Source organism: Penicillium griseofulvum, assembly GCF_001561935.1.
Source record: "Penicillium griseofulvum strain PG3 chromosome Unknown contig_79, whole genome shotgun sequence".
Taxonomy (NCBI): Eukaryota; Fungi; Ascomycota; class Eurotiomycetes; order Eurotiales; family Aspergillaceae; genus Penicillium; species Penicillium griseofulvum.
In genome coordinates, this window is record NW_024467420.1 from 2,173,124 (window position 1) to 3,214,209 (window position 1,041,086).

Genomic DNA, 1,041,086 nt, shown 5'->3' on the forward strand with positions numbered 1-1,041,086 from the left:
CTAACGCTATATGCGTTGGCGTCCCCAACCCAAGACCATAGGGGGTAGGTTGGCTGCTATGAATATAACGTGGCGTTCAGAAAATGATTGAGGCATACGCGGCCTCTCCTATAGCATCACTTGGCTGACCGCTGCCCAGCTGATAGATATAAGGTTGAGTATGGTTCAATCTCAACTAAGAACTCACCTTCGCTAGATACTTTAGCCGAGCTCTAGCTTCAGTTTAAAGCATGATCCCTTAAGCATACCGGTTCTGCAAAGTCGTCTTCGGGTAAGTAGATCCGGACGAAACCCCACTCGTCCTCAACAATGAACCCACATGTTTGTGTTATGCGTTGCAGCAACGCAAAACATGCATCATCTGCATATTAGAGGATGGAGGGTAGATCCTCCCCAGACTCGATTGATCAACGGTAGCAATTTGTGGCTCATTTCGGAACTAAATATATGCACGGCTTGTAGTTGACCAATCATGCAAGAGTGTGAAAGAAGTAAGCCTTTTTTGTTGTGCACTGGTCGCTTGAAGAAGTGCCGGACCCGAGCTTCAACTCCGGTCGGCGGGTCTTCCCGCTTGCAACCATAGCAGGGAGGCATTGAAACTCAAGTTTGCCTTGGAAAAACGGTTTCGATTTCTTCAAGTTCTAGTCTTGACTCCTGGCGTCGACTATAAGTGGATCGAGTTTCTTTTTCAGCCGTAGCCACTGTGCGATCATGAAGAGTGGAGCCGTTCTCCCCACGATGTCGGATAGCATCATGACTGGTAGTAATGGACGCACGGCTGGCCGCTCCAATTGTCAGTTGGATCAACCTGAAAGTGTTCGGCGATCAGTGGTGCCTCGGGCCGTAACAGTCGCAAGGTACATATGTAATAGTTCAGGAGTTTCGTCCTCTTTTCCAATCCAACTATATCCCTTTCTTCTGGTCACTATTATGTAGCATGGAAGAGAGGTATCTTAAGAGGTCGTGACAATGCCGTTTCCCGGGTTATAAGGGTAAGCCCACATTTCCCTTCACAACGTCTAGGAAAATGTTATACCCGAAGATAACTTTAAAAGAAAAAAGGCGAGCTGGTTACAAAAGCAATGTCCAATAATGTCGATATGTCTGTCTATTCCATAACGGACATCGCCGTGAGGAATATGCGCTAAAAACGCTTGTCAAGTCACAGAGGTGGATACGAGGGATCAAACTACTTTACAACTTATTAACCGCGAGGAACCGCATAAGTTTCCTTAATAAACTAGCATTGATATACTGATTGGACTTGGAAATCACATCCCACAGCTTCAAATCCACATCTAACACTAGCACATGATAAACAACTTCTCTCCCTCTACTCGAAGGTTCCAAAGGCCCACTTGTCCGGCATACCGAGAAAATCAGCTTGCCTCAAGGGAGACTAGTCGAGTCCACTGTCACATGCTTATACGTATACGAGTTGGCTCATCCACTTGGTGTCAATTGTTTACAGGGCTAATAATGCCGAACAATGGATATTTGCAAATATGGGATATACGAGGACCTTCAATGGCTATGTTATACTATTAATATTCATTGTCGAGGACAATATTTAACTATCCTGTTGGATAGAGTACACGGTGTTATGTTGACGGACCGGGGTATTCGGAGAATTGTCCGGTGACAGTTTCATTCCACTTTTTGATGAACACCGTGATATACCTAAAAAAATCAGGACCTTAACTCTATTTGTGCCCCAAAGGTGTGAACTCATATTTATTTCCCTCAAACCTCCCACAAATAGGAAGTTATAGCGAGAATAAACAGCGCATGAACCGATTGGGTAATCGGTTGTGGCCGTCGGACACTTTCGATGAGCCAATGGACTGAGAAATGCACTGGGAAATGCACTGCCAACAACCAAGTCAGAATCAAGGCTTTTCAGTGGGGATGAGATGACATAATGATTCGCCATGTTTAGCTTTATGCTTTTAATCTTCATATTTTCATTTATATGTAATTTAGTATCTCCGTGGAATACGTTGATGCCTGTTTAAGCCACTGTACAGCCCTAAAGGTGAGATATTAATATGGGTAGATCACTTGAATACTAGTATGTAACAATACCGGATATTATATTTTCCTTAGGGTGCCGCTTTAGTTTCAATATTTGGAATTATTTTCAGCCCTGAGAGCATTGGAGTTTGTGGTGGCTTTGGGGGTTCCACCTGGATAACCATGGACCCAACAGTTCGGTCCCTAGAACGAAAAAAAAAAAAAATTATATAGGAAAGGCACCTGGGCAGTGCAATCCTGATCCTTCTACGGAGTAACTCTCTTGTATAAAGGAGCCTCGACCAATTTAGGTTCCACTTGCAGCTGAATACAGCTAAGAAAAACCAAGCCCCTCTAATCTAAATGAAGTTCTCTCGTAAATATATGCTCATCCTAAAAGCATCTCAATATGTCTCCATACCAACCTTGGAAGTCTGTAATATCTGGATCGGCGGGGCGACCTTATTAATAACTGTTCATATCATTGGTAACAATGATAATTGGCTACATATGAACTCCGTTTGTTTTTGTCTGTCTCAGCCCTGGAGCCTTGATGGGTTGAATTACCAAGATAGGAAACCACATATCTCAGAGATCAGTGGATTTCTCGGGCCGGGAAAAGCAGCAAGGGGGTAAGCGCTAAAATAGGAAAAGCCCATCTCGGCCTACCATATACGGGTAAGATTACTCTAATGTACTGATATGTATTTTATTCGATCTGTTTAGCGTGGAGAGAGGATTCTTACACTCTCCACTTCTCCAGGGCTTCTAGCCTTCCCTGAGCGCTTTAGCATCTTTTTGCTTTAAGCTTCGAATAATTTTTCTAGTTTTCACATGATAATCCCTGAATTCCTTATTCAAAATCCTTGTGGGGTCTGGCATTGAAATCTATCGGAGACTTTTTGTCGATTCAACTTCCATGTCAGTCCCCCCATTGCACGGTTTTCACCTCGATACAATGACTCGAAATACACTGTAACAATCGTTACTCGTACCATTGGAGGCCACCTCATAATTTATGGGAAACTTCTCCATACCCCATTTCTGGCCTGAGTGTATGTGAACATGTCAGGGACCTCTACAACCCAAGGCGAATCAAGCACCTCAGGATCAGCCCAGCAGTTAAACAGATCCTGCGAGTCATGTCGAAGTCTCAAAGTCCGCTGTCTCCCCAGCCCATCTACGCCTAATCAATGCCAACGATGTGCTAAAGGCAAGCGATCTTGTGTCTTCGTGGCACCGCAGAGACGGCGGCCCCGGAAGCGGACGGATTCCCGCGTCGCCCAGCTCGAGAAGGAGATGCGGATGATGCGTTCGCTGTTAAAAAATCGTATCCCTGAAGAAGAAGAAGATCCGGATTCCGATGATGACAGCGACGCGGATGATCAGGATCATGAATCAGCAGATATGGAAAGCAGTCTCGCCTTGCGGGACCATCCGACTCATTCGTCCGAGGATGTACGTTATACGGACTATTCCCCTGAATTACTGAATACCCCGCACCCCGGTACGCATGATAGTAGTGCGTTTTCGGGGCCGCCGACTTTCTCAGGTATGCCAGCTGGCTTTGAGTCAGAGCATGAGAGGCTTCCTCCGACGCACGATGTGATCGATCGGGGGATTATCTCTCTTGAAGATGCGGAGCAATTAGTGGCGTATTTCATTCACGAACTTGCATTTTTCTTTCCGTTGATCGTATTACCTTCGAATACCACGGCAGCTCAACTGCGTCAAACAAAGCCAATACTCTTTCTCTCCGTGATTGCTGCGACATCCATCACCGTCGATGCAGGCCTGGCAGCCGTGCTGAACCGCGAGATGGTCCGTCTCTATGCAGAGCGGTTCTTTATCGAAGGCGAAAAGTCACTAGAGTTAGTGCAAGCGCTGTTGCTGATGATCATATTTTATCTCCCGCCCGCATCGCCATTGAAACTGCAGCTTTATCAGTACACGCACATCGCTTCGACAATGGCGCTGGAAATCGGGTTAGCTAATAAACGTCGTGTCTCGAAAAAGTCCACTCGCAAGGGCAGCCGGCAGGAGCCGCACGACGAGCTTTTGGCTGAGCAGGCGAGAGCAGTCCTCGGCTGCTACCATCTCGGTTCAAGTGTTGCGATGAAAACCCGTCGGCCAAATCTACTCCAGTTCAATGACTGGATGAGCGAGTGTCTCAAACACCTAGAAAACTCGCCACATCGAACGGATCAACATGTGGCAATATGGTTCGAGCTCCAACGAATAACCGACGAAGCAATGTCTTCATTCGGTCTGGATGACACCAGCACCACATCACCCCTCACCGAGTCGCGGGTCCAAGCCGTGCTGCGCTGGTTTGACAAGCGGATCGAAACGTGGAAGAAGAACGTCCCATCAGAAATGCTCACCAGTAAGAAACGCCAGTCCTCTCGCTTGACTCATCCAATACTAACAAAATCCATCAAACCAGTTCCCATGATCCTTGAATACCGCTCCACAGCACTAGCAATGTACGAACTCGGCGTAGGAGAAGGCTACCGCGACCCAGACTCACTAAAGCGACGATATTTCACGCTTCCAACCCTCGACGAAGAAAACAACGACAGGGAACCACCAGACGCCACACTCAGCGCAATCCGCATCGACATCAACATGAAATGGATGAACGCCGCACAGGAGCTACTAGACGCCGTGCTGACCTGCAGCACAGACACGCTGCGTAAAATCCCCAATCTCATGTACACCCGGTTCGTCATGGCCGTGACATCGCTTCTGAAGATTCACTTCTCCGTGCGAACCGGTGTTCTCGGCGAAGTCATCACGCCACAGACCGTGAACGTAGCCTTCTACCTCGACGCCCTAGCCAGCAAGCTAGGCGAGGCCAGCGGCGGGGGCAAATACAATATCCCCAGTCGATGGTACCACGTCGTGGGCGTCAAGGGTCGGGATTGGTACGAGCGGCTGGAGAGACGGTATAGTGGAACGGAAGCTGGTTCTCGGGTTGTATCGGCGAGTCCATCGACCGGCACTGCGGAATCGATATCAGGTCCGGCATCACACTCTAGCCAAGGTCAAGGCCAAAACCAGGATGCGCATTTGGGTCAGGTTTCGAAGATGGAATCGTTTCCTGTCCCCGTTCCTATGCCCCCAATGCAGCCGGTAGACGGCATGCGCGATGGGTATGTAGCAATGGGTGGCACCGGTATGTGGGCTATGGATAGTGGACATAACCCGCATTTCTATCCCATGGGCGCGGTGGGATATCAGCCTCCTGTCTCGCTGGCGCAGACGTTACCGCCGCAATTTTCGTATGAGCCGCAGAGGATGCCGGCTGCTGCTGGGCAGCATATGGCTAGGGCGGGGATGGAATTGGATGGGTGGCTTCCTGATGGGAGTATTTTTGGGACGCAGCCATTGCCTGAGTTTTGAGATTGAGATCAAAAGCGGACCTCGGGATGCACACGGGAGTCTATGTAATGTCATAGATCAGAGGTCTGAACTGTATATACATATCAGGTTGTTAATATTTCAAAGGGTATCGCGTAGTCCTATCATGTAACAGGGATTATGTTATACTTACCAGTATTTGAGAAGAAGATGCAGAATATCTGAAAAAGTATAGCTCAATCCAATACTTCTGTACTCAACGCTGATAAATGGGATATCGGAGTATATAACCTGAAAGGCAACATGCTCATAATCGCGATGGCCAACAAAACTACACAATCAAGATGAAAAGAAAAGAAAAGAAAAGAAAAAGAAGCCCCCAACAAAGAGGTAGTATTCTAAGAAACAACGGATATTAAACCAAACCCATTTAAGCGGAAACAACTTCCTTTGCAAAGTGTTGTCGGAGCCTCGGGAGAATCGGAACTTCCGCGATGGAACCGTCGGCGATCCTTGATGGAGGATATAGCGAACATGGGTCTGCTGTGGGTTATTACGGGGCCTTGGCCGTTCCTTTCTTCGCTACGGAGTATACTCTCTGCCGTATGGGTATAGGGATGAGTTTTTGATTCGGCTTGGTGTTGTACTTGTATCCAAGAGTTGATGCCGAGCCAACAACCGGGGACCGAGTTTGATGTGAAAAGAAGATAGGTCTTGATATTTCTTGGTTTAACTGGTTGATGCATCATTTATTCCAATATGATATATTGTTTTATTGCTATTCGCAGGGGTGTTGTATGAGACACTCATGGGAGCTCGAGCCCACGGGATCTATACAGAATCCGAATAAGCAGGCAGTAGCAAAGTAGTAAATATGTGCTAATGAAAAGGAAAATCATTAATCATATTATGTGCAAATAGTCTCATTCAACACAGGTTCGTAAATTCATTGCATAGATAGAACATGGATATCAAAAAAGCAAACCGAAACCAGGACGAACCACTTGGTCTATTCAACCCCAGGGGAAAAAATCAATGAACCCAGTACACCGAAACCTAAGAAAAGGGGTAAAAGTAAAGTAATGTTATCACAGAATTGAAAATGCCTCCAACGCATCCATAAAGCCAGCAATAGCCCCGATGCCAACCAATCCCCTCGTAGCATTACGAGTCAACGCCTTATGTCGATCTCTTGCGTCTTCACGAGAGGAACGGCGTGGATGCGACGACGGGGACCGTTGACCCGAGCGAGGCGGCGAGGCTCGGAAGCTAGACTCGGGAGATGAGGACGAAAGCGGGTATGCGGATGAATAATGGCGGGGCTGGAGTTTGTTGCTGTTGGGGACATTGTATGCCTGGTTTCGAGGCTCGAAATGGACTTGATTTGGCGATGGGCCTCTGGGAGAGGGGTTGGTATTGGGAATAGTGGTTGGGTTGGGTTGGTTCATGTTCATTGGGATGGATCGGGGGGCTGTGGCGTAGTCTTGGTTTGGGTAGTATTTGTATGGCTGGGGAACACCTCGCTGCGCATGTGAAGGTAGTGGAGGACGGGGTAAAGTATGATTCGGTGGTGGGAAGCTGCCGCTTGGGTAGTTGGGCCTGCTGTCGGGATTGTTGTGACTCGGAGCATATCCAGATGAGAAGCTGTTGGAATGGAACCGACGGCCTTGCGTGGGGTTCGTGCTGTGTGATGGCCGAAGAGTGTCGAGTCTGGGATCGCTCTCGTCACTTGAGTCGATCACTCTTGAGTCGCTACGAGGGGTATCTCGATGCTTGGGATATTCATCCGGCTCTGGTTCGCTTTCAACACGAGCCTGGTAGCTAGAGTACTTCCGGCGTAGCTCTGCTGCATGCTGTCGGGCCTCCTGTGAATGAGGGTCTCTCCAGTCCAGTGTTGATCCTTCGAGATAGTAACCTCCGTTGTCGTTACTATGCAAGTCTATCTCTTCGGCATCTTCTTCTTCGGTGTCCGAAGAAACATAGACTCGAGGTTGGACTAGCTTGTTTGATGTGTTGAAGCCTTTACCAGTGTGACGTAGTTTCGATGGGTCAATGAAAGGCACCCAGAGTGAAAGCAGCCGGTTCAATGTGCTCTCAGATAGTTGCACCATATCCTTCGGGGATTTCTCCATGTCACTCAGTCCCACGTTACTGTCTCCAATAGTAATGATGGGCAGTCTTATCGGAATCGAGCGTGCCGTGTTGGACGAGTAATTGGAACTAATCCTCTGATTTGTCGAATCATTGGCGGCATCTTGAGTCTCTTGTTCCACAAGATCCCACAAGCGCTCGAGGCGCTTGACAGACCAATATCGGACGATGATCATGTTCTGAGTTTCCGCTTTCTCCTGAGCAATGGTATCGTCGGCGGTGGATGCGAGAGAATCAGTATCAATTCCATCGTCGACATTGGATTTAATAATGCTTCCAAGCTGTAGAGTTTGTTGCATGACAATCAAACTGAGCTTAAGAGATTCCAACTGGGCGAGCAGATAAGTGACATGCTGCTTCCGGAAGCACCATTTGAGTCTTTCTTGTAGTGAGATCCTCATCAGATCATTGTCTTTATCGGTTGCCTTCAGCTTGTCTAGCATGTGTTCGATTTCGATGAATATCATCTGGCCTTGTCCGGCAATCTCCCAGGCCTTCTCTGTTGCCTCTGGAGACTGATCCACATCGGTGCCTTCAATAGTCTGCCCAACATGTTTGAGCGTCAAAGCGAAAAGCGAGATTCCCTTGGCGATACTATGAATTTCTAGCCTGGACTGAGCGAGTTGACAAGCGGCAGCATTCAGAAGCAGTGAGAGCCGAAACCCTGCACCAGCGATCTTGACAATAGAAGCCTGTGAGCCTTTAGACATAGAGGTCCTAATTAGTAGCATTCAACTTCCCAAAAGAAGAAGTCATACCTTGTGCCATAATGAAGTTGGTGGTTTCAAATCATGCAGGACAAAGACGTGGATTTTCCCAGATCATAAACTCCAAGCTACTCTTCTGCCAAGGACCTAGAGAGCCGCAACCTTCTGCACGTCAAGTGACTCACGTCTGACATTTGCATTTGGACGGGGGTTCTCTGTTTGTACCCCCGCGATTTATAGCGTCATAATCTCTACTTTACAGCCTTCTCGTTGGTTTACGAGGACGGGCGGAGTCGATCTTATGCTTTTTCCTTGTTACCTTTCACACAGTTCCCGGGCAAAAGTACCCCGGCACTGCCTCAACAGGTTTTCTCTCCGCTCTTCGCCTTGAATTTACTTATGAAGACATCGCCTCGCCCGTATCGAAAGGGCGGACTTTCTACCAGAGGTGTTCGGATGTCGATGAAAGACCCCTTGGTCGTTACCCGGGTTTTCTTCCAGAGCCAAGCACAGTGGCAATGACCTCGTATTATAACTCTTTGTATTGGAAGGTAAACCTTTGTCATCAAAGAGATCGGATATCTCCAATTCAGGGGCTTTTTCATACTTTGTCTAATACAATAAGCCACAAACATGCGTATGGGGTAGACAACTATTCCGAGGTGGATACAAGCATTGGCTTTAAATGTGAAACCTTCATAGTAGAATATATAGAATTAAGAGAGAATATTCAAAATATCCAAAAGAATGCAAATATCTACTGTTTTCATTCAGAGTTGTTTATTTAGCGACCCGATGGGCGCATTTTCCGCTTTCGGTCCCTCAACTGTTCCTTTTGCTAGTTGCCTAATTCCCCCGAAACTCCTAATCTTTCTATAACTCTTTAATTACAAAATTTGATTCTGATCCTTTGTGGTGTTGTGGCTCTGTGCTAATTGAACTCTCCGCTCCGCCCCTCCTTTTTCACCGCGTGGCACACCGTCATCTGCGGAGATTGCCTTGTCCGATGACCACTGGCCCACCATTGAACGTGGGAACTCGTGATAAGGCAGACACACCCAGATAAGAGCTCAAAAGCTTCAACAATTGTGAGGCCGAATGGGTGAGCTCCCGAAAGTATCGCGAAGGAACGTGAGGACGCAAGGGACTGGGATCCGATACACCACCTTGGGGCCGTTAGGAGCCTCCAATCCATGAGATCATGACTGCAGCCTCGGGTGTCACCGTAGACACCTCCGACCCTCCTATACCTTCCCCGAACGCCCCCCATTCGTCGCAACCCCAACCGACAAGGGACGTTTCCCCCACAGAGCAGAATGAAAAGGAGACAAAAGGCACAGCGCCTCAATCGGTAGCATCCGAACCTGCTGCAGGGCCTGCCAAACAAGACCCTCCCGCATCAGATGAAGTAGATGATTTTGGCCTTCCCATTCGACCACGCCGACCCAACCCCACACCTAGCGAGTCCCCCGAAGGGGAGAATGCCAGCCAAGATATTCAGAATGTGACTGTGAGTGCAACGGGCTATAGTGACGCCGTGAAAAAGGTGAAAGAGCCAGAGTTGTCACAGGAAAAGCTAGAATCAGGGGCACCCGAGCCATCGAATCCGAATAATACGGAAGAGCGAAGCAAAGTCGCAGGGGCCCAGGACACTTCGCCTGCACCCCAGGAAAATGCAAAGGCATCTGATGCTCCTGTTCAGCCTCGGATCTCAACTTCTAAGCAAAGACCCGCCCAGGTGTCGGAATGGTCCCACCAGCGCCTCGCCCAACCTGATGCACATCAGCCCGAGAGTGAAGAGTCGGAGGCAGAGCCCGATGAATGGCAAACGATGCCTGCGCTTGGAGAATTCGACTACTATGACGATTATGGGCGACTCATTGCTCGCGGCTCCAAAGAAGAAGGCGACGAGGCTGTATACCAAGGATTAGGAGGAGCAGGGAGGGGCTATACTCGGGTGCAACTCGACGATGATGCCCAGTCTGCCACAAGTCTAGATGATGATACAAGCTACCTATTCCGAGAGGCAGGTAGCAACTCTGCTGGTCTAGTTGGCGAGGAACTACGAGATACCATCAGCCAGCTCCAGGCCACCAAAGACCTTCTCAACGAGACTCAAAAGATTGCGTATGTGGGGGTTGTCAGGTTGGCAATCCATAATATGAATCATGATTTAGCGTCAATTGCCACAACCAAGTCCACACGCAAAACCATGCAGAAAGCCTCGGATGCTATGCGAAAATGGGGCCAGGCAATCATGGGGCGAGTCTATGCTCATATGGATATCAATTCTGCTGAGCAGATTATGATTGAGCAGCTCGCGGAGCATGGGGTGCAACCAGAAGATCTGGTGCGACCGCTCATGCAGAATGCGCGTGTTAAAAACCCCATGGCAGAGAGTGAGCCGAAAACTTCTATGTCGAGTGGAAAATTGGACTCTCCATCTAGGATCTCCGCAGAGACGGATGCGTCTGAACTAGATCCCCCTCCGCCATACGAGGCCCACGAGACCGAGGAGCCTCCGGAGGTCAAGATGCCTTCTGAGATGCCAACCTCTGATCGCATAGATATCGATCTCCGCTGGACTGTCCTCTGTGACCTGTTCCTTGTGCTTATCGCAAATTCGGCATACGATGCTCGGTCGCGAACTCTTTTAGAAAAGGTGGGCGCAGCTTTGGATGTAACGTGGCTACAGATCTCACGGTTCGAAAAGCGAGTCACAGACTCCCTCGAAATGCAAGAGCAAGCCGAGAAAGAGAACTGGGATGAGTCAGACCACATGGAAAAGCGCCGCAAGATGGCCTTGAAACGCAAATATATGATTATGGGTTTAGCGACGGTCGGTGGCGGACTGGTCATCGGCCTTTCCGCCGGACTGTTGGCACCTGTCATCGGAGCTGGTCTTGCTGCTGGGTTTACTACAGTAGGTATCTCTGGAACCAGTGCATTCCTCGGAGGAGCTGGCGGCACGGCTTTGATCGCTTCTAGTGCTACTCTAGGTGGAAGTACCATTGGAATGAGAGCTTCTAAACGACGTATGGGTGCAGTTCAAACGTTTGAATATCGACCTCTTCATAATAATAAGAAGGTCAACCTGATTGTGACGGTCTCTGGCTGGATGACTGGCAAAGTTGATGATGTCCGTCTACCTTTCAGTACTGTCGATCCGATTATGGGCGATATCTATTCCGTGCTATGGGAGCCTGAAATGCTTCGAAGCATGGGTGACACTATCAACATCCTGGCAACAGAGGTAAGTTGTTCAAGTTGTGTAATCATTGTTAATAGACTAACTGGTTCTTTAGGCATTAACACAAGGTCTACAACAAGTACTAGGTAGCACCGTTCTGATGGCGCTGGTGGCATCCTTGCAGCTACCACTTGTCCTCACCAAACTCGCATACTTGATCGACAACCCCTGGATCGTCTCGTTGGCACGCGCCAACTCAGCCGGTCTCATTATGGCTGATTCCTTACGAGAACGGAACCTTGGCAATCGGCCTATCACATTGCTCGGTTTCTCTCTCGGCGCGCGCGTCATCTTTTCCTGTTTGAAAGAGCTGGCCGAAAAGGGCGCCCACGGGCTAATCCAGAACGTATACCTATTTGGCTCACCCATTGTGGCGAACAAAGATGAATACCTCAAGGCTCGGAGTGTTGTGTCTGGGCGATTTGTGAATGGTTACGCCACGAATGATTGGATCCTGGGCTACCTTTTCCGGGCAACAAGTGGTGGCATCATGAGAGTCGCCGGCCTTGCAGCCGTCGAAGGTATACCAGGAATTGAAAACTTTGATATCACCTCGCTTGTGAATGGCCATATGGCTTACCGTACGGCTATGCCGCGAATTCTGAGGGAAGTTGGCTGGGAGGTCCTTGACGATGAGTTTGCAGAAATCGAGGATCCGGACCCAGATAACCACGCTGAAAGACAGCGCGAGTTGATTCGCGAGATCGATGAAGCTCGCCGAGAAGCAGAGGCGAAGCCAGAGAAGAAGCGCTTCGGCCTGTTCAAGCGAGGCAAGATGGCCGAAAAGAAGAAGTGGGAAATGTATGATGTCGACAAAAACGCCGCCCCTCGCGATTCAAGTGAGACGACTGAAAGCACCCCCGGCTCTGTCCTCTTCGACATCGAGGCCATTCGAGCCGAGTTGCACTCCGAGGCGATCGAGGTCAAAGAATTGGAGTCAACTATGCCTCTGATGAAGCTAGACCTGAACGCTCCGTCAGAACCACCACCGCCCTCTCCCCCTACTGCCAAGAGGCCCAAGACGCCCGAACTTCCAGCTGTTTCTCGAACTTCTTCGCTACCCCCGCAGGCGTCGGGGCAGTATTCTCCTCGCGGGCACAATGAATTATCTCCCGCAGCGAGACACGAAGATATGGAAATGACCTTTGACACATCCTTCCATGATTCCCCACGATCCAGAAACGACGACCTTCACACTCGTCCAGAGTTGAGAACTGCTGCTACAATGCCGACGGTTGGTACCAGTGCCCTCGGGGCTATGGCCATGGAGCCCAATGCCTGGGCGGACCTTGACCAGGGACATCGGGACGGTGAGATCTCAATGACATTCGAATAATGTCGAGTCTTTCTCCTCTTGTTTTCCTTCCCTCTTTCTATAATTTTCTTCCATTGATTCAGTTTCAGACACTTAATGAGGTGCATACCTTGCACAGCTGTGCCTGGCTTGGCTATGATCTGATTTGTATATATGTCCATTGATAGGTTTTCCAACCATCCATACATTGAATCTTCCCATCGCTTAGAGCTTTGTAGGCCGGATTGTGTTAATTTTCGAGCTACCTATGCACTCTCTTGACACCGCAAGGAATAATACAAACATAGCTATATCCGTGAGAGCCAACATAAGGCCACACATCACAGTAGAGGGGAGTCAAACAAACGGGTCTCAAAGATCCCAGCATATCGAAATTGAAAGCGAAACTGGTAAAGAGTTTCTGGAGCTCCACAATTCCCTTTCCCCTCTTGTTCCTATCAGATCCAGAATATCCAAGAAAAACCGAATAAAAGGGGACGTGTCAAAGAACAGGAGTTGGTGTGGGAGGTACAAAGTGAAGTTGATTTTCAGGTGTCACGCGTTTCCCCTCAACGGGTATCCGCATTGTCTCTTCTCGAAACTCGAGCGTTCTTTGTTCCAACCGAAAAATTCCAAACACCGACTCGAGATTTCACTCTCAACCAGACCGCAGACACCTTCGCGCGTGGAGAGTTGAAACACGAATAACGCGTCACCCCGTTCCGAGCCCGAACTTCTCCCAGCCTCAACGCGCCTCACATGAACCCAAACTAGAGTCCTTTTTGGCTAGCTTTCAAACCCGCAATTGGTGTCAACAATTGACGATTGGTAATTGAAATTCTCCACTGTCCACCATGGCAGCTCAGGCCAAACCCGATTCCAGCTATGGGACCATTCGCCTGACGAGGAGGAATGCTCCCCGCGGACATCTTTTGTCTAATTTCAATAAACCTGAGCCTAAAGATGCGATAATCAACACCGCGACAATTGATAAGGAGGCTGTTCAAGCTAGTGTCGAGACAAAGCTGGAAATTGGTGCTGACACCAAGCCTTTGAGCTCCGATAAAGAGGAAGCAGAAGGCTCCAAAACGGACGATGCGCGGCATAACATTGAGGGAATATTGGATATTGATACAGATGCTGAACCTCTGAGCTCAGACGAAGAGGTAGTCGAAGACCCCATGCCAGACATAGCTCAACCTAGTATCGAGAACAAGGTAGACATTGATACAGACACCGAATCTCTCAGCTCCGCACCTCTCAGCTCCCCACCTATCAGCATCAATGAAGAGGAAGAGGAAGACCCGAAATCAAGCGCCGCTCAACCTAGCAAGAAAATGCCAGATGTCGACACCGATGCCGATCCTCTGAGCTCTGACGAAGAGCAAGCTAGCGATAGCGAGGCTTCCCCGCCTCGTAAAGAGATGAACTATACTAGTATGACTTTGGAAGAGAAGCTTGCGCAAGGAAAAAATAGTGAATACAGCAGTCCACATACTCATAGTGGATACTCTCGCAAAGGGGATTTTGCGCGGACTCTCAGCGCAATGACAGGCTCTGATGATGAGGACCCGCTGTTCTTCTCTGGCTCTTCGCAGAGCCACAAACGGATTAGAGCAACCAAATACTCGTCCAAGAAGAACACTTACTTCAACAGGCCATCATTCCCCCCACGCCCACGGTCGGCCGCGAAAGTGGAAGAGCCATCGCCAGTCGAGGAAGCCCCCAAAGAACCAGAAGAGACCTTTATAATGCCAAAGGACATCGAAAATTCGAGTTTCAGAGAACCTCGTGGCGGGGAAGACTCAAATTCCAGTTTCTCGCACGGCCCCTACACGATCGAAGAATACGAAGCAATGTTGCTTGACGATGATTCACCTCTCTCGTCCCCAACTTCTTCAACTTGTGAGCAAATGCAAATGTCGCAGACCGATGAATCTGCAGCGAAAGAGAATGGCCAAGCATTAGGCCTAGCCCTGTGTCCGATGTGCCACAAGGAAGTAGACTGGGATGCGTTAAAACTGTTCAAATCACAACCGAAGCAACGTATTCGCGAACAGATGATGTTCTGTGAATCACACAAACTCCGCACTGCGATGGATTCGTGGCGTGAGCGAGGGTACCCTCAAATTGACTGGAATGGGTTTGAAGAGCGTGTTCAGAGCTATTTCCCTGAACTCGAAAAACTACTTGTCCCTGGTGCTTCCTCTTATTACCGCAACATTCTCAGTACCTCAAACTCTTTCGCGCCAGGGAAAGCAAGAAACTTCCGTGTGAGAGCGGGCGAAGAAGAGAGGATGGAGACGATGACCTGCGGTTATTATGGTACCATGGGTGCAACCAAAATGTATGTGGTATTTACCCCTTGCTTGGTTCGACTATGCTAATATTTGGGTTCAATCTAGACTAGAAGCAATCATCCGTCGGTTTTCTGTGGTTGTACGTCGCTTGGCGACAACAGATGAACTTATCAAGACGGCAGGCGTGGCTGGCTACACACAATCTGTCCTTGTGCCTGAGTTGGCTGTTCTCATGGTCAAGGATGATATGAAAGTCAATGACGAAGATGCCCGTCGGATTATGAGGGAGAGTATGGAGATTGGTGACAGAGTCAATCCAGACCTCAATGTTGTCCCGATACCAGATGATGTCGAATTATGATTGTGGGATTTCCCCGTTACCTTTTATACCTTGGGCGCTATGTTCTTTTATCTCGTTTCTCTCTGTGGCATGTCTTTTATATCTTTTTGCTCCCCATTTCGAGGGTCATGCAGGTTTATCATCTTGAGCGATTGTATATAAATAGCTATTATGATACCACTCATGTTTTGTTTTACATTTACTGGAATACCACTCATGTCTATTCCCAACTGATACAATTGGCGCATGATTATTATCATTGGTGAAAAAAACCGAGCAAGTTGCATAGATAGTCGGTCAATATTGTCCCAAAAGGCAACTTGATGGCGGGCTGATCCGGCCCCGGGGGCCGTGAGGGGTAGCTTTGTCAGCCGATAAGGTGATCGCTTGGCCGATGATACAATGCGGAGAAGCATTCCACTTGAGGTCATTTTCATTCTCCCACACACAAAAGATGAGGGAGAAAGACATGCGGTTTTCAGAGACCACACCGCTTCTGGAGGTCAATGTCGCTCCTCCGCGGCATAGATATCCACACCATGCTGTTCGCCGAGCGTGTACTATATCCCTAGCAGGCCTGCTCTCGGTGGCGACCATTCTGTTCCTACTTCCCACCGCCATCCTACCTCGAGAGCATGGCTCTATTTGGTCCTATCTTCCTGGAGCCCATCCAATCCCCCATGATGCATGGCCGGAAAGCTACGGTCTCCCTTACGACCAGCTCCAGCAGATCCTCCTCAATGTGCCTTCTGCAGAAAAAGCCCGAGAGTGGAGTAAATACTATACCGCAGGACCTCACTTGGGAGGAAAGAACCTGTCTCAGGCCCTCTGGACTATGGAAAAATGGAAGGAATTCGGCGTGGAGGATACCTCGCTCGCGGCGTATGACATTTACATCAATTACCCGCTTGATCACCGCCTGGCCCTCTTGAACACGTCCGGTGATAAAACCGAAGTAACTTTCGAAACTACACTGGAGGAGGATGTCCTCGAAGAGGATCCTACTTCCGGCCTGCCAGACCGTGTCCCAGTTTTCCATGGTTATTCTGCTAGCGGCAATGTAACTGCACAGTACGTGTATGTCAACTTTGGTACATACAGAGACTTTGAGGACCTCGTCAATGCCAACGTCACCTTGGAGGGTAAGATTGCCATTGCCAAGTACGGCAAGATATTCCGTGGTTTGAAGGTGAAGCGTGCACAGGAGCTTGGAATGATCGGCGTAGTTATCTACAGTGATCCGCAGGAAGATGGGGAAATTACTGAGGAAAATGGCTATGAAGCCTATCCTAATGGCCCGGCACGGAATCCCAGTGCTATTCAGAGAGGTAGCACTCAATTCCTCAGTAAGGCTTTTTTTCCTCCAAGGTAATGGCATTGCAAAGCTAACTTGAACAAGGTATCCTTCCTGGTGACCCCACAACCCCAGGATACGCATCTAAGCCTGGATGCGAACGACAAGATCCTCAGAACTCCATCCCTTCAATCCCATCTCTCCCCGTCTCATACAAGGAGGCTCTCCCATTCTTGAAGGCGCTTAACGGTCACGGCCCCAAAGCGTCGGACTTCAACGAGTTTTGGCAGGGAGGTGGCCTTGGCTACAAGGGTGTGGAGTACAACATCGGACCGTCCCCCGAGGGTGTGGTGATTAACCTCCACAACCTCCAGGAGTATGTGACGACGCCACTATGGAATGTCATCGGTACTATCAAGGGGTACATCCCCGATGAGGTCGTTATCCTCGGTAATCACCGTGACGCATGGATCGCCGGTGGCGCAGGAGATCCTAACAGCGGATCTGCTGCGTTGAACGAAGTCGTCCGCAGTTTCGGCGAGGCCCTTAAGGCAGGATGGAAGCCGTTGCGCACTGTTGTCTTTGCCAGCTGGGACGGCGAAGAGTACGGTCTTCTTGGTTCGACCGAGTGGGTAGAAGAATACCTCCCGTGGCTCTCCAAGGCCAATATCGCATATCTGAATGTCGATGTGGCTGCTGCGGGCACTAATTTCGAACCTCGGGCCAGTCCCCTTCTGAATAAGGTCATCAACGATGTCACCGCTCTAGTTCAGTCCCCCAACCAGACTGTACGGGGCCAAACAGTCCGCGATGTCTGGAATGGCAAGATCGCGACGATGGGCAGCGGCAGCGACTTCACTGCTTTCCAAGATTTCGCCGGTGTCGCCAGTCTCGACTTTGGCTTTGGTCGTAGTAAGAGCGACCCTGTCTACCACTACCACTCGAACTACGACAGCTTCGCATGGATGGAGAAGTACGGTGACAAGGACTTCCTCTACCACCAAGCTTGCACAAAGCTCTGGGCTCTGGCAGCGGCACAATTGGTGGAGTCTCCCCTTCTTGCGCTCAACGCCACCGACTATTCTCTTGGTCTTGGATCCTATTTAGACCACATCAAGCCTGCGGCGGACAATCTCCCGGAGAAGACCCATTTCGACTTCGCACCTCTAGATAGGGCCATTCATGAGTTCCAACAAGCTGCGAAGGCTTTCGATGCTCATGCTGCTGACCTGGGGTCTCAGCTTGGCGATGACGTGCCTTGGTACCACTGGTGGAAGAAGGTGAGACTGTGGTTCCAGATTCGCGCCACCAATGCGAAGTACAAGGGCATCGAGCGGGCTTTCTTGTACCAACCCGGTCTGGATGGCCGTGAATGGTTCAAGCATGTCGTCTTTGCCCCTGGAATTTGGACTGGTTACTCGGGAGCCACCTACCCTGGACTAGTGGAGAGTCTTGAGGCCGGAGACGTGGAGAATGCCGAGGTATGTGTTTATCCACAACCCCTTTTGCCTTGGCTACAATTGCTAACTTGTTTCTAGAAATGGAGCTCCATCATTCAGGAACGAATTGGTGCTGCAACCAAGTTGCTGCTGTAAATGGTTGGTGAGTATACTATTTACCTCGGTATGATCAAGTGTTGGATGTTGGACATAAAGCACAGTTGGCTTTGGCGATGCACAGATACATCAATCTGAACAACTTTATGAGTACTCGAAATGGGACGTGAATAGTTCCCAACACAAAACCTTAGAATTATATAGTTCCCAGCATTAAATTATGCACATTTACCCCAGACTTTTCGTCATCTGACTAATCAATTGCATGACCGAGCTTCATCTGCGTAACATCTGATCTCACCCTCCTACTCTTAACCCATAGTCCTCGATCCCAGAAAAAAAGAGACCAGTCTTAAACCTACAAGATGGTATGTCTACAGATCTACATCCCCAATCCAATCCAATCCAATCCACCCCAGTCCGAAAGCTCCGAAATCCAAACAGCCCACCACCAACATACCACCTCAACTCTTATATCTCCCTCCTCCCAGCCAACCCAAAACTAACAGCCCCAGGCCCCAACAAACTCCGCTCTAGCTCTCTCCCTCCTAACAAGTCTGGGCGGGATAATCGGCTACACACGGACCGGATCGATCCCCTCAATCGCCGCAGGCGTCTCCGTCGGCCTCGTCTACCTCCTCTCATTCCTGCGTCTGCGCGCCGGCCAATCCTACGGCGAGGAATTGGGTTTACTAGCATCTATCGTACTGGGTGGAAGCTCTGTGCCGCGCGTGATCAAGACAGGCGGGAAGCCTGTTCCGGTTGTTCTGTCTTTGCTGGCTACTTACGGGCTTTATGTTTTCGGGGCTGCGTATAAACAGAAGACGGCATGATTGAAAGAAGGGAGAAATAATGAATGGAGTTGGACTGTTCGTTTGATACTCGTACGTTCTCGGTTTACGTAGACTCGGTTTAGATGCATACGTTGGTGCTATCGGAAGGTACAGACAGATAGGAGCACCGAATACGAAACATACAGTAGATAATGAAGAGCCCGTGAGATTTTTGAAAACGCCCGATTTGAATTCCTACCTCCAGACAAACGCTAAATCTTACATGGCCGTAGACGACATCATTTTTGCCATCTAGGCATTCACATCACACCGTTTCCTCCAGGCCAGGGTTAAACCTCCAAAGGAGGGTCAGCAGGGAGGAAGGGCAAGGCACGTACTGTACGTAGGCTCGATGTGACATTCACGAGCCAAAACTTGAACCTGTGCCTCCTTTCCCCGAACGAGCGACTCAAGGGAGCCTTTCATCCGTTGTTTCTTTTGGAGTTTTGAACTTTTTTTTGGTGTTTTTCGATTTTCTCCTTGGGTGACCTCGAACTCAAACAGCACCGACGTTTCCTGGGTTGTCGGAAGAGAAATAGTCCACGGGAAGGGGGGGGGTTTGACTCGCCAGACTAGGACAAAGATCCGACCAGAAGAATGCTCATATGTAACTAAATTTTTTGATGTGTCGACTTAGCTGGATTCCGTACACTCCATCACTTGTAAATGCAGCAGGAAAAAAAACGAAGCAGAACTTAATGGGTCGTATCGAACACGGTATCAGACTCTTGAATGGCGCCCACGATTGCATTGCCGGGGAGCTCGCCGAGGGTGGTTTGTGTGCTTTGATCAGGGACGTATGCATATCGAGGTAGCTGTGCCATTTTCTCCTCGGGACTGAACTTATCGTCATTGAAAATCAGGCGAATCGCGGGCTTCGTCTTTTCTTTCTTTGGCTTGGTGGTACCCTCTGCCTGGGAGACGACGTCGTTGGCTGGGCCTGCAATCTGATTGTCAACAGGTGTGGAGACATTATCGGCTGGGTGGGCGCTGTCTCCATTAAAATGACCCGAAGCTGCGGGGGTGGGGGGCACGTGTCCCATGTGCATCTTTTGCATCTCGTGCGCGTTGACCGAAGGTACACCAAAGGCAGGACGTTGGGGAAGGTTCGAGGCGGCCGGCAGGCCCATGTATCTGTTATCGGATGGTGGGGGTTGCTGCTGGGGGTAAGGAGGAGCCCCATAGGAGACTGGGGGCTGCGCAGGGAGTCCGGCAGGGAGTCCGGCGGGGAGTCCGGCAGGAGGTCCGGCGGGGAGTCCGGCAGGAGGTCCGGCGGGGAATGGAGACGGATATCCGGATGGCGTGTAAGGCGAGACACCAGGGACTTGTTGTCCGCCCACTGGCGAGTAGCTTGAATAGACAGGGCTGCCAGTTTGTGGGAAATGAGGGGTCACAGCGGCGGCGGGGGCACCATATGGTTGAGGGTAAGAGTATGGCTGAGCGGGCGCAATCTGAGGCGATTGAGCCTGGAATAAATGTTAGTTCGTGAATTACTGTATTGAATAGTAGGGTAGAATCACATAAGCACTAGCTGTTGGCGGCGTCGACTGAACAGCGCTAGAGGGTGTCACATCACCGCTGCTACCACCGGCGAGCGCCTCCGCACGCTTGGCCTTGTGTTCAGCCAGTCGTTTCTTAATATCTGAGATAGGTTCAAGCTTAGGCTTCTTGCTCGGTTGGCCACTAGAGAAGGCGCCAGTAGGAGGGTTGCCAGTCGCATGCTGGCGATCCAGTTGGGCCTGCTGAAATTGTGATGCGACACGCTGCTGGTGGGCCTTGAGGACATCCTCGGGGATACCCTCCATGCCGAAGATCTCAATATCAACACCCATGCGGTTTGGCAACGCATTTTGGACCTCGGTCAATTGCTCTTTATGAACCTGGCTCATGTGCACGGATAGACCTATCGGCGCAAGTCATCAGTTTCTGCGCCCGGGTTATCTAATCGAAGTGGACTTACCTCCGGCGGTATTCAGTCTGCGAGGGCAGGTAGTGCATCTAAAATGCTTGGCTTTCTGATGAGAGATGAGGATCTTGAGATCATCAAAGTCACGTTCGCAGTAGTAGCACCATGGGCGTTCGAGGAGCTCCTCGAGGGAGTGGCCACGTCTTTTGACCATTGTAGCGTCAGTAGAATCAGAGTAATTGGAAATAGAATCGGAGCAATTGGAAAACTGGAGAGGTGTTGTGGGGTTGTCAAGCAAGGTAGGTTGGCGGTGTCGTAGATCTCCGGAATTCGCGATGGATCCTTATCCAAGCCCCGATCACGTGGTTACACCACGTGACTCTGTGTGAAGTATGAATTTGGGAAGTGAAAGAAGCTACTTTTTTTTGGCAGAGTCCTGATGGAGTTTTTCTTATTGTTGATGTGTTTTGTTTCGTTTCTCGTAATGCTACCACATTATATTCCCATTTTCTCATCACTTCAATGTTCGCCCAGCTACCTTTTCTAGGAGAGGTATTCTGTAGAATACCCATTCACAATACTTCACGATGAGGCTAAGTTTGTGTGTTCCTCTACTTTATCTTTAGTGTGGTCTGGTGTTCATTCAGATTGCACTTCCTGATCTTGAATAAAATATCGAGTCCCAGATCTGAATTACAACATTCGAATCTACCATCTACAACCTCGGAAACTACATAGTAGTATTGTACAAGCTAATAATTACAAGTAGAGAACAAAAACTTTTTACAGCGTGAATTTGAGCTTTAAAATACATGTCCTGGTGCCCCGGCAGTGTCCAGACACTGCCAGGGCACCAGCACTTTCATAATAATGTATCTGATCATTGCATTCCCAGCCCACACCCCAGGGAGGTCTGGGACCACAGGGAACCACGTCCACCCTGGTCTATCGACCGTGGAATCAGCCCAGTCACGTAGAGGGCCGTGCACCAAGCGGGACAGACCAGGGGGATGATGATCCCCTGCGATCCCATTCCAACCCCTGGGGTGGGCCAGGAACTGCGAATGATCAGTTGGTGTCGAGGCAATCCCCAGTTCCCTCTCTCTCACTCGTAAGAAGAAAAAGTGAAATGAACATGAAGTAAGATAATAGCTAAGTAAGAGAGAGGGAAACCGAGGATTGCCTCGACGAGGCGACCTGCCCTCAATGGCGTGGGTCCCGCGGGTTATGACCCGGGAGGGGACCCATCCCGTGGTACTGGACGTACGGGAATGGGGCATACTGGGACGGCATGGGTTGCCCCAGTTGCGCAATAGGCGCAGCAGCAGCAGCGGCGTAAGGGTTCACTGGGCCGGGGCCATAGTGAGGCACCACCCCCATAGGGGGGAGGGTGGGGGGCATGGGCTGCTGCTGCTGCGCCTGGACGGTTGCCATTGAGGGCAGGCCGGGGGGCCCCTTGGGGGCAAGATTACCAGCAAGTGGTGCCAGCGAAGGCGACCGCTTGCGGCGGCCAGGGCCAGTGGGCTTGGGGACCTCGTCGGCGGCGCCGTCGACGGTCCGGTCCTGCTCGATTTGGGCCTTGGATCGCTTTGGGTTGCGGATCCGTCCTTCTCGGTTGAATCGGTCCCAGTGATCGAGCATCGCCTTGGTTCTCTTCGGGTTCTTCGAATTGGCGATCTTCTGCCGCCTGGCCTCCTCAATCGCCTCAGCAGAGAGAGCCTCCTTCTTGGCCGATGTCGGAGCGGAGTCGGCAGGGCTTTGGGTGGCCGTCGGTTCGACGGCCGGGAAGGAGGTCTCTGCTGGAGGGAGGGATGAGGAGGCCAGGCTGCTAGCGCCACGTCGACCCCGGCCCCGAGATGAGGGTTGAGTTGGGGCAGGGGTGACTTCGAAGGTAGCCCGAGAGGAACCAAGGCGACCAAGCCCACGGCCGCGTCCGCGGCCGCGGCCACGGGCAGCGCCTTTGCGAGAGTTAGTATCGGAGTGAGCTGATTCAGTGACGACAGTTTTGCCACCGCGGCCTCGGGTGCGCCGCTTTGCGGGGTGGTTATCTTCATCGGTCTCATCGCCATCCGCACTCTCATTTTGAGTCTCTTCTGTATCAGTCGTTTTGGTGGGTACTTCGACCTCTGCGGCCTTGCGTTTCCGAGTGACTTTTGGCACAAGTGGCTCGCGCCGCGGTTCGTACATTTGAGCGTGATATTCAAGGCCATGTTTCTTCATGGTTGCCCATCCATCAGGGTTCAGATCACCACTCTCCTTGTTCTTGGCGATCATCTTTCTAGCTTGCGCAGGAGTGGGGACAAAGCCTCCCTGCACGAATGGATCCTGTTGTGTGCGGATGGGTATAAGTGGTGTGTTGCCCGGGAAATAATTGTGTTTGTAACCATAGAGCATTGCCTCTTTCTTTTCCTCGAAGTCAAGTTTGTCCTCATTCACATGAGCCAGAGGGGCTCCACCCTTTTTCTTGTGGCCCTGCATTTGATGTCGCTTTGTTTGATACGAGGGTTCATCCCGCTTGTGGCGGTGCGCATTGAGGTAAAGGTTGTCGAGGGCCAGGTATTCATCTTGAAATGCTTTCAGAGCAAATGCGGCAGTCTGTGTAAGTGCATAGAGTTCTTCTGGTGTGTATTTTTCGGGATTGCGGAGCATGTTGACAAGTTCATCGAGTTCTTGAGCCTGTACTTCGAGGAATTGACCTTTGCCGACTTTGGCCTTCTTGTATGGAAGAGGGTGAGAAGCCGGTTCAGGAGCGTCACGCTTCCTGGTCTTAAAAGGGTCGTGAAAAGCATTGTCCCAGGTAGATTCACACTTGGAGACTTCCTGGTCGTAGTTTGGAGAGAATTTATTGGCATCATGGACTGTCCAGAAACGTTCAAGGCGCGTTTTCACATCTTGTCGTCGCCACTGGGCTTCACGGAGGCGATACTCTTCGGGATATCCAGTACGCGGGTTAGAAAGCCAGTCCAAGAGGTCACGCTTTGTTTCAGGCATATGGCTGACATTGACTGGGATTGTGGTTGGCAGGGTGCCATTGTTATCGTCAGTTGTCACTTCCACTGCGATCTCTTCGCCTTCTTCATCCTGAGCCTCACCATCTTCAGGATTGGCAGTTTGAGCTATGGGTTCTTCTTGTTCAATGGCGTCGTCATCTTGGAGATCGCCATTCTCATCGTAAGTGTCATCAGCGCCATCTTCGGCGAGATCTTCAGCTGCATCGTCGGCACCGTCATACCCAGAAAAGCTAGTAGATTTCGGGTGAGCTTCATTGATATGATCATTCAGAACATCTTCTTCAGAGATGTCTGCGTCATTTGGGAGCATCAAAAGCTTCCCACACCAGTCACACTTAAGTCGTCGAGGCATGGGCTCCGGTGACTGAGAAATTTGAGTGGACGTAGATTGGGGACGAAAGGGTTCAGAAAATTGACGGCGCTGCCCGGAGTCCTGACTGTCACCAATATCCGAAGAAGGATTGTCCCCATCCAAATCAGCCCTTGGGATTGGGGCCATTTTGGCGGAAATGGAGAGAAGAAAAAAAAGAACAAGAGGGGTATTTGTGTTTCAATAAACAAAAAAAAGAAAAGAAGGGGGAAAAAACGAGTCTCAAATGGAGAATGAAGGATGTCAAAGAAGAATCTGTATAGATTGTCAGCGTTGGTTCGCTTGCGGGTGCCAAGACGTTGGTAAATCGCAGCGCCAATTCCGCGGTTTCGAAGGCCAAGGCACAAGACATGGACCAGGGTTAACACAAGAATTGCAATACATTGTAAACCCAGTGAATGCGACATATAACATGCAATATGAAAAACATGAAACATAAGACACGGTCGGGCAAAAATACATGGATCAAGATTTGACCGGGAAGTACGGCAAAACTGTGGCATACAAGAAAAAAGTGGAAAAGACGCGCCACTTACCATGAGATGTTTGAAGTTTGAGAAGTTGAGTTGAATCCTTGTGGATAGAAGACACAAATCACAACCAATGACTGCTGGCTGTTAGTTTCTGCAAAGAAGGGTGCAGGGTGGGCATGAGTGGCTGCCAGGGATGTGTACTTACTATGCGACTGGGAAGGCTGGGTGACAGTCCACTTATGACACAACGGGAAGTGGGATGAGAAGGTTGAAGAAAGGATGAGATTTAGGAGACAGGTGAAATAGAAAAGATGTCAAAGGAAAAACGCAGCAAATTTGTAGCGCGCAGAGATCTTGTCTTCCCGGGTAGTATGAAGAAAAAAATGATCTTCGCCGACGCGACACTGCGCAAAGAAGAAGACGCGAAAACAAAGACAGTAAATGGAGTGATATTACAGAACGGAATGAGCACAGAAGAAGAAAATAAATCGGAAGGGGAAATGGGATAAGGATGATGAAGTTGAGAAGAGATTGAGGTTGAGAGAGAGATAGTTTTGTACTTTCATAGGCAGTGGAAACCCCGTCGTGGCCCGACCAATCAGAAGCCTCCTATCTACTAGCCACATTGGACGACATTGAGGAAAGGGGGTTTTGATTTCGATTGATCACTATTGATCAATGATTTTATTTATTCATTATATCGTATTGATCTTTAATTGTCTATTATCTATATTCTTGTATTGCTACCTATTGTCCCTTGTAACGATTATCTTGCCATTATAGACGTCACATGATGCGTACTTTAAAGTCGAATAGCGTGTCTCATCAATAGCTGGCTATAGAAGCAGGTAGCTAAAAGTTAGAGTAAGTCTCTGGGAGGACCTGAGGGATGAAGGGGGACGGCGTTCCATAAGCTTACTTCCTGTTCATAGAAGTCACTAGTTGACATAAGCTCGACATCCATCCATGGATCTATCCATACTCAACAAGCAAGCCGCGGGTAAGTGACAGAAGCCAGCTACCTGGAGGATCTAGATATAGTACCCGGAATAAAATATGTCACTGATGGCTGCCCTCCGTTCCCCCGGGGCATAGCCCCCGTGACACAAGCCACGGGGAATGGAGAGGTGACACCCCATCACAGCTAGGATATAAAGACTAATACACTTGCCACCTCTTACTATTTAAATAGACGTTCTAATTAATAAGGAGCATGCAATACAAGTTCTATATATGAACAATTCTCGACAATTGTTTGGTATCCCCACATCAAGCCAGAAGTAGGGGCAACAGACATGCCAGACTCAAACCAGCTATGGATGCCAAAGCAAACTGTACAGCTGCAGCCTACCATAACCTGTGTCGTCAAATATGATAAAATTCTAGTTGAGAACAGCCAATGTACCAACTGCCTTACCATCAGCAAGAGTAGCCGGTCACTTCTCCTTTGCCTCGACAACATATATTAATTTTCCGGGGATTCTTGGATATAAATCCCACGCGGAGTGTCGTAAGTTTTATCAGTCATTGCAATTGCTCTCTAGATGGTAATTGGAATGATAGGTTGCCTCACTCATCTTAGCGCCATCCTATACTTCCCGAGTGCAGAATCTGCAGATTTACTCCATTTGTTAGATGCTTTTCTTTTCCATGTTTAAGCTAACGATAATTGACTAGGTGCAATCCAGCTATCAACACTCAATTTCGACTAATTAAAGAGCAATGAAGTTAGAAAGGCAGATATAAAAAGGACCAACGATTTAGTCCCGCTTCACCTGTTGCCATCCATGTCTTGGCATTCCCTTTCCAGATTTGGCTCACTACCCGCCGCTTCGCTAGGGTATCTGAGCACAGCTTAACGGGAAGGAGCGAGTCATTAAAGCGGCAGCTGAAAATCCTCGGTAGGAAGGAAATATAAAGTCCGCGAGTGGGTCCCGAGCCCCATTTTTCTTTGGACCCGTGAAATGCCGAGGTCACTCTATAGGTCTTCTTCAGCAGAGTAGTAGTATAAGATAGCCCTTGTAATGTGGAATATGATATAACTTGGAAGAGAAGATGCCAATTGCGACTAGTTTATTTTGATTTTTTTTTTCTGAGGTCCATGTTGGTAGAGCCAACGTGAAATCCCAAAGCAGCTCCGAGGAAAAGCACTATTAGTTAGGTACCATTAGGTAGGAAGTGCTGGGAAGTACTCATGGTCGAGTGAAAAGAGCAGGAATTATCAAAAATAGGAAGTACAATGGCAGTTATATCCAAGGTAACACAAACTGCCTAGAAATATACGACATACTGCAGGGACTATGCCCATTCTATACGTGAATTGAAGCAGTGTCGCACAAAAACAGTGTTTATCGACAACTAAAACTCCAAAATCGATTCAATCTTATACTACCCAACTGTTTAATAAAATAAATTTCCTAAGTCAATTGTGTTTGATGTGCATGATGCTAAGCGCCTGTATCCATCACCAACATCTATATTTAGAAAGATTCGGTTGTTTCAAAACTTCCGCATTTAGCGTACTATGTCATTTGTTTATACATCCAACTAATCAAATAAACATAGTGGGCTTGAAATTAAGTCTGAAGTGAGGATATTTAGTTAAGGCTGTCAATTTGCCAGGTTCCATGCCACTCACGCTGAGCTTTGTCCTCGCCCACGCAACATAATATTCAATATGTAGCTAAGCGCCGTCCCTAGGGCCCGAGTCCATACATACTCTTGGCACAGCAGCTGTGGCTTGCTCTTGGGTCTCTCCAGAGAATTTGGAGCTCCTCGTCTGGAACAGATTTATCATGCCGCCACCTCAAACCAGCAACTTCTTTTTTTAGAACTCAAGCATTTATCTAAAATGGATTTCGGTCCCATATCAATCAACGTGCATTGTATCATTAGGCACTTATTGCTCTAAGAAATTTGGAATATGACTACATATGTGTGTGATATATATTGTGGTGTTTTATGTCAATGCATATCTACTTCTGCTTTCCGGTAGGAATGTTGAAGAAAACACCTGGAACACCAGGAGCAGGAACACGGTCCACACGGTAGAAACCCTTGCGATCGAACTGTAAGATGTCGCCAACATTGAACTCCGAGATATTGCAGTCGGCCAACCCACTCACCCGGAACTCAGTATTGAAGTTGAGAACATCCTCGAGGGTATCATCCTCACTCAGCGAGTCCTTAGTGAGCAGGTAGTCAAAGTCGAATAGTTCGATAGGGACCAGAGATTGGCCCTCGGTAGACAGCCAGGTCACCTTCTTCTCAGTTTTCTTCACGTCACCAGTCATATGGAGCTGTAGTTCCAAATGTGTCACTTTGCCGGTTGAGTTATCGGTGGAGATTTTGCGCACAATTGCATTACCCCAGTTCATCAGTGTGATCTCCTCGTTCTCGTTGAAAGATTTGGCATCAGACTGCTCTAGAACAATAGAAGAGGAGAAAGCAACCACTTTATCACCAAGAGCGGTATTTTTGACATGCTTCTGGCGCTTTTCTATGTAGGGGGCAGCGGGACCACCGGTGACAGTCGCCTTAACAATGTCCTTAATTTCAATGGCTGTATAGCGAGGGGCAACTGGGTCGATGTACTTCTTGTTGGTGGCCCAAATCAAGCCCCAGTCAAATAGGGTCACATTCTTAGACGGGCCCTGCTTGAGGATGAATTCGCGAAGCGCTGGGATAGTCATACCGCGACGGCGAATACCACGAATAGTGGGGAAACGAGGATCTAGGATGGTAGTTAGTATTGTATTAGCATATAAAGCCGGAGAAAACGGAACACTTACCATCCCACCCCCATACGACGCCGCTTTCCACGAGTTTGGTCAGTTTACGCTTAGACAACAGGGTACGAATGAAGTTCATGCGAGCAAAGTCCCAGACCTGTACAGTACGGAGGTTCAGAGTATCGAGCATCCACTGGTACTGCGGGTTGCGGTCTCTGTATTCGATGGTTCTCAGGGCATGGGTAACGCCCTCCATCGAGTCGACAATGGGACAAGCAAAGTCATACGTAGGATAGGTAACCCAGGTATTACCTGTGCGGTGATGAGTAGCAGGATTGCATCGGTAGATCACAGGGTCGCGCAGAGCCTTATTCTTGTCATCGAAGGAAATCTTAGCTCTGATACACCACCGTAGGCCCTCGGGAGTGCCCTTCTTCATCTCCTCTAAGTGGGCCAAGGACTCCTCAGGAGAGAGGTCACGACGCTGGCTAGGGAGGCCATCCCACCGCTGTTTCTTCATAGTCTCCTTGTCAGTGTCATCGGCATAAGCCTTTCCAGCTTTGATAATCTGAAGGCAATGCTCGTAAAGTTCATCAAAGTAGTCACTGGTATAGCTGACTTTATCGGGCCGAATGCCTGTGGATAACTGTTAGTACTTCCAATTTTAAGACACAAAGAGGACGGACCCATCAATGCAAGATCCTCCACGATGGCATCTTGAAACTCCTGCTTCTCATTCGACGGGTTGGTATCATCAAACCTAAAGCTCGAGTAAGCCTCTACCATTATCAGTTTATACATATCATAGACGAACCGAAGTATGAGAGTTCCGTTATACTTCTCGTCTATTGAAAAGTGGTCATTAGTAAGGTATACTTTCCGCAAGATAGACATAAAACGTACGGGCGAAGTAATCGTTCTGGACAAATTTAATGTTAACGCGGGAGTCACGAAGAAAGAGGTGTAAAACAAACCAACAGAGCCGCTTTAGCATGTCCAATATGAAGGTATCCTCTATATAATAAGTTAGCAAAGAAATGTGCCAATGTCAAGAGAACATACGAAGGCTCTGGTGGGAATCTAGTAACGACGCCATTCTCGGTATTCTTGAAAGTTTGACACGATTAGCCATGGGTATCACGAATTGGCCTCGTTCAAATGCCTACCTTCAGCACAATATCGTAGCTGGCACCCTCTTTGGATTTAGCAAGCTTCTTCTCGCGAGAAGCAGCATTTAAAGATTGAACGGCCGATGTGGCCCAGGGGCACAACTCCTCGAGGAACTTGTACCAGCGGGTCAGATTGACGAAAGTACCCCTCTTGAGAGTGGCGATAGCGACACGGTTTCCGCGAAGGGCACCCCATAATGCAATGTCCGGTGTCGAAAGAAAATAACCCGATATGAAAGATCGGGGGAGCAGGTGGGTATCGAGATGCTTTATGGATATGTTAGATTAATTTGGTCTGCATATACATTCTTCTAACCTGGAGGATCGGTTCGAGGGTTTTGAAGTCCAAGGTGTGAAAAGAATTCAATCGAGAGATCCATTCATTCTCCTAGGTGCAGCAATTGCATTAGAAATTGGTTGAGTATAAAGATGCGAGGATGCGATAACTCACAACCTTAGCATCCTTGCCCACAAGAAAAGGGAACTGCGCACATAGCTCCTGGATGATAGGAATAGTACCAGTCACAGTCTTGTCGCCTGCCTGAAATTTGATGATTGACTTTTCGTCCTCGGTGAGTAGGGAAGTGTCCTTCAAGTGGATATTGATAATTGGAGATCTGAGGGATGGTCAGTCTGTATATATATGTAGGCTCAAGATCTTATCTATGGATGGAAAATGGGATTTCCCAAGGAGATACTAACGGGCGGGCCTCATTAATGGAGGACGTAATCAAGACCGCTGGCAGCAGCGCAGTCTGGCTGGCACAAGTTGCCACAGAAAGATCGAGTTGGATCATCACTATTTCACGTTGTGTAAAACCGGAAATGTGGGTGATCGAGAAGTTGGAGGGGTAGTTAGTTATACACAGTAGGCCTGCCTAGGTGAGTCAGTCACTGGGAAGCCGTTCTAAGCTTGCTTGCACTGCCCACCCTACGCGCTCACCCCCTGTAACAGAATACGGAATCACATTTGATTAGCTCTGTTCATGAAAAGTAGCACTTGGAGACTGCATTGGACTAAGGCTCAACTACACTGTACTAGAATATCCATAGCACCCGCACCCTAAACCAGAATCCTATCCTATGCATAGTTTATTTCTGCGATGCTTCAAATTAGACTCGAGTTTTACTTACTGCCTTGTAGGGCCATAATCATACGAGTTCTCTTATCTAATTACTCTTTCTTACCATGCATTTGGATAGCCCTACTGGAAACATACATCTCGGAAAGTAGATTTGACCCTGCATATGATGGCTGTCGTTCATAAAATGCTCCCCGATCCGATTTTGGAAGATGATATCCTTTTGATAAGGAGCCCAAGCTAAATTTTGCTTGCTTATTATAGGTAACAAATACAATTTGTGTATGAAAATACACACACATCCTCCGGTGAACGGGAAGACAATTAGTATCAATGCAACAACACCGTTACCGAGTTAATTCAATCGCATCAGGCTTTAAAATGTAATTCTAGTTATAGCTGGTAGCTTTAATGAATTTAAAAAGAAAAAAAAGATGTCGTCAGCACTAGGACTCGAACCTAGGTTCACGAATGAACAGCATATCAGGAATGTAATTATTCGCTGCGGGGATTATTAGTTATGGAGTCAAGTAGAGGCTGTGTTAAGGGTTACTCACAGTGCTGCGCCTTAACCACTCGGCCATACTGACAAGGCAGGTATGAAATGAGGCGCCACGTTGCCACCAAAAGGTACAATATTAAATGGACCTGTTCAATCACTAAAGGTGAATGCTGAGATCTCGCAAATTGATAGTGCTAGAAAAGGAAAAAAGGTCCTAAGAAAAAAAAAAAAGTGTGCTTGGGGTTTATAATTAAAGGCTTGCACGATTTTTCATGTTTGGCCCAAATGATAGATCACTATGTACAAATATGTACCAGGCCGGAGGACCTCTTATTGCGCCCAAGCACTGAACTAGAAACTAGAGGGCCTTAATAACGCTACATCTGCTTATATCTTAACAAAAATGTAAATAGCTCTCTAAACCTAGTATATTTTCTATTTTCTAGTATATTTTGCCAAAAGGCTTGTAACATCTACAGTTCAGTGCAGATGATTCTTCTCGCCAACATCCAAAGCCACCAAGAAGCGACTAACACAATTATAAGCGGCAATCGTAGCGGTAATTTCGACAACTTCCCGCTCATCAAAGCATCCCTTCAGCTCCGCAAAGACCTCATCAGGCACAGTGACCGTCTTGGTCATAGCATCGGTATACTTCAGCACAGCCTTCTGATCTGCACTCAAGACCGACGACGCAGCCTCGCTCGAGAAGTCTGCCTGAGCATCCCCAATAAACTTTAACGCCTCTGCGCTCAATCCACCTTCCTCAAGCAGAGGCGCATGTTGCTCCCACTCGAACAGAGCACCGTTGACCACTGCGACGCGGCAGATGGCTAGTTCGCGGACGACGGTTGAGAGAGTGGTTCGGGTGCGGATTGCGCCGATAAATGAGTTCCAGCCTTCTGTGACCGGGTACGAGTGCAGGAGGGCTAGGTCGAGGGGGAGAAGCGGGCCTGGGGCTCGGCGGGCTTGGACGCTGGCTAGGATTCTAGCTTGGTCTGGTGTGCTGGTTGCTGGAGGATCTGCAACGTATGGGAGACGCATGTTGAGTGGTATGCGAGGGTCGTAGGCGGGCTTAATTGGAAGTTGGTTTGTTCAATGGCTGGATTTGAGTAGAATCCGGGGTCTGGGGTTTGAGGTTAGTTGAGATGTGACTCAATCAGCTGGGCTTTGGAGCAAACAGCTATTTTCAATAAGGCGAATACTATGTACCTGAGGCAAGCTACACGCTTCGAAGATACTGCTCTTTTTTAGCGAAATCGGAACTGGGCTGGCTTTATATGGGAAATGAGTAACTATTTATCGGCAACCCCGCGCGGGTCCATTCCATAGCGGATACGGCTCAAAGCCGCGGGAGTCGGGTTTGCGCTTCCGGGTTGCTTCCGCGGGATTGTGTTTGGTTTGGCCTGAAAATCCAGTTATGGACATATTGAAGACGCGAAGATGCGAAGATGTGAAGCCAATTGACATTGTATACATACTAGGGTGCTGTGTACTATGCGGGGTGACACACCTAAATCCAAGACTGTCCAGGTAGTCCAACATCCAATAGGTGAAAGGCTTGGATTTTACCTGGGAATTGAATGAAATATTAAAATGAAAAGCTTTCTCTGTTGGGATCTTGAGATTTAACTAAATTTGACTTTCATCTGCAGTCAGCTGTTGGTCTTGGCACATGATCTCCACAAGTTTAGAAGCTCCAAAGGTGTCGTCACCTCTCCTGAACATTGTTCCCTCAAACAAACATGCCTCCAAAGGCCACTAAACCCACCAGTGACGAGCTTTTAGCTCAGTTTGATGACCTCGGTCTTGACAAATCCGGCAACAAAACAGCTAAAGCCATTGTTACATCCGAAAATGTTAAGGGCGGGCAGGAAGACATCCTGGCTGAGCTGGACCACCTAGCCACACAGCGTCCAGCCAGTGGACCAGGTACACCGCGCCTGTCTGCCGATAAGCCTAGATCTTCTACACGATCTCCCCGCCCGAGCGCGACTATCGACCGACCGACCGAGGACAAGGCGCCGGTCCGCCAGTCTGAGGACACGGGTCGGTCTTCGCGCGCAGAAGCAAAGCCAGAACAGCCCAAGGTTGAGCCCGAGAATGTCCCCACACAGCAATCATCCGAGGAGGGTGCCGGCTGGTGGGGTGGATGGTCGGGAGGGCTATTCGCAACGGCTACCGCGGCTATGAAACAGGCCGAGGCGGCTGTCAAGGAAATCCAGAATAACGAGGAGGCTCAGAAGTGGGCTCAGCAGGTCAAGGGCAATGTTGGAGCTCTCCGTGATCTCGGTATAGATCCTCTTACTCAAGATCTGTTCACATGCAGACAAAGCTAACGCACACGCAGGCGGCGAGCTTCGAAACAGGGCAATCCCGACATTCACCAACCTCATCCACACCCTCGCACCTCCTATTTCCTCGCATGAGCGTCTACAGATCCATGTGACTCACGATATGTCCGGCTACCCTGGAATCGACCCTCTAGTCTATGCGGTATTCTCCCGAGTGATGTCCCAAGTCGAGGGCGGGGAGCTGTTGGTGATCCAGCGAGGCCAGGAGTCATCCCCGAAGCGCGGGATCGATGTTACCGGCTATATGACCAGTGCCGGCTGGAATGATGGGCCCTGGTGGCGGACGGTTACACCTGGGCAACCGCGAAGCATCTCGTCCGTGCGAGGTGTCGTGGAAGGCTCCAAACTCGCTCGAGCCAGCGCCGAGTCCTACGCTACCGAGTACTTCTCGTCCCGTGGCGGAGTCGAAGAGGCCGCGAAGCACGCTTCGGAAGTCCTGAGTGAATTGAACCCGGTCCGCAGCAGCGATATCTTCTTGGCTATCCAGGCTATTAGCCAGACTACTTCTAAGGACCTCTTCCAAGCGGGCGCGACAGGCGAGCCGGCTACCGAAGGAGCTGTGGAAGCTGAGATGCAAGAAGAGGAGATCTCATTCGCGCTGTACCTCCACGACCCTATCCATGGCATTGCCTTCCACGCTATCTCCCAGAGTATCCCGCAAACATGGATTGAATGGCTCGATGCTTCGGTGCCAGCTCCCGAGAACCCCAGTGCCGAGGATGCGAATGCCCAGCGTGTTGTGGTTCCGGACGCCATCGCTGAGGTTATCGAGAGTGGAGGTGTTGACCCCCGCGAGTGGGTTTCGGAGTGGATTGAAGAAACTCTCTCGCTGACCGCCGGTATTATCGCACAGCGATACGTGGCTCGACGAATGGGTGTCGGTGAGGGAGGTGTCAGCAAGGGCAAGATGCGGGCTGAGCAGATGTCAACTGTGGATAGCGGCGCAGGCGAAGCTGCGCGCGCGCTCTAGAACTGTGATCTTTTATACCGAGCTCAAGAGCTGACGCTCTTATTTCAGCATCTCCTGTTATGTGATACACCTGCACTAGCTTTTCTATCTTATGTTATTTCTGTTGTTACTGGTATTCTCGCTGCCAGACAGCCTGGTGTAAATGCCTCTTATCGAAATCACTTGCGAAAAAAGAAAATCATGTATGCAATTCCCGTATATGTACAAAACGGACCTCCCTAATTCACCATATTATGCATTTTCGAAAACCATTGCGGGTATCGTAGGATCATCCAAGCATTCAGAGTCTGTTCAAGAACTTCAACAACCAAGGTCCAGCGGCCCTTCAAGGCCGGGGACATGCCAGAAATTGGCTCGCAGGGCAGTCACACTAGATAGCGGATTAGCATCTTCGGTTCCAGAGCAAAAAGATTCCATCTCTTACCTAGTCGACCCATTGAGCACAGTATGAGCATCCGTGCCCTCCTCACTCTCCTGCAACGTCTTCTTCATATCCGACAAATCAGCAGACCACTTAAACTGGCGCTGTCTGGAAGGCGCGGGGGCATGTCCATTAACAGTTATGCCATTGCCATTCGTCTCGCCATTGACATGAACACCATTCACGCCGTTCATGCCGTTCACACCATTAACCTTCTTCCCCGTCCCTTCCTCAGCATACAAACACCCCCTAGACCAATAATACGGCAAAGTGCGCGTATACAAAACCGGCCTCTCCTCAACATCAAGACACATAGGAACATTGATATTATAAAGCTCGACCCGGTCATCCCAGTTCTCATAAAGATGCCGCACAACCCTAACAGCCAGTCTCGCCGCAGCGGCAATAACATCATCAGTCTGTGGATCCTTGCTACCAAACGAGATAGCAATACCGCGCTTCCCGCAGAACACAGCCTCCAGCGCACCGCCTACCGTCCCTGAAGACAGGTTATAGATGGTCGAGGCATTTCGGCCGTGATTCGGGCCCGAAATGACAAGGTCAATGGGCGCCCGCTCGCTGAACAGGTTGTATAGACCTAGTTGCGCGCAGCTGGCCGGTGTTCCATTGCGAATCACCACCCAGTCATTTTCAGGGTCTGGAGATTCGAAGCTCGTGTCCCAGCTGCCGTCGGCATTGAAGGCATCCGGGTGTACATAGCTTGCTGTTAGGGATGCTTCAATTAGGTGGGCTTTGCCGATCCAGGAACGTGATGCTGCGGGAATTGCTACGGAGACTTGGTGGCCGTTTGCTTCGAGGGTGTTGACTAGTGGTCGGAGATATGGGGAGAGTTTTGTGCTTGGCGGACCATCATCGTTGACTACCTATTTTGGATTGTTAGTTTATTTGCTTTTTTTTTTGCTTTCTGCTGTTTTTATCTATCTACGTTGTGCAACGTATATGAATAGGTAATAGATAAAGAATGTGCATGTCATGTGGGTTCCGAGGAAGTATGGCAGATCTATAACGTAGATCCTTGCAGGAAATGGCGTTCTATACATTTTTCCATAACGGGGGAAAAGTAAAAATTCCTTGATGATCTTACTTACCAGGATGTGCATATCGGGCGGGATTAAGCAGCGCCAAGGGCGTTATGTGTGATATTCGAGTTTCGACCTGGATCTTGATTTTCGGTGAAGGTTCCCCTAGGAGTGGTTTGAACGGGGATTTTTTTGTTCTTTCTTTTTTTTTTATAAGAGAACCAGAAACATTTAAAGAAAGAAATATTCTGCACCCCGGAAATATTCGGGGTGCAGGACACTTATACTGGGGGAAATCAGGATAAGGAATGAGCCATTGGCCACACCGAATTACACACTGGGGCATGGGGTGAAGTCCATCAGGCTGCGGGGACGGCAATGGTAGGCCGGATGTAGCTTGCGGTGAACCGATTCGGTTTTCTCTCGGGCATACTGGCATGTGCTATTTGATATGAAGAGACCAGGTGATCATGTTGTGAACTATATAAGCTGTGATAAACCCACCTGTATGTTGTATCTTAATAGTTTCTAGTCTATAGTCTAACTATAGTTATAGTTAATTAGTTTAAAGTCTGTAGTCAGCTTGGAATATTTGCCAAGGTGATAGTCCTCCAGATATATATATATAGAGAGATCTATAATAGATATAACAGTTCTGAAGATAATCCATTATAATCTACAACATATAGATATATCTATAGTACTCCATCTATATGCATATAGTTTTTTTATAAAAAGGTTAACCTTGGATAACGTAATCAGTGCTACAACTTACACAGTACAACAAGGTCTGGAGGTGGAAAATTTTAGTCCTTGGCAAATTCGGTTTTTTTACATTTTAAGACTCCGTGGTCGGAGTTACTTTGGAGTTACTTTGGGACTTACTTAGAGGGATGTTCTATGCATGAAACTGTTCCTGGATCATTCGGTGCTTACATGGTCCGACTCTCCAGTCACTTCTCTTGTAAGACACCCGTGGGCAATATATTTAGTAAATACTTCATATAACCCTGTAATTCTGTAATTCTATAATTCATTATCTATGATTCAAAAGATTTACAAATCATCTCAATTCTCATATTGTAAACAAAACGGATATGTGGTCTGTGCCAACAACACGCTAGAGACGATCGCAGAAAATCTTGAGGTGGGGAATCCCGTCAGCCCTTCAACAATCTTCTGGCCCCTCAACCCTCTCCTCTTCAACATATCTCAGATAATTCGACACATCTTCGCCCCCTTACCTTACATCACTTCATTCTGCCACCCCACCAGTACCTGCAAAGTCTCAAAAAGCAAGTCTTTTTGGGATCTTTGCTTAACTAGGTCGTCGCCGGAACCTTACCCTCTCATCCTGTATGGACTGTGGAAGTACTGGGAATGCTGCGGGGATCGACCCCAAAATTTTAGACAATTGGCAAACGGAAGGCGCTTTTTCCGTCGCCTCATGGGAACATCTAGGTTACGACCAACCCCCCGAGTGGGACACCAGCCAGGAATCCAGCCAGTGTGATGCGGATATCGCGGATTTAGGTACTTTCCATGGTCCATTGACCGGTGAATACCGTCGTCTGGAGAACAGGTCCGAAAACCCTCCCTGACGCGAGATCGTGAAATGTGAGGTTGATGTGGGCTGACATGGGTCTTGTTGCAGAAAGCACGATGTAGCACCCGAAAACATGAACTATCCCGATGGCTTCATTGAGGGCACTGGCAGTGGCACGCTCAGCCCCAAGACCATCCCATCTTCCGCCGATGAGAATTTCCATTCCGACGAGGCTTGGCCACATTTTCAACTGTACAACTCCGTGAACATGCCAATGGACGCCTCTCTTCTCTACCCATACGCGAAAGGACCGAACCACTCGAATGGCGCCGTCATTGTCGATGATCTGGGAGAAATGCCTCACAGTCGTTTCTCGGATGTCCCGGTAGAGGGCATCATGTCGTTCCAGCAGATTCCCCAGCCCTTTCCCATGATCCCCGAGCAGTGGACTGAAATGCAACATGGCATTCCCGTCGACAATATGCCTCCGCCGCAAGAGTCCATGTCGCTCTCATTGGATGCACAGGATAGCCCCAAGGATCACTCCTTGGGGTTCCAGACTTCTATTAGATCGCTGGAATCGCGATGGCTGAATAGTCTGGAATCCCAACTGCCCACCCAACAGATCACACCGGTCTCTCAAGCGGCGAGCCCGCGAAATGCACAAATAGGACAGGAGTTCCAATTCAAATCGGAAAACTCCTCGGTATCAGGCGATCTGTCCGGAATTTACGAGTGCTCCTACTCCGCCACTAGCGACGAAGCCCCGGCATTTGCGGACCGCCAGTTGGAAGACGATGATGTCCAGTGGAAGACCTCACCGCATGAATCCACTTCACCGGAGGCATCGCAGCCTGCATTCAAAACCACTGCCTTCATGGTGAGTGAGGGCCCCGCAGAATCTCTAGTCACTGTTCCTTCGAGGTCGAGGGCTTCGTCGACTGCTGGCCAACGCGCCGGTCGGCCAGCACCACTTGCCATGCAGTCCTCGGCTACAGTCAAGAAGCGCAAGGCTAGAAACGCCGCGTCAATGGACCAAAGCGTCGCAAGGCCCTTGCAAATTGTCCAGGAGGATGGCCAAGGTGGCTCCATTGCGTCTGCGGACTTTGTCTCGCCCCCACGTGGCGCTCGCCGCAAGGGCCCATTGAGTATGGTCGGACGGGCCAATGCGGGTTTGCGCAGGAAAAACAAGGATACTTGCGTTCAGTGTCGACTGAATAAGCGCAAGGTAAGGATTCCTATCTAAATTCTACATTTTCATAACGCTAACGTGTTGCAGTGTGATGGCAGCGCCCCCTGCGATGCTTGTCGCCCCACACTTCATGAGCAACCATGCGCTCGTGCATGCTTCTCTAGTATTGTCGAGTTTGGAACCTGCAACTACATCTGTAAGAATCGATCAAACCTTCCCATGGATTGTTCAAATTGACTAATCCTATCTAGCTCAACGAGCTGTTAACCACCCCACGATGGATGGTTCCAACCGAGTCCGGATGGAGATCCCATCTGAATTTGACCTTAGTCAACTCTTGTCTTTGCTCGCCGAGCGCCAGGGGCGGTTCAACATCCGCGCTAGCCAGTCCTGGGGCTCTCTCTATGTCCTCGACCTGGGAGAGACCTACAAGTTCCTGAAGAACCTGAGCGAGTACAACGGCAACGCGAAGTCCACATTCATAGAGTTCATCGACCGACGAATTGTCGACTCGAAGGACAAGTCCAAGAACTGGCTGTCCTGCGTTTCCGACTGCGACCCAATGAACCAGGCCTACGTAAGTGTCCACTTATCATATATCAAACAGCATAAAACCTAACCATTCTCAGACCCTCCTCTCCCAGTGGAACAACATGCCCAGTCGCGCCAAATACAGCTTCGTGTCCCTCGATCCAGCAGTCGAAGAACGAACAATGGACATTAACAGTCCAGAAGACCAACGCGAGATCCTCCTCGCAGCACAACTATCCCGAATCTTCTGCCGCATGCTTGAGGTCGAGGGCTTCCGCAAGCTCGAGCGCGACTTCTACAACATAAAGTGGAAGCAAATCTCACACGAGACACACGTTCGCTTCCTCGGCGAACTCGGCCACATCCTTCTAACGCTGCGATGGCGCGTGAGCTGGTGGAAGCGACTCGGTGATGGCGGCCAGAGCCCCGATCCCACACAGCAGCACTACATCGACCGCGTCGAGCTGCTCTGTCGCATCCTTTACGTCTACTACACATGCGTACTGGCGAAGCTGCCCTCGTGGTCGGCGTCCGATGTCCCCAAGGGCATCTGGTCGACGTATGCAGACTCGGAGAATGCCATCTGGGATGATTTCCCTTCGGACTCCAGTGATGGCGGCTTCAATAGCTGGATGGAACGCGGCCAGGACCTGATCGAGCAGGCTGGTGTTCTGAGCCGCATCTCGAAGTTCTGAGATCGGGATAGCAGACTTTGTCTGCAATATGGATTGGTTGGTAATGGCATTGGAGTTGGAATTATAGATACCCTTTTTTCGTTTCGTTTATTTCTTTTTCAAGATTCCTTTGTTTCTATTGGATGCATCATGACTTATACATACAAGCTCTGTCTTATGATTTGATGATTTCGCGCATGTTATATGCATCTCGTTGATTTTCCCAAGATTTGTACATGGAATTACTATCAACATATATATACAACGCTTCTCTTCTCTACTTCATCTTGCATCCATCTTATACTACCTACCTTATACATAGAGACTACTAAAACTAAACCAGAAAAGACAATAGAAACTGGGTATCGATTTCATGCACTCATATAACGAGCTCTAGATAGACGAACTGCAAACAATATCGAATCAAACAAAACATCTCCATTCCCCGCACTTAAGTCGCCTTCTTAGGTCCAGACTCCTTGCGAGCCAAAGTACCATCCTTACGAGCAGCATTACGCTCCTTCTGCAGACGGTCCTTCTTTCCACCAGCCAACAGCTCGAGATGGCCTGCCTTTGTCGCCAGACTGCGTTCTGTCATTGAGACGAGGCCGGATGTGAGTTGCTAAAGAGTTGTTAGTGGCTGTTCTTGTTCTTTTTTGTTCTTCTTTGATCTTGATTTGATCTTGTCTTATCTCGACATAGATTGTGGTCTGCATCGAGAAGGAGCGAGTGCGTACCTTGGTCAGTTTCTTCTGCTTGATCAGGCCGGCTTTCTTGGGCGCGACGGAGCGGACACCCGGTCTTGTTGTCTTGGATGGCCTGGTGAGATTGTTAGTTTAATTGCTCAATTGCTGAATCAATGGGACAGTGAGGGTTTGTGTCTGGGTGGCACTTACTTTCTGCCTGGGCCGGTGGGACCGGCTTTTTTCAATGATCCTTGCACCATGGTTGTGTTGGGAGTTGAGATGGAGAGGTCGGTATGTGTATGGGAATAAGAGAAAGAGGTAGGAATTTGTAAAGCACCGCCAGCAGCACGAAGTAATTCTGGGCTTCTGTTTCTTTTTTCGGAGTGGGTTGCCGGAGGGAAAATTGCTTATCGGCTTATCTGGATCACGTGTATGTGGGACTGGGGCATTGATTTTCCGCTCCGAAGTATGTGGGATATAAGTTGGAGATGATGAAAGTCGATAATAATAATAAATTGTAATGAGGATGAAGGAAGGAAAAAAAGAGAGGGTGTAAATGCGGCTTCGACGGATCGAACTGGAACAGTCAGGTAGTGGAAGATCTTGGGCACTTCCCTTGTGGTACACATGAGCCATATTACTACTAGGCCACCTGCTGTTGTTCATAACATATTAGGCTTAACTTCCTTTTATCCTATGTTCAGAAACCTTTGGTTGACCTTTTCCTGTGCAACAAAGGGGCATGGTGGGCATGATTTGTACCTTAGACCTGTGCTTACACGGAGGAATATGATAGGATTATCTTTGAATCCTTTAAGTCATCTCCAGAGGAGTGTTAAATGCGTGATCGTTATATACGGTGATATTACTACATAGTATGGTTTGCGGTGGTGGCCTCAGGCCAGGACTACATGTAAGTAATGTTGTTTCTATAAGTTTTTCATCGTCCATATATATTTAGGAGACACCCAATTTGAAAGCTTCCTAGTCCATCCACTTGTCGATCAATATACCTACTTATATAGCCCTGGAGGCTATATTGCATTTACCAAAAGAATGACTACCAGTTAACACCATTCTCTTGCCTGGTCAGCAGGTCGGATAAATTACACTTTTGTTAGCTATACCCACTACTTGCTGCTACCCAGCCACCAGTCATTCACCGATATATTCCACACTTGATATTTAACAATAATGGCCTCAGAGAAGCAGTCCAGAAAGCGTCTGAGCAATATTTTCGCTGATGAAGCCTCTATCAGCAATGCAATCAAGTTGCACCTACATCGAAAGCCATTAGAAGAAAGATACCATCCGCAGCCTCTTTAAAAGTATATTACAGCCTGGGGCAAATCCTCTAAGCTGTTCGTCAAACGAGACCTCTGTGGATGTCTTATGGAGCCGCAATGTCTAGAGTGACATCTATTCCCCTTCACTCATGTCTGCCCTTCCTAGGGCCTGTGTACAGTCTTCCTCTGGAATGATGGGTTCTAGTAGTCCTTGTCCTATACTGCGTGCTAGTTTGATGGTATTGCTGCAAAGTACAGCTTCCGTAAGTACCCTTTTTTTACCAACATATGTCTTTTAGCTTGCTGACCATTCGAACAGAGACCACGGAACCTAAGGCGAAGCCTCCTCGGCGATATACGACCTTGTATCCCAGTTCTAGCGGAGCAGTACCTTCTTACGTGACGAGTACATGGTCGCGTACACCCCGGGTACCACCGTCAAAGGGACAAGAATAAGAAGCGAACGCACGAACAGCCCCCCGAATGGAAGACATTGAGACCGATGCACAAAGTCATTGGTGTCTCTAAATGAGCACAGAAATGGTGACTAGTGGATTGACGTTGTCACTTCCACTGGGAGAATGATACCATGTGTGTCAAGCCCTCGAACAAGAGCCAATAACCTTCTAGTCCATTAGGCACTGGGTGCATTCGGGCGCACCTAAGAGCCCAGACAATGAGTGGCCGGCTCTTCATATTGTCATTGGAACATCTCATTCACTCTCAAGTTATTGAAGGAGCCTTCCAATGCTCCAGTTTCCTTACTTCTACTGTTTCTATGAATGTCTGGATTATGATGGCAGCTGATGACCGGTCTTGCACATTCATTGTCACATCAAGTCTCATAATATCCTATCCCAAACCACCACTGAATGCACCCCGTCTCTCCCTGGATCAGAAAATCAAGAAGTACAAAAACCCACACAGCGTGGATTTGGTAGACCTGGATGTGTGCCGTCTGTTTGGATACGTGTTGTTCCTTTCTCACACTCCTGAGGAAACTTGATGACGCTGTTGGCGCGAAGAAGAAGGCTGGCTTTGATACTTCTCTCACTGGTATCTGGTATGTTATGCCTGTTTATGGGCATGCATGTACGTGTTTGTTAGATTGGTACAGGGGCCGCGTACTCTGATATCGAATGTTCAATGCTACCAATGGTGGAGTCAACTATACCTGGTCTTGCATTGCCGACACCCCTGCGTTTCAGGGCAGATTGAACTCTATGCCGTTTGTTGTTGCAGATGGTCACGTACCTTGAGCTCTGTCCTCTAAGACAAGAATCCAGACACTTCACCGCCGGAAGCGATGATACCGTGGACGACACCGTACCTGCCACCGAGTACCATCAGGGGTCCCTTGCTGTCACACTGAGAGCTTAGGGGAAGATAATGATGATGTATTTAGTCTATCTACGCGGGCCCTATAGGCCGGTCGGGAGTCACCAGACGGTGACACTTGCGGACGACATCGCCAATGACACGATCATCTATGGGTTCAATCCGAGGGAGTTCGGCACCTTTGACACCTCATCTTCGACTCTATTCTTCTCGAGTATCTGGGCTCTAAGTTCAAGAGTTGCTTGCTTCCCAAAAATGAGAGCTGCATCAGCGATTCGATAAGCTAAACTAGCAACCCAGCGATACAGCAACGAGAATAAACCTCAGAAAGCAGTAGACACAAATCTATAATGCGCAGCTATCCATAAATATGTATAATCGAACCCAGTCTGTCCCTCAATTGAGTTTCCACCGGTATCAACCCGCTTGGTATGAAGAATACTAGCGAGGTGATGCTGTAGCCATTATTGGATTGGTTGCGTGGTGAGACTACTTCTTCCTTGACATAAATCACGCCTTTCAGTGCCTTCACCCTTAGAAACCTACTCACATTGACATTAAACGTGGTGGGAACTTGACTCGAGAAAATGAAAGGACCTCAAAGGATCTCTTGATTTGAGCTTTGAAATGTGAATGTGATAGCTTGATAGATATTGTACATGATGCCAAAAAAATAGATTACTCCCGCATCTTACCTCCAGTAAGAGCCTCTCCAAGTTTCTTAACACGGTCCTGAGCGACATCCCAGCGAGCAGCCTCATTGTGACGGGTCTTGTTGGCAAGATTGTACACAGTTGGGGGGTTACCCAGGTTCCAGATGTTCTCGCCGGGCTGGTGGTCGTTGCGCCATGCCGGGTTCTCGCCCTCGGGGAAGACGCGGTCGATCTCAGCAGCGAGCTGCTCCTCGGTTGTAATGAACGTGCGAGCATTGACATACAACGACTGGAGGTGCTCCCTCCGCTCAGCCTCTTTTTGTGCCTGCTTGGCTTCCAGGCGTGCCCGAGAGAGCGCAAGGCGTTCCTCCCGGTTGGGGTCAGGGTAAACTGGCTGTTTTTGGGGCATCATCGCCTCGATGGTCGATGGCCGAGTGAGGCGCTCGTCCTCACGCTCGGGCTGCTGAAGAATGCGGTCCCGCCGTTTCTGACTCTCAAGACTGCGGCTGATTATCTTGGAATCTGCGGACCTTTTGCGCGAGTACAGATCTCGCAGACCATCCCGCAGGTTCTGTCTCCGCAGATCGGCCATTTTGTGCTTCCATTCCTGCTTCTCGGGGTTGCTGCTATTGATGCTCACTACACGTTCCGACTTGGGGAGAGGTGTGGCTGCATTGAGATATGGTGTCCGGGGCTTGTCCGCTCGGCGGGCCGGGAAGAGCTCACGAGGCACGGGTAGTGTACCCCTGACGTGAGGTTTGCGGGGGTTGGTGGGCTGGATAATCTTTGGCACATCGATGAAGTGAGGTGATTCGGGCCCGACTCGAAGATTGGCGGAGGAAGCAAATCCACGGACCTGCACAGAGGCAGTCCGGCTGTTGCGGAGGACAGACATGCGGCGCAATTCAACCCTGTCACTCCGTGGAGTGATCAAACAGGCAGGGGATTCTCGCAAAGTAAATTATCAAATCAAAGGTCAATGGCACGACCTTCAATCTAACCAGTATGTAGCCTGAGGTTGATTACCGTATAATAGGGAGGATACGCGGTCGAGCAAGTCGGAAGAAACAAGAAGCGATTTTCCCTTGGTCCGTGCACGATAATGTCTTGGCGCCAAAAAAAAATAATTCCCTCGCCGCCTTTTATTTTTCTTCTTCTTCTCTTTGCAGTCTGCCACTCTTCGTGTTTGGTCTTGCCTTCGATTTTTTTTCGGGCACTTTCTTTTCTTTTCATATTTTAACCCACAACCGTTATCATGGGTACAGGAAAGAAGGAGGCCAACCGTAAGGTGCGGCAGGGGAAGCCCAACGATGGCATGGCCAATGTCAAGACCAAAGGTGAAAATTTTTACCGGTATGTGAAGCCTCAGCCAAAATCTCTATTATGCTGGAATAAAAAATACTGACCCGCCTCTTAGTGATGCCAAGAAGCTTAAGACCTTGAACATGTTCAAGGATGGCACCCCTCGCCGCAACGCACAGGGTGATATCACAGTCGCTGCGAGTTATCAATCCAAGGAGTTGCCGACAGCCCGCATCGAGCCAAACCGTAAATGGTTTGCTAACTCCCGCGTTATCTCACAAGAGGCTCTCACCTCGTTCCGTGAGGCTGTTGCTGAGCGTGCTGCCGACCCGTACCAAGTTCTTCTTAAGACCAACAAGCTCCCCATGAGCTTGATCCGGGACAATGATAAGGTCAATGGTCTGAAGCAGCACCAGGCTAAGATGGCCATTGAGACGTCTCCTTTCAATGATACCTTCGGCCCCAAGGCTCAACGCAAGCGTGTCAAGCTTGGTGTGTCGTCACTCGAAGATCTTGCCGGCCAGACAGCCAAGATGCAGGACAGCTACATTGAGAAGAACGATGAGGGAACTCACGCCGATGGAAGTGCGATTGTTCGCGGTGATGACACTGCCGCAAAAGAAGACCTGGGTCTGCTCACTACCTCTCGTGAATCTGTCTTCTCCAAGGGACAGAGTAAGCGTATCTGGAACGAACTTTATAAGGTCATTGATTCTTCCGATGTCATCATTCATGTCCTGGATTCCCGTGATCCCGAGGGTACTCGTTGCAGAAGCGTTGAGAAATACGTTCGGGAGGAGGCACCACACAAGCACTTGATCTTCGTTCTCAACAAGTGCGATCTCGTCCCCACTGGCGTTGCTGTAAGTTTCACCGTTTCCCCTTTGCTACCCCTTTACTTCGCTCTGTTATTGCTTTCATTGCCGTCCTGCGTTTTTCTTTTATCCCCCTGTTCCATCGCTAAGTCAAGGCCTCTTCCTGCGACTTCGGTCGTGCACGACTTTGGTTGTGCTTGTTTCAATGGAATTCCGTCTGTTACAGCTTTGGTATATTAACACTGGCCCGCACCGAATTTCGTTATGAACCTAGGTTGACTTGCTTTCGTCTTGAAAGCCTGTCGCAAGGGCCAGCTGTGTTTTGTTTTTGAGTAGAAGTCTGCTTCTGCCTTTTTGGTGGCATTGTAGCAGAATTTCTTAGTAACATCCCACACATTCCTGCCTTTACACAATGTTTCATTCATTGCTGGTGACTGATTGCTAACTTTGCATCTTTGACTAGGCCGCTTGGGTTCGTCATCTTTCTAAGGACTACCCTTGTCTTGCTTTCCATGCCAACATCAACAACTCTTTCGGCAAGGGTTCTTTGATCTCGCTGCTTCGCCAGTTCTCTTCCCTTCACTCTGACCGCAAGCAAGTGTCGGTTGGCTTGATCGGCTACCCCAACACGGGCAAGTCTTCCATCATCAACACTCTCCGAGCCAAGAAGGTGTGCACAGTGGCTCCCATTCCGGGTGAAACCAAGGTCTGGCAGTACATCACCCTGATGAAGAGAATCTATCTCATCGATTGTCCTGGTGTGGTCCCTCCCAACGTCAATGACACCGAGGAGGACATCCTTCTCCGTGGTGTCTGCAGAGTGGAGAACGTCCACAACCCAGAGCAATACATCCCGGCCGTTCTTCGCCGTGTCTTGCCCCGTCACCTTGAACGTACCTACGGTATCAAGCACCAGGAGAACTACCTCGACTGGCTCGCACTTCTTGCTCGCCAGGGTGGTCGTCTCCTCAAGGGAGGTGAAGCTGATCTGGATGGTGTCGCCAAGATGGTGATCAACGACTTCCTTCGCGGAAAGATCCCCTGGTACACACCCCCTCCCAAGGGTACCGGTAAGGGTGAGAACGGCGAGAAGGACGAAGCGGGTGTCAAGGGCCGTGAGGGTGCACTCGGCGAGATGCCTCGCAAGCGCAAGTTGGATGAAAACAACGAGCCTGCTGCCAAGGACGCTGAGGCCGAGGCCGAGTCTGAGTCTGCCCAAGATGAGGCCGTCGATGACGAGGACAGCGATAATGATTCTATCGCTAACTTGGAGGTCAGTGACGTGGAGAGTGGCGAGGAGTGATTGATCCATCGGTCTTTTCAAAGGCACTAGTGTCATCCCTATTCCTATGTCCGCCCTACGAAAGACGGTCAGTCTATCGCCATGAGATCGGCTTGCTAGCTCTTGAAACAGAGCTTCTAGCCGGGTCATTCCTCCCCATTTCCGCATTGCGCGGACCTGGCTCTCCACAAGACATCGTCGTGTGTTTTATCGCACAGAAGTCTGAAGGTTGCCTTGCGACATGTCGCCCAGGCCTGAAGAGTGCCTGTCATCCAAAAGCCGCGTCAATCGTGAGCATCCCGGTACATAATTGTACAACTTTAGGCGTTTAGGTGTTTTTCCGTCACCAGCCCCAAATCAGATACCCGATTCGATGAGGAATCAAAATGAATGAAATTATTTCTACTTGAACCATCTTCCGATTAGTTGTAGCATCTTCGTACGGAGTACATGTCTATCCAATCCTGCACAGCCACAGAATAGTAGGAGGTTCAGATTTGATTGTGGTTCCGCTCTGCAACCATGGATAGAAATGTGGGGAGAGAAGCGTGGCAGAAAATAGTGACATTCTTGGTCAAATATGTCTCAACTGGGCAATTCGTAGCAAAACTGCTTTCATTTCCACATCGTTGGTTCAATTCATCTTTCTATCGCACTCACTGGCCTTGTTGGCCAGGTCTCTCCTAGCCAACCTTAGGTAACTCGCTTGCTGTTTGTTTGAGATAATCAATCCTCTTTTTCCTCTCACTGCGCTCTATCTCCTTCCACGGTGCTGGACGAGCTAAAATGGGTCGAAGAGCCTGGTAATCTCGATGACGGGTTGGCACCATCCTCAGAAGATCAAGTACGTTAAGTCCACTACCTGGATCCCGAATGGATGGATCAGCTCCAGCACGCAGGAGAATATCCACGACTTCGAACTTAAAGCGAAGACTGGCAATCCACACTGCCGTAGCCCGAACACGACCACCAGGAGCATTGATATCGATATCTGGCTCGGAGGCGAGAATATACTCGACGACTGGAACCATCCCGAAGGAGGCAGCGTAGTATAGGGGATGCGTTCCGTCAATGGCCACAGCATCATTCGTGCTTGAAGCAGCAGTTGTCCGTAACAACACCTGTAACCAAGTGCCATAATTCCCCCGGCCAGGAAGAGACCTTGTGGCAAAGAATTTGTGCACCATGTCTTGCTCAGCACCCCCAAAGCCGCAGGCAGCACCATGTTGGGGCCATAGGTTTGCGGCGTAAGCTATGAACGGATGATCGTCTCGTAGCTTGGCTGGGTTTTCGGGACATGTTAGGTATCCCTTTGCAAAATTGTCAAGACAGAGGTATGTGAGACAACTGTGCATGGCTTTCAGATCTGCCGTTGTAGGATCCAGGCTGAAATATTGGACTCGAGATGAGCGGATCCAATCAGAGGTTAGGAAATCCTTGACAGACGCATGCGCGAGATTGAGATAGCCATCTTGGTCTTCAGAGATGAGTCCTTGACAAATTTCAAGAAGAATATGCGGAGGGACAAGCATCATATCCTCGTCGAGTGTTATGCTTGTCTCGTCCATGACCACGATTTCATTGAGAGACTTCAAAGTAAGAGGCTGTTTGGCAAAACTCAGCCAAAAGAGGGCCTCGTGAGCAATTTTCCAATCGTCAGGGGCGATTCTTTCCAACATATTTGCATATGTCTCGCGTAATGTACTTGGGAGGTTCTTCAAGGCTTGTCGCATCGCCCTGACAGATCGCTGCGTGCTCAGGTTGTCCAGTGAGAGCTGGACCCAGCGAAATCTGCGAAGAGATATAATTAGACCACCGAAACCACAGTAAATGGATACTATACTAACGATCCATCGGCACCCCGACAAAGAGTGTATTCAATCTCCTCCTTGAATTCCGGTGTCAAAGCTCTCAATGTATCGTCAGTCTGAAGTCGATATTTGATGAAGCTATCGATGTCCCCTCGTGACTTTCCGCTTATATTCAAGACAGATGCATTGTGATGTCCAATGGAACTCGTGGTGTTTGTAGTTGTTATAAGCACGCGGATGTTCGTGGATAAGCTAGCCAGCTTGAGAAGAGACGCCTCAAGAAGCTGCATATCATGGCTTTCGTTGATTGCATCAACCAAAAGGACAACCTTTGTCTTTTCGGTAGCAGACTGGACGATGGCAGCTTCGAGAACAGAGAGTTCGATAGGGAACCTATGTTGATTCTTTGAACCTTTATTGTATATAGACCGAATCTCGTCCAATATTGAGGGAACCGTGCCTGAGAGCTGTGCCACAAGTGATCCCAGAACATTGCTCGCATTCTGAGATGAAAAATCACTAATTGTGCAGTAAAAATAAGCAAGGCACATGGATTGGCCTTGAGAAGCCATGTAAGTAAGTTTGTCGGCAACTTGTGCACTAGCGAAGGTCAGATGTAAGAGCAGTCCGATTGCCAGATGAAACTTACAACAGTGTAGTTTTACCAGTTCCGGCTTCAAGATTATATCAGTGAAAATGTCTTTGAAATCGCGTAGGGTACATACATTTTCCGACGAGGAAGAAAACCCGCTTTTCGTCTTGATCGAGAAATGTCTTCAAATGACCGTCGACAAACCATCTACCAGTCCCATCTCTATGTCTTTTTGACGCCCGTAGATGAGAGCTCTCGGGGCTCACAGGAGCTATCCATTTTAGTAGCTCTCTGTTGGCCAATTTGTTTCTCTCTTGAAATCGAATCTGCAAGTCTTCCTTCAATGTGCTTGTCAGATCACGAATCTCCTGCTGCATCTCCCGATCTACCGAGTTATGGTCTGCAATGAGAACCAGTATCAACCACGATTTGACTCTCTCCAGACGTATCAGATGCTCGCTGACTTCTGTCTGAGTAAAAGGCCATTTCAGAGTTTGCTTGAGACGCTTAAATTTGGTCTCGGCCACTTCCAAGTCCATGAGCAAGGATTGGAGAAACTCATTTGTTGTACGCAACACTCTCACCATAACATCGTGATCAAATGAGCTTGTTTCTGATTCCTGCCATTTGGGAATATCATCTATCTGTGCTGCCAAATGCTCCAATATCCCTTTTAGAGCAAAGAGCTCTTCGGTAAGTTTCCGCACTTCGGACTTTGCAGTCTGCACCGTTTTGGCATATCTGATCAGACTTGATAACACATGGCTGACCTCTATTACGAGACCGGTGATAGAAATTGGATCCATGATTTAAAATCAGGCTGAACTTGGAGAGTGTATTATTTGAGATGATCAACTTGTGTGGGTTGTAAGCTGTACCCCACTATTAACTAGATCGGTCTTTGCTTAGTTTCGCTGTTTTAGTTCGGAAGATAGCCGAATTGGGCCTTTGAATATTCGAGTCATCCTGGGATAAAGTATAATCAAACATTTCCATTTCATCTATAAAAAGAGTACAAAAAGGAATATAAAGGAAGGATTGTTCCATCTGCAGGCGCTATCCACAACCGTACTTCTCACCGCCCACCCCCAGGTCTACATCGTCATCGATAACAGCTCCCCCCCATTGTCTTCCTTCACATTCATACCAGAATGCCCGCCGACATGTCTATGGTCCCTTACAATGCGGGAAACCTTGATGTTGTTTTGTAAGTCATCTTTACATCTGTGCTATCAGTTATCTAATTGTGAATAGGCGGCACAATGACTCTGTGGTCGTCTTCGACCATGATTCCCAACAGCTCGTTCTCCGCAATACGTCAGATACGGACATTGAAAATTTGGAGCTAGCCAACTGCCCATTCTGCCATCGCTCAATGCGTGATAATAGTAGAGAACATCATGGCGGGGATACTGAACCGGAAGGGGAGTTCATTAACCCAAACTACTTCCACATGCTCAACAATAGTCTCCCTGGCTCCGCGACATCCTCATCTCCTCCATCTCCACGCCATCGCCTTGTTCAACCCTCACTCCCTCGTGGCCCTGCCAGTAACACACCAGTCCGACCTGCCTCATCCTCACAACCGTCCCCCCAAGGAATTTCCTCCGCAGCATTCAGTCCAGATTACTTCAAGAGGTTCTTCGTGGAGGAACGAGTGCTGGGCAAAGGTGGAAAAGGTGTGGTGCTCCTAGTGAAGCATGTCCTAGATAGTGTGTCTCTTGGTCATTATGCCTGCAAGCGTGTTCCCGTTGGCGACGATCATGAGTGGCTCGAAAAGGTCCTGGGCGAAGTACAGCTATTGCAGCATCTCTCGCACCAGAATCTTGTCTCATACCGTCATGTCTGGCTGGAAAATGCGAAAATAAGCACCTTCGGCCCGAGTGTGCCTTGCGCATTTATTCTACAGCAATACTGCAATGCTGGTGACTTGCATGATTACATCTGTGGCTCTATGCAAACCTCGACCACTGCGCAGCAATTGAAGGACCGTCTTCGCCGCAAATCTAAAGGCGAGCCGGAGCCTCGAATCAACCTGGGAGGAGCTCGCACACTGCAGCTAGATGAGATTTATTCTTTCTTCCGCGATATTACCTCTGGACTCCGTTATCTTCACGCCAATGGGTACATCCATAGAGACCTGAAACCAAACAACTGCCTGCTCCACGAGACCAGTGACGGCATCAGAGTTTTGGTCAGCGATTTCGGTGAGGTACAGTCTCAAAATGCAATGCGCAAGTCAACCGGTGCTACCGGTACTCTTTCATACTGTGCACCCGAAGTTCTTCGCCAAGAATATCCTGATGGACCATTCGGCAATTTTACGTTCAAGTCTGATATTTTCTCACTCGGAATGATCCTTTACTTTTTATGTTTCGCAGCTCTTCCATACGCGAATGCCGACCTCATAAACGAAGAAAAAGAGGACTTGGATCAACTCCGTGCAGAGATCACTAGCTGGGCTGGATTTGACCATGCACGAGCTATCCGCTCTGATCTCCCTGAAAAGCTGTATAGGTTTCTAGAGCGTTTGCTCTCGGTTGATCCCGGCCGAAGACCCTCAGCCGACGAGGTGTTAAATGGCATCCAAGTCGGTGCCAATTCAAATGAAAACTTTCGCTTCAGGAAGGCAAGCACGGGAAGCTCCGACCTGCCCGGGGCTCGGATCCGCCCATTGGACAGCCAGCAGCCATCAGTCGAGCGAACACTCTCCCCCACCAAAAAGATGCGCCGAAGCCCAACATCTTTCCGGCGTGACTCGGTACCCGATTCCAGTAATTCTCGAAGCAACAAGGCGCCTGTGTCTGACCTCAATCCAGAGGAGGGCCCTTCTTTTGGCCCAGATCGAGAAATGATCGTCCGGCATCGCTACTCTACTTCACCCCCATCATCATCTCCAGCCCATCCTCCTCACGAATCATCATCACCCCTCGAACCCCAGGCTCAACAAGTCCCTCGAAATCATCTTCTCCCACCTCCACCGAGCCGCTTTCCCGTTATGAATTTCCTGGCATCTTGGAACTTATTACTACCCTCGCCTGTCTTGCAACTAACTCTCTTCCTCGTCAAAATCACCTCCCTTCTTCATCCATGCTCGCCGCTGGCCGTCAACCCCTGGATCCTTTACCCTCTTCTTCTCTCTGCAGCATTTACGTTAACAACGCGCAGCATTCGGGCCCAGACCCTTGCCATCTTTGTACACCTACTGGTCGTCGGGCTAGGTTTCCGTCTAGGTGCCCTTTGTACTTGGCACAGAAACCCGGAGATGGACTTGTAAATGAGTAGTATGCCCTGCGTCTCTTTTTCGGGCCTTTAAGTACATCTGCATGACTCTGCCACGATGATCCCCATGTTATTTTTCAACGAATTGATGAAATATTCCTTTGCATGCATGGAGGCAAGGAGCAAACCTCAATGTATTCAACAAAATTGTTAATTGAATTCTACACAACATACCCTGGTGCTAAATATGTCGTGCGTGTAATATTCGAGTAAAGTATAAGTGGTTAGATAGCCTTGTTTCTCCGATACTGTACTCATACTATAGCTAATGATATACACAAGGGTCAAATGTTCCAGGATCCTCCGTAAATAACCCACTCATCTCATTGCTCTGATCTAACCGAGACGTCTCGAGACCTGAGTTTTGGAAATATTGGTCCAACAAAAGCTAGAGGAAGATGGTCAGATATCATTCATGATCGATTCAATTTCCATCAAAGGGCTTACCCAGTCCAGCGTCTCAGACCCATCAATCATTTCCGACATCGGCTCCATATAAGGCAACTCCAGACTCACTTGAGGAATATCCATATAGACATCCCCCCCGCAAGAGAAGCTAGCCTGCCGCTCAGCCACTTTACGAGCCATCAAGTCCAGCGCCAGCGACGCAATGCGCGATTCCGACGAAAGATGACTATTAGCAGCCCAAATCCGCTGGGATGTTTTTAGTGCAACAATCTCCCTCGAAACAAAGCCATGGTCTGCACGCTCGTCTACAAACGCCGTCGTATGAGATTCCAGACGCACAGATAAATCCAGACAGATGACCATTGCAGCTAAGAGGAAATCATAGATTGTGTGCGAGGAAATCATCCACTGGTCTTCTTGTAAACGGCCTCCAGGCTGGAATGCTGAATGCATGTCTGCTTGGCGGGCGAGAATTTCAAGTGCTGCTTCCACGCAGAAGCGTCGTGATGACTCGGATTTAGCGTCTTGGTGCTCATATCGGATATACCGGCGGTGAAGAACAACAAGGCCTTTCAGGTATAGGAGTTCTATTGTGCATCGGTTTAGGATTACCTCGGATGAGTCCATGAGAGACTGACTGATGTCTCTCCATTTTAAAAAGTCGGGAACTAGAGTGTATGCACCGCGCATCTCCGCGTCCAAAGTAATGGTTTTGCTGTGAGACGGTGGTGCGAGTGAAATCGTGTGGGCAACGATCTTTTTGAAGATACTCATTACACCGGCCTTGGAGATACCATAGAGGATGGGTGTGTATTCAGAAGAGGGTCGAGATGGAGGTAATACTGACATCCCAACGTGCAGATCGGCGTCGTATAGATTCTTGGGAAAATGGGTGTCACAGCACTCAGCTGGTATCATGCTTGGAAGGCCGATCTGGAAACTTAATAGCGCATCCACCTGGAAGATATGCAGCCACACCCGACGTCGCATTTCACTATCGAATGGTGATATGGCACCTGGTAAAGTGCTGGGATCGCGATGGTAGCCCATACGGAATGCTAACCTGAGTATGATCCCCATGTCGAACCATTGTCGAGAGGTGGTTTTCATGTCACTCATAAACCCACTCTGAGTGTATAGAAGCAGTCCCTCTAACGCATGGGCATTGGCTGTTTTATATCCCCCTAACGCAAGGCACTGCGCTGCCTTTTGTCGGAGGATATCGGGCGATGGCATTGAACCATTTAAAGTCCCGTCTGCGTTCACTTTCAGGCGAAGATGAGCTGATACACTGAGGATACCGAAGAGAAGCGCAATCCAAAGCACGGGGGCCTTTTGTGGCGATTTCCAAAATTCTCCATACTGTCCCAAGTCAGTCAGGGTAAGAGATGCTTTATTGAGTATCTCCGAAAAGGATGTACAACACAAAGATGTGACTCACTTCATCCTGAAATTTCCCCGAGTGCACAATACCTACATTGTCCTAGAATCAGCCAGATATACAAACGAGGGTAGTTGAAGGATAGCCGACCTAGCACCATGTACCGAGCATTGAAATATCGAGATACCAACATATCGCAGATAGGGCGCGTGGGCAGCGAGACAAGAATATCTTTAATTTTCAATCCATGTTCTGATCCAAGAGCAAGGCTCAAGTCTGGATTTTCACTTGTACGGTCGTCGCTCGTCGGCTCGAGGAGCGAGAAGGGATCAACAGTAGACAAACTTTCTCGAACTTCCTTGATATCCTCTAAAATAGAAACCCAGTGACTGGAGTCAACGTGGCTAGTTTTACCGTGAGTATGGAGAGTATCTGGCATCGCTTTTTCTTGGAGATGTTGGTCTCCGATGCGAGGTTCATTGCTGGCAGCCAGCCCAGTCGCGGCGACAGAGACTCCCTGAGAGCTGGGGAGAATTGCACCTTCAACGGTATGTGTCTCTTCTGAATGCGTCTGAAGGTTCGTCTGGGGCATGTTCCCTCCTGCAACGAGTGATTGGATTGAATCCTCAAGACGCTTCAATCTATCGCTCAAGGCACGTTGCCTTGAAGTATGGGGTTTGCCGCGTACAGCATTAGCAGCGTACTGACATGTGGACTCTACATTGCGTTTAATGCAGGTATCACAAGGTACAAGTCTGTTGCACTTCAATCTAGGAAAGATGAGTCTCTAGTACCTAGCCAGGGATGTAGTACGTGATGTATGCTTACTTCCGTGTACGACATGGTTCGCAGGAGAGAGGTGGTCGATTTCGTTTTTCAAATTTCACAGACATCTCTAGATATGAGACCAGATAGTCAAGCAAAAGTCCAAAGTTATTTTTTTGTATTCAACAGATCATCTCGGAGTATAGAAAAGAAGGGGGCAAAGCGGAGATATTATCTCCATCCCGACCCTGTTATTTGACGGTATTTGATACATCAGATCGATAATTACACGCCCTTTTCCACAGACTGGCCTATGTAATATATACGCAGTAGACGGAGATAATAAAGCCCTACAAGTGCCTTTCAACGTCCTAGTTGGAATTGATTTAACCAGAACGGCGATAATAAGCCCGACTGCTAGAGGGTCTCTTATTTAAAGCGTTAAGAAAAGCATTCTTTTAACATTAATCCAGAGTTTTGAACATTGATACTCATTGTCTATTACTTTTCTTCAATTTCAATCCAGTAAGACATAGCCATGTCTATCTTTTCGACTCTAGAGGGCGTCTCGTCGACGGTATTCTCTAACATATTCATCCAACTCCCTTACCCCGAAGGCGATCTGAGCGGACAGACGGTCATCGTAACCGGTTCAAACCAAGGACTTGGTTTCGAGGCCAGCCGCCACCTGTTGCGCCTAGGTGTGGAGAAGCTTATCATGGCCGTACGCAATCTGAAGAAGGGCGAAGCTGCAAGACAAGAACTCTTGCAATCCACCAGCCGCGAAGAAAGCTCAGTCGAGGTGTGGCCACTGGATATGGATAGCTATGTCTCAGTCAAAAGCTTTGCCAGCCGCGCTGCTGCTCTACCACGTCTTGACGTTCTGTTGGCGAATGCTGGGCTGATTGCCAACACATTCACTGTATCGGAAGAGGATGAAAGAACCATCACAGTCAACGTGGTGAGCACGTTCTTGCTCGTTGCCTTATTGGTTCCCAAATTGCAAGAGTCGGCTTCCAAGTTCAATATCACGCCTCGCATCACCATCCCAAACTCGGCTCTGCACTATATTGCTTCTCTTGAGCAGCTGGATCCTCAAAATGAGGGTGGTATCTTCGAATCTCTCAACAATAAGGAAGCCACTAATATGGCGGGTCGATACCCATTGTCGAAGCTCTTGGTATTGTTTGGTGTGCGTGCATTTGCGGATCAATTCGCACAGAGTAAAGCGCCGCTGGTTATCATCAACACGCCGAACCCCAGTTTTTGCAAGTCTCAATTGGCGCGGGAAACAGATAATGTCGGTCTCCGCGTTGGCGAAAAGCTGCTGGCTCGCAGCACGGAGATGGGAAGTCGGGCCTTAGTCCACGCGGTTATGGCTGATGAGAAAAGCAATGGGCAGTACCTGACAAACTGTCACATTCACAGGTCAGTCAATCGTTGTGTCTGATTCGAAAAATCAAGTCAGCTAACTCTGTTCTCTAGTCCATCTTGTATCGTGACTAATGGAAAGGGAGTTCTGATCCAGGAAGCGTTTTTCAAAGAGTTGGTCACCAAGTTGGAGAAGATTGCACCAGGCGTGACCTCTGCCCAGTCATCCAGTTTAGGGCTATCAAGAAAGAATCAGGATGTCTAGAAATAGAAAAAGAGATCGGTAAAAGTCAGAGACTTATGGAAACAGGAAACGGCCTACATGACAAGACATTGAAGCAAGCGGCAAGTGGGAAGACAAAGTCGAAACATAAATGCATTCACTTCAGGTTAAGCTACGTGAGATGTCGAGAGAGATAAATAAACCACACCTCCATCTATCAATCCCCCAGGCAGTCAATACTCCCGTAGTTGCTCTGAACCTCCCCAGAGGAGAAGCACGAGTAGCATACGCTTTCTCTCCTGTTCTGGTAGAATTGAGGAATGCAGCCAGAGAAGCCCTCTTTTGATCTTGGACTTCAGTTGGTGGTGATACCAGAGTTTCCCATCTCACGAGTAGATAGGGGTATGCACCTTGTATTTTCCTGAGGGTAAACCCACCAGAAATTGGAAGCCCGTTGGTCAGAGGAAGGAAGAAAGGAGAAGGAGAAGAGATAGCAAGAGGGTGGGTTTTGATGGGGGACTACTCAGGGAGACAAACAAAACAAACAGTTCCTTCCTAATGAATACATTGGATTTAAGGAGACATAGCCAACTCTTGTAAACTATCCCATTCGTGAAGCTTTGAACTTGCTCACCCGTTTAGGCTGAGCTTCCTCGGGAGGCAAAGTATCCTGTTCCTCGTCTTCTTTAGTGCCATTCATGCGCTTCTGCATATTGAAGAACTCGGACGCAATCTGCTTCTGGTGAAGCTCTTCGTCGTAGACGTCTAGTTCAGGGGGAGCTGCGGCCCCTGCTTTGACCTGTCGCTCAAAGACCTTTTCGGCTAGAGTTCGGTCGTGTGGGAATTGAGGCGGAGCAGGTTTCTCGGTGACATCGGGGTTATCAGTGATCGGTGCAGAGAAGGGTTTGGGCTCTTTCGGCGTCGCGGGGAAGAGGACAGGCGGCAACATAGATGGAGTTGTATTAGCTTGTTTGCGAAGGCGAGATTCGGTGACTTCTGACGGATTTGCGATTGTAGCCCCAGTAGTAACAGAATCGATAGCGGTACTATCTGGAGCACCGGCCCGAGCACTTTTGAACCGGGACACTTTCTTGGGAACGTCGGGAGTGGCTGGAGATGGCTCTGGAACACGGCTGGTCCGTTCAACAATGGAATCAGCAAGCACCTGGGGCTCGGTCCGTGGAGCAGGAGCCTTCTCCGCGATAACTGAGGGCGCAGGAGCTGGTGCGATATCAAGTTCATCGGCGAACGCAACACGTTTCTTAGGTTTCTTCTCTTTGGTGGAAGTTTCAACCGGAGCAGCTGTCGCAATCTCTTGCTGCACTTCCTCGGGGAATGTCTCGGTATCCTTGCCCATGTTCATCAAGCCTCGGGCATTGAGCTTGGCTTCCAATTCCATCATCTGCTGGTGGTATTCCGGCGGAAGGCGAGTGTGAGAGCGGCCGTGTTCGTCTTCATTATCTTCCGCGTCGTAGTCGTAATCGTACTCCTCGTCAAAGGAAATCTCGCTTCCGGACTCGTCCATCTCCAACTCTGCTACGATAGCCCCCACCTCGTGGATCCCATAATCGAGCATTTCACGGCGAAGTCTTGCTTCTTCTGCAGATTCATTCACATCCGTGACAGGCGGCTGCATGCGATCTTCGGCAGTGACCACAGACTGGGGTTGAGAGAATCTCAGAGATGGGCCATTTGGCTGTGAGATCACATTGTCGCCGGTCGAGGAACCGTTCTGCTGATCGGTAGCATTTGAGCTTATAGACTCATCTAGTGCACCCTCGGTTGTAGCATCGGCGGGAGCTGCAGCAGTCTTCTCTGGAGCAGCAGTCTCTGGAATATCCTTGACGCCAGCTTTCTTTAGCACTTCTAGCAATTCCGAAGCATCATTTCCGGGCGTGTTGATCTTGCTCGAGACAACGTTTCCATCTTCATCAAGCTCCTCCATAATCTCCTGCATCGGGAACTCCGCACCGTCCTGCAGCGGTGGCTGATCATTCAAGACCAAAGCGTCCAGCTCATTTTGGGCCCTCGCAAGCCTCTTCTCCATAGTGGCAACATTCTGCTGCACGTAGTCGATACGTCTTCCAAGAAGATCAATCACTTGCCCGCGAGATCGCGTCACACCTTGCGAACCGAGTATTGTCTGCATTTCCTTCTGATCCACCAGCGTGCCGCCAAATTCCAGAGCCACGAGAAGGAATTCGTCTCTGTTGGCGTCATCTTCTAGGTTGCTGATCTCCTCGCGGATTCCGTCGTATTCCGCTTCCCAGGTTCGCCAGTGGTAAAGCGATTTCTGAAGTTGGAGGATGTTTTCTTCGAGCGCGAGGCGCTGCTCCTCGAGAGCGTCGAGATTGGGGTTCGGCACTCCCATGGTTGTTAAACGTGGCAGCTTCGTACTGACAATGTCAATTGAATGTAACGGAGCAAAAAGAGGGGTTGCCGGAGGCAAAAATAAAAGTCGCAAAAAAAAAGGTGATGAATATGTGGTCCGTGCGCATTGGTTGCTTATCAGCCTCAACCCAGTGGTCCATCTCTCCCACGTCACTTTACTCTCACCATGGCCTCCGATGCGGCTTCTCGCCGTGATGAAGACGGTAAGCTTTTGTTCAGCTTGTTTGTTATGTATAATGCTAACCACATGATTTCACAGAGGTTTGCCCTGTCTGCAAATCATCACGATACCTCAACCCAGATATGCGCTTTCTCATCAACCCCGAATGTTACCACAAGATGTGCGAGTCGTGCGTGGACCGCATTTTCTCATCCGGTCCCGCCAACTGTCCGGTAGCCGGGTGTCGCAAGACGCTGCGTAAAAATCGGTTCCGCAAGCAGACATTCGAAGATATCGGGGTGGAGAGAGAAGTAGATATCCGGCGGCGTGTGATGCACATGTACGTCTATTGTCAAACATCCAGAAGGCCCTTATGATGAGGGAGGACTAACAATTTATTTCGATCAGTCTGAACCGCCGCGAAGAAGAGTTCGACTCAAAACGCGCATATGACGACTTCCTCGAACAAAGAGAGGACATAATCGCGAACCTAGTAAGCCGCATCGACGTGGCGAAAACCGAAGCCCAACTCCAAAAATACGCAGCAGACAACATGCAGTCAATCCGCACAAACCAAGCTATAGAAGCTGAGGAAGCCTCCTCGTTCCAAGCCCGCATGACCCTCGAACAAGAAGAAGCCCGACTACGCCGTCAAGCAGTACGCCAAGAATACGAGACCGAGCGACGGGAAATCCAAGCTGGACGCGAGGATTTCCTTTCAAGACTCGCCTCCGGCTCGTCGACAGATGCCGCAGCCATCGCGCGCGAAGGACACAAGGTGTTGCTCAAGAAGTCGTCGGCGCGCCGCAGCGAGGAAGAACGCATTCGACAGAAACAGGCTGCATTGCGTTTGGAGACCAAGCGCGGGACGACTCTTTCCGCGATGGAGCATGCTGGTGCGGCGGATACAGGGCTTGTCAAGGGTCTGCGCAAGATCATCACGCCCGAGCCGGAAAAGCCGTACGATCCGTTTATGGGCTATGTGCCCGAAAAGCGCGATTACTATTCTCTCCAGTCATATTATCCGTCGCAGTATCTTGATCCTATTCGCAATGATGCGCGGATGCTGGCTGGTGGCTATGATTTGCGTGAATACTATTCGCGTACCTTGCTTGAGGCTTTTGCCGGGTTGAGCTGTTTTGTTGGGGAGGAGATCTCACAGCGAGATGCTGCTAATATTTCCAAGTCGACGGCATCAGAGGGTGCTGCTATGGCTGCGAATAGTGGAGAGAACACTGCTTGAATGCAACTTGGACATGGTTTGCAATGGCTTTGAGGCTTGCATGACACTTGGATTTTTTATAAGCTGCTGAGCATAGCGATGGCGTTTTTTTCTGTTCGCTTGGGGGTATCCCACTGCATATGTATTACCATATTACCATCATCTAAAGAAATTGACAAAGATAATGAGATTGACATAGACAGCATAAAACAAGTAGACGCCCTGAAAGAGGAGAGGTACGCTATGTACGTTGAACAAGACATGGAGGTTATTTCCAAGGCTGCGGTATGGCCGCAATGATATTTGAGTATCAACTTTGAAGGACTACCTAACCAATAATCGATTATCCAAATCAATGAACTAAACATACCAATGGAACCCGACTCCATAAAACAGCGCCAAAGTAACAGCAAAAAAACCAGAATAATATTAACACATGCAATGCGATGCAATAAACATCAGCTCAGTGACCGCTTATTGAAAGGTGGCCAGTCATCTCAGCAGTGCTCTCAATTCCCTCCCAGGGCAAATCCTCCTCGTCATCCAAATCAATCTGCCCGTGGCGAGAAGACTTATCGGTAGTACCAGTGACATCGGGTGCATGGGATGCGCCGACATCAATTCCAATTGACTCAAGAGTCGCTTCCATTTCATGCTCAGTCATCTCACGACCATCTTGCTTTTGGCCTTCCAGAACATCGTATAGAGCGTAGATTTGGTCGGACTTCATATCGATGTCCTTGAAGATTTTGTCAATCTTTTCTTGTAGAGCCTTGCGCGGGCGCTTGCCGAGCGATGCGTCAAGCTTGTTATAGGCGCTTTGGTATGTGGCTAATTGCATCTTCAGGTGAGAAAGTTCGTCCTCCAGACCCTTGAGAACAGTAGCAAGAGCAACGGCAGGAGGCTGCGAGGGGCGCATAGTGGGTTCTTCATTCCAAACAGATGGCTCAGGCATACGTTCTGAAACAGGAATTGGTTTGGCGACCTTCACGGACTCGTGATTGCAGGTGCCGTCAGTGGAGTGAGCATTGCAAACTGTGCAGTTCTGTCCATTGTGTCGAGCAATGCTATCCAATGCTTTTTGGGTGGCTTGTGGCAGCTTGGATGGATCAGCTGCCGCCAAGTCGACGTGGTGGAGGGTGATATCAGGAAGGATGAAAGCAGAGGTCATGTCAGCGACATTTCGCTGCTTCTTGCGCTGGGATACTGCGGGCAAGGAATTCTCCGAATGGCGCCGGGAACGCTCTGCAATGGGTACTGTAAGACTGCGGTCTCCATCGGTATTTGCCTTGGAGGCGGTGGTAATATCCCCAGTAGCCGAGGCTGGGCGAGGGATTTCTGCTTTTGAATCGCGAAGAGAGGACTTGCGAGGGGCAGGGGCTTTCAAAATGCTCTGTCTGGTCGAGTTGACGGTCTCTGTAGGATTAGATTCCTTGGGGGCACTCGAACGTCGTTGCTTGCGCATAATTCTTTCTTCTTCCAATGTCTTGCGCAGACGAGAGATTTCATGTTCATCAATAACACTCAACAAGGTAACGTCAGCTTCAGATGAAGCCTTGGTCTGCTCGGACACCTCCGGCCCAGTCACCTCTTCAACTACCACTCGCTTCACGCGTTGCTTGTTCGTGCTGGGTTGTTTCCGGGAGGTCTTTGATTCGGAAGAACGAGACACCGACTTTGATGGCTTAGATGTTGATGCACGCATCTCAATAGAGAAGAGGGCCTCATCGGCACGTTCCTTTTCAAGGCGAGAAATTTCCTTGTCCACTTGAGTAGACACCTTAGAGCGGGAGTCATCCTGGCGTCTAATCCTCGTGGTAGAGCGGTTGCTTTTCGATGTTATGTCTCTAGTGCTCCGACTATAGTCTCCACTGCGCTCAGTGTAGAGTTGGCTGTCATCAACATCCTCAGACCCAGCTGAACTAGCTTCGGACTCGACAGTGTCTTGTTCGCGAGCCTTGCGGCCCGACAATCGGTTGATCTGGGACTTGAGATCCGCATTTTCCTGTCGCAATTCCTCGTTCTCGGCCTTGAGCTCTCGAGTCTCGAGATAAGCGGCTCCAAGTTGCGAGATAGCCGACTCTCTATCATGGTTCAAGCGCTTGATGGCAGACTCTTGGACCTGGGCCTTTCGATCGGCAATATCCAACTGGTTTTGTAAAGCAAGATTGGCCGCGTCTAACTTCTGGATCTCATTTTCCAGGCGCTTGGATCCCTTTTTGTGCGCATTATCCTCTGATTCATACTTCGCGGATGACTGGCGAGGTCTGCTCGCCTTCAAAGATGAATTTTCCTGACGGTAACTGTCCAGTCTTCTCTCTGCCTCGGACTTGAACATCTCCAGTTCTGCCACCTTATCCTGGAGTAGTCTCAGATGAACAAACAATGCTTTCTCATCTTCGGGGACGGGCACTGCATCCAGCGGCATGTGCTCGTGGGGGTGAGACATTTCTGTATGATCATGAAGCGGGGAAACAAACCGGGTGGATCGCATCTTGCCCTGTCGGGAGTACACGGGTGTACCATCTTCGTACACACCGGAAACGAGTTCAGAGATGTTAGGGAGGTCGGGAAGAAGGAATGATTGATGGGTCATGGTGTCGCCAATAGTGTTGTTGTTGGCTGCATTAGCACTGCTTTTGCGGGGAGTTCCTGCGTTGGAAGCCGATTTTCGGAATTCCTTTGCGTAGGCGTCCCGTGAAGCTCGCTCAATTGCGTCTGCAATCTCCTGAGATGTGTTTGCGTTTCCAAAACGCGTCGAACGCGTCTTCGTGGCGATAGGTGCAGGTCGCTCGTCTCCCAAAAATGAACCCTCGTAGCTGTCACGCACTTTGGCGTGCATATCGGAGAATGTCCGACGCTGGTCGCGCTGGGCCTTCGAGACTTGTGGGCTCATCGTTTCTTTCTGAGCCTGGGTGGCTCGTCGTACCTGAGCGTTCTTTCGTAGGTTTTCACTGACTGCACGACGCGACGGGCGTGTGGCAGCAGCTGGCTTTTGTGGTGTGGGGTATTCAACGCGGATGGCGGGCGAGGATGATCGTACACTGTTCTCGAAGCTCATTATAGAGCTGCGCGAATCGTCGCGTTCTGGCTTGCCAGCACCGCGTCCCACCTCAACAGACATGTCGAGGTCACTATGTGAAAGGTCGTCCAATTCTTGTTCCTCCTCTTCGGAGGTTTGTATTTGCGAAAATTCGGGGAAAGCACGGTCAAGTGTTGATGTGTTGATATCGTAGTCAAGCTCCTGATCGACACGTCGTGTCGAAGTGCCCATAATTTCGTCGTCCAAATTGGTGAGCGAAAATGAATCGTCGTTTAACCCAGAATTTCTGTTAATTGGAGGCATTCTGAGAGTAAAAGGGTGAAGTTGAATATTGGAGTTGGTTTGTTTTGGAGCAAAGTCAGAATGTTTGGGTCGGGCGCGTCTCGGCAACCCCGGGAATTCTGATTGGTTGACGTTCCCCCACAGTCGAACTACAGAATTGAATTGTTCAACTTCATTGTTTTTTTCTTATTTCTATACTACTTAGATTGATATTTGACTATATTTACTATATCCATTTACAATACTGGTTTATCTTTGTTTAAAATAATCTTGCTGATCCACCTACACTAATGTCTGCGCTGATCCTTCAAGTTGAAACCGACGATCATGTCTTAACTCGCTGCCTGCACCAACGGGGTCTGTATGATTAGACTTTGAGTAGACAGACTTTTGCTATATTCATGTAAATCTATTGAGAGATAAGCTCAAAATAGGCAGGTGGACCAAAAGTAACAGTTTGAATAGACCCCAAAGTGGGCGTATATGTTGTACATATACGGCATGCCCGCCCTCGTATTATCCCTCTTATTCCTTCTAAGATTCTTCAACCCATTGCCACAATTTACCAAAAAAAAGCCTCGATCTACTACCTTAACTAGGTAGTTTCTTGCAGTTAGTGGAGTATACTTTCATCGGTGTAACATACCGTCGGGGCCCCGAGGTAGGTAGCACTTGTGTGTTTCGACACTCGCATCTCACATGGGCATATTATAGAGACGGAAATATCAGAAGGGCCGGCGACTTATTCCAGCCCTGCTCAGTCTATTTTGAGTGAAAACAATTGCCGAATTGTCATAGTTCCTGAATCCTGAATCCTGAATACATAGTCGGCTGCTGAAGCGGCGTCGGTCCTTGTCGAAATAGGACTCTTGATATCCGATTCGGCCCCAGATGACATTACGGACGTTATATGCAAGAACACGCCGATATGCTTTTGGTTGCTCTTTTTAGATATCCTCATAGATATCTTTCTGCATGTCTTTCTAGATGTATATAAACCATACAGACGACTTTTTCTATGCCAACATATGTAACCAGGAACATTGGATATATATATTGTCACCCGAGTTTCGGTATAGATCTCTTCTAGTCTTCCACATCGGAAATAAAATCCCGTATTATCGCGGTTCCCAAAGAGTAAATGAGAGCATAGATCTATTCCAAGCATAGCTAAGCCGTTGCTTCCTCGTGCAAGACGGCCACAAAAACTCTATTCATAACCCGGGAACGAGCTAAGACATAGGGAGATGGGGATTTGGACTAAAGAGGAAAATAGGCTCCATTTATTAAGATGAATTGGAGGAGTAGTACATGAGATTGTCCCTGTAAGGCGAGTGGGGAAACCACTATATGTCAAACTCCGTGTTGGGCTAGCATACTGGGTACCTTGAGTGACATCTATTTACATACTAAAACATAACTAGATCCAGGTACTGTTAAGTATCCAGTCAAGTCACGAGTAGGGCACCTCCCACGTGCTTTGGATTCAAGCAACACCCGACGGGCCAATCAGACCAATCACCGCAACCAGCACACCCACGAGCACGTCCGCAAGGGTTAACAAAGCTTTAGAGTCAGGTCGACATTTAAAAATGGACTGATTTCCCTCCATATTTATGTTCTCTATCCTTGCGGGTTTCGCATTCAAACTGTGATACCATCTTCTCTCACCCGGTGCAATGGCAGTGTTCTCCAAACAACAACACGGGGAGGAAGAGGGTCTGCTTGGAGAGGAGCAATATCAACGGAGGCAAGGACAGCAATCCCGAAAATGGATTGCATTGACAGCTATGTCCGTGCTGGGCCTTTTCGCCTTGGCTATGTATACCGTACCTGGAATCAAGTGCAACACTCCTTCGCATGCCGTCCAGCCTGAGCTACCTGCCGCTTCCACCCTTGACGGCAAGTCAAAGAGATCGGCTTGTAATACTGTCGAGGACGGTTATCAATGCAACTCTGAAGTGTCGCACAAGTGGGGCCAGTATTCGCCTTATTTCTCCCTTGCGGACGAGTCGCCCGTCGAAGATGAGGCGGTACCTGACGGTTGTAAGATCACCTTCGCCCAAGTGATCTCCCGTCATGGTGCTCGATTCCCTTCGGAGAACAAGAGCAAGGTATATCCCGCGCTCATTGATAGTATCCAGGCAAACGCCACTGCGTACAATGGCAAAACGAAGTTCCTCAGCTCATACAAATACACCTTGGGCAGTGATGATTTGGTACCCTTTGGAGAGAACCAGTTGGTGAACTCGGGAATCAAGTTCTACCAGCGTTACAAGGCATTAGCTAGGAAAGCTGTGCCCTTCATTCGCTCAGCTGAGTCGGATCGCGTTATCGCTTCGGGAGAGAAGTTTATCGAAGGTTTCAAGCAGGCGAAGCTGCAAGATAAAAAAGCCGATCACAAGCAACCAGCCCCCAAGATCAGTGTTCTTATATCAGAAGAAGCCGGCGCCAACAACACTCTGAACCACAGCGCCTGTCCTAAGTTCGAAGAAGACGAACTGAAAGACCAGATCGAAGAAAAATACATGGCAGTCTTTGTGCCGTCCATCCAAGCCCGTCTCGAGGCTGATCTACCTGGTGTTACACTCTCACAGAGCGATGTGCTCCGTTTGATGGATCTTTGCCCCTTCGAGACAGTCGCCAAGACTGAAGATGCATCTGAGCTATCACCATTCTGCGACCTTTTCACCTCAGCTGAATGGGACCAGTACGACTATTTCCAGTCAGTGAGCAAGTACTACGGTTATGGAACAGGAAATCCGCTTGGCCCAACCCAGGGTGTCGGTTTCGTGAATGAGCTGATCGCCAGACTCACCCGAACCCCAGTGAATGACCACACAAGCACAAACACCACGCTCGATGCCCCCGGCGCTCCCACATTCCCTCTTGACTACAACATGTACGCAGACTTCTCGCACGACAATGGAATGCTTCCAATCTACTTTGCTATGGGATTGTACAACGGCACCGCTCCACTCCCGCTCGACCGCCTCCAGACTCCCAAGGAAGCGGACGGATACTCATCCACCTGGGCCGTTAGTTTCGGCGCTCGTGCTTATATCGAGATGATGAAATGTGACGGGAAATCCGAGCCACTCGTGCGAGTTCTCGTTAATGACCGCGTTGCTCCGCTGCATGGTTGCCCAGTTGATAAACTTGGCCGTTGCAGCCGCAGTGATTTCGTGAAGGGACTTTCTTTTGCACGCGCCGGAGGTGACTGGGACCAGTGCTACAAATAAATAGGAGATCTTGGAAATAATTGGTGCGGAATTGGTTCTTCTTTAACGCACTTGAGTTCAACGATACCCTACGAGTATCCTTACATATCCTTATTCTTTGGCCGATATCAATACAGCATATTTTTACCACAAACTCCTTGTCTCGGAAACAATATAATTGCAGCCAAGTATATAATCAGACGGCTCTAACGCATGCAAGTCATCAAAAAGGGTAATTCAAACAGCCCCCAACTCCAAAAAGCAGATAGTAACCAGTACGTTTTAGACACCTCGCTACCTCTTCTCTCCCGAGGTCTACCTCCTCTTTTACATACTCCAATGTGACCGCCCATTCCTTTTAACATGATGCGGGGCAGAAAGAACCCACTCCTCCCAAAGAGGCATGTGTTCATGCAGGACATGCACGCCGTCATCCCCCAAGTCCCCACTAGACAAAGTACGTAGTTTCTCAAGCGAAGTTCGCCTTACCGGCAAGCATCTCCCCCTTATAAAACCAGGGAGACCATCAGGTGAGGGCGGGGCGGTAGTTGGTGACTGAACACCAGAGGAGGTACCAGCTGCAACAGTAAGAGAGGATGAGGACGGCACAGGGCCGGTAGGATAATCATCAAACACCTCGACGCCATTTGAAACAGCAAGGGAATCAAAGTGTGCAGCGTAGTCGATGTCTTTCAGAACTAGCCGTTCCAGCTGCTCCATTTCCTCACGCAAGACAGCGAGGACTTCGCACCACGAGCCTCCGGGCCGAAGATAGACGCTGAGCAGGCGGAAATCGCGTAGATGGGGACTATGACGGCGCGCTAGTGCGATGATTTCGTCTGCACTCAGACGCCATCCCTGGATGCTGAGTTTGCGGAGCGTTTTCCAACGGATGTGGTGGAAGAGTAGCTCGAGGTCGAGGTCCAGGGGTGTTTTGCTTAGGAAGCCGATGTGGATGGCGATGAGGTTTTTAGCTGCGACGAAGAAGCGATGGAAGACATCTGAGAGGTCGGCCATGGTTGTGGTGATGTCGGTCGTCGAGTGGAAGTTTATGTCGAGGCTTGTGAGGCGCCCGCCCATAGCGGCGAGGGTTGTTGATGGGGCGCGTAGGAGCTGGAGGGTTGCTTCGGGGCTGATCTGGGGCCCTGTGAAGCGAATGGAGCTACATTTTGAGTTGAGCAGAGCGATGCTGAGGTTTGTTACAGCGCGCGAGCAGGCGGTCTCCCAGTCGAAGTGGATGCCTGTTGCGGTGCCAGTTCCCGTTCCCAATGAGTGGTCGCGTATAAAGTCGATGAGGTGCTCGTCTGCTTCGTCTTGGAGTCTTAGGAGCTTTATTTCCTGTAGAGACGAAAACGATGTAATTGCACGGCGTAGGCGGCTTCGGTCATTATTCGTTTCAGTTAGACTGGTTTGTTCACGCAGTCGGCGGCTATGTAGTTGGGATAGTTCGGGGTTCTCTGACCCCAAAGTTCGCAGTGTCCGGGTCCATCCTGTAATTTGGTATTAGTTAATTTGCTCGTGTATGAAAGGTTGAAGAGGTAGTACCGCTTCCTTGATAAAATGGTCGCACCATGTATGTGATGGTTTTCACATAGTAAGCCAGCTGCATATCTACCAGTTCATCTAATCGTCGGAAGCCGTGATCAGAAAACCGCAGAGTAAATCGATTGAACTTGTAAGGGGTGCCGATTCGCATGAAACGCTTGCAAACGAGTCGAAAGTGATCAAGATCGGACACTTCGCCATGTTTGTGGTCGCCAGGCCTAGAAGTATGTCCATTTCCATTGAATCCGCCATTTAGGGTTCGGGGTGCGGGTTCAAGAAGGAAGGACAAGATCTCACTCAGTAGCTCGTCAGCAAGATCGTGAATGTGACGTGGCTGAGCCATGATCGGCGCACGCAGCCGAAGCATCGGCTGCTGGATGAAGTAGCAGCAACATGGAAATATGGAGCAATTGAGGGAAAGCTGACGTTCTTAAGCTGCTCCCAAGACCGGAGAGACAAGTCACGGAGGGAATTGGGAAGAGGGGAAATGAGAAATAAAAATAAAATAAAAGATATCATATACTCGGACTCGTCGTCTGCAGACTAGTAGGACAGTTGACTTGTCTCACCATGAACATGGCGAGAGCTCTCGCCCTAACGATTGATTTCGCGACCGGGGACGATCACCAAGTGCCTGATTAGCGCCCTTTGCACTGACGAGTCGGGATTTCTGACCCGATCCGCTTGGTTTCATTGGTGACGCTGCCACACGGGAATCACATGATTCATTGACTCTGCGGCCAGCCAGCGCGAACCTGCAGGAAAGGCCATTGAAGGAGAGCGAGTCGTGTTGGAGGGGGGGCCAATGCAGACCCCGCCGGGAGTCGTCACATCATGCAGGGTGATGGACCATGCGTGTGGATTATGTGTCTGCCCAAGATGACTGGGGGATAATGGCCGAAATCAACACGAACTAATGTATGTACAACTGTTTGAGATATTATCTACTAGGCTAACGGATCTTCCATATCATTACGTGTGTACCTATCAGACCTTCGCGAGATGGGCTCGGCGCCGTCTGATATCCGTGCTGCTGATTTTGGAATCGAAGCTCTCGACATCAGTGGTCGTGGACGCTTCTCCAGATTGGAGTACATCCACTTCAAATACGTCAAGACCTTTCCATCCCTTCTTCACCCGCTCTTCGTTGACAGCTGCCCCCCCTGAATGTGTCTCCTTCGAGACAACAATTGCTCCAAGGTTTTCCTCGGTAATCGTGGGCCCAAATGGATCAGAGATCTCCACAAATTCAAACGCCAGGTTAGGTTGGATCCTTACGAGAACAGTCTTGCCGTTGGGACCTGGTGCAAAAGCACGTTCAATCTGCGGTGACTTCTTTTCGGGCGAGAAATCCGTAATGGCCGCCAGGAAAGCTGCAGTACTCTGCCAACGCGCTTCCCAACTCTCGAGAAATTCGGCATATTTTTTATTGACCAACAGCGCATCCCCGGTCACTCCGATGGTCAGGCGGCCCTCGTGCTCCCGGTCCAGCGGTTCCAGGACCAATGCAACTGCTGTAAGCAGAAGTTTGTGACCAACATGAAGGTGATCAAATGTGCCACCAACAACCACGGAATAGTGTGGAATGGATGAACGTTGGTCGTCAGGAATTAACAGGCGGTCAGGGGTCGCCCAGTCAGGCTTGCTTGTGACGGCTTGCATGCTTGCCGCCGTGCCATCCCGCGCCTGACTCCCAACACTGTTGGTGAAGGAATTAGCCAAAGTCTGGCCGGTTGTGTTGGACAAATAGAAAACATAATCCCAACGGCGCCTTGAATTTGCTAGTGATTGGATGCCCAAAATGGGCCCAAAGCGAGAACTATCAGAAGGCTGGCTGGCTGAGGTGTTCTCACTTGCATCGATAAATACCACCCGGGTATCAATGCCACCTGGAGAGTCCAATTCAATGTTTTGTGTTGCACAGACAGCAACAACCAGGGTATAGACGCTAGTCAGGTAATGTTGGAGTTGTGCAAACACTTTGGCCCGAGGTTGGTAGCTCGGGGAAAGAAGATTTGGGATGGCCAGAGCAATATCGAGAAAAGCTGTACGTTTGGATCCAACCAAGTCATTTGAGAGCTTAGTGAGAACATCCACTAAGGATGGCTCAAATGCATCTTTGACTTTGGTAAAAGAAAAGGCTGGAGGTGGGGGAAGAAGTAGTAAAGCCGAGGGTGAATTGGTATCGGAAGCCATGGTGAGAATATATAACTACAGTAATGCGAACTGGGGTTAACACTCGAATGAAGAGATAGAAGGTCAACAGAAACCACAGAAACCAATAAATCACAGAAAATCACAACCACATCGCTGAAGAAGTGATCGGATCCATCATCGTAGGCTGGGGTACCCGGCTGAGTCAGCTATTCTCGTGGGATGACACCGCCCTCTGTCCTCCACTCCTCTCCAATAGATGAGGATGCCATTGCGAGCCAAGTGACCTGATAAGCTGGAATGATATCTGGCTGACACGGTCCCCTGGTTGGAGCTTCCTCGGAGCCCGCTATATCCCCAATTTGGTGCATACCCCCAGCCCCCTCCACTAATCTCGATCGAGAAACAGTGGAGCTCACCCTCCCACTCCCTGCATAGACGGCGTTCTTGCTCTTTAGCCTAGACCGCACCATGTCGAATCCCGCCTCCTACGACGCTCACCGGCGGTCAGCCGTGTTCAGTCGTCAGCCGGAGGAGCTTCACATTCCATCAACCGGGCCAATCAATCCAAACATGTCCCGCCAATCCTCCTCGCACGACTATTCCACTACACCAGACGCAGGTGCCAGGCTTCCCTCTATCAACGTACAACAGAGCTCTCAGTACACCGGCGACGGAAAAAGCAGCAGTAGCAGTGCCCTCCCCGGAGCCCTGCAGCCAGGCAATCAGAACCGCCCAGCTGCGGTATCAGTAAATACCGCCCCATCAGTCGTCCCTACCATGTCGCAATCATCCTCGCAAACCAACCACCGAGCTAGCATGATTAATTCACATGGACATTCACGATCTAGCCCGGCCGGGTTCGACCAATCCATGTACAAGCAACATGCTGCGCCCGATGGCTCCAAATATCCCTCTTCTCCGGGAGGATTTCCGCCTCACACCCCGCAAGGCTCCAAGTACTCTCCCCTTGGTCTGGCCGATATTAGGCCCTCGGGTGAACACATGTTGAGCGAGGCACTTATGAACCCCGGAACGTCATCGGTGTCTTACAATAATGGAGATAACCAGGTGCCGACCAACAGCAACTACGTCGCACCGTGGCCTATATACGCAGTGGATTGGTGCAAATGGCCCATTACAGGCAACTCGGGCTTTGGTGGAAAAATAGCCATGGGAAGTTATTTAGAAGACAGTCACAACTATGTATGTGCATCCATCTTCTGAACGAATATGTTTATGCTAACCAGTTATCAGATTCAAATCCTTGATGCACACTGGACCCAACCTGACCCCGACACTCCAGATGCGGCTGCGGGAGAGATCAAACTAGACTATGTGAAAACGGCTGAAGCGACACATTCTTACCCGGTTACCCGTATCCTCTGGGAGCCTCCCTCGTCTCAGAAACAGTCGACTGATTTGCTGGCCACATCAGGAGACCACCTTCGCTTATGGTCACTGCCGAATTCTCAGCCACTCCAAAGCTCGAACTCGATCACTCGTCCCATGAACCAGCGAGAGCAAGCCACCTCCAAGCTTTCTCCGTTGGCTTTGTTGTCTAACTCAAAATCCCCTGAGCATACTGCTCCCATCACCTCGCTTGACTGGAACACTATTTCTCCAAGTCTGATCATTACTTCGAGCATTGACACAACTTGCACTATTTGGGACATTCCTACCTTGACAGCGAAGACGCAACTTATTGCCCACGACAAGGAGGTGTACGACGTTCGGTTCTGTGCCAACAGCGTCGATGTTTTCGTAAGCTGTGGCGCTGATGGTAGTGTGCGAATGTTTGATCTGCGAAGCCTTGAGCACAGCACCATCATTTACGAGCCGACAGATAAGAACGAGAAGCGTAAGTGCCTGCCAGAATATGATTATTTACTCTAAATACTAACAATATCTTCAGCAGTGATGACCCCCGGGAGCTCCAGCCCCCCTGGCCCACCGCAGACCGGCCTCTATCCTCCTCCTTTGCTGAGAATCGCAGGTATGGTTGAAATAACTACAACATAGAGTATAATTACAAGCTAACACAATCTCCCAGCATCCCCCCATGACGCTCATCTCCTGGCAACATTCTCACAGGACTCTAGTGTTGTCCGCGTTCTCGATGTTCGACAACCGGGCCAAGCCCTACTGGAATTGAAGGGCCATTCAGCTGCCTTGAACTGCGTAGAGTGGTCTCCAAGTCGTCGCGGTATCCTCGCATCCGGCGGTGACGATAGCATGGTCCTCCTCTGGGACCTCATCAACCAGCACAATGCTGCGCCAGTGGCTTCCCCTCCCTCCGCCACCCCAGGCGCACCGCCTTCTACAACCTCAGAGCGCGGCCCAGCCGGCGTCTGGCAGAGCGAGTACGAAGTCTCCAACATCAGCTGGTCCCCACAAGGCGGGCCTAACCACACCGGCCAGCCACGGGAATGGCTGGGAGTGTGCGGGGGACGAGGACTAACGGGAGTCGCATTATGAACCAAGCAAAAAAGAAGTCTTTCTTTCCATACGTCGTCTCTTCTCTTCCCAAAGAGTCATCGATTATAGCTCCTGCATTAGATGGTCCAATCTCTCTGATATTTGTTTCTGTTTGCCGCGATCTCTTGCTTCGCGTGCGCACAGCATCTGTTTTATTTTGCTTTGCTGTTTGTGTGCTTCGCCAGTACCGGTCGGATTATCTGTGTATGACCCGGTACGCTCTTGCATAGGTCGAGTAAGGACCCGGTGATCTCCATGGGCTACTCTTGTGTCTATTGATTGGGAATGATGGACCATACTTCTGACTTGTTTGGTACGAGTGAATGAATGAATGAACTATACATTGGATATGTATCATTTAATATAGTGTAGAACGGCCTTGGGTCATGTACTTTACCTAAATAATTGTGATCTCGTTACCATGATCTCACAGGTCCCTTGAACAACTAGAATTGATCACAGGGGCCGACTCCGCCGTTGGGGGTCGACTACAATGGAAACCACACAAAAACAGGCGTTCTAGTGGATTATAGGGTTCACTGGTTGTATGAGATATTCATCTTTCATTGTCTAATAGAGAATGGTATGACATGATAACTTGGCTCAATCACGAGTCTAAGTAATGTATGTGAACATGGAGGGACCAATGGTCTAATACAGTAAAAATAACCAAAATAGCTCGACCAGCGAGAAGGTATCATATGGAGTATAAGTGTAGCGAGACAGAGAAAGCAAGCGCTGATCAATCGCAGTCTAATATAAAGTGTATGCCAAGTAAACGAACAGTTTCACTCTGCGTGGGTGGCCAGGGATGAGCGACCGGATGCCGGACCCTTGGAGATAAGACGATCTTCGAGGGAGCGCGCAAAATTGACGCTGGGAATGTCCACGGCGCGCCAGAATACATCCGCTAGCCAGATGGCGACAGGGAAGCAGATCAGCCAGCCAATAAGGAAGCCGAGGCAGTATTGGAAGTTTGTCTCTTTTCCGGTGAGATTCCAGATGTTGGGCATGATGGAATAGCCTAGGCAATGGAGGATGGGGCCATGGACGACGTAGAATGCAAAGGAGATCTTGCCTAGGTATTGGGAGAAGGGGTTTGTGAAGAGCTTCTGGATGTCAGGGGAGTGGTTTATAGAGAAGACGATGAGAACGGCTCCGATAGTCTGTGCGAATCGATGCGGCTCTGGGTAGGTCTTGGGCGTGATGTGCCACAGCCAGCCGTAGAAAGGTGTCCATTTGAAACCGATGTTGGGACAGGAACCAAAGTATAGACCGACTACGAAGAGTGAGATCCATAGCCCGCGGCGAGAGATTTTGATGGTAGATTTGCTGCCGGGACTGAGGCCAATTATTATTTTGTCGTCTTTTACCACTGGTCGTGCGGATGGCTCCCAGGTTCCGTTGATGAGATCCACTTCGGCCATCAACATGCCAAAGAGGAATAAGACGATCTCCCAGCGACCATAGCGCATGCAGAACCAAACCAAGCCAGAAACTACTGTCATGCGCACAGGTGCCACCAAACGCGATGTCCCCATGATGACGATGAATAGGATAAGCGAGGAGCGGAATTCGAGAGGAATGGTCCAAAGGTGCGGGTTGTAATAGTTGTAGTAGAGCGCATAATCAAATGGGTTCATCAAGGTCGCCAATGTGGCCCATAAGTCATCGCTTTGTTTTGAGAAGGATTTATACACATGTGGATGTTGCTCGTTAGTCCCGAGGATTGTGTGTCCCTCTTTGATAACGCCAAGGGAGTAATTATATAGCCCGAGGCGAACGGCCACAAAGACGCACAAAATCCCAACAATTGCGGGAATATAAAGACGAAATGCCCGGCGGAAAGTCCCTGATGCGAGCACGGTGAAAGTTTGATCGAATGACCTGCTCCGAATCGTTTTCAGCGGTTTATATGAGAGAACATAGCCGGAGAGGACGAAGAAAATGGCCACCATTATGTGACCAGAGATCAGCATATGGAAGAAGGGCAGCTGGTGAATTCCAAAGTTTTCCCCGCCAAATCCCCAACCTATGGCAACTTTCCAAGTGTACGTGAAGAGGAAATGAAAATTGAAGACCAGTAGACAAGCCCAGCCACGCAATCCGTCTAGGGCCGCGATGGCGTGGAGCTTCGTAGGCTGGGGCGGCGAGCTGCCAACCAGGTGTTGTAAAAAACTTGGCGTAAGTGCAAGTGTCAATCTGTGCCATGTGTCTTCAGAGTATGCCAGCCAGTCTTCTTGCGACATCTTTGGTGCTAGTCCTTCGGGATGCGCGAGCATGTTGGAGGGGTGGAATTGAGAGAAGTTATTCCAGCGGGAATTGATAGTCGAGTCCGATTCTAAGGAGGCAGATTCGAGATCTTTCAAAGGGATATCGGAGGCCGAAGTGGCGGCCCGATCTTCGAGGTGGGATGTCATCTTGTTATATTCTGCAGGTTCGACCGCAAGTGGACATGTCCGGTGGGGCGAAAGCCTTAATTTACATGCGCTGACAGGCAAAGAGAATCATTTAGGCCGGTATAGGATCTTAAGATAGTAAAATGGAGGACAGTTCGCTCGTCCAGCGAGGTGCGATCGGTGCGGGTTTGAGGTCGGCGATTTCGGGAAAACAGAAGGAAGGGGCCTGATTCACTGGAAATGGCGAAATATTAAGTGAAAACGGGGGAACTGAAGGATAGTTAAAGAGGGTTGGAGAGTTGTAGAGTTGGAGTGGTAGAGTCAGGAGAGGCGAGTCGAGATTAGAAAGAGGCCGATCGATTGCAGTTCTCGTTACAACATACGCCGCATTCAGAAAGTCCACGCATCAAAGCATATAAATGCGGGCTAACTAGTTATATAGACTAATTTATATTAATTTGCCTTTGATTTTATATATCTACATTTCGAGATGGGTCATTTCTGCTTCTACTTTGATTTTATACTCGAATTCCAAGGTTAGTCGTAGAACTTGTATCATTTCCTAGTTCGGGTAGAAAAACATCAGAGCCAACATCGTCACCACTAACGTCATCGTCAACATCATCTGAATTTAGATCGACAGCGCCAACACCGAGAGAATCAACATCCCCTTGTTCATCTCCCGATTCATCCTTCTCTGATCTGGCATGTGCTGAACCAATATCCTCACCACACTCAGATTGAGAATCGTAAAATGGGTTGGGCTCATAATCTTCAAGAGTCTTCTCCTCCTTCTCCTTATCCTCCTCCTCCGATCCACCGTCTCCAGCAAACATAGACAGCTTCTTGATATCATATGCGACACGAGCACGAATTCCGCGTAGCTCCTCACGAACAGCAATCATGCCATTGGCGTCTTTTGCTAGCGACCTGTCATCCAAAGGGGGTTTGTACCATTTAGCAGAGTACATAGGTCCATGCTGGCTGGGTCGAGCTGAAGTAGAAGTTGCTGGTCCGTCATAGATCGAAACAGGAGTGCTAGTATGAGCAGGCATAGAGACAGGTCCAGCTTGAGCAACACCACCAGACAGGTCGTGTTTCTGCATGGCCCATTCTTGAATTCGAGGCTGAAAGCTGCACATTGACGCTTTATTCATAAATGCGCAGCACATACATGCGCCTTGAAACAATTGTTGTCCGTTATTAAGATGTGCGCTGTAAACAACACAGGAGTTGAAAGGACCTAGGTTTCTCCAGCATCGAGCACACTCTTGTCCAGGCAAAGCAGGCGTCCCTAAGCGCTGAGAATGCGCAGCTTGACGTCTAACTGCAGAGTTAACAGTCTTTATAATGCCACCCCTCCAGTCGATATCGCGGATTGGAGGCGAGGAACGAATAATTGCATACTCTAGTGGAGTTTTGTAACAGTTAAGCATTGGGTTCCCTGCAGTGTCAACTGTAGAGTCGTCTATCGAAAACATTAGAATAAAATACCGGAGGATATGTAAGCCATATCAAACAAAATACATAATAGTTAGCTTTTGAAGCAATTTGGACAGCAGCAGCAGCTTCTGGATCCCAAAGAGGAGGGGAGTTGACCTCTGCAGATGAGCTTGAGAACTCGCTGTTAGTCTCATTGCTCAGCCTAGGGCGCTTTTTGGCTAAATATGAAGCTGTTAGATGGTATTAACTTAGAAATTTTGTAGGACTACTACCTGGAGGTTTATTTGATGGTTTGGATGCCATAGTTGTAGTGATGGGGGGGATTTCTAGGACACCTACAAGGATGCCCCAGAGAGAAGGGGAGCGAAAGGAAGATGGATTGACTTTCTAAATAGAGGAAATTTACAAGCTATATATATGTTATCCATTGTCCATTGGCCTGGGAAAAGAGGCATTTGACAAACAAAGGTATAGGCAAATAAGCAGGCATTTGGAAAGCTGGGACGCCAATAATCGAAGTATCTAGGAATTGGAATCGATAAAGCTATAATATGTAGCCTTGTGGTACGGTTTTAGTGGCCTTTTTTTTAGGATATTCCGTTTATATATTCTCAATATCTTCTCCCCGTTGTCTGGTTTTTATAAGCAAACGGCAAAGAATGGCGAAAAAAAGGCTCAATTCTTGGAAATAGCTTTTCAGTGTAAACTTGGAGTTTTAAAATTGCTGATCTAGGCATGATACTACAATTGTATTTGTATTATACAGCGACCTTCATTTTCTACACTGAGGTTAAGTTGATAGAAGAACAGTTTATAGTTCCAAAAACAGTTTAGTGTAAATACCTCAGGTGTCAATGCCAAGACATCTTAAGATCACAACCGTGGCCTTTTTACCATCACCAGAAGATTCAAGAGGTTAAAACACATATATCACGTCAAATACCGTTAGACAATTATATGAATTGGGTGATTTTCAAAAGAGAATAGACATTTTTCATAGCTAGCTCTACTAAGCTCTCCGAATGCATCATACTTCATGAGCTCCGTTTTCTACGGGAGCTTCGCAGGACATTTTTTTTGAGCTCCAAAGCTCCCAACGTAATACTTAGACATCTCTATGACCGATCCAAATTGACACACAATATCCATTGGACTTTGATGTCGCAAGTTCCCTAAAGCGGCGACGATCCTCTCAGCTCCCTGATTCGCGCAATTCCGCACTTCGAGAACTTCTCCCTTCCTCTTTGTCCATCCCTCATTGTCCCGCCGCCTTCTTTCTGCTCCCCGACATCTTGCGATTCGATCTGAATGTCGTGATCGACTATCGCGTGCATTTTTCGATAAAAGTGTTCGCGTGGTCGAAGTGGTCCCGAAGTGGGTGCTGTCACGATGGATTTGCGCACGATCATGAACACCGACGGCGGCGCCTCCAATCCTCCACCTAACAACTCGGCCAGTTCTCCCATATCTGATCAAACCCCTCAAAAGCGCTCGAAGAAGTCCGCTTCTTACTCAGAATACCCTACACGTCCACCTCAGCCCTTGCAACATCCACAGCACGCTTCCCCAGAGCGAAGCTCACCTTACGCATCTGTTCAATCGCCATACCAACAATTCAACTCGGGTCCACCGATTAATACAGCGGTCAGGTCTCAGCGGAGTCAGACACCTCCACACGTTTCAACATCGTATGGTCCCGGTACGCGTGATCCATTTGGCGCGCAAGCATACGGGTCGCATCCCCAACAACCCGGTCCTCTAGTTTCGCCATACACACCACAGCCGATAAGTGCAGGGCCGCAGCACCCAGAACAACAGTCTTATTTCGCCCAACAGCGTTCTCAACAGCGTTCTCAATCACTTCAATCTGTGATGACAACACCCCGAGCTCCGGTCGAATCTTTTCGCAGCCCTCCTGTTGCATCGCAACCTCTTCCATCGCAACCTCTTCCATCCCAACACTTCTCTCCTACTGCACACCGATCTGTTCCCGGAACCCCCCTAGGTCCTCCTCCTGCCTTTGCCACCCGCCAGTCGCCATCAACTGCCCGCCCGCCGTCCTCCGGACACGATTCCCCCGGCAATCCTCTTTCCAGCCCGCGGCCCACACAGGAGGCCCCTATTCGAGATCAGGTTCCAACGAAGTCACCCGTCACTCAGCGACAGTTCTCTCCGCATAGTTCTCATCCCTCCGAGTCGACTCAACTCCCGTCGAGCGGCTTAAAGCAAGAGACAACCGAGAGCGCCAGTCCCCAATCTATCTCTCGTCACAATAACATCGTCACGGTCTCTGAGTCGGCGACTGCTGGTCAAATTCGATCTTCCGAAGACCGAATGCTGGCTGAGAGCCCCACTGCACAAAAGCCCACTGCGGATTCTCTAGCTTCCCCATTGGCATCAGGCCGTCAAATGAACAGTTCACCTTCCGGCGCTCGTGGAGGCGCTCATGCTATGGGTATGGAAGTCGACCACGAACCACACGTCGACGCACAGCAGCCCAAGCAAAAAAGAAGGAGATACAACGAGCCCCCGATTTATGCTCGGCTGACGCCCCGCAATACAAGCAGACGCCCGATTATTCCTAATCCCCGTGCCCCAATTCCAAAACATGCGCGACAGAGCCAGCAGGATCTCTCCTGGGCTGCTCGCAGGCGCTCTACCTCGACAATGGCAGTCACATCCGCGGCCACGCGGGTCACACGAGCACCTGCTGTTGCTTCGCCAAGCACAAGTATGCCTCGTGTGCAAGCTCCTCCAGTTCCGCCTGCTCCCTTACTTCGTCCGCCGAGTACTTCGCAGGCGGTAGGCTCACTGGGCCCTTGGGAGCCGTCCATTACTGGGTTTATTCCACACGAGGAGATTACAAAAACCATTTGTGATTTCTTGTTTCAGCATGTGGTTATGAGAAACGATGTGAATGCCGGATCAACAGGCTCGGCTGCCGGCCAAGGGACCATCGTCGAGATTGAGGCGAAATTGGGCCATATCATCGACATGGACAGTAGAGACCGGATCAACCTTCCAATTTTGACAGAGAGCGTCCTCAACCGGGAAAATTCACGGTTTCGAACATCATTCGAGAGCAATATGACTGTGGTAAGTTGATTCCCCAATGTCCTAGCGAGTGTGCCTTGACCCCGATGAAATTTACTCACCACGATGCGCAGGAACAACACCGAGCCATGAACAATTTCCTGAATGAGGCTGTGAAAGCGTCAATGCCGCAGCCCAACTCGTCCCGAATCCCACTTGCATACGTGCACAAGAAAGAACGCGACACCTTCTATGAGATTCAAGCATCTGAGTTGCCCCCGGTGATTCGTCAAAACTTGAACCCAAGACACAAACCCAAAGTCCGGGTGACAACCGACGAACGAACCGGTGAAATTCTCGCGAAAATTGTCAAATGTCGAGTTGCTGACGTAGACGTCTGCAGTCCACGGACGACTGTGGACTGGCGCGTCAGTGTCAATCTGGAAATGGAATACACAGGCGACGTCAGCAGTCTCCCAGTGATAGATACGGCAGTTATCAAAGGCGGCCGAGGCGATCGCATCAAAGATCGCATGAGCTACCGCCACTTGGCCTACCAGGTTGACTTGACCCAAGTAGCGAAGTCCGATGTAAGTTTATTTAAATGTCCTATGTCACCCTGAAACCAGTCTTCTGACCATATCGCAGCAACAACCGGGCAAGCATGAGTTCGATCACGAGCTTGAAGTTGAAGTCTCGGCTGAGGAAATCCGTCGCCAGGGACAGCTTGCTATGTCGGGCGATCCTAAGAATCAGTACGAGGACCTCGTCAAGGGCTTTGTGGATAATATCCGTCTGCTCGCTCGAGCGGTCCCGCCATGAAGGTCTTCGCTTTGTATTATGTATTTTTCTGATATAGGCTTTACATGGGTTTAGTTTGTGGTTTACTGCAGATATGGTTTTCATTTGGGTAAAAAAAAGTACGCACTGCAATAGACAGCGTGCATGGTTTATATGTTGTTTCTCTATAGGGCCACATCGTTACCTAGACAAGTGAATCCCCGAACTCATCATTTTTGGTCGTTTGGCTGAATATCTCCTGTGTAGATGTTCGGTTGTTAAAAGTAGCCTAAGCAATCCATCTCTTCCACGCCACATCCCAGACCGGGGAGGTACTAACTCTGGAGACAGGATATTGCAAAGATGTTTGAACTGAAACACGAGATTCGGATACTTAAGGGCAACTATCTAGGGAAGGTCTCCCGAGGTCGTATATCTGAATTACATAAAGTGAGACATTCCAAATAGGCAGCCAGACACGCTATCAGGAACCCACATGACCCCTGCATTATGACGGCCAGCCATTTACATTTCCGCCCAACACCTCCAAGTACAACTCTCCGAATCCGGCATGTCGACCCGCTCACACCAGGGCTGTTGGACATGTAAGCGACGGCACCGTCGCTGCGATAATGCGCGGCCATCGTGCCAAAATTGCGTCGAGCGTGGGACACCATGCGAGGGGTATGAGATTCGGCTAAAATGGGGTACGGGGGTTGCGTCGCGCGGTCACTTTACTGGTGCTGATAAACCGGTTAAGAATTCTGTGCCGCCGAGGCTAAGGGGGAGACAGAGGGATATTAGCAGGGAGAGAAGAAAGCGGGTGGAACTGGAAGAGGATTCTGGTCAGTGTGGTTTTATGAAATGATGCGGTTCGGTATTGACTAGTGCATAGCTGTGGATAAGAGTCGGGAGTTGGATCTGGCTTCGCAGAAGGTAGTTGAGGATGAGGCTCTGTTCAATGAATGTGAGTTTGTAGGAAACCAGAAACTAGTTGAAAATGATGCTGACATCGAGCAGTTATGAATAGCGGCATTAATGCGCTTCATTCGACAACAGCAAGAGAAACCATGCTTTATCCACGTCTCCCGCAGCTTCGTCGAGAATCTAGCGCTTTGTATCCTATCAGCATTGCATTTCAACTCGCGCTATCGAGTACAGTCTCCTCTCGGTTCTGCGAGTATTTCGACACTGCATTAAGGACGTTTCGATCAGAACTGGCGTGCAGCACAACCCTATCCGATGGGACGTTGGCTTCAGGACTGCTGCTGTGTACCATTGGTGTGCGTAACCTCACTTCTTTCGACTATTCCCTGGCTTAAGGTTCTGACGCTGATTTGATCCAGTTGATGCATGGTCTTCCCTGGACCATGCATTTAGAAGGTATGCACAATATCTTGAAGAGCAACGGGCTTGATGATTTACAACACCGATCTACGCAAACTCACTTTCGTATCCATCTCCTCGAAGTGATGGGGGTGATGGACCTGACCTGCTTTTCTGTCGGTCGTCAAACTTCAGAGATTGGTATCTGGCGTCGGTATTGTCAGACGGCGGCACCCAGATCTGGTATTGAGCCTGTCAGCGGTCTTCCTCGTACACTACTTGATATATTTGCCGGGATAGGCGCAGAGACTACAGAGCGAACTTTCTGGGATTGGCCTGGCGAGTCAGGGAGCTTTTTACAGTGTTATCTATGGGAGGCGCATCGGCTGGCCGGTATCCTGATCCTCAGAAAACAACCTAACACTTCTTCTACATCTATTCCCGATAACAATATCCCGGCATGGAGACAGCCTGCCAAGTGTCCGGCAGAGACATCTGTTCTTGTTGCGCGGATACTGGCTAGCCTTGATGCTCTCCGTCTTGCATTAGCCGAGCGCCCGACGGAAGATGTCTTCATTAAGAATGCAATCCTATTTCCTACGTTTGTCGCGGGATTGGAAGTCGGTGTCCTATGCCACAAGCCGGAATGGCAGCAAACCATTAGGGAGGGTTTGCTAGGCTCGAATCAGTCTGAAATTCTTCTTAGTCTGCTGGAAGAGTTATGGCAGAAGAAAGATCCAAATCTGAGTGTACATGAGTTGGCTCGACAGAAAGGGTTGGAGATGGGCTTGTTATGATCTATGGATGGTTTGGCATGCATATTTCCAGGCTTCATGGCTTCTGTCGCTTTTGTGCTGGGCGATACCCAGGTGAAAAGAATTGATAATGATGTATCAGTTCATTCATCTTTCATCTCCAACAGTTACATGCAGTTACATGCAGTTACATGTAGGGTGGGGTCTTGTAGCTTCTGCCGCACCTTGTGACAGTTCTGTAACAAGATATGTTCTATTTTTACATGCCTTTGATATATAATCATTTAATGACAGGTTCTAGCTTTTTCTTTCTGCGAGGATTAATGCCAGCGTCCTTTTGATATTGTGCACATATGTATATATATATAAGGCATGAAACCAGTCCTTTTTTCTAAGGAAAACTCATTTATCATCAATAAAACAACCGTGCCTAATATATTCCATATAACATTGGGTGAAGATATCCTTTTTATATCATTTTATGTCCATGTATAAACGCAGGCTATTCCGAATTAGGAAGACTGACGCAATGAACCTTCTAAGATTGGAAGGGAACAAAAGATAAGCCGACCTCCATCAACTCTTTGACCTGAATTGATCCCACCTTGGCCCTTCTTCATGTCTAATGGAGGGGAGGTTCTGTATACTATCCGGGTCACAAAATGCATGGCTTATCTTGCTGCCTGCATCCTCGTGCGGAATCGGTGGCACTGGGGTAAAAGGATCAACGTCTATCCTGTGCAGGCATGAGAGGAATTCCAAGTAAACTAAAGCATCGCTATATATCGATGTTTGACGATGCGTCTATAACGAGTCCCCGAGTCAATATCAATCTTCTTCCTGATCAACTTCTCCTACTTCTTCTAGACTTGCCTCGGCCATTTGATCCTTTTACCTCAATCACTTCTCTTGAGACTTAAAATATTTGAGATTTAAATATCAGCAGGCGGACACCGTCACCTTGAAGTGCAACTTCATTCCTATACACCCATTAACCCACCAGATGGCGGAACTCCACGTTATGCCATCTTTTGAAGATGAAATTGACCAGCCTCCGGGAACTTTCAAACTGATCCGAGGTCAGAGTTCTCTTATCCTCTGAGCTGGGCTGTTACTGAATAGCCATCTTCTTCCAGAGGACGAGACAGATGTGCATGGGCAACACATTGTCATCCTCGACCCGATTCCCTCCTTCGACCCAAATGAACCTCTAGTGAGTTACCCGTCGCATTCTACTTAAGTCACGGGCTAACGAAAACCTATATAGAACTGGAGCGCGATGCGCAAATCAGTCAATTTTACGATTGTTTTGGCCATGACTATTGTCATCTTCACAGCGTGAGTGAGAAGCAGTCATGTTATATATGACAGATTGATAACATTACTTACATATCAGAATTTCTATCCAACCCATCTTTTGGCAGCAGATGGCTATTGATATGGGGGTCAAATATGAGGAATTGAAGAAAGCGATGTCGGTAAATTACGTCGGTCTCGCAATCGGCTGCATCTTCTTCATTCCCTTTGCGAAAAAGTACGGTCGACGCCCTGTCTATATTGTGTCGACAGCACTTATGTTGGCGACATTATTTTGGGCATCCAAAATGAACAATTTGACAGAACTGTATGTGACCAACTTGCTGCAGGGTCTGGCTGGTGCAACCAACGAGTCGATAGCTGCGATAACCGTGAGCTATATCTTTGGATAGATAGTAAGGTGCCCTGCTAACGTTGTACAGATTGCCGATTTGTTTTTCGTGCATCATCGGGGAAGTATGAATGGGGTCTACCTGACATGTGTCATGGTTGGTGTATGTCTCCCAACCCAATCATTTGAAGATTTATGCAGCGTAGCTGATTGGAACAACCAAGGAACTTCTTGACCCCCATGGCTGCAGGTGCCCAGGCCTCACAGTATGGCTGGCGCTCGTCTTATCTGACAATGGGAATCTTCAACGGTATCCTTTTTGTCCTCTTCCTCTTAATTTACGAGGAAACGAAATACGTCCCTGCGCTCACTGGGCGAGCAGACGCAACCCTTGAAGAAGACGACCTAGCTATCTCAATTAGAGAAGACGGCTTGGACAAATTTGACTCGGCATCTTGCGCCAAAGGCCCTTCTATCACTGAACAGGCTCATTCCCACCATGTGCTGGACATCACCATACCGCAGAACTCATGGCACAAGCGACTTGCCCTGACAACGCCAACACCAGAGCGAATCTGGCAGTACTTCTATAGCCCATTCTGCGCGCTCATCTTTCCGGCCGTGGCATTTGCCGCGTTTCAATACGCAGCCGGAGTAGCCTGGCTGACAGTAACCTCTAGCGTCTTATCGCTCGTATTCCCAAAGCCGCCTTATCTCTTCTCGCCTGCTCAAATCGGATACACAAGTGCTGGTCCTCTAATCGGGAACATCTTTGGTGCAGTATACGGCGGGTTCATCGGTGATCGGTCGATTTTGTACTACGCAAAACAGAACAAAGGCTATTACGAGCCGGAGATGCGGTTGTACATCTTACATCTTCCGGCTATCTTTATGGCAGGTGGGCTTATCATGTTCGGTGCAAAAATTTCTAGGGTAAGGCAACAACATTCACAGTCGAAATCTGTATTCTGGCCAAGGCTCTGTTGATGAGTGAGTGCTTACAAGCTGATTTCTGAATTGCAATGAATGCACTGGATCTGGCCGAACATTGCAGGTGCCTTCTTTGGGTTTGGCCTGGGCAGTATTAGTGATGCCGCATTGGTATTCGTCATGGACAGTTACAGAGAGGTATGATTGGTGATTCTCCAACCTATCTCGTTTTGAGATACACTATAGATACACTATACATGATACATAGTTTGTTCCAAGTGAGACCTTCTTACTAACTCCCATTTCTAGATCACTGGTGATGCTTTCACCGCGGTGGCATTCGTGCGAAATGCAGTCAGTATTGGTATTCCATTCGCGATCTCACCCTGGATCCAGCGCAACGGCATACAGAATATGTTTATAGCGTGCGGAATGATGAGTCTAGTAATTACTGGCACGATCATCCCAATGATCGTCTGGGGCAAGACTGCTCGGTGCGCATTGACAGGCCGATATCGCGACATGGTGAAGCACTGCCACGCTGGTTGATATCATGCTGCGTTGTATGTTTAAGTCATGTCGTGGATAATGACTGCGTCCTTGTTATCCGGTAGTGGGAACTTTGCACAGGAAGTTGGTGGAAACTGGTTGCCTAGGTTCCAATATCAGAGTTATATAGGTTAGGGACTCAGGGCTCGGGAGTCGGGTGATATTGGGCTATACACCCCACGGGATTTCGTTCAAATCTAATGTATTGATTATTAGAAATCTCATTGGGTAATCTCAATTATGACGTGAATTTCTTGCCATTTATGACGTTGCAAGAATTGTACGTCTTGAAGGGATTGCCAAGGTTGTACGAGATGATACAGTAGCTTTTAGGTGCCTTGATATATGCAATGTGGTACAGGATATAATCACCAACGGTCATTTCTGATAGGTTTTACATTCCTCATTTAGCTTTGAGCCAACATAGAAGCCTGATTTGAAGGGGTAGCTGGCATCCTATGTTTCTTTTTCAGTATTTGCTAGTTTTGCCCGCCGCAACGGCGCAGCTATCTACGACTGGCTTAGAGAGAGATCCTTGACTTACGAGCAGATTCGACCAACCAGCTAGTCGGTCGCTTATAACTATGACGCGGCGCTCGCCGAGATAGTATTGATCACTAGCTCTTATTGTACCTATACAGCCTTTGGCATTCGCTGCTCTTACGCCCCGTATATCTAGCCTATAGTAAAGAATGTCTTACTACCCGATTCATTTTCGTGAAAGTTTCGACTCTCGGTAGCCTTAACTAGGCTAGTACTATTGAACGAATACTTCTGTTTTATCTTACTAGACGCTTATACCGACGCTAGACTAGAGGAAACGGTCTCCCCTGCGGTTGGTCTGCAGTTGACGGCCAAGGACAGTCTCCCTATATTCCTGGAGGATTCGATCCAACAGATTCCATTGGAGGACATACTGTATGTTCCTATTACTCATCCCTAGGCAGAAGAATTGCTAATGCATATCACATAGGTACCCGGCAGCTCATCCTCGGGAGTTCCCATCACCATCAGTGCTGGTCTTGCTGCCATTGGAGTTGGAGCAGATACCGATGCCTCAATTACCGCCCCAGCAATCAGAACGTCTCTGTATTCAATTCGACCAACTACTGGAATTGTTTCAGTAAATGGTATAGTCCCGTGCTCAAAGTCTTTTGACACCATTGGCCCTATGGGTAGGAGTGTCCGAGATGTAGCAGACCTCTTGACGACTCTTTACAGAATAATGAAATCAACATCATAGTCGCCCCAGGAGATTGCTGTTTGACTCAATATGCCTCAGCCAAAGGTAGGATGTTCTTTATTCCTGTCTCCAATGCTCTGTTGAATGAATGACTACTTAATGATCATAGGTTACCCAATTGCTGCGGTGCCCATTTCGTCTATCGACTACAAGAGTCGACCGGTTGGGCTGCAGGTGATTAGTTCTGCTCATCGTGAGGACCTTCTTATTGCTTTCATGAGTGCCTTTGAAGATTCTATCTCGAAAAGGCTGCTCCCTCCCCCCTCCCTGCGTTTCTTGAGGTCTCAAAAGTATATAACAAGCAAGCTATGCTTAAGTAGGACATATGTACAAGTATCGAGCGAGGAGAGTACACTATTTTCGCTGTTTTGAAATTAGAGAGCATTGAAAGGATGTTACGTGACGTGTTGAGACACTAATCCTAAGGCAAAACTGACTCGATATGGTAATTCACAGTTTACACAAAGAAAATAATTTCTTTTGTTTAACTCTCAAAGATGATAGGCTAATAAAAGTACCGCGTAGTCAGATGAGCGGAAATATTGAAAGAAGCAAATCTACGCAAAATCTCTAAAGATTCGACCTGTGCGCGTCATCAGCAGCCTCTTTCGGCAAGACTGCATCAGCAAACCTCCCCTCTGACACAAGCAGCTGCTCAGGAAGCCATGAAATATCCCCACTGACAGTCTCACTCAGCGCAGCATCCTGCATAAGCAACATAGTTGCCATCGCCTTGCCACTAAGCCAAGCCTGAACCATTCCCTCTCCACCAAATGCAGCACAAACCCACTCCGCCCCCTCAGACCCATGCTCCGAGCGACCAGTTGCAGCCCCTGGTAACCGTCCAACCCAAGGGAAGCCATCGGAGCTGAACGCCATGTTACCCGTCCACATCGCCTGCACTGCGTCACCTTGCACACGGCCCCAGTCTTTGCCTCCGAAAAGAGCACGAAGCGCCCCAGATAAGTGAATATCAATGTAGAGACTAAGATCGCAGTCCGTCGAGATTCCTAGATCCGCGAGACCGCCGGCCTCGCCCTGTGCGAAGCCCCCGCCGAGCATCATCTGCCCCCCCGGTAGCTGGGTCAGGTAGTCGAATCCACGGTCGTAGTTGAAGAGCCATGAGTGATGTGATGCTTGGTTGGGGAATTTGTCGCCGGGGGTTTGTGCGGACATCTGCCCGCGCACGGGGAAGATTCGGCCACGGAGTCCGGGTACCAGGTGGCTGACATGGGCATTGGTGCAGTGGATAACGTGTCGGGTGATGATAGTGCCTCTGCTTGTCTCTACCTTGTATCTCGGGCCGGTGGAGGAAGTTTCATCGTGGATAGCGGTCACGGGGGTATTTTCCTCGACACGGAAGTCATCTGGGAAGTCTGTAAGGAGACGTTTAAGAACACCGACGACGAATTTGTAGGGCCAAAGGGCTCCTGCAGGGCCAGCGACAACGCCTCGCGCACGAGTTAAACACCACTCCTAGAAAGAACATTACTATCGGTGTTTTGGGTGGTAATGATAGCATACCAACATACCCTCGGAATAGCATCGCCCTCATAAGACGTCCATTCAGCAGCGTCTTCTGGCATCTCCTCTTTGAAACGGTGCATACGCTCCAACGCCGCCTGCCATGACTCCTCGCTAAAGTAGACGCTCAGGAACTGAACCTTGCGTGCTTGTGTCTCTGTAGTAATCCCAAGCTCCTCTGCGACACCAAGCATCTCCTTCAGATGCGCCAATCGGAAACGAAGAAGTTTACGCGCAGCGTCCGCACCAAATATATCGGCGAACTCGCAGTATTCGTCAGCTGACTCCAAAATATGACCACCATTGCGGCCGGTTGCGCCGCTGCAGACTGTGCGGGCTTCGAGCATGACAACGGATGGATGAGAGGTGGTCGAGGAATTTGAAGCGCGGCTCTGGAGCAAAGTCCGCGCAATAGATGCCCCGGTAATACCAGATCCGATGATAACAATATCAGCTTCCTTGCGAAGACTCTTTGCTGCTCCCTGGCTAAAGTCGTGTTTCTCCTGGGTCCAGAACGACGAGGTCGTCGAGTTCTGGGGCACGCCTGGGTCGGAAAATATGCGATTGAGAGCTTGCTGTCGCACAGAGGCTGAGATCGAAGGATCCTTCAGAATATCTGTAGCAAAAGGCATGGTTGCTGAAAGGTCAGAGCTACTGTACAACGTAGAAAGTTGCTTTGATTGGAAGATGTGTGTAGAGAAGAAGTGAAAGAGAGGTGGCAACGAAGTAGCAGACAAGATCTTATGGGAGATTCAGAAGATACTTGAGTAAATAAAAAAAGAAACGAGCAAAAAGCGAGGCTAAAGTAGTCAGGCCTAATATCAGATCACAAATAAGAAGTGGCCTGTTGGACTTACCTACCCGGGATGTATAGCACTTCCAAGATCAATTACAATCACTTATACACTCAGATAATGAGCTAATCTCGTTTCATGCCCTGTCACTGGATACAACCTGGACACCTGCCATGGATCCATCATATGCCCCATATGATAGAGTTTAAGATAACGTGCCGGTGGGTCGACATTCTCGTTTGAGATTTGGAGATTGCGGGGATCTTGAAACACACATCCGAAGGCCTTGAAAAGGTCATAACATTGATATCATTAAGATACACTGGTTGGTTCATACAATTGAATAGTTTGATATGTCTCGGTGTGATATGCTGCGAGCAATATATGGACCGATGTGTTATCTGAGAAATGTTCCACCGACGTCAAGTCAATGTGAACATGTGATAACCAAGTAAATACATGTAACCGACAAAGTAACTTTGAAGAGAGGGGTTTGAATTACCGACGGCAGATAAAAGGCTCGCTTTACCGGTTAAAGAGTTGGAGGTTCTAGGGTCTCCTAACTATAGCGGGTATTCCCAATGTCATTCTATGCTATCTTTCGAATATGCGATAAGAGTACTGTGGGGAAAGCAATGTAACTTTCGATATTCAACTATATTTACTCCATCCAACTTGAGCACTATTATCTCCTACCTTCGGCTCCAAGCTATACCCCAAAGCGGCAAGCGGACACACCCCAGCATCACCATCCCCACCAAGTGGGGACTCGAAACAAACAAAGAGGGGGTCTCCGCATCTTCTGGTAGACAAATGACAGCAATGCCGAGGATGAAAAGTGCATAAAAGGGAAGGTGACCACAATAGTGAAACGATAACTACCCTATCTCCAAAATGTCATCCGAAACAACAACCAGCAACTGGCAAGACCTCGTCGCCGCCAAACGCCATGAATGCGAGCAGAAGATCCCCCGGGACTGGCTTCTAAGCGCAGACCAGCTGGCGCTGGTGCAGGAAACCCCGTGTCTACTGGACATTGATATCCCGCGTCGCAGTGGTCTGCTCTCCGAGGTCGAATTGGATCTGACGGAAAACTATACCGCAAGTCAGCTATTGGTCAAACTGGCGTCTGGACAGGCAAGCTCGTTGGCTGTTACAACGGCGTTTTGTAAGAGGGCTGCTATTGCGCAGCAGATTGTGAGTACAAGGTATTCCTGACAGGATAAAGGAACAGTCATCTAACAAATGTTGTTTAGCTCTCATGTCTCACGGAGACATTCTTCCCCCAGGCACTGGAGCGTGCTAAATATCTAGATGATTATCTCCAGAAGGAGGGAAAGCCTATTGGCCCCCTACATGGGCTACCGATCAGCATAAAAGACAGTTTCTGTGTCGAGGGCTTCCAGTCAACAATTGGATATGTCGAATTCCTTAAGAACGAACCCCAGAAGACAAACTCAGCGCTAGTGAATATGCTGCTGCAGCTTGGCGCGGTTTTATATGTCAAGACCAACATCCCACAGACGATGATGGTAAAAGATACCAAAAGGCCCAGGGATATGCTCAGAATGTGAAGCTAACAATCACCCAGACAGCAGACTCGGAGAACAACATCTTCGGCCGCACCCTCAATCCACACAAGACAACCCTAACAGCCGGCGGATCCAGCGGCGGCGAGGGCGCACTAGTAGCATTCCGGGGATCGGTTTTAGGCGTGGGGACCGACGTCGCTGGCTCAATTCGCATCCCTGCGCTATGCTGCGGCGTATACGGCTTCAAGCCAACAAACGACCGCATCCCCTTCGGCGGACAGGTCTCCGGCGCGGTAAAGGGTATTCCCGGGCTTGTTCCAGCTGCTGGTCCGCTGGCACATAGTATCGCCGATCTCAAGCTACTGATGAGTTCCGTTGTCGCCGACGGTCAGGCGTGGAAGTATGATTCTGCTGCCGTCGGGGTCCCATGGCAAACCATCCCGCCTGGTCTCAACGCCAGTGGAAGCTTGACTATCGGCGTGCTTGCTGAGGATGAACATTTCCCGCTGCACCCGCCTGTAAAGCGGGCTCTAGACCGGGCGGTTGAGGCGTTGACACGTGCAGGACATCGTATCGTTCGACTTGCTGGTGATGATGAAGCACGGAATTTGGCATATGCATCGCGTCTTGCGTTTCAGTATTTTACCTATAGCCCACGCAGGGATCTTATTGCGCCCAGTGGCGAGCCTGTTGTGACTTCGGTTGCTAAGGCTTCGGCACCGTTGTTCTCTGGCCCTCTCCCTGTTCAGCAAGGTCTAGATACGTTTGAGACTATCAAGACATTGTATGATGCTCGCCAGAGGGTTCATGATGCTTGGAGGCAGACATGGGTTGATCAGAAGCTTGATGTGATTCTGGCTCCTGGAGCTCAGAATACAGCTGTGGCCCATGATACATATGGGTGGCCTCCTTATACGGTCATATGGAACGTATTGGATGTTAGTCTTTCCTTTTGTCTCGTTCTGCTGTTTTCGTCGTCACTCTCAGGGGCATATACTAACTTCTGACAATCTAGTATCCCGCTTGCATCATTCCATTTGGAAAAGCGTCCAAGGAACTTGATCCCGAGGTTATGACAACAGCCGATACTACGCAGCCGGACTGTTAGTGAACCCGTCTCATTTTACCCGTCTCATAAATTGCTGACAGATACCAGACCACCCCGATGAGGTAGATGGCGCCCCATGTGCTATCCAAGTCATCACGCCACGCTTCCAAGATGAGAAGTGCCTGTGGGCGGCGGATATCATTGACCAGGCATTAGCTCTTTATGGCAAGGAATAATGGAATGGCAATTTGCCTACTAGCGTAGATCTTCCCAGGCATGAGTTTGATCGGATCGCTGCGGTCGATATATTCAAGGGTATCAGCTCCGGCGTGCTTGAAGTTGCGCTAGTTCTAGTTTTTCGCTTTGTTCTAGAGAAACAGTGATCAAGCCAAACCAGTTCCGTAAGTATGAATTATCATTTAACGCCGACTGCTGTTCTGCAAAAAAATAAATTCAGAAGATAGAATACATATGTGAAACCGGTCCTATCCCGTTTGATATCTTAAAGGTGTTTGGAAAGGACAAGCTTTTGGTGCTTGTAAGAAAAATAAACTACGGACTGGGGCTGTCGTCGTACCGTGGACCACCGTCATTGCCACCATACCCAGCTCCAGGAGTAGCAGCCATTCCACCCATCGCCGGTGTGGGCGCATCGAATGCCGCAGGGGTTGGAGCATCGTAGTCTCGCTTTGAGGGGCCACCAGGAGTGGGCGCACTGAAAGCTCCACCGGGGGTGGGAGCACTTTCGGGCCATCCGCCAGGGGTTGGTGCGCCAGGGGTCGGGGCAGCATATGCGCCAGGGGTGGGGGCGGAGTAGTTTCCACCAGGAGTCGGGGCATCGTCGAAATCACGCTGATCTCTGCCGCTGGACATAGCGTTCCAGCCGGGAGTGCGGCTTCCTGTGTTTGCACCGGCATTCCATCCAGGAGTGCGAGATCCAGAGGCGAAAGCATCGAAGCCGGAGCTGGAGTCGTATGGTGTCTTGGATCCCGAGGTCCAGGACGGGGTGCGGCTGCCAACTCCTCCATATGCCGTACGGTTACCTTCGTAGGGGTTCGCCGTGCGAGAGCCGTCGTTCTTCCAGGCCGGAGTACGGGCACCACTCACGCCACCCCAGGCAGGAGCTATACGATGATTAGCATCTTCGTCAACTTTTCTAATATGAGTGTACTTACTTCTCGCAGAAGCGCTATTCCAAGCGGGGGTTCTAGAGGAATCAGCGGCGGCCATCGGTGTTCGACCACCGGCCCAACCATCTCTCCCAGGACCACCCGAAGAAGTGTACGGTGTTCGCCCTGTAGCGCCACCTCCTCTTCCACGGCCCATAGAAAGGGGCTGTTTGGAAATAGGACTAAGAAAAGTTAGAACTGTGGATCAAATGCAATAGAGGAATTACGTACTCTTTAGGTGTCAGAATATCACGCGGGATGTGTACGGGCTTGTTGGATGTGTAAAGCTCGACCTGAGCAGAGCTGTCGTCTGCGTCGCGCACAATACCGACGAGACCCTTATAACGACCTTTACGGATAGTCACGGTCTTGCCAATTAGCTGGTCGCGGCCACGACGAGGTGGTGGCATTCCAGCACCGCCGCCACCAGGAGTTTGCATCGCCAGGGCAGGGTTCATCTTGGTAAGATCGGGTCCAGTGGACCGGCCGCCTCTAGCTGATACAGTAACGACATTCGTTGTCCGCACCACAGAGATACCGGCGTTTTCGGCTTGCGCCTTATTATGCAAGAAAAGGAACGAACGGTGGATATGGCGGATTACTCCACTGCGCTGCTCCCCGTAAACTTCACGGACGGTATCACCAGTTCGAATCTCTGCGCCATTGCGATCAGTGGCCACTGCATCGCGACGGGGGGCAATCTTGCTTGCGATTTGCGTAGGAAGAATGTTGCGGATAGAACCATTCTGGTCCACCACGCGGAGGGACTCTCGGTCCACCTTGATGACACAAGCAACAGTGGCGGCATCAAGCTGGACAAGATCATGAACATCGTAGATGCCAAGTTGTCCATCGGCAGCCATCTCAGCAGAAAGTCGAAGATCCTTGCTGAAAATGGTGATCTCCTGCATACTCATATCGCTGAGTAGAGTAACGGTGTCGTCCTTGACCTGCACGACCATGCCCAGTTCGTTTTGGTACCGACTGCCGCCGATAACCTTAACGTGATCACCTTCCCTAAATCGTTTACGGAGAGTTCGAACAGGCGCATCAATTGTCTGACCGGCCAACTCGCCTTCGGTGACTTGCAGTGAAATAATGTCACCTCGAGTTGACACTGTGCGACCAATAAGACCCTGCTGTTCACCCCGGTAAACCTCCACAGGATCACCCGGTTGGTATGATTCTTCAGCGGTGGAGTTCTTCAGAGTCTCGGCCAGCGACGCCAGATCCAAGTTGGCAGTTCCGTCTTCTCCTCCACGCGCAAACATTGTAACCTCCTCTAGCCGGGGGTTAACATTCTTGGCATTCAAGTGCTGGACGCGCATATCTTTGATTAAGAACCCATCCACATAGTTGTCGTTCAAGTAATTCCATGATTTTCCGCCTAGACCAGAGGTAGACGAGAGATATTTTGCGTGCTTCTTTTTCGCTTCTGTCTCACTGAACAGACGCTGGGGAGGTCGGACGGTGTTTACAGCACCGCGTTTGCGCTTAGCATCGGTAGGGGCACCAAAAGTATCGTCATTCATGCCATAGTCCAGTCGAGGAACAAGTCGCACAGTAACATTCAATCCATTAGTTTCGACCTCTTCGATCTGGGCCAAGTCGCCCATGTATTTTCCACGCTTGATGCGAATCCAGCCACCAGGCAAAAGCTCTTCGGATTTCTGGACGCGAAGAAGATCTGGCATCTCCTTCACTGGAACCAGAGTCAGTTTCTGGGACGGGTAGTAGAAATTGATGGCCTCCAAGCCTTCGGTAACATCGGCCTGCCTGCGCGCTTCACAGTAGAACCAGCCCTGCATAATATTTCCGCGCTCGAAAGCTGAGATGATTCGAATAGGATTGCGGGAGCCTGCTGGACGTTCTTCGATTCGCTTCTGGATTGAATATACGACCTCCTTCTCCTTGCCAGGCTTGCAGCGGCCACCCCAAATGCTGGGGTCTTCAACACTGGGAAGCAAAAGTCGTTTAGGGACCACAAGGGAATCTGTTGCGGCAGCACGGTTGCGTCCATATCGTTCCTTGAGCATCTGGGCCTGCTTCTCTGCGTCCATGCTGGCGTCAATCTCGCGTTGGCGATCCAGTTGTCGATGGCGGCGGTCGTCTGTCTCAGTGCCTTGGGGTAGCGCATCAAGGTCATCCGGATGTGTTTCCATGCCATATTCGGCGAGCTCATCTTCCTCGTCATCGCCCTCGTCCTCCTCATCATCGACACCAGCCTCGTCTTCGATGAAGGGATTGGCAACGCGCTTCGCTCGCTTTTGAGGACGACTCGCCTAAATTAGAAAGTATGTTAGCAAAGGTGTCGTGCATTCCAGTCTCCATAGGGAACATACCACATCCTCTTCCTCATCTTCTTCCTCCTCCTCCTCATCGTCATCGTCCAGCTCATTCTCCTCGTCATCGTCTTCGACATCCTTGGCATCTTCCTCTTCATGTGCATGTACATCGCGTGGGTACTTCACATCCTCCTCCTCATCAGCAACATCGCCACTTGACTGTTCTTTTTTGGCTGGCTGTTTCGCACTCATTCGTTAGTACTTTGTCCATCAAAGCTTGAGAGTTGTCTGTAGACCTACCTTTGATCTCGACTCCTCGACATCAGACTCTTCTTGGGGAGCAGGGTTGAAATCATCCTCCTCGTCATCAGACCCGAAGTCATGGTTGAGAAAGTTTGACATTTTGGCAGGTAGTGTCTCGGGCTATTGCAGATGATCTGGTCGCGTCACTTTCGGCAAGTCGTAATTTGCAGTTGAGATGCAGTAAGATTTCTATCACAGGAAGAATCAGCAACTGAAGAGACAAAAGGACGTGTGAGAAGCAACACAAACCCTATCCAAGGAAACCGCGCTACAACTTGCTGGTTGAAAGACAAAGCGTCGATACGAGGATGTGAACTGTCCGGTATTCTCCGATAGGCAGCCAATTCCACGTAGTGTCAAGTCAACTGAGGTTGATCGAGGCGAAAGAAAAACGACTGGAAAGTTAAGAGGGAGCACAGCAGACAGTCGAGCTGTGCGGGCAATCACCGAGTTCCGCGACCGCCTACAAAGAAGACGGATCGGAATAGAGATCTCGGGGTTCGTTGAAAGGAGAATAAACACCACAACGCAGGCTGCAATTTATAGCACTGCTCGTAAGGGGTTGATAAAGGGCAAAATGAGGAATTGAAGTGCCGGAGGAGGTCCAGTTGTCCAGAGACATAATCCTTGCGTAAGTGGTCGTTGTGGCGTGCCGTACTTGGCCGCCTTTTGAGGTCCTTTACGGCTTAGAGCTATTGAGCAGATGATGAATGTTCTAATTCCACTAGGATATACAGATAAGGCACCGTACTTCGGTGTCAAAATCAGATATGGTGGACTAAGATGAACTACAATTTCCTCACAATTACACCAATGGAAGCGAATATCCTGGTCAATCTACAGGCTGATCGAAGCAGAGAATCAAGCGATTTGTCAACAACCCTAGAGAAAGAATGAACGCCACGAAAAAAACAATCATATATACATCCAAGGAGTGACCGAATGGTCCTTATTGGATTGCTTGGTTTCAAATATATTTCCGCCATGACATCTGCTACTTTGACACTCTCGAACCACCTAATCAGCATTATCCCAATCATCTGAACTTAAATCTTTCACAAGGAAATTTAGCCTTAGAATCGTACAGTACTGAATGAGCCAGTTTCGCTGTTCAGATGGGCCCCAAGTATCCCAGAAAGGCTCTAGTCTGTTATTCAGCGCTCTGGTTTTAGCCGAAGTGAGTGAGCGCAGTGAAGCCATTTGCTGGGCTCTCTCGCGACCTGGCTCCTTGTGATCTTCCAACCTTTGGTACATATCGCGATAATTCTTGATAATCAGCCAATACAAACCCTTGATCATAGAAACGTCCCAGTAAAACTGCTGGTTCACATGGCGCAACAGTTTTTTGAAAATGATATCGCAATGCGGCCGGAGGTTATGAGCTGCTACTTGTAACACATAAGCGCTTGCGCTTTCATCCGCCTGAGTGTCCTGGGAATTTCGGATCCGCCCTTCCATGGGATCACAGTGTTGACAGAACCAATCAATTCCAGCTGGCTCGGATCCTCTTGCCCCAGCTGCCAGAGCAGTCTCGCCAGAGTCTCGGTCGAAGTCGCTTCGACACCCGGGTTGGGTAAATGAGTGATCCAGCAGCCAGTCAAGGATTCGTGGGCCTTCGGGATTCTCGATTGCCCGGTGCCAGATGGTTCGAGAGGTGGGATGGAGTTCGATGGGATTGATTCCAACTCCATCATATTGAATCGATTCTGGGTCGAGCGTGTCATTGTCCATGTCGAAATCTTCGTCCCGGATGATCGGATCACCGTAATCTGCATCGCGGTTCCACTCGTCGGATGCTAACTCCTCATACTCGGGGTCATCCTCTTTAGGCAGATACATTGGAAGTGTGTTTCTAGGGAGCTTGGTGATATTGAATCCTTTTGACAGGAGCCGTTCGGCCAGTTCAGCCGTGATGAAACTACACAGCTCGAGTTTGAGGCCATCATCGTTCCACACAGATAGAGGGTAGCCGGCATCCTCTAGGAACTCAACGACTCCCCTAAAGACATCATTGTCGTGCATCAAAGCCACATGGTGTGGAATAGACATCCCGTCGACAGACGTGGGAAAGTGCCGAGGATCCACGCCTCCTTTCAGCAAGATAGCGACAATGAACATTACACTTTCGACATCACCGCCCTCGATAGCTGCGTGAAGGAAGCTTCTCCCATTTTGGTCGTAGTTTCTGAAATCGACCAACCCAAGTTGGCCGAGAAGCGAGAGGCAGCTTGTACATTGACATTCTTTCACGAATTCATACGCATAATTAAATCCAGAGCCACCTCGGCTAGCTTTGTAAGCCGCGATCTCCTCTCTGCATTGGTACGCGGGTTTGAAGCTGTAATAGTTCATCCATGGCTTAAAAACCTGTTCAAGTGTGCTTTGAGCCGGTTCAGATCTCAACCATGCTTCCACATGCTCTCGATGAGCTGGAGATGCTTCAGCAAATTCATGTATAGCGTGAAGGTCCTCGGGGGTCGGAAGTTTTGTGTCAACATGCAGTAACATGGGGAGAACGAGAAGCAACAAGTTCTCAGGCATGGTTTTAAGATCCATGGAATAGGCTATATCCCGCAGGAATTCGTGGCTGACTTCGTCGGTATCATTTGAGCTAAGACTCTCCAAGAGATCTGGTGGAGCAGTTCCAGGGCCGGTGAAATCGTCTTCGTTTTCTTGGAATTCGCGCATTCGTCGAGCCACCAAGTTAGCAAGTATGAGCGATGTGGCGGAATGCTCATCTGATACAGCTTGAATCATTCCATGGATATCGCTCGCAAGATCATATTCATCATCATTGATTTCAATCGATCGCAATGACATGGTGAATGGGTTGGCAGACAATCTTCAAGGAAAGGTATAGACACAAATGACTTGCCTCGAGGTTCCTAAACAGGCAGACTAGCAGCTCGCAAAGTTATATTCTTACATCGAATCCCCAGCATTTGACTCGAAAGGAAGTCGATTCATCCTTTGGGCTAATAATAGATTCGTATCAAAGAGCTTCGGACGCAATAGTAACGGTTCTCGGAGTTTCCTTGATCACGGCTTGGGATCCTTGAAAGGAGATAAAAACAAAGATGGAAAGAAGGTCGGTCGCCTGAAGGGGGAATTTGGGCCCTCTGACATACTCGAGTTGCCCGGACAAAGAAACAATTAGCTTGGGAGTTGTATCAGTTGGGTATTCGTTTGGCAACACTTCGGCGAGAGGACAAAGGGAATTTCGGGAGATGGAAACCTTTGAGATCATCCAGCCTCTTCTTTGTCTTTGCGCATTTGGCTGTCAGTCATGGTCATCTAATATCGCAAAATATGGAGACACCGAGACTGTAGTATGAATCAAAATCATTTATATGCAGTGAATATCCAAAAGTCGGCAACATCCACCATAAATCGTGAAATATACATAATATAAGCCAATGTAATGTTATTGTACAAGGCAGATCATAGCAGAAAAAGAAAAACAAATGCCGTCATAGACGAGAGGATATCTAGCCAAAAGTAGCAAAAGAAATGAATCAAAATGGGCTTGCTCTACCACCGCAGTTGTAAACATCCAAAGAAATGCTCTATAGCTTCATGCCAAACATGCTGTGGACACGCAAGCTCTGGCGCATACTCAAATCGAGCATAATCTCCTCACTACCGCCGGGGATAGCGTAGGCACGCACATCACGGTACAGTCTCTCAATCTTACCACCCTGGCCGCCGCGGCTGTAACTCAGACCACCAAAGATCTGACTAGCCTCGCGAGCGCAGAACTCGAAGCATTGGGTAGACTGTGCCTTCAATGAAGCAATGGCACCACCGAGCTTAAGCATAGCCTCGGTATCCTCCATGGACTGGCACTGGTAGATGATGTTCTCGAGCCAGTTGTAGGTGGCCTCGATCTGACGGGCCATATGGGCGAGCTTCATGCGAATAACCGGGTGGTCGATGAGACGCTTGCCGAAGGTCTTGCGCTTGTGTGCGTATTTCACTGACTCCTCATAGCAGACACGAGAGAAGCGCACGCACTGAATTACAATGCCGATGCGCTCGTGGTTGAAGTTGGTCATGATAACCTTGAAGCCCTGGTTCTCCTTGCCAATCAGGTTCTCCACAGGCACCTTGACGTCCTCGAAGGTGACGTAAGTAGTGCCACTGGACCACACACCCTGGCAGTCCATGCGGCGGGTGCTAACGCCACCAGCTTCACGCTCGATGAGCAGCACGCTGAGGCCGTTCATGCCGTCCTTGCCGGTGCGCACGGCGGTTGTGAAGTAATCGGAGTAGATACCGTTGGTAATCCACTTCTTCTCGCCGTTGACGATGTAGTGCTTGCCGTCCTCGGTGAGCTTAGCCTCGCAACCCAAGTTTGCGACGTCACTGCCCGCATCGGGCTCGGTGATGGCAAGGCAAATGCGCTTGTCACCAGCCAGGATACCTGGCAGGATTCGGTCAACCAGTGCCTTCTTGCCAAATTTGACCAATGGGGGGCAGCCAATTCCGTAGCCACCGATCAGGTTCCACACCAGACCACCGCTACCAGCACGCGACAGCTCGTCGGTCAGCAGCATCTCGTGGAACAAATCCCATCGCTCAGGTGCCACAGACTTCACGCGGTGCGGGGTGTGCTTCTCGGGGAAGTGGACACCCAATAGTCCGGCCAGGTAGCCACGCTCACCCATCTGCTTGTAGATGCTTGCGGGAACTTCCTTGGCCTCGTCCCATTCGGTCACATGCGGCTCGATCTCGGACTCGACCCACTGGCGGACCTCGTCTCGCAGTGCAGCGTGGGATTCATTAAAGTAGGGGGATGCATACTATGAGCGACAAATAAATTAGATCTGTGCAACCTTTAACCCCAATCTGGAAATGTCGAAACTTACACCCTGGTACCATGAGGGATCGGCGAAGGGGATCAACTCTCCGTAAGGATCTAGGGGCGTGCCGGTGGCAGGCGGTGTCACTGACGAAGAAGCGGCAGGCTTCGGCTCGGCAGCCTTCTTCGGGGCTGCTGGGGCGGGGGCCGGTGCCGGTGCGGCCTTCTTGGTATCCAATGAACCGATCTGCAGGCGCTTGTACTTCTTCAAAATGCCCTCATTGTGGTACTTCCAGAATTGTTTTGAGGCATCCTTTCCGGCTACTCGCTGGAGAACTAGACACACACTGTCAATATGGATTTATCGGATATAGCGGCTCTCGGACGTACTTTTCTTTCCACCTATTCAAAAAAAAAGTGTTAGCATGTGATTCTCATGCATCTGCCCGCATGACTTTAACTTACCAGGGTGCTCATCTTGGAACTTGGAAACATCATAGACGTCTTCATCGATAATGATCCAAGGGCTGTCGCCCTTGCTATGAGAGGCGACATCCTCTTTGCTAAATGTCTTTGCCATGATGTGGAGAAGAGTAAAGTTTAAAGGAAAAGATATTAAGTTCAAAGAATAGTGAGAAAGAAAAATTCAAGTCCGGGGAAGCTGGGGAATATATGAGTTATGGGGCAAGAAACAATTTCCGATAAGTTCGGGCGATATTCCCAGTCTGGACATGAAGCACTAAAAATGGGCCTCGGAGCATGATCCATAGTAACAGTTCACATGCTCCCACATAAAGGAGACCATGGGATCTTACGTTGTTGCAAAGCCGATGTTTTATTCAACGTTTTATTGGCTGTTGATTAGTTCGGTCATTATTGACAGACAGGTTATTGGCTAGTGCTGCATCATAATGGAGATGCCGAGGCAAAACAGCCCCTAGTGGATTGCTGAGTCAGAAACGGTCTCCCGGGGCATGTGAACATGTGAGGATCGGCCGGTTTGCAATTGGACTATTTTCATACAATTTCACGCTACAGCTCCAAATGTAACTCTATAAGGATAGTCACTTTGTACAATTAAGTCTGATTTGTGCTTCGACATGTACCTCGGGCATGTGCACTACTTCCATGTCTAGCGTACTCAAAAGGCCGTGACCGAGTAGAATACGACAGGGCAATTTAAAAGTAACATAGGAACTTTCATATCACAGTGAACGGAAAGCTATACTAGCCCCCAAATAGATCACGTCGGCGTAGACAGCCTGATTAGTCTAGTAATACATCCAGCATCAAGATTCTATGCCGCAAAACTCTACTGCTCTTCACCATCTGACTCGTACGTGAAGTCGTGAGGGACAGGTGCATCCTCCACACCTTCTTCGTCCTCATCCACTGCCGTAAGAACACCGGCACCAGCGGCAGCACCCGAGGTGGCAGCGGATAAAGCAGCCCGGGCATCGGCCCGTTGAGGGGTCTGCAGAGCAGCGGTTCCGATGGCGGCCTGCAGGCGGTCCTGGAGAGTTTCGGTCGGGGGAGGCGGTTGGCGAGCCTCTTTGCTGGCCTTCAATTCAACAACCTCACGGGGCTCATCGGGCTGCTTGTCCAGAACAACGACAACACCGCCAGTGGGCTGCAATTTTGTTAGCATTGGATTCATTTAGGACGGATAGGAATAAACATACCCTCTTGACCGGCTCGTACCGCGGGTCGGGGAAAGTGAGATACTTGAGCTGAGCTGGAAGTACCCTTGATAGGTTGTCCAGCTCGTACCCGACCTTCTCCCGCTCTGCCTTCTTCTTCTGTACCTCTGCGGCGGCCTTCTCTGTCTCCTTAGCTTCCTCCTCCTCCTTAGCAACCTCGTCTGTGTCCATTGCGTCCAGCTGATCAATAGCCTTGGGTGTTGTGGGGGCTTGGTCAATATCCATGCTCTCACGGCGTGCTTGCTTCTCCCGACGCTGCGCGCGACGCTTGGCCTGGGCAGTAGTAGAAAGAACAGCAGTCTTCACCTTCTCGGGAGCCTCCTCGGTCTTCACTTGTTGCTCAGGGGGGTAGTCGAACAGACTGGGGCGGGTGTTGCTGTGGAACTTGAAGTGTGGGACTTCCAGCTTCTGGTCAACACCAATCACGGATGTTGGGGTGAAGCTGAGCGACAAGAAGTGTGTGAGAGGGAACCAGTACCAGTACTGCACGAAGACTGCAACACCAACAATACCGGGCATGTTGAGGTTACCCGTCTGTGTTTGCAAGCTGATAGTGCAGTTTCGGCCACCAGCATCAATGATACCGAGAGCGATGGCACAACCGAACTTGGCCATAGCATCCTCATGACGGTCACCAAGCATCTTCATCATAGCCTTGCGGAGGCTGGTAACACGGGGGTTCATGGCCTCGTTCTGCTGGACGAGAACCATGGCAAGGGAGATCAAAGCACCTTGACGAACAAAGTCGGTCGAGTCCTTAAGCATAGGCTCTAGGAGATCGATGGCTTCATCCAAGCCAGTGCCGGCGCAGGAGATACCGAGTGCCATGGCGGCACCGTATCGGACGTGAGGGTTGTATGACTCGGAAAGAAGCTCGACCATGCGAGGAACGCTCTGGTGCTTGCGGAACAAGATGAATCCCAAGCTGAGCACAGCAACTCGGCGTACGTCATCGTTAACATCACTGACGGCGACGTGCAGAAGCTTGCGAACTGCCTTGTTACTGCCAGTGCCACAGTAAGCCAGGGCAATGGTCATAATACCACCGTAGCGCAGAGTTGGGTCAGGGTCACCGAGGAGACCGTTGATGAGCTCGTCGGCAGCCTCCTGGCGTCCGAACATGATCAAAGCCATACCCATAGCCAGACCACGAACGATCTTCTCGTGTTGTGTGTCGTGTGCGTACTGGATCATGTCCTCAAGAGCCTTCATGTTTCCGGTGCCAAGCATGATGAGGCCCATGGCAAGGCCAACAGCCTCACCATTGAGAGCAGAATCAGTGTAAAGAACGCTCCGCAGGTCTTCGTAAATGCCTTCGTCGCCTGTCGCCATGCCCGCAACACCGAGACCAAGAGCACCACCATGCTGAACCACCTCTTCGGTGGCCTTCTTGAAGTGGTCGCGAATGATGTCAACTGCCATGCCACCGTGGTTGGCGTAGATGAGACCGAAGGCGTAAAGGGAACCACCCTGGCTGTAGACAGATCCCGAGCTTCCAACTCCAGCGATGTGTTCGCGGGGCAGATAAGGCTGTAGGAGCTTTTGACCCTGGCTGAGGTTACCGCGGTGGATACAGCCTAACGCAGCAGTGGCTGTGAATTTGGACCAATTCACGGCCTTGCCTAGCCACTCTAGGTTGTCACGGAAGAACTTATCGTGAGTGGTTCCGGCATGCATGAACGCATTTGAAAGTGTCACAGCAGTGTGGAAGATTGAATTGCGAGCCTCAAGGCTGTCACGAATCTTATTAAGAATCGCGATGTCAGCCTTGTTATTCCGGTATAAGAATTCCAGATTCAGCTGGATGGTCTTGATTCCATCGAGAATTGAGAGAATGTTCTTGAATGCAGTCACCGCATCCTCGGACAGATCTGAATGTTTATCCGACCGCCGGGAAGAGCTTCCCTGGTCTTCGAGTAATGCGTCGGACTCTCTTGGCTCCTTGTTCTCGTCGTTGTTCTCCTTCTCGGTCTCGTCTTCGGGAACAAGCTCAGCAATCTCTTGTCGGACCTTTTGGAGGAACTCTTGGGTGCTGTTGTCATAAAGGTCGAAGGAAATTTGGTAGGCAACGGCGAGGGATCGCGCGTCACCCTTCTCAACCAGCTGGCGAAGAATGGCGGAGGCCATCGAGTGCTCATTAAGATAGACAACGCACTTAGCGATAGAGAAGAAGTCGGGTGCTGGAATTTCATTAAGAAGTTCCAAAATTAGTTTGAGGATCTAGGGAATCAACATTAGATTAGTCGACTCGGGCAAACGGTGTAGAAATATTTTGGGGAACACGAACCTCGCTACGGAAGGCACGTTCTTGGACAATGCCCATGCAGATGTCCAGAACATATTCCATGAGCTCCTCGCTGCCACGGGAGTCGCCCTCCTCCTGCTTCTCGTCGCTGCTGGCGCGAAGGATAGCCATGCGAAGCACATCCAGACTTTTTGCCTCGATGGCGATTCCAATGACTTGACGGTATCGCTTTTGTCGGAAGCATGCCTCAAACAATCGTTCAATAACGGCCTGCAACTGACCCTGGACACCGCGCTTCAACACAAGGGAGTTCTCCTCATGTTGGACGCTAGTGTCATCGCCACCAGGGTGTGCGGCGTCCACGCCCGGGACCTCCGCGCGGGAAAGCAACGACTTCGAGGGCAGTGCGGATTTGGAGAAAGGTGTGATAGGAGAAGTGAGGCTCGCGGATGTGCTGGTGGCACCGTCACCCGATGCTGGGAATGCAGTGTTTAGATTGGCTGGTTGGTCACCCGTAGTAGGCCGTTGGGCGGCAGATAGAGAGACGAAGGTATCAACGCATTTCGCTACGTGAATAAGCATATTAGTATCAAAGAGGATAGTCAGTGCTTCAACATACCGATAATAGTCTCCTCGTATTCGCCGCCATTTTCCAACTTGAACAGCTTTCCAGCGCCTAGAGCAAGAACCATGCTCTCGTTATATTCCTGCAGATGATAATATACCTTTGATGCGACTAGTGCCGCAAGGCCGCGTTCCGGAAATGATTCATCTTCGTAGAGAGCCTCACTAGATTGATAGTCAGCAGAGGCCCAGTAGCCGGTCGGACTCGGGAGGAATGACGCAACAATGGATGAAGCTCATTCTCACACAAGTCTGTCAAAGAAAGGACGTACATTTCAGGAACAGAGTTGACAACCTCTGTCCAGAGATGATCGATCTGGGAATCTAATGTCTTCAAAGCAAAGACCTTGAGCTCTGGGTCAGGCTCGGAGAGGAAGCCAACCAAACCGGCGGCCGATACGAGTCCGACCATCTTTATTGAGAAACGATTCGTGTGACGACTGGCTGGACGGAATTTGAGGACTAATAGGTGTCTTGTTGCTGTTGTGATGAAGCAACGTCAATCGGAGAGAGCTTGAAATAGCGAATCAGCCTCAGCGCAGAACAAGGTTTCAAGGGGGAATCAGTCGCCCCAAATAATGAAAATATGACAAGAAAGACAGAAGGTGATTAAATGAAAGAGACAAAATGGATGAAGTACACGTACGAATGGAAGCTGGGAGCAGTTGTCAGAAGCTTTGCTGGCGCGAGAGCAACGTCAACGCCTGAGCGGAGCTGACTGTACATGAAGGGTCACGTGGATGGCGCCTGGTCAGCTGCGAGCGGTCCCTGTCCGCGGTGAACAGCTCACCATCAGCTAGCGAATGGATTCTTTCTTTTTGGTACGGTGATGATTTTAAGAGCTGGTCAGACGTTGTACTGAAACTACTAAATATTCTTCCTACCCAGTACTGCCGCGACAAAGCTTCAACTCTTCCTTTCATTGAAGCTTAGCCACCCACGCTCCTTTCTCTGTCATGTCGACGCTTCTTCACCGATCCTTTCGTGATAAAAGGCTGCCATCAGTACCGCCTGCAGCTTCTATATACCACCATGACCCTCTTCTGCATGTTGATCGCCAGACAAAACACATAGAGCGCAATCTCCAAGTGCTGATTGATGCTCAAAGTGAAGGCCTCCTTTCTGTTCTTGGTGGGCCTCAACGAGATCAGGTCGCAGCTAGAAATTTGACTCCAACATTATCGTCAAATGGCAGTCGGCCACAATCCCCTTCCACGGTGCCTGCTAGGCAGCCCGCGCCCAAGAGAATCGGCCTTAGGGCTGCCCGGGAGGGCATATTTCAATCAATATATGACCTACTGAAGTTACGAGAAGAAGAACGAGAGATTCTCACATCTCAGACCAATGAAAGAGACAATGCGCTGCACGATATCCAAAGCTTCCTGTCGAGAAGAAATGGTCTAGAAGATGCCATTACCACTATTCATGGTGACGAGGAGAGCCGACGTTCAAAACAACTAGAAGAACAGGCTCGGAACCTCGAGGCTGACATTCATGAATTGGAGACCAGGCTGTACGAGATGAAAGCTAAACATCGACATCTTGTGAATGAGATATCACAGATCAGCAACTCGGTCGAAGCCAAGCTTTCTTCCTACACTGAATCTTTGTCTTTACTCGACTCTGATATCCGAAACTACCTCCGTGATCCTCCTATCCAACCACTGTCCCAAAACTCAGGTGAATCCACCTTTCACTCTTTGAACCCCAAACGTCGCACACTTGACATGGCCCAGGAGCATTGGAATACCGAACAGGTCATTTTGCACAGTAGGCAGCAGAAGGTGGATGCGGAAATACTGGCACTAGAAGAAGGAGGCGGTGTATGGAAACAAGCGGTATCCGATGTCACTGGCTTTGAGAAGCGCTTGCAAGCCAACATGCGCCATTATGTTGAGATGACCACGCCGATTAATCAGTCAGAAGGATCCACACCGACGGGTTACAAAGAAGGGCTTGTGCAGAGTATTCTGGATGACTTGGAGAGAACCACTCACCGGATCGAATCACATTTAGAGCTTGCCGAGGATAAGGACTGGAAACTATTAGTCTGCTGCATCGCAGCTGAGCTAGAGGCCCTGCGAGAAGCAAGGGGTTTGCTTCTTCCCGCCTTTGGCCTCCCTGTGCATGAAGAGGATGCACCCCTGAACCCTACTTCTCTCAAGGACCACAGTTTAGAGGAAGACCATGAAGACTCGCGGGCCGGCCCGCTAGGAAATGACGACCCAGAACCTCCAGCCGATCTGCTCAAGGATGCAGATCCCCATCATTCTGATACCAGATCGGAAGATGATGATGAGCCCGATCCGTCCTGGCTGGCCTGATTAGTGTCTTTGGTACATATTTAAATGAATAATAGCCTATAACTTCATGTAGCCCTTTATATAGTTATGGGCACAATCTTTCCCAAGTGATAATCTCCTCTATCTGCCAAGTAAATGTATTTCTAGTGCTATAATTACATTTCTCGATAAATTGGATCGCCAGTCTCTCGCTATATACCCGTATCTCGCATACTTGGCCCTAAAGGCGACGTTCAGATTGTGTCTGGCAGGAGTGGGCGGACCACCGAAACCTCGCCGCACCTTCGTCTTTTTCCTATTAACAGCAAACTATAAGCTTTGCACTTCAAAACAAAAAGGAATGAGATAAACTAGACTCAGCCATGGGTCTTCCATCACCAAGCTTCTCCTTTTACCTTCCATCTGTTTATGATGGCAATAAGCTCGAATGTCGCGTTTATCTCCCGCCCGCGCTTCAAAATATACAATCAAAAATAACCTGGCCCAACCGCGGTGCCATTGTCGCGCATCCATACGCAACTCTAGGAGGATGCTACGATGACCCAGTTGTTAGTTTTATCGGTAGTGAGCTTCTACAAGCCGGCTGCATCGTGGGGACCTTCAACTTTCGGTATAATCACCCACTGCTCAACATTCCACCATGACGAAGTGGCTAACAAATGACATATAGTGGAGCTGGTGACTCTGAAGGACGAACAAGCTGGACTGCAAAGCCCGAGCTTGGTGATTATGTGTCATTCTACGGGTTCATGTTGCAATATCTGCACTCCCTCGAGCTTGCATTAGGCCCGAGAGACCAAGTAGACCCTCGCAGAGTTACAGGCGCAAACCAAAATAGCCCAGATGTCCGTCTGATTCTTGGTGGTTATTCATATGGGTCTTTAATTGCCTCACATGTACCGACCCTGGATTCTATGCTCGACCTTTTCCAACCCGTGCCCACAACAGCCTCTACAAACAAAACAACGCCGTTACACGAGATTAGGAGTACAGCAAAACGGATAGCTGCGCTGTCCCTGGAACAACTTCAAAAGAGTCACAGTCTGACCGATGTCCCAGACCTCTGTGCATTGACGACATCCATCTCCTATCTCCTCGTGTCTCCGCTATTGCCCCCGATTAGTCAATTCATAACTCTATTCTCGAACTTATCGCTAAATTTGAAAACGGAGGCCTCCGGAGGCCCCCACATCCCCTGCCCGCGTCCAGCAGACCAGCAGAGCACGCACCACACCCTGGCGCTGTTTGGTGACCAGGATACCTTTACATCTGCTGGGAAACTGCAGAGGTGGTCAGACGAGATGGTGCACATACCACGCAGTCAGTTCCAGTTTAGGATGATTGATGGCGCTGGCCACTTCTGGCGCGAGAATGGGGCTGAGGCGAGAGCAAGACATGCGCTGAAGGAATGGCTCTGTCAGATATAATAATCTTCTGGTTTTGGTTATATTGCTGTCCAATTATATTCAATACTGCGCATATACGTATGCATGCATTTACACACGACAAATATCGAAGGATGACCTGAAGGCGAAAATCAGCTGTGTAGAGCTCACATGCCACTCTTGCATGTGAAGAAGCCCCTGTCCGGGGCTCCACGGGGTTAGCGCGTAAAAGATTTAGGCACAAAGAAACTAGCACTTGGTTATGAGGAGACCATATTCCAATAATTGTAGAAAGAAAACTGGACATCATTATTGAAGAGAAATCGAGATAATAAATCTCTATATATTGTAGGCATTATATAATTCCGGGGTGTCTAGGGATGAGATCACATAAAACAAAAGTCTTCTGAAAGTATCCGCCACTTCAAGACAAATAAGCCGAAATATCCACTGATCCACCTGGGGTAATCGAACAGTGAAATCGTCATGAAAAGGAAAAGTGGTCAGCCTAAGCCTGAGGAAACTGGCTACCATCGGCCCTCGTGACGTTTGTTGGGCCCGGGGCCACCGCCAAACTTGACTTGAGTTCTCGAGGATATCTACTTTTACCAACATTGAACTCATTTACTTGATACTCCTTTTTTTAAATTATACTAGTTTCCTTAAAGTTCAAAGTTAACATAACCCTGCATTTCAGACCCCGGATGGCTTGCTCCCCTCCATGCACAGCCTTGCTATGTCGGTGTTGGGCGACCCCACAATAGTTCAGTGCCATCATGGGCACAAACACCCCCAAGAACACCCCATATCCCAACTCCCACCTCCGCGGCTCCGCAAAGCGATCTCTATACCAGCTGTTTCGTCTCTCGTGAAGGATTCGTGGAATTGGGCCGGTGATACTCTGCACACCTACCGTGATGGTCTCTCCAAGGAACAACGGAAACAAAGGGCGGACATCGAGGACCGCAAACAAGTCCTATATCTGAGATTAAAGAATGTAAGTAAATGCAGTGTAACTGGAACGGGCGATCGCATCTGCAAAGTGGCCCTTTCTAACCCTTAGGCTGCAGGCTGTGTCGTACGAGGAATGGCGAAGTTGTGCCATTGAACTGGATGAGCTAGAGAACAACAACGCCTGGAAGCAGACGCTCGAGTCCACCGAGTATGATCCTCACTTAGTACAGGATCGTTTGCGACAGTTGGAAGAGGCTCGTATCAGCTGTGATGTAAGCCGGATGCTGTTTCTGGTGCGCACTGCGCTGAGTCGGGACCTGGCGCACATGAGCAATGCCTCTCTCTATCGCCATTCACATATCGGCACCAAGGACTTGATAGATAGGTATATTACCACGGCCGTGGAGACTATCGCCACACTGGTAGATCTGTCGGTGCATGATCGCTGTGATGGGCTGGAGCTAAAGTATATCCTGGACCAGCTGCTGGCAGCTCGGCAGGCATTTGGTCGCAGTGCGCTCCTTTTTTCCGGTGGTGCTACTTTTGGAATGACCCATATTGGGGTTCTCAAGGCCCTCTATGAGGCAAACATGATCCCACGAATTATCTCAGGTGCCTCTGCTGGTAGCATTGTGTGTGCGGTCTTTTGCACGCGCACGGATGAAGAGCTGCCGGCCCTTTTGGATACCTACGTACATGGCGATTTTGACGTCTTCAATGAGAAAGGCCAAGAGGAAAATATCCTGCAGAAGATGACTCGTTTTTTGAAGTTTGGATCATTTCTTGACATATCCCACTTGGCGAAGACCATCAGGAACTGGCTGGGAGATATGACCTTTCAGGAAGCCTATAACCGCACTCGTAGAATCCTGAACATCTGTGTGTCGAGTGCCGGCATGTATGAGCTTCCACGGCTGTTGAACTATATCTCTGCCCCCAACGTCTTAATCTGGTCTGCTGTGTAAGTTACCCCTTTTCATCCTCTCAATCCATTTCTAACGTCAACTCAAGGGCGGTCTCTTGCTCTGTTCCGTTTGTATTCAGACCATTCACATTGATGGCCAAAGATCCGCTGACAGGGGAACCGGTCCCATGGAATGATCTTCACAAACAGTATATTGACGGCTCTGTTGATGGAGATCTGCCCATGACTCGGTTATCAGAGATGTTTAACGTGAACCATTTCATTGTCTCACAGGTGAACCCCCATGTGGTGCCATTTCTTCCAAAAGAAACCGGTCCACACAATGAGACAACTGATGGCCCTTCATTCATCCCTCGATGGATGAACACAGTGACACACCTTGCCAAAGACGAGGTTTTGCATCGAATGAACGTCCTTTCGGAACTTGGAGTCTTCCCAACATCAATGAGCAAGTTTGCCTCAATTGTGAACCAGAAATATCATGGAGACATCAACATATACCCGGAACTCATTTCCTCCAACTTCCCACGGCTCCTGGAGAATCCGACAACGGAGTTCATGCTTTCGGCATGCTTAAGTGGCGAGCGGGCGACATGGCCAAGACTAAGCCGGATCCGAAACCACTGCGCCATTGAGCTGGCACTCGATAATGCGATTCAAAATATGCGGGCCCGGGTAGCGTTCAGCCCCAGCCAGGTTGATTTACGTATGCCAAACTTCGGCCGCCCCGCGATTGACCTAGCAGACAACAGTGGACGAGGACGTTATCGCAACAGGCGAACAGGATCCCACAGCCACGAGGTGGGAAAGAGGCATTCGGGCGGAAAAGCACGGCACCAGTCAGCTCGGGAACTGAGAAAGGCACGAAGCACTGTTTCACTAGAGAACCCGCCTCTCTCGCAGTCGACCGAGTCAGTCCTTATGTCAACCCAAGCAAGAACCTACCGCCGTACATCCTCAGTATCCTTCAACGAAGCGATATTCGATATCGGCTCAAGCAGTGATGACGACCTCGAACAATCATACACACTTCGTCCCAAACTTGCAGGTCACCGAGCGTCCTCGGAGTCATCTTCATTTGGTGGAGCATCTGCGAGCCACGGACCCCGTAGCCCCGTCCGATCGCGACGATCCTCATTCTCTTCTGGACCGGCCTACAATTCTTCCCCTAAAGCTCGTCGCAGTTCCCCAAAGCAGGCTTATGCACCGTCGGCTCGGGAATCCATGACCGTACCACCTTCGTCCCGTCATCTACTCAGCATGACTCCAACGCCAACAATCCATCCGAGCTCACCTGACCACCTAACGCGCAAACAGCGGCATTAAAGAATACACGATTAATCTTACATTGTACTCCGTCTCTCGCTTCTTTAGGAGTCGTGGGTCGCAGACCCTTGTTCCTTCGACACATAAGCTCGACCATCAAATCAAACTAATTTTGTGGCCCCCGTGCGATGTAGGACACTCGAACAGGAAAGACCATTGATTCTTGTTCACCCTATGACTCTGTAAATCCGCGTCCAAAGCATCTAGAACACCTCTCTGGCCTGCGTGCTTTCCTCTCTTTGTCCATGCGTCCTCATACTAGACCAACTTTGGGTATCCATCTTTGGGGTTCGGTTTTTGGTTTTTGGCATATCAACTCCGCTGGATTCGCGGGGTTTGCTTCATTTTGGTTTTGGTTTCGCAATCTATAGCATATGTGCATACAGCGGTTTTGGTTTATAGCAGAAAATGTTCCGCGCACATACCGTGGGGCATTAATTCCTAGATGAAATGGAGTTCCTGAGCTACCATATTTAAAGTTATGTATATATTATTGTATAACGTACATTTCAAGGTTGATACAATGCTCCGCCATCAGTGCTAGCGGCCCTGGAACTGAGCTGTTTCCTATACAACATATGTTGTACTCCATACTCCATACGAAGTATTTAGCCTGGAGAACATTCGTAAATGCTTGGCACTATTGGCATATAACCAATCAGAAAGAGGATAGTGGAGACCAGAGGCAAATCAATATCAGGAAACAATCGGCAACCTTCGAACATTTCAACGTTTCGCATATGATGATGCGCCATGGATACTTGGGGTTTACGTATTCATACAATCCATGGATGTACAATAAGCGTCGATATCTCAATACATTGAAACTGACCACGAAACCTGTCCAGATTTTACCGTGTTCAAAGGAAAAATGGAAATGTCCACCAACGTCGATCCTATGTCACGGGGTCCACTGTGGGCCAATTGACCCCGATTCACTCCAAGGCTGACGACGACTTGGCCATCAACTGATATTCTAGGCCTCCAAGGTGTACGGAGTATCTTCATCGTCTCGAATTTTGCAGACATGGGCGATGATTTATGCCAGTGAAACATATTATAGTTAAACATTGAGAAGACCACTATTTGAGTCGTTTCGAGAGTGTCTCCATCGCGGAAAAATTAGCCTATCGTTCCACTGAATTGGAGCGAAAGTGTTCCACCTCGCCGATCAGTTGGTGACCATTGGGCCTCACTTATCAATCAGTGGCTCTGGCAGACTTTTCCAGCCACCCTGAGTCCACCCTCCGTGGGTACTCTAGACACAATCCGCACATTCTGGCACAGGCTGTGTATCGGTCTTCTTGGATGGTACAGCGTGGCAAAATCAATACACATGAAACAAGTGACCAGCCATTCCGTTACTAGGGATGATGACGCTGGAAAACGAGAATTGATGTGCCCATCGCTGCCATGATCTGTTACGGCCTCAAAAAGGGGTAACTTTCGCTAGGGCCCTGAAGAGTGAGAACTAGGTTCATTTTGGGTCAGACCCCGTCGCGATCCTGGAAGGTACGAACCATCCGAAGAGAAGCATTTGATACGGTCAGACATCTCGGCTCATTTGCTTTTATGCTATTCTGCACGGGGAAGATGATCGTCGCTCTAATGTTTGGTACCTGGCTGTGGCGTCTGTAGCCCAACCGTACCGTCGATACTTGCCTCGTGCAATACACCAGAACCACTTTTTACCTTTTTTGCGCGTTGGCTGGCCAGCGAAAGGTTCAAGAAAAATACCTCAGCCCCAGGCCATGTGCTTTCTACCCGTGCCTTGGGCCTGGTCCCTGACGACCCTGAGGTCCCTCAAGTTAAGATCGACGAACCCACATCTACCGTTCTAAGTATCGTCGTCCGGCCAGCCCACCTTGCAGCCTGCCCAGCCTCGGAGGCAACAACCCTGAAGTCATGGCCCGATCACGGAATCCACTTCGGCCTGGGACTTAGCTCGATAACCCTGATAAATCGGCACTCTTATAAACCCGTTCTCGGCCCTCCGAGATTTTTCTCTAAGCCACCCGATCTGTCTTTGATATACCACCCATATATCTAAGTCTGTCTTTCAATCCAAATTTATTCACTATCTACTTTTTGATATATCTTCCAATTAATCTATACCAATCACAATGAGATACACCGGATTCGCTGCTATGGGAATGATGGGCTGTGCCCTCGCCCTGCCCCAGGGTCCCCCTGCTTTCCTCAGTGACCTGCCCACTCCATGCAGCGGCACTCCCAGCGTCACTCCCTCCGGTACTCCCTCCGGCACCCCCAGCGGCACCCCCAGTTGCAGTGGCTTCCCCACCGACTTCCCCGGTCTCCCCTTCGAGAAGCGCCAGTTCCACCACGGAGCCGGTCGCCAGGGAGCTGGTCACCAGGGCCCTCCTCCTTTCGTCTCGACTCTCACTGCCACCGGCTCTCCTTCCTCGAGCTTCGCTACCCCCACTGGCACTCCTAGCGCCACTCCCAGCGCCACTCCCAGTGGTGTCGCCAGTGGTTTTGAGAAGTTCTTTGAGAAGCGCACTGCCACTCCTAGCCACACTCCCAGTGGAACCCCCAGCGGCACCCCCGGTACTCCTAACGCCACTCCCAGCGCTACTCCCAGCGGTGTCGCCAGTGGATTTGAGAAGTTCTTTGAGAAGCGCGAGTTCCCTACCGACCTCCCCTTCCCCATCCCCAGTGGCATTCTGAGCGCCTTCCCTACCGGTTTCCCCACCGACCTGCCCTTCTCCCAGGCCTTCGCGAAGTTCCAGGAGTCTGGCTTCCCCACCTCCACCCCCACTCCTACTCCCTCCCCTATCGCTCAGTAAATACTGAGCAAATGAGCGGCTGAGCGGCTCGCCATCTACTGCTGCACTGAGTTTAGCCTTGCGCCTGTGGCATGAATTGTCCCACGCAAGACAGCTTTCACGCTTTGTACATATTGCACAGTGGAGGCGATGGGCTGATGTATTGGGATTGATCGACTCAAGTGCCCGGTACTGTGTATTATACAGAATATATGGGTTACGGGTCACGGTATAGATTGGTAGGACTGTCTTTCTTTAGATTTGGGTCTGCGACACGATTTGTTATTTGTTATGAATTATGCGCAGGCTCTTTTTTCGGTTTCTAGATTTAAATATACTTTTTCCACCTTGGAATACACACTCGTTTGAACTATTGATATCAGTGTGCATCACGACTATTGTATTTATCTGTAGATGGTTCGCCGGTTGGTGTGAAAACTTGGAAGTATCCATGGATGAGAACGGTGGTTACTAAGAGGCTAGAGAATGAATAACAGAGCAGGTCCATACCAGAGGACAGTATGTACATATATAGTAGGGTTGAGGTATTGTATATTGTTTGTTATATGCGGGACTTGTTCATACTATTGGCTATGGTAAAGTTGCCAACAATATCGCTGGAGACACATTGTCCATCGAAAGGCAATCTCCTCCTTGACAGCGATTATGATGTTCTGCCAAGTAAGACAATACCACTTACTGATGTATTTCAACTAAAGGCAGCGTTAGTTGGGAGCAAGGACACGAGTAACACAACAGTGATTGGAGGCATGACCATTTTCTTGGCTCTCTTGGACATACTAATCTATTGCACGTATGTATTCTTTGATATTCTTCCCTTAAATTCAATATCACATCCTAACATTCCATACCCTTCGGCGTTAGCTACCTTGGTTAGGTGGCTAACGCCCGAGGGTATTTTATTTTCCCTTTTTGACGGCGTAGTTACTTTATGTTTGGCCTACCGTTCGTTCTCGGTCTCAACCATCTTTATTTACATGTTTTACATACTATTTTGCGTCAACCTCGCCTATTTTTCCCTTCGTCTTTCCCGTACCCTTTACCCTGTTTTGTGCATAATTCCATTCTTTTGGGCTCAAGAGAGCAGAAAACAAGCTTGATTCAGCCATAGCTGATAGCGGGGATTAAGGTTTAAAGTGGAGCACAAGTGGGGACCTCTCGGGATCCTGCAGACAAAATACAAGAGCCTCAAGTGAACCACCAGCGATGGTACATCGCTCATGTAGATATGTATTCAGGTCACAATGATATCTTGTTAAGTATATAGTTATTAATGACCTAGAACAATAGCACTTCTACTGCCATTAGGTCCGTCTTAGACTTGACATGTCAGTATAGAGTATGTTGACACTACCCAGGCCCACCAGAGGAATTGGACGTATGAACGTCAGATGTTTGAGGAGATGAAATCTCCAGAATTGTCCGTTGACGTTTCGTCAACGTCTCGCCAACGAGCTATAGCTTCCCGACGCACTACAGTCACTACGAAGGAATTTGACACTGATCCCGAAAACGCTGAGACTAACTTAGAACTGAGGATGAGCATGGTATTGTGGGAGAACCCAAGGCCCCGCTCTTAGTGAGAAATTAGCATTAGCACGAAGATAGTGTCTCCAGCATGTATTGCCTGCAGGTGTCAAGAGTCCGCTGAGTAGAGTTTGACACTCATGCAAGAGACTGTGACCCTTTTCCAATGTCCCCATGGGCGTCTTCATGGGCTCAAATAAAGAATCCCTGGGGCAATATGTGCTAGGTCTCTTTCCTTCCTAGCTGCCGATGTCATCCCATATTCACGACGTCAAATTCGACAAGGCAAGGACTATAGAGTAGGACGAGCGGGAGTACCTGCAATGTATATATATATATATATAAGGTTAGCCTGCTCACTCAATTGGCAGGGAAAGGTCTGTCGCCTGCAATTTCCCGCCGACGGGATCAACGGGGAGGTGAAGGTCGGCGCTAGTTATGTCCTTGAACGAGCTCAGTGTCTCGAGCGGCTACACTGGCTCGCCCCGGTTGATGCTACCTGCACTCTTAAAAGGGTTCAAACCTGAGTGCTCTTGGTTGCATAGTTGAGATATAGATAGTAGCTATGTATGGAGAGGATGGTTGTCCAGGGCTCTAACTCGGACCTGCCGAACTAGGTAGTTACCATATTCGTACTGGGATTAACAACTGAGTGCTCCTGCCTCATTTGGTCAAAAACCACAGGTATAAAATGTCTTCTTCTGTTTATTTCTGTTCTTTTCTTCTCTTCTTCACATATGCTTCTTAGCTTTTTATCTAACCATACCACGGACTTTGATCCGTACCCAACACCTTCATTTAATAATTTACTTTCATCATATCTTAACACAAATACTACTCTATCTAACGGATAGACTCACCGCATGATGGAGGACACCACCTCCCCCTCCCCAGCCCTAGCCTTAGCCAATGTCAAGGTTAAAGTCTCTAAGGAGACCACTAAGGCCAGCGATGAGGTCTTCCTTCTCACTCTTCTAGAGGGGGTGAAGGTCGTTATTCCTCACTTGATACCCAACAGTTGGGCTATAGATTATACTAACTCAAGTTCATTATAGGTTGATTATGAGGGTGCCGCAGCGACCCTCGGGATCACTAAGGCAGCCTGCCGCATGCGATATACCCGCCTACGGGAGAAGCACGGCTTCAAGAAGGTGCGCGCCAAGCGGATCCCACGTGGCAAGAAGGAAGCTGCCAATACCACCAAGTCGATTGCCTCCAAAGAAGCGGACGTTACGAAGGATGACGCCAATGACAATACCGAGGAAGCCACTGTGGAAAAGACTACCGAGAAATGAGTCAGCTGAGGCATTCATGTTGGAAGGGGTTTCAGATATGGACAAGATGTAGAGAAGAAATTCCTGTCTACATTGACAATGCGAGAATAGCCCATGCCATACCCTCTTGAATAATACAACCAAAGTTAAAGCTGGAATACTCAGTCTCGAGCGCCATTTTATAGCACGCTTTGTTTGAATAGTTATGTGGCCCACTTTGCCTTCTTGACCCTGGCAGCCTTACCAGGAGTGTCCTCGCTGTGCTTGTTCTCGAGCTGTCACACTGGGATGATAAATCATCTAATACGAGCCTACAACAATGTTCTTTTGACAACATTTGGGTTTTTGGTATCCTCCCTATGCCAAGCTGGGCAAACAGTCACACCTGAGCATCTAAATCAGACTAGTGATAATACTCCACGCTTCTTTCTACCTCTGCGCCTTACTACAGCATCCCCATTCTTTTCTCATTCGATGCTAGATCGCTGACCCTTTGTCTTGAGCCACTAGTGTATCTATACAGAGATGGCCTCATATATTTATGTGCTGTTAAAGTCACCTATACCTCGCACGAGCAAGCCTATATGACACGAGAACTTCACCATCAGGCTAGAGAATGCTGCAAATGCCGTTGCAAAACGCCCAAGTCCTTTTTCTACTTCTTCCTGTCACAATCCTATATCTCTTGCCGCATGACTTGATTTGACGCACAACTACTTCATCCAACGAACAAACTCCACACGTCATGGACGCGGCCTGTGACAAGCTAGAGGCGAAGAACTCCCCTTTCCCATCCCCAGCCTTGGCCGATGTCAAGGCCAAAGTTTCCGAGGTTACCAAGGCTAGTGATAAGGCCTTTCTCCTAACTCTGCTGGACAATGTCAAGGTCAGTTATCTCTCACTTGATACCCAAAGGCTGGCTATAGATTATACTAACTAAAGTTCACTACAGGTTGATTATGAGGGTGCACCAAAGACCTTCGGTATAACCAAGGCAGCCTGCCGCATGCGATCCACCCGCCTACAACAGAAGCATGGCTTTAGGAAAGTGGGTGCCAGGCAAACCCTACGTGGCAAGCCAGTGCCACCAAGAAGCCTACCTCTATAAGTCAGATACCTCAATCTCCCTTTTTGTGGCCATCAACCATAGTGCTGCCAATGTTGGTGTTTTTCACTTACTTGGCGCTCACTTTTCGATATCAATTTATACTAACCGCGGGCTTGTATAGTTCAACTAGAAGACCGTCGGGAATTCCCCGGAAAAACAGTGTTAATGCTGCTCACATGTGGGCCGACTGATGATGAGGACAGAAGACACGGACGATAATCTCACAGATGCTATACCCCAGATGTTCAGAAAGACGGACGGAGATTTGCGAGACCGCGGGGCTCAGTCTTTGGCAGATTGCTATGTGTCAATCAATGGAGGGAATCACCGATCTAGGCCACCAGTTCTCATTCCGAGGATGTGTTATAAATGCCCAGGAAGCATTATGGGAAGTGGTCAAGTAAAGCAGATCACGAGACACAAAAGTAATACTGATTCTTCTGTGGAAGAGACTGCTTACGGAAGTTCATGACCTCCGAACTTCCCATGCCAGCAACTTGCCTGATGTCGCCAACGACTCAAGCGCCGAGGAGACACATGCGGAGGCTATAGAGAAATAAGAGGCCAACTCCGGTTGGTCACGGCCGTGGCATTTCCTTACAACTGAAGAAGTTCTTAATATGTTTTCAAACTCCTTGTGGTATGCTAAATGGCAGTAGACTTTCCATCCGACCATCCCAGCTGTTTGAAGCAAGCGTTATAGACTATAACAGATTTGATGAACGGAATATGGTAACAAGTCATGAAGACCCGGGGCACTCGAGCCCACAAAGCCACCGATGAAGAAGTTTTCTTCTACAAGTCTATCAGATACGGTGGTGCCAAGGTCGGTCTTATCTCGCTAGTGACCGTGTCTCCTCTATTTCAACTGGAAGACCGTTGGAAACGGCGTGGGAAAAAGCGAGGACGCTGCTCGAATGCAGATGAGCTGACTTTTAAAGCGAAATGGAGAGTCCATTGGCGGAAATGAGAAGGCGTCCGACGATGACAAGCCAGAGGATAAGACCCCGGCCACCCGAGAGAGCGATGAGACTCTTGCTGAGGCTAGCAACGTGTAGGAATTGTGAATGAGTGATGGTAACGATCTATTTCAATAACTTCAGCATTGTCTGTTTCGTGTATGTAGTAGATTGTTTTAGTCCCACTGTGGTGCCAGGTTCAATATAAAGGAAATGACGGTCGTAGCTCACGCGCTTTATTATGCGTTTGTTTTGTATTGTGCGAGTTATGTCGAGACATCGACGCGTTTGCCTAACATCTCTAGCCCACAATTGTTTGTTTCTGTCTCCTCTCTCTTCATTCATCACGAACCCCCCACCTCTTTCATCTGAAAGTCTCACAAACAACATCCATCACTTTTCTTTACAAACAAACAAAAGAATTTCTCATCATGTCCCCTACCAAAAAGGACAAGGCGCGTGTTACCGCTGGGTCTCCTTCGAAGGTCCAGAAGACAAGCACCCCGAGGGGGGATCGGAAGCGGTTTACTGCGAATGAAGTTTTCCTTTACCAAGTGATCAAAACCAGTAAAACCAAGGTCTATCATTCCTTGTTTGCTTGATGCATGCTCCTACATCGTGATTTATATTTACCGTGATTTGGTATCCTCTAGATTGACTACGATGCACTCAGCAAAGTCCTGGGCAAGACTAAAGGGGCTGCTTCCCAGCAGATGGGTCGGTTTACGAAAGGAATGGAAGAATTCCTAAAGAAGCAGGATATGATCGAAAAGAACGATGATACCTACCAGGACGAAGTCGATGGCAACGAGGCTGACAATTAATGCCTTCTTTCCACGTGTACGAGGGTGTTCAAGGCTATGACTTTACTCTTAACACCCTCTTGAAGTGGATTGTCGCTTCTGGAATAATATTGAGATTGATATGTGCAACGGACACCATGGATATGGTCGAGCAAATGGAAATTGTTGAGGTTATCGCGCTGGCAAGTCCTGGTGAGAGGGCTTGGAATCATGATGTGTTCTTCTAATAGTTTTCCTTAATGTCACGCGAGCATTTTCACCTCTGGAAATGAGCTTGGGCTGCCTGTATCATCGTAATAACATAATAGTCGTATCACCTGTACGGAGTAGACGCATGTTGTCTCTAAGCCTAAACACCTTATCCGGTCGAGCTTGGTCACTATCTTTCCATTCATATGCACGTATCTAATCTATCCTGACTGGGATTTTCTCTAATTTTATTGGAAGGCCCCCCCAGTAATGACGTACGAGAAGACGACGGCAGATCAGCTAACCCTGATGGACATTGAAGAGCCCCCAGCTAAATAGGAGAAATCGCCGATGGGTCCTCAACCGGAGCAAAAAACCCCTGTCAACCAAAGAGCACCAAGATCACCAACGATATCCATAACGCATCCCAAGGAAATAAATTTGTCTCAGCTCATAGCAAACAAGGTAGGAAAGGCGTTTCCGTAGGCGTATCTGTTATTTTTGTCTTCCTTGCCTTGAGAATGCACAAAAGAACCAAACTAGGGGTTTTTAGTTTCAGCTGCGCGCTTGTACTTAATGCTTATATACAACCTCGGAATGTTCAAATTCTAGGCCTAGATTAGGGTAGGTATCCCGACCTCTGGACCTCGGAGATAACTTGGATTAGTAATTCCAGTTTTATATTAGTGGGAATTTCTATAAATATCGTTAATTAGCTAGGTTTGTTCATGGTGTGTTACATTCATCCTGCATATGTATAGCATCTCGAAAGTAATCGACGTAAAACGCAATGCAAAAGACACCCAGCAGATATTTACAATCAACTAATAGAGTTATTAAGTATATATTTCAAATGAGGAGTGATAGACATAATATATATTTTGCAAAGTAGCCAAGATATGCAGAGATGACAAGAGATATTGGAAACATAACGGAAACATAGTGGACGAATACTTTCGTAGATCACTTTATGCAAGCTACAAATGTAAATTGCAGCTAAGATCTATTTTAAGACTAAAAGTCGAAATGCAAACTAATTAAGGAACAATCCCCCCCTGTTAAGGCCTGCAAGTCTCCGCCTCTGTGCATCAACACTCGGCGGTAATGCACAAGCCCTATTGGTCGTTAACATACACAGCTACAACGAAGATGATCCCCCAGCTGGAACAAAGCGCTTTCGACATCTCAAAAAGTGGCCCCCTTTCGAAACCAAGCTTTATATCCGGACGCCTTCCGCCAAAATGTTTTTCTGTCTTTCAGACTGGCTTGAAGTCCCTGGTGGACTCGCAATTCCTTTGCTTTTGTTTTGCTTTTGTTTTGCTTTTGTTTTGTTAATTTCTGCTTGTTATTTGCAAGGATTCGATTTACTCGCCCCTCAATTGCCCCTCAAGACCCTTGTTCGTCGTCATCCTGGCTACTACCCAATCCGCGGCTTTCCCACTGTTTGTTTCTGGATCATTGCAGCAAACAGGAGATTTGCATTGAAAGTCACCAAAATCCCCTCTGCCGACTTGCAGATTTGTTGGCTGGTCCTCGTCACCGGTTGTTTGGTTATCAGAACACATTAATACCAACCCTGTCCATATACTCCCCCGCTCGATTATTACTCTTCCCCCGTTAAACGAATGTCACCTTTTGTTTCAGCTGGGGTGGGATATAAGAGAAGTACGAGTGGACATCACAACCCTTTTTCACACACATCATGGCTGGAATCGTCAACGGACCTCTTTCTCTCTTTCGCAAGCAGGAGTCTGCAAAACCTCTCCATGCTCGATGGGGGGATGTGTCCATCTCTGTACCCACAGATGGGTCATGGAATCAATACAACAACCCCCATCGACCTGTCAAAGAGAGATCATCGTACGGGCCAGGCTACGTGCCAGACTGCTCTCCTCAAGACCGGGATCCTCCCCAACTGAACGAGGACGACCAAGACGATGACACCAGAAGCGTCTGCAGCGAAGCTTCAACCAGCTCGCGGCGCAGCTCACTATCTTTCGCAGGCCTGCGACCGGGTCGGCTCTCTGTGCGTCTCGCCTCGCGTCCCAAACATCTGCGAGGCGAATCACAGATGGAAAGAGACGCCCATCGCTCCGAGCAGAAGCGAAATGAGTTTGCATATCGGCCAATTCACCAAGACTACACCTCGGAAGTCGAAAATACCAGTCAATCTAGCAATCGTTTCAAGTACATTCCGACCAACGGACGGTACCTTGAAAGCTCAGGTGCTGAGACTCCACGCAGCCAATCTGTCAGCTCGCCCCGCATCCCCCACTCACGCCGCGGCTCGGTGCCCGAGCCCAGTGATCGGCGATACAGCGGTCGCGATCGCGATTACTCCCCCTCCGTCCGAGGGAGCACCTACCACGAAGATAGCCGTCGCAGTAGTCTGTATTCTACTAGCGTTGGTGATACCTCGGACAGCTTTAGCTCGCGACGAAATTATGGACTGCCGCCTAGACGAAGGACATCACCTTTTGTTGCTGCCGATCGCAGGGGTTCTGCAATCTCCAAGCCTATGACATTGGCGATGGTTCCTGACCCTGATGATCTCTATGAGTAGAGTTTTTGTATTTCGGTTTGAGATGCGTTTTCATTTGAGCATCATTGCACGGTGTTAACTTGGTGTGGTTATTCTTCTACTAGCTCAGAATGAAACCCATTTTCTTTTTTTGGTTGTGATAGTAACTTTGGTAACTCTGTAAAGATTTAAGTATAGATTATCTTGGTGATGTGACCTTAGAATTGACCCTGGTTCAATGCCCCTGGTATACAAAGAAAGCACTTAACATTTTCAATTGGTGGACCTTTTTGCCATCGAATTTCTGCCTTGTTGGCTGCCAAGTATTTTATCGTTGGCGACAAAGTCAGGATTTATATCACAATGACGGCATATTAACGTCGTTTGCCCCAAATACCAGGAACGGCAATTTGAAGTGAAATATAAGTGTCGAATTGAAACATTCTACACAATACAAAAATTATCTCAATATTATTTTAACCATGGCTGACGCAGTAGTTCAACTTCGGTGTGGTGTCAAGGTAAGTATATTCCCGAGGTCTGCCAAGATAAATTACACAATACTGATTTTACCTTGGATATAGAACGACGACTGGGGAAAGAAAGGAAAAGATTCGATTGTAGCTCATCTATGGTCTAAAACTCCAGGAAATGAAGGAATTGAGGATTCTAAACATTATTCAGAAGTAAGCCTCTCAGAATTATTGACTATAAGCACAGCCATGTTAACTTTTGACCAGATGTGGATGGGCACGTACCCTTCAAATCCATCCTATTTACTTTCCACGGGCGAACACCTCGGGGAGTACCTGAAGAAGCACCCGGAGCTGGTGGGCAAGTCCGTCCATGATCGATGGGGTCCAGAGATTCCATTTCTGCCAAAGGCAAGCAAAAGAAAGCCAATACTAACAGCACATATATAACTAACATTGAATTAGATCCTATCTTTTAGCAAAGCGCTACCCCTACAAATCCATCCAGACCTGAAGCTCGCCGCCCAACTGCACAAAGAACATCCTGAAAAGTTCGGCGACACAATGCACAAGCCAGAGATTGCAATTGCACTCTCAAAATTCGAGCTCTTCGCCGGCTGGAGACCCCTAAAAGAGATCCAAGCGCTATTCGAGTTGAACCACCTGTCAAAATATGTCCCTAAATCAGGACAATTCAACGACGAGACCCTACGCCAAGTATGCAAGACTCTACTAAGCGCGCCGGCCAAGGAAGTCGCGCAGACAATGCAAGACCTGCAATCTATCCCCGAATCCCAATTCGGCGAACACACCTACATCCCTAGCCTACTGGCCCGTCTAGCAAAGCAATACGGCGAAGGCGACAATGGAAATCTAGTCGCCGCCCTTCTGATGAACTACATGACACTAGGCCCGGGAGACTCCGTCTTTGTTCCCGCAGACAGCATCCATGCATATCTGGAAGGCGATATTGTGGAGTGCATGGCGCGGTCGGACAACGTCATCAACACGGGATTCTGTCCGGCTGCAGACCGCGACAGTGTTGAGTTGTTCGCGCAGGCTCTGACGTTTGAACCTCATAATTCAAAGGATGCGCTGCTGCCGCATAGAAAGAGTGACAAGGGATTGAATGGTAAGACAGATGTCTATGCGCCGCCTATCAGCGAATTTTCGGTACTGCGTACTACTCTTGGGGCTGGGGAGAATGAGACGCACAAGGCTATTCTCGGGCCGAGTTTGTTGATCGTTACGAAGGGTTGTGGGCAGATGAAATTCCCGGGTAATCAGACTGCTGAATTAAAGGAGGGTTATGTTTTCTTTGTGGGGCAGGGCGTTGCGCTGGACTTCGTGACTGACAAGGGCATGGCTGTTTATCGGGCATATGCGGAGTAAGAGAGGATGGGTTGAGTCATATTTGTGACGGGGAAATAGATACGGAGTACTCGGTACAAATTGTGTGATTAAAAAAAAAAAAAAAGAAAAGAGAATTGTTTGAATATTGGGGATTGGAAGATTGAAGTAGGGCTTGCGTTATCTCATATTGTATGCGGGGTGAAGCACCAACATTGAGATTTCCATATTTGGCAAGAGACTAGTCAAACCAAAGGCGTAGAGGACGAGCATGGATGTTGACAACTCATCACCAATCACATCCTGCAGACCTTACAAGCCTTCATAATCCCAAACAAGCGGTGATACCCTTTTTTCATTCATACTTCCTGAAGTATGGTTGTATCAAACGGGGGATATCATTCGCTGATTGCGAGGCGCTTTGGACGAACCAGTTGATGTATAACATTGGCGGCAAATACATTGTGATCACAGATGCAGCAGGTTTAATTTAGAAATTAAGGCGCATTTACGAGCATCTAACCAACCGGATTAGGTGGCTTATGCAGGTTAATGCGGGTTAATTGAACTAATGCTGGCTAATTTTGTAACCTTTTGAATCTATCTATAGCTAATTTGATACTATCTTTAATCTTCCCCGCGCTATCTTGAAACAGGGACCGTGTGTCAGGATGAGACTAAGCTTCGTTGATCCGTTTCAGGGTCTTATATATCTATATCCTCGCAGTTTCAAAGCATGGGTTCTTATTCACATTGAGGCTCAAGCCTAGAGTCTTACTGGTCTTAATATAAGATTGAGGTCAAAGGTGTCTTGACTTCAGTTCTTTGTTGACTTTGGGATATCTATACCTTACATGTCCTCGGCCCGGCAAACACACGGTTAAATTATCTTTCGAATACTGGGATATGTCAATTAATTATTCTGTTGGAACCCGCTCTGATAACTCCACCTCCCCTCGCACCCCTGTCATTATCATTGGCGCAATAGCTGGTAGCCTCATCTTCCTAGCAAGTATGTAACCCAAGCTGCAACCCCCCCGGGAACCAAACTAACCTAAACCAGTGGCTGGAGGCTTACTATATCTTTTTTCGCGCAAAGAACGGGCCAGAAGAAGAAACGCCCAACAATCCGAAGACTTTTCTCCTCTTGAACCACCACCAGCCTATAAAACGGACGAACTAGGCACCTCCAGAGGTCCCCACTCCCAACCCCGACCCTTGTCCTCCTTCGCGCCGGACTACAGTCGCCAGGTCCAGCATGCCCAGCAATACCAACAGCAGTTATCTCGCCCTTCATATGAACCCCCGCCATACCCCACACTTCCGACGTATGATCCATCACGGTACCAACCTATTCGGCCAAGTTCCATGGTGGGCGATATTAACGCCCACACCTATACATATAACCCGGCCAATCATGCCAATCCACATCCCGGTCCCTCTTCCCGCTTGAGTGCAGTTCACTACGGTGACGCCAGACTAGCCAACTCCCGGCCAGTGTCAATGGCCGATTATGGTCCTCCAATGGGTCCAGCTGTTCCAACTAGACCAAGGCGCCAGGCAGCTATCCCACCTCAGGAACAGAGACAGGAAGGCAGGGAGAGGAGGGAGAGGAGTGCATCAGAACCAATGCTTTCGGCCCAGGCCGCCCCAAAAAAGCCTAAACCTGTTTTGTCGCGGCTGATCACCAATTTCCGTTGAAGTTGTGACTGTGACAGTGGCTTGGGCTTGTTTCTTGTTTTTACGACTATCACGACATGGCGTTTTCTTTTTGGAAAATTCGACTGGGGGGTATTTGTCATTTTTATTTTCAGCTTTTTTAAAAAAAATTAAAACTTAGTGAACGGGTTTAGGTTTCCGTAGATACTTCATAGTAACTAGTACGTACGGAGTAGTAGTACTGTAGTAGTCGGTAGTAGTACATCGGAATACTCCGTATGTTGTAGATCGTTGACAGACACCTGGTCTGTGCTATGATCTCCATTATCATCCCGAGATTTCCCCTTTTCGCACTCTCAGCGTCTACATATATCCCTAGTGAAATGATCCCTGACTTTTAATTCTTTAAACTGCCTTTGTACTTTGTGTACACCCATTTTCGTGGACTCAACTGTGAACATTGATCCTTCAACTCCACTTCGTTGCAGGGATTCAGATGCGTCACAGTGAAACAGTGCTTTTTTGCGCGTTTTCGTCTTGAGAGGGGGGCCTACCCCCTCTTTTGATCCCTGTCGGGTATTTTCCTTGTTACCAATGACTAGCTAGGCAGAAGGTTAGCTGTGTCTATCACGCATGTTATGGAACCACCCCTGGAATCGAGATAAACCCACGAGACAAATTTGCCTCAAACACGATCATCTTATGGTCTTTGTTCTTACGTAGATCTTTAGACAAGCGCCATGCCAAGACAACGAACGACGAGGATGCGTTGATACAGACACATTTTATGCAATCTATGGCCGACCCGCGTTAAATCCGTCAAACGCAAGTTGACTGCGCCGCAGCTCATAACTGACTATCTACTTAGCTGATAATGACCAGGGGCGGGCCAGGGATTGGAAATTCACTACCCCTCCCACATGCATTTACTACGCACACTGCAGCTATGGGAGCCTCTCATTTATGGCGACCCGGCTAGATCATTCAGTGGGCCAACTGTTGGCCCTGCAGTTCGCACTTTTTTTTTCCTTTTTTTTCCGAAGCGCTGTTTGTGCGAAGAGGCAACACCGTCTCGATTCTGAGTCCGCCCCAGGGGCCACCATCAGAGGGGGTACCAGACCACCGGGTTCCCTGCCAGGTCTCTAATCATTCGCTGGGTCACTTGCTTTCCAGCACCATCCCCGTCAAGCACTTCATTCAGAAGATCTTCGCTCTTTTTGGTCAACCAACGGATATGCAGTGGTTGGCTAGTGCGCCTCCATGGATGTCTCGTTTTGATATAACTTCAACACACGACGATCTGTCTGCCTTGAGTCACCTTCTCTTCGTCTCTCTTTGTTCCTTCGTCGGCTGTACTTGACTTGTTTTCCTGGGGAAAAAACCCATGCTTCTCTGTGGGGAGGTTGATAAATTCTGAGATGAGCACCGCACTCGGGAGTGATTTGTCCTCCCTTCGGTACATTTAAGCCCTGAACGCGTCACTGCAGCTCCCATGGTCGATTGTTTTAAGGCTATGGCGACTTTCATGAAAAAATTCAAACGGAAGCGCAGAGTGTCTACAGAGCTCCACTCTCGCTGGGGTGATGTTTCTATCACCTATCCCACACAAGGGTCCTGGAATCAGTGGAATCAATCTTCTGGTTTCACCAATAAACCAGCAAGCGCATCTGAAGAAAATCAACAATACATCCCGGCTGGCCCATTACGCCAGCCGAGTTCTGGTGACTCAAGCAGACGCTCTCGAAGCGTCGGCACCCGCGAACATCAAGTGGGAGACCCTCCACCTTTTCCCACAGGTTATTTTGACCAAAACATTCGGCGTCGCGTGGGAGATACCCACACACCGCCAGCTCATACACCACCGGGTCAAGGACTTGGCCTTGGTGATCTGAGTGGTGGGCCAAGTCGCCGACCTTCAAGCTCTATCATCAATGACGAATGCACTACCGACGAGTCTTGCGACGATGAAGAAGAAGAGGAAGAAGAACGCGATACTCTAGGCCCACGAATTCAATTAAGCCCTCGGGAATACGGCATGGGAGATGTGTCACAGATCCCACGCGACAATCCCGAAGATTTCGATATCCCAGCCAAGTCTCCTCCACTCGCTGTTACTTCGCGCATGCGCCGTTGCAGTCTCCAAAGCTGTCTCACAGAACCTACAGCATCTATATCTGGTGGTACCAACTCGAGACGAACAAGCTTTACCGCTGCTTCTTCTATCTCTGCACCCTCTATGCCGCCATCTACACCTCGTGTTGCGTACAATCCACCAAAGCAACCTCCCTTTCCAGAGAAAAGATACCCTCCCCGTACTAAACAGCGGGAACCCGAGCCTGCGCCTCAGGAGATGGTGCCTTCCTATGACGAGCTCTATGGTTGATATGAAACGAATGTTCAACTAGAAGTCCATGGTGGTTTTTTTATTTTTTATTTTTGCTTTTTTGGATCAGTCTTGGGAAGCTATGTGGTCGCCCGTTGGACTGGATTCGAATTTTATTTAATTTTGCATGGTGGTTTTTGTGTTCAATTCCAGTTATTTCAGTTATTTCAAAATCATTTGAGCGAAATTTCAAAGAAATTCACATCTCTCCAATTATACGGTGTACTTTGTAAAAGTACAATGTCTTGGATCTTTTTACTTCAAATCCGGAGCCCTGTCTTCTCCCGGCCCTAACAAGAGGGGGTTCTCTTGGCAGATCAAACCCTCGAAAAACCTCGAGATTCTCTTTTCTTTTTTTTTTTTGTTTTAACAAGAGATGCCGATACCCGTCGCCGAACAGCTCCTGACTGGATTTTGCGATTTTTCTCAGATGAGGGGGTGAATATGCGCCCGTGCATTATGCGGGATGTATCACAGTCACAATCCACCTCTCACCAATCAAGCATCAGATTTCGTCACACTTTGGACGCCTGCATGTCCAAAGGACGGGGCGATCACTCCATCTCCACCAACCGTTCTTCGATTTCTCAGCCAAGGTGCAATCACAAACCGACCTGTAAGCGTCGTTCTCTAAGCGCCGAGAACCAACACTGGGAGCAAGAAAATGTGCTTGATTCGACCCGCGCATCCTTCCCGTTGCTTCAACTAAGGATTAGCAGCCCTGCAGGTGCTGGGATTGTGCGGCACTTCCCTGCCTGCGACCTCAGTCGAGTGAATTACTCCACCTGGCCATCACATCCGTACAGAACGGAGGGAGAGCAGCTGGCAGTGAAAAAAAGAAGCTTTCCCGCCCCAAGAAAATCCTCATTGCAATTTATCGCTTCCATGCAAATCTGAGATCGATCGATCCGGCACTCTGCCCACTATACTCCCACCTCCTTGGCGGTCGCTGTAAGAACAGAAGCTGTCGCTCTGTTCTCTCCGCATCATGTTCGGGCTAGACAGTAGTTCAAGGTCCTCCAGGATGCTGGCATTTGTCGCCGTTGTGATCTTGTTGAATAGCCCAGCTCCAGTGGTTTTCGGGTTGAAAACCACACTGGGTTCGCCGTGCACAGATGTGTGTGGTAAAACGACCAACACTACATCTTCCGAGATTGCGTGTTTGGACCAATCATACAATAAAACATCTGTCGGGAAAGACTTCGAAAAATGCATTTCCTGCCAGTTGGACAGCGAGTTCCATGATATGAGCACCGGGGAATCAGACGTGAACTGGGGTCTCTGTATGTCGTGCCACCTTCCAGATATCGCAATTTGTGCTTTGTCGCTCAGATCTAATAAACTGATCCAGATAACCTGCGCTACGCTTTTTCAACCTGTGTGTTTGGATATCCAGACTCGATCTCAAATGTCTCGTCTCCGTGCCCAGTTGCATGCGATGGCGTGCGTTCAGCAGTTGAAACCCACATTGAAGATCCAGACACGTCGAATTTGAACTCATGGTGCGAAGACAAGTCGTTCGCAGATAATGTGGTCAACACCTGCGAGTTCTGCTATAACTTGACATCCACTCAAGTTTACATGGCAAACTGTACGTATGCCTTGCAACCTGTTCCTGCATATCAACAAACCCCAAGCCAAAGATAATAAGAAACCCCAACTAACCATAATCCAAATCCAGTCCTCGAGTCCATCCGCTACAACTGCCATTTCAAGACAGCAACGGGCAAACCCTTCAACATCGCTCCAACAAGAATCTTCAGCCAATCCCTACTCCCCTCAAGTCTGTCGCTCACAACCCCCGGCGCAGACCACTCAAACCTGAACCTGGGATTGGTGATCGCCGTGCCAATCGTAGGATTCCTAATCATCGTCGCTGGGCTGACGGTATGCTGCTTCTTCTTCATCCGACACCGACGCAGAAAGGTCCGCCGGAACCGCCAGTCCCCTCACATGTACAACCGATGGAACGAGGCATCCGGCTCGCCAACCAGCGCACAGCTACAACAGCAAGCCTGGGCCGAGCAACATATGTATAACTCTGGCGGGTATGGGCACGGGGCAGGCTTTGGGTTCGTTGATAACGATGGCCGCGGACAGGAGCTTCCATATGGCCATGTCCAGGCCCAGAATTACCAAAGCCAACAGTACCAGCAGCAATACCAGCAGCAATATCAGCAGCAGTATCAGGGTCAGGATACGTCAGGCATCTCAAAGGATATTATTGAACAGCCTGGTCAACAGTACCAGCAGCAGTTTGCCCAACCTGCTCAGGTTCATGATCACACTTTGGTCTTTGACCCGGATCAGAAACAGCAGTTGCCCCAAGAGCAGCATGCTCAGATTCATGATCACACTCAGGCCTTTGACCCTGATCAAAAGCAAAAGGATCCCCAGTGGTAGTGACTTGCATCTGGTGTTTACCTTGCGTTGGTGAAATGTCTGTGGATAGAGTCAGTTGAAGACTTGGAAATAATGAGAACAGGATAGCTCACCTCATTTTTGACGGCGTTTGGGTTTGTTTTTACGGAGTTCTGCTCCATGCCGATATATCCCCGACATCTTGCAATGTCTGCATGTCTTAGTATAGTCAATAGTCAATGGAGGAAATGTGTCCACTGAAAGATATCAATAAAGTATAAGGATGTATCCAAAAATAAAGAATGAAAAAGAGACACAAAAGAGCACCAAATATCACTGAGGGGCAGGACGATTTATGTATTTCCTAACCGCTCTACCACCTACATACACACACATAACATCCCAAAATAGCATTCACAAGCAGCCCAGCAAAGCCAGCAGCGGGATGTGCTGAACCTTCGCAAGCCTGTCAGATAATACGAGATGATCGGCTACAGAACCTCTGGGCAACATCTTTTTGTGTTCCAGCATCGCTGCAGATTGGCTGGATGGTCTGCAGGCGTTTCAGCACGCACCGCCAAGGGTCCAAAGGTCCAATGGGGGATGAGTTGATCTCGAGGTTATTTTTGGATCCTTGGACTTTCGGCCGTGGGGGTTTGAAGGCTGGCTTGTTGCTTGATGCTCGGAGCCGAGGGTTGCTTACTCCGTACCTTCAGCGTTCTCACTTTGAGTACAGTCTCATTACTTGATATAGTATCAACTAAAATAATTCAAATGTTTCAATTTCGATTTCACTAAAAAGACCATATAGACATTGAAGTGAAAATGTAAGAAAAATCGGGATAAGAGAAGTCAACTGTAAAGGCGGACCAGGACTATTCATAATCTTTTCCCCTCACGGAGCTCTTTGACCTTCCAAAGCTTTCACGCCATGTCCAACCTCACCCAAGAACAAATAAAAGTCCTCGAGCAATCACGACAGCGTCTAGTGCAGCTTACTCGCTCACTAGGCTCGCTGATCGCAAGTCTAAACCAAAGCGATCCTCTTCCGCCATGGTAAGAACTACCATCCTATTCGATAATCCCTTAACCCGAATGCAACGAGTATTCAAACTAACCTAAAACCAGGACCTCCCTCCAATCCCAAGCAAGCATCATCTCCAATAACCTCATCAGCGTCTCCGACCAACTCTCCGACCAACGCGACCTCCTCTCAAACCTAGTCGCCTACCCAGGTCCAGAGTACCCGGGCCGAACACAAGCAAACACCCTCGAACAACTCCTCCGCACAAAACTCGATCCCCGCGTCGAAGACTGGGTTGCGCGCGGCCGCGCAGCAGGCACAGAGCCGTCCAATTTCTCCGATGATGCGCACAAACCGCTGAGCGAAGCACAGCTCGCAGAATTATGGGAATGGGCGCCGCTGGAAGCAAACCAGGAAGCGCGGCGGAGGAACTGGGGTGGGAATTATACGCTTGAGGAGCGCGAGGCTGGGATAGAGAATGTCGTTACGGGGTTGAGGAGGAAGTTGGAGGATGATGAGTCGGAGGAGGAGAGCGAGGAGGAAGGAGATGGGGATGAGATGGATGTTGTTGGGGTGGCGCGGAAACCTGGTGCTGCTGAGTTGGAGTTTAAGATTGCTCCTCATCATACGCATCCTGTGCAGCCGTTTGTGCCGTTGGATCTTATCTTGAGACATATGACTACCGGGCGCATGCCGTAGTCTTGGGATCTTTGGGCTTGATGGTCTTGATTCGGGACGTGGGCTGTGTTTACGCTTCTACTTGGTTCTCGGTTTCCCACGAGTATAGCTTCTCATAGCTCGTTCCAATTGCATGATTCCAAAAACGGGAGGCATTATTAGTATTTTTGACCAAACCGAAAAAAGCCAAGTGAACAGCTAAGCTATCTAACCGCGTCGGCGGGTGGTGGGTGTCTTCACGCTAGGCCTGGGAGACGCTCCCGTGCTCTGGGCGGATGGTGCCTTCTCAACTGCCTTGGGGCGAGGAGCAGACTTCTGCTTGGGCGCAGGGGCGTTCCAGTACCAGAGCATCTGGATAGCGAGGATCACATTGAGAGTGAAGCCGCCGATGAATCCGTAGAGGATAAACTTGTCGTCGACTTCCTGGAGGGTGGTGAAGATTCGGGACATAGATCCGAGGAGGTAGTTGAACACCTGATAGAAGAAACAATTAGTGTCTGAACTGAGATTTAATAGGTAGATAAAATCGTACCGTGAATGCGCTAAGCTGTCCGGTTCCTCCGTTGCGCCAGATGGTATAGATTTGAGGCGCCTTGCTAGCAACACCCAAAGCACCTGCACCAGCCTGTAGGTAGGACATAGTCTGCGCATCTACAAGAGTCTGATCGAATAACAGCGCGTAAACGCTGGCAGCTACCACGGCAATGAAAGCCGCCGCGGCGGCGGAGCGTCCGGCATAGTTCAGGACCAGAACGCCGATAGCGATATCCTGGACGGCGATGAGGGCGGTTTCGCCATAGGTGCTGAATGGGAACTGGTTGCGCACACCGTACGAGAGAGTGATGAGCAAGCTGGCGGTTTCGAGGGCATAAGAAACAAATGAGACACCGGCCGATGAGCGGGAGTTGATCAGCTTCAGAATCTGCGGGATCTTGACGACTGCACTAGCGCCGACGATGGCAATTCCGAGGGCCTTGGAGATGGCGAGTGATGTGCAGGCAGGATCCTTAGTGACATCGAGGTCAACCAACAGTGCGCCGTGGCAAGATTTCCCAATCAAGGACAAAACAGCATCGTGTACTGGCTCGGGGATGGCCGAGACAATAGGCGCCAAATAAGGCTGAAGGGGGGTGATCACTGAGTTCTGAATAGTATCCATTTTGAGTAGGGAATAATCACCAAAAATAGAGAACTGGAAGATCAGGCAATGCCGAGAAGAACAATTTGTTGACATTCACAAGGCGAACGGATGTGGTCCGTGCACCACCGGGGAAATTCAACTTCTCTCGTTCACTTTTCTTCCTTCTGCATGACCGACCCGCCATGATCCCTCTGCGGCCATCCCTTCTACGGAGGCCTCGAGAGGCACTTGTATGCACACAATGTCTCTTCGGCCCTCGATCTGTGCGTCCCGAGGCCATTCGGGGGTTCCTATCATCCTCGAAACGGCGGACCGGGACTGCGGATGACCAGTCCCCTTCGGTATTCCACAAATCATATTTCTCGGCCAATCGATTCAATGACGGGTCAAATACCAAAGGCGGCTTTCTGTCTTCGCTTGCGCCCTCCAATTCCAAAAGCAAACCAACAGCTTCATCTTCCAGCGATGCGTACACCAATCAAGTCAATTCGTCTGCAACAGCATCGTCCGCTGCGATTGCGACAGAAGCAACAGCAGAAGAACTACCACATCGGCGGCGGAAGCGCTTGAAGGAGGAAAAAGACGCAATTGCACAACCAGAACAGAGCCTCCCGCTGGATGCCTCAGCGCAATTGTCGAACTTCTCGTCCACACTCCCCACTACCTCCCTCCGCCGCAGGTTGGCTGCATATCTCGCCCTGACGAAACCGCGACTATCCTTCTTGATTGTCCTAACCACCACCTCTGCATATGGGATGTACCCAATCTCGTCCTTGCTCACCCTCGACCCGGCCATGACCCCACTTCCTACACTTTCGACCTCGACCCTGACCTTTATATACCTCACGGCGGGAACTTTCCTCTCTTGCTGTAGCGCCAATACACTGAACATGATGTTCGAACCGAAGTTCGACGCACTCATGTCCCGGACGCGTAATCGTCCTATAGTTCGCGGACTTGTCTCGCGCCGGGGAGCTCTGCTCTTCGCGATTGGCACCGCCGTTGCGGGCCTCTCGCTCCTTTATGTCGGGACTAACCCAACAACTACCGCTCTCTCCGCCGCCAATATCTTCTTATATGCCTTTGTATATACGCCATTGAAGCGAATGCACGTAATCAATACCTGGGTTGGCGCGGTGGTCGGTGGTATCCCACCACTCATGGGATGGATCGCCGCAGCAGGCCAGACGGCGACAATGGGACATGACACATGGCGCGATATGCTCTTCAGCGAACAAAGCATTGGAGGATGGTTGCTAGGTGGAATCTTGTTCGCCTGGCAATTCCCCCACTTCAACGCCCTGTCCCATCTGATCCGCGATGAGTATAAAGCTGCCGGCTACAGGATGCTCTGCTGGGTGAACCCAGCCCGCAGTGCTCGAGTTGCTCTACGATACTCTATTCTGATGTTCCCCATCTCCATTGGTCTCTGGTGGGTCAATGTCGTCGGCAGTGGTTTCCTTGTCGGTAGCACTGTCGCAAACGGTTGGCTGGTCCACAAGGCATACTACTTCTGGCAACACCAGGGTGCGAACGGTACTGCACGTGGCCTCTTCTGGGCCAGTATCTGGCAACTGCCTATTCTCCTGGTCGGCGGCCTAGTTACCAAGAAGGGTCTCTGGGATGGCGTTTGGAGGAATATATTCGGACAAGCCGATGAAGAGGATGACGAGTATTTGTACTACGAGGATGAAGAAGAGTTTGAAGACAAGAAGGCTAAGGTCCAAGACGCTGCATCATCCCGTGCGCAATCTATCCGGACAAGTACTTTGTCTACTGCATGAGTCTTCCAATTTCATTCATCCGGCGCATCGAGTTGTCTCGCCTTTTCTATTCAAACCACATTTTGGATCTGGGATTTTGTCTTATACAGCGGTTTGGAGTGGCGTTTTCATTTTTTTGACTTTGTATAACACCTGTCCTATATGGAATTCATACAGATATTTTCCCTCTCTCCTTTTCACTACACTTGGATGGCATACCATAATCTACAAGCTACTTCCCTTGTATGCTAATCTGCCAGTCTACACATTTTCATCTGTACTCATTGAACCAGAAGCGTCAATATGTGGATTCACTAATCCTAATTCTCCCAACTATACGACAAAGACTATTAACATAATTCGAAGCACCCCTCGGAGTCATACCATCACCAAACCCTAGAATCGAGCATAGGGAGGTACCATCAACCTACGGAGAAGCAGAAGCTCAAGCAGCAGCTTGAAGCAAGAACTGCGCAGCAGCATCGGCATCCTTTCCATAAGAAAGATGCGCCATGAAATTTCCACCGTTCAGGCAGACTGGGTCACCAGTGGCGCAGAATCCCTTAACCTTATCGGCAGGGACTTTACCGACAGGCTGAGCCTTCAATGGGTCACCGAAAAGAACCGCACCAGCAATCTGCCCAGCAGCGAGTCTGCCAGCAGCATTGTGGACAGCCATGGCACCCTGAGAGTATCCACCCAGCAAGATCTTAGTCTCAGGGCACTGCTTGAGAGCCTGTCCGACGAGCTGAGCCATCTCAGGACCGCCGCTTCCGCCCATCTGAGCGTTGCCCTATTGGAGTGTTAGTCAATATGTCATTTGCAGTGTCGAAGAAAGGGAAAGGTTTCTCATACCCCAACAGAGGCCGGGTAAGTCACACCCTGCACGGTGACCTTGTCACCAGTCAGAGACCGCAACTTCGTGGCGAGTGGGGGTCCAATAACCACGCCCATGTTACCGGGCTCGGTGGTTCCACGCGCGAAGATGTACGTGAACTCCTTGCAGCCGGCGTTCTGGACAACGCCGTTCTCGGTTGAACCGCCCGCGGCTAGAACATGTTAGCATTGGGGTTTCAGATACTGGGTGTGAAAGTTACCCAAACCGGGGATGCCAATTGCATTGGCTGACGGGGTGTCCGTGGGGCTAGAGCTGTCGGCGCTGTCAGACCCAGAGAGTCCTGGGATGAGAGCCTTCCAGGCATCTTCGATGCCAGAACCGCTGCCGTCGAAACCGGGCAGGTCGCGATTCTCGACAGTGCCGGTGGGAGCGGCAATGGCGAGAGTAGCCAAGGCGAGGATGAGAGTTGACTTCATATTGAACGAGGGGATTTATACAAAGAGTGAATCTGAGAGGCCGGCTCTGCAGTGTAGAGAGTGATGGAATGAATGGATGACTGGAATGACTGACTGAATGCTGAAGAGACATGACTCTTATATCTCACTTCGGTAGTTATTGTTCGGTAATTGAGTGTATTCGGGCAAACCTCGGGAGGATGGGATCCTTGGGGTATGTCTTACTACTGAAGCTTAGTGAAACGACCGCGGGGGAACCTGTTTCATCCTAAGATCCTTCCGTATAGGTGGAGAATATAGCCCTACAAATTGTCTTCAGTGCGTTAATCCCCCGCCTGTATGCACTTTAATTTCAACGTGCGAATCATGAAAGAGAATGCCAAATTACCCCGCAAATATAATAATTTAAACTATCACCCGAAGAATTCTTCAGCCGAGGTGCTTATATGTATTGAGATGTGTGAGGAGATCTGTCAGATCACAAAAGTCCCGATCCATAGTTAGGGTTTGAGACAAGTGAGGGTCTCAAAATTGAATTAGCCCCAAACCGGGGACTCTGCCCCTGAATACGAGTGGGACTACAATATGGACTACATTATGTATAGGTCAGAATATATTAAGAACATTCTCAGGAATCTTCTAAGGGGTTCCTGAACTCTCAATGGGGCGCTAGTCGAGTCTCAGGGGTGTCTCAGGCATCCCACCTAATTGAGAAGAGTCAGGTGTAACCCCCTCATATGCACTCTATAATGCCGGTAGTTGACTAAGTTGCAATTATGTTATAGAATCTCCTAGACAAATGCCGATAAAACCTCGGGTATAGTATAGTATAGTACAAAATGAGTTGTCCTAAGGACCATGTGATATACAGTCGCCATTGGCGTTGGGCATCTACTTCCTCAACTTGAGGTGATACGTCTTCAATGCCTCCTCGGTCATTGGGCTCGGGGATCCAACCATGGCATCGTCACCCCCCTTGCCAGTCTTCGGGAATGCAATCACATCACGCACGGATTCCTTGCCAAGCATAACAGCGACAAGTCTGTCGAAGCCGAGGGCAAGTCCGGCATGCGGCGGACAGCCAGAGCGGAGGGCATCGAGAAGATGCGAGAAGTCGGTTAACCGCTCAGCTGGCATTTTCAGAATATCACGGAAGATGAATTCCTGCACTGCTGCGTCGTGGATACGACGACTACCACCACCCAGCTCGACGCCGTTCACGACAAGGTCGTAGTGGTCAGCCACCGCCAGGGTGGGGTCTGTGAGGAGGAGATCGACGTCGGCGGGGGTCTTGGGTGCGGTGAAGGGGTGGTGTGTGGAGGAGAAGCCTGCTGCGCCGCCTTGACCAGGCTCCGAGTCTGATGAGGGGGAGAAGAGGGGGAAGTCAACGACCCAGAGGAAGTCGAATCCAGTTGGAGCAGGCTTGAAGCCGGCTGAGACAGAGGCAGCGTGCAGTGCCCGGCGGAGATCGCCAACCGGGGTTGAACCCCCAGAGAAAGGACCACGGGGGCGGGCCTGCAGAATGATCAGGTCACCGTGGTCAGGGTCTAGTAGCTCCTCGACTTGCTCGGCCGCTTCGAAGCCGAAGGGCTGGAGTCCGCAGAGAGGCTGCTTGCCATTGTAGATGAAGACACCTGGGCCACCGTCCGGGTTATTGTTGAACGGCGCACCGGCGGGGGAGTCGAGGAACTGGCTAATGAACTTGTGCGTTTCGGCGGGATCGTTGTTATTCCCCTCGAGCTTGAAAGCCTCCACAATGGGATTGGTCAGGTCTGAAATCTTGCTGACTAGATCCACGGGGAGAACATGGTCAAGTCGAATGATTTCCATCCCGTATCGCGTGTCCGGCTTGTCCGAGCCATATTTGGCCATAATTTCCTGGTAGGGGACTTTGCGGAATGGCCCCTCCGGGGCAGGATCTTTCATCAAGGACGACCAAAGTCGGCGAATGATTCCTTCCACGGTGCGCATGACATCGTCGCCTGTCGCAAAAGACATTTCCATATCAAGCTATAGATGTCCAATTAGCATTTATCGTCCATCGCCTGATCAAACAACATAATTTCATACCTGAGTAAATTCAGGCTGACGATCCGCGCGCAAATCCTCATCTCGGAAGCAGCGCGCAAACTGATAATACCTGGGTAAGCCACTAGCCATGAGAATCTGCTTATACTGCTGCGGGCTCTGCGGCAAAGCATAAGCCAGCCCTTCCCTCCGTGTAGGTACAATGAATTCCCGAGCGCCTTCCGGCGTAGACTTGAACAATAGCGGAGTCTCGATCTCCACAAACGGCGGCCGACACTGCTCTAGCTCTGCTTTGCAAAGATTGTGCGCGCGGGCGCGGAAGCGCAGTGCCTCGCGCAGCTCTGCATCCGAGCGAAGTTGAAGGTACCGTTGCTCGGGTGGGAACACAGTGTCAGGCGTCATGATTAGATCCTTGGGGAAGTCGTTGAGAGGGTGAATTTCTTCCAATGCGAGCTCCCATAGATCTTGGGCTGGTGTGTTATCTGCCTCTGATGGTTTCGTCTTTTTCTTTTGAACTATTCCACGCACAGCCACGGGGCTGTTCGCGTTCACGGTCTTGAGCTTCTCGAAAGCATCGTTCTTGGCGAAAGCTATGATTTGTAGGCTGTGTTGCAGGGTGGGATCGGATAGGCGTACGAAGGATAGTTTCTTGGAGAGATCTGCGCGGTTTCCGAGATACCCATGTAGTACTACTTCCGTGTGTGGCTCGGCCTGTGCAAAGAATGTTTCGAAGTCGTGAGTGGCAGGAGGGAAGTCCACTGGTGGGCATCATGTTAGTCAATACCCTCTATAACCATTGAAGACAAGCATTTTAGCATAAGGCAGCCACATACCTGCCCGTTTATAAGCCTCCAGAAAAGCAGGAAGCTGTTTAGGAGGCTCCTCCTGTCGCAGACAAGCGCGAGCATGGAACTGCCGCGGCGTCTGAATGGGGCTATAGCATTGTCTGGCCCAAGCGACTGATCGACCCCGCAGGAGGTTGGAGATCTCGATGTAGCTAGATCTCAGCCGCAAAGAGCGGAGCTGCACGGCAGCGATTGGCATATTTCAATTGTCGCGAATGCTATTGTAGCCAAACCGGAAGAAAGCGAGTCATCGGACAACCTGATCATTAGAACCGGCAGAATGCCACTCCGCCCTAGAAGCGGACTAGCGCCCGCAGAAATAAAAAGCGCGGGATTTTCGCTCGTCCGTTTTTCTTTTCTTCTTCATCCTTCCAAGTTTTATACTTGTGAGTATTCCTGTTACCAGCCCTTTCAATGGGATTACATTTTTGATCGCTGTACTGACTGTTTCCCAGAATGATGAAAGCCTAGTGTGTTATATATGAGACAGTCTCTGCCCTCTGAGACGTGCGGCTCTCTCTCTTCGGAGAGCCTAAGGGCTGTACGAATCGAGGGTAGGGTATGTGATATATGCGTTCGGCATACCAACCTTGTTTACTTGACGGACGCGATGAAGGCATCTCTGATCCAATTTACAAGACTTGAAGGTGTAACCATTGGCTTTGAGCTATGGTTTGAGGACTTCCCTTGAAGCTGGAAGAGATGGATGTTGGACAGGTGTTGCTACCAACTCCTCTTGTGTCTGAGGTCCTCTCTTTCGGCTCTGAGATTCGGATATAGCTGGCTATAGTTGGTCTCTCGGGGACTTGTTCCTATGTCTAGATTATTCTCGGCAGCAGGGTTATAGCAGAGCCAATTGTGACAGGCATATTCGCCTTTTGTCATTGTTGACTCTATAAACCTACTAGTGAGAAGCCAGGCATTTTTAGCAAATATAATGAACTTGACCAAACTCTTCATTCCAATATTCAGGACCCTTCACTTGACTAGTAGTATAATAGGGCTATGTACTGGTACTGTGTTGAAATCATATCTTGAAATCCATTAGCTCTTCTGGTGCAATTTATATTTCGAATCACATCAATGCAGTATTTTGATATGCTGCCCAGGTGGCTTTTCCCAACATTCTGTACAAAAAAAACAAACTCAAATATGTATGGTCCTCTAATCCCCTATATCAGTCTCTTTGAACACCTTTTCATGCATTTTCATGCAAAAATCATTTTCTCCAACACCTCCTTCTCTCCACTGTTTTCAACAAGATTCTTGAACACACCCCCCTCAATCCCCATAAGATCCTTAGGCGAGCCAAACTCAGCTGCCTTTCCAGCATCCATAACAAGAATGCGATCAAAGTCAGCAATTGTACTAAGACGGTGCGCAATGACCAGTAGGGTGGTAGCATTACGTCCGAATTCCGCACGGATAGACTGCTGAATCAACGCGTCGGTCTCCATATCGACAGCCGAGGTCGCCTCGTCTAGAACCATAATCTTGGGCCGCGCGACGATAGCACGGGCAAGACAGAGGAGCTGGCGCTGACCTTGGGACAGGTTGAGGCCGCCTTCAGAGATGGTCGCAGAGAGAGATGTGAAAACATTTGCATTAGTCTTCTGGGCCGTTGGTGTGGAGGCGCCTGTTTCGCTAGGCTGGCGGGGCGTGGCAGTCCGCGATGTGAGGGTGAGCTCATCATCGTCGGCCTGGGAGATGAGGTGCACGCGTGCTAGCGCATCGTACAGCTCTGTATCGCTGTATTCTTCGAACGGGTCGAGATTCGATCGCACCGTGCCAGAGAATAGAACTGGGTCTTGCGGAATGATCGCAAGTCGGCTGCGGAGATCGTGCAGTTTGATCTTGGAGACATCGATTCCGTCGATGAATATTTGACCCGAGCGTGCTTCTAGGAACCGGAATAGTGCAAGCGTTAACGAGGACTTTCCTGCCCCGGTGCGTCCAACGACGCCGACGCGCTGGTTCTTCTCCGCCGAGAAGCTGAGCCCCTTCAATACTGGTGGGAGATCTGGTGCGTAGCCCACCACAAGATCGTGGACTTCGAGATGGCCCTCTGTAGGCCATGCAGCGGGTGCATCTGCTCCTCCTTGGTTCTCGATCTCGATGTTGGAATACTCGATGACACGCTCTACGGCGTTCATGTTCAGTTCAATGTTAGCGTATTGCCGCAGCGCCATCGTAATCGCAGTGTTATACTGCAACGCAAAGCTGAGAGCGAAACCAGCAAGTGAAGCGCTGATACCTGGAAGGTAGACCACCAGTCCAGCAGTGACAGTTGAAAAGATCGCGCCGACGACGCTCATGCGGAACGCGAGCCAGCGATTGAATAGCCATAAGGTCCAAAATGCTTGTGCATGGCGGTTGATCTTGTTATACATGATTTCAACGTAGGTGTCTGGCTTGCTGAAGGCACGGATGGTAATTAGGCCAGCAAGACTAGACCCAAACTGCTCAAACACAGGGCTTTTCGCAGTGCTCTCGAGACGTTTGATCTGACGGGCCCCTTCCAAATAGGATACAGCCAGCTTTAGACATACGAGTAACAGGACGATGCCGAATAAGATCACCGTCCAATTGACAAGCATTCCCGCAATCATGATGGCGAGAACATCTAGCACTTTGCCTCCGAAAAATCCGATGTCGTATCCGATTCGAGAATCGAGGGAGTGGAAATCCGCTGTAAAGCGGTTGAGAATTCGCCCCAATGGAACAGTGTCCAGCCACCGGAGTGGCGCGCGGAGGATAGCATAAATCAAGCCATTGAACAAGTTCCTTGAGGCCCGGACTGATGCGGACAGAATGCAGTAGTAACGAACTGTCCCGATTATACAGGCAATGATCGAGATGGCAACATAGACTCCGAGGTACATAGAGAGATCGTCGTGCTGTGGCACCGGTGCAGTCGGTTGCATGGTATGCTGCAATAGGATACTGTATTGCTCAGGATGGGCCTTAGTATTAGAGGATGAACTTGTCCAAACATTGATCCACCAAGACTTTTGTAATATGGTTAGTCAAATCAACACGAATATAGACAATAATGTCTTGGGATTCCATGCAACTCACCCGTCCAATCAAGAGGGTCGAGTAAAATAGATAGACCGCGAGCGTCATCAACCAATAGAACACGGAGCCACCTTTATTCAAGAAAGCAAAGTACACCTCCAGACGCACAGAACCAGTTTCTCGTTTTTCATCTTCAACGAACTTCTTCGGTGCAGGCGTCTGTGCAGTAGGAGCTCCACTTCCGGTGGAGGTTTGCCCAGTTGTAGCTGTGCTCGTGTTTTGATAGGATGTATTCGAGATAACCTTTTGCAGAGTTGTCTCCTCGTCGTTGAGTAACTCACCATCGTCTCTCTCTGATACAAGATCTGCTTGTTCGGCGGCTTGTTCTTCGCGAAGGATATCCTCTAGATGATGTGATTTCCTCAGGTCATCAATAGTACCTGCATACTTGACCCGACCATTCTCCAACAGAACAGAGTAGTCTGTTCGAGGAAGACACAGCGCAACATGGTGAGTGACCAAGATCCGAGTCCGGTTCTGGCCGAGTTCACCGGTGAGAGCTTTCTCAAAAAGATGACGACCAGTGTGGGCATCGAGAGCGCTGAAGATGTCATCCATGATAAGTATGCCAGCTCTGGAGTACAATGCGCGGGCAAACGAAACACGCCAGCGTTGGCCACCGCTCAGATTAACACCATTAGCACCAATATCGGTCATATCGCCATCCGGCAGCATCTCGAAATCTTTTTCCAGAGCGCAAGCAAAGATGACCTTTCGATAGCGCTCTGCGTCATCTGGGAGTCCGAAGAGAACGTTCGCTTTGATGGTAGCATTTTCAATCCATGGCATCTGTGCAACGTAGGCAATCGCCGAATCGATAATCCAATTTGCCTTTGTCGCGACGTGATCAAATCGGTCTGTGACAGGAGGTGGAACGGGTGCCATGATCGTCCCATCAAGGACATCACATTCACCCAAGATGGATGAGAGAAGCAGGCTCTTTCCAGAGCCAGTTCTACCCGATACGACGCTTAGACCTTTCGTCGGGAATTTCAAGGTCATGTCGCGCAGAACGAAACGATCCTCAGAATCTTTGATATCTTCTTCATCCGCAGGCCAGGCAACGGAGGCGTTGTCGAAAGCGATGTATTCAGCAGCGACAGTATTGACAGCATTTTCGGGGGAAGCCAAGAACTCGTCGATACGGTCAGCGCTAACTTTCGCCTCCAGACCCATTGACATGAGCTCTGGTATAATAGCGAGCGCCACCTCGAGAGCATTGAAGATTGCCATAGCCGTAAAAGCAACGGAAGGTGTCAAAGTTCCATTAAGAATGGCGTATGTAGTCAACGAAACGGCGGACAAGCCGACAGGACCGAGAACCCAGATCGCGAGTAGACCGATATCCGCAAGGAAGGAAGCCCACAGTGCGCCAAGTTCTGTTTCTCGCGTATCCCGAACACGCTTCTGCCATTGCTCCTCCAAGGCCGAGAATTTGATCTGTCTGATTCCCTGTAGTACTTCGGTAACGATCGCCAGCTTCTGATCACGCGATTTCATCAATCGGTCCTGGGCATTCGAATATTTTCTAGCTGCGTATGCATTCAGTGGAGTCACAAGAAGAGAGACTGAAAGACCGGCAAAGGCACTGCGCCAGCCGAGAATTTGGACCAGAAATGCAGCACCGAGAATGATTCTGAAGATCGCCTGTGGGATAATATAGTTTAAAGAGGTAAAGTCGCAAACACGTCGAGCATCCACCGCCACATGGTTTATGATACTCTGGCGGGTTTTCTTCAATGCATCTTCGTCATCCTCGTCGTCCTCCGTGGATCCTTTGGTGGAATTATCGGATTCATCTGGCGTGTTGGACTTCTTTGTCTGCTTAACGTCCTTCCGACGCATGGCTTTGGCAAAAATGACCGCTGACAGCTGTGCAAAGGTTGGAACTCCAAGTTTTGAGTATACCACCCAGAACAGCCATGCCTCCACACTCGAGCTAAGAAACAAGAACCCACCCAGGGCCAGAACCCAGATATATGATGCCCCGACATTCCAGTACGGGGTATCACGCAGTTCAAGTGTTTTCAAGATCTGAAACAGGGCCACCTGCGGCCCAAAGCTCAGGAAGCAAATCAGGAGACTAAGCATCCCCTGAATGACCAGCGACTTCCAATGCGCCAAGATAATCGCTTTCCACAATTTCCGATTCTTTCTAACCATTTCGAATTTCTCACGGAGAGCATCAGCACGATTCGCTGCTATAAGCTTGGGGAGATCCTCGAGCTCCATGGTCTTGTGCTTCACTGCGTGGTTTAGCAATCGATTGGCCCAGCTGAAAGTGAAGCGGCTGAATAGAGAGACTGAAAGCTCCTGCTCAACCAGCTTATCATCATGGTAAACATCTGGACGACGCGGTAGCAGAGTACAGAATATAGCGCGAAGGGCAGCGCTAGCAATTTGAGCCAATTGCAGCGCGACCCAAACCCGACCATGTGGAATGCCGAGTTGTGAGAATACCAAGATGCCCAGTTCAATTCCCGGAACTGCAATGGCAATGAGACTCCCCCAGAAAGCGAAATGGCCTAGAACATATCGGCTTGTCGGCCGAGGCTCAGTGAAGAAAGCAACAGCTTGAATAGTGAGAAGAATCTACAAAATAAGGTTGACTGTTAGTTTTTTCAATCAGATGGTTTATTTTACTTCGTCAAGAATTTCCTCATACCCAGACCCCGAACTGCAGCCATACCAATGGCGTGGAATTGGTGATGGAGAGCTTCAATGTCGCACGAACAGCCAATGCAAGAGTTACCAGAAACCCGGTGGCAGAGAAAATGGCGATAGCGATTCGTTGCCATTTATCAGAGAAAGCTCGGAGGGATTCCTCGGTCGCTTCACCGTCTTCGTCGCAGTAGACATCTTTGGCTAGTTGTATAGGGTCATAGTTACGCGCTTTGCCAGCAATGCGGTTGACGACACTCTGGATGGCAGGTATACTATCTAGAACAACTAGCGACAATGCTAGATAGGTAGATGTCGCTAAATAGGACATGTTCTTCGCACAGGGGGAAAAAAAAGAACAAGGACAAAAAAGAAATACAATAGATTAGCGCGTTATCATTATAACTAATACGAATACCCCTGCTAGCGTCAACTAACTATGTCACATCGAGTGGAGATTATGGGAATAAGACCGACCTTAGACCATAAGTGACTCAGAGACCTCGCATTCATATCAAATTAATGTCAGATCAATTTCCCACCAGGGCTGTGTATTTGAGTCACATGCATTAGAATTATACCCTTACAGGTCCCGTGTTCAAGCAAATATTTGAATATACACTTATCGGTTTCCACTTTTATGTTCACCCCTTGCCGCTTTTAAATCGCCGAGTATAACTGAGAACGCCACTATCGAACTTAACCCTCATACATCACTGCATTAGACTTGTCTAATACATGGAGGTCACTACACAATGGTCAGAATCTGGTCTTATGGAATATAATAAATCGATAAATGCAGGGAGGCTCCACAGCTAAATACCCGATGCGATACATATATAAAAAGAAAAGAGGCTTATATCAACCCCCTGTTCTTTGAAACTCCCCGATCATCAATGCGAACTTCTGATTTCCCTCTCCACCACTCTCCGTATAATCCAGCTAGATCTCTTAAAAAATCTTCCAACCATGTTTCAAATATGCTGGCACTCCTTCCATTGTAGCTTTCAGATATATCCGGGCGTTACTGGCATCTGCTGTCTCAATACCCCATTGAGAAACGCACTTCCTATTCCAATTCTTTGGTACTCTGGTAATACGCATAGTAGTTCAAGAATTACTATTAGCAGTAAGCATTATCTTAAAACTTTCATATAGATTGGCAAAATTTAACGAACCAATATCATTTTCCTAGAGATATATATTCCTACTACGCTTTATCATTTCTTCATAGAACGTGTAAGTACCCTTGTTCAACTTCGTGGCAGAAGCCCACATATTCTGCATTTTGATTTGCGCAAAGTTGCTCAGACTTATGTCCACGGCTCTTTCGAACCCATAAATAGCTGGTAGGTTCCAGCGGCTGCATACGATAATATCACCGGCTTCAGAGTCGACACCCGCTAGAATATAACACGCGGGTTTGGCGAAACACTCGAGCAAAGAGACTGTTTTTAATGTATGAACTGCCAATAGATCGCATCCCTTATATGTGCTGCGCATATACTTGGATGAGGGAAAAGAGCGGATTTCAATGCCCACAAGTGTACTCAGGTCAGATGCATTGGCGTATTCTATTTTAAAGGGCACATATGGACCTGGCGCCATTTCCGATTGCAAATGCTGTGAGTATGAAGGTTTAATCCCAGCGCAACAATATCTGTATACTTGAGTCATTCATCCATTCCTTGGCGCATCACGGAGTACTCAATGAGTATAATCTGAGCATTATCTTAATAATACAAAGCATTTCCTGACTCACTGAGCATCTACAACATATTTCTATCTATGGATAGATCATCTGTACATTAAGTGGTGAGTAGTCCTGTGCTGTGAGATACTCAGGACCTCCAGGGCTGAGCCTCATAAAGCGGCGACACCCCGATCGTTTGCATCCGCTACTACATATTACGCATGTCGGCTTGAACCGACACTGGTCGTTAACTCCGAGCTCGGTAATTAGTTATATTGCGTCTTCAATGGAACATCAGGTGTAAGCACTAAGCATTTACTAACTTTTTCTTAGGAATGTCTATCACTTATATACGGAGTAGCTTATGTCCCATTCAATGTCCACCTAATGCAGGACCGGCCTCCACCCGCGTCTCGGCACAAACTCCTTCACGCCCTCGTCATCCAAGACATCGACCCCCAAACGTGCCGTGATAAGGCTCCGCTCAGCTTCCGGCCCGTGCACGTAAAACGGCTCAAATCCTTCTCCAACATGCTTAGGGATCCACGTTCTTTTCCTACTTGCTTTCGCCCCCTCACTTTGATTTCCTCTCACAATGGTCGGCTTAAATCCAGATGATTCTCGGTCTAAACTAAGGTACCACCGCCGTTGATGGATCGAGCCGATCGTGTTGCTGGACCCGGGGTAGGCGTTGTTTCTTTGAATTTCAAGGTCAGCGGTGTGGGTATCGTCAGCATGTGCATTCTTAGCCGGCCCAGTTTGAGATTCAGATTCAGATTGTTGCGGTGTTGATTCACCCCTTGATTCTTGTTTATCGGGGGGCGGCGAAGGCGATTCGGAATCCGAGGTCGACGGGGCCTGTGGGACCCTTCGCCTAGATGGGTGTCGACGACGCCGTTTAGGGCCTTCGCGGATCGGACGTGCGAAATCGGTTGACTTGTCCATCCGTAAAATAATAGTGTAGTCTTTTGGTAAACGGGTTCCATGTAGTCGGAGTCGGATTTTGCGCTTAGTGTCTTACGCGTTAGAGAACCAAGCTGATATTCCATGTTTTATGGGGATATACATACACTTTGAAAAGCTTCTCGCAACTTCGCACTATCTGAAATCTGCTCTTCTGGTGGACCATGGCTATCTTCGGAGATCTCTGATCGAGAATCATCGGTTTCGGGGCCAGATGGGTCCATATGATAAGGTAGAATTTCATATTCTCCAGTATCCCAGATAATCAGACTCCCCGTTTTTTGGGAAGCTGTTTCAATGAGATGGTTCTGTGAAAATGTAAGCCAATTGCTACCATACGATCTCATTCTAGGTTACAAACCCATAAACAATGAATCCGAGTTTCGGTTGCATTCCGGTTTAATCGCTGGCTATTCGGATCCCCGGGCATCCCATACATAACCGACCAACTCACCGAGCTGGTCTCTGAGAACTGAAGGCGAAGATCATAATGGGGCCCTGCGATGGGATGGTCATGTTGATGGATGACGAAATGACGTCCCTCTGGATGCTCGTTGCGTTTGTACAGTTCGACCCAATCCTTGATGGGTAGCCGCGGTATTGTTTGTTTTGGAAGTGGGCGAATGTATTCTTTGAGCTTTGTGGAAATTGTGGTTACATGATCGGTCACTTCAACCTGGCCTGCTTCGATGGCAGCAAGACTGGGTAAAGTGTTTGGTTGTGATACGTTCGATAGGATAGCGTCTCCTTCATCTCCATCCTGGATACATTTGATGGATGATCCTTTTCGTGGTGGAGAGACAGGCGCATTTAGGCTTAAGAGAATTGGGCGCTGTTCATCTAGTAGGATTTCCTTTCGCAGCTCATGCTCTGGGCTGGTTTCTGGGCTGTAGGCGCGTTTCATGATTGGACTTGGCTAGGGTGTGTTGCAGCGACTATCAAATGAGATCTTCAGCCATCACATTCAATGGTTTCATTGAATTCAGGTGTTATATGTATGGCTTTTATAATGGAAAGTGAGTTCCTGTCGGCCAGGGTCCTGGAATCCGCTTAGTAACAAACGGCTCAACCCCGGGGCCGGGCGTGGACTTCCACCGCCCCCCCTCCCCCCCGGGACAAGGGCCAACGACGTCAAAAACATTAGATATGGAATATTCCATCAGTAGCTGGAATATAGTGTGAGATTACCTTTTATTTTGTATAGGAAGCATACATCATTAATTTCAATTACAATAGCCTCCTGGGATAGTTGTACTTCTCTGGAAGTGACCCTGGAAAATAAAAATGGCAAGAGCAAAGGACCCATCCATTTTAGGAAGGTACGTGAGAGTATAAAAGGACTCCCCCCACCTTTCTTCCTCTTCTCTTCTTCCTCTCCCCAACCCTCTCGACTGTACTCTCCGTAGCCCACCTGAGACAGCGTTGAGGACCGTGCCTTTCCTATGAAAACCGGAAAGATGTCAACATTACCAACCTTGGAATTGTTGATGTCTTCTCAGGTCCGCACCCACATCAAACGGGGAGTTCTCGTGCGAGTTTTGACAAGTCGTGACTGAGCCTTCAGGTTCGATAGTCACTGACGGAACCCACGGAATACATGGGGGGTGTTCACACCCTATTTCATTTCATTGTATGCTAGTTATCTACTTGTTTGTTGCTGTCACGACCTGATCTGTTGTCGCATCTTATTACGTGTATGTTTGCGTGTTTGTGTGTTTGCATGTTTGCTTCTTTGTTTGGTCTTTCTTTCAATGTTGTTTCTTCAATGTTTGCTGACCAGTGCTACGAGTCATAATCGGGAAGGGGGTTTGCTTTCTCATGTCGTTAGCTGCTATGCAATTGCAAGTGGTGGGAAGAAAAGGAAGAAATCCTGGCAAATTGTATAAGGTATTATGTATCGCAGCTACCTTCTTGAAATAATCTATGACTATTTCACACACTTCCCATGAGAAATGTTTAAACCTTGAACTTGTTTCAATTTGAAGCTACATTCCGTGAAATATAATAGAAACCATACGCAAAAAATATATCACAGTGCCTGTTTTTGCGTCAGTATAACATCTGAGTATGCCACCCTATTTCTTCCCAAGCATCCCTAACTGCGAGGATCTCCCACAACCGTCCAATAATGTCAGATACTTAGCTATGGGAATCGGCAATGGGATTAACAGCTACACTCTGTGGGTTGTGAAAGACATCCTTCGGATCAACAAGAGTCTTGATATGTTGAAGTCGTCCAAGATTGGATCCCCAGTATGCCATTTGACCATTTTTGATATAAGGATCAACATATCCCGGATACGAACGAAGAGGACCGGGTGGTCGATTCTCCATCACAACTTGATGCAAGCGATCAAGAAACCTCCTGGACAGGTATGCCGGAGGCTCAAAGCCAAGAACTGCATAGGATTGCATCCACATGACAGCATCACGGTGAACATAGGCCGTGGCATTCATAGGAACATCGTTGGTTGCGCCTCCTTCCAGGTCGAAAATAACCCACCAGTTCTGAGTACCCTTCGGTGCAATGTCGAGGTATGTGAACAAGGCGACTAGGGCGTGCTCGGAGAACAGTTCGTCGACTGTGAAAGATACTGACTTAGAGTAGAACGAAGTGAGTAAGGCTCCGCCGATCGAGACTATGTAATTCTCAGCTGCATGGGCTAGTAAAGCCAGCCAGTTTGTGATGTATGCGACATTTCCCTTGCTCTGGATAGGGAGATTGTTCTCGTGCTCAAATTCTTGGAACTCTGCTGTGGTTCCAAAGAAGCTGCCTGTGATCACAATACCCCCCGGGAAGACTGTGAGCTCCGTGGAATAATTACGGGTAATATTAGGCTTTGCCACGACAGACTGCCAAGCTTGGAAGATTTTGACTTTGTCCAGTACATCTCCCTGGCTGAAAGTATAGGTGTATTGCACAGCGCCTTTTGGAATCTCCTGAGTGCGAACTTTGAACTCAGTCACGATGCCAAAGCTGGCGCCCGCACCCTTAATAGCCCAGAAAATGTCTTGGTTCTGGGTATCCGATGCTATCACAATGCTAGAATTGGCCAAGACTACTTCAGCCTCTAGCACATGGTCCAGCGCAGTTCCCCATAGTCGCGACATGAGACCGAAACCACCAATGGTGAAATGACCGCCAACGCCGACTTGTGGACAAGCTCCATGTGTCATCGCTCTACCGCCTGCATGCATAAGACGGTCTTTGAGATCACCCAAATTTGTACCGGCCCCAACCGTGGCAATATGGGTGTCTGGATCCATGGAGAATTGTTGGAAGTTTCTTAGGTCGACGACGACATGACCATCGGCTCCTCCCAGACCTACCATAGTATAGCTGGTTCAGCAAGGGTAGGATTTAGACCAAGAATGCTTCATACCATAGTTACCATAGCTGTGGCCTCCACTGTAGGCTTGCACCTGGTAGTCTCTCTCAACGGCACAACGGACGATTTCAGCGACTTGAGTCGTAGTAGTCGGATATGTGATCACATCAGGATGGACAGGGATGGCCAGGTTATAAGATGGCAAGGCCCGGAATTCATACGAAAAGTCCCCGCGAAATGTGGCCATGTTAGGGTTTCCTCCCACGGCGGCCATGAAGCATTCACGGCCGGCGACGCTAGATGTATTCCCCATTTTGTATGAGAATGAGAATTGAGGATTACTTCTAGAAGGTCAAGTAGAAGGTAGTAAGGGGAAAGATCCTTACCTTAAGGACCGGTTGAACATATAGAGGGAGCTGGACAGCGACTGCTTCACGAGACGGAGAGTCCTGGTCAAGTTTGCTGTTCACTCCGATGTCTCATTTTCTCGGTGTCACAGTTGTTACATATGTCGCGATTGTTACATTTGTTGCTTATAGGGGGTCTCCTGATTTAAAGATGTTCGTTAAGCATGTCATGCTACTGCATGCATGTACTAGTGTGACACGGATAATTTGTATATGAAAGTGCATAAAATGATGGAATTGAGAGTAAATGTTTCAAATAGTCAACCAATAAACTCATAACAGCCTATAGTGAATACCGAGAGATGCCGAAAGAGACTGCTCGGGGACCACCATAACGGCGACGTCAATGGTCCCCGATCCGGAAACTTTTTTGACAGGAAAGAATATGGAGATCCTATCTCGACTCCTTTATTTCATTACTCTCTTTTCAATCATCGAATTCAGGAAAATTCCCGGTTATAGATATTATTTTCTCTATCCTCCTAGGGTGTTCTATACTTCAGCTATCAGAAAGACCTCCAATCAACGCCCCAACACTTCCCGCAATGACATCAGGAGGAAAACTTTAAGAAAACGACGAATCGACAGAGAATTAACATCATGTTCACACCAATTCATACCACACTAGGCGCGCTGTTACTATTCCACGGCTCAAGCGGCCTGCTTATACATAACGGTGCCGTCTTCGGTATATCCTCTCTCCTATCCGGATGCGCCTTCAATCCCAGTCGCGATAATGTGCCCATAATCGCGGGTTTGGTATCCAGCATTGTGCCGGTGTACTTGCTGTCACCATCGTTGATCCCGAACTATCCCGCACAGCCGAATTCCTGGGCTTCAGCTGCAGCAACGTTGGGAGTGGGCTTCCTATTGGGATGGGGGACAAAGGTGAGGAGTATCGGACATGATTGAAAAAGGAACAAGTTGACTAATAGTATGTAGAACGGTCGAGGCTGTACCTCAGGCCACATGCTGTGTGGCCTCTCGCGCCTCTCGCCCCGCTCGTTGATTGCAACCGCCATCTTCTTCACAACTGCATTGCTCACGGCGAACTTTGTTGAGGGCGGATCCAATATCCCGTCTTGTGGTACGGTCCCGTGCTATACACCAGTGTATCCGGCTGGATCCGAGTTGGGCTTCATGGCTGGTGCAGCACTGCTGGCGGCCATCACGAACTTCATCATTGTCCCGCGGATGCGTCGGTCGGAGGAATCTAAAGTCGCCTATTCCTATGTGGCAGGGTTGGAGTTCGGTCTGGGTCTTTGGATATCTGGAATGGCAGACCCAGCCAAGGTGCTGAGGTTCTTCGCCATCTTGACTGACCCATCCCGATTTGATCCGTCGCTGGCGCTGATCATTCTGTTTGGAATTGGACCATCCCTGTTCACTTTCCTGACTAAGAAGCCAGGCCAAGCGGTCGAAAAGGGAAAGCCTGTTGCAAAGCCTACCCTTGCTGAGAAATGGCGACTCCCAACAGCCACCGTGAGTGATATAGATTGGCGGTTCGTTGCAGGTGCTGCATCGTTTGGGCTAGCCTGGGGACTGAGAGGGGTCTGCCCAGGCCCTGCAATTTTGCGAACAGTCCTACAACCGACTTGGGGACTCATCACGATGGGTGGATATATGCTGGGCAACCTCTTTTAAAGGGAACAGGGAATAGAATGTATAGAAATTTAATTCGTCATTAGCTTTGCCATCGTCGGTGAATATAGTTGAAATCGGTGCATGATGGCGCAAGGGAAGCCCAAAGAGATTGAGGTTCGGATATCTCAGGAGCTGTGTCCGAGGTTTGATTAGCAAAGGAAACAATGCCATAGAATATGTACATAGTCGGTTCAAGAGAATATATGCCATTGGTCCATGAATAAATGCATTGGGTATATAACAGAGGGGGAAAAGGCCAGACAGGGGACTAAAAGTATAAAAGTGACCTTGGAAGTAAACGGAAGGATGGCTTACAACTCAGTCTTCCTGTTCATGAGTGCTTCTAACTCAGCAGACTCGTCGTCACTGCGTCGACTGGGGCTAGATGGATGGTCAAAATATCCTTCCAATTCCATCCACTCAGCAGCGAAGGCCGTAACTAGCATGCTCCAGTCCTCGACGGTATCCAAATCTAAATGTTCACCATCGTCGTCGATCGTATGCCAAACAGGAGGGAATCCCTTGAAGGGAGCAAAGTCAATGAGATGGAGGATCTCAACTCCCTTTGCGAGGAAAGGGATATGATCATCCTGGATGCCACCCATAGGCGCGAGCTTGTGCCCATCATTTTCGGTATCGACGAACCATGGATCAGCCGAGGTAGACTTGAACTGCTTCAATAACCTGAACTGCTTCTCAAGGGCGCCCAAGCGTTGATAAGCCCAATGGGTGGTCTCATAGTAAGAGTGAATTGTCGGGGATTTCGAGCCTAGCAGATCCAAAAGGACAAAAAGAGAGATTGATGACAAGGGAGTCTTGAATTCCGACATCGCGGGATAGACTTGGTCATCCCAATGTGTAGCCAGGGCACGAGCTCCATAGAGAGAATCGGTCTCAGTCCAGTGGTCAAAGGCTTCCTCGCCATCCAAGAATATAACCTGAAGACCCCGCTCCTCTTCGACGTAGTCATTTAGACCCTGCGCCTCCAACACCGACCATTTCTTCTCCAGCGCGGCGTCGATGCTACGCATGGCGTGCATAATTATTGCACATGGTGCAGCACTGTCGATCCCCCCAATGAAGCCTTTTGGTTCTATCTTGCTGTCATAATGGGCGACAAGGGTGAGCCGACCAACGTCGCCAACTGAGGCCCAAGGAGGATCGCGAGTAGCGATGAAGTTCCGGAAGGGTACATCCTTTCCCTTTGATAGTGGTGTTTTGGCTGTAGAGTTGTGAACCTCAACAGTCCATTTGGGCAATGTAGTTCGAAAAAAGTCGGCGAAGTGATTCAGTACCGCGGTGGAGCCGGGGGTGCCAGGGACGCGGGTCCTTAGTATAGGTGATAGCAGAGCGCCATTGTGAATGTCGAAGTCGTTATTGGGCCGCGGAAGTTCGGTTAGCGTCTTATCTGATAATTCCTCGTACGCTTGTACATATGCTAGAAGCGGTACAAGAAGGCACAGCCAAAGTGACACAATGCCAGGTGTTATGCGATAAGCCGGAAACATGGCGTTGAAGGAAAGCTCACGCTAAGTGCTCATGACCCGCATCAAAGCAACAATCGGATGGAGTAAAAGCCTAGTCCAGCCAGGTACTCAACGGTGCTATATAGGGTATGAGAACAAAGGAGAACGGGTCAAATACTGACAAGGATCAGCTCACGGAGTAATCCTAATGGAGCGGAGGCTAAGGCGGTCACATTTTTGCCAAGCAATCGGCATCGCGGCGATTTATTGGGGGTGTTGACCCACGTCCAAAATGTAAGCCAACTACATTACACAGACACAATGCGACTACGGGTTCTACTTCACCCTCAATTACGAACAAGCCTACCAGAATGTGCCCAGCGCAGTCTGCGTAGGAACGTCTGGGTCCGATTCAAGTCGCAAATACCTCGGCCGTCGCAGAAGCATCTTTCGCCATTACCCAAATCGAAGGAAACCGTCCCAGCTACACGTTCTCCAGCCACAAGAAACCTCACACCCCCAAAGACAACCACTAGGGCAGGTAGTGTGAACCGTCCCCGCCAGTAATTGAGTGTGCATGCTGACCTGGGTTCTAGGTCCACCTGAACGAATCTTAGTCTACTATGGAGGGACAGGCAGGGCCATCTTCCTAGGGACGCTGCGAATAACCACAGTGCTTCTTTTTGGTGCAGCATGTCTAATCGTTGCGCCAGCATGCTCCGTGGCTGATTACCCCTGGTACAGCACACCCGCCGGTAAGCTACATAACTTCGATATTACACCACTTGAGCGTTTATGCTGATTTTACTTTAGTGGTTGTTGCTGGCGCTCTCCCAATGATATTTGTCTCCTATACTGCTGCGCCGTATGTGAACTTTATCCATTTGGCGCTGCCCGCTTTTGCCAGGAAATCCCGGGAAGCTGCCGTCCAGTATGCAAAAGACCTGCCTCCGACAGCCGTGCTCTATCTCACCAACATGCGGTTCAATACAATTCCCCGGCAAACAGCTGTCCGTGTTGGAGATCTGGTTCCATTCAAAGACGCCTTGCGGCCCGTCACATTCAAGAATCTGAATCCGTCACCGCGACGCTGGTGGCAGGGCAGAGCTCCAACCCAATTCTATACTGGAACTCACAGTAAACCTGGGAGACAGACGTCAGCTTTCTTCCCAGAACTGTGGAATGGCATTTACCAGCAAATTCAAAGAGCGAAGTCGCAATCTCATTGATCGAATATAAATTTGGGACTAGATTGCTGGTTACCTCGACGGCCTGACGTCAACTCCTCTTAGTTGATCGATCAAAACCGCCGGGTTCAACCCCGTTGATTGACGCGTTAGTAACGACCAACTGATAGTTGGTCGCAATCCGAACATTGTGATACCCTCTGACTCGAGGTCTTGAGTTTGCCATGTAGTCCTAGTCACAATGAACGCGTGTTAACGCGAAGGACATACTTATGTTATAAGGGGGGAACACCCATCTCTTAGTCTCAATCGAGTTGCAGTTAACGTGTATCATTTCTGTTAGCGAATGAACAGTTGTTAATGAGGGTCAATGACAAAATCTTCACCAAGTATCAGTTAGCTCTCGTTGCAGGTAATCGCGATATGAAACCCTCGAAGGAAGCTCATTAGACCGTTACATATCTTCGAGGTAGAACGCAACGCCTACTATGTAAGTCGCGTTAAATAGCCGTCAATGGCTCAAATATTTTCTCCTTCTACATCTACCACATCCACAGTACATTACACTATTGAATCGACAGTCTCGCAGTTTATTCTCAACCTAAGCTCTTACAAGGTAGGTTATCTCATCAGAATCCCGTTTACCTTTCCAGGTTCACGGTGTTAGCTCTCCTCGTTTCAAATTTCACACCCAGCGTGAACTTCTCTAACATACTCGTTACTTCAAGTTCCAACCCGCGTCGCTACTCGAACTTAATCACCTCATTTACACGCAACCTTATTGGGCTATCCCAAAATGTCTTCCCCGTCGTCTTCTAAGGAAAAGCTGTTCCCCGGTATCTCGGCGACGGAGACGAAGCTCTTAGTGCTCGCCAATGTCTGCCTCAAGAACGACAAGGTATGCCATTCAATCCCAAGGTTTCTCATTACAAGATGGCTACTAACCTAGTTGACTACAAAGATTGACTATGACAAGCTTGCTCAGAGCGCTGGTATCAAGGCTTCCTCGGCTCAGACCCTGTTCCGAAATGCCAAGCGAAAGATAGACAAGATGTACGGCGATGGCAAAGCCGGTGCCGATGAAACTGCTGTCCAGGATGATCTTTCTCCCGAGGAGACTCCTACTAAGCGTGGGAAGTCGAATGCGAAGGCCAAGACTCGCACCCCAAAGACTCCTAAGTCTCCCAAGACACCTAAGACTCCCAAGGCGCCCAAGACTCCCAAGACTCCCAAGGGTGCCAAAGCAGCTATCAAGTCGGAGTCCAGCCCATCTGTCAAGTCCGAGGTCAAACATGCTGAAGGTATTAGCCGCGAGACTGCTGTGGCTGATTCTTCTGCCGAACTTTCCACCGATGTTGCCGTTGAGTCTACCGCCACCGCTGAATCTGCAGAGATCAAGACTAAGGAGCAGGCAGATGAAGACGCCAGTGCTGTCAAAACCGAGAACGATGAAGCTGCGCTTGATTCTGCGGTGAACCAGAAACTTCCCGAGTCTCCCTTGTCTTCTGTGCCAGATGAAGAGGATGATGCCTCCTACGAGGAGGATTTGCAGGAAGATGACGAGGAGGACTAATTCTGCATTCAAAACTTCAACCGCATGAGATGGAGGAACGAATTGATATGGAACACGTTTGAGATGGTCTGGCTTTTATGGAATTGTTTTTACTGAATTGCTTTCATGGAATGGCCCGAATGGCTTGGAGGAGGATTTGAGAAGGCACGGAGGGGAATTGTGAATGCTTTTGAAGGAAAAAAAGGAAAACCCAAAAAAAGGTATCTACTGATTACCTACCTAATGATGTGCACTCCAATGAAAAACGGTGGATATTGAACTTGCGTGCTCTATGAGATATACCGGATACCCTATACGGATAGACGTCATTTGGTGACTATTTGGTGCTGCAGTAGTTTTATATGCCTTGGCAGTCTTTCTAGTAATCTTTTTGGTTGTGTTTATATTGAGTTTATATTGATCTTTTAGATATTATAGCTACTGGTAAAGCAATTCTAGACTAACATTTATCGCAGCAAAGACAACTAAGTCCATGGCATAGGTAGATCCTAGAAGGTTATGACATATAGCTCTTCAATGTATATATCCAAATACTACAATAAAATGAGCCATTAGGGAGACTATTTCATTCAATTCATCTAAATTATCACTTGATGAAACACCAGAAATTTGGATGGTGAATTATTCGAGTCCCTTGTGACTTGCGATTCTTCTCTGGATTCATTCCCAGAACATCTCAGGTTCCCTCTTCGACATTTTCTCTTTCTCAACAAACACTTTTCTTTTGAACATCAACATCTACAAGAGACACTTATTCGATTTCTATTACTGCCTACCATCAACGGCAATCATGTCTTCCCCTCAGAAGCAGAAGAAGAAACCCGACTTCGCGAAGACCCTGGGACTCACCCCGAGTCAGACGGAGCACCTACTGATGGGATACCTGTGCATGCCAAAGCCCAAGGTAAGTGGGAAATGGTGTTATTGAGTTTCATATTTGACCTCAACATGAACATTCTGGACAGGTTGACTGGAAGAAGCTTGGGGAGCTTAACCATGTTACGCCCTCTTCAGCTAGAACGGTCTTTACGAATGCTCGACGCAGCCTCGAGAGATGGGAGGAGAAGAGAACAGCTGGAGCGACTCCCAAGAAAAACGAGCAAACTGAGCAAGCTGAGCAAGCTGAGGAAGACAAACAAGATGCTGAACACGTGGATGAACATGATGAGGACACTGAGAATTAGGATGAAAGAACATCCAGAACGAAACCAATGATCAACTTTGCCATATTCACCTAGCTTCGAGGTTCAAGGAAATCTGCACTTTACAAGGTCAGTCCGAGGGTCAATCTTCCTTCATTGTAAATTATGTAGAATTTGAAGATCCGTAATTGAAATGGTAGTGAAATACCAGTCGGTTGATTCAAGGGAGATAATGTCGCCAGTTGACTTCAAGTCCAATATCACACGGTTCTTATTTCTGTAGACAAAGTGAAATCAACGCTGCTTCCTCTTCATCCCACAACATATCGCATTCTTTCTCTTCCACACTTCACCACAACAACCCATCTTCGAGCCTTCGCGCAACAAGACACTTTTTCATTAAACGGACAAAAAACACATCCATCGGTAGACATACCGCAAAATATGCTACAAACTCACACAATGTCGACCCCATCTCCCAAGAAGAAACCCGAACACTTCGGTGATTTCACAGCTGGCGAAATGAAGCTGCTCATGGCCAGTGTCCTCTGCACCGCGGGAAAGGTATCCCCATTTTTCTAACATTTGATCCATGACTCGAATTCACAGTACTTATAATGTAGATGGACACCGACAAGCTCGGAAAGCTGACCAACATGAAAAGAAACTCGGCAGCAAGCCGATTCCCATCTGTCAAACGCAAGCTGGAAAAGATGTTCGAGGATCAGCTGGACACCCTAGGCGAGCAGACTGAAGCCGCTGGAAAGGACAAGGCTACACCCAAGAGTCGCGCGAAGAAGCGTCGTGAGAAAGTCGTGGAATCACAGCCCGAGCCCGAGCCTGAGGTCAAGACCGAGGCCAAATCTGAGAACAGTCGGGAGACTCCCGAGAAGATCGAGATCGATGCTGAATCCGATGATGAAGATGTAGTGAAGCTCAAGCAGGATCTTGTCAACACCAAGAACGATCTTGACGACATCAAGCCTGAGTCTATCAAGCCTGAGCCTATCGACTAAATGTCCAACTACGCATGTCTTCGACGGGGAATGAGAGGTTGAAATAGTGGTCTTTGTTACATTTCTTTTTCCCAAGGATATTGACTGGGCACTTCTCACAGAACCTTTTATGGTATCTGTGTATTTGAGAAGTTGATTTGACTGTACATTACAGGGTATGAGGTGTATCTAGTTTGCCTTCTTGAATGAGAATGGCCGCACCGTATGTTTGCCCAATGAAAAGCTACATTGCATAATTAGCAAATATGTGCATGACTTTCTATAAATTATCCATTATTTCCCTTTGTCCTTCCTATTCCTTCAACACACTCCGTCTGTTGATTCTCACATCCACAAGATGCTTTTCCGAAATATGTCAAACATCCCTGGATGGCTAACACTTAGCGGAACCGATATGAAGTACCTACTTATTGCCAACCTTTCCATTAACTTCCAAGTTCGTTAGTATGCTCTGAATATTAGCCTGTACTAAACGACTTTCAGAAAATCGACTACGAGAATCTGGCGAATCTGACGAATGTGAGCCCCAAGTATGCTTCAAAGGCACATCGAGTGGCCATGAGAAACCTGCTCAACCTATATTCGACTGATTTGAGTCTTTTGTCGACTTTAACCAAACAAAAAAATGGCTTCTTTACAGAGGATACATCCGAGAGAAAGCATTCAAAGCATCCAAAGCACAAGACATCAATGTTGTTACCAGATGGCTCCGATGAAGGAAGCACAGTAGAGTCTTCTGAATCAGAGATCGACTCTCCAGAGATCCATCAAGCAATCAAGAACAAAGGCCAGGCTAAGTACAAGGACAAAGGCACAAAAACGACTGAAAGCGAAAGCGATAACGAGAACAGCGAGGTCGACGAGTCCCTACCGCACTTCAAACTTCCCAGGATCCAACACCGGAATACCAAGCATGCTAGAAGGCACAGTTATACCAGGCCCTCCGCAATTGGAAGGAGTAGCAAGGGAGACAGTGCTCTCAACGCAGCCATCAAGTCCTTGTCCACCCGGACAGATCGTGCGAGCAGACAACACGAGCGTGGCGTGAAGCGTGACAGAAATCCCGAGTTCCAAGATAGATCCACAGAAGAAAGTGCCGAGTCATCGGCAGAGATGAACTCCTCCCGTGCTAGTGACAGCGTCAAGCGCAAGAGACTTGAGAAAGCTAGTGGTTTAGCTAATACCTCGAACAACGGGAGTGACATTGATGAAGAAGTCAGACACCGTTCTACTCGAGCATCTGCTAAGGCTCCTTCGTCCAAGGCTAGGTCCCAGAATGGGAATCGCAAGAGGCTTGATAAAACCAATGAGCACGCCAGGTCCCCGATCAAAGACGTCGTTGGAGAAGCTATGGATGGTCTTACTCTGGGGGGAGATGGACCGAAGACAGATGGGCGTACTGCGAGGAACACACAGTATGATAGCGGTGGTGATTCTATGGATGAGGATAATGAGGAATACGAGGAGTCTGAGGAGCGTGAAACTCGTTAGATATGATATTGAGTGGTTGGTGCTATGCTTGCCAGATGGAAGCCGGCGCCTACATGTAGGTGTGGACTATGTTCAAACTGCTGGATTGTTCGACTGCGTATTTGTGGTGATATCAGTTTATGTGTTGTGTGTTGCTCGGCTGGCAGGTTATCTTCTGGCGCCAAAGAACAAGAAACAAGAAAAGAGCAAGAAAAGAAGGAATTGAGGAGCGATGACATTGATGACCTAGTTTGGTAGACTTGATGGATTTGAGGCTGATTGGAATAAAAACATGTTTTGCTATGAAGTAATGCATATTCATAGGAATAGGAAAGTAGATTCGCAAAGAATGACGAGGTAACCGAACAGATCCCGAGGCGCCTTTAAAACAACATATGAAAAACAGAAGCTAGCACGATAGCTAGTCGAAGTGAAAGACAAATATCATGAACCCACATTACATATGAAGATGGAGGAACCAAGCAACAAGTATCTCAATCACTAAAGTGCCTCAATCGCCTTCATCAAGACATCCAAGCCGCGATCAGAGACATCGCCAGCATTCGAGTCTTCGTCTGTGACAGACTCACGCAAGGCCCAGGCCACATCACTCCACCAGCCCAGACCGACGAGACCACCGCCCTTACGGCGCTCCAGGCTCTCCTTGAGCCGACTAGTGTGCTCCCACTGTTTGGCAGCATTCTCGGCACATTCGATGACCTTGCTTGGAATACCACACATAGACGCACAGTGCATACCGAAACTGCCTTCTGCAACACCCTTCTCAAGCTTGTACAGGAATGCCACGCGGCGCTCGACATCATCAACATGGATGGCCATACGCTTGGGTGCGATCTCGGGATGATTTTCAAACTCGGCAGCTAGCGAGTGGTAGTGAGTGGCGAAGAAGCCCAGGGCTCCGATATGCGTGGCGATGTGATGGAGTACAGCCTGGGCCACGGCGACACCGTCATAAGAGCTAGTTCCGCGACCGAGTTCATCAAGGATAACAAGTGAGCGGGGAGTAGCTTCAGAAAGAATCTTCTTTGTTTCGGACAATTCGACAAAGAATGTTGACTGGGCAGCGAAAATGTTGTCATTTGCACCTAGTCGAGACATGATCCGGTCGACTGGGGTCAGTCGGGCTGACTGACAAGGAAGGTAGCAACCGATTTGGGCCATGATGACAGCAACACAGGTCTATAATTGTTAGCAAAATCATTAAAACAAAAGGGGGAATTGGATGAACGCACCATTCGGAGCACTGTAGACTTTCCGGCCGCATTGGCACCAGTCAACAGGTCAATGCTGGGGTGCTTGCCACCCAGCTGGATATCGTTTGGAATAAAGTCCTCAACAGAGGAAAGAAGACAAGGGTGACGGAGCTCTTCAAACTCGAGGACACTTCGTTCATCGTCCACAAACACTGGTCGGCAACTAGGATGACCGATGGCGTTGGATGCCTTGGCCAAACTAATGAGGCAGTCGAGCTGCGATACAATTCTAACAGCAGCCAGCCATGTGCTGTAGTGCTCATCGAACCGGGCATGGAACCGTCCAGCAACCTCTTTAACGATTTGACTGTGGGTTTCTTGAGCCTCTTGCAACTTGCGAATGAGGCTGCGGAGCTCAGGGAAGTAGTATCGCTTGACCTGCTTGGTCGCAGACATCTGGTTCCAATCCTTAGGAATGTTCTTCACCTTGATTGGGACCTCCAATTGATAGATCTCCTTGCCGTTATCCCGGTAGCAGATGGCAGACGACCCCAAATCACGACGAGCTTTCTTCAGGATGGCGTCAAGGTCCCGGTGTAGTTGCTCAATTATCTCCTGGGAGTTATCAAAGTCTTCTTCGACGCCGGACTCTGGAACAAGAATCCCGTTCTCCTTTGCCTTTGGACGATCAAATGCGGTCTTCCAGTATCCAAGCAGGGAAGCAAGATCGGGCATCGCAGTTGTCAATTGACCAATAATGCTTTCGCCCGAGCCAGTCTCACTGTCCTTAAGGAGACCCATAATATAATCGATCTGCTCGAATCCTTCCAGGACACGCACAAAGTCTTGAGCCTTGCAGTTGCCAGCGTGGATACGAGAGATAAGTCGTTCGAGATCCGGCATCTTTGTCAACTGGGAAGAGAACTGGTCTCGAGCAGTGGGATCCGCATTGAGTGAATCAACTGCATCCAATCTCGCGTTGATTTTCTTTGAATCAATTAAAGGGTGGCATACCCACTGCTTGAACATCCGCTTGCCAAAGGGCGTGATGCATCGGTTGAGCAACTGGAACAGAGTGCCCTCGGACCCGCCATCGAACGAATTGGCGAAGATCTCCATGTTGATCAGGGTCTGGCCATCTAGTACAAGACTTGTAGCCTTCTTGATAGGATCATACCACGTGAAGTTACCAATGGTGATCAAGTCCCGCTCAATCTTCAGCACTCGCAGATATTGAACCAAGGCACCGAATGCACACATCAGTAACTCCTTCTCACGGGCATGACGCAGAGTCTCAGGCCAGGCTGTGACATTATCGTCGTCGACGGAGACGAAGTATTCGCTTGCCTCAAGCTCACGAATTGTGACATCAGATTCCCAGAACTCCCTTCCAGGTTTCATGAAATTCCAAATAGTGGTGGGTCCTGTGTTATTCTTCAGAATGCGCATAGCCTTTTGTGAAACACAAGATTTCTCCAGTAGCAATTCCCGAGGACGGGTCTGCGCGACAAGAGTCTCAAATTTGGTCATGTCAACGTCGTCCACAAACTCAGACAGGAAGAATTGACCCGTAGCAGTATCGACAAATGCGATACCGAACGCGGGATGCTCGTCCACAATCGCTTCCTTAATCGCAACACAGTAAGTGGACATATCATCTGTAAGCATGGAACCCTCGACCAGTGTACCAGCCGTAAGGACACACGCAAGCTCTCGCTTGATGATCTTGTCTTCTTTGGTAGGCTTCTTGCCCTCTCGCTCGCGCATTTCCTTACCAAGCGCGGACTCAGATTGGTCTACACGGGCAATCTTGAAGCCCTTGGCCACAAATTGGTTCGCCCAGTGATCTAAACTCATCTCGGGAACACCAACCATGCGCATGTTCACTCTGTCCGTGAGCTTGAGATCAAAAAGTTGGTGGCCGATGGTAGCATCGTTCTCATAAAGCTCATAGAACTTGCCCTTCTTGAAGAAAACGACAGTATCCCAGAATTTCTGCTTGATCTCCCAGTATTGTTTCTCGAAAGGCGAGAATCCGGACCATGCGTGCGGAGGGATGTAAACGGTTCGCGGATCGTAGTCAGGGTGACCTTTAGGGTTGCCGTCGATGTCCTTGAGATTAGCAAGCCATGGATAGCGCTGCTCAGGCTCCTTAGTGTGGGCCTTTGGTTTCTTCGCGCTGGATGCTGTCTTGGTAGATGCCACAGCGGCTCTTTCTTTCCGGGGTTCTGTGTTCTCCGGGTCAAACGCCCATTTCTTCGCGGTTCCAGCTGAACCTTCTCCCTCTGGGATATCGAGATCCATGTCATCGTCGGGTGGGGGAGGAGCAGGAACGGATGAGGATTTAGAGGTAGGCTTGCGTGCTGTTTGTGTGGCAGGTCTTTTCCGCCTGCTGGAAGACGTGGCTATCTCTTCATCAGAGTCGTCTGGAACGATGAAATCGTCCATTTCTGTATCTTCGTAAGTCATGTACGCAAAACCAACCACCAACAGAACACCATACCATCGTCCGAGTATCCTCCATTCTCTTCGGGCTCTTTGAACTCATCTTCGCTTTCCGGCTCAGTTCGTTGTCTCTTGGTCGCACGGCTGGAGACACGGTCCTTGCGGTTCGGACGGAAGATAACCTCATCGTCATCCTCGCCCTCAGAGTCAGACTCCTTGTAGCTCACCTTCTTTTTTCCCTAATCAGATAAGTCAGCAGGGTAAATCAATTGGGACATTAGATGGTACACGTACCCTACGCGAAGGCGACATGGTGGAATCCTGTTCTGCCTCCTTGGTGGTCTGAGGAGTGAAGAGTTCGGTCAGAGTCAAGGAATAAAACAAACGGCAGAACTTCAGATCAATATACCTTTAAAGTACTACCATTTTCCTCTTCCTCCTCTGGTACTGGAAGATCACTACTTGGTGCAGGGCTCAGATCCTGTGCAAAGCTTGAGAAGCTTCGCTTTTGTTCCTTTGGTGTGGGCTTGACAGCGCTTTCAGCACGCTTCTCGGAGGCTCTCTGGGCGGGTGATGATGCTGGTTCTCGCGTTCGATTATTCGAGGGAGTCGCTGGTGAGGACTTTTGGAAGAAACCAAGAATTGACTTCTGGCTTCGCATGTTCTGGGTGCTGGGGGTGGCGCGCTTGAGCGCGGGCGATGACGCAGCGGACGGAGATGAGGCCGATGGTTTGGCCATATTTTTATAACATTAAAGCAATTGAGACTAAATGAAGATACACATTCAACTCAACAATGGTAGGGGAGTTGTGAGGGAACTGGGAACGGGGTGGAGATAAGGCGCGGATCGCGTCGACGCGTAAAGCACTTTCTCTGGAACTCGACCTGTCCAATGATCGGCACTATTGAACACCCGCAATATTCCAAGGTTGTCTTCCACCACTATTACTCGGATTTTGTCTCAAGGGATGACTTTATAATATTTATACTATTGTACAGATTGGATATTGTAGAATTACAGATCTAGTGGAGATTCACCTTATTCCGACTTGGTCGGTTCAGTCGGCTCAGCCGGCTCAATCGACTCAGTCTCCCATCCAGGAGCTGTGAGGCCTTGCGCGCGGAATTCGTCATCGGTCACAATGTGAACGGCCTTGAGCTTCCACTTGCCCAACTTGAGCATTAAGAGATTGCCATTCAGGACAAACTCCTTTGTTTTATCTGCCTCCCACGGCCGGATGGGGGTGAAAGACAATTGGTCCGACATGGGACCACTGTCACCAGGACGGCTTCCAACTTTGGCGCCGTTGTTGATGATGACTCGGTGACCCTCGCTCTTAGATGAAACCAGGCCAGCTGACCACAGAATCTTGTTGAACGGCTGGTTGAAAACAAGGGACTCGGGAAGGGTGACCTTGATATCACCCATGTTGGCCCAGTTTGTTTGAGGTGCATATGGGTTGCCGGATTGAGGAGTCTGGAAGCCAGCGGTGGGAGATTGTGGGTGGCCAGAGGAAGGAGCGGATGACTTAGGAAGAGGAGTGGGCTCTGCAGTTGAGGATCGGGGACGGAAAAGCTGGCGATGTTGCATAGCCACGGCATCGGCTTCAACCTTGCCATGAACAAGCTCGACAAACTCATGCGCAAGCTTGTGCTGCGCAACGCGCTTGGAAGGGTCCTTGTTCTGCTCCTCCATGATGGTGGCGATTTCAGGCAAGGGGATGAAAGTGAACAGCTTGAGGTAACGCTCGACAACATCGTCAGGTGTGCGCACAAAGAACTGGTAAAGTTCGAATGTGGATGTCAGGTCCTTATCAAGCCAGACAGCGTTTCCAGCAGACTTTCCAAACTTCTCGCCGGATGGAGCTACCAGTAGCGGCGTAGTGAAACCGATCGGCCGATCGATTTCTGATTCTAATGGGTTGCGCAGTTGCTCATCGGCGGTGTTTCGGCTAATTGACTTGACAGCCTCCATGCCAAATAGGATATTTCCATATTGGTCGGCACCTCCGACTTGGATTTGAGTGCCCTTTTGGAACAACGTCCACCAATCCCAGGCCTGGAGAAGAGGGTATGAAAATTCAGCAAACGACATGCCATCTCCTTGGCTCAATCGCGTCTTGACACTGGTAGGAAAAGTCAGTAAACCCTCGACAACAACGCCATCAGACCTGCCAAACTTACGTATCTCTGCCGAGCATGGGACCAAGTCGCATGAAAGCGCCAAGGTCTCTCAACACCTCAAGGAAGGGCATCGAGTTCCACCAAGTGTTGTTGTTTGTCAATGCCCGCTTCCACATAGGCTTTCTCTCGTGTCCATGTCTCCTGCCGTACTGCTCAATGCTCGAGCCCAACTTCTTCAATTGCATGTGCATGCTAGCCATGTTGGCTTTGCGGATTGAAGAATGGACTGCGTCTCGGCCCTTGAGGCGCCCACTGGGATCACCGACTCTAGAAGTAGCACCTCCGAGCTATAGAGTGTTAGTTGAGACATTCGATTGGGCTTCAATTTGCAGGCAACTTACTAGGAAAGTCACAGGCAATCCCCAGACGTATCCCCAGGCCAGAACCATAAAAGGAAGCATGTGTCCAACGTGCATTGAAGGGGCAGTTGGGTCGATTCCAACATATATTCCAGCCCGTTTCTCCGTGAAGACCTTATGTAACAAGTCCCGTTCACTGTAATCCAGAGAAGACAATTAGCAAGCTATTCAAAAGATTTCTGCAGCAGTTTCATAAACTTCAGTATATAGCAATGTAACATACCCGACAACATCATGAATCAAGCCTCGCTCCTCTAGGTGTTGCGCGAAGTTCTTCCTGTTCCCGGCCTTGATTTCCTTTGCGAACCCAGCCCACTCCTTCTCCCCGTCTTTCATACGCTGAATATGCTTTAATGTAATCCATCTCTGCTGTTGAAAGCATGTCACTGGCTGTGAAACAGACAATACTGGCCGATTGCTGTGACCGCGCAGCGGAATGGATGTTGTTGCGGCAAAGCTGCGCGCTCCGCATGGGGCTCGACGGGGGGTGAGAAGGGTTCGGTATGGCGCTTGGCCAAGCGATGCCGACTGTGGCCGCATTGGACCGGTTTGTGAATGCGAAGATTATTGAAACGGCTCGCAATGAACTCAAGCCGAGACACGATCAATAGCTCCAGATGTCCGAGATTCTTTCGATAAGTCCGGAACATCAATAATGCGGCCCTTATCTCTGACATGTTGATCAGCTTCCGGATCGAGCATGTATTTAGGGCTTAGGGCCAGAGCAGTATATAAAAGTATGTAGGTCCAGTGTAGAGAAAAGATGCTGTATTGGAATGATACTATCTCTAATGGTAAAAGCACGATGGTAGAGTCCAAAGTCGATCGGCTTCGAGGTGTTCGCTCAACCCACAAAAACCTGTACAAACGCCTCGTTACTCCATCCACTGTCCAACTTCATGGATTCCCATGCCGCCAATACATCAATTGCCAGCACATTACCATTCTCTCCATCCTGCTTCCAGACTGTATTTCGTGGGATTGGACGTCCCAGAATCATAACCATGAAATTCTGTTCAATACTTTTGTCTTGAAGATCCGAGAAATAAATCCCCAAAGTCCCCAGCGCCTTCAAGCTAATATCGAGTCGTAAACGGCCGTTCTCAACAACAGATACATCCGAAGTCACTACAGCCGCTGCGCCAGTCATCTTTCCTAAAAGTCCCAGCACAGCCACATGTGTCAAACAGCCACCGGTGGAGTGGCTGCAATGCTTTCCCGTCAACGAGAACGACCGAGTGGGGTACGCAGTGAGAATCTCCCAGCCCTTTTGCTCCAGAACAACTGATACCAGGGAGTGCTTGGTTAATGGCCGCATGCGAGGTGAAATCTTACCGCTACTGTGTGCACGCACGATATAATGGCCTTCGGAGTCCTCGTGAATTCCTGGGAAGTCCATCAATGAGACTATGATCGAGGCCTCGGCAGATTGAATATTGAAAAGGCCCATGATTCCGCTTCCGGTCTTGGCCCAGCCGGTGTAGCTTCCAACACGCAGGACACGGCCTTCGTTATAGTCATGGTATATGTCTATCGTGCGTCCGATGACACTCGGACGCAAGATTACTGTGGTTCCTTTAACGGTAGGTGCAGTCATCTGATCGAGCAAGGTCAAGTCATGTTTGCCCGGCTCATCGGTGATATATATTGGTCCTCCTGAAACACATCGTGCTGCGGCGTGGAATGATGCGTATGCGTGACTTGTCTGGAACATATCCCAATCTGGTAATACGTTCAAATAGCGAGTAAATAGTGCGTTATGAGCATTGCAGAATACATGCCACGGGTGAGAGGCAACAATATCAGGAAAGAAGTCGTCAGAGTTTCGCAGTGGAAGTGCCGGTTTATTGGTGGGCATTTGTGAATGGAAGATTATTTGGGGTGTCATTGATCCGCAAGAAATTGATCTAGTGTTGAAGTGCTTCAGTGATGCGATAGACCATGCATCTTGATAAGAAGTCATGAATAGCTGGCGGTCCTCTGCGTCTTCAAGAAGATCGAGGAAGAATTGTGCATCTGTCTTGACTGAGTCTATACCGACAGATGTAAGGTAGCTATAGAACTCATCGTAGAATCGCTTGATATCATCGGGATGTATGGCAAGAATTGTTCCATCTGGCAAGTTCTCTGCAATGGGCCCATTGGCGGCAGGATCTTTGATCTTCACTTGCTTTGTTTTGAATCTTTCAGCAATATCCCCGTTCGGTGATATACCTCCCCAGTAACCCAGCAAAGCATGCCAGACCGCAATATGTTCAACATTGGGGTGTGCTCGGCGAATGGCTCCCACGGTATGTTTTAGTCCTTTAGGAAACCCTTTTGAGTGTGCCTCGAAATGCTTCCAGCCTTGCTTGAACTGGGACTCCCCTTCATTGTCATTTGCCTGCCAACCATCATCAATAATAAGATTGGTGATGTTGATCCCATTTGCCTTTAATGAATCCAATGCATGCAAGATCCTCTCTTCGGTGAGGTCCTGTCCCAGTCCATTCCATGTACAATATGTGAGACCGTCAAACCACTCAGACATCCACTGTGCACTTGGGTCGTGCTCGACAAGGATCATATCATCACCAGGGGGAGATAATGGGACCGAATCTTCCAAATCCGGATCACTCGTATTGGAAAATGGTCTGACCACTTTCCGTGCCTCATAAACTACTGCAGACACGGCAACTTCAAAATTCTCTGCGGCGCTGACAAGCACATGGAACTTTGAAGCTTCCGAATTGTCACTCTTTGCGGAGATTACAACCTCATTGTTCTCGCCTGACTGAAACACAGTCAAAACATCGTTGACTCCTGAAACAGCCAGGAGAACAAGATTCACGCCGTCTTCACGCAGAAAAGAGCAAAGTATAGCATCTTCAGTAAGTCTAAAGGTGTCTTTTCCATGTCTAGGACCCAGCCATGGGCTCCAAACACGTACCAGTGATAAATACCTCACCACCGTTGAAGGGGTGCCAAGTGTGAGTCGTTTGACGGTTGAAGATCCATTTTGAACTGCATCTATATCACCAGAAAGGGCCCACAGGACCGACCCAGGAGCTTCACTAAGCCGTGACTCGATTTGCAAGTCATCATGAAGATTGGCGATGTACTTCTCCAGTTGTTCTTTGGGATCTCGTGTAGGGACTTGCATAGACACAGCCCTGTTGAGATCAGAATGGCGTGCACTATATACAATTTCACCGTCTCCCACATGGTGTCTTTCATTAGCCCACTGCCATTCCGTGTCTGACCCGGTTCGAAATCGGACGGTGAACCGTGCATGACCTCCTGCGGGTGGCAGGGATATTTCTTCTGAGAATACATAGCGATGGTAATGGTACTCGCTCTCATTTCTGGTCAAAAGAACTGCATGATCTGGGTTGCATCTCTGCAATGGCAGAGATTCCCATTCGAGGCCAGTGATGTTGTGCCAGATCTGCGCTTCCCATGATTGTGCGGGAAACGAGCTGCTGGACTCAATAGTAACTGTGAAACGCACCTGTTGAGCATGTCAGTATAACTTTGTATCGTTGGCTCAATACTTGCAGTTGGCGATATCAAAGATCATCATATCTGGAAAACTCACCGCATCTTCTTCAGACCGTAATGCCTTCTGGGCCGGCTGGAGGCAAGTAATTTGTCCTAGCGGAGGATATGATGTAATCCGTGCAAACATGGCCATTTGAGCTGGGCGAATAAATGGTGCCAGTTGCTGCCGATTATTTTTGCTGGGGCCCTGGATTGGGAGGGTCGAGGGGATATCTCTATTGTTGACCTGCATTGAAGGTAGGGTGTTGGACTAGGAGTCCAGCGGAACCAAATAAGTAACAAAAATGGTTTATTTATGAGTGATCTTCAAAGAGACTATAGAAAACGCGTTTAAGTGTAACAGGGAGAATCTGTGCAAGCAGGTGGTTGGTTTTACCTCCTGCAGGGGGGAAGTAGCGGGGAAGCTATCAGCTGTTGCCCTGTCTACCAACCAGAATGCTCATATCAACTTTAATTCTCAAAAATCGACATGTTATCTCAAATTACAAGTTCAAATATCGAGTTCATTCTCAAAACTTCATAAGATACCATAGAAAGATAGCGGAGACACTGGGATAGTCTATATTGTAGGTCTCCACTATCCATTGAATTCTCGGAAACAATTTATCCTATTGATATTCTCTGGAAGACAGCCATTCTTCCCACTCCGCCATCTCCATTTATTCCGGTCGAAAACCTTCAATTCCTTTCTTCAAATTAATTGATCTCCTTAAGATCAGCAATCAAGAGAAATTGACTGCAGTGATGAAACGGAAGTCTTGTGCATCAAGCACAACATCTTGCATGTTAGGTGGTCGGACAGGAACGTCAAATAGAGCACAATATGGTATTGTCATTGGGGCACCATCGACCGTGGTATTAGTCACATCCACTTCAGCACATGAATATGCCTGCTGCATATTGAACGGCTGTTGGAGGAGGGGTGGCACCTTACTGGGATTCCGGCGGAGGCTGTCAATGTAGGCTCTGGTCAAGGGTCGAGGGGCATTGGGTGGAGCAAGCTGCCATTGTTCAAAATGTACAGCGGTCTTCTTGATAGATATGATAATCACTATGCGAACTTCTCCATCAGAGGCTCCGAACCACCATCTAGCATCTTGAAGTAGTCTTGATAGGCTCTCAGATACACCCGTTTCAACAACCACGGTGGGCCATTGCAAGCTGGTGCTAGACGGCCAACGTGCAAAGGGGCTGAACACTTGGTCTCCCTCTTTCTCCCGCAATGGGGATTTATATCGCGTCGCTCCGCCCCAACGATATTGCTCATTTAGTCCCATGCTAGCCAGTTGCAGAGTGACTTTCTGCTGGAGTCCCGTAGTGGTGTATTCATGGCGATAACCTGGTATCACGCGCAAAAGACCTGTATCACCTTCAAACTCAAACCGGTAGTTCACGCCCTTCAGGCAATCATGGTCCTCGAAGAGTCGCTCGGAGATGCGGGGGCTTATTTTAAGGAGAACAAGGAACTGGTTGCCGTTTTCTTCCTCATCCTTTTCAAGTGTCTCTGCGATCTTCTCAGCTTCGAGCTGAACATATTTTAGGCGGCTGAATATGCGAGTTACGACACCAGATGGGAGCGCTTTCATGACGTCAGACATGCGGGGGACGAGTGAAAGCGCTTCGGGGGACATGGCATCAGGGGAAGAAATGGATTCAGGGGAGAAAAATCCAGAGTCAGCGTGAGGAAGTAGTAAGGCATCGACAGCGGTCCCTAAATCGTGCCCGTCACGATGATATGTTCAGCTAGCTTCCGAGTCCTTTTTCAGACACTTGCAGTCGTCAGGATGATCACACGGTCGATCCCTAGCAACCATCAAAGAAACTCGAGACAAATTAAGTGTATATGAAGACCCTGGTTCCGCCTCTAGGGCGCTTTTCCTTTACACAATACAATGAAACAGATGGAGTTCGCCGCTCCTTCCTACGCCCCTTCGTTATGACGTATTTGCTTGACAAGATGTAGTGCTCCGAAAATTGAGGGTTTTAATGCTGTGAACGAACTATGTAACTATCATAGGATAAACGACCCTGTGGGGGCTAATCCCTTCTAGGTATAATTTGCGGTGGTCTCAGTGCATCAGTGTTGCGCACTGATTGGACACTGAGTGAGCAACTCACTGAGCACTCACTGAGCATGATCACTGACCTGAGTCGGTGCTAACATTTACTCAGTGAGCCTGAGCCTGAGCACCCTCATAAAAGCGGCGGCAGATCAAATAGAAAAGCCCCACCCGCCAAGGAAAATCCGGTACGTTTAGTTACATATAGAGATCTAGGTCACGTGTAATATGGTACCGGGACATTAATCTTCCGATCTGAACTATATTCACCTTATGGAATTTTTTAAGAGATGAGGATAAAAGGTGATGATAATAATAATAAAAATGAAAGGACGAAGAAAAAAAAAAAAAAGAAGGAATAAACACGGCTTCGACGGATCGAACCGGAACAGCTAGATAGTGGAAGATCTTGGGCACTTCCCTCATGGTACACACTGTTGCGTTACCACTAGGCCACCTGCTGTTGGTCATAAATATTTAGGCTTAATTTCCTTTTCTCTCGCACTTTCCTAGATTCCTTTGTACAAATCCTCACATATACTCACATGTTTTAACACCTTCCTCGCCTATTTACATCCTTAGTTGATCTTGATGGTCAACTTTCCAAAGTGCTTCTGGGCCCACTGAATTCCAATGCATTAGCATCCGACCACTCCTCGCCGAACAAATTAACTTACCATGTAGTCATATGCCTCCCGGGTCTGGTCAAGGCTAAACACCTTGTCATCCACCACAGGGTGGATGTCATTGGCCTCGATGGCTCGGACCATATCCTTCATGAGAGCCTTGCTACCAACATAAACACCACGCACGGTGCAGATGTGACTCAATGTCTCCAGAACAGTAGGCTGTGTCTTTGGGTCCACACCGGAAAGGAACCCAATAACGCTGATGATACCCTCGAACTTGATGCACTTGAAACTCTCCTTGAGAGTTCCGCTACCACCCACTTCGATGATGTGATCCACACCAGATCCACCAGGGGTCAGCTTGCGTGCAGCATCACCCCAGTTGGGCTCGGTCTTGTAATTGATGACGTGGTCAGCACCGAGCGCCTTGAGCTTCTTGGCCTTCTCGGCAGAAGAGGTTGTTGCGATAACTGTCGCACCAGCAGCTTTGGCGAACTATAAAATAAGCAGTGTTGGTTGAGTCAATGCTGACAGCTTATAGATGAGTCATGTACTAACCTGGAGTCCAAACATACTGACACCACCGGTTCCTTGCACGAGAACTACCTGGCCGGGCTTCAGAGGCTTCAGACCATATAGTGCATTCCAGCTGGTGAGGGCTGCGCAAGGAAGAGTGCTGGCTTCGCGGGCATCGAGATTGATCGGCGCCTTCACAAGACCCTGTTCATTGAACACACCATACTCGCGCAGGGTACCGTCGATCACACCACCCAGGCCAGTACCGGCTGCGTATGTATCAATCTCGGCGTATTGATGGCCCTGATTGAAGAGAGTTGCAACTTGATCGCCCTTCTTGAATTCAACGACCTTTGGTCCCACTTCAATGACCTCACCCGCGCCATCAGAACCGGGCACTACGGGGAGACTGAGAGCAAATGGATACATGCCCTGTGAGAGAAGTTAGAACTCGGTTATGCCATAGTAGCCTTGCGCAGACAACTCAATTGAGGTCGAAAATATCATTTTTCTCAAGGCCGTACCTTTGGAATAGTGAGGTCACGGTAATTCAGCGACGCAGCATGGAGCTTCACCAAGACTTCATTTTCTCCGACTTTCGGAACAGGAGCTTCCTTGTACACAAGACCGTCGAAGTCGTGTTCCTTATCTTGAACAACCCATTGCTTCATGGTGGAAGGAGACATCTTGCTGTAGAAAATGGATATAAAACAGTGCACAAAATAATTACGGGGTTGAGGAGAGTTCAAGTTTATATTGGAGTCCCTGACGTATGTATGCCTGTTTTGAGCGACAGATCCACCCAGTGGATGACGGAAGGATTATTAACAAAATTCAACAAAACTAAGTACCTAGATAGGTAAATCTTCGGTGGATTTTCTTGTCTGGTCTAGTTATGGAGTACATCGTTATCTTTTCAGAGCGTAATGCCATTGGGGACGCTAGGGCTGCCAGGACACCCATTCAGGTCATTGGACTTGGCAGGCATAGTGGGGTTGTGTTACCGAGGAAGGAGAAGGAGGCAGATAGAAGAATCTGACATTTAATGACAAGAATATGAAGACGGGACCTATTGTTGTTGGCTGCAAAAGGAATTGAAATATATAAGAGAGGAAGAAGAACAAAATTAGGAATACATAAAGCACCTTATACATTATTCACACTATATGTGATGGTTTTACACATTTAGCTATGAGAATTAGGAATTTTATTAGGAAACCTTTTGGAAGTAAATCTACCAGGACAATAATTTGAAGTTCTCGAGAGAAACCAAAAGTTGTGCTATACTTCCCGTCAACGGTCAAAGTCCGGGGTCGCCGGCCCACAACATTCTTCAGCTATCCCAAAATTCATACATCCAAGCCAGCACATAATCTGGAACTTACCAAATATCCTTCAACATATCCATCAAACATGCAGTCCGTGAAAGAAGGCCGAATCACGAAATCAAAAGCTAAACCTCGAACCAAAACCCGACGCGTCTCGAGCAAAAGTGAGTAAATACCTGGCAAGGGTAGTTCAGCCTCAAAGCTTGTTTTTATCGATTTGCTTGATTCGACTGTATGTAATTAGCGACGCGTGCTAATGACCATTAAGTGCCACTGGTCGAACGGACCAACGCACTATCCATTGACGATTTCATCGCTCAATACGTGACTCCACCTACGCAAGCAGAAGAAGCTAAAAATGATGCGATTGATCAACCCCATCTATCCCAAAATCAGGCCCAGCAGGATATGACCCTCCCGCCAAACGTGGACGTCTACTCCGCGGCAACGATTCCCACCGCTGATCTGGAAGCTTGTTTGAATCTAATCGAGCAAACATCAAGCGAAGCCTACATCGCGTCGAGTGCAGGCTGGTCGCGTACCAAGAAGTTAAAAGAGATGAAGTTGCCCGATATGAAGTATTTGATTCTGCGGCCGAATGATTCTGGTGATTCTAGCGGACATCCGGAGAAGCAGAGCGATATCGTCGACAACAATGCTGCGTCTCCACTGAAGAAAAGCGATGACCCTGTTTCATCATCTGGTACTGCTTCGCGCATTGTGCTAGGCTTCTTATCGTTTATGGTTACCTACGAGGATGGAAAGGAGGTTGTTTATTGCTACGAGATCCATTTATCGCCAGCAGCACGGGGACGGGGCGTCGGGAAGTTGCTTATGGGTCAGATGGAGCGAATCGGTCGTGCTGTCGGTCTGGAGAAGGCTATGCTGACGGTTTTCAAGTCGAATGAGGTTGCTCGACGGTTCTATGACAGGCTTGGATATGAGATCGATGGGTATTCCCCCCGACCGCGCAAGTTGCGCAATGGGACTATCAAGGATGTGGACTATTTGATCTTGTCGAAGAGATTGAAATTGTAATAGCTGGATATGTCTTTGTTAAGGGCTAAGGCTATGAAATGCTAATAATTGATATGAGAATAATGATGTGCAGAAGTCAATATACATTACACCTGTCGCACTTCTTTGCCCACCCGTTCTGGCTGTTCTTGCTCCCACTCGTCTCTGAGAGCGGCGAAGACAGTGTCGGCCAGGAGGATGGAGAGACCCAGACTCCAGACTAGGGTGATGGCGTAGAAGAAATTGGCATTTCCTGATCCTGCGTAAATCCAAAGGTAGTAAAACGCCGGGCCGAGGAGGCTAGAGTACAAGATTGCCGCGCCCGCGAAGAAGGTATAGCGCATCACTGTGGCCGGTTAGTCAAGGTGATTCTGAGACATACTAAATTTTGGAGATACTCACATGGGAAAAGGTGGCGATACAATGGCAGCAATGCGAAGAATAGCGACGCATCCGAGATGCTAGGGTATGGCTTGAAGATCGCAAAGACACCCAAGAGCGAGGTAATGACGAATAGGGGTTGGCTGCGGAAGCGAGCCGTGAGACCCCCCACGTAGCTAGCCAAGTGAAGCCAGAAAACGCCGAGGAAGAACTCTCTAAATGAGTCGAACATCTCAATGAAAAAGTACCACCACAGCCCCACGTTGGGGGTCAAGTCTGGAACCAAAAGATGGAAACCATAAGTTGCCGAGATAAACTCCCAGAAGTTGCCGGTAATGAGACATGAAAGGCCAAGCAGGCCTGCCACGCTGGCTAGCAGTAGGACGCCGTGTTGGACAATGAAAGATCCAACATTGGGTGGGCTTGGTCTCTCCAAGCGTCGGTCATAGCATAACAAGACCAACGGGATAAATAACAGCGCCGGGTATAGAGACAGGTATGAAGCAAATCCCAGGGCTAGCATCGCATTGATACTATTTCCACCGACTGCATTGGAAACGGCGAAGAGGATCCCTGATGTTGTAAACACGCTGGTTGACCGCGCTAAACATGTCGCAATAGTGAAAGGATTGAACAAAAACCTATCCCGTGGTAAGTATATAGATATAAATATAGTTAAGTAGGCCAGAAGAAGCATACCATGCTGCAACAGATACTCCATCCCATCGGACATGCTTTCGGATCGCGGAGTGTAGTCTTGATTTGACCGATTGGCCCGACGCAGAGATATTGACCAATGCGTACGCGTTCAAGAGGTCGACAAGGAAGTAGAAGATTGATGTTGGTAAGGGCGAGCTTGTCGCATCTGGGAGTAGAGCAAACAGAGGTAACAGAAGCGGTGCCTATCATTCGGATTTGTCAATTCAAGGAACGGAATCGGAGTGATGTAGATCCACAAACCTGGTGGAAGACGCCACCATCATAAGGCGACACATTTCTTGTGTACAAGAATAGTCCCTCTTGCACTATACACAATTAGTTTATAAAATGCGGAGTCAGGTCGGAGACACGTACGGCGTTTGAAACTATTGACGGGTGTTGAAATTTCAGCTCTCCCCGTTAACAAATCAGGCAATGAAGGAAAAAAACATGTAAGAAGTAGACGCAGCACGAAAGCTGCGCCAAACACAGCAATCTTCCGTCGGTCTACAGCCATGACGGGGGGTTGAGAGTTTAGTTGTTTAATTCCAGCTGGTCCCTATGGATCCAACGCTCTCCGCCTTCGAGCACGGACCACCTTTGTTGCGGTAAGAAAAAAAAGATATCGAGAAATTTTCTTCTTCTTATCAGCAGTCCGTTTAGATCTTTTGACAACCAATTTTCATCATGGGCAAAGTTAAGAAGAAGGGTATGTTGGAATCAACCGGGAATTTCAATTGAATTTACTGACACTCCTTTCAGGTACCTCTGGCGCAGCCAAGAACTACATTACCAGAACTCAGGCCGTGCGCAAACTTCAGATCTCTTTGCCTGACTTCCGCCGACTATGCATCTTCAAGGGTAATTGCCTCTTGTACGGCTATGTCATCTGAATCGCAATGCTAACATGATCTCCGATATCAGGTATCTACCCTCGCGAGCCCCGTAGTAAGAAGAAGGCTTCTAAGACGTCTACGCCCAACACGACCTTCTATTACACCAAGGACATCCAGTACCTGCTACACGAGCCCTTGCTCAACAAGTTCCGTGATCAGAAGTCACTCGCAAAGAAGATCGCCCGCTCCCTCGGCCGTGGAGAAGTCAGCGATGCCTCCCGTTTAGAAAAGAATCACGCCCCGAGACTCACTTTGGACCATGTCATTAAAGAGCGCTACCCGACCTTTATCGACGCCCTCCGTGATCTTGACGACGCTCTTTCTCTTCTCTTCCTCTTCGCTACACTTCCCTCCACCGACCATGTTCCCTCCAAGACCGTTGCGCTCTGCCAGCGTCTCTGTCACGAGTTCCAGCACTACCTGATCATGACCAACTCTCTGCGCAGATCTTTCCTTTCCATTAAGGGTATCTACTATCAGGCCACTATTCAGGGCCAAGATATCATGTGGCTCGTGCCATACCGTTTCGTTCAGCGTGTCAATGGCGACGTCGATTACCGTATCATGGCTACCTTTGTCGAGTTTTACACCACCCTGCTGGGCTTTGTCAACTTCCGCCTGTACTCCTCGATTGGATTGAGATACCCTCCTAAGTTCGATACCCGCAGCGACGAGAACGGTGCCGAGTTGGCAGCTTTCACTCTTGAGGGCCGCGCAGTGGGTGAGGTGCCTAAGGCTCTTGAGGCTAGCAAGGCCCAGACCAACGGCAACTCCAATAAGGAAGTTTCCAAGGAACTTCAAGCCAAGGTTGACAAGGTGATCAAGAAGGCTGGTTTGGACCAGAGCGCGGATGAGGAGATGGTCGACAGCACCCCCGATGAGGAAACCGATACCTTCGACCGCTTTGAGCCCGCCGCCCCTGAAGCCGATACCCTCCCCCAGCCCGGAATGAGCGGCAACGAGGCCGGTGCACTCTTCGCCCCCTTCGTGTTCTATATTTCCCGTGAGGCGCCCAAGGCTCCCCTCGAGTTCATTCTGCGCTCATTCGGCTGCAAGCGCGTTGGATGGGCCTCCGTTCTGGGCGATGGAGCCTTCACCCACGACGAGACCGACCCCCGCATCACTCACCAAATTGTCGATCGTCCCCAACTTCCTCAGGAATCTCTCCCCGCCATTCCTGCTGCCGATGAGAACGCCATCCAGAAGGTCCAGCCCGGAAGCCGCATCCCTGGCCGTACTTACATCCAGCCCCAGTGGGTCTGGGACTGCATTAACGAGGGCAAGCTTCTCCGAGCTGATCTCTACGCTCCCGGTGCCACCCTGCCACCCCACTTGAGCCCTTGGGTTAAGGCTACTCGCGGCGCTTACGATCCCCGCGCCTCCCTCGCCGATCAGGAGGAGGAAGATGAAGCTGAGATTGCCGCCGAGGCCTCTGACAGCGACGAGGAGATGGAGGACGAGCCCGAGGCCGAGGCCAAGCCTGCTGAGGAGTCTGAGGCTGAGTCCGTTGACGGAGGCATGGATGTCGCCGGAACCGACGACGACAGCGATGAGGAGTCCGAGGAAGAAGTCGAAGACTTCGGTGGCTTTGAGGAGGAAGCCGCATCCGAGTCCGAAGATGACGACGAGGCTGCTCGCACTCAGCACCAGAAGGAGCTCGAGGCCGAAGCCGCTGGTCTGCCTTTCACATCTAACCCCGCCGCCGAGGAAGCTGCCAAGAAGAGGTCATCCAAGTCCAAGAAGTTGGCTGCCAAGAAGCGCTCCGAGGATGAGGAGCTCGAGAGACAGAAGATGATGATGAGCCGGAAGAAGCGCAAGCTGCTTGAAAAGATGATGTACTCGAACAAGAAGACTGCTGATGAGTCCGCCAAGCTCCGCTCCAAGAGACGCAAGCTTGAGAAGGGCGAGAAGGGTGCTAAGGGCGAGAAGAACTAAAGCTCGGGTCATTTGTGCATGTTAAATAGTGCTTTTTCCGGGCGTTGTGGTTTGGATATGTCCCATGTATAGGCACCTCAAAATTTGTGAAGTTTTAATGCTATTTATGGGCTAACATCCCAGTTATATGTATAACTTTTGTCCATTGCCAATTGAGACCCTGTGTAGTTCACCTAATCGACGTATCACCAAGTGTAATAACTCATTTCAACACATATTAATCCTAGAGTGTGTATAGCTCTCTGATCTTTGACACTGGCGTGCGCCTTCCCATGTCAACGCGTTATGTACATCCACGTGAACACGCACAAGTCGAATTTGGAAGTTACATACACACTCTCTCGCTCTCTTATCTGTCGGCTCGTGGAATCGCGATGCTGCTCAGAGGTACTGACCTAGCTCTCCAGAAGCTGGGCATAGTCCTCATCGCATCTTTGGTATTTGTGACGATCCTGCTTCGTCCACAGATCAACGAGCACATACCCCGGTTGCGTCTTGGGAAAGATAGCCAGAAATCCGCGTCACGACCTGTCCCATATAATCCATATCCCGACTACAACAGCGCCGCATGGAAGAAAAAGTGGACAGGGTCCTACAAATCGTGTGTTGGCCCTGATGGCGCGCTTTTGGATCCTAAGAACGAAGACACGGCGATGAAAGGATACCGTTGGAATCAGTCAGGTTTGTGACTTGAGCAATATTATCGCAGGACACTAATCCAATTCACAATATCCAGAATTCCCTAGCCCCATATTCGGTTCGTATGAGGCGTGGAACCTCGATAGGGATCTTTGTGTCGATCCATCTTCCCGATATGGCGCATATGGCTATGAAGCGAAAACACAAGAGGATGTCGCATCTCGAATGCCGAAGAATTGGGAAGTTGTCAACTGGGATGCCTTGCAACGGGCGTGCTTAGAGCGCAACCACGGAAGATACAACATGTTGAATCTCGAGCCGAAGAAATTCACACTACACAAACAGCAAACCCAACAAGTGAAACACGAGCTGAAGAATAAACGTCATCGGAAGACTCGTCTACCACGCTTCCATCCCAGAACAGCTGTTATTCTACGCTCAACGATTGAGATGAAGTACACAACCAATGACATCCACAACATCCGCGCTATGGTTATGGAACTATCTCTTCTTTCGGGTGCAGAGTACGAGGTCATCCTCCTAATTGATGCGAAGGACGAAACATTACCCGACTCAATGGACAATGTTGCTATGGATAGTCTCAGAGAGCAGTACCTTCCAGAAGAGCTTCGCGGGCTTGCAGTATTTTTCAACACGAAGCTCCTGGAGGACTGGTATCCGACCATCGATGTCCATCAGTAGGTTTCATTCTGTTATCGTATGGACAGCCATGCTCACCATTAAATAGGGCAATGTACCAATACTTCCAGCCAATGCAGATCTTCTCACAGCTGCATCAACAATACGACTTTATCTGGCAATTTGAGATGGATGCCCGGTACACTGGACATCTGTATCATTTGCTAGAGCAAGCAACTGCATTCGCGAAACATCAACCCCGGCAACACCTCTGGGAGCGTAACTCTTACTTCTACATCCCTGTTGTCCATGGTACCTGGGATGAATTCAACAACATGGTAGATCAATCTATGGTGGATCATCCAGCCATCTGGGGTCCAGTGCCAGTGGAGGGTCTAAATGTCTCAAAGAAGACGCACTTTCCACCACCCATGCCGACAGTGGAGATAGACACATCGAATTGGGGTGTCGGGGAGGAAGCAGACGTTATCACCTGGCTTCCACAGATCAACCCGGCGAATACAGGCTGGCCAATGCGTGATATGATCTACAAGTTCACTCAAGGACCAGACACCCCACGTAGAGCCTCCCCGGTTGCCATGTCTCGACTTTCAGCACGCGTACTCCGAATGATGCACACTGATCTTGCTGAAAGGGGCCTGGGTCTAGGTTCAGAAATGTCTCCAACCTCCTGGGCTCTGTACTATGGGCTGAAGTCGGTTCAGATTCCCCAGCCAGTGTATCATGCACAAGAATGGAATCCTCAGGAATTGAACCGCCGTGCAAACTCAGGCGAGCCCGGTGCTATCAGTGCTGGGAGTGACAGTATCTGGACCTGGGATATGCATCATGATATTCTGAAAAATATGACCTACATGTTCGATTCGGAATATTCCGGGAGGCTCTACCAAGCCTGGTTGGGGAATGGCGACGCAGATGAGGTAAGATTGCTTTCTTTTCACGGAAATTAGTGCTGACACCTGGCAGTGGAGGAGAGATAATCGATCGATCTGCTTACCACCTATGCTGTTGCATCCTGTGAAGAATACGATGATGTAGAAGTTTGGCAATAAAACGGACAGCGGTTGTTACTTTCTGTGGGATGTCTTTTAATCATCGAGAGAATTTATTTTACATATGTCTTAGAGTGATATGTTGCATACCCATCCTTATACACAACTCGCGTTGTACATAGACCCTCTCGTCTACTAGGCCCTATATAGGGATGCTTTGGCCCCCGAGACCTACCCCAGAGTCCTCGGCACCCTCACCCGGGGGCGTATTATTGGTGAGTCATCACTCGGGTCACATCCGAGATCTCACAACACGTTAAATAACAAATTGCACGTCTCAAGCAGTATCAGGAAACAGCTACAAACGAAAAAATCATTAACAATGGCATCAAACAATCAAGTCGTTGGGTGGATAGGTAGGACAATGCAGCAAAATTCAATCGGGCTTTTCTAATTCCTCCTAGGGCTCGGGAGTATGGGACTTGCAATGGCGCAAAATGTCCAAAGATATCTCCAAACCACAGAATCTCAATTAAGATTCTGGAATCGGACAGCATCTCGCGGTGCGCCACTCGAATCACTAGGGGCTATTGGATGCGAGTCTATCGCACAGCTTGTCGCCGAATGTGACCTGATATTCATATCTGTGAGTATGAATTGGAATCTCATTTGGCAGATTTTCCAGATCTCGAATGAAAATTTGTCACTGACATTGAATACTAGACCAGTGATGATGCGGCTTTGAATTCTGTCCTCGATCAAATATTGGCTGTCAAAGATATTGATGGCAAGTTGTTTGTGGATACTACCACCGTCCATCCTAATATGACGAAGGAGACAAGTGAAAAACTAAAGAAAAGGGATGCGTCCCTAGTTGCTGGTAAGTGAACCCAGATCAAAATTATAATTTGCAGTTTCTGATATACTACAATAGCACCTGTCTTCGGAGCCACCCCAGCTGCGGAAAGTGGTACGGTGTTAATGGCGATGGGCGGCCCAAGCCAAGCCATTGATAAAATCACCCCGTTCGTAAAAGATGTCATTGCTCGGGACGTCATGATTGTGTCGGATCAGCCCGAGAAGGCTACTCTTCTCAAGACTCTGGGGTGAGATTGCGGTAGATATACGATAATAGTCTCTTACTAACATTATCTAGTAATTTCATCGTCGCAGGAGCAATGGAGATTGTGGGAGAAGCCCATGTACTAGCGGAGAAAAGCGATCTTGGAACAGACATGCTTGAAAAGTTGCTTGAGCTGAATTTTGGAATGATGTATTCTAGCTCAAAACGCATGACACAGGGTGTTTACATTCCAAAGGAAGGTATGAATATGGCATTAATTGAGAATCCCCGAGTTTTGTTCCTCTTGCTAAGAACATCGTCTAGGTCAAGCCCCTCAGTCCAGCTTGAATCTCGGTATCAAGGACGTTCAGCATGGCATCAGTTATGCCAACGATGTCGGTGCTAGATTAAAGGTCGCCGAGGTGGCACTGGAAAATATGGTACGGGCGAAGGAGTTTTCGGATGCGCATGGCGGCAGGCCTTTGGATTCATCTTCTGGGTACGGTATCATTCGTCAAGATGCTGGCCTTGACTTTGAGAACACCTTTGTGAAGGAACGAGACTCCGGAAAGGAAGACGGTTCTTCACAGTAGTAAATTTCCACGACTTACGAGAGCTTCTGGGATTACTTCCAGGGTGGAAACAATTTAGATTTTCCGTATCTTAGCATTCCTCTGTACGTTCTTGTTTCTTTGAATGCTAGTATATCCACAAAGAAACTGACCCGTAGCGTATCTTATTATTGGTCAGAATTCACCATTTGCAAAAGTTCCAGTTTCAAGTCCCCCTGGTAAACGATATATCCCAGATTGGAAATGAAGTCCGATTAAGCTCCTTAGGGCCGGATATAAGCTTTGGGGCCCCATTCGTACCAATCATTCGATTCCAGGGAATGAAAATACTCATGAGAGTCATAATCCTTCTAGCTATTCACGGTCTGCCGTTGGAAGTAAAGGGGATTAGACAATGTCTGGAACTCTGTCGAGACTTTTCGTTTAAGGAGACTGTTCGCCTAGTAATCCATAATGATATCTCCGCTTCGACGCACTCTTCAAACATACTATTTAGACTTCCAACAAAACATCGATGAGAAGTATTACGCTCAAGGCCCTAGCGTAAGGATTCAAAATGGCGCACGCTTTTTGTTGCAGCCAGATGTGCAGGCAGACTCCGCTCGACCGTATCATAACTGGTTCAGATATCGTTATTTTAATCTTCCCTGGAAATTTGGATCCTGAATTTCCAGCAAAGTGGGGTCTTTATGCCACTATTCAAAGAGCCCGAATCTCCGCGGAGCAGAAACTCAATGAATTAAGAGACGAAGGGACGGTGGAAGGCCAGACATTGTGGTTTGTTGCACATGGCGAACTTTTGACCGCCATCATCTGTGAAGAGAGAAGAGAAGTCAGACAGGCATCGTGCAAGACTTTTATGGTGACATTCAACAAGGACTAGATGATTGTTGTGGAATCAGCATTGGGAGAATGCCCGACACTTTGATTCGCCAGTTGAGTGTTAGCGCTACATAAAATAGAGCGAACCTATACTTAGAATTTTGTTCCCGCTTTTTCCCCTATGCCTTCGGCTATTATGTTTTGCATTCTCTAGCATCAGATAGAAACCACCAATCCAAACAACAGAAATTGCCAAATAATTGGGTTACGTCCGCACCAGCCGCATGGCCGAGTCTCGAGGGCCATCTGCAACCCCAAAATTATACCCGAGAGGTTTTAAGGTTGGCTCTATAGTAATATTCCAAAGGTACTTTATAGTTGTAAAAATTCAATTTCGAAAACCTATACATTGCGCGAGTTATGTCTTGGTAACAGCAGTGCCTAGAGTGCTAGAGAGATCTACCGGGGCTTCAGCCGCCTCGGGCACCTGGCGCTGTTCGTGTTCAATGTTAGCTTTTCGGGCATCTGAGTAACATGTGAAACGTCTAGTGGCACTGTCTATCTGTTGAATGCGGAAAACCCTAGATTGTGCTGGGTTCGTGCGAATATATATTCGTTTCAAAATCAATCTCGGGGAACTATATACGGTTACATATCTTTTGGCTGTACTACCTGTGATAAAATACTAGCTGGGTTAATCAGGTGACACACTGCTGACTCCGATTGGGCATGTTTCAGGGTTTCCAAGGTGCCTAGTTGTGGCTGTGGCCTTTGTAGTCACGGTTATGGTTACCTGGGGAAGTATGCAGCGTCTACCCTTGTTTTACACACTATTCGGACTAATCCCGCTCTTCGGACGGTCAAGGTAGTAAGGTAATTTAGCTATGATTCGTTGGGAAATGCTTAGTCGGTGAGCATACAGTGTCCAAAGGTCAACTATGCGGTAACAATGGTTCAGCTGCCAGGTTGTACCGTTGATAATATACCCCGTGGTGACTGTCGTATAGATGTCTGCCAACCTTCCGTTCGAGGAAATAAAGTACTACTGAGCAATGCTAGAACTATATAGGCCTCATTGAATACACAGGCTGTCAGTTGATGTAAGATAATAGTTGCTAGTCCCGATGACGCATTCCACTGGAGAATTGTCTATCGAAATATGTATTTTGAATATATCATCTGTGGGCAAAGAATTTGATAGGGCGAGTAAACCTCGTCAGATTCATGGAACCATGGCTATAATACTGTATGGAGGTGGCACCTTCCAGGTTATATAACCTATGTAGGTAGTACTATTAATGACAACTTCTTTTTCGTAAAATTGTATCCCTGGAGACTTCTCCGTTACCCGGGGCTCTTGTCTTCCAAATACTGTCACGTCATTTGAAATGCGTTTGAGCATTGCTACTGTAGTGGGCCTTGTCATTGCCCCTGCGTTAGCTAACTGCCCTTATGCCCGAGATGCGAGTACGGGGGTTGGCAGCAGTGCTGAAATTTATATTCGGTTGCCTCACGAGACCGCTTCGAGCAAGCCAACTACAGGTGTTGCGTCTCCTACCCCCTCCGCAGCAGCCGAAAAAAAGGGTGTGCTATTGATGAACCGCATTGCACCCGGCACCTCAGAATTATATATCGCCAACGCGGACGGCACCGACGAGCGTCCTCTATTGAAGAACCCCGGTTATGAATACCACGCCGACTTTTCGCCTGATGGTGAATGGATTAGCTTTACAAGTGAGCGTAACGGTGACGGAAACTCCGACATTTGGCGCGTACGCCCAGATGGCTCCGATCTACAGCCGATTGTGACATCCCCAGCAGCAGAAGACAGCGTTGTGATCTCCCCCAATGGGACATTGGCAGCATATGTTTCAACAGCCAACAACTACAACGCTAACATCTGGGTCAAGAACTTGGAGACTGGTGCCGAGTGGAACATTACCGATATTCCAGATAACCGGCCAGACGAGGACATGATGCACGGTCACTTCCGTCCAGCTTGGTCACCAGACGGGAATTGGCTTGCATTTTCCTCAGACCGCAACACAATATGGGATGGCCACGGAAATCAAACCTTTCTCGGCCTCTATGGCTGGGAGCATACCCAAGAACTTAGCATCTATATTATCCGCCCTGACGGCTCAGATCTTCGCCGTGTCGCCAACCGTACTTCCTACTGCCTTGGGTCTCCTAAGTGGTCACCAGATGGCAAGCGTCTTATATTCTATGAAATGACTCGCGATGAGACGTGGGATGCGCATCGACCTGAGACTGTGGCAGATGCCAACTCTACAATTGTGTCTATTGGGATTGATGGAAGTAACCGTCGCACGGAGGTTAGCGGTCCTGGTGTGAAGATATTTCCTCAATACGTCACGAACTCCACTATCGGGTACTATCTGAAGGGCGGTGATAAGGAGGGCTTGTACCTCACAAACGGCACCTACTACAATACCACTATCCGTTCTCCGTCATGGTCGCGAGATGGAAAGTATGTGATTTATGAGAAGGCTGGTTGGTCTATCCGCCCTCTTTTTAAGGAGCTTTATAGCTGGGACAGCGATTGGGAGTATCGTTTCACAGATGTATTCCCCCAACTCTCGTCAAATGGTCGCGTGGCTATGACCGAGAAGCAACTCGGGAACTCCTCCGTTGCCACTTTTGATCTGGAGAGTGATCAGGTCTCCTTGGTCTATAGGCCCAATGATACAAGTCTTCTTGACACTACGCTAATTGCTGAAGATATGGCTGGGGCCTATAATCCCAGCTGGTCCCCAGATGGCGAATGGATTGTCTTTGGGGTGGGTGCCTGGTTTGACGCGCGCGATTGGCGAGGGGGATGGATTGTACGTTCCACGGCAAACAGCAGCTATCGCGAGGTTCTAACCACCAGCAACCTCTATCTCAATCAAACCAAGTACCTAAATACTGGCTTTCCTAGCTTCTCTCATGATGGCAGAAAGGTCGTGTACCGCGTCTGGGGTGCTGACACTGCCCAGTATGGCGACGAGACAGATATTGGTTTACGCATCATCGACATTGAGACCAGAGAGATTACCCAACTTACTAGAGCCTGGGACAACCTCCCCTCTTTCTCGCCCAATGGAGAATTTATAGTCTTCACCCGCAAGGTTTCTCCGACTAACTACGACATCTGCACCATCCGCCCCAACGGTACTGACTTCCGCATTCTGACTTCTAGCGGCGCCAACGATGCCCACGCCGTTTGGCGCCAGGATGGAAGAATTATGTGGTCCTCCGGCATGTATGGGTTTCAGAACGAGTGTCCTTTGTACGACAAAACTTTCCAGCCGTACGGTCAGATCATGATCATGGACTCTGATGGATCCAATAAACGTCCTTTGACTAACTCCATTTGGGAAGATTCTATGCCGCTATTTCTTCCTAATGATGGGTTCTAAGATGTGGCTTTCAAATATAAAAAGAGGGAGGTTTCTTTGCATTCTGACAACTGACCTTGTCATTTTCATTCATTTTGGATCATTAGATAGAGCGCTCTGTCTATATCAGTATGAAGATTCTGTCATTACTTTCTTTATGGCAATGCACGTCTCTCCAATGTGGATGTTCTGATTTCAATTCAACTACATATTCAAGTTCCATCGAGCAAAATATAGATCAAAATTAGAAGAATAACATAGATTGATTGGTCTGTTGTGGACTCTTAAAGCAGAGCACCCTGGAGGCATCAGTTACAGTGATTTATTTGGCTATGCCCTCTAGTCTGGCTCTTGTCTCCTAATTAGGTTAAAGACGTATATACTTCCCTTTTGGGACTAGCGCACATATTCTGGGTGGATCGTGAATATCGAACACGTGACTATTGGCGATCCACCCGCTTGGAATTTTTGGACATCTTCAACACTCAGTAAGAAGCTAAGTCGGACAAGAATATCAAAACTCGCCATTTAAAGTACCAGTCACGGCGAGTCCTTCCACTGGATGTTATTTTGCCCTTCAAGTCGGATGTTGCACAATCAAAATTCGCATCCATGTGACATCTAGGCACTGCAGGTCCGAACCTTTTGCACATAGAACGGCAAGAGACCTAAGTACCTACCCGACATGTCATCTTTATATGGAAGCCAGGTACCCTGGCCAGAACTTCCACCACCGCAATCTGCGCAGCCACGCCAATCATTATTTGGGGGCCCAAGCAGCGATATCAGTTTGCAACCTTCTTCTCAGCCAGAACCGCCAAGAAGGTCTCTTTTTGGAGGCCCCATTAAACAAGATGATCATTTAGAGCCTGAGTCTGAAGCAGACCCCATGGATGAGGCCCTAGATCAAGGCGAAAGTGAATTTGACACGATAATGCGAGAACAGCCCTTGGCGTTCGAGGATGACTCTGATGACGAAAGCTACGAGGAAGATAATCGTGGCCGAAGTCGCATACGCTCAAAAAGGTCACAGGAGTCTCAGCGTGACCCGACTTTTTACGTAGTTGACCGAGGTCTTGACCTGCGACCTGGGGTTGAGCGTCCCAATTTGTATGATGGACACGCCACTTCTTGGAGGAACTACAACGCTGATGATATTGGAGCCTATAATGCAATAGCTATTCATCGAGCCAGAGATTTGGCGGCTCACCTTTACAATGCCCACGCGATTCGCAGGCGAGCGCGAAAGATTGCCCGGAAGAACCCTGGGGTCGTCAATAAAGCGCCCCTCCGTGTGAGCAAGCGATGGGCTGCATGGCCTGTTCATGCAACAACAGTTCCCCGTGCCAATGAGGTAATCGAGAGGGAAATGGACCTCCCTAATACGTTCCAAATGGAACCCGATCCACGACCCAGTGCGGAATTGGAAGATTGCCTCAAATCGCTCATATTGAAGGCCTCTAAGGAGGCCTTCCAAGCCCGAGAGGTGAATTTTGAAGAAATTGAAGACAACCCCGAATTTAAGATGAATGATGCGGACGAACTCATGGAAGATGAAATGAGGAAAAAGGAGGAGGAGGAGGAGCTGGTGGGAGGGGAGGAAGAAGAGCCCGTCGATATCAAAATCCTTGAACCGACAGTCCTCCTCGACGAAGAAGATTCCCTTCGCCAATTACGTCCGGTGGTCCGCAATGTGATTTCACATGTAGACCGGCTGCTCTACGGGCTCCATTGCGCCATGAAGGGTCGCAAATATGACGATGACTCTGGTGACGAGCAATGGACTGATTCGGACGAAGAAGATTACCAGACTCGAGAGACCCGCAAGCGCAGAAGCAGAAGTCGATCCCGTGGTCGGACTAGTGCTCGACAGGAGTCCCAGGAACGGGAAACCTCACGCCGTTCTAACAGTGCACGTGCATACTACACTGAACCGGAGACGGGGGATGAAAGTTTGCGAGACGTTTCCCAAACCCGAGGACAATCCCCCAACTCTCCTACTGCTGATGGCAATCACCCCACCAAGCGCCGACTCAAACTGCGAGACTGGAGTGAAGTTATAGGACTGGCATCGATGATGGGTCTCCCCACGCCCGCGGTAATGCGCGCGTCAAAGCGCTGCGCTGACCTATTCGGCGAAGACATGGAATTCAGAATACTGCCCGAAGGCAGGGTGAAAAGGAAGCGGAAGGCAAATGATGAAGAAGAATATGCCTACACCGAAAGCGAAAGCGAGAGTGACTCGGCGCCACCAAGCCCTCAGCTACCTCCCCGCCCAGCTAGCAAGCGCAAAACCAAAGCAAAACCCGATGTTGAACCCAAGCCAAAGCCGAAGTCAAAGCCTAAGCCCAAGCCCAAGGCCACAGCGAAGGTACCAGGCCAGCGAGGCTCGAAGTCATACCTTTCTCCTGCAACCATTCCTCCCTCCTCATCCCCACCCCCATCACCACCCCCGCCTCCGCCCCCGGAGGTGCCGCCTGAACCAACGGAACCTATCACAGAGAGCACAGAACAAGTCGCCGATCAAGAGCCAAAGACGACTAAAAAGGTCGTTGGAAAGGGTCCTCATCGGAAAGCGGATATTATCTGCCCTATCAAGACTTGCAGTCGACATACTAAAGGGTTTTCACGAAAATGGAACCTTAATCAACATTTGAAAAATACTCATGCTATACATTTTGCTCCTGGGATTGAAAGCTCGATTGAACGGGATGACGAAAATATCATGCTTGAATAGGTCGTGTACTTAACCTTTATTTAATTTAGTCATGAGACAATCAGCTTTTTCAAGACAAGAACGTTGAATAGTCGGCCGCTTGTGTGGCCTTGCAATTTCTTTCGGAATGGTATAGAACTTAAAATTCTAGTAGAAGGTATTCCATTCCTATCCTGTCCGTTGCTACAGGATCATTCTAGGGGAACGCCTCCTCGACCTCCCAATGGGCGTTCCTTGAGTGCCACAGCGCTATGAAGGCGCATGATATACTGGTCAAGTGGTCGCCCAGCCACATGGGCATCGAAGGCAACGATGTGGCCGACAGGCTCACCGATGAGGCAGCGAAACAGGGGGCGCCGCCTAGGCAGTCCCCAGTCCGCTCCTACAATCAGCGGTGTTAAATCCATCTACCGGGAACTTCGCCTGGAGGCATGGTCTGATTAGTGGTATAACGCCTCTGAAAAGCTCTCCTCTTGGTATAGGCGGTAGGACAATACCTATAGGGTAAAAACCATCGCCTAGACTCGATATACAGCGGCCCCTCCTTTATAGGTGGCTTACACTCCGGTCCTCCCACGGGGACTTCGATTAGTACCATCGGCGTTTTAACCACGCCGACGTTAAGCTCACCTACTCCTGCAGTAGGGCTAAAACCCCCAAATACCTCGCCCTCTATTGTATTACAAAGAGGCGTTTTAGCCGATAGCTATCCGCGCCGCCGACGCCACCTATAAATAGGCAGGAGGCTACATATTACCTGGCTCTGCTCTCTAGGCCCAAACGAGTTCGCCCAACTCCTAGAGCTTACCGGTTTCTATACTAAGATCTATTCCCGGTAGGGGGTAGTGCCCGAACCCCCCCACCCCCCCCCTCCCGCTAGGCTTAGACCTCCCCTCTCTTTTTCTTCTCTTTTCTTTATCTCTCACTTTTCTCTCACCTCTCGCTCACTTTTACCTCACTCCCTCTACCACTCTCTTTTGCCTCTCTCTTTTCCTCTATTAGATTAGCCTATCGGGCCTCGAACCTACTAAACATTCTGGCCGATTGAAATCTTGTACATGTTATCCTAGTTGATGTGAGGTACAGTGAGTGTTAAGCCAACGTTACTACTAGGACAGCAAGTGCCTATCACCGAAGGCTACATTCTAGTAGTTCCGAGGGAGATATGTACATTGTAAGTTCACAGATAGATCCATGTTTTTACTCATTTGCTTGCCTTGCATAAATCGAACAATTGAAATTGGAATGCCCCTCAAAATTCCGATAGCGTCAAAATCTGTCTCGCTTCCCTGTAGAAGCACAAAATTCTCTGGTTAGACATATTTACATGGACAGAAAAGGACGAGTCCATTAGGCCCGGTGGCCTGGCTGTGGAGGACTGATTGGCTTGGGACGTCTCACCGATTTCTCTCCCTTATCCTTGAGCTTTTCTTCGTCCTTCGGCTCCAACAGAGATGTCCATCTAAACGCAAGATCTTTGCGGTCGTTATGGCTCCTGATCCGCGGTAGCATGAGCCCCAGCGAAATCATCCTGTGGTTATGCCAGAAACTCACCCCGAACTTCCTAAATTCGCCCCGTAGGCCGGCCTCTTCAACGCCAGATTGCGGCGCGTCCGTGCAGGATTGCGCCCAAAAGCACCCTTCAATGGAGCGTTGATGAAAAGGATCTTTGGATCTAAGCTCCTTACGCGTTGGTTCAAAAGTGATAACCTCCGGGCAACAGGTAATAAACTCATCAGGCCCCTTGAGTGGCATGCCATGCAATGGCTTGTCGGCATCAAACCAAGCCACCACTGTGCGCAGCTGCTCCATGTCTAATGACTCCGCCCAGCCATGGGCAAAAGGGCCCCAGAAATCTATCAAGTTACCTTCTTGCAGATGGTTGAATGTATGCGGGCACCAACCGTTTCCGACAGCGAGAGGAGGATCGGATTTTACGATCCCTTTTTCGCAGATAACCCGCCGCAGTGTCGAGAACATGTAGGGCTTCAGCAAGGCTAGCGTCAACCGCTGCTCTTCTATCCAGGAGAGAACATAGGTTTCATCCGTGTAAGCGCTGATCGGGGTGCCGTGAGGTCGAGTCCCATCTCTTGGCCACGGTCTCTTGCGATGTGTGAGGTGAGACGCTTGATATATGACGACTGGCAAAGGTGTACGCAGCTGTGAAAGAAGCCATGCGCATCCCTGCGAACTTGAGTTGAAAGGCTCAGCAAACGGCGGAGAATCTGCGGGGGAGTTGATGGTGGGAGGGGAATATCTCCGACATATTTTCCGGCAAACCAGGGTTTCGTGGAAGTGAACGTTGAGAGGTTGATAATGTAGAAGGTGTCACCTGAAAACACCTGGTAATGGATTTCCATCCGAAGGGACGAGTTCTCCCCTAGCCGCGGACTCTTCTTTCCACCAAAGAAACACCAATGTTCGGAGAAATACCTGAATGTCACGGACATAACCCCGCTCAAGACCATGCCGATCCTGCCAGCGTTCCATGAGTTTTTCAACAACCTTAGGAAAGAACCCAGGCGTGTGATTCAGGTAGTCTGTCACGGCTGGGGAGGCTCGACACAAATGATGTAGCGTGGGCAGATCATGTAACTGTAGAAGAAGATCTTCGATGGCGAACCATGGAAGAAGTCTAAATGGTTCCCTGTCATTTTCCACAAGGGGTGTTGGTAGCCTTTGAACTAAGGCAAGAGAGGGTGAATCGCTATCACATTGATTTTCCAGCATGGTGTATATCGAGGTACGTTCTATCGTATCAGGGAGCGCAGCGAGGCCATCTTGGAAAGGTGACGACATGATGGTCCGGTGAGTGACGAAGGATGTCAATGGGTAGATACTGAAACTCTGAAACGCCCGTTGGGGTATGTACTGTGAAAGAACAAATACCTTGAGTGAAGTAGTAAAACAGAATATCGACGGAAGAGAAAACCGGTCAAGGAGAGGAATGATAGTGACGAAGGAGGGAAAAGTGTGTCGCTGTCAATTGCTCTTGAGTAAGAGGTGGTGATGGCTGGGAAACTAGTGATGATTCAGTAATGGAAAAAGAATGAAGAAGGATGGAGTCCTCGAGTAAGCTTATACCCTGCGAATGGGTGGATGATGAAACTCGAAAGAGGCCCGCTAGGGTATGAACTGTAAAAGAACAGGTAGTTTAGTAAATTGGTAAAGGAGAAGGCTGGTGAAAAAAAGACTGGTGAAGGAAAGAAGTGGTAAAGGGGGGAAAGTGCGTGGTTATCGATTGCTCTTGAATAAGAATCATTGATGATTGATGGTGATATTTACGAGAACAGCAGATGGCTACTCGGAGGAATACATCAATTGCCTTGATCTTTTTGGCATTCTAGCAAGTATCGGACTATCAATTTTTGAATTCTCGCGTTCAAACTATCCTACGCAGCAGTATAGATGCCAGGAGTCAAACCCCCGTTTCTAGAGAACCTCGATGCCTTGATGTTTTTTTGGCCTGGTGCTTAATCGCTCCTTGCACCGCTTTATCGGAAGTTGAAAGGTCGTTTGCACAAACTAAGCCCTTTCCCGCCTTTCTTTTGCCGTCGACATATAAAACTGGCATATCGAAACGAAATGATATCTGGGACCACTGGAAAGCCTCTGAAAGGACATCACAAGGCCGACTACTCTCGTAATAGTAATTCAAGTATCTTAATTACATAGTATTCTGCTGGTCCTATTTCAGAAAATGAGGTATCAAGGCATCTATCTATATTACCCAGAAATAGGGTTTTGACCCCTGGCATCTATACCACTACGTAGAGAAGGGTATTCATATCCCACCATTCAGCGAACTAGTCAGCCTTCCAGCAAACATTAAGATCATCCAACAAAAAGGGCGGGTTTGTCTAAATGAACCCACAGTAAAGAGTCCTCTTGGTGTAGCCCTGCCACCTACATTGTACATAGTCTCGGTCCCCGGTAGGCATACGATATGAGTGTGGATGTCTGTCATATGATTATACTGTGAGTAGACAGGTGGCCCTTTGCCCTCAGAGTCCACCCTGTTGTCTGTCTAGATACTAAACTAAGAAAGGGACTAAGCAATAGACTAAAACTAATATCTGAACAGACAAGGCCAAAGAAGCCGCCTATAATGGTAGGGACTATAACTCAATCAGAATTAAGTCCGGAGTAGCATAGTTTGCTGTATATGTCCTTCTTATAACATGTCCAATTCGTTCTTAGTAAAAGAAAAGAAAAACATATGTTGTAGTCTCGGAGTTGCTCCCGAGGTCGGTGATTTGTGGGGAAAAGGTACGATGAGGTTGGGGTATTACAAATACACTATCTCAAGGCCGGAGGTTCAACTTGGGTGTTTATTGGTTGCAACACCCGAATCCTCAAAAGTAACGCACTTTCATTGGATAAGATAGCCGGGCACTGTAAGATTTATTTCAACGTTACAAAATTTACCAGATCTATGAAATGAATATTCATTTTCTATAGCAAGAGGATTCTCTATTGTTTTATATTTCGGTTGATTTTTCTTCGATATTAATTAAAAAAAGGACGCAATTTAGATTCAGTAGAATAAACAAGAATACAATACAAGAGAAGCAAGAGGAAAAGAAACAAACACTCCAGAGCTAAGGATGACATCAACTCCGCAGATCCCCGCTTTAAGCATAGAGCTTCCCGACTGAGAGCTCAGTTTACCATTTACATTACTCGGTGCTTCTCGGTCAAAAAGAGCAAATCACCAACCATTCCACACATCCCCACTATTAATCTGCTTTAAAGGCATCTCTCTTCCCCGCGCTCTTTCTGTATTATCTCCATCTCGCCTTGATTTCTCACAATGGATCGCATCATCCGCCCTGTCGCCCGCCAATTATTAAGACCTCGAACAAGATACCCCTTCTCAATTCCTCCGACACCTCACGCACAGAGACTATACAGTTTGAAACACAGCGCACCGCAGGTAAGATCCGCAGTCGGTGATTTTCTGGTTTAGACTGACCAGTTACAGTTGAAAGACCAGTCGTTGTTCATTGAGAAGGCATACATTAATGGCGAGTGGGTCGATGCGAAGTCCGGCAAGACTTTCGAAGTCCACGGTAAATACCAAATTGAATTTTATGGTCCAGAGGGGTCGCTGATTTCTTTTCTCATTCAGACCCGGCTACTGGCAAATTGATCGGAACTTGCCCCGAGCTCGATACATCCGATGTTGAGAAGGCGATCGAGGCCGCCTCAGCAGCCTTCCCCACATTCCGCACAACACTAGGCCGCGAGCGCGCGCGTATGCTGCGCCGGTGGTACGATTTAATGATAGAGAATGCAGATGATCTAGCTAAGCTTATTACATGGGAGAATGGAAAGCCCATTGCGGACGCGAAGGGCGAGGTCAATTATGCTGCCAGCTTCTTCGAGTGGTTCAGTGAGGAGGCACCCCGCACATACGGCGACACAATCCCCGCCAGCGTTCCCGGAAACCGGGTTATGACTCTTAAGGAGCCCGTTGGTGTATGCGGTTTGATTACGCCATGGAACTTCCCCGCGGCTATGATTACACGGAAGATCGGCCCTGCCCTGGCGGCGGGCTGCACAGTCGTGGCCAAGTCTCCCCAGGAGACACCCTTCACCGCGAATGCAATTGCTGAGCTTGCGCACCGGGCTGGTATCCCCAAGGGCGTCGTCAACATTGTTACCTCCTCGCAGAACACCCCTGCAGTCGGCGAACTGATTACGACCCACCCCGAGGTGCGCAAGGTGTCCTTCACTGGCTCGACCAACGTCGGCCGCATCCTTATGAAGCAGTCAGCATCGACACTTAAGAAGGTCTCCTGGGAGCTCGGCGGTAATGCGCCATTCATCGTGTTCGATGATGTCGAGGACCTCGACGCCGCCGTGGCCGGGGCCATCAACTCTAAATTCCGCAGCTCTGGCCAGACCTGCGTGTGCGCCAACCGGATCTATGTCCAAGAGGGCGTGTACGATGAGTTTGCCAAGCGCTTTGTCCAGAAGGTCAAGGAGTTCAAGCTCGGTGGTGGTTTCGAGGCCGGCATCACGCACGGACCTGTCATTCACGAGCGTGCTGCCAACAAGGCCCACCAGCATGTGCAGGATGCTACTTCCAAGGGTGCCGAGGTTGTCATTGGTGGGCAGCGGGCTACTGCGCTCGGACCCAACTTTTACCACCCTACTGTTCTTACCGGCATGAGCAAGGATATGCTTCTCGCTTCCGAGGAGACTTTCGGTCCCGTGGCTGGTCTTTTCCCCTTCAAGACCGAGAAGGAGGTTGTTGAGCTGGCTAACCATGCTGAGGTTGGTCTTGCTGGTTACTTTTTCAGTGGTAATGTTCGCCGCATCTTCCGTGTTGCTGAATCTCTGGAGGTCGGCATGGTTGGTGTCAACACTGGTTTGATTAGTGACGTTGCATCTCCGTAAGTTTACCTTTCCCTATATTGGTATATCAAGCTCTAACCTCTCTATAGATTCGGTGGTGTCAAGCAGAGTGGCTTCGGTCGTGAGGGCAGCAAGTATGGTATTGATGAGTTCATGACTATCAAGACTGTAACTTTCGGGGGCATGGGTGCACCTCTACAGGAGTAAAAAATGAACAATGATCTACTTGCAAACTATATATATCTCTCTTCTTAGAATAAAAACCTACCATACATTTATGAGCCCCACCTGTACACCCCTTATGCCTACCGTTGAATATCATGCACAGTGATACCTTTATACACTCTTCTAATATCGATAATTCCCAAAAAAAAAACCAATAATTTTCTGCTACTTGGTTCCTCACATATAGTAGGACGTCACCTGACCGCGTTAGATACCACGGCAGAAATATCCACTATCTCACCGCCCTCTATATCCCTTCTCCTACAGCTAATCGACATCTCGATCATCAGAAAGATAAACTTCATATCCCGTGCAATTTCTCGTTTCATACATAAGGCCGTTATTTGATTCAATTCAATGCGTCCCTCACAAAGTCTCCTCGCCGCGGTGGCGCGCAGCCAACCCTCCAAGCTGAAGAAGCCTTCCATCAGTCTAGACCATGTAAGTAACTCAAGCTCGGATTGAAGTATATGTACTAATTAAAGCAGTTCATTCAAAGGCAGCGAGTATTGTCATTATGGCGGGAAATCGTGCGAGCATTAATAAGTGCGCTCATCCTACATAATTTCCGATGTATGACAACTAACAACCATGCTCAGAGATTCCGCCTTCGTCGACACGGACGGAGCTGCACAGGTATGCACGTGATGAGTTTGAGCGCCATCGTGAGGTTTCGGATGTGGTAGGTTGACGTTCTGGGTTTTATGGTTGGATCTACGAGAATATTTGGCTAATTTCTTTTTTTTTGCTCTGCAGCAACATATAAGATACTTGCTTTCGGTATGATGATTTGCGTATCTTATTATGATTTTGAATGGATTGCTAACGAGCTTAAAGACAGGCAAATCAGAATTCGAGACGATGAGACGCTATATCGATGAACAGATCGCTGGTTGATTTGTGTTGATAGGCTTGTAAATATATTTTCTTGTAAATTTTAATGTTTCAAGGAAAAATAACCATGGATCATGCAATGTTGAACTAAGAGTGCTATTGAAAAAGTTGTTGGAGGGTTGGCTTCAAGTTCCATATCACTGCAATACGAGGGTGACTTCCACTGTTTCTATTGGAGGGTCAGAGAACTTGGGGTTGCAGATCACCTGGACAGCCAACTCGGTACATTTCTCGTCCAATGAGGAAGCGACTAAACCAAGATTTCTAGACCTCAACCATCCTGTTCCGTTACAGGAATTAAGAGGGGGGGGGATGCCAAGTTTTAGTGAGGGGAAATGGTCTTTCCACATTTAGACATACTACCTACAGAATACGAGTCTCCAAATCCGCAGTCAAATGAGTTTTTCAACTCCTTGCATACCTAAGTATATTTTGGTTTTTGTTATTGTATAAATGATCTACAAACGTAAATATATGATGTCAGACTCAAGATCTTTAATTTTAGTGCAATCTTTAATCTATATATTGAATTGCCACTTCTCCACATTCTCATCAAACCTGAGGCAGATTAAAACCGGAAACGGAAGGTTGCAGCTGTTTGGAGAAGCTTGATTTTATTCCCCAGCGGTCCTGTCCGGATCCTTGAAGTGATACGTCATTGATTTTGGTCCAGACTCTTTTATATTCGATGGGTTCATAGATCAGTACTTTTTTTTTTCTTTACGAAAAAGTACATAATTTCTATAATCCAAATTACTCCTTCATCGCGAATGCCATAATCGAAAAAAGACCAAAATGAAATCCGTATCATCCTCCTCTTCCTCCGTTAGCCCCGGACGAGCCAAGCACCTCGAACGCAACCGCGTCGCTGCCAACAAATGCCGCGAAAGAAAGAAGCGAGAACACAAACAAATCGAACGTCGCCTCAGCGATGAAACCGAAAAGAAAGACCTCCTCCTAGCACAATTGAACAGTCTACGAGAAGAAGTCTGGGATTTGAAGAACCTCATTTTCCAACACGCCGACTGCCAAGACCACCAAATCAACCGCCAGCTTGCCAAGATGACCGAGACTGTTCTGCAAAGTAATCCCACCGTGGATGCCAACACTGGCTTACCTACGAGCTCATCTCCAGCCTTTTCGACTGGGACATGGTCCGATGAGTCGATCGCAGGTGATACCAAACCCGGATCGGGCGCATATGATCCCAACACATACGATCGGAACGATTGGACTGTGTTGCCTGCGATCGCGAACGATTTTCCGCCTTACGAATCGAATGGATTTACGGATTTGTTTGAGAACTTCATCGATGCGGAGAATGTGTATACCTAACTGACCTGAAGGTTGGTTTTAGCGGGCGTTTGTATATTAATGTCAAAATTCAGAATTACGAATCAACGAATATACGAGCAATATAAACATTCTAATATCCCTTGAATCCTTTCCCCTATGTCACACGAGTAAAGAAAATAGAAAGTGCAAGAGTGTTCTCCAAGATTGGAATTATGTGGGGAGATCCACAAAGCCTCTGATGTCATCATCGTGAACTTAGTATATATTTCTTCTTCTATATTCAATTTCGGTTTTCGTCTCACTAATGTACATTTTATAGCATGTTTACTTTCTACGATGATGCCCTATTTACCTACACCACCCTTCGGGGAACAAATGGCAACCTTCTCCCAAAAATCAGTTATGGGTACAATATTTGAGACAACTGAACGGTTAGAAGACTAATGCCAATAATACCTTGTTTTATATGCTAAAACTTTAACAGCTATACAGAGTGGAAACCTCTTGGCCTTGGAGTATCCGGACTTGTCTGGTATCATTTCATGTGGAGCAGACCCTCAGTCGAAACTAACAGTTATCTCTAACAGCTCAGCACGGGATCAGCTTGCTCATCGCACTGTCGCCGTGAAGAAACTCGCAGAACCTTTCAAGACACCAGCTATTGCAAGACACATGTTTCGAGAAATAAAATTACTAAGACAGTTGCGACATGAAAATGTGAGCATCCCAGTCACTAGTATGAACTATCTAATCGACAAACAGATCATCAACCTGACCGATATTTTCATTTCTCCGTCTGAAGACATGTACGAAGAGATTCCACTCTCCTTATATGAAAAACACTAATAACACCAGATATATTGTGACCGAACTTATGGCAACCGACCTTAGTACAATTCTCAAGGCGAAAAAGGTCGAAGACCAATTCGCCCAATACTTCATGTACCAAATAATGGTTGGTACCATCTATAACCCTTCAAGCAAGATTTTCTAACCACTTCCAGCGTGGCTTGAAATATCTCCACTCAGCCGGTGTCATCCACCGAGATCTAAAACCAAGCAACATCCTCGTCAACGAGAACTGCGACCTGAAAATATGTGACTTCGGCCTAGCCCGCATCCAAGAATCCCACATGACCGGCTACGTCTCGACAAGGTACTACCGTGCCCCAGAGATCATGCTCACATGGCGAAAGTATACCGAAAAAGTCGATATGTGGAGTGCCGGGTGCATCTTCGCGGAATTATTTCTCGGCGAGCCTCTATTCCCCGGAACAAACCATATCAACCAGTTCTGCGTCATCACCGATCTACTCGGTAATCCGCCCAAAGAAGTGGTCAACAATATCACGAGTGAGAATGTGAGTATTCGAAACCGTATTGTAGGGAAAATGGTTATTAATAGCTTTTCTCTAGACATTGAACTTTATCAACTCACTCCCAAAACGAGAACGCAAACCAATATCACAGGTCATTCCCAAAGCCAATGCAGATGGTATGTTTCCAGACTAATGCTTAAAATCAAAATATTAACTAAATCAGCGGCTGCATTGATCGACAAGATGCTTGAATTCGACCCCCAAGTACGAATCTCGGCAACAGAAGCACTCTCATCTCCATATCTCGCTCCATACCACGATCCAAACGATGAACCAGTCGCTGCACAACCATTCGACTGGGCTTTCCTAGAAGCAAATCTTCCAGCTGATATCTGGAAAACTATCATGTTAGTCCTGAAGTAGTACATCACATCTCCGGATATTCTTCTGACTATTGTAATAGGTACAATGAGGTGCTAGCATTTCACTCAGAAATGAACCAAACAGGCCAGAGCGGGCCGATGAAATCAATACAACAGGTGGACGGTATGGACATCGGTTAAGCGATAATGTATATATATCTTTCGGGTTTTCGGGTTATTTATGTTTGGAGCTTTTTGATGATTAGACGGCTGATGCCATTTTAATGTTAGAACTAATTTAAGATTTCAATTTTAATTTCATATTGCTTTCGGCGCTATAATTGGGTTGAACGTCGGAAAGAAGAAAGAGAGTAAGAAATAGATTATCATATTAACATTAGGTCGATACATGACCAGACCATTTCTGGCATTATCAAGAAATCCTTGTATATAAACAGCGGTGTTCGTCAAATCAACCAGGGTATCGCTTTCATCTAGGAAACTGAACCACGTGCGTATCATAGCTTGCAAGTTGTGCAAGTTTTGGTATAAAACATATCCTCGGGGTATGTATGACACATCCCATCTAGACAGCGTCGGTAGTGGCGGTAGTAGTATTGTTGGCGCCAGCATCAGCCATCTCCGGGGAAGCCTCGTCACGGTGGTTCTTCGCGTTGCGACGAGAGTTCTTCACGTCTATGATGGCAAAGGCGTTTGTGACGACGAAAGTAGCCCTGTTCAGAACGTACGTTAGACAATGTATGTACTTATTAATCCTTGGGCGTCTATTTACCATTGGACAGCCCCGACGACAATCAAAGCCTGGAGGGCATGGCAGCTGGAATAGTGGCATGCACCAGGCGAGGGGATCATGGCGGCCAAGGCGATCCAACCGCTGAGCCAGAGGCCGCCGGTGATCAGCTCAATAAGAGGAATGGCAACTTCATGTGAGAAGCGAGGATAGGCTACAGGTGCGAGGCCCAGGTAGGGGACTGCAATGGCTGTTGTCCAGCAGCCGTTGAAGAGCATGTAGTAGATGACATTTGAGTAGGACCATTCGTCGTATAGAGAGGCGATTTCTAGATGGTGTTAATGTGGGTCTGATAAAGTTCATAGTGAAACGAACCATATGCAGTAAGACCAATTGTAGCCAGGGACAGGATGGCCTGCACGATTCGCAATGGGTAGATCCAGGAAAGCATCTTGGGTATGAATACAGTTCTTTTGATGGGCGGGACGTATACAGGATATAGCGTCTTTTGGGTAGATGGTTGGGGGAAAGGATTGGAAAATAAGATCTACAGTCATATGGGAATGCCATGGGCCTTTATACTCTTGTGGGAGACGGCCCACAAAGCTAGCTTCACGTCATGGCGTTGTGATTCGGGAAAGAATGTGCATTGGGGTAGATTTGCAGTCAGGCTGAGGGGTGGAGACTCGGAGTAGGGATTGAAAAGTTTGACGCAGGATTCTGATAGACCCTGAGGCTTTCCGAATTAGGGTTTTGGGGTCTGATAGTTCAACTTCCCCGCCTTAGGATCATCCCCTTTGGCCATGCATCTGACCATATTGAGTCTTCAAGATGAAAAGCACCATTTATCCTGAATTCTCAAGGATTCAACAATGCCATTTCAAAACCACACTTACTTGACGGCACTCTGGTTCCGAATAAGAATATCATATGTTAGGTCGTTCGCATGGCGCTAGCCTTGTCGATCTCACATGAAAGCCTCGGCCAAGCAAACGAATTCGGCCATGATGATCCAAAATCAACATGCTGCTTTTTCGGAAATGTTTCCATGATTTTGCCAAGGGTGTGGTTTACCTTATTGTGCTAGTGGCGCCATTCAAGCTTGTTTGGCGCGGATCAATTTGGGACATTTCAACCTCGGCACGTCGATCTTCGGACATCCCGTCCACAACACAACGCAGACACGAACAACCCGATGAGCTCATCGTACTTCTGTCACTTATGAATATGCATTCTAGAACGACAGCACAATCCATCAGTTGAAGGTCCACATGGAAAATTTCGATGCATATACAAAAAAACAGCCAAAATAATCTCTCCTATCTTACACAGCGCACGTTATCAGTTCCGTGAAATAAGAGCCCTGACGGCATCCATAACCCCAATAGACTTTTCATCGGCGGGCTCAATCGACGACCGTGCCGCTTCGCTCTCCTTGCGCGGCGCTGGCTTATTTCCGACCTCCTTAGCCGCAGCTTCAATGGCAGCGTGTCGCTCCCTCCATTCGCGATCCTCCTTATCACGAATCTCAAGTTCGCGCAACCACGCGTCGCGCTTTTCTTGCTTCTTCCGAAGTTCCACGGCTTGGTCGAATTCCCGGCGCTGCTGGCGCTCCGTCTTGAAGTACATTCCACCGGCGACTAGGGCGACTAGTGTGAAGGCTTGTGCGTAGATACGGGCTCGGAACATTCGGTTCATTTCAACTGAGTCGCCGGATTTCATCGACCGGTAGGCGCGGTAGAGGGCATAACATGTTGCAGCGCATCCTAGTAGTATGTATTAGTATTGATGTCGGGAAGGAAATGCCGAGGGGGAGGCGAGGCGTTGTGCTAGGGGAGCCCGTACCAAGTGGCACGAGCGGCTCTTCCTTGAGGCGTCGTGTGAATTTCTCAGTGCCGGTCTCTTCTGTAAATTGACTATCCGAAGTTGAGTGTTAGCAGACGGACCCTCCCTTGGCTTTCTCTGCGATATTGTTGCGTGCCGCTTGCGGGGGGCGCGGATAATATGGACACATACGGGTTGCCTTCAAAAGACGAAGGTACGGGTTCCTTGCTCATCGTGAAGTTGATGGGGTCGGGTATCTTTAAGTCGTGCGGAGTTGAATTGCGTCCACGGAGTGCGGAGTTTTCGGTTCAAGGATATTCGGTCGGCCTTTATAAATGAGGGGTTCAGTTGTAACGATTGTATCGAGAGGCGCGAGAAGTTGGAAGTTTTGAGGTTGGAATAGACTACTCGAGATGTGGTAGGGTCTGTGGTATGACGCCAACCTTGGGAAGTTTTTCAAACATATCGGGTTATGTAACTATTTGGCCGGGACCTCCATACTGCAGCATCTATATCTTTAAATGAGGGCATTGGTCTTTGTATTTTGCTTAAATGGCTCTGTTGATAAATGATACTCTCATCTTATTACTGGTTTAAAATACAAACAGCAAAGATATATAATTTATTGTCCAATTAGCCCTGAGCACCTCATCGTTGACCGCTATCTACTTGTACACCATGCCTGTACCTGTCCAGGGCTGCCCCTCCAACATTCAATAATCCAGTATAAGAGACAGACAATTTCTTTTTTTGCCTGGTAAATTAACGATTAATCGCTTTAGTCTCTACTTTCATTCCCTCAGCACACCCAAATCAACCTGTATCAACCTTTATTTAGGGCTCGTAGAGTTGATGACATAAGGACCTCCGATCACGGTCCCGCCTTCGCAAGAAAAAAGAGTCAGAGAGTTTAGAATTTGCCAGCTTCCAAATACTTTCTCATTGAGATTGATTGTCTCCATCTGGCAGAAATCATCTCAAAGTCATTATGTCTGACGAAAGCACTAATGGCATCGCCACGCCCGTCACTCCCACTCCCAAGATGAGCGGGCTTGCGTTGACAGAGTATACCGCCGCTCCGACGCCGCCCTCTGAACGCGAGCGCAGGACCCCCGGCTTGCCTCCCAATTGGGGCATCCCTGAAGCTTTCCTGCTTCCCAATGGCTACCCAGATGTAATTGAAGCTCTGCAATTCATACTGGATCTTCAAATTCTAACGTTTGCCCCGCAATTCTAGTATCTCCGGTTGATTTTGACGTCACGAGTTTACGATGTTATTGAAGAAAGCCCTCTTACCCATGCTGTCAACCTGAGCAACCGGCTGGAGTGCCGAGTGCTTCTCAAGCGCGAGGATCTGCTTCCGGTGTTCAGCTTCAAGCTCCGTGGCGCATACAACAAGATGGCTCATCTGAACGATGAACAGCGCTGGAAGGGTGTTATTGCCTGCTCTGCTGGTGAGTCTATAGTTGGTGGATAAGACAAACTCGAAGTGCTTCTTACTCACTCTGTATAGGAAACCATGCTCAAGGTGTGGCTTATTCTGCGCGCAAGCTAAGAATCCCCGCTACCATCGTCATGCCTTCTGGCACCCCCGCCATTAAACACTTGAATGTTGCTCGCTTGGGAGGAAGTGTCGTTCTTCACGGCATGGACTTTGATGCTGCCAAAGATGAGGCTCACCGATTGGAGAAGCAGCATGATCTGACAAACATCCCGCCGTTCGACGACCCTTATGTCATTGCTGGCCAAGGTACCATCGGTATGGAGCTTCTGCGCCAGGCAAACTTGGACAAGCTCGAGGCAGTCTTCTGTGCTGTTGGCGGAGGTGGTCTCATTGCCGGCATTGGAGTTTACCTCAAGCGCATCGCACCCCAGGTGAAGGTCATCGGTGTCGAGGCTTACGATGCCAACGCCATGACTCAGTCCCTCGATGCGGGTAACCGAGTCTTCCTCAAGGAGGTTGGCCTCTTTGCGGACGGTGCTGCAGTTAAGTCTGTCGGAGAGGAAACTTGGCGTCTTAGCCGCGAGGTCATCGACGATGTCATCCAGGTATCCACCGACGAGACCTGCGCGGCCATCAAGGACGCCTTCGAGGATACCCGGTCCATCGTCGAGCCCGCCGGCGCTCTCGCTCTTGCCGGTCTTAAGAAGTACATTGCCAAGAACCCCAGCCCTGACCCCAACCGCGAGCTTATTGCCATTACCTCCGGCGCCAATATGGACTTCGACCGTCTGCGGTTTGTTGCTGAGCGCGCTGCTCTTGGCGAGAAGAAGGAAGCACTCCTCAGCGTGAAAATCCCCGAGAAGCCTGGTGCGTTTGCCAAGCTTGTTGAGATTGTCCTGCCCCACGCCGTCACTGCATTCAACTACCGCTATGCCCGCGAAGAGTCGGCCGACGTGCTGATGGGTATCTCACTGTCCACCTCTACTGGCCGCGAAGACCTAGCCAAGATCATGGAACAGCTGGAGAAGGGCGGCATGAGCTGCCGGGACTTGAGTGATGACGAACTTGCCAAGCGTCATCTACGTTTCCTCGTCGGAGGCCGTTGCGAGGTCGCCGATGAACGCATCTTCATGTTCGAGTTCCCCGAGCGTCCAGGTGCTCTCGCCAAGTTCCTCACCACCCTCCGCCCTGAACAGAATATCTCTCTGTTCCACTACCGTAACTACGGCGGCGATGTAGGCAAGGTGTTGGCTGGAATCCAGTGCCCGTCGCCCGAGAAGGAGGACTTGGAGGCCTTCCTTCAGGATCTAGGCTATCCGTTCAGTGAGCACACTGACTCTCCCACTTACAAGACCTTCTTGCGTTCTGAATAAAAATTCTGTTAAGATCGCATATGAAGAGAAGATGGGTAACGAGAAGATGCATTGTTCATAGCTTGTTATGATTTAAGCGGTTTAAGGTCCAGGCCTGTTTTGTCTCTTGTTTGGCGTTCGGTTCATTTCGATAGACCCTCTGTATCATAGGTCACATAGTTTACTGTTAGGATTTCCTATACATACTTGCATAAGTACAAATATCCTCAAATGTCCTTCTCACTGTTGAGAATTCCTGGGACATAATGGCACCAGTGCCAGGGAAAGGATATCTAGTTACAATTCATAGGATCCAATTCAAGAGTTGATGGTCACATGGAATCTTTCTTAAATATAAACTCTCTTTGAAGTTATCATGTGACATAGAGCAATTAAGGCGCAGGGGGAAGTCCATTTTCGGAAGGTACGTGAGACGATAAAAGGAATCCTCTCACCTTTCTCTCTCTTCCCTTATTCCTCTCCCCAATCCTCCCTGTCTCACCGTAGCCCACCGAGGCAGCGCAGAGGGTGGTCCTCGAAAGACATCAACACCAAGTTGTTGAGGCCTTCGAAGGTCCGAATACAAATCAAACTGCCAGTTCTAGTGCGAGTCCTGATAAGTTAGTGACTGAACTCTTGGAGTTCAGTGGTCACTGACAGATTCCACGGAATACATGAATAGGGGGTGTTTTCACCCCTATCACTCTTATACACTACACAGTCACCTAGATAGTTACCAGTAGTAGCATGGCTCGTTTGCCATCCTGTAGACTATCCCAATCTGTATCCTAGACAATGTATTTTTTGTAGTGTTCAGTATGCTCTAGGGTGCTGAACGTGTAGTTAAACTGCATACTCTCAGCTACGACTCGTAGTCTCGTAACTTCAGAGGGCAATTCTATTTCGTAAATCGGGTCTTCACATCAGATCAGCAGATAGATTCCAGCTAGCTATCCTAAATAGCATCAGTAAAGGAATAAAACAGACTGTTCTACCCAGTCACTAAATAAACGCACATTTCGTATCTTTCTGTTTTCCCTCTTGCTCTTATACTTGTAGTGTAAAACTGACCAATCACAGCGGCCAAACCCCTCGGCCGACCGGCGATACAGAAGCTCCGGCCAACATTTGCGATCGCATCACGAGAGAACCTTTGGAGCCAAATATCAACCTCGCACCGCACCCCGATACCTCTTGTTATTCATAAGGTGATACTTGAGGCGCAGCCTCCAATTGATCACCTTCCGTGGAGATAGACCGAAATCGAAACCCGCCGCCATGTTCTCCCTCCGCACCGTATTCGGTGCCTCCTCTGGAGCCCTCCGCCAATTCCTCCCCTCCGTGACCACTCGGACTGCCTCATTACGGCCTTTCTCACACATGATCAGCAACAGCCTGACGAGGCTGCGTGGACAAGCTAAGTCCGGCAATTCTGTTGCCGTGGCGAATGCATCTGCTAGACAGGTGGAGCAGGTTCGGGGAATGAAGACTCGGTCTTCTGTCAAGAGACTGTGTGATGGCTGCAAGGTATGATTTAATATATTGAATCCGTTCATATCTGAACGATTGGGGAATTATGCCGGGACTTGTGCTGACTCTGCTGAACAGCCCGTTCACCGGAAAGGTCGTGTCTACATCATCTGGTGAGTTGTGGTTACCCTGCGCCATTGAAGGCTATACTTGAAGTCGTTCGGTTCTAATATTTGTTTTCTTGATATTTTAGTTCGAAGAACCCCAAGCACAAGCAACGGCAGGGGAAATAGAGTTGTCGCTTTCCATCATTTTCTCCGGTAGCGTCTATCGCTTTGTCCTTCCACGGAAGCCTTTACTCGAACAATCTGAGATATTGGCAGTATTTCTAGGCATACAAATATGCTGTCGATAACCAGGTCGTCTTGAAATACCTCGGATATACGGCTTATCGTCGTGGAACTCGGATCGGCGGCATACTTTTGCATTCTTGTTTCAAAACCAGACAGTGGTTGGATACCACGGCGCTTGTGTCTTTTTCCTGTATATTAGTGCAATGAAGTTTATTGGGTCTTCATGTTTCAATTCAACTCATGATCTCCAGTCTTGTCTTTCTTGAATGGCCAACGTCTATGGATATATGCGCAGTTACCCCAACAAGCGGCTTGTCGCCGAACTCAAGCATACACAGAACCAACATATCACCGTTTTCAATCTTGATATCTCATTTTATGGCTATACCTCCACCGAATGGTAATCTACCGGATGTGATGGGCCGATGTAAATAATCACGTGATGCGTTCCTGGCTTCCCCGAACTTTTTTTTCGGGGAGCCAACTAAACATTCAATTCGCGTTGATCATATCAATTCTGGTGTGGTTGGATCATCACGATGCGGTCTCCTACTCTTATGCGGTTACAATCCCGCGCGGTGTCTGGTTTGACCAGATCAGCTCGTTTCCAGCCCCAGACTCTTCTGCGCCAGCGATGCGCTTCCACAGCCGCTTTCCGGTCCGCCGCTGTTGCGCCAGCTTATCAGTCGAAGTTGGGACAATGGGACCAGCGCCGAAATGCCTCTGAGGTTGCCTCCGCAGTGTAAGTATACTCGTCGAACTCTGTCTTTTACTCTTTTTAATTTTTGTTGTCAGTCTCGAGGCTGCTAAGGCCAACCCGGACGGTCTATCTCAAGCCGCCATTATCGACAGTCTGGATCCGGTCGAAGCCGCTCGTCTTGACAAGTGTCGTAACATTGGTATTGCGGTACATAATATCCCAATTGCCTCGTGACTTCGTTTGGTTCTTGTCTAATGAAGTTCTCCCTGCATAGGCCCACATCGACAGCGGTAAAACCACCTGTACCGAGCGAGTTCTTTTCTACACTGGTCGTATCAAGGCTATCCACGAGGTCCGCGGGCGTGACAGCGTCGGCGCCAAGATGGACTCCATGGACTTGGAACGTGAGAAGGGTATTACCATTCAGTCCGCTGCCACTTTCTGTGACTGGGTTAAGAAGGATAAGGAGGGTGTTGACCAAAAGTACCACCTCAACTTGATTGATACACCCGGTCACATTGATTTCACCATTGAGGTCGAGAGAGCGCTGCGCGTTCTTGACGGCGCTGTCATGATTCTGTGTGCTGTCTCGGGTGTCCAGTCCCAAACTATTACCGTCGATCGCCAAATGCGCCGCTACAACGTTCCTCGTATCTCGTTTGTGAACAAGATGGACCGCATGGGTGCCAACCCTTTCAAGGCGGTTGACCAGATCAACACCAAGTTGAAGATCCCTGCCGCTGCTGTTCAAGTCCCCATCGGCGCCGAGGACGAGTTCGAGGGTGTCGTTGATTTGATCCGCATGAAGGCTATATACAACGTTGGCGCGAGCGGCGAGGAGATCATGGAGAAGGATGAAATCCCCGAGAAGGTCAAGGCCCTTGCCGAGGAGCGCCGCACCATGCTCATCGAGACTCTTGCTGATGTCGACGACGAGATCGCAGAGATGTTTTTGGAGGAGATCACACCCAGCGAGGATCAGATCCGAGCTGCTATCCGCCGGGCTACTATCTCCTTGAAATTCACCCCTGTCTTCATGGGATCTGCTCTGGCTAACAAGTCAGTCCAGCCCATGCTGGACGGTGTTATTGACTACCTTCCCAACCCTTCTGAGGTTGAGAACCTCGCCCTTGACCAGAAGCGCGAAGAAGCGCCTGTCAAACTTGTTCCCTATAACTCTCTTCCATTTGTCGGTCTGGCTTTCAAGCTGGAAGAGAGCAACTTCGGTCAATTGACCTATATCCGTGTCTACCAGGGTACTCTCCGCAAGGGCTCCAACGTCTTCAACGCTCGCAACAACAAGAAGGTCAAGGTTCCCCGTATTGTCCGCATGCACTCCAACGACATGGAGGAAGTCACCGAGATTGGCTCTGGTGAGATTTGTGCCGTGTTCGGTATTGAGTGTGCATCTGGCGATACCTTCACCGATGGAACTCTCGGCTACAGTATGTCATCCATGTTCGTTCCTGAGCCCGTTATCTCGCTCTCTATCAAGCCCAAGCAGAGCAAAGACGGTGCCAACTTCTCCAAGGCCATGGCCCGCTTCCAGAGAGAGGACCCGACCTTCCGAGTGAGCTACGATAGCGAGAGTGACCAGACCATTATCTCCGGAATGGGTGAACTCCACCTTGACATCTACGTTGAGCGTATGCGCCGTGAGTACCGGGTCGACTGCGAGACCGGTCAGCCCCAGGTCGCCTACCGTGAGACTATCGGAAACCGTGTTGAGTTCGACCACCTGCTCAAGAAGCAGTCCGGTGGACCTGGAGAATTCGCCCGTGTTATGGGATTCATGGAGCCCACCGGCGCCCTCGAGGAGAACAAGTTCGAGCAGCAGGTTATTGGAGGCAGTATTTCGGAGAAGTTCCTGTATGCTTGCGAGAAGGGTTTCAACCTCTCTTGTGAGAAGGGTCCTCTGATCGGCCACAAGGTTCTCGGCACTCGCATGGTCATCAACGACGGTGCCACCCACATGACTGATTCTTCCGAAATGTCCTTCAAGAACGCCACCCAACAGGCGTTCCGCAAGGCTTTCGCCGAAAGTCAGCCTTCCGTTCTGGAGCCTCTCATGAAGACGGTTGTGACCGCTCCCACCGAATTCCAGGGTGATGTTATCGGCCTGCTGAACAAGCGCGGCGCCACCATCAACGACACCGAGACCGGTGTTGACGAGTTCACTGTCTACGCTGACTGCAGTCTGAACGGCATGTTCGGTTTCAGCAGTAACCTGCGTGCCGCTACTCAGGGCAAGGGTGAATACACCATGGAGTTCAGCCACTACGAGAAGGCTCCTCCTCACATGCAGTATGTTTCAACCAGTACTTCCCTAAATACGTCCATTACTAACTATCTTCTCCTACAGGAAGGAACTCATTGCCAAGTACCTGAAGGCCCAGGCTGACAGACACAAGAAATAAACGATAAAATATGTAATAACACCCACCCACTCCGACTCTGGCAATCCACGCCGGGCAGTGCCTGGCATTGGCTCTTGTTGGAACTAAGAAGCAGCATATTTTGGTTTCAATGCCTGCTGCCTCTTCCATCAAAACCCCCCTGTACTATTTACGCATGGCACTATATCACACTGTGACTTTCTGGGACCTGTATTTGAAGATTAAGATACTACTTTCTACTCTCCTATCTGAACAAATAGATTATTGTTTTATTATATTCATCTTTCTTTGGATTAATGACTCGTGGAATATAAAGTTAGAATTCTAAGCATAACCCTAACGTATCAACTCAACATCTCTATTCAACCACCACGCTCTCCACCCTTTCGCAAGTCTTCAACTCCCGCCTTCTTCTTAAGCTTAGGAGGGGGCGGGGGAGCACTATAATATAGACGACAGGGAATATAAGCAACACCTGAGGGATCAATAGGAAGCAGGTTGACGTAAACGGGAGGCGATGGCTTCAAGCGAGACGCTGCAGATGAACAATCAGTCGTACCCTTCGTCTGTTCAATATTAGCATGTTTGCTTGGTATATGATCTACCCATCTAATCTTAAGCTTCTTTTCTGATTTGAATATCGACACACGCACAGATGAGTTCGAGCTTGATAGTCCTGAAAGAGCCGGGAGGGGAAGGAGGGAGTCATGGGCAATAATATTATCAATGGGTAGGACTGGGAGAGGCTTCACGGGAATGGGAGGGAGGGGTTTATCCTGTAGTCTATTAGTCTTATTCGTATATTTATTTTGATCGGTCCCAGACTCAGACACAGGAATGTCCTCTAGGAAATCATTCTTATGAAGATTGAATCTCCGAAACGCCTGGATGATAGGAATATCTTCCTCACGCACACCGGTGAACAAGGGAGGCAAATCCTCTGCATGTTGATCGTCTTCTAACTTTTCCATGAGGTCTTCAACCTCCGGGTCGCTGAGGGCACCGATGAAGAGGGGCCATCGCGCATCAGCAGGCGGTGGTGTAGGTGGACGAGATGGAAGCTCCTTCATAGCATTGGAAAGTCCAGAAACACCCTTACCCTGGTCTTGTGGTTTCGGGTGAGCGTCTTCGGCATAGACGGTAACATTATCCCAGATTGGAGCGCCTGTTTCGTCTCGGATTTGATAGAATGCTAATATACGACGAGCGATGTGCAGCTGGCTTTGTCCGTCCCTCACCATCATGGTCAGTCGGTAATCCAGATGAAAGTCTTGTTCGTACAAGACAATCACGAGGAAAGCACCGATTGCGTCGCCTGGGACCCGATCCTGAATCCATGTCCTCAAACATCTCCGCAGGTAATGGATGGCTTTGAGGTCCCAGGAAACGAGTAGGCGTCGTTGTTGGACGGCATGCATGGTATCGGCCGGTCTGGCCTCCAGGAATGACTGAAACAGGGGCTGTAGTTGCCACCGGCTGGTGCTGGCTTTCTTGTAGTAGTGGCTTGGATGTGGTTTTCCTGGGGTGGAGGAGTTAGTGGGAATCTTGTTACCTGTTGGAGACATTTTTGGAGTCTAAGATGAGTGATAGATATATTGTGAAGAATATACCCGAGGGAGGATTGTTTCTGCTGAAAAGAGATATACTTCAAAAAGTGTGACTGAATCCAATGGACATCTTCAGGTCTTTATATTTGGTCCTTCTTATAGGGTGAACACTTCCATTGTTAAGTATAGGAAGAGGACAGAACAAAGAGGTATATTGGAATACTTATATTCATCAAAGAAGATATTGTTCAGAAATATCCTGCAAGAGTGGCAAAGAGCGAAGAGCTTTGTTCCAAAAATTTCGAGTCCTTCATTGTCCGGTTGCTTGCAGAGGAATATCATTTGACAGCTGAAGGACAAGCAGTGGACAAGTTCCATGAAAAGAAGGAGAGGATTGTTCAAATGCATATTAGAAGAGAGACATGACAAAATTATGTACAAAAGAAGACAAGATATTATGGGAATCATTTGAAATGCAACGCTCCATTAAAATCATATATTAGGAAAGACGGTCATAAACAGGCTCACTGGAAGGGTATATTCATGCCAACATGGACGAGGGAGTTAAAACCCAGTAATGTAAAAAGTAAAGTCCGCAAAAGGGTATTGGGCACGGAGAAAGAGAGAAGAATTGTCCAAATGCAGCCATCAAAGCCACAAGACCCATCGGACACCAGTGAAGGCACCTCGGAAGACACCACGCACAAGCTTGAAAGCCATGACAATCAGCCACACCCACCAAAGCATCGCAACAAGGGCCCATTCCAAAACCATGAATCCGGTGCGGCGAATCCACCGTAATCGACGGCGACGCTTGCGAAGGCCCCTGTCAAGTGCATCACTCAGTTGTTTAACAGCAAGTGTGCTAGTGGTGTTGAGGTGGACACATAGGTCCTCGGCGTCATTTGCCGTGGTTCGGACACGGGGGGCCAGAGAATTGTTGACCAGATTTTCCAGGTTTGTCAGCTGGGAACGGAGAGGTGTTGATGTGGAGGTGGAGAAATGATGCATGGATTGTTGGAACGAGTGTTGGGTGTGTTCAAAACGCCGGAGAAGGTTTTGAGCAGCGAGGTCGAATTCGCCGATCCGCGTCACTCGTGGAACAGATGCACCAGGTCCCATAGAGAGTTGAAGCCAGTGGGGAACTGGCTCACGGGGGGTGTGGGCTCGGCGAGTGATCTCCCGGGCCTTAATCCCCGATGACAAGAGAAGAGCTCGTGTGCGCTCGACTTCTGGTTTTCCAGGTACACCCGTGTCAATCAATGTATGAATACTACGCCCAGATATACTCCAGGCGCGACTAGAGTCTGAAAGCCCTGTGCGTCTTCCATCGGGGGAAAGCCCTGGTGATGCTCGAGCGTTGGCAAGCCCAGTGACAGGAGGCCTTGTTAAGCTGAAAGGGATCGAAGGGTCTTTCATCTCGTTGCGCTTTGTCCGTCCCGCGCGCACAGAAGGGCTGAAATCAAGCGTCTTACTGCGTGGCAGCGAGAACTTTTTAGGAGAATCACGGGAGCCATTTTGTGGAGAGGAAGTTTGTTCGCCAGGACTGCCGAAATCAGTCACTTCTGCTGCATCACTTCGCTCATCTTGTCGCAGGGGTGATGTGAAGGTAGGCAGAGAGGGAATAAAGCTCCGGGATGAGTTCTTTTCGGAATTCCTACGAGTCAATCGCCCAGGCTCATCTGTAAATGTTGGCAGGCGCCGTAAAAGGCCTTTAGAGCCAGACTTCCTATCGCTTCTAGATTCTTCATCAGAATCGCTATCCTCTGATGCAAAAGTAGTGGCAGACGATGATTTCCGAGATTCAGGATCTGCGTCCTTCTTCAGGATGAGGTCTCCGACCTTGGAGACCTCATTCCCCACGATCTCTGCTATCCGGCCTGGTCCCTTGAATATTCCCCGCAGCTTTGATTCGGGAAGATGGGGCCCTTTACGGGACCGATATCCATCTGCTCGGGTTCCTTCAGGTGTGCCTTGATCATCAGGATAGGCTGACGACACAACATCAGGAAGAGGACTTGGCTCGAGCCTGGAGGTACCCTCCGTCCGCTCGGGCGCCGTCATATTTCGTTGACGTAAAGCCTCGGGTGCCGGTAATTCATCTTCCCGCTCTCGCTCTCGGTCTGCTTGTTTGCTCTTGCTGCGCTCATGCCGTGAAACAATCTTATGACGGAGACCCTTCTTTGCCGGAGAAGGAGATCGACTTGAAGGAGGGGATAGATTTACTGCTATGCTTGGGAAGTAACCAACATGGGCGGGAGAATTAGGCGCAGTACTATCCATGCCTTCCAAAGACATCCGAGGATCATGTCGGTCATCAACACTGCCCTCTGATGAGAAAGAGCCTTTTCGGTGCTTGCGGGCATGCTTCGTGTTGACCGACAGCGGCTCGGCTGGCTGTGGTGTCCTTCCCCGGTCAATATCAGCGTTACGAATAGACGGAGATTTGGCGCGGCGAGATCCTGAGTGTGCATGGTCGACGAATCTTTGGACATGGTCTCGGATATTCTCACGAGACATGCGGGGCTTTTCCTCGCCGGGAGGGCGGGTATCTGAGCCCGAAGAACTCGAGACGCTGGCAGAACGCATTTTGACATTATCCCACCGTGATGGCTTTCGTTTGCTGGAAGCACTGCGGCTCCGTAAGCTGTGTGAATGACTTCGAAATCTGTGCTTTTGCCGCCCTCGACCCACGCTCTTGAATTCGTGCGCCAATGCAGGGTGGGGACCGGAGAAAGAGGTGCGCGGCGATGAATGTGTCTCTCTAGTATCTCCCACTTCGACCGAAAGGCGCTGCTGTTTACGCGGCATCTTGAGGTCATCGCTTGCGTCCATGGTAACTAATTCTTTAGGGTCAGGGTAGATTTTATAGCCATCCTTGTCAACCACCTTCGTCTTGTTTGTACCATATTCCAGCCAGGCGGCATCGGCCAGAAGCTCTGCCGGCGAGATCTTCCAATCAATACGTGGCCGACGGGCCTTTATACTGCTGGTTCGGCTGGCTCGCCGCAAGCTCGAACCCGGAGAGGTAGGAATCATATCCATATCATCGTGTTCCCCGATGGAAATATGGCGGCGACCTTGTTGGAAAGGTGGGAGCTTCAAGCAATCTAGTTGGCCGTATTCTCTTTGGCTGTACTTTTGCTCGACGTTATCGATCCATTCATGGACTCTTTCAACGTCGTGCCATCCTTCTGCATCTGCATCTATGGAGCATTTCTCGCGATACCTGACCTTTCGGTTGCGGATCATTTGAAGCGGGTTATAGCAACGGTGGGATTTCCGCGGTTTAGACTCAGAACCATCCTTGACGGCATCTCGTAGAGGCGGTAATGAGGGCAGGAGCCGCATGTATTCATGAAATAAATCAAAATGATTGCGTGCTCTCTCAACACGAGCCAAAGTGCTTTCGGAGAATTCGTATGCCCGTTGATCCTCAATCGCGGATGCAGGCAACAGATTCACAACAGACGATTGCTCTAAGCTCGGCAGTGTCCCCTGTGACAACCGATTACCAGAGACCTGGGTGAAGTTGCGATACGTCGAATCGCGCTGGAAATTTCTCGCTCGTGGGGAATATGCATAGCTGTCTACTGACGGAACAGCAGGTTGAGAGACAGATATTGGTCTTCGGCTCTCAGAACCCGGGGGTATCCCAGATGCTGTCCTCCTCCGAGATTCGTTGAGATTCAAGGCTAGATTCACAATCTGGATCGAGTCCCTATCCAGGCCAGGAGTAGCATGTCCCACATTGTCGTCCTGTACCTCTGGATGCGAGGAGCTTTCGGAGGGCTGTCTACCAGGAGACGTAGAAGCTTGCCTGGTATTTACCGGGTTTGAAGTCGCATCCTTTGACATTGGTTCAGATGCACGATTCTTATGCCGGCTCCATGGAAATCGCGAGCGTTTCTTGGGAACCACGATCTCCGGCTCGGGAACGCTGCGCTTCTCTTGGGGAGGTTCTAGGGGACGAGGGCGGTTCAGGCTAACTCTTGTGCTTCGCGGGCGAGGCAATGAGTCAAGCAAAAAGCTACCTGAGCTCTGGACCCTCCGCTGGCCCGATGTCCTTTGATCTCCATCACGGGAACCGCTGCCTAGTGTACTACCTTCCAACTCCCCGCTCGGTCGGCCGTCGTTCGTTCGAGGCGGGGTCTGTCGGAACGAGCTTCCATCGGATCGGAGTAGAGTCGAAGCAGCACCAGGGGATCGGTCTTGGTGTCGTATATTCGCCGGAGAGATTGAAGATCGTGCAGGGGGCTCATTTGGTCGCTGCGACATTGCTGCAGGAAAGGCAACAATGCTAGATGGCAACGCTCGAACAAGAGACGGACATAATTCGGCCAGACGTAAGCATAAGTGCAGTCTATCAAGGTGGCAAGGGGTCAACTAGTGGAATTAGAGCCAATGTTGCATGACCTAGTACAAGACGTACATCTCCAATGTAGATCAGAATGCGCGTCAGCCAAAGATTACGTAATCACTTTATTCGCACCTTATCCATGGACCTAGGCATCCTCCGGCCTAGGCAAATCTAGGCAACCCCGGAATACTCAAGCATCAAGAGTATTGTGAATTTTATTAGGATAAAAGGATGCATTTAGATCTAGAGTATAGTGGCTACATACTGCACACCTTAGATGCGTCAAGAGACATGGGAAAGTTCTAGCATTTGGGTCTAAAGCACAAGTACAACTAGAGGTACAGTTCCTGTAAAAGACGAGAATATACAGGGTAAAATGAATTTAGCTTCGCTCAAATGATGCGCTTACTCAACCCGCAAGCACTGGAGGCGGGCCTCGGCCTCGATGACCTGTGAAAAGAAAAGTTGTTAGTAAATATGTTGTAAATTGCCACGAGATGTGGAAAACTTACCTCGAGAGCCTGTCTGACTTCAAGAACCTTGCGAACATCGCCAAGCCAGTCCTTGCTGAGAATCTTAGCCCAGCCCTGGAGAGTGTTCATTTCCCGAGCGGCGGCGTCAACATCGCCCTGCTGCAACAAGTTCTCAGCGCGTACAAGAACGCTCTCCACGTCATCACCCTCAGACAAAGCATCCTTCTTGAACATGACCTTGCTCAGGACAAGGCTGGCAGCGTGGCTGGCCACACCTGCATCCTCGGGGAGCAGGCTAGCCTTGCGGACTTCACTTGCAACTCGGCGGAAACGCTCGAAAATCTGAGTAGTGGATGGGATACCACGCTGGTAAGCGGTGGGGTTAATGGATGCGATAGCAGCCTCAACGACGGCATCACCGGCAGCAAGCTCCTTCACGGCAACAAGCTCACGGACGAACGGTCGGGGGGTCTCAGCACGCTCGACCACGGTGCGAACGGCGTCCAGGGCAACCTGCAGCTGCTGGGTCTTGAGGTTGGTGTCGATAACGTCGCTCCATCCAGCAGTCAGCTTCTCAAGCTCGTTGATATCAGCTGTGAGCTCAGTCAACTTGCTCAGACGGCCCTCACGCTCGCGTTCCACGAGGCTCTGGACCTGGTGGACATACTTGCGGTTCAACTCAATGGCCTGCTCAACAAGCTCATTCTGAAGACGCTGCTCCGCAAGCTCCTGAGCGTGGCGAAGCTCGGTGTGGACTTTCTGCTGGTATGCCATGGCGAGCTTCTCGCGCTCGGCCTCGAACTCTTCACGGAACGAAGCAAGGTCAGTGGAGCGGACTTCCTCAAACTGGCGCATCAATTCACGTGCAGAGTCATCAAAGGTGGCATGTAGCTTGTTGAGCTCCTCCTGGGCGGCGTTGCGGGCATCGCCGCGAATAGCAGCAATCTTCTCAGCAATCTTCTCCAGCTCGCCCTTAGCCTTAGCAACAGGCGCAGAGTATTTGCTAGAGTTTTCATCGGCGCTGATGACGGTAACGATGTCATTGAAGGTCTTGACCAGATCCTGGACAACAGCGTCATCGGCATCCCGCAACTGGAGCAATTCAATGGCGCTCGCAGAAACAGCAGGTTGTCTGGGCTCATCCAGAGAGACGGGGCTCTTCGCCTCGGGCTCAGGCTTCGTTTCCTTTTGCTTCGAGGCCCTGTCCTCCTTGGCCTTCAAGACTGCGGCGTTCCGATCCTCGGGCTTGGCGGCCGCGGACTTGGTTTGGGCCTCGTGAGCACTAGCGTTCATATGAGCTGCCTTCTTAGAATCGGCCTCGGCCTTCTCTTCTTCAGCAAGCTTCCAAGACAGTCCGCTCTTGCTGGGGATTGTGACGGGCTTTCCATCCTCTCGAGGTGCAGTCGGGAGACGGTTTTGGTTTCTCAAGGCATTGGGGAAGCGGCGGTAGAAGTCGCGCTCCTCGAAGTAGAGAACGCATTCTTCGCCGTAGGGAATGTACTCGGTAAAGAAATCGTGGAAGTTGTCGGACTTAAGGGCCAGGAAGATACTGCCACCATAGGCAAAGCCAGATGTGAGGATCAGATAAATCAAGAACCGACGGAAACGACCGGATTTGCGAGGAGCAGGTGCCGGAGGCGTGGGAGGAAGCTTAGGTTCTGGAAGAAAATCGGGTTAGGATGTGAAGGGTAGGCCTCAATGGTAATTGATGAATGAGGGGGGCCGTCATACCTTGTTCAGCGGCCTTCAAGATGGTCTCCGGAGGGATACTGGATTCGGAGGAAGGGGAGACTGGTGTCGGGCCACCGGTGGTAGGGGGCTTAGCATCGGCAAAGAATCGCTGCGCAGATAATTGTGAGTATAAAGAGATAGCAAGCTTACGGTTATGGTTGTCTTTACCTGACCTGCCAACCGGTTACTTGCACCGGCTCTGGACAGCCATTGCGACGGGATCCGTTGGCGGATAGGGTTCGACAGCAATTGCCGACCCGGAGCAATCGAGGAGCGCAGCATGACGAGCTGCACAATCGCCAAAATGAGTGGCTAAAGGTGATCAGAAAGATGGATGAGTACCGGAAAACGGGAATTGGTTGCTCAGTTGCGATCCGCTCCGATAATCCTGCGGGCGGTCAGGATGGCTTTGCGCGCCATTTCGTGCCCACTTCCATATACTACTGTGACATCAACGAGGTATAGCTTTGGATTCGATGCAATCAAAAAGATGAAATAGATATTGACCTATGTATATGGGAATATCTGTTTGAGGATATTGGCCTCTGATTATGTCTTCCGGGGTTCAATTGTTCAACACTAACTGAGAAATATATCGACACAAGCAACACTCATAATTACATATTATACATATTTTACATATTTTACATATTTGATGGCTATACCCAGCCTCTGAGGTAGACAAAGCTTATACATCTATTTGATCTACCTAACCACTAATGTATTGTAGGTCTTCATCGTACATACAGGCGAGGAAAATGTATTATTTGAGCATAACATACTAAGGATTCTGAGAACAAGGGTAACGGGAATAGCACGAATTCAGCCCAAGACATAGGACGAAAGAAAGCAGATGCAGACGCCAGGTGAGAAGAAACAAGGAGTACAGAAGGAACAGCACCGTCAAACCACCGACAGATCCAGCTGCAGCATATCTAAAGCCAAGTTCCATATGCGTCCATGGAAGTTAAATCCTTCTGCCAACGGGGAACTTGTGAAGCCTCAGTTGAGCAGGCTGAGCAAGGACAAAAGAAGCAAAGAAAAATCCGAGAGAGTTAGATTGATCATGAACCGAGAGTCTATCCCTCGGTTCCGTAGCGGGTAGGGAGTGTGCTAGAGTCTGATCGAATGAGATTGGCGAAATCATAGAAAGTCACAGGGTTATACCACCGTTGAACGATGCTGGGATATGTAGCCTTCGCCTTCTTTCATACGGTGAGCGAGGCGAGGGCGCAACGGCTAAGGGAAAATATGGTCGGGTAATTGTTTAGCAATTGCACGCACCGGCGCCCTGAGTTCCAGGGGCCTCTGGCCGCAAGTCAACACCAGGCCGAGGGGTCGCCCGCAAGTTCCGAGGGCCGGCCTGATCCAGAGGCAGTTTCTTGGCAATGGCGGTGAATAGTTCCTTGACGTTTGTCGAGGACTTGGCGGAGGTTTCAAAGAAAAGTAGGCCTGCTTCACGTGCGTAGGCCTCGGCGTCAGCCTCCTGGATTGCTCGCTTATCAGGGCTCTCTGTAACAAGATCAAGCTTGTTGCCTGCCAGGGCGATCACAATGTTCTCATTCGCTTGGCGCTGGAGTTCCTTCACCCAAGACTTGGCTTTGTCTAGCGATGACTATATGGTTTCATGCATGTTAGCTTCTATACTCGTAATGTAGTGAAAGGCACAATGTAGGGTTGGACCATACAGCTTGAGTGATGTCATAGACAACCACAGCGCAGTTGGCATTGCGATAGTACATCGGAGCCAACGACTTATAACGCTCCTGGCCAGCTGTATCCCAGATTTCGAACTTGACTGTGGTGGTATCATCGAGGGAGATGGTCTGTGTTAGGAAGGCGGCTCCGATTGTCGACTCGCGATAATCATCGAATTGGTCCTGGATCGGTTAGCATTTTGTTACTCCGTGTACATTCGGCTTGCCGCGGGAAGTAATATGGTGATCGTTGAAGACTCACTTTAACGAATCGGAGGACTAGCGAACTCTGGAAGATAGCGGTCGAGTCAGCGGCTGATAAAGAAGATCGCAAGTGTTATCCCAAACCTTTCCGACTGCGGACTCTCCTATAAGCACAGCATGTCAGCCATGGATCCAAATTCAAAAAAAGAAGTAAATCAACACTAGAACATACCAAGAAGGACGAGCTTGAACTGAGCAAATCTTGCGCCCGGGCGGGCTCCTGCTGCTTGCCTGGAAGCCATGATCAGGAGAGGATGGTCAGGAGGGGAGGGTCGAAAAAGGGTCGAAGGAGAAAGGAGAATGTAAAAGGTCGAGTAACTGTAATATTTCAAGGTCTTAAGACCTGGGGTAGAGTAAAATGGAAGTTCCAAACGGTACAAAAGATTTAGAGATTCAAAGACCTCGTAGTTTAAGGCAGACAGGAATAGATGACGGAAGGCCCAGCCACAAGAGCAGCGGGGCGGTGTGGCTGCGTACTGACCACAGTGGCCCGCTGTACCTTGTACCTTCCCCATTGTTTTTTTGGGAGTCGAAACTTGAAAGTTGAAATTTAACTTATGCTTGCTCTTTACGTTCTCTTGTAATCCTCATTCTTGGAGGTTCGGTTTCAAATATGTCTCCTATTCTCCCTTTTCGGGATATCAACCTACATGCGTCACCTTCCCACTATGCCTTTACTTCGCCATCATCACGCCAGGCACCTACTCTGGTAGTCGATCGACCAACTGGTGATTTGCGCTTGAATGATGGCCCCCTTCCAGGTGCTAAACGCATATCCAGTATCGCTGGAATCCTCGGAATTCTCAAATTGAAGCTTGGTAATTGCCCTCACAAATCGAAACTCAGGAGGTTGTGCTGACGTTCACAGATAAATACATCATTGTTATCACCAAAGCCCAGCCTATGGGACGGTTGCGTGGTCATATGGTGTACAAAGTTGCCGGAACGGAATTCCTCCCCATGCGAGAACGGCCGCTTCACGATACCGACGAAGATGCCTATCTTACATTGGTGAAAGACCTGCTTCGAAGGGGTCCGATGTACTTCTCCTACTCGCTAGATATTACCAATAGTTTCCAGCGTCAATCGCAAACCCCTCCTAATATTCCAATGTGGAAAGGCGCAGACGACCGCTTCTTTTGGAATCGCTTTATTCAATCCGATCTGATCAACTTCAGCGTCGGAGCAAACGACACAAGTGGAATCCGCTACGGGCCTCAACCCGGGGTTGACCCCTATATCTTGCCAGTGATGTTCGGCATGATGCGCATTACTCCTGCCCGGGTCAAGTCAACGTCGTTCACATTCGCGCTTATCACCCGGCGATCTAGACACCGAGCCGGAACGAGATACTTCACTCGCGGAATTGACGAGCAGGGAAATGTTTCCAACTACAATGAGACAGAGCAAATTGTGATATTGAATGATTCGACGGGTGGACTCTCTGGGTTTGGCGGAGGTCAATCAATGACAAGTGGCAAAGCTGGGCAGGACCTTCAAGTCTACTCTTTTGTGCAAACTCGAGGCAGTGTCCCCGTGTTTTGGGCCGAAATTAATGATCTCAAATACACACCGAAGCTTCAGGTTCGTGGAGTCGAGACTTCCGTCGAAGCTGCACGGAAACATTTCGCCGAACAGATCAGCATCTATGGAGAAAATTACTTGGTCAATCTCGTCAACCAAAAGGGCAGAGAGAACAATGTCAAACGAGCATACGAGGAGCTGGTTCGGTCACTAGTCACTTCCACATCTGAAAGCACCGAGGCTGATGAACGCACTCCTGAAAAGATGCATGTTTTGGAACCAGGATCCAAGCAGAAAGAGATGGACCGCCTCCATTATGTGTACTTTGATTTCCACAACGAGACCAAGGGTCTCAAGTGGCACCGTGCAGAGTTGCTCATGGGTCGTCTGAACGACGGGCTGACCCAGGGCGGTTATTTCCGTGGAGTGGAGAGTCCTGGTGCCCCTGGTGGGCAGTTGGATACTCGTTCTACGCAAACGAGTGTTGTCCGAACAAACTGTATGGATTGTCTAGATCGCACTAATGTAGTGCAGAGCATGCTCGGCCGCTGGGCGGTTACACGGCAGCTTATGGATGCAGGCGTTCTCCGCGCCGGGGAGACTGCCAACGATGACCAGGAGTTCGAGAACCTGTTCCGTAATATCTGGGCGGACAACGCAGATGTGGTCTCCAAGTCTTATTCCGGTACTGGTGCCCTGAAGACTGATTTCACTCGGACCGGCAAACGTACACGGGCCGGCATGCTGCAAGATTTGAACAATTCCATCTCGCGATATGTACGCAACAACTTTATGGACGGCCCTCGACAAGATGGGTTCGACGTATTTTTGGGCACCTATCTCCCATCGGACTCAACATTTGCCAACATCCAGCTATTCCTTGACCAGCGACCACTGGTCATTCAGTCGGTTCCATATGTTCTCGCTGCAAGTGTGTTTATGGTTTTGGTAGCGCTCTTCACAAGACGAATGCCTGATGCTACTGTCTGGCCGCTCCGCCTGTTTATGATCTTCTGGTTGCTAGTGGCGGTCTACTGTTTCCGTTTTGTGCATGGACATGGCATGCTCTATGTAAGTTCATTCCCATTCTAAATAAATTGAAGTATCCACTAACCCTTGTCAAACAGGTCAATTGGCCCAAGCTAAACACGCCGGTGGCTGGTGCTGAGGGATATCAGGATGCTCTCATCAACGCACGCTCTGATCCCATTGTTGGTAGATGGCTTCCGGCCAGGCGACACCAGCGCGGTATCAGTAACGCTCGTCTCGTCTTTTTAGAAGAGGGCAAGACTAGGATTGAGTAGATCATTCCGGGCTTCTTTCTACCTTTCTTTCGCATACTTCATGGCTGTATTTTTTATTATTCTTTTCATCACAGGCCTGTCGGCATTTTCCTTTTCCTTTTCAATTTTAATCATCTTCCATCGTCGATACACTGTTTCTTGTTAGGAGTCACCAGAGTTTCCTGTATGCCCCTTTTGTGATCTTTAGATAGTCCTTTTCCTGCTCAGATTCTCCCCCAAAGAGCTTCCAATACACGAACACTTTCCACCTACATTCATCTTTTTATAACACATCTTGCGACTTAGATATGATGTGCCTGATGTGCCCATTGCCGTCTAAACCTCGTCATGATAATTCTTTATAAAAGTTGATGAGATGATCTTCTGATTTTGACGTAGAGAGAGTCTGATGTCGTACACAGCGCACGGGCCACCTTTTAGGAAGACTCCCGAGGTCGCTTCATGGGATCCAGAGAATAAACTGTGAGAGCTACCGGGGTTTCTTTAATCACCCCCTAATTGAAAAGACTTCACGGGATTGAATTGTTCATGCCAGGGATCTGGAGCTCTATCCGCTTGCAGTTTTGCGCACGGCGATTTTCGACTCGTTCCACCATGACTCGGACATATGAGGTATGCCACTCGGCGCTTTGCGGGGCACCACTTCCGACATAAGATAGCATATGCTGACTTTGCAATAGGCTGCGATTACATCGCTCAACTCATTGCAAACAAACTATGCTATTGTGGAAGCGTTCAAGAAGTCCAAAACGAGGCAGCAGATCAACGATTCAAGTCTCCCGGAGACAGTAGAGTGGTTGAAGCGCATTGGATATAAGGTAATCAGGGATTTTGATTTCCTTACGAGTGAAGCTGATGTGAGATCTTTGTGTTTTCTAGCCTTCTGACCTAAATCGTCTGAACGCAATTCATGTGGCTGGCACGAAGGGCAAAGGCTCGACCTCCGCATTCATTTCAACGATCCTCTCCCAATACACCCGAAAAGATGCGGATCAGCCTGGATCCAACCTCAAAATCGGTCTCTACACCTCTCCACACCTTCGGTTCGCACGTGAACGCATAAAGATCAACAATGCCCCATTGTCCGAAGAGCAGTTTGCACGCTATTTCTTCGAAGTATGGGATCGCCTTGAGGACTCTGCTAAACTGGCGGGCGAGGATCCTGCGATGAAACCACAATATTTCCGATACTTGACTGTGATGGCATTCCATACCTACCTGAGCGAGGGCGTGGATGCCGCGGTGATCGAATGTGGAATCGGCGGTCAATATGACTGTACCAACGTGATCCCACAGCCCAAAGTGACAGCGATCAGTAGTCTCGGAATCGATCATGTTGATTTGCTTGGACATACGCTCGAGGAAATCGCGTGGCACAAGGGTGGCATTCTCAAGCGTGGCGTAAATGGGTTCGCGGCACCACAACCGCTAGGGGCGGAACAAGTCTTGGCCAAACGCGCCGAGGAGGCTGGTGCTAAGCTGGAGATCGTGGCTGGCCATTCTGAGCTTCGTCCTGAGAGCAGCAAGATCACACCTGGTTTGGCTGGAGACTTCCAGTACACCAACGCCTCGGTCGCAGTGGCAGTTGCCGCGGACTTTTTGCGCCAGGTTGGGATCGATGTTCCAGACGATATCATGAAAGCACCGCTACCGGCGAAGTTCAAGACCGGACTCGAGGAAACTCGCCTGGGTGGCAGGTGTGAAACCCGATTTGAGAAGAATGTCTCTTGGTATATCGATGGCGGACATACATTGGAGAGCATCCGGCTGGCTGGTCAGTGGTTTGCGTCACGAATCAAGGCCGACTCATCCTCCGACGATGTAGCCGCCAAGAAGACACGAATTTTGATTTTCAACCAACAGACTCGTAACAGCACGGCTCTTGCTCATGCTCTCCATGAGACCCTCGCGTCTGCCCTTGGAAACGGTACCCCATTCACTCACGCGCTATTCTGCACAAATATCACCTACAAACAGTCAGGGTTCCGACCCGACTTGGTCAGTATGAATACCAATGCTGACGACCTCGAACTTCTTCGAGTTCAAAAATCTCTTGCCGTGGAGTGGAATGCCATTGACCCTCAAGCCAAAACACATGTTTTTGGTACAATCGAGGAGGCCGTGGATTTTGCGCGTGAAATTGCAGGCCAGGAACGCAAGGTCTTGCAGAAGGACGAAGCTCCGGTCATGACTTTTGTTACCGGCAGCATCCATCTGGTTGGAGGATTCCTCGATGTGGTCGAGACAAAGCCACCTACTGATGAGTGATTCCCCGATGATTTGTAGCCCGGAGCTCCAATGACTCTCGCATTCTTGTATCAACTTGAGATATGCTTTTGGCTTAGCATACAACGGACATATTAAGGTGTTTTTGCTTGGATTTCAACAATTCTTCTGATTATATGGTTTTTCAATTTACAACTTGAATAATACTTTGTTCGAAGTCCTGTCGCTGTTTTATATTTATATGAGCATTGCATATGTGAATGCCGAGGTTGATGTAGGCCATTTAGAGTTCATGAGCAGGAGTTTTTCACTCTTCACAGTGGATTGTGAAAGTACTTTGTACAAAATGAAACGTGTCCATAAATAATAATTAATATCTATAGATGTAATTTCTATTTCTAGAGATAGTGCGCATAGTGAATTGTGTAGTTAGTTAGTTAGTTAGATGCTTCTGTATTAATAAGTCAAATTGCCCGCACCCTCCACCAGAGAGATCCGCATGTGTTGAAACGTGGGGCCTCCAATTCCTTCTTCCTCAACATCCCCAACACCATGTCTGATCCCAGTGATAAGAAGGGCAAAGCTCCCAAGCGCAACGAAGATGAGTCTGAGACTCCATCTGATTCGGGTAATGATAAGCCCGGCCATATCTTCATGGCCATCATCCATCCACAGGCATCTGCTGACACTCGAATTCCAAAAAAAGCTGAAAAGAAGCTTCCCCCGAAGTTCGCTTCTTTGCTCCTCGACCAAAACCCCGCCCTGAAGAATGAGCTAGCTACGATGGACAAGGACAAGGCCGCCGCCCTACTACACAACATGGACCTCTCGCAGATGTTGACCGGATTGGCAGTGGGAGGCAAGAACCAAAAGGATATGGCTTCGTACAAGTTTTGGCAGACACAGCCAGTGCCTGCTTTTGAAGAATCCGGAAAGAAGGAGATTACTCAGGGACCTATCAAGGTCATTGATCCAGAGAAGGTTTCTAAGACCCCCGATGCGCTCATTGAGGGGTTCGAGTGGTGCACTCTTGATCTAACAAACGAGGAAGAGTTGAAAGAGCTATACGAGCTTCTTAACGGGCATTATGTCGAGGATCATAACGCCATGTTCCGTTTCGACTACTCGGAATCTTTCCTTCATTGGTACGGTTGAGTCTTGGACCTTTGTACCTATTTCAGAACGCTAATGCTACATATATAGGGCCCTGATGTCTCCTGGATGGAGGAAGGAATGGCATGTTGGCGTGCGCGCTACAAAGTCGCGCAAGTTGGTTGCGTCCATCTGTGGTGTCCCCACTGAGCTACGAGTTCGCGGCGAGCGCATCAAGGTAACGGAGATCAACTTCTTGTGTATCCACAAGAAGCTCCGCTCGAAGCGCTTGGCTCCCGTCCTGATCAAGGAGATTACCCGTCGCTGTTATCTCAGGGGTATCTACCAGGCCATTTACACTGGTGGTATAATCCTGCCCACCCCAGTCAGCACTTGCCGATACTACCACCGCTCTCTCGATTGGTTGAAGCTCTACGACGTCGGTTTCTCGCCTCTCCCCCATGGCTCGACTAAGGCCCGCATGATCACTAAGAACCATCTCCCTAGCGAGACAGCGACCCCCGGTCTGCGACCTATGGAATCTAAAGACATTGATGCCGTCTATGATCTGCTAGAGCGATACATGCGCCGCTTCGATTTGAACCAGGCCTTTACACGGGAAGAAATTGACCACTGGCTGGTATACAAAGAGCAGCCCGGCAAGCAGCAGGTCGTCTGGTCATACGTTGTCGAGGATCCGAAAACCCACAAGATCACTGACTTTGTCTCGTTCTACAATCTGGAGTCTACTGTGATTGACAACCCGAAGCACAGTACCGTCCGTGCTGCATACTTGTACTACTACGCGACTGAGACCGCCTTCTCTGACAACAAGAAGGCCCTCAAGGATCGTTTGCAGCTTTTGATGAATGATGCACTGATTTGCGCGAAGCAGGTATGTTGTAATATGCTGTATTTAAATCCATATGCTAATCCTCTAATCAGGCCCGTTTCGACGTCTTCAATGCTCTCACCTCGCACGACAACCCCCTCTTCCTCGAGGATCTCAAGTTCGGTGCCGGCGATGGCCAGCTCCACTTCTACCTTTACAACTACCGCGCTGCACCTATTGGCGGTGGAATTAACGAGAAAAACTTGCCCGACGAGTCGAAGATGGGAGGCGTCGGCATTGTCATGCTGTAAACTTGACACTCTGGCTGGTAAATCTAACGTCGGATACCCCGAAAACGAATTTTTTTGCCTTGTATCGTGTTAGCGATCAGAATATGAAATGAAAACCCCTATTTTATGTACGAAGATCTTTTGGCTAGACTTTTGGCTGTAGTACCGAGTTTCGTGTTGGCCCTAACATTGAACGCCCTGAGTACCCTAGCTCCAAGTGTTACGGTTTTGAACCGAGACTGGCATCGGGTATGGCTGGTTTGCCTTCGCTGCCGTGATATAGACATCCTAGATAGTTTGAAGCTAGGCGACTTGGGGTTCTGGCTGTTTCAATGGGTTTGTTTTGTCGACTATCAACAACACAGGAATGATCGATGGAAGTCCAGCGCGCAGAACTGACCTCTGGCGCCTTCGCCTACCACGAAACAAGCTGCCATGCAGACACGGTATTCCACCAAGCTATATATGCGATGACCAGAACCTAGTATGGCTATTCATAGGGTTGTGAAATCCCAGGTCGTCCTGTTCCTCCACGGACCGCCAGCGCGTCCACCTCTTCATCTCGGCCATCTCGTAGCTGAATAGATGGACTCCGCGGTTGGGGATCGTCTCCATTACTGTGTATTGCAGTATCATTCGTAAGAGGTCGCTATAGACTAATATCCGTAGTGATTCGAGTGCGAGGGCCGCAGAGCGGTGATTGTAAACCGCAGTGATGGCATTGCTAGGGTAGCTGAGAGGATAGAGGGTAGTGGTTTCAGTGGCTGCCAATTTATTAACTCCGAATGAGATTAGATACGCTCGAATTACTCACTAGCTTGGTGGACTTTCTCGCCAAATGGACTTCAAAGCACGATGGTCACCAAATACAACCCAGGGAGTCAGTCTAACTCATGAGGCGGTTCCAATTTCGTAGTTTGTCGGACTCAGTTGAATTTTTGACCTTTTGCTTCCCTCCATCTGTGATATATCTTTGATAGAAGCTCACGGCGGGTTTACGTCCATACTCACTATTATCCATACCATAAATACTAGAACCGAGCACTGTTAGGGCGTATGTAAATACCGTACCAATAGACCATACAACTTGAATACATTTAGTACCGAACATTTCCCGATACCATCGGACGCTATGTAATATTACACTGTGCCCTAAATCTTCTTCATATATCAAATTTTGTCATTGGACACGAAGTGGCTGGTCTTGGCGAGCTACTTCGTCTAGGTAGAAACTCACAAAAGCGTGATGCAAGCCCATCGATTCTGGGATGGTATAGTGATTTGTAAAAGACAGGTTTAAGTATTGATTTTGGTATATTGATTTCCTTGTCACGATCTGTTTATTTGTTATTTGTCAAGTATGGAATATATGAACGTAAATGATCTTTAAGTCAATGAGGTATATGCAAGACATCTAGCACAGTCCGAGAGCCGTTTTCGTTGAACACCTGGTCTATATGATTTGTTTTCACATGAGTGTGTAATCGAGAGAAGAAATGAAGAGCGCAAAGGAGAATGCAAACAGAAGAAAAGGAGGCGAAGATGAAAGGAAATATGAATATAGGCCGTGGTTCGTTCAAATGTACATTCACATGAAAAACAGCCCAATTAAAAAAAAGAAAAACACCAACTCAGCGATGGGTAGTGTATGTATCGCGGTAGGGGGATGGTTCCCGGCTGTGGAGTGGTATATTGTCGTCATAGACGTCTTGATCGGGTAGTCGCTGCATATTCTTCTCGCCATTGCCCTTGCGGCAGCTTCCGCAGCAACAGGCGCAGCCGTTACAGCAGAGCCATTTGCCGATGCCACTGGGGGGCATTTTTGCATCCGGACCCTGTAACACGGCACCTGGCGGCGCAAAGTTCCAGACGCCAATAGCCAACACCATGGGAATAGCATCAAACACATACATATACCATTCATGGTATGGGATGGGATTTGACTCCTCGGTGCCGGCGGAAAATTCAACCAGGCGGTAGATGATGCGCACGGTGATGGCGACTAGACTGCCATATAGGGCATAGAGCAGTCCACGCCAGTTTTGCTTCTCGCTAGGAAGTCGGCCAGATCGCTCAAGCTGCAGCATCAATCGGTGGAACTGCACGGCTAGCACCAAAAAGCCCAAGATGAAGAGCTCCTGGATTCCGATGCCGCCCATGTAGATATGGATACCGTCCATTTGCTGTTTGCCTTTATTATTGGCCATGAAGCCACCGATCATTTGGACAATGAAAGAGAAGATGTCGAGCACGACAAATATCTTGGCTAGCAAGGAGGGCTTAAACATGCTGATGCGACGATCAGGAACGAAGAAATGAATCATACGAGCCAGAACCATGTAATCAAATGCATTAACCCCTGTATTGAAAGTCAGTATTATAAAGCTGGGGGGTTGTAAAGAAGAAGTAGGGGGCCGTACATAACGGTGCCAGAAGAATAAACATCAGGGAACTTGTCGTAACGGGCTCATTCTGCTGATTGCGAGTGCTGAAGGCGCGGGTTGTGTAGGCTACGAGCTCCCACACGACTCCCATGAGGACGACCCAGACAAAGCCCGCCTTGTACATAATCGCCTGAACGAGGTGTGCAATCGTGAGGATCCCGAAAATTACAGAGGCAGCTATCGCGGCCCCAAAAGATGGGTAATATAGGTATAAGGCGTCACATTCCGAGGGTGGTACCCAACCATACTTGTCGGGTGCTATGGTGGGCGTACACGTGCTGGTGGGCAAATGCAAGTTCAAAGTCTCCAAAGTGAAGCCAAATCTAAAGTCATCTTTCGTGGTGGTCGCTGTGGTGGTCTCCGGGTTTGTCGCCGTAGTGGGGGTGGCATCCCGCGGAAACACCTCCGGCTGGGGGGCAGCAGTTTGGACAGGGGATGCCCGGGCCATCATGGCCGACACCAACACGAAGAACAACCCCGATGTAGAAAATCTCATAACTACAAGACAATATGGCACAAATAACCAGAGAAAGGGATGTATCAGGTCACAATGCCTAATAGAAAGAGATGCGAAAGTGCAGAGAAAGACACAGTCAAATTCATTTCAAAGAAGGCCGATAGCGACCAAGTACTTAGTTTTATATCAATGTCTGATACCTGGGAAAAACTAACACATACCTTTGCTATCATGGTTGCCTTGCAATAGACGAGATGATACTGGGGGCCAGAATGCAGTTAAAAATAGCATTGGAGATGTTGAGGTTGAGGCTGACGGTTAGAGTGTTGAAAGCTTATTCCGAAACCGGTAAGGTTAAATACATATACTTCTGTACTATACAGAGATTACACGTACTTGCAATTCGCCTCTAAATATACCCAAATGTGCAGGTACAAGACGATTGAGAAGCTATTCAATCACCGTATGTATAATTGCTGGTTAAAGTGATAAAATGATTTTGAGATGACCTCGAGGCCAACCGAATCCCAAGTAGTGATGGCCGTGTCAATGATCCAGAAGACGGAGACCCATTTGGCGGATAGTACAGTGCCGCCCAAGTCTTCCTCCACTTCAACGATGATTTTGAAGGTTGGCTATCGATAGGCCATTACATAGGTTTTAACTCCGCCACCATGAGTATCTACTCAGGTCTGGCCATTACCACCGCTAGTAGCTAACACGAAGCATTCTGTTTGATCACCATGATACGTGGTAGCCTCGTTCCATTAGTCTATAGACATACAATGCCGTTCGATGTCAGCATCACGCTGGACTCAGCCCCATTAACCTTGATGTAGACGTCAAGCTAATGCGCTCAACGTCCACTAATGTCCTCTAAGCACCCTAGAAATTCTTCTGAACACGTGGGCAGGACTCTCAATCGCTTGGCTCAGGATCCACAATCGGCGAACGCAGAACTGCCATTAGCACTCTTTAGCACTACAGTGGAATTATTGCTGTGCACAGCCTGCCTGGCTATCACTGCCATAACCTCCAAATGAATTGGTATTGCTATACCGGTGATTGTGGCAGCCTTCTACTCGATTCAGAAATTTTACGTACAGACTGCTAAGCAGCTTCGGTTGCTCAATATTGATGCCAAAGTGGTCTTGTTTTCCACCTTCCTGGAGCTAATCCTGGCCCCGGTGATAGCGTCAGTACCAAAGCCTTCCTGGCTCGATTCCTGCTCTCCGTACATATTGGTTACATGATAGTGTCATGCGTATTGCAACGATTAATACTTCGTAGAAAATATTCAAATAATCAAAAGCGCCACTAGATTAATTAAGGATCGAATTAGATAATATATTGCAGCCTTGAAAAGCCTGGAAAGCTAATTGATTCCATGTCAGCACTTTTTCGGGGTTTCAAAGGTTAATGTATGTCAGCGCTAAGCTTCCAAGTGAAATTAGCCCTAACTAGCGGGAGACCCTGTAATTTTTATTTCGTATTTATAAGTGTATGTATTTCACATTGCTGTTTTGAAAAGTATACATTTCAAGTATTGTGTACATTCAGCGTTTTGATGCAATTATTAATTTCAATTGTATTAAATATGGTAATTATTAGTGTATCATGACCGATTAGTTCGTATTTGAAGCTCTCCTTTTCTAGAAACACTAACGCCACACTAATTCCCCACCAACAGAATGCTCCGATCCTTTGTACCCGTCAACACGAGGCTGCTAACCAAGAAGTACACCTCGGTAAGGGCCGAGAAAGCCATCGTACACCGCTCCCACTAGCTTCAACGTCGCCTGGATGCCCTGTTCTGCTCTAAATGCAGTCCGGAGAATCGCCGAGTGCGACTGCGTAATAGGTCTTCGCGCTGTTTTAGACTCATCGCTCTCTGTTCAGCACCAATTGGAATCATGCATTGAGCTAGGTGTGCATAATTCTTTCGCAACAGGTGCACAGTCAGCATGAGGTAGTCCACATTGTGAAACACTAGCGCCTGCTCGTCCGAGTAGCGTTCTTGATCTCGAAGAAGCGCCACTGGATGCTCCCTCCAGTGGCGCCGGGGATGCAGATGATGCGATGTGTGGTAGCCATCGTTGAAGCAGAATCGGTTACTCTGGAGAAGAATGTCAGTTTAGGAAGTCCGGCTGAATATTGACTAGGTACATCAGGTGAAAACTTACGGAAACATCGATCAAGGTGATACTAGACCTGAAATCTGACGAAGGATCATGGGGATCCACAAAGGCGTGTTGGCCCCAGTTCCCTGCCATCAATCCAGCACGAAGTGTCCAAAGGGGCAAAAGGAAGACACAGAGCGTGGCCTGTGCATGACAGTAGCGGAACAGCAGAGCTATGACCAGGAAGTTACTGAACTCCCAGAAAGCTGTCTTGAACGAAGTGGAATACTGGCCCTTGCGAAGAAAGTACAGCGGCAGTTCCAGCGAGATGAGAAAAAAGAAGCGGCCGACATAACGGGCAAAATCGACGATCGAGTCTCGGTCGTACCACATGGTTGAGTTGAGGTCTCGTGGCCCATTGCCTTCCACATGGTGCATCTTTACGTGGTGGTAGTAATACGAATTCCACGTGTAACCCATGAAGGGATCGATGATATATGGGAAGAGAATGTCGATCAGGCGATATTGAGATGCCAACACGCCATTCATGTGTACGTACTGGTGCTTCATGAGCGTGTAGCTTCCTGCATACCACACGTGCACGATCCAATGGATAAGACCGTGGATCCAGCTGAAGTGATAGTAGAGCCAGAGTGCGCTGGGGATGGAGGTGGTGAGGTAGAGCAGGAGGTGTGTTATCATCACTACGTCGGTTGGGAAACGCACGATGTCCTGTGCCCAGCGGATATACGGCTCCAGTAGGTCCTGTCGGATGGGACGGGGCAGCTTTTCCCGTAATAGATGTGTTTCCCAGAACTGGAACACCGTAGGGTCGAAGTCAGGATCGGAGGCCTCATTGAGCGACTTCAGCTTCTTCAGATTCTCAATCTTGTCTTTGTTGCTGTGCTCATGTTCTCGCTCATTCTGACTTAGAAGCTCCTCTATCACCACTAGATCCGGAAGTGTCAATTGGGGGTCCACGGGGAGATGCATGTTGTTGCAACATAGGAAGGAGAGAGATCGAGGGTTGGGATGTTATACTCTTAACACTTCATTCCCAACCTATATATAGGCATATCAAATCCCAGCTAAAATAGAACACTAGAGACAAATATATAGAACTTATTAGGCAGACGGATTTGAGACATACTGTACGCTATTTTGATCTAGATGAGACCTAGGTAGCCGCGTGCCGAGTCTTTTTTAGCTCTTGGCAGGTACATGATTTTCTATTGCTAGTGCCCAAAAAGGAAATTGTGGGGATTATTGTGGAGGTCAACTCGGCAGCTTTCTCCCAATGTAAATCTCTACATGTATCTATGGAAATCAAGCGGGAGGGGAAGATGTTAAGGTAGTAATGGAGGATACCTGGCATCACTTGTAGGTAGCTGGAACAAGTCTACCATACCCCAATACTGTAATTCAAGCTTCGTGATCTCATAACGTGAACCTCTGTCCACGGGAAAGTCGGATCTATACACCACATGCAAAATATATACATAACCGGGACCCACTATCCAAATTCACCTCTCGCGAAGCCCTGGAATTTCCTATTCAAGAGGTGCGAATACCCTCAGTAATGTGAATTGCTGTATTAACAGCCGGTACCTTCTAGACTTGAATACCTAATACCAGTGGAATAATTGAGACTTTACCAACCGCGACAAACTCCCTACCACTAGTAATAGCCCTTTATACCGTGGAAGATCAATGTAAAACACCTTCAGATTATTCCACATAAAACTATTCACTGGAAAAAGTCATTCAGGCCCGAAAACAGATATCAGATGGGAAAGGAGGCTCATTAGTCTATAGTATAACGTTTTAGATATTAACACTCTAAGGCACAAATTATGACTGCTAACAGGATTCGCAGCACTTGCTAGATCGCAGACGTAAAACATGCATTGCTTCATTGACACTCGGGGGAGGATATGGCAGTTTCTAAGCGCTAGTGCGCCATAACAGATTTTCCCTACAGTATACCTTGTAATATGGGCATTCTATACGTCTAGACTCAATAACGTCACAACAACTCTCTAGATCCCGCTTGATTCCGGCCGCCTACCTATCTGTAACACTATGAAAAGGGATAAAACATCTTGAAAAGACCACTGAAAAGACCAAAAGAAAAACTACACAGGGTTGTATAAGCAGGCGGCGATTCTTCATATACCTGAGTCCTAGGCTTTTCAGTAATCATCCCCAAGGATTGTTCCTCCGGGCGTGCAATTGCACAATTGTCACCAGATACCGTGACACTCAAGGGACTTTGGTATAAGTTATATCCATTCTTGAAGTGGTGACTGTGTCTGATGTAGCATACTACCAAGAAGCCCTCTACCATTCCTCTTTAGGGCACTGATAAAGTGGCCACTATGATATGACACCGTAACTGCCTTTTCAAATAGGATTGTCTTTGCAGAATAAGTAGCTACCAGTTTACAACGAGAATTTCACGAAATGATTTCTTCAAGTTCGGCTAGAGTGTCCACAACGTTAGCTATCGTCAACGGATATAAAATTTTCGGCTCGTCAGTTCGTGAGCTTTCGGGATGCTCGCCGAGTTCGGTTACGAGGTCCGTTGAAAATCCGGTTGCAGCCAGATGTTGAAACGTGCGAGCAATTGACGGTACGTATACAGGACAGACATTAACCAACTCACGTCCTATTCATGGATATTGGTCACTTTAACTGCTGAAGAGAAATGCCACTCGAGCGGAGCTCTCATTTTCCTCACCGACTCATGTGTTATTTCTCCAGTATTTGAAGCTGTCATACTAGGTCGTTCAAACCATACGCCAGAAACGCAAGCCGATATTCATATACCAGGCTGTGGCTTAATTTCCATGACAGATGGTCAAGCAGAACATCAAAATCGACCGATTCGGCTTGCCCCGTGGGATATCATGTAGTACTCACGATCTGGATGCGGTAGTACACTTAACTTTCAGCGCTCAGCAGAATGAGTCTAGGTCTCAATCCTCTATCCTCTCGAGCAGGTGGTATTGCATGAAATTATACGAAGAATACATACACATTTACGATACATGCACTAGTTCGGTAATACCGACATACACAAATACAAATACTGGCATACGCTCATACAGTTAGACGGTGGATACTCCATACAGGGATTTGAATTAGAGTGCGCCAAGGACTAAATCTTTATTTGGCTACCTAAAGTAGCGGCCCATACGAATCTTAGCACGGCGTGCAAGGAAAATTTCCCAATTCAGTATACGGTGCAATCCATGAAGGATTCGGTGCTCCATTGTTGAGCGATAGTTGAAGTTTCTTCGACCCGCAATTCAGCGCAATGGTGCCACTCAGAATCAGCAAGTTGACTCGTTTGGTTATCAGAATAACAGGCGTTTCAGCCTCGTGTATGAATGCCTTCTCCTAATAGGAGAAGGAAGTGATTGCCAGTGATTCCATATCGTTAGCTGCATTGTCAGGGAGTTCTCCACATAAATCACGCGCCGACTATAGAAAGTCATAATTCAGCTGGATGCCAGGCAGACTCCATCCATAATAGTTGAAGACAATGCGTGGACTCTCCCTTCTCTTGGAGATGACACGAATAGCCTTCTGGTCATGATGGGAACACTTTTATTGGAAACACGCACAGACAGAAGGCCATCCAATCAACATGATGTCCAATCTCTGATCTCTGATACGCTGGTTCATATCATAGTTGTGCTTAGTATACGAAGTAGTTGAGGTGAGATTTCTAAGGACATGTTCTAGTGCTGTCTCTCTCAGAAGCATCTTGGGCTTGGCAGGTCTCTTGGATTGGTTCGAAAGCCTGAAAGCTAGTCAACTGGCGCATCTGCCAAATTATCAAGGGCGAATGCATCATGCCGGATACAGTACCTGGTATATAGCGTGGAATGGTGGTGGTACAGAAAGAAGAAAGAACTCCGAATGTACGTGCAACAAATGACGGTGCCCAGGTAAATTTTCAGAGCTACTCATCTTGGCAGGTGGTGAACTGGAGATACAGAGGCCTAGCCCAGGGTCGAATCACCACGTGACAAGTATTGTTGTGGTCATGTGCTGACGAGATAAACTGCCAAGGTGGGCACATGATCTACCATTACGTAATTTTACCTAACGATTTGAGGCCTCAGGCATCACGGGAAGAGCCTAGAGCGTTATGCCTCAGGCAACTTCTGACGTCGTCTCATTGATTCCGCTCTTTATGTTTACTACATATGGACTGTTGATGCCGCTTTTGTTGGAGGTGATTTGACAATTTCAAACCACTTAATTTCCCAAGTCTTTCTCTTCTGCCAGTTTCTCGCTTCATTTGACCTCTTGAGGACTGTGACAAAACGCAGCCGTAACCTACCTAGCAGTGGGGTCGTTCCCGCATCAACCATAACGATGGGTGCAGGGCAGTCTAATGAGAATGGTGCATCATCCCCAGGTGAGTTATATCTGTCACATTGATAGTTGGGTTTATGAAACACATGGATGTCCTCCTCTCTTCGTCACTCGCAATTGTCAATTATGTGGCTTCGACTTTGACATGGACTGCTCTCCGTCTGGTCAATAACATCTTCTCAACACCAGTTGTATCTAACCACATGCATAAACAGAGGAATTGAGCTCCATCCTTGCCGAGCGCTTTGCCACAAAATGCTTCACGCCATTAGAGCTCACGCATTTCAAAGACAACTTCTTCTCTCGGGCCTTAGAGCAAGGAGGCCTGCGGTACTGGAATGAGAAAGTCCTCTCAGACTTCTTGGGTATCCCGGATGGTATCTATACCTCTTCGCAGAAACAACCTTTAGATGCAGGGCCGGTGGTATTCCGCATGGTCTCTTATCTGGGAGCCTTTCCATTCCAAAACACGCTCGCACCCAGTGTGCTGACCTTTGAGGCCATGGTTAAAGTGGTTGTTCTTTTGACTGAGCGCTATGGGAAAGCACTGAAACGGGGACACAAAGATCGAATTAAATTACTCTTTGGCAGCTTGGCTGATGTGGGGAGAAAGACTCCTGCCGAGTCTAATGGAAAATCTACAACCGAGGAATCCGAAGCTTTAGCTGGGAATTCCCATGCACAAGGTTTCTCCGTAGACGAACCGGCCAACGATGAGTACGATGATGATGAGGACGATGATCTTGCGCTTGCAGCACTGGAATCTCTTGATGCGATTGAAGTATTCAAACATGACCACCGTGTTGACAAGACCGTTTACGAGGCACGGATTTCCATCGATACGTTCCGTCGTTTGCTTATGCTACTGCTTGTCATTGCACCACTGAAGCCATTGGAGTCTTTGAAGGTATATACGTCTGGAGTGGAAGGTCAGCGTATGGAGTTGGTTAAGAAGGAAGCAGACAGTATCATTGCAGCCTTTTCTCCGGAAGAGCGTGATGGTGGGATATCTTACAAGGCTTTTGCCCGAACGATATCGCTGTCTCTGCCATATCTGTTCGATCCACTGACTGCTCTTTTCGAGCACATGCTTTTCAGCGAAAACTTGAATCTATCTCAACGCCGCCAAAGGGATCTAGCCACGGAGAGCAAACAGGAGAGCGCGGAGAACGAAGAAGCACCCTCACCACCGGCTGCACTTACACTTCCGGGAAGCTTCGAGTCGGCGATCTTAAACCCAACACTTAACTCGCATCTTTCATTCTTCCTCCCCTCCACATCACCCGACATCAATATCCTCCGAAGTGACGTCAAACTACATCCTGTCTTCTCCACAAGCGCCCACGGGTCTTCCTTAACATATTTCTCCCATCACGTCCTTACCTGGCAATCTGCCACTCTCCTCCTCCTACAAGGATCTTTAGCAGACTCATCTAGCGATGAATTAATAACAATAGGCGCCTACATTCCCCAACCGTGGAAAACCTCCATATCAACCTCAAGCCCATCTTCAAAAACATCCGACCTCCTCCCCTGCCTCTTCCAACTATCCCCAAAGCACATGCTCCTCCCGGGTAATCCCTCCTCATCCGCAACAAAGCCCAACACCCCAACCGCCTATTTCTCACCCAATACCGGCATCGCAATTGGCTGCAAAATTCCCGCCCCGTCCCGCACGCAGCAAACCTATCCGTCCCCGCACGGAGCAGGCAGTCTCATCATCGATTCCAACATAGAAACAGCAGAGTTCCACGCTGCACCGTTTGGACACAATGGCGTCTTCTTACCTGCTGCCAATACGTCCCCCGAAGACCAGCCGACAAAGATCAAGCTTGATCTTTATACCCTAGAAATTTGGGGCATGGTCCGAGATCCGGAGGCGTCTTTCTCTGCAGACCCGAGCTTGAGTCCCGTGGAGATACAGCGTGCGAAGTGGGAATTTGAGGCGCGGGAGGCTGAGCGCCGTCGTAATATAAATATCAAAGCTGGGGCTGGGGATCCAACGACCGAGAGTGCGAGGTGGCTTTTGGAGGCGGCTGGTATTATTGGAGATCAGGCGCGATATTCTGGTGGGAGGGGCTAGGTCTCGTCTGTTACATGTGTACCGAGCAATCATCTTTTTGAATGTCTTACGTGACGGAGCTGTGGGATACCCTTTGCTACTTAATGTCTTCTCTATTGAGATAGGAACGAGGCTATTGCAACCCTATCAATCACCTACCCTATAGGCCTGAATTTTCTGGCCACCTAAAGCTGGCGACATGCTTAGCGACATCTTTGCATACAATTTAGCTACCGTCAATCTAAACCTACTTGAAGAGCCTAATGCTACTTCCGCCGAACGTGGGAGTTAAAGAGAATAGCCAGTGCATATATAGTTAGAAGATTGTAGCAATTCATAATCGTACATTCAACAACTGACACAGATAGAACATTATATATTGTACAAACATCAACCCAGAGGTTGCAACGGGTTCAGAGCCCCATATAGATCCGATCTGTTTCGGAGGGCCAGCCATTGCCACTGGACACTTGCCATTTTGAACCCCAGATATGCCAGTGATTGACAGATCGATGCTATAGTTACTCGATCTTTCTGGCAAGCTGCACATGTGGTGTTAAATAACCACTAAACGCTCGAACGCCTCTAACGACAAACATATCATGCCCTCAACGGCGGTAGTCCGCTCGGCGCATCATAAAAATCTTTGAGATCTTCTTCGTCCTCCTCGAACTCGAAACCAGAATTCTCCGCCTCGGATTCGTCGCCAGCGAGCTGAACACGGGAAAGACGACTGCGGGTTCCGACATTGCCCGAAGAAGCAGGTGTCCCATCCTTTTCGAACGATTCTGACGCCGACTCGCGAGGCAGACGCATCGCCAGGTAGCCATCTGGCGCACGTTCGGCGCGGTCCATGATATCGTTCATATATTTGCGCACCTCGTCAGCTGGTTTGACGACGCGGGCTAGAGGCTCGAGGATTTTGGCATTGGGGGCGTGGATGCGGAAAGTTACTGGTTGCCAGTATTCCTTAAGATTCGCCTCATTGACAGGAGTCCCTGGGACGCTGGGGGTAAGGGCACCTGTTTGGTCGGCGGGCTCCTGTTTTTGTGGCGTCCCGGGTGTGGGCGTGCCTGGTTGGCTGGGGACTGGGGTATCGGTTGGTAGTTTCCCTTTCTCGGCTTTGACTTTTGGTTCGCCCTTCTTAGCTTTCGACGCCCCCTTGGCTTTGCTTTTGGAGTTGGCATCTCCGGCAGGTTCAAGAGGGAATGGTGTGTTTGGAGCCACCTTCCGGGTCACTAAAAACGAGGCGATGACTGTGTTCTCGGCTGGGAGCCATTCCAGAATGGTGTACTCAGGGAAGAGATAGCGGTCACCTGAGCCGGCATGGCCTGATGTACTGCTTCCATATGGAGTTAAGGGAGATGTGAATTCAAACACCACAGACTTGTAATTCACCGGTGGAGCCCCAAGAGGGGATACGTAAGGAATCGGATGCGGACGGGGGAACGGAACAGGAGTACCATATTGGGGTGGTCGAGACTGAAGTGGAGGCTGTGACCCATAAGGTTGTTGGTGGTTGGGATATGGTGGACCGGGTCGAGCTCCTGGCTGTTGAGCATTGCCTGATGGTGTCGGGTTAACCACAGGGGTCTGTTGCTGAGAAGCAGACGCAGGGGCTGGGGTGCTTGCAGCACTAGGAGTCGCTGGTTGCTCTCCCTTGATGGTGCTGGACCCAGTGGTGCTCTGAGGAGGTTTAGGAGCCTGGCTTGCCGAGGCTTGAGCAGGTGTCTGAGGCTGCCCCTCCGTCTTCGCAGGTGGCTGCTTGGAACCTTTGGATGGGGTCTGCGACTTTTGTGGCGATTGTTCTACCGGTGCTGCTTTCGTCCCACTATCTTGTTGTTTCTGAGTCTGAGCTTGTGGTGTAGGAGTTGAGTGTTGTGGAGTTGGTGGTGCTGTTGAAGATTGCTGCCGTTGTTCTTGCTGCTCTCTTGATTTGATGATTGCGTTGAGTTCGTCAATGTGTGCTTGGAAAGCCCGGAGCTGCTCCTGGGATGCTTGGCTTGAGGCAACAACACGCATCAAGGCCTTTAGTTCAGGATCTGCGGCTGCCCTTGTAGCCAACATTTGAATCACAGGATCTGGACTTGGCTTGGCAGGTTGGCCCTTTTGCCCTTGTGGTGGCTTTTGTCCTCCTTGGGGGGAGGGTTGGTTCGGGCCACGAGCTGGCTGTGGCGAGGGATGGCTGCCTGTATACCCAGGGCGACCCGGAGGAGCGGGAGAATATTGCGCAGGTCGTTGTTGATTGGATGGAGTGGGATACGGTCGGTATTGTTGGAAGTTATTAGGATGGCCATAGTGAACCATCGGTCGTTGCGGGGGTGCGTATTGGAGTGCCGTTGGCGCATTAGGATCTTTGACAATGTAAATCATAGCATCAAAGAAATGGGGACCAATGGTGACATCGCATGGCCCGATTTTTGTCATAGTATCCTTTGATGGGTTGTTCTTCTCGGTCTGTTCACGCTTCGTTTTCTTCGGCTTCGTGTAGTATCGAACAAGGATGCCATCGCTCAGCCACTTTTTCTTCGATCGTTCGAGTGAAGCGAGGAGGACTGCACTGTTAAGATAAGACAGAGAATGTCAGTCATGCAACACTATTGGGGGCCGGGATTCCAAACCTTTCGGCGATCGACTGGTACTCATTGTCCGGCAAAGAAAGTGGCTGTCGCGTGCGGAGAATAGGCAGGCTATCTCCATCCTTGACTTTTGTTGGTAAAGGTGCGTCAACTAGTTCGGGCGTTGCAGCGCGAGGAGTTGGCGCCTTTTTCTTGTGAGACTGCGGCGTGGCTTCGGAGATACGCCTTTTTGCTGCAGACTCACGCCGCGACGGAAGCTTGCGTTTTTCGGCCATTTTGGACTCAATGATATAATCACTTTACCCAAGATGGAACTATTAGAGACATCCTATAGCAAAAGGTTGGAGGGGGATGGAGAGAGGGTGGAACCTTAGAAGGGAGAAATGGAAGAGACGCGATAACGCGCCGCTTATCAGCGCCGTTGTCCGCTCACCTCCGTCTCCCAGGATTGTGTGGCTGTCAACAGACATATCTCAACCCCTGAACACATAATGGTTGAGCTTAAACCTATTTTAAGGAAGGCCTACTGGTCTCTTGCAGCTGGTGGACTAGTCTATGTGCTGTGTCTTATCTCCTTAACTTTCCCAGATATTCAACGTTTGTATGTATCTACTCCCCAGGTCTAGGCCGAGAGTGACCTAACATAGATAACACAGTGTTCTTTATGCCAACAAGATTAACCCCAGTCTATGGCAGGATGTCAATCAAGTTGAGCAATTTGGATTTTTGAGTACGACCTCTCTGCCTAGGTGAACCCTAAGTATGTTTGCTAACTGATCCCCATAGGAACCCAAGTGCAACCGTTTCATCTGGTGACACCTGACAATGAAACTATTTACGGTTGGCATTTGATGCCCTTGCATCTTTGCCTCGAACATGAAAAGGAATTAATGGAGAATCCCTCGACGGGCCCAGCCGAAGATTATACGAAGACAGTTGCCCACAAGCTTCTCGCCAATGACCCCAATGCCCGAGTCGTTGTAAGCTGTAGGTGATAGGCAACCTGAATTATACTGTAGCAAACTGACATTTGAGCAATCAAGTCCACGGAAATGCGGCACACTTGGGTTCTGCTCAACGCCCGGCCACTTACAACACGATGCTGAGCCTGTCTACCCCGTCAAACCCAGTCCACGTTTTCGCAATTGACTATCGCGGCTTTGGTGTTAGCACTGGATCTCCCACGGAGGAAGGTCTGATCACGGATGGCGTGTCCCTCATTAACTTCCTCACCGCAGGGCCATTAAAGATTCCCACTTCTCGCATTGCCATCGTGGGCCAGAGTCTTGGAACTGCAGTCACAGCCGCAGTGGCAGACCGCTTCGCATTTGGATCATCTGACCCGGCAGCTATCCAACCAGCTATCAAAAACGCAGAGCCATTCGCCGGTGTGATCCTACTGGCGTCCTTCAGCAATCTACCAAATCTCCTTGAATCATACAGCTTCAAGGGCATCACGCCACCTATGCTGTCCCCCATTGTGGGATATCCGCGGGCTCAGAAGTGGCTGATGAGCCACATTGTGGATCACTGGGACACCGCTGGGAGACTAGAGCGTCTTACCGGCGTCAATACTACTTCCTTGAGCGGTGTAAATATGGAATACACTGATAAAAGCCTTGATCTGACCATAGTTCACGCTTTTGACGACGCTGAAATCCCCTGGTACGAAGGACGCCGTGTTTGGGTGGCTGCCACGGGCGGACACATCAAGGATGCTCCTGGAGCTATAACATACCATAAATCTGAGGACGGCAACCCCAGCGAAGTCAAGATTTGGAAGAATCAGATCAGCAATGAAGATGGCACTGAGATTGTGAAGACAGTCAGATGGGAACGGATTCTATACGGCGGTATGTTGGAACAACGTCACTATAGATTCAGCGAGCTAACTAGTAATCCTTTAGGTCATAATCGCGTTGCATCAGGCTCAGTGGCTGGAATCGCTGTTATGAGGGCTTTTGAGAACTAATGTGTCCGACATATTGATTCTACATACATACACAGAAAGGATCTGGCAAAGACTGTTACTTTTTGCCACAGTTTAGATACCCTATGAACTAAATGAAACTATATCTTTGTACCATGCACGATCTATTACTATTCCTCTTCCTGGTATACTTCCTCGCCTGCATTTGTTATTTCACGCATAAAGTGTACGGCAAGAGAATTCTATTCTAATAGAGTACACACAGCTTGCAAGACTCGTACCAGCGGGGTTCTATTTCTTAGATGGATTAGGCATTCCCGAAGTATGAGGCCATTTACGGAAGAGGTCCGCGAGATGGTCAATGGGCGCCGTTAGAAGCCCGATAGCTGTCTCGTATGGTGGCTTGTCTGGTGCACTAGGGTGAGAACGCGAAGGGACGAACATCTTCGTTCGGTCAAAGGTCTTGGCGTAGTTCTCACTATCCTCTTGAGACAAGACCCCTTCCAGCTTAGGCAAATCTTCATTCTCCTCCTCTTTGATGTGCTTGGAAAGATTGTCCATCAGCTCCCTGATAGCCGGAATAAATCGCGTATCCGCCGGTGACATGTTTTGGAATGCCTTCAGTTGCTTTTTGACCTATACCCATGATGTCAGTACCATAATGTATGACATGTATAGACTAACTCACTTCCATATGCTCCTGGCGGTCCTTATTCGCCATCTGCACGCCATCGGATAGCATCTTCTCAAACAGAGGATAGATAACCAGCTCTTCCCCAATCGAGTGTCGAGCTAGTTCCCACGTGAATAGGTTCTGGAAACGTGTCTGCTCATCCTGGTTCGAGGAGCTGATTATTGTGCCAAAATATGATTCAATCTCCCTGTGGTCCTTCTTGATTGTGTCGCTGATGAGTGGTGGCATTGCGATTGGTGAAGTTGCAATTCCACGTCTATGAATAACTCGTGACACGAGTGGGCCAAATGGGATGCTTCTTGCCGAGCGAAGGACAAAACTCATTATAGCCTTGCAAGAGGAGATTCACCATAGATACTTCAGCGTATCGAATTGCAAGGCCTATTTATATCAAACGTAATTGTTCCAGGTGAAAGCTGCCCCTAGTCCTCATTGGTCCTTCTTACTACTAGATCATACTGACGTGACATGAATGCATGTATTGAAGTAATGCTAGAAATTGAAGCCACTCGAGCCTAGTCCTTTGCCTGAAATAGATGTTCCAATCAGAAGGAATTCAATGGTCATCATGATGACGGGTGTAAGCCCTCTACAGGATCTCCCATCCGAATTTCCGGGAACAACAAGCCTGGTATTTGACAAGAGATCTGGAGCTTCAACCTAAAATTGGTTCTGGGGCTTGGTCTACATAGTGAAAAGACCTGCAATTGTATCGGGAAAGATCATACATTTCTGCTTAATTGCTGCCTTCATACACCTACATAACCATTGATTTAGCATCAAATTACTCCCTGGGTCCAATTGCATGCGACGGCCAAATATAGCATTTGTAGCCAACATTGGAACCTTGGAAGTCAGGTCATTGATACCATTATCGATCAGCATGACGATTAGGTAGTTGCCTGCCATTTCATCCTTGTACTTCCGGGAACATGAATGAGTTTTATCGCACGGTGAGCGTGCTCGTAAAACGGATGACGTGATAGTGGGTGACAGCCTACAATCGAGTACAAGTAGCGTCTTATCCTTGTAAGTCCTGGCGAGGCGTCAACAAGTCTTACCTTACACCTTAACCCTTGCCACGGTCCTAGCATCTCATCGTCCTATTCTTCCTGTGCTCAAAGTAAATCCAGAGATCCAACAGGACCGCTCATTTTTGTTCCAGTGCATCGTACAACAACTGCAGGTAGCGAGGGGAGAATATGTACTGGTTCATCGAGTCTAAAGCCAGACGACAATCAAGGATCCGCTGTGCTTCTTGCACAATTAGTGCACTGGCGTGAGGCTGCTGAGACCTTAACTAGTAGGAGGGTAAACTCTTCGAGTCCTTGGTTCATATCTTCCTTGTGAGCTTGGTATTTGATGTGGATTTAGGTAAGGAGGATCCGAGGGGTTTTATCTCACTTCGATTATGTTCCTAACGTTGGATGGGAGGTGTCAGACTACAGACAATCAGTGCTAGTCAGCCTTTCGTCCTTGTAAATACTACTGATAGGTCAAGAGATTTTAACTCGAAGATCCAAAGGATATGGTTGCTAGTGAGGTTATTGAGAGGTGAAGAGGAAGGATAAGAAGACTCTGATCTTAAATAGCAATCCTATGACTACATTCATCCTTCATGATAAGTAGTGATTTCTCCTATGTGGCTTTTAGGAAGGTCTAATTTTTTCCTTTGAAACAAAAAGCACAACATCGATTAGTCAAAATCTGACTGATACTTGACTGATATTGAGAGCCACACTTCGATTATTTGGCCATGACGGAGTCGGGATTTTGTTATAGTGGTCAAATATGTATATAGGAAGCCATGATTTGATAGTGAAGTGAGATATAACAGAACACTGAAGGAATGATGGAATGAGTTCAATGAAAATTAAAAGAAAACTGAGAGTTGGCGATATCTATATACCCTTCTTTGATAAAGGGAATATAATTCAAGCCTAAACTTCTACGATACAAAAGAAACTGATTTCTTAATACGCATACGTTCGATAGGAACCACCTGGGCAAAGCCAATAACAAAAAAGGGTGTTGTCATAAGGACTTTTCTTTCGTGAAACCGTGTTAGATACTGGGATTTTCATTGTTTTTATATAGAGAAGTCAAGACCATCTGTTGGAATATTATGTCCATCTCTCTAGGGCCGTGTATTCTAGTGGAGAGAAAGACCTCTCCCTCTCTTGGTCAGTTCGTGACTGGTGTAAAGGCGCATTCCTGCTCCTTCCACCTAGTAATAAGCATCGCAATCATATCTGTTTTTCGTTTCTCGTCCTTTTTTGTTTCTTCATAGCCTACCATACTGACGTATCTCCGCTTTTTGAGGTGTTTAAATGTATACTATATGTAGTGCCAAAGCTTCATTTGCAATTTGATAAACCACCCAAAAAGATTGGGAAAATGGTCTTGATCAAAGTGGTGAGCCAGAGTTGCCCCCTTCCTAGCAAGAGTCACTCCGGTAAAAGCAATGTAAATTCAAGTGAAATACCAATATGATATAGGATCTCTATTAAATAAAAAATACCAGTATATCTGCAGATCTTGAGTGTCGAACATTAAAAGTGGAACCAACTGACGTCATTGCTAGGAACCACCTTGGACGTGGAAGAAGTCCAGTGAAACAAGACCAATTACCCAGAATTTCCTGCCTAGAATCCTCGATCTCCTTCCTTTCTAGTGTCATACCCTACGCAATTTGAGGAGATCACCCGAAATCAGCCCTACGTTAGCCTCAGCCCTACACCCACCACTTTGCTACTTACAATACCTATCACTCTTCCCACACCATGTCGTTTCCAGAATCCGAAAAATACTCCCACTCGAAGCAAGCAAAACGTTTCACCATGATCCCAGACACCTCCAGCGACTCATTGTACTTAGACTCCCATGTTGCACGCGAACAACGCAGACAGGCCAAAGAAGAGATGGGGGCAAGATTGCCTGAATCCGAAGAGATCTCCGACTCAAAACAAGTGAAAAGCTTCACCACGGTTCCCGACACCTCCAGCGATGCATTGTACTTGGATTCCAATGTTGCAATCGGACAACAGAAACAGTCCGAGGTTGAGATGAAGGCGAATGACGCTGTATTCCAACAAGCCGAGGGACAAGAAGGGGAAGATGTATTGGCAGGCATGAAACACCAGTTAGACTCAATGGCTCCTGGTGGCTCGATTTCAGAGTTTGGGAATTCCATTGGCTCCGTCGCCCAAGAGAAGATCGTCGCCGCGAAGGATACGCTAATGGAGGGTGCGTTGCCTGCTGCACAAGGAGCGTTACGTACCGTTCAGGGTCACATTCGCTCTATTTCAGGTGGGTCCAATCAAGTCGAGGAGACGGTACCTCAAGGTATGTTCATCTTTCCATGAGTTTCCTGGCAACTTCTATGACTGGGTTGTTGACGAAGATATTAATGTTTAGAACTTTCTCAGGAGGAGCGCGAATGCATTGATAATATGAGCAACGAACAGATTTGTGACTTCCTACGAGAGAAGCATATGAGTAATAAGCACTCACTGCCGACGAAGTAGAGAATTGGCATATTCTTGGCGTTTGAGAGTCTAGTCTCCATTGACTGGAGGTTTGAAATGGTTTGATGTCTTTTGCGGCTTGTTGGACATTGCGGATGTCGGTGATCGCAATCATTCTCTAGGGACAGGATCCCTCGCTCATTATTTAACATGTATAATTAAATGCGGCAGCGGTTGAACTTCTTTGAATCGCGAATTTCACAGCACACTTTACAATTCACGGTATTCGATCCAAATTGCCACTACTCGTATACTAGAGAGTTGCTCTAAATCCTTTCTCGAGGGCGCGATCCAAACCCAGGAAATCAGCCACTTGTCCTAAATGGTCGACACCCCAGAAGCCCTCGGTCTCGCCTTTGGAGTTCGTGCACTCGAACCACGGCAGCCCAAAAGCTCCCGAGTTAAAAGACCGAGCAGTACCCGCAGCCAGAAGGGCTTTGGTGTCGGGGTTGTTCATCTAAGCGCCAAGTTAACTTAGTGCTCAGGTGGCATTTACGAAGAACTACTGTAGTTGCAATCTTGGGCAGTATTGAAATGGACTTACAGCAGACATTATTTCAAGCGTCTCTTGCTTCCCAAATATGGACTCGATCACAGGGCCGAAGTGATCAGGTTCACCGATTGCTGTGTTACCTTCAACCCAAGCCGCATGAAATAGGGCCCCAATCACTGGAGCTAGCTTTCCTGGTGCTTTCTGAGAGATCACGCACAGCGCACGTTGTACGGACAACGTGCCGAAGGGGAAGTCTTTAGGGAACTTCTCGATAATCGGGACTGAGAAGTATTTCGCCCATCGCAGTCGCTGTTGGACTATGTAGGGTTTCTTATCTGAATGGGAACGATATTCATAAGTTTCTGTTATGCGAATCTTGGAACTTCACACTTGAGATTAGGATATCGACTCACTTTTGATTTGAAGTGGAGGTTTATTGCCACATGTAATCATCAAACCTCCAAGTAGAATCGGAACATATGTGATTTCACAACCTGCAAAGGTGGGTGAGTTCTAAAACCGTGTCAGATAAAAGCATCGTCCAGGTTCTCTCATTCTCAATACCTGCAGCACATAAAACCCAATATATGCGAAGGGACTGACAATGTCGACATAACATGTAATCTTAGGAGCAGACATAGTGAAGCGTAGTAGATATAGCAGTCAGAATACAATTCAGGTCAGATCTGGACTCAACCTTGGAATTCTCTTCCCACCAAATTATCCTTGTGTTACCATCTATATAGCCAACACGTGATAGGACCCATCCTTGTTACAGAGCAGCTACCACATTGCTTCTTTTAGTCTGAGATTCACATCTCATTAGCATTTGACTCTCGATACGAAGAAACCATTCCTATGGGATAATGAGACCCGAGCTCAAAATATGAGTGTTCATTACCGATTTTATCGGCGCCAACCCATATATTGGTTCCTGGTCATACTACTAGACATCTCCATTGGCATTCAACAGCCTATCAACCAATCTTAGCAAAATAGAATAATATCTCAAGTTGCCGCTTTGTTTATTTCATCAAGATGTGTTCACAATGAAGTAAACCAATATTTGGGCGAAGTGTGCCACCGCCGCCACTCCGTATAAGAAAGGACCAAAGTATCTCTTCACCCATTACCGCTCAACTGAACAATAATTTGAATCCACCCGTCCTTAAACTCTATACAAAATGAGCTCTCCATCCCGAAGAATGAGTCGTTCCAGCGATGAAGAATCTGATCAAGATCGCAATCAGAATGTCAATTACACAGACCACTCGGTAGTTACCAGCCGTGGTGCACCGGCACATCACTCCCGTCGCCAGCGATCCGAGTATCGATCATGGGTTAGGGCGAGCGATAAACCGAATAAGGGAACAACGGGGGCGAAGTATCGGTCTACCTCGAGACATTGATTGTGCCATATCTGGTTTAAAGGACTGGATTTGGGTAACTGTTATTTCTTGGGGGATCTTGTGAGCAGGCTGAACGTTTCAAAGTTATCCAGATCTAAATTCATGTCCGGCTTGCATACCTCGAGGTGTATATAAAGCATTTTCACAGTTTCTTCATCAACTGGTCAATCTCAACTCACACATTCAACGTGCATTCTGAGGTATACGAAAAGTATTGAATATAGATTATGCATTATGCTCTACGTTTATGGCGGTTTCACTAATTTCCAGTATAAATTTCGCTATTCAGGTGTCTGATATGTATAGTTCTTAAGGGATACAATTTGTACCAACATACAGCATGAGGTTAAGCACTTAGACGGTAACCATGTCTAGCACCGTCATGATTGTCTCCCAGCATAAAGGCTATCCTGACTTGTGACTCAAGTAGGGGAAGGAAAGAGAGCGAGCAACTCTCAATGCTGGGTTCAATGCTGGGTGAGCTGAAATTCCTCAGGTACCAAATATGACCTGAGGCTCTCTCTAACATTTCTATGAAAGAAAAGATGGGGGTTTTGACACCCAGAAGTATTTAATTAAACGCGATCACGACCGCAGTCGAACTGAACAGTCACATAGTGGAAGATCTTAGGCACCTGGTACACATTGTCATGTTGCCACTAGGCCGCCTGCTGCTGAGTACTAGATATTAGCTTATTCTTCCGTTTCTTTTACACTTTGAAAACTTCATTTGTACAAGACGACATCGATAGTGCCAGTGTCAAAATATAGTCTGCTACATTAGTTATTTGAAGCAGCTGTCTGAACTCGTTCATTTTGGATGGTTTGTTCCCATGTACGGGCCTGCATCCTCTATGCACTGCACTTGTTTGCCATCCAACTTTATATTCCAGTATCACTACCTCACAGTCCAAGACAATGGGCAATATTATCGTCCTATCGAAGAAACAGCTCCCTAAAATTTGAGGTCGAAAACCAATATATAACAACCCAAAACGGCAATTAGGGCTCCTAATCTAGGGCTAGCCCCTCCATCAGCGATCCCCGATAGCCTCAACATCAAAGCAACAACAGCCCAACAACCCTCCAAACACCGCAAAAATGGCCCCGATTCCCATAACAATAGTGACGGGGTTCCTCGGATCAGGAAAAACAACCCTGCTCCTGAACCTAATCCCCCAACTCCCAAAGACCTACAAGCTCGCCCTCCTCAAGAACGAATTCGGCGACTTAGCCGTGGACTCCCAACTAGCCTCAACACAATCCATCAGCGGCGTGCGCGAACTCCTCAACGGCTGTATCTGCTGCAACCTCGTCGGCCAACTCAGCGATGCGCTGGACCAACTCCGCGCCGAAGTGCAACCGGACCGGATTGTGATCGAGACCAGCGGCAGCGCATTCCCTGCCACTCTCGCGATGGAGGTGAACCGACTCGCGCGTGAGAGCGGACATTACGTCCTCGATGGTGTCATTAGTGTTATCGATGTGGAGAACTGGGAGGGGTATGAGGATACTTCGTACACGGCGAAGATCCAGGCGAAGTATACCGATTTGATTGTTTTTAATAAGTGGGAGGATTCGCCGGGACGGTTTGATGTTTGTTTGGATCGGGTGGGTGATTTGGAGGTTGAGACGCCTTGGGTTAAGTCGAATAAGGGGAAGGTTGATATGGATGTGTTGCTTGGTATTGATGGGGCTTTGTTTAAGGAGTCGGAGGATGGGGTTACGGCTGGCCATGGACATGATCATCACCATCAGCATGATCATCAGTCTGAGGTGGAGGTTCTTTCTGTTCTTTTGAAGTCGGATGTTGAGGGCAAGACGGTTGATGTTGCTGCTCTGGAGCGGTTCCTGTCTTCTGCGTCTCGTGAGGAGGTGTATCGCATCAAGGGCATTGTTCGTTGCTCGAACAAGGATCTTCCGGTGGAGTCATCGGATAATTCCATTGCGAGGCAGACCCTCGAGACGGATGGGGTGCAGTATTATATTCTCAACTGGGCGTTTGGACGCTGGACTTGCACTCCCTCCGCTGTTGTTGCGGAATCCGCAGACCCGGCTGTCATTGCGCGCATTACATTGATTTTGGCTCGATACGAGTCGGCCAAGTGGAAGAAGAAGCTCGAAGCGGGTGGGCTGGTTCAGGCGGGTGAGGGAGAGGGTGTGGAGCTAAGTGTGGAGCGCTTGGTCTAGATTTTGACGGGGCGCCTGTTTATAGATGCGTGATGGTTAATTTCTCATGATACCTTGTAAATGTGATAGAGTAGATACACCTGCAATCAGACGTCAGGAATTTCATATTTTACACCCGAAAGCACAACCGATAATCACACATAAAGCAACACATCAACCACAACTGATACCAAAACATATCTACATAGTCGGGCATGTCTATACAGAGACGAGCTCTATTCTAGTTTAGAATCTAGGGGTCGGGAAACACAATGGGATATGCAGCAAGAACGCACAATAGATACTATATTAGATGGCCCCAAGGGTAGAGGTCATCGAACAAAAAGTGACTCCAAAAAAGACACAATTGCAAACGAGTGGAAAGACAAACAAGTGTGACGACAAATATCAAACTAGTAATTGAGCAGAGCGGAGGCACCAGGCTCGCTAGAAATATAGATCACCTCGTGGTTGTCCGAGAAGCCGTTGAAACGGGTAGCGCTGCACTTGGTGTAGGCTCCCATCTCCTCAAAGTAAAGCCAGTCGCCGGTGTTCAAAAGGGCAGGCAAGACAATACGTTGAGTTATAACATCAATGCCATCACAGGTAGGTCCCCAGATAGAGTAGGTAACGTCCTCCGAAGTCGCAGAGTTCGGAGAAGCAGGCTGGGAGCCGTCCGAGGCACAGGTGAGAACCTGAGCGACGGGGTGCTGATGATCAAAGATGATGTTCGAAAAGTTTCCATAGACGCCGTCGTTCAGGTACAGCATGAAAGCATCACGAGAGGGATCTTCTGGATCCGGAATGTCACGCCGCGCAATGACGTTGGCAGCCAGTGTGTAGGCAGTTGCTACATAGTAGCGACCGGGCTCGGCAATCACACGAATGTTGGGCGGGAAGTAAGTGTCCACGGCTTCGCCAAGAATGCCCGCGAACTTCTCAAATGTGTCCTGGCAGAAGCCGCCGCCAACATCCAGAGTGTGGAGTTCGTGGCCGATCTCTCCCGCCTGGTCGAAGACCATGCGGGCATCTTGCACGGCCTTGAGGAAAGCCCGGGGATCCTCGGCGCCAGATCCGACGTGGAAGCTGACACCGACGACCTTAAGGTCCAATTTATAAGCCAATTCAAGCAAAGGACGAGCCTGGTCCATGGAAGCACCAAACTTCATGCTCAGCCGGCACAAGCTGGTCGAGTCATCGGTCAAGATGCGGAGGTAGAGTTCCGCCTCCGGGAAGGTGGACTTGATCTTGTACAGCTCATCAGCATTGTCGAAGGTCATCTGCTTAACGCCGACCTCGGCGGCGTAGCGCAAGTAAGACTTGGTCTTGCAGGGTTGCGCATAAATAATGCGGCTAGGATCAATGCCCGTCTGAAGGGCCATATCAATCTCAGACTTGGAGGCACAGTCGAAACCGTTTCCAAGCTGGGCCATGAGCCGGAGTACTTCCGGGTCCGGGTTACACTTGACAGCTGTTGGTTTTTCGTTAGCGGGGGTCCTTGGTCGGGGATGCAGTGGCAGAGAAAGGCCTACCATAAAAGGGCTTCACACGGCCCAAGTTCATCTTCCAGCGCATATGCTGGCGGTAGACTTCACCCATATCCGCCACATAAAAAGCATCCTCATCACCAGGACCACAGTGGTCCACATCCACTTCCGCCGCACGCTTCTTCAACACATCCAAAACAAGCTCCTTGGCAGTCAACGATGATTGCAACAATTTGTTGTCCCCATGACTGCTGACAAGACAAAGATGGTCCAGACTATTGGTATAGTCTTTTCTGAAGGTGCATACTTCAGCAGTCGATACACACGCAGTCGGTGCCATAACCATGCCGCTGCGACTCAGCACAATAATAGAAGAAAAGAGAAATAATAAGAGGTTTTTAAACCGGCAGGCGACTGCGCGTTAGGGAGGACGAAAAGTGTCACAACCGTAGTTGACTGGACCAAGCCTCCTAGACCCTTCCCCCTGAAGAGGAAGAACCTTGAAAGAAGTCCTATGCGGCAGCTCAGAGAACGAGGGAATAATCTCCGGGGACGTCAACGGGACGAAAAAAGGCGCACCGGACGAAAATTCAGAGAAGACCAGGAGGTGGAATGTTGTTAAGAGTGTCGCGGAGACGTTGAGTGGAGACAATTTGGCTAAGAACCAGAATGGAGGCTACTGGAGCCGTGGTGACCGAATCGCCTTTGGGGATTCCAAAGGCAGGGTCGAATAAGTGGGCCTAAATGACCGGAAGAGATCTAAGAGTAGGATTGTTAGCAAGCCTGGTATATTTTCCAGGTGCTATGATAGCTATGAGAGAAAAAAAAGGACGGATGAGAAGAAGGGGTCGAGAGTTTTGTGAGAAATTTTTCTTTTGGGGGGGCAGTGAGCGAGCTTAGGGCACACGACCATTGGGGGAAATAAAACGCCGCACGGGGTCACACACACACCCCAAAACAAGTTCACTTGGAAATTAAAAGACTCACCTTGTAAATAAGCTGTGCAAGGACCCAAAAAAAAGTAGGGGAGTTATTGAGGGATACCTGGAGAGAAGATGACGGAGGCTGTACTTCGTGGGGAAGAAAAAAAAAAGTGATGCTTACTCAGCGAAAAAAGGGCTTGTACTTCCCAAGGGCTTCTGTGGTACACAACAAGACATCTATGTTTTTTTCGTTCTAATACTATTTTGGATAAAGATGCGCGATTATATTTCGGGCTCTTGTTTAGGCATCCATTAATACCTCACGATAGGTCTTATATTTGTGACTGCATCATGCAGGAGTCGAATCCCATGCAGATATCGGAATTACTGGATTCAATGGCAGCGGTGTGTGTACTGTCTATGATTTGTCCTCGGTAGTATATCCCTGATGATCAAACTTATACTTGAGTCTAGGTACTCCGTACTCCGTACATCCAGGTACATACGTGGCATTGTTGGTCCGTATTCTGTACGGAGTACGAGGTTTATATTTTTAGTGCATAGAGCTATGTGATATAGACGTGCAGGTGATAGCATGCACAATGCCGAGGAATATGCCGTAAAATTGGAAGGATCAAGCTCTCTAGGCGAGAATATATGACGCACGTCTGATACTTGATTCTTCTGCGCACGGACCAGGTAAATCAACCAACCTTTCTTTTCCCATTTCCAAAATCTAGAGCGGAGCCCAGTCCGAGATATTTAGTGATCAACATAGCTCCAATGTTCCTCAAGATGCCAATACAGGGTGATCATTTCGTAAATGTATACTCTCCTTACACAATGTAGCAATTTGCAATCATTCTCTGAAATGATACGATACTGAATTGTATTCTGTATGAAAAAAAAAGAACATCGATACTAATTTTTGCAAACCTTATCGGAACCCGGAATTTTACACCGGGAGAGTTCCAAGGTTCGGACTTCTACTTCACATTATGTATATCTATAGCCCATATACCTAGACCTCAAGTACCCCGTAACCAATTGAGGCTCTAAATTACGCATTTCTTCAGTAAATTCTTACTCTATGTAACGTGCTAACATACATTAAATTCTTGCGTAACTCCAGTTTTTGGACCCACCATGACAAAGTATGGTTCTGGTCCACCCTAATTACGGAGTATTTTTCATATGTTGTATTCCAGAACACTGAAAATATACAATTAGGTAAGCACTGAGAATTCCAAGGTTATGATAGATCAGACTTGTCAACCTTGTACAGGGCTCGTGCAGGTGCTTGCTTTATATCAGCTACGCCATCATCCAGAAATTAAAATAGTACCCTTCAGAGCAAAAAACCCGCATTGCCTTTATTTGGAGTATCTACAAGGTTTTTGTTATTGCGCCGTCTCACTGCTTGGTTCCTATGCTTCAATGTGGTTCTTTTATTGTTAGCTCTAGGGCGTTATATTTTCTTTCCAGGGGGATGATCCTTTGCAATGGTTGTTTCGGGGTAAATTTTCTATATGCTATTTCCCCCGGTTGATCGACTGTAGCAGTAAAACTCAATCTCATCCACATCATCGTGTTGCGAGGGGATCTCGACGCTGTCCTGCACCGCCGTAAATCCCGCCGACCGCATCAAGTCGAAAAACACCGTTTCGCTGTCATGTCGTCTTTTCAAAGCCACCAAAATGATTGCCTCCGAAGATGTCCGAACCAATCGATCGAGCGTAGACACTAGCGCTGGCAGGCTGTCTGCATTGTAGGTGCAATCAGAGACAAGAATGAGCTCAATGGGCCGGGGACAGAGCTCATCTGGTGGGTCGTCCCAGTCGAGGTTTTGATAGCGAAGACTGGACGTGGCTGCGAGTTGGGCAGCATTAATATTGCGTGTTACTATGTCCTCGACCTCAGGGAGGTCCGTGAGTATGACCGAACAGTTGGGAAGCATTGTTGCCAATGCAATTCCCACTATCCCACATCCGGCACCTAGTTCAACGACCTGAAGAGGCTGGCTGCGGTCGATGGATAGGACGTGTTTCAAAGCTGGTATTTTAGGTTCAGTTCCTTGGCTGCCATTACGGGCCGTCTTTATATTATCACAGATCATGTGAAGATATGTAACTGTTGCGAGGCCCGCATCCCTAGAAACATTGCTGTTTAGCACCTCGGGGGGGAAAACAAAAGGTAAGTAGAAGGGTGGATTACCATATGTGTCGAGCAATGCTATTTCCTGTCTCTTCCCATATTTGTATGGGAACTGCTTTGCCGCTGTATTGAATCTGTCGTTGAACCAGCTTCTCCGCTGGCACAGATCGAGACCCAAATGGAGCACTTGTTGCACCAACCACTAATGGTATGAGAGGATACTGGGATACAGAATATCCTGGTAGGTTCGGCACTTGAACCGTCAACACCATGGACTGCTGGGCCAGATTGGATGGGAGAGGACCCAATGTAATAGCAAGTTCGCGATTACTGGCATTCCATTTTATCGTTTTCTCAAACAGGGCCCGAGAGGAATGGTCACGGGCTATCACCATCAAATCAACATCTTCAGCGAAAAAACAGTCTCCCAAATCAGTGGTGATGCAGATAAGAGCGGAGAGGTAGATGGACCCTTTCTGCTGCTGGATCCTTGGGGTTTTCAAGAACCGAACATAGTAGACCATCCTGAATATATCGAACAATGCTCTCTCCAAATTCCCTCAATGACCCTCTTTCCCTCCTAAACGCATCCTCATCAATCCAAATTTCCCCCAGGAAATTACCCGCGCTGACTCAGCAAGGAATGACATCGCCAGGTAGGATTCGTCTCGACTTCACTTGCCTCTGCTCAACCCCTGTAACTTTTCCAATGTCGCCGGCGACAGCTGGTGGAGCGAATCACACGAGATTCATCGTTAGCAGTATCTATTGTCGACACGGTTGCTCAATATGATGCGACCGCGCGACCCCCGCATCCGACAACGGATCAATCAGATCTCCCATAACATTGAGACCGCCAACGAAACTGCGCAAGAAGGACTTTATACTTTCTCCCACAACTACATATCCCCGTGTTTTGAGTCCATTGGAAACTGCGTGGCTGCATGTACAGCACCTTGCCTCCCGAGCCGAGATGACCACCTAAGACGGCGACGACGCGGTCAAACCGAAGCCAACTTTGATTTCTACGATGATTGGGCCAACGAAGAAGAAGATGACGGCCTGATTGGATGGAGTACCGGCGAACTCGACCGCCTCCTTGCTGGCAGCGGGCTGGCGCGCGGACCTGCTGACCAGCCGCGTCGGCAGAGGAGGATGAGCTACGGAACACGCAACACGAGGCGAAGGAGCACCGTGCACATTCCAGACAATCGCGACGACCCGACTGTAATTCCAAGCTCCTCTCTCCTTGGTTTTCTCGAGCGCTTTCCGTGGAGATTCGGTGCAAGGGGAGTCAAGTATCGGCCTTCGGCTGCTGATCTCCAAGAACACCCCGGCGCCCGGCGCTATGCGCATGAAGACGAGCCACTAATGGAAGCTGTGGATGATGATGGAGTTATATTGTCGCCTAGCCCTACTAGGAGGAATCGCAGTGCCACGCAATCATCCCGCGGAACGGACAACTCGCTTAGCTCGCGCGGGGATCTCTTCCCTAGTGATGAGGAGGAAGATGCAGTGCCACTTGATGATGAGTTTGCGCTTGCTTTCGGGCGCCGTGGAACGGGCTTGGAGTCTGATGATCAGTCCGGGGCGAAGTCTGAACTTATACAGTCTACATCCGCGTCCAGTCTCGGTGGTGCATCCTCGAAAAAGACAAAGAAGAAGAAGAAACGATCTCCAAAACGATCGGCTAGTGCTCAAAGTGACACACCGTCGATGGCAGACTTGAAGACAGAAGAGCAGCGTGCGGCATTGGAAGAAGAAGCGGATATTGAGAGACGACGGCTTGCTGCACACGAGCTGGCTTTGAGTCGAGGCCTTGATACGGGAGGCGGTGATAAGGTATGGAATCCTGCATCTTCTGGTCTCAGCGAGAAAACCTTGGAATACACCTAACCGGATTACTTGATTAGCCCGCCGCAACACCCACTAATTCAAGTCTCCGATCACAAGAGCAATTTAATACCCCGAGCAAGACCTTCAGCGAGTCGTCAAGTCGCCGGATGTCCAGCAACCAAACTGAGCCCTTCCCACCGCTATCCATGTCACCTTCATCTATGGCCATGGATTCTCCGGGCTTATCGAAAGACTCGTCAAGAGCTATGTCCCCTCATGAGCTTGACGATTAATACTTCACTCGATTGGTCTTGATGGCTCTTCACACGCATTGATGTAATTTGCTTTGGGTGATTATCGAGGACCTCTGCCATTGATCACCTATTTTTGTATGATATTAGCGACTTTTGTTACACTATACCCCCATGAATTCATGAGTCTCAGGAGTGGCAGAACTTCTCGAGCGTTGCAAATTGAAAAAAAAAATAATTTTGAAATTATGATAAACGCAAATTGATTTTGAGGGTCGGAAAGCCATGAATCGATGACTCTTCGTCGAATCTTGCTATGGGCATCGCACCCATTTTCTGCTACACAGTCCTCAACATTCATCAACACAGCATCATCATGCTGCCCCTACCACCCCATTCCCAAAATCTCAAGTCGCTTTTAACTTCTTTACATTAAACGGCGCAAGTCCCCTTCAAACATTCTTCGTTCCCTCATTTCCCTGTCCACCAGCCTCAATCTTGACATTTTTTACTTCACCCACCACACCACCAGTGTGATTCCTGCTGATTCTCCTAAGCATATTCCACACCTGCTCATCATGCCGCTCCAAATCCCAAGGCGGAACAAATCTTTCAATACTCCGAGAGGGATTATCATACTGGAAGATCTTCAACTTAGCACCAATAGCAAGAATGCCATAGATAGGCGCTGCATCTTCCGCGAAATTGCGATACCGAAACGCAAGATACAGCTGTAGCTCTTTCTGTCCATTTTCCCACTGATTATCATCCGCTCTATCGGCACGTTGATAGTACAACACAAGAACTGGATTCTGGAGACCATCTTTCAAATGTGAAAGTTGGAGTTCGGTCCAGTCTCGACATCCTCGTGCACCACTGTGGGTGTATGGGCGAATGAAGAAGCCTTGTGTTGATGGGAATCGTAGGTTTAAGATTGCGTTCCAGGTGGCTAGTCCGTCTGCTTCGACGTTGTCGTTACGGAGGGTTCGGACTAGCCATTTGATGACGGGGACGCAGGTGTACTGGGATATAGGAACTGTTAGATGGGGAGGGTCCAGACAGGTAATTATATCTCACTAACGTTGTTAGACATGGCTCTGGATTCCGGGGTTTACTTCTAGTAGTGCACTGCATATAGGTAGTATTCAAAGTGGTTGGAGGTCAAACAGGAGGGGATGTCCTACTCCTAGGTAGAATGAGGCTCTCTAAGACTTTTGCTTGTTTTGTATACTTTGCACGGTTGTTTCTTACCGGCTTTGTTCATTAAATACCTACATAATATAATAATATCGACCATCACTGGCTACATAGACAGAGAGGAAAGTATGCAATAACAATTTTAAGTACAATAGAACACATGATGTAATAAAACGCAACTTCAACATGCTTGTATTAAGGAACTTAGTAAAAGCAATAAGACTAAGAGCCCTGTAGCATTATTTAAGCTATAATCACTGCCAGGACGGTAGGTTGGTGACATCTTCATGGATTTGATCTCTGTCCCCGGCCACCAGTGGGACGCACGTATCTCATCGTGGGGAACTGTGAACGTAGAAGACAAGCTGCGAACGCAGCATAACACTATGTTATGTCGCCGTTGTTCGTAGGTGAGAGGTGAGAGGTGAGAGAAAGAAAGAGATGAGACGGGGTTAATATATATATATCATCACATTTGACTAACCTCCCTATGAGGCTATCTATATGTATAGACTTTTGAGCAGTAAACTCTCTATCATTATTTACCTTTTGGTCACTTCTTTACTTCTTCTTGCTCCTCATAGATACTCTATATATTGTTCTGTCTACTGTTGGCCTCAGAAATTATCCGAGCAGAAGTGACGGAGTCACTTCTTTGATAAATTCCGAGCTTCGATTGGGATCAGGTTCCTTCTCTACTGTGATATGCCTCACTTTCAAATCAGATGAACTTGACCGTCGAGGAAATTCAAGAGAGACGGGAGGGAAATTGCGGGACATCCCACGCCCCACGCGGGGCATCCCCAGCACGGCACACGAATTGCCATTCTAATCTGCTTGAGATGCGAGACTGAAGTGCATATTAAAGCTCTACATCAAAATCCTACAGCTTTGCACCGCACAACCTTGACTATCCCAAAATGGCCAAAGCCGAATCCGACCTCAGATCCATCCTCAATGGCGGTTTCAATCCTCAGAAGTTCCCCTGGTACGAGCCAGAATTGACCGAGGTACCTGAGCCAGCAAAGACTCTACTCGAAAAGTACAGCAAGATACCCCCTGGGCAGGAGGTGGATCATGTGAAGAAAGTGGTGAGTCTTTCCCATCTCAGGGTAGAAGTGTCTGTGTTAATGACAATGGAATGATCCAGAGAGATCGAGCATTCGCTGTGGTAAGTAGATGTTTCTTAACCGAGAACTTGTCATAAAAGCGCTGTGGCTTGCAATGCTCACATGTGTGATGCTCATCAGACGCATTATGGCTACGGAGTCTTCACCTCCCTCTAGGGGATTATAATTGACCAAAGATGCTAATAAATGTCCTCAGTTCCCATACCCTTGTATTGGGTCATTCCGATTTTTAGATTTGAGTATCCCACAGTCACCGCTGTACCCTGAAATCCTAGATCGACTCAAGTCCGGCCAAAAGCTACTCGATGTCGGATGTGCAGTGGGGCAAGAACTGCGTCAACTGGTGAGACCCCAGACATGCCCTTCAGAGTCCAGAATAATGAATAGAAAGTTAACATACCACAGGTCTTTGACGGTGTTCCTTCTGAAAACCTCTATGCCTCAGATTTGCGCCAAGATTTCTATGACATTGGGTACGACCTTTTCAACGACCTTGATCATCTCAAAGCCCAATTCATTGTAGCGGATATATTCGATGACAACTCCGATCTGGTGAAGAATCTAAGTGATAAGATTGATATTGTTAATGCGGCTTCTTTCTTCCACCTTTTCAACTGGAGCCAGCAGCTCCTTGTTGCGAAGCGGCTCGTCGGTTTACTTCGGGATAAACCCGGTTCTCTCCTAATCGGGCGACAAATTGGTTTAGTAAACCCGCCTCCCCCAGAAGATGAGGAGGCTGCCGGTAAGCACTATCGTCATGATCCTGCTACGTGGAAGAAGTTCTGGGAGCAGGTTGGTGCTGAAACGGGGACGAAATGGGAGGTGGAAACTAGGATAGAGGAGTGGGCTGGGGCAGATAAGATGATGAAGGATTACCATGAGGGGATGGACACTTTCAAGCTGAGGTTTAGCGTTCGAAGGCTGTGAGGTAGTTCCTGTAATACTGTGATTTGAAGTGTAAATGGCTTGTTTCTAGATTACATCAAGCAGCGGTTCTTCGTGCACCACTAAATCCTTTTCCGGGTTGATGATAGTTCACCGAGGATTTGCTTTGACACTCGCGAATTGCCTATGTGCAGCCTTACTGTGTATTTGGCTCAAAGTGTTGGGATGTAGTTGCTAGAATGGTAGAGTCGTACTGGAAAGGTGGGAGTCCAGGCTGTAACTGACGCATCGCAGTCTTCTGCATCTGTGGTAACTGCGTTGATTCATCGAATAACCACGGTGGGTTTGCAAGAGACATTATCTCCTGGTCAAATATAGTCCATGAATCGTCTGCGCTTGGGCCTGGGAATGCCAATGCCACACTTGTTTCAGGGGGAGTATGCATGGCTTGCATACTGGACTCGAGCCTGTGAAATAGAATGGTATGAATGCTTGCAGCGGACTGGTTTCTTCGCTCTAGGCTTTGGAGGTGTGCTTGGATGAGATGCAAATCTGGATTAGAGAATTAGAAGAGGTTGATGGATCCGTTTTTCCGGACTTAGATATGCCATACCATCTTGGTGAGTCATGCCGTCTTCAACACCTTGAAGAAGTAATACGGCTGCCCATGTAATCATCTATTTTGTTAGAAAGGAGAATTACTGACTCTGGGGCTGAACTTACAACCAAGTCCCAATTGGACCATATGCTCGCATCATCTTGTCTCAGCCTCAACACTGCTCGAGCCGAAACGAGTAGCTCATGTCGCTCAAAAGAACTAATGTTCGCGGGGCTGAGATCAAATCCACGAGCAGGGTGATAGATAGAAAGCACATATAATTTGTGTAGGTGATATTGGAGTAGAATGAGAATACCTTGTCGATCAGACGGAGTGGGCTCTAAACGTAGTTAGTTCCAAAAATTGGGCCATTACTCGTGGACACTCACGGGATAAGCCATTATATCGCACCAGCCAGTCATCAAGTTTCCGTGCCCAATGCCGGATAACCTGCAAGTCATTTTCGGTAAATGGGGACCGCGCTGTAGGCACGCTGTCCGCATCATCTGCATTCATAGAGGACCATATGCTCGGTAGCCCACGGCTGACAAAATGGCTCAGTCCAAAGTGCATCATTTCGGCAAGGCCCTGGAAGGCATTTCCCTGCTGGCTGTCCAGCCGCTGCATGTTTGGAGTTGCAGCATGTCGTGGGAGGAGTGGATAGGACATATGCATTGAGGCGTGTTCGATGTCAATGACCTGAAGCAAACAAATATAAACAAATTATCCAAATTTTCGGATTTGTAGTCGTTCCTACCTGAAGACCGGAGAACAAGCCCCGCCATTCTTGCGTAGTGGAAGTCATATCTACTGGACAATGATCAAGCCAGAGACGATATGCCATTGCAATCCAAGAGCCTGTGGCATCAACGTATGCCTCGCAGCTCAGACTAGCCATGATCAATCCAAGGATATCGTGGAATGCTTTCTCTCTTTTGGATTGTGGATGCTCTTCGTTCTTCTGCTCTTGCAGGGAACTTGGGTGCATAGACGGGGTCACAAGCTCAGCGATAGCACTATAAATAGCGGCAAGATATCCGGAGTCCAATGATGCCAGCCCAGAAGACGGATGGTGCAGAGCAGATATGTAGAGCACAGAAGCGAGCAATACGGGGGTCGGAGAACCGAACGCGCCGTGGTCTGTTAGAAAGTGAAGAAGTGGGAGATCTTTCAAGAAGCTGTGATATTATCAGATATGGAACTTCACATGGTGATTTAAACAGTACATACGAGCTCCATAGTTGCTGAACAACTGATCGCGACCAGACACTGTCATCTGGAGCCGGACGAGTAATGACTCGTAAATGTGCAAGCGCAGTCCATACGCCATGTAGTGCCACGCCGTCAATCTCTTCTTCGAGACTTACCTCACGAGACATGCTACATTCATCTTCGGGGCCCTGGGGGTCTTGGGGTTCATCAGTGATACCCAGCGCAGCCTCAATCCTGGCCAGCCGGTTCAGGATTGACTGGTGATCCGGAATCATTGGTAGAGAAGCAAAAGCCTGGTCTTGTTGCATCTCCATTAATTCATACATCGCAGATGCCTAGATTAGATGTTAGATTGGTGTCCGGTTGATACCGAGGTGTCTTTACTCACATTGGCCCGGGGCTTGAAGACACAGGCTGTTCGAGTGTGACGACAACGGCGACATGGAGGAGGTCCAGATACTTCACATTTCATCTAAATGATATAAGTTATCTTACTAGAATATTGACAGTTGCGTCCATACCTTCAATCGTCGGCAATTTACTAGGGCCGGTTAGCTTCTCTCCACAATAGGCCGTGTTCGGACTCACCACAAGCCTTGGTCGGCTTAGGGCCGACCATGGCGCCGGATCTCTTCATAACTACTTCAGCAGTAAATCTCCATAACTGGTGGTCAAAACAATTGGAGAGGGTAAGCAGACGCTGTCCGAAGTACGGACTTCAGGGGGGAATTATCGTTTCTCCGCTTTACGTGGCGCTTCCAAAATTATTCTAATCCTTGTAAAACTCCCGAGGTCTTGGAATAGGTGGCATATGATTCATATTTCTTCATTTTCTGCATTTTCTACAATTTCTACGTCTATAACCTCAATATTTTTATGTTCCCTTGTTTTTAGTCCGTCCTGTGTAGACTTATAGGTCCAGGACGGGTCTGAAAACAGGAAAGAGAAGTGTACCAGGTGGTTCACATTCCCTTTATTCTTGCGCGAGCATCCTGATGGAAATGAATGCGACATCTTTCAACCAAAGGTGGTGACTGGTTGAAGATGTGATTAGCTCGGTGCCGAAGCACGTGAATATCTTCAGCGCGGGAGAGGGTCAAAGGCAGAGGAGACATGAAAACACAGAGAATGATGTATACAAATGTATACAGATGGGATATACACGGATATATGTACAAGATGGGATGTGATATGATGTCATGCAGGGAGGTGGGAGTAGATAGAAATACACGGGAAGGTGAAGTGGTGATACAATTCCCCAAATGAGGATTGTGCCTAGTTCGGGGGAAGGTGTGCAAAAAGAGACGAAGGGACTTCTGGGCGATAGTTACTAATATCGCTTAGGCGGCAGCATCCATGGAAAGCTTGCGCAGCTCCCATTCCGAATCAGCCCAGTCCTTCTTCTCGCCTAGAACACAAGTTGTTTGCCGCGAGCCATTCACCAGGAACTTTTCAGCGGCCGCGTTGACATCCTTGGCTGTAACATCCAAGACCTGTTCTCTCCAGCGTTGGTCCATTTCATGGGTAACACCGCTCATGAAGTAACGCGCGCCTTCGTCGTCGACGCTCACAGGGGCATCAAGACCTTGGAAGATGCCAAGCTTAGCTTCTTCAATCTCACGCTCAGACCAAGCACGATCTCTAGCAAAGATACCACTGTTTTTGAAGACCTTGAGCGAGTTCAGAGGATTCGGGTCCCGGTAACTCATAAATGTGAAGATGCCCTTGATGGGCCCGTTGCTAGCACCCGCTCCGTAGGCACCGCCCTTCTCCCGGATCTCGGGGTGGAGGTAGTTGTGAGTGAGAAGTTGAGACAATATGCTGAGAGAAGCGCTGGATGGATCAACGAATGGCACAGTCTGAGTAGCCTGGCCAGAGTAATAGACCTTGTATGGCATATCGTAGAAGGCTTTGTCGGCTGACTTAAAGGAAGAGGTAGTGAGATCGGCACGTGGGGACTGTGTTTGAGGCAGTCCGGAAATCCACTTTTGCAAAATCGATTCGTTGTTACCAGCACTCTCCTTCTCACACACCATGCGCACGCGAAGGTTGGATGAAGAAATAGCGAAGGATTGGATCAAGCGAAGCTTCTCGATGAGCTCCTGCAGGCGCTCGGGAGAGGCCTCTGCGTCCCGAAGCAGGTTAGCCGTAGCTTGTAGTTGCTCAAGACCAGACTGCTGCTCTTGGACCCAGAAGCTCCGGGAAAGACTGGCAGCCGCAGCATTGACGGCGAAACGGTGACCAGTTCCCGCAATGGCATCCAAAGCTCCATTGGTCGTCGTGCGTAGAAGTTCTTGGATCATCGCGGGCGCAGTAGGGCTCTTGAAGTCTGTCTCTGTAACCAAAACCGAGAGCATTTCCAGCATCTCGGGAATGTTCTTATCAATAGCAAATCCGGAGAACTGCATGCCCTCCTTGAACCGATCCAAGTGTGTTGGGGACGACACAAGGAACGACGAGGTCGAGATCCCGCCAGTCTTCAATTTGATCAAATCTTCCCACTGTTCCATCGAGCGGTTGGCAGTTCCCAAACGCATAACACAGTCGTTGAACAAGGGCATGAGCAATCGGAGTTCATCGGGTAGATCGACGAAGTCATTCAGGGCCTGGAAGTAGGTCAATCCATTGGTGGGAGCTTCACGCCAGACGACGTCAGCGCCCTCGACTTCAGATTCCCGGACAGGCTTGCGTTCCTTCTCTCGCGAGATGTCCTTGACTCTCAAAGTCGGGAGGCAGCTCAGGTCAGCATTATGGGCGTCCTCTTGGATCTTGAGAAGTTCCAGTTCCTCCTCTCCAAGCTTGGTAACAGCCTTCTCAACTGAACCATGCTCTTCGATAAGCTGGGCAAGTTTCTTGTCCTTGCGCACGACCTCCTTCTCGTCCAACTCTTTGTTGAAAGTGGGAGTGCCTACCATGGTAAAGGTCATACATTGGTCGTTAATAAGATATTTCTCCACCAAAGACTCGAGGTAACCAGGCTTCGCATATCTTCTCTTAAACTCGTCGATGACATCATTCCAAGCCAGCTCTTTCATGGGGTTTGACCCGTTAAGCCAACTCGAGATGGTCTTCTCCATTACACCAATTCCAAAGTTTGCAGTCTTGTGACGCAGCGAAAGCTCCAGCTGGTGGAGGAATCCACGAACTTTCTCTTCGCTGAACCCGGCAGAAACTGATTCCCGGAAGACGTTTTGAATCACGTTTTTGATTTTTGGGGCATCTGCTTCAGTCACGCCATTAAGTCCAACCGAGAAGATTGGAATTCGGCCAGATGGGTCAAGACCCGTGTTTGGTGTGAAAGAAGACCCAAGACCACTCTCAACAAGGGCTCGGTACATGGGCGAACCGTAGCCATCGAGAAGAAGCGAGGACACGATTCCTACAGAAAAAGTTTCCACAGTATTGGTTGTGTCGCCCATGTACCATGATGTGGATGTCTTGTGCTGCTTATCTTCGCTGGCAAATGTATCAACGGGGCCAGGAACAGTGACGTTTACAGGTCCCTTGGTGAGGTCCAAAGGTAGCTTGATATCAGTATCCGCTTGTCCTTTCTGGAAGCCATCTAGGACAGCACCGATCTGCTGCAGATGATCAGCCAGAGGCATATCGCCATATGTGAGAATCTTGGAGTTGCTGGGGTGGTAGTTGCGTTTAGAAAACTCCGACAGCTGCTTATGAGTGAGATCGGTGATGTACTCCGGGTCTCCACCTGAGTTGTTCAACGAAGGAAAGATGCTCTCTTTGAAGCGGATATAGTAGAGATAGTTTGCATCAGAGATCTGGCCCTTCATCTCGTTGTAGACAACACCCTTGAACACGATGTCCTCCAATGACAGTTGTTTTTTGTTTTCTCCGGGAACCGACTCTCCAGCACGCGGATCCTCGGGACCCAAGCGCCATCCTTCTTGTCGGAAATCTGATTCCTTAAGAAGAGGGTGCAGAGTAGCATCGAGATAAACCGAGAGAAGATTTTGGAAATCCTGTTGATTGGTCGTGGCAAATGGGTATGTAGTATGGTCAGAAGCTGTAAAAGCATTCATGAAATTTGAAAGGGAGCGCGGAAGCATCTTAAAGAACGGGTCTCGGATTGGAAACCTTGGGGAAACACAAGATCAGCAAAAATATAGACGCTTGTAATATGGCGTTACTCACTTTTCACTGCCACATAGTGTAGTATGCTCGAGAATATGAGGCACACCTGTAGCATCCGGCGGGTTTGTCTTGAATCCGATTCCAAATACATTATTCTTATCATCTCTGGCGACATGCATGTAGTCTGCATTGGTCTGGTCGTGTTTCAGCCATACTGCAGTCAGATGAAGCTCAGGGACATGCTTCTTCTCTTGTAGGGTAAATCCGTGGAGCTTCTCGCCAACATTGGGGAATTTATCCAAGTTGGTCACGGTCGATGCAGCTCTCCAAGTATTGCGCGGGAGGATGGTTTGTGTTGATTTTAATGAGCGACTGATGAGCGGATTAGGATTCGGCACTCGCGCCTTACTGAGGCGCATCGATGAGCGCAACATGATTATGGGTTAATTGACGATAGTAGGGTGCAAGCAACCCCGGAGTTGAAAATGTCCAGCCCGGCTGCCCGACCGCCCAGGCTTACATCATCTATGCTAGCGTAAGCCTCACTGGCCGCCCGCTCTTCGAAGTTCTGCTCCGAAGACCAACATTTGCTCTTTCCCGGACGGTACGGCAAACGAACGATTCCTACATCCCAGAGCCAGTGATCTCGCTCGTGAGCCTTGTCTCTGGGATCTCTCCTCCCTGTGATTGATCCGTCTACATCCTGCCCTGTATCCCGTCTATCTGGCGCAAATTTTCGGCTTCCGGCCTTTGTACCAACCTCCCGTGAATCAAATCGCCAAATTCGTTGTCTCTGTAATAATCCACGCAAACGCCTCGAGATGTCGTCCACCTCCATGGCGAAGAAGAATAAGGGGAAGAAAGCGGCCGACCCAAACGAGACGTCTAAGCTTTTGGCTGCCAAGATCTCCCAGCTGGAGCAAGATGCCGCCGGCGAGAAAGATCAAGAGGCGGAAATTGGTGCGTGATTCCCTATTTATTTTGCGGCGGCATTTTTTCTCTTTGCTTGGTGCCGTTGGGTCGCGGTTTTAGTCTGGAACTTAGGGTCACTAACTTTGGATTTGATATACAGAGCGCGAGGTCAAGAAGGCAACTCGTGATCTCAACCAGCTTTTGAGCAACATTGAGTCTCCTATGACCAAACTTGAAACCGTCCATAAGAAATACACCGAGCTATTGGCAGATATGAAGAAGTTGGATCGTGATTATTCCAAAAGCAAGAAGCGCGCCGATCAGCTGCAAAAGGACCAGGACAAGGGCAAGTCTGATCTCAACAAGACCATTACAATGAAGGACAAACTTGAGAAACTGTGCAGAGAGCTTACGAAAGAGAACAAAAAAGTCAAGGTAGGTCTATCAGGATGCCCCTCGAGACGGTTGCGCCAAAGACCGCGGAGGACTTGCCAGCTAAACAATTTGGTAGGATGAGAATAAGAAGCTGGAGGACACAGAGAAGAAAGCGCGCCTGCTTGTCAACGAACGTCTCGACTCGCTTCTCTATGATATCCAAGACGTTATGGCTGCCAAGGGGAACCCTCGTAGCGAAAAGGTGGATGTTGATTTGGACGAAGCGTACGATTTCGATTTCCTTTTCTTCTCTCTTTGAGCTTGCTAACGATGTAGCTTAGACTCCGCGCCAAACTTAAGACCATCAGCGAGCAGTTCGACACACGCGACCTACATTACAGGGGCCTCCTACGCGGCAAGGATTCCGAGATCCAAAGCCTCGCCTCCAAGTTCGAGGAGCAGCGCCGCGCTGGTGAAGTTGAAGCCAACCGAAGCCGAGCTTTGACCTCCCAGGTTTCCACTTTTTCGCATACCGAAGCCGAATTGCGAAGCCAACTCAACATCTACGTGGAAAAGTTCAAACAGGTACAGAAGGGTTCCCATGACCCCTCTCATTCCCAGGTCGCTGACGAAGACCATCAGGTCGAGGACACCTTGAACAACAGCAACGATCTCTTCCTTACCTTCCGCAAGGAGATGGAAGAAATGTCCAAGAAAACCAAGCGCCTGGAGAAGGAGAATCATACTCTCAACCGGAAGCACGAGCAAACTAACCGGAATATCCTGGAAATGGCAGAGGAACGGACCCGAAACCATGAAGAACTTGAAAGATGGCGACGGAAGTGCCACCACCTAGAAGCCCTATGCCGGCGTATGCAGGCCCAGGGCCGAGGTGAAGGACTTGCTCTAGCAGAAGGCGACGATCATTTAGAGGGTGATGATGAAGGCACCGAAAGCGAGTACGATGATGACTACGAAGACGACGAGGAGGATCTCAGTGATGAGGAAGATCTCGAGCCACCCCCAACCCGGGTCGACCAACCCTCAGAGAAACCTGTCTTTGGTCCAACTCCGCCCCCCAATCTTTTGGAGGCTCGAGCGAATGGCAACGCTGCAGGAGTTAATGGCTTGGTTTTCTAAGATTATTCCAATTTATTTGATGTCGATTCTGGTTGAAATAACTTGGTTACCTTCGATAAAGACGCTGTTCTTCGGCTTCATACTTTAACCCAAGGCAAATACTTTGTCTTACCTTGTGGTTGACGGAGATCCGAAGATCCGTGTTCAATTCGAAAATGTAGAAGTTCTGCCATCTATTTTTGTTTGTCTCACGATATTCCTCGGTGATTGCCAAGGCGTGATCCATCTTCCTCATTGGGTTCATTGGGTTCATTGAGTCTTATGGTTCTTCATATGTTTTTGTACAAGTACATGTCATTGTGTTATCGAGAAATAAAAAGAAACATGCCAAACATTACTGCACTAGCGTCAGAACCAGGTGAATACCTCCCTTTCATCGAGCCTTGCATCTATAATTTACTCGCCGACCCTGTGGAAGTGATATATGAGCCTCCGACTTTGAGAACTTCGACAGCCTGCTGAACCATTTCCTCCACAATAACCCCAGCTGGTTTAATCTCCTTAACGCTGGCCGAGACATCACCCATGAGGAATGGCACATCGATTTCCTTCTCGTTCTCCAAATCATGCATCAAGGGGACAATGCCCTTGGAAGTCAGCGCAGCAATTTCAGCAGGCCGCGCTTCCCACTCCTTAATATAATCATTGGGCAGAATGCGCAAAGGCCGACCAGAGATAACGAGCGTGCGCTTGGTCTCACCATACTGCGCCCCAACAACAGCCTCTTTATGCAAGCGACTAGCACTGCTCTCATCCGAGGCCACAAATCGCGTGCCCACCCAAACACCCGCAGCACCATACATCAATGAGGCCGCCAGACTGCGGCCGTCATTGATACCACCGGCTGCAACGACAAGTGCCGGTTGCCCAGTCAACGGGCTCTTATAGTTCCGCGCAACATCCACAATAGCAGGTACGAGAACGGAGAATGGCACGTCGCCGGTATGACCGCCGCCCTCGCCACCCTGCGCACAGACAATATCTACGCCCGCTTTGAATGCCTTCTCGGCGTGCTTCGGCGCGCCAACCATATTCATAATCAGGATACCGGCCTCGTGGAGACGCTTGATAGTCTTCGCTGGTGGAATGCCGACGGCGGAGACGAAGAGCTTGGCGCCGTGTGAGATGGTTACCTCGATTAACTCGTCTAGGTGGCCGTGTGTGTAGTCATGGTTTGTTGCGCGCGCTGAGCCTCCAACTTGCGGAAGGGCGAGATCCACGCCGAAGGGGAGCGAGGGATCCCGAAGAAGTGACTTGAGCTCTGTGAGCATCTCTGATAGTTGCGCTGGTGTATAGCCTAGACCGCCGATTGTACCCAGGCCTCCGGCGTTAGACACTGCTGCTGCTAGTGGAGCTCCAGATGCGCGGGCCATGCCAGCTAGCAGGACCGGGTGTTGGATTTTGAGCAGAGAGCATAATGGTGTTTGGAGAGACATGGCTGTTGGATTGTGGAGATAGCGATGGTAGGTTGTCAGAGGTAGAATTAGGGTGATAGATGGCGTATCTCAATCCTCTGCTTGTTAGATTTATAGACGATCTATGGAAATCACAAATATTTGATGTTTGAGCATGAAGAATGCGGGGAAGCCCTAGGCCATGGACCGAGGCAGCTGATAGCCGATCTACATTACACAGATGCTGAGATGCATAGTGCAATTTATGATGCTTTATGAATATCACATCTAAAGTATACAGCCTTTTCCAACATTACCGAACATACTATGTACATACACTCCTGAAGTCGGCTTAATGTGATCTATATTGAGAACTCAACTACTTGGATGTCATTGTCATGATATGTTTGTTTTAAGCCTAATTTAGCCTTGATATAGGGTAATTGATAATGTTACTGAAATAAGTAGCAAATTCAGGAGTTAATTCAATTGTTCCCATATAAAAATCACTTTGACCAGTTGCCACGAGATCCCGAAGCGGGAATGTAATTGAACGCGCTAACTGACGCGTGGGCGCGTCGAACATCTCTTTGCATCACCACCCCAACCATCCCCCGAAACACAAGATCTCAGCATTATTCCGGACAACATGGCACCGGATGCTGAGGATTACACTTTCTTGTGTCCTCCCAGGTAATACATGCCCATTCTACCTCCCTCCAGACTTATACCGGGGAGCTTCGCTGACCATTGAATACACTTTCAATAGCAAGGAGGAACAGGAACCGGAACCAGTTTACCGCGTGCCCTCCTATTACAATCCTCGTCGCACATTCCATCTGCCAGCCGGTGCAGGACGGCACTACCAGCAGCAATATGATGACCTGTACTTTTTGCGACTCGCAAAGTTGAAGCCCACCGTCGAACAAGTTGCGAAAGATGCGTGGGATGGACTGATTGTAAGGCCACTTGGTCCTACAAACATTTTCCACTCTCAGCTATGATTTTCTGACACCTGCTTGCAAATTTAGATTGCCGGAGAGAAGGTACGACGTGTCGATCGAGTTCTCGATGTTCGACAAGGCGAGCTGTGCTGGGTGGCCGGCACCGTATACATGGATTTGCCTATGAAGCCGAATATTTTGGAGGATCTCAGCAGAGAGGTCAGTTTATTGGTCTTGCTACTGCTTCTTCTTTCACTGACAATCCATAGAACTTCACCTCTGCGCCCCCTCCCCGCCGTACCTACACCGATCCTTCCAATCCCTCTCTGACCCAAATTATGATGGAAGATGAGTCTGGCCGCTTACGGCTCACTGGAAACTTCTTGCGGTCTACGCAGCTGGCGACAGGTGCCATTATCGCAGCTTTGGGGACTGAAAATGCGAATGGAGATTTCGAGGTTATTGATATCAAGCTGCCAGATTTGGCCCCACAACCTCAACGATGGGAGGGCAACGCCTCAGAAAATGGAGTTGAAATTTCCGGAAAGGAACACGGCAAAATCGCCTTCGTCAGTGGCCTGGGAATCACAGGAACATCAAGCGACACGCTTGCTTTGGAGCTACTGACAGATTATCTTCTGGGTTACACGGGATTCTCAGGAAACGACGACAACAGCCCTTCGATGGGTTCCTCTAAAATCACCCGCTTGGTCATCGCAGGTAACTCACTTGGAGCCAGTGTAGTTGGCGATGTGGCATCAGCAAACTCTGGCAACGATGAGGCAACAAAATCACAACCGAAAAAGTATGGCTACGATGCCTCTGCATACAATGCCGCACCTATCACAGAACTCGATAATTTCCTAGCGGAGATCTTGCCCAGCATTCCTGTCACGCTCATGCCGGGTGAAAAGGATCCCGCAAACTTCTCTCTCCCTCAGCAGGGGATCCATCGTACTATGTTCCCCCAATCAAGGGCATACTCCGCACCTCCAATCAGAGGAGATGACAAACCCGAAGCGGGCTGGTTCGACAGTGTCACGAACCCCTGGGACGGTGACGTGGAAGGCTGGAGACTATGGGGATGCAGCGGTCAGAACGTTGACGATGTTCTGCGCTATATTACTATTGAGGGCGGCGATAGCACCCCAGACAAAGAGACAGATTCCGATGCTCGGATACGAATCATGGAAGCCATGCTTCGTTGGCGCTGCGGCGTTCCCACTGCGCCGGACACAATTTGTATGCTCGGACACCTGACTCGCTCAACGAATGTTTGCTAACAATACTCCAGGGTCATATCCATTCCAATCCGATGATCCATACATTATCGAGTCCTGCCCACATATCTTTTTCGCTGGCAATCAGCCACAGTTCAAGACTGCCACGATTGAGGGTGACGTCCCTCTCCGCCTAGATGGCGACACTGAAATGGTGGGTGCTGCTGACGGCTCCGATGCACCCCGTGTTCGGCTGCTGGCAATTCCCAAATTCAACGAAACTGGGGAGTTGATTCTGGTTGATACCGAGACTCTAGAGGTCGAGGTAGTCCGGTTTGGAGTTTTCAAGGGTCAGGAAGAACAAAAGTGAACTGATAGAGATACCTATCCATCAATGGTGCTAATGAAATAAACACCTTGCCAAATCATATGTATATTGATACATCTATATAATCCCATGGCCGCTCAGACAAATCGTATACAACCCGAGTGGCTCCACGCGCCAAGACCCACAATTGGAAGAATCCATCCCACTAACTTCTTCTGCTTTATATCCATCCAGACCCTAATAGACGTCGAATGAGCATTTCCCCACAAGAGTACATACCAATTGAATAATTCCGAGTCAACTACACTGAAAACGATCATTTTCTGGTCATCCACCCACAATGTTACTCAATGCCAACATCGGTACGCTGCCCTAAGCCACATATATACTTTCCCCCAGAAATCGAGACGGAAGCTGATTTCAATTTCCCGGGGAATAGCCCTCTGCTCCTCAAAAGCTCTTTTAGTTCCATACTCATCATGGCACGTACCCCGATACCACGAATGGATGAAAGACCCGGTAAGACAAGATCAATAAGATTCTAGTTATAATGACCCACCTTCCTTACATTCCTCTAGGAAATCCAAGAAGCAACAGCCTCAGAACCTTTAAGTCTAGAAGAAGAATACTCGATGCAACGCAGCTGGCGCCAAGACGCAGACAAACTAACCTTTATCATCTGTCGACCGATCACAACAGGCGCTGAAGATGACGTCCCTAGCCAAACACAGCTCCAATCAGAAAGTGACTCACCGGCTAATATGGTTGGTGACATCAACCTCTTTCTGCGCATCGATGATGGCGAAGAGGGCGATAGCCCGCCGCAGATAGTCGGCGAGGTCGAGCTCATGATTGCTGAGAAGATTAACCAGCGATGTGGGTTTGGGCGCGCTGCGCTGCTCATGTTCATGCGGTATATTGTTCAGAACCAGGGGGCTATTCTGGATGAATTTGTAGGTGGCGGTGGTGTTGATGTTGAGACTGTGCGGAAACTGCGGACTGGTGTTGAGACCGCGGCGTCATCGGAGGGGTTAACATTTGAGTGTCTCAGTGTCAAGATTGGACAGACAAATTTGAGGAGTTTGGCTTTGTTTGAGGGGCTTGGGTTTGATAGGGTTTCTGCTGAGCCAAATTTCTTTGGGGAGTTTGAGCTGCGCAAGACGGATTTGAGTCTAGGTGGTGTTGATGGGGCGCTTGAGGGGGCAAAGGTGCTAGGGTTTATTGCTTTGCCTTATGAGAGGACAGAATAGAGCTTGTCATGATTTTATGGGATATCTGGTTTTTTAGGGTCACAGTTGTCAAATGAACAGGGCACATAGCATTCCATACTAGAATAATACTAGACTGAAGTATCAAAGTCACGTTCCTCCAAGATACCCTCCATCTGATATTTCCCTTGCGACACTGAATCACGCGTACAAAGGAGGTCCGGGGATAATGTACTCCTTAAGGGTAGAGTAAAGATCGAACAAGATGCCGGGATCAGTGTTGGTGTACAACTCCACACCAAGCTTGCCCTTGGGCTTATCACTTCCACCACCAGTGACGGCCAAGTTGAAGCACTGCGGGTAGTTCTGAGCACCATTCTTGTTGCCAGCAGAGTGCAGACCGATAATCTCATGGCGCATGACGTAGTTACCGGCAGCGATAGTAGCAGGGATCCTCACAGTCCACTTGCCGCCAGCAGCAATAAGGTCATCAGTGGCCCAGTGTCCTGGAGGAGAGGCACCATCGATGAGACCATCTTCTTCAATCTTGAAGAATTCCAGCGCAGCCTTGTCGACTGTGCTGCAGTCACCGTTGCACGCGGCGAGGTAAGTGATGACAGGACCGTGGTGCGACTCTGGCCAGGTAGTCCATTGGATCTCAACATCGGAGCCAGCCTTGACAGTGGCACTCAAAGCTGCGTTGGTTCCGTCTCGGTGACAGATGATGTTCGGGTCTTGGTATTCGGTGCCATCTTCGAACCCAAGATCGGTTGCTGTTGTTGTCCAGCCGACGCTCTCGGGGGCAGGATCCATGTGGGAGTACTTGTCAACGAGGTAGCCAGTGTAGCTGATAACGTGGTTAGTTGATTGTCGGTATGGACTTTCGCTCTTAAATTGACTTACTTTTTGCCATCGGCTACGATGCTAGAGACATAGCCGTGACCGGCAACAAGAGTGGCCGAGGCCAGGAGCGTAGATAGCTTTGCAAGAGTCATTTTGCTCCGGTTTTGCTAGGAAAGAAATCAATGGATGCTTAAGTCTTGCAAAAGATATCTTCGGCCTCAGCAGCTACGCTTTATATAGACAGCCCTCCCAGACCTTATCTTAGGCTAGTCCTATATGGGACTATTGATTTAGCCTGAAGAAGGTTTTGTTCCTAAAGGATGTCCGTTCTGATCCTGGAATAGTGTCAAACACAATTGCTTCAATTCGTTCAAGTTAAACACAGGGATGTAACATGGATCGAGACATAAAAGGCCAATTGCAGGAACTTGTTGGTGGAGAATCATAGACTGAAACTGGGGCTTTATCTTGTTCGTCTGAATAGGAAAGGCTCTCCGTTTCAGGTACTAAAGTGGGACATTACCAAGGATCATACGACCAGCCTTCCTATTTCAATAAAGAGAGATAGTCAATTAAAATTCTTGGAAGTAGAATTCACATAAATATATTTGCGGGGTGCAGAAGCCAAGGGCATGGGTGTTAGCCGTCGTGGCTAATTTCTGCAGCCAACAACGGCAATTAACGGCAGTGATCCGGGGTAACGGGCCGACGGAAATATAGAACCAAGTATATATTCCAATAGAATGCTTAATCTACCGTACAACATATAAAATGCTTGTTGCCAAGAGAAGCTGTGACGTGCCAAGCAATGTGGATGGCTATATGTATAGGAAACAAGCGCCGTGGCCTGAAGAGTAATGATCTACGCTAGGGACGCATCTTGTGATACACCTATTGTAAGGAGTGCTGCAGGTGAAGAAACTTATCTCTTTTGATTATAAATCGATAGGTACCTACTTACTTACCTACCTAGCTCTGGATGTATAGAGCATTTGAAGACGGAAGGATGAAGTGATATGATATCAAAACAAACAAATATTCTGCAAAACTCAGTAATATTATCCTAAGCGTAAGCACGAGCCTTGGAAGATATCTACATACAATCACAAGGATCAAGAAGAATCATCCATCTCGGTACACATACCAGAACAATATCGACTATGACGAACCGGATGTAGACATATTAGACCGGCTTCAAACAACATATCCAGGAGTTCCGGAGGAGCAACACATCGGATTGCCGCTAGTTCCTGGTGCGTGAGTGCATATTTAAGAGTCTCGTTGAAGCCACGCCCATTCAAGCCTTCCTCCAATTGTTTAAAGAGCTTGGTGAAAGACTGATGATCCATGGATGAGGCAGAAATCCCAATGACTGATGGCCCTGCCCCCAAAGCATGAGCACTGTCGATGATAAAACTACACAGTTTGCGAGGGAAGCCCGAGAGGAAGAAACGATGAAGTAGTTTCTCAGCTTTAGCGTGTAGTGCTAGAGAAAGGAACGACCAACCACCCTGGTTGAAACAGCTCATATGAATAGGAGGCAGCATCTCGGAGAACCACTCAGAACAATCGGTGCAGTCGGCAAAAATGATACTGGTGATGAGATCGTGGCCTAGCCGAGGGCAACCTTCGATGGGAATGACGTAGCCGAAATCAAGGCCCAGGAGGGTTAGAGCTGCATTCGCAGTATCGTAGTCTGGGTACCACTGGACTCCATCGACCTTCTGCTTAAAACCGTTCGGTACATCGCTACTCATCCATCCGAGTTTAATGTATCGTTCTAGTGACTCGCTGCTTCTCATCAGCTGCATAATGGAATGAAAGTTCTCGTGCCTCAATCTGGGAGAGCTTCCCAAGAGCTCGTCTAGGATCTGGAAGATAATCTCTGGTGGGAGCTTACTAAAGTCGCCCATAGCAGGGACCAATGGCTTTGGGTGACACATAATCCCGATTCAACAGGTTGGTTTGTCTGAACGGGACAGTGTTGCAAATCGAATGAGATTCTGGGAACGACACTATACCTTTGTTTGGTCAAGATAAACAGGGAACAATGCGATGCTACTATGATCAATGTTGTTGATGGCTTCACTTTTGGCGTCCCAAGTTCATTTATATAGGTTCGAGGGGATATGTTATGGACATACTTGCTTTGACTTTTGACGCAAATAAAGATCAATAAAGGTCTTTCAATACAGCTGTTCTTGATGATAATCATGCTCAGCAATGGTATTGTGCGGGCAAAGGTAAGGAATTGACTTAAACAAAGACTTGAGCAAGGATCTGGGGAGGCGATCCAGGCAAAAACTCTGACGTCAAAGAACCCAATGCCGGGCAAATATAGACATTGTCATTGCTTTCAGTCGAGCGATCAAGGGAAAGAAAGAAATGAAGTTAATACTGTATCAGTCTGAGATTATTTGACTAGAGAGCATGACGGGGCACTCTCGTCTGAAATTGATTCAACTGGGGGCGATTGGCGCTGGCTAATAGGATGATTAAAGGAGCATTGATATACTCAAGTCAGTATTTACCCGGTCTACTTGTTGCCTGGGGAGACAAGGTCAAAGTAGGGAGAACATCCATGATGTGAATAATGGATTAGGAAATCTCGACTGAGAACGAGAAACCTATGTAGTAATGATATTTCAACTGTTTTTTTCATTGGGTTGTAGGGACTGGAAACTCCGGCAAAAGTGTTCCTCGAGTGCATCCAGAAAATGCGAGTCGCCTAACCGGTGAATGATAGCAGCCGGTTTTAAAAGGCGCAAAGAAACTCCCGGGCGTAAAATTCATGCTCCACGCCACTGAGGTTTCCTTTTGTCGGCTCGCAGAGGGACCAAGCCCGCGTCATGTATCCCTCCAACAGTTGGTCTTGCATGCATCAACAACCAATCACGCCGCACTCCGATCCGTCATGTTACCGAATTTAGTTGGTCTTCTTGGTGCCCTTGGAGACATCGACGACCTTGAGGGCTATTCAGAAAGAAATCGTCAGCATAGGTTCAAAGTTGTATTCAAAGTCCATCTTCCAAGTTGTGTATCCTTCAATCTTCTGAACTCATGCGACAGAACAATGCGATCGTAACGTACCAGGGGGCAGGCTCTGCTTGAGCTTGTCGGCCTTGTCGGAGTCCTTCAGGACGAGAGTGTAAAGGTTGCGGTGGCAGCGGACCTTGAACTTGGTCTGCTGGGTCTTGCCGTTCTTCTTGATGCGGGCGGCTAAAGGCGTAAACAGTCAGCATCAATGATCATCTCCAAATTTCATGGCGGAAGTCCATCAATGCGGCGCAACGTACAGGAGGCATCCTTCCGGCGGCAGATCTCAATGAACTGCTTGATATCGGAGACTTCGGCAGGCATAATGACGGTTGCGGGTGTTTTGAAGCAAGGTGCAAAAGAGAAAGCTCACTGTCGACACTAGCCTCTAAGGTGAATGTGTGCGGATCATGTTAGGGCTTGAAGCTGCAAAAGCCCTTGCTTAGTCATATACAATTTATTGTCGGGTTGGTGCCTCAGGCGGGGAAGCTGCGTTGGCTTGTGGCGTTGTGGCTCGTACAACTGGGGCCAGAAATGTGGCTGGGATATTTGGGATCACCGAATGCGAATGCGGGAAATGATGGACAGTCCCCATATCTGCTTCCTCGGGGATGCGATATGCCGCAAAATGGGACTCCACATTTGCTCGTGATGGTTGACGCCCTTGCTCAGGATATCCTGGCCACCTCGAATTCCTGCTCCCCAATCGTGAATGGCGATGGAGTTTTGGCGGGGGCTGAATGGGTCCTCCCTCAGGATCGTATCCCTCCAGGTCCAGGCTCTCTGGAGGAGTGTTGCCTTTTGAGGTGACCTGCAATTTGACTCGGTATCGTTTATAGAATGCTAGGCTGTAAACAAAGTTAATCTCTGGCTCGATACATACTGCAATGAAGATCAACCGTACCCTTGTACGATGGCAACTCCCACCGCAATAATGAATGTAATCGAACACAGGAAGGTGACCATGTCGTCTGTTTAAAAGGCTGCTCAAAGTGATTTGAAATGAGTGAGTGCAATAATGATGGACTAGTGGGTGTGTATAGATATGCGATGCAGTGCCTGCTAGAATAGTGCGAGGGAGACAGTTACAGTGGGCATTGCATTTTCTAACAGTATCTAACAATGACTCAATATTTACGTATAGAATCACTCGAAGGAAAGTGCTATTACCTAGTATTGGGAGTTATTAAAGTATGTAGTTGAAGTAACTAGTTGCAAGTTGCAACTGTATAGTTCGAAGGCAGCAACGAGTGGTGGCGTGGTGTGGCGGTGCAACCCGCGTCCTGACGAACTGCTCACATCTATGTTTGAATACTTGTCTTTTGCACGTGTCCTTTGAGAGACTTTTTTTCTACTTATTCCCTCTTAAACCTCCAGAAAGAGTTCTGTATTAACATCAAATTTTAAGGATCACTACATCATTTTTGAAAATGCCGACCCCTCTAGATCGAGCATTGAATTCCAAGGTATTACCAACACATCTGTCTATACTCTCATGAGATATATCTAATGCTAAACCCAATAGAATCTATTCCTTGGTAAATGATACCAAGTTAAGGCACTCGCCAACATTTCTAACCATAATCTTCCTATGTAGGGTTTGCAGGGATGGTCACTGCAGTGGCAGCCTATTCCATCTTGGGCAGCGATGTTCTTCCCGCACAAGCAGATCCCACAGGTGGTAAGAATATCGATTACTAGGTATCAAACACAGGCTAATGAAAACAAGACCCTGAAAATTGGACAATGGATGAGATAAAAAGATGGCTTCAAGCGGTATGTTCAATCAATTCATTTAGACATGACTGACGCCCAGATAATGATCTATTTTCTTGAGAATGGTACACTGACCAAATGTTTCAGAGAGGGCTTTTACCAAATGAGCGTGCGACGCGTGAGGAGCTACTTGAAAGAGTCAAAGCAAACCTCCGCATACCACGCAAGACATCGGCTGGGCCATGATCCCCATAATGGGGAAGATATCAACATTTTCCTTCTCTTCCTGGCGTCTGGCGCTCTAGTTTTGAAGCAATTTCAAGCAATGGACCGTTGTTTGCATCGTATCTCCCAGCAGTTCATTAACAGCAGTTCATTCTTGGTGGCCCCGGGGGTGGGCATAGCTTAGTTATCTTTCACTTCCGTATCACATGGTAGGTAGCCTTCTGACTTGTGACTGATTCATAATTCATTGGATCGAATGTTGTGTGGCTGCTCAAACCACAAGGCGGAAGTTCTGGCTTTCGATAAGCCAATCCTTGCGGCCCCTCGCCCTCTCTGCAGATGGATTGGGAACCAGCACAAAGGTCTCGCTGAACCCGCGTTGCGGCTGTTCGCGACCCTCACCATAGCGCACAAATCCACTGACTACAATGAGAAACGACATGTCTTTGACTCCCATCTCTGACTGTGGCTTCAGTCCGCCACCTGGCAAAACGGTAGGGTATGCTTTATTGATTATCTGGCAGTCGTATGATTGGACTTCGTAGTGTGTTGGCGACATTTGATTGGTAAAGATTTCTTGCACCGCAGCACCGTCTGTGACACGATTTCCATTGAATAGGATGGTTGTGGGCTCGAGGGAGTAGTAGGAGCTGAGAGATTGGCGGTTCGATCCCAAGGCCGGATAGAAGGTCTTGACGAATTCGGTCGCAGCTGAACATGGGGGGAACAAGGTCAGTTGCTTCCAAGGGATGACATAGCTTATATTTCGAGACTTACCTTCGGTTGACACTTTGGTCAGTGTATCCTCACTTGCTGCAGCCATCGCGATCGGTATTTCAAGTTGGCAAAGAAAGGGGGGGATAGCTATATGCGATATAAGAAAAAGATGAAATTTGTTTCAAATGAGATAATATATATATCTACACTGCTGAAGACGAGGTCCTGGGTGTACTTGATGACGATGTAATCGCTGCGACGGAGGCGCAGAAAATTGGCCGAGTCTTGCGGAGAAGCTCGGACCACCCGAGATGTGCGGAATAACATTCAACGCTCTTCTTACCATATCACCATCCCAATGGCTGCAGCAAGGACGCCACTTCGCTCTTTATTTAGAGCGTCTCAGCTTCTGAGATCAAGACATTCGTGGAACTGTACACCCAATAAGCATGGATGGGCAACGATTTCCCGGCGCGGAGTCACAACTACGCCGCATAGGTCCAACAAGCCTTACTATGTGACAACACCGATTTTCTACGTCAATGCTGGTGAGAATTATGCTGAAGTTCATGTTCAAACTAGTTTACTAACCACACATTTTCCTTAGCCCCCCATGTCGGCCATTTATACACAATGGTGATCGCCGATATCATGAAACGGTGGCAGGTCTTGCTCGGGAACACAGATGCTCAACTACTGACCGGAACCGATGAGCATGGTATGAAGGTACTACATATGGATGCGATTTTGGGTCAATAATGGGTGTTAACATCGATCACAGATCCAACAAGCTGCCATTCAAGCGGGCATGGATACCCAGGCATTTTGTGATATGAATTGCCGAACCTTTGAGGTACGAGTCCCATTTTTCCATATACAAGGTTATCTCTAACTCAAATCATTTGATATAGGCCCTCTCGAAGGCTGCAAATCTCGACAACGATCATTTCATCAGGACAACCGACCCGGCGCATCGAGATGCCGTCCAATATTTCTGGGTAGGCGACTACCTTCCGTTCATAGTAGAGCATGGCTGATTATGAGTAGGAAATGCTGCAACACCGTGGCTATATCTATACCTCAAAGCATGAAGGTTGGTACTCAGTCAGCGACGAGACATTCTACCCACAGACGCAAGTGCAGAACTCTCTAGACCCATCAACAGGAAGGAAACGCATGGTATGTAATATATCAGTTCTCCAACGAATACGAATGCTTACCGCACACAGGTCTCAATAGAGACGGGTAAAGAGGTAGAGTGGTCCTCAGAAACCAACTACCACTTCCGTCTGTCAGCCTTCAAGGATCGTCTACTTGAATTGTACAAAAGAGAAGACCCGTTCATCACCCCTACCTCGTACACACCAGCTGTGATCCAAGCAGTTGAGTCTGGACTGCAGGATCTCTCGATCTCTCGGCCTGTGGAACGTCTGACTTGGGGCATCCCTGTTCCCGGCGATGACACACAGACTATCTACGTGTGGTTAGATGCGTTGGTCAACTACTTGACCAGAGCGGGATATCCTTTCCCACCTGGACAAGAAAACAAATCTATATGGCCTGCAGACTTGCATATAGTTGGCAAAGATATCGTTCGGTAAGTTCAGGAGCTTCGCAAAGGGCCGTGTGCAAAGTTAATTGTTTGGCAGGTTCCATTGCGTCTATTGGCCTGCTTTCCTCATGGCACTTGATATCCCCTTGCCTCGGAACGTCCTAGTGCACGGACACTGGACGATGAATCGTGAGAAAATGTCCAAATCCACAGGCAATGTTGTGAACCCGTTTTTCGCCATTGACCGGTTCGGAGTCGATGGCATGCGATTTTTCCTAGCGTACAGGGGTGGCCTTGCAGACGATGCGGACTTTGATAATTCCTTTATCATCCGAGATTACAAGAAAATGCTTCAGGGGGGCCTCGGAAACCTTGCTCTGCGTGCAATTGGATGTGCGCGTGGCAATTTGCGCTCGTACATTATGGACGCCGGATTGGATAAGCTTCCCGCTGCTACCCCTGAGGACTTGGAACATCAGAAAATGTTGGAGCAGACGCCTCCCAAGGTTGCCGAGCTTATGCAGAATCCGAATCCCCGTGCCGCCCTGCACGAAACTATGAGCATTATCGAAAAGGTAAGAGATGATCGTCCCCGCACGGGTTCAGCGAGTATTGACCTGTTTTTTTTAGACTAACAAGTACTTCCATGCGGCGGAGCCGTGGAAAACTCCCGACTCTCAACGAGTAATCTACAATGTGGCGGAATCGTTGCGGATCGCTGGCATTTTATTGCAACCGTTCATGCCCGGCAAGTCTCATGACCTTCTAGAATTGCTCCGTGTAAACACCTCGGACCCCTCCAAGCGGGCATTCGCGGCCACGGCGTACGGTTCGGATACAGATTACGGTGAGGGCGTCAAGAAAGGTGTTCTTTTCCCTCCTTTGCTCACTGAGGAGTAATGCGCCTGTTTTGAGCTTTCGATTTGATAAGAAGAATCGATCCGCGACCAATCATAGGCGGAGAAGAGGTCCGTCTGAATAAAGATTTGCATCTTCTCCGCTTAGATGCGCCAGAGTCGATGAGGTTTTTTTTTCCCGGATCCTCCACATCCCGAAAGCTGAGACGCCAGGTTTCCCACGCTCGGCCACTCTAATCCAAACAGCATGTAACGGTATGTCATTCCTGCCATGCTTGACCCACTGTGATTGGGGTTTTCCCTCAAGGTTGTTGACGGGAAAGACTGGGCCAGAACCGTGGACGCTGCGGTCAGTCCTATCAGGCGGGAAACTGGGGTTTCCCGTCGGGAAACATTTACCCTAGCCCTGGAGGCTCACTTTGTATATCAAAACATGTCTTAATATCTGCATACTGGAGTTTGGATGTTTGGTATTTATCGTTTTTCTTTTTCTTCCCGAGATATCCCTATCTCCCTATTTTTGACGAATATATACACCTCACTGTTGTGTAACCACTCGACACAACAATTTACTATTTTGGGATCATTTCTATACTTCTAGTCTTAGAACTCCTCCGGTGAACAACAGAAGCGCTTGTTTTTCCTCTCCCATTTGTTCAACACATCACAATGGGGAGCATCAGCATGTCCGCCTGCGATCAACCGCAGTTCAAAACGCCATGGATCGAGACACCACTGGTCGAGTCTGCATGTCTTTCCCGGGCAGCTGGATGTAGGATCTTCTTGAAGTTGGAGAACGTGCAGCCAAGTGGCTCCTTCAAGTCCCGTGCTATGGGCAACCAGATACTCTCTCATCTTCGCAATCCAGCAAGCATGGGCCGCAGAGTCCACTTCTATGCTTCGTCTGGAGGAAACGCCGGACTGGCAGCCGTCTGTGCAGCCCGGAGCCTGGGCTACCCATGCACCGTCGTGGTGCCCATGGCCACTAAGCCCTTGATGCTTGACAAAATCCGGGCGGCAGGCGCCGCAGATGTCGTCCGTCATGGCGAGACATTCGCAGAAGCAGGAGAATACATGCGGGAAACCATCATGAAGACAAGCAATGGAGATGACCAGGATGTGATCAAGATTGCCCTCCATCCATTCGATAACCAGCCCATTTGGGAAGGAAACGGCACCATCATTGACGAGCTCGAGACCCAGCTTCCTCCCGCCAACACCCCCGAAGACAAAGATGCATACAATGACCGGGCCCTTCCCCTAGACGCCATCCTTTGCAGCGTCGGCGGCGGTGGCCTCCTCAACGGCCTCGTCATGGGCATCGAAAAACGACGCCAGAAAAAGCAAATTACCTCCCCTTCCTCCAAGCCAAACCCCATTCACCTCCTCGCCATTGAAACGGCCGGTACCGATTCTCTGGCAGCAGCAATGGCCAATAAATCCCTCGTCTCCCTCCCAAAGATCACATCCCAAGCCACTTCTCTCGGCGCTGTCCGCGTCTCGGAAACAACTTTCCAGTACGCCATGTCCCCGCCCCCAGGCATCAAGGTGCACAGCACCGTCCTCTCGGATGCCGACGCTGCCCGTGGCGTGCTCCGCCTCGCCAATGACGAACGACTCCTTGTCGAACTTGCATGCGGTGTCTGCATTGAGGCAGCCATCGGTGACGCTGCTACTGCTGTTCCTGCGTCGGTAACTGCCGGTGCAGGCGCTCAGAGCATTAAAAAGCGCAAGAGGGGCTTGGATGAGGCCGAAGTTACTTACCGCGATGAGGGCTATGGTGATGATCGGTCGACCTCGACGGATAATGAGACGGACCAGGAGCTTGAGCCGGAGGTTGAGAAGTTTAACTCGAAGCTTAAGCAACTTGTTCCTGATCTCAACCCACAGAGTCGAGTTGTCATCATTGTCTGCGGTGGTAGCTATGTCACCATTGATATGGCCAGTGAATGGCGCAAGATGTTGGATGAGGGATGGGCATGAATATTGACGATAATGAATATTTTTGGTTTCCGATACCTTTTTTGGCTTGACTTTTGGCGTTTCATTTGCGACACTACACTTGTTGGCTTCAGACTTTCTAATTACTATCATCTAGATAGAAGGCTTGGACTTTCGCATCGTTTATACAATCTTACAATGTACACAGCGGTCTCTTCTTTCGAAAAAGAATCTCATTTGAACGCAATACTTTTCAATGAAACTTCCGAGACCCTAGAACAACGATAGATTAATCTGACAGAATTTGTTCAGAGCGCATTTCCCATCCTTCATACGGCAGCCAGAGTCTCAACCCCCTTCCCAAAATCAACCACATCCTGATCCAGCTTCCGAATACGATAATCCCAATAATTCTTCCGAATAGGATCAAACTCCTGCTTCAGCATCGTGAACATCCGAACAGCCTCCTCTTCCTTTTCAGCCTCAGCGAAAACATCCGCCAACCACTCAACAGCATGCGAACTCTTAACACCACCCTCAGAAACAAACCCACTAGCAAACTCCTCCCATTCTCCCAAGCCACGTCCAGCAGCCCTCAGCACACCGCGCGCATACCACCACGGGCTCCGGTTCTCCGGCGCGCGCAGAATAGCCTCCTGCGCAAACTTCAACTCGCCGTCAACCATGTCCTCGTCAACAATTGAAAGTCTGCCCTTCTCAGCCGGCGCGGTCGAAGGATCACCCGCGTTCACCATCCCCGCGTCTGGGGCTGATGTATCCCGCGGTCCGAAACGGAGCATGTACCGGTGGTTCCAGGCGGAGTTGTTGCGCACGTCAGCTTTCAGGAGGAATTCCACGTCTTCGAGTTCGCGCGGTTGGTCCCATAGTTTGAAGTGTCGCACGAGCCAGTGGCGGTAGGTCCATACATGGTAGTTTTTGGAGTCTTGGGCGAACATCTCCATTAGGAAGTCTGCTTCTTTGGGTGGGATGGTTGGGAAGTGCTCTTTTGATGATAGCAGGACTTGGCGATGGTGCCTTTTGGGTTATTAGTTTTGTTTTTGTTTTTGTTTTTGTTTTGTTGTCTCTTTTTCTTTCATGACTTTCTGGCATTGGTGGTCGGGTGATAGTCATACCAAATTTGATAGTTTTTCAGGTATTTCAATGAAACATCGTTCAGCCAGCTCAATTCTTCATTCAGGTCCTTCTTCAGAGCAAATAGAATCTTTGCTCGGTAGATCCTATATAGAATGTCAGATATGCAATATGGCATGTTACGAGGAAGCTACTAGTCGACTTACCATACGGTGTAATGCGCTGGATTCATCGAGATCACATCTTGCGTCAATTTCAATGCTCGCTCAGACATCTCGTTTGCGGCCATGACGGCACGCAAATACGAGGTTGCCTCGAGGTACTCGTCTGGGTAGGCGATGGTCGCCAGTGGCATCGCGCCCGAGTTCGAGCCATCATCCAGATCAATTGGGGTAACAGATGCCCATTCGGGATCGGTGGAATATGTTCCGTCCATGATTCGTTGCAGGTTGCAGGTGAGAAGCTTGAGAGGATGCAATCAAATGGTGGGGGGTACAGTGTCGGATGCACAGGATGAGTCCGGGTCGGGTCTCACGGCGAAGGCACTGCACTGTCAATGTGAGATTACGCGATCTCGATCAATGAACTTCCCTTTGAAAAGAGAATTGTAAATAAAAGATCGAACTCAACGCGAAATGCAACGAATATAAAACATGAAGTGGAGGTGGGGCGGGTGTGTTTGCCTCAGGCGCAGACAAAGAAATCGAACAATACCAAGGCAACTCGCTTCTTTTCCTATTCTTCTTTTTTTTTTCTTTCTACGTGTAGTTAATATTTTGAAATTTATTTACATTTCTATTGGTAATTCCATAATATTTTCTGTTCCTCAATCCACCATTTTCCCACTTTCTCCGCATCGGCCAGCCACTTCCCGGCTTTGTCTCCATGCTTCCTTTGTACACGACCGATTAACTCCTTGAGGGACCACCCATGCAATGGATTCAACTCATCCGGGTCAGTGTCTAGATTAGAGAAAGTGTACTCAAATTTCCCATTGAGAGGTAAGATGAGTCGATATGGGACAGCCGCAGATCCAACGCTGAGCATTGTACCACCGGGGTTGATAATGCCGAAGTTCCATGCCTGACGTCCATTGTGGGTGGCCTGGTATGGGCGCACCAGTGACTGTCCTTCATATTCGTTCATCAAGTCTAGGGCTACACCGGAGTCTGTCTCGTCCAAGGAGCCTGAATTCACGAGCAGATCCAAAATGGTCGGGACGACGGACATCGAAGTTGCATTTGCTGTGATTTGCAGTGAGGGCAATAGCGGGTGTCGGAAAACGAGGGGAATACGGAAGTTGCTGATATGTCCGTTCTCGTATGTGCCTGAGATTGGCGCGTCTTCGGAGAATGCCTGGCCACTATTTACAATTAGTACTTGGCTACTTGTTTGTGCGGTTACTAAAGTAGGTGTGACATACTGATCTCCCACAAAGACGACTAATGTCTCGTTTGCAATCCCAGCTTCGTCGAGGACCTTCATAATGTCGCCGAGCCATGTGTCCACGTATCGGACAGTATTCAGATATTTGTTCATATCCTTGTGTGTCGTCATGAGATCGTCTTTGGCAAAGTATTGCTCTTGTTTGTATGTCGGGGGCATGCCCCATGGGTGATGGGTTGTGCTCGTTAAATGTGACAGGAAAAGCCGTTCGTTTTTCTCGATTGTATTGTTCACCACATCTCGCAGGTATGGGTATATCTCATACTCCGAGTATCTAGGTAACGTAGCAATGTGAGTGGGGATCATATAGGATAGTCCTCGGGAGAGTGATATGCTTACCCAAAGTAGTTGATCTCCATCATGCCCTGGTGATAATGTTTGGCGCCATGCTTGTTAATGTCTTCACGGTAGATTGATTCTTGAAATCCCATATTCTTGTTGAGCTTAAATTGGTCGTCAAACCGTCCGGTGATGGACTGCAAGAACACGGAGCTCCAGTTTCGGCCATGAATATGTTCAAGCCCATTACCAGGCTTACTATTCACTGAACCCTTTTTCGACTTCTCCTTGAGTTGGTTAAACAATTCCAAAATTTGCATGATACACGGCTGATAATTCTGAAGTTTGGCCTCATCCATGGAGTTCACCGGCAATGGGCCCGCACCACAATAGTTCATAATCTCGCTTTTGAGTGATAAACTGCTACCAGTGAGGATACCATTGAAACTGATACCTCCCATCCCTGGTTCTGTCGTACTATCCCATCCGCCACTAGAATGGCTGGATATGTGACTATTTGTCGAGAATCCACTCGCCTCCCCAGTCAACTTCTCTGCGTTTGGTGTCAAATTTGATAATTTATCGTCGATCTCTTGGAGTACTTCGGGACTTTGGGTATCGTAGGACGATAGGATCTTCTTGTGTAAATGTGAGCCTGCCTTGAAGGGGAATATGTCCTTCCGGGCGCTTTCCATCAGCACAATCACGACATGTGTAATGGGAACTTTATTGTCCTTGAGAGCCCGAGCTACGGGCTCAAACATTTCGCGGTCGAGGTTGGTGATTCGAAGAGGGTCATCCACGGGGTTATAGCTGTTGTTCCGCGAAGTCCCATCCAGAGTAACACTGTCTCCTTTATCGCTGCCAGACGCTCCCTCTCTCCACCGCTCAAATCCTGGAGGTAAATTCTCAGACACCCATTGGGGTCGATTATATTTGGCGTTGGCATCTGCCTTTCCCGGGGCCCAGCCCTTGAAGTGATCGTGTGGGCCTTCCCAATATGGCTCAGCAGTCAGGCCTGCGAGTGGAAATGATTGATCGCCATTCCGATGTGGTTCATCGGGTCTCGAACTTAAGGCCTGGAAAAAGCTAAATGGGATAGTTTGAGACATATGGTTATAAGGCACCTTGGGGCGAGTCAAGCGCAGGACTCCAATGATTATCGCGGCGCATACTGTCAAAATTTGAGTGAGTCGTGCTGCCCGTGACTTTCTTTGGGGACTGGTAATGATGTCTTCTTTGTCTGCATCTGAGGTTTGTGTGCTAAATAGAGCAGACATCCAATGGCTTATGATAGTGCATATCCAATATTTGAGTACCCATGAGATGACAAGAAGGGCGCTGGCAGCTCCCAGAAACGATGTCAGGCCACTGAGCATCAGTTTTCTCCCTTCCGGTTCACTTCCCACAGTTGTAACTGCATTCCATGGGATCTCACTGCCAGTGACGATGTAGAAGCAAATTTGAGATGAGGATAAGATGAAACTCAGAGATCTGTAACAGTTATCGCCTCAGCTTTGGTTCATTGACTCTAGTAATAGCATATTGAAGTACTTACGTGATAGCCACGATTACCGCAGTGCCCACAAGGCACTTCACGCCTGTAAGTTTGAATAGCAGTCCCCATCCAGTTACGAATAGAAGAGTCTCAACGATGAAGAATGTCGGAAAGTAGAGCGCAAATTGACTACCGGGAAGAGAAGAGACATGTTGGAACAAATGAAGGACTTTTGATGATGTCACTGACACAACTAGTAGCGAAAAAATGAAGGGTCTAGTAAAGGACTGTCGTTGTATCATAATGAAAGAGAGTTGGAAAGAACAAAATGCATATTGATGTCTCCGAGTCACCCCTATGGGCGATCGAACTATGCGATCGAACTATGACAATAGGGGTAATTGCTCATGTGCAAAAATAAGTACGTAGGATTAAACCGACAATTACTAGTTTTGGTGTGCTGATCATCCCATAATGTATGTAACCCATCCCTGCCCCCGGGCCGTAGACGGAGTTGATGTCTCAAATGTTCGAGGGTCATTCCTGATCGGGTATCGCTCCCTATTAAGTAGAGGCCAAGTAAAGCTATAGAAACTAGGGTAATCAACCTATAAAAATTAGATTCGATGACGAACTAATTTATTCTCCTTATTAAAATGCAGGGTCTCTTCCAGGTTTTCCTACAAAAAAGAAAATGACGTGGCAGAATATGCGACATAACTTATAGTCTGTCCTAATTGCAGGGTACAAATGTGAATGCTCCATAATTTACATTGCCGCCTAATAATATTTTTTTCTTGTTTCATTTGGTGAGACACCTCCATTGGATCAACATTGTATACCATGATCATTGGTATACTCATGAATATATACTTTCACGGTTTCACTTCACCCAAATGTTTCGCCACCATTGTTCAGGTATTCGATCTCCTCCGGTGTAGGCACCCTCCCCAGTGCCTGATTCCGATGCGGGTATCGTCCAAATTGCTCAATGATCACTTTATGCCTCTTCTCATAGTCAAAAGTATTGCTCAAGAATGCTTGGAGTGCCTCCGCCTTCGCGGATAAAATGCCATGGCATTTTCTTTCCTCTTCTGTAAGAGTCGATTCGTCCCTAGCCAGAAGCTCATTCATATCTCCGGCTATCTCCACGTGCACCTTGACGGCTAGTTCATGCACAGCCAAGTTTTCCGAATGCATAAGGGGCATATGGAACCAAGTACGATAAGCCATGCGATACTTGAAATACGGCGACTGAGTCGGTATCTCTTCTTCAATTGCTCGCAGGGCGATCTCCTCAGATAGTGGGTCAAAGCGCCCAAACACTAGCTTCGATTCGGCGCCCCGGTAGCAATTGCGGGGAATTTGGTCAAGTAGAATAATGATGCTGAGCCAATCCATCGGCGAGGATGGGCTAAATGCAGAGAGAATATCTGAAGCGGATGCTCCCGAGGCAGCGATTATTTCCAGGGCAGGGCGGAATTGGGTACTGTTTGAGCTCGTCAGTCTTCTATTTTGGCAAATAAGGAAACGAATGATCCCTTACACACAGGCGTTGTCAAAAGCCTCATCACGAGTGAACCACTTTCCCATCTCGTTCCATCCAGGTAGGATAAGTGCCTCTTCGGAGCTCAGATGATCAAACCACAACTTGTGCACGTCATCAAGGAGGGCTGGTGTTAAAGTCTGCTTGAGCTCGGAACTTGCCATTGTGATAGGAGTTGAGTGGAAATTCCGAGCAATAGTACTTCTGCCAAAACTTTTTTGCAATTGAGACCTTCCAATTGGATTTGTACAAAGACTTGAGGCTGATATCAGGCGGATAGCTGGGACCACCACCGGCTTCCAAGTCGCAAGTCTCGTCTGAACAAGACCCTTTGAGATTGCCTGTCTTAATGTTAGACTTATATAATTCCTCATTTGAAGACATTTACTTACCTTGCTGCGCACTAAATATGTCATGATCGAGCGCTGCCCAGGTGTAGGTATCAATTACCAAGCATAAGCCGGCCCAGGCCATAGCTGAGTCATCATGAATGTTTCCCCGAAGTCCTCCCGGAGGGTCAGAACAACCTTCGAATTCCCAGAGATTAGTTGTATTGTCTATTTTGTTAGATGTATACGTAACTTTCTAGATACTTGACATGGTCGTATAATATATAGTTATCAACCCAGAGACTGCCATTTCTCTCATTTTACCTGCCCAAAGAGGCAAGAGAATCCCGTTTATCTCGATAAGGCTGATTCCTCACTCCCCGCACGGTTTTCCCCTCAGCCTATACTCCGCATCTTAAATGTTGTCGGATCTTTCCAGATTGCTCTTCTCTGTTTATAATGCGCCGTGTGAAGAAATCTAGAAATGGCTGTGCAAGATGCAAGAGTAAACGGGTCTGTGTTTTCCGTTTCCCGCCCGGAAAGATATCAACTAACATGAGCAGATCAAATGCGGCGAAGAGAAACCTCACTGCACTCGTTGTACCCGCTTAGGCGTTCGGTGCCCTGGCTATGCACAATCCCTGCGCTGGGTTACCAAGTATGAGCAATCTAATCCCGTACCGGCATCAATCTCGGAGGTGAGAACCCCAAGTCCCGCGGCTTCTGCCTCGACTGCTCCTAGCCAGCCGGCAAACCAAGTCGCCGATGCTTTGCCCGATGATTCGACTTTCGAGTCGACGCATGAATCAGCTCCTTCGAATTTTGTCTTAGATGGACAAACTCCTCTATGTGACAATCTATGGGATCATCCGGGCCATGGGACTTTACCCGAACTGACGGATCTATGCTCGCCGTCCCCGATGGCAGCGGCATCACCGTCTTTCACACAGCAAAGAGACACTTTCAATGATTTTGAACAGTCAGAAGATGCCGGTGTAGATCTGTCATTCTTTCTGTCACTTATCGGACCAACACCAAGCGAGGAACAAGTTGACAATGTTTACCGAAACTTCTCACCTTCGGCCATTGTGCGCAGTTATCCTCCTGCGTCACATCGTCCTACACCACATAACTTCATGTCGATGTCTCGTCCACTGAATAATCCATCATGGACCTTGATTGAGTATTATTTCAAAGAAGTGGCAGCACTGTTCTCTAGCTACGACAGCCAGATGAACCCATTTCGAACCACGGTATCCCGTCTTTGGGGATCTTCACTTGCAATGTGTCGAACAATGCAAAGCATGGCTGCTGCAACGCTAGTCACCGAATTTCCCCAGTTCGGTCCCATGGGCCGAAGGATGCGTGATGAAGCTATTGATATAATCACGCGCGAACCAGTAATAGACGATAAGTCTTTGCTGGCGCTGCTAATGCTCGGACAGACGGCTAGCTGGCATGACCCAAGTGACTTGGGTATATCATTTTTCAATCTGCTCCGCAAGCAGCTCAATACCATCGCTTCATCGTCACATGGCCCTGGCTTCGGCCTCCATAAGAACGACAGCAATAACTATCGGTTCTTCGAAGAAGCTCTTATTTACTGGGAGATGCTGCTTTCTTTTGTCACAGATAATGACACCATGCTCCTATCTGACAATTCACGAACCGCCTCGTCTACATATGACCCCTTCGTTCTACAACGAGTCCCACACCCGTGGACCGGCATCGCGCGCGACACCCAGTTCACGGTGCACGAGGTCGGACAGCTCATTCGCCGTGAGCGAAAACGCATTCACTCAAGGCGATTCACCTCCCAAGATGACATCACCCGTGCACAGTTAGCAATCGAAAAAGCCCGCGAACTAGAAGAGCGCCTCTTGGGACTTGCCCACCCCGCCGAGGCCGAGATCGTCAGTCCTGGTGACGACGATACCCCAGTATGGCATCTCCTCACAATGGCCGAAGCATATCGATGCGTCGGCCTCATGCAACTATACCGCGTCTTCCCAGACCTACTACACAATCGCTTACGCGCTCCAACATCCACACAATCCCAATATCCTGGCAACGCCGATCCACAATCCCGCGACCCATTCTTCCCAATCGACCTCGACAGCATGAACCTGTCAGTTGAATTCGGCGACCCCAGTCCGGTAACAGGTCAAAACACCAATTCTCAACACAACGCCCCTTCACCCTCCAGATCTTCCTCTCACAATCTCTACCGCAATCCCCCTCACCATATACCATCCCCGCCATCACCAGACACCCAAACCTCCACCCCAGAAAACCTATACAGCAACTGGCTCACCGAGTTCGCCGTGACAACCCTCTCCCGCTTGAAAACCATACCCCAGGAATCACGCACCCGCTGTCTCCAGCCATTCCTCCTAGTAGCATCCTGCTCCGAGCTCCGTCTCCCGCGTCTGGTCACCAACGCAGGCACTAAACCTCGGAATGGCGAGGACTATTCAGAGGGTGACAATGATAACCCGAACCAAACACCTACCATCTCAATGGAGGCAATTGAAGTCTCGCGCACGCGCAAGTTCATCCTCGGCCGTCTAACGTCCTTTTTGCATGTTCTGCCGCCAAAGCCGATTCATGTATGCCTGAAATTGGTCAATGAGGTCTGGAGGAGGTTGGATGCTGGGGATGAAGATGCCTATTGGGTTGATGTTATGATTGAAAAGGGTTGGGAAACGACTATGGGGTGAGATAGTGCCAATTCGATACCATGGTATTCTTTTCACATTTACAATCAGTAAAATTGTCGGTTCCAGTTACAATGACGATACCAGACTTTGCTGAATGATGTTAGACTTGTAAATTTATCATGTCCCGAATCGGCAGGAGTCGGATGCCAAGTTAATGGCCTATGAAGGGTTGTAGGTACAGGGGAAGACCGAGACCATATTTGGACGAAGTAACATTAGAATAAAGGCCTATCTTGTAGAGAGAGACACAAGGCAGCCCTTAAAAAGATAAAAATGATCATAAAATTCATCAAAAGCCCATAGAAGCACCAAACTAAAATCAGATATTCCTTTTTTTTTGATATTTCCCAATTTCCATCAAACCCCGAAGTCAGGTATACAAATCCACAAACACACAGATCAAACTACTTATTGGCACTACCCCGGGTGTATCCATCCCACCACTTCGAGAACATACCCCCCTTAGCAGCCTGTTCATTCCAGCTTGCGCGGCGGGTAGCCATATCCGGGCTTGAGGATTCACGCTTCTGCGTTTGCAGGTTCGAGAAGAGGCCGTTGTTAGAGCCTGCGGAGCTGCGGCGACGCTCTCCTGAGGTTCCTTCGGTTTGTTTTCCGTTTGAGGAGGTTGAGGTGTTGGAGTCCTTCATTTTGGAGGTTAGGTTTTGTTTGGGAGATATGGTATGGATAATGGATGGATGATAGAAGGGTAATGATGTAGTGATCCAGTGGTGTGGTGATGTAGTGATGTAGTGCCAAGGGGATAATGATAATATATGGGAATGGTACAAGAATGGAAAGAGGCGAATAACTTACCCTTCTGGTATCTGGCATCGCCCACGCAGCACGACCGCTAGGACTCTTGGCACCGCCGTTCATCCAGACATTGAGGTGCTGGTAACGGTCGCCTGGGCTTCCGTGCCAGTGGCGGCGGGTATTGTCGTCAGACATGTTGGATATTTCTAGACAGTTGGAGTAATCCGTGTTGGAAGTGATCTAGGTTCTTTTTTGGGATTTAGTAGGAGAATAAGAATATGTTTAAGAGAAGATATAATGATTATACGATATGGGTTCAAAGTTGGGAGTCAACGACGTCATTGTTCGGGTTCGCCTTTATAGATATAGAAAGTGGAAAATGGGAATGAACATACCACGATAATTTCCAGTATTTCATGGATTGTAGAAATGAATAATGAAGTGTAAGTTAAAGAGGGGGAAGAAGCCTTATAAAGAACTATTATGTACTAATATTAACAGGTTACTACGTTACAACTGGTGAATCACCAAAGGTCTAGTTCCATCAAAGTCAGAGTACTTCCCTGGTACTTATATATGTACTTGGTGAACTTATTTAAGGCAAGTACTACCTTGTACCCAGCCTTGACGTAATTAGAAATTAGAATGCGGGGAAAGCTTGGCATATAAAAAGAGATCAACTAGAAAAATACCAGAAAAATAGAGGAACTAGAAAGATATACCTACTTCCCAGCTTCCCTAACCACCTTCCAAACCCTAACACCCTCATCCCAACCCTCATCCTCCACAATATCAACACTCCCATCCCTCCTCAACGTCCTCACCAATCTACCACCAGAAGCCCCCCATCCAAACTCCCCTTCTCCACGAACAAATCTCCCTAACGGATCAATAAACCCTTCCTTCACAACCCCCTTCTCCCCCTCCCCCAACAACCCCCCATTCCCAAAGAACCAAACCGGATAATCCGAAGAATGCGTAACCCCCCACTCAACCGGCAAAGTATCCTCCACACACTTCGCCCGCCACTCAATCCGATATCGAAATAGTAACGACGAAGCATCAACCCCATCCTCGTTCTCCGTCAATGCATACACAAGTCCGCGCTGCATCTGATGAACCTGCATATCGGCGTAGATCTTTCCCCATGCATCCTGGTCCCAGTTCTTGCAGTGCGCTGGTAGACGGCCGTCCGGGTAATACAGCGGTATGACGGCGTCGACGATGTGTTCTGGGTAATCTGCGATGAGACGGGTGCGGAGGGCTGAGAGGGTATTGTCCGTTGGTGGGAACCATGAGCTGTAGAGGAAGCTCTCGTCGCAACATTCGCCTATTATAATGCGGATATTACGGGCTAAGAGGCTGCGGGCGAAGGTGCCGGTGTCGAGGGTTGTGAAGAGGGATGGAGAGATGAAGAATTTGTCCGTTGTTGGGCGGAATTGGTGAAGGGGGATAGTTTTTGCTTTGTCGAGAAGAGTTTTTGCGGGAATTGAGCGTAGAAGGGTGAGTTTCTCATTATAGGGCAAGGTAAGTGGGATGTCCAGGGCTGTTAGTAGTTGGTTGAATTGCGTTTGCGTTTCAGTTGGCTGCTTGGGCTGGACGGCTGGGCTGTTTGACCAGATGCAGGCTTGGCGGATGAGGGACTTCTCGTCTGGTTGGCGGAGGTCGTACGCTAGTTGGTGGAAGACAGAGTTGGCACCTGCGGAATATCCTGAGATCGTGATGGTCTCGGGATTGCCGCCGAATAGCTGGATATTCTCCTTTGTCCACTCCAGTGCTAGTCTCTGGTCCCAGAACCCGTGGTTTCCAACTGTCTCTCCGACAGTGGCTGCGTCCTCTTCCAGCTCTGCTGAGTAGAGGAATCCGAATAGGTTGACCCGATATGCAGGCATCACAACCACGCAGTTGAAATCAGCCTCGCCGATCAATGCAGCCGCATTGAATGAATTCGGCGTGCCGAATTGAAGCCACCCACCATCTACCCCGGACAATGCCTGTCAGCACGGTTCATATGGAACTATCTCGCTCCAAGCCAGGTCCACCAGATATCCCAGGTTCAATTAGACAACACTCACGAATAAAAACAAAAACAGGCCATCCCCCCTCAGGAGCCTCCCCAACAGGCGTCCAAACATTACACTGAAAGCAATCCTCGTTCCACACATCCGGGGTCTCGGCTATATGTCTAAAGCCTGGCTGAGGACAAAGCCCCGCACCCTCATCACAGCGGCCGGGTGCTTCTTCACTGCCGTAGGTGAAGGATACAGGTAGAGGCTGGGCACGGCGCCAGCGCTCGGCGGGGGCAAGGCCGTAGCGGACTCCGCCGAAGTAGTGGCAGAGGTCCTTTGCTTGACTGGTGGGAGAAGACGATGTTGAAATTGTCATGCCTTGAATCGTGCCGCGGTGGGCGAGGGACTTAATGTGAGTTCGGCGGATTGTTTCCATCTTTGTTTGCTTTCTGTTCTGTTTATAGTTGATTGGGGTAAGTGAACTATAGATCCCAGATGACACGGACGTAAATACACTCTAGTTTGAAGTGATATGTAGTCAAGGGGAGCAGTCCAGTCCGGGACACGCCCTTTAAGATGGTATCGGCCTTCATTCCGCAGTTTCCAGACGCTTAGCCGAGATAACGAGGCGATTGGGTTTCATTGGCGAGAGACAAGGACATCGGCAATTCGTCATTCACCATTGGCTATTGGCAGTTGGAGAAGGACACCTAGGTAGGAAGTGCTTTGTGGAGTAACGGCAGAAGTCCGCTCGGAGCTAGATCTGGCCCCGAATTACTAGCTTGTGCACTATGTTGTATAGAGATGAGGGAAGACTGAAATGCTTTGAATTCAAAAATCATTGTAACAGAATACTGTTTGATTCCAAATAAGCTAGAACAACAAATTGCCTAAATCCAGAGACGAAACTCGACACATAAAACTAAAAACGCTGAGAAATCATTCAAATCACATCACGCATCACAAATCATGCATGGTTCAGTAGTACAAAGTAGCTATGCTTTTACGCCTTGCTGATCCTGCAGATCAGGTCCTGGCCATCGACGGAGTCACCCTCCTTGACCAGGAGGCCGGACACCTTTCCGCTGTGCGGGGCGGAGATCACCATTTCCTAGATGAGAGTTAGCAACACATTCATGTATGTAATAGGAAAGCAAGAGATAATAACATACCATCTTCATGGCGCTCAGCACCGCAATAGGATCACCCTTCAAGACCTCGTGGCCATCATGGATGCGGATCTCAACCACGACACCACTCATAGGAGCGCCGACCTGGCTGCTGTCGGTGGGCTCGGCCTTGGGGCGGGCGCGGTTCTCGATCGAGGCCTTGTTGTCATCGACACTAACCTGGCGGACTTCACCGTTGACCTCGTAGAAGACCTCGCGCTGGCCGGTCTGCTCGGAGAGAGGACCGATGGCGAGCAGCTTCAGGATCAGGACCTTACCCTTCTCCAGCTCGACGTGGAACTCCTCGCCGATCTCGGGCCGGGCAAGGAAGTAGCGTGTCGGCAGAACGGACAGATCACCGAACTTCGCCACGAACTTGCGGTAGTCCTCGAACACCTTGGGGTACATGGCGTAACTGGCGACGTCACACTCGGTAGCAGCGCCGAACTTCTCGCGGATATCGTTCTTGATCTTGATGAGATCCATGGGTTCCAGGTACAGACCGGGGCGCTTGTCGAGCTTGCGACGGCCGCGCAGGGCCTTGGTGCGCAGAGGCTCGGGGAAGCCGCCGTAGGGCTGGCCCATCAGACCCTCGAAGAACTCCAAGACGGATCCAGGGAAGTCGAGTTGATCAGCACGGTCCAGCACGTCCTGGGCGGAAAGCTTGTTGCTGACGATCCAGGAGGCGAAGTCACCACAGACCTTGGAGGAGGGGGTGACCTTGACGATATCGCCCAGCAACTCGTTGGCCACCTCATAGGCCTTCTTGGTCTCGGCCCACTGCTGTCCGAGACCCAACTGGCTGGCCTGGAAGATCAGGTTGGTCAGCTGGCCACCGGGGATCTCGTGCTCATAGACCTCAGGATCAGGGCCGGTCAGACCAGCCTCGAAGGGAGAGTAGAGCAGACGAAGCTGAGCCCAGTAGCTGTCGATAGCGCGGATGTGGGACAGGTCCAGCTTGGGGTCGTGCTCGGTGCCCTGCAGCGAAGCAAGGAGAGCACCAATGCTGGGCTGCGAAGTCATACCAGACAGACTGTCGGTGGCGGCATCCACGGCATCAGCACCGGCCTCGGCACAGGCAATCATGGAGGCGACACCGGTTCCGGCGGAATCGTGAGTGTGGACGTGGATGGGGAGATCGGGGTAGCGCTTGCGGATGGAACCGACCAGCAAACGGGCAGCCTGGGGCTTGAGCACACCGGCCATATCCTTGATTCCAAGAACGTGGGGACGCATCTGGACGATCTTGTCCACGAGGCCCAGGTAGTAATCCAAGCTGTACTTCTTCTTAGGGTTCAACATGTCACCACTGTAGCACATGGTGGCCTCAACGACACCACCGGCTTCGTGGACGGCCTTACAACCGACCTCGAGCTGGTCAAGATCGTTCAGGGCATCGAAGACACGGAAGATATCGACACCGTACTTCTTGGCCTGCTTACAGAAGTGGTAGATGGCGTTATCAGGAAGGGAAGAGTAGGCGACACCGTTGGCTCCACGCAGCAGCATCTGGAAGGGAATGTTGGGCACGGCCTTGCGCATCTTGCGGAGTCTGTCCCAGGGATCCTCATAGAGGAAACGCATAGCCACATCGAAGGTGGCTCCACCCCAACACTCGAGGGAGTAAGCGTTGCTCAATGCGTGGCTAGTCTCAGCGGCAATGTTCAGCATATCAATTGTTCGCACACGGGTGGCAAGCAATGACTGGTGGGCATCACGCCAGGTGGTGTCCATGATCAAGCAGCCCTTGTTGGCGCGCACAGCGCGAGCGAAGCCCTCCGGGCCTTCGCTGTCCAGGATCTGCTTCCAGCCCTTGGTGCAAGGCACGGAGACATCAATGGGCTTACCAGCAGCATCATTGAGAACGGGGCGGATGATATCGCCCTTGAACTTGGGCTCGCCGATCTGGCCCTTGATACTGCTGCCGTTGACAGCAACGTCACCCAGGTAAGCGAGCAGCTTCTGAGCACGGTTCTGGCTGCCAACAAGGGTGAACAGCTCGGGGGTGTCATCAATGAATGTAGTCCAGCAAGTACCATCGATGAATGTGGGGTGGCTCAGGAGTGAAGCCAGGAAAGGAATGTTGGTCTTGACACCACGGATACGGAACTCAACCAGAGCACGCAGCATCTTGCGGCGGACGATCTCGTAGGTTGAGCCACGGCAAGTGCACTTGACCAACATAGAGTCGTAGTGAGGAGAGATAATGGCACCAGCGAAGCCGTTACCACCGTCCAGACGGACTCCATTGCCACCAGCAGAGCGGTAGACCTCGATCTTACCAGTGTCGGGGGAGAAGCCCTTGGCAGGATCCTCGGTAGTGATACGGCACTGAATAGCGAAACCGCGAGTAGAGATGCGGTCCTGGGTAAGGCCAAGTTGTTCAAGAGTTGCACCAGCAGCAATCTGGATCTGAGCAGCCACAATATCGATACCGGTGATTTCCTCGGTAATAGTATGCTCGACTTGAATTCTGGGGTTGATCTCGATGAAGTAGTGCTCATTGCCACAGACCAGGAACTCAGCGGTACCAGCGTTGCGGTACCGGACTGACTTGGCCAGCTTCACGGCATCAGACAAGATCTTATCACGAACATCGGTGGGAAGGTCCTTGGCAGGAGCAATCTCAACGACCTTCTGGTGGCGACGCTGGACGGAGCAATCACGTTCGAAGAGGTGAACAACATTGCCCTGGTTATCACCAAGAAGCTGAACCTCGATGTGCTTAGGCTGGTCAAGGAAACGCTCGACGAAGACGGTACCGTTACCGAAGGCGGTACGGGCCTCGGAGGTAGCACGCTCGAAAGAGTCACGCAGCTCGGACTGGGAACGGACAACACGCATACCACGGCCACCACCACCATAGGCAGCCTTAATGATGATAGGGAAACCAAATTCATCAGTGAAGGACTTGACCTCTTCAAAGCGCTCGACGGGGCCTGGGGTTCCAGGGACAACGGGAACATTGCACTTGATAGCAGCGCGGCGGGCGGAAACCTTGTCACCAAGGGCATCGATAGTTTCAGGAGTAGGGCCTACGAACACGATACCAGCTTTCTCGACATTGCGGGCGAACTCGGCGTTCTCCGAAAGGAAACCGTAGCCAGGGTGGATCAGGTGGACGCCGTGCTCCTGGGCGATCTTGATGATCTCATCACCGGCCAGATAAGCACCCACAGGGGTATATTGGCCCCGGTGACCGATCATGTAAGCCTCATCAGCCTTTTGGCGATGCATTGAGAGACGATCTTCGTGTGAGAAGACTGCGACTGTCTGGAGGGACAGTTCGTGTGCGGTACGGAAGATACGGATGGGGATTTCACCACGGTTGGCGACTAGAATCTTTTGGAAGTGCATGATGGTGGAATTGGCCCGCAGACGGCGGTGGACTGAGTCCTGGTGGTGCTCATTGTGATCCTCGATGAAGTCGGACTCATCAATGGCCTGCTCCGGCTGTCGGTGCGGGGCAGCCATGGTGTAGATATGTGAGAGGGAGGTAGTAGGATTTGGTTTACTGGGAGAGAATTGGGGATTAGTTTGGAAGTTCTAAGTTGTCCCGAGGTCCTGTGGAAAGCAGAGGCGGTGACTCACTATAGATAACCTTGGAAGCTGGGAAGCTATCCGGATCCAAGTTCAGGCCGGTTTCGGCGGATCACTTGCGCAATTGCTCACACTGGTTTTCAATATAAGCAATAGGAGCTGTATAATAGAGATTGAGTAGAATTGAATAGAATTGGACTGTAGTTAAGAGATGAAATAGAAAAAAAAAAAAGAAAGTAAAAGGTTTTTGGGGGGGAGGAGGGGGGTAGATAAAGAGGGGAATCACAAGCGCGATCTACATGTCACAGATACTTTCCGGGGCGAGGAAGTTGACTTCAGGAATGAGGTAACAGGTACATACAGGTTCACCGGTACACCGGAGCCAATGCCTAGAAATTGGGAATGATCAAATCGAATAGAATAATGATAGAATAATTAGAATATTATTTTATTCGATTTATTCAATTTATTATATTGATTTTATCCAATTGCTATTTACCCAGTTCATGCGGGGCTTGACCCTTCGGTATTGCTTCCCCCATACTAACCCTATACTTCCCTATTATTTCCACATCCCCCCTACCCCGGACGAGAACAATGGCATCTCGCACGATAACTTTTCCACGATAACATTCGGGTAGTTTAGGTAAATTTCGCTGATCTACCTCGGGCCATCGGGACAATTGTGAACATCCAACGACATCATTGATTATACGGATATTCACGGAAAACCATCAAGGGAATAGGCCGGGGGAGACTCGGAGAACTCTCGACATGTGCAGAGAGAAGGCTAAAATAGTTCGGGGAATATACATAATTACCTTACTAAGGTCCGATCTGACTCACATAATTATCTAAATAATTTTCATCTTCCAAAATATTCCAAAAAAAAGGGAAATGAAAATCTAGGACCGGTCATGAGATCTAAAAAAGCCGATAATCGCAATGACGCTATTTGATTTGTGTAAAACCCCCACTATTCAACTCTCCCAATCTCACATATCCCTCCCTTGGCACTCTGGGGGGATCTCCCGCTTGTATGACAGGTACTACATAAGGACCTTACCCATGCACTCCCGCCAACATTCCGAACCCATTAGGATTCCCAAGATGCCAAGGTACTTTATACAACCCGAGCTATTCCACTCTTAGCATCCATCAGTCCGAGAATGCAACCTGATATAAGGAGGACCATTGCCTACTCCTCTCAGAGAAACTTGGCTGATAAGCCTACATGTACGGAGTCCATGTGCAATCACCGCTCGATACGCTTATCTACCAACCTTGGAAGTTTCCCCGAGCGATTGACATCGTCAGGATCAACCCCGGGGGTCCTTTGGTTACACTCCTGCACATCCCCGACGGAAAATTACATCCCTTCTTTCCGCCAACCCTTACTTGGCTGCATGATTCTAGCACGGGGTTCAAATCTTCAAGAATTGACCGTTATTCTCTAGGAGAGTAAATCTATCTCGGAACTGTGAAACCGCTTGTATACATATGCTGTACCTCAGTTCCGTAGCACTAAAACTAAAAAAAGAAACAGGAATTATGCTTCGAGCCGAGATGGAGAGTGGGGAAATATAAGAGATCGAATATCAACCTGCCATCGCACCTCATGGGCAAAGCTGTAAGCTGATAAGGTGATCTGCAGGACTCATATTCAATCCCATACCAATACATTGCAGATGATTTACCTTGGCGTCTTGGCAAGACTTCTTTCTTCACCGAGAACCTTTGTGCTCAAATGGATCCTGGGAACCTTGGCAGCCTCGGACTTATGGGGGAAAAAAAAAAAACAGGGAATTACTGATACTGCGGTGAGAATAAAAAGAAAAATCGCGTTACTGGAATATCGGACCATGGCCCAGACTGTTAAAGCATAAAAACGCAAGCTTATCAAATACATGCGGGCAAGAAAAAAAAATTATCAGAAAGATTAATGGGGTCATGAGTTCCTCCTATGGCACGATCTTGGCGTAACCATCCCATATGAAAATCGTTCCTTTTGCAACCTCAAAAGCATCACTTCCGCTGTATGTTACAAATGCAAGAGAAACGGAGAAAAAAAAGATCAACGTCTAGAATCCACGATACCCAGTGGCCTGGGGTGTGAGACCGGCGCCGTTGGATTGAGGGCCCTGGGTCAGCATAAGCCGCGAGCCCTGCAAGATGGGAGTGTTGTCCTCCTCTGTGCGGGTTGACTTCTCGCGGTTCTTGCGCTCCTCGTTATCCTTCTTGAGCATCTCGATTGATCGGGTTTGCTCGCAGAGGAAGTTGATCATGAAGGGCATAGTGAAATCGTGAAGACCCTTGCGCCATGAGATCTCCATGATGACGTCGGGACGGATGAGGTCGTAGCAGGCATAAAGCATGCCAACGTAGCACTCGCGGCTACCAATATCGACGAACTAGTTGAAATTAGTAAGGTCTCGAGAAATAGCAGAGAAAGGAAACTTACGTAGCGGAGAAGATCCTCCACAACCTCGGGCTTGGCGGAGATAGCGGCGGTCTCAATAGCATCCTTGTAGAGCTTGTCTTGCTTGGAGAGAGCGATCGACTTTTCCCAGCGCTTGTTGTTACGGTAAATGTTGGCCGCAATCTGGCGGAAGAAAATGAGGTCGTGCTTCTCAAGACGCTGGGCAAGAGCCACAGCATCAAAGTTGTCATTCTGATCAACAGAATCCTTGAGCAGCTTGTGGTCCTCCTCCTCGATCAGAATCTCGTTAATAGCGTCGTTGACAGCCCGCTTATTCTGAGATTGCACATTGAGCAGGAAAGGCTTGATCAGGGGAATGTTGTCAGAGCTCTGGAAGATGCGAACGACACGGTTGACGTCGATACGAGCGGTCAGGGCCTGAAGCAGGTCAGTGAGCAGAAGGGGCTGCTCCTGAAGGTAGAAGTTCAGCGCTCGGTAGTAAATCTCCAAGTTGGCAACCTTGACAATAATGTCCTTGAACGAGTGGTGCTCCCAGGCATCGGCTGCGCGCTCCATCATAGCGAGAGCGGCGTTATCCCACTCATCGTAGTGGCAGTACAGGAAAACCAGCTCCGGCCAGAGGTTGGCTTCCTCACAAGCCCGGATCATCTTGGGGATGTTGATGCGGGACCAGAAGAGCTTCAGGTGCTCCATGACACGGTCTGGGTGGTACTTAGACAGAGCAATGCCAAGCTCAGTGAACATGCCCATATGAGCCCGCTCGAGACCAAGGCCTGCCTCCAAGACAGCGATCAATTCATCGAAGTAACCATTGCGCTCGTACTGGCGAACAAGGCTCTGCAGCTCCTCGGCGTGGACAATCAGGTTGAGACCGCAAATCTGGGCAAGACGGAATTCCTTCTTCTCAACACAGGCCTCATTGACCTGCTTCCAAACCTTGACGCTATTAGCCTTGCGGGCACACTCCACTGCAGCCTGGTAGTCTTCCAAGTGAACCAGGGTAGTCGCCAACTTAGCCCAGTTAGAGATGTTGGTGAAGAAGATCTTAGCGGCATGGTGGAAGCCTTCAGCATAAGCCTTGTCACCGGATGCTTCAATATCCGCAACATTGGTGGTGCGAAGGAAGTCCTCGAGCTCAGCAAGCTGGTCCAGGCGGGCAAAGCAGAAAGCAAGGGCTGTATCAATAGCCGGCTCACGCAGCGTCTTGCGGGCCATCCGAAGGAACTTGACGAGATCCTCGTCCTTGCCTGCGTGAGTTGCGGTCTCAATCACCTCGTGGTAGTTCGACGGGTCCTCTGCACGGATATATGACTCAATTGAGTCAGTCACACGAAGACCATCGAGTTGGGCCTTGGCGACCTTGCTCCAAACTTCGGACAGCTCGACACGCTCAGCAAACTCTTGGGCTCGGTCGATGCTGACAATATTCTCCACAAGCACGTTGACGGCGGCCAGGTTGTTGTTAACCTTCTTGTAGATTTCAAAGGCCTCCTCGTACAGACCGACGCTAGTACACATCTCAGCAATTTCGTCAGCGGAGAATTCGTTAAGCTGGTGAATGTAGTCCATTAGGCGACTCTTGTCAGCCTTGGCAGCAGTCAACATCAAAAGGTTCTGCAAGCTGGTGTTATCACTGAAAGGAGAGGGCTCGAGAATGATCTTCTCCAGCAGCTCAATCAGTTCGCCGGGCAGATCGGCCTCAAGGAACGATTTGACGGCGACAGACACCTTCTCGGGCTCGGTGGATTCGGGAACTGCGGTGGCGATGACCTGGTCCACGAGGGAACGCCGGCCCTCATTGTTCTCGCTGAGAACAAAGCTCCAGATCTCGGGATCGGCACGCTCAACGAGGTAACGAGCTTGGGCACGGAACATGGAGTTCTCATTGGTGATGCTAATGAGCTCCAGGTCGTTCTGACCCTTGCTGTAGGCAATGTACGCCAGGTTGGGGTCACGTTTCTCGCAGTACTTTCCAACAGTGAGAGTGTCGTACTGGTCGTTCTCCTTGAGGAACTTCTCGGGGTCGTTGTTGCTGTCAATGTAAATCTTTGCAAGAGCGTTGTAGACAGCCTGTTGCTGGTTGCCAGTGGCAAGAGTGGCCTCGAGGAAAGGCAGGAGCAGCTTGAGACGGTTTCGGCTCTCGACCTCAGAAACGAGCTCGTCGATGGGGATCACGGATGGGTCGACAGTCGAGAGCAGATTCTTGATGATGCTCTCCTCGCAGTCGACATCGAGCAAGCCGCCAACAACAGCAGGGGCACGACCAGGGTTGACACGCTGGACATAGACCTCAATCGATTTGAACTGTTGGTTCTGGTAGAGGTACAGGACCAGATCATGGATAAAGTTGAAACGATCACAAACGATGATCAAGGGGAGTTGCTCTGTAAGGCGGGCTTCCTTCAGGAAATTCTTCACCTTCTCAGGGTTGTAGTAGTTGCTTTCACGGCAAATTCGCTCAACCTCAGTGACCTGGTTCATGGCGGTGGCAGCCTCGATGTACTTGAAGTGCACTTCGGGGTCCTCGCTGAGGTTGACAATGCTTCCCAAGTAGTAGTAAAGGCCCTCAGCAGTGCGGTATTTCTCCAGAAGATCGATCAGACGGTTAGCACCGAGAAGGTCGGAGAACTTAGTAGCAATCTGGACCACAGCCTGCAGGTTCTGTCGAATGTTCGACTCCAGCATAGTGTCCATGCAATCGAGAGTCTGCTCCACAGACAGGCGGCCGAAGTAGTTGATCAGCCACTCAGGGCTCAGCTTGTCGGTGCGGACAATGTTGCGCTTGATTACAGCAGGATCATCCGAGTTTTCCAAAGCACGCTGGATAAGACCGGCGTTCTCGCAAAGCTGGGCGATACGAGGACGGTCAAAGTGTGTGAAGATTTCGTTGCCGAGGATGGCATCTGCGACCTGGGGGGCGTTGACGAGGTTCATCTCCAGTAGACGAGTTTGCAGGTGGCCGTGCTCAGGCTTGTTGTCCTTGAGGGCGTCCAGAAGGAAGGAAGTGGCCTGCTGGATCATGTTCTGTGACACAAACACATCAACGACGCGGTCAAGGTCAACCAATGCACCACTTTCTTCATTGGCGAGCTGAGTAGCGAACTCGGCACCCTTCTCGGGGTTCACGCGAACAATGTGCCCAAGCAGCTGGGTGTAGTCCGGCTGGTATCCAGCTTGCTTGGAGTATGCAAGAATCTTGTCGAATTGACCAGTCTCCGCGAATCCAGCAACAACCTTTTGAGGAACATTAGCTTGGAGATAAACGGTCAGGGCAAGGGACATGTCGTATGGCCGGATAATGTCACCAAGCTCCTCCGAGCTCTCCAGCTTCTTCTCCTGCATCCACTTCTCAAGCAAGTGCTTGCGGTTCTGCTGCAAGACGGGTCGGACAAGCTCAACACTTTCGTACTTGTTGAGCGAACCCTTGTCCAGGAGCATACCGAAGTACTGCAAGATCACCGACATCTGACCGGTTTGAGGAGCGCTCTTGAAACGGTTGATGGTGTCCAGAGTGCGGAGGAAACCCCGGGGAGAGTTGGCAGCAATCTTGGCGGCTTCGGCGTAATTCTGCGAAGCCATGAGAGAGTCAAACTGTTGTTGGTACAGATGGTCCGCGCCTGGAAGGCCGGCCTTCGAGGCAAGTTTGATAGCAAGACCAGACATGGCGGGGTTCTCCATAAGGTACTGGATAATAGTTGTTTCATCGACACTGACGGCTAGGACCTGGCCCTTGCGGTTCACACCGACGAGACCGGCTCCCTCGGAATCTGGGGTCGTAGTGAAGATCGTCTCGCTAGAGATGCGGTTCATGAAGATACAAGTGCCAGTCTCGAGATCATAAAGGTGGATGAAGCCATATTTCGTAACGAGGTAGACCACGTCATATTTGCTAGACACCTGCATTGCGACGGGGAAATCATTGACCGCCTCTTGTGGGAAGTACACCTCGACGGCCTTCTTCTGGAACCGAGGGTTGGGCTCTTGATGGTCAATTTCGGCGATTTGCAGCTTGGCGCCAGTTTGGGTGCGAACGGCGAAAGTGAAGAGGCTGTGGGGTAAGGGGGAGCCCTCGACGGTAATGTTAGCGAAAGAGGCAGCATGACCTTCGATAAACTGAGAGATCCCGCGCTCCTTTGAGTAAAGCTGCATCGATCCAACGACCCGACCCTGCTGTTGGCTAATACCGACCACAACCATCCACTTCTCCTCGGCATTGACGCGGTAGTTGATAATTTGGCATCCCTAACAACAGATTAGTATACGTTTTGATCATTGTATCCACATCGCAAACCACATACTGCAAGGTTGGGAAGTCGGTCGAACACCTTAACGGGGTTCTGCTGCGTGGCGTCATAGACATCCCAGTGATAGACCGCTGAGTCGGTGACCAGACCCAGGGACCTTTCGCTGAACCACTTCCAGTAGACAATATCTTCATTCATAACCGCCGATTTCAGCTTTTGCCGCGCGCTGAGGTCGAAAATCTGAATGGTGCGGCCCTGAGCCTTCAAGGCGATGATGTTCTTGTTCCAATGCATAATCGCACTGTCAGCGTTGATTGGGCGTCGTAGAACTTCATTGTTGTTCTTGAGGTCGATAATGATGACCTCTGGTTTACCATCATCGTCCGGCTTTTGACGAACACAAACGTAGTGGTCGGATTCTAGTGTCTAAAATGGAACATTGTCAAGTTAGCCAGATCCATGTTTTGAGGAGCAGTCGCAAGGTGACAGTAAATAACTTACACATGAAGTAAAGCCAATTGATGCCGGCTGTAAATATGAATGTCAGTCAAAGTCCAAATATACCCAGAAATATTGCGCTGGGCGGCCGGTGCATCCGTCTCGAAGCTAGAGCTAGTCACGGAGCATGTAACCATGGTTGTACATACCGCAATACCGACAGAGGTCAACTATAGAAATCATTCGCAGGTTAGTTTCAAGGCTTCAATGGTCGTGAGATAAAGATGAGGAGCCACATACATTGACCAGCTCTGTGAACTTGATAGGTAGAGGAGCCATATTTACGTAGGCCGCAGTACGACCTAGTTCGCCGAATGAAACGCCACGCAAAGAAGGCAGAAGAATTGAATTATGATGAAAAGGGGTGATGAAGTGCAAATGTCACGAGCAAGAAAAAAGAAAAGAAGAAGAAGTATGAATAGAAGAAGGGGGGGTAGAGATCTGGTAGATGCGGAAGTGACCTCAGGAGGCCGCTGCTGTCGTTGCTGAGGTGTCGCTTACTGGATGATCACGTGACACGGGGCTTGCCAGATCATCTCTTTCAGTGTTTGCAGGAAAGATAAAGAGAGAGTAAAGTGAAATGTAGATAGCAAACTTGTTTATATGTTTGTCAGATTGACTTGAGAGAGTCATACAGAATTGCTGTCAACTCAAGTTTCTACCTCTTTTACCTATGCTCGAGGTATAACTGACCGCCCTCAGAATGCTTCCATGATTACAAGGTACACCCGTAGACGTATGTAGCTCTTGCTACTCACTCCGGCCATGTTCTCTGGTATTTTCTTTGTTTCTGTGCCTTTTTGAGTTGGATATCACTGAGCCGAAGATATATATCACATTACTCTTCAAAATAGATCCAATTTCTCCAAATATAAGCTATGGATACCTGCATGAGAATATAAGCCCTCAAAACCGTTGAACCCTAAAAGAAGGGAATGTGCATGTTCAGCTTCTTTTACCAGACGCAATGAGCCTCTGGCTAAAGCCAAGAGTTCTAAACTCAAGAGACTTCAGGTTGGGGATTGGGAATTGGCCCCTTAACCAGATCCACTCTAGCGGACCTTGGCCATCCAACCATCACAACTGTGGTGCGCCCCAGCTCTTCAGACGTCATTAGGTGAGTCCCTCCGGCATTTTCTCGGTATGAAGTTATTTAAATGACCAGCTAACCCCAATCTACGGGGTAGGAAACATCCAGACAATCTAGCCGAGTACTAACAGCCAACAGGAGCCCCCAAGGAAGTTCTTCCGGCGGTCTAAGCCGTAATCTCACACATTAAATACCGAACTGGAGCCACAGGAATGCATATCGGCCCATTTTTAACTTGAAATTCTCGGCGTAAAGGATCAATGAGCACGCGCACAGCGCCATCCAGCCTGTGGATGTCTTATTTATCTCGGTCAGCCAAGCCCGGAAGGGTCTCTTAGCTAGGTTCTCCCCACGCCAAGCCAGCCTTAAAGTGCGCGATGCGGGATGTTGCTTATATGCTGTCCTCGCATTGGCGGCATAGGGCTTCCCACTCCTTGGCATTGGACCATAAGCGGAATGATATTCTACATACCTTGTCCGAAACTCGGGGGATCCTGGGGTGCAGCGGGATTTGTTGTTCGCATGACGAGAAAAATGCGGGATAGAGATGCGGGGGTACATCATGGTATGTGACTATAAAATGGTAAGCGCCGACGTAAAAATTCAAAGAAATATGCCAAACATTCCCAGGAAGAGTCCCACAAACTATTCTGTCGAATTTTCTGGGTCACTTTGTTCAAAGTGATCTGATTGTTTTATTAGTTGGGCTCGTATCTTCCTGGCTTTTTTTCTTTTCTTTTTTTTCTCAAGTTACTCTACTCCCTCTATTGATAGACAGCCATAATGGCGTCTCCCAATGAAAGGGCAGATCCGATTCCGAGCGGTATGTTCGCCACGGCACGTCAGTCCATTGGAGATATCTTCATCTGGAAGCAGCGTGTCGAGGTGACCAATGAACAAGGAGAGACATACGCAGAATGGCAGACCCCAGAGCGTATCCAGAACCCCTTCAGTCTGATGGCACAGCTTTCAGCTCGAGACTGGGTGTTCTTCCTGGTGGGACTCATTGCCTGGACTGCCGATGCATTCGACTTCCATGCGCTCTCCATCCAGACAAAGAAGCTGGCGGATTACTACGGCAGATCCAAAACAGATATTTCAACTGCCATTACTCTGACTCTGCTTCTGAGAAGTGTAGGAGCTGCGTTCTTTGGTCTCGCTGGTGATAAATATGGTCGTAAATGGCCTATGGTACTCAATATGATCATTCTGGGAATCTTGCAAATTGCCACGATTTATAGTAAGACCTTCCAGCAGTTCTTGGCTGTGCGAAGCCTCTTCGGTCTTTTCATGGGTGGTGTTTATGGAAATGCTATTTCCATGGCTTTGGAACATTGCCCGTGAGTATTATCTTCCAGGGTTGAGTGACTTTCGTTAATCATCTTGCAAACCAGTGTCAATGCGAGAGGTCTTATGTCTGGAATCCTTCAACAAGGATATTCGCTTGGATATGTGTTTGCGGCATGTGCCAACCTTGGTGTTGGTGGTGAAACAGATAGTTGGAAGACCGTATTCTGGATTGCAGGTGAGTCTACTGTCCCAATCGAATGATGTTTTCTTACCACTAACAATCTGTCTTGTGCAGCCGGTATCTCAATTGCAGTTGGTTTCGTTCGCATTTGTTTCCCTGAGTCACAGTCCTTCATCGAAGCCAAGAAAGCCGGCAAGCGAACAATGACCGCAGGCGAGTTTTGGCGTGAAACAATAAGCATGTTGGGCAAGGAGTGGCGTATGTGCATCTACTGTATCATTCTCATGACCTGGGTATGTTATGAACGATATTCTGGCTCCTACCAATCTTTATCTAATTTATCCCGCGATAGTTTAATTTCTATTCCCACACATCCCAAGACTCGTACACCACATTCATGCTCACTGCAAAGGAGCTCAAAAATGACGGTGCTTCGCGAGCTTCTATTCTGATGAAGACTGGGGCCTGTGTGGGCGGAACCATCATCGGCTACCTGTCCCAGTTCTTCGGTCGTCGCCGAGCAATCATCTTCGCCGCCTTGATGTCTGGAGTCCTCATCCCGGCATGGATCCTCCCGGAAAGCGAGAGGTCTCTGAGCGCGACAGGATTCTTCATGCAGTTCTTCGTTCAGGGAGCATGGGGCGTGATCCCCGTTCATCTAAACGAACTGTCACCCCCGGCATTCCGCTCTTCGTTCACAGGTCTAACATACCAAATTGGAAATATGATTTCCTCGCCATCGGCACAGATTGTGAACGCAATCTCTGAATCCACTTTTATCACTAGTGCATCTGGTCATCGTGTTGAGGCCTATGGGCCTGTGATGGGAGTTGCCACTGCCATTATTGCTTTTGGTATCATGGTCACTACCGCTGTTGGTCCTGAGAAACGTGGCCGCCGGTTCGAAACCGTTGTGGCCGGAGTGGACGAAACTGCCACCAAAACCATGGATTTGGAAACAGGTGCAGGTGATCATAAGCCAAGTGATCAGACCATTGAGATGGCGGATCAGAAAAAGTAAAATTGGTCCTGGTGGTAATTGATTTCGGAACGGGGTTTATTTTGGGTCTTTCGTCACTCTACGGAGTGCAATATGGAGGATACTCTCTATGTACTTAATTCTCTTATTTCATCTAGGTACTTCACATTATGAGTTACGTCAAGGACAACAGAACGAGAATATGAAATGACATTTTATATATATTTGGGAATTCTTCGACCAATCTTGATGAAACTTTGAACACATTCTATTCCTCGTATCAATGAAGTTTTATATAACCTTGGAAAGGGTTCTATATCTCTATAAAAATAACCAAATAGTCGGCTATATAAGTGGCTTTGTTAAATACTTTTAGTAGTATTTTTAGATGTCTTCTCGGACATTTCTTAGACGTTATTTTTTAAGATATTTCTTCCTTTAAGAGTGCCATGGCTCCCAACAATTAGAATATAGAGTTAATATGGCTTAACTATGCCAAACGATGGGATTTTCCATGTATAACCTTATCAGAGTAGTTCAGACGTCTCAAAGGTCTTGTCACTTCAACCGTTAAGTACATACTCACCAATAACCCGCCATGATGAATAGAGCACGGCCCGTTAGAGCGCTTTCCGGAGTAGAAGCGCAAGTCTTCTTTGGTTGCATGTAACGGAAGTTGCACCTTCGTGGCGCAAATTCCACTGAAGCATAGGCCATTCCACACTGCGAAGCTGCTGTTTAAGTTGTCACGCGGTATGAGAGGAAAGTGTGAAGCGTGGACAATTCCCATGCAGGGATTGTTGTCAGATCGAAGGAGCATATCGTCACTCTACAAGCTACGGCCGGTCTACTTCTAATGCCAGGCAAATGGCATTTACAAGGATAGGATAAGGACAGACAAGATAGGCCAGAACAAGGTACCCAATCCACCACGAGAAGATTCTCGCTGGAAAGGGACCGACTCTTTGATGAAGCCCATAAGGCATTCTCAAGTGAGTCTTGGCTAGACAACTAGGTCGAAACCTAGTGCCCGCCATCCTTTTCAACAATGGTTATGCGGAAAACATCACCACTCGTGAAGCCTCATTGTGAAAAGGGAAAAGCAGCAGTAAAAGGGTAATAATCAATTCATGTCTCTCCCACGCCTATCCTGGTTGCCGGAGTACAAAATCAAGACCGTGTTGGAGATCAAAGGGGCCCGCTGACTGGCAGTGGGGTGCCCGTCCACAAATTTTGTTTCCTCGAGTACTCGGGATAATTTTTTGGTTCTTGTCGAGTACCTCGTACTTCACAGGCCATACCCAGCCATTATGTCTTTTTTAGACTTAACGGATAATTCCATCGTACTTGGTCTTGTACCACTTCATGGTCTCGGAGGTGGTGATGCGGTGGTTGACACCGATCTTGGACTGGCAGCGGCGGCGCTTGGCGACACGGGCACCGGGGCGGTCCCTAGATTGTTTGTTAATATCCGGGGTGAATTGCCATAAAACAATATCCAGCGAAAACTCACATGCAGACGAAGAAGTCCATGCCGTAGATACCAATACCGGGATCGTACTTGATACCGAGATCGATGTGCTCGCTGATACCGAATCCGAAGTTACCGGTCTCGGAGAAGTTGCGCTTGCGGAGCTCGTACTCCTTGACCTTGAGGCCACGCTCGAGGATCTCCTCAGCCTTGGCGCCACGGATGGTGACGTGGACGGAGATCTTTTCGTTACGACGGATACCGAAGGTACGGACGGTGTAACGGGCCTTGCTGTAGACGGGGGTCTGACCGGACAGCTGCTCGAGAACCTTGGCGGCACGAGTGAGTCTATCACCGGACTCTCCGACGGAGATGTTCAGGACCAACTTCGACAAGCGAAGGGATCGGCAGGGGTTCTCGGCCTTAGCAACTTGGGCAGACTACATGCATCATGTTAGTCTCATATTGTGGATGGTGTATTTAGTTGAAGAATAGATATTTGAGGGAAATCCAAGACTGGGTGCGCGCGAGATGGAGATCTCCAGGTTGCGGCCCAGATTAAGTGGGATAAAATAAAACAGTGCAGTCGATCGGGAATGTGTAATTTGGATTGTAGGAAGCTGAACATACCATGACGGCGGTTGGGCGTGAAGTGGTTGTCGACTGGGGAGACAAGTGTGATCGCGGAAAAAGAGAAAGTGTGGACTGTGGGTTTCAACACGTGATTTGGAAGCCCTGATCGTTGCTTAGGTAATGAGTTTAATTTGAGCGCTTAGTCATGAGCTCTTCTGTCCCACTTTATGTCTGAGGCATAAAACTTACGAATCGGTGGCTGACTCATACCTTAGGTAATCCAGTATCAAGAACTGGCAGCACCTGACAAGCTTGAGCTTCCATCTTCGGTAGGATCTCGCACCTTTCCTTCATCCCTCGCAGTAGAGAGACTTTTTCTATCTACTGATCTCTATTCTCTGATCTCACAAGTCGCATCCGTGCGCACTCTCTAGCCAATATGGCTTCCCACAAGATGGTGAGTTTCTCGTCCCCATTTGCACCCCCGAAACCCGTGCGGTCAATGGCTGTCGCTAACTTCTTTCATTTAGCAAAACCTTGTGAGTCTGGCTCGAATTACTTCCAGTCATTGATTGGGTATCTAACTTATCCTGCAGATCAACTACCGGATGCGCGTGACACTGAACGATGGACGTCAAATGACTGGTTCCATGCTTGCATTCGATAAGGCATGTCTCACTACTTCAGAGACTGAGCGCCCAACTGACCTTTCTACTCTCTAGCACATGAACCTAGTTCTTGCAGATACAGAAGAATTCCGTCGTATCAAGCGCAAATCCAAGCCCAGCGCCGGCCCCGCAAACGCCCCGATGGTCGAAGCGGAAGAGAAACGAAGCCTCGGCCTGACTATCGTGCGCGGTACTCAAGTCGTGTCTTGCTCTGTTGAAGGTCCCCCTGCTGCTGACCCGTCTGCCCGACTTGGCACCGCCGGACCCGGTGCAGCTGCCACTCTTGCCGCGGGCCCTGGTATCAGCAAGCCCGCTGGCCGCGGCCTGCCTATTGGACTCGGAGGTCCTGCAGCCGGTGTTGGTGGACCCCCACCCCCAGGCGGATTCGGATTCCCCCCTGGCGGTTTCCCCGGCGCCCCTCTTCCAGGCTTCGCTGGGCGTGGAGGACCCCCTGGTGGACCCCGTAAATATTCCCATTTGCCCCGATCGACTGGAACTCAAACTGACTAGTTCTTTTCTAGCTGGTTTCGCACCTCCTCCTGGATTTGCTCCTCAGGGTGGCCCCCGTAAGTTTGCGCCCAATCATTCTCCAATCCTAGCTCCCATACTGATATTCCATTCCCATAGCTGCCGGTTTCCAACCTCCTCCTGGCTTCCAGCCCCCCGGTCAAGGACGTGGATACCCTCCTCCTGGATTTGGTGGCAGGTAATTAGGAATATGCACAAAGGATTATTCTACGCTTTAAATTATCGGCGATATGATTTGACCCCGGAAAGGAACATGGGCGGTTCAGCGCAGAATAAGAACCATTGTCAACGCTTCCAGTGAGAGATAACGATACGCGGACAGGCTAGATTACCCCCAAATTCTACTGGGCAAGGCGTTGCGGCGCATGGATGGAGGTCGTGTCGAGGAAAGGGACAAAAAAAGACCAATATCCTTTTGAATTACGCATTAAGTCAAAAAAAAAATATGCTAGCTTTTACACGCGGCCTTTTCATTCAATATCATTCAATATCCCAACTAATTAGGTCTGTTGCCTGTTAAATTATGTGTTGTTTTCTCTGTGCCTCTATACCTGCACCTCTACCCCATATACTCCAACCGGACCCTCCTTCCACTCTACCGGTGCCATGTACATCAATAGATTGGCCCATTTGTAACATCATTACGCTCGTATCTTATAACATCTAGTCGTTTCCTTCCTCTGGTGTCATTTGCACATTAAGTCACGGTATAGCGGTGAATCTGGGATCGCAAGTATGGAGGTCAATCTACGCAATATATATTTCTATCGTGCGCCTTAGATTGCGGTCAAAAATCACAACATATGAATACAACCAGAGAACCACCATATTATACGTAGCCACTAGTAATTACTGACTGTTGCAAACCAATACGAGAAACTGATAATTACTTTATAAGACATCGATTTCAACGAAGGTGATAACTATGTATTGTAGTAAGGTACTTCACGTGACACGGCCGACGCCGGTGAGTCGTGTGCTTCCGCATCCTCCAGATATCGACCTCACATCCCCCGAACTCAATCCCGTGTGATATCTCCCTGAAAATTCACAATGGCTGCTGCTATCAAGGCAATTAACGCCAAGATCCGCTCCAACTCGGTGCTGGACTATGTTTGCTCAACCCGTACGTATCGACACCAGTTTCCCGAGTGCTTCCCGTCCCGAGATCGGCCAACGGTGAATGAGACCGAAGGAGAATAAGCATTGGAAGTGACATCAAGGATGAGAGGAACACGAATTTTTCCTCGAACTTGCACTCCCACAAAGCAATAAGCCGCAGATGGACTCGAGAGATTGCTGACTGTCGATGGCACTTCTTAGACTTCTGGGGACCCGTCTCCAACTTCGGTATCCCCATTGCCGCTGTGATGGACACACAGAAGGATGCTGAGATGTAAGTTCTCATCGGATGAATGACGGAAGCTTCGGCTTTCATCTTTGGAGTTTCCCTTGGCTGCAATGGTATCAGAGCAACTGTACTGATAGCTCCATCTCAACAGCATCTCCGGCCCTATGACCGGTGCCCTCATCGTCTACGCTGCCACCTTCATGCGTTACTCCCTCGCTATCACACCCAAGAACTACCTCCTTTTCGCATGCCACTTGACCAACTTCGGCGCCCAGACTACTCAGGGATTCCGCTACATGAACTACTGGAAGTACGTTTCGTCCTATGAGGCCTTGTTTGGTCTTTGCATTTTGCCACAAACATTATATAATCTGATGACTGACCTGGTTTTACTTTGCAGGTGGGGAGGCCGGGAAAAGCAGCTTGCTGAGCAGGCTGCTAAGGGCAGCGCGGCCGCTGAGGCCGGTGCTTAAGAATCGCCTCTGAGAAGGAGTGATTCTGTTTTTGTTTAGGTCTTCATTGGGGCTAATAGGCATCTATCTCGTTTCGCAGAATTGCACCTCGATACACATATGGTCTGCTGGTTTTCGCCTTGAGGCTAGACGAGCCCTGGACAATGACAAAAGAGGAGGCATATAGAGGTAGACGTGCGAGTTTGAGGAAGACGCTTCGCCATCGGTGCGGGCTGCGATCTATTGCCGCTTTGTTGATGGTAACTGTACATAGGCTTTATATTATTGCGCTTGAATAATATTCCTTTTGATGGGATGACCTAGTTTTCGATTATAACGACTTCGATATTCGGCTATAGTCTGTGCCTTTTATTCTTGAGTTATTCCTGATCCGATTAACTTCTAGAGAAAGCCACACAAATATGATCGAGTATATCGTCTCCCAATCCCAAGAAAATATGTATACAGAAAGGGTGCTCTACCCCCCAAATTCGCCCACTATACTGACAATTTGACTGAGAATGTGAATGAATATCACAAGTATGCCTTCCGTTCCTGTGTGGAAGTAGCATATGAAAACCCAACGATATATATCCCAGTCTAGGGTTGGAAGAAATGCAACAAGACCTAGCTCGTCACGATCTACAGTAACCAAAAAAAAAATAGAAATTCTTCAATGAGAGTCACAGTATCCCGGGCTTTGAGGAATTTCAGGGCCCATCCAGCTCATGAGGGTCAGGTACGTTGTATAGACGCAGCATACGGCACCGAAGACAGCAAGAGTTACGTCGGCAATCGCCTGGCGTTTGGAGCGAGCACAAGCGCGCAGGTGTAGGAGGGGCTACAACGATAGAATGAGTCAGCCATACCGCTGTGTAATGGTTAGGAGGATACATGTTAAATGACATACCGGGTATACGTAGATCAATGGAACACAAGCAAAGCTTCCGACTAGGGAAACGAACTTGTCTAGATCATTTGCGCCACACCAGGCGATAAGGGCACAGACCATGACTAGGAAGAAACGGAACCCGTTCTTCTTCCACTTGATATATGGGTTGTACTTGCCACTGCGAGTGAACAGCTCGTTCTCCATAATGCGGATAGCGGGGAAGAGCTGCAACGGAGTGCTTAGCAGGATGGCAAGTGAGTAGAGGAACTGGACCACATTGACAAATTTGTCATCTTGAGGAAGGTTAAGAAGAATGACAGTCTTGGTTGCCGATCCGTAAGCCGCGTAACTCAAGGCACCGGCAGACAGGAAGATAAACGTGATCAAGACCATGACACCGGCTAGAACACCAGGGAATCTGTTTGGCTGCTTCATTGATTCTTGAATCGGGATGATGAGACCGATACCTTCGTAGGTGAAGATGGCGGTACCGATGAACATTGACCAGGTGGCTGGATTGAAAGAGACGACGTCTGAAATGCCACCCTGGTCAACCAGAGTGCTGATATCGTAGTAGTAGATATAAAGTAGACCCAAAAGAATGAAAACATCAGCAATCAAGGCGGTAAATCCAAGTTTACTGATGTCGCGAATCAAAGATAGAGGGAGGAAGATGACCAGCTGCAACAAAACCATGTACTTGACGTCAATGAATGTCACGCACTTGCTCACAGCTAGTACAAATGCCTGCAAATTTTGCGAGACAAAGACAATGTATGCTGCCACAAAGCCTATTTGACTTAACACAATTGATCCGAGAATGATGCGCCGCATGTGCTTGCCGTATAGAATGCCGCCGATGTCACCGAAGGATCCTTCGATCTTCATGCGAGTATTGACCAAAAGAATGAAGGCATAATAGCTCAGAATGGAGACTCCCAGAAGCACCATGCTACTGAAGAGCATACCACCGTTGAGGAAGGCTCGAGGCAGGAACAAAATACCAGTACCCACAAAGGATTTGAGCAGCAAGAGTACTGCACCTGTTGTAGTAGTTGTCCCTGGCGGGGAGCGCTGTTTGTGCTTTCTCTTCTTCCGACCCGGTGTTTCAGGTTGCAATAGCGCTGCGTCCTCTCCAGATTCTCTGCCCTCCTCTGGATCGTCCCAGGTATCCGACGAGAAGTACTCATCCGGCCCTAGCACCTCGTCATCTTCCTCCAATTCTTCTCCAGCAAAGTGTCCGTAAAGAGTCAAGAACTCTAAGAAGCTACTAGTCGGCAGTTGAGGTGCACCATGTCCATGGGGGGCACCTGTATTTGACCCGTGGACACTTCCGCGGTGTGGACTTCCAGCTGCTCTTCGTAGATAATCTCTGCGGAACCCTCCTGGAACCCGAATTGTGTCAATGTCTTCCGTATCAGCCTCTGGTCTCGGTCGGCTGACGCTGAAACTCTTGCTGCGCAAGAACCGCCCTGCGGCTTCCGCCTCAGCATCCTCCGCCCATCGATAAACCTGTCGTGTGATATCACCGCCCTGAAGCTGTAGACTCGAGAAGTTATCTTCACCACCAAGGCTGGTCGCAATTTCCGACTGATTATCTGTGTGTTCCGTGACTAGATGCCGCTTGATAACTTCGGGGTCTTCGTATGGAGCCATGCCCGGAGAATCGGATCCATTTTTGGTATCGAAAGAGCCATACTGAGAGGCCAACGGTCGGTTATCTAGGGTTGACTGCACCGCAGGGGATCCGTTGTGTCTAGACGGAGTTCCAAATCTCGGCGGCGAGCGACCAAGGCTTTCTTGGAGTTGAGATGCAATGATAGAGTGTCCAGGACCGGGTATCGAGGAAGGGTTGGCAATCGACCTGGAAAACTCCTGTCCGGTGGTATTTGTGACAGGTCGGCTGGCCGGAATACCCTGTCGAGAGGACAAGGATGTTCCCAATGAAGGGGAGGGCACCGGGGATGCGAGGCGTGCCATGGAAGCCTGCCTACTACCGAACTCAGGTGCGGGGGACCTCGAGCGCACCGAGGATGAGGCTATCGGCATAGACCGAGCTGGATTTAGGGATGAACCCTCTCCATTATCCGCCATTTTGAAGGTGGCCTCAGGGTGTCAAGTTAGCTCCTGACAAGATGCCGTATTTAGACTCGAGGAATGGGCATAAGAAGGCCGGACGCTTGAAATAGTGTAGGTCAGTTTCTCGGAGGGAGGGTTCGGGTGAAAAGCCCAAGATGTAACTGAGGAGGGTTTAAGACACTAATAGCGCCAAGCGGCAATGGCCAGCTCCGGTAGACTGGGGGTGCAAACTGTTTGCATCCCCCAATCAACGTCATCTAGATACACAGCTTGTTTTCCTTTTCCTGTCCATTAGCGCCGTCTTTTTTGCAGACTCAATGGTCTTGCTGGGACTATTGGCTTCTGTTATCTAATTTTTTTTTCGTTTGTGCACTCATGTTCATACCATAAATTTTGGAACTGATATGGCGACCGAACGAGTCGGAGAATCTTCCGACTCCATATCTCGGCGACGCCCAAATTTCGCGACTCGAACTGCTCAAGAAGATGTCTCACGTCTCGACCCGGGGGAATCGGCCCATGCTACCTCCGACGAACGTACTCGCTTGCTACCTTGGCCACCGGCTCGATCGGCCCGTTCGTATGAGCCCGTGAATTCGCTAGAAAGCGAGGGCCAACGCCATTCCTCACCCATACATTACCTCTGGGGCATTTCTCGGTGGTGGAATAACGGAGTGGACCACGATCAAGGACAGGAGGCCAGTGGAGACATCGCTTCACAAAATGTGTACCTGTCTGCGGGTCCTCTCCACGACTCCCGCAAGGACAAGAGTGGATATCGATCCCGATCCGTGGATGAGCCGAAGAAGCTTGGTACATTTTCCGGTGTTTTTGTTCCAACGACATTGAATGTCCTGAGCATTCTTATGTTCCTTCGGTTCGGATTCATCCTGGGACAAGCTGGTGTATTGGGCATACTAGGTGAGCATACCTCCTCACAAAGTCAGGATGCCACGTCTGATGCATCAAAGGGCTGCTACTTGTATCATACACAATTAACCTCGTGACAACTATGTCTCTGTCTGCAATTGCAACAAACGGGACGGTCCGAGGCGGTGGTGCCTATTACCTTATTTCTAGATCTCTGGGCCCCGAATTTGGTGGCTCTATCGGCATTGTATTTTATCTTGGCTATGTGTTCAACACCGGTATGAATGCTGTTGGCTTAGTGGATTGTTTTACTCAGAACTTTGGGACGCAGTCTGGGGACTGGGCCAACTTCCTTGAGGAAGGCTTTTGGTGGCAATACCTGTGGGGAACAGTTATATTGGTATTTTGCACGTCAATCTGTTTGGCAGGGAGCTCCATATTTGCAAGGGCAAGTAAAGGGCTTTTGGTTATACTACTCGTGGCGACCTTCAGCATACCCCTTTCTGCGCTTTTCATGAAGCCTTTCCCAATCCCTCGCCAGGGCGTGGAGTTCACGGGACTTCGATTGAAGACTTTGATGGGGAATCTCAAACCTCATCTAACCAAGGGAGCTGCAGGGAGCCAAATAAAAGGACGAGAGAACTTTCAAGACCTCTTTGGCATTCTATTTCCTGCCACAGGAGGTATTTTTGCGTAAGTTGGGCGACAACAGACTTTCATTCCCATTTTACTAATTGTCTATCAGAGGTGCAAGTATGTCTGGTGACTTGAAGAACCCGAGTAAGGCTATCCCTAAGGGTACCCTTTCGGGGTTGGCTTTTACCTTTGTCACTTATGGGCTTGTCATCCTTGCGATGGCGGCCTCGGTGACTCGGGAGTCCTTTTATAACAACGTGAATGTTATACAAGTCGTAAGTTATTGTTTGAGAGGAAAACTAGAATTACACTCTAATTGAGTATAGGTAAATGCCTCTGATAGTGTGATCCTTCTCGGAGAATTCGCAACCAGTTTCTTTTCCGCCCTGATGGGTGTAATTGGATCAGCTAAACTTCTTCAAGCTATTGCGCGCGATAGCCTCTTGCCCGGCATAGGAATCTTTGCCCAAGGCGCGCAGAAAACTGACGATCCCATATATGCCATCATTGTGACCTTCGTGTTCGCCCAGGTTACAATGCTGTTCGACATTAATCGCATCGCATCTTTTGTTACCATGACCTACTTGATGACTTTCCTTGTGACGAATCTCGCGTGTTTTCTCCTGAAAATTGGCTCTGCACCCAACTTTCGCCCGTCATTCCACTACTTCAACTGGCAGACTGCAGCGGCTGGAACGCTCGTTAGTGGGATCAGCATGTTTTTCGTGGACGGTATTTATGCAACGGGATGTGTAGGCATCCTAGTGATTCTCTTCCTGTTGATCCATTACACCTCGCCACCCAAGCCTTGGGGCGATGTCAGTCAGAGTTTGATCTATCATCAAGTGCGAAAATACTTGCTTCGCCTGCGCCAGGAGCACGTCAAGTTTTGGCGTCCTCAGATCCTGCTTTTTGTCAGCGATCTCGACAAGCAATACAAAATGGTCTCCTTCTGCAACTCATTGAAGAAAGGATCACTGTTTGTCCTAGCTCATGTTCTTGTGACCGATGATTTTTCAGCAGCTGTCCCCGAAGCACGTCGCCAACAGACAGCATGGACGAAATTCGTCGAATATTCCAAAATAAAAGCCTTCGTCAACGTTGCTATTTCACCCGCTGCAGAATGGGGTATGCGAAACATTGTCTTGAATTCCGGACTGGGAGGCATGAGGCCTAACATCGTGGTGATTGACCAATTCCGGTCGGACCAATCGCTTGTTGAAACTGTATCTATAAACAGCAGCCGAAAAGACTCCAGGACTAGACGCTATTCGACGCACTCGAGCATGCGAACCGAGGAGGCCAGGGAGCATGGACCGACAACCCCGCCCATGAGCGGGCAGAGTTATGTCACAATCCTCGAAGATCTATTGTTCAAGCTTCGGATCAATGTTGCTGTCGCGAAGGGATTCGAGGATCTGGAACTCCCAGACTCTAGCGGCCGCCATAGTAAGAAGTATATTGATCTGTGGCCGATCCAAATGTCCGCCGAGCTTGGGGCTGATAGTGAAAGCAAGCAAAATGTGCTGACCACTAATTTTGACACGTACACTTTGATCCTTCAGCTGGGTTGTATTCTCAACACTGTTCCTTCGTGGAAGAAGACATACAAAATCCGAGTGGCGGTGTTTGTGGAGTACGAGACCGATGTGGAAGATGAAAGAGGGCGGGTTGAGGCTCTCCTTGAAAAATTACGGATTGAAGCAGAAGTCTTGGTCTTCTTCCTGGCCTGCGGTGATCTGCAAGCTTACCAAACCATCGTGAACGGCGACACTTCGGTCACAGTTGATGCCCGAGAGAGGGTTAATTCCGCTCTACAGGGGGAAGAATGGTGGCAGGGAATCCTACGAGCTCGTACCCTAGATCAAGACCAGCAGGATTCGGATAGAACCAGTGACAGTCTTCACCTTGATAGGTCATATACCTGGCAAGGACCGTCGAGCCAAGACAGCGGAGCTAAACCCTTGCACCCTCGCGTGACTGGCTTGAGGAAACTGATTGAGTCGACTCGTCGCAGACGATCTGTTTCTAGCTTCAGGGCGCTAGGAGGAGTAAACCTCGGGATGCAAACGCATCGCTTGCTAGATGCGTTCGTCGACTACGACAGCCCCGATAGCTTGAGTGAGAGCGAAGAAAGTGACCTGGAGGCGTATGTCAGTGATCCAGAACCAGAGGACGGCGGAGAGGACATAGCCATCGCTCGAAATGAGCCTGTGCCCGTGTCCGGCTCTTCGAGACTCCTTGGCCGGTCCAAGGCTGATGATTGCAGCCCAGAAGAAGCCCCACCCAACCCGCTCATCCCAACCATAATTGAGACTGGCGATAATGCCTCCCCGAAAAGCAAATCTCCAGGTCGACCAGCGCCAATCAGCCGTACTGCTTCCACCAATCGGTTCAGCTCCTCACCCATCCCTGAAGCCCAAGTGAACACCGAAGCCGAGGAGGGCAATGGGCCGTCTATCATGTTTGCGGCGCAAAATTCACCTCCACGATTTGCAAACAAGCTAGATTCTATCTATGCTCGCCGCCCATCTGCCGTGTCGACCTCCCCCGGTACTCATAGTACTCCGCATGCAACGGGATACCCTGGTGCGGCATCGGTTCCATTGTCTTTCAACGATCTCCCTAGTCGAGCACAGCATTTGATTCTGAACGAGTTGATGGTCCAGCAGAGTGGTGATACCGCCGTTATCTTCACGACTCTGCCGTCTCCTGTGGAGGGTACTTCGCTTAGTGCGGATGATAGTGCATCTTACTTGAGCGATCTGGAAGTCCTGTGGAATGACTTGCCTCCGTGCTTGCTGGTGCACAGTAATAGCATGACCGTGACAATGAATTTGTGATGAATTGACGAATTATACAGAACTGTACATAGCACACGCTAGATTTTTATTTATTTATTTATTTTTTTTCGGTTTTAGATTGACAGCAATGTTACTTATTTTTTAGTGAAATTCAACAGCTCAAGAAGTGCAAAACTCAAGACATACAGATGATCCCGGCGCTACTGCACGCCACGAAAATCTCTGCACTTAGGGATAAGATATACATATAAGAAAAAAATAAATAGAGATGAGAAATAGTAAAAGAATATACTGTAAATAGTAATGTAGTTATATGTATAACCCTAGTCAACGTATGACCAATTGATGATTATGATTGGGTCAGCCTCGTTCCCTGGTATACTCAGTAGTCTCGAGCACTTCCCCCATCTTTTTGCCCAGGTGATCTTTGGATGTTTACAAAGTTGTCTGGACCCATTCGACTTCCCATTCTCTACTTTTCTCTTTTGTTACACTTTTAATACCTAATTCTACCCCTTACCTCCCGGTATGAGTGTCGCTAATCCTGTTTCACGTCGTACGGTCGACTTTCACCCTGAAACAGTCAAAATCCTCCCTATTCACTCTAAGGGTGTGAACGACCCCGAAACACACGAAGCTGAGGAGCGAAAGCGCCCGATAATGGCTCGCAAGGCCTCTTCGCCTATGGCGCCCACATTCATGGTCTCTGCGCCGGGCAAAGTTATCGTCTTTGGCGAGCATGCCGTGGTCCACGGCAAGGCTGCCATGGCTGCAGCCATCTCTCTTCGCTCCTACCTCCTTGTCACTACTCTCTCCAAATCACAGCGCACGATAACATTGAACTTCCGAGACTTAGGTCTTAGTCATACTTGGAATATTGACGCTCTACCTTGGGACAAGTTCCGCGATCCATCAAAAAAGAAGTTCTACTACAGCCTTGTCACCGAACTCGACCCAGAACTTGTTACTGCAATCGAACCGCACCTTCAGGATATCTCCAAGGGCCTCCCAGAGCAGCAGCGCAATATCCACCGCCGCTCCGCCTCCTCATTCCTATATCTTTTCCTCTCCCTAGGCTCCCCGGAAAGCCCAGGCGCAATCTACACTCTTCGATCCACTATTCCCACCGGAGCGGGCCTAGGAAGTAGTGCCAGTGTCTGTGTTTGTATCAGTGCTGCGCTACTTCTTCAAATACGTACTCTCGCCGGCCCTCACCCAGACCAGCCACCGGAGGAGGCGGAGACACAAATCGAGCGCATTAACCGCTGGGCATTCGTTGGAGAGCTTTGTATCCATGGCAATCCTAGCGGGGTGGATAACACGGTCTCCGCAGGCGGCAAGGCTGTGATTTTCCGGCGCCACGACTATTTGAAACCTCCGACAGTTATCTCGCTACCTAATTTCCCTGAACTTCCTCTCCTGCTTGTTGACACCCGACAAGCGCGTTCTACACAGACAGAAGTCGACAAAGTCGCGGCTCTAAGAAATGCTCATCCTATTGTGACTGAATCAATTCTTAATGGCATCGACCAAGTGACATGCTCTGCGCAACGTTTACTCGAGGACCCTAGTTTCAACATCTCCGATACTACCCTCGCCCACATCGGAACCCTGATTCGCATAAACCATGGATTCCTTGTCTCCCTAGGCGTTTCTCACCCCCGTCTCGAACGCATTCGTGAACTTGTCGATTACGCCGACATCGGCTGGACAAAGCTGACTGGTGCAGGTGGTGGCGGATGTGCGATTACCCTCCTCCGGCCTAATGCAAAGGCGGAAGTTAAGCAGGACCTCGAACAAAAGTTTGACGAGGAGGGTTTCGCTACATACGAAGTCACCCTCGGAGGTGACGGTGTTGGCGTTCTCTATCCGGCTGTCCTACGCACTGGCGATGGTGATGGTGGTGAGGAGATCGATCAACAGAAGTTCGAAAATGCCGAGGGCCCTGAAGGTATTGAGCGTCTTGTTGGTGTTGGAATGGAAGACTTGAGAGGTGGCTGGAAGTTCTGGAAGCGAGCTACGGATTAAGGAAGTTTTGGATTCCTTATTTGAATTCTGGTTCTGATTCTGGTTTCTTTTTCTTGTCGGTTTTTCATTCCGGGCTTTTGCATTGCATGACATAAATTGACGCATGAACAGGTTCGGGTTCTCAGATACACATAATACTATTGTTGGAGTGCAGAGAGAGAGAAACCCTGTAAAATGTATGGAATAGGGTGTTTGAGTACCCTGTAGATGTACCTACTAGGTAAGTTAGTTGTTAGTTAACTACCATCTCAATATTGTCCAACGATACAGACTCCCATTGAAATTCGATATTAGTGTTCCCTGCAAATTGGGAATATCCAGGGGGTTCAACTAAGATGCGGTTAATTACTGGGAGATCCCGATCTGGGTGAAAATACGACGGAAGTGTCCGACGTCATGACTCCTCTTCAACCTCAATGCACACTAATACAACACGCACATAGAAATAAGGCGAGAATCAGCTGCGCAAGAGAATTGAGAGAATGCATAATGACAAAAGTGCCTAAAAGATGCTCGTGATTAGAAGCTCACCTCGCTATACGATGTCAGTAGGTCCAAGCTTCAACGACCTACCTGTCTTAGACACGATGATTTGCATGCGGTCTCCATTCAGGTCCATGATGCCTCTGTGGAGAACACCTGTCAGGTCAGGTCCAACACGAACGAATCATACATACCCTATAGCTGTGGAAATTACTTCGTTCAAGGGGCAGTGCTTTTTCGAAACTTTTCAAAAAGTGCAGCTTTCCCCAACATAGCTTCTTGCCAGCTCTCTTCGTTCATTTGGAACCTATTGCTAGGCATATACTTGTGCCTGATTTTGACTGGTCATGAAGCCTGTGACATGCGCGGGCCTCGCGAGCTCCATTGCTTTGGCTACATGTCTAGGAGGCGCGTTGGCTGAAACGAATAGTTCATCTGTTCCACTCCACCTGACAGTCGAACCGGAGGGTGGTAATAAGTCGAGTCCGATTCTCTATGGTGTTATGTTCGAGGTGAGTAACACGATAACCACATGTGTAAGCAGCTGCGCTAACATTCTATGTTAGGAAATGGACCATTCAGGTAGGAAAGTCGATTTGATTACGAGACGTCTACTGACTATCTGAAGGGGACGGTGGAATCCATGGACAATTGCTACAGAACAATGGATTTCAAGGAACTAGTCTTGGCTTAACTGCCTACGCCCCGGTGGGAGACGTGATAATGTCCCAGGATACCTCAAAGCCTGTCAGCAAAGCAATTACGTCTTCGCTCAATGTCGCAGTACCGGATGGTGCAACAGGCTATGTTGGTTTCGCCAATACCGGTTATAATGGAATTCCAATTACGGGCGCCACATACAACACTTCATTCTGGATGATGGGCAACTACTCGGGAAACATCAACCTGCAGCTTGTTGGCTCTCACAGTGGTTCGATATATGCTGATCACAACTTAACCGTCAAGAGCACGGATTCGAAATTCACGGAATTCAAAACCAGGCTCAACACTACTTATACACCAAAAGGGGATAATGAGTGGCATTTGACATTCGATGGATCGAAAGTTGCTGGCAGCTCGTTGAACTTTGGCTTAATCCAGCTGTTTGGTCCTACTTTTAAAGGAAGAGAAAACGGGTTACGAGATAACATTGCATCGTTTCTGGACGAGGTCAATCCAGCGTTTCTCCGATTCCCGGGTGGAAACAACATCGAAGGCTTGCAAGTTGAGAGTCGCTGGAAGTGGAATACCACGATCGGACCTGTGGTCGACCGCCCAGGAAGAGAAAGCGACTGGTTTTATCCCAATACAGATGCTCTCGGCCTGGATGAGTATCTATGGTGGTGTGAAGACATGAACATGGCGCCACTCCTAACTGTATGGTCAGGTAAGTCCTATGGAGACATTCTCTCCGGGCCTGACCTCGAACCTTTTGTCGACGATATTATGAATGAGATGGAATATCTCTTTGGCAACTCCTCGACGCATTATGGCAAACTGCGAGCTCAGAACGGTCGGAAAGAGCCATGGAAGGTTGAGCTTATTGAAATCGGCAACGAGGACGACCTCACCGGTGGTTGTGACACCTATCCGGATCGTTTCAATCAGATCTACAAGGCGATCCATGACAAGTACCCGAATATCACGATTGTTGCTTCCCATGGGGACTACTCGTGTCTGCCATCTCCGCTTCCAAAAGATGTCATTATTGACCTCCATCTGTACCGAGCACCAGACGATTTTGTCAAATTGTTCGACCAGTTCGATAACCAGCCGCGGAGCCAACCAGTGATGATTGGCGAGTTCGGATGTCGCAATACCTCAGCAGAGAGAGGAGTATACTGGCCATACATGCAGGGTAGCTGCAGCGAAGCCGTGTACATGATCGGAATGGAGCGCAATAGCGATATTGTCAAGATGGTAGCGTATGCACCTTTGATGATGCACTTTGATTTCGTCTCTTGGTCGGTAAGGACTACCCATATATCGAAAAAAGCACCGAGAATATAGCTAACCACATCTAGCCCACTTTATATGGCTTCAATTCGGCTCCCGACTCGGTCACACCCACGGTGTCATATTATGTTCAAAAGATGTTCGCATCTAACAAGGGTGATACCATTCTTCCAGTCCACTCATCAGCAGGATTTGGACCTGTTTACTGGGTGGCTTCGAAGACAGGATCACAATACTACTTGAAACTGGCAAACTATGGACCCGAACACCAGAATGTCAAAGTGAGTATACCAGGAACCAAAACTGGTAAATTGGAGATGCTTGCTGGTCCCAAGTACCACGGTGACACACCTGGCAATGTGCAAATCCAAACTGTCACTACTAGTGTTTTCAATGGGCAAGGGAATTATTCAATAAGCATGGATCCTTGGGCCGTCGCTGTGTTGGCAGTCTCATGAAGATGATTGTACATGTTCCAATTGTTGGATGATCTCATCTTTTAGTGTTTGTTAGACTCTAGGGTATAAATACCCTGCTTTCTCCTAATTGAGTAAGGTATTCCTACATTTCTCGGTTTTATAGGTCGACGGCAAAAAATGGTGGAAAGGTAAGAAAATGGCCTAATTTATGAAAACAAATTTTATATAACTTTTGATGAATTGATGATTCTTTCTCTTTCTCCTCTTATCCAACCATAAGACCAATATTTAATGCATTATCCATTGGCCTAGAATCCAGGCGCCGAGGTATGCATGTGCTGAGAACATGGGATGTGCTTGGCGCTGTTGGATGCATAAGTGCAAGGACAAGGATTGTTTCTCAGGTGTTGGGAGTTGGGAACTGCGGCTTAGGGCCGGAGTTGGTATAAAAGTCATTCCCCGATAGGTGGCCTACTTGCAGATCTCGGCCTCTTTAGTGGATCTGTTACGATTTAGTGCAGATTCAAATGAACGCCTTACCAGTTGGTGCACTTTTAAGGCCCTCCATTTGGTGCGGATTTGATACCCTTTGGGGCCACGTTGATGGTCTGCTGCATATCCCCCCAAGGCTGTTTGTGTCAGATATGTTCGCCAGGTTGGAAGGCCTGATATATCTCATGTTGACATGGTGTTTTAGTGCGCTAGTGCATATGGCCAAGCAGCATTACCCGCCAGGTAATCAAGCCCCTGTGATAAAGCCGACACTAGAGTCGCTTGGCGGTACATTTCGTACACATCAACTTCACTAGTACTTGGGTTAATCTAATTCTCTTACTATGAACAATTAGCGACTTTGACGGGTCGGCTATTTTCACTTGGACTGGACATTAGTATATCTTCTATTTTTCAATATTGATTATTCACATTGAACTATATATATGTAGTATAACTGGTATTGAATTCTTTATATTATCATAACATCAGAGTTGAAGAGTTCAATGTTCCAAGCTGAACTGAAAAGAGAGTCAGATACAAAAGCCACGGAGATCCCGGTAATAAGCCCTAGCCAATTAAACGAAAGTGACAAATTTGATCTAAGCTAATCTGAGTCTTGATTGAGGCTGACTTGAAAGATCGGCTTCGCTTTTATTCTGGCGTTTTCCAAAGCGCCTGCGGGGGGGATCACATCACATCACTCCATGCCAGATTAGGAAAATCCGCGATTTATTTGGCCAGTAGTATGAATTGTTGGATGTTGGTAAGATTGAAGTAATGTTCATAAAAAAAATACATGTGTTGGCACCCGTTGAGGCTTAGAACTTTTTACAAGTATAAAGGGTGGTAGTATCGGTGTATTTCGAGGTATTCACCTAATAATCGCAATTGTGACTTCTTTTGTTTAGATCTCATTGTCCTTTCAACCACATTGTCCCTTTCTTTAGCTATGCATGAGACAATCCCTGCAAACGAGGTCTATGGACCCGGAACCTATATCGACAAGTCCGTTCTCCCAGTACCGGAAGATGCCCGTCGAATCTTCAAACTACTGGCATCACGAACACCCGGTTTCACAAAAGACACTGCACTATGGGATACCGTCAAATTCGAGGGCCGACCAGATCCTATGATCCCCGGTCCAATGAAGTCCCCTGTCGTAGCAGCAGCCCTGCATGCCATGTGCGGGCTGGTTGGAAACGAACTTCTCGAGCTACGGGATTGCAAACCAGCCAACGAAGGCAGTGTGACTGTAAACACAGACCATGCTGGCATCTGGCTTGCATCTACGTTTACGGCATTCGTGAACGGCAAAGATATTTCGACTCTTGCACGGGCCCGCGAACTTCCCAATATCTTCGATAGAGACTTTGAGAAGGGGTTCGGGATTGGTCCGTTGGCTGGTAGAGCCACTGCACTATATCCAACTAAGGACTCCGGGGTGTGGTATCAACTCCATGGGTCGCTGGATGCAAGCAAGACACTATGCTCGATGGGGATTGACATGGATGTGCCGTTGAAATCGTTCAAGGAGGGATATGAATATATCCGGGAACATGTGCAGAAATGGAGTCCGGATGAACTTGAAATGCACAATGTGAGACATGGATTGTGCGGGAGTATCTGCTACTCGCCTGAAGGATGGAGAAATACGGAGATGGGGAAGCGGCTTGCCGAATATCCTCTCGTGAATTATACGCGTGAATCATATGCGCAGTCGACACCGCCAGTTCCCTTAAGTGAACTTCCTGATCGTCGGCCTTTGGCTGGGATCAAGGTTGTCGAGATGGTGCGAATCATCGCTGGTCCCACTGTTGGGGTGATTCTCGCATCTTTTGGTGCGGATGTTATCCGTGTCAATTGTAGTCGACTGGCAGATTTGAATGTGAGTGAAACGGACTTTCCCATTTGTCTTGAAACCAAATACTAATAGTGCCCGACAGGTCCTACAATTAACTCTCAACGCCGGAAAACGCACGATAGATCTCGATATCAGAAAGGAAGAGGAAATGGCCCGGCTCAAGGAGCTTGTGGGCGATGCAGACGTGTTTGTCCAGGGCTTCCGATATGGGTCATTAGACCGGAAGGGACTCGGTCTGCAAAGCATGCTGGATATGGCAGCCAGAAGAAACAAGGGCATTGTCTATGTAGATGAAAACTGCTACGGTCCATCTGGACCATTCGCCGAAAGACCCGGCTGGCAGCAGATCGGGGATGCTGCATCGGGTGCTTCATACGTGATGGGTCGGTCACTTGGATTCGATGAAGGAACAAGTGTTCTTCCACCGCTGCCGATCTCTGATATGACTACTGGCGTTGTCGGTGCTCTGGCGACAATGCTGGCTATTCGGGATAGGGCTCAAAAGGGAGGCTCATATCACGTTGTAAGCTCGCTTGTGGCGGGTGACGCAATTCTGGTGGACCCCGAAGTTGGCCTGTATCCGGTTGAAATGGTACAAAAAACACTCGATACGTTCGAGTTTGCACGCTCGTCTCCGGACCAGTTTGTCTCGGAGATTATGATCCAGGTAATTGATGGGTGGAAACGGGTTTTCCCGGAATATCTTGCGCAAGACTCTCCATTTATGATGAGCTTTGAGGATAGCCCATGGGGACGGATGGATATGTTAAGGCCCGTGGCCAGACTAGATGACAAGGACGCAAGTCCAATTTGGAAGAATGCTCCTGTTCCAAATTGCCATCATGATCAAAGCATCACTTGGCATGATCATGTTGCAGGGGAACTTTCTGGGTTGGCATATTAGTATATAAGATATATCTCCATGACAATAATGTTCATATTCACAATGAGCTTTCAGCTAAATCATATGCACCGAAATCATACACCGCGAGGGCCATATGCGAGCAAGTCTTGCTAGTTCCAAGAAGGAGCGGACAACAGTCCTGTATTATAGATAATTTGACCTGTAGACATTATTCTTGAGTATTGAATGTTGCTGCCATACATTTCAGCCGGTTGGGGACGATTGGTAAAAGCTGGGAAAGAGTTCGTGAGCACATAGTCGTTCCGTATCAAAACATGTCCTTGGGGACATATTGCATCTGGCTGGGTATCACTTATGGAGTCTGGTTCAGGATTTCTGACCAGATGCAACTCTTTCCTGACCGCACGTTTGAAGTTGGAGCACAATGCCAGTACATAGTCTAGGTATGTAGCTTGTTCTTGGGATGCGACCATTGATATAAAGTTGACAACCCAATGAATCATGGAAATATCGGATTCGGTGTGAGGATGTGGAGGGTCAATGAGAATTTCGGAGCATAATGCAACCAAAGCTGCCCCGGGGAAGCTCCGGGGAAGTAAAAATGCTCTTGTTTGATATATTAGGGATTAGTAAAAGTCGGACACATCAGGGGAGCTTACCATTCCAAGGGTTGGCAATAGTGACCTCGGAATTGACTGATCAGTTCAATTGCCGCTCATGCTGCTTCAATTGATTGTTGCACCGATCTCTCGGCCATTAGACCGGGGAACTGAGCCCCCCATTCCGTATACTGGCCGGCCAGCGCCGAGGAAATAGAGAGAATCGGCGGATATTGAGGTAGCAACAATAATATGCAAAGTGAAGTTTGAGAATATGCGGTAGGAAGGCATGTTGGCCGATCGAAAAGACTCTTCGGAGCCGAAGGATCGGTAGGATACCTCGTTTCTATGCCTCAAGATTGGCAAAGCAACCCTTCACATCTGCCATACAGTTCATCCAAACCTTGTATTAAAGCAAATCAGGGCAGTGCCGAGAAGAAATTGATTTTGGCGTTTCCGCTCCCCTTACACCTTAGTTATTTGGTGGGTTGTCGGGAGGCAGTGAAGTATTGTATTCATGGGTATTCTGGGAAATAAGGCGGCCGCTACGCTGACATACGCTGGCGTGCAAAATAAAACCATCCAGAAAGCTCTTCTCCGCTCTTCCATCTGGGATAATGGGAGACCAAAGGAGCTGGACTTGTGCAACCCAATAGATTGTGACAGATGTACAGCTGCAGCGGCAAGCAGAATAGAGGTTGGGGGTTTGGCGTGCCTTGAAAGAATATGAATAGCGAGGAAATTGTAGGCTTGCATGAATAGCTTCCAAGGTTGTTTTTGACGTGACCAAGACATTTCTCCCAGTTGTCGCTGCTAGCACCGGATCTTCCCGCCCTTTGCATGTATGAAAAAGCAAGGACAATATTGAATGCAGCCTACCGTGAGGAACTTTCGTCAGGATCCCATGAGAAGTGTCTGCTGACAATCCCGATGGAACTTTCGGGCCTGAAAAGCGGTACGGGCTTGAAAGTGTAAAAATATCCAACAAGATCTAGGATGACCGCCTTGAAGGGTAAGGGTTGCGAGCATCTGCTTTGAAAACCATTTTGAAGAGCCCGAGGGATACGGTCGTCTAGTCTATCGTACATTATTACCCGTCTTTCAAGCCAACCAACACCATCAGGGGAGACGATGGAAAAATGAGAGGATGCACCATGGCATAGTCGGTAGAATCAGCTCAGCCATTCGTGTGACCATTGAGGAACGACAACGGGTGAGCTAATCCTCACCAAAACATTGCGCCTTTCGGAGTTTTAAGGGTATATGACCCTCCATCGCCATTGTCTCGATCGGCCTCGGCCTCGAAAGGTGCTTGAGCTGTGTCATCTCTCGGAGATGGTAACTCTGAATCGGATACTTCTGAGGGTTGGACATGCTCTGGACCTGTGTCCATGTCCTTCATTCAATTCGATTTGTAGAGGCTGAATGCTCTGTTCCAGCTCAGGAAATGTTCCTTGCTGTGCTTGAGTGAGTAAATATGCGTCAATTAAAAGACCCAACAAGCCAAGTAGAACATACCGATTGTGCTTTTTCTTGCGTCGCACGGTGCCCTCGTACTGGCAGGGAAAGTCGAATGTTCTGCAGGGGACACAGACTAGCCGAGTCCCATCACATTTGACCTTCTTCTGTCTGATTATACGGCATGCCTTTGTAGCGTAGTTTGGCATCCAATTATAGCCATTCCCTCAATGCACGAAGGCCATGGGGGCCTTGGTTAGTTAACTATGAGGGGGGCAGTTGGTTAGCTTTGCAATGCGTACAACACTGTGAGTGTGGTGGTCGATGACACGAAATGAGTGTATAGTAACATCAAAACTGTTCTTTGAGAATTGCAATTCTTACGCGGCTCCAATCATCATGATTGAAAATTGTAGGCTGAGATAACATGAGGTTTCCTGGGGAGAATCAGGCGCTCAGGTGTTCAGGTGTTCAGGCGTCAAGGCGTCAAGGCATTAAGGCATATATGCCAAGTCAGCTTTCCTGCCTCAGGCCAACACGCTGAATTGTTATTAAGATTAAATACTTTCCCCGAGGTAGTCAGCCTCGAATCACAGCCTGTGACTTTCGTATATTGCGTGATCGACTCTAACTTCGTATACTCATCGTGAGATACCCATCGGGGAGGATCAACGGCCTGCCGACGGAGTGGCCTAGAACATCCATCTTGGCATTCTGGAAGATTTACACCTTCGAACTTTCTCAATCGGTCTGGCGAAATAAGATCTTTGATGAGTTGTGAATCTAGCTCTCATTCTTCTGGTCATGGATTTTGCGACTCTATTTGTACTATAGATTTTGAACAACATTTCTGAATAAAACCCAGTGCTATATAGTACGCAAACGAGACAATTAGAGCAGAAGCCATGATATCACTGTGAAATCAGAGCAGAGTGGCAATAACCTCATATAACTCATTAGACCAATAACATGATATGAATCACTTGATTTAATTTGGGTGATGCTTATCCTCCCTTGACATGTGTTGCGTGAATATACTATGATCTTTGTGTATCAGCAATAGTTCTCGCGAAATATTTCCATCGAACCTCTTCACCGTATTTTCTCATAGGATCAGATACCGAAAAGGACTATTTACTCAAACCCATGGCGATGCAACGGCGGATGTTACTCTGTATAACAACCCAATCTCGCCACATCAAATAGCCGCCAACCGTAATCAAGCCTAAATGCATCGCTTATAGAGTGATTGTGGCTCACTGACTACGACTATTAGAATGTTGTCGCACGATTCAGCTATGTCTTAAGGTATACGTTTGCGCTACCTTTGCTTTACCTCCGGTGAATGGTTGTGCTTCAGGTTATTGTCACACTATTGTGTGCATGACAGACTGGACCTCTCTCACCAAGGTTACTCTCTCTTTAGGAACTATATCCAAAGGCAATGTAACCGTAAAACAGGAGGGAATTCTATCGGTCAAGCCGAGACATATATCGACTAATAAGGAGAAATGAAGACATGGCGAGAACGAACTCATTGAATCAATTGGCTGATTTTGAGCTGGTTGTGATGTTGCTGTTCACATTGTTTCAAACGCCTCATTATCAAGGAGCAAATATGGTTGCAATAACATACCATGGATGCAACGTGTGGCTGAATTCGTATGAACTTGTCTGACAAGACAAAGTATCACTCCAAATCTTCGAACGTCAGCACTTGGGCTTTCAGTACCTCCCAAACATAAAAGCAACAAACCATCCCTCTCAAGCATGATTCTTTCCACCATCAACAGTCTTTAGTTTCATTGCCAGTCTCCAGGCTCCAGTTTCCAATCACACAATCAATACATCCAAGCATATCCCAAAACCCACAATGGTTGCCATCGGTATTCGATCTCTCTTCTGCATTCTGGGAATTGCTTCCCTTGGTACATCTGCCGCAGTCGATACCGCAGCTCCCCCTGTCGATACCGTCCAAGGATGGCAGCTGACTCAGTATTGTGAGTTGAGCTAAAGCAAAATTTCACCATCTCAAGCTAGGCTGATGCAAAAACAGGTACTGAGTTCTATACCGTCGGTAACGGAGACACCTGCTGGGATATCATTGCGCGGAACCAGAATAGGTTCACTATGAGCCAGCTTCTCTGCTGGAACGACGATATCAACCCGTGGTGTTCGAATCTAATTCCGGGCCGACAGGTCTGTGTTGGGGTCCAGCGTCCTGGACCTGTCTGCTAGATAGCCAATCACTGGATTGCTGGCATTATAATCCCAAAACGGAAAAACGAAAAATGAAAATCCTAATGTGATGTCGCCACGGCCTCCGATCCTTCAGATTGTTTGATGGAAGTAATGGGAGATAATTTTCGAGTTCTGAGTTTTTGCGCTGTTATTACAGATGGTCATTCATTAAATCAAGTTGTCAACCTTGCTGGTATTGATAAATTATGCACTGTTTCTGTTCCAGGCATTGTGTAGAAATTGTCTCATCGTAATTGGCTTCACCTCTGGAAACCGGGTATTGAGACGATCATTGGGCAATTGAAAGACATTGTTGACTGTGAGACTGCTCACCAACGCAGTCATCTCTTTGAGTTCGTCCGATGAACACTCCATCCCTTCTGGCTGTGGAGGGACAGTGACATCGCTAGTTTTGATTTGCTCCAGACTGTCGTATGTTACCTTGAATTTCTTGCCTGTTTTGAAAGTATTAGGTTGCGGGTGTACCTCAAATAATGGCGTGCATAATGCTTACCGGTGAATTCTTCTGCCATACCGAGAACCTGGTTGTAGGTAACTTCATCTCCGACGATTACACTGAACTCAGGCCATTCCTCGAGGTCAAGTGCCTTGACCAGATAAGTAGCCATGTCGTACGTATATGTCATACAGATCACATTGTTCCCATCCCCTGGGATCGCAGCTGTGCCGCTGGGTATATCAATACCAAAGGTGAAGGGTTGCAGGTGAGTTTTGACATGTGGCATTCCCCAATAGTCCATAAAGAAACCAGGGATTACCCTGGTGTATTGTAAGCCACTAGCCTTGAGAGAATCTGCCGCATCAAGCCAGTACTGAATGCTGGGGTCAATCGAGAGTAATCTTGAAAAGTTAAATATATCAGCATGGCACATCATACAGCTGAAGTTGGATAACATACTCGGGCGTTTGAACGAACGAGTATTCACTGGGGATGAATCTTTTTGTCGATACCGACTTCTCTGCAGCTTTGATCAAATTCAACTGAGACTGACTTGTCTCATCAGAGACAAGACTAATGGCGGATATAATAGTGTGGATGTTGTGCCGCTCAAGCTCATGTGTCATTGATGCAATATCATCGTAGTTGATCTGCACATTTTGAATACCCTGCGAAGCAATGTCGTGTTTCACCTAATGAGGAGGGAGGTCAGTACTTTCTGTAGTGGAAAGTGTGACTACTACGTACACGAGATAAAACGACAATGTCAAATTTCGAGTTAAGCAATTTCTCAACAATAGTTTTGCCCACTCCACCTGTTCCACCAGCGACAGCAATGACCGTCATGATTAAGATGTGTTTAGTTGAAATAGTTGAAATAGTTGAAGTTGCGGAAGAGTTCCCCGCGATACCCCACTAGGCAGATTTTGGCAGGTCTTGATGCATACTACTATGTTATTCATGCATGTTACTATGTTAGACTTCTACAAAGTTCAAGCTGTATAGTACAATGTTTAAGTATGAACCCCTTACATGTAAAACTCCAATCAAATCTCCCTAAAGACTCGTCGGGGATTCGGGATTCAGACATCGGCGACTCCAGGGCTTCCCCTGGCCCCGGGCCTATGACGGCTATGACTAATATCGGAGGGAAACGAATATAAAAACCAAACTCTTCCGACATCTCCACGTCAGTTCTCTTAAAACAAATACAATTCCAATTCCATTATGTGTATGAAGGCTACTTGCTCGACCTGCAGTGAGTTTCCTTCTCTCTGTTCAAAGAATAGAAGCTAATTATTACAGACAAGGTCACTTGGTGGGGTTGTGGAAGCCACATTCCTTCGGTGATGGACTCAATTCCCGAAGCCGATTGGTGTTCCTGCACACCTCAAGTTGAGAAGGATGGGAAGAAGTACCCTCCTAAGGCGGCCAAGGCCGGCTGACTACAAGGCTGTGTGATTTGTTAGTCCGAAGGGACTATATGTTTTCGTGAGAAAGCATTGTGAAGGACTTGTTATCAACAAAGCCTGAATCTCGACAACATTCAAAGGGGATTTGATGGAGTTCTGGACGTGGGAGATTTTATATGTCATTTGGAGCAGACTTAAAAACAAGAGTATACAAAAGACAATCAAAAACCTAAATCAAAACATGTCTGAAATGAAAGCCAAGGGAATGAGGAACTATAGTAGAATCTAATCAACCAGAGACCAACAAGCAAACAGGCGAGTCGATGTACAGACACAACGCTTGAGACTTAAGAGGCCGCTCCCTTCTTCCCCTTCTTTTTCCCTTTCTTCACTGTCTTCGCTACCTGCGGCAGGGGCAATGGTGGTGGATGTACTGCCGATTCTGGCGTTTCTCGTGCCTGTTCTAGTAAAAAAAGGGCTGGTGGTCCACCGTCTGGTGCAGGAGCAGCGGTATTCAAATATGGCGGTCCTCTCGGCACAAAGTTTTCCGGGATAGCTGGCAACTGCTTTAGCTCCTTCTTGTGACTGCAAACATAAAGATTTCCCTGCCCGTCTGGGCATGTTGCAGTGTAAAGCGCAAATCGCAAGAAAGGCCCCGAAAGAAGCATTCCAAATTGATCACCAGGTTTATTTTCTATGACACAGGCCTGTATTTTCATCCAATAGGATAATGCTCGGTTGGTGCCGTCAGTCAGACGGACGTCAATCTCCACGACCTTGTGACATGTCCTTGAGCCAGGGATATCCATAATATTATAGCCATGAACTGCAACGCGGGTACCTAGCGCCTCAATCTGGTTTAAATAGCATTGGGGTATACCCATAATATCGGCACCAGTATCATGGCACACCAAGAGAGTGAGGCCATTCACGATCTCAGCTTGACTATTAGGCGATACCTGCACGGGGAACTATATGGAAGGCAAGAGATGGAAGTCAGAAAATAATATATATAGGCTGAGATATCAATATAATCATACCATGACGGAGTGCACCCCGTTAAACGGCGCAAACGCGTGAAAAGCTCCTAGAGTGGCACCACCTGGAGCTTGAAGCTATAAATGACATCGCTAGTTAGGACCAAGAGTAGTACTTTCATGTGGTGATCAACTTACACCTTCCACCCACCACGATTTAGTGGTATCGTACTCATCAGATAGTTTCTTATGATAATCCACCTCGAACTTCTGGGGCGTATTAAGCTGCACGCCCTTCGACCAGTAGCTAACCCATCCTCTCGTCCACCCCAATCTGCCTTCCCTGTAAGCTTTGGTGATAGCCTTGACATTAGGAAGCTGATCATCAGGGTCCCCATTCGTATTGAGATGTCTCTCGATCTCCTTCAAATGACCCAAGCGTCGAACAATGTCAAAGCTAAGCCCGGTCGGTTCAGAGTTGACCAATTCATCGCGTGCAGCCCGCTTTTTCTCATACTGTGATAGCCTGAACTTGAAGAAGTTGGGCAGGATTCCATCGCTGATCCTCTCCATACATCTCTCAATTTGACTGTCGAAATCATTGATGTCGAGGTCAAGTTCATCGGCATTCCATCCTTCCGGGACAAGCGCTGGATCGATAATAGGCGGCCCATCGTGTTTCCATCGCTGTTGTCTCGGGGGACGGGAATATGTCTCAGACTGTCCACTCAATGCCATCATGCTGTAGTCAACATAGTTCTCTGGCGCGGCATGAACATGACTTTCAGTTTCGTCTGAAGAAAAATCAGAGAAAGAGGAAGGAAAAGGAGAACCCTCTTTGGCAGTCGTTTTACCATTGGTGTTCGCTTTGCGCTTCTTCCCAGATTGCTCGGGGTCCACAGCGGGTTCTGAGAATGCCCGCTTCGTGTTACGACGAGGAAGCATCTTGAAGAAGGATATGAAATTTGCAGCACTGCAGGAGGGGTCTGGTGACTTGGGGTGAAGGAGAAGCATTGGTACGGGGGTATGTATGAAGATATTTGTAGTAAACATCCTAGGGAATTGAACTAGATCGGGACAAAGAGGAATAGTGAATGAAACGGCCCACGGAGTAAGGGAAGATAAACTCTGAGTGCCTGCGTAGATAGAAGCAAGTCCATCGAGGGAGCCATTTCTAAACGAGCTATTTTTGGATTCCCAAAAAGTCCATATGCTCCACAACAAAGAAGCCGAGAGAGTAACTCTGGATATGGGGCGTATGTAGAATCAATGGGAATAGCTCAAGGCTAAAATATGTAATCTCAGAACTCTAGCTCTGGTATTGCTTCAACGTTCTTTGTCTCATCTCGATGTACCTGTGTACTCTCGCAAGTCTCATCCAAGATGGGACGCATGAATCAAAGAAGATGTCAAAGGGCTGGGCGTGGTTGCCAACAAAATACAGGGGCAAATAATCAAAGTGCAACACCTGGGCAGATGACACAGGGGTGCAGCCCCAGTCTGATATAGCGTTGCCATTGAGCTTCTTGTTCGACAACCCCAGAGATGTGAGATATCCATGCACTCGAGCTCGGCCAGGCACTGGAGAGACTGAGCTCTCTAGGACGAATATCCCCAACAGCCTAGGCAATGGCCCAAGGAGAGTAAAATTGTCCCAACTCGCCAGAGGCTCCTAAACACTAGATTGTTCATTACTCGCATGAGAGAGTCGAATTAATCACTTCTTTGTCCCGATCCAAAGCATGATCCGAGATGTGAGCGGCGTGAAAGAACAGGAGACAAAGAAACTAGAGCCCATGTTTCATATCGATCAAAGCCCACTTGTACTTTCGTAGGTATAATCAATCCATGAGGGGGCTGATCAACGAGCTTCGAGGGTAGTGCCGACGTAGAAAGAAAAGAAGATGGGCTCCAAGATAGGGAGCATGGTTGACGATTTCTTCCATGCTGGAAGGACGATGATAATGTGCTCACCTCCAATCTTGGAAGATTCTTGGTATCGCTGCCTCAAAAGATCAGTCTGAATTTTCAATACCTCATCAGTGATGTGTTGGGGAAGATGGCATGGCAGCTATGCATCGGATAATTCGTACAGTATACAATACTCTACAACACCTCACACACCAGAACTAAGAACTAATCCATAAGCCGTCAATTTCTAACCAGTATGCACCTTGATTCTTTCTCGATCATTTCCATACGTGAATATCATGTAGATCAATCACAAAAAAAGCGCAGAAACGGGGCAATTTTTCCGACCTAAAAAACAAGGAACGGTCGTACTAACACGAAGGGGATGACAAGAGTGAAAAAGAAACCATGAAGAAGGGGGGAAAATAAGAGAAAGAACATGCCATTACATCAGAATCTAAGCCTTGATCGCTGCGCCCAATGCACCACCACCGAACTGCTGGCCACCAGGTCGGCGATCGCCCTGGGGAATGCGGGCGCCGCCACGACCACCGCCACGACCGCGACCACCGCGGCCGCCACGGGCACCGGGACCGTGTTCGCGCTGGAAGGCATTGGCCATACCCTGGGTGCGCTGCTCGAGGGTCTTCTCGTTGGACTCGAGAAGGCTGGTAGACTTGTCGGCCAGGGTGACAATCTGGGACTGGAGACGGGAGAGCTCGACGCCCTTGCGGAAGATGATGGCGTCGTTGACCTGGTCGAGAGCGGCGGCGAGCTCCTCGTGGGAGATCATGCGGGAGATGATGGAAACGATCTTCTTGGGCTCGAGTTCGAACATGGTGGCCAGAGAAGAGATGGAGAGGCTGTCGTAGTAGGGGGCGTAGGTGAAGAGGTAGGTGCGCAGACCCTCCTCTTGGGTCTGGCGGGACAGCATGGCCTTGATCAACTCGGGCTGGGGCATGAGGTCCCAGATCTTGATCGCGGCAAATGTAGAGGCGGAAAGCTTCCAGTCACCAGCGGCAAGAGCCTTGGCTCCGGCAATAACACCGTCGCGGGTGTTCTCGGGGGGACCGGTGAAGACCTGGCGCTCATTGTAGTCCAACATGCGACGGAAGGTCTTGGAGATCATGCGGCGGCGCAGCTCGGGGGTGGAGGAGGTCTGGGCCATCAAAGGCACCTCGAGCAAAGCACTGCTAGTGAGGTAAACGCACTCGAGCAACTCGAGGTTAATGTGCATGTGGAAGGGCAGCTGGCGTTGGCGTTCTAGGCGCTCCTGCTCGGGAGAGACAGTGGAGTAACGCTGCATGATGATACCCTGAGCAAGAAGCTCCTTTTGGCGGCCACTGCCGCAGATCTCACCAAGGGTGTTCTGAGCCTCGTAGATGAGACCCGCGCGGAAGGCACAGAGACCGATCTGAACAAGGGTACGGTTGAAGAGGATCTGGGTGCTGACGTCGAAAGTGGAGATGTTCTCAGTCAGATGGGACATGAGCATCAAGTCACGAGACTTATAGTATTGGTCGTGCAGAGCAAGGAAGTAAATCTGGCAGAGCATGGCGCGAGCGCGGGGAATGCCATCGCTGTGTTGGAACATGTAATTGCAGATAGAACCCACGAGGCTCTGGATATCCCCAGACTTGTAGGTGGCAGTCACAGCTGACTCAATATTTGTGGGAACAACCTTATCCTTGGCCTGCTCAACAATGGCGATGACGTTAGCGGGCTTGAAGTAAATGTGCTCCAACCGTCTGATAACCAGTCTGTTCATGCTATCCTGGCCATTCTTATCGGCACCCTTGAGGCTTTCAACGTAAAGCTGCGAGCGAACAAGGGAGGAGTAAAGTGCCTGCTCGTCTGTAAGACGCTCAATGTACTCTGAGGTGTGGGGGTCAATCTCGCGGAGACCCTTTGTGAGGCTGTCGTCGAGGTGCTCCACAAGGGATACGACGGAACCGGGAATGAAGAAGACCTCGCCCTCAGCAACGGTGGGTTGCTTCTCGTCGTCCTCCCACTCATCAGCGACTTCGCTGACAAGGAATTGGCGGTTCTCTTCCAAAACGGAAAGAAGAGCTGAGTATTCCTCGTTTGCGGCCTGCCATTGCTCACTTGACATGTAGGTGGCGTTGGATGTGGCAGTCAAATCGAAACGGGTGGAGATCAGGGTCATGTAGGTGCGGATGCGTTGGTAAGGAGTATTGGCAACCTCGAGGAGCTTCTGCATGGTGCGGATCTGGTCGGCACGGTCGGTGTTCTTCTTTCCGCGGGACTCAACAATAACACGGAGGTGCTTGAGGATGCTCTCAGGGGTGTACTGGAGGGTCTTGCCACCACGTCCGACAGTAGCGAATCCATCATCCTCACCACCAGCAGCAGCAGCAGCGGCTGCGGCAGCGAAGTTGGCGATCTTCTCGACCTTGGTGGGCTTGGGGGCAGGAACAGGGGCGGGCTTCTCCTCGACCTCGTCCGCCATGAAGGCATCCTTATTGGCGCGGTACTTCTCGACCAGGGTGGCGTATTCCTTGTTGTTCTTCTTAATCTTTTGCTTGACCGCGTTGAAGCCCTTGCTGTTGCTAGCGTTCATCTTCTTGTTCGAGGCCTTCTGCTTGGAAGCGGTCTCATTGGTGAAGTCTTCGAGCTCGGCAACGGCCTGGATGTAGACCTTGGGGGTAGGGCCGGTAATCTTCAGCATTTGGCGGTTCAGGTTGTCAAACTCTGTGTGAAAAACATGTCAGTTCATGCCGTTTCTTGGGCTCTCAAATTTTGCTGGATCTCGAGTTCTCCCAGTATATGGACTCACCAGTGGCGATAACAGCCCAGTCGTTGATCTTCTCGGCGTTATCGATCAGGCGGATGGTGCTCTCGAGGCCCTCGAGACGCTTGTCCTTGGCGGACTTGACGACTGTAACCTTCTCCTCCTCCTCACTTTCCTCACTGTCGGAATCATCGTGCAAGAACTTAGAGGCACCGGTGCGTCCCTCATCGCCCTCCTCATCGCTGCTGTCGGAGCTAGAGCCGGAGTCGGTGTCATCCTGGTCAGAATCATCCTCGCTGCCGGAGCCGGAACGGTAGACCTCCTCCTCCTCGTCAGACGAGCTGTCGCTGTCGCTGCCGCTGCCGTAAAAGAAACGCGACGCCATGGTTGCGGATTACGGTTTCGTTAGAAGGAAATAGCGATCCTAAAGCTGAAAAATCAGGTCGTCGGCGATACAAAGTTGAAGTTCCCGCAGTTGAGAGCCACACACGAAATTTAAGCGAGGGGCTGACTAAACCCAATTCGGCATAGCGTACAACAAAGAAAGAGGCGATGGCCTTTTTTATACTTCGTTTTTGTGAATTCAACTTGCTTTAACTTGCTTAATTCGATTCTTTCTGTCTATTCACTCGGAAAGACTATATGAAGAAGTCGAAAAATGAAGTTTAAATAACTCAAGCGGCTTTGAAATTAGGAAACTGCCTCTACTTTACACTAGGAACAAAGGCCTGACCGCTCAGGCAGACGCAGGCAAAGAAATTTCCAAAACTACACTCATCAACCCCATGTTCGACTATTAACTCTACTATTTACTGTATCCAGAAGACAAACGAGGAATCACCCAAGAAATGACATGTCGTGACATACCGAAAAACTTACCTCAACAGAAAGAGGGTAAAAACACGCATCAACATCCCCGAGAAGATCCGAATTAATTTAAAACAGTTACGAGGAGATAAAAAAAAAGGAAATGGACGAGATCGTTCTTTCATACTCCATCCAGGCTATGCTGAGAGAAAAAGATTCACGAGAAAGGGCAGACAGATATGCCGAAGCACTGCCTAAAGAAATTGTAGAACATAATTGGGATCGTAACACAGCAAGAAACGTAATGAAACGAAATGAAATAGTGATGATGCGAGGAGATCTATCTTGCGGCGAAGGATTCGGCCACTGATGGGCACAGCTCACGGGAGTAAGCGTGCGGGTCGATCTATCGCTAAGTAGCAGCGCAGATCGCGTATCAGCGGTCCGGGACCATTGCAGACCGCGATGACCCATTGAAGGGGACTTTTTGACTCATACCTACAGGAACCAGCCAGATAAGAACAGGTTGGCCAGCAAGGAATGGATCGGTAGAGCAAGGCTTACAAACACAGTGCCTTGGGGGTCATCGACACCCTTGGACTTGATCAGAGGGGGAAGTATATCAGGATGCCAGCTCTCGGAGTCATAGGAAACACTGGACACGGGGAATGCCCTTTTGTCCCGATGCCCTAGTGCCATTGGTTTTGACTCATGTATCCTTCGCTGAGCACACCATCTTCGAGAGTGCGAATGAAATCCCGGTTGCGTTGGTTCCCATTGGCATTGCCCGCTCGGCTCCCACGGCGCCGTTGATTGGCGTTAGCATCGACGTACCCGTCAGGAGGAGGTGGATAATACGCGGGGCTAGGCTGCAATCGAATCGGTGCGTTGGGATCCAAGTGACTAGCGACTCGTTGGATGGTAGTAGGTATTCCACCGTTAGGATCCATGGTGGATGCTCGTTGACGGCCTGCCCGCGTAGTCGCCTGTGCGTAGAGACTTTGAGGGGGTACCTGGTTGCCTGGAATCATTCCCATTTGGTGACCGTAGCCAGGCGGCTGCTGGGTAGGGTATGGAGGAGGCGGTGCACCTTGTTGATACATGCCATTGTACATAGGCGGCGCTTGAGGCGGAGGCGGAGGCTGGGGTGGAGTATGGAATTGGTTCATTTGCACGGCATAGGCATTCTGTGCATGCGCTGCTTGAGCTGCTCTTTGTTTGCTAGCGGCTTCGGCCTGCTGTTGCTGTTGAACTCCCGGAGCCGGCTTATTGGCCGTCGAATACTTGAGGTTCATTGGTGGCATGAAGGGCCCCGTGAACTTCTGCTGGGTGATGAACGGATGCAGCTTGGCTTGTTGCGGTGACCATCGCTCGAGAGGATTGATAGACAGGAGTCCTCGCACAAAGTCGATGAAAGCAATGCGATTGTTCAGTTCTGCGATGATTAGTCAAGTCCCAAGGCGAATATAGAAAAAGGAAAACCTACCTCGATCAACCTCAGCTTGCTTCATGTTCTTCCGAGGCATTGGGTAACTCCGGATGATCTCCTCCAGTGTTGATGCCGAGAAATACTTCTTGCTTGGCTGTTCTTTCGTGTTGTGTTCCCTGGAATACTGCTCCAGGCTCTTGAGACGGTATGTCTTTCTTCCGAACTCGTCCTGTGTCTTTTCGAAGAACTCTCCCGACTGCTTGCCCATCTCTAGCATCCACGTTGGTGGGATACCGAGCATCTCGACGATCCGGCAAACTTGATTGTACTCGGAAGAGCCAGGGAATAGCGGTAGACCTAAGAAGAGCTCCACTACGATACACCCAAGAGACCACATGTCAATGGCAGATGAGTAACTAGGAAAAAGGTTAACAAGGAACGGAACAGATGAGACCAAAGTACGTACGGCAAACCCAATAGTACTTCTGGAGATCGGTAAAATCGCGACTGAATGTAGGTGTAGACTGTCTGACGTTCGTCGCATGCAGAACCGAAGTCAATGACCTTGATAATTGGGCTCTCGAGACTGTGATCGGTTAGAAATTGACCCTATAAAGACGATAGACGTTACTGACTTTTTCAGGAGAATATTCTCCGGCTTCAAATCGCAGTGGATCAGATGCGCTTTGTTCAACAAGCTCAAGGCATTTAGCAGTTGCTGGGCAAACACCCGGACAAGGGTAGTGCTCAATCCACGGAATTGGTTTTGTTTAATCAGCTCATAAAGATTAACACTGAGCAATTCAAATGCCAGACACAAATGCTGACGGTGGATGAATGTATCCTTGAGACGAAGCAGGTGGTGGTCGTCGTTCTTGTCATACTTGCTGTTGAGCTGCAGAGAATCAGTGGGGGTTCAAAAGATAAGAGTTAGGGGTCTATGACATACCAGATCCAACACAGAAACTTCCATCATACTCTGGTTGAAATAGGCAGTCTTGTTCTTGATGACTTTGACAGCCACTACCTCTCCCGTTTTCAAGTTCTGACATTTTACGACCTGGCCGAAGGTACCTTGACCTAGGACGTCGAGAATGAGGTATCGATTTCTAGGTCAGAAAGAGAAGTAATTGTCAGCCCAGGGGCCCGCTATCCAGGGGTAAATGGGGGCATACTTGTGCCCAGCTTCCTCGCTTCCAAGGATATCGTTGACGTAAAGGATATAATCACTATCCTCGTTATCATACCCATCATTCTTGACCCCCTTACTAGGTTTGGTCAATACTCTTCGGGGATTTCTCGAAGACTCATAGTTGAAGCCTGGGTTGCATATGCGATAGGTGGCCGGTAGGTGGGTTGTCAACGATTGAAGCGGCTGAATGGGTTAGTCAAAGTGAGCATAGTGTGATATCTGTTGAGCACTCACGCTAATGAACCCGCCCTCTGGGTTAGCGCGCCGATACGCGGGCTGAATATTCATGCGCGGCTGCAGTTCTTGGACAGACTGGATCTTTTTGAACTTGGGAACGGGACCGCGACCAGGGACTAGAGGAGATTGAGATGGCATCGAGCCGGACCGTGGAGATCGCGACCCTGGACCGAAGCCTGGACTCATGTGAGAAGATGCGGATGTTGGATAGTACTGGTCTGGGCTGAGGTCGCCGGATTGAAGGGGAGGGAGTCTAGGGGGCCGGTTGGCTGTCGAGATGTTAGCGAACGGGTGTGTGGACGACCAAATAGCCGAGATCCAACTCACATGGCGGCGATTGATATCCTTGTGGTGGTGATGCATAATCTGGTCTTGCAGGCGACCGGCGGGAAGCACTCTGGGGCGCGGATGGGAATCCATAGGAGCCTTGGGACTTGCCAGGACTGGTTGGATATGACATCGGCGGCGAAAGAACATTCCCCGGAGAGTATCTGCGGGCAGCCGATGATTCCTCAGCTTGATTCAAGAATTGTGACGAGGCGCGATTGTGGTTTGGCCGCGAGGGGTATTTCGCCCGGTTGTACGGGTCAGCGTCCTCCATGGTGGTATCCGCATCGGTGACATAATCCCGAGTACGTGGCGTGGCAGTGGGGGAGGAAGTCATGGAGACGGTTTTGGAGTTTGAGCCCGCCGAAGGGGCTTTGGATGTCGTGCCGGGAGTCTGGAATGTCTCGTAGGTGTATCCGACGGGCGGCTGTGACTGTGGCTGACCGTATTTTGAGGCTAGTTGCTGGGGATGAGATGCCAAACCAGTATTGAACTGCGCAGGGTGGCCCATCAAAGGATCTTGGTAAGGCTGCCACCCAGGATCCATATTGTTGAAGCCCTCTTTTTTGGGGGCCAACAAATGGATTCGAGGGTGTTCGTCTTAAGCACTATGGTCAGGGTCCGTGGGATGCCAGCGGGGACGGGCACTTGTAATGCGACCGCAGACCTGAGGCTAATTTTGACGAAATCCTAAGGATAGGGGATGAAAAGTAGGGAATTGGCGTTAAAATGAGGTCGTGATATGCTTCATCGTCTGAGGAATTGTTGGTGGAAGACAGGTTTCGAAGGGGAGAGGGGGGGCGGTCGCAATTTGGTTGCGACGCAGTAGACGTAGGCGGCTGGGGATCAGCCAAGTCTTGTGTTGGCACCCGAGAAATCAAAGACAAAGTTGGTGAAATATAAACATAAATAATTTTAGCTTGAAGCATACAGATAGTACCTCGTACTATAGAGAGAAAAGAGGGGAGTGATTGGGTCCAAGGATAGGTGGACTGGTACTCTGTAGATGCAACTCTGAGCCACATATGTATACTATGTACATATATTTTATCTTTTCTCTGGATGTACTCCGTATATATATGGGAATGTTCTATCTTTGCCATACGGAGTAGATATATTCCTTAATCAAATCTCGATATTTGTGCATTGTGGTCTCCTTGGCGACGTGACTGTTTCTACTACCCAAAGTGTCAGAGCGCGTTTGTTTTTTTTTTTTCGCTAATATGTAACTGGCTAGATCCGATCAGGGTTCATTTTACTAGGTACACTATAATATCAAATAAGAATAAACTACTATCTTGTTGGTATTGTATAGAGTGTTCCTACGTCATCGATTCCATCTATAACCTTCTCTTACTTCCCACTATAACTATTTGGCTTCATCTTTCCAGATGTTTAGGATATTCCACTTTGTCTAAGTCTGTGGAGACTAGTCTTGTCTCTGACAGAGTCGAATCTCTTTTTCATTGCCTGAGGACCTTATTCCAGTTCTCTCTCCTTAACATCTCCATTCGGCGGCTTCCTATATGTGTACAAAAATGAATTTCTCACATCCTCCCCCGTGTTAGATGACCGCTGCTGTATTGATAATGATATCTTGATCGTTCTTAATCTTTATTGAGTGCATTTCAATGATTGAGTAGGACCTCAGCTCATCTGAACGACGCTTATTCTGATCCCGACATTTCCCATGGCACCATGCTATATTTCATATTTAACTAGAGCTGAAAAGGGATATTGAGTGGTCTCTGCTAAGATGAACGGAGAATACTTATATAGCAGCGTCCAATAACCCCCTTCCCCACCAAGGAACAGTTCACATCTGATCTGTCTGTGCAAGATATACAGCACAGATACAGTGAAAGCTAAACCCTGTCACTGTCATTGCTCCCATGTGAATAGATCCTATTACATCAACCTTTGGTGGCCATGTATAATTCTCAATTGATAACCCAGAATGGTGTCCACGATTTACAGCATATAAATTTCAAGGGCCCCCCGGCTTCGGGACTCGACCTCAGTACCCGTCCACAGGTGGACCTGTGGACCTCCGGGGCCGAATGAAAATTACATAATCTTCCAATGAGTCATGGATTCTTTCACGTGAGCGGTGTCCTCGGCGGTGGCTAATTATGCCATTGTCTCTGATAGAGATCTAGATTGATTCATCTAGGCTTATTGTTGCCTGTGCTATTGTGCTATTGTGCTATTGTATTTTGCTCATTGAGCAATCACCATGTTCCCACTTGTCCTAGAAAAATTCTTTTAGTCTCTCACTTCTCTTCACATACTACAGTCTTTATTTGGACAACTTTCACAATGTCTACAAACGAGGAGGCCAGTCGCCTGCGCGACCTTCAAGCAGATGTTCGGGATCAGGACGATCTCGAAAGAGATATTACTCGCCAGGTATGATTGACTTCTCACTTAAATATTACTCTGGGCTCACATCTCTCTTATTTTTTAGGCCGATAAAGCTCTGGCCGATAAAGCGGAGGAGAATGATATCAAGCGGCTTGAGAAAGCCCTTGTGGATCGGGAGTAAGAGCACCTGCCCTGATATTTGATGGAATTACTAACTTAATCCAAAGACGGGTCGATTCGCAAGTCCGGCAAGCGCAGCAGCGCCTGACACAGCCTGTCGGGGCTGCCACTCGGCATCGGGTCGAGAATGAGCTGAAAAGGCTGCAGGCGCGCAAGGCCGATCTTGGGAAAGACCTGAAGGATATTCAGCAGCGCATTGACCAGAGGCGCGAATCGCAGGGCAATTCGGCGGTGGCGCACGGGTCGGAGCGACAGCCGAATGAATCCCGCCGCGACTATCTCTTGCGAACCGGAAAGATCACCCCGTTCACATTGATGCAAGAGGGCCATAGAGATGGACCACTTGCTAATCTTCACGATGCACTTGTCGATACCGAGGAACAACAGCAAGAGGAGGAGGAGCGCGAACAAGCCAAACATGAGCCAACTGCATCCCACCGGGACCTTGCACGCCCAGACTTCGACTTTTCCGAGAGTAGGGAAATCAAGACCAAACGGAGGAAAGTGGCTAGTCGCATTTCCCCTGGGGAGGATTCTTCGGCAAGTTACGTTGCCTCTGAAGCTGACGCTACATCCGAGGATGAAGAGTTCATGCCTGATACTCTCCCTGAGGCAAAGCCAAGCCGTAAGCGCAAACAAGAAAAAGCGACTACTGAGCTTGAAGATCTAAGTGGGCTCGATGATGGAAACGAGACATTATATCAGTCTCGCGTCCAGGAATGGATCAGTCGACGAAGCTCTGCTCGACGACACGCTGATAGTCATTCTGTCGAGGCCGAGCAGGATGGAGAAGAGGAATGGCTGAAGCCACATCCCACTGAACCACCCATGGAGCTTGACAATGGACTGCGCGTCCCCGGAGATATCAGCCGCTTCCTATTTCCCTACCAGAAAACTGGAGTTCAATGGCTGTGGGAGTTGCATCAGAAAACTGTCGGTGGAATCATCGGAGATGAGATGGGGCTGGGGAAAACCATCCAGACCATTTCTTATCTTGCGGCATTGCATCATAGTAAGAAGCTCACCAAACCTGCTATCATTGTTTGCCCTGCAACTCTCATGAAACAATGGGTCAACGAGTTTCATCGCTGGTGGCCACCCTTCCGTGTTTCCATCCTACACTCATCAGGCAGTGGAATGATGAATCTTGGCAAGGAAAGCAGTCGGGAAAATGCGCTTTCATCAGAAATGATGGGCCGCCACAGCTCTCGTCACCTATCTGCTGGTCAGAAGGCGGCTAAGAAGATCATTAAGCGTGTCACCGAGGAGGGCCATGTCCTCGTGACTACATACTCCGGTCTGCAGACTTATGCAGATGCTCTTGTTGATGTTGAGTGGGGCTGCGCCATCCTTGACGAAGGTCATAAAATCCGAAATCCAGATGCCGGTATCACCTTCAGCTGCAAGGAACTCCGCACTCCACATCGCATCATTCTTTCGGGAACCCCAATGCAGAATAGCCTGGTGGATCTCTGGTCCCTATTTGACTTTGTGTTTCCAATGCGCCTGGGGAACCTCGTCACATTCAAAAACCAGTTCGAGATTCCCATCCGTCAGGGTGGGTATGCATCTGCAACAAACCTTCAAGTGCAGACTGCTGCGAAATGCGCAGAAACTCTCAAAGATGCCATCAGCCCATATCTGCTCCAGCGGTTCAAGGCTGATGTCACATCTGATCTGCCTCTGAAAAGTGAACAGGTCATTTTCTGCAAATTGACCCAACTCCAGCGAACGATCTACAAGAGATTCCTTAGCTCAGATGACATGAAGTCCATTATACGAGGGAAAAGAAACTCTTTGTATGGCATTGACATCCTGCGCAAGATCAGCAACCATCCGGACTTGGCAGACCACGCCTTGCGTTCTCAAGAGGCGGACTACGGTGATGCAGAGCGGTCTGGCAAGATGAAAGTTCTGAAAGGGTTGCTTGAGGTCTGGAGAGATACTGGCCACAAGACCCTTCTTTTCACCCAAGGCCGTCTGATGCTAGATATCATTGAAAAATTCCTTGGGACACTGGGTGGGTTCAATTACCGTCGAATGGACGGTACTACTCCGATCAAGGAGCGCCAGAACCTAGTTGATGAATTCAACAAGGACCCGAATATCCACGTTTTCTTACTCACCACCCGTGTGGGCGGGATCGGAGTGAATCTGACAGGTGCTGACCGTGTCATTATCTACGATCCCGACTGGAACCCATCGACCGACTTGCAGGCGCGAGAGCGTGCATGGCGTCTGGGCCAAAAGCGTGATGTCACTATTTTCCGCTTGATGACAAAGGGCACTATCGAAGAGAAGATCTATCATCGCCAGATCTTCAAGCAATTCTTGACTAACAAAATCACCCGTGATCCTCATCAACGAGAAGGTTTCCAGTTGAGTGATCTGTATGATCTGTTCACCCTGACTGATGAAAATGACGACGAGTTGGAGACGACCAAACTCTTCAAGAATGCCGAAGTCACGTATCAGGAAGAGAAAGCTACCCATGGCAGCAAGAATAAGCCTGCCCCAACTCTCAAGGAAGAAAACATCAACGACATCCATGGTATTGCCAAGGTTGAAGAGTTCCAGAATGCCGACGAAGAGGAGAAGAACGCCAAAACTTCCGAAGACCGCATTATGCATGGCATCTTTGCTCGTTCCGGCGTCCACTCTGCCGTCCAGCATGACCACATCGTAAACGGCAAACGGGTGGTTCGCGCAGACCCTAAGTTGATCGAAGCCGAAGCTCGCCGCGTTGCCAACGAAGCCGCCGAAGAGCTCCGCAAAGCTGAAGAAACTGCCCGGGCACTCCCCATCGGACTTCCCACCTGGACAGGCCGTTTTGGGATGGGGGGCCGTGATGACCCACGGACTGGTGGTAGCTCGGCTCGCCCTTCTGGGGCAGGACCTTCGTCCTCGGACTTGTTGGTTAGACTCAACCCAGCAGCTGCCGCAGCTGCTGGACAGAGAAGTGCTTCCGATAGTCCATCGGGGCGTATGCCCCGTGGCAAAGACTTCATCCCCATGATCCGTGACTACCTTGCCTCTCAGCGTGGGCCGACTCTGTCACAGTCGATTGTTCATCATTTCAACCATTACTGCTCCAATCCACAGCGTGTTGCTGAGTTCCAGGAGTCATTGAAGAAGGTTGCAACACTTGAGCATGGTCGTGATCGTCGGGGTCGGTGGACTCTCAAGCCTGAATTTGCTCGCAATGCAAATAATCGGGGGCGTTGAGGGGGCTTGTAAGGAAGCTGGGCTGAGGACATTCCCGAGATAGAAATTGAGCAGGATATCTTTCTACTCTGGGGATGTTGTATGATAGTGAGTTTGACGAGATGATGACAATGACAAAATACCCTTGATGCAGCAACATAATCCATACTCCATGTAGTGATATCCACCAGACACATGCTTAAAACGCCCTGTGGGACGCTAAGAGTTCTCAACCCCGTATAGAGGAAAGCTGCCGGTTAAGCCACATTCATACCGATGATGTACGCCAAGTATGAACGAACATGCCAATATTTAGGTACAGACCTTATATTGCGTAACTTTTATCAAAGAAAGGGGTTATTCTAATAATATTTTCAACCGTTTATTGATTTCAGTGGGCCATTTTCTATTTCTGGGATCACAAATAGGAAATAGAAAAATATAGAAGCGAGGTTATAGCGAGCCAAATAGGCAAGAGATTTTCGTTTGATAGGATTCAGGGGAACGGCTCCACGGCATCTTGGCAACTTCTTTACTTCAAAGACTTGATATTCAATCGTTTTTCTTTTATGAAATCATTTGTGAAACAAAATTCATCTTATATCATTGTGCAACCCAATCCTAGAGGCGAAAAATACATATCACGAATCTTTGTCCCAGGTTCTTCCATTCTTCCATCAATAGATAGACAAGAGAGTGGGTATGATCTACATTCGATCACAATCATGACTGGCTCGGATGGTATAGCTCGTCAGGTACCCACTTAGTGACTTCCAGGATGTCGATTGTAATCAGCATCCGGTGGGTTAGCCCTTTCGTTTACCCCATACACAGTTTCTGAGACGGTAGCGTGGATCCTGCAAGATCCTGCTGTCAAGGCTGTCAGTGTCTTGGAAGAAAAGAAGAACCAGCACCAGAGTTCAGAGTCGAAGGAAAAGAACAAGCAACAGTTCTAAAACAATTCTAGGAATGGTTCACTGATGACAACTTCTTGATCCCAAGGATTCTCAAGGATGGCCTCGGAGTATCCGGATCAGGGACGAAACAATCCGATTGCCCTATACTCCACCCCCGTGGAGCATGCGTTCATCAGTTTCCCATGGATCCAAACGGCATATAAATGCGTCACTGCCCAGTCAAAATTCTACCCCTCTCCTGAGAATATAAACACGATTCTCAACTGTTACCTTCAAATCATCCCGAAGTCACCATCTTAACATACCCAAAATGAAGTTCTTCGCCACCGTCGCTCTCCTAGCTACTGCTGTGGCTGCCGCCCCATCTGAGAAGCTCTTCAACTTGAAGACCTCCGGTGCTAGCAACAGCTCCCACAATGACCTGTACCTCTCCGTTGGTCACGGTCTGATCAGCGATCCGCTCAACAGCGAAGCTGTCTTCACCGGAGCCCCCAACCGTGCTGCCGCCTTCTCTTTCGTCAACGGCACCATCCTATTGGAGACCGATAACAACTCCCCCTGGGCCCTGGACTTGATCAACGTGATTGGTAAAATACCCCCGACCTGACTGTAGACGTGACTATTTCCCGAACCCGCAATGCTAACAATAATGGTACTAGGTGTCCGCAAGGAGCGCGCCCAGATCAGTGTCAAGCCCACTCACGGCTCCAAGGGCTTCACCATCGGTCGCCACGGCGTCGAGGGACCAAGTCAGACCTGGGACGGATGGCTGTGTAAGTTCTAATATACCCCCTTTCCAATGTTTTATGATCATGCAAAGAAATGGCTGACTCTATTTCTTTCAGGGTGCCCTGCTGATACCAAGGCTGGCCAATTCCTCCCCAACTTGCACTTCCTCAGCAAGACTATGCTGGTGCCTGAGCTCCCGGCTGGTTGTGACAAGATCGAGCTTCATCCTGTCCCCAAGAGCTCTGCTTAGAGGGATTTTCGATCCTAGATTCTAGCACGAAGCGAACATCAGATGGTAATTCATGGTTTCTAGCTTTTGTGTCGAAATTTGGAACTTCTACTGGGCTTTCATGCCGGCGTATTTCGGCGTATACCCCGGGCTTAATTGATAATGTATTGATTATTTTACTAGTTATTACTCTTATTAAGGTCCATCTGATATCGAATTCCCACCAGCATTACATCTAGTATATCCTTCGGTCTCCGTACCAGTAATGATAAGAGGGTATGAATTACAGGTTGCCGGATCACTCTTCTCCATTTCATTACCAATTCTCCAATAGCCTTGGGGTATGAGATGTTGGATCGCCACCCCCACGTTTGGCGAACTTCAGTCGGAACCGAGAGGTGCCCGACCTTGGGTACAAGCAGCTGAGTGGCGATTTGTAGAGATGTTCTTTGTTGTGTGACTTTGTGTATACAATGCCATTCGTTGGCTGCCGTTCATGATTTACCAAAAGAAAGTTCCAAAGCTGTATGAGTTTAATATAAGATATTGGCCAGACTTGGGGATGGCTAATTTTGATGATTTAGGGCAATTAATATCGATTTCCCAATGTTTGTTTGTGTTCAGTACGGGGGTATCACTTATCCTGAAGCTGCACTATATCCTATACGGAGTTCCAGGAGAGTTGATATTATATATCCCCGACAGAATAACAATTAGAAAGCAAACGAGAACCAACTATGAGCATAGAGTGATAGTAGAAGAGTGAATGAAGTGAAAAGTTATAAATAGCCGATGTCTCACATGCTTAGCCATGGCCTGATCGGGTTTAGCCCCGCAATACAGGTCAAACGCCTTCTCTTTCTCTGTTTTTCTTTTCCCTTTAAGGCTCTCTCCAACTATCTGTGATTCATGACACTCGTTTACTGTTCGCCTTGAAGCTATTTACAATCGTTTCCCCGAATCGAACCCCCACATTCCCGAGATCGGAATTAGCCTCCAGACTGGCCAAAGTTAATAACACGTCCTTTTGATCGTAGCAACCGAAATTGCTGGATACCGACTTCAATCAATAAGCCTGTTTTGACACAGGAGACCTTTTTTTTGACAAGTTACACCGGGTTGTGCAAGGGGCGTGTGATCTTTCAGCCCAGGGAGTAATACCTCGGTCGCTTGATTCCTGAATCCCCGGATCATCTCTCCAACTTTCGACATGCGGTGTTTTATTTTGAGCGTGCTCTGCACTATCCTACTGCTGGGGACGATATCATCGGCTTGGCCATGGCAGCCACACGGAGCGCTTCTGGGTGACTCCTTGGATAAGCGAGCAGGTAATTCAGGACTCCTATCATCCCATTTGTGTTTGATCCTGACTATTTAGACACCACAGAGACAACAACCGCTGAAACCTCGGAATCTACCACGGATTCCTCCACTGCCCCCAAGACTTCTGCGAAAACCACCGACACCAATACCGACACGAAGACACGCACTGCAACCGATTCGGAGACTACAGACACTGCAACTGATTCAGAGACCACCGGCAAAGAAACTAGCACGAAGACGGGAAAAAACAAGACTACCGCCACAACCTCGATCTCCATTGACCCTGCTGCCGCTGCTGGTGGCGTCTCTATGATCACCCCCGCTTCCTCGTCCACGACCTACTACAAGATCGGCCAGGATGTGACATTTGTGTGGAACTACACCTCTCTGTCGGTCACGCCATCTGCAGTTAATGTTGTAGCTTCGTGCAGCCTCAACTCGATGAAATATACGCTCAGCTCCAACATGACTGTGAAGCAAACCGGAAGCGTCGTGTGGGATACTGGAAAATACCAGAAATCGGCCACTATTCCGTTGCTTACTGCATCTTATACTCTGATCATCTATGATGCCGACAAGGAAATTGGTGACGCTGCAACCGCTGGACACTTGAGCTCGCAGAACGGCGGTTACGTCTTCGGGATGTACACCCCCCAAGCTTACACCCCACTCAATGGTGAGTATTTGTAACCATCCTCGCTCAAACTGACCGCTAACTTCTTCCAGAATTCAAGTGCGCAACCTGCAGCGGGGCCATGTCTGAAACCAGTCGTCTAGCCATCAAATTTACCGTCGGCATGGCTGTGATTACCTTCGCTTCATTCTCCTGGTTTGCGGGCAGTGCTGGCGTCTTCGCCACTTGAACACACTCTCGGTGCACTCGCATTTACTTAGCATGAACATATTTTTCGTTTTTGGGGGCGTTGCATTGTTGAAGCGATCTGGATTTACGATAATAGCAAGAAAACGGCGTTGCGTGACAAGTTGACATAGGATGACCATTTTTGGACATTATTTTGCATCTCATCCTTTCTTTAATCTGTTGATTTCATTTAATAATTAGCGGTGGATGATCAATTGGAAATTTCATTTCGTATTTTCGGATTTGCATAAAATACAACCTCTGTTGCATCACTTTCAACCTCAAGACATTGTTCCTTGATATCCTTCATATCTCCAATGTCAGATCCCCCAAATTTCCATATCAATGGCAGTTCCAAGGCTGTACTGCCCACCCAGCTTGTTCCTCTCACTGCGGTTTCAACCCCATTCCAGGCATCGCCAAACTCTCATGCAGATCCCGTTTATCCTCCCTTTTCCATGTTAGCCTCGTCACGGCGGAAACGAGCTTCAAGGTAGTTAAGGTTGTTCTCTATAGAATCCATGATCCAGTTGAATTCGAGACGTCGATTATCAGCCGCTTCCTTGGCGGTTTGACCTTCCTCGATGGGGTTTGTAAGGCCGTAGTCATGCAACGCTGCGGCTATCGTCAACATCTTGTTATTTTGGCTGAGTATGGTGTCGATGTCGAAACTACGGTTCAAAGCTTTTAGTAAACCTTCCTTCGTATCAATGGGCCTGGGTGCTTCGGCACCGGAAAATTGTCCGTTCCAGGCGTCGGGATTGATTGTCTGAAACGCTGGCTTTTGCTGGTTGTGGATTTCGTTCTGTGAGTTGGTATTGGTACCCTGTTGATTCAGAGAGCCTTGTTGGGGGAAACGGCCTCCGAGGTTGTTCAACTGCTCAAGCTTCATCGGTCCCTGGGGGTAAACACCTGAGTGTGCATTGTGTTGGCCGACATTACCTTGATGGATGTTCAGTCGCTGCACACCCTGTGGTCCCTGGGTGTAGACGCTTGGGTTCACATTGCCTTTCTTGGCGCTACCTTGGTTGGTGTTCAACTGCTGTACATCCTGTGGTTTCTGCGTGTAAACGCCTGAGTGTGCATTGCCTTGTTGGCCGACGTTACCTTGATGGATGTTCAGTCGCTGCACACCCTGTGGTCCCTGGCGGTAGACACCTGGGTGAACATTGCCTGGCTGGTTGAAATTGCCTGGCTGGTTGATATTGCCTGGCTGGTTGATATTGCCTGGCTGCTTGATATTACCTCGCTGGTTGATATTACCTGGCTGGTTGAAATTGCCTGGCGGATTGACATTACCTCGCTGATTGACATTGCCTGGCTGGTTGGATTTGCCTGGCTGGTTGAAATTGCCTCGCTGATTGATATTGCCTGACTTAAAGGTCACGACTTCCTGAGGAACAAATCCTTGGCTGGGGACACTGGGCTGCTGTATCATTTCCTGGCCGGTAATTTTGTAGTTTCCGCCGTTGTCATGGTTCTCATTCTTCTGATTGCCTCCGGAGGTAGTGGTTGGCGGGACGTTGACTCCCTGGCCGCGGAAACCCTGCGGGTAGACGTTGCGCGGTTTAATGATACGGTTTTGGTGGTTGCGATCGATCCTTTTGGAGGATCCGTCTTTGTGGCTGGAATAGCCTGGATTGGAAGACATGATGTGTTTGTTGTGATTGCGTTGATGAGAGGATTGTTGATGGAAGCTCCGTCGCTTGGGAGAAGAATCTTCCTGGCGATGGGGTTCCTTCCAAGAAGCATGCACTAATTCGCCGTCAGGGCTTCGCCGACATCATCCGCGGGTCATCATTCTCTTTAGCTACGGAATTGCTGGTTGCGCGGCTTGATCTCGCGGTCATTCTTTCCTCGTTAGTAACTCGCTACTGTACCTCTTTGGAATCATGACTCTCTCATCATTATCTGCATTTCACCCTTCTTAGCCATGATATTACTTAGATGGAGGTATATCCTATGTGTCAGTTTCTGGAGTGACGTGCGGAGGGATTCTTGCATGTCTCGTCTTGCTGCTGTCACTGGTATATCTTGTTGATTAACATCATCTGTCAACCTCCTCTATGCATTGAATCTCACAGCGTTGTAATGGTAGCCCTTGTCTGCCTCATCTTCATTGAAGATTACCATGTTTTGCGGGGAATATACTGGCTAGCAGTCTGTGAGGCCTTCGTGCTAAAATAGTCTTGTTAAGTACTGTAGGTACTGAGCTGCACCAATAGACAGATGAAGGGAATCTTGATAATAAAGTCTGTGAAAAAGCAAGGTAGGTACATACATACTCATCCCCAGGAAATGTAACAATACTCTGTGAGCAAACTAGCAAATGGCCATAGAGATGGGATCATCCAGCAGTAGGAATTCTCTTAATGACTAATGGGTGGCCTAGGCTGAGCTTGCTCGGTAACTTGATTGAAACACTGAAATCAAAGGTTCTTTGATAGATAGGTCGGTGGTCTTGAAGTGTAGACTTGGATTAAAACAAAGCACAGGATCGAGACACATTTGGAACAGAGTGTTTATGGATGTCTCAGATTCTTTTCACCGCTCAAGTCGCTGCATTGTTTAGTCATTGCTATAGAGCTAGAAGATGTATGGTAAAACAGTGTCCGGACTTCTACCTGCTGCCTGCGTCAGTATATTGTATGCTTAGGGCTGCATATCCTCCAACAAAGAGACAAACAGCCCAGGCTCCTTTTGTTTATCACCCGAAACATCCCTTTGCCTAGTAGGCATAGATATGTACGAAGCCGTGATAATCCCTTTATTGTCGGGTTTGAGAGGTTCAATTCAACTTCTCATGCGATTATTACGCTCATTGCGAGAAGACATGTGAGTATGTAGAAAAAGAAACTTGTTGTCTTGCATTTTACAATCGAAAATCAGACAAGTCTCACAAATAAAGAAAGCTGTGAGAATGTAGTAAAGCACTTCCCTGACTGAGGTTTCAGAACACAGAATGTATAAGAAGCTACCTCTTTTCCAATTCATGAACCCAGTCCTAGACCACTTCATCTGTCCTCAGGCTTCTATACTCAAAATTCACCAACAAAGAGAAAAGTATACTCAGCCCAAAAGCGACAATGCCCTCGCAACTAGCCTGGATCTGGCCGAAAGATCCCCGTCCCGGAAACCCACAACAATGGCCACGCCGCTGGCGCCTGTTTGACGTCCTAACAAATAAAGGACCAGACATCTACGTCGGCCGAATCAACCACAGAAAGCCATCCTCTCAACCCCGGTCCGGACCCACAAGAAAAGAATGGTCCCGATGGGAGAACAATCCCAATGATCCTGACGCAGACTACAGCCCATTCCCCTGGGCCGGGCGGCCTGCGGGCGAGCGCTATGACTTTCGCACGAGGAAATACCATGTCCCGGACCGTGGGACGTGGAGTGCTGTCGAATATTGCAATGGGGGAAGGACTCAGAAGGGCAAATGGGTCGGGAAGGAGGAAGTGCATTGTGTGCCGATGCGATATTGGGATCGGAATGGGGTTGAGTATCCCGCGGAATTTTGGCATGATAGTCTTTATGGGAAACATGGAGATCGAGGGAACAGATGAGATGGGATGAGATAGTTGAAAGAATAGGAGAGAAAGGAATGTGGGTATTCGGAGGGTAGTTTGCATGATATTGTGTTGCTAAATCCATAGATCGCTTGAATGCTTCCAATCATTTCTTTTCAAAACCAAGATATTTTATATGTAGCCTGTTCTTCCAAAAGTCCCCTTTTAAGTTCCAAGAATGAGTTAGGCTGATATAGGGGGACTTGTCCAATCAGACGCATCCAAAATGCAATGCGTCAAAGGTATATATACGTGCTGATCCATCAACGGATGGTTGATTCGCCGAAGGACGGCGAAGAGTTGGCAGTTGAGCGCCATTATCAGTTAGGCGGTTGCACTTCACGCATGGTGTCTGCTTGATATCTGCATAGGAAGAGATCATATCCTGCACCAGCATTAGCAAGAGTCTCCTTCGGAGTCGGGAACAGAACATACCAGCAAGAAAGCAAGGTCCCATTTCCGCGGGCGTGACCCCACGCATCCCAGTATAGCATTCTCAAGTTTCGTTGGTGACTGGCCGGCGATATTGCTTGAAACCTCCCAGTCAGAGACCGGGGAGCCAGGAATAGACACCCCTCTGACCTGGAAGACAACACCGGCTCTAACAAGTGCTACCGCTAGAGAAGTCTCATCCTCGCCTTTGATGACTCGTACACCGGGTATATTCCGCTGAATGAATCGCCCCAAAACATTCTGCCACTCGCCCTCTGTAGACTGCGCTTTAGTACGTTCAGCCTCTTCATCCACTCGCTGACGCTCATCTACTATGGACTTTTCTTTTTGTGCTAGCTCTTCTAGAAGAACGTCATAATCCCTTTCCCACTTCCCAGTCGGCTGAATCATCTGACCGTTGGCTTCCTTGATGCGTGATTCGACATGCGCCCAGACGGATGTCAATTCTGGATCCCGCCACAAGGACTGAAATTGCTGGATATCAGCGACGCGTGCGCGTGCCGCCTCATCCAGACTAGCCCGGAGGATCCGTGGAGTTTCAGCAATTGGATTGCCGAGTGTGACTTTATCTGGGTTTGCAATAGGCACCAGAGGCTCTAGTAGGCCATCGGGCATGAATCCACGCAGTTCATGGATCTGGATATCTCATTAACTTGGCTTTTGGCGGAACTGTAACAGCCGATGTACTTACCTTGCGCTCGAGTTCTTGTAGTTTTGCGAGAGACGAAACGAGTTGAATCTCTGAGTCCAGTCCTGAGGTTCCGCTATTGCCAGTCGCTGGCCCTTGCGCGGAATTCTGGTTGGTAGTAGCCATTGCCGGGACGCTTGACATGGCTTTTTGTGAGGGACTTGATCAAATGGTCAAATCTACCCCAAAGATGAGCGACTTTGGGGTTTGGGAGATGGGTTATATATAAATATATATTTTAATACGCACTTGACTCTCAAAATGGATACTCAAGCAAGGTGGGAGACAACGGATTATCACAGGGACAGTTTTGTGGGCGATTAGATCACCCTGCGTTGTCTGTTAAGTAGTAAAATGTCAAGATAAAAATGTCCAGAGCAAACAAGAGAGAGTGTTTTTGATGTTCGATCTCAGATAATGATATTTTGTTGCTTAAAGATGCTCCGATAATTCGAGGATGAGAGGATGGAAGAGACGACATGGGCCGCGAACCAATCAGGTAAGCTCCAGCCACAATAACCTGTGCCACGTGTGGCTGGGGTAATGATTACATAATATTGATTTTATGACTAGTTACCTGTGTAGGTAGAAGTGCTATTCAATGTGCCTTCTTTGGGTCTTTGATAAAGGTAATCCAGTGTGGGAGACCTTGAATATACGGTAAATGTCTCAGCACACTCTTGCATCATACTACCCGCATCTTTGACCCTTGTAAACGGTCTTAACCCTGAGTGAGTCCAAGTTGAAACAAGCTTTTGTTGATGTATTTGCGGGCTTTGAAGATTTAAAACCACCGCAGTAACAGAATGATCTGGAAGCAAGAAATCTCAAGATGATGTAACAGTTCCACTGCAAGTTGTTTTGTTGGCCAGTAGAACTATAGAGACTGGATGGAACAAGTCCTCCATTGTCTCACTTTTGCAAGGTTCTTTGTAAAATGAGCTCTCTAGCACGATATCTTGACCTTATGCGGTCTATAAAAGCCCCGAAATCCATTCTACAATATTTCTATACAGAACTCCCCAGCCTTTATCCGCGTTCATCAACATCAATCAGCATCAATCAGCATCAATCAGTAAAGCAAGTTTCAACTTTTGAATTCACCATGACTAAAGGCGAGCCATCTCAATTCTTGGGTACACCTAACAAGGGACCTCAAACTCTCAGACGTTCGCCCCGCATTGCAGCGCAACTTGCGGCCCAACTGGCCAGAGAATCCGGAACGGAAGTGTTGAGCACATGCGGCGAGCCCAGTCAGTCCGACTCCTCCCACATGGACTCAGTTCCAAATCACTCTTGTCATTTGTGTATCGGAACCCCGTGCACCAGGAGATAGTACTGAATATTTGACTTTAAAAGCCACCAAAGCTGAGAGGGCTGGTATGTTCGAAGAGGAGTATGCCGAGGAGACTTTCAAGGATACACAAATATGTTTTCATTGCTCCCAAGAGGAAGTGGCTAGTCAGTATTCATACATATGTCTAGCTCGTCAATTGATGTGGACTTTTGAGGATATTTATACCTATGAAAAGTAGCCAACAATCAACTACCGTACTGGGTGGACTAGGCTAGGGGAATGGCGACAGGAATCTAGGTTTATAGGGACACTTAGCTTGAGTAGAGCAACATGAAAGTTGTTAGTAGTGCCGGAATATAGCATATTTGGGCATCTAGTGCTAGCCTCGATATTATTATCTTCTTTCCGGAGTATAGACCATAATTCTTGGCGCAGGCTACAGGCAGCAGCCTCCGAGCAGAGCCTCAAAAAGTGGGGTATAAAAGGCTCAGCCCCCCTGACCCCCTGCCGACTTAAAAAAAGGACATTTGCAATATTCCTGTCTTTCGAAACCACAGCAACAATGGCACACCAAGAAATCCCGGAAGACTTCCTACGGGGCCCAGGCCCAAATCCAACCCTCCACAAATTCGATTTTGAGCACACATCCCCACCGATCCCTGCATACAAAGATCACTTTGCCGCTATAGTGGAAAACTTCATGACGGAAGCCGAATGCAAAGAGCTTATCCGTCTAGCAGAAGAATCAACAAGAACTCAGCTGCCAGATTCAACCCTCTCACCCCCAGTATGGAAGCGGGCGATGATCAATGCCGGCGGCGGCAGGGAAATACTGTCCATTGACTCGCGCAGCAGCGGACGAGTTATATTAGACTCCCACGATCTCGCAGGCAGAATCCTGGACAGGCTCATGCCTTTCTTTCGTGAGTGCGAACTCGACCGTGTCCAGGGCAAACCTCTAGTTACGGGTCTTGGGCCAGCGAAACGAGGTGAAGTGCTCCGTCTTAGTCGACTAAATGAGCGTCTTCGGTTCCTGCGTTATGAGGGTGGGGATTATTTTCGGCCTCATTGGGATGGGTGTTTTGTTACGCCTGATGAGCGGGAGAAGTCACTGTACACTATTCATCTGTATTTGAATGGGGATGGGGAACAGGATATGGCGGAGTTGAAGCCTCATCTTGAGCGGGTGGAGAAGGCGGATTGGTTGACTGGAAATTATGGGAAAGATGATCTTGTTGAGACTGGGCCAGAGGGGGCACAGGCTGGGGACTCTTTGGGAGAGAGTCAGGCTCTTCTAGGTGGTGCAACGTCGTTTATGGATGGGATAAGCTCGCGTGAATTCCTTCGGGTCTTTCCAAAGACAGGGTCTATTCTCATCTTTCAGCAGAGGAACTTATTCCATTGTGGGGATGATGTATTTAGAGGTGTTAAGTATACCATACGAACGGATGTCATGTATACTACTGAGGCTGAGTAGAGAAGAAGTGACGGCCCATTCAAAAATTACATTTTGTCCTGCGTTAGGATTTTTTACCTAGAAAGAAACAACTGTAGACTTTGGGTACAAGTATGCTGTTGCTATACATAGCATGATATATTGTCACTGATAGGGCTCAGCTCAGCTCAGCTCGCAGTCTTGGCGTCATTTTATACTGGCGAACCAACCGTTCACCTGGAGCCCAGCATGAGGTCATCTCTCTCTCTCTCTATATATATATATATCGATTTCCTACGAAGTAAGTGGGGCATTTAGCCAATCTATCGCAACCCATGTTTTCTGCAACTTCCTAAATAGTCTCCCACGATCATATGGAGCTTCCTCTAAGCGACTACGTTCCATATGCATCTCGGCCCGAAGAGTCCTCAGCCCCGTTAATCATGAGACCGAAGTCGACTACAACGCCATAATCATGACGAACCCTGTCCACGGTAACAAGCTTCCTGTACGAGTACGAGCTTAAGGCGACCTTCCTGGCACGCCTAACAGATCCAGCCCTCCGCACCCAATGTCACCCAAGAGCATTGCCCGTATCAAGCGAATGCTTTTCCTTGGATTGAGAGTACCGATATAGGGGTTTACGAGATCGCTGACAGGGATTACCACCGCTCAGCCTCCATAACCTGGTGAACCGTAAGTCTCATAGAGACTAAATTTGCCACGGGTCAAGAAACGGCTGTGTTGTACATGATGTTTTCTCATGTGGTTCCACATTGATATTTCACGAAAGACGTGTGAACTGATCATTAAGAAAGAAAAAAAAAAAAAAAAAACAAATCCCTACAGCGTCAATGTGATTTAACAGAAGTAGCCAACACACCAAGTCTAAGTCTATACCTGAGCAAGGGATGTGATGTCAACGGAAAAGCGGAAAAGCGGGGGAGAAAGGTCCACGGGTGGATACCCCGGATTATTTCATTTTTATTTTCATCTTCAGCCCTGCAAGGTCTTGTCTTATTAGCAAAAATCTTTGCTAAAAAAAAAGAAACTACAACATATATACTTTAGGCCTTAGCCAGAACGTGGGTGTTTCAGTAAAGTAACCAAATCCCGATGAATGTTGTCTCGGGGGAGGCGGTATGTGACCTCGGGAGCTGTTCATAAATGCCCGGAGTATGTATCATCTTATTCTTGGCCCCAATCCATTCTTCTATATTCCAAGGTTCCTGAGTGGCGCATGGAAATCGTGGCGAGTCGGTGTCACAGGGCTCTAATATTCAAAGTCAGGCCATATATTTCATTTCCCTATACGGAATACAACGTACAAGAGAATATAAGATCGACAGTCTGATCATATTTGCGGGGTGAACCAGCAGATATACTGACATTTGATTGGTTGGGTTTTGAAGATGTCTTAAATCAGACAGGAAATATGTATCCTAGCCATGTGGAGAATTAAAGGAATATGTAATAGAGAAGAATGCACAAATCATAGGGAGACACTGTTTCACTTGGACATAAATCCGTACATAAGTTTAAGACAGTGTGGAGTACATATCCCTATTCTAGGTATGTTGTATTATCTGACCTGACGTTACATCCTTGTTCTATTTCGAGCTTGATGAAACAACTCAATGTGAGCTGGATTGTTATGATATAATGGAAAACACATAAATAGCTTCATTTCTCTCATGTAGTCTGGTATCTTATTCTCATCTTCATCCTTCAAAACCAACCAACCAACCAACCTCCAAACTTCAATCATCATGCAGCTCACTCAGCTCCTCATCGCTACCGGCCTCTTTGCCTCCTCGGCCTTCGCCGCCCCGGCAGACACCTCCAGCAAGTCCATGATGGCTGCCGGTCCCCAGTGGACCCTCCAAAACACCAAGCGTGTTTGCAACGCTGGAGACACCTCCTGCACCTGGACTTTCGGCATCTACCCCGGCGCTGGCGAGGCAACTCCCTGCACCTACGTCGTGACTGGCGCCCCTGCCTCCCACGCCAACGGCGGCCCCGTCAACTGCGGCAAATACACTGTCACCTCCGGCTGGAGCGACCAGTTCGGACCAGAGAACGGCTTCACTACTCTCTCTGTTGTCGACAACGAGTCTCGCCAGATCATCTGGCCTGCCTACACCGATAAGCAGGTTGCTGCTGGTACCGTTGTCAAGCCTGACCAGAGCTACGCTCCTGCTGCTCTCCCTTGAATAGATGTGAAAAGGGCCTCGGAGGATGAGCCGAACACCATACATGTCAACCACTTTCCTTAATGATAATCAATGCCACAAGCTAAGATGTTTTGTCTATTATATTCCATATTTTATCCTTGGGATCGGCCGTAGTAAAGAAAATCTGTGCATCACATAATGACCCTAAATAAACCCACCTACCTCCACTTTGAATAATGGAACGTAGTTCTGGCCTTCGGACCAGAGGGGTTTCACACCCGAGTCCACTCTTCCTCTCTCCAACCATCTCTACCTTACAAATACGTAGCCCCGGGGTCACTAGTAGATCATTTCCAAGGTTGTGTAGCATTCTCGAAGGTTATAAGGCTATTTTCTACTAGCAAGGAGTATAAAGCTTATCCTAAAGTTAGTGTTAACTACATATTATGATGGTGTGCTAGGTTAACGTCTAGACCGAGCGATGTCAAACTGCATCAGCAGTGCTAATCCTGCCTCTAAAAGTTAGGAGATGAATATTCTTGGCGAGCCAAGATACCCATTCCAGAAAAAAGATTTCATTTTTATTATCTCCCAATTATCACGCCTTGATATTTAGCTTTGGTCCATATTTGAAGACCTTAATCGCTGCGTAGCCTAGTCCCGACACACAGGTTGGAACACCACCGAACACCCACAAACTATGCCAATCAAGCGATGCGCCACCATTCATGAGAATTGCACCGCTGCTGGGACCACTAGCCAGCACACCTAGTGCGATGATTGCGTAGCCCATACCAACACGCGTGCCCAGCTTCGACTTGTCAACAGTCAGAATGGCCAGACACATAGGCGGCAGTCCGATTAGCGCACCACTCATGAAGCCAGACAGCACCGCCATAACAATAACAGCGGCCTTTGATTTCACTGCCATCATGCAGAACATCAAAATCCCTGAGGATAGGGCGGCTGGAACGAGAAGGTTAAATGGGCCAAAGCGATCCGCAAGCTTGTTCGGGATTGTACGGCCAAATATCGAAGCTGCATTGAAGATGGGCACCAAGTAGAAGGCTAGACTGCTGTCGGTGATGCCAGTTGCTTCAGCGAAGAAGGACAGATAAAATAGAATAACAAACAGGCCCATGTACGCAATGAGTGAGGTGAACACAAAAGCCAAATAAGCCGGATCCTTGAACGCGGTGGGATCGATCATGGCGCGCACCTTGGGCGGTTGAACGCGCAGACGCATAATGCTAATTGGAACGAGCAGTGTACCCAGTGCGATGAAGCCGATAACTCGCACCGCCCAAGGAAAGCCAATTTGGTTGATCAGTCGGTACAGGACGATTGGATAGATGACACCGCCGAGTGCGGATCCTGAAGCGGCTGCACCCATAGCAGCGCCCATCTTGGTCGTGAAGTATTGAGGAATTATGGCGACACATGGAACAAACAGACAGCCTGTTCCGATTCCGACGACGAATCCCTGTGCCAAAACAACTTGCCAGAATTCGGAGCACAGACTCAGCATCATGTGCCCGAAAACAACCATGAGGGTGCCCACCATGAGGAGTGTTCGAAGGTAGCCACGGTCATAGATGGGACCGACAAAAAGGCCAACAAATAACAGCATAAATGCGGCAATTGAGCCCACCCAGGAGATGTCTGACGAGCTAGCATGGAAGAGAGCACCGGACTCATAGTAGGTTTGGTAGGCGCCGAAGGTATTCATGATGCCCCAGGTGTTGAAGTAAAGCATGAAGCTGCCTAGTACATTGAGCCATGCTAAAGCACCACCATTTGGAGGCGAGGATGGCTCAACGGCGGGCTTTTCTTGGGAAACCATTTCTTCGGGGAGAGGAAACTGCTCGCTGGTCTTTACCATGTCGGCTTTTTGCTGCGAAATTGAGCAGAGAATACTTGGAGACAGAAATGCTTCATTTTATTGTGAAATTCCCTTTATAGATGTAAATTCCAGATATCGGGATATTGTCCCCATTCGGTAGTCCCTCGGAGTTGTCACTTAACGTTCATCGTTGAGCCTCTCCCGATATATTAACCCCATTAGGCAATTCTCGGAGATTAACCTCATTAGACCGTTGTCTCGAAATTATCACTTGAGCCCTAATCTCGATCCTGCACGTCGCAATCGCAAAGCCACGTTAAATTTGTCTTCATAACCGGTGCGACTTTTTTCGGCTTTTGAGTCTCCTTAGGTGTACAAGCTTTAAATGAGCTAATTCTCTTAACTTCTTATTCTTTGCCCTCGGCGAAACTTTTATCAGGCTATCTGGTTCATGCAGCTTATAAACAAGTTATAACGGGTAATATGTCTACATATTTCATGCCATTGCTAGTAGTGACAGTATTTCAAGTGGCCTGCTGATATCAGTTCCAACCAAACTTGCATATAACAAAATTCCCAACTCAACCCGAATACCTAAAATGTTTATTCTGTAGATCTGTCTGATCCCCGAGTCCAGAAAATACACTCAAACCCTCCGCACTACTGACATACTCGGGGTTCTCCCGAGCGCGCGAGTCTCGTCGGTTATTCTCCAATCGCATGAGGACCCAAGTAGTCGTGGAGAGAACAATATACAACGAAAGACATCTATTCACCATGTTAGCATTTTAGATCAGTAGCTTTGAAGTAGTAAAACCCACGCTAGTACAAACGCCAACCCAGTATGATACTGAGGGCTTTCCTCTCCAAGGAAGGTTTGAGGTGTGACAATATTAGCGACACAGTAGAGGAAAAAGGCGGCCGATGTGACCGTCTGCTTCCGTGTGAATCCTACAAAATTGGCTCCAACGATAGACATGATCACTGTATAGTTGACGCCGGAAGCTGAAATTATAATGCAACCCGCAAGTCGACGGTGCTGATATTGCTCTTCCGGGGGAGTCACGTATAGAATGATTATACCGACAACGCCAACAATACTAGCCAAAGCTGCAAGTGGCTGCTTTTTGTTGCGGAAAAAGACGAAAAATGTAGGGGGACCGGACACAAGCAGTTGAACGATGGCCTTGGGTATTTTTTAGTTTTCAACTTCTTGGATGATAGAAGGTGGTTCCTACCTGAACCGCGTAATTCGGGGCGGTATATAGTTGTGCTTTCAGTGCAGTGTACCCAAACCCCTAATTAATTAGTAAGAGAGAAGCGAATAACTTTGAGACCTTGCTTTAAATATCACCTACTTTTATCACAATGCCGAGAAAGTTCGTTGTCACACTCCCAGCGGTCTGAGAGAATAACATCTGCAAGATCAACAACCACGCATGCGGGTCTCTCAAGGTTTCCTGCACCTGGTCCCATTTGAAATGGGCTATGGAAGATGAATCAGTAGCTAATAACAAATAGGCTTTTTGGTAACTTACTATTTTTAAGCCCAAGCTGGGCCTGGGCAACGCGCTTAACAGCTATAGCCCTTTCTCGCTCACTAAGCCATTTTGCAGACTGGGGCGCATCAGGCATAACAAAAAACTGTATAAATTAGACTTCCCTCATTTAGTTCAAATGTTGTAGCATGCACATACCATAAGTACCCCTGTGAAGCTGCTCAGTAGCCCAATGGTGAGGAAAATAAGCCGCCAGGATGTCTGCCGGGGTTAGCTCTATAAAACCATATACGCAAAGATGAACTTACTATGGGACCTGTTGTAACATGACCGAGCCCTAGAGTTCAAAGTTAGGTTTGTTGCAATGAAGGAACTGGTGACATCCAGACCATAGTAAATAACTAAAAAGGGCACCGGAAGAGCACCGTTTGTCATCGTCCATAAACCAAACCGGAGGGGTTGTTCCTCCTGTGTATACCTTTTATCGCATTAGCATGGTCGGGATATTGTAGGATAACCCACTAACCACATAGTTGTGCTAAAGAACAAGGCATTAGCTCATGGTTTATGGCAGTCCAGAGTATTCACGACATACACAAGCAACAGTCCAGGGACAAGACATGATTCAAAGAGCCTAGGATTGATTAGTAGCAGATCCGAAATTGAATGAATGAGGTAGGTATACCCAAGAATGAATCTCAACACCATCAATGAAGCAAAGTTCGTGGCCCCAATACACCCTAGCAACGCACCACCCCAAATAAATAGAGCCATACCCATAAACCTCCCAGCATGGAAATATTGCAAGCCGCGGCCAGAGAAGAAAGACCCTGTCAGGTATCCAAAATAGAATATCTGTCCTCGCCCTTATTAGGGGTTGCTCATCTGAGGATCAAATTGGGGGGCCATACAGAAACACACCAAGAGTACTCCTGGCCAACGAGATGGAGGTCATCGCGAAGACCATATGTAGCGGCGGCACCGAGACCTGACTAGATTCGATAAGAATTCATTCAGTAGTAGGAAAGGCTGGTACATACCTTGTCCACAAATTGTAGCCCGCAGGCCCAAGCAGCGAGTGGAACTATGCGCCAATCAATCTTTCGTAGGAGCTTTCGATGTTCTAATCTGTTAGGTCGACAAAGATCATAAAAGTGGCGAATACTCACCCTCCGCTGTATATTCAATGTCCTCTTGGTCCATTAATATCTGGGCAACGGTATTCATATTGTTATAATCTCCGTTTTCCTCTCCTGTGGGGGTAAGAGAGATAGTCCCTTTCACTTCGTCCATATGCTCCGCCGACTGTGCAGCCGGAGTAGGCTGCGGGAAAGACATTGTGGCTGGAAACTGGAGATTAGACGAAATTGGATTATCGTAAAGCTATTAGATATATAAGGGGACTATAGATGATTTTGACTATATACACGTTTAACTTTTTAAGGTTTACCTATCTCAATAATTACCTAAATTAGAATCCGGTGATTTCTTACCTAGAACCGGAGTCTAAATTTATTAGGCGGAGATCGAGAGGCGTTTATATCTTGGCATATTAGATCCGCTATTTGAGTACTATGCTACTAATTGACCACTTATATTCGTTACAAGATGAGCTAGAAGAAAATGTGGGGAGAACAAACCCCAGATTATCCACTTTATACTCGCTAAATTCGGGGAACAGCCTACGTAGACGCCGGTCATTTCTGAATCTTATTGCCAATTTACATATATTCTAATTACAGAAAGGTGAAAAGGCATACTGGCTTACTTTGGGGACTAGGCTAATGGAATTATCAAAGGTTATACTTAAAAGTGCATTCTATAAGCCTCTTGCCGCCGTTTGGCTTACCGTCACCCTATAAAACTGATAAGACATAAACAGAAGACCACTGAAAAGATCACTGAAAATACATTACAAAGCCACCTATGCGGCCAACTATTCTTATATAAAGGATTCTCCAAGCCACACAGGGACATATTTACCACGTGGATACCCTAAATCCATAATGCCAGAGACATTAATCTCGGATAAGTATGAAAATCCCATCGATTGTGCTCTTGGCCAGACGCCTATTATGAAAAGAATGCCCAAATGAAATTACATTGTTGAATACCGCCTAGTGTACATCTGTGCACTTGCCATACTGACTCCAAAACTAAGAACAGGTGATCAATTCGCTTTCCACAGGCTCTTCACATCCTTCTTGACAGGCTTGAGAAGGCCTTTGATCTCCGCCTTGAGAATACGCTTATCTTCTTTAGACCACGTCCCACTCCGCTTCGCGACTCTGAGATCCCGGACATGGCCTGTGAGTAGAGTTGATATATTCTCCACCGTGCATTTGGTGCACTTCGTATCATCCGCGATATCATTCAGTGCGTTTGCCAATGTGCGGATGATTTCTTTTGCTTGTGGCTTCTGCAATTCATGATCGAGAAGCGGGACTAGGCTGGGCCCGTGGGTTAAGCAATCCACCTTGGGGCTTGTACTAATGGGAATCTGGTTAGTACCTGCCGTGCCCCAACAATAAATAGAGTCGTGGAGGTGAGTTATCGAGCACTTACTGCTTTTGCTCCTTTTTCTCAACGTTTTCCACCTCGACGGCGTCGATAGAGGTGTAGGACGGGGCCTTGGAATCGTCGGTCTTGAATTCGGTCATAATGGCTGTACGTTGGAAGTGAGAATAGTAGTTCTAGTGAATAATAGTTTCTGAACAAATGGATTTGTGCTTTTTAGTCCTCGATATTGTAGTTGACTAGTATTTATATCTATACTTCGCCTGGTCCATTGGTACTATGAGGTTGCCGAAATGGGTAAATCCGATATCTCCGTTAGTTACCAAATTTGGTGGTCGGCCGAGCGAAATGTTCAATCGAGCTCGGGATTACTTTGTGGGTTCGGCTGTGGCCGAGATTATGACGATCCCTACGACCGGACCCTTTTTTCCTTTCAAAACTAATATAGATTGAGCAGCTTAGACGGTGATTCGATAGAGTTAAGGGATTGACAAGCTGGTGATGCCTATAGTCAACAAATAAACAGTTGGGACTCGAATTATTCAATTGGCATGCAGTGTTTATCCAATAGGTCCAATACAACCTATAACACCCCTTTAACGGCCCGATACGTGTGATTTTTGGGTAAAATGATCTATGTATTCAAGTTCTTTCAAGCGCTGTGACAGCTTGAAATATGTTCTCATCACGTGTCCTATACGTGCAGCTACGCGACTATCATAACGTTTCAGCTTCCATGACCATTTGATCCACTATGTTTCACAGTATTTCCTTGTCTTTCAAACCACGACATGTGTCTTTCTCGGCAATACGAAAAACTTCAAAAAGAGCGATTCACAAAGATTGGAACTCAGTCGAAAGCTTTTTCAAATACACAAGGGGGTGTTTTGTATCCGACGGAAAACACCAACATGCAATCAGACACACCAAATTTGACATGAATGAACTTGTAGCCGTGGTAGCAGAATCTCTCGGGGGCCAAGAATGTGTACAGGTCGAAAAGTTTCCGGATGGCATGTTCAACAAGGCATTTCTTTTCACCATGGCAGATGGTTCTCAGGTCGTCGGCAAGGTCCCAAATCCGAACGCGGGACGGGCTCATTTTACTACAGCCAGTGAAGTGGCGACAATGGATTTTGTTAGCTGATTAGTCCCTCCGCCCACAAAATTGAAGCTTACTATTGCTGTAGGTACGAAATGTCTTAGGTACCCCTGTTCCACGCGTCCTTTGCTCGAATTCTAGTGCAAAGCACAGTTCCGTTGGAGCCGAATATATTATCATGGAAAAGGCTGCGGGGGTGCAGCTGAGTCAGTTCTGGCCAACAATGCCCATCGAAGAGAAGCTGGAAATAATAAAAACGATATCTAGCTATCAGAAAAGCTGGATGTCCGCCCCCTTCAGCAAATACGGCAGCCTGTACTACTCCTCTGACCTCGACACGTGTGGGCAATGCAAGTTGGTAAACCCAAATAGCACTCGAACCGAAGAGTCTCGTTTTGCCATTGGACCTTCAACAGGTCGAGATCAACTTGATTTTTCGAAGATTGAGATAGACTTTGACCGCGGTCCATGTAAGCTACTCCAGTCCCGACCTAAGATGGGCTGACATTAACTTGAGAGGGAATGTAGGGGACAGTGCCCTAGAGTATCATCGTGCAATTGGACTCAGGGAGATTAGTTGCATAGAGAAACTCAATGAACTCCCGCGTTCGCCCCTGACTCTCACTGGACCTGGGCTATACAGCCCATCTCGGTCTAAAAAGCTCGCTGCTTTGAGGAGCTATCTCAAACTGGCCGATTATCTTCTACCGTTAGACTCGTCAATTTCGGCATCATATCTATGGCACAGTGATCTTCATACCGAGAACATCTTCGTTGATCCTCAAGAACCAACAAAAATTCTTGACATCATAGACTGGCAGTCTACAGAATTGTTGCCTCTATTTGATCACGCCCGCGAACCATACCTTCTCGACTATGGTGGGCCCCGTGCCGAAGGTCTTGAGCCCCCAGTCTTTCCCGACTTGAGCAAACTTTCCTCAGCAGATCAAGAGCAAGCCAGAAGTCTTTATTTTATGATGTCACTTTCGGCTTTATATAATACACTGACTTATCGTGATAACCCAGAGCTCTACAAAGCCATGGAGTTTCGTCAGACTCGTTGTTTTGAATTGTTACTCCTTGCGCAGAATCTTCTTGTGGACGGTGAGGCATTATATCAAGCTTCTGTTTTAGAACTAGAAGACGAATGGCCAACTCTGCCCAGTGTGCAGGCATCCGGAGGTCCATACTTCCCTATCAAGCTAACCGCAGATGAGGTGCAATGTCTTGAACATGACGTCTCGGACACAATCAAAGGCATGGGGTTGTTAAATGAGCTTAAGGAATCGCTCGGTGAATTTTGGCCCGAGAAGGGGGTCGTGAAGCATGACGAGTACGACATTACCAAAAGGCTTCTAAGTCAGGCAAAGAATAAATTATCCGACCAGATGGGGTATTCGAACAGTGAGGAAGCTGTGTGGAACAAGCTATGGCCGTTTGATAATTAATTGGTGATAATTCATGGCTTTGTATCGGTATTTCGGAGCTCGTATTGTTCAACGGTGGTGTTAATGTTCTATGTATAAAGTGAAGACAATTCAGGCCCATATATGTACTCTGCCATCCTTCGTCGTTCGGCAGTAAATTGAACTTTCTACTCTAATTTTCTGAGTGCTTTCCATACACTCTTTAGTTATTTTGGCCATAATATAAGAATCGCTTACACTTGGTCTAATAAACGGACCAATGATGCGCCCTTATACAGACTAACCAATCGCCGGGTGCTGTAATAGGCGAGATATGGGCGACCAAACATCAACCCCACCTAGCCAGTTGGTGTATCTTCATCAAGAATCGTTAAAATTGATTTATATGTCACGGGCGTTGTGACTAAAGAAGATTATCAACAATGACAGTCTCAGCGTCTGACCTTCCTGAAAACAATACAGCAACCCTAGCCAAATACGTTGACATTCCTATTATCGATGCATTTGTCACATGTGTTGAGAACAATACCAACTATGAAAACAGCATAAAAGCAATGCTAAATGGGATACTCGCTCATTACTTTCCTATTGATATGGGCTACGCTGTTGCTCCTAAACAAAACCGAGATAATAAACTTTCGCACTTTCTTGTCTGTCGCCTCCGGTGCCGCTTTTCAGAAGATCGAGGCATCGTTGACCATGCATTGATCAAAGCAAAAGGTCGCTTAGACACCCTAGAGGAATCGGTGGAGCAGCTCACGGAGGCACTTGAGAATTCAAACACCGATAATGGCCAATGTTGGGCAATACTAGCTATTGACGCGCACCTTATATTCTATGAATACTTCAAAGACCTTCCCAAGAACGAGAGTCTCCTACCTTGGTGCCCGCCTGGTCAACCTACCAACAGCTTTCACATTCGTCATGACTATGAGGTCATTGATTGGATGTTCAATTATATGAGACAAAAGGATGGACCTCAGGCACGATGATCGAAATGTAAATACTGCCCAAGATCCTGATGCATTGTGCAAATAAACTGATAAGCGCAAAGTACTGCTCTCAGTGTTTGATTATTGCGGTTGCTTTGCTTTCACAGATGTATTCTGTGGTCCTTCTCATTACAGGAATCATCTCTGGCCTATACTAAGCAGCTTGTCCCGATTGGGTAAAATTAAGGCCTGATGTCTAGGGCGGAATATTAGAAATCCGCGGTCATCGGCCCCCGGAGCCCCGAACACCGAGCTTATCCACCTTATCGATTTGGTCATTGCTTCTCGCCATCCTAGATCGAATATAAAAAAGCCACAAGGTCGAATAAAGTCCCTAAAAATTCCTCAAATAATTAACCCAAATCATTAAGCGCTTCTTTCCCAGCCCCCAAAATGTCCTCAACCAACAACGTCGCCTTCACCGCCCCAATCAACCCACCAGGCGCAACACCCGTTATCACCCACGAACAAGTATGGACCGGCCTCCTCCTCAAGATCCGCTCCGCAGAGACATTCGTCCCAGGAGCGATCCAATCCACTAAGGTCATCAGTGACTCCGTCGACCCATCAACTGGCAATGCGGTCACCGTTCGCGAAGTCCTCTTCCGCGAAACCCAGAAAATAGCTGAAGAGACCGTTACAGCTTTCAAGCCTACACGAGTAGACTTTGAGCAGCCCAATGGAAGCAAGATCAGCAATGTGATTAGTCAAGGAGCTGGTGGGGAGCTCTACATGACGTATATCTTTGAGTGGAGACACCCCGGTGTCTCGGAGGCGGAGCTAGCGGCGTTGTTCGAGAAAGAGAAGAAGATGAGCCAGATGGCGGTTGAGGGGACAATCAAGGTGTTGAGGCAATTGGTTGAGGAGAAGAAGCTTTGAAGTTGATAAATTGGGGAAACATGCCGTAATTGATACACAACCAGCATGGATTCCATATTTCGCCCCCAGTCATCTTCTTGATATACTTGACTCTACACTCATCACATCTTTGATGTGGCGTATCCTCGATGTAATGTAACGATTGTTGGGTCTCTAGCCATATTTAGAAACGACCGGGTGTCTACCTGGGCCGTTCCCCGCAATTGGCGAGTGTAAAGTGTGAAATCCAGGGCTAGTTTATTCTAGTTAATCTTATAACGAATATAAGAGATTAGTTAATAGCGTGGTACTAATATTGTCGATCTAATATGATAAGATATAAGCGTATCTCGATGTCTGTCTAATAAATCTAGACGCCGGTTTAAGCAATCACCGTACTCCAATTTAGGTCATTATTAAGATACCTAGGTAGATAAATCTTTATATTTAAACGTATATATTGTAAAGTCATCTATGGCAGCGTCAAGCTTATCAAATGAATGGTCCCCATTATAGACTGCTGTTATAGAAGCCCATATGGAAACCAATCATTGTCGAGATTATGCTAGCAAGTCGCCTGAGACTTTTCCTTTAGTCTTTGTTGAGCTTGAGCTTCGTCCCGATCTCGGTCTTCTTCCATGCGCTCGCCTGGCAAAACGATAGCACGATCGAGCTTGTAAGGCAGTCCACGGTGACGGCCTCGAATCATTATCACGCATACGACGAGCTTGCTGAAAATGGTGAACTGTCCGGAAAGAGAAGTCGAAACGGTAGGATATCCAAGACTGAGCCCAACATTGCCACTTCATCGGAATTAGTCAAGAAGTAAAAGTATGTATGGGGTAACTCACTATGCTGAAACCACCTCGAATAAAACCGAGAATACAGAAAAGGCCTGGATTTGTTAAATTTGTTGTTGCTGGACTGGAAATTGACCACTTACCGGAATCGACGTATCTGCAATCTTACCGGCCTCTGCGATACAGATGCAAAAGCAGCCGAGGAAGATGTACCACAAGTCGAAGCTCAGTTGGTTCTGAATGTGGTTGAGAATATAAGACCGGCCATCAGTCTCGTCCATGTCAATTTGATTACCATATATACCCAGCGTCCTTTCTTCATAAACATTGGAAGCTCGGATGCTAATAGCGATTGGGAAAATCGCGATATACATCATGACGACCAAGCTGAATTGGACTGCTGGGTTCACCTCAGCCAAGTTAAAAGACGCTGTACCCGTGTGACGCGCTGATGCTGCTTGGAAAATTGCAGCAAGAACTCGAGGACCAGGCGCGAGACTGTTAACGGCGGGATTGTTCAAGTCCAGCACGAGGATGAGAATGACATCGATTGAATTCATGACGAACAAGATTCCAAAGAGAACCCACGTTGGCCGGCTTGGGAAAAGCAGCGTATAGCACCGTCGCGGATGATCGAGTAGGAATTTGAGTGGGTCATGGAGCGAAGATTTCGAATGGCAAACTTTGGACATAATCCAGATGATAAGCCGAAGAAGGCATGGGTAGCAAGTATTCCCGGCAAATGCAAGGAAAGTCATGAGAATCATTGGGAATGTCGCATCCCGAAAGGAGATCATTGAATCTGGTGTCAGAGTAAAGCCAAGATTATCAATCATTGTCTGAGCGGAGTAGAAGCCCCTATTGTCCCAAAAAAATAAGTGATCATGTCGTTGATTTAAGATGAGCTCACTTACCACCAAACACTACCTTGCCCACATTCGGCAAGATAATCACGATATTTTGGATCTGCATGTCGAATCCATCCAACTAGGCAGATTGCACCGAAGAGATGCAGACCAAAGAAATATCCTGTCACAATCTTTAACAGTAGCTTCAAGCTTCGATATTCAATACCACCAAGTCTTTCACGATCTTCGGCAGACAGATTGTGGAACTGGGAGTTCCGGCCTATTGTAGCCTGTGAAGACATATTCGGCAAGTCAAGCTGCTTCATGCCATTTTGTCCTGTATTTTGGCTCCTTTCGCGACTAAGAGAGTTTCCCAAGACGAACACGGATGTTACAACGCGTTCAAGGGTGCGAGGTGAGTTCATGTTTCTGGTAGTTTGTCGAGAAACCTTATGAGGTCGTTCTTTGATCCAAATTAGTGGCCAATTTGAATTTGCTCTGTATCTCGATGCTTACCATCATCGTCCTCATCAACTCTTCCATCAATCTCAGAAAATGGGATGCCTGCAAAATATAAGTGAGAAGATGAATGTGAAATGGGAGTTTGCTTTTCTTGCACCTCTATCACGTTTCCATGGAGGCGGAATATACAAAGCTTGGTCTTTAACTTGGTCTTTGCCGGAGCACTCATCAGCAAAATGAATGACTTGCTTTCCGGAATTGGTATTCGAGTCATCAGCTTTGGCATTCAACTCCTGGGAAACTCTGAAAAAGGTTAGCACTACCTCAGAGTATCTTATATGGCGAAACCAACCTTGGAGTTTTTTCGCGGGTCTCATCGCTCTCCTCCAAGTCATCTGTATGGTCCTTAAAGCGATCACTTGGAGGTTCATCGACGCTGCTTTGCTTGAGTTGCGCCTCTGCATCTTGTCTAGGAAGTGTCTCGGGCCTCAAAAAATGCGGTGCTGTATTTAGATAAGTTAGTTATTGATATAGGAAGAAAAAGAGCTACCCACCAGTGGCTTTGAGATGTTTTTCAAACCATCGAACCCGGAAAACAACCACAATTATGTTGATGAATCCCAGGTTTCCTAGCATAGGAATAAGATATATATACACCTGTTGATAGGTCTTCAAATCCTTGACATCGAATCTACCCAAGTCAATGTATATCGACAAAGGAGAAAGGGTTAACTACTTACGTATTCAGACCTGATTCAGTCGATGCGCTGGCACCGAAGAAAAATGCATCAATGGCTTTCAAATTACCATAAGGATAGATTATAACCAAGCTCAGAACACTGAGGGTTATAATCCATGCATCTATAAAAAAAAAACATTAGAGGGCAAATATATATAGATGTCACAACACATACAATGCAGGGTGAGAAAGTTAATCGACTTCCACATGGTAACTTGCATATCAAAAGGACTCGGGGACGAAATTCATTTTGTATTCCCTGGTTTCAATAGCTTATAGTTGCTTCAATACCATATGTTATATAAAAATTTGCTTGAGCGATTTTGTTCGACAAATCATCGTATAGACTGAACGCCACCGCTTGCGGTGGGTGAGAATCGGATTTCCCGCCAACCCTGCAACTCTGCTATAACCATCCATCTTTGGTTAGACTTGATCGGCAATTAGATCTTTCGTTCTGGTGTAGAAAAATCCCTCAAATATTATTACAGTCTATTAGACGTAAGATCAGATGGGATGACCTCGGGAGAGGATGTTTATTGGAATAACTAGCTTGAAACTTCAAACTCAACTCCTTTTACAGTGTGGCTATGTCAAACGGATTGAATTTAAAAAAATCTATAGGTCATTTTACTCAGGGATCAGCACTTTTCCTTCAGACACGCTAACCGCAGTACCCGTCAGCACAACCTGTTCGATCCTCTTGTCACCACCCAAAGTAACCCCAACACCGATGTCACTCCGACGTCCCATTTCAACTCCCTGAACAACATGATACTGAGAATTCTGACCAGCCTTGCCCTCTGTAAGCGCCAAGTACGCTGCCAATCCACTGGCTGAACTGCCCGTAGCGGGATCTTCGAGATTTCCCAGCATCATACGGGACCGAATAACCTTCTTCTTCGTGACACTATCCTCAACATCCCGAACAATGAAGTACACACAGATCAATCCAACCGTCCATCCTTCATCAAGATAATCAGCTGAAACCAATTCACCACCGGTCGCAGGCGTAACAGCAGCCAGCGCCTCAAGCGAAGGAAGCTCAACAAACAATTGACTCATCCCATTGACAATTGAAAAGAGCGGGAAAGTAACATCTGGACGCGTAAAGAACGGCGCCAGTGTCGGGTGCAGCCTCACTAACTCCTTCAAACTGAACCGCGCAGCATGGATACGCGTATTGTGTGCAATCTGCGCAGCAACGTATTTAGTCTCGCGATTCTGGAGTGAGATCGGGATATCGCCGGACTTGGTCGCGAGGGTGGTGACGCCATCGCCATCCGCGGGGTCAGTTGAATGACTCAGGAACCAGGAGGCTGCGCCAATGGTGGGATGGCCTGCGAAGGGAATTTCGCAGTCTGTGGTGAAGATGTCGATGGTCCGCTTGCCTTTCTCGCGGACTGGGTGGACGAAGATGCTCTCCGAGAGATTAAACTCCCGTGCGAGGGTTTGCTTCTGGCTCTGGGTTAGAGCGTTTGAGTCTGGGAGGAAAACTACTGCTAGCGGGTTGCCAGAGTAGGGTGTTGATGTGAAAACATCGAGAGTAACGAATTTGAGGTGAGTCATGTTGTGTGGTATTTGATGTTTTGAGATATTCAGGTATATGTATGTTGCGGATATCAACGGGATGGGTTTTTATACTCTCATCCTCCCAGTCCCCCACTTTTCCTGTTGACTCACCATCAAACTTCCACGCTATTTAGTCACATTTTAGTTACAGAATATCCATTCAGCTCGGAAGAACAAAATCTTCCGTACCCCTTCTACTCCCCCATCCCTTCAGTCCCTCAATCAACGCTTTACTAAAGCCAGGATCGTACTGTCCATCATCCGCAAAACTAACTCTCCCCCTCCAAAATGCCCAATTCTCAATCATCACTCCCTCCGGTGCACGTAAAATACCAACTGCGACATCAACTACGCCCGGCCGGTCGGTACAACTATAAAACACCGTCGCGCCACAGGTCCCACAGAATGTCCGTAGTACCTCTTCACTAGACTTGTAACTTTTCGACGACCCGATAATCAAATCCGCCGGTGGGGAAGGGGATATATGATCAACCGGAACAAACATCCAGGCCATAACATTCGACCCATCAACCAGGCGACAGTCATTACAGAGATCAAGAAGCGCAAGCCACTTGCTCGTGTCTTTTGGCAAAACCCATCCCTCACTCTCAGGGCTAGCGAGGAATTCTTTTCGAGGACGGGCGATAGAGAACGAAACCCCACCGCAGTGACATTCAGCGCGCAATTGCTCCTCCGTATTTACTCGAATACTATCTCCAACCTTGCTAGCATCCGGTGACGGCAGGTTAAAGAAATCAAGCTGGCGACCATCAATATGTGAAAACATCGCCGAAAGCCCTCCATCAAGTGAAGATTTCGTAAAAGCATGTGAGCGCATCTCCCATAAACCATGGTTTGGCTCGGTGAAGATAGCCGTAGATATGTACCAGATGCCGTCGTCGTGCGATCGATCCCCAATGTGACAGCCGCAGGTACTACAGAAATGTCGCGTTCCCTGGGACTCGGCATGGTCGTAGGCCGTCAGTTTGTCTATGCTAGATGGAGCAATAAACTGCGGTGCTACTCCTGCTGGTAGCGGGGCATGGAAAATACACGGTGTGCCATGGGTATAGCGACAGACGCTGCAGTGGCATATGTGGACTGTGAGAGGAAGGACGTCTGTGGAAATTGTTATGGTGAAGCGGATGCTTTGGCAGTGGCATGTTGCTGTGAGAGTACGATCAGCCATTTTGGAAAGAGGAATTTCTTTCAATGGGTTTCCGAAAGAAGATGTCAGAGTGCGGGGGAGTTCGTATTTATATGTTTCTAGAGTTATCAAACACGAGTCTTGGCTTGGGCACATAGAAAGTATTAAATTTGTTCTCATTGAGCCTATCCCTTTACAATTCCTTTTCTCAATGCCAAACGCCTCATCAGGTCATAAAATATGTCACAGACATTGAAGTGAACCCACTATTCAGAGTCACTCTCAATCACAAATCCACCGCGCATGCGTCTCCGAGCTGGAGCCACAGGCACATCTTCATCCTCATCATCTATAGCCTCGGGCTCTGTAGCCTGAGGCTTACTTGGGCGATCTCGAGTAAAGGCGAAATCGTCATCAAAACCAAGATCATCCTCATCCGATGTGAGAGCGATGTCTTCGTCCTCTCCGGCACCATGGCTAGTGGAGATCTCCTGGGAGTGTGCCGATTGAGCATCAAGTTCCGCCATGAGAATATCACCGTCAGCATCACTCTCAGCATCGCTCGCAGCAGAACCGGAATTACGACGCTGTCGCTTCGATTTTGCGGCCGCAGATGTGCCAGTATCGCTAGTTCGCTTACGGGCAGCAGACTTCTTCCCTTTGCCCTTGATTGATGGTTCAATAGTTCCAGTGAGCATGGCCTTCTTGACTTCCTTTGCCTGTTTATTTCGTCGCTCTTCTTCGAGACGGAAGAACTCTTTGTCAGCTTCTTCGTCCGTTTCTTCATCGCTGGCGTGAATGAACAGATCACTCTTGATCTTCGCCTGGCGAGAGAGTGCGTTGGATAGACGCGCCTCGCGCCGCGCTTCTAGGGTTTCGTCGTCCAGCGGCTCACTCTCGGTGTTGCTCTTCTGTTTCTTCTTGCGCTTCTTTTTGAGTTCATCCAGCGCACTAGACTTTGACCGCAGATTCGCAGGGAATAGAGGACCATCTGGAATTTCCTCACCTTCAGACTCCGATCCGAAGTTGACATCAAGCGTGCCTTGAATCATATTGCCACGACCGATTCCTTTGTTCTTTGGTTGGATCTGTTTGCGAGGATCATCATCCCCATCTGCAGAGAATGGGGTTTGGAGGGCTTTCAAAATTTCAGAAATTGTTTCACGCAGGTCGTCGGACTTGAGAGAGGCTGGAACGACCCAAGAGGCACCAAGCACATCTTCAACGCCGAGTCGCTCGAATCCGACGATGTTCATAAGCAGACGTAGCCTTCCGTTCGTGAACATGGCATTTTGAACAAACTCGTCCTTGCCTTTGACAGCTGTTCTGCTATTAGTATCAACTGAGAACCAGGGTGTTGGGGGAACATACTAATCATCGGATTGGGGACGCTGACAGTCTCGGGGTTTTCGGCGCGGCGGACTTCTTCTTGGGTTTCCCAGTCCTCTCTTTCGGAGGCCGCGGAGCTCAAGACATCCTTGATCCATTTTACCAGATCTGCTCTACCATCGAGAACAAGAGCGCCAACCACGATGTGGAGTTTCGCTTCCTTTGTTGTCGCTTCCGTCGATGTAATTACAAGCTCCGGCGGGGCGCGCTTATAAGAGAACATCGTTTGCTTTTCGTGTCCATATTCAAGGTAGTAGACAGTGGAGTTGATCTTGCTGAACAGCAGTTCAGTGATCAAGGCTGGGCGCTGGTCAATCTTCTTCACCAGTCGTCGAATGATTTGCCGGACCAATTCCTCCCATTCTTTAAATACAGACTTGCTCGAGTCCATGGGGCCTGGGCCTTTGATCATTCGATAGAAAAGACTGATAATATCTACACGGAACAGCAAAACAGTCATCTCCTGCTTGAATGCAATCCGGTAGAAATAGCGATGCGCGCGTTTAAGCTGCTCAGGGTTAAGCTCTCGGTAGAATCCTGTGAATGTGATAAATGTATCCACGCAGCTTTGGTTGCAGAACTTGGCGGAGAAGCGCTTGAAGTCAAAGCTGCGTTCCTTGGTGACCTGGGCGGCTTCCTCCATGTCTTCGTCTTCAGAGTCAGGATCCTCATCGTCATTCCCTTCCTCTTGCTCGGCGGCTTGAGCAGCCTTCTTTTGTTTTCTTTTAGCCTTTCGCCGCGAGCGGATTTGCATGTCAGCGTTGTCTTTGGAATATCGTTCCAACATACGCAGAAACACATGTGCTAACTCTGTGCATGCATCCAAATATCCAAACCCTTGGTCTTTGTATCCGCGCACAATAGCAAGGATCCGGTCATGGGTTGTTTCTTCGTAGAAGATTCGGTTTTGGATATTCTCCGCAATTTCCTGATCTTCTTCGACCGGGGATGCTGCCATTTCCTGGACAGTCAACAGAATCTGGGTGAAGCAGCGCATCTGGGCATTGAGATCTTCCCATTCCTTATTATCAAGGCTACTCTGCATAGCCCGGTTCAGGGAAATGAAGGTCTCTTGGTTCAGGACGCCAGCAACCAGACCGTAGCTATCGGGCTCAATATCTTTAGTTCTTCCTCCATTCTGAGCCGTGCGATGGCGGAGCTGTCGAGTCCGTCGTACACGCTCTGCTTCCAAAAACCAACCGACTGTGTAGAAGAACTGGCGAGTATTGATGTCTACCACACGCTCGGCTTCGCGCTCGATTGCTTTTCGCACATGGGTGAATAGAGGATTGAACCCGGAATCCAAAAACTCCTCCACGAAAGTCCTCAGGTTCTTTGTGGCCTCGGAATTAAGGTGAGCCGGCATGTTGAAGTTATTGTATTGGACCGCATCTTCTTGTCTGCGACGAGGTCGAGGCTTATTCCACTTTTTGCTCTCGTCCATCTTTTGTAGTGTGGTCTGGTCGTCGCGCAACACGCCTTGTCCAGAGACAGTAGACACCTTCGCATCATCTCGCTTGACCCAGATCATTGTACCAAATCTTCCATGGCGGGTAGGCGCATTCTTTGCGTATTCCCTTCGTACCAATGATTCCTTTTTCAATAGATCGCTGAGTTCGTCGGTTCGCTTGGCCGTTCTCTGCTCATCGTCCATGAACAACTTCTCGACGTTGACACCCTTGACGATATGGAAAAGTATCTCCATTAGAGGAATATCTTGAAGGTTGAAGTCTTCGCCGACATTAGAGCACATTGTCAAGAGAAGTGCAAATGCATCTTGCTCGTGGAAGGCATTGATTGTCGCCGATCTGGACGTCTCCTCCTCTTCGCCTTCTGCCGCAAGTCGGGTATTAGGGGATATAATCGCAATGTTTCGCAGCAAGTACAACATCAACTTGAGGATTCCTTCATCTCGGGTTCCACGTTCGGATCGAGGGACCGCCATGCTTGGAAGAGCAATTCGAATGACTGCGCGAAGAAGATTCAAACCCCCGGACCTGATGATACCTCGCTTGTATTGCACCTGTGTCTGTTGGATGTAGGGTGTATGGCGATGGTGATTGACCGTCATCTGACTGTGAAACTCCACAGGCCATGTTAAGGGAACGAGAAGCTCCAAGCACGCCAGTGCGATCCTGGTCATATGCTTGCTGTTCTGTCCAGTAGCCCACCAGAGGGAGAGAATCGGAAGCAGATCACCATTGATCACGTTGGCCTCTCCAAGGCATCGCGCGACATCCATTCGGTTATTCTTTTCATCGTACAGTTTCAACCAGCGTTTGATGTCGCGTAAACATGCCAGCGCATCGTCTCCGAGCACGTATTGGTCGGCATTTTCGCCATTAAACCCTCCGAGCTAGATAACCAGGCGTATCAGTGAATTGATTCAGAGCCAGGCAAAGGAGAAAATAAAAGTGGACTTACAGCAGTCACCAGGCTGTAAACATAATTGCGCACATCTGGGTCCACGACTTGCACGTCGTGTCCTAGAGGAACAACCTCTTCATCCATGGTGGGCTGGTTGATACCCCATTAATTTGCTTCCCGATTCGAGTTGAATGGGAACGCGTCGACGCGTGTTCGGCTTCGGCGATTCGGAGAAACTGGATGCCGCCAAAGTGCCGAAGATAACCGGCTTACTTACGATGCATATCAACGGCCACAACGGCAATTTCTGGCAAAATATCGGATCTATGGATCTGAGTACGGAGTACTCCGTAGAGGTAATCCTTTAGAACTTGTTCTTCACATTCATATCACTTTGATTTTAACTTGGATAATAATGCATAACATTTCGACAGTTCGATTGCTCTTATCGCTTGGTCGACAAGCAATCATGATTATCGATCTATCACCTATAATCCATTTGAACTTGAATTTCGATCCACAAGGTGCCAAACATGTTCTCAATAATCTAGCCTAGACATTTCAATAACTATGTTTTCTCACTCGGCTTTTTCGAAAACACGTCTAAGATTGTCAGGTTCCTGGAGTACTTAAGCTTCAGGCTTCGATTTTACTCCTCTCGGCCCTTTTTTAGATGTTACACATAGCAGGCCGCCGTATAGTTTCTAATCATCCCTTACTATTGCCAGAATCGCTGATATTACGCCTGAGGTCAAAATAATTCGATAGACAAATACTCCGTACTCCATACATGGTGATCGATATCCAAGGCGGTGAGATATACGTCTAAGTGGCCACTGTCAGGTGCCATTCAATGACGTCCAAAAGCACGTGAAGTCATAGCAGTATACTAATACAATTATCCTCGCACATACCTCCTTCGCTCCTTTTGTTCATTTTTCCCATAGCTTCAAAAACAACTGCAGTCATGCTTACCTCCACTCTTCGCTTGGTTTCCCTTCGCAGAGGCCCTGCGTTGGCCCGAAACTTCTGCTCAACCTCCCCAGTGCGCGCAGCCGAGGTCAAGTCACTGGGAGTTATCGGTGCGGGTCAAATGGTGTGTAACACGGAATATACCACCACGCTGCAAATTTAACACTTTCTAGGGCTTAGGAATTGCCCTCGTTGCTGCTCAGAAGGCAAAGGTTCCGGTAACTCTCGTCGACACGTCGCAGGCCTCTTTGGATAAGGGCCTCAAGTTTGCCGGTACGCCGAGATCCAGTTTAGTTTACCGCAATCGCCTGTATTCATCTGACATGGCATTGGATAATAGATAAGCTTCTAGAAAAGGATGTAGCAAAGCAGCGCCTCACTCGAGAGGCAGCTGATGAAGCTCGTGGGCTTATTTCTACGAGTTTGACCCTGGATGGTCTCTCCGGAGTCGACTTTGTCATTGAGGCTGTGCCTGAGATCCCGGATCTGAAGGCGAAAATATTCGCCAGCTTGGCCCAAATCGCACCAAAGCATGCCATCCTCGCAACAAACACCTCCTCCATCTCCATCACCAAGATTGCCGCAGCCACTAGCGCGGATCCCACCGACCTTCAGGCTTCCTCCCGAGTCATTTCAACCCACTTCATGAACCCTGTCCCCATTCAGAAGGGTGTTGAGATTATCCGCGGACTCCAAACATCTCAGGAGACCATGGATACTGCAATTGCCTTTGTCCAGCGAATGGGTAAGGTGGCCTCTGTGTCCGCCGATACACCTGGCTTCATTGCCAATCGTATCTTGATGCCTTATATCAACGAGGCTGTTATCTGTCTGGAGACTGGCGTTGGTGGCCGTGAGGACATTGACAACATCATGAAGACCGGTACCAACGTGCCAATGGGCCCCCTTGTTTTGGCTGATTTCATTGGCCTCGACACGTGCCTTGCAATCATGAACGTTCTGCACCAGGAGACTGGTGACAGCAAATATAGACCCGCTGGTCTCCTGCGTCGCATGGTGGACGCTGGCTGGCTTGGCAAGAAGAGCGGCAAGGGTTTCTACGAATACTAGTTACTGTGCGTGTCCGGGATGAAGGAAAAGCATTTCGATCAAGATACCCTTCCTGCATCATATTAATCTAGATCGCATTTCCTGAAAATAAATATTGGTTACTCGTCCTCATCTATTCTCTAAGTCTCCCCCAACCAACAAGGTTCACCCGCCGATTCCGCTTGCTCCATTGCAGCGACCAATGTGTCGACATCCAAATCCCCATCTGTATCCAGATCTTCATCTTCACCACCACGTGGAGGACACTCGCATCGCCCGCGTTGGCCACAAAGGTAACTAATTTTCCAATTAGTATTAACTACTTTCCTAGTGCTTGCACGCGTGAACCTACCAAAATTGATGCCCACACCTACAAACCATATGGTTACATCCGTCCACCTTCTCAACCAAATACAGGCAATTGGAGCATCTCTGCCAATTATTCTCCCTTGCCAATCGCAACGTCGCCTGTGTCTCAGAATCGTGGCTACATGACCAGCCGAGATGGAAAAGTTCCCCACACTTGGAGCAAACCTTTGCCCGGCAATGAGGACAAACACGATATCCTAACCGTGCCCCGGTGCTCTTTGGGGGGATCCATCGACCACACGTCGCCCGAGGACAGTACAAGCGCTCCATGGGAGGGACTGTATTCTCCTCCCATCGACCGATATAGCGCTTTTTGTTTTGAGAGTTCATCACCGCGATAATTGCTTTTGTGGGGATCTCTTGGGAGCAACATTTTGCCGGGAACATCTCCAGGCTGTTCAAGGCTGTTAAGGACATTCGACGGAGGCATGAGGGACAGTATTGGTGTTCGCAGGGGGCAGTTAATAGTTTGCCCGCTGGAAACTTTTGGAAGCACCCTGTGCATCTATGAAGAGTTAATATATTGCTATTGGCGTTCGGTTGGCTTTGAGGTTTACTGACATGCCTACTTCCCCGTTAACTTTCTTGAATACTCGCTCCAAGTAGTCTAGGAGCTTTTGGATTGGCGAGCTCCTCTTAGGCATTTTGCCATGGATTCGGTATCAATTTGGAAGGGGGTGAGTACTGGGCCCTTCAAAGAGGGACAAAGTGCATGGCCAGGCCTAAGAGTACAGGCTTGAAAGACGTCTTCTTATGTAGAAGTGCAGGGTGCGCCTCATCTTTCAGGCCATGTAGTGATCGTGCATTTAGCCATGGATGGACAAACACTATTTTTAATTCTTGTTCCTGAAGGTCCCATGGTTAACTATGGAATGACGGCTACATCCTAGGCTGCTGTTTTATAGTCTGTGCATCAAGAGAAAAATCAACTTCTCTTAAAGGTTTCTTTTATTCCATTGGCTTGCAAAGCAATAAATATGTCTTCGAAGGATTCAAGCTAATAGCCCTAACAATAAGAGATGAAGAGGGATCAGGCATAGATCCATGGATCTGGGAATTTCCTGAAGAGGTAAGAACACACAGCTTATTCCAACATTAGAGCGAATAATCACATCGTAATGTCAAGGCTACAGTGTTCTAGCCTTGGACTAAACTTTTATATATTCCAAAATTGTACATTGACCACTGACACTGAAAACTAGGGTATCACTAAATGCTATAAATGCTGTTTCCGCCATTAAAAACTCCCCTGATACTTATTTCCACAAAGTCTGCTCAAGCTACTGGAACCTTATACAAGGCCAGCAAATCGTCGAACAGCCCATCCTGACCCGTATTCTTGATATTCTTGGCGAGTGATGGAGACTTTACTGAGTTCCTCTCTGTTTCCAGCAAGGCGAGTACCACCTAGCCATGTTGAGTGAATAGGACTATTACATATGTCAGTACTTTTACCTAAAGTCGAGATCACCGAATGGATGGTCACTCACTCCTTAGCCCGGCGTACTCTCACGACACATTCAGCAGAAGCAATCTGTCGCAATTCGGTTTCCCTGTAGCAAGTTAGTGGGTTCTCAAAAATGTAACCATTAGACTTTCAAGGACCTACAGTCTTTCCATAAATCCTGGAATCAAAGAATTTCCCCCGACAACGAGAACATTCGCCAAGAAGGCAGAGTGTAGACCAGTAGGGAGGACCGACAAACTTTGGAGAATCATATCGTGTATACCGGCTGACTGCATACCAATATCTCCGGGGGTGAATAGAAGCTCCGGGACAGCAAAGCGTTCATTACCCAGCACCAGTACATCCTCCGACAGTACATCCCCACTGAGTCCGGAAGCCGCTCCTTTCTTCTTTTTGGCGTGCAGAAGAGGATCGTGCGGTCGAATGAAGCCTTTCTTGTTTGCATTTGGGTCTGGAAGCACATAGTCCAACACAATTCCGTCTTCGGGGCCACTCTGGCGCTTTCGGCCGCTTTTCCATGTTTTTTCCAGATCACCAGCAAAGTCATTGCTAACATAACAGACCGCCTCTTTGACTTGATTCATAATATATGATTCGTCCACCATGTTGTACTGTCTCATTGACACGATCTCTTTCAGGTAATTTGTAAGGTGCTTGCCTCCGAGATCGAGTCTTCGGATTCCACGTTGAAGAGCCTGGCCTTTGTAGACTGGGGTCACTGTGGTGTGCGAATAGCCAGAATCGACGACCAACAAACAATCCGCGGGCAAAATAGCTGCGTCTGATGTATTAGAGAGAGGATCGCCGAAGAGAGAATGGATTTCGTTCCATGCGTTGAGGGTTGGACCTATGTTCTTCAAGTTAGTACGGTATCATATGCTGCATCAAATAATCGGAGTACCATACCCAAACATCTCGCATATCCCCCGAACCCCCATTCCTCCATAACCATCTCGTCGGCGTTCCGTTGTAAAATGGGCAAGGCATTTGGCGCCTCAGTAAGCACAAGGGTAGTGTCTTCCGGGTCCGCGATGTGATAATTCCGATTCCGAGCCGTCGGCTTCCCATCAAAGAAAGACTGGTCCCAAATCTCTCTCTCTGCTTCCCAGTTCACAACATATCCCTTCTCCACTGGGCGCCGGAACATCGCCTCATTCCAGTCATTCACTGTCGCTAGCTGTGCTCCGATGACAATCTTATTATCGCGGGTTTTAACTAGAGCATTGGGTATTGAGGAGCAGGCGGAAACGGTTTCATCGGAGGCCGGGGCTTGAGAAGCGTAGCCGGCTTTGATCATGTAGGCGCCATTGTCGATGATAAAGGTCTTGTCGGGAAGGTACCGCGAGGTCTCCACGGTCTGTGTGGGTGTCGCGGCCGTCCTTGGAGGAGCGCGAACCTTTGCTGTTCCCATTATGGCTGGCAATGATGAACAAAAAGCTTTGAGCTTCCTTCAAGCTGGGATGCAATGATGGAGGTGTTTGTCTTGTTTGATATTGAAAATCTTGCTTAGGTAATGTACAACTCCGCCAAGCTCTATGGGCCCAAACATTTTGTCCATTTCCGACCAGCGACTTAGGGGTAGGCTGCCAAATATACATAGTATGTAGGTCTCGAACCCAGCAGGTGAGATCTAACTATCTGAGGATGACCATAACAATGCTGAATCGGACCGGTCAAATACATTCCTGAAGCATCTATACACAACATCCATAATTTCGTTTCTGATCACCATAAACGTGGCGACCTCGTCATAAATATTTCAACACAATACTGCATGGTTTTCTTGGCCAGCCATGTCTCAGAAAACGTCTAGCTCCCACCACTCAACAGCTTAGAACAAAATACGTGGGGCTTGGAGGCTGTCAGTAATTGTGCAGAAGTGAAGCCAATCCCGACGATCGGTCTGTCGAAACTGACCCCACAAGCGGTCAATTGGAGATCAATATCTAATTCAGGATGAAATCCGAAGGCGTTGCACTAACTCTCGGGATTTACATACCCAATACGGATTATCATTTCATGTTGGACAAGAAAATATGGAGGGGCTAACTCGGTTAACTCCCCGTGGGCGGCATAATTGTATAATGACTCCAGGGCTTCCTTTCCCCTCCAAAGTTAAATTGTAAATCACAACATTCATCTCGAAGATTATTACGGAATGGCTGCCCTTCAAACTGTCGAAGTTCCACACCTAGGTGGCATCAAAGCTGGATATGCCTTCTCTAAGGACCACTATGATCCTTCCAAGCCGACATGCGTGCTCATGAATTCGATGTGTATGACCGTATCTCTCTACCGTGATCAATTCAACAATAGGGCTCTCACGGATGCCATGAATCTTCTGGCCATTGAGCCATTAGGCCATGGCTCTACCAGTTCTCCTTCGGAACACTTTACGTACTGGGATTCTGCTCACATGGCCTTACAGGTCATGGACCACTTCGGGATTCAGAAAGCGTTCGCCCTAGGAACAAGTCAGGGGGGGTGGATCGTGACTAGGATGGCTCTCCTAGCCCCAGAAAGGGTAGGTCCAAGTTCTTCAACGAACTGCTGGTCCAAACCAATCTGATCCTTAGTATTAACTTTGTATGCTGCTAGATTCTCGGTCTCATGCCCCTTGGAACCTCCATGGATTATGAATCCTTGGATTCTCGGTCCAAGGGCTGTTGGGATCCTGCTGCCAATCTCATGGTGTTTTATGAGAAGTGGACCAGTCCCTCGGCTACGCCCGGCTTTATTGTGGATGATGTCTGGTGTGGACTAGTAGGAGGAATTGGGTTTGGTGCCCATGCCGATGAAACAAAATCTGCGTTCTGGACTCAGACATTGAAGGAAGTGTATAAGGGTGATGAGGGCCGGAAAAAGGTCCGAATGGCACTCAATTGCCTACTTGAGAGGGATGGGCTCCTACTTCGGATCGGGGATATTAAATGTCCTGTTTATTGGCTACAGGTGAGTCCTATGTTTACTGATATAAATGATTTATGCATTAACAAATCGATAAGGGAACTGAAGATACTCCTTTTGGGAGGATCGTTCCTGCGGAACAGATTCAACGTTTCACCTCATCTGTGGAGGCTAAATTGGTGATGATTGAAGGGGGTGCACATTATCTGAATGCCACCAATCCCAAGGAGGTGGATGAAGCCCTTCTAGATTTAGTAACAAAATATTCCGTATAGAGTTGGTCAAGATTGTTCTAAGCCACTAACAATGAGCTGATAACCGTTTTTTTTTCTTTTCAAATTTGTGTAACTACTAGTTCATACTAGTTAGAATACAAGACTAGTATTTATGTTTTTTATGTCCTTTCTTGTTGAGAAGTGGAACTTCTCCGTATTTTCTACTTGGCAAAACTTTCCCCAATTTACAATCCCTGCAATTATGTGGATTATTCACGGATATGCAAGCCAGTTATACCCCAGTAGTTCATATATGTTGTATACATATTGTATATTAATTGCAGGATTCTTTACCTGTAGGTTACCAAAAGTTTAGATTCAGACTCTTCGAACTCTTCAGACTCAACACGCCAAGCTTGTCAGTTAAAAGTGTAATTTTTGGAGTCCTTTTTTTTTACAAGTCAAGTGGAGAAAAAGTATATCCACCAATTCGAACAATGGACTTGTTATACAAATTGGCCTTCTCCGTGAGACTTTGTTTGCTGCATTCTATCCCTAATCCTAAACATGGAAAGTGAGGGCAGTCTGCAGCCATGGTCTATAGCTACCACAGCCTCAGTCACGGTGCTGGCCTTCGTGACGGTTTGTCTTCGACTACTCGCCCGTTATGAGAGGGCGCAAAAGCTGTGGTGGGATGACTATATGATCATCTTTTCTATGGTTAGTTTGATTTTCTCACTCCGATTCCCAGCATGGTTTCTGATCGAAACATAAGTTATGGAACCTGGTCGTTGTCGGATTCATCTATGCCATGATTCAAAAGGGAATGGGTCTTCATGCAAGCACTATCCCTCCGGAGGACGTGGTTCTGATTGCGAAGTACCTTGTTGTGGCCGAAGTCCTCTATGTGTTCAACCTGGTTTGGACCAAACTGAGCATTCTGCTCATGTACTATCGGATCTTCCGCTTTCCTTACTTCAAGACATGGGCATACATCATTGGAATCTTTGTTATACTTTGGGTGATCTGCATAACCTTTCTCTTCATCTTCATCTGCGTCCCCGTCCAGAAACTATGGTATCCCCAGATTCCAGGGCGGTGCATCAATCAGGTTGCTACATGGGTTGCCAACGCCGTCTCAACGATCGCAACCGATGTTGCAATTTTACTCCTTCCAATTCCACAGGTATGGAAGCTCCAACTTCGTATTGAGGAGAAGATAGCCGTTTCAATTGCCTTCAGCTTGGGATTCTTGTAAGCCACTAATCTTCCAAATTCCCAAACCACCCCCAATCTAACCTCAACAGTGTCGTCTTCGCCTCCGCCTACCGTTTCTCGGTCCTCTTCAGTTACACCCCAACTGATTCCTCCTACACTCTTGCCCCAACAGTTGGCTGGACCGCAATCGAAATGGCCGCCGGCATCGTTTCCGCCAACCTCCCAACCCTCCGCCCTGCTTTCCATTTCGGGGCACGCATGCTAGGTATCCAAGGTAGAGTTCTGGCTCTCTTTAGAAGTACAAACAGAACAACTGCCAAATCCTCGGACAATGTCACTCAGCCTTCAGGGGCAGCGGAATCCACAGCTGCCATCATTCAGCATACCAAGCATCCGAAACGGCATTCTTTCTATCAATTACCAGATGATCCTAACCCGGTAGGAGAACAGTCACGGATGGATACCTCGTTTAGGCCAGACTATGATAATTCGAAGACCTACACCAATGTGCTAGGTCCGAAGATTGGTGATCATTCTGATGGAGACGAGGTTCCTCTAACTGAGATAAGAGTCAACAAAGAGTTCACCCAGACTACGCACTGAGAGGCTTTGTCTTTGTATTTTACTAATATTATTCTTTTAATTAATACGATAAGGTGTGCCATCCTTATATTGCCTACTAGCGAGCCATTGGGATGTTAAAATTATGTAAAGTCAATGTATATCGTAGGGCATCGTACGGTCAAAGGTACAGTACGGCGCCTCTATAATCCAGAGTAAAACCCAGGCCGCTGGATACACTAGAACAATTATGAGCACTTTACTTGATACCGCTACCTGCATCGTCAAAAGATCATAAAGTGTACTATCCCTGTAGCATATATAGAGGCACGTGATGGGACTATTCCAACCTTCCAACCTTGGAAGGAAATTGAGGTCGCTTACTCAGCTCACTCGAGGCAGTGAGGTGGTTTTAAAAAGAACCTTGTAACAACAATAGTCTAGCAGTATTTGTTTTTCCTTCAAATACAAGTCATGCATGACTATTAAGCAGAATTTGTTTATTCGAGCTCTTCGTGACATAATCAAAGTACACGAGTGGCCAGCTACTAGAGAACGTCGATACATGCTAGCGACAAACCATTATCCTTAATTGAGAGGTGGAATATACAAATAAAAATCAAGATCAACATGATCATCAAATAGCAGACCAATGAAACCAGCAAGAGCTTTGGCATAGAAATTCCAGGTGACCCCGCAGAGCCCTAATCAGCCCCGCGATAATTGTTAGACCCAACCGCCCAAATTTTTTCTCTGTTACACTCCCCTCCAAGCCACCCCTGGCCAGCCCACGACCCTCACAATGTCCAAAGAACTATCTGCCGTCCTCGGCACAACAATAACTCTCATCGGCCAATTTCAAACAGCCCTCGCGACACCCCCAACAACTGCAACCGAAGCCGCAAAAGATGCCGAAGCCCTGCCCCTCCTAACGGTCTCGTCGAGCGCGTTAAAAGCACAAGTCACGAAACTCTCCCTGTTGGCCATTACCTCGCCCTTCACATATTCCGCCGTCGGCACCGTGCTCCGCGAGCTCAATGAATCCGTGCTACCGTCCATCGTGACCGCTTCCCTACTCGTTACACCGGCACAATACACCAACGCATTTCACTCCGAGGTCTTACTTCTTGTCAAGACGATTTTGACGGAGCTTTCGACGCTAGTTTTGGAGGTTAAGCGTGTCGGAGAGAAGAAAGATCAAGAGAAGAAGGATACAGGGAAGGAGAGCGATGTGACGAAATCCGAGAAGGATGCCGTGATGCTTGCTACAGGCCGCGTCTGGGATGCGTGTGATGCTACGGCCGATGTTGCGAATAAGGGCGTTGTTGGGTTTGTTATGCGCCGCGTTGAGCAGTGGAGGGATCTGGTTCGCGACGCGGTTGAGGAGATCGAGGATTGGGATCCAGAAGAAGGGGACGATGGTTTCTTTGATGATGTTCTCAGTGATGAGGAGAAGGGTGGGGATGATGATGAGGATGATGACGAGGATGATGAAGAAGAGACCGCTGCTCTCCAGGAGCACAAGAAATCCACCCTTCGTTTCCTCAAGCCCATTGCTCAGGTCTACCCAGCTATCATCAACAACCGGCTGAAGAATGCGGGAAATGCGCCGTTGGCTTCTTCGTCTGGTGTCAAGAAGCTGGAATCCTTGATGCTGAATCTGCAAGCGATCCCAGACGATGTCGACGAGGCAGCTGGGGCGTTGTACGAGGCCAATTTCGAAACCTCTGCTGAGTATCTGCGGAAGACGAGGAAGTGCGCCACACAAGCAGTAGAGTTGGTTGCATCACCCTGGGATGCTGCAAAGGTCAAGGATAATGCACCTGCAGACAAGTTCGCTACATGGTCGAAGACGTGGCTCAAGGTGATTGACGAGGTCAGCAAATCAATTGTGAAAAACTGAATGTAATTATCTGTCACAGAGCTGCAAAGAAGCTGATGATGAGATGACAAAATCCCGAGAAAAGCATAGACAGCAATATTATGTATATGTACATAGAAAAAACATGGTGGTATTATACACGCCTTTTTATTTCATGGCCTTCGACTAGATCTCATCTCTTAGAACTCTTCCTCGGGGGTTTCGTGTTCCCGCTCCCATTCTGGAAGATCACTGATGGGAATCCGGTCTCGCAAGAAGTCCAGAATTGCATCGGTTCCTTTGGCAACTACTTGCCAGCGAGGTACACGGAATCGGTTGCCAGCCACCTCAAATCGTCTCAAGGCCAGCCCATTGCCCCAGTTCTGAGGAGAGCGTCCAGCAGCTAGCAGGCCAATCTTTGGGGGAAGCGAATCAATGTCATTGTTGCTTAGCTCCAAGACCTGCAAGCCTTGTACGGCCTCGAAGTCCAAACTAGCGATCTGGTTGTCAGAGGCCAGAAGAGTCTTGAGCTCTGGATAAGTCTGTCTTAGATGGGGGAGTGATCCCTTCAAACGATTGTGCGATACATCCAAGAAGGTCAAAGATGGGGCTATCAGGTTGGACAAGAGAGGCTCCCATGACGTCAAGCTAGCCGCGTTCAAAGTCAGCGACTGAAGCTTTGGCAACTCAAGCGGGGAAGACAAGAAGTCAGCGCCACTCAATGGGTTATGTGAGAGATCAAGCTCAACCAGACACTGCGCGAGCAGTCCAATTGCGGGGGCTGGGAAACGGCTCATCTCGTTGTGCTGCAGATAGAGACATCGAATGTCTAGCAATGGAATCATCTCCAATTGTTCCACCTTAAGATCGGTCATTTCCGAATAAGACTTGTCAAGAGTCCCACCGGATTTAATCTGCCAACTGCCATCGAGCGCGGGATTCTCGGGTGCTAGAGTGAATTGTGTGGCCACAGAGCCCTCGTCATCTGTGTCCTGAGGATCAGGCTCACAACGGCTCCGCAAGTCTAGTTTAATATCATCGGTATCCATTCTCAGCAGCTTACGCTCACGAAGTGGGTTATTGGAAACCCGGAGAGAGGCGAGGTTTTCCATCAATCCAATCCTCTCATCCAAGCGCGTGAGGGAATTTCCTGTGAAATCGGCCTTCTTGAGGCTCTTTAGCTCCGCAAATCCTTGTGGAAGCTCTACAATTTTGTTTTCCTCGGCAGACAGAGTTAATAGTGACTGCCAAGAAGTCACGCATGGGAGATGCGTGATGCGATTGACACCGACCAGGAGAGTATGTAGATTAGGAAGTTCAAGTGCGTCATCCGCTGAGAAGACCACGACGGCATTATTGGCGATATTCAGGGACTGTAATTTCTCCAATTTTTTCACTCTTTCCGGTATCAAGGTGCCTTCCAGCCTGTTCTTCTGCGCATTGAGCGTTTTCAAAGGAAGTTTGCTGAAGACTTCAAAAGGCAAAGAAGTGAACTTGTTCTCACTGACATCCAATGTTCTCAGAGAACTCAGTCCAACGAGCTCATCTGGGAGCTTGGTGAGAGAATTCCCACGCAGGTCCAAAAACTCCAAGTTCGGAAGATGACCAATGACGGCAGTGAGTTCCCCTTGCAGTTGATTATTCGCAAGCTTCAAATCTGTCAGAGACTTTATCTCCGCGATTATCTCGATATTGGCCATGTCCAAAGAATTATTCGACAGGTTGAGAGTGCGTAAGCTTTGCAGACGTCGAAGACCCATCGGGAGTGATTTGAGTATATTTCCATGGAGATCCAACGTTTCCAGGCCCCCAAATTGAAGTCCTCGATCATCGCTATCAGGGTCGAACTCTTCGGGGTCGATATCGGGGAATGTGGCATCTGAGATCTGCTCCAGCTCATTGTCCGCCGCATTAAACTTGACAAGGTCAACATTTTCGAACCAGTTCGCAGAGTTCTCTGGGTCATAGTCGTACATCGTCAGCACTTCTTTTGGAATCTCCTTCAAAGAAAACGCCGCGATATTCAACTGGCCGGTCGCACGTGCTGTCTGTACACGCTTCCGCATCACCAAAGAGTTGGATCCGTTGGGGAGTTGATTGAAAGGATCGTCGTCATCGCCCCCTGCCCACGAATCGAGAGGCCCATCGATGGGCGGGGCCTGATAGACTTGCTTTTGGGGGGCTTCCTTCTTCTCTCCGGCCGCTATCGCTTTGCGAGCGGCCTTTGCCTTTGCTATAGTCTCACGTAGCGTACTAGAGGACTTGGAGACTTTTCTTGCTTCAATTTCTGCCTGCTGCTCCGGTGACAAATCATCAGGCATGTTAGAAGAAGCAGACACATATCTTGAACTCGTCGATGGGGAGCGTAGGGTAGACACCTGCTCTGTTTGGGGTTTTCTTGTTTTCTTCACTTGAAGTGGTCTTTCTGGGGGACCCATATTGGACTTAGCAGTCTTCGCGGAGACCTTGCTGGGTGATGGGCGGATAAGGGCGGGTTTTGATGTATCCTTGTTCCCAATCGGTCTTTCGGGTATATTTTTCTTGAGCGGCGAACTAATTTCCGTGTGAGCACCGTCTCCCGGTGCAATGCTGTGTCTAGGTGTTGGCCGCTTCAATCTTGATGGGCTCATGCTGTCCTCCGAGCCTCGAACAGGAGAAAGAGATCCAGCAGTCGACATACGAGCATTAGAGGGAAGACGCAGCTTCGAAACAGGTTGTACAAATAGCTCGTTGCTAGGTGGTGCACAAGATGATGTCCTCGATGGCGATCTCGAAACATTTGACACATTCGACGGGGCGCGAGATGGAGATCGTACCGGGCTGCTGCCATTGAAAAAGCTGGACTGCCTTCTCGCCGAACCCGGTGATGGTGGAATTTGCGCTAGTGTCTCAAGTGTACGCTCGGACAAAGATGGGCGTACTCCACGACGACCGCGTGCTTCTTGGGCCGATGCGATTGATGCAGTATCATCATCACCAGCAGTCGAGCTCGCCTCCTCTGGAACATGTATGTCGTTCTCCCTGCCTTGGATATCGTCTTGCTTGGGGGCCGGAATAGGATCATCGTGCGGCTTAGGCAGTGATAAATGCTGCGAGGACGGTCTTTTCGCGAGCGTGTTGTGAGATGGTCTTCGCAATCTCTTTTCGTCCAAACCAGGGTCGGCTCGCAGTCTGTCTCGGGAAGGTGATGGTTTGATCGACTTTGATGCGGTAGTCGTGGGTAAAGGCAATCTTGAAGTAAGTCGTGGGATGCCGCTTGCAGGACGTGGTATACCACTCGCAGGACGTGTCGATGTCTTAGGCTGTCCTTCCATATTGACGTTCCAGTTATGTTGGGTCGGTTAGGGAGAAAGTCGTTAAGAATTTCGGACGGTCATGCCCGATGATAAGGATCGGGACAAAGAATGTGGAGGGCGGGGGCAAAGTTCGCGGCAGTTTTAGCCCTGTCAAAATCGTGGTCTTTTGCGCAAAAGAATGACGAACCAAGCTAGAAATGTCTCGGATCTGATTGTTTACATTTCAAAGGTCTCCGCGATCGTTGCCTCAGGCACCGATCGATTTTAGTATTGATCCATGAATTATTTTGTAAGAAATATACAAACAAATCATATCATCTTCTATCATATATTGCTATAAATACATCTAAATATATCATTGACTATTATTTAATATGAGAGCTCACCGCTTTGTTTTAATTTAATAACTGTTTTGACCTATAGTTAGCTTCTTCCGTCGGATATATACATCAAAGCGCACTGTCACATCACAAACAGATATTCAGCACAACTCATAACGGTGATGTCAAAGATCTCCTTTGGGGGGATTTCAAGTCAATCACTACTAGGTATGAGCCAACAAAGACATGTTTTGTCACATCCACTACATATTCAACATATAGGATAGGAGCATGTGCTGGTAGACTGACCCGGAAGTCTACAGACAATAGTACATAGTAGGAGTAAATAGCTCCATTTTGGGCTTAATATTCTTTCACCCAGTTTCTATTTGATATATCCCCTACCTTTACCGTATTAAAATCAAAAAGTATCAATATAAATTCCAAAGCCCTGATTCTTGCAGTCGCTGCTGAAAAGGGCTGGTACCTCGAACTGTCTTAAGGTCATAAACAAGAGGCGTTCTTGTGCAGTATCTTTATAGAAGCCCTGCCTGATTGTTTGAGGTAGATCAGTGCTTTCTTCTAGATATTTGTACATAGATAATCAATCTAATAACAATTGTTAATATACGGGCAATTTCAAGTCTAGATTTAAAGACTTGCAATAGTTCTGTGTATTTTATTCCCATGATATTATGGAAGAACCCTAAATTTCTCACAAGCATCAACATCAAAAACCTCATGATATCATACATCATATACAGATCTTGATGCTTATCGGTTGCCTGCCCAACCCCCCAGCGCTTGTCCGGTCCCGGGTGTTTACTTGCCCTGAGCGTCCCGTGATCGCCAGACTAACTGAAGTAGGCTTAGTAAACCTAAATACTCAAATATCATTGGTTAATATTCTTAGATAATTGACCGGGGCTGGGCCATGGACTAACCCAAAGCGGGTACCTTGGGACTCCCCCGTTCCCAGCCTCCCAGCCCCTCCCAATAACGCAAGCTGAAGTAACTCTCTTCTTAAGGTCTCGCTGAACTCCATTATTCTCCCCTTCTTTCATCCTCCGATTTCTCCCATTGTCTTCCTTAAAATAGAAATTCTTAACCCTTGCTCTTTCTTCTATCTCATTCGGTTTCTGAGGCAACATACCTCGTCTGTGCGAACTCAAGACTGATACCAGTCTCTGGTACGTACATAATTCTTTCGCTCTTCAATCATCTGTATGATAAAGATGCTGATAAGAAAAATAGTGCGAGGACCCGTTTCCTCACGGCTAAACCCTCTCATCACAGTGATATATTATATCAAGACAATCTAACTACACATCCATGTCTCAAAATACCAACTCACAAAGCTCGCTGGGAGCACCTGCGGAAATCGTGCCTTCTACCCCAGTCCGCCGGGCGACTTTATCCCCGTCGCCAGAACTCGGTGATATGGCTAAGCGCCCATCGTCCCAGTCGGATAAGAAGTTCCTCTCACCCCCGCCGTTATCGTCATCAGATATGACGCCTCCACCCTCATCTCAGATCCCAGGGGCACCGCTTCGTTCTCGCTCACACTCGCGCTCCTCGAGTCCTGCGTTAGTGAAGCCCGATATGGACAAGTCGTTGTGCGATGCCTACGGCGCCTCTGAGAATCTACCCACCGTGGAGGAAATCGACAACGCCAACGAAACCCAACTGCGTACTATTGCCAAGGACCTTTTAGCTGTAGCCCGAGAATCGCGCATGTCTGCGCTGCACTTCAAACTTCAAAACAGCTTGGTCTCTTTCGCTAGCAATGAAGCCGTCAAGCGCGCCGAGGTGGAGCATCAGCTCGCCAAGCGCGAAGTTGAGATTATTCAGAGCGCAGAGTACCGCAGTCGCTCACACCCTGCGGATCCCGTGACGCCCAATCAGTCACAGTCTGCCTTGAACTCCGATTATCTCTCAGCTGTTCAGCGCTCGCAGGAACTAGAAGAACTCAATTCTGTTCTAGACCGAAGACTTCGAAAGGCGAAGCGCGCCATCGATGAAGCTACCAGTCGTTCCCTGGACCTTGAGGAGCAGAACCTTATGCTGAAGCGCCGCATTGGTGACAACCGCAAGCACTTTTCCCAGATCTTCAACCATGGCAACTTGTCGCCGGGCACTCAGAATGATATACACAATATGTGCCATGGCGAACATACAGATGGTCTCGCCGCTCTTCTCTACGCCGATAAGCTCACCAACCAGACACACGCTTACGGTACTCACTCCGTAACCTCCGTCCCCGTTACCCCGAATCACTCAAAGAGCCAGTACCTCACACCGGTTGGGCATCCAAGAGAGGATCACTACGATAGCGATAGCACCGTATCCCTCTCAGCCTCTGAGGCTGCGGAAGAGCCTTTGGCCTCCCCGCATCACATGCGCTCCACTGTCCCCAAGAGCAGCACATTGCTCCAGACAAAGTTGTTTGGTCAGGTGCAGAAACCAGGCGTGGAGCGAGCTCGCGCTGGTAAACGCAAGGCATCCAGTGATGCAAACGTTCCCGTGAAGAAGTCTAGAACTACGAATGGTATTGGCCTAGGCATCAATGCTTGAGTCCATATCCCATGGCTACACGAAGAACTCGTGCCATCAACTTTGATATGATTCATGACCTAGCGTTGGTTTGCTTGTTACGATTATGGGAACCTCACGAATGATGAAGACATGCCAAATGTGGTGTTTTCAAACTAGCGACTGATATTCTTTTGGGGAACTTTTGTATGAAGAGGCCATGCGACAGTGATCCATGGCCCTTCGCATGTGGCGTTATTAAATTGACTTTTCGGTATGGGAATTATGGCTGACTGTTGTGTACCGGTCCTTACAGACTTCAAATGAAAACCAACAAGCTCTAGCTATAGATGGGATTTCGGAATTTGAAGGGATGGTACAATGTACAATAGGAAATAGAGTGTTTAAGAGATCAATAACGAATTATATGATAGCAATCTATGGAAAAGTCGAGGACCAATGGAATGCATCCAATATTTCCATTGAACTCCAATTCCATTCCTAAGGTTTGATATCATAGCAAGATCATAAAATACAACATAAAATAAAATAATAAAATAATTCTGGCAGATTACCGAATTCGGCTTCGTTAGGGCTCGCTAAGCGAGGCGGTGTGCCAGTCAGCGGGCGGCCACACGAAAAATGGGAACTTCATTTTCTGCCGTGAAGGAGGATTTGACCAGCAACCCTCGACGACCACCACCCGGCTCGATCCCCATCCGTCACCATGGTGCGTTCCCTATCCCTGCTTGGAAGATACAATGAAGGATTCGACATGTGCGATTGAGAGAAATCGATGGATCGAAATACGCCTCGAAAATGAAAGAAATGGTTGACTGACCGATTGTGTGTGGGATATATAGGCGATCAAGCACAACAACCAGATTCAGAAGAACCGTGAGTGACCCGTCGCTTTGCACTTCTATGTGATCGCTTCAAACCGAAAGACATGGAAAATCAGACAGGAACAGTGATTAACGAATTCTTGATTAGACTTCCACAAGGACTGGCAGCGTCGTGTCCGTGTGCACTTCGACCAGGTACGACTCTCCAACCTCCCCCGACCAGAGAAGATTTTTTTTATTCCAAACGATATCGCAACCAACTCGAAATCAAGGAAAAATTTTCTTCGCAGGATATGAATTTGGCCGACTAACATGAATCGTACAGCCCGGCCGGAAGCACCGTCGTCGTGAGGCCCGCATCGCTAAGGCGGCTGCTGTTGCTCCCCGTCCGGTTGACAAGCTGCGTCCCGTTGTCCGATGCCCCACCATCAAGTACAACCGCCGTGTCCGTGCCGGTCGTGGTTTCACCCTCGCTGAGCTGAAGGTAAATTGAGCCGCATCGAAAGTGGAGGCACTATGGAGAAAACAATTCACTGACTCGAACTCTTTTTTTGCGCTTTATAGGAAGCTGGTATCCCCAAGAAGCTTGCTCCCACCGTCGGTATCTCCGTTGACCACCGCCGCACCAACTACTCCAAGGAGTCCCTTGTTGCCAACGTCGCCCGTCTCCAGGACTACAAGGCTCGCCTGATCCTCTTCCCCCGCAAGAGCGGTCAGTTCAAGAAGCTCGACTCCTCCGCTGAGGAAGTCAAGGCCGTCAAGGCCACCGTCGCTGAGGGCAAGCGTGACGGCATCGCCACCCGTGTCGAGGCCACCTTCCCCATCACCAACCCCACCGCTGCTGAGGCCGTTACCGAGGTCAAGCGCGACTCGCTCCCCAAGGGTGAGGAGGCTGCTTACCGTCGTCTCCGTGACGCCCGCGCTGAGGCCCGCTACAAGGGTATGCGCGAGAAGCGTGCCCGTACCAAGGCTGAAGATGAGGCCAATGCCAAGAAATAAATGTGTTAATTCCCTCCTCGTGCTGATGATGATGATCGGGTCGGTTTTCGAATCGGGGATTAGTGTACTGTGGCATGGCGTTGCGCCTCTTCCTTGATTCCCTCTCTCCCTCCCCAACTTTTACTCCTTTTTGTCTCTAAAAGAAAGAACTCGGAAGATCTCTCGAAATTCAAAACCGCCCAATTCTCTCAATCTTGGCTTTGTGCCTGTATATCTAGTGCTTTTTGTGGCTGTTCAGCTGGTAGTCCAGGTCTTGTATCTTGGGCTTCCAGCGACACCATTGAAAGACTTGTAGATCATTTCGTGGCATAGCTTGTAGCTTTTCTATAAAATACTACCTTCGAATGATAGCATTCTGCATGTATATATCATGTGTACGAGCATATCCACGGATGGCAATACAGTGACTATTACTACAGCTATCGTCCAGCTCGTCTTAGAAAAATCGTTAACATTAAAGCTTGCGGTCTGAGCTATTGCTCGGGTATCTTCAGAGAACTACGCTAAATCCCCGCTCCAATGTCCACTGACAATCGCGCCGGAGACCAAAAATAAAAAATCAAAGACCAAACAAAGCACCAAGAGCACCTTCAGTCGCCCTTAGCACCACATCAACATGGATACTACCCTCCACACCTCGCATGCCCAATCCATCTTCCCGTAGCAGCGCTTGGAAAAGCTTCTTTGTCTCCTGATCGATTTTCTTATCTACCCCAGGGATCGACACGCTAATCTCAGGCCGCAGCTGAGGTTCTCCGGTCCATTCATCCAACACCAAAGTATTTGACAAGAGCACTCGGGGGCTAGCGTCAGAATTAGGTTTGATGACCATGGCATTCCGATCTAAATGCGGGACCAATCGTCGCAGTTCAGAAAGTGTGATAACGCCGTGCTTGCTTTCCAAGACAGTATTCTTTCTGCCCTGTGAAGCCCGAGGGCCGTATTTCTGGTCGATGTGTGCCCACAAACGTGCGCGAGCGATTGCAGATTCCCAGTACCGGTTAATTCCCCAGCATAGAGTTGCCACGTCAAGTTTCAAGAGAGGGTTCTCTAAGCGAGTATCAATCCATCGACGGAGAGCTTCGGGGACTTTTCTTTTCTTGCTGTCGCTGCCAGTAGGCACTGATAGAGAGGTCACGGACTGGGTCTCCGGATTTGTCTCATAGACAACAGTCACGTTGTATAAACTGGCAGGGAATGGAGATGGAGGAGAAAATGTCAATGTGTGTGTCTCTAACGGCTCCTCCCTACGTGACGCCCAAATTGTGCGGGTTTTGAGGGTCAAGGGTGCGAATGCTGTTAGGTATGGCAGTGATTGAGAGGCTTCTTGCAGGGCAAATGGATTTGTTGGCAGCGGTGATGATTCACGTTTTGGGCGAGATAGTTTGGCAGAGAACGGGAGTAAAGTGGATAAGAGTGATGATATTGATTTGGGAGCTGTTTGGGGCACTGGGAGACTTGTACGATTCGCCTCTTCCGATGTGAGCAAAGATCTATAGATTATTAGCAATGTTCAAGCCAAAGCTACTTGTGAAACCCACAGGAATCTGTCGAGTCCTCGGTTGTCGCCTTTCAAGTCAGGATTAGACTCAATTTTCTTTGCCCATGTTTCCAGTTCTTTAACTTCGTTTTTTAGCCGTCGCAGCTCCGCAGCGCTCTTCTCGCGTGAACTGCGTTTCTCGCGAACGGCCGCTGAAACTGCACCCAGGTCTGAAACTGCCTCCAAATATTCAGGTGGAGGGGATTGGAAGTCCACTGCTTTCAACGGGCTGTCGTGCAATGCATTGGCAGTCCGTCGTTTCTCCTGTCGCCTACTAGGGCTGCTACTCAACATCCCCCTGGGCCGATGCGGGGCCTTCTCCAAACCGAGTTGAGTTGGCGTGGGTGGAAGATCAGGTTCGAGGATATCTTCATCCATAAGACCAGGGTCCGGACCCATATCCATCTCTGCTTCTCTTGTGGCGCTGCCCAGTTCCAATTCCAACTGACGCTCGGGTGTATTCGAGTCGGGGTTTTTCGGCTGTGGCATTGGGGACCCAAACACGAAATCTCCCGGGAGAATCCTTCTTGAAATTCTGCGCGGGGGTTTTGAAAACGCTTGGACGCCACTTGAGCGTCTGTTGGGGGAACTTTCGGGCGCTTCGGAGCCCCGAGGTCGAGTGAGGGGACTTGCTGAGGCATTGAGCGAGGGTCGGAGCGCTTTGCGATCGCGCAATCCAAATTTCCGAGGATCTTGCTTCCCGCTGTCCTTGCTTGCTGGTCGTCGGGCAGGCGATCTGCTGATTGCGCGCTCTAATACATCGGGATGTGATCGGGCGAGACTGGCCCTCGTTGGAGACTGAAAGGAGGGTCTTCTTGACCGATGGGGGTCATTTTTAGGAAGCTCCGGTGCCACCGAAATGCCTGTAGTGTCGCTAGTCTTCCGCTTTTTTGCTGGGGAATCCATTGTCGCGTGGGGTGCTTCGTCGTGCCCGGGGCGCAGATGACGGGAAGATAAACAAGTCCCCTGTTTGCAGTGTTTGTACTATGACTTAATCTCCCCTCCACGAATTGTCCTTGTCTTTCTTCAACTCACACCATGGAGTGTCTCTCAGCGGGTGCTAAATACTCGCTGCGGAGGTCTATATCTCAACTTCACTCTTTCCCTAGCAGAACCATTCCTTCATTTGCTTCATATCGACAATTTGTGCTAGTTCCGACACCCCGGCGCATGAACGGACACAGCCAACCCGACCAACCAGATGCCTATGATACTCCAGCCTCCCTAGAGGAAATTGCGGACACTCCTCAAGCCCATCCACTATCGGGATACTATTCATTGATCTTGAAGTCGAACTCACCATATGGTGGTGATGCATTGAAATCGCGCCCGACGCCCGCTCGGCCCGAGGCCAAACCGACGCCGACATCTACTGTTGCACCGCAATCGCCCCAGGAAAAAATGGCGATCGTATTTGGCACCCCTCTCGCCGGTCCAGGCCGAACCTCGCGCTATAATCCTGGTGAAGCTCCTCCAGTGTCAACGTGGAAGACTATCAATGGAGTCCCCATTCCTCCCCAACCCGAGGAACCGGACAATTGCTGCATGAGTGGATGTGTACACTGTGTCTGGGATGACTTCCGGGATGAAATGGAAGACTGGGCATCCAGGATTGCAACGGCCAAAGCTAAAGGTGGGCCTGAGAAGGGAACGAAGGACATGCGCACGGCACCTCGAGCGGAAGTCCACTCAGCCAGTACCAGCATGGATGATGATGGCGGTGGTAGCGAAGCAAATTGGACTATGCCGAGTCAAGAGGCCGATTTATTTGCGAATGTTCCTGTTGGTATCCGAGAGTTCATGAAAACGGAGAAAAAGTTGCGGGCGAAACATCAAAAGGATGTTACAACGTGAGCTCATCGGGCTAATATTTTCTTGTTGAGTTTTATACCCTGTGTTATACTACGTTGGAAGGAATCGGGGAACCTGTGTCTAGAGCGCATCAGACATAGTACATGGTATAGAGATAGACTGTATATAAGATCTTAAATGATGCCATGACCTTTTTATATCCCGTTCGTGAAGATAGTACTAGGAATTGTAATTTGTACTCGGTGTAGGTCCCTAAGGATTGGTATTTCGTGTGACACTGGGTGGACATTTCAAATTATCTGAAGACCCAATAGATAAACTGATCCCGGCAGAAATCAACGGGTTTGAGAAAGAGGTAGCTTGTACGTATAGTCCTGTTCCATTCATGCGCTAGCCTCGGAATACCTGGCCTTCGCGCTGCCATTAAACCACTGCCCTGTTGGGAACAGGTTTTGACCCCAAAACAGAATGTTTTAATATCTCACATATCATTTCTTGGAAATTCAAAAATGTTGCAGGCATATTTGTGACTATGATCATAAGTTGAACCTCCGAACGCCCGAACGTCCGAGAAGATACCTATAGGCTGTATAAGGTAGGGTTGATCAAATAAACATAATTTTTATGTTACAATCAGTATGTTTTAATCTCCGCATAAAAGACATACATGCAGGCATGTATACGTAGATCCTGTGATATGTGCAACGTACTACCTGCAGTAGCTTGGTATCTAGCTTGTCCAATGGCGTATCGAGTATACGACACTCCAACGCTTGATTCCTGTTTAAAATGAATAAGCATTGTAAGTATCTAGGTGAATATATACTCGTAATTTCTATAAATGGGAGGCAAATGCTCTTTGAGCCAATGCTGGGACTCTCTTGATATCTCCTTGGGTCAAAACTAGTCTGCGAGACTATGTATGCATCATGTACAGGGACCCTTGTTAAACCGGAATCATTGACGTGTAGAGAGCGGGGTCTCGATTCATAAAATTATAATGAACAGGTTTCAAGACATTATTTTTCATGTCACACAAGTGAGAGTGACAGGAGGGGAAAGGAGGAGTATAAGTATCCTTACAATGTCGCGGGTGTGGAAGCTGAATCTCCTTATGATAACCCCAATCATGGCGGTTACTCCTGGTCCTTCGACACTTCCAATCATGCAAGACTTTGCAAATATAGCTCTGGCCTTGCTAAAACTGAGCTTGACATTGGTAAGTGAACAATGTTCTACCAGGTGGCTTCAATGCAATTTAACTAAGGCATTGCTTGTAATAGATCCCACTTTACCTCATCGGTCTTATAGTCTATAATGTCTACTTTCACCCTCTGGCCAAGTATCCTGGACCAAAGTCCATGGCAGCCACACGTATACCTTATATCCGCATGATCCTGGGTGGCCGGTTCGCACAAAAGACGAAAGTACTGCATCAACAGTACGGCGATGTAGTTCGCATTGCCCCAGATGAACTTTCTTTTATAGACGGTGCGGCCTGGAAGCCAATTTATGGCACACGTGCTGGCCATGGTCAGAAACCCAAAGATTATCGGTTCTACGCACCATCTGCTGGAGAAGCTCCCGGCATCATCGTCTCCAATGATGCCGACCATTCCCGCTTTCGTCGCTTGTTGTCACACGGATTCTCTGATAACTCACTGCGCGGTCAGGAACCTATAATCATGGGCTATGTTGATCTTTTGATGCAGCGCCTACATGAGAATATCAAGGATGGAACCAAGGCCGTTGACATGGTGGCCTGGTACAACTTCACAACCTTTGATATCATTGGAGACCTGGCTTTCGGGGAGCCATTTGACTGTCTCAAAAATTCAAATTACCACCAATGGGTATCCATCATCTTCACCTCGCTCAAGTATGGAGCTTATACAAATGTGTCTCGGCGTCTCCCTGGATCGAAATACATCCTCCCATGCATCATGCCCAAGCATGTTTCCTTGCGGAGGAATACACACTTAGCCTTGACAAAAGAAAAGGTCCATGGCCGGATATCCAAGTCTAATGAAAGACCAGATTTCTTCAGCAACATCTTGAAGCATCAAAACACCGAGAAAGGATTCAGTGTCCCAGAAATGATCGCCACCGGTAGTAGCTTGATCATTGCCGGCTCAGAAACCACTGCGACAGTGCTCTCTGGAGTGACCTATCTTCTGCTGAAGAACCCACGCGTGCTGAAAAAGCTCCAAGATGAGATTAGATCAGCCTTTACGACAGAGAAAGAGATCACCTTGGAGTCATGCAATAAACTAGAGTATTGCCTGGCTGTCCTCACCGAGGCTCTTCGAGTGTATCCTCCCGTCCCAGTTGGATTGCCTCGCATTGTTGATTCCCAAGGTGATATGATTGCTGGAAACTGGGTGCCCGGTGGAGTAAGTACAAAGATGCTCGCAAAGTCGCTCAGCACTGCTTACAAGTTTATAGACAGTTGTTTCCGTCTCTCAACTAGCTGCCAGTCACTCCCCTGCCAATTTTACCAGTCCAGAGCAGTTTATCCCAGAGCGTCATTTGGATGATCCTCGCTTTGCAGATGACAGTAAGACGGCAATGCAACCGTTTAGTACTGGCCCCAGGAACTGCATTGGGCGCAAGTAAGTTCTTAATTTGCCATTTATACTCGCTGTTTGCTCATATATATTTCTCTAGTTTGGCATATGTCGAAATGCGTATAATCCTTGCTCGCATGGTCTTCAACTTCGACATGGAATTGGACCAGCCCGAACAAAACTGGATGGATCAAGAATGTTTTGTGCTATGGAACAAACCAAAACTGATGGTTAGACTAAAGCCGAGCGTTCATTCCCAATGTTAGCTCATGCCATCACTGAGTTACTGAAGCTATGATTCTGTAAGGGTTTTGGGGGCATGAAGGACCGCGTTGATGGATATTGATATCAGATTGGTATTTATACAATTGGGTTTGTGCATGAAGCGCACAGAAAGCGAGGGAAATCTATCAGACAGGCTCTATTTTCTCATTATAGTTGAAATTAAACAAGCAATCAAATTATCATGACAAGTTATATCAACGGAATACCTGGATCTCGATCTGGTAGATATATCAATGTTGTGGGTAGCCATTAATTGCATAAGTATATCCCATACTCCTTGAGTATTTGTCTCAGGGTCTATTTTCATCTATTCTCATCTATCATTCATATTGACCTTATTCCTTCCTGTTTTGATTTCAATTTCAATCGACCCATCTATGTGTAACATGGTTTATCTGAACTTCTAACATTCAAAAAAATGGATATATAGATAGCATATCCTGCTATATCTAAAGTCCTATAGCTTAGCCTATTATAAATTATTTAGCATCGAAGTATCTCTCAATAAGTACTCAACATAGCCACTCAACACGATTTATACTTCACTATTCACCGCCTCCGCTATATCGGCAAAAAAAAAGTGACCATAGATCCCAACCGCAAAAGACCGACTGAAATCCAATAACTCGATATTGAGCACAAAGAAACCAACATGTCGCTCTCTAAAGCCGAGTCCGATGTGATTCTCAATCGGGCCAACGTCGCCTTATCCCGCAGCCAGCGGCTAGTAGCCTCATGGCTACCGCAACAAACACCAGAAGAGCTAGCAAACCCCAAGACCGACGAAGAGCTCCAACGAGAAGAAGATGAAATATTCACCGCAGTGCCAGAGACGTAAGTACAGCCCCAGACTTCCACCTACAATCCAGCCTTAGCCCTCACCATCTGTCAATTCCACAAAATATACTACAAGCCACCAACTAACCACCCAAATCACAGCCTCGGCGTCGGTGCACCCCTCCCCCAGAAAGCAGCAGACGGAAGCTGGAACCGCACAGAGCTGGACTCAAATGATAAACTGCGCAAACAACTCCTCGGCAAGAACTATGATCGTGTTATGAAGGCCGCCGCAGAGCAGAAGGCCGCGGCGGCTGCTTCTATGGCGGCGGCTGCATCTGCTTCAGCTAGCACTGTGAAAGCTGAGGTCGAGGAGGAGTATGATGAAGAGGATGGTCGCTCAGCTATGCTTGCTAGACAGAAGAATAAGAGGAAGGGTGGGGCTGGGGCGGTGCATCCTGCTGCCGCGGCTGCTGAGGCCGGAGATCAAGGTGGTGAGAATGGTGAGGGTGAAAGTGCGCCAGCTCAGGCTCCTGCTCGGAAGGGCAGGAAGAAGGCGACGAGTTATCTTGATGAGCTTTTGGCTGAGCGTGCCAAGAAGAGGAAGAAGAAGTGAGGATCTGTGGTTGATAGGTTCGATTCTATGTTCGCACGCACACGAGCGTTTCACGAGCTTTCGTTCGCTCTGGGTTCTCTGGAATTCATTAGGCTTTGATATTGGTCGCTCTGGATGCGCCGGACACGGCCCATCAGGCCGTCGATTCAGGTTGGGGATAATTCATGCCGGCCAAAGCGGGCTTGCCTGCCAGCGCCTCACTCTACCAGCGGCAGGGACTACAGCGCAGTGTCCCTTGGCTAGACACAGGAAGACTACATCAATACTCACATGGCAACTTGAGTTGTCATATTGTGCCCTCTGCTACTCCAAAATGCCAAGATCAAACAGTCTGCAGAGAAAAAACATCCAATTGATATAATCAAACTGCAAATATAGAATACAATTCAATTTCAGTCTCTTGCTCTAGGTACCACAAGATTCAATGTTTTTGTTGCTCCGCCCAACCCAAGGGTATATATGTGATATGCTGTGTGAACGAAATATGGATACCCCGGACAGCCATGGGCCAGGTGCCAAAATTAGCGTGCCTTCGCCAGAATTAAATATCCAAAAATAGAAGAGATGAAAGGTGAAGAAATGGGGGAAAGGGACATCTACAGGCGCAATTAAAGATAGAGATCAGAGCTGCCGACATTCTTCCAATGTCTGGAGATGAGTGTCCTTTGCTCCGGTCAATGGTACATATGCAGGTCAGAAGATCTAGGGAAGGGGAGAGTGACAGGGCTTGTCAGAGGTATAGGGACTTGATGGGAGACAGAGAATGTAATACCACGGTCAGTGGAAGATGGATGCCGTGAATGTTCCAATATTTAAGGATTTATTCCAACCTTTTCCGCTTACGGTCTTCGGCCATCGCCTGCTGGTCCTCGTCGGGCCTTTCAGCAGTATCGGCAGGATTGAGCAATGAATGCACGTTGCTTGCCATGCTCGAGCGACGGGTTGCGGGCAACGAAGAGCCGTGAGGAAATCTTGAGCCACCAAGCGTCCAGCCGTTGTCGACACCGAGCATGGACGGTGAAGGCTCGGCAGTGGGTGGAGTGGCATGGCGGGATTGTTCCTGAAGGCGGCGGGGAGCACCCATTTCGTATTGGGCGAGGACGTCACGAACTTGCTGGTCACTGGAGACTGGTGTTCGGTGCCCTGGTGATGAAGGCCAAGGGCCGTTTGGAGGGTTTCCAGGGGGATAAGGAGAGCCGGCCGAGGGGGACCAGCCGTGCTGTCGGATGTCTGCAGACGTGTGGCGACGGGCCAAGTTAGGCCCTGGAGATGTTGAGACGGAGAGAGGATGAGGCATTGGTTGCTGTGAGGGCGGCGCAACGGGAGGTTGAGGGCGAGCGTACGCCGAGGCAGAATTGGCGCCGCCAATCGAGCCGTAGCGGCGGGGGGATACTGAGAGATGAGGAGGGACGGGCGGCCGAATCATATTGCTGGGTCTAGGGGTATGATCCATCACGGACTGTCGACGGGTATCGTCCTGGGGCATTTGGCGCGGGGACAAAGGTGGACCAGCTTCGGTCATGTTGGCTAAGTACTGTTGACGTGGAGGCATAAGAGTCTCGTGGGGGGTTTCCATGGCGCGCATAACTTCGATATGCTTCTCAACCTCTCTTTGCATGCTCGAGACTAGGGAGGATCAGCGCGTGACACCATAAGTGAAGCGGCAATATCGACATACCATCGCGATGTAGAGGGCTTTCCCTATCGGGAACAACAGCTTGTAGAAACCTTGAAATCGAATGTGTCCACTGAAATCAGATTAGCACCGATACACCCGCACTGGCATAGACGGCGGACATACTTGGTAGCACTTTGTCAGGCTTTCACTCATAGCATGACATCTGGAGTTCAGTACGATATTGCCCTCTTCCGCCCGAACCAGACGACCATGCATCTCGTAGAGGTTGCTCTCAATGTTCAGGAATCTAGCATCGGTCGCATCAGGTACGGGTTCAGCGGGTGTTCCAGGCTGCGAAGCAGGCGCCTTGTGGCCAGGGAATGAATCGCGGTGGATCAAAGCATGCCTCGAAGCACGGCGCTTGATCTCTCGTAGACCAGCTAGGTCGCCTCTTTTAAAGTTCCCATTGCCATGTTTAAATTCCCAGAGCGCGGAATCTGGGGATCCGGTGTGAAAGACGTCGCTCACTAGCAGAGTCAAGAATGGTCAGAAATTGCCCAATCAAAGCTAACATGCGAAACACCAACCTTTGTGAAACCCATACATATTCAACTGCCGAACGAACGAGGAGATATTGGTATGTTTGAAGTACGATCTGCGAGGGTCAGAGACGAGTCTACTGGCAGAGAGGATTGCACGCACGCTAGAACTTTGGAGAATTCCGACGTTGGTGACATGACGAAGCTATCGTTTGTACCTGACCAAGAGATCAGATGCTGGATACCGGGGTCTTCTAGCATACTGCCAAAAAAAATGTGAGCTCGTGGAGACAAAACACGAAGACCGAAAACATACTTGTAAAGCTTGTGAATGAAAGCAGTTTGGACGACTTTTGGCTGCTGAGCTGCAGCTGCAGCACCGATGGCCGGATTTGAAGCATTCAAAGCATTTCCAGCTTCAGTACCATTGGTGATTCCAGACATTCGGTCTTCATTCCCATGCGCGCCCGTAGGCGGAGGGGTGATATCCATCGAATGCTGACCGGACGACGAAAGTACAGGAATGTTTCGTGTCCTGCCCGGGGCGTCTGGTACCCCGGCAAATGAAATCCTAGTAGAAGGAGGGTCGGCAAGACGACTCATATCGGAGGGAGTGGGTATATATGTAGACACAAAATGGTGGATGCGACGGGATCGTGAGGGGTGGAAGACGCGACCGTTTATGCCGAAAGAACGTGGAAGATCAACCAATAATCAACACTTCTGTCATCGCGTAAAAATTGGATTATTATCAGAGGTAAAAAGTGATAGAAAAAAAAAAAGTGAGAGAGGAAAAAAAAAAAAATAGGGTCTCGAAGTGTCTGGAAGGTTAAGAGAAAGAGAGGGCTCTGCGGGGAAGGGGGCCGGAAATGCGTTGACAGTCAGATCTGCAGAAATAGAAGTTATACAGGGATGAAAAGAAGAGAAGACCAATTGGATGCTATTAATGTATCTGGGATGTCTGGGATAACTGGGATTACTGGATTATTCAGAGAAAAAAAGGGGGTGAAGTGTACATGTACTTTAATTGCCAAACCTCTACCCTCTCTTATAGCCCATATTAGCTTAAATACTACTATAACCAATATAACATTATATAGCACTGTATATAACACTTTATAAACACTATATATTCAAAATATATCAAAATATAATAAAGCTTGAGGCATTTAACTCTTAAATTCATACTGTAGAGCTATCTACTCAGAACACTTAACTATTTCTATTATTATATTCTTAGATTACCCCTAATTATGACATCTCAACCTATCACCAGCTCTGAAAAGACAATCCAAAATTTGTTCGTATTGACTACTCTTTTCTTTTATATCCTTCTAATCCTTGTCGGTGTACTCCGCACTCCCTAACTACATATATACAATATTACTTGAGGAGCTTGTATTGACTGCAATTGTCCGCTAGTGCCTGGGTTTGACGGGGTTAAACTAGTTATGGTTTCTTCAACGGATTCCTACTTTTTACTTTCTTTCTATTTTATACGGTCTAATGAAATTGAACAGCTCAAATTTCATTTTCACATTCATCTTGACTGATTAGCGGATTAACTGTCGAACTATCAAGCGGCAACCCCGACCTCATATGAGATATCAAAGGGGATCCATGTCTCATCAAAGCACCATATCCAGATTTTGTCATCATCGGGCAATAAAACAAAGTCTCCATCTCCTGCAATTGACATGGCTGGCCAGTTATTCGGAAAATCTACTGTTTGTGTGTGTTGGAATCGATACCCCTTGACGTCGATGACATCTGTGAGCTCCGGGATTTCACGACCAATGCACAATCTTGTTTCCCCTAAGGGGTAGTAGTCCTCGAAATAATAACTCAACCCGGGACCCCCGGCTGAGTAGTCTAGATCGACGTGCTGAGCCATGTGATCCACCTCAACAGGATGGAAATGCGCAGTAATCTGATCATCGGCCTTGTGTGAAAGAGAAATCGAATCCAAACGTCTGTTCATACCATACGAATTCGACAGCAAGGCAGAGCTCTGACCAGGACGCGGCCTAGTTTTCAACGCTTGTGAATCTCCTGGTTTGGCTCGAATCTGCCATAATGAGCCATCTCTAAAAGGAAGCTCTCGATATCGCACCCAGCTGCGGATAAACTTAGTCTCGAGGACAGAGAATTTCTGGGCCTTCAAATGATGCTCATCCGAACGCAATTGGGCATCTTTCGGGAGTTCGATGTTGTCGCGATCTTTTCTGCGGAGGGAAAATACAGTGAATGCATCTTCCTCTGCATGTACTGACAACAAAAGAATGAACGGCCCAATTCGGACGGAACGGGCGACTCCAGAGTCAAAGCAGAAGTGAACTACTGAGTCCTCATAGCTCAGCACTACCTTGGATCCGATGGATATGTAATGCGCAAATTGCAGTGAAGGAATGCGAAAGGACTTGTACTGTTCTTTGGGCATATTCCAGACATGGCAATACCTAGTGTGTCCAGTCAGAAGCACATTTAATAGAGCGAGATTCCTTTTCCAGCTACATACCCCCGAATAGAAGTGGCTGAGATCAAGGTGTCCGAGACCTGAATATGAGTAAATTTCTCCCGATTCGCTGTTGTGAGGGTCCTATTTTGACCAGTCCGTAGATGCAACATGAAGATAGTAGTCTGCTTGGTGGAATCTTCAATCCACGCGCATACTCCATTGAAACAGCTCATGCCGTCTCTGTCCATGCTGTACTCTAAATTGAAAGACAGGTTATTAGGTATTGTAGTTACAACAGCAGGCTTTCCCCTTTCTGCTCGAATTCGCTTTCTGATCAGCGCTTCGAGATCAGCAGAGGTCAAACCGGGCTTCATTGCATTTTTCCCCATATGGGATATGATTGCAGCTGTGACGACGGTGGTTGAAGAGAGCAATTCATGCCATCGTTTGGAGACCTTTGTAACATAAATACGTCAATAGAGGTCACAAATATTCAGATAACTGCTAGCATACTCTTCTAAGAAGAACAATATCGGCTAGTTCCAAGTACTCTGCTATCATGACGACGATTTCCTCAGGCAGTTTATCGAGCAAATCACATCGAAATGTGATCCCTCCGAGTCGGCGTATCACATCTCGTATCTCGTAATCACTCAGGTTGCTAATAATCCCATTGATCCTATTTGGATTAACGCTCAGAGCTGGTTATGAATATTGGACTTGGGACATACACTGCTCGCCGGCTTGAACTGTCACGGAGAGCCGTAAAGCCTTCGAGAATTGGTTGGACATGTGAGGACATGTTGGACCAGACCAAATAGAAGAAAAAGAGATTTTCTAAAGAGACATTGCTGAAGATACTTGAGAAGATAAAGAAGGAAGTTTAGGGTGAGGTCTGAATAAGGTCCACGGCTGCCAACCTGGGAAAGCGACCCTCGGTAAGCGAGGCTCAACTCCAGGGCTCCTACCACTTTGTCCCTCCATGTAACTACAGGACTTCGCCATTAAGTGACTTCCTATCCTTTTTTAAACAAAAACTCAGAGATCGTGAAGACGCCTCCCCGTATTCCATGTTCCTAGAACGTCGATGCTCTATCAATCAATAGTCCTATAAACAAAATATGACCAGCTTTGAGCTGTTAATCTTGGAAGTACCAGATATTCAGGGAAGCCCAATGCATCCATTGCTATATAGCCCAATCAAGACATTCCCACTCAAGCACCCCATCTACCCTACATGAACTTTACAGTAAGAACTAACACTAAAACAATGAGAGATCAATATGTCAACTCTCACTATCCTAATTAGGAACTGATCTAGGTCATAGAAACACTCAAGAATACAGTGGTAAAAAGAAAATAAATGACACAGGAACAGGCGCAAAGCATTACAAAGATTTCTCTAAGATGTCACTGCGGCGGTTCGGTTCGGTTCGCTAGCCCCAGGAATAAGGCAAATGAAAATGCTCCCTACCCTCTCTATCATTATAACAAAAAGAGTAAACCCTTTAGATGCCGAGGGTGAACTCAACACCAACGTCGATGTCGCGGGCCATCTTAACGACCTTGGAGAACTGGACGGACTTCTCGGCGGCGTTCTGGAGGTCCTCGATGGAGAAGATCTTAAGGCCGGACTCGTTGATCTGGAAAGTGAAGGATTTGTTTAGTTTACATCATGGCAAAGAATGGGGAAACGGGGACTGCAATCATACCAGCTTGTGGGCCTGCTCCATGTTGGTACCCTGCAGACGGGCAATGATAGGAGTGCGCAGGTTCATCTCCTGCACGACGTTGATCAAACCTTGGGCAATAGCGTCACAGCGGACGATACCACCGAAGATGTTAACGAAGACGGCGGACACCTTGGGGTCGCTGGTGATCAACTCGAAGGCACTCTTGATGGCAGCGGGGGTGGCACCACCGCCGACATCGAGGAAGTTGGCGGGGCTACCGCCGTTGAGCTTGATGATATCCATGGTGGCCATGGCGAGACCGGCACCGTTGACTAAAAGCGATAATTAGAATAGCAATATTTTGAGGTATCATAAGGAACCTTACCGAGGCAGCCGATGTCACCATCGAGCTTGATGAAGTTGAGACCGTGCCTGTAAAAGGACAAAAAGTCAGTTAACGTTGTTTTGGCTTTTTTTCCAGCAGGGCAACCTACTCAGCGGCCTTGACCTCATCGGCATCCTCCTGGGAAACATCGCGCCACGAGAAAGCCTCCTTCTGACGGAACTCGGCATTGTCATCGAATCCAAGCTTGGCGTCCATGGCCAAAACCTGGTGATCGGAAGTCTCGGACAGGGGGTTGATCTCAAGCTGGGTAACATCGCGCTCCATGAAGCACTTGTAGAGGTTCTGGATGGTGGTCTTGGCCTCCTCAATGCACTGCTCGGAGAAACCAAGGTCGGTGGCAATGGTGCGGGCAATCTCGTCAGTTACACCGACGTGAATATCAATGGGAGTGGTGATGATGGCATCGGGGCTCTCCTTGGCGACAGCCTCGATATCCATACCACCCTGGGAGGAGGAAACGATGACGGGGCCACGGGTGGTACGGTCAAGGAGGACGGCGAGGTAGAATTCACGGCGAGCGAACTTGCGCTCGCAAATGTAGACCGAGTTACAGATACGGCCAGCAGCGCCAGTCTGCTTGGTAACGAGCTTGTGACCGATCATCTGGCCAGCAAACATCTTGGCCTCGGTGGGACTGCAAAGATATCTATCAGTTTCATTGTTCCCCAACTGTTCTCGAATTTGTTCAACTCACGAGTAGATCACACGGACACCACCCTTGAGACCATTGTCGAATTGACCCTTACCACGGCCACCGGCGAGAACCTGGGCCTTGATAACAAGATCACCACCACCTGTAATGTTCAGCAATCGCGTTCAAAGGGGTAAATCAGTAGGTTGTTATTACCGATGGACTTGGCAATGGCCTCAGCCTCTTCAGCAGTGTTGGCGACATCACCCTTGGGAACACCGACACCGTACTAGATTATTTGATCAGCGATCCCGAGTCCCATTTTTTTTTGGAGCGACCGAAGGGGGAACGCGGGTGCACATACTGTCTTCAGGAGTCTGGCGGAGAGGTACTCATGGATGGAAAGGTTTCGCTTCTGCACAGCGAGTCTGCTCTGGATGGAAGGTTGCTATTTTCAAAGGCAAAATTAGCTTATATTCACATAAAACTTGGAACGAGCGCAGCCCGAGTTCAGAGATATAACACACTGTCGCAGCCTTGAAAGCCGCCGCAACGGGTCTACCGCGAGCAAGCTTGAACATGATGGAATTAGGAGAGGAGAGAGGGGGAAATTGTAGAAGGGCGGAGGTATGAAGCCCGTTTAGATAGTTGTTAGGGAACAGAACAGCTTTCTTTTTCACTTGCTTTCGGGATGACCTTGCGTTGCGTTAAAATCGGGTGCCACAGCCAACCAGCGATCGTTCCCGTCCTGACTCAGCATCGGTCCGGGGACAACGCGAATATAACGGAACATATGGCTATCAAAGTCGGTACTTGTTTACTTCTCTTTTTACTTTCTCTTTTTTATATTAGTTTTGATATATAGATATATATATATATTACTATATCCATGGATATTATACTGACAAATTCCACCAAGATCAAACCCCTTATTTGCCTGAGGCATTTTTAATCTTCCAAAGTTTAAACATTTTAGTCATAAGCCGACCAAACAGTCCCGACCAAGCCCAGCCACCCGACAATGTCCAAACTAGCCAGCTAGCATGACCCTCCCAGATCCAAGCCTTACGACCACGAGCCCATGGCAACCAGCGCCATGGAGCTGAGCCATACAATACTTGAGAGACCACACTGCGAGCATAGGTGTCATTCGGCATAGCGTTGTGTTGGCTATGCTTCACACGAACAAGATATTCGGCCTCGATAGGGGAATACAAGGAATCCGGTTTCAGAGTACGATCAGTACGTGCAATACGAGATTGAACACCGCCGGTAACGATGGTGGTGACATGGACACTTATGATCCTGGTTAGCAAACAGCATAATCTTGAATTTTCGGGGCCAAACGAACCCAAATGGAGCCAGCTCCACGCGAAGCGTGTCACTGAACGCATGCAGTGCTGCTTTGGAGGCATTGTAGACAGAGCCGAATACGTATGGAATGATCTAGTCATTGTTAGTAAGATAGGATCTTGCGATGAAGATACTCAAACTTGCCCCGGCGATGGATCCAATCTGCACAATAGTACCCTTCGCCTTGATAAGCAAGGGCAGGAAAGTCTGGCACATAGTAATGACCGCGAAAAGGTTGGTCTCGAACGTTTGGCGAACCTCGGTGAGCTCTACTTCCATCGCGGGGACGGTGTAATCTGCAGTGATCAGTACCTACATAGTACTTCAAATTATTCACGGAAGTTGCGTTACATACTCCGACCACTGTTGGATATTAGCCAGATGTACCGTACCAGGGGTAAAACGTCAAAAGATACTCACGCGTTATTAACGAGATAATCGAGGCCCTTTTCTCCGAGTCTCTTTTCAACATCCGCAAAACACGATTTCACATTCTCCGGGTCATCAACCGTGAGGCTCAAGGTTTCAATGCCGAGTTCTGCCAAATCAGAGATTGTTGCTGCATCGCGAGCGGTGGCCAGGACGCGCAGTCCATTTCGGTGAAACTCGCGCGCAAGGGCGTTGCCGATTCCACCTGGGGAACATCTTTGGTACATATCAGAAGCTGTTGTTTGATATATGCCGCAGGTTGTAACTTACCCCGTGATAAGCACTGATCTGCGAGTGTCTGTTTCCGACATATTTGAGGTAGTATATAGACTGAAACAATGGATTTGAAGTAAGATGTAGTAGAATAGCTACGTGTACATCTAGTAAGCTGGTAAACAAGCGGGGGTCTCGATGCCTCGGCCCCGTTTCACTGTTTATATCATTTAGCCCTAAGCCCTATTTCCTGTTTGGTGTTTATAGTATAAATAGTGGCTTGAAGATGTGGAATGATAGATTGCATAAAACTAGTATGGAGTATGGATATAAATTAGTTAACAAATCGGAAAATAGGTCAAAGTACTCCGTAGACTCCACCTTTTTTGCTGCATCTTGGTATTTCCGAGGATCCACGTATCCGGTCTACAATGTTCATCTCTGAAAATCTCCGTAATTGGACTGGATTCTCTCCACCTTTTCCACTTGTGACTAGTATTTCCTACTTGGACATTGTTTCGGAGCGTCGCATTGTTCAAGCTCCTCGGAATGATAAAGTGAAACTGCGCATTCGAAAGGACCTCTTCAAAATACATAATGCCCACCATGGAGACGAAAACAATAACATTATTCAAACGTGGCTAGTCCCCATAAATTGGCGGTTCAAAGTACATAAACCGTGCAGCGGCGCCGGCTGCGTGCCGATTCCCGAAGGTCGAATGACACCCGTCTGTGTCGGAGAACCAGAAAGTGATATTCGGGGTACGATGGGATTTAAACGGCATTGATGCCATTAATGCGCCAAAACCCTCACATATTTACAACGTTGTATGTAATAGAATATCAATAGTCTGTTCGCCATTGCCACTGGTAGATTCTTGCCATCGGTCCCCACATTAATGCACGCCAATCCTCGAATCCCAACGACCCCGTCTATTCTTCGTTACAGAGCTCTTCGACCGCGATTAACGGGCTTCAACAGAAACCTATCCTAGCATGCTAGCATCCAAGCCTTTTTTCTGATATCCCTCTTGCTACCATCCATGCCATCATCCACAACCAGGCAGCATAATAGAAACCCCGAACGAGAGGTGGGGAAGCTCGAGCTACCAACACTTGTATTCAGTCTTTATTGCACTCTTGGAGCCAAATTGCAGTAACTAGTGATGGTTATGGAACCCGATCTTCCCCGGCATATGCGAAGTCCTGGCGAAGACGGGTACCGAACGCCAACGATAGAAGATGCTGAGCAGGCGCTTTCGATCATGGGAGTCGTTGAAGAAAGCCCCGATGGCGGGGTTAGTGAGGCCCATTCATCCGCCTTGGAGGCTGCACTGCAGCGGGCCTCGTCGCGGGCTACTGTGAAACCGAATCCGGAACAGAAAGCCAGTGTGTGCCAAGAGCATAACGGGTTGGGCCTGTTTGGGCTCAAGCGCACAGTTTCTGGCCAGCTGAGCTGGAAAAAACGCATTCGCCATATCACCTGGGCTTATTTCACGTTGACTATGGCTACAGGTGGGCTCGCTAATGTCTTATATCAAGGTGTGCATGCTCTATTTCATTCTGCTCGGTTGAACGTAGCTAACAAGAACCAGTTCCATTTCGGTTCAAGGGCTTGGATACGATTGGCACCGTTGTCTTCCTGGTCAATATTGCTTTATATCTCATCATCTGGGCTCTTCTGCTTGTGCGGTTCTATCATTATCCGTACACATTCAAGGCGTCGTTCATGCATCCAACAGAGTCGCTCTTTGTACCCGCATCTATAGTATCCTTCGGCACGATCCTAATCAACATATCACAGTACGGTCCCGAAAACACGGGTCCATGGTTGATGCGCGCAGTCTGTATACTATTCTGGATCGATGCCACTCTCGCCGTGATGTTCACGGCAGGCATCTACCTCCTCCTTTGGTCAACGCAGACATTCACGATCGCGCAGATGACTCCTATCTGGATTTTCCCTGCTTATCCAATGCTCATTATCGGCCCGCATGCTGGAATCCTCAGTGCGAAGTTGGAACCGTCACGGTCTCTATCGGTTATCATTGGCGGCATGACTATCCAAGGAGTTGGCTTTTTGGTTTCTTTGATGGTGTACTCGGCCTTCATCTACCGGTTAATGACGCAGAAACTTCCAAAGGAAAATCTCCGTCCCGGTATGTTTGTTTCTGTGGGACCGAGCGGGTTCACAGTTGCCGGGTTAGTTACTATGGCTGCGGAGACGAAGAGGTCATTTCCAGCCGATTTCATGGGTAATGGGGCACTGGCTGCTGATGTGTTGAGAATTGTTGCTAATTTTTCATGTCTTTGGCTTTGGGGGTATGTTTACCTCCTTGGATACATATTTTCTTGTCTAACTCTTTTCTAGGTTGGCCATATTTTTCTTCATTATTGCAAGCGCAGCCCATTGGTCGGCAATTGGGCATGGACGCATGGTCTTCTCAATGACCTGGTTTTCATTTGTCTTCCCTAATACTGCCTTGATCACTGCTACCTTTGCTATTGGTAAGGCATTCTCCTGCCGGCCAATTGAAATTGTTGGTTGTGCAGCGATCTTACCGTTGCTGTTAATGTACTTTTTTGTATGCTATATGATGGTTCGAGCTGTTGCGACGCGACAAATCCTATGGCCCCAGAAAGGCGAGGATAGAGATGAGGGTGGGTTTGAGATTTTTCGAGTTAAATCAGAGGCTGCGGCGGAGACGTTAGGACATATATAGGTGCAATATATATATATATATATTGATGGATGTTTGTTTCAAACCCTAGAAAATCAAACACTAACCGGAAAAGAACACAATGATCTCGGTTTAATATACGTTATATAACAGTGTTTGTCCAAACCATAATAGAATTTACTGAAAAAAGAACGTAAATAAACACCAAAAATATAAAACTAAGATGGAAGAGATACAGAGACCAAAAGAAAACAAAAAGCAAAAAAGAATGGACCCGCCGGGAATTGAACCCGGGACCCCCCGCAAGTCACTGTAGTGCGAAGCGGGTATTATACCCCTAAACCACAGGCCCATTTGATGAAAGATTGCCTTTTTATTTGTAATTCGACGGTGCATACTTTGGTCTATATAAGTGACTTCTCATAACAATTCAACTTCATCCGTACAAAGATTGGAGCTTACTGTTTCCCAATTAATCCTTAACCTCAATATCTTGGCAGCCACTATCGTAGGACTGCAGGCCATTTGTCCCAAACCGTTCCTTCCCTACGTATTTGCGTACCAACCATGAAACCCTGGAAACCTGGAACGGCTCAGGTCATTGAAATCAATTAGGAAGGTATAACGTCCCCACCTGTGAGTATAAACCGCCCCCTCCTTTTCGTTCTCGTCGTCCTCCTCATCTCCCAAGAATTTGTCTCTGGACTTGTCATGTTGGAACAACAACCCATAACTCAATGCACCCGATGCAATCATTCATAAAGAGATACCCCACAGGAACCCATAGTCTTACCATTACAGCTACTGGCGAAGGAAAAGGGGAGGAAGAGGAAGAGGAATCATTGTTATTCAACCTAGCAAAGAGCAGGGTACTTATACACTACTTCTAACAAGCTGCTTAGTTTACAAGCAAACAATGGGAGATGGGATCGTGCAACACTAACAATGGATGATAGTATGTCATACAGATGGATACCGTCTCTTTTACGACCAGAATTCACCTGGCCTCGATCGATGCAGTCAATATGCAAAGAGACACCTAGAATCCCAGCTCTTCCATGCAAAACAAGACGCAGAGTCTGCGGTCTACTCCATGAAATGTTGTATCAATTTTCGGGCTGGTACTGTTCATGGTTCGCCATACCCTTCGACCCACATATCATACAACTACCCTTTGGTCTGGTCTTAAAGTGGACAGACCGAACGAGTTTAGAGGAGGCTGCCGCGATGCAAATGGCCCGGGCTGCTGGAATGCCTGTTCCCAAAGTTTTGTCTTGCGGGGAACACCCTACTGCACCCTTTAATCGGAGTTTCTCAATATTGATGACGAGATTACCTGGTACCCCTCTTGAGAACTCGACCGAATCTTTACAAGTTGATCTAGAAGAACCATGGCTTTTCGAACTGAAACAATGCATGACTTCTATGCGTACTTGGTCATCGCCTTATACCCGAAATATCTGCTCGGTTCTGGGTACCCCGTTGCGAAGTTCAAGAGTGCCTAACCATATAATGGGTCCTTTTACAGACGAAGATGAACTCCACAATTTTCTCTTATCCCCTGCCTCCGGACACGGCTTCCATTCAACCACGGAGTATATCAAAGCCTTGGCACAAGCAAATAATCTCCGTAAATATCCTCACCGGATTACTTTCACTCATGATGATTTCAAGGCTCATAATATTCTCGTCGGGGATGATGGTCATTTATCGGCTTTCCTTGAATGGGAATCTGCTGGATGGTATCCCGAATACTGGGATTTCACGACTGTAATGAGATTCGGAAGGAGCAGCTAGTGGTTCTAGGTGGCTTTGTGGATGGGTGGAGATCAGTACAGCGAGGAGTTACTTTGTGACATTGCGCTCAACTCATTGACAGTTGACTCATACATAGCTTTCTGATATGCGATATGGGGATTTGATTTTTCTCTGTTCATAACTGCGATGACGAGATATAGGAAAATCTAATGATGGAAGGGTAGTAGGAATGAACTCGTGCACGAAATATAATTTATTTCTGACTCGAGTGATCATGTTTTGGAAACGAGATATGAAGATTACATACAACCAAGCAGCCAGTCGATATTTACTTTGCTTCTTCTATCCATGAATGTCTTTTATAATAAACTACTACAGATATGTCCAACGAAGCTTGTTCATCACAATTTTATCATCTAAAAATCTACGATGTCTTTGTGATAAATAATCACAAAGTTTAAGAGAAATCGTACAATGAATTATTCAAGAAACAACCAGGGTATCAAATTATCAAATTATTATGTGTCAAAACAGAAACAGAACGGCCACGCCCGCCGTTCTAGGCATCCTCCATCACGGCATCCTTGGCCGTGACCAGGGGAGAACTGCCGGCGGAAGCACCCGAGCTTCCACCGGAGTTGCTCCCCCGCTTGCCCTTCCCCTTCCCCTTTTTGGGGGATCTTGAACCTCGACCACGGCGGTGGTGGTCAACCGCACCGCCGGACAACTTGCGACCACGACCGTCCCGCGCCGGCATGTTGAGGGTTATCCGGGTGCCGCCCCTGCCTCCCCCCACAGAAGTTGGAATCTGTGGAACGGGGGGAAGGCTCAGGGGGCTGACACCCCGGCGGGGAGTTCCCGCACGCGTCAGACTGGTGCTCCGACGGGAGGCACCAACAGACGGGGAGGCCTCACTGGAGGCGGCAGGGAGGGTCGTGGCCGCAGTGGTGGTCTTTGGGGTCTTCGCCCCCTTGCGCACCTGGCGTCGTGGGGTGGTGGGGACGGGGCTCGCCTCCTTCGGCTTGCGAGCGCGCAGCTGGCGCCCCTTCTCGGGGATGGGGATGTCCAGTCCCCCATCCTGGGCGTTCTGCTCTCGCCGCTGCCGGTTCAGCTCCGCCGGACGACAGCTCAGGGTCTGGCGGCCATCGGGGATTATGAGCTTTGACAGCTCCCCGGTGGCCGCCGCCCAGCTCACTTCTGGCAATGGAGCGGGGCTGTTGGAATCGAAGTCCCCGGTGGACTTCCGTCCGGGGACGACGGCCTTTGCCGCAAAGGACTTGGTGGCTGTCAGGTAGGTGGCAGCACTCTTTTTGCGCCCCTTGCTGGGCGCTGGAGCCATGATGGCATCCAATTCTCTCAGCTGGTTGTGAGACCACCACTCACTCTTGTACTCTGACTTCTCAGTCAGACCTGAGAGGTGACTGAGAACACCAGAGGATAAGGCGCGGTCACTGTAGCCGCCCTCGAGAACGCTGATCACCCGCCCCTCTACACCGAGGCCTTCCTCTTCCGCCATGCGGATGACATCCGCAGTGAACTTGGCGTAGAATTCGGTTGGCACCTTCACGCTGTGCCGCTGCATGCTGTTGCCTTCCCACTCACTGGCATCAAACCCGGCAGAGATGAAGATTGCCGCCTTGGGCAGGGGGGAATTCGGATTCTCTTTTTGCTCTTGGTTGAGCTCACTTGTGCGTTGTCGGAGAAAGGAGCGGGCTTTGGTGAGCAATGCGTTGTATTTATTCTGGTACAATCTCCAGAACTCATCAAGATCGGCCCACTGTTCAAGATGAACGTTCCAGATGGACTGATTGTGTGCTTCGAGACAGAGGCTGGCACCCATGACTTTTTCGCGCTCGCCAGTCTCGCAAGGGAAAGAGTTCACATCATGCAAGCTGTAGTAACCGATTGCTGCTTTGGAGTATGGGGGAGCACCTTCATATTCCTTGAATTTTGTGGCATCAGCTTTAGCCAAATTTGTCCTTTGTGTCTTATTGAGTAATCTGGAGTTGTGATCGTATGTAATGTCTTGAGACCCGTCACCATGGTGAAGATCGAAGTCAAGGATCGCAGCGTGGGTTAGACCGTGTGCTGTCGCTGCATGAGAGATTCCGACATGAACATTGTTGATCCAGCAAAAGCCGGAAGGGAAGTTGGCTGAACAATGGTGACCGGGAGGTCGAATGCAGACGAACGCGCGCTGGATTGGACCAGGCTTGAAAACAAGATCTACTCCTTCGCAGACTCCTCCTAGGGCACCTTGGAAGGCGTTCACAGATTCTGAACACAAGTAGAGGTCGTTGGCATTCAGGGCGGGACCAGTTGTCCCGAGACCGTCGTGTTCTTCTGTCCGTTGTCTGGCAAGTTCATTACCATCAATGATGAGACGTGACTCTGCACGATCTCCCATCCATTTCAATTCTGACATCCATTGGGTTCCATGGACATCCGTAACAGCAGTATCAGACAAATGCACTTTGCGATCAGTCTTGATGATTTGGAAAGGAACATTGATGCTGTTTAAGCCCAAATTTGGGTTTTGCACAAGACCTTCCGCATACCGAGAGCCAATGAGAACATAGGCTGCAGATATGCCTACAGCACAGGCGCGGATGCGCTCTGGTCGTTCGACAATTCTCTCGAGGGTTCGTTTTGTCGATTCAAGCTGGGAGTAACGATGGCCATAGCAGTCATCATGGATAATAACAGCAGTTTGAGTATTAACATCACCAGATCGGTGCAGTTCAAGCTCTTTTGAGAAGTGCTCAGCGGCGACAGATGAAGCAGTAGGAATTGGAGCTTCTAGAGCTGGGCTAAAAGCAAGGCGTGCGGGGTGCATCGCGGGGAAAGTTGCGGTGGTTGGGGACTCCGCAGAAGTGAGTGATGTACGACGTGAATGATTAGGAGTTGGAGAAGATGATTTGAGCGGTTGGGAGACGGATCGAAGAGATGCAGCAGACTTGCGCTTTTGTAATGGAGCAATTGAGCGTCGTTCGTCTTGAACAGAAACAGAACCGGCTGTTTGTGGTGAGACAAGTTGAACGGGCTGATTTGATTGTAAAGAGACAGACTGAACAGGTTGATTTGACTGCAAAGGAATAACAGGTACAGTTCGAGTGGCTTGAACATATCTAGGAGGAAGATAGGATGGAATAGAAGAGATACGAGGTGATGGAGGTAATGGAGTCGCTGTCGCTAAAGTAAGGCGATCCAGAGAATCGATTAATTCACAATGCGCTTCATCGACATTGTTGTTATTGATGCCATTGTCCCCTAATGGTGGGTCCTCCTGAGTGGAGGGGAGCTTGTAGTCCATCTTGCAGATATCGACTCCACAAAGGTTTTGCACAATATGTTCCTTGTCATTCAACACGAAGTAAAATTCGAGAGATGATAGGTCGAGGTTGAATGAATAGGGAAGGGGAAACAAAAGAAACAAAGACACAAAGAAATGTGGAGATTCACATGTTTGGGTTCAGCCACATGGGGTAAGGGTTCGGCCGATCTCTATAGCATAGAACAACGACATACAACGACATCTATATATTTCTTATTATTATATTTCTATTGTTTAAGATTTTATTGTTATTGATCTCGTTGATTTTCTTTGACTTGATTCTTATTGTCTGACCCTGACATATTTAATAATATTGTATTTTCATCCATAGCTTTTGTAACAATCCGCAACAATGCTTCATGCTTCCTCTATTAGGACATTTCTCTAATATAAAAATAGACAAGCAAAAAAAGAATTTCAATAAAGACAAGAATCGAATCTCATGCAGATCATCTAGATCATTGCATCCACGTGATGGAACAGCGTAAGCCCGCAACAGTTCCATTTCCCCAAGATCAAAACCGAGACCCCAAGTCCCCCCAACACCGAAGCTGTAAAAAAGATAGACAGAGAAGGGAGAAATAGAAAGACATCAAACATAAATGTAGTCACTAACGCGACCGCAAACCTCGCCATTGGTACCACTGGTACCACCGACGCCTGAGAGAATCCTTCTCATCAAGAGAATCCTCAGATCGACGGCGCACCTTATTCTCCTTTTTGCGGGTTTCCTTTTCGGATTTGAAGCCACGGGTGGCATGTGAGTCGCAGAAGCAGTGCATATGCACGGTCTCGACGCTGATACCCGGGCAGCCATTCCGGCGGTGGGCAGCGCAGACGCTGTTGCCGGCATCTTCTTCGCATTGGCACCATTCGTAGAGTGTGAAATATTGGCGGCACATGATTGATTCTATTGGATGCTTTTCTTCGAGCTTGTAGTTGACTGTTGATTGTTGCCGGGGGTCCCACAGGTACCCACGATGCGTTCTTGATGATCGTTTCAGAAAGTGTGAAGTGGAGTGACTGTGAGATAGGTATTGATGGTGTATTGGCAAGGAAATGAGGATGTCAAATGCCCAATGTGTGTAAGTGGTGCGAAAATGGTTTCTGGCGAGCTATGTAGCTACTAATCGGAAAGCCACGGAAGGTATTTGCGATATCGAGATCAGAGCTTTGAAAGTCTTGTTCAGACCAGCTGAAATGAGATGCGATATGTGAGGAGAGTTGTAGATGTTAGGGATCAAGAGAAAAAAAGATCGGAGATAATAAGCTCTCTAAATTATTGCTAATGTAATGATGAGTGAATGGTTCTATGAATGGAACCACGGCTATTGATTGGAGCTGACGTCAAAGAAACCCTTTTCTTTGATGGTATATAATAATTATAAGTGGGCTCATGATTATATAGTGGCTTATACTTTGCCTAGATTCTCCATCCGGCTGAGAGCTATAGGTTACATCTGACAGAAAAGGTCGTATTCTTGGGTTGGCATGCTAGATAGGTCGAATAGCTATGTCCCTACTCTGTACTCCCAATTGAGACTCTAGGCAGCAAACTTGGCAAGCAACCTGATGGAGACAGGGGGTTTCGTAGTGAGGTAATTAAAAATGGGATTGGTCTTAGCCTGAAGTAAGACTAAAAAAAGAAAAGAAAAGGGCGGCTATTGTTCTGTTTCAATAGGTTCAACAAAGGCCCAGAAATAAAATCATGCAGAAACATTAAAAATAGAGATCGAGATCCTGCATTAAAGGGGTTTGAAACTCAACGGCGACAAATCTGATCGACAAGATAGGAAGCCCAGGTCTGACAGGTTGAGACTAACTGGGATCCGCTCATACCCGGCGCTCCAGGGTGTCTTTTCCGAACATGCAGATGTATGATTGGAGCAGAGAGCTGTTTGACTTGCCGCCAGGATCCCGGGATTACCTGCCGGTCTGTAACATTTGGCGCTGAAGAAAAAAAAATATATATAGAGTTTATGTGTCAATTAACATTCTTCCAAGGATGAGTCCATAGATCGAGATCGAATGATCTCATCGCCAAAGACGCAAACGGAAAGAAAAATAAAGTGTGAGGCGCAGAGCATGTGGCGGTACAAGTCACGTGTATCGGGATGTTCCCCGAATTTGGTGCCTAAGGCCCCCTAATCAAAGCCCACCTTCTATCCATACCTCGGATTTGATTTGCGCCAATTTAATTGAACACATCATTACAATCTGTAACTGAGCTTTTACCAAACGATAAATCCACAACTCCTCGAAAGGAGTACACCACCCCAAACCAACCGAGAAACACCAATCACAAATACAACAACAAATAACCTCCACCCAAACTGCAATGACAACCAAAACACCCGAACTCCCAACAATGACCCCAGCAACACCAGCACGTGCCGCTGCACTCCTCTCAAACCTAACGGCCGTGCGCGCACGGGTGCATACAGCCGCCCTCCAATCCCCAATCCCAAGCAAACCAATCCGACTCGTAGCCGTCTCCAAACTCAAGCCTGCAAGCGACGCACTGGCATTGCACCAAGCCCCAGGATCGCAACTCCACTTCGGTGAGAACTACTTGCAAGAACTACTTGAGAAATCCCGGCTGCTGCCCGCAACCATCAAATGGCACTTCATCGGCGGGTTGCAAAGCAATAAGTGCGTGACACTTGCGCGGGATGTGCGTGGGCTATGGGCTGTCGAGAGCGTCGACTCGGAAAAGAAGGCAAAGTTGCTGGATAAAGGGTGGGGTGAGAGGGGGCCTGAGATGGCTGCTACGAACCACGACGAGGATGGGAAGCTGCGTATCTATGTTCAGGTTAATACGTCTGGCGAGGAGAATAAGGCTGGTATTGAGCCTTCTGGGGCAACGGCACTTTGTCGATATGTCCGTGAGCAGTGTCCTCGGCTTAAATTGCAGGGTTTTATGACTATTGGGGCTATTGCGAGATCGAAGATGACCACAGTGGAGAATGAGAATGAGGATTTTGTTTGTTTGAGGGAGACGAGGGATCGTGTTGTTAAAGAGCTTGGGTTGGTTGGGGATGAGGCTGAGCTGGAGCTTAGTATGGGTATGAGCTCAGATTTTGAGGGGGCGATTGCTCTTGGAAGCGATCAGGTTAGGGTTGGGACTACGATCTTTGGGGATCGTCCGCCTAAGGCGGAGGCGAGTATTGTTTGAGTTTGAAGGTTGAGGTCATGAGTTACGATTTCTTTTTGTGTTGTGAAGACTAGACTTTTCAAAAGTTGGGCTTCTGGTGTGGATACATCGCCACCGAGAACGCTGATCATTAGATGTACCGTATGTATAGCACTTCTATTTGTTACTGCGAAGAGTTATACACGAGATGCGAGATTCCACCAGGAACACTTGCTAATATTGACTTGTAATCCAATTAGAGATATACATGAATGCTTCTAGATCACCCGCAGACGCTTTAATCGAAGGCTTCATCTGCTCTTATGCCCTGCGCCAGCCTTAACTCCATCTGTCTGGCTAGTGACTGCGGTACCTCTTCTTGGGTGGCACGAATAGTGACGCGGTACATCTGAACAATAGAGTTAGCATGATCACACCAAAAGAATTGGAAGAGTTTTAATACATACCTTCTTTTCGTAGTTGGGCTCCAGCCGCAGCAGACAGCCCGTCTTACCTCCCTCGAATTGGTACACGGCACAACCAACAATATTTTGAGAGTTCGGATCGACTCCATCCAAAATCTTGAATGCGAATCCCTCGACAATTCTCCGAGTAAATCGCTCGTTGATGGCCTTGTTCTTACCCAGCAAGCCAAATGTCTTCTGGGATTCCAGCGGGCCACCGCCAATCTGACGCCATCGCTTGAAAAATTCTTCGGCTGACAGAGTGGACGATTCCATGTAGCGGTGCATTAGGACAGGCAGCTGGAGTGTGTAGGCCTGGAGAGCACCGGCCAGGTATGAGATACGGATGGTAGGCGCATCCGTGAAGGGACCGTGAGCGGTGCAGAACAGAGTCTGCTGTGTCTGCCCGGCAGCGGCGATGGTTGGTTCGGGAAGATTCTTTGTGTCGATCTTCAGTTGAGGAGAGGCTGGGTTATCGATGGTGGTGGTAAGGGACCCGATGGGGTACGTGGACTTGTTCGAAATATAGATTTTCACGACACCCATAGGGCCGCGGTACTCTGAGCGCAGTCCGACCTGGATCTGTGCATCTTCGAAAAGCACACCTTCACGTGAGAAGAATAGTCGGTTGTAGCCGATGTCCCATTCTGGAGTCAGGTGAGCGGCACTGGCCATATTAGGAGCTGGAGCTGATGGACCGCTGAGATCAAGGCCTGCCAAGTCGCCCGATGCACTGGCCGCATTTGCGCCTGCTGGGCTGACTGGAGTACTTCCAGACCCAGTGCGCGTGCCATGAACGATTGTCGTGAAGGTGCGCTTGAGACCAGTGTTCTGTGCCAAGAGCATTTCCTGCTTGTCCGCATTCGCATCCTTGCCACCAATAACCCAGGTTTTCTTCTCACTCGCACCAGCTGTCTTTTGGTGTAGCCGAGAAAGCAGAATGGAGGTACGCTCCGAGAATGGCGGCATCTCATCGCAGACTGTTCGTAGTAGATCGTCGGTCGGGAGAGTCGCTAGTGACAGGTACTCAAATGCTCGCTGCTGAAGCTCGGAATCGGGAGAATGGCTGTACAGGCGGAAGATTTGCAAAAGCTGAGGTTTGATTTCGGGGAACAAATTCACGAACTTGACAAACGAGGAGAGGATCATGGCCCGCGCGTTGTCAGAACTGGAGAACATCTTGGCCTGCAGAGCCAGGAATTGTTCGATAGGGCTCGAGCCTGCATTTTCGGCGATGAGGTGGCCGTACTCGCCCAAGACGTAGCAGCCAATTTTCACCAAGCTCTCGTGGCAATCGGACTTCATGTATCCTAGCAGGGTGTGTGCTGCATATGCCTGTAGTTCTTCGTTGTTGGTCACGATCTGAATCACACGTTGCCATACTTCGTCGTTGACATGTTCGCCAGCCAGCGAGAGTAGTTTCAATGTCATGTCAATGTACCACTGTGCATCGGCGGCATATTTTTCGGTAAGAATGGCGACCTTGAGTACCATTTCCTCTCGAATGGCATAATCGGCAGTTTGCAGGTATCGCAGAAGCTCGTTTACAATTGGGCCGGCATTACTGGTATCGCACATACTGTACAACAGGTCCAATCCTTTGCGACGAACACTGATGTCACGGTCTCGAAGCGAGCCCAAGATAATGTTCTGGTGCTTTTTAATCGGATCAAGGGTTTCAGCTCGAGCGGCGAAATGGGTCAATGCATCCAAACCAAGGTATCGGACGTTAGTCTCCCGAGATTGAATGTACTTGCCCAGGCGAGTAGAAATTTGCATCATGAGATTGTGCTCAGAGTCGAGGTGAATAAGGAGGTTGATGGCTTCGAAGAGAATCGCGTTTTGTGCATTGTTCTGCTGGACATTCTTGGGTGTTTCCATTGCAGCTTGCATCATCTGGGAGAGCGACTCTCGAATAATCTCGCGAACATGGCTGTCCTCTGTAATTGTATATGAGAAACTGGGTTATAAGTATCCACAACAATGAACATACCTGATGGAGGATAGTATTGCAACAGGCGCAAAAATTTAACCTGGATCCATGGACATGGTACGCGGTAGTAAAGGTAGTCCGGAGCAATATCGTTGTCAACCACAATCCGCTTCAATCGCTGCGCAGCCTTGACATAACAGCCTTTGTATTCTTCTGGCAAATCCTGAGCTAGCGCCATGACCAAAGAGGTGACAGAGAGCGCTACTCCCATGTCAGGGTCATCCATGATCGATATAATTCTCTCGGCCCATTCATTCCGCACGATGCCGGGGTATTTACGGTATAACCGCAGGAGTGTTAAAGCAGCCTTCTTTTTGACGAAAGCTTTGGAGGTACTGGAAAAATGTTAGAACAACCATAAACAAGACAACAAACGTCAGAAACTCACGGTGAGATAAGCAGCCTGTGAACCTCCGAGCCCAGCGCTTCTCCGAGCTCTTTACCACCGACGTTAGCTACAGCATGCAGGGCTAAGCAGTTATTCAATTCGTGATGATCGAGCAGATCCTTCCGAATACTGTTGACGACCAAATGAAGCAGCTCATGCTCTTCATGCAAGAACAACGTGACAGCCAAGTATCCAATCTGCTTCTCAGAGTACTTAGACGAAGAGATCAAGTTAACAGCCTCGAGATGGCCGAAGTCCACATCATAACCCTGAATGTAAACATAGAGCAATTTGCAAACGTATTTCTTTTTCTGGTATCCATTAAGATTGCCAGCCTTGAACTTCTGCCGAATATTGGCTAGCTCCTTATTCACGCGCTTCTCCTCGAGTTCTCTAGCGCGGGCGTTCCGCAGATCAGCAATGAACTGCACAAGCCCTCGCATCGACGACATAGCGACGGCAGCGTATTAACGTGTTTATCAGCTCACGGGTTGGAAAAAAAAATCGAGGACTATGGTATGGCGGGGTTTCGCTCGAGGTGCGCCCTCGCATGCCACGCGGGATTATCACCTCAGGGGTTCGCGATCGGACGCACAACGTCACACAACCATGTCCCGGTTATGCTGGCGTGTCGATTATAGGGCATTGACCATGCAGCGTGTCAAGTGATAGATTTCTGTGTTCGTGGAAGCTCCTTGGAAAACAGGGGGTTGAGTGTGGTGTGAGGAAATTGGATCCTGGGGAGCTTGTCAGCAGTGGTTGATGTGGGCCGGAGATATCCGATTGAATGGCGGGGTTGCAACGCACAGAATAGCGACCAGTTCAGAGATCCTAGGAGAAACGGGCCGAGAAACACGCGAAATCGAGATGAGTCCATCCCCGTAATTTGTCCGCTTCGTTCATTTGGATCACTTCCGTTGTCGATCAGCCCGGGTTCCGCTGTGGCGGCGGAGGAACACTGATCCGATGTGGCAGTGCAACGAAGTATAAGTTCTAGTTTTATTTGTGACATGGACAGAACTACATTTCATTAGACTGATTCTGCATAAGAATAGTAAAATAACCTAGAAAACAAGTTGGGTTATAATTGTTTCAACATACTATGTATTAGCTCGATATGCATCTTTCCATTCGAAACAAGCTTTATGAGGCTCGACATATCTATTTTAAGTAGATTCCCGTTTCAAAGCCACCCAAGTCCATTGCGATAGCTGTTAGCGTACTAAACAAATATAGTATAAGTGTTACTCCCAGTTCTCCCAGTCCGTGTTTGTTTATATGTTATTGTAGTGAAAATTGGATAAAATTAATATCTCATTTCATATCTCGTTCAGTAGTTAATGATAACGAACCCCCAAAGCAAACATCAACCAATATAAAAATGCCCAAGCCCAAGACGCCACCATCCCATCAAGGTGGAGATGAGAGAAAATGCAATTACCAATGATAGGGAAACCCATCACAGCCTTTAAGAGATACAGGTGAACCGAGTCACTTAAGCACTGGTGGTGAAGTCAACCTCGAGGGCGGACTCAACAGCAGCAGCCTTCTCACAGGTGCAAGAATCTTAAATTCAAAAGTTAGCAGGAAATTCAATGACAAAATGACATCAGAAAGGAACTAAAACTCACCCTGAGGACGGCTGCCACAGGCACAGGCCTGACCCGCGACAGGCTTGTTCTCGGTAATGGCACGCTCACAGGTGCATTGACCAGCTGGGCGAGAGCCTATTTTAAATTAGTTAGTCTCTATGTTTCGTTTCCCAAATTGCTGGAATAGTTGGATCACATACGGCATGAGCAGCGGGGACCAGATACGGCGTTCTCAGAGGAAGCTTTGTTGCAGCTGCAGTGGAGGGCGGTCTTCTCACCGCAGGAGCACTTGGCCTGAGCGGCACAGACGCAGGAGCCGTCGTCGGAGGTCTTGCAGCAGGTGGTATTAGGGTGGACCATTTTGGCAGGTTGATTTGATATGACGTAGTTTTTTGAAGATTGAGAGGTGATATTGATGAAGGTGGTGGATCTGCGAATTTGCAAGATTGAAAGATGAAAGATATCGAAGGGAGATTGTTTTAGAATCAAGATGAGAGTGTCTGAGAGAAAGAAAATAATATGCTGCTTCTACGAGTTCCTTTATAGTTGTTCTGCATGCGTCAGAGGATGATGATTATCAATTGCTGAGATATTATTGGCTAAGAAAAATAATATCACGTGATACGGTGTTCTGTTTCCATGGGTGCTGATTGGTCCATTGCGACGACAAGCAAATACATGTCTCTTGAGTGGCTAGAAGATCTGGTCTGATTGTGGATGTGTCGAATAAAAGAGAAACTTGATTACTTTTGTCTTGATTCTGATTCGACAAGTAGGATTTTGGATGACCAGGGCTATGCCATTGTGCTGGGGAAGGGGCGGCGATTTACAACATATAGTATGCACGTAAGGGAACTATTGTTTAGTCGCGTCGGGAGCTTTGACCTTAATGAGCCGAAGTCGGATGTCTACTCCGTACGGAGTAAGGAATTAGATATTGTTGTATGCTTATAGTGCCATGAAGTGGACGAATCTGAATGTCAAGGACAACTCGGTTTATTTGGTTCAAATGAATTGTAGACTTGATGGTCTGTCTGCTTCTAAACACAGTATGTAGATCTCTATACCATTTCGACCTTTCACCCCGAGGCTATGCAGCGAGACCAGAAACAATTAATATTAGACAAAGTGCCTCCCAGACAATGATCGCTAGATTCCAGGCCACACCAGACCAGACTAAAAGAAACGCGACAAAAAAGGGAACAGCATGGTAAATCAAACAAAGGATGCAGATGCAGGCAAGACAAGAGGTTTAAAAAAAGATAATTGATAACACAGGACACAGAAGAAAACCCAAAAAGACCAAGAAACCAGAGACCAGAAATTGTGAACGCTATGAGGATGATTAATGATTAATACTCGCTGATGTAGATCGCGGATCTTTTGGTTAACCCAGCTAACCAGTTAACCAGAAGGCGTAGATGGGGGATGAGATGGAGAAGATGTCGAAGCAAGAAGGGTGTCGTATAGCAGACAAGTGGCAGCCGATTCTTTTGTAAAGCACACTGCCTTGAGTCCCTCACTGCTGAATATAGTTGGGGTAGTTGTAAGACGGCTCCGAAGTTGGGAGACTTAGAGTCGAGGCGTTTGCTTGCGTGTAGGGAATTGGTGTGCCCATTGGGCCTGCGGGAGCGTCGTAAGGATAGGGCCGATAATCTTGCGCTGCCGAGACTGGCAGGTTCTGCATGGCGGCCATCGGTCGGCCTTGAGTTGGTAATTGAGAGCCCATTCCAAGGTTGTAGTTTTGTTGTTGGGGGCCTGTATGAAACCCTTCTTGTTAGAAAATATTTCAAAAGAATGTCAAGAGATGGGGAAAAAATAAAGAACTAACCAAGATTGTTCATATCGTAGGTAATATGTGGGCCTTGAGTGTCTGTTGGTGACACCGAGCCTTCGAACGATTGATGTTGATCATAGGGCCCCATACCTGGATGACGGGGTATAGCGTATTCTAGGGGTCGTCTCATATAGGGCAGACCTGGCTGATTTGGCTGTGGCCCCGCGAAGCGGTTGTGCATATGATACCCCGCATATGCTGACGGATTGGCCGATGCATCAGACAAGCTGCTTGATCTGGTGACTGGGTAATCATTGCGGATGGTTCTATGTAAATCGGACATGGAGGCAGATGCAGCCGGACGGAACATCATGTTCGACTGAGATAGGCTGTCATTTCGTCCAGTTGAGGACATGTAGGTGCCTGCTGTCGATGCGGAGCTGAGAGGCGAAACGAGATAATCGTCTTCATTTGGTCGGGGGTAACAATCGGTACGCAGAGTTCTCAAAGATCCGAAATCTGGATTTGGAGCGGCGTAGCCTTGCGGAGATGCCACTGGCGTGACACCTGATTGTTTGCCCTCGAAGGGCGTGCGCAGAACTTTTGTTGTATCGAAATCGTCAGGAAGGGCCCGAGATTTGAGCATTCTCTCCCGATCATTGGTAGTGAGACGCTTGAGCTTTGCTCGCCTGACAGTACATCTCACGTTAGTCAAGCACAGACGATTTAAACTAGTTGATAACCCTACCTATTTTGGAACCAGACTTGAACTTGACGCGGGGTCAACCCAGGGATTTCCCTCGACAGACGTTCCCGATGAGCCGCATCGGGATGTGCTTGGCGAGTGAACTCACTCATCAGAAAGCGGGTTTGGTTATGTGTTAAACTATAGTTCTGTCAGCAACAATGCGCTGTACTCCAAATTCAGACCTTCATACCGGAAACGCTTCATCTTCTTCTTCTCCATGGAAGGCGATCTATTGTCATCACTGCCCATCATATCTTTATCGTCATCAGGACTGAGTGTCGATTCTCTCTCATGGTCGTCTCTCGGGTCATGGCCTGAAAACGATGAAACACCCATCTCTTCAGGATGACCGTGCCCGACCAGCGGCTGAGCAGACAAAAACCCCCGCTGATTCAGACTCGGAATCTCCAATTTGACACGGGGAAGCATATCCTGTTTCGCCGCCTCCAACCGGTGGTTGACCGTCTCCCGTGAGACATCTCTCCCCAAGTACGGCGCTGAACCCATGACAGGCTGTGGGTTATTCAAGGCATTCTCAGCCTTATAACCAGCAGGCTGCATCTCCACAGGACGGGCGGGAACGTGCACAGGAACGCCAGGCTCCTCTTTCGTCTGCACAGATAGCCGTGGTGAGATATTTCTACCCAAAGAGAGTCCCTCGCTATTCCGGGAGAGATGAGAAACTGCAGATAGGGGCGAAGGCACTGGTGAAGATAACGAAGGCAACCAAAGGCAAGGACCGCCGACTGACATGGTAAGGGTCTAGTTTGGATATATTTGTATATTTGCCCTTACCCGTAGATCAAGACAAGGTCTTTGTAAAGGAAAAAAAAAGAAATAGAGTCGAAAGGACTTTCGACAAGACACAGGAGAAATTCCCAAAAAGGAAACGGTAGATTCCCCCGATATGAGACGTTGGTGGGTCTGATGAAGTGCCGTAACAAAAGGATAAAAAGGATCAGGGTTTCTGCAATTAAAGTAAAGGGAGCAGAAGAGTAAAGTAAGGAGATTACGCCAAAAAAAAAAATAAGAAGGTGAAAAGGAACCGGTGTGTTTCCCAGAAGAGGAGAAAGGAAAAAACAAGGCCCAAACGAGGATACGTCAAGCGGGACGACTCTCCAGCTTTTATTTTATTTTATTTTTCTCCTCTGGATCTGAGATCGGTTCCGATTGATGATCGTTACGCAGCTGGGTAGTAGCTATAAGATGTTAAGAAGCATCCACCAAGAAAAAAATGTGGTACCTGGGAATAATGCCGCTAGGCTAGGATCGACCGGAGATATCCTCTGAGGTCTTAATAGCCAAGCGAGGTAGCAGTGGAATACGATATTAAGCGGAATGGCCCCAGGGTCCACAACTTTGACCCGAATCTCATCTATTGGACTTTGTATAAACTGCTTCTTATGTGAATAGAGTCTGCATAAGATTCAATTCACCTACAACATAGAGATAGTTTGGCTTAATTCTCAGTGGGCCAGGGGGATAAGACTTTAAACGTACTCCGTACTCCGGACAAGTATGTAGAAAGCCCCAACCGATCAGAGACACAAGGAATCCACAGATCAACACCCGATCTATTTACCTGGATGAAGATCCTATACCGAACAGTCCATAGCGGCAACCGTTGACTACACAGGTAAAACATCAGGTTACATATGGTATAGATGGTATACAATACAGATAGTATCAGAAACTAAAAGGATCGGCTCGGAGAATAAATCGTAGCCTCCGATCCAATGCCTATATTCGGCCTAAAGCCTTTTCAGATGCAAGGCGCCTAGATACGAAGTGATAGGTAAAGATATCCGATACGGGGTAGAATAAAGAGAGTTGATATAATAATCTTCATGGTGAAATCTAAGCTGAATGGGAAATGTCAAGGTAAGAAGGAAATGGATCCTGCGGGCCCCCGAGATCCGAAGAGAGGAAAAAGGAAGAGAAAGGAAAGATATCTACTTGTATATCTTTTTTTTTTTTTTTTCCTTTTTTTTTAAAGTGAATGGATCTTAGCTTCTGTAAAGAGTAAAGAAAAATAAAGGTAAAAAGAAAATAAATAAATAAATAAAGAAAAAAAGTAAAAAAAAAAGGCGAATCTTGGGACGCCGTTACAGACAACGCGCATACTTGGCCATGTGGGAGTGACTAGTCAAATTGGTTGAGTGGCGTAGGAGATCCATAAGCGGCACCCGTTGGTTATCAATGAGAGCCACTCAGCGGGCTGCCCGCCAATACCCTCGGAAAGAAGCGAGTGGGTGGAGATAGTGAAATAATAAAAAGGGATAATTTCAAATGCCGAACCAATATAGAGCTGAAACTTCAGCTCCAGTTTATCGGAGGGTATAGCCTTTGTAGAGCCTCGTCCGAAAGAAATTCCAATAGTTTTCAACCCAAGCGGGCCTGATCAAATCGGAATTAAGGGGGGTTTTAGCGAAGATAAAATTCCATGGCTCAGTCTGTCAGAGACAGCTCCCCTGGAAATCTCCACAATATGAAACAATTCGAGTCACAGAAATAAAATATCAAAGATTGTGTGGGTCAAAAAGGACTGACGAAGAGCATCGGGTCGGATATCGGATAATGATTACGAAGTAGGAGTTGAATAGTTTATGTTAGGGGGGTTTTTTTTTCCTGTTCAAGGGAATTACTCCGGATATCGTACACCATCAACATATGGAGTATTTATGTTGTACATCTACAAACAAAAAACTTCAAGTGGAGTCGGAGGAGAAAACTCGGACCCGTTGACTATTCGATCCCGGAGAGGCTCACGGCCGAAGTTGTGACGATCCTTAGACCTCTGTGAGACCCTGAAAAAAAAAAAGAAAAAGAAAAAAAAAAAAAAAAAGAAAAACCAGTCCACAACGTATGATGTGTCCTTGTAATCTCCCAACATTCTGGAACGTGCTGTGCGGGGGAAACCGAGATCGATCGAAACCCTTTAGCTTTACCCTTTTCCTTACAGATACCGTTACAGTTAATATTCAATTAAGTGGGTGACGCAAGCCGATCTCTTGGCAGAAGTCTTTTTTTTCTCCCTTAATATATGTAATATAGTATAGTAATATATTAATATAGTAATATAGTATTATATAGAAATATAGGAATATAGAAACATAGTAAAGAAGTTCTATGTACACCAAACATTTAAGGTGATGTTCTGGTCTGAGAACATCGGTACAACCAATACTCCGTAGTCCGTAGCAATCCACATGGTCAATGCATTGAGATCGGACCACATGGCCGTTATATGCCTACGTACACTTGTATGGTGGAGATCAAACTTCCACGCTTGTGTTGAACTTCCCATGTGGTTTTTTTCTTTTGATGTCTTTGCTCGAGTGGATTTTTATAAGGCACCGAGCACTAGACGATCAGTGCGCGATTTCTTTTTAGGGGATGATTTGCTTCGCTTGCCTCTTCTCGAACCCTATTCTACTATATTGTACTATATTGCACTATATCCTCACGAACTACCCCGTCGAAAGAATTCTATCACAAAATAAAAGGGGCCAAAGTGGAAGTGCCCACTTCTGCAACTAATGGTTCAATGGTGTTTTAGGTGATCTCGTGTAGAGTACATTTCAGGGCTTATGGAGTACTCCATATTCTCTGTCTCTCTCTCTCCTTTTTTTAAAATTTTTTTTCCATTGATTTTACTGTTTCTGATAAGCCACTTAATCTTACCCTAGTTTCTGACAGGAAAAAAAATGTACGAAAAAAAAAGGGAAAGTGAAACATGGCGGTGACGCCAGCGCCACTGAGAAATTAGCGAACTCCCCAAGCACATGGACGGAAGATTTTTTTTTTCTTGTTCATGCAGGAACCCTTTCAAGTCATTTGTATTAGAGTTGCCGATCAGAAGAATCTTGGTCTCCACGTTAGCTAATATTCATTGTTTCTCCATCCCGGGTAGGAGCTTTCATCGCTTCTACTAGTGACCCGCTTCCCGTAGAATACCAGATTTGGTAGTTTTTTTTTTTGTTTTGGTTTCGATTTAAGCGACATCCCTTTCCGATTCTCCTCCGATGAGTCCGGAGTGATGGCGAATTTGAGGGGCGATTCTGAGGGGCAACTCTGAGGGGCTTTTTCTGGAAAAAAAAGAGGGAAAAAAAAAGCTCGTGAAATGACCCCGAATTAGGCCAGATAAAGGTTTCGTTCTGTATGCAGGGATGACCGAGGATGCGCTCTGATCGTATTTTTTTTTTTAAAAAAAAAATCATGTGCTGAATCATCCCAGAAACGTCGCGGATAATGCAGGTGCACGGATATGGTAATCTCGCTCCCGGTTCAAGGTAACGGTGCCGTGATATCAACGCATGAAATCCTGCAGGTTGCCTGGATTATCTGAATGTGGCTGGTCACTGCGTGACTGCGCCATACGATGGCCATTGGAGGATTTTCTCCGGACAAAAGGGGGGGTCAAAGTCATTTGAGTATCCAAATATCTTCAAGCCACAATTCGGCTTTAGGTGGCAGGGTTCTCTTTCGAGGCGCTAGCGGCGGCAAGGGCCTCTGTGTGGTCATCGGTGCTTATGGCTTGTTCGATGACGTCTTTGTTTTCCACCTGCATTTCCTGCTCTGTGCTCGGATCCTGAGCACTCTTAGATTCGTCAGTCTCGATTTTGCTCTCGGGTTCTTCGGATTCAGCCTCGCCCGATTCAGCGGACTCTTTGTCCTTGACAGGCTCTTCAGATGCAGCAGGCAGGTCCTGACCTCCATCAAGGGACTGGGAAAGGACCTTGGCATCGCCAGAGGAACTAAGCTCATTGTTATCCTCATTCGCTGTAGCGCTTTCGAATAAAACCTGTAGATTGTTGCCCTCTCCGATTTTGTCAAATGCGGCGAGCTTTCCTTTCGCAGCAAGACGTAGGATTCGCCAGGACTTGCTAGCTTTAGCACCTTCGGCAATCGCCTTGTCCTCGTCGGTCATCGCCATATCGATGTCCATTTCATCATCCATGATGCCCTTCAAGAACGACTCCGCGGAAGGAACGCTGTATCGGTCGGATTCCTTGAGACGCTCGATATTGGCCAGCACCTCTGTGTCGGCAAGGAACTTCAAATCGAGAGAGCCCATCGGGGACGGACGAAGGCGCTTGTTGGCATACGCTTTGGTGGCATGCTCGCGGGAAGCTGTATACTCTGCCGCCGAGATGGCCGGTCGCTCAATCAATGGGCAGCCCTCGGCTTTCCACCGCACCCAGTTCTTGTCTCGAGACAAGACAGTATCCACCATGCGATAGTAGAACTTGCCTCCGGGACCTTGTTGCAGATATAGCTCGATGCCTTTTCGCATGCTGGCCACCCACTTGGTATCCTCCTCGTTCAAAGTGAAACCGTATAGAACGGACTTATTCGTTGTATCGACCAGGCGTGATTTGGATTGTGATGTCAGAGAGAGCAGAAAATCGAGGAGAATAAGAGCCTGGACAAGAACATGTCGTCGGAAGGCAGTGTCGCTGATTTCCAGGTCAAACAGATCCCGGCTGGTCAAGTACTTCGGGTTGAAGCTGGTGGCGACTTCAGTACCATCCGCGACGCGTTTGCGCTTGTTCGACTTCCGAGCATCCTCGGAGGCCCGAGCAGAGCTCTCATTTTCCATCTCAGTGTTGATGTTCTTGAATGCAGCCAGCGTAGCTTCCATTCCAGTCTTGAATGACGTAAACCGTTCAGCATCGAACATCTTGCTTGGTGCAGAGAAATAGGCCTGAAGGCTCCAGAAGAGAGGGTAGAGAGCGTTCAAGTCGACATCCGATTTCTTGTCATCACCCGTAGAAACAACAACCTTGGGCACCTTCGACGTTTGTTGAGAAGGTGTCTCAGCATGGCCCGCGTCTGCCTCTTCAGGTGCCTCAGGTTCAGCACCTTCAGTCATTGTTATATCTTGCTCCTGCTTCTCGGTTGGCTCTTTCGCAATTTCGTCGAAAGTCGTAACATTCTCAGAGTGGAACTCGCCGCGAAGGTTAACCGAACTCTTGTCTCCCAGTGGGAAACTCTGGAAGAGATAAATAAACACCCGGCCACAAAACACTGTATCTTCTGCGCGCGAGAGTCGACGAAGAAGCTCGTTACAGGATCGTAGAATAACTAAGCTTTTCTGTTTGAAGTGTTTCTTTTGCAGTGTTAGCTTCGTAACATATAATCTAGTCAGTGAGGGGGCCTTGCTGACCTTGGTGTTCCTTTCCCTTCGGGACTCCAGGTAGTCAAACACCTTGCGGCAGCCATTGATCGTTTGACTATCCAAGAGCTCTTCAATGAGCCAGAAAATCAGACCGGGTTCGCATTGTTCTAGTGGTTGTTAGAGATGTATGAATTGCGGATGGAGTGTGGAGACTGACCATTATCAGAGAAGATCGAGACAATGTCAAGGAGGTTCCAGATTTGAATGTAAGCAGGGTCATCGATGGAAGTTGAGGCCTATGGCGAACTGTTAGCAATTCCATGGAGACTAGAGTTGTGTATCGGGCCGTACCAAGACGCGATAGAACTTCTCGCGAAACGCGATTTCCACAGCCGCAACCTTGGTCTGCGGGCTCAAGTGCTCTGTAGCCTTGTCATCCTCAGATGGCACTTGCCATATCGATTCACCCAGGTGTGTTTCGGTCAAAGGGGGTTCGATCTGCTTGTCGGGCTTGACCTGCGCGGCGCGATCTAGGAGACTGTCCACTAGTCTTCTGTAGACCTGGACACCGGCAGAGTCCCCGTTCGCCATTTTGTAAAGTGTATCACTCTGCGCCTTTGGAAGGGACCCTAGAGGGTTGTCTCAAAGTGTCGTCTCGAAGCGTCGTCTCGAGCGTGTTCGTAGGCGTCTTCTCGAATTGTCTTTTTAGGGGGCCTTCGCCTTTTCTCGATTGCAGTATTTAGCTTCTTCTTAAGCGTTTCCTCAATTATCGTCAGAAAATGGATTAGAAGAGGAAGAAGAAAGATTAGATGGATGTAGAAAGGAAGGGAGACAAAGTGGTCGGAGTGATTGAGAACTGCGGCTCGGCGGAACTTAAAGCCAAGACTTTTGGAAAAAGCTCCCCCAGCTTCACTAATTCAGATGCTCCCGACTGCGCCAATCCACCCCTCCTTGACCAACCCCAACTTATTAGGTTAAGGAAACTATTGACTCCTGCGATGGCGCAGAGTCTCGAATCCAGACCTACAGTGGTGGACTTTCGTGAAGAAAGCCCGTGGGTGCAGCTAGCCAAGGCCCACTGGTTGAACACGAAGGTCCGTAAGGCCAAACCAGATGTCATCAAAAAGCAATTGTGGGATCCTTTGGAAGCTGAGGCTTTCAACAGCCGCTCGCTCCTGATTCTAGAGAACCTGAACGTCCTTGAGAAGTATGTGCTCTCTAGTCATGCCCGTAGGTCTTAACGCTAACTGTTTTACGGGTTCCTTTGGCCGACTTACACAGAGGATGCATCTAATCACCATGTACTCTTGATTGCATTGATTGTCAGCGTGAAGCATCGCGAGCATTTGCCGATATGGGGTGAGCCAATGCGACAAGATCTATAATCCGGCGAAGCTGACAATTGCAGATATCTTCTCCGACCGTGCCGATGACTTCTCCAATCTCTTCCACCGTATTCTCTCAATGAGCATTGATCATTCACTTCCGACTCGCTCTCGCCTCTCTATCATATCGTTTATTATCAGCGCCTTCCAGTCGCTCGAGAACGTCTTGATCCGCAAAGAATGTGCGCCCCTCGTCTCTATCTCGGTCTGGCACAACCTGGCTAGTGAAGAGGCTAGAGATCGTATTGTTGCAAAGGCCCCGTCACTGAAGAAGGCATGGAGAGCCTCCGCGAAGAGATACGAGGCTGGAGACGAAGCGGCGAAAGCAAAGATGCGATTCGAACGTTCATGGCTATACACAATGCTCTTGGATTTCCTTCACAGGTTGAATGGACTCGAAAAGGACCAGGCTGAGAACTTGCTATACTGCGAACGTTTCCTTGAGCTCTTGGTTGATCTCGAAAGTCAACTTCCCACTAGGCGCTACGTGAACACGTTATTGAAGGACCTCAACCTTCTGTCGGTTATTCGCCTTTCACAACTCTACCACGTGCCTGATAATGCCCTTCTACGCGACTTCCACAGCCTACTCAAACATTTTGTCGAATTTGCAATTGATGATTACTCCGGCGAGGCTCTTTCTCCGCAGGGAGTTTACGACCTGCATTGCCAAGAATTGGCCCAGCTCCAAAGAACCTCGATGAAGTTCTTCAAAGACAAGCTAATGATACTTGCGCTTTCCAATATGGGGTCAATTGAGCAGCGATCGGATCTAGAGGGTCAGCTATCTTCTCTTGACGAGTCGGAACTCCAAAGCCTTTGCTCTCACCTAGGATTCCGCACAAGCTACCCAAAATCCTCACACGTCACTCCAGACCGTCAGTTCTACCTGGAAGTTTTGGCATCTTTTTATCAACGCAAGGTCCCCTTCCAAGAGGTTGTCGAGAAGTTGAGTCCACTTCCGACGGAAGAAACCCTCTACGACCCGGCCTTGTTGAGGAATGAGACATACGACGGATCGAGGCCCCTAGCAATCCCAAAGTTGAATCTCCAGTATCTGAGCCTCGGAGATTTCCTTTGGCGCTCCTTCCTTCTCTACCGATCAGAAGCATTCTTCCAAATCCGAAAGGACATGGAGTCCATCGTCAAACGCATGCAACCCAAGGCAGCGCGCGATGGAACCATAAACTTCGAGGGATTCTCTCGAATGGCCATTCCAATCTCAAAACCTGCTATCATTGATGTCGCACCACCAAAGGTCGGAGCAACAAACCCGGCTTTTGTTCGAGCAGAGATTGCGATAGAGGTGGGAAGGCTTGCAGATAATGTTAGGAGAGAATGGGACTCACTCCGTCCTGATGACGTCGTCTATCTTTTGGCGGTCCAGCCCACATCGCAGTCAGAACAAGGTGCATCTGAAGCTCCTCGGATGATCCATCTTCGAACGGCTGAGATCGTACAGGTCCTTGACGAGCAAGGCCGCGCATTGAGACAATACCCTGGCCAGGCAAATGGCTCTCAATCCAGAGCACGATCGAGGAGATTGATCGTAAACTTGGATGCGGCTGCATTCAAAGCCGACAAGGACCAGCAGGCCCACGGAAAAGCGGACATTTACCCCCTCATCAACGTGGTTGCACGGAGAAAGGGCAGAGAGAATAACTTCAAGTCAATTTTGCAGACTATGCAAAAGCTTATTGTCTCCGATATGACGCTTCCTTCCTGGCTCCAGGACATCTTCCTGGGCTACGGAGATCCCGCTAGTGCTCAATACACGCAGCTGCCAAACCGACTTAGCACTGTTGACTTCCGAGACACATTTTTGGACTGGTCTCATTTGGTGGAAAGCTTCCCGGGCATTGAACCTTCGGGGGCTGAGAATGCCAGCTTTGGCCCACCCTACGTTATTGAATATGTTAATCAAGAGTCTGCAGCAGAGCCTCATGCGCCGAAGAAGCGACGCCGGGAGCAAGCAGAGACAGTGGCGCCGAGCAGTATGCGTGTTTCCACATACAAGCCACCAAACCCTGGTCCCTACCCCGTTGACGCTCCTAAATTGAACAAAATCCGATTCACCCCCGCTCAAGTGGAAGCTATCGCATCTGGAACACAGCCTGGGCTCACTGTTATTGTGGGACCACCTGGTACTGGAAAGACTGATGTCACCACCCAAATAATCAACAACATTTACCACAACTTCCCCAATGAACGGACGCTACTCATTGCCCACAGCAATCAAGCCCTCAATCAACTATTCCAGAAAATCATTGCCCTTGATATCGATGAACGGCACTTGTTGCGACTGGGTCACGGCGAGGAAGAATTGGGCACCGATTCCAACTATAGCAAATATGGACGAGTGGAATCCTTCCTTGATAATCGCAATCACTACTTATCAGAAGTGATGCGCTTGGCAGCATCGCTTGGGGTCGAGGGTGCACATGGAAATTCATGCGAGACTGCAGGCTATTTCAATACAGTTTACGTGCAGCCAGCATGGGCTAAATTCTGGGATCGAGCCAATTCCGAAGGAACATCAAACGAAGAGATTGTCGCATCCTTCCCGTTCCAATCATACTTTGCAAATGCTCCCCAGCCCTTATTCGAAGCTGAAGCCACGAAGGAGGCGATCATCGACACTGCCGTAGGGTGCCAACGTCACATTGCTCGAATCTTCACCGAGTTGGAAGATATCCGACCATTCGAGATATTGAGACAACCTCGCGATAAAGCGAACTATCTCCTCGTAAAGGAGGCCCGGATTATCGCGATGACCTCGACCCACGCAGCTATGCGCCGGCAAGAAATTGCCGATCTAGGCTTCCACTACGACAACGTGGTCATGGAAGAAGCCGCGCAGATTACTGAAGTTGAGAGTTTCATCCCCAACGCCCTTCAAAACATGAAGAACGGTGAACTTCCTCTCAAGCGTGTTGTTCTCTGTGGTGATCACCATCAGAACTCACCCATCATCCAGAACATGGCTTTCCGTCAATATGCCCACTTCGAGCAAAGTCTCTTCTTGCGACTGGCACGACTTGGTGTCCCAGTGATCAACTTGGACAAGCAGGGTCGCGCACGACCTAGCATTGCAGAGCTCTTCCGCTGGCGGTACAAGGAACTCGGAAACCTTCCAGTGGTTGAAACTGCCCCTGAGTACCAGCAGGCAAATGCTGGCTTACAGTTCGACTACCAGTTCATCAATGTCCCCGACTACCAGGGCTCTGGAGAGCGAGAGCCGACACCTCACTTTATCCAGAATTTAGGTGAAGCGGAGTACGCAGTGGCCATGTATCAGTACATGCGACTCTTGGGATACCCTGCGTCTAAAATCTCGATCTTAGCCACATATGCTGGGCAGACAGCTTTGATCCGGGATGTATTGAGTCACCGCTGTGGCAAGAACCCCATGTTTGGAATGCCCAAGATTGTGACCACGGTGGATCGCTACCAGGGAGAGCAGAATGATTGTGAGTTGACTTCCTCTCAAAGCGTATTTAGGTCTCTTAAAATATCGGAATTGCTAATAATTTTCTAGACGTAATCCTTTCTCTCACCCGAACTCGCAGCGTCGGATACCTGCGCGACGTCCGTCGTCTGACTGTTGCTCTCTCCCGTGCACGACTGGGCCTGTATATCCTCGGCCGACGGGAAGTCTTCGAATCGTGCTATGAACTCAAGCCCGCATTTGACCTTCTCCTGCAACGGCCAGATAAGCTCATGCTCGCGCCCGGCGAGATGTTCCCGTCGTCACGGGAAGCTAACGCCGTTATTGAGGGCACGCCGATGGAGAGCGTGGAACATCTTGGACAATATGTGTTTGAGATGACGCAGGCCAAGATCAAGGCTATGGGTGATGGAGATATCACTATTGAGGATGCGGCTCCGGCTGGCGAAGATAGCTATCTGGATGAGGATGAGGCTATGGGGTCTGATGATGGGGATGTTTGAAGTTATTGTATGAAGTCGTTTTCCAAGTCAAAATGTGACACAGCAGTACCCAATAAAGGAGTTTGTTCGGATTCCATGTTTTTTCGCTTCTTTGTATTCCGAGAAGCCCCTTGAATGAGCAGTTGGGTTAAGATTATATGGACATCTACTACATTGTAGCATTTGGTAAAGGAAATGAATATCAAATTTCTGGTCTCAAGGCAGAATGGTATAGTATAATTTGAGGGATATGAACAGACCTGTCGTTATGCTCTGTAATCTGTCCTCTATGATAACACAGATTTGCTGCAATGTCGACTCCTTACTTTTCTCCGGCCATCTTTCTCAAATGACTCAAAGGAGCTCCAGTTTCATCGATCATAACACCCAATATCGCTCTCATTGGTCCTTGTGCTTGTTGATTTCCTCCACAATATTATTTGGATCCTTCCAAGCCTGGGCCACATACCTAAATGATATTAGTAGTCTTATATCAGCGCGAGGATAGGGTACGCACTTCGTGTGGCTTCCACGGGCAACAACATGACCGTCGGGGTTCGTGAACTTGATATTCGTGAAAGCAAGGGTCTTGCCAACTAAGCGTAGCTAGTTAGTTGGTGGCCAATATATAAAAACAAAAAATATGTAAAGTCAGGGAACATACATTTATCACAAGTCACCTCCTAACGCCCAAAGTTAGTACCCGTTTAGGAAGATAGAGATAGAAAATAACAAGATGGAGAAAGACATACAGCCAAGATTCGGTCACCGACTTTGCCACCTGAGTTCAAGTATGTGACTTGAGAGGATTTGATTAGAAATGATTCAGATGTGATATGTGTACCTTATAGACTTACCATTTAGGTCCGTTGACACACCCGTTGCGAACAAGCCACGAGATGCTACAGCCAATGAGCCTCCGAGATCAACTATAGCAGATTTTAGCCAAGTATCACAGCTTTTGTATCACATATAAGGACCTCCTACCCATGCTCGCAATGGTGCCTCCATGGAGGATGTTCAAGCGGTTCTAAATGATATAGTTGTCAGAGACGACCAATCCATGTGAGAATCTGAGTCTTTAAGAAGATTCCCAAAGATATTTGCTGAGGGCACTGCATCAGAAAGGGACATACTGTATGCTCCTTCTGAATATCCAGCTCAAAGTTGACTACACCGGGCCTGGCTGCTGTAACACGGAGCTATAGTAGATGTTAGTGATACTTCTTAGTATAAATAGGACACTGAATCTAACTTACATTATTTAACAGCCTGTTGTAAAATTGAGTTGAGATGTTAGTTCTTCTCTAATATCTCAGATAGAAGCAAGTTGGGACGCATTACATACCGAGGCTCCAGGCCCGAGGTAGCTCGGAAGGACTCCCACACCTATAGATAGCGATATGCATTAGTAAAGCAGTGAATGATAGGAGGTAAAACTAATAATTACTGAGCGAACAAATCTAAGAGAGGCCATATCTCAGAAGTAACAAATGTGGAGATGAATGGGGTTATATAGGGACCAAGTCCAACGTACTTGACCCGGCGATTTGGGTGCATCCCGGAGCTGCACTTTGTGGCCGCTTCGGCCACCGTACCAGCGTCATTTCATTCAACCACTTCACCCAGACACCTTATTCTCCTCAGTTGCTTGAGAACTTCGTTTCTCACAGCTCAGTATGGCGAGTGCAACATCCCGTCCCCTGGAGTACCTGGAGGGGCTTCCCGGGACGACTTTTTATAAATTATACCAGCAACCATCCACAGCCCTTGCGATCTTCAGGCGCATGCTGCCCGATCTAGGTACATTGAGCTCGCTCACACGGAACGGAACGTTGCACTAACAGTGAATATAGCAAAATGCTTTGTGATGGCTCTACTCTACTTAAAAGACCCTCTTCCAACGGCTGATCTGGAAGTTTGGGTCAATTCAGAGAGCAAGAAGTGAGTGGCTTATCTTATGGGTCTGGCTCCAGTCATTACTGACCGTCTTCACACAAGGGAACGGGATAATGCACTTTCAATTTTGGGTCGACTTCACATTCTATCTACCACCCTCACGGGCGAAAATGTCCGCGCGTACATGGTCACCAACCCATTCGCTGCTTCACTTCGACAAGCCCTGACGGGTGCCGAGGACTCCCAATCTTTCGGTGTATTTTCCCAAGCTCCAGAACACACCCTGACCTCAATTGCCGATTTAGACGAATATGCTAGACGACAGTGGGAAGGTGTTATGGGGTACATGGTTGGAACAAGTGCCTTGAGTGGACAACGCGACACGGTCAATTTGAGCAAGGGTGTCAAACAACTTCTCCAAGCGGGACACCTAGTTGAGATCCGAGGCAATCGTGTCGACATCACCAAAGACGGGTTTGGATTTGTGCTTCAGGATGTGAACACCCAGGTCTGGCACATCTTGATTCTTTATGTCGAGAGCGCTGAGGCCATTGGAATGGACAGCGTCGAGGTTCTCTCGTTCCTGTTCCTTCTAAGCAGCCTGGAACTTGGGTCGTCTTACGACAAGAGCCACATGACACCCAACCAACTTCGCACTCTCACAGACCTTGCCGATTTTGGTATTGTCTACCAGGAAGACGCCGACGCGACACGCTTTTATCCCACGCGTCTCGCAACTACACTTACATCCGACTCGAGCGCCTTGAGCAACCCTGTCACGGGCTCTCTTACTGGGCCAGTGGGGCCGTCTGGTGGCACTGGCTCGGGGTTCATTATCATCGAAACCAACTACCGACTCTATGCTTACACCTCGTCACCCCTACAAATATCCCTCATCTCTCTTTTCACAAACCTCAAATACCGCTTCCCCAATCTAGTCACTGGCAAAATCACGAGACAGTCTGTCCGCCGAGCCATCGAGATGGGAATCACTGCCGATCAAATCATCTCATACTTATTATCACACGCGCACCCACAGCTGCGGAAACACAGTGCTGCTCAGTCCAACGGCAAGGGTGTCCCGGCGTCTGTGCTCCCGCCTACCGTGACAGATCAGATTAGACTGTGGCAGCTGGAGCGGGATCGTCTCCGGGCCACGGCTGGCTTCTTGTTCAAGGATTTCACCAGCTTGGCCGAATACCAGGCTCCTTGCCAGTATGCTGCGGAGATTGGTGTTTTGGTTTGGAAGTCAGATAGGAAGCGCATGTTCTTTGTCACAAGACATGAGCAGGTGGCTGCGTTTTTGCGAAGTCAAAAGGTAGGCGGGAAGTAGCATCGTTATGCAAGGCATGGGACTTCGGCCGAAGATGAGGAAACAATATCTGTGGGCGGTGTTATGGATACCTACTGGAAAGCATGTTACGAAATCATGACCAATGGCCGTATACACGGCTTCAATATAAAAATTGTACAATAAGGAACGAAAGAAGATTATGATCAAAAGAGAACAGAGTTGACTTCCAATGGAAAGAAAGCCAGGGCCTGATACATATACATCCACACCTTCCATCTGACTTATAATAAAAGTCCCAGGCGCAGGTGACAGACGCACATCATCATTGCAATGTCTGCTGCACCAACTATACACCAATCTTCCGCTTGAAAGTCATCCACTCACCACCTGCAATCCTTCTCCGATAGCTAACATAAGTATGGCCAGAAATATCGTCCGGCAGTAGAACCCTCACGTCCGAGACCCTCGCCTCAGCCGGCACCTTCGGCACAAGCAAATCTTCATCACTAGGTATAATATGCCCAGCAGATGAATTAACACGGACATCACCAGCGTAAAAATCCCCCTCTTCAACCCTAATAATCTCCTCCATAACATTTGCCAAAAGCGAACCATTCCACAGCCCCTCCCGATGCGGCGCAGCCCTCAACGCCCTCACAGCCTGCCGCCGGAGCCGCGGAACACGACATTTAAGAGCCGTATAGTATACGGGTGGGATATACCCCATCTCAACGGTGAACCCGTTAGTGCCACAGTCTGGTTTCTTCAGGTAGTGGTTGACTATGGAGGATTTTTCGAAGAGTTCTAGTAGAGAAGCTTCCAGAATCGCGTCCATGTCGGACATTGTCTTGAAGTCTTGGAAGATGGATTTTATGTCTTCGGGTGCGTTAGCTAGCTTTAAGAAATCTTCTTCGCGGAAAACTATTGAGGTCCAGGTTTTCCATATGTCGAGAAAGCTGGACATTATTCTGATGAAGTTCTCCGTGTAAGAGTCAAAAATCAGCTCAGTATCGGTTTCTTCGGGCGAGAGACAGACCGAGGCCATTATTACAGCCATTTCGTGGTGCACTCGTAGGAGGAGGTAGGCGATGTGGTGTTTTCCTGATATCTTGTTGGTTTCCAGACGTGCGAGTGAGACGGTGTATGTTTTACCCCAGAGGGATAGGTCTGCGAGAATTCTGCTTTGTGTGTTGAGCATTTGTTGCTTGCTGGTTGATGCCTGGGATGTGTGGTGGTCGTGGTAATGCTTTTTCAGACAGTGGATTCTGTTCAGAAGATCATCTAGGCTGCGTCTTGCTTCTAGGAGCGAGTTGAATGTATAAGGGAAGCTAGTGGATAGTGGGTCTTTTGTTACAATATACACGTGTGAAGGCACGTGGCCAAACATGGCCGATTGAATGCCCAGTCGGACATAGACGTCGACTAGGGCGTTATAGGCAAAGTCTTCTGTAGGAGACAGGGTGGTCGGCACCATAGATGAAGGAGGACTTGGTGCAGATATGCCGGAGAGAAGCTTCATGCCATATTGGAGATGCGCACCCGCCATCTGATACTGCCCGCGCATGTATTCTAGGATGATAAAGAGCATACATGTAACCAGCGCTACTCGGAGAGAGTAGCTGTTGCCGGTGGCGTTGGTGCGTAGGTGTTGAATTGCTTTGTTATATTGTTGAAGAGTGAAACACTCTTCATCGCATTTATTCGATGTGGCGGCATATCGCTGCTGGAACCGATGTGTAGACGACAAGGCGATGACAGCGTGGCGCACAGCGGGTTCCTGGGCGCTCGCTTGGAAAATCAAGCTCTCCCAGAAGTCAGATGGAAAAAAGCCGGCAAACTTCTTTGCTGTTCGTTTGATCAGCCAGTCAAAGCACAGCTGTTCCTCGTGGCTGAGGTTGCCAGCTGGAACAGGTGTGCAGTAGGTTGATAGAGCACGATTACTATGTGGCTGCCCGTAGGGACTGCCGCCTCCTCCCCATATGCCATAGCCATCGCAGATTCGACTGGTTGATACACAGCGCTGACAAGCTGGTCGGCCTTCGTCACATTTGACCCGGCGGATTCTTGATCTAGTTAGGAAGTGCTAGAATGAGGATGGGTAAATACTTACTTACAGGTCTTGCAGCCTGTTTTAGCCTTTTTATGGGGTAATGGGGCGTGCATGTCAGCAGTTGAGAATATGGGAATATAATCTCAAGGTAGAATCAGTTGAGGCATAAAGGAAGTAGGTAATGTCCCGAGGTCTCACCGGGGAATTCTAAGTTGGCAGATTATCGGAGTTAATCTTTAAATGCGCTGGGATCTGATTGGTGTGCTCGCTTTTGAAGTATTTTGATTGGCTGGCTATCTAAGACCCACATCTATAAATCTACTTGGATGTTGCGAATAACGCCCTTTGTACTGGACTCTGACGGATGAATTCAATGATATTCGGAGTTAGGATTAAATAGACTAACAGTGTAGAAATATAAATAGACCCGGTTATACCTGGATATGTTTATCTTTCACAACAATCCTTAAGATTTTACTTCTACTATTTACATCTTCCAATTATCCTTGATATCATTCTAGCCATGTCTCTTCCAACTCGATCCCTTGGCCGTAATGGCCCTCAAGTTCCTGCAATTGGTCTTGGGCTGATGAGCATTGGCAGCATCTACGGGCCTGCTGGTTCCCTCGAGGACAAGGTAGCCTTCCTCGAGCATGCCCATTCGATCGGTGCACGATTCTGGGATACGGCCGACTTGTATTTTGACAGCGAAGATGCAGTGGGAGAGTGGGTAAAGAGATCAGGAAACCGCAAGGATATCTTCCTGGCCACCAAATTTGCGATCCAATTCGATATGGCCAAGGGTGTTCAGACAGTTCGTTCTGACCCCGAGTATGTCAAGGCTTCTTGTGAGAAAAGTTTGAAGAAGCTCGGGGTTGACACAATTGATCTTTACTACTGCCATCGGGTTGATGGCATAACGCCTATTGAGAAGACCATCGAGGCTATGGTTGAGCTGAAGAAGTAAGCCATACTCCTTCAGATCAAGAAGCCCTGTCGCTAATACACTGCTAGGCAAGGCAAGATTAATCATCTTGGATTATCTGAATGTTCAGCTGCAACCCTGCGCCGTGCTCATGCTGTCCACCCCATTGCAGCGTACCAGGTGGAATACAGTCCGTTCGCTGTGGACATCGAATGGTCCACCACTGATATTTTGACTACCTGCCATGAGCTCGGTATCGCTGTCATTGCCTACAGTCCTGTCGGGCGAGGCATTTTGACTGGACAGATCCAATCATTCTCGGATATTCCCGAAAATGATTTCCGCCGCATGCTCCCCAAGTACGCACAGGAAAACTTCGCAAAGATCCACGAGCTAGTTCAGGGATTGAAAAATGTTGCGAATAACCACGGCAGCACTCCTGCCCAAGTTGCTATTGCATGGCTTCTTGCTCAGGGCCCTGACATCATTCCTATTCCCGGAACAAAGTCGATCAAGAATCTTGATGAGAATACCAATTCCATCTCGCTTAAATTGACGGATATGGAGTTGCAAGATATCCGGACGTTGATCGAGCGGACTGAGATTCCTGGAGCGCGGTATCCTGATATGTGAGTTTGTCTTTGTAATTTATGTGGACGTGTTGCTAATATTATTTCAGAATGATGGATAGCGTGCTTGGCGATACTCCGCCACTCTAGTTCTGGGCTTCTGATCTACTGTGATCTTCAATGTAGTATTTTCGTTTAGCTTTGTATTCTAGGCTGATGTCATATCCCTCAGATATCATGCACAAGAACTATAGCCAATATTCTACCAGGAATTTCTCGGATATCACGTAACTTATACATTTCCTTTTGAAATATTGAAGTGATCTAGTAGAATAGTACCATGTGAACGTAAACACCCGCTTATTCTACCCGTCAATATTTTATTAATTTCCAATTTTGGTTGGGCATTTCCAGTACATTGCATTGTTGGAAGCATGGTTGCCTGGTACCTACCATCCGGTTTGCCTTTATCTGACTTATTTTTCTGACATGACTTTACAATCATAGTACTTTCAAAATTATTCAAGTTCTACACTGTTAATATACGGCGGCCAGGCTATAATATGAGGTTATACATAGTACCCAACAAAATATCCTGCAAGTAACCAAGTAGAGGTATGTGTTTCTTCACTGTTATAGGTCACATATTTTGTATAGTGTAATATACTAGTTGTAAATATAAAAAGGCGGGGATAGCCGCGTCGGTAGTCGAAAGTACTAAATTTCAACATTACATCACGTCAGATTACTATCAGATCTCCATTATATTCAACATTAACTAAGTTAATGTTAGAGTACGAATCACATTAATAATATGTACTGAAATTGCCCAATCAAGTAACGAATGACAGATTGGTGAACTTATATTGACCAATCAAAAGTTAAACTGTATACGATATCAGAGCATTGGCAAATCTTACGTGCATATGAAATCAATTCTAGGCCTAATTGTTCTGGAAAATTGTGCCAAATATTGAAACTAGTCAATAACCAGTGGCAATGCACTGACCTTATAGTAACTAATTGGAGACAAGCAATAGGATTATGTCAGAATAAGAGGAAACTAGCAATTCTTCAGCTCTCTATCTCGCTCGGGACGATCAATTCTGCAAGCTTGGAATGTACTAAAAGTGGCCAATCGACAACAATTCCTTTGTTGCTTCCCCACCAATGGTTTGTTTCAAACCCTGTAGGATATTTATTTATGGCAGGTCAATGCAGCAAGTCAGCATGCGCTGTATTGGTCGCTTGCAGAATATGCAGAACGGGATCTATTGCCACACCATATTATGACGGCTTTGCAGAATCCAGATCTCGGGATGATCAATTCTGCAATTGCGGAATGAACTAAAAGTGGCCAATAGACAACAAGTTCTTTGTTACTTCCTCGTTAACGACTTGCTTCAAACCCTGTAGAAGACTTATTCACGGGAGGTCAATGCATCAGGCCACCATGGGCTGCCGTATCGACTTGCAGAATATGCAGGACGGAATCTATTGTCACACTAGTAACTAGGATTTTGGAGAATCCAAATCTAGGCAAACGTAGAATCAACACAAACATGAAGTCTGTCACAATTGTTATATAAACCCTCGAGAAATCTCCAGATCATCGCACAGCATCAAGGCTTTTCTTTGAATACATCGATAACCAACAACACGCAAAAGATATCTCATTACAATACTTCACAATGGCCGTTCCAACCCTGAACTACAGTCATTTCATCTCAGGCACCAAGGAGCAGCGTGAGAAATTCGCTCATGACCTGTTAGATAGCTTTGAAAGAACTGGATTTGCAAAGCTCAAAGCCCATGCATTCAGCACGCAAGAGCTTACGGAGTTGTTCAACTGGGTGAGGCCCGTTCCAATATATCTCGTGATTGTCATGATAACTAACCATTTCTAGGGCCATAAATTTTTTGATCGGCCATTGGATGTGAAGAACAGAATCCCCAATGAAACAGGCCCTAGGCCTATGCGTGGTTACACACCATGGAGGGTTGAGGAGGTTGGAAAACTTCACCATGATGCAAAGGTCCGGATCATGAAGGATTCAAAGGTTTGTAAAAGAAATCATAGGTTTCGAGATTCTCAAGGTCCTAAATGACGATGACCCAGGAACATTTCGACCAAGGCCCTGAATACGATACAGAGTTCCCAAACAAATGGCCGCAGGAGCCTGAGCTATCCGGCTTCCAAGAATTCATGGAAGAATTTTACCGCAAGTGCAACGGTGTTTGTCTGGCACTCATGGGGGCTCTTGAGGTCGCTTGGGGCATCGATGATGGGTCGTTGGTTGCACGCTGCATTCCCAGCGCCACAGATCTCCGACTCACTCACTACCCTACAATTCCTGTCGATGATCTGAAGACGGGTGGAACAAGCCGGATTGCACCGCATACCGATTTTGGCCCTGTCACTTTGCTGTTCCAAGACAGCACTGGTGGCCTGGAAATCGAAGACCGGACCAGCAACACATTTGTTCCCCTCCCACCGACTGATACGACGGAGATGATAGTCAATGTTGGCGATACGCTGACACGTTGGACTAACGGAAAGATAACCGGAGGTATCCATCAGGTCACTACCCCCCAATCGATGAAGGGGGAGAGCGGCTTGGTTATACCACCCCGAATGTCGATGGCCTATCTCTTCAAGGCTGGGCGCAATACCTCGGTTGGTCCATTGCCCAAATTCCTTATCAATGAGCCGGCAAAGTATCCGGAAATCACGGCTTTCGAGTTCCAACGATGGAAAAACAGCATTGTGTACAATGTTGAAGACGAAGAACATGCCCGCACTTTTGAGCGCTTTATTGAGGCGCCTAAGGCTATCAAGTTGCAGGCATAATTGACTTGGTGCATCTTGGACATGCGAGTTAAGCCAGCCAATACAGCCAGTAGTATGAGCAAAGTCCCGCTGCTGTGGGCAATACGAATATGTTTGAAAATGGGTGAGAATGTTATTTCTTTACATTCAGTGTCGTCGTTGGCAATGAGAAAAAGATTGTTCCAGATTGGTGAATTTCAGACAGTATCACAAATTGTGTTTATAGTTATGCTTTTAATAATTGGATAAAAATCTACTCAGTATAAATCATTCGCGTTAATGGCCTAGCATACTCATAAGATTGATATTGATGTAAGCTATATGTTGCATAGATGTACCCACTCTTGTGGCTTACTATGTTACCAATGATTGGCTATTTTGAGTACCTTACATAACCCTTGCATATCTCTGATTGGTCACTATGAGTTCATAGTTTGGGTTACTCATTGATGATTGGTCAATTTGAGAACATATTGATTTAGAAGAGCTGGAGGATCTAACGAACTAATTTATGGTCAACTACCTGGCCAAGGAGACACGAAAACTAATTTGAGAACTTAAGAATCCAAGAACACTAGAGGCTCTATCGTGATGTGTATTTACCGAAAAGTCGTGTTGATTTCGCATGAGAATTGCCTTTGTAATTAGCCTGATCTCGCCGTTTTCAGAGAGATTGGATACTTGTACCTGTACCTAGCTCGAGACAGACTAATGATTGGCTATTTTGAGTACACCTTTAGTCGTTTCCTCTGATTGGTCACTATGATATCAATCTTATTCCGTACTGCTGATTGGACATATTCAGGACATACTGGTCGGGTATAATATTATGATTTCTTTATTTCTAAACGCTTTCTTCAGTCGAATTCGTGTCCAGCGTCTCTGTCGTCATACCTCTGGAAATATTAAGAAAAAGCTCAGCTATAAAACTTCCAAGGAACTCGAATCCACTGGTCCAGCAGACTATCTCCTTCTCCCCTTCATCTCTACAGATGATTCCCAGACCGAGACCTGAAAAATGAAAAACCCCAAAACAATGTCGCCAAGGTCCGAACAAAGGTCACCCCCAATGAATGCTACGAATGCCTCTGATAAAAAAGAGATGCTCGCTGGCAACGAGTGCTCTTCTCCTTCCGATGTCGAAAAATCATTGCCACATCTACCCACAACACCCGACCTAGCACCTCTCGACATCGACATCACTTACCCCGAGGGTGGTCGCGACGCCTGGATGGTGGTATTGGGTGCGTGGTGTGGCTTGACCTCATCGCTGGGTATCTACAACACATCCGGCGTGTTCGAAGTCGTTATATCCAAAGTGATATTACCAGAAGCTTCATCATCTACTATTGGCTGGATATTCTCAGTCTACGCATTCGTAAACTGGGTCTGTGGAGTACAAATTGGACCGACCTTTGATGCAATGGGCCCGCGTGCACTAATGGTTGCGGGAACTATTTGCACGCTGGTCGGGATTTTCACCCTCAGTGTCTCTAAAGGTACGATCGGTTCTCAAAGTATACCATATGCAATTGCTCATACCCATCCACTCTACTGATACCGACGTTCCCTTGCTAATGACAATATAGAATACTACCAGATCTTCTTGTCATTCTCCATCATGACCGGTATTGGCTCATCCCTTCTTCTGACCCCATCGATGGGCTGCGTCGCGCATTGGTTTATGGAACGTCGCGGTCTTGCTAGTGGTATAGCATTTATAGGAGGTGGCTTTGGCGGAGTTCTTTTTCCCCTGATGATACAATCCCTCCTTCCTCAAGTTGGCTGGGGATGGTCGATCCGGATCCTCGGGTTTGTGCTGCTTGTCCTTTGCACGATTAGCGTGGCATTCTGCCGAAGCAGAGTTCCCCCCCGCAAAGGAGCTGAAACAACCTGGCGAGATACATTGCCAGATTATAAAATCTTCATGGATGGTACAGGAGCCATGGCACTCACAACCGCCGGAGTCCTTTTGACAGATCTAGCGTACTTCATCCCGATTACGTACATACCACGTTACTATATCGATCGACAGCATCTGTCCGACGAGGAGGCACTGACGGGGTCATCCGCATTTGCGTATCAACTTCTCGCGATTCTCAATGCTGCTTCATGTGTTGGCCGATACGTGGCGGGCGACATGGCGGATCGATTTGGCAGATACAATACCATGATTGTCTCCTTGCTGTTCTGCACAGTGTCAGTTCTAGGTTTTTGGTTACCAGATATGCTTGCACCAGACCTGGGTTCATACGCTCTCGTGGTAGTCTTTATATTACTATTCGGGTTTTGCAGTGGTTCAAATGTGAGCCTGACGCCAATATGCCTAGGCCAACTTTGTGAAACTCAGGAATATGGACGATATTACGCGAGCTGTTTCACGGTAGTATCTTTTGGGGTACTAGCAAGTATTCCAATTGCCGGGGGTCTTCTCGATGCGGTGGAGGCCACAGGAAAGGAGAAATATTGGGGAGTCGCTCTTTTTGCTGGGCTCAGCTATGTGGGCGCTTTTCTATCTTTTTTATGGGTCAGGATCAAAGTAAAAGGGACGGACTGGAGGGTAAAGTGGTAGGATGCCAGATTTTTGGCTTTGAAAGACCATAAAAAGACTCGCAACAATGTATTAGATTAGTCCGAACACTCATATACTACAATTTGGGTTGTTTTTATGCGATACGGAACTGCTTTAATTGAGCATTAATGTATTGCTATGCCCTGTCTCGTCCAGTATTAATCCATGAACATCCTTATATATGGATAAAAGTAAAGTTAGTAGAGCTGGTTTTTCTGGACAGCACAAGATGGAGAATCACTCGAAAATAATGACTCAGGAGCACACTGGCACAGCAGACCACCCACTATTTATTCGAGTTTTCTAACCCCAGAACATATATGGATTATAATCTGGCCTAGCCCACGCCGGCCTTGGGCTGAGGTCCCTACGTCACGCTAAGCATTCTTAGGGCGTACGATGGTTATTATGCAGTACCCTGCGTATGATTCGCAGTTAATTACAATGCAAGGTACCCGTGGGTCATAGCACTGCAGCTAGATTAGGTATAGCGCTTGGTCAAGGCCCTATATAGTACTAGAATACATTTAATTTCGTTGATCTCTAGATACCAACTCACCAGCAGGTCAACCTGGAGATCGAGAAGATTGGTTTCCTCTTGGCTTTTTCTATTTAGGTAGTTCAGATTTTGAAAATGAGAAGAGAAAACAAAACAATATGCTAACCTCCCTTTCTGCTACTAAAAAGTTAACTGTTAGACGGCTGCTCGTGGTCGAATGAACTTGGATCACAAGACCGTCTCTTACACGTATAGGGATCATATTACATAGTGCCCAGTCATTTTCGATGCGGGATATTCGAGGTTTCTATTTAAGTCTATCTAACATTGTTGAAAGGGGGGGGGGGGGGGGGTTATCCCATCTCTAAACATTTTGGTTGTAATTAATGTTGTGTTTTCGTTGTTGTGTTAGTTGTTTTGTATTGATGGTTCGATATGCTGTTGTTGTTTTGTCTGTTTAGATTTTGCTGCTATGGGGTTGGTGTGTGTGAAGTGAAGTGGGTGTTATCCCATCTCTATACATTGTGGTTAATCATCATGCTTCCCTCTGTTTCATCTAACAGTGGTACTCCCATATTCCCATACGCATACCCGGGTCCAATTACACAGAATCAGGTCGCCAGTAACAATATCAGTATGCGTCAGCTGTATTACAGGGCCACATACAGAGTGCATCATTCCTACATGTTGTTGACTTCTGAAGAGAGGCAGGTCTCTTTCCGGGCGGTGAGTCCCCCATGTCAAATGCGGAGGCTTACCTTACCCGCATTTCTCGATGAACTTTCCCAGAGAATTAAGTATTTCAAGGGAAGAAAACTGTCAACTAACATATCCCTTCCACAAAATAGCCCCTCAACATGCAAACACAACCTTCGAGGTCAATTAGTTCTGATCAGTTCCAAACTTCTCACGCTCGCTGGCGTGCCCTCACACACCGCACCCCCTCCTCCCACTCCGCATTCCTCTACGGTGTCAAATCTACCAAGATCTACTGCCGCCCGACCTGTCCTGCACGCCTTGCTCGAAGAGCCAATGTTGTGTTTTATGACACAGAAGATCAAGCGCGACGCGATGGCCACCGACCATGCAAGAGATGTCAACCGGATAACGCGAGCTTTGTTGGAGAGAGGGAGGAGGTTGTCACAAGAGTTCTAGCGCTTTTACGGATCAAGCAGGATGATCAAGATACGATAGTGAGACGAGGCTTGAAGGAGTTAGCACAAGAAGTCGGTGTAACGCCGAGTTATCTTTGTCGCGTGTTTAAGAGAACGATGGGACTTACGCTAGGAGCGTATATGGTAGAGTTTGAGAGGGAGGTAAGCGATGGCAAGACAGAAAGCTCAGTTCAATCTCCCAGCACTGTTGCATCTGGTGTGGGCGATGCGGGGTCGGGACTTTTGACACCAGCAACAACGGCAGGGAGCCCCATGGCCCCTGTCGAGGGTCCAAAGGACGAATTGGGGGAGCAGCGAGTGGAAAATATTGCAGACGCTCTAGACTTGAACTTTGATTTTGATGAGTGGTTCTGGACTGGTGGTTTCGTTCAAGAAGATTTCTGGAACGAAGATGCCCTGAATGATGGTTTGAACGCAGACATTTTGAACGATAGATGGGATATTTAAGGTGGTGAGGTGAAATACTTTCGTCTTAACCTGTTCTCAACATGACATTATATGACTACAACATACTTCTACGAGTGAAATGAACTGACCATATAAGCCGAGGTCTAATAAGTGCTCGGGCCATATAATAAGCATTAAGCCATACACGTGACCATGAAGATTTTACTCGAGACTATCAGGTTATAAAAAGCAAATAAAAGTCCATATTTCTACCCCTAGCATTGAGGACGGCAAGTGGATCAAAGGATATAAATTGATGATCTTTTTTATTAAAATTTCAAAAACTATTTAACTGGCCCACTTGGCACCCCTTGGGGCCGGAAACCCAGCTAATAAGGGGAACCCCGCGCCCAAAAAAAAAAACCAAGTCCGTGTGTTCTCTTCCTTCCATATCAGATCTTCCCAATGAGGATATGTCCTCACTTAGCGATTCCAGCCCAGGGAACTGGATCACCGGTAGCTACACAGGCAATAGCATTGGTGTCCGTATCACGATCGCAACATTTATCGGTGTCGCATGGTACAATGTTATCGAGCTAGTTGTGCTCATCTTTCTCACCTTCAAACGCTATGAAGGTCCCTATTTCTGGAGCATGTTGATATCCAGTGTTGGAATCTTGCCGTATTCAGTTGGCTACCTGCTCAAATTCTTCGGTCTGACATCGGCAACTTGGGTGCCCGTCACGCTGTTAACAATCGGCTGGTGGACAATGGTAACCGGTCAATCCTTCGTCTTGTATTCGCGTCTCCACCTGGTGCTCCAGAATGTGCGCGTTTTGCGCATGGTGAGAACTATGATCATCACGAATATTTTCCTCCTACACGTGCCCACAACCGTGCTCACATACGCGGCCAACTTCTCCAACTCAGCAGCCTCGGTTGACGGGTACGATGTCATGGAGAAGTTGCAGCTGACGGGCTTCTGTGTGCAGGAAGTTATCATCTCTGGGTTGTATATGTGGGAGACGAATCGCATGCTGCGCTTGAATCAGGACCATGTTAGTCGCAAGACGATCTTGCAGCTGCTCGCCGTCAACGTGGCTTGTATCCTGATGGATATTGCGTTGATGATCATCGAGTTTAGGAACTACTATATCTACCAAACGACCCTCAAGGCCACGCTGTACAGCATCAAGCTGAAACTCGAGATTGCAGTCCTCGGCAAACTGGTTAATATCGCCCACCAGCACATGTGGAGATCTTCATCTTTCAATACTGCTGGCGGGCAGTACCCATCCTTCATTGACCCGAGCCATGCCTTGCATGACTTCAGCCATGCAGACTCTTTGGCTACCAGCGCAGGATCCAAAGGCCGCGTCTCTGGAACCGAGGCCATGGACACCGACGTTCGATGAGCTTGGCTGTATTGCTACTTCTATAAGACTCCACCACCAAGCCAGATGGCCAATTTGATCCATCCCACAGCGTCGCGATATCATCTGTTATGCGTGACATGATCACCACCCGAAGTGGCCCAACCCACCCGTCTCCGACAACGCACCGACCAGCATTCGCTTCGCGCCTGTAGGTCAAGCTTTGACTTCGCCACTGAGGCTGATTCGGATCGGTGATCAGCTAGCGGATAACCCGCGATGCCCCTACGCACATCCAGTCATTCTTCCGAATAACCAGGAGCGACCAAATTGGACACAGGGGAAGCAAATGTGCTTTCGAGCATGCTACATTGCCCCAAAAGCCAGCCCGGGAGAAAATTTATTTTCATCCGGTATAGATAGACATATCGGAGTGCCATAGTCTCATCGCTCTGTGGCTATGTGGCTACTTCTGAAACATGACGAGCCTTCAACTGATAAAGACTCATTTCTCCGACTCAAATAAGCCATCGCTGAATGTAGATGTGGAGATACGTTCTAGCCTATATTAAACCAGCCGTCTTTCTACATCGGTGTAGATAATCTGCCCACCACATAGATTCATAGTAGGTTGACCTTTGCCACCACAAAGCAGAGTATAATATACGAAAACATACTAATGGCTTTGGGGTAGTTAACGGTCATATAGTGACTTTCCAGTTTGTTACACAACACGAGGTCTGCTGTTTTGCAATAATATCTCACTGGGTTCTGCGTGCAACCCGGTGATGTGTGCAGTGAAAAAGCTCTCCAAAACATAACATATCCATTTTAGGGACCTCGTATCTGCTATAGATCGCCCGAGGTTTGATTGACATTCCTGTCAATAGATGTCCCCTGGCTCCACCATTTCTATATACTAGGTTTAGCTATAACCTCCTCTGACGAACTATTGGAGGCCCTGCATATGTAGTTGGCCAGTATCTTGGTCCCCACTTTTGGATCATTACAAGCCCTAGAAACTGATCTTAGTTCTACTTTCTAGTACAACTGTGTTGAGAGATAGGCCGGGCGGTTTGCTCTCAAGCATATATAGTCTCTGCAACTCTAGATGGTATCTTTCCTCTCAAAAAACCTACATAGTTTTCTCTTAGACTTGTCCACGGTAGATCTTCATGTTGAGGATCAGCAAATATCCCCCACTATACCTCAATTGGCAGCGAACTGTTGGATCGCTTTCAGGTTCGGCACCATCGCATTCTGCAAGAATTGTTACCGGTACCAACTGAATTATACGGCTACAAGACGGGGGAGGACAAGAGTTCTTGTTTCCTTGATCAGGCAACAAGTGATTCATGGTTGTTATCTAACTTTCATGTAATGAGCTCAAGAAACTGGATTTATGCATTTGCTCAAGTGTCTTTCTATTTTACCTCAAATGTTATGCACAGGGACCTCGGTTTAGATAGAATATCTGTTCTCCCAACCTGATTTTCAAGCTATTTTCAAAACACACCATTTTAGATCAGTCAAATCAGCGGTATACTCTCAACCGGCATCGGCACCGCCATCGGACTCCAAAAGCGGTAATATCTCTACAAATTACGCAGTCGGACATGAACAACCCCCATTGCCAAATTTCAAGCGAGAAAACCCCGAACGAAAAAAAAAAAAAAAAACGTAATCAAAAGATCCAAAATTCACGTTTGTGTCCTCTGCCGATCCCGAATTGAACCGCCTAGAACCGGCCCGGTGATATCGGGAGTGGGGGAGACCGATAGGGTATAAGGCACACACAAGAACATTTCAAAGTAAATAAGAAAAAGAAAGGGTATATTTGTCTATGTCTGTATCTGTATATTTATATTTATAATTCAAGGGAAACCTCAAGATCCCTTCCGTCGATCATCAAGTTGATCATGCAAGTAAAGCCGGCCCTCTGTATTGACGAACCCGCCAATTCCGAAAGCGGGGATAATCCGGCACATGCGTAGCAGTGACGCGCTAATCCAGTCGCGACTGACACGGTTGATCCGGTCTTTAGTCGGCATCACCTGTGGCCGGTTGTATAAATCTAGGCCGAGCAGGTGAATTGGAGTGCTGATGAGTTGGATGGAGGCCGGGATAGCGAGCTGCGCGATCAAGATCTTGAGGTATTCTTGCGAGGCCACGGAGTCTGGGATCGATGTTGAGACCATGGCGGGAAGGCTGAAGGAGCCAAAGATTGTGAGGGCATCCCGGACAAGGAAGGCTGAGTATGTTGCTACTGGAATGCGGGTACGGCCAATCGAGCGAGCCGTTTTAGAAGTTGAGGTTGTGTTGGAGGTGGAGGTGGATGTCGGGGTTGGAGTTGGAGTTGGGCTTGGTGTAGTTGTATTGTTGGTGGCTGCCACGGAAGTGTTACCATGGCCAAATAATTGGGCGAATTTCACGTCCTTCCAGATGCCCACGGAGGAGTTTACTATAAATGTTGAAGCGAATGTGGTCATGCCTGCAATAGCATGGTCGATCTTCGGGTACCACTTGCTCAGGATGGTCTCTGAAGCATTGGCTGTGGCGAAGGTTGCAGTGTAAAGGGACCAGACGAGGAGACTTGGTCGTGATGTTAAGAAAGTTGCAGGTTGTGTGATAGAGAACCAGAGGTGTCTGCGGAATGCTGGGAAGAGAGGTTGGTTGTAGAACGACTTTTCAACGACGAGTCTGAGTGATATTGGTCAGTACTGTTGATAAGACGGAGTCTGCCTTGACCTACCTGTCAAAGATCATCACCGCTGGCGTTATCAAGGTTGCTGAACCCGCAGCAATGAGTACATCGGCCGCCAATAGTTCCGCCATCCGGCTTTTGGTGTGCTGGATACCAAATGGCATAGCCTGCTCTTGGACTTTCTGTGTCATGGTTTATCGTGTTCTCGGTATGGTTCAAGCAGACAAAGCTATCATAATCTGTTCGTGACCGTCTGACAGTCTGCTGCGTTTATGATGCAGAGACAGGACCGGACAAGATTCGGTAAAGCTGTAATCTAATCGGAGTACCACTGTTAGATGAAACAAATTCACCGCGGGGCATTCCATTGGATTAGACAACTTACTGTGGATCGCTGATCAATGGAACAAGTTAGGGTTGAGTTAGGGTGCACTGGGGATGAAAGGAGCGGAAGAGAAGAAGAAACCCCTCTATAGATATATCCCCAGTATTCTATAATGTAATGCCAACATCTTATCAAGAAATCAAGCAACATCGACATTTATAGATCGCTGGCCCAAAAAGTCAAGATGTCGGCCAAGCGAACCAATCACAGCCCCAACCGGGCCGGCGGCCGGTGCTAGATACGGGCCGGTGATTGGTGCGGTCGCCGTGCCGTGACTTTAACTCAATGAGTTTCTAGAAGTTTTTGTACTTCGTCTGTATATAGGGACGCATAGGATTACCCGAAAGGGATTGATGGCTTATCCCCGCATTTCCCCGATCTCAACATTTGTTCCTTGTACAAATATTCGCTGAGTTTTTCTCTCCTTTTCACCGACTTCTGCAAAGGTGGGGTTACTATTTGCCTTCAAAAATCAAGCAGTTTATGATCTGCATCCCGATAGTACTGTTTCACTACGAGTATTATATGACTACAGAAAGGGGTAGAATATGAAAACAAAACGGGAATGACTCAAGTTTTATGTACTCTACTGAGACCACTTCTGATTGCAAAGCAAAGATTTAGACAAATCAGGAGACACTGACTGCATGAAGGCTTAACAATACCCGACAAAAGCTTCGACCATGTTTCTCCAATAGGTGGACATGATAGGCACAGATAAGAATTCAGGGTATCAAGCACAACCATACATTTCCACTTATGTGTAGGCCTTTTTCGCTCTATAATATTGTAATTGACTATAAACATCACATTCCATATTGCCCAGAGCATGCCCACAGATACTATGATACTATGATACACTGAATATTATTGTTAGTATCAAAGTCGAGATTCTGGTGTTAAATATCGATTTCGAGTGTCATTTCTATGTGGTCATCACTGGGCATCAATACACTAGTGGATCCAATAAGGATTCCTCAACAGGTCCACTTTCAGAATACCGACATCGCGGGGTCTGTAGTGATGTGTCAATGCAGGTGGGTTTCTGACTCATAGGAAGCTCATCTAACACGTGAGTTGGGAAACAGATCATTGTTGGACTTTTGGTTCTGGCATCGTTCATATTCCCGTGAAGATGTTTAACCTATACACCGGCCTATACACCGGCAATATCCAATGTATCGTACAACGTGTCTTGGCGAACCTATAGGGCCAGCCTGTTGAGCATTCTGGGCTGGTATCAAAATTGACGGTATTAAGATCAACACAGCCCTAGGTTAGATTCTATTGTTATCAAATCAATAATTTTTCAGATGAGCCTTCGGGTACATCGTCCTTTGGATCTGCCGGATATGAGATCGAAATGAAGTCCTTCATTAAACCAAGTGATAGCCCGTGGACAAAGCCACCAAGATCATCTCTGCTACACATAGATTTCTTGACTTTGGCCTGAAGCACTCCCAAAATTGCCGTCCTCATGCAAACAGGTAGAATTTAGTTTGAGAATAGTAGCTGGATTGAAAAACAAATCGACTTCCACAAACCTCAACTGAAATGGAAGATCATTAGCAAGGTTCTGGAAAAAAGGTTTGGACCGACGATGAGAGTCGGCGGCCGGAAAGTACTCAATCAAGCACATGCGGTATTTGTGTGCTCGAACATAGATGATCCAGCCAAGGAAGCAGTGCTGAAGTGTTGATTACAGTATGTTTACAACCCTGTAACTATCACCGACTCATGCTGTCAGCATCCCCTAGGTATGGTTGATATGTACTGAGCATGGTTAGGATTTCAAAATGGGAAACATGGTCAAAATTCGCAGAGATCAGAGCTCAACAGGCCGCCCCGATTTGCACTCAAGAAACGCGCAATGAGATCGAAGGCCTCCAGTTGCCAGCCAAAGCAAACTGCTCATCTGCATCAAGGTTTATTGCCTTTCAATCTGAGAAACAGGTCGAGACAGACTGGGTCCCCGGGGGATACATGGATCTAATCTTAATGGAGCGGGTACCGGCTTCCCATCCAGGTAACCGAAGGGTTGGTCTCTATTCAGTTGTACCGAGGACTAATGAGATGAGACTCGGGCAGCATTCAAAAATGCTTTGGCTGTCGGAAATTCCCTGATCAACCATAGAAAGGTGAAATGTGATTGCTCATTTGAAATCCTCTCTTAGGGAATGCATTTTTTTTGTGAACTATACCACATTAAATGGCAGTGCGTTACTTACTCACTGAATTTCTAGGATTCTACTAACTGGTAAATCTTTGATAGCTATATTGTTGACTGGGAAAAGTGGTGCCTAGCTGAGAAGGTCCCGCAAAAAAATCGGATTTGGGAAGACTGGGTGTATCCCTTTTGGAATTTGACATTTGTCAACGGCAAAGATTTGAATGATAAGTCCACATGGGAACTCTTATATACACAAGTTGCAAGTGAATAGAAGTTGATATTTCATGTTGTATTCCATAGACTAAGTCCGAACGTTAACTCCGCATTTCCAAAGATAAGCCCAGAACCTTCTCCACATTAGTCACATGGCGATTGTGCCAGTTCTCTATCAGTATATTCGAATCTCTCGCATTTGTCTCTTTTCCTTACCTCCCCAAAGACCAAGCACAATCATGTCTCCTATAACCGTATCCAAAGGGCGCAGCCCCTCCAGCGGCCCAAACGAAACCTTCACGCAAATGGCCGACACAGACTTGGAATCCCTAGGCCGACATTGCCAATACGAATACTGTGGCCAACTAGACTTCCTCCCGTTCCGCTGCGAATCCTGCCGTGGCACATACTGTCTAGACCACCGGACCGAAACCGCCCATCAATGTCCCCGTGAAGGCGAATGGGCCCGTCGCCGCAACGGAACAAACACAAGCCATGAAAACCGCACCGCACCCGAAAAACCATCTATCTACAACACCGACCAATGCGCCCATACTCAGTGCAAAACCCTCATAAACACCCTCAAGGATCCCGCCGTGCGCTGCCCCCAGTGCAACCACCAGTATTGTCTGAAACACCGTCTCCGCGAAGAACATGATTGCGCCAAGATTACCCCGCTGGGCGCGCGCCAGCACAATGCCGCTTCGCCAAACGATACAATCAAGTCTATGTTTGCACGTGTGCGCACCTGGGGCCGCGATAAGCAGCAAGCCGCTGCCAAGGGGACCTTGCTGCCGACTCTGCCAAAGATGAAGCCTAAGCCAAATAGTCCGGCTGCGCGTGCGGTTGCTGTTAATGGCCTCAAGCGATCGGCTAAGGGGGATGCTTCGGTTCCTATGGATAAGAGGCTGTATTTGCATACTGTTGGTACGGCGGAGACGCAAGCTGCGGAGCCGCCGGCTGGGGATTTCTTTTTCGATTCGAGGTGGAAAGTTGGCCGTGTCCTTGATGATGCAGCAAAGAAGCTGCGGGTTCAAAATTTGAATAATCGGGTTGATGGGGAGGATTCAAGGTTACGGATCTTCCATGTTGAATCTGGGGAATTCCTTGAGTTCTCGGAGGCTATTGGTGCTGGGAAGGTAAAGCAAGGCGACACGATTGTGCTGCTACGCGGCGCTGGAGCTGTCCTTGGGAGCGCCTGATGCATTTATTTGCCAGTTATTATGCATTTATCTGGCATTTGTTCTCTTTATTTCCTATTTTTTGTTGCATTTTGCTTTTCGAAGCATATACCATATACCAGTTCGATACACCTGAGCATGTTTTGCCTCAACAGTGCAGTTGTTTTCCTATGCATGTAGACTCGGAGGTGAATGCGGTGCTCTTGTTTATTTCAACATATGTATAGGCCTGTGGCAGACATCACAGAATAATTGGTATCATACAAAGATCGTAACTCGGACTGTGCCCGCAAACCGGAAACCAGGAATCTATATAAATCAAACGCTCATCTTCATTTTGATGATCTTGTGAGGCTTGTATCCAATTACCTCAAACTCATCCTCCCTCCAGCCATCAACAACCGCGCTGCCCCGGTCATCGCGCTTAATGCGCAGCTCAGGGAACTCCGTGGGTTCCCGAAGAAGCTGCTCATTAAGAGCATCGATGTGGTCAAGATAGACATGGGCATCGCCCATAGTGTGAATGAGAGTTCCGGGATGAAGATCCGCAGCATGTGCAAGGATATGAGTGAGCAGAGCATAAGATGCAATATTGAAGGGCACGCCAAGACCCATATCACAAGACCGCTGGTAGAGCACGCAAGACAGGGTACCCTTCTCCGACGGACGCCCTGTCTTTTCGTCAAGCTTCATTCCAGGTGGGAACGAGACGTAAAACTGGGCGAACATATGGCACGGCGGTAGAGCCATCTTTTTCAGATCAGCGGGGTTCCACGCGCTCATGATGATGCGGCGATCGAAGGGGTTATGAATGAGCTTATGCACAACATCTTTGAGCTGGTCGACACCCTGACCGGTGTAGTCCGCCTTGGCGTCGATGTACTCGGCGCCAAAATGCCGCCACTGGAATCCATACACGGGGCCTAGGTCGCCTTCTTCACGGTGGCCGAGACCGGATTTGTCTAGGAACTCGCGGCTTCCATTTCCGTCCCAAATCTTAATACCAGCCTCGGAGAGTGGGAGTGAGGAGGTGCAGCCAGAGATGAACCAGAGTAGTTCAGCGAGCACGGCGCGCAGGAAGACTCGTTTCGTGGTGAGGAGAGGCAAGACGGGGATTGGCTCGCCGCCTTCTGGGCTCGGCTTCGAGAGAGAGAAGCGCAACTGGGGTGGTGCAAAAATTGATTGTGTACCAGTACCAGTGCGGTCAGGCCTGTGCTCGCCCTCAGAAAGGATTGTTCGTATCAAGTTGAGGTATTGGTGCTCTTCGTGCGAAGGGTCGTGTGGCGGCGAGGGTGCCGCGGGGGCTGCGGCGACTTGATCTTGGGTCATGGTGCAGCTTCAATTAGTGGCAGAATGTTAGGTTTCCTGCTGGGATTTGACGGCAGAGGGGCACTCAAAGTTCCAAGTGGACGATAGAGAGGATCTTGGGGATCAGTGGATCGCGTCGACCACGCGACACGTAGTCACGTGCTCTCGTATTTTATGTGCTCTAATCGACTTATTAATTATCCAAACAACTTTTAGTTCGTTATAGGTTATGCACGATATTTACACGGATATTCCTCCATAAGTATTAACATTGATACACATATAGGACCCATTTGAAGCCCATATAATTCAACAACAGTAGCTGTTTCAGACTTACATGTTGCAATGATAGTAGTTCGGGAATAGGGAACTTTTATCTTATTTTCAACGAATAACCGATGGTATGCACATGCTTTTCTATAGCTTTAGCTGAATTTAATGTTATTTCTTGCTTCCAGGCAATCAAAATCAGTGGCCACTCCGTCATGAATCTGCTAATAAGTCCACTCCAACTCCGCGCAGGGCACCTACCGCCCACTCGGGGTACTTCGATTTATCACCTCCATAGATGTCGGAGAAGAACTTGCGAAGGAAAGCCGGGTATTGGTCATCCAAAATGGCCTGTCGGATTTTGCCCATCATGGTCAACATGTAATGAACATTATGGATGGTCAAACTGTAGAAGTATTAGAACCGAAACAAGATATTGCGATCAGCACAACTTACAGATGAGCGCCGACAGTCTCTTTGGCTGTGATGTGGTACATGTATGCTCGCGTGAGCCCGAGACCACCTTGGTCAGTGGGACGGCAGCAAATGCAGGTACAGCCCTCCTCAACTGGACCGAAGTCATTCGCGAACGATTTATGGCTTAATTTCAGGGTCCCGGACGAGACGATGGCATCACCGAAACGCTAGTTGACGTTAGTGCAAGAAGTAAACCGGAGGGCTTGTTGGGTCTTACCGCTGTCCGTGTCGGCCAAACACAGTCAAACATATCTGCACCGAGAGCCACAGCTACAACAATATCCTCGGGGTATCCCTTTTCTTCGTGATTAGTAAAGGCAGAAGAAACAAGTCAGTAAGACATACCACGCCCATAACATATCTGGGTTTATGTTCCGGGAGAATATCAGTGCATGTATCGACTCTTTGGGTTGTCAGTTCATCCGGTCTTTTTGGTGGGAATAGAGACACATACACTTTGCAGAACTCTTCCTTTGCCTCTCCGCCAGATAGACCTCCAATGGCGATTCCTGGAGTATCTCGTGCTACCATCTCTTCACAGCATTGTTTTCGCAATTCGAGATCCAGACCACCCTGGATGATACAGAAGAGGTTCTGTCGCTCGGGATATTTATGCTCCTCAATGCAACGATCTAGCCATCGCACAGAACGGTCCATAGCCTCCTTAATGCGAGCATGGTCTGGCGAAGTGGTTGCAATCACATCGTCTAATTGCATGATAATATCAGATCCGATAGAATTTTGGAGAGAAATGGAGTGTTCGGGAGTCAGTAACCTGGTAGAATAAATTAGCATTTCAGCTGTTCAGCTACACAGTTTACAGCGAAGCCACTTACATTGGCGAGCCATCGTGTGGGCTAAGGAATCGCACTCCTTCCTCTGTGACAGTCGCTAACTGAAGAAGCGACACCATCTGGAAACTTGGTAGCAACATATCCAGTTAGTAACATACTATCAATTCCTCAAAGGTAGTATTTCTCACCCCCCACTATCGGTCAAGAGATTCCGATCCCAGCCTTGCAACTTATGCGCTCCGCCCACTGCATCTAATACTGCCTGGCCGGGCTTTAGGCCTAAATGATATGTATTATTCAAGCACAGCATACATCCCGTTTCTCGCAGCTGGTCGTATGTCAGGCCCTTAAGAGATGCCTGTGTCGCGACAGGCATGAAGATCGGCAGAGGCACTGAGCCATGGGGTAGGTGGAGGGTGCTCGCGCGCGCCTTGGTTGTCTATTTATACCATAATACGCATCAGATATATGCTACATTAGGGTTTTGAGTGGCTATTATGCCACAATAACGTACCGAGCATTTGGCGTGGCGATCAAAGGTTAATGCGGAAGGCATAGATTTGCGGGTCGGAGCAGTGGTTGAAATTTTTGCGATTGGTATAAATACAGTCGAATAGAATGTTCTAGCAGGACGCCTGGCTAGCAGACGGTGGCATAGCATAGAGAGAGGGGTGATTTAAGTGTTTGCGATGCGATCAGGAACACTTTTATCTGATAAGCTGTTTGTCTGGTTTGCATCCTCTATTTTTCTTATACAACACGCGCTCTACGCAAAATATACATTTTAGACGTCTTTGAACTTATTTATGTATAGAAATTCCTTCAATGCTCTATTATTGCAACGTTGGAGATATTTTTGACTTGAGGCTCAACAATCCCACTAGTGAATGTTGTTCCCGGACAAAAACTACATGGCCCATAACCTACACACCACTCATAAACTACAATTTACCTGCAAAAAAATTATTCAATACTTGAGATGCTAATGATAGTCTTGTTTCTCGCTATCGATGCTTCTTGTGTTGGCTTCTTTCGAACTAGGCCCTAGCTATGACTACGATATGGAGACCCGGGGAAACCCCAATTCAGGTGAAATAAGATACGATAATCAAATACCACCTAAATATGAAGTATTGTTTTATACCAAAGATCCAACAGTGCAAACTCTTAAATCCCGGAAAAAGGAAATCCCCAATACTCCAATGCCGTCGGAAGAATGCCGAGTCGCCCTAGTGCGGGGGACAAAAGCCCGGGGAAGCTAAATCACACGGGGGGAAAAAACAAAGCGAAAAAAAAAAAAAACATTGCGGTCAATTCTATTTTCTCTCCCTAACACACCCTTCTGTGTGCTTGGGAAACATCTTGTCAATATGACTGAAAAATACATGCAAGAGGTTGAGATAGATTCAGAGGTATCTTTTTCTCTCTCCCCCTTGTTATAGAACTTACTGGTATTGTGGTGTGCGAGGTGAAGACTGACTTGTAGTGCAGCTTGCCAGCCCAGATGTTGTCGACGATGCTCTTAACGCACGTGAAAAGGCCTTAGTCTGGAAACAAGACCTACGCATTATTCCCTTGTGCGCTGCAATTTACCTACTTTGTTATCTCGATCGCTCTAATATCGGTATGTCTTCAGCCCCCAATGTCGGATAGACTTGAAGCTAACATAGCTAGGCAATGCCAAAATTTTGAATGCGGATACTCACAATGATCTTCTCTCTGAGACTAATATGACTTCATATCAATACACGTGAGTCGCAAATATTAATTAACCCCAAGAATTGTGCTGACATGCAAAAGGATTGCACTCATGGTATTCCTAATCGCATATGCACTGTTCGAAGTCCCATCAAACTATTTCCTGAAGAAGCTCCGCCCAAGTGTACGTCTAAACCTGTGTAAATACATCACACATTCCTAATTATTACAATTCCACTAACAAACACCAGCGCTGGATCGCCTTCCTCATGATCTCATGGGGCGCAACAACAATGGGTCTCGGTGGTGCACACAACTACGCCCAAGTCACAGGACTCCGATTCCTTCTCGGCGTAATGGAAGCTGGCCTCTTCCCTGGCTTTGTATACTACCTTACATTCTGGTACCGCAATTCAGAGCGATCGATCCGTGTAGCTCTGATTCTTGCCTCGGCAACACTCGCTGGAGCATTTGGTGGTGCTATTGCCTTTGCTGTAGGCCATATGAATGGCGCTCATGGTCTTTCTGCTTGGAGGTGGCTATTTATTATTGAGGGGGCCCCATCGTGCGCATCTGCTGTGTTAGTCTGGTTCTTGTTGCCTGATTACCCAGAAACTGCCAGTTGGCTTACTGCCGAGGAGAAGGAACTTGCTGCGCAGAGATTGAGTCTGGAAGGATCTAAGGGTTCTGACCATGCTATGTCTTGGGAGGATGCTAAGGCCACGCTAACGGATTGGAGATTGTATGCTCATTATGCGGTATGTTTTTTGTGCGTCTTTTTACCCTATCCATTTCTGAAAGCTCATTAGTCAAAAGGTATACTTCGGCATCTCAGTGCCATTCTCGAGTCTTTCTCTTTTCACACCTGCCATTACTGCGGGTTTGGGATACTCTGACCTCCGCGCTCAGCTGATGACCGTGCCTCCATACGCGGTTGCCTATGTCGTGACTATAACTGTGGCCTGGTCTGCGGACTACTTCAACAGGTAAATTGTTCTCTATTTCGAAATACCCTAAATCGCTAACCTGAAACCATTATTCTCAGCCGTGGTCTTCATTCGGCTATATTTTCTTTCGTTGGAGCAATTGGCTTTCTTGCCTCCGCAGTTCTACCCGCTAGTGCATATCTAGTAAGTCAGCCAATCATCCTAGTCGAGCCCTAATTCAATAAACTGACCTAAACGCCAGAGCCGCTACGGATGCCTTATTGTCGCAGCCAGCGGAGCTTTCGCCTGCATCCCACCTCTACTAGGATGGTTATCCTCCAACATCAACTCAACAGCCGGCGCAGGGCTCGCAATCGCACTTAACATCTCGTTTGGTGCCCCAGGCCAGATTGTTGGTGTTTGGATCTACAAAAGCAACGAAGCAAAGGCTGGCTATCCAACCGGTCATTGGACAAATGCAGCATTGCTTTTCTTTGTGGCAGCCGGCTGCATTCTATTGAGGCTCTACTACGGGTGGCGGAATCGCCGTGGAGATGGGGCAAGAGATGGAAAGAGTTTCGCATATTAGATTGGTAGGGCCGGGGATTGTGGAGAAAGTTGATAGGATTCGGTTTACGAGCTGCAGAGTATACATGTCATGTCGTATACGAAGTCGTGACTGCATGCAGCTGAGTCAATAAATAGACACCTGGAATAATTAATTATAATGGCAAATTATGAATTCTCAATATTTTTACGGAGTACGGATAGTAAAATTATAACCCAGCTCCGCTATATAATGTGCAGAGTAAAGTACAAGGTTTGGATTATATTTGTCCATGTCGACTGAGTCTCTAATATCCCCTTATTTGGATTTACAAATTCAAATTATGTTCCAGATCCGCATCAACCCTATATTAAATATATTCAGTCAATAATCATCACAGCCATTTAGTCAATGAAACAGAATCCATGACCTCCTCTCAACCCCGGATCTAACACCCGCCGCCACCACCTCCTCCTCCATCTCCACTCGCTCCTGCGGATATGATCGCTGGGGTAGCAGTGCTTTTGTGTGCGCGGCGCTTATTTTTCTTCTTATATGCTTCGTGGTCCTTGTCATATGTGTATTGGCTGTAGGCGTCATGGCCATAGTATACGCGTCGAGGGGGTGGAGAGTCATATGACTCTCTGCGCGATGAACCGAAACACATCGTGATATTTGGGTGGAAGCGATCTGTTTGGAGTGAGGCAGATAGCAATTTTATGATCTTTGGATCTTGGATATTTTAGAGGTAGAAGTGCTTGGTTTGAGGTAAGTGGTAGTTATATTGGCTATGGTTATGGAATAACTAATTACATATATATAGTATTCCGACATCAAACTTGGTTTCTGCCTGGTTTTGAAAAGATTTTGCATCTTAGGCAACTTGATTTTCCCTTGCTATCGAATAACGTCAACCGCCATAGCCACCGCCCGATCACCGCCCGAACAAGGCTGAGTATCACGATGGCCGCCTGTATTGTACAATATACTTTGTATGGCGGATCGACATTTTGCATCGGAAAAACACCATATCAAGCAGCGGTCTTGGCGATCACTGTTTAGGGCGAGGATTTGTATAATCTAATATGTACCTTTTTAGGTGGCTCTATATCAAGCATTAGTGTTAGCCCTAATTATTAGGAAGATCTATTTGACTTGTTTTATATAGTCAAGTCCACGGGTTTAACTTCAGATGGGTCAAAATAGACTAGAGTTTTTGTTGATTATTAGAGTTCAGCGTTCCATGGTTCAGTCCAAGGTAACCTTGGAACATTCAACGTCAAGAGTCTACGTACTTTTGTCGAAGGAATGCTTTTCTAAGCCATCCATATTAATAATCCTTTTTTAATTAAATACATATATGATTTATCCCACCCAGTAAACATCGGTCACTTGAAATGCTGCCCAACTCGGCCGCTATGCATCGGAAATTAATGTTTGGCTAGACACATGGCCAACGCTGTGCTACCCGCGGATGTGTAATTTCGGGCGGGGGGGCCAATGCGGCAAGAACCCGCGATGATCAACAGTACCTCAAACGAGAGTAAGCATGTACAACATACGACACCCTTCTGGAGAAAAGACTGAGTCTGTTCCAGCTGGTGGCCCTACTGGTCATTAGTAAAAATCAAGAGGAAGACACAATGCATAAAATCACTGTCGATAGATATTCCGTCATCGTATAATAAGAAACAAAAGAGAACAATCTGATAGAAACCAAACCCCGGCCATTACAGTCCCAAGCCTAGTACCATCCATATATGATACCAACGTAATAGATAACCCCGGTCCAGTTCCGGGTCCGAACTTCGAAAATCCAGTAGAGCCCAACAAAAGACAACAGACAGCAAAGAAACATCCTTTGTCAGGCGCATACACCCGGTCTGAACCAAGGAAAAATAAAACAAAGCAAAGCATATCGAATAAGCAGACAGAACATAAATCAAAATCAAAACCAAATTCTAGACAAGTAGGTGCCTGGAAAATGAAGAAGTATTTGTCCCATTTTAATCCTGTAACTCCACCTCGTAACCTTTTTGTCCCAAGTTGCTTCATCCCCAAATTTGCCATGTCGCAACGCGCTTGAATTTAGAACGAGTCGATTTGCATCCGCGGTGGCACAGACACGCACACATTCATACATAGCCCCAAGGGGTATCATCTGTTCGAAATGCCACCTTGGGCTTTCCGAAAATGCCACAAAGTAGAATTGCCATCCGAACTGTGCAGCAGGGAGTAGCGATTGAAGATTGTCCTGGGTACGACATCGAACCCGCTCGAACATGACAAGTCATATGTTCTCGAAGGGACAAGCAGCAGTCACTTGACACGATGCATGAGACCCGAGCCCCTCGCCTCTCGTTAAGTGGCAGTAAGCACCTGGCCCAATTCCAGGTTTTGTCTCAAGGCAGACAGCACAGCAAGAGGAGAGACAAATGAAAAGCCGAAGACGACCTGTATGAAGCCCAATCGGGAGGAAACCGAAACAATAATTGTTCGCAGAAAAACGTATGTGGGATGTTTCTCTAAAAGAATACATATATGCACTCCCAGAAGACACGTATGTGGAGACATCGAGAGCCAAAGAAAGTTTGATTCGCGGTGCATCACGCGAGGCCTGACGACATCCAGACACCGTATCATGTACTTGAGCCGTCGGGATCTGGGGTGTGGTGTGTCACGACTCGTACTAAGGTTTCACAAACGCGAAACAAGGTAGTGACCTGCATTTGGAAGTGGTCATCCGGGGCAGGGAGGTGAATGCATTTTTCTTTTCCAAAGATTATTTGTTCATCTTTCTGGTTCCAGAAACCACCCCACCAGAGCCCATGACATAGACTCTGCACTGTAACCAGCCATTGTGAGTGGGCCTTGCGGAAACTGGGAAGATATAGCGTCGATGGATAATGCATGCATCAGCGGGACTCGGGGGGAAAAATGGCGTCGAGACGAGAAAGAGAGAGGAGAGGAGTGCGGTGAAGGGGACATGTTTTTTTCCTGCAGCAAAGAACGCAAGTGAGAGAGCAAAGTGACAACAAAGGTATGCATCGGATAGGACTTGTGGATCCCCGAGGTTCCTTCACAGCAGGTGGAAAACAAACCAGAACACCCACGCAGACCAAGAATTGAAAAGCAACAGAGTTCAAGACCAATATAAGAATCAAGAACCAAGAAATTTGATAAAAACACAAGAAGTGAAGAGAATGCCACCCAAGACTAGGAAATATTGGAAATAAGGAATACGATCAGAAACCGCCAGCTCCGCGACCATAGCCGGAAGTTGCCTGCGGGAATAGCTGACCCTGATAGACCGTAGCAGCCCGAGGCTGCTGATTCAGGGTCTTGAGGGCAACCTCGGCAGCGTCCTCTTTGGCATTGTTGATAAACTGACCGTCGTACCAGTAACGAGCGGCGATATTCTGACCCTGAACGGTGACGGTGCTGGACCAAGCAGTACGACCTCCTGCAATTCCAAGATAAATATAATTAGCTTTCTGCTGTCAAAGTCTCGGGAACTAAAAGTCGGTGTACAAGTGAAGGGGGGCCAATTTTCTCTGTCTTTTTTTTCTGCAAGACTCCACTCCTTCCTGCAATGTCCACACACGAGACACACAACGGTGGATAGAGGCACGCTGTGAATGTATGTATTGGACCGGGTAATAAGAGGGAAAATAAAATAATCTGGTTATGGGGCATAGGAAGACGACGGATGGAGACTTATGGAGACTGATGGGGGAGGAGGATTGGAAATCGGGTAAGTACCTCGCCGATCGGAGACAATGTTGAAGACAGGAGGAGACAGCTTGGTGCGTGTGCAATGATCTGAAGATTGATTAGTCGGATATTCTTGTCACTTGGAAGGAGTTTGGGACTGCTGATGTTTGCCCATGCATCCCAATGGCTTACCTTGAAGCTGATCCTGCCAGCTGGGTCGGTTGCCAGCACTACTTCCTTGGGGACTGGTAGTATACGACATTGTTGCTTCGTAGGGAGATGGTATAGCGGATAGGAGACCTGCTAACGTTTGCAATTGAAGTGGTAGTGAGATTGAAGGTGGGGATGAGTAGTGTTAATAACCCAATTGATGAGAGAAAAAAGAAGTCAAGCTTCAAAGGGGGGAAACCACAAGATATAAAAGAAACAACAGAATCAGATGAACTCAATTGGACCCGTTTAGAATCTCTAGAGATCTTCTTAAATTGTATTTTTTTTTTTTCTCAATGACCTTCAAACGGAGACAACATGGGGAGCGGGGAGTCATATAAACAGTGGGCCATATCTTCAAGGCCATGAAAAAGCACGTTGTTTTTCGGTCTCTTCTTTTTTTTGTATTTTCTTTTAATGTTTTCGGTATTTCTTTTTTCTTTTTTTTTTTCTAATCCTTTTTTTTAAAAAAAATCTTTTCCCCCTGGGAACAAACAGGAGCCTAACCGTCAAACCTAACGGAGGGGCTTATGCATGTCGATGTGGACATGGCACAGCGTCAGCCAAATACCCCCCTCCCTTATCCAGTCAAGGAACGTAGGCGTAGGAATAGTATGCGGATCATTTTGAGGCTGCAACCTGGAACGGCCCGGCGCACGCCGACTAAGCAAAAAACAGCCCTTGAAGAAACGCTAGACAGCAAGTAAGGGTTATGGAAGAGGGGCAAAGCCCGGATATTCCCATAGTTCCCACTCTATGGAGATATTTGCTACTCCTAGGATCCAGAATAACACCTTTTTCCCGTTAGACTCGGATTGGATGGGAAAAGTGAACAACTCAGAGAACCCCACGTCGGGTTTTTCTTTTCTTTTTGGATTTGCATGCGGTTTTCAGTTTGGTATTTTTCCTTTTTTTTAAAAAAAAATCTTCTTTTTTGGCTCTCTCGCCTCACTTGAGTAGTACTTTAGGGCAAAATGAAAAATGAAAAAAAAAACCCCCATTATCATCTCCCGAGATTAGTTTGTGCATAGACTTGAACCGTATCGGCGGAACGGCGGGCTTCTGGAACAACCATGAGGGACTGCATGAGGGGTAGTAAGCTGTGGGTGATCTCTGCCCAAAAAGCGGAGCCTATGGCCACAGGTCAGTGTCATAGCTTTTATTGTTTAATTGTTATTCGGGTCTAGGAGGATGAGGATGCCCGAAATGTAGATTCAACCAAGTTGGGCCGCATTAGAAATGGTTGCCAGCTCATCATGATGGATGAGATCATGATTATTTTGGAGAAGTCAACTTTTATCCATTGACTCGGAAAGAACTTGCTGGGCACCTTCAAATCCACAAACCGGGCCGCCCTGCATGAACAGTTGTTGTCGGGCCCAGGATCAACCTGGAGAAGAAAAAAAAAAAAGGGACAAAGCGATGGAATGAGGCGAGATGGGCGGCATTTCCGCCGGAGAAAACGTCAGTAATCCGTCAGGAGGGCATGTGTTGCAGAGATCTCCAACAAAGATACGGCCAAGAACCCCCTGGTTCATTTTTCACGTTATCGGCTAGTCCCGTCGGGTTAACCGCCTGATGTGCAGACCCATAGAAGGAAATTCATCGGCATTTCATGTTCAAAAAAGAATTCGAGTCTGTGAATCTCCCAGTCTGAGCGAATAGATGTTCGCTTCGTCAGAGAAGTGTTGGGCATTCATGCAGAGTCGACAATATCCTCAACCATGGTTCTCAGTAATGCGGCTACATTGATGCACGAAACACGTAGAGAAACAGCCGATGGTCGACAGGGGACTAGGCCAGCACATTGTAGGGCGTCTAAAATATAAAAAATGAAAAAATGAAATGAAATGAAAAAAGAAATGAGGGGCTTGCCCCGCACCCAATCTTGATCTGTTGAAGTACATCTATACATGTATGCTGCGCAGTAGACTACATAAGTACCACGTACAATGTTGGTACCTACAGTAGTAGACAAAGTAGACTATTATACTAGCATGAACATACAGTATTCTTATTCCATAAGGCAGCAAGGCCAGTGTTTGGGCTGTCGCGCTAAAAAAAAAAAGATTCATTCAGAGCCAATCGATCATAAGCCCTAAGTATAAGTGACAGTTCTTTATATAGTATAGTTTAATTTCTATTCACAAGAATAATCCTCATCCTTTAATATATGCAGGATATGCATTCGTATCAGGTCAATAGGTCAGTAAAGCACGAGGCGTCTAGCTCGAGTATCGAACCATGGTTCGCAGAATAGACTAAAACCCTCACTAGCACCAAAATAGAAATAGTTCAGCTTTTCAACCAATTTCAAGCAGTCAGATTCTACCCGACATGCAACAACTGGACAATCTTGGGATGTGAGATGAAATTGTAACCGGTTTTGTAATTTGGAAATGCCCAAATCCTGCCATTCCTTGTCAAATCTGCATTAGATGATCGCCCGGAATTAGGCTCGACTCCCCAGTGTTCTGTTAAACTGGGATGCTTTGTATCAAAGAGGCTAAACAAGGATGAGGAAAGATGAAGGATGAAAGATGAAGGATCCAAAATAAAAATAAAAATAAAATAACAATAGGATTCATGGCAAGCATCATTCAGAAGCTAAACAAGAACGAAATATTCATCACCTGCGTCATTCACATCATTAATTCATTAAGTCAAATCCCGTGTTCCATAAATATCCTAGGTAATGACCAACTCATCCATTTAGTATCAATATAAACGATCCTTGGCTAGTCTTGGACCCAATAACCCCTGTGTCGCTTAGGCGGATCCCCTCCGCTGAAGTACCTGGCCGATCAGGCGCCGGGGGCCCATGCGCTCCAGGCTCTTTACTAGTGAGTATTGAGCTGGCAGGATCCAAGACGGACGCTCCTGATGCCAGCGACGACGAATGCAGTCGTCAACTAGCGCAACTATCCCTGTTGCAACAATCACACTGAAAAGAAAAAGGAATTCATCAGCCTCATGCCTCATAATCTCGAGCAGGGGTATCCATAGTGCATTGCGCATGGCGGATGCGTTGGTACATTGTACACGAACCACACACCCCCTCATACGAACCGCAGAAAAAGAAAAGAGAGACAAAAAAAGAGGGGAAAGATAAATCAAAACCAAAAAAATTAGAATGAAGACCAGATCCAGAACCAGAACTAGCCGGATGGTTGAGGGGTAAGGCAGGGATTCAGGACTTACTCGGCAACATCAGGCATCGTCTTGTAAACTCCAGGATCACTGATCCACAATGAACAAGGCGGCACCCAACCCCCCTTACTCTCTTCTTCGACAACCTCTAGCGGTGCTAGCGTATCCGGTACTAAATGAGCAATAGTCTTGGAAGTGCGCGTGTCAACCAAGAAATAAGACACTTCATGCAGATCACCCTCTTTGCGGACCTCTCTCCTCCACTGATACTTCGTGGACCAATACTCGAACTCGTATTTTTTAGTCGAGCCGGGCCCTTTCCGGCGCAGCTCAACATGCGCGTAATTCGAGAATTCGAGCAAAATCGTCTCACCCAGGATCGGCAGAGCAAACTGTCCTTCCTTCTCCAACTCATTCTCTTCAGTCGTCTCTTTATCTGCCTCTTCCCGTGCATCATGACCATGTCCATGTCCATGTGCGCAGCCAGCCCCATGCCCTGAATTCTGTCTCTCGAGCTCCTCATTTGGTGGACAATGCCCACCCGCTGAACCAGGCCTAAGCCCAGCAAAAACACTACTCCACGAGGTTCGCAGCGCAGGCCTTCGCTCACGAGCAGGTACAACCTCCCGCCTTGCAGAATGGCACACCTCGCGCCCCGAGTCCCGGCAGTACCGCCTGAGTGAGAACTTTCGCGAGAAGAGGTCGTACATGCGCAGGTGGAAGAGGATGACATCGCGCTGGGAGCCGTCACGGAGGTGGACGGGCGTGTCGACGCGCAGGTTCATATTGCCGTCAATGGTTGCATCATCGTGGCGAATGAGTAGCCGCCGCGACGAGGGGAAGAGGGGCGCAAATGATGAAGGTGTTGAGGGGATTGCATCTAATGGGTAGAATTCTTGCCGCTCGTTTACGCAGTAGCGGCCTTCATGGAAGCTTGCGGGTTCAGTTGGTTGAGGCTCCGGGTCAAGCTCGGCTATGGAGTCTGTTGTTGAGGCATAAGTCGAGGTTGAGGAGCGGGGCAGTAGCTCGCAGCATTCGTACTTGACTTGGGCCTCGGTTTCAGGTCTGTATGTATGTTTGTGGGTCGGGTTGGTGGGCCAGTCACTTTTGTGCGGTTGAGGAGCTATTCTGTGACTGTGGATTGTTGCTGCCGTGCTTTTTGATGATGAGCTATCTGTTGAGCTGTAGCTGTCGGCTTGACAGGATTTATAGGAGCCCATGGCGATAGAGGCTGATTGGGGTTATATTTGTTGTATATGTATATGTTCCACCGATCTACAGTGGGGTTGAAGAGTAGATGAAGTGGATATAAGACAGAAGTAAGATCAAAATCAGCCGTAAGTAAGCCGCAGGTGGTGTGGTTGACCAAATAAGGTATATCAGAGTAAAAGCGATCACGGGTGTTTGGACCTGTGGATAGTCCGGTTGATTCCGCAAGGAGGGGTCAAATTCTCACACAGGATAACACAAGGAAGACTCCAGGATTAGAGGAAATATAATCATATGATTGAGAGTAAAAGAGGACAAAAGGGCAGGGGTGGGGGATTTCCTGTTTGAGAAATGAAACAAAAAAGGGGGAGAATGAATGAAAAGCAAAAAAAAAAAAGAAGGAAATGAGAATGTGAAAAACCGGGCTGTCACAATGTGGGAAGTATTTAGAACATTGAGGGGGAAAAAATATGGAGGATTAACTTGGGTACCCGACCTCTTTGTTATTACTGTTGCACCTAATTATCTTAGGCTGTGGCACAAAAGGGCATGAGAAGCCTCATAAATCTACCTATAAGGGATAATAGAACTGCATGCGCTGGTCCCCAGAATCAGGGCGAAGATTATGTTTCATCTTTCATTGGTTTTTGCTTTTTCTTTCCTAACACGAGAAACCAGTCAGATTGCGGGGGGGGGAGACATTGAATTGGCCTGGACACGAGATTCCGGGCTCAGACCTTTTAAGGTCCAAGCACTTGAAATGTTCTCTATAATATCATATCATATATGTATACATTCCTTCCGAGGTTTATAGACGTCATGAGAACCTTGGAAACCGTGGACCCCCCACGGTCCGTTCCGATTGTGTGGTGGAGCCGAGATTGTATAGAACACATCATGCCATATCGAATTTCGGAGTGATTATCCTCTTTTTCTAACAGTATCTACCTAGGTACCATGGCATGATGACATGTGCACAGACTGGGATGAACATAGAAGATTCTATGATCCCTTTCGAATTCTTCACTCCGATCACACAAATATGATACAATCATGATCCCCACTAACCATACTTGCGTTGACAATTGATCTACATTACATCATTACTATGAGAAAGCATCCCTTGGCCGAAATTGCGACCGAAAAGAAGAATATGTCCAATAAAATCTATATATGACTCCGTAGCCGAGAGTCTGCGTCCGGGTTCGTGCCGAGATGATTACAATATCCATGAACTGCCCGGGTGAATAGGAACCGAAAACAAATGTCCAATCTGGATGAAGAGAAAGAAGAAGTGACGCAGCAGTCTACACCTGCGCATAGAGAGGTCGAGGAAGCTCCTCACCAGGCTTGATCAAGGCCTCTGAATCGGAAGCTAGGTGGGAAACGAGTCCAGTATGACTCCCCGGGACTGGGGCTCGGAAACCCACATAGGCTTCTCGTCGGTCTTCTACTGTGACAGACCAAGTGTGTAATCCATAGTAGGATGCAATGGAGTGGACCAACCAGCGACTGGGAAGTGTCAGCGGACTGGCCAATTTTGATATTACGGTGGGGACAGGCTTGAAACATACCCGAATCCAGCGGCACGATCATCAGCTAGAGTCTCGAGAACCATTTTCTCACCCTCTCGCTCGCTGTGAGAGCTGATCTCCTCTCGGAGCAGGCGAAGTCTCTCCTTTCGCTCGGGAGAGTCGTGCATCTGCCCATTACGACCGACGAATACAATCTCATCCTCCGAGTCATCACTCAAGTTCTCGGGAGCATCCCGCAACCCCTCTGTCTCAAGCAGAAGCTCCCTCTCATTCCACTTCTGAATAAACGTACGGACCTCATCTTCCAGATCTCGGAGCATGCCATGCGCAGCACGTGCATGCTTTAGCTTTAACCTTAATTCTTTCGGGATGTGATGCTTCTGGTTAGCTCTCTCAGAAGCCTTCGCGGCGGACTGTTGATCTACTACATGGGAGTAGTGAACGTCCCACAAAGGCGCAAGATAGTAAGGCATCGGATCATGCCGAGGATAAGTGGGCTGTATATCCCAGTCCTTTGAAGACGGCGGTTCCGCCCAGGGGTTGTGCAACAGACGATCTTAGTGTCTGGTTAGCATTTGCCTGCTAAACCTGCGCCAAAGCCAAAAAAGGTACAAAGTCGGTATTCATCGTGACCTAGTGCATATACGTACCGTTCTCCCAGCGCTGTCTTCGACGACTGCCATCTTTACCCTTGAGAAGAGCCTCCCGGGTCTTCAGCCCATCCCGGCGCAGAGGCTCCCGACGTCGGAAGCTGACTGTTGGGGGGCGGGACTCGACTTTGACTCGTTGGGATGGGATCGCTTCGTCGTCGAGAGGGATCGACAGGGAAACGGTCGCTCCACGCAGACCAGAGCGCGTCGAGGTCGGTGTGGACGGCATCCTCGCTGCAGGGGCTGAGTCCGATAGGGTCAATTCCTGCAGGGACGCTGCATGTTGCTCTGTCCATGCAGATATGGCTAGGGCTTGTTGCGGCGATAGGTGCCCTTGGGAGCCCTCTGGGCGCATGCGAGGATGAATAGCCATAATGTATCCAAAGACAAAGGCGATAGTTCTAGGGGGAGAGGGATAAGGATATAGGAAAGGGCAAGATAAGGAGAGATATGGATGTCTGCACGGGACAACTCACTGGACTCTGATTGGTGGAAAGTGGGTACCTAATAACCCTAGCCCTAATTTCCTATTTAAGATAAAAGGATTGAGAAAAGCCCAGTGGAGCAAAATATTGAGGCTGTATAGACTAGCTCCTATCCAGGGTGTGTATGTTAAAGTGATCGTCTATATGAGCCTCTCCGCAAGGCTGTGAGTCATGGCGCAGTCCGAAGTGGAGTTTCTCTTTCATCTCCATTCTCCACCTTTGATCCCCAGATGTCTTTGTCTCTACAGTGAGTAGGGCTTGCTGTATATTGAACATGCTACTCCGTATATAATTTTATAATATGCAGAGATTCAATAGTAGGGATTAGGTATAAAAATGTTTCGGATAGCCCGGAAAGTCTCAGGCACCCATCCTAATAATAATATGATACAGAGAGAGCCTCGGCGTTTTAGCGCGCGGGGTCCAAAAATGGCTTGGCACAGGGCGCGTGATACCTTTTAAAAGAAACCTGAGACCCTCTCTCTCTCTTTTTAAAATCCTTAAACTTATTCTTCTTTATCATTATTTTTATCATGAAGTTCCTCACTCTTGCGCTGAGCGCAACGGCAACTGCCATGGCTATGGTCAACCCAGAGCAACAACCTTTAGCGCCTTCAATTGTTCAAAACCCTCAGTCCAAGTCTCTGATTGAACTAGCACCATACCGGACCCGATGGGTAACAGAAGAAGAAAAATGGTCGCTCAAACTGGTAAGATTTACAGACTCAAATTAAATGACATAGTACTAATGCCTACACCAGGATGGAGTGAACTTCATCGATGTCACCGAGGAATACCAATCAGGCTCCTACGGAGCCCTCCACACCACACGGGTTGTCCAGTACCCAGGGACGATGGAGCATTCACACGAGATTCTACCATTGACCGAAACTCTCGATAAGAGTAATATGAGAAGCAACCTAGAACACTTCACATCCTTCCACACGCGTTACTACAAGTCGCAAACGGGAATCGAGTCAGCAACCTGGCTATTCGATCAAGTGACCGCCGCAGTGCATGAGTCCGGTGCTAGCGACTACGGTGCAACCGTCGAGCGCTTCGCCCATCCCTGGGGTCAGTTCAGCATTATCGCCCGCATTCCCGGCCAGACGGATAATACCATCGTCCTCGGGTCCCACCAGGACAGCATCAACCTGTTCCTGCCTTCGATTTTGGCTGCTCCGGGTGCGGATGATGACGGCAGTGGAACAGTTACTATTCTCGAGGCTCTTCGCGCCCTGCTGCGGTCGGAGACTATCGCCCACGGAAAGGCCCGTAACACCATCGAGTTCCACTGGTACTCTGCCGAGGAGGGTGGTTTGCTTGGATCGCAGGCTGTCTATGCTAAGTATAAGAAGGACCAGCGGAACGTCAAGGCCATGCTTCAGCAGGACATGACTGGGTATGTTCAGGGTACCCTGGATGCTGGTGAGAAGGAGTCTGTCGGTGTTATTGTCGACTTCGTCGATCCGGGCCTTACCGCCTTCATTAAGGAGGTCATCACTACCTACTGCGATGTGCCTTATGTCGAGACCAAGTGTGGCTATGCATGCTCTGATCATGCTTCTGCTAGTCGATACGGATATCCCTCGGCATTTGTGATCGAGTCTCTGTTTGAGAACTCCGATAAAAGAATCCACACCACCGAGGACAAGATCGAGTATTTGAGCTTCGATCATATGCTGCAGCATGCTAAGATGAGCTTGGCTTTTGCTTACGAGCTGGCTTTTGCTCCGTTCTGATTTTGTCTTGGTTTACATGATGGTTCGGCGTTTTATGTGATATACCTCTGAGCTGGGTTCTCTCGTTAAAGAGTAAATTGAGGTTCAACCCGATGCTGTTCTTATTTTGGTCTTGAGGGCTTATACCATACGTACCCTCAATTGAATAATTATGAATTGTTATACTTTTTATCTTATAATCTAAAATCATTCTTTTTACTTCAGTAATTTAAGCACACAAACCTTACTAGATAGACTCTAACCTGAGTACTACTGTGTAATCAGGGGCCATGTGAATTGTAGTCGAAATACAGGCCACCGACTAGAATTAGTATAGCCGCCAAGCTTAGCTTCTCCTTTGACCTTATCCCCTCACCAAATGGCAAATAGCACGCGATTCTTCGTCAATTGGCATAGTCCACGGCTGGCTAACGGCTCCCGACCCGGCATTTCTCCACCTTCGGGCGATGCACCCGAGTGTTCCCCTCATAAAAGCAGTGAGCAATGCGGGAAACTTTCCCCTCATTAGGATAAAGCACGCGTTCCAAGGTTGTCAACATATCTCCGGGATGCTTCCGAGGTGAAACTTAGTATAATGGTATATATATAAGTTAGCGAATAATTCATTCCTGAATATGTGCCAGTTCTGTTCATATCTATAAAGCATAGCAACAGTGAGTTACTCCTTATGAAATCCTGACCAAATGATTCAGATTGATACTGAAGCCATGGAAAGTGTCTAGCAACATCGTCCCCCTTACCGTCATCAAAGGCGCCGGCCATGAGTTTATACCTCTCCCCAAGGGCGAGAACGCAACCACTGCCGACTTCCACTCTATCCGCACCAAGACTGAATCCCCTGCACACTTCACTTCGGGATTCTACAAAATAGAGGCTGGGCCTGAAAGACCCGCGAGCTACAATTTTGAGGAGACAAAATATGTCCTCAATGGCCAAATTGATGTTTTGGTACGTCTTTTTTTCTATATTGAAAGTTACTTTATATTGACCGCTATGTTTTCCAATAGGACGAGGCTACCGGGATCACCCATCACCTAGTCCAGGGAGACTTTGCTTTTTTCCATGTTGGATCTAAGGTCAAGGTTTGTCATAACCCTCTCCTACCTCGTATGCGAGATATTAGCTGTCGATTAGCTCTAATTTCACCTCCGTCTAGTTCTCGACTAAGTCTCAAGGCCTTGCCTTCTATGCTGTTACTCGACCTATTCGATCCCCTCACCCTAATCTTAAAGATCGAGAGGAGGGCAAGGCTAGATTGTAAGGAGTCGATCTTGATAAAAACTCCTAAGGCTATAGATGGTGATACTTGTGATCTCAACTTTGATCATATTTTCTTGCCATGTATATCATAAAGAACTGGCGGAAATGTTGGTTATTTTTATTCCGATCGGGTAATCTTGGAGTAAACAAAATTTCATCATTCCATTATTCTCTGATTCCTTTGCTTATACGCTGTGGCCTTTACTAAGATATTAACCCAATATACTTATATTGATTATCTTCCACAAAAAAACCCCCATGTAGTAGATTTGAAACCGTTATATAGCAATAGTATAAGGAGAGTAATGTGAAAAGAAAAGAAAGGTCTATTCTAATTTTGTGCCTCGTTGATCCAGTATAGGGCTAGATTCAGATATGACGTAGTGATACTCACCGGTGTTTCGCACGTGATGCCCCTCAAGTCCAAAAACTAAACTCACCGTTTTCGTTGTCGTTTTGAATTGTCATTACTATATCCGGTTAAGGCAATATCCCTACTCGGGATCAATTATCCCAAACCCTCCACTTAAACCACCACTCAAACCGCCCACCATGACCTCCTCGGCCCCCTACGCCAAAGAGCTCCAGCTTGCCAGCCTAGCCGTGCAACGAGCAGCAATCTTAACAAAAGAGCTTCTGTCTGCCGTAGATAAAGGCGCCCTTGATAAAAGCGACTCCTCGCCCGTAACAATTGCGGACTTCGCCGCCCAAGCCTCAATAATCGCCGCCATCCACAACGTCTTTCCCGACGACGATATTGTCGGCGAAGAAGATGCCACAGCCCTCCGCTCAAACCCAGACCTCCTCGCAAGAACCTGGGACCTAGCAACTAGCATTCACCTCAACGACCCAGAAAGCGAAGCGCTCCTCCATACCCCGCGCACCCCCTCCGAACTCCTCGACCTAATCGACCTCGGCGCGAAAGGCGCTTGCACTTCCACCAGCAGAACCTGGACTCTTGACCCTGTAGACGGAACAGCTACCTTCATCCGCGGCGAGCAGTACGCCGTCTGCCTCTCGCTAGTCGAAAATGGGATCCAGAAAGTCGGCGTCCTCGGCTGTCCCAACCTCCTGGAGTCAGGACCCGTCGCTGAACACCGCGTCGACCGCAATGGACTGGGTCAGATGATCTCAGCAGTTGCCGGGCAGGGCGCTACAATCAGGCCTATGGGTCTGGGTGCTTTGTTGCCGGCACGCCCGCTTGAACAGGTCCCGCAGATTGGGGAATCCGACGTGCGGTTCATTGATACGCGTGCGGCAAAGACGCAGGATCTCGAAGCCCATGCCCGTGTGGCGGCGAGTCTTGGCTGTCCGTGGCCGAATCCGGTGGACCTGTGGTCGGCGCAGATGCGTTACGTTGCTATTGCCGTGCAGGGAGGGTGTAATGCTTTCGTCAAGGTGCCATTAAGTCCTGAGTATCGTTCGAAGATATGGGATCATGCAGGTGGCATGCTTATTGTGCAGGAATTGGGTTGTCTTGTTACGGATCTTGAGGGGAGACCAGTTGATTGTGCGCTGGGTCGTACTTTGGCTGGGTGTCATGGTATGGTTGTTGGGCCGGCTTCGGTTCATGGGAGGATTTTGGAGGCTGTGAAGGAGGCGCGGGGATTGTAAGTTTTTTTTTTTCTTTTCTTTTATATATGTGTTTTGCATGGTTTTGATACCCTGGATAATCATATTATTGGCATGCTACATATGTTGGTAGCATGTATATCGTGTATAAATGTAGCTACCGGCATGAGGCTTGAGCACTGGCCTCTTTCCCCGCGTCACATTCTCAAGTATTCCTTTATTAGAAAGAGTGCACGGAGTACTTTGGATGTTTCATACTATTTAGTATTTGCAAGGTTATTTTTAGGCTCAATTGCGGGTCTTGTTTTCCTTGCTTGCTGTATTTCGAGGTCCTACGCCCAGCATGAATGGAGTTTTTTTTTGAGTTAGCTTCAAATCTCAGTTACCTTTTGTATTTCAAATACAACATATATCTCATGTCGATCTTTGTATCATGTAGGACTGTGCGTGGTGATCTACGCTTGGCAGAGGTTGAGAGTGTCCTCGCAGTAGACTGGGATGGCGCTCCTTGTTTCATGAGAAACACAAATGTTTCTAGTAATAGTGATATATGGATAAAACCTAATAATATATCGATATTTCTTCTAAAGTCAAGTATATAACCTGGACAACCAGGATTCCATGGAACCTTGGAACTTTAGTAACCCTAAATATGGCGATAAGATAAAGAAAAAAAAGCGTGATGTCATGAAGGTTCATCTACATCATCCTGTTCTTCCAAGGTTCTTAGAATGGCCTGATTCTATTGGATAGTGGTCTGATGACCCTATGCGGGGAATCCCTAATATAAGACCCCCCTCTTCTAGACTTTTTAGTTACTTTTTCTTAAAAAAAAAGAAAACCTTTATCATACTCAGCTTTAGCTTGGGTAATAAATCTACTATGGCATCATTCAACCCATTTGCGAGACGCGAAACTCATAGCGCCAACTCCCTAAATACCTACCGGGTCCTTGTACCCCTCACCTGGGCCCTGGTTGTGGTGGTCGGCATCTACTACTCCATTCACTCGCCCGACGATACCAAGAAGGGCAAGAAGATCTGGAAACAGGCTAATAAACATAATACTCCGTTCAGTCAGAACACTACGGTGACCGGTGTTTTCTGGTTAGTTCAACCCAAGTGGCATACACATGCATATAATGGACAAGGTCATGATTTGGATCCAGAACCTAACACCAATCCAGGATCGTCCTCCTCCTCTCTCAGCTCAGCTATGTCTGGCACCTCTTTTCCAAGAACAATGTTCTTGTCACAGCCGCTGCCAATGTAGCCAGCCACTTCATCCTGAACAACCTCTTCCTCGCCGCTTGGATCTGCCTCTGGACCCGCAACCACTTCTGGGGTGCAGAGATCGTCCTCATCGCCCATCTAATCAATCAGACAGTCACCTATTGGCGTCACCGCGGGCTGCCGCCATTTGTGCACCTACCCGCTGTTGCCGGTCCTTATGCCTGGACACTTACTGCGCTGTTCTGGAATGGAGCGGTCGCTGTCCATAGCCATAATCTGCCTGGCCGTATTGTTGCCAATATCTTTATCTGGGTGATTCTCGCGATTGGACTGTTTGATATCGTCCTCTGGGAGGATTATATCCTTGGATATTGTTTGAGTTGGTTGACACTGTGTAAGTTCTTCCTTTTATTATGTTCTCGGGTGCTTTGCTGATATAAATCTCCCAGCACTTGCTCTCAGACAAGTCGCCATCAAGATCATTGCCCTACAGTGGATCTTTGCCTTTACCGTCTTTGCCGTGTTCTTGGCCGTCTCTCTTTACATCTCTACGACCAAGTACACTGGTCGTGACAGCCTCTTCCGTCGCGTTGCCCACCCCGAGGCAGTTGACCGAGAGAGAGAGCCACTGCTCAATGAGGGGGTGTGAGCGTCATACAATCATTGGGGACCCACTGCCATGATAAGCCTAATCTAACCAGTGGGGCATTGGATCGAACTGAAGAGCTCAGAATGAGAGATTGAATGCATGAAAGTTGGGAGGATCTGTTTGGCCATTGTTTTGGAGAAAAAAAAAATTTGCACTCTTTTTTTTGATACTTGGAATAACATAGTCTTTAATGTAGTAATGTGAGAATGCATCGACCAAAGGGGATAATTTTGAAGATACTGAAGATATGTTGAATATGAATTGATAAATTGATATAATGGAAAATGAAACAAAAACATTGAAACCGCATGTGCATATTCTATTTTAATTAATCAATTTAATAACCTGATTATTGTTTCCAAAACTTTTTACCCCGTGCTGATTTGATCCCCCCAAGTCACACGTTGCCCTGACAACCAACTGCACCTCCACCTTGTTGATGCAAACCGACGGATGTGAACGGGCGCAACTTGTTTGCCTAATTCCTATTATTCTTTTGTTTTATCTTTCTCTCTTGCTTGTGTGTCAAGCTCTCATATTGATATTTTGCCCACATTCCTACATTCCTCAATCTAACCTGACAGATCCACACCCATTCTGTCTCATCTTCGAGAGACGATTGGGATCATCGTCTGATCAATATCCACCTCAGGTACCATACTATGAGGTATTGACTTGACCCCAAAAAGCACATTCCCACGTTCTATCATGAACCGCCATCCGCCCAATTACGGCGACGCGCCGCCCGCGTACCTCAACCACGACACGGCTTCCTATCTCTCTGATCCCGAGTCTCCAACCAATGCCTCGCATCTCAATGGAGGAACTATGCGTTTATTGCCTAGCGGTGACGGCGCCGATGACTTTGCTAGTAGTCATAGGCCTCCTTCGCCTTCGCATTATGATGATTATGATCACACTCCGTATGTATTTCCCAACTGCCTCCGATTCCACCTTGTCAAGTTTCACATTCCAGTGGTTCCCCGTACGACGGAATCACTTCCAGCAACAGTTCCAACTCCTTCATTGACGTAATGAAGAAAATGGGAGAACGCTTGTGCCTTCGGTAATTGCCCGTTAGTAGGCATTGCTACTGGGCTCGAGCCAACTCCTCCCTGCTGCTTGGTCGATCATCTTCCCTGTAAACATTGAACATTTGGTACTCTAGTACATTTGTTTAGCGTTTCATCCCTCCCTCTACCTGCACATTGGCCCTCTTCCGACCAGCTCCCACTCAAAATGGAACGTCGTCCAAAACCAAGGTCTAACACTAGGTCGCGTCATTCTAGGACTGCACAAGATCGAAGCTATGATCATTACTATGAGGTGCCCAGCGTCTCCTCTCCTTCACGCCCACCATCCAGCTTGGCCAGTGGGCCCAGTATCCCGCCCCCTACAGCAAGCCTGGCAGACACTTCTGTCTACCCATCTATTCCCGCACGCACAGGATCGCCAGTTCGCCCGTGGAGCCCATCACATATCCGACCACCGTCCGTGTCAAGTGTTGGATATGAACGGGCCGATCTAAACGGTAGCCCTCGGCCTGGTACACCCAGCTCAAGATATGGGGGTAGTCCTCGCCGACCATTGCCTCCTGCGCCGTTGTTCTCCGGGCCAAAATCAACAGTGGATACGAGCATCAATATTGGTGATGCCCATGGCGAAGATCCGTTCGGCGGTGATGGCCGTACAATTCACCATACTTCTCGCGGTAGCGTCCGATCATTCATGAGTGAGTCAACAATGTTAGGAGACGAGAAAGACGGCATGTCAAAAGTCGACCTCGATGATGAAGATGTCGACGAATCGCATATGATGGACCCCAACCTCCACTATGGCCCGGCGCCCGACAAACAGGGCCGTCGTGGTGTCCGATCCACGCAGGTAGCCAAAAAGGAAGTTCAGCTAGTCAACGGCGAGCTTATTTTAGAATGCAAGATTCCAACCATTCTTCACAGCTTCCTGCCTCGTCGTGACGAGCGCGAGTTTACACACATGCGATACACCGCTGTCACATCCGATCCAGACGACTACGGCGAACGAGGATATAAGCTTCGACAGCAGATTGGTAGCACGACTCGCGAGACAGAGCTGTTTATTTGTATCACAATGTACAACGAAGATGAGATTGGTTTCACCCGCACTATGCACGGTGTGATGCGGAATATCAGTCACTTCTGCTCGCGTACTAAGTCGCGGACATGGGGCCGTGATGGATGGAAGAAGATCGTTGTTTGCATTGTCGCCGATGGACGTAAGAAGGTCCATCCGCGTACACTCAATGCATTGGCCGCCCTGGGTGTGTACCAGGAGGGCATTGCGAAGAATATTGTCAACCAAAAGGAAGTCCAGGCACACGTGTATGAGTACACCACGCAGGTCTCGCTTGACGACGATCTCAAGTTCAAGGGTGCCGAGAAGGGAATTGTCCCATGTCAGGTCATCTTCTGCTTGAAGGAACATAATAAGAAGAAGCTAAACTCCCACCGATGGTTCTTTAATGCTTTCGGTCGTGCCCTTCAACCAAATATTTGTATTTTGCTTGATGTTGGAACTCGACCAGAACCAATGGCCCTCTACCACTTATGGAAGGCATTCGATCAGGACTCCAATGTTGCTGGCGCTGCCGGTGAGATCAAGGCTGCCAAGGGTAAGAACATGCTCGGTTTGCTCAACCCTCTTGTCGCAAGTCAAAACTTCGAATACAAAATGTCCAACATTCTTGACAAGCCACTGGAATCGGTCTTCGGTTATATCACTGTTTTGCCCGGTGCGCTCAGTGCCTATCGATTCTTTGCGCTGCAAAATGACGCAGATGGTCATGGGCCCCTTAACCAATATTTCAAGGGTGAGACACTTCATGGTCAAGATGCAGACGTTTTCACCGCCAACATGTACCTGGCTGAAGATCGTATTCTTTGCTGGGAGTTGGTTGCTAAGCGGGAAGAAAGATGGGTCTTGAAGTTTGTTAAGAACGCCGTTGGAGAAACTGATGTGCCGGACACGGTTCCTGAGTTCATCTCCCAGCGCCGAAGATGGCTGAATGGTGCTTTCTTCGCAGCTGTGTATTCGATTTTCAACGCTAAGCAAATCTGGAAGACGGATCATACTGTTGCCCGGAAGATCTTGCTTCACATCGAGTTCTTTTATCAATTCCTTAATCTGCTGTTTACGTACTTTGGTCTTGTGAGTTACATTATCTCTTCTTCCTTTGAAGGCGTCCACTAACTTTTCACAGGCCAATTTCTACCTCGCTTTCTACTTCATTGCTGGCTCTTTGACTGATCCGAAGCTTGATCCGTTTGGTCACAACATGGGCAAATACATCTTCGTTGTTTTGCGTTATGCTTGTATCCTGGTTATGTGTTTGCAGTTCATTATCTCGTTGGGTAATCGACCGCAAGGGTGAGTCACAATACTTCATCATACATTGAGACTTGACTGACGTTTTTTTTCCAGTGCCAAAAATCTTTATCTCTCCGGTATCATTATTTACGCCATTATCATGTTCTACACGGTCTTCTGTACCCTTTACTTGGTGGTCAAAGAGTTACTTGCACGTGCTCACGTTGGAGATGATCATGACATGGAAGTAGGGGACGGCCTAATGATGAACATCGTCCTTTCCCTGTTGTCAACGGTCGGCCTGTACTTCTATACTTCATTCCTCTACCTGGACCCGTGGCACATGTTCACCTCTTCGATTCAATACTTCCTGCTCATGCCCAGCTACATCTGCATTCTCCAGGTCTACGCCTTCTGCAACACCCACGACGTAACCTGGGGAACTAAGGGCGACAACGTGATCAACACCGATCTTGGCGCAGCAAAGACTATCAACGGCTCAACCGTCGTCATCGAGATGCCTTCCGAGCAACTTGACATCGACTCCGGTTATGACGCGGCCCTCCGCAATCTCCGCGATCGCCTCGAGGTCCCAGAGCCCCCACCATCAGACTCCCAGCTACAGGAGGACTACTACCGTGCCGTCCGTACTTACATGGTCTCAATCTGGATGGTCGCAAATGTAATCCTTGGTATGGCTATTTCGGAAATATACGGTATCGACTCCGGCGGTACCAACGTATACCTCGCTATCATCTTGTGGTCTGTCGCTGTCCTCGCTGCTATTCGTGCTATCGGCTCTACTACTTATGCTATCTTGAACGTCGTCCAGAAGATAGTTGAAGGAAAGACAAAGTTCGATGCGGGTAACATGACAAACTTTGCCCCCAGCTCTTTCGGTGGTTCGAGTGCCGGTGCTACCTCTGAGTCTGGGGCAACCTCCTCCCGTCCTGTGCGCTATGGCGGCGGTGCATCCTTCAAGGATAAAATTGCAGAGGCTCGCTGGACTGCTGGTAGGGCGGTTGGAAAAGCTATGTTCTGGCGCAAGTGATTGAGATCACTTCTTTTTGTTTTTCCTTTCTGTTTTTAGGATCGCCTTGGCTTTCCCCGGTCTCGTGGAGTTCTTCTGATTTGGGCTTTCTTTTGAGATATCAGGTGTTTACTCTTCATTTTTTTTTATGATGGAAATATTGTGATGATAATGCTTTTTTTTGTTGTTTTTATGCTCGTTCTCTCTTGCCAGATATCTGGACATGTGTTTTATGTAATTATGCGTTCTCTTTTGGAGGTTTGAATTAATGCATGAGATGATTGACAAAATTAATATCCAACCGTATTCTCAAGGACCTTATGATAAGCCTACCTATTTTACGTTGATCCTCGCACGCAGTTTCTAGTTCCAACACCAGACACTGTCAACATTGAACAGTCTACTATATGTATATACAACTTTCGTATAAGATCTCAATATCCAATAGACATGCCACCCAAATCCTGTGAAATCCCATCTCCCAAAGCTATACTATCTCATTTCTCATTAAGCCCATTCCCCCCAACCTCATGAATACGCGTATCACGCGGTCCCAGCTCCGCCGGAAACATCATCTTCTCCCTCTCCGGATAAACAGGGTAAACCAAATGCTGCGTCGAGCTCGCAGCAGCAATCTCATCAATCATCGCCTCCTTCTGCCGCAAATTCTTCTTATAGATCCGCCGCTGCACAAGCATCGTAATAAGAGCGATCAGAAGACAGCCGCCTAAACCAGCGCCGAGCCCAGCACTAATCACTGTCGTTTTTGAAGCTGGACATGTAGAATTTGTGTCCAAGCTGGGAGTACATGTTGTATCCTCGGTATTGGTGTCTGGATTGGCTTTCTCATTGGTGTTGGCATTGCTTGACGAAGGCGATGGTGATACTTTTGGTGATGACATGGCAGAGGACACCGAAGACGACAGAGAGGACTCAGACGAGCCTGATGAAGAGGAGACCTCGGATGTGAGTGATGTCACGGATACATTGATCATCTGGCCCATGTCTAGTCGCACAGCGTCGTCGCAGCAGTTTGTGCCGTTTACGCTACAGCACCAGAAGCCGCGGCCTTGGAGCGGACAGGGGATTACGTAGAGGGTTGCGTCTGAAACTATTTGGATGATGTGTTAGAAGTGATCGTCTAGGAATTGAGTGATGTGTTGTTGATGATGTATACGAATGAGAAGATAGATATGTCGAATTATCTTACCCGTATCACAGAGTTCAGGACACTGCCCGCTCTTCCAGGTCTTGTCGGTGCAAGCACCCTGCCGTAGGAGACCCCGAAAATTCGGATCTTGGATATAGCATACTCCGCCAGAGAGGCAGATGTCATTGGGGGTTGTGTTGCTTTTCGCTAATGAGCAGCAGGGGCTGTTGTCTTGGTCTGGGAAGCAGGGCTGGAAGCTTGAGTCTGCTTCTTTGCCATTTGTGAGATAACATTTCCGAGATTGAGCTATAGTTGGAAATACTGCTTGAAAGATGAGCAGGTGGAGGATTGTTCTGAAGCTAATCATTTCTTCCTAGTTGAGAGAGTAAACGGAGGGAGCTGGGAGAGAGGGGGGCGAAGGAGATATTAATTTGTTTTTAGACAGGGGTTTGCCAGTTTCAAACACAGGCTTGTCAGTTCTGAGCCTCATAGGATAAGTAATAATAGCATTGACTTCTATTGGGCTAATGTAGATTTAAAAGCGGTTAATTGATCGTTCGGATTGGTCCGGAGTCCGCAGATCACTGTGCCCTAAGTCGGACATCCTAAGCGCTGGGGGTTCAAAGGTTTATTTTTAGCCCCAAAGAATTAAATTGGTTGAAGAGGAATTAAACTATGAGTTGTATGTTTTAGAATATTCGATTTATAGGTTGATTCTCAGGCAGTTTCATTATAGGGAGTCGGGCAGTAAAACAATGACAGTGCAGAATTCTACTAAAAACATAGAATAATCCATCTAATTGCATTCGATTGACCCTTTCAGACATTTTCACATTAGAAAATAATGTCGAGTTCTACGAGGTCTTTATATGACCATGATATCCCACTGTCTTCGATCCGATTTAGCTATACATAGTACATAGCACGCTGTAATTGGCCAGTTTGTTAACGGCCAAACACCGTGTTGTTGCACAAACTCAATGTAAGTCATTCTATAATGGTTTACTTACTATATTAAATAGTAGATGAGATCATAAAGAGATTATAGGCTATATTGCTAGATGTCTCACAATAAGGCAATCGATAGGTCCGACTCTTCGGAAATAGTTCCGTTGTCCACGATGTGATTCGAGTAGATTGGTTTTTATTGTTGTAATGTACTCTGAATATTCTGAATATACAAGCCCTATAACAGGATGCTTATCAAATATAATTCTAATCAATCTATATGATTTGGTCATTGCCCATATTTCAAAGCTGTCAGTTGATAGATTCTAGCCGAGGTAAACTACAGCTTTCCGCTATCATCTAGCTCGATTCCACCCATAATGGCGCAACTCAATCCAGATTAACGTGATATTTCTATAGTGATAACACTTATTAATCTAAAATTACGAACAGAATCTGGGGTTGACTCCAAGTTTTGATACTTTAGAATGCGTGATAGGTTGATACCCCGAAGACACTCCCCGCTTCATCGGTAAACACGGCAAGTATCCCATACGGTACAGGCCTAATATACTGACTAATACTATTGAGGGGTCTCGACTTCTTTTGTTAATTTCTTTGAATCCTGACCATAATGATAATATTTCTTCGACGTGTCGAGGCTGTTAAACATGTCGGAAAAAGGCACGGCAACAGCACCCGTTAATCCTGAGGCAGATCTAGCACACATCACGGAAGATGAAGAGTCCGAAATACCCTCTACCTTTGCTGTAAAAAGTAAAGTGCACGGCTGTCTCCAAGTTCTGGGGGCTTTCTTTATATTCTTCAATGTCTGGTCTGTCAACTACCTTTCGAATTACAATTGAATGAAAACTAACACCCCTCTAGGGGTCTAAATCTTGCATTTGGAACATTCCAAAGCTTCTATGCACTCACCTACATCCCATCATCAACATCTTCTGACATTGCCTGGATTGGAACAACCCAATCTTGGCTCCTAATCGTCGGTGGTCTACTATCTGGTCCCCTCTTCGACCTCGGCTACAACCAGAGTATGATCATCGTCGGAAGTATCCTAGGTGTACTTGGTATGATGATGCTCAGTCTTGCACATCAGTACTACGCCATGTTCCTAAGCCAGGGAATTTGCCTTGGCCTCGGATTTGGACTACTTTATGTCCCCGCTATTGCATTGGTCAGCCGTTCTTTTACAACAAGAAGGGCCGTTGCGCTAGGCATTTCGAGTAGCGGTGCACCCGTCGGGGGTATTATCTATACAATCATGTTCAATCAGCTTATATCGAAAGTGGGTTTCCCCTGGACTGTTCGTCTTATGGGATTCGTGATGTTGGCGCTCTTCATCGCGGCTGCTTTTATGCTTTTGGGACCGGAAAGACATTCAGTGAAGGTCAAACCCACCCAGCGTAGGAGCTTGATTGATGTGCGTGCTTTCAAGGATTTGCCTTTTTGGAGCTTTGCTATTGGCAATTTCTTTCTTTACCTTGGTTATATTACGCCTTTCTATTACATTCCAACTTACGCGGAGACAAAATTGGGCACATCACCCTCAATGGGATCCAATGTCTTGATGATTTCTCAGGCTTCTTCGGTTATTGGTCGTGTTGTCTTGACTTTGTTCGCTCATTACTTTGGGTCGATGATTGCTTGGATCGTTTGCGGTGTCCTCTCGGGCGTTCTATGTATTTGTTGGATCAGTGCAGATACGCTTGTACGGTTTATCCTTTTCGCGGCCTTCTATGGTAAGTGCGATTCCTTTTCCTAGGTCCTCGGTGCTCTATTGACCCAAGTCACAGGTGGTATCTCCGGGGCTTTGATTCCTCTCCCGCCGAGTGTTTTCACTCACGTCTGTCCCGATCCTAAGAGTCTTGGAACTTGGCTTGGAATGGCGCAGAGCTTGAGCAGTTTTGCGACTCTTATCGGCCCACCAATAGCTGGTGTGCTCGCTTCAATTGGCTCCAATGGTAGTGCGGATTTGAACTACCTAGGCATTCAGTTGTTTAGTGGGATAGTCATGTGTTTTGGTGCGTTTCAACTGATTGGATTATGGTACTTGCTATATAAAAAAAGGGGCAAAGTAGGATTGTTTTAAAATGGACATAGAGCTGTTCATAGCCGACATGGAAATTAATTGTCCTCCGCAGAGCTTTCATAAATTCAACCCGCTATTGAGCCATTATGTACTTTTTTTTTTGCTCACATCATTCACAAAAAACCCCTATTATCTTTCGAAAAGTTGAATCCTATAACTCGGAGAACTGACCTATGATGTCCTCGCGAACCATCCGGGGGCCGGAATTTCGGGGTTCGCAACAAATCACACTTGGCGTGAGTCATGAGCTGATAACGTAGAATCTATAAAATCACAAAACCACTACATAAATCTCCTTTCTCACTTTCAATTCTCAACCTCAAACAATAAATTCCAAACATGGCACCACTACGCCCAAAAGGCCCATTGGTCCCCTTCACTCCAGCTCTACGACCAACGAGCCAAACAATCCCAGGGCGAACAATTATTCTCGAGAAACTCTCCCCAAAGCATGCAGACGACCTTTTCGCCCTAACTGGTGGTCTTGAATCATCCAGGGAAGCTCTCTGGGACTACATGTTTGAGGGGCCGTACTCAGACGCCGAAACTTTCAAAGCCAGCATCGAATCAAAATCCACTTCAACAGATCCTTTCTTCTATGCAATCATCGACAAGCGCGACTCTCTTCCCACTTTAGGAAAAGCAATTGGCTATCTCTCTCTCATGCGTATGACTCCCGACCACCTGAGCATCGAAATCGGGAATGTGATGTACTCCGCTGCGCTCCAGCGCACGACTGCCGCAACAGAGGCGATCTATCTCCTCATTCAGCACTCTTTCCATGATCTTGGGTATAGGAGGTTAGAGTGGAAATGTAATGCGCTGAACGAACCCTCAAGACGTGCGGCTTTGCGCTTGGGATTCTCGTTTGAGGGGGTCTTTCGACAGCATCTAATTGTTAAGGGGAGAAATAGGGACACAGCTTGGTTCTCTATTTTGAGAGATGAGTGGGATGCTTCGCTAAAGGCTGCTATGGAGAAATGGCTGGATGCTAGGAATTTCGGGGAGGACGGTGGTCAGATTAAGTCACTGCAAGATTTGAGAGCTGAGTTGAGTTGAATTGGAATTGGATTTACCTATAGAAAGAATATATAAAAATAGAAGTAATTTTGATTGATGATTTAGAATTAATGATAAAGTCGGTGCGAGTCAGGTTAAGGATGATGAGGATATTGTTTGGGAGGATGCGGATCGGATCAATGGGCAGGACTGTGACTGGTTTAGGAGTTATGTAGCTACCTGGATACGCACGTATCAAAGAACATTAATCTACTTTAGGGATGAGATGGAGAGGGCTTTTGAATAGAAGAAAGTGAAGACTGCTACGGCACTTGCTATGGTCTTTGTTGCGAGGAGACATAGTTGAGGAATGCAAGTTAGAAGAGTGATTGAAGTAATTTATCTCCCACAAGCAGCTTAACTATCTCTAATGATCTCCTCGACAACCTTGGCTGCCGCTAATGTTTCCTCATCCTTAAACCGCCTCCCAGCAATCTGCAGTCCCACCGACGCACCTTCATATCTCTCTGGATTCTGGTACTTAAGCCACTCCCTCTCATCAACCTTGTCCCTAGGAATATATTTCCTATCCTGCTCCGTCAACGCATCTATCTTTGGGTCCACAGTGATCCCAGACGGGAACACCACAGAAGGCAAATCTACCAAGTTCCAAATTGCAGTATAATTCCAATACTGCGACTCGCCCATCACTGCCGCAGCAGCGGGATATGTCGGGGAGAGAATAAAGTCAACACCACGACGCTTGAGGAGAGCGTGGTATTCGTCTCTATAAATATCGCGCTGGTCATGCAGGGCCCATGCCTCAGGGTGAGAAAGAGGCGTGTTTCGGCTGTAGGAGAGCGCCCAGTCGGTTAGTGGGCGTGCTGGCTCGCCTGATTTAGCAAGCATTTCGCGTTGCTTGCTAGCAGCGTCAGGGTAGTACAGAGCGGACTGAGTCATGTTAGCGTTATAGCCTGCCTAGCGTATATCCAGTACTCACAATAACTTCCCAGCCATGCTGGTGCTTATATGGCTCCCAGTCTACGACTTTCACACCTGCCGCTACCAGCTTCTCCTTGGCATGTCTCAAAGCACGAGTGATGGGTGGATGAGGGCGGACCCAGCTAAGAAATGGATTAGCACACCGATAGCGAACACATATTTGGATTACACACCCATCATCCCACATAATAGCCACCGTCATGTCCCGCATCGGAGCAACCACCTTCCACGGCACAGGCATCAGAGATGTCTCAATGTCCCAAGGCTCCTGTTCCAACACGGCTCTCTGGAACAGCTCTAGATCCTCGATCGAGCGACTAGCCATCGGACCCACCACGCCGCGGATTGTCTCCTGACCCGACGCAGCTACTTTAAGCCCTGTTACGGGGTTCCGCAGTGAGGATGGACGGAAGCCGTACACACCGCAAAACGCTGCCGGGCAGCGAATTGATCCGCCGATGTCCGTTCCAATGCCGAGTGGCGCGCACCGAAAGCCCATTGAGGCACCTTCGCCTCCAGAGGAGCCCCCTGGACTTAGAGTCCGGTTGAGTGGGTTTAAGGTTGTGCCGGTAATGTTGTTGCTGCAACACAGGTGCTACATAGTGTTAATTATGGGAAACGCCGCTAATGTGCCATTTGTAGACGTACCATTAAGGATTGGGGTTGGTTAGTCCGAACATGAAAAATGGCCCCGGCTTTCGATAGGAGTTGGAGAAGAAATGAATCTTCCGTGGTGACTTTGTCGACCCTATTTTGCGTGTCAGTATTATCGTTCATCTTGGTGGATTTTTACTTACCAAGCTACATATCCCGTGTTACACATTCGATTCTTCATTGATATATGCTCTTTCACGCTGATAGGTATGCCATGCTGCCGTCGTTCCATTAGAATCCTGCCGTATGAATCTCAACGGGTATATATTTGAGCTTACCAGAGGCCCAACCAGTTCTCCTGTACGTCTGTAGTACTCATCATGCTCTTTGGCCCGAGCGATGGCCTCGTCGGCCATAAATTCAGTTGCAAAATTGAGCTAAATAATTGTCAACGTTTGAATCAAAAGAGTCGAGTTTCCTAATCTCACCAGTTGATGGCCCAACACGGCCCTCTTCAAAAACGCAACCACGACTTCTTCGGCGCTCATTTTTCCATTGCCCATTTCTGTCACAAGTGCCGTGGCGGACATATCAGTAATGGCAAGCTCGCGCTCATTCAACACCCCGCTTTGTTGAGGGAAATCCACCACACTCTTCTGCGTGACTGGTGGCAGCCTGTCGATGGGGAGAAGCCATTGCTTCGGAATAGAATTGTTTAAGATGTCTTTGCCTTTCTGGGCTTGTGCCTGCCAGTTTATAGTCATATCGAGTAATTAAGGTGGAATATGGGGATATAGTTTTGATCCGGGTAACCTCAGATATATAAGGAAAAGACGTAAGGTTCTTTATTCTACTCCTCCCCCGCACAGTATCTGATCTACATAGCTCGGAATCGGAATTTGCTTTCCATTTAAAGGTCATCCCCGCGCAGAGTGGAGAAATATATCTGAAAGGGCGGAGTAGTTCCGTCTATCATAAATCGACTTATACAATGGTACCTTTTATATATATCTCTCTGATGTATACAAATTCAATGGCCTATGCTCATGACCATCCAGGGATCAACCCTGTTCCTACACCGCTCATGTATATGTGGTATATATCAATGCATCGTCAGTGTCATTCTTTCGATATTAACTATAAAAATAAAATAATAAATCCCTAGATACTGGAATTTTTGGAAGAATAAAAAAAAGAAATCTCTCCCTCGGGGAATCGAACCCCGGTCTCCCGCGCTTATCGGTTTTAATGACAAGCGGAAATCATCACCACTAGACCAAGGAAGATGTGATGGCTGAGTTACTGCTCGGCCACTTGGCTGGTTGATGTAGTGGGTTTCCTTATTTGACATGATGAGAATAAGAGATAATCACCCGCAGCATGTTAACGGCTCACACACCGTCCCGCAGATAACCTGGCACCGGGATGATTCAGAAACTTCTGATATCTCGGGCTGCATTGTAATCGAGTGAATTCCATAGACATGGAAACACTCATTGATCACCTGGGCAGTCTTCATAAACTCCTCGACTGAGTTATCGGACACAACAACGTGCACTGAGGCGAGTGTTTTTTGTTGGTTAAGGCGCCAGATGTGGAGTTCATGAATTGATTTGACACCTTTAATCTACTGATTGTTAATGAAATAGAATTAGAATGGAGATTGGAGGAATTCACCTTTTCCAGATCATGTTTGACATCACATACGTCAATCCCCGTCGGTGCGCTCTCCAGTAGGATCATTCCCGCTCGGTGCACTAGATACTGTCAACTTGCTATTTACATCTGACCTGGTGGGAATATTCTTACTCAGAGGGAAAGATGACAGAATAATGAGAATGGCAATAAACATGCTCACCCCGGGATCGGCATAGTATCGGCCGGCATGGGGTGCTGCGAGCCAGATAACCAGACCGGCGGCCATAACGCCCAGGTTATTGATTGCATCGCCGAGAACGTGGATCATGACTCCCATCATACCAAGATCACCGTGGTCGTGACTGCCATGACCATGACCGTGGCCTGAGTCTGCGCAGTGAAGTTTTTCGAAATGAAGATGCTTGTGATCGTGATGCTAAGCTATGTCAGTTCTCCATTGGATTTCTCCATTTCTTGGTAGTTTACCTTGGTACTTGAATCATGGCATTCGTCACCGAGGTGAAGAACCGGTGCCTCAATTGTGGATAGGCTATGGCTGTGTTCATGTCCGGGTCCATGCTCTGGGTGCTGTTAGCGTGATACCCAACAACAACTTCACCAATCATACCGTGAAGAAAGACTACGCTAATAATGTTTAGGCCCAATCCGATACATCCAAGGATAAACATCAACTTGGGATCGTGGACATCTAAATACACCGTCAGTCATTAACGAGATCAACTGTCCGATGGCACCCACGTTGCACAGCAATAAATCGCTCGATGGACTGCAAAAATATACTGATACCCAAGCCAAGTAGAAGAACACCATTGAAAAAGGCGCCGAGTAGCTGAGCCCGCTGCCATCCAAAAGTAAGTTCCTTGGGCGAGTCACTGCGCTCGGATCTCTACATTTCACATCAGCACAATCACCACATAATCAAATCACCAAGTACCTTCAATGCAACAAGCGCAATGATAAATCCAACCAAATCATTCAGCTGGGTATATTAGCCAACAAAATCTCCAACTCCACACATGACAACGCCTACATAGTGGAAAGCATCCGCAATCAGAGCAATAGAGTGGGTATAAAAGCCCACTAACCCGGTATCAGCACATCGAATACCAAACCCAAGAAAAAGGACAACCGACTTGAAATCTCAGCCAGAAAGAAACATGTTGATATGCCAATCACAACGCTCAGCCGTGTCGAACGTGATAGATGAAGGACCATGACTGCGGTGATCCAATAGAAAGGAAATGGTGAAAACAATCCTATAACCTGACTTTTACAAGAGTGTCATTTTTTGGCGAAAACAAAGTGAATACTTCTGCCTTCTACACTTGGTTCAGAAAGCAATGGCTGGTCTGCCGTGTAACTCTGAAATGTGATTCCTCCATGAGGCGGGGAATGTGGTATGTTGATTTTATGGGAGTGATTTAATGGTCTGGTGTCTATATATCATTGTTACTGACGGTTGGGGTATGCTATAGGGGACAGAATTAGTATAGAACCCTAGCTACCTTCTAAAATAATCTGCCAGAGTACCTTGATGGTGTGGAATCTTCCATATTTTCCCCAGCCCTACATGAGCTCGTCGGTTAGGGTTTATGTAGATCAGTGAAGAATGTAGAAAAGTATCACAACATCTGAGAAAAGAACTTTCATACTTTTTTGTAAAGTGATTAAACCTCAATATGGAACAATTAAAATACATTTCTCCAATTTCAAGCAGCAATCTGATCAGAAAGTCCATCCAGTTCACGTGCCCAGTTACGGTGTCGAGAGATATGCCAAATAAACTGCTCAGCCAGTCCCTTCGCATCAGGCCCGACCGTACCAACCTTCAACAACGAAACTGCATCTCCATAGCCTGTAACAACACCATAGGACTCCTTTAGTGGCGAGCCACTCTTCGCAACTTCAACCTCAGAAAGCCCGATCTGCCGTTCAATAAACGGCACAGCCTCGTTAGCACCAGCAATGGCCTTGAGATGAGCGAAAGACTCAGAGATCCAGTGCTTCGCAACACCATTACTCAACAGTGCCTGAATATGTTTTCCACCGGGCACGTAGACCGCATCGAACAGTGTTGACCGCGCCCCATTAAAGAAGTGATCGGGAATAACCTTCTGCCCAGACTCGGCAGTCACGCCCTGACGCTGCGCACCAATAGTGAAAACGAACGCCCCGCGATCGGTAAGCACTTCTTTCATCGTGGTATACTGGTTGAAGTCAAAGTCGTCGGCAAGCAGGATGGCGACACGACGCGTCGTGATGATAGGTGTCTTCGGCATGAATTCAAGCTGGCTCAGACCCTTGGCTTTGATGCCTTTGTTTTCTTTTGGGGACTTAACAGGTGTATCACCGCCGACATTCTTCGCAACCTTCTTGGCTAGGTCTAGATCGATTGCGGATAGACGCTCTGTCATGCGCTTGTAGACGATCGGGTCGTCACAGTGGTCTAGCTCGAACGAGAATGCCTTCGCCACGTGCATCTTTTCAATCGGTGAGAGGGAATTGTAGAATACCTGGGCTTGATTGAAGTGCTCCTTGAACTTCTCTGACAGCGCCCGCTTCTTTGCACCTTGTTGCTTCTGCGGGTAGCTGACGAAGCCACCCTGCTCTTGTGTCGCGGGCGGGTTGGCCTCAAATCGGTTTGGCCAGTAGTTCACCTTACCCTTTGTGATGCGGTGTCTACCCTGGCCGTCCCGGTTGACTAGGCTCATGTATGGACATACTGGCCGGTTGATGGGCAGTTCCTCCCAGTTCGGTCCGAGTCGTGAGATCTGCGTGTCAAAGTATGAGAAGTTGCGACCTTGGAGCAAAGGGTCGTCAGAGAAGTCAATGCCAGGCACGATGTGACTCGTGCAGAAGGCGACCTGCTCGGTCTGAGGGAAGAACTCGTCGATGTTGCGGTTGAGTTCCAACTCGCCGATGTAACGGATAGGTACTAGCTCCTCGGGCCAGACCTTAGTGGCATCAAGAGGGTCGAACTCGAAGTCGTCAACCTTCTCTTCGGGAATGAGCTGGATGCCAAACTTCCAGCGTGGGAAGTGCCCTGCCTCAATCGCCTCCATCAAATCTTTCCGGTGGAAGTCGGGATCCTGTCCGCCGATCTTCAGTGCCTCGTCCCAGACGAGCGAGTGCACGCCCAGCTCTGGAGTGAAGTGGAATTTGACGAAATGACGCTTTCCAGCCTTGTTAATCAAGGAATAGGTATTCACACCGAAACCCTGCATCATCCGGAACGACCGTGGAATCGCTCTATCAGACATAATCTTCCCACGAACCGTGTTAGCAACCATATGTCAACCAACAACCCAAACAGAAAATAGAAATACTAACCCACTGATTCATATGCGTAACCTCCGAATGCATATATTGGAAATCCCAGAAATTATTATGCGCAGACTGAGCCTGCGGCACCTCATTATGCGGCTCAGGCTTAACAGCATGAATCACATCAGGGAACTTGATCGAGTCCTGAATAAAGAAGACAGGAATATTATTCCCGACGATATCCCAATTGCCCTCCGCGGTATACATCTTGATGGCGAACCCGCGCACATCGCGCACCGTATCCGCGCTGCCCTTGCTACCCTGAACGGTCGAGAACCGCACGAACAGCGGCGTCTCCCGGCTGGTATCGGTTAGGACCCCGGCGGTTGTTACGTCCTCGGCACTCTCGAATAGTTTGAATTTACCAAAGGCACCTGTGCCGCGCGCGTGAACTACTCGCTCTGGAATACGTTCATGGTCGAAGCGCATTATCTGTTATTAATTAGTTCATTTATTCAATTATATAGTAGTATATGAGTGCATGATAGTAGGTACCTTCTCACGGGCGATTTGGTCTTCTAGGAGCGAGGGCCCAGTCTTCTTTTCGTCTACGACACGGAGCCATTGGTCTGGGTTGGAGATTTTAACGCCGTGGTCGGTTGTCATGTGCTGCTTGCTGTGGATGTCGATGGTGTCCTTTTGCAGATCGGCTTTTTTGCCGTCTGCAGTCTTGGGATTTGGATTTGGTGCCATGGTATGTATGATACAAGTGAATTATTCAAGAGTTATACGTTGATATCAATACCAAAGAAAAAGAAATAGGTGAAATATGTATGTTCTAAAGCTGCCATTTTATATCAAAATCAAGCCGACCAACCCAATTGCAACGTCAATGATGTAATACTTCAAACTGCAGGTATCTACCAACGAAATGGAATACAATTATAAAAGTGGGTTACTCAAGAGAGTAGAATGCTTTACAAGAATGACCGTAGTATGACCTACCCCTAACCTTTTGGGGCAGATTACCAGCCAATCCCGACAGGAAAACCAGTAATTAAAGGAAATATACAAGAAATCATTGGAAATTCCTCCCTTTTCATTCGCGGGGAAGCTTCCTATAATCCACAAGGGAGCTATAGCTTGGTAACTATGTCTGGTGGGGGAGTTACACTGGCAAGACAAGGCATTGGAACTGGTTGCAACCGATGACGTGGAATTATGCCTAGATGCTCTTCTCCAGGGCTTCTTTATTGGATTATTGGATTAATGGATTATTGGATTATTGGATATCCTGAGTCCAGGACTGGAGAACTTGGAGTGTGACGTCACCTGATATCAGGAAATCATGTCCGAGTATTCTCCAATTCTCCAAATATATCAATAATCAGTGTTGAAAAGGAATATGGATATGATTGTGAACTCATAATCCAATAGTATATATACTATATAGTACACCAAAAGTTCTATGTGCACAGTTATCTCTCTATAGCACAATGTAGCGTCTGAACAAAAACAAGGACAAAACAGGATTTACATGTTATCCTCACTCCAATGACTCCTTGTCTTCTGCCAAGCGTCGTGTTCTTTCTTATTCTGCGTAGGAGTGTTTCCAAGTACCGACCCACGTTCCACCCACTCCTTACTCCCCATCTCAGAAAGACGGGACAGTGCACGCGCAAACGCAAACCGCTCCTCATCACCACTGAAAATAGACGTGTTCTTCAATGCCTGCACAGACATACCGAGGTCGTCCATTAGATTGCGCATCGCGTCGGAGAGATCTGAGTGGTCTCCGCTTTCACCTTTGAGGGTTCTCTTTACGTCGGCTTCGGAGATGAAGAGGTTTGTTAGGGGAACTTCGGTTGTGAGGACTAGTTTGGCCTGTTGATGTGAGTTTTGTTAGTTGACCACGTGATCAAAAGTAAATAGGAACGTTGCTCGTCACTCACCCTGCTCTCATATACCGCATCGATAAAGGTAATAAAGCGCCTCGCCAAATCACGCTGGGTATGGTTCATGCTTGGCACATCTGTGACAATGAACGCATCGTAATGTCGGACCAGCTCAAGGTAGTCGGCTGCACCTGTAGCGGTGCCGATAAGCTGCTGGAAGGTGAATTGCGCAGCCTTGCCACTAGCACGGGGAACCTTGATTTCCCGGCCCCAGACAACCTGTGAGGCTGTGTGCGGGGGGTCATTAACAGGGTCGCCCAGGAACTCGAACCACTTCTGCGCATGCTGCTGTGCATCCTCGCCCAGAGGGTGGTGGTAGACGGCAGCCGGAGGCCGGGGGATTTTGCGGTAATCTGTTGGGGAGTTAAGGTTGATGACGCTCAGATCGGACTTGAGGAGGTTAATGCATGGGATGAAGGATTGGCGCTGGATGCCGTTTTTGTACAAGTCGTCTGGATGTCGGTTGGATGTAGTGACGAGGACGACTCCATGGGACATGAGGATCTCGAGAAGCCTGATTGATGAATTTTCAGATGAGTTTTTGAATATGTCCCATCCGAGAAGAGAACACATACCGTCGCAGAATCATTGCGTCGGCCACATCCGTACACTGGAACTCGTCAAAGCAAAGCACGCCCGCGAGCTCGGCAATATCGGCCGCAACCATGGGTAGCGCATCAAAATCGTTTCCATACTTCATTTTCACTACGTGCATGCGCTTATGTACGTCCTGCATGAAATTGTGGAAGTGAATGCGTGTCTTGTGTTGGATATTCGGCGGCAGCGTATCGAAGAACAGATCCATCAACATCGTCTTGCCGCACCCGACATCCCCATACATGTACAGTCCCTTCGGGAGGTTGTCGGGGATAGCAGACTTTTCCTTCTTCTTCGCGCCACCGCCAAACAAAGAACCGAAGAAGGACGACTTTTGCTGAGGGTCCAGAGATTCGGGCTCGGGGTGAACAACTTTGGGCGGGCTGTAATCTTTCAGCGCTTCAAAGAGGTCCTGTAGATGTTGGATGATCCCTATAGAATCGGCGCATGTTAGCTTGGAACTATGCTCCGCCGGAGTTGGGCTCAACTTACCTCTTTGATACTCATCATCCCTCAGTCTCCCCTCCTGCACACGAATGTCATATTCCCTCATGGGCCCATCTTGAGGCGGAGCAATGGTGGTCTTCTCGCCGCCCGAGATTGTGGCCAGACCCCGCCCCTTCGGCGGCGATTGAACAGCCAGCTGGGGGATCCTCTCCGGGGACACACATGCCAGCGTAGGCCGACTCGGCTGCCGTAGTGTATCGAGTGCCCTCTGCTCTATCGTATAGGATCTACGAGCGGCGCCCCGCAACCTCGTAGGGCGGAGGCCTCGAGGCGCCCGCAGCGCGCTCGGGAAGCACTCTGCGCATAGCTTTGCCGATGGGCGGCTCATTGGTGTCCTTCTTTCGAAGCTATATTTGCGGGTATGTTGCGACGGTGGACTCGAGGTCGGGTTTAGATAGCAAAGAGCGGTTGGAATGCGAAGGCGTTAACCGAGGTATTGTATTGTAGGCAAGGATTTGTTTTCTTCCGGAGAGCGGCGGGTCCTCGAAAGCCAGGAGGGCTTGCGCTATAGCGAATTACAACAAGCACACAAAAATATATATATATATATACAGCTCTCGCAGGTCTTAGACTGATCAAGAATTATAGCGGACAACCTTCAATAGATTACGTTCATGGGAAGAAAGAACAGCCGGGAGGATCAGGTCACGTGACTAGCCGGGTGTTAACCTCGAACCTGAAAGAACTTGTAGCTGGATCAACATTGATATTGGGAGAAAAGAGCTGTGGAACACCACGGTTGAGCCGCTCCTGCAAGAATGGCTTCCCCGGTATATGCACGAGAAGTAAAAAAATATGTACACGGCACAGAAGCAGGCAGATCGGGGTATGATCCTGAACAGGATAAGATGTAGATCTGATGCGAAATTGACGCAAAAAAAAAAAAAAACAAGAAAGCCCATAATGCAACACCGCAGAAACAAGGAAATAAAAGAACAGGCAGATAGAAAGGAAACCATGCCGTACATCTCGCATCAGATTCGTTAAATCGCAATCTCGTCCCCATGGACCATGTGAAATCGCTCAGAGAACTGATGACCAGTTTGAAGAGAGAAAAAAAAAGAAAACAAATCAGAGAATAGCAACGCGACATTTAGAAACTCCAATGCACCAACCTTACTCGTGGCAAACATTAATCTGAGGTTGGCAATAACCTCATGAAATCAAGGGCAAGTCTATCATTGACCGCAACACCAGGAAAGAAAGTGCTTTTTATGCGATGCTGACGAAAAGGGTCAGCTTGGTGTTCCGCTGCATAGCGTTCTCCAGATCCTGATCGGTATGAAGATCGATATAGGAGCCGGAGGATTCGTCACGGTACTGCACAACAATATCGTCCTGGATCTTCAACCGATCACATAGCTTGTCCTGGAGGTGCTGCATGCTCACACCGGATGGGATGCGGATCGCAATGAGGTCATCCTGGAAGAACACCTTGACCTTCATCGCGCTGTTGGCCGATGCGCCGGAGGCTTGAGTAATGGAGCTAGGTTGGCGATTCATGGGTGGCGGGCCACCGTTAGCGTAGGTCGTGGGTGCCGGGGCACGCTGCTGGGATACCCGGTCGGTAGACGCATTAATTTGCTGCTGCGAAGACTGTCGCGACACGCTTTGTTGCGGATCCACACCAACGGAATGCTGAGATCCACCGGAGAACCGGGCGTCTTCGCCGAACGCATTGGGATCGATTTCGAAGTCTCCTTCTCGGGGCGAGAAAAGTTCGCGCACGAGTTGACAACGCGAGATATGTGGGGGCATAGACAGGAGCTTTTTGATATATTCGTCCAGGTTCTGTCGTCGGCCGTTGGAAATCGCGTCCGTGACGTGGGTGACAGGACCCGGCATGAAAGGGAGGGTGCGTCCACGGCCACGGTTGCCAGCTTCGTCTTCGAATTGAGTCAGAAGGGCGATCTGGAAATCGTAGAAATCGTGGTAGTAACGCGACAACTCCCAGCAGCGACCGTCTTCCATCTTCGCCTCGATGATGTACCAATACTTGTCATTATCGAAACAGTAGCGCGGAATATAGGCGGAGACAGGGACGAGAAGTTGGTGATTTTGTTGCGACATGGGCACTTGCGACAAGGTTCCTTTGCTAGCAGTACGTTGGTGGTCCTGCTCAAGCGCATCATAAGTAAAATAGAATCGCAAAGGGGGGTCCAAAATGTTTGGCCTACATAAACATTGCCATTTTGACTCATTTGACTCTGATGGCCCATGGACATCTTTTCCATGCCCGAGGTAACAGCCGTCATATTACCATTGCCACCATGACCAGCCTCGATTTTGCCCAGTGTGATGCTGCTGTTCTTGTATTCCGCGGTCATTTTCTTCCACTCCTCGACCTTGGGAACACCGGCGCGTCGCACCGCGTCCAGCGGATCGGTTACGGCCTGTCCGCTCTGCATATCACGCAATTCAATGAAAGAAACAGGAATCAGGCCTGGGCCACCGAGACGACCGATTGGTTTGGCGACAAACCACTCCGGGTTCGATTGGGCAATGACGATAATGGCTTCGCCAGCCTTTGCGTCCAATTCATCGGGTCGTTCCGCCTGAAAATCGTACTGGACAATTCCATAAACCATAGCACCTTGACCCTTGAGTGCAGACATTCTGAATGCGCCGTTCTTGGGGATGGAAGAATCTGTGTGGGAAATACCGCGGTCGGAGAATCCTGAGTCGTGGTCCTTGGACAGGTCGCCGGAACCCCCACTATCCCTCTCGTTTTTGCCGATAACCTCAAAAAAGGAGACGGGCACAAGCCCCCTAGCACTAGGGATCAGCGGATTACACGCTTCGTACCAATCCGAATCGTCCTCCCTGCTGATAACGTGAAAGAAATCTCCCTTGCTGAATGCCAATTCCTGCGAGGTTCCGGGCTCCGGTTGGTAGTCGTAGAGAGCTTTGATCACCTAGAAATGCGGTAAGCCACTGCCAAGCAGAACTTCGGAAGTGGGACAAGGAGGGGTGGTAAAAGAGATGAATTTCAACTCACTTTCTTCGGGGGTAAAATAGCAATAGCAGACTTGGGTGTAATAGAGATATGATGTTTTGGGTCTTTCTCCCCCTTCAGAGATCGTCTAAAGGCCTTTTTTTATATATATATATTTATTAATTTTCAATATATCAAGTAATATTTATGGAAACTCACCTTCATGGTAAAAAGATGTAAGACAAAAGAGATGTAAAGAGGAAAGGAGGAGGAGGGCTCTTTTTAGACCATATGTATACCTTTGGAGCGTAATCCGTATTTTGCGGTTCCAACCACGCGGCTTGGATGATTGTCAGGCCCGCTTTTTACCTTTTTTTCTTTTCTTTTTTTTTTCTTTTACTTTCTTTGTGATCTTATAAGTATGGAATATATAGATTTGGGATATTTTATTTTAAATATGTAGTCTTTGATAGATAATGAACTTGGGGAAGACCAGTGTCAATACATGTACATGGGAAGATACCTAGGTACATACCCTTTAAGATACCTTTTGCCATGTATTTTTGAACCTTGGAAATTTGGAACCTTCCAAAGTTGAGCCTCGGAATATACAATAAGAATCAGACCTAAATCTTAGAATGTCTTCGAATTTTCCTATCTTTTTTTTTTGCCATTCCCAAATACCGTATTGCCGCCGTTGGGCAGACAAATCCACTAGTGCAACGGAATCACACCCTAAACTAAATGCGACTCTGTCCGAGTCTTAAGTGGATTTTATAGAGTGTACTATGTTGTACGGAGTACAGAAAAAAAAGGTACATAGAACGAAAAAGAACAAAAAGAAGAATCTTTGCCCCTCATTTTCCCCCACTGATAAACCATGGTTTAACAATTTAAACCCATGGATTTTAAACGTCGCCTCAAAAACCGTTTTTTTAAATTTCTTTTTTCCATTTTAGGCGTTGCTATATATACTCGATCTCCACCGAACAAAGACAATCAAAGACAGGTCTAGAATGGGGGCCGAATCAGAGGAGAATTAATCCGTTAGATTTAATTTTATTTCTTAAATTAAAATTCTGGGGCTGACTGCAGGTAATCTCATCTCGAATGAAATACTCATAGATTTGGAGAATGATTATCAGAAACTTTCTCGATCTCTTTCTACATAAACCCTATAAACCCTACTTTTGCATTGTGTCCCTTGGCAGGGTCCCCGCACATGGTACTCGACCAGAGTTGCTAACTCGCCTCACATGGACCTACCTAGGTACCTAGGTAGGTATCTATCCTATCTCGCTTCTAGGGCTGGTACGACCCAGCATTAGCCCTACCACGTGGCGACTTTCTATATTGAGATTAGGGTCTACAAGTCAAGAGAGAACTCTGCATAATAAGTACTGGATAGATTGGATATTGTAGGTATTTACTATGCCAATATGCAATCGCCTCTCTCCGACTCGAGTCATAGAGCACATTTTGGCCCTCGGGTGCTCCAAAAAAAAAAAAAAAAAATTGATCAACTCCAGAATCAGACGCCTCCGGGGGGGTATTAGTATCGTCACTCTGCTGGCAATCCTGTGAAAAGAAATCCGGGGGATGATGCCGAGGAGAAAACGAAAAGGCAAATGAAGAAAAATGTAAGAACTTTCGAAAGACTATGTTGTATCCATGTGTGTGAACGTATGTGGTGAACGCCTGCCGCTTTGGAAATTACGCCAAACAAAAGACAAGGAAATGGCTTCGAGATCCAATGGGGTTATGATCCTTGGCGCAAGAAAGAGACGGTCAATGAGAGCTTGATTAGATCTGGCCTTTGATATCAACGACGCGGTGAGCGGCCGCTTTGGCTTGATCAAACAGCGAGCCTGCTTTGCCCGTCAGCAGCCTTACAGCCCCGTTCTTCTCCTCCAGTAGTTCTTCGGAGGAGTTGTCTAGAACGAAACGTGCGGTCTGCTCATCGGATTCAAATCCAAGCTCTTCTGTGATAAATCGGATGTTGACATCGGGTTTGTATCTACAAAAGGTCAATTGGATTGTTTTAACAGAACAGGGGAAATCGAGAAACCTACGCTCTACACATGGTTGCTAGAGCACTCAACCGCTCACGATCGACAAACATGTCCATGAGGTAGGCTCCCATATTTGGGGTATCGAGGTACAGCTGGAAGAAACGATGGTAGTTCCCGAGTGCAAGGGCAGAGCGGACATCCAGGGCATGCTTCACAGCCACGTCTTTCTTATCTTCTGCAGTCACGTCGGCTAGTGCATCGTTCATCGCCGTCCAGTTTCGGGTGTAAATGAAATAGAGAATACGATAGGCCTTGAATTCCGTTGGGTGTCCTCCCAGCTGCTGCGCATACAGTACTCGTAGCTGGGTCTGGCACTGGTTGTACTCACCAAGATCCCCTTTTTCCAAGGCGATGCGCGCATGGATTTCGTAGACAACGACAGTGAATTCAGTCCGGATACGTTGAACCGTTAGGTCTTGACGCAAAGACTTGAACTGGTCACAGATGTAACCGTAGTTGCCATCATGCTTCCATTTTCTCTTCAATAGATCCAGAGCTTTTTGCAAAACCGGCAGAGGACGAACGCTGTCCGGGTTGGGAGCAGAGGTCAATCGGAAGTAGTTCTTCTCCAATGTTTGGCATCGCCCGACAACGGGGCCCTGATCGGCGTCGGCAGCACGCATCGGCGATCCTGCAGGGGAGGAGGGAGAGTTCACACTGCCCCCCACTCCCTCAAAACGCTTCCTCCTCATTTCCAAATTAGCTTTGGACTTACTAGACTGATCCAGTGTTATGCGTGTTTTTTTCTCTGTGGTAGGGTGAGTAACTCGATCTTCAAAACGATTGCGGTTAGCTTTTCTCCATGGCGGCGATCCAGTCTCCGAATGATGGCCATCAGTTGACTTTCGCTTCCGTGTGGCATCCCCCGGGGAAACTGGGTGACTAGACGCCCAGTTTGAAGAGCTAGGGTTGGCCAGGATTTTGTTCCGTTCATTTTGCACCATAGTTTGGGGCAAAGGTAGCCTTTCCCAGTCGATCAATCCCAACTTGTCATTCTGGGCTGCGTCCGTAATGACGTGTTTCAACTTCTCCTGCATTTCAGGCAGACTCACGCTTGCAACCTGGTTTTCGGGAGCAAAGCAGCGTTGCACATACGAGCGTACTTGTGGTGGGAATTCCACTCGTGTCCGGGTTTCTGCATTCAGTGATGCCGACTGCGCGGGCTGAGGAAGAATAGTTCCATTCATTGGCTTGGTATGATGGGCGAGGCTACGACGTGCTTGCACTGGAGTGTATGCTGGAACCGCTGTCAGGTTGTTAGCCTCCTGACACGAGGCCAACCAGGCTCGGGTCGAATTATGTATCTTACCAGTTGGAGGAAATGCACTAGACATTGTACCTGGGGCGGTAGAGCGCCAAGGTGGTACGCTGGAACTCATCGTAGATGCAAGATTTGGAAAAACAAAGAAACAAGATGAAAGAAAGTAAGGAGCTACGAAGGGGCAAGACTCGAGGAACAGCTGGAAAAATCAAGTTTTGATCTGACTCCTTAGCTGGTACAAGGTTTGAGATGAGAGAAAAGGATGATGAACGTTTATTTTCAAGATGAGATGGTTATGAGCCGGGGAAGGGTAAGAGTGAAGTTCACACAGACTCGACCCGTGACGGTGAGCGATACTCGCTTACTCACCGGACCTTTGTTTGTCCGATCATCCCGCCTTATCGCCTTATCGCAATCGCCTTGGCTTACGTGACATCCATGGATGCAGGTGGCCCTATCTCTCTCTCTCTTTATGGATCTCCTTGACATTGGGAGCTGGTTGAGCCTACTAGATGTTCTTCAAGTCGCTGGATCTGACTACTGCGCTCAGACCATTGCTGTTACCCGATGAGATTCTTCTCTTTGTCCAGGACGCGGTAGGGTTGTATGAAGGGTAAGTACCTCATGATGATGCTCCTAATGCGGGGTGCTGATTGGAAGCAAAGGAAATACAAAATCCAGAATTATCAAAATGGCCACGCCTATCTTACATCGCACAGAGTGTGCTATGTTGCAGCTGAAGACCCGCGGAAGTACTCAGTGGCCATTGATCTAAAAGAACTCGACCGAGTGGAGTCTCAGGTGCGACATGCATACATCTTGCTTTCGGGCCTTCTCCTATGAGCCGATCACTAACAAATTTATGAATTCAAGGCTGGCTTTCTGAAATCATCTCCAAAAGTCACCCTATACTCCAAACCGCAGAAGAAGAAGAAGACCGATAAGTCGAGGAGCGCAACAGCAAGCCCAGCCGTAGCCCAACAATCGGCCCTTCATCCAACACATTCATTTTCTCACATTCCACAAACGAACCTACCACAGAGCTCACCATCTCCGAAGACTATAAGTGCTACTTGGATCTGTCCCATATGCTCATTCTCCAACCCGGTTCCGTCCAATTTCGACCCCGCAGCGGCTAGTGCGGCTACAAATTTGCCTCCTTGTCTAGCATGTGGCATAAAACCACCATTTACGACCGTTCTCAAAGCAGCAATTAATGCTGTAACAAACCGGGAGATTCCGTTGCAGAATTCAGTTGCATCACCAGCCATTCTACAAGATACAGGCCAACCAAATGCCAATGTGTCACTATCGCCTTTGGGGTCCGGTGGAACTGTCTCTTGCTCGCGATGTACGTTTATGAACCATCCGTCTCTCGTGGAATGCGAGATCTGCGGAGCGCCTCTATGTGCTGGCTCCCCAGCGAATGCCAGTCGTGTGGACTCCCCTGCACCTTTATTTGAGCAATCACACATCGCGAATACGGAGGCTACTGAGTGTATTAAACTCTCATTTCGTGCAGGTGGCGATAAGACATTCTATGAAAGACTTAAGGGAGCCTTGGTGCAAAGAAAATGGCTTCTGCAGAATGCGCCCCCTGTACCTTCGCCGTCGCACGGCGCCTCAGGGGGCCTGCCTTCCCCTGCCCCTAGCGTTGAAAGTCCTCTGCCCTCAGTACCACGAACTTCCGGGGTTGGTATTGCGGGATTAGAACGCAGAGGGCTTGAAGCCCGAAGGAAAAATGAGCTGGTTATAGGGAACGCCTTTGAAGACCTGGAGGCGTTGATGGCCTCTGCCAAGCAGATTGTTGCGCTAGCCGAAACGCTGGCGCGTGAGTCTGGCATAACTACTAATGAAGGTTCATTAGAAACCAGCGCGGTGCTATCTGAGTCCGCTGCTGCTCTGGGGATGGTGACAACCAAAGACATGCTCAGTTCTGGATCTGAAAGTCTATATCTATCAGAACTTGCGCGCGACCTGGCCGAGTATCTAACCGATGACCGAAAAGGCATATTGCAGCGTGAAGGCGGGATCATGAGTTTAATTGATCTCTGGGCTGTCTTCAACCGGTCCCGCAATGGAGTAGAGTTGGCCAGTCCTTCGGATTTTCAGAAAGCAGCTGAGCTGTGGGAAAAGCTTAAGTTACCAGTTCGTCTACGACGATTCAAAAGTGGTCTTCTTGTGGTGCAGCGATATGACTGGAGCGACGAGAAGACCATTGAAAAACTTCAGACCTGGATGGAAGAGCTCAGGCGAGTTCCCCCTGACGACCCCGTTCCGTGGGATTGGTCCCTCTTCGGTCGGGCGGTCACTGCCCGAGAAGCTGCGCATCGATTTAAGTGGAGTGTTGGGGTAGCTGCCGAGGAACTGGAGATGGCTGAAGACCGAGGGGTGCTCTGCCGAGAAGAAGGAATCGAGGGTCTGCGCTTCTGGCGCAACTATATCTCATCCCCTGAGTATGATGATATCTCTCGCCTTGTTATCTAAGGCAGTGTGCTCCCATTTGAATGTATATATCATGTACTCCCTATTGATCCGAGGGGGTTGTGATCGTGCCCACGCCGAGCATAATAAAATGATGCATGGAAATACATCTAGGGTTAGAGCACACGGCTGAGAACCTTTTGCTACCCACCATCATGGTGATTCTAGCTAAGTGTTACACATGCAGTACTGCTTCGAACCGCAAAGGGCAAAGCAATAATGCCAAGAGCACTAGATTTCTATGTGGATGCTGTCAGGGTGTACTAAACCTACAATTGTTAATGCTTCTACTTACGCATGGTAGTCCAGTGACGCGCCACAGCGGCGGATGACGCATTGCATGCCGTCTCTAGGGCTTAAGGGAGATAGAAAATCCATCCAATAGGTATCCAAGCCACAGATCCTAGATAGGATGAAGGTCATTTATCAGCCTATTCCGGTACATCCTAAAGTTATCAATTAAGTATATCTGACTTTTGTTGTATGATTATGTATAGCACTGGTAATAATCTACACTCCCTAGCCCCGGGGGTTGCAAAGCATGCTCATCTTCAAGAATTTATCACGAATCACACACAGCTTATAAGATAGTGAAGCAATAGAGGCTGATAATTGGCTATCATAGGTCAATTTCCCGTGTACAGATATACACATTCTTACAAGATACCCATATCTACCTGTATGTATCTCTATGGTTGAGCTGGGCCCTGATGTAATTATATAAAATAGCCCATGGACCTGCCAGTTACCTAAATAGGTAACCTGCGTGGCTCGTGACCCTGCTAATCGTCATATACAGATAGATCTACAAGGACAAAAGTCTTGTTTCTTACACGCTTGATGTCAGGTCAAATCTGCTGTACAACTTGAGTTTCCGCCACTAGACTTGTGGAGGATGGGGGTTGTTCCCTCTTAAACCCTACACTTGATGGTCCTCCCATAGGTCTTAACTGACCCATGACTTTTCATTTCTCACTAAGCTCAAATCTGACAATGCCTCGGCGATTTACGATTCGGCGATACACTGAATCAGATTCCAGCTCTCCTTGGAGTTTGCGCAATAAATTCGAAGGCCCAATCCCACGTTATGACTAAGAAAGAGAATTGCCATCCCGCTAGGCGATTGGCCTGTGATGTTTGCCGAGAGCGTACGTGCTTTATAAACCCAACCCTTAAAAGCAGACAACTCAAGTGAAAATTCCAGGCAAGGTTAGGTGTGATCGGGCAGATCCAAAGTGTGGTCGCTGCATGCGCCTTGGTCATGTCTGCAGCTACCAAGGGCAGAAACGACGCCGCGCCGCCCAGGCGGATCTGCCACGACAAGTATCTGAACTTCAGGATCGACTAGGTACTCATCTTCTAATGTATATCACTGGTTCTAGAATATATCTTAATCAGATGGCATCATAGCACAAGCTGAGGCTATGCTTCAAAGCTCCACGGCGCCCACTACTCCAATAACATTCCCTCAGAGCGAATTTTTCTGGCCCCGGATCCCATCACCAAAGCCACCTGGAGACCACGAGAGGCTAATGCAGTGTCTTCAAAGCTGTGCTACTCCTCCAATGGACTATGGGCTCGAGGGGTTCGACTTGTTCACCAATCTCGCAGAAGACATTCCTGGCTTTGGGAGAGCTATCGATCCATCTTTGACATCAAAGATTCTTCCGCTCTCCCAAGAGGACATCCCACCACAATCATCTACGCTTGGGAGTATTTGTTTCCTGGACGGAAACTCGGTGTCCCCTTATTCCAACGATCCTTCCTTCCCATCAACCCCAGTCCTCGATGAGTTGATCTCACCACAAGATATCCAGATATTGTACTGTGATCCACCCTCTTTCTTCTCCGCAAATCAACACGAACTAACCAGATATATTTAGACACCGTAATTATTTTGATGTTTTCTATCCAGTATTACCTATCATCAACAAGTCGCGGTTTGGGCGGGAATGGGCACAGCATCCTACATCCCCTCGCATCCGCGGCTTGAGTTTTTCAGTGGCTCTGATTGGCACAACGATTTGCCAGCGATACGCTCATCTACAACCGGAATGTTACAGCAATGCACACAAATACGTAGAATTGTGCGAACGAGATGATGGCGAGCCCTATCTAAGCCTAAGCACATTCCAGGCATTATTACTCATCGTCCGATATGAGTTGACCAAGAAGCATTTCGCCCGAGCTTGGATGACTTTAGGCAAGGCCGTCACGCTGGCTCAAATTCTCGATCTGCAACACATGGACACCGGTGCATTTCATCAAACCAACCTCAGACGCCATATATCTTCTCCAGAAATAGGATTGCCGGATATCCATGACCTAGCCTCCATGGAGGAAATGCGCAGATCATTTTGGGCACTGTACATCTTCGAGACCTATGCAAGTATCCGAATTGGGCGTCCATGTATGTTGGAAGACGATAAACTGCGGACTTATCTCCCATCCCCGGGTAAACTAAGCGAGGCCTTTGTGCCTTGTCCAATGCCCTTTATCTGTGAACCGGCTAAGCTTCCTGCAGTAACAAATCTGTCCTCCTACGCTGCAGTAATAATTATGATGAAATTAGCTCGGTTATGCTACAAGCACGTTGATATTCTGTCCCGTGTCGTCGGTGACTCAGGCTTCTGGGACCGCCACTACCGACTGGTCAAGACGATAAATAGTGATACATTCATCTTCCAACGCCATCTGACCGCGAAAGCGGTGCGTGAAGACCCTCTTGCCTTTACATTACACCTCAATTTGTGTGCTACGCACATTCATCTTCACGAGGCGGTTATCCGAAAAGTTGATGAGGAAGAATTACCAAAGCTTGTCGCAGCCGAGAGCCGTAAGTGTAGTACCGCGGCAGTATTGAAGATTCTTGATGTGCTTCGCATGAATTGGCCTGTTCATATGTCAGAGGTGAGTAAGCCATGATCCTCTTTATACTTCTATAATTTGCACTCTCTGGTCATATTTGCCTTTCTTACTCACGTTGCCTAGCATAGCAACTTTGCACTTCAAGCAACATTTACTGGCTGGCCAATTTCAATGAGCCTAAATGCGCTCAGTCGCAATGTGCTAAATGGGATCGACACCACACCTATCGGCGTAGTAGACTCTTTCCGCCTCTTACGTTCCGCACTTGACCTGGTAGAGGAGTCAGATGGACACTGGCACACGGTGAGCGGGGCGGCGGTGTCTGCCCTAACAAAATGGGATGAGCAACAAAGCGGAATCAGTGGAATGGAATAGAATGTGATGATAATACTCGGTATGTGGAGTTCGAATATGGATTTTGTGATGGGGCTATACGTATACTTTAGACAAATATGGATCATATTTCGGTATGAATTGATATACCCAATAGAAATGTGAGGGCGATTTGGGGCGTCACGTCAAAAAATTCGAGTCCCCAAGCCTTTGATTATGAGCAATAATTGCGTACTCCATCAATTTCGCAAGACCTTCCATAGCTGTATAAATTTAAGTACATAATCTATGCCCCGCCTCCTGCTGCAATAGATTCTTTTTCAACTTTGCTCTCTGAGAGTCGCATTGTTAGCCATACTATCATTTCAACGCAAGATTTCGGGCAAGTAACTTACTCCAAAAATGCGGTCTTCACAAGACTCAAAACCTAGCCATAGTACTGTACCTTCCAGCCATTAAATGACCGAGGGGAGGCATCTTTGGAAAGCACATCTCGAAGTTTGGGCTCTCTACGTGGTTGTAGCTGGCGCTACATACTCCGTCCACTTTTTCGGGATGTCTGTTGGTGTTAAATGTATATAAAGCAGAGAGCTATAAATTTTTGAAAAGTATCTAGCCCAAAACAGAGTAATGATGAATGTGATTCTCTGGTTATAGTCGCGACCTGCCTGTTCTTAGGGTTGATGGTTCACCGTGTCTTGGCATTGTCTTGGCAAAGAAAAGCGGCCGCCTCAACTCCGTCCCCACGAGCTGTTCCTTCGGGCAAGAATCGGGCAAAAAGGCCGAAGAGAAGTAAAGAAAGTTTTAATCAAGGGAATCTTGACAAGTGGACTAATTAATTACCACCGGACATACCGATGATGTTCAATTTGATGGGGAAAGGGTTAACCTCAGCCAAGTACTCCTAAATCAACTAACCATTCTTCGAAGAATGAGCTCTTGCGGCGCGAGTTCAGATTGAGGTCTCATGAACATGTGAGATACTGTTACCATCCCCGTTGAACCGAAGAGGACGATGGGCCGCTCGGCCGCTCTTTACCCGCATCATCTCCAACAAGCTGAAGTCGGCCTATCAATCCGTGATCTAGGCCCCCGGTCTCGCTACAGCAACGCGAACGGCCCATATTTAGAAGCCCTACCGCTGCCGCCGTTCCGTGCGCCACGGACACCGATTATCCACGGTCCGACTTAGCGCTATGCGACTATAGAGGTCATTGGGGCCGACGATGGCCCGGCCGGAACCTCTCAAACCCGAGTTACGCACTTCCGGAGATAGCGATCTATATCAGTATCTCTCGTGAGCCATTCATGGATGAGTGATGTAAAATGAGTCTGCTGGCTGAATCGCGGCCAGCGAGGACTGGAGGAATATATATATACTCGCACATCCCATCGCATTCTGACAGATTAACACATTAGTAACATCTTCAATCAAGCTCATATACAATATATCAATCGCAATGCCCTTCATGAAAGATAGCTCCTCTTCCGGATCACCGGACTGTGAGCCGAGCCCCCATGTGTATCTGGATACTCAGCGAATTGTCAGCGACAACGAATATGCTGGAGGGTTTAGCAACAGAGCCAATGAGCCACCCTTGAGAGAGCAATTGGAACCAATTGCAGTGATAGGGATGGGTGGGATATCCATGACGGCCATACGGCCTTGAAAGCGCCTAGTACTGACTTTGGAGCAACAGGATGTCGCCTTCCAGGAGACGTTGCATCACCGAATGATTTTTGGAAGATGATGATGAACCAGAACACTGGTCACTCACCTAAAGTGCCATCTTCTCGATTCAACATAGATGCGCACTTCCACAAGGACAACGACCGCCCCGGTAGTTTCAATGCGAAGGGTGGCTACTTTCTGAATGAGACGCTGCAAGAGTTCGACCCCGGTTTCTTCGGGATGACTCCTGTCGAGGCGATGTGGATGGATCCACAGCAGCGAAAGCTGCTGGAGGTCGTATATGAGACTTTCGAGTCGGCTGGTGTTAGCTTACAGGAAATGTCGGGGTCGGATACCGCATGCTTCATTGCAACCTTCACAGCCGATTTTCAACAAATGTCGTTCAAGGAGCATAGCTTCCGACACAGCCTGGCTGCTACTGGAGTTGATCCTGGAATTATCAGTAATCGAATCAGCCACGTTTTCAACTTGCGAGGCCCCAGTATCGTGGTAAATACCGCATGCTCTTCCTCCGTGTACGCAATTCACAATGCCTGCAATGCGCTGAGAACAAAAGAGTGCTCGGCGGCTATCGTCGGCGGATCAAACCTTGTCTTGACAGTTGATCAGCACATGAACACTGCTAAGCTAGGAGTGCTCTCACCCGACTCAATTTGCCATACATTCAATGAGCACGCCAATGGGTATGGTCGTGCAGAGGGTGTAGGTGCTGTTTACCTCAAGCGGCTCAGTGATGCCATTCGGGACGGAAACCCTGTTCGCGGAGTGATTCGAGCCAGCGCTGCCAATAGCAACGGCAAGGTTGCAGGCGTAGGTATCACGCATCCGAGCTATGCAGGCCAGTGTGCTGTTATTCGCCATGCCTATCACCGCGGAGGACCTCTTGACCCCGCCTGGACCGGGTACTTTGAGTGTCATGGTACTGGCACTCCCGTCGGCGATCCACTCGAGGTGCGTGCAGTAGCTGACTCCATGAATGATTTACGAGAAAGAACTGCCAATCCTCTGCTCATTGGAGCCGTCAAGACAAATATCGGTCACAGCGAGGCTGCAAGTGGATTGTCTGCCGTGATTAAAGCTATTCTTGCCGTTGAACGGGGTATTATCCCACCCACGCGAGGTGTGACCCATCTGAACTCGAAGATTGACTGGGACAGCTGGAAAGTCAAGATTCCTACAGAGCCAACCCCATTCTATTCTTACTTGCCAGTACGACGAGTGAGTGTGAACTCTTTTGGATATGGCGGCACAAATGCGCACATTATCGTGGAAGGCGCAGATTCCCTGTTGGTTGCACCACAGCGTTATCAATATACCGCTACCCAGCCTGAAGCTCGACTTCAAATCACCCGGGGTGCATTGGAGAGAAATCGACCATTCCTTGTCCCCTTCTCTGCTCACGACAAGCCAACCCTTAAACGTAATATCGAAGCGCATTCCGCGGTAGTCCAAAACTACAATTTGCTAGATCTATCCTATACACTCGCCAATTGTCGCACTCGATTTCAAAGTCGTGCATTCGCAGTTGCAACTAGCCCCCGAAAGGCCGATATCTTTGCTGATGATTTGCAGCAATTCACCTTCGCCGAGAGGAAGAAGTCTCACGCACTGGGCTTTGTCTTTACTGGACAAGGTGCCCAGTGGGCCCGAATGGGCTCTGAGCTGATGACATATTACCCCAGCTTCCTGCAAAGTATCAGGTACATGGACGCGATTCTTGAAGGGCTAGATGATACCCCGGAGTGGACGTTGGAAGACACGTTGCTAGAAGACGCAAACATATCCGTGGTGAATGAGGCTGAATTCTCGCAACCCTTGTGCACGGCAATCCAGGTCGCGCTCGTCCAACTTCTTCGACTGTGGAACATTGTCCCTTCCATCACTTGTGGCCATTCCTCGGGCGAGATTGCCGCTGCATACGCTGCCGGCTTCATTTCCGCAGCCGAAGCAATTGTTTTGGCATACTACCGTGGCAAGGTGGTACGCGACATCAATACCAATGGTGCAATGATGGCAGTCGGACTAGGAGACAAGGCAGTCCAGCCATATATTGCGGAGTGCGGTACATCCGTCGTTGTGGCTTGTCATAATTCTCCAGCGGGTGTCACCTTGAGTGGCGACGCAGATGCCTTGGAAGCCATTCGTGAGAAGATGACAGCTGACAAGGTATTTGCACGTATCCTGAAGACAGGAGACAAAGCTTATCACTCACCGCACATGCAACCTGCAGCAGCCAAGTACGAAGCCTTGGTTCGTAATGCAAGACAGACACTAGACCTGGATAGCCCGAAGTTGCTTTCAGACAATGTGCAAATGGTGTCGTCTGTTACCAATACAATTCTAGCACGAAATGCTGTTCTTGACGAAACATACTGGAGTGCGAACCTATTGAGTCCAGTGTTATTCAACCAAGTCATTCAGACGATTGCATCCAGTGCCGAATTCGACCAAATTGACACGCTCATCGAAGTCGGGCCTCATTCTGCGCTTTCTGGTTCTATACGCCAGATAAAGGCAGAATTCAATTTCGAAAACCTACAATATCTAACCACTCTCATCAGGAATGAAAATTCCGCCACATCTCTTCTTAAACTTGCGGGCGAGCTGTTCCTCCGCGATTATCCTCTTGAATTGCAACGAGTAACTGCCATCGAAGAGAGTTCACCCAGTAGCAAGATCTTCTGCAAGAAGGGCAGCCTCATCGTGGACCTTCCACCCTACCAATGGGACAAAACCAAGCGGTTCTTAGCAGAATGCCGTGAGAGCCGCGAGCACCGACAGGCCAAGCACATACGCCACGATATCCTAGGTTCCATCGTACCAGGCTGCGATTTAAAAGAGCCTTCTTGGCGCAATTTACTCCGCATCCGCGATCTACCATGGCTGAAAGATCACTCGATCGGCGGCGAGGCTATTTTCCCTGCAGCTGGATATTTCTCAATGGCAATGGAGGCCATAACACAACTCAGCGAGAGAGCAGACTCGGCCTCCAGCATTGAGGGATATGTTTTGCGAGATGTTAGTATCAAGCAAGCGCTTGTCACCCCTGATGATGATTTCGGCATCGAGGTGATGCTGAGCATGCGTCCCTCTTTGTACGCCCCAAATGAGGACCAAAGACCTTGGTGGGACTTCGACATATCCTCCATTACTGAGAGCGGATATGTTAAAGAGCATGTGGCGGGTAGCATCAGCGTTACAACTCGTCGCAAAGGGCTTTCTAGCCGTGCCATTCCAAATTTTCCGCAACGCGCGTCGGGCAAGTCTTGGAACCAGGGTCTAGGCGAGGTTGGTTTCCATTATGGCCCGGCCTTCCAGGATATAGAGAATATCTACTTCGACGGCAAGACCTATGCTGCGGCCTGTGACACTCGTCTTAAGACAACAGTCGAGGGCATGATCGAAGAGTCCCGCCATGTCTTGCACCCTGGAACCGTGGACTCTTGTTTGCAGCTCCTCCTCATCGCTAACTGGGCTGGTTGTGCCAGAAACATGACAGCGGGCTCATTGCCCATCCAAGTAAATGATATGACCATCTGGAAACCCACGGCGGCGCAAATTGATGCTGGTGCAGCAACTGCCTTTTCGTGGATTGACCTGCGCGGGCTACGAACCTTCAATGGCCAAAGTGAGCTAAAAGCAAAGAACGGCGAAGTACTTATGGAGATAAGAAATATGAGGTGGGTGGCCTACGAGGCTGTCGTGCCGCAGAAGGCTGGCGAGCCAGAGATGCCTCAACCTTATGGGGAAATGGTGTGGAAGATAGATGTCGACTCGGTATATAAATCCGCTCATCTAGATGTTTCTTCCTTCGTAGATCTTGTCTTATTCAAGGATCCGGAGTCCAGAGTGATGGTGGTCGGCGCGGAAACTGCCGAAGCAGTTTTGACCAAGTTGCAGGGCCGTGCAATTACAGTGATGGATTCAGCAAGCGAGTTGGCCCAATTAATGAAGGATGAATCCTTCGACCTTGTAGTTGCGTCTATAAACACAAGCAAGGATCTCATGGGCGTGCGGAAGCTGCTGACCCCCGGCGGTAGAGCAATTATCACACCGGAAACTCCACTCGATCCTAATGACTACGCAACTTCTGGATTCTCTCGCGATATTATCACACTGGGAGATGGTATGGGCGTGGTAGTCAGTGCAGTGAACTCGCCACTCACAAAATTGGACTACATGGATGGTTCTAATCCTCATGCAATTCATCTTGTCTACCGCCACTCGCCTCCAGCTATCATGTCGGATATCCAGTCGGCTCTTGAACAAAAAGGGTGTTTGGTATCTTCGTCCAGTATCGTCTCCCATATTGAGATGGGTAGTAATGTCATATTGCTGGCCGATTTTGAAGAGCCACTTCTTCATTCCATCACCGAGAGTGAGTTTATCGGTCTCCAACGAATAACGAACACCGCGACAAGGCTCCTTTGGGTTACTGCAGGTGGTCTGTTGGAGGGTAAGAAGCCCGAATACGCCATGGCATCCGGACTGATACGGTCCCTCATGTCTGAGCAGGCTTCTCTCTGGGTAACTCTGGTTGATTTTGATACCGAGACGACATCCTCTGAGGATATCTGCAGAATTGTGACCAAGAAGATTGTTCAACAGGACAAAGGAATCAAGCCCACGGAAAGCGAATATTATGTCTCCAAAGGCCAAACATTCATCAGTCGCCTGGTTTCCAACGAGATCATCAATACCGTATACTTGACAGATGAGACCAAGCCAAAGTCAATGATCTTTGACCCCAATCTGCCAATAGTTGGGAAGCTACAGTCTGGAAAAGTCATATTCGAGATGGACGACAGCACAGATGACTCGATTGCTTCCGAATCGGTCGAAGTGCGGGTTTTTAGCACTGGTCTGAACAGAGAAGATGCGGTCATTGCTTCAGGGGCAGATGTTTTAACAGACTTCAGCCATGAGATTGGCGGGGTAGTAACGCGAGTTGGCAACGCGACGACAGGATACGCTCCAGGCGATCGGGTTATTGGCTTCAGCTTTGGCAAATTCGCTACAATCCAACGCGTCCACCAGAGTCTTCTGCATAAAGTCCAGCCAGATGAGTCTCTGCCGGAGATGACCTCTCTCCCTATGGCATATGGCACAGCTCTTTATGGATTGAAGAATCTTGCTCATTTGCAAGAAAGTGAGACAGTTCTCATCTTGCCAGGTTGTGGTCTAGCAGGCACCGCGGCGATTAGAATCTCCAAGGCATTTGGCGGATATCCATACGTTGTTGCTACCAGTGCGGCTGAAGCCGAGTTTATCAGCTCGCACTTCGAACTGGATTCTTGCCAGGTCATTTTGGCCTCTGAGATTTCCAAGCTACAAGATGTAAACGGTCAATACAAGGTTGATGTCATCTTTGCTTCAGAATGGGTAGCACCCTCTGTGGCACAAGAGGTCTGGCGACACATTTCTCCCTTTGCGCGCTTTGTCAACTGTGGTCGGAAAAATGTCCTCACCCGCAGCATCCTTGACACAGTCCCTCTTCGTCGGGGAGCTCAATATATTTCGTACGATCTTCTAGATCTCTACAACATCAAGCCGCACATTATGTCCCAGCTACTGGTGGAGACCGTTAGTCTTTACCGACAAGGCATCATTGCCGCAATCTTCCCTCGGTCACTCAAGAACATTGCTGGACTTGATAGTGCCCTGGCGTCATTTTCTGATAGCTTCGAGGCGGGGAAGACAATTATTTTGCATGAGACGTCAGAGGCAACTTTGAATATTCTGCCTCCTCGCCCTCGCTTGACATTGCGTGCAGATGCCACATATCTTCTCATCGGATGCCTTGGAGGCTTGGGCCGTAGCCTCACATCGTGGCTCATGAAAAAAGGAGCTCGCAACTTTGCGTTCCTTTCTCGATCTGGCGCTGACTCAGAACAAGCTTCTCTGGTTGTCGATGAATTAAAAGCCGCCGGTGCCACTGTTCAAGTATTCCGGGGAGACGCAGGTGTAAAGTCCGATATTGAAGAGGTCGTCAATTCTGTACCGGGTGACCGGCCTATCCGAGGGGTGATTAATGCCGCTATGGTACTGCGAGTAAGCCATTCCTTCGTTGTGTCACTTGTGCTGCTGATATAACTGACATGCCAACTCACAGGATGGATTGTTCCACAACATGCCGTATGAGAACTGGACAACATCCGTACATCCAAAGGTCACCGGTACGAAGAACCTGCACGAGGTCCTTTCCAATCTTCCACTGGATTTCTTCGTGACAACAAGCTCCGTCTCTGGGGCATTGGGAACACCAGGACAAAGCAACTACGCCGCAGGAAACAGCTATCTAGATGCTCTCGCGCGACACCGTCGCTTTCACCGGCAGAAATCAGTCTCGATCGTCCTTCCAATGGTCCTCGGAGTTGGGGTGGTCGCGGAGAACAACGAGCTCGAGGAGTCACTCAGACGCCAAGGGATGTATGGCATTGACGAAGAAGCCCTCCTCCGCGTCTTTGAGATTGCGATCATTGAACAGGTTGGGCAAGGAATTTCAGACCACATTGTTGTCGGTCTGGATCCAATAGAGCTCACCAAGGCAGCACAGGAGACAGGTAACATCGACAGCTTTTGGGCGTCGGATGTACGGTTTAATCACACTGTTTGGGCTATGAAGTCCCAGGGTGAGGATGTGCACGCTGCAGGTGGGAGTCAGAGTATCCTGTCTTCCTTGCAAGGGTTGAAATTTATCGATGCGGTTCAGGCTGTGCGTGAACACATTATTGGCAAGCTTTCTCGCATGCTGATGCTGGGCATGGACGAGTTTGAAGAAGAGCATCGGTCTATTGCCAGCTATGGGGTTGATAGTATGATTGGTGCTGAGTTGCGAAATTGGATCTTCAAGGAACTGGGTCTGGAGATTTCGTTCCAGCAGCTATTGGGTTCGAGTCTGACGATTACCAAGCTTGCAGAACATATTGCAAAGAATGGGGTTGCAAAGATATAGTGTACCACGGTGTGCTCATGTGCACAAAACAATGAGAGGGAAAGAAGTGTATCTGTTGATTAATAGCGTACTAGTACGAGGGAAGTGCCTAAGATCTTTCAGTACCCGAATGAGACTGTGTTTTATATCCTGTTTTATATCTTACACTACATATCGTCCGCCCCTTGTGGCTTATACTGTATGTTGCGGCGCGACAAGTCTGCTCCTATGTGGTCAGGGCCGTCTGGAGAAAAAGAAAGAATCAACAAGGAGCTTTTAAAAACTCAGACATTGGAACATGAACGGTCCACAGTAATAGGTAATCCACTAGAATTATTTTCATCAAGAAGTTATTTTCATCAAGAAGTTATTTTCATCAAGAAGTTATAGTCAATACTATGTATTGGGATTCATTTCATACGTGGATCTACTTTAAAGCACTTCAATATTCCGCAAGACAAAAACAGTAGGTATGATGTATGAGTCCGCATGAAAATGAAATAAACACCCATCAAACCTGCATGTCAATTTTCTAGTTTAATGAAATTCCAATGACTGGCTTTCAATGATCCTATAGTCGTAAAATAGAACCCGAAAACTACTACCAGCACAACCTACTCTCGACGACGCCGATCAGACTCAAACACAGTGAACCCATCAATTCCACGCCCATCCTTTCCACCGGTGCGGAAGAACTCGGCCATGGCTCCGACAGCATAACACGTCGCTAAGGTAGCTGTGCTCGCAATGAGAATTCTACGGCCTATTTTGCGAAACGAAGACTCGGATGTTGAGGTTCGTTCGGTTTCAGAGCTAGAGGGTGAAGTTGCTGGAGGAGGCTAAGTCGACCTGTTAGGAGGCCACCTGAATAGACAGTTCTACTGTCTACTCACCTCAGTGGTGGATTGCCAGGGAGCTCCGGCGTAGGTAGCCGAGGAATCCATTGAGTCGTGGCGAATGTGTTTGGCAATCTCGGTGTGAATTTCTTGTTCCTGGTCTGCTGTGGTATTCGATGGGTTATAACGAGGGATGCTTTGAGATTTTCGGAAGACAAGGATGTTGCCTCCGCCGGTTGCAATTTCGTAGCCATCTTCTTGCATTTTCTCAAAATAGGGCAGGAATTTGGCAGGGTTGTGCAGTCGAGATAGAATCTCACTTGGTCGACTATCTTCGTCAATACCGAAGAATGAGTCTGCCTGTGAAGCTGTGACTTGCGACGTCGACGTATCAAAAGCAAGAATATGGAATTTAGGGGAAGGGAAGGCTGCCGGTTGCTCTCCTGTCTCAGTGCCTAGGTTCCGACTTTGGATAATAGAGTCGCCAACGCGGTCTTCGGAAGTATCAAAATTCAGCGGGGTGTCTGGCACGTCTAATTCCAAAGGAGTATAACGTAAGGGGATGTCCGTGTCCAGGGGGCTCAGGTCCTTATTCTCACTGGGGTCCTCGGCACTCGCCCTTTCCAGAATCGATTTTGCCTCCAGTTCATTCCCGGGTGTACAGTCGACGATATTCTTGGCTATCTTGGATGTAGCAAGGCTAGAAGGTAGCTCTAGTCCTGATTTCATTTCGTCAGTTGAAGCCGGGTTGCAGACGAACTTGGCCTCCAGTTCGCTCCCAGGAGGACAATCAATAGAGGTCTCATCTCCCGATTGGGAACTGCGCTGACTGGCCAACTTTGATAATGCATGTGCTTTAATATTACTACCTGCAGAGCATTCAAAGCTTTCTTGGGGGCCTGTTATTGAGGATGCGTTGGTATTTTGAAGGACAGGACCAGCAGGCTGAATACTGAGACCAGCGGGCTCAGAAGAAAACTTTGCGTCCAGCTCGTTGCCTGATGAGCAATCAATTGAAAAGCCAATTTGCTTGTTTGGAATCTGTGTCGCCAACGCAGACGGAGGACTCTGGACAGAGCAGCTGGCGGGATCGGAGATGAACCTTGCCTCCAGCTCACTTCCCCGGGAGCATTCCACGTTTTTATCTGCAGTCAAACCAGCATCCAGTTTATTAGTGGATCCGTTGCCATTAAATGCGCCTGGCCAAGGTTGTGCAGAAGGAATAAGTTCAGAAACAAACAATATTTCCAATTCACTTCCAGGGGGGCAACCCATGTTTACATGGGGCTTTCGCTCAACTCGAGCCCTGCTCTGCGCATCCTGAGAGGTTGATGTTGAGGTAAAGAGTGCATCTAACTCGCTACCTGGAGAGCATACAACTGTTGACAGTGGATTCAACGGGGCTTTCAAAGGACCCAGTCCCGTGTTTCCAGGCTGAAATTGTCCATTTCCAGCCAAATTAGGGCTGTGAGCAAATTTTGCCTCGACTTCGGTGCCTGGGGGGGAGTCAACCGCCTTATGAGAGTTAATTTCTGCTTCCGCATTACTGGATTCGGGTGCAGTAGACGATGGTATCGCTACCATACGTCCACTGATAGGGTCGTACTGGAGTCCAGCATGGTTGGTGTCAGTTCTCCTGTGCCACTTGTCTACTCTCGGTCTAACATTGGGTGGTTTTTCCATATTGAACAGCGACTGAAGGAAACCATTCAATGAAGTGTCGTTCTTTCCAAATTTCTGGAAGAGGTCCAATCGGCGCCCAAAGACAGCCCTGTAAGGGTCTGCCTCTATGTACTTTCTCAAGAACTCCATGTGTTTGTGCATCTGCCCTAGATCCGAATCCCAGAGCCTTCTCTCTCGGGCCCCCGGGGGTCCGAAGAACCTCGACTGGGAACGCCAAGCTGCACAGCTCCAGCGTAAGTGTGTATCATTAGGAGTAGCGTTGCCCTCATGGCGAGTTTCGGGCTTTCGCTGATATTTGTTGAAACTTTGTGAGATACATTCTTCCTTGTCTTCTTGGCCGTGTCGGGCACATCGCCATATACCCCGATTTGAAGTATGTATGGCCGCCAATTGGGTAGTTGCCGGGCGAATGACTCGAGACCCCGACTTTCTGACTGACATTGCAACTGAGAAACTCATGATGTATTCCCGGGCTTTTATGTTAAAGCTCAAGATGTTGTGTATCCCAGGCAATTTATTCTAGCGCCATTGAAAGTCTGTTGATTCCCGCAGTAGTCAATGACCCCCTGTTGTGGATCAGATCCACTTATGGAGCACAGTGATATGAGGAGGTATTGATCCTAGCCGAGTCTGTCCTACAGAGGCCCTCCAAAAATCAAAAATAAAGAATTGGAATGGGGACAAGAATATTGATGTCAAATCCCCTCTAAGTTGAAGAAACGAAAATGAATGGGAGAAGGATCAAATAAAGGAAGAAGGACCAGAGGACTCCGGATCAACATTGGGGTTACAGCCAATCGGCGGTCGCAGCTCGGATTCCCCGCAAAGTTATGTCAGCGTTGACGTCATATTTGAACGTCACGATAACATCTGTCCCAACCACTATGTTGTATGTTGTAGATCACCGATGTACATGGGCATGGCCTTCTCTTCTTCTAAATAATAACAACTTCCCGACAAAATTCAAGAATTTTCGATTTGTTGAGAAGATGCTTGTAGAGGATCTGCAAAAACAGTTGACGGTTGAAAGTGGGCGTGTCGTACCGTGCATTGAAGTGTTCCTCGTCAATATTTGCATATTCAGCCAGACAATGTGACTTACTTCTTGACAGTAGGAAGAAACTGTTCTGTAGGCACCCATTTTAGGTCCGGTGGTAGCATCTCCCCATTGTCGGGCATCTTTCGATCACTTCCTAGCGCATGACAAGTTGATGCAAAATTTGGCATCCATGTGGCAGCAAGATAGGGAGTAGATACAGCCCAGAATACAAGGTCTGCTGAGTTTGATTGCATTCACATCTTCTGTGAGAAAGTCGCCCTGTTTATGACATTAGCATCTGCACCTTGCAAAGGTCTTTCACGTTCGGCGCCATATTTTCATCTAGCTCAGCGAGGACGGAGAAGTGCGGCTTCCTCAGTCAGGTATAAGGCCAGACTTCTGTTTCGCGGGCCTAATAGCCTGGTGGACGATGGCACGGATATGGTGCGGCTGAGACCAAAAGCCCGATTACCCCGACAACCGTTGCAATTTCTGTAACCCCACAAGCAAGATTATTAAATCAAGATATAAGGCAGGATCCTTTAGTGGGCTTCCTTACCATGAATATGTGCTCGAATGGCAATTTTCAGCATTTCTAACTTTAGCTTCACATCTAACCTCTCATCGAAATGACTCGCCCCGCGCCATATCACCTCTTCATCCTAGGATCACTTGGCGTTGCCTCGGTTTGAGGGTTCACTGGGTATTAGGGGAGATGTACGACAATTTCGATGCCATTGTCGCCTCAGGTCATCTTCCGGATAGACGCACCACGCGAATGACCTACACGGGGATCAAGGTGCCGGATCACCAAATAAAGCCTATTATTTTACGAAACCCTTAGCAATACTAAATATGATAGGTCTCGAATGTTATTCTTTTATATCAAATTTTTGTCGCTTGTAGCAGTATCTGGGTTTTGATCGAGAGTCGAAGACGGGTGTGACATCTTACACGTCGAAATACCATGTGTATGATAATGCCTTTGCATCCAATGCCTGTCACAAATTAATCCGTAGACAGGTTTCTTTTCATCACATTCTGGCAGCTCATCTGTGCCGCTCTCGTGCAACCATCAATATCACTTTTTGGTAATCCGGCATAGTAAACAACTACGGGACCCAACTACCCAGAACACGACGCCATAATACTATTTGCTACTACCATCCCAATAGTACTCTGTTCTTTCCTATTGGTTGTCCCAGTACTGCAAGCCAGCGAGTGGTCACGGGTATATTGCATTTTCGCTTCCAACTCCTCTTCAAATTACTTACCAGTTCGTCGTCTATTCCCAATTTTTAGGACCAGGACCCGGTCGCTCCCTTGTCCTACTCCCCTCCACAAAGAAAAAAATCTAGCCAATCATACAGAGAAGTCGTGGCTTGTGACTTCATATAAATTGGCTAGAACGGTTTCTAGTGCTGTACATCTATTTGCGAGATCAGAGCTGACACCAAGTGGGCGTGAAAAGATATTGGAAAGCTGACCTCAAACACCAAGGTGGCCAGCAATCCAATTACCAAGCTCAAAACTTCCAACTAGTTAGAGCGAAGGTTGATGTTATATGTCAATATATATAATCATTACCAACACCTATACTTAAATTGCTTCTCCATATTCGACTCCAAACAGTTGGGATTATGTTCTAAATTACGTACTTTGAAAATAAAAATCATTCTAACCTCGCCATCGCGTAGAGTGCTCCGAGGTCGGTAGTCACTGTGGGGAAAAGGACGTTATCCCCACAGAATCCCGGGGGGGCCAAATAATTTGAACGACTCAACAAATTCTGCTTCCTAATTTGACTCAATTCATTCCGACTGAAATCCCACAAAATGTCCAAGCCAACACGTACCGCCGTCAGCACTAAGGGAGCACCAGTCCCGCCTCCAATCCTATCCCAGGGTCTGGTCGTCGGCAACGTTGTCTACTGCTCTGGCCAGTTGGGAGTAGACCCGACCACGGGTGAAATGGTGAAGGGAACTATTCAGGACCGAACAGTATGGGATATGTGACATCTGATGTGTATTATATTTTCTGACATGTAAATAGCGACAAATCCTACGCAACCTCAATGCCGTCCTAGAGGCTGGAGGGTCGAGTCTGCACGATGCAATCAAGGTCAACATCTTCCTCACCGATATGGCTGATTTCTCGGCTGTGAATGAAGTCTACGATACTTTCTTCTCGGATCCTAAACCGGTACGTACTCTCTGATCAAAAACCAAAAGAAACGAGAATCAAATTCCATGGAGAATGTCATTTAGTCTGGAATTTGTCCCTCTTCTGCTATTGTCTGAAAAATGGATCGTTTCTCACTATTGGGCCTCTTCTAGGTGCGTACTTGCATTGCCGTCAAATCCCTCCCTAAGGGATCGGATGTCGAAATCGAGTGTTCTGGCCTGGTTACGAAGCCTAGTAATGGCCGCAGTTCTAGACTTTGAATAGGGCTGGAATGACGATGACGTGGAGAATGAACAAGGCAGGCAACTCCACCTGAGTTGGTTTCATGGCTTTTATTTCTTTTGATGGCCCAAACTCTACCAAAAATCAAATGTGCGAGAAAGTCACATGATTCATGTATAATTTACAGCCTATCTGGAAATATTACGATATGATCGGCATTGAATACTTGTAACTTTTGTTAAACATTTTTCAATAAATACAGGCTAAAACCAAGGATGAAGGGTGGAGACTGGAGCTGTAGCGCTCAGGAACAGGGCTAGCGTCTGCACTCATCCATGGTACGGTTGATGAGCCCCTGGAATATTATGTACATTGTATATAAAAATGCTATTAAAAAAAAAAAATACCGGAAGTAAACCTAGTACCTAGACAATAGAAAGAGAGCCAAAACTACTCTGTAAAGCTGACCTGGGATCTGTAGGTTAGACAAAGAGGATGTGGCTGAGTCAATTTTTAATTACGGAGTAAACCCGTGGACAATTCATGGCTCTCGCATAAGCTTGTATGCTCGGTTCTTGGTTCCTGCATTTTTAAACGCTCAATCTCGAGGTTTTATGCAGCATGCAGCCACAAACCCCTAGATAAAGCTCAAGAGACAAGACTTTATAGCAACAGAAGGGAAAAAAAAAAGAATTGAAGGTGACAAGACTGGGGTCTCTCGGCTCAGTTGGTTTCACACCATTTGGCATTGGTTGGCACAATCTCAAACACACTAGGAATGCTGAGCATCTGAAAATGACGACAAGAATGAGGGGAAATGGCAGCTGCCGACTCCTCCATTCCGATCGGGGAGCAAAGGGCACGTGGTGTATTATATCATTTTTTTTTTTAAAAAAAAATTGAAAGCTCGGCTTTGGACGCAGATTTTGTAGAATACTTAAATTATGAGCAGGTGTTCATGTCAGTTGCTTTTATTAATTTAATATTCTGGAGAAAAAAAAACCTAAAGCTTCGAGCGTGAAACATGCTTAATATCTGCCGGGGTTTGACCAAATTTGGGCTCATCCCCTACTTCCATACAAAGTGGGTTGAACTAGTGATGTCGTACAGTGTACGGGTTACGCCGTACGAAGTACTCGTAAGCTAAGTAACATTTGAAGATAATCCCTGTCTCAGACATCAAAATAAAAGAACTTCCACAGAATACCAACTCTCTTATTGCACTCAACAGCTGCGAGTCACCTCGCTGATTTGGTTTCTTTGTTGATCCTAAGCCAGAAGTAGCTAAGTGTACACGACCGGGCTCAAGCCACTAACAATAATGGTAATGTGAGCCGAAAAAAGTCATCAACTTCCAAGGACGTACTATGAAGTATGTTGTAAAGAGATAATTGGGGTCACGCACTTCTTTTATTCTCGACACTCCCAGGAACGCGTGTGGGAAGGGACCCACTTAATTAACGCCTCCCGAGGTCCGGGCTTAGACTTTGGGAACGAAATTCGTAGGAATTCCGAGGTCGTCTTGACTTTTCATTTATATTGTATATTGTGATATGCGGCTTAGGTTAGCTTTGACTCCATTACGGTTTTTTTTTTTCTTTTTTTTTCTTCTTTCCTCTCAATAGTCTCCAAGCTAATGATATTGATCGGCTTAAATGAAAAACGCTTTACGCTCGGACTTTTTTTTTATGTTTTCTTTTTGACAGGGGTAAATTATCAAGTGCCATTGTGTTACATTGTGCAAAAACTTAATTTTGATTCTTCGGATTTTATATGTTGTAGTACTCGGTTCCTAACAGATATAATATAGATATGAAATATGGATGTAGTTTATGGATTGATTACCTCAAGATATGTATAAATTATCATCTCATCAAGCTCGTTAATTCGCAATGGCCGGAATATATTCGTACTATTGTCACACAGACAAACGCCGTAATGGGAAATGAAAACGCAAATATGGTCCAAGTATTCCGTCCTCCGTCCTCCGTCCTATATGTACAACAGTACATGCCGAAGAGGGCTCTAGTTGATGTATCAGTACAAAGTGATCGTAGACCTATAGGATATTAGCTCATTCGTTTCCCGATGGACATTTATTATTACCCATTCACTATTTCACTATAGTACAGAATATAAAGTACCGGCTACACTGCCTAACTACCGTGGCTTGGAGATATTATGCAGGTGTCTCTTAGCTATCTGGTTTCAGATGAGGGCCTTGGAATGAACCTTATAGGTTACTAGCTATTGTTATGTATGGTAGATAATACAAGTTTATAATCAGATCAGGATACGGAGTATACATTTATGAATTAAAGGTTCAATGTTGTAGCCCTGGAGGAACAGGATCCAGTCTCCGTATACTCCGTAGTCATATATGACTTATGACTATGTAAACGCTCAGGGGTAACCTTAGAAGTGCGTGGCCACATCCCATGCACCTGCCAAATGCCCGGACCAACTCATTAAATACACTAAAACATGTAATTTACCGTAAATTACCCTTGTTGACGCTGCCACAACGTGTCCCGCCCCCCCATTCCTTTCCCCCCCCCCCTGATGATGAAGTGATCCTCTTCTTTTCTGATCCTTTGACCTCATTCACTCATTTTGCTCCTTCCTTTCTCTCCCTTGTCTGTTTTTGCTGTGTTCACCTGTTGACTTTCAACAGCGTTTTTGACCTGGGACAACATCCCCTTGCATCGGTCGCTCGCATCGCCCGTTTTCTCTTTCTCTGATCCCGTTGCCCGGACGGTTTTACAGAAAGTAGTCATTCGCTCCTTACAGCTTTTCGAAGCCCACACTCGTTTTTCGCCTTTGGGGATCGTTTCGGATTTCCCTTTCCATTCGTTAATCGTCGAATTATTGTTTACACCGATTCGGTCTGTCTCATTGGTTGCCATCGAGACGTTGGATACAATAATCTTGCAATTGTGAATTTATTACAACTGCCCGAAGTCCGGTTGTGTTGGAAACTAGAATATTCTAGGCGATATACCTCTTGTCACACCCCCTTGATCGTTCATGAGGTGTTGACAGACGGTGGTTATCGCATTTTTGTACACTGACCTTGGACTTGCTCTGAGCCATCACGTACATAGTTCAACATGCGTCCCGACGCCATCTCCGTTCTCGCGGCCTTCCTCACTGTAGGCGGCCTCCAGCTCGTCGCAGCTCAAGATGCCCCCGAAGCGCACGTCCAGCGGCCGCGCTGGTACTTCCCGCAGGAAGTCAAGCGAACGATTCGCAGAAGTGCGGAGGCTAACCCTGAATTGAGCCTCGACGACCTATTCGACAACTCGAGACCTACCCAGGTCTCTTCCTCCACCACTACTACCACCCCCGGAAACTCTGCCACGGCTCAGCCCCAGAAGGGACAGGAGGTCGTTGTTGTAACCATCTCGATCGACCCCAAGAACCCCGAGATCACACACCGTATTACCGGTACTACGGTCATTGGCGGTGAACCGACCGCCACCACCACGACGATTACGCAGCACACCGAGGGTTCGAGCACGGAGATCACAAGTAAGAAGAGCTCTGAGGCCGCATCTACCGATGCGGAAACCACACGGAAACAGGGATCGGCGGTCGACTCCTCCGTCCAGACTTCGACTAAAACCTCTAGTAACGGTCTCGTTGGTGGCCTGGCCTCAGACCTGGGTCTTGTCGGCGAATCAACAACCAACAGCCCCGTCTCTGCGACATCGACTGGCTCCTCTAGCGCCAACAAGATCAGTAGCTCAAGCACGGCAAGCTCAAGCACGGCAAGCTCAAGCACGACCAGCTCAAGCACGGCGAGCTCAAGCACGGCGAGCTCGGGGTTAGATCTCACTGAGCTTTTGGGTCTAGGTGATAAGTCTTCCACCGGCAACAGCACTAGTGCTACCTTGTCCTCTGGGGCTTTTAGTTCACCGACCATTCCCGTCAGCGTGCCTGCTTCCGCTACCAGCTCACCGTCGACCACCCCCACGGGAACTGCAACTTCGACTTCCGGCGACCTCATCGGCAGTCTCGTTTCAAGCGTGGATTCCCTGGTTGGTGTCACATCTACTAGCACTGGCAGCACTGCTTTGATTTCGAGCACGTCCATGTCCAGTGGTGGTAGTCTTCTGCCACCTAAATCGACTGGCATCATTCCTACCCTGCCAGGTACCAATACCGGTGTCATTCCCACCCCGACGAACCCACTTGGGTCAGTTCCTGTCCCACACTCGACCAGCTCTGGATCTTCCTCTACTTCTGGATCTGAAACTGTCTCTGGTTCTACCACGGCCTCGGCTCCTCTGTTCGGCACTACCACTACCGCCTCTCTTCCTGGTTATCACGAGAGCTCCAAGGTTCCCATATCCAACTCTCGCCCAGCCTCCACACCCCTTCCCTTGTCGACTTCCACAACTTCGACGAGCGAAGAAGTGAGCACGACCAAGACCACTATGGAGCCTCAGACAACTGCGGAGACGGTTACACCCCCCACCTCCAATGACAACGACTGGATGCCATCTACAATCCTTATCGTGCCTACCGTCAGTACCACCCAGAGCTCTGCCTCCGGTGAGACCGCGAAGCCCACGGCACCGCCATCGCTTCCCGGCTCTATTACTCCATCGCACCAGGTGAATGAGCCTCCTTCTGACTCTATGTTGCTCCAACTCGGTTTCAACAGCTTGCTGCCCTGGTCGTTTGTTGCAACCACTCCCTTGTCGTCGTCGCAGATCTTCAACTATACCCCTCAGGCTATTGAATACGCTTTGCCAGGCCTCTCTGCTAAGGATAGCCCAGTCATGTTTGCCATTGAGCCTTACTATAACTGGAAGTCCACTGGCTATAATGCTACCATTGCTATCTTCTATTTCCCTCGTGACAAGGTCGACGCCCTGCAAGCACTCAAGGTTAACCCCAATTCCGCTCTCTACAACCAGGCCAGCAACTCCACCCGCTCATTAATGGCAATGGTTGACCCCACAATTCCCCTCGAGTTCTCTGGAAACTACCCTAGTGGTAACAGCGACTCGACAGGTGGCAACAACAACAGCGGCAGTGACGATGGCCCGGATAATGGCAACAACGACAACACCGATGGCTCTGGCGGTAGCTCCAAGGCTAAAGCTAGCTCTGTTGGAATTGGAGTAGGTGTTGTGGCCGGTGCTGCCGCGTACGGTGCTGGTATGTTCTGGGTTGCGCGCCGCTACCGCAAGAGAAAGCAGCTGCACCAGCGCTCAAGCTCGACCGTTGAGCAGATGAGCCAGGGAGGTTCCGCCGCTGGCTCCATGTTCGCTGCCGGTGGCCGTGTCCCTAGCCATGGTAGCCGTGGGACTGCTCGCTCTCAGATGATCAGCGCCCCCGTTATGGCGGAGAACTCATTGGGATGGAACTAGACATGCTTTCGATAATAAGACGTTCACACTACTCCTTCCGTCACACCTCCCTTTTTGGACCCTACGACAATAAGAGAGCACCGGGCCTTGGAAGACTCTTATTTCTTCTGAGATAACTGCTTCTTTCAACGCACCCATGCTCTCCCCACCCTCCGACAGAGGTAGGGACAGAGAGACTGCACAAAGCTTCATTTTCATTGTCCATCCACCAAGGACTTCCATGTCATATATCACGTATCTCTTCTTTTTGTGCAATTTTTGACCACTTTTCTTCTCAAACATGATACTCCGAGCGACGGTTGGTCGTCACTGCGTGTGTCGCGTTATCTTTTTTTTTCCCTCCCTTTCTTGACATATTCCCCCTTTTGTTCACCAAATACTTTTTTTTATCCCCTTTACTTCTCTCAATGGCGCTGGGACAACAAAATTTGGGATGAAAGCTCTTCTCTAATTTTGGCTCCTGCTTTAAAGCTCTGATGAACTATTGGTCATTCCGTCTTGGATTTGCACATTAATATTGGATTTGGGTGGCATTTTTTTTTCACAGAGCTGACGGCTTCTTCCCTGCCCTTATTTCATCTCCATCTATTCCTGTTTGTGATCAATTGTTTGCGTTTCTGTTTTCTTTTGTACAGATGTATGAAATGTGTCCAAGTGTGGTCTTGTAGATGTGGACGTGAGCCTGTGAATGAGATGAGTAGAATCTTTCTTTTTAAAGTCTTATAGAATTAAATTGTAATTGTAAGCTTTGAATTTGGAAAGTTTTTAGTCCCAGAATGTAGTATAACTCATTGGATTGAGGCTTTCATAGATCAATGCCCGATGTGGTGTACAAAGAAACATGGACAACACATATCCCTGCTATTTGATAGCATCCAACATATTAGGAATCTGAATACATAACAAGAGAAATGTCAACACCGCCAGGTTCCTGGTAAAGTGCCCTCTATGATACCGTGGATATTGCATCTTTCGTATATTGTGTGGGTTCATGAAAATTGGTAGATTTGTATGACTACATCTATCAAACCCTAAGACAATAGCCAACATGGTATTTCTGTCAGGATATTGGAGTTATAGAGACAAAAGATACACTATTCTGTTGAATAGCCAAAAGTGCCAACTTGTCCAAGTCTGAGTCAGATAGTTCTTGATCATTCGGTTTATGCGCCCTAATAACCAGGTTTCTCCCATAATTGTGCTCAAAGTCAACTCTGGTATTCCAATCAAAGAGTGGTGAGCTCTCACGGAAGAAATAGGGTTGACCATTCTTCGTAATGAGGTCAAACTTCTGCCGGTGTGTAGCTTGGTGAGCTGTTATAAATTCCCCTGCAGTTGTCACTGCAACACTACAGTGCCAAGGGCTCATTGAAAATGAGTTCTTTTGTGGGATAAGGGGACACGATAGCTTTGTTTGACCTGATGAAGGATGAATGGAGAGACGCAATGAGTCAGGGTAAATTTGGCGTACTAGGTCCGCGTACTCCTATGATCCACCAAGTCAGACTTGTTCTATATAGCTCTCGAAATAACCTACCACTCCGCGTACAATCATTGCCTTCGCAATGATCTTGATCCTCTTCTTATATTGCTTGGGACCAGCGCAGTCTTTAGTCACTGGGCTGAATTTCAGGTCAACTTTCATGAATTTGTCGTATCCTGCAATCAATCAGCCATGAGACATTGGCTAGACTTAAATGCCATCCACCTACCATTATAAGTTCTCAGGTAATCCTCATCGCTTTTCAAAAACTTATCAACATCAAATCCCGGCCGTCCACACCGTCGATAAAGTTCAGTCCTTGATATACCGCAAAGCTTCACATAATCCGACTTGGAGATATGCGCCCCAGTATAAAGACCAAGCATATTCATAATGCGATGGAACTGAATACAAGCATATCCCTTCTCGAGAGCGATCTTCCGCAGTCGATTCCCATATTCCCAGACCTCCTCATCGGAAATCCCTGTAAGATCTAAAATCAGATATCAAATTAGCATTAGATCCTATATGTGATACCCAAACAAGAAAGATAGTTTATATCTCACCATTGTAACAAATCCCATCTGTAACAATAACCACAACCGCACCAGGAGGATAAACAGCCTTGATATCCTGACAAAGATTCACCAACCGTGCCAATCCAAGCTCATCTCCCAAATCTGGAAGTGAACCTAGCACTTTGTCCATGCGATTATTACTCTTCATTGGAAAAGCAGGTAGAACCATAGGAATAGCCCTGTTGGCAGCGATGTGTGTCTGCACGCGTGGCATGAACGAGGACCGGCCCAGCCATTCACCGTCAGCGGTTGTGCGCTCATGGGAGCCGTAACGTTCCACGATGTTCATTATTTCATCTGCCTTTAGGCGGTTTAATATGGGACATATTTCCGGTGTGTCGAAATGGTTGTCAGTGGCGGCTTCAGGTTTGGGGACTGGGTGTGGTGTTGAGAGGAAGGATACTTGGGTCTTTGAGGTGGAAGTGATGCGGTCTAAAGAGATCAGGTCTAGGCGAGGGGTGACTTCCACTACCGTCGGTGCTAGCATTTTGATATAGTTCATGATAGACTGGGGCAGGGTTGCAGCCAGGGATTGGGAAGGGGTAAATTCAGTTTTCGAATGCACTCGTAATTTATAGGGATGGTATCCTCAAGTCCTGTGTTGGAATTTGGGGGCTTTCTATTGCCACGCTTAACTCCCAGTCTCTTATGCTCTGGGTTAAAGGATGTATTCATCCTTCCATGTGCCCCCTCGTCATTTTTGCACCTCTGATAGTTTCTGTTCGGTTCAATGGGAACTATGCTGTTGCACAAGAAATATAAAATTAAATTCTAATGTCTGACTATTTGTGTACTGAAACCAGTGCATGACTCGGAGTACGACTGTTTTCGTATATCTGGGTTAGGTTTTTCATCCAAGAGCCCTAAAGAACAATAATATGGATAATATACTCCGTAGATACTCCGTAGATAGATACGCTGTATCGTAAACAATGTTGGTACTATTTGGCCAGTCAAAGATGTTATTCCAAAGAATTCTATGGTTGTTGAGCTGATTGTTCAACCATGATTTGGTATATGCTGTCTCCAGGGCTAAATTTAGGAATATCTTACACGAGAGGTCGGGATAGATGGGAGCCATTATATGTCTCTGGTAAAAGCTTTCTCGGGCAAAGGTAACATGTAGACGTAATATTACATTGGTTCTGATAACTGAAAGCTGATACATCGCGAGAAGTGAAGGTCAAATCGCTCCAACTTCACGGCTTAACTATATTTATACTAAAACCGGGGGGTATTCCACTCCCAAAGCTCCGTCATTCCCCATCGGGTCAGAGTTATGTAGCCAGTTAGATCTCCTCTCCTGTTCATTTCTTTCCCTATCTGCCTCGCTACGTGGTGAATACAACAGACGCTTCCACTATATAGAGATCCCATTACGTAGGATTAGAGATTCGCACCGAGTATTACCTCCGAAGCGATGATCAAGAAAAATAGAGCCCATCTGTAAGCTTGGTAAATTTTTTTGTGGCAACCCCATTCACAAGAAGTAAGAAGCTTCCTTTTCTCGCTCCCAGCGATACTCCATCCGCTTCGCAGTCTCCCTCCCTACTGCAATACCACCATAATGGGCCGAAATAAACTCCAACATCACATCCATCCCTGCAGTGATCCCAGCAGACGACCAGATCTCAATTCCAGGTAGCAACGACAGGCCGTCAGGCACCACATCCTTAGGAACACTATCACGTAGCCACCGTCTGTTACGTTGCCATCTCACTTCGCTCGTTTGGCTAGTGACATCGTCATAGCGGGCTGAGTTTGTAGTTACTTGGCGTCCATCCAGAAGCCCAGTCTGCGAGAGGACATGGCTACCCGTGCAAACAGTAATGATACTGTGGCGGACATAGGGCGCAACGGCAGTCAGAAAGTCCTGAACCTCCTGCGTGTTAGAAACTTTGATTTCATTGGATGTATTAGTGCCGTAAATACGGTTCAGACGTGTCCCTGGGCCACCTGGGATGATCAATACATCGATAGGTTTGAATTCACCACTCCCATCCTCGGCAACTTTCCCCGCTTTCAGGGCAGAGATCATGTCATTGAAGGTACATTGTGGCAACATTTGCTGATTGCAAGCTGTATTGATGTTGGGTAGATCAAATCGCCATTGTGCCTTAGCGGGTGGAATTGGTTTCACCGAGACTGGGTCCAAAGTTGCGGCTGATACAGTCAGGGTGATGTTTGATGTGTCAGGATACTGTGTGCGGATGTTGAGAATGTCCAGTGGGGCCGCCACGTCCAGTAATTGGAATCCAGGGAATAATGGAAGGTGGTAATGGAGAGGTTTGAGGAACATCTTGTGTAATACTCCGTTGGAAAAGTCCCGTGAGATGGGGAGAAATCGTAGGAAGGTCATTCCGAAATAGAGAGGGGTCACGTTTTGGTCACGCTTTTTGACTCAAATGAGGTATCCCAAGCCTTCAAGCCTGATTAACCAGGAATGTATTTATATTTTCATGTGAGAATAATAACAAAATTAATGGGACATACTAAACAGGTTTATGTTATTACTACCTAATTTTAAATAAGATTCTGTAAGACACAATGTCTATAAACAAAGTACAATCATGTATAGTAATTTTAAGCCAATTTAAGCCCCCGAAAAGTGAGACCCGATTACGAACAATGCTCCAGTTAGGATACAAATACCCCCGAACAATTGTGCGTACAGGTAATCGCCTCCCCCTAACGCGATCAGCTGTCCTGCGATATAAGGTCCAGTCAGCAGCGGAATGCTATTGATAGTGGTAATCATCCCAACACGTGTGCCGGATTTTTCTGGGTCTTTGGATCCAAAGTAGGCATTTGCAGCCGGCAATTGACTTTGCGCACAATTCACCAGTAATCCATAGACTGTAGCCCAAATGAACATGCCAACCTGGGTGTGTACACCAATCCACCCTAGAATGACGATGCCGCAAGGGATTGAGACTGCAATGCAAGTCCTTACTGCACCCAGCCACCGGTCCGCCACGAACGCCGAGGCGATGCGGGACGGAACACCCACGCCATTCATTAGGATGAGGAGGAGGAGTGAATCAGATGCTGTAAATCCTGTGTGAGCCTGGGCATATTGTCGAAGCTGCGAGTGTTATTAGTTAGGTTGCCAACCCAATGTGGAACAAAGAAATAACTTACATAGATGTACGCAAAGTAAATTCCCTCAAAGATCAGGAATGAGCCGATTGAAAAAATCAGGTAAGGGCGTTCGCGGAACGCGCTGAAGTCAACCCAGGGAGGAGGACGACGAGGTATAATCCGAGACCTGGTAAACTTGATAATTATAACGCTGTTGAATAGGATAATGGCCGCCATGATTCGGACAGTCCATGCGAAGCCAATATTGTTGAAACACTTATAAGCAACCACTGGGAAAACCATCCCTCCAGTCGCTGCCCCACAAGAAGCCAGCGAGACGGCCATCACTCGCTTGGAGTTGAAGTATGTCGCATATAGCGAGATTATGGGGCTGAAGACGAGTCCGTGGCCAATTCCACTGACGATACCTTGCGCTAGCCAAAAATGCCATAACTTTGTGCCGAATGAGGTCGCGAATGCTCCAGTAACTTGAAGAAGGCACCCAAGGGTAATGCATTGTCTCAGATAACCCGCGTCCATTGCTCTGCCTGAGAAAGTGGCCAGGAAATGGACGAGGAACATCTGCACCGCTCCGATCCAAGACGCATTTGCTGGGCTGACATCAAGAGTTTTGACGTAGTATTCCTGAAAGAATCCATATCTATATCGCATCAACGGGTGAGATTGGCATCAGGTTTGACAGGGGCCCCTTACGATGTGATATAGCCCCATACATTGAACACAACCAGGTGTCCGGTCAGAACTTGGGTCCAGGCCACCAGACCTCCATCAGGGATCTCATTGTTCTCAGCTTTGCGGTTTTCGTCTTGTTGGCGAGGATCTGGGGGAATAAATAGAGGGGATTCTTCGGTGAGAGTAGTATAGGTAGTGGCCGGCGGCGTTGAGTGAGATGTACCAGTCGTCGAGCATCCAGTTGCATTGCTCTGGGATATGTTTGGCTGGCCCATGCTGGTTGACAAGACTCCAAATAACAAAAAGGAAATATCTCCCAAAATTTGGAAAATAGAGGAATGCTGGTAGTGTATGAGGCTTGAATTCTAAAATGTGACTCCTCAGGTGTTAGTTACATTGTGGAGTTACCCGCTCCGTGTAGAAATCTTGTAGATACGTTCTGGATTTGTACAGAGTACAGGTATTGCTTCAGGTAACAATACATATAAAGTGTGTAGGCAACTAAATAAAATACTGTACGTAGTAAACTATATCTGCACTGGGATGTTGATCTTGTCACGAGGGATAACAATAACATCCGAACCCTTACGGCCCCATTCACTACACACATCCACCAATTCCCATTCTACTAACAATGAAATTTGAATACGATCCAGACGAAGTACCTCAAAAGGTTATCGAGGTGTTAAAGCGGTTTTGCTTGCATTCGAGCAAAGATGGCCATCAGAAAGACGTCGGAAGGGTATTCGAGTCCATGCCTGAGAAGTTAAAGATTAATATCACGGCAAACCGGCCGATAACTATGGTTTTACCTGCATTTCCATGGAAAAGTCCGAACCAGGATAAAGTGCTAGCAGATGGGGCAGATCTAGGAGAAGAACTGGGTTTGGCGAAATTGAACCACCTGTGCGAGGATATCTCGAAGATCTATCCTTACGGTGCACGACTAATCCTCATTTGTGATGGCCCAGTATATAATGGTATGGCATTCCTTGTTCTTTCTAAGGAGGAATATCATTATCGAGAATGGAATAAATAGACTGACGGTGTAGACCTGGTCGGTGTCCCTGACGACGAATGTTACGACTATGGCATTGAGATACGCAAAATCGCCCAAGAGAAACATTTTTCTTCTATCCAGTTTGTCCGGCTGATGAACTTGCTGGGACTAGGAGATGGCGAGAAAATCTCCAAGGCAGATTATCTCCGTCTCGTCGCCACTGTCAGGGAGAAACTGATGTCACCCACATACTTCGACCCCAAATTTGACATTGAACTTGAGTTGAAGACAAATCCAGATACCAGAACAACATACGAGAGCTATTTTAGTCGCATCTCAGAGGATCTAAAATGGGCCAAGGGGCTTGACCCTATTGTCGCGGCCGACCCGGCGCTCTACGCGGCTGAGGTGTCCAAGATGGCGAAAACCATGATCAACCGGCTCATCGTAAGTCTTAATGCTATGACATATTTGATGCTTTATTTTTCCTGGAATGTCTGGCTCCCTGGCTCACAGTTTTCCCAGGCATATGAAGCCGTCATTAACGATACACTCGGAAAATACATCCGTCTCTCGATTCACCCTTCATTAGGGCTAAACAAGGTCTCTATTCCCTTGCTGGGCCAAGGTGATCTGTTTGGTGATATGCCGTGGCATGCAAGTGTGGCGGTACTGTCAAATGGGGAGATCAAGACCGGAAAATCGCGGGAATTTCGCAAACTGTACGAGGTCGTTGTGAGGCATGGCCGGCCTTATTACTTCAGAGAACGGAGCCCAATGTACGAATGGGAGGCAGATGTGGAGTTTCAGCATGACTACGATGGGTTGATTGTGAAGAACCCTTTACAGAGAGCTCAGACGCTTGGTAGGGATGATCGCTTAAAGCTAGCTCGCTTGATTGTGCAGTATCAGACCAAGTCGGTTCGAGTGGAGGGGTTTGAAGTGTTGAATGACGCATGACTGTTTAGATTTCACCCGTTCACTTAGTAGCATATGCGGCTAGAAAAGAGAATACAAAATCTAGTGGCAGGTCCTACTCTTATAAGCATAAATTGTTGGAAGGTGTGGGTCTACCCCACGTTCTGGAACCATGGGTTCTCGAGTAAGACTAACCCGACTCTGTCTAGGGTAAACGGTATTCAGATATTCTATTGTTTTGAGCAGCATCGGAGAGCTGGATTGTACAGGTGAAGTCTAGCAAGATATTTCAACGCTCACTGTTTTCTGTGAGAGCTGTTGGCCATGTCATTGATCTTCTAGGGCAGCAGGGAAGATATGACATCAAGACAATCTTCACTAGCCACATCTATGACGATACAAATCGGAAAGGGGCCCTCACTACCTTCAGAGATATGAGCAAAAGACTATAACGAGGTAGGAAAATGGAGATAATGTGTATTTTTGTCTATAACAGGCAGGTGTAGATACATCAGAAATCCCAGTGGATATCAGAAGGAATAGGAGGTTAGAGAGTGGGAAATGATATGTACAATAAGTGGTAGGGGAGATGCGCCCATCCGCAACAGGCAGAAGCAGCCAGAAGAAAACATCTCAGTCAGAGTGATGAATATAAATTGGTGTATTTGCCTCATTCCTTCTTCTTCTTATCTGACTCCGATTCAGGCTTTCCAAACCAGCTCGTCAGCGCTGCAATTCCACCGCTGCCGGCCGGGTTAGTTGACTGGCGGCGGAGTTCACGCGCTCGCTCCCGCTCAGCCTTGTACTCGTCCCAGGAGAGATCTGCCGCTGCTGCTGCACGAACTTCCTCCTCTTCCCGGGCAGGGAGGCTCTTGCCTGGTAGTGGGCGAACGGCTGCTTCGCCGCCGTAAGCACGAAGACCAGTGCGGAAGACCCATTCAACGGCCTCATCAACGGGGTGATCGAAGATATAGGGAAGGAAGGGGACAACGGCAAGACCAAGCTATAAGAGACAGTGTTTAGCATCGTATTCACCAATTTACGTTCTCACCCAAAAGGAAAACGGTACTTACCCCAACCGGCGTCCAGGTACGGATAAATGCAATCTTGACATCCTTTACCATCCGCCCAGAATAGCGGACCACACTGTGAATTGTGAACGCAGGCAATCCCATACTCGCGATACTCTGGAATACTGCGCGCTTAGCCATGACCATGCGGTAGTCCTCCGCGAGCGGGATCTCGGGGGTCGGCCAGGTTGGTTGCTGATCTTTGGAATCGGCTGAGTTGCCAATCGTCAAGTTACCTGTCACCATGCCCTTGATAATCTGGTTCTGCGAAGGCTGCCTAGCGTCCTTGTATGTCTCATCTGTGGGAGCTAGTGCGTTCCAGTTTCGGAGATAGGCCTTGTAGCCTTCATGACCAACATCACCAAGCAGGTATGACCAGGAGATAGCGTAGGCAGAGCGGACAAGCCATGGGTGTGCGATCGGACGGAAGGACTCGCCGATGTCTGAGGTGTAAGCGACATAGCGATGAGCGGACAGGAGGATCGTGCGGATGCGATTAGCGTACGCAGCATAGCGGAACGGTGTGTCTGTAGAGTTGACCGAGCTGCCGTCAATCGAGGTGCCCATCATTAGTTTCTATTTTGTCTTTTCTTGCTTTTGGCGCTGGGTTGATTTGCTCGAGGTGAGTTGGCGAAGCTCTGGAGTGTTACATGTAGTATGTCATCGACTCAAACCGGGAAGTACCGTGGATTACTCCATCTCTCCACTCCGAGCACGCGACAACAATTTCCTTGCGACCAAAAAGATAAATTTTGAAGAGTTAGAATTTCACATACTATTGGGAGTAGAGGTCATCGTAGAATTCATCCTCGCGATCAACCAGCTGTTGCAATTTTGTGGGGAGCTTCTCTCGGACTACAGGCTTATCCAATAACTCCTGCGGGGGAGATTGTGGTTCATCCTGTTGACGATCGCCCCTGACCATTGCGAAAGTAGTATGATATGTCAGTTATGGGTTATGTAGTCGTTTTGAACAAGCAACGCTTATTTGCGTGCCAAGTGAGATCAAGACAAAGGGGGTATATAATACAAAAAGAATGTGAAGAAGAAAAACGAGCGAAAGCAATGCAAGGGAAGAAACAAGTTATTATTAGGAGATTCTCATATTAACCGCACACTACTCCGTACAGCCGGAAGACACAGCCATAGCCGGAATATACAGCATTAGCTATGAGATATTTCCCCCGAGGTACCGTTGGTATCTCTCCCGGTTCGGAATATGGAACAGAATGTAATATACGGAATATCTCAGGGCCAAACTCGACATCTATTGTTCATTGTCAAAAGCTTCCGGTCTAAGTTTTGTCGCTCCTTTGTTTCCAAGCCAAATCTTCGGTGTTCTCGTGTGTAAATTGATCTTCATATGCCAATGCTCTTGTGACGCTCGTTTCGGGATGTCACATGATATCGGATACATCCGGGTGCCCGAGCGTCCTTATATAATCATACACAGAGTCATGTGAATTATCTAACCAAATTAGGAAAGGCGGTATCCGTGCCGACCTCGTCGTTTGGTCCAAGCCTGAGGATTCCGTCCACATCGCTGCCAATTGAACCTCTCGTTATACCTCAATTCCAACCCTACAAAATGGTTGTCTACTACCAAATCGCCGGCAAGAAGGTCGGCTCCCACGTCGTAAGTTTTCATCTTTCCAAAAATGCCGCTGCGCGCTCGGCATCCCTTTCTCTTCGCGCTTCGTGCGGGTACTAGTGAAACATGAAAGTTGACCGGGTTCTCTTCAACCTCTTATTAGCTCGCCATGGCCACCCTCGGCAGTATGTTTGCTGGTTCCTGGCTCGCCATGTCTGGCGGTGAGAAGCCCAAGACCGCTCAGGGTCCTCCTATCAACGCCTCCTCGAAGGATGAGGAGAACTTCGTCCAGTATGTCCAACACCATCGCGGAGAACAGAGCCACTGCCGACCACGAATCTGATCTCAATATCAGCTCCCGAATGTCTTACTGACTGCTTATTTTACAGGAACTTCATGAAGGAGGTTGATGGCGGCGAGAAGAAGCCCGCCGCTAGCCACTAAACCACCCTTCGATACCATTAATATTGATGGAGCGGTCGAAGATGAGCAGCTAGCGTTCTGGATTCAAACAAACTGTCTCCGCTCTCGCGCCCCGCGCAACGATGTGTATCCGCCCTTCCGCAGCGTTTTTTTGTGACCACGATTTTTTCGAGAAGCTACACGGACCGATCTTGGATGTCGGCGGATGAGGTTGATTGATCTGTACATAGGAGACGTGTACACTGCATAGAAAATTATCCTCTTGACATTGTTTGTCTGGTCTGCTTTTCTCCCTACCACTGAGCAAGATTAATCACGGGAGAAGAAAGACGAGCAATACGATTGCTTTGCTGCGATCCCCAGTGGGCCTGGAGTCTATGCTTGACAAAAGCCTTTAAACTTTTAGTCCAGCAAGCGCATTGCTCTCTATAGCTCCGATCAACTCGCTCGCCAAGCCGAAGGAGATGCTGTAGCAATGAGGGACTGTAGAGGGAAACGAGAAGGTGTAGATGTAAACCGCATAGAAGAAGCATTGTCTGAAAACCAACCTAATATTCACGCATGACCTCCATCCACAACCAATGACTTTTTAGTGAATTAAGCAATTCCAGTGCTGCTCAACTGAAGCTTAAAAAAGCTAGATGGCTATCCCGAGTCTCGTGCCGCAACCCTCTTACTTACCACTTCGCCCTCACAACAACCCAAACACCCCCATCAACAACCAGAAATCCCAAAATGAAACCCCTCCCCTTCCCATTCCCCTTGAACATTGGCACAGACATCGTCCACATCCCACGAATAACCCGCCTCCTCACTCGACCGAACTACCTCCCACGATTCACGCGCCGTATCCTCTGCGACCAAGAACAGCATGATTTCCACACACGCTTCAGCGATGTCATCAAAGACCGTGTCATATACCACGAACAGCATTCACCTGTACCAGCGGATATAACACGCTGGCTGGCGGGACGCTTCGCAGCGAAGGAGGCGGCGCGGAAAGCGGCGCCGTCTGGTGCGGCTTCAATTGGCTGGAAGGATGTCATGGTCCGGATTCAGGAAGATGGGGGCAGGTTTGGCGAGGGTGTAAGTCGGAAGCCTGAGATCGTTTATCTTGGAAATGCGCTGGATGGGGATGCGGGTGAGGGGAGGGTTGCGAAGTTGTCAATCTCGCATGATGGGGAGTACGTTATTGCTACTGTTTTGGCTGCTGGCTGAATTGTGGGTTTAATGGGCTATGCTTTGTTGATTGGATCTCATTGCAATTACTGAGGACGGTTCACTTGCTCTCTGGGCCTGTGACTGGCTCACCACCAGACGGCGAACAGATACTTGTCTCTGAGGGTTCCAGTGTGTAACCACTAGGGACTACAAGGGGCCTATCCTCTTCTAGAGAGGGTCTAGGGAGACAATGCGCCTCACTCAGGGACATCATCATTAGTGTCTGTTATGAGTCCTTCGCACGCTTGTGGTAGCGAAACCTGGGTGCCAGGGATAGGCTGGAAACCGAGAGCATATAACTTATATTGAACGAGTCAATTATGAAAACAACGAGGTCCTAGAAATTGTATATTGAGATATTTGCTATTTTTAGTTGTTACTTGTGACCCTACGCTATAAAGCGGCACAGAAATCCTTATCGTCTATCAACTTTCGACCTTGGTGACTCCTCGACGTAACCGGCATATTCCCATATTCTTCAGAACACAAGTGTAAGTATGGGATCTATTCACTGTTTGAGAAAAAATACCGTTGCCTATCCCTGTCCATCTAACAGATTGGCCTTCATTTCGGATATTGTGCTAACCAGTCGCAGTGACATCCACAAAACATGCCATTCTCGCATCACAGCCATTCGGGCCAATTCTGCCCTGGCCATGCCCAGAACCCCCTGGAGGATATTATCAAAACTGCTATCAATAAGAAGATGCAAGTCTTCTGTCTGACTGAGCATATGCCCCGCCATAAAGAAGATTTCTACCCCGAGGAAGTGTGTAAGGATAAACCTACTGCAGTATCCTGAATTAACCGATCATTCAGTTTGAATCTGGCACTACCGAAGAAAGCCATGCTGCAAATGAAGCCGCATACTGGAAGGAAGCAGTCTCTCTCCGCGAGAAATACGCCTCCCAGATCAAGATCATCATTGGCTTCGAGGGTGACTGGATCCGACCCGCCTCTAAAGATTTGATCGAGCGCTCACTTTCCCGGTTTCCATTTGAATTCTTCATTGGCTCAGTTCATCATATGCACACTATTCCAATCGACTATGACCGACCTATGTACGAACAAGCTCGAGAGCAAGCCGGCGGAACAGATGAGCGACTATTCGAGGACTACTTCGATGCCCAATTAGATATGTTGGAGCAACTCAAACCACTCGTTGTGGGACATTTTGATTTAATTCGTCTGAAGAGCGATGACATGGAGCGCAGCTTTACTACCTGGCCTGGTGTCTGGAGTAGAATTCTACGGAATTTGGACTTTATTGCCTCGTACGGTGGTATCCTGGAGCTCAATTCGGCTGCATTGCGCAAGGGAATGACTGAACCGTATCCCAAAGCGGAGATTTGCAAGGTAAGAATGCAATCTTTCGTTATGTATCTCGCGACTAATCTTTTTAGGAATTTGTGGCACGTAAGGGCCGCTTCTGTCTGTCTGATGACAGCCATGGCATCAACCAGGTTGCTTTGAACTTCCGCCCTGTGCTTGATTTCTTGGATCGTGCTGGTATTTCAAAGCTACATTATCTACAATTGGAAACGTCGTCATCTCCGCCCGATTCTCGGTTTCCTAATACCCATATTGCGGAGATTTCAGTGGAAGACGTGAGAAAGATGGCATTTTGGTCATGAATTTAATGCTTATGTTAAGTAGACTGTCAAGTAATTAAGAATGTGAATATGAATGTGATTATGTTCAGTGTCAAATGTCAATATATTACGTCGTGTCCCGCCCTGGAAGAAAAGTGGATAATCTTGCCCCTCCCGAGCTCCCGTTCCTTTTTCTCTTCACATCTCTCTCATATTCCTAACATTACATTCACAATGGGCGTTGAAAAGAAGACTCTGGTCGAGGGCAACGGTGTTGACTACCCTAAGAAGGGTGAACACGTTGCCATTCACTACACTGGTTGCTTGTATGATGCCGAAAAGGCTGACAACCACTTCATGGGCAGCGTGTAAGCCAAACCTTGGAATATCCATGCTCACCTCGATTTATCTAATATATATCCATAGATTTGATACCTCCCGCAAGCCCGGCCGTGGTCCCCTTGCCACCCCCATCGGTGTCGGTCGTCTCATCCGCGGTGCGTTTCAATATATCTTGTGTAAGATAGCTTTCAGTTGACTAATTTGATGAATAGGCTGGGACGAGGGTGTTCCCCAGATGTCCCTTGGCGAGAAGGCCATCCTGACCATCAGCTCGTGAGTTGCGACCTTTGGACTTTTATAATGAACTGAAACACTAATATTCGATTCTCAACAGTGACTACGGCTATGGCGACCGGTACGTACCAACCAAGTCCGATGCTGAATCAACATATTGAAACTTTTGCGATACTTCCAATGCCTCGCAACCCACCTTACACTTTAATTCTCCCTATGAGATTTGTGCTGATCAAATCATTTTAGTGGCTTCCCCAACCTGATCCCCGCCAATTCTAAGCTTGTCTTGTGAGTAACCCGTCTCTTTTCTTACTTCATACAACGAACCTATAGCGAAGAACTAAACTAACTGTTCACAGCGAGGTCGAGCTTGTCAAGATCGGCACCAAGAGTGTTTAAATCAATCGCTATTACCGACTTTCCGGCGACATAGGATATGGAAATACTACACGAGAAAAGAAGAGAATCCGCATGGGTCATTCCTGCTCGTCTCATACGGTCGACGGGCTACTTGGATAGCAAAATCAAAGTTGGGTATTTTTGCTGTTGATTTGACTCGTTATCCAACGGAGAAAGTCATCTGGACTAGCACATATCTACCATCTGTTTCCCTTCTTCATGCACACACCGTAGATGCTAGCCTAACTTGCCTCATCCACATCACCGTGCGATGCTGTTGATATAATCAATCCCGTCGACACGGTACGTGTCGGCCTCGATATAACTATCATTCCGGGGTAAGCGGAAAACAAAGTTCGCCGCGCGGGACGAATAATTCGGCCATTTGGCAACATCAGACACTAGAAGACAGTCAGCTTACAGGCAGTAGTATCAAGTACAACGCGTATTCTACTAACCACCATGTCCATTGGGGTCCAGGTCCGCCACGAATGACATCCACATCCGCGCTGCCATCTGTCCCAGTTCCAAGCGCGCTGGGTCGACTCCGAGCGGTGTGATAGTCTGCACTGAGTTTGCAAAGACGAAAGGAATCTGTATAACCGGATGCAGGCATTAGTTCATCTTGCAGGCCAGAAACTCAAGTACCCAAGACCAGGTGGATTATCACGTACCTCTGCAAAATGTTGCACCCCAATCGTTGTCGAGCTATTCAACGCCGCCACATCCCATCTGTATGAATATACATTGTCGCGCAAGCTGGCCATACGTTGTGCCAGCATGCGCCGTGGCCCTACCATGGTCAGATCCCCAGCTATGGATTCATAGCGCTTGTACATGAGTCCCTGTGAGGGCCAGGTGGTATTTCCCCAGCCATAGGGGCACCCGATGGCGGGGATATTAGGGTAATAAGATAGCAGCTGCGTAGCTTGAGAACGGTCAAGGACCCAGCGCTTGGACGCTGTGATGATCACTTAGTCCAACATCGTTATATATGATGGCTTAAAAGGATCCGCAGCAGGCACTTACTAGTCAATTCGTTAATGCAGTCCTCATCTGTGTCTGTGCCTGTTGTCCCGAAACTGGTGCCCTCATCGGTATTCGTTCCTATCAAGATAGGTACCCGGGTCAATTTCCCCTGTTTATAACTTATCTGGGGGTACTGGGTTATAAATGAGCCGTCGACAGTAGCAAACCATTCCAGATCCTCATTTGCAGTGTTGTATAAGGTTTCGTAGGGTAGCTCACGGAGACATTGTAGGGTATTCACAGAATTGGTGCATCTAGGCATAGTATATTAGTTTTATGTTTATAGAAACTCGTTCGACCTAGACTTGCTCAGCTCTGTCGACGAGTCGGTTGTACATTGGCTGGTGCCATTCTGTTCCATTGTATGGGGGCCCGACAGCGTTTCCAGACTCCATGATTGCTAGTCAATTTTAGTCCGGTGTTAAAAGGAAATGGTAGAATTGGACTATACCAGCTCTGAAAAGGCCCTCATTATCACCATTGTTGGTGACCAGATGGGCTCCGACACTATATGCACCGCTATTTATTCTCAAATAAGCAGATTATATACCGAGTATATTTGCAGTGACTCACGCAGACTCGCCCCAGATAGTGATTTTGTTAGGATCACCACCGAACACTTTGATATTCTTCTTCACCCAGCGCATGGCTGTACGCTGATCACGCAGTGCTAGATTCGTGTTCCCTTCGGCCTGGGATCAGCGTCAGTCCACGAGAATGTGCCGCATCCAAGTATATAGTGCCACTGCCTTACCCTTACTTCCTCTGAGTCAAGGAATCCGAATGCTGCCAGACGGTAGTTGATAGAAACACCTATGACTGGCTTGCCATTTAATGCACTCTGTTCAACAATATAGCTCATATTATATCTGTAGACAGTGCGCAATGTTAACCACAGCCATCAAGCGTCTTTCCCCGGTTTGAATATTCGTATCATGCCCAGCCCTATTTTCCTCAAACAACATACCTTGGATCTGCAGTAGCGCCCTGTGCCCACCCACCACCGAAAATCCAGATCATAACTGGAAGCAGCCCATGACTCTCGTCGGCATTAGGTCGGATTATGTTCAAGTTAAAACAGTCTTCATTCAAAGTGATCAGACCTTTATTAACCAGAGTTGTGGTATCGGATCCATACGCAGGGCAGTCGCTACCATACTCCGTCGCATTGTAGTATACTGACTTGGAAGAAGGGCTGAGTCCTGCGTGGGATAGATCATAAGAACCAGAATTACTATCCTTAGATGCATAGGCGTTCTTGAGCTCGACTGGCGTGAAGCGGATGGGCTTGTCGGCATACTTGATACCTAGGAAGAGATCTTGGTTGAACCCTGGAAGAGAGCGACCTATAAAGATGGTCTTCGGGCTTTTGTTGTTTGTTGATAGGGTTGCTGTTGGGGGTTTCGACGTGGTCCCTGTTGGTTTGGGGGAGAGCGGGTTGGATATTACTCCAGGAATTATAGAGAGACATAAGGTCGAAATAAGTAAGGTGATCATTAACTGCATCTTCTAGGAAGTTCGAGAGCCTACGGGAATCAAAAGGGGAATCAAAAGTGCAACAGCCACATCACTTTTATATAGTTCCCTACCCCATTTTCGGGAAATTGTATCATCCAACTATATCATTGGGGATGTGATATTTGGTGCTCCTGTGTGCTTATAGGTGGGAAAATAAAATAGAAACTCCGGGCAGTGGAGATCTTTCAGCATTTGACTATACTTGATAGTAATCAGAAATATTTACAGATGAAAAGGCACATATCACTGCAAAAGTAAAGTCTATTTATAAACTATTGTTCTAAATTGTGCAAGCTGAAAGCCCGGATATAGAAAAAGAAATATGTTGCAGTTCGAAGAGTGTTGAAGATATTGTACATTCAACATGCCAGATGGCAAGAGAAATGCTTTCAGTCCAACAAATCCAGCAACAGCCTGGTCATTCGATACATTGGCCGTCCAATCAGGTGGGCTGTATGCAATAGCGTCGAAGATGCTGTATACGAACTTCTCATACGATGCTCCAATGCCCAATATTATGACTTGGCATAAAGAAAATGGCACCCAAGTGAGAAAAGCACCTCGCTCAAGGGAAAAGAAAAAATGGGCGAAAAATGCAAAAATCTTGAACTCCGAAGGATACACACACGTGGAGACTCTTATTATGTACGCTTGGAAATTCAAACACATTAATCATCCTTGACCCGATCGCCATAGGCCGATGAACCGGAGCTCGCACCAAATCCAATTGCACGAGACCTGCTCGCTGCCACCACCGAAGGGCTGTTGTATTGGTTAGATGAGGATGAGGATGAGGTGCCCTGTAGCTCGGACCTCCGTGATGAACCCTTGAGTGGGCTAGGGGAGTTCCGGCCATCCACCATCCCATCATCAAGCTCGATTAGGTCGTCCATCCGCCACATATTGCGACCCCTGCTGCTACCCTGCTGGATGGGTGGCCCTTGCTGCAGTTCATTGATGCCGGCCTTAGCGCGCGTTGCTACCTTTCGAACCCACCCCTCAAATACCCCGCCAATGTTCTCGAGGCTAGTAGATGCATTGGATGTGGCAGTGGATGTGGAGTCAAAGGAAGCTTCCGTGGCATTATCTGGGGGTAGTGCCGGGGTGAGATTCGGCATGTGCTGCGCGAAGAATCGGGTGAACCCATCTAATGCAGGCCCCGGGCCAGTCGAGGTGGGGTCAAGGGTTCCCACCCCAGTGCCAGACAGCTGGATGCTACTACGCTGGCGGCGATGTCGAGGACGAGCAGGGTGTGTCATTTTGGGCTTGGGCTGGTCGCCGTTCGGTCGAGTCCGTGGCAGTATGCCAAAGGATAAAGGTGGAGGGGGTGATCCAGTAGGAGACGGAGGAGTGATTGTTTCTCTGTAAGAATCAGGAGGTTCTGCATCTGAATAAGATATAGATTTTCGACGCGTACGCGGAAAGAATCCCAATGCTCTTCGAGGAACACGGCCAATTTGCACTGGTCTGGGAAACCCATCCATGTGCACCCACGATTCATGCTTCCAAGCATGATTGCTATCCGCCCCAGACGGGGTTATAGACGTATCCTGTTCAATGGAGGTATCATCGGCAGAGGCAGCGGCGGGGGCGATCGAGCTGTCACTGGGATCTTCGTCATTGTTGCTCAAAAGATCCACAGGCTCTTTGGGAATAGGCCGGCCTTTCACAGAGCACGCATCGACTGGTAGGAGAACAGTGTTTCTGCTCTGAATGTTGTCGTTGGGCCAGAAACCATTCGCCTTCCGGAACACTGCAGCCTGGCAGCCATATTTGATTGTCACGCCGGTGATAGTGTCCGTGGGTTGCACTTTGTGGATATAGGCTAGAGCGTCTTCATCTTGCTCCGACTCAACCGTTTGGTATGAAATGTCGCCAGAATCGCGTCTTTTGTGAGGGAGCGTGCGGCTTGCGATTGGATCACTATCAGCGAGGAGCAGCGCTTCTCTCTTTTTGGCCTGCACCAAAGCCTGTCGCTCCTCCTTTGTCCCAGTTCCGTATTGCGGAGCGGTCGGCGCTGATGGACCCCACGTAGACCTAGGGGTACTCTTGATATATACGTCCGACCGAGATGGTTTCCTTCGCGTGTGTGTTTTTGGCACATTATTTGGACTGACTCTTCCAGCATCACTGCCCAGTACTGAAGATGCCAAGCTTTGAAGAGAGGACCATGAGGAGTCCAGAAATTCTACAGCGCCTCCCGATGAAGCCTTTGATGATCCACTCCAAGGAAATGATGTTGGCCCATTTCGAGTACCACGGTTGGTCAATTCGGTCGCGCGTGACGGGTGCTTCATTGGAAGTGGTGACGCTCCACGGGATGACAATGGCGAGGGAGTCGCTCCGCGGGACCGACTCGTTCCACCCTCAGAGGGAGCAAGAGTCGTTGACAGTCCGGAGGAAAAGGGTTGGGGGTCGTCCTGGTAGGAGTTTGTAACATTATTGTTGTCATCTTCGTCCATGAATGAAACTAAGCGGCGAGGGCGCGATCGAACCGTGGAGGTTGAAGTTGTGCTTGCGCTGAGTGCGTTGGAGCTTGGGGAAGCATTTTTGTAGCTATTTTGAGAACTCATTCCTGTGAATCCAGCAAATGGGTCTAAGGATGCAAAAGAAAAGCCCCCTTAGAAGTGTGTACCGCCAAGGCACCAGTTGCCATCAGAGTTGATCTAGGAGAGACCCATTCGTCATCCACCCCCGGACTCGCATTCGTGGCCTTTTGACTGGAAGTACGGACGGAATATGTTTGATCATATATTCCGGTATTCCAAAATATAATGTAAAGAGTTCCAACCCAAACCCTTTGGAAGTGGAAAACAAGAGAGTTGAAAGAGGATAGGCGATAGGAGGTCAAGGAGACGTGACGATAACGACCCGCAGACCTTTGAACGCGGAGTAGGTAAAAGGCAGGACCTCGGGATTTGCCCACAATAATTACAATTATTATATATAATTGAGAGATAGTATTATTTTATTTGTACAGATGAAATACTCCGTATAAGAAATCAGAATGGTTAAGCCACAATGTTAGCAGGTTTTGTTCTCAGGTGACTTTGCCGCTCGGCAAAGTAGCGGTACATGATGTCGCCCGGTGAAGGCCACCTATTCTGTGTACCAGGTACTTTTGTCGGCCCCCGAGGATATCAATTGCCATAATAAGAATGTAAGCAAGTCAAGACCCAATTTCAAGAGCAAGATTTGTATTAGATTGTATCCGAATCTACTGTACATATGACATTAGAAATTCTATCAACAAGCTGGCCATACTGGAACAAAAGATAAAATCAAAAGACGAAATAGCACACTACAGAATCTGGCATTTCCAGTAGATTACGCCAAGTCTTCGCGCTGCGGGACAAGGAGAGAATAAATATCAACAAGGCGACCACAGGTGCCTCACATTTACTCTGGCGGCTCAGCCATCACAGAGTGTCGAGTCTCAGCTTCCGATGTGGCTTCAGACGCAGTACTCCAGTCTCCATCATCCTTCTCAGAGACTTTGCCGGTTGGGGTGGATAATGGAACAGGCTGAGGAATGACCTTGATACCACCGGCACGAGAGAAGAAATCTTCTGTGCGAAGGCCACGAACTTGTTGGGGATCCATTGCATCTATTTGCATCCCGCTAGCCTTTCTGGCTCGAATAAGTTCCCGCACAGGAACCATCGCTGCGTCTCGACATGCTTCCTTGATATCGCTACCAGACATACCGGCCATAGTCTTGACCAGATAGTGCAGATCGAAATTATCACGATCAACCTTCGTGTCTTTGAGGATCAGACTGAGAATGCGAAGGCGCTGGGCCATCGGAGGAAGAGTCACAGGGAACTTCTTAGGCATTCTTCGGAGAATCGCCTCATCAATATCTTGAATGCGGTTGGTCGCTCCTAAGACAACAATCCGCTGGGGCTCTCCCGTTGAATTTGCCGATGTAAGACCATCCCAATGAGTCATAAACTCAGCCTTCACCATACCACTTGCTTCATGTTCACCACTCCGCCGGGTTCCAAGTACAGCATCAATCTCATCAATGAAAACGATGGCAGGTTGTAACTTGCGCGCAAGTGAGAACACTGCATTGACCAATTTATTGGAGTCACCGTACCACTTCTCTGTCAACGTTGAGATGTGCAAGTTGATAAAGCATGCTCCACTCTCTGATGCTAGAGCTTTGGCAAGCATAGTCTTTCCGCAGCCAGGCGGACCGTATAGGAGGACCCCAGAGGGTGCGGTCAACAAAGACGAAGTGGAAGCGTAGAGGTGAGGCATGGTCAATGGGTAAATGACTGATTCCTTCAATTCCTCAATGATTTCATCAAGCCCTCCGATATCTTCAAATGACACTGGGATATCCTCTGGCGCAACAACATCCATCGCAATCGCTTGTTCATATTGGTTTAAGGTGAGCTCTTTCTTTCGTTGCCCTTTCTCCTTTTTGCCACCTTTCCGTGGCACATCATCATCTGATTCATTCACACCTTCCAATCGACGTATGATGGCGGCGGACTTCTGCCGTTGTTCCTCCTTCTTCTGACTCTCTGGGTCGAAATCAAGACGTGATAAAAGGTAGCGAATGAGGAAATATGCGGATGCAGACTACATTGGTGTTAGAAACATTCAGTCATGAAATAAGAACTTCCTCACAGTGCCTGCAACCATCACCATTTCTTGGAAGAACTGCTGCCATCTTCGGCCACCGGCTGAAGCCATGGCGAGTAGGGAATGATTAGATAAAGTGCAGTGATGGCGCAAATAAGAGCCAAAGGCGACAATACAGTGTAAAAGAAAGTAGATTAGAGTCACCAGTATTAAAACAAGAGTCGCCGAAGATCATTCGGGCAGCTTGTGGCGCGGGACTCGGGGGGATGCCAGTCACATGTCATAAGGCGGAGAAGGCGGTGTTAAGAGGTGTTGTTGTCGGTGCGCGTCCCGCGAGTATGCAATTGCCAAACAAATTATACCTAGGCACACCTGCACAATGACCAAACGGAAAGCTCCTTCCAAAATCTCTAGTCTAGTAGGCTCAGATGATGAAGACATCATGCAAGTCGAAGCAACGGAAACTCAAGAAACTCACGAGCCTCCTGCCAAAAGACGAAGAGGCAGACCGCGTACCTCAAACGAGAATGTGATCGAACCCAAACCTACCAGACCCGCTACTCGAACAAGGAAGCAGCAAGCAACGGTAGCTGCAGCTGAGCCAGAACTCCCTACAGACAAAAAGCCCGTCCGCCGAGGACGACCCAGAGGAAGCAGCCGTGCAGCGCAAGGCGCGGAAACGTCTGCACAGGCAACCGAGACAGAGGCTATGGTGCCAGAACAGGACGACACAGACAACCAGGAGAATGAAGACTCACATGTCTCAAAAATTACAAAGAAGCAGCCGCCCAAGGCCACAAGAGCTGCCCCAGCACGCGGTCGGGGACGACCCCGTGCGGTCAGCACACAGCTCCAAACAGATGGTGAATTTAAGTTTACCCCAAGCGGATCTCGACATGTTAGTTTCAATGAAACCCACACAGAGCAAGCCGAGCTGAGCCCTCTCGCTCGTACAGCGAGCTGGGGAAGAATCGAGCCAGAAGTTGGAGATTCTCAGCAGACCGAGCAACCCGCAGCAGAGCTCGTAGATGAGACTATCATTCACGAAGAACCCACCTATAATCGCAAATCGATGTCCCCCGTGAAGAACGCTCGCTCTCGGTTATCCATGTTACGCAACTCACAGGATTCTTCTCCTCGTAAACGCAAGCTCGGAGGCACCGACTCCGAGCAGGGCGGAGACCCAGAACTGAGACGCAGGCTTGGGGAACTGACTAAGAAGCATGATGCCTTGGAGAGTAAATACCGCAATTTACGGGAGATTGGGATTGTCGAAGCCAACACCAACATGGAGAAACTGCGAAAGCAAAGTGAGACTGTTACTAAAGGTATGCTCTTCCGTTGTCTTGTAGCCCCAAGGACATATCAATTGATACATTCTCAGCGTCAAATGAATTGATTGCCTCGCTCAAGGCCGAAATTGACACCCAGCGAAAGCTAGGGCTCCAGAGCCGTGGACTCCAGAAGCAACTCAAAGACCGCGATAATGAGTTATCTCGACTCAAATCTAGCGCCGATGAGGCACAAGCACAGCTTGCGTCTGCCCAGTCTGAGGTTAAAGCTTTGCAGACCAAGCTCGCCGCGGCGCGGAACACAGCTGCCAGTCTCGAGGGGGCTGCGAAGGTGCCCGGCAGTGCCATCAAGGGCGCTAACCGTGCTAATACAGTTGCCACCGCTGAAGCGGCACAGGCTTCACAGCTTGCCCAATTAAAAGAAGACCTATATAGCGATTTAACAGGATTGATCGTTCGTGATGTCAAAAACAGAGAGTCAGATTACCTATACGATTGTATCCAGACTGGAATCAATGGAAGTAAGTTGCGTGATTTCCTAGTAATTGGGGCATTTTCCTGACCTCCCTGCAGCTCTTCACTTCCATCTTGTCGTGCCCAAGGTCTCCGTTGACTACGACAAAACTGAGTTCCAATACCTGCCTCACTTGGACCCTAACCGCGATCGCGACCTAGTCAACTTGCTACCAGACTTCTTGACCGTGGACATCACCTTCGTCCGTGGACAAGCAGCCAAGTTTTATACGCGCGTCATTGATGCCCTCACAAAGCGTCGGTCTCTTCCGGCGCAATAGCAATACCGATACTAAATGTCAGACCATGGTGTTTCTCTTTCTTTTTTCGGGGTCTGTTCATTTTCATGGAGTTTGTTCGAGGACTGGGAATCTCATATTTTTGTTTCGATCATCAATAACATCAGTGTCAACAAGTATGCCTTCCAGCGTTATACTTAGTAGTAAACGTCTACCAGTGGGACCTTTGCTTAGAGAAACACACTTCCCAGCATCCCTCTTCAACCATTTGCAAGGCAGCTCAAGTTCTCGCCAGTCGCCACGATAATCTCGATATTCTGTTGACACCGGGGTTTCAACTGAGCTGTTCCCTGGCAGGGTACTATCTTCTTACTATATCCACTCAAAGGGGTATAACACCAATTATATCACATGTCTTTCTACATCGGTATATTCGATATCATCATCTCAATATCCAGTTTTTTTTCAGTTTTATTAAGACAGAGAAAAGCTTCAATAGGGGAAATAAATACCAAAATATAATTATATGTAGAGGAAACAAAAACAGGCCTGTGATTGGCTCTCACCGCCAAGTTCCCCAATGCGTCTCAAAGGTTGACGGGCTGACGTGTTGTGACCTTCCTATCTCCTTTTTTTTTTTTTTTTTGTGAATTTCCCTACGTTTGTGGCAGTGGACCACTTCCACTCTTTTAACACTTGAGCATCTAGACATAGATCATGGCGCGTCTAGGCCGCGTCGGGTTTCTCGCCCTCGCAGTGGTCTTCCACTTGATCTATACATACTCAATCTTTGACATCTACTTTGTCAGTCCAATTGTTAGTGGCATGAGATCATATGGTGTCGAGCGATCAGCTGGAACCCCGGCACCTGCCAAACGTCTCGTCCTCTTTGTCGCCGACGGCCTACGGGCTGACAAGGCCTTCCAAGCGTTCCCTGACCCATCCCCCGACGCCGATCCAGAAAACAACGAATTGATTCGCCTGTCTCCCTTTATTCGCTCGCAAGTTCTCTCCCATGGAACATTTGGTGTATCCCACACCCGCGTCCCCACGGAATCACGACCAGGCCATGTTGCACTTATCGCAGGTCTCTATGAGGATGTGTCCTCCGTCACCACAGGATGGAAGATGAACCCGGTGAATTTTGACAGCGTTTTTAACCAGAGTCGACACACTTGGAGCTGGGGTAGCCCGGATATCCTGCCAATGTTCAAGGAGGGCGCCGTACCGGGAAAAGTCGATGCGGAGATGTACAGTGAAGAAGCGGAGGACTTCACTGTCGATGCGACGCATTTGGATACTTGGGTCTTCTCCAAAGTCCATGACCTCTTCGAATCGGCAAAGACCGACCCGGACTTGAACCGAAAACTGCGGGACGACAAATTGGTGTTCTTTCTCCACCTGCTTGGACTGGATACCACTGGCCACTCTTTCCGGCCCTACTCGAATGAATACCTACACAACATCAAGGTAGTGGATCAAGGCGTCCAGGCCGTCACAAAATTGGTGGAGGATTTCTACGGGGATGACAAAACGGCGTTCGTGTTTACCGCAGACCATGGCATGAGTGACACAGGCAGTCATGGTGACGGCCATCCGGATAACACGCGGACACCGTTGGTTGTCTGGGGATCTGGCGTAGCGCGGCCTCAGCTCTCCTCTACCGGAATTGCTGCGGGTCATGAAGACGGTTTCTCGGCTGATTGGGGATTCGACCAGGTCCACCGACATGATGTAGCACAGGCTGATGTTGCGGCGCTCATGGCCTACCTAGTCGGTCTTGACTTTCCCGTCAACTCCGTTGGCCAATTGCCGCTGGACTACCTCAATGCTAGCCCCAAAGAAAAGGCCCTGGCTGCTCTCGCCAACACTCAGGGTGTTCTCGAGATGTACCGCGTCAAAGAAGAGCAAAAGAGAGACGCGGTGATCCGGTATGTGCCCTATGAGCCTCTATCGGGCTACCACGAGAACTCGATTGAAGGCAGATTGGCAAGAATTGAAGCACTCATCTCCAGTGGTGACCACGAGGAGGCTATTGTGATATCTGCCGAGCTTCTTCGTGTTGCTCTTGAAGGTCTGCGTTATCTACAGACCTATGACTGGCTGTTCTTGCGGACCATTGTCTCTATTGGATACCTTGGCTGGATCGCGTATGCACTGACCACGGTTATTGACCTGCACGTCCTGCACGGAACATCAGACTCCCACCGGACGACGGCCAGTATCTCATTCTTTTCGTCCATCCTGGCTGCCTTGTTCTCTGTATTTCTTTACCAGGGCTCGTCCTGGCGCTACTACTTCTATGCGTTCTTCCCGGTCTATTTCTGGGAAGAGGTTTTTGCACGCCGTAAAGCTTTGATTGCCGGGCGTCAGATTGTATTGGGCCATGTGTGCTCTTTCACCGGATACCTCAAGTTTGGACTCCAGCTACTGGCATTCCTCGGTACGATGGAGGCAATGGTTCAATCATATTTCCATCGCGAAATCTTTACCGTCTGCTTTTCCTTAGGTGCGTTGTGGCCTATTATTCATGGCTTCAGCTTTATTCGCAGCCATGCATCATTGTCTGTGACTTGGGCTCTTGGTTGCGGATTGATGAGCTCGTTCACTCTTCTTCCAGTAATCAAGGTTGAAAACCTTGATACAATGTAAGCTTCCTTTCTTTGGCAATGGCTTTTGCGTGACTAAACTTTTTTTTTGCAGCACATATGGCGGCTTGCTCATGTTCCTCACTGGCATCTTGTATTTGTTGTTTGAGGATGCTATCATCGGACATCGTGACCCGGAATCCAAAGAACTCAATGCCATCGGTCGTGTCGGTTCGCGGATCATCATGGGAATTCAGTTAGGCATGGTTCTGCTTGCTGTCATCGTCACTAGGTCATCTGTGCTCTCTCTTCAGGCCCGCCAAGGCCTACCGTTTGGAAATATCGTTGTTGGGTGGGTTGTCCTAGGTAAGTCTACACAGCAGTTTATCCCAGGACCACGGTGATCTTTACCGGGAAATGCTAACCAACGCTCAGTGGCTTCCCTGACACTTCCATTCTTCCACCGTTTGTATCCCAACAGCCACTATTTGCACCGGCTCATGATTATCTTCTTGACCTTCTCACCAACCTTTATCATTCTCACTATCTCGTGGGAAGGGCTGTTCTATTTTGTATTCTGCATGACCGTTGTAACATGGGTTCGCCTGGAACATGCCATTTACGTCCATACGGCGGGCACCTTGAAGAAACCTAAGAATCCGGGCGTGACAACCGTTGACGGTGAAACGTTCTACTACCGTGCCCTTACTCTCTCCGATATCCGTGTGGCACTCTTCTTCTTTTTCCTCCTGCAGTCGGCTTTCTTCAGCACGGGCAATGTGGCCTCGATCTCGACCTTCTCCCTCGACAGCGTCCGCCGCCTTATCCCTGTCTTCGATCCGTTCGCCCAAGGCGCGCTCTTGATTCTCCAAATCCTCATCCCCTTCGCCATTATCAGTGCCAATTTGGGGATCCTTAACCGCCGCCTAGAGGTACCGCCCAGCGCACTCTTCATGGTTGTCATGGCCATCTCGGACATTATGACCCTCAACTTCTTCTTCATGGTACGCGATGAGGGATCGTGGCTTGATATTGGTATGACCATTAGCCATTTCTGTATTGCAAGTGCCCTCTGCACCTTCGTGGCTGGTCTAGAGTTCCTCAGCGAGCAATTTGTCAGCGGTGTGAACTTCGCCCCGGTAATTCTTGGGACTGTCCCTATCGAAGAAGTCACAGAGTGCGAGGACCGCAAGCCTAAGAAAGCCTCTGGGGCCAAACAGTCCAAGTCCAAGGCCAAGGGTAAGGGTAAGGGTAAATCAGGAAAGTGGTCATAGTTAGTTGGAATAGGCTATATTGTATTTTATTTTTATAAATTGATAATTACCACCCCGCACTATACAAAATATTCCGGGGGAACGTTAAAAGATTCAAAATCCCAATCTCTCATTGGTCAAAGCTCAGAGTTACCGAGGCATCACAAGCTTCTGCTTTTTTTCTGCTTTTTCTGCTTTTTCTGCTTTTTTTCTCTTTTTAAAGGTATAATGATGTACTCTATACGGAGTACACGAGTATTTAATATCTCTGAAACAGAATAGTACATGTAAACTGAATTTACGAAAACCCTAAGCCTATACTCTGTAGTCATATACGAAGTACTCCGTACATCTTCAATATAGAACATATAGAACTCCACCTCCCCTCCACATCTCCGCATACTCCCGGGCTCTCATTTTATTGAAGACATGGAGTTAATGCATCTAGGGCTTGGTACGTCATGGCTAAAAGACTCAACCCAATCTTTTAGGGACGAACCCGAAGGAGGAATGGTATTTCCACGCAGTAGCTTAGCTGGAAATTGGCACACTTTCAATGTTTCTATCTATATAGATTTCCCATTTCCCGTCAAGTCTTTTCGTTCTCTCTCTCTCTCTTTTGGACCCTATTTGGTGGCTTTTACTGTGCAGTTAGCGCTTAGGTCTGAACCCCTATGGGCTGTTTCGTACCTTTTTACCCCTTTTTTTTATATTCTAAGAAATAAATAGATGTGAAAATAAGAAAGGTTATAAAATATGGTATAGAATATAGAATATGATATAGAATATAATGTATATAATATATAGAATAAAATAGATTATCCAAATAGTATCCAAATGCATAAATGTTAATGATGACCATTAATGCTGACCAAATATATAGCAACTCCACCATTTGATATTGCCACACCTTCACCTGGGCACTTCCTCTTCTCTTTTCCCCCCTCCCCGGTACTTTTTTTTCCCTTAATTTTCTGGACTTGATCGCGTGGCGTCTTTTGCTGTGATATCCCCTTTCTTACCCTTTATACTCCGTACCCCATACCTCCGTGAGCCTTAAAACTCCTTCTATATCATATCCCCTCCCCCCTCTCCCGAGCGCATCCCCTCCAAGTCTACCCCATTCCTGGATGGAGAGACCCTACCATGAGTACTGAATTCCATACCGACCAACTATCGGATCATCCAAGCCCTGCTCCGAGCAACGCGGGCTCGACGGGGACTTCGGGCATCACGGTGCGCAATGGTCCACAGGGCCAACCGTTGAGTTTCAGAAGGTAAGCCAGTTCTGATGCCTAGTTTGATGTTGGCATGGTGTCTGGTATGGGTTGTGGAGTGTGCGAGGGGTTTTCGACTTTTCACTTCCCTTAGAAGGAAAAACTCTTTCAGTTAAGCATTTTTATACGCTTGCTAATTCGTTTTATCTAATCTTAGACAACGTGCATCACGCGCGTGCGAGGTACGTCTGGATTTCTAGGGAGACGCGACTCTCGGGGCCGAGGTTGTTACGCACCTCGGCTCAGTTCCTTATCGCGATACATTTCACTCTTTCCCTTTTAGTCTTGGATTTGGAAAAACATGTAACTGATATCTCTTCTTTGACTTAGACATGTCATGCTCGTAAGGTGAGTTTTCCCTCGGTCGCACATTTCCTTTTTTCCCCTCTAACCCCGTCCCTGTCGCCTAGGTTCGATGTGATGCAGCCAGTCTCGGGGTACCTTGCACCAATTGTGTCGCTTTCTCCATCGAATGCAAGATTCCGTCTCCGAAACGAAAGAAGAACAATCAGAACAAGAGTAAAGAAGATACTCAGTATGACGACAGCCCACCACAAACTGCCTCCTCCATCGTCGATGCTGCGGTTGCTCACTTCCGACCCAGCACTGAGGAGCAAGCTGGTTCGGTAACTGGCTCTGTCTCTGCGCCTAGGGAAAAGGAGAAAAGTTCAGACTCGGATGAAAAGAGCGATGCCTTCGGATACCGGAACAATCGCATGGGCGTCGACGGCATGCCTAATACCTCCCTCTCCGAGGCTGAGGCCGCCCAGCAAGCTTCGGCCGATAATGCCTACGCCCAATTTATGAAGCCCAAGTTTGCCCGTGCTCCAATAAAAGAGGCTGGTCGGGTCGCATACCTAGGCGAGTCGTCGAATCTGTCTCTCCTGGTTCAAGATCGACATGGAACAACGGATGTTGTGCATTATCCGCTCCCACCGAATATCCGAGGATCCCGCGCCCGGTTGACGGACCTGGACAACTTGGAAATTGACATCCTACATCAGCGGGGCGCATTCTTGCTCCCGCCCAAACCGCTGTGTGATGAGTTGGTCGATGCATACTTCAAATGGGTGGCACCTGTCGTGCCGATTATTAATAAGAGTCGCTTCATGCGTCACTACCGTGATCCCAAGAACCCGCCCTCGTTGTTGCTGCTGCAGGCGATTCTGCTGGCAGGATCGAGAGTCTGCACTAACCAACAGCTCATGGATGCGAATGGTTCGACAACCCCTGCGGCTATGACTTTCTATAAGCGTGCTAAGGCTCTGTACGATGCTAACTACGAGGATGACCGTGTCACTATCGTGCAGGCATTGGTACTTTTGGGTTGGTATTGGGAGGGACCTGAAGGTTAGTTCCCAATCTATACCAGTCTATCCTAATGGCTTTTCTGACTAGTTACAGACGTCACCAAGAACGTCTTCTACTGGACACGGGTCGCTATGGTGGTAGCTCAGGGCTCTGGAATGCATCGCAGCGTCGAAATGTCTCAGCTTAACAAACCAGACAAAAGACTCTGGAAAAGAATCTGGTGGACCCTGTTTACCCGGGATCGCTCTGTCGCTGTTGCACTGGGACGCCCGATTGGAATCAATACAGATGACTCGGATGTTGAAATGGTGACGGAGGACGATTTCATCGAAGATGAGCTCGATACTGTCGCCGAATACCCATCAGACCCTGTCCATGTCCAATTCTTCCTGCAATACGTCAAGCTGTGCGAGATTATGGGCTTGGTTCTGTCACAGCAGTACTCCGTGGCTTCCAAGTCACGGCGTATGAATGCAATGGATCTCACTCACTCAGATATGGCGCTCGCCGATTGGCTGCAAAACTGTCCTAAAGAAGTATGCTGGCAACGCTCTAGACATCATTTCTGGGCGGCTCTCTTGCACTCGAATTACTACACTACGCTCTGTCTTCTTCACAGGGCTCATATGCCGCCTGCCTCATCCGCGCCCAATAACTACAGGGTCGAAGAAATGGCTTATCCATCGCGAACAATTGCCTTCCAAGCTGCAGGCATGATTACCTCTATTGTTGAGAACCTACAGGCGCATGGGGAGATTCGATACACGCCTGCCTTCATTGTCTACAGTCTATTCTCGGCCTTGATTATGCACGTGTACCAAATGCGTTCCTCGGTTCCTTCGATCGTGGCCACCTGCCAGGAAAGAATCAACGTCTGCATGCTAGCCCTCAAGGATGTATCAAAGGTTTGGCTGGTAGCAAAGATGGTGAACACCTTGTTCGAGTCTATCCTTGGAAACAAGGTGTTGGAAGAACGACTCCAGAAAGCTGCGGGCCGGAGACACCAGCGCACACGGCATGGGGAATCATCTTCCTCCAAGAGGCAGGACCCACCGAAACGCAAATTCGACGATATGGACATCGGCATGCCAAATGGCGGGCCTACGCCCCCCGTGTCATACGAGCGCTCCCGGCCCCAGACCCCCGCTGTCACCCCCTCCCGGGAACTGAATCAACCCCCTCCAGCCGGCCAACAATCACCAAACATCCACCGCGCTGCTCACGATCCAATGACCGGCACGGGTAATTCCCGAGCCAACACCAGGCCTACAACCCCGTTCAACGGTCAATTCTCTCTACCCGCCACACCCCCCGACTTCTTCCTAGTAACCCGTACCTCACCTAACCTTTCCCCCTCCCTCTGGGAGAACTTCCAACCCGACCAACTCTTCCCAGATGGCACCACCTTCTTCCCGGAGTTGACGTCGCCACCCCAGCCTGCTGCGGTGGATCCATCCCTCCAGATCCCATCACAAATGCCCCCGGGCATGAACCCGCGTCCTAATCCCATGATGAACAACCACCCACAGCCCGTCTCGGGCCGTAGCATGTCTATCTCCCATGGTAGTCCACCGGTGATGTCAGGACTGCCGGGCGCGATGGGAATGCATCCGAATCCGCCGCAGCAGATGTTCGGCATGGAGGGGCAGCATCAGCAAGCCTGGCCGCCCATGCACGGTCTCGACGGCACTATGAGTGGAGCCGCCATGGACGCTGCGAGCCAGGACAATGATACCTGGAGTAGTAGTTCCCGTAGCGGACCGACTGCCCCAACAACGCTGAATGTTGAGGATTGGTATGTCTCCCAAGGCCTTACGGTTTTATTTTAACATTCCTTTGTGCTAATACGCAATAGGTTCCAATTCTTCGGCATCAACGGCAGTTTCGGCGATCTGGCTGCATAAACAATCACAATCTGAACTAGTTACATATGTACGCTTCACGTTTATGTTGTTACGCCTTGTCGAGAGTGAACTTGGGATTTTTGGGAGTACAAAGTACACCCGTTTCCTAAGCTCTAATCTAATTGTTATGCTTGGTATATACTGTCATCTTTTGGAGCGTTTCTTTTTTCCCTCAAAACGGATTGCTTTTCGAGGTGGGGCGTTTGATGTGGGATGGTCTATTCTTTATGGACGATGTAGTTTATGCATATCCTTGGATGTTATCTTTTGATTTGTTATCCATTCAGAGGGAGTTGGAATGGGAGTTTATACAAGTTTCAATTGCTCTTATATTATTCTATTCTATTCAAATAATTGAAACAAACAAAAAGAAAAAGGAGTTCCTAATCAGCGACATATCAGCCCGCGACGCGTCTAGTCGCGTCTTATCACAGAAATCTACCTGTCAACTTCTAGTCATTTAAAACCACTTGTTCCCTTTTTCCATCTGTTTCATCTATTTTCATATTCATCCTTTTCCATCACAATGCCTCCCAAGAGAAAATCAACCGACTCCACTGCCAGCAGCACAAAGAAGTCTAAAGGCCCAAGCCCTGAAGTAGACATGGAAACAGAGCGCGCTCTTAACAGGCGCTGGGCTCCCGTCTATGTATCCCGCAATGCAGATTCGGAGTTCAAATTGCGAACTCGTGATCCCGTCAAGGCTTTCAGTTATATATGCCTGGGATGCGCTCCTTGGAAGACCCAGATCACAGACGAGTCTGAGGAGGAGGAAGATGAAGATGAAGACGAAGAGGTCATAGAGTAGAAGAAGAAAGATGATCTGGTAAGTAAATTAAATGTGGAGGAACAATCTCTATTTCGGGGGCTGATTCTGATATCAGGAGGCGGACGATACCACTACCCTCAAACCTGCTTCCGAACACCCAGGGGGAAAATGGATCTTCACAAACGCCGGCCTGGCTAAGTGGATTGCGCTGAAGCAGGGCACTGCTGTGCGTGACCCGGATAACTTCGAGATGTATCTCTATAATGACTTCTTTGGATATGCCATTATGGAGCTGGTGGAGAACCTCTTCCTTGATTTCGAGGAGGCCAATGGTGATTGGAAGATGCAGTGGGCTATCTGTGAAGCGACGGGGTTGTATTTCCAAATGGATGCTATCATGTCGATGATTGGGGTTGTCTCACTCCGAGTGTGATATTGTGGATGAAACGTTAACGAAATCTATAGCTGCGAAGACGGAGATACTGTTAACGTGGTGTGTATCGCCTTTGCCACAATGTTCCTTACTATGCTTGCTACTTTGGAGCGAAATGATCTCTTAAAGTCGGATTCGGAGGTAAAGAACATCGGAGCCATCATCGGTCTGTTCATCCGCTTCATCGTTGATGTCGAAGCGTATGGTATCAACTGGGATAACCACGATGCAAAGCTCAAGGCTTATGCCGCCAAGCACAATATTACGGTCCACGGCTTGAATCATGCGAGCTATGAGAAGTCGTCTGGTGAGATGGTCGATCTTCCTGAGGCTACGGCTGGTGCCAATGATCCCTGGGGCTGGCGAAAGACATTAGCAAAGCTGAAGAAGGCCAATGACGGGCGCCTGGGTGGTGATTCGAAGGACATCACGTCTTGGGCTTCTGCGGAGCGCAAGAAGGCTGCTTTCAACAAGAAGGATCCAATTTCTCGAAGTGCCATGACTCATATCAAGAATGGTAGGATTATGGAGATGGCCTGAATGGCTGAAGGGTTGTGTTTGTGTATATTAGGATCATTGATTATGGAAGGATTGTTGTTTATGTATGAGTATGGTTTTTGAACTTCACTATAGCACGGTCACCGCTCAATGTATCCGAGAGTAACTAAATTCTCCAAACTCCCAAAGGATCAGACCTCATATCTTCCCTTGACTGTTGCAGTTTCTTTACGCGTCTGACCAGAGTCCCAACCAAGATCGGACCGATCAATGTGCAGAGCGAAATTGCCCAGATGACCACTAGATAGGTTTCAGATGGTCCTTCGGAAGATTCATTGGAGAACATTCCCTTGCTTTCAGCAATTGAAGCAATAAGGTATCCTACTTCACCTCGGGCAACCATTGCCAATCCTAGTATAGCAGGCGGGTACAAGGACTTGGGTTTGGGGGGGAGGGAGATGCGGGAACTGGGGCGAGAATTGGGGGCAGGAGATCTGTTCATTGGCCAAGATTCGTTTTCAACATTATTCGGCGTTGAAACATATGCGCTGTCATCTTGGATTGCTGGTATTTGTGTAGTTTTCTTGTTTTGATTCGGCTTTCCGCTGATGGTCCAAGGAGTCGCACAGGAATGAACACATGCAAACAGTTTCTTGATGGTAGAGACTAAACCCGACACAGGGCTTGGAGAGAATCGAACGAGCCATAGGCCTGTGAGCATTTTTCCAATTGCCATCAGCATGGCGTAGATAATTCCACGCCATACAACCTGACCTGAGAACATTTTGGTTATGGGGATTGCAAATCCAATGGATGCCTGCTGATGTTAATAAGTCCCTTTTTAATGAAATGGCAGGACTCACAAAGAAAAAAGGGAGAAGAATTCGGTTGACCGGCGCTTTATAATATTTGCTGTAAATGAATTCACCTGTAGGTAGTTTATGGGTTATTTCTGTTTGTCGAGCTGGCACAGGTGGGGAGGGTGTCTCTTCGGTACACCCGTTCTTGCTATTCCCTGTGCTTCCCTGATGATTCAAAGTCTGGTCGTGAGAGTCCCCTGACTGTAAGTCAGTGATTGGTATTTTTGTTTCAGCTACCAGCCCATCAAACCAAGAGACAACCACACCAGCAAGATAGGCAGCAAAGAGACTCGAGGTTCCAGCATACGTTGCACCAGCCATGATCCCAACTAACACACACGTCTGTGCAAGGAAAGCAAATTGTGCAGTTCCCACAAAAGCTGGGAACTTGTCTTTGTAACCAAGCAATTTCTTTAATGTTGGCTGCAAACAGAATGCACACAGCAATAGGAGACCAACCGCGAAACCGATGGAAACAAAAACAGGTCGAATGACAGTCACAGGACTAAACGAGTTGGTACCTCCAAGGTTGGAAATAATCTGAATCATGACCAGACCGACCACATCGTCTAGCATCGCAGCACTAGTGGTGACTGTGCCAAGCCTTGTAGTTGTCAACTGGGTGGTTGAGAGTATAGTAAAGGTGGTGCCGAGACTAGTTGCACTCAAGGCTGCGCCGGCTGCAAAGGACTGAAGAGATGTTGCAGATACGATTTCCTTGAGAATGAATGACAAGCCCATTGGAACACAGATTCCAGTGATGGCAACGGCTGTCGAAAGAAGGATGTTTGCCTTCAAAGACTTGATTGAGGTTGACAGACCACCTATTTATTATAAGATAATATATCCAAGAGGGGGGGCAATAGTCCAAACACTTACCTTCATATATCAAAAGTATCAGGCCTAAATACCCGATTTGCTGGATCACTCTTTCTGTCTCTTGATCGAACCATTGTGCTCCCGGTGTGCCCCACAGGACACCGATGAAGAGCTGGCCGATTAATCCACAGTAAAGGAGCTGGTCCAGGCAGGTATTGACTATGTTCAGTGTCAAAAGAAATCCAGTGTAGTTGAGGACTGTTTTGATTGATGGTTCGTGATAGGCAAATGCTGATCCCTGTGTGGATGCCATATTGTTGGTCCTCTCTAAGGTAAGAGTGTTGGATATTCTAGATTCCAGAGTCCATATAGGTGTCTAATTAACGGTCATGGCTGAGAGTGAAAACCTTCCTTTTGCCCAGGTGCCCAGGTGAGCCAAGTCGATGACTAAGAGTTTACAACTGAGACTTTAAGGATGTTTTCCGAGAGTATACATCAATCTATATATGAATGTGTATATGTATCTCTATTTATATATATATCTATATCTATACATTGTAAAAGAGTATTCCATGGCTTCTAATTGACTTTCAAATTAAGATATTGCTAGGAATATACAACATATAAAAAGACTAGAACGTGTATAAACTAAGAACTCTTGCGATGTATTCGGTTTATATATATACCTTACCCATACCTATATATAATAACATATTAAATATGTTCTAAATCATTATATAGATCTCCTATAAATGTATTATAATCCATATATAAATCAAAACAAATGTTGACTCATAAAACTCCACATACTTGCATGCCTAATCGGGATTAGCGGATGACGAAATCGCAATGGTCGTTGGCTCGACGAATCAGCGCCGACTCGGACGAGTCAGCTTGTCCGGGGGGGAAGAGGAAAGAAGAAGTGATTGGGGATTCTTCGGATTCTTTTTGATTTTTTATTCCTATTTCCCCTTTTTACTCTGACATCGCATCTTTTTCATTCTTTGCTTGCAATTATCTCAATTACCCTCTATACCCTCTCTTTCTCCCTCTTTCTGCCCCCGCTACAGCGATGTCGGCCTCAGCTGGAATTCCCAATGCCTCAGGGTCATCCAGCGGTGTGAAGAAAGATTTCCCCCAGGTTGACCTGTCAGGCAATGACCTACCACCTTCCCCTGCCCCCTCTAGTCCTCATACCGGTCGCCGGTACAATATCGCCACCGAGCTGGTCTTCACCGAGGGCAGTGACCAATACAATGCCAGCAGCGTTCCTATCTACCAGGTACAGATCCCACCTCGGTCACATAATGATCCTTGTAATTGCACTTGAATACTGATCATTGTTGATCACATAGAGTGCTACCTTCAAGCAAACCTCCAACGCCGGCGGTGGAGAGTATGACTATACACGGTCCGGGAACCCCACTCGCACACACCTTGAGCGTCACTTGGCCAAGATCATGTCAGCACAGCGCGCCCTGGTGGTCTCATCTGGCATGGCAGCCTTGGATGTGATTACAAGACTTCTCCGCCCCGGTGACGAGGTGGTCACCGGTGACGACCTCTACGGTGGCACCAACCGTCTGCTTAAGTATCTCTCTACCAACGGCGGAATCGTTGTGCATCACGTCGACACCACACAGGCCGAGAAGGTCCAGCAGGTGCTGAGCTCGAAGACAACCATGGTGCTTCTCGAGACCCCTACAAACCCCCTGATCAAGATCGTCGATATTGGAAAGATTGCCACCGCCGCCCATGAAGCCAACCCCGCCTGCATTGTCGCTGTGGACAACACCATGATGTCTCCCCTGCTCCTCAACCCACTAGACTTCGGTGCCGATGTCGTTTACGAGAGTGGTACTAAGTACCTCTCTGGTCACCACGACCTGATGGCCGGTGTCATTGCCGTGAACGACCTACAACTCGGAGAACGCCTATACTTCCCGATCAACGCGTCAGGATGCGGCCTGTCACCGTTTGACTCTTGGCTACTACTGCGCGGCGTGAAGACGTTGAAGGTACGCATGGACCAACAACAAAGCAATGCCCAGCGCATTGCCGAGTTCCTTGAGTCGCATGGCTTCAAGGTGCGCTACCCCGGTTTGCGGTCCCACCCGCAATACGAACTCCACAATTCCATGGCGCGGGGTGCCGGCGCTGTTCTCTCGTTCGAGACCGGTGACACGGCCATTAGCGAGCGGATTGTGGAGAGTGCCAAGATTTGGGCTATCAGTGTCAGTTTTGGTTGTGTCAACAGTCTGATCAGCATGCCCTGCCGTATGAGTCATGCTAGCATTGACGCGAAGACGCGGGCGGAACGTGCTATGCCAGAAGACTTGATCCGGTTGTGTGTTGGTATTGAGGATGTAGATGACTTGATTGATGACTTGCAACGAGCGGTATGTCTTATGTTTCTCCCTTGCATCATTTGGATTGCTAACTCTTTTTTTTTTTCAGTTGGTGCAAGCTGGTGCGGTGAATGTCACTCTGGATGGTATTGAAGCTCGGTAGATATGTAGTTAAATATCTTGGTATTTGGCGTTTGGGGGATTTAAAATATAAAGAGTATAATGAAGGAAACCTATACTTGTAATATCTTGACAATATGTAGACAACCCCAAGGCCTGATATAAAATGCTTATCTGATAAGCTATCGGGCCGGCATCGGAGAGCCGGCGCCGGATCGCGTCCGGGTCATTCTCGTCCGAAGCTGGGGGAGGTCAATAGATATCAGACCTCGCATTTGTAATTCATTTTTGGACCTATGTACTCTTTTATCCAATGCATAACCTCGTTTTTATCCATATTATAGCATGAATCGGGATGTTGTGCAAGATACAATATCTACAATGGCGACAATAAAGGAACAGGAACATCAGGCCCCCAGCACACGCCCGACAGCTTCAACATGGAATACGAAGGATATGGGCAAGCGACTCGGTGTTGATGTTGTTAGTGCAGCAACAGCTGGTGTTCTGACCTGCCCATTAATCACCATCATTGATCGGTGAGTGATCACAGATCTCAAATGCTTATTTAGAAATACAAGACTAATAATCCTCCAGTGCAATCATGGAAAAAGCCTCGAAAGGCTTCCCAATTGGTCAAACAATCAAAAGCTGCCTCCGATCAATGGTCGCTCGACCCAGCAGCTTCTTCTTCAGCACTCCATTCCTCCTCATCTACACCCTATACACCTCGACTTATCTGACAGCAAATGCAATCGATACCCTCAGATCAACAACACACAACCAACCCTACAATACCATTGACACAGGCCTCCCCAAGTTCTTCGCAACGACAATAGTTAACATGACAATCTGCGTCTATAAAGACGCGCGCTTCGCCAAAATGTTTGGCGTATCTCCTCCCAACGAATCGCCAGCTCGAAGCAGCACCATAAATACAAACCCAGTCGCGTGGAAGTACAGCTCTGCTCTCCGCGCACCATGCCCTCCCTCCGCGCCCACACCAGCCCTCCAGATTCCAAAAGTCTCCTACGGCCTCTTCTGTCTTCGCGACAGCATCACCATCTGGGCTTCTTTCAATATTCCCGCTCTTATTGCACCCTCAGTCCCAGACTTGATCGCCTCGAGCCCAACTATGAAATCCAGCATCGCGCAATTTGCCTGTCCCGCTGCTATGCAGTTCGCCAGTACGCCCATGCATCTCCTTGGGTTGGACCTTTACAACCGCCAGCCGGCTAGTGGTTTGCATTGGACTGAACGTGTAGCACGGATTCGTCGCGATTATGTGCCTAGTTGCTTTGCGCGCATGGGGAAGATCGTCCCTGCGTACGGTGTTGGTGGTGTGGTCAATGTGCGAATGAGGGACTCCCTGATGAAGAGAGTTGAGAAGGGAGAGTAATTTGAATTTGATTTGATATCAAAAGGAAGGATAGCGGTGGAAAGGGGTTTTCGGTGGGTTAACGACCTGATGATCTCTTCATTTTGTTTTCATTTAATGTTTAGATTTGCATTTCGTGGTCTTTTGATCTCATGTTCATCTCTCCACTCAGCCTTATGGGATTAATGCTCGGCGTTGTTTTTCAGGATTTGGTGTTTTTTATCCCCAGACTTTGTTTTATAATTCTGGGGTACTGTTTTGGGTATCATTTTCTGTATCTAGTTCATACTTAGATTGCTGTGTATTCACCTGGGACTTAGTACAGACTCGGGATTTAGACTGGTTTAGAGAGTCTTGACCGTTAATAACTTGGATTTTCTATAGATATCACTATTTTTTATGAATTATGTGGTAAGTCGATACTTGATATATACTCGGGAGCAAGAAATATTTCAGTCGAAGATAATAGAGTGAAATAACAACAGTACTCTGGGGATGATATTCCATATCAAAAAGCATTCACCACCTATAGTAGCCAGTTAGCCAATCTTCATAACAGCAAGAAAACGAAAGTCTTACACAAAAGGTTCAGAATGCAAATACAGCTCCTCAACCTCGCCCTTGAGCACGTTGGCCTGCGCCAAAGCCGCCGCGTTCCGTGTATCATGAAGCATAGAAGCAGGGCCACAAACCAAAACCCCAACCCGCTGCTTTTTCTCAAGATGCGTCCCTTGATTATGTGCCATCGCAATAGTGCGTGCAACCAGACTAGGAATATCAGGGCGAGAATAGCGGCGGACATTCAAAGTGAAATTTCCAGTGGTAGTAATCTCAGCCGGCGGTACTTTACCAGCCGTGCCCTTAACATTGTCCAACTCCGAAGTCGAGGAAATCCCCTGTCCAGGCTGGTCAGTGACGTGTACAGACACCGCAGTCTCGAATCCCTTGTCTGAATCCGCAGATAACATAGTCGATTTTGAGAGTCGTGAGTCGATTTCATCGATATACCAATCTGCCATGGCGTGGTCGCGGGTCGAGAAGACGACTTGAAGGTTCCGCCTGGAGAGTGGTCGTTTCTCGCCTGGTGCGTTTATCTCCGTCAACCGGAGCGCTTCGTCTACCATGGCTAGTGAGAACCCGCCTCCCGAGCCACCGGCTATCACTAGAATCGTATCAAATTGCGCCATGTGAGGTTTGCTGACGCCGCCATACGGTCCCTCTATCAAGATGTTCTTCGTGCAGCCTGGATTCTTGGCTGCCATTGCTCTAAGGCGTCCAGTGACACCGTCGCGTGGTTTGATGTAGAATACTAGTTCCGAGGCTTTGCCTATTTCGTCTGGATTGCGACATGTGGAGGAAATGGTAAAGGGGTGGGCGGTGAGTAGGTGTAGGTCTGATGTGAGGAAGCGCACGAATACGTGCTGACCGGGGGTCCATTTGATAATTGATGGGACTACCACGCGGACAAGACCGCTGGGGAGAAGTTCGATAGTTGCGTTGTGGATTCCATGCATTAGATAGGTACGGATGTGGCTGGCGATCAGGCTTAGGAAGTAGATCACACCCGAGGCTATGAAGTAGTCCCTACTATATGTCAATATAAAGTCATCTTGGGGGCTTATTGGGGTCTAACATACCAGGAAGAGAGCCGGAAATCGCAGTGAAGGAAGAAGAACACGACAAATACTACCGCCATGAAGATGTGCGTGGCTTTGAAGAATTCATAGAATCTATTGCTGTAGAAGTTGTTAGGGGTTTGTCTCCTTGATAGGTTAAGTGTGACCTTACCGAATGAATGGCAAAGACATGAGGGTTAAATATGCCTGTGAGATGAGAGAAACAACTCCTGTCCAGTATACCACACTTGTCTTCCACTGATGCATCATGTCCCCTTTCCTGATATGATACACGATATATGGGAATGTGTGGACTAATGCTAACACAAACATCGCATAGCTAGTCCAGTGGTGGAACACTTGAAGTTTCTCATGTGGAATACCAGTCACGCCAGTGATCATGTTGGCTTTCGTGCTCAATGCTCTAAGAGGAGGTCAGCGACTGACTTGCATGCTCCGAATAAAATACACACAGTACAAATGGAAGCAGCGCAAGAGCCATCCAGCCCGATCGAGTCGCAATTGGAGGACTACTTCCATAAGAAGCATCTGTCGGCCAGTAATATGGTTGTGGGCCGAGTGTCATTCCTATATAAACCCGTCAGTTATCATTGCTACATCTTCACAAGTCCAACTCACCAAAGAAGAATATAGTGCCAATAGCACCCAGAATCACCACACCCAACGCAGGAGACCAATATTGCAGTGCAGACAATCGATATCCACGATAAGACAAGTATCGTGAGGCGGAAGTGAACATGCGCCATAGTCTAGTCCGCTTTACTCTATCTGGAGCAAGTCGTACAAGCAAGTTTGATATCGCGAACACTCCAATCACCACACACATGAAGTAGACAGTGTTTAATGCATAAACATGGTCGGCTTGGTACCTGGAACAGATCTCACATAAGCACATATACACGTAACTCGAAAGAAGGTACATACCAGTATCGCCAGATATAATTGCGATAGAGACATTGAGCTTCGGTCAATTTGCATTTGTCGGCACGAGACGAATGAAGCATCACCGGCTGATCGAGCCATGGTGTGGCCATCTCCATGTCCATCATCTTGTGAAGAAGTAACACCTACAAGACAAGGAAATACAGATATGGGATATCGAAGGTATGATCGGTAGATCCAAGTTTAGTTTTGACCGAAAGCTGGGGATACCTTTATTCTCCTATTGAAGGTCATTTGAATAGTTCCAGACATTTTTAGTCTCGCAGGGATTCTGCTCACAATTGAGCAGATTTTCATGGGATAAATTGGGGGGTGTCTGTAATTTAGAGACTTGTGGTTGGTTGGAATGTAAAGAGCACATTTGCGCTTAATATTGAATCTGACATGGGGGTTACTTGGAAAAATATCATATACATCATAAAATATCTTATGAATACTCCATTTCCTCAAAATGTGTGTTATTCAACGCATGCGGAGCACTCGAGGTGGATAACTGTCAAGTCGAAACCAAAAAATAAAAATTCTCAAAAGAGTCATAGGGTAGTATGAGCCAAATAAAATGAAATTGAAAATGATAAAAAGAGAAAAAAGAAGAGGGGGAAAAAAAAAAAGAAAAGAAATCGAGGTACAATATGTCTGCATCGGGACTAGCGTCTCACATGGTAGATCCAACCCTACATTCTGCATTTTCACAATTGCGCTATGATATGTCTCAGGTCCTCTGTTCAAGGGCCACCGCTGTAATGGAAACATTACCCTTGATAGGCCCCTTGTCAGTGGAGATCGGGTTGTCACCCCCAATTCCATACAGCTTCAGCGCATGATGGCCTCCACGCACGCTGTCTGCTTCGATACCTTTCGCCCGAAGCACGCTGGTAGCCACACGTGCCGAATCTCCATCGTAGCATATCACAAGGACGTGATGCCGTCCTAGATCTGAGATCAAGACGTCATCCTTGAAGATCTTCTCCAGCTCGACCCATTGCGCTTCTAATAAGCCTGGATCGGAAAATGGCGACGGGCTATGAGGTCTAACACTACACAATGGCAAGTTCATCGAACCAGGAAGGTGCCACGTGTAGAAGTCATCCGGCTGGCGCAGGTCCACAACGCTGTTTTGCGGTTTGAGGGAAATCTCACTCAATAAGCTTTGCGCAAGGGATCGCGGTGATCCATAAAAGTGTGGTAAAATATCTAATGGGTCCCGCTCCCAGCTCTCGTCATATCGGTGCAGGTCAACTTTTGCCAGGCGCTGGAAATAGTGGACAGATTAGCTTTACTCTCTTTTTTTCTTTCCTTTTGGCTAAGGTGGACTCGTCAAAAGCCAACACGTCAGGAGTGTGGTATTTACCTCGTTTCGGATTGGGTGGAATTGCTCTTCGCCCAGCTTTTGGAAGTACTCATCAATGTACTGGTACGGCAAATCACAGCAGAGGAAGACGCAGTGGATAATGCCATCTGGCCCCGCGAGCTCAGATAGGGTTCCTGCAGCCTTACGCTTTCCCAGTGTCTGGAAGAGTCCTTGGAGGTTGAACCCGGATGATGGGCCACAAACCAGTCCCTCTCGGCATAGGTTCAGAGAGAGTGTGTATGACTCGGCCGATCCAACTTCTTCGATAGTATCCACAGCTGCTCTCCAGGGAAACTCGACAGGGCGCATTAGAGCATATGACCTGGGGCCAGGTACCCGGTCACCAGGGGCTGTACAAACACCAAGTCGGTAAACAGATGGCTTAACCTCTTTGAAATAGGTCCCTAGACCGGTCATGGTACCAGACGTGCCCATACCAGCACACAGAACGTTTATTTCAGGCAGCTGCTTGAATATCTGTGGTCCGGTCCATCGCATATGAGACTTCCAGTTGTTGTTGTTTTCGTATTGGTTGGGATTGACAGTGGTCTCTGACTCCAGAGCCATTCTTCGGGCATTTTGAATGCCACCTCGTTCGTCTAATGGCTCTGGTTGAGACGGTCCACCGAATAAGGTAATGTCGAGACCAAAGAATTGCATCAACTTTAGTTTTGCGTCGCTCGTTTTGTTACTCAGGAAGGCCCTGGTGTCATTCACTCCGTGCATGACGCGGGCAACCATTGACATTGAAATCACTGTTGACCCGGAACTGTATTCGATGATCTGATCTGTCTTGCCGGACACAACACTAGACTCAAGCATGTTCAATGCTGGTCTCATATTAGCTTGTACTGTTTGGTATTCTCACAGGGTTTCTTACCTGGCATTGCCTTGACATTGTTTGCCGGATGCATGGTCATCATTTTGGCATATATCCGCACCCCATCTTGATGATAAGGGTTCAAATGAGGTGGGAGCTCTACAAGAGGTAGAGGAGGCTGACAGTCCGGGTTGAAGTATTTTTTCAGCGAGTCAGTGCCGAAGTATACATTGTTCTCATTCATATTGGCCATTTTCTTGGAAGAATTGATGTTGAGACTTAGTACAATAGATGTTGGTTCGCGGACAGTCTTTCTACTGCACAAGTTTCAAGAGCAACCCGAGGGATGAAAGTAGATGTGAGAGAAGAAAATCCTAGGGTCCATCTAGGTAATTATACAGAATAAATTTCTATAGCGGTCCATCACTTGCCCCTCCATCCTGTTGCGTCTTTTCTTGGCGTCCAATAAGTAAGAAAGTAAGATCTCTTCTTACTCCACTGAATACGCAAATCAGATACTTAAAAATATAAGTGGAAGCCCCTGGAAATTTGATACGAACAAGGAAATGGCGTAGAGCGATCTCGGGGATATACGGTCCAAGAGAACTCTGGCAAGTCCTGTCATAAATTGGATATAGAAAAGGTTGAAAACGGAATTGCATTGCAGCGTCATGTTCTATGTGATAAAATATTTTTATTTTATTATTATTATTTTTTTTTAATCTGACAAGGTACTCAAGAATGGATTCAAAGGTGTTATTTAATTTCCCTGAAAATCAAATACTCTATCCTTGTAAGCCATAAGGACCTTGAGGGCGTTTGAGAAGTTTTGTTCAACTTGCAGATCTTCTGTCAAGGTGCTCATCGCCGATCTATGAACTTTCCCGTTTGAACCTCTTGTCTTTTCTTTTCTTTTCTTTTCTACTTCCTTTTCCCTTAGGTATTTACTTTCTATTCATATCAATACACCATGACAGGGGTACTTGAAAATTCGAAAACAGATAATGCGTTTGAGAAGGATGTGACTGTCACTTTCAATGAACAAACCAACTATGTGCCTAAGCGCACTGTTATCACGGTTAGTAGATACGGTACTCAATATGTGACCAAGATAATGACAATTATCTAGATCTTCCTGGCCTGTTCCAGTGTTGACCTCCTGGCACTGATGGACCAGACAACCCTGGCAGCCAGTTTGTCTATCATAGGAAATGCACTGGGCGCCAGTGATCAGACCTCCTGGATATCAGGCGGGTACTTTGTGTGAGTTACTCTTTTCTCTTGTAATGATACTACTCAAGCTTACACGGCACAGAACATCAACATGTTTTCAATTACTCTATGGAAAGCTATCCGACATCTGGTCTCGCAAGCTTGTGCTCTTTGTTGGTCTAGCCATCTTCTTCTTTGGATCATTAGCAGCTTCCCTTGCGCAGACAGCCACACAATTGATTGTATTCCGTGCTTTCACCGGAGTTGGCGGTGGTGGTCTCATGACGGTTGCACAGATGATCGTCAGCGACGTTGTCCCTCTCCGTGAAAGAGGTAAATATCAAGGTATCCTAGGTGCTGTGGTTGCCATTGCAAATGGCATTGGTCCTGTCATCGGAGGTGCACTAGCCTCCATTTCACAAGACTCGTGGCGATGGATCTTCCGTTTGAATCTACCACTCACTGCGTTAACCACGTTGACTGTTTTTTTCTTTATGCCCCTTCGGAAAGTTACTGGCAACTGGAAAGTCAAGCTAAAGGCGATTGATTTCTTTGGTGCACTTCTCGCTCTCGGTGGAACTTCGGTCTTGCTGCTTGGTTTGACCTGGGGCGGCGGCGAGTATGAGTGGAACTCAGCGCATGTTATTGCGACTCTGGTCGCTGGGTTCACTATCTCGGTTGCTTTTGTTGTGTGGCAGTGGAAGGGTGCATCCACACCACTGGTTCCGATGCATATTTTCCAGAGTCGGATTGTGAACGGCGCGTGTTTAACCATGTTCATCAACGGGTGGAACTTTTTGGTGCAAGTTTACTATATTCCCACTTTCTATCAGCTGGTATTTGGGTATTCAACGGTAAAAGCTGCTGCAATGCTGCTTCCTATTACCCTCATGCAAAGTATGAATCCTCTCCTTTTGGTTACGTTCCCGTGCTGACTTTTATCACAGCTGTTAGCAGCACAGGCTCCGGTCTTGTTGTACACTGGCTAGGCCGCTACCGTGAATGCATCCTGTTTGGATGGATGGTCTGGGCTGCGGGTCTTGGCCTGTTCTCGACACTTGATCAGCATTCAGGATTGGGAAAGCAGATTGGGTATGGCATTTTGACTGGTGTCGGGGTTGGAAATACTCTGCAGCCGTACGTGGCCCCCTATCCTGATCCAATCAATTACGCTAACTCCCTGTAGCTCTCTTATTGCAGTTCAAGCTGGTGTTGAAAGACGGGATATGGCTGTGATAACTTCCTTCAGGAAGTAAGTGACCCCCATGCTAGCCATTTTGTGAAGCTAACAATAAGCAGCTTCGTACGAAATCTCGGCGGCACTTTAGGGCTCGCTATTGCCGGGACTATAATGTAAGTCTTCTTTCACATATGGCTCATTCTTTTATTAATCGATACAGTAATAATATTGTCTCCTCGTCTATTTCAATCCTCAATCTCGACGAATCCCAGTCCCACTCCCTTCTCTCGAGCCCACAGAGTTATCTATCAAAGTTATCTCCAGAGGAAGCTAAGCATGTCCGTGATGTGTTAACACCGGCATATCAAAAAGGATTTCGTATCATTTTTATTGTCGGTGCATCCCTTGCAACATTCGCTTTTGTTTTAGCTGTTTGGTTGATGCCACAGGTTAGTTTAAACCGGGCAGACGATCAAGCTTTGAAGGAAGAAGGGAAGAGGCGACTTAATGGAGATTTAGAAGAGGGAGAGAAGTAGATATCATCGGTCACAAAGGTGATTTTGGCTCATAGATATAAACCATTGTTCAATTTTTGCAGTCTCTGGGTGCCTGTGTTGATTTCTAGTACTAGAGCTTCTCTTATCTCAGAGTCTCGTCTTCCCCTCTAAAGCAACGCCGAAGAGGACATTCTATAATAACTCGGTGATGTTGATCCATTCTGTGAGATATAGTGAGATGCTTCCCGCTTGATTTGAACCCAGCGCCGAGAGTTCTCTTCGACCTCTTCAGCGAAGCCAGGTGCATGGAATATTTCGCAGAGAAGTGAGTATCAAGGAATTCCATATGAATACCTTATCCTGGTGCCTGACGGAGAGAGGGTACCGTGTTTAATATGGGATAACTCTATGAAGGAATTCATCTTGATACAGCCACAACAGTCGCCTTAAGTGGTGCGAGCTGAAATGTGATCAGAAGATATAGTTAGCCGTGAACATATTGGCTGCTTGGATAAAATATTGCCTGGGTAAAGAATCATGAATACATAACAACCTGATGGAATGTACTGCCTGATTTTGTCTTTTTGTCAGGATTCACTTGTAAAGGATTGTTCACAAACATTTCTTTGATTCCTTTTACTTACTGTCATTTACTAAAGTAATGCTTCTTGCTACATTTTGACAGCAATAAGAAGCCACGAAATACAGAACTACGGTCATCAATGTTGAAACCTCCCAAGCAAATGAGACTCACTGTATGCCACCGGCATTCAGATACTCTGCGTAGAGTACCGGGGAATGAAAAACAAGTGCCATCATTGCAAGATGCAACCCTAAAATAAGCAGGCAGAAATAAAAAAGAAGAAGAAAATGATCTTAGAAAGGGCCAAAGGTACACAGGGGATGTATGATAGGGGATCATACATCCCCAACTTCGACAACCCGTTCCACAATCCAGTCTGTAAAAGCCTGACCCTCGAGTTTCCACCGTCCATCAGTCCACACATCACTGAGCCAGTAAATCCACGGCTTACCCGAAGGTCTAAGTTGCAAATCCCAAAGTGAAGTCGGGCGATTCGCAGGACCATCCGCCCCGGCCGAGAGGTCTTGGTTTACATTGCGAAATTCAAGAGAAGTTTGGTTGCTAGTACCGGAATCGCCTTGCCTGATCCGCCATTCACGCTCGGCTTTTTCGCCTGCACGACGGGCGACCGCCTCCTCGTCTTCTGCTTGGTACAGATTGCATTTCGTGCATTCTGTGCAGCGAGAGCCCGGAGTGATGCGGAAGTGCTCGCAGAAGTGTTTGTAGCCTTCTGGTTCTTCGAATTCGTCGTCGGATATGTTGCCTTCTACCTGCTCATCGTTAAAGGGTATATCGTCCGGACCATCAAAGGCATCTAAGCCGCGGAGGGCACGGGCAGGCGCAGTGGTTCGTAGAGGTGGTCCTAGAGCCTTGCGGCATAGGTAGCACATGGAGTAGCCACAGACGCAAGTTAGTTTGTTGCAGCCTGATGATTTGACGAAAGAGAGGCAGCAGCGGGGACAGGTCCGTTTCACGGCGGCGGTGCGGGCAGCCTCGACGGTAGCGCGCAAATCCAGGAGTAAAGGCTCGTGACACACATGTGGATCTCGCCACGGTTTGTGACATGTCATGCAGCTAATGCGTAAGCAGGAGGGGTTGGCGCAGGTAAATCGTTTGGGCCGGATCTTAAGACAGAGGTTGCGAATGGCATTCCCGAAGGCCGCTGTTACGGTGGCTGGGTCCAAGAGTAATAGAATAAACACAGGGATTACGAGTAAGGGGACGAGGTCAAGGAGTAGGAGGATCATCAAAATCGTGGGTATAATACCACCGTCACGACGGAACCGCCAGCGGACACCACGGGGTGAAGGGTGGTAGACCGGGTCAATTTCAGCATAGGAGCAGAACGGACATCTAACGAGCTTGAGTTGAGACTTCATAAGTGCCTCGGAAGAGAGCCGATCCTCGAATTTGCGGTATGTCTCGAAGCCAGCCGTGTCGAGAAGAATGGCCTGCTTGACAATCTCCGGATGAAGACATCCTTCGCATGACCCGACGGACAGCGGTGCAAGACACATCAAGGTAGAGCGCTCTAGATCGACAGATTTGCCCCAGCCCTGCCCGAAAAGCGCCTCGTAGACAGTTCTTTGAATGCAGTGGTAGCAAATGACATGAGTGTTGGTTGAACAGGTCGCGATCTGCTCGAATGTCACGTCGGCGAAACAACACTCGCATTCGTAAAGGGCATTAAGTTCTTGAGCTTCCTTCTCGTTCAACTCTGAAGCAAATCGGAAATCCTTATCCTGCTGCTCTTCGCGCTTCTGCCGCAACAGCGGGGCCAACAACATCTCGTAGAGCTCTGCATCCAGCTCGCTACATCCGGTTTCCTTCTGAACAGGAACAAGCTCCCCATCCGGCCGACGATGCCAGACTAAAAGCGGGTGTTCCTCGCGGTCCTTCTTTCGCCTGAAAGAAGGGAACATGCTGTTGAATGTCGCGCGCCATGTTCGACGCGACAGATCCCGGAGCATGGGTCGAGCCCGAGCATAGCTGAAATTCACTTCAGCTAAAACAGCCTCCACAGTGCTCTTGTTCAGACCATTGTATTCTCTTGTCATAGCCAACCGCACGGCGGCCTTGTATTCGTCGGACCGAAACCGCTCATCGGGAGGGACCAAACTACCATCGCCAATGTCATGTCGAGTAAATTCATCGCCTCTAGGGGCTGTGCGAGCACCTCCCTCTACCTCGGCTTCAGTAGTTCCTTCCGAGAGATTCCACCGCCCCGAAACCCATTTCTTCTTATGCCTAAGCAGCTCCTCGACACACACTTGTAACCGGCTCTGTCCGTCAAAGCGTAGCAGCAGCTCGCGGAATACCTCTATCTGTACATCGGGAAAAATGCGAACCAGAGTCTCGAGTGCAGTATTGAGTTCCTCCTGTTCCCGCTTGTGTTCCTCTGTTTCGTGGGTCGAGAGCTGGGCGGGGGATCGGGAGCTACTGCCAAAAGGGTTATTCCGTAGCGCTTCAAGAGTGATAGAGTAGCTGTTGGGGGATAATCCAGTCTGTGCTAGAGATGGGTTTCGAACATTGCGACTGGATGAGCTGGTTGAAGAACCGGAGGCTGACTTTCGGTGAGATGGTGCATCGGGGCGGGATGTGGAAGATCTGGAGAAGCCGGGGACTGGCAGCGAGAGCACCATGATTGTGGGGTTTACATGGTTTTAGGAATATGAGACTTGTCAGATGTATGTAGGATGTAAGAGGATAAAAGTTGAAAATCCCGTGAAGAATGATTTGTTACATAAGACGTTTCCGCGCCCCATGATCTCCAAGGCTTTGGAGAAGTTTAGTATACAAAGCCGCTTAAACATTGCATGCTCTTAGTGAACATCATGCCATATCAAAAATGATATTTCCCCTTTTCAATTACCCATAATGTTTTAGCGCAGAAATCAGTGGAAATCCAAATGACGCTTATATTAAAGGACGATTTTAGTTTGTCATGGACCTGTGTGATTCACTACAATGTAGATCAGAAGTGCAAACTACACTTGAATAATTACCAATTTCAGATCCATTGACCTAATGGCGAAAACTAAATCAAAAAGCACAGGTAGTATATACAAGCAATAGTCTGATCCAAATGTTCCAGCTTTGCCAATGGGAATATCGCTTCAAATAGTTCATACTTTACAGTTTGGCCTTAGCACCCTCCAAGAGCTCAGCACCAGCACCGGTGATGGCAGGCTTGCCAGTCTCAACAACGGTGGCCTGGAACAGGACAGTGTTTCCCTCCTTCCACATCTCAATCTTGAGGGTCTGGCCAGGCAGAACAACACCCGCAAACCGAACCTTGAGGTTCTTGTAGGGACCGAACTTGGAGAAGACAGCCTTGGCTGAGACACCGAGCGAGCACAGACCGTGCAGGATGGGAGTCTTGAAGCCGCCAACCTTGCTGAACTCGGGGTCGATGTGGAGCGGGTTGCGGTCGCCGTTCAGACGGTACAGCGCTGCCTGGTCCTCGGAGGTCTTCTCCTCAACCACGGCATCGGGCTTACGCTGCGGTGCCTTGTACGCAGCAGTGGCAGCCTTGGCGCGCACTGCGGTCGGCTTGGGCGAGCCTCCGAAGCCACCGCTGCCGCGGATGAAGACACTGGACTCGTTGTAGAACAAATCCTCGCCGGTCTTAGCATCCTTGGTTGTGTACCCGGCCACGACAATGGCCGCGTTGCCCTTGTCGATGACGTCAATGAGCTTGGGATAGGTCAGGGTATTAGCGGTGGTGGGGATTGGGAACTTGCGAACCTCCATGTACTGCTCGCCGTGGAGCAGCATCATGGGGGAGAAGTCCTTGACCAAGTCGTCCATGTTCCAGGGATTAGCGGTATTGAACCAGGGGACAACACCGTACGAGGGAAGCGCCTGGAATTGGTCGTTGTTCTCGTAGACAAGAGGCAAGTCGGTGCGCTTGGCGCCCACGCTAAGGTTGTATAGGATCACATCGCGGTCATCGTAGTTGAAGGGAGTGCCCTCGCTCGAAAGAGTCTTAGCCTTCTCAATATTCTTCAGAGTCTCGTTCTCGCTGGAGGGATTGCCGTGCACACGGTTAGACATGTTAGCCATGATCTTCTCCGTGCCGGCCTGGCCGTCCTCGGGGTGGTCAGCGCGACCATCATCGAAGTTGGTGATCTGCTTCCAGTTACGAACCACCTCCTCGGGGGTCAACTGGACGTCCACGGGGAAGCCGTGGCCGCCAGTGCGCTGCCAGCGGGTACGGCCGAACCAGCCGCTACCACACTCAAACAGACCCTTGGTGGAGGGCTCGGGAGCCATGTCAGAGCACAGCAAGACCACAAGGGGAGCAACATAGTCGGGCTTGAAAGCCTGGACCATCTCCTCGGGCATAATGGTACGAGTCATATTGGTACCCGCGTTAGGAGCAATGGTGTTGACCTTAATGTTGTATTTGGCACCCTCCAAAGCTAGAGTGCGGGAGAGACCCAGGATACCAAGCTTGGCAGCAGCGTAGTTAGCCTGGCCGAAGTTGCCGTAGATACCGCTGGTACTAGCAGTATTGACAACACGACCGTACTTCTGCTTGAGGAAGTAGGGCCAAGCAGCCTTGGTCACCTTGTAGGTACCACGTAAGTGGACATTAACAACGGAGTTCCACAGGTTATCATCCATGTTGGTGAAAGCCTTGTCGCGCAGGATGCCGGCGTTGTTCACCAGGATATCAATACGGCCAAAGGCATCAATGGCGCTCTTGACGACGGCATCGCCGTCCTCGCAGTTGGCCTTGTTTCCGACAGCCTTGCCACCGAGCTTGATGATTTCCTGAACCACAGGCTCGGGATCAACAAGATCATTGACAACAACGGAGGCGCCGAGCTTAGCAAACTGCAAGCAGTATGCGCGGCCGAGACCGGCACCACCTCCAGTGACCAAGGCAACACGGCCCTTGAAGTCAGGCTCCGTTCCAGACTGAGCGCTGGGCATCTTCAAGCCATCTTCCAAGAAGCTCATGAAGTCGGCAGGGCCAGTGGGGTATTCGGGCTTAGAGAAATCGTTGACATCGTTCCACTTCCGGGCGATAGCACCAGGGGTTAGAGAGTCATCGGTCTTCAATAGGGCACCCTTGGCTCGCTCCCAGCGGAGCTTGGCGACATGGCCACCACCGACCTCGTAGATACCACCGGTCTCTGTGGTGTTTGATGAGTGCACAAGGGCAGCAACCAAAGGAACAACCCAATCGGGTTTGAGGTTCTCCAGAACATCAGGGGGCATGACAGTTGCAGTCATGCGGCTGGCAGCTAATGGGGGGTTAGCCTTCCCAAGTCATGCCGGGGTTCTGTTAACTTGCTTACCAATGGGAGCAATGACGTTGGCAATAATGTTGTATTTGGCACCTTCCTTGGCCAGGGTCTCGGTGAAACCAACCTGGCCGAGCTTGGCAGCTGAGTAGTTGGCCTGGCCGAAGCTGCCGAATAGACCAGCAGCCGAGGCAGTGTTGATAACACGGCCGAACTTTTGTTTGCGGAAGTGAGGCCACGCGGCTCTCGCACACTATGCAAAATTGGACCATCAGTTCCTGCTTGACAGGCTTTTTATGTGGCCGAGGGTTCTCACCTTGTATGCACCGTAGGTGTGAACTCTGTTGATCAAATCCCAGTCGGCATCCTTCATGTTCTTAAAGCTGACATCCCGCAGAATTCCAGCGTTATTAAGCAGAATATCAATGCGGCCGAAGGCCTTAATAGCGGTTTCGATGATAGCATCACCGTTCTCGACGCTGTCGTAGTTGGCGACGGCCTTACCGCCGGCGGCGCGGATCTCATCGACAACGACATCTGCGGCCTGTAATACTTGTCAATATCTGTCTATCTAGTTTGGAAATGTTATTCATACCTTCCCTGACTTTCCCTCACCCTTATGAGAGACACCGAGGTCATTCACGACGACATTTGCACCCCTTGAGGCGAAGAAGAGAGCATATGCTTTCCCCAGACCACCACCGGCACCGGTGACCACCACCGTTTGGTTATCAAATCGCAACTCGGACATTATGTGTATATCCGAAAATAAAGTGGATAGAGAGAAATTGAAGAAGAAAGCTGGAGAAGAGGGGAGTTTAAAGCCAACTCGGCAAGCTAAGGACCTCGGCACGTTTCCTGGTAATGAAAGATGTATTTTACAATGGCAGATCGACCCGTATCACATGCCGGCGTAGATGTCCGTGTATAATTTTTAGTTACTGTTAAAATAAAAATGAATACTATACTATCCTATTATTATTACTATTATGCAAAAATATACGTACAATGTACAAATAACTAGTATGTACCATGTAGTATTCAAGTACCTAGGTACCTAGGTAGGTATAGTATTTGCTGACTCAGGCATGTGATGGATTGTCATGTGCCTCTATTACATATTTCGTATATTTGACTATATAACTATGTATAACTACTTAACTATTTAACTTGACTATTCAATTCAATCATTTTGTATATCTACTATATAACATTCAAAAAATGTACCAACAAAAAATGTAGCGGCTGAATATACCCCGTGGGGGGGGAGAACCCCATTCACTCGGCCGATTGGAACATTGAAAAACTTCCTACCCATAAATACAAAAGACGTGCAATAGAAAACAAGTAATCGGTCAAAATCAAGTCAAAATGCCTGAAATCGTGGATGACAAGTCCCAGCACTGTATCCCTTTCCTTCTTGATCGCCTACGCATTCATACCGAGCGGCACCGCGGTAACCCCAGTACCCCGCCGTTTTTCATCGGCCTCAATGGTGTGCAGGGTGCGGGCAAGACAGTCCTAGTAAGTTGACTCAGAGATAGTCAATTTTCCATACCTCGGGATCTCATTCAATTTCCTCGGGATCTCTAACCTTCATAGGTATCCGCTCTCAATGACACCCTTCACTCGGAACCATACTCGCTCTCGGTCGTGACATTGTCACTCGACGATATCTACCTTGATCACGCCGATCAGGTGGCTCTAGCACAAGCACATCCTTCAAACCCCCTTCTGCAGCATCGTGGTCAGCCTTCAACTCATGACCTCGCATTGGGTGAGGAGGTGTTTGCTTCGCTCGCCGCTGAACGTCCGACGGCTATCCCGCGGTACGACAAGTCTGCGTTCGAGGGCCAGGGCGATCGTGTTCCAAAGTCAAATTGGAAAGTCGTCAACAAAGAGGGTCAGGATAAAGTCAAAGTTGTGGTTTTTGAAGGGTGGTGTGTCGGGTTCCGGGCATGGGATGACCAAACCCTGCGTGCAAAATGGGAGGCCGCTGTACGTCAAAGGGACAACGGTAAATATGATGGACAACTAGGTCATGTCAATTTCGAGGATATTAAAGCTGTAAATGATGCTTTGAAAGGATATGACGTCTTGACTGAGTGGGTTTCCTCGGTCACTGGAGACTGCGCAATAAAAAGCTTTGCTAACATAGGTTTCCTTCGCAGCAAGCTTGATGCTTTGATCCATATGTATGTGCTCCGCCGCTCGGCATATATTTATTTTACTAACTAATTGCAGCGATGCGGAAAACCCTCGTTTCGTCTACGAATGGCGCCAGCAGCAGGAACGCACGCTCCGTGCCGCCAAAGGCACCGGAATGACCGAACAACAGGTCAATCACTTTGTGAACGGCTGTATGCATATATATATATACTCGAAAGAGTAATAACACCATGACGCACAAAACATACTGACTCAAACGATTGATATAGATTACCCATCCTACGAGCTCTATACTGAAACCCTCCGCCAAGGCGCTTTCAAGCCTGCGACACATAACCTATCAGCATCAAACTCGGACTGGCAAGGGCGACAGCTCCGCCTCGTGGTTAACCGTGACAGGAGAGTTCAAGAGGTTGTTAAAATATGATCTGACTGGCCTAATTTGGAAATATTGGAAGAAATACAGTGTCCTATAAATTGAATATGTATATATATTGTCACAAATTTCGAGGCTATCCCTACATATATTCTACGTTCTGGCCAGGTTCCGATTTATTTAAAATGACATGAGAATACATAAGTACCAAGTAGATTGTCCTTGAGAATCTAAAAGCGTTCATGATTCTGATATATAATTTAGAGACATGTGATGAATCAGTCGGGCTCCAGGCCAAAAGACTAATTAAAGCCAATGGATTAATTACAATAATGAGATCAAGATAATCAGTCCATATGGTCATAAAATTTAGAAACATGGGTTCAAATACATCCAGGATAGCTCAACGTGGGATTCGGACCTCGGGACAGTCTTCGGTAAGGGACCATACAACCGGTGGACATTATCCATCACGAACACAGGCCCCGGGGAATTTAATTGATTACCGAATACGGGGTACAGCTACGAGACAAAAGTACGAGTGGAACAGGCCGATGACCATGCAATTGGGTTGTTTGAAGCATTAAATTGATCGGAAATCCCAGACCATCGTATCGCTGAAAAGAAATTGACTAGTGGATATAAACAGCCCGTGCAAAAAACAACCCAAGACAGTAAAGTCGTTAAATTTTGTAACATTTTTGGAGGTGCGCTCAAAGAACGCTCCAACCCGGACACCTCAAGAGGAGATATCTAGTTCATCTGGCGGATGAGACCGTTGATGTTCTCCTCACGGTTACCGGTGTCACCACCCTCGATGTAGTGCTTGAACTTGCGAGTGCGGAAACCACCGTTGGGGTTGGACAGCTTGAAGGGCCAGAGGAAGTTGTTGGCCTGCTTGAAGTTGGGGCCAACGGTGTAGATCTCGTGGATCAGATCCTCCATGCAGACAATGCCGAACTTGCCAAGGTGCTCCTCGATGATCTGGTTGTCGGTGAGGGGAGTGCGCTGCTTGTCGACCTTTCCGTAACCACGCTTGTACAGAAGCTCGCGGACGGACTTCAGGTTGGGGTAACCGTAGGCAATGTAGGGGTTGACAATGGTCAACATCTCCTGGGTAGCCTTGGTGAGACGAATGAAAGTACCAGAGTTGATCTGGAGTAGACGCAGGAGCTGGAGGATCTTGCGGGGCTTGGGAGCAATCTTGTTGATACCCTTGATACGGACAACAAAGACGAGCTTGGGCTCACCCTCAACGAAGAAGCTGCCCTCCTGGCGAGCAACACGGTTGAGGCGGATCTTCTCGCGCTCAGCGGTGCGGTACTCCTGAACGTAAGACTCGGCACGCTTGAAGATAACACCACGCTTCTCCTTGTTGGCCTATATATGAATCACAGTCAGCATGAGGGTTCCCCAAAGACTTGTGAAAAAAATGGCAAGTAGTTTGTGTAACTAATGTCAGACCCGAAAGATGGTTGACAGACGACAGCATTGACCGTGGTAGCGGTCTAGTCATCGTGAATGGTGTTATGCATCATGTAGTTGGAAGGGACGAGTGGCAGTGTGAGAGAAAAAGGGGAAAATCTGACCTTCTTGGTCTTCTCGGCCTCGGCACGGCGCTCAGCGCGGGCAGCCTCCTGGGACTTGCGCTTCTTCAGAAGGGTCTCGGGAACGAGGACCTGGTTCTGGGTGGGAACGGAGCTGTGGAATGTTAGAACAGCCTGTTCAAGATAAACCAAGACTGAGACAATTCGCCGAGTGAAAGAATTGCGGCATATAGCGCCACATTCTCAACTGAAGGCATTAAAAAAAACTCGACGAAATGTCTTTAATCAGTGAGGGCCAACGCATTGGGATTCCAAGATCGATTACAGCTTGGTACTAGCCATGCATATTCCAGCACAGTCTTCACAAATCAGATCACCCGCAATACGCCATTGATGCCTTCATCCGACAAAACCCCGAACAATGTTCAGGAAATATTTGTTGCCACTTTTCGCTTCAGGATCATGATGCTGCTACCACATCATAAGCACCCGAGAACGATAGTTCACAACAATATTTTTGGAGGAGAAGGCGCCAGGCGCTTTCAGCCTCAAGACTCCATCACCCTTTTTCCCGTGTCCGAATTTTGCTCCATGATAGACAACATGTGTATCCGAGATAATTGGGACCGAGATAGAGGGCAGGAAGGATCGAGCTGGTACCTAGCTCATTTTGTGGAAAACGGCTGGTATCCCCAGCGAGAAGGACGACTATACCCGCAACCTTACAAACTCGAGCAGAGATTGCGTCAGTCTTAGGAAGAAGTCATTGGGAATCATACGTAGTAGCGGCCATTTTGAAGGTCCGGACGAGGTCGAGAGTCGGCTGGTTGTCGAAGGATGTCAAAGGAAGAAGGAAAAGTTCGAAGAAAAGGAATGTAAGAAGAGACTTCGCTTGTGTGGGTGCGGGTCCCCCTAGCCATATATGGTTAGCCTATGAATCCACACGCGCTAACCTGTTATAGATGTAGCCCTTATCGAGAGCGAGATAAGGGTTTGCCTCTTATCAGATAGCTTCATGGATGTCTGACCCGCCTGGGGTAACTATGACCAGGACTATCTAGTGGATTCGATCCCCTTTCTACTCACTCCATACACCATGTCTCGCCGTGGAGTGGGCCTCGGGGCCTTTGCAAACCGAACTCAGGCAACCCAATCTTATGCTACTCATGGCGCCAATCTCCGCTCTACCCATACTGCCTCCCTACAGACTCAGTTATCGGTCTTTCAGTCGTTGCTCCACACCTTTGCCTTAGAACATAGCTCTACCATAAAGTTGAACCCGACATTCCGAGCAGAGTTTGCCCGCATGTGTAACACCATCGGGGTTGATCCCCTTGCCGCAAGCAACGTCAAGGGCAAGAATGGCCGTCGCGGAATGGGAGAAGGGGGTAGCTTCTGGACCCAGATTCTAGGCGGGGATATGAATGACTTTTACTTTGAAGTCGCAGTTAGAGTTGTGGAGCTCTGTAGAGAGACCAGGAGCGAGAATGGTGGACTAATTGGTGTCGAGGAATGTCGCAAACGAGTGGGGAAGGGCAAGGCGATCGGGAGTGGGCTCGAGGTTTCAGAGTATGAGGTTATTCCTTCAAAAAATACGAACATATCTCAGTGGTTAACCAAACTATGTGCTTGGCAGTGACGACATCCTACGAGCAGTTCAGTCGCTCGAGCCTCTTGGCTCCGGATTTTCCATTGTCAAGGTCGGCACCAAGCAGTACATTAGGTCCATTCCTAAAGAACTCAACAGCGATCAAGCAACAGTCTTAGAAGCCATTCAGGTGCTAAGTTTTGTCAGCGTTTCAATGCTACGGTTAAACCTCGGATGGGAAAAAGCTCGAGCACAAACTGTAATCGATGACCTGCTTGCTGATGGTCTAGTTTGGTTGGATGCCCAGGGCACTGAGAAAGAGTACTGGTCACCCCAGAATCTTCTGGAGGATGGATAAACTAGGAGACCCATGTCATTCGCATACAAATCACTACATCATGATCTCTCGTGCACCTGTCGAGCTACACCTTTCTAGGAGAATCCCAAGCCATAAATGATCTTTACGAAAATATTTGCTCTGCCTTTTCGAGCCTATCAGACTCCGACGAGCTACAGTTTTTTCAATACCATTACCTGGGACACCTATCTACGGGCATTGAAATTATATAAAGAGGCCATCCAATTCACGCAGGGAGATCAAAGCTCGAGTGATGGGTGAGTAAGTATCATTGGCAAGGATCAAGTACAAGCGGGGTACACATGAATTTGGAGAGCAAAATCCTCAATAGTTTCATTTCTGTTTCACTTTTGTGAATATCAGTCCTAGCTTGGTAGCAATAGCAACAATATTCTACTTGTAACTAGGGCGATCTAAAGCTGCATAAACCTCATTTTTGGGTGTTGGGGTTACACGACCTTGCGTGATACGGAGCGACGATGTATAAGATACTTTCCCCAGTGAACTGTTTTGAAATCATCTCAAATCACCATCTATGAAAAGTACTCCATTGATTTCGATATAATTTAGATTTATCAAGCATACTACATACGCCTTGTCACCATATCCCAATTTAGTGCTCTAGCGACAGACCCCCTTGTCTACGGTGAATATGAAATCACATAGTCTCCCTGACACTGAAGATGAATCGTTAGAGCCAGGGAGGTCTCCGAGGTGCCAGCCAAAGACGCAGCCCAAAAGAGACTAGGAGGACAAACTGCTGCCGAAGTGGTCATCCAACTAATCAGTAATTTCTACTTTATTGCTTTGGATTTCGCTTCCAAATACACAACACGTTCTTGGCCTTTCGGCAACAACAATGAATTAGCAATGGATAAGTTCTACATTCTCGAATGCTATGGTAACTTTGCGCTTTCCACTGAAGTCCCCGAGCTGATCAGGGAGCTGCTTTAAAAAAAAATCCTCTTAAGAACATGGAGATGTAGGAGATATGTCGGAATCAAGGGTTTGAAGCAACCCTCAAAAGATATACGGGAGAATTGTGTAGTAAAGTAGGAAATCCATTTTAAGGGTCCAACGGGGGAGAGTACCTCGGGAGTACAGATAAGCCCCGCTGATAAACATTTTGATCTTTTTTTTTTTTCTTTCCATTTTTTTTTTTTTTCCTTCTGTGGGAAAAGAAAAAAAGAACATTCGACAGGTTGTTGAATAATTTACTTCTTTAACCTTGGACTATCATTTTATCATTTATTGCTATTCGATTTTGGAAAGCTTACCGCAAATATGTCGGACCAAAAGCAATATGCCACTTACAACGATGTAAGAATCCCCTAGGCAATGGACTGAAAAAAAACCCCCCGATTTTGAGAAGACACATGAACTTCAAGATTCTCACCCCACAAAATTGATACAGTCCACAATTATAAGAACTTTAAAAAAAAGGGGCCAAGGCTAACAAGATTCTCGACAGGTCCACAAACTCTGTAAGGATTCGGTGGAAAACCACCTCAAGAAATTCGACATCAACCTTATAATTGCCATTGGCGGTGGTGGTTACATCCCTGCCCGCATCATCCGGTACGTTCAAATCCGCATGTGCCCCTCTGGACTATACTGACCTTTGTTAAACAGGTCCTTCCTCAAGCAGGAGCCCAATGCACCTAACATCCCCATCCAGGCCATCGGTCTGTCCCTCTACGAGCGTTTGACCACAGACAGCGTTGAGGAGGCCCCTGGTACCGAGGTCAAACGTTTGCAATGGCTTGATATGAACTCTTCGATGGCCAACTTGGTTGGTAAGAACGTTCTCATCGTTGACGAGGTCGATGATACCCGCACAACCCTAGCCTACGCCGTGAAGGAGCTCGAGGGAGATGTTGAGAAAGCTCGGGCGCAGCTCCCTGCCGACAGCGAGCTTAAGAACAAGAAGACTAACTTCCACATCTTCGTTCTACACGTATGTTATCTTCTCCCCAACCCCCCCCAAGCCCCCACCCAAACAGTAATCGAAACTTATGCTGAACATCAACACCATAACCCCCCCCCCCCCCCTCCCCCTCCTCTCCGGAGATTGATGGGTTTGGCTGACAACAGAAATAGAACAAGGACAAGCCCAAAAAGGGTGGGTTCCGCGATGATATGATGGAAAAGCGTTATTGCGCTGCGGTCACTACCGGGGATGTCTGGATCTGCTACCCTTGGGAGGCTGAGTATGTTATACCTCGAACTCTCTATCTAGATTGTGGCTAACCTTCTCTTCTTCTGCCTGCAGAGACATTAACGAGCACGATACTCTGGCCAAACAGCATCCTATCGTCGATACAAAGAAGCCTATCATCAAAGAATCCTCTACCGAGGCCATCTAGGAATAGGTCGTTTGAGCGAATGATCGCATTGTCATAAGCATTCCAGTTTGCGAGGCGCTTTGGCGGTTTATATCGTTGACTCTTTTGGTCCTCGATTTCACTGTCCATGCTCAGACCAGGTGCATACATCTGAGCATGTAATTTTTTACGATATCCTTGATGAATTTCTATAGAAAAAGTACTCTCTCTTTTTTGGCAGGTTGGCAGACCGGCAGGCTGTCCCAAAAGACTTCTTGACTTGAAACTGTTCCTTGTACTCCATTACTTTTCCCGAAAGAGACTGATCCCGTAATCACCGAGGCCTTATCGTAACCACCGGAAACCTTAAGCCTAGAGTCCAACATTGTTTTGCGGACATTGAATTGTAGACGGGTATCAAGAGAAGATATCATTGGTAGCGGGAAACAAAAAGTCACGAGCATAGTGTATTATTGATCCGGCGCAGCCTTTTCAACCCTGCAGAGACAAGAGCCCCCGTGTCCAAGCACCAATCCGCAGCTTGAACTTCTCAAGATTCAGACTCAGATCCTGTCTGCCTAGGTTCTGGGTCTGGATATCTGGTCATCAGCCTAATCCATGCGCCCAGCGATCTCACATTTAATCGACCTCAACCTTCCCCTGGCGCAACTCCACCTTAGCAAGCTCAATCTCCTTTTGTAGCTCGGCGTGTGCCTCGGGGACATCGTTAAAAGTGAAGATCGCCACACCTAGGCGGGCCAGGAGGTAGCAAGCGAAGACAATAAGTGCATAGAACGGGAGCTGAGTGATTATTGGTTAATTTTCTTGTCATCGACACCTTCGAAGACCGAAGTTTTGGGGGGGGGGGGGGGTTTGGATGACGTACAACTGGGATGATTTCAGTCTGGATAGTCTCGTTCAGGGGAACAAGTCCAAGGAAAAGGGAAAGGTAGAGCTGATCAATTGTCAGTAAGGTCCATGCGAGACTGTTTCTCGAGACTGAGGGAGTAGCATACCGAGGAGACAAGGAGAAGAACGGAAAGAGTCTGGACAGCACGCGTCATGGTGAAATCGATAGATAAGTAGGATATTCACAAAGGAGAGGAGAGAGGTCAATTGTGAAGATAGCACCGGTTTATCGTAGAAATGAGGGACTCGTGGGTGTTGCGGCGCTGTATGCGGCAAAGGCCAGCTTGGGATATGCGCTTCTTGGCGCCCGGACCAGGTCACGTCTGTCTAGAACCAACCTATTTTGACATCTAAGGAAATTTGGGAGTTTAAAGGGTTACAATATGTACGAGCTTGTTAAATATGTATATTGCCTATATCTGATTCTTTAATCTGTTTGAAAGAAATATATAAATATTAAAAATGAGAGAAGAATATAGACAGTCCACACATTCCGCTTTAAGCCCTCCAGGGCGCCGCCGCCGCGAATCTGATTATGTAAGCAGAAATAGCCAGGTGCTCAGGTGCTTGGTGCGCTGGAGGGTCAATAAGATGCACCCACTACAACACACATACTTCATACTTGACGATTGTCTTAGAGGCTAGACTGATCAATACAGTACATTCTCATTTATCTCGTAGTGCAAGGGAATCTCATGTGAACCCCCTCCCCCACCAGCTTGACCTAGACTCACCTATGAATCCATGATCTACCCATTTCGGTCTGTAACCAGCCAGGATCCAGGGTAAATGCATTGAGCGACTGGTCTTCATCTGATTACTATACCAGATAGCGATGAAATTGGATCTCTCATGTACCACACTTAGGACTGAGGGTTGATGCTTAGGAATAATCAGCTTCCATTTACAGTGTCCCATTCGAGCGGACATACGCGAGACCGCCCGCTCGGGATCCCATAATGGCATAGATGGGCGTTCTGGTCGACCTCTGCAGCAGATTGCGTCTAGCATGGTAGAACAACACGGCGCTTAACACGTTGACATCAATATGATCGTATACCAGCCCGGTGGGCACCGGCGATGAGGACAATACCTAGTTGGGGCCATGGTGGGCTGACTATAGCGAACCTTTTAGGGCTCAATAATAGTATATAGCAGAAGATAATGAGCATCTGCAGTGATTGATTTGACTCAAAGTCAGTTCGGTTACGTGCAGCGAAACTGAAGTATAATACAGTATAATATCATATAGTTATATGGCCGACTCAGTGTAAAATTATGTTTCCAATGTGAGAATCAAAGAGGCATTGTTGATTATCAATCCAAACATATCTCATAATTAGTCTCCTATCTCTTGGGATTAGAAGCTGGAGGCCATGGGGCTCAATTATCCGATTACAAATTCAGGTGATCCCTCCCTGTCATCTGCACCCCGAGCCTGGGAAGGGAAGCTGAGGTGTCAGTATTTCAATAAATTATTGCGCGAGCAATGAGTGATCGATTGTCTTGAAAGGGAGAATCGACCACCAGCGCGTCACCCATTTGTATACTGATACCTCGATTGATTACCGAAATAATCCCAATAATTCCGTGTTAAATGAGAACATGTTACAAGTTCCCTGCTGTCGGATACTGCAAAAGTAAACTTGATGATAAGGATGCAGTTCAGAAATCAATGCCGATAATGACCGTTCTTGAGATAGAAACGGCCGTAACTGCGATAGGAAGATGATATATGTACGAAATAACGGAAGCCCGAGATCACGTTCTCGAGCGTGCCCTAGACCTACGCCAAGAAATAAAACCTATGGATTTATCTTCCCCAAATTTTCAAATCAGCGAGAGAAAAAAAAATGGAGGTGCTAGAGGATGAGATAACGCTAGTCATGAAAAGTGAGCGTTTCCAGAATGCTGAGTGTCTTCGCAATTTGCCCGTAAATGAAGAATTAAAGGATTTTGAAACATGAGCACTGTTATCGGTCATTTCTCCCAAAATTAGAAGCCATAGGCTACTGGTTAGGAACTGTAGGATAATGGTTAGTCCATCAAGCTTATGTAATTATCCCTAATTGGGAAATTATCATGATTCATTCCTTGAATATCGTGGTTCGATTCCGCGCAGCTCCATTTCTTTTTTTATTTTTTTTTTCTTTTCTATCTCTCTCTCTCTCTCTCTCTCTCTCTCTCTCTCTCTCGTATGTTCTATTGTTGTTGCCAATCAGCAGAGAAAATACCGAAAATGAATGTGCTATTTTAAATACTAAGTAGATAGATATATATTTATATTTACACACTTTTTTGGGCCATTCCTACCATAGATGAATCTAACCTAAATGAGACTGGTGCCTGAATCGACCTCAGGCAGCACACTCCATCTCTTCACAAGTTTCAACGTGTATCTGCGATATTTCTAGTGAGAAAGGTCGCTTGTCTTCCACTCAAATCAATAATCCACTTTAGGCTCTCGTTGCCTAATTAAAAGCCATCAGTGCTCTCATATCACAGTAAACGCTGTTTGTCCAGTATTTGAATTATTGCGACGGGTTTAGCAGGCTGCCATCTAGGCTTCTCCATCAAGCTGAGGAGGCTTTTCCCGTTCAGGCAAGGAATTCATATCTTCACGTCTTCAAGTCAACACAGACCCTAAAAAATTACCCCACACTCCGGAGGCAACGATCTGACCTCGATTCGGCAAGATGTCTTCCGCAGGTATATCTACTGCCCAACTGGCCGTTCATGGAGATGCTAGCCAGTCAGTCTCGACAAAGGGTAATTTGGAATTGCCTTCTGTCAAACAGATTCTCTCAGATCTACCGGAGGTTTCTTTCTCTTTACCACCCCGTACGGCAACCATTGACCCAGAAGAACAACAGGAGATGTTCCGTGGATTACAAGAGATCATTGAAAAGGCCCAGGACGTTGGAAATAGCTTCGATCTCAAGGAGCTCCATGCATCTCTTGAAGAGGCCGATGCAAACGAAAAACGCGGCCGACGGGACGCCGAGACCCTGCAAACCGTGAGGGCTACTCTGCAAAAACTCTGGGATTGTAACTCCGAATACTTGGTTCAAGCCGCTGAGGTCATTGCAAATGGTAGCAGAGATCGTGTGTCAATACTATCTAAATATTAATTTTATGAATTGCTAATTATGATTTAGCTTCATGGCGTGCTCCATTTGGCCAGTCGGGTGTTTTGAACTTTTTCCTGGATGTGGTTTCTTTCAAGGGCCAACTCGATACCAGCTTGTTGCTTCACTCTTTGCGAGTGATTGGAAACTCCTGTGCCGATATAGGTATGCTGAAATTATTATATCTATGCCTAGATAACTAACTTGATGCAGATGAGAACAGGGAGATTGTTGTCAACGGAAACTATACCCTTGCTATCATTAGATACTTCCTTGATCCAGATTTGGTTTTTGTTGCCATTCCTGTTATCTACAACATTTGCATGGATTACAGTACGTTCAGAAATAACCTTTTGGTGATACGTGCCTTGCTAATGTGATATCAGAACCAGCACATGCTCAGATGGCTGCTAATCGGACAGCTTACATCTTATTAAAGTTGATCAAAGATGGAGAGATCGAAGACAATGAGGCTCTACTTCATTTCTCATACGACTTGATTGAGTTGGCCTCGGAGCAAGGTATGCTTATATCTCAACCTTAGCCTGTTTTCCGGTCTAACGCGCAATTTACAGCCGAAGGCATTGAGCACTCTCCCGACGGCACAATTCTACTGTTGATGGAGCTTGCCATTGACAAAACTCTTGATTTTGCGCATTTCTCATCATTGGCAACTTCTCTTGCTGCTTACCTGGAGAAGGAGAAGTTCCAGAATATCTGTGTGTCGAACGGATTGGTGGAAGGCGTGTTGGACGTCCTGAGACATTCATTTTCCATTGTGATAGACCCTTCTTTAAGCGAAGACATTAAGGCTCTCGCGCAGCTCCGCCTCAAAATTAATCAGGCCTTGGCCGAGGTATCAGCGTCACCATTGTTTGCCCAGTACTACCCCCTTGACTCTCCTCTTTCACAGACATTGAAGTCATGGGTGGTTGCAACCGAAGATCAACTTCAGATCTGCGCCTGTGTCATGCTTGGAAATCTCGCCCGGTCCGACGATGTATGCCAGGTGATGGTCCGGGACCTCAAAATCCACGAAGAATTGATATCCGTTCTCAAGAGCGATGCCCGTGGTGCGGTCCTGCACTCTTCGCTTGGTTTCCTGAAGAACCTTGCAATTGCCGGCGACAACAGAGCCATTCTAGGGGAAGCTGGTATCATCCCTGCCATTTCGCGATTATGGGCATATGATTCTGTTCCGCAGGTTCAATTCTCGGCTGCAAGTATTGCGCGACAAGTGATTATCTCTTCGATGGTTAATATTTCCCATCTTCTGGCTCCTCTCTCACAAGATCTTGATTCTCCAGCTCACCAACGGACCTATCTTTCTCTGCTCCTGTCTCTTTTTGAGAAAACAGACTCCACACCAATCAAGACTGAAATTGGACGGACAGTTGCTTCTATCTGTCGGACTGTTAGCCCCAAAGCTCGCGATGGAGATGAAGAAGCAACGGCCTTGCTTGACCGGCTGTACACCCTGCACGAGGGTGTTTCGCTACCAGTAGGTGCGATGATTACACAAACTCAATGGCCTGTCGTTCGCAGTGAAGGCTGGTTTGCTCTGGCTCTGATGGCGACTAACAAACTCGGCTGTGCCGCCGTTGTGGACTGCTTGCACAAGACGGAGGTTACCGAGTTACTCAAGACGACCTTAGCCGGGGCCGTTCCCAATGAAGATAAGGCCGAGGAAAAAGACGAGTTGAAAGAGACCAAAGACCGTGACAACGCTTTTGTGCTTGTGCAAGGACTGTTGACGAACGAGGTGAGTTTCCTGCCCTAGAATAATGTTAGACATTTGCTAACCAGAAAATAGTCCGGTGCGCTTCCTGTCGGCTATAGAAACTTGCTGGAAGACTTGGTGAAGGTCAATGCCTCACAGTTGAAGGCTGCAATAGATGCTTAATTGGAGAGCTCAATATGACATGAGGATACAAGGCATTATGTTTGCATATGGTTTGATGCTTCAATCACGTATGTGCTCTACTTTAGACCGTGGAACCAATATTGTTTAGAGACAGACTCAATAAAAGGCCATGAAAAAGCTGTCGGAGGGATTTAAAAAGAAGGCATAGCTGTGTATATATATGAGTGTGTGTACCCTAAAAGCCTAATACTCCGAATGAAATATCGCTATATGCATACAGATAACTCCTAGCCCCCGAGCGAACAAAATCTACTTCTTTATAAGAACCTGGTTGTAGACGCGCAAAGGTTGAACAAAACCGTTGGGTATATAGGTATATGTACATGTACCTTCCTCCATTAATTGACACAGTCTGATACTCAGCGACCTCGAGATCATTCAGTGTGCAAACACACCTTCTCTTGCGCATATTCCCTGTAACGAGTAATGAGGTCTGTAGCATCGAGACCGGCCGCGCCTTGGCGGGCAGAATAGTGTGAAACAAGGCCCTTGCCATCTATAATAACATGCGGACGAGAGCCATCTGGCATATGCCAATTGCGGGACGATCCGTTTTGATTGTCGTTGCGGAAAATACGGTGCAAATCCACTGCATCATTACCCCAGAAACACCCAAAGTTATCGCTGATGGGCTCAGTTGGATCGACCCATATCGGGAACTTGTAACGGCCCAAATCATTGTTTTCCAGGTGGTGCAAGAAGGAGTAATGCTGCTGCGCACCAACAGTCCAATCATGCAGGGTCGGACCAGTGTCGGTGTATATGGATCTCGCGATAGGGTCTCGATCCGAGCCGGCATCTCGGGGAAGTAGCCAGCGATGCCCTTCAAATGGCGGCTCAAAGTCTTTGTGTACTCTGAAGCTCAGCGGCCCCTGCCAGCGTGGAAGACTGGAAGCACGCCAGTCGTGCTTCAGTTGCGACTTTGATCGGGATGGTTGTTTCACTTCGTACAATTCAGGCAGATATGGGAGTGCAGTTCCCGGATGACTGTGAAGGGATGCTAGCGCTGCTTCATTTGCCACATTGGCCGATACTATCAGCATGCTTGGATTGTCGAGTTTCGTCTTTACGATGGTTGAAATGGCGTTATCCTCCAGGAACACGACATCGCCATCGATTCGGATGTACATCACATTATCCTTTGCAACTTTCCACTCATTTTCATAGCCGTGAGAAAAAATAGAATACTCGGGTGTTTGGTTCACAATAGAGTACAGCCATTCCATGCTGACGGCGTCATCGGTCTGCGGCACAAAGACAACCTGATCTAAAAATCCATTATTATGGACTAGGTTTTTCTGGAACGGTGTTAGCCTTAATCTATATAGTAGCGGCGACATTGTGCATACCTGCAAATAGCAGTCCAAGATCGCTGTACGCTCATGGTAATGGAACGGAACTAGAGCGACTATTTTGAAGCCCTGCGGCTTAGAGTAATGGGCCGTTCCTTGCGAGAATGCGAAGAACGGAGAAATCTCCTTGCGAAATAGTAATGAAGAGATATCAAAGAGTATAAGTCCCGGATTGAAGTAGGCTAATACTACCAGAATGATGCATGCATAGCCAATAACACCCCACAGAAGGAGAAGGGTCCAATCGCGCCAGTTCGAGGACTTATTCTCATTGTTGGACTCAACATCGCGAAGGTTCTGGGTACGACCCATGATTAAAACCTCCCGCGCCATCTGTAAATCGTTTGGGAAGCCGAAGATGATGAGAAAGCCGATGCGAATTTCTGGGCACCAAGACCCAATTTAATGTCGAGTAAGACCATATTTCCGGTCGTTTTAAATAAAGCTTGATGATCCGTTTTCGGGACTTGAATTGTAGTAGCCACTAGTTAGCAAAAACCGCTATAAAACAAGATCGACCCTTCAACTCATTTCACTTGACAAAGAACTAGGATATGTCGCGTACATTGCCGGATTTGGTTATGGTCAACGGAAAGCGGACAAAGGACAAGGAATGTGGTTTTGGAATGCAGGGGTCGACGACTTCGGAAATTAGCAAGAGCTTAAACAGAGCCATTGCTGTATAATGCATATTTTGGTCTTCAAGAATACATAAGTTGTGCATACTGTATAAGTTGTGTCTCCTTGTATGTGCTTAACATGAGGCGTTTATACAACAGTAGAGGGTTAGTTCTATTTGTCTTGTTTGTCTTATTTGTCTTATTTGTCTTATTTGTCTTATTTGTCTTATTTGTCTTATTTGTCTACCCACTTAGATATGACGTCGTAGCACGTGTTTCCAAGGCTATCATCTTGAGCAAGACTATTCCGAGGCTAGTTCTTACTCCTAGTTTTCTTACTAACTTCCTCATTCTATGTTAAAATTATACACCTGCATGATAACATGGGGGCGGTCGGTCTCTTCGGCCGTTTTTGCCTCAAACGCGCAGTTCCGCGTCTCCCTCGACAACATTTCAGCCGCCCGCCATGGCCTCGGCAGCTACTGAAAGGCAACCCGCGAAGGGCTCCCGTCATAGCTGGTGTGCTAATGTCCACTCTAGCACCAGCGGCCTTTTTGAAACTGGCGGAAGAGAATGATGGTCACGACAAGACGGCGGAAATGCAGATGTTGGAGGCTTCACGTGAAGAGGTCCGGAAGACGGTTGCATCCGATGCACAAGGCCTCTCGAAGTTCTGCCAGACAATATGGGTCTATTTTTATTGTTATGTCTATGACCCTATTGCTACTGGGATCCGCTTCGTTCATCTTGCCATCATATTTGTTCCGGTTGTCGCCACGGTGCCCGCCATCTGGCTTGGTCGCAAAGTGCAGGACCGGGGTGGTGCGCGGTCTGGCACACTATGGTGGTATCGGTTCTTGGTGAAGGCAATGGAACGGGCTGGTCCTGCGTTCATCAAGGTAAGCTGATATTTTGTGGGCGCAGAACTGTCCATCGGGGTTGAACTGGCAAGCTAACTTCTCGAATAGCTCGGCCAATGGGCAGCTTCACGAACAGATATCTTTCCACCGGAAATGTGTAACATAATGTCGTCACTTCACTCAAATGCCCCTGCTCACTCACTTCACCAAACGAAGCGCATCATCCGCAAAGCATTCAATGGACTACCATTCGAGGACATATTCGAAGAGTTCCAGGAGGAACCGCTGGGTGTTGGAGCAATTGCACAGGTTTACAAAGCGAAGTTGAAACCAAGTCTTGCTGCAACCAATGAAGAAGAATTGGGCATCGAGCCACCAACGCTGGGTGAGAAGGTCCGGAAAAATGTTGATGTGCTGGTCAAGAGTTCCCCGCAACGGGTGCCATCGTCGTATGTCGCGATTAAGGTACAGCACCCTAGGGTTGAACAAATGATACATAGAGACTTGCGGATCATGTCATTTTTCGCTCACATGATCAATGTCATCCCCACGATGCACTGGCTGTCTTTCCCCGATGAGGTACAACAGTTTGGTGAAATGATGAAGCTACAACTGGACCTTCGGATTGAAGCCGCCAACCTCGTCATATTCCGCCAGAAATTCAATTCTCGCACTACTGCTTGGTTCCCATACCCATACCTAGAATACACCACCCGTGAGGTGTTGGTTGAGGAGTTTGCCCAGGGTATCCCATTGGCCACCTTCTTGGATATTGGAGGGGGCTTATACCAGCACGATATTGCCAATGAAGGCCTTGATGCGTTTTTGCATATGCTGCTCATAGACAACTTTGTCCATGCCGATCTCCATCCGGGGAACATCATGGTTCGTTTCTACCGGCCCAGCGAGCTGGACCTCTCCCTTGGCAAGCATTCGCGTGCATTCAATGCCCCGACACGGGCCGAACTTGATGTGACAGAGGCAGTCCTTAGGCGGTTACGGCCGAATCTTAATGACCCCGAGGATTGGAAGGCTGCTCTTTCCCAGCTCCATGACGAGGGGTATCGACCACAGTTGATATTTATTGACACTGGTCTTGTCACTCAGCTAAATGAGACGAACCGCCGGAACTTTCTAGACCTATTTCGAGCTATTGCTGAATTTGATGGATACCGGGCTGGTCAGCTTATGGTCGAGCGATGTCGAACACCGGAAGAGGTCATTGATCCGGAGATATTTGCGCTGAAAATGCAGCATTTGGTTCTTAGTATCAAATCTCGAACGTTTGCTCTTGGGAGTGTCAAGATTGGCGATATCCTCAGTGAGGTATTGACTATGGTCCGCGGGCATCATGTTCGGTTTGAAGGAGATTTTGTCAACGTCGTCATTTCATGTCTTCTGCTTGAAGGAATAGGACGTACTTTGAACCCTAACCTAGATTTGTTTAAAAGGTGAGTTTTCTCTATGAGGCTTTTGACTTGTCAACTGAAGCTTACTCTTGTCTAGTGCACTTCCTATTCTACGACAATTGGGGTCTGGAAGTTCATTCTTGCAAACTGTGCGCTCGGGCGATTACTCAATGCTCTGGGTTTGGGTCGGCCTGGAGGCTCGTGGAATGCTGCAGGCCAGCATCGAGAGTGTTGAGCATTGCGTCAAGTACGACCAACTGTCCCCTAATATATAAGATAACTTGGCATTCTGTTTGTACCATATACGCCAGATTCTTTACTTTTCATGTGGCATGTCCGTTGAATGATGGGAAGTCATCCTGTTAATTTTTGATATTTTAAGAGAAATACATTTCTAGAGAGGTCTACAAGAAGAACGTGAAACTTCTGACGTTCAGGGGAGAGAGAATAAAATTAATGCAAAGATATCATTATCGTGTATCTATTTTCATAGATGAATGGGAAAAGAGCTCGGGAGGTTGTGATATAAGACCAAGAGAGAAGAAGATAAACATCGTACAAGCACAAGCGAGGATAAGCAATGGAACGCCAGCGCCATGCCTTCGAATAATTACAGAGTGGAGTGGAGAAGTATACAGCCTGGTTGCAGCTGTTAAGAGCTCTTAGAGGCCTGCTCACGAACAGTTGCGCCGCTAGCCCTCCACCATACATCACCTCCCCATCTCATTAGGCGCTCAATAGCGGCTGTTGGTGTATCTAACGCAGGGCGGATATCAAGGTGGAAGACAGGCAGCCCGTGGGGATCTGGATCCCCAGAGTAGTAATCGATGACATATCGTATTTCCTTCGGGCCCGAAGGTGTCTGGCGGATGACATACCAATCGTGGCGGTCAAACGGAGGACGTGTCCTGTTGGAGTTAAAAGTCAGTGTTTTTGCCTAGTGTACGTATATACCGCGAAGACAGTCCTTACTCAAACTTGCTTGGGTATGCCCAGCTCAGTGCCTGGTAAATCTGTGCCTTTGGTGACCACTCTTGCGGCCGACCCTGAAATCGGAGTAGGCGGGGCTCAGAGGTCGAATCGAATTTACCATTCTCATCTGCATAGGCCAAGTCCATGCTCAGGTTCTCCTCGCCGCGCCGGCAGTGTTGCCACCCAGACTTGAGACCCTTAGCGAATACGCGCTCCCATCCCACGATTTCATCCCAGGCGCCTTCATTTAGAAAGTTATGGACTGCGACCATTGACTCTACCGCATCCTGTGGTGTGTCTGTGTGTCCTTTGCGCAGCATGGCGTTGTACATCTGTTGCGGTGACGGATACTCCCAGTTGCCTTCACCGTCGCCTCTTGGAATTGAAGAGCCTTCGCGCTCAACAGGAAGGTCAACGGTTTGATTGGCGGCGCGCTCTTGAGAAATAGATGAGAACATGTAGTTCAGAGGATTAAGCTTCGATAGGGTTGAAGGCTGCGCCGTGGTGTTGGCGGGTGGTTGTGTTTGCGCCGGCGTTGCTTTTGGGGCTGAATAGAATGGAGAATCTTTCGATTTCATGGGGCAGCTGCTGGGGAGTTCAGCATCAGGTGCTGGCGAGGGCGAGGGCTTTGAGCCTGATTCATGCATCGGACATCCCGGCTTTAGATAAGAGTCAGTCTGAATGATCAAAGCTGTACAGGATGCACAAAACGAACTGGAGGAGAGGCGTTTGAGGACGCATGTGGGATCGAGACTGCGGAAGTTTGTGGAGTGTCTGCCCAGAACCAACCCATTTTGAAGTATATATCAATGAAAATTTTATGAGATCAAAGGCGAAAGCGAACGCGATAAAAGACCGGAAAATGCGGACTTTTTTTTGATGACATAAAGCCACCACGTGATAGGACAATCCTAAAGCGGTGAAATGGAAACAACCTTGGAAGTCCTGGGCAACAAAGGGTTTTTATACTTCCTTCTAAGGACAGAGGCCATACTCTCGTTTATATACTTCATGAACTGATTTTTTTTTTTTTTTTTTTTTTTTTTAGCAAACTATACAAGTGCCCATAATTGAGAGCTAGGAAAGGGAGAGTGTCCCCGTTCCAAGAAGAGAAGAGAATTCCAGTTCCTCCGACTCAGATATGACAAACCCAGTCATCGCTTCATCCCAGACAGAGCGCCAATTTAAGCTGTCCAAAGCCGCAACGAAGAAAAATTCGGCCATAATCTTCGAAATTTGCTCCCATGACTGCCACCCACATATCATTGCGACACGGGCCAGCCGCTCCACAAACCACTGCCGCTCAGGTTGGCCAAGGGCGCCTTGGGCTCCGACGAATAATGCCCAAACATAAAGTCCAAAATTTTGATTTGGTAATCCCACAAGAAGAGACAATTTGCACCCATCTAACGCTGTCTTGAGGTGTTTCGTAAGTGCTCGGCCCAATCCAGATGATGAAGGCGACACGATCAGGAAATGATTGAGATAGCAAATAGAAGCCACTCGAGTGACTGCTTCAATCGGATGAAGATTAGGCTCTGGGTTGATGGAACCTTCTGCGTAGATATAACTGAGAAGTTGATGTTCTGCTTCGCAATTGAGGATGCGGAAAAAGTCTTGGTCGCCAGGTTTAATGGCCGTAGGGTTTGTCTGATAAGTGATGCTAAAAAATACCATGTCCCGAAGCACACTTATTATTCTCAATAATGGTGGACTAAGGAATGTATTGGCAGAAAACCCCGTGCCTAGTCTGTTGAGAGGAGACGAAGACAGTGGTCTGATTCGCTGTTGAATCTCGGAAGGAATTGGCTGTGCATCCCAAGTTAATGGGAAAACCGGTTTCGTCATTAGGCCCGAGGCAGCTTTGATGTCGGTTCTATTGCATCAACTGTGAGTGAAGAAACAGTAGAGGAACCGGACACACACGTACGTGATTATGGCAGACAACATAGAGGAAGAACGAATACTTTCATCTGTTATTCCACCCCGCAGATCAACCATACTTTTAAGCCCTGTTAGGTGAGTATGGACCTCGCTGAACTCTCCGATTATCAGCTGTGGGATGTTAACACTATAACCCGAGATTGACGAACAGGGTTCATACCGAACCAGTGAGGAGGTTGATTATGGTATCAAACGCCTCGTTACTGAGTCTGCGACTCGGATCCCGTACTTTTGCACTCATCTCTTGAATGGACTTTGCTCTCATCATACAATAGTCAGGGTCGTTGGTAAGCACCAAATCCCAATTACCCGATCGCTGGCTTGCGAGAACAGCTCGATGTGCAGCACACATACTCATCAACCCAAAGAAACTACCCGGATCGGAGAATGAGGACCGAACCATTAGTTCCATTTCTTGGTTTGAATCTTTGCTCGTGTTCGGGAAAGTCATCGGTACGAATATGGTTTTCCCTTCGCCCTGTAGTCAGCTCTAGTTCTGGGGAGGCTCATGCAGCATGAACACCTAAAACAACCAGAACAATGGGCAACGTCAAATGAGTAATACTTACAGTAGTACACCAAGTGGGCAACCATCGAAGGAAGCTCACTGGTACCGGGCAATGTAAAGAAAGGATCAAGAAACCATGATGTAGGTGGATTAGGATTTGAATGGACAGGCAAAGGATAACCAGCACACCACCTGATAGGACGCCCTCGATAAATTGAGGTAAACCCGTCTCTAGAGTCTGTGTCCAGTATGGAAGACGAAGCAGAGGATTGAGACGAAGCCCTCAGCACCAGTCTTTGTTCATTTGATTCCTCAACAGCAGCCTTGGAAGCACCAGATTGCCCGCGATTCTGCCTGGATGTTCGTTTCAAACCAGCAAGTCTTTCACGTCGGCGTACATCACGCATCACATGGGAGCGAATAGCCTTGCGCGCATTGACATCCTTAATCCTCTTGGAGGTCAAGTCATCGTCGTGATCGATGAATGTAAAGGAAGGCCGATCCAGCGGCGCGGGTTTGGCCTTAGTTTCTAGTCGGGTACTTCAGTTCAAGCTCTTGACAATAGAGCTTTCACTTTCGGTGCAGCTCTGACAATGCTAGGGGAAGTCCATAGGCAAATAGAAAGCAAAGAGCAATATCAAAGTCAATTTGCATTTTACCTCGATAGGGCCAAGGCAGGCAAGGCAAAAAAAAAGGCAAACGAGCCAACAGGATCAGTAAGGCCAGGTTCCCCCAATATATCAAAACTAGAAAGCACTGACCTGAATGGGTATGCCGAGGCGAACCAAAGGTGAAAGGCTGCAGATGATCCATCCGAAGGCCAAGGCAAGTTCGGAATGCAAAAGAAGAGAGGCAAAAGAAGACAAACCAATAAAGAAGTGAATAGAGACTATGCAGTGGGTGGAAGTCGGATTTAGAAGAGAAAAGGAGTGTAGTTACGTTGCCAATGTGGGCGGGGGGGACGAGCACAAGCCCGATTTAGCGTTAATCGACTGGGATGATCCGGTGCTCAACGGTGTAACATATATTTGGAATAAGATAAAAATTGTTAATTCGATGACTCTGGACTTCATTGTCTTTGAAGAAGAAAAAAACCCCCCGAGGTGAGGTCCCCAATGGCGCCTGACTAATGCTTGCTAACCCCAGGACAAGGAAAAAGAGCTTATGATAAAATATCAAGACAAAAAGGGTATTCTAACATAACAATGATAAAAAAAAAAAAAAAAACTACTTCAACCTCATGCTCGCATATCACTCAATACTCGTGAGATCAGTGCATAACCAAAGAAGACGGCAACACAGATCCAGATTCGGTTTCGTCCAGCCCAGCCTTGACCAGCCTCTCTCGCAACGTGCCCACCGTCCACGACAGAACCAATCCCAGGAGCACTACCGTTAGGTCGTCGACGTAAAGCACTTGTCTTTGGGGAACACTTGGTGGGCGCATCGGGATCAGGTAAAATCTGGCCAGTGGCGGAATCGATGCGATGCTCTTTCATCCAAGCCCAGTTTTCTTGGTCAAGTTCAGGCCATTCTGTGCGGAATTTCAAGCCTCCATCTCCGGCCTTGACATTGTTAATACCTTTGGAAGTTCGAGTGACACCGGCAGTGGCGCTGACATGAGAACCTCCTCCGGTCGAGTTCCACCACCGAGATCGCGCGGCAAGCACTCTGCGCTCACCTTCCGAACCGCTGACACTTCCCGTGGTCATCTCTTCACTAGTCATGAAAGAGAGAAGGCCGATGAGAATGGTTGAGACTTCCCAGGCGGGGTTAAAAGATTTCGGGTGGAAGTCACTGATGCTCAGACACAGTCGAGTAGAAGGCTGGAATCGACCACTAGGGGTGTGCATGCGGATGGCGGGAGGAGCGAATGGGTACTCTGGGGGGAAGATCAATGTACCCCAGTATTGTCCATTTTCATAAGGAGTTCCCGGAGGTCCAGTGAGGATATAATGCCACCTAGAGCAGGTTAGCTTCGGAGTTCTGAGGCGATGCGGAATGCGGCAATGCAAGGGAATGTATATCACTTACTCAAGGATATTGGTCTCAGATGGATGGGTCACAATAAATGGAGTGGGATCTTTTTGGATATTTTGGTATTCCCGGGTGAGCTATAATGATATTGTTAGAGACTATCCACGGATAACAGATTGGACCTGTGGTCTGGCCACTTACCCGCTTGAAAGCCGCTTTTGTCGCCATCTTTGGTGATATGAGGCAGAAACAAGAAATTTGGAAAAGCAAAACAGGACAACCCAGTCCTTTATGGGTACTGAGAAAAGAAAATCCGAGGAAAAAAAATGAACAAGAGAAGAAGTAAAGAAGTTGCGGAATTTTGACAAAGGTTGCCGCAATCAGGCGCTCATGTTCGTTGGGTCACGTGTTGGTTCCATATCTTGCGGGTTTCGCGCACTCCGATCTGTTCCCCGGAGGCCGAAAGTTCTGGCCATTGCAGCCGCAAAAATGTCTTCCTCCTTTGCTGATGGAGATGAGAGTGTTAGTTCATATCTCAGGCAGCTTATGAACTGCCTGAATGTTCAGTCAACCCTCTACTGACCAATCTCCCTCTTCTAGGTCTTCGAGCGTTTGCAACAGCGAGCAGACCCCAAGGTATTGGAAGAGCAACAGCAAGCTGTGAATGAGCGCATGCAAGCTATTTATCAGAAGGCCCAGAATCGACTTGCTGAATTGGTACGGTCTTCAATTCCCAGAAGCCGATGACAACAGGCAATTCATACATTTACTTGCGGAGTTTCCCGGCTGATCGCGCGATATCTATTAGATCGACGAAAACTCGACTTTACCCTGCACTATCTCATCTGTTCAAGTCACTAGTGCCCCTAATACCCGACGAAGCTTTCTTGAGCGCAACCTGAGCCCGCTTTTGAGCGCAAATAAGGGTCGGCCCTACACACTGTCCGAAGCGTTGCGGGAAGTGTCGGCTACCGCAGATAAACTTGGACGCTTCGGTATGAGATGACGGGATAACAATAACTATAAGTGGCTACTAACATTATCTCAGATCTATTCCATCAGCCTATTTCGGTCTACTTGGATGAGTCGCAAGGTCAAAATGGAATGCGCAACATTGATGTCCATCTGGCAACGCGAGAGAAGTCCCGCGTGCTGATGAAGACTGGAACAGACTTGGGCAATGCCGAGGGCTCGGCTTATGGTAATCTGCTCTGGCGCAACGTCTTTGGTGGTGCCGAGACTTTGAACTTGAACGCTTCGCTTGGTACCCGGACACGGTCCGCTTACCAGGCTGCATTTGAGACTCCGATCTTGGGTGATCCCGATTTCCGCCTAGAAATTGGCGGTATTGCAAGTTCCACCCAGAAGTCTTGGGCAAGCCACGAGGAGGTTCTCAAGGGTGGCTGGAGCAAGCTCCGGTGGATATCCAAATCAGGCCATCGTCACGAATTTGGATATACCGGTTTCTGGAGACAGCTCACTGGTCTTGCGGAGAATGCCTCCCCTACCGTCCGCGCCGACGCAGGCGACAGCGTGAAGAGCAGCATTTTCCATAGCTGGGTTAATGACCAGCGGGACAATGCCCTTCTGCCATCTCGTGGCTACTATGCCAAGGCCTTCAACGAGCTCGCGGGATTCGGCCCGCTCAAGGGTGATGTCTCTTTCTGGAAGTCAGAAATTGAAACACAAGGTGCCATCGCTATTCCGATCCCAGGAATCAAGGGTGACAGTGGCGTCAGCCTCACTACTGGATTCCGTGCCGGTCTTCTCTATCCTCTTGGATTGGAATCCAACCCCCGCCCTCAGCTTTCTCGTGTCAATGACCGCTTTCAGCTTGGAGGACCTACTGATGTCCGAGGATTCCGCCTCTGCGGTCTCGGTCCTCGTGAGGGCGTTGATTCACTGGGCGGTGATGTGTACGCTGCCGGAAGCGCCAATCTGCTGTTCCCACTTCCCCGACTTGGCGCTGAGAAGCCTGTCCGGTTCCAGGCCTTCCTGAACGGTGGCCGCTTGTTGTCTCTGCAGACCTCACAGAAAGCCACTCCTACTACTAATGGCGAGGTGCAGGATGCCTTGGTCTCAACTTTCTCTGAATTACAAAATGGACTACCCAGTGTCGCAGCTGGCTTTGGTATTGTGTATGCCCACCCTGTGGCTCGCTTCGAGCTTAACTTTTCCCTGCCTCTGGCGTTGCGAAAAGGCGAAGAAGGCCGCAAAGGGCTCCAGCTGGGCATCGGTATCAATTTCCTGTAAACATTGGCAAGTAGATTTCTTGCGGATTCGGCCATACCACTTATACATTGCTGTACCAATTCCAATCAAGCTCAAATTAACGTTGAACATTCTTAATACCAAAAAAAAAAGACATCATCCTCTATTTGTGCTTAGTTCGCTGGGCCCTGAGGGCCCGGCCCGATTAGACGCTTAGTCATCCAACGTTATTGCCCAGGTGAGGCCATTTGGAGCTTCGAAGCTCTCCAACAATTCACACCTTAGCCAGTCGCTACTCTCCAAGAACTACAAGCACGTCCTATACCCGAACACATCCTAGCGATCTTACGCCTCAAAAGCCGTCAGTCGCGGCAATGGCCCAATACTATCCACAACAGCAGGGCTACACCCCTCAAGGCTCCGCACCACAGAATCTCCAGTTCTTCCCCTCGTCCTACTCCTCGGTTTCCGGTCACACAACCCCCTCACAAGCATCCTATGGTGCCGGCTTTGGCGGAGCTCCCAATCCCTCCGCGCAGGCCTACCCTGCCGGTAGTGGGTATGGGGGGGGCTTCGGGTCCCAGGCCGCTGGCGTCAGTGGACGGATGGGCGAGCAGGGCGGATTGAGGACAGGTTGGTTGGCTGCATTTGGGACGGAGGGGTATGATGGTGAACCGCCGTTGCTGGAGGAGTTGGGCGTCAACTTTGAACACATCCGGACCAAGGTTAGTAAGACTAATTTTATATTGAGCGCGTTCAGGGGACGTGGGGCCTGGGTCTTACGGGTGGCTTGTCGTTTACCCCGGGTTTAATTTAATTGTTTTAGTCGACAATGAACGTCTAATGTTGGATGCTAACGGTTTCGTTCTCTAGACTCTGACTGTTCTGAATCCCTTCGCCTCTATCGATAACCACCTTATGGACGATAGCGACCTCTATGGAGCTCTGCTCTACATCGTCTTGTACGGCACTTTCCTCCTCCTCTCGGGCAAGGTATTCTACGGCTATATCTACGGTGTCGCTGTTTTTGGTACCGTTGCTTTGCATCTGATCCTGAGTCTCATGTCTCCGGCTCTTGACACCGTCCCAACCCCCAACGCCGCTGACCCTACCAACTACAATCCCCACCACAAACCCTCCATGTCTGGTGCCTCGGCCGCGGGCCATTTTTCTGCTACTCTGACCTTCCCGCGCTCCGCCAGCGTCTTAGGCTACTGCTTCCTTCCTTTGGTGCTTACCAGTCTCATTGGTATCATGATTCCCATGGACACCATGTTTGGCTATCTCCTGACCATTGCTGCTGTTGGCTGGTGTACATACAGTTCGTCGGGGATGTTCTGTGCTGTAGCGCGCATGAGTGGCATGAGGGGTCTGGTGGCATATCCGTTGGCTCTGTTCTATGTTGTTTTTGGGATTATGGGTATCTTCTCTTCGCGAGGCACCGGCTCGCTGGCTGCAAAGACAGGTGCGGCTTGAAAAGGTTGAGCTTTGATTGATACACGTTTTCTGTGTATGCATTGCATGGGTGATTCTTTAGGCTAGTGGCTGCGGTGTCCACGGTCTCAATATTAAACCATGCTTTGCACTTTAATCATGAATATTATGAAATTCCAGCTGTGTTTATACATCATTCATTATGCATTATTAGATTCGTTTGTCTTATTGTAAGCTCCGTAGTCCTTCGCGGGATGGAACACAAGCCTATATTATAATATCAAATCATGCCTAAACCGCCATCGAGAATCATCATGTACTCGTTGCACCTCGAGTGGGTGCCCATTTAGACAGCCACTCTCTCGCCTTCTCCAAGTCGCCACCCGCGGCTTCGGCTCCTGCAATACACCATGGTAGATCATACACTTTGTCATTCCCTTCAGTGTTCTCTGCTGCAATCAACTCTGCGAGATCGCGACGTTGTTGACTTGTTTCATCGGCACAGAGGTATAAAGGCGCCTTGTTAGGCACATCCGGCTGCGTATTGAGAGCTTCGACAAGTGGACGTGTCAACTTCATGATTTCTACCACACCCATCGCAGGTGGAGGACCAGAGTTAGATGTCATTTTCTGCTTTGCTGTTTTGCAATACTCATTCTGACACCAGGGCTTTCCACATCCGGTCATCATCTGGGAGAGATATCGGCGTTCAATGCGACGACGTAGTGCTTTACCCTCTGGATCGTACGTGTCCACATACAGCGGTCCGAAACAGAAACTGCACAGGCCAACAGCCTCGTTTCCGGCTTTGCTCAATGTCCTGCCGCAATTTTTGTTCATACATATGCGAGGCGCAGGTCGAGAGAGGCGCTCCAGGTCATGGTGGCGAAGATGGGTGTTCATGTCCCGTAATCGGATAATCTTACTACACAGATGGCATTCAGTGGTTCGTCCTCCGTCCACCAGTTCGTGTGGAGTGAGGCCGGAGAGCATCACTTCGGGGTCGCGGAAGTCAGGGTTAGAATCGCCTTTCTGTGGCACGAGAAGATGGCAGAATTGACAGAGAATCAACTTTCCAGGACAATCTGTGGTACGATGTTGCGCAAGGCTAGGAAGTCCTTCGAAATCTTCAGCACAGTCTGTGCATTGGTATGTCTGATGGAAGATAGTGGCATGCTTTTCTTTGCTTGGGGCATCATTGCCATGGCCGGAGTCGTGTGGGCAGTGCCAGTGATTTTGCCACTCTGTAGACCGCTTTTGAAAGACGTTCTGGCATTGCGGACATAATATATTATTGCGGAGACAGAAGTTTTCGTGGAGAACTAATGTCCGTTCAGGAACCCATTGCTGGCAATTTTTGCACTGCACATCGCCAGGCTCATTGGACTTTTCTGTCTCAGCATGACTGACTGGTGAATCCAATGGATTAAGTGTGATCCGCAGGTGATATTGCGATGGTGACTGCTTTGGTAGACCAGACGATCCACTGCTTGCAGCATCGGCATGAACCGCTATATAGAGGGCCTCGGCGTCTTCCAGAACCACATTCGTGGGCCGAAGAATGAATTTCTTAGGCGACTGGCTGGAGAAATCTCCCAAGGCATGCATGTCTGATCTTGGACGACCTCTCTGACGAGTAGAAAAGGGACTAGCGAAAAGACTCACTTCCGGATTATCCGTAGTAAGCTCAATCTGAATAGTATCCTGGCGACTCCAATCTCGAAGCTCATAATCGACATATTCCCCAGGCAATACTTGGGCGTTGACATTTTCTCCAACACTGAGGATACCACCGATCGAGCTGCCACTGACCGTACCCGGGGCGCGTGAAGCCTTTTCCAATCTCTTCTGTAGCGTTTCTCGGGCCTGATCCTCTGACAATGCGACGATGTCAACTTCAAGATCTGTATCAACCACGCATATTCCTTCGCCTTCGGGAAACACCTTGTCTACCAAGAACCTGAAGGATTCGCTCCGAGTACCTGGCACTGTCAGAAGCTCGCCCGTCGTGAGGGTCGTAAAGTTGTCACGTAAGTATTTTTCTAGAAGAGCCTTCCAGTCTTCAGGGTCGTATCCGGCTTCCAGTGGACGCAGGCGAACATAGGTACCCTTAGGTAGTTGCTTCGCATGTACTGTAACCGCGGGACCAATCCGTGGTGAATGTTCTCTTTCTATCTGGGGCACCGCCGGGTGTTGCGGTTCGTCATTTTCGCTCAAGAACTCCTCATCCTTGATATCGAGTGACTCTCTAAGCAATGCACTCAGTGCGACTTCATTCTCTTCGGCAGAGAACTCCCGAATGCCCGCATAGATGAACCGGCCATTCCGAGGATTAACGATGCGAAAGATTAACGGGTGGGGCAGTTGCTGTTGACGCTGCTCGACCTCTTGACGAGCGCGCAATTCGGCGGCGAAGGTATAGTGGTTGAAGGGGTCGAATGACGAAGTAAGTACACGAGAGTTTCCGGAAGGGACAGCTTGAAGCGGAGCGGCAGCTAGCAGCTGTTCGAGCGCAGATTGCGGTAGAGTGATTTTGTCACCGGTTAGTCGAGGCGCCCGATCTGGCGATGAAACGAGCAGCTGGGACGACCAGACTAAAGTATCTTGAGACATGATGGATATTGATAATGGTCAGAGCGAGAATGCATTCTTTAATATGAACATTCTAAGGTGGAGACGGACAGTAATAGCGACGAAGGCGACAAAAATCAATTCTCATACTTTAGGACCACCGTTTCTCTGTCCGCCAATTGTATAGTTGATAGGTGATAGATCTTCTCTCTTTCAGTATATATATTTCTGAATAGTATAGGAACTTTTTCTTAATTCTCAATTTCCAATACAATATATGTTCATACATAGATAAATAACATTTGGTACAATTTTGCCTGACAAAAGCCAGGTTTTGCCAGATTTGCCGCTATTCCCGTCTGCAAAGTCGATAAGAGATAAGAGATTCAATTCTGGAAGCCTCCACGCAGGGAACTTCGCTTTAAAATCAATCGATCAACTTGTCGATTACCAATACATATATATATATATATATAAATCAACTAAAAATTGAATCTAATTTAATAAAAGTCGCCACGCATTCTACCACGGGCACTGGTATTGCACCAGTCACACTGCGGGGTTAGTATAGTGGACGCTCTTGATTCAATGTCAATGGGGACATACCAGTATCTTCGAGCATCCTTCATTGTGGTGAATACAATAATCACCCTGACAGCCTTGGCATGTGTGTTGGCATTCTAGCTTACAGGAAGCACACTACTATGGTTAGAAGGCATACCCTAAAACCAAAGGAGTTACTCACAGTTGGGCCACATTCCCAGCAGTCTTTGCTTACACCTCGTTCCAATCTCTGCATAATAAGGATCAGTGACTTAAACGGTTTGTAAGACAGATTCAATTTCAACATACCTCATGTTCCTGCAACTCAGCGGCACTGGCGTGGACCGCAGTCTGATGCGGGGATAGGCTTACCTGGACACGCTGCGGGTTTGGTAGACAGTTTCCACAGAACCATTTATTGCACCGATGGCACCATCGGTTGGTGAGACAGTCCGTGCAGCGGGCAATAAGTACCGGATGCTCGCCTGGGATTATCTCGGGCCGTTTCGCCGCTGCAACGCTAGATGAGTGCAATGGCGGGGGGCTAAGCATCGGAAATTGAATATCTGGGGACTGACTCCATATAGCCGGACCTTCGGGGGAACTGTGGCATCCATCACACCCGCGGGGTCCGAGGGCTACGGTGGCCACGGCAGGTCCGAGCAACGGAACCTCAGCTAGGGTCTCCTCCATGGTCGAGCTGTATAGGCTGGGATCGTGTCTCGGGCCACGACACAGAGTGGCATCAAAGGCAATGATGCCCTCACATTTCCTAAGCACCTGGGCCCAGCCTTCTTCAAGAGTGTGCTTGAAAACCTTCCCGGATGCGCTATACCACTCGTTTTGCTGCACTACTGAGGATCTGGAGGCTCCGTCCTCCTGATCAGAGTTAGATAGGGTTTGGCTGGGTGTCCGCGGAGTTCCCACCCGGGAACCCCACCAGTCTCGGTATCTGGTTCGTGCCACTGGCCGAGGGCCCATGTGCATGGAAGAGAAATAATAGATACCCTTCACGCGCGGTGTACCCACAGGACGTGTAGGCCGAACAGCATGCTGAATGACCTGCATGAGTTTACGTTCATTCAGATGGTGACATTCGCGAATAGACAGAATATTGACGTTAAAGCGGTCCGTCAAAATGATATCGGCCACCAGATCAGCCGGCACTGACACTCCGTCCAAGATGAGAGTGCGCACATCTTGCAATATACCTCTACCCTCAAGACTCGTAAAAATACGCTTTAATGGAGCGGAGTAGATCTCATCCTCCGTCTGGGAGTCGTTCTCTGTTGTAGAGAGTTCTGTACCCCGACAGTGGGACAGATCAAGATGCCGGAATACATATGGTGTCTGAGTGATCACGGTGTGTAGGCGGCGTGAAGTTGAACTCAATGTCATCAATGAGGATACTGATAAGTATGGTGCCATCTGGTCGAGAATCAAGCTATTGCTCAGGACATCCACTAGTCCCATTCGGTGAGGGGCGGGCGTTATAGAATCCACCTTCGTTACCCGTTCGGGTAGTTCGCGCACGGCGGGCTCCAGGCCGAGTTCCTTTAGCGTCAAGCGGCGAGACCCATAAAAATCGGGGGCACGGCCGATGAGGTCCCGTCTGTAGGCAGTCATGGCGCCAACGGCGATTTCATCGCCCAATCCAAAAGGGGAAGCATTGGGTTGAATATCTCGGAGGGCAGCGCGAGCTTTGACCAGCTCACTTTCTAGGAGATTGATGGTTGATTGTAAAACGACCGGCATGGCTTCCGTTCTTTTAGGGTCAATGGCAAAAACTATAGAAGACCATAGGTCGGGCATATTATAGGGAATGTAAAAAAAAAAAATGTGGGGGAGAGGGGAATATAAATATGATCTTGGAAAGGATAGGTCTTTAAAAGGGAACTAGTTAAGTATACTGGAGAGAATCCCAATTTTGGGTGTAATATTATATTTATTTATATTTATATATATAAAATAAATATATACATATGTACATATATATATATATACATATTTGTTAGTATTTACATGTATATATTTGTATATAATTCAATCAAGTAAAACAAAGATAACCCTTTTTAACCATAAATGGACTGTCGGTCAGCGGATTCAGGAAGTCCACGGGTCCATACATCACATACAACATACAAAACATATAATACTACCCTATCTTTGTATATACTCTTATATTTTATATTCCTCTCCAACATTAACATTTGAACATTTGAACATTTAAATTACAAAGATATCTTTGTTGAATACTTCAAAGTATTGGGTGACAGTGGATCCGCTACTCCGTACTCCGTACAAGAGTCGAAAGGCGTTCAGGTACAAAAGTACTGGTCACGCGCAAGTCCGCGTCAGTCCAGGTAAGGGGATAATATTACCCGTATACTAATTTTAATCTCTTGACGATACATTCTCATCCCTTTCATAGGCCGAGACATCTTTGATCTACATCCGCATGCCAAGCCTTGACTCGACATAGTACGGAGCAAGTACTCCGTTTGATGGAGATAAGCTGATCCTGCCAAGCCCCCCTTTTCCAATTGAGACAAAAAAAAAGAATCACGTTATGTAGATCTAGTTTTAAGATCTACTCACTAGTCCAACATATTTAGTATGAGATGGTCTATGTACATGTATGTTGTATGTGGAGAGGGTACGGAGTATGCACCGAGGCCAAGCAGGCAGTACCCAAACAAGTTGCCAAGGAATAGCTACACCTCTACTCTCTACCACATCGCCCCGAAATGGATCGGATCCAGACACGTCGCACAACTATGCATTCACTTGGGAGAATTATCGGGGTAGGATTGAAACTAGTGATACTATGTCGATCGTTCCCCAAGCCCCCCCCGATCCACCCCCCACTTTCGAGAGGTCTCTACTTCCACAGCTTCGACACGGCCACCTCCTTGTCATCGTGCTTGTTGAGAATCTTGGCGGTGGCCAGATCAAAGTCTTCTTGTGTGACATGGACTCGACGCTCGCGGAGTGCATACATGCCTGCCTCTGTACAGACACCCTTAAGTTCGGCTCCAGAACACCCGTTCATCTTCTCGGCAATCTTGGTCAAGTTGATCCCACGGGTCAGGTTCATCGATCGAGAATGGATCCGCAAGATGTCAGCACGAGCTTCGACCCTATTAAAAAAAGATTGTTAGCATAACCCAGGAGATGAGAAGAACAAGCCCTAAATAACTGGCGGTGAAGTGGGGTAGACTAACGATGGAGGGGGGAACTCGATCTTTCGATCAATTCGTCCAGGCCGAAGCAGGGCCGGGTCCAAAATATCCAGTCGGTTGGTAGCCATGATAATCTTAATGTTCTTCGTTGGCTCGAAGCCATCCAACTGGTTTAACAACTCCAGCATGGTACGTTGCACCTCCGAGTCACCACCGCCTGATGAATCTATCCGGCTTGATCCAATGCTGTCAATTTCATCCATGAAGATGATACTTGGCGCGTGCTCCCGGGCCATGACGAAGAGCTCACGGACCATTCGACTACCCTCACCAATGTATTTCTGCACCAGCTCTGAACCACTCACTCGGATGAATCGACAATCAGTATGGTGAGCGGCTGCTCGAGCAAGCAAAGTCTTGCCGGTTCCGGGTGGCCCGTAAAGCAAGACACCCTTCGGCTGTGCGATACCCAGAGATTCAAACAGCTCAGGGTGCTTCAGGCCAAGTTCGATCACTTCCTTGATTTCCTTGATCTGCTGGTCTAAGCCACCAATCATGTCGTAAGTGCTGTCGGGAACTTTCTCGACCATCATGAGTGCAACTAGAGGATCGACCGAGGACGGCAACATCTTCTCCAACTTATAGGAGTCAGACAAGAGAGCGACTCGCTTTCCCACAACGAGTTTGCTAATGTCCACACCATCGGAGATATCCACCACTGCAAGGAAGCCCTAGCGTTAGCATAAGTCCGGTCATAAAAGAAAACAAGACGATTGGAATGAACGAAACCTACCGTATTTTCCTTCCGGGTGTACCTTCACCAGAACCTTCTTGGTGCTCATCACCTTCACCACCTCGCCAACGTAGGAGCCGGGTTGTTGCAGCAAACCAAGCTCTTCGCGCAATAGACGAACTCTCGAGTTGTAGTCATTGCGCTGTGCTTCTAATCGTCGTAGAACAGCCTGGCCTTGGATAATCTCGAGCTTCATGCCCTCGATTTTATTGCGATAGTAGTTGTCCAGAGCCATGATGGCGAATGGGGTGATGACGCTATGGAGACTCAAGGGTTGCCTGCCTTCCACGGGATACAGATGAAGTGAAGAAAAAAGACCAGTATATTTCGGTTCAGGAGAGATGGTATATCGGAGATGCGTCAAAGGAAGAGATGTAGCTCGGGAGCAGAAACGGAGTTGAAGCTGGGGTTTGGCGAGCAGAACAGTGCTGTACGTGAAGCTCAGGTCCGTCCCAGTGCTGACTAAGATAATAATGGCCTGAATGATCAGGTTACTAAATTTAAACAAACAAGCCAAACATTTTGATTTTCCATGGATGGCCTGTGGACAGCTCCCCACCCAGTGAGTCAGGCCGTGGATCTGATTGGGCGGTCAAGCTGGGCTGATGATCGGGTCATCTGCAATGCGATGGACATAAGGCAACGGTCAAAGAGCCATTTCTCCCTTTTAACTTACTCTTTTCCACGAGTTTCGTCCTACCTGGACCTGCAATTATCTGTATGCATCTCAGCCAATGGAACTTTCATTGAAAATTTTGATTTCTGCTTCACCTAGATTCATTTGGTTCGATAATGTCACTGAGACCTTCGGTCTTATCGCTTTGACTTTTTTTCCTTCTCTTTCTTTGGAGACAACAAAGGCAGCATAAAAGAGAGAGCAGAACCCATCTTTGAGATTCTCTCTCTTCCTAGCATCTTCTGCTTCAAACGTTTACTGTGTACTTACCAAATCACTGGGTCATGGCTGGTGAGAAAGGAAACCCTGATCCCAAGTCCGCGGAGCCTTCTGCAGCGACGGGAAGGGAAACCCCTGCTTCTGGACCCGTACTTCCAATAACATCATCTGCCTCCGCGCGGAGAACATACGGTAAGCTTCACTTTGGTGCAACCTACAACAATGACTTGGGCTGATCTCAAATTGCAGGTACACTCGATAAATCTTCCCTTGAAGCGACCAATCCAGAACTACGTGATGGCGCCCAAGAGGAGAGCTCGACTCGCGCATTTACAACCCAATCGTCCAATGCCCCCGAAAAGTCCCGAAAGCCCTCGCTATCGCGTCGCATGTCTTCTAAACGTCAAATCCCCCACAAGGGGCAAGGGTTCTCGACAGATGATGATGTCGATGAGGTCAAGCAATATATGACAATGAAGCAAGGCGCGAATACGCAACAATCTCCCAGAATTCGTCCACTACGAACGCAAAGCTCGACCTTGAGACGACGTCCCAGTGTTCGTCCCAGTCCCTTGGCGAGAGCCGATTCGGAGGGCTACAATGCGGAGGAAACAGGCTTGCCTGAACCAGGTCTGGATTTTGAAGAAGACTTCCCTTCTTCGAAACAGGCCGGGCATAGCAGCGGAGGGGATAGTGAGGACGACGAGGGGGATGACATAGAAGACGACGAAGACGCAGCCAGCGATGCTGAGAGCTTCACGCTCAAAGATCGCCAACAGGCCATCAACGAAACGCATCCGTTTGGTATCAGGTTATGGAAGCCTGCGTTGTACAAGAAGAGTCGTTCTGTAGAGAAGACGGCCGAAGGTGATATTCACTCGTCCCCGGGAGGCTATGTGAGTCCCCTACTTTTTTTGACCAATCTACTATGGTCTTTATTCTTCGGATGGTGGCTTGCACTTTTCGCTCTGTTGGCTGCAGTTGCGTGCTTTTTTTTTTCCTACTCATCGAGTGCTGTGGCATATGGAAGAGTATTTTCAGGTCTTTCACGATATCTGTTGTACCCGTTCGGGTCATACGTTCTTTTGGAGACCGATGAGAACTATGCCGAAGAAGATGAGGGCGAGGGACGCAGTATCAGTGAATATGAACAATGGCAGAATGGTGATCTGGAACATGGTCGTCTTTTCTTCGGGCCTCGCAGAGATCGGTCCCTTGTCGGTAGACGAAGGAACAGCGTTGATTCAGCCGGAGAGCAAGACAGCCTGCTCGGGCGGCCCCAGCGTGGACAACGAGAAGACTCTTCTCAGCTCGCTCAATCTAAGCGTCGCCTTTTTGGGCGGGGCGAATGGACCTTGGGTCGTGTCGTGTTCTTCGTGTTCTTCTACTTCTTAGTCGGCCCGCTGATGCTCATGGTATCCCTTGTCTGCTGGCTTTTGGTCTTTTGGATTCCAATGGGCCGTATAACCATTACACTGGTAAGCCATTTACGCAGGCATCCTTTAGCACTGTCCTTCCACTCCGATTCCACATATGCGAGATCAAGCACAACCACATCTTCTTCCTCCATTCTTCTTTGCACCTACAGAGCCGCGGGAACGAGGTACTGGAAGTACACTCTCGATGGAACGAACATCTTCCTGATCAACCTTCTTGGTGTGGTTGTTTTTGTCATTTTCGACTATCATGTTTTGGGCAAATTCTTGGGCTTGCAGAACTGGCTCACGCATCCGGCCTTGATATTCCCTCTTGCTCTGCTATCTATCATTCCTCTTGCTTATTTCATTGGACAAGCCGTCGCCTCCATCTCCGCTCAATCTTCTATGGGCCTTGGTGCTGCTATCAATGCCTTCTTCTCAACTATCGTAGAAGTATACCTCTACTGTGTCGCTCTAACTGAGGGCAAGGCTCAGCTTGTTGAGGGAAGCATCATCGGCAGCATCTTTGTCGGCATTCTCTTTCTCCCTGGTTTGTCAATGTGCTTTGGCGCGCTTAAACGCAAGACCCAACGGTTCAATGTGAAGTCAGCCGGTGTGACCTCGACGATGTTGTTGTTCGCGGTTATTGCTGCTTTTGGTCCCACTCTCTTCTATCAGGTTTATGGTAGTGTAAGTTGCACCTTCCTTCGCGAACGAATCTAAGCTGACTGTTGGACAGCATGAGCTGAACTGTTACTCGTGTGTCAGTTCCCTCGATCCGGAGATTCGAGATTGCCGTCGCTGTTATTTCTCACAAACAGCGGCTGTCAATGACCAGTTCTTTCAAAAGGCGGTACAACCATATGCATGGATCGCCGCTGTTTTCTTGTTCCTTTCATACTGCATCGGCTTATGGTTTACCCTCAGGACTCATGCAGCTCTCATCTGGTCATCAGAGATAGAAGAAAAAAAGGGTGCCCATGCGACGCAATCTGCCCAGGAGTCATTCTACGAACCACGCCAACAACTCTTCCCAAATGGCCAACCCGAAGCCTCCGGTGCCGCTTCTGGGGCTAGAGATTCCATCCGCGAATCTCAACTGTATAAACGAATTTTAGGCCAGTCACTAAAGCATTTCGGCTTGGAAGACAATGACGCGGGAAATTGGGAAGGGGTTGGAAGTGAGGGTACCGCAGACTTTAAAGGCAATTTCCCACACTTGGTACCCCCCAATTCCAGCGGTGAAGACAGTTACCCTGTGCCGAAGTCCGTCCGTGGCACGGCCAAAGAAGACAACGAGCGTCTAGTACGCCAGTTCACAGAAGTGGCAGCAACAGCAGCAGCAGTGGCTGCTCGGGATGTGGCTCGAAGTCGCAAGCCTAATGTCCAACATCATCAAGCTTCTGTTCGCCAAGCTAGCCGCTCTGCTCCAGATCGATCACGAAATACTGCTCCAGATGAGCTTGAAGATCTCGGATTGGGTGTGGAGCCCAGTCATGCTAGCGGAGGACACGATGCACCCAATTGGAGCAAAGTTAAAAGCTCTGTCGTTCTTCTTGGGGCAACACTCCTCTATGCGGTGATTGCCGAGATTCTTGTCAACACAGTTGATGTTGTGCTAGAGAGTGTGGACATTGATGAGAAATTCCTCGGCATTACACTTTTCGCGCTGGTGCCGAACACGACGGAGTTTTTGGTACGTTAGTCATTAAAGGATTCATCCGAAGCCCTTTCGCATTTCATATCGTTAACATGCCTGACAGAACGCCATTTCATTTGCCATGAACGGCAACATTGCTTTATCTATGGAAATTGGATCTGCCTACGCACTGCAGGTCTGTCTACTACAGGTTCCTGCTGTGGTATTCTTCAGCGCTTTCTACGGCCGCTCACTGGACCCATCTGACCTTGTCAGCCACTCATTCAAGTAAGATCGGCTTCCCCCCCCCCCCCCTTTTTTTTTCTTCATTCTGTCCCTAAATGAAGTGCCCCGGCTAACAAAATATTTCAAACAGCCTGATATTCCCTCAATGGGATATGATTACCGTTATCTTATGCGTCTTCCTTCTTTCGTATGTATACGGCGAAGGAAAAAGCAACTACTTCAAGGGATCCGTCCTTGTACTCACCTACCTTGTCGTTCTGCTTGGCTTCTATATGTCGGGCTATGTGGACATGGACAGCATGGGCGTGGATCGATTTGATACCCTAGCCCTAAGCGGCACCAGTAGTTCTAACAAGTTCTACACTATCGGCCGAACAAGAGGTGGAGTGGCCTATTAGACAAAGTGCATATATTGACTGCTGGTTGCTTTTCAGCATGAGGCATTCATTGACTCGTCTGAATTGATATTGGATAGCTTCTTTTGATTTTCGGATTTTTGTTTACGTGCTTCACGTTTATATCGACAGTGTGACTTAGCTAAATGCATTAGACATGATTTTGGAATAACTATCACTTTGAAATTACCTGGGTTTTATTCCTTTTAGATTATGTGGTATGAAGAATATGAAGATCGTAAAATCGACAAATCTTTTTTTGTTTTGGTGGAAGAAAAGAAAAATCGTGGAGATCATCATACATATCAACTTAGGCGGACGTGGACTTCCAGGCCCCCACGGCGTCATCCACCATCCCACGGTATTTCTGCTGCTTAAAGCACTGTTCTAGAAAGACCTCATACTTAACACCAAGCAAGGCTTTCTCATTCTTATCCTCTGTTGGCAACACCTTCTTACAACGCTTGCTCATCCGATTCATGATATCCCACAGATCAGTGGTTTTGCCCTGGGAATCAGCGCTGGCAGCCTTGGCACCGAGCATAGCAGCACCGTGGCATACCGCAGCATGGATGTACTCGGGAATTAGCACAGGCATGCCGCAGGCAGATGCAATTAGGCTGACCAGGATGTCATTCTGGCATTGTGAGCCCGACATGAACACAGAGGTGATGCGGTGGCCTGCCTTGTTCATTGTCTCTACAATCTGCTTAGTTTGCAGCGCAATAAACTCCATGGTGGCATAATAGTAAATGGCCAGGCCATCTACAGATTTGTCACTGGTTAGTCCAAAGATGGAGCCAGTCATGTTGGGATCGGCGATGGGAGAGCGGTTGCCCCATAGATCACCATAGAAGAAAAAGTGGCGTCCGAGGTAGGCTACACATGGGGCTCCTTGACCATGTGCCATCTCTTTGAGATGCTTATTCAGATATTCGTAGATGTTAGCATGGGATGACTCGGCAATCGAAATGGCCTGGTTGAATGCCGGGTGAGTCTCAATTACATGCTTGAGCAATTCTCCTGTGGCAGATTGGCCGCCTTCAGCCATCCAGTATCCAGGGAGAATGGTATCCCGATATGGTCCCCAGACACCATCAACAAAAACTGGGACTGGTGACATGGCAAGGTGACAGGTCGAGGTTCCCGCGACAGCGGCGAGGCGAGAGAAAGCCTCTGATCTATCAAGCTCGTGCACATCTGTGCTAGATTGACCTGGGTCCATATCGACCTTGGATCCGACGGTACCAATCCAGCCAGCGTAGGCATCGATCACACTGCTGCCAATGGCAATACCAGCCGGCAGGCCTAGTTCGGCTGCAGCCTTATCGCAGAGAGTGCCAACCAATTCACCGGCACTCAAATAATCACCGTTCTGTGTGACACCGATTGTCAGTAAACTGCGTCGTTGTCAATTAGGGAAAGGCTCACCACCCCGTCGACTCCACCCATGCGCTTGAAGTTATCTTCCGTCAAGTCACCCAAGCCAATATCCCGCAAGAAATCTTCTTCCCATCCCTTAACGCTCCCATCAACGCCAACGGGGACATATCCTTGTTTGCACACCACGCTGCAGAAGCTTCGCTTCTCGTTGCCCGTAGCAATGTGCGTAAGAGCATCTCCCAGATCATAGAACTTGCATTTGTCAAATAGCTCCTTGGGCATGTGGTTCTTGAGCCAAAGAACCTTGGGGATCTCCATCTCAATGGACATCTTCCCGCCCACATAGCGGAGCAGGTTGTGGTTGGTAGCATTGATCTTTGCGGCTTCCTCAACTGGGCGGTGATCCAGCCACAAGATCACGTTGCGATCCGAGTCAAAATTCGGGCCAGTTACAGAGATCGGCTCATCGGTATCATTGGAGAAAACCGACAAGGAGCAGGTGGCGTCAAACCCGATACCACGAACCATGTCAGGGTTGACATTGTGCTGGCTAATAACGCGCTGAACAGCCACACAAATACAACGCCAGATATCGGAGGTAGATTGTTCCTAAAGGCTAGGTAAGTCTGATTTGGCACCTAAATTTTTGGCAGATTCACCCACATAGTAACCGTGCTCTGGTTGCCAAAGACCAATATTCTCCGAGGCCAACCCCACAATATCACCTTTGTTGTCGATGATACAGGCACGGGCACTGCCAGTTCCGACATCAATGCCAATATAGTAGTCGAGATGAACTGCTAGATCTTCCCGGGGGTCACTAGATGCTTTCCGGGTGCTCTGATGAGAGGCACGATGGTAGGGTAGTGAGGCCATATTACTGAGTAGCTTTTGACAGCTTTGCAGCTATAAACTGGTACTAACCATATATAGATTAGTCACAAAGCACAGAATAATACTTAGGTCGAAGTAGGCTTACTGTTAATACCAATATATATGAGATTGAAAGGCAGGAATCAAAATAACTGTGAGCTAAGCGTAGTTAGAGAATAAGGTATACAACCTTGGGGAACTTTTTAATTTTCCTGACGGAGCAATGCTAGCCGGTACCCTCGGGATAACTTTTCAAATACTTTACTGATACTTGGATATCCTACCATTTTATGCGGTAGTCAATGTACTTTTCCTGTACCAAACCATTGTAAATGAACAATGTATAAAGTATACCACTTTTTTTTTTATGTATATATGTATATATATGATCTTAGAATGTATTTAGTTTAATTTTGAATAATTCGAGTATAACATGTAACATATATAATTCTGTAAAGTATGTATTCATCTATACAATAGTACCCGTTACTGTGTAATCGTGGGGGAGAGCTCGGGCCGACTTTCTTTCTCAACAACATCTCGTCAGTGACTATAATTCTCGCCATGCGGTTCCTACCAACCATTCTCGGTGCTGTGTCACTCCTAATCTCTATCACCAATGCCTCCCTCTCGACCGACATCCTGTATTGGCCTTTAGGATCGTCACAACCGTCCGTCCTTGCACACATCTCCTACGACCCAGCCTCATTGAAATCGGACGTGATCTCATATCACCCACCAAAGGATAACCAAAGCGATGGCCTGGTGCGCGTCGGTCTCTACACTTCAACTTCCACAAACAAAAAGCAATGGGTCGGCAGTCTCGTATCGTTGTCCTCCTTAGCCAGTAAGCAACCAACATTTCGCCTTCACCTCGGTCCAGCCAACGAAGTGTACACTGTCTCCCTGTCTGCCTCGTCTACGACTGCACAAAGCTCAGCCGGCCCTCAAATTGACCTTGTCTTGAACGAACCCGGGACGCAACCTCACCTTAACAGGCCAGTGGTTGTCGGTCCAGATGGAGAGAACCCAGAGCAACCTGAAGAAAAGACTCTTTTCCAGAAGTAAGTTACAGATAATGTATCATTTCTTTTGTGTACTAATTAATAACCTAGGTACTGGTGGGTACTTCTGATCATCACTTTCATCAGCATGTCCGGGGGTGGCGGAGAAGGACAGTGATATTCCGACCCGTTTTTTTTTTTTTTTTTTTTTTTTTTTCATATTACCTATATCGAATTAATACCTGATTTGAACTACGCGCTATATGGTTCATTATCTTTCTCAGAGCGTATTTTGGGGGGCACAATGTCAACTAGAAGTCCAAGACATGAAGCTATCCGGCTACGAGTCTGGCTTATATAACTACTTTTGGCTGGAATAAACCAAATTTGTAAAATTGGCAATGTTTTTCTATCTGTAGTTGGTATATACCTGCATATGTACTATATATAGTTATATGTATATAAGGCGGAGAGCATATCAGAAGTATGAGAGGTGCAACTTCATTGCAACTTCATATCTTTAATAAACACAAAGCTGAAACCTGCCTGAGTATATACCTTTAGAAATATTCGACGTCTTTGTCTTTTCTTTTCCCCACTAAACCTCTCTTTCTACCTAGTCAAAATCAGCACTGCTACCTAGAACCCCCAGGCAACAAAAAGTCTGTGCACCGAACCTCCACAAAGTTCTATAAATCTATGCTAAACTCCCATTAGATCTGGTACAAAGTACCACAAATATGCTACTTCAACTCCCAACGGAGTTGATACAGCTTGTTCTTCGAAACTGCGATACAGCAGCCTACTTTCAGGCAGCCTTTTCAAGCCGTAGGCTTTATGAGATTGCCTCCGGTAGCCGGGAAGTCATCATTCATCAGTTACATAATACTCCTGGCTGGAACGACGGTATTGAAGCTCATCAAACTAAACATCTGTTTGGTGAGCTAATGAGGCGCTCCTATGAACACCTAGATGGCGCAGAACATTACGCCAACCCCACCTATGAGTATCAAAATCGAGTGATTGACTACCATGCATCAACAATTGAGGCATCGGAAGACAGGATTCTAGCACTGCTTGTCTTTAAAGGCCAGAGTACTGTCCATCTGGTTGACATGAGCGATGGGGGTCGGACTGAAATCCAATTGAAATCCCCAGGACAGGATATCGGGGAGGTCGAGATCATCCAGACTGCTTTTGATGGAAAGGGTGGAGTTTATGTGCTGCATCGATTTAAACCATTCTTGGACCAAGAATTGGATAGAGAGCACCCATTTGTTAAACACGCCCTGGAATCTCACCCCAACGGGAGTATTCATCTGGCCTGCCATCGCTTGAATTCCCGAAAAAACATCATTCGAATGTGTGACTTTCCAGAATGTCGGGATTATAGGCCACTGGCTTTGTGTGCCTCCAACGGCAAATTTGCGATATCATGGCAAAACACGATCGACCCCTTTGATCACAACATCGTCGTTCTTTATACCCAGCTCTATGACGACGATGATGACGATGACGACGATGACGAAGATAACGAAGACGAAGCGGAAAGCGAAGATGATTCAAGCGAAGGCAAAGGAGAGAACCCCTGTAAAATTATTCGTTCGTTTCACCATTCTGTTATACTAGAAATAGTTCCTAACATCTCTAGATGCCGCTCTTGAGGCTTACATTTTGACAAGCTCTCACGATCAAGACCCGTCTGTCCATCCTTCTCGAAAAACAGGCCCGGTGATGAAGTTGGCTTTCAATGATCGAGGCTTTCAGTTACTCTACCACTACCGAGCTCAAAACATCTACGGTGCCTTTCAGAGACTTCATCGCCTCTCAGGCCTCCTCCCCGGCGAGCCAAAGCCACGTGTTAATGAGAACGCGTGCACCGTGCAGTTTTCGCCTTCCCTATCGCTTCAATTCTCGATTGGAATACCATTCTTCGGTACCCATGAGCTTGGTGATATAAACCAGGGAGAACAGTGTCATTGGCAGTACCTCGCCTTCGGGATTGCCACCCACCGCGTGGAAAAATGGACTGTTGCATGCCTCCTGAAGTCTGAGGCATATACCGGCCCGCGATGTACTCATGTTTTGAATCTCGATCGCGGTAGGCGCTTTGATAACTGGCAGATCATGGCGCACCTTGGGGGATTCCAGGAAGTTACAACTTCACATGGCTCTCCCGTGGCAACTTCGCGTCGCGGAACTCGTGTTGCTGTTGTCAACTGGAAAACCCTCTATGTATGGGCACTGAACCCCTCGGAATTGATTGAAGAGAACGGCACCGGCTTTTATCCATCATCGTGGGAATCATCTACAGGTGCCATTGAGTTGCGACCAGTTACCCTCCAGTTAGAAGCGGTTTGCTCACAACTGCGTTTCACTGAAAAGGAAGACGAGTTGGTTGCGATTACTGATCGTGGAATGATGTTCCTGAATCTCAGTTACATTGGAAAAAGCAAGCAATTCGTCAAGAGCCAGGGCTAGGGCAATAGTTTATGACAAATAGGAAGATCTCTTTCCTAAACTCCTGCCGTTCAGAACGTGGTGAAAGTCTTGGGGTTGGCTGAATACCGAAGACGCATTTGTGCCTATGAGTCTCTTAAAGCATTGTAAAACTGAAATAGGGCAATTCTTGAATCTCAATCAGCAAACCAGGACGCTACCATTGTCTTATTATACAAGACTACACAATAAGAAATCTCTAAGAGAATCAACTATGTCCATTTTTCCTTATTCCCAAAGCAACTCGAAACTCCAGAAAATGCAGGACCACGAGCTGTATGACATTGTACATAGATCAAAAGAAAACCATAGCCCTGAGAATGCAAGGCCAGAAAGGGGTATCCCAGGGTCGTCATCATAGCAAGAGAAGAAGAAGAAGAAGAAGAAGAAGAAGAGCCTAACCCAATCGCTTGTTCTAGTCCATCTCAGAAGCGAGCCATTCGAGCACGCTCTCATAGCAGAGTGCATATTGACTCAGGTTCTGTACCATGCTCGGTCTTTGTCTCCGGAAATCTTCGACCGTCTTGGCAATTAAATCAAGATTGAAATCTCCCAGCCACTCGGTAGATCCGCTGGGGTTCTGATCCAGGCCTCCGCAGCCGGCAGCTTGGGCACGTTGCCGTTTCAACATGTCCAAGACACTATCGACGGTGCAGAAGGTCCCAGTACGCCCGCAGCCCGCACTGCAATGTACCAGTACTGGCCGCTGCCCCTTCGGTTCTGCTTCCTGGCTACTAAAGCTGGAGTTGCTGGTGGCACGGATGACCTTATTACATTGCTCGATCAAATGGAGAAGATGAGTAGGCTGTGACGTTGTCCCGAAGTCAGGCCAGTAAGGATATTGGAGCTGGGTGATATCGCGAAGCGGTTGGAAGGGAAATGATGTATGGCAGATACTGAAGTTTCGCACAGTGATGACTGGGTTTTCGTTTGTGCCATCAGGTCGTTCGGTCAATGCCTTAGGACTGTCAACCGTAGAATCGATATGTTCGCCCTTGGGTTCGATATAGATATGCTTTTCTGAATACGCCTTCACCTCGAATGGTCCATATTTTCCGGACTCCCAATATCGGTGGCATTTTACCTGTCCTCGCTCAACCTCCGCAGTAAGGGAAACGATAAGTCTAACATCTTGCTCCCACACCACGCGCCAGAAGTCCTGCATATTTTGATTAACATGATAACAAGCATTGCGAGGGGCTGCCACTCACATCAAATGTATCAGGAACGGGAGCCTGAGTGGCAATGTATTTCCGATTGGTAAGTTCGGCGGAAATATGAGTTGCATTCACATAATCACAGGCCCCAGATGGAATTCCTTCGAGTCGGACACGGGAATGATCGAATGGGTAAATATCATTGTAACGATTCTTCGTACCTTTTTCTATACCCGCAACGCGATATTTCTTGGGGCCACCGTTGGTATCGGCCGACGGCCCTTCATATGTTAAAGCCTGTTTCATGCGTTCCAATTCAGTTTTCTCTAAGACCAGGAACTTTTGCGAGACAATGTGCCCTTGGTCCTTCGTATCGGAAGCGCCTCGCAACCAGGACGGGAGTTGCTGTCGCTTTGCTTCGGTCAATTGATCGGGCTGTTTCAGAGGAATTTGTCCAACACCCCCGAGGAGATCCATATTCTGTCGAATATTTCCAAAGAATGGATTGACGGCGGAGGATGATTCTGGTAGAGCGCAACCACCCACGACAGGAGCAACAGATTGCAAATTTATTCTCATGGGAGAGGGACGTTTAGAGGATAGTCCGGTCGTCTGGGTTTGTGACTGCCGAATCAAATGTGGAAACCGACCCGAGAAACCTCGAAATCCGTTTTGTAAGATCAGCCCATCTCCCTTCCAGTCTTCGGCCTGAAATTTATTGAGAAGGTTCAGAAGAGGTGCTGCATCCTTCGAATCTGCCGCGGCAGAGTCGTAGACAATTATCACGTCGCACTTTCTCCATCGAGCGAAATTTTGTTTGTCGGCGTCGTCTGTGAAAGTACCCTCTAACTTCTGGGTATCAAATGATCGACGCTTGAGTAGGGTGGTTGGGATGCATAAATTCAGCGATCCTTTGATATTGGCCTGTCTGAAATGAGCAAATGGGCGAACATCAAATAGCATGGTATTTGACTGAGATGATTCAAGAAGTTCGGCGCAGCGTTCGGCTGATACCCAGGGAAATGAAGCAGTGATGGCTCCTGAAGAAACAGTGTTAGCATTTTATATAATTTGTAGAGGATAAACAGTGGAACATGTCAGGTGTGATATGATCAAAGACAGAAAAATATAAAACACATCCAAGAATGGTCAGCCATACCTTGTGAGGTGGGTGCTAGGTTCTTGCCAGCTGGAAGCTTCGGTCCCTTGGGTTGCGCAAATGAAAAGCTTCCCAGCGGATGCGAGGGTGAGGGTGAGGGTGTTGACCATGAAGTCGTTTGGGGAGAGGAAGATCCATGCAGTGCTGATTCTCGGCGTATGCGGCTGGTTTCAGGCTCGGTCTTCTGTAGATTCTTCAATCCTGTAGACACCGATTCCTGGGAAAACACTGGTAATTTTGGGCTCGATAGAGGCTGTGTAGGGGGTAATGTGCCCCAATTCTTTTGCATGGGCAGCCCTGGGTTGGAACTCTGTTGATTGTTGGGGTTTTGCACAGCCATGCCAAAATAATTGGGACTTGATCTTTCTGCAAAATTCGCGCTCGACATCATGCCCGCTGTTGATGGTGACATGGTAGACTGGAAGGACTGTGTGACACCATCATGATGACCACCTTGAGCACTTTGTACCCAAGGTGAGGAGGGTGAGCGTCCTGGACCTGTCATGGCAGGCAGGTTGGCCTCCAGAACTCCAGTTCCCCTGTCGAAAGACAGTCAGCTCAAAACCTCCCTAGCAATGACACCGGCAGGTGTGTAGATAATTCTAAGTGGATTATCAGGGACCAGACTGACAAGTGCTCCCCAGCTCTCGGAACAAGATATCAGAGTCTTCAGAGACCTAAGACTGCGGCAGAATCGCTGGTCATAAACATGCAAATACAGGCGAAGCCGATATCAAAGTGAAAGCTGCAAACTTCAGGAAACCTCGAGATATATCTGACGTAGGGACAAAGAGGGGCAAGAAGCGAATAGACCAGGGTCCAGCCAAAGAGAAAAAACCAATGGAACGAAAAATGTCAAATAGTGAACAGGTCTGTGATATCAGAGGCATCTGTGTTGCATGATTAATAATCTGAAACTAGGTAGCCCCGGCCTGAGAGGGAAAATGGGTGAAGAAATTTGGGGGCTTCGAGAAGAAAGTTATGACGTTGTTGTGTGGGGGATCACGGGTTCACTTCGGTTCTGACGTAGTTGGTAGATTTTTTTTTATGTATAGATTTTATTTTACTATATGTAGTATATATATGTTCAATATTCTAGCACGTTTCATTATATATATATATATATACATATACATGTCCCCATGGATACATAGTACACAATGAGAAACCCGAAGCCCTGTAGTTAGGCTCCAGATCCCGGGCCAGGGCTATAAAGAGCTGAGTAAGCATTAGAACCCTCTAGGGGGACCTTCCATTGCATTATAGATCATTATGAATCAATGTATACATTGAATCTCGGAATTGGATTATGTTGAACTTGTCTTTAGACTGATCAATATTAACAGTGATATCATCCCAATTCCCAGTTAGTGGCAAGTCTCCCAAGGGGTTCCACTCCATGCAGGTTTTCACATGGATATAACAAGCGAAAAGATGAGACGACATACTCGAGAGGGACATAAATATATCCTTTCCCAAATCCGTAGTCAATGGCCCAGTATGTAATATTTGGGGGAGCGGAAGTATACACATTGTATGCTGTATACAAGTTTCGAGAGACCGAGGAAGTGAGCGAAACCAACTCCAATGGCTGCCTAGGTAGGGATATTGGGGTATAGCATACGTTGTATGCGAAGGCTGACCAGATAATAAAGTGACTACACGCCTGGTATCCTCCTTTATACAGCAATGAGCTCATACGCTAGGTGAGGTCATGAGGAAAACGTGTTTGTCGCGTTCGAGGATACCAGAGCATTCAGGTATTTGAATTCAAATGTGTTACAGCCTTCCGTCCGGTTCACCTTTGAATCGTTCGACTCGCTTCTGCTCCCATTGGTCGAGGTCTTTGGCCATAAGTCTCTGTGGGCGTGCACAATAATCAGCATTCAGTTCCAATGTCAGGTGAGAAAAACAATATCAATTTAAAAAAAAAAATACATACGTAGTACTCTTCCTTTTCATCGCCTATAATCCTCCTCCGTGGGTTGCGCTTGATTCCCTCCTCCCCGTCAGGACCCTTGAGTCCCAGGTCAAATGCTTCGTCTTGACTGAGCTGCTTGACTTTGCGGTCATATCTCTCATACCGTAAGGCAGCAGCAGGTGTCAAAACAAATGACCCAGCTACAATAACGGCCATAAATGGGAGGCCGAAGAGAATGAAAGGGTGTCGAGCCAGTCGCGCCCGGTAGAATGCACCGAGCCGTTCACCGAGGGATGATGATTCCGTAGCTGCCCGACGAAAGGTTTTGGATTGGAACACAGGCATATTTGTGAATCAATATATTGAACGCTATTATGGGGAGGTTCAATAAGTTCATCAATGGGTTTGGGTCATTGTTGAACAAAGAAAGAACAATAGGATTTCGGTCAATAGATAATCCGGAATGTCGGTTTGAATTGTTTAGAGCTTCCTAAACAGCCTTTTTAATTCCCTATTGACATATCTCTTAAATCGCTGGGCTTTTTTTTTATTTTTTATTTTGTCAATATAAAAGCACACCGAAGCTCCGTCCTCTGTATCTGAAAGCACGGAAGAATTCACTACTTATCGTTGTCATTCTTTGCCGTTGCAGAGCTCTTGGTGTGCGCAGTAAGTCCAGTTTGCTTGCCCTTTGATAAGCTTATTTCTGCTTAATCGCTAGCTCAAAGTGAGTTAACTAATCTGAAGTACAGTTTTACCTGCAACATCGTGCTTACATTGCTTTTTCTTCTAACTACTTTCGAACCTACGAGCCCTCCATGGCTTCCAACACTGGCTCTCTCTTCGGAGGGGGTGGTCTTGGAACCTCGACGGCACCACAGTCGAACGGTCTCTTTGGTGCAAACAATTCGACAGCGAGTCCTTTCGCAAGCTTCTCTGCCACAGGTACACAAGGTGCCCAAGGCTCCCAAGGCGCGCAAACATCATCGCTGTTCGGAGGTCAATCTCAGGCCCAGCAACAGCCTGCTCAAGCCCCAATCTTGGGTCAGGCCCAACAAGCTAGCAAGCCGCAGACCCAGGGACAATCTACAAGCCAGTCAACACAACCTGCGTTTTTCAATAGCCTATTAGAGCGTGGGAAAAAGCGACCATTGTCATCGGTTATTCAAAACACCAACTTCGAAGATGTGCCTAGTCTCCAGTTAGGTCTGGATGACATTCGAAGGAAGGCGCGAGAGCTAGGCTCCGCAGGACAGAAGAATACCCCAAACGGCAAGAACACTAAAGCGTGAGTTTCATCTCCACCATCCTGTCACACTTACTTTTTTATTGACCTCAGCTAACCTTGCGATATTATCAATAGTCATTATCTTCTTGCAGCTTCTGGAATATCTCCGGGACAAGCATTGCGCGACCTCAAGTCCATGGACCCCCAGGCATCGCTAGCGGCCCCAGCGAGGGATCTGGACCACTTTGACCCAGACAACCAAAGATTTTTGCGGAACATCCAGCAACGTGGTCGACAAGTCATGATCGCAGAGAGTCTTACCAGAGCTCAGCGGGACTTCGATACTTTTCTAGAGGAGAAGGTTGACATGGACTGGGAAGACCAACGTCAAAAAATATTCCACCACTTCGGGCTATCCCAGAAGGACGCCACCGGCGCTGGAGGACTGAAATCTACCACCAGGGGGGCCTTTGGACGGACAGCAAGACAGTCTAAGCAAACTGGACCTACTGCAGCCAATGGACCCTCGACCGCATCCCGCAGAAGCGTATTCGGGCGTTCCGGTCTCGAAAAGTCGGTGATTGGCACACCTGGGGCCGGCTTGACAAACCGTCAAATATTTGAAGACCCAACAGAGCGAAATGAAGGGACTGCATCTCACTCGCCTGATCTCAGGTTCCAACGGGAGAAAATGGGCCACTACGCCGAGAAGGTTCAACAGTTGAACCTTGCCAGACTCCAAGGAAAATGCTACCCCGTACTCGACGAGTTTTCATGTGTTGAAGTGCAAGCCGGTGGTGATGTAAGTTTAACCCCCTTCGCAACATTGATGTCCGTCCCGCTAATCGTTTCTTCAGGTACCTCAGCAACTTTTCAATGCATATCAAGCCTTGATAAGAATTGTCCATGAAAAGCCTAGCATCATGAACCCATCGGAGCCCGGAGCAGTGAAAGAGAGACAATATGCCGAAGATTACCTCGAAGAATCGTCCAAATCCCTGAAAGCAATCGAACTCAGGAAACAGATTCTTGAAGGCTCTAGGAGTTTCCTTGAGAGTACATTCTTCGATGAAGTGGAAACGGCTATTGCTAAAAACCCTCGGGAAGCACAATTGGGAGGAATTCCAACTGTCATCAACAAGATTCGCGCCTACATTCGTCTTCAAGCCGCGAGGAAGGACCTGGCACCTGATGGTACCGAGCTCCAAATGGTGAACCAAGACTACTGCTGGATTCTTATTTTCTACCTTCTTCGGTGTGGTTTCGTGACCGAGGCAGCTGAATACGTCAGCCGAGATAGTGGGTTCCGGTCTTTAGATCACAAATTTGTGACCTACATGACAACCTACGCGCAGAGTAGAAGACTGCCCCGGGACTTGCAGCAAAAGATTAACGGCGAGTTCCAGCAACGCTCACGGAACGCACCTGAAAATACAGTCGATCCTTATCGAATGGCATGTTACAAAATCATTGGCCGCTGTGATCTCTCCCGTCGTCGCTTGGATGGTGTGAAGCAGACCGTCGAGGACTGGATGTGGCTACAGTTCAGTCTTGCAAGAGAGGACGATCGTGCTGAAGAGGTTGCCGGTGACGTCTTCGGCCTGGAGGATATTCAGACCGACATCCAGGAGATTGGCCAGAGAGTCTTTGTCAAAGGCAACGAAGGACCCGGCGGGTACGGAACTTACTTCCTGCTGCAGATATTGGGTGGAATGTTTGAGCAGGCTGTGCATTATCTCGGCACTTATGCCCCAGTCACTGCTGTTCATTTCGCCATTGCCCTGTCCTATTATGGCCTTTTGCGGGTGTCCGACTTTTACACCTCTGGTGAAGAAATTCGTAAGCTCACCTTCTGCCATAATACTCTGATTTTGCTAACGCTAAACGTTCTCGCTTTACGCAGTCTCCTTTACAGTCAAGCAATATCCCCAGATCAATTTCGGATATCTCTTGACCCAATACACTCGAGAATTTCGCACTGGATTTGTTGAAGCTGCCATCGATTACTTCACATTGATCTGCCTGAACGCAGATCTTCCAGGTGCTCTGGGCAAGTCCCAAGCATCAGTCTGTCATGAGGCCTTGCGAGAGTTCATTCTAGAAACTAGGGACTTTGCCAAATTGCTTGGCGATATTCGGGCGGATGGTACTCGCCTCAAGGGAGCCATTGAGCAACGTCTCGATTTGATCAAATTGGTTGACCAACAAGAATTCTTGAAGACTATCACGGTTCAAGCTGCTGCCGTTGCAGACGATAAGGGATTGATCACGGATGCCGTGCTTCTTTACCACCTGGCAGAGAACTATGATCGTGTCATTGACATCATCAACCGTGCATTGTCGGATGCAATTGCAGTTGAGCTAGGCGGTGCCATGCCGAAGCTACAACCCCTGCGCCCAAGGGTCGACCAAAATCAAGATAGTCAGCCAGAGGCCGTGGAAGCCGGAAGCAGCCTCAGTTTGACTGCTGTGGATGACCCAGGCGTGCTTGCTAAGAACATGATCAGTCTTTACGATTCGGACAGAATGTACTATGGACAAATCCGACAGATCAACCGTGATGCTTGTGGGTTACTGCTGCGTATGATGGAAGCAAAGACTCAGGTTGAAGCCGGCAGATGGGCGCCAGCTCTTGATGTAAGTGCCTCCAACCCATGGTTTTCTTTGATGATTGAATTACTAATGGACGTGACAGGCTATCAACGCTTTGAATATTCTTCCGTTGCAAGCACAGGGCTCCGTGTCGTATATTCGAAGCACAGCCCAAGCTTTCTCATCTTTGCCGCCAATCATTTCGCGCAACGTCGGGCCTGTCATCATGTGGAGCATTACATGTATTGGCTATGAACGCCAAAAGCGGACCTTTGGCATGTACGATAGTGAAGTGCGCCAGGGATTGGCGGATACTTTGCTTGTCATGGCCAAGGATCTCATGGTCTTTTCGGGAATGGTCAAGTACAAATTGCCGCCACGAGTCTATGAAACTCTGGCTCGTGCTGGGGCGGATATCGGGGCATACTAGTTGTGATTTGAGATACTGAGATACTTTTTTTGTGCTTAATTGTTTCAAAAAAAAAAAAAAAAAAAACAAAAAAAAAACAAATCGAAGAGAATTGAACATCGAACTAATAATCCCTATTTTCTAAAACCGAACAAATTTCGTTCTGTATACATACTATATCTTCATAGGTTGTTTTGATATACGATGTGGACCTCAACGTGGGTAACGTCCGGGCCTTCATGCTTCCGCCCCACTAAGTTCTTCCCGCTCCTTCTCCGACACTTCGCTCTGATATGCTCTCTATATATATGTCTATCTGGGGCTATTCTCCAGTAAAATGGCCATTTGATTGCCATAGCTGGGAATACGGAGCTAAACCTATATTCTAGCACGATTCTCCAGGATGGATCATGCCTCCAGCGCCTCCGTCTCAAGCTTAGAGGGTTCTGACAGCGAGGCCAGATCCTTGCACAATGAAGTTTCGGTGCAGGCAAAAGACGTTTTGGGAACAGACCAAGAGGCAGAACGGGGCTGCGATGCACGAGACACGATAGACGAAGACGTAATCGAAATCAGAACTCCGATCAACTTATCCAGTGCCCTTGATAAGCAAGCATTACACAGTGGCGAGAATGAGTCAACACGGTGCAGTGCGGCCATCGGAGACCCTCACAGTAGCAGTGCATCAATGAGTCAAGGTGCAAAGGCTACCCCCAGCCTTTTCAACAATCCGCCGAACCTAGCGCGCATACGCAAGGTCCTATTCGAGTGCAAGGACCCGATAGAAATCAGTCTCGAAGAATTTGAAACATATTGGCCCTTTATTGATAATGTGTGGGTCAAACAAAGATCAAATGCGAGCAAAGAGGGCCATTGCACCACCGACTATTACATGTGCCGGTTACGGCGTCCAACACATCGCACATCTGAAACTCGCCCCTTGCCAGAGGGCAAGCGTCCTCGCAAAAAACGAGTTCGAGAGGGAGGCATCTGTAACTTTCAAATCAAGGTTGTTCGGTTCGAAGGCGCATACTCGACCGTCACTATCGCGAGAACGCCGGGAAGTTGCAGTATCCATTCGCATGATCTCGACTACATTGACCGAGTGAAGCGGAACTCGGGATTAATGGAGTACGCGCGAAAAGAATCTGTGAAGGGATATCTCCCTTCTTCCATCTATACCAAATTCCAAGAAGAACCAGATAAGCTTGCGGAGGCTGGAGGGCGATTCTTCACTGTGACGGACGTCCGCAACATCTCCGCCAAGTGGCGTATACAAAACCCAGAGGTGAATCTGGTCGCACACGAGGGCTATGAATACCAGAAGGGTCATGGTATTGTTAAAACTCAAAGCACCGATGGTGTCAACGAGGTGTCCTCCCAAACAAAACCAACCTCGACTTCGACCTCGTCAGTTTTGCCCCCGGACACACTATCATTCCCTCAATTTTCGCTAGAATTCTTACACCCTTATCTTCCCAATCACTCGGAGCGTCGGGAGTTCCCTCATGTCACATTGTCATACGCATCTTCAATGGACTCCAAGATCTCTCTTCAACCAGGAATGCAGACGGTATTGTCTGGACCAGAGGCCAAATTGATGACCCACTATCTTCGCTCCCGGCACGATGCCATTCTTGTTGGAGTAGGAACTGTACTTGCAGATAATCCAGGTCTAAATTGTCGTCTGGAAGGGGCCGGTGGATTTGGAGGACTGGGGAGAATGTGGCAACCACGACCAGTGATCGTTGATCCTATGGGCCGATGGCCTATTCATCCCGAATGCCGAATGTTGCGTACTGCTGTTGAAGGGAAAGGCAAAGCTCCATGGGTTGTGTTATCCCCAGGAGCACAAATCAACCCCCAAACACTAGTGATGCTCAAAGGCTACGGTGGAGATTTCCTCCGCATTGTAGAATACAATCAACATTGGCGATTACGCTGGGAAGCCGTCTTTCGTGCCTTGGCATCTGAAGGTATTAAGAGTGTGATGATTGAGGGTGGCGGCACAGTCCTGAGTGAATTGTTGAACCCAGAGTATACAAGTTTCATTGATTCAATTATTGTGACAGTTGCTCCTACCTACCTTGGCCGTGGTGGAGTGAATGTCAGTCCTGATTCAAAACAAGATCAGGAGGGTACACCCAATGCTGCATTGAATCCTCGAGATGTTAAATGGATGCCATTGGGACAGAATGTGATTATGTGTGGAAAGATTCGTGAAAGTCATTGACTTTTATTGTCTATTGTCTCTATTGTCTATTGTCTTTCATAAACATTCTATAATCTCTATTAAAAATAATAAAATAATAAAAAATAATACGAAATGAATAAAATGAATCAGCCCATTGAAGGTGGCTGGGGAGAATGTGCTATGTTTTCGCTGTTTTGGCTGTTTTGGCTTGGCACCCTTTTTTTTTAAACCCTCTACGCGCCTTTTCCTTTTCTTTCAATCTCAGCTTCAAACATTTCTCCCCCCCTGTTCTTTTTCATTCTTGGCTATTTCCAATAGCTCTAAGTTAAAATGCCTCCGAAAAAGACGTCCAAGCCTGTTGAGGCTTCGACAGAGCCGAAGAGAAGTGCTCGTACCAGTGCGAGGCAGGCAACCGTGACCAAGACGGAAAAGTCAGTCAAAGAATCTGCAAAGCCTGCAAAGTCCACTACCAAGTCCACTACCAAGTCCACCGCGAAGTCCACTGCAACATCTTCCAAATCGACTACGAAGCCTACTAAAACTTCCACCCAATCTACATCCGCTACAAAGAAGCGCAAGGCTGATGAGGACGAGGAGAAACCGCGCGAAATCAAAAGGTCTCGTGTCGCGCAAGCGCGTCAGCCAAAGCCCAAGGCAAAAGTTGTCATCAATGAGGCTCCGAAGGCTAAGTTGAACGTATTTGTCTGTGGTGAGGGCAGCTCTGGTGAGCTGGGTTTGGGCACAGCTAAGAATGCCATTGATGTGAAACGCCCACGTTTAAACAAGCTTCTGTCTGCCGAAGAGGTCGGAGCTGTACAGGTTGCTGTCGGAGGCATGCACTGTCTAGCTCTTACCCATGACAACAAGATCTTCTCCTGGGGAGTGAACGACCAGGGTGCACTCGGAAGAGAAACTGAATGGGATGGTGGGTACAAAGATATTGAAAACAACAGCGATTCCGATTCGGATGATGAAGACAGCGGATTGAACCCCCGCGAGTCTATTCCCACTGCGATCCCCGCTACCGCTTTTCCCGAAGGCACTGTCTTCGTCGAAGTCGCCGCTGCCGATAGCGCAAGCTTTGCCCTTACTGATGATGGTTTGGTCTATGGCTGGGGCACTTTCAGAGTAAGACGATCAGACTATCTTGGATCGGATTTCTTTTACTAACTACAATTCTAGAGCAACGATGGAATCCTTGGATTTGACGCGTCTACTCACGTTCAAAAGACCCCGACTTTGATCTCGTCTTTGAAGAAGATCACACACTTGACTTGCGGAGCCAATCACGTTCTCGCCCTGAACGACCAAGGTCGCGTCTACTCGTGGGGCTCTGGGCAACAGAATCAGCTCGGCCGTAGGATCGTGGAACGCAACAGATTGAACGGTCTTCAGCCTCGGGAGTTTGGCCTTCCCAAGAACATTGTCCACATCGGGAGTGGCCAGTACCACTCGTTTGCTGTTCACACCACTGGAAATGTCTATGCCTGGGGATTGAACAGCTTCGGTGCGACGGCCATCCGCGAGGGCGCCGGCGACGACGAAGCCGCTATCCTCCACCCCACCCTTGTCGAATCACTTTCTAACCGAAATATTTCGCAAATCTGCGGTGGCGCTCATCACTCGATTGCCATTGCTGGGGACGGCGATTGCTTGGTTTGGGGCCGTATCGACGGTTTCCAAAGTGGCTTGAAGATTGATACACTTGCCGATGATGCCGTTATCAAAGATGAGCGCGATCGTCCCCGTATCCTGATCGCACCTACCCCCGTTCCTGGCATTAAGGCCAAGGTTGTGGCGGCTGCCTCGGATCATTCTCTCGCTATCGATGCCGATGGTCGTGCATGGTCATGGGGGTTTTCCGCCACGTACCAAACTGGACAAGGTACACAAGATGACATTGAGGTGGCTACCGTCATCGACAACACTGCTACTCGTGGAAAGAAACTGAATTGGGCTGGTGCTGGTGGTCAGTTCTCCGTGTTCACAGAGCCTGCCAGCGAGTAAGGTCAATATCCATATTCAATTGACCTATTCCCCACTGTAACATCTAATGTCTCGTTTTCCTCCTTGTCGCGTTTGCTCGTTTCCAGAGCATTCATGAAGAGCTTCTTTGCAATCTCCGGTTATTGACATCCGTTAGCATGTTATTTGAAATTAATTCTCTGTCCAATATGATCCAATGTGTTGTTCCTCGTAATTCTAGTTTTAGAACTCACTCGGAGTTCCAGTTGTGCAATTCCTATCTGAGCCATACATGGCCTAGGTAATTTGATTGAACGGGGATAGTCTGGTAGTAGGCTCGTTCCGAGGTTAATTTCCATCGCTGTCATTAAAATCTATAGTACAAGGTACCTTCACAACTACATCCCAAGCTCCTTCATCGCTTCGTATTCAGCATCATAGTCGTCGTTATCATCATCTGGTGCCCGCGAAGGCGAGGCACGCATGTTGACGGGGAAATCAATCACTGGCTCATCCTGTTCTCTGAGAAGATCATCTAAATCATCGTCGTCGGGCTCAGGCTCAGGATAGCTGATTGTAGGCCGCGCGCTCTTGTTTGGGTCTAGAATGAACAGGTCTTGGTCGGTAGCTCCTTCCTGTTCCTGGGTAGTTGCAGTTGGTTTATCTGTAGTGTTCTTGGGAACATGAGGGTGTTCAAGATCTTCCCACGCAGGTCCAGAGCTATCGAAAAGTCTCGGTTTCTCCTCGTCTATCCATTCTTTTCGCATAGCCTGAATGCGTTTCGAGTGTCCCAGTTTCTCAATCATTGTCAAACCGTCTGCGAATTTTGCGCGTGGGAATAGATCATCGAGCCATAGCTGGTAAAAGTTGAGCAGCCGTGCGGCATCCTTGAACTATAGGAGACCCAAGTCAGTTACACTATCATTCCTTGGGTATGCCAAATAGAGAAGAGAACGAACCTCGTGTCCTTTGCCTTTGAATTTCAGCTTCTGCCTGGCAGTATGTCGCAGTTTTGGTATGCCTGGTTGTGAGAGTAAACTAGCCTATTTATTAGCATTATTGTCCCAGGTATTCTCCAGAATCAGAAGAGGGATTTCAGTCAGGAAGCAGGGTAGCACGTAAGACTCACCGGCCCTCATCTAGTTTCGCCACAGGTTGTCGTTTCTTTGCGACTTTAACTTCTTCGTCAAGACCTAAACCAAGTGCCGAATCCCCTGTCCCAGAAGCCTTGGTGCTGTTGGTATTGGGAGCATTATTATCCAGGATAACCTCATCTAAGCCGATGTCATAATCAAAAAGATCGTTCAAATCACCCGCTGTCGGTGAACTTCCTCGTTCTGAAACGTGCGCGTTCGCCATAGTTCCACTCGCACACAGATACTGTTGTAGGTGTAAGTATAACAAGGAGCCAGTATGAGAGGATCACGATAACTGAAACGTTAACGGGAAAGAAAGAGGTGGCACCTGGATTGGAGCAATTCAACTTTTGCGAGATACTATCTTGAAGTATCCACAATCAGATGCCGTTTTGACGCGTGACGCGAGTAGTTTGTTATCTGCGGTCTGATTGGCCGTCGGGTCTCTTGTCCGCCTTAATTGGACTAACCCCAATATGGTTAGCGTCATTCTCCTCCCTCCAACTCCCAGAACTTCAACCTCGAATGCCTGCACATCCACACTTCAAACAACATGGCGACCGATACCAAAACAGCCATTGTGCCCTCTAAGCGGGCTAATACTGACTACCCGGTATGATAGATCCATCATGAACTAGGGCTACTACTTTTCCATCCCCAACTGCTCGTTTGCGTACGTCTTTTGGCTAACATATTCAACAGTTGATCGATTCCGACCCGTACGCTATACCCCGGATTCTAGGAATTTGTCACAAGCTCACATCTTTATCAGGCATTTGAAACGAGTGTTCGGATATGCCCGGCCTTCCGACTGGGCCGTGGCTGGCGGTATGGCCTCGGCTGCTCCTATCTCGTTCTGGATTATGGAGAGAGCAAGCCCGTCGCATGTAGGCCGTGGTGGCTTCGCTCCCGTTATGCGACTTGCCACAGCTGTTGGTCTGCTTGGCGGTCTTCATGTTCTCTATCAGCGATCCTGCCGTAAGCCATATCCCCCAACCGAAACTCTTGCCCGCTTCTTTTAGACGTCTCAACTCACACCTTCATAGAGCGCTTTTACGGTTTCACCGAGAATGCTAGAGAGGTCGAAATGGATACTCGTGAGATGGTCGACAAGGTCAAGAAGGGCGAGCCTCTGTACGGTAAATCCCAGATGTCGTCCAATCTACAAGGCATGGCAGCCCGCAACTCCCGGTACTCAGAACTTTTCATCCATGTTGTCCCATGGTTCAATTTTGTCAACCATGACCAGGTTAGTCCCCCATTCCAGTCAGTTCTGGAAGGATGATGCTGATTGTTTTGCAAGCACGGCGTGGACACTGCCAAATACTACCAGCAGGCCGAGCGGGAATTGGAGGCAGAGCGCACTAGCTCTTCATGAGGATACACCATCAGCTAGAGAGAAAAAAAAGAATGATGGGCAGACTTTCCGTTCAGTGTTGCAGATTTGTACACATATCCGATTTTGTGTGTGTGTTTTTTTTGGGGGGCGCAATTGATATTCACAATACAGATTCCCGTTCTGATCAACCTTAACGCCTTTTGTATTTATATGGAGATGCCCCTAATGATTCCCCAGCTGTATCAGAAATGGATGCAATCCAATCCTAACGGCCTTGCGTAGTAGACCGATATATGGACACATTTGAATTCGAGCCTTGCGGTCTACCAGGTTGGCGCTTCTTCATTGCCATTCTCGAATTTGGTGTTTAATTCCCGATTCTTTTTCGGTCTGGGGTTAGGAGCTACATTGTAATCAGCAAATAATCAAGGTTGGGGTTTGTGCGTCCTAATTCCTACCTTTTTCGTTCTCCTGTATATAGAAACGACGCAGCAACATAATTGCTTCTTTCTCAAACAGTCCGCCGTAGACAGGATATGACGGGTCAATTGAGGGGCTATATCTAAAATCAGCCTTATACGATTTGGCGTCGGGATGTACTGACTCGGAATGTAATGAAAGAACACCTCCAGTGCCTCCAAATCGATCATTGGCACACCCAAAGTACACACTACGAATGCGGTATTGTTTCAGGGCAGAAGCGCACATCACACAAGGCTCGACCGTAACGTAGAGATCAGTAGATTGCAATGCTGACCTAGGGTAACTTTGGAGCATCTCTGCAATCGCTATAAACTCAGCATGTCTTGTTCCCTAGATATTGTCAACGGTTTCTTCACATTGAGATCTTTAAGAGGTCACCCACATTCATAGATCTATTTGTGTCGTTCATGCCAACTCCCACAATTTGATTGTTGTGCACCAGAACACAACCAACGGGGGTTTCGCCTGACTGAAGAGCTTTCTCGCCCTAGTATTTGAATGAGCATGTTTCAATTCCTCGGCAAGAAGTTTCGTACCATCAACAAGGCTTGTTTCATAAAATACCCATGTCTCGAATCCTCCCCAGTGTCATCGTTGAACTCCATTTGAGATTTCTCCTGTAGGTTTTATACTTTGAGTTAGTTTGAGTTGACTCCAGTGACTGGTCAGGTATATCTCATTGAGGGAAGTGAAGGAGTCAGGAGGGCAAAAAAAAAGAGCAGTGGGCACCCGAAATTTCCAAGTGAGGTTGACCAACTCTGAACCCCAATCTAAGATCCAACATTGATGCAACGAATATTCATATGGGATATCTTTTGGATCTCTTATGTCTTGGTTTTGTATCTTTTTTCAATGTCATTTATCTTTGTATTTTCTATATGACACATCTGTATATATATATATACTATGGGCCAATTTTGAATTCCAAATCACAGCCATATATTTAAAGACCTCAAGAATACCATTAGTCTATTATTTGATATGGTAAATACAAGGGCCAATTTATAGAACTACTAAAATCGGTTCACCAGCTCTGATATTAATTACTGTACTATGCGCACATGTAATGGTGGATACTTGGCGCCTCAGGTGTCGATATATCAACTCTGTCCCCGTGTATCTGCGCACTTCCAAACATCCCCACGAACCCAACCTCGAAAATTTGTTTTTAAACACGAATTGAATTCTTTCAAACCTAGTACTATGAATATGTGTATCCCATATGGCAACCGAGGGAGAGAATGAACGGGCCACCGCGCCTGGGAACGCTTGGAGAGTTGAACCTGCCTCGTCTATCCTTGCTTCGCGTTTCGTGCCGCATCTTGCAACCCAGGGGAATGAATCGCACATAACCCGGGAAACATTTGCACAGCTTCGCCAGGAACTTCTTAATGAAATACAAACCCAACTACGCGTTGACGAAGATGTCACTGATGTCAACAAACTCATATGCATTGTCTTAAAGGCCGGCCTAGAGATTAGCCCGAACGGGGGCACATCAGAGCAAGATCTGGAAGGGCAAGTCCTCGACTGCTTAGATATCATTCAAGCTAGCATTGAGAAAGCTCCGCAAGCTCTGTGGGAATCCTCTGACCCTCTTATCTTGGGCGAGGACATACATGCTCCTCTATTTGCATGGCTAATCCCACGACTGATCCGACTCGCCACCACCTGGACCTCCGAAACTGTTCGAGAAAAAATCCAACTTCTTTACGCAAGCCTAGCTTATTCTCAGTTCAAGCAAGCCCGTTTATTGCCTGCAAGCTATGCCGTTGCTGCATTTCTGCGTGCTTGCACGTCCGGTCCGTTTCTTGCCCCCGATGATGTAGAACATTGGGCCAAGCTAACATTTGGTAGATATTTTGTGCTCTCTTGAAACATTCCAACGTAGCAATTCCTGGGATACGCGCCTCAGATGGTTGTCGATACCCGCCGCAGATGGATCGCTTATCGAGGACATCCAAAACCTAGGTCTTTCCCCCGGATTATTCAAGAGCAACATGGCCCTTGGAGGCTTTGTACAGACTGTATCTCTGGCATGTCGATTGCTTGATTCGTTCAACCCGAGGGGCGAAATGCAATACCATGCAAAACATCACGATCTCATCCTCCGCCAAAACTTCTCGTGGGTACTAAATGGGTTTCATCGCCTAAGACATGTCATTATTGAGTGGCTACAAATAAAAGGAGCGCAGGTTACCTCGGAAGATGAAACTGTGCCTCTGCAATATTTGACATATTTGCACCGATGCTGCTTACCAGGATCGACTTTGGCTGGGCTGCTCCCAAGCATGAGCCTGACTTCTACCTGGTCCCAATGCCTGTCTGGCTTTCTGGGCCTTGAGAATATAGCAAAGCTGCCTTCTGTCCAGGTCACCCTTGGTCGCTTCTTGTGCGATTTGACTGAAGCTGCAAAGTCCTCTCAGCCTCTAGTGCACCAATTGAGGGAAACCCTGCTTCCGGTGTTGACAGAAGTCAAAGATGGCAATTCCAACTTCCAGTCCCTTGAGTCATGTCTCTGGGTAAGCTGTCTCTCATATCTTCCACAGATGGGTTACCGAACTAATACCAGAATAGAGTCCCCTCCGGACATTGTATGCCCAGCTTCTAGATACAGCACTGCCGCTGACAGTGTGCTCACCCAGAGGGTTACCAGGGGATGTTTCTGAGGAGCCAGGTACGGCATTCCAGAGAGCCGGGGTTTTACACCAAGCGAGGCCGAATGAAAATGCCCCGGTATCGAAACGGCTGTGCCTTCCGGGTCTACCAACCGGGTCTCCCAATCATGGCCTATTTCATTTGCTTGTGGGAAATTTATCAGCGATTCTTCAATCCGACTGTGGCAAAACCATGGCAGATCTGCGCACCTCCATCCAGTAAGTGGACGAAGGGATACCTCTCCATGTGTCAAATGCTGATTTATTTGGGTAAAAGAACATCCTATGAGGAACTTTCCGAATCTAAAAAAACCGAGCTACTGGAAATCCTTGGTAAAATTTGCTGCGCAACGGCAGAGAAGCTTTTGAGGAGGCCCTCGGATGTCATAAAGCGAGACACGCTCTTTTGTCAAATATGCGATACGGATCAGTATCAGAATAATCGTGCGGAAAACGAGGAGCATCCCGCATTTGAGGAGATATGGTCACTATTCAATTTCATTCTACCCAAGCTTACGCGCACCCCTGGCCCTCGGATATCTGCAATGGTCGCGCTCAGACGAATGCTGATGCACGCCCCTAGCTCCAATCAAATGCATATTTCAAACTCTGCCTCCGGAGAATTCTGTCTTCATTCGCTCCGAAGCTCAATCAGAGAATTGCGTGTTGCGACTGGGTGGGTTCCATAGCCGTATTGAAGGCACGATGGATACTAACAATTATATAGACATTCAGTGGTAGCTTTCGTGCGCTCAAATCTACCAACAGATATCCGGCGGGCCAATTTCGTTGTTGTGCTCGAGTGGCTTAAAAATCTTTCCGGAAAAGATGACATGCCTCTACAGGAAGCTTGTATAATAACACTCTGTGGACTGGCAACGTGCGTTTCTACTCCCCCAAAATTTAGTTACTTTATCTCACGATTTGTTATATATAGTGTCTCGGAAGATGAAGAGAAAAACATCATTCTTCTTCGGTTGTTGGAGTACCTTGGTCATCCAAACCCTTACGTTTGCGCCGTGGCTTACAACGAAGTGAGTATTACTGGGATTATACTTCTGATTACTCTGATCTTCATTCCTATAGGTGTAATGGCAGCTTACTTCTGAATCTAGTTATCCAAACTTGCCCAACAATCTTCCTTGACACCTGCTGGCCTCTTTCGGCCTTACTGGAGGACTCTTTCGGTGACTGTGGTCAAGAACCTCCAATCTCGCCCATATATGGCTGAGCAGCTATGTGATTTGCTTGGCATGAAGGTTGATGGGTTCCTACGGCTGACGGAAGTCCATGTCTTGCCCTACCTAGTTTTGACACGGAAACGAGACATCATTTGCAGAATTGGAGCTAGTCGCAACGAAGGCGAATCGGCCTTTGATGTTTGCTCGGAGAAGAATAACCTGGCTGCAATCCTCGCTTTCCTCTTATCTCAGCAATCAAATAACCCGGAGGGTATGATCATGTCTCTTTTAGCAGAGATAGATCCCGCATTCAAGGGTCGATCTTTGGCGGAGTTGGTGAGGATTGAACCAATTCTCATTGCTTGTGACTTGCTGAAGAGCCTTGGCGATGCGGGCGAGCAAAAGAAAGAGAGGGTATGTTCTCGTTTTTCCCTTGCCCCTTCTGGGCCGCTAATAAGAGTCCCCTTAGTTCAACCAAGCTCTCCATCGATTAGCCACATTTGTTCCACGCAAGATTTCACATGGAAATTCGTCAAAGAAAGCGGATCTAAGTCACTTCATCGAGGAGCACGTTCTCGGTATCATCACACAATTCGCAAATGCCATTAACGACTTCCAAGTTAGACAGACGTTGGCAGAGAAGAGAAGAAATATCAAAGCCATAGAAGAAATGATCAATATTGCCCAGGGCCATGTTAGCAGTGCATTGCCTCAGGTATGTATACAGCTATGTGAATCGGTTAATTTTTGTTACTAAATATCGCAGGTTTGTGCATGTCTTCGATCCGCGCTGGAAATTGAGGAACTGTGTGATTATGCATTCTCCGCGTGGAAAACATTGATCAGTTCCCTTAGCGAGGAGGACCTTGAGCCAATAATTGATCAGACGCTAGCGATTGTGATCAGATATTGGGGAAACCTAACCGAAGAGAGCAGGAACCGCGCATGCCAACTTATCGATCATATCTTGACAAATCATTCGAGTCTTGTACGAGATACCTTCAACACCATGCCTTCGCTTGCATCCATTCCAGAGATGGCTGCCTTTGATGCCAAAATCAATGATCTGAAAGCGCAAATGGACGTTCGAAGCCAGTTCCTGGCGTTAATTCGTCGCTGCCAGAGTGAAAATGCCACCGTTGTTGAGCAAGCTCTAATGGAGTTGGCTCCTTTTCTGTCAGCAAATGAGGAGTTCCTCCATGACTCTGTTTTGAGCGAACAACCAGACCCTGTGATTGCTCAGTTGACTAGGTCGTTGTTGGACTGCTGTGTTAAATTCAGTAATACCTCAGACAGCATTACTTTGTTGTCGGCTCGATGTCTAGGGCTTGTCGGCTGTCTCGATCCAAACCGAGTTGAAACCATCAAAGAGAAGAAGGATATACTTGTCCTATCCAACTTTGATAGAATGGAAGAAACAGTTGCTTTCATTCTTTTCTTCCTCCAGCATGTTTTGGTCGAAGCATTCTTGTCTGCTTCCAATACTAGGGCTCAAGGGTTTTTGGCATGGGCCATGCAAGGCCTGCTCAAATTTTGCAAACTGAATGCGGTGTTAACCCAACGCTCTCGCGATTTACAAGGCGATGAGAAGTATCAGCGCTGGATGGAGCTCCCGGAAAGTGTTCGCAACACTCTTACGCCATTTCTTACATCTACCTACACAGTCACTGTCGTCACCAATCATACCGAGGTCAACTATCCGCTCTTTTCCCCTAAATTGACTCACAGTGAGTGGCTTCGAACACTGGTGCAAGATCTTCTACGAACTGGGAATGGAGACAACGCAAAAATGGTCTTCTCAATATCGAGTCGTGTTGTGAAGGGTCAAGACATTTCTATCTCTTCGTTCCTTTTGCCATTCGCAGTCCTGAATCGCATCGTGGGAGGGACCGAACAAGAACAACAAAATCTTCAACACGAATTGATGAGTGTTCTTTCACATCCTATTCCGGAGGCAAATAACAATGCTCGCGAGACAATCATAAGCAGTAGCCAGGTGAGAATCCCTGTCGAATCAAATCGAGTTTCCCAGTACTGACAAGAACCTTTTCTTCGACGGTAGAGTGTTTTTGAAGTGCTAGACTACCTGTCTAGATGGCTGCAAGGAAAGAAAAAACATCTCAATGGCCTCAATCACAGTTCCAACCAAACGAGTCGTATCCATAAAGATCCAAGCCGTGATGCGCTCATTGATAAATACTCATCACAGATCAAATCTGTCGAAAATCTTTTATCCTCAATACCGCCAGAGATCATCTCCAAGCGAGCTGTTGAATGTAAATCATTCTCGAAGGCGCTTTTCCACTGGGAACAGTACATTCGAAAATCCAAGGTTCACGGAGAGGCGCAAGAGCGATCCAGTCTCGAACCTCTCTACCAAAGATTACAAGACATCTATAGTCAGATTGACGAACCCGATGGAATCGAAGGCATTTCAAGCCACTTGTCTGCACTAGACATTGACCAGCAGATCTTGGAGCACCGGAAAGCTGGGAGATGGGCCACGGCGCAGAGTTGGTATGAGCTGCAACTGGAGAAGGAGCCTGAAAATGTCGATGCGCAATGGAATCTTGTGACCTGCCTTAAAGAATCGGGCCAACAAGGTAAGATCAAAAATGAGACAGTCTCTGCATAAACTATCGTCTTGCTCACCATTATCCAGATGCTATCCTCACCCGTTTCGAGGTTCTTAAAGAAAATGAGTCAGCGGCTTCACGGTTCCTCCCCTTTGCAGTTGAAGCTTCATGGATAATGGGCAGATGGGACAAGCTAGAGGGTTATCTTGACCTTTGTGCCAAACAAGGAACTGAAGAGTTCAACGTTGGGATAGGCTCAGCTCTTGATGCTCTTCGCCAAAAGCAAGATGAGGCATTCACTGATAAAATCAACGAGCTCCGGCTCAATGTTGCCCGATCATTAACCACAAACTCGGTGGCATCACTACAAGCATGCCATGATGACATGCTCCGGTTACATGCTTTGTCGGAGGTCGAATCCATTGCTAAAGCACAGTCAGGTCAATCGCGTTCCGCCCTGCTGGGTACCCTAGACCGACGCTTGGATGTTTTGGGTGGCTACCTTTCCGATAAACAATACCTATTGGGATTGAGACGAGCCACAATGGAACTAGCGTGAGTTCATGATCTCAAAAGCATGAAACAGACAGCTAAAACCACGACACAGGGGCGAATTTGCGGATTCTGATATATCTGCTGCATGGCTCACCAGTGCTCGCCTTTCCAGGAAAGGAAATTTCAGCAGTCAAGCTTATCACTCGATGCTCAATGCGGCACGTCTGAAAGACAGATCAGCTTCTATTGAACACGCGCGACTCCTCTGGAAAGACGGGCATCATCGAAAAGCCATTCAGACTCTAGAGGGTGCAATTTCTGCTAACGAAGTTAACCCGAGTACGTCTTCTTCGGTGGATATCGAAGCCATGTCATTTCTTTCGGGTCGTGGGCAGCATCAAAATGAGTCTACAGCTCTCGTGAGTTATGCAATACAGTTCACGTGGACTAGGATACTGACCTGTCTAGGCCCATCTTATGCTAGCCAAATGGACGGACAGGGCTGGTCAGACCCACTCTCAGGCCATTGTTCAGAGATACCGGGAGGCCATCAAGCTGTATCCAAAGTAAGTTGGAATATCGTCGCTTTGATGTGGTTAGTTCTAACGGGAAAAAAAAAAACAGGTGGGAAAGGGCACACTACTACCTGGGGAAGCATTACAATAAGATTTTAGAGTCTGAAAAGGCCAAGCCCATGGGAAAGGAAGCTCAAATATAGTCAGTTATCAAGACCTCCCATTCCCTACCTAGTACTGACCAATATCACACAGCCTGAGTGGAGAAGCCACAAAGCTTGTCATTGATAACTATCTTCGCTCGCTAACATATGGGACCAAATATGTCTTCCAGACTTTACCCAAGCTTCTGACCCTCTGGCTCGAACATGCCTCTATTGTTGAACAGCCTATTGATCCGAAAAGAGGCGATAACGAGTAAGAAATAGTTTACTGGTGAGGCTATTGGTAAATAGTTGCTAATGAGCGGTTCGCTACGCATTAGGGAATTCCAAAAGCATACACAAGCGCAACGCAAGAAAAGCCTGGATGAGATGCATGCACAACTAAAGAAATTCATCGATAAGCGCTTACAGGCGGCTTTGGTGGGTTTACGAGATGTGATTTTCCCGGGTAGCTCGCTGACAGTTTGTAGCTGTTCACAATCCTACCCCAAGTGGTTGCCAGAATATGTCACCCTAACATGACAGTCTATGATCTGTTAACGCGGATTGTAGCCAAGGCGGTTCACAACTTCCCACAGCAAGGTCTCTGGACAGTCCTTGCCGTTGTCAAGTCCTCCAATAAGGAGCGGGCTAAAAGGGGATATAATTGCCTGCAGAAGATCATAGTAAGCATTATCCGTCTAAAACAGAGCACAGGAGACTAACTTGTTCAGGACTACGGTAACAAGTCAAAGGGAGAATCCTCCATAGCATCGGAAATCCGTCGCATGATCACTCAAGGTACAAAGTTCTCAGAGGAACTACTGCAACTCTGCCTTGCTCCGGTGGAGGAAAAGTCATCCCGAGTTCAACTTGGTCGCAATCTAGGGTTTAATCATAAAGTCGCGCCATGCCGATTAGTGGTGCCTTTCCAGGCAATGTTGATCCCAAGTCTTCCTGTCAGTCAAAACATCGAATATATCAAAGGTTTTAGGGCCTTCCCTCGGGACCCAACAACTATTGAGGGTACGGTTACCGACTTCCACTTCCTGCAGGGATAAACTAACCGAAATTAGCTGTTTTGGATGAAGCACAGATTTTGAACTCGCTTCAAAAGCCACGCAAAATCAGCCTGCGAGGATCTGACGGGAAGATCTATAACGCACTTTGCAAACCCAAGGACGATTTGCGCAAGGATCAACGTCTCATGGAATTTAACAACATGATCAACCGGTTCCTAAAGAGAGACGTGGAATCAAGCAAGCGGCGCATGTGTAAGTGGTTTAATGAACTTTAGGCCATTCCAAAAGACTAATCAAGAACAGACATCAAAACATACGCTGTGACACCTCTAAATGAGGAATGTGGCCTTATTGAATGGGTTGATAACCTCCGCACACTGAGAGAGATTGTCATCAAGTTGCTGCGCGAAAGAGGCATTTCACCAAACGTAGGTACACATCTAATACGGTACCCAGGCTGTGTTATTAACATAGCAATAGTACAACGAGATCAGACATAATTTGAACGAGATCTGCGCTGATAGGTCATTCGCAAAGTTACCCTTATTCACCACTAACATCCTGGCCAAGTAAATCTTCCGTGCCGATATCATGAGTCCACTATACTGACAGTTGTAGGCTCCCACCGGTTCTTCACGAATGGTTCATCGAGATGTTTCCTGAAACAGAGGCATGGTTTACAGCGAGACTAAGGTATACACGGTCCTCTGCTGTAATGTCAATGGTGGGATATGTTCTTGGGTATGTACTCTCTTGGAGGGCTCTCTATCTGCTTTCACCTATTACCCCAGTTCCATCATGCTGATCAGTTTTATTGTATATGCATAGTCTGGGCGATCGACATGGCGAAAACCTCTCATTCGAAGAAGGAACAGGCGGCCTCCTACATGTCGATTTCAATTGCCTCTTTGACAAGGGTCAAACGTTTGAAAAGCCCGAGGTGGTACCATTCCGATTGACTCATAACATGATCGATGCTTTCGGCGCTTACGGGTACAATGGTCGGTTGCCTTTTTTTTTTTTTCTTTTGAAATATCCTCAAGTTTTCTCTTAAGCTAATCTCTAAGGTACAGGACCCTTCAGAAGGACTTGTGAGATCACGCTTAGCCTGCTGCGACAAAATGAAGACGCCTTGATGACTGTACTTGAGACATTTTTGCATGATCCAACTACCGATTTCATTGGGAAGAGAGTGAGTACATTTCAAATCCGGTTCTCAACAAGTCAACTCCTAACAAGTCTCTTTACCCCAGCGTCGCACCCATGTGAATGTCCCAGACACACCGGCTGGTGTTTTGGAAGATGTTCGAAACAAACTCCGTGGCTTCATGTCTAAGCAGCCCATTGCACTTTCAGTGGATGGCCAGGTCGATGAATTGATCATACAAGCAACGGATAAGAAGAAACTGGCGTCAATGTACATCGGATGGTGTTCTTTCTTCTGATGATTTATCTCTCTCTTTGGAGATACATTTTATTCAAGCCATGCATACCAAATCTCCATCTCCTACTGTTATATTTGCCCCTACGGCTGTTTCGTATAGTACCCAACCAGGTCCATCCTGATCATTAGATAAGTAGCAACCGAGGATACATAATGGCTACCTGAGGGACGTAAAATCTTGTGTAAATCTTACATTAAAAGTGGTAGTGGAATTTGTTAACTGCTGTGTAGAACTAGCTATTCTGGATATCTGACCAGAGAGAAATTCAGTTGCCCGCACCGAAGATCACGCGCAACCCTCGTTAGAAGTGAACCAGTACACAACAAGACAGAATACCGCAAAGCGTTCAATGTTTAATTTCGATTGTGGCCTCGGTCCCGGTTTGGACTGCGACTTCGACTGCTGTAACCGTAGCTGCTGTAGCTTGGGCTCCGGCGTCGGTGATTCCGCGAGTCTGAGCGAGGACTACCTCTGCGTGGCGGTGGTGACCGGGATCTAGAGGAGTATGACCGAGAACGAACAGGAGATCGTGATCTTGATACAGTCTGGGGCCTATAGATGTCGTGACGTTCTGCGGGTCGACCGCCTCCATACCGCCTGGGTGGGGATGACGGGCCTGCATACGGTCCTCGGCCGTATCTAGGGCGACTGCCATTCCCTCGAATTGATGCAGGAGGTGGCGAGCGTGAGAATTTGCGGCGAGGGAGAACGATTGAGACATTCAGGATAGCCCCGTCAAGCTGAGCTTCATGCATGTGGGCAATAGCTGCTTCTGCGTCAGCGGGGTCGTAGTAAAGAATATACGCAGTCCCCCTATTTGTCATAACTGCAAGAGTGTTAGGAAACATACAAATTTCAGATTGCGAGTCAAAAGTGAGCCTTACAAGCTTTATTGATTGGAAGATCGAGATAGTCTATCTCTCCAAAGCCCCCGAAGATCTCTCGGATGTGAGCTTCCGTTACATTTTTTGTCAATTTTTCTACCACGATCTATAGAGAAGGAAGAAAAGTCAGCTCTAGGTTGATAGAAATAATGGCAGTCACTAGGTGGACCAGTCATATCACAGCAAGAATAGACGACCACTTACCTTGGAACTTCTCGGAGGACTGGGATTGGGAGTAAGTGATCGGCTTTCACTCCGACTATTGTAACGGCGACCACCTCGACTGCGACTGCGAGATCGTGTCCTGCCACGAGATGGGGATCTGGATCGAGTTTTTGAACGATAGCGATCGCGTCGTCCTTGTGATGGACTTCGGGTGAGACTTTGGGATGGGCTTTCGCTTCGGGGTTTCGAACGACGTAAAGATCGCGACCGTGCTCGGTCCTGATCCGGTGATTGTAGAGGTGATTGGTCGCGAGGTGATCTCAAGGACATGTTGAAGATTCAGCGCACAGCACGCCAATTGAATACCAGGGCTTCAAGCGGTACAAATTGAAAATGATTAAGCCACTGTAGATAAAATGGGAATTGAAATAGAAAAATTCAAAAAGCGATAGAAAGGAAGAAGTTGGAATAGTAAAGAGAGAAAGAGAGAAAGAGAGGAGAGGTTGAAGGGAAGGGATATTCATTTTGGTACTAACTTCATTCGGTAATCACCTAGGGACCTCCAAGGCACTTTATATTATACTTCAACACTTCAGCTTCAAGAACTTTTTTGACTTTTATTTGTACAACAAATCTATTGAATATGTATTGATCTTATGTCTAGGTCTCTCTCCATTTCTCATACTCTTGGATGACAGTATCAGTGATTTGCCGCCGCACTTGTCCGAGCGCATATTCAAAGTGTTTCCACTGCACATCTTGCTCCTGCTGTGTTTCCTCCTCCTCATCAAGTGCTGCATCTCCAGCAGTTTCACAGATGCTCACAATCTCAGCGCCAGAATAGCCGTCAGTCAGAGCTGCCAGGTTATCCAAGTCGACTTCAGGGTTCAGCACAGACTTTTTGGCCCAAATGCGCAAGATTTCCCTTCGCGCCTCAAAGTCCGGAGGGCCGATATAAAGGATATTGTCCAATCGCCCGGGTCGCATCAATGCTGGGTCTAAAACATCGGGCTTGTTGGTTGCGGCAATGACCAACACATTTCGAAGCTCCTCGATACCGTCCATTTCGTTGAGCAAAGTCGTAAGAAGATTGACACCCCCCGAGCTAGTGCTGCGTCGAGCAGCAATGGCATCAATCTCATCAAAGAATATGATACTTGGTCGTGCTGCCCGGGCCTTTCTGAAGATCTCTCTCAATGATCGCTCAGACTCTCCAACGTACATGCTGAGAATCTCTGCACCCTTGACTGCCAGGAAGTTCAACCCCGCCTCTGTGGCTAGGGCTTTGACTGTCAATGTTTTGGAACAACCTGGTGGCCCATACAGTAGAACACCCTTTTTACTTTTCACGTTAAGTCTCTTCATCCGTTGGGGATACTAGATTTTTTTCAAAGGATAAAGAAATTAGTCTTTGAGACATTGGTTCTCTGGGATTCGAAGACAAATCTTACCTTCAAGGGCCGCTCAACAGCTTGTTGGAGGCGTCTTTTGATATCATGTTGTCCACCGATGTCTGACCATCTCACCTTTGGGGTTTCCAAGAACACTTCCCGCATGGCCGTGGGACGAATCTCCTGCAGGGAAAGCAGAATGTCTGTCTCTTGTATCTCCAATGGGATGGCCGATTCATCATCGATGGAACCTCCGTGGTGCCAGCTATATGGGTCGGCCAGGGTGGCCGATATGGCTGTGGAATTCTGCCCTAGCAGTTCTCGTCGTCGGGCTTTGCGGCAGATCAATTGCAGAAGGGCGAAAATATCAGCTCCAACGTATCCGTGCGTCTTTTCTGCTAGTATTTCTACGAGCTCGTCGGTCAAACCGGCAGACACTGGCCCGCGAATGGCATGGAGTATCTCAGCTCGGTCCTGAGCGGTAGGGACTTGTATCTCAATTTCTGTCCCTAGTCGGTGGGGCGTTCTGAGGGCGTCATCGACTTGATTAGGGTTCCTCGTTGCAGCCACCACGAGGATCGATGTATTTCGGATAGCATCTAGATTCTCGCAAAGGACAGATGCAAGAGACTGAGACTCAATTGAGGTTCGCTTGGGGGCAATAAATTCCAACTGGTCGATGATGATAACACTGGGATTAGAGCGAGCTGCCTCCTGGAAGATATTGCGCAGCTTAAGCTCGCCCTCGTTGATACTTCTGCCCAATGTTGACATGTCGATTTTGAATGTTTGTTTCCAGCCAGCCTTCTCAATCTGCCCTAGAAGACTTGTTTTGCCAGTCCCTTTTGGCCCATAGAGTAAAATCCCTCGGGTTTTCTCGTAGAATGATGGCATCGCCGGCTTCCGCGGGTCAATGTTAAAATCAGACAAGATTTCATTGATGTCGTCAAGCTGGCGGGAGAGACCTCCAAGGCCAGTCGACTGCACCGCTATACCTGATGATTTTTCTTCTTTTCTTTCTGTGACTGGACCAAGGGAAACCTTCGAATCCTCTGTGAATTGAAAAAGTGTATGACTAGACTGGGGGTTCTGTGAATGTATGTTAACCACTCGAAAACTCCTGAGTTGGCTCTTGAGCTCCAGCTCAAAAGCCAAGCCTGTCGTCAAACACCCGCATCGGAGAAGCTTTTCCTCCAGGGCCCATTCCCAGTGGGATCTATCATTTTCTGAAATTATGCCATGTTTGGCAATTTTCTCGGGGTCTGAGCAATCCGCTAATGTCACTAGATCGATGTTTTCTAGGGAGCCTTCAGCCCTAGTGATAGAAACTTTCTCTCCGATCTTGATGTCATAGCAATCCTGGAGTGTCCTTGATATTTGCACAACTGTGCTCTGAATATTCTCTGACGCGTACCATGCTATGGCAGTCTGTGGTGGGCCATCACCTTGCTTCAGTGTGCAGATGCTCTCTGTTTGAAGCCTTAGACCAGCTAGCGACGAGGAAGATAGATAGACACGAAATGCATCTTTGAGATCCTTCCGTGCCTGCTGCTTTGACAATGGACGAGCAGTGAAAAGGCGAGCTTCAGACATATGGAATAGGAAGGTTGATATTCTCGGAAATGTCTGTGTCGGTATGTTTAAAGGAATGTTACATTAAAAAGGGAAAAAAAAAAAAAAATCATCCATAGGAGTTTTTCCTTTTTCCTTTTTTTTTGGGGGGGGTGGGGGAGGGGGAGGGGCAATTCCGAAGGAATAGAAAAAATAAATAAAAGAACAGAATCTGGTCTGAAAAAGAAAGATCTTCACTTGAAGAGAAGATTGAAAGGAATAAAATAGAAAATAGAAAAAAGAGGAATGGAAATATTTAAAAGTGGGTCGTGAATAATATTCTCCAGAGGATTATAGGTATAAAGGTATGCCAACTACTATATATAAACATATATATGTACCCTATAACAAATTTATAACTACAATATCAAAAACAGGATATGGACACGATACTTCACCTCTTCAGGCATAAAAACTTGGACATTCAGGTCTTGGCACATGATAATGTAAAACAAAAAACGAGATATCGATGGAAAAAAAAAGAGGGGAAATAAGAAACATGTAGCTTAAAAGACAAAAAGACAAAAGGGTGATGATACAACTAACAACACTTGCCCCCAGAGTTGCCGTTCGAACCGGAGCCTTGCTGGTCTATATTAACGCCCTGAGAACCAGATTGTTCGGTCTTGGAAGTATCCATCCCTTTCTTGATATCCGATGCAAGGCTGTAGAACGCTTTCTCGATGTTGATGTTGTTCTTGGCTGAGACCTCGAGAAAGGGAATGCCAAGTTCATCAGCGAGCTGCTGGCCTTGTTCAGTAGAGACTGCCCTTTTCTCCTCCCAGTCACACTTATTTCCAATAAGAATCTTGTGTACACCCTCACTCGCATGTTGCTCAACGTTTGAAAACCAGGTCCGAATGTCTAAAAATGATCAGCCATAGATTTCACTGGGAGAGGGGAGAGAATGTTACTTTGGAATGATCGTTCATCTGTCACGTCGTAGACCAACAGAATACCCATGGCACCCCGGTAGTATGCCGTCGTGATAGTCCGGAAGCGCTCCTGGCCTGCAGTGTCCCAGATCTGCAACTTCACTCTCTTGCCATCCAGTTCGATCGTACGAATCTTGAAATCAATCCCGATTGTAGTGATGAATGATGGGGTAAAGGAGTCTTCGCTGAATCGCAATAGACAACATGATTTACCCACGCCCGAGTCCCCGATCAACAGGAGTTTAATCTATGGTAAAGTTAACACTGGAGTTCTTAGAGGTAAATTCTGTTGCATTTTCAACGGATACTGACCAGGAAATCATAATTCCGCGTGCCAGCCATTATGGATTATGGCGATATTTGGGTAGAAGTTAAGCGCCAAAGCTAGCAGCGCTGATTGATAGGAGAGGTGATCCAGAAATTCGCCAGGTCAGGTGACAAGAGGTGTTAGTTTTGATGAAGTGATGGGGGAGAAGTAGATGTAGCAGGATGAATCGGAGCAATCAGCTTGATTTTCCCAAGTTGCCCCGAGTTATCACTTTGGCCGAATGCTGGAGCTGAGGTCGATAAAAGGGTATATGAAAGGGGCGTAGATTTCAAGCAGAGATCCACAATCAAGCATACATGAGCTCAAAATTTTGGAGTGTTTTATGGGAAAGGAGGTCAAACGATGCACCGCCGGAGTGGAGATGATGACGGTAGCGCAACGGTAAGGATTTATGTAAGCAGCATCGGGACAATAACATATTCATGTTAATGTGTATGTTGTATGCATCTATTTTTTTTAATAATTGATGGAAGTCTCATAAAGTATTAACATCTTTTTTTTTTTTTTTTTGGTACATTTTTAGGAACCGAGAAGGTAGTATATAAGATGGACTTGCGTATGTATGGTAATATTAATCTATAAGAATCGAAGTATTTGCGGATAATGTCAACACCTATTGGAAATAGGTCCATCTCATCCTTTCGATCACGCGAATTTGCTTGTCCACTCCATTCTGAACATTCAAAAGATCTTGGATATCTTCTCGGAACTCTTCGTACTGCATACTTCCAGCAATTATCTTCACGTGCTGAAGGAGAGCCTCTGCCTCACAGATCAATTGTCCAGACTCCTTGTAAGCGATAGTCCCATTGGATGAAATCGCAGAAGAAGTCAAAATACGGGCCACATTCCTGCATGGTTGAAATTAGCGTGAAAAGTTACATGTGTATACACCAATTTGAGAACATCATACCGCAATCCACGTTTTAGTTCATGTCGTTGCTTGCCCTTTCGCAAACCTCGTCGGCTGCCGAGAAGGCTGCCTAGCCACCTCATGGTCGCAAAAGAGACCAAGATTCCAGGAGTCAACCCAACGAATCTAAATAACAGAAATGGTTAGAAGATAAAGGGGAGAATATTGAGGGAAAAAAAAAAAAAAAAAAAAAGGGACACCTACCCAAATACAAGCTCCTGGCTCTTCAGCAAAGCATCGATACCACTGATGGCAATTTCCACGTCGACCTTCGTCTTCTGGATCTGGATCAGGAGGGCGCGAATGAGATCGCCTCTAACGGTTCCAATGAATGGCGAGCGCAGATCCCTTTCATACGCTTTGAGAACGGGAGTCAGATCACCCTCCTTGACAGAATTCACGATGGCGGTGGTATCCGCCACAATACCCTGTTGAAGATCCGGGCGGTCGCGGACAAAATCCACTACCATTCTCTCTAGACTCGCCCGATCAGCCAGTAGGCTATTCTTGCTCATTATCGCAATCTCGCTTTTCTCATCATGTCTGATCGTCCCGATGAGTTTTCGGATTGGGTGCACAACCCAATTACCCCAGAAATCGATAGTGGTGGAACCGATATTGACAATCGACTGGATGATTTCCTCTTTTCGGCTGGTCAAAAATTTCATTGATACACTTCCTGAAAGGAGAGCAGCTGAGACTGGTAACCAATATCGGATGATGCGTGAAGGGCGCCCATGGCGACGAATGAACAACGACATTGAAGTGGTATGGTTTGGCAGCTTCTCTCGAAGAATATGCACAAGTCGCTCAATCAAGTCCAAAGGTCTCTGCACTGGGTTCTGCCCTTGTATGTGCATTTCAATGCTGTCAATATCCCTCTCTAGAGTGGCAAATATTCCCTGTTCCAACTCGTGAGTACTAGGCTCAAGTGCTATCTGCTGAAAGATGGCTTCAATTAGAACCACCGCTCTGTGAACTGAATCGCACCATTTGACATTGATAGTCCCGGGGCACAAGGAAGCGGAGTTACTCGCTTCAAAAAGATGCCATCCCTCCATCAGAAGGCCAAGGCTGCTGGTATGGAGGTCTTTCAATCCCAGGAGCAAGTCTCGTTTCTGTCGCATTTCTGCCCGAGATAATCTAATCGGAGATAGCAATTTGGCGCGTATGGAGTGCCCACCGAGTTTCCAAGAACTCTGGCAGGCAATCTGGTAAAATCGGGTCCACCTAGCAGTGATGGATGGGGCCCCTTGAGAGGTCTGAGCGACGCACGCATCCTGAGTCCACAAACAGAATTCCGCGGGAGATTTCTGGACGGCATACAGACCGCTATACCAGATAGATCCCAGCATCTCACCCCAGTAATAGGTCTCATCATGAAGTTGAAGTGTTTGATCCAGGAAGGTGTTCATGACCAGTCCTGATGCCTGAATGGCAGCCTTTGCAGCCACTATCCATACATGGTCCGAGAGTTGTGTATTGTTTCCTTCACTGGGAGTGGCCTGTACTTGGAGGCGAGAGAAGGTATCCGAAAGTAAGTCTGCCAACCGACCGGGAGATAGAAGGGATTGTGTCTTCGAAGTCACCGAAATGGAGTTGATGAGATCTTGCAATTGGTTAATTGACTCAAGAGACTCGGTGGATAATTCTGCGGCATCTAATCCCTGCGGGCTTGCAATCTGTTGTTGGAGGCGATCAAGCTGAGTGTTGATGCCACAAACAGTTCTGCAGAAGGAACAATTTGAGTAGGGGCTTTTTTTTTCGGGAAATCAAATCACACTCACTCTCGTATAACAGACATCCCAGAATCTTCCAATGGTATGAAATACACCCCCAAAGCTGACCATAATACCTAAAGCGGTATATAGTTATGGAGATTGTAGGAAATAACAGAAGGATTAAGGTTGATGTCGTCATGCAGAGTTGTGCAAACAGTGCAAAAAAGTGAGCCATGCAAACCATGCAAACCATGCAAACCGTACTTGAGCCTACACAGTAGAAAACATCCTGGACAGGGTCATGTCAATGTGTATGGGGTACTCCATATAGAGTAGTTTTGGAGCCAATCTCTTAAAAAGAATAAGTCAAACATAAAATTATCGTAAGGTCTATACAACAGTTTATAGTCTTAGAATTGGAATTCAACCAAACAAAAACCAGCAAATTCTATATTACCTGATTTTATGCAGGTGGGGTGATCTCGGATATCGGCTTACCAGTGGCCTTACCCCTACGTTCAGGGGAAAAAAAAAAAAAAAGGTGATCTCGCCACGTCGGGATTGGACTATCCTTTATCTCTTCTTAATCTTCTCCTTTTTTTCTTTATAACCTCTCTGGCTGTGGTTTGACATCTATCTTCACTTTCTTCTTTCTGGTTTCTGCTTGCTTCCTGGTTTCTAATTTTCCTTCTCTTTACTTTCTGGGGAAACCAAAAAAACAACAACCTTTACAATGTACGGTGATCATGCCCTTTACCTGTCATTGTACCTAACATCTCTTATAGGAATTCGACAGTTTTGTCCTCAGGGACATACTGGGGCCAATTCGAGGAAATTGGCAAATACAATGCCGACCTGAATGTCGCAGAGAGGTTGTGGGCAGCCTGGTACGCTTGGATGCAGAATGATGTCCTGGCCACTGGAATTATGTCGTTCGCCATGCATGAAATAGTCTACTTCGGTCGCTCGCTACCCTGGATTTTCATCGATACATTGGGCCTGTTCAATCGCTACAAGATTCAGGGCGTAAGTAACACCCTTCAATCAATTGGCTTGCCTCTAATACCGTCCAGAACAAGATTCCGTCACTACGGGAACAGTGGGATTGCGCCAAATTCGTCCTTTTGAGTCATTTCACTGTCGAACTGCCCCAGATCTGGTAAGATTATCTTGCATTTTTTGGGGGAAATATTGAGGATCTAACGTGTATGCTAGGCTCTTCCACCCCTTGGCACAATTCTGTGGGCTCTCAACCTCGATCCCATTCCCTAGCCTTTGGACCATGGTATATCAGATTGCAATCTTCTTTGTGATGGAGGATACCTGGCATTACTTCTCCCACCGTGCTCTTCATTGGGGTCCACTCTACAAGGCTATTCACAAAATCCACCACCAGTACTCGGCTCCTTTCGGATTGGCTGCTGAATATGCCTCGCCGATTGAAGTGATGATCCTGGGCTTCGGAACTATCGGGTGCCCAATCGTGTGGTGTGCTATGACAGGCGAACTGCACATTCTTACCATGTACATCTGGATCGTCTTACGCTTGTTCCAGGCCATTGATGCTCACAGTGGTTATGAATTCCCATGGAGTCTTCACCATTTCCTACCCTTCTGGGCTGGTGCCGATCACCACGATCTCCACCATGAGAAGTTCATCGGCAACTATTCCAGCAGCTTCCGGTGGTGGGATTATGTTCTTGACACGGAGTACACTCCAGATGCGCTGAAGCGCCGAAGGGAAAACAAAGCCAAGGTTTCGAAGGCCCAGTAATCAGTTCGCATGTTTGCCGTTCTCCGTGCACGTTATGCTTGCCCTCAAAAAGCCCTATTCGGGTATTTGTCTAGGTGTTCGGCCTTGGATATTGTCCAATGAGTGTGTAGTTTCTCATGATGCTTATTATCTTCGGGATAATAATGTGATAATGTATTTAATATTTCAATACCGTTTAGATCTTCAATGGAACCACTATTAATAATACAGCCCTATTGCAGAAAATGTAAACACCCCCCGGGGGTGGATGGTGTACTCGTGTAATATGTAAATCCTGCGACAGATCGTGTTTCACCCACTCCTTCAGATAGCCGGCTCTACACTTGGTCTAACTTACGCCTTTAGGTGTTGGACTGCACTAGCCTAAATATTTTTTGCCGGACGGGAGTACTAAAGATGACTTATGCCAAAAGCTTACTGTACGGAGCAAAAGGTAAAATGAGTATATTTGTAAAGAGCGAGAAGCGCTCGCTAGTTATTTAACTCCTGGATACTGATAAATAGACTGCGGTATATCCGCTCCAATGAATATCAGATCCATCCTTATATCCGCCATTTGCGAATATAAATTGATATCTATATCGCTAGTATAGACTACGGCACGATCTACAATATCCGCGGATATCTACAATCCATATCTGTAAACTGCGGATATAGATATTTTTTAATATCCAAGATCCGCAGCCTTACGGATTTAGATATAGACCTTATATCCATTAGATATTTACGGATATCTAACAGATATTAAATAATATAAACATACCTAGACTCGTAACCTTAAGGGGTATATATTATTTTATATTTTTGAGAATAGATAAATTACTAGGGAGCAGTAAATATCTGGATGAAATAATTGAGATGCGTAGGAGAGAAAAGAAGCTATCTACAGTTTTAGACTAATAGGTCCTGAGAGCATACAGACGATCATGTGATCATCTGACAATTTTCCTCTATATTTTTTATATAATAGTATATTGTATTAAATAATCAAAGTCTAGATTTTCCTAGGGTTATATAAATTTAAATATTCTTATTTATATATCTAGCTAGAAGCTATCAATAATAATAGCCTTAGCTATTTTCGAATCTACTTTATGTCACAATCTGAGAGTATTGCGGATAGGATTCTGCCATTAGATCCCGACTTCGGTTAGGGTTCCGAGTGTAGAGGGAAGGAGTTAAATATTTGTATAGTTTATTATTATTATTTGCTAGAGACCTATAAAGGCCCTATAGACTCAATTCTTTCTTTCTTCTTTCTTTCCTTCCTTCTCTATACTTAGTATTTTTATTAGAATATACTCTTTGCTTTAAAGAACTAACTAGTAATATAATACTAAGTACTACTTTTAATTCTACTAGTAGTAAGAATATATAGACTATTATTATAATTAATCTTAGCCTTACTTTACCCTACTTTCTATTCTTTAGTATTATATAAACTAAAACTTAACCTAAACTAAATTAAATCTAGTTTAACTAATTAAAATAATTAAAACTTATTAAAACCTAATAAACTATAGTAAGTAATTAATTACTACTATACTTAATAATAATAAAGAAGCCTTTAAATATAAGACCTATACTTTAAATCTAGAGACTTTAATAAAATTAGTAGAAACCAATAAGAATAATAATAAAGATAATACTAAAGAAGAATTATCCTTTTTATATAAATAGCTAATAAAGACCCTTTTTTAAAAAAAGATTCTAAGAACTTATCTACTAGTATAAGTAATTAGAATATTAATACTAAGAGTTTAAAGATAAAATTATAATCTTTATAGTAAAGATATCACGATCTAGGAGTATTGCGGGTAGGATTCTGCTATTAGATCCCGACTTTGGTTAGGATTCCGGATTCGGATAGAAGGAGTTAGGTGTTTATATGGTTTATTATTATTATTTGCTAGAGACCTATAAAGGCTTTATAGACTTAATTCTTTCTTTCTTCTTTCTTTCCTTCCTTCTCTATACTTAGTATTTTTATTAGAATATACTCTTTACTCTAAAGAACTAGCTAGTAATATAATACTAAGTACTACTCTTAATTCTATTAGTAGTAAGATTATACAGACTATTATTATAATTAGTCTTAGCCCTACTTTACCCTACTTCCCGTTCCTTAGTATTATATAAGCTAAGACTTAACTTAAATTAAACTAAATCTAGCTTAACTAATTAGAATAGTCGAGACTTAATAAAACCTAATAAACTATAGTAAGTAGCTAGTTACTACTATACCTAATAATATTAAAGAAACCCTTAAATATAAGATCTATACTCTAGACCTAGAGACTTTAATAAAATTAATAAAAATTAATAAAGATAATAATAAAGATAATACTAGAGAGGAATTATCCTCTTTATATAAATAATTAATAAAGACCCTTTCTAAGAGAGTTTCTAAGAATTTATCTACTAATATAAGTAATTAGAATATTAATATTAAAAGCTTAAGGATAAAATTGTAGTCTTTATAATAGAGAGAGTAGATTTTAATAAAATTATTAAGAATCTCTAGATTAAATATAATTAAGTAATTACTTACTATAATATTATAATTAAAGATTATAGTAACCTTATATTCTAGATTCTATATTAAGATGATAATCCTAAAATCTTGATAAAAGTAGTTACTAATAAAAAGATTATAAAAATACTAAATACTTTAATATTTAATGATAGTAAATTAGTTTAATTTAAAACCTGAGAAACTATTATATATTAAAAGCTAAAAGTTAATATTAATTATTACTTACTATTAATTTATTATAAACTTTATATATAAAGCTATTATAAAGGTAAAGCTTAGTTATATATTATACTTTAAATAAGTTCTAATTTAAGTAATCTTTATATAGATAGTAAAGATATAATTATTTATTTAAAGACTATTTTTATAAACCTAAATTAATATATTAAGACTTATACTATTTATTATAGATTAATAATAAAGTTAAAGATTAGCTTTACTAATTTCTTAGTAGAATTTATATAGTTTATAAAAGAGATAGCTATAATTAAAAGGAATTAAAAGTATAATTTATATTTAAAGCTACTTACTATACTTATTATAGAGTTAAGTAATATAAATAGTAAATTAAGATATTATAAAATTTAAAAAGCTCTTTTAAACTTACTAAAGTATATTTTATAAAATTAGCCTTTAATAAAAAATAAAGGTTAATTCTTATATATAATCTATTATAACTTTAAATAATAATATAAGAGTAATTATAGGATTTACTTATAACTTTTATATAAAATATAAAGAAAGTATTAATCTTAAAAGACTTTTAAATATTAAATAAGATATCTTAATAAAAGAAGGAAGATGCTTTAACTATAAATAATAAGGATATATAATAGATAATTATCTTAAGAAAAAGCTAGTAAATACTATTATAGCTACTATTACTTATATTACTCTTTATATATAATAGTTTAATAATTAAAAGGATAATAATTAAAGAAAAGTTAATATTTAAGTTAAGTCTTTTACTTAAATAAATAAAAAGTATTATTATATCTATTAGATTTATATAAGTTAATTAAAAAAGGTCTTAAAAATAATTTAGTTTTTAATACTAAATTAATATTTATAAATCAAAAATTAATGTTACTTTTTAAAAGATAGCTAAAATTAAAAAAACTAAAGTATAAGTATTTTATCTAAAGATTTAATAAAAAGCTTCGTAAACTAATTATGTATATTACTTTCTTTATAATATATATAAATAACTAAGTATAATAATAAAGGCTTATATTAATTATAAACTTTAAAGATTATAATATAATTATTAATAAGAAATAGTTTATAAAATATAATATCTTATTAGATCATTATTAATAATAAATAGTTTAGTTAAAAAAGAAAATACTTTTTAATAAAGTATTTAATACGATTACTATACTAACTCTAATAACTATTCTTTAAAGACTAAAGTTAGATTTTAAATATTAAACTAATATAGACTAAAGGGACTACTTATTTAAATAAAAGGATTTAAAAATAAAGGATAACTATAGATATATATAAGAATACTAATATAAATATTAGTAAATATAAGAGTAAAGAAAGATAATCTAAAATCTAAAAAAAGAAATATTAAATATTCTAGTTTTTTATAAGAAAGAGAAGGATATAAATCTACTACCTTTTTTAATTAATATTAATATTACTAGTAAGTCTAGATTTAATAAATTAAAGATAAAGATAAAAAGAGATTTAGAATATAAAATAGAAATTTTTATAATATTACTCTATAAAATTAACTAGGTTATTAATATTAAATTATCTTTTAAAAAAGACTTTAAACTTAATAAAATTAAAAAGTAATTACTAAAAGAATACTATAACCTAGCTAAGGTCCTTTTAAAAAGAAAATTAGATAAGTTACCTTTATATAAGCCTAAGATTAACTATAATATTATTTTTAAAGTAAAGACTTAGTATACTAAGCTTAGTACTTTATATATTACTAATTTTTATAATAAGAAAGCTTAATAATAGCTTCTACTTTTATATTAATTTTTAGAAACTAAATACTATTATAAAAAAGGATTATTATTATAAAGTCCTATAGTATATTAGTAAAGCTAAGTTTTTTATAAAGTTAGATATTCAATAAAGTTTCTATTAGATTTATTTAAATACCTAAGATAGAAGATCTTACTACTTTTAATATAAGATATAGATCTTTTAAATATAAGATTATACTTTTTAGTTTAATAATAATGAGGTAAACAGTATCTGCACTGCTATTCCAATTTCACTGAGACAATCATCGAGACAGCTGTTGTCAATAATAATATTTTAAAAAAATATATAAATAATTATACTATAGCCTTTATAAATAATATTCTAATCTATAATAAGACTTTAGAAGAGTATAAATAATAAATAAAAGAGGTACTTTCTTACCTTTAGAAGGCTAGTTTTTAAATAACTCTATTAAAGTCTAAATTTATAATTATAAAGACTAAATTCTCTAGATTTATTATAAGTACTAAAGATATTATAGTAGATTTAAAAAAGATTAGTATTATTAATTTATAAAGAACTTTTTTAATAATAAAAGGAGTATAGTTATTCCTTAGATTCTATAATTTTTATTACTAATTTATTTAAAGATATAGTATAATCTTAAAACTATTATATTGTAATAAGATAGGATATTCTTTTTAAATAATTAGTAGGTTATAAAGAGGCTTTTTAATAATTAAAAAAGAAGCTAGTAAATATACTAATTCTATAATATTATAATCTTATATAATAAACTAAAGTAGAAATAGATATATTAAATAGTATTTTTAAAGTAGTATTTACTTAGTACTATAAATAGAATAATTTTTAGTATTTAATAGCCTTCTGTTTAAAAATAATATAATTATCTAAACTTAATTATAAGATTTAGGATAAAAAAACTCTTAACTATTATTTATACTTTATAAGAATAGAGACTTTGTGATCCTATAATAAATATATATTAGGTGATATATATTTAATTAGATAGATACCTATATATATATACTACTATAACTAAGTCAATTCTATAAATTGACTTGGTTATAACCTTTTGGTCTGATAGGTAAATACTTAGAGTAGTGGCTAGCGTATCTTAACTTAAATTTAAAGAATTAGTTTAAAGGAATTAATTTTAGATCTTTATATAATTTAATAAAGTAAAGATTATTAAATATATTTATATATTTAATTATTAAAGTTTAGAATTAAATAAATTTTACTAGTTAACTTAATTAAAAGGTAACTTAAAGTAGATATTATAAGATAGATTACTATTTTATAAAAAGTAGTTTAAAGTATTTATTAAAAAACGACCTTTATATTTAATTATTTAATAATAATTTAATCTATAAATATATAAAGGCTTAAAGAGACTATATATTAAGTCTATTATAACCTTTATTAATTCTTAAGCGACTTTAATAATATCTTCTAATAAATTTCTACTTTTTTTTAAAAAATTATTATAGATATAATATAGTACATATAATTATAGACTAAATTCTATAAGATCTTTAGAATTAAAAGATAATTATTTATAATATACTATCTTTAAATAAATAAATAAAGTAAGATTACTAACTAATATATAATTAATAACTATATATATATAAAGTAGAATTAAAATAATTAATTTTATAGTATTAATTCTATCTTGAAATATAATAAAAAGATTACCTTTCTTTATAAAATAAGGGTATAAATTAATAATAATATTTAATTAAAAGGACTAAAAAATAATTATATTAAGTAAAAAGGAAGTAGTGTAGATACTTTTTTAACTATAAAATATCTAATTTAAAACTAAAGAGTAAATTATAAAATTATAATAGTTATAAATTTGAGAAAGACTAGTAGCACCCGAATTTTTCTTGCAACACTCAACGCTAAACTACTTTAGGTATGTTTCCTACTGGTCGGTCCTACTACCTAGCCTGTGTAAATTATTATGGTATCCGCATGGTATTTTACACACCCGTCACATGACTTATGGCTGTACCATAACACCATCGAAGTATACCCAAAGTGGTGATAGATGACGCTATAAAATGGGGGTGTGGAAGGGTCCCCCCTTCCAGTATGCTAGCAAAATTAATTCATAGCATTATTAAAAATACTGAATTCGACTATTTAAATTATTTTTTTTAATTACTACGGTCTAATTTGTATGAATCTAGCAAAAGCGACCGATTTATCTGGATTTTTAGGTAAGAAAATAGGTGATAAAAAAACTGTATACCTCTTTTTTTACCCGTAAACTACCTATTTAATATCCCATTTTTTCACCTAGAAATTAAGATAAATTAGTCGCTTTTGCTAGATTCTTACGAATTAGAGCCTAGTAATTAAAATGTATCATTTAAATAGTCGAAATTAGTATTTTTAGTGGTGCTGTAAATTGATTTTGCTATGTGAGCATAATAGTATATAATAGCAGTATAAGTAAGATATATATATATTTATGGTGTGTGAGAAAAGAGATATATATTACCGGTACTATCTAAGCAATCCTTAGATATATAATATACGGTAAACTATATTATGACTCACTTAATATCGCCATAAATAATGAAGTCATTTTATATTATTAATTATTATTAATGACTTTCTATAACATTCTATACTACTAGTATTTGCCTTCTAACTAGCTATATAAAGAATGATTATTTTTACTAGCTAGTATGATAAGATAAATAAGAATAACAATATATTCACCCTCTATCTATCCTAAAATAGCTAAGTATAGTCCTCACTATATCTTATATAATTATATCATATAAGATATAAAGCTTATCTAATCCAACTTCCCCACTAAATATTATAACCTATCCTTAGGCTATAATATATTATCTGCTAAAGTGCTGACATGCTAGTATACTAGAAGGGGGGAGGGACCCTTCCACACCCCTATTTTATAGCGTTATCTATCACTAGAAATAGTACCTAGGTACTTTAATACTGTTATAGTACAGCTATAAGTCATGTGATAGGTGTGTAAAATACTACGCGGATACTATAATAATTTACACGTGCTGGTTAACCACTGCGGCCAGTGATGAAACATACCCGAAGTAGTTTAGCGTTGAGTATTGCAAGAAAAATTCGGGTGTTACTAGTCTTTCTCATAAATTTAATAAGTTAATAAAAGTTAAAAAGAAAAAGACTTTAGTATAAAAAACTTAGTATTTATTATAATAAAAGATTAGCTTTTAAATTAATTAAGTAGAAAACTCTCTTATTTTATTAATAAATCTTATAAAATTACTAAAAAAATAAATAATTCTTATAAACTAAAGTTACTTAAAGTAATTTGAGTATACCTTATTTTCTATCTAAGTTATAAAAGGTACGAATAATAAAACCTTTAAAAAGTTAATATATAGATCTACCTTTACTAATATAAGTTAGAGGAATAAATAAATAGAAGGTAAAAAAAAATCCTAAATATTGGGATATATAACTAAAAGCTATAATATAAGGTATAGTAGTTAAAATATAACCTTAATCTATAATAGTATTTTACTAGTAATATAAAATATATATTAAGAAAGATATAGGAGTTCTATATATAATACCTAAATAAGCTAGGGCCCCCTATATATCCCTAAGAATAGTTAGATACTAATAAAGAAGATTAAATTCTTAAAGATTATATTAATAATAATAAGCTAGTATTCAAGGACTAAATATAGTTTTAGGTAGGGGTTATATTATAATCTAAGAGTATTATAGATAGGATTTTACTATTAGATCTTAACTTTAGTTAGGGTTCTAAGTTTAGAGGGAAGGAGTTAAATATTTATATAGTTTATTATTATTATTTACTAGAGACCTATAAAGGCCTTATAGACTCGATTCTTTCTTTCTTCTTTCTTTCCTTCCTTCTCTATACTTAGTATTTTCGTTAGAATATACTCTTTACTTTAAAGAACTAGCTGGTAATACTTTAAATAACCTAGTATATTCCTATCTACTAGTATCTTTAGAAGCTTATTATCCTCTTTAATAGTATTATATAGTTATTTCTATAGTTATTTTCCTTTTACTTATCTATATTACTTGGTATTATTATTATCTAAGTTATTATTACCACTTTTAGTATACTAGGTAGCCTCTAGTCTAATCTCTTAACCTCCTCCTTATTATTACTAATAAGCTCTAAATCTCAAGCTATAGTAATAATCTTTAGGCTAGACCTTGATAACTCCCATGGGAGTGCCAAGAATGGGACTAAGGGGTCCAGTCTGCTCCCATAGGACTTTGATAGGACTCCCATAGGACTGTAAACAGTGCAAACATTTTTTATGAAAATTACATAGTGTTTAGAGACTGTTTTTAGGCCCTAAATAAAGGTATTATTTAGTTTTCTTTGTATATCTAAATCAGATATATATCTAGATATATAGATTATAATTTAGATATAAAGAAAATAATAGATTTAGAAGGCTGAATAAATTACAGAAGTTCGTAAAAAAATGTAGGATCATCCACTTTAGAAAATATATATCTCTCCTATAGAAATCAAAAATTTATTACTTTTCTAATTTTCTTACTTTCTACCGATCGCATTTACCTTAGATTTATATATATACTAATTAGTACCTTCTCTCTATATATTGATTTTTAGATAAATTTACCTAATAGAAGCTGAGATATAATAATTTTACTAGTATACTAGAAGGGGGGATCCTTCTAAACCCCTATTTTATAGCGTTATCTATTACCAGAAATAGTATAATATACTTGGCTAGTGTTATAGTATCGTTATATATTATGTAATAGGTATGTAAAATACTATAAGGATACTATAATAATTTACATAGGCTAGTTAATTCCTACGGCTAGTAGGAAACATTCCCAAAGTAGCTTAGTCAAAGTATATGATTATTAAAAATCAGGTGTGATTAGTCACTCCCTAAACTAGATTATAATAATAGAGAATTAATATATTAACTAGACTTTATTTCAAGTATTAAAAAGCTTCTTTATATTACTTTATTAATTAATATAATAACTTTAAGATTATACTATATATCACAATCTAAAAGAATTGCAGAGAGAATTCTGCCATTAGATCCCGACTTCGGTTAGGATTCCGAATTCAAAGGGAAGCCGTTAGATATTTGTATAGTTTGTTATTATTATTTGCTTAAGCCCTACAAAGGCTCTGTGGACTCGATTCTTTCTTTCTTTCTTTCTTTCTTCTTCTTCCTTTCTTCCCCTATACTTAGTATTCTCATTAAAATATACTCTTTACTTTAAAGAACTAGCTAGTAATATAATACTAAGTACTACTCTCAACTCTATAAGTAGTAAGGTTATATAGACTACCAGCCACCTGTAAGCGTCCACCGGGAGTGGAAGGCGCATGCGGGTAATAGTTTGCTAAGCACCGCGAGAGCAAATTTAGTCTAAATCTAGTTTCGACTATCTAAAACATATATTTTAATCGCTAGGGTCTAATTTATAAGAATATAGTAAAAGCCAAAGATTTATCTATAGTATTACGTAAGAAAATACGCAGTTTATCAGGTAAAAGTAGGGGTTTAGAAAGGTCCCTGTCCCTCCTTCTAGTATGCTAGCAAAATCAATTTATAATACCACTAAAAATGCTAATTTCGACTCCTGTATAAATGGGAACAACTAATCACACCCGATTTTTAATAATCACACACTTTGACTAAGCTACTTCAGGAATGTTTCCCGCTGGTCAGTTCTGCCTACTAGCCTATGTAAATTATTGTGGTATCCTTATAGTATTTTACATACCTATCATATGACGTGCGACAATACTATTATACTAGCCAAGTACCATTTCTAGTAATAGATAATACCATAAAATAGGGGTTTAGAAGGGTCCTTCTAGTATACTAGCAAAATTAATTCACAGTACTACTAAAAATGCTAATTTCGACTATTTAAAATATATATTTTAATCGCCTAGGTCTAATTCGTAAGAATCTAGTAAATCTAACCGATTTATCTAAATTCTTAGGTAAGAAAATAGGTGATAAAAAAACTATATACCTCTTCTTTTTTTACCTATAAACTACCTATTTAATATCCCTATTTTTTTTTACCTAGAAATCAGGATAAATCAGTCGCTTTTACTAGATTTATATAAATTAGACCCTAGTAATTAAAATATATATTTTAAATAGTCGAAATTAGTATTTTTAGTAGTACTATAAATTAATTTTACCAATATACTAGAAGGGGACCCTTCTATACCCCTATTTTTATTTAATAGACTACCTATTTTCTTACCTAATAATCTAGATAAATCGGTCGCTTTTACTAGATTTATATAAATTAGACCCTAGTAATTAAAATATATATTTTAGATAGTCAAAAATTAGTATTTTTAGTAGTATTATAAATTAATTTTACTAGTATAGTAGAAGGGGGGACCTTTCTATACCCTTATTTTATAGCGTTATCTATCATTAGAAATAGTACTTTAATACTATTATAGTATAACTATAAGTTATATAATAGGTATATAAAATACTATAAGGATATTACAATAATTTATATAGCCTAGTTAATTCCTATAGTTAGTAGGAAATATTCCTAAAGTAGCTTAGTTAAAGTATATAATTATTAAAAATTAGGTATAATTAGTTATTTCTATATAAATTTAGTAAAAATAACCGATTTATCTAGATTCTAGATTGTTAAATAAAAAAATAGCTATTAGTAGTTACCTAATCTAGTAGCTAGTAATTACCTAGTCTATCTAGTAGCTAATAGGTAGTTACCTATTAAATAAAGGTAGACTAAAGATAACTTAATACTAATACCTACTATATATAGTACTAGAGTAAAAAGTAAAATAAGTATATATTTTAAAGAGTATAAAGCGCTTACTATTTAACCCCTAAATTACTAATAAAGTAAGCCTAGTAAGTAGGTATAATAAATAATATAGGTAGTTCCTATATATAAAAAGTAAATTATAAAGAATATATAGAATAGTAATAATTCTAGCTAATAGATTAGTAGTAGCTTTATAAGCCTATCTACTAGTATATTAGTAGTAGTAACTTAATAAATTAAGAAATTACTATAATTTACTTCCTAGTATAGCTAGTAGTTTTAAATATTAATATAATATAGCTTTATATAAAGCTAGGGTTACTCTTTTATAAGTAAATCAACTATTTACTAGTTATTATAGTCTATTAAAAGCCCTATATTATAGTTAAGATTAACTATTTAAAGAAGCCTCTTTTATTATATAACTAATTTACTAGCTTCTAAAATAATAAATAGCTCTATCTCTATTATTAAAGTTATAGGGAATAACTAATCATACCCGATTTTTAATAATCACACACTTTAACTAAGCTACTTTAGGAATGTTTCCCGCTGGTCAGTTCTGCCTACTAGCCTATATAAATTATTGTAGTATCCTCATAGTATTTTACATACCTATCATATAACGTACGACAATACTATCATACTAGCCAAGTACTATTTCTAGTAATAGATAATATTATAAAATAGGGGTTCAGAAGGGTCATTCTAGTATACTAGCAAAATTAATTCACAGTACTACTAAAAATGCTAATTTCGACTAATATATATTTTAATCCTTAAGGTCTAATTCGTAAGAATCTAGTAAAAGCGACTGATTTATCTAGATTTTTAGGTAAGAAAATAGGTAATAAAAAGACTGCATACCTCTTCTTTTGTACTTACAAACTGCCTATTTAATATCCCATTCTTTTCACCTAATAATCTAGATAAATCGGTCGAATTTGCTAGATTCTTATAAATTAGACCTTAAGGATTAAAATACATATTTTATATAGTCGAAATCAGCATTTTTGGTGGTGCTGTGAATTGATTTTACTGGCATACTGGAAGGGGGGACCCTTCTAAACCCCCATTTTATGGCGTTATCTATTACTAGAAATGGTACTTTAATGCTATTATGGTATTGCTATAAGTCATGTGATAGGTGTGTAAAATACTATGAGGATACCATAATAATTTACATAGGCTAGTTGATTCCTACGGCCAGTAAGAAACATTCCCGAAGTAGCTTAGTTAAAGTGTGTGATTATTAAAAATCGGGAGTGATTAGTTACTCCCTTATTATTATTCTTATTAGTTTCTACTAATTTTATTAAAGTCTCTAGATTTAAAGTATAGGTCTTATATTTAAAGGCTTCTTTATTATTATTAAGTATAGTAGTAACTAGTTACTTACTATAGTTTATTAGGTTTTATTAAGTCTTAACTATTCTAATTAGTTATGTTACTAGCTAGTTCTTTTCAAAGAGAAGAGTATATTCTAACGAAAATACTGAGTATAGAGAAGAAAAGGAAAGAAAGAAGAAAGAAGAAAGAATCGAGTCTCCGAAGCCTTTTATAGGGCTTTAGCAAATAATAATAATAAACTATGCAAACTTCCCACTCCTTCTATCCTAATCTAGAACCCTAACCGAAGTCGGGATTTAATAGTAGAATCCTTCTAACCGCGGTTAAAGATTCTTTTATAATTAGTTTCTGACTAGGGTTAGAAATTCCTACTAGGTAGAAGCTAGTAGTACTTTTTATAAAGTATCTTAGATCGTAATATAACCCCTACCTAAAACTATATTTAGTCCCTAAATATTAACTTATTATTATTAATATAATCTTTAAGAATTCGGTCTTCTTTATTAGTATTTAACTATTCCTAGAGATATATAGGGGGTCCTAGCTTATCTAGGTATTATATATAGAACTCTTATATCTTTCTTAGTATATATTTTATATTACCTATAAGATACTATTATAGATTAAGGTCGTATCTTAACTATTATACCCTATATTATAGCCTCTAGTAGTATATCTTAGTATCTAAGATTTTCTTAACCTCCTATTTATCTATCTCCCTAACTTATATTAGCGGAGGTAGGTCTATTTATTAACCTTCTAGGGGTTCTATTATTACTACTTTCTATAATTTACTTAAATAGAAAATAGGGTATACTTAAATTACTTTAGGTAGTTCTAACTTATAGGAATTACTTACTTTCTTAATAATCTTATAGGGTTTACTAGTAAGGTAGGATAGCTTTCTACTTAACTAGTTTAGAAGCTAGTCTTTTATTATAATAAAAACTAAGTCTCTTATTCTAAAGTCTTCTTCCCTTTAATATTTATTTACTTATTAAATTTATAACTATTATAACTTTATAGTTTACTCCTTAGTTTATAACTAGATATTTTATAGCTAAGAAAGTATCTATACTACTTCCTTTTTACTTAATATAACTCCCCCTTAGTCCTTCTAGTTAAATATTATTACTAGTTTATACCTTTATTCTATAAAAAAGGGTGATTTCTTTATTATATCTTAAGGTAGAATAAATACTATAAAATTAACTATTAAAAGTAACTCTAACTAGTCATCTTAGTTTTATTCTATATATAGATATAATTATTAAGCTATATACTAGATAGCGATCTCGCTCTACCTATTTATTTAGGGGTAGTATACTATTAATAATTTCCTTCTAATTCTAAGGATCCTATAGAATTTAGCCTAGAACTCTAATATAATTATCTTTAAAATCCCTAAAATCTAGATTATATAGTTAATAGATAGGTAGGCTATTTACTTAGCCTTTATTTCTTTCTTATAAAGGATTAATATTAGTCTCTTATTTAAATAGTCTATAATTATAAGTTATATTATATCTATAATAATCTTTTAGGAAAGAATAGAAGTTTATTAAAAGGTACTACTAAAGTCTCTTTAGAATTAGTAGCGGTTATAGTAATCTAAGTATATAATCCCTCTAAGCCTTCATATACTTATAAACTAAGTAATTATTAAGTAAGGTTATAGTATTATAGAATTAGTATATTTATTAGTTTCCTCTTTAGTTATTAGAAAGCCTTCTTATAGCTAGTTAATTATTTAAAAGGAATATCCTACCTTATTAAGCAACATAATAGCTTTAAAATTATACTATATCTCTAGATAAATTATTAATAGAAATTATAAAATCTAAGGTATAATATCCTTAGTACTTATAATAAATCTAAAGAATTTAGTCTTTATAACTATAAACTTATACTTTAATAAAGTTACTTAAAGACTAGCCTTTTAAAGGTAGGAGAGTACCTCCCTTATTTATTATTTATACTCTTCTAGGGTCTTACTATAGATTAGGATATTATTTATAAAAGCTATAATATAATTATTTATATATTCTTTTAGAATACTATTTATAAATTATTAGAAAGTAGTAGGTCTATTTATAAAGCTAAAAGATATAACTTTATATTTAAGAGATCTATATCTTATATAAAAAGTAGTAAGGTCCTCTATCTTAAGTATTAGGTAGATCTAGTAGAAACCTTATTAAATATCTAGCTTTATAAAGAACCTAGCCCTACTAATATACTATAAGACCTTATTAATTAAAGGTAATAGGTAGTAATCCTTTCTTATAATAGCGTTTAGTTTCTAGAAATTAATATAAAAGCGGAAGTTACTATTAGGCTTTCTTACTATAAGAATTAGTAATATATAGGGCGCTAAGCTTAGTATAATAAATCCCTTATTTAGGTTTTTAATAATATACTATTTTATAGCTCTTAATTTATCTAAGGAGAGTTTATAAAAAGGGTAGTATCCTAGTTAAGCTTCTACTTTAAGAATAATATTATAGTTAACCCTAGGTTAATATTGAGGTAGCTTATCTAACTTCCTCTTTAAAAAGACCTTAGCTAGGTTATAGTATTCTTTTAGTAGTATTTTCTTAATCTTATTAAGCTTAAGGTCTTTTTCGAAAGACGATTCAATATTAATAACCTAGTTAATCTTATAAAGTAATATCGCGAAAATCTCTATTCTATATTCTAGGTCCCTTTCTATCTTTATCTTTAATCTATTAAATCTAGCCTTACTAATAATACTAATATTAATTAGAAGGGGTGGTAGACCTATATCCTTCTCTTTCCTATAGGAGACTAGGACGTCTAGTATTTCTTCTTTTAGATTTTAAATTATTTTCCTTTACTCCTATACCTACTAGTGTCTATATTAGCTAGACCTTACTAACTCCTATAGGAGTGCTAAGAATGGGACTAAAGGGTCTAGTCCACTCCTATAGGACTTTAATAGGACTATAAATAGTATAAATATATAGAAAAACGTGACCTATATAACTTATATAGAATACTATTATTTTTTTAGGTATTTTAATTACTTAAAGAATTAAGATAATAATACTTTAGGCTTAATATTTAGATAAAATAGTAGATTTATAGTCCTATATCTAGAGTATGATTTTTAATAGATAGTAGAATTTAATATTTTAATAGCTATTAAAAATACTCTACTAATCTATCTCTATTATATATAAGTATATAAATTATTATCTCTTTGTTACTTATAATCTCTTTAGGGATATTATTAATTAAATAGAATTACTAGTTCTACCTCCTTTATAGCGGTAACTATATTATCTAAATTATTATTATCGGCTTTATTATCTATATTATCTTCGCTATCTTTACTATTATTAATTAGCTCTAGTATATAGTTAAGAAGTCATACCTCCTTTTATTTATTAATCCCTATTCTTTTATCTTAGTTAAGAATAGATTTAGGTTAAAAGGTATTATTAGTTTCTTTATCTTTAATATTAAACCTAGATAAATGATAGAGTATTATTAGATCTTAAATCGTTAATTTATTTAAAAAGCCCTATTAGTGATAGTAAATATCGTAAGTAGTACTAAAGAGACGCTTAATACCTATATTAGTATTAAGAACGAAAAGATATCCTATATAAGTACTATAAGTATTAGAAAGTTATATATATTCTTTTTCTAGAAATAGTATAGATTCGTTATACTCTATTCTATAGAGAGTTAGTAATATAGTTTATAAAATAGTAAAAGGATAGTATAAACTTACCAAGATTAAGATATTCTTTAAGCTCCTCTTCCCAACTAGTAGCCTTTAATAGTAGTAGGGGTAGTAACTAATCTTTAGTAAAGAGGCTTACTATTTTATCCTCTATATAATATACTAAAGGTATAGCTATAGTTAGTACTACCCTATCTAGCTAGTCTTTTAAATAGTCTTTAAGATAGCTATAAAGCGAAGACTTATATATATTATACTAGGAGGAAATAGTATTATTAAGTTAAATCTAACCTAACTAATCTAGGCCTTTAAAAAACTTAAGCTTATACTAGGGAGTAAGAATAGTACCTATAATATATAAGCTACTATAGGCTTCCTTTATTAATTAGTAGTATATTAAAAGCTTTTTACTTCTAGCTTTAAGAGCTACTAGTATAGCCTTCTTCTAGGGTACTTTCTTATAATAAAGTTAGGCCTAGGATTACTTAAAATACATAAATAGCCGGTTATATACTATAAATATATTATAAATTATTATTATCTTAATCTTTAATAGACTAACTATCTATTTATAGAAAGGCTTTATAATATAGAGTAGGTAATTAATTTAGTACTACTCCCCTTTACTAAGATAGAACTTAGGGCGCTAGTACTCTATATAATACTACTAAAATATTATCTAAAGGTACTTAGTATACTAGAGTATAAGATATATAGAATTCTATTAAATATAAATATCTTAGATTAGAGCTAGCTTTATTCTATCGCTTTAGAGATTTAGAAAGGCCTCCTATTACTATAGGCTAGTATTAATAAATATAGTAAAAGCGCGAACCTATAACTATAATTAATATAAGATACCTTTATTAAGGTTAGATATATATCTTTATAAGTATATAAATAATTCCCTTTTATAGTTTTACTTACTAAAGTATACTCCTATTTTCTTCTAACTATATAGTTATAGTTTTATTATTCTTTAGATTAGCCTTTATTAAGCTAAGAAGATCTTTAAGACTTAGCTAAATTATATAGGTAAGGTATAGAACCTATATAATCTTAGTAGAATCTAAGAGATCTATTTATTAAATTAATTTATAAAGACTTTTAACTATAGTTTTATTATTTAATATATTATTAGTAGTAATTATAATTACTTTATTAATAATCCTATAGTTAGAAAGAATACTAAAGAGAACCTTTACTAAGTAAGTACTAGTATACTAGCTATAAACTAATATAAAGCTTAGAAGTATTTTATAATATATTTAATTAATATCTATAAAATACCCTATAATCGCTATAAACGCTTATTAAAATAGTAAGGTTTAATTGTTAAGAGTAATTAAGAGCTTTACTTTAGTAAGGAGGTAAGAGAGTAGCTTTTACTATTCTATCTAAATAATTAATTAGAGTTAATACTATATAGTTTTTAGTAAAAGAAGGGTTAAAGGTTATAGTAAAAGCTATACCTTTATTAGATTAATCTTAGAATTCTTTATTAGAGAATTTAAAATAGAAAGTAAGAGTTTATAATAAATTTTACCTAGGCTTTTTTAAATCTTTATAGATTAAAGGTCTTTTAAGTAGATATATAGTTTAATTGAGAATAATATAGAAGTTAGCCTTATATAGATTATTTATAAGAATTTAGTCTTACTAAAAGTTTAAATAATTATTATATATCTTATTAGGTTAAGTCTTTTTATACACTAGTTTTATATATATAGCTACTTAAGTATATAGTTAGGGATTTCGACCTATTTAAGGTTAATAATAGGTATAATAGTACCTTTTTATATCTTTAATAGAGTACTATTAGTTTTCTAGTTTGATATTATACTATTTAGTTAAATTAATCCTAAGTAAAAGATATATATTATACTTCGAAGTTTACTTTATAAAGTAGAGGGTATAGATAAGTATTAGTTATATTCCTCTACTATTTAATAAACTCTACGTTACTCTCTATAGTTTAGGGAACCTAGAACTTTTAATTTTATAGACTAATTTAATAAAGATTAGGTAGAAGAGGTATTAATTTAATTTTAGATTATATACTTAAGGATAGTAGTATACTATAAATCGGCTACTAGTTAATTAAATAGTCTAGTATAAGGGGCTAATTTATTAAATTAAGATTATAGAGTAAAGATAGTAGAGGTATCCTAATTTATAAGGAGGTAATCTAAGATAAAGGGCTAGCCTTAATATAAAAATTATATTAAGATATAATATTCTAATAATTATTATATTATAGAGGACTAAGGTAAAGAGGGGAGGGACTTAGGAATATAATAAGGATAGAATAATCTTAGCTTACTTTTTAAAAATCTTTTAATTAATAATTATATCTATCCTTTATACCTTAAGTACTCTATAGTAGGCTAAGTAATAATTAGTATAAAGATAGATTATAAAATAGTAATACCTTCTATTTATAGCTCCTTAATTAGTTAAGTAAGCTTTAGAATAGTAGGGGTATAATTAGTTTTAAAGGTTAATCTAATCCCCTAGTATTTTAATAGAATTTCTTATATAAAGGCTTCTACTACTATTTTTCTAACCTCGGTTAGAAAATTAATAGTTATCTTAAATTATTATATAAGGGCTCCTAACGCTTATTTTTCTAACCTTAGTTAGGAAATTAGTAGTAGTATTAAATTATTATACTTATAAACCTACTATATACTAATATTACTACTATATATAGAGTATATATAATTAAATTACTTAAAAGTATAAAGAAAAAAGGTATAAATAATATAGGTTATAAGGTTAAGGAATTCTACTTATTAAAAAGGCCTATAAGCGCCTATAATACCTATCTATAGGTATTATTATAATCTAGATAGAAAAGTTAGAAGTTTATAATATTAATTTCTATACTAATAATATAATATTAAGAGTAGTTTAAAATAAAAAGATAAAATAAAGACCTATAGTTTCTAATACTATAAAAGAAAGGTGATTTATTATATTTTAGTATAATTTTTAATATATATAGAATCTAGTTAAAATTAGAGAGTATAGTATATATATAAATATATATATCTCTACTAACTTAACTATAATACTAAGTTATAATTTCTTTTTAATCCCCTATACCTAATTTTCTATATTTAAGCTTACTTTTACTTATATATAATATTTAAATACATAGCTAAGATATTTACTTTCTATTTTTAATAGTATACTATATAAAAAAGTTAGATTACTATAAACCTAAAGTGAGAATCTTAATATACCTATAAAAAAATAGTATTTTATCTACTAAGTTAGTATTTTTGTAAAGCTAAAATAGGAAATACTTAGTAGAAATATATATACTATAGGACTATATAGGAGTCCTATTACTCCTATAGGACTCCTATAGGACTACTATAGTGATAGGACTAAAATTTTTCTAGTCCTATAGGAGTTAGCAAGGTCTAATATTAGCGTTCCTATGTATACTTATAGTTGGCTACCCCTTTTAAGTCTTCCTCCTTAAGTAGGCGGTCCTGTTAGTCTATATTAGCTTAATACTTAGGATTTAGCTTTAGTCTCTATAAGATAGTAGTTAGGATTAGTATAGCGATCTTATTAAATATTCTATTAAAGAGTGTCTTTTCCTCTAGCTAGATTATCTAATATCGATAATAATCTAGTAGGATATTATATTCTATAAACTATTTTCTGCTAATAATTATATTATAATCCCTAAGATCTATAATTAGTATAGGGACTCGCTACTATACTTAGCTATCTATATATATTATAAGGAAAGTAATATATATAATCGGCTTACTAAGCTTTTTTATTAAATCCTTAGATAGGGTACTTATACTATAGCCTCTCTATCTTTAACCTTAGCTATCTTTTAAGGAGCGAGATTAATTTTTAATTTATAAATATATACCTATTTACTCTAGTATTACTAAGTACTAAAATAGAGAAAGAATATCTATTATATATTAGGTTAGTATTAAAAACTAAACTATCTCTAGGACCTTCCTTAATTAGCTTATATAAATCTAGTAGATATAGTAATACTTTTTATCTATCTAAGTAGGAGACTTAGCCTAGGTATTAACTTTTCCCTAATCCTTATCTTCTTTATTATTAAGCTCTATAATATAGAGAGCGATTTAAGGAGTAGTTATTATAATAATACTAATTAGCTTCTTTTTAAAATAATTATATATTATATATCCCTACTCTTTATAATTAAAGTATCTTCCTTCCTTTATTAAGATATCTTATTTAGTACTTAAAAGTCTTCTAGGGTTAGTACTCTCTTTATATTTTATATAGGGGTTATAAATAGATCTTATAGTTACCTTTATACTACTACTTAGGGTTATAGTAGGTTAAATATAAGAGTTAGCTTTTACTTCCTATTAAAGGCTAATTTTATAAGATATACTCTAGTAAGTCTAAAAGAATTTCTCGAAGTTTATAATATCTTAATTTACTACCTATATTACCTAACTCTATAATAGGTATAATAGCTTTAAATATAAATTATACTTTTAGTTCTCCTTAATTATAGCTACCTCCTTTATAAGCTATATAAATTCTACTAAGAAGTTAGTAAAGCTATCCTTTAGCTTTATTATTAACTTATAGTAAGTAGTATAAGCCTTAGTATACTAGTTTAGGTTTATAAAAATAGTCTTTAGATAAACGATTATATCCTTAGTATTTATATAAGGGTTACTTAAATTAGAGCTTATCTAGGGTATAATATATAACTAAGCTTTATCTTTATAATAACTCTATATATAGAGTTTATAGTAAACTAGTAGTAGGTAGTAATTAATATTACCCTCTAGTTTCTAATATATAATAATTTCCTAGGTCTTAAATTAGACTTCCTTACTATTATTAAGTATTAGAGTATCTAGTATTTTTATAGTCTTTTTACTTACTACTACCTTTACTAAAATTTTAGTATTATTATCCTAATATAGAAGTTAAAATATAAGGTTACTATAGTCTTTAATTATAATATTATAGTAAGCGATTATTTTATTATACTTAATCTAAAGGTTCTTAATTACTTTATTAAAGTTAGCCTACTCTACTATAAGGACTATAACTTTATCCTTAAACTCCTAATATTAATATTCTAATTACTTATACTAGTAGATAAGTTCTTAGAATCTCTTTTAAGAAAGGGTCTTTATTAATTATTTATATAAGGAGGATAATTCCTCTCTAGTATTATCCTTATTATTATTCTTATTAGTTTCTAATAATCTTATTAAGGTCTTTAGGTCTAAAGTATAGGTCTTATAATTAAAGGCTTCTTTATTATTATTAAGTATACTAGCAACTAGCTACTTACTATAATTAATTAGGTTTTATTAAGTCCTAACTATTTTAATTAGTTAAGCTAGATTAAGTTTACTTTAAGTTAAGTCTTAGCTTATATAATATTAAGGAATAGGAAGTAGGGTAAAATAGGGCCGGAACTAATTATAAAAATAGTCTATATAACCTTACTACTTATAGAGTTAAAAGTAGTACTTAGTATTATATTACTAGCTAGTTCTTTTAAAGAGGAAAGTATATTCTAAAAAAATACTAAGTATAGAGAAGAAAAGAAAAGAAAGAAGAAAGAATCGAGTCTCTAAAGTATTCCTTATTAGCCTAGTATCTAAAAACACTCTCTTTTAAGTTATATTCGAACGCCTAATCAATAATACTTAGATATATTATTATAACCTACCCCTAGACTAGTAAGTTATATACTAGGCTAAAAAAACTACTATATCTAAGTATTATACTTAGATATTCTAGGCTCCGATATATATAGTATATAATATAATAATATCTAAGTAATCTAAAAATATAAAGAGCTAAAAAGCTTCTATAATATTTAAATCTTTAATACTATAGTAAAGTATGTTTTAACTAAAAAAGTTGTATTTATTAAAAGAGTATTAATTATAGAAATATATATTTACTATACCTTCTTTTATTAAAATATTATTAGGAAAAAGTATCTTTACTTTTTATTAATAAAAAGATACTTTTTCTTTGGTAAGTTTTATTAAAAACTCTTTAACTCTTACTTATAATCTTTTACTTCTTTTTTAATTATAGATTTAATCTTTTTCTTAATCTTTAAATCTTCTTTTTAATTACTTAAATTTAGAGATTTTATAAAATATAGGTATAATAAAAATAAGTATTATTCTTTATATATATATAATAATTATAAGCTCTAAGTTTTCTTTTATTTTAAACCTTTATTAATAGAAGTAATTATTAACTTTACTTTCTATTCTTTATTAAATATAGTAAAAGCTCTTTATAGTACTTTACTTTACTTTTAAGTTTATTTTTACTTTATTATAATCTTTAAAAATAAAAAGCTTTTATAATTTATAAAAAGATTATTTCTTCCTCTTTTTTAAAGAATATATAATTTTGTTAATAGTAAAATATTAAGTATAATAAAGTTAAAGCTTACTCAAAGCTATATATTACTAAGTTCTTTATATTATTAAACTCTACTATTACTACTTTATATTTTAAGAATAGAGCTTTAATTTTTATAATTTATAAATTAATACCTCCTTTTATATTATACTAGTAAATAAGAATTACTCTCTTAATACTTAAACTAGCGTTCTAATATCTTTTTTATTAAATATAATTCTTTATAATTTAAAAAATAAGAGTATTCTAAATTCCTTTTGTAACCTTAAAGATTAAAATATATATTGTATTAAATTCTTTTAATAAGTATTTATATTTAATTTAATCTACAGTAAAGTCTTCCTTTATAATTATTATTAAGTAACTATTAAAATCCTTAGTATATTTTTTATTTAATTAATTTAGATAAGTAAGTTCTTTTAAAAGAGATTCCAACTTCTCTATATTAGCTATAAAGTCTATATATTATTATATATTTAAAGTAAGTATATAAATCCTAATCCCTTAAATCTAGTATCTCTATTAAAGTAGGTTCTTAAGAATAATTTATATAATCTTAACTAAAGTTAGGGTCTAATAGTATAACTTCTTCCTATAATACTTCTAGATTATAATATAATCCCTACTTAAAACTATATTTAGTACGTAAATACTAGCTTATTATTATTAATATAATCTTTTAGAACTTAGTCTTCTTTATTAGTATTTAACTATTCTTATAGATATATAAGGGGGCTTAACTTATTAAAGTACTATATATAGAACTCATATATCTTTCTTAATATATATTTTATATTATTAATAAGATACTATTATATATCTAGGTTATATCTTAACTACTATACTTTATATCATAACTTCTAATAGTATATCTTAATATCTAGGATTTTGATAATCTCTTATTTATTTATTTCTCTAATCTATATTAGTAGAGGTAGATTTATATATTAACCTTTTAATAGTTCTATTATTACTACCTTCTATAACTTACTTAAATAAAAAATAGAGTATATTTAAATTACTTTTTAATTAAGTTAATTAATAGAATTTTAGAATTTCTTTAATTTTAAACTTTTATAATTTAATATATAAATATATTTAATAATCCCTACTTTATTAGATTATATAAGAGCTAAATAAACTAATATTACCGTCTCTTTTAAATATACTTTTAATAATATTATAAAGTTTTAACCTTTATTTATATAAAGATTTTACTTTTTTAATAAAATATTAGTAATAGTATTCTTTTTACTAAATTAATACTTAATTATAAAGTAGAACTATAATAAGAATTTACTCTACTTTACTTATCATTAGTTTATTTATTAAATTATTATAAAATATTTCAAAGATTAATAGTTAGTAATAATCTTAAATTAATTATTTTGAGCTAATCTTTTAAGCTTAAATCTCTATTTTTATAAAGTATAGATAATAACTAAAAGTTCTTTATCTTAAATCTTATAGTTAACTTTAGATAGTTATATTATTTTTAAATAAAAGGTTACTAAATATTAAAAATTATCTTATTTAATTTACTAACTTCCTTTTTAGTTACTAAAAAGCTTCTGTATAATTTATTAACTCTTTAAAAAGAATATTCTACTTTATTAATTAATATAAAAGCCTTAATATTATATTATAACTTTAGATAAATTATTAATAGAAATTATAAAATTTAAAGAATAATTATACTTCCTTTATAGTTAAAAGGGTTCTTTATAAGTTAATTATATTAATCTTTTCTAAATTAACTATAATACCCTTAGTATTTATAATAGATCTAAAGAATTTAATCTTTATAAAAGTAAACTTATATTTTAAAAGCGCTATTTAAAGAATAGTTTTTTAAAGATAAGAGAGTATCTTCTTTACTTATGATTTATACTTTTTAAAGACTTATTATAGATTAAGATATTATTTATAAAAGCTATAGTATAATTATTTATATAAGCTATAGTATAATTATTTATATATTTTTTTAAGATACCATGTATAAATTACTAAAAAGTAGTAGATTTATTTATCAAACTAAAAGATATAACCTTATATTTAAAAGACTTATATCTTATATAAGAGGTAGTAAAATTCTCTATTTTAAATATTAAATAAATTTAGTAGAAGCTTTATTAAATATCTAGTTTTATAAAGAACTTAGCTTTACTAATATATATAAGACCTTATTAATTAAAAGTAATAAATAATAATCATTTCTTATAATAATATTTAATTTCTAAAAGTTAATATAAAAGTAGAAGCTACTATTAAGCTTTCTTACTATAAGAATTAGTAATATATAAAGTACTAAATTTAATATAATATATTATAATCTAGAAGTATTATAGAAATGAGTTCTACTATTAGACTCTAACTTTAGTTAAGATTTTAGATTTAGAAAGGAGTAGTTAGATATTTATATAGTTTATTATTAGTATTAACTAAAACCCTATGAAGACTTTATAGACTCGATTCTTTCTCTTTTCCTTTCTTTCTTTCTCTATACTTCGTATTCTTATTAGAATATACTCTTTACTTTAAAAGAACTAGCTAGTAATAAAGCTTATTATAAAAGAAACCCCTATATAGTTATACTTTATAATTTTTAATAAAAGTAAAGATACTTATTTCTTAATAATACTTTAATAATAGAAGGTATAGTAAGTATACGCCTTTAGAATTAATAGTAAATAAATCTAGTAAAAGCGACTGATTTATCCTAATTTCTAGGTAAAAAAATAGGATATTAAATAGGTAGTTTATAGGTAAAAAAAGAAGAGGTATACAGTTTTTTTATCGCCTATTTTCTTACCTAAGAATTTAGATAAATTAGTTAGATTTACTAGATTCTTATAAATTAGACCTAGGCGATTAAAATATATATTTTAAGTAGTCGAAATTAGTATTTTTAATAAATTAATTTTACTAGTATACTAGAAAGAACCTTCTAAACCCCTATTTTATAATATTATCTAGTACTAGAAATAGTACTTAGCTAGTATAATAGTATTATTATATATTATAATAGGTATATAAAATACTATAAGGATACTATAATAATTTATATAGGCTAGTAAGCAGAACTAACTAGTAGGAAACATTCCTAAAGTAGCTTAGTTAATGTGTATAATTATTAAAAATCGGGTATAATTAGTTATTCCCTATTTTTACTATTATAGATAATATAAGCTTAAAAAAAAGTATTTATATAGAATTTAATCTAAAAAGACTTAACTCTTTTAAATATTATTAAAAGTAAAAGGAAGTAGAAATTATGTACTTATACTAATATGAAGAGTTACTTTATATATAATAATATAAAGGATAGGTATAAGATACTACTTATTATATCTATAACTAGATTCTTTATTACTTAATCTTAACCTTATTACTATAAAGATAATCTTTCTTTAGAATTATAAAACTAATAAGAGATAATAAACTACTTATTTATTAAAAGCTTTCTTATTATAGTAGGACTTAAAGTAGAGTTAATTAAGATCTATAGAATGTTTAAAGTAGTCCCTTATTTATAAAACTAAAGTATTTAAATACTTTCTCTTATTTAAGTCTTTACTTATAAGTATAATAGTAATAGCTTTCTTATAAAGTTTAAAGTATATATTTATATATATAAAGACTTTTAGATAATCAACTTAAAAGAAAAGAGTATAGTAATACTTACTACTTATACTATATAAATAATCTTTATATTTATTATAGTATTTAATTTTAGTATTATTTAACTTAATATTATTAATATATTCTTAAATAGTAATCTTATAGATATTATTTATACTTATATACTAGAAGGTTTTTATAATAGAAATAAAATCTAGAAATTATATACTTATAATAATATAAAGTTACTTATATACTTAAAAGCTTAGATTTACCTTTATTTCTAAAGATCTTTATTTATTTACTAATAATAGAATTATTATTTTCCTTTATATTAATAATACTGTAATTATATTTTATTATATAAAGTACTAAAAAGCTTACTAACTTTATTATTAACTAAAAAAAGTATTAAGAACTTTATAAGATAGGAGAAGTAGCTTAATCTCTTAAGATTTAGATTCTTTAGAATATATAGAAATATAAGCTATAACTATATTATATTGCTAAAGTAGCTTAGTTAAAGTATATAATTATTACAAATCGGGTATGATTAGTTACTGCTTAAAAGAGTAGATCTATAAGTATTAATAAAAGCTTACATCTACTCTCTATTTTACTATACTTACTTACTTTAATATAATAAAAGTAATAAATTACTTAACTAAGTTCTTTATAAACCCTAAGCTAAAATATTAGAAGATAGTAAATTATTTAATTTAATACTTATATAATATATAATTCCTTACTTTTAAGTATTACCTTATATATAATATACCTATTCTTTATTTTATAAGTAATACTTTATTTAATAACTATATTAATTAAAAAAACTTAAAGGGATATCTTTATAAACTCTTTAATACTATTATTAATTAGAAAGTTAGTAAATAAAAGACTATTATAAGTTTAATAATCAAGGTAGAGTTACTTATTATTTTAAAAACTAGTAAGTTAGTTATATAGTAGAAAAGGCTTCTATATAAAGTTAGTTTTAACTATAATATAGGACTATTAATAGATTATAGTAACTAGTAAATAGTTAATTTACTTATAAAGGAGTAACTATAGCTTTATATAAAGCTATACTATATTAATATTTATAACTACTAACTATATTAAGAAATAGATTATAGTAATTTTTTAATTGATTAAATTACTACTACTAATATATAAGTAGATAGATTAATAAAGCTAATACTAGCTTAACTATATAAGACTTTTATTAATACCCTAGGACTAGTTAATATCTAGTACTTAATAAAAGATTAACTTACTTAATTTTAGGCTTATATAGCGAGTGTTACTAAACCTATCTTAGCTAGATTTTCTAACCCTAGTTAGAGGCTAATTATAAGAGGATTTTTAACTAAGGTTAGAAAAGTAAGTTAAAACCCTATAAATTACTAGTACTTACTACCTATTATAGGAGACCATATAGTAGTTCCTAGGGGGGTATATTAACTAGAATTACTATTATTCTATATATTCTTTTATAGTTTACTTCCTATATATAGGAACCACTTATATTATTTAAACTACCTACTTACTAGACTTGATTTATTAGTAATTTAAGGGTTAAATAGTGAGCGCTTTATACTCTTTAAAATATATACTTATTTTACTTTTTACTCTAGTACTATATATAGTAGATACTAGTATTAGGTCATCTTTAGTCTACCTTTATTCAATAGTTAAATACTATAATAAATATAAAGATTACTTATATAGTATAAGTAGTAAATATTACTACTCTCTTTTCTTTAGAGTTAATTATCTAAAGGTCTCTATATATATAGATATATACTTTGGGAACAACTAATCACACCCGATTTTTAATAATTATACACTTTGACTAAGCTACTTCGGTAATGTTTTCCACTGGTCAGTTCTGCCTACTAGCCTATGTAAATTATTACAGTATCTTTATAATATTTTACACACCTATCATATGATATATAACGATACTATAACACTAGCTAAGTATATTATACTATTTCTAGTAATAGATAACGCTCTAAAATACCGGTTTAGAAGGATCCCCCTTTCTAGTATACTAGCAAAATCAATTCACAGCACCACCAAAAATACTAATTTCGACTATCTAGAATATATATTTTAATCGCTAGGGCCTAATTTACAAGAATCTAGTAAATCCGACTGATTTATCTAGATTTTTAGGTAACAAAATAGGCGATAAAAAACTATATACCTCTTCTTTTTATACCTACAAACTACCTATTTAATATCCCATTCTTTTACCTAAAAATTAAATGAATAGGTTAGATTTACTAAATTCTTATAAATTAGACCTCAAATATAAAAATATATATTTCAGACAGTCGAAATTAGTATTTTGGTGGTGCTGTGAATTGATTTTGCTAGTATACTAGAAGGGGGGACCCTTCCAAACCCCTATGTTATGGTATAGCCGTAAGTCATGTGATAGGTATTTAAAATACTATGAGGATACCATAATAATTTACATAGCCTAGTTTATTCCTACGACCAGCGGGAAACATTCCCGAAGTAGCTTACTCGAAGTGTGTGATAATTAAAAATCGGGTATGATTAGTTGCTCCCTAATATTATAGTTAACCTTGGGTTTATATAAAAGTAGCTTATTTAATTTCCTTCTTAAAAAGACCTTAGCTAAATTATAGTATTCCTTTAGTAATATTCTCTTAATCTTATTAAGCTTAAGGTCTTTTTTAAAGAATAATTTAATATTAATAACCTGGTTAATCTTATAGAGTAATATTATAAAAATTTCTATCTTATATTGTAGATTTCTCTCTATCTTTATTCTTAAATTATTAAATCTAGTTATATCTATAATACTAATATTAAATAAAAATAGTAATAGCTTTATATCTTTCTCCTGTTTATAAAAAAATAGGATCTCTAGTATTTCTTCTTTTAGATTTTAGATTATCTTTCTTTATTCCTATATATACTTATAATTAGCCTTTATTTTTAAGTCGTTCTACTTAAGTAAACAGTCCTTTTAGTCTATATTAACTTAATACTTAAGATTTAGCTTTAGTCTCTAGAGAATAATTATTAAAATTAATATAGTAATTTTACTAGATATATTATTAAAGAGCGTTTTTTCTTTTAGCTAAATTATCTAATATTAATAATAATCTAATAAAATATTGTACTTTATATACTATTTTCTATTAATAATTATATCATAATCCTTAAGATTTATAACTAGTATAGGAATTTATTACTATATTTAGCTATTTATATATATTATAAGAAAGGTAGTATATATAATTAGCTTATTAAGCTTTTTATTAAATCTTTAAATAAGATATTTATATCTTAGTTTCTTTATCTTTAATTTAACTATTTTTTAAAAGGTAAGATTAATTTCTTTTTTATAAATATATATTTATTTACTTTAGTATTATTAAAAACTAAACTATTTTCAAGACTTTTTTTAATTAACTTATATAAATCTAGTAGATATAATAACGTATTTCACTACTGAGCTGCGCACACCCCCGAGCTACGTACCCTACCTAAAACGCGTCAATCAATATAGACCCTTCTTTTTCAACCACCTACTATACTACCAATTCGTACTCAATCGTCTTCAAAATTAATTGAGAGAGAGGGTAGGATCTTATTAGCTATTTAGGCTATTAAGAAGCAAGAAATCAGCGCTATTCGCGAAGTAGTACGCTATTTTAACGTACCCGAATCAGCCCTCTAGGCGCGCCTTCGTAGGACTACCTTTTACGCTAAAACCCGTATAAATTACTCGAAATTAACTAAAACTAAAGAGGGGTATCTTAAAAATAGATCCTTTCTATAGATTTACGTAGATCTATACCCTAGCCTTCTTTAGTATAAGAAATAGCGAATCTTTTGCTCGAAAAGCGCGGAACTATACTAGTTATTTTAGTTAGCGAAAATTAGGTTATAAAATTTATAAAATAATACCCTATCCTATCTTCCCGATTCTTAAGATACTATAATTATAAATATATAAAATACAAAGACTTTAAAATTATTTAAGAGTAGTTTAATCTTATTTAAAAGACGATTATTTAATTTAAAATTAACCTTAATAATATCTATAACTTTAATAAGATTGGTTTTATAATAGGGTTAATTACTACTATAAAGGTTATTATAAGGAGTAAATACTATAGTTAGTATTTACTTTTATAACTTAAAAATTATAAATAAGTAACTACTATTAAATATATAAATACTTTAGGGTAGGTACTCCTACTTTATATAATTTTTAAGAGAAAAGTCTACCTTAAATCTTAGTTTAATAACTTTCTAAATAATTAGTACTTTAAAGTTAGTCTTAATAGTTAGACTTCTGATAAAATTAAACTTTATTAGTTAAAAAAACTCTTTATTCTAAATATTTTATATATAAAAGGGGTATATTAGTTATTAATATTTAATAGCTATAGAAGTTATTTAATACTTAAATTTAATAAAATTTATAAGTAAAATAAAGTAATATTAATTTATATACTAGTATATTTATCTTATTTTTTATAGCCTTTAGATATTAGCTATTTTACTATCTTAAAATATATATAGTTAGCTAATTAAATCGAAAATATAATATAGGATAAATTATATTAATAAATTTAATTTCTTTAAAGTATACTATTTTACTTAAATTAAAGCTTTTAAAATAGAGACTATAAAAAATAGCTTTAGGACAGCTAGTTTAGTCCCTTTCTTACTAAGAAGAGTTATTTTAAAGCTTAATATTCGAGTTCGAACCCTAATACCTCCCCTAAGCTAGGGTAGTAACTTAAGCCGGAATTTTATACTAAAAATACTAGCTACTAAGAAAGATCTATATTAGGAAGCTTTATTAATTAAAGCTCTACTTTATATAAGATTTTAAAGCTTACTAAGTCCTTCCAACTATATACTAAATTAACTTATAAAAGGCTTCTACCTTATAATATAAGGTACTATCTTACTCGCTATAGAAAATAAGGAATTATATATTAAAAATAAGAATTTGAAGTAAAAGCGTACTCGATCCTAAAAGTAGATACCTACTAAAGAAGGGCTTTTAGTTTAAGAGGCTTCTTAATTAATTACTAAGGTAGTAGAAGTAGTAGAAGTACCTATACCCCTACTATAAATAAGCGCCTCGCTAGCTTTATAGCTATATATACGGGCCCTACTAAGGTATAGTAGGTACGGAAAAATAGGGTATAAAATCAATAGGTACCTTAGTAGATAGATAATTTTACTATATTTAATTTAATAGCGTTTTAGTTCTAAAAGAACTTTTTAAAATTTATAATATCTTAGTTTACTACTAATATTATTTAACTCTTTAATAATTATAGTAGCTTTAAATATAAATTATATTTCTAATTCTCTTCAATTATAATAGCTTCTTTAGTAAATTATATAAATTTTACTAAAAAATTAATAAAACTATTCTTTAGCTTTATTATTAACTTATAATATATAATATAAGTTTTAGTACATTATTTAAATTTATAAAAATAGTCTTTAAATAAGTAAGTATATTTTTAGTATCTATATAAAGATTATTTTACAAAGTTAGAACTTATTTAAAGTACAATATATAACTAAACTTTACTTTTATAATAACTTTATATATAAAACTTATAATAAATTAGTAATAAGTAATAATTAGTATTAGCTTTTAATTTCTAATATATAATAGTTTTTTAGATTTTAAATTAAACTTCTTTATTATCATTAAGTATTAAAGTATTTCGTATTTTTATAGTCTTCTTACTAGTAACTATCTCTATTATAGGAACTTTAAAATTATTATCTTAATATAGATACTAAAATATAAGGTTACTATAATCTTTTTATAATATTATAGTAAGTAATCGCTTCATTATACTTAATCTAAAGCTTCTTAATTATCTTATTAAAATTAGCTCTTTCTACTATAAGAACTATAATTTTATCTTTTAGCTCTTAATATTAATATTCTAGCTACTTATACTAGTAGATAAGTGCTAGGAATCTCTTTTAGAAAGGGGTCTTTATTAACTATTTATATAAGGAGGATAATTCCCCTCTTATATTATCTTTATTATCGTTTTTATTAGTTTCTATTAATCTTATTAAAGTCTCTAGGTTTAAAATATAGATCTTATATTTTAGGGCTTCCTCCTTATTATTAGGTATAGTAGTAGCTAGCTACTTACTATAGTTTATTAGATTTCGTTAAGTCTTAACTATTCTAATTAGTTAGACTAGATTTAGTTTACTTTAGGTTAAGTCTTCGCTTATATAATACTAAGGAACGGGAAGTAGAGTAAAGTAGGGCTAGGACTAATTATAATAATTTTGCTGAGTATAGCGAAGCAAATATTACTATCGTTGGTCTAAGGACAGCCTATGTTTTTCGAAAGTTTGGTTTATATTATGTTTATTATTAATCCGGTCCGTATTTCCACTATAACATGACTTAATATCACATGCCTGCTATATTACCTGCTATATACTATTCTAATCACAATTATACTACGAGCACGTGACTACTAGCTACTAGATTAGGTAACTACTTACTATAACTAGGTAGCTACTAGATAGATTAGGTAATTACTAACTACTAACTAGATTAGATAACTACCTTATCGAATGAAGGTAGACTAAAGATGACTTGATACTAGTGCCTATAGTATATAGTACTAGAGCAAAAAGTAAAATAAGTATGTATTTTAAAGAGCGTAAAGCGCTCGCTATTTAACCACTAAATTACTAATAAATTCAAGTCTAGTGTGATTTAGAGAATGATCGCATGGTTTATATAGACTAGGTATACTAGTAGCTAAATACTATAGAATACGGGGGTTAAAGTGCCCTATGTGTGCAAGTACGGACCTACTTAGGTCCGTACGGGTCTACGTAAGCGCTATTAGTGTAGATTGTATTATATAAAGACTTCTGGGATCATATCCTCCCCTACTGAATAGAAAACGACCCCTGTTTTCCTCGAAATTCTGTATAAACTAAGGTTTAGGTTAAAGAAAGAGATCTGTAAAGAGTGTCTCGAGTTATATAGACTACGCTAAGGCCTATATAGCTATAGCTATATATAAATAAAGGAAATCTATAAAAATTATAGGTAAAAATAACCCTAAAGAGCCCTAAAAGGTTCTTTTATCTTAATATACCCCTTAGGTTATATAGATAGGTCTAAAATAGGGTAGTAAGGTAATAATAAAGAAATAAGAGAAGTGTAAGAGAATTAGTAGGGTAATTAGAATAAAGAAGCCTATTTTAAGGTATAAAAATAGCGATTCTAATTCGTAAAGGTCTTATTAAGGCTTTACTTATAAATACGATAATCGCTTACCTACTATAAAGGTTTTCTTTATTCTAAGAATCTATTTACTTCTCTTCTTCCTTTCTCTTCCTCCCTATCTTTATCTATTTTATTATTTTTTAGCCTATTATTATTAGTATATAATAGTTTTAACCTATATATATCCTTTTCTCTAGTCTATAAGTAGATTTTAAATTTATAGATAATCTAAAGTCTATATAGACCTAAATTACTAATTCCTTTTATATATAGGTTAATCTTCTATAAAGAATCTATAAGTCTTCCTTACTCTTAAGAGCTATTTTATTAAATTAGTTCCTTTACTATTATCTATAAAATATAAATTAATTTATACCTTAGAAATATATACTAATAGTAAGGTATATTACTAGCGTTTTATTAAAGAATTATTTAAATAAGGTATATATAAATCTAATTTTTATACCCTTATAAATACTATAGAGCCTATTAAACCTATTACTAAGTCCTTAAAGGTCCTTATAAGTATAGTTAAAGGTAGTAATAGTAATAATAGCGATAATAGTAGTAATAGAGGTACTAATAGTAGTATAAGTATAGATAGTACTATAAGTCCTACTCCTATAGCTAAAGCTATAGCTATTTTTAAAAGGGCTAATATAAGTCCTCCTATACCTCCTATATTACTAATATATAGAGGTACTAGCTTATAGAGCTATACTTTAACTTCTAGTACTAATACTATAGTGTTACGCACTGCTAACTGGTCACAGTTAGGTTAGATGGGTTCCAGGTATACTTGCCTTAATACTCCTCGTGTATCCAACGTCAACAATCTGTCGCAACTGAGCTATTGCCTGTAAGGCCTTACTGTAGCCTAAGTCCTATTGAGAGATCGAGGAACGATGCTAGTGAGAGCGCCGAGTAGATCTATACCAGGGTATTAGTCTGCTCGTGAGTGTTGTCAAGTTATAATCAAGTAAAGAGTCACAGTAGTCTAAAAGGTAAACACAAGTAATAATATATAATTGAAGACGAAGAACTGAACTAAGTACATAAATAAGTGTCCTTATATATCTTTCGATTCCTACTCCTAGCGTGACTCCCTAGAGTCACCGCTAGAGTCGCCGTATACTCCTACGTATACTTCTCTAAGTCGACGTAGGAGTCACAGTCACGTGTCCCTGGTTCTGTATACAGCGATTCCTAGTATAGGTGATATCCGATACCTTGAAGTACATATATACCGGAAACCTCCTGGTAGGGAGTCTAATTAGGCTTAATTATACTTTTGCTTACTAAGCGTAAATAGGTTTTCTCTTTCCTAAATACCTAGGGATACTAGAGTATTAGATACTATACGTGATCTGCTAATAGATAGATTGGTTAGCTCTCGGTAGCCTATCTATATACCTAGTAGGGTACTATCGATTAGTAACGGGTAGTTCCGTAATATTATCTCCCCCTCCCCTAGGGTTTCGTCTTTGAAGCCCTTTAAAGCTATTAACCACCCCTTAAGTAAGTGATATTAGTTATTTTTCTTTTTCCCTTTTTTCTCGTTCTCTGGTTATATGCCCTTTGCACTATACTAGTTGATAACGTAACTTGTAAATAAAATAGACTTGCTTAATATTAATTAATTCTAACAAACGGTTCAGTTGCTAAACACCCCTGTGAACATTACTTTTCCTATAGTATCTCCTATATAGCGGATCCTAAGTACCGTAACTATACCGAATATACTCGTTAAGGTCGGAAATGTGTAAAAAGGTTCTATAGCGAAACTGAGTGGTAAAAGGTATTGCGCGAGTAGCAGAAAATTGATAAAGAGCTTACCTAGGCTAAAAAACAGCAAATGGATATAATAATAAAAATAATACGTTTGTGTAAATAGCGCTAATTCTTATATTCCCGGAATGATCGGATATTAGATTACGATTCTATATTAATAGAGCAGTTAGATACTAAGGATCCTCTGTCTACTAAGGATCTTACTAAGCTAGATCGCCTCGCCGATAAGTACGATACTCAAGCCCTTACTACTATATCAGAGGATCCTACTCTAACCTAGATATTTAGTCCCCTATCCCCTTCTGTCTTAGAGGGGATAGACCTATCTTTCCTAGTTAGCGATTCTTCTAGTAGAACTATTAAACTAACTAGGGGCAGCCCCTTAGGTTCTTGATAGGTTCCTAAGTATTTTCAGAGGTATTGTACCCCTTCTATCTTACTAAGTAGTGAGGCTTTCCGCTTATTCGCTTTATTTCTAAGATTTCTTTAACCTTATATTCGTTTTCGGTTTCCTCCTCTAATTCTATATTTATTACAAGTTTAGCGTTATTTAGTATAGGTTTAAGTAACGAGATATGAAACACTAGATAGAGTTTTTATATACTTTCTAGTAGCTTTAAGCGATAGTTAACTAATCCTAGTTTTTCTTCAATTTTAAATAGTCCCAACTATAGGTAGTCTAATTTATTACTAGGTCGCTTGGTTTTAATATTATAGTATAAAAGATAAACCTTTTCTCCCTCCTTTAGGTTAGGTCCCTTTTTATATTTTTAGTCGTAATACTTCTTTATCTATAGATTAACGAAGTCGATATCTCTAGATAGTTATAGGTGCAACTGTTTTAGCCTATTAGCCTTTAGTCTCGCTAATTCTACCACAGCTGCCTTACTAATTGGTTATCTGTAAACCATAGGGTTATACCTATAATTAGCAAAGAATAGTGATTCTTAGGTTATAGAGTAAACAGTATTATTATATACTAATTGTGCTGTTAATAGTAGTCCTGCCTAGTTGTCTTATTAGTAGTTTACGTAGTATTATAGGTACTGCTTTAAGGTTTGGTTCACTCTTTCAGTTTAACCGTTAGTTTATAGGTAGTATACTATAGAGAGTCTAAGCTCAATACCTATCTAATCCGCGAAGGATTACTATATATTTAATATAAACAATTTGTCTCTATCTGATATAATTTTAGTCGGTAGTCTGTGGTTTATAACTATATATCGTAGGACTATATTTACTATTTGATCTACGTTAATAGTTTCTATAGTCGGAATCATATAGGCGTATTTAGTAAGCCTATCGACTATAACTATAATTATATCGTGTCCTTCTAAGACTAGTAGCTTTATAACGAAGTCTATAGTGATCTATTCCTATAGGTTAGTCGGTATCTTAAATAGCTATAATTCTCTGTAAAGTACGTATTATACGGGCTTATTCCTTTAGCACGTATCGCAGCCTTAGATATAGAATCTAACCTTATAGTTTATATTTAGAAAATAATAATTTTGCGAAATATATTCTACTATCTTTTCTATTCCTATATATCCGTAAGTAAGGTCGTTATAATATTTCTTGATTACTTCCTCCCAAAGTTTAACTAGGACATAGATCAATCTATATAGGTAGAATAGACCACTTTTGTCTTTAACGAGTTTGTTATTTTCTCCAAAGAGTTAATTGATTGTATCTATTTCTAGTTCTTTCTTAATTTGTTATAGTAGGTTACTATCTTCGACCTCTACTATTGTGGCTAGTAACTATTTGTTATACGAGATAGTACTGTCTGAGTTTTGTCTTAGTATAGTAGGTTCTACTACTTTAGTACTTAACTTATAGTCTGGTCGCTGACTTAACGCGTCTGCTTAGCTATTTTCCGTTCCTTTGTAATGTTCGATTTTGAAATTATATTGTATAAGGGTTTCTACCTATCGCGCTTATCGTCGTGTAAGAACCTTTATAGTAGTGAAAAAGGTAAGGTTCTTATAATCGGATTTAACTATTATTGTGTATTTCGCTCCTTCTAGATATGCTCTCCAGACTTAGAATACTAATACTATAGCTAGTAGTTCCTTATTATATATATCGTAGTTAAGTTCCGTAGGTATTATCTTTCTTGACTAGAATATAACTAGTCGATATTTCCCGTCTAGTCCTAACTGTATCAGTCTAGCTCCTAGGGCGTAGTCTAATATATCTGTCTCTATAATAATTGGTTTATCGTAGCTAAACGTAGCTATAATCGTCCCTTAGCTAAAGAGTTGTTTAAGTTATTAGAACGACTTTTCTACTACTTCGTCCTACTCAAATTTCTAGTCTTTCTTGATAAGTTAATAGAGTCCTAACGCTACTCTAGTGTATCTATTAATGATTTTTCGGTAGTAGTTAGCGAGACTAAGAAATTACTATACTTCTTTAACAGTCTTAGGTATTAGCTATTCTATAATACTCTTAACCTTGTCTTCCTCTATCCTAAGTCCGTCTAGGCTAATATAATATCCTAAGAATAACGTTTCTTAGATATAGAATTCGCATTTCTTAAGTTTAAGAGTGACCTTTACTTCTCTTAACTTCTATAGTACTAGCTTATTATATTTAATGTGATCTTCAAAGGTTGCCGAGAATACTAAGATATCGTCTAGATACGTAATAACGAAGATATTAAGATATTCTTCTAGTACTTTAAAAATGAAGTGTTAGAATGTGGCTGGTGTGTTAGTAAGGCTAAAAGGTATAACCTTATATTCGTAGTATCCGAACTTGGTTCTAAATGCTGTTTTCTATTCGTAGCCTAGCTTAATTCTAATATAGTAATACGTATTAGTGATATTGTATTTTGAGAAGTACTTCACTCCTCCGATCCGATCCTATATCTTATAGATTAAAGGTAGTAGGTATCGATCTTTAATAGTAATCGAATTTAGATATCGATAGTCTATATAAAGTTAAAGGCTTCTATCTTTCTTTAGTATGAAGATAATCAGGTATCCAGCCGATAACTTTGAGGCTCGGATAAAACCTTTCTGTAGGTTCTTGTTAATATATTCCTTAAATATCTAGGATTCTTTCTATAATAATTAATAGATAGGTTTAAAAGTAGGTTTAATACCCTCTATTGTGTTAATTTTATAGTCGAAAGGTCTATATTTAGGTAACACTCCGTTAGTAGGTACCGTAAAAACATCTATAAACTCCTAGTATTTATCTAGAATCTAGGGTTCGTCGCTAGTTATATATAGCTTTTCGTTTTTAATAATCACGTATTCTGCTAGTTCTTAGTCAGACATACTAGGTGACTATTCTATAGTATCTAGGGTAACGCCTATAACTAATACCCTAGTCCTCTTCTTTTAGGACTGTCTATTCTTGCCCTATTAGCTAGACTTTTTCTAACGCGTTTCGTAGTTATTGTACTATTCTATATATTTGTACCTGTTAAAGGTAATCTGTCCTAACTGCTAATTAATACTTAGGTTATACTTTCTAAGCTATAGAACTCCTAAAATAATATTATAGTCTCCCGTTTCTAGAATATTGAACTCGATTAGTTCTAGGTATCTATAGACAGATATTAGTAGTGTAATAGTTTCCTCGCTTACTCCGCTAGAGAGGACTTCTCTATCGAGTCCTATAATAGGGATAATATATAATAATAGTTTAGTAAGGACTTGTTAGGCTTCTTAGAACCTAGGGTTCATAAAATTATTTATTACTCCCGAGTTAATAAGAGTCTAAGCCTTCCCTATTAGTAGGATTATATATAGTTTAATATATATTCCTAGTGAAGTTGTTGCTAGCTATACTATTAGACGGCCCTAGTGGTCGTATATCTATTAGCTGTTATACTATACCCCTTAGTACTCTTAGTTCTATTATAGCTTCTTTATCTACCTTAGTAACTAGGGTTCGATACCAAGATCTAACTTGCCGGACCTGTGGGTAGTATATATCTCGTCGTAGTATATGACGCTAGCTATTCTGCTATATCTCGGGTGTCGTATATATCCTTTATACGCGTAAGTAGAATCTTTATAAGGGTATCCTACTAGGTTATCGCCTTCCTTACTTACGTTAATAAGGTGCTGGTCTAGTCTACTAGGCTATATCTTTCCTCTAAGATATCCTATAGGCTTATTATCGGCCTCTTTATTATTTTGATAGTTCTTAGGACTGTCTAGTAGTGCTTCTAGGATTATTTAGTCGCTTCCTAGGAATACATTCGTCGTTCCTAGACTATTAGTAGTTCTAAAGGTCGCGACTAGCGTTCCTAGGAGACCCACTTCTCGTTCCTAGGAGTCACTAGACTATTCTGAGGAGTAGTCTAGCTCCTAAGGGACGTACTAGGTCTATCCCTAGCTTTCTACAGTATCCTAGTCGATTTCTAGGTAATTAATATATAGCTCGTCGGCTAACCCTTCAATATACAAGTTACCCACCAATATCTCTTCTAGGCTTAGGTTACTCCATCTTACTAAGAGATCTTCTAAAGATTCCGTCTTTAGGTAGTCCTATTCGGTTTCTTAGGTCGTATGTAGTTCTTCGCGTGTTGCCTATATATATTACCGTTTCTCGTACGGTTTCTTCTACTTATACTCTCTCACATAGTATCCTAGTTTCCTATATGTGAAATAGAGATTCTTCTATCGACGCTTATTTTACTTATCCTAAGTAGCGTCCAATTCTATTAGCTTTAGGCTATATAGATCAAGGTCTTAGGGCGCTCTATCGCAGCGCCTATTACTAAAACGGCTAAATCTGTAACTCTTGCCCTTTTTCTATTAGTCTATCTCTTAGCGTTCGTATTGTCGCTCGTTAATATAATTATCGATCTTAACTACAATCGCAATAAGTTAGTCTAAGGTTTCAGGCCTATTAATTCATACTAATTTATCCTTAATATCTGGTTTGAGTCCTACCTCGAAGTATAGAATGTACGCTTAGTTAGGTAGATCTAGATAGGATATGATTTGTTGGAATTCGGAGGTATAGACTAACGCGCTAGTTTATTATCTAATTTTCTACAACTTACGTTCAGCTATTCAGGTTGCGTTAATATCTCTAAAGGTTCGCTCGAGATATTAGCGGAACTTATTATAGTTACCAAAGATATCCGCAGTAGTAGTAGACTAATCTCCCAGTACCTTCTTATAATAATCTCGAATGTATGGTTTAAGCCAGTTCTATACTTATCTATATAGGTAGGTTAACACAAAAATCACCCTATTAGCTTTAGATAGAAGCTTAGCTTTGTTCACATTAAGGTATATATCTATCTAAGTAAGGAATCCTCGAAGCTTAGTTCGGTTTCCTTCAAAACACTTAGCCTTAGGTAACGCTAGCCCTTAGATAGCACTAACTAGTACTAAAGTAGTGACTTAGGTATGCATTTACGCCAAATAGTCCTCGACCTAGATATTATACTTTTCTTACTCTTAAAGTTTATTTAACAAAGTCTTCACCTACTCCTTTAGCATCTCAATCCTATTATCTCTCTTAGCGTCAGAATCAGGGTTATTATCTTAGACCAGCTTAGTCGGGACTTTCTTTCTGAGTTAAGATATATCAGTAGTTGTGACTCGAAACTTAATTCGAGATAGTCTTTAATATATTATATACTACTAACTGGTTATAGTTAGGTTAGATAGGTTCTAGGTATACTTGCCTTAATACTCCTCATATATCTAACGTTAACGATCTATTATAACTAAGCTATTGCCTATAAGGCCTTACTATAGCCTAAGTCCTGTTAAGAGATCGAGGAACGATACTAGTAAGAGCGCCGAGTAGATCTATACTAGGGTATTAGTCTGCTTATAAGTATTGTTAAGTTATAATTAAGTAAAGAGTCACAGTAGTCTAAAAGGTAAATATAAGTAACAATGTATAATTAAAGATAAAGAACTGAACTAAGTATATAAATGAGTGTCCTTATATATCTTTCGATTCCTACTCCTGGTGTGACTCCCTAGAGTTACCGCTGGAGTCGCTATATACTCCTACGTATACTTCTCTAAGTTAACGTGGGAGTCACGGTCACGTGTCCCTGGTTCTGTGTGCAGCGATTCCTAGTGTAGGTGATATCCGATACCCTAAAGTACATACGTACCGGAAACCTCCTAGCAGGGAGTCTGATTAGGCTTGATCATGCTTTTGCTTACTGAGCGTGAATGGGTTTTCTCTTTCCTGAATACCTGGGGATACTAGAGTATTAGATACTGTACGTGATCTGCTGACAGATAGATTGGTTGGCTCTCGGTGGCCCATCTGTGCACCCGGTGGGGTACCATCGATTGGTGACGGGTAGTTCCGTAACATATAGCTTATATAGTTAAATAGGTAGATAGAGGTAAATTATCCCTATCTAATTAGGTCTATATAGAGCTAATCTTAGTTAGTTATAAGCTAAGGAGTTAATAGTAATAGCCTTCTAATATTAAGTTATCTCTCTAATAGTACTAGTAATAGAGTTTAGAAGATTATTAACTTATAGTAAACTAGTTTAGATTAGCGACCTACCTATCTATAAAAGATTACTAGTACTATATAAGTATATACTACTTTAAGGTAACTAATTAGTTATAAAGCCCCTACTATAAATATCTACTTATAATATATAAAGTGTAATAGCCTATTTTTAACTTATTAAATCGCCTTCCTACTTAGATTTTTAATAAAGCCTTTCCTATACTTATTACTAGTTTAATAGTAGTAATACTAAATACTCTTTTTATAAGTATTTCTATATAATTATAACTATTTATTTAATTAGCTAACTATCCTTATAAGTCCTATTAGAGATAGTACTAGTCTTCCTTAGTAGTTATATAATCTTATTATATAATTCTAACCTAGCTACCTTTTTTTATAAAAGCCTTCTATAGTAGCTTATAGTACTATAGCCCCTAAAGCTACTAAAGCTATACTATTAAAAGGTAAGGGTAGAGCTACTCCTAAGGGATTTATAAAAGCCGCTATAGGTAGTAGTAAAAAGTATACTACTACTTTTAAAGCTATTAATCCCGCGTCTCCTAAGAAACGGTAGGATAAAGGTAAAGGAAAAGTAATTAGTAAAGGTAATTCTAATAATAGTATCTCTAAACTACCTATAGGTATTCCTAGGGTCTCCTATAATAATACTAATCCTATTTAGGATTCTTCCCTTTATACCTCTCCTTTCCTTTAGTAAAGTATATATAAGCTTAAGAAGCGGTCTACTACCTTTAATACTTTTATATATCTCTATAGGATTTAGGATTATATTAAGTAGGAGTTAGATACTCTCTATACTACTTTTATATATAAGTAGTAGGGTAATCTTAACGCGATTATTAAAGGTAATAGGGATAATAGTAATAATAGTAGAAAGTTGAGTAATAAGGATAATTTAAATATCCTTAGTTTAAGCTAATTAGTTCTTTTTATAGAGTCTCTAAGTAGTTCTTATATATTTAGTACTATTTCTTAGCGTTTCTTTCTTAAAGTAGCCCCTTCTAAGCGCCCTTCTTTTATATCTATCTTAATATAAGAAATATAATTCTTACTATTTTAATTAGTTTTATATAGTATATACCTTCTAAATAGCTTTTAATAAAGGTAGAATAATAACTATAAAAGGGTATAGTAATTAGATTAAGCCTTATTAAAGCTCTTAATAAATATCCTCTTCTAATTCTTACCTTAAAGATATAACTAATTTAATCTTAACTTCTAATTTATAGTTATTTACTTCTAAATCCTACTTATTAGTATCTAGTAGGCCCTATATAAGCGCCTTTTTAATAGTTTCTTTCTGTTTCTTATATATAGCTATATATATCTTTATAATAATATATTTAGCTATAACTTCCTCCCCTAAGAATTTATTATAGGTACCTAAGTACTTAAATTCTTACTATTCTTTATATATATATATATAAAAAGGTCTATATATATTAATAATAAGGGTTTAGTCTTATTAAAGATTTTATATATCTCTTTAAAATAGCTAAGCTTCTATTTAGTTTATTAGAGTATTAAATAGCTAGCTAGCGAAACCTATAGTTTAAAATCCTCGCTAATATTTATATCTACTAATCTTATACTATTAATAAGGTTCTTTAGAATATATCTGTTTAGTTCTACTAAGGTATATATACCTAGTAAATATACTTATATAACCTTATAGGGGCTAAATTATATATTCTTAAATTTCTTCTTTAATTTATTCTATATAAAGACCTAATTATCTAGCTAAAAGCTTATTTTTATAACTATAAAATCTCTTATCTTTTACTTCTTAATTATATAGACTAGAAGTAGCTTATTTACTTTAGAGTAGATATCTATAAGGTTCTATATTTACTTATCCTAATCTTATTAAAGTAGTTTAAGTATAGTATTGTTTTTATTAATAGCGATATAGGGGTATATCCTATAAACTAAGAAATATAAGCTTTTCCTAATAATTATATACTCCTATATATAGTAAGTAAAGAGGGCTTTTATAAGATATTTATCCTATAATTTTATTAACTTACCTATAAGGTATTTTATAAGTATATAACTAATTAATCTATTAAAATTTTCTACTTTCCTATTTATATAAGGGTAGTATAGAGTAGTAGTATAATAGTAAGCTCCTAAAAGTCTAATAAAGTACTTTATAGCCTTAAATAGAAAGTTTAAGCTATTATCTAAAATAAGTTTATTAAATACTCTATAATAGTAGTAGATATTATAATATAAGAATTCTATAAAGACTTTTTTAGTTATATCTAAAACTACTTAGTAACTAGGTAGTTTATTATATAGTTAATTACTATAATAATCTACTAATTTCTATTAAAGATTATTAGTAAGTATCTAATTAAATTAATCCTCTAGTATTTAAATAAACGAATCCTACTCTTTACTATATATTAAGCTACTTCTCTTTCGAAGCTTTTTTATAAGCCTTATACTATTTAGTAGTTTAAATAGGACTTAACTAAGTCTTCTATATCTATATAAATTAATAGCTACTATCCTTATAGCTATATAATATTATTAAGGCCTAGGAAGCTAAGGTAGCTAAACTTATAATAGGTATTCTAAAGTAGCTTAACTTAGAATAGTACTTCTAGATAAGGTAATTCTATCCTATCTTTATATATAAAGATAAGCTATCGATTTTCCTCTAAGAAGGCTTATATAAAGGTATAAGCCTCTTTTAAGCTTAGGTATAGGGTAAATTTCTTTATAGCCTAAGTAATTATATAATTATCTAGCTCTATTCTATCTTTAAGGAATTGAGTTATAACTTTAAACTAATCTTCTTCTAGAATATTATAGACTAGGCTTAATATATTAAAGTAAGTATCCTAAATAAGATATTTAGTACTTATATTAGCTAGTATATCTCTAATAAAGTCTAGTTAGTAATTAATTATATCTACTATAATATTCTTAAACCCCTTTTAATATTAAATTACTAATCTATATTACTAAAATTCCGCTACTTAATAAGTAAAGCGCTTACTATATTCTTAAGTAGTATTAAAGTATTATAAACTAATATTATTAGTAATAATAATAGTCTTAAACTAGTCTCTATTAATATATCTATCCTATATATAGATCGCTTCCTTAATAGTAAAGAGCTCCTTTTTATATATAAAGTAGTTTAGTTTAGCTTTATAAAGCTTCTAACTATTATATATAATAGGGTATAAGATACTATTATTATCCTCTTATATAAAGACTATTCTAAAGGCCTATTCTAATATATTAGTCTTAATTATATATAGTTTTTCTATTTAGGTTATTTTAGGATTAAGGTAGAGGTAAGTAACTCTTTTACTTTCTAGAATACGCTTTTATATACTTCTGACTATATAATTAATTAAAATCGCTTCTTCTAAAGGGTAGTATTACTCTCTTTTAAAAGTTTATATAGTAAGATATAGATCTTTAAGAAGTTATAAATAAATCTCCGATAGTATATAGCTAATCTAATAAATTATTAAATATTATAGACTATCTTAGGCCTTAGCTAAGTATTTATAGCCTTAATTTTAGTAGAAAAGGGCTAAATACTCCTATTCCTAATAATATAGCTATAAAATTTAAGCTCTTCTATAGTAAATATATATTTTATAGGTAAAGTATAAAGCTTCTATTCTACTAAGAGGGATAGTACCTATTTAAGATATTTCCTATAATCTTTAATTAAGTCTAAATAAGTCTAAAAAGATTAATATATTATCTAAATAAACTACTATATTATAACCTAGTAATAGCTATAATATACTATTTATAATTAACTAGAAGGTTATAAGTATATTATAAAGACTGAATAATATTACTAACTATTTATATTTACCCTAGATTATATTAAATATAGTCTTTCTAACCGAGCCCTCTTTTATTTAAATCTACTAATACCTAGCTATAAAATCGATTTTAGAAAAGATTTAAGTATTACTAATAATATCTAAAAGCTCTTAGATATATAGTAATAGATACCTATTCTTTTTACTTATTTAATTAAAGGCCTAATAGTTAATATATATATACTATTTCTTATATAGTTTATATATAAATACTACTAGGAACCCTTAGGTACTATTAGAATAGTAGATTAGTCCCTTTTAGATTAATTCTTCTACTTACTTAACTTATTTATTAAGTTTCTTAGCTAATAAGGTATATATATTAATATTAATAGGTTTATTAATACTAGTATTAATATTATATACTATATTATATTCTAGTAGGAGCTCTATAGGGAGCTCTACCTAGAATAGATCCTTATATTTCTTTATAATTTTCTTAATTTAAGTATTAATAAATTCTAATATCTTTAGTATATCTTTTCGGACTATACCTACTATTAGATAGATTATAAAGAGGAATACCTTTTAGTTTACTTTCTTTATAAGCCTCTATATATATCTTATAGAGATTAGGTTAGTATATATATCTCCCTTTATAATTAACTAGGAGTTATTTATAGGATATATAATATAGGAGTAGTAGTAGTAGTCTATAAAGGTTATTACTAAAGTATACTAGTTAATCCTAGAATTTTCTTTATATAAGAAATTATAGCTAAGGATTATATTATACTCTATAGGGAGGACCTAGGCCTTAATTCGCCTAGTCTATTCCCTAATTTTAACTAAAAGGTATATAAAACCTACTATTTCTATCTTTTTACTATTAGTAATAATAACTAAAAGAGATATCTTTAGTTTATAAATCTATACCTTTCTACCTAGCTTCTCTATAATATAGGGGGAGATAAAGGTATCGCTTACTCTACTATTAAGTAAGATATAGATCCTTATAGGGTTGATCTTATTAAAATAGATCTTTCCTTAATAAAATATTATATTATTACTTATAATATTTAATAAAGTAGATATTTATAGAGGCTAATTACTAAAACGCTTTTAATTTAAATAAGCTATTTTCTACCTATTTAGATTTTCGAAATTTTCCTTATATCCCTATAGCTATAAAGGGGACTCTAGCTAAGCATATATAGGTTCGTTTATTAAATAATATAGGTTAAGGAGATCCTTTATATTAATAAGTAATTACTTAAGAGCCTATTAAAAGTAGTTAATAAAGGCTTCTATATTATATAGCTATACTAGTTTTTTAATAATATCTTAGACTATTTAAATATAGCTTTTTATTTCTATTTAGTCTCTTTAGTCTTAGGCTTCTAGTGTGTGAGTATAATAGTATATAATAGCAGTATAATTAAGATATATATATATTTATGGTGTGTGAGAAATGAGATATATATTACTGGTACTATCTAAGCAATCCTTAGATATATAATATACGGTAAACTATATTATGACTCATTCAATATCGCTATAAATAATAAAGTCATTTTATATTATTAATTATTATTAATAGCTTTCTATAACATTCTATACTACTAGTATTTGCCTTCTAACTAGCTATATAAAGAATGATTATTTTTACCAGCTAGTATGATAAATAATAAGAATAACAATATATTCACCCTCTATCTATCCTAAAATAGCTAAGTATAGCCCTCACTATATCTTATATAATATAATTATATAAGATATAAAGCTTATCTAATCCAACTTCCCCACTAAATATTATAACCTATCCTTAGGCTATAATATATTATCTGCTAAATTACTGACAATATAAATTAAGTATCCTTTCTTACTATAATTATAATACTCCTAAATCTCTTAGGATCCTTAGGTAGGCTATATAGATTTAGTCTTAATAATATAGAGGTCTATTACTTCTATATTATATAAGGCTACGTTTTTATATTTATATACTATTATACAACCCTCTTTATATTATATAAAGCGTAAGATAATATCCTTAAAGATTATAGGCTTATATAGCTCCTTAGCTTATTTAGCCTAGTAGGCTAATTTAGTACTAATAATAAAGTATTAGATAAGTATAGTATCTAGAATAATCTAATTAAAATCTATAATAATCTATATAACATTTCTAAAGTATTCTTAGATTAAAGTCTTCCCTTACTTTAGGTTTTTATACTACTTATAGAGCTTTTTAATTATAAGGTATTCTATAAACTACTACTTAATCTATTCCTTAAACTCCTCTTATAATATAAAGGAGGCGAGTCTTTCTTACTTATATTTCCTTCTATATATATCTAGTTATTTACTAGCGCTTTTAATAAGCTTTTCCTTAGCTTAAAAGATCTTTACTTTATTAAAGGCTTCTATTTTTATTAGCTTCGCTAAGCTTATAAAGTAATAATCGTACTCCTATATCTATTTATAGGCTATATTATTAAAGATTATCCCTTTATAGTTAACTATTAAGTTCAAATTATTTAAAAACTTCTTATATATCTCTTTATCTAATTAGTTAAGATAATTTACTTTTATTATTATTATTATTAAAGACGCTTACTAAGTTAGTTAGCTATTTCCTATAGTAGCTAAAATATTAGCGAGGCCCTTATTAATTTATATAAGTACTTCTTAATTTATATAGAGGGCTTATACCTAGCTTATTATTAAGTAAATAAGGGTATAGACTTACTAGTAGTCTATTATATTATATATCTATAAGTATATATTCTACTTATTAACTTCTAGAAGGCTAAAAGCTTTAATTACCTTATTTAAAAGGGTAGCTTAGACTTAGTCTTCTATAGAGGCTTATTATAGCTATTTAAATATTCTTTTAAAGTATTCTTTATTTAAAAGGATATAATTAGGTTTTATTAACTATATTCCTTTTATTAGTTTAGGAGGCTATTTTTATAATAGTACCTAGATATAGATCCGGCTATATCTTACCTAATATTAGTATAAGATAGGTTAAATCTAATCTATATAGATTAATTTACCCTATTTATTAAAGGATTTTCGTTTCTTTTTCCTTATATTCGGAGCCTTTTCCTTTTCCTATATCTTATTAGAAGTACTTATTAACTCCTTTTTTCTTCTATTTCTTCTTTAGCGTTTATAAGATAGAAGTTAGATTCTAAAAGACTAGTTTCTTAGGGTTTTTAGTATACCCCCTCTTTCTAGGTATAAATAGAGAAAGATAGTTACTATATTATAGACTTCTAATCCGTTTATAATAATTTAAGTCTACTAGATTAAGGTTAAGATAGGACAAGAGGGTTTTATATTACTATTATCCCTTTTTAGGTCTTTTATAATACTATTCTTATACCTCCCTAAGCTAATTATAGAAGATAGCCTATACTAATATACTACTAGATATAATTTAGAGAATAATTATATAGTTTATATAGACTAGGTATACTAGTAGCTAAATACTATAGAATATAGGGGCTAAAGTACCCTATATATATAAGTACAGACCTACTTAGGTCTATATAGGTCTACGTAGGCGCTATTAGTACAGATTATATTATATAAAGACTTCTAGGATCACACTAATTTAAGTAATCTTTATATAAACGCTAAGAATATAATTACTTACTTAAAGACTATTTTCGCGAATCTAAACTAATATACTAAGGCCTATACTACTTATTATAAGTTAATAATAAAGTTAAAAAATAATTTAACTAATTTCCTAGTAGAATTTATATAGCTTATAAAAGAGGTAGCTATAATTAAAGAGAATTAGAAATATAATTTATATTTAAAGCTATTATACTTATTATAAAGTTAAATAATATAAGTAGTAAATTAGGATATTATAAATTTTGAAAAGTTCTCTGAAACCTACTAGAGTATATTTTATAAGATTAGCCTTTACTTTTTAGTAAAGGATAATTCTTATATATAACTTACTATAATCTTAAGTAGTAATTAATATAGGAATAATTATAAGATCTGTCTATAACCTTTATATAAAATATAAAGAAAGTATTAATTTTAGAAGACTTTTAAGTATTAAATAAGATACTTTAATAAAGGAGAGAAGATACTTTAATTATAAGAAGTAAGGATATATAATATATAATTATTTTAAAAACAAGTTAGTTAATACTATTATGACTACTACTACTTATATTACTCCTTATATTATAAAGCTTAATAACTAAAAGGATAATAATCAAAGAAAAGTTAATATAATCCTAGAAGTCTTTATATAATATAATCTACACTAATAGCGCCTACATAGACCTATACAGACCTAAGTAGGTCCGTACTTATATATATAGGGTACTTTAGCCCCTATATTCTATAGTATTTAGCTACTAGTATACCTAGTCTATATAAACTATATAATCATTCTCTAAATCATATCTAGTAGTATATTAGTATAGGCTATCTTCTATAATTAGCCTAAGGAGGCACGAGAATAGTACTATAAAAGACCTAAAAAGGGATAATAGTAATATAAAAACCCTCTTATCCTATCCTAACCTCGATCTAATAGACCTAAATTACTATAAATAGATTAAAAGTCTATAATATAGTAACTATCTTTCTCTATTTATATTTAGAAAGAAGGGGTATACTAAAAACCCTAAGAAACCGGTCCCTTAGAATCTAACTTCTATCTTATAAACGCTAAAGAAGAAATAGAAGAAAAAAGGAGTTAATAAGTACTTCTAATAAGATATAGGAAAAGGAAAAGGCTCCGAATATAAGGAAAAAGAAACGAAAATCCCTTAAAAAGCGGGGTAAATTAATCTATATAAATTAGATTTAACCTATCTTATATTAATATTAGGTAAGATATAGCTAGATCTATATTTAAGTATTATTATAAAAATAGCCTTTTAAACTAATAAAAGGAATATAGTTAATAAAACCTAATTATATCCTCTTAAATAAAGAATACTTTAAAAGAATATCTAAATAGCTATAGTAAGCCTCTATAGAAAACTAAGTCTAGGCTACCCTCTTAAATAAAATAATCGAAGCTCTTAGCTTTCTAGAAGCTAATAAGTAGAATATATACTTATAGATATATAATATAATAGACTATTAGTAAGTTTATACCCTTATCTACTTAGTAATATATTAGGTATAAGCCCTTAACGTAAATTAAAAAGTACTTATATAAATTAATAAAAGCCTTACTAACGTTTTAGCTACTATAGGAAATAGTTAACTAACTTAGTAAGTACCCCTAATAATAATAATAATAATAAAAGTAAACTATCTTAACTAATTAGATAAAGAGATATATAAGAAGTTTCTAAATAGTTTATATTTAATAGTTAACTATAAAAGAATAATCCTTAATAATATAGCCTATAAATAGATATAGGACTACAACTGTTACTTTATAGGCCTAGTAAAGCTAATAAAGATAGAAGCTTTTAATAAAGTAAAGATCCTCTAAGCTAAAAAGAAGCTTATTAAAAGCGCTAGCGAACGATTAGATATATATAGAAGGAAATATAAGTAAGAAAGACTTACCTCCTTTATATTATAGGAGGAGTTTAAAGAATAAATTAAATAGTAGTTTATAAAATACTTTATAATTAAAAAGCTCTATAAATAGTATAAAAACCTAAAGTAAGGGAAGACTTTAATCTAAGAATACTCTAGAAATCTTATATAGATTATTATAGATCTTAATTAGATTATTTTAGATACTATACTTATCTAGTACTTCGTTACTAGTACTAAACTAGCCTACTAAGCTAAATAAGCTAAAGAGCTATATAAGCCTATAACCTTTAAAGACGTTATCCTATACTTTATATAATATAAAGAGGGCTATATAGTAGTATATAAATATAAAAATATAGCCTTATATAATATAGAAGTAATAGACCTCTATACTATCGAGACTAAATCTATATAGCCTACCTAAGGATCCTAAGAGACTTAGGAGTACTATAACTATAGTAAGAAAGGATACCTAGCCTATATATATTAAAAGCCTAAGACTAAAGAGATTAAATAGAAATAAAAAGCTATATTCGAATAGTCTAAAATATTATTAAAAAACTAGTATAGCTATATAATATAGAAGCCTTTATTAACTACCTTTAATAAGCTCCTAAGTAACTACCTATTAATATAAAGGATCTCCTTAACCTATATTACCTAATAAATAAACCTATATATACTTAGCTAGAGTCCCCTTTATAGCTATAAGGATATAAGAAAAATTTCGAAAATCTAGATAAGTAGAAAATAGCTTATCTAAATTAAAAGTATCTTAGTAATTAGCCCTTATAAATATCTACTTTATTAAATATTATAGGCGATAATATAATATTCTATTAAAGAAAGATCTATTTTAATAAAATTAATCCTATAAAGATCTATATCTTACTTAATAGTAGAGTAAGTAATACCTTTATCTCCCCTTATATTATAAAGAAGCTAAGTAGAAAGGTATAGATTTATAAACTAAAGATACCTCTCTTAGTTACTATTACTAATAGTAAAAAGATAGAAATAGTAAGTTTTATATACCTTTTAATTAAAATTAGGGAATAGACTAAGTAAATTAAGGCCTAAGTCCTCTTTATAAAGTATAATATAATCTTTAGCCGCGATTTCTTATATAAAGAAAATTCTAGGATTAACTAGCGTACTTTAGTAATAACCTTTATAGACTACTACTACTACTCTTATACTATATACCCTATAAATAACTCTTAATTAATTATAAAAAGAGATATATATACTAACCTAATCTTTATAAGATATATATAAAGGCTTATAAAGAAAGTAAACTAAGAGGTATTCCTTTTTATAATCTATCTAATAGTAGGTATAATTAGAAAAGATATACTAAGGATATTAGAATTTATTAATACTTAAATTAAGAAGATTATAAAGAAATATAAAAATCTATTCTATATAAAGCTCTTTATAAAGCTCCTACTAGAATATAATATAATATATAATATTAATACTAGTACTAATAAACCCATTAATATTAATATATATACTCTATTAGTTAAGAAGCTTAATAAGTAAGCTAAATAAGTAGAAAAATTAATCTAAAAGGGACTAATCTACTATTCTAATAATACTTAGGGGTTCTTAATAGTATTTATATATAAACTATATAGGAAATAGTATATATATATTAACTATTAAGCCTTTAATTAAATAAGTAAAAAGAATAGGTATCTATTACTATATATCTAAGAGCTTTTAGATATTATTAATAATACTTAAATCCTTTCTAAAATCGACCTTATAGCTAAGTATTAGTAGATTTAAATAGAGGAGGGCTTAATTAAAAAGACCGCGTTTAATATAATCTAAAGTAAATATAAATAGTTAATAATACTATTTAACTTTTATAATATACCTATAACCTTCTAGTTAATTATAAATAATATATTATAGCTATTACTAAGTTATAATATAGTAGTCTACCTAGATAATATATTAATCTTTTTAGACTTAATTAAAGATTATAGAAAATACCTTAAATAAGTACTATCCTTTTTAGTAGAATAAAAGCTTTATACTTTACCTATAAAATATATATTTACTATAGAAGAGTTTAAATTCTATAGGTATATTATTAGGAATAGGAGTATTTAGCCCTTTCCTACTAAAATCGAAGTTATAAACGCCTAGTTAAGGCCTAAAATAGTCTATAATATTCGATAATTTATTAAATTAGCTATATATTATTAGAGATTTATCTATAACTTTTTAAAGATCTATATCTTACTATATAAACTCTTAAAAAGAGTAATACTACCCTCTAAAAGAAACGATTCTAACTAATTATATAGTTAAAAGTATATAAAAGTATATTCTAAAAAGTAAAAGAGTTACTTACCTCTACCTTAGTCCTAAAATAACCTAATTAGAATAAACTATATATAATCGAGACTAATATATTAAAATAGGCCTTTAAAATAGTCTTTATATAAGAGGATAATAATAATATCCTATACCCTATTATATATAATAGCTAGAAGCTTTATAGAGCTAAACTAAACTACTAAAAGGAGCTCTTTACTATTAAAGAAGCGATCTATATATAAAATAGATATATTAATAAAAACTAGTTTAGGACTATTATTATTACTAATAATACTAGTCTATAATACCTTAATACTACCTAAGAATATAATAAGTACCTTACTTACTAAGTAGTAGAATTTTAGTAATATAGACTAGTATTTTAATACTAAAAGAGGTCTAAGAATATTATAGTAGATATAATTAGCTACTAACTAGACCTTATTAGAGATATACTAGCTAATATAAGTACTAAATATCCTATTTAAGACACTTACCTTACTATATTAAGCTTAGTCTATAATATCCTAAAAAAAGACTAGCTTAAAGCTATAACCTAATTTCTTAAAGATAGAACGGAGCTAAATAACTATATAATTACTTAAGCTATAAAGAAATTTACCCTATACCTAAGCCTAAAAGAGGCCTATATCTTTATATAGGCCTCTCTAAAGGAAGATCGATAGCTTATCTTTATATATAAAGATAGGATAGAATTACCTTACCTAGAAGTACTATTCTAAGCTAAGCTACTCTAGAATACCTATTATAAGTTTAGCTACCTTAGCTTTCTAAGCCTTAATAATATTATATAGCTATAAAGATAGTAGCTATCGATCTATATAAATATAGAAGACTTAGTTAAATCCTATCTAAACTACTAAATAGTATAAGGCTTATAAAAAAGCCTTAAAAGAGAAGCGGCTTAATATATAGTAAAGAGTAGGATTCGTTTATTTAAACGCTAAAGAATTAACTTAATTAAATACTTATTAATAACCCTTAATAGAAATTAGTAGATTATTATAGTAATTAACTATATAATAGGCTAACTAATCGCTTAAGTAGTCTTAGATATAACTAAAGAAGTCCTTATAGAATTCTTATATTATAACGTCTACTACTACTATAAAGTATTTAATAAACTTATCTTAAATAATAGCCTAAACCTTCTATCTAAGGCTATAAAGTACTTTATTAGACTCCTAGAAGCCTACTACTATACTACTACTCTATACTACCCTTATATAAATAAAAAAGTAGAAAATTTTAATAGATTAATTAGTTATATACTTATAAAATACTTTATAGGTAAGCCGATAAGATTATAAGATAAATATTTTATAAAAGCCCTCTTTACTTACTATATATAAGAGTATATAATTACTAGGAAAAGCCTATATTTCTTAGTTTATAGGATATACCCCTATATCGCTACTAATAAAAATAATACTATACTTAAACTACTTTAATAAGATTAGGATAAGTAAATATAGAACCTTATAAATATCTACTCTAAAGTAAATAAGCTACTTCTAGTCTATATAATTAAGAAGTAAAAGATAAGAGATTCTATAATTATAAAAACGAGCTTCTAACTAGATAATTAAGTCCTTATATAAAATAAATTAAAGAAGAAATTTAAGAATATATAGTTTAGCCCCTATAAGATTATATAAGTATACTTACTAGGTATATATACCCTAGTAGAACTAAATAAATATATTTTAAGGAACCTTATTAATAGTATATAACTAGTAAATATAAATATTAGTAAAGATCCTAAATTATAGGCCTTACTAGCTAGTTACTTAGTACTTTAATAAGCTAAATAGAAGCTTAGCTATCTTAAAGAGATATATAAAATCCTTAATAAAGCTAAACCCCTACTACTAATATATATAGACCTTTCTATATATATATATAAAGAATAGTAAGAATTTAAGTACTTAGGTACCTATAGTAAATTCTTAAAAAAGGAAGTTATAACTAAATATATTATTATAAAGATATATATAGTTATATATAAGAAATAGAAAGAAACTATTAAAAAAGCGCTTATATAAGGCCTACTAGATACTAATAAGTAGGATTCGGAAGCGAATAACTATAAATTAAAAATTAAGACCGAATTAGTTATATCCTTAAAATAAGAATCGGAAGAGGATACTTATTAAGAGCTTTAATAAGACTTAATCTAATTACTATACCCCTTTATAGTTATTATTCTACCCTTATTAAGAGTTATTTAGAAGGTATATACTATATAAAACTAATTAAAATAGTAAGAATTGTATTTCTTATATCAAGATAAGTATAAAAGAAAAGCGCCTAGAAGGGGCTACCCTAAGAAAGAAATACTAAAAAATAATATTAAAGATATAAGAACTACCTAAAGACTCTATAAAAAGAACTAATTAACCTAAACTAAAGATATTTAGATTATCCCTATTACTTAACTTTCTACTATTATTACTATTATCCTTATTATCCCTAATAATTATATTAGGATTACCTTACTACTTATATATAAAAGTAATATAGAGAGTATCTAACTCCTACTTAATATAATCCTAAATCCTATAGAGATATATAAAAGTATTAAAGGTAGTAGACCGCTTCTTAAGCTTATATATACTCTATTAAAGGAAAGGAGAGGTATAAAGAAAAGAATCCTAAATAAGACTAGTATTATTATAAACGACCCTAGGAATACTTATAAATAACTTAAAGATACTATTATTAAAATCGCCTTTATTAATTACTTTTCCTTTACCTTTATCCTACTATTTTTTAGAAAATATAAGACTAATAGCCTTAGAAATAGTAATATACTTCTTACTACTACCTATAGTAGCCTTTATAGATCCCTTAAGAGTAGCTCTACCCTTACCTTTTAATAGCGTAGTTTTAGTAGCCTTAAGGACCGCGGTACTATAAGCTACTATAGAAGGCTCTTATAAAAAAAGGTAGCTAAACTAGAATTATATAATAAGATTATATAACTACTAAAGAGGACTAGTACTATCCTTAATAAGACCTATAAAGATAGTTAGCTAACTAAATAGATAGTTATAATTATATAGAAATACTTATAAAAAGAGTATTTAGTACCGCTACTACTAAACTAATAATAAATATAGGAAAGGCCCTATTAAAAACCTAAATTAAGTAAAAAGGTAATTTAGTAGGTTAAAAATAAGCTATTACCCTTTATATATTATAAGTAGATACTTATAATAGGGGCCTTATAACTAATTAATTACCCTAAAGTAGCGCGTACTTATATAGTACTAGTAATCTTTTATAAATAAGTAGATTATTAATCTAAACTAGTCTATTATAAATTAATAGTCTTCTAAACTCTATTACTAATACTATCGGAGAGATAACTTAATATTAGAAGGCTATTAATATTAACTCCTTAGCCTATAACTAACTAAGATTAGCTTTATATAAACCTAATTAAATAGAGATAATTTACTTCTATCTACTTACTTAACTATATAAGCTATAGTATTAGCGCTAGAAGTTAAAGTATAGCTCTATAAGCTAGTACCTCTATATATTAGTAATATAGGAGCTGTAAAAAGACCTATACTAGCCCCTCTAAAAATAGCTATAGCTTTAGCTATAAAAATAGGACCTATAATACTACCTATACCTATACTACTACTAGTACCTCTATTACTACTATTATTACTATTATCGCTATTACTACCCCTAACTATACCTATAAGGATCCCTAGAGACTTAATAATAGGTTTAATAGGCTCTATAGTATTTATAAAGATATAAAAATTAAATCTATATATACTTTACTTAAACAATTCCTTAATAAAATACTAGTAATATACCTTACTACTAATATATACCTCTAAGGTATAAATTAATTTATACTCTATAAATAATAGTAAAGGAACTAATTTAATAAAATAGCTCTTAAAAGTAAGGGAGACTTATAGATTCTCTATAGAAGATTAACCTATATATAAAAGGAGTTAATAATTTAGGTCTATATAAACTCTAAATTACCTATAAACTTAAAATCTACCTATAGACTAGAGAAAAGGATATATATAGGTTAAAACTATTATATATTAATAATAATAGGCTAAAAAACGATAAAATAGATAAATATAGGGAGAAAGAGAAAGGAAAAAGAGAAGTAAATAGATTCTTAGGATAAAAAAAACCCCTATAGTAGGTAAGCGCTTATCTTATTTATAAGTAAAGCCTTAATAAGACCCTTATAAATTAAAATCGCTATTTTTATACCTTAAAATAGGCTTCTTTATTTTAATTACCTTACTAATTCTTTTATACTTCTCTTACTCCTTTATTATTACCTTACTACCCTATTTTAGACCTATCTATATAACCTAAGGGGTATACTAAGATAAAAGAACCTTTTAGGGCTCTTTAGGGTTATTTTTACCTATAATTTTTATAGATTTCTTTTATTTATATATAGCTATAGCCGTATAGGCCTTAGTATAGTCTATATAACTTAAGACGCTCTTTATAGATCTCTTTCTTTAACTTAAACCTTAGTTTATATAGAATTTCGAGGAAAACAGGGGTCGTTTTCTATTCAGTAGGGGAGGATATGATCCTAGAAGTCTTTATATAGTATAATCTACACTAATAGCGCCTATATAGACCCGTACGGACCTAAGTAGGTCCGTACTTGCATATATAGGGCACTTTAGCCCCTGTATTCTATAGTATTTAGCTACTAGTATACCTAGTCTATATAAACCATGCGATCATTCTCTAAATCACATTAATATCTAAGCTAAGTCTTCTACTTAAGTAGATAAAAAGTATTACTATATCTACTAGATTTATATAGGTTAATTAAAAGAGGTCCTAGAGATAGTTTAGTTTTTAATACTAAGCTAATTTACCAGTGATCCCGATAGCTTTCGCTATCTTGATAGTCTTTGCGGAGTAAATCATATAGTAGTAATAGTAAGCAATCCCCTCTGGGGGGGCCATTCCAGGGGGAGGGAGCGCAGGGAGCCTTAGGCGACCTAGTAAATGCTAGCTATAGCGCTCGGTTATAGCCATCACGTGACCCTGTGTAATTTAGAGTTGAATAGTATATAGCACGTGATTTAGTTAGGTACCTAAGGCTGTCTGCTCAAAAAGGACCATTATATTACGTAAATATATCTGAATTAGGACTAGTATACATTATTCTACCGGGTGGGATATTCTGCCGGTTCTTAGCGATCTCTTTTTTACCGCGTAGCTTCTGTGATTTTGAGACCTATAAGAGAGAACCCAGTCACGTGACATACGAGGCCTTATAATTTATATTGCGGAGCGAAGCGAAGCAATAATAAATATTCTTTCTCTATTTTAGTACTTAGTAATACTAGAGTAGATAGATATATATTTATAAAATAAAAATTAATCTCGCTTTTTAAAAAATAGCTAAAGTTAAGGGTAGAGAGACTAGAATAAAAGTATCCTATCTAAAGATTTAATAAAAAGCTTAATAAGCTAATTATATATATTACTTTCTTTATAATATATATAAATAGCTAAGTATAGTAATAAATCCTTATACTAATTATAGATCTTAGAGATTATATTATAATTAAGGGATTAGTAATCTAACCCCCCCTAATCTTAATTTAACCCCCCCCCTACCTAAAAATGCCTGAATATTAATACCGCCTTCCTAATTAGGTACAATTAGGATTTCTGCTATAATTTCTGCCGCTCTAATCTTATACTACTATATATTCTACTACTAATATAATAATTCTAGTTTATATAGTAAAAAGATATATATTTTAATAAGAAAAAATTGTATATTCTTATATAATAAAGTACTAAAATACTCTATAAATTTATAATCTAGCTTATCCTCGACGCGTGTATTTTACTCGACCTCTAGGACTAGTACTAGCGGCCTTAGTAGTTATAGCCCTAGTTATAATACCTTTAGTTATAGTACCTTTATCGGTCGCAGCTCCTCGACTATATACCTAGTCTTAGCCCCGACCTCGTCCTTATCCTTATCCTCTAATACTAGTAGGCTTATTAGTTATAGCTCCCTAACCGCGTCCCTATCCCTATAGTTAACCCCAACTACGCCTACGCTCCTATAAAAGTATAAGCTTAAAGCTTAAGGGGTCCTATTAAGTTATCCAATCCAGTACTTAGGTATCTTAGCTAGTTCTATTATTAGCTAGATTTCTATACTCCCCTATATAATCTCTATATCTACTACTTTATTCTAAATAATTAGTATAATATAAGCCTAGTATACTACTTAATTAAGCTCTATATTAAGTTTATCTTCTTTAATAATTTTTATATATTTAGCTTATTAGATTTTTAATAGTTTAGTAAGATAGTCTTTAAAGTTTAGGTTCTTATTAAATATAGTATTATAAATATATTTATAATTATTTATATATAGAAATTAAACCTTTTAAATATTACTTATTTAATACCTTACTAAGTAGCTAATCCCTATTTACTAATATATCTTATTAGACTAAGGAATCCTTTAGACTTTTATATAAGTATAGTATTTATAAACCTTTAAGTTAAAGAGATTAATTAAGATAAAGGTACTAGTTCTTTATTAATAAAACTCTTACTATAAGATAATTTAATCCTTAAAGTTAAGCTTTATTAGTAATTTATTAAGTATATAGATTGTAGTTTATATTATTTTAAGCTAAAGATCTTTAGAAAGTTATAAATCTTTAAGAAGTACTTAAACTCTAGTAATAATTACCCCCTTAGATTACTTACTATAGCTATTCTACTTTAATATTTTTATAATTACTTAAAATAAGATAATACTATCTTTATAAAAGAATATAATAATATCCTTACTTATAAAAGATTTATTATTTAAATAAAATATATAAATTAATAAATTAAACTAAGTTTATATTTATAAGATAAATTTAATAATTACTTATTAGTAACTACTCTTTTTTTTATAGATTTCTCTTTAATAAAAGCGAATCTTATCGATATAAAAATAAGAAAGCTATTTATTATTATTATATACCTTCTTTAGTTATATAAGATTAAAATAAATATAGCTAAGTAAGATAAAAGGAGTACTTTAAACTTATTATAAAACTTATTATAGTAATTTACTTAACTAGTAAATTTAATAAAGCTTTAATTTATATTTTTTAAAAATAATAGAAAGTAGGATTTATACTTTTTTTTACTATTATTAAAAATTACTCTACTTATTAAATATATAATTAAGTTATTTATACTATCTTACTACTATTACCTTTAAAGTAAGTAGCTAGGTTAATTATTTAATATTAAAAAAGGTAGTTATAAATACTAACCGGCCCCATAATTTTTTTACAAAAAATACGGACCTTCGCAAGCGAGGGTCCGCCACCCATATGTAACATTTTTTTTTAAACCCTCATTTTTACTTTGACCATCAACCATACCACCAACCATGCCTAAAACTAATAAAGAAATAGAGATTGAGATATAGAAAGCACTCGATTCTCTCTCTAAGTAATCTAAACCCAATATTAAACGAACTGCGCGAGAATTCGCGGTTCCTAAGTATTGGCTTCGCCGCCGGTAGAATAGTAGAAAATCGCTTTTTTAGCGATAACCTAATAGCTAGAAGCTTATTTCTATATAGGAGGGTACTTTATATAAATATATTAATTATTTTGATATAGTTAGAGTATTAATAAACCGCTGCTAAATCGTGGTAGCTGCCGTTTCAATTCTCAAGGAAGATTTTATTTAAGCCTACCCGAATAGCCACAAAAAACCCCTAAAAATCGGGGACTATTAGCTAAAACGTTTTCTTAAATATTATCCTAAATACTATATTTATAAGTGAAGAGCTTTTAATATTAAAAGAGCTACTACCCTCAATAAATTAGTAGTAAAAAGGTAGTTTAAAGACTACTAGCGGATAGTTAATAAATATAGGATTTACTAATAAGATATCTATAATTTTAATAAAACTAGGTTCTAAATTAATATTAAAAGTAATTAATTTATTATTACTAGGTATCTAAAAAAGAAGCTATTTAATAGTTCTACTATAAATCGCGAGTCTATAACTATTTTAGAGGCTATTTCTATAGATAGTTTTGCCTATCTACTACTTATTATTTTAAATAGAAAGTAGGCTTTATTACACTAGTTTAACTCAATAAAAGAAGACAAATATATAGCTATTACCGATACTAGCTATATAAATAATTTATTAGTAATGTAATAGATTCGGCTTTTTAATAAGTAGTCAATTAATCATATACTTAGTATAAAAAGGCTAGTTTTATATAACCGTTTTAGGTCTTATTTAATATTTTAATTTATTAAGTATTATAATAAGAATAATATTATTTTATTCTTCTTACTTTTATATATAAGTTATATACTCTAGCCTCTTAATATTAGTATTTTTAGTATCTATAAATACTAGTATAGTAAGGCTATTGAAGCTACGATAATAACTAGATACTATAAATTTTTAAAGGACAAGTTCCTATTTTTAATTAGCGAGATTCGCAAAAAGACCTTTAAACTATATATAATTAAGCTTAGATTTTAATTAATAGGCCTTTAGCTTATTAATTCTAAGCTTATTACTGATAAATTAGAGTCTTACAACCTATATTCCGATAATTTACCCTAGCCGGATACCCTATTAATAACCTCCTAAGATACCGAGTTTAGTATACCAAAAATAGCTAAAAAAAAGTACGAAGAATAAGCCTATAGCTTAATTAATATAGCCTATCAACTAAGCGGTTTAAAGAAGGGCTAGTAAAGCTAGTAAAAGGTGCCGAGGAGTAGGCTACTTTAGCTTACTAACTACAGCGAGAATTCGATTTAACAAGTGCTATTATAGGTACTCGCTACGCCCGATATAACGCTTCTTATCGTTATATTCACATTACTAGCATTGTCAATACCTCTTAGGTTAAAGAAATGAAGCGAAAAGAGTATAAATTAAGTAAGAAAAAGGATTAAAAAAAAAACGAGGCGGAGATAGAAACCGGTACTCGTCGAAAATTAGGAAGTATAGAAGGGCCAAAAAACGCATAGGAAATTAAATTGCTTTTATATACTAGTATTAAATTAGTCAATTCATCCATATTCTTTATTAAATTAATTAATTTCTTACGTAGTGGTATAGTAAATCGAGGTCAAAGTGAAAGGTAGAAAAAATGTTGCATATGGGTAGTATATTGCATATGGGTGGCGGACCCTCGCTTGCGAGGGTCCGTATTTTTTATAAAAAAATTATGGGGCCGGTTATAAGAAATATAAAATCTATTTATAAAAGTATAAAGAAATTACCTATCTTTTTAAATTTTAAGAAGACTCTTTTAACTACTTTATTAATAATAGTAAGCTTATTAAAGTTAACTTTAAATCTCTTCTATCTTATAAAAACTATTAAAATAACGTTATAGTAGAAGCTTAGTAAATACTCTACTTCTAAAAGAGTAAGAGTAACTAGTTTACTAGAATTATTTAATATCTAAAGCTAGACTTTACTAGTTTTATAAAGTTTTATAGTAGTATCTCTTACCTTTAGTAAACTATAAGCCTTTTTGAATTTAATAAATAAACTCTTACTATTAGTTATATAATTACTTATTACTAAATTAATTAACTAATAATCCTTAATACTATAGTAAAGTATATTTTTAACTAAAAAAGTTATATTTATTAAAAGAGTATTAATTATAGAGGTATATATTTACTATACTTTCTTTTATTTAAGTATTATTAAGAGTTAAACATCTTTACTTTTATTAATAATTATAAAGTATAACTATATAGGGGCTTCTTCTTTAGTAAATTTTACTAAAAGCTTTTTAACTTTTTTTTATAATCTTTTACTTCTTTTTTTAGTTATAGATTTAATCTTCTTTTTAATTACTTAGTCTTATAGGTTTTATAAGATATAAATATAATAAGAATAGGTATTATTCTTTATATATATATAATAGTTATAAATTCTAAGCTTTCTTCTACTTTAAACCTTTATTAGTAAAAGTACTTATTAACTTTACTTCCTACTCTTTATTAAATATAGTAAAGGCTTCTTATAATACTTTACTTTTAGCTTTATTCTTACTCTATTATAATCTTTAAAGTAGAAAGCTTTTATAATTTATAAAAAGGTTATTTCCTCCTCTTTTTTAAAGACTATATAATTTTATTAATAATAGAATATTAAATATAGTAGAGTTAGAGCTTATAAAAAGCTATATATTGCTAAGTTCTTTATATTATTAAACTCTACTCCTACTATTTTATACTTTAAAAATAAAGCTTTAATTTTTATAACCTATAAATTAATTAATATATCTTTTACTAGTATTTAGATAAAATTATACCATTAGTATTTTAATACCTCCTTTTATATTATATTAGTAAATAAAAATCGCTTTTTTAATATTTGAAATAGCTTTCTAATATCCTCTTTATTAAATATAATTTTTTATAATCTAAGGGTAAAAGTATTCTAAATTCTCTCTACATTTTTAAGAATTAAAATATCTATTTTATTAACCTCTTTTAATAAATATTTATATTTAATTTAATCTTTAGTAAAGTTTTCTTTTATAGCTACTATTAAATAATTATTAAAATCTTTAGTATATATTTTATTTAATTAATTTAGATAAGTATATTCTTTTAAAAGAGATTCTTACTTCTTTATATTAGCTATAGGATTTATATATTATTATATATTTAAAGTAAGAGTATAAATCTATTTTAATCTCTTAGATTTAATACCTTTATTAAGCTAACTCTTTAACAATAATTTATATATTTAAATTACTAACTAAATATTTAATTATATCTTATATATTAAAATTATTATAACATAATATCTTAGTATTACTTTAGTTATATTCTTTAGTTTAGAGAAAAGGTAGGAATTACTTCTATTTATAGATATTAAGTACTTACTCATAACTAATCTAACTTATATTTATTAATATTAAATACTAATTGATATTATATCTAGTTTATAAATATAGGTTAGATTCTTACTTAAGGGTTTAGTAGCTTCTTATAGAATTAAAGTAACTAATATAGTAGGACTTAATAATAATATAATTAAAGAAGGAGTTATAGGCTAACTAGACTTATAACTATTGAATAAAGGTAGACTAAAGATAATTTAATACTAGTACCTACTATATATAGTACTAGAGTAAAAAGTAAAAGAAGTATATATTTTAGAGAGTATAAAGCGCTCGCTATTTAACCCTTAAATTACTAACTAATTAAGTCGAGTAAGTAGATATAATAAATAATATAGGTAGTTCCTATATATAAAAAGTAAATTATAAAGAATATATAGAATAGTAATAATTCGAACTAATATAATAGTAATAGCTTTCCTTTAAAGCTTAAACTACGTATCTATATATATAGAAACCTTTAGATAATTAATTCTAAGGAAAAGAGAGTAGTAATACTTACTACTTATGCTATATAAGTAATCTTTATATTTATTATAACTTTTAACATAAATACTATTTATACCTAAATACTAAAGGATTTCTATAAAGGAACAACTAATCACACCCAATTTTTAATAACCACACACGTTACACTAAGCTACTTTAGGAATATTTCCTTCCCGCTAGCCGTAGGAATCAACTAGGCTATGTAAATTATTATAGTATCCTTATAGTATTTTACACACCTATCATATAACTTACAGCTGTACTATAACAGCATTAAAGTACCATTTCTGGTAATAGATAACGGTATAAAATAGGGGTGTAGAAGGGTCCCCTTCTAGTATACTAGTAAAATCAATTCACAGCACCACCAAAAATGCTGATTTTGCCTATTTAAAATATACATTTTAATCGCCTAGGTCTAATTCGTAAGAATCCAATAAATCCAACCGATTTATCTAGATTTTTAGGTAAGAAAATAGGCGATAAAAAAACTACATACCTCTTCTTTTTTTACCTGCAAACTACCTATTTAATATCCTATTTTTTACCTAGAAATTAAGATGAATCGGTCGCTTTTACTAGATTCATACGGATTAGACCCTAGTAATTAAAATATATATTTTAAATAGTCGAAATTAGTATTTTTAGTAGTACTATAAATTAATTTTGCTAGTATACTAGAAGGGGACCCTTCTACACCCCTATTTTATAGCGTTATCTATTACTAGAAATAGTACTTAGCTAGTGTAATAGTATTATCGTATATTATATAATAGGTATATAAAATATTATAAGGATACTACAATAATTTATATAGGCTAGTAGGTAGAACTAACTAGCGGGAAACATTCCTAAAGTAACTTAGTAAAAATCAAGTATAATTAGTTATTCCCTTAATTAATATAGTATTTATGTAATACTTAATTCTTTACCCTTAAATACTACCTTATATATAATATACTTACCTTTTACTTTAGAAGTAATACTTTATTTAGTAACTATATTAATTAGAAAAGTTTAAAGGAATATCTTTATAAACTCTTTAGTACTACTATTAATTAAAAAGCTAGTAAGTAAAAGACTATTATAACTTTAATAATAGAGGTAGAGTTATTTACTATTTTAGAAGCTAGTAAGTTAACTATATAATGAAAGAGGCCTCTTTAAATAGTTAGTCTTAATTATAATATAAGGCTTTTAATAGACTATAATAACTGTTACTAGCTAGTTCTTTTAGAGTAAAGAGTGTATTCTAACGAGAATACTAAGTATAGAGAAGAAAAGGAAAGAAAGAAAGAAGAAAGAATCGAGTCTGCGAAGCCTTTATAGGGCTTTAGTAAATAATAATAATAATAAACGATATAAACTTCCCACTCCTTCTATCCTAATCTAGAACCCTAACCGAAATCGGGATTTAGTAGTAGAATCCTAATATATAATACTCTTAGATTATACTACATATAGTAGAGAGAGCTAATTTTAATAAAATAATTAAGAACCTTCAAATTAAGTATAATAAAGAAATTACTTATTATAATATTATAATTAAAGATTATAGTAATCTTATATTTTAAATCCTATATTAAATTAGTAACCTTAGAATTTTAAATAAAGATAGTTATAAATAAAAAGACTATAAAAATATTAAATACTTTAATATTTAGTAATAATAAGTTAGTTTAATATAAAACTTAAGAAACTATTATATATTAAAAACTAGAGGTTAATATTAATTACTACTTACTACTAGTTTACTACAAGCTTTATATATAAAACTAATATAAAAATAAAGCTTAATTATATATTATACTTTAAATAAGTATAATTTAAGTAATCCTTATATAGATATTTAAGATATAATTACTTACTTAAAAACTATTTTTATAAACTTAAACTAGTATACTAAAGCCTATACTACTTACTATAGATTAATAATAAAGTTAAAGGATAGCTTTACTAATTTTTTAGTAGAATTTATATAGCTTATAAAGGATATAGTTATAATTATAAAGAACTAGAAGTATAATTTATACTTAAAGCTATTATATTTATTATAAAGTTAGATAATATAAGTAGTAAATTAGGATACTATAAATTTTAAAAAATTCTCTTAAACCTATAAAAATATATCTTATAAGATTAGTATTTAATAGAAAGTAAAAGCTAATTCTTATATATAACTTATTATAACCTTAAGTAGTAATATAAAAGCAATTATATAATCTATCTATAATCTTTATATAAAATATAAAGAAAGTATTAATTTTAAAAAATCTTTAAGTATTAAATAAGATACTTTAATTATAAAATATAAGGATATATAATATATAATTATCTTAAAAAGAAATTAGTTAATACTATTATAACATTATATTACTCTTTATATTATTAAGCTTGATAACTAAAAGGATAATAATTAAAGAAAACTTTATATCTAAGCTAAGTCTTCTACTTAAGTAGATAAAAAGTATTACTATATCTACTAGATTTATATAAGTTAATTAAAAGAGGTCTTAAAGATAGTTTAGTTTTTAATATTAAGCTAATATATAATAAATATTCTTTCTCTATTTTAGTATTTAGTAATATTAAAGTAAATAAATATATATTTATAAATTAAAAATTAATCTTATTTTTTTAAAAATAGTTAAAGTTAAAAGTAAAGAGACTAAGGTATAAGTATCTTATCTAATAATTTAATAAAAAACTAAGTAAACTAATTTTATATATTACTTTCTTTATAATATATATAAATAACCAAGTATAGTAATAAATCCTTATATTAATTATAAATCTTAAGGATTATAATATAATTATTAGTAAAAAGTAATTTATAGAGTATAATATTCTACTAGATTATTATTAATATTAGATAATTGAATTAAAGAAAAAGATACTCTTTAATAAAGTATTTAGTAAGATTACTATACTAATTTTAATAACTATCATTTAAATAAAGACTAAAGTTAAATCTTAAGTACTAAGCTAATATAGACTAAAAGAACTACTTATTTAAATAAAAAGATTTAAAAATAAAGAATAACTATAAGTAAATATAAGTATACTAATATAGATATTAATAAATATAGGAGTAAAGGGAGATACTCTAAAATCTAAAGGAAGAAATATTAAATATTTTAGTTTCTTATAGAAAAAAGAAGAATATAAGTCTACTACCCCTTTTAATTAATATTAGTATTATTAATAAGATTAGATTAAATAAATTAAAGATAAAGATAGAAAGGGACTTAATTAAAAGATAATCTAAAATAAATAATATAGTATAGATTACTACTTTATAAAAAGTAACTTAAAATATCTAATAAAAGGGATTTTTATACTTAATTATTTAATAAAATATATTAATAACCTTTAATAGCTTACTTTAAAGTTAAAAAGATAAAAAAGCTAGTTATAATAATATATTACTAATATACGTAAATAACTAATATAAGATAATATATTAATAATAGGAATAACTAATCATACCCGATTTTTAATAATCACACACTTTGACTAAGCTACTTCGGGAATTTTTCCTGCTAGTTAGTTTTACCTACTAGCCTATATAAATTATTGTGGTATCCTTATAGTATTTTATATACCTATTATATAACGTGCGATAATACCATTATACCAGCTAAGTACTATTTCTAGTGATAGATAATGCCTAAAATAGGGGTTTAGAAGGGTCCCCCCTTCTAGTATGCTAGCAAAATCAATTTATAGTACTACCAAAAATACTAATTTTAACTATTTAAAATATGTATATTAATCGCCTAGGTCTAATTTATAAGAATCTAGCAAATCTAACCGATTTATCTAATTTCTAGGTAAAAAGATAGGATATTATAAGAGAAAGACTAGTAACACCCGAATTTTTCTTACAATACTTAACGCTAAACTACTTCGGGTATATTTTATCACTAGCCGCAGTAGTTAACTAGCCCGTATAAATTATTATAGTATCCGTATAGTATTTTATATACCTATTATATAACTTATAGCTGTACTATAATAGTATTAAAGTACTATTTCTGGTGATAGATGACGCTATAAAATAAGGGTATAGAAGGGTCCCCCCTTCTAGTAAACTAGTAAAATTAATTCACAGTACTACTAAAAATGCTGATTTTGACTATTTAAAATATATATTTTAATTACCTAGGTCTAATTCGTAAGAATCTAGTAAATCTGACCGATTTATCTGAATTCTTAGGTAAGAAAATAGGCGATAAAAAAACTGTATACCTCTTCTTTTTTTACCTGTAAACTACCTATTTAATATCCTATTTTTTTTTACTTAGAAATTAAGATAAATTAGTCGCTTTTGCTGGATTTATACGAATTAGACCCTAGTGATTAAAATATATATTTTAGATAGTCGAAAATCAGTATTTTTAGTAGTGCTATAAATTAATTTTGCTAGTATAGTGGAAGGGGGGACCCTTCTATACCCCTATTTTATAGCGTTATCTATCACTAGAAATAGTACTTTAATACTATTATAGTATAGCTATAAGTTATGTGATAGGTATATAAAATACTATACGGATACTATAATAATTTACACAGGCTAGTTGACTACTGCGGCTAGTGATAAAATATACCCGAAGTAGTTTAGCGTTAAGTGTTGTAAGAAAAATTCGGGTGTTACTAGTCTTTCTCTTATAATATCCTATCTTTTTTACCTAGAAATTAGATAAATCGGTTAGATATGCTGGATTCTTATAAATTAGACCTAGGTGATTAATATACATATTTTAAATAACGTATTCGGTAAGCGAGCTGGCCATGTAAGCCAGCTGGCCACCCCACGTAACCCACTAAATTCAATTCCATTTATCTCAACCAAAATGCCATTAAATTGATTCAACTAAGATAATTTATCTATCTGGGCAGGTCTCTCTTCTATGCCCCGGTAATCTACATATTCCACACGCTCTCCCGGCCCGTGGAGCTGGCTGTAAACCCGCTAAAACCTACTTACGATAGGTATTGATACGCGCCACTTAGGCCTTAAATAGTTCTAAACGTAACTCACAAACCTCTTAAACTGAAAGACCTCCTTCGTAATCTATCTACCTCGAAGATCTAGTCCGCTTTTACTTCTTCTTCTTATTTTTAGCGCGTAATTCCTTATTTTCTTTAGTAAGTAAGATAGTACCTTATATTGTAAGACGGAAGCCCTTTATAAGCTAGTTTAATATATAATCTAAAGGACTTAGTAGGCTACGCGATCTTATATAAAGTAAAGCTTTAATTAACGAAGCCTATTAATATAATTCTTTCTCTATAGCTAATATTTTTAGTATAAAATTCTAGCTTAATTTACTCCCCCTACTTAGAAGGGGGGTTAGGGTTCGAAGCTAAATATTTAGCTTAGAAATTACCTAGTTAGGTATAAATAGTACTAAACTAGCTACTTTAAAGCTATTTTTAATAGTCTCTGATTTAAAAGCTTTAATTTATATAAGGGGGTATACTTTAAAGAAGTTAAGTTTATTAATATAGTTAACTCTATTCCTTATTTTTATCTTAACTAGCCGGCTATATATACGTTTTAATACTATAAAGTAGCCGATATTAAAAGGCTATAAAAGGTAAGAGGAGTACAGAAGTATATAGATTAGTATAATCTAATTTTAGTTATAGATTTTATTAAATTTTAGGGTTAAATAGCTTCTATAACTATCGAGTACTAGAAGCCGATATCTTCCCTTTATATATATTAAAGTCGCTAGAATAAAGAGCTTTTTAAGCTAGCGAAGTCTAATTTTATTAGAAGTCTAACTATTAGGACTAACTTTAAATCGCTAGTCCTTAGGAAGGCTATTAAACTAGGATTCTAAGAAGACTTTATACGTTTAAAAATAATATATAGAGGGAGGGCCTAACCTAAAGTATTTATATATTTAATAGTAGTTACTTATTTATAATTTCTAGGTTATAAAAGTAAGTACCGACTATAGTATTTACTCTTTATAATAACCCTTATAGTAGCTATTAATCCTATTATAAAACTAGTCTCGTTAAAGTTATAAATATTATTAGGGTCGATTCTAAATTTAAGGACCGTTTTTTTAATAAGATTAAACTACTCTTAAATAATTTTTAGGTCTTTATATTTCGTACGTTCGTAATTATATCGTCTCGAGAATTAGGAGGAGAGGAGAGGATATTGTTTTATAAAGTTATATACCTATTTTTTGCTAACTAAAATAACTAGGGTAGTTCTATATTATTCGAGTAAAAGATTCGCTATTTCTCGTATAGTAGAAGGCCAGGGAGTAGATCTACAAGAATCTATAGATAGAATCTATTTCTGAAGAGATTCCTCTTCAGTTTCAGTTAATTTCTAGGAATTAGTGTAAGAATTCGCGCGATTTCTTACGCTATTAAGGCGCGTAGTAAGGGTAGAACAGGGTATGTTAAATCGGCGGGCTACTTCACGAATTAATAAGATTTCTTTTTTTTGAAAAGCCTATATAGCTAATAAGATTCTACCCTCTTTCTCTATTGAATTCTGAGAGCTTTGAGAGCGAATTGGTGGTATGGTGGGTGGTTGAATTGACTAAGTGCTAATTGATGGACGCGTTTCTGGTGGGGTGGCTAGCTGGCTTACATGGCCAGCTCGCTTACCGAATACGTTAGTCCGAAACTAGCATTTTTGGTAGTACTATAAATTGATTTTGCTAGCATACTAGAAGGGGGGACCCTTCTACAGCCCTATTTTATAGCGTTATCTATCACCAGAAATGGTACTTTAATACTATTATAGTACAGCTATAAATTATGTGATGGTATGTAAAATACTATAAGGATACCATAATAATTTATATAGCCTAGTTAATTCCTACAGCTAGCGGGAAACATTCCTAAAGTAGCTTAGTTAACGTGTGTGATTATTAAAAATCGGGTATAATTAGTTATTCCCTTAATAATTACTTAGTATATAAAGGCCTAAAGGGATTATATACTTAGATTACTATAACCTTTACTAATTCTTAAAAAATATTAGTAGTACCTTTTAATAAACTTATACTCTTTCCTAAAAGATTATTATAAATATAATACAGTATTTATAATTATAGATTATTTAAGTAAGAGATTAATATTAATTCTTTATTAAAAAGAAATAAAGGCTAAGTAAATAACCTACTTATTTATTAATCATATAATTTAGATTTTAAGACTTCTAAAGTAAATAATTTATATCAGATTTTTAAATTAAATTCTATATAATCTTTAAAATTAAAAGAAAATTATTAATAGTATACTACCTTTAAATAAATAAATAAAGTAAGATTACTAACTAGTATATAACTTAATAGCTATATTTATATATAAAGTAGAATTAAAATACCTAATTAAAACTACTTTTAATCGTTAATTTTATAATATTTATTCTACCTTAAGATATAATACAAAATTTACTTTTTTTTATATAATAAAGGTATAAACTAGTAACGTATTCGGTAAGCCAGTCGGCCACCCTACCTAGCCTACTAAATTCAATTCTATTTATCTTAACCAAAACGCTATTAAATTAAATATAGTAAAATCATCTATCTGTAGGGGTACCTATTAATTTTATAGCCTATTTTTCCGTACCTACTATACCTTAGTAGGGCCTATATACGTGGGTATAAACCCGGCGAGTCGCTTATTTACGGTAGGGGTATAGGTACTTCTACTGCTTCTACCCCCCTAGTAATTAATTAAGAAGCTTCTTAAACTAAGAGACCTTATTCGGCGGGTATCTGCCTTCGGGATCGAGTACGCTTTTACTTCTACTTCTCGTTTTTGGTATATAATTCCTTATTTTCTTTAGCGAGTAAAATAGTACCTTATATTATAAGGCGGAAGCCTTTTATAGGTTAATTTAATATACAGTCGGAAGGACTTAGTAGGCTATAAGACCTTATATAAAGTAGAGCTATAATTAACAAAGCCTACTAACGTAGATCTTTTTTAGTAACGTATTTCACTACCGAGCTGGATGTTACGGAGCTACCCATTACCAGTCGATGGTACCCCACCGGGTACACAGATGGGCCACCGAGAGCCAACCAATCTATCTGTCAGCAGATCACGTACAGTATCTAATACTCTGGTATCCCTAGGTATTTAGGAAAGAGAAAACCTATTTACGCTCAGTGAGCAAAAGTATAATTAAGCCTGATTAGACTCCCTACTAAGAGGTTTCTAGTACGTATATACTTTAGGGTATTAGATATTACCTATATTAGGAATCGCTATATATAGAACTAGGGATACGTAACCATAACTCCCGCGTCGACTTAGAGAAGTATACGCAAGAGTATATAGCGACTCTAGCAGTAACTCTAGGGAGTCATACTAGGAGTAGGAATCGAAAGATATATAAAGATACTTATTTATATACTTAGTTCAGTTCTTCGTCTTTAATTATATATTATTACTTATATTTACCTTTTAGACTACTATAACTCTTTACTTAATTATAACTTAATAATACTTATAAGTAAACTAATACCTTAGTATAGATCTACTCGGCGCTCTTACTAGTATCGTTCTTTAATCTCTTAATAAGACTTAGGCTATAGTAAGGCCTTATAGGTAATAGCTTAGTTATAATAGATTGTTAACGTTAGATATATAAGGAGTATTAAGGCAAGTATACCTAGAACCTATCTAACCTAACTATAACTAGTTAGTAGTGCATAATATATTAAAGACTATCTTAAATTAAGTTTCGAGTTATAACTACTAATATATCTTAACTTAAAAAGAAAGTCCTAACTAAGCTAGTCTAAAACAATAACCCCGATTCTAACGCTAAGAGAGATAATAGGATTAAGATATTAAAGGAGCAAGTAAAGACTTTATTAAATAAACTTTAAGAGTAAGAAAAGTATAATACCTAGGTTAAAGACTATCTAGCGCAAATATATACCTAAGTTACCGCTTTAGTACTAGTTAGTACTATCTAAGGGCTAATATTACCTAAGGCTAAGTATTTCGAAGGAAACCGAACTAAGCTTTAAGGATTCCTTACTTAGATAGATATATACTTTAACGTAAACAAAGCTAAGCTTCTATCTAAAGCTAGTAGAGTGATTTTTATATTAACCTATCTATATAAATAAGTATAGAACTAGCTTAAACTATATATTTAAGATTATTACAAGAAGGTACTAAGAGATTAGTCTATAACTACCGCAGATATCTTTAGTAACTATAATAAGTTCTACTAATATCTCGAGCAAACCTTTAGAGATATTAACATAACCTAAATAGCTAAATATAAGCTATAGAAAATTAGATAATAAACTAACGCGTTAGTCTATACCTCTAAATTCTAGTAAATTATATCCTATCTAAATCTACCTAACTAAGTGTATATTCTATACTTCGAGGTAGGACTTAAACTAGATATTAAGGACAAATTAGTATAAATTAATAGGCTTAAAACCTTAGACTAACTTATCGCGATTATAGTTAAGATTAACAATCGTATTAATAAGTAACGATACGAACGCTAAGAGATAGACTAGTAGAAAAAGGGTAAGAGTTATAGATTTAGCTATTTTAGTAATAGGTACTATAATAGAGCACTCTAAGACCTTAATCTATATAGCCTAAAGCTAATAGAATTAGATATTACTTAAGATAAGTAAAATAAGCGTTAATAAAAGAATCTCTATTTTACGTATAGGAAACTAAGATACTATACAAGAGAATATAAGTAAAAGAAACCATACGAGAAACGGCAATATATACAGGTAATATGTAAAAAACTATATGCGATCTAAGAAACTAAATAAGACTACTTAAAGACAGAATCTTTAAAAGATCTCTTAGTAAGATAGAGTAATCTAAGCCTAGAAAAAATATTAGTAAGTAACCTATACGTTAAAGGGTTAGCTAATAAGCTATATATTAATTACCCAGAAATTAACTAGGATACTATAGAAAGCTAAGGATAGACCTAATACATCCCCTAAGAGCTAGACTACTCCTTAGAACAGTCTAGTAACTCCTAAGAATAAGAAGTAAGTCTCCTAAGAACGCTAGTCACAACCCCTAGAACTACTAATAATCTAAGAATAACAAACGCGTTCCTAAGAAGCGACTAAACAATCCTAGAAATACTACTAAATAGTCCTAAGAACTATTAAAATAATAAAGAGGTTAATAATAAGCCTATAGGATATCTTAAAGGAAAGATATAGCCTAGTAGACTAGACTAGTACCTTATTAATATAATTAAGGAAGGCAATAACCTAGTAGGATACCCTTATAAAGATTCTACTTATATATATAAAGGATATATACAATACCTAAGATATAGTAGAATAGCTAGCGTTATATACTATAATAAGATATATACTACCTATAGGACTAGTAAGTTAAATCTTAGTATCAAACCTTAGCTACTAAGGTAGATAAAAAAGCCATAATAGAACTAAGAGTACTAAAGGGTATAGTATAATAGTTAATAAATATATAACTACTAGGGCCGTTTAATAGTATAGCTAGTAGTAACTTTACTAAGAATATATATTAAACTATATATAATCTTACTAATAGGAAAGGCTTAGACTCTTATTAACTTAGGAGTAATAAATAGTTTTATAAACCCTAGGTTCTAAGAAACCTAACAAGTCCTTACTAAACTATTATTATATATTATCCCTATTATAGGACTTGATAGAAAAGTCCTTTCTAGCGGAGTAAGTAAGGAAACTATTACGCTACTAATATCTATCTATAGATACCTAGAACTAATTAAGTTTAATATTCTAGAAATAGGAGACTATAATATTATTTTAGGAGTTCTATAGCTTAGAAAGTATAACCTAAGTATTAATTAGTAGTTAGGATAGATTACCTTTAATAGGTATAAATATATAGAATAGTATAATAACTACAAAACGCGTTGAAAGAAGTCTAGCTAATAGGGTAAGAACAAATAGTCCTAAAAGAAGAGGACTAGGGTATTAGTTATAAGCGTCGCCCTAGATACTATAGAATAGTCACCTAGTATATCTAACTAAGAACTAGTAGAATACGTAATTATTAAAAATAAAAAGCTATATATAACTAACGACAAACCCTAGATTCTAAATAAATACTAGGAGTTTATAGATATTTTTATAGTACCTACTAACAAAGTATTACTTAAATATAGGCCTTTCGACCATAAAATTAATATAATAGAGGGCACTAAACCTACTTTTAAACCTATCTATTAGTTATTACAGAAAGAATCCTAAATACTTAAGGAATATATTGATAAGAACCTATAGAAAGGTTATATCCGAGCCTTAAAATTATTAGCCAAATACCCGATTATCTTTATACTAAAGAAAGATAGGAGCCTTTAACTCTATATAGACTATTAATATCTAAATTCGATTACTATTAAAGACTAATACCTATTACCTTTAATCTATAAGATATAAGACTAGATTAGAGAAGCAAAGTACTTCTTAAAATATAATATTACTAATACGTATCACTATATTAGAATTAAGCTAAGCTATAAATAGAAAACGGTATTTAGAACTAAGTTCAGATACTACGAATACAAAATTATACCCTTTAGCCTTACTAACGTACTAGCTATATTCTAATACTTTATTTTTAAAGTACTAGAGGAATATCTTAATATCTTCGTTATTATATATCTAAACGATATCTTAGTATTCTTAGCAACCCTTAAAGATTATATTAAATATAATAAGCTAGTACTATAGAAGTTAAGAGAAGTAAAGGTTACTCTTAAACTTAAGAAATATAAATTCTATATCTAAGAAATGTTATTCTTAGGATATTATATTAGCTTAAACAGACTTAGGATAGAGGAAGACAAGGTTAAGAGTATTATAGAATAGCTAATACCTAAGATTGTTAAGGAAGTATAGTAATTTCTTAGTCTCGCTAACTACTACTAAAAAATTATTAATAGATACGCTAAAGTAGTATTAGGACTCTATTAATTTACTAAGAAAGACTAGAAATTCGAGTAGAATAAAGTAGTAGAAGAGTCGTTCTAATAACTTAAATAACTCTTTAGCTAAAGAATAATTATAGCTATATTTAGCTATAATAAACTAATTATTATAGAAACAGACGTATTAAACTACGCCCTAGGAGCTAGACTAATATAGCTAGAACCAAATAGGAAATATCGACTAATCGTATTCTAGTTAAGAAAGATAATACCTATAGAACTTAACTATAATATATATAATAAGGAACTACTAGCTATAGTATTAGTATTCTAAGTCTAGAGAGTATATCTAGAAGGAGCGAAATATATAGTAATAGTTAAATCTAATTATAAAAACCTTACCTTTTTTACTACTATAAAGGTTCTTATATAATAACAAGCGCGATAGGCAGAAACCCTTATATAATACGATTTTAGAATCGAATATTATAAAGGAACGGAAAACAGCTAAGTAAACGCGTTAAATTAGCGACTAAACTATAAGTTAGGTATTAAAGTAGCGGAACCTACTATACTAAGACAAAACTTAGATAGTACTATCTTATATAATAAATAGTTACTAGCTACAATAGTAGAGGTCGAAGATAGTAACCTACTATAATAAATTAAGAAAGAACTAGAAATAGATATGATTAATTAACTCCTTAGAGAAAATAACAAACTTATTAAAGACGAAAGTAGTCTATTCTACCTATATAGATTAATCTATATCCTAGTTAAACTCTAGGAAGAAGTAATTAAGAAATATTATAATAACCTTACTTATAGATATATAGGAATAGAAAAGATAGTAGAATATATTTTACAAAATTATTATTTTCTAAATATAAACCGTAAGGTTAGATTCTATATCTAAGGCTATAATATATACTAAAGAAATAAGCCTATATAATATATACCCTATAGAGAATTATAGCTATCTAAGATACTAACTAACCTATAGGAATAGATTACTATAGACTTTATTATAAAGCTACTAATCTTAGAAGGATATAATATAATTATAGTTATAGTTAATAGGCTTACTAAATACACCTATATAATTCCAACTATAGAAACTATTAACGCAGATTAAATAGCGAATATAGTCCTATAATATATAGTTATAAACTATAAACTACTAGCTAAAATTATATCAGACAGAGATAAATTATTTATATCAAATATATAGTAATCCTTTATAAATTAAATAAGTATTAAGCTTAGACTCTCTATAGTATACTACCTATAAACTAATAGTTAAACTAAAAGAGTAAACTAAACCCTAAAGTAGTACCTATAATACTATATAAACTACTAATAAAACGACTAGATAGGACTACTACTAACGGTATAACTAGTATATAATAACACTATTTACTCTATAACCTAAGAATTACTATTCTTTATTAATTATAGGTATAACCCTATAGTTTACAAATAACTAATCAATAAGATAGCTATAGTAGAATTAGCAAGACTAAAGGCTAATAGGCTAAAACAGTTATACCTATAACTATCTAGAGATATTAACTTCGTTAATCTATAGATAAAGAAGTATTACAACTAAAAACACAAAAAGGGACCTAACCTAAAAGAGGGAGAAAAGGTTTATCTTTTACACTATAATATTAAAACTAAGCGACCTAGTAATAAATTAGACTACCTATAGTTAAGACTATTCGAAATTAAAGAAAAACTAGGATTAGTTAACTATCGCTTAAAGCTACTAGAAAGTATATAAAAACTCTATCTAGTATTTTATATCTCGTTACTTAAACCTATATTAAATAACGCTAAACTCGCGATAAATATAGAATTAGAGGAAGAAACTAAAAACGAATATAAGGTTAAAGAAATCCTAGAAATAAAGTAAATAAGCGGAAAGCTTTACTACTTAGTAAGATAGAAGGGGTATAATACCTCTAAAAATACTTAAGAACCTATTAAGAACCTAAGGGGCTACCCCTAGCTAGTTTAATAGTTCTACTAGAAGAATCGCTAACTAGGAAAGATAGGTCTATCCCCTCTAAAATAGAAGGGGATAGGGGACCAAATATCTAAGTTAGAGTAGGATCCTCTAATATAGCGGTAAGGGCTTAAGTATTATACTTATTAGTAAGGCGATCTAGCTTAGTAAGATCCTTAGTAAACAAAGGATCCTTAGTATCTAACTACTCTATTAACACGGAATTATAATCTAATATCCGATCATTCTAAGAATATAAGAATTAGCGCTATTTATATAAACGTATTATTTTTATTATTATATCTATTTACTATTTTTTAGCCTAAGTAAGCTCTTTATTAATTTTCTACTACTTACATAATACCTTTTACCACTTAGTTTCGCTATAGAACCTTTTTATATATTTCCGACCCTAACGAGTATATTTAACACAGTTATAGTACTTAAGATCCGCTATATAGGAGATACTATAGGAAAAGCAATATTTATAGGGGTATTTAGTAACTAAACTATTTATTAGAATTAATCAATATTAAGTAAGCCTATTTTATTTACAAGTTATATTATTAACCAGTATAGTATAGAAGGTATATAACCAAAGAACGAGAAAAAAAGGGAAAAAGAAAAATAACTAATATTACTTACCTAAAGGGTAGTCGATAGCTTTAAAGGGCTTTAAGGACAAAACCCTAGAGAAGGGGGAGATAATATTACAGAGCTACCTATTACTAGTCGATAGTACCCTACCAGGTATATAGATAGGCTACCGAGAGCTAACTAATCTATCTATTAGCAGATCACATACAATATCTAATACTCTAGTATCCCTAGGTATTTAGGAAAGAGAAAACCTATTTATACTTAGTAAGTAAAAGTATAATTAAGCCTAATTAGACTCCCTACTAAGAGGTTTCCGGTACATATATACTTCAGGGTATCGGATATTACCTATATTAGGAATCGCTATACACAGAACTAAGGATACGTAACCATAACTCCCGCGTTAACTTAGAGAAGTATATATAAGAGTATACAGCAACTCTAGCGGTGACTCTAGGGAGTTACACTAGGAGTAGGAATCGAAAGATATATAAGGACACTCATTCATATACTTAGTTTAGTTCTTCATCTTCAATCATATATTATTACTTGTGTTTACCTTTTAGACTACTATAACTCTTTACTTAATTATAACTTAATAATACTCACAAGTAGACCAATACCCCGGTATAGATCTACTCGGCGCTCTTACTAGTATCGTTCCTCGATCTCTTAATAGGACTTAGGCTATAGTAAGGCCTTGCAGGCAATAGCTCAGTTGCGACAGATCGTTAACGTTAGATACACGAGGAGTATTAAGGCAAGTATACCCAGAACCCATCTAACCTAACTGTGACCAGTTAGCAGTGCGTAACACTAGACACACCACTGAGCTGGACACCCCACCTAACCTACTAATTTTAAACGCATTTATCTTAACTAAAACACTATTAAATTAAATAAACTAAAATCATTATCTATCTAGACATATCTCTCTTCTATGTCCTAGCTTCCTACATATTCTATACCCTCGGGGTAGCTTTATACACAGTTGTAAAGCCGATTCTCTAGGTATACCGGGACCGGGGGTAGGTACTTCAACTACTTCCACCGGCTATATAATTAATACAGATACTTCTTAAACTAAGAGGCCTTCTTCAGCGGGGATCTGCCTCTTAGATCTAGCTCGCTTTTACTTCTACTTCTTATTAGCAGCGCGTAATTCCTTATTTTCTTTAGCGAGTAAGATAGCACTTTATATTATAAGTGTCACGATCTGAGCTAGCTTCTACCTAGTAGGAGTTTCTGACCTTAGTCAAAACTGATTATGAAAGAACCTTTGACCGCGGTTAGAAGGATTCTGCTACTGAATCCCGACTTCGGTTAGGATTCTAGATTAGGATAGAAGTAGTAGGAAGTTTATATAGTTTATTATTACTATTTACTAAGGCCCTATAAAAGGCTTTAGAGACTCGACCCTTTCTCCTTTCTTTCTTTTCTTCCCTATACTTAGTATTTTAGTTAAAATACACTCTTTTCGTTAAAAGAACTAGCTAGTAATATAATATTAAGTACCGCTCTTAACTCTATAAGTAGTAAGGTTATATAGACTATCTTTATAATTAGTCCTAGCCCTACTTTACCTTACTTCCTATTCCTTAGTATTATATAAGCTAAGACTCGACCTAAACTAAACCGAATCTAGCTTAATTAATTAGAATAGTCGGGACTTAATAGAACCTAATAAACTATAGTAAGTAGTTAATCGCTACTATACTCGATAATAATAAAGAGGCCCCTAATTATAAGACCTAGGCTTTAGACTTAAAGACTTTAATAAGATTAGTAGAAACTAATAAGAATAATAATAAGGATAATACTAGAGAAGAATGATCCTCCCTATATAAATAGTTAATAAAGACCCCTTCTTAAGAGAGATTCTAGGAACTAGTCTACTAGTATAAGTAATTAGAATATTAATACTAGGAGCTTAAGGATAAAGTTATAGTCCTTATAGTAGAGTAGGCTAACTCCGATAAAGTAATTAAGAACCTCTAGATTAAGTATAATAAAGTAATCGCTTACTATAATATTATAATTAAAGACTATAGAGAGCTTACGTTCTAGCTCCTACGCTAGGATAATAATACTAGAATCCTAGTAAAGGCGGTAGTTAGTAAAAAGACTATAAAAATATTAGATACTCTAATACTTAGCGATAGTAAGGAAGTCTAGTTTAAAACCTAAGAAACTATTATATACTAGAAACTAAAGGCTAATACTAACTACTACCTATAACTAGTCTATTATAAACTCTATATATAAAGTCGTTATAAAGGTAAAGCTTAGTTATATATTATACTTTAGATAAGTTCTAATTTAAGTAACCCTTATATAGATACTAAGAATATAATTACTTATTTAAAGACTATTTTTATAAACCTAAACTAGTATACTAAGGCTTATACTACTTACTATAAGTTAATAATAAAGCTTAAGGATAGCTTTACTAACTTCCTAGTAGAATTTATATAGCTTATAGAGGAGGCTACTATTATAGAGGAGAACTAGAAGCGTAATTTATACTTAAAGTTATTATACCTACTATAAAGTTAAGTAATATAAGTAATAAATTAGGATACTATAAACTTCGAAAAGTTCTCTTAAACCTATTAGAGTATATCCTATAAAATTAGTCTCTAGTAAGAAGTAAAGGCTAACTCTTATATATAACCTATTATAGCTTTAGGTAGTAGTATAAGAGTAACTATAAGATCCGCTTATAATCCCTATATAAAACGTGAAGAGAGTACTAATCTTAGAAGACTCTTAGGTACTAAATAAGATATCCTAATAAAGGAAGGAAGATATTTTAACTATAAAGAGTAGGGATATATAACGCGTAATTACTTTAAAAAGAAGCTAGTTAGTATTATTATAGTAGCTACTTCTTATATCGCTCCCTATATTATAGAGCTTAATAATAAGGAAGAGGAGGATTAAGGAAAAGTTAATACTTAGGTTAAGTCTCTTACTTAAATAGATAGAAAGTATTACTATATCTATTAGATTTATATAAGCTAATTAAGGGAGGTCCTAGAGATAGTTTAGTTTTTAATACTAAGCTAATATATAATAGATATTCTTTCTCTATTTTAGTACTTAGTAATACTAGAGTAGATAGATATATATTTATAAATTAAAAATTAATCTCACTTCTTAAAAAGTAGCTAGGATTAAGAATAGAGGGGCTAAAGTATAAGTACCCTATCTAAGGATTTAATAGAAAGCTTAATAAGCCGATTATATATATTACTTTCCTTATAATATATATAGATAGCTAAGTATAGTAGCGAGTCCCTATACTAATTATAGATCTTAGAGATTATAATATAATTATTAGTAGAAAATAGTTTATAGAGTATAATATCTTACTAGATTATTATTAATACTAGATAATCTAGCTAAAGGAAAAGACGCTTTTTAATAAAGTATTTAATAAGATCGCGGTACTAATCCTAATAACTATCCTATAGAGATTAAAGCCGAATCTTAAGTATTAAGCTAATATAAACTAAAGGGACTACCTACTTAAGTAAGAGGACTTAAAAGAGAAGGCTAACTATAAGTATATATAAAAGCGCTAATATAAATACTAGTAAGTATAGAAGTAAAGGAAAATAATCTAAAATCTAAAAGAAGAGATACTAGATATTCTAGTTCCCTATAAGAAAAAGAAGGATATAGGTTCGCTACCCCTTTTAATTAATATTAGTATTATTAATAAGGCTAGATTTAATAGGTTAAAGATAAAGATAGAGAGGGATCTAGAATATAGGATAGAGATTTTCGCGATATTACTCTATAAGATTGACTAGGTTATTAATATTAAATTATCTTTCGAAAAAGACCTTAAGTTTAATAAGATTAAAAGAATATTACTAAAGGAATATTATAACTTAGCTAAAGTCTTTTTTAAGAGGAAGTTAGATAAGCTACCCCTATACTAACCTAAGGCTAACTATAATATTATTCTAGAAGTAGAAGCTTAACTAAGGTACTACCCTCTCTATAAGCTCTCCTTCGATAAATTAAGAGCTACAAAGTAGTATATTATTAAGAACCTAAATAAGGGATTTATTATATTAAGTTTAGCGTTTTATATATTACTAATTCTTATAGTAAGAAAGCCTAATAGTAGCTTCTACTTTTATATTAACTTCCGAAAATTAAATATTATTATAAGAAAGGATTACTACCTATTACTCTTAATTAATAAGGTCCTATAGTATATTAGTAAGGCTAAGCTTTTTATAAAGCTAGATATCTAGTAAGGTTTCTACTAGATCCGCTTAATACCTAAGGTAGAGGACCTTACTACTTTCTATATAAGATATAGATCTTTTAAATATAAGGTTATACCTTTTAGCCTTATAAATAGACCCGCTACTTTCTAGCGATTTATAAATAGTATTCTAAAAGAATATATAGATAATTATACTATAGCCTTTATAAATAATATCTTAATCTATAGTAAGACCTTAGAAAAGTATAGATAATAAGTAAAGGAGGTACTCTCCTACCTTTAGAAAGCTAGTCTCTAAGTAGCTCTATTAAAGTATAAATTTATAGTTATAAAGACTAAATTCCTTAGATTTATTATAAATACTAAGGGTATTATAATAGATCTAGAAAAGATTAGTATTATTAATTTATAGAGAACCCCTTTAATAATAAAAGGGGTATAGTTATTCTTTAGATTCTATAATTTCTACTAATAATTTATCTAGGAATATAGTATAATCTTAAAGCTATTATATCGCTTAATAAGGTAGGACATTCCCTTTAAATAGTTAATAAGTTATAAAGAGGCTTTCTAGTAACTAAAGAGGAAGCTAATAAATATACCGATTTTATAATACTATAACCCTACCTAATAAACTAAAGTAGAAATAGATACTTTAGATAGTATTCCTAAAATAGTACTTACCTAATACTATAAATAGGATAATTTCTAGTACCCTATAGCCTTTTATTTAAAGATAATATAACTATTTAAGCTTAACTATAAGATCTAGGATAAAGAACTCTTAGCTATTATTTATACTTTATAGGAATAAAGACTAGAGCTTAAAAGATTAGCTTAAAAGGATTAGTTTAAAATCCTAATAGACTATTAATCTTTAGAATACTTTATAATAACCTAGTAAATAAACTAATAGTAAGTATAATAGAGCGAATTCCTATTATAATTCTACTTTATAATTAAGTATTAACTTAATAAGAAAAATACTATTACTAATACCTTATTAAGAAAGGAGACCCTTTATATCGATAATAGTTAAAGCTTTATAATACTACTAAAATTATACCTAAAAGAAGGGGTAATACTAGCCTATTTAACCCCTATATAATCTAATAAAGTAGAGATTATTAAATACGTCTATATATCTAATTATTAAAACTTAAAACTAGACGAATTTTACTAGTTAGCCTAATTAAGAAATAACCTAAAATAGATAATATAGGATAAGTTACTACTTTATAAAGAGTAACTTAAGGTACCTAATAAAGGGGACCTCTATACCTAACTACTTAATAAAATATACTAATAGCCTTTAATATCTTACCCTAGGATTAAGAAGATAAAGAAGCTAGTTATAGAGAGATATTACTAGTATAGGTAGGTAACTAATATAAGGTAATATATTAATAATTACTTAGTCTATAAGTATATAAAGGCCTAGGGGGACTATATACTTAGATTACTATAACTACTACTAATTCTAAAGAAACCTTAATAGTACCTTTTAATAGACTTCCGTTCTTTCCTAAAGAATTATTATAGATATAATATAGTACTTATAATTATAGATTATTTAAGTAAGAGACTAATATTAATCCCCTATAAAAAAGAAATAAAGGTTAAGTAAATAGCTTACTTATTTATTAACTATATAATCTAGATTTTAAAGATTCTAGAGATAATTATATTAGACTAAAGTAGATAATTTATATTAGAGTTCTAGACTAAATTCTATAGGATCCTTAGAATTAAAAGGAAATTATTAATAATATACTACCCTTAAATAAATAGGTAGAGTAAGATTACTAACTAATATATAGTTTAATAGCTATATCTATATATAGAATAGAATTAAAATAACTAGTTAGAGTTACTTTTAATAGTTAATTTTATAATATTAATTCTACCTTAAGATATAATAAAGAAATTACCCTTCTTTATAGAATAAGGGTATAAACTAGTAATAATATTTAATTAGAAGGACTAAGGGGGAGTTATATTAAGTAAGAAAGAAGCGATATAGATACTTTCTTAGCTATAAGATATCTAGTTATAAACTAAGGAGTAAATTATAAAGTTATAGTAGTTATAAATTTAATAAGTAAATAAATATTAAAGGGAAGAGGACTTTAGAGTAAGCGACTTAATTTTTATTATAATAAAAGACTAGTTTTAAGATTAACTAAGTAGAAAGCTATCCTACCTCGCTAGTAAACCTTATAAGATTATTAAGAAAGTAAGAAATTCCTATAAATTAGAACTACTTAAAGTAATTCGAGTATACCCTATTTTCTATCTAAATAAATTATAAAAGGTAGTAATAATAGAACCCCTAGAAGGTTAATATATAGATCTACCTCCGCTAATATAGGTTAGAGAGATAGACGAATAGAAGGTCGAGAAAATCTTAGATACTAAGATATACTACTAGAAACTATAATATAGGGTATAATAGTTAGGATACGACCTAGATCTATAATAGTATCCCGCTAGTAATATAAAATATATACTAAGAAAGATATAAGAGTTCTATACGTAATACCTAGATAAGCTAGGACCCCCTATATATCTCTAGGAATAGCTAAATACTAACGAAGAAGACTAAATTCTCGAAGATTATATTAACGGTAATAAGCTAGTATTTAGGGACTAAATACAGTTTTAGGCGGGGGTTATATTATAATCTAAGCTAGCTTCTACCGATTAGGATAGAAGTAGTGGGAAGTTTATATGGTTTATTATTGCTATTTGCTAAGGCCCTACAAAAGGCTTTAGAGACTCGACCCTTTCTCCTTTCTTTCTTTTCTTCTCTATACTTAGTATTTTAGTTGAAATACACTCTTTTCGTTAAAAGAACTGGTTGGTAATAATAAGATAGAAGCCTTTTACAAGCTAGTTTAATATATAATCTAATAGGCTAGGGGGGCTTCGAGATCTTATATAAAGCAAAGCTTTAATTAATAAAGCCTATTAACGTAGTTCTTTCTCTATAAAGGGGGTTTTTAGGGTAAAATTCTAGCTTAAATCACTACCCTAGCTAACTAGGGGGGTAGGGGTTCGAAGCCTAATATTAAACTTCGAAATCACTCTCTTTAGTAAGAAAGGGACTAAACTAGCTATATTAAAGCTATTTTTAATAGTCTCTAATTTAAAGGCTTTAATTCGTACGAGGGGGTATACTTTAAAGAAATTAAGTTTATTAATATAGTTTATCCTAACCTATATTTTTAATTTAACTAGCCGACTATATATATATTTTAATACTATAATATAGCTAATATTAAGAGGCTATAAAAGGTATAATAAATACGCTAGTATATAGATTAGGATTACCTTATTTCTCTTATAAAGTTCGTTAAATCTTAGTATTAAATAACTTCTATAGCTATTAAGTATTAAAAGCCGATACCCCCTCCCTTTATATATAAAGAAGTAGTAGGAATAAAGAGCTTTTTAAGCTAGCGAATCCTAATCTTATTAGAGGTCTATCTATTAGGACTAACCTTAAATTACTAATCCTCTAAAAAGCTATTAAACTAGGATTTAATAAAGACTTTACCTTTAAAAATTATATATAGAGGGAGGGCCTAGCTAGAAGTATCTATATATTTAATAATAGTTACCTATTCTTAATTTCTAGATTATAAAAGTACTTATTAACTATAGTATTTACTCCTTATTATAACCTTCGCGGTAGCTATTAACCCTATCGCGAAACCGGTCTTATTAAAGTTATAAATATTGTTAAGGTCGATCTTAAATTAAAGAATAGTTTTTTAAATAAAACTAAACTACTCCCTAATAGTTTTTAGGTCTTTATATCTCGTATACTTATAGTTATACTATTTTAAAAATTAAGAGAAGAGGAGAGGATATCTTTTAACGAACTTTATAGCTTAATTTTCGCCGACCGAAAGAACTAGGGTAGTTCCGCGCTTTTTAAGAAGAAGGTTCGCTATTTCTTATACTATAGAAGGTCGGGGGGCTACTCTATAAGAATCTATAGAGAGTATCTATTTTTAAAGAGATTCCTCTTTAATATCTATAAGTTTAGACGAATTAGCGCGAGAAATCGCGCGGTTTTTTACCCTATAGAGGCGGGTAGAGAGGGTTAAATTCGGAACGTTAAATCGGCGTACTACCTTACGAATAGAGCTAATTTCTTAGTTTTTAAGAGCCTAAATAGCTAATAAGATCCTACCCTCTTTCTCTATTAAATTTCTAGAGCTTTAAGAGCGAATTAGGGGTATAGTAGGTAGTTGAAGAAGAAGGGTTTAACGTTTATAGGCGCGTTTGGGTAGGGTATCTAGCTCGGTAGTATATCTAGCTCGGTAGTGAAATACGTTAGTTAGTATTTTTAGTATAAAATTCTGGCTTAAATTACTACCCTAATTTAGGGGGGTATTAGGGTTCGAAGCTAAATATTAAGCTTTAAAATCACTCTCTCTAGCGAGAAAGGGACTAAACTAGCTACTCTAAAGCTATTTTTAATAGTCTCTAATTTAAAAGCTTTAATTTATATAAAGGAGTACGCTTTAAGGAAATTAAGCTTATTAATATAATTTACCCTAGCCTATATTTTCGACTTAACTAACTAGTTATATATATATTTTAGGATAGTAAAATAGCTAATATTAAGAGGCTATAAAGGTAAGAGGAGTATAGAGGTATATAAATAGGTATTATTTAATTTTTCTTATAGAGTTTATTAAATTTTAGGGTTAAATAGCTTCTATAACTATCGAGTATTAAAAGCCGATATCTCCCTTTTATATATAATAAGGTTATAGGAATAAAGAGCTTTTTAAGCTAATAAAGTCTAATTCTATTAGAAGTCTAACTATTAGGACTAACTTTAAATTACTAATTACCTAGAAACTAGTTAAACTAGGATTTAATAAAAACCTTACCTTTAAAAATTATATATAGAGGGAGGGCCTAGCTAGTAGTATTTATATACTTAATAGCTATTACCTATTCCTGATTTCTAGGTTATAAATTCTTAAAATTACCCTTATAGTAGTAGCTAAGCCTATAGTAAAACTAGTCTTATTAAAGTTATAGATATTATCTAGGTTAATCCTAAATTATAGGATAGTTTTTTTAATAAGATTAAACCACTCTTCTATAATTTTAGGATCCTTATATCTTATATACTTATAATTCTATCGTTTTAAGAACCGAGAGGAGAGGAGAGGGCGCTATTTTATAAAGTTATATACCTATTTTTCGCTAACTAAAAGAACTAAGGTAGTTCCGCGCTTTTTAAGGAGAAGATTCGCTATTTCTTATACTAAAGTATACTAAGGTATAGCTCTATAAGAATCTATAGAGAGAATCTATTTTTTAAAAGATTCTTCTTTAATTTTAGTAAACTTATAAGAATTAGCGCGAGAAATCGCGCGATTTTAGAGGCCCTATAGTCGATCTTAAAGGGTTAAACGTAGTATATTAAATCGACGCGCTACTTTATAAATTAAAGAGATTTCTTTATTTTTAAAAGCCTAAATAGCTAATAAAATCCTACCCTCTTACTTTACTAAATTACTAGAGAATTAGGAGCGAATTAGTGGTATAGTGGGTAGTTTAATTAACTAAGTACTAATTAATACACGCGTTTTAGGTAGGGAGGCCGACTAGCTTATATAGCCGACTCGCTTACCGAATACATTAATAATATTTAACTAAAGAGATTAAAAAAGAGTTATATTAAGTAAGGAGAAAATAATATAGATATTTTTTTAATTATAAATTAAAGAGTAAATTATAAAATTATAATAGTTATAAATTTAATAAGTAAATAAATATTAGAGAGAAGAAGACTTTAGTATAAGATACTTAATTTTTAAATTAGTTAAATAAAAAGCTATCCTACTTTACTAGTAAACCTTATAGAATTATTAAGAAAGTAAGTAATTCTTATAAATTAAAACTATTTAAAGTAATTTAAGTATACCCTATTTTCTATTTAAGTAAATTATAAAAAGTAGTAATAATAGAACATTTAGAAGGTTAATAATATATATATCTACCTTTACTAAGATAGATTAGAGAAATAGATAAATAAAGGTCAAAAAAATCTTAAATATTAAGATATACTATTAGAAGCTATAATATAGGGTATAGTAGTTAAGATATAACCTTAATCTATAATAGTATCCTACTAGTAATATAAAATATATACTAAGAAAGATATAGGAGTTCTATATATAATATTTAAATAAGCTAGGGCCCCTTATATATCTTTAAGAATAACTAGATATTAATAAAGAAGACTAAATTCTTAAAGATTATATAACGTATTTTACTACCGAGCCGGCTATACCACCGAGCCGGCCACCTATTCTAAGCTATTAAATTTAAATTCATTTATCTTAACCAAAACGCTATTAAATCGATTTAACTAAAATAATTTATCTATCTAGGTACGTCTCTCTTCTATAACCTAGTAACCTATATATTCCACACCCCCGGGGGGGCTATATATATAGCTGAATAGCTGATCCGCCCTATATACTAGTGCCGGGTAGAAGTGCTTTAGTTACTTCCTATTACTACAAAATTAATATAGAAGCTTCTTTAACTAAGAAGCCTTCTTTAGAAGGTATTTACCTTTTAGATTAGGTACGCTTTTACTTCTTCTTCTCTATTTTAGCGCGTAATTCCTTATTTTCTTTAGCGAGTAAGATAGTACCTTATATTATAAAACAAAGCCTTTTATAAGCTAGTTTAATATACGATCTAAAGGACTTAGTAGGCTACGAGACTATATATAAAGTAAAGCTTTAATTAACGAAGCTTATCGATATAGTTCTTTCTCTATAGCTAGTATTTTTAGTATAAAATTCTAACTTAATTTACTCCCCTAGCTTAGAGGGGGGGTTAGGGTTCGAAGCTAAATATTAAGCTTTAAAATCACTCGGTTAGGTATAAATAGTACTAAACTAGCTTCCCTAAAGCTATTTTTAATAGTCTCCGATTTAAAAGCCTTAATTTCTATAAAAGGGTATACTTTAAGGAAATTAAGTTTATTAATATAATTTATCCTAACCTATATTTTCGATTCTACTAACTAATTATATATACGTTTTAATATTATAAAATAACTAATATTAAGAGGTTATAAAAGATAAGAGAAGTATAGAGGTATATAGATTAGTATTACTTTATTTTACTTATAAATCTTATTAAATTTTAGGGTTAAATAACTTCTATATTTATTAAGTACTAAAAGTTAATAACCCCTTTTTATATATAAAGAAGTTAATAGAATAAAGAGCTTCTTAAGCTAGCGGAGTCTAATTTTATTAGAAGTCTAATTATTAGGACTAACTTTAAATTACTAGTTACTTAGAAGGCTATTAAACTAAGATTTAATAAAGACTTTACCTTTAAAAATTATATATAAAGGAAGCGCCTACCCTAAGGTATTTATATACTTAATTACTATTACCTACTCGCGATTTCTAAGCTATAAAAGGGAATGCTGACTATAGTATTCACTCTTTATAATAACCCTTATAGTAGCTATTAATCCTATTATAAACCTAGTCTTATTAAAGTTATAAATATTATTAGGGTTAATTTTAAATTTAAGGATTATTTTTTAAATAAGATTAAACTACTCTTAGATTATCTTTAGGTTTTCGTATTTTATATATTCGTAATTATATTATTTTAAGAATTAGGAGGAGAGGAGAGGTCGCCTTTTAACGAACTTTATAACCTAATTCTAGCTAACCGAAAGAACTAAGGTAGCTCTATACTATTCGAGAAGAAGATTCGCTATTTCCTAAACTATAGAAGGCCGGGGGGCTAACCCGCGAGTATCTATAGAGAATATCTATTTTTAAAGAGATTCTTCTTCGAGTTCTATTAATTTATAGGAGTTAGCGCGAGAATTCGCGTAGTTTTAGTAGCTGTGTAGTCGGTCTTATAGGGTTGAACGTAGGATATCAAAGCGGCGCGCTATATCGCGAATAGAAGTGATTTCTTGATTTTTAAAAGCTTGAATAGCTAATAGAATCCTACCCTCTTACTCTACTAAGTTTTTAGAACTTCGGGAGCGAATTGGTGGCATGGTGGGTTGTTGAAGAGGAAGGGTATGAATTAAATGGCGCGTTTTGGGTGGTGTGGCCGGCTCGGTGGTGAAATACGTTAAATAATAATAAACTAGTATTTAGGGACTAAATACAGTTTTAAGTAAGGGTTACTATTAGATCCTAACTTTAGTTAGGATTCTAAATTTAGATAGGAGTTCGAGGTTTATATAGTTTATTATTATTATTTACTAAAGCCTTATAAAGGCTTTATAGACTTAATTCTTTCTCTCTTCTTTCTTTCTTTCCTTCCTTCTTTATACTTAGTATTTTTATTAGAATATACTCTTACTTTAAAGAACTAGCTAGTAATATATATTACTAATAAACTAAGTTTAGTAAGTAAGTATAATAAATCATATAAGTAGTTCCTATATATAAGAAGTAAATTATAAAGAATAGATAGAATAGTAGTAATTCTAGCTAATATACCCCCCTAGGAAGTAGTATATAGTCTCTATAGTAGGTAGTAAACTATAGTAAAAAGTAAAGTCTTAACCCCTATCTTCTAATTATAGTCAAAGATTCTTTTATAATTAATTCTAACTAGGGTTAGAAATTCTTATTGAGTAGAAACTAGTAGTACTTATTATATAGTATTAAAATTAAGTAAGTTAATCCTTTATTAAGTACTAGATATTAACTAGTCCTAGGGAGTTAATAAATACCTTATATAACTAGGTTAGTAGTAGCTTTCTAGGCCTATTTACTAATATATTAGTAATAGTAACCTAATAAATTAAGAAATTACTATAATTTATTTCTTAATATAACCAGTAGTTATAAATATTAATATAGTATAGCTTTATATAAAGCTATAGTTACTCCTTTATAAGTAAATTAACTATTTACTAGTTACTATAATCTATTAATAGTCCTATATTATAGTTAAAACTAACTTTATATAGAAGCCTTTTCTACTATATAATTAACTTACTAGTTTCTAAAATAGTAAATAACTCTACCTCTATTATTAAAGTTTTAACTATCTTTTATTTATTAACTTTTTAATTAATAATAGTACTAAAAAGTTTATAAAACTATCTCTCTAAGCTTTTTTAATTAATATAATTACTAAATAAAGTATTACTTATAAAGTAAAAGATAGGTATATTATATATAAAGTAATATTTAAAAGTAAAAAATCGAGTATTATATAAATACTATATTAATTAATTTATTACCTCTTAATATTTAAGCTTAGGATTTATAAGAAACTTAGCTAAGTGATTTACTACTTTTACTATTTTAAAGTAAGTAATTATAGTAGGATAGAGAGTAAACCTAAGCTTTTACTAATATTTATAAATCTACTCTTTTATTACTACTTTTATATACTTATTTATATAATTTATAAGTAAAAGTATTTTATATTTATACTTATTAGTAAGTCTAAATTTTATTACTATAAAAGAGATATAAAAGTCCTAGTATAGCTAAAACTTATATCTATATATTTTATAAATTTTAAATTTTAAAAAACTAGGCTATTTCTCCTATCTTTTAAAATTCCTAGTACTTCTCTAGCTATTAATATAATTAGTAAGCTTTCTAATACTTTATATAATAAATAATAATTATAATATCATTAATATAAAAAAAGATAATAATTCTATTATTAATAAATAAGTAAAGATCCTTTAGAATAAAGATAAATTTAAGCTTTTTAAATATATAAGTAGCTTCTTATTACTATAAGTATAGTAACTTCCTAAGATTATAAAGTATTTTATATAATCTCTAAGTTTTATTTCTATTATAGAAACTCTCTAGTATTTAAGTATAAATAATATCTATAATATTACTATTTAAAAATATATTAATAATATTAAACTAAATAGTACTAAGGTTAAAAGTTATAATAAGTATAAAGATTATTTATATAATATAAGTAGTAAGTATTACTACTCTCCTTTCCTTAGAGTTAATTATTTAAAAGTCTCTCTATATATAGATATATACTTTAAGCTTTAAAAGAAAGCTATTACTATTATACTTATAGGTAAAAACTTAAGTAAAAGAAAGTATTTAAATACTCTAATCCTATAGATAGGGGACTACTTTAAAGGTTCTATAGATCCTAATTAACTCTACCTTAAGTCTTACTATAGTAAGAAAGCTTTTAGTAAATAGGTAGTTTATTATCTCTTTCTAGTTTTATAACTCTAAAGGAAGATTATTTCTATAGTAATAAAGTTAAAGTTAAATAATAAAGAGTCTAGTTATAAACATAATAAATAGTATCTTATACCTATCCTTTATATTATTATATATATATAATTTCTACTTTCTCTTACCTTTAATAATATTTAAAGGAGTTAAGTCCTTTAAATTAAACTTTATAATACTCCTTTTTTATAAGCTAGTTTTATTTATAGTAGTAGAAATAATCTTAAGACTTAATAAAGTAGTAAAGTAAGTATTACTAGTTCTACTTCTAAGTTAGTTTTTAAATAAACTAATAATTATATTAGCTAATTATATATTATATTAGTTATATTTATATACTTTTATAACTTCTATATTAGAATAACTATAATAAAAGGCTTATTTTCTAGTATAATAGGGTTAAATAAAACTATTATTAGTAAAGTAAGAGTTAAAGAATCTTTATTTCTTAATAATAAGATCTTTTTTAATTATAAGCTCTATAGTATACTTCTTAATAAAAGAATTATACTTAGTAATAGTAATAATATTAGCTAAGGCTATTATTTATAAAGTAGTAATATATAATACTTGAATATCTTAGCTAGTTCTATCATTTATTAGATTTTTATATTCCTTTATATAATCTCTATATTTACTACTTTATTCTAAATAATTAATATAATATATCCTTAGTATATTACTTATTTAAGCCCTATATTAAATTTATCTTATTTAATAATTTCTATATACTTAATTTATTAGATCTTTAAAAGCTTAGTAAAATAATCCTTAAAGTTTAAATTCTTATTAAATATAGTATTTATAAATCTTTAAATTAAAGAGATTAATTAAAATAAAAGTACTAGTTCTTTACTAATAAAACTCTTATTATAGGATACTCTAATCTTTAGAATTAAGCTTTATTAATAATCTATTAAATATATAAATAATAGCTTATACTACTTTAGATTAAAGGTCTTTAGGAAGTTATAAATCCTTAAAGAGTATTTAAGCTTTAATAATAATTACTCCTTTAGATTACTTAATAAAACTATTTTACTCTAATATCTCTATAACTATTTAAAGTAAAATAATACTTTTTTATAAAGGAATATAATAATATCCTTACTTATAAAAGGCTTACTATCTAAGTAAGATATATAAATTAGTAAATTAAACTAAATTTATATTTATAATATAAATTTAATAATTACTTATCAATAACTACTCTTCTCCTTATAGGTTTCTTTTTAATAAAGGCGAATCTTATTTATATAAAAATAAAAAAAGTTATTTATTATTATTATATACCTTTTTTACCTATATAAGATTAAAGTAAATATAGTTAAATAAGTTAAAAAGAGTACTTTAAACTTATTATAAAACTTATTATAGTAATATACTTAGCTAGTAAATCTAATAAAGCTTTAATTTATACTTTTTTAAAGTAGTAGAAAGTAGGATCTATACTCCTTTTATTATTATTAAAAGTTGCTTTACTTATTTATTAAATATATAATTAAGTTATCTATACTATCTTACTGTTATTACTTTTAAAGTAAGTAATTAAGCTAATTATTTAGTATTAAAGAAATAGTTACAAATACTTTAGGAAATATAAAATCTACTTATAGAAGTATAAAGAAGTTACCTATTTCTTTAAGTTTTAAAAAGACTCTTTTAGTTACTTTATTAATAAAGGAATAACTAATTATACCCAATTTTTAATAATTATATACTTTAACTAAGCTACTTTAGGAATATTTCCCGCTAGTCAATTCTACCTACTAGTCTATATAAATTATTATAGTATCCTTATAGTATTTTATATACCTATTATATAATATACGATAATACTATTATACTAGTAAAATTACTTTATAGTACTACTAAAAATGCTAATTTCGACTATTTAAAATATGTATTTTAATCACTAGGGTCTAACTTATACAAATCTAGTAAAAGCGACCGATTTATCTTGATTTCTAGGTAAAAAATAGGATATTAAAGAGGTAGTTTACGGGTGAAAAAGAAGAGGTATATAGTTTTTTTATCGCCTATTTTCTTACCTAAAAATCTAAATAAATCGGTCGAGTTTACTAGATTCTTATAAATTAGACCTAGGCGATTAAGATATATATTTTAGATAGTTAAAAATTAGTATTTTTAGTAGTACTATAAATTAATTTTACTAATATACTAGAAAGGGGGACCCTTCTATACCCCTATTTTATAGCGTTATCTATTACTAGAAATAATACTTCAATACTATTATAGTATAGCTGTAAATTATATTATAGGTATATAAAATACTATAAAGATACTATAATAATTTATATAGCCTAGTTAATTCCTATAGCTAGCGGGAACTATTCCTAAAGTAGCCTAATTAAAGTATATAATTATTAAAAATTAGGTATAATTAGTTATTCCCTACTTTTAAATTATAATACTTTAGGGGTTAAATAGTAAGCGCTTTATACTCTTTAAAATATATACTTATTTTATTCTTTACTCTAGTACTATATATAGTAAGTACTAGTATTAAGTTATCTTTAGTCTACCTTTATTTAATAAATTATATTTTTTAGTATCTATATAAGGATTACTTAAATTAGAACTTATCTAAAGTATAATATATAACTAGACTTTACTTTTATAATAACTTTATATATAAAGTTTATAGTAGACTAATAGTAAATAATAATTAGTATTAGACTCTAATTTCTAGTATATAATACTTTCTTAAGTTTTAAATTAGACGAACTTACTATTACTAAGTATTAAAGTATCTAATAGTTTAATAGTCTTCTTATTAATACCTACCTTTACTTATATTCTAAGATTACTATCCTAATATAGGATTTAGAATATAAGATTACTATAGTCTTTAATTATAATATTATAGTAAGTAATTACTTTATTATACTTAATCTAAAGGTTTTTAATTATTTTATCAGAATTAGCTCTCTTTACTATAAGGGTTATAATTCTATCCTTAAGCTTTTAGTATTAATATTCTAATTACTTATACTAACCGGCCCCACAATTCTTTTACAAAAAATACGGACCCTCGTAAGCGAGGGTCCGCTACCTATATAAAAGGGATTACCTATATGATAGTTTTTTTATAGAATTTATTTCAGCTTTAATTTACTATATTACCCTATAAAAAATCAATGGATTTTATAAGATATATGAATAAATTAACTAATTTACTACTAGTATATAAAAGTAATTTAATTTCTAGTACGTTTTTTAGCCCTTCTATACTTCCTAATTTCGACGAGTACTAGCTTCTATCTCTATCTTATTTTTTCTTAATCCTTTTACTTACTTAATTTATATTCTTTTTGCTTTATTTCTTTAACCTAGGATATATTAGTAATACTAGTAATATATATATTATATTAAGATATATTATACTAGGCGTAGCGAGTACCTATAATAGCTTATATACTATCGAATTCTCGCTATAGCTAGGAAGCTAAAATAGCCTATACCTTAGTACCTTTCACTAGCTTTACTAACCTATCTTTAAACTACTAAGTTAATAGACTATATTAATTAAGCTATAGGCTTATTTATCTAATTTTTTTAGTAGTTTTTAGAGTACTAAACTCAGTATATTAGGAGGCTATTAATAGTATAGCTGATAACTAGGGTCTATTATAGTATAGGTTATAGGAATCTAATTTATTAGTAATAAGCTTAGAATTAATAGGCTAGAGGCTTATTAATTTAAATCTAAGCTTAATTATATAAGATTTAAAGGTCTTCTTATAAATCTCGCTAATTAAAAATAGGAATTCGTCCTTTAAAAATCTCTAGTATCTAGTTATTATTATAGCCTTAATATTAATAGCCTTACTATACTAGTATTTATAAATATTAAATATACTAATATTAAGAGGCTAGAGTATATAACTAGTATATAAAAGTAAGAAGAATAAAATAATATTATTTTTATTATAAAACTTAATAAATTAGTATATTAAATGGGACCTAAAATAGTTATATAAACTAGTTAATATATACTAAATATATAATTAATTATCTACTTATAGAAGAGCTAAATCTATTATATAGTTAATATATTATTAATATAGCTAGTATTAGATATAGCTATATACTCTCCTTATATATTTAAATTAGTATAGTAATACTTATTTAGTACTAAGGATAATAAGTAGTAGGTAGATAAAACTATTAATAGAAATAGCTTCTAAAATAGTTATAGATTTATAATTTATAACTAATCTATTAAATAGCTTCTTATTTAGATACCGAGTTATAATAAATTAATTATAACTAACCTTAATTTAGAAGCTAGTTTTATTAAAATTATAGATATCTTATTAATAAATCCTATACTCTTTAATAATTTACTAGTAATCTTTAAACTACCTTTTTACTATTAATTTATCGAGTATAGCTTCTCTTTTAATATTAAGGGCTCTTCTCTATTAAATATAGTACTTAGGCCTATACTTAAGGAAGTATTTAAGCTAGTAGTCGCCTACTTATAGTAGTAGTTTAGGGTTACCTTAGTAGTCCTCCTTAAGAATTAAAATAGCTACTATAGTAATTTAGCGGCAATTTATTAAGGCTCCGATAGTATTAAAGTAATTAATATATTTATATAAAGCTTCTTCTTATACTAAATTTAATTTATAACTATTAGGTTATCGCTAAAAAAGCGATTTTCTACTATTCTATCGGCGATAGAGTCGACCTTTAGGGACCGCGAATTCTCGCGTAGTTTTTGCAATATTAGGTTTAGATTACTCAGACAGAGAATTAAGAGCTTACTCTATCTAGATCTCGATTTCTTTATTAGTTTTAGGTATGGTAGGTTAGACTGCGCCAAAACCCGAGAATGGGTAAGAGAAGTCGACCCGCAACCCGAACCCGTAAACCCGATGGGTAGACTCGACCAACCCGCAACCCGCCCCGCAACCCGCGCGGGTAACCCGCGCGGGTTCCCGCAAAAACCCGCGGCTGTATAATTTTCCTAATTAAGCTATGGCGAAGTGTATAAAAATGCTAATTTATACTAATAAAATATAGTAATCTACGGCGGTTTTGTTTATATGTCTAAGGCACTCTTCGACTACTACTATTTCTGACCGCGGTCAGAAATTATCTATATATTGAAAGCTCCCTTAAGGCTACTACTATCTCTAACCGCGGTTAGAAACTATCTATATATTAAAAGCTCCCTTAAGAATACTACTATTTTTAACCGCGGTTAGGAATTACGTCTTTATTAGGGTTATCGTACTATAAGCTAGAAACTATAGGTAGAGTTAGAAATATATATTTTATAGATATATATTTTAATAGGGTATTATAGCTTTCGTGATTTTCTTAGTTCTTACAGGTTTTTATATAGGTTCTGTAGGTTTCTGTAGGTTATTTTATAGGTTATTTCGGGTTATACTATAGGATTTATAGGTTATTATAGGTATTAACGCGGGTTTCTACAGTTTTATATAGGTTTCTACAGGCTCTACCTATTAAAGCTAAATTAGATAGGCTAATTATTATTATATAGAGGTTTAGTACTATAATATAGTAACCTATATTTAAATACAATATATTACCCTAGGATAGATTACTAGGGTCTTTAAGATTCTTTTTATATATAAGGCCCTTCTACTAAAATCTTTAACTCTACCCTTCCTTAATATTATATCTTAAAGCTAATATTCTAATACATTTTTATTATCTCTATATAATAGTAATATTAACCTTACCTACCTTATACTTAAGAATAAGTAGCTCGCTACTATTTCTAAACCCTTTATTAGCTAACTTATAATCGATTTACTTAACCCTAAGTTTCTATACCTACTAATTCTACTCCTAGTCCCTAAAGGTCTTATATATATAGGACTGGACTATAAAAAGGTATTTATTCTTTATAATAAAATAGTTAATAAAGAATTTATAGATTAGTAGATTAGAATATAATATAGGGGTCTTAGTAATACTAAGATTAAATAGGACTCGAAGTATTAGTTAAAATCCTAGGATAAATTCGATTAGGTTATATATAGCTCTAATAGCGTACCTAAGGTAATATATAAGTAATATAGAGTAATCTTAGAGTATCCTTAATCCCTATTATTAGGGATAATAGTATACTAAGGTACCTCTATAATAGGAAAGTACCTTAAAAGTACTAGCTATACTAAGGTAGCTCGATACTATACTTAGAAGTTAGAGATTACTTAGTTTATAAAGGCTATAGTATACTTATACCTTTCTTATTTAGTACTTTACTATTACTAATATATCTACCTTCTAGAACTAAGATTCCTTAGTATAGATAATATTTAATTAAATAGCTTAGGAGGACTAGCTACTATAATTTCTTATAGTCGCTTACCTCCTATTCTAGTTAATTAAGTACCCTAAATTTTATATATTAGTTATACTTATATAAGTAGCGGATTCCCTACCTAAAATCCCCTCCGCTAAAATAATCCGGCGCTATCTTTAAAGTACTATATAAGAGCGCTAGTAGAGTATCCTATAGAGGCTACTTCCCAGTATAAAACTATCTATTATACTTAATTACTAGACCTTACTATTTATATAGGCCTTTATAATAATTACTAGCTATTTTATTAATAAGGACTAGTAGTACTATAAGATCTTTCTTAGATTCGAACCTCTCTATAGAACCTACTCTAGTATAAACCTTAGTATTATACTTATAGATATTCTTAAGAGGTATAATATTAAATATAAGGTACTTATAATTATAACTGATAATACTTCGAATAATAAAATATTAGTTAAAAGTCTCTAGTAAGTAATACTAGAAGATACTACTATTATTAGAGTTCTATATATTACCTATATCCTTTAACTAAGTCTTAATAAGTTACTTAGATATATAAAAGCGAAACTAGTAAATAAATTAATAGAGACTTGGTAGATAGAATAGTAGTCTTAGTCCGCCTAAATAAATATAAGGTAGTATAAGCGAGAAATTATTAATACTTTAAGTAAGGTTAGTTATATCTAACTTTATAATATTAATACCATTTCTTATACCTTACTAACTATTTTACTAGGTTCGAAACCTCGCTATATATATAAATATAAGCCCTTAGTAATAGGATATATTTTACGCCCTTTAAACTAAATTAGCTAAACTCGCACTAATATAAGATATTAAAACGCGATAGAACTCTACCTTTCTTATACTCTAGTATATAAAGCGGCTTCGCCCTTATTTTATACTATTTTATAATAAGTATAAGCGATCGGACCTTATATTAGATAACGATAAATAGCGATAGATCGAGTACCTTCTTTAGATTATTTAGCCTTTCTTTAAATTTACCCTTAAACTATTAAAGATAAAGGATACTACTACCTATTATATTTTTAAGATCTATAATAAGCTCTTTAAGTACCTTAAGTAATCCGCTATATAGCTTCGATATAAAAGGGTCCTTTAGAAAATAAATATACTATAGGCTCTTAAAGCTATATAGTAGAAACTTAAAGACTATTATACTAAAATAGATAATATCTAAGGTAACCTTTATATAATTAGAACTATATTTACTCCTACTAATAAGCTTCGGTTCTTTTAAACTAATAAATAAGAAGAGTAATAGGCTTAGAGGTATTAACGTAGCTTTTAAGACTATCTTATATAGTATAAGATACGTCTTAGAAGTATATAAACGTCTCTACTATCCTAGTCTTCGAAAAGGCTAGGGTCTTACCTTAATATAATACTCGGAAGTTAGTAACTTAATAACCTATTACGTAATAAACTCTTATAATATCTTAAAAGTAGTATATATAAAGTATAACTACTAGAATTATAAAATATAGTACTAATAAATAATAGATACTATTAATATATCCCCCCTCCTATTTTAGAAGGATAACTAATATCGATTCCTAGCTCTTATAAGCTTAGCCTAAGATATGCTTTCGATTCTAGTAATTAGGGCAGGCGTTAAAAGGCTATTTAACTCTACTCGGGATATCTATTACTACCGCTAAGGTAGACTTAATACCGATACTATTTAGGATCTTATAATATACCTATATATATCAAGGTTTGACTTCGAAGAAGCCGAGTATACGTTTCTAAAGGAATTCTTCTCTCGCGATAAGGTCGAGATAGCTAACAAAGAGTAGAATAATAGTCTTTATATATGCAAGTTTAATCCAATTAGCGATAATAAGGAAGATAGGATGATAGTAGAGATTAGTAATAGAGGGGAGAACGAGTAGCCTACTCTATTAACTAGACTATAGCACAATCCGCAATATCCGCGGATATCTACAATACGGATATGGATATGAACTTATATCCACACTACAGATATAGATATCAACTCATATCCAATATCCGCAATTTGCGGATATAAGGATCAACCTAATATCTATTAGAGCGGATATGCCGTAGTCTACTATTAACTAGTAACAAGGATTAAGTTCTAGAGTATAATATCCTACTACCTATACCTAAGGAAGGGAATACTTAGGTACGTAGATTTGTTAGATCCTAGAAACGTATAAGATAGGATAACGATAAATAGGAATACTATTAGCTTTAAATTAATAACTATATTATCTATAATCTAAGTATATATAGGAGATATAGTATAATAGTAGTAGTCGAAGAAGGTTTTAGGCACTATTTCTAACTACGGTCAGAAATAGTATATACTAAAGTAGCTTTTTACACATAAGTAATTTCTAATAGCTGTTAGAAATAGTAGTAGTATATTAGAATTAGAGTAGGCTATAGGAGCTTTTACCCCCTTAAGGTGAAAAGGAAATACAATAAGATATAGGTAAGAAATGCATAATTTATATAGATACGACTCTTCCTATATTTACACTATTTAGTAACCCGCATAGGTAACCCGCAAGCCCGCGCGGGTTACCTAAGCTAACCCGAAACCCATTGCGGGTTATAAAAGTCGACCCGAAACCCAACCCATTTGCGGGTTAGGTTTTTTCGGGTTTACAGGTTTGCGGGTTTTGGCGCAGTCTATGGTAGGTAGAGTAGTAGGTAATTGAATTAAAAATAGAGGATTTGAAAAAAAAACTATCATATAGGTGATCCCTTTCATATACGTAGCGGACCCTCCCTTACGAGGGACCGTGTTTTTTGTAAAAAAATTGTGGGGCCGGTTAGTAGATAAGTTTTTAGAATCTCTTTTAAGAAGAGGTTTTTAGGCCTTGACAAGTCACGCAGTACCAAGCCAATTTTGGTAACGTTACTTAGTATCGCGGGGTACCACATGACTTTATAGGTTTTAGTACCGTTACTCAGTCTCGGTACCGTATAGTACTACAGTACTAACGGTAGTCTCTATATAGTACCGTTCCTATATAATTTACTAAAATACTACCTATTTAGGTTATATAAAATACTATATAAGTTAATAAAATACTATTTTTTATAAGTATATAAGCTATATCTAGATTCTAGACCTAAGTCTTTTATCTTTATAATTAGGATTTAGTAACTATTTACTAATATAAATATTTAAAACTACCTATTTTTACTTTAAAAAAGTACCTAGAGGTATAATTATTAATATATATTATTATTACTTTCTTTTCTATATCTATATTATTCTTTATATCTAGTATTTAGGTATATAGATTATTCTTTAGACTAAGTTAAGTAATAATAATATATTAATATATATATCTAGAACGTTTCTAGGGTTTTATCCTTCTACTATATTTTATACTATATTAAGCTTCTATACTTTAGACTATATACTATATCTTAATTTATACTTATAATATAAAGTTATTAAATACTACTAGGTAAGTATAATTTCTAACCGCGGTTAAAGACTAGGATAAATATAATTTCTGACCGCGGTTAGAAATTAAGTCTTTAATTAAGGTTAGAAATCTAGTCTTTAACTAAAGTTAGAATATAGAATTATTTAATAATAACTTAGCTAAAACCTTCTACCTCTAGACTAAAGGACTAGTATAGACCCTAAAAATTCCTATTCCTATAGTACTAAAGAAGGTACCGCGTTACTCCTACATTACTCCCGCGGTACTCCTATAGTACTCGGGTAGGGTATATATAAGAATATAAGGGAACTATCTAATTAAGATATATTAATACTATATAACTTAAGATCTATTATATTCCCCTTTATAAAGATAGATTTAATTATTACTAAATTCCTCTTAGGCTACTCTTTTTATTTTTATAGACTAGAGCTACTTAATTATATAAGTATATTTCTTTTATCACTCCTTTTATTCCCTAAGCTACCTATATACCTTTATTTCTATTACTTTAAGATATTAGATTTTCGGCTATTCTCTAAAGCTAGTCCCTTATCTTAGGTATTATTATCTTAAATTAAGTTTCCTTATTATTTAACCGATTTTAATCTTTTTTCCCTAAACCCCCTTATACTAGACTAATTAATTAGCTAATAAATACTAAATATTATTAACTACCTTATACTCAGCCTTTTAAAGTATAATTCTCTAGTAACTACTACTCCTCTAATAACCTTCGAACGAATTAGTAGTAGTTATAATAAAGAGTAGGTTTAGTATATAAAAATAAATAAAATATAATTTATTAAATAGTAGCGATATACCTCTAGGGCCTAACCGGAGCCTCTATACTATAAGGTAAATTTTAAGGCTAAATATAAATCGTAATTATAGGAGTACTTTAATTAAGTTACGTACTACTAGAGTAGCTATTTAATAATAATATATTATAGGTATAGGAAGACTATACTTTACCTATTAGTAATAAGAATATTAAGTTTACTAAAGAAGTATTAGGAGAGTAAGTCCTATATTAGAGTAAGGACTAATATATTACTTTAATAAACCTTATATTAATCTCTATAATTTATAGTAAAGTATTTATTCCTAAATCTAATAATTACTATTCTAACTTCTTAGTCTAATTACTTAACCCCTTAGAAAATAGCCTTTAATACTAGTAATTAAGAGCGAATCTAGATTAATCTACTTAGAATATATTAACTTCCTTTCTAATTCCTTATATAACTAGAGCTCCTTAAGTTTACCCGTTTTACCTATTTATTAAAAGAGATACCTCTACTCCTTATACTAAAGACTATATAACGTTACCTTAAAGTAATTATCTAAATAGACTAGTATAAGGTACTTTCCTATTTTCTAACTAGTGTAAAGATCTTAATTACTCTTAACTATTAGATATCCCTATTTAAATAGGTATTTATTACTATTACTAGCTACTTCCTTAATACTAATTAGGATTATTATAAGATTCTCCTTAGATTTTAACTAGTATATAGTTAGTATACTAATAGTTATTTAAGTAGTATCCTTTAATAAGTACTTATTAAGTATAATATTATTAATCGAGTACTTATAGTAACTACCGATAGTATATTAAATAATAAAATACTAATAAAAAGTCTCTATTAGTTAATTAAAGTATTAAACCTTCTAAACTATATATATATTATATAAATCCTATATCTTACTTATATTATTTAGCTTAGCCTAAAAGACCTCCTTAGACTAATAAAAGTTAATCTAAAGAATAATATAGCCTATATTATATAGTTAGAGGAAGATTATAGTATTACGCTATAATAAGTAAAGTCTAAAGAAGGCGTTATCTATACCCTTATAAAGGTAAGCTATATCCTATATTTCTTCTTTTATTATCCCTAACTAATACTATAGATTTATACTTTTATAGTCTTTATTAATATAAGCCCTTAGTAAAAAGAACTCTTCTTAAATTTTTAAAAGGTTAAGCTAAAGCTTATACTAATATAAGATATCTAGACTTACTAGAACTCTATATATCTAATACTCTAATAGGTAAACTACCTTTTTTAAGTATTTAACTCCTACTACTTAGTATATAACTAGCTTTAATTTTAACTTAGTCTATAAGAGTAGCGATAAGTTAATTACCTTCTTTATATTATAAAGCCCTTCTATATATAGATTATTAGACTCTCTAAAATTAAGGATATAACTATATCCTCTATCTTTAAAGTATATAATATACTATTCTACTATTTTAAAGATACCTAGTGTCTATTAGTTTAGAAGAGAGTCCTATAGAAATAGGCTATATTATAGGCTTTAAAAGCTAGTAAATAGAAACTCTTAGTCTACTATTATAATACTAAAGAAGCTTATAGATATCTTTATATAATAGGGACAATTCTTACCCTATTATATAAGTTAAACTACTTTAAAGGTAATAATTAGGTTAGTAATAACTAAGATTAGTATTATAAATATAAAAGCTCTTTATATTCCTACTTTAAAAAGTACTTCTAAGATTAGCCGAATATATAGGTAGTAGATAAAGGTAAGGTACTAGCTAGTACTATAATATCTAGTCTATTAGCCTAAGCTTAGCTAAAAAGTTAGACTCTAATATTAGGAAAGCTATATTAGTAAGAGGAACTTTAAGGATATCTTAATCTTTATATATATATTATTTACTAATCTTAAGTCTATAGTTAATTAATTATTTTAGGTATTAATAAAGATAATTTATATTAATTCTAGAGACTTTATAAGAAGGAGTTCCTAATACTTATAGCCCTTATATAAGATATCTTCTTAATTCCTACTACTAATATAAGTATAGAGTACTTATTTAGCTCCGCTTATAATATCTATTACTACTAACGCGGGTCTCTTAATATAAAGACTATCTAGGATTTAATAATATTTTATTATTTAACTAGATTTAATATAGAAAGTTCTAAACCTTAGCTTTCTATAAGAAGTAAAGATCTGACTAAATAGCTAGAGGCTAATATAGAGGAAGAAGAACAGCTCCTTAATTATAATATAGTTATAATTAGTAATAATAAAGAGGAAGGTAATAATAAAGAGGAAGGTAATAATAAAGAGGAAGGTAGTAAGGCTAATAGTAATAGTAAAAACGACGATACTAATAGTATAGAGGATAACTTAACTAAACTCCCCTTACTAAGTATTTTAATTACTTAAAGATAGGTCTCTAAAAGCTAGCGTCCCTAGAGAGAGCGGAAGCGCTATAGAGATAAGGATAAATATATATATATAAAGAAGTAGAGGTAGACTTTAGAATAAAGATTTTTAAGATTATTAAATTTTATATATTATAATTTATAACTGTTAGGGATTTTGAAGCTATAAGCTAAATACCTAAAAATATATAGATTTTCTATATAACTTATACAAATCATAGGATCCTATAAATTTAGCTATATTTGCACTATTTATAGTACCGTAGTACTACCGTTACGGTACTACGGTACGGGACCAGAGTATTAGTACCGCCAAGCTTAGTACCGCAGAGACCGGAGTGAACCCTTAGTCATAGCACGTTACTGGTACCGCGGTACTGGTACCGCGTGATTTATCAAGGCCTAAATATTACGCTACTATAACCTAGCGTAGTAAACTAAAGTAGAAATAAATATATCTAATAATATACTTAGAGCTATACTTATTTAGTACTATAAGTAAGATAATTTTTAATACCTAGTAGCCTTCTATTTAAAGGTAATATAACTATCTAAGCTTAACTATAAGGTCTAGAATAAAGAGCTCTTAGCTATTATTTATACCTTATAGGAGTAGAGGCTAGAGCTTAAAAGATTAACCTAAAAGGATTAATTTAAGATCCTTATAGACTACTTAGTAAGTCCTTAGAATACTTTATAATAACCTAATAAATAAATAGATAATAAGTATAATAAAGCGAATTCCTATCTTAATTCTACTTTATAATTAAGTATTAGCTAGGTAAGAAAAACACTATTACTAATACCCTATTAAGAAAGGAAACCCCCTATATAGATAATAGTCGAAACTTTATAATACTACTAAAATCGTACTTAGAAGAGGGGGTAATACTAGCCTATTTAGCCTTTATATAATCTAATAAGATAGAGATTATTAAACGTATCTATATATTTAATTATTAAAATTTAGAACTAGACGAGCTTTACTAGTTAGCTTAATTAAGAGGTAATCTAAAGTAGATAATATAAGATAAGTTACTACTTTATAAGGAGCGACTTAAGGTACTTAATAAAGGAGACCTCTGCGCTTAACTACTTAATAAAATTTACTAATAGCCTTTAATAACTTACCTTAAGATTAAAAAGATAAAGAAGCTAGTTATAGAAAGATATTCCTAGTATAAGTAGGTAACTAATATAAAGTAATATATTAATAATTACTTAGTCTATAAGTATATAAAGGCCTAAATGGACTATATACTAAGTTTACTATAACTATTACTAATTTTAGAGAGATCCTAGTAGTATTTCTTAATAGACTTCTATTCTTTCCTAAAGGATTATTATAGATATAATATAGTACTTATAATTATAGACTATTTAAGTAAGAGACTAATATTAATCCCCTATAAGAAAGAAATAAAGGTAAAGTAAACAGCCTACTTATTTATCGACTATATAATCTAGATTTTAGGGATTCTAGAGACGATTATATTAGACTAAGGTAGATAGTTTATATTAGAATTCTAAGCTAAATTCTATAGAATCCTTAGAATTAAAAGAAAATTATTAATAGCTTACTACTCCTAAATAAATAAATAGAGTAAGATTACTAACTAGTATATAGCTTAATAACTATATCTATATATAGAGTAGAATTAGGATAACTAGTTAAAGTTACTCCCGATAGTTAATTTTATAGTATTAATTCTACTATAGGATATAATAAAGAAGTTACTTTTATTTATAGAATAAAGGTATAAACTAGTAATAATATTCGACTAGAGAGATCGAAAAGGAGTTATATTAAGTAAGTAGGAAGTAGTAACGTATTCGGTAAGCGAGTCGGCCATATAAGCCAGTCGGCCACCCTACCTAGCCTACTAAATTCAATTCTATTTATCTTAACTAAAACGCCATTAAATTAAATATAGTAAAATCATCTATCTATAGGGGCACCTATTGATTTTATGGCCTATTTTTCCGTACCTACTATACCTTAGTAGGGCCTGTATACGTAGGTGTAAACCCGGCGAGTCGCTTATTTGCGGCAGGGGTATAGGTACTTCTACTGCTTCTACCCCCCTAGTAATTAATTAAGAAGCTTCTTAAACTAAGAGACCTTCTTTAGCGGGTATCTACCTTTAGGATTAAGTACGCTTTTACTTCTACTTCTCGTTTTCGGCGTGTAATTCCTTGTTTTCTTTAGCGAGTAAAATAGTACCTTATATTATAAGGCAGAAGCCTTTTATAAGTTAATTTAATATACAGTCGGAAGGACTTAGTAGGCTATAAGACTTTATATAAAGTAGAGCTTTAATTAACGAAGCCTACTAACGTAGATTTTTCTTAGTAGTTAGTGTTTTTAGTATAAAATTCTAGCTTAAATTATTACCCTAACTCAAGGGGGGGGGGGTATTAGGGTTCGAAGCTAAATATTAAGCTTTAAAATCACTCGGTTAGGTATAAATAGTACTAAACTAGCTACTCTAAAGCTATTTTTAATAGTCTCTAATTTAAAAGCTTTAATTTATATAAGGGGGTACGCTTTAAAGAAGTTAAGTTTATTAATATAATTTATCTTAGCTTATATTTTTAATTTAACTAGTCGACTATACGTACGTTTTAATACTATAAAATAGCTAATATTAAGAGGCTATAAAAGGTAAGAGGAGTGCGGAGGTATATAGATAGGTATAATCTAATTTTTTTTATAAAGTTTATCGAACTTTAGGGTTAAATAGCTTCCGTAACTATTAAGTATTAAAAGCCGATATCTCCCCTTTATACGCGATAAAGTTATAAGAATAAAGAGCTTTTTAAGCTAATAAAGTTTAATTTTATTAGAAGTCTAACTATTAGGACTAACTTTAAATCGCTAATTACTCGGAAGCTGGTTAAACTAAGATTTAATAAAGACCTTACCTTTAAAAATTATATATAGAGGGAGGGCCTAACTAGTAGTATTTATATACTTAATAGCTATTACCTATTCCCGATTTCTAGGTTATAAAAGTACTCGCTAACTATAGTATTTACTTTTTAAAACTACCCTTATAGTAGTAGTTAAGCCTATAGCGAAACTAGTCTTATTAAAGTTATAGATATTATCTAGGTTAATCCTAAATTATAGGATAGTTTTTTTAATAAGATTAAACTACTCCCCTATAATTTTAGGATCCTTATATTTCGTATACTTATAATTATATCGTTTTAAGAACTAAGAGGAGAGGAGAGAGTACTATTTTATAAAGTTATATACCTATTTTTTACTAACCGAAAGAACCGGGGTAGTTCTACGCTTTTTAAAGAGAAGATTCGCTATTTCTTATACCGAAGTATACCGGGGTATAGCTCTATAAGAATCTATAGAGAGAATCTATTTTTTAAGAGATTCTTCTTTAATTTTAGTAAGCTTATAAAAATTGGCGCGAGAAATCGCGCGATTTTAGAGGCCCCGTAGTCGATCTTGAAGGGTTGAACGTAGTATATTAAATCGACGCGCCACTTCACGAATTGAAGAGATTTCTTTATTTTTAAAAGCCTGAATAGCTAATAAAATCCTACCCTCTTGCTCTACTGAATTGCTAGAGAATCGGGAGCGAATTGGTGGCATGGTAGGTAGTTGAATTGACTAAGTGCTAATTAATGGACGCGTTTTGGGTGGGGTGGCCGACTGGCTTACATGGCCGACTCGCTTACCGAATACGTTATAACGTATTTCACTACCGAGCTGCGCAAACCACTGAGCTGCGCAGCCCAGAACAAATAGTCAAAGCGATAAATTAAGACATGATATTTCAGCAACCAACGCTTTTATTTGATTTCATTACTCGCTGATAGCAATTGATAAGCATTTCAAATATCTTATATCAGTTTTAAATAAATCGAGAGCTTGCATTGTTATGGTATCGAAAAATACATTGCTAAACTCTTGAAATATATATATCTCAGTCACTAGTTTGTTAAAGTCCCCTAGATTCTAATAAGTGGCTAGATATCACATAAAAAGCATTTGGCTACAAGGAAAAACTGATATAGACAACCGTTGTTGAAATATTATATTGTAATTTATCGCTTCCACTATGTGTTCTGGGCTGCGCAGCTCGGGGGTGTGCGTAGCTCGGTAGTGAAATACGTTAGATACTTTCTTAGCTATAAGATATCTAGTCGTAAACTAAGGAGTAAATTATAAAGTTATAGTAGTTATAAATTTAATAAGCGAATAAATATTAGAGAGAAGAAGACTTTAATATAGGAGACTTAGTTTTTATTATAATAAAAGACTAGCTTCTAGATTAGCTAAGTAGAAAGTTATCCTACCTTACTAGCAGACCCTATAGGATTAATAAGAAAGTAGGTAATTCTTATAAATTAGAGCTACCTAAGGTAATTTAAGTATACCCTATTTTCTATTTAAGTAAGTTACAGAAGGTAGCGATAACAGAACCCTTAAAAGGTTAATAAATAGACCTATCTCTACTAATATAGGTTAGGAAGATAGATAAATAGGAGATTAAGAAAATCCTAGATACTAGGACGTATTATCGGAAGCTATAATATAGGATATAATAGTTAGGACACGACCTTGATCTATAATAGTATCCTATAGGTAATATAAAATATATACTAAGAAAGATATAGGATTTCGATATATAATACCTAGGTAAGCTAAAGCCCCCTCTATATCTCTAAGAATAGCTAGATACTAATAAAGAAGATTGAGTTCTTAAAGATTATATCGACGATAATAAACTAGTATTTAGGGACTAAATACAGTTTTAGGCAGGGGTTATATTATAATCTAAGTACTATAGGTAGGATTCTACCACTAGGTCCTAACTTCGGTTAGAGTTCTAGATTAGGAGCAATTATAGACGATATTTACAATGTTTAGTATTGCTACCTATACGAGCGCACAAAGACGTCAGGGGATTCGTTTCTTTCTTCTTCTTTTATTTTATTCTCCGTACTTAGTATTTCCGTTAAATTACACTCTTTCATCGAAGAATTAACACATAACATAAGGTCTAAGCTAATTCTAATAATAGATATAGCCTTATCTTTAGAGACGTTAATAAAGATATTAATTTACTACTACTTTATAATTTTATTAAGGGTATTACAATATATATTTAGTACCTTATCGTTAGTTTTAATAATTTTATTAAGACTTACTAATATATATACTCTTTTCTTAGGACCTATATTCCCTAGGTATACTCTATCCTTAACTTATAAGTATATTATTTATAACCTATTTATTATTAACCTTACCTTTGAGTTTACTAAGAATATATATATTAACTAAGTCTTTAATTAGAGCTTTTAGTAGTTCCCCTACCTCCTTTTACTAATCTAGCCTATAATTAGGATAAGCTTAGAAATAAGGCTAGTTATTACCTTTATTTATAGGTTACTAAAGAGTTAGCTTATAGTTAGTATATAGGGATTATAGCCTTTTATAAGGAGATTTATAACCTAATTAGTACTACCTATAATAATAAAATAGATACTACTACTATTAGTTCTCTTAAGATATACTTAAATATATTCCCTCTATCCCCTTAAGTATAACTATAATAGGTTAGTATTATTTTAATAATATCCTATATTTTCTATAGTTATTCTTATTTTCTTCTAGGTCTTTTTATATCTAGCGATAATCTTTAAGTATATTTACTATTATACTTTTAGATATCTATTAATTATATTTTAATAGCTAGCTATATTATTTAACTAAATAATATAGTTTATCTTTAAATTACTAATTATCTTTTATTTCTTCTACTTTCTATTTATTATTATCTACTAGTTTAAGTAAGGGTAATTATTCTAGTTCTCTTTTATACTAATACTATAGTTATAGTAGTAAGATAGGGAATATATTATAGATCGCTATATATTAGTTAGGGAGTAGTAAGTAGTATACTTACTTTCTAATATATTTAAGGATCTTAAAAGGTCCTGTCTATCTTAGTAATAGCTTCTTTATTATACCTTCCTTTAGCTATAGGTTCTTTATTAAGAAGGCTATAAGATTATTTTTCTTAAATATTATTTCTTTATAGCACTTATTATAATAATTTACTTATAATTTAGTTATATTTTATTATACTTCCTATAGCTTTTTACAGAGCTTTTAAAGCTTCTTAATTCGTGATACTACTATTAATACCTCCTTCTCTATACTACTATCTTTAGTATATATTTAAAAATTAGGGTTATAGCTTAGTAAGGCTTAAAAAGGCGATATTTTAATTATTATATTAATAGTATTATTATATATAAACTCTACTATATATAAGAGTATAGGCTATATTTTCTATTATTTATTAATAAAGTACTAGAGGTAGTACTTAAGTATTTAGTTTATCTATTCTATTTAGCTATTAATTTAGGGATAAAATACTATTAAGTACCTTAGTTTTACCTAAGATATATAATATAGTTTTAACTAAAATCTATTTATAAAAATAGATCCTTAGTTAGATATAATATTATTTAGTAGCCTAAACTTTAGTTTAATATTATAATAGAAATACTTAGCTAATTCTAAAGTATCTATTATTATTAAAATTAAAGAGAAAAGGTACTATTTTAAGAAATAGTCTATAATTACTAGAATAGTATCTACTATCTTTCCTTTCTAGATTAATTAAAGTAATCCTATAATAAAGTCTATTAATAATCTAGTAAAAGGCTATAGTAGAATTAGTAGTAATTTAAGCTTATTAAAGGGATAATACCTTAGTATCTATATCATTTAGTATATTATATAGGATTTAATATATCTCTATATATCTACTTATAGATTTATTTAATAGTATTCTCTTTAAAGGAGTTCTTTAGTCTTTACTCTATTAAAATAGCTAGTTATATAATTATTATAATATATTTATATTAACTTAATATAGAGGCCTTCCTTTTTTAGTATATATAGACGTCCTTAGTACTATAGTAAGCCTAAGGTATCTACTAACTAGCCTTTACTACTAGGTTTTAGGAATAATATATTACCTTTTTAGCGGTTTATTCTTAGATTATCTAGATAAGAGTTTTCCTACTTATTTAAGAATATCGATAGTATTTATACTAATTAACTAGATTACTATATTTTTAGTATCTATAAGATTAAATAGAATATCTAATTTATTATATAGTTCTTACTATTTAGACTAGTTATCTATATTTAGGCTTATATATTTCGCTATTATTTTAATAAGTATATTAGATCTAGGCTCTACTTATTTAATCTCTTAATTTAATTTTAGCTTAAATCTTAAGTTATATTCTTCTAAATTATACTTATAATCTATATCTAGATTCTTAGCTTCTAAAATCCTTTAGATATTTAGAGCTATTTCCTCTTTAGCCTCTATTAGGTCTAGGGGTTAATTACTTATAATTTAGTTTTAAATTAAGGTTATTAATTCCTTTCCTATAATTACTTATTTAGAGTTTAGAATTCTAGAAAGCTTATTTATAAGGTTTATCTTTCTAGGCTTATATTTTATAATAAAGTTAAAAGGCGTAAGAAATATATACTAACGCGCTTATTAGCTATTAAGTTTCTACTATATTATAAATATATATAAATTAGTATAATCTAATAATACTTTAATAAGGTACTTACTACTATCTAGGTAGTATCTCTAATATTAGAAGGAATAAATAATAGTAAATAGCTCTTAATCTAAAATTAGATAATTAAGCTCTAGTCTTAAGAATTTCTTTAACTAAAAGGCGACTAGATACTATTATCCTTTATTATTTAGTTAAAAGAGAACTCCTCCTATTCCTTAGTTTAATATATCTATTTCTAACTTAATATATTTTTTTTAGATTAAAGTAATATAATAGAGATACTAATTAAAATACTTATTTAGGTACTAAAAAGCTACTAATTTAGTACTATTTAGCGATACTTAACCTAGCTTTTTTCTATTTTTACTCCCTTTTATTATAGATATAAGGGGTAAGGATATTTATAAATATCTCTTAATAAAGCGGTAGTAAAAATTATAAAATCCTAGAAAGACTTAGATATTATAGTAACTCTTAGGTTCTTCCTATTCTTAGATTACTTAAATATAGCTTTAGTCTATTTTTACTCCTAAACTATCTATAATAAACCCTAGGAACTCAACTTTTTCCTAATAGAATATATATTTAGAGGGTTTTATATAAAGCTCTACTTTTTATAGCCTTTTAAAGATCTATTAAAGCGCTATTATATAAGACTTTTGATCCTTTATAAAAACTAGGATATTATTTAAATATACTATATAAATAATATTAACTAGCCTTACTAGCGCTATATAGATATAGCTCTAGAAGGTAGTAGGTATATTTAAGAGACTAAAGGGTATAACTATATATTTAAAATAGCTATATTTAGTTTATAAGGCTATCTTCTATTTATTACCTTCTTATAGCTATATTTAGTAATAGGTATCTTTAATATTAACCTTACTAAAATATTTAGCTCTTAAGAGGTAGTAGGTAGCGATTCTTTATTAAAATATAGTTAAGTCCTTAGTAATCTATATATAAGTATAGACCCTTATCTTTCTTTAAGATAAATAAGATTAGCCCTCTTACTAGACTCTTTAAAGGCTAGATCTATCCTTTCTTAATATTATTTATAATATAAGCCTATAGTTCCTTAAGCTCTATTTATAAGAGAGGGTAAATTAGGCTAAAAGATAGGGTTTTACTCTCTTTAAGTTTAATAATATAGTTAGAGGCTTTTATTCTTAGTAGTATACCTACCTTTTTATAGTTAAATATATTAAGGTACGCTTCTAATTTAAGGGGAATTTAGTCCTAATCTAGTCTTAATTTACTAGTATCTTTATTAAGTAGCTAGACTTCTTCTAGTATTTTAATTAAGGTATAAATAATAGTAGTATTTCGAGACTATTTAGTAAATCTATAAGGGTTTTAGAGTTTAAAGTTTTTTACTCTAAACTACTATTTATTAATACTAGGATATAGGATAATATTAAATTTATTAATAAAGGTCTTAAATAAAAGGATAGGGCTTCTTTCTAGTCTTAGATCCCTATCTATACTAATATAGGCTTATTTAACTATCTTTTTAATACCTTAAGAGTCTTTTATTATAAATAGTACTTAGAATATACTATAGGTATATAGTTAATCTAGAGCGACACTTTTTAGTAATAGAGAAGAAAAGGGGGCCGCTAGTAGTTTATTTTTAAATATAAACTTTTTACTAACTATATTATATTCTATATTAGTATCTAGATCTATATATATTTTATTACTATTTCTAAAGATAATTAGTATATAAAGATATACTACTATCTTAATTAGTAGGTATTAAGCTAGTATATTAGGACTTAATCTAACTCTTTTACTTTTCCTAACTTCTTTAGTTAGTTTAACTTAATTACTTAAACTATAATATCTTTTTATAAGTATTTATTTACTTAATAGCTTATACTCTAGTAAATAAAATAAAGGTTTTTCGGTATTAAATAGGTACTATTTCCTTTTTAAGTTAGTATAGTATTTATTAAACTCTATAAATTCCTTTAGTAAGTTAAAGGCCTATATTTTTAGCCTCTATTTCTAAATTAATTTTATAGTTAACCCTTTTCTCTAAATTATCCTCTTTCTTATACTCTAGGTAATTTAGTAAGTAAGTAATTTAAGATCGAATTATAGTAATTTCCCTATTAGTATTTATCTTAGTATTAAAGGTAGAATTCCTTTCTTTTCTAATATATAAAATAGATATAGTATAGGGTAGATACTAGTTTCGATATTTTATCCTATATAGTAGGTAGTATACTATTATTAGTAATAATTATAATATTTTAGAGAGGTTTCTATAGTTTTATAAATAATATCTAGGCCCTCTATTATTTACTTTAGTTTAGTAAGTAATTCTCTAGTAATTTAAAGTAAGTTTTAAAATTATAAAGGTCCTATAAAGGCTTTATTATAACTTCTTAAAATTTAATAAAGATATTAGTAGTAATATTATATAAATTCCTAAAGAGTATCTTTATCTATTCTTAGAAAGTCTCTTAATTTAATATATCTTTAGGGTATTTGTCAGCAATTTAGCAGATAATATATTATAGCCTAAGGATAGGTTATAATATTTAGTGGGGAAGTTGGATTAGATAAGCTTTATATCTTATATAATATAATTATATAGGATATAGTGAGGACTATACTTAGCTATTTTAGGATAGATAGAGGGTGAATATATTATTATTCTTATTATTTTTTATACTAGCTAGTAAAAATAATCATTCTTTATATAGCTAGTTAGAAAGCAAATACTAGTAGTATAGAATGTTATAGAAAGCTATTAATAATAATTAATAATATAAAATAACTTTATTATTTATAGCGATATTAAATGAGTTATAATATAGTTTACCGTATATTATATATTTAGAAGGTATTTGATTAATAGTTACTTTACCTTCTAATATAGCTTACCTTATAAAATAATATATTATTTTAATATACTTTAATCGCTTATAAAATTTAGGATTCTTAGCTAGCTTCTTAGCTAATTTACTATTAACTAAGATAGTAGGTATAGTATTTATATACCCTAGGTCTAGCTCTATATTTAAAGAATTAAATATATTAGCTAGATATATAGCCTCTTTAGTAGCCTCTTTTAAAGCTATATACTCTGCTTTATAGCTACTAAGTGTTATTAATTTTTATAGTTAAGAATTCTAGCTAATAGGGTTATTTAGCCCTATATTAGGGCTTAGGCTAAATATATAGCCTAATATAGATCTTCTTCAATCTAAATTATTGCCCTAATCAGTATTAGAATAACCTTTAATATATAGGTTATTACCTAAGTAATTATATACTAGTCCTATATTAGGATATACTAATAGATATTTCTAGATCCTATTAAAGGCTATAAAATAGTCCTTACTAGGATTATTTATATATCTAGTATAGTATATAGTAGTAAAGGTTATATCTAGCCTAGTCTTTAGGGCTAGATAGAGTAAAGACCCTATTTATTTCTAATATTCTTTAATATTATTAGGGCTTACTATAGTAGTACCTTTTCTAAGCTTTAGCCGCCCCGGTTTACCCGGTATTTTAATAGGCTTATAACTAGGATTATTATATATAGAGAATTTAGTTAATATCTTCTCTATATACCCTTTTTAGTCTATATATAGTATCTTATCTTTATAGTTAATAGTTATACTATTACCTAAAAATAAAGATACTATACTAATTTCTTCTATCTTTATATAGTTACTAATTTTAGCTACTATATTATATATATAGCTTAAATCCTTATATATTACTAATATATTATTAACGTAATATATTAATATATATTTATCTTTAGGGTTTATATATATACCTTTATCGTATATAAAAACCCTAAATCCGAATTTAGCTAATATATTAGATAGATAGTTATATTAAAGCCTAGGGCTTTGTTTTAGACTATATAGTACTTTCTTTAAATAGTAGCACTTTTTTAGGTTATTATATACTCCTATAGGTAAGATAGTATATATATTAGTATCTATATTAGTATATATAAAGGCATTTTTAATATTATATTATAGTACGTACTAGCCTTTATTAACTACTATTATTAATATTAGATACTAAGACTTAGTTCTATAAGTAGTAGAAAAGGTTTCTAGGAAGTTAATACCTAGTTTTTAATAAAATCTTTAAATAACCTACTTAGCTTTATTAAAGCTATTAGGTTTAGATAATAGTAAGGTAGTTAGTATAAACCTACTATCTATATTAGTCTCTATAAAGCTAATATAGTTAGCTAGTATAGTTAGACTACGATATCGCCCGTCTATAGGTACCTAGGAGGTGCCTATCGCCCGTCTACGGTAGGCGGTAGGCTATTTAGATTTTCGAGTGCCCGTTTATAATGCCTACGGCCTATAGGTATACCTATCGCGGGCATACCTACTATACCTACTATATTATAAAGTTGTCTTGAATATATATAAAAATTAGATATATAGTAAATTACACTATATATTTATATATATCTTATTAGAAATCCGGAATTATAATTATAAGTATATTAAAAATATAAATTTAGTTGAAATATTTTAAAATTTATTAAAAACGATTATGTATTACGCTAATTTTGCTTACTAAAAAGGCCTATAGGCGCCTATAACGCCTACGGCCCGTGGGCCCTAAGGGTAGGGCCTGTCTATAGGCCTATCTATAGGGCCTATTTCCCGCTTATATAAGGCCTATAGGCTATGCCTACCCGCCTGTCTATAGGCGATATCGTAGTCTAAGTATAGTATCCTTTATAGTATATAATATAGGGATTTGTACCTCTACCCTATAATTAGGGTTAGTAGTAATTCTAGAGGTTTCTCCTCTAGTTATTATTTTATTATTATTACTATCTTTATTATCCTTAATAGGATTAATAGGATCTATACTAGCTTCCCTAGGGTTTAGGGAGCTTAGATTTTACTTATTAGGACTATTAGGGCTATTAATAATAGCCCTAATATTATCGGGATTTATATTACTAAATATATTTTTATATATAGTAATATCCCTAGACTATAGGTATTTTCGCCTTTTATAGTCCTATAATTTATAATAGTTATAATTACTATAACCTATTAATATAGCTTCTTCCTTTCTAAGAGATAGCTTAGTTTTATATATATTCATATAATAATAGGCTAGAGAGCCCTAAGTCCTAATATTAGATATATTAGGTCTTACCCTATTTAATACTTTATATAGGGTTATAAATCTTAAAGCCTTATAAGGGGTCTTATTATATATATAGGTAATAGCTTAGAGTACTTCTCCCTATAGATAATTAGGGCTTTTAGATTAAATAAGTACTACTCTTACTTTATTAAATAGGGTAAGATTTATTCTTTTAATTAACCTATTAGGTTCTTTAGTATAACTAGGGGTAGTTATATAACTAATACTATATTTAGTTAGGGCTAATTAAAAGGGTTTATTAATATATTCTCTACCTTTATTATAAAGAATTACTTAATCTTCTTATTTATAGCGTTTTCTATTAAGGCTTTAAAATTTTTAAATACTTTATAAGCACTATCTTTATAATAAAGTAAGGTAATCTATAGATATCTAGATTTTTTATCTAGGAAGGTAATATAATACCTATATTTATTATAGGTAGGTAGTAATAGTTTACCTAAATCACTATAAATCCTATCTAAAATATTATATTTAGTAGGATTATCTAACTTCCTATATATATATCTATTATCTTTAGATAATAAATATACCTTATATTTTTTATCTAAGAATACCTTAATATATTTTAGGGTTATATTAACCCCTAGGGCTTTTAATAGGATAATTTTTAAGGGCTAAATATTTATATACCCTAATCTTATATACTACTTTTTAATAGTATTAACTATACTATTATCGATAGTCCTTTTAGGGATATAGCTATTAGTACTATTAATAGGTATACTAGGGTAATCAATCCTAGTAACTGATATAGTATTAGTAGCCTTTTATAATATAGTAGCTCTTATATAATATAGATTATCTTTCTTATTAGCTATAGTAACTATTCTTTTTAGAGGTATATATAAATATACCTTATTTTTTATAAATAGAGCTATTAAATTATCTAACTAGTATATACTAATAAGATTAATACCTAAATTAGGTATATAATATACATTTCTTAGTAAGTATATATAACTAGTAGTAGATTTAATATATATATTACCTTTATAAGTTACTTTAAGAGTATTAGCTTTACCCTACCTAACTATAGTAGTAGTAGGCTTATAAAAACAAAGATAATTTAATTTATATATAGTACTAATAGTAGTAGTACTATTAAGTATAAAATCCACTTTTTCTAGTATAGGGTTTAGCCCTATATTATCTAGTAGTTTTTTAGCTAATATCTTAGTACTATATATTAAAAGAGGATATACCTCTTCTAGGTTATCGCCTATACCTAGTAGTTAATTATTAGCCTATTTATTAGGCTGGTTATTAACCCTAGTATATAGCTTTTTATTTAATTTATTAGGTAAATTAGATAGATTAGATAATATATCTATATCTTTAGTAGATTTAGGTATATCTACTATATTAGATATAATCTAATCTTGTTATTTATAATCTTTAGGAATCTTAGGGCTAAACCTAGGTTTTAGATTTTAGCTCTATTATATAATTCCTTAGTAGTAGGAATTAGGGGTTTAATAGTCTTTTTAGCCCCTTTACCTTTTAGAATCTAGCCCTTAGGGGCTAGATTAGGAAATAGTAGCTAGTAGTTATTAGTATTATAACTAGTAAGCTTATAATACTAGTAGTATTTTCCTTTAAAAGGCCTATTTTTATACGATTTATAATACTTATATTTAAGTATTATAATATTTGTATAATAACTACCCTTATATATATAGGATTCTCTACCTCTAGCTTCGTTAATTAAGCTAGAAAATAGAGTTTTAGCTATATATAAATTAGGGTTATTTCTTAAAGACTAGGTTATATTTTAAATAAACCCTTTATAGTTATTATTTAGACTATTAAGAACCTAGGCTATTACTACCTAATTAGGTAGTTTAATACCTTTACCCTTAAGGTTATTAACTAGGGTTTTAACCCTATTAAGATATTCTTCTATTAAATTAAAATTATTTAATATAATATTAAAGAAATCTTTTAGGGTTAAATATTTAGTAGTAAAACCCTTAGGGTTATATAGGGCTTCTAAATAAAGCTAGGCCTTATTAGCACTCTCTATATCTTTTAGATATAGGAGGGGGCCATTATTATAATAAAGCTTTAAGACTAATATAGCCTTATTATTTTTAACACTAACAGAGGGAGTCTCTATAGGCATATATAGGTTATCTTTTATTAAGGCTACTTTAACCCTAATAGACTATATAGTATAGTTCTCCGAACCTTTAAGTTTAGGGAGATATATCTTATCTAAAGAAGCTATAGTAAGATATATAAATATATTAGAGAAATATAAAGAGAGATATATATATAGTAGTATATACTATATATAGTAAATTATATAATACTATAAATAGTATATAAATATACTAAATATAGTATTTAGAAATTATTCAGAGATAAGGTAGAGATAGCTCAGCGTTACTTCGGTATTTCCTATTTAGGAAATAAGTGTCAAGCCGGGCTCATAACCTATCAGCAATTTAGCAGATAATATATTATAGCCTAAGGATAGGTTATAATATTTAGTAGGAAGTTAGATTAGATAAGCTTTATATCTTATATAATATAATTATATAGGATATAGTAAGGACTATACTTAGCTATTTTAGGATAGATAGAGGGTGAATATATTATTATTCGTCTTATTTATTATACTAGCTAGTAAAAATAATCATTCTTTATATAGCTAGTTAGAAGGCAAATACTAGCAGTATAGAATATTATAGAAAGCCATTAATAATAATTAATAATATAAAATGACTTCATTATTTATAGCGATATTGAATGAGTCATAATATAGTTTACCGTATATTATATATCTAAGGATTGCTTAGATAGTACCGGTAATATATATCTCATTTCTCACACACCATAAATATATATATATCTTACTTATACTGCTATTATATACTATTATGCTCACAGTATTTTTATTTATAAATTACCTACTTTCCTTTATATATAGTATAGAGATAGTTAGTAGCTATAAGAATCTTCTAAGTCTTTAAGATATATTTTTTAAGATATATTTTTTAAGGTACCTTTAAAAAATATATTAAGGTTATTTAGTTAATCCTCTCTTTATTTAATACTAAAATCTTTTTCGAATTTACTAATATTTTATTTAATCTCTCCTTTCTAGCTTTATTTACTTTCTAAAGATAAATTATAGTTAGTTTAGGACCCTCCTATAAGTTTTTTAAAAGCTTAAAGCTTTTCTTTATTTTCTACTACTAATCTTTTAGCTATAAGAAGGCGTTCTTATAGAGCTACTCTAGCTTTATACTTTATAGCTTAGGCTTTAAGGTTTTAGATCTAGGTTTAGATTTCTTTTTATTCCTTAATTTATAAGAGTATCTCCGATTTATTACTAATTTAAGTAGAATTCTTGAGTACTTCTATATTATTCTATAAGCTATTATATATAGTTAAAGGAGCTATTATATCTTAGGTAGTTAAAGATAAAGAATTAGAATTATAAGATTATATAGTCTATAGGTATAAGGCCTATTAACTAGGTAAGATATAATAGCTTAGGAGGGGATTAATATATTATCTCTTATATACTAAGACTAATTCTTATAGAATTTAGAGGGATCTAGGGGGATCCTAGACTATAGGTAAAATAACTAAGTTAGATAACGTAGCGATTAGATAACGAACCCCGCACGATTCGCTTACGGAAATCTTTAATCTACTAAGCCTCAATCCTTGTCTCTGTATCATACGGACCTTTATCCGTTATACCCCTATTCCATTAACTAAAAGGACCTTTATCCTTTATAAAGATATAATAACTAAGGAGATTAAATTATATTATCTATTATATACTAAGACTACTTCTTACAGAATTTAGAGGGATCTAGGGGGATCCTAGACTATAGGTAAAATCGTTAAGTTAGATAACGTAGTAATTAGGTAACAAACCCCATATAGTTCGATCACAAAGATACACGATCTAGTATACCAAGCCTTAGTCCTTGTCTCTATATTATATAGACCTTTATCCGTTACATTTATATCTAACCTATAAATTAGATATTTAGATAACGTATTCGGTAAGCGAGTGGTCCATGTAAGCCAGTAGACCACCACGACCAACCTATTAAATTTAATTCCATTTATCTCAACTAAAACGCTATTAAATTAATTTAACTAAAATGATTTATCTATCTAGACAAGTCTCTCTTCTATACCCCGGCAATCTGTATATTCTATACGCTCGCCTGGCCTGTAGAGCTAGCTGTAAACCCGCTAAAACCTACTTACGATAGGTATTAATACGCGCTACTTAGGCCTTAAATAGTTCTAAACGTAGCTTACGAACCTCCTAAACTGAAAGGCTTCCTTTATAGTCTATCTACTAAGTAGATTGGGTCCGCTTTTGCTTCTTCTTCTCGTTTTTATCGCGTAATTCCTAGTTTTCTTTAGCGAGTAGGATAGTACTTTATAGTATAAGACAGAAGCCTTTTATAAGCTAGTCTAATATACGATTTAATAGACTTAGTAGGCTATAAGACCTTATATAAAGTAAAGATTTAATTAACGAAGCCTATTAATATATTTCTTTCTCTATAACGTATTCGGTAAGCGAGCTGGCCATATAAGCCAGCTGGCCACCCTACGCAATCTACTAAATTCAATTCCATTTATCTTAACTAAAACGCTATTAAATTAATTTAACTAAGATGATTTATCTATCTAGGTAGGTCTCTCTTCTATGCCCCGGCAATCTGCATATTCTACACGCTCTTCTGGCCTATAGAGCTAGCTATAAACCCGCTGAAACCTACTTACGATAGGTATTGATACGCGCTACTTAGGCCTTAAATAGTTCTAAATGTAACTTACAAACCTCCTAAACTAAAAGACCTCCTTTATAATCTATTTACCTCGAAGATCTAGTCTACTTTTACTTCTTCTTCTTATTTTTAGTATATAATTCCTTATTTTCTTTAGCGAGTAAGATAGTACCTTATATTATAAGATAAAAGCTCTTTATAAGCTAGTTTAATATATAATCTAAAGGACTTAGTAAGCTATACAATCTTATATAAAGTAAAGCTTTAATTAATAAAGCCTATTAACGTAATTCTTTCTCTATAGCTAGTATTTTTAGTATAAAATTCTAGCTTAATTTACTCCCTCTACTTAAAGGGGGGGTTAGGGTTTAAAGCTAAATATTTAGCTTAGAAATTACCTAGTTAGGTATAAATAGTACTAAACTAGCTACTCTAAAGCTATTTTTAATAGTCTCTAATTTAAAAGCTTTAATTTATATAAGGGGGTATACTTTAAGGAAGTTAAGTTTATCGATATAGTTAACTCTATTCCTTATTTTTATCTTAACTAGCCGGCTATATATACATTTTAATACTATAAAGTAACTAATATTAAAAGGCTATAAAAGGTAAGAAAAGTATAGAGGTATATAGATTAGTATAATTTAATTTTAGTTATAGATTTTATCGAATTTTAGGGTTAAATAGCTTCTGTAACTATTAAGTACTAGAAGCTAATATCTTCCCTTTATATATATAGAAGTTACTAGAATAAAGAGCTTTTTAAGCTAGCGAAGTCTAATTTTATTAGAAGTCTAACTATTAAAACTAATCTTAAATCACTAGTCCTTAGGAAGGCTATTAAACTAGGATTCTAGGAAGAGTTTACCTTTAAAAATAATATATAGAGGGAGGGCCTAACCTAAAGTATTTATATATTTAATAGTAGTTACCTATTTATAATTTCTAGGTTATAAAAGTAAGCGCTAACTATAGTATTTATTCCTTATAATAACCCTTATAGTAGCTATTAACCCTATCGTAAAACTAGTCTTATTAAAGTTATAAATATTATTAGGGTCGATTCTAAATTTAAGGACTGTTTTTTTAATAAGATTAAACTACTCTTAAATAATTTTTAGGTCTTTATATTTCGTATATTTATAATTATATTATCTTAAGAATCGGGAGGAGAGGAGAGGATATCGTTTTATAAAGTTATATACCTATTTTTCGCTAACTAAAATAACTAGGGTAGTTCTACGTTATTTAAGTAAAAGATTCGCTATTTCTTATATAGTAGAAGGCTAGGGAGTAGATCTATAAGAATCTATAGATAGAATCTATTTCTAAAGAGATTCCTCTTTAGTTTTAATTAATTTCTAGGAATTAGCGCGAGAATTCGCGCGATTTCTTACGCTATTAAAGCGTATAGTAAGGGTAGAACGGGGTACGTTAAATCGGCAGGCTACTTCACGAATTGATAAGATTTCTTTTTTTTAAAAAGCCTATATAGCTAATAAGATTCTACCCTCTTTCTCTATTGAATTCTGAGAGCTTTAAGAGCGAATTAGTGGTATGGTAGGTGGTTGAATTGACTAAGTGCTAATTGATGGACGCGTTTCTAGTAGGGTGGCTAGCTGGCTTATATGGCTAGCTCGCTTACTGAATACGTTAGCTAGTATTTTTAGTATAAAATTCTAGCTTAATTTACTCCTCTAGCTCAGAGGGGGGGTTAGGGTTCGAAGCTAAATATTAAGCTTTAAAATCACTCGGTTAGGTATAAATAGTACTAAACTAGTAGCTCTAAAGCTATTCTTAATAGTCTCTAATTTAAATACTTTATTTTATATAATAGGGTACGCTTTAAGGAAGTTAAGTTTATTAATATAGTTAATTCTATTTCTTATCTTTCTCTCTACTAGGTAGCTATATAATCTTTTTAATACTATAAAATAACTAATATTAAAAGGTTATAAAAGATAAGAAAAGTAAGGAGATATATAAATCGGTATAACCTTATTTTACTTATAAATATTATCGAATTTTAGGGTTAAATAGCTTCTATATCTATCGAGTATTAAGAGCTAATATACCCCCTTTATACTCGAAGTTAAAGGAATAAAGAGCTTCTTAAACTAGCGAAGTCTAATTTTATTAAAGGTCTAACTATTTAAACTAATTTTAAATCGCTAATTATCTAGAAGGCTATTAAACTAAGATTTAATAAAGACTTTACCTTTAAAAATTATATATAGAGGGAGAGCCTAACCTAAAGTATTTATATATTTAATAGTAGTTACTTATTCGTAATTTCTAGGTTATAAAAGCGAGCGCTAACTATAGTATTTACTCCTTATAATTACTTTTATTATAGTAATTAATCCTATTATAAAACCTATTTTATCGAAGTTATAGATATTATTAGGGTTAATTCTAAATTAAGTAATTATCTTTTTAATAAGATTAAACTACTCTTAAATAATTTTTAAGTCTTTATATTTCGTACGTTTATAATTATAGTATCTTAAGAATTAGGAGGAGAGGAGAGGGTATCGTTATATAAAGTTATAAACCTATTTTTCGCTAACTAAAATAACTAGGGTAGTTCTACGCTTTTTAAGGAGAAGATTTACTATTTCTCGAACTATAGAAGGACGGGGAGCTGCTCTATAAGAATCTATAGAGAGAATCTATTTTTAAAGAGACTCCTCTTTAATTTTAGTTAATTTCTTAGAATTTGTGTATAAAATCGCGCGGTAAGGGGTGCTCTTTAGACGACGGAGGAGAGTAGATTTCAGGACTTTAAAACGGCGCGCTACTTTATAAATAGAGATAATTTACTAGGTCTTAATAGCCTAAATAGCTAATAAGACCCTGCCCTCTTGCTCTGTTAGATTTCTAGAGGATCGAGAGCGAATTAGGGGTATGGTAGGTGGTTGAATTAACTAAGTACTAATCTATGGACGCGTTTTGGGTTGGGTGGTCCACTGGCTTACATGGACCACTCGCTTACCGAATACGTTATCTATCCTATTTATATATCAAAAGAAAACTAAATAATACATCCATTCAAGGCCTAAAAACAGTATCTAACACAGTGTAATTTTCATAAAAAATGTTTGCACTATTTACAGTCCCATGGGAGTTGGCAAAGTCTGACCCTAACCCTCGGAGGGGCGGGTAGAGGGTCCAAGATTATGGACCACCCGGAGGGTCACTGCCAGATCTAATCGATAGGAAGAAACCTAGATATGCCAGTACATTGCGCCGGTTGGTAGGAGATGTAAAACGTGCAACACTATGTACTTCTATACTATACATGTAACCACCTGGCGGACGGATCATCCCTACTATTTTCGGATTGAGGAAACTGCCATATAAGCCTACCTTAAAGTATGCAACGTAAAGTCGAAGAAGACGTAGATATCACATTTATCATAGCATCATGGACTAATGTCTCAATAGAGCAACATAAGTGCAGGATGTACACCCACCCACCCTAGAGCGCCTACTAGACCCGCGTGAAGAAGTAAAGGTAAGCGGTCTTCTTCATCGCTTCAATGTCTTCGAATTTGACAACTTTTTCATCATTGAACATCACCCATGACAGGCCACTTTCACCTGACAACGTTTTGCGAACCAAGGCAACATAATGTCTAGCATGTGTTAGTCCAGTCAAGAAACGAGTACAAAGACATATCAAGCCACTTACCCTGCATGAACTGATGTCCCTTTGTGGCATACAATAGACCTTAATTCGTAGAGAGCGGGTAAGCTGGTGAGCCCAACCGAGCCACCACGAGACTGTGCGTTGTGATCGACTCTCGGGGTTTCATTTTCCACCACATCATCCGGGTGAGTGAAAACCCAATCCAGTGCTCTGTTAACATCGCCATCGGTCGCAGCCAACGCCCGCCGGGCACGTGACACATCAATACCCATATCTCCTAGTTGGGCAATTTTTGTGGCGTCTTGCTCACTAGGGGTAGTAGAGGTGGCGACTCGATCAAGGGCCAGAGGTTCATCGATGTCTGGATCTTCCATGTGGGCGAAGAGCCAATTCATCGCAGCTTCCGCATCTAAATTACCAGTGGCATGCAGAGCTTTCTCACACCTCACAGCAGGGAACCCCATGCCCGTAAGTTGGTCGAGAGCTTCCGGATTCGGGACAAATGAAGTGGATTCTTCAATATCCGGAAGTAGCTCCTCACTCGCATCATGTTCACCAGCAAGGTAAGAGCTGAAATCTAGTGGCTTATCGTCGACTAGTACAGGGATATCCAACTTTGTGGGAACCCAGTTAACGAGCTCAAACCGACGAGCATTGACCACTAATTCCTGAGGCAATGTTTTGAAAGATGACTGCTTTGAAAAACCACCTTGGCTGCCACAAGCAGGACATGTAAGTTCAACGACCTCTGCCGAAGTAAAGATGTCGAGACACTCTGACAAACCAACAGACTCATATTCCTTTACTGTTTCATCAGAAGTGGCGGCAAGACGTGCGGGAACAGCAACTGAAATGTTGTCCTGCTCATCCACTTTATAGCGGACTTTTTTGCAATGCAAACACTGAAGACGCTGCTCAACCTGGAAGCGAAAATACTCTACCGGGTTAATCTGCGGACTGGTGTGTTTGGACAGAGCGACGGACTTGAATAGATGAAGGAGGAATTCGAACGCATCTTGCTGTCTCATGGTTGCGAACTCCTCATGACCTTGCCCAATAAGATACTTGAACATTGCTGGTGCTAAACCTTTCTGATGAGCGACTTCAGGGATGTCTGCGGATAACATAATCCGAGAATCAGGTTGTGAGTACCGGCCTGAGAGTAGACCGTCGGCAAGCTTTCGCATTTGTGTCTCAAGGTCCTGTGCTGGTGCTTGGCAGAGTGGTGGTTCTTCTGATAGCTGATAGTATCGCTCACGAAATCCAGTCACCGAAAATATGCATTGCATGATGCTTGAGAGATAGCAGCTGTTTCCGAGATTCGCTAGGCCGGTAAATGCAGGCCCAAAGATTGGAGCTAGCTCCCGGCCATCCTCGGTTGTCATGGAAAATTCCCATTTCAGATTGTGCTCGACCTGCATTTCCATCAGACTCTTCTCTGTCTTTTCACGTCCAGCCAAGTAGATTCCCCAGTGTGCAAGATGGGTCGCTAGTTCTGGGTCTACTCTCTCTTCATTGCACTTATAGCAGTAGACATCGGCGGAGCCTTCTGCTGTGATGGAGCCGAGCTTGACGGCCACAGCATGTGATGTTGAGTTTGCGTGAGTAAGCCCATGTGAGTTTCCCTTGCTTCCACCGAATTGGCTTCGCCCACAACCCTTGTTCCCACATTCCAGACACAGCCAGAGGTTCTCTCCCAGGTCACATTCTGAGCAGTGATTTAAATCTGTAATTTCAGGTTAGTACGGAGCCTAGATGAGTTTTCAGGGAATCAATACCCGTTGACATGGCTTGCGCGTTGTCCTGTTGAATCAGACAGAGTGTATGTTCGCAGGGAACAAACTCTTGCTCCCAGGCCTTGACTTCTTCCTTTTTCGAGAAAGTCATTGCATTCATAACACCTTCGATGACAATAGGAAGCTTGCCACTGGCTTTGTCCAAATTGTCCTGAGAGCATGCATAGCACACCACTGTCGTCGCCATGTCATACCTATCCTCTTCTGTTTCAGCTGCAATAGAAAGCTTTGAAATCTTCGGCGGAGGCTCGTCACGCTATAAATCAGAGGTGTGAGAATTATTGGTCATAGGCTCCACAAGTGTTTGGAGGCTGTACCTGCACTTTCTTGGGGGTCCTTCGAATGTTCAAAGCCAATGGATGACCAAATCTCTTGTAGTGAAGCAGGGCATGGTCTCTGTTTCCAGCACATCCACCATTGAAGCAATGGAGACAAACATTTAGACCGGCATCATCGTCCTTGCAAGGTCAGAGTTAGACCAGATGTGGAGTAGCATAGGAACCAAGGTAGCTGGCATACAATAGAATCAAAGCACTGTGTGCAATCTTCTCGATAAACTGCCTGGGAGGATCCTGGGGGACTCAGATCTATAAATGAGTGTTGTCCATTAGCTCGATTGTTCCTTTGATTATCAAGGTGATGTCACAAACCCGCAGCATCGGTATGGACACAAGAGGCCATATCCAGAGAGAAAATCTCGGGGACTCAACAAAGTGTCAATAGAGACTTGCTTGGTTTTTGAAAGAGGATTTAGAAGGTATGACAGTACTCCCATTGAAAGCAAAGACGAGAAAAGAGAATATCAGATACCGCAGACCAAGCCAAAGCTACGATGCGTGGGGTCCTGTCTCACCGCCTGCACGTGCTGTTATCAATGTTGTCCTGAGGCACCAAGTCAGGTGGAGGGGTGTGCCACTTAACGCGTTATTTTTCCGAACACGCGTTCCAACCTTGTCCTACAACTACTTTACAATTTGATTTGGACTTGCTCAAGTTCAGCCTTCTTTGTTTCTCTTCCCCTTCTTTTTCTTCTTTCTCTTCATTCCTCCCCTCTATCACTTTCAGTATTTCCTCAATACTATTTTTTTTTTCCGACTGTGTCAATTTGAAATTTAAAGTCATCACATAATGGCTTCTGAGGCAGCATCCCAAGTCACCATTGGGGCTCTAAGGTTTGTATCATTCGATGCAAAGATTCTATGACAGTATAGATGTTAATTGATTGTTTAACAGTGCCATCTTTGATGAAACGAAACCGCAAGTTCGCGAGCCGATTGTTCAATGTGTTCAAATCAAGGCATTACCAGCTCAACCGGGTCAACCAGAACGTTACCGGGCTGTCTTCAGTGATATTGCAAATTATGTTCAAACCATGCTTGCTACTCGTATGTGTTGTCCTCTTAATACTCTTTGCAACTCATCGCTTACTAAACGCTTCAAGAAGCCAACTCGGTGGTGACTGATGGATCTCTCCGGAAGGGTTCTTTCGTGCGCCTCAAGTCATTCCAATCAAACTCCGTGAAGGGCAAAAAGTATGTGATGCAATTCTCTCGGTTTTGATTGTGCTAATTATCGCAGAATCCTCATTATCTTGGATCTTGAAGTTCTTACGGAACTGGGTGAGGCTGAAAAAATCGGTGAACCTAGACCACTTGAAGTCAAAGCCGAGGAAGAGGAAGTGGCTCAACCGACAACAATATCGAGCAATGGGTTTTATGGCTCCAAGATGGGAGGTGCACAGGTTCAGCCACATAACCGAGCCCAGCCAATGTCTGCCCCTATGTCGACTTCATCTGCCCATGCCACAATCTACCCGATTGAAGCCATCTCTCCGTATTCCAACAAATGGACGATGAAAGCGCGATGCACGAGCAAGTCTAGTATCAAAACATGGCACAACAAGAATGGTGAGGGTAAACTGTTCAGTGTGAATTTACTGGACGACAGTGGTGAAATTCGTGCAACCGGTTTCAATGAGCAGTGTGATATGCTCTATGAGCTCTTCCAGGAAGGAAGTGTCTATTACATTTCAAGTCCCTGTCGCGTTCAAATTGCCAAGAAACAGTTCACAAATCTCAACAACGATTATGAGCTCACATTTGAGAGAGATACTATCGTTGAGAAGGTAATATCTCTTACTTTATACACAAATGCATCGCTCACATTTAATAGGCTGAGCAGCAAAATGATATCCCTCAGATTCGATTCAACTTCACCACTGTTGCTGATTTGCAGACCGTCGAAAAAGACACAATCACTGATGTCATTGGCGTACTGAAGGATGTCGGGGAGACATCCCAAATTACATCCAAAAGCACCGGAAAGCCCTATGACAAACGTGAGCTCACACTGGTCGATAACACAGGGTTTTCTGTCCGCTTGACAATTTGGGGTGCATCTGCAAACAATTTTAGTGTGGCGCTTGAGTCTGTTGTTGCCTTCAAGGGAGTCAAGGTTTCTGACTTTGGTGGAAGAAGTCTGAGCCTTCTGAGTTCGGGATCAATGACTGTTGACCCTGATATCGGGGAGGCACACCGACTCAGAGGTTGGTATGACGCCCAAGGCAGGTCGGAGAACTTCATATCGCATGCTTCATTGTCAAATGCGACCAACTCCACGGGCAAAAAGGACCCGTTCAAAACTATTGCGCAAATTCGCGAAGAGCAGCTTGGCATGTCTGAAACTCCTGATTACTTCTCCCTGAAAGCAACTGTGATCTATATCAAGCAGGATTCCACCTGGTGCTACCCAGCCTGCCTTTCTGAAAACTGCAACAAGAAGGTGACCGAACTTGATCCAGGACAGTGGCGGTGCGAAATGTGTGACAAGACCCACCCAAGGCCAGAGTACCGCTTCATCATGCCTCTTAGTGTCAGCGACCATACTGGCCAGCTTTGGCTCAGCTGTTTTGACGACACTGGAAGAAACATCATGGGTACATCTGCCGATGAACTAATGCAACTTCGCGAAGATGATCCAAATGCTTTTGGTGAAGTCTTCCAAAGAGCCAATTGCCAGACCTGGAGCTTCAGGTGCCGAGCCAAGATAGACAATTTCGGCGACCAGCAGCGGTAAGAATGATAGAACGGCTACTATTCTAATAATATGAGCGTCATGCTAATTGTGCCATACAGTGTACGATATCAGGTCTCATCCTCACAAGGCATCAATTACTCGGATGAAGCCTCTCGCCTTGCCGATATCATCAAATCCTACAGCATTGAGTAAGTATTGGAAAAATGGGCAAATATTTTTTGTTCAGCTTTGTACTAGCTTTACTATTTCTACAAGAGCACAGAGATCCTTCATGTGTATTTTTATGCTATTCGAGCCACATGCCATGATCATCTCATTTGTTCTTTCCTTCCTATCTAGTACTCCAAAAATGCATAACCACCCACTTTTCGCCATCATCCTTTCATTTTTGAGAAATCTGTAATCTGCGCAATCCGTCTTGACATCACTCCAGGGGGTCCAATGTTCTTACTGGAGTTGTTATAAGGCGGTAAGCTATTAAAGGCGGAAATCAATGGCAATACACTTAGTTTTCATGTTTTCTCGGAAATCATTTTTTCCATCTTTTTTCTGCTAGAAATATCCAGGCAGAAAATTCAGTCTCGTGCTCTTTACTTTTGATTTCAATCTTTTTTTTTTCTCTCCTTATATCCTCTTTCTGGAATCCTCGTCATGGGTAAGCGAAGCCATCTCGAGCCAACTGAGCAGCGACCGAAGAAAAAGTCCAAGTCCGAGAAGACCGAAAAAGCTTCTAAAGATAAGCAGGAAAATGGAGATAAGAAGACTGCATCTTATTCTGATGCCTCTGCTCTATCCGAGATCCCTCAGTCAGACATTGACAGTTTCTTGACCGAGAACGTGATTAAGATCGTCGATCCTACCTCACCCGGCGCTTCCCAATTCCGCCCAATCCTTTCGTTTGATCACCTACCTGAATGTGATGCTGGCCTCTACGCCCAATTGAAGTCTTTCTCTAAGCCAACGCCCATTCAATCCACTACTTGGCCGCTACTTTTTGCTGGCCGTGATGTGATCGGTATCGCAGAGACTGGAAGTGGCAAGACCCTGGGTTTTGGATTGCCGTGTCTGAAGAAATTGATTGACTCCAAGTCAAGCAAGAAGCCTTGCCAACCAAAGGCAGTGATTATTTCGCCAACACGAGAGCTTGCAATGCAGATTTATGACCAGCTTGTTAAATTCGGCGACACCGAGAAGACTCAGGTGACATGCATTTACGGAGGTGTGGGTAAAGACGAACAGCGTCGGGCTCTTCAAAAGGCCGCCATTGTGGTTGCCACCCCTGGTCGTCTCAAGGATCTCCAGAATGATGGTTCGATTGATCTTGGAAAGGTCAATTACCTCGTTTTAGATGAGGCAGATCGCATGCTTGACAAAGGATTTGAGCAGGATATCAAGGATATCGTCAAGCCAATGCCTGTCTCTAGGAGACAGACTGTCATGTTTACGGCAACATGGCCCCGGTCAGTTCGAGATCTCGCAGCAACCTTTATGAAGACCCCGGTAACTGTTACCATTGGCGGAGACCCATCTGCAGACCCCCGAGCCAACTTAAGGATCAAGCAAGTTGTTGAGGTTGTTGACGGCCGAGACAAGGAGGGCCGACTCATACAGCTACTCACCAAATCCCAGCGTGGTCACCAGTCGCCTGAGAAAGTGCTGGTTTTCTGCCTTTACAAGAAGGAGGCTATGCGCGTTGAGAATCTTATCAGAAACAAGGGATTCTCAGTCGCCGGCATTCACGGTGATCTGAACCAATCAGACAGATTCCGAAATCTTGATGCTTTCAAGAAAGGCAATGCTACTGTTCTTGTTGCAACTGATGTAGCGGCTCGTGGCCTTGATATCCCGAACGTGAAACTGGTGATTAATGTCACTTTCCCTCTTACCGTTGAGGACTACGTGCACCGGATTGGAAGAACCGGGCGTGCGGGGGCTGATGGTCTTGCTATCACCATGTTCACTGAAACTGACAAAGGGCTGTCCGGCGGGTATGTTACTCATTTCTAATATCCTTGGACTCATCAGGGCAATGCTAATTGTGAATAGATTGATCAATGTTCTCAAGGCAGCCAAGCAAGATGTGCCAGAGGCACTGTTGAAGTTTGGCACAACAGTCAAGAAGAAGCAACACGATGTGTACGGTGCCTTTTACAAGGACGTTGATATGGACAAAACAGCGACAAAGATCACGTTTGACGATTAATTGGTTCATTCCGACTTGGTATATTTCCTGGAGGATCTAGAGGACAGCATGTGATGAAGCCTTGTCAATTGACCCATCAAATATTCCCTTTCTATGCAAATTCTGTTGTTTTTTATTGGTTAGGCGTTAAGAACAAATCAACATCATATCAGATTTCAGACCAGGTACTCACATCAGGAGAGCATAGCTGCCGCTCAAGGCGCATACTTTGATAATTCCCAGTTCCAGGCCAAACCCGCGGCTCAAGAAGAAGCTCGCCAGAGCACACAGAATGAAGCTAGCAGGTCGAATGGCTACTTCACTTGTGTACAGGCTACATCCATTTCGATGGAGGTATGATTTGATGAAACCATAACTCCAAAAGGTTCGAACTACCATGTTCACAATGTTGGCCAGGACCAATCCATACGCACCCAGGTTCCCTACTTCTAGGAACATATAGGCCGCTAAGGCATAGCAGGCAGAAAAGACGCCCATCCAAGCCGTTTGCTTCCGTATCTGCTGCGAATTTGCTGCAGATGACACGAACGCTTCGGTGATCCCATTGAATGCCAAAAATGGAATGTAGTAGCAATAGACGGAGAGCAAATACCCGATTTTGGGCGAAGACCATTGACGGCCTCCTAAGATATGTAGCAATTGAGGTACCATCATTGGGCCTAACGGAAATATCAGGACTGAGAGCAATTGGTACGCGCGTAGGATATCAATGAGGTGATCTCTGCTCGTGCGGATATGGGTCTTCTTCAGCTTCCCATCCTCATCGGGGCACAGTAGGGCCGAGAATAAGTTCCGGCTGCTCTCCTCCAGTGGCTGGAAAATGATCCGCGCGACGAGCCCGCCGTAGTTAGACGCAAGAGAGTATATCCCCTGATCTTCTAGTCCCGAAAGGGCTGCGAGCATCATAGTGTCGCCCTGCGTGAGCAAATGCTTCACCAGAGATTGGAAAAACACATTCGCAGCAAGTGACGTTAACTGGCACGAGAACCGTCCCAGAAAGTAGTTAGAGGGGTCCCTATAAATCGTTACCGTGTTGTTCTTTGTGGTATAGCTTGGGCAAGCCAAGGTCAGTCTTACCTGGATTGTATACGTGTCAATAGGAAAGAGAAGCGGGTTGTGTTGGTTTCCCCGAGTAGGGCCAAGGAGTAGCCGCAGATGAGGGCTAGGGAGTAACTGAGATGACCAAGAGCAAATGGTAGCACACCGAGGTCATATTTGACCTGAGAAGCATATATAAAGGCAGAGGAGGTCACTACACTTCTCAGAAATGCCGCTGGCATTTCAACAGCAGCGCGTTTCTCATAAAGCATATGTTGCTGTACTACCGAAAAAAAGGGCTCAGTGCTGAGTTCCATAAGAGACGCAGCCCCAATCAAGACCACACTGGGGTAGAAGAAGGCAATCTTTGATGCCTCCTCTGGGACAAAACGCTGATAAAGCATAGTGAACATAAGACTGGAGGGAATTCCAAGGACGAGGCTCAAGTAAGAGACATTCACCACTGCTTGAGATGACACAGAGTGTGAATCTGTCGTTGTAGCATCTGGTTGAACAGAAGACTTTTTGTCAGGCAAAGACGGAATAGGTTGCCTTTGGATAGCCATCCGAATACTTTCCCTTGAGAAATACAAGATCGAAACCTGGAAGAGCTCCAGCTGTGCTGCTATTCCCAGCACTGCTGGCGAGAGTGTGCGCAAAATCAATTGATTCGAGGTGAAGGTAAAGATCCTAGATGCTAATTGAATCAAGATCAAAAAGCTTGTGCCGATGGCCGACGACGCCAGGATCTTGCCCATACGGGCATCGTCCGGTTTAGTACCCATGATTGAGCCCAGCTATCACAGTCGAGTGCTAGTCTCAAATCAAGACAATAAGACCGGGGGAGTGTAAGGTTCAAGGGGTAAAGGAAAAGATGTGAAGAATCAGGTGGGGCCTCCAAGGACGTTTTTTGCCTTAGGCTTTTCGGGAAATGGTAGATATTGTACCAGATAAAATATTAATTGTCTTAAAAAGCCTATGAAATATATATATAAAAATATATCAACTTATATTTCCACTTGGTGCTCGGGGCCCTTGCTTACGTCTAGCCCGACCTTGTCTCTGAGCCCTACTTAGCTTCGATACCCATGTACTTCTCCCTAGAGGGCTAGGTATCACTACAGGCTAATTGTGAAATTTCCTCCAAAAGAACCTGTGATGTCTGATATGCGAAATTTTCATGGCATAGGGAAAGTGTTAAAATGGTCAAAATCCGCAAAGCACCGGTCCTTCAAGCCGTTTAAGCTCCTGATCCATATCAACTTATGTTGATTGTCATATACAAAAACCCCAGAGATCTCGCCACTAGAATGTTAATGATAGTTTGTAGATCAATATGTTTCCAGGTGTTGCCATTTTCGGACTGCTGATCATGTAGGCTCTTGGGCACTCTAGAACGGAGGTAGATAGAATGGATAGCCACCATTCTTTGTTTTGAAGACACTGAGAAGGAAGCTGTATGTTGCAAAAAGAACAGTTGCCCAGATTAGGACAGCCAGCTGTTGACCCTTGACATCTTCCATCCGGGGAACCTTCAGTGCGAGTGCGATTGTAGCAAAGGAAAGGACAGCGTCTGTGCAACCAAAATGTTAACCTAGGAACTCGACATGGAAGCCATACTCAGTATCAACGAGCCTCATGATTTTCACTTACAGATGGCAGCCACAATCTGAGTCTCCATCCCGAACTGATTCTGGAATCCACCAGCGAAATAGGTAATGCCACCTTGGCCATTGCCAGCAACATATGGAACCTTTCGGATGTGGTTGAACATTTGACCACTTGTGAACAGAAGAATAGCGATAAGGCTGATCGCAGCCCAAAGGTTTCGGTTCTGGACAATTGGTAGCAGATAGGGAGAAAGGACTGCAATCACAGTCACAACTGCCATTAGAATGGTGACTGCTGATACGACCCGCATGTAATTGATGGGTCGAACTAGTTGCGGTTTGGGGCCTTCGGGCAAATGACGTCCAATCCAAGAGTAGACCTGGTCGGCTGAGACCGGGCTGTGTGGGATTGACATGTTAGTGAGACAGGGGCCAGGCGCAGGGGCCATGGGGGAAAAAAGAAGAAAACTTACCCTGTGAAATCAAACCGGAGGGGATTCCCTTCAACCTTGGCAAAGGGGCCGATGGTGGGAGGGAAGACGAGGAGTACGGGTGCAGTTTGAAGCATGAGCTGCTTATGTTAGTCGCATGTTCTACAACCCAGTCTCGGGTAAAAATGCCATACCTTTTGGAAAACGGCCTTGCCATTGTCAAAGTCGAGTGTTCCAAAGACTACCTTGAGGTCATCAGGCTTGGTGCCCTTGGTCCAGCTTCGGGCGATCAGGTCCCATTCAGGTTCAAAGTCACGGCATAGGAGGCAGCCAAAGCGAGGATCCGTAGCAGTCAGAATAACCACAGCATAGTAATCTCGAGGTGCTGAGGTAAGATCTTCATATAATTCACTGTCAAGATCAACAGGGCCTGAACGAGACAGGGATTGATATCTTGCAAACTTGTCCGGTGTTGAGCTCGCAGACAAGACACTAGACACAATCGAGGAAATGAGAAAAAGGGCTGTCCAGAGCTTCATTTTGGCATGACAAGGAGCTGGACAGCTTTAAAGAGGTTAGTTATAAAGTGCAATTGATTGAAAAACTATCAATCGGTTGCAATTGAAGATGTTTGAACACGTTGAGTGATAAAGTCCAGGTGTCCACTATCAACGTAATCGTAATCGCCCGCATATCGGCTTACTTAATATATTGGCCCCGACGCCAAAACACCGCGTCTTCCTTCTGTGACGATTTATATCATACTTTGAATAAATTATTGGATATAACACCACATATCTTACCTAGATATTTCTATTGCTCTGCGCAGGCATCATTTAATTTATAGCCCCTTTTCCTTCTATTTTCTTATATCGAAGGGCTCCTGTCTTATTTTGGACACTGTCGGTATGGCAATGGCCGAAGAAGCATCCGCCTTGGATGTATGTGGCTTCCCTGGATTGATAGAAATATGCCCAAGATGCTAAATTGATTATTCTAGTTTGAAATGTCCATGAGGACCATGCGCCTGGAAAAGGACTATGAGAAGAGTCTTTCGGATTCCGTTCGTCTTCTGGATGGAGAGAGGGATCGCGTACGACGCATGGAGCTCTTGCTCTCGAAAATCGAGAATGAAGCTCTCCGATCGCAACTGGAGGAAGCAAATCGGCATCTTTTGGGATTCACGGGTGCTGATTCAGAAGCATGTGCTCAACTCCAGGAGGCTTGCCAGGAAATCGATCATTTGGAGCTTCAAGCGCAGGCATCCGCAAGTGAGATAGACCGACTCAAAGTAAGTTTCAACTCCGTGGAGGCTGAATGCATAATTGGTTATGTTAACAGCAATAGGAAGAGCTCTCAATCCAGAAAAATAGTTCGATCAGTTACAGTACTATCCTTGCAGAGAAACTCCATCTCTCTAAAGAACTCGCAGCACTACGATCGGAGCTTGAGCGGTTTAGAGCGCAAAACGCATCATATCAAGCCATCAACTCCGAGAAACATGAGATGGAACGGCAAATGAACTCTCTGGAGCTTCAACTTGACAATGAAAAACATTCCCATGAACGTACTCGGGCAAAGGGATCACAACAAATGGCAGAAATTGCCAAGCTCTCTACTCGAGTCGAAGAGTTGCGGAATGAGCTAGCAGGAGAATTGCGAGCCAAACAGCAACAGGAACGGGAGAACCACGATCAGAACTCGGCATGGGCCAATCAGCGGGCGACATTTGAAGGAGAGATTGATTCGCTCAAACAGCAGTTGCGGTCAAGCAAGGACAGGCTCCAGGAAGCCCATATTGAAATTCAGCAGCGACGCAGCCTCAAATCACACGCAGGTCATGACTCTGAATCTAGTTCTCGAACAGTCCCGCTTCAGCGCCCTGGCCCGAGTGGCCATGCCGGCGTGACGATTGCAACCCCTGGGGCTGTTCGTGTACAAGAGAAATTGAAGAGGGATTCGGCTGTGCCTGGTGATAAGTCGGCGTTTTCTATCACACCATTCTTAAACCGCACAGGCGCACCTTCGGATTCGCCGATAAGTTCAGTTGGAGACGAAGATGAGCTTGGAGATATCGACACTCCTCATGGATTACTTGGCAAGCAGAGCACTTCTCGCGAACCAAAACGCATCGGTTCTGCCCTTCGGCGCCAACTATCTCCAACAGAAGACCGTATTCCAACCACCAAATCCACCAAGCCAAGGGCACTTGAGGGTGCCATACCTGTCTCATCACTGAAAAATGAGGTCAAGAAAACAACCTATCGCCTAGATCGCAGTATGCCAACCACTGAGACCGATGAGTTATATGAGCAGAGTGAGCATGAACAGGCCAAGCCGAAAAAACGCAAACTTGGTGGTCAGCGGGATCGGAGTTTGTTCGAAGAGGATGAAGAAGAGTCTCACCCCAGGAAATTCGGACGAAAATTTGCAGTAGGAAATGGTCGGGCTTCAACGCTGAGTAAAACACAACCTACTAGTTTGCCACGGGCGCTTGGTCTTGGAACAGCACCTATGGGATTTTCTCCCTTGAAAAAAGACCGCAAACGATTTTAATATATATATATATATATATAGATATATAAGAAGGTCCATTAATTTTGAATTACCAGACTCTACCCAGGTGTATGTACAAATATCGATGTCACAGCTCAATGGCCGATAAGAGCTGACTTGAGGGCGGTTATGTTTTGCTGGCAGAAAATAAAAAGCTTCCTGCTCTCAGAATTATCTCCCCTGATATTATTCAATTCACATGATGTTTGCTTTACATTCAACTCGGTTTTGGCAGAATGTCTGTCGTAAACAGGCAATTGGTCAAGCAAGACATGCATCATCCAAACGGTGGCAAGCCCGCCAGCAAAAGGACCAATTCACCAGAGAGGCAGCTGTCCAAGGGCTGAAAAGCCGTGCTGCTTTCAAATTGCTGCAGGTAATTCAGCACCGATATTACTCTATTCTCCTGGATTTATCTGACACATTAGTACCCGTTAGATTGATGAGAAATATCGAATCTTCAAGGGTGGACAGACAGTTGTTGATTTGGTATGTTAGTCGTTCAACCTGGACTCTTAGATCATTGTTAATTCGTTGCATTTAGGGTTATGCTCCAGGGTCGTGGTCGCAGGTGTGTCGACCACTTCTGTTTCTTTTCTCCTTTTGACTTATACGCCCTTTCTTTGCCGTCAAATGGTCCGCAATTAACCCCCAGAGAAGGTTGCTGCAAGCCGTACTCAACCGCATGGCCGAGTCCTCGGTGTCGATATCATCCCAGCCCAACCACCGAAAGGAGTGTCTACAATCCAAGGCAATTTCCTTGCACCCGAAATCCAAACCTACATCCGAGACTTTCTCCGCAGCCCAGACAGAGGCAGGCCGCGCCAATCCAGCGCTCTAGACGATTCCAGCATCAGTCCATTAGAACCGAATTCAGATAGTGAACGCACGAACGAGGCCGAGAAGACGGAGATGAAGGGTGATAAAATACTTGAAAGAACGGTAGATGTGGTTCTTAGCGATATGTCTGCTCCCTGGTACCAGACCTCCGGTTTCTGGAAACGAAGTCTAAGTGCTCCTTATAATAGGATGATGAACACCAGCGGTGTCAGCTTCAGAGATCATGCTGGAAGTATGGTATGAATTCTTGTTACTCAATTCATAAGTGTGAAACGCTTCTGACTTACGCAGGATCTCTGCCACGCGGCTTTGCGCTTTAGTTCGGATGTTTTGAAGACAGGCGGTCATTTTGTCTGCAAATTCTACCAAGGTGCCGAAGACAAAGAACTAGAGCAGCAGCTGAAAGAATTATTCAAAAAGGTTCATCGCCTGAAACCTGAATCATCTCGCAGTGTATGATTTGCCTCGTCCAATTTACACCCATCCACCGACTAAAGCAATTGGCAGGAATCCAGGGAGGCCTTTTTCGTTGGCCTGGAGCGAAAATTATAAAACTCAAGCTATGTGGAACTTGCATGTCGGCAGATCACAGTGTGGTCGAAGAGCCGAACCATGCTTTCTGTCTAAAGGATCTCGATCTCCTCATTGTCAGACGCCTCGTCCCACTCAATATCGGCTAGTGCTGCTTCCGCCTTCTCGTGGACCTTCCTATGTGTCAGTCTGGGAGTGAGTTGGTTATAGACGCTGACTGACCTCTTTCAGCCCACTCAATTCTTCGACATATCCATGTTCATTCAGTGCTCTTCGCACGAAGCCCCAACCCTGCTCGCGGTATGCACTGACAACCTTATCCGAGCATGCACTGCAGCTTGGATAACTTTTGCCGGTGACAGACATGTTCTCGAAATTGGAGAGAAATCCTCGTATTTGATGGGGCACAATCCCCAAGGGGTGATCATCGCGCTCAGTATTGCGGGTCATGGGAGCTGGCGCGGCAGCACCTTTGGGGTGCTGAAGGAGTGACACAAAAAGCTCCACCAAAAGTGCAGAGGCTATAGGAGCCACTCCAGGGCGGGTCACTGTACACTGCTGGTCGAGAGTTTGATCTTTGATAGACTATCCTGCAGTCAGTTCTGTATAAAGTAGGTCCCTGGTTTGATAATCTTACATTAGCTGGTGCTACCACATCATTGCAGAAATAGCACCCAAGCTCGGCCGGCAAATCTTCATCCTCCGTGGTACCATGGCGCATCACCACAAAGGAATCAAACCCAAGGGCTGCATTCATCACAATTTTCCCTGCCGCCTTTCCCATCACTGTAGGCAGCCATCGTGATTCTCGGGTATCCATAAGGAGGAATATAGCATCATGCTCATTGATCAATGTTTTGAGACGATCAAAATCGGACCTTGTCACATCTTCGTCCACAATAGGATGGCCGGCCATGGGCACCGAGAGCGCATGACCTGTGGTCTCTACTCCCGGGTAAATTTGGGTAAGGGCTTTAGAAGCCCGATGTGCTTTTAGGACGCCCCCGTTCAAGCAGTCTTCAAAATTAAATAGTGGCTGCCGGACAGGATTAGAGAATGAGACGGTTCCGTTGTCAACGAATGTGATCTTCTTCACACCCCAGCCCTATATATAGTCGTTGATTAAAACAATAGTTTTCGGGCGCGGAGGTTGACGTCCACATACCAGCAGATTCCGGGAGACGTAGCTTCCTAATGTACCGGCTCCTAGCAAGAGACATTTGGTGTGCTTGATTTTCTCAAGGTCGAGCGTCGGGCTGATCCGCCATTTGATGAGTTTGAGGTTGAGATCGACCGACTGATCTGCTAATCTTTAGAAAAGTCAGCTTCCTTGATCAACTTTTCTGGCTGGATATCTCCAAATTAACACCATACCTCTTGGGATCCATGTACTCGGTGAGATTGACAATTCTTCCGGCCAATTTCCCAGTCGGGTTACGTTCCCAGCCGGTCACCTTTGGCAGCGGCAACGACACTTGACTCTGCAGTGATTCTGGGATCTGGGGCTCTTGCTTTGCACTTGACTTCAGCTGGATTATTGTACTGCGCCCCTGATCACGCTTCGCATGCACGTCGCGATAGCGTATCAATTGTACCTGTTCGAGGCCCCATCGCTGCTTGATCAGAACGAGCAGGTTTCTTAGCATCCATCCTGGTGCCTGTTCATAATTTGATGGGTCTGAGAAACAGAAATAGCGGTCTTCAGCAGCGACGTTCTTAAAAAACCCATTTTCGTATTCAGAAAGTGACGCTATCTGCCAGTTGCTATTCGATGTGTCTTGTTGTGCACTCTTTGTCTCGGAGTCGCCTGGAGATGCGTCATCGGAACACTGTCTGGTTTTTCGAGCCAAAAAGAATCCTCGTTGTCGATGATCCACAATATACGACCATGTTTGCACTGCTTCCACTAATGCAGTGCTCTCATGTGGAGATAAATGTGTTCCCTTCAAGTTGTCAATATCCTGGTCCTGGTATTGCTCGGATACTTGATTTGTTGGTTTCACAGGGACCCATTGGGGGTCTGAATGAATCGCCGGGAAAGCAAACCAGTAGTGGAACTTGTATTTTTTGAGGTCGGCAAAAGATACAATCACAAAACTGCAGAGTAACGAGGGGCATGAAAGTATTGTCCCGTCGTGGATGGCGTCCCATATCTTAGAGCTCTCATTAGTATATTAGTATATAACTCTCCTTTCGGAGCACTAGTTATGATTATTCCTACCATTTGTCCAGCTTGATGGAGTAGTTTGGATCTGTCCATGTTTCGATATTCTTCAATGGTATTGACATTCTTGATCATTCCATCTGCTCTGTAATAGCCAGCTGGTGCCCTGGGTTGCTGTTAGAGGGGTTCTTATGAACATTCCATTTTATCTTACTCGCTGCCAGTGAGTGCGTTCCCATGAATTTGTATTCGGCATGACGCAGCCTCAGGATCAGAAGGACGAATCTCGTATAATCCCCGAACGGGCCGGGCGGAGTCATCTAGTTTGTCATGATTGATCTTATGGGAAGCCAGTGAAGTATAGAAAGGTAACTCGATGTCGGAAGCAAACGGTGTGTACTGCATTTCGGAGGAACAGAGAGAAAAGAAAAGATTATCAAGTCACTCCGAATGATACAGTCTTAGGTTGTAATAGTTAAGGAGGGAAGAGGGCGTAAAGGGCGTAAAGGAGGTGAAAGGGTCTGATGTCACGAGAGAAGAGGGGCTTATCTATCTTCACGTACCTGAGGTTCTACTTTCTTCCAGCCTTTTAATATATGAAATCTCTGATATACACACACATTTTTATATATACATATCAATGATGTATATATATAATATTATATGTGTACTGTAAAGAGTACCTTTGCAGATATTGAATCATCGGGCTATAATCGTCTCGTGAGCTTAACAGCTGACTTCTGCTGAACACGCGATCCCCTGAAATATGTAAGATTTTAGGGTTATATTGTAAATCAAGGATACCTATACTCCTATAGTTATGTAGCTTATACCTCCAGTCCTCATAGGGCTGCCCAACCTTGGAATACCTATTCCCAATCCTATTAGCCCGATAAGATTAGACCGATAAGAATCGCGTCGCCCGTTTACTATGCCCCGCTGCTTGTTCCTCTTCTTTTCTTCTTTCCACTTTTCAACTCTACAAATTAGTAGAACGCCAGAACATGCTCATCGGCTTATGTGGAGGTCAGCAGATCGTGGCAAATTAATCCTTCACACCACATGAACTAACGAGGATATACGTCAAAAGGTATTTGCGCTGGCAAACATGCGATTGCTGAGTACCTAATCCAGCAAGGGTTTCAGCTTCTTGAACTAGCCAGCAAACCTCAATCTGACATCATCGAGTCAGAGTATGACCTGCGACTGCAAGCGTCGGAGGTCAGAAAGAAAGAGGACCCAAAGTCGCCAGTTCTCACATTCCAAGATGCCGACTCTCTACTTGACTTTGCAACGAAAAGATGGCAAGAACGTTGGGTTACCACAGACATTGCAGATGCCACTACACTAGATCGATTCCTCCTGCGTCCCTTTTTCCTCCTCGTGAGCGTTGATGCACCAGTGAGCCTCCGATGGAAACGATTTGCCGACAGGTTCGTGATGATACGTGTGACTGAAGCCCCCGACCTAACCTTTCTTTCTTCCTAAAAAAGATGTTGGAGAAGACAACTGGACCCGCCTGAACTTGAAAAGTTCGTAATGTGGAATGACCATAATCTTTACGACAAGGAGATTGGACGCGTATACTTGACTGACAAAGCCCAAGTGCGCCTATTCAACTCCTCCTCCTCCCTTGAAGAGCTACACTCCGCTTTGCAGACCCTCGACCTGGCAGACGAACAGCGGTTGAGGCCGAATTGGGACCAGTATTTTATGCAGCTGGCCTCTCTTGCTGCCCAAAGAAGCAATTGCATGAAACGAAGAGTGGGATGTGTGCTCGTTCGAGAGAGTCGTGTCATTAGCACAGGATATAATGGGACACCGCGGCATCTCCAGAACTGCAACCAAGGTGGATGTACGACACAGGCCAGAACCGAATAAGGTTCAATGATCCTATTGTTCATTTGGCTTACTAGAAATCATTATAGGTCCACGGTGCAATCGCGGGGATGGCGGAGGAGTCGGTCTTTCAACCTGTCTTTGCCTCCACGCCGAAGAAAACGCATTGTTGGAAGCAGGCCGAGATCGGATTCGAGAGGGGGCTATCCTATATTGCGATACGTGAGTGCACTTCATCCTTAAATGAACATTGCCAAAGACAAACCCTTACTGTAGATCGCAGATGCCCTTGCTTGACGTGCACGGTCAAGATAGCTCAAGTTGGAATTTCGGAGGTCGTTTACTCCCAAGGATACAACATGGATAACGACGTAAGCCAATGCTTGTCCGCTTCGGGTTTACTTATCTAATTTGGACACACAGAGTGCGGCTATATTGCAAGCAGCAGGCGTACGCCTACGGCAATTCCACCCGGTAGTCAATCTTCCTTCAAGAACCTTACCTCTTTTATATACATAACTAACCGTAAGCCTACAGCCCTCGAACGGACTCATCTATCTTCAGGGACCTGAGCGACCAGCCACAACCGGAAACCAATAACATACAATACGACAATGGAGGCACGGGGAAATCCAACCCAGTGAAGAGAAATATACTTCTGCATCAGTACATATTTGCACCACCCCAGGACTACATCAAACTTAGTTTTTCAAACTAACTTGTCTAGATAGAATTGCAATTGAATGGGGTTCTTGGTGGAAACTATATCTTCTAGGGCTATTACATATTGTCTAAAGAAAACAGCCCTGGAGGGCTATGTAGTATGCGTATTCTACATGTGACTCACAGATATTATAAAGCACAAAAAGGAACTTGGAATGCATAGTAATTAGCCGCTATGAGTAAGTACTCTGTTGTACCTCCTTCTCCGCATTTTATCTGGCAGAAAAAAAAAGAGGTATGACTCAGCGTACGAATTTTGGCGGGGCCCTTAGGAACCCCTCGATGGTCTTCACAGTCGGATTCCTTACCATGTCGGGAGCCTAAACTCGATAATCCACTACATTGCGGGCTATCAGCTGAGATTGCTATTGGGATTTGTTTGGCCTAAGCCCATATAACCATGCCTACCGTCCACTTGCTGGACTACGTTGCGGGAAACATCCGTTCCCTGGTCAATGCGATCAACCAAGTCGGATACGATGTCGAATGGGTTAAATCTCCCGAAGATGTGAAAAATGCTGACGTTAGTCAAATACCCAGGACCAATTCCACTATGGCTAGCTCACAATCATGCCATTGCTAACAACAACACCCTAGAAACTGATACTCCCCGGTGTTGGCCATTTTGGCCATTGTCTCTCCCAACTGGACAAAGGAGGGTTCTTGGGGCCCGTCAGACAGCATATCGAAGCTGGGAAGCCTTTTATGGGTATCTGTGTTGGTCTGCAAGCCCTCTTTCAGGGCTCAGAGGAAGATAACAACGTCCCAGGGCTTGGCTTGATTCCTACGCGCATTCAAAAATTCAATGACACCTCGAAGAGTGTACCGCACATTGGGTGGAATTCTGCAATCAACACTGGATCTGATGACACGAAGAATCAAAGTTTCTATGGTCTGAGGCCGACCAGCAAGTATTATTACGTCCACTCCTATGCGGCCCCCTACAACCCGGGTGTATTGGAGAGTGACGGCTGGTCTGTAGCTACAGCCACATATGGCGAGGAAGAATTCATCGGTGCTATCAGTCGGGGCAACATCTTTGGCACCCAATTCCACCCGGAGAAGAGTGGCGTGGCTGGGCTGCGAGCCATACGCGCATTTTTGAACGGTGATCAGTTCCAGTCGCTCTCACAGGACCTAGTCACTGGCAATGAAAATGGGCTCACTCGTCGCGTTATTGCCTGCCTTGATGTTCGGACAAACGACTCTGGTGACTTAGTTGTCACCAAGGGTGACCAATATGACGTCCGAGAGAAGAGCGGGGCAGACGCCAGCGGCAGCGTTCGCAACCTCGGTAAGCCTGTCGACATGGCTAAGAAATATTACGAGCAAGGAGCAGATGAAGTGACCTTTTTGAATATCACCTCTTTCCGAAACTGCCCAATTGCTGATACGCCCATGCTTGAAATTCTGCGACGAACATCAGAGACGGTATTTGTGCCTTTGACCATTGGCGGAGGAATCAAAGACGCCGTTGACACTGATGGAACCCGGGTACCTGCCCTGGATGTGGCAACGATGTATTTCAAGTCTGGAGCTGATAAAGTCAGCGTTGGCTCCGATTCTGTCTTCGCCGCTGAGGACTATTACCGCGCTGGTGAGAAGTTGAGTGGCCAAACCGCAATCGAGACGATATCACAAGCCTATGGAAAGCAGGCTGTTGTGGTGAGCGTCGACCCCAAGCGGGTATATGTGGATAAGCCAGAAGACACCCACCACCATACAATTAAGACACAGTTCCCCAACTCGAAGGGGCAAAGCTTCTGCTGGTACCAATGCACTGTCAAAGGTGGCAGAGAAACTCGCGATATCGACGTGCGGCAACTTGTGCGGGCTGTTGAGGCCATGGGAGCTGGTGAAATTCTTCTGAATTGCATTGATAAAGATGGAAGCAACAGTGGGTTTGATCTGGAATTGATCAGAGATGTTAAAGCTTCGATCAAAATTCCAGTCATTGCTTCAAGTGGGGCTGGCATACCTGCGCACTTTGCGGAGGTTTTCAACCAAACAACCACTGATGCAGCATTGGGGGCAGGAATGGTAAGCTTGTGTTCTTCCAAATATTTTCCCTACAACAGAGTTTCTGACCATGCCCTAGTTCCACCGCGGTGAATATACCGTGACTCAAGTAAAAGATCACCTTCAAACCGAGGGATTCCTGGTCCGCCAATTTGAGGCTGCAATCTAAAGACTCAGCTGTGTCAAAAGGTGTAATATTTCTCATGGGGATATTTTGCAAGTTTGATGTTTTTATTAGAGAATAGAGAGATCGTACGGGGGCCGATCCCACCAACCAATATATACAGTACAAACCCCCCAAAAACAAAAATAAAACTAATATACAAGATGTTCGAGATGGTAATAAATGCATTCCGAACAGTTGAAGGGGTCACGTGAACCGTTATCTTTACTCATCAAAAGCGGTCTAAGAAGCGGTAGAAACAAACGTAAATCATCTGACTTTTCCGTACTTGCCACTTCACCTTCTCCTCCCCCGAGACAACTGACTGCGGCGAAAGTTCTATCCTCACCATTCTCACTACACCGATTATCACTCCTACTTCTTTCTTTCTAGTTTTCAGTCTTTGGCTTTACCCTTTGTTGATCTCGCCGTGACCATCAAATCTCGTTACCTAACAACTACGACACTTCGACATTCGTCGTTTGATAGTGAATTTGCTCATACCTAACAGTTCCCTTTATAACAGGATTTGGTGCCTACAAGGATCTCCAGACAGGTTCGATCCCAGGGCAGGGTGCTGGGGTGGCTCTGCGAATCACTTGAAGGACGGGGCAGTCCATCAAATCTCTCTTGAATACACCTTTTTTATTATTCAGCACCAGTGTTCTTTCGATCATCGTATTCATCAATTCTTTGATCTCCATTTGTATGCAGTGATCTGAACACTCACCATTCAGCATTCAAAAAGATTCATTCACATATTCCATTGTCTCAGTGGTCTATTGATCCCTGCTTTCTTTCTAAAATATCTCGTGCTTTCTCTGTGATCTGAACAGATAATATCTGTTGCCAGACCTTTGTTGTGGTGACTGGTGATACACCAGTTCCGCTTCATTCCACGAGTTTTTTTTTTTTTTCTTTCCTCTCTATTATCCCTATTGCTCACTGTACACGGCGGCGGTGCCCCTAAATCTGTACACAGCCATCTTTGTTGCATCATCCCCCTCCAAAATTGAATACAATGTCATCGTCCGTTCATTTCAAATTCAAGTCCCAGAAAGAACCCTCAAGGGTCACCTTCGATGGCACTGGTATTTCGGTCTTTGAGCTCAAAAGAGAGATTATCAGCCAAAGTAGATTGGGCGATGGGAGTGACTTTGAGCTGTCGATCTACAATGAGGACACCAGGGAGGGTATGTTACTCTATTCCAATATAGTCATTTCCCTCTGATTAACACGACTTCTAACATCCGACAGAATACGATGATGACACCACCATAATCCCTCGATCGACTTCCGTGATCGCCCGCCGCTTGCCCGCAGCGCGCCCTGGTAAGGGCGGTGCCGCTCGTTATGTTTCGGGCAAAATGCCGGTCAACGCTCGCATTGCCCCTCGCAATGAACCCTCGATGAACCGAGTAGCACCCGGAACGGGACAATCCGTGAACAACAACGTCCTCGAACTCAATAATGCCCAGACAGAAGAAGAGAAGATCAATGCCCTGTTCAACCTGCAGGCTAGTCAATGGCAGGAGCAACAACAAGAAATGGCAAAGTAAGAGCATTCTCTCTTGACCCTTAATTATGTTAGAGATATTGATTTATTTTAGCGCAACACCCGTACCGTTTGGTCGTGGCAGAGGGAAACCCGTCAATGTACCCGACCACCCTCCACCTCCGGGGTATCTTTGCTATCGTTGCCGAGAAAAAGGTATGCACCTCTAGCTAAATTGCTCCACCACAGACCGTTAACCTTTGTACGCAGGTCACTGGATCCAAGCATGCCCTACCAATAACGACCCCAAGTTCGATGGCAAATATAGAGTCAAACGATCAACTGGCATACCACGTTCACTTCAAACCAAAGTTGACAAACCAGAATCCCTGGCCCCAGATGGCTCCACTGAAGATTCGAGGAATACAGGCGTCATGGTGAATGCCGACGGCGATTTTGTCATTGCAAAGCCAGACAAGGCAGCCTGGGAATTGTACCAAGAAAAGGCAAAGGCATCGGCGGCAGCTGCAGCTGAAGCAGCAGCTGCCGAGGAGAGTAAAGCATTGCAAGCTCGAGGTCTGGAGTGTCCAATTGACAAGAGGATGTTTTTAGAGCCAACAAAGACACCGTGTTGTCAGAGGACATATTGCAATGATTGTATTTCAAATGCTTTGATTGAAAGTGACTTTGTTTGCCCGGGATGTGCTACCGAGGGCGTCTTACTTGATAACCTCACTCCTGATGATGAATCTGCATCAAAAATTAAGGTATACGAAGCCGAAAAGGCAGAAGCCAAGAAGGAGAAGGAAAAACTTCCCGTGGGTCCGGATGGTACTCCTGTCCCTGAAGTTTCCGAAACCGAATCCAAGGAATCTTCCTCCAACAAAGAGCAGAGTCCGCTCAATCAAGTCCAAGAGACTGCGCCCACACAATCCAAGAAGAGATCTGCCGAGGACGAGCCTACCGGCCGGAATGGGACTGCAACCTCCGAACCGGGTACCGTGTCAAAGAAACAGAAGGCAGATGATGGTCATACCGACATACCAGCTCACGCTAATAACGTCCAAGACGGCACACCTGGTGTTACTCCAGCAAATTTTAATAATCAGGATATGCCATTTAACGCCTTTGGACCAATGCAAGGCATGCCTATGATGCCTTTCTCGGCTCCTGGATTCGGCAATGAAGCTATGGGCTTTATGAATCCCATGGCGATGGCATCTACCAATGGATTTCCTGGTGGCATGGGCCCAGGGTGGAATCCCATGAACATGCCTTTCAATCCCCTCCAAGCTGGAATGTTTGATCAGAGCAATGGCGGCATGCCCAACGGATTTCCTAATATGTTCAATGGAGATCCTTCGATGATGTTCCCCATGCCGCAGAATGGGTTTCAAGGCCCAAGCTCTGGAATGAACAATTTCTCAAATCAGCAGCGGACAGCTTTCAGCACACCATATTCCCGGGAAGAAGATTCACCATATTTCCGCCAGCCTGTGAATCCGCAACGTCATCAAGCTAGAAACCGACGAGTTCGGCCTAGCGATTACAGGGAACTTTGAATAGATAAGTACTCAGGTGCCGGCTATGGGTTTACGGATTTGCATTATGGTTTTCCCAGTACACTGTGTATATGCATATTATTTAGAGCGGGGGGTTTTCTTTCTTTCCTACATATCCTTTTTTTTGTGTCCTCTTGCTCATTCTCTTGTATCATCCTGAGAGGTTTCTTTTTTGCCTCCAGAATGTGTACTACTACGATAGCCACAATAAGAATAATTTAACCCTTATTTCCTACATCTGTAAACACAATTTGGGCAGGGCTTAGGCATTTAGGCATTACTACCAAGTACTCAGATTGGCTATAATGCACCCTTCAATGTTCAATTGATATAAATCTTACCGTTAGGCATTGATACATCCCTTTTAACATGACTTTGATGGCCTTTCTAGATTTGAATAAATAAAAATCATGTATAAGATATGAAAGCAAATTCATGACCATATAATACTAATAATTGAAGAGAAGGTGAAAAAAATATTAAATTCCAAGTCGTAAAGAGTCAGGTGACTTTGGGGAAAAACACCCCCATTCACACCGTCTTTGTTTCCACAACGTCCCCATCCACTACTTCCTGTTCAACATCAGACTGGATTTCTTCTCAAAACGACAAACATCTTCATCGTGTCTTCTCTACTCCCTTCGAATTTCAAATTTCGACCTAGTTCGATATCTTGACCCACACCGTTCATCAAATCCATCCCAGAACAATTATCTGAAAGATCGACTATCATGGCGAAATATATGAATAACCACAGTAGTAATTTCAAACAAATGCAGCATTTCCTCGACCAAGAATCTCAGAGCACCGTTCTCGCTACCTGCTACAGTGTTGAGCCGTCGACCTCCAAGGTCCACGGCTTCCACTACTGCACTACCCTGGGCGCCGGTAAGTATCTAGTAACTCAAACTCGTATGTTGCTCGAGATCTAATCTTTTAAATTTAGGGGTACAGTGGTATCCCTGAGGTCCCTTCGGGGACTAAATCGTCTCTCTTAAGTCCTCCCCACGACATACTCGATTCCCGCGCGGAACGAACCTGGCCAGGAAACAACTGGCCAGAGTACAAGGGGGAGGCAACGCATAACATCCCGGAAGAGTGTGAGAGCCTCTTCTGTGACAGACTGTCTGCGATATTCCTGGGTGAGAGGGGTTTCGTGGAACAGGAGTCGCTGGGGATGGATGCGTTCCAAAATATCCAGCCAAATCAAATCGGGCAGCATGATCGAATCCAGCGATGGATAGAAGTGTGGGATTACTCCGGCGATGCTATCTACCGCGGATTTGTAGCTGAACACAATAAGGAGCGGACCTTGTTCGTCTTCTTTGAGGACCGTGCACTTGAACACGGCCTCAAGTCAGGGTATGTACACCCTTCCCCTATGTTTCCTTGAACAAGTCAAGGCTTTCCCCTTTCGCTTAATGACAGCCCTCCATACGTGTTTGATTTATCCACTGACCTTCGTCTTACTTTCAGCTTGATCGCTCTATTTGAACTTGCCGACATTGCTACATTTGGGTGCTCGCAAATAGTCGCCTGTGTCAGTCGCTCCCAGCGCACAGATGAAATGGAGCTTGTTCGAAGCCTAGGATGGTGTGGATTCAGCCTCACCACCTTGGCACCCTGGGTTTCATGTAGCGACCAAGGACCCTGCCTTAGTAATAGATGGCTTTTCTTGGTTGCTGAAATCTAGTGATAACACCATCGCATGATTTTGATTTATTTTTGGATTGAAGTTATGAATCTTGTTTATGCTTTTGATGCTTGATATATTGCGCAATGTTTTCGAGTATTGAGTACTTATAATCTATTTTTCATGCGTGTTATGCTCTAATGAAAATGTCAATTTCCCCCGGCTTCGGAAAAAAAAAAGCCGTGGATAAGATAAGAGATAAGAGGTGTATAGCACATGTATGACCTCACCTTTACCTTCACCTATATATCCTTTCTAACCTTCAAGGTCCTTTCAAGGTCCTTTCAGAGCCTTTTTTTTATTATAAATATATCTCAGAATGTCCAAGGAGCGCGTAAGATCTCTCCAGGTCCCTAAATTCCTCCTCCCCTCCGTGTTTCCTAAACACAGTGCGGGGCTTTCTCCAACGGACCGCAGACCCCAAAACACGACTGAGAAGTATCTTGACGGCCATGTCTCCTATCTGCGCTGTGCAGGCTGTGCCTCACATCTTTGCTGGACTTCCCAAATTATCAGCAAAGGGTTTACAGGTCGCCATGGACGTGCCTATCTTGTGTCGGCAGAGCCGGTAGCCACTGCCGTGTCGGTCAGCGCGTCGTCTTCGCCTACAGCGTCCCTGCCCAATACGGTATTGCAGCGTCCAGTTCCTCGCCAACTTGTTACAGGGGCACACACAGTCAGCGATGTTAGCTGCAAATTCTGCGACAGTGTCCTGGGCTGGAAGTATGTTGCAGCCGAAGAAGAATCACAACGGTACAAGGTTGGCAAGTTCATTCTGGAAACGAAGAAAATCGCTACCTCTTCGTGCTGGGAATCTCCACCTGGCGTGGAACAGACTATGCAAGCCGGTCACCAATATGCAATTGGGTCTGGCCCAGCAGATACAGAGTTTGACAGCCAGGATGAAGATGAGTGTGAGGACCTTTTCGCCGGAATCTGGAGCCCTGGACTTGCTGCGCGTCGAAGAAACCGTGAGATTAAACGTCGACCCGCGATGTGGGGAATCTCATAACCTTTAGGAAATCCTGGGGATGGACCTTGTGGGATGAGGTCAATGCATAATGTGACATGATACCCTTTTTAACGAGCTCGTTGTCTTGCCCTTCCCCCCCTTTTCTATTGCATACGAATCTAGTATAATACCAGTCAACAAGGTTACGAGATTTATGAATTTCTTTTTGGGAAAGTCCGTCATTTCGCACGGGATCCGATTCATTGAATTCATTAACACCCTGGTAATTTAGATGGGTTCTAGGGGAAAAGAGAAAATTCCGATTCTTTCGGACACAAGACCACTTCACGAGGAAGTATCGTCAACACGAGACCGCTTGGAGCCATTCTCTGCGGGTTCTTCGGCTGGTCTTTTCGAGGCAGTTTCGGCTTGCTGAGTTGGCTGCTTCGCAGGCTTACGCTTGACAAAGGCAGATAGATCAGTTGCTCCCTTGCTAGCTGCTTCAAGCTGAGCTTTTTGGTCTGTCGCGGACTGACCAATAATCTGACCCAGAACTCCCTTTAACATAGCTTCGTCGGATTGGTCGTTTTGCTCTATCGAGACAGGTGGTCGGCGCAGATCAACAAGCTGATTTAGTTTATTATTAACCAATTCAAGTAATAGATATAAAGAAAAGACAAGAGAGAAATACTTACTCTTTGCTCCATCTCGGTGATGATCTCCTTGACATTGGCGATCTTGCGCTTTGCCGCAGTTGCCTTGTCTTCATTTTCATCTTGTTCGGCCTCGAGTCTTTTTTGCTCTTGAGCCATTCGCACCTTGCAGCTCGCGATGGCATGTTCCATTTGGGTAGCGGCTTCTTTCCTCATCTCTTCATCAACCTTGGGTTTTTCGCCATTCTCCTCATCGCCTTGTTGGACTGATGCAAATTCTAGGGCGAGGGAGAGCTTGTAATGGCATTCAGCGACAGAGGGATCTTCTAGAGGATATAGCAAGTTTCTCAATTCAAGAACAGTCCTCAAGTCAGTAACTGCTTCACTGAATCTCTCTGCTTCCAGCGAGATTTCAGCTTGAAGATCGTGTGTGTCTGCGATTCTTTCCCTGATGTGCTTTATGTCCGAGGATACCACAGTCGATTTTCCTTTGCCCCCGTCGTTTTCCTCTACAGCACTCAGCTTCTTGAGGTACAGAACACGGGCAAGATCAAGGACCTCAAAGGCATTGGCAAAATCGTCGTCTTCTTCATCGTCCTCGGCTTGCTCGGCAGTTTCATCATCTTCATCCTCGGAGTCGACAAAGTTCTCGTCTCCCGTAAACTGGAAGAATGGCTTGGATTCTGTGAGCTCTAGCTTTTTGTCTGCGCGCTTGGTGGAGGACGACTTTTCCATCGAATTGGCGATTGTGTCTTGAACAACTGATTCACTGGTGAATTTCGACTCAGCGGAAGATGTATTTGTTGAAGATGCAGTTCCAGATTGCGGCTGCTCGCCGGCTACCTTGGAGCCAAGGACATCACTTTTACTCACAGCCACGTTGTACAATGACTTTCCGTAGGCATAGAGTAAATCCGCATTCTCGGGGGACAATTCGCCGTTGAGTTCAGCCTGAAGCTCGGTAGCTTGGGAGTATAGCTCGGAGGCAGAGTCGTGATCTTTGGTCGCATCTTTTGCAGCAGCACGTGCGATCAAATCATCGAGTTTGGTTCGTTTCTCTTGCTCCGAAATGGGAGATTGAACGTCTTGTGTATCAGCCATGAATGCGATTTACTAAAGAGTAGTGAAAGAAGAAACAAAAGAATTTAATAGCCTTAAGAATAGGACTAAAGCAAGAGAGTCGAGTGAAGTGGGAAAAAGAAAAGAGAGAGGAAGAGATTGGAAGAAGCTTTAGCTCCGGCGCGCGTGTCACGCGTCGGTTTAATTGAATTCTCTCTCTTCCTCTCCTCTCTTCTCTACCTATTCACTTGGACCTTTTACTAGAGCCTTTTCTATTCCGAACTGATTTTTGTTTGAGATTCTGAACCGATACCTACTTTATAGGACCTTGTCACGGTTTTTAAAGTCTGGAAACCTCGAGATGGACGCCTCAACACCGCGACATTCTGATCGCTTCAGAACGGCGACTGAGGATCCTATTCCTTCATCCTCACCTGCATTTGGGACACCAGCGCGCCCATTTCGAATACCCAAGGGAAATGCGCCTCCCCCCAAAACTTCAATTTTACCAATCTTACTCCCTCCATCAACCCTACGCCCAGTTGCCTTTCGAACATTCACCCGCAAACATAATCTCACAATCTCATCATCCGCGCTTCAAATACTAGCAGTGTTTGTGGGCAAGAATTGTGGTTCAGGATGGCGCGAGGAAGGCCTAGCAGAGCGAGTCCTGGACGAGGTTGCCAAGATATGGAAAAGAGCCGGCGGAGGAGTGATTGTCGAGGAAGGGAAAGGAGCATCCCTAAAGACAATACTGCAGACTCTAGAAGGCAGTATGAGTGGTGGAAGGGTGGTTGTTGGGAAAATGACTACCAAAGATGGCTCCTTCAAGGCATCCACACTGGGTGTAGATGATGGGCGGGTTGAAACAGCTAGTGATACCTCAAAACAAGGGGCCGCTGAGGAAGACGATACCCAGTTATCATTTCATCCAAGACATTGGCTCAAAGTGGTCGACGCCTTTGATCTTCCGCGCTTGACGTATAACGTCGACAAGAAATACTTCGAAGCCATGAAGCCAAAGCCATCCTTGTTTCCATCACCGTCTCACAAAACTGCACTATTCCGAGATCGATACAATCTTGTGTATCAGCGATTGCTCCGCAATGAATCTTTTCAGAGCTCATTGGGCGTTGCTAGTATTCCTTCATTGCAACGTTCATCGTCCAATCTTGCCCACCGACAATCCTATAAACTGACGCCAATCGCAAATTTGCTGGGTAGAAGTGGAACCTCACATCTACTACTGGGGTTGCTTGCAATCTCTCCTACTGGAGATTTGTCACTGGTGGACTTGACTGGAAGTGTAGCATTGGACTTGAGCCATGCCCGAATGATACCCGAAGACAGCGCGTGGTTTGCGCCAGGAATGATTGTGCTTGTTGATGGTGTCTACGAAGAGGAAGAGATGGTAAAAGGTGCTACGTTGGGAGGGAACACAGGAGTTGGGGGGGCAATCGGAGGTCAATTTGTCGGCATATCAGTCTGCGGACCTCCCTGTGAGCGGCGTGATATCTCGCTAGGAACAGGCAGTCGCCACGGCAGCGGACAACTGAGTTCTAGTGGTGGATTTGGGTGGGTTGATTTCCTCGGATTGGGAAGTGAACGTGCCCAGGGCGCACGGATGAGAAAAATCCAGGAAAAATGCCTACGAGGAGACCAGGAAGTACCAGAAAAGGCCAGGCTCAAAGTCGCTATCATGAGTGAAGTCAATCTAGACAACATGAAGACACTGGACGCTTTGAAGAAGGTATTCAGTACCTACAATGATCTGTCTCTTCCTGAACGCCCACAGGCCTTTATCCTGATCGGCAATTTTGCGCAGAAAGCTATCATCAGTGGAGGTGGCCGAGCTGGGTGTATCGAATACAAGGAATACATCGACTCATTGGCGCTAGTTTTATCCGATTTCCCAGCGTTACTACAACACTCGACCTTCGTCTTTGTGCCAGGTGATAATGACCCCTGGGCATCAGCATTCTCTGCTGGTGCAGCCTCAATAATACCACGACAACCCGTTCCAGAATTGTTCACCTCCCGAGTCAAACGTGCATTTGCAACAGCAAACTCGGAGTTGAATCGGTCACAAAACCCCGAACCCGCGGGTGATGCAATCTGGACCTCAAATCCGGCACGTCTTTCATGGTTCGGGCCAGTGCATGACATCGCCATATTCCGAGATGATATGTCGGGAAGACTGAGACGGAGCGCTGTCAACACCACCCTCGACAACGAATCAGATGTTCCAATGCATGAAACTTCGAGCAGTGCTGATGGTGATGCGGTCTTTGCTATGGGTGAAAGCCAGATCGAAGACATGGGCCAGCAACAGGGCACCAAGGCTGCAACCGCCTCGTCTGGGGCGTCAATGGCCCGTAGACTTGTTAAGACCATTTTGGACCAAGGAACACTCTCCCCATTTCCGTTACCATTGCGGCCCGTCTTGTGGGACCATGCCTCGGCCATACAGTTGTACCCGCTACCCACCGCATTGGTACTTGCAGACCCCGAGGTTGCACCGTTTTGCATGACTTATGAGGGCTGTCATGTCATGAACCCTGGGCGCTTGCTACCGGAAGGTGGTACTCCCATGGCCAGATGGGTCGAGTATGATGTGTTACGCAACCGGGGGAAGATCAGGGAAGAGCGTTGTTAACCTTCTAGGAATGATTTAATTAAATTTCACGCATCATGAACAGAAATACATTTAGATGCTATGTCATATTCGGGAGTTTGAGACCTAGGAATACAGCGTGAAGAGAACATTGTAGTTGCTCTTGCATTAAAACGGAAAAGGCTCAAAAAAAGGTGGTGAACTACATGGAAGCCCTGGATGGGGATTACCACGATGCTTAGTCAATGGTGATGACATCGGTATTTCCCCTAACTTGTGGAGCGGTAGATGTCGAGCCTTGAATGTGCAGTTGTTTCGGGATTAGCTCGGGTTTGGCTTCCACTTCTCTGTCAAGTTGAAGATGGGGAGCATTAAGGCACTCGTGCAGCTGGAGTATGAGGTTTCCAACCTTGTTGATACTCGCTACCGCTCCGTCCCCAAGACCATTCCAACCATCGCCTTTCGACTGGTAAATTTTCTCTTGTATAAAAGCTGCGATCTGGCCACGACCAGACTGATCCATTCCGTTGGCGTCCCTTAACATCCAGACCAAGTGGTCCTGGTGCATCACAGCACTCAAGTGGAAACGAGACCTCAGTCGAGGATAGTGAATCATGTATACAGTCGGTTTGCGCGCGATGATTTGCACAATTGACAGATCTGTCTGATTCGACTGAGGAGTGATCTGATCTAATGACCGCAGCAGAGGAAGCGTGGTAGCCAAGAGTTGTAGGGTTGATTCAACACCGGCGTCAGCGAACCGCTGGTTCAAAGCCACACTGAGTGGCTCTTGAATCCGGCGATGAGGGCTGGAGCTTTCGAATTTGATGCCCAGTTTCAGTTGGAAAAGAGGCTTAGTCTTCGAAATAGCATCTGCAACGTCCACGTAGTCAGACAGAGAAGGCCCTTCGGCGCTGATGTCAAAGAAAGCAGAAAATTTGTTTTCGGGCCCGTAGGCAAAATCAATTCGCTTTAAGGACAAAGATCGTGGTTCCATTCCCTTTCGTATAAGGGACTGGAGAATAGAGAGAACACACTCAAGTCGCTGCAAGAGTTCAAAGAGACAAGCGATGATAGAATGTCCAGCTGGCACAAGCAAACGAAGCGCGAAGCCAGCACCCTTGTCTTCAATGATCAACGAAGGATCCATCTTTGAGACGAGTGGGACCAAAGATTTGATGCGGGTTTTCAAAGTGCCGTGAGCCATCATTATGACAGAGTGGCTCTGGTTGTCAATTCCATGGAAAGCCAACCGGATCATTTCTTTGAATTGCGACTGCTTCTTTACCCCGAAGGGCAAGGTCACCCGGAACGCAGATGGAAGCGTGGACGAGCTGTAGTTGAAGATAAGATCCGGGACTGTGAGATCTGCTTCTAACTGCAACTCTTTCAACGACGGCCAGAAATGCATGGTTGGCAAGTCTGCCAAATAACGCGCATTGGCATGGATCGCCAGTATTCCAGTGAGACCATGGACCAGCTCGGCGCACGTTGTGTAGTTAAGTCGTCTCTGCGAAGGAACGAGAGTTTCACTGACCACATGGGCCCGCGGAACACTCATGCTATGATCGCCAATGCTATAAAATGGACCCGTTTTCGCTGCCTCGGTTGGCCGAAGTTGAACAACCCACCAGCGGTCACCATCCATGCTACTGGTCGCTGCAGCGACCCAGTGCCGATTCCAAAGGCGATGGGTGAAGAAGGCAGTCCGCATTACACCTGGAGGGAACAGCTTGCGGGGATCAAGCCCCAACACTCTTTGGTTCACAGGTTCGAGACCGAGTGCCTTTGTGCCGGAGTCAATCTCATCCACCGCAGTGATACATCGCAGTCGAGTGACACGAGATAATATCTCTTCTATCGATGATTTATAGAACGCCCGGTCACCATCGAGACGTTCTAGCATGTGTGGTGTCCCACATAGGGTAATGAACCCTGACATAGGTTCGATGGAAACTCGAAGAGAACGTGACGCTGTGAGTTGCACATCAAGGCGACAATCTCCAGGTTCTGTTGGCGATAGTTGGCCCTGTAATGAAAGAGTATGATTGGAGAAAAGGATATGCTTTTTGAGAGTGTTAAATGCGGCAGAGAGAAGGTGTGACGTGTGTAATGCGATGACGCTTCTCAAAATAAGTTCCATAGATAGATCATCTGAGTTGAACCTGATGGCATCGCTGCTGACCTGCTGGCCATCACGCATCCATCGGAAGCCGAGGTGAGATATCCCAGGCTTCGGGTCGCTAGAACTACCACCGTGCTGACCGCTCTTGACTCCGATTTCGAGCCAGCTCTTCGGTCCCGATCTCTGAGGCCAATACTGAACGACAAGTGTTCGATGTAGAAGTTCGATACGCAATGCATCTGCCCAGAGGCCCCGTGAAAGATCCACAGCTTGCCTGCAAAGAATGTTGATTTTGTTCGTAAGAACGAGACCGTGGAGAAATTGGAAACATCCCATCAAACCATCATCACGTAACAAATCGTTAATCTTGCCATCAAGTTCATTGAATATTCGACCTTTTGGGATAGGTGATGATGGCGAGAAAAGAAATCGAATGTCGACGAAGAAAAATTGTGATTCCTTTGATTCTTCCGCGACTGAGAGATCAAGTTCAAATTCACCAGAAATTGTGAATGTTACCCGGCCATCATGGACTCGATAATTGCGTAGTGGGGGCGGCACCGAATCGTGTAATGCCAGCCGCACGCTGATGATTCGGTTGAGTTTAAGTAGCTTTTTGAGTGTTGCCCGTGCTGTCAGTGGCTTAGGAGGTTTGTAACCGAGCTGGTAAAAATATGTTAAGAGTGTTACAAGTAGCAAAAATTCATTGGGGAAACTCACATCTGGCAATGAGGCCACTCGTCCCTTTGATAATACCTCCACGGCTGTTTTTAAATCCGGGTTGGCGACCTGTGCTCGAACAAGATCTCGTTTCACTTCACCGACATACTGGAGGGCTGCGTCATATGATTGGTGTCGTGTGCGAATGAACCCTTGGATATCAATGAGTCTACTAACATCTGCAGCTTGTCGACTCCATTGAGAGAGGACTAGGAGTTTGATGAACTCGGCTCTCTTGGCATGAGCGAAATCCAAGAGTCGCAACTTCTTATGCACATTCTCCGAAGACTGATTACCGGCTGGTTTTCCGTTAATAGGCATCGAACCACCCGAGGCCGGCACTTGTATCGTAGCCAATTCTGTGATCAACTCCGAGAGTTCATTCCAACATTCCTGTACTGAGCGATTGACCAAGGTCCCGAACGGAAAGAATCCTTGTGTAATATGTGGCAGTTTAAAGGGCGCCGTCGGCATGATTTCCACTGCCTTATCTGCGAGCGTTCTTGAGTGTTGATTCGAAGCAGTCCCGCTCGATGCGCCATTGACATAAACTGATCCATTCATGCCGGAGAGGTGAACAGATTTATCGGAATTATTAAAGACATTAGGCGCACCATTCCTAGCCTCATTAAGGCCTGGCCGCCCGACAGATCCCTCGACATTGACATTGTCCATGACGACACCGGGCATTTCTGGAAGCACGGCCGAGCTGTTTTGTGACCGTCCGTCGAAGCGATCCCCTCCTCGGCCCTCTGTACGGCGCAGAATAAGCGACGCAACAAAGGCACTGTTCCGGGCTCGATCCAGTCGGCGCTGGGGAAGGAAGGGAAGCCGAAATCAAAGGTAAGGCCACAGGTAGGTCCTCAATCCGATGCCATGCGTTTCACGGGCCGTGCAAACAGAAGGCCACGCTCATAATCGGAGGGATCTTGGCGCACGGCTTGGGGTTCAAATCGGCCTCTCACGGTTGGTCGAGGCTCGGGAGAGGATGGCAACGGATCGGGATCGGAATCAGTGAAAATGCCCCGGATCGCACAGGTGCCAACTTCGATCTGTCTAGAAACTAGGTGTGACAAGATATGCGATCGCGGATCTAGATATTTCAAGGATGATAGCAGGGTTGTCGCAATGCGAGGAACGCAGCAAAACAATCTGGCACGAAACGAAGGACAGAGTAACTGTCAAAGTAACTGATTGAGGTGGATTTAAAGTTTCATATAGAGTCTGGAAAAGAAGCAGCTGGGAAAGTAAATGAGTGCCCAGAAGAAGACTGGGGGTCAACAATATCTCAAGCCCAAGATGATTTGATCAAAGCGCGATGCGCATGCATTTACCCTACCGCCTTATGTTGGATGCCTTGATGCCTGGCATTGTGATGTAATATATGGAGTATAACAATACGGTATTGGCAGTTAAATATGTATTATTGGAAGTACCACTACAACCAATACAGTACAATTTAACGCTGGCCCTGAGGTTCTTAGTGACTTCTTGGTACCTATACCTTGTAAGAGACCTTCACCTAACAAAGTCAACTTTAAACACCCTCGTATAACCTCACCTCTTTGATACCATTTATCCAACACCATCTAGGCATCGTTTACCCAGCTATTAAACGTACATACTTTATTACCCTGAAATACCGTATTCCTCTTTCATTCATTTCTGGCAATGAACTTGGCTTTCCCTTGCAATGAGTATACAAGAGAATGTTGAGTCTCTTCCTCAATATCCTGGTGATGACACCCGACCAACAAGCAAGAGGGAGCTCGCTGGCTGGTATTGCTATGGCTGGGCTGCCGAGGTTTTTGTAGTATGTGCAATGGGTATGTGTGACTTCTACTTGAATCTTTTAGACATTATCTGATCTGAGAAAGGTTCATTTCTTCCGATAACGCTTGAGCAGATGGCTCGGGATCGGGGTGTTCTGCTATCTGACAAAACCACACCATGTAGCGCAAGTTGGAGCCCCTCGCTGCCATCAGGGTCGGATGCACCGATATATCTTCCTCAGGTGTCAGATGGCGGTCAGTGTATCATCTACTTCCTCGGCACTGAAATCAACACTGCAAGTTTTGCTCTGTATACTTTTTCATTGAGCGTCTTGGTTCAGGCAATCCTGATAATTTCAATGTCAGGAGCCGCTGACCATGGAACCTATCGCAAGAAACTCTTGCTGGTTTTCGCTTTCATTGGTTCAATTGCGACTATGTTGTTTTTGTTTGTGGTCCCCAAAGTTTACCTCCTAGGTGCATTGCTTGCGGTCATTTCAAATACTTGCTTTGGTGCATCTTTTGTCCTTTTGAATTCGTTTCTGCCGGTTCTCGTCCGCCATCACCCATCGCTCAAGGAAAGGGAAGAGGCGATATCTTCAGGCGGTGATGTGATGAGCCCCAATGGCGGCCCGTTGTTTTCTTCCGGAGATATTGACCGAACGAATGTGGATTACTCAACGCCGCTACTCGGATCTAACAGGGAAACCACAAAAGCATCTGCTGCCTCTGTCACTTCCCTCGAGCTTAGGCTTTCCACCAGCATCTCATCCAACGGCATTGGTATAGGCTATATCGGTGCAGTGATTCTACAGGTGTTTTCTATCTTAGTTGTTGTGGTCGTGCGTCCACCAACATTCTCATTACGCCTTGTGCTCTTCCTGATTGGGCTATGGTGGTTTGTTTTCACTATCCCGGCAGCCTTGTGGCTGCGCACTCGACCTGGTCCGCCTTTGCTAGACAGTGACGGCAAACCACTCCATTCATGGATCGGATACATGGTGTATGCCTGGAAATCTCTTGGAAAAACCGTGATGCGGGCACGGCAGCTGAAAGATATCATGATCTTCCTTGCTGCCTGGTTCCTTCTTAGTGATGGAATTGCCACTGTCAGTGGCACTGCTGTACTGTTTGCAAAAACGCAACTGAACATGAAGCCAGCTGCCCTGGGACTGATCAATGTGATCGTCATGCTTTCAGGGGTATTCGGTGCGTTCTCTTGGAGCTATGTATCAAATTTCTTCAACCTACAAGCCTCGCAGACAATCATTGCGTGTATCCTCTTGTTTGAGCTCATTCCACTGTATGGTCTTCTTGGGTTTATCCCGGCTGTGCAACGCGTGGGTCTTGGTCTTCATCAACCTTGGGAAATGTATCCTTTGGGGGCGGTTTATGGCCTTGTCATGGGTGGACTGTCATCATACTGTCGAAGTTTCTTCGGGCAACTTATCCCCCCAGGATATGAAGCGGCTTTTTACGCGCTTTATGCAATCACCGATAAAGGGTCTAGCATTTTTGGTCCAGCCATTGTTGGTGCCATTACAGATCGTTATGGTGAGATTCGACCAGCGTTTGTGTTCTTGGCAGTTTTGATTATTGTGCCACTACCACTTATGCTTTTAGTGGATGTTGATCGTGGGAAACGAGATGCCTTGGCATTGGGAGCTGAATTGGATAGCATACAAGGATCTGAATATGGGACCATATATGACGATCAAACACACCCGATTGAAGAGTAATGTGTATGATATGTCAAGTTGTGAATTTCTTTTTGTTTTCTTTTCTTTTCTTTTTTTTTTTTTGCTTTTGATATATTGGTGATCTACAGAAAATAAAATAAAAATTTAATAGATGTTTTGATACGATAAAGGCCACTTGTCAACAATAAATATCAAGGGCATGTGTCCGTTCCTATTATAGCCTTTTTATACTTATATTATTATTAGGGATTAAGTGCCTAGTACTCCAATTTCCTCATAAATTGACATGGTAGTGGAGGTACCAGGTACCTAAAATTCCGCCCTTGCAGTACTGCATAGCCCAGTCATAAAGCTCCACCTTTAGTGAACAAGCTGTCCTCAAGTTCATTCTTCCCCCCCATAAAACCTTCCCTCTTTCTTTTAAGCTTGTCTTTACTCCATTCTTCTAACCTTAGCATTTTGGGCTTTTGTTTGAATTATCTACAATTATGAGGTCTTTCGCCCCCTTAGTATTGAGTATCCTTGGAGCTACTGCAGTTCACGCTGCTGAGCCTGAAGTTGTTGAGACTGACGCCAATGTCATCACCTTGACAACCGATACCTTTGATGACTTCGTTAAGGAGCACCCTTTGGTACTTGCTGAGTTCTATGCACCTTGGTGTGGTCACTGCAAGGCCCTTGCCCCCAAATATGAAGAGGCTGCCACAGAGCTGAAGGCCAAGGATATTCCCGTGGTCAAGGTGGATTGCACTGAGGAGGAGGAACTATGCCGAACCTATGAAGTTGATGGCTATCCTACTCTGAAGGTCTTCCGTGGCCCCGATTCACACAAGCCTTACGCTGGTGCCCGCAAGTCCGACGCGTAAGTTATCCCGGATTCCTAGATTCTGTGCTTGGAAATTAACGTGTTCTTTTCAATAGAATTGTTTCATACATGACCAAGCAGTCCATGCCCGCTGTCTCAAATGTGAACGCGGAGAATCTGGAGGAATTCAAGGCCTTGGACAAGATTGTGATTATCGGATACGTGGCCTCTGATGACAAGGCCGCCAACAAGAGCTTCACTTCGTTCGCTGAATCCCAGCGTGACAACTTCCTCTTCGCTGCCTCCAACGACGCTGCTCTTGCTAAGGCCGAGGGCGCGAAGCAGCCTTCCATTGTTCTCTACAAGGACTTTGATGAGAAGAAGGCTGTGTACGACGGAAAGCTGGAGGATGAGGCAATCCTCGAATGGGTCAAGACCGCTAGCACTCCTCTTGTTGGCGAGCTTGGTCCCGAGACTTACTCAAAGTACATGGCGGTATGTTTTAGCTTCTTCTGTCCCGTATCCGAGCAAGAAAAGAAACTGACTTTCTTCACTATAGGCTGGTATTCCCCTGGCTTACATCTTCGCCGAGACTCCCGAGGAGCGTGAGCAGTTCGCTGCTGATTTCCGTCCCATTGCCGAGACCCACCGTGGAGCTATCAACATTGTTACCCTCGATGCTAAGCTCTTCGGTGCTCACGCAGGCAACCTCAACCTTGAGCCCGAGAAGTTCCCTGCTTTCGCTATCCAGGACACCACCAAGAACGCCAAGTACCCTTATGACCAGAACAAGAAGGTTGATGCCAAGGATGTCGGCCAGTTCATCAAGGATGTCCTCGACGGCAAGGTTGACCCTAGCCTCAAGTCCGAGCCTATTCCCGAGACCCAGGAGGGACCTGTTACCGTTATTGTTGGCCGCAACTACCAGGAGGTCGTTATTGACAACGAGAAGGATGTCCTGGTCGAGTTTTACGCTCCCTGGTGCGGACACTGCAAGGCGTAAGTCTCCTACGATCTGTCTTCTTTCCTCCCGCATCTCTAATTTGTTCTCACTAGTCTTGCTCCCAAGTACGACGAGCTTGCCGCCCTGTACGCCGATGTTCCCGAGCTGAATGAGAAGGTCACTGTCGCCAAGGTTGACGCCACTGCTAACGATGTGCCCGATTCCATCACCGGTTTCCCCACTATTAAGCTCTACCCCGCTGGTGCTAAGGACTCCCCTATTGAGTACTCTGGTACCCGTACCGTTGAGGACCTGGTCTCCTTCATCAAGGAGAACGGCAAGTATCAGGTGGATGGCCTGGCCGATGGCGCTAAGAAGCCCGAGGAGCGTGCGGAGGTCACCGCTGCCCCCAAGGCCACTGAGTCTCCCGCATCCGATGAGAAGGATGTTCACGACGAGCTCTAAGCGTTTACTCGCTTTTTGAATGTGTAACTCAATATGTATTCTTTGAATTCGAACTATATTCGATGATATTCCCGATAGATCGCTATGTCAAAGCCTAGAGTTTGTAGCTAGTATTGATTAAATCAGTAAATCATTTATTTTCAAAATTCTATAAATCTTGTAAATTCTATAAATTGTATTTAGATCTCAGGCCGATCTCAGCCTTGCAGATCAGTCGCGTCGCGTGGAGGCGCGTCTCTTATCGTCTCCAGTTCCACCTTCAAACTTCTGGGGTCAACTCCTTCTTTACCCATCCATCATGATTAGTCCTGCCGTAAAAAGAAAACCAGACCATCTCTCCGCCCCTGAATCGAAAAAACCCAAAGGAAGCATCACTGCATTCTTTGGACCTCCAAAGCCGAAACCTCCGAGCAATCAATCAACCTCAGCTTCTACCCCAACCCCACGAGCAAGCAGCTTTGATAAGGCAAAATGGGTTGCTTCCCTAACACCGGAACAAAAGGAACTGTTGCAGCTGGAAATTGATACCTTGGATGAGAGCTGGCTTGCTCACTTGAAGGATGAAGTGATCAGCACTGAATTCTTGAACTTGAAGCGATTCCTGAAGAAGGAGAAAGATTCCAAAGTTAAGGTCTTTCCACCAGAGGAGGATATCTATTCTTGGTAAATTTGGATCACCCTATCTAGCCCAAATCCGTGTGTTGACCAGACCGTAGGTCCCGATACACACCCCTGCACAAGGTCAAAGTGGTCATCATTGGCCAGGATCCGTACCACAATCACAACCAAGCTCATGGGCTTTGTTTCTCCGTCCGAGCCCCTGTGCGAGCGCCGCCATCGTTGCTCAATATCTACAAGGGTATCAAGATCGACTATCCTGAGTTCGAGGCACCACCCGACAAGGGAGGGTTACTCATACCTTGGGCTGAGCGTGGCATCCTAATGCTTAATACTTGCCTTACTGTTCGTGCTCACCAGGCCAACAGTCATTCCAACAAGGGATGGGAGAAATTCACTCAGAAGGTAATCGATCTCGTTGCTCGGGTACGAACCAACGGCGTCGTCTTCCTTGCTTGGGGTCGGCCTGCAGGGACCAGGGTGGCAAAAATAAACAAAGAGAAGCATTGTATCCTACAATCTGTGCATCCCAGTCCCCTGAGTGCGCATAATGGCTTTGTGAGTCATCTTCTACCTATCCTTGAAACTGTTAGCTGACAGCATGATATATAGTTCAAAAATGGACACTTCAAGAAGTGCAATGATTGGCTTGCTTTGCGGTACGGAGAAGACGAAATCATTGACTGGAGCCTAGTGCCATCTAAACACCCTCTGTTGGCTCCTTGCGTTTCTGACAAGGAAGATTCAACCGCTTTGGCCAGCGTGTCAGTTGAGCCTCAATCTGCCAAGGTGGAGGATGACAAAGTCAAGCCTAGGGAGGTTGATGAGTTTGATGATGATGATGCTGTTGAAGCCCTGGTGGCAGCTGAAGCAGCTGAGGCTTCTTCATATCCAGTCTAGACTTCTACACACATATCTATTTCGAGGTCTCACCTTAGAAAAGTCCTATTAGCTATGTTTGCTTGTGATTTTTCATGTTTCAGCTAGGAGTGGATAAGGAGTTAAGAAGTTAGGTTGGAATTTCAAATCAGTTTCCGGGTTTTCATATATATATATATATATATATTTACTAGTTGACTAGTTGACTACATAGTAGTTTAATTGTTTAATGTGATTAATAAAAAGAAAAAACGCGTGTCCATAAGCTTAAGCTTATTAGGAAGCTTATCGATAAGGTCAATCTTGATCTTCCAAAATCTCCCTTAAAAAGAACATCGTAAATGATTTAAATGGAACTCACTTGGCTTCCGGATATCCCTCAGTCGCGGAATCGTACTCGAGCCTTACGGGCTTGTCCTACATGTCAACGATCAAAGGTGCGTACGCGAAACAACCTAACAATTCTTCATCTGACCTCGCAACAGAAACGGTGCCGGCATTTAACTCCCAAATGGGAGCCCTCCAATGCTCCGAATCGACACTCACAACCAAACAATGACCCTGCAAGGCCCAGAGACGTCTCGAATCGCGAACAGCTTCCTGAATCCGCGCACATAGACCGAGCGCGGACAACCGATAATCCAGCTTTACCGGTCCTCGCCACTGAGCGATTTGTGGGAGATCTCAATCCAGAATCCCTGATTCGTGAAAGATTGGATGGGCCGACTGGGAGCCCTCTACGGGATCGTATCGGGCTCTGGATTAATTCACCAGCTTCACAGAAAGTGAAGCCTCAGAGCATACAGAGAGGACAAATCACAGCCGAAGCATATGCGACCGATTTCCCGGCCGAAACGGGAATTGATGGCCACGCCATTGCATCGTTACTTCATCAACGGTTTGTCTCGGGGATGCAAGCATGTGAACGACTGCCCCTCGGGACGCGGCAGTATTTGTCCACTATCTACTTCTCCAAGGTTAACCACATTGTGCCAATAGTTGATCAGGAATCTATCCAATCCCAAGCAGAAGGTTTGGCGTCGGTGTTTCTAGAAAAAGCCATATGTCTCGCCGCAGCAAAGACCCACGCGGCCAATCCGTACTTACGCCTTGTGTCAGGCGGCCCGATTCTATCGTCTCGCCAATTCTGTTCTGAGATTTATAAGGGGCTGGTTGTCGCCATGGATGCAGAGCTAGAGCCAGATCGGTTAACACGGATCCGCATCCTTGCCCTAATGTCCTTGCATTGTGAGGGCCTGGAAGGGGCTGAAGCAGCGTCTCTACACCTCTGTCAGGCTATCCACCAGGCCCAGACGGTAGGATTGCATCTCGGTCGGCCGAATCAAACCTCCACAGATTCCCTGACTAACCTTTTTTGGTGTCTATGGACATTGGACAAGATGCATGCAAGTATCGGTGGCCGGCCGGTTCTTCTAGCTGACCGTGATATCGCGGTCATGAAGCCCAGTGTTGGCGCTCAAACGTCGCGAGGGGCTTTTAAGGTGTGGCTTGCTGTATCAGACCTTCTCGCAACTGTCATATCGTTCTATCGACCCTCCGCAGAAACCACAAGCGGGTGGGAAGAGGGGTTCCCTGCATTTGAGGATATTGTGGGGGAGGATACGCAAGATGATCTGGATTTTGCTACTCTAGGTATGTCTATCATAGAGATCTCTGCCGTGCTATCGGATCTTTGGACTAACTGCGAGCAGGCTTCTTAGAGCTTTATTATCATTCTGTGGCTATTTTGTCCTGTCGGTATAAACCCACTGAGAACATCGATAGCACCAGACTCTCGTCTGTCAGACAAGGACTAGCAGCTGTTCGCATACATTCCATCGTCGCATCAGAGTGTGCAGATGACCTACCACCTCTTCCAATTGTGCCATATTCGGTCGCCTTGTCGATGGGTGTCTCATACAGACAACTCCGCTCGAGCAGACTTATCACGCATCTCGATCGAGCGAAGGCCAGTCTTGAAGCATGCCGCTCTGTTCTAGAAAACCTTAGTCTATACTGGTATTCCGCCGAGGCGATGGCCCGGTTGGGCCAAAAAGCCTTGCACCAGATTCAAGGCAAGCCACAGTTCTCCCGAACAAACCAGATGGGTCCACGGCATGTGGTAGAGTCTTCCCATAAACAAGTCAACCCTGAAAGTTCGTTATCGGAAGGGGTAGAGACGATTAATTCACCTCAAGACAATGATTCCCCCCGAGCCAAGAGGCAGCGCAATAAAAGCCATGGAATCGCCGCTATATCTCCGCCGGAGATCGCAATGGACGCTCTCCAGCCTCCAATGGATAGTCTAGATGTATCTATGCAAGACGGGCTTGCAGACATTGACACACTATTCGGCGAGTTCCTAGACATCTCTCTACCCACCAATTTCTGGGATCCTGTTTTTATAGAGACACAAGGGCAAACAAACGATCCGCGGTCATAATCATCATCATTATAAATATATACTGTGTATAAAAAAAATGAAAAGAAACTATACATGATGCAGCGTGAATTTTAGTGCCGGGTCATCCACCTGTGCAACCTTCCAATAGGTATGGAGATAACACCCGGGGGCACGTGAGAAGCCATTCGTATTTACAGGCCAGGGACTATATCCAAGCCCGAGTCGCCTCTCGGATATAGTATTCAGTCTGAAAGTTTCATAGCCTCATGCTCGGACATGTTGTTGTCCGCTAGGTGAGCGAAATCAACAGCCTTGGTATCAGTATCAAAGCCCATCATGTTCACGTTATCAACGTCAAAACCAAACCCCTTCTCCTGATCCTGGGCACCGTTTTGTTGGGCATTGTCATCAGCAAAGAAATCGGCGTTGCCCGGATCATCAAAGTTGATGAGAGCATCGAAGTCATTCTGAGTAACCTCGGCATCATTTGCCAGATCCATGAGTTCGGTAAGACTCATTTCAGAGGGCATAACAAACGCATCGCGATTCTTGTTGCGGTTGGCATTTGGATTGAGGTTATTGGTGCTGCCGTTTTCGCTTCCATCGGAATGCGGCGGCGTCGAAGCGAAAAGGTCTCCGGTGGACAGTCCGCCCGCGGCAAGACCGGAGAGTTTTGGGTATGTGAGGTCCGGGATCTTCTGAGCAAGGGAATCCGGCGGGGGTGTCAGAGTGTGTAGGCGGGAGGGAATAGTGGTGGTAGAGTCGAAGGGGTCTGCGGATGTGGTAGGTTGATCGCGGGCATGTGATGAGGTAGAAGAAGACTGTACGTCTTGGGGGGAGACGGTAAGCTGGATCCCTGCTTTGCGGATTGCGGCTTCGAGGAAGGAGGTGGCGAAGTCTGCGGAGGCGTATATCTCGCGCAGGCGCTGGAGGATGCGCATGCATTGATAGAAGCGATTGAGGCTCGTCATGCGGATGCTAGGGTCAGTGGACTTGATGTCGAGGAGATGGATGATGACAGCTGGTAGGAGGACTGTGACGCCAGTGGTGGGGTAGTACCGGGTCAAGTCGAGGCAATGTAGGTCCTGAGCGATGGCAGTGATCTCGACTGCGGCGAATCGCACCTTGTTCCGGGACATGTCTTGGAGTTCGGCGTCCGTGGACGGGTAAGGAGTGGCGGGGAGAACTTGTGGGCGATGCAGAGCGCTGGATGTAGTGAGGTAGACCATCTTCAACAAGGCACGGTGGGAGTGAAGCACTTCGTCTGCTTCGGATAGCTTCGATCCACTAGAGGCTACATATTGGGTTTCGATAGGGAGGTTGGCTAGCCAGTCCTCCAATTCCTGGTCACAACTTCGTACCTCAAAGGTCTCCGCGGTGGACTTCTTCGGGACAAGCATCATCGTGGTCTCCATAGTGCCACCAAACTTATGGCTGAGGACCGAGTACTGGGCTGACAAGACATGGCTGACGCAGAGACAGAGTTTGGCTTTCTCGATGAACATCAACGCGAGCTCGCGTTGATGGTTGACATTCTGGAGAATCTCCGAGTTACCAACGATAGCCACGATCTCGGGGGAGAAAGGACGGAATTCAAAGTCATCAAGACTCAGCATAGGCACATCACAATCGTCATCCTTAACACGCATAGGCCGTCGCATACCCAGGGCGATCAGTCGGTCACGAGTATACGTACTCCACCAGATCCGCTTCCACATCCGTTGGCGACGCACATCCATCCGCGAGTTTCCGGGATCCCGGTGCAGACCGATTGTGTGGGCCAACGACAGGCTGACACCCATCCAGTGCCAGGTGTCTTTTTGATCATCGGGAGTCTCGTACCAGTAGGTCATGAGCAGAAGCGACTGCACGAGCGAGATGCGGTCCACCTCGTAGTCGAAATCGTACAGGAGACGAGCACGCTGGAAGAATACCTTCCGGGCGACCTTGCGGGTCTGGTAGCCTGCGGCCTGCAAATGCTTCATATCAATGAAGGCCACACCGGCGAACATGACGGCCTGGAAGAGTAGCAGACTGATGCGGTGGATTCCATCGTTCTGTGAGATATTCTGCAAGAACTCCTCTAGGTCGAGTAAGGGCATATAGGTGTGAACATAGTGGATGTAGCTCTTCAATAGTTCGTTCCGGAGTGGGACGTCAGGGATGGTCAAGGCACCCTTGACGGCCAAGTAGTCAATATCCTCTTTCTGGAGTCGTGCCGGGAGTCCTCGGATATAATCCGGGAGGAACCCACTGGCGGACCGTGTATTGCCAAAATTGGGGTCTAATAGTTGTTGGATTTGCGAGGTCACATTGGCTAATGGCATAGAGGCGGGAACTGCTGGGTTTGGGGCCATGCGGCGTCGATAGTGGTCATCGGAGCCAATGCGTTGAGCCTGATTTTGATCTGTTTTTTATTTTCCCTTGTCAGCCAGATGGAGTTCCTAGGGTTCCAAGGAGATTGACGAACATAGCAGATGTGGCATATGCTGGCCCTGATCCAAATCCACCGAGGCTTGTGAGGGAGACGTTGGCACTAAATCGGCCAACCCTGAAAGATCACTGAGTCGGTGGAAAGGATTCTCCTCCGAAGCCTCCGGAGATTCAGAGTGGTTCTCTATCTCAACGCGAGATTTCCTAAATCACATGTCAGTGATGTTTAAGAGGCAAAATTAATTTCCAATTCCACGAACTTTCTGCGTTTACTCTCCGTGACCACGCACTCCACCTGATCCAAACGGCAATTTGTACATGGGGAGCCATTCTCGACCACATCACAGCGCACTTTACGGGCACGGCAGCAGCAACAGGCTTTTGAGGCGCGTCTCTTCACGGGACGGTTATGACCAGAGAGCCCGGCCGTGGAGGCCTTTCGTTTCCCAGATTCAGTATCAGTCATGTTGTGTTATTTGTGTCCGGGGGCGAATGGGGGACATTCGAGTTATATAAAGACACTGAGCATGTGACGGGGCTGAAAAGGGAAGAAAGTCACGATGAGCATGTGAAATTGGGAGGAGGGAAAAAAAAAAAAAGAAGAAGGAGAAAAGGAAAAGGTCAAAAGAAGAAATAGAGAGAGGAATCCTTTTTTTATTGAAGGTTTTAAGTGCCCCAGGTTCCCACAGTTTCTCTTACCATGGTTTAACCCGCAAACAGCCAAGGTTTGAGGGGAATAGATCGAAAATAAATTACTGTTATCCCCCAGTATTACCAGTATTAAACATATTATACCCAACCTTGGAACAAGAACCAATTAGGTAATATACCACTAACACCCGGGGCCTGGGGATCGCCTTTATAACTACCGTCCCTCGGCCCGGTCACGTTACACACACGACTCCATGTGAAAGTCTATGATATCATATTATCTTCACCCTCTTAAGAGTCGGGCTATATACTGCTATTACTCGAGATTTCAAGTCGAGATTTCATCTACCTTTGATTCCTTTCATTACAATATAGGCCTCCGAGAAACACCGATAAAAAACAAAGCTAATAAGTGAAGATCCTAAATTGCGGGAATAAAAGGGAGTGTTCATTTTCCCACATTCCCCCGACTGTCCCGGACCTTTCAGCCAAGACTGGAGAATTCTCCAGTTCCCGACAAGCGGAGCCTATGTGGAGGGATTTTGGCGCTTTTTGAAGCGTGTCTGGAAGTCTGGACGGACCGATGAGTAATACGATCAACACTCCAAGGCTCCCCGACCTCGGGAGGTTCTTTTGAATTGTCAATGTTGTACGGAGTACAAGTATTGAATATATCTCATGCTGTTCTCTATACAGAGTACAATACACATAGAATTTTTAATAGCATAAAGGCTCCCTTACTATGTATTCATTCCCAGGGATATGCATGAGACAATTAAAATACAAGTTACGTGAGGAAATATACCTTGTATCCACCCCGGAATAAATGGCAAACCGGGAATGGAGTACCCCTGAACGGGCCAAAATGAATGTATCCGTGTTTCACCCCGGCCTGCCGAGTTAACCCTCACGTGGACAAAGAAAGTGCCGATTGTCGGAAGAATGTAGCATTTAGATGCTACATATTACTATACCTAGGTACATATTACTACTCCGTATATACACAATAAATCATGTAATATGCAGAATTCAATACCCTTTTGTTGAAAAAGAATAGAATGACGCCATAACTCCGCTAAAATTCTCAAATTGGAATTTCTTTTTAAGTTCAGAAATTCTTTCCTCTCACGAGGACGAGAGCGGACCCAGTGGGACGCCAATCACGAATATGGCAAAGGTCACGACGGAGTACTCCGTATATTAAAATTAAAATTCTTTCTGTCCGGCATATTCCGCTAAAAATGAATATTCTGGGGTATAAAAAGTCAAAAAAGCAAACCGATGCTACCCGAACCCGTTATAACAACCTTTTTTTTTTTTTCTTTTTCTTTTTCATTTTCATAGATCTAGACTTTTAAATGTCATTGACAGATTAAATAACTCGCCAAGAACTAAACGGCAAATCCGGCACTTCACCCCACGTTTTGTTAGTGGGGGGGAAATATAAAGGATTCAATCCTCTTTATAATGCGGGGGAAATACTTTGGAAGTATACCTTAAGATCGAGATCCTATGAACGGGATTAATTCCATATATTCCGGTATTCAACACGTATTGAAAGTATCGGGGAGAATCCCGACTTCTAGACCTCAACATTAAAAACTCAACTCTATGCGGGCACAGGTAGTTAGAGTCACAGCCTCGTAGAACTGGCACAATAGACCTCACTCTCAATTCTACGGAAACATGAGCCCCATGATAGTGAAAGTGATCCCGATGTGATAGCGAAGATACTGGTTAGTGAGGTCATATCATAGGGCTAGGTGACTGCCAAGGTCCTACTAGAAACTGCTGACTTGGCATCTGAGATCCCTCTGATGCCCTAAATATCCAAGACTACAGCTGCTTAATCACTGCCTAGGATGATCTTGGCATACAGAAATACAGAATCCTGGGATCGTTAAATCATTTCATATCACTATTTAGTGACCCAATCTCAATCAGACCCCCCCTGCCTAGACCAATCTTAGCAGACGCCGAGAAATAGAAGTAGACATAAACATCGTAATCCAAATGTACCTAAACCGTAAAACATTAAAACATCTGCTGCCGGGGAATCAAGATGGGAATGACCCCATAAAGTAAAAAAGAAAACACAAAACCAAAATCAGAAGAGAGAATCCAAGCCAAATCCATAAAACCTAAACACCACCGCGGCCCATCCTCTCGATTGAACTCATGATCCCGCCTCGGCCGGGAGTAGGCATTGCAATGCCAGATCTGCCACCGCTATTACCGCGAGAATGACCGCCGGGAGCACCGAATCTAGGAATTCGCTTCTCTGTAGTGGCGGGGGGACGGATGCTTCCAGACACAGAACGACTGACACTGCGACGGAAGTCATCGGGGGTAACTTCGTGGGCCGGCTGAGCTACTGGCTCATCAATGTGATCGTTATGCACAGAAGATGCCACAGAGGGTTCGCGGTCTCGAGGCTGAGATGGAGCGGGCGCCTGCTGCATAGCTAGCCACTCGTCAACGGCGGCAACAAGCTCGCCCTTCTCGGCGCGTTCAGACTCCAAGTCTGCACGAATTCGCTCGGTATCATCCTTCAGAGCAGCCATCTCTCGCTGCAAGCCCTTGATCTGGGCCTCCATGACACGCTTCTCGGCCTCATGCTCCTCATTCTCGCGAGCGAAGAGACTGGTGTTAGCCGCGGCCATTGAATCAGATTGCGCAGTATCAAGTTCAACACGGAGATGTTCATTTTCCTGGCGTGCGGCAGTGAGCTTCTTCTCCGCCTCACGCAGACGTTTCTCCCAGCGAGACTCGTAGCTCTTTTTCAAGGCTGCAACCTTGGTCTCATGCTTGCCCTTGTAGAGCACATGAAGCTCGCGAGCGACCTTTTCAACGGCATCCTGAACTTCTCGAGCAGTGTCTTCGGCCGAGTTGGAAGGCTGGCGAGATGAGCTAGCTTTACTGGTGCTAGAGACAGCCGCAGAACGTGCAGCGGAAAGCTGGCTTTCCAGCTCGACAACTTTGCCTTCCAACTTCTCCTTGCTTTTTTCGGCCTCGTCGGCCTTTCGAGACAGACGGTCACGTTCGCGCTCTCCCTCCACTAATTCGGAGCGGGCAGACCGCAGGACAGTTTCCATCTCATTGACTCGACGTTCCCATTCGGCCTGTTCCATCTCCAGTACCTCCTTGCCGGCGGCTTCGTTGCGTACTTCTTCTAGAGCTTCGCCGACACGTCTTTCGGCGTCTGCCACTGCTTGCTTTAGGCTGGCAACCTCAGCCTCTTTGCCGCTGAGGGTGGCTTTGAGCGAAGATATATCAGACAAGAAACCCGACTTCAGTGACTCCAATTCACGGGGAGTGACCGAGGGAATGGATCGAGGGGTAGGCGCAGCCGGAATATCGAAGTCCAACAGTGACGACATCTTCCCGGGAGATCGAATAGATTGCCGCGCCGATCGGATGGGCGGACGTCGGGAGGGGGAGAAACGGGCACTCGACATGGACTGACGAGGGAAGAAGTTCATTTGATCGGTGAAATCAAGGAGATTGGCAGAGTCAACTGGATGAGCCATGTCCCGAGGGCCTCGTGGTCTCGGTGTAGGCGATCCCATAGGTGAGTTTGCATCTAGATAGGTGCTCGCTCTATATACCCTGCGCCCTGCGCTTGGGGTAGCTGGGTCGACACTCCGTCGATGTCCGTCCATATTAGGAGCTGGGCTCGGTGCGACACTGCCTCGCATTGACTTCACCGGCGACTGGGCGCGGAGCTTCGCAAATGTAGTCATATCAGGCATGGCGGAAAATGTGCTCAAGCAAGTGTCATCTATCGAGTCGTCGACCATCGAATTCTCGTGTGAAATATTCTCTTTGTCACCATCTTCCTGGAGTACTGTGCTCATCCCTTCGTTGTGCCTGTCCTCTATCATGCTGTTGCCAATTGCTGATCGGTCGTGGACGGCACTTGTAGCGGAGAGGACGCTCTTGTCATGAGATACACTAGACTCCTCTTCGACATCGATGTGTATCGCTGGTGCATCTGGTCGGCTCACCATGCCCTTCTTATGGCGCTCGTTTTCCTGCAAATCATCCTCCGGATCCTGGGGTGTTTCGTCGTAAGATCTTTTGCGGGGAGTTGCTGCAATAGAGCGCTCGTCATTCCGCCCAAGCGACGCACGAGAAACCTGGCGCGACTTGTGAATATTGAGGCTGTTTTCCTTAAGACTCAGCCGGAAGGACGAAGTAGGTGCTGGAATAGGGGAAGACGAGTTGGATGCTACCGATGACTCCGCAGGCGCATGCATATGGGGAGAATCAACTGCCGCTGGTGCTTCGTCGCGAATGGGCAAACCCGATTCCGCGGCAAAGGATGAACGCTTAGATGCCACTGGTGAGTTTTGCTTCAACTCGTGTGACTTCGGTGGATCAGCCGTCTCTGGTGCTTCAGGGCGGATTGCTGAATTCGGTGTCACGACAGGCGAGGAAAACTCAGGCGCAACTGGTGGACCTTGTTGCATCTCACGGAGCTCCAATGGATCAGCTGCCACATTTCTTGCCTCGTGGCGAAAAGGCGAAGTAGCGGGATCGGGCAATGGCCGTGCTTTAGAAATTGGCGAGTCATTCTGCATTTCGCGCAAGCGATCAAGGTCGACCGTCTCTTCCCGCGCATCAGGCCGGAACGGGGAGCTTGCAGGCTCCTCTAGAGCCAGCCGTACCCCTAATCCAGGAGACATAGGCTGGACCTCGCGCAGTTTTTGAAACCCCGCTGTCTCTTCTCGGATATGAGTCCGAAACGGAGAAATTCCCGGGCTCTCTTCCTCCAATGGCTGAAGTTGTGGGCATGGCAGAGGAGAAGACTGTTGCTCTTCGTGCATATTTTGGAGATCAGCAGTATCTTCACTGGCGTTAGGACGGAAGGGGGAGCTCATTGGCTCTCCCAGAGCCAGTCGCTTGTCCAAGCCTGGTGACATAGGTTGCACCTCGCGCAATTCTCGAAAATCGACTGTCTCCTCTGTTGGGTGTGGACGGAATGGAGAGCTTACAGGGCTCTCCTCCTCTAGCGGTTCAAGTTGTAGGTGTGATTGGGATGAGGTCTGTCGCATTTCGCGCAGCTTCTGGAAATCTACGGTATCTTCGCGTGCATCAAACTGGAATGGTGAGCTGGCACCTTGTTGGTATGATTCGGCATCGTCGAAATCGTCATTATGTTCATTCTCGTTCTCCGGTTCGTTAGGACAGTAGGTATCGTTTTCATCATAGGCGTTTGAACTTGGCGCAGCATAGCCTAACCACCCCCTCTTCAATGGACTTGAGAGAACATGTTCCGAGGGCTGGTCAAGGGTCTTGTGAATGAAGGGCGAAGAATTCGCCATTTGAGATTGTGCGCGCGCGTTCTGGTAGGAGGATGAGAGGGGCGACAGTGGATTTGACATAATGAAAGCAGAAGAAATAGAATTGGTTAATTGTAAGAGGTCGTCTCTGGTCTGTTGTTAGAACCAGTTTGGACAAGAGGAAAGCAGAGTTTGTGTATACAAAATCGTTGCTGTGTTGACGTTGCTTGGTAAACAAAACTAGTCCTAATTAGGAAAGGTGCATCCAATCTATCTAATCGGAGTCTTGGACTATACAGACCTCGGGACTATAGAATAATCTGTCCTTAACAATCTAGGACTTCAATAATTTGATTTATTTGGTCAATGATATTAGGGATATTATATTCAAGATATCTGATGTCTCTTTAGATGACCTTTTACATGTGCCTTATACATAGGTTTTGCGCCTTAGTGTTGTAGCTCATAGGATACTGATTAACAGACTATAGAATCGGTAGAAAGCATAATTCCTACATGGATAACGTGTACAATACCCAGGGAAGAGGATCTTGAGAGATTACTGATGAGCTGATTTTGATATAAGGCCCTGAAACAATGGCTTTGTTGATCGTATTATGAAATTTATGATTCTATAAGGGTAGAACTACAAGGAAAAAAAAAAAAAAAGCAACCCCGGTCGACCTTCTCTTTCTTTTTCTTAATCCGACTCTATTACCGCTTCTGTGTGTGCATCATGTCTATTGACAATGATATGAACGATTTCATCGTGTGGCTGATCTGGAAGAGCCACGTAATGACAAACAGCTGCTGGCTCCACAGTTGCTGATGAACGTCTGTCACGCTGGATATACCACAGCTGTAAAGCACCAACTAACGCAACGAGACTACTCCCCCACCAGGCAATACCAGTGCAGCCAATTTCAGCTCCAAAGCTATAAAAAAAGCCAGCAATTGGAGGAGCGAGAGTTCGAGATGCAGCCCCGGCAGAAGCAGCGAGGCCATTGATTTTGCCCATGACGGAGTCTGAGGGGCTAGCTTGCTTGATGAGGATCAGAAGGATAGGATAGTCAATAATGGACAGGATATTGCGAACGATCAAGCAAGCATAAATACCAACATAGATGAGTTGGGCTGGCAAAAAGACCAGGAAGGGAACCATGAAGTATGCGATTGGATGGAGCACCGTAACGATGATGAAGAGCCGCCAGATTCCCAGGTAATGTGCTAACACGGGGAAAATGATACTTTGAATCACGAGAGCGATAATGCCATCAGAGGACATGATCACGCCTACAGCTCGAGTCGAAAGACCGACTCCGCCTGGGATATCAAAGGGGGAGTGGCGCAAATATGGCAATTCTCGGGGGTCCTTGTCCTGCAAGAAGATGGGCAAGAGATGATCATATGTCATCGAGTGATAAGTAAAGATCGCCAACGCAACTACAAGCATGATTACTCGCCAAGTGAAAGCTTTGGGCTTTGGCACCTTCTTCCACGTCGGCGAGGAGCCATCGGCTTGCACATTCCAATTCTCATCATTATGCAGGTGAACCCGATTGAAGGTCCCGTAAGACTCCGCTCGCAAATCTACACCAGCATTGGCAGTTGCGCCAGATGTAACCAGAAGCGGCTGCTCAGCTGCCTGGTCGAAATGCCCATGGACCTCTCCGGGCTGCATCTTGGGATGAGTCTCTTGCAGGAACAACCAGCTACCAGCAATGCTAAGAAGAAGTAAGACACAGCAAACGAGGTTGGGTAAAAGGTAGGGGAATTTTCCAAAGAGGCCATCGGGTGGAAATAGAGAGGGGAATCCCTCAGCTGGCTTTGCTAGCAGACCTCCAATGGCTGAAGCAGATTAGAGCTTGCAGTAGAATTCTATTGTGGGGAATGCTATACATACCTGGGCCGATAATCGTTCCAATTGACCAAACAAAAGGCATGATAGCATATGCTCGAGCTAGATACAAGATTAACATCAGACTCCGCTACATAGAATGGTGATAAACTTACGTTCATGTTCAGGTCGCTTAACAAGCTCACCGACCATTGTCTGGATTATTCCAATATTTCCATTCAGGGCTCCACCAAGAGCTCGACCGGCGAGCGCAACCCAGAAGTTTGAGGCGATGCCCACCATGATCAAAGAGGTCATAGTTCCAACACAGCCAGATAGAAGGATAGGCTTCCGGCCCAGACGGTCTGAAAGAGCACCCCAGAACATACCGGTTAGAGCCTCTGCGAGCGAGAATGCCGAAATCAAAATACCAGCATAGAAGGAAGCATTGTTCCCATTATCCATATGGAAGTCCTTGACCATCACCCACGAGTAGGGGAAGATAGAAGTCAAGGCGATGGGCTCTGCAACCCGGCATATTGCTGTTTCGTTGTGTTAGTCATTGTCAAGTACTCCCGATGTCCGTACAAACCCAGGGACATGACATACCTAGGAGGAAAAGCTGTGCCGTGGGAAAACTGTCAGGTGACGGATGTGATCTTCCCTGTGGTGTCAATGCCATAGTTCTTCAGAAGTAGTTAAGATCTTACGGCAATCCACCTAGCTGTCAAATCGAATATATCCCACTGCACTGCCCGTACCTTGCGAGCGGGGAAATATTCTGTTGTTTTTCTTGATTTCCTTTCTCAAGTCAATTAGTTTATGGTATTTGCTTGAGAAGACAACCCGAAGATCAACTTTGGAGAGAAGTTGAAAGGGCGTGAGGGAGAAGCTTCGGGAAGAGATTTAATTTTCCACAACCAAGAACGGACAAATGACCCCGATCCCCAACCTAAAGCAATTGATATTTTCTCAAATATGATTATACATGGGTATACGGAGTATATCTCTTTAACTAGAAACTTATATGTCTCCCCACGTGATGAAAAGATTTTCAGGTGGCGAACTATACGTTCGGGTATTTTCGGTTATATTTGATTAAGAGTAATAATTACCCAAGGTAACATAACCATGGAGTAATATGTATACATACATACATATATATATATATATATAAATGCATTATATGTGCAATAATAAATATATAATATGTAAGATATAAGATGTAACTAAAATAAACATTGATTTCTTCTCCACTCTGTTTCTTATATACTGATCAGCCAATTAAAAGGCCATTTCATTTTGGACCTGCAGATCTGCCGCATATGGACTTAAGAAAACATCAGATACATGACATTGAAGAATTCCAAGGTTGAATATAATGTTTATATAATCTTACGGATTACCAAAATAATTCACTGAGGCTGCAAAAGCGACTAATGAAGGATTTATATACATATTGTAGCTTGTATGTTTATGGATTTGAGGAAATTAGAAATCTCACTATTCAACGATCAGAATGCTAAACACAAATAATTTCTATCCTTGACCAGAAAGTAAGAAATGAGGGTATGGAAGACCCAATGTAACCAAAAAAAAAAAACAAAAACAAAAAACAAAAAGAAAAACGATGAGCATAAGAAAAGATAAGCAGAGATGCCTTCACCAATCCATTGCGCCGGCTAACCCACACATGCCATGCGGTCCGGATTGTATCTAGATACCAAAGAAAGCCAAACTGGAGAAGAAACAGAAAGAAACAGAAAGTAAACGACTTTCACGAAGTAGCCTCTGGGTGCACGGGGGAACTAGTGATCTCGACAGAGCGAGTCTCGAGTTCTTTAGGAAGGGTACCGGAGTCATCACGGGACTCCACACGAGACTCGACGACAGGCGCCGGTTGAGGGTTCACCTCCGCTAAAGGCTGGTGAACGGACGGAGTGGCACTCGAAGACGAGCCCTCGGTCCTGGTATTGTTGGAGGTATCCTCGACATGTTCCGTAGAGTCATCCGCTTTCTCCTCATCGCCAATCACAGCAGCTAGACTGCGAAAATTGAACATTGGCTCAAGAGAGTGGGGGTTGGCCACTCCACCAGCGCGGTCACCTGTGCCATCCTCTGGGGTGGTTTCCATGACAGAAGAAAAAGACGAGGAGGCACTGGAGACCTGCCGCAGGTGAGATGGCCGTGACGGCTCAGACTGATCCGCCGATTGATTTGCTGGCGCTACTGAATCAAGCAGTATAGGGGTGTTTGTTTCTTCTGTAGTCGATGGCAAGACACGGTCAACCCCCTTGCCTTTGCTACCAGCAGCAATTTCTTCACCAATGATATCCTCGCCGATGACAGAGGATGAGCTACTAGTCCCCTTACCTAAACTGGATTCGCCAAGGATATCCAAAGCGGAGGCGCTAGCATTATTGCTGTATAAGCCAGTCTTGCGAGCCACCTTATCCGCTTTCTTGGCCTCCTTCTCCTTCTCCTTCTCCCTCCTTTTGGCCTCCTTTCTTGCCTCTTTCTCCTCCCGTCTGAGGCGCTCGTCTTCGCTGGCCAAGCTCAGTCGGATAGCTTCCATCATCATCATTTCCTCAAGATCGTCAATTCGATTGCGCCTCGAACTCGATCGAGGAGCAGCCGGGCTACCTACTCCTTCTTCGGCAGAGGCAGAATCAGTGTCTTGTCCAGTCGTTCGAGACGCCCGATCAGCACCAGCACCAGCACCAGCACGCTCTGTCAAGAAAGCCAATGCATTGAGGGCGGGCGAAGCGGTCCGGCCGCTATTCCCCTCCCCACCGGTAGCTCTTCGCATTCCTCGCCGTCCGATGCCAAAGCCACGCGAGTCACTCCCGGATGCATTGGGGTTGATCAAATATGCCGCAGTATGAAGCGCAGTCGCTGCGGCAGATCGACGTGCCGCGTGGGCTCGTGCATTCGATAATTTGGTGGCCCAGTCCGGGCGAATCCTATCCGTTGTCACCACTGTGGGGTCACTGGCGGATAGTGAGGTCGCACGGCGGCGACCCGGAATGGCGGCGGTAGCAGAAGATAAAGAGGAGGTGGAGGATACGGGGGAAACGAAGTTAGGTGAGAGTCGAGCGCTAGGGTCTGCAGCATAACTTAGGCCCCGACGGAACGAGGGAGGTAAATAGGTGACTCCAAACTCGGGCTGGACACAAAAGGGGCATGCCGAGGGCTCGGAGACCAGCTGTGACTCGGCCGACTCAGGCTGCTCTCCCTCAGCTGAAGGAGCATTCGCGTTAGGCTCTCCATGCTCTGGGGGGTGAGGGTCCGGGCGCTTGATCTGCACGAAACACTCGGAGCAAATAGGCTGATCGCAGCATCGGGTACGGTTTAAATACGGCGGGTAGTAGAGGAAACAGATAGGACATTCGCTTGCGTCTTTGTACAAATAGACTTCGATCGGCTGTCCGTTGACAAATGGGTCCTTGGGAAGCTGCAGTTCCCGGGGCGTTAGATCTGTTTGTGAATTTTGCTTGGAGGTGGTCAAAGCAGCCAAGGTCTTCGCCCTCGTTCGAAAGAGAGGGGAGGTGGATGTCCCGGATGCGATCGGAGATGCGGAGGGTAATGACTGAGGGGGGTTGGAGGACTGCGAAACATCTGAATTATAGGATTGCGATCTGGACGTGATCGGCACTGTCAGTTGCTGAATATTTGTCGGATCGGCAGAGGCCTTGTCTGTGGTCTTGGATAATTTGTACTCTAACTCGGGCGGAATCTCGTCGGGCAAGGGAATCGGCATGCCTCGTGCGGCGGCCATAATCTGATGCTCAGCCCATGCCTCCGAGAAGTCATTAAGACCTCTCCAGAAGGGAGCTAGTCGGCGTTCAATCTAGCCTGCTGTCAGTGGCTAATTTGCATCAAGAGAGATCTCAGGAAAACCTACCATCAGTTGGCGCACCACTACCTTATTGTAGTCTTCTGTCCCCACGTACACGCCCTGCGTCACAAGATAACCTCCATCGACATGCTCCTCTTTCATACTGCGCTCCCTCTCTTTAAGACGAGCCACCCGTTCCTTCTCCAAGCGGCGGGCCTCGCGCTCTTGTTTTGTCTCCCGCCGATGCTCTAATGTGGCAATCTCTCGATCATGACTGCCGATTCCAAGAATCGAAAGATCAGGCCTACTACCTCTTGCTGACCGAGAACCTTGATACGGCCTTGAGCTATCGGAGGCGCCCGAGGATAATTGATGACTTCGACGACTTGATGGGGCTGTGGAGCGTGACTCCTTGGTCTGAGAGTTTCCCATATTGGAGATCCCAGATAGATGAGGGGAAGGATAGGGAGATTGGCGAATGTTAATCCCCAAGGTTCACGGGTGGTTTAACTCCGAATGGATATGGCGGGAAAGGGCCCCCAAAGGGGGGTTGAATTTGTATTGGTGCAGTAGAAATGATATAAAGGAGATGGGGGGGAGGGGAGCCAGAGAGTGGAGGTAAGAGGAGTAACTTCAGAGCGGGGGGGGGTTGTGATCTGTCCGGAGTAACTGGGGAAGTGAGATCGGTAAGGAATTTCTACAACCCCCGGTGAAGCCGAAACTAAAAAAGAATGTTTAGTTACAGATTTTAATTCAAGAAGATTCAAAAAAGATTCAAAAGAATTCAAGTAGAAAGAAGTACCGGATGTGGCGGATGTTATTTTTTGTTATTTTTTGTTAAATTTTTTTTTTTTTTACCTGTTTATGTTAAAAGGCCTTCATATAACTATAACTATAACTAGTTATGTTGTAGACATAATACTACAACTATGCTTAGTAGAAGTAATTAAACAGTTAAATAGTTAAACAATTCTTTAGATAGAAACCTTGGAAGATTACACTCTTTTGAATGTATCACAGGACTAGTATTAAGTACAATTAGAGATGAAGTCATGGGTACTTAACGAGAGGGCTTTAGTTAGGCAGAGAGCTCATTCAGGCCCATTCAGGCCCATTCAGGCCAATTCAGGCCAATTCAGGCCAACATCTAATCTTGAAATCACATTAGCCAATAGACATTCACTTTCAAAAAGGCGGTGGCATAAAATAAGTTTGTACATTATTTTTGCCAAAAAGATTGAAGCTTTGGACTTTTTCCCCAAATTTTACATTGAAGCCTTGACATCCTCCACAGGTTATGCATTAGTGATAGCCTACTCATTCTCACTACCAAGAATTATCTGGCAATGACTGAAACGACTAGACTGCATATTACGCCTTTCACCCAGGATATCCTTCCATCGGTGCTGCCAGCATCAATTCGCAACTTGGCCTCAGATATATCTTTCCACGAGATTCCCACTTTCCCAGAGAATAACTACGGATACGTGACTCTGCCAAACATGGAAGCGGAAAAGATCAAGAAGAAGCTGAACGGCTCAATGCTCAAGGGCAAGAAGTTCAAAGTCGAGGCGGCCCGCCCTCAAAAGAGACACCGAGAGGAAGAGGATATGGTGCCCGAGACCCCCTCTAGTGTCAAGAAAAAGTCTAAAAAGTCCAAGAACCAAGCGCCCGAGGATGGTGTATTGGAAGGCTTTGAGCTTCCCGTAGACCGCAAAGTGAAACGAGGCTGGACCGAGACCAGTGATGCCAAGCAGGAGAGACGAAAGTCGGAGAAGAAAGAGAAGAAGAGCAAGGAGGAAAAATTGCAACCCAAGTCTAAGTACACCGACAAATCCGAATGCCTCTTCCGAGCAACGATCCCACCGAACCGAGCATCCAACGCAACTTCCGACGATAAGAAAGCAAAGAAGAAGAAGAAGTCCAAGGATAATATCGTCCATGAATTTGAAAAAACAATGGCCCAGCCAAGCTTCCTACGCACTGCCGAGGAAAGCAAACCGCCCACAGCTATATTTGAAGATGGAAAAGGCTGGGTGGACTCTACCGGGAATCTGAGAGAACCCGCGAGCGAAAAGATCTCGAAGGATAATTACCGCCCTGGTCAGATTCCAGGGGCTAAGGAAAAGGCCCGAGCTGCCAAATCGGCTGCCAAAGATGTGAAAAAGCGTTCACGCAAAGAAAAGACTCCAGAGGAATCTTCCGAGTCTGAAGATTATACCTCATCGAGTGGCTCATCGTCTGACGAGAGCAGTGACTCGGAGAGCGAGGTGGATGAGAACAAGGCAGATGAAAACTCCGAAGATTCATCTGCATCTTCTGAGGAGGATATCAAGCCGCAATCCCAAGCAGAGACCTCCAAGCCTACGGAAGCTAACGACGCTGATGATGATACACCGAACCAGTCAGAGGCGGATGTCATACCCACAGAGGCTGCGCAAGAGGCTGCGCAAGATTCATCTGCGAAGGAAGTTCACCCACTTGAAGCTCTTTTCAAGAGAACCGCCCCGACAGCATGCGATAACCAGCCAGCTCCCGAGGCCGAGGCTGGATTTAGCTTCTTTGGCAATGACATTGAATCGGAGGACGAACCTCAAATGGCTGAGCCACAGACACCTTTCACACCCTTTACGAAGAACGATCTACAAAACCGGGGTCAGCGCAGTGCAGCTCCCACTCCCGACACTACTGCTGCTACCCGGCACATGACTTGGAACGAGAGTGACTCCGATGACGTTTCGATCGACAGCCCTGTCACAAAAGCTCGCCCGGAAGCCGGTGCAAGCATGGAAGAAACCGAATTCGCAAAGTGGTTCTGGGAGAATCGCGGTGACAACAATCGCGCCTGGAAGAAAAGGAGACGTGATGCTGCTAAGGAACAGAGACAAAGAGATAACCGGAAGAAGGGATTCAAGGGCAAGTCATAAAATTCGAGACCTAGTTTCCTGAGTGGTGTGTGTATCTAGACTCTGTGGTGCTTATACATAAACTAGGCAGTAGCCGACACAAAATACCATGTAATTCAGGCCAAGTGCTTTTGATAAAATATATCTATATATATAAAAAAAAAGAAAAAGAAAAAAAAAACATCACATCTGTTGCTGCTCTAGTCTTTGGATTGTGTACATGGTCATGTGACGTGCATGTCCTCGTCATTCAAAGTCAGTCAAACCAGGACTTGTCGCATCGTCCACTATATGTCGAGGATGGTTTCTACTTGGTCATCACAGCGTGGCATACAGCTGTTGCTACTGTTTTTCACATTTCTGTCTTTCACATCATTGGTAGCAGCATCCAGTAAGTGTTAGCCTCTCTCCGACGCCCTCAAAGCGCCAAGTGGGAGTTGGGAGTTGGGAGGAATGGTACTATCTGCGCGTCGATGTTTGATACTAATACTGAGTCTTATAGCACCAACCTCCTTCTGCAAATGCACCTGTTTCTCCAATAGTACGATTATCCCCCTCAATCCCGCCAAGTCCGAAACCTCCTCAGGGATCGACCACGTCCGCTTTCACGAGCGCGACTCTACCTCCGAATTTGAGGATGACTACAAACGAGCTCCGAAATATCGATCGCTGAATTGTAACGATTGCAATCGCAAGTTCTGTCTCGACTACGAGCTACCGACATGCAAAGGCGCTAAGGAGGAAGATGTATACACAACATGTTTCCGTAAGTCAAGAGGAACTATCACAACAACAAGTACTAATGGGGATTAGAGCGAGATTCACGAAAAGATGAAACGGTGGTATTCATTTTTATTTTTGCTACCGGTGGACTACTAGCTTGGGCAGCATGTAAGCCATGGATTGAACGATATGTTGAGGTAAGGTCACCAAGAGGATTTGGGGAAAAATTTAACTAACATTTTTTAGGCTGCACGAGAACGTAGATCGTATATACCTGTTGAAGATCATTAAAAAAAAAAGGAAAAGAAAATGATTTGAATTAGTATTTGAAATATTATAAGATCTGTACATGTTTAGGGGGTAAACATATACCTAGGTATATAAGAATTGATAGATCGAAATCCAATCTGAAACATCTCAATAGATTAGATGGATCAACCGAATATTAAAGAACCCCTAAAGGCCTTCATACCTCTCTAATGGATCGCCTATTGGGTGGAGAGAAAAACTTGGGATTTTTTCTTAATTTCATTTATTTTTTTTTACTTATCTTTTGTTCCTTTCCCTTTGTATTTCCTTTAAAAGTGATCCTTTACCCATATTGGCCATATTGATATTGATTTTTATTTATTGATTTATTTCTTTTTGAGATGGCAATCTTCGATTCAGATAAGCGCCCTCGCGGCCTTCGTGTGCCCTCTTTAGGATTCAAATCTACAACGAAATCACAATTCTCTCTCCAAAGGAAAGACTCTGTACCGTCCGAAGAGTCAATCTCGAAACCGACAGCCATCCCTACCCCTCCACCACCAAAGCCGGCGCCTCCGCCGGACAAGGAACTCCCACTTCCCCCGAAAGAGGAAATACCATCCAACCCATACTTCCCTCCCATCCGGAATGCAGTCCCAGAACGACGCCCAATTGAACGGGTCCCTGTCCCAACGCAGTCTCCCCCTCCTCGGACGACAGGCATGCGAACCAAGAAATCCCTGCCCGATTTCCATGCGCCTCAACAACCAACCCCAGTGACCCCTTCTCCCCCCCAACTTCCGACTCTCGTCCAGGCCCCGGCTCCAGTTCCGGCCTCAGTGCAGGCTCCAGTTCCAGTTCCAGCTCCAGTTCCAGCTCCAGCTCCAGCTCCAGCTCCAGCTCCAGCTCCAGCTCCAGCTCCAGCTCCAGTCCCAGCGGACGAGGACAACTCTCCCCAACCAGAAGACTTTATCCCGACCCCAGAGAGTGCCGAGCCGCTAGGAGTGCCAGAACTATCGCGCGAAGAGATGGCCCCCTCTCCCTTTGTCCCACCGGATGTCGAACCTGTGGCGCCGAATTTGAACGAAATACACCTCACATGCTACCAGCAACATCGCGCGATGCCCGTGGCGCAGAATACGTGGTGTCCGATGCCGTGTATGACCTGTCAGAAATTTGACCTAGAGATTCGGCACCGCTGTGTGTTCTGCTGTCTGCGCATCTGCGAGTCCTGCTACCAGACCTTGCAGAAATGCAAGAATCGTTCATTGGAGGAACTGGTTGATCGAATTGCAAGCTGATATCCTTCTCATTTTGACGGGTTGATATGGTAGGCATGAATCATCTTTGCATATATTGCATGATATCTTGCAAAGGAACTGTAGTTCCTGTCGAGGTTATATTCTCTTTTTCTTCTTCTTTTTTTCTTTTTTATCTGTTTGCCATTTTTTTATGATACCAAGAACCTCGTGTATATCAAGGATTAATCAGGAATAAAGCTGCATGTTTATGAATACCTTTTTTTTGCATTGTCATAAGTGTAGTATTTCGTAGAGATACAAATTCGTAAAGGGAGCTATGCGTTAGGTATGATACCAAATCGTCAGCTCGCTGTGTCAAGGAGATTCTCATATAGTACAGACGACTTTGATCAATCGTGATCCTCCTCGGTCAGGCCAGGACAACCTTCCAACTCAAGATCCGTTTCATAGGCGTATTTACACCAGAAACAATACCGATATTTCTCACGTAGAAAGAGAACCAGCTTGCGTAGCCGCTCGGCTGGCTCTAGTTCATTGAATGCATCGAGCTCCTCGTCGTCTTCTTCTAGCTCTATCTCCAGTGTAGAGGTATTTTGATCCAGTTCACTACCAAGGGCCTTTTTATCCTCCCGGTCCATAGTAGGGTCATCGTATTCTGGTAGGCGTGCTTTGGGGAAAAACGAGGAAGGAAGTGAGGATTGGAGAGCATGGCGTGTCTGGCGGTCACTGTCGTTTCGTTCGCGTTCACGGATAAGACCGCGATAGAGGACGTTGACGTGGGATGTGAGCTTAATTGGCCTCTTCTTTGTCGGGGCTTCTTTGTTGGACTGTGACTCTCCTTCTTTCTCTTCGGTAGCCCCACTCTCCGATTCTGCATCCAGTCTCTCTGCAACTTTCTGCGCAGCGCGTACCTGCGCTTCGATGTGTTTCAACTCACGCTCTTCACGGATGCGATCGCGGTAACTCCCTTCCTCATGTTTGATTCTCTTTACTGCTTCTTCTGCTTCCTCCCGGAGCTTGCGTTTTTTCTCTGTGTCCAACCCGATTCCACCACGGTTTTCTTTCAAGGTTAGATTCAGCGGTTCAGCACGTGCCTTTAAGAAAGCGTCATCAGAATCGCTGGCTGCAGGTTTGCCAAGTACCCCACCAGGCTTGAACCCAAGCTTTTCCATCATTTTGAATCCTTTGTTGGTGGGATTGAGAGTGCTTGTGGCCAAAGCTTTCTCTCGACGGGCGGCTTCTTGAGCGGCGCGTTCGGCTTTGGATGGGACTCGAGCTCGGGCTTCAGCCTGCATATGGAATAGAATGTTAGAAATGTCAGAATGGTTTTAGCACTTAGCCGGAGACAGTGGAATGTGGAGAATAATGGTACCTCTCGTAGTTCTCGGCGCTTTTTTTGTGTGAAGGTCTCCTTTTGAGGAGGCTCCTCGATTACCATATTCATGTAGTCATCTTCATCTTCGGAAGCCATATTGTCAGCCAAAGGGTAAGGGAAAGGAAGAGTGACGGGAGATAAGAAAGCCGCTTTGGGGTTTTGCGGGGGGAGCTACCGGACCAAATTAATTTTAGGGCTAAAACACTCCAGGGCTATACACCTATATATAGATAACATTGATATCATTTATATCATTTATATCATTTATATCATTTATATCATTTATACTATTCGTAAAATATCATACAGTACACTTTTTTTTTTTAGCCTTTTACTAGGGAAAAGAAACAGGTTGAAGATTGAACTAATTAGACCACGAAGTATACTAAACAAAGAAGCTATCCAAGGACCCTAGAACATGTCTTTGTCTAGACATTTAGAGATGGGTTCAGATGTCTCTCGATGTCTCTCGGTGTCTCACTATGCCTACTTAGAAAAAAAAGTGTAGTACAAAGTGTGTATAACTATGACCATGTACATAGTTACTACAATAGTTACCCGTGGACTTTTATAGCAAAATAACTAAAAGTCATAGACATTTCCCATCTCCAAGATGATTCAATTCTGTTTCTAAAAGCCTGTCGGCTAAAATATCCCATTTCTTTCACATCCCAGTTCCCTTGCAGTACATGTGACACACAACCTGCAAGCGTCTAAGCATATCTCAAAGGTGGCGCAAGGAATCTGTCCTCGTGGCACTTTGCAGGTGCTGTCACCGTGACTTTGATGGAGAAGGGCCAGCTTTTCTTTTACATGAGGGTTCTTTATAAGCCATGGCCTCGACCAGTTAGCAATCAGACTGTTCATCATGTTAATTTTGTACCTCTGTTCTTTGCTATCCCTAGCGTCAGCATCTACAGTGGTAGATCTGGGATATGCTAGCTATGAAGGTCGCACACTATCTAGTGGAGTCACACAGTGGCTTGGTATGCGGTTTGCTGCTCCTCCTGTAGGAGAACTACGATTTGCTGCCCCGCAGGATCCTTTGTCTGTCGAGGGAATACAGCAAGCAATCGAGGTAGACATCTCTTCCGTCAATTTATTTATGGGTGGCTATTGACAATTCACAAGCATGGAAGTATTTGCATTCCCACAGCAGGAAGTGAAGGCCGGGAGGTCCCCGAAGGAACCTCGGAGGACTGTCTATTTCTAGATATATACGCCCCCACAGCTTCCGCAGACGGCTCGAAGAAAGTACCCGTCTACTTCTTTATACAAGGCGGAGGCTTCGCAGGAAACGCAAATGCCAACTATAACGGCACTGGGTTGATCAATGCGTCTGGAAACAATATGGTGGTGGTCACTTTCAACTATCGGGTTGGTCCCTACGGATTTCTTGCTGGACAGGAGGTTGAAAAAGGAGCAAGTCTAAACAATGGTCTGAAAGATCAACGAAAGGCGTTGAAATGGGTTCAGAAGTATATCAGCAAGGTAGGTCGACGTGCTATTTCGTTCTTCCTGTTGTTTTGATATTCGGTTTTGACACTCTCTCTAGTTTGGTGGAGACCCCAAGCATGTTGTCATCGGTGGTGATAGTGCAGGTGCTGCCTCAATAACTCTTATGCTGTCAGCATATGGTGGTAGAGATGAGGGCCTGTTTGTTGCAGCAGCAGCAGAATCACAGAGCTTTGGCCATATGCTCAATGTCTCTGAAAGTCAATTTGCATACGACGCGCTGGCAACTGCGACTTCATGTGACAGTAGTCAAAATACCCTGGAATGCCTGCGCAATCTCGACGTCAATGTTTTGCAGCAGCAGAACGTTAACAGACCCTACCCAGGAGCAAAAGGGAAGCCTTTGTTCCAGTACGGTCCCACAATCGACGAAGACCTGGTGGCAGACTACACGTACCGTCTCTTTCATGAAGGCAAATTCATCAAGGTACCGGTGATATTTGGCCATGACACCAATGAAGGCACGAATTTCGTTCCCAAGAGCACCTCCAGTGTTGACGCCGCAGATACATTTATTCGGAACCAATTCCCATCTATAAAACAGGCTCATATCTCCAGGATAAACAGTATATTCCTTACTGCAAACCAGACGGAGACGTTCCCTGGCACTGGGCCCTACTGGCGGCCGGCAAGTACAGCATACGGCGAAATCCGCTACATCTGTCCCGGGATTGACATGTCTTCTGTCTATGCAGCGGCAGGTGTCCCAAGCTGGAACTACCACTACGCAGTTCAGGATCCCGCCAACGAGAGTTCCGGGGTGGGAACATATCACACCGTCGAAATTAACGCGATCTGGGGATTGACTAATACTGGCAACAGTCATGCTCCAGCTTCATACTACACCACCAACGCAGATATTGTGCCTTTGATGCAAGGTTACTGGACAAGCTTCATTACGTCTCTGGATCCGAACACTAAACGTCTTCCTTCAAGTCCGAAATGGGAGACTTGGGGTCAAGATGGTGATGGATATCGGCGGATCTTCATTCGAACTGGCAAGACTAAGATGGAAACGGTACCACAGGGACAGAGAAACCGATGTAAATATTTGACTAGCATTGGGGTTGACTTAAAGCAGTAGCATAGGTATATAGTGTAGATATACATGGAAGTAAATAGAGCCTTGATCTACTCAAGCATTTGACGAGTCGATTCTTTACTAAATATAGACTAGCGGATTTCTTTTGTAGATCTCGTAGATCTCGAACTTGACTTTTATTCCCAGCCTTACGCCAGACAATGTATATACCAGCCAAACAGGATGTGCAACTAAGTGTGATATATGGAAAACAAACGTGGAACAAGTTGAAATGCAACAATGCAAGATTACCGCCTGCCACGTGCCCGCTCGTACTCGTTGGCAGCACGACCCTCCTGGCTCTGAATCTCCGCAACAAGGCGCTTGTACTTCTTCTCGTACTCGGAGTCGCGCTCCTTCTTCTCGCGCAGCTGCTCGCGAGCAACGAAACTGGCGTCCTTGCGGAGCTCGCGCATGGCGCCCTTGCGCTCGCGCTTGAGCTCCTTCTTGAGGCGGTTGGACTCGGCACGCTCGCGGTCTGGATCGTAGTGCTTGTCTGGGTTGAAGTTCTCCTCGAACTTCGGAATGGCTGTCTTGATAGCCAGGGGTTTGTGGTTGTGCAGGAACAGCGGGCGACGAACGAGACGAGCCTGTGCGAGGTGGGCATCGATCTTGTCCAGGGTGCTTTGGATTGGCTCCCGAGCTGCTGAGTATACCTTGCCCTTGAGAGATTGACGGAGGTACTGCAGAACGGCACGGACCGGTGTAAAGATCTCGGTGAAAGCAGATTTCTCGGCCCAGATGTCGGAAGCGGAACCGAGGAGAGACACGAGAGTAGTAAGAAGGGAGAGCTTGAGTTCCTCCTGTGCCTGAGGATCAGAAGGAGAGATAGTCACATCACGGAATCGCAGTTTGCGAGGTGTGACCTTCTGGGAGGACACGAGCTGGACGGATTCCAGTGACTTTCTGTAGGGGAAGGCTCCAAACTTGACAGTCGGCTCCGTGGGAGCAAGATTGCAGAGAGCATTGAGAGTGTAGTTGACAAACTCGGGCATATATCTCTTCGAGGCCTTTTGATATTGGAGACAAAGACTTGCGGCAAATGTACCACTTGCAAGGTCTGTGAGCGAGCTGGTGGTGCATTGACCCAGGTACCGTGCTAGGCAGAGATGAGCGGGTGTGGCTGTCGTATGGAAGTGATCAGATGTGGGGAAGAAGGTCGAAAGTCCGGTAAGCAAGATGAGATCACCGGGCAAGAGATTGAGTGGGCGTTCCTTGCCGATCTCACGAAGTTGCGCTCGGCACGCGATTGTCACATTCAAAGGATGGGTCTTGGCCAAAGAATGGATGTGACGAATAATATTTTCTAGAATCGCAAATGGAGGCTGCTCAGTCTTGTTACCCATGTAAGAAACATGTTCAACAAGAACTTCGGCAAATCGACCAAGCTTGTCCTTGTTGCCAGGTCTAAGTCGGGGATGATGCAATGCTCGAATGCGCTGGATGACTGTCGGGATTTCCTCGACAGGAACATTCTTGGTGATACTCAGGAAGCTTTCATGGTCTTTCGGACAAGGATAGGTGAATGCGAGTTTTCCGTTTGCTTCCTTGCTAACCTCGGCAGCAGTCGAAGCGGCAGCGGAATCCTCTGTCGGTAGCGTCATTCCGTTAATGAGCTCGTCCTCCCCATCTGCCCCGTCAGATTCATCGCTAGACAAATCCTCTTCCTCCTCTTCCATGTCGCTATCACTGTCACCCATGTCGAGGCTGGCATTTGAATCTGTCTCGACCAAGTCTTCGTCGATGATGAAATCATCTTCATCCTCAACACCAAGCTCAGGGCGTGGTTCAGTAGGGTAAGCTGGGAGGCCGAAATGCGTAGCATCGTCAATTTCCGACTCGTCATCCTCGGGCATTTCGTCCTGGTCCATGTTATCCTCCTCGTCGTCAGTGAGCTGCTCTCCACGCATTCGTCGGAGGCGATCGTTCTCAAGTTTCTTGAGGCGCTCAGCCTCTTCCTCCGCCTTCTCCTCTTCAGTCTTTGTGCGATCTGTGGGTCTTGATCGTTGATCGAATGTCATCTGCCTGAGGCGCTGATCGTATTCCTTCTCCGGATCCTTGCTGTTTTGCGACTCTTCCAGCATGGCAGCACGCTCTGGGTTCATCTCCGAGAAATCGTGCTTCGGTGCCTCTGGTTTGCCCGCCTTGACAGCAGGCTTGATGCCCCGCAGAGCGTCGAAAAGATCAGGAAGTTCCTTATCCAATGCTTCCCGTAGGTCCTCATCCTCATCTTTGGCCTGTTGCCGTTCCGCTTTGTAGAACTTAGACTTGGCAATGACTTCTTTCATAACCTCAGCCTTGGTCTTTTTGCGCCCTGGCTGATCTTCGTCTCCATAGTCGATGAAGTCTTCCTGATCCTGGTCCTGATCTTCATCGCCATCGGGGAATCGCTTCCGTTTCCGGGACGCTTCCTCGTCGGATTCCCCCGCATCATCCAAGTCTCCGGCCTCGAAGTCGTCTTGGGTTGTTCCGTCGAATGACAAAGATTGACCCATGTGAGTAAGCTGCATCTCATCATCATCGTCCTCGAGGTTGAACATGGACTCCTTCCGCATCTTTCTCTGGCTCTCTCTCGCAAATCTCTCGGCGGCCCGTTCCTCGGGGGTCATAGTGGGATCGTTCTCACCGAACCGGCGATCGATAAGCCCACCGACCTTGTTTCGGCTGTTCATCTCTTTCAGAAGGGTGGCGCGTCGCTGATTTAAGTTAAATTTTTTTTTTTTCAATTGTAGTACTTGGGGAAAAGAAGATAAACTTACTCTTTCTTCACCTAGTGATTTGGTAACACCTGGGCGAGCGCCTCCTCCAGCGGTGGTGTTGCCATCTCTGGTCGTGACATCGAACTTGCTGGACTTGCTTATCGTTTTGATCTCGAAAGGATTGAACCGATCTCGAATGGCTTGCAAGGCGACCTCGCGCTGGTTGCGATTCTTCGCACCGACTCCGGTCTTCGCATTCTGTCGTTTTTCTTTCTTGGACTTCTGAGGACCAAGAACTCCATTCTCACGGAGTGAAGCCTTCAGCTGTTTCAGCTGAGAAGGCGGCATTGTATGTGGTTGGGTTTGAATTTGAGAGTTGGGAGTTTTTTTCCCCGTCGTGATTCTCATCAAAAAAATCAGGTACACCGCCTCCGCGGCCTGCGCCGATCAAGATTCTGCCAATTGTGTTCTCCGCCATCTCCAACTCTCACAACCACTATGGCTCCCTTTTCTGGGGATGGTGTGCTATGGCTATGCCTAGGTATGGATGCATTTACCGGATGAAATGACCTCAGCTCATATGATTAACTTATTTAGGTGTCTCACTATTCTTTGCTATCCGCGGTATCGCGACAGACCTCCGCCAAGTTGTCGATTTGACAGAAATCAAACATGTTGAGAAGGAAGACAAGATCATTAGTGAGGGAACAGAAGAAGGTGCGCAGATATCTATACCCAATATGTTATTGTACTAATGAATCCTATAGCCCTCAAATTAGACACACTCTTGAAGCTCTCTCAAAGCACAAGCCATGACCTCCGAGCTGCGTACGCTAAAACAACGTTATTTCAAACCACTTTGTGCGTCAGCTGATACTTTCCAGGGCCTTGCGCATTATTTCAGAACGGTCTACGAAGGGAGATACGCGTGACCTGCTATTGGAGGAACTGGCATCCAAGAACAAAGCTCACCAACGGCGAGCTTTGAATGCATTGAACTTCTTAGTTTCTAACCGAGCTCGTATGCTATACACTCAGCCATATTTTGACAGTATATGAATGTTAATATCATTCTGCAGTCACTCGAACTTCGATTTGCGCTCGACTCGCCGATGTGCCCACCTTTACCGCCATTACCAACTGCCTTTGCAACTTACTAGAAGAACACGTGGAGAAGACATCTACCACCAATTCGCCCATTTTGCCGAAAACACGGCCGATGGGAGAGAAGAAAGCGCTGAACATTCTGAACGTTTTGTTGCCAGAGAACATACCCGACGCATTGGAAGCGGGGATCATCAGTCGATGGCTCTGCAGATATCCATTCCCGTGCGCAATAGCTGAGCCTTCTCGTCGGCGGGATGTGGTGATCCTCATGAAAACATGGTGGTCGGATGACGTCGTCATGAGCGCGATCTTCAGCGCGCTTTCCTCGCACCCGGATGGGATCAAGCAGCTGCGAAAACATGGACTAATGGGCAGCATGATTGAAGAAAACGACCACGATGATGAAGATGATGGGGACAGTGATGTGTGGATGGTGGATGCGGATGAGGCAGGAGGGACCTTTGGACGATCTCCTTCGCGCAGACTTCAGGAAGGGAATGCCGAAGAGCAAGCGCTTCGCCGACGCAGAAGAGAAGCTATGGTTTTGAGCGACGGTGGACGACCAATTGGGAATGACGACATAATTCAACGACCTATTGATTGATGGTGAGTTTGTGCTCTTTATGATATTGTCTGCAACACCAGACAACCAAGTCTCTAGCCTGTCAGCTACTGCATTTTTATGTCCATGATACCCCATGCCAGAAATATGATATACCATGAAGTTTATTTGAATCTCAATATAAAACTAAAGCCCCATCCACGCTGATTTGGCCAAGTGGTCAGTCTTTTTCCGACTATTCTTGATCACACCAAACGCCTTCAATTCCGAGAGAGCGCTATAGAACAAAGACATCACGACTCGGTCATCACACCCATTAGCTTCTTCAGTTTCAAATACACCATAGAAAGCTTGCCAGAGATCATGAACATTCACCAGAGCGCCCGAATCAAGGTACAGTTGATAAAGAATCGCGGTGGCAGGTTGCTTGGCCGAGACCTTGGTCATAGTGACATCCGACGAGGACAGCAGGTAATCAAAGGGAGTAGCCAGGGCGCGCTCTATTGCAAAGCGTGGCCGAGGGGCAAATGTTTCCTTTAATGGGTTTCGCAGGTCAAACAAAAAGGCTTCATGTAGAAACAGATCTTGTGGGTCGATGAGGTTTTCTGCAAGATGCACTTGCAAAAGTGCGACCAATCGGTCAACGATGTTGGTATATTCCACAGCTTGTTCTGAGAGGTCGGCTTGGCCTTTGCTTAGCCGAATACGCTGCTGGACGACGGTGGTCTTTGTGACTGTGCTGTTGATATTGTATCCACTGCGCAGTGGACCGGACTCCGAGCACGTTTCCAATAATGCCCTAAGATCTTCTTGAATCACATCGGCCTCGGGACTAATTAGAATCCCCCGGAGACGCGCGAGGAGTTCAGCCAGCTTGTCAGAATCTAAAGTTTTCGCCGTGGCGACCATTTCTTCCGCAACAGTGGACTCGGACAGTTCGCCAGAGAGTGCACGAATAGAAAGGTCCGACACATTGGCTTTCTTCGTACTCTGTGTGTATTGGAGGCAGATATGTATGACACGGACTGCCTGGAACATGTTACGCATTCTTTGCTGGTTTGCATCCAGGTACTTTAGCGTCTCTTTAATGAGATATTGGTCATCTTCTAGCATATCTCGGACTTGCTTGATGGAGCCTTCTTCGACTAGATCTTCGCAGAACCTGGGATCAAATTAGTTGAGATATAATATGAGAATTGGAGACTCTTACATTCGGAATGATGGCAGGTTTCTGACGGCCTCGCAAAGCTTGTTTTGGGCGAGAATTGTAGGATCAGGGTTGGCTAATAATACTGCCAAGGAGTTTGCGAAGAAATGAGACATGTATGTATACTGCTCGAATTAAATTTCTGTATTTGACACTATTGGGGATAGTTCTCACCTTGACCATGCGACTGAATGCCTCCGGACTTTGGAAATAGTCACTTGTGTTCTCAAACAGAGTGTTGGTAACGTTGCGACCAAGCCAAAGATTGGTCTCTGGATCAGTCTGGAGAGTTTCATAGATGCGGTCAACACAGTTGCCAGCCTCTTGGACCTCGAAATGCTTTCCTCGAAGGAGAGCAACACAGGAGCGAGGCAGTCTGCCTTCGAACAGCTCTACAGACGTGGAGATGCCCAGTAAGACTGTGAATGGTATGCGGTCAAGCCATGACCTAATAGAACGTCAGCTAGCAGATCGACCAAAGTCTAGAATATCAATCGCACTTGAATAGGGATAAAAGATCGGTCAAAAGGCCGGGGTCAAAAGCCTCGCTATCTCGAAGAGCCAGGACCAATTTCTTAGTCCCTTTTCTCTGCACATAGTCATGAAGAAGATCTAAATCGTAACCGAGAAGTCGAGGTCCCTTATGAACGGTTAGTACAATAATCTGATGGTTTTGATGCCGTCACATACTGCACGGTCTGTAAGGAATTTTTGATATCCATCATTGCCATCCGTATTTGTAACGGTAGCTCGGATAATGTTCTTCAGCGTTGTTTTCAAATTGGGAGCATCGCCTGATTCCAATACCACGACACTGCCTTCTTCGGTCGATATCAATTGACCATTAAGCCGTGAGAGCAATCTGCTGAGCGAGGACACATTTGAACCAACTGTCACCAAAGCTGTAGGAATACATCCATCACACCTAAAGCCATATTTAGAGCACGTTCGTGGATCGTATTGGGATAGGGACGTACGTCTGGGGTGAGGTATCCCTGACAAAGGATAATACATCTTTCAAAACTCCAGCATCGACATCATCGAGAATATCCTTTAATCCCGGTGAGAAACTCATCACTATGACCACCCATTAATTTGCCTAACTAACCTGGATCTTGTTTTCTTGCTTCGACCAGAGCTCCCGATAGGCATTGTATCGCAATTGGACGGACTCGGCGTTCTCTTCTCCGTTCAAAAGTGGCACGAAGCGCTGTCTCTCAGCTTGCTCATCCCTGCTGACAGTTGACGAGACTTTGCGGCGTTTTGAAGGTCGTTCGCCTGATGATTTTCCATGTTTGGGCGGTTGGTAGATGTACGCACCCTGCAATGATTTGTTAGCGCATAACCCCAATGACCATGCCAAATGTTAAAACAAACCAGGTTTTGGGACTTGTCATTTGACAAGCCCAAGGCATCGTTTAATCCATCAGCATCCATGTTGCTCGAAAGGACTTGGTCAATGGGGAATGACTTCAAGGGCGGAAGCGCGACAGGCACTAAACCTAATTAGGCGATAATTGGTTCTCTTCCGAACTTGAACTTCTTCACTTCTCCAACTTTTTTGGTCTTCGATGACCGATTGAATTCAGACTTCATGCTGCGCCAGGCTATTCAAGGAGCCCGGTGGTGTCAGCATGTGGCCCGCAACCCATCGACACGCGCTCCACGCCGGGCCTTCTCCGCCGTACCTCCGCGGCGTCTTAATTTTGGTGGACCGAACGACAAAGTCACATTCTACGAACAGGAATCCATCGACAGCAAAAAAAGACGCAAAATAGACCCTGAAGCCGAAGATATTGCGGATCGAGATGAGGTCAAAAAGGAGCTCGAGAAGCTCCAGGATGAATTGAAGGTTTTGGAGGAGGGACCTTTCGCTCCCAACAGCCCCTTCATCAAGAGTCTGCCAGAAGAGGACCGGAAGATTGCCCTAGAAGCTCTGAGAAAATTTGACGCAGAAAATCCCAAGCCTGCAGACGAGCCTGGACTGGATCAAGTTTTCGACAAAGAGCTTGATGATATGCTACGAGAGGAGTTTGAAGGCCTTGCGATGGAAGAAGAGAATTGGGAGGATGGCGTCAAAAGCCGGCGGAGAATAGCCGCCAGACGATCTGCCGCAGCAAAGCGTGCAGGGGCAGAGTCTCATCCTTATGCTATAAAGTTCAACAATTCCCTGCGGCAACTCCAAGAAAAGATGTCAGACGAGCGGGCTCGACAAGACTTATGGAAGTGGTACCGACGATGCAAGCAGACCATCCCGGGATTTTTGACAATAATGCCCGAAAGGGCATTTGAAACAATATGGGATTCACAAGCAATAGGAGAGGCTGACCAGGCTACACGCTCAGCACATTTACAAATCCTGGTCCGGGACGCTACATCTATTGGCCAAGAACTCGCTACGCCTCAAATACTATTTTATATTACATCCCTACATGAAAGTGGCTCCACCAACCTTGCGCTAGAACAGTGGGAGGCATATCAAGCAGAGCTGTCCCAGAAGAAGGAGGATTTGGAAGAATACTGGAAGCTGGGAGTGCGATTATTTGCTGCAGACAACAACCCACAAAGAGCTCAAGATATTGCTTTGGCTTTCCTGGCAAACGACCGAACTCGTCAGCCGCGTGTACTCATTCCTGTCATCATAGCATGGGGAAGACTGCCCGGAAAGGAAGCTGAAGTAAAAGCTTGGGCACTTTATTTGCAGCTGAAGACATTCTTGGGCCCAGATATGACCATGGAAGACTATGATCAGATCAGCATTGCCCTTCTCACGGCCGGTCGACTGGATACTGCAGTTGCAATCTTTAAGGACATGATGGTGACCGGAAAAGACCCGGCAAATGACTCCACTGCTTTGTACAAAGCTGCGTTGGGGCTTGCTGGTAACCTTCATGCATCAAGCATCAACGAAAACGAAGTGAACAAGGTCTCTTTGTCGGCGCTCAAGGTGTTGCCTCGCCAGTTTCAGAATCGGTTCTTCTATGCAAGTTGGATGAAGAAGCTCATTGGTATGGGTGAGGTCGACTCTGCTGCTCTGGTCATTGAACTTATGTATGAGCGGTGTGTCAAGCCTGATAGCAAGCACTTGAATGGAATCATTGCGGGCTGGCTCCGTGATGGGAACACAAGTGCACGTGACAAGGCAGAGAGACTTGGGTGGGCCATGATCCAGAAGCGCATTGATGTTGTATGGAGGCGATACCAGCCGGCGGAGAGTTCTCCTCAGCTTCAAGTCAAGTATGGGGAGACAGAATCTGTACGCATACCCCAGTTTATGCAGAGAGAGGTTCCGCCTGCGAGCATCGAGACCTTCTCTATCCTTCTTCTTCATTACACACGCCGAGGTGACGACGACATGGTCAAATACTTGGTCAAATGTCTTGGGGATGCACATATCAAGCCAAACTCTTACTTTATGAACCACCTCCTATACGCAGAGCTCCGAAAGCAAGATGTGAAGAATCTGTGGACCAAGTTCCAGACAATGTCTACCGCCATCCGGCCCGACGTGGAAACGTATGCCTGCCTCTGGGATTGTGCCAAGCTCCAATACGATCGTGGGCGTACTGCCTTCGACGCGAGCTTCCCATCAGCACGTCAGCTCTATGCCAACATGATATCCTGGTACTCCCAGTTATCTCCTAGCGCTCAGAGAACCACCAAAGCGCAGATTCCTAGAGCTCTATTCGATCAGATTGTGCGATGTTTCTGTCTCTCCAAAGACATCCCCGGCACATTGGTCGCCATTTACTCGATGCATTCAGCCTTCGGCTTCACCCCTGATGATACCACCGCTCGCATGATAGTGCTTCAAATTGCGCGACTGGCTGCTGTACCAGCCAACACACCAAAACGGCGCCTCCGTCGATTATCTTCGACGCCACGAAGTAAAGAGAATATCAGCCAAGTCAGCCGTTTGCTAGAACTCTTGGGTGACCGCAAAGCCGAAAATCTGCGATCGCAAGGATTGAGTCTTGAACAGCTGGATCCACGTGAGATGGAACAGTACCAACTAGAGATCATGGCCGGTCTCCTACGGATTGTGATGAGCCGAGCAGATGCTTTGGATCCAGTTCAAGTGGAAAATAAACTCGAAGTGGCGGCGAAGGAGATGTTAGCCGAACATATCGACTTGGGGGCGCCCTTGGGAGTAGACGATAGCAAACTTCTGTGACCATGTTGGTCACCAAGATATTTGACTTCATTGCATTGGGAAATTATGGCGTTTGACAGTCTACACCCAAATCACTAGGGCGATGTATATTATTATTAACATTTTTTTGTATTTATACATAATCAGTTACTTACGTCCAAGTCACTCTACTTGAATATTTCGCCTTTCTCATATTAGCATATGAGCCCTTGTGAAATACATTTCAAACAGCCTCCAGTACTCATCAGACGATGGTCACCCACTATCTCAAACCCCCAACTACCAACCCTAAAAGATATTAAAGATCTAGTCCAGATCCACGCTTCAAACAGGTCTACAGTCCTAGGAAAGAGGCCACTACCTCAACTTCGATGCCTACCTTTCCCTAATTTGGCTCGGACAAACGGCCAGATTAGTTCCTTGTCATCCCACTCCCTTCAACATTTATATCAGGTTGGGGACACCTGACTATAACCAGGTGGTTTGGTGTAAAAGGTGCCAAGGTCACCACCTAGAGATATGCTACAGAACAGCGATTATGCCACACACTTCTTTGATACTGAAGGTGCGTTGTCCAAAATAATCCACTTCTACAGCTCCCAATACTAATGAAATCAAAGGTAATTGGAAGGTAACCGTTCCAATTCTTCCAAGGACTTTGGAGCAGCTTGAAGGAAATTTGCAAGGTGAACAGCAGCAACTATTTCTCGCATCCATGCGCAAGATGTTTCGATGGCGACCAGAGGAAAGAAGTTTCCGCAAGAGACTTATTGTCAGATCAGTGGCTAAGGTCCTATAATATAGCCGTGATCTGCCGGTGTATTGGTATTCTTGATGTTGGCTAGTCATCATAAACCCAGTACTACTTTCAGTATGCCGCCATTGGTACAAGTGGCCGAGGATTGTGAAACTCATACGAGATCTAGGACAGGTGGCAATACGAAGGGCAGTACGAACATTGACTCCCTTGGTCGGCTTTCACCTCGAATTCTCGCCCAACAGACAGGCATAGCATGTTACTGCGTATGGCTTTTTTATCAGGTGGTCCAAGTCTTTTGGTTGTCTGAGCGAGCTCGCTCATAACTGGTATACTAAATTCCTGCGAAACCCGTAGTCCAAAACCCCCTAGAAGAGTGTATTTCGAACCCTAGATAAAAGTACAAAAGAGACTACTCATATCTATTTCTTGCCCTTGCCCTTCTTCTTCTTTGCGCTTGGCGAACCAGGCGTATTCGAGGTTTCTGCCTCCACAAGAACGGCATCATCATCGCTGCCCTGGACAGAAAGAGGGGCGGCAGGGGTGGATGCAGCCTCAGAGGACTTGGCTGTGCTGGTAGTCTTAGCTGCGTCGGTAGAGGCCACTGAGCCCTCATTCAACTCCTTCATGAATCCCTCCTGAATACTAGTCTTCTTCTTGCTCCACCACTCGCGCTCCTCCTCCAATTTCTTTTGTTGATCGTCCATGCGCTTGCGGTAGATATCGTTATTCATCATTTCGTTAGCGGACTGGAAGATAGTCTGACCCCAGCCGGGGACGTATGCATTTGCCTGTTTAAATTTTGATTAGCAAAGCACAAGGCATATATAATCATCTGTGTGCGAAGAAACATAGATTCTTGGCGACGAGGAGAGCGGGTTGTAGTTGTATCCTACCTCTGAAACCACATCCTTGACCTCGTCTTCCATCTCCTTCTCCGCGCGCTGGAATCGCTGCCAGAGATCATCACCGACACTACCACGTTGTACGAGTGTTGTGAGAGCTTGCTTCTGGCTGCGCAGTGCCATAATCCGACGGATGTCTTCAGCTGCGCGACGGAGAAGAGAAGCCTTGAAGATAGAGTCGGGAATGGCGGGGGTCTTCTCATTTGTTGTAGAGGGTTCAAGGTGGAGGAGAGAGAAGTAGATATCGCGCTGAACGTGGGCAGGGAACCATGGCTCTAGAGACGCTGCCTTGTCTGGAATGGTTCACAAATCATATATTAGCCTTCAAGCACAATACACATCGGCACGCGCAGAATGGGTGGATTCTGAGAGGTTGAGGCTTTGGGATATTTTACATACGGGACTTGCGCTTGCGGTAGAGGGAGGAGAATGTGGCAAGCGATCCCAATAAGATGCCTAGGTAGGCGATTGGGACGGCAAGACTGAGCCAGTCCACATCGAACATTGCGGCGATGTGGTTTTTGGGGGAATAGGGGGAGAGAGATTGAAGGTCAGAGAGAAAGAATATAGTCAAGCTGTCATTACTAGATGAAATCAAGAAGGGAGTGAATGAATGTGGTCAACAAGCTCGAAAGGCCAGGGTGTTTAGTGTGGATCATGTCACATGTTCACTTCCCCAAGTATAAAAAAGGTGTAGATCTTATGAGACAACCCTAGAAGACTATTAGGAACATTTCAAGACTATTATTCTCATAGTCTATATACATTTCCTATGTCAAATAACCCGCTGAAACTATCTTTTTTTTTTGCATAAAGAATTAAGAAAATTGGGTGATTGAATACATTTACTCCCCTCCCATCCATCTCGCCACAAAGAAAAGAAAAGAAACCTATCGCCAGATCAAAGGGGAATATGAACCGAGTCAAAATATTGACAATGCAAGGAAAGGAACGAAAAAAAGAGTGGGTGAAAAGTATGGAATACCCATCAAACAGCTCTCACTGGAAACTCAGGTTGGCTAAGATATCCTTGGTCTGTTGGCTGATGGGACCGATCTCCTGCATCTCCTGCATATCTTCCAGGACTGCATTGTATGTTTTGCCGAGACCATCGGCGACGTGAGTGCGATTCCATTCTCCACGTTTGTGCCATACATAGTCCATCAGATTGGTGTTGATTTGTTCCAGCTGCTCTACTGAGAAGCCGCTAGTTGACAGGGTTAGCTGCGTGTGCAGACGCTCGACAACATCAAGATCTAGGACGAATGGCTCATGGGGCTCTTCATTCAGGATAGCTTGCAGATTATCCGAAGCATTGGATGCTGACATGTTGGGTGCATCAAACAGTGGGGGCTGTGGCTTCGACTGCGACTGGCTTGCATTCAAACCACTGTTCTCCTGGGTATCTGCATTGCTAAGCAGTGAGTCCCGCGGATGTGGAGAAGGCTGACTGCTGTCATTTTGCTGGGTGTCCGGCAAGTGGTCTTCCTGTGATACACGATCGGGGTATGGAGTAAGGTCGGGGTATTCGGTTCTGGAGATGTGAGGGCTTTGGGTATGGTAGGTTTGATTTGACAGATGCTCGGACGATTTCTTATCAGAAGTCGTCTGAGTAGTGGATGCTTCATTGGTGTAATCAGCTGGCTGAGATCCCGGGGCCATTGGAGTTATGGGGCCTCGCTGAGAGAAGCTAGAAAGGCCAGATTCTCGACGAATCTGTTGAGAAGGTGCAGTGTGGGAATAAGGAGGCTTCGGCTGCGCAGATGGCCCGAATGAGCTTCCCTGAGTGTCTTTGCTGCCTGAGTGATCATCAGAATTGGACATGAAAATGTCGCCGTCTCCATCTCCATGGGTACCATTGCTCACGCCGACAGCATGGGAACCAATCTCGTTGAGATCCGAGCCACCGGTTTGATGATCTCCATTGCCGAAACTCTTGAATTGGGATGTGGGGGTCACGGGGCGCGAAGCTGCTTTTTTATTATCTCCATTGTCGGGGGACGACTCGCCGAGTTGAATTGGGCCAGTCGGTAGGCCCGATTCAGTGCCATGTGACACATTGGGAGGCTCAGGAATGTGAGCTGCGTTCTCCACCTGGACACGTTTCTCACGCTCCGCCGCCTCCTTTTCGCGAGCTATTTCACGCAGATAAACCTGCTCACATTCTGCCATAAGAGCTGGTTCGGCTAACATAACACCGGCGATATCAACCTCGACATTAGTCAAAAGTTCGCTCGACCGCAGGATGCGTTCCGGGTCACCAGTCTGACGAGCATCTTTGGCCATTCGTTTTATATCCGCCACAAAGTCGACGGCGCGTTTGTAATATCCATTTGCAAGGCGTTTCTCAATTGTCACAATCTCCATGTTGTAGTAGAACTTCCCAGTGGCAGTTTCCCGAAGACCCAACACACCATGTTTGTCGTATGCTTTTTCATAAGGTCGGAACATATTTTGTTGATCCGGGGGAAGATCACTAGTAACAATATTGGGATCTTCTTCTTCCCACAAGTATCGGATTTGGGATTCATCGATCACCCCCGACCTGAAACGCTTGTACCTCTTCACTTGATCCATGATAGGTTGAATTCGAGTTTTCAAAAGATTCAAGGATATGTAATCTTTCTTCCTCTGAGCCTTGATCTCCTCTTTGGTAAGTTCTGCCTCGGGCTTGGGAGGAGGGGGTGGAGCAACTTCCAATTTTTCTAGCTGGCGAAGCTTGCGGTTTTCCGGGTTTGGGAATCCTTTCGGGGGGGTCTTGACGAATTCGATGATTTTCCCAAAGAATTCACGACGCGCATCATGATTTGGAGCAGAGAGATCATACAGGTTCTTCTTAGAAAAGCCGAACATGTTCTTTAGTAGGCCATCATCCACTTCCTCTTCTTGTGATTCAAGGATACCAAGCAAAAGAACTGGATCAGAAGGTGGCACCGACCGCAGAAGACCCATGAAGGTAGAAATAACGGTAGGTCCGACAGTCTGGAACCATAGTTGAATGTTGGGGATGTAAATCACACTTGGCTTGTGTCGCTTGACTTCTGTGAATAGCTGAATCACAGCTGCCTCTGGGGAGCGGGTTGAGTCGCTCAGCAAAGTGGGCAGATCGAAGGCCTGCACGTGGAGGCCCTCAAACACATGTAGTAACGCGGCCGCTAGGTATTGCTGGCCCATGCCGTGGGGCCCCCGAAGGAGCAGTCGGGGTCGGAAGACACGCGAGCGATCAAACTCCTGCAAAAGGAGCTCTCGGGTGAAGCCTGCACCATCATTAGGCTCCTCATATTGAGCCTCCTCGAGAGCAGTGAGTTTCTTTCGTTGTGGAAGAATCTCGGACAACAAAGATTTGATTTCGGATAATGGTTGACGAAGCAGTGGTTCAATGCTCGGGGGAAGGGCAGTCGCGCCAGATGAGGTAGACCGCTCTGAAGAGGGCACCATCTTCTTGATTGCTAGCATGAAATCTTTGGGAGCCACGTCGATTGTCTTCGGATCAATCACAAGCTTTTGGTCTGATTTGTAGATTTGTGGGTATCTTCTTTGTACCGCATTGATTGCAGCCTCAGTGCAAAGTGCTCGCAAGTCAGCACCGCCATAACCCTTTGTCATATCCGCTAGTTCGTCTTTGATCTTGGCCGGAAGAGGAGGATCCCATTCCTTGGTGTGAATGTCTAGAATGGCACGACGTGCCTCGATATTAGGCAGCGAGAAATAAAATTCACGATCGAAACGACCAGGGCGGCGAAGAGCAGGATCAACAGAATCAGGTCGATTGGTAGCGCCGATGACAACTACTTGACCACGACCATCCATGCCGTCCATCAGGGCAAGTAAGGTCGAGACAATCGAGGCATGGATCTGTTCTTGTTTACTCGATCTCACGGGAGCCAAACCTGATGTAGAATATTAGTGACTGCAAACAATGCATTCAGAAGGGACTGTCTTACCGTCAATCTCATCAAAGAAGATAATACTAGGCTGGTTCTTACGAGCTTCTTCGAAAAGAAGCCGAAGTTGTCGCTCAGCCTCACCGACCCATTTGCTCAATGCATCCGCACCCTTTCTCATGTAGAATGTGACTTTGCGTCCTTCTGAGCTAACACTGTTGGCTAGAGCCCGAGCCATGAGCGTCTTTCCGGTACCAGGAGGACCGTGGAATAAAACACCACGAGGGGGAGTAATTTTGAAACGCTGGAATATTTCTGGGTACAGCAGCGGCAAAGAAACCATTTCTTTCAACTGATCGATGTGCCCTTGCAAACCACCAACGTGGTCAAAGTTGACATTCATGTCAACCCCCAGGGGATCCGCGTCAGCCAAAGCCTGCTTGTTATTGAACTTGCCGAGGTTTGCAGGCGTGCCGGAGGAGTTCTGAGCAGGGTCAGCCGACTGGTTGTGGGTAGCTGCAACTCCAACACCAGGAACAAGACCGGTGCGATTTGGCTGTTGGGCACCTTCGTCATCACTGCTATCGCTGTCAGCTCCTCCGACCGCAGTAGGGCCGCCAGGAACACCGAGAATTGCTGAATTACCACCGCCGCCGAATGGGCCCAATGTGGAGAACAAGGTACGCTGCCAGCCTCCACCTCCACGACCACGCCGCGATGGAGAGCCGGTCACTTCGTTGTCGGTGTCATCATTAGGTTGAAGCATTTCAGGTCGAATAATGCGATAATCAACGTTCTTTCGGTTGCGACGTGGTTTCTCGTACACGACTGTTTGCTTCGCACGGCGACGGGCACGGCCAGTAAGGTCTTCCAGTTCTTCCGCGAGTTCTTCTGCTTCCTCTGTGGGCGCACGAGTTCGGGAAGGTCGTTGGCGCAGGCCAGGGCGCCGACTGGCAGAGCTATCCTCGGCTTCCTCGCGAGCTTGAATTTCTTTGCGGGGAGAGGCACGCGATTCAGGCTCCGAGTCTTCCTCCTCATCATTCGATGGCTCCTCCTCTGGCTCGAAGTCACTTTCTTCGTCTTTGCTTTTGCGCTGTGAGCTTCGAGACGGCTGCTTACGACTGGACCGACGTAGCTGTGATTCCTCAGTTGTTTCTGCGTCTTGAGTGGCATTCTCCTCGGGGCCCTGCTCGTGGGAGAGCCTGCCTCGTTGCCGAGTTGTTGGGAGTTCCTCATTGTGTTCGGAATGATCATTTTCTGCATCGCCATTTTCTGATTCAGGGACGACGTCTTCATCCGGCATTTCTTCGTCAATTGGTTCATGCTGTCCGTCATTTACTGGCAATGTATCACCCTCAGCCCCGCCTTGAGGCACGTCACTTTCCACTACCTCCATTTGTGATCCCTGAATAGTCGTTTCGTTGATAACTTCCTCGTCATGCTCTTCAGTGCCTTCAGCATCTTCATCTTCTTCATCGATGATTGTGCGCTTAGCAATGCGGTCGACTCTGGCAATGCGACGAGATGGGGTTGGTATTTCAGCTTCCGGAGTATGTGTACCTCGCTCAACGGTGTGTATGTGGCGACCAGAGTTGGTAAGGGCGTAGATATCCTCTGAAGCGTCACGGGTACGGCGGGTTACACGTTTAGAGAAAGCCAAGTAATTGGGTGGGAGCTTCAACTTAATGACAGTGCTCTTGCGCGGAGAAGGAGCTCGAGTCTCATTCTCACCATCATCGTTGAGCGGATCTTCATCTGAATCGGGTTCCTCGTAGTGCGGGCGACGGCTCTGAGTGGTTCGTCGACGCGCCGTTCCTCTAACATTGCGTTCAACTTCCTCCTCCTCCTCCGATTCTTCTTCCATCTCGTCGAAATCGAAATCCTCGGACAGGTCTTCATCGTCCGAGGTGAGACCGTCATCTGAGTCGCGCCGTCTCCTCTTTGGGGCTTGCCGCGACTTTTTCTTGGGGCTAGCCTTCGACTTCCGGCCGGTCGAACGCGAATAGCGAGCGTGGTCGCTGTAGTCCTCATCGTCGGAGTCGGACTTATTGGCGACCTCGTCCAGGGTACGCTTTGCGCCACGAGCCATAGCGCAGTTCGGTTAGGGGATCACTTTAAAACCACAAAAGTCAGCACAAACCGTATCAATTTGAGCAATACAACGAGCACACAGCGGAAGGGATCAAAAGCCAAGATAACGAGCAAGACAGAAAGAGGTAAGAAGGCGGGTCATCGACGTTGCGCGATGCGGACAAGAGGGACCACACTTACGAATGGTTCAGTTGTCGCCAGCAACAGCTGGACCACTCGGTCAAATAGAAAGAATCTGCCTGTCACAGTAGCAACCTTGACACTTTCTTCCCGACAATTGCTGATCAATATGTTAGCGGAGACGGCACGGTGGTGGAGCGCAATTGGGCCAGAGGTGGAAGGGTCTCACGGACTCGGGAACGCGTGGGAAAACAAAAGTGTTGGAAATCTGTCAGCCACCAGGACAAATGCGCAATACACGAGAAGAATTGAAAGTAAAAGAAAGTAGAAGACGATGGGAACTCGACAAACAAAGACTTCAGGGAAGAAGGGCGGAAGGACTCGCGCTCATTGGGGCTGACTGCCTGAATGGATCAGCCACTTATTGTGGCGCACCACAATTAGTCAACAAAGCGCACGTGCCGCAATCTCTCAATGGGGGGGAATTGCTTCAATAGCCATCATCACCCTTCAGCCCATGAATCAAGCCCTCATGAATCAAGCTATTGTAGTGCTCCATTCTATTCCTGAATTGATCAAATGGATTGTTTTAATCATTTTGATGCCCCAATACTGCAATATGCAGGATCGTGAGTGGTGGGGGGAATGACAAGATACAATGATGACAGGAGGTGTCAGAGGGCAATTTGGGACATGAAGAAGACGAGAATAGGGCCCTTTGTTTTTTCCCTTTCCGTTGCCTTTTTTTCTGCGACGCTTTCGACTGGACCTGATATCATGTGCTGCTGACTCAGCAGTGGCTCGTGCCCAGCCCTGAAGATCTACAGGACATCCAAGCCACCTAAGATATTGTCGTCTTTTGGCAATTTGCCATATTTTAGATCTCCTGCTTTCATATAATGTTCTATTGATTTTATCTCACTCATGTCGCAATACAGCACCGATGAAAGCTATATAGACTGGTCTTCCACCCATTATGGACCGTCGCCCTCAGCGCATCTCTTATGTCGCCCGTCTCTCTTTCGGTGTAGTCAACTCGCTAGAAGCTCATGCAAAATGCGCACCCAGCAGTACAGTGCCCGACTCGCATGCTTTGTCCAGGATACTCGCGTTTTCCACCGCAGCTACAGCTCCGCCCGTAGCAACCACCTCGCCCAGCACAATCCTTGACCAGTTCTTCCCGCATATGCCATTTGAGATTCGCTCGTAATGATTCATAGGCAAGCTTTATAAGTCCACTGGGAATTCTGTAGTTCCATTTGTAGAGCTTTTACTCCTGAAACCAATATCTCTTTCGGAGCGCCTCTTGCTCTTCGTCCAATTTCTAGAGCTATGCTTCGTGTTCGTCTGTGTTATTTATTTTTCGGAGTGTGCGGCTCTTTGCTTTCGATGTTTCCTCCTGCTGGACAAGCTCAAGGGTATAGCAATCACCAATGATAAGCTATACGAGGAGATTGAGCTGACAATGAGCTTCTTGGTTGCCTTTCTATACAAAAATTTGGACCGTTATGGATATATTCCATTTTCTACATGTTCCGATAACTTCTATCCGTGAAGTCTCTGTTTCGCAGACTATAATGGAGGACATGCTTTGGGGGACGATTTACTTGTATAGCAAGTTAACTTCTAAGGTTGGACTACACATTATATATCACATTATTCGATGGTCAGGCGCCGACGACCAAGAATATAAAACCTGTCTTATTAGCAGATGACCATCGAATAAACTGAAAGCTGGTAAAAATACTTTTGTTTGATAATAGATATAAACATCAGAATGATAGACTATGTAGGCTTACAATGTCACAAAGTCACTTGGGGATAATCAAAGTACTATTCTTTCAACCCCATTTCTAGTAGACGTATGCCAGTTAAAAAATGAGTTACTTAGCTTTTGTGTCGACTTAATTCTTGAACTACTTTGTAGTTAGAACTATAATGAAAAAGAGAATAAATTGACACCTGAGGGATCAACGCCAAGACCACCATACCTGAAATGGAACGCGAACTTCAACATCACCCTGGCTCGTCTCTTCGGATGTCAAAGATAAAGAGGGCAATAACTGCTTTAAATCACAATATGTTTTCACACTCAGCTCGTCGTTTTACACCGACTGTGATGTCTTTCCAATCCGTTCGAGCTCCTGTGAGCCGACGCACCTTCACCTCCACACAAGCCATATTCAACTCATCTCAGAAGCCAAGTGCATATAAGGAAGGTGTATGTATAGGTTTTTTTAAGACTGCAGTATAGATTGCAAATCTCTAATTTTCGACTTAGATGAACCAATACCGAACCTTTACTGGCCCCTTCGCCAAGGTCTTCTTGGGGGGCGTGTTCGTCTATCAAGTCCTTTATTGGACCTGGTTGAAATTGGAGATGGATGAGATCAAGGTGGCAAAGAATGGTGAGATCCAAAAAAAATTTAATGCATTGCTCCATCTGCACGTTGCTTACACTTCTTGCAGAGAAAGTGGCCGTACTAGAGAAAGAGGCACGGGAGTTGACTAGCACCCAGAAATGAATACGATCTTGAGAAAGTCTTGAGATAACCTGTACCATATCATGTTTATCGATGCTCAGCACCATATTATATTGTGGCTTTCAATAATACCATGGCTCCAGAATTGGAGATACACTGTCTTGGATGAACCCAATAAACCAAAAATTGCAGACTATTCTTATTATATTACGGCACCAGGGTGCCAATATTCAAAAATGTGATATGTCATGCCGCAGCATACTTGCGTTTCCGCTCGCCGGTTACTGCAGCCTTCTGACTGTGGTCAAAAGTCTGCACGGCAAGATCTTTGGTCTGATCCATCTCGTCTCGATCGAGCGACGAAGATGGGAATCGCCAGTCCTGACCTCTTTCTCCTTTCTTGAAATGCTCAATATCAATATGATTGAACCTTTCATCTGAGGCCTCGGGGCCATGATTCCTTAGCGGGACTCTGCAGTTGCAGAAGCCACACCAGAAATGCGACTGGCCCGCCAGATCGAGCCGGTTATTGCCAGCTGAAGCTGCAACTTGATATTCATGAACCCCATGCTGGTGCAGGTGATGGGTATATGTTTCGGGTCGATAGAACAGTCGTTCGCATGAGGCGCCTGTTTGCACATCATGTTCTGTGCAGAACCAACTTGGCACACTGAGATGCTGGGAGCTCTCGTGGCGTTTCCAATCGGCTTTGCTGCCAAATGACTTGGCACAGTGAGGGAATGTACAGCCATATGGTCGTTCGTGACGCTTTTGGTGCTTCCTGATCACGTCCATGGTTAATACAGTGATAAGAGCACGGAAGGGTTTGGAGATGGCTTACTTCATTTCACAGCGGAGCCGGGTCTGCTTTGGACACGCGTCACATTGGAACCAGCCACGTTTTTCGGTATCAGGCTCTTGTGCGGTAACTTCGTTGTCGTCGGATAACCGTTCCAAGGCCACCGAAAGCACTTTTTGCAGCATTTGTCGCTGAGGCTGGGAAAGCTGAGCAGCGTCGGCTTCAAGGTCAACCCCCTCATCGGTATGCTGACTTGATCTCCGACCGCGATTGTTCATCATTTTCGTCATGGCGTTGATTAAATTATCAGCTGCATCTGTAACCGATCCATCAGGCCTTGTGATTCCGCGTTCAGCAGAGGCTTGACTTGTTGATAGGCCGAGAGAGGCAAAAGCGGGGAATTGAGAAGGTACAGAGTCTGTGAGAGACGGCGTACCATACTGAGGGGGTCTCGGTGTGGCAGCACCAAATGTGAAGATATCAGTCTTCTGTTGTGACGTCGAACTGTATTCTAGGTCGATATCTGCGGCAGACTGTATGGACATTTCGTCGTCTTGCGCTTCGAATACTGAACTATCTCTTGGGCTACGGTTGTCGAGGCTCTGTTCTGGTTGGCGGAGGATGACTTTCTCGTACCAATCCATAGACCTAGTCATAAATTAGTGGTTGGAACATTGGATATCTCTTTTTCAAACTCACTTTTTTAAGAGCGCTTCACCATCCTCTTCATGATGCATCCGGTTCAGGTGTTGCTTGAAGTTATCGAGGCGCGGCCACCTCTTGTTCGGGCGCGGGCAGTTTGTCCCGAAGCACATGTACATCATTTTAGGCCCACGCTCGGGCTCTTTATTGTGAACACATTTTTTATGACGGGCAAGATCATTAATGGTACCAAATCCGTCCTTCCGTGGGCAGTTTGGCACGTCGCACTTGAAGAGTTTCTTGTGACGAGCCTCGTGTTTCCTGTGGAGGTTAATCTCCTGCCATCTCAATGCTCAAATTTCAAAAGGACATACCTCTTGTCCGAAGGACATTTCCCGACCCACTTGCACGATGGATGCTCGCATCGCATTGAGGTATCAACCAACTGTGACGGCGAGGCCACAAACTCCGATGTATACGATGCCTCAGACACAGACCCATACTTGAGGCGGCCAAACGAAGGCCCAGACTCGGCAGATATATTGTCTGCCGTGTCCATCTGTGGGCTCGATGAATCCATGCTGTACGAAGAGGCAACAGCCGATTGCGTTGTACAGCTAGTCCCACCGTATCCGGAATCAGCAGAGTGATAGCTATCCATATACTGGCTTCCAGTCTCAGACGGCTCGCTATAATGTTGTGAGAAACAGCAGTCCTGATCGGGTATCTGGACAGGCATGTTCATGTGCGAGATGGAGGTGGCCGGGACACCGGTGGCCAGCAGCGGATTCCAAGCATCTTGATCGCCCGTCAGACGGGAGTGAGTGTATTGGGAGTAGTGTGTAGGCCACTGGTTTAAGAGTGAATGGTTAAGTGTTGGATCAAGTGATCCGAGTTGGAGATCTAATAGTGGATTTGCGACGTCGAAGGGGATATTTGAGGATTTAGGATCCGATGAATCCTGTCCTTCATGTCCAACCATGATGCCTTGAAGAATATCTGTGGAGTCATTCCAGCCCAGCTGTGTTTCCTATGGGTGGAGTTAGATCGTGAGAATCGGGGGTATAGGAGTAAATAGGGCACAAACCTCCATAGCTATAGAATGTGATATCAAGAAAGTGATAATTTTCTTAAAGAGAGAATTAAGCACCAGTCAAATGGGAGGGGCACAGTATTAAAAGGTTCACGATGCATGCAAATGCCAAACCCTACACGCGACAGACACGCAATCTCCACATCCTCGCCCCAAGCCGGTTCACTTCACCACGCGATAGGCGATTCAAGGGTTGGAATGTGTTAAAACTGCATTAGAAATATGCTCAAAAAAATATATATATAAAGAAAAAAAAGGAAAGAAAAAAAAAAAAAAAAAAGCAATACAGAAATTAAAAGAGGTAAAAGCTAAGACAAAGTTCACCCTCGCGTGTTGCCAGCGTGGAATGCAACATGTCATCCCTTGATTGCACAGCCCCCCCTCCAACACCTTTCACCCGGGTAAATACTCCTTGACCAGGGCTAAAGTTGTGATAAAATCTTCCATATCAATCATGAGGCTGATAGTCCAATAATGCCCTAAGATCATATTTTTTTTCCATTCCAAGCCTCGTCCGGTTCATGATCGGCGGATGCTCCGTATCCCGGAGCCCCGGGGTTGGTTTAGCCCGCTAACACAATCTTAGATACGTAGTATACACGTATCACACTACCACAGCCACGCACATAGACAATGTCGTTAGTCCCCCTGCACGAGGCATGCAAGACAACTCTAGACTATCATGAAGATCCTACGATATGCTCTCAAAAGGAAGGAGGAGCTGCAAGGAAGTAAGGACCAAATTGGGCTGTGACAGGACAGACGATCGGCATGGTTGATCGGCGGCGATATTGGCTTGCCATGTTCATTGCGCAAGGGATAAATAAGATGAATGCACACGTTTATACGAAGTACGCGAGAGCATATTATGTAGCTTCGGATTTAGGAGTCAAGGGGGTTTGACTTTGAAACGAGCTGAGTATTTGAATTTATCTTAAATGACAAAGTAGGTACTCCGTCTCACATGACTATCTTCACCTGGGCAAAATTTAGGTGTGGACTTGATGTTATGAACCATGGAACCATGTGCAAGAGTGGGAACACCCTAGTACAGAAGAGGAAAAGCCAAAACATAAATTTGATCTCTCATATGCCATGCACATCGCCGGTTAGCCAAATACGCCATTCGGTCTGAAACAAAATTCTTGAGCGCCCGAAATATGTACAGGTATATTGCACTTAAAAAAGAAGAGGGAGCATCTCAAATCATCATAGTCATCATTCCAGAGTTGCATAAGATTGGGACTTGCTTGCATAGCTCTCCTGAATAAAATAAAAGTAGAGGAATTCCCCCTAGTGATCACGCGCCATCTGTTACAATGCAGCTGATGTGAAAGAATTGAAAACAGAACAGAGAAGGGGAATAGGCAGTGAAAAGAAAGAGGAAAAAGGAAAAAAAAAAAAAAAAAAAGGGGGGGGGGGGGGGGGGGGAATATAACTTAAAGTCGTTCACTTGGTATAAATGCGCCTACCATCCTCACGAGCTGGGTGGGTTTCAGTGGTCTTATGTTGGCTTAAAAAAGGCGATCTCAAGGGAGCATCGTATCTCTAATCACATTTGGGAGGGACATCCAGAAGAGTAGGTCGCAGAAGTGTAGGGGATGTTAGACTCCATGGGTTGGTAAGCCGGGTAATTCCCGTCTACCGGGTACAGAGAGGGATGAGGCAGAAACTGGGTGAGAGGATACGAGTTCTGCAGCATGGGATCTGCCTCTGGAGATCTCGATCTCGGAACGGCGTTATAAGGCGGTGGGTACGTTACTGAGTTCTGATGCAGGGGATAAGCCTGGGCCTGAGCTGGGTGAAGCGTCGTTTGGGCAAATTGGCCTGTCGAGTGTGTGTAGGCTGGGAACTGATCAGGGACAAGAGAGTCTGTGATGGACTCGGGCTCCTGTGAAAGTTCGCCGCCGGATATGGTGGAGTAATCTGTTAGCGGACCGTTGTTGATTGAGAAAGTAGGGTTGACGGGAGTGCTAGTGTTTCGGATCGCATACTGCGGCTGCAGATGGGTGGAGGCCGTTTCAGGTACTTCGTGTCCATGGTGATATGGGGTGACAAAGGGATAGGTTGCCGATGATCCGCGAGTCGGCTCCACTTTACTGGGGTTGGCGACATGGGTTGCAGTGCTGCTCGGCTTCGCTAATCGCAAAACGGGCAGGGCTAGTTGCTCCAGGTGTTTGCCGAGGTGGACTGACAACTTTCTCCACTCATTACAGACATTCCCGCAGAAGCGGCATGGCTCTTCCTGGGGGGCTTGGGTGGTGTCATGCTGACATTCTTCGACCATTTGCCATAATTGCTCAAGCTCCTGCTCTCTTCGGCTATTCGGCACAGCCTCGGGCTCCACAGTGCTGGAGGCTTTACCCGTCTTTTTGATCTTGGGCTCTGGCATTTTATGTTCCCGGACCAAATGCTGAACGAAGTTGTCCTTACGGTAGCATTTGTGGTTGCACTCGGGGAATGCACAGGTCCACCACTCCAGATGCCGGTGCTTCTCATTTTCATGGCGAACCCAATCTGCCTTGCGCTTGAATGACTTAGGCTCGGTGCAGTCGGGGAATGTGCAAGTAAACGGCTGCACATCTTCTTGAACGTGCTTGGACCAGTCGGAAGGTTTTTGGAAGGTTTTTACTTCGAAGCAAATGGGGCACTCAAAGCGCGCAGGAAGACGACTGACTGGCGGAGGGGGAACACCAGGAGGGAACTGTGGCGCGGCTCCCGTACCTTCGCCTGATGTATATTGCTCTTCGTGTCCGTAACTGAAATTTGTCACTTGGAACTGTGTCTGTCCTGCCTCGGGATCGGTTTGGGCCTTGAGATCCTGCAACAGAGTTGGTTGCCCACCCTGAACAGTACAATAGTTGCCAGATTTACATGTGTGATTGGCAGTTGCAATAGAATGCTTCTGTTGCAAACCAACCAAGATCTTGTATCGACGGTTCTGCTCATGTGCTAGGCGGTGAATCAAAGCTGGCTCAAGCCTTGGATTCAACTGCATAATCTGCGATCTGAACCCTTCGATTGTTGGCACTGGGAGACTCTGGATAGCAGGAAAATCCATGACGACGCCTTTCTTATTGCCCGTGTTAATATCGTTCTCATCTTCAGCGCTTCCCGTTTCAGGACCTAGAGGCGAACTTCTGGGTGATTGATCGGCGTCCGAACTAATTCGAGGCGAGGTGATGCTTGGAACTGGTGGACCGCCATGGGTAGTCATAAGATTTATCAGCCCGGGGTTACTTGGTCGGGGAATCTCGCTTCTGCTTCGAACTCGGCCCTTGAATTGAATGTTTAAGGAACTCCTCTCTGGATTTGGTGAGGGTGCAGGTGACACTGCTCGGACAGGCTGGCTACCCCCGACAGCGGCCATTTGGCTGGTCATTGAAAGAATTGCATTACTCAAGCTTGGTGATCGCGAATGACGACGGGGCAAGAACACATTTCGTGGTGAGTAACTCGGCTTTACCGGTGAGTCTTCTGCATCACGCTGCGGAAGCCCGGGGTAGCTATTAGATTGACCGATGGAAAGGTCAGATGCTTGGCGCTTTAACTTTGACGACGCCTGTAGAAATTGACGCTTAAATAGACTGTGGCGTTTCTTCGGTTGTTCGGCAAAGGAAAAATTTGAGAGAGACGTTGTAACATTGATAATACTATTATTATCAATTGTTGCCGCGAGCGATGCCGTTTCGAGATCCCGTACACGTCTGTTAAAAGCTATCATAGCGTCGGTAGAACTGTCCGGCTGCATCGCTTGTGATCTGGGTGTGGGATCGCGAGGGGGGTCATGCCAGGGGTAAAGACAGATACTTTCCTCAGCCTTGGTCGGTGAGAGTGATGAATAGACCTCAGGGGTACTCCGATCATATCTGCCAGGCTCATCGGCGTCGGCTGACGGTTCGTCGGAGTAAGTGCCAATGCTTGCTTGATCTTCGCTGAGGTCTTCGCTGCTTTCATGAACTAATATCCCGGGGCCTGGGAATGACCCGTCTCCGGTACGAGATTTTATATTGAAATAGTCTTCTTGTCTCAAAGGGTGGTCACCGGTACTCCTCGCTCGAAGTCTTCTGGAAACATGACGTGGGCGTGGACGCGGTGGACTAGGCGAGTCCCCGTCAGCGTCACTGTTCGCAACACTCACAGAGACAGACCAGTGGGAAATATCCTCATTTTTCTCGTTCCTTTCTCGCTGAACATAGATGTCATTGGGACTTGACACGAGTTCGTCTCCACGGGAGCTTGGATCAATACCAGCTAGGTGGGTCGATGGGTTTGGAATCCATCCGCCGTCCTTGGATCGCTTGACGGGAGCAGACGAGACCGAGTGATGATCGTCATCGCCTTCGTCTTCCAGCTCGCTTGGATTCGCAGATAGGTGTGTAAAGGAGCTGAGACGTCTTTGCGGTGACATGCTGCGTTCCTTGGGCGAATCGCCTCTCGAGAAGGTTGTAATCTTGAAGACGGGGCTTCTTCCCCTGTTTGCATTTGACGCTAGCCCAGTGGGAAACTCCTCGCTGGGTAAGACACCAAGTCTGGCAGGCTCGGTGTCTGTGTTAGAGACACCGAGGCCAGACTGATATGAGGTGGATATCGGTTGCTGCATGCTAGAATTGCCATGATGTTCTAGAGCTACCGGCGTGGATGATGGATTTGAATTCGGATTATGGTCCGAACTAGTCCACTGAAAAGCATTCGGTGCCATAGATGAACCCCATGCCGGGTCGACGGGCACATTGGCCTCCTCAATCCTGTACGACGGCAGGTCGTCCTCCTGCCAGGTTGAAGCACCCAGTTCGATATCTTTTGGTTCCACGAAGACACTTGTATCAGAAATAGGGGAGGTACAATTGCTTGGGTCGGTATAATCATTTGCTCTCGGGTCCAGATAGCCCTGAATTGTGGAGTCGATCTGTGCGTCCTCGTGAGGGGATGAGCCAGGTCCCGCACTTTGCCCAGGACTCCCCCGCGATGGCGTTAGTCGAATGGCACTGGCCCGAAAGAAGATTTCCTCTGGATCGGATGCGGCTGACAGATAAGGATCGGGAGCATATCGATCTTGGATGGCATCTGGCGATTGCCCCTGAGCGCTGGGTGGGGATCCGCGCGACATGTTCGAATGGCGGTCAGCCTAAGATAGACCGCGAGAACTGGAGGTTTCAAATCAAGCGGATTAAAGAAGCATCGAAGTGTATACTTTATGCAAGCAGGTTTGCAATTATATGCCCAAGTGGTGGTCCAGCTGTGATGTGATGATGCCCTATGGTTATTCTTGAAACTCTCAATACACAAGGTGAGTTTGGATAGATGAGGTCCCAAATAGTGTTAAATTTTGAAAACAGGCAAAGAGTGAAGGAGAAGACTAAAAAGAAAAAAAAAAAGATGATGGGGGCCGAAGATTCGGAGATGAGGGGGGAACAGCTGAACAAGCGCCGGGCGCATCCCCTCCACTTATGATTTTATGCAATGTACCAATACAATCTTTTTTAGCCTGTCAGCCTTAGAAACAGGAATCAAATTGCTCCGCTTTTTCACAGAGCCTCACGGCTCGCAAAAAGGCCCTGTGGCTGTGCGAGTTACATTCCAAGTTCTTTGACCTATATAGTATTGGTATACAGTGTTGTATATAGTCGCCCCAGCCACATTCCATTTCTATTCTTGTCTCTTCTGTAAGCCATTTGATCACATAGGGCGAGAATTGGATTGTCTGATTAGTATAGGGGCCAGCAATGAATTGCTGAAATCAGTGTACATTCCCAGGTTCTATATATATTAACAAAGATGTAACAGCCCTGGAGACTCTCTCTACGTGCCCACCTCTAGCCTTTCTAGCCCTGGAGCCCCCGGCCTGGGCATATCATTATAAATCAGGATTATGTAATTTTCTAAATTCCCCGGGGGCCCTCCATAGCATCAATTTTAGAACTAGTTACATGTGGTTAGTTACATAGTTACAAAAAAGGCAATAATCTTCACTTCAAATCCTGTTATCCCGCAACTGAGACTACTTTACTCCGTACCTAATCCAATCACAATACTTTTAGGCCCCTAACAGAAATGTTGTAGATTTGGGCTACTTGCCACTGTCTTAGATTCCCTGCCCCGCAGTAACGTCTCAGCCTCAATAATAAGAAAGCCCCACAGCTTTTATTCTAACCACAAGATTCATCGCCTAAAAGTTCTGAAATGGTACATAATCTCAATCGTGACACATGGGTAGTCCAGAAGGATGCAGTCTAGCGTAGGTTTCGCGTGATGTCCAAAGGTCTTTGACGTCAAGGCTAAATCTAAGGACTCATAAGACGTGTATAATGTCTATTTTGTCAATGTAGTCGTCTGGCCGACATTAATGCAAAAGAATCCTTGGAAACTTGTCGGAAGATGGGGCTGTGGGGGCATTTATACTTGGCCTTGGCTTCCTTTAATTTCCTTTAAACACAATCCCATATTACTTTCGGGTATTCAAAGTCCACAGTACATTATACTCTCAGACAACGATAGATGTTTGATAAGAAGAGCCTAAGCGTTAGGTCGTAAGATCCGGGGTCGACACGGGAAGCAGACGTTATTGGATGATTGTGAGTCTATGAACACATTTTCTTGGATCATTATCTTACATCAGAATGTGATCCTCCTATAAATAATTGACCTAGCAGTTAAAGAAATCAAGGGAAAACCGGGGATTTTCTATAAATTGTGGGCAACTACTATAGGTTTAAAGCTCATTGATGTAATGGAGTCCTGGCTGTTGTCGTGATATAGATAATGTCATAAATCTCTGTTCTAACTATTATAAGCTACATAGTATACGAAGGTCGATTCCAGTAAAGGTTATACGTACTGTGTGGGCTTGAACCAAGGATTTAGGATTGCAATCATTCTAGCTCTCATCATGGCCGACGCTCTAAGCTTAATATGATGGAATTAAACCTGTAAATAACCGACAGTTATATAATATAGCCAGTATACAATACATCTACTCTGATAAGTAGAGGTCCACTTGAGGTCAATATATTTTTTTTTAATTTAATAATAAGTAAAATATGTAAATGCTTTATATGTAGGCGTCGATTGGAACTATACCTACATTATCCTTTACTCGTTCATTGTTTAGTTGGTTATCCTTGGGATTGATCTTCTCTATAGTGGCCTTACACGGAGAACGTCAACGCTGACATTGCTCTTCGAGGGTTACTCGTTGGTCTATGCTAAGGGTGCAAGTCTATTTTTAATTAGAACTCTTAAAAATTCCGGTCTGAGAGGTATGATAGTGGCACACATCACCTGGCTTAGCCGATCTTCTATATATTGTCTGCTTTTATCAGCTTGTATTCGGCATATGTATAGTAAATATATGTGAATCATAATAGAATCTTGTGGTAGATCATGATTGTTATTGGTGGAGGATTTGAACTAGATAATATGATCCCTTCGCTGATCTTTCTTTGGCTTCTACTAGGCAGTTATTGTCTACTATCCGTAGCCTATTAGTTCTAGAAGTATAGCGTGTGGCTGTATAATCCGCTTGATTTTGCTGGTAGGGGCCCGGTTTATATGGCATCTGTTCTAGGGAGCGCACCTATGCTTTTCTATTTTTTAAGGCGGCTCACCTCTTAATGCTAGCGTACGGGCCATGCTAGCGGCATTTTAATACTAACACCACGGCTTACACAGAAGTACTAGGATAAGTGCTAGTCGACTATATTAAACACAGGAAGTTCTCCATAGTAGGAAGGTGTGAAGGCGCAATTGCAGGGTTAGTTGGCATCACGCCAGCCGCCGACTTTATACCCGTATGGCTTACTACCTCTTGTCGGGTTTGTCACGAGTATATGGTTACACCCGTATAGACGAGGGGATAGGCGTATTCAAGCTGCAGGGTATTGGCGGGATGCTTTCCAAGGCGGGGATCTTTACGTCGTAGTGCCGCGTTAGATGGCGTGACCGAATGTAGTGGTAAGGGCAATAGAGTGCGAATTAGGAAATAATTAGCGCGATGTGTGTGCTATAGCCAACCTAGGTATATACATATTCTTTTATTGTTTCCTGTATCTCCATATTCTCAAGTTTATCCTGGGGTGGTGCATAAGGAGGCGGAAATGATTGGCTTAGACCACAATTTGCTGATAAGCGGATTGGTGAACGGGGCTCGACGATCTTTGCGGGTCTTTATCATCCTTAATGGACAGGGTCTTGTAGCGGTTTTTTTAGGAAAGGAGAAGGGTTACAGCCTGACTTTGAATTGTAGAACATGTAACCTGTCTGGGATCAATTCCAATTTTTATTGTCATTTTTCAGATAAAATATTTTAATATCTAAGAAGAACGATTGTAAAAACTGAAGTAAGGTATGTATTTATTTCAATGTTTTTTTTTTTTTTTTTTGGGATCTTTTATTGAAAAGTCTTGGCCAAGAGACCCTGAGAGTGACGCAACGAATCTCCGGCTTCCAAGGCCGGGCTGACGTATACTTCCCCCCCTCCGACATTTTTACTGTTTTCCACATTCCAAGAGGCTGGAATACATATATTATATATGAAGTTGAGATAGTATTGTCCCTGGATTTAGAAAAAAAAAAACGTTAAACCTGCAGTGAGACGTGTACACTGCAGAAATTTAGATGTACAAATTTTAACTATGTTGTACTTTAAAATTGAAATAATTGAAAAAGAAAAAAAAAAGAATTTGGTCACGGATAGTTACATTACCTATAAATTACCCCACTTTCCCTAATTCAGACCAATCTGGGCCCAGTTTACCGTTTAAATGTCACAGTCTGGCCTGTCATGTTTCGTATCGCCCCGGAGTCGTCGCGTCCAGGCCGCTTTTGGCCTCCTTATCTTTCTTGGCTTTTGGTTCTTCTCTCTCTTCCCTCTCTCTTCTCCTTCTCTTTAGTATTTACTTGTCACTCGTTTACCCTATTGCACTTTAATTTTTAAAGTCCTTTTGACATGATCTGCGAATAATCACAAGTCCAAATGGGCAAATGTATGCAGTCCCACCTCAACTTCTTTGCGGACAAAATTAACCTTTTCTATTAGGGCGTTATGGTGTCGTCCTGGACGCGGGCTCGTCTGTATGTCGACCTCATTATAATATCAGAGATATGCCACTAACCGCCATAGGGGACTCGGGTACACGTTTACCGATGGCTGCGAAATGCCGCTGCACGAAAGAAAGCCCATGTGGAGGAGTTGAAATCGCTACCGGAAATCAAAACTAAGGAGGAATGGACGAAGAAGATTCACCCGGGTGAGCCCTACTCGAGCCACTACTAACTCACTAGTAACCCGTCGCTAACCTAGTAGCATAAAAGGTGTTTCTTCATTCGCCAATAAACCCGAATTAGTCGGATCGGACCATCTCGCCCAACTGCTAGATCACGCCAAGGGAATAATTCCCGCCGAAGATGCCAAGGATACTCCCATATTTCTCCTGGCCACTGCGGGCATGCGACTACTGGGAAACCTCGAACGACAGTTGCTTCTGGATCGGATCTGCTCTTATGCTCGTGACAACTCGGAGTTTCTGCTTCCAGACTGTGGTGTTCACATCCAGGTGATTCCGGGCGTGACCGAGGGACTCTACGGATGGATTGCGACAAACTATCTGATGGGATCATTTGATGCCCCGGAGAAACACGATCATGGAAAAGGACACAACACCTACGGATTCCTCGATATGGGTGGCGCGTCAGCCCAAATTGCGTTTGCTCCTAATGTTACCGAGACAGAGAAGCACGCCGAAGACCTTAAATTGCTGCGATTGCGGAACATTGATGGATCAATTCAAGAGCACAGGGTGTTTGTCACTTCCTGGCTGGAGTTCGGCGTGCATGAAGCCCGACGACGTTACCTGGATGCTTTACAGACGGCAACTGGGCCAGGTATCGTGGAGTTACCTGACCCTTGTCTTCCCAATGGGTTACGGACTACGATTGACGGAAAATTTGCCTCGGCGAGCAAGACGGAACCCTATCTGCTAGGTACAGGCAAATTTGATGAATGTCTCCGTCAGACATTTCCATTGCTCGACAAGGATGCTCCATGCGCAGATGAACCGTGTCTGCTAAACGGTATCCACGTTCCGGCTATTGACTTCGATGTTAACCATTTTATCGGGATCAGCGAGTACTGGCACACTACTCACGAGATTTTCGAAATGGGGTACAAAGACAAAGCATACGACTTCAACACGTATCAGGAACGAGTCCAAACGTTTTGCTCTCAAGACTGGGACTCCATTGAGCATGGCCTTGAACAACACAAATGGGGAAAGAAGGTTGATCACCAGAAGGCCTACGAAGTATGTTTCAAGGCGTCATGGATCATCAATATGCTACATGATGGCATTGGAGTGCCTCGAGTGGGCTTGGAGGATACAACTGGCTCTTCGCACAACGGCACTAAAGAAGTCTTGGCCCATGGAAAAGAAAAGGGATACCTTGATGCTTTCCAGGCGGTCAACAAGATTGACTCGACTGAAGTGAGTTGGACTTTGGGCAAGATCGTTTTATATGCATCTTCTCAAGTCCCTCTAGAGATAGAAGGGGAAGGCCTGCCAGTAGGCTTTGGCAGCAACGTCCCGGGTATCCCGGCCGACTTCCAATATCCCAGTGTTCAGCTACTGCCAGATTCAGATAGCTTCCACAGTGAACACTGGCATGACGCGCTATTCGATGGTGATTCTCCGCGCCGGATCCCAGGCCTCGTCCTATTCATGCTTATCGTTGTCATGGCTGTCTTCTTCTTGTGCGGACGCACCCGTCGATCCCGGATCTTCAACCGCGTGAGTAACGTGTTACGCCGTGGAGGGCCATCGCACCCTAATCACCCGAAGAAACGAAAGGGCCTCAAGTCGATGCTGCCATTCATCGGTCGGAGCACCGCCTCTTACGAGCGAGTCCTCGAGGACGGTGCTCAAGATTACGAGCTTGGTGCCATCGAGTCCGACGGGAGCGAGGACGGTGGACGTCTTTCCGAAGCAGACTCAGCTAGACTGGTACCACCGAAACGAGCGTCAAGCTGGGGCAGTAACAGCAACACTCCCAGTTTTAAATACGCGTTAGATAACAGCTCGACTGGGACGATTGGTCTCGGAATCAGCGGAGGTGGTGGTGGCTCCGGCATCGCTATGGATCGAGCAGGCTTGGTAGTCAGGACGGAAAGCAGGGACCACCTCGCTCCTATTGCTCTAGGCCCTACAACTAACGGCCGTCGATCGAGAGCTGGCAGTCCGACAAGATCTCACCAAAAATCACCCAACATGACGCCCCTAGCCGATGACTAACGTGACATATCTATCTACTTGACCCGAATTATGCATAATCACTTATACTGCATCGCATTCTCACTTGGAGTTTGATTTTTTGACATGCGTCGAGTCATTTTGGCGCTGTCCTGGTTTCACCTTTTTCTCCCCATATGCAAAGGAAGTTCATCTTACCGAGTCGCATGTGGCAGGCTGTTTTCGATTCTTCATATCATATTTCCACCCTGTGCTCTGGAGTACCTTTTTGTTGGTTGGCTGCGATGCTTTTGATCTTCGGCAGGTGATTTACACGTAATGAGGTGTGTACTATTAGCGGATAATGTTTTTTCTGAATATAGATTAATAGTTTGCTAAGGACTGTTCTGCATGTAAATTGTACATCTTAGCAAGGAGCACGGCTTCATCAAAATGACTTGCTTCCTAGTAGCCCTAGTCGATATAGATTGCTCCTTATAACATACTATTTTTTTAGTTAATCTCTAGCCTCTTCAAGGACTTTATAAAAAGAATCTCAAAGCTCAAGGTTAAGGATTAAGATGGCTAGCTACATGTATAGGTTCCGCCGAGGCTGGGAGGTAAATCCTTATCGATAACTACAGGAAAAAGATATATCCATATCACGTGACAATTTTTGTCAGCAAAAATGATGTACCTAGAGAGAAACTGGCGCAACGAGCTTCCGATTCACTGTACTGATTCACCAAGCTTGTTCAATATTTTTCCACAGCACAACCATAAACCCAATAAGCCCAATCAATTGGTGTCGTTGCCTTCAAACTCGCCATCCCTACTACACCCTTTACCCTCAACAACCACCGCCATCATGCGATTGACCGTTGAGCTTATTCAAAATTCCCTATCATACATCAATCCACTCACAGATCGCGAGTTGGATCTCCGAGGTGCGTTGGCCCATTTTTTACCTGCCTGAAAAGAACAGGTACTACACTTTTGTTTAAGAGCTGGATTGATATCGTCTTTTTGTGTGGTCGTGTAGGTCACAAGATCCCCACAATTGAGAACTTGGGTATTGCCAAAGTAAGTGATGTGTTTCTATCAACCAATCCTTGAGTCAGATTTGTCTCTGAAATGTCTATTCGTGTTGCTGCTAGACCGCATTTTGAGTCTACAGTCAGCTCAATCATACCCTTTGCGAATCCGATGCTGATAGCTCCTAGGATCAAGATGCGATTGATTTCACTGATAATGACATCTCCTCTTTGGGAAACTTCCCCTACTTTCCTCGCCTCCGTACCCTCCTCCTCGCTCGCAACCGTATCAATCACATCCAACCGGCGCTCGCAACCTCAGTGCCTAACCTGACGACTCTTGTCCTGACTGCGAACAATGTGTCTGAACTTGCGGATCTAGATCCGCTACGGAACTTGCGACGGCTCAGACACTTGACCCTCCTACAGAACCCAGTGGCTCGCAAAGAGGTTTGTCTAGCCATGGTCCAAGATTTGCTGGAAGCTAAGCTAACTGGTTCACGCAGAACTACCGCTACTGGGCTATCTGGCGCATTCCCTCCCTCCGTTTCCTTGACTTCCAAAAAGTAACCGACGCTGAGCGCGCCACGGCTAAAGAGCTCTTCGGTACCTATGATGAACCATCATCCCTCGCTTCGAAGATTATGGGTATCAAGTCCCACACCTTCGATGTCTCCACTCCGAAGGAACGCACCCCCGCCGAAAAGGGCGTGCGAGTACAACTCACCGACAAGGAACGCAACCGTGTTGAGAGACTGATTCGTGAGGCGAAGAGTCTCCAGGAGATTACCAAGTTGGAGAAGGAACTTAACGAGGGACGGATACCCGGTGGAGCGGATGCCGAGGGTGATGAGCCCATGCAGATGTGAGAGATGAGATCTAGGATCTTTTCTCTCGGATTTCTTTTGTGAAATGAACATACAATCACGTTTCATCGTCTTCGTTTTCTTTTGGGGCTTTGTTTTCAAGGGATTTTCTTCTGGCCGGGTGGGGTTCAGTGTGTATTGTGTTTGGGTATTCATTTATTTTTGTACCCGTTTGGGATCAGAAAAGGATCCTTGCTATGAATTGTCAGAAAATCGAAACTAAAAGCTCGTTTCTTGTCCCTTTTCCAAGAGAGCATATCATGTTAGCCTGTCAGGCTGCGTCTGGAGCACCAATCATGGCGGTACTAAACCAGAATTGAGCGTAAATGGATGCCCGGCCATCTCTTGCTTAACGACTCATCCAGCTAATGGCTACATGTAGAAGCACTTAGACGAAGCAGTAGCACAGATGGCTAACCATCTCCAATATACTGAGCTTGGGGGTGGGATCTGCCGATCCAATAGGGAACATCAGATCAGCCATTCACGGCGAGGAGCAATAGTAATGATCAATGTTAGTATGAAGGCATACTAAATCAGTTATATCATATGAAGTCCATAAGGCTAAATTGTACAGAAGTAGAAGTACTTAAAGAATATAACTGGGTTGAAGATATGTCGAACAAGTCTTCGACCTACCCGTGGACACAATATCAAATTAATTGTAATATACACTTTTGCTTTAATTTCAGATATATAATCCAACTTGATATCATACCAAGGGATCATTCATACCCAGCATCAAAGATTCTCGCCTTGTAGAACTCGGCATCATCCCACCCTCTCTTGTCTGTCACGGTTGTAGGTGCGCTCTCATCACTAAATGACACATACTGTCCCATGTCACCCTTTGCCCCGCGAATCCAGGCATATTCCCCAGAAGAATGCTGAACCAGAGACTTGAGCTTATCAAGCTTCATGAGGCGCTCAAAGTCGCCGCTGGTCGTGTTGTATTTATACGCAGCAGCGGTATGCGTCAACAGCAGGATGTCTTCATGTTTGTAACTGGCAGAAAGATCGTGACCATTTCTCGCCCTGCCTTCCACTTTGTCCAAGGGGATTGGTTTCCCATCCATCTTCAGTTCGATGTCCTTCCCTTTTCCCACCACATCATACCTATAGAGGTAATCTTCCCCGATAGCCCACAACTGACCACCATGCCAGAGCACCCCGTGGGCCTTTTTAACAGTATATTCATGGCTCTTCTTAATCTTTTTCAGATTGTTGACATCTGATGCATCAGTTGGAACATACAGTGTCAACTTGTGCGAGGCCGAGCTTGCGGCAACAAATGCGCCGAGATAGGGGATTCGTTCGAGGGAATGCGGGTTACCACCAGGTGTTGCTGACCAGACAACGTCGTCTATCGTCGTGGATTTCTGCCCCGATTTGATATCGATCATGCCGACTTTGCCACCCGAGGCGGCAACGAGGGCAACCAGGCCCCGGTCAGCTGTCTTGCGGATTTTGACTTCAGAAAGGTCGGCCCAAACGTCCTTTTGCCAGGGCCATGGGTTTAGGTCGGCGGTGAAAGACCAATGAACGGCATCGCTGTTCCATTTTGAAGCATCTCGTGGGAAGACCCGAACAGTTTTGGAGTTCTGGTCGGTAACAGCCAGATGGTAGGCTGTTGCAAATGGGACTGCAATAGAAAGAGAAAGGAAGGATTTGAAATGCATTATCGTGGTGCTAATTGAGGTTACACCAAGGAAGAAGTCACTGGAAAGAGAAAAGGCGAGGTAATTCGAGGATTTTTATCTCCAAGCTTGGACTGGATGCCATAAATATAATTCGGGCAATGCTTCACCAGATAGGGGAAATTAGTTCGTAAACCTCGTATACGAGGCATTATGTTAATATGAACTAAAATGGGGACAACTATCCCCTATCCTAGATAGGATCAGCAAGCTGTACAGTATACGGGTCAAGTGAAGGTTAAATTTGATGAAGACTCAGGTAAATGTGAAGTATAAAAAAAAATGATATTCTTAGAATCCATCAAGAATAGCATCACTAGGCAGGTACGGGCTGTGCAATACGAAGTTTTGGCGTTAGAGCGGTTTAGCACCCAAATTGGATCTTTATTTCTACTATAACATCAATTTGACGTCTGCTTTTTAAAATCAAAGAGTATGTTTCTTGTATGGATATGATTTATTGGGAGTAAAGAAAGTAATATAATTCGAGAGCCTTGTTGCCTGTGTATGACCCATCTATAGCTTTGGGTAAGACTTTTATGTCTTCTATGTTTGATAATACCCCCGTAGTCTGGTGGTAGGGTTGCTTCACTAGACATTTTGAGGAAACAGATTCTAGAAGTACCATGTAAGTTTCAATCGCTTGTTCACCTGGGATTTGGAGTTGAGGTCGTGGAAATGCAAAAGAAATATAATATTGACTAAAATCTATGTATATTCAAATGAGTGAGTTGGGATCGGATGGCTAAATTGGGAGCTTCATTACACCAATGTTGAAATACGAACCTCTCTAATGTGATGGTCTGACACTAGTCTCATTCCTCGTGTTGATCTGAGCCCACCTTTCATGTTTGAGACTATTTTCAACATGCAGAAGGGGCTTGGCTATTCTAGCTAGGAAGATCTCGTATTCCATGGCGATCATATCCTAATATGAGCGAGGGGAAATACTCCGGCCTTTCACGGATGTACATCGAGGTTACATTTCATGATAATATATTCAACTAGATGCTGTGGACCTATAAATTGCATCTTCCCAGCTGTACTCCCTCAACCTTGTTGGTCAAAAGAAATTCCCCCTTGACTTCGATTACCGAAAGTTCCATCATGCGGTATACATTAGTCTTGACTACTCTTCTTTCTCTTTGCCTCCCCTTCACCAGTGCGGCAGACCCTCGTTATTGCCAGGGAAAGGCGACTCTGGACACCAAAGATTTCACCCTTGAAGAAAGAGAAACTCCTGACCTACCTAAGCTCGCAAAGTACTTCGAGTCAAAGGGTAAGGTTGCGACTGTCACTGCAGTTCTTCAATCTGCGAATCGCGAATTAAGAAAGGGTAAGCCCTCGAATATTGGATCCGGGTCTCCCGTCGAATCATGGGCTTGGAATTCAGGCGACGACAAGACGACGAAGTGGGTTCCGCAAGGAATCACCAGCTCTGCCGATGCTTTCGGGAAGGGTACCTGGAATGATCACGAGGCGTGGATTGTCAGTTGGTATCAAAAGGGAGACAGTGTGCGGGTCAGCTTTATTGATCGCAAAACACACAAGTATCGCCATGTGATGCTCGTGTATCCGATTGCCGAAGATGACTTCAAATCCGTCGAAGTTCACGCTGGTGGTATCGCTTGGTATGGGAATGTGCTATATGTTGTCGATACCAACAATGGTATTCGTGCATTTGACCTGGACAATATCTGGGAGGTTGATATTGGAGATGGTGTTGGAAAAACCAAAGACGGAAAAGGGCATACTGCGGATGGGTATAAATATGTGCTTCCTCAGATCCGGTGAGTCTATTATCTTCAATATTCCTTTTGATCAAAGACTAATACCACTCTAAGCTGGTATAAATGGACTCCTGGCAAGGAATCCCCCTTCCGCTTCTCTTGGATTTCTCTAGACCGCAGTGACTCACCCGACACCCTCATGGTAGGTGAGTTTGTGCGCGATGGAGAAACTTTCAAAGATGCCGAGAAGACGCCAGTTCCTATTCGCTATGTGAAATACAATCTAGATGCTAATACCCGGCGGCTGCACACCGAAAACGGCATCGCTACCGCAAGCTGGGCGCACTGTGTCGATATACCCAACGTACAGGGTGCTGTTTCATATGGCAGCAAGTTTTACATCTCGCGCAGTACAGGCAGAGCTCCCAAGAAGGGTGATCTTTTTATTTGGGAAGAAGGGAAGACGGCCAAACCGTACAAGGGGTGGTTTCCGGCTGGAAATGAGGACATGAGTTTCAATCCAGTGCGCAAGGAGTACTATACTGTCACTGAGTATGATAAAGATCGGTACATTCTGGCTTATAAGGGAGCCTAGTTGAGATGATTTCAACTCCAGGGTGGGTGTGCCAATGGAGATTTTGTATAATATATATATCATGGTTTCCAGTTCTGGCAAACTGCGTACAAATTATTGTTTTGGCTGAAGTAGATGTATATTCTAGCAATTATATAAAGCCTCACTACCTTCTTTTGCTCTTCCTCTCCCGTCTGTATCACCTCTACATCCCAAAGCTAGTGTCATAAATTTGAATGACCTGGTACACAGAATATACTAGTTGGTTATTTCAATTTCATTTCCCTAAGTGACTAGAAATAGCAGAAACTGGCATTTGAGTTTTGATAGAGAACAAACAGACCAGTCCCTCAAAAGATATAGATCACGATTTAGTTTGAGAGTAAAGAGTAGGTACATGATGACAATATAATAAATTAAACAATGAAGGCAAGGAGTCTTTGCTTGTCGAGAATTTCTCCTTCCACCAATCTCCCGGTCTCAGTGACTTCCCCATTGACTTGCTGATAGCGTACCAGCGCGGGAATGTTCTTAGTACCCCACGTTGTTCGGTAGACGTTCTGAGGATTATTCCACCTGATAGATATCAGCTTAATGCACCTCGGGGGGGCTTTTTGGATATAATTTGGAAGCAAAAACATTTGCAGTTTCAGACATGACTATGGTGAAACTTACTCGGGTTTTTGTCCAACCTCGATAATAGCTAATTCTGGTGTATCATCTCCGGCAAATGCCTCGTTGATATGTGGCAGCGCATCCCGTACGTCTGGGCACCAGGGTTGTTTGGTAATTGGATCTGGTCCAGATATGAAGGCAATGAATAATTTCGAGGCGGGGCTTAGTGTTAGCCCCTTCACCGAACTTGGTAGTGTGAAATTCTTGACTATCGGCATTCTTGTATACAGTTTGAACTTGAGTTCAGATTGTGGACAAGTATGGGTAGTAAAAATTTTATTGAAAGTCCAGGATTCCAGGCATTTAGAAGATACAACACAGGTGGCTTTTATGACTAAGCACGCAATTCCGCCGGAAGTGCGTTGAGGCTTCCATGTACCTGTATAGATATATACATTGATGTTCGATAGACAACCGTTGGAAAGTCATCTCGACAGTTTATACTCTATAATGACTTATATTCTTCTGTATTGTCGAGCATATTCTGTGCTATTTTCCTATTGTGGTAGTTCTATAAGCATTTCTCTTTAGCTATATCAACGGGAAGAAAAAGATGAAAAGAAAAAGTCAGAGTACTATACAACCTAGTAGATAACATCTAGATAAAACATTAAAACCATCAAGGACTTAAATACACTAAAAAAAAGTATTAAACATAGTATTCCCACGTGATAATTCAATATCACCATGTGGTCAGTGCTGAAATTGTGGATATTCTCGTATTCTGTTTTTGACGGAGGATTTGTCGATGTAAGCGAGGTTCAGCCGCAGTTTTCTGCATTTGTCCTTGTCTTGTCTTCCGTCCTGAAGTCGTAGAATTCAACTTTTTTCAGTATGGATGAAGCAGCATCCACATTCCGCGCACAGTGGGTCAATCCATCAGACTTATTCTCGATTCTTTTAATTATTGGCGGAGATGTTATTGGTATTGCTCTGGCAGCCGTCTCGGGCGGTCCCATTACCCCAGTCACCTTCTCGTTCGGATGGGTATCGTACGCTATCTCGGCGTTACTCACTGCTCAAAGCGAGGACCGCCTAATGCCCCCGGCCCCTGACACTTCGCTCCGGGTAATCAACATAGGCACGGGGTATATGCGGTTCAACCGATCCTGGACTTTAGGGCGGGTGTTTCAGAACTATGAATACTGGATGCCAGCAGAAGTGGAACAACGGCTGCAAAACCACCCTGTCCTATACCAGGACGAAGAAGCTGGGCTCGCAGACACAGATGTACCAGGAAAGGCCACGGCAACGACAGAAGCATACCCCAATCCTCGCAAATTTGTGAGCCCCTACCAGGCGCGTCTCTGCGTTAGTGTTTACGAATGGGCACTGGATGGGCCAAATGCTGTGGCAAAACCTGGTTATGACTGGGTATATTGGCTGGGAATTGTCGTGACAGTGCTCCAACTAGGTATCAGTGCGATACCATTTGGCCTGCACCAAGATTGGAGTATCTTCCTGGTGACAGTGGCCGGGACCATCCTGGCCTATGCGTCTGGTGCACTGCCACAATGGCGAAAGGAGAAATGGGCGTGTCGAACTTTAGAGAGGCGCAAGGATGTCGCGTTGACGCTTGGTAATGGCACACAGCATGTGGTCGTGGTGCTGGGGGCAAAGGGTGGACTGGATTTGGAAGACATGGCTGGGGGACAGTTGATGGACGACGGGGAGGCGCGGGCACGTAGGGGGCGATTGATGCAACTGATGAGCCCCGGCAATACTACGCGCATGATGACGTTCCTGTTAGCGGTGTTGTGGCTCATGCTTCTCCTCACCAGCACAGGAATCCAGGAACACGCGTGGTATCTACTCGCGGTGGGTGGCGCTGGCATGCTACAAAATCTCATCACGGCCGGAGCTCCACGTCAGCCGGCGATGTTAGGGGTTCCAGTTCGACTGGCTATGCGCCCGAAGCCAGGGACCGAAGGAAGTCCGATACCCATGGTCTTTGCCGAATTCAAGGTCATGCATACACTGATGGAGCTCGAGTTAGATCTCAAAGGAGCTGGTCGAGCTCTGCTCCCAGAGTTCTTCCCTGGCGGCGGTCTACAGCCGTGGGAGGAAAAATGGTGGTCCAGCAATGAACCGGAAATTCGACGCGATCTACTACGGGCGGCGAAAGAAAAAGAATTTAACAAACAGATGCGCAGGACGCAGGTTGGCTGAAAAGAAGCGTGCAATACAGCAGTATGTAGCGGTTTTTCACCAGGTCCTATCCCGGGGGTAGTAGCCTGTGCGGAAGGGCGATTTGGTACTTATCTGTCTTAATCCAAGTAAAGGTCAAACAACTGTCGTTATATGAGTTATGCCCCGAAGTCTTGCTTTCCATATCCAAATGACTGTCTTTTTTCTACTCCGAATAATACGAGACTTGCACATTTTACAGTTCCAAGATTTACCTTTTCTTCTATGTTCAGGTCAGAATACCACATAGTAGGAAACATAATATATCAAATCACCAAACCACAAAGGTACTTCTATACCATTTACTAAAGATACCCGCAATGAACATTGGCAGCTGAAAGGCTACAAGGTAAAGAATACGAGTATGTCTTGGCACTGGAACAGACCAACCAGTATGAGACTAGCGTTTTAGGGCTATGCTGACGCGGGGCTTCATCTGTCTGAAAAAGTGTTAACTCTCAAAGTAATTAGGAAAGCAATCAGCAATAATGGCGGAGCATTTGTTCTTTCCTGGGGAACCCCCAAAGCCTTATAAAGTCGAGTACAATAATTCGCTATATGATGGAGGCGATTGGGACCAGTTCCCGGCTCGCTGTGGCTGGAAATCGGAAGAAGGAGATCACAAGTTCCCTTTAAACCGAATCCCGGAGAGATTCCACTCTGAAATCGAGTGCTGGCTTTACTTCGGCATGCTCCACTATGTGTTTGGGGATCAGCTGGACCAGTCCGATTTCCTCCTACGCAGGGAAGACGTTCAATGCTTAACGACAAAGCATCTCGATAAATATGTCGGTAATGCCAAGGAATGGAAGAAGAGGAAATTTGGCGAGCGAGCGGTTGACATCGTCAAGAAAGTTTGCCAGCAGCTTTCTATATACTCTAAGTTTTGTGTGCGGGATGAGATGCTTGTGGCCATTCGACTGATCTGCTATGTTCTCTGGTATACTGCAGAGAAGCGAGACGGTCCTCAGACCAAGACCCCTAGTGTTCACCATTGGCTGTTGAGCGTAGGGCCTGAGATTGAGCAAATGGTTGCAGCAGGATGGTGCCCTTTGGAGGCAGAGAAATGTCGCACGACGGGTGGTGGACCGGATACCCCGGTGTATCTGCTTCAATTAATGCGTGTCAAGGCCGACTGGTACACAAAAACGCATGAGTCCTGTAAGAAGATAGAATGCGTGGCAAACAACGTCGATGAGAGCGACTATGTCACTCGACACGTGCAAGAAGATTGCAGCTGTTCGCATGTCCAGGCAGATGTCGAGAAGCTGCATACAATTCTCCGGGAAGGAGGGGTTCCACTTCTGATGATCACACCTTGTGACGACGATGTTAAGATTGAGATCGTGAGAAAGCGTGTCGGCAGACAATACCTGGCTATCTCGCATGTGTGGTCCGATGGACTAGGCAACACAAAGGGTAACAGTCTCCCGACCTGCCAAATGAAGTTCCTTTACGAGCAGGCAAGATGTGTTCTCACTGGCGATGAATATGTCCCTCGCTACAATAATGGCCCATTTGGACCACTACACACGGGTACATCTCGACTTGCCCATTTGGTGAGCAATAAGGCTCTACGCAGAGATGAGTCAGTACTTTTGTGGATTGATACCTTGTGTATACCACATCAACCTGATGTTAGAAGTCTGGCGATTCAGCGCATGCGTGAAGTATACTTGGACGGTCAGTACGAGCTATGAACATACTACTTCTTAGATGGTGACTGAACCGATTATAGGGTATCGGACGATGATCATTGATTCAGAGATGAGAAAAGTTAACGCCAGCTCTTCAACTCATCTTGAGCTTCTCCTAAGGGTACTATACTGTTCAGGCTGGATTCGCCGATTATGGACACTCCAAGAAGGATTGGCCGCTAAAAGTCGGCTGTATGTGATGTTCTCTGACAAGGCAGTCAACATTTCCACTATTGCCGACGAGCTCCTGACCAAACTTGACCGAGACAAACTCCCCATCATGCAGGATAGGATTATCACCTATGCCATTGGTGTTTGGCTCTCCTTCTTTCAACAAACCCTTGAGTCCGCGTCTAAATTCCAACGTTTCGTCAACTTTGTTGTTACTCCTTTCGAACCAACCGAGATCCCTAAAAGTCAACTGATCAAATCGAATTGGTTTAATGTAGCCACCCGAGCCACCAGCAAGGCAGCCGATCGCCCCATCATTCTGGCGGGTGTCCTCAATTTTGACTTGAAGGAAATTATAGAGGTCAAAGGGTCCGACGAACGAATGCGGAAGTTCTACAGCCTACTTGATGATTTTCCCCAAGGCGTGCTATTCCAGCAGGGGCCACGATTCGAAGAAGATGGAATGCGCTGGGCGATGAAAGTGTGTCAATATACCGAAGACCTCCGCTACCTCTCGGGCGAAGCCGGGAAGATCACACCTCGAGGACTTCAGATCACTTCTTACTCGTCATGGCTGTTCCCATCCCGTATGGCCTTTGACCTCGGCCTCTTTGATCTTGACCCCTACAATGCACAACTGGCTTGGGAGAAGTGGCTCGATGAGTACAATCCTGGAGAAGTCAATAGCCTGGATGGTTACTGTCTGCTGAAATTTAAACCCCCTAATATTTTCGAGCCAGATGGGACTTACGGGATTATTGCAATGGACTCAGAAAATTCTAGACCTGGATCAAGGACATCGTGTGCAGTGGTGTCATTGCGTACGACAGAGGATGCAGTTCATTATGCACAATATGAAAGCGTGGGAACAATCGAGTCTATTGTCAACTATGCAAAGCAATCAGAGGAAGGCGGCTATGTTATGGCAGTCAAATGGGATGACCAGCAAAAACGTGAATGGATTGTTGGTTGAGTTAGTGACTAGATTAGATTCTCCTTTCTTTCCATAGTCAACTATCAGAGCCTTTTCTCCCATGACTTCGCCATCATTTACCATTACCCTCCCCATCTCTTGATAGAATCAGCTCTCATTGTTCTTTCTCATGGTCAGCCGAAGTGCTCAAAGATATGCGCCCAACCAGAAGCGATATGGAGTCCAAGGCATCTATTCTCTTTACAAGTCATACCAAAAATGGAATCGAGATGACGATATGGATGCTTGAGTGCCATGAAGGACGTCAGCTACGTGTAAATAAAATTTGGTAGAAGCCTAAAAAGAAAGAGCAAGTTCACGATCTCATGCGTGTACAATTCAAGGAGCCATGGGGTCTGAGCCACCTAGGGCAGCGAATAAAAACATAATTGAAACCAATGGACCCCAAAATAGCAAATACCCGCACCTAATTGACCTGGGTTATGTTAACCTGGTGGCTTTCACCTTTGGTCTCCATGTCATGTCCCTCATCATTTACCTAATCAGTATTTTCATTACGCTGCGCCCATAGGCCATCGGTGGGCTCATTGGGCCATAAGGTAGCGCAGAGGTCACGCGCTTCGTCCCAGTCCTCATAACCACCATCAGAGCTATACATCATTAGAATAATTCTCTGAATGGATGCCACATGTACCATACCCAAGATCAAGGTTCTTCGGTGCCAGCATCCAAATCCTGAGAAGGATGGATGAAACAACCACATCATACGGCTTTCGAGCAGTCTTGCAGAAAGTCCATGTACCCGGCTTGCGAAGTATGAATGGTTCGTGGGCGTTTCCTCTAATCCCATTCAAGTATATGCCGTCCTCGGGGTCGTTGATCACCGGTGTGATTGTGTCTTCATCATCGGTTGGGCCGCTGAGAGGAACGCGGGCTTCTTTGATGATATTGGGGACGTCTTGGATGAGCTGATCCCAGGCCTTTTGCCATTCAGGTGTATCCCAGCCAATAATGGCGTAGTAGTGTGTGTAACTGTGTTCTTGTTAGCAAGTTCTGCTTTTTTTTTTATGATGGCTAAACTGACCCCATGACTGGAAGAGTGAAGAAATGGAAGTAGAAGTGGGAGGTTAAGGAACTTAGGAACTTAGGCAGCCGCAACCTTAAGAAGTCACATGCAGGTATCCATACATCAACATCTAATAGCCTGAGGTTTCAATATATTCATTGAAAACATGCAAACTTCACGTGAAGTTTTACATCTTATCTCGTTTGAGAAGAATCCAAATACAATCTTTAGAGTTCTATCAATGTCTCTTTGAACACTTCATCTTCATTCGCTTTCTAACTCAGAACTTTCTTTCAAGCTTTCACAGAGATGGCTGAAGTGAGAATTTTCGTCTGGGTAACCACCTAGGCAAGCCTGACACTACTGTACTAACATCTCCTCTCTTGTAGTCAACAGCTGATGAGCGGTGCTTGGCTCCAGAGCTCCGCCAGGCCGTTGATGACCTGAAAGCTGCTGTCCATTCTGCAAATTGCTGTCTAACTACCTTTCGCTTCCTGGACTCGTTCCCCCACCTCAGTACCCAACACCCGGAGATCCAAAAAGCTGTTGAAAAAGTGGCTCGGCTTGCACAGGACCAGGAGGAAAACACCAATCAGGCCGTGCAAAAAGCCCAAAGAACATTCGAAGCTCTGTCTCCTGAACACCAACATGGCTTGATGCAGTACTATGGGGAAGACCTCCGTTTCTACCTCGAAATCACCATTCCTCTGGGTCTATCACACACTCCCACCCCTCTCAAGGAATTCCAGGTGTTGTTATTTGACATTGAAAATTACCACCGTGCACTCGCCCGGGTACGTGGAGTGGAGGCGAACATTGCGGATATCTTTTTCGGGCTACCATCCATCCAACGACTGATGCGGGAAAATCGAGATGAAGAACTGCGACTGTTAGAACTACGCAGCTCGGCTGAGGTTCAACTGCGTAGGCAATTCTTTGCCTTGAATCGAGAGCATCAGGATATGCTCTGGCTATGGTATCAAGACTTTATGGGGATCAGTGGGATCCAGAGGGATGACAATGCGCAATACCCTTACTCGATTAGGACCTGAAAAGGAGATGACGGTATCCTAACGTGCAATCCTTGAAATACGAATGAGAAATAGGAATAATATTGACTGTGGCCATCTCTCTACCCTAGAGTCAAACACGTAATCCACCATGACTCAACCCCCCGTAATATAATTTTCACTCGTATTCCTAAGATGGTAGGTAGTATGAGGGTTAGACACTGCCAGACGAAGAAAAAGGTGCTTCACGAGTGGCTTGGCCTGTGGAAGGTAGTGAGCCCATCATGTGTAAGCAAATGTCTTTCTGACATGAAACAGGGAGCAATCGGCTTTTATTCAGGATACTGTATCTAGCAGCCTCTCCGGGTCTAGCATCCTTATTGATCCTGGCGTATCCACTACATCAAGCAACAACCAAGTCCTACTACATGTAATATGGGCATATAATATGTCTGAATACGCTAATGTCACACTAATATTTTATATTATTCTAGTTTTCGGCCGTCTACCTCGTTATAAAGCTAAAAGGGAAGAGAATACCTCGAAAGAAGACTTCTATAGTATCTAAGAATATCTAAAAGACCACTGAAAAGACCACTAAAAAGACCCCGGAAAAAACTATACAGGGATGTATAAGCCGATTCTTATTATACTTGCTATACTTGAGGGTTATAGGGAATTTTATATAAAAGATAAGGTTTGTGTCGTAATCCCAAAATCTGAAACCTCGGGACTGATACCTGACTCCGGTTCCTCTTCTTTCTTCAACCTCTCTAAAATGGAGCCTGCCAATAACCAGCTGGCTCGACCCCTAGCTGAAATTCGGTACACACGGGGCACAATTCATGTCTCGTGCGGGAACGATCGTTTGTGTTTGGCATATATGCATCCGTGGTATGCCTTCCTCCAAGATGTGCGCTTCATATTCCATGGGCACAATTTCAACCATGAGATTCCCCTCAACGACGAAACAGAACCAGACACTGTAGGGAACGAGTTAGGTCTCACTGGCAGGTTCGTCTGCAACCTATGTGATCCTGTCATCAAGGCAATCACCCCACTTCTCAACATGGCTGGTCTTACGTTTGCCGATATCCAAGCACTTGCATACACGGAGGACGTTATCCCAGATGTGTGTCTTGGGATTGTGAGTTCCAGGGCTAATATTGACAACGTTCTCATGGTTGGTGGAATAGAAACCCCGTGGACGACCCGGCTGCAAAATATGAGACTCAGTAACTTGGGGCATGCCCTGGGCAATGCATTCTTCCAAGGTTATTGCCTATCATTACATAAACAAATCCCATAGCCCTGGAGGGCTCGTAGGGCGTAAACGGAGAATTATTCTTATTCACAATAAAAATACTTATATCAATATGCATACTATGCGTACAATATTTCCTCTAAGAGCACGATGTCACATTACAGCTCGCCCTTGATGATATCGGCCGCACGCTCAGCAACCGCATACACGGTGCTCTGAAGGTGACCACAGACCTGGAAAGGCAAGACGGAAGCATCCACGACACGGACGTTCGAGGTTCCGTAAACCTTCAAGGATGAGTCGACGACACCACCAACCTCCTTGGGCATCATAGCAGCTGTGCTGATCGGGTGGAAGTTTGATCGGTCTAATCAGATGTCAACAAACCAATTCTCTCCAAAGAACTCTTAGCAAAACGAGGAATAAACTTACAGTTACCCTTGATGAAATCAGCCCAGCCATCGTCACCAGCATCAGCACCAACAGCAGACAGACCAGGGCTGGTCTCAGCACCAGCCATATCGGCAAATGGCTTGGTCTTGAAAACCTCACGAATAAACCGCGCTGCCTGCACCTGAGCCTCGAAATCAAAGTCGAGCATAAAGTACTTCGGGTCAATGATAGCCGCGGCCGTGGGGTCTGCAGAAGAGAGGTGAATGCTACCGCGAGAGAACGGAACAGACCCCCAGTATTCAGTGTCGTACATGGCTCCAAATGGCTCGAGCAAAATCTCCGCGACGGGAATACCATCCTTAAAGATCAGATCCCACTGGATCTTGAAGAATTGTAATAGGTCGCTGGCTTTGGTAATGTTACCGTTGGCGGAAGCAACCTGGGCTGCATATGCAGGGAGCTTGCGAAGAAGCTCGGCTCCAACTGCGGTAGAGTTGGGGAAGAGCTGGGCTGCAGAGGGGTAGGCGACGTAGTCGGCACTCTTGTCGCCGCCGTAGGTTGTCTTTGAGTCGAACTGGAGCCCGTTGTTCATTTGGTCCTGCAAGTTCTCGCCGACAGTTGGCAGGTTGATCTTGGTGGCGACTCCGTACTTGGAGAGAATGCTGTGAAAAGACGTATGGTAAGCTTTTATCAAATAATAAATGGCATGATACTCTAGCACTTACTCTGGATTTCCTACACCGGAAAGCTCAAGCAGCACGGGTGACTTCAGTGCGCCGGCAGCGAGAATTACCTCACAGGTAGCCTTCACGACGATGGTTGTGCCGTTGGAGAGAGTGACTTCGACACCATCTGCGGTGGCCTCGTTGCCATCCTTCCAGGTAAGCTTGTTGGCGTGTGTGTGGAGCCAAACGTGGAGATTGGTTCTGCTTTGGTAAGGATAATAGTAGGCACGAGCAGCATCCTCACGGATGTTGAGATCGGCATCAACCGTCTTGGGATACAGACTGTAACCAACCATATCTCCGCTGTTGGGGTCCCGGTTGTACGGAACAGGAACCTCGAGGTTCTGGTAGGTAGCATTCATTTTCTGAGCAAGACCATCATTCAACTGTGTTGAAGACCAGCCAACCTTCAAGGGCCCAGTAAATCCGTGGTATGCCGGATCGAAGGCAACACCCGATCCATCCAAGAAAGGGTATTGCGCCGGATCTTGCAATTTCTCGCTTTTCTTGAAGTAGGGGAGCATGCTCTTCCAGTTCCAGCCCTTGTTTCCAACAGTCTCCCAAGCATCAATCTGGGCTGCCTGGGCACGGAGGTACACCATGCCGTTGATGGTTGAGGTTCCTCCCAGTGCTTTTCCAGCGCGTACTGTCTGTGGGGCACCACCGGCATATTCTTGGCCTGTCGTTTTATAAGCCCAGTCAATTTCTGTACCGAAGGCTTTGCTGTATCCAAGAGTGTCGGTCACATTTGGGTTGTTATATACGGGGCCGCCCGCTTCGATCACGAGAACGGTGGTGTCCTTCTGCTCGGACAATCTGTTTGCAACAACAAGGCCACTGGTGCCACCCCCGACAATAACATAGTCATAAGTCGAGTATGAGTTGTGTGAGGCATGGGGAACTGCAGCTGCTAGTGGAAGCAGTGCAAGGCCGACGAGGCGCATGATTGATATAATTTTGATGAGAGAAGGCTCAACTGGCTGAGAGATACAGATCTTTCTTTAATTTTCTTAACAATTTGTGAGTCTACACGGATGATTTATACTTCGTCATGATATGCTTTGCAAGTATCGCAATCCACTTTTGTTTCAACGTGAAGAAAATCTTTGTCAGATCAGACAAATCTCAATATATGAACTACAAAGTACGAATTAGGAAAAAGAAGAAAAGAACAAACTTTCTACTAGGCATCCAATTGATTCACCGGGTAGTCTGACCACAGCCAAACGGGCTGGATTGGCGTTAGAAGACCGTTTCAATTTATTCTAAACCTTCTCGAATGTGGCTATATTACTTTTAAAAGGTTGTTACTCAGTTTTAGTCAGGAATCAATGGCATGCCGATCTTATTTTGTTTCAGAATATCCCCCGTCTCGGCATGCCGACCGGACTCCGGTCTCCGTGTCTCATCCTTGCTTATTCGAATGGTCACAAATCTCTTTAGCTTTTAGATGTGTTTTTTCTTTGCAATTCTATAGTTTTCTGGCTTGAGAACTTTAAATATAGTTTTGATCTGATAAAATAAACATGGCTAGGCTCCTATAGAATGTTAGGCCCCGAGTGGCCTACCTTAATTAAATTTAAATATATACAATATCGTGATTGGTGGGCAATCTATATAGAGAAAGAGATTGACTGTTATATTATTTCATATGCTTGTACTTAGACGAATATGCGACTTGGTCAATATCTTATTGAAAGAAATATTCATATATGCCCGGGCGAAGAGTTAGATTACTAATAGAACCCGCGTCAAGATAGACCTAATCCGCTTCATTGCAGATATCGTGGAGTCCACTGGCTCCATAGCTCAATGCCGGACATAAAATATTCCAGACCTTTGATATACATTTCCAGTTCATGTGTCAAGCTTTCTGTACAAATCTCATCGTTAGATTGCTTGAGAGCGACCTCCAATTCCCGACAATAGCTATACATCAGCCGCTTGCAGGCTGTATATGGTAGCCCTGTCTCGTTGGCAAAAATGTAAATGGCAGAGACTGGGTGGGCACCATCGGTTTGGTTCGCCTGGTGGACTTTCCATTCTCTCTCCCAGCTATAGATATCATTCATAACACTGAAATGCCGAAATGCAATGCTTTCCAAAGCTGCGGTCTTTTTAAGTTCATTGGGAGTGAGATACAGCTTGGCGCCAAATCTAATAAGAGCTGTGAAGAACCTAAATCGCTGTCAGTGCTCAACAATAATATCCGACCATGAACAGTAGTAACAATACATACGGTTTTCCCACGTCTATCTCCCTAAATTTTAGGTATGATCCGAGAGTATTTATTGTGGCCCTCTCCTCAGATGTCATGGCCTGCAGAAGTTGACAAAATCCATGGGCAACATCATTTGCGAGAGCCTCGTCCATACTTCGCATGGCCATAACAGTGTCGTGGAGCATCCACTCAAGGCAGATATGTCTGTCTGGGCTGGCTGTTCCAAGGGCAACTTTCATGACCCGGTCTCGATATGACAACATTTGTGTAAAGCTCATTTTTTCAAGTTGATCTATCTAGAAGGTCAATAAGCGTCCAAACCCAACTTCCAGCCTAGAGACACACCATCAATGAGTAAAGATAAGTAAAGCATCTTGCATGTCACATCAATGCGATCATCTAGCGTCAATGGAAAGGAGTGACTAAAGGCACGCGATAACCCAACACTAAGGAACCCCTTTTTCTCCTTCGCGCTAGCAAAGCTCCAATTGTTACCAAAATAAGGCTCAACCTGAGCCTGAATTTGTTCCCATCCTAGTGGATGGGTTTTGGATTCTAGTTGGCTCGCTGGAATCTCGCAAGGAACATTTTGTGCTGTCGAGTACTGCCTAGCCGATTTGTTTGTTGAGTACATATAGGGTGAAAAGGTCGGCCGATTGACAGCCAATACTACCTCGAATCGGCTTTCATTTTTCAATTGGTTCCAGATGCATGCCCTTTGAAGTCGAAACATCGCAACTTGTACATTCCAGCCGGATTTTCTTTGGTCTATCAATTGCCCATAACAGATAAAACAGAAGCGGATAAATTACGCACGGACCATCTAAACGTGATGTCACTCACATCAACCGTGGTCCATGTCACTCTTCTTTTTTACGCTTATCTCTAATTTGCCCTTGTACAACCACATCTTATTATATCATATTAGAATCACATATTGCTGGATGCGATACTGGAAATCAGTCATACCCATCTGATCACCGGCGTTTGCAAAAGAGGCCACCAGCTTCATACTAACATATGGTTCCAACTTCCGCTACTGCCAGCCATCAAAGCTCTCTGCAGGTGGCCCTACGGCGCCTCAGTGCAATTAAAGTAGACAGTGGAATATCTCCCAGCAATTCTTTGAGTCTCTCAACAAAGGCTGGAATCATGAGCACTCCATCAAAGAACTCACAACGTGCGCCATGGCGCGATCTCCTTGATTCTCATCTCAAACAAACACCTGGGTATGAATTCACCGTTGCAACAATTGGTTACAATGCTCAACAACGCCCTGTACCTCGCTTGCGGACTTGCGGCTGCCGTGGTTTCTTCCCAGAACTTGAGCTCCACGCTAAAGGCCAGGAAGCTATGGATCAGCAGGTGGAAGGTGGTGGTAATCCACCCATATTCGAAAGTGACATGCTGTCATTCACCACAGATGCTCGGATGGAAAAGCTTCCTCAACTGGAGTCCTCAGGACATGCGATTGAGGCTGTGTTCTGGCTGAAGGGTCTCATGACTCAGTGGCGCATCAAGGGGACGGCATATGCAATTGGCGACCCAAGTGGAGAAGATGCACAGCAAGAGAAGACATCCCGAACCGAGATACGAAAGGCATTGAGGGTGAAAGGGGATACTGACAGTGATATTGTGAAGTGGACATGGGAAAATGCTGTCACTAAGTACTTTGCAAACCACTCCCCAATCGCAAGAGGTACGTTGTTTCTAAGTTTGTTACTGGCTGCAAGTGTTTTTATTCATACATTGCCCTTATTATAAATTCACAAGCCATGATGCCTGTCATCACCAGCGCATACTGACTGGGGATCTAGGCTCTTTTCGAAATCCTGCTCCTGGACAACCCAGATCCTCAGCACCCAGCCAACCAGATCTCAAACTGGGTCAAGAGGTTTTGGACCTCCATGACCCTGTTGCACGGTTGAATTTCCGAGTTGTGGTCATTTGCCCAGAGGAGGTTGAGCGTTTAGATCTTACTGATCAAGAGAATTGCAAAAGATGGAACTGGACATTGATTGATACAAAGGAGGGCTCTCAGTGGAATGAAGTTGAGCTGTGGCCATGATTCTACCAATAGTACTTGAAAGATGATTGTTATACACAATTGGAGGAGCTTGTATCCAAAAAAGAATAGGTCACCGCTGCCTTGGTTTGATATTTGTATGACACTACCTACCTATATATGCTAGATATGCTCATCTTGGGTAATAATGTTCCGTGTCTATAGGTATCAGTGGAAAATCTGTGAAAAGATCTTAAGTATCATGTTTGTAGTTTCCATGGGGTTTGTGTTGGAAGCTGCGTCGCGTGGCTGGGATTCCCAATTTGCTTGGTTTGACGTGTTGTCGTGTTGTCGTTTTGATTTATGGCTGTCGCATGCCTGAAAGAACCTTCACTTCTGCCAACTCGTCGCAACTCGCCGGCAGCGATTAATACGCGTCACACGCACGACAAATACCTTTCACTTCTCAATTAATCCCATCTCATTAGCAAACGTGAATTCCCTCAAACCTCATCTTTTCATCCACCTTATTCTATCATAATACTCACAGCCAGCACGTTCAAACAGTGTTTGACACCAAGATGTCTAGAAATAATCGTCCCTGTGCTAACTGTAAGGCCAAGAAGAAGCGGTGCACCCACCGTAACCAACCTGTCGAGGTCACCGAGGCTGAAGACGTTCCAGCCATCATGTCTCCCTCCGATCCCGCTGTTCCCACCCCTGCTCCCACTCCTGCTCCCACTCCTGCTCCTGCTGCTGTCTCTGCCGCTGTCCCTGCCCCCGGTGCTGCCACCCGGGGACGCCGCAAGGCAGCTGAGGCAGCTGTAGCTGCTGTAGCTGCTGTGGCCGCTGAGGCCAACCCCGAGGTACGTGACATAGATTTCTGACTTTTCTTTAGGTCTGTCACGCTAATACATGGATGCAGGAGATGAGCTCTGCCCCCGCCGACTCCAGCGACGAGCTTTCTTCCGTGCCCTCCGAGGCCGAGCAGAAGCCGGTGGTCAGGAAATCCACCAAGCGTGGTCGCCGTGTCAAGCCCACCGCGAAGTCTCAGGTCGAGGTCCCTGACTTCCCCGCCGACCCTGTTCAGGCCGCCTGCACCATGTCCGTCCACAAGGTCTGGGCCCGCAAGCTTGAGGCCAACCTCGAGGAACTCGAGAAGAACATGGAGGCCTTCGATAAGGCTCACCGCGCTACCATGGCCTCTGCCAAGGAGGTCCAGCGTACTGTCGCCGGCTGGATGCAGACTTGGGCTGCCACTGGTCGTTAAGTGTTGTTAACGTTCACCGTCGCACCTTCCAATGTCTTGCTCCTGATTCCTGTTCTCATGCTTTGGAAGTGAATATTTCTGAGATGTTGTTCTCGTGGGGGGATTCTACTGGTTTGAGGAAATTCTTCGTTCCCTGATATGGGATGTGCTCGACCAGGCTCACGTGGCAGGCCACGTGAGCCTGGGTCAGCACCCATGGATTGGTTTGTTTTGTTTGTCGGTGTCATTCGACACCTTAATCCATGGAATTTCGAAGTCGTCTCGTTCCCTGTAAACATCCCTATGAATCCGATATGTAATTCGTAGGCTATAATGATTTGCCTTTCCCAATCTTGGATAGTAGAACCCCCTTTGAGATCTATGTTATAAGTTATAAGTTACCAAACAAGGGCTCAGCATGAATTCGGTCCTATGCTAGACTTAAGAAACTCCAAAATGAGAATGTTTGAAAATTGTCGAGTCTGGACCTTAATGTTGTACAGGGAAGTCCCCTGTACGGAGTACAGTGAAGTTGACAATACCGCCAATACTTTGGATTTACACCGATCAACCAATCACAGTTGGCCATCAAGTAGTGGGATCCCCCGGGGGGCCCAACCACGGACTCTCCCGTAAGTTCCGCGGGATCGTCCGGGTGTTGTCCCCATTTTTTGGTATTTGACTTTCAACAATACAACTCGTATTTCCTTATGGTCCCCGAGTTCCCCGTTTGGTCCCCGAGGCCGTTTACGTGTCAAACCTTTCTTAGGAAAGGTACCCGTTCATATCAACAGGGTCCTCAAATCTACAACATAGAGTCCTTTTTTTTTTTTTTCTACATATACGGAGTATGTAATTCAATATGGCTCTTGCTCTTTGGTTGCTAGGAGACCTAACTTTCCGAGGAATGGGTGGCTTGGGAGTATTTAGATCATATGTTACACATTTTTTTCGGATTTGTTATCACTAAATAGAAGCTAAGGTAGTGTAGAAAGTCTGATGAAAAAGATAGCCAACTGACACATGCAGCTATCCTATTTTCACCGGAGAAGACAGTCCAATTACATATAAATCTTGAAATGCAGTTAGCCCTAGGACGGGCTATCAAATACGGGGGGGTTTCGTACTAAAACTGCCTAGCCCCCCCCCCCATATATAAATTTATAATTTAGTATGATCCACCAAACAAAGTATTTACCATACCATTACCATTATACCATTACCAAGTCTTCAATTTCTCTTTTCTTTCTGTTTTTCCCCCCCCCTCTGCTTCACCGTCACTTGCATTTGTGTCGCAGATCCTCCAAGGCTATTCAACGGGTTACTAAAGAAACCCATCTCTCCTTTTCCCGCCTTTGTCTCTACCCTGACGATTCCGGTCGAACTCACGATTTACGACGAAACGACCACCGGAACTCTAATACTTTGTTTAAATTTGAATGCGCACTAAGGGATATTTGTTATGGCCATGACAATGGATGCTTTAGGGGCCTTCACCCACATGAAAGACAACATTCCTACATGGATCACCCGCGTTTCAGAGCTTGCTACACACACACATAAGAAACACAATGAATATTCTGAAGCTTACAGACGCCATGCAAACTTGAAGCCTCGCCGACGGAAAAATAGCTCAGTTTGCTCCATTCATGCCGATGAACTCGTTCCGATCGCACAGAGAAAGACTCCCAGCCCAGAGCCTACGGAGACACAGGATGCGCCCGAGCAAGGTCAACGTTCAGGTCGCAAGCGCACTACAGATGAGGCCCCATCAGTCGAATCCAATGAACGACACGCCTTGGTAAGCACACGGCACAATGTCATCATCGAATATGATGGTCATACACAACAGACACTCGAAGCAATTGTACGGGATATCGGGATTGCCAGGAACAACATCAGACGGGGCCAGATGGCATTGATGCCGCGTACAGGGCTGCGTGCGGGCTTGTTGAGCAAAGGCATGAATCTACCAAGTTCACTGGGACAGGCAGGGCCACTTGCTTCTGTTCGCAGCACCCGGACTACAACTGGACTTGTCGGTGTCTCTGGAACCGGCGCACGAAAAGACTCTGCTTTTGACTTTGCCGACAAACAACTGGAACTTGCCCATTCGCTTTGCGAGACGGCAGCTTATCAAGTCCTTCGATCTGGCGACTGTGGGACGGAACTGGACGGTGTGGAGGAGAAGTTTAAGATGCTACTCGAGGCGGCTATCAACGAGGTCAACCGTATCACGGCAGAAAAGAAACAGCAAGAAGAACAAGAAGAACAGCAAGAAAAAGAAGGTCCCACCGAAGAAGGACCGCCCGAACCGGCCCCTACCCCCTCTGCGGCGCGACTCGCCACGGTTGCTGCCATTGCTACGAACAAGTCCTCAATGGCCACGTCAGGCGCCATTGAAGTGGATGATAGTTCATCTATTTCGGCTGAGTCGATTGACCTATCTGCATTCCGATCCACTCGATTCCGAGTCTAAAAACCCTGGCACAGCCAACACTTGACCTTATATTAGCGATTTAGCGTGTGTTGAAACCCTCCCAGCAAACCCATTACAGCCAGTTGATCCTTTTGAACTGTTGAGATCCCCATTTCTTTTTTCTTGGGCCTTTTTTTTTGGACATTTCTGCATCTTTGCGTTTCGATTTGCAGCTACGGGAGCGCACATACCAATTTTATCATTCATTCCCTTTGCGATTCATATTCTACTACTTACTATCTTTGACATATTCCGATGCCATTGTTTGGGATACCTATCTCCTGTCTGTCTCTTGCATCAACTCATGACTCATTCCCGGGGGAACACGGCGTTGGGACTGGGCGTTTTCATTTATTTATCTCTCTGTTGCTCTGCGTTACAGCCATTCTCAGTAAATATTTATGGCAGGAATTTGACTTTCCAGGAATTCAGCTTTGTTTTGCATATTGTTGTAGTCTACAAAGAATTGTATGTCAAAGACGTAACGGCAACATTCCACCAATTGTAAGTTCTTAAGGTATAAATGAATTTTAGTTCTTTTGTCTTCACTTCCCTGTAATAATCCTTGTTATATTGGTAATTTCCCAAGGGCCGTTGCTGCTCCCGAGACGGCAAGGCAACGGGATGCATGTCTTTCTCACTTGCCAAGCAAATGAACCCACAGGGATGAGCTCCGTTGTGGGGTCCGGGGGCCATTGATACCCAACCTTCCCGGTTCAGTAAACAGTCTGTTCTAGTGTGGATTACTCCGTATAGGTGGGGGCCATAGAGAAAACTTCAACTTGTGTACGGAGTATTCCGTACTTTATCTATATCCCACGTGTGACCAGATCTTCCTTGTTCACCACGGACATCCCGGCTGTCGGTGGCAATCTCCTGATATCCTCAATGTGTTTCGTATTAAAGTATAGCGGTACTATCTTCAATGATGTGCACACAGTACGGAGTATGCAGGTATATGCATGGCATATGCTACTACGGAGTATGAAGTACATTCTAAGATATTACTCCGTAAACGGACCTACTTTGTGCGTACAGAAACACAATGTATGTATGCATCTTTCTACCTGCATTTGTTCAAGGAAGTTTAACAAGGCATATTATGTGGCACCGGACGCTAGATGGGAGGCGTTTTTTTTAGTACAGGGTGTGCGTGGACATGATATTATCATGGTCTAGACACATATTCCGTCGATCATGAATATGGCAGTTGGAATAATATATATTATGATGGCTTCCACCTGGCAGGATGCATGTGCAGGGGTTTCTTACACAAAAGTACATACATCCCTGAACACAGCTTCTGATTATTTCTGTCTTATATGTTGTATTCCTTCTCATTCCAACCTTCCTAAACTGGGGAAACAGTTGTCTCACCTTAGAGTCAATATAGTAGAAACAATATATTAAGCTTGATATCCAAGCTCTTATTTTAATATTCTGTACTCCGTACGGAGTACATACGGAGGACAATATCCTCCTATAAATTCGTCCGTAAACCCCACTCTCAGCCGTCTTTTTACCTTCCCCTTTTGGGTGAGACGGATATTTATTCCTTTCTGACAGAAAAGTCCACAGAGAACGGATTTGAGCTTTTCTCCGTTTGTCTTCTATGCGAAATATATCTCCGTGTACAACATACGGAGTAGCACCCCTTAATAGGAGAGAGATCAGCTAACAAAAACAAAAGTGCAATTACAAGTATTTTTTAAAGTATTTTAATTTTGATTTGTATTTTTTTTAAAAAAAACTCTCACCCCCCACTAACCAGAATTGACAGGTGTCAAGCCATTGCGGTATCCTACCGGGAGCTAATTAGTTTTTCAAGGATGTCTTACGCTTGGCCCTTGAAAAATTCACAAGGATATGAATGAGGCGTATATCCTATATTAAACTCCTGCCCTCCTAGGCAAGAGTGCCGTAGGATTTTAGGGGAGAATCTTACGATTTCAATTGTTTCAGAGAAGATGTGTGTCAAATTGTGGCATTGTCAAATCTCGCTTCCAAAAGGTTCGTACAACATATATTCTATATGTGTGGTACTCCGTACGTGGCATAGAATATGTAGGCAAAATCCACAACACTTGAAAGAAGCTTACTCCATATCTGTACTCCGGACTCCGTACCTGGAGTGGAAGGTGTTTTGGGATTAAATACGAGTATGAGTTGTAACAAAAACACGTATTGATGAGTCTTCACAAAAGTACATGTCACATGTATACCTGTACTTTTGTAATCATTCAACATTGAAGTATTTACTATTTATCAATGATATCCCTTCTACAACATACGATATGCTCTGTACACAGTACAATGAACATGCATCGGGAATAGAGAATCAGACCATTGACACTTTCTCAGTCCGGTAATTATGGTTCATTTATTGGTTTGATGGACCTGAGAAGAACTCTATGCAATAAGGTCTAGAGGTATATATATTTTGTAGCTTGAAGAGACAAATAAGGAATTGAAGCTTGATAGTCAAGTTCCATGGTCTCCTTAGGATAGTTCAGGACTCCAAACTATATCTTAAATACAATCACAGCTACAAGGTATGGAACAAGACATAGAAGTCTTACGATGATATGCCATTGGAATTTCTTGGCTCTCTGATCTCAAAAAAAAAAACTGGTTGAAATCTCTCTCTTGCAGTCAATTGATGTTATAAAAACAGTATAAAAAAATACAAAAGTTAATGCATTGACGGGGAATCGAACCCCGGCCACTACTTATCACATAATGGAAGAGTAGTATTCTACCACTGAACTACCAAAGCTGTTTTGTTGATTGGCCTTCCTTGTAACGTATTGTGACTTCTAGAAATAGGAATCATTGAAGTAAATCAGACTGCTATCAAGTTGAGTTCTCGTATATCTAGAAGGAAGGCATTGACAGAAATCATATATTTTCATTGGAATCTGATTAGGACGTTGAATTCCTGCCCTATCTAACATATGGAATAAACGGATATCATCACTCATAACCCCTTGCTCCTTGTCTTTAACCCATTGAAATGCCCAATATAGCCCAACCCTGGAAGACAGACAGTACAAAATAAGAAGAATAAAACAATCAAGAGACAAATACAAATGCACAACTTTGTCTCACATCTCGTCGAAGGCACAGTCGGGATGCATGACGAAAAGGACCTTTCCGTCATTCTGGGTGTTGTCGTCAGTCCCATCTGTGAGACCAGACCCGGAGATGCGCAACAGGATTTTGTCCTATAGAGTAAGTTGTTAGTGACATGTGACAGAGATTCATAGATATTGCCATAGCAAAGGAAGAGCGACTAACCTTGACCATGCGTTTCAAGACCTTGCCTGCCAGCTCGCGCTCACGCTCGTAATCCTCTGCGGTGTTGAGTTCACCCTCGATTTGCTCCAAGTACCAGAGTACAAGATCTTCTTGTTCGACACCCTCGCCCGAGTTCACCTCGTCCTCGTTTACCCGCTTGACGATCTGGTTAAGGATCTTGGCGTACTTGTCATAAGTGATCTTAGTCTTCTGGCGTTCCGCCGGAGCAGGAGCTTGAACAGGTTCTGCGAAGTCGCGCATAGGGCTGTCACCCTCGTTGTCGCCATCGGCCATTTCCTGGTCGTCATCGGCGTGAGTGGTCTGAGTAGGGATATCATCGTCTTCAATCTCAACATCATCTTTCTCAACAGTCACGATACTCTGGCGGAGGAGATCATATGCCTCGATGACGAACTTGGGAACAATCTCCTCAACACAGTTGGCCTTGGCGACAGCCTCAGACAAACGGATCAAAGACTCCAGCTGACGAACGGTGATACGGTATGAAGAGCGGCCAATACCTCCCTGGGCGTCATTGGAGCGCAGCTCCTTGTATTTCTCGACCAGCAGTGCTTTTGCTTCTTCAGTGAAGACGGGGCGGAATGTGCGTGCGAACCGGATGTAACGCTGCAATTGTTCTGTGCTCAACTCGGGCTCAACGGCCTCGTCACGGTTCATGTGCACGTTGACAATGTGTTCGGCCAAACTGCGGTCAACAGACTCCTTTGGATCATCGCGAATAACAAAGAACACATCGAAACGACTCATAATAGGGGCACTGAAGTTCAAGTTGTTCCGAAGAGTTTGCTTCGGGTCGTATCGACCATTAACGGGATTAGCGGCAGCGAGGATGGATGCGCGGGCATTGAGGGTGGTATGGATACCAGCCTTGGCAATAGAGATTGTCTGCTGTTCCATGGCTTCGTGAATAGCGACCTGGTCGGCGATATCCATTTTGTCGAACTCGTCAATAGCACAGATACCACCACCGTTCTATATGGAGAATGTTAGCGATGAACCCACACTCTTAGTTTGAGCCACATCTGGAACATACCGCAAGCATCAGAGCACCAGCTTCAATGGTGAACTCGCCTGTCTCAGGATCCTTGACAACTGAAGCGGTCAAACCAGCTGCCGAAGAGGCTTTACCACTGGTGTATACTGCACGAGGATGCAACGAGCAGACGTATCTGAGGGACCTTGTTAATAACTAATTTCTATGTGTGAGGAGTTGGCGAGACTTACTTCAAGAACTGACTCTTACTGGTTGACGGATCACCAACAATACAGATGTTGATATCGCCACGAAGTTTCAGGCTCTCAATCGATGTCGACTTGCCAACACCACCAATCAACTGCAAAAGCAGACCCTTCTTGATTTGACGATGACCCCAGATCATGGGGGCAATCGAGTCCACAAGTCGGGAGTAAATATACTCGGAGTGCACTAGTCGCTTGAGATCCTGGACTTCAGCCGGTGTTAAGCTCTGCAGAAAAGCTTCTTGGGCTGATTCATCGGGAATATCCTCATCCTGGTTCTGGTTCAGGGATGCCAGGATATTATTTGACTGGCCACTCAGCTGCTGCTCCGGCTTCTGGCCAGGAGTCGTCGTGTCTGGGGTAACCATGCAAGAAAGGAAGGCCAGACGGTAAGTCAGATCGCGGACACCCAGAGACTTCAATCCAGAGACTCCGCTACCACCGGCCTCGTTACCGCGGAAGGAATTGTTATCGCGGACGGCCTCAGGGCGCACACCAGGAAGACCCAATTGGCTGACATCAGGAACGACAATCAAAGTGCCCGTAAAGACGCAGCGTTCACCGGCCTTAGCGCGATCGACCATCTCACCACGCAAGATGACATCCATTGTGCGTGGCATACTACCAGTCGGGATTTCATGTGATGATTCCTGGAGCTTGACCTTTTGCCAATCGACAAAGGTGCTCTTTCCGATATCCAGGCGCCATCCCACGCGATTGCCGCAGGTATCATTCGGGCACTCTGTTGGCTCCGTATATCTGAAAGTCTGTTCAATATTCGGGACAACAGTCTTGCAACCTTCACAAATAAAAGTTCCCAGCGACAATTCTGGTCTGACCTCTGAAGTTCTTGTGACGGTTCCAGAGACAGAAAGCAATTTTCCAATCTGATTCGTCCGAAGTTGACGTAGTCTGGAAACCAAAGGCAGGTTGTAAAATGCAAGGGCAAACAATTTGTCAGTTTGCTGGTGGCGAGTCTTCTCACGAATCTGACGCTCGAGGTCGGGGTTGTCTGAAACGCCTGCATATGCGGAGGCAACGGAGGTACTGGCTCGCGAAGAGGTGCTAGCGGTCATTCGGTGGGAAACGAAGTATTCTGGTTCATACTTCGCGATAAGATTGTGTAGTCCCTTGGTGAGGAACGGTTGGAATCGATAGTATTGACCGGCAATGGCATCCGCCAGGACGGGATTAAGGATATGTGTGAAATCAACGTAGAGAGTGGACAGCTCGAATTTCTTCATCCCCTTGATCTGAGCGATATAATACTTGTCACTAAGAAACTCTCCTGATGAGGGCGGTGCAGAAGATGAGGGTTCATCGATGTATGACTCGAGCAGCTCTTCAAATGCCTGTTGAACTTTCTCTGCCGCCTCGTCGACCACCGGCGGGGGACCCGCGGCATATGGATTCCGCATACGGCTGACTGTCGAACTTCCCCCTCCGACTACTTGGTCATCCGGAAAGGCATTCATATCACTCATAGGGCCATTGCTCTCCGAGCGTCGGGAACTGGGTAGATTGTCGGATCGGAGGTTCTCACGAGAAGGCGCAGAGCCTAGCTCGGACTGAATCACGGCATCGAAAAGGGAAGACATGGCAAAGAGCTAATGGCCCTGAAAATGGCCAGTATTAAAAAAATGGTACTAAGCTCTCACGTCTTGAGAGGGGAAAAAAAAGGAAATGTGGAGAGATGATATCGTAGACTCAATTTGCTATCTTAGTTTTTCGTGGGTCTCCTTCGCGGGTCTCCTTGGGCAACTAAGGCGCGACGCGAACGCGTCTTCGGAAAAATAGTTGATCCCACACCGACGCGTTAAGTGGTTTCCTTATATAATCGTCTACACTAATCCCATTTAGGTAATAGGTTTTCTTCATCTTCACTGCAAATAACATTCTGTGTTTTGCTTAGCGCCCCCACTATCGTTCCTATGAGGCGCACAAAACGTCAGCCCTCGGGTTTTCCCGAGGTTATGGCTTGATGTTTCTTCTAAATCCCGAAACAAGTTCACCTTGCATATGGCTATCAATAAGCGAACAGGGTAATATTGAGAACTGCAGGTTTAGTTCTCGTTTTAGCCTGAATTATTTGTCAATCTTAATATAAGAACTAGTTATAGATTTTAAGTGGGCTTCGGGTCGAGGGCTTGCGGTCTTATATCCTTATTTGTCATATCCGCGAGTGAAAAGGGGGTCTTGATTTGATATATCCCACATCCCGGGTACTACTCTGTACTTCGGTATACAACGTAATATATACAACATATTTGAAATGAAGTACTCCGTGTGTACTCCGTGAATCCAAGGCTATTTTTAAGTATGCGTATTCCGTATGGAGTAACTATGTTTTATAAGCAAGATATTAATAATTTTAGTTAATTTGTAATATACCATGTACCTTTCTTTGTACTCCGTACACCCTAAAGGTTAAGTCCTAATGAAACTCTCGGCTTTTAACCTACATAAAAGTACCAGTTCATGCTTGTCGGACATATGTATGCTTATAGTCGGTTTAATTAATTGCATCGGGGCAAGTTTATCCATTGGGTAAATGGTTGACACTTGGCGCTTATATAAGAACATCTCCCCCCCCGGGGTGCCCGCACTCGAGCATCTGAAACCCCGTTATTCCCTACCGGGGAATTATATCCCCCTCGCATTGTATTGCTTCGTAAGTTAAACTATTCTGTGCTAGCGTGTTTTCTTCAGCTTTCTTTGCATATTCTCCATGACCTGACACTATCATGGCATAGAACTTGTTTGTCTTGCGATGGTTTCTTTCATATCCCGAGTCCTTGGCTGGAGGAATCTTGGTGACCATCGGTTGGTTATGCAGCTTTAACTGCTTCACTGTGTCGACAAAGGAAATTTATATTCTCGCCCGACATGTCTGAAAACGAAAAGCGGTTAGTATCGACACTGACCAGGCCAAGCGCCGTGTCGTCGGGCCCGTCTGACACGGGTGCATCGGGTATGCCTCCTCCCGTCTTCACCAGCAGGGTCTCAACTTGCACAAATCAGCTAAAGCTTCTTAAATAGCACCATCAACCTCTAGTCCTCCAATAGCTAAACCCGGAAGGCGACGACGCGCCGCCGAATCGAAGAACAAATCCTCCAAGACTCAACACTTCTACTTTGTTGATCAGAACTCGTCATCCAAAGAAAAACGCGCTCATGTTATGCGCCACCATGTACAGGAAAAAAGGAAACAACGCAAAATGTCGGGAACACTCTCGACAAAGCAAATCCCAGATCATACCTCGTATTCACCAAAGAAAGAGGCAGGAAATGTTGAGACTCGACTTGAGTCGCCCCCGACAACTGTACAAAACTTCCCCCAAGGGGAAACTGCGGTATGGGAACCATTTTTCTCTAGTCAAGCATCTAGGCCACAGCCAAGGCTAGACTATCTTGGCGTTGGCTTAGCTGCAAATGATGATGGATTCAGATGCTAACGCTATCGTATTCTATAGCTTCAAATCAGATTCTCAAACATGAGGTCGGAACCATTTACTTCCACACTACCATACATCGGCTCCCCAATCACCATACTCGATGCTTCGCGAAGGGATCCGTTTGCCAGTCTCCCAATCCAATATGACAACAGTGATATTGAATTGGCTGACTATTGGAGGAACAAGTTGACATACTGGTCCGGGCAAAACCTTCACGTGAAAAACCAGATTTTCCGCACGGCTATGGGAAACCCTCTTTCATTCAAGGCAGTAGTGCTGTCATACTGCGCGCGGTGGAAAGCACAGCTATACAACATGGCTGACAGCACCGAAATTCAACGCCATGTTGGTCAAGCCGCGAAACTTATCGATGACGCGACCTCAGGCCCTGCGCTAATCAGAGTGGACGACCTTGCAATGGCCTTGGGTGGGATGGCCTTGCACGAAGGGCGCTTCGGGAGCAAGCAACTGGCCCAGATATATGTTGATCGCGCGGTTCAGGCTATGCGACCACGAACAGGAACCAATAAGCCTGTTGAAGTGTTTATCCACTATATCCGATATCTTATGATGCCAGAAGGCCTCGGGATCGGAATGGCTGAACAGGAATGGCTGATCACTTTTCTCCGAGGAGCCGAAGACCTCATGCGGCAACATAGCTCCCCCGAATACCTCCTCCAAGCACCATATAGACTCAAGGCTTTCCAGATGGAAAATCCTCTGTTTTCCCTACTTTCTAGTGGACCGCGACCCTCCCAAGTACCACATGAGTCGCGTGTATATGTGGTTCGTGACGCGCATACCCAAGAAGTCAGCCGAACGGCGGCGCTCATTTATATTACGGCTGCCCTGTGGGATTTCCAGGGGTCTCCAGAGAAGACCGACCGGTTCCTTCGCTTTTTATGTACTGCGACGAAACAGCACCATCTCGACCGTGACCCAGCTTGCGAAACCCTCTTATGGTTGCTGCTGGAGGAAGGACATGATTACGATTTACAAGACCCCGAACGTGGATGGTCCACTGGGGAGATGCTCAAGGCACACAAGCAACTACGGCCGGACCTACAATTCCAGTTTAATGAGATTCTCATGAGTTTCTTATCTTTTCAGACACCTATCCGCGGGGTTACTGATTTTGAAAAGGAGCTTCGACATTCTCAAACAAAATCTTTGATTTAATTCACAGCTGTTCCATATACGGTATCAAAGGCAGTGGGAATGTCTTGGCAGTCCTGGACCCGAGTACCAGGATAAGTCTAAGCGTCATTGAGTTCCAGTGGAGACTAAGGGGCAGGGCTATTTGGTGCCAGATTTTCAGATCATTTGATATTCTTCGCATCTATACGGAGTACTCCGTACATCAGAAAAAAAAAATAATTAATTAATTAAAGAATAAAATATTCAAATGTTGCCACATCAGAGATCGGGTCGCCATGAGTACCGAGCGCATGCGTAAACGCCGAGGTATCTCCACCGGAGCTAACCAGATACCACCCGTCGACGTACCGCGTCACCCACAGTTATCCACTACTTGTGAGATCAGATTGTGGTACAATTTGCCGTGACTCTTTAACGTTTAAGGTATATTGTACGGAGTACGGAGTAGGGTTTCATCACTTATCATCCATGATAGAGCCCGAAATCTTAAATGGAAGCTAACATTCATTGAGAGATATACATATGTACTATCATGGGGTACTTCGTACTCTATAAAGCTCTGTTGTCGTCTGAGGCGCAGCTGAGATTCAAGTTGTAGGTAAAGTTAGCGAGCCCTAAAATTGACAACACCCGATCCTCACTTCGACTCGCCAAGGGGTGCACATCTGGACCCACCGAACACACGGATGGTCAATAGTACACCCCACTAACCTTAGCGCCCTCTGTGGCCACAAATCCCGATCTTTATGTAGAAGGTATTGGTTCTAACTCAGATATGAGATTATCATTTGACGATCTCATGACTTGGAAATAGCGGGAATTGGCATGCAATGACACGACAGACAACAGTTGAAGCAAACAAAGCAGAAAGTGAAAAAAAGCAATATAGAAAAGAAAAACAACATAAAGGACACCTCGTGTCCTTCCAGACTGGGACATTGATCTGTGGAGACACAATATACATGTACCCCTGGATTCCCTAAGGACCAAAGATTAAATTCTCAAAACATTTCTCCAATGCCCAAATATGTGTGACCGAGGATTTTGTACGGAGTATTCGCAAGACGTTTCTTGTCTCACAGCATCCCTTGCGCAGTTACAACATAATTAATGAACATCCCTGTTAACTGAACGTCATGATCGTCATAGTTGTACGGCAAAGATGTGGCTGGGGTGTGGCGGACATACGCGAATGGATTGGAAAAGATTAATCGAATCCATAAAAAAGACATCCAATTGAACCACGGAACAATGGGGCCCTGAGGAGGAGATCTTTGGTTGCATCTCGACCATTGTGGGAAAAAGTCTGGATTACCCACTTTGCCACCCATGGTTTGCCCAGCGCTAAATGTACTATTAAGTTTCAACTGCAGAAAAAAATAAGAAAAAAAATAAATTAAAATACTTGAATGGGAAGTTTATCCAAATAACACGAAAACATAATCTAAAGATGCTCCAATTACGTAGCAGATCGCAGATCCTAGCCCCTCTCCTCCCTGTTGTCCATGGGTCCCTAAAACTTTAAGCTTGTCTCTCTTTTTTTTCCCTATCTTTTCTCTCTCTCTCACACACACCTGGGGAGACTTAACCCCCTCCTTCCCCTCGACCCTTCTCATGAATTTGAATCGCGTTTTGGAAATTTGAATTAACCATCGCGAATACCATAGACATGGCTAACGATGCCGTTCACTGGCTGGGCGCCAGGGACGATGCGGTAAGTCCTGTTGCACATCTGGTAAGCTAATTATTTACTAATCATACTATGTAGAGTGAGATCAAGGACACCACGCCGTCCCTGTCAGGCTTGATCACCGTCCTAGTCCCCGCGCTTATCTCCTTCGTTGTGATGGTGTTACTGTTCATCATCCTGCGCAAGAGCAATCGTAGGATGTACATGCCCCGAACCTACATTGGATACCTCCGTCCCTGGCAACGCACTCCCGACTCTCCGACCGGAGCATGGAACTGGATCAAGGCCATGTACCAGCTCCCTGATACCTACGTGCTGCAGCACCACTCGATGGACGCCTACCTCATGCTTCGTTTCCTCAAACTGTGCTCCGTCATCCTGTTTGTGGGGTGCTGTATCACTTTCCCCATCTTGTGGCCCGTCAATGCCACAGGTGGTAATAACAAGATTCAGCTGAACCTTCTGAGCATTTCGAACATCCACGAAACTCAATATGCTCGTTACTACGCCCATTGCTTCTGCGCCTGGATCTTTGTCGCCTTCGTCTTCTTCATGGTGACCCGCGAACACCTGTTCTATATTAATTTGCGCCAGGCGTACCTTTTCTCCCCCGCCTATGCTAGCCGCATCTCGTCTCGCACTGTTTTGTTTACAGCCGTCACCAAGGACCTCCTAAACAAGGACAAGCTTCGCACTATGTTCGGCCGCGACAAGGTCAAAAATGTCTGGATCGCAACTGATACCAAGGAGCTCGAGGAGAAGGTCAAGGAGCGTGATGCCGCTGCGATGAAGCTCGAGGGTGCGGAGACCAAGCTCATTGTGCTTGCTAACAAGGCGCGCAACAAGGCCATGAAGAAGCAGGGCTCGACTGAGAACCCCGAGACCGATGTGGTTGATGGCCAATTTGATGATGAGTCTGGTTCAGTCGCTGCCCGTTGGGTGGAGGCTAAGAACCGTCCCACCCACCGCCTCAAGATGCTTATTGGCAAGAAGGTCGACACTATCAACTGGGCTCGCTCGGAAATCGAGCGTCTTTCTCCCGAAATCGAGGAATTACAGGCCAAGCACCGTGCTGGAGAAACCGATCTGGTCTCCTCCGTCTTTGTTGAGTTCTACCACCAGGCTGATGCCCAGGCTTCCTTCCAATCCGTGGCCCACAACCTTCCCCTGCACATGAGCCCTCGCTATATTGGCTTAGACCCTACTCAGGTTATCTGGTCTAACCTCCGCATCAAGTGGTGGGAACGCCTCGGTCGCCACGCTGCCACTGTCGGCTTTGTTTGTGCTATGATCATCTTTTGGGCCATCCCTACTGCCGTTGTTGGTGCTATCTCCAACATTGACTCTTTGACTAAGATTGTTCCTTTCCTGAAGTTCATCGACAGTGTTCCGTCATGGATTAAGGGTGTGATTACCGGTCTCCTGCCCACTGTTATGATGGCTGTCCTCATGGCCCTGGTACCTATCATCCTTCGGCTGATGGCCAAGTTGGGAGGTGATCCTACTCTCGCCGCCGTTGAGCTGACCGTCCAGAACTGGTTCTTCGCTTTCCAAGTTGTTCAGGTCTTCCTGGTGGTCACCGTTGCCTCCTCAGCCGCCAGTGTCGTCGACAGTATCATCAAGAACCCCACTTCTGCCGCCTCGCTGCTGGCCCAGAAGATCCCTACCGCATCCAACTTCTACATCTCCTACATTATTCTACAGGGATTGTCTTTCAGCGCCGGTGCTCTTCTCCAGATTGTCGGCCTGATCCTCAGCAAGGTCCTGGGCAGGTTGCTGGATAGCACTCCTCGCAAGATGTACGCTCGTTGGTCAAGCTTGGCTGGTCTCGGATGGGGCACTGTCTACCCTGCCTTCACATTGTTGACCGTTGTTGGTATGTTAAACAACCCATGACCGGTTTATTTGATTATGATACTAACTTTATTATATAGCCATTGTCTACTCTTGCATCGCTCCGCTTGTCATGGGTTTCGGTACCATTGGTCTCTACCTGTTCTATTTCGCCTACCGCTACAACCTGTTGTATGTGTCGAACGCAACCATCGACACCCAGGGTAGGTGCTACACCCGTGGTCTGCAGCATCTGACTGTCGGCTGCTACCTGTCCATGGTTTGTCTGATTGGTCTGTTCGCCATTGGCACCGGTGCCAACAGGATGGCTCTTGGTCCTCTGATCTTGATGATCATCTTCTTGGTCTTTGTGATCCTGTTCCACCTCTCGATGAACACCGCTATGGAGCCCCTCCTCAACTACTTGCCCAAGAACCTCGAGTCAGAGGAGGAGGGTCTGCTCGCCGCTGAGAAGGTCAACAACCTCAGCGCCTTGAATGAGAAGTCCAAGTCCGAAGACCCGACCGTCGGTGCCTCCATCTCGGCCCCCCGCGACAGCGGGCTCGGCAATGTTGACAACGGTCTCGGCAGCGTCGACTCTGCCGAGAAAGGTCTCACTGAGACCCCGTCGCCAGCGCCCAAGCCGAACGTGTTCACCAAGTTCCTGCGCCCCGACCTGTACCACAGCTACCACGAGATGCGCAAGCTGGTCCCCGGTGCCGCTGACATTGTCTCTTATCCCGCCGAGGCCGAGCGTGATGCCTACTGCCACCCGTCCGTCACCTCGCAACCCCCTCTCCTCTGGATTCCCCGTGATCGTCTCGGAGTCAGCTCCCAGGAAGTCGCCCACACTATGCGCGTCATCCCCATCACGGACGAGGACGCCTATCTCGACGAGAACTGCAAGGTCAAGTGGAACGAGGAGAAGGGCGAGCCTCCCATCTACGAGGAGAAGATTGCCTACTAAGCGTCTTACATGCTCTCCCTCTATCTAGTCCTTTTCCGAGGATCTTGTCAAACGACATGTCTCGCCGGCCGATGAATGTACCCTGTTTATATGAATGTATCCAGACATGCCATCGTCGACCCGGTTTCTTCTGGTCTACTGTGATACCCAGCCGGTTAGTCCACGTGACTAGCCGGCCCTAACCCGGGCTTTTTTTCTTTTTTGTCCATCTAAGATTGGTCTGGAGCTTACACGCCCCGGCCTTTCGCTTTTCTTTCTATAATCTTTAAAGTAATCAATCGATGGTGCTTGTTCACGCTTCATGTCGATGATGTTATGTTGCGAGGATTTTGCCCATGAAATTGGAAATCTTGACCATGCTTGACGATTCTTGATTTTGAATATTTACTGCATGATGTATTATATTCGCCCGCCCACTTTGGTTAGGGTTGCCAATTATATGGATGAGTTTTCTTTCTTTCATGCTTCTATCTAGTAACTAGATGTTTATCCACAGATAGCGGCCACTGCTCCCATTGGCATTCATCTCTGCCTTGGAAATATTTCTATGTTTCAATTGTTACATCGTCTTGATAAAAAGTTCCCAAAGATTAATTCTCTATACTCAGCGATATAGGACTTGGATAGTCTGAATATAACGTTGGTTTAAGATGATATAAGACACATTCTAATTAGGGTTCCACTGTGGTGTCTTTCTAACGTTCCTCGATTGTCCTTTGAGATGTCTTTTGGGGTTTCTTTTAAGGTGTCTTTTTAGATGTCTTTTTAAATGTCATTTTAGATGTGTTGTGAGTGTAGGAGTTTGACAGGGCCACTTTAATCATCTTAGAGGGATCTTATAGGTTTGGTGTACTCTCATACTATCAGTAAGAATTACATTCTGTCTAAGTGTAATTATACTCTTACATAGCCATTAAGCGTCACCATGGAGCCATTTTCAACCAAATTACCTTTACGTAACGTCGTGGTGTAAGCTGATTAGGTCTATGATATTGGCATCCTTGTTGACCGGCAAAAAATCGGCGTCGTTCCTATGTAAATACAACGAGTGTCTTAGAAAGTTCCTCTGCACTAGAGATAAACGCCCATTCGAGCAACTAAGAGCTGCTCTGAAGTCTATCCTACGACGCACAATGCCATGGTCCATGCTATCTTTCCTTTTTTTGACGAGTTTTGGGGTTTCATTCTTTTTTTGGTGTTTTGTATTCCCTGAGACTGGTCGTCTTTTCTTTCGCTTGATTCTTGGTGTGTGTATCTCCCCATGCTTTTTCTGTGGAGCACCAGTAAGCTAACTCCGTTTCTTGGGAGGTGCAGGTCGAGTGCCTTTTCTTCTTCTGGGAACGACTTCGGGCGTGACTTCGGTGGTGGAATTGGACGCAGTTTTGGACGCTAAATGGACCCTAAATCCCTCCTTTGGGTCATCGGTAACTTCACCGAACATTTCCAGTAGTTCTTTGAGCGTGCTTCGATCCATGAGCACACGCTGACTCAGGACCTCGCTAATCTCTTTGGCTTTCCGTTTCTGGGTCCGATCCATCCAGTCATCAATGGAACCTTCGACCGTGAGCATAATGCATTCGACATCTCGCTGCTGGCCAAGTCGCCAAAGACGGAAAAATGCCTATATTTGCACGATTAGAACACTAGGGCCACAATGCTTCACGTGCCTCCACTTACCTGATCTTGGACAGCCTCATTCCACCATAGATCAACCAGGATACACTTGTTTGCCACAGAGAAATCAAGACCTAGACCACCGGTTTTAATCGAAGCAATCATAATCTTGGTCTCATCATCCTTGCGGAATTTGTCCAGATTGATTTCTCGTGACCTATTGGCCATTCGGCCCGTGATCTGGTGAAGCACTGTTAGATATGCGCTCTTTTTATGATTTCCAAAACACTTACTTCGGAGTATTTCCAGTCATGCACTTTACATAAGCACCGTAAAAGCCTGGTACTGTTGATATACTGTGTGAAAATCACGATTTTGGCCGTGCTGTCTTTTTCGGACCACTCTTTGACTTGAGCTGCAATTGCATCAAATTTGGCGCCCGGCATGGATTCCCCAAATGCCGCTATCCAATCTTGTCTCTGTTCGACTTCCTCAGAGGGAAGACCAGTGTCATTACCGGATTCATTTTCCATTTGGTCTTCGCTCTCATGTTCGCCATCGCCGGCGATCAGGTTATCTTCGGCCAGTAACCATTCCGAGAAAGTTTGACGAGCGTGTGTACCCTTCCGGCGTTTCTTAGTTCGCGCTTCGTTTGACGTTCCTGCCTCTGACCTGGCTGGTCGCTTTTGCTGGCCCGCCGGCCCAAGAGAGGAAGACTCAGTATCTTCCAGTTGAGGTGTGTGAAAGTCATCGTAAATTCCGTAGAATGCAGCGTTTCTAATCGAAGTGCCGCAGCTGCGGCACTCTCTATCGACACCATCTGTATTCCCTTCTTCGTCGGGGAGTGAGTCAAAACATTCCTCGCAATAAAGGTGGTTGCAGTCTGTGATAATAGCCCTTGTTGGGATGCCGTCACAGCCAGGACAGAACCAGGTCCGATGATCAAGCTCGTAGAAAGATTTTTTCTCAAAAAGATTCTTGTTCTTTTCTTTGAACGCTTCAACAAGCTTTGCAAGATTGCCGTCCGGCAGCGGTCGAAGTCTTTCGTTTTCTGTCCGAGAGCTCAGAGGAACCATAGGCATACTGGTTTGATACATGCCTGCAAGACAACATCTGGCAATCTTGCCTGACGGGGATGGTATTCCTGGACTTATTTCGTCTTTCACCCAGCCCTTTAGTTGTGTATCCAGTGGGCTGTTGAAATTGCACACTCGCTTGAGGTAATCTTCCGCGGTAAGTGGATGACTGGCAAACATCTGCAACTTGAGGATCATTGTCAAAATGCATTTGCTCTGCTTGCTCATTTGAGTAGCTATAACCTTTTTAGTAGCGAATTCGATTGATCATTACTTCGGAAGGCTGTCAAGCTCACCATTGACTTTCCTGATAAAACTCTCCGCGATTGCAGCGTATATCTGTTTTTCGACGGGGTAGAACTCAACCTTGACCTCCTTCAGGTCGAGTCGTTTGAGCTCGATTAGGGGTCGTCCCATATGGCGGCTTTCATGGGTTTTACGGTGAATAATGGCGCGAAGCATGTTGATCAAGCGGTCTTTAGTTTTAGCACTCCCCTAGATTGGCAAAGGATTGTTAAATGTGCACATTTGCTGAGCAAAACCAAGACTTACGTCCCAGAAGTTGTGCATGAAAACTTGGTAGGGGTGGCTGTTCGGCACCTCAACGAACGAAAATAGCGCGTAAAGTTCATCAACAGCGCTATATTCAAAAGTCAGCTTTAATTCCTCTGTATAGTTCATAGACAAGGCTTGTAGTCACTTGTGCAAAGGTGTCCCAGTCAAGACCCATTTGTAATTCCCACTTAAAGCACGAACTGCAATCGACGTTCTGGTCATTCTGTTCCTGATAAGGTGTCCTTCTGTGGCGGTAATGTTACTTAGCTTTGTAGTCTCATTATCTCCAATATCATGATTTACTTGCCATCGAGAATAATTCTGTGCCAGTTGATTCGATGAAAGACACCTGCCTTTTCATCATATACCTTCTCCCACCACTCTGCGACGTCTTCATCAGTCCAGAGTTCAGGGGGCACCTTCAGCTCAGGGTAGGAGGAACATATCTCCTGGTAAGTTGTTAACCTAGTAATCATTAGTAAAGATATAGAGTACCACGTGTAAGGAATGCTTACACAATGCCTTGATCTTTGAGATAGCGTTCGAGGTCATTGGTTTCCGCGCGTGAACCAGAGCAATGCACAATGGCCCTCCCGACGGCCTCTTGCTCACAATGTTGCTGAATTTGCGACATCCTGTGGAATTTGGCTTTTAGAGATTATTTAAAAAGTCTGAAAGAAGGGCCATACCAGGTCGATATCAAAATTCTCGGCGCAACAATCAGAGTTGGACCTTCTGGCTCAGTTGGCACCCTTCTGTTCACAATACATGCTAGAAATATTTAATACTCTGGTGACACGGTCTCTCAGTTGTATAATTCTTACCTAGTGCCGATAGGGTTTTGCCAAAGCCCATAACATCACAGAGTAAGCCGCCATTGGGCTTGCTCAACGAGGTTTCCCTCTTGCACTATGTTGATCAGTAAATGTGAGGTTCGAAAGATGGAATCATAACTCACCATCCAGGAGGCAGCCAATATCTGTTCTGAATGTCAGTACATTTGGTAAATGTAAATGTGGAGGGGGAGACAGACCTGATTCACCATGAGGCTTGTTCGCAGCCCTCTGACCTTCCATTTGCCTTGTCCGTCTGACCTTGCCGATGGGTTAAACGTCTGGGTCGCTTCATTCAGAATGGAGATATCTTCACGTGCTCCAGCCCTTTCTGCAACTGGGATATTGGCAATCATCTCTCTAAAAGCCTTTTGCTTGTTCTTCTCAGTAGAGACAAAGCCAGGAGGTAACGGATCACGTCCCTTTTCGCGACTACCATCGTTCTTGAAGATACTTCGGATCTCTTCCTTTGACAGCAATGTAGGTGGACGTTGACGTTGTTTCTGCTTCCTTTTTCCAGATGCTTGCTCCGTACCAGGCTGGATTTCATTGATCTTAGCGCGATTTTGAGCCCGTTCCTTCGAAAGCAACTGAGCAAGGCCAATCTCTTTGGCCTTTTTAATTCGTGCTTTTGACAATCGGGTACCAGGTGGTTTGGTTGAAGCAGCGATTTTCAAGTCTGCCAGTGTTTCCTCTGAGGGCCGAGGCTCGTTAAGTTGGGACTCCCCGGGTTGAGGTTGTTCTTCCAAACCAGAAGGCATATTTTCGCTCTCTGCTCCCTCTTCAAATTCTGCTTGGACAGTCAGATCAACAAGCTTATCAAGCTTGATCTTTCTCCTTCGTTCAAGCTCTTCCCCTCTCCGCTTTTCGAATTCAATCTGCTGTTCCATGGTGGGGGATTGCAGGCTTCGAAATTGCTTTTCGTATTCATTGAATCTAGGTCTGTTAGATCACTCTATTCATGAGTCTTTCTTAACACACTTACCCAGAAGCATCATCATCACCTGGCTCGAGGAGGTCGCTGGTATTGAAGGTGGTCGAGGGTGCGGAATCATCATCTTGTACGAACAAACTATCGACTGGTTGTTCGACTGTCTCAGCCGCCTTTTTCAGGGCCTTTTGATGCTGGTAAACAGCTATCAATAATTCAATTCGTGGCATTGGACGTCTTTGGGCTGACAAGCTGTCTTCTTCGGTGAGGTCAATAATCAGGCGGCCTTGGACTTGCTGATCGTTTTTGAAGTCTTCCGGTTCGATTTTGATATCTGGTTCATGTTTGATGTCGGGATCTTGTTTTATCGTCAATGACCTAAACCTGTCCCAGGTTTTGACCTCCTGGCCATTTTCATCCGGAAACTCTTTCTTGATCCGTGGATGGTTCGATCCAGTAGAAGTCGATTGTTCATTACCCGAGCTCTGTGATGCTGGGAAAAATGTGGGTCGTGGTATGTACTGAGTCCCCTCAGCCGGCCCGAAAGTGAGGTGACCATCGCTCAGGTTGAACTGGGATCGAGCAGTTTCAGGAACCCTTTTCTGCTGGGATTCTCTTCCCTTTTCAGAGGATTGCATTTTGGTGGTGTCAGGAATAAGGAGGAAATAGGCTAAGGCCAATGAAGAACAAAAACGGTTGGGTTGCGCTGTAGAGAGTAGTGCAGTGACGCGGGACTGAAGGAGGAGATATGGTGGATGTAGGGCTTGGAGGGAACAAGCGCTGTTTATAGCCGTCACCTTAGGTGATGAGGTATTGAAGACTAGATCGTAGAGGATAGTGTAACGATGGAGGATACGAAAGAGAAGTGATGAAGGATATATAGTGTGATATAGGAGAGAAGATATATGTATGGTGTAAAGAATGGGAGGGAACAACAACGATTATATGGCGAGGCTAATAGAAAGAAAAATATAAGTTGAGGTTGTAGAGAATAAGTTGAAAGATGTATATATAGTATGATAGAAGATAGAGCTCCGAATTTGAGAGAACTTAAGGAGGTAGAAGAAGCAATTAAAGGAAGACTGATTTAGCATTAGCAACAACAAAATGAGGTGTTCGACCAATATACGGGGGATGCGAAGGAGAGACGATTTACAGTCAACGAGGATATCATGAAAGACACCGAGAAAGAACTCAAGGAGTCGAAAACATCGAAAAAGATATCCAGTAAGAGATTGAAGAAGTTGGAAGATATACCGAAACACATATCGAATAAGATATTAAATATATCAATGCTGTTATACTTGTTACGGTTGCCAGATCTCTCAAAGCAAAAGCAAATGAAAGAGTGCATTCAACTCAAATATCAAAGACAGAGAAGAAAGAGAGAGAAAGCAAGAAAGCAAGAAGCAAAACTGGAAGTGGAAGCGAAAGCATCCACGGATAAGCATTATATCATCAATCGTCAAAAAAAGACCTATATAATAGATTTAGATAGATTTAAATAGGTTTAAATAGGTTTTGATAGGTTATTATTAGGTTATTAGATTTAACCCATTAGGTTTTAGGTCGGAGGCTCTGACCCAAAATGGGTTCTGCCGAAGTCTATATACCTAGGTATATGTTAAGGATCTGTGCCCCCATTGTACGGACCTTTATCCGTTACAGGTAGCTCGATTTCAGCTTGCCCTAGTCTTGCCGAACACTTCGAGACTGTCGGTTATACCATACCTCCGCCCAATCAGCCACTTTCTGGCGGAACAGCATCCGGTAGTCCCGTTCCTTTTTCTTATTGAGTTCGGCCATTTCGGCCTTGGTATTAGAGATTGTAATGGATAAACCATAAAAACTGGCAAAGCCAGATCTCGGAATATACTGGAAGTGCGGAAACCATCTGGGTTGACATGGTCATGGTGGTCTTTTTGGAAGAATGTTGGTTCTAATGTCCTTCCGCTTTGATTATATAGTTAATTGGTTTATGCCATGTTTAAACCTTTATAGGGATTTCATCGCTAGACGCCGATTTCAAGGCCGCCTTTAACGTAGACTCCTCCTGAGAGAAGTCCCGCTCGACGATGATCTCAATATCATCTATAAAATCTGCGGAATCTTCCCATATATTCTAGAGACCCCGGAAGGTCTTAACATGGGATGAGCCAGGCATCTTGTCGTTAGACTCTATCACAAACAAGTAAGCAGATGGGCGATCTCCCATTTCGGGTAGGGCTAAAGTAGGTAATCAAATAGCTAGGTCTAAATTATTCAATCTAATCGTGAGCTATGCTGCTAGCTGTCCTAAACCTAGTTAAACAACCTGCTAAAATGCCCGCTAAGCTACCTGCTGAATTACCTGCTAAATAAACTAATGGAATTCGATTAATGATAATTCTATTTTCTGTCTCGCTGAGATATAGACTCTTGAAGTGGGACCAGAAGGTCCCGTCCACCCGATTAGGTACCTAGGTACCTAATACTAATCATATAATATAACTCAAAATAGCCGGGTGATATCGTGCTGGCGCGAGCGAAGCGGACCCATTCGACAGAAAGGGATTTACCTAAGAACGGGTGAATCATGCGAGGGAGTTGACTGAGTCTGATTGATAACTCACAAAGATGAATGACGGCGATCTTAGCGGCGTTGTAGGCGGCCTGTATCGGGGGAAAGTTGACAATGTGACTGCTTATAGAGGAAGTAGCAACGAAACTTCCATATGTGAAGTTGGTAAGCTTGTTACCGTTGGCCTCAGTGCCTTCCTCTTTCTGGTAGCGCTAGTGCTCAGCAGCAGCCTTGGCACAATAGAAAGTACTGTCGAAATCAATGGCGACGACGTCGCGGTAGTGGCCGAGGCAACCATCAATCATGGGGCCCTGGGTCCAGGGAACACCAGCATTTGCAATAAAGACGTCGAGACGGCCATTGAAGTCCTTACTACGGTATTGATACAGTTTTTATGCCGTTTTGATAGAAACAACGGTAGTACATGCGTTGTTTCGGGTTCAATGGTATTACTACCGCATTCGAATTTTAAGGATCCCTGTATTGTAATGGCCTAACTTGCCGCGAGAATTACACGACGAGGGCCTCATATCCTTCTCTGCTTCATTTGTCTGTTGGCACCTCTTCCACCACTCACTCCGAGTCCTCAAGAGCTGTGAGTGGACGGGACGCTAGTTGTTTGGTAACAGCTTTCCGTTGGAAGTCATTGTATGCGCCCGATCCTTCATCGATGTATTTTTTGATGGACAAAGACTTGTCGCGTAGACATCATTCCTGTCATTTCCCGGGCTTCCTTCTCCTTGATTTCCGGGGGAGTCGGTTCGGAGCGTTCAGCTTCATAGCCCTCTCTGGTCTCTTCTCGGCGTGCGCTCTCTTCCTCTAGCGCTTGTATCTCGGCCCGGTCTAAGTAATGAGATTGGGCTCCATGAGCCAAACGTAGACGGAAATGTAGGTCGTAAAAGTCCAGCCGGAACGCTCGGACCCGCGCCTGGGCAAGCCCTTTTTCTGCAGATTGTAGTAGAAGATGCGATCGCCGAATACGCTTTGGCGTCACTTTCAAGAGCCTTCTTGCCTTAAGGGTGGAGTATAGTGTATTTCGATGTTGAGCTAAAATTTCATCTCGGACTGTGCTCAGCACACCGAAGTACCGCGAGAAATTCCACATGAGTTCCTGCAACCGGTGGTTGTCGCTCTCCTTTAGACCATGTCGTAGTGACTGAATGGGATGGAACGAAAATATCCCAGAGCGCTGGCCAATTTCTGCGCCACATTTGACTTAGCAAGCCCTGGATCTTGTCCGGGGAAACCCTGGTCCCGGAAAAGAGGAAGCAGGTGGATGCTTCAGAAGATTAGGAGGCTACCTGGCAGGCGAAGAAGCAGAAGAGAGGCAACTAGGGGACAGAGAATAACAGGGAGGACATACAGAACGATGGGTTTGAGCAGTGGCTAGTTTCAGCGGCGAGGGACATTTGCTTTCACGGTGGTTGCGCTGTTTAGGTGATTGGTAGTATACACTCATTTGACGTAGGAGAAGTGACGCTAGCTTTTACTGAATTATCTGCATAGAACTTCTGGTAGATGGAGATCACTTAGAAAACGCTGTAGTCTCGGAATGGGAGGGATAAGAGGAAGGGAAATATACAAATTTTCAGACTTGGTGAGTGTGAATCTTAATGCTAAGGCCTGTTTCTATGGTTAAAGCTATGTCTATGCTTCGTTTTACAATGTTTACACATGGATCGTTTGTTTGTAAATCATGATTCATCGGCTATCAATAAGTTCATCATACACGCCGTGAATCGTAAGACAAATGAAAAAGAGCACAAATCTGAAAGCAGATTGTGTCAAATAGAATGAAGATCACCGCTGGATAGAATCAACATCGTGCGATGCACCACCATGTCAGATCGCGAACGACCTCAGCGCAGAAGCCATATGTCCCCAGATTACTGGTACAGGTCCTCCTCATCCTCCTGCTGAAGCTCCTCGTCTTCCTCGAGAGGGACCTGGGGAGTCTCAGGACGGACAGGGTTGTCCTCGGGGGTAGTATCACGACCCTCGTGTCGCTGGAAGCGAAGGACACGGCGAATATCAGTGTTGAAGTTGGTAGGAGCCTGAACGTTAGCATCGTCACGCAAGGCCTGGCGACGGTTAGATCGGAATCTGCTAATCTGTCCTCGTTGGTAACTTGCTTCAATGTCCTGGATCTCCCGAATCTGGGTATCGGTCAGATTTCCATCACGCAAGGCATTCTCCTCTTCCTGAGTGGTTTGTGCGACGTCAACCCAGATAGTCCGCAGGACCTCTCGACCGCGGCGCATGTGGCGCTGGGGGCGTGGGGTGTCACGAGGCTGGACGAAATCAGACATTTCGCGGTTGAGTGGGAGACCAAAGGCATCGCGAGGACCGGTGGAAGCCTCATCCCAAGCGAGGTTGGGTCGAGTCTGTCCTTCATCATCCGAGCTAGAAATGTCAGACTGAGTGACGAAAATGTTTTCTTTATCCTCTTCGTCGGAGTCGAAGCCTTGGTGGACCGGACTGGGGTGAGGTGAGGGCTGATCGGGTGGGTCTTCGTAGATGGTGAAGTCCCAGTTGGATGGACGGTGCGACTCCCAAACGCGGGTGTTGGGGATGTCACTGGGAGTGATATCAGGCAGCTCATTAAAATCCATGGTACCGGTTTCGCGAGCCACGGCGCGAGCGCGACGATCCCGAGCAAATTGGATGAAATCCTCAGGGTTTTCGGGCTCTGGTGAAACTATATTTGGATGAGTTGTTAGTCCAATAATTTGAGAAGAAACAAATGGTATAAAAGGAAGAGACATACCGTGAGTTAGGATAGTCTCATCAATTGCGTTAGGGGTGCGGTCAGCTGAGTTGCAATGAGCAGGGTCTTTGTACCAAGGTAGAGGCGAAGGTCTCTCAATAGATTGACGCTTCTCCGGTGTTGTTGACACAGAGCTACGCCTGCGCTTTGTCCCGGTAGGATGGGTTACGATAGGATCGTCATCAAAATCGCTTTCAATGGAGGGTAGGACGAAGGGGAGTGCAGGATTGGTCCTGACGTGAGCGAGCTAGGTGAAGAGAGCGTCGAGTGTTAGCTTGGTGCGAGATAAATAAATCACGCGCGCGCGCAAACGGGGGAAACCACGAGACATGTACTTACCCCGTCGTCGTCCACTTCAATATTGACCTCCACATCTGCAGGCTCCGAGTCGGAAGTCTATTCAGCCATTCAATTAGCATTCAATGCCCTTCAACATTGCAAGTTTTTCTATTGCAGATCTCTCTAGATAAGAAGTCTGCCTAACTTATAAATATTAGCAAATCATACCTTGGAGAAACACATCTTGTAGTATCTTTGATTCAAAGGATTGAGTATTGGATGTGACCGGTTGGCTCAAGCACCTGGCTGTGTCTCGAGGATGTTAGCATGGGACCAAACAGGAGTTAAAAGAGCGCCAACAGGGTAATGGGTGTGACTGTTTGAACTACAGTATGAGAATTGAAGTCGTACCTTTATCTGTCCTCGATACTCGATGGCCTAACCCTTGTAGAGGTATTGTCGGCGCTCTGTCAGATGACGACAAGGGAGGGATAGGATCGAGTCACAAATTGGATTACATCTCTAAAAAGCTCTAAATCTAATTTTCTCACGCTTAGTCGTCGATGACATCGTCGACGACCTCGTCGACGCATTTCCTGCGCTTAGTCGACGATGCCAACGTTCTGGGCGGTGTTTGCCCACCCCATGAACTTGGAATTTACAGCTCATTTCAGGCTACCGTAAACTCAGTATGGCAAGGAAGTTAAATAATAAACATTAGTTTATGTTCCTTTTATCATTATATGGCCTGGGAAGGTAGTCGTTGTATATTTAGTTTTTTTTTTATAGATCGATGGGGGCAAGGTTCGTCACGTGAGATCACGTTATCAAGCCCAATCGGTACAAATTCAGGCTCAGTAGGGCATTGGAATATTAGTGTTACACTTAGAAGGCTAGTAATGTAAAAAGAAATAAAGGCTTGGTTAGGGATGTTACTACATAGATGCTGTTGAATATGGGAAGAACTACACAGTTTATTTTGCACTCCCCGCTAAACTAACTACTTTGTCTTCCCCCCGCTGGTCGCAGTAATTAACCAGCCCGTGTAAAACCACCATTACCACTTATTTATATCTAATAAAATATGAAATTACTAAGGTTAAATAGCACTTAATTCTGAGTACTTCAGTTTTTTTCACATAAAAATGGAGGCATATTGGTAGAGTGATGGGCGATGAACAAACTGCATATCCCCGCAAAAGGCCAGTTTATCATCCTGTTTTCTCACCTGAAAGTCGAGATAAATTGGTTGAAGCTGATTGATTCGTACGCATTAGACCATAACGATTAAAATGCAGTTTTTAAATGCTCGAAAAAACATGATCTGTAGTATTGTACTTTAATTATGTTGATAGGGTGGAAGGGGGACGACCCTTCCTTATCCACATAGAGTATTATGCCAGTTGCCGAGACATACCGGGAAATGTACTATATCTTTGAAGAAATAATGCCTCAAATGCAGTTCGCAGTGCTTCTACCCAAATTCCACTGTATGGCTCTTCATAGTCTAAGCAGCCTAAGACAGCAAAGACATCCGATGCAAACAAGTAACAAGACTGTACGCTAATATAACTAGCTGACTGGAACTGTAACAGATAAATGAATTACTGCAGGAAAGGGAGTATTACCTAGCGGCCCTTAATACAGTTAATATGAAACATTTTACAAGAATCACAGTCCCGAAGTGGATAGATTTGAGGCAGGTCAGCTATGGAAACAAAGTATGGATCTACCGGCAACCAGCGCGAAGAACAGAGACCCATTAAAGTCATAGTTGAAGACCATCAATCCACCTTGTCGGCACATATCAACCCCAAGTTGTAGTCGTCATGACTATACTCATCAGATCCAGCACCAGAGGACACAACACGAACACACCACCCCTTGAGAGATTTCAACACCAGGAAAAAATATGAATAGGAGAGGGAAAGAAAAGGCCCGGTAATAGATGCAGCAATATCACACCAGAGAAGCCAAAGCCAACTCAGCAAAGGCTCAAACGCGGAGTAAGGGCAGTTATTGAACACGGGCATCATTTTGCCGAAAAATCATGGGCAAATACATTTCAGAAAAGAAAAAAAAGGAAAAAAGAAAATGGGTATTTTGTTCTCTCAAGAGGCAGTGCGAAAGTGTCATGCGATCTGGCGTGGAGGGAAAATGAAAAACGAAGATCATAAGCCCCTGTACATCGGCTTCACCAAACTAGCGTAAATAATCATAAATGGTCATTAGGCAGTGGTAAATGGTGCGTAAATAAGCGAGGCGATAGAAATCCTTTTCTGGTATTTTCCGTTTATCTGAACTGGCCGGGACCGTTGGATTGGCCGAACATCTCTAGAAGGTGTCTAGACGATGGGGGAGGACCCTGTGGGCCAGAGTTGCCAGGTCCGAAGGGGCCGGGACCAAGTCCCATCATGGCCTCAGGATTTGGCGGCATGGGAGGGAAGCCTGGGGGAGGGCCATTCATATAACCCGGAGGTGGCATCATGCCTGGAGGCAGGCCACGAGGGAAGCCTTGACGCTCATTCATTGGAGGCGGGTTGCCAGGCATAGGAAGCATGCCAGGCGGGAAGTTAGGGTTCATGCCGCGGCCCGGAGTGGATATACCAGGAGGCGGGCCCATAGGGCTTGGTGCATTTCCCTGTTGTGGGACAGGCTGTCCTGTCCATCCAGGGGGTGGCAGATGCTCAAGACCTGGGGGTCGCTGGAGCGGCATGGGCGGCTGGTTCGCGCCCTGGGGAGGCCGTGAGCCACCCGGAGTAATAGGACCGCCTGGAGTCATGGGGCCTTGATTGCCCTGAGGGAACGGCATGTCGTCAAAGAATCCCATAGGCGGGCCATTTGCAGGTCGCCGGCGGAGGTGCTCGCTATCTGGTCGTTGCATATTTGCAATTGCCGGGTCATCGAGGAAAGTCGGTGTCTTTTGGGTAGAAAGCCCTGGTGGAGGACGTGGCATGCCTTCTGGCATCAGACCTGGAGGAGGGGCAATACCCGGGTTGGGAGGCTGCTGCGATGGATGACCCGCAGACGGCGGTCCGACTCGGACTTGTTGCATCAAACGAAGCAAGTGGGCCCTCTCCAGTGCCTGGGGATCCTTGGGGCCAACTTGGGCCATGGGATTCTCGGGGCCAGAGCCCATGTAGTCGGATCGGTGAGGGTGTTCCCTAGTAGGAGATGCCAAAGATAGGGCGGAATGTTGCTGCTCAGCGTGCATCATGGACATTGTCCGTTGCTGCTGGGGCATACCCATCTCGTGAGGCGTAGCATTCTCCGAACGTTGTCCACCAAGCATCTGTAGAATGCGCTGGAAGCCTTCCTGGTCCGCATTGTGGGATGGGAAAGGCATACTCTCAGGTGCCGGCTGGGGCTGCTGATAATGCTGAGGGTTGGGCGGGCCATTGATATAAGGCATCGGCTCAGGCTCTCTGGCAGGACTCTCTGGCATCGGGCTAAAGAGACCTGCAAAACGAGATGATTTTCCAGGCTTTCCGGGAAAGGGGGAGGGTTCCTTTTTGGCAACTGGGTCGGTAGCGACAGGAGTACTGACTTCTGGGGTCTGAGGCTGAGCCTTCGAGTCACCCAGGAGCCCGAAGAATCGCTCCATTGATTCATCGGACATGAACTGAGCACCGGAATTGCTGAAGATCTCACCATCAGTACGGCGGGTCTCCGGCTTTTGCTCTTCAACGTGTGCTTCTCTCTTCTCCTCCGCATGTGCCGGGGGTTGTGCGGATGGCCCAGATCCAGCCTTCATGCGCTCTTTCCAACGCTCAAAGTCCTCCTGGGTGTGTGCTCGGCGGGGTTCGTCTCGGTCATTGGCATCCAGCCATTCAGGTTCTTGTTCAAATTTGGCGCCGCGGTTCCACTCACGCTCGGTGCCTTGTCGGGTCTGGTTTTGGCGCCATTCTCGATTGCGCAACGGTGGTTTATCGTCATCCGCATCAGCGCCCGCGCCCGCGCTCGCGCCCTCTTGGGCCTGTTCGTCACGGAACCAGCTTCCTTCATATTTGGATCGTGGGGGCTGTCCTTCTTTCCGAGTGGGGAATCGGCCATCTTTGTCACGGGGAACCCGTTCAGAATTGGGATCGCGGGGCCCTTCTTTGTTTTCCCATCTGTCGAACTCGCCATTTCGTCTGGGCTTGCGCTCCTGTTCATCCGGGCCGAATGTACGACGTGGGCGTCCGGAATTCCAGTCTTCTCTCTCACCACGCCGGGCACTCAGTGGAGCAGGCTTGATCTCCCGTCGTTCCAACTCTTTATCCGTAGCATCACGGTCCTTCAGAAATCTGTCTCTAAAGTTGAATCGGTCATTCTTTGTTTCATCCGAATTATTTGGCTGCGCTGCTGGTCGGTCTGTCAGATCGAACGAGCCTTTGCCGCCAATGCGAGAGGAAGCGAAGGCGGTTTTCGGGGGGCCGAGTACAATGTCCTCTAAAAAAAGGAATCCAAATTAGTCAGTGCCTCTACTGCAGATCGATCAGGATACTTGATGATCGACGGAAAGGGAGATAATAATACCAGAATTAGATCCCCGAGAGATATGTTTGGCTTCAAAGAAGCTAGGTCTTCTACCCGTACCAGTCTCAGTCGGATTGTTAGCATCACGGGTGCCATGGGTTTTTCGTTGTGCGGTTGTTGGGTCAGGTTGAGGCCTAGAGATTGCGGTCAGTCTTGACCTTGACAGTGCGGGACAGCCGAAGAATTGCAAGCATCGGAACCAACATACATCCATTCTTCAATTGGGGGTAGGCCAGGAGGCTTTGCGACGAGGGGCGAGCCGCGGAGCCATATCAGCTCATCGATCTCGTACCGTCGCGCCATAGCGGCTCGGTCTGTGAAGTTGTGTGTGTGTGGTCTTCTTCAAGGTGATGATGGGTTCATTGGTTGAAGGAGTAATAAAACCAGATGATGGAATCAGATAAGGTATATGAAAGGAAGGTTTCAAGCAAAATATGGTGAATAGGAAGCAGGCAGCGGTGGGCGATTATTGGAAAGAGGTTGAATGAGGAGAAGCACACAAGCCACCTTGTGGCGATGGCGGTGACCAGAGTCTCGGGAGCTAACTTTCCACTCGCCAGTTGCTCAATAGTACTGTTAATGCCGGGCAACAATTATAATCGATGATAACACTCTCATATAAATTGGTCAATTGTCTAAATATCTAAGGTCAGCGACAAATGCGATATATTACAGTGCGAATCCTATATAATTAGATCGCGTTTTACCTTTATATTTGAAAGCTTTGGAATCATAGTCTAGATCTATATTCTAAATATGTAAAATCAGCGAGAATTGCGATGTATCATAGTGCAAATTCTTTGTAACTAGATCGCGTTCTATCTTTATATCTGAAAACTTTGGAATCACGGTATAGACCTATATTCTAAAGATCTAAGCTCAGTGACAATCGCGACTTTATTACAGAGCAAATCCTATGTAACTAGATCGCGTTCTATCTTTATATCTGAAAAATTTGGCAATATATATTCGTTGTTGTTTCAGACTTAATAATGTTACAAAATATTGGAAATTATGGTGTAGACCTATCCATAAAAAGCGTATCCAACTATTAATGTAGATTAGCACTTCCTCACCGCCGCAGATTTTTCCAGCAGAAACATTCCGCACCCTCCGCATCACCAAATTAAATCTGTTCGTTACCTCACTAACCTTACAAGGTTCTGACTGGACTACTGTCCTATTTCCCCCAAGGTCTTATTTTCCTAGTTCTTTCACTGCCCAGCCACCAAAATGGCATAGAGTGTTCCCCTCTCGAGGGTACCCCAAATCCGCACAAGCGACACCGCCTCCAGGTGTCTCAGGGGAACTAAGGAGAGATGGACATCGAGCACTACATTGAACAGACCTATTTCGAATCATCAGCTTCTTAAATACAAATCCCACAGCCCTTAAATTCAGTATCATGACCGCGAAGGAAGAACTTATAAAGTATTTCAACCGTAATATCCTCGACCAGTATGGCCTACCAGCGAAGTCACTTATTTCATATAGTGATTTAACTATCACCAGTGCTAGTTTTCCTCTACTTCGTGCTGTTTCTACGACTGATGGTTCAGCTTCAGTGCTCGTAAGGTATCGAAGATGACCTAGCTACGCCTCTCCTCCACCATAGCCCCTCAGATATGCTAGTAGAGATGATCAATGGGATCACTCTGATATCCGTAGTCTATTCACGATCCACTCGATAGCTGAGCTTGCCATTCCATTTAACCATCTGAAGGAAGGGATTGTCCACCTTCCCGACGAGGCTTTTGTAACTTTCCTTGACTTCCTTACCCTACTAGAGGTGCAAGGAGAACCGGGAGCTTCCGGTGCACGCAACCAAAGCTACAGCAAAGCGGCTCATATACTCCACCTTCGCCTGATTTAGTGTTAGGCGAGGAGCGTATAATACACTCAAGAATCTTTCGACCGCGTTATATGAGTTCTCTCTGCACTCTCTTCGCCGGTCTCAACCGGGTATCATTGACGCTCGCCAGCTCCCGACTCAACATTTGAGATCTTTGAAGAAGACAGGATCACCCTTCCTAAGGAGGCTGAGTTTCTCAGGGAGAAATTTGATGTACGCACGGGAGGGTTGTGGGACGTAAGTTGATATGTAAAATGGGTTGTACCATTTTGTGTTAGTAGAATAACAAGAGCCACGCAGAACGGGGATTGCCAATATTTGAATGGACAAGTTGATCATCCTGCCCTAGTCGAACCCAAATCCACATATGACAGCTAATGGCCCCCACACACGGGCCGTTTCTCCAATTCCTGAAGAAGGGGAAATTCTTAGATTAAAGAGGTTCAGTGATCTCCCCTACAAAGAATAAAAAGATGAGACTTTTCCCATAACCGCATGGTCAAAGCCCCCAACCCAAATCCAACCTGCTTTTCATTTTTATTCATCTCCAACAAAGGCATTGTTGGCTGTGCCGTGCCACCCCGCCTTCACCCGTTAGTATACATTAGCTTAGCGGAGATGCCTAGACACTCCCGTATTCCCCTACGAGAATAGTATGTGCTGTCAAAGCCCCATAACAACCCCTTCAATACCAATAAGCCCAAGTATCTGATTAAACAGCTGCATCCATTGGTCATTGCATAGTGATACCCACTATTCTCTGTAGACCCGAGAGGGACCCCGTACTTAGTTTGGCCTGCTTGGTCTGTTCGTCACTGTCCCTGTATATAGGTCAGTCGCCATTATAACCGCACTCCTCAACCTCATCACTGTTGCAACGAAATGGCCGGCTTTGCGACATATCTACTTGGGGCTCTCAGCGCGATCGTAATCGCCCGCTTGGTCCTCTCCCTCGTTAAACGCCCCTCACTGCCTCTACCACCAGGACCCAAGCCCTTACCTCTGATCGGGAATATTCACCAGCTACCAAAGAGCCTCCAGTGGCTGGAGTTTCACCACTGGAGCAAGAAGTATGGCCCGGTCATGCACCTCAGCATGGGCGGACAGCCACTCATCGTCCTCTCTAACTACCAGGCCGCACACGATCTCCTCAACCGCCGCAGCTTGCGATACTCGGATCGCCCACGTCTGGTCATGGCTGGTGAGCTGGTCACTAAGGGTATGCACATCCTCCTGCGACCATATAATGACCAGTACAAACTACACCAGAAGATGGAAGCCCCACTCCTACACTTGCGTGCTGCGACCAACTACCGCCCACTACAGGACCTCGAGTCACAGCAACTGCTATGGGATGTGCTAGGCGAGTGGGACAAGCTCGGCGAGAAGGGCGTAGACTTCCACCACCACTTCGAGCGCGCAATGGCCAGTACTATCTACTGCCTGAGCTACGGCTACCGGCTGCAAACGGGATACGAGCAGGAACTGATGGACGGAAAGCGCGCAATGGCGGAGTTTTCGCGCACCGGGGAGGTGGGCGCATATATTGTCGACTCGTTCCCGTCGCTGAATTACCTTCCCAAATTTCTGGCGCCGTGGAAGAAGGAGGGCGAGGAGCTATTTGAGCTGGAGCGACAGCTGCATATTGGGAACTTGAAGAAGGGACTGAGTAACCGCAAGTGGAACTTTTCGAAGCATATGAAGGAGTCGCCAGAGGCTGTGGGAATGCCTGAAATTGAGCTCGCGTTTGATCTGGGGATTCTTGCTGATGCTGGTTTGGATACTTCGACTGTTGCGCTGGACTGGTTTATCGTTGCTTGGATTACATGGGGCTCGAGTGGCTGGGTGAAAAAGGCGCAGCAGCTGCTGGACGAAGTCGTTGGAAAGGACCGCCTACCTAGCTTTGAAGACCGCCCCAAGCTGGCCTATATCGATGCTATTGGTGAGTTTCGGTTCTGATTCTAATAAAGGACAAGGTCTGACATGACATGACACAGTGAGCGAGACCCTCCGCTGGCGCCCCGTCTCCCCCCAGGGCGTGCCACACTTCACCAAAACCGAGGACGAGTACATGGGCTACCACATCCCCGCCAACTCGATTGTTCTCCCTAGCGGATTTAGTATCGCCCGTGATGAGGCTGTGTTCGGCGAGGACGTCGACAACTTTATCCCGGAGCGATGGCTCGCTGAGGAGTCTGACAAGGAGCAAATCGACGCCTGCGGCTTTAATACCTCTGCCCTCAAGGACTTACCGCATACGGGCTTCGGGTTCGGACGCAGAATCTGTACTGGCCGGTTCATCGCGCGCAATCAGCTGTTCATTCAGATGGCGCGCATGCTGTGGTCGTTTGATGTCGAGGCTGGCGTTTTGGATGAGGCCACGGGCGCGAGACACAAGGTCGATGATATGGACTGCACGGAGGGCTTCATCGTCATGCCCAAGCCATTTAGGTCTGTGATGCGCCCGAGGGGACAGTGGGTGCGCGATGCGATCCTGAAGGCGGGCACCACGCATAGCCTGGATCATTCGGCTATTTTGGAGGCGGCCAAGATTGGAAAGTCATGATGAATAAATATTTAGTCGCACCCACAATATTAACTACCTAGCGCCCGGAGTGGATCCGCTTTAATATATTTGGCTTATGTATAGTTCTAGCTGGGAACCTCAGAAAAGACTCTTCAGGTAGAACATTCCTAGGGGCTGGTCTCAAACGCAATGAGTCTGTGCGCGGCAGGATCCTCTAACCTTTCATCATCTCCTATGCATTTTTGAAACTATTCACCCACGTATATGAATTTACTATCCCTCGATTTTCCTCAATGTACTCAGTCGTCAGTACAAATTTGTCCGCAAGGAGCTCTTTGGCAAGAAAATTGCCATCTCTTACTCCTGGGCAGGTTCTTCGAGGCGTCCGTTGGAACTACCGCATTCTAGAGCATATCAAAGGAGATAACACGCACATTTCCAACATTTTTAAGGCCCAGGTTGTTCCACGGAACACTCGTGTCGCCACCAAAGTCCCCAAAGTCCCCCAATGGTTCGTTATATTGCCTTAAGCATATCAAGGCTCTAATGCTACCATACTCTTTAGGCTAACTCTGCCACCTAGGGCTTTGATCAAAGTAGCGTGGCCTAATGACGAAAATACCACCAAGTGCTTGCAACGTGAAGTTCTGACATATCGCCTTCCTGGTGTCGCCTCGGCGGAGTGCTTCCGGAAATTGTATGATATTATCGACGATAGCACTATCGCTTTAGAATGGTTGGATACTACTCTCGCAGAGGTGAAATACCATCCTGACATGAAAATCTACTCCCTTATCAAATCTGTTTTAAGAGCAGCGTTCACAAGCTGTGTCGTTCTAGAGGACCACAAACACGTGAATACAGGTAGAATGTTTGATCTTGAAGAGCTGGCATTTGCTAATGAGTCTAGACTTTAAACCTGCCAATATCCTGCTTTCTAATATCCAGACAGACCGTGTTATCGCTAAAGTGGGAGACTTAGGACTCGGTGAGCTAATATTGATATTGAACGGGAGATATACCTTTACTAATACGCTTATAGTTGTCCCAGTCGGCGAACTCTTTCATGCCCAACCATATGCTATGCGCGCCCCTGAAGTCTTCCTAGGCAAAGTGTGCACTGAGCTATCGCAGGTCTGGGCTATTGGCGCGATGCTACTTTGCTGGATCAAACCTGGTGTATTAGGCGCATGGGGCTGCCCTTTTCCTTTGATTAACGAAGCTTGGTCTATGGCAAAGATACAGCGGGTCTTTCCCCACTGGGAGATTCCAAGTCCTGAGATGATAGAGGACGTTATCCTTAAAACTGTAGTAAATTCTGCTCGATCTTTTAGTCAAGAGGTACCAGAACTACAAGCGATCTTACCTTTTGACAAGGAGACGAAAACGGTGGAGATACCGCAGGAGTTAACAGATCTTCTTCGGTTCATCCTGGTACCTGATCTGAAAACAAGACCGTCCGCCTCATCTGTGCTTGCATCGAGGGAATTTCAAAGGTTCGAAGATTATGTGAGCGTATAAATCTAACCAGGTTGGATTGCTGTTGCTGCTATGTTGTAAACAGGTAATTTATTGGTACAGAGAGCTAGTACTAATTAGGCAACTTGAAGTGTGGGGCACTTGTGGGACTTGCAATTACGGGGAAAACAGTGGAACCGCCTTTTTTAGTTATCAATTTCCTTATTTGTCTACGTTGTACGGAGTATATAAAAATGTTATGGGAAATGGAAAATGGTATTTCTGACTACTGGATAAGGAGATAAGGCGGTGAAGGGGGATATCAGGTGACTATAACTCTCCGGCCTTTTGTAGAGTATTCAAGAACACTGGTCCTAAATCTGTCACATAAGGAATCTCCTGTCTCTTTACTGGCTTAAAGGTCTTCAATTAGTCCTATCCCATATGTTTCGCAGTGCTTTTCGGCCTTTCGCTTCCTTTCCTAGCATCAGAAGCGGTCGTGCCGCGCGATATTTTCATCGGATCACAACAGATTTTGTCATTCATGATGTGAGAGGAAATTTAGTTACTAGAGAGGTGCCTGTTATTATTGGCGACCCGGGAGAGAGTTATGTTTTGATTGAGCGAGAGGTTGGCATTGCACTTCGTGCTGCTAGTCCCTTTACATCAGCTTCTGCAGCTAGTGCTGAAGATAGATGTAGGCTTACATTTTTCCATGATTCACAACACTTTGGGTTTGGTACGTTAATAGCGTACGGGAGCTTTATACAGCTAATGCTAACAGACCGTTTCTAGGTTCATCGAGTTATCCCCGCCTCTACGTTCCAAACCAAATGCCTCACCAAACAGAGGCAAATACGAGCCCTGCAACTTTGTTCCTGGACGGGAAGATGCACGAGTTAGTTCTAGATGGAACTCCTGATGGTATAATCCGGTCACAGATCCTCCCCATCTTACGTATACTGATCTATAATGCCTATCTAGCAACTTTTGCGGAGCATGCAAACACTACCATGCGGAACCTGGGAGGGGTGTTCAAGCAGCTGGAAGATATGTGATGTCAAGCTTGTTTTCCTTACAGCCATATCAAGGAATCGTCTGATATATGACCGTGGAGATGGTATGCTAATTTACGACTCGGATCTAGGAGAAGGGCTATTGGGAATGAGAAATCCCAATGTCATTGATGTTAATAGGGTAGTATCCTTACAGATGTACATGGTAATTCATAGTTGATGTTTTGAGATTACGTCAACCATGTTGACGAATAGTGTTAGGCTCGTACTCAGTATCCCTCCTCTAAAACTCCATGACTTCTGTAGTCGCTAGACTGAAAGGCTCTGAGAGACTTGAGACTTGTAATAATTTCCCAACTGCTTAGCGGTCCAATGATTGGTAACGACGGCGACTTGAGCATTTGCTAGCCCCTTGTTGTTTATGTCCTCCGTGACTGGTACATTCTTAAGGCAGTAGCCATTGATTTGTAAAAACATATCGGCGGCTGCTAAGGCAGTACGTTTGTTCCCATCCTGGAAAGCATGGTTTTTCATTATTTTCTCAGCAAGGTTTGCAGCAAGCTGAAAAACATCTTCCTCCTTTGCGTAATGTTTCATGTTTATCGGTGAATGGATTGCGGATTCTAGCATGCCTAGCTAGGTTGGGAACCGGTTGGGGAAGAATAATTTTGCATGAAGTAGCTGGACTTGGGCGGTTGTCAAAAATCGAATCGTTTTTGTGGCCATTCTGAAAGAAAGCAGAGGTGTATGTTCAAATGAATGTGATTTTCAACAAGCAACCTTTCATTAAATCCCCAGATAGTGTGGAGGAGGCAGTATTATATTCAAGTGGTTCCTCGCTTCAAAGAACAGATGAAAGGTGCAAATATTAGACCAGCCCAAGGGTGTATAATCACGTGACCTGTCACGTCTAGGCCAGTGGAATATAGCATGACTTATTCTTCTCGTGATTGCATATATAAACAACCCTTTTATTACTTTACTGAATGGCTTAATCCACTAGTACTTGAATGTAATAAAAGTTGAAAGTTAATTATCCAAACCTGGGAAATTATATATGGGGAACCATGTCTAAGTAATATGTGGATCAATGTTACCGACCTCGGAAGATACCCGACTTCTTTGTGTTATGTTGTACAGCTTCTGTATCAGGTCTGAGAATCAAAATAAGACAGCACACGATGGCCTAGGCCTAGACCTTTTATGAAACAATACGGTAGCGGTGGGGTGGCCTTATATAACGGTGTAAGTCTAGCATATTGCTGATATGGGTATGACTGGAAATAATAATCTGGTTACTAAGTGCGGGTTTCGGTAGATATACTACCGACTTACTCCGTAATGAGGTTGGGCTTTGAAGTCAAATCTCTCAAGGAAGTGGAATTGTGGGTTGGGGAAATTCCTAGAATATTTTTTAAGGGGAGAGAAATTTCTTTATTGGTTCGTAACCAGTTCGTGTTACCCACATGGCATTCGGCCGAAGCGGTTATGTCTCGGTCCCCTCACATATACGATCGGCAAGGTCCCTAACTCATCTCCTTTAAAAACTTTTGCTTTCAAATATTGTTCCTGACAATATGTCTGGTAACCCTGGAGCATTCCATAGCACTTACTCCTTTATCCATGATTGACACACGGCTCAGGGCAACTGAGCCCCTCAAGCCAGACTATATACTTAATCTTCAACAGGGAACACAGCAGATTCTCTGGATTGGATGCTGTGATAGTAATGCCAAAGAATCCACCGTCCTTAATATTCTCAGCGAAGAGATCTTTGTGCTCAGAAACCTTGGAAATATGATCATTAATGGCGACCTATCATGTGAGACTACTGTCAAACATGCCATTCTTGATCTTCAGGTATGCCCTTAATTCTAAATTCATTGCAAATTCGTTTTCTAACGCGTTTAGGTAAAACATATTGTCATTTGCGGCCATTATGGATGTCGCATTGTGAATACAACCTCAAGAGATGGATTGAAAGATCCATGGTCGAGGTAACTCCTTATACCTAAAAGTTCTTGTGAACCTACTCATAATCGGTATAGTAAACTCAATACTTTGCATTCGGCGCACGAGGAAGATCTCAATCAACTCGCAGTGTCGGAGCGGGGTCGACTTTTTGTTGAGTTGAATATTCTTGATCAGATCCGTTCGCTGCGCCAATTTCCTGAGGTGACAGATGCAATTACACTAGGGCGCTTGCATATCCATGGGCTGGTGTATGATTCAGAGACTGAAAAGGCCTGTCGGGTATTGGAAGGGCACCAGAGACATTAAACAGGTGAGGAATTCATTCCATGGTTTTCCTTCTCATTGGCTTTCTCGACGACACAGAAGTTCTTCAATTCTGGGCTTCTAATGCAAAGAAAAAGAAACAAGAACCAAAAGAAATCGATAAAAAGAGAAAAAACTATGACAGAGATGACTCACTGCCATGAAGCTATCGATAGCTCTATGGAGAGAAACAGGTCAAAAGAGGGATCTGAGAAATGCAGCCCGAGCAACAACAAACCCAATACCCGACTGGCATTTGACATCTATCAACATGATCATTTAATGCTCGGATTTCTGACCCGACGACAGACAATAGATTTTCTTCACGTCCTCCAACTCGGCTTCGAAATCGATCTTGAGATCTTTCAGCAGGCCGTCGCCGAGATCGAAGACCCATCCATGAACAATGGGATAATGGTTATCTTCATAGCTCTGCTGGACAGCAGCGGTCTTGATGATATTCCTACAGGATTCCATCACATTGAGTTCAATCAGACGATTGTATCGCGAGTGCTCATCGGGAATTCCGTCAAGTTCCTTCTCATGCAAGCGATAAACATCGCGGATGTTTCGGAGCCATGGGTTAAGCAGTCCCAGGTCAGCAGGTGTCAAGGCCGCCTTGACCCCACCACAATTGTAGTGGCCGCACACAATGATATGCTTGACCTTTAGGTGGCGCACAGCATAGTTGATCACCGACATGACGTTGAGGTCGACATTGGGCACCAGGTTGGCGATATTACGGTGAACGAAGACCTCGCCAGCTTCCAGACCCATGATTTCGTTGGCGGGGACACGGCTATCGCTACAGCCTATGTACCTGGTCGGATATGAATATTTGACCGGAATGTGGTAACAGCTATGTTACTTACAGGTAGTCTGGTGATTGGCCAGCAGAAAGCTTGTCGAAAAAGGTGGCATCGGTCTCTTTCTTCGACGAGACCCATTTCTTGTTGTTTTGGAAGATATGCTCCAGCGACTGGCGGAGATATCGGTGCATATTGGCTTTGGTGGCCATTTTGTTTGTACAAAGACGACTTGACAAAGGTGAATAGCGATTGGAGGGTTGGGAAGTCTCACAGAAGGGCAGTAAGCAGATATTCCGAATTGCTGGGGAAATCTGATCTGAGTCGAGGGGTTGAGATTATATAAGCACACGCCAAGACCACCCTTTATCGTCCAATGCCAAGCGAGATGTTCCTGAACTTCTTCCATGGCATCAATATTCTATTTATCAGATAATATATACCAATTTGCAATTGCGACCACATGATGGCGGATTCATCGTATGTTTGCAGACATGGGGTCCAATCAATGATGGTTCTGTATACGGCCATACCAACAGCAAGGATGGGACCACCCAACAATTTGGATGAAGAACTCAACAATTAATCAAATTTCCTAAATCTATCGTGTTTCGCATATTATATGCAGTTATATACGCCCAAAACAAAGTTTGAAGTCTTGCAGTGACATCCTGATTAATTCATGCATTTCAACCCGGTTTGGGTGTTTGATTCGACCATCCTTCATAAATGCTGCACCAACATCCTTGAATGCTGCAGTGAAGCCTAAGGCACCTAAGCTCATGCACGGCTAACCACCAAAGCGAGGCCTCGTCCATCTCTCTCGATCAGCTCACTCAACGATATGAGACCCTACCATTCATCGTCCACCAAAGCCTGACTTAACAATATGGACGCCAACGCACTCCTCGACCAGGTCCACGTGGTGCAGGGCCAGCTTTGGGTTGGACAAGGTGAATGAGACCCACATAACAGGCCGTACTTGCAAGTGGGTGTCGGCTTTCTATCCAGATAAGATATGACAAAGGAGGTGTTGTCAAGCACCAGGAGCGTCACCTATGAGCCTTAACACTTCTACACGGTGTATATCGCTACCAGCAGCAATTATTTTCTGGTTTGCATATCTTGCCGTGACAGCGATTCCCATCACATAAAGATCAATTTTATATCACATGAACCTGGGTACCATGTCATTTTCCCTTAACCATGCACTGATCTAGTCCTCATGTTTGACATCCACAGCTGGGCCAGAATACTCTTTCCGTCCCTTGACGACATACATGATGAGACTAAGAATGAAAACCGCCCCAAAGATCACGACACTCCAGTTGAAATTTTCAACAGTGACCGGCAGCTCACCTGGCCAGAATGACCAAAACATCGCGAAAACAGAGTAACACAGGCCAATAATGTTCACAGCCAATCCCCAGCTCGGACCCAGATCCCACCGACGAACAGGCAGGGATTCGGGATGCCGGATCTTTCGCCAGATCACACAGGTGATTGAGATCACGTAGGTGTACATCAAGGCCGCGGTGTTGAGAGAGATGATAGCATTGAATGCAGTATCAGAGCCGATGTTGATCAGAGAAAGCAGACAGCTGAAGGTGCAAGTGAGGGCGATCGCATTAATGGGGATCTTGCGCTTAGGGTCAATTTTGGCAATCCATCGAGAACAGGGAAGACCCTTGTCACGAGCAAAAGCCCATGTTTGACGGGAGGTGGACGCATTGAACATGATGTTGCTGAAAATGACTGGTAGCAAGATGATGACCGTTAACCCGTTGACTCCTGCCGTGTTCGTAGCCTGCTTGAACACGTAGAGGAATGGGAATCCGGTAGCGTCGTTGAGAGAATCCATAACTGATGGGGTGGCGAAGAGGTAGGCAATTAACAAGATAGCAGCCATGATTCCATTAATGAAATATCCCCAGGCCATAGCCCGTGGTACGTTCTTGCCGGCGTCCTTGATTTCTTCTGACATATGCGCACATGCATCGGAACCTTAGGGCTAGTTAGTCTCTTTCCACAGACTTCTCTCTGTATGGAAAGAAGAATAAACTCACTAAGACAGCCATAAATAGCTGAGATTTGTCCAACCATCACACTCAGTCCCATTGTAGGTAACCCTCCTATATTTTGCCAATCGGTGACGAAAACAGCTTCAGCAGATCGATGAGGAGACATAGCCCATAGGACAATCAAGATCACAATCCAGCAAAAGACGTGAAGGATCATCAAGACATTACTCAAGATTGGCATCAGTTCTGACGCATAGACATTGAAAATGTATGCCACCAGCACCATTGAAAACACAAGTAGAGTACCTTGCCAGCCTTTAGGATCATAATCTGGATTACGAACACTGATCAATCCCTGGATGATGGTGCCAGTGAGGAAGGATCCAGAAGCTGTTCCAGATTGCCATGCCAGTACAGACATCCAGCCAGTGATGTAGCTAAGGAACTTCTGATATCGCGGCGAGGAAAACTCCGATACCCAATGGTATTGGCCTCCATCGGTAGGTGCTATCGAAGCCATTTCCGACAAGGATGCAATAATGAATCCGAATCCAAAAAATGTCCAAATGTATGACCAGAACATGCCTGCTAGGCCACCATTTTCCAATCCTTGGTAGTTTGAACTAGAAGATGTTAATTTGTTTATCCTATATATTCCTTTGGAGAGGATACTCAATTGACTCACATGATCAGATATTCCCAAGTGGCTTGCAAGACTGATGCAAAGCTCAATGCCGCAAGAGGTCGCATGTTTCTCTAATTCACGGGATATCAGATATGAATGTTATATATGATATCCGAAGCGATCGAACAAACCTTGAACTCTTGAATTTTTCCCATGCGATTCATTTCATTATCGTCCAGTACCGTCCCACCATGGGAGGTCGTTGGATTCCTGTGATCTATACCCATGTCTAGCGTGTCCAATGCGGTCGCTTTGATCGAGGCACCCATGATCTAGTAAATACTGATCCAGGCAAAATATTTTGTAGAGATAGAATCAAGTTGACAATAAGGGGAGGAGGGAGTAAAGTATTAAATCCCTTACAGTGTTCATTCTAACGGCGTGTTTCGCTTTAAAATCATTTTGGACTTTTTATCGCGTAGATTGGCGCTTGTTTCAAAGAAGGCATGTTTTGCGGCACTAGACCAGGTGCTGCATCGACCTAACAATATTCGTTTGAGAATATAAAGTACCAAAAGCCACCTGGGACATTAGGGCTTAATTTTGTATCCATTCTCTCCTTTAGACGCATGTAAGAACATTATTTTACGTTAGATATGTTGAACACTAGTTCATTAAAGGGGATTGGTGTTAATTCTTCGAATTCTATAGGGAATCTTTCTGGATTCTAAAGAATGGAGTTATTTAATAGAAGGAAATCAAATCCTAGTTGTGGTTTTCTCCTTTTCTCTTCATCTATATCCTTGATATACCCTGTAAACGCTGTGATCCGGTTGGTTCTCTACATATAAACCCTGTCATTCTCCCATGAACACCCTTGTTCAATGCTACTGTGGCGCACTAGTAGCTCTCAGATCACCGAATTAATAAATCCTGTATTCCCAACGAACAAGGGTTGGTAGGAATGACCATTCGGTCCCGAGAGCTTCCCATTAACCATCTGCCATATCGATTAATCATCCCTCTAATATCTCAAATGTGAAAGTTTTCGCTCCCTGCTTTCTTTCCGTTTTGTACGGCCTTTTTATAATGTCGGCCAGTCCGACAACGTCGGCTACGGACGTGAGCCCTCCTCTCACGACGGATAATGACCATAACCATAGTGGACTGGTAGTGGTCATCACCGCGGTCAACTTGTCTCTAGTGTTGTTTTCTCTCGCAGCGCGCAGCTTCTCTTCGTACCATAGGAATAGTCTACAGCGAGACGATTATACATTCGGGGCTCTCGTGGTATAGTACAATCTACTCCATTCCAAACTAACAATACTCGCACTTCTTACCTCTGGACTAACAAATTAATAGCTCACAGCAATAATCCAGATCATAATTGTGTTTTGCCAGGTCCATTATGGGTGGGGAACCCCGATAGATGGCATCGATCCCACAAGCAAAGAGCAAATGTTGAAGGTAAGTCATGGAGAAATTTGAATCTTCGAGGACATTTAACATTATGAAGACAGTATATGCTGCCGATATCTTCTCCATTATCGTCCTCGGCCTTTCAAAGATGACAGCCTGCATGTTCTATAAAGGCCTATTCTCCCAGATACAACGTCAAATTTTCTACGTCGTTCTTCTGGTAATGGTCGCATGGACAATACTATCCGCATTTCTATTGGGAATTCGATGTTCTTCTAATCCCTGGTCTGAAATAACTGCCGCTGAGTGCAGTGGATTGGTATGTCTTGTTCCTGCCGCAAATGAGTATAACCACTGACTAGGCTACAGCGTCTCCGTTGGGAAGTCATTACAGCCCTTGACATTTCCACCGAGATCCTACTTCTTGTCTATGCGGCACTTGCAATACATAAAGTCAGGATCTCGACAATCAAAAAGATCGTCGTTTTTTGCGCTCTCGAGAGTCGGATTCTGTAGGACCATTCACTAGACGGTTTAGCAAGTCCTTTACTAAGATCATAATTAAATAGGCTCATCCCCATCTCGGCAGTTCGTCTGCATTTCATCCTAGGCCAACTCTCCTCGGAAGATCCCACTCTCTTCGGGTCCTTTGCCACAGCCTCAACGGAGATATATATAGGGCTAAGTGCCAGCTGCCTCTTAACGGCTTTTCTCAAGTCCTTCGTCGCAGTCTATGAGGATGATATTGGGATAACATATACGTATCGAAGGCCGTCAAAGTCTGACTCTCGCTCGAGAACTGCTATGCCGAAAGATACATCATCTCACCGGCTCTCCCGTGGTATGGGCACAGAGCGAGGAGCAAAGGGCTGGGAGCGAGAAGAAGATCCGATCATTGAATCCTATGAGGTCATTCAGGGGTTAGGAATTATGAAAACTGTACAGGTGAGCGTACAAGGCGAGTCTATAGAGCTACCAGAGCGAGGGGGACTATAAGTGTCTAATAAACTCTTCTTCCTGTCTCTTGCATTTAATCTACTATCTGATCACGGCGGGTCTGGTTAAATCTTAGAAGATTGAATATAATCATGAGTATCCTATTCTACTTATATCTAAAAGAAGACCTACAATGAAGACATCGCAGGACAGTGGCTACTATAGAAAGATCGACGGGCATATTCGACAGAGTGAATTTAACTACATATGCTCAAAAAGGCAAAAATGAAACGCCAATGATCCCAGCGTTCCAAACAATCTGCTATTATACAATCGAATCCTCAAACTTGCGCTTGAATCTCATCAACGACTCGCCCGAGAGTCCCATTACTCCAACCATCAACCCGCTCACGATCACATGTCTCATACAAAGCACGTGCAAGCGCCGCAAGCTGAGCAACCTCCTTCGCATTAGCCTCTGCAGCTTGGATCTGGATCCAACTGATCACGCCAGAACGGGTGATCAGAGTGGTGCTGCCACCGACCTGGGCGGCGCGGTACACAATGTGCAAAATCTTGCGTCGAGCTCCTGGGACGAGGGTTGGGGACTGGTAGAGGGATAGGATGCGTTCAAAGACGTTAGCCCGGCGGTAAACCTCCATATCCTAGATTCAAAGTGTTAGCAATTGTTTTTCTAAAGAGTAGAACTGTAAAATAGCAACTTACGGCCTCGGTGCGGAGTGCCTTGATAAACAGGTTCAAGAGCCAGTCGATCTCGTCGAAATACCCATCATCCAACTCGGGCTCGTGCAGCAGGATTTTATCGACCCAGTATGTTGGAATCTTCTCAACTTCCCAGGCCGGTGCCTTCTGCAGGAACTTGTTGACTTTACCGTAGACCTTGTGGAGGGGATCTGTGAGGACTGCCAGGCAGTTTGCGGCGCACTCGCCAACAATCCAAGGAACGGGCTTCTCCATGCCAATGTTGTTGACTGTCTCGAGGAGTTCACCGGATAGAGTAAACACCGTGCGCCATTCTGCGTAGGTAGATTCCTTGAGTTTGGCCATAAAGCGAATAATGTTGGCAAAGGCTTGTCTTCGGACTTCTTCGTGCTGAGAACAAAGGCAGAGCATCAACTCTGCGACATGACCCTGGTCCACTGCTTCTGCAATGTCCTCTCTTTCCCATTTGTTTAGGGCATTATGGGTCGTGCCTTCGGTGGGCAGGGGTCCAAATATCTCATCAAGGTCAACTGCAGAGGCTTTGTTGGATGAACTAGGCATGCTAGAGCCAGAGTCAATGTCCATTTTATCTTCATTATCAGCATCTTCTGCCCCCTTCAGGGACTTCTTAAGAAGAGACTTGGTTTTCTTGGTCTCAGTTGCTTCAACCAGCGCATCCCGAGTAGCTTTGAGTACCTTGGTGCTCTCACCTGCCTGCTTCAGATTACCCAGAAGACTTGCGATCCAGGCTCCAACAGCAGTTTCCACGGATGCATCTCCACTCTTGACGACAAATGGCCATTGCTCGACAATGGCAGCAACAAGCGCGCTAGTAGTTCTAGACGTATCCTCGGATAATGACTGTAGCAAATCCTGGTAGTGAACGGGCTTCTTGGCGACACGCGAGACACAGTTATCAAAGAAGACCAGCTGTTGATGCAAAGCATCAGCCTCAGAATTCTCAAGACTTGACAAGACAGATGCAAATGCGTGTGGGGAGCTCTGCAGAACAGAGTTATCAACCAGAACGGTCTTAAGCAGAGTAGAGATACGCCGCGAAGAGTCCTTATCGGAAGTTCCCATAAGAACCTTGAGAATCGAGGTGAAGGGTGAGTATTGCATTGATGCGGGCTTTTGCCACCAACGCAATGAGGCGGATTGTTGTGCGATCTGGAGAATGCTCTGAAGTTGGCTCAGAAGCGATTCGGAATCATCCGCGCTAACATCCGGGGCTTCCAGTCGCTTGAGGACATCCACCAAGACTAGTGAGACGTCAAAGTTTTCCTCCAGAGCAATGTCCGGCATCACTTCGTAGTAACAGGTCAAGAGCTCTGCAACGGCCTCCTGCTGGGTCAGGTCATCCTTTTCTGTTCTACGGAAGAGGACAACGACATCCTTGACAGCAGGGCACCGGCGGGAGAACTCTGCTAGCAACTTGGCAGAAGCCTGATTCCAGAATAGCTGGCCTTGGCCGTGATCCGCCTGGAAGATTTTGAGGACGGCTCGCAGCTTAGTGAAAGCGAGAGTCAGGATCCGCACAGCGAACAAAGTGATGATCTCCGCATTCTGGTTGAGGCAGCGGGTCATGATCTTCTGGTTAAGGGGGCGAGGGAGAATATTTTCAATGACGATAGAAACGGGCGGTGGCAGGATAGGTTGCTTATCCTTCCAGCCACAGTTGGCAGGGACAGGTAGCTGCACCGTTGAGAAAAGGAAAGCTGACTCGGCCATCCATGACGGGGTAACCTTGGGGTCTGAAATAAACATAACTTTTCTCGAGAAGTAATCAGCAATGAGCTCTGGTGCCACCTTAAAGATTGATACCAGCAGTTCAATCTGGAGACTATCCACATCAGGCCGAAGGCATTGGATGAGGAATGAAAGCGAACCATTCCGCACGGGGACAGAATCCCTGTATTTGTCGACATAGATGGGAGAATCAAGGCCCAATTCAATGCATGAATCATCATCAACAGCCAAGGTCTCTGGATCTGTTCCAGCAGGATACCAGCCGGTCTCGGGCAAGAGAACGCCGAGCCCAGCGGTTTTACACACATTCATCATGACCCGGTGGATCTCATTGGCGATGATAACTCCTCCAGCATTAGGTTCATCCGATTCTCGATCATATCCATAAAGTGTCACCAGTCGTTCAAGGTTGTGTCTGTTGAAAAACTTGCTCTTCGATTTGCGAGCGAGAGCGGAATCTTGTACGATGTCCCTCTCGATGGCCTTGATAATTTCTAGTACAGTCTCCCGCGAATCCTTTCGGATATATTCGAGGAAAGACCTGGTAATCTTGTGCTGTTCGATGATGTCGCCCTTCTCGGAGGCATGCTGAACTCTCAGGTTCGCTAGTAGGTATCGTTGAGCGTTGCGTCTGAGAGTTGACTTCTGCGACTCATCCTCTGTGCTCTCCTGTGCTTTGTTGGGGGTCAAGAAGACTTCCAATCGCTTGAAGGTAATGTACCGTCGGAGGTACAGCTGCCGCGCAACTGCTCCTCCGTCGAAAGTCACAATTTCTGTAAGCAAACGGAGACATGGGGAAATCAAGTGCTCTTTGGACTTGGTTGCTGTCAGACCACGGCTGAACAATCTCAGTTGATCTTTCTGTAGCAAATGTTTGCACAGCGCGATTCCGAATTCCCGGAATTCCAGTTCCGAGGAAATTGTCTTGAGGAAGATCGCAAGAACAGAAGGCACACTAGTCAATAAAGGCTCATTGTTATTGCTATCGCCGAATGACCACGATTGAATGAGGTCCGCAAAGCACACTGAGGTCTCATCCTCCTTTCCGGAGTTGGTGATTTGCTTATTGCAATACGCCTTAAGGACACGCAATTTCTCTGCTTTTTCGCTCGCTTGTTCCGTGTGTGCAATTGACACCAAGAACTCTTTAAACTTGATTATACCTATTTGCTAGTCAGTTTTGGTGTAGCTCTGGATGGCTTGCGATCTGCCTCACCTTGCTTTGCCAACGGGGCATTTTGCTGGACAGCCAACAGTCCACGCAACGAATCGGCAGACTTGATATTGGAGGTAACATTCGTTTTCTCTGGTTTAGGGTCATCAATCTTTCTTCTCTTCGCCCGAGAGGGATGTTCTGTGATGTGCGACATGATTTGATGAGTTGGTGTTGTAACTTATTTTTTTTTTATCTTCAGATCCGATACCATCGACATTTCCAGCTCTTTGATTGGTCAAAGTCTCCCCGCCCGGTACAAAAGTGTGGATACACCGCCTATTCCTGCCGGATTAATACAAAGGCGGTGTGTCATTAGCCTCCAAGTGGACCTCGGGAGACAACATTTACATCATTTCACTATTCTTCATATCGATACATTGATATATTTAATATAGCAGCTTAATTCGGCTAGCAGAAAGAGCTCTGTATGGGAACTACACTTAGCCTCTACTGGTGGCGATATGAATGACCCCGATACATACAATTTGCTTATTGACCTCCGCACTGGCTCATAAAGCTCAAAGCCCAACCCACAAATGGGCTGGGCTTTGGGCCCCCATAAAAGCCCAGACTGCTTATTGGAGTCACTGGCATTGTCAAAGCTGACAGGCTGTTCATTTCTATCCCCGAGTGTCTAATGCCGATCATTATATGAAGTAAGCCTTCATACTACACGACTCACAGGCAGTCAGCTCCGCCACATTGTCTAAAAGGGGCTAGGTCGAGGGATATAGCGTAGTATTTGACCACTGCCTTAGAGCCCTCCAGAGCTGTGTTAAGATTACTCTAGTAATTCATCCGGCCCCTATACATTACTATCATGATATCAACCCTGCTGTTTGCTAGTTTGCTTACTGTTTTACGTGGATATAAATACCCAGTCTCCCCAGATTTCTCCAATACAACTCTCTTCCTTCATCTCTTTCTCTCTCTCTCTCTCTCTCTCTCTCTCTCTCACACACACACACACACACACACATAGCATGCTCAACAAGCATACTCAACGAGAATACTACCTGCGCTAAACATCTTTGGACACTTCCTCTACACATAAATCAGCCATCCTCCCAGTCACAAGTTCAATCAAACATTGTCCTTGTTGTCCATTATGGCATTTATCATTCAACCCTGTTTCCCAGAAGATGCTCCAGGCCTTGCAACGACGATGATGGGTGCTCGTCTCACCGACCCTCACTGGAGATGTCTATGGGAGAACCCATCTACCGAAAGTATCATTCCTGGGGCCATCAAGCGCATTCCTTGGACTTTGATGACCAGCACAGAAACCAAACGGCATCAGAAGGTTATCGATGTCGAGACTGGTCAAGTGGTGGGGTATGCGCGATGGTCCCTCCCTCCAGCCATGGCAAAGAAAGGAGATGTTTGGTTGGAGGCACAGGTGGCCGAAATGACTCCAGCCGATCGCGCAGTGTATGAAAAACAGTATCAAGAGAACACCCAAAATGGGCAGCATATAGGCTTAAAGGGTGGTGAGATGATGAGTTATCGCAGTAGGCCTCTCGAAGAAGCCGATGCTCGAATTATGCTAGGTGGACCCTTCCTGAGTAAGATGCACACCGATCTATCATCATTAGACGGATGACTGATAACACTCTGCAGCTCTTGATTATTTGACGACAGACCCTTCTTTCTGGCGCCGAGGTATCGGGAGAATGCTTGTGCAAAGCGGACTACACATCGCAGATCAACACGGGATAAAAACCTATGTGATGTCGGAAACGGCTGGACTGAAGCTATATCTTAGTCTTGGATTTCAGCTGGTAGATACGGTATCGGTGGACTACTCCCAGTATGGCGGAACGGAGCCTGTGGTGATGTATTTCCTTGTTCGCGAGCCATCTCAAGCAGAGTCCGTAAGTGCATAATGATAACATGGACTATACGTCTCTTATTTTTTTCCCTTTTCATTTTCTTTGAAGGTCATGCTATAATATACAAGTTCAAGTGAGAAGTTGACTTATGTTATAGTGCTGAGCGCTACGAGAACAATGCCTTGTTACAGTTATATAGAGTGTTCTTTGTGTTAGGACGAATACTCGTGCATCGCTAATTTCTTATCATATATCAGTCCTATAGCCTATAGCACCTGTCTCTAGTTTTGGTGTACATCTCATGATATTTTTATTGTTCGAGGGTTCTCACCTTTCATCCCATCTTGTCAACTAAAAACTAATTTCAAGGGGCTATTTGTACGATCTAATTCTTCGAGCTACTTCCTGCTATTCCTGGCCCTCCAATTGCTCACCTTCCTCAACTTCCTCAACTTCCTCAACTTCCTCAACTTCCTCAACTTCCTCAACTTCCTCAACTTCCTCAACTTCCTCAACTTCCTCAACTTCCTCAACTTCCTCAACTTCCTCAACTTCCTCAACTTCTTCCAGTTCTTCGACCTATCCTCACATCAATATCTTCAACTCCATCATCTCATCGTGTAAGCCATGGCTGACCACTCCTCCGTCGCCGCCATGAAAGCCAAAATGGCTGAACTGAAGAACCTCATACAGGATATCGCAGCCCTTGATACCGAGATAGCCAGTGCCGGACCTCATAAACGGATTCAATTGTGTCAGGAGAGGATGGGAAAGACCTCCCGGATGGAGAGTCTCATTGAACACATACAGTGCAAGATTGATGCAATGGACGTCCTCTGCCAGAAGACCATGAATCGTCGGCTTCGCCAAATTATGGAGGACATGGGCTATCAGATGAACGTGAATAATATCAATACCAAAACAGCCACTGCTGGAACTAAGTATGGAAATGAAGAATCGGTAAGCTGAAAGACCATTTGACAATCCTACTCTATAGAATTTACTAACATGACCAGATGAATTCCGCTTTGGATGACGATTGGGTTTTGGTTGCGAAGGATGAGGACTCGTTCTAAGACTTAGTGGACTGGAGTTTTGTCTATCTTGTAGTCTGAAATACATTTGATCACTTGTCATTGTAAAACAATTGGCTCGGAGTAGAAAGCAATAAATCAACATTTTTCCACTCTAGCGTTTCCTTTCTATCAAGGATTTTTGCTGGTTGCTAGGATTTCAAACTGCAGTATTGCGTAATCTTAAGTGGTAGAGCAACTAGTAGGTATTCTCTTCTAGATATTATACAAGGACTAGATTAAAAAAAAAGACTCTAATATTTTAAGCTAAATGATTCATGCAAAAGCACAATGGTAGAGAGATATGAGACGCAAAAAAGAAGCACGCAACCACAGCTGGTATCTTCGAAAACAAAAATCAACCCCAAGTTCCACCACCACCACCTCTGCCCTGCCGCCGCTGGGCAGAAATACGCCAATCGTCTTCGCCAGCAAAGCGGTTGTGCAAAGGCTGAATGCGCTCCGCCTTCTTGCGCTTCGACAATCGATCTGTAGGTGCAACCTTGAAGAAAGTAGGCGCCGCCTCCACGAGCCATTTCGGCTCAATAGCAGTAGTGCAGTGCATGTACTCCTTAGTCGTGAGGACCAAGGTGTGGTAAATGACGTGCTCGGACGGTTTGCCGAACATCGCGGAGCTGGGGTGCATGTACACGGGCGTTCCTTCCACCAGGGTCTTGTATCCTTCCTGGGGATCTTTGCGCGCTGCGTTGCGGAAAAAGCCGGTGCACAGGGACTGTCGGACTTTCATGGTATCCCGGCCGCAAGAGACGATGCGATGCTTGTAACGGTTCATGATGCCCAGCAGTTGCTGGCGTACATCTTGGGCGCGCTTGATCTGTCGTGCTTGGATGAAGTTCTCGAAACACCAAGAGTTATTGAAGCCTGCGTTCTTCCACCCGTTGTAGACATTGAGGAGGGTCAGATGATCGCCGTGCGGATCGTGGAATTTGGACTTCTTCTGGTCTGCTTGTTGCTGCTTTTCTTTGGGGCGGTAGAAGACAGACTGGATTGACAGCATGGCGACAATGCTAAGCATTTCCTCCGAGCAGCCCGAATCCACAGATGCAATGAGCACCTTGGCAAGCGCAGGCTCCATGGGGAAATCAGCCATCTTTCGTCCGAGTCGAGTCAAGAGACCCTCATCGTCAAGTGCGGACAAGGCATACAGTTCTTCAAGAGCTGTCAACATAGTGTTGGTAGGCGGTGGGTCCATGAAATCGAAGTGGAGGAGATCGTTGATACCCATTGCTTTGAGCATGAGAATGGTATGTGAGAGATTCTGACGCTGAATTTCGGGAATACTTGTTGGCAGCATTTCGGACTGATAGGCAGCCTCCGTGTACAATCGGAAACACTTTCCAGGTCCTGTTCTTCCAGCACGGCCAGCTCTTTGCTTAGCTTGCGCTTGGGAAATTGGGGTTACCACAAGGGAATCCATGCCGAGCTTCGGATCGTAGGCGTTTTGCTTCACGAAGCCGGGATCAATGACATAGTAAATCTGATCAATTGTGATCGATGTCTCCGCAATATTGGTTGCAATGACAACTTTACGTCCGCCTGGGGGTGCTGGATCGAAAATCCTACTCTGCATCTCACTAGGCAGTGCAGAATAGACAGGTAAGATAACCAGTTCAGGGACTGTAGGCCCTAAGGCTTTCATGCGCTCGAATAAAATTTCACATGCTGTATCAATCTCTTCTTGACCAGTTAAGAAGAGCAGAATGTCACCTTGCGGTTCTGTCAAGTGAATTTGCATAACAGTGATGAGTGCAGCATCCAGATAATCGGATTCAGGCTCTTTGGAGTACATGACTTCGACAGGGAAAGTTCGGCCGGGGATGGAGAAGATAGGACAGCCGTGGAAGTATTCGGAGAACTTTTCAGCGTCCAGTGTGGCGGATGTGATAATCAATCTTAGATCGGGTCTTCGTTTGACTGTCTTTTTCAACAATCCGAACAGGATATCAGTCGCGATCGTCCGCTCGTGCGCTTCGTCAAGCATGATAACGGAATATCTCTTGAGGTCTGGATCCAGAAGAATTTCTCTCTGGAGCATTCCATCGGTCATGTACTTGATCTTGGTGTCTGGGCTGGTACAATCCTCGAATCGGATGGTATACCCAACCTCTGCTCCGAGCTTGCAACCAACTTCCTCGGCCACACGTTTAGCCACCGACATGGCAGCAACACGGCGAGGCTGGGTACACCCAATAATTCCGTTGTTTCCATATCCGCCCTCGGCCAGGTACTGCGTCAATTGCGTAGTTTTTCCAGAACCTGTATCTCCGACAACAATCATCATTTGATTGTCCTTCACTGCATCCAGCAACTGCTTCCGGAACTTGTAGACTGGCAGACTCTCGCGTTGTTGTTTAATAGACATGTTCGTCCGCTTTCCGAAAGATGTGTTCTTGCCCATCGTCGCTCTCTTCCACTCCGGTACAGCCTCGTCCTGCTTGGGCTGCTGAGCACTCCGTAGATCAGCAGCAAACTTTCGCTCTTCCGGAGCAACCATGGGGTCCTGCCATTGAGCGTTCAGATCGACATCCGCCGCCTTTTCAGCCGCCTTATCTTGTAATTCTTGCTGCTTCAATTCGCGTCTCTCCTTAGCAAGGTTAGTGCCTGCCATTGCAGAACGGTTCATTGAACCATCGGGAGCCTTGACAACACGAATAGGAGAAAGTTCGAGGGATTGTTTCGTCTGGCCAGCCAAGAAAGGAGGTTCCTCGTCTTTGACCTCAATATCGATATCTTCCTCCTCTTCGAAAGTGCCTTCGCCGGTGAGTGTTGCATTATATTCCTCGTCGATGTCAGGATAATCTGCTGCAGATACAACACCGGAGGCAATCAATTGTCTGATCTCCCACCGCTCTGGCGAAGTCATGCGCTTTCGGTTCCTCATTGGCCGACCTCCAGACCCTTCAATGACAGGCACATCGGAGGCGAGGCTGCCATATTTGTCATCTGCGAATCCACCATCGAGGCGTTCCATATTTGCACCAGAGGCAAGGCGCTTCTGGGGAACAAGATCCCTGCCTGTCACTTGATCCACCTCCTTCATGGACAGTCCGATGCGAGTGCCTTCGATACTAGCCACTTTGACTTTGACCGGTTGGCCCCGCGAGACCAAATCTGAGGGGTGATTTACTCGTGCTCCTTCTTGCATTGCTGAAACGTGGACAAGACCATCTACCTTGCCCCTGACGCCCTTTAGATTCACAAAAGCACCGAAATCTTTCACACCCGTTACGGTTCCATCGTAGATTTTGAAAAGAACGGGGTGGTCATCCAGCTCAACACGAGGAGGACGGCGGAAATCGTCATCCTCGTCGCGATCACGGTGTCTCCGGCGATCGCTATGGCCATTGCGACGGCTGTCTTCCCGGTGGTTGTATTTCCCAATCGATCTACCGAACTCGTCCACGAGATCATCGTTTTTGTTATACCGCGTGGCACTGCGAGACCTTGATCGCGAGCGGTATTTGTCCCTGCGCCGCCCACGGTCATAATCGTTGTGTTCGGGGCTGCGGCTCCGCTTCCTAGTTCCGCGGTCGTTTCTCGGTGCGTGCGGTTTCTCGTCCTTCGCTTTTCCTGCCAGGCCCTCAAGCATAGCGAAAGTGTCGTCCATCGCGCCTGCTTGTGCATCGGCCTCGTCCGCCGCTTGGCGATCTGTGTAGTCTTCCTCAGCCCAGCGTTTCTCTGTATCGGGGACCGCAAGGCCTCTGAACACGCGGGACTTTTGCTCCAGAGCATCAAGTAAATCCATATCTTCGTTCTCATGAGAAGCTTCCTGGTCATTTTCCTTTTTCTTTCCCTTGTACTTGGGGTGCATCGTGAGCACCATGCGGTCGATACTCTCCAAGAGACTCTGAGGGAATTCGCCGCCCATATCGTCGAAAAATTTCTTGAACTCGGAAAATTTGCCATTGCATTTGAGGTGCTGATCGATCACGAACTCTGCGAGAGTCTTGTCGGCGATTCCCATGTGGTTCTCGAACTCGTTCGTCACGCGCGAGACGAGCGAGAACAGCTCTAGAGACTCGAGGTCATCCATGATGGGTGGAACAAAAGAGGTCCAGCCAAATAAAAGATAGAGCCAGCAAAACTGGACCAGTGACTTGTAGATTGGCGAGCGCGCAAAACACTGCCTGTAGCTCTTGGAGACAGTTCGGGATCTTGAAGGCGGAAAATTAGTGCTGCCGAAGTTGCCACCGATAAGATAAGGCGGTATCTTCGTTTTATATCCAAAAATTTGATGTTCAGGAACTCAGTGAGACTTAATCAAACATTTATAGTGACAATAATAAAAGTTGGAGATATTCAACGTCAAGGCAGAAGTAGATGCAACCTTGAAAGAACCTACAATAGGTCAAAAAGAAACAGTAAGGAAATCTACAGACATTAGGTATTGTGTATTGGAGATCGGTTTTATACATCTAATATACATATTTCATACATATCTATCACTCTCTGGGGACTTCTGTGTCATAGTATGACTCTGTTGGGTCAGACTCCGAGTCTTCCAAGTCGGGGGATGAGCCCTGTTCTTCGCCCTCTGTGTCCGGTGATGACTCAAATAATGATAGTTCGGCGTCGGTCGATTCACCCTCTGCAGTCTCTGCAACCTCAGAAGCAACTTCTTCGGGCAGATTGATTTCCATTTCACCTCCTTCACCAGAGGGTTTCATCCAGTCTCCAGCAACTCCCATACGTTCCTGCTCCAACAACTGTTTCTGCAGCGCAATCTGGCGCTTCAGAGAAGCACCCTTCCGGAGTCTCTTATTAGCGGAGAATTCAGTCAATGCTCGAACCATCCGCTCTTCGACAAGTTCCTTGACGTGACTTGCCAGAGTTCGGTCAGTGAAGACACCACCGAATCGGAAACTGAGCCAAAGGTACAAAATAACTGCCCTATGAAGGCTCTCCAGATCATGCAAGTAGTCGTTGCTGCCAGAAACGGGCTGCTCAATGACTTCCAGGTTGAGATATGAGATATCCAACAATCGTCCTTCAAGGTGTTCAGCTACGCAGTCTGCCATAGCACCAGTAACATCACGCGAGCCTGAACTTTTACGGTCCATTGGAGAAACCATGAACTTTAATTGGTCCTCAAATGGCAGTCCTTTCACAGTGTCGATAATTTCGGCGTTTTCCAACTGACTGGAAGGATCACATAAGAAGAACAAAGGGTTGACCTTGGCAATTTCCAAGACCCGCTTGATCAGATATTCGAAAGGTACACCTGGTGGGAAGTAGGCAGCGAATTTCCGGAAAACGGATTCTGGTGGGAAGATACCAGCCGCACTCAGCGGTGGGGGCTCTAACTTCATAGCCTGCTGAATATACGGAAGGTCAACCTCTTCGAGACAGGAGATCAGGCCCACGTTAGGCTCCTCGCTTGTGCTTTCCGTGGCATTGGCTGGACGATAGCGACCAGCACGCCCACCAATTTGTTTGATCTCGGGAACAGTAAGTCGTTGAAGTCCAGTCGGGACACGTTTGACGAGGGTGTCAAAGATAACACGCTTGCAGCTCCTATCATGGGTTAGTATGAAAGCGAAAATAGAATCAGGATAGCAGAACTCACAGGTTAAGACCCATGCCAATGGCGTCACTTGCCACGAGGTAGTCATAGTCATTGTCTGGATCATTGAACAGATTCGCTTGTTGGGTCCGAATCTCTGCTGGCAAACCACCATAAACAATGGCCGCGCGTCTTCCGGTGGTCTTCTCGATGTCGGCCTTCATAGCGTGTATACCTTTCCGGGAGAAGACGACTATACAGTCACCTTTCTCAAGGCTATTTAGATTGCCCTTTAAACTGTGTGGCATCACTTCTAGAGCGTTCAGACGTTCGTAGCGGTGGACCTCCAAATTATCTCCCGTGAGTGCACATAACTCCCGAATCAATGGTATTGAGCGGGTTTCACCGCACAGATGCAGTTCGGCTACCTGAGCACCAAGGAAAGCTCGAGTCCATGCCCATCCTCTTGATGAGTTAGCAATCATTTGAATTTCATCGATCACGCCAACATCGTATTCCTGCCCTAGGCTGACCATTTCCACAGTATTGCTGGTAATACGTGGGACTTCATCCCCTTCGGGGAACTTGACATCGTCACCAGTGACGAGACTGCACGGAACCCCATCTGCCTTGAAACGATGATATACTTCTTGCGCGAGCAATCTCAGCGGGCCTGCGTAGAACCCATTCTTGCTTTTCGCTAGCCGCTGCAGTGCATGGTAGGTCTTTCCGGAATTCGTCGGCCCAACATGGAGATGGATTGTTCGCTGCATTGATCGTGCGCGCGGATACCACTCGGCTGGCCATCGAAGATCGGCCACTTGTTCCTGTGCTTCCAGAATGGGTGACGAAAACCTAGCAGTGAGACTTTCCGAATACTGCATATATTCCACCTCCTCCCGCAAACCCTGAAGTCCGGAGGCGAGGTAGGCCTTTTGCAGCGCTACCTTGATTTGCCGAAGGGGTCCCCATTGTGCAGATGCTTTCTTATCATCTGATTTGCAGGCATTTTTTATTTGGCGTTCGAATTGAGCCCATCCTTCTAGCGATTCGCCCGATTTACTCAACTTGTTGTATAGATCGCGCAGGGTTGCTTCCACCAGTTCGTTGAAATCTCGTGCGGCTGCGATATCCTGTCGGATGGACCTCGAGACGGAAGCCCCCACAAGTGTTTTGCTTTTTTTTGTATCGGATTTTTTATCCGAGATACCGGGTTTGGACTTTTTCGATCGCTGAAGAATTGAAGATGTGGTGAATGGTCGTATAGCGAAACGAGTCAAGGGTCGCAAAGCACAGAGGGAACGACTACCGCCAGTCCATGGCTGCATTCCTATATGACTAGGGATCACCAATCCTATATAGAGGATCGGGAACAAAGAAAGGTGTTAAGAAGGAGGGATAAGAGAGAAAATACAAAGAAGTTCAAGGAGAAACCAAAAAGTTCCCTTATCGACCCGATCCACTTTAAAGCTCCAATGGTGGGGAAAACCATCTTCCCTTCATATACCTCAGACGGCCACCTAACTCTTCCCCTTGATCTTCACTCTTCTTAAGTCAATCTCCTTTACTATCTGCTTGTCTTTACTCACTTTCTTTCTTTTTCTGTTCACCCCAAAGCCCCAAAAAGTTGTGGGCTGCCCCCCAGCATGGGCTCCTCGATAATTAACATTCAACGCGACTGTGAGTGACCACCTCCTACTACCTCTTACAAGAACCCTAGCTGACCTTGGTCTCTCTGAGATAGTTATACTGAACACAATCCGCAATGCCGGTGGCCACGAGGTGAGCCCGATCCCTCCAATCAATCCCTCTACCGCGGATATTGACGGCACCCCTCCCCCTAATAGTGGAAAGTCTTGGTGGTGGATGAGAACAGCAAGAAATTGGTCTACGGCGCTGTGAAGGAGGAAGAAATTCTCAATCTCAATGTTTCCAGTGAGCTCATCTTGTGCTTTGCGACCCAAACAATTTCACTAATGCCATACCGCAGACGTCGAGCAGATCGAACACCGACGACCATCTAATCCTGATATGGATGCGCTGTACATATTGTCACCAGAATCGTACGTGGTTGACTGTCTTATGGCAGATTTTGAGGTGGGCCGATACAGGAAGGCATTCTTGGTGTGGACTTCATGTTAGTGGGCTGGTGAACCCAAGGCCTTTGCGACGTCATTTCGCTCACACAGCTTATAGCCCTCGATCCGCAGCAGCGATCTCGGATTGACCGATCTCAAATGGCGCGCGACCGTATTGCAGACTTTCACATCATGAACATCAATTTCTACCCCAGAGAATCGCGGTTGATTACATTCCGGGATCCATGGAGCTTCCCGATACTCTTCCACCCTGGTTGCAACAATCTGGTTCGGCGTCATTTGGAAGAATTGGCCCAGAAGGTACATATATTCTCCAAGTTATGCCAATTGAGCTTGCTGACATTGGACTAAGGTCGTCTCTCTTTGCGCTTCCCTGGGCGAGTACCCTGTAATTCGGTACTATCGGCCCCGATCTCCGACTCACGAGGCCGGAGTTATGTGCTCTCACTTAGCGCGTTTCATTCAAAATGAACTGGATCAGTTTGCGCAACAACAGCGTGACTTCCCGCCCCAAACAAACCGCCCCCGAGGTGTACTATTTGTAGTGGATCGTTCCATGGACTTGTTCGCGCCTCTCCTTCACGAATTTACCTACCAGGCTATGGTCCACGATCTACTTCCTGTCATAGATGGAGACAAGGTCACCTACAAAACAGTTTTAAATAAGGGTGCCAGAAATGAGGAGGTCAAAGAGATGGAGATTGGCGAGGATGATCGAGTCTGGGTGGACTATCGCCATATGCATATGAAAGATGTGCTTGGGAAGCTGGGTGAGGACTTTGCCAAATTCCGAGCAGCAAACCCTCAGTTCGCAGACGAGTGAGTTGGAGGCATTTCCTGTACTAAAGTCGGGCTACTAACTTGGGACGTAGTAACGACAAATCAAATGTGAACACCATCAAGGATATGTTGGGCGGTCTGACAGAATTCCAAAAGGGCAAAGATACCTACACGCTACATCTCAACATGGCACAAGAGTGTATGAACTACTTCCAGTGCCGCAAACTCTTGGAAGTGAGCTCCACCGAGCAGTCTTTCGCCACGGGTCTTGATGAGAACTACAAAAAGGCAAAGAACCTAGCAGCGCAGCTCGTGCAGCTTCTCGATGACGACGCAGTCGTACCTCCAGATCGGCTTCGGCTCATACTTCTATACATTATGTATCGTAATGGATTGCTAGGTGGTGACATTCGCAAACTTATGGCGCACGCTGCACTCCCACCACAAGACGGCGGGGTGATTGCCAACCTCGAGCTCCTTGGAGTTCGTGTCGAGAAGCCTCTCAAGGATGAAAAACCACCACAAGTGCAACCACTTTTCAACCGGCGAAACCCACCACCCGAATCAGACGAACTCTCCCTGAGTCGGTACGAGCTAGCTATCAAGCAGATGCTGGAAGACCATATTCAGGGCAATCTAGACCCAACTTCCTTCCCCTTCACACGTCCGCACACCGAGACGGACGGTGCCATGGCTGCCCAAGAGATGCAATCACAGCAGGCCTCTTTGCGCAGCGCAAAACCGACTTGGGCACGCACAAGATCCATCGACCAGCCTCGACAGCGCATCATTGTCTTCATGGCCGGCGGTGCCACCTACGGCGAGTCACGAGCCTGTTGCGAAGTCTCGGCGGCATTCAACCGGGATGTCTACCTTGCCACAACGCACATGCTGACCCCAGGTCTCTTCCTCCGCCAGGTAGGCGACCTTAGTGTTGACCGGCGTCGACTCGACCTCCCATCCGAGCGCCCCAAACCTACCGCTCCGGCCCACCTCTTCGAGCGCGAGGCCCCTCCAGCTCCAGCTCCCGCGCCACAGAAGAAGCCCGTGTCAACAGCACACCTCAACCCCCCAGCTCCGCCAGAGGCGCTGATGGCTGGTATGTCACTAAAGTCAAACGGAAGTGGAAGCAGCCCTGCCTCATCTGGCAGCGGGAAGCACGATAAGAAAGATAAGGAGAAGAAGGAAAAGAAGGAGAAGAAATACCGTTTCTTCAAGTAGCTTTCCCCATTTCCATTTCTCTTGATTTCACTCTGCCTCCTACGTGCTATTCCCGTCTAGCGCTTTTGTGATACCATTCTTTTCCTTGTCTTTCTGTTGGTCTGGTCTGGTCCTGAGCATTCAAGGCGCTATTCTCAGCGGTTTTTTATTTCTTTCCTAAGATGAGTCCGATAAAGGCTCGGTTCATGGGGATGTGTTCACTGCATTACAATTTATGCCAGGTAGAATCTGGAACCAGTTTCAAGTTTCAATATCTTGTACACGGTAAATCTTCAAGTCAAGCACTTAAACAGAAACAAATGTTGTATCTCTAGTTGAAACTGATATCCACATAAAACTACACATAATAAAATAACAAACATGGGGTATCATTGAACAAAAGCATAAAAAGAGTGTATCCAACCCTCCACCATCCACAAATCTACCTAAACCCCATCCCCAAGATACTTCAAAACCTCGTCATTCTGATAAAAAGCCTTCCTGATCCTCTCTGCCCTCTTCTTATCCTCCGCAGCCTTCTTCTGCACCTGCTTAGGATTGAGCTTCTGCACCTTCACCGGTGGCGGTCTAGGCGGCAACGGATCTCCATCTTGATCAATCCCAGTCCCCAGTCCAGCAGTGTCATGTTTGACACGAGGTTTGATAGGTTCCCGTATACCCTCACGACCAGATGCGCCGAGCCCAAGCCTGCTGTCAGGATCCCACCCGTATGTAGAGAGGTATCGGAGACCTGAGCGCGTGCGGTCGAGGTGCGATGGTGGGTGTGAGTGAGCAAGACAGATTTGATGCGCGAGGGATGCTTCGTGCGGTAAGGGCTTTTTGCCTGTGGCGTCTGCTGGGGCTGGTGGTGGGATAGGTAACTTGCACACGTCGCAGTATTCTGGGGCTGCGGGCGCCACTGTAGGTGGAGGCGGGATTGCGTCTTGAATTGGGGGCGCGGACTGTGTGCGGACGATAGGTGGAGACAGATCGCGCTGAGTTGGTGTGCTTGGTGATGTACTTGATTGCTGCTTCATCACAATAGAGAGATATTTGTCTGCTATGCTGGTGCCGGAGGAAGAGGGCGTTGGGGCTGTTGTTGTGTCTAGATCGGAGGATCGCACGAACTGCACGCGTTTTCGGCGGATGCCAGAGCTGAAGGGGCGCACTGCCTCTGGTGGGAGGAAGTAGTCTTCGTCTTCGGACGCCATGTTTGAGGATGGTTGAGCTGTGAAGTGTAAAGAGAAAGAAGAAAGAGGGTTTGGGGAGCGGAATTAAGAGAGTGGCGATAAGAGATAAGCGGAGATAGGTCGACATCGGAGAAATCCCTTGGAGACACAGCTGTCCTCTCTTTACCATCTTCACTCAATTAAATATGCCCATCCCCATCATTGCCCAGGGTCTCCGGGATGGCATCTCATCCATCCCGCATGCCTGGACATTCCTCCGCATAGCACCATGGGTGCTAGCCCTGGCAGCACTGAAATACTATTTCGAGGGAGCCCGCAACGGCTCCGAGCGAATGATGCGATCAAAAGTGATAATGGTGACGGTAAGACACCCCTCCAGCATCACACCACGTCTCAATTAACTAAGCTAACCAAAACCACCAGGGCGGAACCACCGGGATAGGCGCAGAAGTAGTCCGCGAGCTGGCAACCCGCGGCGCCCAAGTAATCCTCCTAACCCGCCAACCACCCTCGGACCTCTACCTCTCAGAATACATCGACGATCTCCGCACCAGCACAAAAAATAATCTAATTCACGCCGAACAAGTCGACCTCTCCTCCCTCCACTCAATCCGCACCTTCGCAACAAAATGGATCGACAATATCCCACCCCGCCGACTAGACTGTATAATCCTCGCCGGCGGAACAGCCGAGCCCTCCGGACCCCGTCCTCTAACAATTGATGGCATTGACGTCGAATGGCAAACGAACTATCTCGCAAACTTCCACCTCCTCAGCATCCTCAGTCCGGCACTACGTGCTCAACCCGCACACCGCGACGTACGTGTGATCTTCGCAACGTGCGCAAGCTACATCGGCGGCGACTTCAGCAATCTTGAATCTGTGGCACGTGGGAAGCAGAAGGTTGTATCGAAGCGCACGAAGACCACACCGCCGCTATATGCCCAGCCCAAGGGCGTGTACGCGCTCAGCAAGCTTGCATTGACTATCTTCGCGCACTCGTTCCAGCGTCATTTGAATGCTTACGAGAGACCTGATAGTCTGCCGCCGTGTACGCGGGTTATTGTTGTTGATCCTGGGTTGACGCGGACTCCAGGGACGCGGCGGTGGTTGACTGGTGGGTCATTGTGGGGTCTTGCGTTGTATTTGATTACCTGGCCTATTTGGTGGTTGCTGTTTAAGTCGCCTGTGCAGGGTGCGCAGAGTATTCTGTATGCGGCGATGGAGCAGCAGTATGGACGGGGTGCGGGTGGGTGGTTGATTAAAGAGTGTCGGGAGGTGGATTATGCTCGCACTGATGTGCGGAATGATGAGGTTGGGAAGAAGCTTTGGGAGTTTAGTGGGAAGATGGTTGAGGAGGCGGAGAAGGAGAGTGCTGTTCTGAGGGCTTTGGAGAAGAAGGCACTTGAGGCTGAGAAGCAGAAGGCTGAGGCTGAGAAGGTGAAGAAGGAGAGGGAGGCGACTTCGAAGAAGGGGAAGGCTGATGGGTCGAGGAGGAGTCGGAAGGGTCAGAAATAAGTGAAAACATACCTGTTTAGGTATGATATGGTACGATATATAGATGGAGTTGAGAGGGCTACCTTCTATTGTGATAAAAGAACAAGCTCAAATTTATAGACCAAAAGCATCACAAAAAAAGGAAATTCGTTTCATGTATTCTACCAACTAGATCGAGGTCTTCTATATCAACAAACCCAAGACCATTTTAAACCAACACGCTAGCACATCAGCGAAGTAAATTTACTTCTTAAGCTGAGCGAGCAGCTCAGCAGGGGGCTGCTGGCGGTAACCCTGGGGGTTGTTCTTGGTCCAGCGCCAGAGATCCTCGCAGGCCTGCTCGAGGGTACGCTCAGCCTTCCAGCCGAGCTCGGTGTTGGCACGGGTAGGGTTGGCAGTGAGGTTGAGGACATCGCCAGCGCGACGGGGAGCAACCTCGTAAGGCTGGTCCTTTCCGACGGCGGCGGAGAAGGCGCGGATCATCTCGTAGACGGTGCTACCCTTGCCGGTACCCAAGTTCCAGGCGCGCACACCGGGGTTGTTGGCACGCAGGTAGTTCAGGGCCTTGAGGTGACCGTCTGCGAGATCCAGGATGTGAATGTAATCGCGGATGGCGGTTCCGTCGTGGGAAGCGTAATCTATGGTTTGTTAGCTTGGGAATTCTGGGAATTGGGAAGAAGGGGGCCATTGCATACCATCACCGAAAACCATCAGCTTCTCGCGCTTGCCGGTAGCAACCTGGGCAAGCAGAGGGAGCAGGTTGTAGGGGACACCCTGGGGGTCCTCACCCATGATACCACTGGGGTGGGCACCGGCGGGGTTGAAGTAGCGGAGCAAAGCACCGTTCCACTTCTTGGCCTCCTCCTCGTTGCCGGCCTTGGTGGCGTTGTTGCGCTGGGCGTTAATCACATCAGTGATGGCGGTCTCAACAGCGAACTTGGTGTTGCCGTAGGGGTTGGTGGGTCCCAGAGGGCACTCCTCGGGGATGGGGATCATGTTGGGGAAGCGGGTGGCATCGCCGTAAACGGTGGCGGAGCTGGAGAAGACAATGTTGGTGACATTGTTCTTGACCATGGAGCGGAGGAGGTTAATGGTGCCGTAGACGTTGACCATGTAGTAGTCGAGGGGCTTCTCGCCGGACTCGCCAACAGCCTAGGTTGGGACAATTGGATTAGCTATTGGATCATATACGGTTTATTCTTTCTTCATTGGATACACACCTTCAGGGCAGCGAAGTGAATAACGCTGTCAATGTCGGGGTGGGCCTCGAACACCTTGTCGAAGCCGTTCTCCTCGGTGACATCGAGCTGGATGAACTCGGCCTTCTTGCCGCAGATCAGCTCAACGCGCTTAAGAGCCTCGGGAGAAGAGTTGTAGAGGTTGTCAGCAACGACGACCTTGTAGCCAGCCTCGAGGAGGGCGAGGGTGGTGAACGAGCCAATGTAGCCCGTGCCACTTTGCGGGGAATTAGTCTTCCAATCCCAAATAGGAAGATTTAGCCAACTTACCCAGCAACCAAAACAGAACCGGAAGGCATTGTGATTTGAGGTAATTGAGGAATATGTGAGAGTATTGGAGAGGAGAAAGTGAACAGAAAGCGGACGAGGGGCAGCTTTTAAGGGGAAATTGGATGTGGGGGGATTGTCCAACACGTGGGTGATGATGCGGCCTTTGTTGTACCTTTGATCTATTTACTAGTTAGTTAACAACTTATATAGTTATTTATTTACAATTGAATAGTTATTGATCTCTTTCATCTCAAATTTCTCCGTTCTCTTCCGAAGTATTAGACCATTGCGGAACATTTTGTGCATACTATCTGTTATGACGATCGTGGCGGTGAAAACAGCCCTGAATATCAAAACAGGTAAAGATATGCAAAGATGCAAATAGGAAACCCCTTGAATCTCCTATTCCTGAAACTCATATCCTGCAAGCATCGTTTCACTGCCGGACAAAGACAGCTGCAAGGGGGGGCATTCTGGCAGTTCGCTCCCGAGGAATGCTCGGCAAATAGTATTTACTGTGTTCATTGATAAACGAAGTGAAATTGGTATTTGGGGGGGAAAAAAAAAGTAAAATAAACCGGGTTCAGGTACAATAATACAACCTGATTTGGGGGCCCGGATTCCCTGGTTGCATTTCAGCAACATTGTCCATGAGACTATCGGGTGCTCTGTACTTTAGGGCTAAGCCTGAAGTCGGGGATGGTTAACATGCCAAAGGGTCTATACCCAAGGCTCAAAATCAAAGCCCACTGGCTATTCTTTTAACCAAGCAGCTCAACATCCAGACCAATGGCCCGCATGAAAAGGTTGACGTTATTGAGGCGCTGACTGCCCATATCGGCAGGAAGGGTCTTGCTGTAGCCGACAGTTTCCATGACGCGGTCCCTGTAAGAAATTGATTAGCAATGTTTATCTTCCACTAGATTGAAACGGAAACACTCACTTGACAGCAATAACCAGACGCTGCTGCTGTTCGGGACTAGCGCCAATGCCCACGGCAGCAAGGAACTGCCACACATACATATCGTCACCGGAGCTGATCGATCCGGGGAAAATCTCATTCAATCCGAGTTCCAATGTATCAAACAACACATTGAACTTCTCAACCCACTGTTGCCAATCGTGCTCGGAAGCCTGACCAGCCTCCTTGACAATCTCGGCACGACTGAGCAACATGGTCAAAATGCCCAATCCAACCTTAGTGCGAGCGACTGTCTGTACATGGGTTTGGTTGATGACCAATCCCAACAGACCAATAATGATGTTGAATGGTGCCTCATTCACGTATCCCAAAAGGCAGGGCATGACGGCCAGTGAGAACAGGTCAATGGCTTCGCGCACACCGAGCGATGGCTGGGCCTCTCCTGGTACCGGCTGAGCCAGACGGACCACATCCAGGCTATCTAGGTGGACGACAATCATGGTGAGGATAGTAACACGCTGCTCCTGGTCGATGTGACGGAAAATACGAGGAATGGCTTTCTTGCCCTTCGGGTATGACAAGAATGCAATAAAGGGGTGTGGTGTCGTCGAGTTGGGCACAATAGGCTCCATCACCTTCAATGAACGCCACAGCTTCTGGTTGAGCGAATGAAGCTTCTGTCTCCATTCCATGTGTTCTTGGATGGCCTCGGCGTCGCCTTCCTCGGGGGGTGGCGGCATCGTGCGCTCCATGTCTTCCATTGCCATCAATGCACTGTAAACACCTTCGAGATTCGTAAGGATCGACTTGCGGTCACTGAGACTCAGATCCGATTGCTTCTTAGGCTTAGGTCCTTCTGAGCTATCAGGGCGCTTAATATTCAGCATCGGCTTGGGTGCCTTGGCATTGCTAAATGAGATCTTGCCCAAGCTACCCTCGATGATGAGTTGCTTGTTCTTGGGCTTGGCCTTCGCCGCCTCTACGGCACGCTGCACCTGCTGCTGCATTCGCTGCATATGGTTGTCGGCACTCTGGAAATTTCCCCGACGATGCCCGCCAAGCCGATTGCCTGTCTGGAGCAGATAAGTCTGGGCGAAGTGACCAAGAGGCTGGTGGGGGTGTTGGCGGGGTGCGCCACGAATCTGGCTGTAAACCTGGTAGTAGAAGTCCTCCGCGAGGACGGCCTCGGGGTCCGAATCTGCAACATTTCCAGCAGCGGCGACCAACTGTTGCAACTGGATACGGGTGATGAAATTCTTATCCTGCGGTGTCATCAAACCATTGCCTCGGGACAGGAGGAAGATTTTGTGGTTGCGCTTTGCGCGCTTGGCATCCTCCACCAAGTAAGCGTTTCGCTGCTCCTCTGTGAGATGCATGAGTTGTTGCGGGTTAGTGATCACCGGCATTCCATTGTTAGAGACCCGATTAGGCGGCGGGACTTGTTGGTGTGGAAGGGGCTGCTGAGGTTGCTGGGGGCGCTGGGCCTGGGCCTGGGGTAGACCATGGCGCGGGCCAGGAGGGGGCATGTTTTGCGGGGGGAGGCTTGCATTCTGCATCATATGCAACGGGCCACCGGGTGGCGGTGGCATCTGCCCAGGGCCACCATAAAGCTCTGGCATACCAGGTGGGTGTGGCATTTGCGGGGGTAGGTGTCCCTGTTTCATCTGTGCCTGGAGAAGCTCTAGATGCACCGGAGGGAACCCATCAGGAAGGTTCTGGAGATGCTGGAGCTGAGGTGGGTACTGGGGCTGATCCACCATGGATCGCAGAAAGGCTTCTGCGGCTGGAGTCGCGGTAGTATGGCCATGATAACGCATCTGTGCCTCAACCTCTTCCAAGCTCATCATTTTCCGGCTCGGGGCCGCAGCAGCGGGAGTGGGTTCGGGTTTCTTTTGCGAGACACCCCAGACACTAGACTTGGCTTGCAAATCTGGAATATATCCGGGATCCGAGTACTTCTCATAGCCGGAGCGCTTGGTGGTCTGGGTGGCGGTAGGCTGAACAGGAGCTTGGGCGGGCTGAGGGGCGACTCGGCCTGCATTGGGATTTTGCAGGCTAAATCGAACCTGCTCCTCGCCAATGGCATCGGAAACCTGAGCAGTCTTTCCAAAGAAATCAAAGTCTCTGCCAACCGGTTTATCGGGGCCAACTCCGCCAAACGTGTCATCGTTAAACTCGTCCTGATCGTCGGAAAGTTGGTCACCGAGACCATCGTAGGTATCCTCGAAATCAATCCTAGATAATGATGAGTACATGCCATTCTTTTGAAGGCATGGTAAAAATGGATAAGCTCACACGTCGTCATCTCCCAGCGCATTAGCTCGAGCAATATCAGCGAAGGGATCTGGATTCTCAAAGAACCCTTTGGCCCCTGGACCATCACGGTCCCTAGGTAGGGTGGTATCAAAACCAAAGAAAGCCATCCTCTAGATGAGGAATGGGAAAGGAGGTGGGGGAGGTGATTGACTTAGTGGGGGGGAAGTTGAGGAAAGGTGCGATCGATGGACGGGAAGTTCTGGAGTGCGGATGCCTCAGGCGGTGATTTATTTTGCCAAGCCACCATGTCGATCTCTCTGATGTGCAGCTTTGGGGCTTTTTTTTTATTTTTGATATAAAAAGAAGATAATAATAAGAAGATCAATAGATAAGATGATATAGAGTTAATTTCAGATCATTAGAATATTACCTGGTACAATATGACCCTATACCTACATAATGTATACATAGTATGAGAATATAAACTAATGAGCCAACAAGTGAGAGATATTAGTTACTGACCTTTTTACGAGAATCCTTTCCCCTTTGCCTCTTTGATATAAGTGGAATTGACATCATCGCCTCCAGAGTCAAGCGCCTATCTTTCAAACCCACTACGTATCTAATAATATCCCCTGAGTCCTAGAATGTCTCAAGTCGGGTAACACTCCCAAGTGGCTGAAAGCGGTTGTCATTGTCTTGCGCGGCCTTTGATCTTTTTCAACCTTTTAATCTCCTCCTCCCCCATAAAACATCCTTCGGTATTTCCAGTGAGGGTTTCTCATTTTCCTTCGATCTTATCCTAATTGATGTCGCTCACTTTTTAATCTGGATTGGTTTCAACCACACCAGTCTAACATTTGTTGTTGCCTTGCCACTTAAACGGGGAATCATCCTTGTTCCTCCCCCCACATCATGTCCGTCTCTATTCGATATGCGCGCTATCTACTCTTTGCCGTTGTGGTGAGTCTTTCTTTCATATCTACGAATACTCGTTGCTAACGTTGACTAGGCATTGGCGGTCTTCTTCTTCGTCTCAAAATCCTCCATCCCGATGCCTACCGGCGGGTTAACCGCTCCTGCACCCAAGACCCCACCCACATACGACTCAGTCAAGTCACAAAAACCGCAAGTGATCGGCCCACACCATGGCGAACGGGTAAATGCCACCTTCGTCACCCTCGCGCGCAACTCCGACCTTTGGGATATGGTCAAGTCCATTCGAACAGTCGAAGACCGGTTTAACCACAACTACAACTATGATTGGGTGTTCCTGAATGACGACGAGTTCGACGACGAGTTCAAGAAATTGACCACCGCACTGGTCTCAGGCAAGACCCATTATGGCGTCATCCCCAAGGACCACTGGTCGTACCCAGAGTGGATTGATCAGGACAAGGCCAAAGAAGCGCGACAGGAGATGAACCGCAAGAAGATCATTTACGGTGGTTCAGAGAGCTACCGCCATATGTGCCGCTACGAGTCTGGTTTCTTCTTCCGCCACCCGCTCATGATGAACTATGAGTACTACTGGCGTGTCGAGCCTAGCATTGAGCTCTTCTGTGATATCGACTCTGATCCGTTCCGCTTCATGAAGGAGAACAACAAGAAGTACAGCTTTGTTATCAGTTTGTACGAGTATGTGGCGACCATTCCTACCCTGTGGGATAGTGTGAAGAAGTTCACAGGCAGTCATCCCGAGTATGTCGCCGAAGGGAATGCGATGGAATTCATCAGCAATGACGGTGGAGAAACCTACAATAACTGCCACTTCGTAAGTACTTCAAATTGGGTTAAACTTGAACATCGTTAACCTTCCACCAGTGGTCGAACTTTGAGATTGGTAGCTTGGAGTGGCTGCGATCCGACGCATACATTGACTATTTTACGTCTCTGGACAAGGACGGTGGTTTCTTCTATGAGCGGTGGGGCGACGCACCGGTTCACTCCATTGCCGCTTCTATGATGTTAAAGAAAGATGAGATCCACTTCTGGGATGACATCGCTTACTACCATATCCCATTCACGCATTGCCCCACGGATGAAAAGAAACGTCTGGACTTGAGATGTTCTTGCCAACCGAAAGATAACTTTGACTGGAAGGATTATTCTTGTATGTTTATAATCCGTGGCCCTCCGATCTATACCTCGAGTACAAATCTAATCGTGATACAGGTACCAAGCGTTGGTTCGATATCAACAAGATGGAGAAACCGAACGGATGGGATAAAAAGTACGACTGAATTGCTTAGCTTGCTTAATTCCTATGGGTCTATTCGCGGATGGCCCAGTCGTTTCCTTATTGGCGACAATTCGCAGGCCGGTTGTCTCGTCTGGATACAAAGCGCCACGCATTCTGGGGGCCGACAGTGTCACCCATTTGCACGGCAACTACAAAACCTCGGTAAAACCCCCGTGTACTTTGCCTGCTGCTCTGCTCACGGTAGGTATAACACATGGATGGAGCAATATGCTATTCCATTTTACCACGCTTGGGCAAAATTTTGCAAGTTTACCTCTCAACTATTTCATTTTGATTCCCATTGCCGCGTTACCCAGGGAGGTTTTACTGCGATGTCTGACATGTGTATTACTGGGTTTTCGAGCGTTTCTTCTTGTTTGGGGTTTGCATAGGTCCGGAGTAAAGTGATGGTGATATTCCCGGAATCATTTCCTATACCTCCTTCAAAATTCTAAAGATATCAATACAATTGACTCAAATTGAATATCGGAAGAGATAATATGATAATAAACAGTCGCAATCCGTAGTGTTACATGCAAATTGAACAGAAAGACGTTGCTCAGCGAAGAGCAAAAAATGCCAAATCCAAGTAGCCCATTGAGGCTATCTTTTATACAGCAGCTGATCAAAAGAAGCCAAAATTGTATAATCTCACAGCAGGTCAATAAAAATCAACCTGTATCCCGAATCCATCTTAGTTGGTCTTCGGCTTCTTCGCACCGTACTTCGAGCGACTCGTCATACGGCTTCCAACACCACCCTAGAAGCATCCAATCAGTAAAAGATCTAGAAAGACATATACTCCGAAAACAAAAGAAAAGACTTACCAAATCCATCGCACCACGAACAAGGGTATACTTCACACCAGGACAATCCTGAGCACGTCCACCACGGACCTGGACAACACTATGTTGCTGGATATTGTGGCCTGCACAAGAGATTAGCCCAGAAGTCCTGCAAGAAAGACCAGACCAATACAATCGAGCCAATTCAATTCCAATCTTACCTTCACCAGGGATATAAGCAGTGATAACCTTCCCGGAACTCAACCGCACTCTTGCAACCTTCCTCTCGCCAGAGTTAGGCTTCTTAGGCTTGGTAACACCAGTCTTAAGACAAACACCCTTCAAACCAGGCGTACCCTTCAGCGCAGGCGATCCACCCCGACGAGCCCGCTGTCCGGTACGGATACCGCGGCGGACCTGGTTGTACGTAGCGCGGATGATAGGCGAGCTAGAGAATTGCCGCTTTGGAACGGCGGAGAGGCCGAGGGCGGCTGTGCGGAATACGGGGTGGAAGTTGAGGCGGGAGGTGATGGGGGATTGTTTCGAGAAGGAGATAGCGGGTGATGTGGTGATGGTGCGGCAGAGGGGCGATGAAACCGCAGGGCGGTTGACGAGAGTCCGTAAGGCCCGGAGGGCTATGGGTGAGAGTAATTGGGACATTGTTGGTGGTGTGATGAGTGTGAATTGGTTCCTTTCGCTGGGTCGAGAATCTCGCGATAGAATTAAGTTGGCCCGGCGGAGTGGATAGCACGTGATTAGATGTTGGGTGAAATTGCGTTGTTGGTTTATCTCGTCTGTCGTAGGAGCTGGCCGCGCTGCTTCTCTCTGCCTGAAGCATCATCGGTGGTTCATCTTGCATCCTCCCTTTAATCTTGTTTCTACTTTTCTATCTCCTTCCCGAGCTTTTAATAGACACAGACTTGTCCAACCTGTGATTTCCACTCTTGAACCCGATCACTTAGCATTATCCGTCGTCATGGTACGTTATCAAGCTACGGACCCGGGAGACCTCACCCTAGAGTCCAGCACATAAGCAAGCATTCTGGAACCACCATCACTATTTCCAACCCCTCGCTCTCCAAATCCAACCCTCAATTCACCTCCAGCTCTTATTCCAAATAACCAAAACTAACAAAAAACCCCAGTCTCTCCGCATCGCCCCCCCAAGCGGTAACGCTACACACACGAGCAATCTCACAACCCGCCAACAAGCAGGCCTCCAAGCACCCCGCCCATCTAAAGGTGCTCCCTCTGCCCCAGGTCTCCCGGATACACTCCGCAACAAGCTCACGCAGACTGCCACCGCGCACGCGTCGTCTACCAACTCCAGCGGCGAGGTGCCGTCATCTACGCACCCTCTGGAAGCACGACTTATCGCATGGCGGGCGACACAGGATGCCATGAAGATGGAGGGACTGCGTCGGGCATACGGTATTGCGGAACCAGTCCGTCGCGGGATGGAGCTGAAGATTGTTCGGGATGGGACTTTCCGACCTGCTGTGCTTGGCGGTGTGCGGGGTGGGAATATCCATGAGGATATTCTTGTTATTGGAGGACGGGATAGTGAGGTTCAGTGGGAGGATATTTACCATGGTATGTTTTCGATCCTATATGGTGTTTTGTTGAATATGGTTTGGCTAACTGGTTGCTTTTTTAGGTGATGACCTCCGTGAGCCGCCTACTTTCCATGATGAGATGGAGAAGAGGCTCAAGATGGATTTCTAATGGCTTTGATGATATGGTGTTCTTTTATTTGTCTTTTCTGTGTCGATGTCTATCATTCTCCTCTTACGTCCCTCGTCATACTCCTACCTTATGTCGTCAAATAGAATGATGGATCACTGGACTTGGTGCATTTCCGATACGTCTGTCTATTATCCAGGCAGTGCGGTACGATCAATATATTGGATCAATCCATGGTCTATTTCTACCAAGCAGTCTTGCGGAACCCTAGCTACAATATTATAGATGTCTCTACGGTATGGATGAACAGCGTGCTACTCCGAATTGATCGTCGACCCCAAGTGCCTGACTAGCAATTCCAACCAAAATCGCGGGAATATATAGGCACTTTAAAGTTATTTAATATATGACAAAGAACATGGATGTGAACCTTCTCCAAAAACACCCTATACACTACGATTAACCACCTCGGGCAGTTAGAAAAAAAAGCAAAACGAAACACAAACAGAGGGACATAAGAGAAAGGGCCAAAGTCGTAAGTACACGAAAGTCCGTGAGGAAAGGAGCCATAGAGGGAAAATGATAGAGCACAAAGAAAAGGAAAGTCGGATTGGAGGGGGTATATATCGAGAAATCGGGCAGTCGGGAAGAGTAAGAATAATGGTGACAGCGCGAAAAGCAAAGAATCTCAGATCAAGCCCTTGGAAGACACGAAGCACTCCGGCGAGAAAGATCCATGAATAGATGAGGCCCGCATGCAGATATAGCGATGAGAGAACAAGGGGACGGGCCGAACATGGCACAGAAATAAGAGAAACAAGTCGAAAACCATGGTCCTAGGATGGAGATCCAGTCAGAAGAAAGAAATGTCCAAACGCCGCTTCCAGAGCGCCCATGTTGGCTCGGCAAAACAGGGATGTTGATCCTGCGTCCAGGCAGAATTAGGCGTATCACTGCCATGGCAGGCAGATTGAGGGTGAAAGTGTTAGCAGACGGACGAAGAAAGGTTCGGCAAAACGGTTGAAGGAAGCAGACAACAGCATTGCCGGGAGCAGGCCGTCACACTCGAGGCCCGAAGCTGGGGCAGTAAAATTATAGAATCACGCATCGGCATCCGGGACTGCGCTCGCTAGCTTCGTTCTCCCGAGTGTACTGTGCCTTGGCTCCCTTTGCATCTTCCTCGTCGACGACTTCTTGCGGCTTTACGGTCATATGGACGACGTTTGGATGTTCCTTACTGAACTTGGAGTCTGGTAGGTTCGTTAGTATGTAAGTCTATAACGATAGCAACCATACCATGAAGAAAACATACCAGAAACAGGTGACTTGTCATCCAACAACTTTCCGAACGAAATAAGACGGATCGAGCTCGGTGATGAGGGACGGGTCTCCCAATCTACATCGACAACAGTGTTAGCTTGGCTATTCTCCTTCCGCGGCATCTCGCATCAAGATGTGTTCTGCCCATCCGATATCCATATAGAAGTCGGGGGGGTGAAAGTCTTACCAGATCTCCATTCGCGCCAGATCAACTCCTTCAGCGTGTAGACGCTCATCAAGAACGGATCGAAGTTCTCGACATTCACCGATCGCTTCTTCAGATATTTTCCATCGATGGTAAACGGATGGCGCGACCCCGTTGTCAACAGCAGGGTTATCACCAGCGATGGGCCAGCATCCTCGACTTCCTTTCCGGAACCGTCATCAGAATGCTCTGTCGAGGTCTCGGGGGCAGTCTTTGGCTCGTCGGTCTCCATTGAAGGCGGTGTAGTGGGTTGTGCCAGCGCGGGTGCGTTGTCGGTGACAGGTTGAGAAGGGTTGGTCGGCGATGTTGTCACGGGGGCGGATTTGCTTTCGCCACCGGGACCAGTTGCGGGGTGGATTTGGGTCGCGGGTGTTTGATCATGGGATAAAATGGACGTATCAGCGACAAGGTCTGATTCAGCTCGGAGCTCTGTGGTTGGTGTGATCTGTTGATCCTGCGGAGATGTTGTGATTGGGGGTTGATTGGTATCTTTGTTATTTGACCCCGACTCTTGATCGGTTGTAGACATTTTTTTAAGATGCCCCGATGGCAAACAATTGACCCCGTAGGAAAGGGGGGAAGTGGAAAGGATAACTGGAATGGAAGAGATGTGAGGAGTCAGCGGGAGGCGCAGGATAATACCTCAAACTAGTGTGGATGAAATGGCTGTATATAACCCCGAAAATGATATTCAAAGTTGAATGAAAGAAGGCAATGGGATCTGCAAGCCTATGACTTGAAGCCACAATAATTCCCCCTATTTTTGAGTCAAGGGGATTTTTAGTGTACTTTTAGTATAAAAAAAAAGGGAAGATCTGGGGAAAAGGCACGCCAAAGATCTGAGTTGTATTCACTTTCTATGTCTGTACACGGAGATCTCATGACTACAATATAACTATTTCACTGTTTCACATGATAATGCAAGTAAATTCTATATCTCATATATCATAAGAGAATATCAACCCGAGTTGCCTTGAGAGCCAGTCGATTTTGAAATCATAGACGGTCGCACATATCGGGAAAAAAGCCTTCTCAAGCATGGAACTTGTGCATATGCAGGGGGATCTGAAGATAGAGACGCAGATGAGTGGGTACTGATGGAGAAAGGAAACATAAAGTTGATGTTTCAGTCGTGATTCATGTTAATTATCCTATATTTTCTGGAGGGACCGGCCCAGGATGCAATAGAGGAGCTTAAGCTAGTCGAAACACGTTGATAAGTGTGGGACACCGGTTGCCTTTTTAAACAGGCAACCTAGACCCAACCAGCATATTGCTCCAGCATTTCGTTTTTCGCACCTTCGGAGCCGTGCTGCACGCCTAGCAGTCGTACGTTGCCGATCTTGCCTCCAAAGTCATCCTCGATCGAGCTCGTCCAGTTCGCAAGATGATCTCTCAGACGCGCAATTACAGTGGGATCATCCCGGATCAGGAGCGCGATAGCATCGTATCCTCCAGCCCCCGGGACAACACCGCCAATAACACCTTCAATCTCTGAAACACTGTCTAACAGCTCAGTCTGTACGCTCGGTTCAATGGGGACGCCCGTCCGGCGGGTCAATGTGCGAATATGCTGGCGAGTTCGCTGAATAAGGGTGCGAATTTCAGAAAAGTCGCCTTCGGGATTGGCATCGGGGTGTTGAGCCTGGCGCTTGAGCTCTTGGCGCAGTCTCTCATTGTTATTCTGGAGGCTAGCCCAGAGAATATCCGCTTCCTTGCGGTTGTTATTCCGCCATTCGAGGACCTTCTTGACCATCGAGGGAGTTTGGGAACCACAATCCACGTCACACAGAACCAGCTGCATCCCGCGGGGGAGCTGCATACCAAAGTCAACACACTCGGTATCCCATGGATGCTCGGGGTCGGAGTCCTCCACAATAGGGAACAGGCGCTCCTCGAATCCAGCCGAGCCTACATCGCCGAGAGATTCCAGGATCGATGGCGAGAACCGTCGGTAGAGGCATGAACCGTAGACCGCGCTAGCAACGTCGAATCCAGATCCAACCTTACCCTGGGCTGCACAGTGAGCCGCTTGAGCGAGGTTATGGAGTTTATCCCGACCAGCACCGAGGTCCTCCGGCTGCATGGTGCGATGAATGACCAAGGCGGAGACAAGCGCGGTAACGAGAGCAGCTGAAGAGCCCAATCCTGTCTTGTGCGCTTCGAACAGAGGAACACCGAAATTGACAAAGCGCCCACCACGTGCTTGCGATGCCGGGCCCTTGGAGGTAGCGGTTTCCGAGTAGTAGTCGCTGTCAGCCATGATGGTGACAGACAGGGAGCCGAAATCCTTAGAATCGGCAACGTAGCTGATATAAGTCAATGCATAGCTGAGAGATGTCTCGACAAAGGGATTTCGCGGTCTAAAAAGAAGGTGATATTAGTCAATTATTTTCGAGCAAAGAGAAAGCGACAGCTGAGCTTACCCATCTCCTTTCTGGATGACCTTGACACCCCCACCATTTCCACATCGCTGCACACCATATTCCCACACAGCATTGACGAACTGCGGGGAACGCACAACAATGGTATCTTCCCCATCCTGGTCCTCAGCACCCGAGTGAGATGCCTCGACGCCAGGAGTAGGCCCAGAGCCTGATGCCCCGCGGCGGTGACCCCTCCTCAGTTGCTGGACAATAACATGGATGCGAGCATCGAGCGCAAACACAGTGCCCGTATAGCCGCGGTCTAATACAAGATAACCACCTGTTAATAGAACCTTGCCCGGCGCAGATAGCGCCGTGACGGAAGACGGTAAAGGAGACATGGTAGATTGGAGATATTGTTGTGGGGAAAGAAAAAAAGCCGGGAACTACGGAGGGGGTTGGAGATTAAGGGATTGCCCCGCGGTCACGGGGGAAAGAGGTAGGAATTTGTGCAGATAAGATGTGCTTTACCATGCAGATGCAGCTCAAAGGAGACTTGGAACATTTGCATATGGTATACAAGGGTGTATGGAACTCTCCTAATAGGGACTAGTGTACTGTACACATCCATGGAGTATAGAATAATCTCTTGTAGCCAAAATTGACTGCTCTTTACATCAAATTGGTTGTGTAGTGTAATGGTTATCACTGTGGATTCTGATTCCACCGATCCCGGTTCGATCCCGGGCACGACCTCTTCTTTTTTTCTTTTTTTTTTTCTTTTTTTTTTTTTGAACCATGATTCAATGCTTGTAGTAAGGTATTTATTTTGGTATTTATTGTTGATAACTAGGTTACAATATTGGATGCAGTATATATTGTGAAATATCAGATGTAGATGTTCCCTTCATGAACTCCTTTTGCTCAGTAAACCCATCTAAAATAAAATGTAATAAATCACCGAAACTCCTCCGATATTCAAATCACACAGCGTTCTAGTTGATTAAAATTTTGTCGGCATGTCCAATTCGTGAGGGCGATAACGGTGTTGGGGTGGAAGCGGGTGATATATATATACATTGCTCCAACTCATCATTGTAAATGCTGGTATCAAAAAATGATTCAGCTTCCGAGGTTCACCCCCAACTACTTCACGTGTCGAGTACTGATCCTGCAAGCCTAAGCCTTGGGCTTCTGCGCAATGATACTGTAACTCGTCGTAGCAAGGCGCATACGATCCATCTTAACAAAAGCCTGACCATCCAAACAAAGACGGTTAATCAAGGTCTTGAAGTGTCGTGGCAGCACATGCACCTTGACGAGTGCAAGGATCGCCTGGCGTAAAGTGCGGAAGTATACATCGACGGTATCGATAAGCGGGGCCTGAAGACCATCGATACTAGCGTTCTCCGACCGGACAATCTCAAACCCAGCCTCTTTCAACGCCGACTCGAGACTCTCCTGCGTAGGAGTACCGACAGCACCGATGAGCGGCTTGACGCGGCGCATGAGTTCCGCGTGTTCCGGATTACTAGCGTCGTAATCCGGCAGGCTAATCCAATCTAACAGGGAGATCTTCGAACCTGGCCTGACAACACGGAAGATCTCGCGGAACAAGGCGGGTAGATCCTTGCACAAACTCAGTGCTTGGATTTGGTAGAATGCGTCGAAGCTCTCGTCGGCGAAGGGTAAGGGAAGGTCGTTGAAATCTTGCGTGACAAAGTTATTCTGAAGCCCGCGCTCCCGGTTGAAGCTTGTCGCCTGCTCAACCTGGTTCGGGTCGATATTGAGGCCCGTAACGTGGGCGCCGGTGTATTGCGCCATGTGGGCGGCAACGCGGCCGCGACCGCAGCCTAGATCCAGCACCTTCTTCCCCGCCCCCAGGCCAATATCCCGTGCGATTGAGCGCTCGTAGAGGATCTGGTTCTCTAGCACGCTGGACTTGGGGCTCATCCATGGTGGGATGTACATTTTTTCGACATCGCCCAGTGCGCACAGGTGGTTTAGGACTCCGTAATAGGACCTCAAACAATCGCCGACTTTTTCTTTGTAGTTGGGTCCCAGACACTCGGTCATTTGTTTTTCGTCGGACCAGTCAAGGTTATAGATGACGTATGACGCCATGAAATCGTCAACTTGTTTCGGGGTCAAGTGTGCCAAATGTCGGAATGCCGACCAGAAACTCTTCCATCGCTTCGGGGATGCCGAATTGTCAAGGTCCTTTCCACGATGACCGAGTGTTGCCAATAGTGCGTTCTGCTTCTCTTGCGCGATCTCGTCAAGCGAGCTATCACTCTCTGAGCCTCGTTCGCTGCGCCCAGGATGGAGTGGTGTCTCCAAGAGTGTTTGTGTCATGATGAAAGAGCTTTGTACAAGCTGTTATTAATATAAAAGAGGTATGTATTAGGTATTGTTAGAGGAAGGTATGTGGAGTAACCAGCGGCCACAACCCTGAAGGGGATCTGGCGCAATTTATAAGCAATACGGATTTGACTCAATCCTTCTCTACAGGATCAGATGAAAAAATCATTTGTCAAATCAGCTGTATGGTCAGTAGCCACATAGTGGATTTCGTCACCAGACATGGAAGCTCTTACCGGTTATCCCGGCAATAATAAATGGGTTGATCCGTTTAAGACGGCAGAGACCCGAACAATGAAATTCTTCATTCGGATAACCATAGAACCATACTTTCCAATTGCTTCACTTTTTGCCATCCCTCTTTGGGACTTTCCGTTCTATCTCCGAATTCCGATATCTAGCTGTGGCGGAGTTAGAAGGCCGTTGTACGGACGCCACGATATGTTCAGATACAGATGACACGGGTTGAAAAGGAAATGAGTATCGTCATGGGAACGACGATCTAGGCCCACTGCTATAGCGTGAATACAGTATTCTATATGTTGTATGTATGTTGTATATGAGTATGGAATGTGTGATATGTATATATAAAAGTACATCGCACGGTGTCCACAAGACTTCTTATATTCTTATTAGATAGTCTATATTGAATATCCGGATTTTCTTCCGAGTATACAACATAAATATTCAACTTCAAATACTCCAGCCTTTTTTTTTTTGATTTCTAATAGAAACTAAAGTAGAAATCGAATGTGATTGAACAAGGTCTGAGGGACTTTATATCGGAGACCCACATGGATCGTCCGGGATAAAATTCACCTCCACCCGTATTTCCGAGATCACGTGAAGTCCCAATCGAGTATTATACTCCTATATACTCTCCGAAATATGTATGAAAAGTTTAGGGGTCTTAGAATATGTAGAATACATTCAGGGGGGTAAATAGGTAATAAATTTATACTACATAATACTTCATAACACTATCGGATATTCTCACGTCATCTGAGCTAGTCTCCAGGGCTAGTGGGGCGTCAACAAAGTACATTGTATGGAGTACTAATAGGCTGAATTAAACCACTCTTTACAGCTATCAAAATGATTAATCAAACTTGAGTATTGTGTTCCTGATGATTTGGAGAATATCATATGTGAAATACCACATCCAATCTCCATAGAGATTGTAGACGTCCCTGGAACAACGCTTATCCATTGCAATTTCATTATCATACATCAAAAGAGCCGCATTTCAAATTACCAGACAAGACCATACTTCAGTATCCAACCCAAAAAATCACGAACTAAGTTTTCATCATAGTCTGCCCGCATGCATCACCAAGCCAATACCGCGTCAGCAATTGCACAGCATCACTGTTCTTTTGCGTGAAATCATACAGCTTGGAAGCGCGTACGTTAAGAATCTCTCCGTCAAGATCAGCCTCCAGGACGCGAGCATGACGAGGACCCATGAGAGACAGTACCAGTATCTAGAGCAAGGTTAGTAGACCATTTTGTATCCACTATGAAAGGTCCTACCGGGGCAACAATATGCTGATTTAGCACATCGGTCTTTAGGCGAGCGGTCATGATATCGGTGATGATCATGATTTCTCCGCGAAGCAGTCGATCATCCCCATTCACTTCACTTTCCACGATAACCTTGAAGTGTGGATAGGTTCCCTTCGGATAATCGGTTACTGACACAGCATACCAGTTGAAATCTACACACTCCAGCAGTTGGCCAAATTTGTAATCTCCAATTCTGTCATGGAAAGTCAATAGGCTGATTCCAAAAGATAAGATAGGTGTAAGTGGTAACGTACTCTCGATATTCCCCAGAGGGCGGAGGGTTATGTGGGTACTCCCGCCATGCATATCTCAAGCTCCCATAGAAGTGGTGGGTGAGAAAGAGCTTCAAATCGCGAGTATCCCACATGATGTGATCTGGGTCAGGCTCGAATTCTAGCAGCTTGTCCTCCTCCTCCTTCCGCGGAAGAGGTAGTTTTTCTTGGTATGGCTTGAAGAAGCGTGCATGATGTTGGGTATCCCCTTGAAGGGACAAGTGAAGTTGGCGGATACCAGCTGCCTTCAGGTCACGGGATTCAACATGCTGATTTGGGGTTTGCTTGATCAAGTTCTCAATCTTAGCCAACGTGTGGCAACGAGCAGCCCGCTTTAGTTTGAGGACGTCCCCCATTTCGATTTTGATGAGAACAGATGAGGTGCATCCTTGCTTAGTTTATGAGCAAAAAAAAAAGATGAGAATGAAACGAGTAGCAAGGTTGATAGCTGGATCAAAGACGAGATGCGAGTCGCTTTTCTTGTCTGAATGAAGGCGGCAAGGGCGGGATTCGAAGCCTGATATATAAGGAAACAACGGTTGCTTGGCAACGCCGAGCTTCCCCTCAGCTTGCCGCCGTCACCTAATATTAACTGACTACACCGTAAAGAGAGATGAATTATACTGTTGTGCTACTATTTTAGTATATCCCAACTATATAAGTTGGCTATTTCTACCCTGTGATTGCTCGCCTCGTCCGGCCTAGTCGGTAAGATGAAACTCAATGCGCCTCATCACATTTGGATCTCATTCCTATCTATTAGTTGGCGGAGACGAGTACGCTAGGTCCCCAGGCTACTTTCACCCAGCGGCAAAAATTGATGAATCAACTAAGGGGATGTGATTAGCGCTTGCTAAACCCCGCCGATATATGGCCTTCATCCCATGTCTCGTCCCAATAGGGGAGGAGGTAGGTGATACCTGCCGCACGCTTGAGTCACATTTTTTAATCTATTGATTGACGAAGAGGAGTCCGCCATGTTTCAAGATTGATTCCACCCAGCGGCAACCCTAGGTGAACCAACCAAGAGGATAATATTAGCGCTTGCTAAACTCCGGCCACCTCTATCGTATGTCTCGTCCTAATGGGGGTTAGGTGCCCTAGGGATATCTGCTGCATGCTTGAATCACATTTCTTTATCTATTGATTGGTAAAGAGGAGTCCGTCGTCTCCATGAGGCTGATTTAATTTAGCGGCAACACTAGGTAGACCAATCAAGAGGATGAAGTTAGCGCTTCCTATAATCCCACCGATGGGTGGCCTTTGCCACATGTCGTCCTGATAGGGCTAGGTGACATAGGGATATCTAATTGTATGCTTAGGTCCTATTTCTTTATTCATTGATTGGCGAAGAGGAGTTCAAGGCTGAGTTCACCCTACCTCAACTCTGGGTGAACCAATCATGAGGATGAGAGTAGCGCTTTCTATAATCCCGCAGACGTGTAGCGTTCATTATACACCCCGTCCCGACAGCGGCTAGGTAATCTAGGGACATCTACTTCGTGCTTGATAAAGAGTCCGGTGCTTCCTCTGTTCTCTGGCTGGATACCGAAAATCTACTCCACGAACCACCATGGCAACAAAAGCCTCCCTTAATACAGACCTCCCTGGGGACGAAAAAAAATGGAATGTCTGGGCAGATCGGCACGATGTCTCCAATTCGACCATCCATGATGCCACTCTCACTTCTGCATCCACCATCAACGAGAAGCAATACTTGCTGTTGCAGGTTCTCTGGACCTCAGGAAGCGGCCAAGAACTTAGCCTGGTATCTCGAGGACGGAGGGTCCTCAAACAGGGTACGGGCGTTGATTGAAGTGAAGCCAATGTTGAGGGCAAAGAAGAAGAATCCAATTCGTATGCAAGAGTCTGCACAGATGGTTGCATGGATAAAATCAGACTCTGATTCCACTGGCGTTTTGAACCTCCCGGGTCGGTAAGTCGCCTACATTCTTCTTATCCTATTGAGTATATCTTAAGCCTCCCCATTTGTAATCTTGATTGTGTTGTCCTAAATCTACTCAACTTCAATATCTGGATGTGTCACTTACAGTTCTCAGTCGTCTTCACGTATCGCAGGACCGTCATCAGATATTCATCACCTTTGCGGAGTATGACAGCAGATACATTCAATATCTTAACAATACACTCCCTCCCAAGTCGCCACGTCCGTTTCTCAAAATGCACGAATTCGGACCTTGGAATACAATGGATAGGGGTGAATTGGAGAACATTGGCGGCATTCTGCTGGCGATCGCCTTGCGCGCGTATTCTGATGCCAATCTGGGCAAAGCATTCACCAATAAGCAGAAGAGTGGCTGAGCGCAGCGGAACAGCGATTGAGGAGTCTGGTGGTACTTCTAGAAGCTGTTATGAAATGTGTTCATTGATATGGTCTGAAAGAATGTTCTTCCCATATTGTTTGGTCCTAGGGATGGTGTTGATGTTCGTTTTGCATGGTCCCTGTTTCATCTATTAGTCTATTGGGTCTTGTACATTTGGTCCCATGTTATGCAATTGCCAGCCAATATTTACTGGTTTTGAAATTGAGACATTGTGTACTTGATGCTGAGTAGAACTAGAAGGCAACCGATTGAAATGTTATATATTTCGTCGTTTCGTGGGGAAGATTGGGGATGGGCATTATTTTGGCATGCCGTCTCCGGGGGATGGGTTTTCTATTTTTAACATTTTATTTATTTTCATCTGTTATATTCATCTGTCTAGTTCTAGAGCGTAGAATAGGATTGATGTCTATGATAATTATATTCGAGTGAGGGTGGCCTAGAGAGCCGTTGTTGCCCAAGCAGGAACAGCCGTCAACCTTCATAACCAAGCACCTCTTATTCATAAGCATCAATGATACTACTTGACAAAAAAAGCAAGGTCTTGGTTCATCACATTTTTCGCGACACAATGCCTTCTTTCGGTCTTTGGAAGGACCTCGGGAGTGTGACGTGCCCAAGACATGAAATCCAGGTAGATTAGCTTATCGTTTGAGCCTGAAAATCACCCAAAATCGGTCTACCACGACTAGTGTTACCCCAAGGAATACCCCATTAGGAACCGGGCATCGTCCAAGCCACAGTGAAGACCCGGGTCTTATTCGTAGTGGGTATGGTAGGTACTCGATCACTGCGAGATACGTGTGAGAGAACTCGAAGAAGTCCGATTTTGGATATTTTCAGACCCAAACAAGGAGCCAATCTATAAAAAAAAAAAGATCATAAACCATAAACCCGCTATGACGGAAGAGTACGGAGTACGGAGTACAGACTCCGTAAAGAAAAGAAAAAGAAAAATTTCGCAGGGATAACACAGTACACAGTGCACAGATCTTAACCGCCTTTATTCTGCCGTTAAATCCGAGTCGGCCAGTCGGGAGACCGAAAGGGCCGAAGAAAAAGAACCGGAAGAAAAAGTGACTCACCAGGAACTTCCCCCTTTTTCCAAGGTTTCAATGAGATATCTTAATGTTGATTGGTCTTGACTTCTTTCGTTATTGAGTTTTAAAATGTCAGACAGGTCAGGTGGCTGAGAAGTATTGGATACTTGTTCTCGATGTATCTTCAAGATGAGTAGAATGGGAAATCCCCGAACTGCAGGGAGGATCTGATAGGATAAATACAATGCGCCTATGTACCTCGATACATATAAAAGACGATAATCTGAGAGGAATGAGGCGGAGTTAACATCAAAATGTAAGATTCTCCGGAGAAGATCGGCCCTAACCAGGCTGGTCCACTGTGAAACTCCATCTCTTTCCAGAAGTAGCCGTATTACATACTTAGCCCCCCCTTCTATTTTTTTCCCAAGGCTACCGTCATTATTCTCTCTCTCTCTCATACATTTTTTTTGACCTCAACCTCCTTTTCAATATTATTATCTTAATCTTGCATTTGCGCGTTCATTGGCGACAACTTGTCGTCAAATGAACCTGCACTTTCGCTATTATCTTGAGTGCAAGGTAAGAAAAAAAAAACAGAGCACGTGAAAATGAAATACACTCGCTAACTTGTTTTCCAGCATTGCCTCTTTGCTCTGAAGAGGTTGCCCATTAGATAAATGGTTTTCAAGCCATTTACCCACCTCGCGCGCCAGAGTTTCACCAAAGCCTTTACTCATGGCTATGCTCAATCCGTAGTCGCTGCGTCGCAGTCGTACGCGTCCACCACCCCCTTTAACGCGCTCGCCCAACCCGCCAAATTCTCCCGCACAACCCAATTACAGAATGCTTTCGCCAATCCATCCAGTTCGTCCGGCGCTGGCGCCAAGGCCAGTCAGGGAGGATCTGGAAATGGAGATCTCGGTCTAGCGGCCTATTATGCCGCATGGCAGAACGCCCAGCAGACCGGGGATGACAGCGATTGGACCCAATTCGAATTCAAGCGCCGTATTGGCTGGAAGCCGTCGGCGGAAGAGGCTGACAACGTTCATGAAGACCGCTCTGCGTCTGATGTAGTTCCCCCTCATCCCACGAAGGCTGCTGTGAACGAGGATGTTAGTGCCCAAGTGGAGGAGGCTGTGGCCCGTGAAATTCAGATCCAGGAGGAACAGGCACAGGCCGAGGAGGCTGCGCTGGGAGCAGAACCTAGTGTTGAACCTGCTACTGAGGATGCCGTTTCGGAAGCCGTGTCTGAGGCCAACCAGATTGCTTCGGATCGCATTGTGCGACTGGCCAACTCCAACAAATTTGCAGAAATTCCTGCTGCGTTCGAAACCCTGCTCCGAGAGGGATACACTCCGACTGTCGAGGCATATAATGTCTTGCTGGTCGCCGCCATCCGTCTTCACCCTGATGTATCCCAGGCCATTCCCAAGGCCCTCGATGTCTATTCTGACATGCTTCGTCGAAGGGTAATTCCCGATGAAGCCACTTATGAGACTCTTGTTGAGCTTCTCGTCACCCGCGCTCACGACATCATCAAGGCCAAGGAGGCATTGGAGCAGGAACGCGTTCGATTTGGTGGTATGGAAGAGCCTGGCAAGTTCATGCTTCAGTCAAGTGAACTAGAGCGGGACCTTCTCGCCGAGGATACTTCTCTGTCTATCGCTGTCAAGCTCTTTGATACCGCCACGACCCGACACAGCAGACTTGTGTTCCCGCTCGAGATGTACCGTCACCTTATCATTGCCTGTGCCAAGGAAGGTAAGGTGGAGGATATGATCCGAATTTACGCCCATATGGAATCACAGAAGGTGACTCCGCATGCCACTATCTTCCCATCCATGATCACCGCATTTGCTTCCACTGGTGATCTCAGGAGTGCTGTTGAATGTTATAACGAGTACCGAGGGCTTGCTGTTTCCGATGACAGCGGCGTCTTTAGTATCGTTCAGCGCCAGGACGGCCAGGTTTATGCTGCTTTGATCCGTGCATACCTATCCTGTGGTAAAGAGGAGGGTGCCATGCAGTTCCTTGATCGGATTCGTTCTTCATTCGACGAGGTAACCGAAGGTCGCCAGGACCGATGGTCTGCAGTGGAAGATGTGATTGTCGAGGATGCATTTGTGCAACACTCGATCAACATGGGAGAGCACAGCAAGGCATTGGAACAGGCCAAGAATCAATTGCATGATGAAGCTCGGAATCAGGCCATCTCTCGCATCTGTATTGCTGCGGCCGATGCGGGTGATCTCCCCACCGCTTCTGAAGCTTATGATAGTCTGCCCACCGCACCTGACGTACGACAGAACCCAGCCATTTCACTAATGGCCCTTCAAGTCCGCCGGGGCAATGTTTCCGCTGCTCGCTCATTGTGGATCATGCTGAACACAGTGGGTCAGGCAACCCCGGATCTGGTCCAGCCGACCGCTATGTATGCGGTCGCTCTGCTCAAGAGTGGAAATGTTGAGGAAGGTCTTCACCAGGCCCGTAACATGTTCAAGCGTATCCGCACCGCTACCCAAGTTCAACAAGCTGCCGTCGCCAACCCCGTCAGAGAACAGATTACCGAGTCACTCCATCTCTTTGGTCGCGTCCTTATGCAGTCGGCCGTGGTTCTCTCCCCTCAGTCATCCATGACACTGTTGTGGTCCATGCTAGAGAACGGTGGCCTAGTGTCTCCTCTAGCTGAGCATGCTGTCGCCAACCTTGGCCCTATCGGTATCTCGCAGCTCAAGGCTGCCGATCTCACCCTGGCGCTCCAAGTCCAGGCTGGCATGCTGGTCAGCAGTGGCTCTATGCTGTTCGACGTCGCTCATCCCGTTCGATTTGCACACATGCTTGACGTCGCTCTGTCTTCTTCCCTCCCTCTTGACCTTTATACCACTGGCCTCGTTGACCAAGCTGTTGGCAAACTCTTTGTTAGTCGCCCTGATGTCGTCAAGAAGTGGCAAGATCATTTGGAAGCGAGTTCCCAGGCCTCCGTCTCGCCTTCTCAAATGTTCCTTTCGTCTGATCGTCAAAGCCCTGTCTCTATGGCGGAGACCTCGATCACCACTCCGTCTGCAGCTCCTGAATCGTTTGATCCTTATGCTCACGCGACAGACTTCCGCGGATCCGCCATCATTGCGGAGGAGCTTGAGAAGACTAGCGGGCGCGCCGAGACTCACCTTAATGATGCTCTCACCCGCCTGAACAACATGCGTCGCATTGGTCGTCACCCGCGCTACATTACCTATGCTAAGTTGATTACCGCCGCGGCCAAGGCTGGCCGCATGACCCTGGCTCACGACATTCACAACATGGCACGCACCGATGTTCCCCTCGATATGAACTTTAGCGTTGTCAAATACGGCTGGGTCTCCATTCTTGATGCCATGGTTGCTGCTTGCCTCACCCTTGGCGACCGTAAGTTGGCTGCTCAGTACCACCAAGAGCTTCTCACCCTCGGTTCTGCACCTTCGGCGAACACTTTCGGCTTGTACATCACTACCCTCAAGGAGTCTACCAAGACTTTCGACGAGGCCACTGAAGCTCTTAAGATCTTCCACCGTGCTGTCGCCGAAGGCGTCGAGCCCACTTCCTTCCTGTACAACGCGCTGATCGGCAAGCTGGGTAAGGCCCGCCGTATCGACGACTGCCTTGCATACTTCGCTGAAATGCGTGGCAACAACGTGCGCCCGACAAGTGTTACCTACGGAACCATTGTGAATGCTCTTTGCCGTGTGAGCGACGAGCGCTTTGCTGAAGAGATGTTCGAAGAGATGGAGTCCATGCCCAACTACAAGCCCCGACCCGCTCCCTACAACTCCATGATCCAGTACTTCCTCAATACCAAGCGCGACATCAGCAAAGTCCTGGCCTACTACGAGCGCATGCAGACACGCAATATCCAGCCCACCCTCCACACCTACAAGCTTCTCATTGACGCACACGCCTCCCTGGAGCCAGTGAACATGGCCGCCGCCGAAGCCGTGCTGGAATCCATGAAGGCCGCTGGCCACCACCCGGATGCTGTGCACTACGCCTCCCTAGTTCATGCTAAGGGCTGCGTCCTGCACGACCTCGCTGGCGCGCGCAAAGTCTTCGATACGGTCGTCTCTGACCGCGGTGTACGCCTTCAGCCATGCCTCTACCAAGCCCTCTTCGAGTCCATGGTCGCCAACCACCGCGTCGCCGACACCGAGGAAGTTGTCCAGAACATGTTCGCACGCAAGATCGAGATGACCGCCTACATTGCCAACACGCTGATTCACGGCTGGGCTGCCGAGGGTAACGTGTCCAAGGCCAAGGCCATTTACGATAGCATCGGCATTCAAAAGCGAGAGCCTAGCACCTACGAAGCGATGACTCGTGCGTTCCTGAGCGCCGACGATCGCACCAGTGCTGCCACCATCGTCCAGGAGATGATGTCGCGCGGATACCCTTCTGCGGTGGCTGGAAAGATCGTTGATCTCATCGGTGGAGCTTCCGCCTAAATTATCTGCCTATATTTGTGACCAGGTGATACCCATTTAATGTTTATGTTGCACCCCTACAATCTCCCTGCCAGGGCTGGATCCCTGTGTTGGGATATTTCCGGTTCGGCGTCTGCAGGGCGGCAGTTGGATTTACCTGGGATATCTGTTATTTCTTTCTTTCTTTCTTTCTTTCTTTCTTTTTTTTTTTGCATACAGCGAAGGTTCGGCGTTTATTTCGGTGATCAAAAAGGGCGTGCATTGAAGCACTGTATACCATTGTCATTTCTGTTCTGTCTATAGGCACATCTCAACTCTCCCACCGCGTCATAGACGCAAAAATTAAATGAAAAAAAGTGAATGAGTCAATTATATCCTTCTCTAGGTAATCTCTTATATATTATTCTCCATGGCATGACGTCGGAAGTTTCCGCTGAAACTAACCGAAGGATTTCCTACGCAACTTATAGATTCCATGATTTTTACTTCTGCAACTATCGCTAGGGTTGGCAATTGAGGTATTACACTTATTCGTTTTCATGCAGACTCGTTTACTCTTCTCTTCCCGTTCAGCCGTTGAGTCATTCCTCCGCACCATTCCCCAACCCCGCCAACTTCGATATTCCTCCAACCAACCCAACCACAAACCGATGGATCACGAACAGACGGATGCCCACCGGCGTCCGAAGAAGCTAATATGTAAGCCTACCTGATAAGCCATTCCCTCTACACAAAGATCAACTCAACCCCTCACCTATACAAACCTCAAGCTAACACTCCAACCCCCAAAGTCGCACCAGGCGATATTGCACCAACCTCGAATGAGGCCACTCCAGAACCCCAACCCCCAGCAGCCCCCGCTGCAGCAAATCAGATTGCAGAAGCTCTCCGCACCGCAGCCTCCACCCCAAACTCCACAACGGAAACCGAAGTGCTCTCGCATGCCGCACGAGCACACCAATTCGGCACAAATCCACCCTTAACAATCTCCCAAATCCACGGCACAAACCCACTGCACCAATTCAACACCTGGTTCCGGGACCCGCGTCTCCCCGCCTCCTCCGCCCCAGAAACATGTACCCTATCAACAGCATCCATGCCCTCCGGCCGCGTCAGCGCACGCATCGTATACCTCAAAGAACTTGATGAGCGCGGCTGGGTCGTCTACAGTAACTGGGGTAGTCGGGAAGGCAAAGGCGGACAGGTCTTCGGCCTGGGCGACGACGCCGATACACTCGGCGCCATGCCAGAACCAACTACCATTACCTCTGAGATTGGGACTGGCAATAAATGGGGCGCACTGACGTTTAGCTGGGCGAGTGTTGAACGACAGGTTCGTATTGAGGGGTTGCTTGAGCCGCTTAGTCGGGAGGAGAGCGAGATGTATTGGCGGACGCGGGAGCGGGGGAGTCGGATTGGTGGATGGGCGAGTTGGCAGAGCCGGGTTTTGTGGTCTGCGGAGCCGGAGCAGATGGAGGAGAATCAGCGGAGGAAGAGTGTGGCAATGTTGCAGGGGGCGTTTGAGGGGGCTTCGGTTGTGCCGGCTGATATTGATCTGACGGATGATGAGGATGGACGTGCGTTACTGGAGTCGAAGGTTAAGGAGATGGAGGAGAGATTTAAGGGAGTTGATGATATTCCCCTGCCGCCCTTTTGGGGTGGTGTTAGGCTTGTGCCGGAGTCTGTGGAGTTCTGGCAGGGTCGTCGGAGTCGTTTGCATGATCGATTCCGGTATGTGCGTGTTGAAGGTGAGGGTACTAGGTGGCGGGTCCAGAGACTGTCGCCGTAGATGATAGATATAGATTAGCATATCTACTGGTATATTTTGTTTTTCAATTCAACTGTTCGAGCTATGCCCAAAGATGTGTTTCGCGTCGATCATCCATATCAGCTTATCGCGATCACTATCAGTCTTGGCATGCGAACTCCTTCAACGTCACTTTAAAACATCGAGCCCTTGAGTCCTACGCTACTTGGATATAGCCTTCAGGCATATAAAGAAGGACATAAAATACTACAGGATATATAATTATATCTCGCCCGCAGCTATGTCCACCTCAACACCCCAATCGACCTCTCCCTCCTCTACATCCCCCTGGATCATCCTCGCCATCACGAGCGGCGCATTTGCTGCATTGAACGGTGTTTTTGCGAAATTGTACGTCTGAACATTTATATCTATATCTATACCTACCTAGGTATATATCTATATAAGATATATATAAACATCAAACGGTGTAACGTTAACATTGGTTCCACAGAACCACGGACGACCACACAACGGCATTCGCCCAATCCCTCGCCCACCTCTTCGGTCTAGACTCATCACCCGTGATCGAAATGCTTACTCGAGGTGTATGTTACCTTCTAACTATATTCTATTCTGTACTAAAAATATATCGCAGGCATGTCTCGGCCTAAACGTCCTCTGCAACATAATAATGTGGGCACTCTTCACACGCGCGCTAACAGCCGGCCCGTCCACGGTTAAGGTCTCCATTACGAATACAGCGTCGAATTTCTTGGCGACGGCGCTGTTTGGAATGATTGTTTTCCAGGAGGCTGTTGGTGGGCTTTGGTGGTTGGGGGCTGCGATGATGGGGGCTGGGTGTATTTTGGTTGGGATGAGGGAAGGGGCTTAGATTTTGGATTGGGTTGAGATTATATAGGTTATATAGGTTTGGATCTATACTATAATTGATTTAGGAGTTTTGGATAAGTTGATTGGCTTGTAGTATGTAGGAGTATGGGATATATAGATTATGTTTTTATTGATATATTTTGTTCAATCAAAGTGTCAATCTCCACTCCTCAAAGACCCTTTCACAGTCTTTTATCACATCTAGACCAAGGGTTTGCCCCTGTCGGAATGAAGATAGCCATGTCCAATCGGTCTTTCGGGTAACTCCTGCATACCTTAAAACAAAATCGCGGATCATCTGCAAGAACCCATCTTCGATATGGAAAAGCTTCCGATTCATGATTGCTCCTTGAACATTTCGGGCTGTGCGTGCTTTCCGGCATTTTTCGTAAAGAGTTAGTACAGCGGCTGTGAGATCTTGAGCCGAAGAGCGCGTTGATATTGAGGGATCGCTTCCAGAGTTCCTAGGGTCCAGATAATGGGTTTGTAATAGGCCAAGAAGCTTGCCAATAACTGCTCCGTCTTCAACGGCCATCGCAGCCCCTTGTGCCTGATATGGTAGGGTGGGATGGCAGGCATCACCAAGTAAAGCAACAGATCCCTGGTGAGTCTCAGTTAGCAGGTTCATCATTACATAGACATGGTGATATACCTTGGTCCACGATTCAAGCTCGGAGAGATGTGTCAATTTCCATTTATATACCGATGGCACACAAGAAACCAGCTTTTGCAATCTAGAAAACCAAGGAAGACATTAGTGGCAGATTAGTTTCGATTATTCCAGGTGTCCGTACGTTTCATCCCAGTCGGCATAGCTCTCTCGCATCTCTTTGATATCTCCCTGCTCTCTGCGAGAATTCGAAGGTAAGTTATCAGGCCGCGTGAGAACGAGATTGAATTCCTTTCCACCACGGAGAGGGTAGAAAATGGTATGTTTCGCCGGTCCCAGCCAGCTTGTGACCGCAATTTCCCCACACAATTCACTTACTTTCTCATCTCCCAAAGCCTCTAACTGCTCTCGTGTAAAGGTTGCTCGATAGGCCATGTCGCCCGTGGGGACTGGACAATGAAGATATCCAAGAACAGCCTTTCTGACCGTAGACATTTGGCCTTTTTTTATCAGAATATATTTCGAAACATCTAACTGAAAAAGGATCTATTAACTTACCGTCAGCACCAATCACAACATCTGCCGATATGCATCTCCCGTCAGTGAGAAGAACGGCTGGCTGCTCGGTGTAAATATCTTCAACTTCTGCCCCGAGTTGAAGGACCGCACCAAGTCGAATTGCTTCCTCAAGAAGAATGCGATGATAGTCCACCCGATGAATAATTCTGCAAAGGGATTAGAGTCTGTAAAACATCACGACCAGGCCAACCACGTACATCCACGGCGCTCCGAACTCCTCCGTGATATCATCCCCAAATGGCATTGATCGCAGAAGACGACCAGCTTTGTACCTCCGGAAATGAACTTGTTGCACCTGACTTCCTTGTTCCAGTAGTTGGGGAAGTAGGCCAAAGTCGCACATTATCCTAGCACCATTTGGTGGGATTTGAATGCCTGCTCCAACTTCGTGGACATCGGTAGATCTCTCGAGAATTTCCACATCAATGCCTTCACGGCGACAAGCGATTGCACAAGCCAGGCCGCCTAAACCTCCGCCGACAATAACAACCTTCATTGTTGATGTCAAGGTGATGTTCCCCGGATTGCGTGCCTAATTAGGACTAGTGGGAATTTTGATTGAGACCACCTTTTGTGAACTTCATCTGCAGATGATATATTCAGTAGTCTGTGGCAGGCAAAGACAGTTGTGTAATTATACTTGTCAATCTGGGGATGGATATATGTTTGAAGTTGTGGATTTCGGGCAAACATGTACCTCCCGAGGCCGCCCTGGATACAGCCACATGTAATACTCAAGGCGACACAACCCTTTAGAGATATCAAACAATCAACTCAACATATGATGTTGTGCAAATTGTGTTTCTATTTGGAAAGTGGCACCAGTGGTGACACGTGACTGGGAAATATCTCTGCTATCTCGAATTCTTTCACTAAACAACTCTTCTCTCAGCAATATCTTCAAACTCACATAATGCAACTATTCTCTTGGCCCCGATCACAGCTTTTGGAAATCGGTGACCAAAGCTGGTGCCCCTCCTGGCTTCACCAACACGAGCAACTAGTTCTCACCCAACTGTGGAATCTCCGAGTCCCCTGGTGGAGCCGTGGAAGTCTCGCGAAACAGGCATGCGCAGTGTTCAAAGAACACCTGAAAGATCTTTCCTTATACACAGTTCTGGACATATGTGCTGGTGCTGGCGGACCTACTCCAGTCCTTGAATCAGAGCTTAATAAAGAACTCGAGTCTGAGGGCAAGGGTCCTGTTCAGTTTGTTTTGACTGACCTTTATCCCCATATTGAAGAGTGGGAGCGGATTTCGAAGAAGCAGCAGAATGTCACATACATCGAGAGTCCGGTAGATGCTCGAGCTGTTCCTCGATTTGCATCCAGAAAAGAGTGCCGGATCTTCAATATCTGTTTCCACCACTTTGGAGATGACGATGCAGCGGGAATTCTGAAGAATGCAATTGAGTCCGCTGACTCTTTTATGTAAGTCATTCCATTTATAACATCTGTTTAATAAGCTAATTTGATTGCTAGCATATTCGAAATCACATCACGCGATCTTTGGACTTGCCTATGCTCACCTTTGGTCTTCTTTTATACCTTTTTTGTAACTCTTGTTTGGTACTGGGATTCACCACTTCATCTCCTTTTTACATTAATTCTGCCTGTGGCACCCCTCACTATCTTTATTGATGGGCTTATATCCTGTCTCCGAACTCGCACTACAGAGGAAACCTGGCAACTGCTGGATCAGCCGGATCTTGACCTCACCAACTGGACTTTTCACAGTGGGCAAAAAATTGTTCAGTTTCCTTTCATCACTTTGTATTATCATGTTGGCATCAAATCATAGCAAAAGGTTATGTTTAGCTCTTATGTGTTTACCTGCCCTGACAATCGATGGCCTCATACAGTTAACTTACTTCTATGGCTTAATATAACCTTTTGTCTCTTACTCTATCTTTTATATGTTATTATTCCCCTATGTCATAGTTTGGTAATGAAACTATAGCTCGTGTCTAAAAAGGGGAGCGGCCTTGATATACCTCTGATGACGATTTTATATCGAGAAACTTTCTATCCCAAAGCGAAACGGGAGCTTCAATTCAATTCGCTACTTATCTTCCACTACTCTTTTATTTGATTCTATTTCATCCAGCTCTCATTCATTCTCTCATTCGCTACGAACCCAACAGTATACCTTGTCATTACTTATTTTGAAAGTCCCCTACTTTTCGGTTCGCTACTTCCCATTCTAGAATGGGTACCCAATCAGCGCACACCTCAGGTATTCATAGTCTCCCAGTTGAACTAATAGCGGACATTGCACAATATACCGACTCTCCTGGTCTCTGTGCTCTTCGGCTTACCTGCCGAGCGCTGTACCAGAGCAGCCTTCGCTATTTTGCACAAACTTGTGTACAGACAATAAAGACAGATCTTACACCAACATCACTTGCCCGACTAGAGCAAGTAGCCAACAATGAATTTTACGGCCCCTATGTCCGCAAGTTAGAGATCGTCAGGAATTCAAAATGTTCTTCGGAACCATGCTCCTTGAATATCACACAAGACGAAACATACGTTCAATCGTGGCGCGATGTGATGAAACGCCTGGTGAACTGCCGATCCTTCGAGCTATACTATTCAACATATACAACCCCGTGTCCAGACAGCGACGGCATCACGCTTGATTGGGCTAGTGGTTTCATTCTCGAAGCCATATGCACAGAGCAAATTCCGATGGAAAGTTTCTTGATAGAAATCATGAAATACAGAGACAGATGGGAACACTATAACATAGAGCAATTTGGTATTGCCACTTTTGGGATCCCGGCCTTTTCCCATCTCAGGGTACTGAGCCTTGTGATCCCGGATGCCGAGACTGAGACTATTAATTGGATGGCGAAAATGATCCAAGGTGCCAAATCTCTCAGAAAACTAGAGATCCTTTTCAACTGGAAGTGCGAATCAACTTCACTTCTCTCTCAGCTTTCGTCGGTTGGATGTCTGCCGGAACTACAAGAGTTGACATTCTCGCGGATGTCATTCGACTCTTCGGCTGCTTTGGGCATCTTCCTTTACAGTATCCGAAAGTCTCTTCGCTCTGTGACTTTTTCTACTGTGGTACTGGAGGCTGGGGGCTGGCGATCCATTCTCCGCGAGTTGGGTCGAGGTTTGTACCAGCTTGACAGTTTGGTTCTGAATCGTGTGTTAGAACCTAATGTGTTTGTGAGCTTTCGGAAGATTCCAGAGTACGCACTTGAAATAAGTTGTCTAGACAAGAGGCTATACCGTCCGTACCCTTGGTGCCTTGCTGGCCGGGATGATGTGGGCTTCAGCTACTCAGGTCCGGATCTCAAACAGGTTGTACGGAAAGTGGCTGCCCTTGTGGAGGTACCTTAAATGAGACGGCGGTTGTATGTATCTGTCTTTTTGGGGTTGATCTTATATCAATGTTCATAGTCACAGCCAAACCAATATCGTTATCCCTTGACCCTAACGCATCATTGAAAGGAATGTCTAGAGTATGAAACCCGGTTTCAATATATAGCATAAGACATTAAAATAGTTTGCTAGAGTTCTGTGTTCTATATTATTAACAATCTATCTACAAACTATGTCTAATATACATCTCATTTGAGCCTCAAAGCATTGATAATCTGCGGGAAGATTGCCAAGGCATTCTGATTATTGATGTTGCCCATCTCCACGGGGGTAAAGCCACCATTAGCCTCAATCGAGGATAATGCCGGCTTTGCTTGGGCGAAAGGAACGTATGGATCTGCATGGGTTAGTATACTGCAGCTGCACGTTTCGGGAACACTTACAGTCACTTCCAGTCACAATCTGATCCGCACCAACAAAGCTCTTCAGAGCTGCCAGCTGAATCGCAGAAGTCGTTGCAGCGGTATCGAAGTAATACCCGGCGAGTTGAGCCATGGATTCAGGGACCGACAGTCCACCCAACGAGGGAAGGGAAGCCATGCCGGCGATTCGGGTAGCTAGGAACGGAATTGCGCCACCACCGTGGGCAAATATCATCTTGATATCCGGATACTTCGCACGTTGGCCCGTCAGCAGCAAGTTCTCAATGGCACGTACAGTATCGAAAGGATACTCGGTCATCGGGATGGGATGGCCCATGGCGACAGATGCGCAGTCCGGAGAGGCTGGGTGAACAAAGATGCTAGCTTTGCGTGCTTCCAAGGCCGAGAAGATAGGATCAAGGGCGGAATCACCCAAATACGTCCCATTGGCGTTGGTGAATAACCCCACGCCAACAAAGCCCAGTGTATCCAGACAATACTACGAATCCCATGTTAGTTTTAACCAAGTAATCTACTAGGGAGAAAGATACCTTCAACTCCTCAACCGCCTCATCAACAAAGGGGAGTGGTAGAAGACAGAGGGCTCCAAGACGAGTGGGATGAGTTTGAGTGTAGTTATGAAGCAGCAGGTTGATGCTGCGGGCTAAGGATTTGGCCTTTTGGGCCTCTTTTAGAAAGAAAACGCCCGGGGCGCTGATGCTGATTGTCGAATAATTAAGCCCAAGACTGTCCATAGTGCTAACGTGTGAATCCAGAGTCCAATCCGGGACAGGGAAGCCATCTGTATACAAAGTGCCATTCTTGACTGGGTAGTTTGCAGAGATCAATTCCTCCTTCCAAATCGGTGGAACGACATGGGAATGAACATCAATCTTATAGTTCGAGTCGAGGGAATTCGTGACATGGCTACTAGCCAGACATGCCAGAGGAATTCCCAGGAGGAGTTTCTGAAGAAGTGAAGGCATCGGGATAATTCGAAAGTCGAGAAATTTGTACAAAGTACAATAGACAAAGTTCAAGGGAAAAAAAGAAATTCAAAGTAGTTAACACACTAATTTCCATTAACATCCCTTTTTTCGGCCGATCCCAGTGTACTAGCGACTAGCGATATAGAATATATTAATCCTATGGGGGCCGGAAGTATCCCTTAGTCCGGTATAGCCAAGAGACTAGAGACGGATGGGGCTTCTCTCCGGATCTTCCTTTCTAAGCCTCACTCTATCTGTTTCAATGTTATTAACGCTAACTCAGAGAGATTGTCCCTATTATCTTTTAATTACCGAGTAGAAAAGGGAATTATTTCCATACCTACGCCGGATTCTGAATGTTCTCTCGCTTAATTGTAATACATATGTGAACAAGCGCCACTTTGTAAATGATTCTCCACTTGACTTCAATACCGAAGACCATTTAATGCGGCCTTATATTGGACTCCATTCTTGATCCTACATGGTCCACTATGCTCCACTCAAGAAGATCCGGTTTCGCTCTAGGCAATCGGAAACAACGCCAGGACATTTAATATTAGGCTATACACGCCAGCCTCGGCTATCTTAACAAAGCCTCAATACCCTCTATTCCAACCAGATCGCAATTGATGTCCCAAAGAGTCAAGGAATTGGGGGGAAAAAAGGTGGAAAACGCCATAGTAGTATACTGGGAAGTATATAGAAGCTAATTTCGGTCAATTGCCGGGCCCTAGACCTCCATGTATATGATGGGGGCGAGAACTTTCAAAACGTCATTAAACTAGTCGCAGAGATTGGGGCCGGATAGTGCTCTTGAAATATATACTCATCTGGGCACCTAAATTTTTTGTTTTGCCAAGTCCCTTAGAAAATCTTTACTATGTGGCTTCCATAGTTGTTCGTTTATGCCTAACCATTCCTCATTCTGAGTCGGACATCACATAATGGAGACCTTCCTTCAGCCGCGATCCGATGTAAGTGAAGATCCACCCAAAAGCACAGTGGACATTCCCTAACTGTCTAGGTCGAGAACCGTGGGCCTCTGTTGCTGATCATCAATTGCACGGTGACAGGCTTTGCCGCGATCATTGTGGGTCTTCGTACGATTTCGAGGGTCTTCATTGTGAAAAAGTTTGGACTGGACGACTGGACCATGGTAGCAGCCACGATTTTTGCAGTTTTAAACGTGATGGTTGCCGGGTTTGGTATGTCTTCTGCTCTTTTTATGATTATCCTATCTCTTATGCTATGAATAGGAGTGAGGTACGGAACAGGAAAGCACAAATGGGATCTCAGTAAAGCAGACATGCTGCCAGCAGCGAAGGTATAGGAGAATCTGAAAACGTGAACTGAAGAGAACTAACTAAGACAATATAGGTTCGATACGTGACTCATATAATTTATACCCTGATAAGTGGTCTGATCAAAATATCAATATGTCTACTATACCTACGCCTATTCCCCAACATCCGACTAATATCACTCGGAACGATTGCATTCGTCACGGCCATGAGTATCGCAATTATGCTCGCTACCATCTTTCAATGTTCCCCGATCGATGCTGTCTTCAACGAACAGAAATATACAAATTATACGTGCTTTGCATCCATTCCATTTTGGTATGCGGGTGCCGCGCTATCTCTAGTGACGGATATTTGGATTCTTCTCCTACCACTAAAAACAGTTCTAGGTCTGTGATTACTACAGATCCACTCAAGCTATTATTCTAACCAATTGCAGGTCTCCATCTTGGAACTAGAAAACGATTTGTCGTCGCTGGATTGCTATCATTGGGCTCATTGTATGTGCAGGAGCAATCTTTATCGAATCGACATGGCATTAGTGCTAACTGAACAAAAGTGCATGCATAGCAAGCATCATACGGATGGTCTACATTGTGGACTTATATAGAAGCTCAGATCCCTCCTGGGATACTTTTGGGATTTCTATTTGGTCAGGAATCGAACTGGCTGTCGCTATCATCGCTGCCAGCATCCCGGCAATCAAACCGATCGTGGACAGGATGTTTCCAAAGTTGTTTCCTAGCAGCTTTGCATCGCAGTCAGCTAGTCACCGAGTTTATCCTTCAGGAAGTCGAATTCAAAGTACTCGACACTACCAACCGAGGGATCTTCCGCAGTCACTTTTTGCGAGGAGAGGAGAAAGCGATATTGGGGATGATGACTCCACAAAAGCAATAGCGCATAATTGACCAAATCAAAAATCTTGGAGGGAACATATCATATTACTATGTATAGAATATATCTGGACTAGTTTTCAGTTCAGGTGACTTACTGTATTAGGTAACCCCCTCCTTTCACCTGGGCTCTCACACGAACCTCGCAAGTCGAACTATTCTCATTCTGATCCATCATGCACAACACTAGGACTATTGAAGAAGGCACAGAGGTCTATCGGCCCGGAGGATTTCACCCTATTTATATCGGTGATGTATTCAAAACCCGGTATAAAGTCCTCAATAAGATTGGATATGGCGTTTATTCAACAGTCTGGTTTGTCAGAGACCTACAGTCACAGTGAGTGGACTTTCCTTTAGAAAAGAAACGAAAACAGAGATAACACCTAAGCAGACCAGGCAGTGAAAATGAGTACCGAGCTTTGAAGGTGCTCAGCGCCGAGTGTTATGATGGCACGCAAGCCCCCATCTTCGAGCGAGAAATATTGACTCATCTCCGCGACTGGGACCGCGCCCAGCTGGGTTACAACCACGTCTGCCATCTCCTAGATGATTTTGAGCATTGTGGACCTAACGGAACTCACGTCTGCTTTGTTTTTGAGCTGATGGGCGAGACGCTACGGAGCTTTGGCGCTTGGTTCATCGAAAGCAGACTACCAAACTCGGTGATGCGCCGATTCACCATTCAGCTCTTACTCGCTCTTGATTTTGCTCATGACCATAACGTTATTCATACCGGTATGAGATGCTCACTTATCCATTGCTGTTGGTTATAGCTATGCGATGCTAATATCCTTCTTATCAACCAATAGATATCAAACCGGATAACATTTTCGTCAAGTTTAGGGACTTTTCCCTCATAGAGTCGGGGTATCTAGCTGAGGTTGTAATTTCCCAACAAGATCGGTCCGAGGAACAGTACTCAGTCATCCCCTCAACACCCTTACGCCGCTATTACTTCAACGAAGCCAACAGTGCGCGCGTTGCTGAATTTGATATCGCTCTTGGAGACTGGGGCGTCTCTAGCTGGGCAGACCGACATCTCAGCGAGACAATCCAGCCTGTGGCCCTCCGATCAGCCGAAGTCCTAATCCAGGCGCCGTGGAATGCGAGCACCGATTGGTGGAACCTCGGGTGTGTCTTGCTCGAAGTGTTCCAGGCGGTTCGTATGTTTAGCGGATTGGTCCCGCCAGACGGCCATTACGAGCTTAAGGAACACTTAGGGGAGATTGTGGATTTGTTTGGACCGTTCCCCAAGGAGCTTCTGGAAAAAGGGGATAAGGGGCTTGTTCGGGACCTCTTTGACGACGATGGCCGGATCAAGGACTCTTCCATGGATCTACCGGAGCTGGCATCGGAGGCATTCTTGCCAGGTCTCAACCAAAGTGTTAGAGATGAGTTTGCCTCCTTTTTGCATTTGATGATGAAAATTAATCCTACTGATCGGGTTTCGGCTGAGGATCTATTGCGACACCCGTGGTTAGGTGCGCTTTAGCAAAAAGACTATTGGAGATTTGCGTGAGAAGAGCTCTTTTAGTGTCTATTTAGATCTGGTTACAAATATTTGTGGGTAAGCTTGGTTCAATAAAAGGGTCTTTTGATGTTGTCGAGAAGGCACTGGCTCGGAGGATAAAATATAGGAAATAAGGCAGGATTAGATGTGAGAATTGCTGGTCAAGAGGAGGTACTCATATAGATGCACAAGAGACGACTTCGGGAGGTATAAGGAACTACTCACGACGGGGGAATTGTTTGGATTCGAGAGGAAAGGCCATCGCTTATAATGGCAAGATACACATAATTTCCAAGGTTATCAAGCTTTGTCTAACATATAAGTCTGATCTCTGGCTTTTTTTTTTCCATTCCCACACTCTTTCGATCTACTGGACATGATGATGATTAGGTCGATCTACATATTTGTAGAAGGGATTAACCAGTATTTGGCCAAAGTCAAGGTAATAGCGATAACGCTATTTTGTTCGAGCAGTAAACGAAAATGAGCAGAAGCCGGGGCAACACGAAGGACTAGTGTATCTCCTCCGGATCCATTCATTGATCTCCTCATTCACCAACACAGAAACCTTGGGACCCCAGCTCCTTTCCCCTTGTCTTCTTGGTCAGTATCCAAGGATAAGGATGAAGAGCGAATGCAGCAGAGTATGTAATAGTCGCCACAAACGGGACTAGGGGAGGCAGAACGCTCAAAATACGATACGGTGTTACTCTGAAAGCTTAGGGGAAGATAAGATGATCCTATTCTCTACCTACTACGGTCCTACTAGAGGGCCGTCAGGACTCGATAGGGTATCCCATTGATCATATATCGGAATAAATGTCTCCCTTTGTGTTGAAGTCAGCTGGCCATTTCGCATTACGCTGACAGGTGGGTTGATGTAAGCGACAATGAGGAACGGCGGCAGGAAGTCATCGTCGTTGTTGAGGGTCACAAACACCATCTTCCTTTGTTGGTGGAGCTCATCGTGGACCTTGTCGGAGAACTGCTGATCGCGACGAGAAAGCTTGTAGACCTTCGGCTTTGGCAACACGGCCCCTTCCTTCAATGGGAGTGTCATCCACTGGTCTACAGAAATATCGACACAGGAGCTCTTTGTACCGGCCTTGTTGAGCCTCTGGGTGGGAAAACATTCTCTATGAGGTCTTCATCACTCTGACCTGGGCCTCATGCTAAGGTCACTGACAGCAAGAGTCGGTAGATTCTGGGGTTTTCTTCTTGAGTCACCATACTTTTCTTCAAGTTCATCAGGAGAGCGGTCGTCGAGAAAGTATTGTAGCATGGTATTTACCTGCTCAAGTTCATTGTGATGAGCCCTGAAAATGAGATCGAAGACCTTTTGTCGAAGAATAAGGCCTGTCTTTCTGTTTTCCCATGAGATGTACACCTTTTAGGCAAACCTTTGTAGTGCAGTGAGGGTAGCAACGTCTTTGAAATGGTGCAGTGTGGTCCGAGTTTAACATTTCATAGAATGGTGAAATGCAGATTGAGATGAGTCTCGGCAAGAAACCCGCGTCCATGTTCTGTAATCCCAAGTTCGTCCCGAATAGGGCGGTGATTTTTCTGAAGTAGTTTCATTATATGGGCGTGTGTATCGTAGACTCTAGGGAGGCATCGATGAATGGAGCGGGTCTTTGGAGTTTGCAGCCACACTCCTTTCCGTATGGGGGTTTGCGTTTGGCATTTTATTTCCCACTGAGGAAAAACCTCGTTGTTTTGGAGATCCGAAGAGGGTGGCAGGTATGGTATTGCCCAGGTGATGGTAGGTGCCATCGTGGCTATGAAACCAAACACAGA

At 45.3% G+C, this 1,041,086-nt stretch overlaps 338 protein-coding genes across 338 annotated transcripts; 172 read left to right on the top strand and 166 right to left on the bottom strand.

The window, feature by feature from the left end:
* Window positions 1-3,078: 3,078 nt before the first annotated feature.
* Window positions 3,079-5,418, top strand: PGRI_007130 (uncharacterized protein; the record flags this gene model as incomplete). The annotated part of the gene is made up of 1 exon (XM_040788426.1): window positions 3,079-5,418. One exon carries the CDS (start codon window positions 3,079-3,081, stop codon window positions 5,416-5,418), a length of 2,340 nt encoding a protein of 779 aa, XP_040652198.1.
* A 1,046-nt stretch (window positions 5,419-6,464) lies between these two features.
* Window positions 6,465-8,237, bottom strand: PGRI_007140 (uncharacterized protein; the record flags this gene model as incomplete). The annotated part of the gene is made up of 1 exon (XM_040788427.1): window positions 6,465-8,237. One exon carries the CDS (start codon window positions 8,235-8,237, stop codon window positions 6,465-6,467), a length of 1,773 nt encoding a protein of 590 aa, XP_040652199.1.
* Window positions 8,238-9,435: 1,198 nt separating this feature from the next.
* Window positions 9,436-12,820, top strand: PGRI_007150 (TMCO4 family protein; the record flags this gene model as incomplete). The annotated part of the gene is made up of 2 exons (XM_040788428.1): window positions 9,436-11,487; window positions 11,540-12,820. 2 exons carry the CDS (start codon window positions 9,436-9,438, stop codon window positions 12,818-12,820), a joined length of 3,333 nt encoding a protein of 1,110 aa, XP_040652200.1.
* Window positions 12,821-13,632: 812 nt separating this feature from the next.
* PGRI_007160 (RTC4 family protein) lies at window positions 13,633-15,439 on the top strand (the record flags this gene model as incomplete). Its single annotated transcript, XM_040788429.1, has 2 exons — window positions 13,633-15,125; window positions 15,184-15,439. The coding sequence occupies 2 exons, from the start codon at window positions 13,633-13,635 to the stop codon at window positions 15,437-15,439; spliced, it is 1,749 nt and encodes a 582-aa protein (XP_040652201.1).
* A 433-nt stretch (window positions 15,440-15,872) lies between these two features.
* On the top strand, window positions 15,873-18,307 carry PGRI_007170 (M28 family metallopeptidase; the record flags this gene model as incomplete). The annotated part of the gene is made up of 3 exons (XM_040788430.1): window positions 15,873-16,764; window positions 16,818-18,193; window positions 18,251-18,307. The coding sequence occupies 3 exons, from the start codon at window positions 15,873-15,875 to the stop codon at window positions 18,305-18,307; spliced, it is 2,325 nt and encodes a 774-aa protein (XP_040652202.1).
* A 326-nt stretch (window positions 18,308-18,633) lies between these two features.
* PGRI_007180 (TMEM14 family protein) lies at window positions 18,634-19,101 on the top strand (the record flags this gene model as incomplete). Its single annotated transcript, XM_040788431.1, has 2 exons — window positions 18,634-18,636; window positions 18,784-19,101. 2 exons carry the CDS (start codon window positions 18,634-18,636, stop codon window positions 19,099-19,101), a joined length of 321 nt encoding a protein of 106 aa, XP_040652203.1.
* A 695-nt stretch (window positions 19,102-19,796) lies between these two features.
* On the bottom strand, window positions 19,797-21,221 carry PGRI_007190 (putative C2H2 finger domain protein; the record flags this gene model as incomplete). The annotated part of the gene is made up of 3 exons (XM_040788432.1): window positions 19,797-20,567; window positions 20,622-21,004; window positions 21,062-21,221. 3 exons carry the CDS (start codon window positions 21,219-21,221, stop codon window positions 19,797-19,799), a joined length of 1,314 nt encoding a protein of 437 aa, XP_040652204.1.
* Window positions 21,222-22,210: 989 nt separating this feature from the next.
* PGRI_007200 (uncharacterized protein) lies at window positions 22,211-24,517 on the bottom strand (the record flags this gene model as incomplete). Its single annotated transcript, XM_040788433.1, has 1 exon — window positions 22,211-24,517. One exon carries the CDS (start codon window positions 24,515-24,517, stop codon window positions 22,211-22,213), a length of 2,307 nt encoding a protein of 768 aa, XP_040652205.1.
* A 3,319-nt stretch (window positions 24,518-27,836) lies between these two features.
* On the bottom strand, window positions 27,837-30,558 carry PGRI_007210 (Glutamyl-tRNA synthetase, class Ib, archaeal/eukaryotic cytosolic; the record flags this gene model as incomplete). Its single annotated transcript, XM_040788434.1, has 10 exons — window positions 27,837-28,594; window positions 28,653-29,228; window positions 29,279-29,437; window positions 29,496-29,511; window positions 29,567-29,606; window positions 29,655-29,698; window positions 29,759-30,028; window positions 30,078-30,149; window positions 30,213-30,378; window positions 30,464-30,558. The coding sequence occupies 10 exons, from the start codon at window positions 30,556-30,558 to the stop codon at window positions 27,837-27,839; spliced, it is 2,196 nt and encodes a 731-aa protein (XP_040652206.1).
* A 1,267-nt stretch (window positions 30,559-31,825) lies between these two features.
* PGRI_007220 (carboxymuconolactone decarboxylase family protein) lies at window positions 31,826-32,389 on the bottom strand (the record flags this gene model as incomplete). Its single annotated transcript, XM_040788435.1, has 1 exon — window positions 31,826-32,389. The coding sequence occupies one exon, from the start codon at window positions 32,387-32,389 to the stop codon at window positions 31,826-31,828; it is 564 nt and encodes a 187-aa protein (XP_040652207.1).
* A 701-nt stretch (window positions 32,390-33,090) lies between these two features.
* Window positions 33,091-34,669, top strand: PGRI_007230 (DUF5427 domain-containing protein MTC1; the record flags this gene model as incomplete). The annotated part of the gene is made up of 2 exons (XM_040788436.1): window positions 33,091-33,637; window positions 33,696-34,669. The coding sequence occupies 2 exons, from the start codon at window positions 33,091-33,093 to the stop codon at window positions 34,667-34,669; spliced, it is 1,521 nt and encodes a 506-aa protein (XP_040652208.1).
* A 300-nt stretch (window positions 34,670-34,969) lies between these two features.
* Window positions 34,970-36,211, bottom strand: PGRI_007240 (5'/3'-nucleotidase SurE; the record flags this gene model as incomplete). Its single annotated transcript, XM_040788437.1, has 3 exons — window positions 34,970-35,039; window positions 35,094-35,974; window positions 36,200-36,211. 3 exons carry the CDS (start codon window positions 36,209-36,211, stop codon window positions 34,970-34,972), a joined length of 963 nt encoding a protein of 320 aa, XP_040652209.1.
* Window positions 36,212-37,488: 1,277 nt separating this feature from the next.
* On the top strand, window positions 37,489-40,094 carry PGRI_007250 (uncharacterized protein; the record flags this gene model as incomplete). The annotated part of the gene is made up of 5 exons (XM_040788438.1): window positions 37,489-37,712; window positions 37,785-38,904; window positions 38,956-39,064; window positions 39,120-39,445; window positions 39,498-40,094. The coding sequence occupies 5 exons, from the start codon at window positions 37,489-37,491 to the stop codon at window positions 40,092-40,094; spliced, it is 2,376 nt and encodes a 791-aa protein (XP_040652210.1).
* Window positions 40,095-40,524: 430 nt separating this feature from the next.
* On the bottom strand, window positions 40,525-41,019 carry PGRI_007260 (DUF2462 domain-containing protein; the record flags this gene model as incomplete). The annotated part of the gene is made up of 3 exons (XM_040788439.1): window positions 40,525-40,695; window positions 40,811-40,892; window positions 40,970-41,019. 3 exons carry the CDS (start codon window positions 41,017-41,019, stop codon window positions 40,525-40,527), a joined length of 303 nt encoding a protein of 100 aa, XP_040652211.1.
* Window positions 41,020-44,061: 3,042 nt separating this feature from the next.
* PGRI_007270 (uncharacterized protein) lies at window positions 44,062-44,931 on the bottom strand (the record flags this gene model as incomplete). The annotated part of the gene is made up of 1 exon (XM_040788440.1): window positions 44,062-44,931. The coding sequence occupies one exon, from the start codon at window positions 44,929-44,931 to the stop codon at window positions 44,062-44,064; it is 870 nt and encodes a 289-aa protein (XP_040652212.1).
* A 360-nt stretch (window positions 44,932-45,291) lies between these two features.
* PGRI_007280 (putative GTPase NOG2) lies at window positions 45,292-47,456 on the top strand (the record flags this gene model as incomplete). The annotated part of the gene is made up of 3 exons (XM_040788441.1): window positions 45,292-45,389; window positions 45,454-46,201; window positions 46,617-47,456. 3 exons carry the CDS (start codon window positions 45,292-45,294, stop codon window positions 47,454-47,456), a joined length of 1,686 nt encoding a protein of 561 aa, XP_040652213.1.
* A 662-nt stretch (window positions 47,457-48,118) lies between these two features.
* PGRI_007290 (NACHT nucleoside triphosphatase) lies at window positions 48,119-50,644 on the bottom strand (the record flags this gene model as incomplete). Its single annotated transcript, XM_040788442.1, has 4 exons — window positions 48,119-49,226; window positions 49,283-49,846; window positions 49,896-49,920; window positions 49,972-50,644. 4 exons carry the CDS (start codon window positions 50,642-50,644, stop codon window positions 48,119-48,121), a joined length of 2,370 nt encoding a protein of 789 aa, XP_040652214.1.
* A 345-nt stretch (window positions 50,645-50,989) lies between these two features.
* Window positions 50,990-53,115, top strand: PGRI_007300 (protein kinase IKS1; the record flags this gene model as incomplete). The annotated part of the gene is made up of 2 exons (XM_040788443.1): window positions 50,990-51,045; window positions 51,093-53,115. 2 exons carry the CDS (start codon window positions 50,990-50,992, stop codon window positions 53,113-53,115), a joined length of 2,079 nt encoding a protein of 692 aa, XP_040652215.1.
* A 407-nt stretch (window positions 53,116-53,522) lies between these two features.
* On the bottom strand, window positions 53,523-55,501 carry PGRI_007310 (fungal specific transcription factor domain-containing protein; the record flags this gene model as incomplete). The annotated part of the gene is made up of 3 exons (XM_040788444.1): window positions 53,523-54,890; window positions 54,970-55,001; window positions 55,060-55,501. The coding sequence occupies 3 exons, from the start codon at window positions 55,499-55,501 to the stop codon at window positions 53,523-53,525; spliced, it is 1,842 nt and encodes a 613-aa protein (XP_040652216.1).
* A 711-nt stretch (window positions 55,502-56,212) lies between these two features.
* PGRI_007320 (Short-chain dehydrogenase/reductase SDR) lies at window positions 56,213-57,310 on the top strand (the record flags this gene model as incomplete). Its single annotated transcript, XM_040788445.1, has 2 exons — window positions 56,213-57,102; window positions 57,160-57,310. The coding sequence occupies 2 exons, from the start codon at window positions 56,213-56,215 to the stop codon at window positions 57,308-57,310; spliced, it is 1,041 nt and encodes a 346-aa protein (XP_040652217.1).
* A 559-nt stretch (window positions 57,311-57,869) lies between these two features.
* Window positions 57,870-59,639, bottom strand: PGRI_007330 (prefoldin-like protein; the record flags this gene model as incomplete). Its single annotated transcript, XM_040788446.1, has 1 exon — window positions 57,870-59,639. One exon carries the CDS (start codon window positions 59,637-59,639, stop codon window positions 57,870-57,872), a length of 1,770 nt encoding a protein of 589 aa, XP_040652218.1.
* Window positions 59,640-59,825: 186 nt separating this feature from the next.
* Window positions 59,826-61,062, top strand: PGRI_007340 (TFIIH/NER complex subunit TFB3; the record flags this gene model as incomplete). The annotated part of the gene is made up of 3 exons (XM_040788447.1): window positions 59,826-59,862; window positions 59,919-60,159; window positions 60,228-61,062. 3 exons carry the CDS (start codon window positions 59,826-59,828, stop codon window positions 61,060-61,062), a joined length of 1,113 nt encoding a protein of 370 aa, XP_040652219.1.
* A 442-nt stretch (window positions 61,063-61,504) lies between these two features.
* On the bottom strand, window positions 61,505-64,387 carry PGRI_007350 (uncharacterized protein; the record flags this gene model as incomplete). The annotated part of the gene is made up of 1 exon (XM_040788448.1): window positions 61,505-64,387. One exon carries the CDS (start codon window positions 64,385-64,387, stop codon window positions 61,505-61,507), a length of 2,883 nt encoding a protein of 960 aa, XP_040652220.1.
* Window positions 64,388-66,045: 1,658 nt separating this feature from the next.
* PGRI_007360 (histidine phosphatase family protein) lies at window positions 66,046-67,608 on the top strand (the record flags this gene model as incomplete). The annotated part of the gene is made up of 1 exon (XM_040788449.1): window positions 66,046-67,608. The coding sequence occupies one exon, from the start codon at window positions 66,046-66,048 to the stop codon at window positions 67,606-67,608; it is 1,563 nt and encodes a 520-aa protein (XP_040652221.1).
* Window positions 67,609-67,914: 306 nt separating this feature from the next.
* Window positions 67,915-69,499, bottom strand: PGRI_007370 (F-box domain protein; the record flags this gene model as incomplete). The annotated part of the gene is made up of 2 exons (XM_040788450.1): window positions 67,915-69,077; window positions 69,133-69,499. The coding sequence occupies 2 exons, from the start codon at window positions 69,497-69,499 to the stop codon at window positions 67,915-67,917; spliced, it is 1,530 nt and encodes a 509-aa protein (XP_040652222.1).
* A 620-nt stretch (window positions 69,500-70,119) lies between these two features.
* Window positions 70,120-71,328, bottom strand: PGRI_007380 (putative pantetheine-phosphate adenylyltransferase; the record flags this gene model as incomplete). Its single annotated transcript, XM_040788451.1, has 1 exon — window positions 70,120-71,328. One exon carries the CDS (start codon window positions 71,326-71,328, stop codon window positions 70,120-70,122), a length of 1,209 nt encoding a protein of 402 aa, XP_040652223.1.
* A 429-nt stretch (window positions 71,329-71,757) lies between these two features.
* Window positions 71,758-73,764, top strand: PGRI_007390 (uncharacterized protein; the record flags this gene model as incomplete). Its single annotated transcript, XM_040788452.1, has 4 exons — window positions 71,758-72,492; window positions 72,544-73,147; window positions 73,202-73,282; window positions 73,340-73,764. The coding sequence occupies 4 exons, from the start codon at window positions 71,758-71,760 to the stop codon at window positions 73,762-73,764; spliced, it is 1,845 nt and encodes a 614-aa protein (XP_040652224.1).
* Window positions 73,765-74,552: 788 nt separating this feature from the next.
* Window positions 74,553-76,184, bottom strand: PGRI_007400 (acyltransferase family protein; the record flags this gene model as incomplete). The annotated part of the gene is made up of 1 exon (XM_040788453.1): window positions 74,553-76,184. One exon carries the CDS (start codon window positions 76,182-76,184, stop codon window positions 74,553-74,555), a length of 1,632 nt encoding a protein of 543 aa, XP_040652225.1.
* A 497-nt stretch (window positions 76,185-76,681) lies between these two features.
* Window positions 76,682-77,305, bottom strand: PGRI_007410 (uncharacterized protein; the record flags this gene model as incomplete). Its single annotated transcript, XM_040788454.1, has 1 exon — window positions 76,682-77,305. One exon carries the CDS (start codon window positions 77,303-77,305, stop codon window positions 76,682-76,684), a length of 624 nt encoding a protein of 207 aa, XP_040652226.1.
* Window positions 77,306-78,995: 1,690 nt separating this feature from the next.
* triA (uncharacterized protein) lies at window positions 78,996-81,461 on the top strand (the record flags this gene model as incomplete). Its single annotated transcript, XM_040788455.1, has 3 exons — window positions 78,996-80,702; window positions 80,774-81,229; window positions 81,288-81,461. The coding sequence occupies 3 exons, from the start codon at window positions 78,996-78,998 to the stop codon at window positions 81,459-81,461; spliced, it is 2,337 nt and encodes a 778-aa protein (XP_040652227.1).
* Window positions 81,462-81,990: 529 nt separating this feature from the next.
* Window positions 81,991-83,542, top strand: PGRI_007430 (Zn(II)2Cys6 transcription factor; the record flags this gene model as incomplete). The annotated part of the gene is made up of 4 exons (XM_040788456.1): window positions 81,991-82,264; window positions 82,315-82,386; window positions 82,440-82,702; window positions 82,766-83,542. The coding sequence occupies 4 exons, from the start codon at window positions 81,991-81,993 to the stop codon at window positions 83,540-83,542; spliced, it is 1,386 nt and encodes a 461-aa protein (XP_040652228.1).
* A 961-nt stretch (window positions 83,543-84,503) lies between these two features.
* Window positions 84,504-86,627, top strand: PGRI_007440 (putative MFS transporter; the record flags this gene model as incomplete). Its single annotated transcript, XM_040788457.1, has 9 exons — window positions 84,504-84,579; window positions 84,637-84,713; window positions 84,768-84,838; window positions 84,897-85,188; window positions 85,240-85,311; window positions 85,407-86,046; window positions 86,103-86,138; window positions 86,203-86,276; window positions 86,388-86,627. The coding sequence occupies 9 exons, from the start codon at window positions 84,504-84,506 to the stop codon at window positions 86,625-86,627; spliced, it is 1,578 nt and encodes a 525-aa protein (XP_040652229.1).
* Window positions 86,628-88,440: 1,813 nt separating this feature from the next.
* PGRI_007450 (NAD(P)/FAD-dependent oxidoreductase) lies at window positions 88,441-90,026 on the bottom strand (the record flags this gene model as incomplete). The annotated part of the gene is made up of 2 exons (XM_040788458.1): window positions 88,441-89,346; window positions 89,403-90,026. 2 exons carry the CDS (start codon window positions 90,024-90,026, stop codon window positions 88,441-88,443), a joined length of 1,530 nt encoding a protein of 509 aa, XP_040652230.1.
* A 1,056-nt stretch (window positions 90,027-91,082) lies between these two features.
* On the top strand, window positions 91,083-93,004 carry gmdB (general amidase GmdB; the record flags this gene model as incomplete). Its single annotated transcript, XM_040788459.1, has 5 exons — window positions 91,083-91,385; window positions 91,445-91,720; window positions 91,780-92,658; window positions 92,736-92,823; window positions 92,877-93,004. 5 exons carry the CDS (start codon window positions 91,083-91,085, stop codon window positions 93,002-93,004), a joined length of 1,674 nt encoding a protein of 557 aa, XP_040652231.1.
* Window positions 93,005-93,320: 316 nt separating this feature from the next.
* Window positions 93,321-96,624, bottom strand: spt5 (transcription elongation factor spt5; the record flags this gene model as incomplete). The annotated part of the gene is made up of 5 exons (XM_040788460.1): window positions 93,321-93,892; window positions 93,944-94,119; window positions 94,169-96,219; window positions 96,280-96,459; window positions 96,523-96,624. 5 exons carry the CDS (start codon window positions 96,622-96,624, stop codon window positions 93,321-93,323), a joined length of 3,081 nt encoding a protein of 1,026 aa, XP_040652232.1.
* Window positions 96,625-97,542: 918 nt separating this feature from the next.
* On the bottom strand, window positions 97,543-99,345 carry PGRI_007480 (uncharacterized protein; the record flags this gene model as incomplete). Its single annotated transcript, XM_040788461.1, has 1 exon — window positions 97,543-99,345. One exon carries the CDS (start codon window positions 99,343-99,345, stop codon window positions 97,543-97,545), a length of 1,803 nt encoding a protein of 600 aa, XP_040652233.1.
* Window positions 99,346-100,091: 746 nt separating this feature from the next.
* PGRI_007490 (putative acyl-CoA dehydrogenase) lies at window positions 100,092-101,906 on the bottom strand (the record flags this gene model as incomplete). The annotated part of the gene is made up of 4 exons (XM_040788462.1): window positions 100,092-101,327; window positions 101,394-101,662; window positions 101,717-101,728; window positions 101,792-101,906. 4 exons carry the CDS (start codon window positions 101,904-101,906, stop codon window positions 100,092-100,094), a joined length of 1,632 nt encoding a protein of 543 aa, XP_040652234.1.
* Window positions 101,907-102,638: 732 nt separating this feature from the next.
* Window positions 102,639-106,307, bottom strand: PGRI_007500 (proteasome regulatory particle base subunit RPN2; the record flags this gene model as incomplete). Its single annotated transcript, XM_040788463.1, has 5 exons — window positions 102,639-102,956; window positions 103,009-105,246; window positions 105,314-105,837; window positions 105,891-106,060; window positions 106,168-106,307. 5 exons carry the CDS (start codon window positions 106,305-106,307, stop codon window positions 102,639-102,641), a joined length of 3,390 nt encoding a protein of 1,129 aa, XP_040652235.1.
* Window positions 106,308-106,851: 544 nt separating this feature from the next.
* PGRI_007510 (uncharacterized protein) lies at window positions 106,852-108,219 on the top strand (the record flags this gene model as incomplete). The annotated part of the gene is made up of 1 exon (XM_040788464.1): window positions 106,852-108,219. The coding sequence occupies one exon, from the start codon at window positions 106,852-106,854 to the stop codon at window positions 108,217-108,219; it is 1,368 nt and encodes a 455-aa protein (XP_040652236.1).
* Window positions 108,220-108,560: 341 nt separating this feature from the next.
* Window positions 108,561-109,625, top strand: PGRI_007520 (uncharacterized protein; the record flags this gene model as incomplete). Its single annotated transcript, XM_040788465.1, has 2 exons — window positions 108,561-108,808; window positions 108,869-109,625. The coding sequence occupies 2 exons, from the start codon at window positions 108,561-108,563 to the stop codon at window positions 109,623-109,625; spliced, it is 1,005 nt and encodes a 334-aa protein (XP_040652237.1).
* A 694-nt stretch (window positions 109,626-110,319) lies between these two features.
* Window positions 110,320-112,788, top strand: PGRI_007530 (putative Patatin family phospholipase; the record flags this gene model as incomplete). Its single annotated transcript, XM_040788466.1, has 3 exons — window positions 110,320-110,580; window positions 110,654-111,498; window positions 111,549-112,788. 3 exons carry the CDS (start codon window positions 110,320-110,322, stop codon window positions 112,786-112,788), a joined length of 2,346 nt encoding a protein of 781 aa, XP_040652238.1.
* A 2,123-nt stretch (window positions 112,789-114,911) lies between these two features.
* Window positions 114,912-115,595, top strand: PGRI_007540 (uncharacterized protein; the record flags this gene model as incomplete). Its single annotated transcript, XM_040788467.1, has 1 exon — window positions 114,912-115,595. One exon carries the CDS (start codon window positions 114,912-114,914, stop codon window positions 115,593-115,595), a length of 684 nt encoding a protein of 227 aa, XP_040652239.1.
* Window positions 115,596-117,985: 2,390 nt separating this feature from the next.
* PGRI_007550 (uncharacterized protein) lies at window positions 117,986-118,417 on the top strand (the record flags this gene model as incomplete). Its single annotated transcript, XM_040788468.1, has 2 exons — window positions 117,986-118,105; window positions 118,178-118,417. The coding sequence occupies 2 exons, from the start codon at window positions 117,986-117,988 to the stop codon at window positions 118,415-118,417; spliced, it is 360 nt and encodes a 119-aa protein (XP_040652240.1).
* A 724-nt stretch (window positions 118,418-119,141) lies between these two features.
* PGRI_007560 (uncharacterized protein) lies at window positions 119,142-120,562 on the top strand (the record flags this gene model as incomplete). Its single annotated transcript, XM_040788469.1, has 4 exons — window positions 119,142-119,282; window positions 119,349-119,444; window positions 120,253-120,330; window positions 120,446-120,562. 4 exons carry the CDS (start codon window positions 119,142-119,144, stop codon window positions 120,560-120,562), a joined length of 432 nt encoding a protein of 143 aa, XP_040652241.1.
* Window positions 120,563-120,894: 332 nt separating this feature from the next.
* Window positions 120,895-121,287, top strand: PGRI_007570 (uncharacterized protein; the record flags this gene model as incomplete). Its single annotated transcript, XM_040788470.1, has 2 exons — window positions 120,895-121,041; window positions 121,117-121,287. The coding sequence occupies 2 exons, from the start codon at window positions 120,895-120,897 to the stop codon at window positions 121,285-121,287; spliced, it is 318 nt and encodes a 105-aa protein (XP_040652242.1).
* A 1,870-nt stretch (window positions 121,288-123,157) lies between these two features.
* PGRI_007580 (uncharacterized protein) lies at window positions 123,158-124,018 on the top strand (the record flags this gene model as incomplete). Its single annotated transcript, XM_040788471.1, has 1 exon — window positions 123,158-124,018. The coding sequence occupies one exon, from the start codon at window positions 123,158-123,160 to the stop codon at window positions 124,016-124,018; it is 861 nt and encodes a 286-aa protein (XP_040652243.1).
* A 440-nt stretch (window positions 124,019-124,458) lies between these two features.
* On the top strand, window positions 124,459-125,841 carry PGRI_007590 (class I mannose-6-phosphate isomerase; the record flags this gene model as incomplete). The annotated part of the gene is made up of 4 exons (XM_040788472.1): window positions 124,459-124,497; window positions 124,561-124,662; window positions 124,717-124,806; window positions 124,915-125,841. 4 exons carry the CDS (start codon window positions 124,459-124,461, stop codon window positions 125,839-125,841), a joined length of 1,158 nt encoding a protein of 385 aa, XP_040652244.1.
* Window positions 125,842-128,950: 3,109 nt separating this feature from the next.
* PGRI_007600 (uncharacterized protein) lies at window positions 128,951-129,841 on the top strand (the record flags this gene model as incomplete). Its single annotated transcript, XM_040788473.1, has 1 exon — window positions 128,951-129,841. The coding sequence occupies one exon, from the start codon at window positions 128,951-128,953 to the stop codon at window positions 129,839-129,841; it is 891 nt and encodes a 296-aa protein (XP_040652245.1).
* Window positions 129,842-130,829: 988 nt separating this feature from the next.
* On the top strand, window positions 130,830-132,244 carry PGRI_007610 (uncharacterized protein; the record flags this gene model as incomplete). Its single annotated transcript, XM_040788474.1, has 3 exons — window positions 130,830-131,124; window positions 131,193-131,432; window positions 131,523-132,244. 3 exons carry the CDS (start codon window positions 130,830-130,832, stop codon window positions 132,242-132,244), a joined length of 1,257 nt encoding a protein of 418 aa, XP_040652246.1.
* An 889-nt stretch (window positions 132,245-133,133) lies between these two features.
* Window positions 133,134-133,925, top strand: med8 (RNA polymerase II mediator complex subunit MED8; the record flags this gene model as incomplete). The annotated part of the gene is made up of 2 exons (XM_040788475.1): window positions 133,134-133,258; window positions 133,331-133,925. The coding sequence occupies 2 exons, from the start codon at window positions 133,134-133,136 to the stop codon at window positions 133,923-133,925; spliced, it is 720 nt and encodes a 239-aa protein (XP_040652247.1).
* A 186-nt stretch (window positions 133,926-134,111) lies between these two features.
* PGRI_007630 (putative monosaccharide-P-dolichol utilization protein) lies at window positions 134,112-135,063 on the bottom strand (the record flags this gene model as incomplete). The annotated part of the gene is made up of 2 exons (XM_040788476.1): window positions 134,112-134,378; window positions 134,437-135,063. 2 exons carry the CDS (start codon window positions 135,061-135,063, stop codon window positions 134,112-134,114), a joined length of 894 nt encoding a protein of 297 aa, XP_040652248.1.
* A 164-nt stretch (window positions 135,064-135,227) lies between these two features.
* On the top strand, window positions 135,228-136,829 carry cox10 (protoheme IX farnesyltransferase; the record flags this gene model as incomplete). The annotated part of the gene is made up of 1 exon (XM_040788477.1): window positions 135,228-136,829. The coding sequence occupies one exon, from the start codon at window positions 135,228-135,230 to the stop codon at window positions 136,827-136,829; it is 1,602 nt and encodes a 533-aa protein (XP_040652249.1).
* Window positions 136,830-137,253: 424 nt separating this feature from the next.
* Window positions 137,254-138,122, bottom strand: PGRI_007650 (carbohydrate esterase family 5 protein; the record flags this gene model as incomplete). The annotated part of the gene is made up of 3 exons (XM_040788478.1): window positions 137,254-137,601; window positions 137,664-137,857; window positions 137,906-138,122. 3 exons carry the CDS (start codon window positions 138,120-138,122, stop codon window positions 137,254-137,256), a joined length of 759 nt encoding a protein of 252 aa, XP_040652250.1.
* Window positions 138,123-138,992: 870 nt separating this feature from the next.
* On the bottom strand, window positions 138,993-141,173 carry PGRI_007660 (aspartate--tRNA ligase MSD1; the record flags this gene model as incomplete). The annotated part of the gene is made up of 3 exons (XM_040788479.1): window positions 138,993-140,111; window positions 140,172-140,887; window positions 140,963-141,173. 3 exons carry the CDS (start codon window positions 141,171-141,173, stop codon window positions 138,993-138,995), a joined length of 2,046 nt encoding a protein of 681 aa, XP_040652251.1.
* A 1,009-nt stretch (window positions 141,174-142,182) lies between these two features.
* On the bottom strand, window positions 142,183-147,044 carry PGRI_007670 (putative ABC bile acid transporter; the record flags this gene model as incomplete). Its single annotated transcript, XM_040788480.1, has 3 exons — window positions 142,183-143,982; window positions 144,053-146,644; window positions 146,718-147,044. The coding sequence occupies 3 exons, from the start codon at window positions 147,042-147,044 to the stop codon at window positions 142,183-142,185; spliced, it is 4,719 nt and encodes a 1,572-aa protein (XP_040652252.1).
* A 1,746-nt stretch (window positions 147,045-148,790) lies between these two features.
* Window positions 148,791-150,273, bottom strand: PGRI_007680 (uncharacterized protein; the record flags this gene model as incomplete). Its single annotated transcript, XM_040788481.1, has 3 exons — window positions 148,791-149,414; window positions 149,477-149,677; window positions 149,824-150,273. 3 exons carry the CDS (start codon window positions 150,271-150,273, stop codon window positions 148,791-148,793), a joined length of 1,275 nt encoding a protein of 424 aa, XP_040652253.1.
* Window positions 150,274-151,508: 1,235 nt separating this feature from the next.
* PGRI_007690 (FAD-binding oxidoreductase) lies at window positions 151,509-153,011 on the bottom strand (the record flags this gene model as incomplete). The annotated part of the gene is made up of 2 exons (XM_040788482.1): window positions 151,509-152,695; window positions 152,753-153,011. The coding sequence occupies 2 exons, from the start codon at window positions 153,009-153,011 to the stop codon at window positions 151,509-151,511; spliced, it is 1,446 nt and encodes a 481-aa protein (XP_040652254.1).
* A 694-nt stretch (window positions 153,012-153,705) lies between these two features.
* On the top strand, window positions 153,706-154,749 carry PGRI_007700 (YeeE/YedE family protein; the record flags this gene model as incomplete). Its single annotated transcript, XM_040788483.1, has 2 exons — window positions 153,706-153,993; window positions 154,048-154,749. 2 exons carry the CDS (start codon window positions 153,706-153,708, stop codon window positions 154,747-154,749), a joined length of 990 nt encoding a protein of 329 aa, XP_040652255.1.
* A 311-nt stretch (window positions 154,750-155,060) lies between these two features.
* PGRI_007710 (glutaminyl-peptide cyclotransferase family protein) lies at window positions 155,061-156,257 on the bottom strand (the record flags this gene model as incomplete). Its single annotated transcript, XM_040788484.1, has 1 exon — window positions 155,061-156,257. The coding sequence occupies one exon, from the start codon at window positions 156,255-156,257 to the stop codon at window positions 155,061-155,063; it is 1,197 nt and encodes a 398-aa protein (XP_040652256.1).
* Window positions 156,258-156,536: 279 nt separating this feature from the next.
* Window positions 156,537-157,444, top strand: PGRI_007720 (uncharacterized protein; the record flags this gene model as incomplete). Its single annotated transcript, XM_040788485.1, has 3 exons — window positions 156,537-156,756; window positions 156,812-156,970; window positions 157,029-157,444. The coding sequence occupies 3 exons, from the start codon at window positions 156,537-156,539 to the stop codon at window positions 157,442-157,444; spliced, it is 795 nt and encodes a 264-aa protein (XP_040652257.1).
* A 754-nt stretch (window positions 157,445-158,198) lies between these two features.
* PGRI_007730 (putative histone h1.3.) lies at window positions 158,199-158,975 on the top strand (the record flags this gene model as incomplete). Its single annotated transcript, XM_040788486.1, has 2 exons — window positions 158,199-158,300; window positions 158,364-158,975. 2 exons carry the CDS (start codon window positions 158,199-158,201, stop codon window positions 158,973-158,975), a joined length of 714 nt encoding a protein of 237 aa, XP_040652258.1.
* Window positions 158,976-159,765: 790 nt separating this feature from the next.
* On the top strand, window positions 159,766-160,159 carry PGRI_007740 (uncharacterized protein; the record flags this gene model as incomplete). Its single annotated transcript, XM_040788487.1, has 2 exons — window positions 159,766-159,879; window positions 159,941-160,159. The coding sequence occupies 2 exons, from the start codon at window positions 159,766-159,768 to the stop codon at window positions 160,157-160,159; spliced, it is 333 nt and encodes a 110-aa protein (XP_040652259.1).
* Window positions 160,160-160,579: 420 nt separating this feature from the next.
* Window positions 160,580-161,133, top strand: PGRI_007750 (uncharacterized protein; the record flags this gene model as incomplete). The annotated part of the gene is made up of 2 exons (XM_040788488.1): window positions 160,580-160,681; window positions 160,741-161,133. The coding sequence occupies 2 exons, from the start codon at window positions 160,580-160,582 to the stop codon at window positions 161,131-161,133; spliced, it is 495 nt and encodes a 164-aa protein (XP_040652260.1).
* Window positions 161,134-161,470: 337 nt separating this feature from the next.
* On the top strand, window positions 161,471-162,624 carry PGRI_007760 (uncharacterized protein; the record flags this gene model as incomplete). The annotated part of the gene is made up of 2 exons (XM_040788489.1): window positions 161,471-161,569; window positions 161,617-162,624. 2 exons carry the CDS (start codon window positions 161,471-161,473, stop codon window positions 162,622-162,624), a joined length of 1,107 nt encoding a protein of 368 aa, XP_040652261.1.
* Window positions 162,625-163,104: 480 nt separating this feature from the next.
* On the bottom strand, window positions 163,105-167,001 carry PGRI_007770 (mismatch repair ATPase MSH6; the record flags this gene model as incomplete). The annotated part of the gene is made up of 5 exons (XM_040788490.1): window positions 163,105-163,803; window positions 163,857-166,267; window positions 166,321-166,501; window positions 166,557-166,604; window positions 166,672-167,001. The coding sequence occupies 5 exons, from the start codon at window positions 166,999-167,001 to the stop codon at window positions 163,105-163,107; spliced, it is 3,669 nt and encodes a 1,222-aa protein (XP_040652262.1).
* Window positions 167,002-167,301: 300 nt separating this feature from the next.
* On the bottom strand, window positions 167,302-169,345 carry PGRI_007780 (tyrosine--tRNA ligase MSY1; the record flags this gene model as incomplete). The annotated part of the gene is made up of 4 exons (XM_040788491.1): window positions 167,302-168,388; window positions 168,447-168,733; window positions 168,788-168,941; window positions 169,029-169,345. 4 exons carry the CDS (start codon window positions 169,343-169,345, stop codon window positions 167,302-167,304), a joined length of 1,845 nt encoding a protein of 614 aa, XP_040652263.1.
* A 304-nt stretch (window positions 169,346-169,649) lies between these two features.
* Window positions 169,650-172,577, bottom strand: PGRI_007790 (putative raffinose synthase protein Sip1; the record flags this gene model as incomplete). The annotated part of the gene is made up of 2 exons (XM_040788492.1): window positions 169,650-172,295; window positions 172,383-172,577. The coding sequence occupies 2 exons, from the start codon at window positions 172,575-172,577 to the stop codon at window positions 169,650-169,652; spliced, it is 2,841 nt and encodes a 946-aa protein (XP_040652264.1).
* Window positions 172,578-173,067: 490 nt separating this feature from the next.
* PGRI_007800 (uncharacterized protein) lies at window positions 173,068-173,976 on the bottom strand (the record flags this gene model as incomplete). The annotated part of the gene is made up of 1 exon (XM_040788493.1): window positions 173,068-173,976. The coding sequence occupies one exon, from the start codon at window positions 173,974-173,976 to the stop codon at window positions 173,068-173,070; it is 909 nt and encodes a 302-aa protein (XP_040652265.1).
* A 1,007-nt stretch (window positions 173,977-174,983) lies between these two features.
* Window positions 174,984-176,236, bottom strand: PGRI_007810 (zinc-dependent alcohol dehydrogenase family protein; the record flags this gene model as incomplete). Its single annotated transcript, XM_040788494.1, has 4 exons — window positions 174,984-175,028; window positions 175,083-175,529; window positions 175,593-175,982; window positions 176,075-176,236. 4 exons carry the CDS (start codon window positions 176,234-176,236, stop codon window positions 174,984-174,986), a joined length of 1,044 nt encoding a protein of 347 aa, XP_040652266.1.
* A 727-nt stretch (window positions 176,237-176,963) lies between these two features.
* On the top strand, window positions 176,964-177,916 carry PGRI_007820 (N-terminal L-serine N(alpha)-acetyltransferase NAT4; the record flags this gene model as incomplete). Its single annotated transcript, XM_040788495.1, has 2 exons — window positions 176,964-177,042; window positions 177,147-177,916. 2 exons carry the CDS (start codon window positions 176,964-176,966, stop codon window positions 177,914-177,916), a joined length of 849 nt encoding a protein of 282 aa, XP_040652267.1.
* Window positions 177,917-178,002: 86 nt separating this feature from the next.
* Window positions 178,003-179,492, bottom strand: PGRI_007830 (GPI-anchored transamidase subunit GAB1; the record flags this gene model as incomplete). The annotated part of the gene is made up of 5 exons (XM_040788496.1): window positions 178,003-178,241; window positions 178,298-178,917; window positions 178,976-179,178; window positions 179,237-179,301; window positions 179,351-179,492. 5 exons carry the CDS (start codon window positions 179,490-179,492, stop codon window positions 178,003-178,005), a joined length of 1,269 nt encoding a protein of 422 aa, XP_040652268.1.
* Window positions 179,493-179,662: 170 nt separating this feature from the next.
* On the top strand, window positions 179,663-181,806 carry nop7 (mRNA-binding ribosome synthesis protein NOP7; the record flags this gene model as incomplete). Its single annotated transcript, XM_040788497.1, has 3 exons — window positions 179,663-179,684; window positions 179,738-179,836; window positions 179,900-181,806. The coding sequence occupies 3 exons, from the start codon at window positions 179,663-179,665 to the stop codon at window positions 181,804-181,806; spliced, it is 2,028 nt and encodes a 675-aa protein (XP_040652269.1).
* A 374-nt stretch (window positions 181,807-182,180) lies between these two features.
* Window positions 182,181-185,753, top strand: PGRI_007850 (uncharacterized protein; the record flags this gene model as incomplete). Its single annotated transcript, XM_040788498.1, has 9 exons — window positions 182,181-182,487; window positions 182,543-183,143; window positions 183,194-184,025; window positions 184,297-184,372; window positions 184,562-184,743; window positions 184,821-184,977; window positions 185,032-185,203; window positions 185,254-185,420; window positions 185,485-185,753. The coding sequence occupies 9 exons, from the start codon at window positions 182,181-182,183 to the stop codon at window positions 185,751-185,753; spliced, it is 2,763 nt and encodes a 920-aa protein (XP_040652270.1).
* Window positions 185,754-187,942: 2,189 nt separating this feature from the next.
* On the top strand, window positions 187,943-189,976 carry PGRI_007860 (TolB family protein; the record flags this gene model as incomplete). The annotated part of the gene is made up of 1 exon (XM_040788499.1): window positions 187,943-189,976. The coding sequence occupies one exon, from the start codon at window positions 187,943-187,945 to the stop codon at window positions 189,974-189,976; it is 2,034 nt and encodes a 677-aa protein (XP_040652271.1).
* An 868-nt stretch (window positions 189,977-190,844) lies between these two features.
* PGRI_007870 (uncharacterized protein) lies at window positions 190,845-192,692 on the top strand (the record flags this gene model as incomplete). Its single annotated transcript, XM_040788500.1, has 1 exon — window positions 190,845-192,692. One exon carries the CDS (start codon window positions 190,845-190,847, stop codon window positions 192,690-192,692), a length of 1,848 nt encoding a protein of 615 aa, XP_040652272.1.
* Window positions 192,693-194,021: 1,329 nt separating this feature from the next.
* PGRI_007880 (uncharacterized protein) lies at window positions 194,022-195,470 on the bottom strand (the record flags this gene model as incomplete). Its single annotated transcript, XM_040788501.1, has 2 exons — window positions 194,022-194,855; window positions 195,105-195,470. 2 exons carry the CDS (start codon window positions 195,468-195,470, stop codon window positions 194,022-194,024), a joined length of 1,200 nt encoding a protein of 399 aa, XP_040652273.1.
* A 2,014-nt stretch (window positions 195,471-197,484) lies between these two features.
* Window positions 197,485-199,241, top strand: PGRI_007890 (NAD-dependent succinate-semialdehyde dehydrogenase; the record flags this gene model as incomplete). Its single annotated transcript, XM_040788502.1, has 4 exons — window positions 197,485-197,607; window positions 197,656-197,743; window positions 197,803-199,072; window positions 199,124-199,241. The coding sequence occupies 4 exons, from the start codon at window positions 197,485-197,487 to the stop codon at window positions 199,239-199,241; spliced, it is 1,599 nt and encodes a 532-aa protein (XP_040652274.1).
* Window positions 199,242-200,948: 1,707 nt separating this feature from the next.
* On the top strand, window positions 200,949-203,331 carry PGRI_007900 (bZIP transcription factor, bZIP-1; the record flags this gene model as incomplete). The annotated part of the gene is made up of 10 exons (XM_040788503.1): window positions 200,949-201,478; window positions 201,769-201,855; window positions 201,934-201,981; window positions 202,037-202,166; window positions 202,212-202,255; window positions 202,305-202,404; window positions 202,454-202,810; window positions 202,866-202,944; window positions 202,992-203,175; window positions 203,232-203,331. The coding sequence occupies 10 exons, from the start codon at window positions 200,949-200,951 to the stop codon at window positions 203,329-203,331; spliced, it is 1,659 nt and encodes a 552-aa protein (XP_040652275.1).
* Window positions 203,332-203,716: 385 nt separating this feature from the next.
* Window positions 203,717-204,332, bottom strand: PGRI_007910 (MARVEL domain-containing protein; the record flags this gene model as incomplete). Its single annotated transcript, XM_040788504.1, has 3 exons — window positions 203,717-203,864; window positions 203,924-204,209; window positions 204,257-204,332. The coding sequence occupies 3 exons, from the start codon at window positions 204,330-204,332 to the stop codon at window positions 203,717-203,719; spliced, it is 510 nt and encodes a 169-aa protein (XP_040652276.1).
* An 890-nt stretch (window positions 204,333-205,222) lies between these two features.
* Window positions 205,223-205,938, bottom strand: rcf1 (respiratory supercomplex assembly factor RCF1; the record flags this gene model as incomplete). The annotated part of the gene is made up of 3 exons (XM_040788505.1): window positions 205,223-205,647; window positions 205,727-205,797; window positions 205,898-205,938. 3 exons carry the CDS (start codon window positions 205,936-205,938, stop codon window positions 205,223-205,225), a joined length of 537 nt encoding a protein of 178 aa, XP_040652277.1.
* A 755-nt stretch (window positions 205,939-206,693) lies between these two features.
* PGRI_007930 (threonine dehydratase, biosynthetic) lies at window positions 206,694-208,522 on the top strand (the record flags this gene model as incomplete). The annotated part of the gene is made up of 3 exons (XM_040788506.1): window positions 206,694-206,879; window positions 206,943-207,159; window positions 207,219-208,522. 3 exons carry the CDS (start codon window positions 206,694-206,696, stop codon window positions 208,520-208,522), a joined length of 1,707 nt encoding a protein of 568 aa, XP_040652278.1.
* A 2,341-nt stretch (window positions 208,523-210,863) lies between these two features.
* On the top strand, window positions 210,864-213,441 carry PGRI_007940 (elongation factor G; the record flags this gene model as incomplete). Its single annotated transcript, XM_040788507.1, has 4 exons — window positions 210,864-211,066; window positions 211,120-211,231; window positions 211,299-213,328; window positions 213,387-213,441. 4 exons carry the CDS (start codon window positions 210,864-210,866, stop codon window positions 213,439-213,441), a joined length of 2,400 nt encoding a protein of 799 aa, XP_040652279.1.
* A 341-nt stretch (window positions 213,442-213,782) lies between these two features.
* On the bottom strand, window positions 213,783-214,985 carry PGRI_007950 (uncharacterized protein; the record flags this gene model as incomplete). Its single annotated transcript, XM_040788508.1, has 1 exon — window positions 213,783-214,985. The coding sequence occupies one exon, from the start codon at window positions 214,983-214,985 to the stop codon at window positions 213,783-213,785; it is 1,203 nt and encodes a 400-aa protein (XP_040652280.1).
* A 630-nt stretch (window positions 214,986-215,615) lies between these two features.
* Window positions 215,616-219,245, bottom strand: PGRI_007960 (uncharacterized protein; the record flags this gene model as incomplete). Its single annotated transcript, XM_040788509.1, has 1 exon — window positions 215,616-219,245. The coding sequence occupies one exon, from the start codon at window positions 219,243-219,245 to the stop codon at window positions 215,616-215,618; it is 3,630 nt and encodes a 1,209-aa protein (XP_040652281.1).
* A 487-nt stretch (window positions 219,246-219,732) lies between these two features.
* Window positions 219,733-223,734, bottom strand: PGRI_007970 (Small GTPase superfamily, Rab type; the record flags this gene model as incomplete). The annotated part of the gene is made up of 9 exons (XM_040788510.1): window positions 219,733-219,777; window positions 219,840-221,458; window positions 221,532-221,640; window positions 221,700-221,843; window positions 222,314-222,321; window positions 222,816-223,146; window positions 223,220-223,411; window positions 223,491-223,543; window positions 223,665-223,734. The coding sequence occupies 9 exons, from the start codon at window positions 223,732-223,734 to the stop codon at window positions 219,733-219,735; spliced, it is 2,571 nt and encodes an 856-aa protein (XP_040652282.1).
* Window positions 223,735-224,105: 371 nt separating this feature from the next.
* Window positions 224,106-226,320, top strand: PGRI_007980 (putative phosphoinositide phosphatase (Sac1); the record flags this gene model as incomplete). The annotated part of the gene is made up of 3 exons (XM_040788511.1): window positions 224,106-224,310; window positions 224,361-226,087; window positions 226,144-226,320. The coding sequence occupies 3 exons, from the start codon at window positions 224,106-224,108 to the stop codon at window positions 226,318-226,320; spliced, it is 2,109 nt and encodes a 702-aa protein (XP_040652283.1).
* Window positions 226,321-226,914: 594 nt separating this feature from the next.
* On the top strand, window positions 226,915-228,588 carry PGRI_007990 (tetrahydrofolate synthase; the record flags this gene model as incomplete). Its single annotated transcript, XM_040788512.1, has 3 exons — window positions 226,915-226,932; window positions 227,001-227,138; window positions 227,200-228,588. The coding sequence occupies 3 exons, from the start codon at window positions 226,915-226,917 to the stop codon at window positions 228,586-228,588; spliced, it is 1,545 nt and encodes a 514-aa protein (XP_040652284.1).
* A 510-nt stretch (window positions 228,589-229,098) lies between these two features.
* Window positions 229,099-230,781, top strand: PGRI_008000 (glycylpeptide N-tetradecanoyltransferase swoF; the record flags this gene model as incomplete). Its single annotated transcript, XM_040788513.1, has 3 exons — window positions 229,099-229,691; window positions 229,750-230,533; window positions 230,584-230,781. 3 exons carry the CDS (start codon window positions 229,099-229,101, stop codon window positions 230,779-230,781), a joined length of 1,575 nt encoding a protein of 524 aa, XP_040652285.1.
* Window positions 230,782-232,391: 1,610 nt separating this feature from the next.
* Window positions 232,392-233,655, bottom strand: PGRI_008010 (RTA1 domain-containing protein; the record flags this gene model as incomplete). The annotated part of the gene is made up of 2 exons (XM_040788514.1): window positions 232,392-233,119; window positions 233,181-233,655. The coding sequence occupies 2 exons, from the start codon at window positions 233,653-233,655 to the stop codon at window positions 232,392-232,394; spliced, it is 1,203 nt and encodes a 400-aa protein (XP_040652286.1).
* Window positions 233,656-235,450: 1,795 nt separating this feature from the next.
* On the bottom strand, window positions 235,451-236,774 carry PGRI_008020 (fatty acid desaturase; the record flags this gene model as incomplete). Its single annotated transcript, XM_040788515.1, has 2 exons — window positions 235,451-235,777; window positions 235,845-236,774. The coding sequence occupies 2 exons, from the start codon at window positions 236,772-236,774 to the stop codon at window positions 235,451-235,453; spliced, it is 1,257 nt and encodes a 418-aa protein (XP_040652287.1).
* Window positions 236,775-240,170: 3,396 nt separating this feature from the next.
* Window positions 240,171-242,253, top strand: PGRI_008030 (TLD domain-containing protein; the record flags this gene model as incomplete). The annotated part of the gene is made up of 2 exons (XM_040788516.1): window positions 240,171-240,213; window positions 240,386-242,253. The coding sequence occupies 2 exons, from the start codon at window positions 240,171-240,173 to the stop codon at window positions 242,251-242,253; spliced, it is 1,911 nt and encodes a 636-aa protein (XP_040652288.1).
* A 579-nt stretch (window positions 242,254-242,832) lies between these two features.
* PGRI_008040 (uncharacterized protein) lies at window positions 242,833-245,086 on the bottom strand (the record flags this gene model as incomplete). Its single annotated transcript, XM_040788517.1, has 2 exons — window positions 242,833-244,792; window positions 244,854-245,086. The coding sequence occupies 2 exons, from the start codon at window positions 245,084-245,086 to the stop codon at window positions 242,833-242,835; spliced, it is 2,193 nt and encodes a 730-aa protein (XP_040652289.1).
* A 216-nt stretch (window positions 245,087-245,302) lies between these two features.
* Window positions 245,303-246,783, top strand: PGRI_008050 (alpha/beta hydrolase; the record flags this gene model as incomplete). The annotated part of the gene is made up of 5 exons (XM_040788518.1): window positions 245,303-245,412; window positions 245,468-245,541; window positions 245,598-245,798; window positions 245,855-246,664; window positions 246,719-246,783. The coding sequence occupies 5 exons, from the start codon at window positions 245,303-245,305 to the stop codon at window positions 246,781-246,783; spliced, it is 1,260 nt and encodes a 419-aa protein (XP_040652290.1).
* A 249-nt stretch (window positions 246,784-247,032) lies between these two features.
* Window positions 247,033-247,663, bottom strand: PGRI_008060 (uncharacterized protein; the record flags this gene model as incomplete). Its single annotated transcript, XM_040788519.1, has 2 exons — window positions 247,033-247,377; window positions 247,430-247,663. The coding sequence occupies 2 exons, from the start codon at window positions 247,661-247,663 to the stop codon at window positions 247,033-247,035; spliced, it is 579 nt and encodes a 192-aa protein (XP_040652291.1).
* A 2,555-nt stretch (window positions 247,664-250,218) lies between these two features.
* Window positions 250,219-250,800, top strand: PGRI_008070 (uncharacterized protein; the record flags this gene model as incomplete). Its single annotated transcript, XM_040788520.1, has 1 exon — window positions 250,219-250,800. One exon carries the CDS (start codon window positions 250,219-250,221, stop codon window positions 250,798-250,800), a length of 582 nt encoding a protein of 193 aa, XP_040652292.1.
* A 415-nt stretch (window positions 250,801-251,215) lies between these two features.
* PGRI_008080 (putative 2-hydroxychromene-2-carboxylate isomerase) lies at window positions 251,216-252,094 on the bottom strand (the record flags this gene model as incomplete). Its single annotated transcript, XM_040788521.1, has 4 exons — window positions 251,216-251,419; window positions 251,507-251,817; window positions 251,869-251,968; window positions 252,020-252,094. The coding sequence occupies 4 exons, from the start codon at window positions 252,092-252,094 to the stop codon at window positions 251,216-251,218; spliced, it is 690 nt and encodes a 229-aa protein (XP_040652293.1).
* A 1,871-nt stretch (window positions 252,095-253,965) lies between these two features.
* Window positions 253,966-255,054, top strand: PGRI_008090 (GTP-binding protein; the record flags this gene model as incomplete). Its single annotated transcript, XM_040788522.1, has 1 exon — window positions 253,966-255,054. One exon carries the CDS (start codon window positions 253,966-253,968, stop codon window positions 255,052-255,054), a length of 1,089 nt encoding a protein of 362 aa, XP_040652294.1.
* A 392-nt stretch (window positions 255,055-255,446) lies between these two features.
* PGRI_008100 (type III PLP-dependent enzyme) lies at window positions 255,447-256,866 on the bottom strand (the record flags this gene model as incomplete). Its single annotated transcript, XM_040788523.1, has 2 exons — window positions 255,447-256,504; window positions 256,566-256,866. The coding sequence occupies 2 exons, from the start codon at window positions 256,864-256,866 to the stop codon at window positions 255,447-255,449; spliced, it is 1,359 nt and encodes a 452-aa protein (XP_040652295.1).
* Window positions 256,867-258,968: 2,102 nt separating this feature from the next.
* Window positions 258,969-260,121, bottom strand: PGRI_008110 (protein N-lysine methyltransferase family protein; the record flags this gene model as incomplete). The annotated part of the gene is made up of 2 exons (XM_040788524.1): window positions 258,969-259,593; window positions 259,658-260,121. The coding sequence occupies 2 exons, from the start codon at window positions 260,119-260,121 to the stop codon at window positions 258,969-258,971; spliced, it is 1,089 nt and encodes a 362-aa protein (XP_040652296.1).
* A 265-nt stretch (window positions 260,122-260,386) lies between these two features.
* On the top strand, window positions 260,387-261,493 carry PGRI_008120 (uncharacterized protein; the record flags this gene model as incomplete). The annotated part of the gene is made up of 1 exon (XM_040788525.1): window positions 260,387-261,493. The coding sequence occupies one exon, from the start codon at window positions 260,387-260,389 to the stop codon at window positions 261,491-261,493; it is 1,107 nt and encodes a 368-aa protein (XP_040652297.1).
* Window positions 261,494-262,136: 643 nt separating this feature from the next.
* PGRI_008130 (uncharacterized protein) lies at window positions 262,137-262,777 on the bottom strand (the record flags this gene model as incomplete). The annotated part of the gene is made up of 2 exons (XM_040788526.1): window positions 262,137-262,706; window positions 262,766-262,777. The coding sequence occupies 2 exons, from the start codon at window positions 262,775-262,777 to the stop codon at window positions 262,137-262,139; spliced, it is 582 nt and encodes a 193-aa protein (XP_040652298.1).
* A 1,024-nt stretch (window positions 262,778-263,801) lies between these two features.
* Window positions 263,802-264,938, top strand: PGRI_008140 (uncharacterized protein; the record flags this gene model as incomplete). Its single annotated transcript, XM_040788527.1, has 4 exons — window positions 263,802-263,972; window positions 264,032-264,052; window positions 264,208-264,354; window positions 264,417-264,938. 4 exons carry the CDS (start codon window positions 263,802-263,804, stop codon window positions 264,936-264,938), a joined length of 861 nt encoding a protein of 286 aa, XP_040652299.1.
* Window positions 264,939-265,092: 154 nt separating this feature from the next.
* PGRI_008150 (uncharacterized protein) lies at window positions 265,093-267,325 on the bottom strand (the record flags this gene model as incomplete). Its single annotated transcript, XM_040788528.1, has 9 exons — window positions 265,093-265,448; window positions 265,510-265,573; window positions 265,620-265,834; window positions 265,884-266,193; window positions 266,252-266,672; window positions 266,725-267,041; window positions 267,095-267,178; window positions 267,228-267,247; window positions 267,295-267,325. 9 exons carry the CDS (start codon window positions 267,323-267,325, stop codon window positions 265,093-265,095), a joined length of 1,818 nt encoding a protein of 605 aa, XP_040652300.1.
* Window positions 267,326-268,046: 721 nt separating this feature from the next.
* On the bottom strand, window positions 268,047-271,217 carry cym1 (pitrilysin family metalloprotease cym1; the record flags this gene model as incomplete). Its single annotated transcript, XM_040788529.1, has 2 exons — window positions 268,047-270,801; window positions 270,859-271,217. 2 exons carry the CDS (start codon window positions 271,215-271,217, stop codon window positions 268,047-268,049), a joined length of 3,114 nt encoding a protein of 1,037 aa, XP_040652301.1.
* A 402-nt stretch (window positions 271,218-271,619) lies between these two features.
* Window positions 271,620-273,225, top strand: PGRI_008170 (taxilin; the record flags this gene model as incomplete). Its single annotated transcript, XM_040788530.1, has 4 exons — window positions 271,620-271,758; window positions 271,871-272,145; window positions 272,222-272,370; window positions 272,427-273,225. The coding sequence occupies 4 exons, from the start codon at window positions 271,620-271,622 to the stop codon at window positions 273,223-273,225; spliced, it is 1,362 nt and encodes a 453-aa protein (XP_040652302.1).
* A 389-nt stretch (window positions 273,226-273,614) lies between these two features.
* PGRI_008180 (NAD(P)H-dependent flavin oxidoreductase) lies at window positions 273,615-274,661 on the bottom strand (the record flags this gene model as incomplete). Its single annotated transcript, XM_040788531.1, has 1 exon — window positions 273,615-274,661. One exon carries the CDS (start codon window positions 274,659-274,661, stop codon window positions 273,615-273,617), a length of 1,047 nt encoding a protein of 348 aa, XP_040652303.1.
* Window positions 274,662-275,268: 607 nt separating this feature from the next.
* PGRI_008190 (DNA-directed DNA polymerase delta subunit POL31) lies at window positions 275,269-277,153 on the top strand (the record flags this gene model as incomplete). The annotated part of the gene is made up of 5 exons (XM_040788532.1): window positions 275,269-275,312; window positions 275,389-275,578; window positions 275,651-275,782; window positions 275,833-276,805; window positions 276,858-277,153. 5 exons carry the CDS (start codon window positions 275,269-275,271, stop codon window positions 277,151-277,153), a joined length of 1,635 nt encoding a protein of 544 aa, XP_040652304.1.
* Window positions 277,154-277,451: 298 nt separating this feature from the next.
* PGRI_008200 (uncharacterized protein) lies at window positions 277,452-278,361 on the top strand (the record flags this gene model as incomplete). Its single annotated transcript, XM_040788533.1, has 3 exons — window positions 277,452-277,473; window positions 277,551-277,630; window positions 277,690-278,361. 3 exons carry the CDS (start codon window positions 277,452-277,454, stop codon window positions 278,359-278,361), a joined length of 774 nt encoding a protein of 257 aa, XP_040652305.1.
* A 159-nt stretch (window positions 278,362-278,520) lies between these two features.
* On the bottom strand, window positions 278,521-279,314 carry PGRI_008210 (lytic polysaccharide monooxygenase auxiliary activity family 9 protein; the record flags this gene model as incomplete). The annotated part of the gene is made up of 2 exons (XM_040788534.1): window positions 278,521-279,166; window positions 279,223-279,314. 2 exons carry the CDS (start codon window positions 279,312-279,314, stop codon window positions 278,521-278,523), a joined length of 738 nt encoding a protein of 245 aa, XP_040652306.1.
* A 960-nt stretch (window positions 279,315-280,274) lies between these two features.
* On the bottom strand, window positions 280,275-281,075 carry PGRI_008220 (uncharacterized protein; the record flags this gene model as incomplete). The annotated part of the gene is made up of 1 exon (XM_040788535.1): window positions 280,275-281,075. One exon carries the CDS (start codon window positions 281,073-281,075, stop codon window positions 280,275-280,277), a length of 801 nt encoding a protein of 266 aa, XP_040652307.1.
* A 1,013-nt stretch (window positions 281,076-282,088) lies between these two features.
* Window positions 282,089-282,522, bottom strand: PGRI_008230 (60S ribosomal protein eL38; the record flags this gene model as incomplete). The annotated part of the gene is made up of 3 exons (XM_040788536.1): window positions 282,089-282,135; window positions 282,253-282,381; window positions 282,459-282,522. 3 exons carry the CDS (start codon window positions 282,520-282,522, stop codon window positions 282,089-282,091), a joined length of 240 nt encoding a protein of 79 aa, XP_040652308.1.
* Window positions 282,523-284,410: 1,888 nt separating this feature from the next.
* PGRI_008240 (putative nuclear transport factor 2 domain protein) lies at window positions 284,411-284,962 on the bottom strand (the record flags this gene model as incomplete). The annotated part of the gene is made up of 2 exons (XM_040788537.1): window positions 284,411-284,850; window positions 284,917-284,962. 2 exons carry the CDS (start codon window positions 284,960-284,962, stop codon window positions 284,411-284,413), a joined length of 486 nt encoding a protein of 161 aa, XP_040652309.1.
* Window positions 284,963-285,214: 252 nt separating this feature from the next.
* PGRI_008250 (methionine--tRNA ligase MSM1) lies at window positions 285,215-287,308 on the top strand (the record flags this gene model as incomplete). Its single annotated transcript, XM_040788538.1, has 8 exons — window positions 285,215-285,404; window positions 285,464-285,582; window positions 285,638-285,709; window positions 285,768-285,854; window positions 285,904-286,035; window positions 286,086-286,453; window positions 286,506-286,983; window positions 287,039-287,308. The coding sequence occupies 8 exons, from the start codon at window positions 285,215-285,217 to the stop codon at window positions 287,306-287,308; spliced, it is 1,716 nt and encodes a 571-aa protein (XP_040652310.1).
* A 626-nt stretch (window positions 287,309-287,934) lies between these two features.
* Window positions 287,935-289,248, top strand: PGRI_008260 (putative L-serine dehydratase; the record flags this gene model as incomplete). The annotated part of the gene is made up of 1 exon (XM_040788539.1): window positions 287,935-289,248. The coding sequence occupies one exon, from the start codon at window positions 287,935-287,937 to the stop codon at window positions 289,246-289,248; it is 1,314 nt and encodes a 437-aa protein (XP_040652311.1).
* A 287-nt stretch (window positions 289,249-289,535) lies between these two features.
* ramB (bifunctional protein farnesyltransferase/protein geranylgeranyltransferase) lies at window positions 289,536-290,734 on the bottom strand (the record flags this gene model as incomplete). Its single annotated transcript, XM_040788540.1, has 3 exons — window positions 289,536-290,241; window positions 290,340-290,444; window positions 290,505-290,734. The coding sequence occupies 3 exons, from the start codon at window positions 290,732-290,734 to the stop codon at window positions 289,536-289,538; spliced, it is 1,041 nt and encodes a 346-aa protein (XP_040652312.1).
* A 359-nt stretch (window positions 290,735-291,093) lies between these two features.
* Window positions 291,094-293,135, bottom strand: PGRI_008280 (Alkaline phosphatase-like, alpha/beta/alpha; the record flags this gene model as incomplete). Its single annotated transcript, XM_040788541.1, has 3 exons — window positions 291,094-291,661; window positions 291,722-292,018; window positions 292,084-293,135. 3 exons carry the CDS (start codon window positions 293,133-293,135, stop codon window positions 291,094-291,096), a joined length of 1,917 nt encoding a protein of 638 aa, XP_040652313.1.
* A 1,274-nt stretch (window positions 293,136-294,409) lies between these two features.
* PGRI_008290 (DUF924 family protein) lies at window positions 294,410-295,231 on the bottom strand (the record flags this gene model as incomplete). Its single annotated transcript, XM_040788542.1, has 2 exons — window positions 294,410-295,010; window positions 295,068-295,231. 2 exons carry the CDS (start codon window positions 295,229-295,231, stop codon window positions 294,410-294,412), a joined length of 765 nt encoding a protein of 254 aa, XP_040652314.1.
* Window positions 295,232-295,855: 624 nt separating this feature from the next.
* PGRI_008300 (Zn(II)2Cys6 transcription factor) lies at window positions 295,856-298,116 on the top strand (the record flags this gene model as incomplete). The annotated part of the gene is made up of 2 exons (XM_040788543.1): window positions 295,856-295,909; window positions 295,960-298,116. 2 exons carry the CDS (start codon window positions 295,856-295,858, stop codon window positions 298,114-298,116), a joined length of 2,211 nt encoding a protein of 736 aa, XP_040652315.1.
* A 404-nt stretch (window positions 298,117-298,520) lies between these two features.
* PGRI_008310 (uncharacterized protein) lies at window positions 298,521-299,064 on the bottom strand (the record flags this gene model as incomplete). The annotated part of the gene is made up of 2 exons (XM_040788544.1): window positions 298,521-298,757; window positions 298,930-299,064. The coding sequence occupies 2 exons, from the start codon at window positions 299,062-299,064 to the stop codon at window positions 298,521-298,523; spliced, it is 372 nt and encodes a 123-aa protein (XP_040652316.1).
* Window positions 299,065-299,591: 527 nt separating this feature from the next.
* Window positions 299,592-301,314, bottom strand: PGRI_008320 (putative carboxylesterase; the record flags this gene model as incomplete). Its single annotated transcript, XM_040788545.1, has 2 exons — window positions 299,592-300,847; window positions 300,945-301,314. The coding sequence occupies 2 exons, from the start codon at window positions 301,312-301,314 to the stop codon at window positions 299,592-299,594; spliced, it is 1,626 nt and encodes a 541-aa protein (XP_040652317.1).
* A 567-nt stretch (window positions 301,315-301,881) lies between these two features.
* Window positions 301,882-305,521, bottom strand: PGRI_008330 (pyruvate carboxylase; the record flags this gene model as incomplete). The annotated part of the gene is made up of 2 exons (XM_040788546.1): window positions 301,882-301,989; window positions 302,051-305,521. 2 exons carry the CDS (start codon window positions 305,519-305,521, stop codon window positions 301,882-301,884), a joined length of 3,579 nt encoding a protein of 1,192 aa, XP_040652318.1.
* A 2,147-nt stretch (window positions 305,522-307,668) lies between these two features.
* Window positions 307,669-313,048, bottom strand: PGRI_008340 (uncharacterized protein; the record flags this gene model as incomplete). Its single annotated transcript, XM_040788547.1, has 6 exons — window positions 307,669-307,998; window positions 308,049-312,269; window positions 312,326-312,697; window positions 312,773-312,799; window positions 312,919-312,939; window positions 313,010-313,048. The coding sequence occupies 6 exons, from the start codon at window positions 313,046-313,048 to the stop codon at window positions 307,669-307,671; spliced, it is 5,010 nt and encodes a 1,669-aa protein (XP_040652319.1).
* Window positions 313,049-314,642: 1,594 nt separating this feature from the next.
* On the top strand, window positions 314,643-316,351 carry PGRI_008350 (carboxylic acid transport protein; the record flags this gene model as incomplete). Its single annotated transcript, XM_040788548.1, has 4 exons — window positions 314,643-315,199; window positions 315,254-315,384; window positions 315,445-315,623; window positions 315,683-316,351. The coding sequence occupies 4 exons, from the start codon at window positions 314,643-314,645 to the stop codon at window positions 316,349-316,351; spliced, it is 1,536 nt and encodes a 511-aa protein (XP_040652320.1).
* A 1,283-nt stretch (window positions 316,352-317,634) lies between these two features.
* Window positions 317,635-318,413, bottom strand: PGRI_008360 (60S ribosomal protein uL5; the record flags this gene model as incomplete). The annotated part of the gene is made up of 3 exons (XM_040788549.1): window positions 317,635-317,761; window positions 317,823-318,220; window positions 318,411-318,413. The coding sequence occupies 3 exons, from the start codon at window positions 318,411-318,413 to the stop codon at window positions 317,635-317,637; spliced, it is 528 nt and encodes a 175-aa protein (XP_040652321.1).
* Window positions 318,414-318,792: 379 nt separating this feature from the next.
* Window positions 318,793-319,731, top strand: PGRI_008370 (small nuclear ribonucleoprotein-associated protein; the record flags this gene model as incomplete). Its single annotated transcript, XM_040788550.1, has 6 exons — window positions 318,793-318,810; window positions 318,884-318,892; window positions 318,950-319,025; window positions 319,089-319,484; window positions 319,543-319,587; window positions 319,649-319,731. 6 exons carry the CDS (start codon window positions 318,793-318,795, stop codon window positions 319,729-319,731), a joined length of 627 nt encoding a protein of 208 aa, XP_040652322.1.
* Window positions 319,732-320,602: 871 nt separating this feature from the next.
* On the top strand, window positions 320,603-321,373 carry PGRI_008380 (pyruvate transporter MPC1; the record flags this gene model as incomplete). The annotated part of the gene is made up of 4 exons (XM_040788551.1): window positions 320,603-320,675; window positions 320,873-320,945; window positions 321,052-321,210; window positions 321,301-321,373. The coding sequence occupies 4 exons, from the start codon at window positions 320,603-320,605 to the stop codon at window positions 321,371-321,373; spliced, it is 378 nt and encodes a 125-aa protein (XP_040652323.1).
* A 652-nt stretch (window positions 321,374-322,025) lies between these two features.
* On the bottom strand, window positions 322,026-324,338 carry PGRI_008390 (putative amino acid transporter; the record flags this gene model as incomplete). Its single annotated transcript, XM_040788552.1, has 2 exons — window positions 322,026-322,193; window positions 322,263-324,338. 2 exons carry the CDS (start codon window positions 324,336-324,338, stop codon window positions 322,026-322,028), a joined length of 2,244 nt encoding a protein of 747 aa, XP_040652324.1.
* A 389-nt stretch (window positions 324,339-324,727) lies between these two features.
* On the top strand, window positions 324,728-328,672 carry PGRI_008400 (putative cation chloride cotransporter; the record flags this gene model as incomplete). Its single annotated transcript, XM_040788553.1, has 4 exons — window positions 324,728-325,244; window positions 325,295-325,886; window positions 325,939-326,104; window positions 326,156-328,672. 4 exons carry the CDS (start codon window positions 324,728-324,730, stop codon window positions 328,670-328,672), a joined length of 3,792 nt encoding a protein of 1,263 aa, XP_040652325.1.
* Window positions 328,673-329,161: 489 nt separating this feature from the next.
* erg12 (mevalonate kinase) lies at window positions 329,162-330,661 on the top strand (the record flags this gene model as incomplete). Its single annotated transcript, XM_040788554.1, has 1 exon — window positions 329,162-330,661. The coding sequence occupies one exon, from the start codon at window positions 329,162-329,164 to the stop codon at window positions 330,659-330,661; it is 1,500 nt and encodes a 499-aa protein (XP_040652326.1).
* An 830-nt stretch (window positions 330,662-331,491) lies between these two features.
* PGRI_008420 (alpha-L-arabinofuranosidase A) lies at window positions 331,492-333,558 on the top strand (the record flags this gene model as incomplete). Its single annotated transcript, XM_040788555.1, has 4 exons — window positions 331,492-331,656; window positions 331,711-331,726; window positions 331,773-333,112; window positions 333,169-333,558. 4 exons carry the CDS (start codon window positions 331,492-331,494, stop codon window positions 333,556-333,558), a joined length of 1,911 nt encoding a protein of 636 aa, XP_040652327.1.
* Window positions 333,559-334,963: 1,405 nt separating this feature from the next.
* Window positions 334,964-336,779, top strand: PGRI_008430 (CoA-transferase family III; the record flags this gene model as incomplete). Its single annotated transcript, XM_040788556.1, has 2 exons — window positions 334,964-335,899; window positions 335,958-336,779. The coding sequence occupies 2 exons, from the start codon at window positions 334,964-334,966 to the stop codon at window positions 336,777-336,779; spliced, it is 1,758 nt and encodes a 585-aa protein (XP_040652328.1).
* Window positions 336,780-340,670: 3,891 nt separating this feature from the next.
* Window positions 340,671-341,035, top strand: PGRI_008440 (LysM peptidoglycan-binding domain-containing protein; the record flags this gene model as incomplete). The annotated part of the gene is made up of 2 exons (XM_040788557.1): window positions 340,671-340,797; window positions 340,854-341,035. 2 exons carry the CDS (start codon window positions 340,671-340,673, stop codon window positions 341,033-341,035), a joined length of 309 nt encoding a protein of 102 aa, XP_040652329.1.
* Window positions 341,036-341,242: 207 nt separating this feature from the next.
* PGRI_008450 (uncharacterized protein) lies at window positions 341,243-342,344 on the bottom strand (the record flags this gene model as incomplete). The annotated part of the gene is made up of 4 exons (XM_040788558.1): window positions 341,243-341,493; window positions 341,553-341,899; window positions 341,958-342,190; window positions 342,246-342,344. 4 exons carry the CDS (start codon window positions 342,342-342,344, stop codon window positions 341,243-341,245), a joined length of 930 nt encoding a protein of 309 aa, XP_040652330.1.
* A 913-nt stretch (window positions 342,345-343,257) lies between these two features.
* On the bottom strand, window positions 343,258-344,901 carry PGRI_008460 (uncharacterized protein; the record flags this gene model as incomplete). Its single annotated transcript, XM_040788559.1, has 3 exons — window positions 343,258-343,881; window positions 343,951-344,025; window positions 344,086-344,901. 3 exons carry the CDS (start codon window positions 344,899-344,901, stop codon window positions 343,258-343,260), a joined length of 1,515 nt encoding a protein of 504 aa, XP_040652331.1.
* A 1,354-nt stretch (window positions 344,902-346,255) lies between these two features.
* nip1 (translation initiation factor eIF3 core subunit c) lies at window positions 346,256-348,935 on the bottom strand (the record flags this gene model as incomplete). The annotated part of the gene is made up of 2 exons (XM_040788560.1): window positions 346,256-348,510; window positions 348,596-348,935. 2 exons carry the CDS (start codon window positions 348,933-348,935, stop codon window positions 346,256-346,258), a joined length of 2,595 nt encoding a protein of 864 aa, XP_040652332.1.
* A 1,111-nt stretch (window positions 348,936-350,046) lies between these two features.
* Window positions 350,047-353,089, bottom strand: PGRI_008480 (putative protein kinase Yak1; the record flags this gene model as incomplete). The annotated part of the gene is made up of 8 exons (XM_040788561.1): window positions 350,047-350,792; window positions 350,844-351,202; window positions 351,253-351,372; window positions 351,422-351,681; window positions 351,736-351,895; window positions 351,962-352,161; window positions 352,213-352,484; window positions 352,543-353,089. 8 exons carry the CDS (start codon window positions 353,087-353,089, stop codon window positions 350,047-350,049), a joined length of 2,664 nt encoding a protein of 887 aa, XP_040652333.1.
* Window positions 353,090-354,861: 1,772 nt separating this feature from the next.
* Window positions 354,862-358,311, top strand: PGRI_008490 (DNA-dependent ATPase RAD26; the record flags this gene model as incomplete). The annotated part of the gene is made up of 3 exons (XM_040788562.1): window positions 354,862-354,951; window positions 355,010-355,083; window positions 355,134-358,311. 3 exons carry the CDS (start codon window positions 354,862-354,864, stop codon window positions 358,309-358,311), a joined length of 3,342 nt encoding a protein of 1,113 aa, XP_040652334.1.
* Window positions 358,312-359,517: 1,206 nt separating this feature from the next.
* Window positions 359,518-360,186, top strand: PGRI_008500 (uncharacterized protein; the record flags this gene model as incomplete). The annotated part of the gene is made up of 3 exons (XM_040788563.1): window positions 359,518-359,794; window positions 359,867-359,980; window positions 360,053-360,186. 3 exons carry the CDS (start codon window positions 359,518-359,520, stop codon window positions 360,184-360,186), a joined length of 525 nt encoding a protein of 174 aa, XP_040652335.1.
* Window positions 360,187-361,375: 1,189 nt separating this feature from the next.
* PGRI_008510 (uncharacterized protein) lies at window positions 361,376-362,351 on the top strand (the record flags this gene model as incomplete). Its single annotated transcript, XM_040788564.1, has 3 exons — window positions 361,376-361,493; window positions 361,544-362,164; window positions 362,215-362,351. 3 exons carry the CDS (start codon window positions 361,376-361,378, stop codon window positions 362,349-362,351), a joined length of 876 nt encoding a protein of 291 aa, XP_040652336.1.
* A 441-nt stretch (window positions 362,352-362,792) lies between these two features.
* PGRI_008520 (uncharacterized protein) lies at window positions 362,793-364,001 on the bottom strand (the record flags this gene model as incomplete). Its single annotated transcript, XM_040788565.1, has 1 exon — window positions 362,793-364,001. The coding sequence occupies one exon, from the start codon at window positions 363,999-364,001 to the stop codon at window positions 362,793-362,795; it is 1,209 nt and encodes a 402-aa protein (XP_040652337.1).
* A 2,132-nt stretch (window positions 364,002-366,133) lies between these two features.
* On the bottom strand, window positions 366,134-367,207 carry PGRI_008530 (RNA polymerase II mediator complex subunit MED27 domain-containing protein; the record flags this gene model as incomplete). The annotated part of the gene is made up of 3 exons (XM_040788566.1): window positions 366,134-366,307; window positions 366,358-367,011; window positions 367,067-367,207. The coding sequence occupies 3 exons, from the start codon at window positions 367,205-367,207 to the stop codon at window positions 366,134-366,136; spliced, it is 969 nt and encodes a 322-aa protein (XP_040652338.1).
* A 1,715-nt stretch (window positions 367,208-368,922) lies between these two features.
* On the top strand, window positions 368,923-369,837 carry PGRI_008540 (uncharacterized protein; the record flags this gene model as incomplete). Its single annotated transcript, XM_040788567.1, has 1 exon — window positions 368,923-369,837. One exon carries the CDS (start codon window positions 368,923-368,925, stop codon window positions 369,835-369,837), a length of 915 nt encoding a protein of 304 aa, XP_040652339.1.
* Window positions 369,838-371,564: 1,727 nt separating this feature from the next.
* Window positions 371,565-372,008, top strand: PGRI_008550 (uncharacterized protein; the record flags this gene model as incomplete). Its single annotated transcript, XM_040788568.1, has 1 exon — window positions 371,565-372,008. The coding sequence occupies one exon, from the start codon at window positions 371,565-371,567 to the stop codon at window positions 372,006-372,008; it is 444 nt and encodes a 147-aa protein (XP_040652340.1).
* Window positions 372,009-372,567: 559 nt separating this feature from the next.
* Window positions 372,568-376,649, bottom strand: PGRI_008560 (Major facilitator superfamily domain, general substrate transporter; the record flags this gene model as incomplete). The annotated part of the gene is made up of 14 exons (XM_040788569.1): window positions 372,568-373,863; window positions 374,481-374,580; window positions 374,634-374,998; window positions 375,051-375,110; window positions 375,171-375,298; window positions 375,351-375,456; window positions 375,510-375,572; window positions 375,620-375,648; window positions 375,701-375,789; window positions 375,838-375,849; window positions 375,907-375,945; window positions 376,233-376,303; window positions 376,352-376,434; window positions 376,481-376,649. 14 exons carry the CDS (start codon window positions 376,647-376,649, stop codon window positions 372,568-372,570), a joined length of 2,610 nt encoding a protein of 869 aa, XP_040652341.1.
* Window positions 376,650-377,481: 832 nt separating this feature from the next.
* On the bottom strand, window positions 377,482-377,971 carry PGRI_008570 (uncharacterized protein; the record flags this gene model as incomplete). The annotated part of the gene is made up of 2 exons (XM_040788570.1): window positions 377,482-377,761; window positions 377,877-377,971. 2 exons carry the CDS (start codon window positions 377,969-377,971, stop codon window positions 377,482-377,484), a joined length of 375 nt encoding a protein of 124 aa, XP_040652342.1.
* A 794-nt stretch (window positions 377,972-378,765) lies between these two features.
* PGRI_008580 (Aminoglycoside phosphotransferase) lies at window positions 378,766-380,378 on the top strand (the record flags this gene model as incomplete). Its single annotated transcript, XM_040788571.1, has 3 exons — window positions 378,766-378,966; window positions 379,019-379,400; window positions 379,459-380,378. The coding sequence occupies 3 exons, from the start codon at window positions 378,766-378,768 to the stop codon at window positions 380,376-380,378; spliced, it is 1,503 nt and encodes a 500-aa protein (XP_040652343.1).
* A 401-nt stretch (window positions 380,379-380,779) lies between these two features.
* PGRI_008590 (uncharacterized protein) lies at window positions 380,780-381,349 on the top strand (the record flags this gene model as incomplete). Its single annotated transcript, XM_040788572.1, has 1 exon — window positions 380,780-381,349. One exon carries the CDS (start codon window positions 380,780-380,782, stop codon window positions 381,347-381,349), a length of 570 nt encoding a protein of 189 aa, XP_040652344.1.
* Window positions 381,350-381,742: 393 nt separating this feature from the next.
* PGRI_008600 (SRPBCC family protein) lies at window positions 381,743-382,228 on the top strand (the record flags this gene model as incomplete). The annotated part of the gene is made up of 1 exon (XM_040788573.1): window positions 381,743-382,228. One exon carries the CDS (start codon window positions 381,743-381,745, stop codon window positions 382,226-382,228), a length of 486 nt encoding a protein of 161 aa, XP_040652345.1.
* Window positions 382,229-382,798: 570 nt separating this feature from the next.
* Window positions 382,799-385,277, bottom strand: PGRI_008610 (Potassium transport protein, high-affinity; the record flags this gene model as incomplete). Its single annotated transcript, XM_040788574.1, has 11 exons — window positions 382,799-382,855; window positions 382,929-383,010; window positions 383,059-383,102; window positions 383,151-383,865; window positions 383,922-384,318; window positions 384,372-384,419; window positions 384,475-384,620; window positions 384,670-384,820; window positions 384,872-385,008; window positions 385,058-385,178; window positions 385,232-385,277. 11 exons carry the CDS (start codon window positions 385,275-385,277, stop codon window positions 382,799-382,801), a joined length of 1,944 nt encoding a protein of 647 aa, XP_040652346.1.
* A 409-nt stretch (window positions 385,278-385,686) lies between these two features.
* PGRI_008620 (PhzF family phenazine biosynthesis protein) lies at window positions 385,687-386,625 on the bottom strand (the record flags this gene model as incomplete). The annotated part of the gene is made up of 1 exon (XM_040788575.1): window positions 385,687-386,625. One exon carries the CDS (start codon window positions 386,623-386,625, stop codon window positions 385,687-385,689), a length of 939 nt encoding a protein of 312 aa, XP_040652347.1.
* A 1,416-nt stretch (window positions 386,626-388,041) lies between these two features.
* On the bottom strand, window positions 388,042-391,675 carry tof1 (putative DNA repair protein (Tof1); the record flags this gene model as incomplete). The annotated part of the gene is made up of 3 exons (XM_040788576.1): window positions 388,042-389,096; window positions 389,147-391,520; window positions 391,589-391,675. 3 exons carry the CDS (start codon window positions 391,673-391,675, stop codon window positions 388,042-388,044), a joined length of 3,516 nt encoding a protein of 1,171 aa, XP_040652348.1.
* An 823-nt stretch (window positions 391,676-392,498) lies between these two features.
* Window positions 392,499-393,574, top strand: PGRI_008640 (3-hydroxyacyl-CoA dehydrogenase family protein; the record flags this gene model as incomplete). The annotated part of the gene is made up of 3 exons (XM_040788577.1): window positions 392,499-392,627; window positions 392,677-392,776; window positions 392,844-393,574. 3 exons carry the CDS (start codon window positions 392,499-392,501, stop codon window positions 393,572-393,574), a joined length of 960 nt encoding a protein of 319 aa, XP_040652349.1.
* A 1,639-nt stretch (window positions 393,575-395,213) lies between these two features.
* On the bottom strand, window positions 395,214-396,801 carry arp6 (actin family protein; the record flags this gene model as incomplete). Its single annotated transcript, XM_040788578.1, has 4 exons — window positions 395,214-395,352; window positions 395,413-395,475; window positions 395,532-396,237; window positions 396,297-396,801. 4 exons carry the CDS (start codon window positions 396,799-396,801, stop codon window positions 395,214-395,216), a joined length of 1,413 nt encoding a protein of 470 aa, XP_040652350.1.
* A 747-nt stretch (window positions 396,802-397,548) lies between these two features.
* Window positions 397,549-400,333, top strand: PGRI_008660 (alpha/beta fold hydrolase; the record flags this gene model as incomplete). Its single annotated transcript, XM_040788579.1, has 7 exons — window positions 397,549-397,914; window positions 397,989-398,342; window positions 398,396-398,551; window positions 398,663-398,678; window positions 399,132-399,232; window positions 399,288-399,766; window positions 399,820-400,333. 7 exons carry the CDS (start codon window positions 397,549-397,551, stop codon window positions 400,331-400,333), a joined length of 1,986 nt encoding a protein of 661 aa, XP_040652351.1.
* A 760-nt stretch (window positions 400,334-401,093) lies between these two features.
* PGRI_008670 (uncharacterized protein) lies at window positions 401,094-402,194 on the top strand (the record flags this gene model as incomplete). Its single annotated transcript, XM_040788580.1, has 1 exon — window positions 401,094-402,194. The coding sequence occupies one exon, from the start codon at window positions 401,094-401,096 to the stop codon at window positions 402,192-402,194; it is 1,101 nt and encodes a 366-aa protein (XP_040652352.1).
* A 158-nt stretch (window positions 402,195-402,352) lies between these two features.
* On the bottom strand, window positions 402,353-405,466 carry PGRI_008680 (uncharacterized protein; the record flags this gene model as incomplete). The annotated part of the gene is made up of 1 exon (XM_040788581.1): window positions 402,353-405,466. One exon carries the CDS (start codon window positions 405,464-405,466, stop codon window positions 402,353-402,355), a length of 3,114 nt encoding a protein of 1,037 aa, XP_040652353.1.
* Window positions 405,467-407,100: 1,634 nt separating this feature from the next.
* On the top strand, window positions 407,101-408,342 carry PGRI_008690 (uncharacterized protein; the record flags this gene model as incomplete). The annotated part of the gene is made up of 1 exon (XM_040788582.1): window positions 407,101-408,342. One exon carries the CDS (start codon window positions 407,101-407,103, stop codon window positions 408,340-408,342), a length of 1,242 nt encoding a protein of 413 aa, XP_040652354.1.
* Window positions 408,343-408,942: 600 nt separating this feature from the next.
* Window positions 408,943-410,144, top strand: PGRI_008700 (60S ribosomal protein eL13; the record flags this gene model as incomplete). The annotated part of the gene is made up of 4 exons (XM_040788583.1): window positions 408,943-409,030; window positions 409,294-409,340; window positions 409,471-409,629; window positions 409,710-410,144. 4 exons carry the CDS (start codon window positions 408,943-408,945, stop codon window positions 410,142-410,144), a joined length of 729 nt encoding a protein of 242 aa, XP_040652355.1.
* Window positions 410,145-410,703: 559 nt separating this feature from the next.
* Window positions 410,704-412,590, bottom strand: PGRI_008710 (uncharacterized protein; the record flags this gene model as incomplete). Its single annotated transcript, XM_040788584.1, has 2 exons — window positions 410,704-411,637; window positions 411,686-412,590. 2 exons carry the CDS (start codon window positions 412,588-412,590, stop codon window positions 410,704-410,706), a joined length of 1,839 nt encoding a protein of 612 aa, XP_040652356.1.
* A 264-nt stretch (window positions 412,591-412,854) lies between these two features.
* PGRI_008720 (oxidoreductase-like domain-containing protein) lies at window positions 412,855-413,538 on the top strand (the record flags this gene model as incomplete). The annotated part of the gene is made up of 1 exon (XM_040788585.1): window positions 412,855-413,538. One exon carries the CDS (start codon window positions 412,855-412,857, stop codon window positions 413,536-413,538), a length of 684 nt encoding a protein of 227 aa, XP_040652357.1.
* A 1,123-nt stretch (window positions 413,539-414,661) lies between these two features.
* Window positions 414,662-416,409, top strand: PGRI_008730 (cytochrome P450; the record flags this gene model as incomplete). Its single annotated transcript, XM_040788586.1, has 5 exons — window positions 414,662-414,715; window positions 414,780-415,889; window positions 415,942-416,108; window positions 416,164-416,293; window positions 416,371-416,409. The coding sequence occupies 5 exons, from the start codon at window positions 414,662-414,664 to the stop codon at window positions 416,407-416,409; spliced, it is 1,500 nt and encodes a 499-aa protein (XP_040652358.1).
* Window positions 416,410-417,000: 591 nt separating this feature from the next.
* Window positions 417,001-417,741, top strand: PGRI_008740 (DUF3245 domain-containing protein; the record flags this gene model as incomplete). The annotated part of the gene is made up of 2 exons (XM_040788587.1): window positions 417,001-417,182; window positions 417,288-417,741. 2 exons carry the CDS (start codon window positions 417,001-417,003, stop codon window positions 417,739-417,741), a joined length of 636 nt encoding a protein of 211 aa, XP_040652359.1.
* An 820-nt stretch (window positions 417,742-418,561) lies between these two features.
* Window positions 418,562-420,501, bottom strand: PGRI_008750 (heat shock factor family protein; the record flags this gene model as incomplete). The annotated part of the gene is made up of 6 exons (XM_040788588.1): window positions 418,562-419,367; window positions 419,420-419,489; window positions 419,543-419,886; window positions 419,947-420,014; window positions 420,062-420,160; window positions 420,215-420,501. 6 exons carry the CDS (start codon window positions 420,499-420,501, stop codon window positions 418,562-418,564), a joined length of 1,674 nt encoding a protein of 557 aa, XP_040652360.1.
* A 973-nt stretch (window positions 420,502-421,474) lies between these two features.
* On the bottom strand, window positions 421,475-423,158 carry PGRI_008760 (F-box domain protein; the record flags this gene model as incomplete). The annotated part of the gene is made up of 4 exons (XM_040788589.1): window positions 421,475-422,357; window positions 422,417-422,811; window positions 422,870-423,035; window positions 423,088-423,158. 4 exons carry the CDS (start codon window positions 423,156-423,158, stop codon window positions 421,475-421,477), a joined length of 1,515 nt encoding a protein of 504 aa, XP_040652361.1.
* Window positions 423,159-423,864: 706 nt separating this feature from the next.
* On the bottom strand, window positions 423,865-427,159 carry PGRI_008770 (Short-chain dehydrogenase/reductase SDR; the record flags this gene model as incomplete). The annotated part of the gene is made up of 15 exons (XM_040788590.1): window positions 423,865-423,999; window positions 424,069-424,361; window positions 424,415-424,461; window positions 424,524-425,069; window positions 425,130-425,229; window positions 425,283-425,355; window positions 425,431-425,514; window positions 425,594-425,762; window positions 426,136-426,197; window positions 426,254-426,362; window positions 426,418-426,512; window positions 426,588-426,715; window positions 426,775-426,782; window positions 426,840-427,064; window positions 427,119-427,159. 15 exons carry the CDS (start codon window positions 427,157-427,159, stop codon window positions 423,865-423,867), a joined length of 2,115 nt encoding a protein of 704 aa, XP_040652362.1.
* Window positions 427,160-428,257: 1,098 nt separating this feature from the next.
* On the top strand, window positions 428,258-429,784 carry PGRI_008780 (tellurite-resistance/dicarboxylate transporter family protein; the record flags this gene model as incomplete). The annotated part of the gene is made up of 3 exons (XM_040788591.1): window positions 428,258-428,603; window positions 428,657-429,383; window positions 429,433-429,784. The coding sequence occupies 3 exons, from the start codon at window positions 428,258-428,260 to the stop codon at window positions 429,782-429,784; spliced, it is 1,425 nt and encodes a 474-aa protein (XP_040652363.1).
* Window positions 429,785-432,059: 2,275 nt separating this feature from the next.
* PGRI_008790 (histone deacetylase hosB) lies at window positions 432,060-434,813 on the bottom strand (the record flags this gene model as incomplete). Its single annotated transcript, XM_040788592.1, has 1 exon — window positions 432,060-434,813. The coding sequence occupies one exon, from the start codon at window positions 434,811-434,813 to the stop codon at window positions 432,060-432,062; it is 2,754 nt and encodes a 917-aa protein (XP_040652364.1).
* Window positions 434,814-435,445: 632 nt separating this feature from the next.
* Window positions 435,446-435,736, bottom strand: PGRI_008800 (uncharacterized protein; the record flags this gene model as incomplete). Its single annotated transcript, XM_040788593.1, has 1 exon — window positions 435,446-435,736. The coding sequence occupies one exon, from the start codon at window positions 435,734-435,736 to the stop codon at window positions 435,446-435,448; it is 291 nt and encodes a 96-aa protein (XP_040652365.1).
* A 1,466-nt stretch (window positions 435,737-437,202) lies between these two features.
* On the top strand, window positions 437,203-438,009 carry PGRI_008810 (YggS family pyridoxal phosphate enzyme; the record flags this gene model as incomplete). Its single annotated transcript, XM_040788594.1, has 1 exon — window positions 437,203-438,009. One exon carries the CDS (start codon window positions 437,203-437,205, stop codon window positions 438,007-438,009), a length of 807 nt encoding a protein of 268 aa, XP_040652366.1.
* A 256-nt stretch (window positions 438,010-438,265) lies between these two features.
* On the bottom strand, window positions 438,266-441,264 carry PGRI_008820 (AP-2 complex subunit alpha; the record flags this gene model as incomplete). Its single annotated transcript, XM_040788595.1, has 4 exons — window positions 438,266-438,376; window positions 438,435-440,371; window positions 440,425-440,759; window positions 440,813-441,264. 4 exons carry the CDS (start codon window positions 441,262-441,264, stop codon window positions 438,266-438,268), a joined length of 2,835 nt encoding a protein of 944 aa, XP_040652367.1.
* A 1,043-nt stretch (window positions 441,265-442,307) lies between these two features.
* Window positions 442,308-442,764, bottom strand: PGRI_008830 (putative copper resistance protein Crd2; the record flags this gene model as incomplete). The annotated part of the gene is made up of 3 exons (XM_040788596.1): window positions 442,308-442,378; window positions 442,444-442,539; window positions 442,605-442,764. The coding sequence occupies 3 exons, from the start codon at window positions 442,762-442,764 to the stop codon at window positions 442,308-442,310; spliced, it is 327 nt and encodes a 108-aa protein (XP_040652368.1).
* Window positions 442,765-443,923: 1,159 nt separating this feature from the next.
* Window positions 443,924-445,682, bottom strand: PGRI_008840 (homeobox domain-containing protein; the record flags this gene model as incomplete). The annotated part of the gene is made up of 4 exons (XM_040788597.1): window positions 443,924-444,162; window positions 444,236-444,870; window positions 444,930-445,067; window positions 445,120-445,682. The coding sequence occupies 4 exons, from the start codon at window positions 445,680-445,682 to the stop codon at window positions 443,924-443,926; spliced, it is 1,575 nt and encodes a 524-aa protein (XP_040652369.1).
* A 3,712-nt stretch (window positions 445,683-449,394) lies between these two features.
* On the bottom strand, window positions 449,395-451,641 carry PGRI_008850 (THO complex subunit THO1/HPR1; the record flags this gene model as incomplete). The annotated part of the gene is made up of 3 exons (XM_040788598.1): window positions 449,395-451,217; window positions 451,268-451,346; window positions 451,402-451,641. 3 exons carry the CDS (start codon window positions 451,639-451,641, stop codon window positions 449,395-449,397), a joined length of 2,142 nt encoding a protein of 713 aa, XP_040652370.1.
* Window positions 451,642-452,048: 407 nt separating this feature from the next.
* PGRI_008860 (RNA helicase aquarius) lies at window positions 452,049-456,386 on the top strand (the record flags this gene model as incomplete). Its single annotated transcript, XM_040788599.1, has 4 exons — window positions 452,049-452,280; window positions 452,332-452,409; window positions 452,459-455,905; window positions 455,974-456,386. The coding sequence occupies 4 exons, from the start codon at window positions 452,049-452,051 to the stop codon at window positions 456,384-456,386; spliced, it is 4,170 nt and encodes a 1,389-aa protein (XP_040652371.1).
* A 378-nt stretch (window positions 456,387-456,764) lies between these two features.
* Window positions 456,765-457,842, bottom strand: PGRI_008870 (PaaI family thioesterase; the record flags this gene model as incomplete). The annotated part of the gene is made up of 10 exons (XM_040788600.1): window positions 456,765-456,834; window positions 456,883-456,961; window positions 457,030-457,048; window positions 457,118-457,164; window positions 457,223-457,294; window positions 457,353-457,395; window positions 457,502-457,567; window positions 457,625-457,637; window positions 457,714-457,754; window positions 457,816-457,842. The coding sequence occupies 10 exons, from the start codon at window positions 457,840-457,842 to the stop codon at window positions 456,765-456,767; spliced, it is 477 nt and encodes a 158-aa protein (XP_040652372.1).
* A 202-nt stretch (window positions 457,843-458,044) lies between these two features.
* Window positions 458,045-459,597, top strand: PGRI_008880 (TFIIH/NER complex subunit TFB2; the record flags this gene model as incomplete). Its single annotated transcript, XM_040788601.1, has 3 exons — window positions 458,045-458,168; window positions 458,222-458,309; window positions 458,367-459,597. 3 exons carry the CDS (start codon window positions 458,045-458,047, stop codon window positions 459,595-459,597), a joined length of 1,443 nt encoding a protein of 480 aa, XP_040652373.1.
* A 307-nt stretch (window positions 459,598-459,904) lies between these two features.
* On the bottom strand, window positions 459,905-461,721 carry PGRI_008890 (uncharacterized protein; the record flags this gene model as incomplete). The annotated part of the gene is made up of 2 exons (XM_040788602.1): window positions 459,905-461,460; window positions 461,673-461,721. The coding sequence occupies 2 exons, from the start codon at window positions 461,719-461,721 to the stop codon at window positions 459,905-459,907; spliced, it is 1,605 nt and encodes a 534-aa protein (XP_040652374.1).
* Window positions 461,722-462,131: 410 nt separating this feature from the next.
* On the top strand, window positions 462,132-463,252 carry PGRI_008900 (Aldo/keto reductase subgroup; the record flags this gene model as incomplete). Its single annotated transcript, XM_040788603.1, has 3 exons — window positions 462,132-462,571; window positions 462,623-463,162; window positions 463,213-463,252. 3 exons carry the CDS (start codon window positions 462,132-462,134, stop codon window positions 463,250-463,252), a joined length of 1,020 nt encoding a protein of 339 aa, XP_040652375.1.
* Window positions 463,253-464,793: 1,541 nt separating this feature from the next.
* Window positions 464,794-465,953, top strand: PGRI_008910 (Oxoglutarate/iron-dependent dioxygenase; the record flags this gene model as incomplete). The annotated part of the gene is made up of 3 exons (XM_040788604.1): window positions 464,794-464,955; window positions 465,010-465,162; window positions 465,222-465,953. 3 exons carry the CDS (start codon window positions 464,794-464,796, stop codon window positions 465,951-465,953), a joined length of 1,047 nt encoding a protein of 348 aa, XP_040652376.1.
* A 1,048-nt stretch (window positions 465,954-467,001) lies between these two features.
* PGRI_008920 (Major facilitator superfamily domain, general substrate transporter) lies at window positions 467,002-468,319 on the top strand (the record flags this gene model as incomplete). Its single annotated transcript, XM_040788605.1, has 3 exons — window positions 467,002-467,431; window positions 467,522-468,195; window positions 468,263-468,319. The coding sequence occupies 3 exons, from the start codon at window positions 467,002-467,004 to the stop codon at window positions 468,317-468,319; spliced, it is 1,161 nt and encodes a 386-aa protein (XP_040652377.1).
* A 1,541-nt stretch (window positions 468,320-469,860) lies between these two features.
* On the top strand, window positions 469,861-470,625 carry PGRI_008930 (Ada DNA repair, metal-binding; the record flags this gene model as incomplete). Its single annotated transcript, XM_040788606.1, has 1 exon — window positions 469,861-470,625. One exon carries the CDS (start codon window positions 469,861-469,863, stop codon window positions 470,623-470,625), a length of 765 nt encoding a protein of 254 aa, XP_040652378.1.
* A 413-nt stretch (window positions 470,626-471,038) lies between these two features.
* Window positions 471,039-471,980, top strand: PGRI_008940 (uncharacterized protein; the record flags this gene model as incomplete). Its single annotated transcript, XM_040788607.1, has 1 exon — window positions 471,039-471,980. One exon carries the CDS (start codon window positions 471,039-471,041, stop codon window positions 471,978-471,980), a length of 942 nt encoding a protein of 313 aa, XP_040652379.1.
* A 1,844-nt stretch (window positions 471,981-473,824) lies between these two features.
* Window positions 473,825-474,833, bottom strand: PGRI_008950 (uncharacterized protein; the record flags this gene model as incomplete). The annotated part of the gene is made up of 2 exons (XM_040788608.1): window positions 473,825-474,638; window positions 474,691-474,833. The coding sequence occupies 2 exons, from the start codon at window positions 474,831-474,833 to the stop codon at window positions 473,825-473,827; spliced, it is 957 nt and encodes a 318-aa protein (XP_040652380.1).
* A 2,816-nt stretch (window positions 474,834-477,649) lies between these two features.
* Window positions 477,650-478,612, top strand: PGRI_008960 (AN1-type zinc finger protein; the record flags this gene model as incomplete). Its single annotated transcript, XM_040788609.1, has 1 exon — window positions 477,650-478,612. The coding sequence occupies one exon, from the start codon at window positions 477,650-477,652 to the stop codon at window positions 478,610-478,612; it is 963 nt and encodes a 320-aa protein (XP_040652381.1).
* A 297-nt stretch (window positions 478,613-478,909) lies between these two features.
* PGRI_008970 (thymidylate synthase) lies at window positions 478,910-479,920 on the bottom strand (the record flags this gene model as incomplete). Its single annotated transcript, XM_040788610.1, has 1 exon — window positions 478,910-479,920. One exon carries the CDS (start codon window positions 479,918-479,920, stop codon window positions 478,910-478,912), a length of 1,011 nt encoding a protein of 336 aa, XP_040652382.1.
* A 462-nt stretch (window positions 479,921-480,382) lies between these two features.
* On the bottom strand, window positions 480,383-481,996 carry PGRI_008980 (tRNA-ribosyltransferase family protein; the record flags this gene model as incomplete). Its single annotated transcript, XM_040788611.1, has 8 exons — window positions 480,383-480,575; window positions 480,626-480,813; window positions 480,864-480,941; window positions 480,992-481,049; window positions 481,101-481,421; window positions 481,483-481,566; window positions 481,629-481,879; window positions 481,955-481,996. The coding sequence occupies 8 exons, from the start codon at window positions 481,994-481,996 to the stop codon at window positions 480,383-480,385; spliced, it is 1,215 nt and encodes a 404-aa protein (XP_040652383.1).
* Window positions 481,997-482,810: 814 nt separating this feature from the next.
* PGRI_008990 (uncharacterized protein) lies at window positions 482,811-484,653 on the top strand (the record flags this gene model as incomplete). Its single annotated transcript, XM_040788612.1, has 8 exons — window positions 482,811-482,852; window positions 482,932-483,064; window positions 483,115-483,190; window positions 483,241-483,322; window positions 483,390-483,896; window positions 483,955-484,124; window positions 484,184-484,268; window positions 484,327-484,653. 8 exons carry the CDS (start codon window positions 482,811-482,813, stop codon window positions 484,651-484,653), a joined length of 1,422 nt encoding a protein of 473 aa, XP_040652384.1.
* A 7,079-nt stretch (window positions 484,654-491,732) lies between these two features.
* On the bottom strand, window positions 491,733-492,905 carry PGRI_009000 (uncharacterized protein; the record flags this gene model as incomplete). Its single annotated transcript, XM_040788613.1, has 1 exon — window positions 491,733-492,905. One exon carries the CDS (start codon window positions 492,903-492,905, stop codon window positions 491,733-491,735), a length of 1,173 nt encoding a protein of 390 aa, XP_040652385.1.
* Window positions 492,906-494,201: 1,296 nt separating this feature from the next.
* On the bottom strand, window positions 494,202-495,434 carry PGRI_009010 (uncharacterized protein; the record flags this gene model as incomplete). Its single annotated transcript, XM_040788614.1, has 3 exons — window positions 494,202-494,406; window positions 494,469-494,985; window positions 495,080-495,434. 3 exons carry the CDS (start codon window positions 495,432-495,434, stop codon window positions 494,202-494,204), a joined length of 1,077 nt encoding a protein of 358 aa, XP_040652386.1.
* Window positions 495,435-496,097: 663 nt separating this feature from the next.
* On the top strand, window positions 496,098-497,306 carry lap1 (putative aminopeptidase; the record flags this gene model as incomplete). Its single annotated transcript, XM_040788615.1, has 2 exons — window positions 496,098-496,274; window positions 496,326-497,306. 2 exons carry the CDS (start codon window positions 496,098-496,100, stop codon window positions 497,304-497,306), a joined length of 1,158 nt encoding a protein of 385 aa, XP_040652387.1.
* Window positions 497,307-497,664: 358 nt separating this feature from the next.
* Window positions 497,665-498,567, top strand: PGRI_009030 (Ethanolamine utilization EutQ; the record flags this gene model as incomplete). The annotated part of the gene is made up of 4 exons (XM_040788616.1): window positions 497,665-497,782; window positions 498,022-498,254; window positions 498,314-498,388; window positions 498,463-498,567. 4 exons carry the CDS (start codon window positions 497,665-497,667, stop codon window positions 498,565-498,567), a joined length of 531 nt encoding a protein of 176 aa, XP_040652388.1.
* Window positions 498,568-499,118: 551 nt separating this feature from the next.
* Window positions 499,119-500,180, top strand: PGRI_009040 (inositol monophosphatase family protein; the record flags this gene model as incomplete). Its single annotated transcript, XM_040788617.1, has 1 exon — window positions 499,119-500,180. The coding sequence occupies one exon, from the start codon at window positions 499,119-499,121 to the stop codon at window positions 500,178-500,180; it is 1,062 nt and encodes a 353-aa protein (XP_040652389.1).
* An 840-nt stretch (window positions 500,181-501,020) lies between these two features.
* Window positions 501,021-506,415, top strand: chsB (chitin synthase class II; the record flags this gene model as incomplete). The annotated part of the gene is made up of 7 exons (XM_040788618.1): window positions 501,021-501,244; window positions 501,325-501,764; window positions 501,820-502,015; window positions 502,709-502,942; window positions 503,309-505,205; window positions 505,258-505,424; window positions 505,479-506,415. 7 exons carry the CDS (start codon window positions 501,021-501,023, stop codon window positions 506,413-506,415), a joined length of 4,095 nt encoding a protein of 1,364 aa, XP_040652390.1.
* Window positions 506,416-506,891: 476 nt separating this feature from the next.
* On the bottom strand, window positions 506,892-507,911 carry PGRI_009060 (uncharacterized protein; the record flags this gene model as incomplete). Its single annotated transcript, XM_040788619.1, has 2 exons — window positions 506,892-507,505; window positions 507,605-507,911. The coding sequence occupies 2 exons, from the start codon at window positions 507,909-507,911 to the stop codon at window positions 506,892-506,894; spliced, it is 921 nt and encodes a 306-aa protein (XP_040652391.1).
* Window positions 507,912-509,163: 1,252 nt separating this feature from the next.
* On the top strand, window positions 509,164-511,661 carry PGRI_009070 (Major facilitator superfamily domain, general substrate transporter; the record flags this gene model as incomplete). The annotated part of the gene is made up of 4 exons (XM_040788620.1): window positions 509,164-509,327; window positions 509,381-510,252; window positions 510,307-510,534; window positions 510,964-511,661. The coding sequence occupies 4 exons, from the start codon at window positions 509,164-509,166 to the stop codon at window positions 511,659-511,661; spliced, it is 1,962 nt and encodes a 653-aa protein (XP_040652392.1).
* Window positions 511,662-512,018: 357 nt separating this feature from the next.
* On the bottom strand, window positions 512,019-518,873 carry PGRI_009080 (Catalase, mono-functional, heme-containing; the record flags this gene model as incomplete). Its single annotated transcript, XM_040788621.1, has 18 exons — window positions 512,019-512,552; window positions 512,602-512,725; window positions 512,777-513,198; window positions 513,252-513,351; window positions 513,401-513,474; window positions 513,536-513,634; window positions 513,686-513,943; window positions 514,597-514,824; window positions 514,905-514,954; window positions 515,007-515,271; window positions 515,322-515,416; window positions 515,464-515,544; window positions 515,595-515,742; window positions 515,791-515,835; window positions 515,887-515,936; window positions 516,679-518,119; window positions 518,187-518,612; window positions 518,676-518,873. The coding sequence occupies 18 exons, from the start codon at window positions 518,871-518,873 to the stop codon at window positions 512,019-512,021; spliced, it is 4,638 nt and encodes a 1,545-aa protein (XP_040652393.1).
* Window positions 518,874-519,653: 780 nt separating this feature from the next.
* PGRI_009090 (AFG1/ZapE family ATPase) lies at window positions 519,654-521,507 on the bottom strand (the record flags this gene model as incomplete). The annotated part of the gene is made up of 4 exons (XM_040788622.1): window positions 519,654-520,004; window positions 520,073-520,589; window positions 520,651-521,104; window positions 521,165-521,507. The coding sequence occupies 4 exons, from the start codon at window positions 521,505-521,507 to the stop codon at window positions 519,654-519,656; spliced, it is 1,665 nt and encodes a 554-aa protein (XP_040652394.1).
* An 884-nt stretch (window positions 521,508-522,391) lies between these two features.
* PGRI_009100 (phosphatidylinositol-3-phosphate-binding protein BEM1) lies at window positions 522,392-524,339 on the bottom strand (the record flags this gene model as incomplete). Its single annotated transcript, XM_040788623.1, has 3 exons — window positions 522,392-523,294; window positions 523,357-524,094; window positions 524,334-524,339. The coding sequence occupies 3 exons, from the start codon at window positions 524,337-524,339 to the stop codon at window positions 522,392-522,394; spliced, it is 1,647 nt and encodes a 548-aa protein (XP_040652395.1).
* Window positions 524,340-525,917: 1,578 nt separating this feature from the next.
* Window positions 525,918-527,373, bottom strand: PGRI_009110 (uncharacterized protein; the record flags this gene model as incomplete). Its single annotated transcript, XM_040788624.1, has 2 exons — window positions 525,918-526,131; window positions 526,187-527,373. The coding sequence occupies 2 exons, from the start codon at window positions 527,371-527,373 to the stop codon at window positions 525,918-525,920; spliced, it is 1,401 nt and encodes a 466-aa protein (XP_040652396.1).
* A 586-nt stretch (window positions 527,374-527,959) lies between these two features.
* Window positions 527,960-529,934, top strand: PGRI_009120 (ESCRT-II subunit protein VPS36; the record flags this gene model as incomplete). The annotated part of the gene is made up of 3 exons (XM_040788625.1): window positions 527,960-528,060; window positions 528,113-528,248; window positions 528,321-529,934. The coding sequence occupies 3 exons, from the start codon at window positions 527,960-527,962 to the stop codon at window positions 529,932-529,934; spliced, it is 1,851 nt and encodes a 616-aa protein (XP_040652397.1).
* A 1,562-nt stretch (window positions 529,935-531,496) lies between these two features.
* PGRI_009130 (fungal specific transcription factor domain-containing protein) lies at window positions 531,497-533,174 on the top strand (the record flags this gene model as incomplete). The annotated part of the gene is made up of 4 exons (XM_040788626.1): window positions 531,497-531,753; window positions 531,815-532,341; window positions 532,504-532,841; window positions 532,923-533,174. 4 exons carry the CDS (start codon window positions 531,497-531,499, stop codon window positions 533,172-533,174), a joined length of 1,374 nt encoding a protein of 457 aa, XP_040652398.1.
* Window positions 533,175-534,592: 1,418 nt separating this feature from the next.
* Window positions 534,593-541,780, top strand: PGRI_009140 (type I polyketide synthase; the record flags this gene model as incomplete). The annotated part of the gene is made up of 3 exons (XM_040788627.1): window positions 534,593-534,702; window positions 534,759-540,876; window positions 540,938-541,780. The coding sequence occupies 3 exons, from the start codon at window positions 534,593-534,595 to the stop codon at window positions 541,778-541,780; spliced, it is 7,071 nt and encodes a 2,356-aa protein (XP_040652399.1).
* Window positions 541,781-542,296: 516 nt separating this feature from the next.
* PGRI_009150 (uncharacterized protein) lies at window positions 542,297-544,407 on the bottom strand (the record flags this gene model as incomplete). The annotated part of the gene is made up of 3 exons (XM_040788628.1): window positions 542,297-542,330; window positions 542,378-542,598; window positions 542,653-544,407. The coding sequence occupies 3 exons, from the start codon at window positions 544,405-544,407 to the stop codon at window positions 542,297-542,299; spliced, it is 2,010 nt and encodes a 669-aa protein (XP_040652400.1).
* A 2,745-nt stretch (window positions 544,408-547,152) lies between these two features.
* PGRI_009160 (uncharacterized protein) lies at window positions 547,153-547,761 on the top strand (the record flags this gene model as incomplete). The annotated part of the gene is made up of 3 exons (XM_040788629.1): window positions 547,153-547,317; window positions 547,370-547,519; window positions 547,654-547,761. 3 exons carry the CDS (start codon window positions 547,153-547,155, stop codon window positions 547,759-547,761), a joined length of 423 nt encoding a protein of 140 aa, XP_040652401.1.
* Window positions 547,762-550,833: 3,072 nt separating this feature from the next.
* On the top strand, window positions 550,834-553,104 carry PGRI_009170 (putative mucin family signaling protein Msb2; the record flags this gene model as incomplete). Its single annotated transcript, XM_040788630.1, has 1 exon — window positions 550,834-553,104. One exon carries the CDS (start codon window positions 550,834-550,836, stop codon window positions 553,102-553,104), a length of 2,271 nt encoding a protein of 756 aa, XP_040652402.1.
* Window positions 553,105-554,605: 1,501 nt separating this feature from the next.
* Window positions 554,606-555,652, bottom strand: PGRI_009180 (isocyanide synthase family protein; the record flags this gene model as incomplete). Its single annotated transcript, XM_040788631.1, has 3 exons — window positions 554,606-554,763; window positions 554,817-555,080; window positions 555,154-555,652. 3 exons carry the CDS (start codon window positions 555,650-555,652, stop codon window positions 554,606-554,608), a joined length of 921 nt encoding a protein of 306 aa, XP_040652403.1.
* Window positions 555,653-556,645: 993 nt separating this feature from the next.
* PGRI_009190 (Major facilitator superfamily domain, general substrate transporter) lies at window positions 556,646-559,214 on the bottom strand (the record flags this gene model as incomplete). The annotated part of the gene is made up of 4 exons (XM_040788632.1): window positions 556,646-557,565; window positions 557,818-558,250; window positions 558,307-558,907; window positions 558,961-559,214. 4 exons carry the CDS (start codon window positions 559,212-559,214, stop codon window positions 556,646-556,648), a joined length of 2,208 nt encoding a protein of 735 aa, XP_040652404.1.
* A 359-nt stretch (window positions 559,215-559,573) lies between these two features.
* PGRI_009200 (isocyanide synthase family protein) lies at window positions 559,574-560,899 on the top strand (the record flags this gene model as incomplete). Its single annotated transcript, XM_040788633.1, has 3 exons — window positions 559,574-559,919; window positions 559,992-560,386; window positions 560,456-560,899. 3 exons carry the CDS (start codon window positions 559,574-559,576, stop codon window positions 560,897-560,899), a joined length of 1,185 nt encoding a protein of 394 aa, XP_040652405.1.
* Window positions 560,900-561,527: 628 nt separating this feature from the next.
* PGRI_009210 (uncharacterized protein) lies at window positions 561,528-562,852 on the bottom strand (the record flags this gene model as incomplete). Its single annotated transcript, XM_040788634.1, has 3 exons — window positions 561,528-561,860; window positions 561,931-562,471; window positions 562,704-562,852. 3 exons carry the CDS (start codon window positions 562,850-562,852, stop codon window positions 561,528-561,530), a joined length of 1,023 nt encoding a protein of 340 aa, XP_040652406.1.
* Window positions 562,853-563,515: 663 nt separating this feature from the next.
* Window positions 563,516-563,962, top strand: PGRI_009220 (ATP19 family protein; the record flags this gene model as incomplete). Its single annotated transcript, XM_040788635.1, has 3 exons — window positions 563,516-563,563; window positions 563,682-563,809; window positions 563,908-563,962. 3 exons carry the CDS (start codon window positions 563,516-563,518, stop codon window positions 563,960-563,962), a joined length of 231 nt encoding a protein of 76 aa, XP_040652407.1.
* A 714-nt stretch (window positions 563,963-564,676) lies between these two features.
* On the top strand, window positions 564,677-565,159 carry PGRI_009230 (holo-ACP synthase; the record flags this gene model as incomplete). The annotated part of the gene is made up of 1 exon (XM_040788636.1): window positions 564,677-565,159. One exon carries the CDS (start codon window positions 564,677-564,679, stop codon window positions 565,157-565,159), a length of 483 nt encoding a protein of 160 aa, XP_040652408.1.
* A 613-nt stretch (window positions 565,160-565,772) lies between these two features.
* PGRI_009240 (histidinol-phosphatase) lies at window positions 565,773-566,830 on the top strand (the record flags this gene model as incomplete). The annotated part of the gene is made up of 4 exons (XM_040788637.1): window positions 565,773-565,931; window positions 565,982-566,518; window positions 566,566-566,769; window positions 566,819-566,830. 4 exons carry the CDS (start codon window positions 565,773-565,775, stop codon window positions 566,828-566,830), a joined length of 912 nt encoding a protein of 303 aa, XP_040652409.1.
* A 158-nt stretch (window positions 566,831-566,988) lies between these two features.
* On the top strand, window positions 566,989-567,729 carry PGRI_009250 (FKBP-type peptidyl-prolyl cis-trans isomerase; the record flags this gene model as incomplete). Its single annotated transcript, XM_040788638.1, has 6 exons — window positions 566,989-567,122; window positions 567,181-567,251; window positions 567,309-567,369; window positions 567,431-567,451; window positions 567,577-567,618; window positions 567,690-567,729. 6 exons carry the CDS (start codon window positions 566,989-566,991, stop codon window positions 567,727-567,729), a joined length of 369 nt encoding a protein of 122 aa, XP_040652410.1.
* A 261-nt stretch (window positions 567,730-567,990) lies between these two features.
* On the bottom strand, window positions 567,991-570,255 carry PGRI_009260 (putative triacylglycerol lipase (LipA); the record flags this gene model as incomplete). Its single annotated transcript, XM_040788639.1, has 9 exons — window positions 567,991-568,130; window positions 568,188-568,323; window positions 568,404-568,690; window positions 568,759-569,012; window positions 569,095-569,158; window positions 569,210-569,277; window positions 569,332-569,450; window positions 569,513-569,627; window positions 569,726-570,255. The coding sequence occupies 9 exons, from the start codon at window positions 570,253-570,255 to the stop codon at window positions 567,991-567,993; spliced, it is 1,713 nt and encodes a 570-aa protein (XP_040652411.1).
* A 689-nt stretch (window positions 570,256-570,944) lies between these two features.
* PGRI_009270 (putative LysM domain protein) lies at window positions 570,945-572,738 on the bottom strand (the record flags this gene model as incomplete). The annotated part of the gene is made up of 1 exon (XM_040788640.1): window positions 570,945-572,738. The coding sequence occupies one exon, from the start codon at window positions 572,736-572,738 to the stop codon at window positions 570,945-570,947; it is 1,794 nt and encodes a 597-aa protein (XP_040652412.1).
* Window positions 572,739-573,675: 937 nt separating this feature from the next.
* On the bottom strand, window positions 573,676-574,983 carry PGRI_009280 (protein-degrading AAA family ATPase MSP1; the record flags this gene model as incomplete). The annotated part of the gene is made up of 2 exons (XM_040788641.1): window positions 573,676-574,869; window positions 574,918-574,983. The coding sequence occupies 2 exons, from the start codon at window positions 574,981-574,983 to the stop codon at window positions 573,676-573,678; spliced, it is 1,260 nt and encodes a 419-aa protein (XP_040652413.1).
* A 268-nt stretch (window positions 574,984-575,251) lies between these two features.
* On the top strand, window positions 575,252-576,958 carry PGRI_009290 (putative chromosome segregation protein (Pcs1); the record flags this gene model as incomplete). Its single annotated transcript, XM_040788642.1, has 3 exons — window positions 575,252-576,200; window positions 576,257-576,685; window positions 576,738-576,958. The coding sequence occupies 3 exons, from the start codon at window positions 575,252-575,254 to the stop codon at window positions 576,956-576,958; spliced, it is 1,599 nt and encodes a 532-aa protein (XP_040652414.1).
* A 675-nt stretch (window positions 576,959-577,633) lies between these two features.
* On the top strand, window positions 577,634-580,778 carry PGRI_009300 (mannose-ethanolamine phosphotransferase MCD4; the record flags this gene model as incomplete). The annotated part of the gene is made up of 4 exons (XM_040788643.1): window positions 577,634-579,425; window positions 579,537-579,564; window positions 579,620-579,870; window positions 579,940-580,778. 4 exons carry the CDS (start codon window positions 577,634-577,636, stop codon window positions 580,776-580,778), a joined length of 2,910 nt encoding a protein of 969 aa, XP_040652415.1.
* A 1,593-nt stretch (window positions 580,779-582,371) lies between these two features.
* Window positions 582,372-585,249, top strand: farA (CeGAL family transcription factor; the record flags this gene model as incomplete). Its single annotated transcript, XM_040788644.1, has 4 exons — window positions 582,372-582,382; window positions 582,465-583,384; window positions 583,439-585,140; window positions 585,201-585,249. 4 exons carry the CDS (start codon window positions 582,372-582,374, stop codon window positions 585,247-585,249), a joined length of 2,682 nt encoding a protein of 893 aa, XP_040652416.1.
* A 526-nt stretch (window positions 585,250-585,775) lies between these two features.
* Window positions 585,776-586,991, top strand: PGRI_009320 (uncharacterized protein; the record flags this gene model as incomplete). The annotated part of the gene is made up of 3 exons (XM_040788645.1): window positions 585,776-586,045; window positions 586,134-586,417; window positions 586,484-586,991. The coding sequence occupies 3 exons, from the start codon at window positions 585,776-585,778 to the stop codon at window positions 586,989-586,991; spliced, it is 1,062 nt and encodes a 353-aa protein (XP_040652417.1).
* A 124-nt stretch (window positions 586,992-587,115) lies between these two features.
* Window positions 587,116-588,941, bottom strand: PGRI_009330 (cation:proton antiporter; the record flags this gene model as incomplete). Its single annotated transcript, XM_040788646.1, has 3 exons — window positions 587,116-587,766; window positions 587,813-588,633; window positions 588,689-588,941. 3 exons carry the CDS (start codon window positions 588,939-588,941, stop codon window positions 587,116-587,118), a joined length of 1,725 nt encoding a protein of 574 aa, XP_040652418.1.
* Window positions 588,942-589,700: 759 nt separating this feature from the next.
* PGRI_009340 (Pyridoxal phosphate-dependent transferase, major region, subdomain 2) lies at window positions 589,701-592,495 on the top strand (the record flags this gene model as incomplete). Its single annotated transcript, XM_040788647.1, has 5 exons — window positions 589,701-589,910; window positions 589,984-591,027; window positions 591,086-591,135; window positions 591,441-591,635; window positions 591,694-592,495. The coding sequence occupies 5 exons, from the start codon at window positions 589,701-589,703 to the stop codon at window positions 592,493-592,495; spliced, it is 2,301 nt and encodes a 766-aa protein (XP_040652419.1).
* A 498-nt stretch (window positions 592,496-592,993) lies between these two features.
* Window positions 592,994-595,160, bottom strand: PGRI_009350 (ferric reductase family protein; the record flags this gene model as incomplete). Its single annotated transcript, XM_040788648.1, has 7 exons — window positions 592,994-593,000; window positions 593,054-594,058; window positions 594,112-594,210; window positions 594,263-594,514; window positions 594,564-594,678; window positions 594,730-594,980; window positions 595,036-595,160. 7 exons carry the CDS (start codon window positions 595,158-595,160, stop codon window positions 592,994-592,996), a joined length of 1,854 nt encoding a protein of 617 aa, XP_040652420.1.
* A 605-nt stretch (window positions 595,161-595,765) lies between these two features.
* PGRI_009360 (putative cysteine synthase B) lies at window positions 595,766-597,477 on the bottom strand (the record flags this gene model as incomplete). The annotated part of the gene is made up of 3 exons (XM_040788649.1): window positions 595,766-596,305; window positions 596,405-597,234; window positions 597,285-597,477. The coding sequence occupies 3 exons, from the start codon at window positions 597,475-597,477 to the stop codon at window positions 595,766-595,768; spliced, it is 1,563 nt and encodes a 520-aa protein (XP_040652421.1).
* A 717-nt stretch (window positions 597,478-598,194) lies between these two features.
* On the top strand, window positions 598,195-600,152 carry PGRI_009370 (MDR family MFS transporter; the record flags this gene model as incomplete). Its single annotated transcript, XM_040788650.1, has 7 exons — window positions 598,195-598,302; window positions 598,354-598,487; window positions 598,540-599,333; window positions 599,384-599,573; window positions 599,623-599,688; window positions 599,736-599,789; window positions 599,837-600,152. 7 exons carry the CDS (start codon window positions 598,195-598,197, stop codon window positions 600,150-600,152), a joined length of 1,662 nt encoding a protein of 553 aa, XP_040652422.1.
* Window positions 600,153-601,031: 879 nt separating this feature from the next.
* Window positions 601,032-603,338, bottom strand: PGRI_009380 (E3 ubiquitin-protein ligase; the record flags this gene model as incomplete). Its single annotated transcript, XM_040788651.1, has 1 exon — window positions 601,032-603,338. The coding sequence occupies one exon, from the start codon at window positions 603,336-603,338 to the stop codon at window positions 601,032-601,034; it is 2,307 nt and encodes a 768-aa protein (XP_040652423.1).
* Window positions 603,339-603,828: 490 nt separating this feature from the next.
* On the bottom strand, window positions 603,829-606,702 carry mfp (putative peroxisomal multifunctional beta-oxidation protein (MFP); the record flags this gene model as incomplete). The annotated part of the gene is made up of 4 exons (XM_040788652.1): window positions 603,829-605,951; window positions 606,006-606,204; window positions 606,268-606,495; window positions 606,547-606,702. The coding sequence occupies 4 exons, from the start codon at window positions 606,700-606,702 to the stop codon at window positions 603,829-603,831; spliced, it is 2,706 nt and encodes a 901-aa protein (XP_040652424.1).
* Window positions 606,703-607,322: 620 nt separating this feature from the next.
* On the top strand, window positions 607,323-608,547 carry PGRI_009400 (TDA10 family protein; the record flags this gene model as incomplete). Its single annotated transcript, XM_040788653.1, has 5 exons — window positions 607,323-607,475; window positions 607,554-608,056; window positions 608,123-608,146; window positions 608,196-608,311; window positions 608,390-608,547. 5 exons carry the CDS (start codon window positions 607,323-607,325, stop codon window positions 608,545-608,547), a joined length of 954 nt encoding a protein of 317 aa, XP_040652425.1.
* Window positions 608,548-609,249: 702 nt separating this feature from the next.
* PGRI_009410 (60S ribosomal protein uL30) lies at window positions 609,250-610,836 on the bottom strand (the record flags this gene model as incomplete). The annotated part of the gene is made up of 3 exons (XM_040788654.1): window positions 609,250-609,876; window positions 610,086-610,197; window positions 610,823-610,836. 3 exons carry the CDS (start codon window positions 610,834-610,836, stop codon window positions 609,250-609,252), a joined length of 753 nt encoding a protein of 250 aa, XP_040652426.1.
* Window positions 610,837-611,139: 303 nt separating this feature from the next.
* PGRI_009420 (ESCRT-II subunit protein SNF8) lies at window positions 611,140-611,989 on the top strand (the record flags this gene model as incomplete). The annotated part of the gene is made up of 2 exons (XM_040788655.1): window positions 611,140-611,612; window positions 611,680-611,989. 2 exons carry the CDS (start codon window positions 611,140-611,142, stop codon window positions 611,987-611,989), a joined length of 783 nt encoding a protein of 260 aa, XP_040652427.1.
* A 1,284-nt stretch (window positions 611,990-613,273) lies between these two features.
* Window positions 613,274-614,355, top strand: PGRI_009430 (xanthine phosphoribosyltransferase; the record flags this gene model as incomplete). The annotated part of the gene is made up of 5 exons (XM_040788656.1): window positions 613,274-613,309; window positions 613,461-613,567; window positions 613,622-613,946; window positions 614,090-614,199; window positions 614,262-614,355. 5 exons carry the CDS (start codon window positions 613,274-613,276, stop codon window positions 614,353-614,355), a joined length of 672 nt encoding a protein of 223 aa, XP_040652428.1.
* A 597-nt stretch (window positions 614,356-614,952) lies between these two features.
* Window positions 614,953-615,377, bottom strand: PGRI_009440 (dolichol-phosphate mannosyltransferase subunit 3; the record flags this gene model as incomplete). The annotated part of the gene is made up of 3 exons (XM_040788657.1): window positions 614,953-615,114; window positions 615,200-615,268; window positions 615,330-615,377. The coding sequence occupies 3 exons, from the start codon at window positions 615,375-615,377 to the stop codon at window positions 614,953-614,955; spliced, it is 279 nt and encodes a 92-aa protein (XP_040652429.1).
* A 2,541-nt stretch (window positions 615,378-617,918) lies between these two features.
* On the top strand, window positions 617,919-620,253 carry PGRI_009450 (uncharacterized protein; the record flags this gene model as incomplete). The annotated part of the gene is made up of 6 exons (XM_040788658.1): window positions 617,919-618,327; window positions 618,381-618,515; window positions 618,564-618,683; window positions 618,737-618,871; window positions 618,926-620,112; window positions 620,164-620,253. 6 exons carry the CDS (start codon window positions 617,919-617,921, stop codon window positions 620,251-620,253), a joined length of 2,076 nt encoding a protein of 691 aa, XP_040652430.1.
* A 395-nt stretch (window positions 620,254-620,648) lies between these two features.
* PGRI_009460 (uncharacterized protein) lies at window positions 620,649-621,959 on the bottom strand (the record flags this gene model as incomplete). The annotated part of the gene is made up of 2 exons (XM_040788659.1): window positions 620,649-621,572; window positions 621,624-621,959. 2 exons carry the CDS (start codon window positions 621,957-621,959, stop codon window positions 620,649-620,651), a joined length of 1,260 nt encoding a protein of 419 aa, XP_040652431.1.
* A 670-nt stretch (window positions 621,960-622,629) lies between these two features.
* On the top strand, window positions 622,630-624,790 carry PGRI_009470 (ABC1 kinase family protein; the record flags this gene model as incomplete). The annotated part of the gene is made up of 3 exons (XM_040788660.1): window positions 622,630-623,145; window positions 623,215-624,557; window positions 624,613-624,790. The coding sequence occupies 3 exons, from the start codon at window positions 622,630-622,632 to the stop codon at window positions 624,788-624,790; spliced, it is 2,037 nt and encodes a 678-aa protein (XP_040652432.1).
* Window positions 624,791-625,167: 377 nt separating this feature from the next.
* Window positions 625,168-626,280, bottom strand: PGRI_009480 (holocytochrome c synthase CYC3; the record flags this gene model as incomplete). The annotated part of the gene is made up of 3 exons (XM_040788661.1): window positions 625,168-625,423; window positions 625,488-626,146; window positions 626,203-626,280. The coding sequence occupies 3 exons, from the start codon at window positions 626,278-626,280 to the stop codon at window positions 625,168-625,170; spliced, it is 993 nt and encodes a 330-aa protein (XP_040652433.1).
* Window positions 626,281-629,177: 2,897 nt separating this feature from the next.
* Window positions 629,178-630,144, bottom strand: PGRI_009490 (ubiquitin-conjugating enzyme E2; the record flags this gene model as incomplete). The annotated part of the gene is made up of 3 exons (XM_040788662.1): window positions 629,178-629,901; window positions 629,974-630,053; window positions 630,118-630,144. 3 exons carry the CDS (start codon window positions 630,142-630,144, stop codon window positions 629,178-629,180), a joined length of 831 nt encoding a protein of 276 aa, XP_040652434.1.
* A 261-nt stretch (window positions 630,145-630,405) lies between these two features.
* On the top strand, window positions 630,406-633,603 carry PGRI_009500 (Bacterial surface antigen (D15); the record flags this gene model as incomplete). The annotated part of the gene is made up of 6 exons (XM_040788663.1): window positions 630,406-630,438; window positions 630,517-630,633; window positions 630,725-630,911; window positions 630,965-632,165; window positions 632,468-632,852; window positions 633,001-633,603. The coding sequence occupies 6 exons, from the start codon at window positions 630,406-630,408 to the stop codon at window positions 633,601-633,603; spliced, it is 2,526 nt and encodes an 841-aa protein (XP_040652435.1).
* Window positions 633,604-633,873: 270 nt separating this feature from the next.
* On the bottom strand, window positions 633,874-636,174 carry PGRI_009510 (putative ubiquitin fusion degradation protein (Ufd1); the record flags this gene model as incomplete). Its single annotated transcript, XM_040788664.1, has 1 exon — window positions 633,874-636,174. One exon carries the CDS (start codon window positions 636,172-636,174, stop codon window positions 633,874-633,876), a length of 2,301 nt encoding a protein of 766 aa, XP_040652436.1.
* An 801-nt stretch (window positions 636,175-636,975) lies between these two features.
* On the bottom strand, window positions 636,976-638,430 carry PGRI_009520 (uncharacterized protein; the record flags this gene model as incomplete). Its single annotated transcript, XM_040788665.1, has 1 exon — window positions 636,976-638,430. One exon carries the CDS (start codon window positions 638,428-638,430, stop codon window positions 636,976-636,978), a length of 1,455 nt encoding a protein of 484 aa, XP_040652437.1.
* Window positions 638,431-639,556: 1,126 nt separating this feature from the next.
* Window positions 639,557-640,885, bottom strand: PGRI_009530 (proteasome regulatory particle base subunit RPT6; the record flags this gene model as incomplete). Its single annotated transcript, XM_040788666.1, has 3 exons — window positions 639,557-639,815; window positions 639,900-640,575; window positions 640,651-640,885. 3 exons carry the CDS (start codon window positions 640,883-640,885, stop codon window positions 639,557-639,559), a joined length of 1,170 nt encoding a protein of 389 aa, XP_040652438.1.
* A 725-nt stretch (window positions 640,886-641,610) lies between these two features.
* On the top strand, window positions 641,611-645,246 carry PGRI_009540 (calcium/hydrogen antiporter; the record flags this gene model as incomplete). Its single annotated transcript, XM_040788667.1, has 6 exons — window positions 641,611-641,737; window positions 641,795-642,441; window positions 642,637-643,653; window positions 643,703-644,659; window positions 644,727-644,890; window positions 644,979-645,246. The coding sequence occupies 6 exons, from the start codon at window positions 641,611-641,613 to the stop codon at window positions 645,244-645,246; spliced, it is 3,180 nt and encodes a 1,059-aa protein (XP_040652439.1).
* Window positions 645,247-645,553: 307 nt separating this feature from the next.
* PGRI_009550 (FGGY-family carbohydrate kinase) lies at window positions 645,554-647,502 on the bottom strand (the record flags this gene model as incomplete). The annotated part of the gene is made up of 3 exons (XM_040788668.1): window positions 645,554-646,618; window positions 646,675-647,235; window positions 647,290-647,502. 3 exons carry the CDS (start codon window positions 647,500-647,502, stop codon window positions 645,554-645,556), a joined length of 1,839 nt encoding a protein of 612 aa, XP_040652440.1.
* A 561-nt stretch (window positions 647,503-648,063) lies between these two features.
* On the top strand, window positions 648,064-650,984 carry PGRI_009560 (F-box protein; the record flags this gene model as incomplete). Its single annotated transcript, XM_040788669.1, has 4 exons — window positions 648,064-648,563; window positions 648,615-648,661; window positions 649,221-650,093; window positions 650,155-650,984. The coding sequence occupies 4 exons, from the start codon at window positions 648,064-648,066 to the stop codon at window positions 650,982-650,984; spliced, it is 2,250 nt and encodes a 749-aa protein (XP_040652441.1).
* A 433-nt stretch (window positions 650,985-651,417) lies between these two features.
* On the bottom strand, window positions 651,418-653,730 carry ptpA (uncharacterized protein; the record flags this gene model as incomplete). Its single annotated transcript, XM_040788670.1, has 3 exons — window positions 651,418-652,161; window positions 652,214-653,199; window positions 653,319-653,730. 3 exons carry the CDS (start codon window positions 653,728-653,730, stop codon window positions 651,418-651,420), a joined length of 2,142 nt encoding a protein of 713 aa, XP_040652442.1.
* A 1,367-nt stretch (window positions 653,731-655,097) lies between these two features.
* Window positions 655,098-655,584, bottom strand: PGRI_009580 (cytochrome c oxidase assembly protein COX16; the record flags this gene model as incomplete). The annotated part of the gene is made up of 2 exons (XM_040788671.1): window positions 655,098-655,178; window positions 655,261-655,584. 2 exons carry the CDS (start codon window positions 655,582-655,584, stop codon window positions 655,098-655,100), a joined length of 405 nt encoding a protein of 134 aa, XP_040652443.1.
* A 473-nt stretch (window positions 655,585-656,057) lies between these two features.
* On the top strand, window positions 656,058-659,489 carry nic96 (linker nucleoporin NIC96; the record flags this gene model as incomplete). The annotated part of the gene is made up of 5 exons (XM_040788672.1): window positions 656,058-656,527; window positions 656,603-657,269; window positions 657,325-658,306; window positions 658,371-659,104; window positions 659,163-659,489. 5 exons carry the CDS (start codon window positions 656,058-656,060, stop codon window positions 659,487-659,489), a joined length of 3,180 nt encoding a protein of 1,059 aa, XP_040652444.1.
* Window positions 659,490-659,871: 382 nt separating this feature from the next.
* Window positions 659,872-661,701, top strand: PGRI_009600 (RibD family protein; the record flags this gene model as incomplete). The annotated part of the gene is made up of 1 exon (XM_040788673.1): window positions 659,872-661,701. The coding sequence occupies one exon, from the start codon at window positions 659,872-659,874 to the stop codon at window positions 661,699-661,701; it is 1,830 nt and encodes a 609-aa protein (XP_040652445.1).
* Window positions 661,702-661,992: 291 nt separating this feature from the next.
* PGRI_009610 (RCC1-like domain-containing protein) lies at window positions 661,993-663,669 on the top strand (the record flags this gene model as incomplete). Its single annotated transcript, XM_040788674.1, has 2 exons — window positions 661,993-662,790; window positions 662,845-663,669. 2 exons carry the CDS (start codon window positions 661,993-661,995, stop codon window positions 663,667-663,669), a joined length of 1,623 nt encoding a protein of 540 aa, XP_040652446.1.
* Window positions 663,670-664,025: 356 nt separating this feature from the next.
* Window positions 664,026-664,986, bottom strand: PGRI_009620 (Chromosome segregation in meiosis protein 3; the record flags this gene model as incomplete). Its single annotated transcript, XM_040788675.1, has 3 exons — window positions 664,026-664,520; window positions 664,587-664,665; window positions 664,757-664,986. The coding sequence occupies 3 exons, from the start codon at window positions 664,984-664,986 to the stop codon at window positions 664,026-664,028; spliced, it is 804 nt and encodes a 267-aa protein (XP_040652447.1).
* Window positions 664,987-665,316: 330 nt separating this feature from the next.
* PGRI_009630 (putative NADH-ubiquinone oxidoreductase 21 kDa subunit) lies at window positions 665,317-666,141 on the top strand (the record flags this gene model as incomplete). The annotated part of the gene is made up of 5 exons (XM_040788676.1): window positions 665,317-665,376; window positions 665,466-665,482; window positions 665,536-665,741; window positions 665,810-666,012; window positions 666,067-666,141. The coding sequence occupies 5 exons, from the start codon at window positions 665,317-665,319 to the stop codon at window positions 666,139-666,141; spliced, it is 561 nt and encodes a 186-aa protein (XP_040652448.1).
* A 1,666-nt stretch (window positions 666,142-667,807) lies between these two features.
* atrA (protein kinase MEC1) lies at window positions 667,808-676,619 on the top strand (the record flags this gene model as incomplete). Its single annotated transcript, XM_040788677.1, has 24 exons — window positions 667,808-668,387; window positions 668,443-669,107; window positions 669,163-669,461; window positions 669,520-669,918; window positions 669,970-670,122; window positions 670,180-670,276; window positions 670,358-670,837; window positions 670,893-671,138; window positions 671,190-672,454; window positions 672,518-673,026; window positions 673,086-673,554; window positions 673,607-673,913; window positions 673,963-674,060; window positions 674,265-674,426; window positions 674,494-674,593; window positions 674,644-674,838; window positions 674,887-675,178; window positions 675,229-675,426; window positions 675,478-675,602; window positions 675,655-675,743; window positions 675,793-675,915; window positions 676,003-676,175; window positions 676,248-676,366; window positions 676,428-676,619. The coding sequence occupies 24 exons, from the start codon at window positions 667,808-667,810 to the stop codon at window positions 676,617-676,619; spliced, it is 7,335 nt and encodes a 2,444-aa protein (XP_040652449.1).
* Window positions 676,620-676,965: 346 nt separating this feature from the next.
* On the bottom strand, window positions 676,966-680,652 carry PGRI_009650 (putative AAA family ATPase; the record flags this gene model as incomplete). Its single annotated transcript, XM_040788678.1, has 5 exons — window positions 676,966-677,164; window positions 677,214-677,432; window positions 677,708-677,947; window positions 678,354-679,003; window positions 679,120-680,652. 5 exons carry the CDS (start codon window positions 680,650-680,652, stop codon window positions 676,966-676,968), a joined length of 2,841 nt encoding a protein of 946 aa, XP_040652450.1.
* Window positions 680,653-681,211: 559 nt separating this feature from the next.
* srgA (Rab family GTPase srgA) lies at window positions 681,212-681,947 on the bottom strand (the record flags this gene model as incomplete). The annotated part of the gene is made up of 3 exons (XM_040788679.1): window positions 681,212-681,534; window positions 681,585-681,852; window positions 681,918-681,947. 3 exons carry the CDS (start codon window positions 681,945-681,947, stop codon window positions 681,212-681,214), a joined length of 621 nt encoding a protein of 206 aa, XP_040652451.1.
* A 599-nt stretch (window positions 681,948-682,546) lies between these two features.
* On the bottom strand, window positions 682,547-684,650 carry PGRI_009670 (NCA2 family protein; the record flags this gene model as incomplete). The annotated part of the gene is made up of 4 exons (XM_040788680.1): window positions 682,547-682,784; window positions 682,847-682,972; window positions 683,051-684,574; window positions 684,634-684,650. 4 exons carry the CDS (start codon window positions 684,648-684,650, stop codon window positions 682,547-682,549), a joined length of 1,905 nt encoding a protein of 634 aa, XP_040652452.1.
* Window positions 684,651-685,300: 650 nt separating this feature from the next.
* On the top strand, window positions 685,301-686,341 carry PGRI_009680 (sterol desaturase family protein; the record flags this gene model as incomplete). Its single annotated transcript, XM_040788681.1, has 4 exons — window positions 685,301-685,307; window positions 685,376-685,593; window positions 685,641-685,726; window positions 685,783-686,341. 4 exons carry the CDS (start codon window positions 685,301-685,303, stop codon window positions 686,339-686,341), a joined length of 870 nt encoding a protein of 289 aa, XP_040652453.1.
* Window positions 686,342-814,638: 128,297 nt separating this feature from the next.
* PGRI_009690 (ubiquitin-specific protease UBP14) lies at window positions 814,639-817,274 on the bottom strand (the record flags this gene model as incomplete). Its single annotated transcript, XM_040788682.1, has 6 exons — window positions 814,639-814,783; window positions 814,840-816,523; window positions 816,576-816,849; window positions 816,911-817,051; window positions 817,113-817,180; window positions 817,244-817,274. The coding sequence occupies 6 exons, from the start codon at window positions 817,272-817,274 to the stop codon at window positions 814,639-814,641; spliced, it is 2,343 nt and encodes a 780-aa protein (XP_040652454.1).
* Window positions 817,275-817,721: 447 nt separating this feature from the next.
* On the top strand, window positions 817,722-819,821 carry PGRI_009700 (replication factor A subunit protein RFA1; the record flags this gene model as incomplete). The annotated part of the gene is made up of 6 exons (XM_040788683.1): window positions 817,722-817,765; window positions 817,827-817,978; window positions 818,035-818,125; window positions 818,172-818,718; window positions 818,766-819,664; window positions 819,728-819,821. 6 exons carry the CDS (start codon window positions 817,722-817,724, stop codon window positions 819,819-819,821), a joined length of 1,827 nt encoding a protein of 608 aa, XP_040652455.1.
* A 459-nt stretch (window positions 819,822-820,280) lies between these two features.
* Window positions 820,281-821,832, top strand: dbp3 (RNA-dependent ATPase DBP3; the record flags this gene model as incomplete). The annotated part of the gene is made up of 2 exons (XM_040788684.1): window positions 820,281-821,617; window positions 821,676-821,832. The coding sequence occupies 2 exons, from the start codon at window positions 820,281-820,283 to the stop codon at window positions 821,830-821,832; spliced, it is 1,494 nt and encodes a 497-aa protein (XP_040652456.1).
* Window positions 821,833-822,000: 168 nt separating this feature from the next.
* Window positions 822,001-823,655, bottom strand: PGRI_009720 (oligosaccharide translocation protein RFT1; the record flags this gene model as incomplete). Its single annotated transcript, XM_040788685.1, has 2 exons — window positions 822,001-822,847; window positions 822,910-823,655. The coding sequence occupies 2 exons, from the start codon at window positions 823,653-823,655 to the stop codon at window positions 822,001-822,003; spliced, it is 1,593 nt and encodes a 530-aa protein (XP_040652457.1).
* Window positions 823,656-824,261: 606 nt separating this feature from the next.
* PGRI_009730 (OST3/OST6 family protein) lies at window positions 824,262-825,450 on the bottom strand (the record flags this gene model as incomplete). Its single annotated transcript, XM_040788686.1, has 4 exons — window positions 824,262-824,443; window positions 824,524-824,879; window positions 824,954-825,051; window positions 825,106-825,450. 4 exons carry the CDS (start codon window positions 825,448-825,450, stop codon window positions 824,262-824,264), a joined length of 981 nt encoding a protein of 326 aa, XP_040652458.1.
* A 375-nt stretch (window positions 825,451-825,825) lies between these two features.
* PGRI_009740 (RlmE family RNA methyltransferase) lies at window positions 825,826-828,766 on the top strand (the record flags this gene model as incomplete). The annotated part of the gene is made up of 8 exons (XM_040788687.1): window positions 825,826-825,852; window positions 825,912-826,202; window positions 826,259-827,344; window positions 827,721-827,843; window positions 827,906-827,956; window positions 828,012-828,038; window positions 828,128-828,544; window positions 828,599-828,766. 8 exons carry the CDS (start codon window positions 825,826-825,828, stop codon window positions 828,764-828,766), a joined length of 2,190 nt encoding a protein of 729 aa, XP_040652459.1.
* A 164-nt stretch (window positions 828,767-828,930) lies between these two features.
* PGRI_009750 (putative autophagy ubiquitin-activating enzyme ApgG) lies at window positions 828,931-831,407 on the bottom strand (the record flags this gene model as incomplete). The annotated part of the gene is made up of 7 exons (XM_040788688.1): window positions 828,931-829,011; window positions 829,061-829,423; window positions 829,476-829,943; window positions 830,004-830,148; window positions 830,213-830,991; window positions 831,060-831,168; window positions 831,217-831,407. The coding sequence occupies 7 exons, from the start codon at window positions 831,405-831,407 to the stop codon at window positions 828,931-828,933; spliced, it is 2,136 nt and encodes a 711-aa protein (XP_040652460.1).
* A 2,557-nt stretch (window positions 831,408-833,964) lies between these two features.
* PGRI_009760 (imidazoleglycerol-phosphate synthase) lies at window positions 833,965-835,752 on the top strand (the record flags this gene model as incomplete). Its single annotated transcript, XM_040788689.1, has 3 exons — window positions 833,965-834,087; window positions 834,162-835,604; window positions 835,663-835,752. 3 exons carry the CDS (start codon window positions 833,965-833,967, stop codon window positions 835,750-835,752), a joined length of 1,656 nt encoding a protein of 551 aa, XP_040652461.1.
* A 1,015-nt stretch (window positions 835,753-836,767) lies between these two features.
* Window positions 836,768-838,803, top strand: PGRI_009770 (cleavage polyadenylation factor subunit MPE1; the record flags this gene model as incomplete). Its single annotated transcript, XM_040788690.1, has 4 exons — window positions 836,768-836,939; window positions 837,004-837,301; window positions 837,357-837,457; window positions 837,512-838,803. 4 exons carry the CDS (start codon window positions 836,768-836,770, stop codon window positions 838,801-838,803), a joined length of 1,863 nt encoding a protein of 620 aa, XP_040652462.1.
* A 773-nt stretch (window positions 838,804-839,576) lies between these two features.
* Window positions 839,577-841,508, top strand: PGRI_009780 (Yippee-like protein; the record flags this gene model as incomplete). The annotated part of the gene is made up of 3 exons (XM_040788691.1): window positions 839,577-839,702; window positions 839,750-840,165; window positions 840,815-841,508. The coding sequence occupies 3 exons, from the start codon at window positions 839,577-839,579 to the stop codon at window positions 841,506-841,508; spliced, it is 1,236 nt and encodes a 411-aa protein (XP_040652463.1).
* Window positions 841,509-841,793: 285 nt separating this feature from the next.
* PGRI_009790 (SHNi-TPR domain-containing protein) lies at window positions 841,794-843,202 on the bottom strand (the record flags this gene model as incomplete). The annotated part of the gene is made up of 2 exons (XM_040788692.1): window positions 841,794-842,075; window positions 842,144-843,202. 2 exons carry the CDS (start codon window positions 843,200-843,202, stop codon window positions 841,794-841,796), a joined length of 1,341 nt encoding a protein of 446 aa, XP_040652464.1.
* Window positions 843,203-843,521: 319 nt separating this feature from the next.
* PGRI_009800 (DNA polymerase epsilon noncatalytic subunit) lies at window positions 843,522-845,816 on the top strand (the record flags this gene model as incomplete). Its single annotated transcript, XM_040788693.1, has 1 exon — window positions 843,522-845,816. The coding sequence occupies one exon, from the start codon at window positions 843,522-843,524 to the stop codon at window positions 845,814-845,816; it is 2,295 nt and encodes a 764-aa protein (XP_040652465.1).
* Window positions 845,817-846,012: 196 nt separating this feature from the next.
* Window positions 846,013-849,309, bottom strand: PGRI_009810 (mediator of RNA polymerase II transcription subunit 14; the record flags this gene model as incomplete). Its single annotated transcript, XM_040788694.1, has 2 exons — window positions 846,013-848,562; window positions 848,620-849,309. The coding sequence occupies 2 exons, from the start codon at window positions 849,307-849,309 to the stop codon at window positions 846,013-846,015; spliced, it is 3,240 nt and encodes a 1,079-aa protein (XP_040652466.1).
* A 1,441-nt stretch (window positions 849,310-850,750) lies between these two features.
* Window positions 850,751-852,130, top strand: atg22-1 (putative autophagy protein Atg22; the record flags this gene model as incomplete). The annotated part of the gene is made up of 1 exon (XM_040788695.1): window positions 850,751-852,130. One exon carries the CDS (start codon window positions 850,751-850,753, stop codon window positions 852,128-852,130), a length of 1,380 nt encoding a protein of 459 aa, XP_040652467.1.
* A 449-nt stretch (window positions 852,131-852,579) lies between these two features.
* On the top strand, window positions 852,580-854,304 carry pdiA (protein disulfide isomerase PDI1; the record flags this gene model as incomplete). Its single annotated transcript, XM_040788696.1, has 4 exons — window positions 852,580-852,953; window positions 853,013-853,391; window positions 853,456-853,895; window positions 853,953-854,304. The coding sequence occupies 4 exons, from the start codon at window positions 852,580-852,582 to the stop codon at window positions 854,302-854,304; spliced, it is 1,545 nt and encodes a 514-aa protein (XP_040652468.1).
* Window positions 854,305-854,602: 298 nt separating this feature from the next.
* Window positions 854,603-858,244, top strand: PGRI_009840 (transcription factor domain-containing protein; the record flags this gene model as incomplete). The annotated part of the gene is made up of 5 exons (XM_040788697.1): window positions 854,603-854,967; window positions 855,021-855,480; window positions 855,535-855,780; window positions 856,287-857,454; window positions 857,514-858,244. 5 exons carry the CDS (start codon window positions 854,603-854,605, stop codon window positions 858,242-858,244), a joined length of 2,970 nt encoding a protein of 989 aa, XP_040652469.1.
* Window positions 858,245-858,447: 203 nt separating this feature from the next.
* On the bottom strand, window positions 858,448-860,562 carry farB1 (putative C6 transcription factor (Ctf1B); the record flags this gene model as incomplete). Its single annotated transcript, XM_040788698.1, has 1 exon — window positions 858,448-860,562. One exon carries the CDS (start codon window positions 860,560-860,562, stop codon window positions 858,448-858,450), a length of 2,115 nt encoding a protein of 704 aa, XP_040652470.1.
* A 2,868-nt stretch (window positions 860,563-863,430) lies between these two features.
* PGRI_009860 (uncharacterized protein) lies at window positions 863,431-866,616 on the bottom strand (the record flags this gene model as incomplete). The annotated part of the gene is made up of 1 exon (XM_040788699.1): window positions 863,431-866,616. One exon carries the CDS (start codon window positions 866,614-866,616, stop codon window positions 863,431-863,433), a length of 3,186 nt encoding a protein of 1,061 aa, XP_040652471.1.
* A 658-nt stretch (window positions 866,617-867,274) lies between these two features.
* PGRI_009870 (MFS transporter) lies at window positions 867,275-869,093 on the bottom strand (the record flags this gene model as incomplete). The annotated part of the gene is made up of 4 exons (XM_040788700.1): window positions 867,275-868,422; window positions 868,478-868,534; window positions 868,588-868,953; window positions 869,021-869,093. 4 exons carry the CDS (start codon window positions 869,091-869,093, stop codon window positions 867,275-867,277), a joined length of 1,644 nt encoding a protein of 547 aa, XP_040652472.1.
* Window positions 869,094-870,188: 1,095 nt separating this feature from the next.
* On the bottom strand, window positions 870,189-872,681 carry sip5 (Sip5p; the record flags this gene model as incomplete). The annotated part of the gene is made up of 2 exons (XM_040788701.1): window positions 870,189-872,261; window positions 872,316-872,681. The coding sequence occupies 2 exons, from the start codon at window positions 872,679-872,681 to the stop codon at window positions 870,189-870,191; spliced, it is 2,439 nt and encodes an 812-aa protein (XP_040652473.1).
* Window positions 872,682-873,595: 914 nt separating this feature from the next.
* Window positions 873,596-875,176, top strand: PGRI_009890 (uncharacterized protein; the record flags this gene model as incomplete). Its single annotated transcript, XM_040788702.1, has 1 exon — window positions 873,596-875,176. The coding sequence occupies one exon, from the start codon at window positions 873,596-873,598 to the stop codon at window positions 875,174-875,176; it is 1,581 nt and encodes a 526-aa protein (XP_040652474.1).
* A 270-nt stretch (window positions 875,177-875,446) lies between these two features.
* On the top strand, window positions 875,447-877,428 carry PGRI_009900 (uncharacterized protein; the record flags this gene model as incomplete). The annotated part of the gene is made up of 4 exons (XM_040788703.1): window positions 875,447-875,546; window positions 875,658-875,921; window positions 875,969-876,046; window positions 876,548-877,428. The coding sequence occupies 4 exons, from the start codon at window positions 875,447-875,449 to the stop codon at window positions 877,426-877,428; spliced, it is 1,323 nt and encodes a 440-aa protein (XP_040652475.1).
* Window positions 877,429-877,778: 350 nt separating this feature from the next.
* Window positions 877,779-878,860, bottom strand: PGRI_009910 (putative G-patch domain protein; the record flags this gene model as incomplete). Its single annotated transcript, XM_040788704.1, has 2 exons — window positions 877,779-878,678; window positions 878,762-878,860. 2 exons carry the CDS (start codon window positions 878,858-878,860, stop codon window positions 877,779-877,781), a joined length of 999 nt encoding a protein of 332 aa, XP_040652476.1.
* Window positions 878,861-879,632: 772 nt separating this feature from the next.
* PGRI_009920 (uncharacterized protein) lies at window positions 879,633-881,363 on the top strand (the record flags this gene model as incomplete). Its single annotated transcript, XM_040788705.1, has 3 exons — window positions 879,633-879,842; window positions 879,896-880,255; window positions 880,320-881,363. The coding sequence occupies 3 exons, from the start codon at window positions 879,633-879,635 to the stop codon at window positions 881,361-881,363; spliced, it is 1,614 nt and encodes a 537-aa protein (XP_040652477.1).
* Window positions 881,364-881,608: 245 nt separating this feature from the next.
* Window positions 881,609-884,407, bottom strand: PGRI_009930 (snoRNA-binding rRNA-processing protein NOP14; the record flags this gene model as incomplete). Its single annotated transcript, XM_040788706.1, has 2 exons — window positions 881,609-884,056; window positions 884,120-884,407. The coding sequence occupies 2 exons, from the start codon at window positions 884,405-884,407 to the stop codon at window positions 881,609-881,611; spliced, it is 2,736 nt and encodes a 911-aa protein (XP_040652478.1).
* A 150-nt stretch (window positions 884,408-884,557) lies between these two features.
* Window positions 884,558-885,770, top strand: PGRI_009940 (uncharacterized protein; the record flags this gene model as incomplete). The annotated part of the gene is made up of 5 exons (XM_040788707.1): window positions 884,558-884,600; window positions 884,657-884,776; window positions 884,827-884,887; window positions 884,944-885,080; window positions 885,139-885,770. 5 exons carry the CDS (start codon window positions 884,558-884,560, stop codon window positions 885,768-885,770), a joined length of 993 nt encoding a protein of 330 aa, XP_040652479.1.
* A 144-nt stretch (window positions 885,771-885,914) lies between these two features.
* PGRI_009950 (uncharacterized protein) lies at window positions 885,915-888,372 on the bottom strand (the record flags this gene model as incomplete). Its single annotated transcript, XM_040788708.1, has 8 exons — window positions 885,915-886,890; window positions 886,939-887,060; window positions 887,110-887,383; window positions 887,436-887,575; window positions 887,626-887,860; window positions 887,913-887,986; window positions 888,044-888,256; window positions 888,313-888,372. 8 exons carry the CDS (start codon window positions 888,370-888,372, stop codon window positions 885,915-885,917), a joined length of 2,094 nt encoding a protein of 697 aa, XP_040652480.1.
* A 157-nt stretch (window positions 888,373-888,529) lies between these two features.
* PGRI_009960 (pentatricopeptide repeat protein) lies at window positions 888,530-891,109 on the top strand (the record flags this gene model as incomplete). The annotated part of the gene is made up of 1 exon (XM_040788709.1): window positions 888,530-891,109. The coding sequence occupies one exon, from the start codon at window positions 888,530-888,532 to the stop codon at window positions 891,107-891,109; it is 2,580 nt and encodes an 859-aa protein (XP_040652481.1).
* A 1,158-nt stretch (window positions 891,110-892,267) lies between these two features.
* PGRI_009970 (Sec63 complex subunit SEC66) lies at window positions 892,268-893,255 on the bottom strand (the record flags this gene model as incomplete). Its single annotated transcript, XM_040788710.1, has 3 exons — window positions 892,268-892,636; window positions 892,742-893,043; window positions 893,150-893,255. 3 exons carry the CDS (start codon window positions 893,253-893,255, stop codon window positions 892,268-892,270), a joined length of 777 nt encoding a protein of 258 aa, XP_040652482.1.
* A 494-nt stretch (window positions 893,256-893,749) lies between these two features.
* Window positions 893,750-898,723, bottom strand: PGRI_009980 (chromatin segregase YTA7; the record flags this gene model as incomplete). Its single annotated transcript, XM_040788711.1, has 2 exons — window positions 893,750-896,640; window positions 896,695-898,723. 2 exons carry the CDS (start codon window positions 898,721-898,723, stop codon window positions 893,750-893,752), a joined length of 4,920 nt encoding a protein of 1,639 aa, XP_040652483.1.
* A 2,202-nt stretch (window positions 898,724-900,925) lies between these two features.
* PGRI_009990 (uncharacterized protein) lies at window positions 900,926-901,370 on the top strand (the record flags this gene model as incomplete). The annotated part of the gene is made up of 3 exons (XM_040788712.1): window positions 900,926-901,066; window positions 901,127-901,253; window positions 901,315-901,370. The coding sequence occupies 3 exons, from the start codon at window positions 900,926-900,928 to the stop codon at window positions 901,368-901,370; spliced, it is 324 nt and encodes a 107-aa protein (XP_040652484.1).
* A 204-nt stretch (window positions 901,371-901,574) lies between these two features.
* PGRI_010000 (putative C2H2 finger domain protein) lies at window positions 901,575-903,862 on the bottom strand (the record flags this gene model as incomplete). Its single annotated transcript, XM_040788713.1, has 5 exons — window positions 901,575-902,109; window positions 902,170-902,775; window positions 902,827-903,090; window positions 903,144-903,799; window positions 903,857-903,862. 5 exons carry the CDS (start codon window positions 903,860-903,862, stop codon window positions 901,575-901,577), a joined length of 2,067 nt encoding a protein of 688 aa, XP_040652485.1.
* A 1,552-nt stretch (window positions 903,863-905,414) lies between these two features.
* PGRI_010010 (putative C2H2 finger domain protein) lies at window positions 905,415-908,972 on the bottom strand (the record flags this gene model as incomplete). The annotated part of the gene is made up of 1 exon (XM_040788714.1): window positions 905,415-908,972. The coding sequence occupies one exon, from the start codon at window positions 908,970-908,972 to the stop codon at window positions 905,415-905,417; it is 3,558 nt and encodes a 1,185-aa protein (XP_040652486.1).
* Window positions 908,973-912,836: 3,864 nt separating this feature from the next.
* On the top strand, window positions 912,837-915,147 carry PGRI_010020 (putative nucleoside diphosphatase (Ynd1); the record flags this gene model as incomplete). Its single annotated transcript, XM_040788715.1, has 4 exons — window positions 912,837-912,846; window positions 912,900-912,934; window positions 912,984-913,110; window positions 913,208-915,147. The coding sequence occupies 4 exons, from the start codon at window positions 912,837-912,839 to the stop codon at window positions 915,145-915,147; spliced, it is 2,112 nt and encodes a 703-aa protein (XP_040652487.1).
* Window positions 915,148-915,952: 805 nt separating this feature from the next.
* lea1 (U2 snRNP complex subunit LEA1) lies at window positions 915,953-916,987 on the top strand (the record flags this gene model as incomplete). Its single annotated transcript, XM_040788716.1, has 4 exons — window positions 915,953-916,031; window positions 916,127-916,167; window positions 916,308-916,568; window positions 916,625-916,987. 4 exons carry the CDS (start codon window positions 915,953-915,955, stop codon window positions 916,985-916,987), a joined length of 744 nt encoding a protein of 247 aa, XP_040652488.1.
* Window positions 916,988-917,709: 722 nt separating this feature from the next.
* PGRI_010040 (uncharacterized protein) lies at window positions 917,710-918,663 on the bottom strand (the record flags this gene model as incomplete). The annotated part of the gene is made up of 1 exon (XM_040788717.1): window positions 917,710-918,663. One exon carries the CDS (start codon window positions 918,661-918,663, stop codon window positions 917,710-917,712), a length of 954 nt encoding a protein of 317 aa, XP_040652489.1.
* Window positions 918,664-919,788: 1,125 nt separating this feature from the next.
* PGRI_010050 (uncharacterized protein) lies at window positions 919,789-921,006 on the top strand (the record flags this gene model as incomplete). The annotated part of the gene is made up of 2 exons (XM_040788718.1): window positions 919,789-920,471; window positions 920,526-921,006. 2 exons carry the CDS (start codon window positions 919,789-919,791, stop codon window positions 921,004-921,006), a joined length of 1,164 nt encoding a protein of 387 aa, XP_040652490.1.
* Window positions 921,007-922,494: 1,488 nt separating this feature from the next.
* On the top strand, window positions 922,495-923,829 carry PGRI_010060 (uncharacterized protein; the record flags this gene model as incomplete). The annotated part of the gene is made up of 1 exon (XM_040788719.1): window positions 922,495-923,829. One exon carries the CDS (start codon window positions 922,495-922,497, stop codon window positions 923,827-923,829), a length of 1,335 nt encoding a protein of 444 aa, XP_040652491.1.
* A 506-nt stretch (window positions 923,830-924,335) lies between these two features.
* Window positions 924,336-926,688, top strand: PGRI_010070 (uncharacterized protein; the record flags this gene model as incomplete). Its single annotated transcript, XM_040788720.1, has 3 exons — window positions 924,336-925,435; window positions 925,493-925,530; window positions 925,586-926,688. 3 exons carry the CDS (start codon window positions 924,336-924,338, stop codon window positions 926,686-926,688), a joined length of 2,241 nt encoding a protein of 746 aa, XP_040652492.1.
* A 499-nt stretch (window positions 926,689-927,187) lies between these two features.
* On the bottom strand, window positions 927,188-927,738 carry PGRI_010080 (uncharacterized protein; the record flags this gene model as incomplete). Its single annotated transcript, XM_040788721.1, has 3 exons — window positions 927,188-927,299; window positions 927,349-927,681; window positions 927,734-927,738. The coding sequence occupies 3 exons, from the start codon at window positions 927,736-927,738 to the stop codon at window positions 927,188-927,190; spliced, it is 450 nt and encodes a 149-aa protein (XP_040652493.1).
* A 286-nt stretch (window positions 927,739-928,024) lies between these two features.
* On the top strand, window positions 928,025-928,767 carry PGRI_010090 (uncharacterized protein; the record flags this gene model as incomplete). The annotated part of the gene is made up of 2 exons (XM_040788722.1): window positions 928,025-928,051; window positions 928,105-928,767. 2 exons carry the CDS (start codon window positions 928,025-928,027, stop codon window positions 928,765-928,767), a joined length of 690 nt encoding a protein of 229 aa, XP_040652494.1.
* Window positions 928,768-929,503: 736 nt separating this feature from the next.
* Window positions 929,504-930,034, top strand: PGRI_010100 (uncharacterized protein; the record flags this gene model as incomplete). The annotated part of the gene is made up of 1 exon (XM_040788723.1): window positions 929,504-930,034. One exon carries the CDS (start codon window positions 929,504-929,506, stop codon window positions 930,032-930,034), a length of 531 nt encoding a protein of 176 aa, XP_040652495.1.
* Window positions 930,035-930,147: 113 nt separating this feature from the next.
* Window positions 930,148-932,051, bottom strand: PGRI_010110 (GMC family oxidoreductase; the record flags this gene model as incomplete). The annotated part of the gene is made up of 3 exons (XM_040788724.1): window positions 930,148-930,356; window positions 930,422-931,044; window positions 931,108-932,051. The coding sequence occupies 3 exons, from the start codon at window positions 932,049-932,051 to the stop codon at window positions 930,148-930,150; spliced, it is 1,776 nt and encodes a 591-aa protein (XP_040652496.1).
* A 2,429-nt stretch (window positions 932,052-934,480) lies between these two features.
* Window positions 934,481-935,396, top strand: PGRI_010120 (uncharacterized protein; the record flags this gene model as incomplete). The annotated part of the gene is made up of 2 exons (XM_040788725.1): window positions 934,481-935,027; window positions 935,146-935,396. 2 exons carry the CDS (start codon window positions 934,481-934,483, stop codon window positions 935,394-935,396), a joined length of 798 nt encoding a protein of 265 aa, XP_040652497.1.
* Window positions 935,397-935,914: 518 nt separating this feature from the next.
* PGRI_010130 (uncharacterized protein) lies at window positions 935,915-936,603 on the top strand (the record flags this gene model as incomplete). Its single annotated transcript, XM_040788726.1, has 2 exons — window positions 935,915-936,199; window positions 936,259-936,603. The coding sequence occupies 2 exons, from the start codon at window positions 935,915-935,917 to the stop codon at window positions 936,601-936,603; spliced, it is 630 nt and encodes a 209-aa protein (XP_040652498.1).
* Window positions 936,604-938,056: 1,453 nt separating this feature from the next.
* PGRI_010140 (uncharacterized protein) lies at window positions 938,057-939,061 on the top strand (the record flags this gene model as incomplete). Its single annotated transcript, XM_040788727.1, has 1 exon — window positions 938,057-939,061. One exon carries the CDS (start codon window positions 938,057-938,059, stop codon window positions 939,059-939,061), a length of 1,005 nt encoding a protein of 334 aa, XP_040652499.1.
* A 3,104-nt stretch (window positions 939,062-942,165) lies between these two features.
* Window positions 942,166-945,216, bottom strand: PGRI_010150 (MCM DNA helicase complex subunit MCM6; the record flags this gene model as incomplete). The annotated part of the gene is made up of 4 exons (XM_040788728.1): window positions 942,166-942,285; window positions 942,359-943,351; window positions 943,413-943,548; window positions 943,604-945,216. The coding sequence occupies 4 exons, from the start codon at window positions 945,214-945,216 to the stop codon at window positions 942,166-942,168; spliced, it is 2,862 nt and encodes a 953-aa protein (XP_040652500.1).
* A 1,288-nt stretch (window positions 945,217-946,504) lies between these two features.
* Window positions 946,505-948,252, top strand: PGRI_010160 (uncharacterized protein; the record flags this gene model as incomplete). Its single annotated transcript, XM_040788729.1, has 3 exons — window positions 946,505-946,589; window positions 946,658-946,971; window positions 947,092-948,252. 3 exons carry the CDS (start codon window positions 946,505-946,507, stop codon window positions 948,250-948,252), a joined length of 1,560 nt encoding a protein of 519 aa, XP_040652501.1.
* Window positions 948,253-949,900: 1,648 nt separating this feature from the next.
* On the top strand, window positions 949,901-952,721 carry PGRI_010170 (uncharacterized protein; the record flags this gene model as incomplete). Its single annotated transcript, XM_040788730.1, has 3 exons — window positions 949,901-949,945; window positions 950,000-951,797; window positions 951,856-952,721. The coding sequence occupies 3 exons, from the start codon at window positions 949,901-949,903 to the stop codon at window positions 952,719-952,721; spliced, it is 2,709 nt and encodes a 902-aa protein (XP_040652502.1).
* A 1,288-nt stretch (window positions 952,722-954,009) lies between these two features.
* Window positions 954,010-958,368, bottom strand: PGRI_010180 (putative SNF2 family helicase; the record flags this gene model as incomplete). The annotated part of the gene is made up of 11 exons (XM_040788731.1): window positions 954,010-954,342; window positions 954,399-954,575; window positions 954,629-955,647; window positions 955,708-955,906; window positions 955,964-956,051; window positions 956,270-956,431; window positions 956,482-956,614; window positions 956,791-956,875; window positions 956,925-956,945; window positions 957,000-957,735; window positions 957,785-958,368. 11 exons carry the CDS (start codon window positions 958,366-958,368, stop codon window positions 954,010-954,012), a joined length of 3,537 nt encoding a protein of 1,178 aa, XP_040652503.1.
* Window positions 958,369-962,176: 3,808 nt separating this feature from the next.
* On the bottom strand, window positions 962,177-963,579 carry PGRI_010190 (uncharacterized protein; the record flags this gene model as incomplete). Its single annotated transcript, XM_040788732.1, has 4 exons — window positions 962,177-962,988; window positions 963,058-963,304; window positions 963,397-963,453; window positions 963,565-963,579. 4 exons carry the CDS (start codon window positions 963,577-963,579, stop codon window positions 962,177-962,179), a joined length of 1,131 nt encoding a protein of 376 aa, XP_040652504.1.
* Window positions 963,580-965,629: 2,050 nt separating this feature from the next.
* Window positions 965,630-968,157, bottom strand: PGRI_010200 (uncharacterized protein; the record flags this gene model as incomplete). The annotated part of the gene is made up of 3 exons (XM_040788733.1): window positions 965,630-967,767; window positions 967,915-967,988; window positions 968,063-968,157. 3 exons carry the CDS (start codon window positions 968,155-968,157, stop codon window positions 965,630-965,632), a joined length of 2,307 nt encoding a protein of 768 aa, XP_040652505.1.
* Window positions 968,158-970,588: 2,431 nt separating this feature from the next.
* Window positions 970,589-972,272, top strand: PGRI_010210 (cytochrome P450; the record flags this gene model as incomplete). Its single annotated transcript, XM_040788734.1, has 2 exons — window positions 970,589-971,648; window positions 971,704-972,272. 2 exons carry the CDS (start codon window positions 970,589-970,591, stop codon window positions 972,270-972,272), a joined length of 1,629 nt encoding a protein of 542 aa, XP_040652506.1.
* Window positions 972,273-972,526: 254 nt separating this feature from the next.
* On the top strand, window positions 972,527-973,754 carry PGRI_010220 (uncharacterized protein; the record flags this gene model as incomplete). Its single annotated transcript, XM_040788735.1, has 4 exons — window positions 972,527-972,744; window positions 972,799-973,097; window positions 973,144-973,221; window positions 973,276-973,754. The coding sequence occupies 4 exons, from the start codon at window positions 972,527-972,529 to the stop codon at window positions 973,752-973,754; spliced, it is 1,074 nt and encodes a 357-aa protein (XP_040652507.1).
* A 3,509-nt stretch (window positions 973,755-977,263) lies between these two features.
* Window positions 977,264-978,002, bottom strand: PGRI_010230 (carbonic anhydrase; the record flags this gene model as incomplete). Its single annotated transcript, XM_040788736.1, has 2 exons — window positions 977,264-977,789; window positions 977,857-978,002. 2 exons carry the CDS (start codon window positions 978,000-978,002, stop codon window positions 977,264-977,266), a joined length of 672 nt encoding a protein of 223 aa, XP_040652508.1.
* Window positions 978,003-979,006: 1,004 nt separating this feature from the next.
* On the bottom strand, window positions 979,007-980,765 carry PGRI_010240 (Amino acid/polyamine transporter I; the record flags this gene model as incomplete). Its single annotated transcript, XM_040788737.1, has 4 exons — window positions 979,007-979,794; window positions 979,857-980,434; window positions 980,497-980,567; window positions 980,628-980,765. The coding sequence occupies 4 exons, from the start codon at window positions 980,763-980,765 to the stop codon at window positions 979,007-979,009; spliced, it is 1,575 nt and encodes a 524-aa protein (XP_040652509.1).
* A 760-nt stretch (window positions 980,766-981,525) lies between these two features.
* Window positions 981,526-982,851, top strand: PGRI_010250 (uncharacterized protein; the record flags this gene model as incomplete). Its single annotated transcript, XM_040788738.1, has 5 exons — window positions 981,526-981,726; window positions 981,799-981,903; window positions 981,953-982,174; window positions 982,225-982,367; window positions 982,425-982,851. 5 exons carry the CDS (start codon window positions 981,526-981,528, stop codon window positions 982,849-982,851), a joined length of 1,098 nt encoding a protein of 365 aa, XP_040652510.1.
* A 281-nt stretch (window positions 982,852-983,132) lies between these two features.
* Window positions 983,133-986,633, bottom strand: PGRI_010260 (NPA1/URB1 family protein; the record flags this gene model as incomplete). Its single annotated transcript, XM_040788739.1, has 3 exons — window positions 983,133-983,456; window positions 983,518-986,426; window positions 986,480-986,633. 3 exons carry the CDS (start codon window positions 986,631-986,633, stop codon window positions 983,133-983,135), a joined length of 3,387 nt encoding a protein of 1,128 aa, XP_040652511.1.
* Window positions 986,634-987,587: 954 nt separating this feature from the next.
* Window positions 987,588-989,387, top strand: PGRI_010270 (GNAT family N-acetyltransferase; the record flags this gene model as incomplete). The annotated part of the gene is made up of 5 exons (XM_040788740.1): window positions 987,588-988,044; window positions 988,100-988,353; window positions 988,681-988,931; window positions 989,037-989,271; window positions 989,328-989,387. 5 exons carry the CDS (start codon window positions 987,588-987,590, stop codon window positions 989,385-989,387), a joined length of 1,257 nt encoding a protein of 418 aa, XP_040652512.1.
* A 355-nt stretch (window positions 989,388-989,742) lies between these two features.
* On the bottom strand, window positions 989,743-993,438 carry PGRI_010280 (uncharacterized protein; the record flags this gene model as incomplete). The annotated part of the gene is made up of 1 exon (XM_040788741.1): window positions 989,743-993,438. One exon carries the CDS (start codon window positions 993,436-993,438, stop codon window positions 989,743-989,745), a length of 3,696 nt encoding a protein of 1,231 aa, XP_040652513.1.
* A 409-nt stretch (window positions 993,439-993,847) lies between these two features.
* On the bottom strand, window positions 993,848-996,236 carry PGRI_010290 (ATP-dependent RNA helicase SUV3; the record flags this gene model as incomplete). The annotated part of the gene is made up of 2 exons (XM_040788742.1): window positions 993,848-994,919; window positions 994,972-996,236. 2 exons carry the CDS (start codon window positions 996,234-996,236, stop codon window positions 993,848-993,850), a joined length of 2,337 nt encoding a protein of 778 aa, XP_040652514.1.
* A 318-nt stretch (window positions 996,237-996,554) lies between these two features.
* On the top strand, window positions 996,555-999,008 carry PGRI_010300 (Sec1 family protein; the record flags this gene model as incomplete). Its single annotated transcript, XM_040788743.1, has 7 exons — window positions 996,555-996,588; window positions 996,653-996,690; window positions 996,756-996,843; window positions 996,899-997,045; window positions 997,105-997,307; window positions 997,360-997,826; window positions 997,880-999,008. The coding sequence occupies 7 exons, from the start codon at window positions 996,555-996,557 to the stop codon at window positions 999,006-999,008; spliced, it is 2,106 nt and encodes a 701-aa protein (XP_040652515.1).
* Window positions 999,009-999,433: 425 nt separating this feature from the next.
* PGRI_010310 (putative G-patch domain protein) lies at window positions 999,434-1,000,198 on the bottom strand (the record flags this gene model as incomplete). Its single annotated transcript, XM_040788744.1, has 1 exon — window positions 999,434-1,000,198. One exon carries the CDS (start codon window positions 1,000,196-1,000,198, stop codon window positions 999,434-999,436), a length of 765 nt encoding a protein of 254 aa, XP_040652516.1.
* Window positions 1,000,199-1,000,362: 164 nt separating this feature from the next.
* On the top strand, window positions 1,000,363-1,001,695 carry PGRI_010320 (putative oxidoreductase; the record flags this gene model as incomplete). The annotated part of the gene is made up of 2 exons (XM_040788745.1): window positions 1,000,363-1,000,539; window positions 1,000,601-1,001,695. The coding sequence occupies 2 exons, from the start codon at window positions 1,000,363-1,000,365 to the stop codon at window positions 1,001,693-1,001,695; spliced, it is 1,272 nt and encodes a 423-aa protein (XP_040652517.1).
* Window positions 1,001,696-1,001,917: 222 nt separating this feature from the next.
* PGRI_010330 (NAD-dependent epimerase/dehydratase family protein) lies at window positions 1,001,918-1,003,211 on the bottom strand (the record flags this gene model as incomplete). The annotated part of the gene is made up of 4 exons (XM_040788746.1): window positions 1,001,918-1,002,312; window positions 1,002,370-1,002,826; window positions 1,002,895-1,003,129; window positions 1,003,183-1,003,211. 4 exons carry the CDS (start codon window positions 1,003,209-1,003,211, stop codon window positions 1,001,918-1,001,920), a joined length of 1,116 nt encoding a protein of 371 aa, XP_040652518.1.
* A 732-nt stretch (window positions 1,003,212-1,003,943) lies between these two features.
* On the bottom strand, window positions 1,003,944-1,006,527 carry PGRI_010340 (deadenylation-dependent mRNA-decapping factor PAT1; the record flags this gene model as incomplete). The annotated part of the gene is made up of 3 exons (XM_040788747.1): window positions 1,003,944-1,004,067; window positions 1,004,126-1,006,339; window positions 1,006,400-1,006,527. 3 exons carry the CDS (start codon window positions 1,006,525-1,006,527, stop codon window positions 1,003,944-1,003,946), a joined length of 2,466 nt encoding a protein of 821 aa, XP_040652519.1.
* Window positions 1,006,528-1,007,275: 748 nt separating this feature from the next.
* On the top strand, window positions 1,007,276-1,008,603 carry PGRI_010350 (glycosyltransferase family 15 protein; the record flags this gene model as incomplete). The annotated part of the gene is made up of 4 exons (XM_040788748.1): window positions 1,007,276-1,007,323; window positions 1,007,373-1,008,134; window positions 1,008,185-1,008,473; window positions 1,008,536-1,008,603. The coding sequence occupies 4 exons, from the start codon at window positions 1,007,276-1,007,278 to the stop codon at window positions 1,008,601-1,008,603; spliced, it is 1,167 nt and encodes a 388-aa protein (XP_040652520.1).
* Window positions 1,008,604-1,009,296: 693 nt separating this feature from the next.
* Window positions 1,009,297-1,010,047, bottom strand: PGRI_010360 (mitochondrial 37S ribosomal protein uS12m; the record flags this gene model as incomplete). Its single annotated transcript, XM_040788749.1, has 3 exons — window positions 1,009,297-1,009,362; window positions 1,009,430-1,009,530; window positions 1,009,609-1,010,047. The coding sequence occupies 3 exons, from the start codon at window positions 1,010,045-1,010,047 to the stop codon at window positions 1,009,297-1,009,299; spliced, it is 606 nt and encodes a 201-aa protein (XP_040652521.1).
* Window positions 1,010,048-1,010,363: 316 nt separating this feature from the next.
* On the top strand, window positions 1,010,364-1,011,112 carry PGRI_010370 (proteasome maturation protein; the record flags this gene model as incomplete). Its single annotated transcript, XM_040788750.1, has 3 exons — window positions 1,010,364-1,010,366; window positions 1,010,533-1,010,980; window positions 1,011,045-1,011,112. 3 exons carry the CDS (start codon window positions 1,010,364-1,010,366, stop codon window positions 1,011,110-1,011,112), a joined length of 519 nt encoding a protein of 172 aa, XP_040652522.1.
* A 1,050-nt stretch (window positions 1,011,113-1,012,162) lies between these two features.
* Window positions 1,012,163-1,013,124, bottom strand: PGRI_010380 (uncharacterized protein; the record flags this gene model as incomplete). Its single annotated transcript, XM_040788751.1, has 3 exons — window positions 1,012,163-1,012,320; window positions 1,012,383-1,012,466; window positions 1,012,578-1,013,124. The coding sequence occupies 3 exons, from the start codon at window positions 1,013,122-1,013,124 to the stop codon at window positions 1,012,163-1,012,165; spliced, it is 789 nt and encodes a 262-aa protein (XP_040652523.1).
* A 726-nt stretch (window positions 1,013,125-1,013,850) lies between these two features.
* Window positions 1,013,851-1,015,362, bottom strand: erg8 (phosphomevalonate kinase; the record flags this gene model as incomplete). Its single annotated transcript, XM_040788752.1, has 2 exons — window positions 1,013,851-1,014,958; window positions 1,015,022-1,015,362. The coding sequence occupies 2 exons, from the start codon at window positions 1,015,360-1,015,362 to the stop codon at window positions 1,013,851-1,013,853; spliced, it is 1,449 nt and encodes a 482-aa protein (XP_040652524.1).
* A 778-nt stretch (window positions 1,015,363-1,016,140) lies between these two features.
* PGRI_010400 (class I SAM-dependent methyltransferase) lies at window positions 1,016,141-1,017,316 on the bottom strand (the record flags this gene model as incomplete). Its single annotated transcript, XM_040788753.1, has 1 exon — window positions 1,016,141-1,017,316. The coding sequence occupies one exon, from the start codon at window positions 1,017,314-1,017,316 to the stop codon at window positions 1,016,141-1,016,143; it is 1,176 nt and encodes a 391-aa protein (XP_040652525.1).
* Window positions 1,017,317-1,018,620: 1,304 nt separating this feature from the next.
* PGRI_010410 (uncharacterized protein) lies at window positions 1,018,621-1,019,516 on the bottom strand (the record flags this gene model as incomplete). Its single annotated transcript, XM_040788754.1, has 3 exons — window positions 1,018,621-1,018,806; window positions 1,018,856-1,019,081; window positions 1,019,143-1,019,516. 3 exons carry the CDS (start codon window positions 1,019,514-1,019,516, stop codon window positions 1,018,621-1,018,623), a joined length of 786 nt encoding a protein of 261 aa, XP_040652526.1.
* A 1,217-nt stretch (window positions 1,019,517-1,020,733) lies between these two features.
* On the top strand, window positions 1,020,734-1,021,482 carry PGRI_010420 (uncharacterized protein; the record flags this gene model as incomplete). Its single annotated transcript, XM_040788755.1, has 2 exons — window positions 1,020,734-1,020,959; window positions 1,021,214-1,021,482. The coding sequence occupies 2 exons, from the start codon at window positions 1,020,734-1,020,736 to the stop codon at window positions 1,021,480-1,021,482; spliced, it is 495 nt and encodes a 164-aa protein (XP_040652527.1).
* A 1,743-nt stretch (window positions 1,021,483-1,023,225) lies between these two features.
* On the top strand, window positions 1,023,226-1,027,023 carry PGRI_010430 (pentatricopeptide repeat protein; the record flags this gene model as incomplete). The annotated part of the gene is made up of 1 exon (XM_040788756.1): window positions 1,023,226-1,027,023. One exon carries the CDS (start codon window positions 1,023,226-1,023,228, stop codon window positions 1,027,021-1,027,023), a length of 3,798 nt encoding a protein of 1,265 aa, XP_040652528.1.
* A 629-nt stretch (window positions 1,027,024-1,027,652) lies between these two features.
* On the top strand, window positions 1,027,653-1,029,644 carry PGRI_010440 (pyridoxamine-phosphate oxidase PDX3; the record flags this gene model as incomplete). Its single annotated transcript, XM_040788757.1, has 5 exons — window positions 1,027,653-1,027,701; window positions 1,027,794-1,028,733; window positions 1,029,023-1,029,160; window positions 1,029,264-1,029,357; window positions 1,029,408-1,029,644. 5 exons carry the CDS (start codon window positions 1,027,653-1,027,655, stop codon window positions 1,029,642-1,029,644), a joined length of 1,458 nt encoding a protein of 485 aa, XP_040652529.1.
* Window positions 1,029,645-1,029,844: 200 nt separating this feature from the next.
* PGRI_010450 (putative salicylate hydroxylase) lies at window positions 1,029,845-1,031,328 on the bottom strand (the record flags this gene model as incomplete). The annotated part of the gene is made up of 6 exons (XM_040788758.1): window positions 1,029,845-1,029,863; window positions 1,029,919-1,030,244; window positions 1,030,296-1,030,377; window positions 1,030,438-1,030,702; window positions 1,030,812-1,030,978; window positions 1,031,030-1,031,328. The coding sequence occupies 6 exons, from the start codon at window positions 1,031,326-1,031,328 to the stop codon at window positions 1,029,845-1,029,847; spliced, it is 1,158 nt and encodes a 385-aa protein (XP_040652530.1).
* A 417-nt stretch (window positions 1,031,329-1,031,745) lies between these two features.
* PGRI_010460 (uncharacterized protein) lies at window positions 1,031,746-1,034,186 on the top strand (the record flags this gene model as incomplete). Its single annotated transcript, XM_040788759.1, has 2 exons — window positions 1,031,746-1,032,263; window positions 1,033,040-1,034,186. The coding sequence occupies 2 exons, from the start codon at window positions 1,031,746-1,031,748 to the stop codon at window positions 1,034,184-1,034,186; spliced, it is 1,665 nt and encodes a 554-aa protein (XP_040652531.1).
* A 230-nt stretch (window positions 1,034,187-1,034,416) lies between these two features.
* PGRI_010470 (amidohydrolase family protein) lies at window positions 1,034,417-1,035,576 on the bottom strand (the record flags this gene model as incomplete). The annotated part of the gene is made up of 3 exons (XM_040788760.1): window positions 1,034,417-1,034,565; window positions 1,034,612-1,035,089; window positions 1,035,142-1,035,576. The coding sequence occupies 3 exons, from the start codon at window positions 1,035,574-1,035,576 to the stop codon at window positions 1,034,417-1,034,419; spliced, it is 1,062 nt and encodes a 353-aa protein (XP_040652532.1).
* Window positions 1,035,577-1,036,523: 947 nt separating this feature from the next.
* On the top strand, window positions 1,036,524-1,036,969 carry PGRI_010480 (uncharacterized protein; the record flags this gene model as incomplete). The annotated part of the gene is made up of 4 exons (XM_040788761.1): window positions 1,036,524-1,036,553; window positions 1,036,604-1,036,784; window positions 1,036,836-1,036,842; window positions 1,036,957-1,036,969. The coding sequence occupies 4 exons, from the start codon at window positions 1,036,524-1,036,526 to the stop codon at window positions 1,036,967-1,036,969; spliced, it is 231 nt and encodes a 76-aa protein (XP_040652533.1).
* A 983-nt stretch (window positions 1,036,970-1,037,952) lies between these two features.
* On the top strand, window positions 1,037,953-1,039,271 carry PGRI_010490 (serine/threonine-protein kinase; the record flags this gene model as incomplete). The annotated part of the gene is made up of 3 exons (XM_040788762.1): window positions 1,037,953-1,038,116; window positions 1,038,180-1,038,514; window positions 1,038,589-1,039,271. The coding sequence occupies 3 exons, from the start codon at window positions 1,037,953-1,037,955 to the stop codon at window positions 1,039,269-1,039,271; spliced, it is 1,182 nt and encodes a 393-aa protein (XP_040652534.1).
* Window positions 1,039,272-1,040,043: 772 nt separating this feature from the next.
* On the bottom strand, window positions 1,040,044-1,040,349 carry PGRI_010500 (uncharacterized protein; the record flags this gene model as incomplete). Its single annotated transcript, XM_040788763.1, has 1 exon — window positions 1,040,044-1,040,349. The coding sequence occupies one exon, from the start codon at window positions 1,040,347-1,040,349 to the stop codon at window positions 1,040,044-1,040,046; it is 306 nt and encodes a 101-aa protein (XP_040652535.1).
* Window positions 1,040,350-1,041,086: the final 737 nt, after the last annotated feature.